Source organism: Nyctereutes procyonoides, unplaced genomic scaffold (genome assembly GCF_905146905.1).
Source record: "Nyctereutes procyonoides isolate TBG_1078 unplaced genomic scaffold, NYPRO_anot_genome, whole genome shotgun sequence".
NCBI classification, from domain to species: Eukaryota; Metazoa; Chordata; class Mammalia; order Carnivora; family Canidae; genus Nyctereutes; species Nyctereutes procyonoides.
In genome coordinates this window covers 22,026,840-22,987,547 of record NW_026575159.1, presented here as the reverse complement: position 1 = coordinate 22,987,547, position 960,708 = coordinate 22,026,840, and the positions used below count along the sequence as shown (strand labels likewise).

General features: G+C 45.0%; 4 protein-coding genes, 1 non-coding gene and 1 pseudogene across 21 annotated transcripts; 3 read left to right on the top strand and 3 right to left on the bottom strand.

Annotated features, from left to right (window-relative positions):
- Positions 1–244,484: 244,484 nt before the first annotated feature.
- Positions 244,485–599,705, top strand: ASAP1 (ArfGAP with SH3 domain, ankyrin repeat and PH domain 1). 3 transcript variants are annotated; one of them, XR_008662965.1, is made up of 31 exons: positions 244,485–244,621; positions 282,313–282,398; positions 323,810–323,936; positions 443,848–443,920; positions 470,221–470,366; positions 494,049–494,123; positions 494,630–494,679; positions 501,494–501,623; positions 502,847–502,932; positions 512,509–512,584; positions 514,111–514,197; positions 519,399–519,499; positions 524,860–524,929; positions 542,025–542,112; positions 544,667–544,715; positions 550,358–550,521; positions 552,103–552,236; positions 553,617–553,708; positions 559,140–559,326; positions 559,549–559,634; positions 560,973–561,088; positions 561,242–561,309; positions 562,299–562,406; positions 564,624–564,852; positions 576,721–576,891; positions 585,406–585,475; positions 588,228–588,286; positions 593,724–594,223; positions 595,985–596,107; positions 598,751–599,197; positions 599,306–599,705. XR_008662965.1 is itself a non-coding variant. In XM_055313974.1 (30 exons), exons 2-30 carry the CDS (start codon positions 282,340–282,342, stop codon positions 598,823–598,825), a joined length of 3,399 nt encoding a protein of 1,132 aa, XP_055169949.1. In that variant the 5' UTR covers positions 244,485–244,621; positions 282,313–282,339; the 3' UTR covers positions 598,826–599,705. The 3 variants fall into 3 exon arrangements, 2 of the variants coding, with proteins under 2 accessions (XP_055169949.1, XP_055169950.1); XM_055313974.1 differs by having other exon boundaries at positions 598,751–599,705; XM_055313975.1 differs by lacking the exon at positions 576,721–576,891 and having other exon boundaries at positions 598,751–599,705.
- Positions 599,706–620,273: 20,568 nt separating this feature from the next.
- On the top strand, positions 620,274–766,817 carry CYRIB (CYFIP related Rac1 interactor B). Of its 11 annotated transcripts, none has more exons than XM_055314102.1 (14): positions 620,887–621,023; positions 665,337–665,389; positions 714,692–714,730; positions 733,658–733,740; positions 734,657–734,739; positions 741,426–741,547; positions 746,241–746,346; positions 752,179–752,315; positions 753,359–753,436; positions 755,477–755,593; positions 756,470–756,549; positions 757,833–757,959; positions 760,280–760,350; positions 766,073–766,817. In XM_055314102.1, exons 5-14 carry the CDS (start codon positions 734,667–734,669, stop codon positions 766,134–766,136), a joined length of 975 nt encoding a protein of 324 aa, XP_055170077.1. In that variant the 5' UTR covers positions 620,887–621,023; positions 665,337–665,389; positions 714,692–714,730; positions 733,658–733,740; positions 734,657–734,666; the 3' UTR covers positions 766,137–766,817. The 11 variants fall into 11 exon arrangements, with proteins under 11 accessions (XP_055170073.1, XP_055170077.1, XP_055170074.1 ...); XM_055314099.1 differs by lacking the exon at positions 733,658–733,740 and adding an exon at positions 706,781–706,863 and having other exon boundaries at positions 620,888–621,023; XM_055314103.1 differs by lacking the exon at positions 620,887–621,023 and adding an exon at positions 623,035–623,212.
- LOC129502695 (small nucleolar RNA SNORA73 family) lies at positions 695,644–695,843 on the top strand. Its single transcript, XR_008663017.1, has one exon. It is a non-coding gene; the product is annotated as a small nucleolar RNA SNORA73 family (small nucleolar RNA).
- A 21,199-nt stretch (positions 766,818–788,016) lies between the features above and the next one.
- LOC129502396 (gasdermin-C-like) lies at positions 788,017–800,358 on the bottom strand. Its single transcript, XM_055313906.1, has 12 exons — positions 800,145–800,358; positions 799,050–799,233; positions 796,507–796,675; positions 793,942–794,053; positions 792,887–792,931; positions 792,481–792,513; positions 792,188–792,241; positions 791,898–791,924; positions 790,714–790,853; positions 790,204–790,333; positions 789,656–789,729; positions 788,017–788,875 (listed from the first exon to the last, which is right to left on the bottom strand). Exons 1-12 carry the CDS (start codon positions 800,356–800,358, stop codon positions 788,594–788,596), a joined length of 1,464 nt encoding a protein of 487 aa, XP_055169881.1. The 3' UTR covers positions 788,017–788,593.
- A 34,845-nt stretch (positions 800,359–835,203) lies between these two features.
- Positions 835,204–867,319, bottom strand: LOC129502584 (gasdermin-C-like). Of its 5 annotated transcripts, none has more exons than XM_055314305.1 (14): positions 867,095–867,319; positions 856,204–856,270; positions 847,989–848,206; positions 846,807–846,990; positions 844,280–844,448; positions 841,711–841,822; positions 840,656–840,700; positions 840,250–840,282; positions 839,957–840,010; positions 839,667–839,693; positions 838,485–838,624; positions 837,981–838,110; positions 837,433–837,506; positions 835,204–836,724 (listed from the first exon to the last, which is right to left on the bottom strand). In XM_055314305.1, the coding sequence occupies exons 3-14, from the start codon at positions 848,200–848,202 to the stop codon at positions 836,359–836,361; spliced, it is 1,548 nt and encodes a 515-aa protein (XP_055170280.1). In that variant the 5' UTR covers positions 848,203–848,206; positions 856,204–856,270; positions 867,095–867,319; the 3' UTR covers positions 835,204–836,358. The 5 variants fall into 5 exon arrangements, with proteins under 5 accessions (XP_055170280.1, XP_055170279.1, XP_055170277.1 ...); XM_055314304.1 differs by lacking the exon at positions 867,095–867,319 and adding an exon at positions 859,989–860,069 and having other exon boundaries at positions 847,989–848,277; XM_055314302.1 differs by lacking the exon at positions 867,095–867,319 and adding an exon at positions 859,954–860,027 and having other exon boundaries at positions 847,989–848,277.
- Positions 867,320–946,818: 79,499 nt separating this feature from the next.
- On the bottom strand, positions 946,819–954,148 carry LOC129502395 (low-density lipoprotein receptor-related protein 10-like; annotated as a pseudogene).
- Positions 954,149–960,708: the final 6,560 nt, after the last annotated feature.

Genomic DNA, 960,708 nt, shown 5'->3' with positions numbered 1-960,708 from the left:
TTCAGATGAAGCTTTGCATGTGCAAGGTGGCCCCAGGTCAGAACTCTGGGATCTGTTACCCTTGGCTGAGCTGGGGCTGCATGTTGATTTTCTTTGTTGCTTAAAGAGCCCACAGCCCCATTTAGCTCAAGCCTCAGTCTCAGACTGCAGTCGTGTCTCTGCTCATTAAATTTGCTCTTGGCTGGCCGCAATTTCATTTCTTTTTCTCCACTCTTTGTGTGAGGGCTGGGCAGAGAGGCCTCGGAGAGCAGCATGGGGGCCTCCTGGCACAGCTCCAGAGCTGCAGAGGAAATGCCACTAGCTGCTGAGCCAGGGCAGGAAGGGAGGCCGGCCTGGGCCACCCAGGGCTAAGCTCCCGAGGGGAGGGAGCAGAGGATCAGCAGGGAACAGGAAAGCCTGGGGCACCTGAATCCAGTCCATGGCAACTGACAGAGAACTCCTGCCTGGCACAGGAAAGGGGACTGAGAGCAGGCAGGGGAGGAGGAAGGCTATTTCCAGCACGCACATACCTACCAATTACAGGGAGTGCAGGGTCTTGATGAAAATGCCCAAGAGACAAGAAGATATGAACCCTCTTTGGAAGCCAAAATTGCAGATAGGAGGATTGAGGTGAGGTTAAGAGCCACAGTAAAAGGAGCCAAGAAAAGAGAGAAATGGAACAGAAGTCAGAATTCTTCTGTTTATCTTTTTCACCTCGCATCACATCTGCATTCAGAGGCGCCAGGAGTCCCGGGCACAAAGGCTGCCTCCACCTCTTCTGAGCAGCAGTGCTGGGGATGGTTACTCAATCTCTTTGAGACTGGGTTTTCCACCTATGCAGAAAGGAACCAGCTGCCCCTCTCTCGTGAGATTCGAATGTCAGTTCAACATGATCCTGTGTAGAAAGTCGTCACTAACAGTGCCCCGCTGCTTAGCTCCTGAGCCAGGACGGGAACAGACTGGTCCAGAGATGAGTTTGCTGTGAAGGTTGGCAGGCAGGTGCTCTTCTGCTTCCCAGAACCGTGCCATGAGTGTGGAAACAGCCCTGGATGGGAAAAGAAGGCTAGGTTCTATGTTTACTGCAGCATAATTTGCAACAACCGAGCTATGGAAGCAACTTAAGTGTTCACCAACAGATGAATAGATAAGGAAAATGTGGCATATATACACCGTGGAATATTACACAGCCATAAAAAGGGTGAGATCCTACCATTTGAGACAACGTGGATGGTCCTGGAGGGTATTATGCTAGTGAAATAAGTCAGACTGGGAAAGACAAATACCATATGATTCCATTCATAAGTGGAATCTAGTTTTTTAAAAAGCAAATGAATAAAACCAAAAACAGAAATAGACTATAAATACAGAGAACAAACTTACGGTTGCAGGAGAGAGCAGGAGTGAGAGGGAGATTGGAGGGAATGGGTGAAGGGGAGTGGGTGGTATAACCTGCTAGTTATGGAATGAACAATTCACAGGAATACAAGGCACAGCACAGGGAACCATGTCCATGATACTGTCGTCATGGTGTAACAGGACAGATGGTAGCCACACTGGTGGTGAACACAGAATAACATATAAACCTGTCGAATCACTAGGCTGCACACCTGAAACCAATGTAACAGTATTGTGTGTCAACTATACTAAATTTTTTAATGTAAAAAAGAAATTAAAAAGAGAGAGAGAGAAGAGAGAGAGAGAAAGGTGGGCTCCTCCCAGAGGAGCCCAGTCTTAACCACGTCTGCCTTAACAAGTCCTTGCCAAATTCAGCCTCCAAATGGGTTTGGGCCACCTCGTGTGCCAGGCACTCTGCAAGAAACCAGGGCTGGGGTACTGAACTACATGGGGGTGGTCCTTCCCTCCCTGAGCTTGTAGACCCCTGGGGAGCAGAACAAGAGATGAATGAACCTCCCAGATAACTGTGGGATCCGTGCCCCTTACGGAGAGTTCAGGACGTCGTGATCACAAGTGATGGCCATGCAGTGGGGACCGCTTGTGCCACACTCCCGGGTTCTTGTCTGGGCACTTCCTCATGCACCAGGCTCCCGTCTACCTCTCAAGGGTCCATGAGAATTGCGACTGACACTTTCCAAAATGTCCTTGTGAGTTGAGAGCCACAGACAACGCCAAAGCAATTTAGAAAGTAAAGGCAAAATTGCTTCTGGTAGAGGTGAGCGCTTTGAAGAAGTGAAGTAGAAATTGGGGCTTAGTCCAAATGGAGTTGGGGGGGAGCGGCTCATTGCAGAGGAACAAATATTGGAGTTGAAACCTGAAGGAGCTGGCCGTAATAATGACACCTGTCTCCAAAGGATATGATGGTGCAAAGATTTGTAATCAATCTATAAACGGGATGACATTCCTCAGGCTGCATCTAGCCCACAATCCCAGCCTGACCTCGTCTCCACCCCCAACGCCCCAGTGGGGACCAGTTAAGACACAGGCTCCCATCAAAGGTTCCACTAGACCAAGGTCAGAAAGCTGTCCCTTCACATCTGAGCAGCACCAGGCCGCTTCAGAGGGAATAGTGATGAGGCTCTGCAGGGGCCCTCAGGTCAGGGAAGCTCCTGGAGCAGCAGCAAGAGCCCCTCTCTTTCCTAATTCAGGGAGTCCAGCCACCTGGAAGTCTGCGAGGCCCTTGGACCCACCAGGGCCTTGTCACTGGGACCTGCTTTCCTTTGCTGCCATCTTGTGGTCGAATATGGGAACAAAAGCCTGACGTGTGGGACACACTCCACTGAGGCTGACGCCAGCACTGACCACGCGCTGTCCTGGGCGCCGGTGCTGGACGCAGAGCAGTGCGCAAAACAAAGTCCCTGCCCTCACAGGGCTTGCAGTCCTGAGCACCGTCTGTCTGTCACTGTCAGACACTGCTGCCTAAAGGCTGACTCGTTCCCATTTGACAGAGGGATGACCAGGTTCAAAGAGTAAAACATTTGCCCTGACCTGTGGACAGCTTGTACGTGGAAAAGTAGGTTTGGAACCGAGAACTCCTTTCACGCAGCACCGCCTTGCCTTCCCATAGGGAGGAAGGGAGGTTGTCTCTGAGCCAGGGGCCAGACAACAAATCCTAGGAGAGCCACAATGTGCTGAAAGGAAAGAGCCCTGGGCCAGGACCCTGGAGACCCGAGTTTGAGTCTGGCCTCTACCACTTTCTGGCTGTGCGACCTCGAGCAAAACGCTAAGCGTCGCTGATCATCTGTAAAATGAGAAAAGCAAGACCTATGTTACCTAGCCCGTCTACGGTTTCTTCATCCCACTGTCAGTTTCTGTTTTGTTTTGTTTTTATTCTTGTTTGAGCACAGAGCATGGATAGGATTGGGCTGGAAGTTGGCCACAAAGCTGGTTGAGTCTTCGCTTCCTCCAGGCTCCTTCCCATGCTGAAATAGCCTCCATCCTCGACCCAGACCTCTAAAGCTCACCCTGTCTCCTGTTCCAAGGCTGCAGCCCTTCAACTGAATTGAAAAAAAAGGGAAGACAAATAAACAAAAACTAGGCATGCCTTTCTCTAATCAATACTGAGTTCCTTCTCAGTCTCTGTGTGTTCTAAATATATCTTATACGTTAGTATCCCTCTGGGCTGCTTTCTTCTTCTTGCCTCCTCTACACCAGTAGTTCTCAAAAGGAATGAGGTAGGGGCAAATATACCCCTGAGGAATGTTTGGCAGCATCTACAGACTTGCTTGGTTGTCACAATTTTTAGGATATTGTGGGGGAGGAGTCCTAGACCCTGCTCCCTACATTCTCCTGGGTCATCATACCCTTGCCCGTGATTCCCAAATTCCCACTAGGTGACACGCCAAGGTCGTATCTACACTTCAGGCTGCCTTCTGAGCTTCAAACCACTTGCTTGACTTCTCCACCGATCTGTCCCGCACATAGCTCAGAGTCAGCCTCATCTGCTCCCTCTGTGTTCCCGACCACACACCTCCTCATACAGTAGTCCACCCATCCCAAGATCCACACTTTAACATCTCTGAAATCGAGACGTATCATGCAATCAATGTCAGGTTTCACTAATGGCATTTTGGTTTCTTTCTTTGTGGCTCGTAAAATAATGGTGCTCTTTCCTTATCCTCTTACCATGTCTGCAGCTTTCCCTTGGCACAGGACGGGTGTGTGTCCTCTGTCCCAACACACAAGGACCCCCTCTTTCAGCAGAGCTGTGGGTGTTCGAGACTGGTCCCAAACTGGAGACACCAAGAACGCAGCTCCAGGGAGATGGCCGCAGATTCACAACCACCTCGCCAAGTGCACAAGCTTTCAAAATAAACATTTCTTTTGCACAATTTCTATCCACCTGCCTAAAACAATTATTACATCCAATGCTTTTAACAGGTTAACTTTATGGTATGTAAACTACATCTCAATAACGCTGTTAAAAAATTAATTTCTCAATCTTTTATCTGCCTACGGTCAGTGTTCAGAGTCCTGGAATGACCTGTTTGATGATTTTGTCCAGTTTCATACTTGTTTTTGGACAAGAAGATTTGTGCACCTCTTCAACCCACCATAATTGGAAGGCTTCAAAGTCCTCTGAAGGAGATCTATAGATGACTTATTTGTCTTGCTGTTGAGTGTGTGTGTGTGCCTGCACACGCACACACACACACACACACTCTCGTGCCTAAACCATCAATAAACCACCACTATACAGTTTATTCCTCATCATCAACCCACTCTTGCCATGTCTATGTAAGTCCAGAGTTTGCGACGAAAGCCAGGGTTGTAACAGAGAAAGCGAGGACCATGACCAATCTTCACTTGTAAAAGTTTGGTGCCCATCAAAAAGTTCCTGTTGAGCAAACACCAGAGAAGCCCACAAATGGAGAAAGAAAGGACCATCCTGAGTGCTCTGCTCGAGGACCTCCGGGCCGAGAATATTTAGTTGACACTTCTCTCCCCTTTGTTTTACTGGCTGATGCTGCAAAAGCTCTCTGGTGGGCTGTGTTTCTTTATTTGTCCTTGGAGAGGTGTCACTACACCCAAAATGCATTCATTCCTTCATCTGACAAATAACCTGATGCTGTGTTAGGTTTTCAGAATACAGGGCAGGGGGCCATTCACACAGGCCTTCCCTTCTCCAAACCTACACAATAGCAGAAAAGGCAAGTAATGATAATCAAATAGGGTGGTTGCCACGGCGAGAGAGTGCAAGATGTCAAGCTATTTCCAGAAAGAGAGAGAGAAGGAAGGAGGGGAGGAGGAGGAAGGAAGGAAGGAAGGAAGGAAGGAAGGAAGGAAGGAAGGAAGGAAAGAAGGAAGCCTCCTCCATGCTTGGGCTATCACCGTTAGATATTTAAAGAGGGCTGGGATTAGTCATCCTCCCCATATTTGCCGTGGAGCATTTATGTAATCTTGTTGCTCTATCACATCTTCCAATGCTGGATATTTTGAGGATGCTGGATGGCTCGAGCAGTACCAGAGCACTAAGAAACAAGAAAACACTGGCTCAGCTTTTGGGTTCTGACTGTCCAAGTTTTTTGAAAATCACCAAATTAGATCAGTGGGGGCAAATACACTTAAAGGGAAGAGTGGACTGTGCTTGCCAGTTTCTCTGGTTTCTCCTCCTAAGGTTCCATCAGCCTGATTGTTTTGGTGATGCTGGCAGGATGGGAAGGGCAGGGAAGAGGTTGCCATCTGGAGGGGGACTTAGTTTCTGTGAGATTTGATGAAGGTTGGGGGCAGCCAAGCCCACCGGAGACATTGCCTCTGGGCATCATGAGGTGAGGAAAATCTCTCAAAATGCGGAAAGGCAAACTGGTCTGTCCTAAATTATCCTGAAGAAGTCCAGGAAGTTCTCAGATAAAAGAACACAGAGGGGAAGTTAGTGGATGGGAAATCTGGGGTTCGGGACTCTTATCAGCAAACTGCAATTCACTCCAGATCATGTGTTTTAAACTACCTAGTGAGTTTGTAAATCAAGCAAGCTTTTTTTTTTCAGAAATTGAATGGAAATGTAAACAACAGTGCACATAGAAAGGATGGATATAATTTTGTGACACTTTTTTAAGTCAAGCATGCACATGTACACAACGTGAACATTATGGGGTCATAATGCAGTACCTATTTCTGTCTGTGAAGAGCAGCTTAAAATTTTGAAAACTGGTGCTTTAAGTGGCAGGATTATATGTTTCAGCTCTTCATTTTTCTTCGCAAGTGTTCTGAACTTTCTACAATACAATTTTGTGACAACCAGTAAAAGTGGGAGCTTTTTCTATTTTTCATCTTGAAAAATACTCTGTTGTGAAAAAAAAAAGAAAGAAAGAAAGATAATCCAATCAACACCTGTATACTCTTCAGCTAGAGTCACCAATTTTTTTTTAGATTCACCAATTAATAGCACTGGATCATATTTGATATCACGGCTCTTTATTTCTACGTTCTTCTAACTCTTGATATCTGGGGCATAACAACCACACTGTTAACATGCTCCAGAAATTTAGCATGGATCTAATAGTGTTATCTAATGCACAATCCATATTTAAACTTCCCTAATTGTCTTCATAAAACTGTGGTTTCCTTTTTTGTTTTATTTCTGCTTAAAAAAAATCTAACAGTGAATTAATTATCCCACGGTGCTTTTAGTTGTCTTTAAAAGTGCATGTGTTTTCATTATCAAAAATAGAAAGAAAGAACAGGTACGTGTCCCTTAACACCACACTGTGTTTCTAGGTCCTATGTCTATGCTGACAGTTGTGTTTGGGGTGGCCATTGTGATGCAGAGAATAGGGCTGCGGGGTGTGCACGCTGACCCTATAGGTTCCCTTCAGCTCCTGAACGGGCACCAGTGATGTTTTGAACCCTCAGGGGAGTCCCAGTGACAACAGGGCAGAACTTGTATCCCAGCTCTGTTATTTATCATCAGGGTAACCATGGGCAGTTGCTCACTTCTGTGCCTCGGTTTCTTACCCATCAATGGGATCATCATAGCACTCGCCTCATAAAGCTGTCATGGAGGATTAAAGGGTACAGTTAATAGACAGCTGGCTCATATTCAGTATTCCAAAAATATTAGCTTGTTATTAATAATGTTATCTTGATTCTTGTCAAGGGATCTTAATTAAGACATGATAATAGACAGTCTCATGGCCTCGTGGCTACAGCCACCAAAAATGGAGCTTTGCTGCATCAATCAGGAAGTCGTGTGCAAGTATGACCAGGGCAAGGACATGACCCACTGGGTGGGTTCCACTGTCACCTCTTCTCTTTAGTCTCTGCTAGTCTCCTCTTCCATTCTTCTAGAACAAGAGGAACAGTAGCATTGATGCAGCAGAAAGTACATGATAAGATGAGGCCACAGTAGTATTTGGGATTCCAGTCCCTTGGCCAACTCACTCACAGGATTTGGGTCACCAACTAACCTATTCTGGACTCAATTTCCTTAACTACAAAATTAAGAGCGCTGACCAAAATGAGTTCTCTTCCAACCTAATATCCCCTGATCTTATAGAATGGATTAAAAACACCAGTCCAACATGAGGAGTGCTGATTCTGGCAACAAAAATAGCCAAATTAGCTAAAGGTCATACAAGGGAAGAAAACAGAGGACAGGTGTTGTTAAAAGGATAGATGACAAATTATTTCTGTTTCTCGAAGCTCTCAAGTATGGAATGTTTCCATCGTTAATGACAAAGCATTGCCCTAGCTCTCCATATTCAATTTTTTTGTCATTGTTTCACAGGACCAGTGAAAGCTAAAAACCAGTCCAACAATAGATAGAGATTTCTGGTCAACCCCCTCAGGTCTCTGACTCTTCCCATGTTAAGTACCTCATACATCCTCCCCATATGTGTTCAAAGTATATATATATATATATATATATATATATATATATATATATATCCTGGAAGTGTTTCATTGATGGATTCATATATTTTCCAAATAGCTTTGGCTCTCAATAAGAATTTGTGGATCTTAAAGCATTTAAATTAATTTAATGATCATAAGTTCCCTTGATTAAATGTTATCTTTATATCATCCCCATTTTGATCAATCTAGCACCTCACTAGCACTCTGGACCAGAGAAAGGAAAACACATTTATACCTGGGACTGCTTTCCATGCAGGAACATCCTGTCTCTTATATTGGAAATATAGTAGGCAATTTTAAAACCTTGACTTCACCATTAAAGTATGCATTTTTGTGTGTTTGAAGATCTCAACAGAGACATTTATTAATAGCCACCCCACAGGGAGGACAGATAGATTTAATCAATTCTACCTACTTCAGGGCAGATTAACATTTTGACAGTTACCTATGATGGAGAAAGTATCTATGCCGCTAACATTTACCAAGTGCTTACTATTTGCCAAGTACAATACTGATGCTTACGATGGATTCCCATCTCTCTGGTTATGTGTCTTTCTCACTCATAAGATGTAGGACAGCACTACAATCTGAGAGCATATAAAAGAACTGATCCATTAACCTAAACTTCTGCATAACATCAACATGGACCAGGGTACCCACACTATAGCAAAGGAAGGATATCGATGGGCACAAGACCATGGGACCCACTGCTCTTTTCCCATTCCATACTACCCAGAATCTTACAAGCTAACAGAGAAATGAAATGGCCTATTGAAGGTACAAAGGAAGCACCAATTTGAGGAAATGCCTTATAAGGATTGGGCACCAGCCTCCAGGATACACCCTAAATCAACAATCATAACACAGTACGTGGCCCTGGTACTTAGGATACTGGGGGCCAGGAGTATAGGGATAGAAGTAGAAAAGATCATGATTGCCATCACTCTATGATCAACTGGGGCATTTACCTTCCCATGCCTGTAACTCTGGGCTCTAGGTATCTAGAGATCCTGGCCACAGGGTCAGTTGCTGTCCCAAGTGATCGAGTCAGATGATGCTTTCTAAACAGCACATGGTTCTCTGCTGTAGATAATATACCCTTGCTCCAAAGTTTTACATTGTGAATGTCCTACTCTGGCTTACCATAAACTTTTCACAGAGTCTTCTCATAGCAGGTACTTCTTGTACCTTAAGAACTGCCAGATTATATGATCCAAATCACTGAGCTGCTTGTACTGCAGCTTGGAGTTCAGATGATCCTTCAAAGTTGTCCTAAATTGAGGAGAAGGAGCCCAGCCTTTGTCATATCCATATCACTGGATGCAGACTTCCCTGATGAGGGGGGAAATAGGATGACACCACAGATGGTCTCCAGAGAAGGACAGCAACATGAGTCCTCAACAGCCAACACACCCAGAAGCTCGATGAATACAAACATGGAAAGGTAGGCAATGCAGTAGTATCCATCATGGTGAAAATCCGTCTCCTGGGCAGTTCTCATACTGAAAAGAGTTAATCCCTTCATCCTCGGTGTCCCAGGACAGGGCGTGGACCCCGCCTGCAGCACTCATCCAAATGTACCAGTTTCTCTTTCTTTACAGATCGATGGTCAATAGCTCCAGGACAAGAAGTATATTTATTTGACAGTTGCGCAGTATTCAACTTAAGAAAGAAATATTTTCTTTTAGATAAATAAGTAAGTAAATTAACCACCTAGGATTTCAATATGCTTAAAAACAAATAATGCACCTGTTATTTCATGTCTGTCATCCAGTGATAATAGCTCAACACTGGCCTTTGTAATCCTCATAGATGCCTCTGGTTTTATACCCAGGGGTATTGTAAACTAAAGGACTTTCCTTATGAATACTTACACATCCCTTACCTACATTTAACAACTGTATAATAAATAATTTTCATCTCTCTTTTCTTCCTTATTTATTATTATTATTATTATTTTCGACAAATACTAATTGAGATTCTCTTACAGGCCAGGCCAGGTTCTCTTTTTCCATTTTATAGACAAGGAAATGAAAACATGGGGAGGTTGTATAACTTGCTCCAAAATCGAGTGCACAGTTGGTCACAGACAGTACTGGGATCTGAAGCCAGGCATGTTGGGCTGTGTGGTTTCTAATGCTAGGCAATAACAGGACACGTATCATTTCTTCCAATGGCGCATGTAGTCTAGTTGGATAGAGAGACACTGTACAATTTAACAAATAAAATAATTATCCTTTGATAGCATTATTGTCTAAATAGATGATCCTTTGAAGGATCATCCTTTGGGAGGGAGGAAAGCACTGTGGATAAGACTCAAAATAACAAAGAGGTTCTACTTTTAAAATGGTGTGCAGGGAAAATCCCTTTAGTAAATGGTGTGAACCAAAGACTAAAGAATATGAAGCAGGCAGGTATGAAAGGGAGCATTACAGGTGCAGAAACCAGGCTAAAAGGAGACCAACATGGCTAGAGCTTAGTAAACCAAGAGGAGATAGGCAAGTGAAGCATTTGAAGGTAGAAGTACCAGCAGACCATGCTCTAAAGTCCTAAGTAAGGACTGGGCTTTTACGCGACATAATAAAAATTTGCTTTTGGTGACAAGTATCTACATCAGATTTTAGGAGGATCACTCTGGCTACCATATGGATACTAGGTTGGATAGGAATAAAGTGGCAGCATGTGGGTAGAGTGCTACTGCAACAGTCCATGTAAATATGCTCATCCTTGTTACTTACCTTCCTTCCTCTTAACCTGCCCTTCTCGTATTTGAGCATACCAAACACTCACAAAACCCGCAAAGGTGCAACTGTTTCTAAACATAGGGCAAGGATAGGCAAAAGAAAATTCTTAGAACCCTTCAAAGAACCCCTAGTTATCTCCTTTAACATCAAAATGTTTGCTCTTTTCAACGCCCTGAACAGTGACTAACAAAATGAACAACTCCCCCTACCTCGACCCAAACACTCTAAATTAAGGACTTAACATTCCATTTATAGTGTCCTTTACCTGGAATAATTAACACCAGATGCAGAATAATGGCAGTGATTAGTAATTCTCTCCCATGAGAGCCATTTTTAGGAAGGATACAGATTGCGTCTTACTCCACCACCTCCATTCCACCCCCTCCCAGCTGCTTTCTCAAGCTGGGTTTCCACTCACCTGACTGACAGCAGTTCTCATGGAGATGGAGCATCTTGGTGAGGAGAGGAATGAAAACCAAAAACATCCAATATGCAGAATTGTACCTAAACTGAAAATAGTAATAGCAACATACTGGCTATCATTTGTCGAGAGCTTGCTATGGGCCAGGCACTATGAACTAAGGCACTAAGAACCTAATACACCTTTTAAAAGTACTGAAATGTCTCACCAACTCATTGCCAAGTTATCACACTGCAACCTTAGCAGGTTCTGGTCCCCAGAACAGCAACTACTACAAGCCACATATAGGAAAAACAATATGGTGGTTGCTTGGTCTTTACAAAAATCCAGACTTCAACCTATTCAAATGTCATCTTACCTAACCATCCATCTTCCAACCCCAAGTTTGAATCTCTGGATCGTGTCCTGCTCTGCTGTCCCAACTTGCTGACAACTTGAAGGACTTAGTCCTCTCCCCACCAGCCCAGACCAGCTCCCAGATATTGATGAGCATCTATGTCCTGGAGGTTAATCCCTTCATCACAGGCTTCCTGTGAAGACCATCATACCAGAATGGCCAGGTGAAACCTGCTTCTATGTCTCACTGACCTTCCCAGGTCGGTCCTAGGGATTTAGCAAAAGCAGTAAGAAAAGCATGATAACACTTTATTTAATGAGCTGTTATATACTCTCAGTTTTTTCAATTATCAAACTTTCTTTCCTGCCCCAGGATCTTACAGTCAGCCAGCCTCAACCACACCCATATACATGAGGCGTTGTCATCAACAGCAGATGGCCTCTATGGTTCTTCACTCCTCCCTGTATCTGTCCTCTTGCTGACAACACTTCGCAAATCCTCCAATCAAAATAAGGGGATCAAGTTCTCAGAGCTTTTTGTCTAGGCTAGCCTCATGATTTGCTTAGGCCAATGGAATGTGATGAAAGCAATGGGATCCCAGTTCCAAGGCTAGGCTTCAAGAATCCTTGCACACCTTCATTGTCCTTTGGGAAATCAGTAACTGCTACATAAACAAGCACAGGCTAGCCCACTGGAGGATGGGAACCCATGTAGAGGAGGTTGAGGAACACCGGCCAATCTCCAGAAGCAGAGCTGCCTAATGACCTTCAGCTGATGGCAGACAGGTGGGGAAGCCTCTGAAAACAGAACCATCCAGCCGAAGTGTGGACTCATGAGCAACAGTAATTTGTGGCTCCTTTAAGTCACGTGGTCTCGGGGGAATTTGTAATGCATCAGTGGATACCTGATATAGTCAGGAACCCAAGCAGCTTTTTGAGAAAATTGTCCAAGTCATCAGCCTTTCCTCTTTGCACATCAGTCTTGGCTCTTACTTGTCCTGAACCTATATCTATAACCTCTAACTTGATAGCTATGTGGCCCCTCTGAACTTAAAATAGGTTAACTCTGATGTTTGAAATCAGTTCTACTCAACAGACTGTTTGAAAGTATAATACACCAGAGTCTTTCCCACTAAAAAAAAAAAATGAAAAACTGGATCACGTATCCATGTAGCACACACACTAAGGTGACGCTCAATTAGTCCTGTCCTTGTAGATTCTCTCTCCTGGAGTGCAGATGGAATCTGTGATTTGCATATAGCCAACAGCATATGGAAAAAGTGATGGAATAGTCATGCCCATGATTACATTACATTATGTCAGACTCCATCTTAGCAATCCAGAGTGAGAGGTTCTCCTGACAGCCTTGAAGAAGTGAGCTGCCATGCTGTGAGAGGGTCATAGGGCAGGGAACTATGGCAGCTTCTAGCACCTGAGATCAGCCCCAAGATGACAACCAGCAGGGAAGCAGGGACCTTATAAAAGAGACCCCAGAGAGTTCCCTCATCCCTTCCACCAGTGTGGACACAGGAGGAAGGGAGCCATCTGTGAACCAGGAAGTCATTCTCACCAGATACTGAATCTGCCATCACCTTATCTTAGCTTCCAGCCTCCAGAACTGTGAGAAATAAATTTCTGTTGTTCATCAGCCACTCAGTCTGTGGTATTTTGTTATAGAAGCCTGAACAAACTAAAATAAGCCCCAGGCTTCAGAAAGGAATGTGATCCAGCTGACACCGATGTAGACTTGAGAAATTCTGATCAGAAGACCCAGTTTCGCCTTTATGAGCAAGGAGCTCTCCATCATTAGAAGGATCCAAACAGATGGCAACTCCATGGTTGGCCTCCTTTATGGAACGGAGGTCTAACAGAGACAGTCCCTAAGGTCCTTTCCACCCCTAGGATGCTGAGACTCTTTGGTCTCTACCTTTGCTAGAGAGCCCAGCTGCTGTGCTCCCAAGAGCATCAGAGAAGGAGGATCTCTCTCAAGTCATTACTCCATGATCCTGAACCTCAGCACTGAAATGCCAACATAAGCCCCACTTCTCTTTCTCCTGAGTCAATGTGGCTGATAGGACATGGAGGTAAGTGTCTTGGGCCAGACTTGAACAGTTTTCCATGTGGTGGTATTTCACTGGGTTCCACATCCTCCTTGGAGAGCAGGGTAAGCAACTCCAAGCAGAGTGAGGGGAATCTTCTCGTGGCTTACCTGGAGGAGATAATAAGAGAACCAGCATGATGCTAAGCATATGGCAGAGGGTCATAGGAGAATTATTTATCAGGCCTTAAAGCAAACCATATGCTGCATGTTCCTCTCATACATCCTCACAGCAGACCTCTAGGGTAGTTGTCTTTCTCCTCTTTGGACTTGTTCAAACTCCCAGAGCTGGTGTCAAAATAGAGATTCAAATACTTACACACAGAGAGCTGCCTGGCCTGTCTTGCAACATGCCGAAGTGACCTTTTAAATTATGCCCTGGCTTGTTTCTGAAGTTAGATTCTGGTTGTTAGAAAGAGGCCATGGAGGGAAGTGTTTGTCTGTGTTTCCCCAGCACCATCTCCCAGGATGAGACTCCAGGCCTTTAGACAGAGCTCACACAAGCAAAAATGTAAATGGTGACCCTGTGGGATCATCCCTAATGTTAATGAGGGACACTCTGCTAGGCTAGGATCCCCTCCCATCTCCCTTTCTGGGGTTCATACTTCCATCTTAGCACATGTATATGCTCTAGTGAGAATTCTGTATCCCCAATTCAAAGATGTACAAATTCTTCCATACTGAAATGGAAATGTGTCTTAAAAGCCCTTGTATATTTAATACAGTGTTTCTTTTGTCCTCATAAACTAGAATAACTAGATTAACAGTACATGTTAAGTCAGTAGCATCTTAGGACGAAGGAGATCCAAATGTGCTGTTTCTTTCTTGGTCCACCTTCCAAGGTAAATGGAACCTTAGGGCAAAAATATACTCATTCTGTTATTCACAGTTCCTAGCACAGAACAGGTTCAAACGATTTGAGATAAATAAATAAATGGACATCTGAACAAAAATGTCTCTAAATAAGAAGGGAAATAAATTTTCCAATGGCCTGGTGCATAAGGCTTTCATAAATCTCTCTGTGTGTTTAATTTCACACCTCCTAAACATCCTTCTGATCATTGGTTCGGTCTCCAGAGATGACATTTCTCCAGGAGGAAGTGTTCCATGAACACTCGCTGTGTCAATGCTCCAGTCATTGAGGACATTATGAATTTGGCATGTTGGTCCACCTGTCAGGCTCTTGATTGTTGGAGGGTGTGGGGCAGGCCCTGCAACCAGTTCCACCTGGATGAACTAATAGAATCAAGGTCCCAGGCCTACAAAGGTGCTGCTCTGACCCTCAACAACCAACTATAAGCGCTTTTGCCATTTCTCTGCCCTCCGCACCTCTCTGGCCTGGATGCATGCAATTAAAAATCAAAGAGTCTCATCCACATCCTAAGAAATCTCTGGACGTGAGAGTTCAGAAAAAAAAAAACTACAGTGATGTCCCAAGATAACTGAAAAAAGTTAATTTCTGGCCCTCTATCCCATCTATAAAATGAAGGTGTCTGGCTGCATCCTTTCAGACTAGTTAATCAAATATATCTGAAGATCTATTCTGTGGCAGGTGGTATGAAATGAGCTTCACAGGGCAATGATGAGGGAAGGAGTTCAAAGCCACCAAGATTTAGTAATTATGATTATGTGGCATCTTTTGTATTCACTGCCTTGCAGTAACAATAATTACTTTAGAGAGATCTTTAGAATATACAATGCCCTTGGTTCAAAATTCAAAACAAATAATAATAATAGTAATAAAATACATCAAAACAATTCACATGAAAAGATGCTCAACGTCACTAATCATCAGGAAAATGCAAATCAAAACTACCATGAGATATTACCTCATACCTGTTAGAATGACTGTCAGCAAGAAGACAGGAGGAAGACTTGGCAAGGGGGTGGAGAAAAGGGACCCCTTGCTCACCATTGATGAGAATGTAAGTTGGTGCAACCACTATGGAAAACAGTATGACATTTCCTCAAAACACAAAAACAGATCTATCGTATAATCCAGCAACTCCATTTCTGGATTTATACCCAAAGGAAATGAAAACAAGAGATTAAAAAGACATCTGACTCTCATGCTTATTGCAGGATTATTCACAATAAACAAGATAGGAAAACCTCAATGTCTCTCAATGGAAGAATGCCTAAAGAAGAACCTTGAAATTAGCCTCACGCTCCAAATGCATGACCACTCCTTGCAGATTTCAGGGATGCAACAGCATAAAAGTAAGAAGCTCACAGCCTACCTGTTGGGGAATTAGCAGACAGGTGGATATTCTCTGCCTAGTGCCTCTTTTATGATTTCCCACCCCAGATCCCAGTCTATCTTTAAACTGTCCATCCCGAGTGGTCTTCACTAAGAGGCAATGAGACAGATTGAACATCTACTTTGTACCAGGTGTTGTACGTTTGTTGTCTGCAAAGAAGGTGTTGTCTACATTTTATTGCTGAGGCAATTGAAGCTCAGTCATTTTTAGCCACACAACCAGTAAAGAAAGGGAAAACCGTAAATTTGAACCCAGGTCTGCTGGCCCTGCAGCCTGGGGCTCTTTCCCCCCGACTCTGCAGTGGTTAAGAGCATGTGCTCTGGAGTCAGGGTGGCCTCAATTAGAAATCCTCACTTGGGAACTCTGTGACCTCGGTCAGGTCGTTAACCTCTCCAAGCCTCAGTGTTCTCCTCTACAAAACGAGGATATTAACAACACTGGCCACATAGACTTATTCCAGGGATTAGAAAAGAGAATATATCTAAAACATTTCCTGGAAACAGCTCAAATATTGTGAGCTGGTATTGCATAACAATGGCCCCCACTCCAACATTTAAGAAGGTCTGTAGCTATTTGGAGAGTCAGCTAGATTGAAACTGGGGTAGACCTTAGACGGGATCTAGTAAAATAAACCTCCCAATTTCAAAGGTCATATTTTTCCTTTACATCCAATTATTTTGACATTTTTCCTTCAGTAAAATCTCAGAGGCAAGAGCATTCCTTCCTTTCTTGATATTTTCTTGTATCACTAAACATTTTTTAGTTTCCCCAGACCAGTCAGAGTGGGAAATTGTCACATTGCCTTTGCCTTTTCTTCTCAATTTCTGTCTGTGACCGCCTGCCTGGCTCATTAATGTCTGTTCCAGCCCAGGACTGGAAATAGCAGCCCTTAGTTAACAGCAGGAACCTAAAATATCACATTCCCTCGGTGAGATGATTTAGCCACTTTAGACCAGACCCTTCTTTGTCCTGATTTTCAAAAGCAATATTAAATGTAGGTTTTAGTCTTTATATGCTGATGAAATGTCCATATACAGATAAGGGAAGCATCACCCCTAGAACTCATTTTTTTCTGTTCATGTATACAAATAATATGTATTAAGAGCACTGTATCAGTGCCGGGCATATGCAAGAGTAAACAGGCCAGGGGCATGGTTTTTGCCTGCATAGACCTCTGGTCTAGCACAGAGATAGTAAATCAATATTTTTAAAAAATAATTACGTATTTGCAATTCTGCTAAGACCTGAGAAAACACATTGAGGGGTTCTAAAAACATTGAACAGTTTGCTAAGGTAGTTTCTGAAAGATGATGCTCTCTCTTTCTTTCCTTGAGCTGAACTCAGAGAAGAGCCTGGTAGGCAGAATAGCTTCAAGGGGAGATGCTGCCCCATCAAAGTCACAAAGCAAAAGAAGTGGGAAGGAAGCCCCCTCAGGTCAGCTATGTGAAGCGGGCACCATAAGCCCAGCTGGCTCAGCATCTGTCTCAGCTTCCTAAGGTCAGTTCTGGTAGTCCAGTGGCTGGAAATCTGAACACCACATTTCTCAGACTCCCTCGCAGCAAGGGTTCCAGGGGCAATTCGGGATCCCCCGCACACATACACCCAATGGTTTTGCTCATGCAGGATATAAGTCCAGAATGGAGTTAATGCGGGGAAAAGAGGAGGCAGTGGGGAAGTCATCGTTCTGCTGGGGCTGATCCAGAGGGGATGGCATAGCTATGAGTCAATAGGGGCAGCAGTGTCTCACTGATCTCTAGCTCCAGACCAGTAGTAGTAGATCTAGGAAATGAGAGTTTGGAATCACGTGTTGAGAAAGAGACACTGATATCCCAAAGTAGCAGACATTGGCTGTGCCCCATGCTATATCCCCTCAACCTAGCTGGTTTTAGCACAGCTCTGGTAGACAGTTCTGTGCCAGCTGTCCACATCCTATCTCCACCCCCATGATGGCATGTCCCTGTTTCTCTGCCCATGGCTTTATCCAAAGTCATGGAAGGTTGCTCAGTCATAGAAGGCTGCTCAGCCCATAGAGATGCAACCCACCAGTTCTAAGGTGTTAACACCCTGGGGGTCCACCCTCAACCAACAGGAAACATGTGCCATGAGTAAATGCCCCAGCTGCTCACCTTAGGAGGGATCTTACCAAAGTGCCTTCTGCTTGCTTCCTTTTAGGATCCCCAGAGGAGTACCACCGTTGCCCACGGTGGTGACCCATCCACTAATGCACACTTTTGGCTTTTCCCTCTTCTCTATTTTGTTTTCCCTGGTCCCTCATCCTAGTTTTCTGGAATAGCCTTCCAAGTAATCCACCAGTTTTATCTCAGATTCTGCTTTCCAGGAAGCCAAATTGAGACACCCAGCATGCAGAGCAAGCTGGATGTCGTTATTCCCTTTCCAGGCCACTTGTGCAGTATTTTTCTGAGGAGTCATTCTGGAGACCCAGCCCAGAGCCAGTTCCTCCAGCTCTACCAACAATTCTTTAAGCAGTAATTTCTTGCATCAAATCCTTTTCTAATCAAAGTCACTGAAGTGGTTTGTTGGATGTACTTGAACCCTGACTGCCACAGCATAGTTTCTATACCTGAAAGTCCTCCATCTGCCTGGTATTTGGGGAGGCAGAGTGGAGAGCTTCTAGTCAACTTTGCTTTGACACCAATGCCAAAGGAGCCTTTTCATCCTAGCAGATCAAGAACACTGCAGCTATGGCTTTATTCTTCCTCAGGTCAATATATTCTGCTATCAATCTAATTTGGAACATTCTTTTGCCCAGATATCACACATTTACTTGTTAAAACATCCCTTAATTCCCTCCTTTGTCTTCATTTTTTTTAAGATTTTATTTGTTTATTTATTTATTCATGAGAGACACCGAGAGAGAGAGGCAGAGACATAGACTGAGGGAGAAGCAGGTTCCCTGTGGGGAGCCCGATGAGAGATTCGATCCTAGGATCCCAGGATCATGACCTGAACCAAAGGCAGATGCTCAGCCACTGAACCACTCAGACGACCCCCCTCTTCTTGTCTTCTTTAGGAGCCAGGATAAGAACTTTGGACACGACTTACCAACAGAGTAATGTTTAAGACATGAATATACAATGGTTTGTTAATGTTTCATGAACACATCCAGTTTATGGCTTTCTCTAAGAAAACAAATGATTTCAGTGTTAAGACCAAATAATACCAGTGGTGAGGCATATGGCAAATGGGAGTGAGGCGAGGATTTCTTTTTGCAAGTTAAAATGTTGAAATACACAAAAATACAATGACTATTATAATAAGCACCCAGAATTAACAAATGATATCATGCTTACTTCCAGATTCAGTTACTTTTCTAAAAAAAAGACACAAAAATATACAAATAAGTTGAAAGCCCTTATGTCACCCTCCTTATTCTAATTCTTTATCCCTCTTCCCCAAAAGCATCCATTATCATGAATTTCATGTGAAATCTTTCAGTCTATATAGACATAATTTTGCTACAAGATCAATCCACAAATATATTGTTTGTTTTTCTAATTTATGTAAATAATACATTAATTCCTATGTAATCTTATTTTACTCAACATTATTAAAATCTATCCATACAGATAGTTTTATTTTACTCATTCTAACTGCTATGAATAATTTTATTCATTTCTCCACTCACCCATTGATGGACAAATAGGTTGTTTCTAAGTTGACACCCTTAATAACTTTATTTCAACAACTCTTCTTATGTAACTTTCCTTGTAAACATATGTGAACCTTTCATTAAGGGATATACTTAGAAATGGTAATGCAAAGTATGTTCTCTAGGGTGTGCACATATTCAATTTTTATAGATGTTATCAAACTGTTTTCCAAGGTGGTGGTTGCAATTTATAATCCCATCAGCAATATATGAAAGTTTTTGCTTCCTCCCACCTTTGGCAAAACTTTGTATTTTCTAAATTTTTAAAATTTTGCCAAGCTTATGGGTGTGAAATGGTGTCTTATTTTGTTTTTTAATTTGCATCTCTGTGATTTACTGGTAAGGGTGAACATCTTGTCTCATATTTATATGTGAATAGAAATTCTGGAATGCCTGTGCATCAGTTATGTGTTTGTTCCTATTGTGTTTATTATTGACTCAAAGAATGTGTGTGTATGTGTACACAAATGTAAACTTAAAATGGGGTAAAGATCTAAACGTGGGACCTGAAACAATAAAATTCCTAGAAGGAAACACAGGCAGTAATTTCTCTAACATCAGCCATAGCAACATTTTTCTAGATATGTCTCCTGAGGCAAGGGAAACAACAGCAAAAGTAAACTACTGAGACTTCATTAAAATAAAAAGCTTTTGCACAGAGAAGGAACCATCAACAAAACAAAAAAGAAATCTACTGAATAGAAGAATATATTTGCAAATAATATACCTGATAAGGGAACAATATCCAAAATATGTAAAGAACTCATACAACTCAACACCAAAAACAACAAACAATACATTAAAAAATAAACAGAGGAACTAAATAGACATTTTTCCAAACCAGACATCCAGGTGGTGAACAGACATGAAAAGATGCTCAACATCATTAATCAGCAGGGAAATGCAAATCAAAACCACAATGAAATATCACTTTATACCTGTCAGAATGACTAAAATAAAAAAGATAAGAAATAAAATATGTTGGCTAGGATGTGGAGAAAAAGGAACTCTTATGCACTGTTGGTGGGAATGTAAGCTTGTATAGTCACTGTGGAAAACAGTAGGGAGCTTCCTCAAAATATTAAGAATAGAAATATCATATGATCCAACAATTCCACTCCTGGGTATTTATCCAAAGAAAACAGACACATTAATTCAAGAAGATACATGCACCCCTATGTTTATTGCAACATTGTTTATGATAACCAAGATATGGAAGAAACCTCAGTGCCCATCTGTAGATGAATGTATAAAGAAAATGTGGTGTGTGTATATGTAGTATGTGTATATATCCACATATATGTGGATAAATAATATGTGGTGTATATATATGTCTACACACACACAGCAATATTATGCAGCCATAAAAAAGAATGAGATCCTGCCATTTGCAATGACATGGATGGACCTAGCAAGTATTACACTAAGTGAAACTAGTTAGATAGAGAAAGGCAAATACCATATGATTTCACTTACATGTGCTCTAAATGAATACATAAACTAACTACAAGCAGAATTAGACATTTAAATACAGAGAATAAACTGATGGTTGCCAGAGGGACAGGAAGTGGGGAATGGGCAAAATGGTCGAAGGGGAGTAGAAGATACAGGCTTCCAGTTTTGGAAGGAATAAGTCATGGGAATAAAAGGTACAGCATAAGGACAATAGTCAATGATATTGGAATAGTGATACTGTATGGTGACAGGTGGCAGCACAAGTGTGAGCATAGCATAACATAAAGATGTTGAATCACTGTGTTGTACACCTGAAATTCATGTAACATTGTGTGTCAACCATACTCAAATAAATTTTTTAATTCATCCACACACAAAAAAGAACGTGTGTGTATATGTGTACCCTGACTACCAAGTCTATAATATATGTTGCTTCTTCCAGTCTTAGCTTATATTTTAATTTTGTGTACACTGCCTTTCTCATTAAGAACTTTAACTTTTGACATAGTGAAGTATCTCAAAGTTTTCATTTATTCCAGATTTTTGTATCTTATTTAAGAAAATATTCTTTCTCTGGGACAGCCTTGCTGTTTACCAAAACTCATTCTGGGCCACCTGGATGGCTCAGTTGGTTAAGCTGCCTTCAGCTCAGGTCATGATCCCAGGGTCCTGGAATCCAGCCCCACATTGGACTCCCTGCTCAGCAGGGTGCCTGCTACTCCCACTCCCTCTCCCTCTACTTGTGTTCTCTGGCTCTCTCTCTCTCTCCCTCTGTTAAATAAATAAATAAAATCTTAAAAAAAAGAAAAAAAAGAAATTTATATTTTCCTTGACAAATTTCCAGATACCCCACCTCTGCCTTTGGTTACTGTGATGCCAGCAGAAGTGAGATGATGTCTCACTTTCAGGCCTGACCTCTAAAATTCCCATGCTCTTTTTTCTTTGATTAATAAAGTAGATGCAGAAAAGCCAGAGAGGATCCCAAGGCCCTAGGGTATGATGGAGCCACTAGATAAAAAATATCTGGGACCACTCACTGGAAGGCTGCCCAATGAACACCCAATTGAACTGTGGCATTGGTAAGATACACTTGTTTTAGACCATTTGCATTAAACCATTAAATTTATTCGTAATCTCAATAGGCCCTAGCCTTCACTTACTAGACATCTACTGAATCTAAAACTTATTCTCCTGTAACTTGCTTTTCAAGTTATAAAATTTTGCTTTTCTACAGTGAGAGTTTCAAGCCTTCTGGAATTTGTTTTCTATAAATAGTGTGAAGAAGGAATCCATTTTTTCCTTCTGACAAGCTAATTCCATCAACTCTACATTTTAAACACTTATTAAATAGTCCTCTTCCCACTGTCATCTCCATCATATATCAAGTACTCAATTTTATGTGTAAATCTGTTTTTAGACTCTTCACCCTGTTATGTCATTACAGTGTGTCTGAAAAATTACGAAACGTGAAATAAATTTATCTTTTTTTTTTTAAAGTAGACTCCATACTCAGCATGGAACCCAACACAGGGCTTGACTTCATGAGCCTGAGTTGAGTTGAGACTTGAGTTGAGATCAAGAATCAGATGACTAACCTACTGAGATACCCAGGAATCCCCAAATAAACTTATTTTTAAATAACATATTCATTACATTCTTCAAATCATATGCTCAATTTATTGGTTATCAGCCTTCAGTTGATATCGGCTATTTTATATCTCTATGTATAGCAACGAATCTAATTATCAATCTGAGAATAGTACAACAAATACACTATTTTCCGTTTGTTTCCAACATTTTTAGACACTGTACTATCTTTGTTTTCCAGAGAAATCCTTAATTTATTAAAGATAACAGAGTTTAGTCACATTTAATCTTACTTGAGATCTTTGCTTCAATCTGATTAGGTGTCTTTTACTGAAAAAAATTTTTTTGCTTATTAGTTTAGGATTAAAAACAAGAGAAACTAGAACATTCAACAGCCCAGAATGCAATAGATTAGCTTCATGACCAGAGGTTTGTTTTTATAGTTTTCCTTTAATTAAATCTAACTTTATTCATAGAGATTATAATTTCTGATTTCATATTTTTCTTCCCCAAAAAGTTATTTTATACTAATTCTTATCTAAAAATAAAAATTATTCGGGAGAATTTTATTAAAGCTTTAGAGACATATATTAATATAATATTTCATTAGACAATATTTTGTAACTTTCTCTGTTAAATATTTTCATATCATTTATTGATTTAATTCAAGTACCTTTATGCTATAATTATAAGTCTAGTTTTTTCTATGCTCCATTACATATTCCACTTTCTTTTTTTTAAGATTTTTTATTTATTTATTCATGAGAGACACAGAGAGAGAGAGAGAGAGAGAGAGGCAGAGACACAGGCAGAGGGAGAAGCAGGCTCCATGAAGGGAACCTGACATGGGACTCGATCCCAGGTCTCCAGGATCACACCCTGGGCTGAAGGCAGCGCTAAACCGCTGAGCCTCCCGGGCTGTCCCATATTCTACTTTCTATGCAGGTTCTAACTGGCTTTTTGCTAGGGTAGAGAAATACTATTAACTTTTGAATTTAAATCTAATTTATGTTGTTTCTTTGTGGTACCATCCAATTCATTTTTATAATTTGTCTGAAGACTTTGTTTCATTTTCTATGTAAGTGATCATATAATTGCAAATAAAATTGCTTTATCTCCAAAACTTAGATACCATTTCTGTTTTCTTACATTATTACATTGGTTTGACCTCAGGAAAAAAGGCTGAATAGTTGATAATGGTGGATTTGTTGATTACCTCTCACATTTTTTCCAATTATTTGCTTTATATCATTTAAAGCTACATTACTAAGTGCATAAAAGTTCAGAGTTATTTCATTCCCTCAGATAATAAGCTTTTTGTTATGACCTAGTAACCTCCTTTATCTCTATAATGAGAATTTTCATATCTGCAGGCTTCTCACATATAATTCTGGCTTTTAATTTATCTTCTTACTCTCATTCTGACTTCATTCTTTGTGGTTTGTGACATCATCTTTCTAGGGTTTTTTTCTTTAATTGAGATATAGTTCACATATCCCTGACTTTTTAAATAAACACAATTCAACCTATAAATTTACTCTCAATGTATTAGTATGCATCTCACATACTAATATGTAGCAATGTCTTAATGTTTTGTTCTAAAGTTATTTTTAATTCTTGTGTGGCTTATTTAAAGGCATATGTAATGAGGAGTATTTTGGTTTTTTTAATCATTCTAAATGTGGGTATAGTCTTACAAATTATATTTTATTTATAAATTTCTAATTTAATTGCATTTTGGACTGGAATCCAATCTCTATGATGTCTTCAGACTTTCTTCATGCTTTAATATGTGGTCAGTGTTTTCTTAAGATTGTATTTATTTATGTATTTCAGAGAGAGAGAAAGAGAGAGCAGAGAGGGTGAGTGAGAAGCACACTCCTCACTGAGCAGAGATCCTGACATGGGGCTCAATCCCAGGACCCTGAGATCATGACCTGAGCCAAAGGCAGATGCTTAACTGACTAAGCTACCCAGGAGCCCCAGAATGGTCAGTGTTTCAAATGTTCAATGTGTATTTGAAAAAAGTCTATATTCTCTATTTGTTAGATGTAGGAATATATATCATTTCAAACTTATTCTCGGTTTTCAAAATTTTCTATCCTCAACAAGTTGGTATCTCTGTGATCTATAATTTTCTAAAATAAATATATTTAAATCACCTCTGAATAGCATAGGTTTATCAATTTTTCTTATAACTGCATCTATTTTAGCTTTACATGTTTTGAGGTGGTATTGCAAGGTCAACATAAGTTCATGTTTATTATATCTTCTTTGTAATTATTTCTACTGTCTTATGTATAGTATATCCACTAGCCATTGCTATTTAACTAACCAGTTAAAAACTCAATAGTTTTAAAGTGTAAATATTGGGGCAGCCCCGGTGGCTTAGTGGTTTAGCGCCACCTTCAGCCCAGGGCCTGATCCTGGAGACCGGGAATCAAGTCCCAGGTCAGGCTCCCTGCATGGAGCCTGCTTTTCCTTCTGCCTGGGTCTCTGCCTCTCTCTCTCTCTCTCTCTCTCTCTCTCTCTCTCTCTCTCCTCTCTGTGTGTGTGTGTGTGTCTCATGAATAAATAAATAAAATCCTTAAAAAATAAAATAAATAACAGTGTAAATATTTCTTTTTGCTCACAAGTCTTTGGTTCAGTTGGGTAGTTGGCCTGGCAGGGCTCTGCTAATCTCAGTGGGGAGTACTCATGCTTCTTGGTCGGATGGTGGATTGATAGGGAGATGGCTGCTCTAGGATGGCCTCCTCAGTCACTTATCTGGTGTTGCATGGCTGTCAACAGTTGTATGGATCTCTCATCACCCAGTAAGTTATCTCCAGCTTGTTCACGTGGCACTGTCAGAGTTTCAGAATCACAAAGGTCACTTAAGACCTATGCTCAGGAGTGCTTTAGGGGCTCGGTCAGTTAAGCATCTGACTCCTGGTTTCCACTCAGGTCATGATCTCAGGGTCATGAGACTGAGACCCACATAGGGATGGGCACACTGGATGTGGAGCCTGCTTAGGATTCTCTCTCTGCCTCTGCCCCTCCCCAGCCTGCTGCTTATGTGCCCATGCACTGTCTCTCGCTAAAAAAAAAAGAGAGAGATCTATGGTCAAAACTGGCCCAGTGTCATTTCCAGAACATTCTCTTGGTCAAAGAAAGTCACAAACTAGCTCAGATCCTCTTTAGAGGACAGCAAGATCACTTGTGAAGGGAGAACAAAGAATTTAGTACACCATTTATTTATTTTTGTTGAAATATAATTTATATACAATGTTATATTTGTTTCTGGTGTATAACAGTGATGTGACAGTTATATACATTGCAAAACATTGAGCACACTATTCAAATCAATCTGTCACATGCAATGTCTCTTCTTACCTCTAATAATCCTTAAATACTAACATATTTATTAATCTTGACCTAGTTATTTAATATTCCCTCATGTCTTCTCTGAAAAGTCCAAATTTATTGAGTATCTCTCTCCTACTTCCAGTAAGACTATAAATTTGACATGTGCTAAATCATTAGAACTGCCCTGTTCCCTGGCTATATAAATCTATACAATGGAATATTACTCAGCCATAAAATCATGAAATCTTGACATTTGCAATGACGTGGATGGAGCTAGAGAGTACAGTGCTAAGTGTAATAAGTCAGTCAGAGAGAGACTAATACCATATAATTTCACTCATATGTGGAATTTAAGAAACAAAACAAATGAACAAAGAAAAAAAAGACAAAAAAATAGACTCTTAAATATAAAGAGCAAACTAGTCATTACCAGAGGGGGGGAGGTGAAATCGGTGATGGGGATTAAGGAGGGTACTTGTGATGAGTGTAGGGTGTTGTATGGAAGAGTTAGAATATTATACACATGAAACTAATATAACACTGTGTGTTAACTACACTGAAATTAAAATTTTTAAAAAATTAGAAGAAAACCTGCCCCATTCTCATCTTTCAAGTGGTTATTTACAAAATTTTACTTCCATCATTTTAATACAAAAAGGTGTGTATATATGTGTAGATTCTATTCTAAATGGTTAGTCACTTGCACATTTCACCGATTTCTTCATTCATGGCTTCTTCCTGAATCTTTTTCCTTCCATTTTCATTTTTCTTCTTGATGAATTTTATCATTTTGTATTCTTCTGCCAAATATGTATAACTTGTAATTTCTTCTACTTTTCATATGCTCGAAAATATCTTTAGTTTTGTTTTGCTCTTGAACACTTTGTTTGGTTTCCTGTATAATCCTAGGGTGACAGCTATTTTATCTATGTGCTTGGGGGAGGTGGAAGACAGAAAATCTATATACATTACTTCAAAGTCAGAATTTCAAACATATTATTCTTACAAAAAGGAAACTTTTAATAATGAATTGGTTTAAATGAGTAAGGCAAAAAAACTATATGATGTTACGGGAAAAATTTAAGTATGAGGAACACCTTTCTAAACAATCCTAAGTTTCCTTCTCCGTCATGCTCATACCAGCTAGCTGCCCCACAAGTCCTCTGTGGATAATTGAATGTACTCTAAATTGCAAATCTGAAGAAAGCAAAGGTTCAGAATTTGTCTATTTCTACAGCCTTTTCCAGAATTTCCTGACATTTTGCAAAAATGCTACCTTTATCACTTTCAGTTTAGAGAAGCAATAAGTGCAGGATCCATTTTAAGTAGAAGAAACTGGAAATAGTTGGTCATTGAGGCATGAGAAAACATCTGAGATGTCTTCAAAATCCCTAAGAGAAGAATTCCCATTGAGAGGGGCAATTTAACCTTTGCTCCATCGATTTTGATTTTTAGAACTCCATTCCTCCTTTAACATCTGTTCCTCTATGGTTCAGATGCAACTCACAAGCTGCCCTCCTTAATGCTATCAAGTGAAGAAGTCAGTGAAAATTTGATACTACATTCCCTTGGCACAGCATGACACTAAACTCGATACCCGCACATAAGCATTTCCTGTCAAATGTCCATATGCTCCCATGTCCAGAGTGCATTTGTTTAGAGGAAAAGTCTAATTAATGCTCGGAAAATTGTACTGAGTCAATACTCAGTGGGCGATTGGTACTGCAGAGGGAACTGGCATCTCCAGTCTCTTTGGGCCTGTTTTCCATTCATAAAATCAGAAGGGCAAGAGAATTTATCTTCCAGCTTCCAGGTCTCAAGCCTCATCAGCAATAGCAGAAGATTGGAAGGTATTTTTTAAAAATGAGAACATCCATTCTTGTTCAGTATAGAGGAAAATGAACACACTTCTATGTTGCTGAAAGAGTATAAATTTCCTTTCTAGAAAATAGTCTGGTAACATCTATTTAAGAATACACATGTTGGGGCACCTAGGTGGTGCAATTGGTTAAGCCTCCAACTCCTGGTTTCAGCTCAGGTTGTGATCTCAAGGTCGTGATCTTGGGTGTTGAGATTGAGCCCTGAGTCGAGCTGCATGCTCAATGGGGAGTCGGCTTGGGACTCTTTTTCCCCTCTCCCTCTGCCCCTCTCCCTCACTCTAAAATAAATAAACCTTCTAAAAAATAAAAGAATACACATGCTTTCTCTCTAGCATTTGCATTATTTTGAATGAATCTTGTGTATGAAGACAAATTTATATAGAGATATTTATCAGAGTTATTTGTAATGGCAAAGCAATGGCAACTTTAATACTCACCAATAGGGAATGGGTTAAAGATCCATGCTATGAAATATTACATAGCTCTTAAAGAGAAGCATCTGTGTTGAACTAGAGGAATTGTCCAGGATATGTTATTAAGTGGATAAAAAGTATTAAGTGGAAAAAAGCAAGTTACAGAGTATCTTGTAAAATATTAATCAATATTTCATTTAAAAAAGAAAAATTGCATATACAATTATGTAAATTTACACATTAAAGGAGACACACACATATATATGTAAAAATCTGGAAGAATGCCCGCCCTACACACACACACACACACACACACACACACAAACTGCTAACAATGGTTAGTCTGAGGGAAAGGGGATTATAGGAAGGAAAGGAACATTATTAACTTTTTAAATATCTTTCTTGTTTTGTTTGACCTGTCAAAATAGTGTGGATTGTTTTTACAATGTAAAAATAATAAAGCTATCATGCTTTCAGCACAAAGTATTCTGATCTTGTAATATCAATAGCTGAAATAACACCATCAAACTAGCATTCTTAAATTGAGATCATCAATTTAACTGTTCACTAATTCACCTAAAGGGTGCTGGATGCAGTCAGTCTATATTTTGAGATGCCTGACTTACACCAGGCACTGTGCTGTTCTCTTTGGCCTGCAGCTGGGACCAAACAGAGATAGAATAGACACTGCCTTCACGGAACTTACAGCTACAAGGTGGAAGAGATAGCAAACCAATATAGTATATAAACAAATTGTAGCAAGGACTGCAAAATGAAAATATAGGATACTTTGAAAAAGTCATAGGGTAGGTATGGGGCTACTCAGGCTGTGTGACCAAGGAAAGCCACTCTAAGGGGAGCACACATGCACTGAGACCCAAAGCTTGAAATTCTTGTTTGCCAAGAGTTTGCCAGGAGATGGGATGAGCATCCTACCAACTCCACCATGGGAGACCAGATGTAAGAAGCATGTGCATCAGGAAGAGTTTGGTATACAAGGAACTAGAAGAAGGCCAGAGTGTGGGGGGAGCCCCCAAGCAAGGGAAGGTGGGATGAGATGAGGTCAGATAGAAGGGCTACATAAGTCATGGGATGGAGTTGGCTTTTGTTATGAAATGCACAGAAAAAAGCTAATGCAGAGGACTGCCACCATAGGGTTTATAATATGAGGCAGACATTGTATCAATGCCAATGATGCCACCGCCAACTTTGAGGGTCCCAGTCAACTGGTGGAAACATTTAAAAAAGTGGTGTGGTGTGATGCTATGACCGGGGTCTGCGGAAGCACAGAGGAGGGCATAACCAACTACCTCTGTCTGGGAGAATACAGGAAGGCTCCACCAAAGATATGATGTTTAATATGGGTCTTAAAGAACAATTAAGAATTCTCCAGGCAGGGTCCAAGAGGGTGGGATGGGAGCCAAGAAGCACATTGCAGTCAGATGACGTAGTTTGCAAAGATGGATGCTTAAGTAAGAAGAACTTTGAGGGGAAAAGATCTGCATTTCCATATAGCTCAAGAATCTGGCACAGAGGACCAGGGAAATGGGAATAGGGACATAGGCAGGAAAATAGAGTTTGAAGGCCTTCACATACAACCCTCCTTTTGGGAATTTATCCCCTAGGACATGTAATTTTAAAAACAGAAATGTGTAATGATCAATTTTAATAACCATAAGCTATATTTCAGTTCATCACTCTATGAACCTTCGATTGTGCCATAGAAGAGGAAGATGTGATCATAATTTCTGAATTGAATTTGCTGTCATCTGGTAAAAGTATGTTTAACTCTATGAGAAACTGCCAAAAAATTTTTCAGAGTATTTGTACCATCTTTAACTCCCACCAGCAAAGTTTGAGAGTTCTATTGACTCCACTTCCTTGCCAACACTTGATATTGACATTCTTTCTAATTTTAGCCCTTCTGCTGGAACATGAAAGTATCTCATTATTATTGACATTGAGCATTTTTTCCATACACTTATTGCCCACTCAGCTGTTCAAGGCTCATACCCATTTTTAATTGGAAAGCTTGGGGTTTTTTTTTATTATTGATGTGCACAAGTCTTCATACATTCTGGACTCTTTTGCTTTACATACAGCATAATTCCAGGCAAAAGAACGGAAAGAAAAATGAAACTTGACAGAAAATGGAGAAGCAGAAGGAAATGAATATGTATAGACTAACTGGTACATGTCAGCCAATTTGCTGAGTAAACTACATTTGTTGTACAGCAGCCCTTGTACATGAGGTGTCACTGCTTTCATTGAATAAATGAGGAAACTAGTTCTCAGAGGGGTTGAGAGATTGGTTAGGTAGGATGTGGCAAGATCCGTCAGACTAGAATCCATGTCTTGACCTTTTGGGTATAAAGAGGCTTCCTCTCCAGATGGACCTCAGCTCACTCAAAATCCTGGCGTCAGTCGATAGTGTTAACATAACCTCTTTGGGCCCCTCCCTAAAGAAAGCCATTTATTCTCAAATCCCAGCTTTAATTGGAGGATACTAATCTGCTAATGGCCCTTTCAACTGAGGCAAATGTCTAGCATCTTTCACCAAGGGACCATATCTGTCTGTACTGGCTTTTAAGGAGCTGCAAATCAATTCCTGCTATTCCATCTGCTAATTCTCTGCCCTATGGCAGTGGTCTCCAGTGGATAAGCCAGCCCTGTGCATTGCCATTAGCAGTAATCGGTGTCTAATGATCACATCCAAGAAGGGAGTCACCCGATCTTGTCCAACACAGAAGCCTCATGAGTGCTATGTGGGAGCTGGAAGGGAAAGACTCCAACCAGATGTCCCCTTGGATCAGGATTTGACACTGAGATCCTTAGAGGAGAAAGGTGTCTCAGAGAATCTAATACAGCCCCTTATGTCACAGATGGGGAACTGATGATTAAGTCTTTCTCTTAGGACAGGAATCTGACATCATCCCCATGCTTAATGGTTTCTCACCAGCTTCAGAAAATAACCATAACAATAACAACAAAGAACATTGTATTTCATCTAATACAATCTGTCATCAGTTAGAAGTTGTGCCATTCCTGTTTACTCCTATAAAGAGAAACTATCTGCCACTTAAACAATGACGCAGAGTCCTGTGGGATGAAATGATCACACCAGCATCCCATTGCTTTGAAATGTTTTTCATCTATTTTGAGGAATTTGGAAATTCTGTGCCATCGGTTGCCATGCTTGGCGTTTGACAGGCTATGCTTTTGCGAACATTGTGGTAACAAAACATAACACAAGAGCAAGTGCCTCCTTCCTTAGGGCCTGTAAAAGATGCCTGGTTCTTGCTTTGCAATTAATAGAATTGTTATCCCAATGAATATTTACTTCACTAATTTGAAACCTACCTCCTGCTCCTCTGTTTGCATGCCTTTCTGCAGATAGAATGACTTCTCAATCTAATACCACATCATAGTATATTCTTTATATACTTTGCATGGCTACTAAATTCAACACCCATCACATCAACAATGCACATTGTGCAGTTGAAGTCATGGCTATGCCCAAGTTCACACATGCAGAGGCAAAGATAATCCCTTCATGTCTGCTGCCTAATTGACCATGATTATAAAGTACCATTGGCTATAAGTCACATCCAAAATTTAGAGAGGTTTTGCTACAGAAGAAGAAAAATGTGCATCTTGGAATCAGTGAAATATAGGACCAGCATTTATTGGGAACTTACTATATATACACCAGGCATTTTCTCAAGTCTTCTTCAAGTCTACTAATTTCATTTTCACTACCCAAGGTCACACGGCTAGTAAATCACAGAACTAGTTATCAAATAAATTCTGGGAGGAGCCATCATGGTGAGTGTCTGGAGGAAAACAGTTTGTGAGCTGAATCTTGGAAGGTGAGGGAAGGTGTCTGCTCAGTGCTTTTGGGATGCTGACAATTCTCTCACCAAGGGCATTTAATATATTGCACTTTCCTCATCCCTTCACAGAGCTGGTAGCCAATCCCTATGCGCTGGTTAGGAGTCCTGATTAGATGGACCTTTGTGCTGGTGAGTCAGGATCCTCTAATAGCCAGTCATCAAATGGTGTGGATAATACCACTGCCTGTCTGTCTCTCCTTCCTAATGAGCATCCTTCATGTCCTCAGCACAGAGGCCCTACATGTGGTGCAAAACTCAATAAATGACTATAGAAGAGAATTCCATTGAAATCTGCCACGGTCACGCCAGCAAGAAAGCACCGAATGGGTCTGCTCATCCAAGCTTGGGTATTGAGAGAACAATCTTGGCAAGATCTGTCCCATCTCCATTAGAGGGATTAGCATGAGGACAGGAGGAAAGGCAGGAAGAGCATGTCTATCTATGAGAAACAACAGGTATCACGATGTCAGCCACAGAAGGGAACCCAGGAGAGGAAAGGCCATGGCTCATTCAGTGAATGAGCCAGGAGGGCCTTTTAGCTTGATCTACCAATTTTAGGAGGGAATAAAGTGTGGCCCAGGAGAGGTGGTTCCCAGCCTAAGGCCTCTCAGCAGTTGAAGAAGTGCTGGGACCACTAGGTCCTCCTCCTTGTGGCATCCACTCCACCTCTCAGACCAAGAAGGCTGGTTACTGAGCCCTTTCAAATTCAAAGGCAAGAATCACAGCAGGTGGATTCCTATAAGTAGATTAGGAATTATAAAAAGACCACTTTCTTCTTGGAAGACTTCTTTGGCCAGGAGCTTGCTTGCTACATTTAGGAACAAGATGAATGAATCACCCTGAGTTAAAAATGACTTTGAGGGATGTGCACAAGGAAAGTGCTGATGGACCCTCTCTGGACATCTTCACCAGCCAGCAATCTTAAAAATTCTGGCAAAAATCAATCATCCTTGCCATGAAGGGCAGGTGTTGAATCTGAGCTAAAAAGGAGAGTGTTGGAACTGGAGGCAACACCAAATCCAAACAAAAAATGGCAGACAGCAGGAGCTTACCCCAAAGCACCTAGATTTCTAATCAATTAAAGAGAAAGAGTGGATGGATTCTGGACCTAAAAGAAGAGAGACAAGAAAAATCTGAAAGCACGATGGGTGGGGGAGGCTGTGGATAGTAACATTATGAACCCCTACTTTGTGTTGGTTACATGAATGACTTGTTTATCCTTGCAGGCGTGCCAGAGTGATTATGCCCATTTCACAGATGAGGAAACTGAGGTTAAAAGAAGCATAGTGTCTCACCTAAGTTCTCAAAACCAGTCAGTGGTGCTATCAGTTAGGGGCTGGTCAGACAAACTAAATACTAAAAAATCTAGGTATTTTAAACTGAAAAGGATGAGAGACACCTGAGAGTGCTCAGTGGTTGAGCATCTGCCTTTGGCTCAGGTCATGATCCTAGGATCCTGGGATTGAGTCCCTCATCTGGCTCCCTGTAGGGAGCCTGCTTTTCCCTCTGCCTATGTCTCTGCCTCTCTGTATGTCTCATGACTAAATAAATAAAATCTTCAGAAAAAATAATACCATTTGAACTGAAAAGGTTGAGATGTGTTAATCCTAATACAAAACTTAAGGAACTCTAGAAGTGAAACTTGGGAGAGCAGTAGATGGAGCTGCCCATGGCTAGCTTTCAGGTTGCCATGCAGCTGGGAGATGAGGATTTCCACCCAAAGATGAGGACAATGCAGGAAGACACTGTCAAGGCCATGCTTTCTCCAAAGCCCCAACCTGGAAAAAATTGCTGGGGAACAACAGACACCACTGTGATGAATTTCATATCTGCCAATACTGCTACCAACAAAACCAAAATGGTTTCTCTGTCCCTTCTTCCTTCCCTGTCTCGTGCACATGTGTCTCACGGGAAGGATGCAAACCATGCAGGAGCCCTGCTGGCAGGCAAATAAAGGAAACATAGTTCTCAGTCTTCCAACCCCTCAATACAGGAAGGAGCAAAGAGAGAGGTGGGGTTGGTGCAGGGGGCCTAAGAGACCATTTCCAGAGCAACAGTGGAGCTGGAAACCTCTCAGGTCTGCCTGATTCCAAAATTTACACTTTTCCCTCCAGCTATCCTTCTAACGTGAGGAGGACATATAGGAAAAGAAGTACCAAAATTTCCAGGTTATTATAGGATGATAAGAAGAATCTGTATATCCCTTTTTTCTTTAAGATTTATTTATTTTTTATTTGAGAGAGGGAGAGCATGTGAGCAGGGGGAGGGGCAGAGGGAGAGGGAAAGAGAGAATCTCAAGCAGACTGACTCCATGCCCAGTGTGGAGCCCAACTCAGGGCTTGATCTCACAACCCTGAGATCATGACCTGAGCCAAAACCAAGAGTCAGACGCTTAACCAACTGTGCCACCTAGGCACTCCTGAATATTGCTTTTTGAAAGACTAAAAAGAAATAAAGAGTTAAATACTTCCTTCAACATTTAAATTTTGTAGTAGTAGGATTACTTTTTGCCTGGAAAGTTGATCTGAAATGAGCAAAAGATGCAGTTGAAGAGTTTATGGGTCATAATGATTTACTAATACAGGTATCTGCTCCAAAATCATTGAATCCTATACTCATGGACATGGAGGAAAAGCAAAATCTTATAGTCCACTAACAACAACAAACTTGAATAGCTTCAAAGTTTATGAAATGTTTTTTCTTCTGAACTGTTGAAGCAGATAATAACAGTACATGTAGAACTCAAGTCTTAGAACACATGGTGTATATGAGTGAAGACAAGATATTTATGTTGGGTGGCTCAGTCGGTTAAGCATCTACCTTCAGCTCAGGTCATGATCCCAGGGTCCTGGGATAGAATTCTGTCTAGGATCCCTGTTCAATGGGGAGTCTGCTTCTCCCTTTCCCTCTACCCCTCCACCCCACTTCATGTTCTCAATCTCTCTCACTCTCTCTCTCACTCAAATATAGCAATAAAATCTTTTAAAAAAAAGATATATTTATGTTTTTCCACCAGACTTTTAAAAGTGCGTACCAATGACAAAAATGTTGCTTTTTGTCTTTTTCTTTTTCAAAATTGTTTTTTGAATTAAGGGAAATATTTCAGCAGGTTAGCAAGGAAATAAATGATAAGATAGTGCATAGTAGGTTACAAAACTGGAAACTTGACCAAGTTCCATAAAAGAGGGAGTCAGAGATTAGTCACTGGAACTGGACCTTAGACCATCACTTTATAACACACACCACAGTGGTGGTTTGGGGGGAAGTGCTTCCCAACCAAAGTTCATGAAGTGATTTTACCTGCATTATCACAATAGAAATTCACAACAACCCCACAAAGGATAAGAGTATCTATTATTCTCACTCCAGGTCACAGGATAACTGAAGCTGGAACTGGTGCTGGGGGTTCCACAGGGTTCCATGCTGACAACAGACAAGTCCTCCTGACTCACAGCCAGCTCCCAGCTTCTTCACAGAGTGATCTTGGTGAGACACTTACATGTTTATCTGACAATATTGTAGTGAGGACCATCCATGGCAACACATCAATTAAACATCTATTCAGCACTATGTGCTGAATTAACTTAAAATTATGTTTGTGAGGAAGAAACTTGGATAAAGTTAGAAGAGCCTCACGAATGCAGACAATTAGCATATCAACTTATTTTCTTGGCATTTGCCTCGTTCTAATAAAAGCCAAATGTAGGGGGAAATTTGGCTTGTTCCAATTTACTTAATTCTTGTCAGCTAAAACGGTAGAAGAGAGAGGTATCTGCCATGAAGAACCTGAAAATATGATGGAAAAGGTAAAACATGGGCAGACGGGTCTCATCTGGCCGACTTTCCCCCAGACGCTCCAGGGCCCAGAGTAGATGCACTAGTCAGCATTTTCCAGAGAAACAGCACCAATAGGATACACACATAGGGAGAGATTTATTCTCAGGAACTGGCTCATACAATTATGAAAGCTGAGAAGGCCCCCAGTCCACCACCTGCAGAGACCCTGAAAAGCCAGTGGTATCGTTCAGCCCAAGTCTGAACAGAGAACCAGGAGCGACAACAGCAGGAGAGGATGGGTGTCCCAGTTCAAGCAACCAGGCAGGAAAGATTGAATTCCTTCTCCCTCCGTCTTTTTGTTCTATTCAGGCCCTCAACAGATTGGATGATGCCCACCCACACTGAAGAGGCCAGTTTGCTTTCCTGGATCCATGGATTCAGATGCTAATTTCATCCAGAAACTCACTTACAGACACACCCAGAAATCACATTTAATCAAATACCTCGGTACTCCATGATCCAGGCAGGTGGCTACATCAAATTAATCATCACAATGGGTTTCGTGCAGTGTAGAATATAATGAAATAATGTCATTTTTTTTTTTAGCTACTATTTCATGGGAGTTTAATGATTGTAGAATTTTTGTTTGGGGGAATAATAAAGGTTTGGAACTAGTGGTGATGATTGAATAACATTGTGAATGCCATTGTATTGCACAATTAAAATGGCTTACATGGAAACTTACATATATATTATATATATACAATATTGTATATATTAATTACATACATAAACTTATGTGTATGTATATACATATATAGATATATACACACAATAAAAATTAATTTTAAAAAAGAGAATTGCTATAGATGGAGGACATTGCATTTAAGGGATCCTTAGGCCAGTATCCAGTAAGACTCAAATCTTACCTTCCACTCATTCCTGTGAGGTCCCTAAATTGGAAGCGACACAAAAAGGAGAAACAAGGGAAAGGAGTATTCATTACCAAGCTAACTGGCTGCTTACTATTCACAGAAAATAACAACAGAAAAATGTCATAGGTCCTCCGGGGAAATAAAGATGACAATGTGGAGAGGAGCCAGGTGACCACAGACCAGTGGAGCACGTACCAAGAGCTAGCAGAGTACAAGACAGATCTGGCCACTGAATGGGTGTCGTTCCAGAGGCTTGCGATGGAGTAGGCCTAAGAAAGAGCAAGTGTGCCTGGCCTTGGCGAAAGATTGGAGAGGTCACCCAGTGAGGCAATTGCATAAAAGGACTTTATGGTCCCAATAAGGAGTCATAATCTTGGACCATGAGAAATCCCCACACATTCGTGCTAGTCTAAAAATTATCTGTACCTTTACTCATTAGCATAGGAGAGACATAAGTCACAGCCACTACCTGACTCCCAGCCCCCCTGCCCTTCGCCATTTTGAGTCAAGCACCATGACAAGGCTGTCCAACTATTGCCATTTATTCATGAGATTCCTTCATTCCTGGTATTTCTCATAGGACGCAATGACTTACAGTTTGAAACCACCAATGTGAGACTAGATTTTTATTAAAGAGTGGATCTTTCTTTTACTTTTAAACCGCTGCCAACCATTTTTCTAGTCTTCTGAAATCTAGCAGTTGTTACAGCCAAAGACCAAAGGGCCAGAACAAACAATTAGCAAATGCATGAATCTGGGCTCTGTTTATTCTTCTTTGTGAAAGATAATCATGTGTTGGTTGAAGTGAGACCGTATGAGTCAATTATGTGTTGTCTGAGCAAAACCACTGTTATGGAATTCAGAAGTTACAGTTGAAACATGTTTAAAAATTCAAATATGGTATCATTTACTCCTGAGATTAATGATTACTGTGGGGAATAACCATTTCATACCAAGGTAATCACCATGTTCCCTTCAGCAATAAGTAATAGATTGGATGCATAGGGGTGACCCACATCCAGGTTTGCCAAAAACAGAGGCTCCCTGGCCATGGTGCTTTCAGTGTAAAAACAAAAAGTCCCAACTAACTGGGACAAGTTGGTCAGCCCATGTATGTACTCACCATTGGCTGGGCACCAAGAGGAAGCACAGAGAGAAGGGAAATACGATCCTTTCCCTTAAACACATTACAATAACAGCAAAGGTATTTTTTTTAAAGATTTTTATTTATTCATGACAGGCACAGAGAGAGAGAGAGAGAGGCAGAGACACAGGCAGAGGGAGAAGCAAGCTCCCTTCAGGAAGCCCGACACGGGACTTGATCCCGGGCCTCCAGGATCACACCCCAGGCTGAAGGCGGAGCTAAACCGCTGGGCCACCAGGGCTGCCCAGCAAAGGTATTTTTAATGCTATCCTGCCTTCATCTTTGCATTTCCACATACGGGGATGGCCTTCTCTTTCATTGGCCACAGCCATCCGTTGGTCTTGGCAAAGAAGTAGAGGAACGTGTGTGATGAGAACTCTTAGATCAGAGATGCAAAGATAAAGAAAGTACATTTGGAATTCAGTTTTTGGAGACTAAAACAGAATATTCAAGATAGTATTTTGAAACTCATCCTTTACCAAGATATGTAGTCTCTATTTCCTAAGTGTCAGTTCACATACCAAGAACCAGACATGCTGAATGTGAACATGGGGTTTTTCTAAGGAAAGCATTGGAGAATACTTGGGAGATGACATGGTGGAAGCCCAAATGACAGGAAATGGTTATCTTTCTGACCCAGGGAACAAAGGAAAATGGGAGCAAGCAGTTAGGGAGCAAGCAGTTAGAAATGTGTACACTAGCTTCTACCTCCAGAATTTTAAGATAGAAGGTGAGATAGTTTGAAGACATTCCTGGTGTCTCGGCCACCCCCCAACAAGGGATGGCCACACAGATTGGATTGGTGATTTAGCACAGTTAAGCAGAAAAACAACCAAAATGAGCACTCCTGCATCTTCTCAGCCCTGCCCTACCCCCAGTGGGGAAAGGACCAGAAGTCTCTGCATTCCACACAAGGAGCTTGAGAGGTAACTACACTGAGAGCCCCAGCTGGACTCACAGGGTCAAGAGGTAAAGTGGCAGTGCCACATGGACCACAGGAGTGGGCAGCCCACTAGGGGTGGGAGACAGGGCCTGCAGCACATCTGTGTCAGAGAAAGACAAAGGGAGACAAAGAAAGAAAACAAATCCCTCATTCCCCAGCCACATGTCAGTGTCACCCATGCAAATGACCTGGAAACCATTCCAAACCACCCAGAAATCACCTAAGTCACCATCCGCCCACAGACCCAAGACCTTTTCCAGAGCCACAAAGGCACCTCAGTCCTTCTCCCTACCAGACACTATCTTTGGGAGAAAGGGGGGGGGGTTGGTGGTGAACTCTAAATGAGCATTTACCAGAATGAACTGCTGGAAAGTAAAAGAGAAGTTTTAACCAGGAACACTTAGAATTTACTGGCAAATAAAATTCTTTATATCCCACCCCATCCTCTCTCCCAACCTTCTACCCTGTATGGCAGGAGTTCAAGAAGATCTCATCTGTTAAAGCAAATAAGGAAGCTTCTTTTTTTTCTTTTTTCTTTTTTCTTTTTTTTTTCCTTTAGCACCTATAAAAAATGGTATGAAATTATTGTGACCCTTCCCCACAATTTGTAGGCCAAAAAAGATGACAAAGAGGATATGTACAATTTGAAAAGGAAAAGGAATTATTTAAAGATAGATCATTTCATTGCTTGTTGGGTATGCCTCAAAAATAAAGGCATGGGGCAGGCACATTTTAAGTGACTAAGACTTTCTAAATTCTTCATCTTATTACTTCAGAGCCTGGTTGTGTTGCAGTGACAAATGACCCCCAAATCTCAGTGGTTCAGCTCCACAGATGTTTATTTCTTGCTCTTGTCACATGACTTGTGTGGGTTGGTGGGTCTGTGTTCACCATGCTGCTTTGGGGACTCAAGCTAATGGAATGGTCACCATCAGGAACTTTGTCAATTACTGTGTAAAGAGCTCAAAGTGGTCTCAAGCCTGCAATTTGATGCTTCGGCAACCACTTCTACTCACAACTCATTGGCTGGTGCTAAACCCATGGTTTGTCTCAAGCACAAGGGGACCAGGAAGCTTAACACTGCCATATGCCTAGAAATATTCAGCAAACCACATGTAAAGTGAGACTTTATTAATTCCTTAATATCATGCTCTTCAACATCATATAACTCAAAGTCAAATTGACTGTGTGTACAAATTTATTAATTCACTAAAGTTTTAATCTGCAGCAGACAGTAAAGTGTAATATTAGTCACAATATGAGACTAAATTCTCTGAGGTCATAATCTATCTCACACTTGCCTCTTTAACCTTCAGTGGATTGTGTTTATCAATGAAGATTATTTACTACAAGTAATATTAAATCCTGTTCAAACTGGTTTTTAAAAAAGGAAATTGATTGGCTTACAGGGCAGAAAAGATATGGGTTTCAGGTAAGGCTGTATCTGGGGCTCAAATAATGTAATCAAGAGAGTCTCTCTCTTTGTTTTTCAACTCTGCCTTCATTCTCAGGCAGCTCCCAACTTGAGGTCCCAAGATGTCTTTCTGGCAGTTCCTAGAGCTGCATAATTCCTTCTTTAGGTTGGGGGAGGACAATCTGCTTTCTTATATTTCAAAGAAAAGTCCTCAAATTGAATTACATGCTCATTTTTTAATCAATCACAGTAGCCAGGTATATGGATTGTGTGGAATGGCTTACAACAACCACTCCAAAAAATGGATGTCAATAAAAATGGATAACTTTTCTTGAACATTTAGTAAGTACCAAGTATGCCCAACCGCCCTACATACTCACTTAATCCTGACAACATCGAAAGATGAATGGATAAAGAAGATGTGGTTTATGTATACAATGGAATATTACTCAGCCATTAGAAACGACAAATACCCACCATTTGCTTCAACGTGGATGGAACTGGAGGGTATTATGCTGAGTGAAGTAAGTCAATCGGAGAAGGACAAACAGTGTATGTTCTCACTTATTTGGGGAATATGAATAATAGTGAAGGGGAATATAAGGGAAGGGAGAAGAAATGTGTGGGAGATATCAGAAAGGGACACAGAACATAAAGACTTCTAACTTTGGGAAATGAACTAGGGGTGGTGGAAGGGGAGGAGGGCGGGGGGTGGGGGTGAATGGGTGACGGGCACGGAGGGGGACACTTGACGGGATGAGCACTGGGTGTTATTCTGTATGTTGGTAAATTGAACACCAATAAAAATTAATTTATAAAAAAAAAAAAAAAAAAAACAGTCCTATTAAACAAGGAAGAAGGGGTAAGGCCGTGGGTAAGGAGGCATCAATATGTCACATTGCACAGCATGGCTACTGCTACAGAGGCTCCACAAGAATGAGGATACTATGTCAATGTCCTTTGCCTGGTCACAGTAGCTCCCAGTCACTTCGCCAGGACTTTTGCCACCACCAGGCACTTCTCCTTTATCACTCTCCCTTGTCACCCTGGGCACCTATTTCCACAAGAGGCATCCACGTGAAAGCCCTACACCTTTCGAGGTACCAGAGCTTCTCCAAGTAGCTAACACAAATTGCTCATTTAGTGTGTTCCTGGCACCGTGGTCATGTACTAACCCTTACAACACGATGACCAGAAGAAACTGATTATCCACATTGTTTTTAAAGATTTTATTTACTTATTCATGAGAGACACAGAGAGAGGCAGAGACAGGAGAACTAGGTTCCATACAAGGAGCCCGATATGGGACTCAATCCCTGGACTCCAGGATCACGCCCTGAGCTGAAGGCAGATGCTCAACCACTGAGCCACCCAGGCGACCCTGATTATCTGTATTTTATAGGAGAAGAAGCTTGGCTGTGGGAGGTGAAGTAAATTACTCAGGATCATGGACTAAACAGTGGCAGCACATGGATTTGAAGCCAAGTCTATTAAACTCTGATTCTTACTCTTAACTACCATTTACCCTCCCTGGGCCATTTTGCATAGATGCAGAGGGCAAAAGAACTCTCTCCTTTTGCATTTCTCTGGTAGATGAGCAACAAAGCAGCACTCTCTAGGGCTCAGATGTCTCAGAGTGTTAACAAAAACTATTTTCCCACTTAGTAACTTACACAATTTCTTCCCTTGGAGCCTCCCCAAAGAGTCCTCAGATAAGAGACAATGATGTCAAGCCCAGAAATCAAAGCCCAGACACGGGCGCCATATTGGTTTTCAAGCCAGCCCTCTCCTCCACTGCCTAGGAGACCAAGATTTCCACCTGTTTCCTCCACCTTTCTGTTTCTGTTCCTATCAGAATGACTTCTCCATGAAGCTACTTAGCCTCTCATGCCATAACCCCACCTACCCTACCCCACTCCCATCAGTGTGAGCTGCCTAAACATGTCAGAATTCTCCACAGTGGACATTGCTTAGGCTCAAACTAGTTCTTATTAATTAATTCTTATTATTCTATTTGATAATAGTAACACAATGCCTTACATTATTTTTTTCTAAAGTACTATATAAACTGCATCATGGCCAGACATGGGGAGGAAAAAGTCACATAAAAATAACATTCTGGAAGATACTTCTATGGTTTTCTTTACTTTTTCCCTTTTTTTTTTCTTTTCTTTTTTCTTAATCTAAACACAAAATCTAGAAATTTTCAGAGAGGGCCTATCCAGCCTGTAACTTGGAGGGATCTGTAACTTAAGATGTTATTAGTAACCCAGGTGAGATCTGAGTACTCAGGGTTTGTGTAAAATTAACTCAAATTCCCTCTCTAAGGTCTGTGGAAGCCTCTTTGTGATTCTTTTGTGCCTTTCCAGAGCTCTCATGAGCACCTCCAGTCAGTGCCTATGTCTTTGTTTGCTGTCACCAAATTGATCCATGTCACTCAGACTCAAGCCCTTACCCAGTTTCCTAGAGACACCCACTCCCAGCAGACGTTCATGACTTATTCAAACTATCTTAAATATCGCGAGTGTTCAAATAAATTTAATATATAAAAATCAAAAAAAATAGTAATACCAACTTCAGTAACAAATGTTATTTAAATTCACTGGATATCTGCGAGTCACGGGAGAAGGTTGGAATACACCACTGTGTTAGTCTTCTCTGGCTGCTGTAACAAAATACCACATTCATTGCTCACAGTTCTGGAGGCTGGGAAGTCGGAGATCAGGGTGACGGTGTGGTCAGTTTCTGGTGACAGCCCCTTCCTGGCTTGCAAGCAGCTACCTCCTTGCTGTGTCCTCATATGGCCTCTGCTCGCAGCCTGCGTGGCTGGACCAGAGACACATCCTCTGCCTCCTACAAATAACCTACTTTCGCCAAAGAATTGGCTGTCGTGCCACTTCACCACAAGGTGGCAGTGTCTGAGACCTTTGGGGCTTCCTTCCCACAGAAAGCAGAGCAGAAAAATAGCCCAATCTTGAAACGCAGCTAGCAAATGATAACCGGCTTCCAGCGTTTAATCATGATAAATCTTTTCTCATAAAGCAGAACCTGCCAGAAGTACCTGATTTGCTCTATAGCCGGGTATTACATGATAAAGTGGACTGAACTGCTTGCTAATCCCAGAGCAGAGTTCTCAGGGACGATGGAAGAAATGATTTTATTTATGTAGAAAACAAAAACCAAGGGCAAGAGTAAAGATGATACTGTAAGGGAGGTAACACTTAGGATAAAAGATGTTTCATTCAAAGCCCCTCCAAAGAAAAGGAAAAGATGAGAATCAAAAACCTAATACCAACCAGTGTGTTTGGGAATCAAGCTGAAATAAAGCCCAGTATAAAAATACCTCTGTACTATATGGAGTCAGATATGCTGTCAACTGTTTCTTGTGGTTTAAGTTGGCGAGTACGCACCAAGCGTCTCCCCTGCACCATGCCCAGGGTTAAAAAAGGGAACCCTCTTACACTGTTGGTGGGAATATGAACTGGTGCAGCCACTCTGGAAAACTGTGTGGAGGTTCCTCAAAGAGTTAAAAATAGACCTACCCTACGACCCAGCAATTGCACTTCTGGGGATTTACCCCAAAGATAACAGATGCCATGAAACGCCGGGACACCTGCACCCCGATGTTTATAGCAGCAATGTCCACAAATAGCCAAACTGTGGAAGGAGCCTCGGTGTCCATCGAAAGATGAATGGATAAAGATGTGGTTTATGTATACAATGGGATATTACTCAGCCATTAGAAATGACAAATACCCACCATTTGCTTCAACGTGGATGGAACTGGAGGGTATTATGCTGAGTGAAGTAAGTCAGTCGGAGAAGGACAAACAGTGTATGTTCTCATTCATTTGGGGAATATGAATAATAGTGAAAGGGAATATAAGGGAAGGGAGAAGAAATGTGTGGGAAATATCAGAAAGGGAGACAGAACATAAAGACTCCTAACTAGGGATCCCTGGGTGGCACAGCGGTTTAGCGCCTGCCTTTGGCCCAGGGTGCGATCCTGGAGACCCGGGATCGAGTCCCACGTCGGGCTCCCGGTGCATGGAGCCTGCTTCTCCCTCTGCCTGTGTCTCTGCCTCTCTCTCTCTCTCTCTCTGTGACTATCATAAATAAATAAATTTTTTAAAAAGAAAAAAGAAGACTCCTAACTCTGGGAAATGAAATAGGGGTGGTGGAAGGGGAGGAGGGCAGGAGGTGGGGGTGAGTGGGTGACGGGCACTGAGGGGGACACTTGACGGATGAGCACTGGGTGTTATTCTGTATGTTGGCAAATTGAACACCAATAAAAAATAAATTTATTATTAAAAAAAAAAAGAAACACTATGGTTCAATGTAGAAAGAATCGTAGGATTGTTCCTAGCACCAAGAAGCATTCAGGGTGGCTCATAGAGCCTTCTCCAGGGGGTGACATTTTACTTGAGCTCAGGGGAAGTTAGTGTGTCTCAGCAGACGGTGGTGGTGGAACACAAGACAGGGGACATTTAGAGGTATTGAGGGACACAGGAGAATTATCCATATGAATGGAGCAAATCCCGAGGGGTATGGATAACTATATTTGAACAACATCCTATTCAGAAGACAGAAGGAGGAGCAGCCAAGAAGGTGGCCAGAAAACTAAGCAAAGCCATGTTTGTCAAGAGAACTTGAACGTATGGGTAACAGAAATCACCAAAGGCTTTTAAGCGAAGAATAAGACCAGTTGGTGCTGATCAGAAAGGTCCCTCTGGGAACACTCAGCAGAGAGGCCAGTTAAGAGGAGTTTGTCCCAGCCCAAGTGACCCATGGTGACCTAAACCATGGCCATGACAGTGAGGATGGAGAGGAGGTGCAGATGGCAGAGATAGGAGGCCAGAAGACACAAAAGAGAGAAGATTCCAGAATGAGTTGGTCTGCTAGCTGGGGAAGAAGAGAAAGAAAGAGAAAACAGAAGAAATGGGAAAGACGCCAACCCAGATTGTTAAGAACATAGAAACAGGCCCAAATGAGGCTGAGTTGGTGGGTGGAGCATTGCGGATTTGACCAGGATAAGTATAAAGGTTGCACAAGAAAGGATTTACTTGCCAAGAAGGGTTTGACCCTTGCCCCAATCTGGGAGGAAACCACTAAGCCCTTGGAATGTCTGTCCTGCCTAGAAAGAGTTCTGGCCCGCAGTTGATGTTCCATGCGATCACTGTGGTTTAGGATGGACCACATGGTGTCTACTTGACCTCTGGAGAGGCTGGAAATGAAGGTCCACTGCATGGCTGTCCACTGGGAGATGGCAACTAAAATCCCACGCCTAGAATGCTCCTGGCCCCTGCCCTGTGTGCCTCTTCTCTTCGCTCATTCTGACCAGTATCCTTTCACTTTAACAAAGTATTCCAACTTTTCTGAGCTCCAAGTTCTGTGGGTCCTTCTAGAGAATCACCGAACTTGAGAGTGGTCTTGAGACTTTCCGAACTGCAGTGGTGAAGAAACACAATGCTAACTACCAACCAGAAACCCAGTTGAAATGATGATAATCATGATAGCGACCCTACACTACCAATAGCTTACCAGACATATCTTATAATCTTCAAAATAATCCCCCAAATAGGAATAATTACCTCCATTTTATAGACAAGAGACTATGGATGAGGTTCAGATGTGTGTCTCAAATGACAAATCAAGTACCCGGTAATGAGGGTTTGAACCAGGTCATCTGACTTCAAAGCAGAGGCTTCCAACATCAGGCATATAATGCAGCAGAAGGATTAATATTGTGAAATATTAGCATGGTTTGGTTTGGTTTGGTTCCATGGTCTTGTAACTCTGTGTTTAAGCCCCAAGTAGACCATTCAATGTTCATTGGCTCAGGGAAGAAATGACCCAGAAAAATGTAGACAGAACAAAGGACGCAGTTGGGGGTGTTCAGTTTTTAAAGCCAAAACCCTCCAGCTCCTGGACCAAGAGAGAAGAACGCAAGGTCAGGATGGAGTAGGCTCTGGTCTTCCTGAGATGAAACCTGGTCAGGCTTGCCTGGGTTCAGGCAAGGACAGAGGAGTAAGGAAGGGACCTTGGGTCCTGCCACCACCCCTGGCAAGTCCAGGGAAGGTGGGAGGCAACCAAATCCCCTGAGAGGACCCAACAGCAAGAGGAGCTCAAGTGTGGGCCAGCGTGGGAACAGAAGAAATATTTGCGTGGCAGACCTAGATGCACCCAGGAGGCAGCCACACAGAGCCCTGAATCCTTCTTGGTCCAGGAGGACAGCAGAATGAGCCCAAGAAACGGTGTGTCCTTTGAGGCAGAGTGAGGCAGCACTCTGTTGTAGGGTGTTCTTACTTCACAGAGACCCGGGAGGCTCAGGCACGTGAGGGGACAGAGCAATGGACTAGTGGCTGATGCCCAGACAGGAAGGTCACACGTGGCGATGCCACACCAAGCTCCAGTGCTCCCTCCACCCAGTTCCCTGGAGGTCAGCAAACCTCCCAGAGCTCTGTCACACATACAGGCAAAGATGCCCAAAGGGATGGAACAGTGTTTCCACCACCTAACGCTAATGGATGCTCGAAACCCAAACAAGGGACATCTGGGTGGCTCAGCAGTTGAGTGTCTGCCGTTAGCTCAGGGCATGATCCTGGGGTCTGGGATCGAGTTCCGTGTCGGGCTCCCCACAAGGAGCCTGCTTCTCCCTCTACCTGTGTCATCTCTGTCTCTCTCTGTGTGTCTCCCATGAATAAATAAATAAAATAAAATTTAAAAAGGAAAGAAAGAAAGAAAAAGAAAAAGAAGAAAGAAAGAAGAAAGAAAGAAAGAAAGAAAGAAAGAAAGAAAGAAAGAAAGAAAGAAAGAAAGAAGAAAGAAAGAAAAAGAAAGCCAAACCACATACCCTTGTAGAAACCAACAAAGCGGTTTTGGGCACACCTGAGGTCTTGAACCCAGACACACACCTGCGGCCCTGCTGTCTACACGTTCGGGGGGGGGGGGGCAGATGGATGGTCTGCCCTGGGGTTCCAGCACAAAAAATCGACAAGGGCTGCATGGTGCTCCCTGAAACTCCTTCTCAGCTGCTCTGTGCACCACGGGTGACAACTCATTGGTCACACTCTCCAGTCAGTCTGCCAAGTTCCCGAGACAGTTCATTCCTGCCTCCTCAGAAGTGGCTCACGGTGACTTCTCCAGTGGAACACCTGAGAGGACACCTGCCGGGCCCAGCGACGGCACCATTCAGGACAGAGCTTCCATGACGGGGCTCCGGGTCTCGGAAGGACAGGGGCCAGAGGCTCCCGTCCAAGCTCTGCCATAATGAACAGTGACCTTGGGCATGAAAGTCAACCTCTCTGAACTTCCATGTCTTAAAATAGAGGTGGCGAGCGCTTCCCTGCTTAGTCACCAGAGCAAAGTGAGAAGGGAATGAGGTCAGGAGCCGGAGCGCTGCACTGGGACCCGAGAACAGCTTGCCATCGGCCCACCATCCTTGGCCTCCCTCCTTCTGAGCCTCACCTTCCAAGGGGCCAGGGCTGTGTCTTTCTTCTTGGGATGTGCGCCCACCTCAGCCATGAGAGAATGGAGTGAGATGAAGTCCCAGCCCTCAAGAGCCCTCTGGCCTACCACCCCTTGCTCCGAGCCTTCTGCGGCCTTCCTGCCAGACTCAGAGCAAGTTCCAGACTCCTTCCCGGGCCTACACCATGCCCGGTGGGACCCCACCCGGTGCCTCTCCCCAGCATCCTCACCCAGGATGTCACTGCTCCTCCGGCTCCCCCCACACCACACTCCTGCTGCTCTCAAATGCTCAAAGTCAGTTCCAACGTCAAGGTTGTCGTCCTTGATGTTCTCTCTGCCAAGGATGCCCTTCCCTGGGGTCTTTTCACGCCTGCTCATGCACTTTCTTTGGTTCTCTGAGCAACATCAGTGCCAGAAGCTTCCTCCACTCTGTTCTCTTGCTTGGCCAAAAGCTCATCTCTGGGTTTTTGGCTTGAACATTGGTCACATCCATATGTGCCCATCCTGTCTCCCCTCCCCTCACCCCTACACACACGCACACACTACCCTACCCCAACCACCACCTTTATTCGAAGCCCAGCCTTTATAACTCAAGCCCCGTGGACTACAGAAGAGCTTTAGACTTTGGGAAACAGCAGGCAAACCTTCTCTGTGCCATTGTCTCTCTACCTGTAATCCCCTTTTAATTGTTCCCTGTTCACAGCTTGCTTGGGGAATTTAAACACTTTTAAAGGTAAGTTTAAAAAGAGCAATGGTAGGGGGGCTTGGGTGGCTCAGTGGTTGAGTGTCTGCCTTCAGCTCAGCTCATGATCCCGGGGTCCTGGGATCGAGTCCCACATCGGGCTCCCTGGCGGAGAGCCTGCTTCTCCCTCTGCCTGTGTCTCTGCCTCTCTGTGTGTGTCTCTCATGAATAAATAAATAAAATTTTTTAAAAATAAATAAAATAAAAAGAGCAATGGTAACTAGTAGGCTCCCAGATGTCTCAGGGAAACAAAAGGGTTTCCTCAGTTGCCAGCCCAGCTGCGTGACTAGCTCTGCAAATCACATTCATTCGCTGCACTTCCATCTTCTCACCTGTAAGAACCAAAGGTTTTTATCCACAGCATCCCTAAAAATTCTCCCAGTTCTGACAACTCCTTTGTAATCAGACCACAGCCACATATTTAGCTGCTTCACTTACAATATCTCCTGCCCCCCCAACACATTCCACTTAGGATCCAGCAGATCTGAAGTCGTGTGTACATTTTATACACTCAAGACCTATAAAGGAAAACAGGCAATGAATGCAGGGAGACAACCACCGGAGTTTACTCAAGAATCTCTGCCTGGGGGACACCTGAGTGGCTCAGGGGTTGAGTATCTGCCTTTGGCTCAGGTCATGATTCCGGGGTCCTGGGATCCAGTCCCACATTGGGCTCCCCACAGAGAACCTTCTCCCTCTGCCTATGTCTCTGCCTCTCTCTGGGTATCTTTCAGGAATAAATAAATAAAATCTTTAAAAAATAATAATAATAATCTCTGCCTGGTACTGTCTTCCCAACTCTATGACCAAAGGCCATTTCTCTGGCCTGGCGATTTTCTTTGTTTGCCTCCAGCTTCAGAGAAACAAAAGAATTTTCTTTAGGCTAAGGAAGTTAGAATGGGGCTGGGATTCTAGACAGATCTGCACACATGTGGCTCCATTTGAAAGACTTTCCTATTGTTTTTGGAAGCCCTAAGAAAATTAAGCATCTGTTCAACTTTAAAAAAAAAAAATTCTCGTGAAAATGAGTCCGTTTATAGTGTGTTTTGAACTGAGTTTTACATTCCTGTGGGCTCGTAGCTCTTGAAATTGGCTAAACTCTACCTCCAGAGGAGTTGATTAACTCGAAAAACTCTGACGCCAATTTCTAAAAACCAGAAACCCAAGTCTCATGGTCTCGAGGTGGTTCCATCCCCACTGACCTGGTGACCTCAGGTAAACCTGGCCTCCTCAGCACAAAGCTGCACACTTACAGGCCCTATGTCTGTGAACACTCTCCTTGTGACAGTACTGTGGCTGCATTAAAAACCACCCCCAGGATCAAGTGGCCTCAGACAAGGACATTCATGTGCTGCAGAATCTGTAGTACAGAGCAGGGTTCAGGGGGGACACTTGTCTGCTCCACTAAGCATCTGCTGGCACGGTCTGAAGGCTGGGCAGTGGAATCATCTGAAGGCTCCTTCACTCACTTGTCTCTTGAGCTGGAAAGACTCCAGCAGCTGGAATGGAATAGCTATGGGGTCTCTCCACATGTTCGGTCTAACATGCCCTCCAGAACATCCTACAAGTCAACTCAGGGCTGCCAAGAGAGAGTTCCAGGTAGAAGCTCTATTGCCTTTTATGAGCCAGCCTCAAGTGCCATGAGGAGTCAGTTCTGCCATAGTCTGTCGGTCAAGGCAGTCCCAAAGATCTGGCAAAGTTCAAGGGAAGGAAACATAGACATCTGCCCCAACCCCACCCGGGGCCCAGTGGAGGCACGTCAAATCCACATCATAGAAAGAGCATGTGGGAGAGGAGATGTATTGGTGTTGCCATCTTTGAAAAATAAAAACCTGCATCCGCATCCCCCTGCAAACCTGTCAGGTAGACATCAATGCCCCCAGTTATGGATAAAGTGAATGAGCCTGATGAAAAATGACTTACGTGAGGGCCACATGGTGAATAGAGACAGGTCCAGGATTCAGAGGATAGGGAGCCTGGAGCATGGAAGTTTTGGGGATCGGGGTAAGAAGCTCCCCAGCCATCCCTGAGTCACTGCAAAGGGAAAGGACAGACCAAGCAGTGCCAGGAAGCTTTGCCTCATGTCCCAAGACGAGAAAAAGGCCCACAGGGACAGAAACTGTCTTACTCATCATCTTACGCCAGCAGAGTTTAGCACAGCGGAGACACTGTGGTAAGTTGGGGAAAGCTCACATACTAAAATCGGCTCTAGGTTGAAGCTGTGTGATCTTAGTCAAGGCTCCTAACCACTCTGAGCTTCAACTGCCTCCTCTGTTAAATGATAAGAACGATACCTCCAAATTAGGCTTTATGGTGGATTCCAGATGCTTCTGTGTAAAGTTCTTGGTATATAGCAGGGAAACCAGCTCCTGGTCACTACCATTATATACAGATGTTTGCAAAACCGGACAGGTTCTGGGAGTCAGTGTTAGTACTTGGGTGGCCTCAGGCGAATCGTCTGCCAGGACCTCTGAGGCATGTGGGTTGAGGAGGAGAAGAACAAAGCTGAGTCTGAGCAGAAACAGTGTAAGGGAGAAAGGGTGTGTATATGGAAGAGGTAAAGTGAGCACCACTACATGGGTGCAAATGCTGGAACCAGACAACTGTTTGAACTTGATCAAGCTGCTCAATCTCTCAAACGATTTGTTTCCTCCTCTGAAAAAATGATATAAATGTACTGACCTGATGATATTGGTATATAAATGAAATAATCAATGGAAACACCTAGTAAACTGCCCACCATATAGTAAAATTTCAATAGGTATTAGTTCCCTCACTCTTTTAATGTCTGAGGAAGAATAGTATTTTGCTCAGAATTATATTTTCATATCCAATAAAGCTATTGAGTTGAATACATATGTTCATCCCAGTGGACCGGTCTGGATCACGTAGCCATGCATTCAACATATGTTTATTGAACACCTACCATGGGCCAGACGCAGCGCTGGCTGCCCAATATACAACTGAGAAACCAAAACACAAGTCATGGCCTTTGAGTTGCTTATAGTCTGGAAGGGAAGATTTCACAGGAACTTTCCAGTTACAGGATAGAAACAAGCACTTGCATTGACACCTTATCATCTCTGTTAAAGTCTGGTTCTTACACATTAACTCCATAATCCCCATGAATGTGTGCCCATGCGTGTGATGGCAGGTAGGCTAGAAGACATTGCTCACGCAGGCCAGAGCTCAGGATGGCTGTAGGCTACAAGTCCTGCTCTGCCTCCCTGGCCTCTCCAGCAACCCTCCTGGGTTCCAGGATGTGTGGAGGCAAAACCAGTTGAAAGGAGACAGGGGAAGTGGATTGAGGCCTGCCAGCATGCCTGCTGCCTCCTCCATCTGTGGTCCCCCCATTCTGTGGTACCTCTGTCTGTCACCTTCTACTTTATGGTACAAACACCTCTGTGTTTTTGCTTCTACCCATACCAAAAATCTGCTCTCCACAAGCAATGGGTTCACATTTTATATGTAACTTTCTCTAATGACATAACAACTCTGCTGGTTAAATTGCATTGTCTTCTCTTTACATAAGGCTCAGACAGGCCAGGTCGGTTGGGGTGTTGGTTTTTTGGAGAGGTGGGAGAGGAAGGAGGAACAGAGGGAGAGGGTGAGAGAGGGCATCCTAAGCAGGTTCCATATCCAGCACAGAGCCCCATCTCACCACCCTGAGATCATGACCTGAGCCAAAATCAAGAATCAGACATTTAAACTGACAGCCACCCAGGCACCCCAGAGAGGTCAGGCATTTAAAGGGTCAAGCCAGCAAGCTGTAGAGCTGGATCCAAATGCGGGGTGGCCAGGTCTTGCTATCAGTCCAGTTCTGTTCGACAAGCATTTCACACACACCTGCCTTATGCCAACCACCAGGGAAACAGTGATGAACAAGGCATGGTTGCTGCTCCCCAGGGACCCACACACTAGCGGGGAAGACAGGCACTCCAGGAGGAATGTAAATTTAAGGTAAATGGAGATAATGCACAGAAAATGCTTGTCATGCTACCTGGCACCTAGAAAGCTCTCAGTCAAGGTCAGCCAGCTATTGTTACTACATAAGTGACAAGGGAAAGGAAAACTAAGGATGCCATGAGGCGCCAGTAAAGATAGACAGCCCACATGTGGCTGCACCACATGTTCTCCATCCAGACTTATCTACGCTTGAGCTTATTTTATATTCAGTTTAGAGTACCATTTAGGAGAGATGCAGGGGAAGACTGGAACAGCTCCAGGTAGGATGTCTAGGGGTGAGAGGACCTGAATTCTATCAAGGAGGCCTCTAAGGGAACGAAGAATGCTGAGCCTGAGGCAGAGAAGATGAAGGACCTATTAATATTTTCATTTACCTGAACTATAAAAATGACCAGAAATCATATTATTATTATTTTTTTAAAATCTCAGTGAAAGAAGCCTAAAACAAAGGATAACAGTTCTATAAACATTAGGGACCCAAGCTCCTTACATCTTTCTGTTCTGTCAAGGAGTGGCTGGCCTCTTTTCCTCAAAGTGGCCTCATATTCCACAATGACTTCCAGAGTTCCAGCCATCGTGCCTCCATTCTGGTCAGAAGGGGGAAGAAACCACAAGGGAGGATGAGGAAGGAAAAAAATACAGATATCTCTTAGGCCAGAATTTAGTGACATTGCACCAGCTAACAGCAAGGGAGATGGGGAAATGCAGACTTTGATTAAGAACATGGCACTCCTGAATAAAATTAAGTCCTGTTCTAAGGAAGATGGTGAGAATAGATATTGGGTAGACAACCAGGAGAGTCTGCGACAAGGGATACAGCACTGTCTCTATGCACTTATAAAAAGCATCTGGAAGGAGAGGAATGAGTGTATTTCATGGGGGAACAGAATGAAAGGTCAGATTTCAGCCTAATCCAGGGAAGAACATCTTCCTTTCCAGAGTTCAGCAAACCGTGGAATGGGCTGCCTCTTGTGGCAGTTAGAATCCTCCTGTGTTGGAATATTCCAGGAAAGCCTAACTGGAAGAGTGAGGGAACGCTGTGGCAAGGGTTTGGGGCATCCAGAATAGGACTGGGTTTGAGGAGAGCTAAAATCCTCTTTCTGATCATGGAATGGACAATCCATCCCTTAGTTAAAGAATTCCATCTAGGAGAAGAGGTATTTCGGGAGAGAGGGGCGTCCTCCCCAAGCACCTGGGGGAGTCCCTCTGTAGGCAGCTACCATTCCCCCTGAACACGAGCCAGAGGGGCAGCCGTGTGAACCGTCTGCCTATTTCTTAAATGATATTTAAAGGTAAAAGATATAAAATTTATCAAAGAAAAATTGGGACGTGCCAGCAGAGAGAAAGAAGGAAAATAAAATCCATTTATGATCCCAGCTCTGATGGAAAGAGAATGATCTTGGGGTCAAGTCCTCCGCAATTCAAGTGCAGTTTACACCAGCCACTAGCTCTATAGGCCTGAGAAATCATTCAACTTCTCCGAGCCTCCGATTCCTTATCTGTAAAACCTCAACAATAGCAAGAACCTTGACGAGTTATAATGACAATGATACTTTTTGACAAAAGCATTTAAGGAACATAACACACAAGTACTTAATACATCATCAAGAAATATTAGTTTTCTTCTTTCCCACTTTCTGTCTAAACCACTATAAAAATTTGGAGTATTTTATTCTAATCTTTATTTTGTTATTCGTTTGCTATGATTGCCAATGCATTTCTGTAGTCTGCATTTTATCCAGAGCATGTATAATTGTTTTATTACAACTGATTCTCCAGAAACATCCTTTTCATGGCTGGATAATGCTCCAGCTTGCAGATACATCATAACTGATTTGCAGTTAGTAATATATTTCACCTATATTTACATAGAAAGAATTTTGTGAATAAGGCCTTTTTTTTTTCCATTTTGGATCATTTCCTTAGGATATATTTTCAAAAGAGAAATCATTGCACCAAAGAGTAAAAATGATTTAAGGCCTTTGACACAGATTGCCAGATTCTTTTCCAACTTTTAATTTTTGTATATGAGCTGGTTTCATAATTAAATTTTTGTCCATTACTCCTCATAAATTGTGGATAAAATCCTTATAAATTCAGGATAGAAGCTATATCTTTTCATCCTGGAAACTGGTCCCCTATTACAGGGTATATTTAAATAAATATTTACTTAATGAATGAAAAGAATCAGGTCTGTTCGCAGTTCTATTAGTGCAATAATGCTTCAGGTTTCATTGCATCCGCATTATAACGGGATATACTGAGATGGCGGAGAGTGGGCAGTGGATCCAGAGGACAAATTCCTAATATACGACTTTGTTACATTTCCAGAGAGGCCTGGGCTATTTCAAAACTTACAAAAGCTGACAGAGGCCGAGTTTCTGACTTCTTCAATACACTGTCCCTAGCTTGTATGAACACCCAGCAAAAATTCATATTTCGGAGCTCTCTTTGACTACTAACAAAGGCCATGAGCTTTCTGCAAAATGTTTCTCTTATTCTCTATTGCTCTGTAACAAACCAAAACCTCATAACTTTAAAAAGCAATCATTTATTTAGTTCATGATTCTTCAAGTCAATAATACTTAGGCTGGGCTCGGTTGTGCAGCTCATCTGGTCTTGACCAAGCTAACTCACAAATCTTTGAATGAAGACCTGGTCAGCTCCCAGCTTGGATGGAGGCTGGCTGATGGAGGCTGGCTTCTCTTTCTTTCCAGCAAGCTAGCCCAACCTTGCTTCCTTGGCGTCTGGAAGGGGTTCCAAGAAAGAGAAGACGAGAAGCATGCATTGCCTCTTGAGGCCTTAGTTCAGAACTGGTGCACCATCACTGCATTCTAGCGACCGGACCATGTCACAAGGCCAGCCCAGATTCCAGGGGTGAGGGAATAGAACTCACCTCTTAGGTAAAGGTGCTGCAAAGCCCCATTGCACAGGACATGAACCCAGGAAAGGAATGAACAAAGAATTCAGCCTTTTTCTTTTACTTTTTGTTTTCTTTTCTTTAAAAAAAATTTTTTTTCAACTGACCAGTGTTTCCCCAAGTGATAGAATGAATTAGTCTACTGGGTGGAATTGCTTAGTTTTGTCCAATTGGAACTTGAAGATTAATTATCTCCAATAATTTACTTAGTGCCTCAGATATTTAAAATACTGGAAACAATGTTACCTTGGCTAGGTTTTGTGTAACCCACGCTTTAGGCACCTTGGACAGAAGCCATCAATTTTTAGACAGAAGATGAACCTCAAGGAAGCTGAGCTGATGGAGAAGCTTTTCGATCCTACCATTCCCCAAGCCTCTCCTGCTCTGTGTCCCCAGCACAGGGGAAGTCTTATCTCTTTGCTTTCAGGAACCAGAAGCCAGAATTCCATTCATTGCTAAACTGTACTGTATTGTTCAGATGTATTTTAGGGATTGGGGTCGGGTAAAACTCAAACAGAAGCTGTCATGGGTCCATTGTCACCTACCCTGGTTCTAGAAATGGTGTTTTGAGTCAGGCTTGTGGCGACATTAATAAGCTGGATTTGTGCCAAAAACTCTTAGAACTTTCCAACGGGCTCACCATAACTTAGGATCTATGAGATATGATTTCAGGAAGTACCACCCCACAAATCCTGCTTGCTTAAAAGTCCCCTAATGGAATACCAAGCCACTCCTTTCCCAGTGAGAAATCTGTGTTAAAGTACAAACACTACTAGGACATTCATTATTATTATAACAATCATATAATACATTATATAATTATACATCTACACATAATATGTATGTTCCTTTAATGAAAGACTAATTATTCCTTTCACAATGAGAAATCTTCTTTTAATGTACCACCAGGACTTTATTGTTAATTTATTATCATCATTGTTGCACTGATTTTATAATACATTATAGAATTGTGTTTTGTATAGAGTGTATTTTGCACATGTATTATATGTGTTATATACTATTGTATAAAATGGGGGATCCCGGGGTGGCTCAGCGGTTTGGCACCTGCCTTCGGCCCAGGACGTGATCCTGGAGACCCAGGATCGAGTCCCACATTGGGCTCCCGGCCTGGAGCCTGCTTCTCCTTCTGCCTGTGTCTCTGCCTCTCGCTCTATCTATCTATCTATCTATCTATCTATCTATCTATCTATCATCTCTATCTCTCTGTCTTTCATGAATGAATAAATAAAAAAATAAAATCTTAAAAAATATATATTGTATAAAACGTTATATAATTATAACACATATATAATTATGATATAATAACTTGACCATAATGAATATTTTAATGGGCGAAATATAGAAAACTGTGACCACCAGCCAAGGCAGGACTGTGATCCTTGAGACATGAGAAACAAATGGGGTAACCCTCGCAAAGCCCCAGGATATTACTTGGACATGGAAAGGATTCTGTGCTGGATTAGTGAAGCCTGACCTGGGCTCACAGACTGCCAATAACAGCCCTGGGCCATAAATATATTGCCCATTCCTGTAGGACTGTGAAACTCTGGCCTTTCCATACCCTATTCTCCTACCCTTTTCCTGATTCTGACTTTCAGGACACTTCACTCTATGTTCATACTACTTTATCTTGGATAACGCACCAAGCAATAGACTTGCGCTGCAACATTTACTACTCATAACCGTCCAGTTCATGAGTTAACAAACTTTCACCTTCGGGTAACAGAAACCCTGATTCAAAAATGGCTTAAACTAGAAAGGGACTTTATCTTCTCAAAGATATTAAAATGCCCGGAAGTTAGACAGTTTCACTATTTGTTAATTCACTTCCTCAATGACATCATCAAGGACCTAGGATTTTCCTGTCTTCCTCTAATGTCACCCTCTGCTGCTCAGTCTCATACCTCATGGTCCACGCTGGCTGCCACATGTCCAGACGCAACAGGTGGACACACCACGTTCCCCAAAAGTGATACCTTTTCCTGTGGTCTTTTCTACATCATTGTGGCTCCAAAATAGCAGAGCATCTCCTCAAACCTGCTCTGACTTCAGAGTAGGAGCTTTTTTTTTTTTTTTTTTTTAATTCCAAGCCAACTTTCTGATGATCCTGCCTTGGTTATGGCTAATGACCGAGGTGATTTGTTGACTCATTTTCTGCAGGGAATTTAAAATAGTAATTACCAGGTTTGATATCTCCCAAAGAGGAAGTTTAAATTTAGCTTATACCTGCAGTCCTCCTCTGTGACTTTGAAGCAAATCTATTCAACGCCACACAGAAAATACCAAATGTGTCACATAGTTTGGGGATAAACTAATTACCTGTTATTGCTGCTGCAAATGCTAGAACATACCTAATGATAGGGCCTGAGGAATACATACTTTGTTTATGACCACAACGAGAGCCCAGGCTGGTGGGACTGGTCTTTGAGCTAGCTGCCCCCGTCAAGGGAGACATAGCCACCCTTGTTTAAGCTGACAAGTTTCACTGAAGACAAACTAGTGTCCCCAGCTATAATATAAAACCAAGCAAAAACCAAAACCAAACAATGAATTAAATGATTAAATGCCTATCAGGACCCTTGTGCCAGAGCTACTGCTTCAGGGAGATGTGATAGATGATAGGAGCTTAGTGGTCAGGGACACGGACTCTGGCACCTTGTCACCTGGGCTTGGACCCTAATTCTGGCCTTCTTTTTTTTTTAAGATTTTATTTATTTATTCATGAGACATAGAGAGAGAGAGAGAGAGAGGAGAGAGAGATGCAGAGACACAGGCAGAGGGAGAAGCAGGCTCCATGCAGGGCGCCCAACATGGGCCTTGATCCCGGGACTCCAGGATCACACCCTGGGCCGAAGTCAGGCGCTAAACCACTAAGCCACCCAGGGATCCCCTATTTCTGGCCTTATTAGTTGTATCATCTTGGCCAAGTGGTCTAATTTCTCTGTGCCTCACTGTCCTCATCTGTGAAATGGGAATAACAATCACATCTATGACGGTGTATGTAAAGGGCTCAGAGCAGTCTGGGGCACACAGTAAGTGCTACATATCACTGTTTCACCTCCTTATCACACGTATCTGAAAGTTCCTAACGGCCCCCTGCTCCATGATGCATGGAATTGGAATACTAGTAACTGTCTCCTGGAGCTGTTACAAGGGCAAGAAGTGATCCATTATTGGGGAAGTACTCAATTAATGGTTCCAAAAACCAGTCCCCCACAAGGAGACAGAGGCCAAATGTCTAAGTGACTTAGCAAGTCAGCCAGGTGAGTTAGCCCTCCAGCTCCACATCCACCCCTCCCTGGACACACTGCTTCTTCCCCCATCACCTCTATTCTGAGCTAACTCCTCTGTTCACCTCTGTCAAGCGTGGCCCATCACGTGGAGAATCAAGGCAGGCTCTGGGCAGTTTACAAAGGCCCAGTTTACAAAGGTCCTCCCTCATCTCATCTCTGGCTGTCCCTCCCCTTCCTCACTCTGGTCCTGTACCGACAGCCTTCTTTCTCCTTTCTACATATCAAGTTCATCCCATCTTATGGACCTTTGCCTTAGCTGTTCTCCCCCAAAACTCTAGATCTTTTAATGACTGACTCCCTCCTGCATTCAGAATTCCAGTTAAATGTCACCTCTTAAAGATGCCTTTGCTGGCCACACACTAAAATGCACATTCGTCACTGGTCACTGCTTACTGGATAGCTTTGCTTTTAAGTACAATGTGGATGTACTTAATACCACTAAACGAGATACTTAAAAATGGTTAAGACAGTAAATATTATAAGTATTTTACCACAATAAAATTTTTAATAAGACAGTGACTTTTGGGGCACCTGGGTGGCTCAGTGCTTCTCCCTCTGCCTATGTCTCTGCCTCTATCTCTGTCTTTCATGAATAAATAAATAAAATCTTAAAAAAAAAAAAACAAAAATACAGTGACTTTTGCCCCTTGTATCCTCTCTCTTTCCCTCTGGCTCACTTGCTCTGATGAAGCCAGCCCCATGTTTGAGGCTGCCCCATGGAGATTCCGAACTTGAGGTCGTAGACTCCTGACCACAGAAACTTTGAGATAAGGAATCTTAGCAGCTTTTATGCCACTAAGTTTGCAGGGTGGGGTTGGGGCAGTGCAGATTTGTTACATGGCAATAGGTGATTAATACACTATTATTGGGATCCCTGGGTGGCGCAGCGGTTTGGCGCCTGCCTTTGGCCCAGGGCGCGATCCTGGAGACCCGGGATCGAATCCCACATCGGGCTCCCGGTGCGTGGAGCCTGCTTCTCCCTCTGCCTATGTCTCTGCCTCTCTCTCTTTCTCTTTCTGTGACTATCATAAATAAATAAAAAAAATTTAAAAAAATACACTATTATTTAATTCATTTATGGGTAAAACAATGGAGATGGAGCACCCCAACCCAGGCAAGAGGTTTGACACTTTAGAAAGCCCCAATCTCTTCTGCTCCAAATACATCCTCCCCAGTAGATAAGGGGCCAGATATGCCCACCCTGTACACAAGGTACAAAAGACTCCATAGTCCCCTGTCCAGATACCCTGGGCCTGCCTCCAGAGTCTAAGGGGGAGATAGACCTATTCTGAGGATAGACCATTCCATTATGAGCACATCTTATGGCCCAGGGATAGCTATTGAGGTTAGGGGTTGAGGATTGGACTGAGCCGGATATGTGGGTGGGGTGCTGACTCTGTGTCATGACTCTCTCCTTTTACATAAATATACGGCTTGATGCCTCTGTTAGCACTCTTGTCTCTGACCCTACACTTCTTAGAGGCAGCCCGAGTGGAGGTAATCATATCTGAGGAACCAACTGGGACCATGTATGTGTAAGTACCTATTGCAGAGCATAATACGCAGTAAGTGACCAACAAATCACAGCCTTGTTCCTGCTTCCAGCACTCCTGTGATGGAAAAGTGCAGAAAAGCTGGATTTGTCACAGGAATCAACTCAATTCCCAAAGCATTCCTGGTTGACAGTTCTGGGCCTCCCCGGGGTGAAAGTCATTTCTGGCCCTAGGCAAATTCACAGCTCTGCTCTGGGAGGCTCCCATGAGCAGCCAGGAACACATACTTCCCATCAGTTTCAAAAAGAAGGAACAAGGCTGTTCGTGCCCCTCAAGGCCTCATGGGAATTTTGGCAGTAGTATTACCATTTCTTCCTACCGGCAGGCAAGAAGAAGGAGAAATCCCTGAGTTCCTTGGGAGATGAAAATGTGCTACTGTATCTTCAAGTTGTTATTCACTCAGCAAATACTTTTTGAGATCTATGGCAGAAGGAATAAGAGTTATTTCTTTCTATCCAGCTCGTCTGAGAAAAATCTAGGCTAGAGTACTGGGATTTGCCTCTCACTAGCTGTTGGGCAAGTTACAAAATCTTTCTAAGCCTCAGTGTCTTCATCTGTAAAATGATAGTTAAAAATAGTCTCAGTTGCCTAGGGCTGAGTGAAGAACAAAGGATAATCATGAGCAGTGAACAGGACAGCTCATGCTCCTCATCTGAAAATGGGGATTGAAAATTGCACTGACTTCTAGGTTTGTCATGCAAACTGTGAGGTCATATAGCTTTCCTCTGGCACCTGCCACATGCAAAGGGCTCACAGTGGTTGAATAGTGGCCCTGCAAAAGACACATCAACCTAGAATGCAGGAATATGGCATTATATGGGAAAAGAGTTATTCCAAATGTAATTAAGGATTTCAAGATAAGATCCTCCTGAATTAGGGTGTGCCCCATATCCAAAGCCAGGTGTCCTTCTAAGAAAAGAGAAAGGCAGGAGATACATAGAGGAGAAAACCTCATGAAAATCAGAGGCAAAGACTGAAATGATGCAGCCCCAGGCCACGGGACTTCTGGAGCACCAGTAGCTGGACAACATGAGGAAGATTCTTCCCTAGAACCTTCAGAGGGAACTTGGTTCTGCCAACTTCTTGATTTCAGACTTCTGCCTACAGAACTGTGAGAGAATAAACTGTTATTGCTTTAAGCCACCAGCTTTGGGGTAATTGGTTACAGCATCCTTAGGAAAATAATAAAGGGCATAATACGTGTACACTCTTGCTATTGGCTGTTGCTTCTCTTTGTCTCACTTTGCTCTGTTTCCCACAGAAGGAGGGCGCACCTCTGTGAGGTGCCCGAGCTGGGTCACAAAAGCAAAGACCCACCTGGAGGAAGATGGGTTGCTGCTCCTGCCCTGCCCCCCGGCCACTCCTGCTGGGCAGGGCCCCGCCTCTGGTTGCCTTTGTGCCAGGGCCCCTGAGGCTGGCAGCACACCCCCAGCCAAGAGATTCCAAGTCGCGGCATGAAGGGAATAATTGTCAGTGAGATCCCAGATTGTTTTGTCACATACATTTTGCAATATGACAAGTAGGCGTCCAAAATATGCTCCAGGAGGGGGGAGCAAGACATTTTCCAAAAGCCTACTTGGCAGCCCAAGTCACTGTGCTGAATCAAAGTGCCCATCTAGCTCTTGGCTTCGCTCCTCCTGCCATGTGATGCTGTGTCACTCAGGATGGGTTGTGCCAAGTGAGCACCATCAGGGGAGGGGGGAGAAAAGCCTACTCCCAGCGGAGTTGGAAGCATCAGCTGGACTCCATTGGCTGCTTTGGGATTTTTCTAGATGATGTCATAATAATAGCTCTCTTTCTTTGATCAGAAAAATAACAGCCATCGATAGCCGTTAGGTACAGCCCCTGCGTGAGGTGGTGCGCCAAGGCATCTATGTGCAATCCCTTTTTATCTTCACAGTGATTGTATGAGGTGGGAATTATTATTATCTCTCTGTGACAGAGCAGCAGACTGAGGAAAAAGGAAGTTAAAGACAATTTGCCTAAAGTTCCATTTTCTAGGACATGGTAGAGGGAAGATTCTAGCTCTCTGTAAAGCTGGAGGTGTGAGCGCTGAACAGCCACTTTGTATATCATATCCTACAGATGGGTGGAGTCCGAATCCTAGTTCCCTCACCCCCACAGGCAGAGATTGCTTGCGTGTAGCGCACTCCGTCAGACTGTCGGTTCCAGGTAGGGGGTGAGTGGGCCGTTCAAGTGTGGAAAACTTCCATAGCTTAAACAGAATCATTTAAGAAGGGCAGATCAAATTTTTCTCTCCCTACCATCTCTTCTGGAGCCCAGAAATGTTTGCAATAGGTTGGTGTTGGTGTTTGTAATTGAAAGGTTTAATGGAGGCCAGATTATTTTAAGAATCTCGTCCCTCCCCTTTCTACTCACAAGACCTCACTATAGATTGTCCAACTTATATTCATTCCTGTCCTCTTGGTTTCTTAACCCAACTCAGGCATTGTTCTGTCTGTCCAACATTAGACTAAGTGGCTGTTGACCTGGCTCCCAGCTCCTGGGCTGGACTCGATGACCAAAGAGTAATCCTGCTCTCTCTGCTGGTGACTTGGGTTCAGGGATACTCCCAATTCTTTCCAAGGAAACATGACAAGTCCTCTGAAGTGAGTGGTGGCTTGGTGGCTTCTGGGGAAAATGTCTTTTCTTCTAGGAAAGAGCCACAGAAAAAAAGGAGACCACCTCTTCCTCTAGATCTTGTCATATCTGGAGAGGATGCTCAGAACTACGGCCACTAGCTTGTCCCCAGCCTGAGAAAGAATCCAACTGAGGATGGCACAGCAGAAAGAGAGAAACTCTTCTTGAATGCCATTGTTGAATGGCTAATTCAACAAGCTTTGGACCTGCCCTGCCCCGGGCATTCCTGATATGTGAGATAATCAATTCCCTATTGTTTAAGCAAGCTTGAGTCAGGGTTTTGTTTCTGCCACCAAAAGCATCCTGACTAATACAGGATTCAAAGCAGACTCTCCTCCCCCACCTCCCCCACCCTGCAGCTGAACTGAATGCCACTGAGAATTGCCAACAACCCATTGCAGAGGCTGCACACAAGAGGAGGAGGGATTTGGAGGGCGGTGGTGATGGAATCCAAGAGATTTAAAGGACTGAGGATTTGTTGGGGAAATAGGGACAAAAAACAGAGGAGCAGGGGAAAGGAACCCTCTGTGCCACCTGAGTGGGGTAGAAACATGGTAGAAACATGTGCTCAGGAGTCTATGACTAAGGTTCCCTACACACAGGCAAGGTGAACACACTAGAGCTGCTCCTACTGAATCTCCATTCAAAATGTATTGGACTGTAATGTTTGAGCCCAGAGCAAAAAAACAACTGAATATAAATCATGGATTTATTTGCTGCTTCCCTGGCAACAGTTAACCATCCTTTGGGTGGCCATATCACCCTTTCTTCCATGAAATACAGTGTACTGCTGGAATTAGAGATTGTTGACCCCAGTGGTCTTAAAAGGCCAACTAATCTGAGCCCTCTTATTTTGTGAATGGAGATCCAAGGCCTGGGATGGCAAGTGATTTCCCTGAGGCAGTGCCAAGTGAGTTTGTGGTAGAGCTGACACTGAAAGGCAGGTCTCCTATCTCCCAAACCAGGGCTTTCCCCACTACACCACCATTTCCCTAAGTGTGAACCTAGAAACTGTCAATAGATTTTAATAGCCAGAACAGTTTTTGATGGTCAAATAAACTTGGAAAGTGCTGCATTAAATAAATCACATTAAGGATTTTTCTAACTTAGAGGACTCCTCATAGTTTTTTGGTTTTGTGTGTTTTTTTGCCAGTAATGCTTTGCGAATCACTAAAACTGAAATGTAGCATGCACTCTTTTTCAAGCCTGTTGGACCATGGAACCTTTCTTCCTCCCAAAGCATCTTACAGGAAGAGTGTTCCACGAACTATATTTCAGCAAATCCACAACATGGACCTGCCTCCATAGGAAGCGAATGAGGTCAAAACATGACGAGACGCAGGGGTGAAAAAATGGATAGAAGAGTAGACAGATGAATGAACCCATGAAGAAAAGCAATATAATTTGAGCCCCTGACTAAAGCAAACTTGTAACATGAACCAATACATTTTTTCCTCTTAACTCACTTGGGTTGTACAATAGTTGAGTTTGGGGTTGTCGTTATGACTATGATAATAATGCTTAACAAAGCATCCCCAAGCTACTGTTTCAGTAACTCACTACCACAAATATTTACACTACACTGTTGGGTCAGTTAGACCAGGCTGGACCCCACCTCTTGGTTATGGGTAAGGCTTCTTCATTTATCTTCATTCCAGGCCCCAGACTGGAACATAAGGTACCTGGTACATGTTCTTCTCCTAGTAGTAAGAAGAAGATCCAGAAAACTGGACCGAAATTTGCCTTCTAAATCTCAGCTTGAAAATGGCAGCTTGAAGCTGTCATTTCCAGCCACAGTTCATTGCCCAAAGCAAGTCTTATTGTCAAATCCCAAAATCAACAGAAGAAAATTATACTCTGCTCATAGGGAAACCAAGACAAGAGCAGGGAAGGAAAGAAGAATTGTGGACAAATAAGAAAACACTAGAAATTAGGTCTTTTATCACTTACAACTCAGAGTCCTGAAAAATTCAATTAGCTGGTTAATTTGTGGGTTCCTACTTGGTAAAGTGACTCTTAGCAGTAAGCTACAGAAAACTTTGTATCTTGATAAAATTGGGCCACTTTACTCTCTTTGACTATTCCTCACTCCCACGACATCCTGGCTTCTCTGCTCATTCTTATTTCATCCTTCTCTTTGGATTTGTCATAAATTATTGTTTCCCTTTTGTGTGCTTAATAGACTTTTGTAATCATGTTATAGATGAATAATTCTAGCCATTACATGGTGAAGCAGCCTGAGAGCTAACCACTCAATGTTGGCAGAGTTGCCCTATTTGTACAGAAAGTTTGTTTGTTCAATTATTTGACTGTTTCCATTGCACTCACTATTTCTAAAAAAGGAATTACATTAGAAAAAATTACAGTACTGATCTTAGCAATAAGAAGCACAGATCTCATCAACTTAAGACATTTGCCACAGAGATGGAAGTCATTAGGCATACTTTGAGTTGGGAATTTTGAGCCACAGGAGGATCAAACTATATATTTAATTATGAAAGAAACAAAATCAAAGAACATGTCTATGGTGCTGAAAATGTATTGTTGAATAATGTACTGTAAAAGTAGGGTATAATTGGGGATTTAATTATATTTTGTAGTCCTATGGGGATACAGACCCCTTGGAGATATATAAGGACATGATTTGACTTTCAAACATTGATTTTCCAACATATTCACCTAGGAAGACCCTGAAGAGGAAGAAAAGGGATTTACTACCTGTATTTAGAAAATATCAACATGAACATGACCCCCCACCAAATCTGTGAGCATGATTTGAGAGAATGCCTGAATCAAGGGAGTGGGGCATGATGAATTGCCTACAGAGACCCAGTTCAAAGTTCCAGTTCTAGGACTTGAGGCAAATTACTTAACCTCCGTTTCCCCAACTGTAGTATGGGGCACAGCACTACAGACATCTCAGGGTTATTGAGAAGTTAAAATGAAATAATACTAATTAGTTAAAGCTTCTTGTTATACACCAGGCATTGCTCAAATACTTTATATAGGTTAGCACATTACTTAAAAAAACACTTTATGAGTGGTTATCTGTCTTTTACAGAGGAGAAAATTGAGGCATAAAGAATCCAAATGAGTTATCCCAGGTCACATAGCTAGCTGGTGGTAGAGCTGGGATGCAAGCCCAGGCCAGCTAGCTTCACAGTCTATGTTCCTGATGCCTCACTATAGACCGAATTTTGTTGTCCCCTCAAAATTCATAGGTTGAAACCTAATCCCCAGTGGGATGGTATTTGGAGATGGGGCTTTTGGAAGGTGAGTAGGTCATGTGGGTGGAGCCCTCATGAATGGGGTTATGTTCTTATAAAAGAGACCCCAGGGAGCCCCCCACTCTCAGCTCTGCTTCCATGTGATGACACGGAGAGAGAATGGGCATTTGTGAACTGGGAAGAGACTCACCAGACACGGAATTTGCCAGTGCTTTGATCCCAGATTTCCTACACTCTAAAATTGTGAAAAATCAATGTATGTTGTAAAAGCTGCCCAGTCTAGGCTGTTAGACTGTCCAGACTAACTCAACATTATCACATCTCTCCAACAAAGTAAGTAGATGAAATTTAACAGACCACAGATTCATATGAAGTGTGTGTTTCCCCTCTTTCACCTCAATGAGGACTAGTCAATGAGGACTAGTAGAGGCACTGAAACAATTGCTTGGGACCCCATGTGTGTGTTTTGCAGGTCTCATGTGTCTCCTTGATGACATGCAAGTGTATGGGACAAATCTGGGGTGGCTCTGCTTCCTTCTAGCTCTGTGACCTTTGGCAAATCATCAAGCCCCTTCACCCTCTACTTTCTCACCTAGAAAATGGGGGCTGAAAATATTTTTCCCTAATAATTGTACAGAAGTCTTGTGAGCTCTATAGAGATAGACAAATGCTGAAAGTCCCTTGGAATTTTAAGTCCTCTGCAAATTATAATCTAATGAGGCTGATCTTTTATTTTTTTTATTTTTTTATTTTTTATTTTTTTGAGGCTGATCTTTTAAAATAACATGCTGGAACTTACCTTCCAGATGAGAGCTGGCCCTTCCAAAGCATTCTCCTGCTCTCCTACCAAGCCATGGGTTTATTCAAATGATGCCATTTTTGCTCAAGATGTGCTTGGAATGTTTCTTTGGAAATTACCTTTACAGCTGGTTCCCAAGCCAAGTGAGAAAATCAGTTTCATTAACTTACAGGCCTCCATTTCATTTGGGGAGCCAAAAATAGTATTTCTGAGCTGTTCTCCCATCTTCTTTATAAGAGGCAGGTCTGAATGATTTATGTCTATTATGTCCCCACCCTCTGGGGAAGGGGGATACAGATTAGCCTCTGGAGGCCATGAAAGGAGCTTGCCTTAGGACCCTGAGAGGAGTTATTAGTCACCTGACCTTTTACACTCCTGGCCCTGTTGTACCAACCAGGTCTGTGAGCGAGGACTTCACCTGTTGAAATATTAGGAAATTCATCCCTAGTATTATCTGTGGACTGAAAAGAACCTTAGAAGTTATGTTACATCTGAATCACCGTGTTCATATAGTCCTTCAAAGAAGCACTCCCAGAGCCTTTTCCCCGCACACATATGAAGATGCAAAAGAGAAGAGAGAGGATGGTGCTCTCAGGACATCCACCCTGCATGAGAGGACCACACAGGTCAACACCCAAGTGCAGGGAGTGGGCTGTGGTCTCTGCTAGAGGCCTATAGCTGTCATGAGAAGGAGGACTCTCTGAAGGCCATGATGAGGGAGTTCCCTGGTGGAGGGGCAGTGAGCTGAGTTTAGAAGGACCAGCTGGAGGTAGCAGGGTGAATAAGGGGTGAGGCATCTAAGGAGAAGGATGCACATGTCCCCAGGCCTCAGGAGGAGAAAGCACATGATGCCTTCAGACTACAGCGCCACTAGGGAGCCCAAAGATGAAGCTGGCCCAAGACTAGTAGGCACGGGCCATGGGGCAGGCCTGCATCCCAAATGCTGAACTGCAGGTCGATATTTCAAACTCAGCGTAAGGAGATAGGGATTCTTACCAAAATGTTTTAGCCATGCTAGCTTTCCTAGAAGAGGTGAGCAAAATACATGTGCATTTCTCTAGGGGATGAGCTGGCGGGCTGAGAAGTTCCTGCCCTGTGGTACTGGGGGCCTGCTCGGCCTCCTCAGTCTGAGTTTTTCTTTGACACGAGGATTTGCAGCAGGAGAGGAGGCAATCACATCTGCATCGGTGTAAGATGATTTCTTGGGCAGCCAAGAGAGGGAATGAATGCAGTGGGGAAGCCCAGAGTGGGGGCGGCAGTTAGGCCCCACAGGCACGAAGAGGGCCCACACCAGGGAAGCGCGTAGGTGGTGGTGCTCGGCTCCTGCGGTATTTAGGCTGAGGCAGCCACATGCCTTGGCACCCAGAGAATAACATGGCTCAAACCAGGTTTGAGCCCTGAAACCTAATGAGGGTCTTTTTCCCACCAACTGTGCTACCCCAAATCAAGAAAATGAAAGTATTATGTTCTGAAGCCAAATATAATCCATGCAGGGGGAAAGAAAAAAAGCCAGTTTCTTGAGAACACTTTAGTTGATTTGGGTGGTCAGGAGAGTTTGGATTTCCCACAATCGCCAGTTCAATTCTGCACACTTGGGTGGAGCTAAAGCACAGACAGGAGCTTGAGGATAGAGAAGAGGGACACAGAGTGGCCCAAAAAAGGCACCCCAGCATTTCAGGCAGGCCAAGGCTTCACTGTGTGAGACTGTCCTGTGCATTGTGGGGCATCTAATGTTCCAGCTCTCTGGTATTAGATGCCGAAAGGACTGCACCCCATCATAGCAAAAGTCAAAATGTGCTCCCCCACATTTTCAAGTGGACCCTTGGGAAGTGCTACCGCCTTGCTTGAGAGCCACTAGGCTACAGAAGTAAGGGTGAGGACACCCTGCCCCCACCTGTGGGAGTCACGCCCACAGCCCTGTGGTCATGCTCTGTTATGAATAATCGAACGCTAACCACAGACTCTTCCCAGAACATGCTCCTTGTGATGGCCTCTGGGCCTTTATCCTGCTCTCTCTTCCTTGGTCACACTCCCCTCCCACGCTGATTTGCCTGGCAAACTCTTTGTGGCTGGCACGCGGTCAGGACTCAGCAAACATCAGCCACGACCTATATCTACTCTTGCAAGACTGTTCCACTTCACTGGGGAGAATAAAGCACGCTTTCCATGTCCACTTTGCTTTATGCTTTTCTCCATTAAGACAATGACCGAACTGAATTGTGATCATTTATTTCCAAAGAGAACATGAACTTCGAATAGATACTCAAAAATACATGTGAAGTCAATGACTAAATCATATCTTCATTTGCCCAGTGTTCTGGAATAACTCTCAATGACCCCAAGGGGAGACAAGTAAGGTAGGATTTCCATTTCGCTGAGAAGAATACCACAAGTCCCTTTCTCCCCCCAAAATCCACCATATAGCGGATGCTTAACTGGCGTTGGGCAGCATCCTGTCACTGCAGTTTAAATACACTGCATCATTTAACAGTGAGTAAGGCTAAGTGGCTCTCCCAAGGTCAAGGGCAAACAGCCAGGGACGGAAGGGCTGAGCTGCACATGGAGGTCTTCATCTGTGGGGCTCGTGGGAGTCAGAACAGAGAAGCAGGACACAACGCAAACCCCAAATGCACACGTCAGGACTTAAAAGGAGGGCTAAAGGGTTAGAATTCTCTTTACAAAAGGACTTTAGCATGATACCTTGAAAAACAAAAGCTCTCCTATTAATTTTTAAATTTTTCTGACCCAGTCCTGCAGAAAGTCACCAGTTGCATGAGGCAGACCTACCTGGGTTCCTGGGAACCCAGACATCCCAGATGGTGCCAAGGAGACAGTGAGGGTCCTCAGCCCAGAGAGCACCATCTGGATCCCCTCCAGGCGCTGCAACTCCCCCGCCGGCGTGTGTGACCAGGTTCTTGGTCCTACTTGCCTGGAGCTCACCTGGGAGGGACCCCAGCACTGAGGAGGCCACATGCTTGGCTCCAACAGGCACCACTTTGGGGCTGAGGTCGGGGGCTGCATTTTGCATTTGCCTCAACGCTTGGGTGGTCTTCAGCGCGGGTGCCAAAGAGCACATATTGTAGCAATTTACTAAGAGACCACAGAAGTGGGTAAAGCAGCAGAGCCCGGAGTGGGCTTGGAGCTGGGCTCCACACCACCCCCACTCCTGCCAACCACCTCTTGCCACCCACCGGGAGAAGCAGCACTTCTGGCCACGCACAGAGCTCCTTCCAGAGACTCACTCTCTTGCTGAACAACCCATTACCCGTCACTCCTCTTTCTGGGCCTCTGTTTTACTCTGATATAAAAATAGGGCTGGGATGCCTGGGTGGCTTAGCGCTGGAGCGTCTGCCGTTGGCTCAGGGTGTGATCCCAGGTCCAGGAATCAAGTCCTGCATCAGGCTTCCTGAGAGGAGCCTGCTTCTCCCTCAGCCTCTGTCTCTGCCTCTTTCTCTCTGTGTCTCTCATGAATGAATGAATAAATAAAATCTTTTAATAAAATATAAATAAATAAATAAAATAGGGCTAACTGGGGCACTGGGAAGGGTGGAGTGGGGGGGTGGCTCAGTCATTTAAGCATCTAACTTGATCTCAGCTTGGATCTTGATCTCAGGGTCATGAGTTCAAGCCCCACGGTGGGCTCCATGCTAGGCTGGAGCCTACTTAAAAAAAAAAAATATATATATATATATATTTATATATATAATTTATATATATAATATAATATTTTATATTATATATATATATATATAAAATCACCAACAATGTCCACCACTTAGGTCTGAAGTGAGGGCAAGATGGGGCCTGTTCAAGTGCTCATGGTAGTGGAGGGCATGGTAGAGGGGGAAACCTCTGTGACCCACAAGGCTGAGAGGGTGCCCAGTGCAGATCTGAAGCTGTCTACATTGAGTAGATGCACCATTCCAGACCCTCCTGGAGAAGCAGAGATGGAAAAGATACAGCCCCAGCTGTCCCAGCCCTAACATGAGGCCTGGGTTTTATTTTCTTTCAACCTGGAAAGGGGACAAGCACCTGGGATGTGAGGGCACACTGAGCACCCAGGGGCGTGGAACAGAGGCCAAAGGAGCCTCTGACCCAGGTCGGATGGGACTCCCTGCAGCCCCATGCCACTCCACATGGCCACGTGTCATCGGATGGTCTGTGTGGTCATCGTGGGGAGGATGCAGGTTATCGTCAGCCCCACAAAGCAGGCATCGTTCACCCTATTCGGAGACAAGGACAGGCCACGGATGAAAGCACCTGACCTGAGCAGCTGTGTGACCTCCATGGGCTTCCATGTTTTCATCTGCAACATGGAAGGCATGAAGGGCTCTCACCCGGGTTCCTTTAAGAAAGGGAATATCCCCTTAACCGCTTGGCATGCACAGTGTCTGGTTCATCAGCTGTGGGCTACCATGAAATCATACCCAGATATTTAAGTCACTTCCAGGTGTTCTAGGTACTCAAGGTCATGCTAGATATTTAAGATGATATCCAGGAATCCAAAATACTGTGGATGCTCGATGAACGTTAGCTTTCTGGCCAGCACCCCCACCCAGCCCAGTCAACCTGAGCCTGGCCTTCCCAGCACTTGGCACGCAGTAAGCACCCTGGAAGCACGGCCTGAAAACATGAGGTGGTGGAGTGAGGGCTTGGAGCTGGCAGGCGCCCCTGGATCAGTGATTTTATCACAGTGCACTGTAGCATCCTCTCGGGAACATGAGCGTGTCCCTCCCCCGACCCACACATATGCACCACTAACATCTCAGGGATCTTCGGGTTCCAGGAGGGGTTCTGATTCCAGACGCACCGCAGTCCACTACTCCTTGGCCCCAGTGCTCGCCAAGACTGTTCTTCAGAAGAGCTGAACCCTGACAGCTGGAGCCAGCGCTCTCCTGGCCGCCCCCCGGGGCCCCAAGCCCGGTCTCCTTCACCTGAGGGCACCCGGCTGAGCGGGGCCCTGCCGACCCTGGCCTCGCTTTGCTGCTTTCCCAGCCAAAGCAGCCTCACTCCAGGGAGTTGAAAGGATCACAGGAAGACCTCTAACCTGAACATGAACATCTCCAAGAATGTTTTTAATGGACTCGTGCTTTTCATATGGCAGTGGCACAAAACACAAGACAGAAATAGTTACTGCAAAATATTTCCCTTCGAGCTCCCCTGTCCAAGGAGATGTTTATCTGCATCAAAAACGCATTTGTTTCACAAAAAGATGATAGCACAGGCTCAGGTCAGGCCCTTCCTCCTGGTGGGGGGCCCGGTGTGTCTACTACCAGCGGCCGGCTGAGCTGGGGGGTGTGGGTACAGCGCCCAGGCCACCTCCATCCACACACACGGAGCCAGACGCCCCCAACCGGGAGTGATCCTCCCCCTCTGGAAGGAAACCAGCTGCTCACTTTCCTTATATTTCCCCCTTTCAGAGACAGATTTGCTATCCTGCAGGTCTGGAACTAACAGACCAATGTTGTTGCCAGACAATGGGATTCTTTTCCCTTGCTGGTTGGAACCAGGGTCTTGTTTCAATATAGCACATTGAGTTTTCATTAAATTAAATTCAACAAACATGTACCAAGAGCCAGCTGCAGGCCAGGTACGTGAGCGAGGTGCTTGGGCAGCAGGGATGCCGCCTCACTCTCCCTCCCAGCACCCCTGACACGGGGGCAAGCCCTGTGTAGCCCGTGGCCTTCTCGAACTCCTTCTCGAAATCCTGGACTGGGTTTAAGGCACTGTTTACCCAGCTGTCTTCTCTTGGACCCAGGCACTCACCTCCAACCCCTCAGTCTCCTTCAGCAACAGCTTCAGACAATTCTGACTACTACAGGACCTCATCCTTCGTTCTCCATGGGCCCCTTGTTGCTACCACCCTGTTCGCCTTTTATTATTTCTACCATGACTTGTGCTAGAACCCCATTCTTGGATCTCTCAGTGTCTCCACTTCTAAGCCACCTTCACTCTGCATCTGGAACCTTCTTTCTCCAACACAGTCTCACCCGATGCTACTGAAGCATGTTTGATGACCACTCACTCCCTCTCCTAAGTAATTCTTGCTTCTAATTCCCCAAAGCCCTTCTTGAGCTTGGCTCCCCTCTTGTCTGCCATTACTCCTCCACCCCAACTATATTCCTACAGGGGCTCAACCACAAGGAAGCTCTAGAAGCTGTCCTAATATGGCATCTGACTCACTGTCCATCATCTACTGTCGGGCTTCAGGAATGAGCTGGGCACCACCATCCTGCTTCAGTGGGTCATCTGAAACCGACCTCCTGGTTGCACCTTGACCATGGTACCTTCACGTCAGCATCTCTGCTCAAGGAGACCATGTACTCACTGCTGAAGGGGGCTCGTGTGCCCCCAGGGATGTTGGAGGGGATGAGGCCACTCTCAGATTAGGCACTGAGTCAAGAGGGCTAAGCCAAGTGTCTGGGGCACAGAACAGTATCAGCACTAGCTGGCAATGGAATGGCCATTGCACACTGGAGATCCTCACAGAACACCTCCACATTGCCCAGGCTCCATAGACCCTGACTGAATTCTTTATGGATGATCCACCCTTCCCCATCTGTGCTGGGCCATCACCTTCCACCAGCCCTGTGAGTACATCTGCTGACTGGCTTCACCTCTGGGTATAAGTGGACAAATTCAGTGCATACTGGAGAGCTAGGTCTGGGGTGGAGAATAACTCACCAGTTAATCCTAAAATATAACCCACTGCCTGAATGCTGCCTCTCCCAGGGTGGCTTCCACCGCTTTCTTTAACCAGTAAAGTCCCTCATGTGCAAGACCAAGTTCAGAGGCCACCTCTTCTGTAAATCTCTCCATGCCGGGCCCAGGCAGATTTCTCTGTGACCTCAGCTGTGTTTCCAGGACATAGTTTTCATACCAGTGTCATGAAGTGACAATTGCTTATCTACATGTCTTTCTTTGCCACTGGACAATGAGCTCTGAAGGGTCGGGGGTGGGAGGCGTTTCCTTTATCTTCGGGACCCAATGACTAGCATTGGTGCTGAATCTATATGCGTGTTGACTTTGCAAGTGGTCCAGTGGTTCCTCCCACACACCAGTCACTGGACAAGGTGCCGTGGATACGAAGACACAGAGATCACTAGGTTTGGGAGGCGTTCTGTGACCTAGCTCTGTTTCCCATTCAGGAAGCTTCGCTCTCTTTCCCTCCTGCCTGGCAGGAGTGGAAAGTCATCCATTTCCTTTATGAGCCACATCGTGCATCAGAATGCTGTCTGCTTCATGACCTAAATTATTTTCCAGAAGGCCGTTAAGGGATCATTAAAAGATGCCTACTAGCCAAAATTTTGTTTTGAGTGAAGAGGAGAAGAAGGCCACTTCATCTTTGCCATGATTGTCTCTTTCCAGCCACCAGGCTCCTCAAAGGCTGAGCCTCCCATGCCACATTGGCATGTGCCTCTGTTCCCAGCTGTGTCTGTGTCACCAGGAACAATCCAGACATCTCACGAGGCTGGGGTGGCGGGGAGGGGTATTTTTACTGCCAGTCTGTTGCAATATTTAGCAAGGAGGCAGCGGGGGGTGGGGAGTTATTCTATTATGTGGCTTTAATATTATAATAGTAACTGACATTAGCTAGCTTGCACAGAGGGCTTAGATGTGCCACATGAGCCTTTGAGCAATGCCCTTTACATACATTTGCCTGACTGCTCTTCAAAACAGCTCCACAGTATGCACAATTTTATCACGCCTCTTTTATGGACAAGGACACTGTGGTGCACCAGGTTTGGGCAATTGGCCCAACGTCAGAAGGCTAGCAGACAGTAGACACAGGACCAGGATCAGATGAGTGTGTGTGTCTCTTCAAAGCCTATACCCTCAGCCCAACCAAGTGCCTGATGGCCTGAACCGCTTGTACTGGCTCCAGAGATTGCTGACCACACATGTCTTTTCCCAACCCCTAGGTCAGTGACGTCACGTCAGTAGCCAGGACCTGGCCACAGTTGGAACACTTACACCCCAGAAACTGGCAAGCGCTACAAACCAGGGCTGCTTCTTTTCTTCTGGAGATGCAGCTGTCAAACATTTACCAGCACAACTGCTGAATGCGTGGCCTCTTGACTGGGAGGAAGAAAAAGAAGGAAGAGGAGGAAAGGAGAAAGAATTTCTGCTGTTTTCTGAGGCTTTGAGTATACTGACCCCCTTAGCGAGACCATCCTGGAATATAGTCAGCCTCGAAGAGGAGCTTAAGAAGTCTACATTTCATCCCCTCTAACATTCTCTGGATCCCACTCCTGAGGGTTCTTCCTCCCCCAAATCGGGAGCCTGCTGCATGCCAGACCATGTTCTTGGGACCTGAGAGCTAGGGGCTGAAATCTTTATATTGAGCTTCTGTTCTTCCAGCTGGAGCTGTGGGACATGTGGGTCTGGGAGTCAGGCTCTGGGCAGCATCTGGGAAAGGAAAACCAGCAGGAGGAGATCTGGGAATCATCTGGGTTGGGGAAGCCTCCCCCTCACAGGCTTTCCACCAGGGCAGCCAGCAGAGGTTGGGCTTCAGGAACACCTGAGACATGGTGCTTTGGTCCTGGCCTACAGGGTCTGGGTCACACACCAGAAGAAGTGGGCTGGGCTCCGGGGTGGCCTCAAGCTGGGGCAGCAGCCAGGTAAAGATGGAAGGACACCTAGCTTGCAGCTAATTTCTTCTTAGCTAGATGACAACTTATCTATTAACTTTACAGTTCAGGGCTGAGAGAGGACAGTCGTGGTCATGGGGATAGCCCCTAGAATCAGTGTGTTGAGGTCCAAATCTTGAAAGTTCCACAGCTTTTAGCTATGGGGTATTAGGTAAGAGGCTTCATGTCCCTTGGGCCTCAGATGCCTGTTTAAAAAATATATATATATATAGATATATATATATATGTATGTATATATTTGCTCACACTTGGACAATTCTATGTACCAGGCATTTGCATTATTTCGATTCATTGAACCCTCACAGCAATCCAACCTTATCATCATTATCCCCATTTTTCAGATAGGAAAACTATCTGAAAGACACAGAGCGGTTAAGCCACTTGCCCAAGTTCACACAGCTTGAATTAACAGAGCAAGAATGAAAATCCAGGCAGTCTGGCTCCAGACTCCATGAACATAATAATCACTATGCTACTGCCCATCTTCTGTTTGTTTGTTTTTAATATTTTATTTACATTCAATTTGCCAACATATAGTATTATATCCAATGGTCATCCCATTAAGTGCCCTCCTCGGTGCCTGTCACCCAGTCACCCCATCCCTCTCTCCTTCTGCAACCCTTTGTTTCCCAGAGTGAGAAGTCTCTCAGGGTTTGTCTTCCTCTACTGCCCATCCTTATAATAAAGGACAATAACTGTGTCTATCTCCTAAAGGTATCATGAGGATTAAGAGAATTAACATATGTATGGTACTAAGAAAAGCATCTGATCTTTATTCCCTCCTTCCTCAGTGAGGACAGACAGCCAGACAATTGCCTGGCCAGATTTGGTTATTAATTAGCAAATGTTTATTGAGGGCCTACACTATTCAGAGCCCTGAGATAGGTGCTGAAAAACCGAGAAGCATTAGTCAGAACCTGGCTTCTAGAAGCTCACCATCCATTGCCCAAAGAAGACAGGCAAGGGGGCGATCACAGTGGAATGAAGCTCATGCATGTGGACAGAAGCTCAGGGCCTGGGAGCACAGGTGAGATGGACCAGCTGTTAATGAGGATGGGGCCAGTGGCAAACTCACTATAGAGGTGACCCCTGGGCAGGCCTTGACCAGAACCCACCAGGGGTGAAGGTGGATGAAGAGCGGTAAGCCCAGACAGCAGGACTGGCCTGTGCTGGCAAAGTCAGTCGAATGAAACAATTAGTGACGCATATGTTTTGAAGTGTGGCAGCCTGCTGTGCCTGGAGCTGAGTGTGCTTTGAGGTTGGGTCTGGGCACGGTGAAGGGGGCTGGTGAGCACATGAGCTGGTCAGGTGGAGCCCCATTGCCTTATTTTCCATGCTAAGAAGATTGAACTTCTTTGAGGGCAAAGAGAGGCTTCTGAAGCTCTTAAACTAGGTTATGGCACAACAGGATTAGTATGTTAGGGACGTCCCGTAGGTGGGCCTAAGGGGACAGCCGGGGATGCTCTCAGAAGAGGAGTGGAAGAAGGGATTCAGGGGTGCTTGTGTGTGTGGCATTCAGACCATGCAGGGATACAGTGTGGGGAGTGCAAACCCTGTCCCCTGACCTCACTTATTTATGTGTGCGTGGATGTATTCCAGTAACTTCAAATGAGAGAGTGTGTATTAATATATCTAAAGATCAGATGTGTCTGTGGCTCATGGAGACTCACAGTCCTGGGATTTTTTTTTTTAAGATTTTATTTATTTATTCATGAGAGACACACAGAGAGAGGCAGAGACATATGCAGAGGGAGAATCAGATTCCCTGCAGGGAGCCTGATGCAGGACTCTATCCCAGGACCCTGGGATCACGCCCTGAGCCAAAGGCAGATCCTCAACCACTGAGCCACCCAGTTGCCCCAGGTCCTGGGATTAGAGAGGTGCAGGCATGTGGAAAATAGCAAGATCCCCAGACTAGGGCTCAGAGCCCTTGGGTTCTGAGCAGGACTTTGCCTCCTACTGATTGTGTGTAATTGAAGAAGTTTCTTCTCCATTCTGGTCCTCTTGAGGTTCAATCGGAGGGTGTCTGAGATGGACCTTTCTCATTTTCCCAGTCAACATCCTACACACACTGCTCCTGGTAACTCCATGTCTGTTTTCTCTTGGAAAAACCCCCTTGCCCACCTCTAAAGAATCTGAGAGGAGGTAGGTTCGGCCCTCAGCTCCAGGAGTGGATTCTAGGGTCAGACCTGGCCGATCAGGATGCCAAAATCCTACTAGCCCTGCAACTGGCCCTGTGGTCTCCCCACGTGATTTTGCAACAAGGTCTCTTCAGCAGAGTAGACAATTTTCTTTTTATACTGCATCTAATGCAAAAAGAGAATTTCCTTCTATTGTTAATGCACTGCAAGTTTATATCATGAATGTATGGTAAATTTTGCACAATATGTTTTCTTCATCCATTGTGATAATCATATGGTATACGGACCAAATATCTGCATCCTCCTCATATCCGTATGTTGACGCCCTAACTCCCAGGGTGGTTTTATTTGGAGATAGAGTCTCTAACGATATGATTAAGGTTGAATGAGGTCATGAGAGTGGGGCCTTGATCCAATGAGATTAGTGTCCCTATGAAAAGAGACACAGGAGAGCCCCCCCCGCCACGTGCACACACCAAGGGGAGGCCATATGAGGACATATGAGAAAGTTGCCATCTGAAAGCCACAACAAAATACCATGAATCTATTTGCTAACTTTCATTAAGGATCCTTGCATTTATGTTCACAAGGGATATTGATCTGTAGTTTCTTCTGTTTGTAATGACATTGTCTTATTTGGGCATCAGGGTAATTAATACCTAATAAAATGACTTGAGAAGTATTTTTTCCTCTTCTATTTTCTGAATTATCTTATATCAAAAGAGTATTATTTCTTCTTTAAATGTGAGTAGAGTGTCCCACAAAATTCTCTGGACCTGAGGTTTCCTTTGTGGGAAGATTTTATTCCCTCCCAGAGAATAAGGACTTTCTGAATCACAGCAGTAGTAGTGGTCAGAGAGCCAGCATGTTTTTGAGCCAGTTTCTTGAGCAACACACAGCAATACAAAGAATGTCAGGTGGCACTTGCATTACAAAAGAAGAACCCAGGGCTTAGGGAACTCACTTCTTTTATTTATTTATTTTTTTATTTATTCATGAGAGACACAGAGAGAGAGAGGCAAGAGACACAGGCAGAGAGAGAAGCAGGCTCCCTGCAGGGATCCGGATGCGGGACTCGATCCCGGATCTCCGGGATCACGCCCTGGGCCGAAGGCAGGCACCCACTGCTGAGCCACCCAGGTGTCCCAACTCACTTCTTTTAAAATGGGCAGAAAAGACACCTGTTCTCTGTTCCAGAGAAAGATATTATCTGGATCATCTAAAACTATAAATACGTTGTCTTTTGCTCTAGAAAGATATGCTTGCTCTATCTTCCAAGTCTGTTTTAAAAACATCCTTGAGGGGGATCCCTGGGTGGCTCAGCAGTTTGGTGCCTGCCTTGGGCTCAGGGCATGGTCCTGGAGTCTCGGGATGAAGTACTGGGATGGAGATCAAGTCCCACATCAGGCTTCCTGAATGGAGCCTGCTTCTCCCTCTGCCAATGTATCTGCCTCTCTGTCTCTCTCTCTCTCTTTCTCTCTTTCTCTCTCTCTCTGTGCTGTGTGTGTATGTATATGTCAAATAAATAAATAAAATCTTTAAAAATAAAAAAATAAAAAATAAAAACATCCTTGAGAAAATAGTCCAGTATAAAAGCAATGAGTGCCTCTGCTTGTAAGACATGCAGAAACATGAGAGACCCATGGAGAATTGTCTTCCAACAAACTGTTAGAAGTTACAGTCCTTAAAAGAAAAAAAAATTACAGTCCTTGTCATATCACTGCAGATTCATTGGGTGACATTTTAGAGGAAAAAGAGCATGCATCACTTTTTTTCATTATTGACATTATCTGTTAGGTTGGTTAATATTCTGTAATATAAAATTGTTCAAATTTTAATATGACAGTAGTAACTAGTCTTAGCAATACTGGAGGCACCTGGGTGGCTCAGTCACTTAAGCATCTGACTCTTGATTTCGGCTCAGGTCATGATCTCAGGATCATGGGATCAAGCCCCATGTCAGATCCCACCCTCAGCATGGAGTCTGCTTGTCCCTCTCCCTCTGTTCCTCATCTCTCGCTCTCTCTCTCTTTCTCTCTCTCTAGCTCTTTCTCTCTCCCGCAAATAAATAAATTAAATGTTTTTCAAAAATAAAAAATAATTATTAGCAATACTGAAGTTTGAACAATATACCAACTACAAAGATATTGAGCCACAGCAGTCCTTATCGGGATGAATCACCATAAAGCTGTGGCAAATAAATGTTGAAACAGGGAGCAGAGAAGCTGAAATAAAGCCCTCCCTGATGCGTTGAAAAACTGACAGACAAACCTTAAAGGATACAGTCAATCCCAGAAAGAAATCTGTAAGACCAGCTAAACCCTCTGGGGTTTCATCTTATACATGCATACATCAGTGTTCAGCCAGAGACTGAAGGGAACTCTTAGAAAGATTTCTGGAACTCTTTCTTTTCATAGGCTTCTCCTCTCCAGAAACATGTCCCACAGATTCTTGCTGACTTGGCATCCTCAAGCTCCAACTCCAGTGTTCTCCACTCAGCAGGATTCCCAGCCTCTCTTTGAGTTCTTTTTTCTGTACTATGTCCTGGAAACTGCTTTTTGCCTACAATCTAGACCAACCATGGGGCTCACTTCTGTTGCCTGCTGTCTCTTAAAGATCGCATTCCCGCACTGCCTGAATATAATGTCTGGAAACAGTTGCTTTCTGTATTTTATCTGAATTTATAGTCATTTACAGTGGAAAGTCAGTTCCTATAGAAGTTAATTGTTTATGATTTGAAAGAAAGCCTCAACATATTGTTGAATAAATGACTGAAGGAATGAATAGTTATGACTCAGTCATCACTCATCACTGAAGCAATCAGTGTAGCAAGGGAAATACAAAATTTTGATTGAAGGGCCTAAGGTCATGTGACCACTGCAGGGGCTAGGATAGATTCAACTCCATCTAAACCATACCTGAAACACATTAGCTGGGAATATTTCTCAAAATTAGCTGAGTACTTCCCAAAGGAAAATCTTAAGATGATTATCAAGAGAAGGGTGAAGGATATTAGGGAGAAAAAAAAACAGCATACCTATTATAGATATCCAGCCAACTTCCCTGAAACAACCCAATGGTCATCCAAAATCTTATTGGAGTTCTGCAGTGATGGGGAGCTCAGCACTTCCAGCAGCAACCCACTCCATCCATGGTCAGTCTCCATCCTTACAAAGTTCCTCCTCATGTTGAACCAGGCTGCCTCTTTTTCCTATATTCCCCCCATTATCCTAATTTTGCCATCTTGAGCCACAACAAGTCCACATCACCTTTCCACATAATAGTTCTTGATTCAAATATTTGGATCACATAGAACAATGGATGATGATGCACAGGAATGCAATTAAATTAGACCTTAAAGACTAATTTTGTCTTTTTAAGATTTTAGTCTAATTTAAGATTAGAGTAGAGTCTATCAATCAATGGTTTGAGAGAGTTGTTTGGCTATGCCAACGTTAGATGGATACGAGTGGGCATTTAATTCACCATTCCAATGAGGACACATTGGTCGTGAACACCAACTTTGAACTGGAAGTCCAATCCTGGTTCTATCATTTATAGGCTGAGCATCATTGGCAAATTTACTGCGATCTTAGCTTCTTTGTTTGTATAATAGAAGCAATGACAGCTTTCTACTTACAAGGATTCAGTAAGATAATATTAGGTGCATATTTTAGGGCCTATTAAACAAAAAACGTTTGTGAAATGGTAGCTGTTATGATAACCGTTAGCCTGAAAGATTAGTCAATTAATTTAGCTTAGGCCCTACATTGGGAACTCGAGTGAGGGATGTATAAGGTGTCTCATTGCCCTCTAGGACCACCAACATTAACATGATGTGCTAAATATGAGACCTGCAATAACAACAATATGCTAAGGAAGCAGAGACAAGAACATTTTACAGAACTGGGCCTTGGAGAATCAGTAGTTTTCTAGGTGGCCAGGTAGGGGTAGAAGTGAAGGAACATTAAAGCCAGAAGGAATTATAAGAGTAAATTCACAGAGCTGCTATCACCATCCTAAAACAAAGACTCCCAAATTCTTTGCCATACCTCCCGTGTAGAGGCGGAGTCTGAGTTCTGTGACTGCATAAGTGACAACACAGTAGAAGTGAGACTAGGCTGTTCCAAGTCCAGGGTTCTCTTTTTGTGTCTTTCAACATTCACCCTGGGAACCTACTTGGCATGCTCTGAAGAAATCAAGCAACCACGTGGAGAGGCCATGGATGAGTGCTCCAACTGTCAGCTCCTAGAGTGAGCCATCCTGGAAGCAGATCCTCCAGGGGAACCCAGGGGAGGCTGCATAGAACAGAGGTGAGTCTTTGCCTCTGCTCCCTGACCAAATTGCAGATTCATGAGCTACATAAAAGATGGTTGCTGTTTTAAGCCATCAGGCTCTGCAATGGTTTCTCACATGGCGATACAAAACCAGAACCATCGAGAAAGTTGACAGAACGTGTTTATCAACTGGTAGATACTCTGATCTTGGAAAAAAGCATAAGATGGGAAGTGGAGGGTAGCAGGAGAGGCGTTTGAGATATTCCACGTGGAAGAAGATAAGAACTTTCTGCTGGTTGGAGGCATATGTATGCATGGCCATGAAGACCAAGTGTGAAGTAGCAATTCCAGACAATCCCAGGTCATTACTGTCCATGCAATAGTCCTTGAAGAAAATACTCTATGATCACGTAAGTTCTATGATCCCAAACAGAACATATTAACACATGGAAGACTCCTTCCAAATAAATATATTTTGCTGCCCACGTATGCTTTGGTTTCTGTGGGAACCTATTAACATAGAGTCATAGTTGTGTTCTACAGGATCCCCTTTGAGAAATTCTGCTCTGTCCCCTCTCTCTAAGTGAGTGGAAGGTTTCAGAACTCATCTCATCTTCACTACTGCAGGGAAGTCCTAATTAATCCAAAGGGTTAATGTACAACCCGCAGAAAAATCCCCCTCCCAGCCTATTTTGCCTTGGGAGAATCTGATTCAGAGGCACCAGGCACAGTCATACACCAGGGCTCAGGGAAAAAAGGGCTTATGTTTTCCAAGAATTAAATCCACACCAGCAACACTTTGACTTCAAAACTTCCACACCTTTCATGACGACTTGTCAAGCACAATCTGTTTACTGGCTGGTGTGTCCCAGGCTAAATAATCCCTATAAATACGTGTGCTTCATCTGTTTCTCTTATTTGGGCCAGGTGGGTTTTCCAAAATTTCTGCATAACAGATGTCTACTAATTTCCTATAGGTTCTGGACATACCAAATCTTGTCTGCAACTCTGGCAAAGGTCACTTTGAATGGATACCATGTAAGGGGCAAGGGGACAGTCACATATGATTCCCATTCATTCAATAAATTGTCATTGTGTATGGGTTTGGCACAAAGCACAGAGCAGGAAACAAGACAGACGAAAGCCCTGGCCTGATGGGGCTTATAGTCTGTGGCCAAAGACAGATAAAATGAAAGGAAGAAAGAGTTACATGCAATAATCGTAGACTGTGGCAAATGCTCCGAAGGAAACCAACAAGGTGCCAAAATGGAGACAATGGGGCAGCTGGGGTCTATCTTAGACCTTGTGGCCAGAGAAGATGAATCTGTAGGGGTGATTGTTGAAGATAAGGAAGGGAAAGAACATTCTAGATAGCAACAGATTTAAAATCTATAGATTTATCTATAGGTTCGTCAGGCCGGCTATCCAAATCTTACAAGGTCCTACTGCAGGTTCATTTGAATTTATGCTCTTGGTAGGTAGCTAACCATCCATTGCTGAGAACCACGTTTCCAGTGCTAGTTTAGCATTGTCATAGGTTGGATTCCCCAGAAGTGGACTCTGGTGCAAAGGTTCACATGAATGGGATTTGCCAGGAAGAGTTTCCAGGAAAAATCTATGGGGATAGGTGGTGTGGGAAGGAAAGAGAAGAAAGCCAAGCAAAGACTCAATACCAAGCAAAGTCTTGCAGAGAGTGACTTGCAGTCAATCCCATGGGGTTGGGGGAAGATCTTTAAAGACAGTATAGGTCACACCAGTATCCCAGTCAGGGGACGAGGGCACTAGAGTATTTATCCCCCTGCATCCTTCAGCACTGGCCAGAAACCACCTCCCAGCGGGTGTAAACTCCCAGGCTCTCCTGGTCTTTGCAGGGCACAGGCCAGGCAGGCTCCAGCAGCCTGAAGCCACCTTGCTGACAAAGAGACAGCAGCTGGCTGACGGGGCTGAGATGACCCTGTCTTCAGCGTGTCACAGACATCTTCTGCAACCAGTGTATTTATCTATTTGTTTCAACTACGCTGTCAGTATTTATTGCAGTCACTCCTGCCTGCTGGGAGGTGATCAATACCTGGTTGAACCTCCGGGTATCGTGTTTCTAACCTCACCCAATACTGTCTCCAAATCACAGTCATTATGAAAGCACTGAGCATTCTTAGCTTGAGCTAAGGAATGATCATCTTCCTCAGAGCTGTAAACAGACCCGAAGCAATATTATGGCTAATGCAGCAGAAGATTGCTTATCTGGGAGTCCACATTCAAGAAGAATCCTAATGATATAACTAGTCTACATAGAATTTGTAAAATCATGCTAGAGGGATCACTGAAGAACAATTGCACGGCACGGGGGCTGCAAATGCTGGATACGTATCCAGCAGGTGATCAGAGCAATTGGAGGGTGTCAGGGAGGTTGGAGAAATATGATCATGGATTAGACACACGTCTCCCTCTGATCATGGTTCTTGGTGATTGTTCTCAGTCCTTTATTTATCTTTTTTGGCAACTTCAATGTCTACCATTAAGCTTTTTAGGAGTTAAGATAGCTCTTAACTCTAGAAATATCATTAATCCAGAAATAAATCAGGTAAATTCTCTTCTACCAAAGTTAATTCCGGCGGTGAATCTCAATGCAATATGGTTTTCATCCCAAACTAGAAAGTAAATCCTTTTCTATAACAAAGTGCTCTAGGATTTGCAGGTGTGTAAGGCCTTGTGGGTGGGGTACAGAGGGGAGATTAGATTTACAGAATAAGTATGGAACAAGACAGTCTACTGTGCCCAGCACTGAGCTAGGCAGTGACAGCAAAGAGGAGGGGGAAATTCAGCAAGAGCCATACCCCACAGACCTCAGCCTAGGAAGAAGACAAGTATTTAAAAAAGCAGTAACAATAAAGTGCAGTGCATTTTGCACAAAACGGAAGATCTGGGGAGCAGGTGGCAGAGGCTTTTTTCCTCTTCTAGGGAGAAGGGCCAAGGAGAAAAGTCTGATCACAAGTAACAGTTAGCCAAGGGAGCAGAGCAGGATCAGTGCTTCCATCCAAGGGAACAGCAAAATGAAGGCCAGCTGTCAAGAGACTGAGATGGTGGGGGAGGGCAGCTTGAGGACTGGTCACCTGTGGCCAGAGAAGAGAATACATGTGGTGGAAGAAGGTGGGAACAGATGACACCAGAAGGTAGGCAGAGGCCCCTGATGGAATTTGGGATACATTCTGGGGGTAATAAGGAGCCTTTGAAGAGTTCATTTTTTATATTTATTTATTCATTCATTCATTCATTCATTTTTCCAAGATTTTATTTATTTATTTGACAGAGAGTGAGCACAAGCAGGGGGAGTAGCAGGCAGAGGGAGAGGGAGAAACAGGTTCCCCACAGAGCAGGGAGCCTGCCTGATATGGGACTCCATCCCAGGACCCTGGGATCATGACCTGAGCTGAAGGCAGGTGTATAACCAACTGAGCCACCCAGGCACCTTGAAGAGTTAATTTTAGATGAATAGTTTGGGAGAAGGCCTCTTAGCTTTATATTTAAACAAACATAGTTACAATATAGACGAGGAAAAAATTCACTTGATTTTTAAAGATGAAAACACATCGAAAATTTGCAACATCATGTGACCTGTAACTGGCCTCTGCCCCTAGGGACATTTTCATGGGAAGGTTTGAGAAGCACTGCTTGAAAGTCGATTAGTTCTCCTAAAGGGAAAGATCTGTCAGGAAATCAAGGAATTTGGAAATCCGATTCCTGAAAGACAGAGGCCAGATGCCAAATGTTTCTCTGAGGCTTTACACTTTGATCTCAGGTGGTTTCTTGGACAAGCACCGATGGAGTCTGGCTTCCAAGTATGAAAGCCAAATCCTGTGAAATCCTCACACATATTTGTATAAGTCAAGCACACTCTTAATTACTAACATCCACCAGTGTACTATAATCGAGGCATAACCTGTCTGAAAAAGAAATACAGCAGTATGGAGGTTCCTCAAAAAGTTAAAAATAGAATTTCCCTACAATCCAGCAATTGCACTACTACGTATTTACCCAAAGGATGCAAACATGCTGATTGGAAGGGCTGCATGTACCCGGGTGTTTATAGCAGCATTATCTATAATAGCCAAATTAGAGAAGCAGCCCAAGTGTCCATCAACTGATGAATGAAGAAAGAAGATGTGGTCTACACATACAATGGAATATTACTCAGCCATAAAAAGAATGAAGTCTTGCCATTTGCAACAACATGGATGGAGCTAGGGGTCATTACGCCAAGCAGAGTATGTCAGTCAGAAAAGAAAAATACTATATGATCTCACTCATATGTGGAATTTAAGAAACAAAACAAATGAACACGGTGGGGGGGGGTGGAAGAAAGGCAAACCAAGAAGCTGACTTGTACTGTAGAGAACAAATGGAAGGTTGATGGAAGGAGGCAGGTGGAAGATGGGCTAGATGGGTGATGGGCGTTAAGGAGGGCACTTGGTTGTATGAAAGTGACTAATGACTGATTTCTACCCCTGAAACTAATATTGTACTATATGTTAACTAGCTGGAATTTAAATCAAAACTTGGGGGCAGGGAAAGAAATATAACTACTTCGCATATTAAAAGTAAAAATGAGGGTCCATTCCCTTTTTCAATAAGTACCTATTAAGCTCCTACCGTGTGCCTGGTACTCTTCTGAGCACTTGGAATATATCAGTGAGCAAAGCAGATTAAATCGCTGCCTTTATGCTGAGCTTATATTCATGGAGTTAATATTTTTTTCTTCCCTGATGTCAGGACGGGAGCCAGAGAGGATGACACACATCTATACCCACACTCTCATATATTTGTCTTTGGGATATTATTGTCTTGGATAAAATGAGTTTAGAGCCTGTGAAACTAAGCAGGATCTCTAAAAATACAAACGAAGTGGATTTTATTCTCAGCATCATTTTTATCCCTCTAATTGGTTTCTAAACTCGCACTTCATGCTCATCATGAAATGCGAACAAATCCAGTCACAGCATCTGAAAAGCAATTAACAATATACAATTAGCATCCAACAAGGATATGCTACCTCTGTCCCTGGCTCCCCAGCCCACATGGGTCTCTCTGGTCTTGGATTGGTAGCAGAGGTGGACTCAGCCCAGTATCTCCCCTGGGCTGCAGCCTGGTCTTCTCGGCTGAGCAACTTGAAAGTGTTGGGATATTACAACTAGATGTTAAGTTCCTTCAGAGAATGTGCCTTTCCAATTCTTCTCATCTGGCTTCCAAACAGCCAAGCAGAAGCTAGCATTCTCTCCTTTGAATCTGGAAAACAGGGATCTATAGAAAGAACTAAAATCACCAGTATTATTAATTAGCACTATAATAATCATAATAATAATAATTAATAACAGCAACGACAGAATGATCCTCATAGCACTTCACTTCTATACAGCATCTTATAAATGCCAATAGCTGCCACGTCTATTATTTCTTTGACTTTCACTCCGATCTGGTGCAGTGAGCTACATGGGGATCACTAGTAATTGTTACCCAGTGGTTGGTGGTAGGATGGTGGTGGTGTGTATTTGGTACAAGTTTATGGAGTAAATGCCAGTTTTTCAGACAAAATATTAGATCTTATGGTTGTTTCTGGTCTTTTTTAAAAATTATACAACACGTGTTCACTTGAATTTACAGTAAGCCAAAAGAAAAAAGAAAATAAAAAAGAACAATACTCTAGAGAAAACCACTGTTGATGAATAGCCTTTGAGACTCTTCCCCATAAAGTTATAAATATGTGCACGTATGTTCAAAAGGAAAGAAGATACTTACGCTTTTTAACTTGATTCTCATTTAACAATTTTTGGCATTTGCTATGACAAAAAGTATAAATGTACACAATCCTAATCTGATACATTATATCAACGAACTGCAATTTATTGGACATTTAATTTTCAGGGTTTTGTTGTTAGGTATATTGTTGCAACAAACATTGATGTTTATTACACTTGTCCAATTATCAATTTAGACAATTTCTTGTAAGCGAAATCTCTAGGTCATGATTTCTGGAGTGTTTCTAGAGCATGATTGTGTGTGTGTGTGTGTGCATCTTATCAACTATATTGGATACATAAGAATTGAGCCTCATATTTAAGACAGAAACATGACACAAATATATATTTCTCCTGGCTATTTAGGAATGTACCCATCTCCCCATATCCAGAGCCAAACTGGATATTTATTAACATAAGATTTATATTTCTTTGGCTGCCCTCCTTCCTTCCTTTCTTCCTGAATAGTTCAGTTCAACATCCATTTGGCAGGCCTGAATAAGAAAGGTGGCCCCACGGGATCAGAACCCCAGTGAGAAAAGCAGCCAACCAGGTGTCAGCCCAATAAGGCTGGGAGATGGGTTAGAACAAATATAAAAATAAACGGGAAGAATTAAAAGCTCTTGCTTTTATTTTTTTAAAAGATTTTATTTATCTATTTCAGAAAGAGAGTGTGCAAGCCTGAGTGGTGGGAGGAGAGAGGGAGAAGCAGACTCTTCCCTGAGCAGAGAGCCCAATACGGGGCTCCATCCCAGGACCCTGGGATCGTGACCTGAGACTCAGGCAGACACTTCACCTACTGAGCCTCTCAGGCATCCCAATAAACTCTTGCTTTTAATAAAATGCCAACTAACAAACATGGAAGGAATTATGGAATTAGAAAGTCACCATTTGGCAAGAGTTACAGTAAAAATTCAGACAACCATCAATGGGTATAAACAGTAGGGGACATGAAATTGAATGAAGAAAAAGATATTTACATGGTCTTACAGAATTTCTCCACAAAAATACTTATTAATTACAGAGGGAAGAAGGATAACTTTACAATGGAGAAGTCTGTCATTATGATGGAGTTAAAGTTAAAACACCAGTAATGGTTAAAAGCAGCATCGTGTTGCCACTTGATGAGATGTAGTTGAGAGATTAGTCACTTCTGTGAAATTCCTGCCAAAAAGGCATTACTTGAATCCAATAATCCGGACACATCAGACAAGTTCACACTGAAGGACATTCTACAGAATAAATGTCCTTTTGTAGTTAACAGGTGGGTTTTTTTTAGACCATCATCCAAGAAGAGTCAACAAATCATATGAATTCATAAGAACATCACCAGATATTCTAAGTGCATTTTCCATCGTCAAAACTTTATGGCTGACCTTGAACAGCATCTACCCCCATTACTAATCTGCTTTAGTTTTATTAGAATAATCACTGCTGGGGATCCCTGGGTGGCTCAGCGGTTCAGCTCCTGCCTTCCGCCCAGGGTGTGATCCCAGGGTCCCGGGATCGAGTCCCACATCGGGCTCCCTGCATGGGGCCTGCTTCTCCCTCTGCCTGTGTCTCTGTCTCTCTTTCTCTCTCTCTGTCTCTCTTGTGAATAAATAAATAAAATCTTAAAAAAATAATAATCACTGCTATAAATTAAAATAAAAGAATGTCGGGGATCCCTGGGTGGCTCAACAGTTTAGTGCCTGCCTTTGGCCCAGGGTGCAATCCTGGAGTACCGGTATCGAGTCCCGCGTGGGGCTCCTGGCATGGAGCCTGCTTCTCCCTCCTCCTGTGTCTCTGCCTCTCTCTCTGTGTGTGTGAGTGTGTGTGTGTGTCTATCATAAATAAATAAATAAATAAATAAATAAATAAATAATTAAATAAATTTAAAAATAAAATAATATAATGTCACAGGTAAGGGGAGAAACTAATGCCAAAGTCATGAATGTCAGGGCAGACTGAGGAGCTGTTCCCCCTGAACAGAACATGAGATGTGACAATGAAGGGTGACAGTGTTTCTGAACTGGCCTCTGGCTACATAGGCATTACTGGGACATTGGGCAAAGCTTGGGTGGAACCTAGGAGGAAGAAATGTGGGAGTTCTTTATACTGTTTTTGCTACTTTTTCTGTAAATTCCAAAGCACTTTTTAGCAACTTTAAATGAGTAATAAATAAACAAACTATTCTACTGAAAAGTATTGAGGTCCTACACCTTGAAGGAAATAGGGCATTTTAGGAGGTCTTCTTAAGTCTTTCTGGCTATACTAGTCCAAGCCAAAGTGTTCTCTTGCTGTTTCTTTGGAATTCTCTTTCAATATATCACCCTTTTGTTTTTTCTCTGCCTTAGGATGGTTCCTTGAAAGATACCCATAAATGCCTCTCACTTTGTGCTTGACCTGCCTGATAGTCTCATGAGAACTGATGCCACCCACAAGTGGTATAGGCCACACTAGCTCCTAACAATGCTTGTCCATCCAGACATTCATATTGCCACTCTTGAGGGACAAAGAATTGCTTTGTGGAGGCAATCTGCATGGTGCTGGTGCACCCAATGTCTCATTTTAACCTCACAAACCTATAATGGAGATACATCATCTCCACCTTATAGATGGAGGAACAGCATCCTAGAGAGTTTAAAATAACTTCTGGCTTGAGAAGCAAGTGGAGTGGGGATCAGATGAACCTAATAAAAATCAGCATGTTTATTTCCTCAATGTGGTCAAATGATCTGGCTTATATTTGAAATCCAGCTCAGAAAATTTTACAAGAAATCATTGTTATCTTCATAAAAGTCAATGTCTTCACATAACCCAGCTGGTGCAGATTAATCGTGGTTCTGTGGTTGATAATAACAGCTACTATTGCTTGAGCACCTATTAGGTGTCAAGCACACTGTTAGGAATGTTAATAAATTACTTCATTCATAAAAGTCAGCATCTGGGGTGCTTGGCTGGCTCAGTTAGTGGAGCAGGCAACTATTAATCTGGGGTCATGACTTCAAGCCCCACATTGGGGGTAAAGATTACTTAAAAATAAAATCTTTAAAAGAAATAAATAAATAAACAAAAATAAAATCAGACTCTACTGATACAATCCACATTTTTCTCCTCTGATTTTTTCATGTAATGGATTATTTGCTATTTCCTGATATTGAACCACCCTTGCATTCCTACAAAACATCCTTCTTGGTTCTGGTATATTCTTCTTTCTATATGTGCTAGATTCTATTCCCTAATAATGGATTGTCAATATTCTGTTGAAAATAGAATAGAATTGAATAATTCTAGAATTTCAATAAATTCTATAAATCTATAAATTCAATAATTTCAATAGAATTGAAATAATTCAATAGAATTATTGAAAATCTATTCTTGCCTCCATATTTATAATTGAGATTTCCGTTTTGTATACTATCATTCTATTACTATAATCTTGACTTTTACATGAATTGCATTATACTTATAACAACACTATGAGGTATGAACCTCTTATATTACAGATAAGGAAACTGAGCTCAGAGAAGTGAAGTCACTTGTCCAAGGTCCACACAACTAGCGCAGTTGCAATTTGCCTATCTCCTTCCACATGGGACAGACAAGGGTTCGCATCTATCCTTCATTTTCCAGACACAGAAAAAATGCCACACCCAGAGACAGTGCCGTGTGCTGCTCTGGATACCCAGAGATCTAGCTCTTGCTCATCTCTGCCTCTCAGGTAAGAGAAGTGGGTAGGTTACCTTCCTTTCTGGTCCTTGGTTTTCTCTTCTATGAATTGAAAGGGTTGATAGAGACAATCACTGTGATTCTTTCTTGCTCTATAAATTCTCTCTCTAGACTTGTTTTGTTAGTATAAATCTTAGCCAGCCACCTCCCTACCCCCACAATTTCCAATGTAGTAATGGAAGCATAGCATGCATTAACTCTGTGTGTGTGTGTGTGTGAGAGAGAGAGAGAGAGAGAGAGAGAGAGAGAGAGAGACAGAGACAGAGAGAGACAGAGACAGAGACAGAGAGATAAAGGATGGAAAAGGGAAGTGGGGGAAGGGAGGGGAGGGAAGGAGAAGAGAGGTTTATAAAGGAAGATAACTTGTCTAAAGGGCTTAATTCCCAAATCCTGCCATGCATCCATTTTACTCCCAGTCTTTCCTATGTATCCAGCTCAGCCCTAGGACATATTTTTAAACACATACAGAAGTTCACTCTCAGACAGAAGTTTCTGTGGCTGATAATAATTGGGATGCAGACTTCTGGTTTCTGGCTTCCAGAAACCTATCTAGCAACCTAACCTCACTGACCTCCCCCTCACCTCAAGAAGCCTAGGTCCCTGAAAGTGTTCTGTCTGCCTGTCTGTTCTGTCTGTCTGTTCTGTCTGTCTCTGGCCTGTCTCAGGGCATTTGCTCTGGAACCTGACCTAGTATTTGCCCTTAGCTCCCAAATTCCACCACCAAAGGAAAGCCACTCTCTTGCCTCTTGCCCTGAACCATGGCAGGCAAAGGAGGAGGTCTTATCTTTTCCCAGGTTTTCTATAGGCTTGAACTCTCTATATACCATGACATTGGGACTAAAGAACAAATGACCATTACTGAATGGATTCTTTGCTCAGTGTCTTAAGGCAAAAATTAACATCAAGCAGGGCCTCCTGATGGGCAGGTCATAGGCAACTCAAGATATTTTGTCCTCTTGGCTGTAGGGCAATAGGAAGGGGGCTTCTGGGCCAGCTCACTCAATTTACCCCAGGACTCTAAGTACTCAGGAAGTTGTAAAAATGTTAGGAAGCCTGGCTTAGGGGGTTGGTTTAAGAGAAGCCAAAGAGTCAGACACCACAATAGGCCTGGTTCTCTTATGGAGTAGATGTCTGACTTTTTGTTTGTTTTTACATGATTTTATTGTTGTTTACCTTCCTACTACCTTTCTTTGATTTTCTGATCATGACCCCCAATTGTCCTTTACAAAGGGGTTACTGGGTCAGAACGATGCTCCATGAAGACTCCTGGCAGCAATCCTCCCTGACTGTGTAGACATACTGGGCATGGACGAGCAAATGAGGCCCCTGCACAGGGAAGAGCTGAGAGGAGAAGAGGGGGAAAAGAGATGGAAAAGAGGGAATCCTGTAGGGAGTTTGATTCCTGCCTGATGTTAGATCTACCCAGATCCTCATTGTTAGAAGGATTACTATTCTCTGATCCTCATGTTCCCATAAGACAAATTCCATCACAGAAAAAAGTCTAGCTTCCTTCTCCACCCCCTCTCTCTCCTCTCCACCATTTAATTGGTAAAGTGGAAAGGGTTTGATAACCATTATTCCAAGTCCCTTTAGTAGGCAAAGTGTTACTAGTTACCATGCTCACATGGTCTCCCTATCTCTTGAACTTCCTTTCCACAGAGCCAGTATGGTGCCTCATATTCCCAGCTCCATGAGTGTGTAAGATTCTTCCTTTTCTATCTTTCCTTCAATACCAGAACATTGCTCAACTTATCTTTGTAATCCCAGCATTTACAACAACGATGCTTACACTTGTAGGTGTAAATTACACATTCAATGGATAAAAACAATGTCTGAATTACATCAGGGTGCTTTCAAGAGAACATGAATATTTCTGTGGCAAATCTGTCTGTACTGTACCCTTCATGGTCACATCTGAAGGGTGACTTGCTCTATCTGGAAAATAGTCAAGAACCAAGAAAAAGATTTTACAGCAGGAGAGGACTTCAACCAGAGGTTCAATTCTATTGAACAAATAATGTTTGCATGCTTCTGTGGTGTGGAAGCCGAGCTAGAAATACTCTGGGCTCCCAAGCACCTAGGGGAATTTAATTTTTTTTCCCATAAAGCCAAATGTCACCTTGAGATGGATTTACTTATTCTGATTAGCTAAGGCATTTTGAGACCGTTCGCCCTTCCTTTGATGTGTGTATGTTGAAGTGGTCTTCTACCAATATATGGATTGATGATTAATTCAGAGTGCATTAGGAGCCCTTGGCTTGTTCATGCTTAGTCAAATATCTAGCTATTCTATTATTCTGAATAATACATTTTCAAGCAACCACTGATTTATTATTATTTTTAAAACAGGACACATTCAGTTTCCTCAATCAGCATTTCTAGAAGACGCCCAGCAACCTATCCTGTCTTGGGGGCGAGTGGAGGGAGGGTCTGGGCAGGATGGAATGTTTGTTTGCAGAGCAGAATGAGGGAATAAAGGCCTGCATCTCATTGAGCAATAGGATGTGAGCAGCATAGCATCCAGTCTTGGCCACAGCACCGTGATATACGGGCTATAATCTCCCAGAGAGCCCTTCATTCTGTCTGCACGATGGAGCAAACTCAAGCCAAGGAAAAATACTTCTGCATTTAGTGGACACATAACCCTTGGTTGTATTAGCCACCAATGCCAACAACTCTATGAAGGAGCAAAGCAGAAATTGCTGTGTGCTGTGTAGGAAGACCTGGAGTCTGGAGTCTGCTGACTGGGGTTCTGGAGACCCTGCTGGGGGCTCACTGGGAGATGAAATCACATCAGCTTCTCAACTTGCTCATATATAAACGGTGAGAGGTGGGGAGAGAGGAACAATCAAACCAAATTACCTCTGAAGTCTCTTCCATGGAAGGCCAGGGCCATGTGAATTAATGGCATAGTACTTTCCAAGTCTCCAGCTTTCCTGGACTTTAGAGATGAAGGCACTCCCACCTCCTTTCCCCAATCAGACCACTCACCCCTTCACCATAGAGGCTACGACATGCTCCTTGTTCTTCCTAAGCCTCCTGCCCTCCATCCTCTCACACACACCCCACCTTAACAGGTGCCCCCATGTCTTCAACGAAGAGGAGTGGAAGCCATTGGGTGGGAGCACTCCAAAATCCCAATACCACCCGACACAGACCCCAACATCCACCCTGTGCTTGCTGGAAACAAATCCTAATGCAGACCCAGCTAGCTTCACAGGCTCTTTGGAATGGAGATGACGATCTCTCTTTCTCCCATCTCCCTCCCCTACAGCCCCTCTTTCCCCACTTGCCCATTCCCTTCTGCCTTCCCTCCCACTCAGCTCCCTTCCATCCAGCATACACCCTCCTTTGCTCAGATACCTCCCTCCCAAGCACAACTCCACCTTTCTTGTCTCTTTCACAGCCAAGTGTCTCAGATGAGGTATCTTCACCTCCTTTGTCAACCTCCTAATTAATCTTACCTGACGCCTCAACCCCCTGCAACCTGACCTCTGCCCTCACCATCCCACAGACACTGCTCTTGACTGGTGATCTCTTTGTTGCTAACTCAACTAACATTTTCCCCACTCTGTAATTCCCACACAGCCCTTCTCCTCCTTGTCCCTGAAATCCTCCTTCCTTCACTTTGGTGGCACTGGATCCATCTGTTCCCCACACTCCCACCCACCCCCCACCCCAGAACATCTCCTGTACTCTTGCCTCCGGACCTGGGAAGGCACTCTCTTTTGAATTCACCTGTGACACATTACACATGACACTGTATTATATGCAGTCACTGTTCCTTGTCCCAAGATCTGAATGTCTCCAAGGCAGTGACTATTTCTACTCTACATCCCCATATTATTCCTCCCTCGGTCCCTGGCCAATCATAGGCTCCCACTGTATGCTTTAAATGAATGAGACATTCTGAAGGAAGGGCCTTCCCTGCGTTCATAATCACTTAAAATTCTCATACAAGGTCTTACCACAGCAATAAGATTATCTTGGTTTAATAAGAGCTGATACAATTCAGTGACTCCTATGGGCCAGGTATTGTTCTTAGCACTTTGCCTCTATAAATTCACTTACTTCGCACAGCAGCCTTGGAGCTAGGAATTGTCATTTTCTCCAGTCTCCCACTGCAGAAACTGACTGCCCAACGTCACCCAGCCTATAAGTGACCAGTCTTCCACCAAAGTCCCTTCTACTCTCCACTGGGTTTAGTTGGGGATGCTTTTTTACAAGTCATCTTTACCAAGAAATTGGGAAGTTGAAGGACCAGGTTAAAAAGATGCTGTGTGTTCGTGTCTTTAAGACAGACACAAAAATTAGGCAAGTTTCCTGCTCGTCAGTTTGCACAGTGAGACACTCCCTTCAGTCCTCCCCCAGGACAAGATGCAATGGATCTATGTGGCACATTTATGAGCAAGAAGCAGTGAGCACCACAGGCCAGTCTGGTAGATTCTTGCTCTGCCCTTGGGGCCTGGCCTATGTCCCTCTCTTGGCTCCCTCTGCCTTGAGGTGGACTAGGTTCAGCAGTCTCTTCCTCTGGAGGTCAAAATGGGGAAAGGCCTGAGGTCATCCACCTGTTCCGTCTTACCCCCCAGAGGTAAGTCCAATTCAAGGAGAAAGTAGTGCCAGCCATCTGAGCCTCGGGTCCCAGTCCCCTTCCCTCATCTAGGGCTTTGTACTTTAAAGTTGATTATTTTGATCCCTTTACAGCTCAAGTGTCCATATCTCATTTGCATGGGAAATTAGAGTTGATGGGATATGATAAATATGTCCCTTGGAGCCCATCAGGGTTTAAGTGGAATACACTGCAGGTATGTCATAGTTAATATATTTATCAATCATTGATTACCCACCTCTCCTAACACAGGGAAGCCTTTTTAATACCAAAAATGATCACAAATGCCCTCATGAGAGTGATTGTCCTTTGGAATCTATGGATAATTCAAATAGGTAAGAGCTATGAATTCAGAAACGTTTTTGTATGATTGTGTATTTGATTATACTCAATGGTATCATATTCAATTGAAAGACATTTGAACCTCATAGTAAGCACTCAAAAAATACTATTTAATAAATAGATGATATATACATGATGTTTTATTTTCTAGGTCTAATGATGCAGTGGGTTGCACAAGTAGACCTACAGCTACCTTGCAATAACCCAGTGGCTCACCCCTTCCCACTCACTGCCAGGAACCTGTATTTTTCACATAATATACAATGTACAGTGTCTTAGATGCTGGAATGTCACCATATGGATGCCAGTGTATACATGCTGTAGTTCTAAGTGAGCCTGACTTTGTTTACTGTTCATTACCATTGTACTGGTCAATATTCTCCAGAGAAACAGGGTGTGTGTACATGCATAAATGAGTTGTGTGTGTGTGTGTGTATAAAGAGAAAGATTTATTTTTTAAAAGGCTTTTTATTTATTAACTCATGAGAGATACAGAAGAGGCAGAGACACAGGCAAAGGGAGAAGCAGGCTCCCCTCAGTGAGTCTGATGTGGGACTCGATCCCAGGACCGAGGGATCACAACCTGAGTTGAAGGCAGATGGCCAACCACTGAGCCACCCAGGTGTCCTGAGAGAGAAAGATTTATTATAAGAAATTGCCTTGTGCAGTTGTGTGGGCTGGTGAGCCCAAAATCCACAGGGCAGGCCAACAGGCTGGGAACTCAGATAGGAATTGATGTTGCAACCTTGAAGCAGAATTTCTCCTTCCTGAGAAGCCTGTTTTTTGTTCTTAAGATTTTCAGCTGATTGGATGAGGCCCACCTGCATTTCAAGGGTAATCTCTTATACTTAGAGTCAACTGATTGGAGATGTTAACAACATCCACAAAATACCTTCACAGCTACACCTAGATTGTATTCGATTAAAAACTGGGTCCTACCATCTAGCCAAGTGGACACATTTAACCATTACTGACAATTTTCTCCATTTCTTTATATCCACATAAGGTATATATATCCATCATTGGTCCCAACCCCCTTCCTTCACCTAGGGTTCTGCATTCTAAAGTTATTTATTTTGATCCCTTTACTGCTCAAGTGTCCATATCTCATTTGCATGAGAAATCATGCAAATAAAAAAAATAAAGATTAATTTAAATTCTGCATCTGCTTTTCTTTCTTTACTCTGTAAGTGTTTCTCAATTAGGGGACCATGAACGAAGTAATAAGCTACTTAAGCTACTTTTAACATTTCTAAAAGACTGGCAAGTAGATCATGTGTTTTCTGATTAAAACAGCCTTTTTTTTGTTTTTGCCTGGAATTATATCTGCTCCACTTAGCAAGCTAGTTATTTCATACAAAAACAAAAATGGGTAATTTAATAAATGCATTGTCTTGGAAGGCTTTTTGAAACATGCAGTTTACTGTGGGAAAATATTTATAGGTGATTTTGGTGGGAAAAAATATTGGCAATAAACCAACATGCAATAAATTCAAAGAGCTTTTTGCTTTGGGTAGCACAGTGTCAAGCCTTGGATAAAACTCAAAATTTAAACTCCACAAGCAGCTACACACCCAGCATCTGTCAGTCCTCTCTACAAGAAGAAATCCAGAGTTGGGCTTCCTGGTGGCTCTGTTGGTTGGACATCCAACTCTTAATTTCAGCTTGGGCCGTGATATCAGGGTTGTGAGATCAAGCCCTGTGTCAGGCTCTGTGCTGGGTGTGGAGTCTGGTTAAGGTTCCCTCTCCCTCTGCCCCTCTCTTCTTCCCCTTCTCAAAAAGAAAGAAAGAAAAAAGAAAAGAAAGAAAGAAAGAAAGAAAGAAAGAAAGAAAGAAAGAAAGAAAGAAAGAAAGAAAGAAAGAAATTCATAGTTTTCTCAACAAAATGTAAACAAGACCATACCCATGCAGTGAGGACCAAGCATGGTGTGTCTCTTTGCCTCCTTACTTCTGACTTGTTGGGTCTCCCTAACCACCCAGTCTGTGGATCCACACTTCTCAGTTTCATGTCTACTCCAACTTCAGCCCCTGGCCCTAAACCCCAGAGACTGACTTCTCCACTCCACTAATGCCATCACTCTATTCCGAGGCAAAATGGCCATCCATCTTCTCCATAAGATCTTCTCGGCCCCATCCCTGACTCCAGCTAAACCCCTCTTAGCTCCTGTCCTGGACACAAGACACCTGGAGTATATGGTTACATAAGGGAATCTGTCACCTGAGAGCACGGAGGCATCTGAGCAAGAAGCATCTGTACCACACGCCCACGCCTGCACTCGGAGGGTCTGCCTCAGAGCTCTGGACTTGGAGGCTAGTGTCTGACAACTGTCTCTCGCATGTGATATCTATTTTCTTTGTCTCTGTCCACATATTATGCACGATGTCCTGCTCCTTACCAGCAACTGTGCAGGCCTCGCACCCTGCCACAGTTTCAGCCCTGGGGTGTACGTTCTCAAAGTCCCTGAAAGTGAAGTCCAGGGATGTTATGCCATCAACATTTAAGTGAAACTATCTCACACTCTAGAGATTTAATGCAAATGTGTCCAGTCATTTGTAAGCGATGTGACAATAGGCAGAAAATTATAGACACCTATTTATATATACACACTCATAAACATGAGATATGTGTATCCCATTTAGGCAAATACATGTAAAATAATCATATCTAATTTCTGATGACTTATTCCCTGCCAGCTACTATGATATGGACTCTGTGTGCTTTGTTTTCATCTGAGAGTTATTATTTCCCTCCTTTTCATAGATGAGGCCTCCATGCTCGGAGAGTTCAGATGTTGTTACACACACATTGTGTCCAGATGGCCTTCTGGGCACACTCACGGAGGATATTGGTCTTTGCTTTGCCTTTAGCCCAGACTACGCAGCTAGAGAGGCAGGTGGTGGATAAGATCACAGGTTCTCATGCTCACAACCTTGATTTAGAGTCAACCTCCACCTCTCATGAGCTGAATGACTTCCCAGGATTCTCCTGGCCTCGGTGCCCCCATCTGTAAAACGGGAATAAGATGAGAACCTTCCTTCTGCAGCAGATGTGAGACACGAGAGCCACCAGGTTGCTTGCCCCGCATTACACCTGCCTGGTTACAGTACGCTTTAATCTTAGCCCCAGGCCAATGAAACCTCCAGCCTAAAGGATTGCCAGATTTCAATGCCTGTTTTATTTTTATTTTTTTAACAGAGAGAATTAGGAAATTTATTTTTTATCTAAATTCAACTAATTAATATATAGTGTATTATTATTAGTTCCAGAGGTACAGTCTAGTGATTCATCAGTTGCCTACAACACTCAGTGCTCATTACATCACAGGCCCTCCTTATGCCTGTCATCCAGTTACCCCCAGTCCCCCATCCCAAGGCCTGTTTTAGAGGCCAGGTCGTTGGGACAAGGTAGAGAAAATGTGAGTTAGTTCTTGCAATGAGAAAAGACAGGGAGGGGCTGGCACATTTGATCAGCTTGTAGGACAGAAGCCCTACAGAAGGAAGGAAGGGATCTATTAAGAACACAGGGAATCTGTCTCCTGAATAAGCATAGGTCAGGGCAAACAGTTGGCAAGAGGGAAGAAAAGGGGAGAAGCTGCCCAGCAGGAGACAATACAGAGCAGTGGGCAGCAGCGTGAAGTCCGATGTCGGAGTGTCCGAGTGTGAGCCCTGGCTCCGCCACATCCAAATGGTGTGTGTTTGGCAAATTGCACACTACGCTTTGGTTCTGTTTGCCCATCTATAAAAGAGGAATGTTAATAATACTGACCACCTGCCAGGATCGTGAGAATCAAGTGAGATAATGCTAAAATACTTCACTGAGCGTCTGGCTCAATACATAATAACTAATTTTATTATCTGTTATGTTAGTGTCCTGTGGCTGCTGGGACAAATCACCACAGACGTAGTGGCTTAAAGCAACACGAATGTTTCCTCTTCTGGTTCTGGAGGCCAGGAGTCTGCAATCCGTTTTATGGGGCTAAAGTTAAACGATTGGAGGGCTGGTTTCTTCTGGAGGCTTTGAGGGGAGAACTGGCTTCCTTTTTCGGCTTCTAGCGGCTGCTGGGGCTTCTCAGCCTGTGGCCCCTTCCCCGCATACAAAGCACATCACTCCCGTCTCTGCTTCCACTGTCACATCACCTTCTCCTCCTCTGTAAAGAATCCCTCTGCCTCCTGCTGATAAGGATGGGTATGATTACATGTAAGGCCTGCTCAGATAATCCAGGATAACGTCCCCCTTTCAGAATCTTTAACCTAATCATATCTGCAGTCTTCCTGCTGTATAAGTAACATTCCCAGCTTCTGAGGTCAGAACATGAATGCTTTTGGCGCTCATTATGCAGCCAGCCATATAAATTAATAATAGTATCAGAGCAGGTGGGTGGATAGCAAGTGAGGGGAAATGTGACCCAGATTAGTCAGAGGAGTTTGGAGAGAAAACCGGCACGTATCAATCGAGGGTGCTAGTTACTTTCATGATGCAGGTCACTGCGAGGACTGAGACACAGAGTCAGTTCTCAAAAACTGTCAGCGCTCACTTATTATCATGGTAGCTCCTTACTCCTCAAAATTGCACTCTGGGTAGATGCTAGTGGCCTTCCCAACATCTTTCATTTCTTTCTGTGTAGCAGGTGATTTGAGTAGAACCTGCCCCATCTTCAGAGTTAGGTGAAAATGGTGTAAGTTCCATAATGGTCATGTTACCTAAGAAGGCCCCATGGAAGCTAAGACTTTTTTAATTATGGGAAAGGAGCTACATGTAGGTATCTAATTCCAGCTTAAAGATGAAGCCAACACACAGGATAAGTTGGAGCTGGAGCTAAGATCATGGCAGAGGAATGCAGCCAGACCCTTGATCTAACTATGCCTGAAGTCCTACCTCTGGACTTTTCAATTATATAATGCCATATGTCCTTTATTAGTAAGTTATTTAGATTTGGATTTCCCCCTCCTTGTTACCTGTTATCCTGGAGACAAGTAGATATTGTCATCCTCAGTTTATAGGAGAGGAAACTGAGACTCAGAGAGATAGGTGACTTGCCAAGGATGTATAGCTGGTCCAGGGCATCACGGAAGATTCAGTGCAGGTCAGAGTGACTCTTGTTTTCCCGTCAAGTACTGTGTGGCTGGAGCATCTGAATCCCCTCCCTCAAATGGCTCTAAGAGTACCAAGAGCTGTCTGACAGGAACCAACAGACGGTCAGATGGTGCCATCCAGGGAGGAAGCCACATAGAGGAAAACAGAGTGCCTGACAGAGACCACATCTGCAACCCCCAACCCACAGCATGGACACAGGGGGAGGAAGTGACTCCCGACGCTGTGCCACCCGGTATGCATTCAACGTCCTCCCTTCCAGGTTGTCTGTCCTCCAGAGACAACCACTAGGGAAATACTGTCCCCGGCTCTGCATGGAAGCTATCTCAGCTGCATTTTAATTCCTCCCAAACAAGATGTAATAATAAAAGCTCAAGGGAAGTGGAATGTGATTTGACCATCGTTGCGGCATCTAGTAAATGCCATGCATTCCTCTAAGCACGTCACACAGGTCATTTTGCTTCATTACCATAACTCCGTGGGTGGCATAACTATGCTCACTGGGCTCACGGGGAAACTGAGGTACTGTCAGGTGAGGTGACTTGCCCAGTTGGTAAGTGGCAGAGCCAGAGTTTGAACCCCAGGCCCAGGTTACTGAACACTGCAAGTTGTTTCTACAGTATCAAGTGGCCTCCTCTAAAAATATTACCATGACCATCGTTTCTGGGATGTTGCCTAATGCAATGACTTCAACACCATTGGGCACAACAGCCCAGCCCGGGAGATAATGAGAGAGAAAATACCAAAGACACCATGCAGGGCAATGAGCAAGCAGTCTGTGGAATGCTCGGGTGAATTCTCAGGGCATGCACAGAGGCCTGCTGGGTACAGAGGTACCTGGGAACATCTTGGAGACCAGATGGCTCAAGCGAACACCCTAAGGATGGCCATGATCTCAGACTCAGTAATTACCGTGTTCCCAAAAGAGCTCCAGAGGACAGCCATAAAAGGACCAATGACTCACGCCTGAAAAGGCACAGATAGGTTTTTGCTTGCCTCACAGAGGAAACTAGCCTTTGATGCTGGGGCAGGAGTGATCACCGGGAAGAAGATAGAACAGGCACCTGAGCATTGAGTCTTTTCTTGGCCTCAGCAATGAGCTAGCAGCCCGTGTTTGAAAACTGTTCTGTAAATCAGCGTTCAGGCTCACCTCCCGCCCGCCGGCCTCCGCCAGTTATAATTTATAATGTGGGAACAGAAGAGAATGCTTGGTCATCTCATCGCCTGCTCGCCTCCTGGGAGAGAGTGGACTGGCATGGTTTCCATATGGAATTTTCAAAGGTGCTATCAATTTTAACTTCAACCAGGGAGGGCTATTGCCGGGAAGGCACAATGTCAACAACGCAAGGGCCCCAGGAGGTGTTTTGGCCATCGACTGCACGGAGCTATCCAAGTCTCTTTACAGGGTCGAAAGGAAGGCTCTGTGTTTGAGGATGAAGACAAGGGTCCGGCCAGAGATGGAGCAGAAGAAGAGTAGTTTCTAGGGCCCCTGGTTGGAAATGGAGGAGACAGCGATGAAAAAAAAAGGGGGGGAGCAAGAAAATAGAAAGTGGAAATCACATTGAGACTCAAAATTACCTGGGGTTTAATATATAAGCATATAAATGGCAGAGTTGGATCTTTCCGAGGGATGGGAGGGAAAGATCAGTTGCAGGCCTCTCTCCTTGGCTGGCAGATGGCCATCTCCTCCCTCCCTGTGTCTTCAGATGTTCCTCCCTCTGTGTATGTCTGTGTCCAAGACCATTTCAACAATCTGCATATAGGATTAGGGCCTGCCCTAATGGCTTCACTTCAATTTAATTACCTTCTTAAAGACCCTGTTTCCAAATATGGTCACATGCTAAGGTTACAGAGGGTTAGGACTTTGACATACAAATTCGGGCAAAGAGGCACAACTCAGCCCGTAACAGGGCCTAACTTGTGCGAGGAGTGTCTTCCTGCAGTTCTGGGAACCTGCAGGGGACAGAGTCAGTAATCCATCAGCTAGAGAAGACTTCAAGGGAAGGTGACATGGCATCTGGGCTCGAAGGATGGAAAAAAGCTTTCACCAGCTGGAGAAGATTTAAAGACGAAATGCTGGGGGCCTCTAGGTGGCTCAGTTGGTTAAGCATCTGCCTTGGACTCAGGTCATGATCCTGGAGTCCCCGGGGGCGAGCCCTGAGTCAGACTCCCTGCTCACTGGGGAGTCTGCTTCTCCCTCTCCCTCTGCTGCTTCCTTGCTCACGCTCAGTCTCTCCCCCCACCCCAAATAAATAAATAATCTTTAAAGAAAGAAAAAAAGATGGGATGCTAGGTGGACACAAGCTTGTGAGCCAGAGCTTAAACATGTGAAAGAATGAACCACATTGAAGAGAATTAGGTGGGACAAGAGGTGTGGGTGAGGGACAAGTGGAGATGGAGGCAAGAAGACCTTGAGGGACCCAGCCGAAAGGAGCTTTCAGCGCCAGTCAGCAATGGGAACAGAACCTGATCCCCTGTGTTGATTCCATGAGCACCTTTTATTACAAAATCATTGAGGGCCACGGAGGAGCACCCGTTCAAACTCCCCCTGTTACAGATGGACAAATGTGGCTCAGAAAATACGGGTGATTCTCCCAAGGTCACGGGTGCTGGGACCCAGAGGGGTGAATCCCCTCTGCCCTCTACAGTATCACGCGTGGACCCTGGAATGCAGAAAGGGCTACAATTTGTATACACAAGCATCTCAGGGTTCCTGGGAATGGAAAAGGGGGAAAAAAATTCCTTCTCAGTCACCCTTCCAATCACAATAACATTATACTGGACCATTAGAGGGGCCAGGAAAAATAGTTACCTCCAGTGATTTATGATCCAAGAACAGAGACCACCTACCATGCTCTGGCCTGAAGCAGGTTCCACTTCAATTTTGCAAACAACACTCTGAGTGCAGCCAGCCTCCTGGCCATGTGCCTGCACGGGTCCCCCACCCTGGCATCAGAGCCCAGGAGCCTCAGCCCCCTAGCCTTGATCTTGCTGTCGTTTACGAGGTATGGGAGGTACAAACAGATTACAGAGCAGGGCACGATTTATTTTTGGCTCTTGTCTCTGGAGGGAAATTCATCCCAGATGAGGCTCCCTGGGTGGAGGGGTGGTGGCCGAGCTCTTTTCTAGGAAACTGGGGGGCAGCTGCTGACCCCAGAGAGGGTCCCATAACAGAGAGGGGAAAAACCAACCAGGACCCCTACTTGGCACACGAGGGGTGTGTTGATCAGCTCACAGGGGGTATTGATCCAATGAGCCTGGGTCTGCCAGAGAGTCACAGAAAGTCACAACCAGGCTCCAGAACATTAGAGGACCTCTGGGCCAGCCCTCCTTCAAGTTGAGGTGCAGAGGAGACAAAGGACTTGCCCACGGTCACAATTAGGTAAGTGGCTGAATAAGCTTCGAACCTGAGCCAACCAGCCCTCTGTTCAATGTTTCTCTCACTCTAGCCCATCACCCTCTGCAAGCAAGAATGGACAATGAGGGTTGGGCACCCATCACCTTCTTACCTGAAGGGCAATTCAAGGTCTCGCCTCCCATGTTCACTGTCCACCACCATCCCATCCAAGGCCCCATCCTCCCCTTTGCCTGGGATGACATTTTCAGCTCAATTTCAGGTTTGGAGAGCCAGGTCCATGCCAGTGCTGGATTCCTTCACTACAGATAGGTGAACTAGATTCACATGTCATAACCCTGGACCCTGGGGAGCCAGTGAGGAGGATCAGGAGGGAAAGGAGTGGGAGTGTGGGTGGGAGTAGAGGCCTTCAGGTCAGGGAAGGCACAGGGACTTCCCAGGATGGCCTCAGAGACAGGCAGGGATTGGAAAGTAAGAGAAGAGCTGGCGCAGGGGGCATGGCCGGCCTTTGAATCTGATGAAGTCGATCCCTTTACGGAGACCTAGAGGACAAGACAGCTGAGCACAGGTCTGACAATCAGGAGTGGGAGCTAGCTGGGGGGCGGAGGGCCCTTGGGGACCAAGCATTCCACCTTGCTATGCCCCCATTCACTCAACTTGCAAGATAGAGTCCTAAGAGTTCCCCTATCTCCTACCAGGAGGCCGGGCACGGGGAGCTGGGAAACACGAGCCACAGAAGCAGGAAAGACATCTTCCCTCAGATCCGATGGCCTTGACTACAGAGAACCATTGTTGGAAGTGGTGGGATGGGAAGCACGCTTTACGGAGACCGACAGGGCAGCAGGGGGGGAGCGGGCAGAGGGAGAGAGGAAGGGGGCTCCAGGATGGAGGGCGTGAGGGGGACACAGCAAACTGAACGTGTCTCGGGGAGAGAGTTAATTCCATTCAGATGTTAGCTGGGGTCCCTATCGTACATGTTTGGAGTGCTGGGCTTGACAGGCCCGACGCGGCTCTCCAGAATCAGGTAAAATAATTTCCCCGGGGAAACCAAAACAGGATTCCCCTAATTGATCCCTAAGCTCTGACTTTTGCCTCTGCCATCAGCGCCTCTCCTCTTGAACCACCTCCCCACCACAGGCCTCCCCCATCTGCCCAGGCTTCTCTCCCTCTTCGGGGAGACAGCGTGTGGTTGTTGGCAGCTGGACTGGAGTGACCCCCACGCAAGCGTGTGGCACATGCACAAACACTCTTGCTCCCATGCTCTCCTCCCTTCTCTATCCATCGGAGTGATCAGATACCGTATGGGATCAAATGGTAAGTAGGAACGCCTGGATGGCTCAGCGGTTGAGCATCTACCTTTGGCTCGGGACGTGATCCTGGGGTTCTGGGATCAAGTCCCACATCGGGCTCCTTGTGGGGAGCCTGCTTCTGTCTCTGCCTTTTTCTGTGTCTCTCATGAATAGGTGAAATCTTTAAAAAAAAATTTTTTTTTTAATTTAAGCAGGAGTAAACATTTTGGGCAAACGATTGAACCCATGATAGCACCTGCCCAGCGACCATGTCTCAGACAGCTCGTCCCCATTCCTCCAGGGGAGCTCTGAGATAGCCTAAGAACTCCCAGAACTGGTTTAGAGCCTCCAAACGTGGCCTTGGACAAATCACTTCCCTCTCTGAGCCTCACCTCCTGATTTGGACATTGGAAACTCATTGAAGACCATCTCAGAGGCCCCTTCCTTTTCTGGCCATCTATTGTCTCAATCCTTCCTTATATCCTCCCCGGAGGCTGCAGAGGCATGTGGCTGATGAAGGCCAGGGGACAGTCACAGCATCCGCCAGCCTCCTGAGACACACATGACATCTGCAGAGTACATCAAACCCCAGGGGACCTACTGAAATGGGCTGAGTCACAGTCTCCTCACAGATACTGTGACGAACTATGAGAACCTCTTGGGAGCCGGGAAGCAGGACGGCTGGTGGAAAGAGCAGGAAACCTCATGTGGTAGAGGATCCCAGGTCTTCCAAGCTGGAAATGCGATCTTGCTGCCTGTCCCCACGGTACCCTGAGACTCCAGTTCTCACCAGCAGCCTGTACCCGCCCCCCCCCCCCCACACACACACACTCTGATTGGAGCTCAGGACCTGGTGCACAGGGCTGAGAGCTAGTAAAACGGTTGTCTCCACAGCCAGGAGTGGCTTTTCTTTATCATTCAAACGCTGCCTACCTGCTGCCACCTCAAGCTGTTCAGAGGCGAAAGGATAGATGGTACAAAGGGGGGCCCAGCAGGCTCTGGAACCCTTCTGTGTCCTCAGGGGCGTCACAGTAGGCCCAGAATGACTCAGGCTTTGAAAGCGAAATGCAGGCACAGAGCAGATTTCTGACAAATGTGGCCCAGGCGTGCTGAGCGATTTATTTTTGTTAATGGAAAATAGCTGAGCTAATAACCCTCGGAAGGCATTTCTACAGGCAGAGCTGAGATCTGTTTTGCTCCTCTGCTCCCTCTATTTACTTGTGGTTTTCTTTTAGGGAAGAAGTAAAGAAACTGGATGTAGGAAAAAGCCCAAGTAACAACGTTCTGCATTTGACAGCTGGCACCAAAATCCCAAGCCCAGATTTGTTTTTTGGCCTGATTTCTATCAATTATTGAACATTTACCAAGGTCCAAGCACCTCTCATCTTTATCTCATTTAATACCTGTCACAAGGAGAAAGACCAAGGTCCAGCACGACGACGTGTCCTGCCCAGGGGCACGCAGCCAGTAAAGTTAGGGCAGAGAGGGACCTTCAAGTGTTAGACTGTAGATCAACCCTCTTGCCAGCACAGTACTCTCTGGGGAAATGACGAGGTGTCTAAGGACTAAAAGGGACCTCGGGAAGTCCATTTTGAACCTAAACTTCATTGGAGGCTATAGTAAGTTTCCTTTTCCTTACAGGAAAAGCACTGTTTCTTGATGGCTCCCCCACTTGTCAGCATCTCCTGGGCAATGAGTGATCACGCTGTGGTTCAATGCTGCACTCGTGGCACAATGAAAGGGCGTTAAAGCAGGCAAAACCAGGTCCCAATCTAAGGCTCACCCTCACATAAGTGACTTTGAGCAAGTTATGTAAGTTCTCTGCGTTGGGTTTTCTCACCATCAGCCAGGAAGCTCTCTCTCTCTCTCTCTGGAACTATAGCTGCACATATCAAAGAGGTGTTGTGAGGATAGTTTTAGCCTAGCACTTGGCACTGAATCGGCACTCAGTAGATGGTGGTTATTACTATGTAAGTATGGAAATGAGTGAGGAGTGAACACGCTTCCTCCCGCTGCGTGCTAAGAGAGACGCAGTGATCATCAAGTTTAAATATAAGGAGAGGCACATAAACCTCCTCCTTGGTGGGGGCTGACCTTGGTGTATTTGCCCTCCTGCAAACTGGCCACCTTGTGTGTAGAGCAATATGCAAATGACATTATGGGAACAAGAGAATGGCCTGAGAAGAAGCGTGCTTGCAGGACTTTCATCTCCTTTTCCACATGCTGGCATCAGAGGGCTAGAGGATCCAGCAGGATCACCTAATTCAGAACCGCATTTAAGCCCACATGAAACTGAACCCATCTCCAGTGACCAATGATGGCACACCCATGATGTGTCAGGCACCGTGCTGGCAGAGGGTCAGAGGCAGAGAGGGAGAGAGAAAGAATCTCAAACCCTCACAGTCACTTTCCACAGAGGAAAGACAGGGTAGTGAAAGAGCGTGTGCTTTGGAGTCAGGTGGTGTTGAGCTGAGATCTTGGCTTAGTATATTCTCTCTGCCGATCTAGGGTCAGTTGCTCCTCTCGGAATCTCTGTAGAAGCAGGGAAATAACATCACATGAACTGTTTCAAATCAGGACAAATATATACAGCTTTTAGGACACTTTCAGGAGGAGACTCACAAAACGTGTTAATTCTCACTTTTATTTGCTCTGCTAAGTTGCTATCATCCTAGCTTACAGGTGGGAATGTTGAAATCAAAGACATAAGAGGACTTGTCCAAAATCACAGAGATCAGAGGCAAGCATGGAAGTAATCCGACTCTCTTATAATTCTGCTCATGGGGCAATAGATATCCACTGAGCATTTAATGATCCCCCATACAAGAGGAGGGGCTGGGAATTTCTAGACAACCTAGGATCCCAAGGGTCTCACCTCTTAGTGACATCTATTTAAGAAATATTCATTTCTCCCATGTTGTATCTTTGGCCCTATGGATGGAAATGCATTATAGTGGACACAACAAGCATGGCTCTGTCCTTAAGGAGCATACAGGTTTGTAGATGGACATCATACGTGTATCGAAATTAAGTGTGATAGCTCTCTGTAGGAGAATCCCCTAGCCTGGGACTCAAGAGGTTAGTCTTGTTGAGATTGCCAGAATGGAATGGAGCTGGTCAGGGAGGGAGCAGGCATGGCTGGGGTGGCCTGGATGGGGAGAGACTAGCCCTTTGGAGAACCAGAGTAAGTTCAGGGCAGGTGGAGTAGCAAGTGGGAGGGGCGGTGGTCTTAGTTGAGGCTGGGGATGTAGGTCTGAGTCACGGAGAGCCTTACAAGACAGGTTAAGTCTGGATATTTTAATGAGGCCAGTGCCAAATTTTTGAAATAGTTTAAGCAAAGGAATAGGATTTACATTTTAGAGAGATTACTTTGTTGCAGTTTGGAAAAAGGATTTGGAATGAGACAGAAACAAATAATAACCCATGAAATAAGGCAATTGATGTGATGGAGGTAAGAACATTTTCAAAATATTGAACAGTTAGTCCAGTGGCCATCAACCAATAAAATAGAAGCCTACTGGAGAAGTCCTGAAGACCCCCCCACCATGCTGCCATCATGGCTGAGGGTCTCAGCAGAGGGCTGGGTTCCTGGGTGGCAGGGAGGGCCATTGGTGGTGAGGCCAATGGCTCTTGGCCAGTAAGCATGGACTTACTTCAATATTTCAGCCATTGGTAAGGTTGTCCTGGTACATTCATCGCAAATGTCAGCCTGGGTGAGGTTGTAAAAGCCAAGTGTTTCTGGAGCCTGGAGGAAGACGCAGCAGGCTCCATAGGCTTCACCTGTGAGCCAGTAACCAGAGCAAGGAACTTCCTGTGCTCACGGTCTAAATACCTTGAGTCTTGGAACTCCTGGTGAGACAATTATGACTTTGGAGAACGATGTGTCACATGGCAGACTGGGGACACTGCCACTTTCAAGGGGGATGTGGCCGTACTGTGAAACGATGGCAGCCGCAGCTGGAGACCATGTCCAAAGCCACCTGCTGTGGCCAACCAGACTTTGCCTTGGATTCACCCTGACAACTCCTGCTCTGGAGATTCAGAACATTCTTTCCCTTGTCCTGACACCATCCAGGTTATTGGTGAACAAGGCCACTCTACTAATTTGTCCGATTTTCTCTTGATTCTTCTGGTTGTGTTGAGTTTTGTTTTTCATTCTCTGCAAACACCAGACTTTCCCAGCTCCTATTAAATCTCTGTGTCTTATAGCTTCCTCTGCTTCATCTTCCAGCTTAGTGCATCCCTCTCATACCCTGCCAGTGCTCCCAGCTGTTCTCCGTGTGAAGCTGTGCTCCTGGTAGACCCTAGGATTGAGTGTGGTGGGTGCTGCTGTACAAACTAAGATCATCAGATCAGCAATTCATTCATTCATTCATTCATTCACTCATTCATTCAAGTTTTCCTGCCAGGAAGCTTGTGAGACTCATCTCTGTTCCCAGAGCTCTGACACCCTACCTGGGACCTACTACCCACTTAGGAATGGCTGATAAGTAGCTGGCTGTATGAGTCCCTTGAGTAGCTATTGTCCTAGGGCTGCTGAGGATTCAAGGATGCGAAAACACGGTCCTGCCTTTAGTGAACATCAGCCTATGGATTAGTTCATTCATTGATTCATTTACCATCAAGCCTTTAGGGCTGACTGAGTGCCCCATCTGTGCCAGGCACAGGTGAACAAGGAGCGGTTTCTGCACTCGAGCAGATCGTGGGTAAAAAGAGGAGATGGTAAAGAAACAACTACAGTGCAAGAGGTGTCTTTAGCCGAAAGATTGTGTCATCCATGAAAAATGAAGGCGGGAAATAAAACCAAAGTTTCTAAAATTCTTTTAGTGTTAGGTATTGACTTTGGCAAGAGGATGGAGAGTGGGTGGTCCTACTTGAATTATGAGGCTCTAAACCCTATGCAAGGGTTTTCCAAATGCAGCTCACTTCAAAGGTTTAAGTCTAATTGGGGCGGGTGGGGGGGGGTGGGGAGGAATGCACTTAGATGCTAACTGTGAGCCAGAGCTGAGTTCATCTCTGAGCCCTACGCTCCATCAAGAGCACTCCTGAGAGCCTCAGGAGTCAAGGATGGCAAGGCCTGGCACAGGTTCACTACATCGGCTCTACTCTGTCAAGATACACGACTTAGAACAAGAGAAGATGCTCCCTCAACCCAGCCATGGCTGGACAGATGGAATTATGACATGTTCAAGCTCCATATGCAGTTGTAAGAGTCAAACCTCTGTGTTCCTTCTTGGTTTAAAAAATACTTGCTGCGTACCTGTGAGGCTCATGTTAGGTGCTCAATGCACAGTGGTGAGATGTAGTCCTAGCTATCAGGAGCTTCACAGGCAGATGGGGCTTCCTGTGTATGACGGGCAGTGTTCTAAACAAACCTTTTACAGATGTGGAAACTGAGGTACAGAAATTAACTAACTTGCTGCAAGATAATAGAAACTATATATTGGTCTCTGTGCCCAGTTGATGCTGTACGAGGTGATTTCCTAAGTGATAAGAACACCAAGAGCATCTTTTGTTCTGCGGTGACCCTGAGTGAGCTCCCGAAAGCCCCTCGTGAAGGTTGGTCACCAGAAAGGCCAAGCCATGATTACAAACTTGGAATTTTCAACCCTGTCCCCCATTCTCTGGAGAAAGGAGGAGGCCGAAAATAGAGTTAATAATTAATCATGCCTACATGAGGAAGCCCCCGCAAGATCCCCAAATTATAAGGTTCAGGGAGATTTTGGATTTGGTGAACACATCTACACCAGGAGCGTGACACCAGGAGCACGTGCCCCACTCCACACCCAACCCCTCTGTCCACAGGACAGAAGCTCCTGTGCTCAGGACCCTCCCAGACCTCCTGTATTTCTGGCTTCTCACCTGTATCCTTCATCATGTCCTTTAATAAACTGGAAAACATGAGCATTTCCCTGAGTTCTGTACACTGACCTAGCTAATTAACTCATCCCAAGGACAGGTCTGGGGAACCTCAGATCCACAGCCAGTGGGTCAGAAGCACAGGTGACGACTTGGCATCTGAAGGGGACAGAAGGGGCCATCTGGTGGGACGGAGCCCCTTACCTGTGGGATCTACACCACCTCCAAGTGCATAGCATTACAATTGGGTTGAATTGTAGGACACCTGGCTGGTGTCAGAAAGAATCACTGGTTGTGGGGGAAAACCTGCACATCGGTGGTGGCCAAAGGTACAAGGTGCTGGTGTCACAGAGGGAATATACAGAAGGAGAAGACTGGGTGCTTCCTTTCTCGCACCTGGTTGTACCCGGCCAGGAAAGCAGGCCCTGGATTTGAGAGGCGCGTCTGCTGTAACCCATCCCCAACAGGCTGACCACAAGGGGTCTGTGCTGACGGGCCAAGAGCAACCCCAAAGAAAACTGCAAGTGGGGTGAACATGGAGGGAGAGGAGAGCTGGGGGAGGAGGAGAACTGGGCACAGCTTGGGCAGCCTTCATCCAAGGGCCCCGGGAAACTGGACACAAGGGGATGGAGGCCCCAGTGAGGGCAGAGGCTACAAAGATGGAAACGGTGTCTGGGCCAAGCCAGAGGAGCCCAGAGAAGAGCAAGAGACAGTGGGAGGCGGGTAGTGCGTGGAGCCTGCAATCAGGACAGTCAGGAGGCACTGAAGCCTGACGTGTGCCTGTGAGTCAGGTGGGGACCCCCCACACCCAGAGGCAGAGGAGGCCCCGGGATAAGTATAGAACCTGGGTTTGGGCCCTGACAGCTCTGTCCATCCTTTCCCAGTCTTGCTTTCCTCCAGGGACGAGGAAGAGATGATAATACCTCCCCTCCAAGCCTGCAGGGAGGATACAAGTAGAAATGAAATATGAAGGGCTTAGCACCGAGCCAGACACACAGTCAGCACCCTGAACCGTTAGCGCTCCTGCCCCATCCCCACCTCTGCTCCTTGTTATATGGGGCTTGTGGCCGCAGCCTCCGAGGGCCCCTGGTGCATGGAAAAGCACAAGGAGAAGGAAAAATAAGTGTTTATGTTTATACCACCGAGAGAACCATCTCTGAAACTCTGTGGTTTTGTCATTGCGCTTTGCCAATGAGGCCTCATACAAAGTGCAAAGATTCTTTAAAATATATATATATGTATATATATATACATATATATAATTTAAATTCAATTTGCCAGCATATAGTATAACATCCAGTGTTCATCCCACCACGTGCCCTCCTTAGTGCCCATCACCCAGTCACACCATTGCCCCACCCATCTCCCCTTCTGCAACCCTTTTTTTTTCCCCAGAGTTAGCAGTCTCCCATGGTTTGTCTCCCTCTCTAATTTTTCCCCCACTCAGTTTCCCTCCTTTCCCTTATAGTCCCTTTCACTATTTCTTATATTCCACATGTGAGTGAAACCATATAATAGTTGTGTTCCTCCAATTGACTTAATTCACTCAGCATAATACCCTCTAGTTCCATCCATGTTGATGTAAATGATAGTATTCGTCCTTTCTGATGGCTACTGTTCCATTGTGGATATATATATATATATATATATATATATGATATATATATACATAGCACATCTTCTTTATCCATTCATTTGTTGAAGGACATCATGGCTCCTTCTACAGTTTGGCTATTGTGGACGTTGCTGCTATAAACATTGGAAGCAAGTGTTCTGTTATTTCACCAAATCCGTATCTTTGGGGTAAATACCCAGTAGGATAATTGCTAGGTTGTAGGGGAGCTCAGTTAGCACCAGTTCCCACTCCCCAATCCCTGAACCCCCAGGACCGTGCAATGAGTGCCAGACGTTACCCCGTGCATTCATCAGGACTGCTACCATAGGTTGCAACTCCAGAACTATGATACTCAGAAGTCACATGAAGGGAATGGTAAATCTGCCCATTCTCTCCTCTGGGAAGAGAAAGCTTTTTACTCCGGATGAGAAATAGATGCTTCTACAGAACATAAGACATCTCCAGGCTTTTTACCCCCAAATGTGAGCACATGGCTTTAGGAGGATTAAGTCTCTAAATCACTTTGGAACCATACACTATATCTAACTTCCAAGGCATGTTAACAGTTCTTGGTTAAAAGTCAGCTTTCAACCAAGTTTGCCAGTGTGCTTGACTCAAAGATCCCAGACCATGCAGAAAATATGAAAACATTCGTGGAGAATGGTTTCCCAGCAGCCTTGATACAAACTGGCCAACCTCCTGGGGGGCTCTGGAGCATAAATGGTGCACCAGAATGTTCTGCATTGGCTAAAAATGGCCAGGCATTTACACCCCTCCTTCAAACAGTCACTGGACGTGGGCCAGCCAGAAAGGCTTGGCCAAGCCTGCTCTCTGCAGTGACACTAACCCTGAAAGAGCAAATGGACCTGGTAGCCAGCCCTTCCTTGGACTTAGAACTGAGTGGTAAATCTCCATGTCTGCCCCTGCAACACACCGTGAATGTTTCTCACATCAGTGACTCCTAATGGTTGCATGGCATTTCATTGTTTCGATACCCTAATTGTTGAAACCCCTTCCCCCAATACTGAGTTTAAGGTTGTAATGAACTTGCTGCTGTTCTAAATCATGCTGCCGTGAATACCCTGGTAGATGGCATTTTTGTGTTCTTCCCTGTTTTTTTTTCCCCCTTGGGACAGATTCCAAAAAGTGGAATTCTAGGGCGATGTGTTTGAGCAGCTTTAAGGCTTTCGATACATACTACCTACCAAACTGGCCCCTATTGAGGCTATAATGGTTCATATCCCCCTGCAGGGGCTGAACGTGCCTGCTTCTCCTGCATCCTTTCGACACCGATTACCGTTACTCATTTATGTCCTCGTAGTCTCACTTTTGTTTCATTTGCATTTTTAAAATATGGTGGGTAAACATTTTTTCACATGCGGTTTGACCATTTTGATTTCTCGGCTTCTGAACTGCTTTGTGTACATTCGGGCTTCATGGTTTCTAATGGAGCATTTTTCTTTTTTGTACTGATTTGAAAGACCTCATAAGCACAGTAACTCAGTGTCCCTATCATCTATGCTGCCATTATTTTTCCCAGTTTATTATTTGCCTTTTTATCTTGTTTATAGTGTTTTGGGGCATGCATCTGTTTTATAGTTCATTAGAGCCAATTCCTCGGTCTTTGCCATCTTAGATCCTGTCCTTGTCATTATGTTTGCAAAACTTGATTCGCTTTATAATCTAGATGCAAGACCTTGATTTTTCCCTATTGCATTTGACCCAGTTAATTTCGGTTCACCGTTGCAGTCTGCCAGGATCTTTTAGAATCCTGATTATGTCACCCAGCGTCTGAGTGCTCCCTCCCAGCTTTGAGTACAATGCAAATTTGATCAACGCTCTTTCTGTGACTTCATCCAAGTCGCCCATCACCCCTTTTACATTTCTCTAATGATGTTCATTCAACTTGTCTGAAACAGAGCCAAATAGGAGCCTTCTCTATCACCAACGCAGCAGCCAACTGGCACCGGACACTGCCGTGGGGGAGGAAACAGTCCCTGCCAACTGGACGCATGGCCAGGCCCAAGATGCCTCTTTGGATCAGTGTTTTCACAGCACCTGTCACCCTTAGAACCATCACCTCATGGTCATAATCGTTTATTTAGATTTTCTCCTCCCTCTGGCATATCTGTCTTTTTCCTTTCTTAGCCAAGCGAACTCTTGTGGAATGACAAGGGACATAAATATGTAGAAAAAAATCATGTATTAGATGAAAATTATTTGGCATAGCATAGCAGTGCGAACTGTCCAGGATCAATTCATTTCCTTGGAATAATGAACAAGACATTAAAGATTATCTGGTCCCCAGCTTCCCACCCTCACCCTAAGATCCTTTCTGCACCATGAGGGTTAATTATGACCGGCATTTATAGAGACCATCTGGGAATCAGACAATTTTCTTACATAATTACTAATCCTTTAAAATACACACACACACATATGGCAAGACGAGTGTTACCTCCCTTTAAATACAAGGAAATAGAGGCTCAGAGAACTCAAGATATTAATCCAAGATCACACAGTCTGAACATGTTAGACTCTGGATTTGAACTTGTATCTCATACCAAATTGCCTCTCTGGCTGATGCCAACAGTCCCACATTCTTTGAATGTCATCAGGGATGGGAACCCGCTCCTGAAGATGATTCCAGGAGTCCCCTAGGGGAATAATTCCGGGCATTGACCTAAATTTCTCCCTCTATATCTTCTTCCCCTTGAAGGCACACAAAAGTGACCTTACCCTTCTCATCCAAGATAGGTCTTCTTAGGATCAATCATACCCTCTCTGTCTCCTCTTCTCAGATCTGTCAACTGTTCCTCATGTGACAGAATTGGAAGACCCTTCCCCTGATCTTGCTCTAATTTATCCTTACAGCCCATGTGATCCACAGCTGAATGCCATGCTCCAAATGGGTTCCAATGACAATAGGACTTTATCCCCTGTGACCTGCCCACCAGATTCTCTCCTTCTTTCCCAGAAAACCATGGGAAGAAAAGACTCCATTCCTCACTGCTCATCCTCTGCTCTTTTTCCCTCTATTCTCAGGAGAGGAGTTTTGAGGAATTTTGGAGTAGATATTTGCCTCTTATAGTGACACTAGCCTGGACTCTGAAAATCCCTTTCCTCTGTATGACTTTCTCATACTTACTTTTGAATCAAGCTCCTGGCCATGCTTGACCAAATTTCTCCTCTCTCTCAGACACCCTAGAATTCTTCCCTGCATTCACTGAATGTTCTGCTGTGGACATGCAAACCTGGCCTTTTGATGCTCAGAAGGTGAGATGAGAGAAGCTCAGAGTTCCTGAGCAGGGCTCCTAAGATGGGGAGCTTCTAGCACAGAGCCTAGGGCTGCATGTCCACAGGGTCCTTTCGAGAGTGGCTAGGCAAGGGCCAACCTCTTCCTATCACAGCATCTCGAAAGGAGCTGGGAAGGCGACCTGGAAAGGTGACTCCCAAAACCAAGGAGGTAGGTGTAGGGTACACCTACCTATGTGTCCTATGGCCCTGTCTCATTTCCTACTTACTGAACTATGTCTTTGCAGCCTGAGCCCACATCTCATTTCCCTCCTTTCTACCCTGAGGCTAAGATTACCTTTCTCATGGGATTATTGTGAAAATTAAATGATGTAACGACTAGAAAGTGCTCAGAACAATAAGTGCCCTGCAAATGGCAGTTATTATTACTTTCTGCCTAACACTAGATTTAATTATTTCAATTAACAAAGCACCAGGCAGTGTATGAGAACAACACTCTTCCTTTTTCTTCCGTCTTGCTTTAGAGATTTCTCATACATCATCTCGTCTGAGGCTCATTATAACCCTGGAGGAGGGAGTACAGCAGGCCCTTACTGACCTTCACATAATGAGGAGGTAACAAAGACTCAAATGAATGGAAGATTAGTGCCAGAACCTGTCCATGATGCTCTATCACCACTTTCTCTCCCATCATACTGTTTTGATTTTAATGAAGGTTTTGGCAACAACAAGGATTGACTGAGTCTTAACTTCTGTCTGACAGCCCCTAGTTTCTTTTCATTCTTTTCATTGTTTTTGGCCTCCCAGGGGAGGACTCAGCAATGGGCCCTACTTTGAGGCTGAGGCTTATCCCAGTGCCTGAGTGGGTCATGAGAACAGGAGGACATTACTTAATTCCGTATGCTGTTTCATAGTTTTGACTTCCAATGACAACTCTGCATTCAGTCCAGCTCTCAGCTCTGGATACTCACCTTGCAGTAAGAATTGTGAAGGATCTGGAACTTTACCCTACCTGAAGTCTGACAGGTTGATTTACTACAATTCATGGATGCTGGCCAAAAATGTGAAATTCCTGGTGGGATACAAAGGACAGCTTATTACTCACAGTGATAGCCAGAGCCAGAATATCATCCTTGGTGCTGATTCCCTGAACCCCAATTCCCACAGAGCAATGCAGTGAGGGCCAGGTGACCCCTGCACACCCAGTGGGTTGTATTACATAACAGGAATCCCAAGTTTAAGCAACTCTAGTCTTTTAAAGGAGCTATAAGCAAATCTGCCCAAATTTGCCCTGGAGAGAGACATTACTGGTCAACAAACAGATTTGCCCTCTGCCCCAGAAAGAGACACTATCTCTACATTCCAGAGCTATTTGTTATACCAATATCCTTGGAAAAGTAGTTGGCTACAAAAGCCCTCAGTACCTCTGCCCACAACATATGCAGAAACTTGAAAGACCCTTGGAAATCTGACTGCCATTACCTTGTCCCCCCACCTCTTGGTCTGCCCAGTTACTCTAGTCATGAGTTCTGGGCCACTCTCAATAGCCATATCCTTCCTGGGCTCATCAGGGTGACATTATAAAGTCAAAAGCCAGGAGATTTTTGGAAGACAAATATGCCTTCTGCTGTTCCATGGACATAGGCAACGTGCCTGGCAGCTAGAGGAAAGATGAAGTGTGATCCAGGGTTTTGAAACAGTATGGATGGGAGTATGAAATCTGAGATGGATTAGAGGAGACATTGGCATGATTTGTACAATGACATCCTAACTCATTTGTCTAATGATGAAAGTTAATGAGTCCTTAATAATGAATGTTAATTAACTGCAAGGTATGAGCAGTTAACCAATGTGGATTTTCCTGATGCTTGTGTTTTTCACTTGAAGTTTATGAATGCAGGTGGGCAAGGACAGATTCGGTTCAGATCCAGGAGAATTCATACCAGTTGAGCTGACCTCTTGCTCCCATGGCTCATTGAAACATCTCTCCATTCCTTTACCCATCTGATAAAGAATTATTATAGTGTTTCTTATGTGCTGGGCTTTTAAGCTAAAATACTGAACACTAAGATGCAAACTGTTCAAACTGTTGGCCTTACTGCACCAAAGTGGCCTGGCATGAAGTTCCTACTGCTCTGCCAAAGCTTTGCAAGCACATACACCCTGTTCTCCAGCAATTCCACATCTAGTGATTTATCCTGTGGAAAGAATCAGAGATTAACAAAATGGCTTTTCTGAGGATTAAATAAACTAATACAAACAAACTGCAAAGAATAGTGTCTGGCTCAGTATGTTTCATTTAAATGCTCAGTTCAGTTTTGCTTATAAATAAATAGAAGTTAGATTAACCTAAATATCCAACAATAAAGGGTGCTTTAAATTACAAAATTCACCTAAAATGAAGTGTAATATGGATATTAAAACCATACTCTACTGGGTTCTGCTTATGCTTAAGATGTAGAATGTCATGAAAGACTGTTGCACTGGCTGTAACGGTAAGCACTGAGAAACTAAAAAAAAAAAAAAATCACAGATATCTAGGAATAAATTAACCAATGTGACAACCCCTACACTGAAAACTACAAAACATTGCTGAGATTAACTAAAGACAAAAAAAGAGACAACAATGATATACTGTATTAATGTATTGAAATATTTATTTTTGTTACGATGTAAATTCTCTCCAAAGTGATCTATAGATTCAATTACCTTCCAACCAAAATCTCAAAAGGTAAGCAATAAGCTGATTCTAAAATATAGATGGAAATGGGAAGAACCTAGAAGAGCCAACATAATCTTAAGAAGAACAGAGTTGGAGGACCCACATTAACACATTGCAAGCTACACTATAAAGCTGCAGTAATTGAGACAATGGTTCATTACAAATAGACAAATAAATCCATGGAAATGAATCGAGTCCAGAAATAGGTCAATATATATATGATGACCGATTCTTTGACAAAGGTATCAGTACAAATTAAGAGAGAAAGGAAAGTCTTTTCAAAAAATGGCACTGAGATAACTGAATACATGTGTGCAATCAGTGAGCCTTGGTCTCTGTCTCACACCATAAACAAACATTAATTCAACATGAATCAAGACTTATATGTGAAAACTTAACCATAAAGCTCCTTCATGAAAACATGAGAAAAATATCTTCTTAAACTTGAGGTAAACAAAGACTCTTAGCAATAAAGGATATAACCATGAAAACTTGATAAGTAGGAATTTATCAAAATTAAAACTCTATTCATCTAAAGACATTGGTAAGAAACTGATAAGGCCAGCCAAAGACCAGAAGAAAATATTCACAATACTCTGAAGAGCTTGTACCCAGAATATATGAAGAATTGTTACAAATTATGATAGTAGACAGATGTCCCAGTTTTTAAAATGGGCAAAAGCCTTGAACAGGCACTTCATGCAAGAAAATAGTTTAGTAGCCAGTAAACACCTGAAAAAATGCTTAATTTCATTGTTGCTAAAGAAATGGAAATTGTGAACCATAGCCAAAGGATGCCCACCCAACACCAGAAATTAAAAAGACTAACAAGACCATGTTAGCAAGCATGTGGGTGAATGTGGAAATCCTCATACTGATAGGAGTATAAATTGATAGAACCACTTAGAAAAAAATGTTTGGCAGTTTCTAATGAACTTAAATATACACCTACCCTATGACACGGCAACCCAAGAGTATACACGAGTGCATTTGTCCACAAAAAGATTTGTACAGGACTGGTTCATAGCCCATGTTACAGACTGAATGTTTGTGTCCCCCCCAGAATTCATATGTTGAAACCTTACCCCTTCATGTGATGGAATTAGGAGATGGGGCTTTGGGGAGTAATTACAGTTAGATGAGGTCATGAGGGTGGGGCCATCATGATGGAATTAGTACCTTTATAAGAGTCAAGAGAGAGCTTGCTTCCTCTCTCTTCTCTACAGTGTGAGGCTCCAAGAAGTTGGCAGTATACAATGAGGAAGAGGGGCCTCATCAGAATTCGATCATGCTGACACCCTGACCTCAGGCTTCCAGCCTCCAGAACTGTGAGAAACAAATTTCTGCTATTTATAAACCACCCAGTCTATGATATTTCTGTCATAGAAGTCTAAATACTACGTCAACCCATAATTGGCAAAAACTGGAAACTCAAATATTCATCAGTAAGAGAAACAACAATCAATTTGTGGACTAGCCATATATTTATTGATTCATGAGAGACACACAGAGAGAGAGGCAGAGACATAGGCAGAAGGAGAGGCAGACTCCCTGTGGGGACGCTGATATGAGACTAGATCCCAGGATCCCGGGATCACAACCTGAGCCAAAGGCAGACACTCAACCGTTGAACCACCCAGGTGTCCTAGAATGTTCTATGTCTTTATATGAGTTGTGCACATATGAATATATATATGTGTGTGTGTATATATATATGTTGCAAGTCATTGAGCTATAAGCTAAAGACGAGTGCATTTTACTATATGTAAATCATATTTAAATGAAGTGCTAAAAAAAGAATTTGCAGGTATGATATGGGAAGATGCATGTCACATATTAAATAAAAAAGAAAGCACTTATATAATAATGCACAGTATGATTTCAATTTATAAAACGCAGTGAAAACCTAATATGTCTATATGTGTATGTAGCAGGATGAGGATTTCTTTTTTCCTCATCTAGATCTTTTTATTTGCTTTCTCATCATCTGAGGCTTCTTGGGTAATTCAGTGAGGAGACAGGATATTTTATTAACATGGGAAAATCTCAATGTGATGTTCTAAGAGGGATTTGCGATGCCAGAGAGAACCATTGGCTCCTCTGCCAGATGTGCTACCCTAAAGATCTGAAAGATCAAAAAGCCTCCTCACACAAGGAGAGAGAGAGAGAGAAGAAAAAGTGGAGAGAGAAAAAAAGAGAAGAGAAACAAAGATGAAGGGGGGGAAGACTGGGGCAAAAGAGGGGTTCCTGGCCCCTGGTTCCCTTCCAAGCCAGACTGCAAAGATTACAAAATGACACCTGGCAAAGACTCATGAATGCCTCATCTTCTGGGCTCCACATTTGTTTCTGATGGGTTACTACTTAAACTATTTTTCTTGTTGGTAATGAACTGTCCCTGCAGACCTTTCCAGAAATTTTGTGAATAACTGGAGAATAACTAAAGCATGGGGAAATGTCTGGAAATTCGTGGACTAACCTATTGTTAGAAACAGGACAACTGGGATGCCTAGGTGGCTTTGTAAGTTCAGCATCAGACTCTTGATCTCAGCTCAGGTATTGATCTCAGGGTTGTGAGTTCAAGCCCAACATTGGGCTCAGCCCACTTAAAAAAATACACACAGACAGGACAACAGAACTTCCAGTTATAAAACAGGTAAGTCACAGGGATGGAAAGTACAGCATAGGGAATATAGCCAATAATATCGTAATAACTCTGGGAAGTGAGGGATAGTGACTATTACTTATTGTGGCGAGCATTGTGTAGTGTATAAAATTGTCAAATCTTGATGTTGTACATCTGAAATTAACACAATATTGTAGGTCAACTATATTTCTATTAAAATAAACAAACAAATAATAAGACAACAGGCCCAAGATGCCGTCACTTTTGCTAAGCCTCACATCACCAAACCGAGACCTAACTTAATTACAGTTTTGGCTTCCCAGAAGTGAAATCTGAAACCAGCGCTATTAGGTGAGCTGCCTAATAGATCCCTGCCCTTCCCTAAATTCAGGAAAGTAACCTTGCAATGACCAACCCACTTTTCTACCTAGTATAAGTTTCTCCTTCTGGCTCCCGTCTGCCAATAAAAGTCTTTCGTTTTGTATGGCTCCTCAGAGCTCCTTCCTATTTGCTAGAGTGGATGTTACCCAATGCAGCTATCACTGAATAAAGCCAATAACATTTTTACAATTTACTCAAAATTTTTTTAACACTATCAGTAGTTGCCCCATATTCTGACACACACCATGCAAGCCAGGGCCATGGGTACCCTCCAGGGAAGCAGGAGTAGCCCAGGGTCTGACCTGAGTAACTCTAGGTTATTCCTCACTCTTCACTGACTACCCTTTTAACAATAGCCCAAAAAGATTATTATTATTAAGAGGGCTTCTCGTACTGTAATGTGAGTACCAATGACCTGGGGATCTTGTTAAAATGCAGATTCAGATTAAGAAGAACTGGGATGAGGCCTGAGACTCTAATAAGAGTCATTTCTAATAAGCTTGCAAGTGACAGCAATGCTGCTGGTCCATGGACCATAGTTGGAGCAGCAAGGTTAGGCCAGACCAGAGGTTCTCCACTCTGCTTCATATTAGAATCACCTGGACACTTTTAAAAACTGATGTCAAAGACTCCCTTGATTTGAGGATCTAATTAAAGGGTGTATACGTATATCTGACATAGGCTATATATCCATAATATATAATGAATTCCTACAACTCTATAATTAGAAGACAAACACACTTTTTTTTTTTAATGGGCAAAAGACTAGTTAGGAAAAGTGCACTTGCTGGTTCAGATCTGAAGTGGTCATCTGTAATCTGAATCTATAATCCAAGGCCCAGAAAGATCCAGCTGCAGAAAGACTAGGGAAAGGATATTCCCAGCAGAGGGAAGGGCTAGGCCAAGAGCCAAAGACGGGAATGAGTTTGGTGTGTTAGCAGAAAGGGAGCAGATGGTATGAGACCATCTGGGTTTGTAACCCAGGGTGCAAGGGATCTGAACACAATCTGATGTGTTTTTGTAAACCATCATTTTCTCTATGCTGTGCAAGAACAGAAAGGGGAGGAGTGGAGAAGGACGATGGTTTGAAAAGCTATAGCAGAACACATGAGAGGGTCTGTAGCTTGGGTTCAGTGGAGCAGAGGGAAGATGAATGTGCAGAGGTTGGTGGGATACTCACGAGGAGGTGTCCAGTTACATAGGTCTGGGTTGGACACAGAGTAGGCCATTGGACACAGTCTCATTCACTCATTCTTGCAACAAATATTGATAAATATTGCTCTGCTCCAAGCACAGAGGTAGAAAACTGCCTGCTGGTGACATGGCAGTTAGCCAAGCAGTTGTGGTTCTTGCTCTGATTGAGTTTCCATCGGGAAGCAGATAATTAAGCAGAGTCTAGAGAGTTTGATGATAAACAACTTATACAAAAAATGATTGAAGGGGCACCTGGATGGCTCAGCGGTTGAGTGTCTGCCTTCAGCTCAAGTTGTGATCCCAGAATCCTGGGATTGAGTCCTGTATTGGACTCCCCACAGGAAGTCTGCTTCTCCCTCTGCCTATGTCTCTGCCTCTCTCCCTGTGTCTCTCATGAATAAATAAATAAAATCTTTTTAAAAAAATGATCAAGGGAAGCCTGGGTGGCTTAGCAGTTTAGCACCGCCTTCAGCCCAGGGCATGATCCTGGAGACCCGGGATCGAGTCCCACATCGGGCTCCCTGCATCGAGCCTGCTTCTCCCTCTGCCTGTGTCTCTGCCTCTTTCTCTCTCCCCCACCCCCTTTGTGTCTCTAATAAATAAATAAAATATTTTTAAAGAAATGATCAAATGTCCTTTGTGGTAAATGTCCCCACATTCAGAAGTCCACAGCCTAAAGGCATGAATAAGGGATCTGTTTTACTCTGGGATACCAGGGAAGGCCTTTGTTGCCCAAAGTATGCTTTGAACTGAGCTAGATAGAAATTAAGCAGGTGAGAAAGATGGGACGGGGGCCCAGTGGTACCAAGTCCCTGAAATGGGATTCAGCATCCCTTGTTTTAGCACCAAAGCTAAGGGCAGAAAATGAAGGGGAGAACACACTTGAGAGCAGATGACATTCTCCAGGGAAGCACATCACCTGAGAAGAGCAAAAATAAATATTTTTATATTGTATAATGAAAAACGTCAACAATTGGGATATCTGTGTAACTCAGTGAACCAATGTTCTCCAAATAACCAATGCATGTTGCTCAAAACCATGCCCGAGGAAAAGATCCACTCAAAGCACAAGCTAGACCAGTAGATTTCAATGGAACAGAATACAAAAAAAGATTTTAACTGCAAGGTAGCTGAGTCCTGTGTGTTCTTTGAGCACTGTTGAGGGTAGGGCTTTAAATTGTTAAATCTAGGCAATGCTTAACCAACTGTCCCAAATTTTATACTATGGTTAGGGCCAAGATGGCAATTTCGGAGGGGCTAAATTTGGATCCACCAGGCTTCTTCACAAACTCAGGAGTCACGCTTTCTGATGTAGTCCCAAGTTGAATACAGACTGTTTAATTATGTATGAGTGATATACCTTTCCCCAGAGGTCATTTCTTGGGCCAAAGCAACTCTACAGTGAGATCCCACTTAAAATTGCTGGGGTGGGGACTGTGCCAGAGATCACCTGGTACTCGCCAGAATGGCTGTACTAGTTGTTAATGGCTAGCATCTGTTCCAGTTGGTAAAGGACTGGAGTCATGTAGGTTTTATTTATTCCATCAACAAATATTGACTGAGTTCCTACTATGTGCCAGGCAGGGGAAGATTCACTATGAAGCTAATCGAGCATAATCTTTGGGGCCTCTCACTTGTGGGGGCCCCTCCAAGAAGTCACACAGTCATTGGTGTTTATGAAGTACACCAAATTTTATGTTTTATCCATAATTGGTTAAGACTGCTGTCTCTCCAGTCTAGCCCTCTCATTCAAACTTTCCCTCATGTTGATTGATGTGGGAGTAGTTGCGTCATTTGGGGGAACTCAGCTTAAGTTAAGATGTGGATTCATTCAGTATGAGCTTAGTGGGATGTATTTATGTGGTTGCAGTCACTTCCAGGCATGATTACATTATTGTTAGTTGTGCCATAAAGGAATGACTTTCAGAAATACTCTTACTGCCCACTATGCCAACCCACCTAGAATCATTAGACAAACAATGTCCAGAGCCAGAAACTGTTCATTGAGAGATACATCCATCTTTAAGACTGGCTTGTCTTTCCATGATCCCATAATTGTGATATCAGGCACCAAGATACAGTGCCTGACATCATAAACATGGGCTATTGAATGGAAAAAAACAGGTGCAAAAAGACTTTGTGGAAAATCCTTCCTAAGTTTATACTCACATACAAAAGAAATTTGATACACATCTTCCAAACTTTGGCATTGCCATTAGCGAATTCTGAAGCCAGAAGGAACTTTCCTGAAATATCATCAATAATAAAGCAGATTTCAGTCAACCATACTGGAAAAAAGACTGAATTGTCTTTGTGTTCTCCATACAAAAAATATTACAAATTTCCCTGCTCCTAGGAGTTACTCAAAAAAATGCTGAAATCTCTCACTCTGGCAGCAAATTTGTGTCTTTTTCTTTGTAGTCTCATCAAATTTAACTTTATATGTATTTGAAACAATGTTAGTAAGAATACACAAATTTGGAACTGTTATATCTTCCTGGAAATTTGAACCTATTTTTATTACAAAAAATTCTTTTTTACATCTTGCAATTCTTGGCCTTGAAGCTGTTCAGTCTGATATAAACACAATACCACCTTTCTTTTCAGTTTTCATTCTTTTGTTATAATTGCTCTCTAGATAGACTTATGTTTTACATATGACTCTTTTGACGATCATATGCTTGAGATTTTTTTTTAAATCCATTCTGACAATCAATGGTTTTTGAACGAACATTTATTCTATTCACGTTTAATGTAATGGCCAATATATCCAGGCTTTAACTTACCATCTTAGTATTTTCTGTTCATTCACCTGTTATATTCCTTTTTTTCTTTCTTGCCTTTATTAAGGTTACTAAAAACGTTTTATTATCTCATATCCTTAATATTCCATAAATATTAGCATGGAGGTTATATTCACTTCTATAGGTATTTCAGAAGTTATTCTAGTGATTCCAATATGTATCACTGATTTATCCAAGTGAAATATTATGCACTTTCTGAGCAGTTAGAAGTCCTGGCATTTAGAACACTTTGACATCATTGCTATTGTGTATTTTAAATATGTGTTATATATAATTTTAATTGTACATAAAGGTGTAATTTTCCTTTTGTCTGAAGAACACTTTTTCACATGTCTTTTAGTAGGAGTGCTACACTCTCAGTTTTTCTGAAAATGTCTTTGTTTTGCCTTCACTATTATGAGATATTTTCAATGGGTATAGTAGTCTTGGTTGGCAGATTGACATTTTTTTCAGCACTTACCAGCTCTCTTTCCCTTGTCTCTAGCTTTATTGCTTCTGTTGATAAGTCAGCCATCAACCTTATATTTGTTCCTTTGAAGGTTACAAGGTCTTTTTTGTTCAGCTGCCTTTAAGGTTTCATCTTTTATTTGATTTTGAGCGATATGGTTGTAAGGTATCTGAGTGTATTTTCCTTGATATCTATCCTGTTTAGGTTTGTAGAGCTTCGTGGTTCCATGGTCTGATGTCTTTCATAAATTTGAAATATCCATCATTGTTCTTCAAGTATTATACCCCCCTTCTCTGTTTGAACTTAGGCTCCAATATTGCATCAGTTAGTTCTCGTACCATTTCATTGATGTCTCTTACTTCCAATTTTTCATCCCTGCTTCCTCTCATTTCATTCTGAATATTTTCTTCCAAGCAATCTTCTAGGTTATTATTTCTCTCTTTAAATGTCAAATGTACTGTTTAACTCCTTCTACAGATGTACTGCTTAACTCCTTCCACAGAGTTCTTAATTTTATTCATTGAATTTTCCAGTTTTAGAATTTTCATTTGGCTTCCATATAGTTTTCCATGTTGTGTTGGTATTCTTAACTATGTCTCTTAGCCTCTTGAATATGATAAGGGTGGCAATTTGAAAGTCAACTGTGAATCTGTTTTTTCTCTTGCTTTTGTTGGTTTTCACTCATGTGCTCTTGTCTCCTTGTATGTTTATTTCATTTGTATTGTGTTCCAGCCATAGTTCTTAGAAAAATATTTATTAAATGAATGTGAGGCCTATGATGAGTCTGTCATCCTCCAGAGAGAACCTATGTTTGCTATTTCCAGGAACCTTGAGATGCTGGTCCTCCTGGATCACCTAAATCCAATTTGGGAAGTTGAAATATTTCAAAGTTGAGTCACTAATCTCTGAGAGGGCCTAATGGATGAACCAGAGTTCATCCTTACTCCATTCAGTGTCCCACTCAAAGTTAAGGATATTCACTGGTATCCCCTCCTCATTTTCCTTGAGAGACAAAGAGCTATAGCCCTGAAATGTTTTAATCTTTGTCTCCAAAACTGACACACTTCCCTAGAGGAAAAAGTAGCCCCAGACACTGAGATTATCATTGCCCTGTGCTGCTGTCCTTTTCTGGGTAGTGGCATGGTGGCTTTTTTTGCTATCTTGTCATCAATATGGTGCCTTTAAGAAGATCTTTTAAAATATTCTGTCCAGATTTTCTAGCTGTATTAAGTAGAAACATTGATTATCTGTTATTAGGTCAAACTTATTCTTTCTAAAAAGTGTGTTTTCTGTCATTTAAAGAATTTTTCAGTGGGTGGGCAAATTGATCCAGTTGCTTCAATTCTCTTCTTGATTTTTGTGATTTATAATTACCTCTGTATCAACACTTAGGACTAGACCTAGCACACTATGGGTACCAATGAATGCATGCAGCATGACTAGCAGTGCCTAACACAAAAATGTTAAACGATTTTCTTATTTTTGTAAATGTCATTTTATATCCTGATTGCTTGTTTATTCATCATAATCTTCTCAGCATTAAGCATGTCCTTGCCATATGAAAGATGGCATTTGGCAAACTAGCCAATCTCCAAGTGAATGTCCATATTCCCTTCAAGTTTCCTGGATTGGTAAATTTATGAGGATGCAAGGTAGGTGTTCAATAACTAAATTAGAGAGTTTTGTTTTGTTTTTCCTCTTCCCTTTCTTTTGCGACAATGTCTCAGTAAGAGAGGCTAGGGGTCATCTGTAGGCATTCCCAGATTTGAGTTTATGGAAGCTGTAATTATAGTTTTTAGAAGGGAAAATCTCTCACCAAAAACACTGAGCTGATTAAAGCAGCAACTAGAAAACATTCCTTATACAAGAAGTTTCCTTTTTCAAGCTGGGGAGTTAATTAATGCCTCTAATGCTTAGTGGGCTTATACGATCTTTGGTAGGCAGAACTAAAGAGTGAGAGAGGAGAGCCTCCAATCCTGCTCTACTTGCTCTAGGTTTACTGACTGAAACAGTATAACCTATTGCATTTAAGCCAGTTCTACTTATCTAAGCATTTAATCAACAAGTACCTCTTGATCTTGTTGAACTATTTCCTATGTATGTACTTATCTCCCCAAGTAGATAGTAAACTCCTAGGCAGAGGTGTCGAGACTTGCACTGCTTTTGAGTCCCTTCTAATACCTAGCACTATGGTGGCATCTATCAATCAATATGTCTTTCCAACTAATATTCATCTACTGATCCAGTAGCTGTCTACATCAATGACTCTAATCTTCTACTCTTTTTTGTTATTTATTTCAATGTCATATACTATTTGTCAAACATTGGTGACAGAATGATGAATAATATTTGAGGAGCTCTTAGTTGAGGGGTAGCAAGTTCTAAATTTTCTTGTGTGTGTACTTCCATTAGGAAAAAGAATACATTTGAGCATGTATTTTTAATACATGAGTATTTATTTGTATATTATATACAAATATATGTTATAAATCAATAGTATTTACTCCTTATTAAAGATACAAAGCCCTCAATCTGACCAAAATAAAATGATCAATAATAATAATATATTTTTAATTAGAGTGATGTGATTATGCCTTCTTATTTTCAAAATGCTGGTTTTATTTTTTATCAGGTATCTAAGGGCTGATTTTAAGGTCAATTTTAATATTTTGTTTTAATGATCCTCATAACTAACCATGGTATCTCCTTAAGATTCACCCTTCCAATCAAAGGACTACAATGTTGGCTGCATATATGATACTCATTTCATTTCTGCATCCAATTTTGCAAGGAATTTTGATACATTTGACTAGTAAAAGTTCATCTCCTCTGATATCAATCAGAAGTTCTTGCAAACTAACCAGAAGATGTTCTGTGTTTTTCTATTTGCTGGGGGTAGGTCCACTGAACCTCTTTATTTCAAAGATTTTAAAACAGATTAGAAAATACTGGTTCCAAGCTTAGGCATACAGATAAAGAGTTTTTTTTAATAAATTAATTTTTATTGGTGTTCAATTTACCAACATACAGAATAACACCCAGTGCTCATCCCGTCAAGTGTCCCCCTCAGTGCCCGTCACCCATTCACCCCCACCCCCCGCCCTCCTCCCCCTCCACCACCCCTAGTTCGTTTCCCAGAGTTAGAAGTCTTTATGTTCTGTCTCCCTTTCTGATATTTCCCACACAGATAAAGAGTTCTTTAAAAAAAATAGGTGTCACACTTTATATCCAGTGACAAAAAATCATGTACTGGTGACAATGTCTCTAAACACCAGTTTTCAAAATGCCTCCACCACCCCCTACCCCTGCAAAGGCATCAGTTCTTTTGAAAAGGTATTTATTTTCTCAATTACTATTAAATTTTCACCTTTGTAGTCAAAGGATAAATTGAACACGTTTTATTTTTGGTTTTCAGGACTGGGTGAGTAGCATGCCACTGACACGCACTTTATCATAGAAATATGAGTAAACACAGCACATTTGCTTTTCATAAAGGAAAAATGCACAATTCTTCTTTACTTTGTTTGCTCGTGGTTTGCCATGAGATGACCAGAGAACACTGGGTTCACCATCACATTATGAAATATTGGAAATATTTTCATTTTAATTGAATATATTCCACAAAGTCATTTACCTGGGCACATATTAATACAAAATGTCCCAGGATGCCAGAAGTTAACAAATGACCACTCTACTTCTGCAACTTTAATTCTCCAGATATAAAAGTATAAATAGCATTTTTGATTTCTTCTTTGTTTCCCAAGGAATTATTTTGTACATTGCCTGGGGCACATACTTGGCAAAACTTTAGTCTAGTGGATCGAAGCAACTTGTGTTCATATAACAATCTACAAAGCATTATGATATTTGATCCCTAGAACAAGCCATGAAAAAAGCAGAAGCATCATGACTTCTATTATAAAGATGAGGATAACTCTGAAGCCTCATGAATAAACTACCCACTTTTATTTAAAGTTGGAAATTAAGCCTGTGGCTTTTGCCTCCAAATCCCATACTTTCCACTAAGACATTTTGCCTCCAGTACACACTTCTTCAAATGTATGTGGGAGTGAGTATAAGCCAGAGAGACAAAAAAGTCACAATATTCAACTTTGAAGTAGGAAAGGGAAAAAAATGCATTCAATAATCTTTCTTCAAAAACACGACTCAATCAAGCTGCTTGAAATGCAGGTAATATATATCCAGTTGTACTAACCTTCTATTTTTGGAGAATTTTTAAAGTACTCAACAACATTATTATTTTCCTCCTAAAGAATAATTTGGAAGAAGGAAAAAGGCTTTATAAAGTGTTCGTTATGGTGCTATGTATCATTGAGAAAATGGTGTGCATTGAAACCTTCAACAGTAGGGAAATGATGAAGAAAATACATTTATTTGATTCAGTCATTACAATTATAAGAAATGACTATTAAATAGAGCCAGGAAAAGTAACTATGCTTTCATATTTTTATTGATGCCAGTGGTTCTTAAACATGAATGTATATTAGAATTACCTGTGAAATGTTTAAACATACTCTTTCCCAGCCCCATCCTGGACCTACTGAATCTAAATCTCTAGTCAGTCCTATGGTTGGAATCTGTATTTCTAAAGCTGCATTGGTGTTCATGATGAACAATCCAGATGGAGTATCATTGATCACTACTAGGATCACACAATCTAAAAACTAGCTGTGATGAAAGGTAAGATTGAAAGAAGATATGAAAAAATAAAATCAGTTTCATTCACTGGACTAACCAAAAGATAATAATTTATTTTTACTTATCTAATATATCTTGTATAATAATAAATATGGTTTATTAACATGAGTACATGGGATGAAATCCTTTTCCTTATCCATATTGTAAAGAAATCTGTCTTCTCCCCTTAACTCTCAACTTTTACGTATTTGATTTTCACCACAAATGTGAAAAAAAGCAATAATCTACAGCCTCTTTTTAAAGAGTTTTGTTCAGGCAAGATTTGGCCATTAGGAATATTACATTCCTTTGCCCTACATAGAAGCAAAAAAGGGCCATGGGATGTTGTTTTGCTAAAAGTCTTAGTATCAAGTTCTGTTGCTGGTATAACTGGGGGGGGTGGGGGTGGAAAGGGAGATAACAACCACATGATTGTGAGTCTAACTGCTGGAGATCATAGGGCACACCATTTGCTGGCCTCAGAGGGAGATGAGTATTAATAAAGTAGTGCTTTTTAATGGATGGAAGAGTCTTGGGATTCTCATAAAGAAAACAACCTAGGGGCACCTGCATTGTTCAGTGGTTGAGCGTCTGTCTTCAGCTCAGGTCGTGATCCCAGAGTCCTGAGATTGAGTCCCACATCGGGATCCCTGCAAGGAGGCTGCTTCTCCCTATGCCTATGTTTCTGCCCCTCTCTGTGTGTCTCCCATGAATAAATAAATAAAATCTTAAAAAAAAATTTAAACTAAGAAATAAAAGAAGACAACTTATCAACAACCCACCATATAGAAGTCAATCATCCTAAACTCTTACAATTGTTCATGAAAAACCAATATCATATACCAAAGATATACTGTGACATTTGCTTTTAGATACAGTTTTGAACTGTACAACCCAGCAATACTGTTCCTGATGGTAGAGCTGATACCTTAGGCCACTTTTATATTAATGTTAACATTCCTATTCACTGCCTTCCATTGTGCTGTGTACATTGCAGATACTCCCAAATACCTCTTTATTTTCTGCATAACTATCTCTTTATTTATGCATAATGTTGAATATTTATTTTAATTCCAGTGTAATTAATGTACTGTGTTTGTTATATGAGTTTCAGGTGTGCAATATAGTGATTCAACAATTCTATGCATTACTCAGCACTCATCATGTTAAGTGTACTCTTAATTCCCTTCACCTTTTTCACCCATCCCCCAACCCTAAAATACCTCTTTATCTTGATATAGCTTGATGACCAATCTCTGGCTAAAAGTGGAAGGAACTAGTGGATTGAACCGTAGCAAACCTCTCCATTAGTTCCCATTGCCAAGTCCCTGGAAATTCTCTAGTTCCTATCCTTTCCAAGACCTATTTTCTCTGATTTTTTTCTTTAATTTTGTAAGCTACCCCATATATTTGTGAGCTAAATGTTGCATTTAGCTTCCATCAACCCTCCTGGTTGGGGAGGTTGGAAAGCTAAAACTATGTATGCTGGACTCCCTTGCAGCTAGGGGTAGCAGTGGTTGGCTCTTGATCTTAGCTTAGCTTCAGAGGTGACCTCAAAGGCAATAACTTCCCTTGTGTTGGTGTATATTGTTCTGCAGTTTTTCCTAAAATTTCAGCCAAGAATCTTCTCCTCAACCCTTCCAACAATTTTTTTAGCACATAATTCTCTGTATCAAGTCTCTTTGTGATTGAAATACCTGTAGAAGGGTCTTTTCCTGTATCAAAATATAGTTCATACACTTCCAACTAATCCCATTTTTGCTTATACTTATCAAAGTCAGTTTCTGTTGCTTCCAATCAAAGAACTCTCTTTACAGGCATCTGGGGTGACATTGGCAGAAGCTGAGTCGCTATAATGGAAAGAATTTAATACCTGTTTAGGAGTCAAAAGGTCAAAGGTTGACCATTTAGTAGCATATGACGATAGACATATCATTCACATTTCTGAGCCTCAGTTTTTTCATCTATAAAGTGAGGATAACACTCACTACATGGGATGATTATAAGGACTAAATTTGGTAAAGTAAAAATATGTCCCATATCTATTAAGCATCCAGCAACTGTTGCTTGTGTCTACTTTGGCTTAGTGAACATAATTAGCAATAACCTGGAAATTTTAAGGTGTTTTTTTTACAAATTTATTTTTTATTGGTGCTCAATTTTCCAACATATAGAATAACACCCAGTGCTCATCCCATCAAGTGCCCCCCTCAGTGCCTGTCACCCAGTCACCCCCACTCCCTACCCACCTCCCTTTCTACCACCCCTAGTTCGTTTCCCAGAGTTAGGAGTCTCTCATGTTCTGTCTCCCTTTCTGATATTTCCCACTCATTTTTTCTCCTTTCCCCTTTATTCCCTTTCACTATTTTTTATATTCCCCAAATGAATGAGACCATATAATGTTTGTCCTTCTCCGATTGACTTATTTCACTCAGCATAATACCCTCCAGGTCCATCCACGTTGAAGCAAATGGTGGGTATTTGTCGTTTCTAATGGCTGAGTAATATCCCATTGTATACATAGACCACATCTTCTTTATCCATTCATCTTTCAGTGGACACTGAGGCTCCTTCCACAGTTTGGCTACTGTGGACATTGCTGCTATAAACATTGGGGTGCAGGTGTTCCGGAGTTTCACTGTATCTGTATCTTTGGGGCAAATCCCCAGCAGTGCAATTGCTGGGTCATAGGGCAGCTCTATTTTTAACTCTTTAGGAACCTCCACAGTTTTCCAGAGTGGCTGCACCAGTTCACATTCCCACCAACAGTGCAAGAGGGTTCCCCTTTCTCCACAGCCTCTCCAACATTTGTGGTTTCCTGCCTTGTTAATTTTCCTCATTCTCACTGGTGTGAGGTGGTATCTCATTGTGGTTTTGATTTGTATTTCCCTGGTGGCCAGTGATGCAGAGCATTTCCTCATGTGCTTGTTGGCCATGTCTATGTCTTCCTCTGTGAGATTTCTGTTCATGTCTTTTGCCCATTTCATAATTGGATTGTTTGTTTCTTTGCTGTTGAGTTTAATATGTTCTTTATAGATCTTAGATACTAGCCCTTTATCTGATACGTCATTTGCAAATATCTTCTCCCATCTTAGGTTGTCTTTTAGTTTTGTTGACTGTTTCTTTTGCTGTGCAGAAGCTTCTTATCTTGATGAAGTCCCAATAGTTCATTTTTGCTTTTGTTTCTCTTGCCTTCATGGATGTATCTTGCAAGAAGTTACTGTGGCCAAGTTCAAAAAGGGTGTTGCCTGTGTTCTCCTCTAGGATTTTGATGGAATCTTGTCTCACTTTTAGATCTTTCATCCATTGTGAGTTTATCTTTGTGTATGGTGCAAGAGAGTGGTCTAGTTTCATTCTTCTGCATGTGGATGTCCAATTTTCACAGCACCATTTACTGAAGAGACTGTCTTTTTTCCAGTGGATAGTCTTTCCTCCTTTGTCAAATATTTGTTGACCATAAAGTTGAGGGTGCACTTCTGGATTCTCTATTCTGTTCCATTAATCTATGTGTCTGTTTTTGTGCCAGTACCACACTGTCTTGATGACCACAGCTTTGTAGTACAACCTGAAATCTGGCATTGTGATGCCCCCAGCTATGGTTTTCTTTTTTAATATCCCCCTGGCTATTTGGGGTGGGTTTTTTTTTTTAGAAAGAAAATTTGTCATGATAAAAACCAGTTTTAAGGTTATCGATGGTCTATTGTTCTATTTTTTTTAATTGCCTGGATATCCATTTTTTAACTTCCTGGTGGTGGCAAAATGAAAAGCTGGACAGCACCTGGACCTTTGATGATGCTCTCACGCCACTAAATTAACTAACCCTAGAGCTCTGTTGTTTAACTTACACTTTGCTTGGTTTCCCATAACTTGAAGCTGGATGCTAACAGAATAACTCTTAGGTTAGGCTCTCTGGGAAAGAGGCTTTAAGATGGTAGTTGATTAAGAAGTACTCTCAGGATTAACACTCATGAGAAGGCGGTGACAGCAGGCAGGGCAGGAAAAGGAGTTGAAGTGCAATATTATTCCAAAAGTGTTCTCAGTCAACCCCATGGGGAACTCTTGAGTTAGGATGGACCATTAGAGCTACCCTAAATGCAGGTAGCGGGTTGCGACTTTATGTTCCCAGTTTATGACTCTTGCTTTGACCAGTTACTGGGTATGAGTTGCTCCCAGAAAAGGCTGCATGGCCTTGAGCCCAGTAGCTCTATTCAGCTGAGAGCAGCTTTGAGGAGGAACTCAAGGATTTGCCAACAACATTGGCAGCCACCAGAGGAATAAATGTATATTGGTCCTAAAGGGAGATGGGGTGGTACCTCAGAGCACTCACCATATACAATTCAACCTCCAATTCAAGTTACTATGTAAACAGATGGACTCTCACAACACTGGAACATGATAGTTAGATCTGCTTATTATAACCCAAAACCATAAATGTGTTGAATCCGGAAATGGCATTGTCGGTATGGTTCTTAGAATCTTTGAGCTGGAAGGCACCTCAGAGATTTTGGAGATCATCCTTCTCATTTTTACAAATGAGGGAACTGAGGCTCACAGAGCAATAAATTCATTTCCCAATGTCACAGAGCCATTCTGTGGCTCTGGTAGTACCAGATTCAGAAGTTTACTCTTGACTTATTATTCATTGCATGACTTCAGCCCTGCATTTATTTGGCAGATATCTCTGGCTAGCAGGATATTATGCATAAGTTGTATAATCTATATTTATGATGCTTTAAATAATTTTTAAAAGTACCCTCAAGAGTCCCTTAGTTGTCAAGATTTTTGCATATACATTTCCATTAGCATAATTGATTAAGCTATAAGTGTCTCTATAAAATTAAACACAGTCTTTTGTTATCCAAGTCTATTTAAGCCCCTGACAACAGATAGATCAGAAATCTATGTAACTCAACATTTATCCAATTCCAAGGAAGATAGCTAGTTATAATAAAGGCTTCATCTGGATAATCAGTTTGTGTTCCTTGGTACATTATAATTTCAGTTTTGTAGCCTCTGTGCATGCATTATGTCATTTAATCTTCTTAGAAACTGTGACATGAGCAGGGAGTAAATTATTAGCTCCAATTTAGAGATGAAGCTACATATGAAGAGAAATGAAATGACTCACTGAAAGACATGCATCCAGTAAATGCCGGAGACAGGGCAAAATATGGGTCATCTGTCTCATAACCCAGTGTAGCAAATGCACCTTAAGGCAAGCCCCAATGAATCATGCCCTTATACAATCCCCTCCCTCTCTAATTTGGGGAGAAACTGTGATTTACTTAGAATATAGCAAAGGTGATGGGATGTCACTGCTCTGATTATGGCAAAGATGACTGGATGTCACTCTTGTGGTTATTTTGTTATATAAGACTTTTAACTAGAGAGAGGCATGCCTCCTGGTCTTGAAGAAACAAACCACCAAGTTATAAACGGCTTATCTGGAAGTCCACATGGCAGGGGAACTGCAGGAAGCCTCTGGGACTTGAGGGTGGCCCTGGCCAACAGCCACCAAAATGCTGGGGCCCTCATCAGAATTCTGCCAACAACTTGAATGAGTTTGGAAGCAAATCCTTCCCCATCTGAGCCCTTAGATGAGAACACAACCCAGTTGCCAGCCACATTGCAGCCTTGTTAGATCCTGAGCAGACAGTCTCTGGGTTCCTATTTATACACAAATCATGCCCAGACTCCTGACCCCCAGAAGCTGAGATAATAAATGTGTCTTATTTGAAGCTGCTAAGTTTGTGGTCATTTGCTATATAACAATAGAAAATGATCACAACTGTATGGTATTGGCATAAAGATAGACATATAGGTCAAAAGAATAGAATAAAGAACCCAGAAAAAAAAACCTATACAGATGTGGTCAATTAATTTATGACAAAGGAGCCAAGAATATACAGTGGGGAAAATGTCTTCAATAAATGGTGTTGATAAAACTACACAGCCACCTGCAAAAGAATGAAGCTGAATCACTATCTTATGCCCTATGGATAATTTAACTTAAATTGATTATAGCCTTGAACATAAGACCTAAAACCATAAAACTCCTAGAAGAAAACAGGTAGTTAAGCTCCTTGATATCAGTCTCAGTAATGATTTTTTTTACTCTGAAAACAAAAGCAAAGGCAACAAAAGCAAAAATAAACAAGTGAGACTACATCAAACTAATGCTTGTTGGATAGCAACTAATGGACACCAAAGGAAAGACTGAGGTTTTTGTTTGTTGAGTTTTTACCTTCAGAGTTTGTGACACAAAGGTCCCTTGATTATGAGTTCCATTGCTCCCTACTCTGTGCACCTATAATCCACACATGAATGAAGACTGTTGTGAATTCCATATTTGTATGGGCTCCGAGTTCTTCCAGCTCACACCAGCAATCCTGAGAAGTCACTGATCCTGGATCTGGAGACAGTTCTTCAAAGCTTGATTATGAAATTCACCATTAGCTGCAAATGCCACAGGATAATCCCCTTTTACTTTAGTTTAAAGCTGCCTAATGTGGGTGCAAATTTTCAGTTATCAAGTTTAAACATCAGTCATTTGTTGAGGAGGGAGGCTCACATTCTTTTGGCGATGGTTTGGGTCAGTTGTGGCTTATTGTCCATTGGTCTCTGAGCTTGTAGCAGAGAGCCAATTCTCAGGAGTATAAAAATTTCACAGGACACAATCCATCCACTTGTGAGGGAGTTCTGTATCCAGAATTCCTTCATGTACACAGTCTCCCGGCTGGAGTTCCTGGGTTGGCATGGAGTCCTGTGTCCTGGCAGCTCACACTTAGGATGAGAAGGAATTGGAATAGAAAATGTGTCTTGGATGAAGATGGTGATATGTCCTCCAGGGATTGGAGCCATCACAGGCTGTCCCCTGATGGTGTCATCTGGTCTGCAGCCCCACAGTCCTTTGAACTGCAGCCCTCATATTCATCATGACAATTGGAAGGGCCTCGGGCCACTTAAGGCATGCTTTTTTTGTTGCAGTTGGCTTTATCCACTAACAGAGATATGGAATGGAGCAGGCTGCCTAGATTCTTATTTGCAGCCCTATTTATGAAGGTTGATATCACTTCTTCCATAACTTCAAGAGGAGAGCAGATCAGTTGGCCCACATCCTTGATGGGGGGAGGTCATTACCAAATTCTTTTACTGACAAAAGTCTGAAGCTCCCATTATTGTTGGCAAGCTCCCAGCAATATAAATGACTTTCTCCCTCTGGCCATAGATTCTAGAAATCTGTGATTGCTTTGGTCTGAATGTATGTGTGCCCAAAATTCATGTTGGAATCCTAATGCCCAGTGTGATGGAATTAGGAAAAGGGGCATTTGGGAGGTGTTTAGGTCATCATGAGGATGGACCCAACATGTGAGATTAATGCCTTTATTAAAGAGCCCAGGAGGGCTCTCTTGCCCCTTCCCACCATGTGAGGACACAATGAGAAGTTTGGGACTCAGAAGAGAGCCCTCATCCAACCATGCTGGTGCCCTGACCTTGGACTTACAACCTCCAGAACTGTGAGACATACTCTTCTGTTGTTTAAAAGCTACCAGTCTGTGGTTCTTTGTCATAACACCTCGACAGGACTAAGACAATGATAGCCTAAGAAATGTAATTTTAAAACTTTAAGATCTGGTAGGTTTTTTCATGCTGCTACATCTTTAGGACCATACAAGTCCCAGAAGAGACTTGATATTGTATGCAATTGGGTTTTTAAATTTTATGTGGCTTTGTCTAACTTGCAGTCACAATGCATAGAATCCTTTTTCCACAATGCATATTCCCCTTATGTCAAAAAATGCTTTCAAATGCATGATTTACATGCCCAGACACATCACAATCAAACCTCCAAAACAAAGAAAAGTCTTGAAAACGGCCAAAGAAAAATGACACATTGCTTACATAACTATTTTTCTCCTCCTAAGTTCTTTGAAATATGTATGATAGCAAAAAGCAAAAATTATAGCATTGTCTGGTGAGATTTTTAGTGTGTGTACATGGAATACATATGACAAGCACAAAATACAGGAGAGAAGGGTATAGGGCCTACAAGATGGGTAGATGCCTATTTTGCACTAAAAATGGTAGACTATCTAAGTAGACCATGAAACATTAAGTATTTATATTATGATCTTTTGAATAGCCACTGAGAAAAAACATACAAGAGATATTATTGTCTTGATCTGTTCAGGCTGCCATAACAAAATACCAGAGACTGGGTGGCATAAACAACCAGAATTTATTTCTCGCAGTTCTGGAGACTGGAAGTTAGAGATGAGAGTGCCACCAGGGTGGATGTCTGGGGAGAGTTCTCTCTGTGGGTTGTACACAGTAGCCTTCTTGCTTTGTCCTCAGGTGGCCTCTCCTCAGGGTATGCAGGTGGAGACAGAGAGAGGAAGCCAGCTCTCTGGTGTCTCCCATCCTAAGGGCATGAATGGTGCAGGGGGCTGCACCCACATGACCTAATCCAACCCTAACGACCTCCTGAAAGCCCACCTCCAGATACCACCACACTGGGGCTTAGGCCTCCAACATATGAATCTGGAGCGACACGAGTCTGTATGTTGCACATGATTTATCTCCAAAGATAAATTGAAATGGAAGACTGAAAACCTTTCAAATAATTCAAAAGGAGGCAGGAAGTAGAAAACATAAAAAAAGCAAAGGGGCACCTGAGTGCTTCAGTGGTTGAGCGTCTGCCTTCTGGTCAGGGCATGACCCCAGGTCCTGGGATCGAGTCCTGCATCAGACTTCTCACAGGGAGCCTGCTTCTCCCTCTGCCTATGTCTCTGCCTCTCTCTGTGTGTCTCTTGTGAATAAATAAATAAAATATTTTTTGAAAAAAGAACAAAAACAAAGAGAACAAATGATAATATGACAGAACCAAAGCCAAACATTAAGAATTACATTAAATGAAGCTATGACCCCCATTTTGGTGATGAGGAAGCTCCAGCTCCGAGAAGCACCAGCAGTAACTTAACCAGGGGTACACAGATATAAGGTGTAGAGGCCAAGGTCCAGCTCAGCAACACCCAGGACCCCAAACCAACCCTCTTCTACCACTCTCAGCTTTAAAAATCGCAGCACACCCTCTAGGTAACCATGAATCACAGGCCTGAAGCACATGGAAGATGCTAGAAGACAAAAGTCAGGAGCCAAGTTGGCAACAGCCTTGCTGCTCCACATAGCCAAATTCCCTGGGCTTCTGCAACCCAGCTCACTTCCCTGTTCTTCACTAGGGAGAGCAACAGCAACACCCACACCCCTAAAGGCCAGGCTTTGGAAGGAGGAGGAGGGAAGGCCCAGCCCAAGACACACACTGCAGATAAAGCAGCCCCCAGAAGCCTCAGGTCAGAATGGAAATGCCAATCAGACTAGCAGTTGAGCCTCCTGGCAGTGCTAGTATTTGTTACCAAAATGTGTCTATGAGGTCTCAGTACAGTTTCACAGATGTGGTCTTTTCCAAGTACCAAGCTCTCTTTTCAACACTGTCCCCCCACCTCCTGCGATTCCAAATGCTGCCCTGGACTGTCTTTTCATTCCTTCAGGGTAGCAGGAGGAAAGGTCCCAAGGGCCTCTCCAAAAAGCTGTGCTGAGCTTGGCCCAAAGAAGAAAGTTGCCAGGAGAAGGTCCCGACCTTTGGAGGACTCCCTCTCAACACTCTCCTTAGCATAGTCCAACCAGAATTGGTCATCATATGTCTGCTGCCAGAAAACCAGGGGAAGAACCTTCCCAGCAATGGCTTCCTCTCGCCTACATCCCCAGAGAGCAGCTTCCTGCCAATCCATCTCAGAGCCACTATAAGAAAACCACAAGCATTCCCTTATTATAATAGCAATAACAATACAACTTCCATCTGTCAAGTATCTAATTGCCAGGCAGGTAGCTTTTATTATCCTTATTGTTCTGCTAATAATGGCTAGCATTTTCAAAGTGTTTACTTTGGGCCAGGCCTTATACCAAGACCTTTTAATGCATTACTGCATTCTCTCCTCCCATCAAACCTGTGAGTGGATATAATTATTCCCATTTCCCGCTGAAGAATTGGAGGCCCAAAGGGGACCATTGGTTCAACCAAGAAGGGGAACAGCCAGGATGGAAAACTAGTTCTGTCTCACTCCAAAGATCAGTCTTCTACTCCCAGTGGCATCATTCTCAAAGTATAAATTTAAAAGAGCAATAATATATATAAAAAAGAGCAATAATATGTCATAATGTTTAATATCAGTAAATAACATTGTTACCAGAATCCTTCCATAAAGTCAGGTCCTAAGGAGGACCAAACCACTATGAAGACATGCTACCTTCCAGTAATGTTGTTACCCTAGTTTGAATTACAAGACCTGCTGCTGTGCTGGCCACAACTTCCATTTAGTAGGTGAGCATCTATCATATTAAGCATTGGTGGGTAGCGCAATGAGTAGAACGAGCCCCACGCTTTTGCCCCAGCTTGCAATCTGGTGGGAGAAATAGATGGATGATAAACTGGAGTCCAGAATGATAATTCATAAGATAAAGGAAGCACACGGAGATACACGTGACACAGCCCTGGAGGGTGTGGGAGGAAGGACTTCCCAGAATGAGCAACGCCTAAGTCAGGAGCTAAGTTTGGCTGAAAAAGCCAGACAAATGTCTGAGAAGTGTATTCTTAGCAAAGAAGAAAAGCACATAGGAAGGCCCAGAGGCAAGAGAGAATGTGGTGCCTTCAAGAAACAGAAAGAAGTTCCTGGAGCACGGGGTTTGGCAAGTAGAGCAGTGAGAGATGAGAAGAAGCAGGGCCAGATCGTGGAGGGCCTGAGGAAGGATTTTAGACTCCATCCCAGGAGCAAGGCGGAGCCATCGAAAGCACTTGGTCAGAAACACGGAATGATCAGATTTTCATCTTAGACAGACCTCCCTGAGTGCAGTTTGGAGAAGACTGGAAGGGATGGGGACCAGGGCAGACAGAGCAGCTGGGGGGCTGTGGCCATCATTCAGCTATGAGACTGTGTTGGTCTGATAGAGCAATGGTGCTGTGGACTGAGAAAATGAATGAAATTGGATCAAGAGCTCTGAAGAAAAAGGGCTAGACAGACCGAGGGACCCAGAAGATTTGGGAGAGAGGAGGCAAGAACCAAAGCTAAAAGACCAACTTCTGGCAGGGAAATGGAGTAGGTGCTTGTCAGCACTGCTCACTCTACTCATGGAAACAGAGGAAAGAGAAAAACTGGCCTGGAAAGCCGATAGATGGACCCCACTCCTGCGGGATTCAGGCATTGGAGGGGCATCTGGCTGGCTTAGTTGGTGGACTGTGTGACTCTTGATCTCAAGGTTATGAGTTTAAACCCCCTGATGGGTCTAGAGATTACTTAAAAATAAAATCTTTAAAAAAAATCATTCATTGGCTATCTGGTGACCAAAAGGTCTTTGTTTTTTTTTTAAATATATTTTTTTAATTTTTATTTATTTATGATAGTCACAGAGAGAGAGAGAGAGAGAGAGAGAGAGAGAGAGAGGCAGAGACATAGGCAGAGGGAGAAGCAGACTCCATGCACCGGGAGCCCGACGTGGGACTCGACCCCGGGTCTCCAGGATCGCGCCCTGGGCCAAAGGCAGGCGCCAAACCGCTGCGCCACCCAGGGATCCCACCAAAAGGTCTTTGAATACAGAACAGGACTCAGAAGAACAGTCTTCCCCCTGCCCCCACATCAAGGAACCAATAGTGTTAGAAACAAACTTAATGACCAGAATTTGCTACTCATGTGCCCTTAGCAGAGGCAGCACAGGGCACTGAGAAGAGCAGGAGCCTTGCAGCCATGCTGATTTGGGATGATATTCCAGCTCTGCCAACACCCGGTCATGCGGCTGTGGGTTCATCACACCACCTCCCAGAGTCCAGAGCCACTGATCACCATGTGTCAAATGTGGTTAACCATAACTGACCTCAAAGGATTGCAAAAATTCAAGAAGATTATGCACATAAATTACCTAGCGCATAGTAGGAGTTCAGTAACGAGGGAACTATGATTAACAAGAAACTATTTCAGGGGCATCTGGGTGGCATAGTCAGTTGAGCAGCCCTAACTCTTGGTTTCAGATCAGGTCATGATCTCAAGGTCCTAGGATCGAGCCCTGAGTGGAGAGTCAGCTTCAGGATTCTCTCCCTCCCTCTGCTTCTCCCCCTGCTCATGCTCTCTCGTTCTTTCTCTCAAATAAATAAATAAATCTCTAAATAAAAGAAGAAGAAGAAGCTATTTCACTCTCTCTGCACATTTTCTCTATAATTTATAGTACGTGAATGTTTACAGATTTTCCTCTGGGGGGGAAATGCTGTAAAGGGTGGCATTTCCCTTGCTGGTCTACAGCTTGATTGCTTCATGGAATCGGCCCCCAAGGAGGAGGTTGGCTCTCCTGGAGGTTCTTGGTGAGGCTGGGTCTTTCCGGAGGACAGAGCCAAGATGGAGATATGAGTGGAAGATGAGTCAGAGCTCTGAGGTCTGAGCCAAGGAGAGTGGGGGCCATCCAGGACATGGTACATGAAGTGAGAACAGAACAGGGGACAGATGGAGGCTAGACCTAGAGCTGTCAGCAAGTCTGAGCAGAGGTGCCAGTGAACATAGGTCTGGGAGCTCCTGGGGAGGAACTGGGGACCAGAGTGAGGAAAAGCAGAGAGACAAGAGGTTGGGGCTCAGGAGATGTGCATGAAATAGGAGAAATGATAGTGACACAGGACGAGCTGAAATACGGTTCGAGGAATCAAGTCATGGCTTCAGGAGGGATGAGCCCAAAACCTGCTCCAAAGAACTTTCTTAGGTCAAGTGACAGGCACCTTTCTGCTCTTTAGCTCTTTGTGTCTTTGCAACCACTCTATTACTGAGTTGTAATTCACATACCACTCAATTCATCCAGGTAAAGTGGACAATTCAATGTTTTTTAGTATATTCAGAGCTGTGCGGCCATCATCACACTCAATATAAGAATTTTGGTGGGGGGAGGCACCTGGGTGGCTCAGTCAGCTAAGCACCTGACCCTTGATTTTGGCTCAGACCATGATCTCAGGGTCCTGGGATGGAGCCCCAGGTCAGGCTCCAGGCTCAGTGGGGAGTCTGCTTGAGATTTTCTCTCCCTCTCCCTCTGCCCTTCCCCTACTTGTGTGTTCTCTCTCTTTTTCTTAAGTAAATAAATAAATTCAGTTTCCCCAAAAGGAAACTCAATACTCTTAGCGTCATCTCCCAGCCCCCATCTTCCCCAGACCTAGGCAACTATTCATCTATTTTCTGTCTCTATGGATGCTTTGCCCATTCTGGACATTTCCCATAAATGGAATCATACTATACATGGTCTTTTGTGACTGGCTTCTTTCAGCTAGCATATTTTCAATGTTCACCTATGTATTAACTTGCACCCAATGTATCATTCCTTTTGATACTAAATGATACTCCCTTGTATAGGGAGATATATAGCATATTAACCATTTGCCACATGGGTAGCACCATCTCCTGCCTAAACTGCTGTCCTGCCTTCTGATTGGTCTCCCTGCATTCAGCCTGGTACCACATGGAACATGACTTCACACTTAAAATCCACTAAGGATTCTCCATTGCCTTGGGTATCAATGCAAATGCTCTACATAGCAAGGAAGACCCTGATCACCTCCCTAACTCCATATCCAGCTTGGTCCCCATGCTTCTGAACTTCTAATGGTTCCTCAAAGGCCCCGTGCTCTCATATCCCTCAAAAACTTTGCAGGAGCTTTTCCCTCTGGAAGCTCCTTGAGGAAAGGTAGCTTTGTTTTCCTCATTAATGCACCCAAGCCCCTAGAAGAATGACTGGCATATAATAGTTGTTGAATAAACGTGTGTCCTGCAAATGTTTCCTCTCAAGTAAATGAGCAGCCTCTAAGATGGCCTCCATTAATAGCCACCTCCTGAAATTCAGGTGTTCCTGTACCCCTCCACGTGAGTGTGATTTAGTGACTGCATATAGTGACTCACTTCTAAGTAACTAAATATGACAGAAATGATATGATGTCACTTCCAATATTAGGCTATAAAAAGACTGTGGCTTCCATTAACAACCCTCTCACTCTCACTCTCTCTGATCACTTGCATTAGAACAACGAAGCCACCATATTGTAAAGAGTCCCATGAAGAAGACCATAGGACATGGTGACATACTGAGGCCCTCAGTCCAACAACCTGTGAGGGACGGAAGCCAGCCAGCCACCTCACAAAGCCAACCCTTCGACCTAGTTGTCTTGAACCAAGACCTTAGGCCTGGCTGACAGCTTGACAGCAAAGATCAAATTCAGGGCATTTCCATGGAAACATGGTCTAAAGAGAAGGCTAAGCATGTGAGAAATTCTTGAGATGACTACAGCCCCAATCTCCTGAGACACCTTGATCCAGGAGGCACTCAGCATGCAGCTCCCAGATTCTCACCCCATGGACACTGTGAGGAATGAAGTGTTATCTTAAGAGGCAAAGGGCTACATTTGGAACCAATTTGTTATGCAGCAATGGGCCACTAATACAATGAGCTTCTGGACAGGAACAAATCAAGTTTTCTGACAAAGAAAGCTAAAAAGTATCTTTAGGAAAGTCTGAGCCAATGCAAGTAAGCCTTCCTCCCACCAGTGTGTTAGAATACATGACTCTCTTCAGGTAGTGTTTCCAGGGGAGAAAAATAGTCAATAAGATGGATCTTTGTACCAGATGGATTCCTATGGTCTTTCTTCCTGAGGGATTAAGTGGTAACTTTCCCTGGCCAGGTGGCCCTTTATTTCCTGCCCTTGTTCCTCTCATGTCTTATTCCAGATGAGGTGGGAAGGATTCTCGGTCCCTCTCATGCCCAGACAGTGGATTTGATGTCTTTCTCATTCCCCTTTTTTCTTCTCTGACTCCCCATCCCACCCCCACCAAACCAACTATCATACCCAGTGAACCAGCTTGAGCCAAGTTCTTTAAATGGGGATTTGCCAGCTGCAAAGTCAAAGAAAAGCTCCTCTGACCAGCCTTTTCTTCACACCACACTGAGGACTTGATCTGATTATGTGCCCATCTCCCCAAAGAAGGGTAGAAGGAGAATAAGGGAAGGATGGAGAGTGCGTAAGGGTTCTTGCCTTAGAAAACCCTTGACCCCACAGAACTTTTTCTAGCACATCTCCCTCAACCACCTAAACTAACAAATGACCCCATCTTTTTACTAACCTGGATCCGTTTGGACTTCTGGCACTCACACCCCCACAGCTCCGAGTGACACCCCAAGCCTGTGGTCTCCCTCCACCTTCCCCTGCAGCCCTGGCCAGCCACGCTGGAAAGCAGCCCCCTGCGCCTCCGAGAAGCAGGTAGTCTAAGCTGTCCGACAAAAGACAAAAGTAACTGAGGTGCAATAGAATGTTCCCCAAATCCCTGTACTGTCAGATGCAGCTGAGGACAGTCAGGACGTGGTGCTGAGTGACTGCAGATCCACCAGCCTCCAAACGTGCCTGGGCATTCCTCCAAGAGGCTGCTTTGTCCTCTTCCCCTCTCAGCCTGGGCCCCCAGAGGTAACAGCATTCACTCTCAGCAGCTTGGGCGACTGTCACATGAGCACACCATCCCCAAAAGAATGGCAGCTAGGCCAGCCTCTGAGCTGTTCCCCAGGCCTGGGAGAAACCAAACTCCCTCATCCTGACCTCATGCCATTCTGTGTTCCTGCTGGCAGCAGAGGGTCCCAACAGGGGCTGAGTGTGGAGAACAGATGAGTAGAGGCAGGGAAAGGCAGGGAGTTAAGAGGTGCAGTTCATGGGGGCGGGGTGCATAAGGTGGAAGGAACCAGAAGGCTTTTCTTCCCATTTCTCCCCAAGTCCAGAATTCTGGAGTAGATTTTAACATCACATTGGATTCAGGTCCTAGTTCCATGACTTCACCTACTTGAGTCTGGGTTTCCTTACAAGTAAAATGAAGAGGAGGTTTCTCTCTTGCTGGGTTGTTAGGAGACTAGATATGAAATTGTATATAAAGTGCTTGACATGGTAGCAGGTGCATAGCAACCTACTACACATAATGGCTCTCAATGGCCATTGCTGTCTGCTCTTTGTGAGCGCATGTCGGCGGAGATAACTACCATAATTATCCATATTAGGGTGGTATTTTATAATTTCCAACCTATGTCACATCTATTTTCTTCTTTAGCTTTCCATCAGCCCCCTGCTCTCCAAAGGAGATTTTATTGCTGGTACTATCCCTCTACACGAGGAAGGAAACTGAGAAGAGAGAGAAGCGGAGACAGGGAGGGACAACAAAGGAAATCTCTGGTTCATTCCCACCCACCAGAAGTGGGTCCAGAAGAGTAAACCACACCCTCAAAGAAGTCAGGCTGTGTGTGCCAACATCCTCTTTCAGATCCTAGAATAAATAAGTAAGTAAACAAACAAAACAAAACAAAACACACAGAGAGAGAAGTGGAACCAGACACGGGGGTCAAAGCTCTAGGCTCACATACTCACCTGCCACCCATGCTCCTGACACCCATGATTTTCTCTGAGGATCAAATGAGAACCAGAGGTGAAATAGCATTCTAATCATAGCACGGTACCTATTTTTGTTATTCCTCAAAAAGGCATCTTGAAAGCTTTCCTTCTTGCAAACTCTCCAACCACAGATTTCTCTATTCTTATGCTTCCCATATAATTTCATCTCCTTACCAAGGTGCTGAGTACACTGCAATGTTACTACCTATGTAAATGTTAGCTTTATTACTTTTTGCCATCTGAGCTCTCCCCAGGAGGCCATAGGCTCCAGGAGACCAGGTCTGTGCCTCCTCACCAATGTCCAGGCTAGCCCGGGAACCAGCATACCGTGGGTACTCAATACGTGCTCACTATGTAAGGAAATAAATGTGCCTCTGTGGAGAGCAAGATGGAGTCGCTCATGTCAAGCAGTGACATATGCAGCCAAAGGGTGGTGGTCTGGGAACAGGTATCATCAAAACCAGCACAGACGGGGAGCCCTCAGGACTGGTCATCGGTAAGGCCCAGTGAACCTGGAAGAACGAGGAGCTGGTAATCACTAGAACCAGAAGTCTGGAAGGACTAAAGACAGATTAAACCCCTTTTAGAAGGGAAGACTTCTGCAGCCTACTGTCAGATTCTCCAGATGCAGACTCCCCCGTGTCTTACTGCATAAGAAAGGCAAGTGCGGTGCAAGCTTCTGCCCACCGGATCTCTGAGCATAAAAGAGACCCTCCAGTGCTTGGTCTTAATAAGCAGTGAGCGTTGAGGACTGACCCAGGCCGGGCCAAGTCTGCATACCAATGGCAAGTTCATGGACTGACTCTGTGTTTGGTTGGTTAACTTCCTGACCTTGTTGCTTCATGTCTGATGTGTGACTTGTCTTTGTTTTGTGTGATGTGCATGAAGCCAAGTTAAAAGCGTGGTGAAATGTCATTGAGTTTGGAATCCCGAGCCTGGTTAGAATTGTGTGAACCTTGCTTTATGAGTGAAAAAAGCTGACATTGTGGAAAGACCCAACTCGGTACACACCCTCATAGCATGCTTGCAACAGCCTCCGATTTCTCTAACCTGATATCAATCCAGAGAGGGGAGAGGAACTTTAAGAGAAAGCCAAAAAGAAATAGTCTCTCTCTTGGCTCCTTCATCTCTTCTCCACTTCATTGGGTGATGCAAGTTTAGAACAAGAATTATGCAGAACTAACTTGGAAACTAGTGTTTAAAAGGGTGCCCTGAACTTTAAGAGACCAAAAAGAAAATATGCCCCAGCAGTCTAGGGCTAGGAGAAGCTGGTGAAGTTTCAGTTCGTGCAAACAAGCAGGACCAAGAGATTGGAGAGCTACCATGAGATCCAATCCACAAGGCCAGAGGGCAGAGTTCTAGTGCTGAAATTGGCCACAGGGCCATACCCTGCTATAGACTTGTCATCACAAAGCCAGTGTAGCGTGATCGCCAGGTGCTTAGCTAGCCAGCCAGCGGTCAGAGTAATTTCAAGCAAGATGAAAATAAATCTGGAGGGTAGATTCTAGCCAGAAACCCTGGCCAAGTTTTTTATCTAGCCAAAGCGACTATCCTACAGGGTGATTTAAAAGCACATTCAATGGCAAAACTGACTTTTTAATAAATAGTGCTGGAACAAATGGGTGGGTAACCATTTGGAAAAAAATAAAATTAGATCCATACCTCACACCATACACAAAAATAAACTCCAAATGATCAGAGATCTAAATGGAAAGGAAAAAGAGAAAAGGAAAGAAAAGAGAAGAAAAGAAAAAAGAAAGCAACCACACAAGAACTAGAAAAAAAAGATGGATAAATTATGTTAAAACCTGGGAGTAGGAATATATTTTCTAATTACGACTAGAAATCCAGATGCAATAAAAGACTGATCAATTTGACCACAGAAATTTTTTTTTTACTTTTGCATGAGAGAAACACCATAAAGCCAAAATGCAATCAACAAAGTGGGGGGACAATATTTGCAAACTTTATCACGGGCAAAGAATTAACTTCCCTAATATACACTCTTGAAAATGGGGAGAGGGAAAGACCAAAAGCCCAACAGAAATAAAGGGCAAACCTGAATAGATAACTCACAAAGAAACACAAAAAGGGCCCATGAACATTTGTAAAGATGTGCAACCTCTCTCATGATTAAGAAAATGCAAAGAGACTACTGTAATGAGATATTCCTGCTGCTCCTGTTGGAATGGCAACATTTAAAAGAATAATGACACATACATTTGGTGAGGCTTCTGAGGAAGTCATCCAGGAGATGTCTCCACCAGTTGGCCCACGAGCGGGACCCGGGCAATCAGGGGGCTCCTCACCCTCTCCCCCATCTTTGGGATGTGGGTTCCACTTGCCTTTCTCGTGCCCAAAGGCTGCTCCAAAGACACACTCAGCCTTGAGATGGTGATGTGATGTTGAAAACACCTGCATAGTGCATAAACGACTGAACACAGTTAGGGCCTCTTTATAAACTTTTAAGATTTGGTGGGTACGACACCTGAGTGACTCGTTGGCTGAGTGTCTGCCTCTGGCTCAGGGCGTGACCCCTGGGTCCTGGAATCGAGTCCCACATCAGGCTCCCTGCAGAGAGCCTACTTTCCCCTCTGCCTATGTCTCTCTCTTTGTGTCTCTCATGAATAAACAAAAATCTAAAAAAAAAAGATTTGGCAGGTGGATGCAGGGATCCATTCTTCTTGTCACAGACCAGCACAAGTGGGCTATGTGTGTTCCCTTTGCTCATTAAAGCCTCCACCCACCCACCAGGCAGGGTCTGTCTCTTTGTTCCATCTCTCCCTGCCCTGGTATTGGAGGTTACAAACTAACAAGACTGCAGGGAAACACGGATTCGCACACACTACTGGTAGGAAGGCAAACCCTCACAGCCGCCTGGAGGGGATCTGGGCAACATCTGACGAAGGTGCAAATGCATTCACCCTTTGACTCAGTATCTCAGGTCTAGGGCTGTGCCCTGAAGATAGGCCTCCAACACTATGGAAATCTACGTGCACAAGCTGTTCATTGCAGCCACATCCACAACAGCTGGATGTTGGAAACAACCTAACATGACCCCCCAGGAGCCCAGTTGAAACTACGGCATTTGCACACCGTGGAGTACTATGTGGCTCTAATAGAACAGTAAAATAAGAAGGAGTGATTTCCAGAAAATACAGCTAAGTGAGAGAAGGAAAGTATAAAAGATGGCCAGCAGCATTTCATGCAAGAAAGAAGGGGAGAAAAAAAAGAAGGGGAGATTTAAAAAGGAATACACATATCTGCGAACTTGAGCAAAATGTATCCCTGGAAAGATAAATCAGCAACTGCAGACATTAGTGACATGCAGGGGTGGGTGGAAAGAACATGAAAAGGAGGAAAGAGATGGTACTGACCCTTCTTGGGATGCCCCCTCTTCTGTAGTTAAAAAATATATACTTATTCATTTTTAGAGAGCGTGCAAAAGCATAAGCAGGAGGAAGAGTAGAGGGAGTGCATTTTTTTTAATATTTTATTTATTTGAGAGAGAGTGTGTGTGTACAAGATAGGGGAGGGAAAGGGAGAAGCAGACACCTCACTGTGAGCCCCATGCAGGGTTTGATCCCAGGAGATTCTGGGACCTGAGATCATGACCTGAGCCAAAGGCAGATGCTTAAGGGACTGAGCCTTCCAGGCGCAACGAGAGAGGGAATTTTAAACAGACTCCCTGCCAAGTGAGAAGCCTATCATGGGGCTCGATCCCAGGACCCTGAGATCATGAAGGGAGCCAGAATCAAGAGTCAGCTGCTTAACAGACTGAGCCACTCAGGTGCCCCCTTTTATGTAGTTTTGACTTTTAGAATTGTATTGTGTTTTGCATCCTCAAGGAAAGACATCAGCAAGTCAGAGGATAAAAAGTAAAATAGGATACAAACAGAAATAAAGGAACCTAACTATGTTTCAAATGAATAACATAACTGATTTTTAAAAAGGCAAAAAACAAACAAACAAACAAACAAACCTGGGGTAATTCCTGGACACAGTAGTTTGACTAAATGTCCTCAGGCTAAAGACAAAAAGAACTGTCAACACCTACTGAACCTCCAGTAAAGGGTTGGTTTTTGCCAGTGGTATGGGCTGGCCACTCTCCAATGATATAGTGTGTATTTTAGGATTAAATAGGTGAGGCTCTGCTTGCTCATGGTCCGAAAAAGAGAGTTTCAAATATGGGATGGGAAGACTAGAACGGACCCACTGGTGGAATTGGAGGCAGAAGTATGAACCTGTAGTTTTAATAAAGTGGAAGAGAAACAGAGACAGACAAATATATGCATATATGTGTGTGTGTGTATATACATATATGTATACGTACAGAGTGGTATATATATACAAATCACAATGCATATTTTTAAATATTTCATATATTTATATATTTAAAATATATAATATTGAAAATAAAAATATTAAAAATTTAATAAATTAAATTTATAAATTTAATAAATTTAATTTTTTAAAATAAAAATATTAAATATTTTTAAATACATTTTATACATTCTATAGAAAAGCAAGGGACTGTATCGTTGGGGAATTGCTAGATTAAACCTAGCAAGTAAGTTTCCTTCCTGCAGGGTTCTACAAGGTCTCTAATTTCCCAGTGGGAACTCTGGATGGCCAGCAGGTCAGTAGAATACTCCATGGTTTCCAAATCTAGCCAACCACAGAACCCTCTCACGGGTGAGGCACAGGACTAGCGTCCATTCTAGAAGTTGGAAGCTGAGCAGAGCAGGGTTGCAGGCACCACGCCTTCCCAGCTGGGAGATGTGGGCAAGCTCCCTGTGTCTGCCAAAAATGGGGAAACGTGATGAATTCCCTGAGGTGTGGCCAATGTTGGATGAGATCACTCTCAGGCACCTTACTAGTTGTTCTTTTTCTTTTTTAAAGATTTTATTTATTTATTTATTTATTTATTTATTTATTTATTCATTCATTCATTCATTCATTCATGAGAGACACAGAGAGAGAGAGAGGCAGAGGCAGAGGCAGAGGGAGAAGCAGGCTCCATGCAGGGAGCCCGATGCAGGATTCGAACCCTGGACCCCAGGATCTCGCTCTGAGCCAATGGCAGATGCTCAACCACTGAGCCACCCAGGCGTCCCACCGTCCTGGTTTTTCACTTTCCTCTGTCTCTTCTGTCCCCGACCCCCCTTCTCTTTGCCTCCTTCCTTTCCTCCGGCTCTCCCATCGCATCGCCTCGGGGAGCCTGTTCCTGCAGCAGCCAGCTTCCCAGCAGAGCCCCGTTAGCGCCGTGCAGAGAGTACAAATGAGCGGGCCTGCCCACCCGAAAGCAATTAGCTTTGTGGAACTGTGGCCTTTTCTTTCCTCCTTTTGAAACCAGCTCTGCCTGAGCTCAGCACCTGGGTGACAAGTTGGATTTGATTTAAGGAGCCAAAGAAAAGGGGGGAAAAAAAGAAATGGAAGGCAATTAGCATGGCTTGCAGAAAATTATAAGCTCCTCATTCTGATCTTCAGGAGGCGAGAATTGAGGCAAGGGGAGGGCAGGAGGGCCCTTCGCCCCTACATAGAAGCTGTTTTCCTCAAAGCAAAGAGCTTCTTTCTCTTGGCTTAGCTTTGTCTTGGCTGGCAAGATCTGGGTCATGGGTTGCAGACTGAGCAAGCAGCCCCAATTGCTTGGGAAACCTCCAACCAATTTTAAGTGAATTTAAAGTGAGCCAAACCCAGAGGAGCCTGTGTGTTCTGACAGTTGGAGGCATGGGTAGGGAAGGGAGGGTGGACAGGAGTTCACTGTGATTTCTCACCATTTTATATCCTCCAGTGGGTAATTACTCAGCCTCAACTGCCGGTTCAGCCTCAAAGCTCAGCAATTCCCCACACGGGGATGAGAAATAACTGGCCAGTTCCCCGGCAGCAGGACAAATGGAAGGGGACCGCGCAGAGTGGTTTAAGTGACCAAGGCCAAGCCCTTCCACTCCATCCCTGGGAATCACAGCCTTGATCCACAGCTTTCCCTCCTGCTGTTGCTCACAATGGTACTAAGAGTGGCCATCTGTGGGGCCATGTATCAGACACCATGCTAAACATATAGTGTATATATTTATTATATTATTCCACTTAATCCTCATAAAGACGCTGCAAAAGAGACATTCATTTCCTTAGCATGAGGTATTTACCTATTGAACATATCCTATGTGCCAGAAGCTGTGCTATACATCCCGGCAATATCATGAGGGATTTATAAGTAGTGAATGGAACTAATATCCCATTCTATAGATAAGGAAACTGAGGCTCAGAGAGCTTAAGTTTTTTTTTAATTAAGCTTAATTAACGTATACTGTATTATTAGTTTCAGAATTAGAAATTCAGTGATTCATCAGTTGCATATAACACCCAGTGCTCATCACATCAAGTGCCACCTTAATGCCTGTCACCCAGTTACCCCATCCCCCTGCCCACCTCCCCTCCAGCAACCCTCAGTTTGATTCCTAAAGTTAAGAGTCTCTTGGGATGCCTGGGTGGCTCAGTGGTTGAGCCTTGGGCATGATCCTGGGGTCCCGGGATCAAGTCCCACATCGGGCTCCTGCAGAGAGAGCCTGCTTCTCTCTCTGCCTGTTGTCTCTGCCTCTCTCTGTGTGTGTGTCTCTCATGAATAAACAAATAAAATATTTTTTTTAAAAAAGAATCTCTTATGGTTTGTCTCCCTTTCTGATTTTGTCTTATTTTATTTTTCCTTCCCTTCCCCTATGTTTATCTGTTTTGTTTCTTAAATTCCACATATGAGTGAAATCAGATTGTATTTGTCCTTCTCTGACTTATTTCACTCAGCATAATACCCTCTAGTTCCATCCATGACATTGCAAATGGCAAGATTTCATCCTTTCTGATGGTTGAGTAATATCCCATTGCAAATATAGACCACATCTTCTTTATACGTTCATCTGCCGTTGGACATCTGGGCTCTTTCCATAGTTTGGCTACTGTGGACACTGCTGCTATAAACATTAGGGTGCAGGTACTCCTTCAAATCACTACATTTGTATCCTTTGGATAAACACCCAGTAGTTCAATTGCTGAGTCATAGGGTAGCTCTATTTTCAACTTTTTGAGGAACCTCCACACTGTTTTCCAGAGTGGCTGCACCAGTTTGCATTCCCACTAACCGTGTAAGAGGTTTCTCCTTTCTCCTCTTCATCGCCAGCATCTATTGAACTTAAGTAAATTTTGATCAGGTTACTTCCATATCCTTCAGCCAGTTGCCAAAGTCACCCCCACAGACCCCTCACCTAAGGCTGCTTTTTAAAAACTGGATATGGGGATCCCTGGGTGGTGCAGCGGTTTAGTGCCTGCCTTCGGCCCAGGATGTGATCCTGGAGTCCCTGGATCGAGTCCTACATCAGGCTCCCTGTGTGGAGCCTGCTTCTCCCTCTGCCTGTGTCTCTGCCTCTCTCTGTGTGTGTCTCTCATGAATAAATAAATAAAATCTTTTTAAAAAAAATAAAAAATAAAAATAAAAACTGGATATGTTCAATAGGAAGTGGGAGCGCCCTCAATAGGAGCCTCGACAGCAAGTTCTTTTCTTTCAACAAGAAACTGAGCTTTTCTATCATCAGGGCAGAGTGTCTTGTTAAACAAGCCATGATTTGTTCATTACTTAATAATAAATGAAGTGGTCGGCCAGAGTTTACAGAGCAAACGTAACCGGTCCACCTCAGCGACGAAGGGGGACGTCCAGTGGATACAAGAACTGACAAACTAAAGCACAAAAGCATTCAGAAAATATTCTCCTTGGATCAGGATCACATCCGAACCCCATCCATTCAGAATCACGAAGTGTTAGAACCGGAAAGGAAACTCATCTGTTCCTGAAGGGTGCCCTGTGGATGCCTCCCCAGAATCCACCCCCTTCTTCTGGTTATGAAAACAAATCGATTTCCACAAAGAGAGCCATATCTCTAACTCTTAGCCCATTTACTGAGAAGCTGGTATTGCTCCAGTTCCACCAGGCAGCCCATTCCTTGGCCTCCGTCACCAATTCAGAGGTGGGCATAGTGTCCATCAACCAGTGTTACACACTGAGAGGCAGGAAGAGGTTTGCTGAGTTTCTGGAAAAGTAGCATCCTCGATTTTCTGAGGAAATGTCTCAGGCTGAGCTCTGCAAAAGGCAAAGCAGGCCGCCTGAAAAAAAAAAAAATTCACTGAGTCTCAAGTACATCACTGAGCCCCTGAGTCAAATCAACCTGGAAGCCAACACATACTTTGATTTTCCAATAAATCCCCTTTATGATTTAAGTCTATTTTATTGGGTTACATGCTCCAAAGAACAGTAGCCAGTAGGAGGCCAAACTTGTCCTCCTGGAAGTAAAGGATACTGAGGCCCAGAGAAGCTCAATGGCCGGTTCAATGTCACACATCCAGGGGAGAGGTCAAACTCTGTCTGGAAGTCTCCAGAAGGAGAAATTGGATTCTAGTTTGGAATTTTTCTGAAAATGGACTTGTAATACTGATTTCCTATGGGAAAGAATATTCCCAAGTTAGAACTGTAATACAGTGGGAGGCTGGAGGATAGAAGTGTTCAATCAGAAAGACACAAAAACTTGATGACAGAGCTGCAGAGGGAATTGCAGGGTGTCCTGGAGATGGTTGATCCAAACTTCCTTGACTGCATGGGCCTGAACAGATTTGAGAAGCCACCATGCCAGGACCTAAGAGTCCTTTCAACTGCAGAACTAAGATAAGCACCCCAAAGCTCTAACTCCAGGTCCAGGGCTCTGCCTACCACCCTGCTTCTCCTAAAAAACTCTGATGCAGTGATGGGAGGCAGCCTAGTAGCATGGCTGAGACAACTGGCCTGGAGAAATAGGATGGCCCTTAAACATGGGAAGATGCTCAATCTCAGGCATAAGGAGAGAAATGCACAAACAAACAAAACAAACAAAACAAAACAAAAACCCGCAAGTCATCAAGCTGTTCCATTGATGAGAAGGAGCAGAGAAAAAACGCTCTCCACCCTGCTGGTGGCATGTATATCAGTATGAGCATTGTGGAAAATGGTTTGACAATATCAATCAGAATTGCAAATGCACGTAGACTGTAATCAGCAATCCCACTTCTGGGAATTTATCCTACAGCTACACTTGCATCATGTGAAGTGACGCGTATACAAATAAAACCATTGCAAGCAATGTCTAGACTAGCAAAAGATAGAAAGGTTCTAAATGTCCTTCATTAGGGGACTAAATACTGTGGCTCATCCACACAATAGCTACCACACAACCACAAGGGGAAGAAATGAGGATATTCTGGATTGTTCTGGAAAGAACTTATGTTCTTATCCTTAACATTCTGGAAATTCCCAGAAAGAGGAAAATGCATAATAGCATGTAAAATATATTAACTTTTAGTCAAAAGGAAGAAAATATTATATGTTTATCTATCTTACATTTGTGTAAACCTAGAAGGAAACTTATTAGTTCCTTCCACACTTAAGAGTGTGATGGTAACTGCTTGGAGGTGGGGGAACTAGGTGTCTGGAAGATGGGATGGGATGAAATATTTCACTGTTTTTTTCTTTATATTGTTTGAAAATATATACAAAAAGGAAAGTGAGTTTGGCGTCTCATAGACCTAGGTCAAAATTCTGGCTACATAGACTGTTATATGTAAATTAAATAATGTTTCTTCCATATTTTTTCTCTTAGTAATAAATAGTAGTGTTCATTTTAAAAAGTCACATAGAGGGGGCACTTGGGTGGCTCAGTGGTTGAGCATCTATCTTTGGCTCAGGTCGTGATCCCGGGGTCCTGGGATCAAGTCCCACACCGGGGTCCCCACAGGGAGCCTGCTTCTTCCTCTGCCTATGTCTCTGCCTCTTTCTGTGTCTTTCATGAATAAATAGATAAAAGCTTTAATTTAATAAACAAATAGTTACATAGAGGGGCAGGCAATAGGGTAGCTTAGTCTGTTAAGCACTTGACTTCAGCTCAGATCATGATCTCATGGTCATGGGATTGAGCCTGCATCAGGCTCCGCACCCGGTGGGGGTCTGCTTCTCCCTCTGCCCCTCCCCGCAATTGCGCTCTCAAATAGATAAATAAAATCTTCTAAAAAAATAAATGAAAAATTAAAAATAAAAGGTCACATATAAGCCATAAGGGAGTTATCCAGGTTCTTGGAGTTTTTTAACGCGATGGAGAAAACACAGGTGAACATTGGGCAGACTTAATTCCTCCAACACCAGTTTCCCTAAAGGAGCATGATGGTATCTGTGGGGCGGGGCGACGGGGTGCGGCAGGGTGCGGTTTAAATGAGATAATGCTGAAAGCATTTAGCACATGGTCTGGTGCGTAACAGTGCACCACACATAGCTACAGATTGATTTCTTTCTTGTTATGAGAACTTTCAAGATATGCTCTAAGTAGACATCTTTTAAGCCAACAAAACCACAGAGCAAAGGCATTTTCAAACTTGGTCATTATAGCCGCCTCCATGTGACAGGTATACAGGGTGGAACAAGCCACCACACAGGAAGAAGAAAAGGAGCCAAGGTGAGAAACAACACTGACTAGATTCTCCTCCCGCACTCTTGGCTCACAGAGGCTTGATTAATGACCAGTGGTAGGGGCGCCTGGGTGGCTCAGTCGATTGACCATCTGCCTTCGCTCAGGTCGTGGTCTCCAGCTCCTGGAATCAAGCCCCACATCAAGCTTCCTGCTCAGCAGGGAGTCTGCTTCTCCCTCTCCCTCTACCCAACCCCCAGCTCATTCTCTCTCTCTCTCAAATAAATAAATAAAATATTTAAAAATTGAACATTAGATTAGAAAATCTGACTTTGATGAAATGTTCAAAATATTGCTAAAGAACAAAGCTCTAGGAAGTAAAATTCTCCCAACGAACCCACAGGAACCCTGTCTACCATTTATTTGACCATATGTCAACTCAGGCTATTTACTAAAAGAATGATTATAGAATACTAATTAAAAGGAAATGTTTTTTTATTTTTTTAAAGATTTATTTATTTATTTGTGATAGACATAGAGAGAAAGAGAGGCAGAGACCCAGGAGGACGGAGAAGCAGGCTCCATGCCGGGAGCCCAACGTGGGACTTGATCTTGGGACTCCAGGATTGTGCCCTGGGCCAAAGGCAGGCGCTAAACCACTGAGCCCCCCAGGGATCCCCCTTTTTTTTTAATTTCACAGTTACTGTAGTGTTATTATTTCCTACAGATTCATTCTAAAAAAAAAATGGTTAGAGTAACAGACATGGTTTCTGCTGGCTAGTCATCTCCTCAGGGAACCAGTCTCCAAACTGCAGTCCTTGGATTTGGGGGGGACATCTGAGAGCCTGTCCAATCTGACAGTTTCCATTCCCTGGCCAAAGGGATCATTCAGAGCTGGCATAGGACCTACAGGTGGATAATTAGTGGCAATCCTGGGACTCTGACCAAAGCTATCAGAAAATGAACCATCTCTTTCAAATGAGTTGACCTCACCAGTAGACTGGAAGTTTGGGATGGCTAGTGGCCACCCCTGCCACCTCGTGGGGAAAGCTGAGGTGGATGGTCCTGGGAGCGCTCTGCTGGTCTACTGAAAGCCCAAAGCATTTGCTGCCAGGGAGGGCTTCTGCGATGCCAGCAGACACTAGCAGGAGGCTGCCCATCAAACCCACAGGACAGCCCAGAAATGCCAGTGAGTTAACACCTCCAGGTGCCACCTCAACCAAAGGAAGAAGCCAAGGATAAATGTCGATAGTTCTGGAGGAAATTGTCAGGCAGACAATTCTGAGATGTTTTCCTAATGTTCCTCGGAAGGTCTGGGTCAGAATCAAATCCCTGTTGCCCAAGGCAGTGATTTTGATTCCATTCCTGTATTAGGGTTATCTAGAGAACCCAAGATACAGTGAGGAAGATTTATTTTAAGGAATTGGCAACATGATCGTGAGACCTGGCAAGTCCAAAATCTGTAGAGCAGACTGAAAGGCTAGAGATCCAGGTTAGGAGATGATGCTGCAGTCTTGAGTCTGAAACCCACAGGCGAGAAACTCAGTCAGGTTTTCAGTGTTGCAACCTGGAGGTATAGTTTCCTCTTCTTTAGGAAACCTCAGACTTCATCCCTGAGGCCTTCAACTGATTGGATGAGGCCCACCCACATTATGGAGGTTAATATGCTTTTTTTCATAGTCTACCAATGTGAAAATTAATCACATATAAAGAATACCTTAATGCCACACCTAGACTAGTGTTTGACCAAGCAAATGGGCACCATAGCCCAGCCAGGTTGACACCTGAAGTTGACCATCACAAGACTCTTAGACTGACTTTTCCTCCTTTATTCTTCTTCCCACTCTCTCACTCCTGTTCCCTGAAATGACTTCCCTGCCCTCAAGTTCTTATCTCAGGTTCTGCTTTCAGGGGAGCCTAGCACACGTCACGTAGAACACGGTTCTACTGGTCATCTTCCTGGCTCCAGCTCTTGATAAATTTCACTATTTAACCATTTCACACTTCTTTCCAATGGCTTTCAAAAACACTTTGAGGTGATCCCTGGATGACTCAGCAGTTTAGCACCTGCCTTTGGCCCAGGGCGTGATCCTGGAGTCCCGGGATCGAGTCCCGCGTCAGGCTCCCTGCATGGAGCCTGCATCTCCCTCTGCCTGTGTCTCTGCCTCTCTCTCTCTCTCTCTCTCTCTGTGTGTGTGTGTGTGTGTCCATGAATAAATACATAAAATCTTTTTTTAAAAAAAGCACTTTATTATACACACGCAGCATAACTATGAATAACAAAAAGCAGCATTATATACATGAGGGTGACCGTCTACACATACTGTGGCCGTTTGGGAAAGAAGGTGATTCCTACAGGTTGTCATGGTCAGAAAAGTTTTTAAGCAGGAGGAAAATAATTTTTGAAGATTTAGTTATTTAATTCAGAGAAAGAGTGAGAGCACACATGTGAGTAAAGGGAGGGACGGAAGGAGAAGGAGAGACAGAATCTTAAGCTGATTCCCCACTGAGCACGGAGCCAAGCATGGGCTCGATCCCACGACCCTGGATTCATGACTTGAGCCAAAACCAAGAGTCAGATGCTCAACCAACCAAGTCACCCAGCTGCCCTAAGGAGGAAAAATTTTTATCTGGCACTTGCAAGATATGGACAAGATGGAGAAGGGAGGGAAGGTACTTCCAAAAGATGACGGGCAATATACCAATAGCTGGCATTTAGTGAGCACATAATATATGCAAACCATTCTTCTGACCCCTGTTCGTAGATTACTTCATTTAATCCTCATTAATAACCTTGTGAAATGTGTATATTATTTATACTTTGCAGACAAGGAAACAGAAAGAGAGAAGTTTAAGGATCTTGCCCAAGGTCCCACAGAGCTGGGATTCAGACTCAGCATCCAACACCAGGTCCCACACTGGAAACAACTATACTGTACCCTCCTCAGTAGGCTAAAATGTGTGTCTTTTGAACTAGGATGAGGAGCTAGGTTTTTAGTTTTGTTTTAATTGTGACAACATATGCACAACATGAAATTTACCATCTTCATCATTCTTCAGTGTAAAGTTCAGTAGTGTTGCATATTCACATCCTTTTCTCTCCAGAATCCCCAGAAATTTTTCGCCTTGCAGAACTGAAACTCTATACCCCTTCAACAACAGCCCCTCATTTCCCCATCCCCCAAGAAGCCCCTGACAACCCCATCCTACTTTCTGTATCTATGAGTTTGATTACTCTAGACATCTCAGAGAAGTGATATGATTATTTATCTTTTTGTGTCTGCTTTTCGCACATAGCATATTGTCTTAAAGTTTCATCCTTGTTGGAGCATGAGTCAGAATCTTCTTCCTTTTTAAGGCTGAATAATACTCTGTTGTACGTTTAGACCACATTTTGTTTATCCATTCATTAGCCGATGAGCATATGGGTTGCTTCCACCTTTTGGTTATTGTGAATAATACTGCTATGCATATAGATATGCAAATATCTGTTCAAGACCCTCTTATAATTCTTTTTGGATATATGCCCAGAAGTGGAATTGCTGAATCATATGACAAAATTCTATTTCTGATTTTTTTTGAGGAACCACCATACTGTTCTCCATAGCAGCTATGCCATTTTACATTCCCACCCGCAGTGCACAAGGCTTCCCATTTCTCCACATCCACAGAGGAGTTAGGTTTGGATCCTTCTGAATTTGATGTGAAGGCAGGACATCCAAGTGGAACCGTCCAAGAGACAGCCAGAGATAATGACCACCACTCAGGTGATAGGACAGTACAGCTGATATTCGGGTTTTATCCAACGGAAAGGGAGAGAAGCCATGAAAGATAAATGAGTTCACTGAGAAGGTGAAGGGAGGCGAGCAGGAGGTGAGGACTACGCCTTGGAGAATGGCTCACTTGGGTGGCACATTAATTCACAAGTGGCAGCTGCTAATTGTTTTTAAAAGTTCATTCTCTAAGTTAAACATTTCCCTGCAATTCCCAGATTTGTTCAGCAAACTCTTTCGCATAAAATAAATACCACCTTATCTCTGATAGAGTTAGCCAAAATCAAAATTTGAGACTTCAATGATAGTTAACATCTGTAGAGCTTTTTATTTTTCATACATGTAATCCTTAGGACAACCGTGTGGGGTAGACATTAGTATTTGAACTAGCATCCTTGAGGCAGGAGGCAGAGTGTTGAGTGCCTCCTGGCCTTATTGCAAACTCCCACCCAGGTGGGGGAATTAAAAGGGAATGATCAGATATGGGGCACTGAGAATGGCTTGTTTGCTAGTTGACAGGGACACTGTGCATTTGAAGTGTATGCATAAAGTTCAGTGGTTGGGGGAACCTGGTGGCTCAGTTGGTTAAGCATCTAACTCTTGATCTCAGCTCAGGTCTTAATCTCAGGGTCATGAGGTCAAGCTCCATGCTGGGCTCCACACTGGGCATGGAGCCTGCTAAAAAAATTTAAAAATTTAAAAATCAGTGGTTGTCAGGGATTTGGGTAGAGGGAGGGATGACCAGGCGGAGATTAGGGAATTTTTAGGGCAGAGAAATTATTCTGTATGATACTGTGATGGTAGATATAAGTCATTGCACATTTGCCAAAACCTACAGAGTGAACATAAAGAGTGAGCCCTAATGTAAACTTTGCACTCTAGTTAGTAACAACTCACTTAGTCTTGTAAGTGGCGGACCCGGGACCCAAACTGAGATCTTCTGATACCAGAATCTATATTTTTTCTATGATCTCACTCCATTTCTTGAGAGAAGCAAGGTCTTCTTTGATATTTAAATTTTGCTCTAACTTCAGAAGATTCTAGTTCTCTAACCATTATAGGAGTTGATTACAATGCACACGTGTGGGCACACACTTACATGATAACACTTGAGCGTCCCTCAGCCAGATCATATGGCCTTCCAGCTCCTCAAGTGACACGTTTAGTGTGTGGAAAGACTAACCCTACATGGAATCATACCAAGAAACACAGCAGGGAAACTAAAACTAGGGTGAGGACTAGGACATTGAACCACACAGGGATACCCAGGGCTTCATGTCCGTAAAGAGGATGATCTTGGGGCGCCTGGGTAGCTCAGCCAGTTAGACGTCTGCTTCAGCTCAGGTCAAGATCCCAGGGTCCTGAGATCCAGCCCCGCTTCAGGCTCCCTGCTCATCAGGAAGCCTGCTTCTCCCTTTCCTGACTGCTATTCCCCCTGCTTGTGTGCTCTCTCTCTCTCTCTCTCTCTCACTCTCTGTCAAATAAATAGATAAAATGTTTAAAGGAGAGAGAAAGAATGATCTTTTTGTTTGTGGAGGAAGGATAAAATGGATTCGGTCATTCAATAAACATTTACTGAGACCTTGGGACATGGATGAGTAAGACCTAGTTCTTGCCTTCAGAGGTGGTGGGGTGGGGAAGGTGAGTTAACATATGATTGTGTGCAATCATATGTTAACTTCAGGGGTAATACTCAAAATATCTTATAACTGGAAGAGCATGGAAGCCCCAGCCAATACGAATGGATGCTCAACCATCCAGAGCATGCTGCAGCCATAAATAAGCCACCTGGACATACCCATAAGTATTAGTCAGCTCAGGCTGTCCTAACAAAATACCATAGACTGGGTGGCTTAAACAACAGACATTTATTTTCCCACATTTCTGGAGGCTAGAAAGTCCAAGATTAAGATTTGGTTCTGACGAATGCATTATTCCTGGCTTGTAGATGGATGCCTTCACACTATGTCCTCACTTGGTGGGAGGAAGGAAAATTCTGTTGTTTCTTACTCTCCTTATAAGGGCGCCAGCCTTATCATATTAGGGGCCTAGCCTTTGACCTCATTTCATCTTAACTATTCCTAAAGACCCTGCCTCCAAACTCATTAGGGGTCAAGGCTTCAACATGTGAATTCAGCAGGGAGACACAATTCAGTCCACTGCTCCAGGTACACCCTGATAGCAGCATGATAGCACTATTGCTGCTCTGAAGGAAGTGATTATAGGATGCTTGGTGATGACTTCTTGCTTTGTTAGATTGATTGATTGATTGATTGATTGATTGATTGATTGATTGATTTGAGAGAGAAAAGGAGAGGGACAGAAGGAGAGGGAGTTATAAGCAGACTCTGAGCTGAGCATGGATCCTGCCCTGGGACTCAATCTCCCAACCCTGAGATCACCACCTGAGCTGAAACCAAGAGTTAGATGCTTAATTAACCAACTGTGCCACCCAGGTGGCCCAGCAACGATGCCTGGTAAGAGGAGATATTGAAGCTGGGTTTTGAAGGGTGAGTAGAAGTGAGCTAAGAGGAAAAAAAATAGAGGAAAGGCTTCCCAAAAAGTTGGACGAGCGTATATGAAGACAAGTTGCTGTGAGAGGACAGAGTACATTTAGAAAATGACAAAACTATGGCAAGGCTGGCATGAGAAGTAGGTACGAGGGAGAAAATGAGAGCGAAAATCAGCTCAAAGGCCCTGTGTGCCATCCTAGGGAGGGTAAATGTTATCTGAGGGCATTTAAAAGACCACAGAGGATTATTATGTGTGATTTCTTATTTCCTTCAATAATGTCAGCACAGATAATGATTTCTATTTACATATCATGGAACAAATAATACAATTTTATCTCTTTTTTTATTGCTCTCCTTTCTTTATTAATAATATTTTCTGGGGGCACCTGGGTGATTCAGCTGAATGTACCACTCCTGATTTCCTCTCAGGTCATGATCTACAATCATGAGATCGAGTTCGGCATCTGGCTCCACGCTTAGGAGGGAGTCCTCCTGGGATTCTCTCTCTCCCTCTCCCTCTCCCTCTGCCGCTCTCCCAACTCTCATGCACTTTCTAGCTCTCTCAAATAAATAAATAAATCTTAAACAACAAAAAATGTGTTTAGTAGTACAAATTAATACATGTTTACTCATTCCCTTTTAAGATATAAGTACATGATACATGTGTTTGGGTGATTTTTTTAACCTTTTTTTTTTAAGATTTTATTTATTCATGAGAGATACAGAGAGAAGCAGAGAAATAGGCAGAAGGAGAAGCAGACTCCTTGCAGGGAGCCCAGTGCGGGACTCGATCCCAGGACTCTGGGATCATGACCTGAGCAAAAGGCAGATGCTCAACCACTGAGCCACCCAGACACCCCCCTTTTTAACCTTTTTATAAGTGAATCCCTGCTCAGAAAGAATCCAGAGTTGGGATGCCTGGGTGGCTCAGTGGTTGAGTGTCTGCCTTTGGCTCAGGGCATGATCTCGGATTCCTGGGATCGAGTCCCACATTGGGCTTCTTGCATGCAGCCTGTTTCTCTTCCCTCTGCCTATGTCTCTGCCTCTCTTCCTGTGTCTCTCATGAATAAATAAATAAAATCTTTAAAAAAATAAAAAGAAAGAACACAGAGTTGAATACATACATAGCAAGTGTCAAAAGGGCAAGCTGGCTGGTTAAGCAGGATAGAGGAGACAAGTGTCCCACACTGTCAACGCCCTTCCCAACATACTGAGACTTCCCTGAGGAATTCAGGGGCTCCACACGACATCATTTTTAAAAGTCACTACTCTCCAAAATGAATTTACTCTTCTATAGAAAGAAGCTGATTTCTTCAAATAATAACAATACTTCTTAATGACTAATACACAGCACACAGAGCATAAACCAAAGCACCATAGAAGAAATTACCTCTTTCAGCATAATAACTCTACAAAGTTCAGTGACATCCCCATCATCCCCATTCACAGATGAGGAAGCTGGGGCCTGATGAGGCAAAGTAATTTGCCTGAGGCCACACAGCTACCAGGTGGAGAAGCCAGGAAATAAAGTCAGGCAGGCTGCTTCTGGAGTTCGTGCTCTCGGCTGCTCTGCTCCACCACCTGGCCCATCAGGCACTTACTTTGTACCAGAAACAGTGCTAGGCTCTCTGGTAGGATTTGTTTATGAAAGAGTTTGTGTAAGAAAAAATAAGATCAGAAAGTTAAGTACACTCTTCCTAGACAGTCCCTGGAATATAGCAGACTTTTAAGGACTTTTATTGAAAGAATGAGTTTATTCTCTAGTGCATTAGATGATGTAAGAAAAGACATTAGGATTTGAAGCCGATGGCCAATAAAGAATTTTTGAGACCTCTTTGGTGCAAAAAGGTGGCTTTATTGACGCACGAGGATATGACCCATGGACAGAGAGAACGGCACTGGGGTCATGAGGAATAGCCTGTTATATACTTTCAAGTTGGGAGGGGGTTAGGGAGAGCATAAGTCTCTAAGGAATTTGGAAGCAAGGTTTCCAAGACCTTGGGGTGGCTAGCCATTGTTGGGGAGAGGTCATTTATTACTGTCTAATAAAATCTTAGTCATGAGACCCTTCAGATGTATACTGATGGGTTATATACTTAGGGGAGGATTGCCAACACATATCTTGGGGGCGCTTAGAGAGAAAGGAAATTTCTTTTCTTTTTTTAAATTTTTTATTTATTTATGATAGTCACACACAGAGAGAGAGAGGCAGAGACACAGGCAGAGGGAGAAGCAGGCTCCATGCACCGGGATCCCGACGTGGGATTCGATCCCGGGTCTCCAGGATCGAGCCCGGGGCCAAAGGCAGGCAGGCGCTAAACCACTGAGCCACCCCAGGGATCCCAGAAAGGAAATTTCTAAAGGAATTTTATATGTTAAAGTAGATTTACAGGGTCCTGGGGGTTGGGCTAAGATTGTCTTTTGCCCTTAACAAAGTATTAACATCGAGGCAACTGAGTCCGTAGAGGAAGGTCACTCGGTTTGTTTCAAGGACTTGTCAGTGGGCTGTGAGTAGTATGGAAATTTAATAATGTTTCTTCTGCTTTTGTTTCCTACATCATTAGATACATTACATTTCCCCAAATTGATGTCCCACCAACTTCCATTTGGATGAAAAAGTCCTTTGCCCTCACTGGACTCCAAGTGAATCTATACTCCCCACTGTGTGCTTATAGAAGAAATTACTTATACTGAACAGCACACAATATATGAACCTCCCAGGGTTGCTGTAACAAAGCACCATAAACTCGGTGGCTTACAATAGAAATTGACTCCCTCACACTTCTGGAGGTCAGTGACAAGAGCACTCGGAGCATCTTTTGTTATAATATTTGGTCTTTGACCCTGGTTCCTGACACAGAGCTCCTGAATTCTTTGGAATTGCCTCAGTGACAGGAGTGTCTTTTGTTAAATGAGGTGACTTTTGGGGTGCTCCTGAATAGCTGGTCACCAGAAGGACCAAACCACAATTAGAAGCTCAGAAGGGGAGAGAGGCTGGAGATTGAGTTAATGATCAATCATGTCTATGTGAGGAAGCCTCCATAAAAATCTCAAAAAGTACATGATTCAGAGAGCTCCATGTTGTTGAACCAATCCACATGCTGGGAGGGTAACACATCACCTTGCATGTGCAACTGGTGTCTGAGGTTGGGGAAGGGCAGTCTTGTAGGCCTGGGTCCTTCACCTGTGAGGTCTGTACTCACTCTAGTTAGTGTCAGAACTGAACTGAGCTACAGGACACCCGACTAGGGCCAGAGAATTGCTCAGTGTGGAAAACCCACAAGTCAAGTGTCAGAAGCATCGAGAACAAAGGAGAAATGCAGAAGTGTTGTTTCCAACTCAGCATCTGCGAGATGGAATTAAAAACAAGAAATGAAAAGAACAAACAAAAAAAAATGAGAAATGCACCCAAAATGGAGTCGCTCATGCTAGGCCCCACTTCACCAAACTGAGACCTAATTACAATTTCAGCCTCTCCCATATATGGAATCCTAAACCAGTCAGTCAGGAATCACCAGATCAGCACTATTAGGTGATCTGCCTCATAGATCCCTGCCCTCCCCTCAAGGGAAAGGAGCCTTGCAATAACCAACCATTCTTCTGCCTCGTATGACTTCCTTGTTCCCTCTCCCTTCTGCCTATAAAAATCTTCCATTTTATACAGCTCCTTTGAGCTCCTTTCTGTGTGAGATTGCCTGCTGCCTGATTCAAATTGAGGCTTTTTGCTCAAACTCTTAAAACTTTTAATATGCCTCAGTTTATCTTGTAACAATGGGAATAATCATCATTATTGCTACCTCGTTGCTTGCCACAAAGAATACATGAGTTCATATTCAAAAAGTACTTGGGGCAGCCCGGGTGGCTCAGTGGTTTAGCGCAGCCTTTGGCCCAGGGTGTGATCCTGGAGACCCAGGATCGAGTCCCACGTCGGGCTCCCTGCATGGAGCCTGCTCCTCCCTCTGCCTGTGTCTCTGCCTCTCTCTCTCTCTCTCTCTCTCTCTCTCTCTCTCTCTGATGAATAAATAAATAAAATATTTTTAAAAAATACTTAGAACAGTACCTAGCACAGAAGATACACTCTAGGGATCCCTGGGTGGCGCAGCGGTTTAGCGCCTGCCTTTGGCCCAGGGCGCGATCCTGGAGACCCAGGATCGAATCCCACGTTGGGCTCCAGGTGCATGGAGCCTGCTTCTCCCTCTGCCTGTGTCTCTGTCTCTCCCTCTCTCTCTCTGTGACTATCATAAAAAAAAAAAAAAAAGATTAAAAAAAAAAAAAAAAAAGAAGATACACTCTAAAAGTTAGCTACCATCACCACAGGATAAGCTCCCAACCATTATGCTATTAGGCCACGGTTTTAATTTCCTATCCTGAAAATGAAAAACAACAATAAATTTCTTCCTTGGTTCTACCAAATTGAGAATGCACTTCTTCAGAGTTTGCCAATGCCAACTGACTCTATAGATACCATAAGTTGGAATCAAAAATAATACCAATAAGTACTAATTAATAATCTAGTAATTAGAAAATTTTATATATATATATGTCTAGGCATATATATGTCTAGACATATATGTGCATTGAAATAAAATGACAAATACAGACCCAAAAATGGTGACACGGCATGGAGGGACAATGATAAAATTGAGAATAATACTTGCTTTTATTTCATAAACTTTTGCCTTTTTTTTTTTTTTTGGTAGTTCTCCCTAATGAGACTGTATTCATTTCCTAATCATAAAAGCAGCCATAAAAAAAAACTGCTATTTTTGAAAGTAAGATCTGGGCAAAGATCTGTAAGCCCAAAGGAAACAGAAATGCACCCACGTCCTTTCCCCTTTTCTTTCATCTCAGGACGTGCCCTGAGAAATGAAAAGGCACCGAGCCTTCACCATTGTCCCAACGTGAGATCACAGAGCGGTGACTCAGAAACAGCTTCTGACACCAGGCAGCGCCTGAGTCAGGAAAGAACACGAGCGCTGAGAGCCGCAGCAGCCAGCCAGCTCCGCAGAGAATTGGGGCTCTCCAAACCAGCTCAGGGCACAGGGCAGCACGGTCAGGAGAGCTGTCAGCAGGTTCAGACCCTGGACTGTGCAAGGCCAGGCTCGTCTAACTAATGACATTAATTGCAAGGTGGGAGCTAAGCAAGCCGGCAGACAGAGCACATTACAAAATTGAAGAATATCCCAGCATAGAAAGCCCCAATCCAGCTCCCTCATTAGGCCGCTCCACCTGCAATAGAAATCAAAAGCTCTCAGCATCAAGACTTCTTTTGCTTCAGCTCCCTGCAGAGCCTTGCATAGGACCAGGGACACAGGAAATGCTCTGCTTGGATTATTTTAATCGATATCTCTCATTTTCCTTCCTCAGCATCTATTGTTCTTTTTCCGGGCAAAAATCCCCCAGTTTGCATTGAAGGAACCACCCTTTCCCCATTCTTGGTGGGCCTGTCAATTGAGGTGACCTTCCTTCCCCTGCCCAGGAGGTGGCTGGACCCTGAGCCCTGGCCTGAGCCAACTGGATGCTCTCTGTCTTGAACAGGATGGAGTGGATTCTCCCTACCAAGACTTTCCATGCACTCCAAGGTCACCCAAATCCCTGGAGCTGCCACGGTCCCTATCCTTTTAGAGACCTGCTTCTGCGGCTTTTCTCCACTTCTGAGAGCTACCCAATATATCTTTCCAATAAACTCTTTCTGTATTTAAGGAAACCAGAGCCCTATTTCTGTTGCTTACATCCAAAGAACCCAAACTTTGCTGTTCCTCATCACAAAGAAAGTTAAATAAAAATAAGAAGAATTAGCATTGATTTGTTACTATTAATAAGTTTTTTTTTTTTTTACACGGTTGCTTTTTCTGGATGTAGTGCAAACCAGCAGCTCTCAGAGAGGTTCAGTGCCTTGCACCAGGCTACACAACTAGTAAGTAACCAGAGTATGGCTTCAAACTAGGTCTTTAGCCTCAGGGACCAGGCTCTGCAGCCCGAAGGGGACCTGTTGCACTGCTTGTCCCCATTGCCATCAGCCCTTTGAATTTTTCTCTACTTGCAGATTGTGGGTAAAATAGAGAGCTAGAGAGAGAGAGAAAGTACGAGACTGTGAACTATAGAGAAGAAACTGAAGGTTGTTGGAGGGGTGGTAGGCAAGGGGGATAGGCTAGAAGGGTGCTGGGGATTCAGGAGGACCCTTGCTCTGATAAGCACTGGGTGTAGTCTCTAAGTGATGAATCACTGAATTCTACTCCAGAAACCAATACTACACTGTATATTAACTAAAATTCAAATAAAAATTTGCAACAAAAAACAATAAAATACAAAACAAAATACTCCTCAAGGACAGAAAGAAACTCTTTCTCCTGCTGCTTTCTTTTCCAGGCCAGGACTCCACCAGTAATCAAAGTGCTCGAGCCCCATGCAAGTTCTCAATGTGAGAATCTCTCACAAAAAGGGAAGCAGATGGGCAAATAGAAAAACCTTGGGCCTCAGCAATGTTCTTGCAACGGGTATTATTCTAGGTCCTGGGGACAGCGTGGTGAAGAATGCAGACAAAAGCTTACGTTCTAGTGAAAAATATATTCCACAGATGAACAGATAAATTCAGACTCCAATACCAGGTAGTGATAAATGCTCTGAATATCAAGCAGAATGCAGAGCTGGCGAGTGGAATTTTACAAGAGAGGGCACAGGGGGAGCACATTTCAGCAGGTCGGAATGAGTGAGAGAGCAAACCAGACCCATATCTGGGGAAGAGGGCACCAGCTGAGTGAGCGAGAAAGCACGAAGGGAGCTGCTGGGTTGTGCAGGGAGCGCTGTGGGGCCTGTGCTGTGCTGAGGGGTGCGGGGGGGGGGGGGGGCGGGGCTGGCATGGCAGAAAGAGTCCTCGGGGTCTCAGTAAAGATTTCAAATTTGGTCCTAAGTGTGATGGGAAGCTACAGGAGGGATGTATAGGGCTTATAGCATCCAGTGACTTCTCTTTCAAAAAATCCTTCTAGCTGGTAGAAACAACCCAAGTGCCCATCGATGCATGAATGGAGAAACAAAATATGGCAAATCCATGCAATTGAATATTGTTCAGCCATTAATAGGAATAAAGTACTGATACCTGCTACACACACACACACACACACGTGATTCCAATTATGTAAAAGATCCGGAATAGGCAAATCGATAGAAACAGCAGGTTAGCAGTTGCCAGGGTCTGAGGGAAGAAGGGATGGAGAATGACCACTTAATGGGGACGCAGCATTTCCTTTTGGGGGTGATGCAATGTTCTGCAACTAGACAGTGATGGTGATCCCACAACATCGTGAAGGGACTACAGCCTAGTGAATTAGACACTTCAGCATTATTAAAACGATGAGTTTCATGTTCTCTGAAATTTTTTTAAAGGCTTTATGTATTTATTCATGAGAGAAGCAGAAAGAGAGGCAGAGGCAGAGGGAGAAGCAGGCTCCCTGAGGGGAGCCCGATGTAGGACTTGATCCCAGGACCCAGGGACCACGACCTGAGCCAGAGCCAGAGGCTCAACCACTGAGTCACCCAGGTGCCCCTCGTTCTCTGTATTTTATCACAATTTTTTTAAGATTGTATTTATTTATTTTATGGACGAACAGACTCTGAGCTGAGCCCAGAGCCCCACACAGGGCCTGATACCATGATTCCAAGATCATGACCCCAGCTGAAACCAAGAGGCAGTCACCCAAACAACTGAGCCATCCAGGAGACCCTATTTTATCACAATGCTAAGATAAAAAAATACGAAGCTCATTCTGGTCTCCACATGCAGAGAAGGAATGGGAAAAGAACAAAACAGAGGATAGGAAAGTTCGCCCTGGCTCCGCCTTGGGCTTTGGCACATTCCTTTCCTTCTCTAAGCCTCAAATCCTTCATCCATGGAGATGGAGTTCTCATAGGTGTCACCTCCTGGGCTTGTTGAGAGGCGTGGAATATTTTGAAGTGACCCACAGCTCAGTCCATGGACCTTTCCTCTTTCTGACTCAGACTTACTGCCCTGGGGATCTCATCCAGTCTCCTGGCTTTAAATTCCACCTCCCAACTTACTCCAACCAGCTATCTCCCCTGAAGGCCAGCAGGCCAACTCAGCATCTGAACTTGAGTCTCCAACCTCCAGCTTCACATATCCAAAACAAACCCTTGATCCCTGCCCTTCCCCTGACATATAACTTTACTCCCCATCTCTGTAAATGGAGCCTACATCCCTCCCGACAGGGGCCAAAAGTCTAGGAGTACTTGACCTTCCTCTCTCTCTCATCCCCACTTAGTCAATAAATGCAGCTATTTCTGTCTTCACAGTACACCCAGAACCCAACCCGTTTGGGTGCAAGCCACCATCACAGCTAGCCAGGATTATGGCACTAGCTCTCTGGTCTCCCAGCTTCTGCCATTGGCCCCCTTGAATCTGTCCTAAACAGGGCAGTTCAAGAGATCCTATTCAAATGGAAGTGATTATCATGTCAACCCTCTGCTCAACCCCTCAAACACCCTCACATTTCACTAAGAACAAAAACTGAATTCCTCACCCAGGTGACAAAGCCTCACATGATAAGCACCTCTTAGCCCTCTGGCTCCACCACCTGCCTCTCCCTCCACCTGTCTCTGCTTCAGGGGCCCCCTTGCTGTTCCTCCATCGAAAGATGTTCCCACTAGGGACCCTTGTACCTGTTCCTTCCACCTGGCTCTTCTCTCAGATACCTCTGTACTCAAGGCACCTGGGTGGCTCAGTGGTTGAGCATCTGCCTTCGGCTCAGATCATGATCCTGGGGGTCCTGGGATCGAGTCCCACATCAGGCTCATCACAGGGAGTCTGCTTCTCCCTCTGCCTATGTCTCTGCCCCTCTCTCTCTCTCTCTCTCTCTCTCTCTCTCTGTATCTCTCATGAATAAACAAATTAAAATCTTAAAAAAAAATTTTTTTTGCATAGGGGAAAATATTCAGCTGTAGATTATGGTATCAAAATAAAGATCATGTATTTCCAAGGAAATATTAGCATTTGAATTGAAATGTGCCTGAACATAAGTCACACATCAAATTTTGAGGAGAGAAAAAAGAATGCAAAATATCTCAATAAAGTTTTACAACTGATTACATGTTGAAATGATAATATTTAGGGTATATCGGACTAAACATAATATACTACTGTAATTAATCGCACCTGTTTCTCTTTTCTTTTATTAGGTGGCTATTAGAAATTTCTGAGAGGCCCATGTGGCTCACATTGTGTTTCAGGCACTCCACTGGAACATAGGCTCCTTCAGGACTCGGTTCCCCTGGAAGCAGAGCAGAAACCAGACTTGGGAGCCTATGGTTTATTCTAGAATGTGACATCAGGAAGCAGAAGTGAGTAACTGGGGATGGTATTAAGAAGATAAAGTCAATAAAGGCATGCATTATCAAGATCGCTGTGGGTAGCAGGGATTCACTTCCAGAAAGTCATGGAGACTTTCTGGAAAGTTAAGGAATGCCTCCCAGAATTATGTCCTGGGAGACAGGAAGCTGAAGTTTTTATCCCCCAGCTCCCAACCACACAGTTGAGGGCTGCACCCGGGGGGTGTTAACTCTTCCACACTTCTGGGCTGCACTTGTTCACAGAACAAAGGTCTTCCCACTGCACTGGGGGGAAAAACAAAACCAGAAACCCCACAGTCTGAGTCATAGGTAGGCCACCAGCCATCTGCGGCAACTCTGAGCTTACAAGGGACCATCTCTCATATCTACAGCTAAAATCAGCAGTTGACCAAGAGATCATGGTGGGCACATGAGGGGCAACAGTCTTGTCCAGCTTTTAACCCCCAATACCTGGAATATACTAGATGTTCAATCAGTAGTTTGGGAACAAAATGAATGAAAATATGTACATTCAAAAAAACATTTGTTGAATAGCCACTATATACTCAGTGTATAAATGTTCAATAAATAATAGTTCTTTTCACCATTTTCTGAGTACCATCTTGTAATTCCTGGCCTTAAATTTCACTAGTTTTTCCAAACAAGAATTATTCTCCCTGATTCTTTATTTTATTTTTAAGTACACCCAACGTGGGGCTCCAGCTCCCAACCCTGAGATCGAGTCACACACCCTACCGACTGAGCCAGCCAGGTGCCGTCTGTGCCTTTTTTTTTTTTTTAATTTTATTTCTTCCTGATTCTTAGTAAACAATTATCTCAAACACTTTAACCTTCTCCTGGATGTCATGGCAACACATCTTTCCTGCACCTCCTTCCATGAGACCTAAGGTGGCAGACAGGATTGAGAACTTGGAATATGAATCTCCTCAGCAAGACCCTCCATCTGCAACTTTAGCTGGTGGGCCTCAATGGAAGCAAGACGGCATGGGGAGTTTATTCACAGCCCCATAAAAGGTATTCAGGAAATACTGTTTCTCCTCTTCTCTAGCATTTGCTACAGGCATAACTCATGTTACTGTACTTTGCTTTATTACACTTTGCAGATACTGCCTTTTGTACAGATTGAAGGTTTGTGGCAACCCTGAGTCGGACAAATCTTTTGGAATCACTTTCCCAACAGTATGTGCTCACCTTATGTCTGTGTCACATTTTGGTAATTCTCACAATATTTCAAACTCTTATTTTGGTAATTTTCACAATATTTCAAACTCTTTTTTTTTTAAGATTATTTATTTGAGAGACAGAGAACATGAGTGGTGGGGAAGGGCAGAGGGAGAAGCAGATTCCCCACCGAGCAGGGAGCCCTGTGTGGGACTTGATCCCAGGACCCCAAGATCATGACCTGAGGTGAAGGCACTCAACTGACTGAGCCATCCAGGCACCCCTCAAGCTTTTTCAATATTATTATACTTGTTATGGTGATCTGCAATCAGTGATTATGTTTCGCTGAAAATCCATGGTGGTTAGCATTTTTTTAACCAGAAAGTATTTTTTAATTAAGGTATGTACATTGGGTTTTTTTAGACATAATGCTACTTCACACTTAATAGACTACAGTATAGTGTAAACAACTTCTACACGCAGTGGGAAATAAAAAATGTATTTGACTCATTTTTTTGCAATATTTACTTTATTGCAGTAGTCTGGAATTAAACCCACAACATCTCCAAAGTACGCCTGTATATTGCTTTGTGCACATGGCAAGTGCTAATAAATGCTTAACTCACACCATCTAAGCTCCTGTGGAAAGGATCCAGGACTGCTGAAAATCCCTGCCTACCACCACCCAGCACCCACCAAGGACCAGCCCCTGGGGAAATGCCTGCACTGCCAAGTTCCCAGAAATACCAATATTACTGCACTTGCTTATAGGCAGAAAAAGGGTGATTTGCTGTTTGTATCGACAAGCCTTCCTCAGATGTTAATTTATCTAACTGAGGCAATGCAGTTTCTGCCTCTAATTGAGACCCTTAATTATCCACACCTCCTACTACTATTTACTGCATCGATCTCCTGCAAGACTGAGCCTTCCTTCTAGCTGTAATTACAGAAAAGCTATTCCTTCAGCTTCCCAGTGAGACAGCACCTTTAATTTCCTGCAGTGTCCTTCCCTTCACCCATCAGGTGAAACGGAAGAGTAGGTGAGTCATTCTGACTCTCCTAACTTGAGAGATAAAGGAAGGGAGAAAGAGGAGACTCAACTAAAGAAAAAAAAAAGGTGAAAAAAACAAAAGCAAATCCACGGTGGAGACCTATCAAGCAAAATTACCCCAGAAAATACGGCTTTAATATATGGAGGTTGTGGCGGAGCTAAAGCCAAATGTTCACCAAATCCTGTATCACTTCCCACTTCCTGGGCACATGGAAAGACTACAATTCCCAGCAAGCTCTGCAGAGAACTTGATGCCCATGTGACCAGTTCAGGCCAATGGACCCTGAGCAAAAATTGTATCAATGCATCATGCTCTTATTTCCCCATATTGGAAGCTAGAGGCTAAGATGGTGGCACCACAAAATGGGGCAGCCTAGATCAGGGAATGACCCCAGAGAAGACAGCTGCCCTGGAGAGTCATCGGACTTAGCATGAGTCAGAGACTGGGCTCCTGGTTTGGTTTGCTTCTGCAGCCTAAGCCTGGCCTGCCTATCCAGAACAAAACATAGATCTTCTATTACTTCCCAGTCCATATTTAAAGGGTGTCATCATAAAGGGGCACCTGGGTGGCTCAGTCAGTTAAGTGTCTGACTCTTGGTTTTGGCTCAGGTCATGAGCTCAGGGTCGTGAGTTAGAGCCCCACATCAGGTTCCATACTCAGTGCAGAGTCTGCTTGAGATTCTCTCCCTCTGCTTCTCACACATACACTCTCTGGCTCTCTAAATAAATAAATAAAATCTTTTAAAAAAAATTTTAGGGACACCTGGGTGACTCAATGGTTGAGCATCTGCCTTTGGTTCAGGGCGTGATCCCAGAATCCCAGGGTAGAGTCCCTCATCGGGCTCCCTGCATGGAGCCTGCTTCTCCCTCTGCCTGTGTCTCTGCCTCTCTGTGTGTGTCTTTCATGAATAAATAAATAAAATCTTTTAAAAGGAATTTTTAAGAGTGTGTCATAAAACATTAAAGAAGCCTTAGTTGAATGAGACATTTTAAAATCATGTAGCCCAAATGTATGGAAAGGTGGGTTACAAAACAGGGAAGTTACTTCTTTCATTGACGTGCTTGACCCAAGCTTCTGTTTCCTCCTCTATAAGATGGGCATAAAAAATAACACCTACCTCAGGGAGTTGCCATGAAGTTCTTTAAAAATAATTCATTAAACAAACATATAGTACTTACCGTGCCCAGGCACCATTCTTCTTACCAATGTAAACATATTCAATCTTTGTAGTAGTTTCTTAGAGACACAGTGATAAATTATCCCCAAACTGGGTGTATTAGGACAATTGGAAATTTATTCTCTCACAGTTCTGGAGCCTAGAAGTCTGAAACTAAGTTCTTACTGGGGCCATGCTCCCCCCAAAAGCTCTAGGGAAGAATGCAGGGCTTAAGAAATGAGTTCTGGGAGGCATCTGGGTGGCTCAGTAGTTGAGCATCTGCCTTCAGCTCAGGTTGTGATCCCAGAGTCCTGGGATCAGGTCCCACATCAGGCTCCCTGCAGGGAGCCTGCTTCTCCCTCTGCCTATGTCTCTGCCTCTCTCTGTGTGTCTCTCATGAATAAATAAATAAAATCTTTAAAAAAGAAAAAAAAAACGGGATCTGGGGTAGGAATGAGACTTATTTTGCATTGTATGCCTCCCTATGCTTGAATTTCTTTTACAAGGTACATGCATTACTTTTTTATAATACCAACGAGAACACTAGTTTAAAAAATTATCTCTAACAGTGAAAAGATAGGCTACATCCCAGGGGAAGGGAATTCTAGGAATCAGTGAGTAGCTGGGACAGTTATGTGTTTATTTTGCCTTTATTTCATTGTGAGGGGAAGACTAGGGATTCCTCAGCCCTGAGCTACTTCCACCTCCTCAGATGGTCATCCCTAGAAGGTCTGTCTAACCAGATGGGCATAAATTCTCACATTTTCTTTCTCTTCTTTGCTGTTTGATTGTTATTGTGCTTTTACAGATTTTGGAAATGGTAGGAGGTCAGAAGTTGCTGATTATTTTTTTTTCTCCTCTTACTGTCCCAGGATTTCCCCAGCCCCAAAAGACCCACATGCTGTCGCCTTTTACCCAGGGGCGGCCAAATGTTGTCACCATAAGGTGTTTTTGGTAGATTCCAAATAGCAATCAAGAGCCCTCAAAAATTATCTCTCCCCTTGGTCCCTTGGGAGAAGTAGGGCCTGTCCCTAAGACAAAAGCTGTGTGGTGTTTCCACTTTCCACATGGCGCCCTCATTCAACACCACTGGCAACACATGCTTTGGCTAGGTCCAGTTGATGGCACATTTCAGCAGGGCAGGAACCAGTGCAGAAGGAAGACGGTGTACACAGGGTGAAGAACACAGGCCGCAGGGCCAGACAGGAGAGACTTGGCTTTCTACCCTCTCCAGACAAGTTACTCCACCTCAGCAGCCCCACTGGTCAGGAAGACTGAGTGTACTCGTGCTCACAGAGCACTTAGCACAGCACCTCTCCCACCCCCAGGCCATCGGTGCTGCAGACAATGTAGCTGTTGCTACAGCTGGGTGGATGGGTGACTTCCATGCTTCTGGGCTGGTCCCCCACTTTTCACTCCTCCCACAGGCTTGCATCTGTCCCCATAATGCTTTCCCAACACTGGCATTTGCCATGGAGAAAGGAAGTTCTTGGTGGTAGTGATGGTGGTTATTGCTAATGTTGATGCCATTTTCAGCTCTAAACTATAGTTTTCCTGATGAAGGAGAAGGTTTCCTGGATAATGTCAGGTGATGAACAAAGCACCATCTGCATCCAGAGAGACCTGGACCCTAATTCCAGGTCAGCCACCTACTAGTGGGGCAGCCTTGGGCACATTATTTAATAATTCTGAGCCTCAGTTTCCTTATCTATAAAACAGGCATAACCATCACCAATTCACTCAACCAATTTTTATTAAGTTTTCTTAGGTGCTAGGTACTGTGCTCGGTGTTGAGGATGCAAGAACAGAGAAAAGCCATCCCTCATTTCAAGAGATCACCATCTGGAGTTCTCTGCTCCAGAGAACAGTAATGAGGTGCATGGGCTTTGGAATTAGACAGATCTGAGTTCAAATGTATCCTCTGAATTCACTAGCTGTGTGATCTTGGGCAAGTTAATCACCTTTGCTGGTCCTTTAGTTCCCTCATCTTACAATGGAGGTGGGAACAACAACAGCTACCTCATGACCTCATGGATGGTTTTGAGGACTCAAGTATATCATGATGTAGAGCCCCTAGTTCAATGGTGACCCCCAGTAAGCACCCAGCCAAGGTTAGCCTCCACGACGGGGTGCACTCATGTGTGGCCAGCACCGTGAAGGGAGTTTGTACTGATTCTGGTGGGTAATTATAGACGGATCCGGGGATGTGGGAGTCAGGAAAGGCTCCATGGACACTCTGCTGTCTGGACAGAATCTTGAAAAATAAGTGGATGCCTGCCAAGAAGGGAAGGAGGAATCGAGAAATGCTTTCAGGGAGCTACAGAGGTTCAGGGTGATAGGAGCGTAGGGTACAGGGCAGGGAGGTTGGCAGGGCGGGAGGTTGGGCTGAGATGGCCAGAGCCAGATGTTGGCAGGAGCCAGAGCCCAGAGAGTCTTAGATGGAACTCCCAGGAGCTCTGGGCTTATTCTAAGGGGACTGAGGAGCCTCTTGAGAGCAGAGGACGAGGCCGTTAGGTCACCATAGAAAGGACGGTGATCTGTTACATCCACAGAAAGGTTCCAGGGATGGAGGGGCACAGCATGGTCTGGAAGGGGGCAGGCCTGGAGCCAAAGGAGGAGATGTCGCCACAGCCCCGGGAGAGGTGAGGGAGAGATGGGGAGGGCTGCACAGGGCAGCGCAGTGGGGGTGGAGAGGACCCACCTGGTGCACCCTCGCAGTGAGCTGTGTTTATTGTCACCCTTTCCCCACCCCTTGTCTCCTTTTCCTTCCTTCCCTCCAGCATCTTCTCTCTCTCTCTCTCTCTCAGTCTCTGTTTCTCAGCTCTGCTTGGAGCAGGGAACTAGGAAACCCAGCCCTGGTTTGATCCCGACATGCAGCATCATCTCAGGGGGGCCAGAGCAGGAGAGAGAGAAAAAAAAAAAAAAAAGGACACAGAGGTTCATCCCCCCCACCCCCCCTTCCGATTTTTCTAAAAAGCAATTCCTTTCTGGCACCAGGACAAACCCCCTGGGGAAAGCTAGCAATCCTTGTCTCCTGAAGACTGCCTCCGCCCACTGCCTCTGGACCTCAGTGTGCTGGCCACCTCCGTAGCCAATTTGCTGGTGGCTGCTGGGTCACCACCTCCAGTCACACCCTGCAGCAAGCAAACAGGACGGTAAGCCTACTGCAAGTCAGGAACTGGGCAGGTACTGGGCCAGAGCAGAAACCCTGCCTCCACAGGGGTGCTCACGGCCTGTGTGGGAGAGCACATGTGTGCAAGGAATTCCAGGGCGGTGCCAAAAGTCTTCCAGCAGAGGTCTGCACAAAATCCTGCAGGACGACAATCACAATGACTGATTTACTGAGCTCATGCTAAGTTCCAGGAATGGTGCTAAGCCCTTTCCATAAATCACCGCATCAAAGCCTCAGAAGACACTTCCTGTCTTGTTTGCCACTGTGTCCCTCATGGTTAACTAAGCACGATGCTTGGCACGTAGGGGGCCCCCAAGAAGTAATCCACAGAGGGGCGCCCGGGTGGTTCAGTCCATTGAGTGTCCGACTCTTGATCCCAGCCCAGGTCTTGATCTCACAGTAGGTTGTGAGTTCGAGCCCCATGTTGGGCTCTGTGCTGGGAGTGGAGCCTACTTAGAAATGAAAAAAGAAAAGAAAACTCAGTATTCCACTGCGAAAAACACCCCAGTGAGGTCTCAGAAGTACCTCCAGCTCACAGATAGGGAGACTGAGGCTCAGAGAAGTGAGGTAGGTCCCAGGCCCACAGTCACGGAGAAAGTAGCAGAGCTGGGAGTCGCTCCAAGGCCGGCTCAGCCCATGATCTTAACTGCTGTGCCCACGGCTGGTCCCAGAAAGGGAGGCAATAAATTGTCCCGTGGAAGGATGTGGTTGAGGAAGGCTTTCCAAGGGAGGTGATTCCCTTGCAGACCCTTCAAGAACAAGCTTGCCAGGTAGACGAGCAGAGGAAGGGCTTCTGGGAGGATGCGATGGGGTGGTGGTGGGGACGCAGCGCAGTGTGGCTGACCATCCACTGCACCTGGAGTCCCAGCAGATAAGGCTGGAAAAGTGGGGGCAGCCAGATGACCACGGGAGAGACTCACATGCTCCCTTCCCCCACTCCACTTCCCTTCTGGGGCTCCGATCTGGAAGGTTCCACTGCACGGTGCAGGCACTTCTCATGCCTGCTTTGATTTGTTTTATAGCTGGAGTTCCGGAGCTTTTGTGTTGGCTGCAACATATAATACAGAGTTTCCCTCCCAAGCAATTCTTCATCTTTGGCAACCCACTGGAGCGTGATTTTGGCACAACCGTGTGACGTGGCGGGGGCTCAGCTGGTGCGAGCCCAGGACACCCCGTGGCAGCCACGCCAGCTGCTTAAGCCAAAGTGCCAGGGCTCCTGCCAGGAGGGCCAAACGTCCCACCCTCTGGTGGTGGCACCAGTAACACATCCCTTTGGTTCTTGGTTCCCCACCACCACCCCGTCGCCTTCACCTCTCCCGTTGAGAGGAAGGGGGAGAGCAGGGACACCGTGTTTCTGTTTGTGTCTGTGTTTTCATCACTCACGATGTGATGTCATCCCTCCCGCAACACACCATCTCTTTCTCCCTGGGGGTCACGAAAAGGTCACAGGCTTCTGAATCAAAACCAAGTTTGGTTTTAGTCCCAGATCCCACAGATTGGCTTTACTCTAGGGCCTTAGGTGGGGAGCATCTTCACCTTTCCTAAATATCCATTTCCTCGTCTGCAAAATGGAAGTAAGTGATCGTAATCCATACCTCAGAGGGATAGTATAAGGTTTAGCAATTAACTGTGTAAAGCTCTGAGGGCAGCACATAGTAGGTGCACGGACTGAATGTTTGTGGCTCCTTCAAATGTATATACTGGAGCCCTAACCCCCAGTGCAGTGGTGTTTGGAGGTAGGGCCCCTGGGAGGCAATTAGGATTAGTTGAGGTCATGGGGATGGGGCCTTGGTCTAATGGGATTAGTGTCCTTTTAAGAGCAAACACCAGAGAGCTTGCTCAAGCTCTCTCCTCCGTGCGAAGACACAGCAAGCAGGCAGCTATCCACAAGCCAGGAAGAGTCTCCACTAGGAGCCAAATCTGCTGGCACCTTGACCTTGGACTTTCCAATCTCTAGAACTGTGAGAAACACATTTCTGTTGTTTAACTACCCAGTCTACGATATTTTGTTGTGGCTGCCCAAGCTGAGCAGGTACTCAGTAAATATCAGGTCATCGTATACATGTCTTGATTCCCGTCCTCTCGAGGGCAGGATCCACGACACATCTAGGCTTGCAGAGCACCTGCTGCATAGTAGATGCCCGATAAATATTAGTTGAAGAATTAGTGAGTGAGAGAGCGTGCAAATGAGTGAGTGAGAGGCAGAGAAGAAGCTCAGGGAATCCACTGATTGAAGCAGCCAATTCTCTTTCACTCACATTTTCTCAGGGTGCAAATATACACCCACTTGGCAGGCTGACCCCCACAACCTCCTCCTGGCTTCCTAGAAGCCTTACAAGGTGGCCTGGCCTAGGCATTCCCATGGCTCTTTGCCCTCAGAGTCAACCATGAGGCCCTGAAACTCCCTGTCTGCCAGGAAAAGCCGCACCCCAGGTATGAACAGAGAAGAACCCTCAACCTGGGTATGAACAGAGAAGGACTCCCACCCTAGGTGTGAACAGAAAAGGCTCCACCCCAGGTGTGAACAAAAGGGCCTCATCCCAGGTAAGAACAGAAAAGGTCCTCATCCCAGTTATAAACAGAAGGGCCTCACCCCAGGTATAAGCAGAAGGGCCTCACCCCAGGTGTGAACAGAAGGGCCTCACCTCAGGTGTGAACAGAGAAGGACCCTCACCTCAGGTGTGAACAGAGAAGGACTCCCACCCGAAGTGTGAACAGAAAAGGCCCCACCCCAGGTGAGAACAGAGAAGGACCCTCATCCCAGATGTGAACAAAAGGACCTCATCCCAGGTATGAGCAGAGAAGGACCTCACCCCAGGTGTGAACAGAAGGGCCTCATCCCAGGTATAAACAGAGGACTCCCACCCTGGGTGTGAACAGAAAAAGCCCCACCTCAGGTGAGAACAGAGAAGGACCCCCACCCCAGGTGTGAGCAAAAGGGCCTCACCCCAGGTGTGAACAGAAGGGCCTTGCTCTAGGTGTGACCAGAGGGCTCCACCGCAGGTATGAGCAGAAAGGTGCCTACCAGGCCCACAGGGATGGGCTCTCACCAGAAGATAAGATTTGCTCAAAGTGAGAATTGCTTAAAGAAAGCCCAGAGCTCACTGGATTCACCGATGTTAGTTCTGAGAAGGCCCTGGGGTTCCCCAGCCACCCCACACTCCACACCCCAACTGTTAGAACGCTGGCATCCTGTCATTGGCAGGCCGCCTTAATTTATAAATGTCTTTGTTTCCCTGTCCCCGGATATCACCTCCTTAGCCCCCTTTCCCTCACCCCCCCTCCCCAAGTTTGCACAAAAACACCATTTGTGGGAGCTAGACTCCCAACCTTGGCACAGAGCCACAAAGTGAAGTAATTGCGCAATTAGAACTTAATTGCTGGATTTAATTTCGTGGTGGGTTTTTTTTTTTTTTTCCTTTTCGTCTCAATTGTTGAAAATGTGCAGTTCCCGCCTTCGAATGTCTGATGAGTTCCTTCTGTCTGCCCCAGGACAGGATGGGATTGGGGGAGGGAGAGGCAAAGACAGCCGCTGAATTTTGCATCTCAAAGAGAATTTACAGAGTTAACCTACACTCCCCCCCCCCCCCCCCCGCCCCCCGTGGCTGGAAGCCAAAAAGGAGGGAGAGGTTTAACTCCAAGACTTGGTGGCAAAGGATTTGTCCCTTGAGGCCAAGTTTGCAGTGACCTTCCCGAGCTTGGCAGCTGTGTGGCGTATCCCTGCATTAGCCACCATTCACGAAGGACCTACTGTGTGCGTGTGCGAGGCACGCTGCACTCTCCCACCTGCAGCCTCCCAACAAGCCTACCGCCAGAGGATCTCGGTCCATCTTATTATACAGAGGAAACTGGGACTCAGAGAGGTTCGGTAGCTTGCCCAAGGTCACACAGCTAGTTAGTGCTCGTGCTGGAATGTGAGGGGAGCAGCTAGCTTCCCCTCCACTCCTCTCCGCAAAGGGCCTAGCAAGTGCTCCAGGACCCTGCAGCCACTCCAGAAAACATGGTGCGATCTGCATGCATCTAGAACATAAGAAAATGGGCTCAGTGCCTCCTTTCCTCCTCAAGAGCAGGGAGGCTCTACGATCCACACCCCGCACACGCGCACACTTGACAAGGCCACACCATAGGCCTCTTCAACCCACCCCAGCTGCATTGTTCCCCCAGCTGCTCCACAGCTGCCACTGCCACCCACACCTTCCTCCTCATCCCTAGGAACACAAGATCGGGTTTACCACCACTGCCTCCACCAGCTGCCAGGCGCCTTCTGAACACTAATGGTGTGAAGAGGGTCCTCCGCTTGGCTCAAGGACCAGCCCTGTCCTGCTTCCACCATGCATGGCTGCTGGAGGCCTCAGGAGGTGCCCAGAACTCGGTGCTCCTCCAGGAAGGGGCGCTTACCTCCACACCCGGCTCAGGGTTCCTAAGGCAGGACCTGTGTCTCCTATTTTTTTTTTTTACGGTGCCACCATGAACATCACAACCTGCAGAAGTCTGCAACATGAAATGCAGTCCTCAGAAATCACGCCACTCATTTGGCCCCTGTTGCGCGTAGTACCGTTTCAGTGGAAAGTCTCGTGTCCTTGGACCATGTTGTCAGACATCGTCCAGTGGGGCAAAGTCCTCACATGTTCAGCAGACAAGCACCAGCTTGGCTCAGTTCCAGAGGCCCACACACCGCAGCCCACAGGCCAAACCCAGCGTGTGGTTTTGAACAGGATGGTTTTTCCTCAGTGATTGGAGAGGGCGGGGGAATAAATAAATTAAAAAGCAAAATGGTATTCATGACCTACTCAAAGCATACGAAATTCAAATTTCAGTGCCAATAAAGTTTTATTGGAACACAGCCACGCTCCCTCATCTGCGTACTTCATGCAGGGTACATGCGACGGGGGCTACATGGCCTGCAAAGCCTGAAATATTTACTATGTGGCCCTTGGGGAAAGGTTTGTTAACCCCTGGTCTAGACTCTGACAGCACTTTTGTACCTCATCCTACATCTTCTCCAACCGTGTGATGATACCTCCCCAACAGTCAGCCCGTCTCCTCATGGCGTGGGACTCCAGCTTCCATCATCCACACTAATGCCCCACCACGGGGCAGAGTGGGTCTCCCGGGACACTGACTGGCCCTCACCTGTGCCCCCAGCCCTGCCAACGGTGAGAATGGGCCAGTGATAGAGCATGAGCTTTGGCTCTCGACTGCCTGCGTCCGACGTCTGGCTTCTCCATTTACCACCATGGGGCTCACAGGTGCCTCCCTGTGAACAGCGGGTAGTAATGATGCCCACAGCACCGGGCGGGCATAAGGATTCAATCTAAGGCTGTAGTTATGGGGCTTAGCCCGGTGCCTGCCGCACAGTACCTGTTCCATCATCAATGTTACGTTGTGGCTGATGGGCTACAGAGACAAGGATGTGATCCCAAAACCTTCCTCAGGACCATTCCTCCGAGGGGCTGGCCTACCTCACGTCTCTAGTTCTATTATCCACTTTACCTCCTTTCCTTCCTCCCGCCACCTGGATATTAACAACAGCCTTATATGTGCCCCTTGCTGCCACTTCAAATGGTTTATGACTCAATCTTCCTGGCTGTAAAATGGGTAAAAGGGCTTCCTCCCAATCTAGCTGACGGAGCTGCTGAGCCGATGAGACAGCGCGAGGGCTGAAGGAAATAATTTGTGATGTGCAATGCCCTGTGCAGATGTTACTCGTGATTCTTGCTACCTTGCAGACATAGGAGACTCGAGTTGTGAGTTGAATTGCGCCCCCTCCCCCCACCAAAAAATATATGATCAAGTGCTTACCCCTCAGGAGCCGTGAATGTGACCTTATTAGGAAATGGGGACTTTGTGTGGATGTCATCTAGTTTAAGATGACGTCATAGCATGACAGGGTGCCTCCTAAGGCCATAACTGGTGTCCTTGTGAGAGGAGAGAAATTGGGCCACAGACACAGAGAGAAGATTGCCATGTGACAAGGGAGGCAGAGGCAAGAGGGATGCCAATCAAGGAACAACTGGGCTGGCCAGGAACCATCAAAAGCTAGATCCTTCCCTAGAACCTTCCCAGCTCTGCCAACAGACAGTTGAATATCCAACTTTTAGCCTCCAGGACTGTGAGACAGTACATTTCTAGTTGTCCTAAACCTCCAAGTTCTGGTTGTTATGGTGGCCTCAGGAAGCCAGTATAGGGAACAAATTAACTTTTAAGTTAATAAGGCCACCCACCCCACCCCAGATCACCTGTGGGGGACACATATTTACTCAGACCAGGCCACCTGTCCTTGCTGGGTTCTGCATCACACTGGCACCCAGACCACACTCAGCCACCAGTGTCCCCAGGTCATGTTTTCCTGCCACACAGTATTGTCTCTGCCGGGTGGTCACTAGCAAGGCAAACACGAGGTGGTGTGCCGCACAGGGGCCTCAACACAGTGGACGCCAACAGCCCAGCTGCTGGCCTCAGCTAGGCACCGTGAGAGGGGCCTGTGTTCCAGTGAGGCCTTCCTTGCTGGTGGCCTTTGTTTCCTTGCAAAGGAGAGAAATGGGAGAGAATCCATTTCAATGAAGGCTGAGATGCTGAGCTCGTCAAGCCCTGATGAAAATGAAAAGTTGGGCAGCCCGGGTGGCTCAGCGGTTTAGCACCTGCCTTCGGCCCAGAGCATGATCCTGGAGACCCGGGATGGAGTCCCAAGTGGGGCTCCCTGCATGGAGCCTGCTTCTCCCTCTGCCTGTGTCTCTGCCTCTCTCTGTCTGTCTCTGTCTCCATGAATAAATAAATAATCTAAAAAGAAAAGAAAGAAAGAAAGAAAGAAAGGTTACCTCTATCCTCAGAGCCAGAGTTCATCTATTCTTAATGAAACCCTCACCCCAAAATAGAGCTCAGAGGAATGAGATTCAGACAGATTTTTTTTTTTCTTTTGAAACAGTAAAAGAAAGTATCCACCTGCTATCTCTGGGCTCCTATAAGCGGACATGCTTGCCCATCTCCTTGCTGCGTCATTCCATCCCTTCCTCAGAGAGAGTCCCTCTGTGGGCCCAGATTTTTTTTTTTAGGTTTTATTTATTTATTCATGAGAGACACATAGAAAGAGGCAGAGACATAGGCAGAGGGAGAAGCCGGCTCCCTGCCGGGAGCCTGATGCGGAACTCAATCCCAGGACCCCAGGATCATGACCTGGGCCAAAGGCAGATGCTCAACCACTGAGCCACTCTAGTGGCTACCCCAGGCCCCTCCCCCAGGCCCAGATTTAATCCAGCTCAACTGCTGCCTTCCTCCTCCATGACACTTTCCAGTTTGCACTCCAACCAGGGCTGGCTTCCTGGACCTACGATCTGTGCAGTCACGCAGGCCCCTGAGCTCAGAAGGACCAATGTTTGAGTGAATGCTCTGCTGTCACCATCTTGAAATTCCTAATCATTTTTAAATGATTTTTAAAATTTTAGTCTCAGATTTTCATTTTGCACCAGGCCCCACAAATTACATAACTGCCCCTAACTCTGACCCTCTCCAGCCAACAAGTCAGAACAAACTCTCCTTTCTCTGGACCTCAAAATATACTACCTACCCATAAATCTCACCAGGATTCTTGCTGGAGTAGTTGCCAAGCACAAGTTGGGGTGTCAGAGATTGTTCTAGGCCATGTGGCTCAGCGGCAAAGAGGACAGTTGAGTCCCTGCTGCTACAGACCTGATGCTCCAGTGCAGGGAAGACAAATCAAACACAGTGAGAGGAGATTCAAAATCCCCTGACTTTCTCAAAGTCAGCTTCAATTTCTACTTGTGTGTTGATTTCTATACACTTGTCACTCCTCACTAATATTTCAGTGTCTCCTGTGATAAAGACCAGAATCCCAAAGTCGGCCTATAGGACCTGTGGGGCCAGACACCCCCCATTCACCACCTCCGTCTTGTTCTGTCCTCACTGGGTCTCCCCAGACTTACCCTCTGCGTTAGTCTGGGAGGGCTGCCGCAGACTGGGCATCTGACACAACTGGAATTGATTTTCTTGCAACTCTGGAGGCCGGAAGTCCAAGATCAAGGTGTTGGTAGGGATGGTTTCTCCTGAAGCTTCTCTCCCGGGCTCATAGATGGCCCACTTCTCTCTGTATCTTTATTCAATCTTGGCTCACACATCCCTGGTGTCTGTTCCTCTTCTTATAAGGACCCCAGTCAGGGCACCTGGGTGGCTCAGTGGTTGAGCATCTGCCTTTGGCTCAGGTTGTAATCCTGGGGTCCCGGGATGGAGTCCCACATCAGATTCCCTGCAGGGAGCCTGCTTCTCCCTCTGTTTATGTCTCTCTGTGTCTCTCATGAATAAATAAATAAAATCTTTAAAAAAAAATAAGGACCCCAGTCATATCGGATTAGGACCCCACCCTTGTGACTCCTTTCACCTTAATTACCTCCTTAAAGGCCCCATCTCCAAATGCCATCATATTGTGGATTAGGGATTCAACATATGAGTTGGGGGTTAGGGATACAATTCAGCCCATTATATACTCTCTGTGTCCCAAGCACATGCAGTTTGCTTTGCCCAAAATGCTCTTCGTTTCATAAACCCCTGTGCATCTTTCAGGTCTTGGTGCTAACACCATTGCCTCCCAGAAGTCTTCCCAGATTGTCCTGGATCCTCCAACATTTCATCACCTCCCTGGCATCCTAACCACCACTTATTAATGGATGGTGTGCTCCTCCTCCAGCTGGCTGTGAGCCCTGCTGCTGCATCCTGTTGCATCTCCAGCCCCCTGCCCTGTGCGGGGAACATCGAAAGTGCTTGATGAATAGGTATGAGACTTACCCTGACAAGAGAAAACATGAGCTCCTGATGAGAACAAGCCCCACCTGCAGCCACCCAAGACACTAAACAATTACTGAGTATGTGATTAGATGCAGGGTCAGCCAGGAAGACTGCATCAGCTCTGCTCCCGTCTCTCCCAGATTCCTCCCCAGTGGTTTCTCCTCTCCACCGCAGTCCCACTCGGCTGCTGTCCGCGCTCCATGTGGTCCTTGGGGAAGGCAAAGCCCACCCCAAAGGGCACGAGAGCCCCAGTAAAAAGACACATGGAAGTCATAAACCTCAGACACGGATCCAAGGACATAGCAGGGAATTCTATGACCCCAGAGCCAGCGTGGATATGCACGTGTGCACACACAAAAAACTGCAGCTCTTCACGGCACATTTCGTCTGCAACATGCCATACTTTGAGTGGAGTTAGCCATCTGAGGGTCTGCTCAGGAACTTTTAGCCCTGGGGCTCTCATTCAAAGCTGCCAAAACAGACAATGAGAGGGATGCCTGGGTGGCTCAGCGATTGAGCATCTGCCTTTGGCCCAGGGCGTGATCCTAGAGACCCAGGTTCAAATCCCATGTCAGGCTCCCTGCAGGGAGCCTGTTTCTCCCTCTGCCTATGTCTCTGCCTCTCTCTTTCTCTCTCTCTCTCTCTCTCTATCTCATGAATAAATAAAGTCTTTTTAAAAAATAGACAGTGAGAAAAGCACCCTGAGACACAATTGCAATGCCTAGAAATTGTACATCAGACACATGGGCAGTGTGTGTGGAAGCAAGTCAACCATCCCTGGAACTGAACACAGGGCGGACCCGAATCTCTCAGGCAACTGCACCTAAGCATGCACATGCACGTGTGCAAAGATATTTGATATGTGCCTCACACACTGTCCATGGCACCTACCCAAGTTGGGTGGTCCTCAAACCCTGAGAAGATAAGGCGATATCACAGTAGAGTCTCTGAAAACACACAAGATTTCCAAAGATGAATCTACCGGAAAATCAAGAATAGTGGAGCGGCGCCTGGGTGGCTCACTCGGTTGGGAGTCTGCCTCAGGCTCAGGTCATGATCCTGGGGTCCTGGGATCAAACCCTGCTTTGGGCTCCCTGTTTGATGGGGAACCTACTTCTCCCTCTCCCTTGTGCTCTCACAGTTGCTATCTCTCTCTGTCTCTGTCTCTCTCTCTCAAATAAATAAAATCTTTTAAAAAATTGTGTAGAACAGTAGACTTGTTCTGCCTCCCATACTACATGCCCCCAAAACAAGCAGAACCAGGGCCAGTGGATGGGAGCTGGAGAGGCAGGTGTCAGTTCAGCCTGAGGGCAGAAGGGAATGGGTAACCTTGACCTTCCAGGAGGTAGCCATGCTGAGGCCAGGCCTACACTCAAAGGCCTTCTTACAGTGGAGCTTCAGGTCAGGATGGAGCACAGGTATTGGATTCTAGTAAGGTTTAGATTTTAATAACTATAAACCCAAACAAACCGGCTTGATGTATGTCCCACTCGTTCTTATCTTATGATGATAAATTGTTCAATATTAACACTCATCATTCAAAAGGAGAATTTCTACGTAGCAGAACCAACATAGGTCATATGTGTCCTTGCATTTAAATTTTACCATAATTCTGTAGAATATTTGGCTTCCTTTTTTAAGGTAAGAAATTGAGGTTTAAGGAGAAGATCAATGAGAACTCTTTCTTAAAAAAAAAAGACTTTATTTAATCATGAGAGACACACAGAGAGACAGAGAGGCAGAGACACAGGCAGAGAGAGAAGCAGGCTCCCTGGGGGAGGCTGACGGGGACTAGATCCCATCACACCCTGAGTCAAAAGCAGATGCTCAGCAGCTAAGCCACCCAGTGAGAACTCTTTTTGACATCTAGTTCAAACTGGTAAAGCGAACAGTACTGACTCTCATAACCAAAAAGACCAGAGGTAGATAAGACGGGCTTCAGGCTATGTGTGACCCAGATGCTCATAACATGTCATGAGGACTCTGGCTCCATTTCTCTCTGCTTCTCCAGGCCCTTCCTTCCTCCATGTTAGCTTTGATCTTCAGCTGGCTTCCTCTTGCAGGAGCCAAAAACGGCTAACGTAGACCCTGATCACGAATCTTCACTCCTTTACTGTTTTCTGGGGAAAAACACGACGTCTTTGCCAGAAGGCCCAACAGTGGTCTTTTTGCAGCTCATGGGACTTCATTGTAATTAAAGTCAAGGATCCCAAGATGAGAAGATTTTCCTGGATTATCTGAGTGAGCCCTGAATGCCATGACAAGCATCCTCACAAGAGAGAGGCCGGAGAAGACTAAACACACCCAGAACAGGAGGAGGCAATATGACCATGGACGCAAAGAATAGAATCATGTAGCCACAAGCCAAAGAACGCCAGCAGCCACCAGAAGCTGGCAGAGGCAAAGAGCGGATTCTCCCCCTAGAGCTTTGGGGTTTGGCCCAGCGATATTGATTTCGGACTTCTCGCCTCCAGAACTGTGAGAGAACACATTTCTGTTCTAAGCCACGATACTGTGATCATTCGACGCAGCAGCAATAGGAAGTTCATACACCATCCAGCGCCCGCATACTTCTGGGCAGGGCACATGGGACACTCTCATGTCACCGTACAACCTCTGTTGGCAGAACTCTTGAAAATCATTGCCGCACTGGAGTGGCCAGCAATAAATGTACTACGTGCAAAAGTCACTACAAATCGCAGAAATCCACCCCATCAAATAAAAATGCATGGCCAACTCATGAATGCCCGAGTCTTTTGGATTCCCCCAAATCTCCCAGGCACTCAGTCCCCTGCTGGCCATCAGAAGAGAGATGCTGGGGGATCCTTGAGTGGTTCAGTGGTTGAGCATCTTGGGCCCAGGGCATGATCCTGGGGTCCTGGGATTGAGTCCCACCTCGGGCACCCTGCATGGAGCCGGCTTCTCCCTCTGCCTGTGTCTCTGCCTCTGTCTCGCTCTGTCTGTCATGAATAAATAAACCAAATCTTAAAGAAGAAGAAGAAGAAGAGAGACACTGGGAGAGGAACCAGGAGCCGAGAAGGGCAACAGTCCTGGCCGATTGCACTTCAAGCTCTTACTTTTGCAGATTCTACAAAGATGCATGAGTGTATATGAAGATGCTGCTAGGGCCCCTCTCAGGACTTTGCAAGTGGCTCTGCAATGAGGGTTCCTGAGCCTCAGACTTCCATAGCCCGGTGGTAGATTCACCCCAACCTGATGTACGTTTATCAGAGTCACTCTGGCCGAGGGCTGAAACCAGACCATGGAGGGACAAAGGTAGGAGGCCGGCCCCTGGAAGGAGAGCCTTTCCCTGACCTAGTGAGACGTGATGCGGTGGGGACGGGGAGGGGTTGTCTGGCCAGGTTCTGGATAGATGTGGAAGGTCAAACCAATGGGTTTCCTGATGGAATGAAATGTGGGATGTGAGACAAGGGAAGAGGTCAAGGATGACTGCCCAGTTCCGGTTGGAGCCACTAATAGGACAGTGTTGCTATGGGCCGAGCTAAGGAAGGCTAAAAACCAGGGCCCTGCAGTGGCCCCACAACCCCATGATGCAGGCAAGTCATCTTGATTCTGAGCCTGGGAAAGAGTCCATGATTTAAAAGAGGTGGAATCATCTCTGTAGTTTCTCTTTCTCTTTTTGTTTTTTTGTTTTGTTTTGTTTTGTTTTGTGGGGGGGGGGGGGTTTGCCTTTGCTTTTCCCGTAGCCCTTTCTCTTCCCTGCTGCTTCTGTGTCCCCCAGGAAACCTCTGTCTCTCCCCACTCCACAGATGAAGCTCTCCCCTCACAGGATGCCTTCCCTGCGCCCTGGCTTGGTTTCTGTGCTACCTTTAAGTACCCAGCCCCGGCTGCAAGCTGCAAACTGTTCTCCAGCCTCCCTGGAGAGTGATGCAGAGGAGCCTTGGAGGAGACTACCCTGCGTGTATGCTGATTAGGCGGTTTGGTCCCCAAACCCAGCCTTGCCCCACCCCCCTTATGTGCGGCTCACAGCTGGCTCCTCCCACACATTCAGGAAGGAGAAGGGGGGCAGGGAATGAGCTGAAAGCTTGAAGCTTGAAGTGTCAAAATTTGCATTCTCTCCAAGGTGGAGTTTAGGAGCTGCAATCCTACAGCCACAAGCCAAAATCCCTTGTGGGTGCCATGTACAGGTGTACTTGTGTATGGATATGTGTGTGTGTGTGTGTGTAAGGGTCTAGTGTCATCACCAGCTCTAGGGCTTAAACCATATCCTCCAGGAGAACTCACAGTACATAATGGATGAATCTGTGGCCTGGACTGGGTGAAAGCATCTGCTCTGTTAAAGCTACTCCTGAACTAAATGATAATCATAAATAAATAAATAACCATAATCTTGACAATGATAACTACAGCCTCTGTAGGTGGCAGGTGCCCATGTCCCCATTTTACGTATGACAAAACTGAGGTTGAGGTCCTCTTCCCAGAGTCACCCGCTGTCTCCTTCCCAGCTCTGGTCCTCCACACTTGGCTATTTCCCCTGCCTGGCATTCTCCTCCCCAGCGTCATCCTTTTCATCCTTCATGGCTCTGCTCAAATGTCACCTCCTCCAGGAAGCCTTCCCTGACCTTTGTTCATTAGTAGATGCTCCCGGTTTCTATCAAACCACTTCATTTTCTTCTGAAAACTTGACATGCTCTACATAGTTGTTGTTCATTATCTACCCAATTAGAGTAGGTCTTTCCCCCACAGGAAAATAAGCTCCAGGAGGGCAGGCATTTACTCTGTCTTTTTCACTCCCAGGCCCCTGAAACTAGAGCGGGACTCAGTAAATGAAACCCTGTGGCCTGCTCCTCAATTTTACTCCGCCGGTCTCAGCACTTTGTGCCTTCTTCTGCATCGCTGTTTACTGCACTGGGGTGATTCTTGTCCACACTGGCAATATTTGTACACTCCTTCATTGCGTGGCACCAGGTGCCATGGAGTTGCCAGGTGTTTCAGTAGCTACAAATGAGCAAAATGACCTCGGTGGGCCCGGAATGAACCAGATCCCCTAGGTAACAAATGAGATACAGACACAGTTTGTCTGTGATGATAAACCATTATTTGTAAATTAACAATGCCAAATGATAAAAAAGAAAAAAGGAAAGGAAATAAGAAAGAAAGAAGAAAGAAAGAAAGAAAGAAAGAAAGAAGAAGAAAGAAAGAAAGAAAGAAAAAAGAAGAAAAGAAAAGAAAAGAAGAAAAGAAAAGAAAATATCCAGCAGAGCAATAGACATTGAATATTAAAAGTTCAATCTACTGCCCTATGACCCAGCAATTGCACTGCTGGGGATTTACCCCAAAGATACAGATGCAGTGAAACGCTGGGACACCTGCACCCCGATGTTTATAGCAGCAATGTCCACAATAGCCAAACTGTGGAAGGAGCCTCGGTGTCCATCGAAAGATGAATGGATAAAGAAGATGTGGTCTATGTATACAATGGAATATTACTCAGCCATTAGAAATGACAAATTTGCTTCGATGTGGATGGAACTGGAGGGTATTATGCCGAGTGAAGTAAGTCAATCGGAGAAGGACAAACATTATATGGTCTCATTCATTTGGGGAATATAAAAATTAGTGAAAGGGAATAAAGGGGAAAGGAGAAAAAATGAGTGGGAAATATCAGGGAGGGAGACAGAACATGAGAGACTCCTAACTCTGGGAAACGAACTAGGGGTGGTGGAAGGGGAGGTGGGCGGGGGGTGGGGGTGACTGGGTGAGGGGCACTGAGGGGGGCACTTGATGGGATGAGCACTGGGTGTTATTCTATATGTTGGCAAATTGAGCACCAATAAAAAATAAATTTATTAAAAAATAAATTAAAAAATTATAAATAAATAAAACTGAAAAAAAAGAATTTTTGTATAAAAAAAGAAAATAAATAAATAAATAAATAAATAATCAGAATAAATAAATAAACAAATACTATTCCAAAGTGAAAAAAATAATAAAAGTTCAATCTATTAACTCAATTCTCATTTTATTCCTTTAACAAAAATGATGTACACCTACCACGTACTGCCACGAGGTGGGAATACAATGTTGAGCAAAGCCAAAAACACATGTAAAATCAGAAACAAAGCAAGGAGGAAACACATTTTCTTTGGAGGATGAAAGAGGAAACTCATGGCCCAGGAGGTGGTCAGGGAAGCCCTCCCTGAGGAGGTGAACCTTCCATTGGAATCTGAAGGATGAGTAGGAGTTGGGGGAGAGAATATCCTTTGACTGGAGGGAGCTGAGAAAGTTCCAGCAGCTAGATAAATGTCAGCATAGCAGAATAAGGGGTGAGGGGTACACAGGCAAAAATTCACCAAGTACGCTGTTTGAGCTGAGCCAGTCATCAAAATACTGAAATACTTTTGTACCACTTGATAAATTTAGCTGCTGCCTCAGTCCCCTGAGCACTGTCCCCAGGGACCTGGCTCCTCCTCTTCCTCCTCCTCCTCCTCCTCCTCTTCCTCCTCCTCCTCCAGAGCCTCAGGGGCCTCCCCATGATCCAACAGCCAAAGTGTTAACCCAGCCTAAGCAGGTTCCAAGGCTAAATCCCCAGAGGTATTGGGAAGCAGGAAGGGTGTTGAGAGGAGACCCTGCAGGGCCAGGGCTTGGTAGGCCGCAAGGGGGGCCTGGGCCTGATCCAGGAGCACCGCAGTGTTACGGTGCTTTGGGCAGAGCCCTCCTGCTGCGGGAGCACAGGGAAGCAGAGAAGGCACCAGGTCCAGGCAGAAGAGGCCCTGCGACACCCAGCAGCAGCCATTCTGGTTTCTCAGAGACAGAGGTGACGTGGAGCAGGGCATTAGCTCCAATAGTGGAGATGAGGGGCCTGATTTACCAACTCGACAAACCACAAGGAGGAGAAAGTCACATGGAGGACTCTGGGATGTCAGGTTTGTAGAACTGGAGAGATAGAGAGAGGGAACACCAGAGGGGCCGACGTTGGGGTCACTTAATTCAAAGCCACAGTTTTCTCCCAATGAATGAATGGTACCAGCATCAGAGGCTGCTAACACCGTAGGACGAGCCTCCCCTGGGCATTCATGACACCGTCTCTGAAACACTCTTCCAAAAAAAAAATTTTAATTTAAGCTTGGTTGGGATCCCTGGGTGGCGCAGCGGTTTGGCGCCTGCCTTTGGCCCAGGGCGCGATCCTGGAGACCCAGGATCGAGTCCCACGTCGGGCTCCCGGTGCATGGAGCCTGCTTCTCCCTCTGCCTATGTCTCTGCCTCTCTCTGTGTGTGTGACTATCATAAATGAATTTAAAAATTTTTTAAAAAAAAGAAAGCTTAAATTTAAGCTTGGTTAAGCTTCTCGACTATTAATGCCCAGTAAAAGTTTTTGCCATAATGCATGTGTTCTCTCATCTGTACGGTCTGACGGGGCAACAGAGCCTCATGTAGCTTCTGAGCAGCTGAAAGTTTACTTAATTTTGTTTTGAGATTTTATTTATTTATTCATGAGATACAGAGAAAGAGAGAGAGAGAGAGACAGGCGGAGGGAGAAGCGGACTCCCCGCTGAGCAGGGAGCCCAATGTGGGACATGATCCCAGGACCCCAGGATCACGACCTGAGCCGATGGCAGATGCTCTACCACTGAGCCACCCAGGCATCCCAAATTTTATTTAATTTCATCTGTTTTTGGCTAGTGGCTACTATATTGGAGAGTGCACCTCTAGATGAAACTACCAATTTACAGGAAATATGGAGGGAATAAAATACACCACGGAGCATGCAACTGGTCAAGTCCAGACAGGAGAAATTCTGAAGGATCTGAACAAAAACCAGTTTCTTGTACAAATCAATTGCAAGGATTAAAAAAGAGAAAGGCAGGAGGAGAATCTACACAGTAAAGGATTTTTAAAAATATATTTCATTTATTTATTTGAGAGAGAGAGGTGCAGAAGCAGGGGGCAGTGACTGAAGGAGGGGGAGAGGAAAGGGCAGCAGGGCAACCCCTCCTCTGCACTAAGGAGACAGCCTGATGTGGGGCTGGCTCCCAGGACCAGGGCTCAATCCCAGGACCCCAGGATCATGATCTGAGCCAAAGGCAGACAGTTAACCGACTGGCCACCCAGGAGCCCCAATAGTAAACGACTTAAATGATGTATTAAGCAATCACAGTGTGTGAGTCTTGTCTAAATCTGACTCAAACAGAAACATTATAAATAAAAACACATTTACTAAATAAAATTTGAACACCACCCATATAATTGAAGATATCAAGGAAATCATTTTTAATGTGCTCATGGCCCTATGGTTATGTTCATTATGTTTAAGGGATACATACCAAAGGGCCATGTTGATGGATCGTGTACTATGATGCCTGGTATTTGCTTTAAAATAAGGGAGGGGAAATGGATAGCACTGGAAATAAGATAGGATTAGCCTGGGTTCATGCTGGTTTCAGGAGACCATTCTGTCTTCTGTGTATGTCAAAACCTCCCCCATCATGATAGCATTAAAAATTCAGCAAGGGTATCCCTGGGTGGCTTAGCGGTTGGCGCCTGCCTTTGGCCTGGGATCGAGTCCCACATCCGGCTCCCTGCATGGAGCCTGCTTCTCCCTCTGCCTGTGTCTCTGCCTCTCTCTCTCTATGTCTATCATGAATAAATAAATAAAATCTTTAAAAATAAATAAATAGATAAATAATAAATAAATAAATGATAAATAAATAAATAAATAAATAATAAGTCAGCAAAACTAACCTGCTCCCAAATAAAAGATATTTTAGGTGTAATGTTGCCAGGCCACGTTGGTCCCCTAGGGCTCTGTTATTATAAAGTCCCTCGTCCCACCTGACAGCAACAGGACAGCATCTGAGTGACACCTCTTCTCCCCAACTTGCCAACTTCTTTCCAGTCTTGTCAAAGCAAAATGAAACTTGAGGGGAGACGCCCTTTTTATTTTATACCTGCTAAAAATCAGTCTCCAAAGGAGAATCATTCCTCACTCTTTCCAAAATGATTTTTCTCCAGATTATTTCAAACTCCATCAAAACACATCCTGACCTGTAGCTTCAGCTCCTCCCTACTCCGCCCCCCCCCCTCCTGCCGCAGCCCCCCAGCTCTGGACTCCCAGGGGCTGGACCCCTCTGACCTTCACAGGCATTACTGCCCTCTATCTTATCTCTTGGGTGTGTGGTCTGTGTGCCCGGAACACACTGTCTCATGATCAGGCCAAGAATACAGGTCCAAAGGCAGGGCCAGAGCCACATGCAGAACACAAACTTGGGCTTTGAGGCAAATTTAGCGAACAGAGTTCCAAAACTGAGATTCCATCCCATGCAACGTCACGAGGGACATCCTTCACAGCCTGCTGCCCTTTCTCTGCAGTGATTTCTGGGCCATATGTCTGTTAAGTACTAATTAGGATACTAACAGTCTCGCAGAAGCCAAATATCAGTGGCTTAAACAAGACAAGAGCTGATTTCTCACTTGGCAGGAGGTTTTCAGCGAAGGTGGGTTTCTCTGCTCCAGGATTTGGTCCAGGAGATCAACCAACCAAGTCTGATGCACGAATTGATAAAGCCTTCTCTGAAGTCCTACATTAAAGAGACACCTGCTTAGGGACCATCGGTCTGGGCTATTGGATCTGAGTATTTAGCACATGGCAATCACACTCTGGCAGCCCCCTGAGACGTGCTGTGCTTTGCACATAATCGAGATTCAATAAATATTAGCTGGATTGATCTAAATATCCGTGCCTGCAAATACATGTGTATGTGCGTGTGTAACCGTGTTTACGCACAGGTCCCTGCCAAAACAGCATATGGGAACCTGTGTCATCTCCATAAAAATGTAAAACAAGGCAAGAGGCAGCTGAAAACTGCTCTGTTGTTCAAGTCACTCTCTCTCCAGTTAACCTTGGAAAATAAACCCCGCATCCGAAGAGGATGTTTTCAGGGCTTCTGTTCGCAGGCGTCATGAAAGAGGGTCACGCACTCTCCATTCTCTTCCCATCCTTCTAATCATCCTCCTCCAATCTTCTTCATGAACCCTTTTCACCTGCCCATTTCTCAAATAGCGATGCCCCCGGGTGCCCCGGCCCTAAGGGCTTGCCACCCCACCACACGCTCTCCCTGATAGGCTCAGCCACCCCTGTGCCCTTGGTTGCCATCTACATGCCCACCTCTCCTCAATACATACCAGGAATCCAGATCATTCTCCCCAGAGCTCCCGGCCTGACCATACAACTGCCCACGGTCGTCTCCACAAGCAGGAGGTCTCACCACAGCATGGTTCCCACCTTGGGATACCCGCTTCATCTTAACCCCTGGCCCCTCATTGTGCCACCGCAACCTCTTGTTTCTGGGATTCCCTGGTACCTGCAAGACAGCTGAAGCTCTGCTCCCTTCAGGGGGTCCACTAGGCTTGTGGGAACTCGTGTTTTCTGAGCACCAGAAGGGCTGCTGTGCTCTGTTCCTCACTCCCACCCCACTCCAATAGGTGTAGGGGCTGGATGAGTCAGGCTGTTCCATGAGCAGGTGTACAAGAGGGGAAGAAGATTCCAGGCTTATTACCTCGCAGCCCCTCCAGGCTCTGTGAGTACTGACCTGGGGACCAATGCCCCACACGCCATATGATGCTGTAGAAAAGGCTCGGGCACTGCAGCCTGCCTGGCAATGATGGTGTTCACTAAGCCACCTACCCAATGTGGGACTTTGGACAAGTTACTGCATCTCTCTGTGCCTCAGTTTCCCTGTCTGTAAAGTGAGGGTGATAACAGTAACTGCCATATGGGATTGTATCGAGGATTAAATGAGTCACTATCTGTAGAGCATCTAGCACCGTGCCTGGCACATAGCAAACACTTCCATTGTGTTTGTTAAAGTAACTAAACAACAGAAAAAACAAACAGGAATTTGTCAAATGAACAGAGGAATGAATAGAAATGGAAGAATGAATGCAGCCCAACCCACCAGGGTTCTAATCACAGCGCTGCCATGTATATGGAGGCCTAAACCCTCCGGGCTCCACATGTGACCTGTGGTCTAGAAACTTCCCTGGGAGCAGACTCTCAGGCCACAGCCCAGACCTACAAATCACAAGATGCATTCCAGCAAGATTCCCATGTGATTCAAGGCACGTCGAAGGTGGCGAGAGCATCCCTGATGCCTGACATCAGGCTCCTCGTCATTCCCCTCGCTGTATCCCCAGATTTCCTACCTGGCACTTACAACATCCAAGAGGCCTGGGCCTCAGGATTCAAATAGACCATGATTATAGGACAGATAAAGGAGAGAACCCCAGAGGTGTTAAGCAACTTACCCGCCGCCACACAGGCAATATAACTTGAGTCCAACTCTGTTCTCAGGCTTTCTCTCTTTTCCTTACAGCAGTTTAAATATATTTTTAAAAACTAACATATGTCCTTGGTTTTAAAAAGTTAAATAATCCAGAAGTTGGTATAATGGAATCAACTTCTCACTCCTCTCCCTGAGTCCCTGTCCCCTAGCCTGGGAGGGACAGCTATAAGAGGATGCCATATAGTATATTTGGAAGCTTGTTCCATATCCTTATAGAGCTGTCACATGGCTTTTAAAGGCCGCCGAGCGTTTCGCTGTAAGAATATGTGGTACTCCTTGTGGTTTTGGTTTCTATTTCCCTGATGCCGACTGATGAATCACCAGACTCTACCTCTGAAGCTAATAATACACTATACATTAATTAATTGAATTTAAATACAATTTAAAAGATAACTTTAAAAACAGAGCGCGTGATGCTTCCTGTAACTTGTCCTCTGTTGATACGTATGTCAGTTATTGCTAATCTTTCACTACGCCGAATATCCTCACGTCTATGTCCCTGAGCAAAGGCATGAAGGCATGTGTAGAATAAATCCTGAGAAATGACAGGGCTAGGTCAGGGGTCAGTGCATTTTTTATTTTTGAGAGACCTCACTGAATGGCCCCGCAAAGAGGCTGGACCACATTCCAACAGCAGTGGTGGAGAGTGCTGGTTGCCCATCCTTAACGACAGCTCATCAGACGTCTTCATGTTCGCCAGTGAGGGTAACAGGTGAATATGGTCGCTCACAGAACCTGTAATTGCCCTGGTCTTCTTTGCAGTGAGAGTGAGCATCTTTCATGTGTTTAAAGGCCACTGTTCCTCATATTTCTATGAACTCAGAACTCTCTGTGCCCTCCTCTTGCCTTTTGGGTTGCTGGTCTTCTCCCTTATTCATCTGGAGGAGTTAATTGGGGAAATTAGCTCTTTGTCTGCGTCTGACATGTGGGAAACACTTTGCCCAGCCACGTTTGTTGCTGATCTTTCATCTTTATGATAATTTTTGCAATGCAGAAATTTTTAATTTTATATCATTTATATCAATCTTCTTTTCTTATATGGAGCCTGGATTTCTGTGTCACGTTTAAAAAGACAAAGTCAAAAAAAAATAAAAATAAATAAAAATAAAAAGACAAAGTCCTTCCCCATTTGGATATTATTTTAAGTAAAATCTCCTGTGTCTGCCTTTAATACTTCTACGGTGGACTTTTTTTAAATGTAGATCTTTGCTCCATCTGGAATCTATTTTGGTAGATGGATCTAAGGAGGGATCCAAGATTTGTTTTAGTTAGCTACCATTTGTCTAAACATAACACTACTTACTAAATAATCTCTTTTTCTACAATTGATTGGAAATGTCCTCCCAATCACAAACTAAATTTCTGTGTATATTTGGGCATATTTCTGGCTATTTCATACTGTTTCATCGGTTTATCTACTCAGACACCATTACCAAACTGCTTAGTTTATTTTAGCTTTATCATATAGTTTAGTATCTTTCAGACCTAGACCACCTTTTACTTTTCCAGAATTTGATTATTCTCATCTGTTTCTTTTCCCATAGAATTTCAGTGTGTTTAATTCCAGGAGAAAAAAAAATCCAGTTTTTAAATTGGAATTATGTTAAATTTAGATATGAATTTAGAGACAGTTGGCAGATGTGTAGTATGGGCCTTCCTCTCTTATGGATGTGTCTTTTCATTTATTCACATGTTTGTGTGTGTTCCTTAGTAGCATCGCCAAATCTTATTCATATACATCGTACATATAACTTGGTAACTATGATGCATGCGATCTGTTTGCAGCTATTGGAAATGGACTTTTTTCTTCCAATTTTCCTACTATATCAAAAGATACTCTGTTACCCAAATACCTAACTGAATTCTATTGTTAGCAATGTTTTCTTTTTTTCATTTTTGAGAGAGAGAGAAGGCAAGAGAAGGGCGGAGGGGCAGAGGGGCAGAGGGAGAGGGAGAATCTTGAGCAGGCTTCAAACTCAGCAGGGAGCCCGACCTGGGGCTCCATCTCAAGACCCTGAGATCATGACCTGAGCTGAAATCAAGAGGGAGACGCCTAACTGACTGAGCCACCCAGGCACCCCTGCTGCCGATGTTTCCTAACTGAATATCCTGGAGGTTGTAAGTATAAATTTATATCTATAAGCACACCTCATTACTGTTCACTTCTTCCTTCTTTTTTTATTTTTTTAAATTTTTAAAAAAAGATTTTATTTATTCATTCATGGGAGACACAGATAGAGAGAGAGAGGCAGAGACACAGGCAGTGAAAGAAACAGGCTCCATGCAGGGAGCCCGACGTGGGACTCGATCCCAGGTCTCCAGGATCACACCCTGGGCCAAAGGCAGGCTCCAAACCACTGAGCCACCCAGGGATCCCTTCTTCCTTCCTTCTAATGGCGTCAGCTGTGCCTTGTGACCATTGTCTAGTACTGATAAACATCATGGGCATGTCATGTTCCTAACTGTAGGGAGATTGCTTTTGGGGGTTTCATGGTTAAGCCCATGGGTGTGTCTGTGTGTGTGTGTGTGTGTGTGTGTTCACACTCCCCCACACTGACCCAGAAATTGAGGCAAGAAGGCGGGGTCTGTGGTTCCAGCCTGGGGACTCCCAGAGATCCTCCTCCTCTCTCCCCACCACGAGCTCTCTGATGCACCCCCGCCTCCCGATGGTAGCTCCCTTGGCCCAGGATCTTGTCCTCATCTGGAAGTCCACCAGAACGAAATTCTAGTCCCAGCCCTCCCTCTGTCCTCCTGAGCCTCACATCTGCCATTTGCAAAGTAAGCTAATACCCACCTGCTCTGCCCACCTCCTCAGCTGTGCATGAAAACCTCTTCTGTAAACAGCAAGGCAGCCAGGACAAGGTTCAGCAGCTGATAGTCCTCCAGCCACACAAACTGTACTTGCAATGATGACTTCAGCTCTCCAGCCAATAGAACCCAAATGGGGTGGCGGGCATGGAGAGAGATGCTGTCGGGGGTTCCACAACACGCTCAGGGGACCAGGATGTACCTCCCTGGCTCTGCAGTCCTAGTCTCAGCCCCAAAAGCAGAGCCCTGCTCTTCCCAGGAAGGGCAAATAAATGGCATTGGCATCTCTGACCCAGAGGGGACAGGGGGCTTTGAGGATAGAACCACTTTTACCAGGTCAAGCTGGTGGACAAGAGCTGTGGGCAAACCCTTCTGCATCCCCCCAGCCCATCAAGGCCTGTCTGTGTGCCACACCAGCTGCGCAGCTCCAGCACCCCGAGAGGGCTACCGCAGGGCAAAGGACCAGTCCCTTAAAACCTAGGCAGCCTCTTCCAACCTCCAAAAAAATATTCTTCAAAATGTAATAACAAACGACAAAGTGGGAAAGGAAAAAAAAAATGCCTCCCACAATTCCGCATGTAAAGTATACCGTCCTTGAGCAAACTGATCATGCCGTCGTTAAGGTCATCGGTGGATAAATGGGCAAGGATGCAAACAACCACCAGGAGAAACGGCCAGAAAACACAGGAGTTTATTTTTTCTCCTTTCTTTTTATTTATTCGTGGTTTCTCGGTGTCCTGCAAAGAACATTGATATTATTCTGGCAATCAGAAAAGAATTATTTTATTCATCCAGACAGCTTTTTCTAGAAAGGCCTAAAGCTTCTTCCTTGCTGTCATGTTCTACAACAAAACAGCACCCAATGTGCACTTAAGCATCAGAAGCCCACGGATACCTGCCACATAGATTAGGAGCCCTCCCTCCCCGAGGCTTAGGCTGTGAGCGGGGCCACTAGAAGGAATCACAGACCCAGAAATGTGAAGGAAGAGAATAGGGGTCATGGCCCAGGGGTTACCGTCAGATATCGGAGGTTTCAGTACCGGCTTGTCTCCTTAGCAGCTGTGTGACCTTGACCCACACACTCACAGCATCTGAGTTCACCTACCTGTAAACGGGGGGCAATAGCACCTTTCAGCGTTGTTGTGTCAGAAGCCACTGAGATGGCGTATGGTCAGGGCTCAGCCCTGGGCCAGGCACATGGTCAACATTCAGTAAATGTCAGATTCTGTTGGCATAGTTCCTATGATTTTTTTTAAAATGTATTTATTCATGAGAGACACACAGGGAGAGGCAGAGACACAGGCAGAGGGAGAAGCAGGCTCCACGCAGGGAGCCCGATGTGAGACTCAAACCCAGGACCCCAGGATCATGACCTGAGCCGAAGGCAGAGGCTCAGCCACTGAGTCACCCAGGTACCCCGCATAGTTGCTATGATTGAAAAAAACTCATTCTGGAGCAGGAAGGAGAGACACAAGGTGGGATTTTGATGCTCACTGAGCTTACTATGTGGCCTTGGTGAGTCATGTCACCACCGGGTCCTAGACGGTCTCTGAGGCCTCTTCCAACCCAGACCTTCTGAATCGTGTTCTTAGACCATCCCTGTTGACCTGCTCAGGGCTCAGCGAGGTCGCAGCTCATTCTCCTGGCGACCACCCTCCCCCAGGGGGGATCCCGGTAACATGGCACCTTGTGGAGATGCTGTAGCTCAGAGCTGAGACTCTGAGGGCAGGAAGCTCTCTGCCATGGGGCAGCCTCCCTTCCCCAAGGAAGTGACTTCTTGTTTGACCTCCATGGAGACAGGTCTCCATGGAGATAAGGGACAAAGCAAAAGGGTATTGAAAAGCTTTCCTTCAGGAAAAGGCTCCTCCTCTCCCCAGGGAGCCCACACTCCAGTGACGCAGTTCCCTAGATCCACAGAAACCACAGGGATTTCCCATCCCAGAGGCCTCGGGGCCATTCTGGGGAAAGGAAATGGGGCCAGGCAGCCCTTCTGACGCCCTGTGGAGCCAGTCCAACCCCAGTGTCACCCTGCTACACCCGGGCAGCTCTCGTCTGGTCGGCTACAGATCCCTCCTCCCCTACAGGTACCTGCTTGTTCTTTCCACACAGGAGAAATTTTCCATAATCCCTGCTGTGGGAGCCAAGCCCTCAAACACCAGACGACAAAACCTCGCAATGAAAGCCTGGAATGGATCGTCTCTTCTCTTGGTGGAGCTCAGACTGATGCCACACACCCACGTGGTCAAGGAGGGACTCACGCCTGTGATGGCATCCCCAACTGACTCAAGGCCAGGGCCCGTGTTAGGCCAGTCCCCAAGTCAACAGGGCCATCTTGCTGGATGCTCCTCCCTTTGCACTGCTCCTCCCTTAGTACCTAGCACACCCACCCCCCCACACACACACCCAGGGCCACTGTGTCACCATGGGGACCGTGTGGGTATTGGAATCTTTGGTACTAAACACTGGTCTGTCACTGACTATCAGGGTGATGTTAGGCAGGTCATGTAATCATCCGGGTCTCCACTGACTCATCTGTAAAGTAGAAACAATGAAACCTACATCATGGACTTTAAAGTATTCAAACAATGCCTCCTGAGCACGTACGCAAGTGCCAAGCACGATTTTAGATATCAGAGGTAAAAGTTTTGCTGGAGCAAAATTGTCTTGAATTCATGAGACCTAACAGAGATAACCCTTGAAAAGTACCATGTAGACATCCACCACTAGCTGTGATAGACTAGCTTGTGACACACCAACACTCCTTCAGAGGACAGCTATGAAATCCAGATAAAAATACCAAAATTGTGGGGCGCCTGGGTGGCTCAGTGGTTGAGCATCTGCCTTCGGCTCAGGTCGTGATCCCGGGGTCCTGGGATGGAGTCCTGCATCGGACTCCTCCCAAGGAGCCTGCTTCTCCCTCTCTTTATCTCTCATGAATAAATAAATAAATAAATTTTAAGAGTTTTATTCATGAGAGACACAGAGAGAGAGAGAGAGAGAGGGAGAGAGGCAGAGACACAGGCAGAGGGAGAAGCAGGCTCCATGCAGGGAGCCCAACGTGGGACTCAATCCCAGGTCTCCAGGATCACACCCTGAGCTGAAGGCAGGCACCCAACCACTGAGCCACCCAGGCATCCCAAAAATCTTTTTTAAAAATACCAAAATTGTTTGAAAGCATACTACAATGGCTCTCCAATGAACATACGTAAGAGAACATGTAAAGTCAGCTTCCTGCGCTTCATTGCCAGAGATTCTGATTCAGGTTCAGGCTCATGAATTTGCTTTTCCAACAAGTTCACAGATGATGCCAAAGCTACCTCAAGACCACTCTGAATTATCCTGGCAGAGGAGAAGCACCAAGGCACCTGGGATTTGCGAGGTCACCATGCTGGAGAGAGGGGAATACCCCGTGGTAGGCCTGATACTCTGTATTGCTCTTCCCCCTGGAGGGAGCTGCCAATTTTTAAGGTCTGGGGACCTGCAAGACCAGGTAGGAAGAAGAGGATGAGAGTTTTCACCAGTGTTTCCACCATTCAGGAAACAAAAGCCCTGTGGTAGCCAGGGTTTGAGAAGCCAACATCTTGGAGACAAATTAACTGCAGAGAAGCAGGTTCGACGTCTTTCCCCGAAGCCATGTTTCCAGTTGCAATTCCCTCTTACCCACGTCGCACACTGCCCGCCACCCATCTGGTTCTCCGAGCTCCAAGGATCCACTCACTTGGGGTTCACATCCACAAGTGCACAACTCTGAGGCACCATGGGTTGGATGTATCCTGGGATGAAACGTTGGCCCACAGGGAGACAGAAGCTCCTGGAGAAATGGTGCCCCTGGGAAGGGTCTTGAGATGCAGCCTCTTGGTTCCTTGAGTGCACAGTCCTCTGAATTGAACAAAAGCCTTCCCCTCCTGGTGGGTAGGGCAGTACTGCTTTCGTTTGTGTTCTTTCCAGAATGCTAGCAGATTTCTGGTATGCCTCATGAAAGAGTGAGACTTCCGGGGTGCATGGGTGGCTCCATCGGTTAAGCATCTGTCTGCCTTTGGCACTAGTCATGACCTCAGGGTCCTGGGATCGAGTCCTGGGGCCAAGCCCCATGTTGGGCTCCCTGCTCAGCAGGGAGTTTGCTCCATCCTTGCCCTCTGCCCCTTCCCCCATCCGTGCTCTCTCTCTTTCTCTCTCTCTCTCTACAATAAATAAATAAAATCTTTTAAAAAATGATAGCAAAGGGCAGCCTCGGTGGTGCAGTGGTTTAGCACTGCCTGCAGCCCAGGATGTGATCCTGGAGACCCAGGATCGAGTCCCACGTCAGGCTCCCTGCATGGAGCCTGCTTCTCTCTCTGCCTGTGTCTCTGCCCCCCAACCCCCGTGTCGCTCATGAATAAATAAAATCTTTAAAAAAATAATAATAACTAAATAAATAAATGATAATGAACATTTAGTTAGTGTTTACTCTGTTTTAAATGTTCTTAGTGGAAAAAAAAAGGTTCTTAGTGCTTTGCACACACATATTAACCCATGAAATCCTCATAATAATCCTACAAGACAGACAATAGGATTGCTTCATTTCTTAGATGGGGAAACTGAGGCACAAAAACTTTAAGAACTTGCCCAAGGGGCCTTGGCCGGCAAGCAGTCGTTCTGGGGATTCTTGCTACGGGGTCTGCTTTCCCAGGGAACTTATGGAGCCTCTCAGCCTCACTCTCACTTCCTTATATATCACAGTTTAGGAAGAGTTTATGCATCTGTCTTACTACTTGAGCCTATAAAACTATCCTGCAGTACACAGGTGAGGAACAGAATGCTGTCTCATATCACAAGTGGAAAAATTGAGGCCCAGGGCATGTGAGGAAACTTTGCAAAGCCCCCAAAGCTAGCAAGCAGCAGGGTCAGTACCAGAATTCAAGACTTACATTAATAATAAAGGAACTTTATTACCATGCGTCAGGCACTGTGCTGAAAGCTTCCCATGCATCATCCATTTTAACCCTAATAGCAACCCTGTGAGATAATTATTAGCTCCCCTCTTCGAGAGAGGCCAAAACCAAGAGGGACGTAGCAAGGTCACAACTAAACAAAGCAGAGCTGATCTTTTTGGTAACAGCTTTATTGAGGTATAACTCAAACACCATGTAATTCATCTACTTAAATGTATGATTTAATGGTTTTTAAATATATTCCCTGAGTAATGCAGCCATTACCACAATTAATTTTCAGAATATTTTCATCACCAGAGCTGAGGTTTGCACTCAGATCTATCTAACTCCAAAGCTATGCCCTTCATCACCACGTTATTGGCACCAAAATCCCAGGTCCGAGCTTTATCCATGATACAGCCTGATGCAGAGGGTGAACAACCACTCTGAAGCTTGAGGTCCTGCCACATTACTTGAGATGTAGACGTCCCTGAGGATGGTGTGGAGGGATCGCCCAGGCCCCCAAGAGCTGAAAGGAAACCAAGGCCAATCACTCATTCATGTTTGTAAATCTGATGCTTCCTTAGCCCAGCACTTTTCACGGAAAGGGGCTGTGTCCCAGCTGATGGAGCTGAGGCTGGAGGTAGAGAGAAGTGGGTCACAAGGATGAGGGGCCAGGCATGTTAGGAGTCAATGAAGTGTTCATAGGACAGAGATGAAGAGGAGATGTGGAGGGGCACGCAGGGTTACTCATCTGCCTTTGGCTCAGGCCATGAACCCAGGGTCCTGGGTTTGAGAACCCTGCGGAGGGCTCTCTGCTCAGCAGGGAGACTGCCCCTCCCCCTCCCCTGCTCGTGCTTGCTCTCAAATAATAAATAAATAAATAAATAAATAAATAAATAAATAAATCTTTTAAAAAAAAACCCCAAACCAAAACCATTCTTTTTTTTTTTAAACCATTCTTTAAAAAGAAAAGAAACAGGAAATGTGGAGAGGAAATAAAATACTGATTCTTGTGCATTCATGTATTCATTTATTTAATACGTACTTACTGAGCACCTACTATGTACTAGGTACATGAGATCCTTGCCTTCAAGTTGGTCACAGCCACTGGGAGGGACAGAGAACAATTTATTACAAGGCGTTTAGCTGTTCATTCCAGAAACAAATGTCGAATATTTGTGACGCGTCAGACGCTGTCTGTCCCGGGTGCTATGGACCCAGCAAGGACCACAACTGGCACAGTTGCCAACCATCCCCCAATACCACCCTCCCCTCCTTCCACCCTAAGGCGACATTTCCCAGCCTCCTAGCAGCCAGGTGTGTGGCCACATGACCGAGTTCTGGGCAACAGGAAGCCAAGTGGCCAATGGTGCAGGGAGTGCGGTGGGCCACCTCCAGGGAGGGTCACGGCCCTTCTTCCTCCATCTCTTCCTCCACTCCGCTGCTGAGCGTGAATGTGGCCACAGGCCCAGTGGGCCACGTGGCCCAGCCGTGCCCTAGGGCTGACAGAGCCATGAGGGAGGAGGAGTCTGCACCCCTGTAGCACGTTAGCTTTGAACAGCCTGCACCAGACAGGAGCATCTCTCTTGCTTAAGCCCTTCATATTTTGGGTTCTTCTAGAAGCCAACCTTACATTCTATCCCAAGGAAAACACAGCCTCCGCTCCACAAGGCAGGGTGTGGGAAGGAAGAATAAAGAGCCTCTGTCTCAGAAGAGTGGAGGGAGCCGTGATTAGCAGCAGAGCACCGGGACCCCCTCCCTTCCCAACCAGGAAGCTGACAGAGCTTCCAAGGGAGCGTAGAGAAGACGTTCATCTTGAATGTGCCACACAGGTATTCTTTTTTTTTTTTTTTTTTTTTGTCTGTAATGTGTTTTTAAACTCTTTAGGAACAGAAATAAGGGCTTGAAGGGAGAGAAAGAGCAATGGCACCTTAATTACAGAAAAGAGTAGAAAGGCTTCTTTCTCTTAAGGGAGTTTGCCAGGTGTAGATAAGACAACAGAAACTTTTGTAAAGTCTTAAAATTCATGGGCATCATCCTGACCCCCTTCACACACATACAGGTATTCTTGACTCTTCCCAGGACTGGTGGGAATATTTAGGGGCCCTAGAACATTGTATCACAGATTTGCACATTTTAAAAATCTGTGAGTGTGTGCTTGTGTGTGGAGGGGAGGGAAGGTAGAGAAGGCAAGAAGTGCTTGCCCAGGGTTCACAGGGGAAGGACGGGGAGGCTCACCCTGCCCCGTGGTCTCAGCGCTGCTGGGGTAAGTTCTCTGCATGTCTTATTGGGTTGGGGCAAAACTAACAGCTCTGGAAACATTTCTGTAGAGGGCGTGCTTACAGAGATGGAATGGCTTGCAGGTGGCTGTTTGCATCAGAGATGCCCAGAATCTAAAGAACAGATTCGTTTGTGGTTCTGGTTCTCAGGGGCAAAGGCCAAAGGGCAGTTTTTCAAGGGTCTCCTTGATCTGGGTCTGGTATGGCTCCCAATGTGTTTCTCTACAAGAGGCTCTTTCACAGGTTCCCAAATACCATTGTGCTGCCCCTCAGCCTACAATGGGCCCCTTCTCATCTCCACACGACTAACACTCCCCTCTCCTGGCTAAACCCTCCCACAGTTTCCTATTGCACTTGCAGGAATATCCATATGCCTTCCATAGGCCACACTAGTCTCCAACCTCAGATCCTTCCCCCCTCCCTTTTCTGCGTGCCCACCACACACCCAACACCCATTCCTGCCTCAGGGCCTTTGCACATGCAATTCCCTCCTGTGTCTCAAAGCCTGTTCCTCCAAATTCTTGCAAGGCTGACTCTCTCTTAACCTTCAGGCCGGTTCTGATTACACAATTTAAAGTAGACCTATCTGCCCTCGGCATGATTGATTGTATCAACCTGTTTGACTTTTTTTTTTTTTTAAAGGGACCAAATCTTGAAGAGTCTTTTTTTTTTTAAGACTTTATTTATTCATAAGAGACACACAGATTGAGGCAGCGACATAGGCAGAGGGAGAAGCAGGCTCCCTCTGGGGAGCCTGATGGGGGACCTGATCCCAGGACCCTGGGATCATGACATGAGCTGAAGGCAGACGCTCAACTGCTGAGCCACCCAGGCACCCCCTGTTTGACTTTCTTTATAGTATTTTTTTTTTAGATTTTATTTATTTATTTCTTCAACAGAGAGAGAGAGAGCACAAGCAGGGGGAACAGCTGACAGAGAGAGAGGGAGAAGCAAGCCCTCCACCAAGCAGGGACCCCAATGTGGGGCTCCATCCTAGGGATGATGACCTGAGCCGAAGGCAGATGCTTAACTGAGTCACCCAGACACCCCATGTAGGATTTATTTTGTCTCAGTGTTCCTGTTCATTATCAGTTCACTTATATTGTTACCTGGCCCCCCTCCCACTTAGCAAAGGTCAACTCCATGAGGGCAGCCTCATCTGCCTCACTGCCTTACCTGTGGGTCTCTAGCGGCCGGCAGCATTCCCGTCCCCATAGCAAGGATCTAACTGCTGAGTAAAGGACTGCGGAGCTCAATTTAGGCAGCATCATTCACAAAGACTTCACTGACTCCCCGAGCTGGAAATAATCTCCCTCCTCTAAATGGCAAAGCCGTGTTCTCTGCCTCCCTTCAGGTCCCCGGCACCGTCTGTCTGCGCTGGGATTATTTATAGCCTTTCTTCTCCCCAGCAGTCCTCAGCTCCCTGCTCTGGCTGCACGCCTAATTCATCTCCGCACTCCCGCCCCCTCCCTGCCCTCAGCGCAGCGCGTGTACACTGTCGGTGCCCCATCCGTGCTCATCAGTGCTGAGTGAGGCCTGTCGGCTGTCGTCACAGACAACTCAGGGTAATTTGGAATTCCATGTCTCCGCATACCAAGCACCCCGCTCATCACGCTATTCAAAAATGACGAGGAATTTATGCGAATATGATTTCCAAAGATGAATATTGCAGGGCTGCAGAACTGAGTAAACACGGGGCTTCGCTGGCAGGGCGCTCGGATGGTAATTCTCTCCCCACATTCAGCATAATTGGATGGCTGCATCTGGGTTGTTTGGCACCAACTCTCTTCAAAGGCGAGCGAGTGCAGAGAGAGGAAGAATTAAATGCAACAATCCTATTAGGGGAATGGACGGATGACAAATGTCGCAGGTCTCTCTAAGGAAGCAGGGCGGTTGGGGGGTGCGGGCAGGGTGGGGGGGAAGGTTCTTTTCAGTGCTGACTTCAACTTGAGCCCAAGAGGCTTCCAGGACTGTGACTTTGTGTTCTGTATCCCAGGTTTCCACCAGCAGCCTCGAGGCTGTGTGAGCTGGTCTGCATTTTGCTGGAGCGTTCCATCATGCTTTCTTGGTGTATATAGGGAGATCTTACCAGTTGTTCCCTAGCCAGGGATGGACTCGGAGAATGCTGTTGTTTCGACCGGTGTGGGAAACACAAGCCCCTCTGGCACCTACTTCCCTCTGAAGTCTCCATTCCCACTCTCCCCCAGCCCCCACCAGCATGCTCTTGCCAGACCCCATCACAGGGATCCAAACAGATCATCTTGCTTTAGGCCATTTGCACTTGTGCCTACGAATGCCTGGGGATGCTCTCCACATCCCACTCCTCTCCATGTCCACCCGCCAGGCAATCTCATAGGTAAAGTCAACTCCAAGCACCCCTGCTCAGTGAGGCCTTCCCAGAGTGACCAGCCTCTCCTTTGTGCCTTTGCTAGATGTTGCTCTTACATTTGTCATGTGAATTGTCTGTGTCCATCCACATCTCCAGCAGATTCTGAGGTCCCTGAGGCAGGGACAGAGTCTTGGTTATCTTTCTAGTCCCCATGCCTGGACAGTCCTGGCACACAGTGGATGCTCAATAAATGTTTGTCACTCACAGAATATAGGACACGAGTCAAAGTCCCAATAGCCTTCCAGGATGGCAGTTGTTCAGTGCACGGGCCTTTCACCAGACTACCTAAATCCTGGTTTAAATCCAGGATTTTTTTAAAAGATTTATTTATTTATTTATCATAGAGAGAGAGAGAGAGAGAGGTAGAGACACAGGAGGAGGGAGAAGCAGGCTCCATGCCGGGAGCCCGATGTGGAACTCGATCCCAGGCCTCCAGGATCACACCCTGGGCCAAAGGCAGGCGCTAAACCGCTGAGCCACCCAGGGATCCCCAATCCAGGATTTAAATTAAATCAGGTTTAAATCCTGAATCTCGATTGGCTAGATGTGCGACCTTGACCTTGACCAAACTCCATGAAATCATTTCCCAGTCCCTAAATTAGAGGTGATGATGATGGTAATAGCAGTAGTCCCCATCTCATAGAGATGTCTCTGGAATGAGACAGTAATAATACAGCACGTGGTATTCACCATGCCTGACCCATGGTACCTCTGCTGTTACGGATGATAAGTCATCTACCCATTATCAGTCTTTTTTTTTTTTTTTTAGGATTTTATTTATTCACTTGAGACGGATACAGAAAGAGAAAGAGAGCATGAGAAACGGGAAAGGAAGAGGGAGGAGAAGCAGACTGCCCACTGAGCAAGGAGCCAGATGCAGGGCTCGATCTCAGGACCTTGGGATCATGACCGGAGCCAAAGGCAGACACCTAATCATCTGAGCCACCCAGATGCCCCATAAGTCATTTCTACTCATCTCCTCAGTAACGAACCCAATCTCTGAGAGATTCGGATGACAGTATGATATGTGAAATTGCTTGGAAGGAAGAAAAACATTACACAAATACCCTCCCCATGTCATGATATATCATGAGCTGCCCGTTCCTATCCCTTATTTCTGCCCTCCTTCTTTCCTTTATTTGGAAATTGATGTGAATAAGTTGCTCTCTCCAAATAAATCCAAAAATGTGGAAATATTAACTTACTTGAAGGAAGAATAAATGATGATCTCTAAATTGGGCCAAGTACACTAGGAATAGCTATTCATCTAGCCCGTTGGGTTAAGGTTGGGATAATCTGCCTTTTGGTGCCCAGTGGTGCTATTATTTATACTATACTCCCTATTCCCTGTCCTGTGACCCATCACCCTAGTGACCCTCGATCACAGCATATGGGAGTGGGAGCTTTTTGTCCACTTCTGATCCAAATAATACCAGTTCACGTTTTGCCATATCTGCTTGATTATTTATTTTTTGCATCGATTCACTTTTCAAATTTAAATACATTTTATTGACAAAGAAAACGTACCGAAGAAAATGGAAAATGTGCACTGTAAGTAAAATTGTCCAACAACTCATTCATCGACCTCCCCGCTCCATCAAACATCTCTACTTGATGAAGATGAAACTTCCCATCTCTACTGGGAGTAACAACAACAAAAACAATACGACTACAGTAAAAACAAAAACACTGTTACCGAACTCCAGTGAAATACCCTTGCCTCTGGAGGGCTCTTTGCCTGATAACGTCTTCATTCTTTGTTCCAGAAGATTAGGATGAGTCAGAAGGGTGTCACACCGAACTAACTCTAAAGTGAAACTCTCTCCCTATTGTCACAAGAAAGAATGAAGGGGGGAAAAATTGATCTTTCCCACTCTGTTTTAAGATCCATTAATTCCGCTTTGGCGCGCCACCTAACACCAGCGCAGGCGTTCGAAGGCAGGTTCTACTGGTAGTGCCCAGGCAGCCCTGTAGAAACACTGCCCACCCACTGGGGAGCCGTTCTCATGGACTACATGGCATTGAGTACAGTCTCGGCCCCCTCTTCTCCCTGGCTCTACACAAATCCATCAGCAGGTCTTCTTGATTTTGCCCCATCAGATCTCTTGAATCCCTCCCTCATCGCCATTGGTGGCACCATTTTCTTGGCTCCGGTCTTCATCCGTTGCCCTGGGATCAGTACAACATTCTCCCATCATTTCTCTATCCTCTGGTCCAGCTGCCATGTGCCTACTGAATCAAGAGCCTAATAAATGACCCAAATATCAGTCACCATGCATAGGCACGGGTGGCATTTGTGGAAGACAATCTGGAGTGAGGATGGATCCAAAAGTTCACAAACAAGAAATGCACTGATCTGTGACGTTAAAGCTGGGAGCAATCTAGAGCTCTAGGAGTCTGTGGGGGGGAAAGCTGAAATGTGCTTCCCAGCCAGAGATGGAGCCCCTGTCTTGGCCTTGCTGGTCACTTGGGGAACTCCTGCTCAGAGTCCTTCACGTGGCTTTCAGCTGTACCTGTGCCTCTCCCCCATGAGACCGAGAGCTCCTTGAGGGCAGGGACCCTATCTCAGACAGACTGGACATGCCCAGGGCTTAGCACATCGGATGCCTGATTACTGCTGGCCAAAGGGAACTGCCAAAGGCAGTGGGTACTGACTTCACCTCCCCTGCCCCCCATTGGGGCCTCCTCTGCCAAAGCCAAAAGGATCCTTGTCACACATCCAAGGCCTGACTATATGCCTGTGTGGTTTGCAAGCAGGATAACTTGTTTCTTGTTAAGAGATCTTGTCAGCCTCTTTTCCATGGAGGTGCAACGTGAAAAAAAAATCTTGGCAGAAAACAAATCCAGCTGGGAAGCCATGTAGAGGGAGGTGAGGCAAGAATCCGAAAGGGGGCTCCTCCAACAACCTCATATCTGCATCTCCAGAAACTCAGCATAACAGTAGCTGTAGGTCCGTAGCACTTTCCCCTGCCAACAGTATCATTAAATCACCTTTGTCAGTGACTGCTGGCCTCTGGGGTCTTTGCAGAGGGAAAGCAGTTCATTTAAAAATAAGTTCAGCACAGGACCTGCCCTTTGCTGTCCTGCAGCCAAGCATTTTTTTTTTCTTTTTTTACTACTATTTCACGAGCTCTGTCTGTCAAGGTTATAAGAGGAATGCATTCGTCATCCCAATTTTGCAGCGGCAGGATTGGAGCCTCAGAGAAGTCAAGCACCTTTGCCAAGAGTCACACAGCAATCAGCATAGCAATCTGACCCTGACACACACTGCCCATGCTCTACCCAGACCACCAGGCTTCCCAGCTCTGGATCCTTCATTTCCTGGTAAGAGAGCAATGTAGCCACTTTTGGGCCACAGTCTTCAAGGTAAAGGTGCTCTAAAAACAAGCAGATGGAGTCATAAAAACAGGGAGCATTTGTTGAGCACTTAGAGACTATTCTATTAGTCCCAACAATTTCATGACATGGGTCTCATCATTGTCATTATGCAGATGAGGAACCCAGGACACAGCGAGGTATAGTAGCTCGCTCAAAGTCACAAAAGGGATACGTGGAGGAGCTAGGGTCTCATTAATTAAGCAAATCTCTCCTGAGTGAACTCCATGTGCAGCTGATATCCTAGGGACTGGGGAAAACAGTCAACAAAATAGTCAGGAACCTCCTATGTCTGTGCTCTTTATGTTGTCCACGTGCCCGGAAGGACGGTGATGGTGACAGTGGTGAAGACAACTATGTCTCCTGCGGTTCACTGAGCACCTACTCTGTGGCAGGCCTCAGCCCGCTCAGCTATAGAATCAGGCCAGTATTGTCCACCTCCTGGCCTAAAGTAGGAGCACTGCTTGATCCCAGGACCCCAGGATCATGACCTGAGCCGAAGGCAGATGCTTGACCAACTGAGCCACGCAGATGCCCCTAGACTCTTACAATGACAGTTGTCAGAACACTTGGGAGATAGACATCTAAACCAGAGAAACATAAATATGTGTTGGGTAATGCTCCTAAGTGCTGTTACCAGGTCTAGGCTGGAGCTCTGGCTCCTTTTCACGGTTGCCTCACCCTTACCAACTGGAGAAGGCTTCAGGATTTCAGAGCTGCAAACTCAGAGCCTCCTTTCTTTGAAAGACAACCGAGCTTTTATCTGGGTGGGTGTGCGGAGCCAAACTCCGGGCCACCAAACTTGGGTGGCATTACTCTCTTGGAAAGGGCACTGCTCTATGTGACACTGTTCATTACCAGAGGGGAATTTAGCCATCACTAAAGCACACTGCTCAGCGTGACAATAACCCCTGGGCTGCTCTCAGCCACCCTTGAAACACCAGGGAACCTAATGCTTCAACATGGCCAGGCCAGCGGGAGCTTCCGGGGCACCACTGAGTCCATCCACAGGACCACCGGCCTGAGGCCTCCAGCTCTTCGCACACAGTATTCCTTCTGCCAAGTTTCTGATGCTTTTTTCTCCCAAGCTTTGGCTGCTGAACTCCTATGAATCCCTCAAAACCCAGATTAAGGATCCTCTCTCCCATGACTCCTCCCTGACTCCCAGAGGCAGATTCAGGCCCTCCTTCCTCTGTGTTCCCAGTGTACCTTATTGATACGCTCATGGGAGCATATTCTGTTTTATATATGAATATTCACGTGTATATACACAGATACATATCTTTTTAAAGATTTTTTAAAATTTATTTATTCATGAGAGACACAGAAAGAGAGAGGCAGAGATGCAGGCAGAGGGAGAAGCAGACTTCCTGCAGGGAGCCCGATGTGGGACTCGATCCCGGAACCCCAGGATCACGCCCTGAGCCAAAGGCAGATGCTCAACCGCTGAGCCACCCAGGCGTCCCCACAGATACATATTTATATCTCTTTTTAGGCTGTGAATTCCACCAGGACTTGGACCATTTCCTCCCATGGTAAATCTCTCCATCGAGGGCGAGCTCCAATCGTACTTCCTCTATGAAGCCTTTCAGATCCCACCCCCCACCCACACACCCACAGCACTTTGTACACTTTTCCACCATAGCATCTGAACCTGTGCATGTGTGCATGTGTAAAATCTGGTGCTGCCTCTAGGTTGTAAGCTCCTCTCAAGGGCATGACTGTTTTGTGATTCTCTTCCCCATCCCCGACTCCTCACCCAACTCCTGGCATGCAGCGAATGTTCATTATTTGTATGAGGCTAATAAATCCTGAAACCCATGTGGCTTATTTTTGGATGCAGTTAAATTGAAAGGACCATAGTCCAGCAACCAATATAAGGAAGACAGAATTGCATTCTTTGCCCCATTATCTTCAAGAACATGGGAGGGGATGCAATATGTAATTCATAATGACACTTCCTAAGCTTCTTTCCTCTTCGCCCCCTAATTCTCTTGTACTCTGGGATTGCTCTGAAGCCTTTGGCTGCCACCCCCACTCTCCTTCCCTCCCACGACGTGTGTGTGTGTGTGTGTGTGTGTGTGTGTGTGTGCGCACACACACACACAGCAGCCTGAGCAGCTGGTTCTCCCTCTTTGCATTCCTATTCTTCCCGGCGCCACTTTCCCTCTCCAGTCCTTAATACACAGATCAGCTTAGCTTTTTGTTTCCTTTCCACTTTAAGCAAGAGTCCAACCCCTTTTTCTTCCCATTTCTTTGGTATTTTGCCTCTGTCTACCCATTTTCCATGTTTGTACCCTTCCCCAAGTCTAGAGGAACCAGGCTGTCAAAATCTTCCCTCCAAAGGAAGGGAAAGGATTCAATGTGAGCAGTGGCCAGGGGGCCATGCAGGGAGCCAGAGGCAGGAAGCATCCACATGCTAAGAAATGTTCCTGAGCCACATGTGTCTATTGAATGGATGGGGACACGGCTGCATAGATGAACCTCGTTTATCTACTTCACACATTCACATCTATACAATACCTTACTATAAACCAGTTACAGGCATGATGGAGCAGACTTTGGCAGGAGCAAGGTGGAAATTCTATCTGATAGGGACACCTGGGTGACTCAGTGGTTGAGCACCTGCCTTTGGCTCAGGTTGTGATCCCGGGGTCCTGGAATCGAGTCCTGCATCAGGCTCCCCGAGGGGATCCTGCTTCTTCCTCTGTTTATGTCTCTGCCTCTCTCAGTGTCTCTCATCAATAAAAAAAATAAAATCTTAAAAAACAAGAAATCTTATGTGATAAGATAGGCTCATCAACTTATTCCTTTTCCTGAAAAGAGGGTTGTAGTGCATATTCCCAACTCTTTAGGATGGGAGTTATTTTGTTCTAAGCAAAAAATCCTCATGTCTAGAGCCTCCATCTCCATTTGTTCAAGGAGGAAACCGAACCCAGAAAAGTCAGGTGAATTACCTGAGATCTCTCAAAGAGAAAATCAGGGATCCTGCACCTTTTCCCTTTACCTTAGGTTTCAAAATAGAGACTGTCTTGCTTGGAAACCCATGGAGTCTTGTGTCCATTAACTTCTCAATGTAGTTATTTTAGGATTTGGAGTGAGCCAAAAGGCCGACAATGAATCATGATGTGAATATATTAGTATAATTATTATAACCACACAACAATGACAGCTACTATTCACTAAGCGTTTACTGCGTGCCAGGCACGATGCTATACCCTCTACAATGCATGACCTCATTTAATTCAACAATCCTGCAGGATACATATTAAGACAAGGAGACTGAAGCTGCAGAGAGATTAACTAACTTGTCCAAGGTCATGTAGGATCACTGCCAGAGTGAAGGTGCAGACTGTGTTCTTGACTACAGTGGTCAAGTAATTCTCCATCAGCCAGGATCCCCAGCACCACTCACAGTAGTCTGCAGGATGCTGAACCCGAGTCAGCTTTCTGGTCTGTATTTTGCTCCTTTTCTAGCCCTTACTCCCATTCCTATACACACACACACACACACACACACACACACACACACACACATCTGGTAAAGGTGGTAACTTAGAAAAGCGGTGGACGAAAAGGTGATCTACCAGTTGGTGGTTAAGAAGCCACAACGTCCACATACCGGAAGTTGGATGTGGTCTCAATTGCCTCAGCACCCCCACCAGCTCCTTCACATCCCAGGGAAGGGATGCGCTGGTGCCCCATAAAGCCTCAGTAGGGTCCAGAGCCTGGGGAGCAGTTCCAGGGCCCCTCCCCTTCCTTTCTCAGCTGACTTGCTGTGTATTTCACAGCTTCTCCCCAGTTTCTTTTTTTTTTAATAAATTAATTTTTTATTGGTGTTCAATTTACCAACATACAGAATAACACCCAGTGCTCATCCCGTCAAGTGTCCCCAGTTTCTACCCAGAGTTCAGCCTCTGGGTTGATTCTTCATCCAGCTGCCTGCTTTCAGCATTTGCTTTGGAATGCTGCCTTTCAGCCCAAGCTGGATGGAGAGGGCAGGGCCTCTAGGCAGGCGAATCAGCTCCCATCCTTTAAAAGGATGTTCTTAGGGTACCTGAGTGGCTCAGTGGTTGAGCGTCTGCCTATGGCTCAGGGTGTGATCCCGGTCGGTCCCAGGACCGAGTCCCACATCGGGCTCCCCACAGGGAGCCTGCTTCTCCTTCTGCCTGTGTTGTGTCTCTGCCTCTCTCTGTGTGTCTCTCATGAATAAATAAATAAAATATTTTAAAAATAGAAGGATGTTCTTTAAGTATTCATTTAGCTCTGATTTAAAGGAAAGGGATGGGATTGCAAGAAGGCCTGCTGGTGGCTGGTCCAGCCCATTCCCCATTTATCACAGCAGTTTAGCTCCCACCTCGCAAAACCAAAGTCCCACAAATGACCCCGTCAAAGCCTCCCTGGAGGGCAGTTTTCAGCCTGAGCAGCTTTTTGGAGATCCCCTGCATACGCATCTTGTCAAAATACTTCTTACAGTCATGCACTGGAACGGGTACTGGAATGTGTCTCCTCCATCTTCGGCCCTCTCCAGCATTGGCTGGTCATGTTTTAGTGCCTGACTAGTGGAGCCCTCCTGCCTTTGCAACTCCCTAAGCTCCAAAATGGGCCCCCATAGCTAGTTCTGCTCACCTCATGCCGAGAACAGACTTTTAGAGTTCCCCTCCCGAGTGCAGGGATGCCGGCTTGAGCAGAAAAGGAGTCGAACAGGGTCATTTTCACAGTGTTAACATTTCTGCAGCATCTTATAATCAATGTAATCATTTAAAGTGGCAGCACTTCTGACTGTTTACCCAAAAGCTGTTAGTAAATCAGAGAAGCACTTACAATCAATGGTGTCTTGGAAACATCTGTAGCTTTAACTCACAGACACACCCCACAACACACACAGAAAGACAAAATTATTTTGTTTTCCCACTACATTTTTTTGTCTACCTCTTTTATAACCCTTGTCAGGGTGCATCATTGTTTGTGTGTGTGTGTGTCACCCACTAGACAGTGAGGTCCTCAAGGGCAAAGTCTGTCTAATTCATTTTTATACTCCAGTGCCAGCACTGTGTCCAGCACCTCAGAGGCACTGAATTCGATTTGTTCAAATTGATTTGTAAGAGACTGAATTCAGATGACTCATCTAGGGGACCTGCATCAGGAGGGTCTTTTTTTTTTTTTTCACTGATTAGAATAGGTGGTCTCTCTTTTTGGAGGGTCCAATGCACCTGTCGTACAATGAGATGGCCCGAGCAGATGATGAATTCTCAGAGAAACTCCCAACCCTGGGCTAGTGCTGCCATGAAGGGTCCCTCCTACAATGCCTTGGAGCATACTGCCTGGCCCTTGCATCGAGCTCAGGGTAAAGAAAACCAGGGTGTGACTCACACTGGAAAACTGGAAGGAACAAGATCTTGTATCATGGAGTCCTTGCTGGCAATTGTGTCATCGATTATTTAGCATCAGATTTTCAGTAAGATCTTTGGGGACTTCACTCCAGCCAGATGACCTCATGCTGAGTGAGATTTATGGACTCTTGAGTGAGAAGTAAGGCTATGAGGTAACAGAGGGAAGAGAAACCTGTAATTATGCATGAAACTGTATCATCCCCATGCTCCCTAATGAATCAGGCCAAGGATGAGATGCTGCAGTTGCCATTTTGAAAAAAAAAAAAAAGAGAGAGAGATATGACAAAATTCACCTCCCAATCTGTGTCTTTTTAATTGAAGCAATATTTACCAACATGTGCTTGCATTTCTGTGTGTCAGATACAATGATATACAGTAGGCGCTCATGAAATTTTTGTGGACAGGAGTGAATGTCCTACCACACGTATTATCTCCTTTAAAGCACACAACTCTTCCTTGGAGTGGACACCAACGTATGAGTCGCCTGGAGCTACCATAACAAAGTATCACAAGCTGAGCAACTTAGCCAACAGAAACGTATTTCCTCACAATTTTGGCAGCTGGAAGTCCGAGATCAAAGTGTCAGCAGGGTTGGCCTTCATCTGAAGGCTCGCTCCTTGGCTTGCAGATGGCCACCTTCTCCCTGTGTCTTCACATGGTCTTCCCTCTGTGTCTGTGTCCTAAGCTCCTCTTCTTCTTCTTCTTTTTTTTTTTTCTAAACTCCTTTTCTTATGAGGACATGGTCATAGTGGAGTAGGGCCCACCCTAATGACCTCTGTAGGACCACTGCAACCTACCAGTGCAGGGCTTCGAGAAGGACTTGGGTATTTTCCCAAGTGTCTCAGTTGATGTCCTCACCCATCGTGGTTCCCTCCCCCTCTCCCTGGGTCAGAGCGGCCAGATCCTCAGTTTGGATTAGATTTTAAAACACGCTGACTGTGAATACCAAAGAGGTAAGCTCCTAACTTATGGCAACGGGGGCATCACGACAATTTTTAAGAAAGGCTGATTTGTTTTGTCAGGAATGTACCACCCAGGGAAAAGATGGAATGGCGGGGACAAGAGTCTCATCAGAAAGACCAATAATGAGGCTGTTGACCAAGTCCTGGTCACTGTTTTTCAAATTGTGTTCTACAGAGTCTACATGCTCCACTGGGGTACCTCAGGGGTCACCTGGGGCCCAGGAGGCACTGTGTAGAATTTCAAAGAGCAGCTGGATCCATGAATTACTTTACTTGCAAACAATACACCTTAACTTAAAAACAAAAATTGCATGGGGTGCCTGGGTAGCTCAGTTAAGCATCTGACTCTTGATCTCAGGGTTGTGGGTTCAAGCCCTGTATTCAAGCCCAACATGAAAAATAAAATAATAAAAATAAAATAATAAAAAACTAAAATAAAAATTGCAAACCTCTGACCAATGTGAAACACAATGAGACATAAATAAGAAGCGAGAAGGGGGAGGAAGGGAAGGAGGGATAAGAGAGAAGGGAGTGGGAGGAGGAGTCTCTCTCAAGGAGACCATCAGCCTGCCATTTCAAGTCTCACCCTCAGTGGATCTGCTTCCAAACTCACTCCACTCCTGTGGTTGTTGACAGGATTCAGGTCCCTTATGTGAGGCTAAGGGCCTCTGCTCTCTGCTGGCCATTGCCCTCAGTTCCTTAGTACACTGGCCTCTCCATAAACAGCTCATAACATGGCAGCTGGGTTCATGGAGAGATCAAGTATGATGGGGAGAGAGAGTAAGTCAAAAGTCACAATTGTTTGTAATCTAACCATGGAAATGACATCTAATCACTTCTGTTAGAAGCCAGTCACTAGGTCCAGCCCCACCCCCATCCAGGTGAGGGGTTAAACAGGAGTGGCCAGGATCTTCAAGAGCCATGTTAGAAGCTGCCTACTGTACTCAGGGATAAAGCCTGACCAGGCACACCTGGGCTCCTGCTGCTACCCCAGTTACTCCTTCCCAAGAGGGGGGAAGTGACATCCCTGACTAGTGAGTTTTGAGAACAGAAACTGGAATGTGTGGGTCAGCCCCACCTTCTTCCTTCCTCCTTATGATCTCCCTTCCTCCTTGCAATCCACCAGTCTGTGGAGAACCAGCTCTGTTTTGCAGCTGGCCATGCCAGAACTTGAGCAGAAAAGGCTCTGTCCCTCCTAGGAGATATCTTCCTTTTCCTAGAGCCACTGGGGACAGCTCCCTCATTCCAGGTTGAGAAGTAGGCAGCCCACTTTGGCTGCATATTTATGCCACAATGCCCAGCCTTACCTTTATCCAAAATAAAGCTGGTGTTTTTATCACCATCGGCCTGACAATTCTGGTTCTCTCTATTGGCTTAGAATTCAGGTGAGGAAGAGAGGTGCCCCTTTCAAACCCCAATGCCACTCTTGAAAGAGTTGGATTTGGAATCCTATTAACCTGAGCAAGCCAAGCTGCATAGACATGTGACCTACACTGGCACTCAGCAGGGCTCTGCTCTTGGTTGAACACTCTGCTGTCACCATCGTGGATTTCTTAATAGCTTTTTTAAAGTCTTATTTATTTATTTATTTATTTATTTATTTATTTATTTATTTATTTATTTAAGAGAGAGCACACATGTGAGCAGGGTGAGAGGCAGAGGGAAAGAGAAAATCTCCAGCAGACTGACAGCTGAGTGCAGAACCCAACACAAGTCTTCATCTCAAGACCCTTTGATCATGACCTGAGCCAAAATCCAGTTGATGCTTAACTGACTGCACCGCCAAGGTGCCTCAAATGTCTTAATTATTATTTTTTTTAATTTCTTAATTATTAAGCAGAGATTCCACATCTTCATTTTGCACTAAACCCCACAAAATTCATCTAGTTGATCCTGAACCTGAATTTGATCCTACCTTTGCTGCTAGCCTCTAGGTCTTGGACATGTGACCATCTGCCTATGGATGTGCAAAAAAAGGGGCTGAATAACAAATATCTAACACTAGGATGGTTGGGAGTCTCAGATGAGGCAATATAGGTGCAATTGATAAAACTGCCCCTGAATGGTGTTTTTAAAAGATTTTATTTATTTATTTGAGAGAAAGGGAGAACACTAGTGGAGGGGAGGGGTTTGGCAGAGGGAGAGGGAGAAGCAGATTCCCCACTGATCAGGGATCCCAACTCAGGGCTCAATTCCAGGATGCTGGGATCACAACCTGAGCTGAAGGCAGATGCTTAATCAACTGAGCCACTCAGGTGCCCCTGCCCCTGAATGTTTAATCTCCAGTAAAAATTAGCCACCTCCACCTAGATAGACCCTAACTGGAACGGCTAAACAAACATGGCAGGAGGAAGGAACAGAAGAGCCATTCCGATTCCAGAGAAAAAGCATTGGTCTGAGATTCTGACATGGAAGCCAGTCTGCCCATCAGACAAAGACCCTTCCATCCATCCCAGCATCTCTGTGAGCAGCAACCACAATGCACTGTTGATATGGCCACTCGGGAACCTCTAGGGTTCCCAAGGCCATCATGGGACATGAGGAGACCCAGACCTCATGGAAGGGTGACCTACTATAAAATAGAACTGGTACCCTGAATGTTCACTTTCCAAACTAACAGGAATTGTTTGCAGACATCAGGCTATCAACTTCCACAACTAAAAACAAAACAAAAAAAACACAAAACAAAAAAACCCAACCCTAATCGTTAATATATTTCATTGAGAAATACCAGAGAGAGAGAGAGAGAGAGAGAGAGAGAGATGCTCTGTTTGCTGCTTGAGTAATTTACTGCATTTCACGTTTAAATTGAAGTATCTAATTATACAATTATGAATCATCCTGATTCAAATAAAGTTCACCAAAATAATTTCCTTATGTAACATTATCTTCCAATATACCTGCTATTTTCATTTCATTATGTGCTTTTATCCTGCTAGAGTCTAAAGATCTAATTGTATTTTTTAAGTGTCCCATTAAACCAAAATAACAATTCTGCTACAATAACCATCATAAGCTAGTTGGTCCTGACTTGTATCACATTTTGAAATGTCATGCTCTTTTTAATGGTTGTTTTCCCTAGAGAGTTTATGGCTTTTTTGCAATTAGGTAGCCTTGGGAAGCATGGTTTTAAATGATTTTAATGTTTCAAACCAACTGAGCATTTCATACACCCATTTCCTTTGTCTTTTTTAAATTAATAATAATGCCTTTCATGTATCCTGGTTCTTTATACTTGACAAAATGCAATCACCTTTATAGTTTTATTGGTTCCTGCCTTCTAGACCTATGTTATGCGCTAGAGAGGGGCTTAGGTCACCAACAGAGTAAGAGACTAGGGAAAATGTGAATATTAAAGGCATTTACTGGCAGGATGGCAGGTAGCTCCAGGATCAACGGGCAGGTGGAACCTGGCTCAAACAGCAGGATCTAGGGAGTCTGGGCAGCTGAGATCATAGCCAAGAGCCTGTTATAATTATCTAGTTCAAGTGCAGCCACCAGGACTGCCAACCCCGCCCCACCCCCACCCCCCGCCCTTTCATTATACCTGTGAGATGCACCCATGTGGTTCTTGGTAATAATAGTTCATAGTTTCTTTGTTTTCAGTGCAGTATAACACTCTCTTGTATGACTTTACCAAAACATTTCATTCATTCTACTTTTTCAAGTATGGCTACTTGAATTATTTCTAGTTTTTTATTATGATGAATAATGCTGCCATGATAATGGCTGGCACCTGCCTTTTGGTGGACTTGTGCACTAATTTTTCTTACGTACACCAATTCTGGTGGAACTACTGGGCCATGAGGAAGCATAGGTTTCCCAGTGTAGAGATTCACCGATGGGCTTCTAGTCTCCTGCGACCAGTATGAATATTATCTTCTGTCCCTGCACCTTTGCATCATTCCCTATACATGTAAAATCCTAGGGGTATTTGATCATTCCAGCCCAGATCCCCTGCCCTCACCCAGCAGCCCTAGGGCAGAGAACACTGTCCTTGTCAGCTTTCATAGGACGCGGGGGTGCTGCCTTCCACAAAGACTCACATCTTGGGATGGGAAATGAACAAACCATGAATCTGGGATGTTCTACTCAGTCAGTGAGACCTCTCCTTACATGTGCCTCCAGAACAGGAGACCAGAGCACAAGGCCAGGGCTCTGAGGGACTGGGCCCTAAGCCAAGGAGCTTCAACGAGAGGAGGTAAGAAGGAAAGGTCTGGGCCATGGTAAGGGCTGGGATAGGAAAGGAGTCAGTGACATAGTGTTGTGCCTGCTGTTCACACCTTTATGTTTCGTGTCATTTAAACGGAAAAACATTTTTTGCAAATGAATTTTTATGTGTGATGCTAATAACCTACTCCTGACCCTAAGATGCCACTGAATATAAAATCTGCCGCTGATTGAATACTCTCGGTCAGGAATAAAGAATTGGATGGTGAGCTTCTTGTTGATGGCACAGAAATTGTTCTAATGAGGGAAAATTAATACATTTTCTACAATTCAGACAAGTCCTATAAAACAGATCAAAAGGTCTGTGGTTCAGGCGGAAGTGGTGAGGTGGGCTGGGACCCATTCCCACAGTGGTTCCTAAAGCAGCTTCTCAGGGCCCTGGGAACTCCTTTCCGTGGGCATAACAGGAGGTCTGGGTTTTGGAATCAGGCAGACGTGCGGCTTTGAGCAACTAGCTGTACCTCTGAGCTTCGGCTTCCCCATCTGGGGACAATGAAATGTACTTATTAGGAGGATCACAGTAAGTTCGTGCAAACCACCAGGCACAATGCCTGGCCTGTTCCAGGCAGGCGGACAAGGTTTAGTTGTCTTCCATTTCCCTGTGGCCCGCAGACAGTAGCGATGGGTTCTGGTTTGCTTGACCATCTGTTGGATGAAATGGATGAGGAATCAAAAGCGAGGTGCTCAGCGCTGGGAAGGAACGGCACGATGCTTGGCCTGTTTCCCACTTGTGATTGACACCAGCCGCTGAGGTCTTCTAGGGGTCGATAAATAATAACCTCTTTCTTCTGCTCCTGACTACAGAAGCAGTGGAGAGATGTGGCACATAGGGAGATGGATAGCAGAACGTCATCTGTACCACCAATAAGACTGATGGCAGGTCGTGGCCAAAGGGATCTGTTAATACTCTTTGCCCCTCTAGACCTCTAGACTGGGAGAAGCCAGCCTGGGGAGGGTCTGGGCCCCGCTCTACCCAAGGGTTCTTACCACCCGTCACATGAGCGAGAGCCTGGAATGTTGCTCTCAAGGAGGGCCCTCTGTGGACAAATGAAGCAAGGGGAGGAAAACCATCCTCACAACCGTACTCTGCCCTCCCGCCCCCATACCTGCCTGATTCCCAATCCGTCACGCAGTGGCATAACCCTATAATCCTTTAAGAATGACTTTAGGGGCTTGTTTCTAGTTCTTTTCATTCCCCCAATCTACACTTCTCAGATTCCACCATTTCCATTCCTTGGAATGCCCAAATGACACATTCTCTCGGAAGCCCATTTATTTATTTGTTTGTTTGTTTGTTTTTAAAGATTTTATTTATCTATTCATGAGAGACACAGAGAGGCAGAGACACAGGCAGAGGGAGAAGCAGGCTCCTCCTCGGGGAGCCCGATTCAGCACTCGATCCTGGGACTCCAGGATCACGACCTGAGCTAAAGGCAGACACTCAACCACTGAGCCACCCAGGTGTCCCTAAGAAGCCCATTTAAAATGACAGCCTCCCACAGAATCAGAGAAGAAAATGTTTGCAGATTACATATGCGATACAGGATTAATATTCACAATACACACAGAACTCCTAAACCTCAACAACAAAAAGCCCAATTTAAAAATGGGCAAAGGTTGGAGCAGCTCAGTTGGTTAAGCATCTGCCTTCGGCTCAGTCATGATCCTGGGATTGAGCTCTGCTTTGGGCTCCCTGCTCCGTGGGGAGTCTGCTGCTCATTCTCCTGCTGCTCCTGCTGGCTCATTCTCTCTCTCTCTCTCTCTCTCTCTCCTCACACACACACACACACACACACACACACACACGCACACACACGCACACACACAAATAAACAGGGATGCCTGCGTGGGTCAGTGGTCCAGCGGCTGCCTTCGGCTCAGGTCGTGATCCTGGAGTCCCAGGATCAAGTCCCACATCAGGCTCCCCGCAGGGAGCCTGCTTCTCCCTCTGCCTGTGTCCCTGCCTCTCTCTCTGTGTCTCTCATGAATAAGTAAATAAAATCTTTAAAAAAAAAAAAAAAGAAAAATCTTAAAAAGAATTAAAATAAAAATGGGCAAAAGACTTGCATGGATATTTTTCCAAAGAAGATCATAATATGCATATGAAAAGACACTCAGCATCATGAATCACTAGAAAAATGCAAGTCACAACCACAGTCACAACCAAGTGAGGGTCGCCGGGGTGGCTCAGTGGTTTAGGATCTGCCTTTGGCTCAGCTCATGATCCTGGGGTTCCCGGGATCATGTCGCACATCAGGCTCCCTGCAGGGAGCCTGCTTCTCCCTCCTCCTGTGTCTCTGCCTCTCTCTGTGTGTCTCTCATAGATAAATAAAACTTTTAAAACAAAACCAAACCACAATGAGATACAACTTCACACCCATCCAATTGGCCACTATAAAAAAACAGAACCAACCAAAAAAACCAAAAAACAGAAAACAAGTGTCAGTGAGGATGTGGATCTCCTACTGGAAAGTGGTACCGGGTAACCCAGGTGATAGAATCATGTTATCTATCATTTTTCCAGTCGGAGAATGGGCACCGTTGAAGCACAGTCTACTCATGAGTAAAGTGAGGCATGGAAAGGGGTCATGACTTTTCCACAGCTCAAGAAGACTGGCTCAGAGGCCACATTCAGAGAAAGCAGCCAAACCAATAAGAAAGGCACACAAGCTCTCAATTTTCAATTTCCAGAAAATGCGAGATTCATCTGCAGCTCTCTCTCTCTCTCTCTTTTTTTTTTTTTTTAGTATTTGTCCTCAGGGAAAACCTTATTCAACTTACAGTTTTTTCTAAAAAAAATACTTCATGTTTCTAGCAATGTCATTGCTAGATTTCATACATCTTTTTTCTAATTGAAACCTAGTTTGGATCTAATAGACGAGAAGAGTGTAAGATTGGGATGAGGGAGAGTGAAGGATTGGGGGAATGGTTGAGGTTTCACACAAAACCTATTTTCTTAATGACTTAAAAAAGTACCTTGAAATTTCCAGGTAAATATCATGAAGGTGCCCACCTTTATGAGGCAAGTTTTTTAACTATGATTTCCTGGGGGCCTCGAGAGACAGATCTCTTCCTGGCTTTAACAGCCTCACACAATCACTCTGCTTGTGTGATTGTCCCTGTTGGCCTCCAGCTTTATCATCCAGACAGATTAGGGTGGGTAAGTTAGAAGGGTTGGATGATCTCTTTCAGAGCTATGCTTGCTGGGCAATCAGACTGTTTTTGCCTAGTTTGTGTGGTGGAGATGCAAGATGGCAAAGAATTCTAAAGATGCTTCTTTTTTTGTCTTTTTAAAGATTTTATTTATTTATTCATGAGAGGCACAGAGAGAGAGGGAGGCAGAGACACAGGCAGAGAGAGAAGCAGGCTCCATGCAGGGAGCCCGATGCAGGACTCAATCCTGGGACTCCAGGATCATGCCCTGGGCCAAAGGCAGATGCTCAACCGCTGAGCCACCCAGGGATCACTCTAAAGATGCTTCTATTCACATTTTATATCCTATGTTTGGCTTTTGGGTGACTAATGGAGGACGAGGGACAGGAGCCCCTCAAAGGTATCCCTTGTGGCAGAAGGGGCTTGGCGAGACAAAGGCACCATAACTGTATGTGGAATCTGTGGCGCTGGGGGCTCTGCGACACATCAGAATGGGCAGGGGCTTTGCGTTTTGGTGCCTGGTGCTGGAGGCAGTGGCAGGACCATGCACATTATGGGAAAGCTTTAAGGGCAGAGGACAGCCACAAGGGACCTGGAGTAAATGAGCCTGTATTAGAGCTCACATGAGACCCCCTTGGGGCTCCCAGAAATAACTGGGTCAGATTCTATGGGGAAGGAGGTGGGATCCTGCCTGGGCAAGTGAGGACAACCAGCCTGTGACATCTGAGACGTGACTGCACATGCGGTGAGAAGTGGAGAAGTTCCAGAGGCAGATTAATTAACTTTTAAAACAAACTGATGAAAAGCTATTTAAAAAATGAAATAGCGCCACGTCCCCTCAATGTGTAGCGCACATAGATACTTCAGACAAACTGAAGTCTGGAGAACATTCACTTGATTTCACTTCGGGCCGACATAGGAAGTGTGTGGTTAAACAAGCCGACTTTGGGTTTAGAGTTAAATTGAACGATGTAACGGATATCTGGATTTATTTCAGGATTCAGCAAATTTGGGTCTACATCGTAGAAATAATAATCCAGCTCTTCTCTGCACTGGTCAGATGCCATCTGGAGAATGAATGAAGGAATGAATGAGTTTATTTGTAAGATCCTTTATTTATTTACTTGATAGAGTGTGCACATGGGAGAGAGAGAAAGCATGAGTTGGGGGAGAGGCAGAGGAAGAGGGAGAGGCAGATTAGCCACTGAGCAGGGAGGCCCATGCAGGGTTCGATCCCAGGACTCTGGGACAGACGCTTAACCAACTAAGCCACTCAGGTGCCCCTTATCTGGAGAATTTACCCCCAAGAGCCATGTTTTAGGAGGACATGAACAAATTGCTGTGAAGTCAGGCGATGGCAACTGGGCGGAGGGAAAGATCTAGAAATCTGTTTTCTGAGAAATTAAAGATATGGAAATATTTGCAAAGGATCATCAGAGCTGTATGTGAGTGTCTGAAGAGCTGCTGGATGGGAAAAGAGGTTGAGCTTGCCCTGTAATGTTCCAGAAGGTAGAATTTGAACCACAGAAAGGAAAGTTATAAGGACAGAGGCCTTGGCTCTATTTAAGAAAGAACTTTCTATCTGACTGTTTCTTCCAAAGAGGCTGGCCTGAGCTGGGAGCTAAGTCCTTTGGGTTTGTGCGAGGCAGGGTCCATTAGCTGTGGGAGTCTGAGGCAGAGCCACACCAAGTCTGCCAGGGACAATAGTGCTGAGACCACAGGCACGAATGGAGAAGACGGGAAAAGGGCCAAGCCTCAGGAGCCAGACAGATAGATGGAGAGCCAGCAGTATTGGCCTAACCTCAGCTGGCTGTCACCCATCGGTGGCTCTATGGAATATGTGCAGAGCCATTATCTTAAAGAGTCCAAGTTATAATAGAGCTGGTCTCTGGCAAAGCCATCCTGTCAGGAAATGTTCTGATCCTAGAGGTGTTCAACAAATGCTTGGTGACCATCCATACTTTCATGGATTCAATTTTATTTTCAAATTTTAATCGTGGTAAAATACGCATGACATAAAACTTACCATCTTAAATTTTCTTACACTGCCGTCATTTTTAAGTTTACATTTTAGTGGTATTCAGTACGATCTCACTATTGGACAACAATCCCCACCATCCATCTCTAGAACTTTTCTCCTCTCAAAAAACTGAAAATCTGTCCCCATTAAACACTCACTCCCCCATTTCCCCCACCCCCCATTCCCGGGCAACCACCATTTTATTTTGTGTCTCAATGAATTTGACTGACCGGGGTACCTCACGTAAGTGGAATCATACAGTATTTGTCTCTCTGTGACTGGCTTATTTCACTCAGCATAATGTCCTCAAGTTTCACCCTTGTAGCATGTGTCAGAATTTCCTTCCTTTTGATGGCTGAATAATGTATGTATGCACATTTTGTTTATCCATCCACCCATCAATGGACACTTGGATCAGTTAGATTGGGTCAATTTTGTACCAGGCCCTCAGGTACCTGAGGACTGGAGTCTATACGATAACTAGGATCACATGGTTGCCTTGGGAGTGGGAGAAAGGGCTGGGGCAGGGGAGTGAGGATGTGGCAAGTACATAAGCCGATTTTAATAATAGCCTTTGAATAATAACATTATAAAAAGTCTATGCAGGATACAGTGAGCACACAGTGAAAGGAGACATGAGTTCTGGGGGTGGTACAAAGGGAAAGGAGAGATTATTTCTTAAAGAGGCCATGCCTGAGCTGATGAGATCAATAATCCTAGAGTATCTTTCTTGAAAAGCTTGCATCTGGACTACTTTGCAGATAGTGGCTCCCAAAAAGCTGGTAATTTAGTTGTAGCTAACTCCTTGGGATAGCTTTTAAATAATATTGATCCCAGTTCAGTTCCCAAGCCCAAAAATTCTCATTTGATGAATCTAGAGTGCAGGGCAGGAGTTTGTATTTTAAAAAGCCCCTCTTAAAAAAATAAAAAATAAAAATAAAAAATAAAAAGCCCATCTTAGTGATTTTGATGGACCAATAGGTGCGGCAAGCATTGGGGAAACATCAAAGGTTATAAGGTTAGGTTTGCACTTGTTCTTTTTTGTTGTTGTTGTTGCTGTTTATTTTTTAGAAAGAGAGAAAGTATGCCTGTGTGGGGAGGGGCCAGGGCAGAAGGAAAGAGAACATCTTAAACAGGCTCCACTCTCAGTGTGGAGCCCAATGTGAGGCTCAATCCCACAACTCTGAGATCACGACCTGAGCCAAAACCAAGAGTCAAATGCTTAACTGACTGAGCCACCCAGGTGCCCCTTTTACTTGTTTGCTTGCTTTTCTTTCTTTCTTTCTCTTTCTTTCTTTCTTTCTTTCTTTCTTTCTTTCTTTCTTCTTTCTTTCTTTCTCTTTTCTTTTTTCTTTTTATTCTTTTTTCTTTTCTTTTCTTTCAGTTTGCATTTTAGATAAACCTCTTTGACTTCACTTTCCCTTGAGGAACAAAGATAGGGAGTCAAAATGAACCCAAGATAGAGAAACTATTCCAGACCATCATACAATATTCCATGGACTAGAGATGCTGAAGCTGGGCATGTATGATGTGTGTATCCTTCCATTCTTTAAAATGCATCTACTTGGTACATACCTACTATTTGTTACCTGGACTAGACTCTGCTGAAAATCCCTTCCATTTCTAAGATTCTATATCCTGTTGATTATATATCTATTTTCATATTTTATTTATTTATTCGAGAGAGAGCATGTGTGCACACATGCGCAGGGGAAGGGGCAGAGGGAGAGGGAGAAGCAGGCTCCCCACTGAGCAGGGAGCCCCATGTAGCGCTGGATCCCAGGACCCCAAGATCATGATCTAAGCTGAAGGCAGATGCTTAACCAACTGAACCACCCAGGCACCCCCCCTATTGATTATATGTAAAGACGCTCTGATCAATAGAATGTGGCAGAAATGAGGTTGTAAAAGGATTTACAGCTTCCTCTCCTGCTCATCCCAGAACCTTGCTGCTATATCAACAAACCTGGATGAACCTGCCAGGCAAGGTACAACTGCACAAAACAGAGATAAGCTGCTTTGGCTTACCTGGGAGATGACCACAAGCATATGAGTGAGCCCAGCTGAGATCAGAGGAAAAATGCCTGGCTGATTTTAGCCAAATTGCCAGGCTACAGAATTAAGGGCCAAATGGCCTGGTCAGTGTTTAAACCACTAAGTTTTGGGGTGCTCAGTTATGCGACAAAAGCTAATGAATATACTCCCTTTGGTCCTAGGGCCTTTACACAGACTGTTCTGTTTGCCTAAAACACTTTCCCTCTCTTTGCCTACTTAACTCTTTTTTTTTTTTTAAGATTTTTAAAAAAATAATTATTCATGAGAGACACAGAGAGAGAGATACAGATAGAGGGAGAAGCAGGCTCCATACAGGGAGCCTGATGTGGGACTCGATCCCGGGTCTCCAGGATCAGGCCCTGTGCCAAAAGCAGGTGCTAAACCGCTGAGCCACCTGGGCTGCCCTGCCTACTTAACTCTTATTCATCGCTGCTCAGAAGAGTCTGGATTAGCTTAAATCCCTCCATTTTGGGTTCACATTGCATTTTATACCTCTCTGATAGCGCTTCAGTAGTCGTAATCTTATATTTTCTGGTGTGTACTATTGAATTACAGTCTTCCTTTCTCCGAAGCTAGACTATAAGCTTCATGAGTCCAGGAACAGCATCTTCTTTGCTCACCAGTACATTCTAGCACCTAGTACAGTTCTCGGCACATAGTAGGTGCTCACCAAACGTTGGTTGAGTGTAAGATTATGTTATAGCCCTGGGGGAAACGAGTCTTTGGGTTTTTGGGGGTTTTTAAATAACCCTCGCACCAGTCCTCTCCTCCCACTCTCATAGGAATTGCCTGTATGAGAATGTGCTTTGTAATTTGTAAAGGACTGTACAATTGTTAGTTCTTAACTGTTAGTGTTATTATTCTGGGGTGGCAACAGCTGACTTTGGGGGAATCCTCTCTCTTTCTCATTCCCCTGAAACGGCCCCAGGCAGTTTCCTAGCAGCTATGATTGCGGCTGGATAAGCGATTTACAGGCTGAAAATCTTGCCTAGAGTTAAAAGTTGGATGTGTAAATATCTCTGTTGCTGCGACCTAGCAAACAAGCTCCAGGCTGGTTAATTGCAGAACTTGGTGGTAATGATACCAATGCTGAGTTCAATTAAGGACTATTTACAAAACCACCGGGGGAGGATTTTCCACTTTTTCTGAAACAGTAGGCGCCGACTAGAGGGACCTGCTATTTTACAGTATAAGTCTATGGCTCGGATACACCATAAACTCCTTAGATACGGAGTCTGCAAACTCCATGACTTATCTGGATCCTCAGAGCTCAGTTTGCAACAAGAGAACATGAAGTTAACCCCTGAATGGCTCCAGAACAGATCTTCTGGGTGCAACTTTCCTGAGCCTCAGTTGCTTCATCTGGAAAATGTACGGTATTAATAGTCTGGTGTCCTAAGTTTATTTTGAGATGACCTGAGATGATTGCTGGAAAGTGCCATTAGAATCATCAGCACTCTATGCCAGCTCCCGGCAGAGAGAAAGCACTCAATACATTTTAGCTACTGTTTTATCATCACTGATGCTGTTCCTAATACACACAGTTGCTTCCAGTCTGCACAGTGTACCCGCTCGAGAGGCCTGCCCTGAAATCCTCCTTGCCCAACTCTGCTTACTCAGGAAGTGAGCAGGTTTTCTCACACAGCTGAAGAGTGGTGCTGCTTCATGAAGCATGCAAGCATTCATTCAGGAGATGTGGGTTGAGTGTGCTCTGTGTGCTAGCACGCCGATGGGTGCCGGCTGTACAGAGGCGAATAAGAGTCCCTGGCCTCCGGTCTGCAGGAGGGCGATGAAGTGCATAACAGTAAAGGCTCTACCAGCATTGATCCCTGGATGTTATGGAAACATAGATGAGAGGCCAACTCTACCCACAAAAGATCAGGGAAGGCTTGCTCTGGGTCATCTGGGGTTCCCGAGAAGGGTAGATGGTGAAGTCCTTATTAATCTCACACAAACCAGAAGAGAACCTTACTTCCTTCAGAGACTGTTGCGATAACGCATTTGTCTGACCCTTTTATCACAAAGCTCCATTATAGCTGGAAATGGAGCTTTTAAAATTAATAACCTAATGATGGGAAGCATTTTCCCCTGATGCTTAGCATCTCTGGAGGAAATGCCACTGGGTGTTTACCCTACAGGGCCCTTTCAAGTTTTGCTTTTGCAAAGAGGGTTTTTTTGTGTGTGTGTGTGTGTGTGTGTGTGTGTGTGTGTGTGTGTGTGTGTGTGTGTGTGTTTTAACAATGTGGTGAGAGAGACCTCATCACCTCTCACATTCTTGTGACCTGGGCTCAAGGAGTGGCTCCAGGATTGACAACGACTAGATATAGCACAGTGGCCAGGTTTTCAGGGAGGAACACCTCCCTAGGCATTAGGAAATCTGGATTCTGTCCCTGACCACGCTGGCCAGGCATGTGCAGCCCTGCTCCATCACAACTTTCCTGTGAATTGGTGAATGTAACTTGGGAAGGTATAACAGGTATTCCCAAACTCAGGTGAGCAATCACTGCTCGCCACATACATCTGCCCTTCTCCCCTCACTCCTCTTGCTCCTCCAACTGGAAAAACAAACAAAAATCCCTTCTAAGCTAAGCTTCATGTTACTCTTCTATCTCTCTTTCCTTCATTACCCAGTAGCTTGAAAAATAATTTTTAAAATCTTGATATCACACTATAGAAATGAAACCCTGAATATTTATTATGTTCAAGTACCTTCATGTGGCTTGATTCCCTTAATCCTAACCCTTTATGGTATGTGTACTTTCGTTGTCCCTATTTTGTAGAACACTGAACCTTAACAATTTAAGTTGCTAGGCAAAATCACAGGGTTGGTAGGTGAGCGAGATTTGAAACCCAGGCTACAGGGGCACCTGGGTGGTCAGTCAGTTAAGCATCCGACTCTTGGTTTTGGCTCAGGTCATGATCTCAGGTTCCTGGGATCCATGCTGAGCATGGAGCCTTCTTGAGATTCTCTCTCCCTGTCTCTCTCTCTAATAAATAAATAAATCTTAAAAAAGAAAAAAGAAAAACCAAGCCTATGGACTGCAATGCAGGTTAAGCACCTGGCTTTGTGTGTATGTGTCTCAAACCCACCTTCCATTCTTTCCTTCCCTTCTCTCCCCCCTCCCCAGAATGTTTTCTTCTTTGCACCATCTCCAGGTGGCCCAAGCGTAGTGGACATTGATTAGATTTTGGTGCCCAGTATCCATTTCCTCTTCCTAAAAACACTTGGTTTCCCATAGAGTGACCTCTTTCCCACTGGCTCTTGTTATGTGGGGCTGAAATCAGGAGCCTTGCCATCTCCTGGCTAAGGGACGGGGAGTGAGGCAGGCTGGAATCTGAATCATAAGCAGCAAAGTCGAGAAGGCTGGAAGAGTTTGGAATTCCGTTCAGTCCTGCTGAGTGTGCGCCAACAAATTCAGCAATCAAGATAAAAAATATTTCAACACGATATTGTATAAAAGAAAACTGATGCAAACATTCCAGGATGAATAAAATATCACACTTTTAAAAACAAGGGTCAGCATGACTGAATTTTCCTTTTGCCTCGGGATTCAGTACAGCCTGGCACGGCACCACTGGACATTTCCCCTTTGAGGGGGAAGGGCCCTCCCGGCCTTGCCCCCAGCCCCTCACCCCTGCCTCACACTCTGTTCCACTTCCACAGGTGGATGCCCACGGGTGTTGGGGCTCTACGTCCTCCTTGGCTCTCTGGGTGAAAGCCCTTTCTCCTTCCACCCTCCTTGCTGACGAACTCACCCTCGCTCGCCTCCTTCTCTGAATGTCAGTTTCTTCATCCATAAAATGGAGATGATAAATAGGATCTTGTCATGACCATTAAATGAACGTTACTATCTACACGGCTCCTGACTCCAGGTGAGCTCTCAAAGTGAGCACCAAACATCAACATCACTCCACAGTCGGCTGACATGCCTCCCACCACCCAAAGGCCAAGGTTGCTGCTTATGGTTGACCAGATGAAAAATTCACACCTGGCTCCCCCACTCTGCATTTCTGACCACCCAAATCTCAGCTACGGACTCCTACAGACTCCTCCTCCTCTGCTGCTCAGTAAATTTTGGTGTCCTCTGGGGTTCTTGCTCAAATATCTCTTCAATCTATACCCTCTGCAGGTCATGTCATAGACGACCACAGCTTTACGTGTTTCCTCTTGTCTGTGATACATCTGTGACATCCAGATCCTTTTTCTTTCTTGTTAAAGATTTTATTTATTCATGAGAGACACAGAGAGAGAGGCAGGGACATAGGCAGAAGGAGAAGCAGGCTCCCTGTGGGGAGCCTGATGCAGGACTCGATCCCAGGACCCCGGGATCATGACCTGAGCCAAAGGCAGATGCTCAACCACTGAGCCACCCAGGTGTCCCTGTGACATCCAGATCTTGAGGCCCAAATTTCCAAATGCTCACTGGATGTCTCACCTGTGTCTGCCTACCACTAGGAATATCACTAGTACAAGCAACCACAGAATGAAGACTAACTAGCATCCACATGGAGCCAAGCACTTGACACGGATTACTTGATTTCATCAAAAACTCCATTTCACAGAGGAAAAGCAAAACAAGAACACAAAACAAAACAGCACAACAAAATAGAAGCCGACAGAAGGGAAGAAAGTTGACCAAGGTCACGAACCAGGGAAGTGGCGGAACCTGGATCTGAACCCTGTAGACGTGACTCTGCCATTGGGAATAGGTGCTCTTGCTATTTGGATGTCACTGTCCAAAGTCACACCTTTTAAGTGACATCCTGACAGGAGGGAAAGATGATAGAGCAGTTGTTCTCAACTAGAGAATGCTTTGCAGAGTCTGGTGACATTTCTGTTGTCACAACTGGGCTGTGACTATTGGCATCCAGGGGGTAGAGCCCAGGGATGCTGCCGAACATCCTGCAAAGCACAAGAAGCCCCCACAACAATGAATTGCCCAGTAGGTTTACCCCAAGGACGAGAGCCCTGCATTGGAGAAGTCGGTATAAAGCAAGACCATGAAAAGCTAGTAAAGGGTGTTAGCCATCTAGATGCTTTCCCACCAACGACGCAGGTCCCCCTGCCTCCCTCTTCCCACCACCCTCAAGCCCACCGCCTCCCCATACCCCAGGCAAAGCTGCTAACTCTTACCCACCACCCACGCTGCCTTCCCAGCACAAAGCACAAACAGGAACTCATTATCTTCCATCTCGAACCCCTCCCCTCCCATGCTCTTTATCATGGTTAAAAATACCACCCTCCCCCTCACAGGTGAGCACCATTGGCCCCCTCCTGTGTTCTCACCACCGCCCCCCACTCTCCTTCCAACCTTCAGTCATCAAGCTGTGCCTGTTCTGGCTCCCCAAATCTTCCCTGCTCATCCTCCCCTTTGCCACTCGGCTTACCTACTTTGGGCCAAAACAGCCTCCCGTGCCATTTCTTTTCCAGTTATGGGGCTGAAGTCACTTTGTATTCATCCACATTGGAATGGATTATTCTCACCCAGTGCATGAATGTCAGGAGGAATTAAACGAGGGGGCCTTAAGAGCCCACCTAACCCCTGGTTGAGGAATCCGAGGTCAGCTCACTGTGGGACTGGGTCCGTCCTTAGCCCCTGACCATCTGCTCCAGTGGACGAGGTGGTCCAGGCCCTGTCCCACTCACCTCCCCCTCCCGCCCCTCCTCATCCTCAGCGCCTGTTCCACCAGTGCGCCCTCTCCCACTCTCCTGGGACCTTCCCATCAACCACAGATGCTCACTCGCCCACCCGTCTTTACAGAATCCTCCACCCTCACCTCCCACTAGCTATAGACAGCCTTGTTTCTGAAAAGAGTTGTCTACACTTGCTATCTCCCACTCGCTCCTCAACCCACTGCAATCTGGCTTCCAATCCCTGTACTCCATTGAAACAGCTCTGGTAAAAGTTATCAGCCTTCTAATTATCCAATAAAATGCATACCTGCTTTCCAATCCTTAAATGACTCAACTTTCTGAGGCATCTGCGTGTTGGCCATTTCTTACCTTTGACGAAATTTCTTCCCTTATCCTTGGCTTTCCTTCCACTTCCCTTCTAGGCCCCTCCATCTCAGCCTCCCTTGGAAGCACCTCTTCCTCCGTCTACGGTGCCCCTCAGAGGTCAAGCCTGATCCCACTATCTTCTTGGTCCACACATTCCACTTGAGCGAATTCACCCACAGCTCGCACCCATAGCTTTAACCATCAGGAGACGCAGTATAGGGTGGTGGTTAAAAGCCTGAACTCCAAAGCTCCTCTGTGCACGTTTAGCCTTGGGCCAGTTACCGAACACTACTGTGCCTCAGTTTCCTCAACTGTAAAATGGTGCAAAGCTTTTCAGTCTCATTGCTTTCTGTGTCTGAACATGCACTTTTGCTCAGATCATGCTGAACCTCATACAACCATATTATGTGCCCATACTTGTGCTCCATTTTTGCTCAGGCATATAGGGGGTGCCTGGGGAACAAATCTGTGAATAAACGAAGGAATGTTGCCCTGGATTGGGCTCCCCCAGAAATAAACTCTGAGATAAGGAATTGGGTGCAGCTACTTTATTTGGGAGGTGATTGGTCCCAGGGAGAATGAATGAGCGAGAAAGAGAGGAAAGAGACAAAAGGCATAAAGAGTGGATTAATGGGCAGCCCGGATGGCTCAGCAGTTTAGCGCTGCCTTAAGCCCAAGGCCTGATCCTGGAGACCCGGGATGGAGTTCCACGTCGGGCTCCTTGCATGGAACCTGCTTCTCGCTCTGCCTGTGTCTCTGCCCCTTTCTCTCTCTGTGTCTCTCATGAATAAATACAATCTTAAAAAAAAAAAGTGAATTATTAACCGGTGGATTACTATTAGGGGGCAAGTGGACCCAATTCCATTGGAGATCCCTGAGGAAATGTGCCAAAAGCACTTTAGCACCATCTATGAACTAGGAAATGGGTTCTCACCAGACACCGAATCTGTTCAGACCTATCTTGGACTTCCCAGCCTTCAAAACTGTGAGATATGAGTTTGTGTATGTGTGTGTATAAAGATTTTATTTGTTTGTTTGTTTATGAGACACAGAGATAGTGCGAGAGAGCACGAGCAGGGAGGAGGAGAAGGAGAAGCAGGCTCCCCACTGAGCAGGGAGCCTGATGCAGGACTCTATCCCAGGACCCTGGGATCATGACCTGAGCCAAAGGAAGGCAGATGCTTCACCGACTGAGCCACCCGGGTGTCCCTCTGTGTTGTTCATAAGTCACCTTGTCTGTGGTATTGTTACAGCAGCCCAAGCTGCTAAGATACACCCCCGCCCCCCATGCTGACTTAGGAACCCTTCCCATGCTCTCTATAGCCCCCGGGGTCCCTTGGGCATACCTCTAGGAGAGGAATCCTCTCCCTGCTTCCCAAATAGAACCTCCTGGTCTATCTTCCTTGGAGAGCAAGAATAGCTCATCTCTGCAGATCTAGTGCCCAGAAGTTTTTCGAGCACATTACAGGCATTTAAGGAATGCCTTTTAATGAATTCAAGTTCATCTTGCTCAGGGCCCCACGCAGAGTATGCGGTCAATAAATACAGACTCCTTTCCTCTCCCTCCAAGTCAAAGAGTTTGCCATGGGATTTTTTTTTTTTTAATAATAAATTTAGGGATCCCTGGGTGGCGCAGTGGTTTGGCGCCTGCCTTTGGCCCAGGGCGCGATCCTGGAGACCCGGGATCGAATCCCACGTCGGGCTCCCGGTGCATGGAGCCTGCTTCTCCCTCTGCCTGTGTCTCTGCCTCTCTCTCTCTCACTGTGTGCCTATCATAAATAAATAAAAATTAAAAAAAATATTTAAAAAAAATAATAAATTTATTTTTTATTGGTGTTCAATTTGCCAACATACAGAATAACACCCAGTGCTCATCCCGTCAAGTGCCCCCCTCAGTGCCCGTCACCCAGTCACCCCCAAAGTTAAGACATACTTAGATAATAATACACTTATACTTGCCATGGGACTTAAGAGAGGGCTCACCCAGCGAGCATATGATGTGATAAATACGTGCCTTAAAGGAACAGAAGTGCGGGGGGGGGGGGGGAGCACAAAGGAGAGAAGAGTTAACTGGGACTGTCCCAAGGAGACTGCAGTTACGTCATCCGACAGTCTTAATTACTTATGCCTTTAACTTTGCAGAAGCATTAGTAGAGCCGTCTAGTGCTTCTTCCATTACACTGGGCTTTCTATCTGAGCGCCTCCCCATCAAAGCGGAAGATACAGGATACTAAGGGACAGAGTGAACCGGTCACTCTAATCTTGTTTGCCCCTTTCATTCATGTGACATGACTTTGGGGAGGGTCTCCTGTGGGCCAGCCACTCTTTTCCTGGCACTGGCATGCAGGAGTGGTGGAGACGGCTGCAGCCCGCTCTGGTGCAGCTTGCCCATGCAGGGGGAGACAGATGATAAATAAGCAGCTAAATAGGATCAATTAAGGAGTGGCAGGGGCTCTGAAGCAATGAACAGGGCCTGCAATGTATGGGAGAGGTAGGGGTGGAAGCGGGTGCCAAAGACAAGTTGACCAGGTGGCTGGGGAAAGCCCCCTCTGAGGAGCTGACTTCTGAGCTGTGAGCTGAGTGCCAAGAACAGCCACGTGCAGAGTCTTCCAGGCGGAGGGAACAGCAGCTGCAAAGGGCCTGGGGCAGGACCCCATGCTCCTGGTGCCAAGCCCAGAGTTGGTCTCACGGCTTCTGACCCCCGAAAAACTGTTGCAGGAGAGAGACGATCTTGCATCTAGAACTGACGTGGAGCAGAGGAGCTGACACCCAATTTTCTGTTCCCGGCAAGTTCATTTCAAGCTTCTGTTTTCACTCAGGGGCATGCTGTTCCCTCTTCAAAGTCTGACTGGGTTTCAAAGGAATTTGAAAGACTTACAGCAAAGCCACCAAGCTGCATCCTCCAGGTAGAAACGCCTAAATGCGGTTTCCCCATGCCTGTGGGAAACCACAGAGAATCATTCCCCCCACCCCCGCTGCCCAGTCGTGGCCTGACTGGTCAGAGATTTACTTTGCTTTTCTCAAGCTTCCTGAAGCCTCTCCTGACTTTTATTTTTATGTATTTTTTTTTTTTCCTCTCCTGACTTTTAAAGAAACCCCCCACAAACGTCCAGACTCCTGGGTTAAGAGCAAAATCCCCAAATTCCGTGAGATTTGTGAGTTTCATATTTCACCAGAAAGGGGTCTGCAGAAAGCAGTTTCTCAAACGCTGCAAAGAAAGACAAATAATCACTCGGTGATTAGGAAGAAAATGAAATCCTAAGGCTTCCTAAGCGGACACAGACAGGCCCAGCACGCTCGCCCCGAGTTAAAACCTGCCTTTCTCAGAGGTCTCCCATGGTTAATGATCCTCGGTGTGAGCATTTACAAAAAGTGCCAGGTCCCGTCTGAACATCTGATTTCCAAATCGAACCTGGGAGAGGGTAGTATTACCAGCTCACTTCACGGCTGAGGACACGGAGGCCCAGAGGAGTTAGGTGACTTACCCAAGGGAACACAGCCAGGAAAACGAAACAAAACCAAAAAAAAAAAAAAAAAAAAAAGGGCAAAAACCAGATTCTCACCGGCATCCGGGTCTGAGATCCAGTTTACTGTCCCTACTCTCCTGATGGAGAACATTCCTGCCCTCTGCCCTTGGACGCAAACGAAACTAGCAGAGGGGGGGCTCTGAAAGGGGGGGGCAGCCAGGTAAAGTGTTGCAAACAGGGGCAGGGAGCGGCAGGGGGGTGGCAAGCCGGGTCTCCGCGGGCCCGGGAAGGGCAGGGCCCCCTCCTGGATCGGGGCGCAGGTGGGGGGCCTGCCAAGGCCAAGGTTCCGACTGAGCACCTCCCGGGCCCTGCACCTCCGTGCGCGCAGCAGGCGGGGCGGGAGGACCCCCACCCCCACCCCCACCGCACCCCCCCACCCCCGCCCGGGGCCGGCGGGCCAAGGGTTAAGCGAGGCGGGAGCCCCCGGCGCGGGCCGGGAATGCTTAGTCAGGATTCCGATTTCCTGTCGAAGTGCTGGGATTTCCTGCGGCCCGGGCGCCCGCGCCGCCGCGGCCTCCTCCCCCGGCACATGGTCGCCCGCCCCTTCCTGCGCCGCGCTCCGCTCCCGCGCCTCCCGGCCGCCGCCGCCCTCCGTCCGCAGGGCCGCCCGCGCCCGCCCGGGGCTGCGGCGCGCGCCAGCCATGGAATGATGCCCACGGCCCGCCCGGTCCCGGTCCCGGTGAGTCGGGCTCGTCCGCGCCCCGCAGGCGGCGGGCTGGGGCTGCGCGCTGCGCCCCCGGCGGTGCGCCCCGGGGCGGGGAGGGCGCGGGCCGCGGGCTGCAGGGGGGCGCCCTGGGGCGCGGCGGGGAGGGGGGCGGGGGGCGGGGGGCTCCGCGCGCCCTCCCGGGGAGGCTCCCGGGCCCCGCGGCGCCCGGCTTTGTCTCTCGGGACGAAGGAGGAAAGTTCCCCGCGTTCCTGGGAAGGCGGCCCGGGCCCCCCTCCCCATCCATCCCCATCCCCATCCCCATCCCCATCCCCACCCCCATCCCCATCCCCACCACCACCCCGGCCCCGCAGGCCCCAGGCCCCTGGGCTTTTCTAAAGCAAGGGAGACGAAACGAAGCGGGGGGAGTGGGGGGCTTGGGAGACTTGGGGGGCCTGGGGGGGTTGGGGCGGTTGGAGATTCGCAGCCGGGGGGTTCGGGGATGGCTGGCGGGAACCCTGGAAAGGGCTTGTGTGTTTCCCGCGCGTAGCATTTGGGGACCTGCTGCATTTTCGGAGGCGCGACGTGAAGTTTGAAAAGAATAAAAGAAACTCGCCGGCGTGTCTGGGATCCTGCGGTTTTCCTACAATCCCGGGAGTTTTTCTGGGGCGTTCCTAGAGCGGGCTCCTCGCTTAGAGGATTGATTCTTTCCGGGAGCGCAGGGGTGGGGGGGGGATGGATGGACGGATGGACGGACGGACGGACGGACGGACGGATGGATGGAGACCATGGTCTGCGAGGTCTGCAGCGTGTTCTCCGCCGTTTACCTGCGCGCATCCGAAAGAAAGAGCAAGAACTTTGTTCCACTTCTTGCGTAGATTTCGGTCAGGTTGTCTGGGCAGGACGCTGGGTTCTGGGATGACAGCGGGGCCAGGGCCGCTGAGCAGTGTTGGGCTGGTGAGACACCATTGATTTTGAGACCTGTTTTCTCTCTGCTGAACCCTGCACCCCGGGGCCTTTTCTGGTTTGCGATGGGAGGTCTGTCTACTGTTAAGCCAAAAGATGGAGGTTTTTTGGAAAACAGCAAATCCGCACGGTTTAGAAAGAGAAAGGGTTTCCCTTAACGACTGTTTCAGCCCCGTGTTGTCAGGCATGTGGGGTTGGGAGAAGTGACCTCGCTTGCCCCAGGTGGCCTGGGCCGCCTTCGGACTCCCAGTCCAGTGCTCCCTTCCCTGTGGCAGTTTCTGGTCTGAGAGCCATGAGACATTTGGGAATATGTCTTATTTGCATTATAACCGTTGTTGTTTTACTCCTTCCCTTGCTCTGTCCTATTACTGCTGCTGTTTTTGAGTTGTGTGGCTATCTCAAACTCTGTATTTTGAGAGTGAGTTTAAAAAAAAAAAAATTCCCTAGCCCCGTACTGTTCAGCCACCACATGGATTTGAACCTAAAATGGGTGGCTTATTACATAGGGAATTACTTTTCTCTATCCCATTCTTTTGTGAAAAATAGCAAGTCCTAAGTCCAAAAAAAAAAAAAAAAAAAAGAGTGGTATCTTAGCACGAAATATACCCGCATGATGTTCCCTGGACTTGATTCTCAGCCCTCCCGTATCTGTTGAGCTAAGCAGCCCGTCTATTTTTCTACTTAGGAGAACTCGAAGTGGCTGGTTTTTCATTTTTAGTATGTGATAATGTCGGAGAGAAAGGACTTGTTCGCAGGCTTGCCATTTGGTGAAGGAAATTGAAATTCTCTCCACCTCTCACCAGCCACAGGGAGCCAGATTTTCAAAATCAGTCAGAGACTTGCAGGCCCCAAAACGAATGTGTGCATCCAAATGGGGCCCTCCCTCGCCTCTGGTGAGGACCCACCTCCCAGCTGGCATCTCCCGGCTGCACCCACGGGGCTGACGTCTAAAGGGAAAAGGAGATTCACGTTACCTGGAACAGTGTTGTTACTGAATTTTCCCTGCCGGTTCTCACTTGGGTTTTTGACTGGGTCCTGCCACCCCGTTCTCATTTTTCCCTCTCTTGTTTCCTCACCGTTCTCTCCCAGTTGCTATACCTGGCATGGGCTCAAAAAGAAGTCTTTTCTGTAGGATGCACAAGTGATCCCCATGTAAAGCAGTGGTGATAAGGACAGCTAATATGTATTGAGCACTTGCTCGATGCCCTAGGCGTGTCACCTGCCAAGAAGTCCCAAGGAGGAGAGGGAACTCCTTTGGGAGCCTTGCCCAGAAAGGATGCCACTTTTCAGATTCATCTGGAATTGATTCATTCTTTCATTCATCCAGTCCCCGTTTGCTAAGTGGCTCCCCCGTGGGAGGTGCCAGTCCTGCAAAGATGAATAGGACCCTGTGTTCAAGGCCTTCTGTTTCCAGCCTCATCCTTTGGTGTCAGCTTCACACTTGCTCTTTTGGTTAGTTCAGCAAGCTTGTATTTGAGCACCTGCTCTGTGCTAGCACCCGATAAAAGTCCTGAGGATACTGCGCCCGAGCTAGATAGGCCCGGCCCCGCCCTCGTGGAGCTTGCATTCTCCTGGAGGGGCTAGGCCAAACAAAGCAGCTCAGATGAAAGATTGTGATTCTTGTTTTCGAAATCATGACCAAAGCCAAGTGGGGTGGGGGTGGAAATGGGAGTGGTCCAAGTTTTGCTAGGGAAAGGCCTCTCTGAGACTCAAGACTTGAGAAGAAACTGGGCAGAGAGTTTGCAGGGAAAGAGCATTCCAGGCAGAGGGATCAGAATGCACGTGAAAGAGCTGAATGTGTTCCTGGGAGGAAGGGGAGTCCGGGGTGGTGGTGGTGGTGGAGGGTTGGGGGGCAGAGTGTAAAGGAGCAATGGGGAAAACAGCACAAGGTGAGGTTTCAGAGAGAGGCAGGTTCTTAGCCATGCTGGGGAGGTGTCGTTCCCCCCTCCCACCTCAAGTATAGAGGGATGTGGGGCTGAGCTTTGGCTCCAGTGTGGGATCTGATTGACATTTTTAAGAGGTCACTTTTGCTGCTTTATGAAGAGTTGATCACAGACGGCAGAGTGGAAAGCACCAAGGCCGGCTAGGCAGTTAGGGGGCCATTGCACAAATCCAGAAAAGATGGTGGTGGCTTAGACCAGTGGAGGCAGAGGGAAGTAGTGCATGTGATCTGGTTAGAACCTGGAGATAGAACTGATGAGATTTGTTGAGGGATTATTATTATTATTATTATTATATTTTGGTGATGGATTAAATAGGGGTGAGGGTGGGGAGGGACTTGAGGATGACCCCTGGGTTCTGGCATGAACAGCTGGGTGTCCTTTGGGAAGACAGGGAAGAAGAAAGGGGGCATATGTTCCGGAGAAAATCAGGCTCCGTGATGGCCGTGCTGAGCAGGAGATGTCTAGGAGGCATCCAGGTGGAGACTAAGGGCAGACAGGAGGGCATGTGGCTTCAGACCTCAGAGGATGCCTCTGGACCAGAGACCCTGACGTGGAAATTGTCAGGCCGCAGCTGAACCACCCAAGTGCTTGCCAGGACACGCCCTACTGTTTCATTTCTCCAAGGCTCTGCTTATGTTCTTCCTCATGCCTGGGATGCTCTTCCTCTCTCAGCCTAACTCCTACTCACCTTTGAAAAAAACACTCGTGTCTTTATCTCCTTCAGGACACCCCCAGATCCCCCCAGCCCCCAAATCCCCCCAGCTCCCAGATCCCTATGTTTACTCTCATGATAGTATTCAACTAAGTTACCTTTTTATAGTATCTTATGCTTAAGAAAAACTCAGTGCAGGCCCTCTCACATGGTAAGTGCTCAACAAATGCTAGCTGCTATTGTTATTATTATTGGGAGTGATGGAGAGGCATATAAATACAAAGTACGTTAAATTGGATAAATATAATGATAAATGGCGTATTAGTCTCCTCTTCCTGCTCTAATGACCACAAACTTAGTAGATTAAACAACACAGATTTATTGTCTTAACAGTGCTGGAGGTCGGAAGTCTGAAACGCATCTCCTTGGGCCAAAATTACCTTGGTGGCAGGGCCTTCTTCTTTCTGGAACCTCTAGGGAAGCTTCCCTCCAGGGGGAACAGGGAAGATTCAAGAAGAGGAGGCCCCAGGGGAAGAACCGGTTTCCTTGCCTTTTCCAGCTTCTAGAAGCTTCCTACATACGTTGGCCTTTGGTCTCCTTCCTCTATCTTCAAAGCTGGCAGTGTTGGTCTGAGTCCTCATGCTACCATCTTTCTGGTTCTCTCTTCTGGCTCCCTGTTCCACTATTAAGGAGGCTTTTGAGTATATCGGGCCACCGGTAGAATCCAGAATACTCTCCCTATTTTAAGGTCCAGTCATTAGCAACCTTAATACCATCTTCCCTCTTAATTCCCTATTGCCACATACCCCATGTAAGCTAATATATTTGCACCTCCTGGGGATTAGGATATAGACATCTTTGGGGGCTGGTAAGGGAAGGTATTATGGGAGCCCTGGGGTCAGGCTCCATTCCCATCTTCACTGTCCTCTCAACTATTCATTCTTTCATGCAAGCTTGCCTCCTTGCCCAGCTTTCCATGAAAATGTAGAGTTGAGGATTCATGTCACTGTGCTCTCTTTGGGCTGTAGGCCAAACTGTTCACTTTCAATCCAGGGACACTAATTCTTCTCACCCTGCCTTAAGGATAATTTAAATCCAACTTCTTGGGGTGCCTGGTGGCTCAGTTGGTGAAGCATCCAACCCTTGATTTCGGCTCAGGGGTCCTGGGATTGAGCTCTGCATCAGGCTCCCTGCTCACTGGGGAGCCTGCTTCTCTCTCTCTGCCCTGTTCATGCTCTCTCTCTCTCTCACTCTTTCTCTCTCTCCCTTTCAAATAAATAAATCTTTAAAAAAAGGAAAAGGAAGGAAGGGGCTGAGGGCCATGAAGGGTTGATACTCTGAATACGCGGTGGTGGATTTTGCGGCACAATGTGAATCCTAGCACTGTGTGTACCTTTTATGCAGCTGAAACCTCCAGTTCCCGAGCCACAGCTAGTGTCCCCAGCCTCAGCCAGCCCTGTTCCCAAAGCAGGCCACAAGAGCACCCAGGAGAGAGCATGTGGTTCCATCAGGACATATCCATTTGAACCGCTAGGGGAAAAAGTAACTGGAGGCCTGGCCTGGTGGTTGGTGTGCATCAGGTGGCCCCATCTTCTGAGAGTGAGGCAAACACACCACGATGGGTTGACTGGAGCCACATCGCAGTCAGGGAGATTTCTCACATCCTCTTGGTTATTTGGAGAAAATGGGCTCCTGTCCCGGGTGCTCCCCAGAAACAAACGGCTTCCCCCAGACCTTCAGTGTTTCAGAGAGCCACATGAGCCCTGCTGGCCACTGGCATGCTGGGATGCTTGGGGGGCCGAGGTCGCCGACTGCCTGAGCTTCCCCTGCCAGCAGCGTCAGTCCCCATCCTTGGAAATGCCACAAACTAACTCATCTTGTAATATTTTTGGCATTTCCTCTTCCTTTACGGCTCTAAGTCAGGAAATGCGAAAGGCACCGAGTTAGAAAAACAGAAGGGTGATCGAGCAGTGTCTTGGGATCCCTCCACCACCGGAGTCTGGTGACACTTGGGACAAAGAAGCTTGCATGCCCGTCCTCACTTCCCTGTCCTCACTTCCCCCAGATGCGCCCGTGGGGGCCCACGCTGGGTGCAGATCCTCCTCCTCCATGTGCAGAGCAGGAAGGAGGTAGCCGAGACAGCGCCTGCTGTGGCTTCTGGGGAATGGCTTGCATTTCCCTCATCAAAACCAAGTGTGATGAGCGCTAGGTCTTATGCTATATGTTGGCAAATTGTACTCCAATAAAAAAAAAAAAAAAAAAGAAAAGAAACCAAGTGTGAGTTTCCCCAGCTGGACTTGTGCCTCTGTGAGACTCTGCCTGTGTGTGCAGCACCACTGTGTGCCTGTGTTGTCACTATGTACCGAAATAATTATCTTTGCCAGCAGAAAGGTGGAAAGAGGGCTCTAGTCAGAACCCATGACACATGCAACTTGTCCTCAAACCGCTCAGAAAAAAATGCCAGATATTGTAAAAATTAGCACGAGTGACGGGGAAGAGAAGGAGAAAGCACATAGAGTGGAGTGTTAACTATAGGTAAGCTGCTCAGTGGAGGGCTAATGGGGGCTCTTGGCACTATTCTCAATCTTGCAATTATTTCCAAGCACAGGAGTTTTTGCAGATGGGAGAAAAAAATGAGTGCTCGACCATTCCTTTGTGATTGTGACCTTGACAGATCGAGGGTAGCTCCAAAGCACGGTCAGTGGACAGGAAACCCGAGGACGCCGAGGCCTGCCTCTGACCCTGCCTTTCCTTCTGCTCTCGCACTTTCTCTACCCAACTGAGATAATGTCGGAAAAGCATCCTTTGCATGGATTCCATAAACAGGAGCGTCACGACACCAGCTCGTGTGGAAGCATGTTTGTTCTCATGGTTGCCGCTCCCTCAGACTGAGCGCCTCAACCCCTCCATCCTGGCACCAGCAATGGCAGGTGGTGACCAGGGAGCCTGAGTCCAGTGTCTCGGCTTCAGTTGTTCAGCAATGTTGCCATGTTTGTTGAATTTCTTCATCACTGAGCTTTTATTTTTAACGGCTTTATGTTTTACTTCTAGAAACTCTCGTTGGTTCTCTTTCAGATCATCCTGGCCCTTAATCCTTTTGTCTTGTTCTTTCATTAGGGTTTCTCTTCCTTACTTCATACCTTTGTTTTAAATGTACTGACATTCTTTTTTGAGTTGACCTATTACGTTTATTCTAAAGGAACCAGTTTGCATTTCCTGGATCTTCTGGTTTGGAGGGGGCATAGTGGTTCATGCTCTTGAGGCTCACCTCTCCTGGATAGCACAGGTGTCTCTGCAGAATGGTTTTATGCTTCAATAGAGGCTCCAAGGGTTTCCTGGATTCCAGACAAGTGGTAGCTTTAGGGCCTGAGATGTTTAACACCAGACTGGAGGTGGAGGTTTGGGCTCTATGCCCATAATTAGGGCTTTAACATTTGCACAGGAGCTTTCTTCCCCACTCAGACCCCCCACTCAGAGCGGTGGACACAAGCTCCCTTGCCATTTCTCTGCACTGGAAAGGGGAATGGTTCAGGCCCCCTTTCAGAGGAGGCTGGGGTCCCTGTGGGGGTCCTAGCTTTGTAGAGGGGTCTCAGCTCTCCTTTCATTCTGTAGATGCCAAGCAGAGACCGGCCGGCTTATCGTCAGTCTTCTTTTTCAGACTAGGAAGGAAGAACATTTACAAGAAGGTAAAAATGGCCATTTTGAGAAAATAAAACCAGAATCCCCATATGAGACCAGTAGCAACAAAAAGATTTAATTCAGATGAGGAAGTCCTCACTGAGCACTGCCCTGGGTTTGCCTTGGCAAGTTGGGGCTGGGTCTTAAGATGCCCGTCCCTCCTTGTAACCCGCAGCACAGAGCAGATAGCAAGCTTTAGGAAGAATGGAAGTGAGCAAGAAAGGAAATTAGGTGGCTGCAGAAGACAAATGACCAATGCAGAAGACAGAATAAGATCGTGAAAAGTAGCGCTGAATGGCGACTCAGAGTTCCGAGTTCTAGTCCAGGGACAGATATTGACTATTAGGGGACCTTTACGAGCGCCACTCCCCTCTCGGAATCACACTTTCTCACCCGCATAAAGGCAGTAGCCCCTGGCCCAGTTATAGTGGGAGCAAGAGTCGGGAGGTGGGGGCTTTGGAGGGTGAAGCCTTTTTCTTATCTTCAAGGCCTGTGGGGCAGTGTATCCTCCAAGGCCACCTTGCTTTGGGGACTCCCTCCGGGGACCCCTGGGTGGCTCAGTGGTTGAGCATCTGCCTTTGGGTCAGGGTGTGATCCCGGGTCCTGGGATCGAGTCCTGCATCAGGCTCCCCCGGAGGAGCCTGCTTCTCCCTCTGCCTGTGTCTCTGCCTCTCTCTCTCTCTCTCATGAAAAAATAAATAAAATCTTTGAAAAAAACAAAAAAACAGAGACTCCAGCTGGCCTGACAACCACTATGGGCACTGGCTTTTCCGGGGAAGGGTAGCAAGCATTTTAAGTCCTCAAAGCTTGTTCAAACTAAGGGGTGGTTCTTTGTTGTATAGTCAGTAGTTGGGCATTTGGGTGCTGAGCTGACACGTATCTCGTGCGATGTCCTTCCCCTAGAAGCTCCCCCAGGGACCCTACAAATGAGGGCCCAGGTGCCCCTGAGAAAAGCAGGATGAATCTGTGCATTGTGTTGCCCTCATGACCTTTGACCCCCTGTTCTCTGAAGCTGCTCCTCTGGATGGTGGAACTCATGATCTCTCTGGTGTCTGTCCTTTGGCCACGTCCCTCTTTCCTGCCTGAAGTGATTTGGTGGGTGGAGGATAGAGGCATTTGTCATGATGCAATGTGAAAACCACTGGGCTTAGAATCAATAAGAAGAGCTAATATTTATTGTGCATTAACACACCTCAAGTACTATTCTAAGCAGTTTAACTATATAAGCTCATTTAATCCTCATATTAACCCGATAAAATGGCACTGATTTTTTTTGTTGGGGGTGAGCACTGTTTTTAATCCCCATTTTATATGCAAGGAAACAGGTACACGGGCCCTAACTTCTCTAAGGTCTTATAGCTCATGGGTAATAGGACTTGAAGCAAAAGGATCTATGTTCGGTGCCCACACTCTTGACCATGATGCAATATTGCCTCTGAAGACTTGAATTTGAATTTCACGCTCCAATTCCTCGCGTGGCCTTGGGAGAGTCTGTCCTTTAGCCTTTCAGAGCTTTTAGGTTCCTCTTCTGTAAATTTTTGAAAAGCTTGCAGGTCTTAAAAATGGTGTTAAGGGATCCCTGGGTGGCACAGTGGTTTGGCGCCTGCCTTTGGCCCAGGGCGCGATCCTGGAGACCCGGGATCGAATCCCACGTCGGGCTCCCGGTGCATGGAGCCTGCTTCTCCCTCTGCCTATGTCTCTGCCTCTCTCTCTCTCTGTGACTATCATAAGTAAATAAAAATTAAAAAAAAATAAAAAAAAATGGTGTTAAAATTAAGCAATACTCATAGAAAGTGGCTTTAGTGCTAGATGTGTCATGGATACTAAACAAAAGAGAGTGGGTTCTCAGTGGGATAAGAATTCTAATTTACGTGATCAATCGAGGGAGGACACATGAAGGAACTAATTCCTTTTAAAGAGTCTTGTCTTCAGAGCACAGCTTTTCCTGCACATCCCGCCCTGTGCTGAAGCACTGAGGGCAGAAGGTTGGAAAATCAAAGCTCACGTGCTAGAATTTCTCCTAGTTGGTTAGGAGAGGACCATATAATTGTGTTTATAATTTTGGACCATGTCTGTGCACACCATAGGAAAGTTACAGAGAAATAGCCCCGAGCATCAGAAAGGAAAGACGACGGTCATCCCGGTGGAGGTGGCCACATAAGACTGGGGAAGAGGTGCCGTCTGAGCTCACTCGTCCAGGATGAGCAGGATTTCAGTGAATGGAGAGTCAGGAAGGGTATTCAAGGCTGAGACTCGCCAGACTGAAGTCCTTGTGGTAGGAAGGTGCTGGTTATTTTTTGGGAGGTCTAAGGAAAACATCTGTTCAAGGAGAGAGGTAAAAGTTGGTTAAAGTAGAGCAGCTTCGGGGGGTTCTCTCCGGAATGCAATCGTCTCTGTCCGCCCTCCTGCCACAGAACTCCTGATCTAGAAAAACCAACTGCAGTGTTGTTTATAGACCTTCCTTTAATAGCCTTTTGCAAATTTCCTCTCCTAGGACAGTTACTTCCTCGGACCTAAAATAGAATCGTAGAAGGGTGGAGATGTGGGGTATTTGCAGACTACACTCCCTTTTAAAGGTATACTTGGAGGGGAGTGGGTGAGAAGGTGTAGCAGACACTGTTGGTTGCTTATCCAGCACCCTTTGCCTTTCCTTGCTCCCAGAACATTAATCTTTGGAAATTTACCCTCTAGGGGCTTTAGGGAGGTCAGTCCCAGCCCCAGGGGTGAACCACTGTGGTCCTGCCTGCCTTGGTAGTGATTTGCTTAGGTATGGGCATCGGACACAGCTCCGGCTATGAAATAAGAAGAGAAATTTCTGGGGTTGGGGGGATAGAGAAAGATTTTTCTCCATCTTAAAAGGAGACATTTAGGAAGACATAACCTCTCCTGTGATGGGATATGGTGGGGTTAGCATGTGATACCTGGAGTGGTGGCAGCCGTTTTGGGACCATGAGGGGCCTTGCTTAGGGAGACCATGTTGAGCATGTTCAGAACAGAAGGATGGAAGGAACAAGACAGTTCCCAGTCCTTCCTGTGGTAAATCGTTCTCTTATTCTTTGGGTACCTATTATATTTGTAACCCATCCCTCTCTCTCTCCCCACCTCTTGTTCTTTATTGAGTGCCTACGAGTAGTCGGCGGTAGTGTTGCACACTGATATCATCCTTCATGAGTGGAGGGCAGGCACGCACAGAGACTTGTGAGCCAGTGTGTTTCGTGTGGTCATGTGGGGACACAAGGCATCAATCACTAGGTGCTTCTGAAGAGGTGCCTGACCCCGCCTTGCAGGGAGGGGGCAGAGAGGCCTTGCTACAGAGTGTAATCCTTGAACTGAATATTAAATAATGGATGGTTAGCTAGGAAAGAGCGAAAGGAAAGGAAGGAAATTCTAGGTGTAGGGAACCAACGAAGCAAAGATGTGGATGGTAGAGACAACCTGGGTTGTGCCGGGATCTAACTAACCCCGCGTGCGGGGAACCTGATGTTTGAGGTGGGATGCATTAAGGCTGGAAGAGGAGGCAGGAAGAGCCATGTCTAGAAGCTTAGACTTCACCCTGAGACCACGGAGGAGCCTTTGGAGGTTTAAGGCAGGGGAGTCTTGTGACACCGTCCTTTAGAAAGACGATTCTGGCTGCGTCACATCGAGGGGACTAGGTGTGTCGGGCAAGGACTGGAAGCCGGGAGGACCGTTGCGGATGGCCCTGGAGGAGTGTGGGAGCAAGCCCAGGAGATGGAGGGGAAGGTGCATCAGCAGTAAGATGGGCTGGATGTGGGGCCCGGGGCAGAGGGGTTGCCGTTGACAACACTGAGCTTTCTGGCTCGTTTGCCAGGCTGAGTCACATCTGTGTCGCAAGCCTGCAACCTCCTCCGGCTCCTGGTCCCCGCAGTCTGCTCATCCCCTGGCGTGCTCGGTCCGGGCTGCATGGGAGACGGAGGAGGAGGAAGCAAGGCTGCCCCCTCTTCCTTATCTTCTCCTCCCACAGCTCAGCTCTTCGGTTCCTGTTTGAGGGGCTCAGGAAGTGGAGCCGTGACATGGGCTTCCTGGTGGTCCTGCTTCCGAGGTTGGAGCCCCACCACCCTTCTTTGTCGCTGATCTCCCCAAGCAGCCCGATTCTGGACAAGCCCATCCCAGCCCCTTCTGTGCGTGCCTGGCACGCCTGCCTGGGGCCCGGCTCCTGTGCCATCCCTCCTGGATCATCGGCCGGCTCCTAGCTCACTGTCCCCCAAGCTGAGGCCAGAGGGATCTCCTGAAGACCAGATCGGGGTCCCCCTCCTGGTGCCTGGGTGGGTCACATGGGGGAAGAAAGCTGCTTAGGCCTGGGGTCAGCCCCTGCTCTCTTATTCGCTGAGTGCCCTGGGACAAGCCACTCACCTTGCTGAGCCTCTGTTTGGCCACCTGTGAAATGGGCATGTGCTGCCTTGCTGAGTGGCAGGTGAGGGAGAGAAGGTATTACGGTGCCTGCCTGAACATGCACACACGCACTGAATTTCTCTCGCCCGTATGGTCTTTTTATTTATTTATTCACGAGAGGCAGAGAGAGAGAGGCAGGGACATAGGCAGAGGGAGAAGCAGGCTCCTTGCAGGGAGTCTGATGCGGGACTCGATCCTGGGACTCCAGGATCATGACCTGAGCCAAAGGCAGATGCTCAACCACTGAGCTCCCAAGTGCCCCTCTTGCCCCTATGGCCTTATTCACCTCAGGGAGTCCTGAGTCCCCACCCCACAACAGACCAGGTGCTCTTCACTCGTGTTTGATGAATTATTCCTTTATTCCCTTTCAATTCAGGCTTTGATGGCCTCTTTTTCAGTAAGTTTGAGCAACTCTCTCCAGGCCTGTAAGGGCCAGAGCAGTGGGGGCCTGAGACTCCAGGGGGTTCGTGTGGAGGAGGAAGGGGAAGTAGACTTGGGTGCAGCCTTCCTGACCCCACACCCTGAGCCTGAGTCCTTGCATTGGCCACTCTGTGACTTCCAGGGCCGTCAGGAGCTGCATCCTGGGGCGGGTTGCCAGGGTTCAGGAATGTGTCATCCTATAAAGGGATGAGGCCGTCCATGCAGCTCTTCTAGACAGCGACAAATAGAAGAGTTTGCAGAAGCAGGGCTGCATGAGTTAATTAAGGATGTGCGTGTTTTTCCACAAGAATCTTAATGGACGTGAGGTGGTATACGTGTGGGGTATTCCCACCTGGGAAGAAGCTGGGAATCAGTTGGGGTAAATTGAGTTCAGTGATGATATTTTAAGCTTCTGGTTTGAAGATAGTCACAGTGCTGAGCATTTGCAGAGAGGGATCGTGTTGGAGCTGAAACAGGAAGGCTGCAGAGGGTAATCACCTCATCAGAAGCAAAGCTCCTGTGGTGTAAACGATGGGTAAGAGTTTGGGTCCTGGCCTTGGGATGAGTCCTGCCTGACTCAGCCTTTTCCTGGCTGACCTTGGAACTTGCTCACCTTGGGCAGATGGTGAGAATAGGACTTCATGTCCCGGGTTGTGGGGGGAACCTCTGTGCAGTAGCACGTGGAGAGCACACGTCAACCACCTGTGCAATTATGCTCTGACCTGATGATGAAGATGGTGCTTAGGGGTTGAGTTGTATTCTCCAGAAGAGACACGTGGAGTCCTAGTGGACTCCCCAGGACTTCAGAATGTGACCTTATTCAAAAATAAGGTCTCAGGGCACCTGGGTGGCTCAGTGGTGGAGCGTCTGCCTTTGGCTCAGGTGGTGATCCCGGGGTCCTGGGATCGAGTTCCACATCGGGCTCCCCACAGGGAGCCTGCTTCTCCCTCTGCCTGTGTCTCTGCCTCTCTCTCTGTGTTTCTCATAAAGAAACAAGTAAAATCTTAGAAGATCTCTATAGAGGTGATCGAGTTAAAATGAGGTCATTAGGGGGCGTCTTAGTCCAGTGTGACTGGTGTCCTTATAAAGAGGGGAACTTGGGATGTGGAGACAGACAGGCATGCGCACAGAGAAGCCAAGGAGGGGACCCAGGGGCGGCGGCTGCCGAGCGACTGGAGGGAGGGATGCATCTGGAAGCTGACGAGCGCCAAGGGCTGCTGCCAACCACGGAGGAGGAGGCAAAGCAGGATTCTCCCGGAGGCTGCGGGAGCAGCGCGGCCCTGCGGACGCCTTGACTCCGGGGTCCTGGGGTCCGGAGCTGTGAGGCAGGGGGTTCCTGTTGGTTTTAGCCCCTCGTTGTTGGGGCTCCCCAGTGGCAGCCCCAGAAATCCCGGGCTGCCCAGAGTGACGGCGGCATGGGTCTGCTGCTGGGCTGCTGGCATTCACTCAGCGAACGCTGGCGGGACGTAGCTTCGCTTGCATGGCCCAGCTGCGCCTCCACATGGCACTTGCAGAGGACTTTCTTTTTTCTTTTTTTTTTTAAGATTCTTTTTTATTTTCAAAAATTTGTTTATTTATTCATGAGAGACAGAGAGAGGCAGAGAGAGAAGCAGGCTCCACGCAGGGAGCCCCATGTGGGACTCAATCCCGGGACTCTAGGATCACACGCTGGGCCAAAGGCAGAAGCCCAACTGCTAAGCCACCCAGGCGTCCCCAGAGGACTTCCTTGATATGACCCTGCGAATGAACAGGAGGCTAGAAGTCGGGGCTCCCAGCCTGGGGGCCGAGAGGCACACGAGAGAGCAGCTCCTCTGGAGGTGACGTGAGGTTCCATCTGCCATGTGACCATCGGGAGACGGGGCGAGGGGGGCCCTGGCCGGCAGCCACAGCCAGTGAGCGCCAGGGATCGGAGGAGGGTTCCGTGGGTGCGGTGGGGAGCAAAAGGTGCTCCCCGGGGACTCAGGGAGCAGAAGCACCTGAGTGAAGAAGAGTGAGCTGGGACCGGATCAGAGCAGAGGTGGGCCCTAATCCTGCTCCGGGGAGTGAGGCTTGTGGCTCTGTGCTTTAGGAGCCCCCCTTCCTGCGGGGCTCAGCTGTTCCGCCTTCGTCCCCCACCCGTTGGTGCCCCAAGAGCAAATTCAAACGGGAGGGACAAACCCTGAGCTTAAAGCAGGAAAGCAGGGAAAGAGTGGGGCGCCTGGGGGGCTCAGTCGGCGAAGCATCTGCCTTGGGCTCAGGTCGTGATCCCGGGGTCCTGGGATCGAGCCCCGCCTCGGGCTCCCTGCTCAGCGAGGAGTCTGCTTCTCTCTCTCCCTCTGCCTGCTGCTCCCCCTGCTTGTGCTCCCTCTCTCTCTCTATGTCAAATAAAATCTTTAAAAAAAAAAAAAAAAGTAAAAGCTTGAGTTGTTCTGGGTTGTAGAGACCGTGCTGTGGTAGAAAGAGGGAGACCATGGGCACGAGAGTCCAGGGTGAGAATGCCGCCTCTGCCCCTGCTTTGAGAGCCCCCTCTCTGCTTGCACTGCTGACACCCACTGCCGAGTGGAGATGAAAATGAGATCGTGTAGGATGAGTTTGTGGCACCTGCAAAGCCCCGAATAATAAAAGTTGGCTCTTGTCCACTCAACCCTATGTACGCATGGAACTCTGGCAAAGGGCTTCGTGCTGCTTATATATTTTTTAAAGGTTTATTTATTTATTTGTGAGAGAGAGACAGAGAGAGAGAGGCAGAGACACAGGAGGAGGGAGAAGCAGGCTTCATGCAGGGAGCCCGATGTGGGACTTGATCCCGGGACTCCAGGATCACACCCTGGGACAAAGGCAGGCGCCAAGCCGCTGAGCTACCCAGGGATCCCCTCGTGCTGCTTATAAAAGTCAGTAATCAGGGACCCCTGGGTGGCACAGCGGTTTAGCGCCTGCCTTTGGCCCAGGGCGCAATCCTGGAGACCCGGGATCGAATCCCACGTCGGGCTCCCGGTGCATGGAGCCTGCTTCTCCCTCTGCCTGTGTCTCTGCCTCTCTCTCTCTCTCTCTCTCTCTCATAAATAAATAAATTAATAATAAAAAAAGTCAATAATCAGAGGTGGGAAGAGAGAGGTGGCATCTGCACAGGTCTGTACTTCATGGGAGCAGACTCACCATCAGAAAGGTGGGGAGTGGGGTCCCTGGAAGGAAGGGGTGAGATGCGGGGGCTCCGGGAAGGCGCCGAAAATGCTCCCTGGCAGTAATGATACTCATGTCCTCCTCGCTCTCCAATTACTCAGAATATTGCAGAAAAGTGGGTAGAGGATTCTTAGCCTCCTGTGTCTTAAAAATAGCCCCTGGCAGCCCGGGTGGCTCAGCGGTTTAGCATCACCTTCAGCCCAAGGCGTGATCCTGGAGACCCAGGATCGAGTCCCACGTCAGGCTCCCTGCATGGAGCCTGCTTCTCCCTCTGCCTGTGTCTCTGCCTCTCTCTCTCTCTCTGTGTCTCTCATGAATACATAAAATCTTAAAAAAAAAAAAAAGCCCCTGGGCTCCGAGGGGCCGAGCTGTTTTCCCCATGACCCCTTCTGCTGAAGTGCCCCTTCTCCACCCACCCCTCCTCTGCCCCTCTGCCCGGTGATGACTTGGAGACATCCTCCTCCCAGCCACTCTGGCTACAAACCTTGTTCTTTATTCCACGCTTGTTTATTTGAGCTTCCACTGCACACTGGCATTTTGCTAGGGGCTGGGCAACAGGGAACACGGAAAGCACGGAAAAATCTCCGTCCTCATGGAGCTAATGTTCCAACGGGGGAGACAGCAGACAGACATCAAATGTATGGATGTGAGATGGTGAAAAGTGCTTCTGGGGAAAAATTCACTGCAAAGGAGACTGGGGAGTTCTGAGGGGGTGTGCTATGTCAAACGGAGTGTTCAAGGAAGCTCTCCCTGAAAAGGTGACATTTGAACAAAGACCCAAAGCAGCCGAGGGAGTGAGCATGTGGCAATCTGGGGCAAAATGTATCCTAGGTAGTGGGCATAGCCAGTGCAAAGGTCCTGGGGTGGATGTGGAACCATGTTCAGGGAACCTCAAGGAGGCCAGTGTGGCGTGGAGTCAATGAGGAGGCAGTTGTTGATGAGAGGAAAAGGTGATGGCATGGGTGGAGGCATGACCTTGTTGGGCGTCCTAGGGACTTTTGCTTTTATACTAAGTGAAGAAGGAAGCTCTTTGAGGGTTTTAAGCAGAGGAAGAGTGATAGGATCTTGGCTTACTTTATTTTTTAACCAGGATTCTGCTGTCTGCTGTTCTGGAGAGTGGGTTGGAGGGAGCAAGAGTAGAAGAGAAGTGGTTGGGAGCCTGTAGGACTAATGTAGGCAGAAGGGGAAGGTGGCCTGTACCAGTACCAGTGGTGGGGATGGCACAGCTCTGGATTTGTGGATCCCCACCCCTCAACTCATCTGAACCGTCACCAAGCCGTCCCAGGGAGAAGGGGAGAACTTTGTAAGTACTACATACTAGGTCCACTAACTAGTTTGAGCTCCTTAGGGACAGGGATGCACCCCCTTTCCGGGTGTCGCCGGCACCTACCCAGTGCCTGACATACACGGTAGCCCTTTCTAAGATTTATTATGTAGATAATGGACCTGTCATTCCCTGATGCCCAAGATAGGATTTGGAGCCCTCTCTGGTGCTCCCAGCATCCCCCTGTGCTTACCTTTATCGAAACATCTGTCACACCAGTCTGTCCCTGTCCCTTCCCCCTGCTGGTCTCAGAGCTCCGGGAGCCAGTGCGTTTTGTCCACTACAGTCAGTGGTGCACAACCAGGTGCCTGCCACTCCTCCTGGAGTCCCTTTGACACCTGCCGAGAGCCGAGTGTGACAGCCAGTGTGGGTTCTGATCCCAGCATGTCACCGGGAGATTTAAATTGTTCAAAAGCCTCAAGCCTGCAAGGTGGCTCTGGGCCTTCTATCAGGAAGGACGAGTGCAGAGAGGTGGGGAGGCGCCGTCTGGTCGGCGTGCCGTAGGGCCCTTGGCCGGTGGCGTGGTCTCCAGGGCCTGTCTACACAGGGGAGGCGTGTGGGTACCTGAATCAGGAGACTGGGGAGCCTGGTGGCCAATGAGCCAGCACCCTCCTGGGTTGGGAGACCCAGACGGATTGGGGCAGTGTACCCAGAAATTCGTGTTGGCCAGGTTCTGCTTGTGTAGACCAGAGAATGGATGGGCCACGGTCCCATGTGGGAACCCTGTGCACCGCTCCCATTTCCCAGCTCAGCTCAGCATTGTTTTTCGTTTTTTATCCTCAAGTCCTTTTATACTTTTTTTCAGTTAATTTTTAAATTATTTTTCTGTAACACCTTTATTGAGGTATAATTCATATACCATGTCATTCATCCAGAGTGCAGAAGGCAGTGATTTTTAGTATAGTCCTAGAGTTGTGTATCCCTCAGTACAATTTTAGAACATTTTTTAAAAAGACTTATTTATTTGAGAGAGAGTAGAGCAAGCAAGAGAGCACAAGCAGGGGAGGTGGGGAGAGAGAGAAGCAGGCTCCCCGCAGAGCAGGGGGCCCGATGTGGGGCTCGATCCCAGGACCCTGGGATCATGACCTGAGCCAAAGACAGAAGCTTAACTGACTGAGCCACCGAGGCGTCCCAGCTTTAGAACATTTTCATCACACTATCCTTACTCCCCATTAGCTATCACTCATGATTTCCCCCAACTCCTCACCCCCAGCCATAGGCAAGCTCTAATCTACATTATGCACATTTCTACACCTCCCTGCTGGATAGAAAGATAATAGGAGCTCATGACAAAATCCAGGAAGAACAGGAAAAAGTAGAGCTGAAGATGGGGATCTCCAGCCTCCCAGGAATGACCACTATGCAGAGACTCACAGCTACCTGGTTTCTACAGACTGACAAAATCTTATACAAGTACTTTAATAATCTGATTTATTTTCACTTCATATATTGGGAGTCTCCACAGAGATTTTTACATTATCTTTTTTTTTTTTTTAAGATTTTATTTATTTATACGCAGAGAGAGGCAGAGACACAGGCAGAGGGAGAAGCAGGCTCCATGCAGGGAAGGAACCCGATGTGGGACTCGATCCCGGGACTCCAGGATCAGGCCCTGGGCTGAAGGTGGCGCTAGACCGCTGAGCCACGCAGGCTGCCCTACATTATCATTTTTGATGGCCATGGGCATACTATAATTTACTTAATCCGTTCCTTATTGGTAGACGTTTAGGTGGTTTCTGATTTTTGCATTTATGTGCTTCTCTACATACTTACTTATGACAAATGCCTCGAGGTGGAATTGCTGAGTCAAAGGATCGGCACGGTTTAAAGTGTCATACTAGGGACACCTGGGTGGCTCAGTGGTTGAGCAGCTGCCTTTGACTCAGGGTGTGATCCTGGGGTCCTGGGATCGAGCCCCCGCAGGGAGCCTGCTCCCCCCTCTGCCTGTGTAAATAAAATAAATATATATAAAATAAATAAATAAAAATAAATAAAAATATATAAAAAACGAATATATATAAAATAAATATATATAAAATAAATAAATATAAAGATAAATAAAATCTTTAAAGTGTCATATGTGATGCCAAACTGTGTTTTGGAAAACTTTACAATGTATATTTCCTGGAACAGTTTCTTAAGAATGCCTATTTCTTAAAACCCATGTCAGCCATGAACATTATCAATCGTATTAACCTTTGCACAGCTGATAGGCTAAACATGAATGCTTTTATTTGCATTTCTATTTAAATTTTTTAAAGATATATTTCTTTAGTTTAGAGCGAGAGAGAGAGAGCACGAGCAGGAGAAGGGACAAAATGATAGGGAGAATCTGATTCCCCACTGAGTGTGGAGCCCCGTGCAGGCCTCCCTCTCACTACCCTGAAATCGTGACTTGACCTGACATCAGGACTGACATTTAACTGGCAGAGAGCCACCCAGGCACCCCCTTTATTTGCATTTTTAAATTTAATACTGAAGTGGAAGATGTTTTCATCTCTTAGCTCTTGGCTTTCCTAATTTATGAGTTGTCTGTTTGTATTTGGTTTATATACATTTTTAATTTGTAGCAGTTTCTTTATATATATATATATATATATATTTTAAAATATTTTATTTATTTATTCATGAGAGACACAGAGAGAGAGAGAGAGAAAGAGAGAGGCAGAGACACAGGCAGAGGGAGAAGCAGGCTCCATGCAGGGAGCCCGATGTGGGACTCGATCCTGGGTCTCCAGGATCACATCCTGGGCCGAAGGCAGGCACTCAACCGCTGAGCCACCCAGGCGTCCCAAGTTTCTTTATATATTAAAGTTCCCAACCACGACTTCCAATTTTAGTGAATGTGTGGCCAAAGCAAGCACCCCAACCACCACTTCAATACCTTTTCTCATATGTATTTGTCCCAGGGACGGTCCAACTCATTCATTCAGTGATAACCGGTTGGTATGAATGCATGTTAAAGAAAAAAAAAAAAACAGGTTTTGAAAACCAGAAACATGGGTTGCATTCCAGTGTTTGCTCAAACAGGGTTTGTATCTTTGGGAATGTTGCCTTTCCCTCTGGGAAGCCTCAGGTTTTTTTTGTCTATATAATGAGAGGGTTGACTGATGAGGTCAAAGTAAAGAAAAAGGAATTCTATGATTGTGTGATACTTGTACCACGCCTGCCTGGTCCTCGTATTTACTTAGTATCATTGAGTTTTAGATATTACTTAGTGTTTCTTTAATTAGAATGTCATGAATCAAATAGAAAGTGGCATGAGTATGGGCTATAAGAACTGTTACAGACTGACCCAGGCTGTTCGTGATCTTGTTCTATTTAATACTGCGCTTTTATACAGACTTGACTTGGCCCTCAACGGTGACCTCAAGCAGCTTGCTCAACCTTGAGGGCCTTGATTGCCTTGGCAGAAAGTGTGGGAGGGGAAGCTGATGGGTATTGAGGTCATTTGCAGCTCTGTCTTTATTAGGCCTACTAAGAATAATGGGAAGAATCAGCTGTGAAGAAACCCGGACTTCCGTCTGCCTGCTGACCTGCCCATGGTACCACAATAGACAGGGGACAGCTGGATTTGATCCCAGGACCTGTGCCTTAAAACCTCTGGCTCTTTCTCTTCCCCTTCCTCAGCTCCCTCCTCATCCACTTCTCCCCTCCTCTTCCCCCTCCTCCCCTCTACTCATCCTTTTCTTCCCCTTCCTCCTCCCTGCCCTCAATCCCCTCTTCCCACTCCCTCTCCTACCTCCCCTCTTCCTCTTCTCTCCTCCACCTCCTCCCTCTCCTCCGCTCTGCAGCTTCCATGGGAGATATGCCTGTGTCCCTCACACTCTCTCCATTTCAGGCCCCCACACTTTGCTCAGGTGGGTCCACCTGCCTTGAATGCCTGTGACGTTCATCTGCTTGATGAGCCCCTTCTCCTGAACCTGAGTGTCTCCCCTCCCAGGAGGCCACTCCTGACCCACCTGATTCCTGGTAGAATTGAGCATCTCCTCGCCCGTGTCCTCTATCCACCTGTACAGGCTTTTGTCAAGACATCTGAAACATTTTAGTGGCTGCTTTTGTTTATACCTCTGTCTCCCTTACTACTTTGTGGCTTCTCGAGGGCAGATACTGTTCTACTGTTACCTTATTTGGAACCTGAAGCATCCAGCGTAGGATCTGCACGCAGAAAGCGTCCAGTTGAAGATTGTTTTGGATAAATTAATGAAATCTTGTACAATTTGATTCAGTAGACATTTTACGCTCAGGAGACTGGAATGGTGTATCAGTAGTACAGGGTTAATAGCAGCAGGAACCAATAGTCCCCACAGTGTTTAACGGCTCAAATACAAGAGGTGTTGTGCTTTGTTCTTCACTCCTGTGAAAGTCCAAAATGGATGTTTCCAGTTCAGTGGTGACTTTCCACCACGTGGTGACTCAAAGACCTGGGCTTCTTCCACCTTGTGGCCCTGTGGCTTTGTCATAATTGCATCCATTGGCAGAAGGAATGAGGAACACAGAAGCGGGGTGCCTGGGTGGCTCAGTCCGTGAAGCATCTGACTCAACTCTGGGCCTCAGCTCAGGTCTTGATCTCAGGGCTGTGAGTTCAAGCCCTACATTGGGCTCCGTGCTGGGCATGGAGCCAACTCAAACACACACACACACAAAAGGCACACATACGTCTTAAAAGTCTTGGCCTGAGAAATGGTGTATGTTTCTACCCTTGTTCCTTAGCTGGACCTCTGACATTGGGCTACGCCTAACCACAGGAGAGTCTTGGAAATGTAGCCTAGCTGTGCACTCAAGAAGAAGTCGGGACAGAGTTTTGGGGAACAACTGTATTGTCCTCAGTGAGCCTGATACCATTTCTCCCAGGGGTACATTAATCGCCACCGAGGGACAGTCATAGTTTGGTATTAAAAGAGCTCCACCTAACATTCTAGATAGCTTTTATACATTTTCTTGAGTTAATGCCATAGTAACCGTAAATACCAACTCGATGACGTTGGTGTTATTAGCTCTACTTCATAGATGAGGAAACTAGGACTCAGAGAAGCTTAGACACATGCCTGCAGCCACCCAGCTGGGAGGTGGTTGAGTGGATATGCTGGTTAGGAAGCTTCCTGATGCATAGCCCAAGACTGGCTTCATCGGAACAAGGAGAAAATACCCTGACTCATATAATTGTAAGTTCATGAGGCTGGGGGGTGAGGGGGGTGAGTCATTCTCCCGACAAGACAGCTGAATTAAGATAGTTCGAGAAGAATTTTATAAAGGATTTTTTAATGGAGGTAAAATTGACATAAAATTAACTATTAACCATTTTAAAGGATACAATTCAGGGACACCTCGGTGGCTCAGTGGTTGAGCGTCTGCGTTTGGCTCAGGTCGTGATCCCAGGGTCCTGGGATTGAGTTCTGCATCAGGCTCCCCAGAGGGAGCCTGCTTTTCCCTCTTCTTTTGCCCCCCACCAGTGCTTGCACGTGTGCATGCTTGCTCTGTCTCTCAAGTAGATAATTGAAATAAAAACAAAAATTAAAAAAAAAACAAACCCTGTTTTTAATTCTTTGGGGCATGAATCTATGGATGGAATGGATTAGTCATCTGGTAACTCTATTTTTAACTTTTTGAGGACCTACCAAACTTTTCCAGAGTGGCTGAGTCATTCTACATCCCTATCAGCAGTGTATGAGGGTGCCGATTTCTCTACCTCCTCGCCAAGACTTGTTATTTTATGTTTTGTGTTTTTTAAAAATTAATTATTAAGGCTGAGCTAGTGGGTATGAGTGGTATTTCTTTGTGGTTTCAGTTTGCATTTCCCTAATGACTAATGCTTCTGAGCATCTTTTCCTGTGCTCGTGGGCCACATAAAGGGATCATTAGGAAGGCGTGAGAGAGGTCGCCTGGGTGGCTCAGTTGGTTAAGCCTCCTACCCTTGGTTTCAGCTCAGGTCATGATCTTGGGGTCCTGGGATCGGGTCCCATGTTGGGCTCTGCCCTCAACAGTGGGGAGTCTGCTTCCCCACTGTCTCTCCCCCTGTTCATGTATTCTGTATCGAATGGATGGAAAGATCTTTAAAAAAAAGAAGGCATGAGAGGGTAGGGAGGCTCTAGGGAGAGTGTAGTGCCCAGGGCAGGCGGCCCTGGGACGCCTGTGGCATGCCTGGCTGGAGAGATGGAGAGGGAATGATAACTGGAAGCTTGAGCCGGTGAGGAGTGAGGGTGTGGGGAGGGGCCCTGACCAGAGCTGAGACTTGGGTTGACGGTGGCAGCCGGGTCATAGTGACCATCAGAGAGGCAGTGGGGTGTCAGGGGCTGGTACTCCAGGGTTACTCTCTCCCACTCTGGTCTCCAGCAGGGGCTCCCTGTTGGCTAAAACCACCCTGCAGCCAGAGGGGTAGGGAGCCCTTGCATTAGTCCCTAGAAGTCAGTTTGTGGCCCAGAGTGGGGGACAGTGGAACGTGAGGGGCGTGCGGTGTCACTTCTCTCCCCAGAACCCCAGCGCCCCATGTCCTGCAGTTCTGTGGGTCTGTGCTTTGCGTGTGGGTTTCTCCCCGAGGCTGGTCGTGAGACCAGCTGCAGCTGTTTTGAGCTTCTGTACTGTCACATCCAGAGGAAGAGACCAAATACCATTTCCAAGACCTCTTCCAGAAGATCGAGAAAGAGCTTTCCCAACAACCGCCAGCTGCAAGTCTCATTGACCCCAACTGGGTCACATGCCCCCTCCCCCCAAACGAATAACTAGCAAATTGCTGGGATGCTTTTGGACTGCTGGGCTCACCCGTGCAGGAATGTGCACTTCTGGGGAGGAGGGGAATCCCAGATGAGTTCAGGAAGGAGGAAGGGTGTTCGGACCCTTCCTGGGGAATTCCTTGAAACACATCTGACTAAAGCCCTCACTTTGTCCGCTCTGCCTCGTATGAGACCAGAAGTGCAGGCCACAGCCTCCTGGAGGCATTTGCACCCTCCCTGCTGCAGGGCCTGATGTTCTCAGGCCTCCCTTGGGAGGGTCTCCTAGCCCCTGTCCTCCCTCCTGTGGTCACCACCATAAGAACCATCCCAGGGAGTGAGGCCTGATGCCTCCAGAGCCAGGGGCCTTAGTTCAACCAGAAGTTCAGGCAGTGGGGTCTTTTGCAGATCTTGCCACAAAAGACACAATTTTTGAAACCCACCTACTGTATGACCCGCTTCTATGAAGTGTCCAGGACAGGCGGATCTATAGAGGTAGAGGGTTACACTGTTGTGCTGGGAGGGAGCCGAGGGTGGAAAGGGCAGTCACTGCTGATAGATAATGGGGTTTCTTTTTTGGGCAATGAAAATGCTCTAAAATTGATTGTGGTGATGGTTGTACCACTCTGTGGATTATAGTAAAACCATTGAATTGTATATTTTTAAAAAAGATTTTATTTATTTATTCATGAGAGACACACACAGAGAGAGAGAGAGAGAGAGAGAGAGAGGCAGGCAGAGACACACAGGCAGAGGGAGAAACAGGCTCCATGCAGGGAGCCCGACGCGGGACTCGATCCCGGGACTCCAGGATCATGCCCTGGGCCAAAGGCAGGCGCTGAACTGCTGAGTCACGGTTGGGGGGGAGACAGAAAGAGCTCAGTCTGCTTTTGTTCTGTTTTATTTAAAGTTGAAGTCAGCTGCTACTTTATTTCCTCATGATAAAAATTATCTGTAGCCTTACACTAGGTTTTTTCCCCTATTTCCCACTCCCATCCTCCTTCCTTCCTTCCCTCCCTCCCTCCTCCTTTCTCTCCACCCTGCCTCTCCCTCTTTCTCTCCTGTTCCTTCTTTCTCCCTCATCCGTTCCTTCCTTCGGATAAGTGCCTTCCTTCTTTGCGTCTATGTGCATCCTGTGGACCCGACCCAATCCCTGAATCCTCTGGGTTACGTGAGCAATACCCAGCTGGTGGAATGTTCCAGCCACTGGCCACCCCATGGAGGTCGGGTCAAGGATGCTCATAGTCAGAGGCCACCCTGAGACTGTCTTTAGAACTAGGAGGGGGCTTTCCTCCATGGGGTTTGCTGAGCTCTAGCTGGATAGCTGCGGGAAGGCCAGTGGCCCCCCTCGAGGGCAAGCCTGCCTGCAATACCACCCCCAACTCCCTCTGGGAATGCAGAGCCAGGAGATGCAGAGGAACCCTCCCTGACCACATGCTGGGAGCCCCCCACTCCAGCCACACCGAGCTACATCTGACCCTAGACTTTGCAGTTTGCTCAGCCCCTAAATCCCCCCTGCATTCCCCCTTATGCCTGCATTTGTTGGGTTTTCTGTCTCTGAATAAGTCTAGTTGTGGCTTCTGCAGAGGCGGGCCCTCCAGGCTCGTCAGTTCACATGACTCCTTTCCACAAGCAATCCCAGGGCCCAGGGCCGTGAGCTGGGACTGGTCTTTCCGCCCCTGTCTCTTCTATCAGAGCGAGCCAAGAAATCCGCTTCCACAGAGGAAACAGGCTGATGCTAGAATGTCCTGACCTAGCACATGAAGTCCTCAGTGAGGACCTCAGGATGGGCGTCTGGGGACCGCCCTGCGGCCTTTCCTTGTGACCTCCTTGTGCCCCGGGGAGGGGCCCGTGCACTCCCCTAGCAGGTTGGCCCCCTGGATGTGCGAGTGTGCAGCCAGACTCAGACACTTGCTGGGAGCCAAGGCCTTTGTTTGGAAGTGGGGGCCTTTTTTCCTTCCCATTTTGGACTATATCTTGTAAACATTTGAGTCATACTTGTTCAAGACTGTAATGTGTTTGTAACTAGGGGCAAGGGGACCTGTGTCCACGACGAGTCACCATGATGCCAGAGTGGCAAGTCTCTGCCCTTTCCGCTTTGTCTCCCTGGCTCCTGGGAAACACGGCGATCAGCCCTGGGATCCGGGCATTATGACTCCAGATTTCTCCCTGTGGCTCCTCAGACTTTGAGGACCCATTGTCTGGTTCTGTCTCTAAGGCAGGTAGCTGAGGCCAAATCTCTTGCCACTTTCGGGGCACTCACCTTCCTGCTTCAGACTGGGTTCCCTGAGGTTCTCTGAGAATTGGGGAAGGTGGGAAGAAGCCTTGCTTTCTAAGAGAAGTTGGGTTCACACCAGGCCCCAGAAGATGATGCTCAGGATGACCTGCATGTGGGACTGTTGCAAAGTAAAAGGCTTGAAGGAACCCAGGGCACTGTTTAGCTGGTAGTGACTGGTTGGCCACTGGGCCGTAATGACAAATGAGAGCATGGCTGGAAAGTCTGGGTGTGAGGGTGTTTGTTAAGATAGTTATTAATGAATGCATTCAGCAAACATCTTCTGAGCCAGACAGCGTGCTAGCTTCAGGGTCTTCCGGTTTCCCCAGCATCTTCTCCAGAAGAACAGGGACAGGGTGGGGGCTGCTTTGGCTCATAGTGCCCGCCTGGGTGATTTTCCAGGGGCCTTCCAAACTATGAGGCATCTTGAATTTGGTGTCTCCAACAATACTGAGGGGCGAGGAGGGGAGAGGCCGCAAAACCTACAGGGGTCGGGTGCATCCAGCCCAGGTGTCCCCCCTCTGCACCTGGGAGACCACACAGCTGTAGAATAGAAGAGCTTTAAATCCTCATTGGAAGGAAAGAGCCTTGACTCTGGGGTAAACTTAATTTCGAAAAGAAGTTTTGTAGACCCTGGCTGATACTTCTCAGTTTACAGGCGGTAAAATTCCTGAGAAGCAAGATGGCATTCCAGAAAGAAGTGTGAGGATCCGGATTGCCCCAACAGTGGTGTCACCTGGTTGCAAGGCTTTGTCAGGGTGGGGCTGACAGGTGGTTTCTTCCAGAGATTCCTGTTGACTGGAGGTGGTGGGGTAGGAAAGGTGAATTCAGGTCACATGAGTATTTCCCTAGAGTGGAAAAGGAACCCCCTCATTTCCCTTCTGACACCTCATACAGAATTCTTTCTGATGTTTCCTTGTTTTTATCTGATTCTGAACATATATTCGTTCAGTCAACAGGTGTTTACTGAACACTTGTAAAGCGTGTTGCGTCATCATGTCAGGTGACTCTATTATTGTGTTCAGGCTTCCCCACAAACTGCCTCTGCCTTCAGGAAGGAGATGCAACTCATGAGTCTGGTCCCTCCCTGTAGCCACACGTGTGCTTCCTTTTTCTTTGCCGGCCTGTCCTCTCCCTCTTTCAGAGCCATCTTCTTCCAGGAAGCCTTCCCTGATTGAACGTGCCCTTCTGTAACCATTCAGCAGACCGTGTTGGGTGCCTTCTGCACTTCAGGCCCTTAGTCAGAAGGGCCTTAAGAGTCACGGTCAAAGATTTAGAGGAAAATAAGTCATGGTCTCTGTCCTGGAGGAACCTCTGGTACTGAGTATGATTATGGGAGCAAAGTTAGCCTTTGTACGTGGAGATTTTCAGCATGTTCCCACAGTTCTTAGTGTGGCATTTTGCTCTCGTTTCCTATTCTTCAGGAAACTTACGGAGATTGTAAGTCAGCAGAGGGAAAGTGTCCACCCATCAGAATGCATCTATTGTGTTATTGTGCTACTCGTACAACAGATATATCATTCGTTTATTCTTCAACTATGTATCCGGTCCTAGAAATTGGAACCCCTTGCACACTAGTGGTGGGATCATAAAAAGATACAACCTCTGTGGAAAACAGGATGCTAGTTCTTTGGAAATTAAAAATGGAACTACTGTATGATCCACCAATTCCAATTCTAGGTGTATATCCAAAAGAATTATTACTACTACTTTTTAAAGATTTTATTTATTTATTTATGAGAGGCACAGAGAGAGGCAGAGACACAGGGAGAGGGAGAAGCAGGTTCCATGCAGGGAGCCCAATGCGGGACTGGATCCCAGGTCTCCAGGATCACGCCCAGGGCTGAAGGCAGATGCACAACTGCTGAGCCACCCAGGCGTCCCAATCCAAAAGAATTAAAAGCAGAATCTCAAAGAGATATTTAGGCATCTGTGTTCATGATTCATAATAGCCCAGAGATGGGAGCAACCCGACCCGTTCATCAGTGTATGAGTGGATAAACAAAATGTGGCATACAAGCAGTGGGATATTACCCAGCCTTAAAAAGGAAGGAAATTCTGGGACGCCTGAGTGGCGCAGCGGTTGAGCATCTGCCTTCAGCTCAGGTCATGGTCCAGGGGTCCTGGGATCGAGTCCCACATGGGGCTCCCCCCAGGGAGCCTACTTCTCCCTCTGCCTATGCCTCTGCTTTTCTCTGTGTGTCTCTCATGAATAAATAAATAAAATCTTAAAAAAAAAAAAAAGGAAGGAAGTTCCGACACGTGCTACACTGTAGAAGAACCTTGGGGACATTGTGCTAATTGAGATAAGCCAGTCACAAAAGGACAAATGCTGTATGACTGCACTTATAGGAGGTATCTCAAGTAGTCAGACTCCTAGAGACAGAAAATGGAATGGGGTGGCCAGGGGCTGGGGGAAGGGGACATGGAGAAGTGTCTAATGAGTATAGAGTTTCAGTTTTGCATGGTGAAAAGTGCTGGAGATCGATTGTACAACAACAATTAAGTGGATATACTTAATACACTGAACTGTACAGTTAAAAATGGTTAAGATGGTAAGTTCTCTGGTATGTTGTTTATTTAAACCACAATTAAATATTTAAAAAATATATGTATCCAGTCTTTTAGAGCAGACATGTTGCAAGTGCTGCGACTTTTCTTTTTTTAAAGATTCTATTTATTTAAGAGAGACAGAGAGAGGGAGGCAGAAACATAGGCAGAGGGAGAAGCAAGCTCCCCGAGGGGAGCCCGATGTGGGACTCGATCCCAGGACCCCAGGATCATGAATTCAGCCAAAGGCAGATGCTCAACCACTGAGCCACCCAGGTACCCCTGCTGCAAATTTTTTTTTTAAGATTTATTTATTTATTCATGAGAGACACAGAGGCAGAGACACAGGCAGAGGGAGAAGCAGGCTCCCTGCAGGGAGCCCGATGCGGGACTCGATCCCCAGACCTGGGATCACATCCTCAGCCAAAGGCAGATACTCAACTGCTGCGAACTTTCTGGTGTACAAGCCAGACAAGGTCCCTCACGCCATGGACCTTCCACTACACTGAGCATCTACTTCATGCCAGGGATTGTAGAGCAACCCTAAGAGTTAGTGGCTCACTATCCCGTTGTACAGATGAGGAGGTGGAAGCCGAGCGGTGAAACAAATGTCTAGATTCCCAGAATGCAAACCATATTTTGGGGCAGGAAGGCTGAGCACCTAGAGCGAGAGTCTGTCTGGTTGGGGTTGCAGTAACTCAGACACGCCGGGCGGGTCCTGGCCCAGCACGCTGGCACAGAGCGCCCGGGAGCGCGGCTCAGCAGGCACAGATTGTGACAGGTGTCAGCACTGTGCCTTCAGCGCGGCAGAGGGGTCAGCAAGTGCGTGTCCAGTAGAGGTTGTGTCTTCGGCTGCGGCATTGACCTTGCTCCTCCGTGCACTTACAGGTCCCTCTTCCTGTTTTTTGTCTGTCTGGTATTCCCTCCATTTATTCCTCAAAACCTGATGCTGCCACCACCTCCCCTGGTGAAGCCCCTCTGTGTCCCATCATCTGCCTTGTTTCTGGGCTTTGCACCCGCCTCCATCTTCACAGGTACTAGCAGCTCTTGAGCCACCTGGAGGAAGGTGCCCAGCTTGAATTGGCATGTGATGGCATCTGCTGAACTGTTAGAGGAATGAACGAGTGAATGAATGAATGAATGAATGAATGGAAGATGGAGCCAAATACTTATTTCAGTTTTACAATGTCATGGGCATCCTTTGGGTCTTGTTACCTGTGGACTGACAAGTGAGGAATTCACTTCCTTAGTAGAAGTGCAAGGCTGTATGGATTCTGGATTCGGAGCCACAGCTAGATGGGAGGCTGTGAGGTGGAACCTCACGCAGGGGCAGGTGCACTTCGATGGATTCTTCGGATGGTCTGAAGGAGATTATTTAGCTGCTCCTTTCTCAGATTTACAGCCCTCTGAGGACTGTTCTGGGCTTTTTACTAGACGGGATCGGAACATGTCTTCTCAGATGTACTTTCTTTCCTTTGATTTTGAGATGCCTTTAGTTGGAACATGCATTTCCTGACATCATCGCAGGGCTGGGGGAGAAAACAGAAGCTCCGCCACATTAAATTTCATTGACAGTTAAGACACGTTGTGTTTCAGAAATAGGAAAATGTGCAACTACGGCTGTCACAGGATGGAAGGAGGAAGGTGGTTACAAAGAGCGTTGTTAAATTGGGTCGCTGGGTAGTTGATGCTGATCGGACCCCCTCAGGGGAGCCAGGGGTGTGCTTGTGTGTAAAGCTGGTCTTGCCAGCTTGTTAGAGGTCTTTTTTTAGTCCCAGTTCTGGGGGAGAAATCCATACAGTGGAGACCTCTCTCCTGAGGCTGCCGCTGCTCTGAAGGGCTGCTGGGATTTAAAGGAAAGAAGAGTCTTCTAGAATCGGGCAGATCTAGAGTCCATTTATGGGCTGTGCAAACTCTGGCAAGATGCTCATCCCGCATTAGACTCAGTTTCCTTCCCTGTAAGATGGAACAATGATAATACCTGCTCTTGGGGTTGTTACAAAGATTAAAGAAGCTATATTATTTTTTTTTTTCCATTACTGTTTGTTGCCTGCACTGTCAGGTAAGGATCACAGTGATGACTGTGCTTCTCACCACTCGGGGCTGGGGGAAGAGTCCCTGGTGCCCACACAGGGCCTGCATGGGGTCTGGTGAGCACTTGGCATTGGAGCACCGTGCTGGGGGCGGGGATGGTGAACACCCTTCCATGCAAAGTCCTTTCCATCCTGGGTCCTGTTCCCTGGGGCAGGGCGAGGCAGGGACCCTGAGATGCTGCTCCTGGAAGGTGACTTATGGGCCTTGCCTGTAGACAGTGATGAGCTGGTGCAGATGTTGCTCACAGGGGTGCACTCTTGGCCCTGATTTGTGAGTGTCACGGCGTTTGTGTGGGCACAGTACAGTCTGCTACCACCCCATTATCCAGGAGACACAAGCTGGTGCAAGTGAAGGGGTTTTTTATTTGTTTTTAAGATTTTATTTACTGATTCATGAGAGACACAGAGAGAGAGGCAGAGACACAGGCAGAGGGAGAAGCAGGCTCCATGCAGGGAGCCCGACATGGGACTCGATCCTGGGACTCCAGGATCACGCCCTGAGGTGAAGGCAGGTGCTCAACCCCTGAGCCACCCGGGGTGGGGGGGAGGGGGGGGTCCTTGGAAGTGAAGTGTATTGTCCAAAGTCGTGCAGCAGTGAAGTGGGAGAGCCAGTGTTGGAGTGGAGGTCTTCCTGCTTCAGAGGCTGTCCTCTTTCTACTGCTTGAGATTCTCCTCCCCGCCCCCCAGCGCAGGGACAGGGGAGCAGCCACCCAGATGGCTCTGCACCCTGCGTGCTCACTGAGAGTAAACACAAAAGTGTTTGAAACGACCTCAGTCGTGCTATTGAAACAGTTGGTAGCACAACAAACCCCAGGCACCCACGCATTCCACACTTCCCAGGGGACCCTGAAGGAAACGTGTAATTTTGTTGGAGGCACAGGCTGAGCTCAGCCCGCTTGTGCTGGTGCGAGGAGTGGGCCGTGGCTGGTGAGTGAGTGTAGCTGGCCTCCTGGCACAGGGCTTCCAGGGTTACTTCGTTCTTCTCTCCTTGGCTCACAGAGGCTGTTCGTCTAGGTGTTATGCTTATTTTAAGATTCACAAAACTTTCAGGATGCGACTTTTTAAAATGTTGAGGATCATTATTTGCTCATAGCATGTAGATTCCTCTGACACGCAGTACTTCTTTCTCTCATCGCCTATGGGGTTGATTAAAGTCTCATTCTCTAAACATGAGCTCTAAGCCGAGGCCTTGGCTATTGCACTAACCATCATTATCTCCTGGACATTTATTTTTATTTTTTTTATCTCCTGGACATTTAGCTTAACCAGTATTTTTTCAGTAAATGAATTGGTGGATAGATAGATGGATGGACGCATTTCCCCAACAGAGGAGTCTCCTTCCAGGAAGCCCTCTGGTCAATGGGAAATAGCATGCAGTAGGCACTTAGTAAATGTTTATGAGGCAGATCCTAGGACAGTGTGGTCACACCCTGATGAGACTGCTTATGAGCATTCATCCTGTCTGTTGTTTCTGTTCCTGTCCTATCCGCCTCCACTGGACCATGACCTCAAGCTACCGTGACTTCCCCTCCCTGCTGTATGTGTAGTGCACTCAGACCATAGGAGGTAAGTTCCTCCTTACGGTTACGGTCATCATAAATTTACAATCTAACAAGACAGTAATCCTAGCCCTTTGGATCGTAGGCCCTTCACTGACCCCTTCTTTGGAGAGGAGAGACCCAAACCGTCTTTGATTGTTGTTTTAACCAGCAAGTGAGGCAGGGGGATGGGGCCCAGGCTAAGGTCCAGAGATGTTGGCACTGTTAGAGCACCTCGATCTTTCTTGGCATGGACTTACATAGAGTCTCATCTGCTTCCTTCTTTTTTAATTTAAGATTTTACTTATTTATGTGAGAGAGAGAGAGAGAATGAGTGAGTGAGCACAAGTTGGGGGGAAGGGCAGAGGGAGAAAGAGAAGCAGACTCTCCACTGAGCCGGGACCCCGATGTGGGGCCCGATCCTAGGACCCTGGAATCATGACCTGAGCCAAAGGCGGATGCTTAACTGACCGAGCCACCAGGCACCCCTCGTCTGCTTCCTTCTATATCATACTTGAATGAGTAGACCGGCAGAGTCAGTAGGAGCAGCCCATCCCGAACACCTGCTGGAGGGCAGCGGGAAGATGGATGAGGAGACACAGCAAGAGTCCAGAGTTACTTGTCCAGAAAGGCCACAGGTGCCTAACTCAGGGCTCCTTGGGGGCAGCTAGGGAGGCAGGACTTATTAGGGAGGCAGGCTAGTATACATGGAAACTGAATGACGGAGCAAGTAGTATGGAATCCCCATGACCAGCCCCCCCCCCCTCCGCCCCCCACCAGCATTCACCGTTCAGCAGTTGCTGCAGGAGAGGAGGTTTGACTTACCAAGTTGAAACAATCAGGAGATATAATGGGGTATATTCCGCGTTCATTTATACTCCTTCATATAGCATAGTGAGTAAAGCCCTGAGCTTTGAAGTCAGGCTATTCCAAGTTTGAATCCTGCATCTGCCACCACCAGGGAGCCGTGTGACCACATGCCATCTAAGTTCTGTGAGCTTCAGTTTTCTTATCTGTAAAATCCAGACAATCACAGTTCCTTGCAGGATTAGGGTGAGGAGTGAATGGGGGTGGGGAATGTGCCCCAATGGGTCTGTCTCGGAGACAGTGCCCAGTAGCGGTCACTGTTGCCGCCGTTAAGGTGCCCTGAGATGAGAGTTCGGGATGACCAGATTTTAGGACAAAGCCTCTGGGAAGAGAGGGAATTTCCAGTGTGCCTGGACCCATTGCACTTCTGATAGGAGGAGGGGAGGATTGACCTAAACCATAGATGTTTAGGCTGCTTTCTCTTGATTTTCTAAGTGACAACTTCCACAGACGAGGGAAGAATCACATCAGTAAATGGGCCAAGTGTTGGCTATGATGTTATGGGAAAGAGAGAGAGAAAAAAAAAGACATTGTCCAAGCTGTAGCCAGCTGCAGATGACTCAGGAGTTCAAAACATCCTCTATAAAAGGATACGCATCCCAACATCTGTGAAGTCACTTCTGAATAAAATTCACCACCTCTTTGGGGATCGGCAGTAGAGAGGGGTTTATGTGCCAAGTGAATAACATCCCTTATTCCCGCGTGGCATGCAGGAATCGCTACCCTGGCTGACATACTGTAAGTCACAGGATGGAATTCCGGTAGAAGCAGCAGAAACACGGGTGGATAAAAGACGTGATGCTCCGTGGTAATGAATTCTGCTTCCCTCTAGCAGGTCGCAGCTTTCAATCTGCCATCACTGGCGGCAGTGAGGACTGAGAGGTTGTAAAGAAGAGCACGGGGTTGATGGCACACGCTCACTGACGCTGACATGTATTTATTGAGCACCTATTTATAGGTGCTGCGTGTTTCCTGTATGTATGTCTGAGTCCACCCTGGAAGGTACTGCGGGCAGGCGCCTGTTCCCACGGAGGGCTTCCTGTATGTCTGCCTCACGCTGTCCCCTGGCTGTGCCTGGCCAGGGAGGCATGGGAGTGAGTTGGTGCAGAAATGCCCCAGCTTCCCTACCCCAGCATGGCAGTCCTGGGGCGTGGTCCCCCAACATCTCGCCGAGGATCCCTCGTTGGAACTGAGCTTCAGGCGCCTTAGCGGGAACCTGCCTAACCTTGGACAAGTTCCTTAGTGTGTCAGTTTCACCTTCTTGTAGGATGGCTATGAGGATAAAAGAGGTCCCACTATCACTGCCACCACTGGTGGTTCCCATTCGTTTATCGGATGCTGGGAACCAAGCATTTTGCTCAGTGTTTCAACCGTTTCTCACTGATTCTCACAGTGACTGTATGATGTAGGGACTTCAAGTATCCCAATTTTAAAAGGAAACTGTTGTGTGAGGAGATAAATAACTCATCAAAGAGCCATATTCTGAGTTCTAACCCAGATGCATTTATTGTAAGGGCCAACTTCTAATAATAAGCAAGGCTGTTATCGTGTCTAGCAAAGCAGCTCCCGTGATTAATTATTATTAGCAAGAGCGCAACATATAGTAGGCTCTCTCTAAGTGTTGAATTATAAAATAATGAATGAATGTTTGTTGCTCAAGATCATGAACTCTCTTTGGCTCTTGGCTCTGACTTTAGGCAGGGAGGAAAGTCTCTGGCCTATGGTAGGCACAAAACACAAATCATTCACAAAATTAAATGACTGAATGAATGAACGCAAAGTGGTATTTTTTAAAAATTACTGGTGATTCTCCAGTTCTGAGGAAATCGTGTTAATTCAAAGGCGTTACTTGTTTCATCTCCTTACAAAAACCAGTCCCAGGAAGGAAATAGCCTTGAAATCCCATCAGTATTTACCTCTAGGTATGAGGATAATTACAGATTTTATCTTATGCCTTAGTATTTTTCATGATGGACCCAGATTACCTTTCTAAGCGGAAAGAAAGAATCTCTATTAGGAAAGAAACCAACAAACAAATAAAACAAAAACCAGATTCAGAGCATAAATGGGTCCCAAAGCAACATGGGTGAGGTACTGACATACACGTAGATGCTAAGCTGGTGTGAGTGGTTTCTGAGTCGGGGCAGCAGGATATAAGCTGACTTTGTTGTCACATCTCACACAGCTCTTTCACACGCCCTCTCTCTGGAGATTCACACCAGTCCAGTGACGTAGGATCAGTGGCCTTGTTTCACAAACAAGGGATCTGAGAACCAGAGGGTCCCACTGACCAGGACAAGGCTCTGCTCAGGGGGCGGAGCTGGATTGGAATTTAGGGATACTGGGCTGGGCGCCCAGCAGCCCCTCCCGAAGACCCATTAAAGGAAACGAGACAAGAGTGGAGGTGGGTGGGTGGACCAGGGGCTCATGTGGTAGCTGCTTTGAGCATGTACAAGACCGTTTTGTGGAAGAGAAGCCTGACTTGGACTCCTTGAGCCAGACAACTTGGAGTTAGAATCCCAGTTCTGCACACAATGTCTTGGACATTATTATTTCCTGTTTCCAAGCCTCAATTTTCTCATCTGTAAAGCTGGCCCTGTGTTGTCTACCTTACAGGGTTATGGTGAGGGTCAGGTTGGCACCAAGTGGGTCTTCTTGCCAATTACCTGTGCTATTCATGAGCATGGCTTTCATTGCTTCCCAAACTGTCTTGATAATTGTTGGTGTCCATAAATTTGTGTTTCCACGTATATTAGTCAGGTTTTACCAAATTAAAAAAAAAAAGAAACCCTCAGGATTGCAGGAGCTTGCTTGACAGCAGACATTTATATTCTTGATCCCGGGGTTCTGGGTCTATGGCTTGGCTAGATCAGGTTGGGTTCAGCTTGCTCAGGGTGGACTTCTGGTTGGGTTCAGATCTGATCCACATGTTATCAATCTGAGGTCCAGACTGAGAGGTAGCAGCTAACGGGGACTAGGGAGACATATTTATGGCACTTCATAGGAATGCAAGAGGGATAGACTTGGGACCATACCCTGGCACTTCCATCAACATTCCATTGCTTAAATAAGTCAGTGGTCTGGTCCAGAACCCAGTGGGAAGAGGAATAAACACCACCTGTTCTCGTGGGAAGGACTATAAAGTCACATGGCAAAGGGCACCGATGTGTAATTCAGATTCAGGGTGGGAACAAAGAAGTCAGAGCAGTGACCCAGCCTGTACAGCAATAGATGTTAATCAATATTCACATGAATGCATACATAATTATGAATGAAAACTCAAATGCATTCCATGATCTAATGTAGAGCTGTTTCCCTGAAGAAGTAAGATTTGAGGTAGTACAAAAGTTAACGAGGCAAAGATAGTAAGTGAGGAAGCCTTACAGGCAGAGGGAACAGTATGGACAGAGGACCGGGACAGAAGGACCTTGGCAAGTTCCAGAATCTGAAAGAAGGCCATATACCTGTAGCAGTGAGCCTGAGTGGACGAGATGAAGCCAGAGAGATGGACGAGAGTCTGACCATGTTAAACGTTTCTGGTTTTATCCTAAAGAACTGAGAAGCCATTGAAGAATGATTAGCTGGGGGTCGAGAGGTGGGGGGGGGTGTATGTGTGTGTGACACAATCAGACTGGTGTTTCAAATTTTTCATTCTGCATATCAGCCAATTGTAAAGCATAAAGCTTATTTGGATCTGGAATTTAAAAGAAATTGTTTAAGAAAGCATTTTTGACATTTATGGGACTCTTAGAAATCTGAACATTGGATATTTGGTGATGTCAAGGAATTACACAATCTTCCTAGGTGTGGTAATGGTATTGCAGTTTGTATTTTTGTAAAAGACCTGGTTTTACAGATACATACTCTTCTATGTATGACAGAAATGGTTAAGATTATTTGCTTCGAGACAATAAGGTGGGGAGAGGAAAGATTGATTGTAAGTTGATGGTGATCGGGGCTGGTCCGAGGTTATGTGGGATATAGGACACTCTTTTCTATTTTTGTGTCTATAAAATTCCCCACAATAAAAGGTAAAAACAAAATGGGGGGCACCTGGGTGGCTCAGTGGTTGAACATCTGTCTTTGGCTCAGTTCGTGGTCCTGGGATCGAGTCCCTCATCAGGCTCCCTGCATGGAGCCTGCTTCTCCCTCTGCCTGTGTCTCTGCCTCTCTCTGTTTCTCATGAATAAATAAATAAAACCTTAAACAAAATAAAAGGTAAAAAAGGAAAGTGAAGGTTCTGCCTGCAGTATGGGGAACCAGATTTCAGAGGGAGAAATGGTGATAAGAGGAGACCAGGAAGGGGGCCCAGGTGGGAAGGGTGGAGGCTTGGCCCAGGGCTGTGTTGGTGGGAGAATAGAGGTTGAGAGATCTTTAGGGAATAAATGAGACAGGACTTGGATGGATCGGATATGGGGATAGGAAGATGACGGTCAAGAGTGTTCCTGGGTTTTGGCCCTGGATGGAGGGACCATGCTGAGCTAGGGATGGAGAAGGACCCGGCAGCTCCCTTGGCTTATCTTGTTTTCACTCCCCACCTCTATTTCCCCTCCATTCTGCAAATATTGAAGCTGTTCCCTTACATAACACCTTTTATCCCAGACTTCCTGTGCTCTGTGCACTCCGCAATTACGTTTTGGTATGCGTGAATTAATTATAATCCTCTCTCAGGTTCAGAGGGGCTGTCCTGAAATATGGATATTCATAGCTCTACCTCTGTCCGGGGCCGGTCCCCTTGGCCAGCAGTGGGGGAACACCTCCACCCCCCCTAACCCCCCCCCCCCCGCCTCCATGCACCCAGCGGCATGGGTCTGTCTGTCGCACCTGGGAGCACACTTTGATTTCATGTTTAGAGGAGTTAATGACTTGTAAATTGCTCTCGACTGTAGAGCTAGAAATAGAACGCACGACGGATCCCTGAACACTTGCACAGATCCGAGGATAGAGACACCGGCCCCAAGGTGGATCACGAAGGCCCCAGTTTGCTGGCTGCCTTCCTTCCCATGCCCGGACAGCCACTCGGTGCTATGAGAACATCCTAAGCAGGATGCCGGCCCCCAGGTGAAATCACGTTGGCCTGAGACCATGTCTTCTCTCCAATCCCTCTGGATGACGCGTGTCACCTTTTCTCCTGCCCCCATCCAGGTAATTCTCTGATGTGACGGCTGAGACATGAGATCTTCAGCCTCCAGGCTCTCCAGTTTTTCGTCAAGAGATTCACTATGGAATCGGTGAGTGGCCTTGGCCCATCCTGTCTGGAGAGCCCAGCCTGGGAAATGCAGAGGGGTTCTTGGGGGGGGGGGCAGTGGGCGGCAGGGGGAGGTAATTCAGAATTTGATCAAACTGCTTGTTGCAATCTGACAAAGACACCGTGGGTGTGCATGTTAGTGGCAAACAGATGCGTAGGGCGGTAGACTTTTCAAAGTGCTTCCCATCACCTCGTCTGTGTCCTTCGTGCGGGAGGCAAGGTGGCAGGGTGGTGGTGCCAGAATGAAGCCAGGAGTAGCAGCAAGGAGGACACCGTCCACAGCAGGTGCTATTTTAGCTGAGCGATGCTTAGAAACAGGACTTCATTCAATCCACGCAACAATCCCACTGGGGAGGAATTACTACACTCATTTTACAGGTGGAGAACATGCCCAGCTGGATCTGAAGTCCGTTTTTCCTGATTCCAGGAAAATCTGCCCTATTTTGCTGCTGGGTGGCCTGGTGTAGGGGCATGTGATAGAGTCCACGGAGTCTGGCCTCAGTGGGTGGCGGTTTGTATTAGAGGAGGACAGGAAAATTACACTGGCCAAGAAGAGGCAGAGAAAAATCATAGAGTCTTGAGAATCTTAAAGTTGCCAGGGTAACTTGACCTAGGGTCAGTTGGCTGTGGTCTGCGTTCCCCAGAAATCAGCTTCGTGTGGTGGAGAGAGCATGGGTGCTGGAGGGACAAGTAGAATTTTGGCTTTGCCACCAACTTGCTGTGAGACCTTAGGCAAGTCGCTGACCTTCTCTGTTTTTCCTTTTTTTTTTTTAACCTCTGAAAGGGAAATCACAATATTTACGTTTTATATTTTTTGTGAGCAGGCTGGAAAAAAATAGTCAATGAAATGTCTTTTGAAAAGTAGGCACGTATAGAGCGTTGTAATTATTTCAACTTTTAGGATGGAAATTGTTTTTAAGTATAATTAGACAAGCAAAAGTGTCCTGAGTGGATGAGAGAGGCTAGAGGCAGGGAGGCCAACCTGAGAGGCTTTAACATGACCCCAACATGAGCTGACAAGGAACTGTTACTACCTTTCAGGGTAACTGATGCTTCGTTTGCTTATTTTCCTAGTTTGTCTGCTAGAGGAAGAGCTGAAGTTATGTTGTATTTTGTTCTGGTTTTTTTTTTTTTAAGTCAAGAGTCCAACACAAAAGTGGTAGTTCCGCAGGTGTCTTTTCAGGTAACATTAATTATACTTGCAAAACCCAGTGCATTATTTACGATCAGGTTTTGCTATGAATGATGTAAAATCTAAGTGAACATTGGCTTAAAGGAGATAGAGGTCTATTTCCCTCTTACCTGAAAGTTGAGGCACAAGTCGTACAGGGCTGCCACAGCAGTCTATGGGATACCCAGGCACTTGCTCTTGTTTCTCTGCCTTGTGGGCCTCCAATCCCAAGTCACCTCACAGTTCACTCTAGCTGCCACTGCTCCAGCCATCACATTTACCAGCAGGAAGAAAGCAAGAAAAGAAGAAAGGCAGGCTCTTTCCCTATAAGGATGCTTCTGGGAATTGTATCTGCTGCTTCTTCGTCTATTGGCTGGAATTTAGTCTTGGCACAGCTGCAGGAAGGCTGGGAAATGTGGTCTTTCATCTATGAGACCATGTGCTTACCAAAATTGAGAGTTGTTCTTCTAGACAAAGAAGAGAGCAGATTCTGGAGGACAAACTTAGTTTTGCCAAGCAAAAAGTTCTTGAAAGATTGCTTGGAAGAGGAGGGGCCCTGTGGCCAGACTGCTGGTGTTTGACACCCCGGTCCATGGTTCCAATAGTTACATGACCTCGGGAAAGCTACTTAACCGTGGTGTGCTTCAGTAAAATCGTATTTTGTGCATCCTTAGGAGGGTTGCCTTGAGCATTCGATGAGTTAAGGTGGAGCCCTTGGAACAGCGCATGGAACATAAGTGCTGTCTAGCTGTTAGCTGTTACTGCCTCTACTGCTTCTACTATTAACACCACTATTTCTGTTACCACCATGACTGTTTCTGTACCTGTCAGTCAGTACCTGTCCTGACTACCTCGCCGGCTACTTCCACTTCCGTTCCTGCTGCTGGTACTGTTGCTCCTAGTACTTCTGTGACTACGACTGTTACTACTGTACATACCACTGGTGTGTGGCAGGCACTGTACACACATTTTAAACATGTTATCCTCACAGTGGGGTAAGTATTCTTTTCCCGATGTGAAGATAAGAGTCAGCGAGGATAGGAAACGTGTCAGGCGTCCTGCAGCTGGCGGGGTAGTGGCTTCCTGTCAGGTGGGTAGGACAGTGACGGGAAAGTGGGGCTTGAGGCCCCTGCTGGGGTTCTGCAAATGTTCTGTCCCCCGATCGGGGTGCTGGTGACCCAGGTATAAAAACTCCTTGAATGACACACGTATGACACTGATAAAGTATTTATACTGTATCTCAATAAAAACGTATCAAGGAGCAGGTAGGCGGTAGAAATGAGTGAAACCCACACCTGCCTGATTTCAAAAAGCCTGTACTTTCTTAACTGTAACATAGGACCCACCACCTTTGCTTCTTTTTATTTGTTTGTTGGCTCTTTCATATAACAGGTGGAACAACTGCTTATGCAGGACCCAGGCCAGGGTGCTTGGGGTACAAAGGTGCAAGCAGCAGGCACAACTAGCTCCTCAAGGGGCTCTCTGCTGAGGGGAAAAGAAAAGTGGTAAATCCCATACAGAATGACAGCCACAGGGTTAGGCTGATTGGGGGACCCTCCTGGGCCACAAGAGGGACATGTCAACTCCCCCCACCATGCGGATCTGTGTCTGCTAACATAACGTAGCTCTCCATCTCAACAGATGCCTCAGGGAGGGAGAGGAGGAGCTCCAGCATCCGTGGGTAAGCTGGGCACATGAGGGCTACATCCGAAAGCAGGAAGCATTTCCCTCTGTTCTCCGCTCACCGGCCCTGAGAAGGGGTCAGCTTTTCTTTTTTCTTGTTTGTCTGGGCAAGTTGTCGCTCTACACTTGGTGTCGCCTGGAGCAGAGAGGAGTTAGAGTTTGGAGCTCAGTAGATAAGCAGGGGAACCCTGCAGAGACTTTTACGTGTATTGAGACCTAAGTTTGGGGACCTCCTGCTTGGCTTGTTTGGTTATTAACGTGTGTGTGTGTGTGTGTGTGTGTGTGTGTGTGTGTGTGAGTGAACGAATGAGTAAAATCACACCTCACTACTGTGCACGTGCCACCCCTGGGAAGGCTCATTTCCAGGGGAATAAAGAACAATGTGTTTCCTTTTTTTCATCCCAAATATCACCAGGACAGCAACTGGAAGTGGGATTGGATTCTGAGCCAGCAATAGAAATCAGTTTGGCTTTATTTTTAGGGTTTTTCTCCATATGTAGATACTAACCAGTGGAAACTCTAGACCCTCCTAAGCCAAGGCCCAGAGAAACGTCTGTGACCCCCCCTTCACCCCCGCCCTCCTTTGCTTTTCCAAAGGGTCAAGGCAGACGCCCTGTTATTATCATGTCGCCAGCTGTCAGCCCAAATCGAATTTCCCTGAGCCCAGCTGATGCCCCTTTTTGGCCACAGGGCAGGGGTCAGGAATGAAGGCTGCACATGGACGGGAAATGTGTCCCTCGGGCTGAACACAGAAGCACTGACCTCTCAACTCTGGGTTGAATTTGTAACATTGTTGGAAGGGTTGGGAAGCATTATGATTTCTAAATGTAAAAGAAAAACACATTTTGGAAAAACAACATTCAAGTTCACTGTGAAAGCCCTGTCAGTATCATGGAGGCTGCTTGAAAGTCACTGGTGACTTCGTGGCATTGGCCATTCCTTGGTTAGACGCATAAAGGGAGGAAGGTGTCACCCGGACGAGGACTGGGAAATTGTGTTTTTGATCGTGATGCTTGCCCTCCTTCCCTTCACTTTTTTTCCTCCCCTCCTTCAAAATTTATTGAGCAGCTACTATGTGCCAGGCCCTAGGCTGAGTCCTGGGCTCATAGATGAATAGGACCCGCTGCAAAGCCTTCTGGAGCTTATCACGCACTCACTTAAAAAAGTTCATTCTATAGAGTTTATTGAGCACCTAAGTTGCTCTTGTCTCTTAGTAGAAATAAAAGACACAGTTCCTTCTCCTACTGAGTGTATACTTTATTATTTTTTTTCACTTGCTCACTCAGCAAACACATTCTGAGCACCTACTGTGTGCCAGGGACTGCTCCAGTAGCTGCGATGCCAAGATGAACAAGATATAGCTTCTGTCTTGCTGGAGCTGAAAGACTGGACCATGCTGTGTTCCTCTCTATGGGAGCTGTAACAAAGTACTCCAGACCTGGTGATTAAAACAATAGAAGTTTCTTGTCTCACGGTTCTGGAGGCTGGAAGTCTGAGATCGAGGTGTGGCAGGGCTCCGCTGTCACTGAAACCCACAAGGGAGCACCTTTCCTTGCCTCTTCTCAGCTCCTGGTATGTGCTGGCAAGGCTTGGGGGTCCTTTGGCTTGGGTAGCCACAGCCTCTGGTCTCTGCTTTGGTTGTCACGTAACCTTCTCTGTGTGTCTCTCTTCTCTCTTATGAGGACACCAGTCATATTGGAATAAGGGCCTGCCCTACTTCATTGTGACGTCATCTTATATTTTAATTATATCTGCAAAGACCCAAATAAACTTACGTGCATGGGCACCTGACTCCAGGATGTTAACACTGGGTGGAGGAGGTACATAGTTCAGCTTATGACAATCATATATCACGATGCAAAGCACGTATGAGGGGACCTGGAGAAAGTGTCATTATCTTCCCCTTCTTCATTTCCTCTCTGCATCTAGAAGGTGCGCACCCAGAGGTCAGCAAGCCTGTGTTGCTCTGAGCAAGCGATTCTGGAATATATGCCAGGGAAATGAAGCAGACCTTTTCATGGTGCACTTACGGGGAGGTGTTCTTGTGTGGTCCCAGGTGATAGGCAGGGCTCTTTCCTGCCATTGTCGTATGTTTTTGTTTCATGGGGTGGCTGATGAAGCAATCATGGGAACATGATTCCTTGGCTTTCAGGTGGTGGTGAGAACTGTGAGTTCCTATCCTGGCTGTGCTCTTGCTGGTTTTGTGAGCCTGGCTACATTTCTTCACCTTTCTCTGCCTCAGGCATCCCATCTATACCTCACCCTAGTGATCTTGTGAGGACCAGATGGGATCAAATCTATATGTAAAATGTTGACGAGAGCACCTGGCCCATCGTAGATATTTGGTGCTCGCTAGTGGGGGCTGTGCCAAGGCATATAGCACCTTCCTGAGAGTGGGCTTGCGCCCTCACTCAGCACATTCCCCTCAAAGGAGACTTTTGTTCAGTATTTCATGCCATTAACCATCAGAACATTTCCCCGTAATCTCTCCTAAGGAAAGGCTTTTTGGAAACACGGAAAATATCGCCCTTGCACAAAGGTGTGCATTTAAAATGGTAAACAGTTGCAAACAAGATAAAAACCTGTCCTACAATGAGAAATGAACCAACAAATTAGGACAAAATGATTAAAAAAAATTAGAGTAAAACACTGAAAACCATTGTAGCCATTAGAACTATGATCACTTTTCTAGAGTTAGGAGAATGCTTGTAATCTAAATGTCATGTTAAAAAAAAAACCTTTAATTTTTAGGCAATGACTTAATTCCTCTGTGCTTTGGTTTCTTCATCTGTGGAGACAATTCACAGTACCTTCTTTAGACATAGGATGGAGAATTCAGTGGGATCATACGTAGAAAGCACATGATGAGCACCCTGACCGTGTTAGGTGCCTGCCAGCTGTTAATTGTTGTTTTTATTTACTGTCTGGTTTAAATCATGTGCAAAATATCCATAATAAAATACTAAGAATCAGGGATGCCTGGGTTGGCTCAGGGTGTGATCCCGGAGTCCCAGGATTGTTCCAATTTTAGTATATGTGCTGCCGAAGCGAGCACACCGGAGTCCCAGGATTGAATCCCACATCGGGCTTCCTGCATGGAGCCTGCCTCTCCCTCTGCCTATGTCTCTGCCTCTCTCTCTTTCTCTGTGTCTCTCATGAATAAATAAATAATTTTTTTAAATAAAAAATAAAATAAAATACTAAGAATCAGTAACACAGATGAAACACACAGTTTCCCTTCTAGATACTTATGCAAAGGGGCTGCAATCTGTCAATCACTCAACAAATGTGGAGCAACATCTAGATCAAGCACTCTTAGCCCACAGAACAGTAGGTCTCGGTCTCTGAGTGTGCTCGGAATCCCTTCTAAGGGCTTTTTAAAAGAATACAGATGCTTGGAGATGGTGACTTAAGAGATGTGTGGTAGGTCCCCGGCATCTGTAGTCTTAAAAAATAGTTCCACAAGTGATTTTGATTCTTAGGATTGAGATAAGGCACAGTTACCTCCCTCAAGAAGTTTGCAAACCAGATGAGAAGATGGAAACAGGAGGAGCATTAAAAGATAAAGCATAATATAAGGCTAATATAGGTTCTGCAGAATGGGGCTCCCAGCTCTGGCTCCTCTGCAGAAACCTGTAAAACTAAAGACCCCCCAAGATGTATGGATCAGACTTCACTCTCCCAGGGTGAAGTCTTTGCAGAAAGTTCTGATGGTCAGCTAGGTGCAGAGCTACTGTTGAGGCCTCTGAATGGTAGAACAATTCTAGAGAACCCAGAGGGATCCTTTCATCCTGGGATTGCCACAAAAGCACCCCTGAGGAGGTGTGATTCCAGGTCAGGCTTTTGACAAAACCTCCCTCTGTGTTTCACCTTTGCATCTCCCTCCCCCTGCTGCCAGCACTCATCTGTGGTACAGCGCATAGACTGTGAACAGATGTCTTCTAAAGCCTTTTTCTCTAAGCCTGTGAGGCTGATGTGTTTCCTCTGGTTGGTATTGGTGAGTCATTTTATTTTATTTTATTTTATTTTATTTTATTTTATTTTATTTTATTTTGTTTATTATTTATTTATTCATGTGAGACACAGACAGGGAGAGACATAGGCAGAGGGAGAAGCAGGCTCCCCACAGTGAGCCTGATGCAGGACTTGATCCCAGGACCCCAGGATCACTCCCTGAGCCGAAGACAGATGCTCAACCACTGAGCCATCCAGGTGTCCCAGTAAATGCTTTTAAATACATACATACATACATACATATATTATTTATATTCACACACATACATATACATAAATAATTTATTTAAAATATTTTTAGTTGTGCTGAAATGCACATAACATAAAATTTACCATCTTTTTTTTAAATAAATTTATTTTTTATTGGTGTTCAATTTACCAACATACAGAATAACACCCAGTGCTCATCCCGTTAAGTGCCCCCCTCAGTGCCCATCACCCATTCACCCCCACCCCCCGCCCTCCTCCCCTTCCACCACCCCTAGAAAATTTACCATCTTAATAATTTTTAAATGGTATTAAATATATTCATCTTGGGCTGCCTGCATGGCTCAGTCGGTTGGGTGTTTGCCTTCAGCTCAGGTCATGGTCCCAAGGTCTCTACTCAGGGGGGAGTCTGCTTCTCCCTCTCCCTCTACCCCTTTCCCTGCTTGTGCTTTCTTGCTCTCTCTCTCTCTCTCTCAAATAAATAAAATCTTTAAAAATATATTCATGTTGTTGGGCAGCCATCACCACTGTCCATCTCCAGAACTCTTTTCATTTTGCACAGCTGAAACTCTGCCCCCATTAAATGACAATTCCCCATAACCCCTTTCCCCTGAGCCCTGGCAGCTATCATTCTGTTTCCATGAATTGGACTCCTCTAGGTACCCCCTAAAAGGGGAATCATATGGTATTGGGTCTTTTTGTGCCTGGCTTATCATAGCATAGTGTCTTCAAGATTCATCCACGTTGTAGTATATGTCAGACTCCCTTTTTAAGGTTGGCTCATATTCCATTGTTATGGAGGTACCACGGTTTATTCATTCCCTCATCGATGGGCACTTAGGTTGCTCCCATCTTTTGACTATTGTGAATCATGCTGCTGTGAACATGGGTATATGGGTCTCTCTTCAAGACTCTGCTTTCAAATCTTTTGGGTATATATACCCAGAAGTTTAGATTTGCTGGATCTTATGATAACTTTAGGTTTCTTTTTCTTTTTCTTTTTCTTTTTTTTTTTTTTTGAGGAACTGTCATACCATTTTCCACGACTACAGCACTTTACATTCCCACTCAGTGCACAAGGATTCCTATTTCTCCACATCTTTGCCAACACTTGTCATTTTCTGGTTTTGTAATACTAGCCATCATAATGGACGTGCTGCTGGTGAATGCTTTTAGCAAGGACAAATCCTCGTCAGCTTCATATTTCATTTATGTTACGTGGGCCAATTAAGGAATTCCCAAGCATTTATTTAAGTTCTAGGCACTAAGTATACAGACCTAAATAATACATGCATGATTCTTGCCTTCCAGGCTCTCGAAGTGTGTCGGGGGAAATAGGTGTATGGCAGCTAATTTCTGTCCAATATGGGAGGTATAATAATGTATCTGTAGGTAGCATATGATGCCTTAATACAGTTAAAAGTGGTAGGAAATGATGACTGAATTTAGTGCCTTGCTGTAACACTCATGAGGTACATGAGGTCTAGGTGTTTGGATTGTGCAGCAGAACTTTCTGTAATGATGGATGTTCTGTGTCTGTGGTGTCCATTTAGCCACATGTGGCTGCTGAGCACTTAAAATGTGCTTAGTGCAGGATCCCTGGGTGGCTCAGTGGTTTGGCACCTGCCTTTGGCCCAGGGCGTGATCCTGGAGTCCCAGGACCGAGTCCTGCATGGGGCTCCCTGCATGGAGCCTGCTTCTCCCTCTGCCTGTGTCTCTGCCTCTCTCTCCGTGTGTCTCTCATGAATAAATAAAATCTTTAAAAACGAATGTGCTTAGTGCAACCAGGAGAGGGAATTTTTAAAGTTTACTTAATCTTAATGAATTTACATTTAAATTGAAATTAGCCATAAGTGGCTAATGGCTCGTGTGTCAGACCGGACAGTAATAGAGATTCTTACGTGGTTCTCAAACTTGAGTATGCACGTGAGTTACCTGGGGAGCTGCTTAAAGCGCAAATTCCCTCTAGTGTTTCTGATTCCTTAAGTTGGTAGTGAGGCCAAGACTTCTGTAGTTTAACAACCACAACAAGTGATTCTGATGCAGGTGCAGTTTGAGAAATGCCAAGTCTTGAGTTTTCAAACTTTTGAATCTTCAGAATATTTTCTTCATGTGAAAACTTAAGAGAGGGCTCACTGTATACACCACATGGGAGCAGAGCAGGGGTGAGAGCTGGAGCTCCAGCACGTGCAGGACCACACTTCACCCTCCCCGGAGGAAGCTTCTTGTAGCACAGTTCAGACCATCTCGTCTAGCACGGCCTCATCACATCATTAATCTGAAACCCTGGGAAATGCTGAGTAAGATGTGGTTTTCTAATAACCATGTGCATTTCAGAACCAATTTAAAACCAATAGTTCCCGCTGGAAACGGCAGTTGAAGCAGAAACACAATGTCTTAGTTTGAGCTACTGGAACAGAAGTACCATACAGACCGAGGGGCTTCAGCAACAGACATTTATTTCTCATACTTATGGAGGCTGGCAAGTCTAAGATCAAGGTTGCTGGCAGATTCCAAGCCCGGTGGGAGCCCACTCCCTGGTTCATAGATGGTTGTCTTTCCATGGCGTCTTCACGTGGTGGTAGGGGCAAGGGCGCTGTCTGGGGTCTCTGATAAGGGCGCTAATCCTATTTATGAGGGCTCCACCCTATGACGTAATCTCCCAAAGATCCCACCAGCTAATTCCATTGCATCGGGGGCTAGGATCTCAGCATATAAATCTTTTTTGGGGGTGGTGGTGGTGGTGTAGACATTCAGCCCATAGCACATAATGAACACATTGTAGGCCGTGTTCTTCCTTGTACTAAACATCAACCACCCATCTTGGCATCACAGGAGGAGTTGCAGAGCAGTGATTAAGAGCACCGAGCCGGCCCTGGATGTGAATGCCAAGTCCACCCTCAGGAACTTACTGGGCGGTCCTAGGCAACATCCCCCATCTGCAAATGGGTCACAATATCTGCCACATGAGATAATACAGTTGACCCTTGAACAATGCAGGGGTCAGGGGCGCTGACTTCTCATGCTGTCAAAAATATGCATGTAACTTCAGATTCCTCCCCAAATGTAACTACCCCTGACCTGCTGTTCACCAGAAAAAAGCCTTACTGATCACAGAAACAGTTGATGAGCACATAGATTTTGTACGTCCTATGTAGTGTGTACTGTATTCTTACAATAAAGTAAGCTAGAGGGAAGAAAATATTAGTAAGGAAATCATAAGGAAGAGGAAATATATTCACAGTGCTTGTACCGTATGTCTCAGAAAAAACCCACATAGTTCAAACCTGGATCGTTCAAGGATCAACTGTGCATGCAAAGCCCAGCACTTGGTACTTAGCGTTCATTCTTTTTTTTTTTTTTTAAGATTTATTCATGAGAGACACAGAGAGGCAGGCAGAGACATAGGCAGAGGGAGAAGCAGGCTCCATGCAGGGAGCCTGATGTGGGACTCAATCCCAGGACCCCGGGATCACGCCCTGAGCCAAAGGCAGACGCTCCACCACTGAGCCACCCAGGGGCCCTTAGCGTTCATTCTTACAGCAACGGCAGCAAGAAAATCCTAACACTGAGCCAGGTGATCTGTTCTCTTAAGCACTTGCTGCTTATTAACTCATACTGTGATTGCCATTGTGAAGACAAGGTGATGCTCAGGGAGGTCCGGGACGTTGGTGAAGGCCGTGTTGCTGCAGAACGGCGGAAGTGCCGAGCAGGTACAGGGAGTCTGGCCCCGGAGCCGGGACTTTCTGCTTCCACAGCACTCCACCACTATGTCATCCCTTGGCCCTAAGGAAAGCCTTTTAAAAAGATGAGGCCCTGCCTCAGATCTTAAAGCTTCAGAATTACTCTCCAAGTCGGCTGAGCTTCCAGGAGGCATTTGCCCCAGCTGCCCCACCCCCGCCTCGAAAACTCTGTTTTCTTTGGGCTTCCATGGCACCAAGCCCACTTGGATTTCTTCCTGGGACTCTGCCCTCTCTTTCAGTCTCTCAGTAGGGCTCCCTGGCTCCAACCAACCTCGCAGTGTTTTTGGAGACCCCCCCTGTATGCTGACTAACTCTGTTCCTCCAAACTCTATCTCCTGCTGACCCTGGCCTCTGAGTTCCAGACTTGATGATCCCAAATGCCTGATTATATCTCCGTTTGGAAGTCTAGCTGGCACCTCAAGTTTGATATGTCCAACATGGATTATTTCCACTGCTCCTGCATGAGATCATGCTTTGCCCCTGCTTAACACCCATCAGTGACCCCCATGCCCCTGTCCATTTTACTTAAAATGAAATCCAGATTCCTTACAAAGACTCCATTTTCTCAACAGGTGTCTGTTCTCACCCTCAGCCAGCGCTGGCTGGTCTCAGGACTCTGCCTCGTGCTGTTTCTCTGCCTCCAGGGCCCATCTCCCCACATCCCCTGTCCCCCAACCTCCCTGCTCCTTATAAGAGTGACAAGTGTTGTCCTATAGTCTCAGCCTAAATGCTGTTTCCTGAGACTCTTGGGGAGCTTAGTCAGTTAAATATCTGTCTTCATCTCAGGTCATGGTCTCAGGGTCCTGGGGTCGAGTCTCATGTCCGGCTCCCTGCTCTAAGGGGAACCTGCTTCTCCCTCTCTGCCCCCGCCTCATGCTCTTTTTCTTTCTCATTCTCTCCCAAATAAAACCTTATTTAAAAAAAAAAAATACTATTTCTCAGACACATCTTTCCTCACCACCACATTCTCTCTGGCTGCACCCCGTATGTTTTCTTCCTAGCACTGTAACAATCTGGGATTATTGGTTTACTTGGGTATGTCTCCCCCCTTCTCTGCCAAGACCACCAGCTCCCAGCAGACAATACTGATGGCTGCCTGGCACAGAGCCTGGCACATAGTAGACGTTCAATAAATACATAGTAAATGTTCAATAAATACAGATGGTTATTGGGGTGCCTGGGTGGCTCAGTTGGTTGAGCATCCGATTCTTGAATTCAGCTCAGGTCATGATCTCAAGGTCGTGAGATCAAGCCCCTCAGCGGGCTCCACGCTGTACATAGAGCCTACTTAAGATTCTCTCTCTCGGGATCCCTGGGTGGCGCAGCGGTTTGGCTCCTGCCTTTGGCCCAGGGCGCGATCCTGGAGACCCGGGATCGAATCCCACATCGGGCTCCCAGTGCATGGAGCCTGCTTCTCCCTCTGCCTATATGTCTCTGCCTCTCTCTCTCTGTGTGTGTGACTATCATAAATAAATAAAAAAAAATAAAATAAAAAATTTAAGATTCTCTCTCTTCCCCTGCCCTACCCTCCTCCTCTAAGAAAAGAAAAAAAAAAAAACCAAAAAATAAAACACTGTTGTTGAAATCAAATCTGTGGCTCCCAAGTCGATCATCAACATGCAGTGCCAATTCTAGGTTTGTTTCTTGAAGAACTCTTTCACAGCTGAGGTGTATACAAGTGATTGCTAATTGAATGAGACCTGGGCTTTTTTATGGACCTTGGACTGTATTTTCATATTACTCTTTGCTGGGTCATCCGTAATGTTAGACCTTACAAAGATAATCTTAGGGAGAGCAACAGCCATAGATAACCAACTGATTTGGTTTTGGATTAAAATGGAAGCTATGAGCTAATGCATTTCACAGAATTTTCTCTGCTTAAAGAAAAAAAACAATGAGATGTGGAGCACATTGTGTGGGTTACTGGAGTGCTAGAAAGGGGTTTTCTGCAAATAATTGGGGTTTGGTACTCATAAACAGCACAGGTTTTCCTGAAAACTGATAAGCGTGGCAAGAACACCATAGCTTGCAAAGCGGAAACGCTCCTGCCAAGCTGAAGTGTGGAGTGAGTGTTTTTGGCTTGGCAGCAGAACTGCAGGTGGAGGCTTGCAAATAAGCGCAGACAGGTTAGGAACACAGCTGGCTGCGGTGACTGCAACCTCTGCCCTGCTCTTCATCACCGCGCCCTTTTCATCAGCTGCAAGATGATTGACGCTTAGATGCCCAAGCCACAAACCGTGGCCCAGGGGAGTCCACTTCTAGCAGCTTCTCCGGAGTGAAGTCTAGTTGTCAGAAGTTTCCAAATGGTGAGTTTGGTCAGAGAAGAGATTGGGGATGGATTTTTGCTGGAAATTCTGTAAGCTGTGACCTGTGGTTATGTGTCTTTGGTGTGCCGGGCTCTGGACTCAGACCTGTGGCAGGTGTGATGACTGATGGCCGCTCCATCCCCTCCAGGCCCAAGGATGGGGTGTGGGCAGGCTGTGCATGAGGGAATATGTGCCACGTGTGTACTGGTACCAACTTGGTTTTGGATGATGAGATCCCATCTCAGACCGGCTTACACAATAAAGGGATTTATTTGCTCACATGAGAGAGGAGGGGTTAAGAGCTAAAATCTGGTGCCAGGAATGGTTGGCTTCAAAGATTTGGATCCCCCTGCATCGCCACTGAATCTCTCCCTGCCTCCCTCATGTCTCAGTGGCCCATTCCGTGTGCTGGCTTCCTTCTCGAGTTCTGCACGTTGTGGGTTCCGGGAGCTGTCCTATGATTGCTGGTCTGACAACCCCAGTAGATAGAGCTTTTCCTCTTGAAGTCCCAGCAGAATCTCTGAATCCGTTCCCATTGGTCCAACTTGGGTCATGTGTCCCAGTTACCTTGGACATCAAGGGTGATTGGACAGTCCCCATCACTGCCATCGAGCTGGGGAGTCACCCATGGGAACCGGGAAGGGGTGGCTTCCCCAGGGGAAACTTGGAGTACAGTCACCTGAAGAAGCGGTGCTGGATACCAGGGAGGCAAACATCACAAGTGCCCACATCACTAACCGAGTAAGTAGAGATGGAGAGAGCCAGAAAGTTCTCGTCAGCTTCCTTAGAGGGGTGCCTAAGAGTCTGTGTTCTGCTTTGGCTCCTTTAAATGAAGCTCAAGCATAGCAGCATCTGGAAGCACTCCAGGCCATTAGTTGTAGTGTGGTGAGCATCAGCCCCATGTTCCCCATCCTCTACTCTTAGCTCCTTTGTTCAGCTCATCCCATTTGGACCTTGAGGCAAACCTCCTCTGAAATGTGGGTCTGGGGTCTCTGCCCCTGGTGCCTGGCACAGCAGCCCCCAGATCTTGTGCCTGTTACATGAGAACATTCTCCACCTGGAAGGCAGGGGTCTGATGGGTTGAGAGTTGGATCCAAGGGTCAGGAGATGGGCAGAAGCAGAAGCAGTTTTGGGAGCAGCGAAGGCTTCCTGGGCAGGGGCTGTGACGCTCCGGAAGCCCCTACCTGTGGCTTCCTTATCCTTATCCTGTGGCTCAGATAAGTCTCAACCTTTGTCTACCCCTGTCCCCCTCCCTAGCGTGGCCTGTCACCGCTTCACCACATCTCTGTGCTCACCCCTCCTTGTCTGCTCTCCAGCCAGACTCAGCTTCTGTTTGGCTCCCTAAGGACCTCTATTCTCTCCGTTCCTGGGGCCTTCCAGATGCTGCCCTTGGCGAGGACACTCCCAATGCTCCCCTCCTCTCTTCCTCCTTTTCCTAGTTAACTCCTGCTCACCCAAGTCCCAGCTCAAAGGGCTCTTCCCTGGGGAATCCTTCCCTGACACCAGCTCCCAACTTGGCTAGCTTCATCACAGTGCACCTCCATGGAACCCCATGTGTTCTGTGTATGTGTGTGTGACCATCTTGCTTTCAGTCTTTCTCACTAGATTATAACTGCCACGAGGGTGAGGACCATTGCAGTTTTACCTACCACTGTCCATAGCTTCTAGAACAGTGCCTAGTAAATGAATGACCAGGCCCTGGGGAGCCAGTGAAGGATGTGATATGTGAGAGGATGACTTGCCCAAGTGCCCCAGAAGATAACAGGCTCCACCCTCTCAGAAGCCCACTTCTTCTGACTCCCAATGTCCTGCTTTGCCCCCTCTGCCCTGCAGTGGGGCTATCTGAGCAGCAGGAGACAGAGGGTGACAATTATAACACAGAATGAAGGCTTATCTGCAGACTAGGTCATAAATTACATTGCAAAGTGAACAACTTTGATGTTACCCTGAGGAGTTGTGATTCCCCTTCTTTCTAGCACGTCTTATGCGTGTGTGTTTATTTTAATCTGAGAAGACCTTCCCTGCCAGTAACTTGAGGTCATTTCATTTCACCTCAGAATGTCCCATCTGGTTTGAGCCTTTGATTTCTGTTGGATTGCCGTGATCTTATTTGGGGGATAAAGCAACTGATGGAACCTGGACAGAACACATGTAATCCTAGAGGACTCTGGCTCCCCCTTTGCAGGGGTTCAAATGAAAGTTCAGATGAGTTCAAACAGTACATGAAGGGCGGTCTTCACCAGGAGCTGTAGGAAGGGCAGGTGGCCAGTTCTGGAGAGGAGTTGGGAGACCTGGGTGCTCCTGTGGTCCCCAGACTGATGGGGAGATCTGGGTAAGTCTTCTCGCCTCTCTGGGAGACATAGTGTTCTGTATCAGTTGAGCATCTGTCGGTGGCAAGCCGCAAACAGAAGGAAAAGCCCACCACTAGGGCTGGTTTCAGGCATTGCTGGATCCAGGGATACTCTTGGGGTTGAACTTGCTCCCTTCATCCTACTGGACTATATATGCAGACATTAAGAGACTCTCCTGTCTAACAGGGGAGTCCTTGCTGTGTGGCCTTGGACGAGCCACTAACTCCTCTGAGCCTCAGTTTCCTCCTGCAGTGAGGATTAAATGAGCCAGTCCATGAAAGCAGCTGGCACAGTGCCTGGCACATCATTGGTCCTCTTGGCTTTGCCCTCCTCTCTGCTGGCTTCATTCACAGGCAGGCTTTCTTCTTGCTGGACCCTAGTGATTTGAGGCTCACAGTCTCCTGGCTTCTTGTTTACTGTAAAGCAAGTTTCACTTTCCCGAAAGGCAGTCAGTGATATGGATAATAGGTCTCAGGCTCACTGACATCAGGCCCATGCTACCAGCCAACAAGGGCTCCTCCTGGTGGCAGGAGCTCAGGGAGCCCCTTCAGGGAGGGTTGGAGAAGCCAGCAGCCCACCTGCCAGGTTGAGCAAGGATGGAGTGAGCACCAGAATGAGAATGGGATGCTATTTCCAGGAAGACTGAATGAAGAGGCCTTGCAAACCCGTGTGTTTTTGTTTTGTTTTAAGATTTATTTATTTGAGAGAGAGAGAGAACGTGCATGCAAGTAGGGGGAGGGGCAGAGGGAGAGGAAGAGAAAGAGAATTCTCAAGCAGACTTCCTGGGATGATGCAGGGCTTGATCCCAGGATCTTGAGATCATGACTTGAGCTAAAGTCCAGAGGCAGATGCTCAACCTACAGAGCCACACAGGTACCCTGCAAAGCTTGTTTAGTAAAGGAGGGACACCAGTAGAGAAGGTGAGAGTTGAGGTGTGCTGCCTCTTCTGTGCCTCTGTGACTTTGCATGTGCTGTTCCCTCCGCTGGGGCTGCCTTGCCCGCCCTGCACACTCCCATTCAGCCCCCAAGCCCCTGCTCTTCTGAAGCCACCACCACTGCCCACCCCCGGCCCCTTTCCCTTGTCATTGCTTTTCCATTTTGGAACAAGCTCTGTGGGGTGGCAGCACTGAGTCCTGGGAAGACAAGAGAGGACAAATCACAGTGCCGATGTCGGAATTACTGTGGTCCTTCCTCTCTGCTGTGTCTCCTCTATCCAAAGGTCATTTGTTCGTTTATTCCACAAATATTTATTTTTATTTTTTTAAGATTTTATTTGCTTATTTATTTGCTTATTTATTTACTTATTTATTTTTAGATTTTATTTATTCATGAGAGGCACACAGAGAGAAGCAGAGACATAGGCAGAGGGAGAAGCAGGCTCCCTGCGGGGAACCCGATGCAGGACTTGATCCCAGGACCCCAGGGTCATGACCTGAGCCGAAGGCAGATGCTCAACTACGGAGCCACCCAGGTGCCCCAATCCCACAGATATTTAAATTAAGTACTCTCTATTTTTTTTTTAAATTTTATTTTTATTTTATGATAGTCACAGAGAGAGAGAGAGAGGCAGAGACACAGGCAGAGGGAGAAGCAGGCTCCATGCACCGGGAGCCCGATATGGGATTCGATCCCGGGTCTCCAGGATCGCGCCCTGGGCCAAAGGCAGGCGCCAAACCGCTGCGCCACCCAGGGATCCCCAAGTACTCTCTATTTTTCCAGATACTGTTCTAGTTACCAGGGATTCCACACATAGCATAGAGACCATAAAATCAGTAAATAATATTAACGAAGGAGTCAATTTCTGAGGGTGTATAATCTAAGAAAGTAAACAAACTGGTGTGGGGAGCAGGGTGGGAGCAGGGGCCCCATGGACTGTGGCATGAGGGATAGCAAGAAGCCAACAGGAGGAGGTTGGGGTGCTGGAAATCCAAGGGAGGGGACGGCATGTGAAAGAGTCTACAGGGGCATGTTCCAGGAGTGACAACTGGAAGTGGGGCCGTGGTGTGGGAGGAGAGGATGAAGGTGGGGACGGTCAGGTTGGGGAGATGGGCAGGGGCTGGGTCAGGTAGGGCCTTGAGACCACGTAAGGGGCTTGGAGTTTAGTTTAAGTGCCTTGGGAAAGCATCGCTGCCATTCCTTGTCCGGCCCTGGGTCCGGGATCCTCACTGATGCCAAACACTGTGCAGTCAGTACGACAGCTGCCGGCCGCGTGTGACTCCAGAGCCCTGGAGGTGTCCTGTAAGGATAAAACAGGCCAGTTTTCAAAGACTTTGAATGAGAAATAAAGGATGTCAACTGTGTCACTGATAGTTTTTCTATTGATGACCTATTAAAATAATATTTTGGATATGTTGAGTTGAATAATGGTTTTTTAAATGAATTTCACCTCTTTTTTTGGCTCTTTTTTTTTTTAAGATTTTATTCATTTATTTGAGAAAGAGAGAGAGCACCACATGAGCAGTGGGGAGACAAAGGGAGAAGCAGGCTCCCCACAGAGCACGGAGCCCAGTGTGGGGCTCGATCCCAGAACCTGGGGATCAAGACCTGAACCGGAGGCAGATGCTTAACTGACTGAGCCACCCAGACACCCCTCTTTTGACTCCTAATATGATGATTGAAAAGCTGAAATTATATGCACGGCCTGTGTTGCATTGTATTTCTGTTGAACAGCAAGTGCCCTCGAAGCACCTGCAGCCATGGCTTGTACCGCCTGTTATCATTGCCTCTTGCCTTGTCTACTTCCCTCCACGAGGACTCAGCGCACCTGGTCGGTGGTGGTTTTCCCGGCGTGGAGTCCTCAGGAGCAGCATCGGTGCTCCACCTGGATCTCCTTGGCACAGACTGGTCCCGATGTGCTGAGCACCCTGGGCTGTGCCTCTCGAGGTTCCCTTTACGTGTGGCAGGTGCTAGGAGTCAGCTCTCCCGGGGCAGCCCTCAGCTGGTGGACAAATGCTCCATCGACTTCCCTTGCCTGCAGGTACACAGCTCTGAATTGTGCTCTGTAACCTTTCCCAGAGGTCCCCAGAGGCTGGGAGCCTGTTGCCCTTGGTGATAACCTGCTCTTTAAGGCACCCGCATTGGCTTCCTTCCCTCCTCCGTCTTATCTCCTCACTCGTCAACCTGGGATCATTCCCTTAAATCTTTGTCTCAGGCTCTGATTGTGGGGGAATCCAAGAGATGAGGGATGCCCAACACCTAGGTGCTCAAGAGAAGGAGAGGGATCATCTCTCCAGCACATCACTGGTTACGGCCATAGCGGGTGGGGTGTGGGTGGCAGGGGGATGGGCTTCCAGGCCAGTCTTCCCCCACCACTGGACCTCTGAGCCAGAGGCCAAGGAGCAAGGCCACTTGCCAGGCCTGGGGCGTGGTGTCACACTGCTTCCCAGTGCCTCCAGTTGCCACACCCAGAGGGACAGTTGAGTCAGCAGCTGAGTCAGTGAGGATGGAGCTGCCCAGAGAGCACTGTCCTCCTTTGCCAGTCTGGCAGTGGGACCTGGGACTGGCTCACATCCGGACAGCAGAGAGGGGTGTCCAGCACATGCCATGAAGTAGAGTATGTATGAGAATGACTTCTTTTTTTTCTACCACTCCTGACCTCAGGCAACTTTCCAATTCTCCGACTCCAGCTGCGTGTCCAACAACTCAATTCAATTCTGACACCATGTGCCTGGATTTAGCACAGACCCCACAGATGAAGGGCTCGGTCCCACTAGACTGCTCCCACTCCAAGTCCCAGGGCTGCTTCTGACTAAAGGGTTGTAAATTTGGAGTTTCCATGACCCCCTCCTCGAGTTCTAGAATTTGCTAGAATGGCTCACTGAACTTAACTAGTTCCAGTTTATGATAAAGGATACGATGTAGGGACAGCCAAATGGAAAAGGTGTGCCTAGGGCAAGGTATTGGGGTTGGGGGTACACAGAGCTTCCATCCCCTCGGAGGGCTCCCTGCTCCCCTGGCACATTGATGGGTTCACTAGTCCAGAACCTCCCTGATCCCCATTGTGTAAGGGTTTTAGTGGAGGTTTCATTATATGGGCATGATTGATTAGATCGTTGGCCATTGGGGGTTGAACGGTCTTCAGCCCCTTTTCCCTGCCTGGAGATCTTCCTGATGACCATCCTATTAAGCTATGAGGTATTTAGCCCCCTACCCGTGAGTTATCTCTGCAGCATACCAGAGACACTGTTAGTGCTCTGCGGATTCCAGGGGTGTCAGGAACTCTGTGCCAGAAACTAGGGACCAGGACCAAACGTATTTTCATTATGCCACTGTGGGGCATCATATGAATGAAATCAGGTGAGGAAATGTGTGGAGATCCGTGGCTGGCAAGTTGCCCGGATGGTGGCGTGGTATCTGTTAGCGTGCGTTTAGGAAGGAGGGAGGGAGCCAGGAAGGTGACAGGTCTTGCTGTATAGAACCGCTGGTGTGCATCTCTGCTTCATCAAGCATGCAAAGCACTGACCGTGTGCTCCTGTTGTGGCCCGGTCTGGGGCCAGCATTGTACCCTGGTGGAACCTTCTCACCATCAAACCCACCAGCTTCAGCCCAGGGTGTGATCCTGGAGTCCCCGGATCAAGTCCCATGTTGGGCTCCCTGCATGGAGCCTGCTTCTCCCTCTGCCTGGGTCTCTGCCTCTCTCTGTGTCTCTCATGAATACATAAATAAAATCTTTAACAAAAAAGAAAAAAAAGATCAGCTCCTTAGCCTGACATCCAAGGCTTTCCCTGGTAGCCCTGCCTACCCCTCTGGCCTCAGCTATTAAACTGCCCACAGTCATCCTTTGCTCCCATAGCCACTGAGCTGTTTGCACTACCCCCATCTGCTGTGCTCATCAGGACTTCACATGCTTGTTTCCTCTACTGGACCACCCTTTGTCAACCATCCTCCCAGCTATCTCCTCCTCCAAGAGGCAGTTCAGCAACACCTCCTCCAGGCAGTCCCTCCTGATTCTCTCTTTACCATTGCCCTGTCACTTTTCTGTGTCCCCTGTACTTATTTCTCCTAGCACATCAGCCATTCAACAGCTACATATTGGGCACTTAACTAAATTGAAAGGACTGCACGGTTAATTCTAAGAATCGCTGCTTGGTATCAGTCAGCACTTATGAAGTGCCAGATGCAGTACTAAGCACCCTACTTATATCATCTCATAAGTGCCCTATGAAGTAGGCCCTAGTGTTGACCCCATTTCTCAGAAGTAGAAGTGAGGATTAATGAGGCTAACAGAGATAGTAAGTGGTGGGGCCAAGATGTGCAACCCAAGCAATGAGACCCCGGTGCTTTTGTTCTCCACTGGGAAACAATATTTTTTATTGTTCTGCCTTTTACAGCAATTGTCTGTTTACTCTGCCTCCCTGGATCAGTCCGGGTCCCAGCAGGAAGCAGATGGCACACTCAAAAATAGGATAATTTGAGCAGAGTTTAATAAAGGACTCATTTGAAAAGTGTGGGCGGGGGGTAGGGAAATCGCAGGGGATGGTGGGGCACTCCAGGCTCCTATGAAGGCTGAGGGACAGGCTGCCTCTGGGAAGCCAGAGCCAGAGTCTGTGTGCAGAGGACCCCCAGCCGGCATCCTAGAGGGTGGGAGCCCAGAGAGGAGGGGAACACCTGCCTCCCAGTGTGTTCTTCCCCCTGTTGCCCTCCAGACATCTCATTGGCAGAACCCAACTGGAGGCCAGAGGACTAAGGAACCCTGTGATGTGTTCAGAGCAAATCAGGCCCTTGGAGGCCAGAGGAGGCCAGAGAAGGGTAGCGAGTGGCCCTGGCAGACCTCTGGCACGCTCTCTCATTGACTATAGGCTCCTCGAGGGCTGGCTTGGCCTTGATCCTACGTATGCCCGTGGCACCTTGCACAGAAGCCAGCAGGCTAGGCGCTTAGCATGTATAAATAATGAGCAACTGGTCTGTCGTAAAAAAGGCTGCTTCTGAAACTTCTGCTTCTCGATCCTGTGGACTTAGGATTCTAAGTGTGTGGGTATATGTCCTTGTTATTTCTGAGTGTGTGTGTATGTGTGCATGACTGTCCATGTTGTTTCTGAGTGTGTATGTGTGTGTCTGTGTTACTTCTATATATATGTGTGTGTGTGTGTGTGTGTGTGTGTTTGTATTACTTCTGGGTGTATATGTGCACTTACCTGTGTTATTTCTGGGTGTGTGTGCATGCCTCTGTCTGCCCATGTTAATTCTGAGTATGTATGTGTGTGTCTGTGTCCATGTTGTTTCTGAGTATTCCTGTCTTCTTCTTTTTTTGATGATTTATTTATTTTTAGAGAGAGTGAGAGAGAGCACAGGTGCATGTGGGGGGGAGGGGCAGAGAGAGAGACTCTCCAGCCAACTCCATGCTAAGCATAGAGCCTGACGTGGGGCTCGATCTCAATGAGCCTTGAGATCATGACCTGAGCCAAAACCAAGAGTCAGGCGCTTAACCAACTGGGCCACCCAGGCGCCCCTATCCGTTTTATTTCTGAGTGTGTGTGGGGGGATGTTTGTCTGTGTTATCTCTGAGGTTGGTGGTGGGAATGAGAATGGCAAAGTCTTCCCAACTCTGAGACATCTGATTCTTTTCAGTGGCTTTCAGGAAACTCTTCACATCCCTTTACCCCATTTGAACTTGGATATGAAAGTGGAAAATAAGACTTTTTCAAAATATAAGAAGGTAGTGAATGCCGTGCTGACCTCACACAGGCTGCACGCAGCCACAGTCATGGAGATAATTGGGCCTGGGCATTCAGCCTTTGCCTGGATTCCTGAGGTGAGGGCAGGAAGAGCGGGCCCAGTGCTTCCTGGTCGGGAGGCCCTCTGCCCCATGCTTCTGGATTGAATCATTGAAGAAGAGCACCCAACCAGAGAGAGGGAGAGAAGAACAACCCGAGTTACCATAGGAGGTATATCTCAGAACCCAGATTGCTGGGTGCTAGGACCCAAAAGGGAAACTGTAAATCCAAGTTGACTATTCTTTTTTTTTTTTTTTTTCCAATTTGTGTGTGGTGTGAATGTGTTTGTGTCTCTGAGGAGGAAAGAGGAAGGAGTACATGATCCCCTCTCTCTAAGGACATCAGATCAAGAAGAAATTTCTGTCTTCCCATTTGTTTCTCAGACACGTCTGCAGGGGTAAAGCTGTTGACACATGATGCTGAAAACCAGGACTGGCTTTGGAGTCTCACAGACCTGCCTGTTAGGACAGGGGCCAAGTATTAAACTTCTCTGTGTCTCAACTTCCTCATCTGTAAAACCGGGATCATCTGATATCACGGGGTTGTGTAAGAATTAAAGGAAATATAACAGAGGCAAAGCTCTGAGTAATGGTGGGTTGGCAATAATGGGTCTTCCCATCCCCTTTTCCCTCTGTTTTTTTTTTTTTTTTCTGGTAGGGCTCTACCTAGCCCACTCTTTCTGTTAAATTTTGCAAAATTCTCTCCAGTGAAACCAGAGGGAGGAGACCTCATTTCTTTGTCTTTTGTGAGTGTATTACTTGACTTCCCTCTCCTACCCCCAGCCATAACCAGAGCCCACTGGGGCCTTTCTTCCCAGTTTCTCCAGTGCCCTGGCCATGGGCCATCCTACGGCAGCCACCCGCATGTTAACCAGGGAGGGTGCATTATAGCCTGAGGACCAGAGCATCGAAGGGCTTAGAACCCTGAGGCTAACCACTAGTCAATAACCATAAACTACCCTTGACATTGGCCTAGGTCCTTTGTACCTATTGATCTCCAAGTACCTAACAGGGAAGGTCCCTAGCTGAGACCACCAAAATGGAGCCCTTAGGAAACAAAACGGGCTGTAAAAATGCAAGCAGAGGCAACCAGTCTTAGGTTCAGTGGGGATCGATGCTGCTTAGGGACAGACCCTAAGGGAGCCTCACATGATTCTTTGTAGGAGAAGCCTCTTTTACATTTTGCCTTGAAGATGTAATCCCAGATGCCTAGCAGATGGGGGCTCTGTGAACAGTTATTGGCTCTATCCTTAAGGGGTAAATCGCTGTGGCTCTGTTCTCCTTTTTGTATGAAAAGAAGCCAAGATGACTCTGGCTTCTGCTGTTTTCTGGGGTTAGGGAATTGGGTACCTCCCATGGAAGCCAGACACCATGGCCCGGTGAGGATGAGGACTCAAACTCAGGTCAGCTCGACTTTAACATCTGCTATGCTTCCCCAGCAAGAACCAGGCAATGAGCACAGATCAATGAATTGAGTGTGTATTAATGTCAAAACTTCTTCAAAGAAAAAGAAAGCACATCTGGCCATGCAAGTACTTGTTGAGAGAGTTTTTCAGTGATGTTCTTTATCTGCAAATTAACTTAATAAAATCACCCCATCATTAAAGTTAAAAAAAGAAAGAAAGAAAGAAAGAAAAAGAACCAGGCAGTGATGAAGCCGATTTGTTGAGTCGGGTAAAACCTGCCATTTATTCAAGCCAGCAGATATATAGGGTTGTTAAAAAGCTATTATGCTAAAATAACATAGCCACAGTGGACCAGAAGCTTGACCCGAACTCCGTGCCTTTTTTGCATTCTGAAGAGCAGACTTAGTTACGTGGGACCATGATTCCCAAACTTTGCAGTGTCCGGGGTGGTAATAGGAGGATCTGGGGTTTAAGCACCAAGGACGCAAACTACTGCCCGGACCAAATCCATCCCAGATCCATGGCGCATCCATGTCTCTTCTGACTAGTGTTTTCTAATCGTAGTGTGGTTGAAAGAGAAGTGATCCTGGAGTCACAACTGGATTCCAGTGCAGAGGCAAATGCTTAGTAGCTACCTGGTGGTAGGTAGGTAGTGAGTAGGTTTTGAAACCTCCGTACAGTTATGCTGTCTTTTACAAGGTTGTGCTTAAGGATGAAATGAGAAATATTTGAAAGCACCAGGTCCCTTGCCTGGTACATTATAAGTATATAAACATATCCATTTCCTTCCTACGTAAACTATTCAGCACCTTCCTGCTCAAGAGGGTTGATGTTAGTCCTGCTATGAATATGCATGTGTTGGAATCCACCTTGGCAAAGATCTGAAAGCCTAAGGGACAGAAGTGCCATAGGCTTCCTGAGCATGGGACCATTTTCTGGCCAGAGACGTGGCCCCTTTTAGCATCAGAGAATGTGAAAACCAGCCTGAGCCAGATCTCTGTGTGTGTGTGTGTGCGCGTGCGCATGCAGGCAAGTGAGTATGTGTTTATGTATGTATTTATATTCCATCATATTCCTCAGAGAACAGGTAAAATTATATTATAAAATATATGAACCAGTGGAAAGATAAATGCATAAAATGCATAAATTTCAGGACCTTAGGTAGGCTGGACTGTGAAGACTGGGAGTGGAAGCGTAGCTGTGTATGTACTATAGGATCTTAGAGATTTGTTACTTTGAAACTACACATTTCTTCCTGAGGTTTTATCCATGTATTATTATATGTGCCATACTTCTTTTTATCTTTAGGATTTTTACATTAATTTTTTAATGGCTTTATTTATTTGGGAGAGAGAGAACAGAGAGAGAAAGTGAACATGAGCAGGGGTGAGGGGCAGTGGGAGAGGGAGAAGCAGACTCCCCACTGAGCAGGGAGCCCGACATAAATTCCATCCCAGGACTCCAGGATCATGACCTGAGCCAAAGGCAGACACTTAACCAACTGAGCCACCCAGGAGCCCCTAAGATTTTTTTATTTCTGATTATCTCTACACCAAACGTGGGGCTCAAACTCATAACCTCATGATTGATTGTTGCATGCTCTTTTGAGTGAGCTAGCCAGGTGCCTCATATATGCCATACTTCTAGGAACATTATCATATGTGTCTTTTGATGAACATATATATGTATGCATTTCTATTAGTATTTACCTAGGAATGAAATTGCTGGCTCATCTTCTTCTTTGATTTTGATTGACATCATCAGAGCAAATAATAGTAATACTTTTGTAGAAACCAACAAAGATTCACACACAAAGTAAAATGGCAGTTCTTTGGATTGAATGGACATTTGTGAGATATAGGCGTTGTATTCTCACATATATTAGTTTATTCAGTATTCACAACAATCTCTGAAGTTGTTGTCGTTGGCCCCATTGTAGAGATGTGGAAAGTTGAATCTTTTCCCCAGTACCAGATAGCTTGTAAATGGTAGGGTCAGGATTTGATTCCAGGTCTTTTGACTTTTTTCTTTTTCTTTTTTTTAAGATTTTATTTATTTATTCATGAGAAACACAGAGAAAGAGGCAGAGACATAGGCAGAGGGAGAAGCAGCCTTCCCGTGGCAAACCCGGTATGGGACTTGATCCCAGGACCCTAGGATAATGACCTGAGCTGAAGGCAGATGCTCAACCATTGAGGCACCCAGGCACCTCTTTGGATTCTTAATCTATGCTCACTTTAGCTGCGGCTACTTTCCTTGACAAATTTGCATTTTCTGTAAAGCCTTTGAGCACCAAATACTTTCTATTTTATGTTATTTTTGATGGTCTGATTGAAAGCCCTTCTATTTTTTTTAAAGATTTTATTTATTTCACGCACATACATACACACACACACACACACACACACACACACACAGAACAGAATCAAGGTAATCAGTAGAGGGAGAAGGAGAAGCAAACGTCCGCTGAGCAGGGAGCCCAATGTGGGGCCGAATCCCAGGACCCTGGGATCACAACTTGAGCCAAAGGCAGATGCTTACCCAACTCAGCCACCCAGGCGCCCCTTGAAAGCCCTGCTAAAAGTCCTGCATCTGGCATGGTGCCTAGAATATAGCATCATGTCTTAAAACTCCTCTTGATGACAAAAGTTCATCATTTGGAATGTCACCTTTTCTTGAGGCTGGCATCAGTTGAGCAGAATGGTTTGTCCTCATTAGCAGACACAGGGTGTAGAGTTTATTTTTAGTGGGGGTTTTAGCAGATTTTTACAGCTTTTGGGTATTTTTTTCCCCTTCTTTGTTGCCCCTTCTCGCTATTCCCAGCATAACTGCTCTGCTCAGTTTCCTGAAGGCCTAAAAGCCAGCTCACCAAACTTGCTAGAGTTGTGTCTATAGTAAGAGAAAATAGGGGTGCTCCTGTGATCAGAATGCATCAGTTTTAGTGCATGGATTTTGTAGAAATGAATTTGACTCTCTGGGGATCTGTGTGGTTTCCTCCCCAATTCCTGTGTTCTAGAAGAAATCAGATAGGGTGTGTGTGTGTGTGTGTGTGTGCGTGCATGTGTGTGCACGTGCATCCATCCATCCACATGCATACACCTTTTCCTCTTAGAAAAGGAAAAAGTAGGGTAAAAGTTCCATCCAGGTTTGGAGAAAGAACTAAAAAGTTTCTCTGAATTCTCTCTTCTCACTTACTTGCAGATATACACAGATACACTGCCTATAACACAAAATAATAAAATAAAAGATTTTTTTGCCCTCATAAGGAATATTTGGGTTACAGCTCTATCCAAAATGTGTACAAAATTGGATATATTAAGCTGCAGAAAAAAGAACAGTGTGGAAAAATGTTTCCTTCCTCCAAGTATATCTCTTCACTTACGTCATTGTAGCTGGAATTCTTAAGAACCCTATTGAGAAAGAAGGATAACCAGAGAAAACCCATTCCTTCCTGACCCAACAATGTGATACCAGCCTTCTGTTGGGTTATCAATAATAAATCAACTAGTAAATATCAAATCTGTCTTATGGAAATAAAACAAACAAATGACAAAACTGTGATCCTGTTTCAGCTGTGAAAGGCCACCGCCATTTGTCTGCCTGGCAAGGAGAATAATTCTGGAATTTTAAATGCTTACTTTGGAACGATTGGGCAGAAAATTGATTTCGAAGCAAAAGAAGACTTGGAGCTTTATCATCTTACTTCCTATTTGGAATCTGTCCTGTCTCTTCTCTCTTAACCAAATTGTGCAAAGGTTGTGTAAATAAATTTGCCTCTTCAGAAATCCACTCTGTGGGAGCCTGTTGACTTCTCTGTGGCTGTATTTCTGAAGTAATTCCTGAGATGAAATTTAAGGTCTTATAATTTGTAATGCCTTTACTCAGTAAATTGAGACCAGTCTTTTCAATGATTCTATAACTCCATAAAGTAGGCCATAGTGACTGCCTTCAGAATAATTCAATAGAATCTCTACGCCTCTGAATATAGAATCTAAAAGAGGACAAGGTGGGGAAGATGACTCTGGTAAAATACTTCTAATTTGATCACTTCTGAGATGAGCTATTTTAATGCATTCTTAGTAGGTTCAGCATGTACACAGGCTTGTTGTTTAAGTTAAGATTAGATTCCAACTGCATATAAACAAAAATCCAAATAACATTAGCAATTAGGTTTTTTTTTTTTTTTTTCCTTCTCTCTCTCTCAGACCAGAGAGGTCTAGAGACAGTCCAAAGCCAAATGGTGCCTCTGTGGTTATCAGGGATCCAAGCTGTTTTCTGTCTCTGGTTGAGCCACCCTTCATATTACCTCGTGTTCCAAAATGGTTGCTGGAGTGTCAGCCATCACATTCTCACTACAGGCAGCAGGATGGAGGAAGAGGAGAAGGGTAACAGGAGTCCTCCTCTGGCCAGATTAGCTCAAAAGTCCTATGTAGCACTTCAGCTTATATCTAACTGTCTAGACTTAGGCACACAGACATACCAGCTGTAATTGAGGCAGGAAGATAGGTCTTTTGGCTGAATACATTGCTAACCTGAATCAAATGGGGCTGTGTTACTGAAGAAAGACCAGATAGAGGGGACACACATAACCAGTGGTACCTGCCACATGCAAGCCACTCCAATTACTATTTGTACAAAGAGTATAGTATAGCAGAAAGCACTTGTCCTTTGAAATCAGATGGACTTGTATTCGAATCTTAGCTTCTCCACTCACTCACTACTAGTTGTGAGACCACTTCCTCTGAAAGGAGGAGAATAACTGCTACATTGTAGAGTTGCTTTGCTTTCAGAAGGTTTATTTTTTTTTAAAGATTTTATTTATTTAGGGATCCCTGGGTGGCGCAGCGGTTTGGCGCTTGCCTTTGGCCCAGGGCACGATCCTGGAGACCCGGGATCGAATCCCACGTCGGGCTCCCGGTGCATGGAGCCTGCTTCTCCCTCTGCCTATGTCTCTGCCTCTCTCTCTCTCACTGTGTGACTATCATAAATAAAAAAAAAAAAAAAAAAAAATAAATTAAAAAAAAAAAAAGATTTTATTTATTTATTCATGAGAGACACACAGAGAGAGGCAGAGACATAGGCAGAGGGAAAAGCAGGCTCCATGCAAAGAGCCCAGTGTGGGACTCGATCCCAAGACCCCAGGATCATGCCCTGGGTCGAAGGCAGACGCTCAACCGCTGAGCCACCCAGGTGTCCCGTTTTCAGAAGGTTTAAACAAAATCTTGTATAATAAGTGCCTTGTCCATGGGAGATACTGAATCACAGCCATTATAATTGTTATTCTTTTTCCTAAATTTTTAAAAACCTCGATATAGTTGACACACAGTGCTACATTAGTTTCAAGTATACAACACAATGACCCAACTTCTCTGCACACTGTGCTATGATCACAAATGCAGCTATCATCTGCCATCACACACTATAGGTGTTATTATTATTAATGGAGAGTAAGACGTACTTTCTACTGCATCAGCATAATGATGGCTTGTTAAATTGAGATATAATTCGCATAATGTAAAATATACCTTTTTAAGGTGTATAAGTCAGTCGTGTTCACAAAGTTGTATAGCTATTACCATGATCTAATTCTAAAACATTTTCATGATTCCCTAAAAGAAAGCCTGTATCACCTGGCAGTCACTCTTCCTTCCTCCCTTCCACCAGCCCCTGTCAGCCACCAGCTCTCTGTCTGCTGTGCCTATGGATCTGCTTTTCTGGATGTTTCATATAAATAGAATCATATCATTTGTGGCTTTTGTGTCTTTTACTAGCATAATGTGTTTTCAAGTTTCCCCTATGTTGTAGCACATACCAGGACTTTATTTCTTTTTGATGGTTGAATAATATTCCATTATATGGATATACCACATTTTGTTTATCCATTCAGGGCCATGTGGATTGTTTGCATTATTTGGCTACTATGGATAATGCTTCTATATACAAACTTTTGTGTGGATGTGTGTTTTCATCTCTCTTGGGTAAATACCTAAGAGTGGAATTGCTGGGTCACATGGTAATCCTATGTTTCACCTTTTGAGGACCTACTGGATCATTTTCCAAAGCTGCTACATCATTTTACATTCCCACCAGCAGTATATGAGTTGCCAGTTTCTCTACATCCTCTCCAACACTTGTTACTTTACATCTTTTTCATTATAGCCACACTAGTGAGTGTGAGTGGTATCTCACTGTGGTTTTGATTTGCATTTCCCTAGTGATTAATAACATGGAACATCTCTTCATGTGCTTATATCTTCTTTGGAGAAACGTGTATTCAAGTCCCTTGCCTATTTTATTTTATTTATTTATTTATTTTTAAAAGATTTATTTATTTATGATAGACATAGAGAGGGAGAGGGAGAAGCAGGCTCCATTCCGGGAGCCCGACGTGGGACTCGATCCCGGGACTCCAGGATCTCGCCCTGGGCCAAAGGCAGGTGCTAAACCGCTGAGCCACCCAGGGATCCCCCCTTGCCTATTTTAAAAATCAGTTATTTATCTTCTTATTGCTGAATAAATCTCTCTTACAAGAGATAACATTTTGGATACTTATTAAGTTTATGATTTGCAAATATTTCCCTCCCATTCTGTTATGTGTACTATCTAACTTACTTTTTAAAAAAATTATTTATTTAATTTGGGGGATGGAGGAGGGGCAGAGAGAGAATGAGAGAGAGAATCCTCAAGACTTCCCGCTGAGCATGGAGCCCGCTGTGGGTCTCCATCCCGGGACCCCAGGATCATGACCTGAGCCAAAATCCAGAGTCAGCTGCTTAACCAGCTGAGCCATCCCGGTGACCTTCTGATTTACTCTTTATAACAATCTTTTGAGTTGGATATTGTTACCCCATTTTACAGAGAGGAAGCTGAGGCTCTGAGGCAGTGAACTGCTTGGCCAAGATAACACACCTGCTAACTCAGAAGATGGTACTGAAACCCAGGAAAAGATAAGTCAGGGCTCTTCTACTTTTATTGGTAGAAACCCATGTCAGACCAACTTCTGCTAAAGAAGTTGCTTATATAACTGGGACCTTTAGGGGCTGGCCTGGAAGCAGGCATGGTATAGATAGATTATGCAGAGCCAGTGATTCAAATAATGTCACCAGGATTCTCTTTGTCCCTCTTTCCTTCCCTCCCTCCAGCTCCTTCCGTCTTTTGGTTAGCATCTTAAAAAAAAAAAAAAAAAGGTTTTATTTATTCATGAGAGACACAGAGAGAGAGGCAGAGACATAGGCAAAGGGAGAAGCAGGCTCCCTGCTGGGAGCCCAATGCAAAACTTGATCCCAGGACCTTGGGATCACAACCTGAGCTGAAGGCAGATGCTCAACCGCTGAGCCACTCAGGCGTCCCTGGTTAGCATCATTCTTAAGCACGCTCTCTCATGTGTGGCAAAGATGATCACCAGTAGCTGAAGGCTTACTAATAAGTCCTTTGAGCTAGAGTATATCTCTCTTTACCCAGTTCTCTTTATGGAGAACTGCTCCATAAAGCTCCCTGATTGGCCTTGCTGAGGCTGACTGCTTATTGATGGGAATACCCATTAGTGCTGCTTTCAGGAATCTAGGATTCTCTGAGTAGACAGCCGGGACCCAGCCCGCTTGTTGGGCACTTGGAAACTTATGATTGACAATCTCTGGAGAGTCATGTGGAGTCTGGGAGCGGATAGTTCCTAAAAGAAAAGGATATGAAGGACAGACAGAAAAAATAGCCGGTGTCTTGCAAGGTCTGTCTGAACTGCTAAATTCAGGATGCTGAAATGAGTTGGGGGTAAATGAAAGTTAATTCCTAAAGGTAGATATTGGGAAAAAAATCAGTTGGTTCATAAAATAAAAGATATTGAAAATAGTCATCTCCAGATCCAATCAAAAGTGTGTTCTCTGCTGTCCACTTAAACATAGCAATTTTGTAAAGTAGTTTGTATAATAACCTCTAAATCCCTATGGCCGGAGCAATAAGACTAATTTTTCAAAACAAAAAATAAAATAAAAAGCAGGGAACAGAAGCTAGATGTATCTGTCAGAAGGTTTGCTAGCAATTGTAGAGGTGTTTTTTTTTTTTTTATTTTTATCAGAGCCCCTAGTGTGATGTGGAATGTTCACATTTGAGAAAGATGTTAACCAAATAGCATATGCTAAGAAGAAAGCTCTGCAGTGGGTGGGCAATTTTCCTTTTTCAAATAGAGCGATGCCCTACATTTGACATAATTAGGAAAAAAATTCTGTTATAATACAGCTCATTGTTATGTAGGTTTAAATACCTTGCAGGTGAAATCATACTTTTGAAAAGCAACCACTGGATACTGTGATAGATTCATATAACATAGGGTGCCTCAAACAGGGGCCCCCCAACCCAGAACCAATGGACTATGGGCTGCTGATGGCTTGCAAGGTGGATCTGAAGGCAGAGCTGGTTGCCTTGTGGCATTTGGGGATGGTTGTAACACTGATGTCATAAAGGAATTCATCAAATTATAGGATGTTATTGTCCTAGTACCTGAGAGCCTGTGCCCCAGGCTCCTGGTTTGAACTACAGGGAAAAGGAGGCCAAAGGAGGTGAAATGATTTGGCTCTTCAAAAGGAGCTGGCCTGTCTGGCATTCCATGTTCCTTCTCAATGCCAAAGTCATAAATAGCTGTCATTTATCAAAGTTTTCTTCTTGAGTAGTATTTCAGATGATCAGCAGCTTTGAAAAGTGCTCATGAAAGTAGGTCTAACTGGGCTTTGGACAAATCAGAGAGAGAGCCATACATGAAATGACCTTTCTTTCTTTCTTTTTTTTTTTTTTTGAACTTTATATTCATAGGTCACCTATTTGAAATACATATTTATTTCTGTTTGGATTCTCTGAACATTTCCTCAGTTGTGATGAAAATTTGTGTCTGTGCCTGCGTATGAGGACAGGGACTGTCTTGTGTATCTTCTTGGCTCCCAAGGAGCCTAGCATAGGACCTGTTTAGAATACAAGTGGTGATATTTGTAGCTAGCATTTATTGATCCTTTTCTATATGCCAGGTACTGCGCTAATAAGCACTTTGCATGGAGTATCTCGGTTACGCCTCACAACGACCTTATGAGAGAAAGGTCTTCTTGTTATTCTTCTTTTAAAGGTAAAGAAATTGATGTTAAATACTTTGTTTAAAGTTAACAATCCCTGTGAAGTGACAGGGCGGGGACTTGAACTCAGGTTGTCTGAATCCAGATTACTCACTGTTAGCCACCAGAAAGGTTATCTTTCTATGAACTGATGGGTTCCAACAGAATGTCTCTACCCATTGGGGAATGTCCTTAGGTACTCAGGTCACAATGGTCTCATGTCTGAAAATGCCCAAGGCAGGAAGGATTTGTCAATCCACAAGTAAAGTGGACTTGGTCAAAGAAGAAATCTCCCCTGTGCTCTGCACAAGCTGCAGGGCTGCTGGGATCAGAGAGGAGCGGGTTGTTTAAAAAAGAAAAGTCACCACTTCCCACTGTTGGCACAGAACATCTCTCTCCTTGGTCCTGATGACTTCTTATCTCTTACAGAGGAGCCCTTAAAGGAGGGAGGAGAGGATGGGAGGAAGTAGAAGGCCCATCCACTGACATGAATTGCCCTCGAGCTCCCCAGTTTACCTGGCTTTGGAGAGAAGGAAAGAAAACGAGACAAGAGAATAAAAACAGGAGGAGTACCACTCCAGTCCCGCAGTGTACCCACAATCTTCTTGCTCAAAATTAGGGGTGTCGGTTCACTGATCTTGTGCTAGATTTTATGCAGTTATGGTTTGTAAATAGTAGGCAAATGCCTATAAGCGTTCCTTGATACTGTGATGCAAAGGTGAGCAGAGTGTTCTTACATGGGGGAGGGAGGGGTTCAGGTATTTTTCTGAAGACAGGGTCTTGAGCCCCTTCTCTAAAATGTAACCGGGAAAGGTGGAGGAGTAGGGGGAGCCTTGGGAACCAGGATACCTGGGATCTGGCCCTGGTTCCCCACAGATCTTCCGGGGAAGTGGCTCTGATAGTCTGTGATGATTTCAATGATGAAAGCAACTTGGAGAACCACAATTCCTCCTTCTAGTTCTCCTCCCAATTCCTCCCACACCCCTGCCCCAGTGAATGCTCATTTATTCATCCATCCATCCATCCATCCATCCATCCATCCATCCATTCATTCTTCTTTTCACCTATTCAGTGAGCATCTTTCAAGCGCTAGGGCTCTGGGATTGTAATAGTGAATAAAAAATCCTCTGCTCTCAAGGAGCTCACAGTCTGGTTGGGGAAATATAAAGATTTGAAAAATGGTGCCATGGAAAGGAGTACTAAAAGAGGCATGTTCTCAGTCTTGAGATAGCACAGAAAGTGGGCCTGAGTGTGATGAAGTCTCAATGGAAAACAAAACATGTTCGTCAAAAAAAAAAAAAAAAGAAAGACAGAAAGAAAAGTACCTTGGATGTTCTGTAAGTTCTCATTTTTCAGGTTAATGTGTGTTTTTCAGAAATAAACTAAGATTTAAAACCACTCACTCCTGTAGATTGCAGGTTTTTAGGAACCCCATATAACACCACGATTCTTCTTCACTGGAGGTTGTTGTACTCATATTAGAAATGATGTAGTTCATAAAAGGGAGCTGGTTCAATCCAAAACACATTTATTGGGAGCCCCTGGGGGACTTGTACTAGGCAGTGCCTTCTGTGGGCCGAAGCCGGCGGGGTTTACATTCAGACTGAATGTGAACGGTAGTTCTCCACTGATTAATCATTGACCTTGAGCAGCTTGTGCATGTCTCTGAGCTCTCTCAGCAGAAAGCATGAGGAGATTTCAGGAGACGGTGCTTGTAAAATGCCAAGCCTCAGCCCCCAGGAACCTCGGGGATGTAGGTGATACACAGAAGGATAGATTCAGTCCCCCAGCGCCCTCAGGGGTTGACAGTCTGGGAATTTTGTAGTGCAGGAAAATCAGTTGGAAGATCTGAGTTCTGAGCTGAGCCCTGCCACCCACAAAGCCACTTGTCCCTGGGGTGGTGCTGTCTTCTCTGGGTATAACAAGTCTGAAGTCCCTCTGCATGATGCCAGCACCTTCTGCAGAGTGAGAAAAACTATCTTGCAAGCATCCGCTGGAAGATTAGTCTCACCTGGAGGAATGGGCAAGGGGGTGCTCTCCAGACCAGTCAAGCTTGCATTTGAGTTGGGTTTGTAATGAGTTTGTAATAACCCGTAGACTCTATGTGAGAGAAAATTATCCTGGGGCTATGGACCGCCTGTCTTGGATGAGCTTGTGGCACAAGGTGGCTAATTGCACGGACTGTGAAATCAGACTGGTCAGTCTTGCCAGGTGACCTCTAGGCTTCAGGTTTTCCCCTCTTGTAAAATGGGGACAATGTCAGTACCTGCTTTTAGAGTTGCTGTGAGTATTTAGTGAGGTCAGGCCTGCAATGACTCAGAACAGTGCAGGGCATATAATAAGCACAACAATTGTCAGTTGATAGGATTTCACAGGACAGACAGAAATATATTCCTGAGTTCATTCAGTTGATATTTATACTATTCTTCGGGTTCCAGCACTGTATCTGACCCTTCTCTTGTCTCCATCAGAAGGAACAGTCAGGGAACCGGGAGGTGGAAAAGAAAGTGGTTTTTTGTCTCCAAATCAACCAAGTTCTCCTCTTTACTTCCTGAGAAACCTCAAGTGGTTTACTTGGAGGATTTAAATTAAGTACATTTGGGACTAGAATAGGCTTTTTATTTTTTTTATTGCATGAAATTGCACGAGTGCATTTGGGAAACACTCATACAAGGCACCCGACAAAAGCAGTCTTTATTTAGCTTAGGTATAGAATATGGCAACAGGAGCCTAGCAGTAAAACACGTGAAATCAAATGCATCCCTCTCTCCGCCTGCTCCCCACCCCCACTCTGCAGCGCTTTCCTCTCTTCTAGCACTTCATTAAGATGATTGAAAACGAAGTCATAAGTTATCAGGTAAAATAAGGAAATAAGAATACTTTCTCTGGTTGCCTGGGTTGGGAAAAACATCTAACAGAGTAGCACTATGGGAAGTATAGTCAAGAGACCAATTTTGCAGGCTGTGGGAAAAGCCTGCCAGGCTCAGGGATCTAACTTGCAGTGAGATTTCGCTGTGTCTCAGTTTCCATTATTATACTCCCACATCAGGACTGTTATATGAATGAATCCTGATGCTGCGTACGTAACCACCAGTGCAATGCCTGGCCCGGGTGGGAGCTCAGAAAGTGGTAGCTCAGTAGCCGCAGGTGTGTCTCTGGTAAATCTGAGATAATTACACTGACTTTATTAAAGTTGTTATGAAGTTTAAAGAAGGAGATGTGTGGCAGTGCCTAGGTGGCTCAGTTGGTTAGACATCTGACTCTTGATTTCAGCTCAAGTTGTGCTGTCAGGGTCCTGGGATCAAGCTTGGCGCCTGTCCGGTGTCTGGCCTCCACTCGCAGTGGGGAGCTTGCTTGAGATTCTCTCTCTTCCTCTGCCCCTCCCTCCGCTCAGCTCTCTCTCTCTCTCTCTCTCAAAGAAATAAATCTTAAAAAAAAAAAAAAAGAATGATATATGTGTCCAAAATCCTAATTCTATTCACTAAGCAAAGTGTCATATATAGCAGGTCTGTTTCTTTTCTTTTTTCTTTTTTTGGAAGGAATATCAGAATTTATATCTCCAGATGAGGTTTTCAGTAGTCCCATACTATCCAAAAAGCATTGTCTACTATGATATCTCAGATCTTGACTGACACTTTATGTGACCTAGTTCACTGAAGTCTCAGAGCACTAATGCATAGTTTCTCTCATTGCTCCCATTTTTCGGACGTGAAAACTGAGACCCAGAAAAGTGAATTCCTTCCACAAGGTCTTATAGCTACTGTGGAGCAGAGATGTGAGCCTACGTCCCTCTTAGCTAGAACTCATGCTCCTGAAAAAGAAATAAATTCCTGAAAAGTAAGTAAACTCAAAACAAATGAAATTCATACAGCTTATAACTCATGCTCCTGCAAAGTAAATGCCCTGTTCTATCCTCTAGAAGCTGCCTTGCCTGGAATGCCCTTTTTTTAAAAATAGGAACTGTATTCCATGAAATTGAGGCTTTTGTTTTATGGCCTCTAACTCATTTCTGATCCTGGTTAGTATTCACTCTGTTGGACTCTAGATACTGGTTATTTACTTCCAAAGTCCAAAACCATCACGAATGGATTTGACCTCCCAAAGGATACTTACAAGAATAAGTGAAGTCTCTGAAGAGGATTCCCAAATCTGAGATCTCATACTTTGGGAATTGCTATGCAGCCTCCCCCTCCCCTGCTTTTTTCCTCCTCCAGGTGACTAATTTAGATGTATCTGAGTCCTGGAATGAAAAGAAATGTATTTATAGTCATACTTCATGTGAAAAGCAAGTTCAAAGGGAACTAACATTGGTTGATTATTCACTCTGCGTCAACTGCTTTATCCACATCCCCTCAGTTTATTTCCCCCAATACCCTGTAGTGTATAGTTTTATTATCACGCTAAGTGTGCAGAGGAGAAGAGAAGGGAGATAACCTAGAGATCCCAACCCTGGTCCACGTAACATAACGCATATTCTCTTCCCACAGTGTTGCCCCTGTCCCTTGAAGGCACTGGGAGCTTTTGAAGAATGATGTAAGTTCCATCCCATCAGGTTGGGATGTTGGCTGGCACTGTTGATCTTGCTCCCAGAGAGCATCCCAAACTCCCCACCTCCACTCTCACATCCCTGGTACGTTGTTGGACATCTTGCAAATGCACCCCCTTGGTTGTTAGGTAGGTGGGCCGGAGTGAAGCCTGTACTTGGAAATAGAAGTCTGGCAATTCTCCGATGACAATGGAGTCAATAGTGCTGTCGCTGTCCATGAAAATAAGCCACCACTCTTTTTACTAAAGCATGTTACAGGGACTACTGTCTTACCCCAGTCAGCAGTGCTCAGAGTAAGAAACTGCAGGAGAAGCGTGAGGGTGCTCAGCTGCACTGATGGGGATGATGATAACAAAGATGAAGTTTGCTTCATACAAAGCTGGGCACACACTAGTATACGTATGCGTGTGTGTTTCCTGGCCCTGGAGAGGATGATATATATTCCCAAGCAGCTCCACACAAAGAAATACAGCGTTTTAAGTTTTGCCTACATCAGACTCTCTATTCACTTTGAGATATCCAGGAATAGTTTTCAGGCTATTTGAGAAAATGAGAGGTGCAGATGGCTTGCACTGGGACATGGTTTTAAATTTAAAGAGGATTATGGCCCATGAACCCCAGAAATTGTGGGTAGAGGTGTGAACCTTTGAAATTCTAATTGCATACCAGTCTGAGGGAAGTATATGCTTACCGGGGCACAATATCTCATTGTTCACGTATTCCTTTCCTGGCCAAAGGAGATGGGGAGGAGGAGAAGTATAACATAATCCCCAAGTGAAACTGAAACAATTGATGGCAGCATTTTGAGCTCTCCAGTGAGTTCAGTCTGGAAAGAAATCCCCGGCTGTTTACCATTGCAGCTAGCTTAGCTTCTCGTAATAAACTTTATTCCTTGCGTTGTAGAGCTGGGGGGGTATACACAGACTCGGCTCCAGCTGGAAGGGATCTGTGTGGTCATTTTGGCACACCCACCCCTTTATTTTATAAGTGATGGCACAAAGACCCTAGGTGACAGCATCAGTTATTAGAGAAAGCTCCGGAATCCAGGGCTCTGGGAACCGAGGCAATTATTCACTGACTCTAGGCTTTTAATAACAGCTCATATTTATCAAGTGTTTATATACGTCAAACATGCAGGATGGAAGGAGCAACCAACCCAGTGGAGGTGATAGGCATTAGATGACTTGCAATACAGAGGAGGATAGAATAAATACAAAATCAAATTCGAAACGGATTTCCAGCCTAGAGGAAGTCTTTCCTGGAGTGGATGTAAGTCTGAGTGCTGGGTGTTATACTCCACTGCTTCTTAGGGTAGCATAGAGTTACTGAGATCAGAGAGCTTAATTAGCCCAAGTTAGTAGGAGCCATATTTGCTCCAAGTCACAGAACTTGCCAGATGTAGGATGCTAAGGTGAGTATACAGAAAAAGAGGTAAGATTTTCTTCTGAGTGACTCATACTCCAAAAGCTCATTTTCTGTCAAACACTGCCAACGAGCAAGTGACCTCCAGGTGCTGGGCTTCAACTGCTTGCTGTTGCCATCTGGCTGTCTCCCCAGAACCTCAACAAAACTTTTTTTTTTTTTAAGATTTATTTATTATTTGAGGGGGGTGGGGCAAGGGGAGAGAGTCTTCAAGCAGACCCCCTGCTGAGCATGGAGCCCAACACGGGGCAAGATCATGAACTGAGCCAAAACCAAGAGTTGGGTGCCTAACTGACTGAGCCACCCAGGCGCACCCTCAAAACCAAACTTTTAAAGGGCTAATAAGGAGAAAGTGAGTGCCTGTTTATTTACTTATTTTTTAGAATGTCTCTCAAGGTTCATTTCTCAACCCTTTACTTTGCCAGAGAAAAATCTTTATTCACATCCGCTGTCGTATGAACTTCTTCCTATAGTTAACTGAAACCCTTGCCTACCTGATATTAATGAGTACTTTGCTGGCGGCGTACTGCAGGTTCCGTACAGCCAACACAGGCAGACCAAACTCCTCGAACTCATTTCATAATGGCTTTCCTGTGCACAAGGTACTTTCTCAGCCATTATTATTTTACATCCTCACGGGGTTGATTAATCTGCACATGAGGCAACTGAAGGCCAAGATCCCATAGCTAACAGATGTCTTTGGGGCATAGCCTCTTGTTCTCTTTTCTGCTCAAGATGTCACCTGCCAGAGAGGTCTTCTCTGAACATTCCTTATACTGTAGCACCTCCATCACTTTCTTACTTTATATGTATTCCATGTTGTATCACATGATTTGTTGGATATCTCTTTCCCTACTAGAAGGGAAGCTTCTGAGACCAGGGACATTGTCATTACTGAATCTCCAGGGCATGTCATAGGCCCTTAGCAAGTATTTGTGGACAATAAGGTGATGCATTTTGATTTGACAAGCACTTGGCTGCTTCTCTGTGCCAGGCCCAATGCTAGGCAAGGTCCCTGCCATGGGCCACTCCATTGTAGTTGTGGGTAAGGACCAGATAACACTTAACCACATAAGGTGGCAGGAACTCAGTCCTAGGGGAGGCCACAGAGCCAGCCTTTCTGCCCTAAGGGGGTGGTGCATTTGGAGACCAGTTTATAAGACTGCAATAAGGCTTCAACGAGAGGGATGGTGGGAAGCCTCACAAGGGCCTAGCTTTCTTCTTCTTTTCTTTTTAAAACCAATTTTATCCAAAATCAGTGGTGAGACATTAAATGGGATTCTTTGGACTAAGTAGACCGAGCTAGTTAAAACAGCCATCTGCCAGGACCGAGGAATGAACAATCTGTTGGTACTTCATCCGCTGAAATTTGGCATCTGCTGGGCATTGTACATACACCATTTGCACCTCCGGAAATACCTTTTGCGCTCTTGACCCTCGTGTGTCCTGCGGGCTAAAAAAAAAACAACAAAAAACTTACATGCAAATGGAAGATTAGAGAATTATAAAAAAAAAGCAAAAATCTTTTCATTTGTCTTAGCATTGTAGCAGCCTAAGCAAAACTGCACAGAACTCGCCTCCCAAGGACGCTGCCCGGGACCGAGGGCGGGAGGCTGGCGAGCGCGCGGGTTGCAGCCGGAGCCCCGGGGGCCGCCGCCACCCCCGCGCCCGCGCCCGCGCCGCGCCCCCCTTCCATCCTCGGTCCGCGGCCCTCGCAGCAGGAGGCGGCGCTCCCGGCCTCGCTTCCTGCACCCACTCGGGACTAAAAAAGAACGCGCACAACTTTTTTTGGTCCCTCTACTCGCAGAACGCAGGCGTAGCGAGCTCGCTCAAGTAACTGCTCCGGGGGCGGGGGCGGGGGCGGGGCGGGGCGCAGGCTCCGGAGCCCCGCGAGCCGGGCGGCACCCCCACCCCCGCCGCCCCCGACCGGGGCGCTCGAGTCGGAACGCTGCCCGGGGAGGCGGGGGCGGGGCGAGGGGCGGGGCTCGGGCTGCGGGGGCGGGGCTGGGGCTGCGGGGGCGGGGCTCGGGCGGTGCGCAGGCGGCGGGGGCAGTGATGGGCGGGGCTCAGGCGGCGGGGGCGGGGCTAGGGCCGTGGAGGCAAGGGGCGGGGCTCAGGCGGCGGGGGCGGGGCGAAGGGGCGGGGCTCGGGGGCGGGGCTCGGGCGGCGGGGGCGGGGCTCGGGCGGCGGGCGGCGGCGCGTGCGCAGAGCACTTCCTTGTTTGTCCCCGTGACTGTAGCGGGAGCACCGCCTGCCCGCCGCCCGCCCGCCCGCCCGCCCTCCCTCCCTCCCTCCCCCCATCCCGCCCTCCCGCCCGCCCGCGGGAGTGCGCGCTCGGGCAGTCCGTCGGTGTCCTCGCCGCCGCCTGTCAGAGCGCCCCGGGAGGCAGCGCCGGCCGGCCCGAGCCCCCGCGGAGCGCCGCGCCCCCTCCCCCGCCGCCGGCATGAGCACAGGGAGGCGGGTCCCCGAGAGCCCCCAGCCTCGCGCGCCGCTCGGAGTTTGAAGCCGCGCCGCCCGCCGCCCGCCGCCCGCTGCACCCGCTGCACCCGCTGCACCCGCCGCAGCCGCCGCGCCCGCCCTTTCTGCCGCCGCCGCCGCCGCCGGGGACGGGAGCCGCGCCAGGCCGGGCGCCGGGTGGCAGGCTGCGCGGGGCGTTCATGAGCCGCCGGGCGGCCCGCGGCCCCGGGAGCCTGCGCCGTGACTCACTCCCCGCCCCCGCTTGTGTCTCGCCCCCCCGGCAGGATGCCGGACCAGATCTCCGTCTCCGAGTTCATCACCGAGACCACCGAGGACTACAACTCGCCCACCACGTCCAGCTTCACCACGCGGCTGCACAACTGCAGGAACACCGTCACGCTGCTGGAGGAGGTAGGTCGGGGCCGGCGCCCCCCCCCCCCCCCGGGGACCCCGGCCCCTCCGCCGGGCCGCCTCGCTGCCCCCGCTCGCAGCTGGATCGTCTGCATTTCCGAGCGGGGAGGGATGCGGGGGGGGCTGGGGCAGCCACACCCCCCACCCCCACCCCACCACCTCCCGCTCCCAGGTGAAGAGGGGGACTTGAGATGTGCAGCCCCTTGCTCCGTTTGCCGGGGCGCTGGAGGCGGGGAGCGGATGGAGCGAGCTCCTGGTACCCCTAGGAAAAAGAAGAGGCAAGTCCTCTCCTTGTCTCGTGGGTGCCCTACTGCCAGGCTCTTTGCACATCCTTCTGACCCCGTCCTACCCCGCGAAGTAAGTGGCGTCAGGCCCCAGAGGGCAGAGGGAGGCGAAGCAGCACGGCCAAGGTCACCAGCAAGGGACCGAGAGATGGTCCCTGAGTGCCCCTCTCCGTGACTCGGCTCCGCCAGGCCAGGCGGGCTGAGCTGCATAGGCAGGGGCCCACGGGATTAAAACCCCAAAGGGTCGAGAGGAGACTCGGGCTGGCATTGCCTCCACCCCAGGAGTCTCCCCCGCAGCCAGTCTCTGGTGCCTAAACCCTGGGTTGGAAAGAGAGATCTGTGCAGACAGGTTCCCCACCTGGCCCCAGCACCCGAGGGAGGGTTTGGTTCTGCTGAGGCTGCTGCGCCAGCAGGACTTGCCCGCAGGGCGCTCCTAAGCTGTGAAGGGAGACCCGAGGCTGCCTGCCGAGGCTGCCGGGGAAGAGCTGGCCAGAACGGGAGAAGGGAGGGGGGGTCTGAGCCTGCAGAAGGACAGCTCCCCTTATCTAGACCCTCCAGAGAGGCATTGTGGGTGTCCTGGGCAGGGCCAAGGGCATGGCGATTTCCTTTAAAATTGAAGTGAATTCGTGATAGGGCAGGGTGGGTAGGTAAGGAGGAACCCGCAAACCCAAGAGCTGCAAAAGCCTCTGAACCTCCATAAAAATAGGACATTTGCCCTGGAACTCTGCACCATCTGTAAGTGCCATAAAGCACCACTCCCCTCCAAACAAGCCAAGCCTATTTCAACTGGAAAAGACAGTAATGGGTGGGGGGGGGGCGTGGAATTTAGGAAGGCAGATCGTTTTCCTGGGGTGGATTATCCTGTGGTTGGTTTATTTGAGGTTTGGGGAGCTCTTTCTGATAGAAGCTCACCACAGCCAGCTCTCTGTAACATTGAGAAGTTTGGGCTTCTGTGGGAAAGTGCCCTTGGTACGGGCTTTGGTACTCACTCTTCTACAGATTACTTGCAGAATTAGTACTCTGAAGCACAAAGTCCTAAATTTTAAGAGGGGAGAAATTTCTTTTCCTGCGGGGTCCTGTCTTTGCCTGCCTGGTGCAGTGAATTAGTCTCAGCATCGTATGCCAGTTGAGGATGCTTCTAGAGTTCTCTATGAAGTTAATGTTGGGTTATTGAACTGAATCTTGAAATTCATTTGGAGAAATACCTCCCAACTAAGTTTGTTTGAAAGCCAGAGGTAAATGGATGATTTTTTTTTTTTTTTTTTTTTTTTTTTTTGTCTTTGTGACCCGTCATTCTGTTGCAGTACCCTGACGTTTAGTGTTCAGGAATACACGGAATTGCCAGGCATTCAACCTCATAATGGGTCTGTCCTTCACTTCACTTAATTGTGATAAATTGGAACATGGTGATACAGGAGCATTTTGCATCCTTTTTGTGTACTAATCGTATATGCCTTCTGAAGGATGTGACATTGATTAGACTGAGTGGTTATTTTCCTTTTAGATAAGTTCTACGGTGCCTGCTAATAGAGCTGTCAGTTATATTAACTTTTCCTTTCTGCCCATTTAGATAGTGTTACTGTATTCTGTGTGTGGGGTGTGATAAGGGTAAGTAGCTGATAGTGCTGTTTGTAGGGGTATATGCCCATATTTTTCAGCAGCAAGAGAGGATAGGGTTAATGTTAATTACATGCAGCTGCTCTTAATCTTAGTTTGAGGTAACTAAATTTAAACGTGGCTGCAATATATATATATATATATATATATATATATATTTTTTTTTTTTTTAAATGAGGAATACTATTCTGCAGGATTAGGTCAGAAAATTGATCCAGTGGTCATATACATGTGGTCACCTGTGAACTTAAGGAGGAATCAGAATCAGGCTGGAAGTTCAAAAGTGTCATGTTAGATTATGGTGATAATACTCATGTCCTCAAAAATATTACAGTAAATGTTTCAGTCAGAATGACACAATAATTTTGTAATTGTTATTCTGCACTTCAGTGTAGTACTGGTCAAGGAGTCATTGCCCTAATCTGCATCTTTAACTCTTGACTCACATGCCATGAAGCTGAACTCATCATGAGTGATGGCCTTTTGCATATATGTGAAATATACCTGCTAGTTTCTTACTGATAGGTAACCACCACAGTTGAATTTTTATTTTTTCCCCCACTAATTTTGCATATATGGAAGGAGTACATTGTTATAAATAAGTGGATCAGAATTCAGTTCTTAAAAGATATGGGGCTAAAGGTTATTACCTCAAAATGTAAGAAAAAGTTTTGGGGCAGACCACAAAATCTTGTTGGCATATGTTTCACAAGTGAGATACTTGGAAACTTTAAGAATGCTGTTTGTGTTACTTTGTGGGTTATTCTTAGGAATAGGACTTTTGGGTACTTTTTTGGTGATGTGGAAACCCAGGAATAGGAATTTATTTGGGCAGCTTGGAATTCTTTTTTAAAAAAATCTTTTTCTAGTTCCAGTTATTAAGTGCCTTTCTGTTTATTTATAAATTCTTTTTCTTCTTTGGGTTCCTAATCAACCTATAGAAGTCTCAACTAAAAAACTATAGCTCTCCAAGCTTGGATGCCTAAATTAACCCACACTCTTCCTTTTCTTGTGTCCCATTGGCAAAGACTCCTTTGCAGATGTTGGTGCTTTTATTCAAATCTCTTTGTGATGAGCACTCTAGGAAATGGGTCAGAAATGTGTAGTAGAAAGAGGCGAAGAGTTTGCTTCTGGGCTTCACCTTTGGGGTTAAGGGGTCTGAGAGGACCGTGGGAGTTGCGGTTAGGCTGGCACACGATGAGTGGCTGCCTTTGGGAGGCAGGCATGGATTAGCTGCCTAGTTTTGTCCTGATGTCTGAGTGTTTTCCAAGCAAAAAGGCCGTGTTTTGCTTATTCAGCAGAGCACACTGACGTGTGCCATTTTACTCGTGACCATTTGGAAAGTATGAGTAAATGACTAGGAGACTAGGAGAAGACAGTTTTACTGAGAAAGGACGGCAAGCAGGCATTCCAGGATCACTGTGTAGGGAGACAATAGGAAAAGACTCTCCATATAAAGGCTTAGACTGGTCGGTACTTACTTAATGAAAAGGAGAGTCAGCATGATAAATGAAGGTCTGCTTGGTTATTTAATATCGGGCCAGCGCTTTACCTTTTGTGATGATGGAGGAGACATATCCTGCCCACTTACTGAAACACTGCTCTGTGCTAGGCTTGTTGTAGGCACACAGCACACAGGATCACATTTAAGCCTCGTGGGAACTTTATGGAGGAGGGACAATTGTTATCTCCATTTTACAGAGAAGAAAATTGAGGCCTAGAGAGTGATTTGTCCCCAAGGTCACATGGCTAGTAAGTCAGTGGAGTTAGGAAATCCTTAAACAATCAAGGCATAAAACAGATGTTCTGAATGTCTACAAAGATGTATTTCAGTGGCTTTGTAGAGAATATAAGAGGCTTCACTTTTCATTGTACCTTCTGAATTTGATCTCATGAAACAGGGGTGCCTAAGTTCCTAAGTGGCTTAGTTTTTCTTCATGTTTGCATTCCAGGGAGTTCTTAATAGTAATACTTAAATACATTTAAATACATTTCTTTTTTTTTTTCCTGTGCTTTCACATGGATATGGTTTTTCACATTCATATATGGGAACTTATTTGGGCATAATTTAGGAACAGCATTCCCTTAGAGCATTTTGGTGGAGCACCTGCTAGGTACAAGTCATGTTGCTAAGTCCAGCTGAAGTACTAGAATTGTTGCCTGGATTGTGTTACAGAGGAGGTAATAGTCTTTGAGAAAGAGGTAAATAGGGCTGTCTTTTTTTTTTAAGATTTTATTTATTCATGAGAGACGCAGAGAAAGAAACAGAGACATAGGCAGAGGGAGAAGCGGGCTCCCTGCGGGGAGCCCAATGCCCGTGGGACTCGATCCCAGGACCCTGGGATTCTGAACCGAAGGCAGACGCTCAACCACTGAGCCACCCAGGGGCCGCTAGGGCTGTCATTCTTAACAAGGCAGAAAGGGGCAGTTTGCGAATGGGGGAATGATATTAGGACATTCACCCCAGCAGTGCAGGCTCAATAACTCAAATTACCATCCAATCAGTATACAGATTGCCCTGGGCCCAGCAGTGTGTCAGACTCTGGGGATACTAAAATGATCAAGTGTGTTATTAAGAAATGTACAGTCTACAAGTTTTCTTAAGGGAGCTTAAGCTGGGTCTTGCATGAGAAGTTCGCTTGTTTTAACACATACATAGAATGTATTTGGTCCTTCCTAAACATTTGGCTGGATGAAGAAACGAGTGAAGGTGCAGAATGCAGAGCCATTATCCAGGCCTCTTTCTTAATACCTATAGTTACCAGTTATCTACAAGCTCCATGCATGCTATTAACTAATGCTTACATGTGTCCCACTATTATGTTTGACCCATCTTCCCACAGTTGAATCTCCGCCTGAGATTTACTTTAAGACCATAACCAACTACAGCAGCTGCTACATAAACTAACACTTGCTGCCTAGTTTATCCGCTTTCAAAATTTAAGAGAAATAAAGCAATTGCATTCTAGAAAACTTGGAACTAGTGAGTGAGATCAGACTTCAAGCCCTGGCCACAGAGGCTCTGTGTGTGAGATTCCACAGATAACACTGGAGAACCTAAAAGCATTTATCAAAGATTAATGACCTCTTGTCATCAGCATAGACAATGATGCCTAAATGAACATGAGTAAAAATTAAGACTGACTTGGAGGATGAAGAAACACTTACAGATGAAGTCTGGCTAGCCATGCATATAGGGATGCTACAGAAACGGGATTCATGCCTAAATCTACTACTCACTGTGCGGAGTTTAGATAAGATCTGAGTTAGTCCTGTGCATTGTTTGAGGTGAAAATAATATGCTTTCTTTGTCCCTAACCTCTCAAAGATAAAACAACAAAAGGAAGGATAAGTCTTCCCTTGATGCTGTTCTCTTACATAGAATTTTGGGCTCTGTGGTATTAGATCCAGTTCAGAAGTACTGAGGGTGAGTTTTCTCTGGGTATAAGCAGCAAAGGTCAGCAAGTGAAGAATATACTTATTTGCCTGCAGAGGCAGTGAGAGAAGGAAATTGCCTTTATGTACCAGAATGTGTGTTTTTTCTAAAACAAGGCTCAAACACTTTCCACGTGTACTATCTAATAAAACACCGTTGTTGTAGCGTCCTTATAGTTCTTTTACATATGAATAAATTAAAGCTCAGAGGTAAATTACTTAACCAAGGTAGCACAGGATCTCTGGATCTAAAATCCTTTGTTTCTTCTGTATTTCACTGTCTTTTGTGTTTCCCATCTGCTAGTTTTTTGTTTTGTTTTGTTTTGTCTTTCAGGGCTTGTAAAAATGATATCCACTGATGTTTCTTATCCATACTTGATTTCTAGGGCCAGAGATAAAGAGTTTGGGGTAGAGAAGAAAACGGGAAAGGCAAAGACTGCTCCTCTTCTCAAAGACCTCCTGTTGGATTACTCCCGAAATCTCTGCTGTTTATAGTTAGAGACGGTGCTGCCAGCAGTCCTCCCTGGGCTGAGCAGAAGTGGAAAAGGCCCAGTGGCTTCCAGCTGTACCCTGGCATACTAACTTAGTCTGGGACGGTTGACCAGCCTGTCTTTGCCTGCAAGCTGCCCACAGCCCCAGCCAAAGAACCACTGCTCTTGGTTGGGGTTGCTGCAGGACTTTGGCTGTCTGCCTCTGGCTTCCTGGTCATCTATAGACCCACCTTTTTGCTAGGTGCTGGGAATCACTAGACATCGAAGTCTAATGGAGCTTGGAGAAAGTCTAGTCTGGTGCTTCCCAGCTTAGGAGCCTGATCTCTGAGGGGTCCCATGAAAGTGGTGATGGGAGTCTAGTAATTACTTGCAGTATTTAGAAAAACTAATAGATGCCTTAATAACGTGGTTCAGCATTATTCATGCCACCTGTTCAGTTTTGGTCGAAATGTATCAGCTCAGTGGCATAGCACTGATTATCTTCTGCTGATCAGATGCTTGGATTGCCTGTTAGAAATTCCTTCCATTGGGAAGCACAATAAGATCTCCCTCCTGTGATTGGTTTGTTCGAAGAAACTTCAAATTTTGTATCCCCATGGGAGAAAGCTCACGAGGGATGAGGATCCACACATACCTAAGTTAGTCCTGTTTCGGAGACTGAAGTCTATAATGGAAAGGAAATTGGGCTCAGATTTGAATTCACGTCTCAGTTTCCAGCCCAAGCTCTGCACTGTGCTCCCCCAGAAGGGCCATGGAGGCTCTTTGTGTGTGGTGGTGGGTCGCTCTCTAGAACTTGCTTCTACTTCAGAGAACTGGAGAGTAAATCTGAATTCAGGAACTTGGTATTGCTAGCCAGTTGGTGTAAATTTTGGTCTCACAAGATATGCTGTGAGGCCACAGCAGCCCTCCTTGGTGCTCGGTTAGGAAGATTTCATCAGAAGTATCATGGTCTTGGATGTTCAAACACTACCCAGACTTCTCCGTTAATGTCTGTGAGTCAAGGGAACCTCAAGAGAGGTGGTTTCCATTTATGTAACCTAGTCATTTGGGGGCTAGAGCCATACCTTGGCCTTAGCCATCCCCACATGTTAGTTGTTAAACATGAGCAAGGGATGGGCTAGAGACCATTTTGCATCTAAGCCTTGGTTTCCTTGTGTGATTAATCAATGGCATTGAGTGTTAAAGGAGAGAGTACACATGAGGCACTCATCACATGACTTTGTTACTGGTAAAATGTGGTCTGATCAGTAAGATTAGTCAGTCTTCCTTTTGTGGGGTGGGGAGGAAGGAGGTGAGAGGCATTCTTTCATAGGGAGACAGGCACAGTTCTCTCCACCGTGGACCAGGGCAGCACTTGGGTTCCCTTACCTGGGTTAATTGTATCCCAGTTATCTTTAAGTCTGGTCTCCATTCCCTCATGGGGATAGTACCTACCTCCTAGGGATAGTGCCTGCATGGTAAGTGCTCTACTTATTATTCTCATGATGTTGCTGTTCATTATTATTGGGTTAGACCCTTAAATGTGTAGCTAAGAGGACAAGACTTGGTCGACTCATTTCAGGCCGGTGGGTGATGAAGAGGTCAGACAACAGAGCCAGCTATGTGCCTTCCGGGAACTGGACTGTGGAAGTGCTGATGAGACTGGAGGGAGGACTAGGGGGCAACATTGACACTTTGACCATTGGGGATCATGGTCAAAGCCAGTTTCATCTGAAGCACATAACAGCTTTGTTTTACTCTACACTCAGCTCTGGGTGGGTGCTGCTCTGAAGCCAGGGAACCACTGACCAGTGCTGCCTCTGCTGACCCAGACCAGCCTGCTGGGCCCTCCCTACTGGTGCAGTCTTGCCATCTGCACTTACTTTGCCACTGCTGATTCTTTCTGCTTCCTCCCTGCCCCCCCACGTCAACTATTTTCCCTCCATTGATGCAGCAAAGCCACAGATAGCGCTGCCCATTTTGATTTTTGCTCGGGCTTTGGGGTAATGAGCCACTTTCTCTGTTACATAATAAATGCAGGTATTCGATTCTGGTCATTTGTGGGGAAGTGCGGGGGGAAGCATTTAGTCCTTGGCTCTGACTGGGATGGAGCGTGGCAGCTATGTTGTGTGCTTTACTGATTACAGCTTGAAGCTCTGAGACCACAAGGAATTCTATTTTGGTTTGGAGGCAGGCGCCTTAAAGTGAAAAGGACTTATCCTTGACTTTACATTTCTGTCTCATCGCTTCTTTTCAGTGTCAGTAAAATGAATTTTAATTGTTTGTGGGGTGGGGATTTGGTCAGATCTGAAGGCACTTGACTCCACTAAGTCTTACCAGCATCTGAGAGTCCATGGTAGATTCTGGACCCAACTAGAATGGGACCTGGAGCCCGTTCTGAGCCACCCTGTGTCCTGGTGCTGTTTGTGGTCACTTATGTAAGGACGGAATTGTAATGCGGAGGCTCTGGTGTAATATTCTCCAGAGAACTGGAGTGTATGTCCCTTTGATAAGAGCACCCAGTTCAGCTGCCCAGAAGCTAGAAAAACAAAACCAGAGCCTCATGCACCAGCGAGGTAAAACCCAGAAGAAGACTGCATTTTGGTACGAACTGTTAAAGAAAGCAGAACGGGCTGAGTCAAGCTAGGTCATCCTTTTCACTGCCATGTGTGCTTTGGATGGAGAATAGAAGCTCTTCCAAGCCCTTTTATTATTAATACAGCCTGGATAGCTTGTATTTCTGTAGCATTGTGCTCAGGGCAAGAGCAAGAACGGCCATGTCCCCAGTGCCCAGCGTAGCACCTGACCTGATGACTGTGTTATAAAGTAAACTTGACACAGCTGGAAAAGGCCTTTCGAGACCATCTAGTTCACCTCCTCTTTTCTAAGCATGATGAAGTCGGGCTTTTCTGTTATAAGTAACAGACTCTACCTCCCCTCCCCCCCCCCCAACAAAACAAAATACGGCTAGTTCAAGCAAAATGAGAACTTGCTTTAAGGACTTTCCTGGAACATGAGTGGTAGGAAATGTGGATACTCTCTTCTGGGGCAGATGACAGGATGGCAGCCTAGGCTCCTGCTGCCTTTTTGCCCCTGTGCCCTCTACACCAGTTGAGTCTCTCTGCCTGATTCACATGTTAGGGAAGAAGGATTAGACGGGTCCAGCTTGGGTCAGGACACCACCACTAGTCCAGTCAGCCTTGGGTAGGTTGCTGGGGTTACCTGATGGGTAGGCTTAAGCCCTCACCTCCGTTGAGGACTGGGCATGATGGCGATCCTCAGAGAACAGTTAAGAGGGTTAGGGAAGCTCCCTCTTTGTACACCCAGATCACACAGCAAAGCTGGGACTAGGATCCGGATCTTCTAGCCCCGCTGTCTTCTTCCTTTATTGGTGTGAGAGCAGAATGGAGACCACAGTACCTCACAGGGTTATCAAGAGAACCAGTGGGGAAGGTAAGGCAGCTACATGCCTGGCATCCAGCAGAACCGGGAAGATGTTTACTTCTCTGCCCTTCCCTCTGCGAATCTCACCTCCCCTTGACCCTTCCGCAGTGTATTCGATTGGGACATTTTGAAGGGCTGTGGTCAGAGCACTGTGCTGCCTCGTTGTAGCTTTCCTGATGTGGTCAAGAAAGACCAACATTCCACACAGGGTGTGGGCAGAGAAGAAACACCCCATTGCCATTTAAATCCAAGTGATGACATGGTACTCAAAAATAATCCTTCATAGATACCCAGGATGGATGGAGGACTCTGCAGAGCAGTTAGGCTCAGTTTGGGAAACTTTCTGGTTTGATTGGTCTGCTCCCAGTGTTAAGTAACAGAACTGCATAGAGGTCTGACGAGGCCTTGACAGCTCTCCTTCCATTAAGTGGCTTCCTCACTGACCAGTTACACACAAAATAAAATTCCAGCATCTTCATTGTTTTGAAACGTGGGGAGTCTTCCTTTATGGTTCATTAATCATTTTTTATGAAGCCCATTTCCTTTTCTTTGTAATGTTTATTCATGTTAATAGCACTTACATAAAATTAGATACTCCTTGTTTCCACAAAGTGCAAATCAAAATAAGCATTCACTGCCGGCCCAACAGCTGCTGCTGCTTTAATAATGGTAATATTTTTCATAGCAATGCAAGGGAATGCGCTGCCTCCCAGTAAATAAAATGGTGCCAAGTCAAATAATGCTGTCACTGTCCCAAGGTGTCCGCCTTTTGTGTTGGAGAGTTTGAGCAAGTACAGAATCTGTGAATGCTATCATGAAGCACCTGCCCTGTGCTCGGTGCTGTGCTGGATGTCCTACACACATCATCTTCCGCAGTCCTTCCAGTAGCTCTGTGGGGATGGGTGCTCTTTCCCCATTTTACAGATGACAGGCTAGGCTTAGAAAGAATTCAGCCCAATCTGGGCTCTTTCTACTTCCAATTTGTCCTCAAGAAAAGATGTCCTGTATTGTGAATGGAATGCAAATGAAATAGAGCAATCAGGAAATAGGCGTCTGCTGAAGCATGAGATATTTAGGTTAGGGTTGAATAAGAACTTCCTGACAGGGTAAAATGCCAACTGGATGGCCATGGAAATAGCATCTTTCCCTCAGATTTTAGGATAATTTTGTCGTTGATTGGTTAATGAACTATGTTATGTACTTAGGTTCATAGATGTCCTCACTTTTAGTAGATTTTAAGTACCTTGGGGTCAGGGAATCCCCCCCCCCATTCTTTACCTACTTGGCACTCAGAAATTTGACAAAAATAAAATAATAGTAAAGCTATTTGATTTATAATTGTTGAAGGCAGTCTGGTAAAGGTTTTCCAAGTATTGCTGTCTGCCTGTGTACTTGTTACATGGCTACTGATTGTGTAAAGCAATTGGAAAAACCCTCCATTACCAAATTTTCTGGAGGTTGTGCCACAGATTTATGGCAGACCTGGATGTTGAGCCAGATTCTTGGTCTGTCCTTTTGGTGTCCACAACCTGGTACAGTCTTTCACGGCGTCAGTGAGTTCAGTAACGGTGATTGCACTCACTTTTGGACTTCTCAGCTCTGTGCTGGGTGCCTTCCTTGGATTATTTCTCACCTGCACATTGCCCAGCTCATGCGTGAAGGAGCCTGGAGTCAGAGATCCTAAGTCTGTAGGGCTCCATGTCCCACACCTTCCCTCCCCCGTGCCAACCTTACGTTGTTGTCATTTAGCTGCAAAGCACAAGGGAATGGCAGCGAGTCAGGTTAACATTTACTTTCATAGTGGAAACAAACACACATACATATACACACACAAACTAGACTTGTTTCTGCCAGTGGAAAAAGAAAGCATTTGTTCCCTTGAGTGGGAGGCATTTAAAGCTAGGTAATTTATATCTCTAATCAGGGGCAGCCAATTCATGATGTGGTATCAGAGGGATTAATGAGAGAATTGGTGTTTTCAGAAAGAGTTGACCTCTCTGATTTTTCTTTGAGCGGCAAGTAGTGAATCATATGATTTAATGAGCGATTGTGCTCTGGGTTTACTCTGCAGCATTTTTGTACTCTGTTAAGTTTTCCAAGTACTTTCTTATGTGTTGTCTCATTTCATGCACACAGCACTTTGTTAGGCAACAGGGCCACCTTTTCCTCATTTGTGAGACAAGAAAACAGAGGTTCAGAAAGTTAAAATGATTTGTCATTGGTCACAAGACTGAAAAGGCATACTGAGGCTGAGCCCTGTTACCAGCGTCCTGTTTCTGAAAGAGACAGACTTACATGGTGGGACATGTTTTGTCAATAATTTTTAACCAAAAGAATACCTTTTGAATAAAAAACATACATTTTACTATTTGCATTATTAGATTCCCCTCTGTGTATATGGGGTACACTCACATCCTTTGTGGTTCTTTTTTTTCCCCCTTAGTAGTTCAGTCCTTCAAGTGGATTTTTCTTTGTTTCTGTTTTAGTTTGTTGGTTTATTTTTTTTAAACCTTTGCAAAAGCAAGGCTGGTGTGAACCTCCACATAGCTGTCACCCAGCTTCATTGTGATCTACTCATGGTCTATGTTTTCATTTTAACCTTTACCCCAGAGTTTTAAATTCAACCTAGATCCGTTTTATTTCATTCATAAGTATCCTAAAAGATAAGGACTTGGGGTGGGGGTAGGGAAGAACCACATTACCATGATCACATCTGCAAAAAAGATCATTTTCTCAAGATCATTACATATTCAGTGTTCAGAGTGATTTTTCCCCCCTTTAAATGGTTTGGTCAAATCAGGATCCAGATGAAATCCATATGTTGAAATTGGTGCATATTTAAAATTTCTTTTAATCTGTGGGGACCCCCTGTTTTTTCCCCCTTGCAGTGTTTTGTTGGAAGAAGTGGATTGCTTGTCCTGTCGAGTTTACCATAGTCTGGATAATGTTGATTGCATCTTTCTGGTGCCATTTAACATGTGCTACAATCTCTTCTTGATGTACTTTTGTTTCTTCCTAATAGCTTTTTCATATTAAAGAGTAAAAGGAATCCTTTCCCTTTATAGAAAACTAGGGGAAAGCATAAAAAGAAAAAAAATTTTTAAGATTTTATTTATTCGTGACAGACACACATAGGGAGGCAGAGACACAGGCAGAGGGAGAAGCAGGCTCTCTGTGGGGAGCCTGATGCAAGACTCCATCCCAGGACCCTGGGATTACCACCTCAGCCAGAAGCAGATGCTCAACCTCTGAGCCACCCAGGTGTCCCATAAAAAAGAAAATTTGAAAGTCCACAATCCCACCAGCTAGAGATAGCCAGTACCATTACTTCAGCTCCTTCTTCTAGATAACTGTATCCAGCTTATTCTCATTTAACACACCATGAGCATTTCCCCATATCATTAAAAAGTCTTTAATAACATTTTTAAAGACCTGTCATTGTATTAGTGGGATTTCCCTCCTTCCCTCAGGTTGCCCCCTACTGAGGAATTTATGTGACAGATTTATTTTTAAAATATTTATTTGAGAGAGAGCGCGCGCATGCATGGACAGAGGGAGGGCGGAGGGAGAGAAAGAAGCAGACTCCCCACTGAGCAGGGAGCTCAAGGCGAGGCTGATCCCGGGATCTTGGGATCATGACCCAAGCCAAAGGCAGATGCTCAATTGACTGAGCCACCGAGGAGGCCAGAATTTGTGTGTTTTAAACAGTTGGCTCAGCAGTTGCCCCAGAGGAGGACCTGCTGTGGAAGAGAAAGCAGTGGCTATTTGCATGTATCTGTCATAATCCTCACGGGTGTTGAGAGAGTCCTAGAAGTTGAATTACCTACCAGGTCAAAAGCCCAGTCTGTTCATAAATTTCTGAAACAGTTGTCGTGTTGCCACAACCCCCCTGGAAGGTGGTCTGTGTCATTTCTACCCCTAGCCCTACACAGTCTATGAAAGAGCTTTTCTCCACATAGGGACAGCTTGGAGTGAGGCCTTGACCTGAAAGTTTCTCTGCAGGAAAACATTGGGTTTCGGTGTGTAGTTGCTGCTGTGTGTGTTCGTGTGCTAGACGTCATTCTGAGTCAAGTGAAGAGAAAGGGCGAGTGTGGATGTTCTCAAGCTGTCTGTTTAGTAGAGTGGACAGCAGAGAGCCACCGTCCATTCCATGTCATGGGGAGGTGGGCAGCTCTGCCTCACATGCCTGCCAGCCCCTTTGTAGCAACTTCTTTGACCTGTATGGCCTCTCTGCCAAAATTCCCGCTTATCAGGGAAATAAACTTGTGGGTTCAGAAATACAGAAATACCATTCGCTGTGAAGAGGGGGCATGAGTAGAAGACATGGAGTCCAGCTCCTGACCAGGGTGCCACCTTGCCACAGGTAGCTTCTGGAGAGCTGCTTCCACAGTTTTACTTTTCTTAATGAACTCTGGGGACCTTTTCTGCAGCTGAGAAGCTTTTCTGGGTTAGTAAGCATCTTTAACAGACCCAATACTGCAACATTATTCACACATAGTCATGAGTTATTCAGATTGTTTTCTACTTAACAGTTTGCTGAGAAGTCGCGAGGGGGATGTTCTGGGGATGGTGCTCCCCCAGAAGTGAGGTGAGCCTGCGGGCACTCTGGGGTTGGGGCTTTGGGAGCAGCCTGAGGGAAGAAGACTCAGGAGGAGAAGGTGCCAAAAGCAACTTTAATCTGTTGTTTCTGAGGGTTGGCACATTTTTAGAAACCAGGTTGTGTTTCAGGTGTCCTTGAGATGGCCTTTGGCTAGGGAGCCCCGTCACTCTAGTGAATTTGGCTGGTAAGGAGGTCCCCCCCCACCCCGGGGTTCACCTGGAAACTCAGTCACAGATGTTCTGGGTTGGTGCTTTTTCAGTTCCAGAGGTTTCGGAGAGACCCATTCTTAACTCTGAAATTGCCTCTGAATGTGTCAGGTCTCTGCATCTCCGGCAAGTCCAAGAAGCGGTTTTCTGGATTTTTTTTCTCAGTGGGATTTCAGCAGAGTGGATTTCTTTAAGCCAGGGTCCACTCTGGTAGAATGTGGGTTCCCTGATTAGTACTTTACATGTGATATCTTATAAAATCCTCAGAGCATCAGGAAAGTAAACAGTATGAACTTTACTTTTTCAGGTGAGAAAATTGAGCCGAGAGAGGAAGAGTGACTGGACTCAGGTGTGCAGGCAGTGGGGAAGCTGGAGTTTGTGTTTCTGAGGCTCAGGGTCTGTGACTGGTTCCATCCCTGCCCATTTGGTACCCTCCTTCATCCTCCTTTAAGACTTTTTGCTTCCTCTCAGGGTCCCAGGATATCCTCCTCCCCACCCCACTGTTACTGCCCTGGTTGAAAGCCTGTATCTTCCTTACCAAGGTCTGCTTTTAGGTGACTCCCCTGGAAGAAAAATCACTGATGAGTCACCTAAAGGCATTCGTGTGATAAGGCATTATAGTGCCCCCTGCCCTCCCATAGCTGGATGTACTTCTTTTTTTTTTTTTTTTTTTAGATATATTTTTTTTTAAATTGGATGGATGCACTTCTAACAGTTTGTGACACCCCAACCCAACAGAATGGGGGGGCTTTCAGGCATTGCAGGGAGGCGGTTGGGAGGTAGTTTAGATGCTGAGCTTGAGCATCCCCTCACACCTTACAGTGTAGCTGTCTTTCCCCACAGGTCAGCCCAGTGTACTGTTAGAAACAGTGCCAAGTTAAAGACACTGTATAATTTAATCTTTGTATCAGCCTCAGGAGGTGGATTCTCAGGTCCCCGTTCTACAGATGGTGGAGACAGAGATTCGGAGAGGTGCCAAGTTCTTGACTGCTCTGCTTGCAGTTCTTACCTAGGATCTCACAGTGCTGCTGGGTCAAGTCCGCTTATGGCGTGAGACACTGTGGGCGCTTCGCCCAGGCTTAACTCTTAACAATCAGGAGTAATGGCCGGGAACCTGACATTGTGACACTTGAATCATATACCCATTTTGGGGAGCAAGGTGGCTTTCCTGGAGCCCTGTGCCTACCCAGGCATGCTGTGGGTGGTGGGCGTGCTTTACTTTGGAGCTGTCAGTGAGAGCTTAGTGTCGATTTCACTTCCTGCTGTAACACATCATGTCACTAAATTACTTGACTTAGTGACTTAGCTTGATCTGTTAGTACCCCCACAACTATGTGGCATTACTAAATCATACTAATTTACTGTTTTTTTTTTTAACCCCAAAAGCAAAAGGGGTTAAAGAGCCCCTTTCCAAAAACACCAGACCTAGTATTTTACATAAAGCCTTTTGGAAAGTATCAGCATTTATTGTAGTAATTAATTAGGCTGTGTTAAGCATTCAGGAGCCATTATAACCTATTTATTAAGCTTCTCTTTCGAGCCTAGTACTGTGCTAAGTTCTGTAAGTAAATATTTCTAGTCCTTAAAACACCTTTCATGAGTTTTTCCACTTTAGAGGGAGAGAAGGGATGCTGAGATAAGATCCGTGAATGCCCTGATGGTACCTCTGGTATGTGGGAGAGCTCATTTTCAAACCAGGCCTGTTGGATCCACAGCCTGTTGAAAAGAAAGTGGGCCTGGAGACATTTTAAATTCACTGTTTAAGAATATGTGTACATTTTATGCATTGAGTACAAGAGCATGAATATTAAAAATATCAATTACCGGATACTTAATTTCTGCTTGTGCCCTTTCCCCTGGAAACATTATAGCATGAAGGGGGAGAGAGTCTTGCTCCACAACCAGCAGAAATTGTTGTCGAAGGTGAAGTTAATTTATGTTCATTTCTGAAGAGGTAGTGGTCTTTTCCTGAGACCTAACCTGGCCTGACTGTCTTGTTAGCCATGTTGCTACCTTAGTTTGTCTTCTGCTGCTTAGGAAGATGGAGTTGGCTTTTCATTTCATGGAAAGTTCTCCCTTTACCCTGCAGGCAGTCATTTTTCCTCAGGATTGTGTGATGATGCTTGGAAAACCATCCATAGTTTGGGGTCACTCACATCTCCATCTTTTTCTCCGGGTACAGCCCACTATGGGGAGATGCTTATTCCAAGCCTGTGGTATTCCTGTTGAGGACAAGATTCAGCAGTTTGATGCTTAATCTGTTTGTCAAGTTTCCAAAGCCTGGGAATCACTGGAAGGAACCCCATTGGAATGAATGAATGCACACCCACCACAATGCATTGGAGGGGCCTTGAGATCTTAGGGCAAGGTGAGCCTGGCTCTGTGTGGGGAAGAATTGAGGATAGGGAGAGTCTGGGAGAAGTATTGTCTGTAGGACTGACCACGAGGGGGGAGCTGGGAGGAATTTCAGGACTTGCAGAAGTTCAGGGGAGGTCATGTAATCTGGGCATCTTAGAGCCAGAAGTAATAGTCTTAGAGAACATGATGAGCAACTCACTCTTCCAGTCATCCAGTTGCAAGCTCTTGTCAGCCTTGAGTTTGTAGCCACGGTCCACTGCAGGGCACAGAACCAGACAGGTCTCTTTATATTAATGCCTTTATCAATTTAAATTAATTTAAACATCGATCGTGTTGCGTTTTGTTTTAAGCAGTTGACTTTGTTTCATGTTTGAACTCTGAGATGGTTGTGTCAGGAAGGAAAAACAGTTTTAAAAACGTGTGATATTAGTCAAATACAACACCACTTACCAGTGGGAGAGAATGGCCCTAAGCTGAGCCTTGTGTTAGCGCCGCTTCTGCGTCAACTCCGCCCTCCTCCCTGCTTCCCCATCTTGGTTGTTACGTCCCCTCTGGCCCCCTCGCTCTACTCAAGAGCACGTGTAACTTCGCTGGCTTTTAGAGCTTGCTCTTCACAGAGACCTAAATAATCTGTCCACTTCTTTTCCACAGCTGAACGGATTCCCAGCATCTCATGTTTGTACAGCACCTTACAGTTTACAACGTATTTCTGTATATTCTCTTACTTGCAAGGTACCAGGGAAGAAACAGTGGCTCAGAGAAGGTAACTTGCTTAAAATCTCACAGAGGGTGAATGTTGGTTAAATAATGGTTCCTGTTGAGGTGACTCCCGTGGTTCTGGTTTTTTCCCTGAAAAAGACCGTATTTTTCCTTTAAAAGCCTCTCAGATGAAGAGTTACTCTGTATTTGCTGAGCTTACCTAGAACTCCTTGAACCTGAGGATTCATTTCCCACTGTCTCCTCAGGGGTGGGGGAAATCAGTGCCCCTCAGTCCTTGGTTGTTTTGTCCCTCCTTTGATGTCAGGCCAGCAGCCCCAGTTCTGGGCCAGACACCCAGCAGGAAGAGCCCAGCACCAGCTGCCCGGGTGGGGGGCGGAGGTTGTCAGGGAGGTCTGTGATGTGCTGGAGCTGCAGGCTGGAACAGACCACACAGGTGGACATGACCAGCTAGCGTCACTGGAGGTGTGGAAGGTTTGTGGGGGGGCGCTGGGATAATGTTCTTGGAGGAGGGTCCCCTTCTTTATTTGCTGGATGTGCATCTTCTGTTGCCGTGCTGGCTATTCTTTGTTGGGCCTTTCCTGTACGCAGAGCACTTTAATTGAGCAGCTAATTTTTATTAAGTGCTTGCCGTGTCACGTACCGTTCTAAGTTAACTGCAACCGCTTGTTTAAACCTCACAGCCACCATATGAGGTAGGTACTGCCGTCCTGTGGGGAAGCCCTCCTCACCCTTTTTTTTTTTTTTAAAAGATTTTACTTATTTATTCATGACAGTCACAGAGAGAGAGAGAGGCAGAGACACAGGCAGAGGGAGAAGCAGGCTCCATGCAGGGAGCTCGATGTGGGACTAGATCCCAGGTCTCCAGGATCACACCCCAGGCTGAAGGCAGCGCTAAACCACTAGGCCACCGGGGCTGCCCCCTCCTCACCCTTTTATGTGGAGATTAGTTTATAGGCTCAAGGTGTCCTGTTAGCAAGGCTGGCCACTCTTCTAATTCAGGGCAGAATGACGAAAGGGGAGTTTTCAGGTTGGGAGAAGAGGAAAGGTACAAGGTTATTAAAAAAAAAACAGTTAATACAAGAAAAGGGGTGTGACGGGCTCTTTGAGAAGCTGTGGGTAAGATTCTGCTAGCTTTTAGCACTTTAATTTTCACGGGATGAAAGGAAACCTCCCACCTACCAACTCTATCCACACCCAGCTTTTATACACCCCCATCCTGCTTTTTAAAAAAAGTAATCTGTGCACCCAACGTGGGGGCTCGAACTTACGACCCCAAGATCAAGAGTTACATGCTCTCCCAACTGAACCAGCCAGGTGCCCCCCGGTTTTATTTCCTGATAGGACTGTAGTTCTGTCTTAGCTCATTCTGCTAAAGGGTGGCTTATAAACAACAGAAATTTGTTTCTCGTTCTGAAGGCTGGAAGTCCAAGGTCAGGATGCCAGTATGGTCAGTCTCCTGTGAGGGTCCTCTTCTGGCTTTGTGGTACTTCATATGGTGGAAGGGACAGGGAATTTCTACGAGGTCCTTTTATGTGGCACTGATTCCATTCATGAGGCCTCACCTCCTGACACCACTACATTGGGAGGTTAGGGTTTCAATATTTGAATTTGTTGTGTGTGTGTCATGGAGAGGAGGAGGGGGGCGGATACAGACTTTCAGGCCATTGGAGTATCTTTTCTTTTTTTTTCGTTCTGTTAATTATCATGGACATGTTAGGATTTGATTATGTGGGGAGAACTAGCATGCTTAATTGGCATTCAGAATTTATAAGTTTCTCTCTGAAGTATATTCATTTTTGTTACACTGTGGAGACTGATTTCTGAAAAAGTAACATGTTGCATTATCACTGAGGGGAATCAGGCAGGTGGTTAGTGGTATAGAAAATGAACCCAACTGCCAGTTGTATACGAGTTATACCGCTTGCTATTTGTTTATTTAATTTTACTTTTTATTTAAGTAGGCTCCATGTCCAGTGTGGAGCCCAATGTGGGGCTTGAGCTCACAACCATAAATTCAAGACCTGAGCTGAGATCAAGAGTCAGTGCTTAAGTAACTGAGCCACCCAAGCGCCCCCCCAACCAGTGATATTTGTATAATCTGTTTGCAGTATGCACCATTCATTTGGAGTTAATATGATCATTGTCATAAGTAGATGCCAAATCAAACTTAAAAATGTAATTTAGCTTGGAAAATACATGAACATCTTGTGGTTTTGGTTTTTTTTTAAAGACTATTTATTTATTTGAGAGGGTGAGAGAGAGTGTGCACATGAGCAGGGGAAGGGGCAGAGGAAGAAGCAGGCTCCCGCTGAGCCAGGAGCCCAACTCGAAGCTTGAGCCCAGGACCCCGATATCATGACCTGAGCCAAAGGCAGACACTTAACCAACTGAGCCACCAGGTGCCCCACACATGAATATCTTGTAAAATATTTTAGAATTAGTTTCATCCTTTTGCTGGCCCATGCCATTATTTCCTGTTGACTGGCCAGGCCTTTCGTTATTTGCTCATACAAGTTCTGGAGTGAATTTGACTGCTGAGCTTATTGTCATTGCCTCTATTAGAAGGGTTCTCCAGATATGGTCTTGGGCTCTGTGGTGATCTTGAGACCTTTTCAGGGACTCGGGGGGGGGGGGGCTGCAAAACGACTTTCATAACAATACTGATGCATTATTTACTTGCCTTTTTCAGTTTTATTCTGTCAGAAATGCATAGGAGAATTTTCTAAAGGCCCTGTGATGTGTGACAATGACGGCTAGTTAAATATGTGTTTTTCAGTTTGGAATATTTTCTATTTTCATTTCTATTGCATCCAATATCAAGAGATACAACCTATTTTAACAAACGTCTTTAGGATTCTTTAATTTTTTAGGAATGTAAAGGGGTCCTAAGGCCACCTCATGGTTCACTGGCCATCTATAAAGGAGCCTCCCATGAATCAAGTGTCTACCCTTGTCTGAGGTGCCCTTCCTGTGGGCATAGAGCATTAAGGCTTTTTCTCCCAGCAAAGGCACACTGGGGATGGCAGTCATGCTGACTTACATGTCCTGTATAGACCACTGAGCCTGTTTTCTTTCCTTTATACTATACCAGGGGGCCTTTTATTTCTGTAGATGGAGTAATTTCAGCTTGTCTTCCTTGAGGCACGGTATCTTTCTTGTGATATATGTGATTTCAGTTAACACGTAAAGAATTTGAAAACAAAAGGACTAGTGTGTAGTGGAGTTGGATCCCTTTTAGCAGCTGTTTTGCAAGGGTTGTTTTTAGAATGAAAATAAATTAGCAATTGTGGAGTTAGCTATTTTTCTTCAGAAATTCAGTGATACATCCATGAGATGAAATGTTGGACATTGCAGTTTCTCTGGTGATTTTCATTACAGAACTTCAAAATTCTTCCATTGTGTGACTCTTCTGTGGTCTGCATGGTAAAATTTTAATGTGGCACCCTCTTCCAGAACCTCTTCCCTTTTTTTTCCTCCTTCCTTTCAGTGGTTTGCTATGAGATCACCCCTTACCCCTTTTTTTTCCAGGTGTGAAATTCATCCTTCTGACACATTGGAGGTGTAGACCATAGTGCAGTGCTAAGTGTCAGCCTCCATCTGATAAGATTAAAGAATGGTTTGGGATCTCGACAAAGCATCTCTCTAACAGCTCATGATCCTTCTTGGTGAAGCGTTGGGTACCCAACCCTGTGCCCTAGGCAACCATGGAGGCACTCAGCACCCTACATTCTTATTGTTAATTTACAGGCCCATCCTTGTCTAGACAGTAACTAGATTAAAATCTACAGAATAACCATGTCTTGCTGATATTTTGTTTATATTGGTTACTCAGTGCCTTTTTTTTTTTTTAAAAGATTGATTTATTTGAGAGAGAGTGGTACATGAGCAAGGGGAGGGGCAGAGTGAGAGGGAATCCTTTTTTTAAGATTTTATTTATTTGAAAGAGAGAGAGAAAGAGCACGAGTTGGAGGAGGAGCAGAGGGAGAAGGAGAAACAGACTCTCCACCCAACAGGGAGCCTGATGTGGGGCTTGATAGCAGAGCCCCAAGATCATGACCTGAGCCAAAGGCAGACACTTAACTGACTGAGCCACCCAGATGCCCCAGGAGAGGGAATCTTAAACAGAGCCTTGATCCCATGACCCTGAGATCATGACCTGAGCCAAAACCAAGAGTTGGGTGCTTAACTGACTAAGCTACCCAGGCACCCCAATCAGTGCCTTTTTAAAGATCATGTGTGGCTCATAGAATATTTGTTTAATGAATAGATCGGTCAGGTCATTCAGTGGCCTCTTTCTCTAGGTGGGGTCACCCTGAGCCCACAGGTGCCCCCCTCAGAGTGATACATTTATTGAGCAGCTGGGGCCTCAGAGAAAGAGACTGCTGGTGCCAGGGCTCCACCCCACTGCTCTTGTTCCAGGCAGTTCTGCTCTGGCCCCAGACTTGCATGCCTCACTTAGCCAGACAAGGGCCCTGTAGGTGGTGCAATCACCCATTTGGAGAAGGCAGTTTAGTGATGTATGTTGTTAATCTGATGTGCCCCATGGAGCTCTGATCATTTTACCCTGAGAAATTATCATTATATTCCTCCCAGCTACATTTAGAACCCCTCTCAAGGAGAATATTAGGATATATTTTTCTCCATCTGGTTACTACACAAGCATATTTTAGTGCTCCATTTACACACGTTATATGCCCTGAGCACTGGTCCAGTTGGTCCACCCTTGTTTTGGGTTAGATCCAAGCAGTTTGAGCAGAGTGCCCATTGTGACATGTATGTTTGTTTCTCTTTACCTGAGTTCCTTACTGCAGGGTCTCCCAGCCCAGCACGGGTCATCTGGACAAATGGACCACGACACAGATCCAGAATGAATGAATGCACATGTTTGTTGCCTGAGAGCATTGGCCTGCAGCCAGCATTCAGCTTTTTCTTATTAAAGCACATTAATGTTAGGAAGTTGGCCTGATTGGGCACCTTGGGGGGACCTTGACCCTGAAGGAAAAAGCTGGGACATAGGGAGAGGTTTGTATAATGGCTCTGGTTTCTGGATGATTCAAGTAGGAAGGGCACAGAAGGATATTTTTGCATTAATGCAGTTCTTTCGCATTTATGAGGGTCAGTTCAGGGTGTCTCTCTCTCTCTCACTCTCTCTCTCTCTCTCTCTCTATCTCTCTGTGTGTGTCTCTGTGCATCTCCTTCCTTTTATTACTGTTTACTTTCTAATCCTGGCTGCACTATGAGTAGTTGTTGTCATTGATAACTGATGAGTAAATTCTAGGACCTCTGCAGACTCAGATTTAGTATAAGTAGTAGAGCTGGACCTTAAGCTCTTCTCCTGACCCTCAAGTTTTGCTCTGTTTCCATTACCCAGGAGAGAAAGCCAAGAAGGAGAGCAGACCAATATGGTGCCTCCTGCCGCCCCCCCCCCCCCCCCCCCCCCAGTGCAGGGAATGCCTTCTCTGTGGTGGGGAATGCTCTGACCATTGAGTCATTTCCCTGGAGCTGGCCTTGTGAGTTAAGTTTACTGCCTTGTGTTTAGTTGCTGGTGGCTTCTGTGTGGCTGACTTTTCTGGAAGAATGTAACTCTTTTTGTTCATATGTTTGTTTTTTAAGGGCTAGTGATTTCATATTAGAAGCATTAAGAAAAAAAAGAAGCATTATGTACTTTCTTGTTCTGGTGCCAAATTATGGACTTGATGAACAGATATGGTGTGCATTTTGTGTTTGCATTGGCTGTTAAAAAAAAAAGAAAAAAACTCATCATCTCTGATAACATTTTTCAAGCTTCCCACAGGGCATTAGTCAAGCCCCTTGCAGTAAGGGAAGCTCCCCCATCACAGTCCATTTATTGCATTCGTAATTTTAGTTGAGTGCTATTTAATTATTGATATTTTATTGAAGGCTGGTTTGGCCAACAGAAGCAAGCAGCCTGACTGGGAAGAGATCCTTTTGTCCCTGTTGCCAGGCCAAAACCAGCGGAGTGCTGTGATATGCAAGCTCAGCAACTGCCTCTAAAGCGTCTGGTGTAAGTTAAGTCTTCGCTGAAGTCCTCCAGCTGCTCTCTTACGGTGAGACATGAGGGGATTTTTGCCTCTAACTGGAGCTGTTTGATGGAGAAATAGTTGCTCATAAATGTTCTCTGGTGGTTTCTTTTGGGGTTTAACATCATTCCAACTGAGTAATGTCTGGTTTGGGTGTAGAGTAAAATTTCCCTTTTTGGCTCTCTAGCATCTTTTACTGATGATGCAAATAGGTACTTTTTTGTTTTTTTGTTTTTTAAAGATTTTATTTATTTAGAGAGAGAAAGAGTGTGAACTAGGAGAGGGGCAGAGGGAGAGAGAGAACTTAAGCAGACTCTGTGCTGAGCAAGGGGTCTGATGCAGGACTCAGCCTCCCAGCCCTGAGATCATGACCTGAGCTGAAATCAAGAGCCAAATGCTTAGCTAACTGAGCTATCCCCAGGATCCTACAAATACATACTTTTTGGTTTGATGACTAGTATCCCAGTGAGGACTGTCAGAAAGTTGTTTAGCCATGGTTGGCTCCACCCAGATCATGAGAGGATTGCAGGTTTCCTGAATCCTTCTGTTGCATCACATGATAGATGCTGACATCATCCATCCTGCCTGCTTCTTTGCTATTTCTCTTAAATATCATACCTAGTACACAGGAGACATTCATCACAGATTGGTCCCTTTAGTCCGTTTTGTTTTTATTCAACTTGCTTTGAGTTTGTCTCAGAGGCATATGCCAGTGTTTCTCAGACTTTAACATGCACCCAAGTCACCTGGGGAGTTTGTTCAAAAGGCTTTTTCTCATTTAGTAGGTTTGGGGTTGGGCCTGGTATTCTGCATTCCTAGTTGGCTGTCAGGTGCTGCTGCTGGTTCCCAGATCACACTATGATCAGCAAGGTTGGGAAGCGTTGATCCTTATATATGTGCATGCATGCTTGCACACACAAACACACACGCAGGCCCTTCTGGTTAAGTGTGAGGCAAGAATCATTGCCTTGGATTGATTGATCATTCCATTCTTTCAACAAACATTTGTCTTGGGTCATGCGAGTGGGAGGCATGATTGTTTTCAATGGCCTGCTTCTGAGGCTTCTTTTTGTAGTATTTTGATCCCAGGCATCCATGTCTGGTGAGCAGTGATTGGATGGCATGTGGAATCGAGCAGTTTCCATTGCATGCAGCTTGTCCCCGTTCTGGGCCTCCAGTTTCGTATCTATTGGAAATCTCATTTTCCATGGTCATACTTCATAATCATTAAGGTGCCTGGAGTTTGCACTTAGCTTTTTTTTTTTTAAGATCTTATTTATTTGACAGAGGGCACAAGCAAGGGGAGCGGCAGGCTCCCCACTGAGCAAGGAGCCCAATGCAGGGCTCGATCCTAGGACCCTGGGATCATAACCTGAGCCAAAGGCAGACCCTTCACCGACTGAGCCACCCGGGTGCCCCCACACTTATTTTTGACATCCTGAAAACTTAGCACAAGCCATGAGTGAGATCAGCTGGCCAGCACTGTAAAAGAATTAAGTTTCCTTCACAGTTTTAATAACCTCTTGTTTGGGCTCATACTTGGGAGTAGTTACTCCTGGTATGTTCACAGGGCTTTTTCATGAGCTGGGGTTCCCGGCTGACCTCTGATGTTTCTCCCTGGTGTCACCAGGAGTCACCAGTGGGTGAGATGGAGAACATATCTCCAGCTGTAGGGACTGCTGCACCCCCATCACCACAAGAGGCCAGTTGGGCCCAGAATACACTTCCTAGTTCTTTCTGTATCCCTGTCTACTTGAGTGGTTATATACTCTCCAGACACTCCAATGTCTGGCTTTAGATCACAGTATTTCCTTATGCACTGTATATGAGTAGGACCATTCCTGCCATTCGCTTTGCCACTTGTGGGTAGAAGTGAGTTTGGCCAGCCATGGCTTGAATCTGAGGGACCTGGGTTTGGGTCCTCTGTGACTCACTAGTTGTCAGTTTGCTACACCTCTCAATGCCTTAGTTTCTTTGAGCCTTAGTTCTCTATGTGGAAAATAGGCTGCTACATGGACCTTGTTGTGTGGTAGAATGGATGGGGTAGGATGAGATGAATTGATTGTGTGAGTGCCTGATGGACGATCTGCTTCATGACAGGTGTCTGATTAATGGTCCTTCTGGTGGTAATGAAGGTGGTCACTTTGTCTGAAGGAAGAGGAAGGGAACCAGCCTAAGATGCCAGTGTGGAGCAGATAACGCTCAGAGTAAGGCAGGAAGCAGTGGGCAGGAAGTATGCTTTAGCTCTCTGAACCCCAGTTCACTCTGAGACAAGGAGAGAATGAGCCATTTCTATGCTGCTTGTGTCAGTGATAGAGCAGTGACGAAGATAATTTTGGGAATGAGAGTGAGCACAGGAAGGTAGTGAAAGAATGGAGAGAGGCCTCATGTTTTGAAAGGGAAGTGTGAACGTCTGTTACATGCTTGGATAATCTGAAGGGAAGATTTATTAGTGACAGAGGTACTTTGTCAGTAAGGTAATTGTTCCTAATCATGCTGTTATTTTATACCAGTAAATGCAGAGCTGTTGGTATTTGAGAGAGATGCCCAGTTTTTCCAGAGTCTGAAAGGGGATTTTTGTTGATGCTGTAGTATGAAAGTACTCTGTGATGCTGTATGGGGCTGCCAAGAGTAAAAGGAACCAGCAGTCACTACACACATGAAATGTAATAGAGCTTTCATTCATGTGTTTTGTTTGCTCTGAATTGTTAAATAAAAGTTTATTTTGATCACATGCCACAGCTAGAAGTAATTTTTATGCCATCAGAGTGGTTTGCTGTATGGCATGAAGCTCTATTCAAATCTGGTGACTTGTGCTCTAGTTTAAAAGTGAAAAACAGAGCACATAAGTTGTTTCCTGAACTCTTGCTGAATCTGAGTAGAGTACAGACCGAGCCCTGGGGGAGGCTGGGTTTGTAAATGAATGAAGAGCTGCTACAGCTCTGTGATAGCATTTCATCACATGCTCGACTTTTTCCATTACCCAAGAAGTGTGCTTGGTACACCTAGTTTCTGTTACCTGGAAATGAAGGTGTCCTTCTTTGTGTGTAGACCTCATTAGCTTTCCTCATCCGTGGGATAACATCCATGCTCCTTAGCAGAAGGGCTCCTCTGTCCCTCTCTGCCTTCTGTCCCTCGGCCCTCCTTTTCTGCTGCCTGAAGGAGCAGAAGTGACCTGAAAGCTTCTTGCTATTTCACATTCCCCTGCCTTCTCCTTAGCAGGTGAGCACCCGCTCCTCTTTCTGGACCAAGCTCAGGTGTCACCATCTACAAGAGACCTTTACTAACTGTTGTTCTCTGCTCCCCGTCCTTGAGTACATGAGACCCCCACCTGTGCGGCCTCACAGGCTTGCTCTCAGCTGCATGTACTCCTGGGGTCTCAGCTTCTTGGGGACAGCACCATGCCCATTATGTAATGGTCTCTCCAGAAATATTGCCAAATGAATAAACACATTCAATAGTCTGAGATAGAGTTTCATTTTATCAATATAAACAAGGAAAATGTGAATCTTCTGGTAATGCAACCATTGAATATAAACTTTTCTGCTTTAGAATGGGAAATGCCCTGCTATAACTTTCTCTTTTTTATAGCCAGGCCTATTCGTGACAAAAAATAAATAAGAATGTGAAAACCAACTATAATCACATCATCTTAATGTTATTAGTGTTAATATTTTGGTGCATAACTCTTTGGAGAATAACCTTTTAGGAAATCAACCAGTGTGGGTTAGGGAGAATAGTTAGGATGTGAGGGTGGGCAGGAGGATAGTCTAAAGTAGATGCGTAAGTATCCTTTCATTTCCCCTTGAGCTTTGAGAGCCACTTGGCTAAATACAGCATGACATGGCTTGGCCTCCAACCAAAAGTTTAGCATGAAAGATTGAAGCGTTCTGTACCAGAATCTTTGTGAATGTTGTTAGCGTTAGTTCTTTCTGCAGTGTGAACACATTTTTTTTTTTTGATAATGCATCACTTTATTGGTTTCTCTTTTTATTTTTTGAAGATTTTATTTTTATTTATTTATTTGAGAGAGAACAGAGAGATCACAGAGGGAGGTGGAGGAGGGAGAGGGAGAAGAAGACTCACCACTGAGCGGAGAGCCCGATGCTGGGCTTGATCCCAGGACTCCTGGGATCATGACCCGAGCCAAAGGCAGGCACTTGACCTACTGAGCCACCCAGGTGCCTCCTATTTTCCCTTTAAAAAAACATTTCTCTTTAACCACTACAGATTTTTTAGATCTTTTTTGTAAAAATATTTTCTAAAGTATTTGTTATAAAAATGAAATGAAAGTTGTTTCTGCTGTGCTGTGTGTGCCTTTAAGTTATAGATGGTCGTTGGCATGTTTGTGGGCTTCTTATTCCAGGTGGGGAGATTAACAAAGATCACCCTTTCACTTGAAAGAAGGTAAATTAGGGTGGGATTAACTAGGGAAACAGGCTCTTTATTCTACTTTCAGTCGTTTAGAAGAAAAAAAAAAGAGTTTTTTAATAAGAAAGAAAAAATTTCTTTTTGCATTCTGGAATCCTTTCAAACACATTGCTACTGATGTTGAATTCCATTTTGGCTTTGGAATTACAAAGTTTTTTAAGTGTTGGAGCAAAATTAGTTGTTCTTTGTCTTATTTTTTATGTGACAGTGTACAAATAACAATACCATAAACTAAACTACCATCCCATAGTCACAGAAACTAACATAAAAGTGGGTTATTTAATTTGAAATGAGATTGAATATTCAAAAAGTGCATGTGGTATGGATGGGTTTATGGATAAACTTGGGTTTCCTTTCTCAGCAGAGGACGAGAGAGCTAGAGTGTTTCATTAGCTCAATGCCAGTGGTGATGGGGGTCTAGACAGACCTGCAGGGGTGCAAGCAAGCTTAAGTGATGAAGAAGTACCATAACAGCGTAGAGCAGAAGCAGGACAGTTCATACAAAGCTCGGACGGAATCAGATAGTTTCATCAAACAGTTGAATAAAAATTTCCAGATTTTGGTTCTGAAATCTTTATTCTGTGACCCAAATGAAGTAAAGAGAAGCCTCAAAGGGAGCCTTTTAACTCTTGGATTTGAAATAGTAGGCATAGGGATATCTTCTGTTCTCTGTGTAAACCGTGATTTAGTGTATCTTACCACACTGTCTGGAATTAGTGTCCTGAGAAAGCACACGTAGACCTCAGGGCCACAGAAATCTTCAGGGACTCACTCTAGTTCTCCCCCTCCGGGCCTCAGTCTTCTCTCTTTCTGGCTTTTGTGCATTCTGATCATTCTTCCCACTTGATGTGCATACGTGTGCGTGTACGTGTGTGTGCATGCGTGCATGCCTAGGTATGTCCTCTATTGAATATTGGGTGTGTATATTTTTAAAATGCTTTTTTCTTGTACTTGATACTATTAATAATAATGAGAGATGCACCATCGTGAGAGTTTGGTACCTCTTGATGAGGTACCAGTCACTGTGCTAAAACTGTTTGTATGTTCATCTCATACTTTCCTCATAATATCTGATATGGATGAGCAAGCTATTATGTTTTTCCAAGCTTGGTTTTTACAAACTGAAGCTCAGAAATTAGTAACTCTTCTCGCTAACACAGCAGGTAGTAAGGTTGGATCTCTCTTCCAGCTCTACAGCCTGGGGGCTTAACTGCTACTATGTTTGCAAGTCTGATTCCCTAAAACTTGGATGTATGTAAGTTGTTGTCAAGGGGGTTCCTGGCAAGTTGAGTATAGGGAGTCATTGGTTGGCTTTGAATGCTAACTTAACTGTGTGACTCTGTTTTACTTACCTTTTGGGCTCCCTTTCCTCAGCTGATGCCCGTGGAAGTGAAGTAAACCAACCACATGGACAACTAACCTTCTAAGATGTGGTCCAGGTGGTGATAGGGACTGTCTTTGCCCTTTCCCCTCAAATAAGCCAGAGCCTTCATCTCTTCCTTAACTAAAACATCCCTCCCCCCCCTTTTTTTTTCATGAGAGACACACACAGAGAGAGAGAGAGGCAGAGAAACAGGCAGAGGGAAAAGCAGGCTCCCCACGCAGAGCCTGATGCAGGACTTGATCCTGGGACCCCGGGATCACGACCTGAGCCCAAGGCAGACACTTAACCACTGAGCCACCCAGCCATCCTCCCTCCCCTCCTTAACACTGGAACCCACCTCACTTGTATTTCAGATTAAATGCCAGTGAGTATGTGCCTTTACATCAATCTGCTGGGAAGTCCTCTCATCCTGATTTTGCAGCCAGGGAAGGGAGCATTGGCAGACTTGTCTGGTCAAGGTCACAGCTTAAAAAAAAAAAATGGTGGAGGCAGGTTTTGAACCTTGACCTTTCTGATGCCAAAGCTCATTATTGCACACAGACCAAGCTACTGCTGAGGAAAAAAGTAAAGGTCAAAGTGAAAGTAGGTTTGTTGTACCTTCAGGAGCACCCCGATCGGACTGTAGAAAATTGGATTCAACATGTTCTTCATGGCTTCATGTATAATACTCAATTTGGATTATTTTCTTAGGCTCAAAGTGGATGTATATAAAGACAGGGAGAACTTCCAGAAGATGACAAAAAATAAACCATGGATTTATTTGATAGAGCCCCATACTCTCCCTCTCTCCCTCTTGCTGACACCTATACACATTTAATGTGGGAATGGAAACCGTGATCCATCAAAAGCTTACCCACAGGACAGAATCCTTTTGGCAATATAAATCTCAGATGCTCAAGAAGGCCTCACATCAGACTAAATTCTTTTTAATTTAATTCTGACATCGTTTGAGCACCTCCTGTGTGCCTGGTCTGTGGTAGATGCTGAGGAGAAGGTAACAGAATGAATTAGATGGGATGTCCGCTCGATCGGTGTTCACAGGTGAATGAGGCCTGGGGGAGGGTACAGAGTGAACCGTAATACAGCCTTGACCGTGCTCAGTGCTATGACGGTGTGATTGCTCTAGGAGTACAAGTGAAGCTGCAGCCAGTTCCACCTGGAGGGACGTTAAAATGTTCTCTCCCTACGTCATGAAGGATAGATGAGTAGAGTATTCCAGATGGAGGATACCTTTGAGCCAAGGCCCGAAGTGGGAAAGTATAGGGTGAAACAGAGACTTCCATTATTAGAGGGGCAGTAGGGGTCAGCATCCTTTCGGTAGTGGTACTGGCTTTATTTCATGCTTATTCAGTTTGATTGGATGAAGCAATCAGTCTCTCTGTCTCTCTCTTTCTCTTCCTCTGTCTTTCTCTGTTAAATGCCTTTTATGTTTTATGTTTTGTTGGGATGTGTGTGGGAGAGATTCATTTCCAGCTGGGTCCAGCTGCAATGAAAATGTCCTAGTTGACAAATTGTGGAATTAGATTACAGCCATCTCTCCCTGAAAGCTAGGGCACTAGCTGTAACATCAAACATCCCTCCCTTTGCGGGCAGGACAGGGGGGAAGTGGTGATTTAGGGCTGCTGAGTGTGTTGACTTGGAAATTATTTGAAAAAATAGGGCTGTATTGCTCCAGGTGATTAATAAATATGACTCCTTACTAAGCCATGGGGGGTTTCCTCCAAGGAGAACTTTAGGATGACATGGTCCAAAACCACCCCAGTAGAGTAGTAGAGCATTATCATAGATGGGTCAAAAGGAATTATTGAAAGAATTAACACACTTGTGTGACTTTATTTAATCCCTGTTTAAGAACTTGTCTTTTTTTTTCTTAAGAGGGAAACTCCTCTCAACTTTTTGAAGTACCTGGAGTTTTTAGTTAGCTACATGTTCAGTGTGAGCCAGTAGCATATTTGCTTGGGAGATTTGCAGTCAGCACATCAGTGTCACCATGTAACTAGAGCGAGTTGCATGGCCACCCACCCAGCCCTTTCTATATCTATAAGATGAGGAAGATGATGGATTTAGACCTACTGACCTCAGAGAGCCTCTTACACAGTAGCCACTCGGAAGTGGAGCGAATTAGGCCAGGCCCTGGATCCTTGCTCAGCAGTTGGCCCTGTAGAAGTTGTGCAACTTTGCATAGTTGTAAATGAAAGGAGCCAAGTCAAAGGTGCGAAGCTCTAAAGTGTCCTCCACAAGTGAGGTTCCCAGCCACGTCTGCCCCACAGCTGGATGCAGTGGCGAGGGGAGAGTGACAGGGACCGGGACATTGTTTTGTAGAAGTGGTATAGGGAGCTGTTGCTGCCCCCCAGAGAAGAAGCAGTGATGATGAGAGTTGGGCCATGTCAGCCTCTGGACAGTTGGGGAGCTCCCATGCCTCATGTATTCAGTTCAGTGTGAGGAAGAGGGACCCACATCTGGGTCTGAACTGAAACAAGGGGCCTCAGAAAAGTAGCAAGGCATCGAGGGGATGATTTAAGCAGGTGCCATATTCTAGCTATGAGAGATCCTGGTCAAGGAATGTATTGGCCTGGATTTCCAGCTAGCCTAAGAGCTCTTGCCTCTTCCAACTATCCTGAGCCATAACTAACTAATTTGGCTTTTACAGTGTTTTGCCTCACCACTCCTCTACCTCTTGGAAATAGTTTGGTGCAGCTTTGTGTGGTGAAGGTGTTGTTTGTGCCAGGGCCTACCACAGAAGGCGGACACTTTGAACTTTTTATTTGGCTAAATGACAGATCATTCTTTCCTTAACTGATTCTGAAATTGAACACAGGTTTGTTGCAACTAAACTCAACAAAGGTTAAGTCCCCTGTGCTTTCACTTCTTTGGAAACTGAGCCACCATGTTGGATGGCACCATGGTTAAGAGCACACAGGCTTTGTTCTGATAATCTTGGCCTTGAAGGTCTGCTGGACCGCACATGCCAGTTGTGTGAACCCAGGGTCCTTTTTGTTACCCGGTGGCATGGTCAGTTACTTCTCTGCAGTAGTACTAGTGTCAGAGAAACATCGTGACAGTGGATGAGAGATGCATGTAGAGTGAATGCTCACCAGTCACAGAGGTGGTGGTAGCAGTGGAAGTAGACCTACTAGTAGTGAGTAAACCAAGAATTTTGTAGAATGGGATCCTATTGGGCAGCCCCGGTGGCGCAGCGGTTTAGCACCGCCTGCAGCCCGGGGTGTGATCCTGGAGACCCGGGATCGAGTGCCACATTGGGCTTCCTGCGTGGAGCCTGCTTCTCCCTCTGCCTGTGTCTCTGTCTCTGTCTCGCTCTCTCTGAATGAATAAATAAATAAATAAATAAATCTTGAAAAAAAAAAAAAAGGATGGGATCCTATTAAATAATCTGTCGTTACAGCCTGCCATTTCCCCTAACATTACATGGAGCATTTCTCCATTTCATTCTTCTCCCAAACCATCATTTCTATAACAGCTTTATCAACATGTAATTCACATACCATACTCCATCCATTTAAAGTGTACAGAGTAATGGTTTTTAGTATACTCACGAGTTGTATAATTTGAGAACACTTTTATCACCCCCAAGAAGCTTTGTACCCATGAGCATCACTCTCTATTTTCTTCTAACCCCACACCCACCCTCCCAGACCCTCAGCTAAGCAATTTTTGTCTCTTTGGATATGCTTATTTTGAACACTTCCAGACTCCTTTTCCTGGCTGCCTAGCATTGTGTTACACGATATACCTTAATTTAGCAGCCATTCTGTTGCTGTTGGACTTCTAAGTTACTTCCATTGTTGCGAGGAATGTTCCTGTTGGGCCCCTTTCGCCATGCCAGTAGAGTCACCTAGGAGTCACATACTTCCAGTTAAGTAGTATGAACTCTTGAACTGTTTAGAGCTACATGCAGGTGCTGTTGAGATTCTCCTGGAGCCACTGAGGGAGACCAGGCCCCGGGCCCACTACCGCACCATGCTGAGCTCCTGCCCTGTCTGTTCTGGAGACCATAGCAGCAGCCTGCTGGGGAAAAGAGAGGAAAAGTGTGATTTCTTGAACCACAGGTGTCACCAGCTCTTAAGTAGTCTCTAGCCCAACGACAAATCCCAATGGAACCAGAGTGCTGGGAGAATTATTCATTACATCTGTGCAGAGAGAGAGCGAGCCACTTGATGCCTGTTTCTGTGGGGGCACCCATCCGTTTGTTCTCGTCGGGATGGTGTTAGGGGGTGCAAAGGCTAAGGTGGGGTGGCAGGCACATGTGCTCTCTACAAACAGGCTGAAGTTCAGATGACTCGGGAAAGGAAGAGATCTCGAAGAAATAGGCCACTCTTCATCTCTGAAGCTCTTCTGTGGAATCGTTTTCAAGTCCCAAGGCTAGGGAATGTGCCGTGGAGAGATGCACGAAGTTCATGCTTTGCTTTTAAATGTCGGGATTATCATAGGAGAATCTGTTTCTGCACATTTGCCATCTGGCTACCTTAATGAGTTCAGGTTTAGAACATTTATATTCATTTGTTATTTTGGGCGTTTTCTCTACTCTTTGCTGGGCTCCAAATGTTAATTCAGTTTGATTAGCGTTGAGTAGGCTGTTCAGCCCTCTTTTGGAGGAGATGGAAATGAAAGTGCTTGCAGGAAGGGCTCAGCGGTCTTGCACTGACTACCTTTCATGTGTACCAGTCTGTTCATGGTTTGCATCGAAACCTGTATTTTATTTGGGCTGGAAAGTTGCTTGAGGCCCTTTAGTTCCTTTATACTTAAATTGGAGATCCTAATGCGATGTTGACTGTTTCATAAAATGAAAGAATGAAGTGGAAAATTATGGACTTTGCAAGCAACTGAATTCTCAGGCTTTGCAAGCAGGCACCAGGGTACTGCTATCCAGTAATCGTGACAGTGGGCCTTCAAAGCGGACTCAGTTGCATATACTGTCATGCATCAGCGTGTTGGGGCTTCTCTTTCCTCAGCCCCCAGTAGCAAAGGGTGTGCTCTTGTAGGTCGGCCGTGAGGTTCTGTGTCAATGTCACATGGCCACCGCCTCCACAAGTCATCTCTGATTTCCCACAGCACTCCACCACTTAGAAATGGTGGCGGTGATTAAGGGTACATGCTGTGGAGTCAGGACCTAGGTTTCTGTCCCAGTTCTGCCATGCAGGTGACTCTAATCGTGTCTATTTCATCATTTGTGAGTTGGGGATAATGGTGGTACTTCCCTGAAAGTGATGTTGTGAAGGTGGAGTGAAAAGATCCCATGTCAGGTGTACAGCATAGCACTGCTTCTGGCATAGGCCACAATAACATGGCCACTGTTACGGACTCTATGATTTGGAGTCACTTCCATCTCCCTGAGCCCCAGTCTTATCACATACAGTATGAGGACAAAAATACCGATCTTGACAGCAGTTTTGCAAAGTGTGTGTGAGGCAATGCCAGAAAAGAATTAGTGTCGCTCCCACCTTGTATAGGGCACTTGGCGTACCAGTGGTTATGACACTGGATTCTGCTTGAGGTTCTGTAACTGTGTTGTTATTTAGGTATCAGTCCCCTTGGAGAAACTGTAAGCAGAGCAGAGCCTATGCTTTTGAAACATCTTTGCCCAGAATGCCTGGCTCCACACAGTAGCTTGTTACCAAGTGGTCATTCAGACAGGTGTGTGATCTGGGCACATAGCTTAGGACCAGGTATCTCTTAACATCCTGAGGGGGAGAGCAAGATGTGGTCAGTGGTTCAGAAGTTTTTCTTTTAACAAGGATGCTTGGGGTGCAGTTACCCAAATTCACACAAGGGGTGCATGCACAGAGCGGCATACTTACTGTGCACCAGTGAAGTTGACCTCAGTGCTGGAAATCTCTATTACCTGAGCCAGTGTTTAGACATTCTGTTTGCTTTTGGAATGCTTTGAAAGGAATGAGTTCTTCGATACATCAGATGCTCTTCCCAGTTAAAATTTGGTCCCGAGAAAGAGCTAAATGTAAACTTGTCTTCGTGTTCAGAAAAGGAAGGGTTGAAAGCCCACACGTTAATTTCTTCTTCTGCCATTCTCCCACATCTTCCTGCCCACCCCAGCACACCAGTGGAATTCTGGGCCTTGGGTTGGTGAGAAAGCCTGGATTCGGAAGGATGCCCCTGTGGCACAGGGCTGCCGGAGATTAGCAGCTGGGCTGGGCTGTTGGGAGGGTTGTGGTCTCAGCATCAGCCTGTGTTTGACGGATTCTCTCACCTTCGCTTTGCAGAGCCTGCTCTCTGGAGACCTCTCCTGCTTTGGCACAGGATGCCCACATTCTGCTAACCCTAGCTAAGGAAGCAAGCTGCCACTAGCCAGGGGCTGTTTGCTTTCCAAAGCAATGCTTTAGAAACAGAGTGGCTAGCACCTGGGCCCTGTGAATGTTTGTTACCCGAATCTTAAGCACCTGGATAGATACAATACGTGAAGGTGTAAATTCACCGAAATTTCATAGCCCTGTTCATCTGTCCATAAAATCAGAGGCCTATGTTTTAACTGATGTTATGAATTCTGCTTCATAAATAAATGTAGAGTTAAAAAGAACACAGTTAATTCTCCTTGAACCCATCTGAGTCATCCAGGGCATGTGCAGTCAGCTCCTGGCTATATGATGGTCTTGCTTCATCCAAGCAATTCCCCAGGTCTCTTCATCTTATTCTGCCTCCATTTCTTCTGTAGAAAAAAGCGGTCAGACTTCGAAGCCTTTTCACTAGAGCATTTTTTTTTTTTTAAGATTTTATTTGAGAGACACAGGTGGGGATGGGAGGGGTTGAGGGAGAGAGGGAGAAGTCAGGAAGCCAGATATAGGGCTCGATTCCAAGACCCTAGGATCATGACCTGAGCCGAAGGCAGATATTTAACCGACTGAGCCACCCAGGCGCCTCTTCATTGGAACTTTAAAGAATTTCTTTTCTGTCTCCAGTTGGGTATGGGATTCAACCGTTTAACCCCTGCCTGCTTCCAAGACGGACCTGTGTCTCTCAGCCACTCCCAGATCCACTGTTTGTTTGATTCCTTGGTGATTAGTTTCTCATCTCATTCTAGAAAAAGAGAAGCCAGCCTAAATATTTCTGTAAGCATGGGAAAAGTTAACAGCCTGAGAAAGTGGGGCTGAGTGAGGATCCTTGCAGGACCAGGAGGGCCCTGCTCAAACCAGCCAGATCTTCCTGATAGACGCTCCCAGCTCCTTACAGAAAGTTGGATTCTGCTGATTTGTGGATTAACCCTGAGGGTTCAGTTAGTTGGCATCTAACAAAGTAGGCAGGGCAGGAGGGGGATGGCCCCTGGAGGAATGACAGGTATGGAATTGTAAGGAAATTATGGGCATCTCTGGGAGCCCTGGGCAAGAAGGGAAAAGCTCTCCTGTATCTGCTCCTCTGTGTTTCTGGGTCTCTATTTATCTAGATAAGTTATTTTGTGCCTGTTACTCCGTTAAGCTGTGGGATATAAAGATGGGAGCTTGCACTCAGGGACCTCACAGGCCAGAGGGGAGATACCTCCATGTTTACTGTACATTGTGGAGCACCCAGCATTTTGCTCTGTGCTTTATGTACCCTTATCAGCCTAACTCTAATAATACGATGTGATGAGCAGTTCACAGTAGTCTCTAACAAAGGTAATGGGAACAGAGGGGAGAGAGGGAAGCATTCTGGCTGGATGTGGGGGAAAGGGGCACGCGGACAGCAGAAGGAAGTGAGAAGGGTGGAACATGGCTTTTTGAGTGAGGTGGGCATCTCCTCTCTGCCACAGATGGAATTGGAATGGTGTTTGCTTTCTCTCCCAGCAGTACAGGGACCAACAGGTAGAAACCTTTGCCTTAAAAGACGTGTATTTGTCTTGAAGAGCCAGGACAATCTAATACTGCCTCTTCCTCTGTTTCTTGGTGTTGGTTATAGCTTCTGAAGGCTTACTTGTTTTTAGAAAAGTGGACTGAGCAAAGTATGTTCTCTCTTCTCTATACCAGTGTGTAAAAACATCGAGAGTTTCCACTCCTCTTTCTCCACCCACATCCCTAAGTAAGAGTCCATAATGTCCTTTTGGTGCTTCTGTTTACTTCAGTGTGGGGAGGCCTGCTTTCCAGCACATACATGGTGATGAGCCACACCCTCCTGAAGAGTCCTTTGTTCTTGGTGCATAAGGTTCTCTTCCATCTTTGTGCATAGCTATCACTAGAGCAAGGGACTCTCTTCCTTTGCACAGGAACATGGATACTTTCTTTGGGTTGCCTATTTACCTCTTGGTCTTTCTCATCCAGTTTGATTCCATACATGCCGATGGTGTCACAAAGCCCAGGAGGAAGCAGGCCTGTGCAGATGCCATAAGAAAGCCCCCCCAACTCCCCCCCCCCCCCACACACACGTGCTGCCTTCTTTAGGAAGCTTTCTCCCTGGCCTGAAAATGACCTTTCCCCACTTCTCTGCAACACAGATCTTTCTATCTCTTTTGTCCTTATCTCATCCTACTCCTCATTAGTTATTTATGTGTTCATCTTGTCTCTCCTACCAGATTGTAAACTCACCTTGGCAAGGACTACGAGTTCTATACATTCTTCACGATCCCTAGCATGAGGATTTGCCATAATCGTTCAGTAAATATTTGTTGAACTCTATCCAGATAGCATTATTTATTTTGTGCTGAGTCCTCATCGGAGTAGAACAGGAATTGTTTTTAGAAAGGTCAATAATATTTACTTTTCCTTATCCAATTCCTTGCCCTCAGCTCCATATTTAGTGAGTTATTTAAAATATGTGTCTCATCTGCATCCTGAAGAACATAGAAGCTTAACAATGAGAATATAAGGTAAAATGAGGCAGTACGTGATGAGCAATACAACACTTCTATAGGGAACTGCAGGGGACTCGGAATGCATTAAGCAGATTATAGTAACTGTCATTTATTTGCATCTAAGACAGAGAAGGAATCATGGTTACTTACAGCATTTTCATTTTTTACCACAGATGGCATGAAATTCATCTGCAAAGTGACTTCTCATTGGAACTAGAGTATGGATTTTTCTCTCTCTGGTCCTTATGCAGTTTGCCACAGAGTATACTTACTTTATCAGCCTTTCTTCCCACGTTGTTGCATTGAATTTTTTTTCTTTTGTGTGTTTTGCTCACTGCCTGTCTTGTCTTCCTCGTACCTCAGTTCTCAACAAGAAATTCTAGACATTAGGAACTGTGTCAGCAGTAGCATCCTCGATGCAGTATTTATGATTTGCTCTCCCAGCTCAGGATTCTTTGCTGCACATTTTCAAAGCAGGTTCAGTTCCATAAAGAAAATGAGTCCGTTAGATTCAGAGTTAACTTCTCTTTTCTAACCATCTCTTACGAGTCAGGCACTTGCACCTACATTGTTTCATAGAAAATTCCAGTAGGGAGAAAATTTTCTGATTGTTACGAACCTTGCGTCTCCTGCTAGGGAATGAGTTCTCTGGGGGTTCGTGTGGCGCACTGGGATGGGATGAGCGCTGTGACAGGACAGGTATAGTGTGTCTGCCGGGAGCATAGGTGTTACTCAGAAATGGGGGCAAGGGGAAGATGGGTGAACTTAGCCAGGTTAAATGACCAGCAACCAGCATATATTTAAACAATCAGAAGTGTATAGAAATATGGAGGAAATAAGAGGAGAAAGTAAAATATACTTGAGTATTGGCACTAAAATAGATTTATGAGGATTGTGTAGAGTGAGTGCTCAAGGATGCACCATTTGACTTCTAAGTGGTACTTTGTGGAAGAATTGGAGAGGGACCTCGATCGAGTCGGATCCATCTCTCTTCTTGTAGACACAGAAACAGGCCCCAGAGTTTATATCCCTGTTGGCTCAGGTGGGACTTGAACTCCCATTTCATTGGTTGCCATGTTGCCTGTTTCTCCTTGCCCTTCAGAAGCTTGGGCACTAGACCAGATGATACCTGTGTGGAAGCTTAGATGGTTGTGCACAACTGAACTTAAAAGGAGGACTCACACAGGTGGCAAAGTACCACAGCAAAGTGAGGCTGTTGAGTGGGTTGTAAGTGCCACGCTTGCCTCCTCACTGTCACCTGTCTCTGTAGCCACTGGGACTTATGCTCTACTCCACTATATTCTGCACATTTTTGCAGGAAATGGACTACCTTTTGGAAGATTTAATTAGCTCTTCTAAGACAAAATAACCTGCTTGAGATCAAATTTATGTCTTAGAATTCACAGAATTTAAAAATTGAGAAGGTCTTTAGGTCTTGTAAGCCAACATCTTTGTTTTATATGGGATGGGACAAAACAGTTTCCTTAAATTTCTAGTTTTCTCTATTTGGAGTTAGGTGACTAGCCTGTTCTTGTTTTACCATTTTGTTGCCTTTACCTGAATGAAGATCAGTGTATTGCTGTCACAGGCGAAGGGAACTGGGGCAGTGGTGTTGATGTCTGTAGGCCTGATCGGTGTCTCTGGGTAGATAATTTTACTCTTCTCCATAGATAAATTCCACTTTCAGAGGGACCTACTAGAAACTGTGAGAAGCTGAGTTTTCTCCACTGTTTTATTAGCTGACCCTGAAAGGGAAGATACGTGTCCCCAGGAGCATGGAAGACTTAGAACTAGGTTGATTATAATTTTCATTTGAACTTTTCCTGCCTCTTACAGGAGGCTTCTCAGTGTCTAAATTTTAAATCTAGGTATGAAGGCTGACTTCTCTCCTTTTTTATTGCTTGTGAACACAGATCCTAAAAGCAGGTGACATATGCTCGTGGGTATTCCATTTTGGCAGTGAAACCAGACTGCTTGGTAGGCATGATAAATTTGGTTTCTTCATTAAAATATGTTGATTTTTCTGATTATAAAAGTAATGTGTCTTTATTATAAAAACATGGAAAATAGAGAAATATTTTTTAAATTGCATACCACAATTTTGAAATTCTGATAGTATTAACTAGACAGAAATTTGTTTAAAGTTTACTTTCCTATATATTATGCAGTAATAGTTGAGATGATATGTAGCACTTGGAAATGGTTATTGTATAAAATAGCTATGGTGACATGTAAATACAGCCTTACATTCTATTAATTTCACTTAAACACTTTTTCCTCATTAAAAATTGTACCCTCAAAAAAAATTGTACCCTCTGTTTTAGTGGCTGCATGATATTCCATTTTATGGATCTGCCTCCTTTATTTTTCATATTCCTGTCACTGACGTTGGTCTTTCTGGTCTTTTAATACATGCCTTGCTCTGCTCATCGTTCTGACGACTCCTTTAGGAAACCTTTTAGGAAACTCCTTTTAGGAAACCCTTTAGGGGTTTCAGGTGCTCCAGGGAAGGCTTTCTTGGCACATTGCCAAGTGCTTCCCAGAAATGTTACATCAATTAATGTTCCCACCAGTGGGGTACAAGTGTGTTCTCAGGGCCAGGGAGGTTTTGGCTCCTCATTCTTAGGGTGCACATATTTGCCCCATTCTGGGCTGCCTGGGTTTCTCCTCTTTCCTGCACCGAGGGCAGCATACTGCTGTTCAGGGCCTGGGGGCAAGTCCTCACCCCCCTGAGAGCTGGCTGCTTCCTCCCTGGTTACTATTAGGTCTTCATTCACTAATAGCATCATCTGTCTGCGAAGTGCCAAGGGTTTTTCTAGTCTTTTCTTTTCTCTTTTTCCTTTCCTTTCCTTCCCTTCCTTTCCCTTTCCTTTCGACAGAAATGGCTCTCTTAAGATGAGTGGCAGCTGGGGTTGCTTCTGGCTACGTGATCCAACACGGCAGTAACTTACAGGACACAGTCATCCTATTTCTGGCGTCGCCAGCCCCCTTGCCATCTTCTTAGCATTCTTCACCAAGGTGCTGAGCTCCCGTGCAGCCTCTTCTCCAAGTAACCACCGCGGTTGCTACACAGGAAATGAAATTGTAGAAACGCTTTAGAAGACTGACAGCTGAGCTGATTGTAGGAGTGACGGCTCTTAAAGTTCTAATAAATTGTGTTCAGTTTCTTGTCATTTCCATTCAGATGCAACAGAGGCCTGTATTCTTGCAGGCTCCAGAGTGGTCCAGCTTCTTCCCTCCCAGCGCCCCCTGAGGCTAGCTGGGACTGCCAGGGAAGGGCCCCACTGCTCCCACCTGCCCACCCTGCTTTCCATTGACCTCTTCTCCTTTCAGTTTGACTCAGCATCCTATTTCCCAGGTGGAGGGAAAAAAAAAAGTCTTCTTCAGTATTTGGTCTTCATTTGAACTTAAACATGACATGGGCTGAACCCCGGCTCTCTTGCACATCAGTTTTAAGACCTCGGGAAAGGAACCTGACTTCCTCTTGCCGTCGTGCAGGAGGGGCAGTTCCCTTCTCTGGGCTGTGGGAGGGCACATGAGATGTGCTGAAATTCACTATGATGTCGCTGCCCTCAGTTAGGGTATGTGGCCTGCTGCTCGTGCCTCGTGTTTGCCTGAGGCTGGAGGGAGTGCCTGGTACATAGCACTTCGACCCCCCAACACCTGCTGCTCCCAGCCCTTCTCACCCCACCTCAGCCAGGTGCTCTTCCTCAGAAAAGCACTGTCTGTTCATGGAGCCATCAGACTCTCAGGGCTTTCCCTTCTTGCCTTGTCATAGGACATTATCAGTGGGGTGCTTTCTGCATACCCGTTTGCAAACAGTTTCCTGTTCCTTATTTTAGCCATTTCTGTAAAAGTAACTAGCAGTGCAGCAACCATTTCTTCACCAGCCTTCCTCAGCTCTCCCCCCTTCCCCCATTCCCCAGTATTAGCCGCTCTTTCTTGGCTTCTGTGTCTGCAGGCAGCCCATTAGCCCTTTGAGGGAAAGCCCTCCTGTCTCGTGGTCATCTCTTTAGCCAGTCTTACTAGGCTGGCAGTCATCACTGGTAGATTCAAGAGATGATCTATAAAGGGTGGTGGGTAAGGTCTCAGGAGCAGCTAGCTGTACAGCTCCCTGGCTGGCTCACTGATGTATTCATATTTTTATCCATTTACTTAGCGACCGTTTCCTGAACTTGTGTTCAGTCTTAGCACCAGTGACACAAACAGGCTGGCAACACAGCCCCAGGCCTCAGAAGCTCATGATGAAGTTAACCATTTTCTCCAATAAGTTCATCCACTGTAGGAGGTGTTAGGATAGTAGCTGAATGGGCGGGAGGGGATCATAAATGATGGACTTGACTATTCCATTTGGGGGAAGAGGCTATAAAAAAGTCTCCATGTAGGACTTGGGCTCATCCTGATTCACACGGAAGGTCCAACCCTGTCAGTCCTCACTTTGAATTACTCCACAGTAGGATCCTAATCCTAGAAACTCAGGGGCAGCTCAGTGAGAGTCCTAGGGTTCATCTCTTTTCCTGCAGTAACTGAAATCCTGGCAGTGTATTCTGGTTTATCACAGAGGTGTCTTTTCCCTGCAAAGGCCATTCCCTCTTGCCAGATTTTGGCTGACAGTGGTGGTGGTGGTGGGGGGGTTCATGACCATTTTAGGCCATTTGATGGTAGCATGTAATGATGTGACGGGGTGGGTGAGTGAAGAATACTTAGTTGGGTACTGTTCTTCTGAATTTTATTGATGAAGAAACAGTTTATACACATTTTTTTAGATTTCTTTTTTCTCTTTAACGTGCTTATGGTCATTTCCTAAAAGGTTATAGTGTAGGCAACTATAGAGATTTAAAAGAAAAAGTGAGAGATATGAAATTAAAGGTAAAGTAGGAATAAGTCTGAAGGTATGTGATGTACTAAATCATAGTAGGGTCTGGAAGATGCAGTCGGGTATCCATACTGACACAAGGTGAGGAAACATTGACCTTCAATCTCTTTGGACCCTTGTTAATGAATTGCCATGTTAGAGACCATGTACCTGTGCATTTCACTGCTTGCTGTTATTTGATCATTGGCCTGTAATAGTTAAAATAAGGTTGGTTGCATATTACAGGGGGAAAAACAAAACAAAACAAAATGAGGTTTAAATATGATCACTTACTTCTCTGTCACCTAAAAGGAGTGTGGACATTGGCCTGGAATGCCATCAGGGATTTAGGCTTCTTTTTCTACCCTACTTTCCTCAGCACATGGTTTCTGCCCACCAGGTCACATCTTGGCTCAAGATAGGTGCTGGAGCTCCAGCTATCACTTCTGAGATGCAGATACTAAAAAAAGGAAGGCAAAATCGAGCCCTTTCAAGTGAATCTGTTCTCTTCCAGAACCCACATAATGCTACAACATATTGGCTAATCTGGCTGCAAGAAAGACTGGGAAATGGGTTCTTTGGTTTCCAGCAGCAGAATCTCCTGCTATAAACTGGAACTCAGACTCCAGAGAAGAGGAGCATGTGTGTAGGCAGTGAGCAATGTCTGTCCCAGGGCCACATCAGAGGAGCCTTGAGGTAGAGAGGTAAAGGGAATCAAGGTTGACTGTCACCTACATGGATGCTGAAGTTGCTGAGAGTGATGTTGGGGTGTAGACAGTTGGGGTCAGATGATGGAGTCACTGAAGGATTAGTAACATGGAGTCCAGGAAGAGGAGGTTGTTGCATGGACCTCAAAGGACGAGACTGTTGAAAACTCTATTCTGGTAGGCCAGCTGCTGACAGGAGGCATGTCTGTCTGTCCTGCCCAGTTGGGAGGTGGGAATCCTGCTAATGGATACTTTTCCTTATGGACTCTGTGGGAACACAGTACTGGGGAGCACAGAGCAACCTGTTCCTTAGCTCAGCTTTGCCTAGAGTGTGACCTCTCTTCCATAGAGGAAGGAAATGAAGAGTCTTTTCTTTGTATCTGCTCACCTTGTAGGATTTCTCTTGCTACTTGTTTGTATCTGTCTTCATTAGGATCACAATTTGTAGGTAGTTTCGTTTGAGACTTGCCATCCTGGCTCTTACCTCATGCAACCCAGTTTCACTTTTCTCTTTCTAGATCTCAACCCGGATCCCGGACAGGACATGATCATTATTTTACATGATCTTTCTTGCTGCTATGCATAGGAGATAGCCATTTTGTAAAGTATTTACAGGCATTTTTTTTTTTTTTTGGCTTTGTTCCTTCCCTTTTTTTAAATCCTGGATTGACTTCTCTGTGCCACGAGCATGATAAAGAGCTGCCTCACACTTCCTTATAAAACTCTCCACCTGTCCAGCTGATACGTAATCTTCTTTCCATTTGTGTAGTGCTTTATGGTTTACAGACATTCTTCACACATTTGCTCCTCTGATACTCATAATAAAACAGTGTTGGAGGCAGATGTTACTTGTTTCCAATCAGAAGCCTAGTCTCAGGGCAACCTGGGTGGCTCAGCCGTTTAGCACCACCTTCGGCCCAGGGCATGCTCCTGGAGACCTGGGATCGAGTCCCACGTCGGGCTCCCTGCATGGAGCCTGCTTCTCCCTCTGTGCCTCTCTCTTTCTCTCTCTCTCCCTCTGCGCCTCTCTCTCTGTCTCTCTCTCTCTCTCATGAATAAATAAATAAAATCTTTTTTTTAAAAAAAAAGGCCTAGGGCAGCCCCAGTGGCGCAGCGGTTTACCGCCGCCTTCAGCCTGGGGTGTGATCCTGGAGACCTGGGATCGAGTCCCATGTCAGGCTCCCTGCATGGAGCCTGTTTCTCCCTCTGCCTGTGTCTCTATGAATAAATACATAAAATCTTAAAAAAAAAAAAGAAAGCCTAGTCTTAGAGGTCACTCAGCCAGTTTGTGAAGACCTGGGTTTGAACCCAGGTTGTCAGACTCCCTCTCTTGAGTGTAGAGGTTCAGAGCAAGCAAATGAATGTTAACTCTTGGCCTGAACAAAATCTCGTTAATTGATCTGTGGCTGAAACAGTTGTGTACATATCCAACCACATCTAAACCAGCCTTTGATTGTTAATGTTTGTTATCATCTGTGGCTCAGCTCCCTTTTGTTGGCACCAGTTAGTGTTTTGACTGTTTTACTATATGCAATTCCATTCTGATTGGATCAAGCAGGTTTGTGCAGGTCCCAGGCTCACAGGGATCCCTGCAAAGCTTAGCATGCTGTATCACAGAAAGCTGGCCCAGGTGCTGGGACTGTGCAGGGCTGGGTGGTGGGGGGTGGTTCCTAGGCTGGGTATTAGCTCTGTTACCATGGGCACACCACTGAATATTTCTGGGCCTCTACCTTGCCTTTGTACAATTCTGATAGTAAAAAATCGTTCTTGGACTGTTTGTTACCTCTGCAAACCTCAGTCCTCTCCTCTGTAAACATGGAGATAAGGCCTACCCACTGAACGGTGTTGCAAAGATTAAATGAAGTAGAGGTCAGTGCCATGGCTAGCGGTATAGTGTAGCTGGAGCTTAGCAAACGCTCCATCTCCTAACCCTTTCTCTTTCTCTTCATCTTTTCAAAGTGTTTGGAGAGCCTCATAAAAAGTGATGTGGAGGTTTAAAAATCAAGTCAAGGATGTCACAGTCTGAACACCTTGTATGCTCAGTACGATTCATGTGTGAAGTTTGTGTTGTGGGGAGCAAATTTGCCTGTTTGACCCAGAGCCACAGCTGTGTAATGACACTCTGCAGAACCCGTGCCTTTTCTGACCAATGTGAGATGCCTCCGAAGGCAACTCACTCTAGCCTTTCATTGATGATGTTCATTTATGTGCAGTACTTGTTTTTTCCAGATTGACTTCCTGTCACACCGAGTTGGTGGTTGGTGGACTGCCTGCCAACGTAGGGGTGGACCGCAGAAAATGTGTGCAAAGGAAGCCAGCAGTCTTCAGGGCTGCACTAAAGCAGGGAGAGGGGGAGCAGAGGGACAGCACAGCAGGTGAGATACCCTCAAGTGCAGACAGGTAGCCTTCTTCAGGTGGCGGATACCTGCACCTGTCCCCCTGGGGGGTCAACTAGATGGCCGGCACCATCAGCGCAGGAAGTTTTGAGTTGTTCCATTTCCTCCGAATGTAGACAGTGTTTAAGATAAAAATGCATAAGCTTTGAGTATTCTGGGGCCAGTGGTTTCAGGCAGGGATGTTAATTTTTTTTTCTTCAACTGAGACCTCTGGTGTCCCTTGAGGACCTTACCTGTTCTGAGACTGCACCAGTTTCCGGCCTTCAAATTGCAGCACGCTGGTTGGTCAGTAGCACCATTCTTCGTAATTCAAGAAATTCGAGAATACCACAGGCTAGGGTGTGGCTCTGCAGATACCCTACAGTAAATTTGCATGAAGATGTTCCTTTGAAACAAGTTTTCAAGTGTTCTTCTCTGGACCAGTAAGGCAGAGCAGAATAGCCGTTTCCTCTCTAAGGCAAGAGATTTGGAAAGAGGGCTGCACGTAAATGAGATCTCCCTGAGCGTGAGGGCTGCAAAGGGGAGGAAAGGCAGTGGACCTTTGCAGTGAAAAATTTTAAGGTTATGTTATTTTATTCTTGTTGATGGTGGCAGAAGGTGGATATGGAGGCTATATTTTATTTTGAGGACCCACCAGATTTACTTAAGAATGGTCAGGAGGCCTCCTTAGTCATTAGCTTGGCGCCTGTGTGGTACTCAGCCCTGTCCCTCCACCCCAGTGTGCTAGTTGGTAAGGTAGCTACTTGCTCCAGGTCCTTCCAGTTTTGACATTGAAAGAAAGGCCTTTTCCAAACAATATGTCAGTGGTTCCCAAACTTCAGTGTGCTAACTGGAAGACCTTTTAGAACACCCTCCTGGCCCCCATCTTCCCAGAGTTTCTGAGTTAGGAGGTCTGGGATAGGGCCTGAGAACTAGCTAGTACTCCCGTGATCCTCACGTTGCTGGGCCAGGTGCCACACTGAGGGCCGCTGAAAAAAGCAAAGCAGAAGTTTAAGAGCTTGTTCCTCCTGTGAAGTCATCGCTGTATTAGATTGACCAGGCCATTTAGGAGGATTGACTCTTAAAGCCTAGAAACAGCAAAGAACTGAATGTTTAAAAAAATAAAAAAGAGGGAGGGAAGGAAGGAAGGTAAAGAGAAAGGGAGAAAGAGAAAGAAAAGAAGGTGGAAGAGAGGAAGGAAAGAAAGCATAAAGGAAGGAGATATAATAGGAATCCTGTGGGGAAGGGCACGTTTCTCTCCTCTTTATCCTCATTTTGAGGATTTGTCCATCTGTGTATTAATAGCCTGTGAGTTTCTTGGTTTCCACTCTGCTTGTGATTTTGGCAGAACTTGTTTATCTCCACCTGTGTGTGTGTGTGTGTGTGTATAATATTTATATATATTTATGTATAGTTTATATGTGTTTATATGTATATATAAATATATTTTAAATGTTTATGTATATTTATATATATTTATATATGTTTAATATATTTATATATAAATGTATATAGGAAAATGTCAAAATATAGCAAAGGCAGAAGGGTATGTGAGCCCCCCCTGTATTCAGCATCCAGCCTCAACAACAACCAGTTTATGGCCACTCTTGCTTCCTTACTATTCCACCAGTTTCCTGGGTGGGATATTCCCCACTGGATTAATCTTAGGTCCCACACAGATCATTTATTTCACTGATGGTATAGTTCAGGATGTATGTCTAAAAGATAAGGGCTCTTTAAAAAAACAATTTAAAAAAATAACCATAATGCTATTATCACACTTAAAAATTTAATTCCTGGGGATCCCTGGGTGGTGCAGCGGTTTGGCGCCTGCCTTTGGCCCAGGGCGCGATCCTGGAGACCCGGGATCGAATCCCACGTCGGACTCCGGGTGCATGGAGCCTGCTTCTCCCTCTGCCTGTGTCTCTGCCTCCTCTCTCTCTCTCTCTCTCTCTCTCTCTCTCTCTCTGTGTGTGACTATCATAAATAAATTTAAAAAAATTAAAAAAAAAGAATTAAAAAAATTAATTCCTTAGCATCATTAAATATTCATTTAGTGTTACATTTCTTCATTGGTCTCTAATGTTGGTTTGTTCAAATCAGCATTCAAATAAGAGCCCTACAGTCTGTTTAGATGATTGTGTCCTTTGCTCTCCCCCCCTCTCACCCCTCCTTTTTCTCCTTAATTTATTTGTTAAAGCAACTATTCGTTAGTCCTGTAGAGTTTCGCTTATTCTTGGCTGGAATTTTGCTGATTGCATCCCTGTGGTGTTAAATGGTTCCACTGCTCCTAGATTTCCTGGAAACAGATCAGGAGGTCTGATCTGGAATCAGCTTCAAGTTTGATTGTCTCTGGTGGGGGGTGAGGAGGGGTGGGGCGAAAGTACCACCTTCCTGATGGCAGCTTCGTGATGTTGTTTACTTGTATCCAGAGTCTTTCGGTGCCTGGCATGCCTGGTGTGTTCCTTCTTATTCTCTCCTTTTCTCTCTCAGATACTAAGATTGACCAGTTGGTTCAGGTGTGGGAGAGGCCGGATTTTTTTTTTTTTTTGAATGTATCTTTTGGGTTAGCAACTTTCAGGAGGAACAAAATATAGGGAAGTATGAGAGGTATCATCTGATAATTTAACTTTAGGGGAGTACTGTTCTTACCTCATCATATTAAATTTTACTGTCCATGCTCTTCTTCTGAGTTTTGTTTCATATTAGTATTCCATACCTGTGATAGCTACTTTCTTAGAGTGACTCCTGGTTTATTTTGAGTACACTGGTCAGGAATTGCAAACTGTTGCCATGACACATATGCCCAGAATAAGGCTTATGGGTAGATAAGGATGTAGCAGGAATCAGGAACCTACAGACTGAGTTACTGGCTAATGACGCGTGTGTGCATGCACACACACACAGACGTGCACACATACGTGCACACAGCTTAGGCAGTATTCATTCAGTTGTGTGGCTGTCCAGAGCCACCCAAGTTAATACCTTTATATTCTCTGAAGTAAAGGTAAAAACAGACTAGTTCAATCTAAACCAAAGGCATAAGACCAGGGCATATCTCTAGATAGAATTTGAGTTAGATGTTGTACAAATGTCATATTGTACTAGAGTGAATACCATTGTTTTCCCAATATAATAAAAGACTGTTATTTCAGGAAGGAGCTTTAATGATCACCTAAGCCAGTCCCTGAGGCCCTGAGAGAAGAGACTTCCTCAAGATCACACATTGAGTTAAGGTGTCATGCTATAAGGTGGCAAAACTGGATTGGCCCAGAAGGTGTCTCCAGTAATTAACCCCTGTTTATTCTTGCCAAGGAAAAGACCATCTCTTTTTCCACAGGGACCAAGAAGGTCCTGGCGCACCTACAGTGCAGAGGTCGGTGTCCTTAAGCCATCTGAACTTGTCCCCTGCCATTTTGGCAAGTGCTCTGCAGGGGTGTTAGCATCCCAGAACTTTTGAAGAAGAAACAACCTTTTACAGCACCCCAACCCCCAACACTGTCTCCAGCCCACAAGCAGAGAAAAAGAAGTTTGTCTACTCTCCTGGGCTTGTCTCTTCATATGCAAATCTAGTGGTTTGAGCTAATTGTTTAAACTTGTCTGTCCTGGCCCAGCTCTGTGACCTCCAATACAGTGTTTAACCTCTCTGAAGTCATTTTCTCAGCACAGCGTTAGGAGACTGGACTGATCCCCACCCCCACCCCACCCCCCGCACCAATATTCTGGAACTCTCTTTAATTCACACAAACACACCAACCAGGAAAGAAGGTAAAAGTGTCTGGGAAGCTGCGTATTTGTAGCTCAGGCTGCCCCTTGTTAATGCTCTGTCTTTGGCTTCATAGTTCCTTGTAACTCTTACTCCGTTTAGAGGTAAAAAATCAAAACTACCAAAACAGCTATAAGCTAGAACATTTGGTTTTATCATGATTTTTCAGTAAGAGTGTGAGAAATAACCTCTCCGACCCTGAGGAAGAGATGATGCATTGGCCGGAAGTGGAGGAGACCCACTAAGTCAGTTCTCTGCTGCATAGGTTCCTGGCTACTTTGTGAAGACGACAAGGAATGAGGCTAGTGGAGTCAAACAAACCACCGTCGTTCCCAGTACAGCCTGACTGTGGGCCAGTAGACAGATGTCCTGGTGCTGAGCTCTAGAGCCAGAGGACTCCCCTGCTGGGTAGGAAGTGACCAGCTCACCTCCCCCCCCCAGGGGGAGGTGCCAGGAAGTAGCTGGACTCTTCAGTGCACAGGGTCTCCTCCCGTCCTGCCAGTTTCTCTGTCTCCCCTAAGATCAAGTAAATATGGGAGCAGGAGAAAGTCAGGGTGTCACACCAATGGGGCGTTTGCAAGGAAAGGGACATCTGGCCAGAGTGGGAAAAAACACGAGACCCTCCCAGCAGCACCTGTGTAAGAAGATGTGGCAACCAGTGTCTCTCAGTGGTGTCCCTCGGTCGCCTGGTATCCATCCTGTTTGTAGGTCTGTATTTTCCTAGCATGTAATTTTAAGTCCCTAAGGAGCAAGACATTCATGAGGCTGCCTACGCTAGAGTAACGTCTACCTTTCATTGGACACCTTCTTTGTGCCAGCCACTTCATTGAGCATTCTGGACCTGCATGTTCTCATCTAATTGTCACTTGTCCAAAATAAGAAAATAGGTACCATCGTTACCTCCACTTTGTAGATGAGGGAACTGAGGCTTAGTGAGGTAAAGCCAATGTTTGATGATTGCACATTAGTGCAGATGAAGTCATGTCATTTTATTCCATTCTGACTCCATATGACGTGCTGGTGTCACTGTGCTCTTCAAATCTGATACCAGGTAGATCCAGAAAGGTGGTGGGAACAGCACAGTGGCTAAAGAAAAGCTACAGCACCATGGCTGAGAAGAAGCAGTCGGAAGAGAAGGTCTGAGGTGATCAGTGGTATCATCCTCATGTATGAGCACCCTGTGCTTTTGGGGTGGGTAGGACCTATAGATACAGGCACAGACATAGACTTGAGATCCACTTCCATTTACTGATGGCACTGCTAGGTGCCAGGACCTGTGCCAGGGGTTCCATATGTACTAGTCTTTTGGAAACATTAATGTAGCAATATCTGTTGAAGGGACCAGTGAGAACTGCAGCCAGCCTTTTATGAGGCCGCATTAATCTGTCCTTCACCCTCTCACCACATATACACAGGGCCTCCTGGACCAAAGCACCTCCTACTGTGATCCCCTAAGACAACTTGTATCCTTAGGATTAGAAAGGTCCCCTCCCAGAGGACCTGGTGAAGCTTGCACTATTGCTTCTTAAACTAGAATTCCAAATGTTTTCTTTTTCTTCTTTCTCCTTTCATGCTGTCATGTTCTGTTTAAGCATGTCAGAGAAGGCTTCATTCTGGTCTCGATTGTATTCAGGCTCCAATTCAAAGGCACCATCAGTGTACCAGGCGGGGGCTCAGCTACCGGGATCAGCAGTGATGTGTGTTGACATCCATCACTTCCAACTTTACAGTGGATGGTGTTTATTTAGAGTGTCGTAAGGTGAACAAGCAAGTATGTACTTGCACATAGATATTCCAGGCTAAGTTGAGATCACTTCATGTAGAAGTATAAATAATAGTGAATCCTTTGGAGCCATATTTAAATTACTACCATTGTAGAAATTTTTTTAATTTGAAAATAGAATTTTTTTTAAAAGATTGATTTATTTTATATATAGAGAGAGCACAAGCAGGAGGGGCAGAGGCAGAGGGAGAGGGAGAAAGAATCTCAACAAGACTGTACTGAGTGTGGAGGCTGACATAGCGCTCAGTCTCACAACCCTGAGATCACCACAAGAGCTGAAACCAAGAGTCAGATGCTTAACCAAAAGAATTTTAATTGTGCCCCCAGGCGCCCCCCCAAAAAAGAATTTTAATTGATCTAACTTAGTTTAGTTATGATTGCATTGTTTTCTGTAATTGTAGATAACCTGTAATGGATATTGCTTATTTTGCCCTTTTAAAATAATGGTTTAACACATGAAAAAAAAAATGCACGTGCATTGAAAAAAGATAGAACACAGGGTCTGTAGAGATTGTCTCTAGGACAGAATTGGCCGTTGCTATTTGAGTCTGAGGTTGTCCATACTTTTCCACAATTTCCATCCAAGTGGACATTTTTTCTTAATTTTATAAAATACGGCCATTGGGAAAAAGTTGAAAAGAGTTAAATAGAGGGAAGAGAATTTAAAAATCACCCAGCACTCAGATCACCAAAGCTGGCTTTTAGTGTCTTGCACTTGTCACTTGTAGTCTGACTAGCAGACTGTGCTTCATTCCCCAGACCTGCAATTTTCCCCCTTTGCACAGGTTCCTGACAGTCTGCTCAAGTATATTTTCGCAGAATGACTCTCCTCCCCCTCAGTAGCAGCCTCTGCTGAGTGTCTAACAGATAAGCTGTCTTCACAATGAGCCCAAACAGGAACCTTACCAAGGACACACTATCCCCGCTACAGTTGGTCTTGAGCCCCAAACTACTACAGTGTGTTCTCTAGTAAAGTGTAATCTATACACTGTGTTGGCATTATATGAAGTTTGTTTATTTATAGTAAAGCTCAAATGTATAGTGAATCTGGGACACTTTCTGTACAGAGCCCATTAAGAAAATTTTCTGCTGAGTGTGGGCAGAACTTAAACGGATTATTTCCTTATTTCCTTTAACGGGCTTGAAGCAGCCCTGTTGAACCTGCCTGTTCAAAGAAAGTTTTCAGAGGAATGTTTTTTTAAACCAAGGAATATGTGATTTGGTGATGGAATCTATAAATAAAGTGACCCGTTTTTAACTAGATTGCTGGTGTGCTTTTCAGTAGGACTTTGTGGTTTAGCTAATGAAATCTTCCACAGATGATCCTCTGGACCTTGTGTCTAGTTATATCACTGCTGCTTTCATGACTTAATTGCCTTTGTGGTTTAATTCACTTCATGACACATCCATCACTCTGAAGTTGTGCACGGTTCACCCGCTTCTGTCCTAGCATTTGGTTGATGACTCTTGGGGTCAAGGAGAGGCTGAGAGGTGGTTTTATGCTATTAAAAATAAGTGGTTGTTTGCATAGGCTAATCTGTCTTGTTTCATTAAAACAATCTTTTAAATTTTAATTAGTGCATTGAATCTCTTTTCCTCCTGCTCGTTTTCTGCTCCAGAATACTATGGGTTGAGCCTATAGTAAGTTATTTCTATTATTTGTGGAAAATTAAAGTCCATAAGGTCCTTTCATATTTATTCTATCATTTAATCATTCCCACATTCAACTCCCAAAAAGCCCCACTATGGCAGATATTATTATCCTTGGGTTTTGCAGGTGGGGAAACTGAGGCAAAAAAATTACAGAGAGAGCTTGCTGAGTCATTATGGCTAGTAGATGGCAGAACTGGGACACTCCCACTGTAAAAATGTGATAGTTTGGATATTACAATTTTTTAAAAGCCTCTGTTCCATTGTTGTCTGTTAGCAATTGGATGGTCCTACTGTTAACATCTTGAAAGTATGTTGGGAGGCTCCTGTGGAGTACTGGACTTTGAGATTTTCAGGTAAACCTAGGAAGTTGGCTTGGTCACATCTTCTATTTTTGTGGCCATGGCCATGAGTTCGTGTGATAGTACAGCTTCAGACTGACTAGTGTTAAAGTCAACTTTTGGAGGAATCAGAATCTGTTCTTACTTGCTTCCTTAAGCCCCAGGACATTTATGATCTTGTGCCTCTGCAGACAAAAATAACCCCTTTAGATCGAGGTACACATGTTCTTTTAAAAATTGTTCTGGGGGTTGGGGGAGCGCCTGAGAGGCTCAGTTGGTTAAGCATCTGCCTCTGGCTCAGGTCATGATCTCTGGGTCCTGGAAGAGCCTTACTTCAAGCTCCCTGCTCAGTGGGGAGCCTGCTTCTCTCTTTCCTTCTGCCTCTCTCCCTGTGCTCGTGTTCTGTCTCTTTCTCTGTCTCTGTCTGTCCCTCTCAAATAAATAAAATCTTAAAATTATTATGGATCATAAGAAAAAATTCAGCAAGTACAAGATCTTTTGATAAAACAATATGATGTAGTCAAGTTTGTTTACATTAGCATCAGGGAAGAAAGGGAGAAAGAAAATCCCAAATATGGATAATTCAGAAGTCATTTTTGTCGTCTTTTCAGCAATACATTTAGTCTTTTCAACATGTATGTTTTTGACATAAAAAATACTTTCAACTCCCTCAGTACATGTCAGCTAACAAGGAGTGAGTGTGTACAGCAAAGGGACTAATCACAGGTAGTCAAAGGAAAAGGGGCAGTCGGAGCTTTAAATTTTAACCCACACCATGCAACCTGCATGAGGACAGTCACATTTTTAGTACTTCATCCTTCAGCAGGCATGTACTAAAGGGCTTGCTATGCATCAGGGAGTTCTAAGTACTGGCCGCCAAAGCTCCAGGCTCAGGGAGCGTCTAGCAGAGGCTCCAAACTAGAGTGGCCAGGCATAGTGAACTACGGATTTCTAGTTTTGTTTCATTCCCTGGTCCCTGCCCTGAAAAGCTTATATATTTAATTGAAGGAGAAAAAAGCACCATAGAAATAAATCATCGAGATGGAGACTATAAATGTTAAGTGACACGGATGGCACATTATAAGTACTAACAGACCTATATGGTTCATATGAGTTTACTTCACCCGTATGCCCTAAATATATGTATGAGATAGCTCTGTCCCTTTCATCTTTCCATCTGCTAATTTAATCTTGTGCTGAGAGCTGGGTTTGTCCCTCCTCCTACCCTAAGGTTATTGGCCTCTATCCCTGAGTCTCTCCTGTAAAAAGTTTAAAAGGAGATGAAGGACTAGCTCCCCTGCTAGGACTTTTGACCAATCTATCATCTGAACCCTCAGGGGGCTTTGCCCTAATGACAATGGATACCGGTTTTCTCTTTGTTTCTGAATTGATTTTGTGACTTAAAAACAGGACATTTATCAAAGGCTAAAGAGATTGTCGATGTGGAGAGAGGGCATTAAAAAAGAAGCCATTATCCAAATGCCCGGTGGAGAGGGAGTCACTTAGAATGTCCACTTAGAGTGACTTGCATAAACAGAACATAAGCGAATGAGTGAATGACTGGCTAAGTAATAATACTTATTATAAGAGCTAACAGGTAGGAAGTGCTTGCTCTTTGCTGAACTTCCCACAGTACTGAGGCCTTCTGTACCTAACTCCTGACTCCTCCCAAGAGCCCCACAGGGCTATTCTTCAGGTGAGAAACAAACATCTCAGGCTTCAAGAAGTTATATTAAACCTGTGGAAGGTTTCATGGTCAACCGGCCAGTGGCTGAATGGAACTGAGAACCGGATCTTCCTAACCTGAGTCCACTTAATCATAGCAAGTCATATCTTCCTCTAATGATGTTAGGACTGTAAGCAAAGGACATTGTGGGAATGTTGTCTGCAGAGAAGTGAATATGATATGGGAGACCTGTGTGAATACAAAGAATCCAAATAGCGAATAATTTGCACTGGGATAGCAAAGGGCTACTGCATGTGAAGCTTTTGGTACAGGTCCCTGTGTTAGCTTTCCTGGCATGTCATGGGGTCCAGTGAAATGCTCATAGAGAAGTCCATTTGAATAGTGGAGTTTGGGAGTTGCTTAAGCCACAGATCACTTGTTAATTGTGACTTGAGGCTAGTGTAACCTGTCTGGTCTTTAGTTCCTTCGCTAATAAAATGGGGATGATTGGTTATAAGAAGGAATGAAATAATCCATCATTAGTAAGTGCCTATAATGCAGCAGGAATTTTTTAAGCACTATGTTTAGAGCATTGAAAAACAGATCAAGGAGTGCACTCATCAAGCTTATTTCCTAAGACTAGCAGTCAAGAGATAAGCAAATACACAGTTTGTTAAGTGGTGATTAGTGCTACGAAGAATGAATGAAGAGGTACAAGAGCATGAGAGTAGGCTTCAAGAGCAGACACTGAGTTAGCTGCGTAGATGTGAGGGCAGGGCAGTGCAGAGGTAATTAGGAGGTCATATGGCGGACGAAAAACATGGAAGGAGAGGTTGGGCAGAGGGGGGGGGGCGCTGTGGCCATTGTAAAACCTTTGGCTTTTACTCTGAATGAATAGGGAGCCTTTGGAGAATTTTGAGTAGAACAAGACAACCATGATTTCCTTTAAAAAGGGTGTCCTTCTGGCTGCTGTGGAAGATGGTCTGTGAGTACCGGGTAGAAGAGGGAGTTGGGTTAGACTATAGGAGTAGTCCAGGTGAAGTTATCATCAAGTTGATCATATATCTCCTTTATTGATCTGAAAACATACACAGACATTTGAACAGATGGAGAAAAAACTAAGATTGTCAGTTACAACCACTGGGCTGGGCAGGTGCTTACCAGACCATTGGTTTTCTGACCATAAATTACACATGGTGCTTCAGAAAGGATGAGTTGTGAAAGTTGCTTTGGCCCTGCCCCATGATTACATGAGACTGTTGGATATGATCAGTTTGATTAATTAAAATTATTTTTACGGGATCCCTGGGTGGCTCCACGGTTTAGCGCCTGCCTTTGGCCCAGGGTGTGATCTTGGAGACCCAGGATCGAGTCCCACATCAGGCTCCCTGCATGGAGCCTGCTTCTCCCTCTGCCTGTGTCTCTGCCTCTCTCTCTCTCTCTCTCTCTCTCTCTCTCTCTCTCTCTCTCATAAATAAATACAAATCTTTAAAAAAATTATTTTTACCTTTATTCATCTCCTCTATTAGCATCATAAGTAGTATTAATATTGGGCTAAGAGCAGATTTAGAGAAGAAATCAAGGGGAGTGATGTTCCTTTTTAGGATGAAGGGGTTGGATTTTCAAACGGGACTTTTCCTCTGGAGATTAGATATTTGTTTCTGCTTAGCATTGGAACAGAAAACTAGTAATGCAAGGTGTTTTTTTTTTCTTGAGCATCATAAAAGATTAAAGTATATTCAGTTTTATCGTAAGTCCTAAGAATCATTGTCTTAGCATAAAGGGGGAGCCATATTCCAAATCAGTGGTTCTTAATGGGTGTGACAGTGATTTTGGCCCCACTGCCCACCCAGAGACATTTAGCAATGTCTGAAGGTTGTTTTTTTCCCTTGTCCATAAACTTTTTTTTAATAGTTTGTTTTTGTTTTTTTTTTTAAGAGCAACTTTAGGTTTACAGAAAAATTGAGTGGAAGGTACAGTGTTCCTTGTACTTCCTCACCACCCCTCTCCTCACCCTTTCATTAACACCTTGCGTTAGTGTGGTACATTTTATCACAGCGAGTTAACATTATTTTAACCAAAGTCCCTGGTTTGCATTAGAGTTCACGCTTTGTTTTGCACATTCTCTGGGTTTTGACAAACGTATGAGTATGATATGTATCCAGTATTGCTGTGTTACACACAGTAGTTTTACTGCCCTGAAAATCCCGGTGAGTTCCGCCTATTGACCCTTCACTCCCTCCTTCTAAACCCCTGGGAGCCACTGATCTTTTTCCTGTTTCCATAGTCTTGCCTGTTTCAGAATGCCATGTGCTTCTGATTGCACAGCGTGGAGCCTTTTCGACAGGCTTTCCCTTAGCAGTATGCGTTTAAGTTTCCTCCACTTCTTCTTTCTAGCTCACAAGCTCGTTTCTTCTTAGCCCTGAATAATAAATACTTCATTGTCTGGATGGACCACAGTTTGTTTATCCATTCTCCTGATGAAGGACGTCTTGGTTGCTTCTCTGGAGATGGTTTTGATTATTACCTCCTTGGAAGAAGCCAGGGATGCATGCAGCTAAGCATCCTCCAATACAGCCCTGCAGGACACACCCGCAATAAGGAAGTAGCCAGCTCAGAATGTCAGTATGCAGAGGTGGAGAAGCCCTGTTCAGAATACATCCTAGGTAGGATAAAGCAGAGTATTTTAATCATATACTTTTTGTTGTGCTAGAGTGTAGTTTGAGAACCTCAGCTTTACAGCAATCCCAGCCACATGAGTTCCATTTTGTGGATGAAGAAACAATCTAACATGCCTCTGGTCATTCTGCTAGTAAACGGCCACAGCCAGGATTCCGACCTGCAGCCTCTGCATCTGTGCCCAAGTACGACATTCGCACCGCCCCCCCTTTGGTGTTATTTTGGTCCTTCCCTCTGCATTATTTATGGATTCTTTTGCTTTTGTTTTAACCAAAATGATCTTCCTTTTTTTCTTTTTTCCTTAATGATTTAAACGTTTTGTAATGTTTTCACTTCAATTTGGTAGGTCTTTGAGTACAAGTAGGTCACCCAGTGTTGCCAAAGCAGCAAAGATGAGAAGCCATGGTCCTCAGGGAACTTTCAGTCTAGTTGTCTTCCAATTCCGTCTTTCTTCATTGTCTCCCCTCCGATGTGACTGCCTCTGATGGTAAAGATACAGTGATACGTGTCCTCTCATGACCCAGCTCTTCCTCATCCCAGAACCAGAATCCTGTCTTCTCTAGAGAGCCATTTACTTAACGAAGTAATGAAACTTGAGGCATCCACACCCCCTGCACCCCGGCTGGTATCTGTCTCAGTGCTTGGCTGCCATCTCCAGCCTTCCTCCTGTGGCCGTGAATCTAGTTCCCTGGCACATGGCAGCTGATCAGGATAAAGAAGTTGGTTGTTCTTTTTCAGTGCCCATTAGAGGCCTGCCCTCTCGATCTGTTCTTCCTGTTTGCTGTGAAGAACAGCTGGCAGTGTTGATTTAAAAGCCAGCATTTTTATTTGTTTGGGATTTTTGCCTATTCATTTTTAGCATTTCTCTCTCTTCTCTTTCAGCTATGGAGATAGCTGTTCATAGTGGCACATGTCCTGTATCTGGGGAGAAGGAACGCCCTCCACCACCACCCCATCCCCAACACATTGCACAAACACACATCCCATAAAATATCTATTTGTTTGTTTTTTAGCAACCGGGCTGGTTTCCGATACATTAATCTTTATTTTTTTTTTAAGATTTTTAAATTTTATTTATTCATGAGAGACACACGGGGGCGGGGGGCGGGGGCAGAGACACAGGCAGAGGGAGAAGCAGGCTCCATGCAGGGAGCCCGATGTGGGACTCGATCCTGGGACTTCAGGATCATGCCCTGAGCCGAAGGCAGGTGCTAAACCGCTGAGCCACCCTAATTTAATCTTTAGAGAAATTTCTGAAATACAAGGTTGGTACAGTGCCTTTCTGTTGGTTAGTGTAAGAAGCTATGTCTTTGGGTAAATGAGTGAGTGTCAAGTCTGTGCATGCATGCACGTGTCATGTATAATGTTAGACAGCAGCCGTGGCCAGGCTCTTTGTTTACATGCCTTTCTCTCCTTTTGGACCGTCCATTCTGGGAGCACAGAGATTATAAGTAAATATTGGAGTACCTACTGAGTAGCAGGCTCTGGATGTTGGGGAACCTCTGCCTTCATGGATGTTGCAATCTTGTCATTACATGTCTGACCCAGTCATTTTGCTTCTGCAGATTTTAGCCTAATTTTTTCATAGTGAATGTGTGATACAGATTTAATTGAATGCACAGAGAAACAGAGGAAGAAGAAATCATTCTGTCAGTGTTCCTGCCCTGGACAGGCCCACATAAATAGCAGTGACCATTCAGGGTAGCAGATGCAGGTCATTCATTCAGCAACTTTTGAGTGCCAGCTATATGCTGGGCACTGTTCTAGGAACTCGGGCTACAGCTGTGAACACAGTAGACAAAAGTCTTTGCCTCCATAGAATGCTGTTCCAGCACACAATTTATATTCATCTCTTTAATTATGGAAATGTTTATAAAATGCTACCAGATAACAGGGAAGAAGCAGCAGTCTACATGGATTAGTCACACCAGAATTTCATTGTTTTGTAGAACACACTCTTTTGTTTGTGGGTATTAAAAAGGAAGCCACCGTGTTCGTTTTACATATAGAAAGAATGAGGTTTTCTCCGAGAGTAAGCATTGATACATGTCATTTCACGGTTAGGAGGTGGAGGAAGGTAGTCTAATTAGTTATGTGAGCCACTTATCATTAGGATAGTCTGGATAAAATATAAGATACTATTTCTTGTCATGTCCTGTGTTTATGCTGGTTCCCCACATGCTCATCTGAACTAATGGGCTTTTTGGCATCATCTCCTCGAATGCATCATAGGGAATGAATTTCTCTACTAAGAACCCCCATTATGGCTTTGTCAGACAGGGTTTTGATTTAGTGATAACACGATGTGCTCTCCAGGCAAGGGGGGAGGGTCCCTGTCAGTCCTTAATTGCAAGCAGCCCCCTTGTTAGAGCCGAGCCATCGCCTCTCTGACAGATGCTGTTCTGCTGAGACATGGCCCAATCCGGAGGTGAAGGGCCGGATGTCTCTTTTTCCCCTTCTTGGCCATGGAGGCCAGCCTCCATGGGCTTTACTTTAAGAATCCAGTTGTTTTGGGATGCCTGGGTGGCTCAGCGGTTTAGCGCCTGCCTTCAGCCCAGGGCGTGATCCTGAAATCCCGGGATTGTGTCCCACGTCGGGCTCCCTGCATGGAGCCTGCTTCTCCCTCTTCCTGTGTCTCTGCCTCTCTCTCTTTCTGTGTCTCGAATAAATAAATAAAATCTAAAAAAAAAAAAAAAAATCCAGTTGTTTTAGGGGATGCCTGATGGCTCAGCGGTTAAGCTCTGCTTTCGGCTCAGGGCGTGATCCTGGAGTTCAGGGATCGAGTCCCACATCAGGCTCCCTGAGGGGATCCTGCTTCTCCCTCTGTCTGTGTCTCTGCCTCTCTTTCTGTGTCTGCCATGAATAAATAAATCTTTAAAAAAAAAAAAAAGAATCCAATTGTTTAAAAGGGGGATAAGTAAAGCAGGGGAAGATGTTTTCTTTATAGAAATCATAGGTTTTCTGATGGGACGATCAAGTTTGAGTTGCATCAACTTCATTATGTGTTCTAGAAATTAAGAATTTGCTACACTAGTCTGAGAAATGGGATGACTATGATTCTCTACCTTGTGTGCACATTAGAATCACGCTGGGAACTGTTAAAAATCCCAGGCCACACCTCAGACCAATTAAATCAGAAACTTAGGGGAGGGCTGGGGTGACCCCGGGTGATCCTGTTGTGCTGCCCACACTGAGAACTTTCGCAGCACATACGGTCATGCCAAGCAAGGCATTTACCTTCTGAAAAATCAGGAAATTTACCTTCTAAACGTAAAAATTTTATCCTTTCCTTAAAAGAAGAAATGTGACAGGGTGAGTTCATGGAGATGCCCTAACTTGGTTTGATTTTAAATGCCCGCATTTAATTAAGGCTGAAAACCACATATGTTGTTTCATGGCCCGATCAGTGGGAAATTCTGGGAACTTCTATCTTGTATTGACCATACAGTGTGTGTGTAAATGCGCGCGGGGATTTTTCTTCTTACTGGGCCACAAAACTGTATGTGTTATAGTGTGTTTATTTTTCATTCCTTGTTTCGGCTAACTTGTTTTTTGGGGAACTGCCTGACTCCTCGTTTAATTAACTTCCATCTCCTGCACATGTGGCTCATTTCACACTCCGTCTTAACTGCTAGTGGCTTTCTTTTCCATTGCAGAGGTTCATATGAAAAAATACCTAGTCTGTTCGTGCTGTTTGTTTCCCTGAAGCACATTATTTCTGATCTCGAAACGTAATGTTTTTCAATGTATTTTTTAATAGGAATTTGTTCGCTGAACTGCTTTTGCTGCTGCTGTTCCTTCTGGTTTGGGACTTACATAACTCTCTTCTGGAAAGGTCCTGCTACATTTCCATCTTCTTGATTCCCATCTCTGTAAACCCTCCATCCCTTTGTCCTTTCCCCCCTCCCCCAGCCTCATTGTAACACAATGCTTGGTGTGCCTTTCTGCCTTGTTACAATTTATGGGGAGTGACAGCAGTGTGCACTTCTATAGTATAGCAACCAAGCCCATATATCACTGTGTTCTAGCAAACATCCTGTCCGGATATGCATCCTTAGGGGTAGGGATGGTGTTATGCCAGGCTGTGCTGGCACACAGCAGAAGTGGGCAGGAGACGTGACTCGTGGGTGATGTCTGCTTACTAGCACTACTGAGTTTATTGGTGACCTACTTTTACATCACCCATGCGTACACGCCACACTAAAGCAGCATTGTCATTGCCAGAGCCTCCAAATGTTGGGGAGACAACCAGCCAGTTTTTCAGAGTCTTTGGGCACCACAGAGTGTAGCACAGGCTCATCTGCACACAGCACAGTGTACAGATTGCCCTTGAACGGCTCCTGGCCTGTCTGGTTGCCACTGTACCCGTTCCCACTCTCTCTCAGCCCCGGGCAGGTGCGCAGGGGTATAGACACACCCTGGTTAGCACCCAGCCCACCCCAACTGCTTTTCAGTCTCTCCTTTTAATCTTTTTCTTTAGCTTACCCTCTGTCCCCCACCTTCCACAGCCTTCTCAGTTATGAGGCCATTTGTTTCATCAATAAAGCTTTCTGTTTGTGTCTAAAGTTCATAGCCTTAGCCAGGCATTCTACTTAGGTGCTGAGGTGCAACGGAGTGTATGACACGTGGTTTCTGCCCCACAACACCCAAAGTCTGGTGGGGGACAGCAAGCAGTAAACAGGAATTGACAGTGATGTGCATGGGGAGAGGGGTAGGCGCCCAGGACAGGGGAGCGCCTCATTGAGGACCTGAAGGAGAATTTCCAAAGGAAGTAACAGACCTGAATCAAGGACCTGAAGAATAGAGGTGGGGGAGAAAGTACTGCTTCTGAGAAACCATGTTTGTTATAGCTGGAGCATGTTGGGGAGACAAGATGGAACCGAGGCTGGAAAGGCCACAGGGCTTTATCCTGAGAGCAACAGAAAGCTTTCAGGCTTTGCAGCCCGGGATTGGCATGATTGACTTATAGGAGGGACCTGTCCTACTGTGTGGAGAGTGGACTGGACAGAACTAAAATAAACAAAGGTGGCCAGTGTGTAGCCTGTTCAGGATGACCCAGTGAGAGCTGCTGGGGGCCTGGCCCAGGAAGGAGAAATGGGTCGGAGAAGGGACCCAAGTGATATTGAACCCAAGGCTACTCTCTGGGGACACAGTTGATGTTTGGCCCCTGAGTGTGAGGGCTTCTCCTGCCCTCCTGCTGCCTCAGGTCTCCATCTATGTCCCACATCACATTGAGAAGAAGATGAACATAAGCTTCCTACTCATCAAGATGCTTTCATGGATCCAACTACCTACAGGGTTCTTATCCCTTTCTGGTTTCTGGGTTTCCAGATCCTTGGGCTAAAGCTGGGATTGGTTGTGCAATATCCATAATCATCAGGTAACTCTTTGTCATCTCTGTAGAACCCTAGAGGCCAGAAAGTTAGAGTAGAATGACTCCTTAAGGTTCATCCTAGCCAGTCCACCATGTTTTAGCAGTGAGTACTTGGTGGTTCAAGGAAGGAAAATAACTTGCTTAAACCCTTTCTGACAATTGGGACTGGAACCAGGTGTTTCAGCTACCGATTAGGTGATTCTTTGGGCCAAACAACTGCTTCTCGAACTGTTCTAACACAAGTGTGTTGCTCTGCTCATTCTGTGTCCCTTACTCTTTCTCAGCTGGAGTGGACCCTTCTGAAAATGGATGGCAGGTAAATAAATCAAGGCTGGTCTTGGGCATGCCCTTCTCTTAAGGCCCTGAGCTTCCCTTGTAGAGATAGTGTGTTTTCTTCTAGCTTTGCCTGTCCTGTCATTTTTTAACTGCTTGTTTTCTTTGTCCCTGACAGCAATGAACTCAAATCCTGGATTGCTCTTTCTTGAGCCACTTGGTGGGTGGCAGGGATCAAAAGGACTCAGGGCTTCCTTAGGGCTTCATTGTGGTGAGAGGTGTTCTTTGCAGCATGGCAGCCAGGAGCCTGGGCTTGGGAATAAAACTGTGTTTGAGTCCCAGGTCTGCCACTTGCCCCTGGGCAAGTTTCTCATCGGTGCAATTAGGGACAGTCCAACTGCAGATTTCCAAAGATAACATGTGTTGGGACACCTGAGTGGCTCAGTCAATTATGCATGTGACTTTGGCTCAGGTCATGATGTCATATTCCCCGCTTGGTGGGGAATCTACCTCTCTCTCTGCCCCCACTCATGTGCGCGCACGCTCTCTCTCTGTCTCTCTCACTCAAATAAATATATGTTAAGAAATGCGGTACAGAGGCTGGCACTTAGCTGGTGCTCAATAAATGGTGACTGTGTTTATACCAGATTATTGTTCTCTGTCCCTTTATTAGAGTTTGCCAAACCATAGATTTACCACCACATACCTATTGACCACCAGCTGTCCTATGTCGATTCTTTCATAGGATTTCACGAGCATGGAATCTTTGTTTCCACCTTTCTGAGTGACAGGTTATAAATTTTTGTCTCTCTCACCCACCCTGAACCATGTCAGTTCACCCTGAAAGCTACCAGACTCTGGAAACAGAACCAGTGGGCAGTGAGAGTCTTGAGCCTGAAACAGGAGAACAGATAGAACATACGTGGGGGCCAAGTGTTCTTTGCTCTGGAAGCTAGCTGAATTTTTTTTCCTTTGAAACTTTTTGTGTAGTCCCCCCTGTGCTCTGAAGAAACACAGGAGTGGGCAAGGTGGTACAAAGCCACCCTTCCTAGATGCAGGATTGGAGCGTGACAGGAGGTTAATATTTGAACAGGGAAATGTAATGAACCATCATCTTCCAGCTTCTGCTCAGCGAGGTAACAACTCGGGCTTAGGAAAAGAAAAGAGGAAAGCGAAGGTGGAAAGGACGATTTAAATAATGCAGGCGAGCCTGCTTACCATTCCCCCTAAGAACTCTGCCCGGGGGGTGAGCAGCCCATTCAGGGAGCTAAGGGCAAATCTCATGAAGGAGAACCTGCTTTATTACAGAGAAGCATCCAGGTGCAAACATCCACTTTATCTGGTATTCAGTCAGCTAAATCTCTGCGGGAAGTGCCATCCTCAGAGTGGGGAATCTTTGAGAAGTCAGTACCCTGAGCAAGACTGCATACAGAAAAGAAGGTTGGGTTTTGACAGGTCTGAGGTTTCTTGTGAGAAGAGATGAGTTGAGGCATTAAAGTCTGACCAGCTCCCAGGAAAGGCTTGGGCTGGGGTTTCACAGGAGAGCGAGGTGGCCCTTTGGCTCATTGCAGGAGAATCCAGCAGTCTTCTCTAATGGGTGGTATTTTGGGACCTATCAAAGGAAGGGCTTGGGGAGCAAAAGTGGAACTGAAAAAGAAAAAAAAATCTGTTTAATAGAGCCCAGCTCCTAAACTTAATATATATCATTTTCTACTGCCCAGACCTGGTCCAGAAAGGTTCCTGAAATCTCCATGAAATCTAGTTAAGGACTGATTATTACAAATCTTCTTGTGCCACAGCTTCGTGATATTTTTAGGAACCATTCTGAAGACCAGTGACAGCACAGATAATAGCACAGCATTGGGCCCACCTCGTGCCCATCAGCGGGTTTGCAGCTTATTACAAAAGCCTCCCAGGGACTGGACACCTGTAGTTAACAGCTGCATTCATTGGGGTTTTTTTTTGCCAGATGTTTTGTATACATTATTTCATTTAAACCCTGTGGTAACTCTAGGGCAAGCATTGTTATTCCTGTTTTATAGGTGAGAACAACCTGGCTAAGGATTTTTATGGAGCTTGCGTAGGGTCACACCACTGGTAAGTGTCAGAACTTAAGGAATCCAGCTCTGTGTGATTCAGAAACCACTGCTTTTTCCATAATAGTTCCTGGGTAATGACTCTAGTACAGTCTTTGCTGAAAAAGGAGTTAACGTCAGGGCTCTAAATTTTTCTGGGAGAAAATTTAGGGCATCTTTATTATTGCCCTCTCTGCTGTATGCTAGGCCCTATCCACATTCCCATAGATTGGCTTTGTTCATCTTCTTGACTTCCAGATATGGTCATTTTAAAAAGAAGGCATCTCATCATCTTCTTAATGGCTTCCATTCTCTTCCAAGTTAAACCAGTCACTTGTCATTTGCCTCAGTAATTAGACTGTGACTTTAAGTGGCTGCTAGAGTTGGCCTTTGGCTGGCTTGACTTGTGTTAAAGTGGTTCTCTGTTTTCGGGCCAGGTGGGGACATACTTGACTCTTGACTCTCCTTCACCGGGAGCAAATCAGTGGCCCTGGTGGGAGAGCAGAGAGCCTAGACCTGCGGGAAGGCCACTGTGCGCTGGACACTTCAGTCACCGTGAAGTCTTTGGACTTCACATTGTCTTGTGGACTCTCTCCAACAGTCTCAGGAAGACACTGTTGCTGTCACCAGGAGATGACAGGAGGTACACCTTATATGTGCTGGATTTGGGTTTCAAACCCAACTCTGTCTTTCTGTAATTAGCATATGGTGAGGGAAAGGCCAGGGTGGCTTAAGAAGGTGGACTTCACGGGGTACAGGGGACATAACTAAGGCACCAGGGGAACTGCTGTCTTCTACGCCCCTTGCTTTCACTCTCTTTTGGGTCCTGTCACCAGGTGCTGCACACTCATCCTATGAAAATCATAAGTGTTCAACTCTCAGATCTCTTCACAGTGGACAAAAGGCAGTTTGTTTTGGTTAATGAGTGGAAAAACCCTCTGTGGTTGATTGAGAGAAAAGTTACTTCTAACAGTAAGCGCCATTTCCTGACACAAAGCGTTTGATTATGTTGTCCCATTTCCTCATCTATGGCACGGGGACGTTCATACGGGATGGAGAAGTGAGATAATGACCCAGAGTATTAGCAGAGAGCCCGGCACTCATGGAGGGGCTCCCGTTGTGTTAGTGGCTACCGCACAGCCTCACCCAGCACATCATTGCTTCCCTCCATACCTGGGCCATTGTAAGGCACATCCGTGGTACACATTTATTAAATGTTGGTGAGTTATTTTATTTTATGCCTTCATTTCCTACACAGATACCTGGGCACCTAGTGTTGTGCCAGACAAAGGAGGCCATAGGCACTTAATACACCAAAGGCATTTATATATCATCTTGTGAGATACAGTCATTTACCAACATAATCCAGGGAAAGTGACCCAAGGACAGGCAGTGGCCTTTGAAGTTGTGGAGCACAAAGCTGATTTTGAAATCCTTCCCCAGCTGTGTGGTTCATGATGCTAGGGTTGGGGATGTCCTCACTACTTCTGACTTTGGTGTCAGAATTGGACCTTGTGCTGTCATTCTAAGCTGGTTGGACCTGAGAATGTCTCATCACTGCTCTGTGACTGAAGGGTGATGTAATGTGTATTATGAGGCAGTTTGCTTTCAGAAATGGTAGTTTGGTGGGGGGCCAGGGATGGATATTGGAGGTTAGGAAAGAGCTAGAAATTCAAGTGCTACTTCAAGTGACTGAATCCAGTCTTACCTGTGGGGCAGCCACTCAAGGTTTGAAAGGCTCTTGGTGAATCCCTCAGTCTCTTGTACTCACTGTGGGGCATGGGGACCGGTGGCATCCATGTCACCTGGGAGCTTCTTAGAAAGGCTAGTCTCTATTCTGGATCTATTGAATCAGATCTGGATTTTAACTAGATCCCCAGGTGTTTGTATGCAGTGTGGGAAGCAAACTTCAGAAAACACCATTCTGTAGATGCTGAGCCTAGGAACAAGAATATTATTACAGTTGTCTGCTGTTGAGCAGTGCAGTTAGGGCTACTTTTCCTTACTTCTTAATACTTGCCAAACATCGTGAGCAACAGAATTCCAGACTGAGCTGCTAAGTGCATGAAGGCGGTGTGATTGCTGATGAAAACAATAGGACGTTAGAGTTAAAAGCCATTGCTGTATACTTCTCTCCTCCAGTGCCACAGCAGTCTCTGCTTTATAGGTAATAAAAGTGAAGGACGGAGAGATGATGTGACATGCCTGGAGTCACATAGTGAAATGCTCTCACAGTATTTGAACCTAAGTCTTAAAACTCCAAATTCAGAGCTTTATGTGTGTGTGTGTTTTTTTTAATCATCTAATGTTTCCATATTGAGATAGCAGAAGTCCTCTATCAATGCCACTGCTCTTGGGTTGGCACACACAGGGTATATGAGACGGTTTTAGGCGGAGAAGAATCTGGACCAGGAACGGAATTCTGCGGTCATCAACTTTTGGAAAGTTTTGTGGCTGTTTCTGATTTAGAGCCTGGAACAGCAAACCATTTTTCCCTTGTAGCCCAGCTCAGAGGATCCTGCTCTGCACAACCTCCAGTAGGTGGAGAGAACAGATAGTTGTTTGCCCCGTTAGTGTTTATTTTCACTCGTGCTCCTGTTACAAAGCTAATCCTTACATCTCAACTACCTGCCTTAGGACCCACCTACCCAGCCAGCCCAGAAGCTCCCTGGGGACCTAGAAAGACTCCTGTTCACTCCTATACCCCACAACCTGGCTTGTTTGGGCCCTGCATACATGTTAAATGTATGAATGCATGCATGCATGCATGATCCAGACTCTCTTTTTTCTTCTCTCACCCATAACCCCATTGTCTACTTTTTAAGGATTTTTTTAATAGAATCTGAAAGACGGGAGCAGGAAGTATAAAGGTGGCAGATAAAATTTGTAGTTTGGCTCCACTTCAGTAACTTTTGAGAAAGCATTTTAAGGAAAGGGAGGTTTCACCTGGGGCTTCAGGGTGTTGGGATCCATTACAGTGAATAAACATGGCTACAGTTTATGTGGAATGCTTGCACGTTATCTTTCCTCAAGTTTCCACCGGTCCCCTTGTAACCAGTGGAATGTAACAGATGACATTCTAGGAAGCCTGAGAGTGACCAGGCTTTTCCACAGTTTGGAGGACTTTAACATATGGTGGCTTGGGATCTAATGAATTATGTCTGGAAATGTAAGTGGGAACAAATCTTACCCCTCTCTAAGTACATGGGGGCTTCGGCCGCTTTTTCAAGGTGTGAATGAAACCTGTTTCGTATGTTCACTCCACTAATAAACAGCACTCCAAGTGTTTTTGCTGTGTAACAGGAGAGGACTTTCTGTGGACCTTTTCCCTATTTAGAAGCGTAAGTCCTAGATTACATGTGGAGGCAGAGGTGAGGGGGCAGATGAACAAGAAAGTATTGGCCTGGGTCTTACATAATTTTTTTTTTCCTCTGGAATTAATTCCCTTGGAATATATGCTCTAGCAACTGTCTATTTCTGGCTCCAGCATTTTTCTTTGAGTGTCAATCCTGGTTTCATCTCTGAGTTTTTTCAACAGGAGAACTTGACATTCACATTCTGAGAGCACTGTGCAATGTGTCCATGTACATGCTACTTTCCCTCGTTTGTTTGGCTGGAGGAGCATGTGAATATATACAAGAATCTGAGGTTCTTTTTTAGCTGCTGCAGAGGCAAGCCCCAGGGGAAAAGTCAAGATAACTGGATTCCTGAAATGGTAACTTGGCAACTCATCTTTTCTGTTTCTGAGCCTACAAAACGATCTTTAGTTTTAGAAGAAAAGTAGCTCGTATTTGTAAGGTCTTCGTTAAAATGCTGTGTTGAATGCGTCAAGAGCATTATAATCCTTACTCCCTTTAACCCAAGGTACATGTCATCGGCTTAAAAGCATGCCCCGAACAAGGGGGGACTGTAGATATGATATTAAAATTGTTCGTGCCTTCCTGGCACAAGGAAAGGAAGGAGAAGTAACATCCTATGTATTAAAATGCAAGATTTTGCTGTGGGTCAAAGCACCTGCAAGCAAATAGTCCTGAGGTAAAGATCAGCAAGGTTTGGGATTGGTGGAAGGGCTTTGACATTTTGAAGAGCCTCATAGATGGGCCCACGGCCTGGGAGGAATGACCACCACTGGAATGAAGGGTAGCCAGAAGGATTTAGATGTCTCTTTATGAAGTCAGGTACAGATCCCCACGCAGACTAGGCTAGACTAGGACATCATAAAACCCTGGTTCAGGTATGCACCTTTTTTTTTTTTTTTAAGATTTGTTTATTATTAGTGCATGCACCAGCATGCTCAGGCAAGCAGGGAGTGGGGCAGAGGGAGAGAAAATCCTGAAGCAGACACCCTACTGAGAGTGGAGACTGATGTGGGGCTCCATCCCAGGACCCTGAGATCATAACCTGAGTCTAAATCAAGAGTCGAAGTTCAACTGACTGAGCCGCCCTAGTGCCCATTATGCATCTAAAGAGGACCTCCTCAGCTGTGCCATAAAACCCTATGGTTAAGTCCAAGGACTCTGGCTTTCTAGGTTAATTTTAATTTTAAACGAGTAATTTTTAGGTTAATGCCTATTTGTTGAATGAATATGCAGACCAAACTCCTAAATGTTCTTTTCTCCCTCAGTCTCAGAGCAAATGTGTAATTGCTGGCTGAGCTCTGTAAAGGCATGACTACAGGTGAGACACTTCAGCCCCAAATGAACCATTTCCTGGTAAGCATTAGCAGAGAGGTCCTACCTGTCAGGCTCTGTATGCTCTCTGAAATATTCTTTTATTAACAGTTGTTTTAACAGAGGATGTTTTTCTGTAGCAGTTGTTGCAAAACAACGGAATTATTCCGATGAGTACATTTTGGGGAATTAAATTGAGGAATGATGCCTTTGAAATTATATACTATAACCAAAAGGTTAAAAAATGCATTAAAAGTCCCAGTCTTAAAAAAAAAAAAAAAAAGCCTGAGATGAAAAGTCTCAAGCAGTTTCCAGCTTGGTTGAAGAGAGAAGCTTTCCACATTTGCATTAATTAGGAGAGACATTTAATGCCACTTGAGGGACCTGTATGCCTGTGGCTCAGCAAACCTCAGCAAAGGGAGAAGGGTTCCATGGGGCATTCCTGTAGGAGGACTGGAACAGAGCTTGAAGGTGGGGCTTTGGGATACCTCTTTGCTGCTTGTTGCTTAATTGACTGTGTGTGGAGCATTCCAGGGAGAGGGACCTGGGCCAGAGGAGGTTCATTGCAGGGACCCGATGGGACAACATGTGAAATTTTAGAGAAACATCAGGTCAATTTATCAAACCTTCCCTGGGCCCCTCCTATGTCCTAGGCTAAGTGGGAAGGGCTAGGGATACAGAGTTGACAAAACCAAGGCCTGGATGACCCTGTGGGAGTTTCTCGTAGTAATGCTGTGTAAACTGTGACAGAGTTATGGCCCCTAACATAATCTAGCTCTGCCATTTTGCACACTAGCCATGTGAGACTGGCCTTACTCCTAGTTCATAGATGAGAAACTCAAGTGCATAGTTTGGGTGATTTGCTGCCAGGACTAAGTTTCAGTCCCTGGCCCTCAGAGTTTATATCCTCATCTCACTGTGTTTCCCTTGGGTTAGAAAATGTAGCCTAACTAGGCCTCCCCGACAAATCATCTCACTGCCCTCCTCACAGATAGATGGGTAGATAGGTAGATTAGATGGACAGATTGGACAGGATGCTCAGCGCTATCCAGGAGGGCATGACTGAATGAGTGTGTGCTTGCCACCTCTATATTGGTGCATGTTCCACTGGTTCAGGGTCTCCCTAACCTGCACAGACCTCACCTACCCTGTCTTTATCATTACCCACTATCCTTCCTGTGGCCCTTCCATCCCTCTACCTGATACCTGCCTGTCCAGGCACAGGCCTTGGGAAGGGAATGTGCAAATACCTGTGAGCCTCAGCCCCTGACCTGGAGGTGTGTATGCAGTCAGTTTTGTTTGATTAGAATCAAATAATTCAGCTTCACAGCCTCTGTCTGGTTCTCTTCTCGTACCACACTCCTCCCTGTCCCTTGGCTTTGTTCCAGGGCTGCCTGATGGGCCCGGGGGCACTCCCTGCCCTGCTGAGAGGGTCTTCCTCAGGCTCCCTGCAGGCTGGCCCGCAGAAAATCAATCCCCCAAGTTGTGCTTGCTCCCTTTTATACCTGAGTCAGTCCTTCCTCCATCTGAGGCACCTCCCTTTGGCGTGAAGATCTGCGCCCTCCTGAGTGTGTCCTTCAGTGTCACTCTGTCTTACCATGTTCATGAACCGGCGCCTGGGCTCATGCTGCCCAAGGGCGAAGACATTTGCTTCTGTGTCATTTCCTAAGGCTGAACACATGGATAGTAAGGGCACCCGCTCGCTTGTGTATCATGGAGACAGCCGAATGCTGCATTAAGTCCAGTAAATATGTTGGATGCTCTGCATCTTGAAGGGCCACCTCCACGCTGCTCTAAGTACAAGCATGCAGGTGCTGGTGGTGGCTTCCTGGGCACTAATTGGGTGTCAGGCACATGCTGGGTGCTCTTTACGCCTATGCTCCTGGAAGGCCTTGCAGCCACCCTCATTTTACAGAGGAGGGACCCGAAGCACACAGTAGGAAGGCTCTTGCTCGAGTGGAGTGAAAGCCACAGGAGTTCTGGCCTCCGGACACGTCTGTAACCACGCCACCAACGGTACATCAAAGGGTTCTTCCCGCTGCTGTGACTCCTCATTCTGTGAATATTTTTTTGTTTTTTGTTTTTTAATATCGAACTAAGCGATGGGCTGACAGTGGAAATAGAATCTCATAAAAATGGTGAGATAAACATCAGAATGAATGCCAACTTTGTTTTTCGTTCATTGAGAGCAATTTTGTCAGTTTGTGTGGTAGCTCCTTCTTATCACGGCCCCACTTTCAGCCGAGCTCCTCGTTAGCGTGGGGCGGGAGGGGGCATGCTATACCGGAGGCCGTCCCCGTTCCCAAAACTTGCTCTGAGATGTGGAGCACAGCACCAGGCTTCTCCCAGCCTTGTTTTTCTTTGTCTGGGAAATAGAGTAATTCTTCCTGGTAAATGTCTCATGAAGACTGAGGGAGACTGTATACGTTCCCTCCCAGCCCCTTACCTGGCACTACTAGGTGCTCCATAACTGAGAGCTGGAAAGAATAGACATTTCAGAAATCTGTCGTTATTTGGTGATTCTCTAATGCAAGGTAGGTGCTGAAGTATTTATTGTATCTGTGCCACTCAGGCCTTGGCTCCTTTTTTTGGTTTATCTTTAATCCCTCTGTGGAGCACTATGGGTGCACTTCTCAGCAGGGTTAAAACACAATACAGTTAGAGCAGAAAGCAGTAGCAGCAAACCTTCCACTGTGATAGGCATACAAAAATATTTCTCATTTGTAAAGAAAAATCTGGCTACTGCCTGTGGAACCCAAAAACCGATACCAGCTTTTAGTCCAACCGAGTTTGAATAGCAGATTGACACTGATCATGGGTGCCTTCCTAGAGCTTTCCAAAAAACAAACCAACCTGTTGTGTTTGTTCCATTTTCCAAAGATACCAGGGTTACTGTTGGCTGGGTATTTTAGCTGCTGCACATATGAGGACTCTCCATTTCGGTAATTAAAACAAAAATTTTTGAAGCTTGCTCTTGAATAGATAAATATGATTATAATTACATTTTTCCTTGGTTTTATTTAGACAACCAAAAATTATTCTAGTGATAAGATCATTTTGTTTTGGCCGACATACACAAAATTCTCTTCATTCATGAGATTCCATGTTCACTAGTGCTCACAGGTTGGCACCAGGCCTTTTCTTTCCTTTCTTTTTCTTTTCTCTTCCTTTCTTTTCTTTCTAACTTAATGGTTAAAAACTCCTTGAGTATTAAATTTTTATTTGTGCCTGTTTCTAGAAATTCCATAAGGAAGGTAGACTATTTAAAGTCATTACTACTATGTCCTAGTATTTATTTTTGCTAATCCTTCCTCTTCATGCTTCCTGTGAGAAAGTGAGTGTGGGTTGCCAGGCCTTCCCTTTCTTGTTGGTCTAGTGTGTCCTGAAGTAACTCACTCTAAATTTGCAGTCAGGGAAGATTCAGGTGTTAAGAAACCACCAGGACCATCACTGTTAGCCCCCGGTCTTGACTTTGAGTTGTGGGGCAGAGAGGTTCCCATTCCTCTTTCATTGGCATTAGGCCCAAGGATTATGGGCAGCCACGTACTTAGGATGAATGGGAAGAAGGAGTAGAAAGGAATGAGCAGTTTCACTGTCTCCTGAGGAGAATTGATCACAGTTCCTTTGTGGAGGGAGGGGTTGTCAGGAATGACGTTTTCTTTGCAAAGCTGTCATGCTCCATTGGTGACTGCTGAGATACTTAGAACTGCATTGCTAAATTCCCCCTCACCCCCACCGGCTGCATCTTAACCATTACAGTCCACCTGTGGTCACCATGGTTCATTGTCAGTGAATCTCAGACGTAACTAGAGGAAGCTATTGGTCTCATTGACTGGCGACACTAGTCTTCACACTTCCCAGCTGTACCCTGGCTCATCCCCTCTTATTCCTAGCCTAGCCCTGTTAGTGCTTGTTCATAAAACACAGCTCTCCCTGCTTAGAATCTTCCTTGGGCTCCCTCATCACCTTTACGGGGAAAGCATAGTTATCACGATTTGGCCTTTCTGGCCTTCAGTTGAGCCTTGCACCCTGTGGGCTGAATCACACTACACGTGATCGCTCGAATCCAGTTATAAATCCAATTTATGGGGTCTAGCTATTTTTGGAATACTTGTTTGCCTGGTGTTCCTTTTCTTGTTCCCATTTACCCAGTGTTTGAGATCTGGGGTTATGATTACTGTGTTTCTAGATTTTATGTACAGAATTTTTGCCCAAAACTTTCAAGAAACACTGCACGTCTCATTGGCCACTTCGCCACTTCGACCCCTTTCTGGAGATGGGTCCTGTCTATGAGGATGTCTGCCCTCCATGCCAGCGAACTGGCGGTTTAGGGAGTATGTGATAGTGGCAGTGAGCAATCCTGATGATATCCTCATGGGGGAACATCCATACAGTCCATGAAATGTCCACTTGTGGGCTCTCCAGATGAGTTGCTCCTGCTTCCTGGTGATTCCCTACATTAGAGGAGTCTGAATGCTTGTTCTGAAGCTCCTCAGACTAACGTGCTCACAAAGACTTTGCCTTCCATCCGGACATGGGCTTTAAGCCCCCAATCCCTGGGAATTTAGTCTGGCTTTTCTGTTTAGGTAACTAGTGAGAGTATTCTACTTTGCCATCAAACCAGATCTGAGTTCTTCTGCTTGATTTTTAGGCCTCTACTATCTGACCCCTCTTCTATATCCAGATGCACCTGTCACTTTTTATCAGGTTGTCTCCTGTCTGCACTCCCAAACAGTGTCCTCACCTCCTGGCCTTCCCTTGGCCTCCCCATTCTTCTCTAGCCGCCTACTCCCAACCATCCATTAGAGCTGCTCCCAGATCCCGTGGTCTCTGCAGAGTGCTCCTGCCTATGCCAGGCTGTGTGGATATAGTTTTCCTCCTTCCTACAGTGGTCACTGCAGAGCTCACAAAGTAGTGCCCACTAACCGTGTCCAGCCCATAGACATTCTCTGTATTCAAATTTCACCTGGTTGCTGTCATTTAAGTGTCAAGAAACTTCACAAAGATAGTAAGTTTCTTGTTTATTTTGTAAAATCAATTGGGTAACACAACTCTCTTAACCTAGTAGCTACCTTTCATAAGTGGTGCATGTTGTTCCCATGATGGCCACAGTCATACCCTCTTCCTGTAACAGACCTTATTAAGCTCTGATAATGTCCCTTATCATTATCTACCTGGCTCCAGTAAACATCTGCATGTGTGACCCCTTGGTTTCCAATCTGTATCATCTTCTACCTCTACCCTCTTTCTGTTTTCAAATTATTTGTGTGATTTTTGTGGAAAAAGGAATACTTTTTTTTTATTTTTTACTTTTTTTTATTTATGATAGTCACAGAGAGAGAGAGAGAGAGAGAGAGAGGCAGAGACACAGGCAGAGGGAGAAGCAGGCTCCATGCACCGGGAGCCCGACGTGGGATTCGATCCCGGGTCCCCAGGATCACGCCCTGGGGCAAGGGCAGGCACTAAACCGCTGCGCCACCCAGGGATCCCTTTTTTTTTTTTTTTTAAATATCATTTCCCCAGGAGTGTCCATACTCTGATGGGTAACTATTGAACCAAATTGATCATTAATTTGATATTTTTAGCTCAAATGCCATGAACGAACTTTTTTTTTTCTTATTTAATATGCCCTGCCTGGCATTAGTGACATTTGTAAACCTTTGCACCTTAATACTGTCATGGACAGATTCCATGCCACATACCTCCCCATCTCCAGGGGAGGCCAGAGCACAGAGCCATGGAGGATGATTCTCAACTGAAAGGGAGAGTACTGGAGGGAGAGAGAGAAGAGGAGACTTCTTTTGTAGTCTTTAAGTCTGTCTTCCAGCATCAGCTTCTCCAGTTACATGAGAAGTTTCCTAACAAGTGGTTTGAATCCCAATTTGTCTTGATTCCAAATGTGAGGCTCTAACACCCTCATAAACTTGCCCTCCTACAGCTTAACCCCCTGTGCTCATGTGATTGATGCTAGGCTTTGCTTTCCTATCTGTGAACCTATTGAGGTCAGAGAATGTGTTTACTTATTTTTGTACTCTTGGCACCCAAATCAAGGTGTCACTCAGGAAGTGTCTGATAAAGGAAGTAAACGTGAATGCGTTTCATTTTTTTTTCCTCAGCTTATTTGTGGCTGGGGTGGGCGTGGGGGAAGGTTGTCTTTCTAGTTAAATTCTCTGGTTGTCTTATTTGGGAGTAGGTGTTTTGTTTTGTTTTTTCTTTTTGGGTAGCCATGTATGTATTATAGAAAAGGAAAGGGACTTAAAATATTTAACCTTTCAGATTGCCAAAGGGATCTTACTAAGTGTTCATAATCACATTCACGAGTCAGGATGGATAATGGATATCCTTGCAGAGTGCAGATGACACCGGTTTTATTACAGTTGGTGGACCTTAAGCAGTTTCAGATGAGATTTTTAAAATGTTTTGATTCCATTGTTTTTGCAAGTAGATTGATAATAATTAAGCCATTTTTCAAAACGGAAGGGTAAATATACAAATACAAATGAAGTTTATAGTTTTGACTAAGACATCTAAAATATGGACTTGCAATATCGCTTTGTTTCTCCTTTTTTTCCTTATTTGGTACGATAAGTAGAGAAATAATTATTTGCCAGATAGATTAGTGAATTCCTGGAACACTATAATTGCAGAGTCTTAGATACTTCTGCTTTGAATGTGTGATCAAAGCAAATTGGATTGTAATTAACCTATACCGCCAAATGGAGAACATGTATAAGATGCTGAGTCTCTTAGAGGAAAATGAGCTAACATGTGCCATGGCTGTGATCTTGATTCCACAGTCCTCCATGTCATCATCGTGTGGATGAGTCTCAGAACAGAATGAATGAAGTTGCTTTAAAAAAAAATTTTTTTTTAACTTTTGATAAATATCCCAGTCTGGAAAACTGAACCAGTACATTAGTGGTAGCATCATAGTCCTCAGACTTTGAGGTAGAAGCCTCTGTTCTCAGGAATCCCTGGCATAGTTAGGGAATCAAGAACCAAAGAAGTTCTCCCCTTCCTGAAAGTAAAGTTTCAAGTCCAACTAATACGTGTACATCAATCTTTCTATGGAAAAAAATCCAGCAGTAGTGATGGCATTGACCATAAAGAGATTTGTAAAAACTTAAAAGCAGGAAGACAAGCCATAAATGGTAGGGAATCATTGTTTCTGTGGGTCTGCAGGGCTCTAATACTGCTAGCTGCCTTTTATTGAGTGCCATATTTATTCCTTCCAACAGCCCTCTGGGCTACTTATCATTCCCCGTTTTGCAACATGGTAATTGAGTCATTGAGATGAAACAGCCTGTCCAATGTTTCATGCCTCAGGTTGTCTGACCCCAGACCTCTGTTCTCCTGCCCAACAAGGCCCCACCACATATGATGTGTTTTCTGTGTGTATACACATACACACATAGTCACAACCTACTTGTTATTTGGAAAAATAACATGTTGTTTGTTACGTTATTTGGAAAAAGTGAATCTGTAAACACACACGTTTGTACAGCCATTCTTGGACAAACCAGTGCCTGTTACACTGCATGCGTTCTGGGTTACTTTAAGTGGAATGATGGTATTAATGCCTAAGAAGAACAGTAGAGGGATATTCACATATCCTTGTTTGTTTGTAAATTTCAGTAAAAATTTAAATGTGGTTGAATTCTAATGTAGAAAATTAAATTCACTTTTGATACTGTTCCCAGCTCCTAATAAATAATTGTATTGAATTTTAAGTAACTGGATATTTTTATTATTTCATTACAAATTTTCATTCTTAAATAGAATATCTGATGAGTGTTTATGTACATCTCTCCCACTTTTCTATTGCCTTGTATTGGCTTGGATAAATAACTCTGTGGCTCAAAGCTGAAAGTGTTCACGGTAGTGACTAAATTAATATTGCATGAGTCGTGTTCTAAGAACCTTCTAGTCCCTATACTCCTGGTGCTGACATGATTGGCTCCTGTCTGTCACAGGAGAGACCAGGTGTCGAGAACACCTTCCAGCACTGGTGCCGATTTGTGAAGACTTAGCTGTCAAAAATGCTGTAACCAGGGGATCCCTGGGTGGCTCAGAGGTTTAGCGCCTGCCTTTGGCCCCGGGCACGATCCTGGAGTCCCGGGATCGAGTCCCGCGTCGGACTCCGGGCATGGAGCCTGCTTCTCCCTCCTCGTGTCTCTGCCTCTCTCTCTCTATGTCTATCAAATCAATCAATCAATCAATCTTTTTAAAAATGCTGTAACCATTATCACAGTTAGACTCTATCTACTCTATCTACATGCTCAGGGTTTTGCAGAAATATAATCACAATAAATACATAGAACACTACTTTTCTAAATTTGTACTCTAGGCCAAAGGTCAGCCACCAGTTTTATGAGGATGGATTTTTTTGATAACCATAGATGAGGAATAAAGAAGAGAGAAAAGGGACAAGGAATATTAGAAGAGCACAGGTAAAATAATCCTCGTTCAAGTCCCGCTGTGCTACTCACTGGTGTGGAGACCTTCTTTTAAGGCCCCTCGATCCCTCTGACCCGTGGTTTCCTTTTCAGTAAAATGAAGGCAGGAACATCAGCTCTGCCTGTCTCTTGTGGTCATGTTGATGACCACATAAAATAGGGAGCATTCAGGTGGCAGTTTGAGAAATTCTGTAACAGCAGAAAGGTACTGACCTGAGACCCAGACTCAGGTTTCCAATCTGGTACAAAGTCTATGTTCGCTCAGAGTTAGATCCCATCTCTTTTTAGCCTCAAGTTTGATGGTGGTTATTAGTTCAAGGGGGGCAGTGGGTTCCACACAGAGCAGGGTCACTCTTGGTTATGGATGCCCCACTACTCAGAGGACCCCACCCACCACCATGTGCCCTTCTTGCCTACTTTCACTTCCCTCTGTTTCTCTCTCCACTCCTTTATCTTTTACTCTTTCTGATCTCTCTGATAGAAATTAGTGAATATTTTTAGAGTTGCGAGACCTAGAAATACTCTAGTCAAATCTGTTTATTTTTTAGATGAGGGAACTAAGGCCGGGAGGTTAGCGTATTGCTCAAGAGCTCACAGCTAATAAGCAGCCAAGCTTCTGAACCCCGTATGCTCAGTTTTGAAAGTAGATCTGTTTTCCCCACACCGTGCTGCTTTTAAAATTTTATTCCCATGGAAGGGGCCCCCACCTCCATTTAAAAATATGGTTACATATCTCTGGGAAGTGGGTTTCTAACACCTGCCATTAACTTTGAGTGTGGTGTGAGCCAGGTCCTCATATTTCCTGGTTTTTATGTTCAAGGCTCCATATGAGACAGCTGATCCATCTTGCAGAGAAGCAGATTGTGGCAGAAGGTGTGGGTAACTTCAGAAGCCCTAACGCTGGCTGTACGATTCAGGCCTAACATGAGAAAAGAGTAATTTCCTTTGCCTCCCCCGTGTGTTTCCGGGCTAAAGGAACCACAAAGTTCAGAGGAAAGTGTAGGATTTGCGTACTTCTGTTAATTTTTTCTCTCGCAATCTCCTCGAGAATGAAGTGCTGGAGGTTTGGCGGTTTTGCTTTTACCTGACAAGTAGGTAGACTAAGAGTCAGAAACCTGGGTCTGTTGGCTTTATTAGCTGCGTGAACTTCTAGAACTCCCCTCATTTCTGCTTCCTCACCTGTGAATGAGGGCTCCTGCCTGGTTTGTCTCGTTGAATTCGGTTCTGCCCTCAACGTGGCTCCTGAGTAGGGTCAAAGGATGCTAGGTGGTCCAGAAGCAACAGTGGTTTCTCCTGTACTCCACTCCTGCATTAGATTAGATTTAACAAGGATATCTAATGCATGTGGACTATTTGAGGAATTATTTGGGGTATTTTTGTCCTTTATTTCAAATATGTGTATTCCCCAGCTAGAGCATCTGGCGGTGTGTATTGAAAAGAAAGAAAAGACAAAAGAAACATTGATTTGCATGGAAGACATTAGAGAAGAAAGAAGAATGTTTTCTCATTGGCAGATATTGTCTTCATGTGTTTCTAATGAAACAGAAGCCAATGGGTCTCTGGTTTATTTCTTTGTTTCCACTCTGACATTGTTGATGTCAGCAAAAAATGTGGATTTGTTTTTTGGAGAAGGTCATGTTTTCTTTTTCCATTTAGCATAGGAATGGTGGATCCTATCTGCCACACCCCTCTAAAATAATAAAATATGTCTAGAATACGGAATGTGACTGCAACTTTCTGTGGTCAATTAGATCCCATCTAAGGATCTGGACTCAGAAAATTCTTCTGGAGATTTTCATGTAACCATAGTGGCAAATATTAAGCATAACACTACCTAATAATTATTTACTATGCTTGTTCCCTTCTTACTATCTACTTGATACAGTATAGAATTGAGGAGCCCATAGTTTTAGGACGTTAGTGCTAATTTACAAATATTATTATTAACATGGCCCTTGGATTTTCTACAGCACAGGGAAGGTAAATGTTCAGCCTCATTGAGAACCAGTCTGCTCAGAATTTCTTTCCTTCCTTGCTAAGAGTATATATATATTTTTTTGCCCAGTTGCGCTCCACCCAGATGGGGCAGGCTTGCTGCACTCTTGACATCTCTGTGAATGCCATTTGTAGTTGGAGAGCTGTCCTGCCGACTTCAGTGAGATGGGCCAACAGATGCCCGCAGCTCTCTGAGCAGACACGTTATGAGCCGAAGAAGACATTTATATAATCTGGGGACAGATTTGGAAACTCCTGGGAGAGATCTCACAAAAATCATTTCCAAATGTGAGCTAATGGCTGCCTTTTGTGATGTTTTCTAAAGCATTTGAAAACCACTTCTATATCTGTACTTCCTTTATTCCCACCCATCAGACTCTCCTTTCTGGTGCCGTGTTTGTCACATTTTGAGTACTGTGACACCAATTTTGGATTTCTGTCATGAGAACACTTAAGTATCATGTTGCTTATTGTGTGTGTGTCGTTTGGGCTTTAAAATTTTTTGGTTTTGCTTACATTTTCTAAGACGGGATTGTCTAAGCATTTTTTTCCATGTGGCAAAAATGCAGTTGATACTCTGAATTTGTTTTGATTGCATCGAATTGAATTTTCCGGTTCGTTCACCTCAACTCAACTTTCCTTTATCTTTTTTGTTGTCTTAAACTCCCTGGACATGGAGAGCTAGTGTGGCTTAGGGTCACTGGTATGCTTCTCTTGTTGTATATGAACATGCTCTCATTGCCTCCTTCCATCCTTGCTGCAGAGTGGTCGTCACCTGTAGGTGAATGGCTGGACTGCAGGAGACAGAGATAATAGCTCAGTTCCTCTTGTGCCCTGATCCTGGATGGCAGTGACTTTCTTCTCAGTCTCCCAAGGTCTGTAGTCCTCAGCCAGAGCATGTATCCTACCTTCTCCCTCTTGGAGGTTTGGATCTGGACCCGCTGGTGTGGGATCCTGGAATCTGCATGGAAGAGCACTCACAGGCGAGTCTGTTGTGAAAGGTCTGGGCAGGGCTTAGAGGGCAACTCTGGGCCCACCAGTAACAAGCTGGGCCTCACAAAGACGAAACACGGGTGAGGAGTTGGGAGCATCCCTCCCACCCTCGGGACTGGCCACCCTCAGCACCAGGTCGAGTCAGTCCTTCTATCCTTTGCCAGGGGCTCATCTGGTTCCCTCCTCTGCTGCTGCCCTTCTGGCACCATCCGTGAGCTGCCCTACCCATTCCTCTGCTTCTGCTGCTTGCCTTCTCTTGACTGTTTCTGCCTCATGGTTGAAGGTCACTCGTGCTGCTGCAGAGCCTTTTCCCGAGCATGAGCGTTTCCACTTTAGGTTCACATACCTAAGTGCTGTATTCCTTTCTCAATTCATGTTGTGCCTGCAAATCAAACTGATCCCTGTTTGGTAAGAATTTAGGTCATGTGGTCCCAGTTGTTCACAGCTATGTTGGGCTACTGTCGCAGGAGGCCCTGGGGTGGATCTATCCGGGACTCTCATGCTGGTTTTTTTCATTTTCAGAGTACCTGTCAGTAATATGGGCCATCAGGTGTCTTAGTTCACCCTTTGTATTTCATGACTGGATGTAGTAGACAAGATCCTGAATCTTGATTTCAGAGTTAGAAGTTCCAGTCCTAGCTCATACACTTGTTAAATGACTTGCCCCAGATCACGCTACTAACCTTTTCGGGTTCAGCTTCCTCCTTTATATGGGGGCTATTGCAACTTCTCTCACAGTAATAATGTGAAATGTACATGAAATTGCTCTATAAATTGTCACAGAAGTAGAGATTGTTGTGACAGCTGTGGCAGTATAGTACCCCACCTTTGTTTTCTGAGGACTTCCCCCGGCCACCACCCCTGTTTTATTGAGATGTAATTGACACATAATAATACTGTGTAAGTTGAAGGTATACAACACAGTGATTTTATATATGTGTATCATGATGGCCACAGTAAGGTTAGTTAACATATCCATCACCTCACATAGTTACAATTTGTGTGTGTGTGGTGTGTGTGTGTGTGTGTGGTTAAGAACTTTTAAAATGTACTCTCTTAGCAACTTTCAAATAGACTGTTCAGGGATCCCTGGGTGGCGCAGCGGTTTGGCGCCTGCCTTTGGCCCAGGGCGCAATCCTGGAGACCCGGGATCGAGTCCCACGTCGGGCTCCCGGTGCATGGAGCCTGCTTTTCCCTCTGCCTGTGTCTCTGCCTCTCTGTCTCTCTCTCTGTGACTATCATAAATAAATAAAAAAAAAATTAAAAAAAAAACAATAGACTGTTCAGTATTATTAACTATAGACATCACACTGTATATTATATCCCCAGAACTTAGTCATCTTATAGCTGGGAATTTATGCCCTTTGATCCCACCTCACCTCTACCCGTTTTTTGTTTTTTGTTTTTAACAGATGAGGAACTGGGCTCTGGGAGTGCCTAGGACACCATATCTTATTAAATAGCAGTGCCAGACCTAGGAGCCAGGCCTTCAAGGGGGTCTTTTTTATCATTTTTCAGTGTAGGGCATCCTCTCATTCATAGAAGATCCTGGATCTGATCTTTTTTTTCTTTTCTTTAGCGAGGCCTGCTTGTTTTTTGGAACTTAACTCTTTCCTTAATCACTGTCCTTAGAATCCCCTGTTTCTGGAGCCTCTGATGAAGCCCAGACATTATTAGGACATTGACTTCTGTAAAAATGTAGCTAGTATTACCTTTAGCTTGATTGTAGGTACCTATATCCCTTTCCAGTTGTTCTAGAACTATTATCTAAAACTCTATTCCATATATATTTTCCATATGTAATGTAAATACTATATACTATTTATGGAATATAAACAGTTTTCCCCATGCATTTTGTAAATTTAGAACAAAGAAGCAAACAGACCTATCTAGTCTCTGATACTTCTTGTAATCGCCATTTTATTTTCTGGGAGTGAGCACTTAGCTCTGTGCATTCCCATGTTTCCAAAGTGTTTTCTGGCTCCTGTGCTGGCCATGAGGAGAGCTTTTGCACACAAGCAAGCCAGCATGTCTCAGGGGGACTGGTAATTGAGAGGGGGGTATTGACCTTGTGGTCATCAGTCTGAATGTGCCTAAGTGAGTAGCAGCCCAAAGCCATTACTGCTGCCTTCCAGGAATCTTTAATAAATGAATTAGTGGGCTTTCTGTAGTAGCTCTTGATGACCTGTAGAAAGCCTCATACAGGCTTCATTTATTCACCCATTTATTTTCTTCTGTTGGGGCCAGAAATCTCCCAGCTGCGGGTTTCAGAGCACTTGGAAGAGGAGGAGTTGCCATTTGCTGACTGTCGTCTTCGTGCTGGGAGCTTCATATACTCTCTAATTTCATTCTCTCTAAACCTCTAGACGTGGTTAAGATTATAAGATTATAGCCTCCTGTTTTACAGATGAAGCCACAGAATCTAAGAAAGTTTAAAAAAGAAAACAAGCCTAAGGTCACCCAGTGACAAAGTACACAGTATTTTAACATGGAGCTATAGTACGAGGAGTCTGTGCTCCTACACGTCACCAAGGGGTCCCTCTTCCAAGTTAAGGGCAGGGAACTATGGTGGAAAAGAGAGGTTCACTATCCATTTCTGCCTACAAGTGTGGGAGAAGTAAGAATTACAGAATAGACCATAAAGGAGGACTTTCAGAGCTGCGTAGACTCCCATTCACTTCGACACACATCTACTCTGTGCTTAGGGCTGTGCTAAGGAAAAGGAGCATGTTGCCATTTGCTTCTCTTGATCCCAGGGAAATGGACTCTTGTTGATCAAACTTGAATGAAATAAAATAGTATATCATCAGGTGTTAATTCCCAAGGTACATCCCCAACAGTGAATGCTTTGGGAGGAAGCGGGAAGAGAGAAGTTGACATATCACTTTGTTTTTCTTTGGCACAAGGAGGAGGTTAAGCATCCCTTTCACTGTCTATCATTTAAGAAACTTGGGCATACTTAAAGGTAAGTGATGGTTCAAGAGAGATTGTGTGGTCCAGTGCAAGGGTCTAGACCAGAAACCACAGTTTCCTGATTCTTCAGCTTGGTCCTCTGTCAACTAGATATTGTGTTCTCTCTACCGATGAAAACCCAACCTCCCTATTTTTGCACTGTCATTATGCCGCCCTGTACAGAGGAAGTGAAGACTTGGCTCCTCCAAAAGGAACTCAGGATGCCAGCAGGGCCCATCTTCCACGCATTGGTGACAGGGAAGTCACTCCGTCCCTCTGCAGAGTCACAGCAGTCTGGTTCCCTGTCGTAGTCTCCAAGCCTGCCTTTCTGACATGGTGCTTTTCAAGGCGGAGCAGTGCAAGCAGGAAAGTGCACATCAGCATGAGAAGATTGAAACAATCGCACATAAGGTGCTCTGGGTTACAGCGTTTTAGCTGCAAAAGAAATTTCCCTTTCTTGGATGGAAAAACTTCAGGACCCACTCAATAAAGGCCTGCAGCCAGTTAGTGGCTGAGCCAGGACTAGAACAGAGGCCTCCTCACTTGAAGACCGGTGTTGTGTACTTGCCCCACCCCCTCATGCCACAGAGGGTGCTGGGGCCAGCAGGCTTTTGAACAAGTCCTAGGGGTCAGAATAATGCACTTCCACCTGCACACATCTGGGGCAGTGCTGCACATCAGAATCACCTGGGGAACTTTAAAAACCTGCCTGGGTCTCACCACAGACCAGTTGAAACCACTCTCACCTATCTCACCTAAAATTGTCTGTCATCTCAGTATGACATTGCAAGGTTCTCTGTAAGCGCCATCAGGATCCCCAGGGGTGCCAGTTAAGAAACAGATTACAAGGTCCTATGTGCTTCTCCTGAGTCCAACCCTCTGGTGTTGGGAGCTGAGTTTACGCATTTATAGCAAGTTCCCCCAAGGGATTCTGATGCAAAACCAGTGTACTGGACATGGTTTGTGTTTTTTCTAGTCTGTCGCCCCAACCCCAGGTCCCTGTTGACCGCTCCTACCGCTTTGCTTCTGCTCCTTTTCCTTCTGCATTGCCACGTCTGGAGTGGAGGGAAGCAGGCATGACCCTGCCTTGGCAAGGGCCTCTGAACTTCAGGGTTTTAGATTAGTTTGGTTTTTCTCCTTCATAAATGAAAGAAATTTAGAATGTAGGCTTTCTCCGTATTAATTTTAAAGCAATGAGTGAAGGATGCCTGGGTGGCTCAGCAGTTGAGCGTCTGCATTTGGCTCAGGGTGTGATCCCGGAGACCTGGGATCAAATCCCACATCAGGCTCCCTGCATGGAACCTGCTTCTCCCTCTGCCTGTATCTCTGCCTCTCTTCTCTCTGCATCTCTCATGAATAAATAAATAAATAAAATCTTTAAAAAATATAAAATTTTAAAAGTGATGTTTACAACACTAAAATGAACCTTTTTTTTTTTAATTTAAAGAAACTATGTATATCGAGCCATTGGTCAATAAGCAGTGGGATCCTATCTTTCTCCATTAGCCCATCCTTTTTTTGAGCTTCATTTGTGAAGTTCCCCTTTGCAGTATCTCAAGAGACAGGACTGTCTCTAGGTACTCAGCACTGACCTCAGCATATCAGAAAAAATGGTTCCCACTTTCCTGTCTTATACACAGGGATTGAACAAAACAGTGATACTAGAAAAATGTACTAGCAGTTATTAGCAGTATTCTCAAAAAGGAAAGTGACAGTATTTCTCCCTTCTAAGTTTTTTCACTTCTATCACATGGAAAGCTTCACTCTACTGACTTTTTTTCTTTCTGGCTCTAGGGTTTCATATTGTGCTTATTACAAAGCAAACAAAATAGGTGTATTCTTGCTCTGTGTAATGATATTTCACAGATAAAGAAAACAATTTAAGTGAAGGACAAAAAGCACCCCTCAGGAATGCACACCTGCAAAATGCATTTCCGTTTGACACCTTTTGAAACTTGAAATTTGAAAATTTCATATTTTTAAAGAAAATACTGCTGGGGCACCTGGGTGGCTCAGTGGTTGAGAATCTGCCTTTTGAGAATCAGGTCCTGATCCTGGGGTCCTGGGATCAAGTCCCACATTGGGCTTCCCACAGGGAGCCTGCTTCTCCCTCTGCTTATGTCTCTGCTTCTCTCTGTGTGTCTCTCATGAATAAATAAATAAAATATTTTTTAAAAAAGAAAGAAAAAAGAAATACTGCATATTTCCCCTCTTCAAATTTATCTTCATAGGTATAGGGATTCCCTTAGAAGACATGCAAATGTCTTCTGCTTACTTACTGTATTTTGTCTGCAGATTAATTTTGTGTAAGGTGGTAAGATTAGCGATGTGCTAAAGGATTTTAGCTTGGGGAAACCATTTTTAGAGCTGCAGACTTGGGCAGAGGGGAAGTTCCTTTCCCAACCCTGACACCATAAATGACCCTGTTACTGTGATCTATAACCATTAATTCAGTTTTGTCTTTACACGGCTCTGGTATTATGTAAAGGTTTTGTGATAGCTGTTCGAAAATCTGTGCAATATTGAAAAACAAGCAGATTTATTATACCAGGATACAGCACACATTATGATTTAGTTGGGTTTTCTGAACATTGAGGACTAAAGGAAAGATGAACAGGCCTAGAGAAACACATAGGAAAGTGGTATTTGAATTTTCAGATGACTTTTAGCAAGTTACTTAATTTTTCTAACTCTGTTTCTTCACTGTAAAACAAATCTAGCATCATTACTTCATCAGGAGGACTATTTAGGGATTGAGAATATTCATGCAAAGCACTTGGCTCATGAGTTTGAGGGTAGGAAGAGCAAGATGAGCTTAGCAAATCTTGGTTGAATATGAATCACCATCTGGAATCAACTCAGGCTTTCTAACACAGACCACTCTGACCAAAGGTCTGAATTTGTGCCTTGGACAGAAATGTACTTGTTTTTGTCATTGTTATTTTTCTGAAATATATCAACTAGATGTATAACATACATTCAGATTCAGATGGGAAAGATGCTGTCCCCAGACACTGAAGCACGCACCTATCTATCTACAAGCAGCCAAAGCAATGGACAACAAAATAAAGAGTATAAAGTTAGGCCTGAAATAAATGGGTAACTAAAGAATCAATTCATTCAGCCAATTAGTAATTTGGTAATTCTTTCTTTCTTTTTCCCCTCCCAGAATAAAGATCCGCAGTTTTTATTCCCACAGATATTTTATGCAGTATAAAAATAAGAAAGTGGAAAAAAATGGAAACCAGACAAAGTGGCACACAGTTGTAAATAGGAGATAGGAGAATGGTAAACTAACTTTAATAATTCAGGAGTGGAGATAATCATGTAAAAAAAGTTTCAATGTGGGGACCATTTATTAATATGAAATTTCAATAGTGAAAGCAAGTTTAACTCAGTGGATGATCAACCCAATAGTTTATTTAGTTCCATTTAAAAAAAATCTCATGGCTTTTATCATGTGTCTGAAGGATGCAAAAATAGAAAACCAAGAAATATGGTGATGTGGGTTGGTAGGTGTTGGAAGCTCAATTTCAAAGTTAGATGAGTAGACTGAGCATGAGAGCATCTGAGCTCTACATGTAGAAATGGCAGAAATGCTACTGATTTTGTTCCCTTTACTCTTTCTCCTTGAGGTGATAGATATTCTTTTCCTCAAAACTCTGTAAGGTCTAACTTCTGGGTAAAGAAAAACAAATACTTTTGAATTACATGGCACACAAGTAATGTAGTGTCTTCATACCACGTCATTAAGTTTTGCATTTTTAAAAAAGATTTTATTATTCATGAGAGACACGGAGAGGCAGAGACACAGGCAGAGGGAGAAGCAGGCTCCCTCTGCATGGGGAGCCCGATGTGGGACTCAATCCTAGGACCGCAGGATCACGACCTGAGCCGAAGGCAGACACTCAACCACTGAGCCACCCCAGTTCCCCTGCATTTTTTTTTTTTAAGAGCAGAATGAGATACCTAGGGGGACACTGCCCCTATTTAACACATGTGCTGAAGGATCCTCTTTCATCTGGGTCTGGAGCACTTGTCAGTAGGTAGCTCCTTAGTGCTGCTAAATCTTAAGAGCAGCCTCACTCCAGTTGGAAGAATGAGGACGGGGCAGTGAGGAGGAGGTTTACCGCTCACAGGGCAGGTAGGAGAAGCCCAAGCAGTCTGGCGGCTGGCTCTGCGGGTCAAGGAGGGTGTCCTTGGGGACCTGGAAAAGCAGTTCCTGCTGATGAACAGTGTGATTTCCAAACTGCCGTCAGTGGCCTTGGAGTCTATAGAAGAGACCGTGGTTTGTCTGGCCAAGCAGCTTGTTGAGCTTTTTTTTCCCCTGTTTGTGACTCCATCCAAAGCCATGAGATGAATGACTCCTTGGGTATTGGTTATAGGAAAGACTTCTATTTCAAACGAGGGAGATGAATGTCACTCATTAGGAAGTATTAACTTTGAACAGTCCAGAAAAGTGTCTTTTAAAGGTAGAGGGAGATGCCAGAGTAAAATCTGTAGCATCAATTAAGCATCTTGTTTAATTAAACATTGCTAATTGTTTACCTCCCTCTCTGTCCTCTTATTTTTCCCTCCCTCCCCCTAGGTTCATCTGTTTTAGTTCTTAAATTCTATGAATGAGTAAAATTATACAATATTTGTCTTTCTCTGACTCTTAACCCTAGGGAACTGAGGGTTGCTGGAGGGTAGATGGGTGGGGGAAAGGGTAGCTGGGGGATGGGCATTAAGGAGGGCACGTGATGTGATGAGCACCGGGTGTTCTATGCTACTGATGAATCACTGAATTCTGCCTCTGAAACTGATCATATAGTATATGTTAATTAAGTTTAATTGAAATAAAAAATTCAAAAAATAATAATTAAGCACTGTTGTTTCTCTCTACTTGTTGGACAGAAATTACCTTCCTAAAAGGTAACTCTGTTTTGGAGGGGTTTTGTGTGTTTCTTTTGTTTTTTAAAACTCCGTTGTTAAGAGCAGATTGCCTTCTCCGGAAGAAATGGTGAAGATCTGGTCTAGTCCGTTTAATTCTTATGCATATTTGAGTTGAAAGAGTGTCTTTATTCATTCACTAAAGCAAGATACCAAAATGAAAAGTTTTTTGACTTGTATAAGAAACTTGTCAGTAAAAGTAGTTATCCAATTAGCCTTTTTAACAAGGGAAGCTATTTCCCTATACTTTTACACACAGAGCTGTTTCTGTATTAAAGATGACAAAGAATTGAATGTCAGAGTGAGGCAGTATCCAAAGTACAAGGGACTTGAAATATACTAGTCAGACTGTAGATCATAATGCATTAGTGGGTCATGAAATGAAATTAAATAAAAAAAAAGATTTTATTTATTCACAAGAGACACACACAGAGGCAGAAGCAGAGGGAGAAGCAGGCTCCCTATGGGGAGCCCAGGATCACGACCTGAGCTGAAGGCAGATGCTCAACCACTGAGCCACCCAGGTGCCCCTTATGAAGTGAATTTAGTGCTTTTTACTGAAAAACAGTTCAGTCTTAGGAGAGGGGAAAACCCAGGTCCATATTGGGGAGTGACTTAAATGTAGACCTTTTGTCTTGGATATTTGTCTTATACTTTGAGGTAATGCATCAAAATATCAAGTCGTGGGTACTAGGAGCCCACATTTACCCTCTTTATCTAATCCAGAGAACAAATGATACAACACTTAAACATAACCCCACCCGACATGGAGGCAGAGGCCTGCCTTTCTAACTAGCTTCATACAGCTTCCTACTCATCCAAGACAGGCACTTCTCTGATAGTGACACTGAGGCTGCCCCCCACCGTGTGACTGGAGTCCTGTGTGGAGTTAGGAAGCTGATACCTCTGGTTCCTTCCCCGAGAGAGAGTCAGCTACACACAGTTACTAGCACCCCCGGAGGCTGAGATGGTCACCGTGTCTAGGTGAGACTCCGGGAACTTCAGTAGATGGCACGCTTTACCTAAGCTGACTTTTCATGTTGTGCACTTGTTTCTCACCTGCTGTTGCCCCTCTACACATATGCAAACAGCCATTTGAACTGTCACTACCTGCATTCCCAGGCCATCCTGTTAGCAATTTCTGTCCACTTCCTTAGAGCTTGAGGTACACTCAAGGTCACGCAGTGGCGATTTTATTTGGAAACCATATCACAGAAATGCACCCTGGCGTTCAGTCTCTGTGTGAGTAATTCAGAAAACCATGGATTTTACTTTCAAATTCATCCACCGCTGCACCCGAGCTCTGCCTTTTTCCGAAGCCTGAAGAATGCATCCCAGAAAAAAGGCCAATTTCGTTTGACCTTAATTCTCCCTCTGTGGCATTCCTTTAGTTCTCTGTGTGTTTGAAATTCAAGGCCTGTGCTGGTTTCAAGTACACTTTTTTAAAAGTCTAAAACAGAAATGTATTATTGGACTGATAATGCCGCACGGAGGCCAATAATGGTTTTATGTACAAGCCACAGTACTTTTTTTGTTAGTGGTTTAAGTGCCTCTGACTGTTCCTTCTCTTCCTCTCCCATCTCCTCCCTCAGGTTTCTTGAATCATGCTAAGTAACTCGATATTGCTCTTGTCCTGTGTAATGTCAGCTCACGTTGGCAAAATTGTTGGGGGAATGCTTTGAGGAGAAAGCATTTAGTCTAACAAACAGTAGTAGAATTTTGTGGACACTGCAAATGATTCTTGAACTGAAGAATTATCAAGAAGCCCAAATGCTTCCCTCCTCCTCCCAGACTATACCATGCAACAATAAGGAATTTTTACAATATATTTGGAGAGTAAAGATTACCCATGATCCCGCTACCCTAACCCAAACTATTCTTAGTTATTACTTTTCAGTCTTTGTGGCTCACATACATTTTTTTAAACAGCTGCCACTTCGAATTTTGCTTTTCCACTTTATCAAATGACACAAAGATTGTTCGATAGCTTTCGCCTTCATTATTTTAAGGGCCATATAATAGCATCATTGCATAGATGTTTCTTAATTAACTAAAGGCATTTCAGGGTTCTCAGTCTCCAGAGATTGCCTGCATTTTGGCTGATACCATCAGTGCGGTAATCCACTTCTTGGAGTCATTTAGCCAGTTGTCCCCTATTGAGTGATCTCTTTGGGATGCTTTCCCAGAAGTGAGATTCTTGGGCATGGGACATGGAGTGCCATCTTTTGGAACTTGAGCTGCCATATTACTCTGTCAAAATGTTGTATACCCCACTAGCCACAAGGAAGGCCATGGTTTTTGGAACGACTACTTTCGCTGCTGCTCCAGCTAGCTGCCAGCTAGTGACTTACTAGGTCTCTAGAGAGAGGGCCTCACCTCTAATAGACTCCTTAGGAGGCAGTTTTCCCCAAGGAGAAAATTTGTCTGAGTTTACTGCTCTTGTGAGGGAAATGTATGCTACACAAAGGTCCTAAGACGTCTGGCCCCTGGCCCCACTTCCCACCGACCTCATTGTTTCTGTAAGGATGAGGTAAAGGGGCTCCTTCATATGCAATTAATTTATTAATGTAAAATTGGATTTCTGTCCAGGGAGAGAGCTCCTGGTTAAATACCAGAATGGTTTAGGTCCCGGCTGTGGAGCTAGGCTGTCCAGGTTTGACTTTCAGCTCCCCATGAGCTGCGGGGGGGGGGGGGGGTGAGCAAGACACTCACCCTTGCTCATCTGTGACATTGGCGTTCTGATCTAATTATCCCCATCACATTAGGTTAGTGGGAGGATTTGATCTGATCCTCCATCTAAATTAGCACAGGGGTCCTGTGTAGACTGTACTCAGTAAGTGTTCGCTATCAGCATTAGATCATGGCACACCATTTCTTTCCTGTTCTCCAGAGTCCATGCAGGAGTACTGTAGCTAATATGAACTCTTTTTTAAATTCCACGAGCCCCAGGAGCTGGTATGGGAACTAACTGTGGGTTTTGGGTTAGCAATGCACCCCGTGCTCTCTCCTGGTTTGACATGGACTTCCCCAAACCAGAGCGTATGAAAGGGGCTGGCTGTTTCCAGACTGTGGCTACTTTTGTTCTGGAGCCCGTAGGAGGTGCTTAAGATTGGTTGATAAGAGATATATTCTGGAAGGTCAGAGAACTGTGGTTGGGAGCTTTTCTGTTCCATTGCTTATCCCTCCACTCCTTCCCTCTGGTCTCTCCTTGGAGATTAGCATTGGACCCTCCCCTCCTATCTTCATTGTCTCTGATTATCCTGCCTATTCTGTGCTGCATTCTTGGGATAATTTTATCAGGTGATATCTTCCACTTCACTCAGCGAGGCTAATGTTTATTCCTTTGATACTTTTTTTTAAAGATTTTATTTATTTATTCATGAGAGACAGAGACACAGGCAGAGGGAGAAGCAGGCTCCCTGCGGGAAGCCCAGTGTGGGACTGGGTCCTGGGACTCCAGGATCACCCCCTGGGCTGAAGGCAGGCACTCAACTGCTGAGCCACCCAGGCGTCTCCCATTTTTTAAACATTTTTTTTTTTGGGAAGATCTGTTTAGTATTTTTCACAAGTTATCTGGTGTTCATCATATCTCATTCTTTTCTCATTTTAGGTCTTTATACTTTTTACAATTGTGTGACCTATTCAATAATTATATACATTAATTCTTAGGAAAATTTGTTCTGTTTTTCACACCTGTAGATTCTCATTCATGGTGGGTGGTTTTCTTTTATGTTTTTGTACTTGGGGAAGATTATCAGGAAGGCTTTCTCGGTGGATAATTAATATGGCCTGACTGGATCCTTACCCTCCAGAGTGATTTTATATTTAATTCTCCCAGGATGCTTGCAGCTCCAGGCCATTTCTGTTTTCTTTCTTTCTTTCTTCTTTCTTTCTTTCTTTCTTTCTTTCTTTCTTTCTTTCTTTCTTTCTTTCTTTCTTTCTTTCTTTCTTTCTTTCTTTCTTCTTTCTTTCTTTCTTCTTTTTCTTTCTTTCTTTCTTTCTTTCTTTCTTTCTTTCTTTCTTTTTTTAAGATTTATTTACTTTTAAGTAAAAAAAAAAGATTTATTTACTTAATCATGAGAGAGACAGACTGAGATAGAAGAGAGAGAGAGGGAGGTAGAGACACAGGCAGAGGGAGAAGCTGGCTCCCCGCAGGGAGCCGGATGTGGGACTCGACCCTGGATCCCGGGATCATGACCTAAGCTGAAGGCAGGTGCCCAACTGCCGAGCCAACCAGGTGTTGTTTTATTTCATTTTAAAACATTTTTTAAGACCTCAGACATACTGAGAGTAGCAGACACAATTCACAGAGCTCCCCACCACTACCATCTGAGATGAAGTTTTTGACATGGAACCCACCATCCTCAGATCACTTCTCAGCTTGAGAGCCTCCCCCCATAACACGCAGGTGGAACCACTCTTGCCAGTGCTTCTGTAATCTCAGGTGAGACTACTCTCCCACCACGGCCCAGTCACAGACAGCCCAGCCTTCTTTCATCTCCCTCTGCCAGTGGGTACACTTTTCCCCAGTTCATCCTTTCATTGAAGTTAGAGCTCTCAAGCGGTCTGGCTTTGGGAGGGGAATACAGCTCCCTCCCTGTCAGTTATCTTTTCCTGTCTCTACATAGGTGTTGAAATCTGAGCCGCACCTAGGTTACCAAGAAAGGGCAAAACCTCCCAGGCTAAATGGCTCTCGCTCTTACTGCTCAGGTCTTTCCTCCGTATTCATTTCCTCCTTTCTTGCAAGTTCCCTGTGGATGTTACTCATACCTGATCCAGAAGCTGTACTGGTACAAGTCCCTTTTTCCTTTGTTATTTTGTGTTGGAAAAAATAGAGGGTACTCCCTTCCAGATCCTGATTGCTTGTTGCATGGTTCACATCTAGAAACATTGATGAACATCTCCTCTTCTTCCTGTGTTAGATGCTCTGGGAACCATGGAGGAAACAAGACTTGACCCCTGTCACACTTCTTATTTAAAGCCAACAGTGACTTTCTTTTGCCTTGAGTAAAGGGCCAGATCCTTGGCTGGCTCAGGATGTTTTTTGAAAGATCCCTCCCCCCTTTCATTAACCCTTCCCTTCGCACCAGGGATTCTAATCCATGTAGCTCCTCCTTGCCTGTGCTTGCTCCTCTTAAAAAGTCCTTCCTTGGGGCACCTGGGTGGCTCAGGTCATGATCCCACGGTCCTGGGATGCAGCCCCTACTTTGGGCTCCCTGCTCAGTGGGGAGTCTGCTTCTCCCTCTACCTCTACCTGCCACTTCCTGTGCTTGTGTTCATTTTCTCTCTCTCTCTTTTTCTCTCAAATAAATTTAAGTACAATCTTTAAAAAAAAAAAGTCTTTTCTTTGATGCTTGGAGAATGTGTACTCTCCAAAGCCGGGTGAGACGCCACCTCCTCTGAGACAGTCTTCCCTCACCTCCCTAGCAGGGCTTCTAGAGCCCTTTGTGAATAGTTATTATCTCAGGCTGACATATGGTTCACTTGTGCTGTACCAGTCCTGTCACCACCTGGTGTGTTTCTCGAAGGAAAGGATTTACCTTTGATCATGTTGGTACTAACAGGGAGGGACAAGCACACTGCCGAACATACACTAAGCAACTAATAAATTCCTGAATGAAATGCAGTATTCGTGCATATGAATAGCTAAATAGCAATTCAAGAATTAAGATTATTATAGTACAAAAAATGGCTTAGATAATCATTGTTTTCAGTATTGAGAAGGGAGGAACTACACAGGCTGATGGACAGGGTTGGTACTTGGCTCAGTTCTTCAGGCACTGCTGGTTTCCCACTGGGGGTGCAAGGAGAGTCACTAGGGGCACCACTGCCTTTGCTGACTGAGGGACTTGAGGGGATTTGGCTGACCCGGGAGCCACGTCTGCTGAGTGAGGTGCTGGTCTTCAAGGAATTGTGGTGGGCCTCACAGGGGAAACGTGGAAGGAGCTGGGGAGATGAGGCCTCAGCAGTCTTCGCCCATAAATTAAGCGCCCATAAATTAAGAATGCTGGTTGTTTAATCTTGCTATAGGGCCGGCATTCCTGATTTGATTTGCCTTTAGGTTAAGCCCAGCCCCAGTGTTCTCAGGTCTCATTGTCTTCTCTCCTGGGACCTGAAGGAGCACTCAAGAAATGATGTATGTGTCTCTCCGCTTAACCCATACCACATCATACTCTGGTCACAGTTAGAAATCCTCTGCCTTTTCTAGTAGTTGTGGGTTTTTTTTTTTTTTTTCTTCTCTCCAGTTTAAACAGGGGCTGGAATTTCATAGATATCAGTGTCTACAGCACAGAGGTATGTAGCAAGGAGTGCAGGTATGAGAATCCTAGGACTGCCGTGTTTTCCCCCATGAAACGGTAAACAAACTACTTTAGCTTCTCTGAACCTGTTTCCTTTCATAGGAAATCATGAATAATGCGTACCTTGCAAGGCTGTTTAAAAAAAAAAAAAAGATTGATGATCTGTGTCAAGTGTCTCTATGTGCCTGGTTCATAGAAGGCACTCAAAATTGATAGTTATTATTCACATGTAATGCATGGAGCTTAGTGAATAGGCTTTGGAGCAAGACACTGCTGAACTTGGTTCTCTGATCATGCTACTTAATAGCTCCGTGGCCTGCAGAGATCAATAATGCTTCACAACCTGGTTCTGAGACATAAGTGAAATAACAAAGACCACTGTTTTACTGAGGCCCTGATGAGCAGAGGCTCACTGACATTTATTCAGAAGTCGTGATGGTTGGTGGGAGTTAGTTCCAGACCACCTCATGATCACTCTCAGTGACAGCTCTTATTGGCATTTCTGTGTTTCCTTTTCCTTGCACTCTTGCCTGGCCAGGACTTGCCTATGCTTTGTGCTCAGCAAGAGTTTGGGCCTGCATACCTAGCCCATCATGGCTTCTCCTCTGTCGCCTTTTCTCTTTTCTAGTTCAAATTCCTTGGAGGGTCAGATCTGATTAGCCCCGCTCATCTTTCTTTTCCCCAGCCATGTCATGGATTGCTGCGAAGTCCTTGGGTCAGGCTACCTTCCTTGATCCAGTTAGCAATGCTAGAGGAAAAGTGTGGTCTCTTGTTGCAAAACCTGACAGTCTTTTGCCTGATCTTTGAGTTGGCGCTCTTTGAGGATAGGTGTTATAATCACTACACATAATCAGACACTATGTGCCAAGTAAATGAGAGCTATTCAAATTAACAAATATGTTAGGTATTTGGGAGAGGAGGATCTTTTTCTGTGCTTCTATGTTATACACAAATGGAAATTTTCTTGAGGCAAAGGGTTAAGGATAACTTTTGGTTTCAGAGGCTATTTCTTCTCTCTTGATGCAAGGCAGACCTTTGGTTGGAATGTAGCAAACTCTGGTACAATGAGTCAAGACTTCCACTGGTTTGCATTTTTCATTAGCGTGTCATTCAAGGAAATCCTGGCTTTTGGGTCATGGAACAGGCCTCTCTGTTTATCCTGCTGCAGAAGTAAAATATTCAAAGCATTTAATAATACCTCTGAAGATAAACTTGTATTTGAGGTCTATTCTAGAACTTCTGGGGGAAATTTTCAGTGGAGCCTATTTTATAAACATTTTCAAAATTTTGTGATAGCCTTTATTCCAACATGGATCATGGAATGGGAGGGGTTCTTACAGTCTAAATATTAGTTAAAGGCATTTGAGAAACTAGGAATTCCAACCAACATTCAAAGACTGCTTTCTTCATATTGAATAAAGAATCATTTTCCATCCTAAGTGTTTTCTGAAAAGGACAGTGAATAAACCTTCTGTAACCTCTCTGAAATCCCACATGTACTCTTTTTTTTTTTTCTGAAGTAAAACTAGGAACATGAAGACGATCTGTGAACTACATGTTTTTCTCACATGCTGGTTGTTAGCTAATGAGAAAAACATGAATTAGTGCATATTGTTCATATCGGGTAGCTACTTTTATTTTTGGAGTAGATAGTCTTTCCATTTTTGCTGTAATTGTAAAGCCCACTTGGGTTGGTTTTTCCTTTCATACCTGATAACCGTATTCATTTATTCACTCTGCAAGCATTTCTTGTGTATGTACCAGATGTGAGAACTGCGGTAGGTGCTGGAGGTTGGCTGCCAGTAGTCCTGGAGCCAGGAAAGAACAAAAATTGAGGGAGGGAGACCTGTGACCATAACTTCCCCCCTCTAGAGTCTCCCCACCCCAAGTCCTGGCCTCCTCCACACATACCATTTTCAAGAACTCTGAGGTGTCAGAGATTCTTATTCTGGGTCAACCCTCCACCTGAGGGGTTACGAGCCTTTAACTTAGACTGGAGTGGAGAGACATCCCATGTGCCAGGTCTTACTGTCCATCATTTCTCACAATCAGAGATGCCCTGGGTTTCCCCAAACCTGCCCTGACCCCCAGGCTTACAAAACCCCCCATCCCAGGATTTCTCAAGCATCCTGCTACTCGGCACCTCTCCTTGATCATCCTCAAACTTACTCCTGGGGGAAGGGTTGAATTTTCTGGGGTGATTAAGTCATAATGTTAAGTGAAAGTGGCATAAGGTCATGAGAATACCCTTGAAAATTGCTTTGGAAAGATCCATGTTCTTGGCCAGCACATTGACTGTCGTATGTTTTCCCTCAATGCATTATTTGTTCATTTGAGCACCTAAGTGGTTCGCTTGCATTTAGGGGCTGTGATGTCATAAGTGCACATATGTACATATGTATACATACACATGTTTAAACATTAGATTCATTTCCAACATGGTGACATCCTTGGAACACACAAGGCTACAGGAAGTAAAGGGTCTGACTTCCACAGTCTTGGTGGCATGGCCTCCTCCCAGTGGGGTTTATGTGGGTAGAAGTATACTTTTTAGCTAGTAAGTCCCCTCCCACTCCCACAATTTTTTCTAAATCTATGTAATTGAATCAGTATGGATTACATTTCTGCATCACTTTCCTTGAGAAGAGGGAGACCCTAAGAGGCCTTGAACTTTCCTGAAAGTATTGTGTTTTTATCTTGAGGGGGTAAAAGCAAATTTGGCTTTATGTGCCACAATACAGTTTATATTTGCTTTAATGTGAACCTGTTCCCCCACAAATCTTCATTGCCTTGGAAAGAATCCCCATGTCTATCCTGTGGCCTCTCTACCCCTGGCATACCTCTGTTCATAATGCAGTCTACTGGTTGGTGAAAGTGGGTGGCTCAGCACATAGAGACCCAGTGGGGTCCCCTTAGAGGCCTGATTGGCCCACATTTCCTACACACTTGAGGTCATCCTGGCATCTTCCACACCCACTGGATTTCCACGCTGAGGACTGTAAGTGCCATCGCAGGGCCATTTTGGAAGTCCAGTTGCATCTTGATGAAGAGAAAATCATGGGAATAGGAGACAGACCTGGGTTTTAGTCCTGGTATTAAACTGTCCATTGTGAACTTAGGCAAGTCATTTAACCTCTCAGGATTTTCACATTAGAATGTGAAATCTCTAAGATCTCCCCAGCTCTGCAGTCAAGTGAAATACGAGCTTTGGGCTGTTAGAAATAGAGAAAAGAGGCAGAAGCATTATTAGCATAGAGATTAGCTGAATTGCAGTGGACTTATGAGAAGTAGAAGACCCAAAACCTGTTTACATGAAGTTCATGTTCTAGTAGCCCAGTGAGATGAACGACCCTTTAGAATAATCAGAGGTCGTCAGTGATTTGGCAGGAAGAGACTGTGGTGGTATAGGACTTGTGTACACTGTCTCTAGTCTTACTTATTTAACCAAGTCATCTTTACACTTGCATTGTAAAGACCTTACAGTGTCACAGAAATAACTAGAAACATTAGGAATGCCTACTAAATGGAAAGAAAATAATGAATTCTTGGGTTTGTTTTTTTTTTCTTTCTGCTAACTCGAGAGTGTATAAACAAACAGTGTTGGTTGGCCTTTTTTCTTCCTTCCAAAAGAAAAAAAAAAAGGAATTGCAATATATCCTTTATCCATCAAACAAAAATGTTTTGAAGACAGAGGAAGCACTTAGATATTTTTTATAATCTTTAGGACAGCCAAGGGCCTAATAGACAAATGCAATTAATCTGAAAGCCTTACTATTTTTAATTATCCCACAAGAAGTAGCCAACTCTATGTAGTTTGCTTGTCTTGGAATTCTTACTCTATAAGTGTGAGGTTCATTTCCAATTCAACCTTCTATAAATTCTTTCTCAAGTGAAGATATTGCAGAATTGCAAGTATTTCCCACCTCCCTCTCCACTTTCCTGTCCATTATAAGAAACTGGAATGTGTGGAGGTCATGTGAGGTGACGTGGCATAGCCAGTTAGTGAGTGAACATGACAACATAATGATGCCTCATTAGGTTTGATTTTAAGAACAGCATTCCTAATTTATGCTAATTCCACTTGAGAATTTGCTATAGTCGTAACCCAACCCATAAAATAAAAGGCACTTGATGGATCAGAGTCCCACTGTCTTTTTTCCGTGTTTTCCATTTATTCCTTCAATATCAGCTTTAGAGTTGAGAGGAAAGTCAGCAGGAGAGGCCCTGTGTCCAGGGCCACTCACTGTAGCCTCACAAAGAAAGTCTGGCAAGGGTTTAAAGTGAATTCAGAGCATCTGAGAATCCACTTTGAGGTTCTCTTTCCATAGCAGTAACTCGTGAGAAATTACTTCAGTTATTAGTTGAAATGAAAGGGGACACATTTAAAAGAAGTGGAAAATAGAATGTTTGAAGCTTGTTGGGAACAAATGAAGACTTTGGGGGAACATCCCAAGGGAGAGTGCTCTGCTATTTAGTAATCCCAAGGCATGGAGGAAAAAAATCAGCCCTTGTCAGTGAGTGAGTCATCATTTTATTCCTCTGAATTACAGGCAGATTGTTATTTCTTAAATCATGCAGGTCATGAATTTTGTGAACTATATACTCTGTGGGGAGAATTTCTTTTTTCTTCTTACCCCTAGCTTTTAAAACATTTTTAAGAATTCCATAAATAAAAGGACAGATTCCCTTCTGGAATTTATTTTTGAAATTGATGAGACAGGGAAAATGTTCCCATACCACTTACCCCAAAATTGAAAAAAAATAAACATGAGAATTGAGACATTTCCTGGGATTTTTTTTTTTTAAAGGAAGAAATCAGCAAATCAGTCCCAATCATAAATTATGTATCTACCATGAGAACCCAAAGCTGTTGCATTTGGAATATAAGCATTAGGAGACATCCATAATTGCATGGAGTTACATTCTTAGAACTAAAAGTGCTATTTATGAACACCTGCGGTATACCATGCACTTGCTACATTTCTGACCCTTCCTGTTAGCTCTGTGAAGCAGTGGGATGCAGGTCCCATATCTGAGAGGGACATGGGGGACTTGCCTATACTCAAAAGCAGGGCCTGAAATCAAACCTAGGTCTTATGGGCTCGGACGTCTGTTGTGTTTGTACAACACTTACATGAAACAGTTGGAAAACTATAATAAAGGGCATCCTCAAGTGCTGAAATATGTCCATGAGTGGCTCTGTTACTTATGCCAAGGCCATGAGTGTAAACAGAGATTGTCCTTGGTACACCACCTGGGCCATGCACTCCATAGAAGGAGGCTGAGGAGGCTGGGTAGATTAGCACCAACTTTTTCCGCAAGCATCCTAAACGCTTCCAAACAACTTCCATCGCAGAGCCAGTACCCAAACCACAGGTAGGATCCATTGGAGAACTTGCCGTGCCAGGGCCAGACAAGAGTGCCTGGCACCTCCTCCTTAGGTCCTGATCATTGTCGTTCCTGGGAAAAACTGAGTTCCGCTCAACCGATGCATTTTACAGGGAAAGTTGGACTTCTCAATTTTTATTTTAAATCTCCCAAGTTTTAAATGTTTGGAAGCTAATTCAGAATTTACAAAAGATAATTATGCAAGCCATATAAAATAAACTCATGCAAGTTGAATTTAGACTGTGAGCCACCCATTTGCTTTCTTTGATCTAAATTACAACAGATTTTCTGGAATATTATGATCCAAGTCTGTGTTACCCAAAGTGTATTTTGTGGAGAACTAGTTCTGAGACGTTAGTAGGCGCTTCTAAAAAAGGATAGAGGTGGGAAGTGTGCTTTTGAGGCCAAATAAGTTTGGGAAATACTTTTGTTAAAGTTGAAATTAAAAAAAAAATTTTTTTTAAACAGGAAACTCATGCCATGTTAACGTTTAATTCTCTGTGAATTTTCAAAGGGTGTATAGTGTGGAGCATTTTCCAAACTTATTGACTATAGATCCCTTTTCGTCTCACAGCATTAATTAGGCTCTTTGGGCTCAGATTTCAGGAAATTCTGATCTAAGGGAAGAGTTCTCAAATTTAAGGATATTCTAAATATGCGAAAGCCCTAAAACCACCCTGTGCTTGCTTCTACCTGTCAGATGAAAGCTCGTGGAAGGAGGTACTACATCACCAAGTCCTGCAGAGTTGTGCCATGTGAAATGTTAGCCAGACTCTACAGGACTTGCCCAGAACTGAATTTGAACCACCCGTCTGTCCACAGCAGGCCTTGTCATTGGAGAATGGGAGAGCTGTTTGTTCATGTTTGAGAAGTGAAGTCATTGGGAATCTCTAGATTGTAGACTGTCACTCGACGTTGTGCTAGGTGGCAGTACAGCAGCTAGAATGTATTTATGGTGGGGGGGGTGCTTCCCTTGAGGATATCCATTATAATCCCCGCACTGGACTCACCCAGGCTTTCCAGGAAGTGTCCATTAACCATGTAACTTTACTGAAGCATCGGCACGGACATTTGGAAAACAGCTAAGTGAGGGTTTATAAAACCATTGACCATAAGCTGGGATGCTCTCTTAGATCTTTTCATGCTGCAGCTCCGTCTTTTAATTTGGCTGTTTAAACAGAAACCACTTTTTAACAAATCATTCACAGGAAATTTGCCCCTTCCTTTACAATATAGCTCATTCACAAAATGTCATTTAATAATTTAGGCTTTAGGATGTATTTATCAAGAAGACTTTGAATTTTCTTTATCATTCCTGCTTTCAAGTTACATTTTTTCTTAAATATTTTTTGAAATTTTCTACATGTTCACTTCCCTGTGAATACATTTATGCCTAGGCAAATGTATCCCCAAATATCATATTACAGGAAAACATTCTTGCTTTAAGAATGTTTTGTGTCTAGCTACCTAATAAATGTGATTGAGGTAATTCATCACAATCCCTGGAGTCAGGGATCATCTCTGTATTTTTTGACTCTGGGGCCTTGTTCCTCCTGGATATTTGTGAGATCAGTGAATTCAGGGTGGAGATTGAGGTGGTTTTGCAAATATTCTGTAGATGCATCCCCATTTCAATTAAGTTTGATATACCAAAGTCTGAACACAAGTGGGTGATCACTTACATTATTAATGGATTTGGGATAAAATAACAACACAACTTGACACCAATTGAAGAAAGCTTCTCTGAAATGTTAATGTGCATCTTTGAGGAAATAAGATTTAATTTCAAAGGTTTGATTTATGGAAAACTACTTCAGCTCTTGTCAAAAGGAAGATTTACCTTTATAGAAACAATACCCAGTGGAGCATAATATTCATCTGTGCTTCAGAGCAAACTCTTATACCAACCTCGTCCCTGTTTTCTACTAAATGAATAGGTCTCAAGTCCCTGAGCACTTCTCTGCTAATGACATTCTGTCTGAATGGGCTTCCCAAGGAAGCTTTATCTGAAAAGGTGCACATTAAATACCAGCTATTTTTTTTAAGATTTTATTTATTCATTCATGAGACAGGCAGAGACATACATAGGCAGAGGGAGAAGCAGACCCCCTGCCAGGAGCCCCTTGCAGGGCTGGATCCCAGGACCCGAGGATCACAACCCAAGCTAAAGGCAGACACTCAACCACTAAGCCACCCTGTTGCCCCTAAATACTAGCTATTGAGTGGGGGGCAGAGAGGTATTATGGTGGGGGCAGGCAGTCCCTGTTAGCCATTGCTTCCTTTTCAGATGCCTGCACATCCAGTTAACCACTATCCTGAATTGCACTCAATGGTAATTTGCAAGAGGATTATTAGTTAGATATTTGTGACATTTCTGGTACATGACAGCTTTTTTAGAAGTCAGCTTAAGACCTTTTGTCAATGTTGTGACTTAGTAGCATGTGAATTTATTAATATAGTAAAACATTATCATTAGTGCCTGCTGGTACTTCATAATCATGTTTAAAAACACACAACTTAAAATTACCCCTATTAAAAAGAAACCTCATTATTTGACAACCATAATGACAAGTAGGTCTTAAAAGCAAATACCTTTATTTACAAAAGTAACAAAACTGGCTATTAACTTCCAGCAACAGGAATCGTATGGGGAGACAAAGAATGTATGGATCAGGGTGATAGAAGGCCATGCAGCCTCTGTCATCAAAATGGTTATATGCCCATGCAGAAGAAATAAGCAAAAATGTTTGCTTATAACATTAAGTGAAAAAGCAGGATAAAAACTGAATATAAAACAGTTTGTTTACACGCAGTAAACATGAACTGAGTGGTCCATGAACAAGGATAGGAAGTCAAGAAAAAAGAAAATAATGTTTCAGAGTTGTGCAGTTAAGTGAAATTTAAAATGTTTATTTCTGATTTGTTCAGTATTATGTTCAAACACAAAACCAAAATTTTCTCAAGTGTTTTGTTTTTTGCCAGTAAAGTGTATGTCCGACATGCCTTGCAATAGGAAACCACAGACTTGGGAGAAATATCTATTTTTATTTGCTTTTAGCAATATAATATATTTAAGGTCATGGAACATCTGTGAACAGTTTTTTTTTTTAATTAAATTTTGATTGGGGAGACGAGTTTGAAAACACATTTATTACCAAGATGGACTTAGAAAAAGTCACCCAGTCTCTCTGAGTTTTCATTTCCTCAGAGAGGAAAAATTGTAATATATATTTGGGCAGTTGGGGAAAGCAGATGCAAAATAATAAAAATGACCAAAAAAACATAAGGTATTGTTTTATTTCAGAACAATGTTAATGCCATTTGATGCCACCTGTTCTTTTTTTCTTAAAGATTTTATTTATTTATTTATGAGAGACATAGAGGGAAAACCCAAGGCACAACTCGATCCCAGGACCCCAGGATCACAACCTGAGCCAAAGGCAGACTCTCAACCACTGAGCCGCCCAGGTGTCCCTGATGCCACCTGTTGTATGTGAACATCATTAATTTGGTTGCTGCTGATTAAGGAAAACTGGTTGGCATCTTTGGCAGTGTCCTTGTACACACTGTACATGCATCCATGTGCATGCAGCTCTATGCACATACATTATACATACTCTTCCATGCTAATATTGTATAATTATATGTCATAAAAGGCACAAATAGAAGTTCTAAAATTGTTCCTCCCTCACAGCGCAGTGGAATATCTCCTGTGCCTTCTTTGGAGATCACTGATCTAAAGAGCTCGTCTGAGTGGAAGGTTTTATATCTGCATCTCCTTGTTCTTTTTCCTTCTATAGTAGCACCACCAGCCATGTAAAAATTGTCCTTGCTAATTATATGTCTTGTGGGAGCCTTAGAAAAAATAAATCAGAGTACTGTCTCTGCAAATTCTAGCTAACATTTGTTGAGGGCTTCCTCTGTGCCAAGCACCACTCTGAGCACATCGTTTACATAGATCACCTCACTCAATCCATTTAAGCCTGTCAGATGGGTTACTGCTGAGGAAACTGAGGCATAACTAGGTTGAGGAAGGTTTCATGATTAGCAGTGGGGCTGGGGTGTGACCTTGGTGGTCTGGTGGCTCCAAATTCTATGCTCTTAACCACTGTGTTTGAAGTCTAGCATCTGGTCAGCTGTTACATGACTCTCCATTTTATATAAAATTGTCTGACTCGGCCTAAATGACTCAAAGCCATCGGCTGTGTATTTTGAATCACCGGGTCAGGACCCAGACAGACAGTCGAGTAAGGCACTGCAGAACTTCAGAACTGGTGGGACAGTGAAAGGCTCTTCCTAGCCACGTGGTTCCTACTCTGTTCACCCACAAAGACTCCTGTTCTGTTCTGAGGTAGGGTTCCGATAAACTCTCAGTCCTGAAAAGATGTGACTCAGGAAATACCTTTCCGGTCTAGGTTTTAATTCTCTTAAGGAACTCTCATTATGTTATAACATGGAAATGGTGTTTGCATGACTATTTTTTGGTCTTTAAATACCTTGTTATACCTATAATTATTATTTTCCCAAGAATGGAGCTGAAATTGCTTCAAGATGAAAGCATGGTGCTTGTGGGTGGGTGTGCTACTCCGAACTTTAGAACTACAACAGAAATTAGAGGTTCACAAGGTAATTGCTGTGATTATAGTTTTCGTTTTGGCCCCAGACAGGAGCTCTGGAAACACAATATTCTACTAATTTTTTAAATGTACAGTTTGCAAGGCAACACGGAAATTACTGAGGGTATGTACTGTTTCTCCCTCATTTTCTATGAAAGTTCACATCTTACTGATCTTTTGCAGTTGCTTAGGGAATAAACAAACAAGACACTATTAAAAGGCTTTAAAATTTTTTAAGCACTAAATTATTTTAGAAGAATAATCCCAATTGTAACAGTCCTAGATAGCCACAGCTTTTAAACACCTCTGTGTACCTCTATAGACTTCGCATTTCCAGAAAATCCATATCTTTGTAATACATGTCATTTTGTATTCTAAGTAGTGCTACTGCATAGTATTTGCAGAGCACGTAATAGATGCTTAATAAGTAGCAGTCCTTTCTTTATCCTAATTGTTGCTAATTTTATGTGTTAGTGGCCATACAATAAACCCTCCAATTTGTTCCATTTCTTACTTTGCCGTTTCCCCGTTGTCAGAGGTAGGTTATTTCTAGCCTTTTGTACTGTAAAACCTGGTGATGTGTTCCATGGGGTTTCCTTTTTGTTGATTATTGAGGGGGAGTGGTGGTAATTTGGATAGAAATGGGATTATTTCTGGTAATTTGGATAGAAATGGGAGTGGGATTACTTGTCAAATGTAAGAGCAGCTTGGTGACTTGGAATACAGTTTATCCTTTAGATCAATTGTAGCTATTTCTCTGAAGCCGGTTCATTAATTTTATCACCTTTCCTACTTGTTATAGCTCTATAAGGATAAAGGGACACTTCAGTATTGTTTTACTTGGAATTTAAAAACCAATAATGTGTTTGAAATTATTTGCATATATTTACCATTTTCAGTTTCTTGTGTTGTCTTTTGTCCCCCTATTCTTTTCGCTCTCCGCAGCAGCAAAAGAATTCCACATACTAATTATATGTTACAGATGTCAACTTTGTTCCCTTTTTTGTTGCTGTAATTATTTTTCCCTCCTAGTTCATATCTTTTTGTTAAAAATTGATTGCAGTCATTTGTCTTCTTTCTAATAATATCTGTTGTCTACCTTGGAAAATCATCAGGCCTCTTTAATACACATATTTTTTGACGCTTAATTTTTGTTAGTGTTTTTTTTTTGAGAGAGAGAGAGAGGGTGAGTGTGTGTGTGTGTGCACGCGCATGCACATGCTTGAGCAGTGAGACAGAGAGAGAAAATCTGAAGCCTGCTCCATGCCCAGTGCAGAGCCCAGCATGGGGCTCGATCTCAGGTGTCAGAGACCATGATCTGAGCTGAAATCAAGACTCAGACCTTAACCAGCTGAGCCTCCCAGGCTCCCCAAACTTTTATTTTCATATATATATATTTAATGGAGTTCCCGGTATTGACGTCCCAACAAACATTGTTCTGTAGGTGTGCCAAAAAAAAAAAAAAAGTATTCTGATTTTAATTATTGTTATTTTAATTGAGAATTGCTGAGTTACTAAGCTAATAAATAAGTTTTCTTTAAAATATCCCAGTCTTTGATATTCTGTTGTACATTGAGTGTCTCCAAAAAGGACGTATAGTTAGCCCATAGTATTTTCCAAATTTGTCGCGAATTCTTTTTTCCCAAGAATGCCTTCTGCTATCTCTCTAGAAACCATTTTCTACAGATCACGGTGTGGGAAATGCCGTGTTAGTTCACTTTGTTGTTTTTAACCCGATCAGTTCCTTCATGAAAACAGGCCTTCATTTTTAGTAATCATCTTCATGCAAGTGTGTAACTGGATTTTCTTGATCTCCTCTGTCAAATTAGGTCTGTCATTCTTTATAAAACACATTACTTTTAATGATAATCAGATCTGCAGTCCACAGCTCTGAGGTTTGCCTTGAAAAATACATATGAGGTGGCATATGGCACGAATTCCCTTCAAACTTCTGTCCTCAGAAACTGGGCTCATGAGTCTGTAGAAAGCTTAGCGTGTGGCATACCTGGGCATGATAACAAGTGGAATCAAACGTGCCTTTGAATTAAACAGATGTGGCAGAAAGAACACAGGTCAAATTTAGAGTTAGACTTTAGAGTGAAAAAGTCAGGTTTTGCCATATATTTGTTTTTTGGGCCTGGACCCTTGTTCTGACTTAAATCTATAAAAAGGCATTAATAATGCTTGTTTTGTGTAATTGATGGAGTCTTTGGATATCACATTCAAGATGTACTTTTGAAAACATATCTTGGAGGGCAGGAGATACACAGAAAAGGACACAAAAATGACTGGAATTAGAATCTGACACCAAAGCTGTGATTTATCTTTTAATTACATAGAAATCTTAGCTATATGTATGGTCTTTCTCTTGAAACCATTCACTGTAACCATGCCAGTTATGTTACTTTTAAGAAATTTAAGCCATCTTTCACCTAAAATCTAACAAGGTAAGAGAGTTGAATAGTAATGGCCCTAGGACCTGAAAACGTTTGACTTTCAGGGAATCAGAGCCAGAAGAGATGCACGTGGACCAGTTTTCTAGATTTATTCATCGGGAAGCTGGGAACTTGAGACGTCTGAGGGGCAGAGTCTGATTTACATGTCTGGTGTCCAGGGTGCTGTACCGGGTTCTCTCTGCCTGCTACAAACATCTAGATCTGGGCACATGCAGCCCAGGGATGGGGGTTAGGAAACTGGCTTACAAGGAGGGAATGAAAATAAATACACGTGTAGTATCTTAAAAGATTAACAGCTACCACTTGTTGGTGATAGAAATGTAAAGAAAAAGTCCTTATGATAAGTGCTCTCATAGCATTAAGGGCTGAAGAGAGAGTCTCAGCAGGACGAGGTTAGGCATTCACAGAAGAGATGGTAAAACCCCATCTTAAGTTTGAGTTGGCAAGATTGTTAAGAAGACAAAAGACAGGAGTATTATTGAGAAAGGAGAGAATTATAGTCACTGGAATAGGAATAGAGACCCCTAAATTTGAGTACCATTAATTTGGAGTGCTGAGAATTACAAAGCGAGCTGTCCAAGGACAAATGGAGTCTGCGGCAGTAGTGCAGAGTGAGTCAGGAAAGGGCATTGTGTGCCATCTTGTGTTTTCTTCTGGGTTCTAAAGCTAGAGTGATGCCATTAGATTTTTCTTTTAGAAAGGCTGCTCTGGCATGGGTTTGGTGGGTGAGGCTGGGGTCGCTCAGAGACCATTAAGGGATCTGGCTGGGACATGACCACATCCACCTGTATGTAAGGATGTGTGGGGTGGGTATAAGAACCGCTGCAGAGGTAGAAGTGGCAGGATTCCATGGCCTGCTGGGCACAGAGGATTAGGCAAAAGGGATGTGACCTGGAGTCTAGCATCTTGATGCCATCCACTGAGGCACTGAGCAGGTATGGAACAGGGAGGAGTAAGTATTTCTGGAGGAAGCCTTCAGTTTGGGGTGTGGTCCTAGAGGAGGAAGTGGATTGAGCCACAACAGAAGGACTTGCAAGAATTTACGTTAGTGAAATACCCAGCCTGCTGACTCTTCCCTTTCCAAACTTCTCTACCTTCCCTTCCCAATACAGCAGCCAGAGTCACTTTTCTGAAACTTGGGACTAGTCATCTCATTGTTCTAAAACCCCAGTGGCTCTGTATTTAACTAACTATTGCTTTCAGAATAAAAACCAAACTCCAGGCCTTGGCTTTTCCTTCTTGCATGGTCTGGCACCTCTCCAACTCTTTATCCTCTGTGTAGCTTTGGCCACTTGATCTCGTGGGTGCTTCTAAACACCAAGCATAGCTCTTCAGAAATGTTGCTGTGCACTCAGTTGTTTTGTCATCCACCATTAAGAAGAGAAAAGTGTCGTTTTTGCCAGATATCCTTGCAGCTGCATGGACCTTGATATGCAGGAGGGGCAGATCATTGTGGATGGATGGGCCCAGTCTTTAGGGTTTCCTGTTCACCCCCTCATGTTCCTCTGCATGGCCTATGTACCCAAGTGACCTTTCTGTGGGCCAGAGCTGGATTAGAAATACCAGGTGTAGGGAAGCTGTCCCTCTTTTCAAAATCAGTTTCTGTTTTCTTTGCTGACCCCAAGGATAGGTCAACTGATTTTTACTTCTCAAGGATTTTTCTACCAGTAACTCTCACTGGTGTTTTTCAATTAAGTCACTGATACTTTTCAGTGCACCTAGAAGCTTTCACAAGCCTGTGCATCTCCATATGTTGTTGTGATTTGTTATTAACATAAATCCTCTGTGCAGGACACAGGCCAACTATCAGTTTTCATGAAAATCATGCCTGGCGTCAGGCGTTGTAGGTCCTGGCTAATGAAGTCTGTAAAGACTGCGGTTTCTGTGGTACACGTGAAGCTCAATGGAAAGCCTCTCTGTAGTTTCGGCTAACATCCACAATGCCAAGTACAATATTTAGCAGGTGGATCACCATGAAGTGGTTGATGGCCAGTTTAGGCCTGGCCTGCTTGGGTGGCACAACCTCAGGTAGCTACAGATTGACTTCTTCCACTTTGCTTCACGTCCTGTCCCCTCCTTGAAGAGCTACTTGGGTTTTCAAGCAAAGCACTACTGTCAGTTCCTCTTTGGCTCCTTCACAGAGAACTCCTGGAAGGGGAAGGAAAAGGGTTTTGAAGTTGCCTAGTGCCCTGATTAATAAATCCCTGGCTGATTTTTTATTATTTTTAAGTCATCCCTACACCCAACATGGGGCTTGAATTCACAACCCCAAGATCAAAAGTCGCATCCTCCACTGACCAAGCCAGCTAGACACTCTCTGGCTGATTTTTTTATTAAGGTTCCTTTATCCTATGGACCCCACTGTGTCACATTGGAAGGTTAGAGAGCACGACACTTATGGGTACAGCTTTAATGTCTGGAAGACTATTCATGAGAGACACAGAGAGGGAGAGAAAGGCAGAGACACAGGCAGAGGGAGAAGCAGGCTCCATGCAGGGAGCCCGACGTGGGACTTGATCCCGGGTCTCCAGTATCACACCCTGGGGTGCAGGCGGCGCTAAACCGCTGCACCACCAGGGCTGCCCTGAAAGACCCGATTTTGAATCTTGGCTCTATCTCTGACTTAGCTGCAGGATCTGGGACCATTCTGAGCTTCAGTCTCCTTATCTATAAAGTATGGGTAAGACAGGCTTTCTTAATGGTTACTGTGAGGATTAAATAAAATACTATGTATAAAACACGGCTGTGTTATTTTTGTCCTCATACTCATCAATATGGGAAACAGAGGAGGCAGGAATGAGCAAGTACAAGAATCTGAGGACAGGGAGGGAAAGGAAGAGAGGAAGGAAACACCTGTGTGTGTCATGTGAGGAAGGCAGGCGAGCCAAGGAGGATGATGAACCCGACCACAGTCACAGGGTCAGGAAGTGATGCAGAGTCTCTCTGGCCTCCGTTCCTGTGCTCTTACCATCCTATTGTACTTCTCCTCAGGATGGCGCCCAGCTCCACCACTAGGCTCTGCTTCTTCCAAGTCCATGGATAAACACCTGGATCTGTTGACAGGTGGTAGTTAAATGCTAGTTACCTGGTGGTACTAGTGCCAGATGGTGTGGAGCCAACAAGGACTCTTGGTATTAGGGGCAGAGCATGAGCAAGACTTGGCTTAGCCCTTTGAAGATGGGTTGGGGTCTCATCACAGAATGGATACAGTGGCTGTGCTTCTTTATGACGACCCGACCGACCTTAAGGGTCTTGAAGGAGAGTTCTTCACTTCCTTTGTTCACATTGCTGGATCCTGAAAGCGCAGGAGGCAGAGTAGTTTACCAAAAGAGTACTGAATATGAAAACGAACCAGGCCCTCCCTTCGCTCAGAGGGCAGTTGTTTCCGTCTCTGGGTCTGCTTGTCCCATCTGCAGGAGGAGAGGCCGTGGGGGTGGAGGGAGGCAGGCCCTACAGCCTGCTCAGCTTCCTCTGCCTGCATTGCATATTGGACTTTTGTTAGGCTGCCTTTGCAGACTCGGTGGCTTTCATCAAGTGGGGGAAGTGTGTTTCATCAAGGTCCTTGGCCTTCACAAAGAAATTATAATGATTTCATCTATACTTCATAGATGTGACTGACTTGCCAAACAGGATGAGCCCCAGGGAGATGAGAAAATGAGTATTTCTATATGCATCACCCAAGCAAAAACTAAGTGCTGCTGTATTGGCATTACTTAAGATGGTACTTCCTTCAAGTGATTGGAATAAATACTTGTCTTTTTAAATAAAAAGTTCATGAGACATAAATGGTAGCATTTTGGTGAGCATTGGTCTTTTCTATACACGTTTAGTTTAGATGCTTTTAAGATAGAGGCAGAGTCATTTGATTGACATTTATTGAGCCCCTCCACTGGCCTGGCATAGACCCTGCCCAAAGATGTTTACATACCTAATGGTAATTTATGCATACTCAGCAAAATGGACTTGTGTGAGTTAAAGTTTTATGCAGTGCCTTCTCTTTGGATTGGAAAGTTGATAGGTTGGTGATATTTTCATGCAAGGAATAGAGCCTTAGAATCGGTCAGGAAATATTGCCAAAGGTGTTACATTGAGTGTTTGCCACAGACCTGAACTGCGAAGTAACTTACCAAGTCGGTCTAAATCCTTAGCATAGGGATCTTTTAGCGTCTGTGGGTCAAATCCCACCCCATGCCACCCTTCTGCTATAGGTACAGTAGAGGATGTTAAAGTATGATTGAAATCTGTATGAGTATCAGAGGATCTGAATCTTGACACCTTTTCTGATCTAAAATAACACATAAACAGGTTAAAACCTGTATTTGTGGATGACCTGTCAACTTTCCGTTTTTTGGCTAGGTTATGCAAATCAAATTTTATTTTAAGTTGATCATTTCCCCTTGCTTAGCAGCCTCATTCAATCCGTATTAATCTTGAAACTAACAAACGATAACATCTTTACCTCTTCCTTTCATATATGCTGCTGCCACCATGCCACCCTTTCCCCCCTTTGCAGGTTCTTTGTGCTGTTGCTAACTCATCGAACCCCATCCCAACTGCTGGTGTGGTGTAGCTGTCATACAGAGTGATTCTCAGGCCCAAGTACATCGACATCTCAAGTTAATAAGGGCTGCGCATCCAACATTTGAACTAAACACTGAAAGGAAAAAGAGCAGGCTGGGCCCCCTTAGAACTAGGGAAGAGCTTTGAGAATAGAATTTCGGTTGTTGCCAAGATCTGAGGTGGGAACAGGCTTGCTGGGTTCAGAAAGATCACAGGTATGGTGTAGATATGAGTGTAGAGAGTGTGGGAACAGAAATCTGAGGGCAGCAGAGCTGGATCACATAGGGCCTTGCAGGCAGCAGGGAAGGACCTGGATTTCATTGTAAGAACAGGCACTTCATTCATCCTTCTTTCCTCCGTGTGTGTGTGTGTGTGTGTGTGTGTGTGTGTGTGTTCTCGTGTGGTCCTTTCATTCAATTTAGCAAATTCTAACTGATCGCCTTTTATATACAGAAACAAACATGTAAGTGTTATCCTTACAGAGCTGTTGGTTGGGTAGGGGAAGAGATATAGGCACCTAAACATTTAAAATCCAAGGTAAGGTGAGTATTGGTTTTTTTCTATACACCTTTAATTCTAGATGGAATGATATGAGGTGTGGGTAAAGCCCTAGGGTAACAAGGATTAATAGTTTTTTTTTAATAACTTCCTTCATCGGTCTTATTAAAAGCAGTGCCAATCTCCCCATGTACTCTAGCAAAGGGCTCTGTCGTTGTTTTGAGGTGGCAGGTAGAAGGGAGGGAGGGAGCATGCAGTCAGGGAGCCAGAGGTGGATGCAGTGTTTGGTTGGCACACTTGACCGGCGCCTGGCCCGGAGTAGTGTTCAGTATGTGCCAAGCACAGTTACTAGGTGAGCGAGTAAATGATGATGCAAAAACCCAAGTTGGATGATCCTCAGAGCAAATACTTGTATCATTTGCCTTGCCTGATCCCTCTTCTTTTTTGAGCTAATGGGTATTTTCTATTTTCATTCCCCGCTGGCACCTTTATTCACAGTGCTCTGCATTGTCACATTGGATGACTTTCTGGGTTTATTCCTGACTCACATTATAATTATACACTTATGCATTCCAGTGTATGGGCCCTTATGACAGATAAATAATGAATGTATCGATTTGGCTGTGAGCCTGCATGAGAACTTCTGTCTCGGTTTCATCCTCAGAGGCCTTATGCCAATGTTAATTAGGCATCCAGCCTCTCCAGGTAGCCTGAGCACTTTGCTCCCTGGTCCTCCCTCCTCCCTGCAAGGTAGCGTGATGATTGCTCGGTAAGGTGAAGGCTGAGGCAGTCAGGTATGAACCAGAATTAGACCAAAGTAGCCTTCCCATGCTTTCCCTGTTACAGGAATTACACAGAAGAACATTTGCTTTGTGGTGATTAGGGGACAAATTCCCTCTCTGAAAACAACTGAAAAGTGATAAAATGGAACCCCCCCCCACCTTTTTATTGAGTGAACAAAACTTTTTGTCAGCAAAGAAATCGCTCTGCTAGTAGGAGTACTTGCTTCAAAGATTTTTTACTGTCACTTCTCTCTTAGAATCACCTTTAGAGGTGAGGATAACGATAGCCTCTACAAGGCTTTGTGCTAGCGGCTTCCAGGTGTACATTAATACATTCAGTGCTTGGCATTCCGGGAAGGGAGGTGTGATGGCTGTCTACCTCACATATCTCTTAAGAAATTATGTGCTGTTATCTTACTGACAACCACTGTTTCCTTTCTAAGTGTATGCAGAAGATTTAGCTCCAAAGACTAATGTGTTTATTCGTAAAAATTACATTTATCTAAAACAAGAAATTTTTCCCACTCAAATGTTGAAAAGAAGGTGTCATAGACTTAGGAAGTAATTCTGAATTGGAAAATCTTACTGAATAATGACAACAGGGTTATTGTTCATTTAACATAAGCATATCCTATTTTAATGAAAAAGTTTTCTTAAGAGAGTTGCTAGAATAACTATTTTAAGATAGAAAACTAATTTGGGATGTGTAAGTTCTGTCTTTCATACTATACCATCACTTTTGGTACCATATAGTCTTATCTCTTATACCTGTGTGACTGTTCAGACATGTCACATATACAGTCATTTAAACTGAGGCTATTCAAAACCATCAGGATCTGATGGTTTACAAAGGATTACAGAGGGCCATATTCTGAGTGCAAAATTTTTTTTGTTTAGCCATTTTCAAGGCAAGTCTTAACGTTGCATACTTTGCTGTTTTGAATCTGAGGTACGGAGGAATTCATTTTTTCAAGCATTTATTTCATTTCATAAGCATTTTTGAGCATCTGCCATCTGCTGGGCCCTGGGAATGAGCATTTAGCCATGAACAGGTTATACAGGCCTTTCATAGAGGTATTGTGCAGGGAGATAAATACAATAAAGATAAACAAGTCATTAATGGGATCATTTCAGGGTGTGGTAGTGCAGTGGAAAAGCCAGCATGAAAGTGTAGGAGAGAGTAACCAGGCGGCTGAGGGCGAGCACTGCTTCAGGTTGACCAGAAAAGGGCCCTGGGAGGAAGGGGCTTTTAATCTGAGGCCTATGTAAGAAGAAAGTCAGCCATGGGTAGCACATAGGGAAGAGCATTCAGGCAAAGAGGTCAGCTCATGCAGATACCCTGAGCTGGCAAGAAGCACAGTTGGATCCCTGTGCATCTCTGAGGGATGCCACCTGTCCTGGACTGGTAGGAAAAGGTTCCATGTCCTACCCTGAGTGACCTCAGACTCTTGGGGAAGTTTGCATTCTTACGTCTCATTTGCATAATGCTTCTGAATCCCTCTGATTGCCGGCTCTCATGTAAGGCCTACATTGGCATGGCTTTTCTCCCAACTTGGCAACAGCATGTGTCTTCCTGTTCAGATGACCAGACTTGTTAGGACTGTGCATGAAATAACAATGAAGAGTCTCCATATCCAGGTCAGAAATGCTTTTCTATATTAAAGCCCTGGCTCCTTAGTAAGGTAGAAAATGCAAAGTTGCTGTATTACAGAATTTAGGATAGGGAGAGTGCTATTCTATGATTAGAGATCAGCATGTTCTCCTGGATTCGTTTGTTGGTTCATCCTCCCTCCCCCTCCACCACATGTACCTTTTGAATTGTTTAACAATTCAAAAAATTCGGGGGTCCCTGGGTGGCTCAGCCATTTGGCGCCTGCCTTTGTCCCAGGGCACGATCCGGGAGTCCCGGGATCGAGTTCCGCATCGGGCTCCCGGCATGGAGCCTGCTTCTCCCTCCTCCTGTGTCTCTGCCTCTCTCTCTCTCTCTCTCTCTCTCTCTCATAAATAAATAAGTAAATCTTTTTTAAAAAATTCAAAAAAATGCAAGTATATGGACTGAAGATGCATACTTAGTCCATATACTAACATTGGGAAATATAATCATTTCATAGCCTGTATCCTCTCCCCCTTTCCTCTTAGCCTTTATTTAATTTTATGCATATGACATTCGAAAGGATGTCATTGCAGGTGTTACTTGTCTGGCAGTTGAGGGAATGGCACTTTGTACCACGTTTAGACATGGGTTATTCTGGAGGGCAGCCCTGTCTGAACAGCAGTGTCCCCTGGTTCTCTTAAACATGGGGCCTGTAAAAGTACATTTCACTAGGCTGCTTTTTGCCAGTGGCCAAATGCTAGAGCGGAAAAAGAGAAGTGTTACCCAGACCTAACTGTGTCTGTAGCTGTCGAATGCGAATGTTATTAATAACCTTTAAAAGTACGAACGTGAACTTTACACCCTGTTAGTTTATAGACAGATTGGTAAAAATTCAACATATTCTGAGACTTTTCCCAAAGGGGGGGGAGGGGAAAGGAAGCAGATAGCTAGTCTCATAAAATGTTATGGCTGGAATCTTCTACATCCCTTTACTCCTTTGGACTCATGAACTCTCTGTGCAAGTACATTCAAACCCACTCATTAATTTCTCTCTGAGTAGAGACATCTTTATGTGGTCATCATTCCTCAAGGCTGAACGGATAGGTTCTTTTCTCCCAGAATGTCTTTTTTTTTTTTTCTTTTTCCCTTTCTCAGAAATAATTAAGAAATGGTAAGATGCAGAGGGAACTCGGGCACACATTCATGCTACTGTGGGTAGGTGATGTGGTTGAAAAAGCATAGGCCGGTTCTTCTCTTACTTGATGTGTGCCACTTGGCAAGCAAGCTGTTTTACTTCTCAAAAGCTGGAGGTTTTTCGCCAAAAAAAAAAAAAAAGATGGCAAGAATATGGATAGAAAACAAAATAAAGGGTAGCTATTGTTGGGATTGTTTTTTAAATCTCCTTCCCACAAAAGCAATTCATCAAAAGATAAACCCATTAGATTCAGTCTCTTAAATGAATGCTTACTTGCACTTCATTTGCATTACTTTCTTTCCCTTGAATACTGCTAACACCCTAAATGGCTTCTAATTTCTTAACTCAGATTTGTCTCTGAAAACAGGTGGTGGGTGGACACCCTGCCCACACACACACTCACACACTCCAACCCCATTAAGATGAGGCTCTATTTTTAGATCCAGTTCTTCACACACATCACAGGAATGCAGAACTGGGTAGCAGTTAGGACGTCAGGTTCTGTTGTTCAGAGTCCTGCTCTGCTGTCTTGGGCAAGCTGAACTTTCTAAGCCTCTATTTGCCTCATCTATAAAATGAATTTAGTAACAGTTCTTCTGTCACAGAGTTTTCATGAGCATTACATGAGGCAGTCTGTATAAACCTCAGCACCCTTTATGCCATACTAAGCATTTATTAAAATGGTAGTTCTCTTCCTTCTTTCCTCTAGAGTACAAATCTCAACTCTTTGAAGTAACTCAAACTTTGTCTCTCATGAAGCTGTCTCGTAAAACACTGTTTCGTTCGTTAAGCGTGGCATACAGTATCAGTGTTAGATGAGATGGTCATGGGTACTAACCAGATGAGCATTTTATATGGTTAGAGATACACAGTGATTTTTAGGGTATCTTCTGTTATTGGTAAATGGTCCTGGTTTTCCACTTAGAACAGTTCTGGACAATGTAGCAGATGTGAATGGGTTTGTTTATTTATTTATTTATTTATTTATTTATTTATTTATTTATTTATTTATTTATTTATTTTGGTGAATGGGTTTAAAGAAAAATACATATTTTTAAAGATTTTGTTTCTTTATTTGACAGAGAAAACACAGCAGGGGGAGGGGCACGGGGAGAAGCAGACTTCCCACTGAGCAGAGAGCCTGCTGTGGGGCTCAATCCCAGGACCCTCAGATCATGACCTGAGCTGAAGGCAGATGCTTAACCGACTGAGCCACTCAGGTGCCCCTAAAGAAAAATATTAAACAGAAGTGCATGTGGGACATGGCTGTGACAGACGTGTGCAGGTGGATTTTAAGCGGTGGGCGTGGTGGACACCATGTCGCACTTGCAGTTCCAAAACCCCGGCTTTCACCCCAGTGTTTGTTAAATTTGAGATTCGATAGACATTAGTGTGAGATGTGACTTCAGCACCGTCTGGCTCTCTGACTTCAGACAACTTAATTAATCTTTCCCTCCCTGCCTACTTCCCTTTCTACAAATATTTATTGAAAGCCTATCACATTTCCTTATCTTAAACATGTAGTTGCTGCTTTATGAGGTTTTTGTGAAGAAGGAATGCAAAGAGACAAGAAAGTCAAAGCATATGTATCTTGCCTCCTTGGTACTTCTGCTCTAGCAAGCTTATGCCTGGTGTAGCAGGTGCTGGGGCAGCTTTATTCTTGTGTTACTCAGGATGTGTGTCTTAAGTGATATAACCCCCACTGCAGCCAGCTTGGGGCAAGAGGAATGTATTGCCTGGTGTACTCAGTCTACAGGAAGCTTAGTGACCTGTGTGCCGTGGGTGCAGCTGGAAATCAGGACTCCGATGCCACCAGGACCTTCTGCACTCTTGTGTCTGGTGCTGCATGTGTGTTCCCATTCTCTCTGGCCAGATTGTTCCACATAGCTGGAAACAGAACCCATGGTAGGCCCCAGGTTCACCTCCCCATAAAGGATCTACACCTTGCAGTCCCAGTCCCCAAGCCCAGAAGTCCTGTGAGGAGCCAGAGCCCAGCATGGGTCAGGTGACCACCCTGCCAGCCATAGTTCACAACTGGAGCCAAGGAAAAAGGGCAAGCGGCCAGTTGAGGCACAGGATTAGAGTGGCAGGAAAGACCATCTTACAGGACAAGGGAGTGACCCTTGCCGGCTGCCAGTGCATTTACCCTCTCATGTCTTCTGTGACTCAGGGGTGGGACTTACCCTCAGTGGCCTTCCATCTTCTCCTCTGCAGTTCTGAGGTTTAGATGATGTCATGAGTGTGAGTGTAATTGATCTTAAATTTTATATCAATAAGTTCATTTATTACTGCTGTTACTGCACGTGCCCTCCAGTCTTGACACCCCAACCAGGGGGTTCCCAGTCTCTGGATAGTTGACCCTCCGGGAAGCAGAGAGGAGTTTAAAGAAGTTTGGCCAGTGTACCATGTGTATATCTATACTGAATACAACCCTTTTTAAATTTGATTTCGAATTAAAATGCGCATTATGCAAAGAGTACAAATCCTAAGTGCACAGTCCTCACAAACAGAGCACAATTGTATATCCAGCCCCTGGATTAAGAATCAACAGTGACAGTCCCCTAGGTCCTCCCCTAACTTATAGCACAAGATTGATGTAGATGTGTTTATTCTCCATCTAAGAACTCATTTAAAAGCATTACCAGCATCCTGGTAGCGTTTTCCATGCTGTCCTTTTTCAGTAAACAGAATTTTAAAATACAGCTGGCCTTATGTCATAATTTTTTTTGATACTAAAAGAAATCCTCAGGTCACTCTCATTACACCCTTTTAAATGTTTTCTTCCTAGCTGAAATTGCCATCAGGTGATAAGATGTGTTCGAAGGTTCCTTGGATATGTGTCATTCACATCTCACGCTGACATATGTCCCTTCCTGGGTACCAACCTCTCTTGAATGAAAGAAGCAAGTATCTTAAGTGTCCTGTATTTTCTTTCCCGTGCAGAGCTTGGGGTGATAACTGACTGACCACCATGTTGTCAGCTTCACCCAACACTGAGCTTTGTAGAACAGCTCTGCATTTACCCTCCGAACAGGACTCCTCGGATCCTGGGTACTTCTAGTCTCAGAGATGGTTCACTGTTCATAAATATGTCAGCTTGCTATCACTGTGGTAACTCAGCAAAACAAATGCCATCACGAATGAGTTTTCATTTGCCAAGTTTTCCAACATCTTTTTTCCCCCTCGTTTTTATCTTTTAGGCTCTAGACCAAGATAGAACAGCCTTGCAGAAAGTGAAGAAGTCTGTAAAAGCAATATATAATTCCGGTCAAGGTAAGTACTTACCAGAGCAGACAGCATGAATTATATATAATGTCTACAGTTTTTCTCTGTTATGTGTAAGATGCTATGTTTATAGGGGACTTGATACAAAAGGAAAAACAAGTAAGTCAAAGAAATTTAGCTTTTCTCTTTTTTCTGTTTCTTCTCAGTCTGCACCAGTTATGTTTCCAAAGTAAAACAATTAAGGAACCTGAGTTGCAAGGGGTTTTATTTAAAAGAAAAAAATGTTTTGACTTTTTTTCTTTTTTCAAGATTTTATTTATTTATTCATGAGAGACACACTGAGAGGCAGAGACATAGGCCGAAGGAGAAGCAAGCTTCCTGCAGGGAGCCTGATGCGGAACTCAATCCTGGGACCCTGGGATCATGACCTGAGCCAAAGGCAGACACTTATCCACTGAGCCACCCAGGAGTCCCTGACTTATTTATTTGAGAGAGAGCAAGAGAGAGCACAAGCAGGGGAGTAGTGGGAGAAGCAGACTCCCCACTGAGCAGGGACCCTGATGTGGGGCTCCATCCGAAGACCCTGAGATCATGACCCAAGCCTAAGGTAGAAACTGAACCACCTGAGCCACCCAGGCACCCCTGCAGTGGGTTTTAGTATACATTTATTTTTATTTTATTTTTTTAAAGATTTTATTTATTCATGAGAGAGAGAGAGAGGCAGAGACACAGGCAGAGAGAGAAAAGCAGGCTCCATGGGGGGAGCCCAACGTGGGACTCGATCCTGGATCTCCAGGATCAGGCCCCGGGCCAAAGGCAGCGCTAAACCGCTGAGCCACCCAGGCTGCCCTTAGTATACATTTAAAAACTTAGCAGACCTAACAGGGAATTTTGCTACAAGTGACCTGGGAGATACTCAGCATCTCATGTGGAGTTGGTGGCCAGTCTTTAATTTCAAGGCCTCAGTGAAGCACACAAGGATCTTCCCTTCTGCAGGTACCTGTAACATTTGGAAATCAGTATTGGTGCCGGGTGTGGGGTGAGAGAGGGGATGGGGTGAACTGAAGCCTGGACACCCCTACAAACCGAAGTCTATCCAGTGGCTGAAGGCGTACCCAGTAACCTGTGTCACTAAATGTTTTAGCTGGGTCTGGTGACTTTGTCATATTGGCAACAAAAGTATGTTGTCCGGGGATAAGAAGAAGTAAACCTAGTTAAGATAAACAATGACTAACCACAAGAAAGCGTAGGTTCCATCGCCCCAGGGAGGGAGAGGAGAGGCTTGGAAATGTAAAATGGGTTTCAAGGTCTCTGACTCACCTCTTTTGTTATCATGACCCTGGTTACCAGCTTGCTTACCCAGAGATAAGGTCTGAGAAATCAGTTGTCTGGAGCATAACAAACCCCGAGGGGAATGGCAACGAGAGTCTACTGGAAAGGGCACAGGCTTTGAAGTTGCACCAGTGTGGATTTGTACCCTCACCCTGCCCTGTACTAACAGTGTGACCTTAAGATGGTTAGAAGTAACGAGCTTTTTTTTTTTTTTTTGAATCTTCGTCTTCGCTGTAAAAAAGAGATTGTGGTATTACAGGGCTAGTGAAGGGACATAATGAGCGAATATCTATACAGGGAGTTCAGTAAATGCCATACATTCATATTTTATTTTATTTATAGTCGTACTCATAATTGTCATGTTGAACACTGAGAAAGGGAAAACTCAACCGTCAGATGCTCTATGGCCCTTCCCTCCTTATCAGACCTGGGAATCAGTAGTGTCAGTGAGCTGGAAACCTAATTGTCTCTTGTCTTTTTCAAAACCCTTGGGCCTAATTGTTAATATATTCTGTATCCTGGTTCCTTAATACCTCTAATTTCTTTATATTCAAGAACCCACTAACTCCTAATTAAGATAGATAAGTAGATGATGATCTAGTTATGTAATAATGTTTTAAGCCTTGACCTAAATTATATAATTTCTACCTTAGCTTCATTCTGATTTACTCCCCAAATACAGTAGTCCCTTTTCAGATATTTGCTATTTAGGGAGAGGTGGATGGGGGCTAGCGAATAACTAAGAGGTGGCATGTAGAGATGCTTCTGAGGTGCTGGTACTGTTCTGCTTCTTGATTTGGGGATGATTACGTAGTTAGTTCATTTTTTTGATAATTCATCGAATGTTACTCTTAAGATTTATGTACTTTTTAATATGGATGCAGGTATATTATGCATCACTGATAGTGTAAATAAGATTTATATACAAGTAGGTTTATTGAAGCATTGATTGTGATCATCTGGGTCCGTTTTGGAAAAACAAGCAACAAATGGGGATTTTTAAAATAAATAATGATATATCTATTTAATAGAATAAAGTACAGTTTTTTATGAAACAGCAACTCAGGTAGCATAGATCACTACCTTTATCACTACATGTTAAAGTTAAGTAAATTTCTTAACTTCCATAAATCTTAAATTGCCTCACCACAAAATGAGAAAATAATATCTAATTTGCAGAGTTTCATCTGGATAAAACGAGGTAATATTTAAGGCCACCTAACAAACTTCCTGTCATATGACAAGTGCTTCACACATGGGAAGAATGACCACTAGATAGTGGCATGGTTTCCTTCCCTGTATTAATTCAGTCTTCTACAGATCACATTGGACCAGCCCAATTTTCTAAAGAGCTTAATGAGCCATTATCTGCCTTAGGACTAAGTGTCAGTTCTCTGTAATGTTATGGTTTATGCTTGAGGCTCTCAGCTTGTGAGCCACAGAAGCGAGACCTCTGATTTGCAGCTGTGAGTTGCTGACATATTTACTCTGCTGGGGGCTCCACGTAACTCCTTTGTTCCCCCAGTGTCCTTGCTCAAGACTCACCCCCCTCCACGTACCATGGTGCCCACAGTCGTATTATTCAGCTGCTTACACAAAGTCTCTTATGCTTCATCTTGCTCTTTAAAGGGCTTCCTTGATCACAGCTGTCCTGGATATGGACAGGAGGGAGAGGTTGTCCCTACATGTGTGTAAGTAAGGTCAAGAGTTCAAGTAATGTGTGCAGTTTGGTTGCCTTTTCCTCCATGGGATTGTTCTTGCCTGGTAGATGGGGGCCACAGCTAGCTGCGTGTTGGCCAGTCCCACCTCTAGCAGGATTAGGGGATCTCCTGTGTACTTTGCCTTAGGTATCTACTATCTAATAGAGTAGCTTCTAGTCACATATGGCTTTCTAATTTAAATGAATTAAAATCAAATAAGATTTAAAATTCAGGTCCTCCAGTCTCAACCACATTTTGAGTGCTCAGTAGCCACATGTGACTGGCAGCTATGGTATTAGTAGAGACCTAGGGCATTTCCATCATCACAGGAAATTGTTTTGCAGCTGAATGAGAACATATATCCCATTGTATTATAACTGTTGACTGGTCTCTCTGGCATTAGACCAGAAAGTATCAACCCTTTTCGTTAGAATTACCTAAGAACACTTAAAACACAAACACAGGGTCCCTCAGGCCCACTGCCAGGAGTTGTTCTAGAGTAAGGCCTGCTGGGTATTGGGGTTAGAATAAAATTACTCCCCAGGTGATGTGCAGCTAAAACTGAAAACTACTAGCCCATGAACCACTTGATGAGAGGTGCTGCTGTGTCTTTTATCTTTATATATTATGCATTTGTATTATAAGCTATATTCACCATAGCTTATTCAACAAATATTTATTGAGCGCCTGTTTTGTTTTTAAGATTTTATTTATTTATTCATGAGAGACTCGGAGAGAGAGGCAGAGACATAGGCAGAGGGAGAAGCAGGCATCCTGCAGGGAGCCCAATGCAAGACTCCATCCCAGGACCCCGGGATAACTACCCTAGCCAAAGGCAGACACTCAACCGTTGAGCCACCCTGGTGCCCCTATTGAGCACCTGTTACATGATACTGTTCTGGAGCTTATGAGGATATTAGACAAGTCATACAGAATCTCTGCCTGAGAGATTGGAGAGATGGACATTACTCAGATCTCCAAGCCAGAAGGTACTTATAATTTAGAAATTAGAAAGCTTACAAAGTGGGATCTAATACAATCTGATGGGGTGCTAAGTGGAACACCTCTCAGAGGAAGTGACGTTTATTGAATGTTGATGTATATATAATAAGCTAAGCTGAGCAAGCCTCTGAGGTAGGTCCACCATTACCCTTATTTGATAGATGGTGAGGCTGAAGCTTCAAAAGCCAGATGAACTTCTGGGAGGTATCACACCTAACAGTAATAGGACCAGAGTCTGGCAGACTCTAGCTTTGCTGTTTACAGTTTCTCTATCCCTGTCTTCTATCTGACATGTCATAGGGGCTCAATAAATGTGCAGTGAATTGCTACATGTTGGCTAGATAGGTCCCTGAGAATCTCTCCGTGAATGGCTGTTAAATGTTTAATCATGACTAGACTACTCATGAATGAATCGATTCTGTGTAACTTCCCAGCAGTGTAATGCAATCCTGGGCTGATTTTGGTGGTTCCTGGAGAGGGGCCACAGTAGTTAGTTATCATGCCCACCGCTCGGAAGTGTGGGAATAACCTCCAGCCTCACAGACTGCTGGGACCTGATAGGGTTTCCGCCATCGCCAATGACTATAGCACACCGAGTTTCTGGTCAGCTTGTGTGGGCAGCCCTATGACATTGAATTCTTAAAAAATAGCTAGATGAGTAAAACAGTGGTATTGCCGATCTTCCCATGATACATGCTCAGTGGAATCCGGGTTATTCCCGTCCAAGGGCTTTCGGCCTCATCCAGAGAAGCCACAGAGGCTGAACCCTGGTATTTGTTTCCCAATGTGTTTTCATAATTTTCTTGTTTTCTCACAATGCTTAAGTGACACGAAACCCATCCGATGTTCTTTAAAGTTTTAAGAAGCATTTCTGTATTTCTGGTTTGAGATGACCAGCCAGCTCACCACTACCACCTACCCCACCAGATGATTTGAAGGTTGTATTTATTAATTTGAGAGTGAGCAAGCACGAGCAAGAGCCCAGGAAAGGGAAGGGTGCTGTGGAGAAGCAAACCCTCCCCTCCCCGCTGAGCAGGGAGCCCCGAGGCTGAGCTCCATCACAGAACCCTGGGATCCTGACCTGAGCCACCCAGAGCCCCTCCCAGATGATTTGAAAGTTGGTTGAGAATGATGAGGGTCTTACTTTTATAGTGTATTTACTATGATGACACATAAGCTTTATCAGTATTAAAACACAGTATAATAGATTTTGTTGGAAAGAACAGTTATCTCTCCAGAAGCCCTTTCATTTGAAAGTGGCTTGTGGAATTTGTCTCTTTCTCCTATGGCTTCTGTCGCCTATGAGGATATTCAAAAACAAAAGACTGAATTCTGTGAACTGCTTGGATCAAGGGAAAATTTTCCAGGCTATTCAGCCTTCCTGTGTTGTTTCTAAGTTTTGAAGTATTGACATTATTAATCTGTGAAGCACATTGTCATCTAGAAAGTTTGCCTTGGTGTGTGTGTCTCCCCTTCGCTCTCTCCCATCTCTGTGTCCTAATGTATATTTTAAATAGCTAGTAGTTTTTTGAACACTAGAGGGTTTTTAAAAAAATTTTTTAAAGATTTTATTTATTTATTCATGAGAGACACAGAGAGGCAGAGGGAGAAGCAGGCCCCCCACAGGGAGCCCAATGCAGGACTCAATCCCAGGACCCTGGGATCACAACCTGAGCCAAAGGCAGATGCCCAACCACTGAGCCACCCAGGTGCCCCAACACTAGAGGTTTTTAAATATGTTGCAATCTTTGACATTTTTCTCTTTCCAAAGATAGAGCCTAATTCTCTCCCCCTGGAATGCGTCCCAGACTTAACTACCCTCTTCTACTGAACAGAACATGATGGGAATGATACCATGAGATTTCCAAGGCCAGTTCATAAAAGAGTTGGCTTCCACCTGGGTCTCTGCTGCCCCTCCGTTATTTCCTTTGGAGGAAGCCAACCACCCTTTTGGGAGGATACCACGAACCACCACTGAAGCGACTTTGCCAGCCACAGTCAAGCCCAGTTGCCTGCAGCCCTGCTGCCATGGTGCCTCTGTGTTTGATCAAGACCCTGACTCAGAGCAGCAGACTGGGGACTGGCATTCATAAGATTTTTGCCCTTGCAAACATGGGCATGTGCATGCAAATTCCAGGTTCCTTGGAAGTGGTGTGTGCGTCACTTGAGAAAGAGGAGCTCACTGCTTGTCAGTGCTGTTAAAAAAACAAAAAAACAAAAACAAAAAAAAAAGTGAAACATGCTGTACTTTTATAAAATGAAAGAGGCATGTAATTCATAGTGAGCATGGGTGCACCAAATTTGTTGCTCTGTCAATGACTTAGTTGGGTTGAATTTGTTAATCTTTTTGAACAGATGTATTATTACATACATGTACACTTTTCCTTGGGAGTAAAGACCTAAACTATTCCTGCTACTAGGTCTTTTTCTATGATTTTTTTTCCACAAATCGAAATGTGGGTTTTATTATTAAATAGTGGCTTCCTTAAAATTCATGCCAAGATCTATTTGGAATACATTTTACCTTATTAGTAACATATGGTGCCCCCTAGAAATATAGAACTTTGTTAGTCTGAAAGTTGGGACTCTTTAAATCCTTTAATTTTAGAGAATAAAAAAATGACAGTGGTATGTAATTTGATTGCAAGCATATGATATGGAAGTCTTATTTCCAAAATAGAGCACAATTGTCATAAACAGTTCCATAGCCTTTTCACTTTAGGGAAAAAAAGCAGTTTTCCTTTTGCCTTCCTTTTTGCTTTCCCCTTCTTGGTTTAGAATTATGTAGTAGTTTTATGAGAACATTTGTGTTTTCTAAAGCAAAATTAATGTGTGATATCCGCTCCAGATTTTCATTTTGTCAATTTGTCTATTTTAAGAAATCGCTCATAGCATATGACGAAATCTAAGATTTCAAAGGTAAAGTACTAAAATTCATCAGTGGATGGGAAGTGAATGGTTTTGTGTCCAAGTAAGTTCATTTTAACTTTTTTAGTTAACATTTTGTTAAATTTAAAGGTATAGTGGGAAGCAAATTGTAACCGAAATTGATAAATTAACTGGTGTTTTACCACTGCATTCTGTAACTATCATTTCAATCCTGTAGAATTCAGAGGGGAGAAGAAGTTTCCTAACCTGAATAGTTAAGAGATAAAATAGATAAGAATTTTACTAAAAAGCAAAAAATGTCAAAAGGTATACAAAGAGCAACTGGTCTGTGTTTAGGAAATTTTACATATTACAGATTTTACTGTTTTCTAAGTTTGCAGATTATCATCTGATTTTAAAATTTATTCTGAATTAAAGCAAACTTGTTCGTCAAGAAATTATTGTAAACCCTCAGAAGTAGCAGGCTTTAGATTGAAATTGTAAATACCTTTTGGTGGTGATAGTAATTTAAGCAAAGTCTAAACAAATTACTTCAGGCCTGCAAGGCATTTTGCATTCATGTGGGCTCATCATTACTTCTTAAGAGGTGAAAACAAATTGAAATAATGAGTTCCTTCAAAATGGTCAAGGGAGGAAGTTTTGTCTAAAAGGAAGTATATTTACCCAGGAGAGTTTTACTCCTCAAATTGTGAAGGGATAAAACCAGAGGAATTTTGAAAACTACATTTAGAAAATTGAAGTCTCTTTCCAAAGTAATCTTACAACTGCAGACTGCTTAAAAAGTTCCAGTTTTTACATTCAAGTCATTGGCTGAACTTTTCAGTTACTTGAAATCAGAGGCTGTCTGGGTGTGTGATGGGAGATACGTCATTTTGCTGGCCTGAAATGAGAGCTCTTGACTTTAAGATGAGTTAATTTCTTGTGATGTATGCATTCATCTTATGGGAACATTCTTCATGAGAAATTAAGTTTTTTAAATAAAATTTGGGGGATCCCTGGGTGACGCAGCGGTTTGGCGCCTGCCTTTGGCCCAGGGCACGATCCTGGAGACCCGGGATCGAATCCCACGTCGGGCTCCCGGTGCATGGAGCCTGCTTCTCCCTCTGCCTGTGTCTCTGCCTCTCTCTCTCTCTCTCTGTGTGACTATCATAAAAAAAAAAAATTAAAAATTAAATAAAATAAAATAAAATTTGGAGTGCTCATTCCACAGCCAGTACGTTGAGCTTTTTTTTTTAAGCCTCAAGATGAAGAAGAAGAATACTTGGTCAAGGTAAATGTCAGGGGTGCCTGGGTGGCTCAGTCAGTGAAGTATCTGCCTTTGGTTCTGGGGTCATGATCCAAGTGTCCTTGGGATCCAGTCCTGAGTTGGGCTCCCTGCTCAACAGGGAGACTGCTGCTCTTTTTCACTCTCTCTGCTCTCTACCCTCCCCCAAAATAAATAAAATCTTAAAAAAAAAAAGAAGAAGTAAATATTAAAAACATGTTCTCTACCGTAATAGTCCAGATTTTACAGATATGAAAAATTATAGCTGACCTTTGTTGAGTACCTACTATGTGCCAGGTGCCTTATATACATTTACAGTGTCACTTAATCGTCTCAGTGGTCCTATATGCAAGACATTATTACCCCCACTTTAGGGGTGAAGTAGCCTAGTTTAAATCACTTAACACAGCTTAATAGTTTAAATTTAAACCTGATTTAAATTATTTACACAGCTAATAATTAGCTAGCTACAAGACTTGAAACTCCGGTCCTTGTGATCCCAAGGCTGCTGAGGCAGAATTACCGATTATTAACTCAGAGGAAAATGCCGACCCGGGATGGGACACTGAGAACTCAGAGGAGTGTAGAACTTGGGGGCGCAGTGCCCTGGAGTGCCTCACCTGGGCAGGGAGACAGGCAAGCAAAACAAGCAGTAATCCCATAAGCGTAAAAGTACTAGGTGGGTCTGTTAAAGAGAGGAGTAGCTTTCTCATTATAAATATAAATCTAATGGGGTGCCTGGGTGACTCAGTCGGGTGTCTGCCTTTGGCTCAGATCATGATCCCAAGATCTTGGGATGGAGCCCTGTGTGGCGCTCCCTGCTCAGTGAGGAGTCTGCTTCTCTCTCTCCCTCTGCCCCTCCCCCCCTCAGCTTGTGGGCACCTGTGCTCTTTCAAGTAAATAAATAAAATCTTACAAATAATACATACATGCATACAAACCAGAACTGGCATTGCCTAGCCACACAGTATTTCTCCATCCTCATTCCTGTTACCAGGTCCTCTGTAATTGGCATAATTTATGAATGAACAATGAAGCCCATTAGCCAGTGTATTCTCTTACATAGACTAAAATGCTTCCCCCACAGCCTCAGTAATTTATCGTGGAATAGGTCACACAGATTTGGGATCAAATGCTGGTTTAACCCCTCCTTGATGTCTGGGAGCACTTGGTCAGAGAATACTTTGAGTGGTTGTTTCTTCATAGGTAATGCAGGTCTCTGCTAGTGGTGTCAGTGATGATTCCTTCATCCTCTTCAAGAGGCTTCCTGAAGTAGCAGAGGGGAAATTCAAAACACAGCTGATTTGCCATCTTTGATCCACTGCCACACAGATAAGATACATGCACGTTGCCTCGCTTTACTCCCAGCACCTCCTTAAATTTCAGTTTCCTCATCTCTAAAATGGCACAATAATGCCCACTTTGTTGTGAAAGTTGGAAAGAACATATTTAAAATACTTAATATGATACTGGGATATAGTGATCATCAGCGGTGGTTGCAATGATTACAGTTAGTCGCAAAAGTTTAATCGGTGCTGGAAAAATTTTAGCACATAACCCTTCAAATGATTTACTCTTTCTTTTTCTTTCTCGGACTAGAGTTACATTTGTGTTAGACTGCTTGATAGTCTCGCACAGGCCATTGACCTTTTATTTTTAATCTTGATACTCCTTGTGCTTTGGTTTGGATAATTTTTACATTCCTGTTTTCAAGTTTAATGCTCATTTTTTCAGTATCCAGTCTACTATCTCATCCAATTAATTATTTCAGATACTGTATTTTTTTTTTTTTTTTTTTTTTTAGTTCTTGAATTTCCATTTGGTCCTTTTTTAGAACTCCTGTCTTTCCTGAAGTTCTCTATCTCTTCACCCATTTTATCCATCTTTTCCTATGGATTCTTGAACATGTTTGTAATACTTACTTTGAAATCCAGCATCTAGGTTTTTGTCTGATTCCATTTCTTTAACTGGGTTTTTCTCTCTTGATTTTTGAATACATTTTTCTCTTTCTTTGCATGTCCAGTAATTTCTGTTTGTGTGGTAGACATCTGAATTGTAGGACATATAGACTCTGGATTCCTTGTTTTCCTATAAAGTGTGTGATGTTTTATTTTAGTACATGGTCAGGTTCTAGGATGACTATCCCCTTGATCTTGGGGAAGTTTATTTTAGTTTTGCTCATAGTCCCAGGACACAGCCCTTAGTCCTGCAACATCATCCATACTCTTCTGGCACGATCCAACTGGGCTTTCAGCCCAGAGTGTTTACCAAGCCAGGCTAACCCTGTGGGATTTGAATTCCAAACTCTTTCCACAGCATTGGGAAGTTGCTGGAATCTGCTTAGCGCTTTAGATGTTGTTTTCTGCTTGGCTTCTTGAAGCATATGCAGTTTAGGTCAGCCAAGGACTGGATTTGAGGGCTTCCTTTTCTGTGACTTTTTCCTGTCTACGATTCCCCACCCCCCCTCAATTTCCAGCTACTGAAGCAAGCAATCCCAAACTCTGACTTCTGATACCTCAGCTGAGTAAGAGGCCACTTGCTGCTTGAGTTCTGTTCTCCTTGCCCAGCATGGACTGCAGTCTGATCTTAGGAGAAAAGCCAGTTCAATATGATCTTTTCTAGTATGGTTCTCTTCCTTGAAGAGTAATATCCTCTCCTGTTTCTGCCTGCTTTTGTTTGCTCTCCAGTGGCTTGAAGTGGTTGTTTTTTTTATATTTTGTCCATCATTCATAATTGTTATAAACAGGAGCATGAATCTGGTATAAGATTCTCTGTCGAGTTATCAGCTGCAGATCTTTAATTATAAAAATTATATACAAGTAATTCATTTATTAAGCTATAAGGGGTTGACAGAACACACTTGCCTCAACAGAGAGGTGTGTTAGCATAGTTGGCCTTCTATGTGTGACAGTATATGGAAGTGACTTAAAGAAAGGTCTTTAAGTCTTCAGCCCAGGTTTTGGATTACAAATACCTAAATACAGAAATAGGCACTTAGTTTATTCAGTCAAAACTATTTGCAAAGTACAGGAGAGGTGCATGGCTAATTATATGACAGGATAAGCAACGATCCTTTGTAGTCTTGAACTTCTGGTTTATTGTAAACTAAGTGTGTATATATCTGGGCTCTCCGCTCAGTAGGGAGTCTGCTTGAAAAATCTTTCTCCCTCTCCCTCTCCATGTACCCCTCCCCAGCCCCACACACATGTACACTCTCACTCTCCAAATTAAATAAATAAATCTTTTAAAAATTAAAAAATGAATGGGAAGTAACCATGGAATAAGAATAACCCTTGAAAATCCTTATATGGCCAAGACAAGGAAATTATAGTTCATTTGATATTTTTACAAAGTATTGGCATTCCTTTAGGAGCCATGATATTTAAAACACACACACACACACACACACACACACACACACACACCCCACATACACAATCTCTTAGGCATTTACCCTTAGCTCAGGGAGAAGCTCCTCCTGTGAACAGGTGAGGAAAAAGCAGATGGTACTATCCCTCCTGCACCCAGCCACCTACTCATCATTGAGTGGGAAGGGAGGGCCTGCGGCTATGTACATCGTTTTTGCTCTCTTTCCCTTTTCTCCCAAATTTACTATGCTGAGTCTTATCAATTAAAGGTACAGATATGTGATACCACTGTGATATTCAGTCCTTCGCAACTAATCCTTTTTCCTGTTTACATAAAGATTCAGTTTAGTGACTCTATCTAGTTTTCTTTACAGACCACATTTCTACCTTGAGTAGACCCTCCTTGACAATTAACAGCCAAGATCTACGGCCAGCCTATGCCTTTCTAGAAGCCTCTTATTCCAAGTCACATTTTGACCACATTCTTGGATGGTTTATGTCTCATCAAACTAGGGTTGTGTTTTCCGGTGTAATGATGGTGCAATTAGACTATAGCAAGGAGTCTGGAGGAATGCCAGGGTCTCTCCAGTTTCATTTCTATGGATGGTATTCTCCCAAGGTTTGCTTAAGTTCTGCCCCTCTCACACATGCTCGCCTGACCACAAGGAGTGTCCCATGTGAGGCAAACCCTCCACAGCTCTTCAAAGAAGGCCCCATCCTAAGGTAGCCATGCTCTGTGATCACCTCTACAAAGTGGTTATGCATGTGTTGAATTCCATTTGTGGTTTAGATGTGTACATGAATTTTCAAGTGTCTTTGTCTAGGACTGGAAGTACTCTCTGGCTGACTTGTTAGCCAGGAAGATAACTACTTATTGATTTTTCTGACGCCTTGCTTAGGTATGGAAATCAAGCAAGTTGTTATTGATTCTGAAGTGTTTTTCATAAATAATGCCGTAAGACAGAGTGCTTGGGGGTTGATGGAGGATGACTTTGCATGGCCAGTTTGTCACTTGCATACACAGACAACAGGATATTTTCAGATCTTCCATGTCTCTGATAACTGATCAAACTACTTTTTCTTTATGGAGATGCGCAGGGGGCTTCCACTTTGGAACACCTGGAACTGTTTTGTTTTGTTTTGTTTTGTTTCTTTTCTTTTAATGGTCAATTTTCTTTTTGTTTTTCTCATAATAAAAGTATATTATATTAACATACTTGCATTAGAAAATTCAGATAAAAGAAGAAAATGCTAATCAGCCACATTTCCTTCTTAAACTCTTTCTCATTGTTTATATTCCAAATCACATATGGCACACTTAGGTGGTACCAGCACATTTGTGTACGCTATACATTTGTTCTCTTATGTGTCCATATTCAGGGTGATGCCTTTTCTAGGATCTCTGGGGTGGAGACACCCGCATTGCTGCAGTGATTGGGGGTGTTCCATGCTGCCTGCACAGTGACAAGGCAGGGGAGGCCTTCTGAAAGAGCCATGGCTCCCAGGCTGCAGCACTGGGATGTGATGATCTCTGCTCTGCTTATAAGTAGCTGAGTGTTCCTTAGCAAGTCCTTTCATTTCTTACAACCTCAGATGAAAAAGAAAAGATGATCCCTACCTTGTCTATTGATGAAATAGTTTATGGTTATGTAATGAGATGAAGATTCCTTTGCAATCCACAAGGCACTATGTATTCCCTAAGGGGGGCTTTTGGGGCCCAGTAAAGAATGCTTTTCTCAGGAACACCTGAGTGGCTCAGTTGGTTTTAATCATCAAAGTCTTGATTTCCATTCAGGTCATGATCTCAGGGTTGTGAGATTGAGCCCTGCATCGGGCTCCACACTCAGTGCGGAGTCTGCTTCTCCCTCTCCCTCTGCTCCTCCCCTAGCTCGTTCTGTCTCTCTCTCTCTCTTTCTCTCTGTCTCTCCCCCTCCCTCCCTCAAATAAATCTTTAAAAAGAAAGAAAGAAAAAAATGCCTTTCATCAGCCACCAAAATGAGAGAGACCTGCTTGCACGTTTGCATATTTTGATCTCTTCCTACATGTGTGCTGTTGCCCTCCCTCAGGCTCTTGGACTCCACGCCTATCCAGAGCAGGGAGCTTTGTCTTTAGATTCAGCTGACTTTCCTCTGTGATCCTTGACACTCTGAGCTCATTGATCCCTTTATAATTGGAGAACAACAGACCTTCTCTGAATTAATAAAAACTTGCAAATCAGAATTTTTCAAAGTCCTGAAGTTGAGGTTAGAACCACTGATTGATGCAAATAGTACATTAGTATGTATAATATGCATAGAACATATACAGTAGTAGTAATACACAAATGGTTAAAAAATAAATATCAGAAATGTGTGCTTTAAAATGTTTTACTATAAAAAAAATAAATTTTAAGAAATAAATTAATAATAAAAATAAATAAAATATTTTACTGGCAGGTATAGTTGATCAAAAATAGTCTAGAGACCACCAGTCTAGGGAGTACCTGCATGGTCACGTCCTATCACAGCTTACCTTATCTAACAGGACAGGAACCCTGTGAGTTTTTTCATTTATCTTGAATTATTTAACACATAATTTTTATATATTCTTTTTTCTAAAGATTTTATTTATTTATTCATGAGAGACACACACACACAGAGAGGCAGAGACACAGGCAGAGGGAGAAGCAGGCTCCATGCAGGGAGCCCAACACGGGACTCAATCCCCGGTCTCCAGGATCATGCCCTGGGCTGAAGGCGGCTCTAAACTGCTAAGCCACTGGGGCTGCCCCATAATTTTTAAACCAAGAAGCTGAAGCTGCAAACCTAATGATCTACATAACCTTTCCATCCCAGGGTAGGGGTTTAATGAAGGTTTGTGAATTTATAGTGAAATGTGGGACCATGTTTTTAAATTAAACCTATTAATAAGAAAGCTCAGCCTTTTTGGAGGGTGAGCCACCCACTGTAGGAGGCTAGAATAGGAGAGGAATGGCCATCTCCTTCCTAGCTTTTCTTAGGGGGCAGATCTCAAAGCATGAACATTACCCAGAGAGCCATGAGCAAACCCAAGTGTGATGTGGATTTTATCTGGCAGTTAGGAGGCCTGCGTGAGGGAGCCAGAAGAGAGGGCATTGCCGCTCCTGCTGTAATGGAGCGATGCTCAAGTGCTGTTTAAATGCTGAGTAATAGCCTTGTGGAACTCTGCAGGCATCTTATCTTGGGGCTTGGTTAGTTAATGGATTTGTCAGTTGTTGCGGAAATGGGAGTCTGCACGCTGACTTTCCAGATAACACCCTTGGGGCTGGAGCAGATTCTTGCAGAGGCTTGGCTAGAATTTTGAAAGAACAAATCCAAATTCAAAATGACCTTGAAAAATCAGAGGAATGAGTCATTCCGAGTGGCATGGAGGAAGGCAATTTAAAAAAAAAAAATGTGTGTGCAAGCCTTTCTGCCTCTAAGGATGTTGCTTTTAATCTTAACAAGTGTGAGTTCCCTACAACCTTGTTGGGAACAGATGAGGAAACAGAGGCCTGGGGAAGTGAAATAACTTGCTCATAACCAAGTAAACTAGCAGAGGCTGTATCTCAGAAATGCAGTTTGGACTCTCAACCCAAACTCGCTTATTCCCCAGTAACATGGTGTCTGTAAAATTAAAACAGATTGTTTTCAGGGTCATGGGTTGGGTGGTACTGGTTTTATAGATTGGTGTGACACAAAGAGCTGAGCCCCAATCTGATGATGAATAGGAATGGAGAGCAATGCTTTTAAAATCTTAACCTCCCTGGTTGTAGGCCAAAGACAGTGGACTCTGGAGAGACCAGTAGCCCCACATTAGTCTCCATATCACTGCCCATTTAAGTAGACACCACCATCTTTGCACTTGGGTTCTAGAAGATTCCTTTAATATGCTCTTACTTCGATCCCCAGCTCTACTGGCTATTCTTTTTTTTTTTTTTTTTTTTTAATTTTTGGGGAGGAGTGGAGAGAGAGAGAGAGAGCACATTGGGTAGAGGGAGAGGTAAGAGAGAGGGAGAAGCCCAGGACCCCAGGATCATGATCTGAGCTGAAGGCAGATGCTTAAGCAACTGAGCCCTGCAGGCACCCCTACTCTTCATTCTTCAGGGTGTTGCCCAGTTGTCATCTCTTGGGAAACTTCATGGACTATATCCAAGTTTTGTCCGTGTGTTCTTTTATCAGATACTACATGGGTGCTATGTTACAAGAGACTATGCTAAATAAGCAATATATTTTCATGCAGAGGAAAAACAATGAAATGCACTGTTGATGGATGAAGTATTTAAGTACCCAGAAGAGAATAAAACTAAACCAAATAGAAGGCTCAGGAACTTTCTTTAACATTAGAACCCTTACTCATGCTATATATAATGAGGTATATTGGATCAAACTAAAGCTTTCAGTGTTGTTGTTGTTTTTAATACTATATATAAGAAGGTTTGGGAACATAAGCAAAGTAGGAATCACAAAAGTCTTTGGGTAAAGATTGGTATGTTTGCATAAAATGTAAAAAGTTCTGTGTGGGGGATCCTTGGGTGGCTCAGCTGTTTAGCGCCTGCCTTTGGCCCAGGGTGTGATCCTGGAGTCCCCGGATCGAGTCCCACGTCAGGCTCCCAGCATGGAGCCTGCTTCTCCCTCTGCCTGTCTCTGCCTCTCTCTCTCTCTCCTCTCTATGTCTATCATAAATAAATAAATAAATAAACAAATAAATAAATAAATAAATAAATCTTTAAAAAAATAAAAAAAATAAAAAGTTCTGTGTGGCAAAGGACACCATAAACCAAGTGAGGAGACAAATGGGAGAAAACGATTGCAACACATATTACAACAGATTGCTGTCCCTCTGCAAAAAAGCCTTACAGATTGACAGGGAGAAGACAAGCAATGGGAAACAGCAAGCAGAAAAGGAAACGTGAGTGGACGATAAAATACAACAAAATACTCAGGCTTACTGTATAGTCCAGTTTTTCATGTCCCTGTGGTGAGAATAAAAAGATCACTAATAACATCTATGTGCTGACGAGGCTATAGAGAAACACTCATCTGTTTGTACTGCTCTTGAGTCTGTGCATAGCTGCCACCAGCCTCTTTGGAAACAAAGCAGTAGTAATTAAAATTTGGAGTGTGCACCCTACCCCCCCCCCACCCCCAGCAGTTCTACTTTTGTGAATTTATCTTTTCGGAGATAAACTGACAGCATGTAAGAACGTATGGATAGAACTATTTATCACAGCATTGTTTTTTTGGTAGCAAACACGGAGAGTCTCTCAAGGAGATAGTTCTCCAAATCATGGTAAGAGTTTACTATGGAATATAATCACAGTTAAAATAATGAATTAGAGTTAATTATATTCAGTCTCTAGATCTTTATGCAGTTGGAAAAAAGCAAGCCATAGAATCTTGTATTTAATATCCCATTTGGGGAGCATGTGGATGGCTCAGTTGGTTAAGTGTCTGCCGCCTTCTGCTCAGGTCATGATATCTGGGTCCTGGGATGAGCCCAGTGTCAGGCTCCCTGCTCAGTGGGAAGTCTACTTCTCTCTCTCTGCCTCCCTGTCATCGCCCCCCCCCCCCCCGCTTGTGCTCTTTTTCTCACTCATTCTCTCTCTCAAATAAATAAAGCCTTTAAAAAAAAACCCATTTGGTTTTTTAAAAGGGAGAAGACCCCCTATTGTATGCATATCCATGTATTTTTTTAAGCATAGAGAAAGCTTTGCTGAGATTATTAACACACCGCATTATTAATTTTGCTTATTTCAAGGAGATGGGATTGGAGAAAGGGAAAGGGAACGATCATTTTTATCTTTATATATCTCTGTAGTAGTGTATGAATTATTTTAGTAATTTTAAAAACAAATGGAATTAAAAATTTTAAAGGGTGATTAGTGCTACAAAGTATGTATAGGATAGTATAAAAGAATTTATCACCTCACCCTCTCTGCCAGTACTATAATTTATGACACATATTACATGGCTTTATTATTACAGTTATAGCTCATTGTATTTTATATGTCTGGCACGTGGCCAATACTCAGTATTTTCCGAAAGAAGGAAAAAGGACTTGTTCCAGGAGACTTCACTACACACGTTGAGCACTTTAGTGAGCACTGTGTGCCAGGGCCAGTGCTGGGGACTGAGTGAACACCAGGAGATCAGGCAAAGCTGGGAACCCGGACATTGCAAGAGGCTGAGGAGGGAGTAAAGACAAGCTTGCCTGGGAGGTTATACTTACCTTTGATCTTGAAAGAGGCAGGTTGAGGCCTGGAATTGTGACGGAGCCAGGTGGACTGGGGAATTTGGGCTGCAGCGCAGTGATGCCTGGACGCAAGCTGTGCTCCAGAAGAATTCTCTGAGCTCGGGAAGATGAAATGATAAACACAGTTGGGCTGGACTCTTAGCCCAGAAGATAACTTACATAAAGACAGGAAGAGAAGCTAAGCCTTCAGGAAGGAAAGTATGAGAAGTTAGGGAAGTGAGACTGACTTCCAGGTGAGGGATGGTTCCTTCCATATCATAAACACCCATTGTAGGCCAGCCACCAGAGGAGGTGCACTAGAGGCTTTTCCCATCCTGTTCGCATAAGAACCCTATCAAGAGGGACAGCTGGGTGGCTTAGCGGTTGAGCATCTGCCTTGAGCTCAGGGTGTGATCCAGGTTCAGGATCAAGTCCCACATCAGACTCCTTGCAGGGAGCCTGCTTCTCCCTCTGTCTGTGTCTCTGCCTCTCTCTGTGTGTCTCTCATGAATAAATAAATAAAATCTTTTTTAAAAAACCTATCAAGAGGCATTACTGCAGTTAGGAAAACAGAATCCAAGATGATTATACAGATTGTCTTAGACCCAGAGCTGGTAAATGGAAGACCTAGGATCTGATCATGGTTATGTTGTGTATCCTGGAACCCTCCAAAAAAATACCATATTTAGATTATACTCAAATGCCCATTAGCATCAGAACTTCAGTGCTCTGTCTTAGGGTGAATGAAAGTAATAAAAATAGAGATATTTTTAGAGGCTCGCCATGTACTTTATAGATGACACATCGGTCACATTTCGCACATGAAAACCAAGACCCAGGTTACTTTTCCAAGGTTACAGATGGCCCGTCTGGACCAGAGGGAAAGTTAAAACCATGTCTCTGTACCACTTAGGCCCGGGTCCCTGCATCAGATGATGCCTCAGGAGACATTAGGCTGTGCTTGGTCAAGGGTGGGGAGCTCTTGAGGATGGATTTATTGTGAATGCGTTCCAAAGCCTTTACTCATTAAATAGAAATAATCCTCCATGGTTTTATGATGTTGTCTCCTGCTGCTGTTTTCCCAAAAGAGCTTTCACATTAATTATGACATCTTTACCTCTTAGCGTTCAACATCAAGCAGTAGGCTGTGTGGAGGTATTATTAGACCTGTTTTATAGTGAAATTCGGCCCCTGAGAGCCTTAGTCACCCGACCAGGGTCACATGGTAGAGGCTGGAGCTTAAGACCTAGATTTTCAGGTCCTTCAATCACTTGACATCTGGCTCAAAACGAGTAGACGTCCAGGAGTTCTAGCACTTAACCGAGCATAATGGTTAAGAGCGCAGGCTCTGTGGTCAGTGCTTGTCGTCACCACTCAGCTGGGTGACCCTGGGCAACCTGCATGGCTCTCTAAACCAGTCTCTGTACCTGGAAAATGGAAGTGAGACTAGCACGTCATTGTGAGCATCTAATGGAGTAATCCAGGAAAAAAACACAGTTCCTGGCCCATTAAATAATCTAAAATTTAACCGCAATTAATTATTGTTGTAATTAATTTTTAACAGTTATTACCATTGTTGTTATTATGTCATTGCCATTGTTGAGGGACAGGAGGTCTGTCTTATTCCCCTTCATTTCCTAGTGTCTGTAATATGGTAGACTCCACACAGGTGTTTGTGGCACACCTTACAGTGTCCTGAACAGTCTTTCCGGAGTCTGTCCATGGAAAAGGATGGGTTTGGCATCAGATGAGGCTGGGTTCCAATGTGGATTCACCAGGAGTTTCCATTTTTCTTATTTAGAAAACATTGCCCTGAAGGAGTTTTCGGATACTCACTGTGACAGATCCCACTACACAATCCGTGCTTAGTAAGCAGCAGCCATAATTTCAGTGGCAGAGAATCAAAGGTTGGGTTCACAGGCCAGTTGGGAAGTTTTGTGAAAGTTTCCCGGTTTGATAAGGCCTAGCACAGAGTGAAAATTCGGCAGATACCCATCAGAGAAAGGCCTATTATTTGCAGTAGTTTGAAAATTCTAAGGAGGGCCTCCTTGGAGGTATATATGAGGTATTTTTAAAGAATATTGTAAAAGGGATCCCTGGGTGGCGCAGCGGTTTAGTGCCTGCCTTTGGCCCAGGGCGTGATCCTGGAGACCCGGGATCGAATCCCACGTCGGGCTCCCGGTGCATGGAGCCTGCTTCTCCCTCTGCCTGTGTCTCTGCCTCTCTCTCTCACTGTGTGCCTATCATAAAAAATTAAAAAAAAAAAAACAGAAAATTATAAAAAAAAGAATATTGTAAAATACATAAAAGGTAAATAAATATATGTACATATTGAATTTTAATGTATTCTCAGGGCACTTGTTACTGCCGGCCCTTAGGAGCATATATTCTGAGGGTTGTCCCTGACTTCGGAGCATTGCTAGAAGCATCTGTCCCCAGCCAGAGGATGCAAGGCTGACACTCCACCGCAGTGGCCTCCGAGGGCAGCCTGATGTTGTCATCACTGTTGTCATTGTCATAAACATTTCTTGAGCTTATATGCCCTATGCACTTGGCATGCAGTAACTTAATCTCCATAATACCTCTATGAGGTAAATACTATTGTTGTGTCCATTTTTCAGCTGGGGAAGATGAGGCTTAGGAAGGTTAAGTTCCTTGACAAAAACACCACATAGGGTTAGGGATAGAATTTAGGATTTGATTATAGATCTTTCTCACTTTAGGATGTGGGGAAAGTCCCCAGCTCTGAGATCAAAAAAGCCTAAGATTACATTCCCTTATTTAGGAGCTGACTTTGGGCACAGTTATGCCTCTAAATAATGAGAATGATAACAGTACTTATTGGGGCACCTGGGTGGCTCGGTGAAGCAGCTGCCTTCAGCTCAGGTCATGATCGTGGGGTCCTGGGATCAAGCACTGCATCAGGCTCCCTGTTCATGCTCATGCTTTCTCTCTCTCTCTCAAATAAATTAATAAAATCTTTAAAAAGAAAAGAAAGGAAAGGAAAGAAAGAGAAGGAAAACAGTACTTATCTTCTATACCTGTTAGGTAAGAGTAAATTAAGCAATGGACTTGAGGTGCTTAGTGCAGTGACTGGCATATGCCAAATACTCGACAAACTAGCCATTATCACTATTATTACTGGGATAGCAAAGCACTGCTTTGATATTGCTATGGGGCTTAAATGTTGAAATGTATATAAAAGCCCTTTCAAACTGCATGGAACATATTAGGTGATTAGTATATGTTAGTCATCACCCCAAAGAAATACCAGCAGTTGAAATTCTGACTAAGTGGCCCTTTCTGGTTCAGCCGGTAAAACTATAGTATTTTGTTCTTTATTCAGAACTGAAAGGAGTCACCTACCTCTTAGAATTGTCTTACATTCTGTAACAATACCATGAATTCCAGAAATTCCATACAGATATTTGAAAAGCATGAATCTCCATAATGAATGGATCAAATTTCTTTCTTTCCTTATTTTTTTATCCAGTTTCCATCCTCACCTACTTTCCCCAGCACCCACTGTACCAACTTCTCAAAAGTCTGTCAGCACTTAGGTAGACCAAGGATCCTAACCCAGAGCTTATCCTTCTCCCTGGAAGGCCCGAATCAGGCCATTTTCTGCCCTATCAGCTGTCCTGTTCAGTTCACACCTGTATCTGTGACAGTGCACCCCACCAGAGCCCTGTATTTCTCTCTTCCCTAAACCCTTGAATTTACCTTTCATTTCTCTGCTTGCTGCTCTCAGTAATAGCCTCCTCCACACCCCCACTGCCCGCCCTTGTTCTGTCCTCCACCAGAACCCTGTCTCTCTGCTCTCTCCCTCTGCACCTGACAAAACCTGCTTGGTAAACCCTTCAATTTGTACAGAAGGATTCATGTGTTTACAGAATTTTGCCAGTGAATGGTTACTGTTAGATTTGTAATATATGTTAAAAAAAAAAAACACCAGAAACTTAAAACTTATGAGACCTATGTTCCTGTGCTATTTGATATTAAATACGTTTCTCTGTATTATTACTAATCCCAGCTCTAGAGGTAATAGTGACTGATTTTGGGGGGGAGGCATGTACTGCATGCCAGGCACTGTTCTAAGCACCTTTCAGTTAATTCCCATTATTTCTGCCCTCAGCATGATTATTATTACTGTCTCCAGATCTACATCACTAAACTGTGATTTTTAAAATGTATCTGTACTAGGGGCACCTAGTGGCTTAGTTGGTTAAGTGTCTGCCTTTGGCTCAGGTCATGATCTCAGGGTCCTAAGATGGAGCCCCGCATCTGGCTGCCTGCTCAGTGGGGAGCCTGCCTCTCCCTCTGCCCCTTCCCCTGCTTGTGCTCTTTCTCTTGCTCTCACTCTCAAATAAATAAAATCTTTTTATAAATACATCTATACTAGGAAATTTCACACGTATGTACATATGTATAATTAACACACTCCTATTTATGCACATAAATACATGTGTTCGCTGGTGGTTCATTTGTGGAATTAGAAAAACATACAGGACCCATGACCTAGCCTCTGCTTACTGATCCAGCCTCATTTTCTGCCTCTTTCACGTTACATTTCATGTTCTGTCTTCCCGCTAAACCTCATTCTTCCTCACAGGGTTCTGGTGAAGATTAAATACAATGTTGTAAAAAGCATTTGGGTTAGAGAAGGTTCCTGACAAATGCCAGAGCTCCCCTCCTGAGGTCTGTCTCTGCCTTAGCCAAGTCTGTCTTATTTTTTGATGAGTCCATCATCTCTGATAGATTAAGAGCTTTTCGTAATACTTTTTAAACTCTGCGTGCAATTCCAAACTCAGGAGAGTGGCTGTGTCTAGGGAGGGAAGGAGGGAAGAGATTGGGATTGGGGTAGAGAGGAAGCATTCCGTAACACTTTATTTCTTAAACTGGTTGGTGGTACATGAGTATTCTGTTAATCTAAAGATTGTGATATATGTCATCTGAAATAATGTAATTCCAAGCAAACAAAAAAATCCTCTCTCCTTATGTTTTACCAGCGACCCTTCTTTGAACACAGTTGAGCAGGCAGCTGAATTCCTTTTTTTTTCTGGCTTCCAAAAGCAGAAGAGGGGGTCAGGTCTGCTGGGATTCTCTGGGGTGAGGTGAGGCTCTTTGGCCTCAGACAGAAGATTTCCAGGGTAACTCCAGTTTATGAGGAGATCAAACACATGCATTCTGTCTGTCGTGCTGATATGGCCTTTCTTTTGTGTTTTTCTGAGCCACTTCCCTCAGTTACTTGGGCAGTAACTAGAGCTTCATTTTATCGTTTTTAATATCTCAGCCTGAAATGCTGACATCCACTGTAGGCATCATGAATTTTTGATGCAGTGGTGATCGGAAGGCTGCTGGGCCTCACTTGCTTTTCCAGGAGCACTGTGACACTTGTCTCCATCTGTGCATGGAGACTTCCTTGGGGTTCTCCCCAGTGCAGACTCAGGGTTTGTTTGTTCTAAAAGTGCCTATGGCTCCCAGGCAGGTATTGGGAGTGTATTCGAGAATGCAGTTACTTTAGATTTTCTTCGCAATTATTTCAACAATCTAGGATATTTAAGAAGGGAATGCTTCTTAAATTCCTGAAAAGGAAATCAACAAATCCAAGTCAACAAATATTTGCTGAGCCCTCCCTTCTTAAGCCCACCTCACAGAAAACTACACACACAGTGGTATCTGTTGGGTGGGGACGCAGAGATGAGCCAGAGGTAATGGTGGCAAATAAAGATCTGAACTTACACAAATATGTGATGTGGTGGAAAGTATTGCAAACGAGGTTCAGAGAATTACAAGAAGGATCATTGCCGACTAAGGGAAGGCTTTATAAAAGATATTGAGTGAAGTCTTTAGATATATGATTTTGCTAGACATGATTTTGGTATACTTACTGTTCATTTATTCATTTAGTAATACTATGCATCTCCATTTATTCGTTCAGTACATATTATGTGTCTTCTCTGGGTCTCCATACAAATCCATGCTTCCATGTCCACCACAAAGGAAGTAGGGAGTACAGGCATCTGAAATGCCGTCACATGGAAAGGGATGCACCTCAGCTCCACTCATACTTCCTTGGTCAGTGTGTGTCATGGTCCATGCCTGCTTCCTTGAAGGGTGTAGAGATATGTGGTACTGCCTTCCAGAGCCTGCAAGGATGAAGAACTTGGGTTTCTATGACACGTGCTAACATCTGCTTATAAGAGTCACAAATCTGATGCACAATTTAACAGAATCACACCAGATACTGTATTGATAGTAGACTGTAGGTAAGCAAGAGCTGCAATAGAGACTTCTGTGGGAAGCTTTTGCAGTGGTCAAGACAAGAGATGAGGTTGGATAGGACTGATAGCTAGGACCCCCGGGTGGCTCAGTGATTGAGTGTCTGCCTTTGGCTCAGGTAGTGATCCCGGGGTCCTGGGATCAAGTTCCATATTAGGTTCCCCATAAGGAGCTTGCTTCTCCCTCTGCCTATGCCTCTGCCTCTCTGTGTGCCTCTCATGAATTATTAAATAAAATCTTAAAAAACACAAACAGATAGGGCTGATCGCCCTGGGGATAGTGAGAAGTTTTCAGATTTTGGTTTCATTTTAAAGGTAAAGGCAATAGGATTTCCCAGTGGGCTGCATCTGGGGTATGAGAAAGAGAAAAGTCAGTATGACTTGGATGGGTTTTAGCCTGAACAACTACAAGAAGGTATTTGTCATTAACTGACCGAGATACAACGGTCTGTGGAAAAACAGAATAGGAGGCAGGACATTGAGGGTTTGCTTCTAGCATACTGAGATGAGAGTTATTGGGCATCCCAGTGGAGATACTGAATAGCAGTTGATATAGAAGTCTCTATTTCAGGGGTGGGATCTGGGCTGGGGCTATCAGTTTGGGAGTTGTCAGCTGATAGAAGTTACTCAAAGCCATAGACTAGATGAGATCCCAAGAAAGTGAGCATAGATAGAGAAGAAGAAAGTCCCAGGGCCCTCCAACCTGATCAGGTCAGGGAGGTAAAGATCCATCACAGACATTGGAAAGGAGCAGCCATGAGGTAGGAGGACAGTCAGAAGTATGATATCCTGGGACCCAAGCAGGTGGGAGTGGTTGTTATTTATGGAACACTCACTCTTTTTGAGAAACTTTGGACAGTTTATATCAGCTCATCAGCACCACAATCATGTAAAACAGCATTAGTCCCATTTTACAGATTGGAAATCTAAAGCTCAGAGTGAGGAAATTTACTAATGCCTCTGATGTGCCAGAGATGTTAAAAAACTAAAAAGATAGCAATAGGTGGTGAAACAAAACTTCAAACATAAATCCATCTGGTCCATCCTGTACAACTTGCACCAAGAGATTGTGAAAAAATGCTGTTTCTCAGACCAGAGCTTAGACAGAATTAAAGGAAATTGAGTTGCAGAGAAAGAAACATGTTAGAACCCATGGATGCTTCTTTTGCGTTTCAAGGTAGATTTTTTTTCTTTCTTTCTTTTTAAGATTTTATTTATTCTTAGAGTGAGTGGGAGGGAGACGGAGAGAGAATCTCAAGCAGAGTCCATATAGAGCATGACCATGAGATCACACCTGAGTCAAAATCAAGAGTTGGACGCTCAGCCAACTGAGCCACCCAAGCATCCCCTAAGATTGATCCTTTTCTTTTTTTTTCTTTTCTTTTTTATAAATTTATTTTTTATTGGTGTCCAATTTGCCAACATATAGAATAACACCCAGTGCTCATCCCATCAGGTGCTCCCCTCAGTGCCCGTCACCCAGTCACCCCCACCCCACCCCCGCCCTATCCTTTTCTTTTAAAGATTTTATTTATTTGTGAGAGAGAGTGAGCATACACGTGTGTGTGTGTGTGTGTGTGTGTGTGTGTGTGTGTGTGTGTGTGAGCAAGTTGAGGGAGAGGCAGAGAGAGGAGAAGAAACAAACTCCCCATTGAGCGGGAAGCCCAACTTGGGGCTTGATCTCAGAACCCTTCGAGATCATGACCTGAGCTGAAGGCAGACGCTTCACTAACTGAGCCACCCAGGCACCCAAGATTGACTTTTTTATGGAGAATTTTCTCCTTGTTCCCTGATAATCGTAGTTTCTTAATGGAAATACGTGTGCTTTAAAATGTGATGGGCAGCCCAGGTGGCTCAGTGGTTTAGCGCCGCCTTCAGCCCAGGATGTGATCCTGGAGACCCGGGATCGAGTCCCACATCAGGCTTCCTGCATGGAGCCTGCTTCTCTCTCTGCTGTCTCTGCCTCTTTCTCTCTCTCTGCCTCTCATGAATAAATACAATTTTTAAAAATGTGATGGTAATTTACCCCTCACCTGTGGGGGTCCATGGATTAACTGGGATATAAGTGAACTGAATGAATGTAATAGAAGGCCAAGGTGAAACCACCTTTAACAGAGTGAAGACATTCAGTGCCTCGCTGACCACCCCTGGACATGGTCAATGAATAATTGATGCAGTTTCTCTTTGCTTTCCTTTTAAGTTTCTTGTGATCAATCAGAGTTCAAAGTAACTTGTCATTGTAGCAAATAATAGCTCAGACTCCTCTCTCCTTCTTCTTTAGATCACGTACAAAATGAAGAAAACTATGCACAAGTTCTTGACAAGTTTGGAAGTAATTTTTTAAGTCGAGACAACCCAGATCTGGGCACCGCTTTTGTCAAATTTTCTACTCTTACAAAGGAACTGTCCACGCTGCTGAAAAATCTGGTAAGCCATGGCATAAGTTTCTTAAAATTACAGCCTGACCAAAGTACAATAAGAAGATAAAGGGAACAGTCTAATAATCTTTTTCCTAACCCTCCATCCTGGGGGTTAAAAACAATTAAAATTAAAAAATAAAAAAAAAAAGTCTCAGGTATGGAGTCACGTATAAAAAAAATTAAAAAATTAAAATAAAAAAAAAAATTGTAAAATTCCTAGATCCAGTTGATAGCAGGTTAGATTTATTGAATCAGAGAAAGTGGTTAACCTGAATTCTCTTCCTCACTCTACCATTGTTTTGGTTTGGGTTTTGTTTTGGATGGCTTTTAGTAACTTTTGCTTTTTAATTAGTAAAATGTGACGATGTCAGACATACACTGGAGATACACATTTCAGTGTTATGCCTCACTTGTACGAAAGACAAGCATGCATTTTGGTCCCTGCTTTAGAAGTAATAAACCTCCCCCGTTTTCATATACTTTCAACCCCCTGCCAAGGAAAAGATTTTGAGATTTGGGGAATCCATGGTTACAGAAGTTGATGACAAGAAGAATCCCTAAAAATCTGGGACATAAGAGGTGCTGACCCCAGAAAGCAGATACAGCATTTGGGGTGGGAAAATCTATTTGGCAGGTACTAGTGTCTGGATACCTGCATTCACACCCTGTGCACACTGAGAAGGTTCATTCTGGATAGTGCTACCACCCACACTTCCTTGTGCATTCAATTAATCAAGTCTCTTTTCTCCAAAGCCCCAAGTGTTAGAAGTACAGGGAGGTTGAACGGTGTCAATGAAAAACTATACCATACTTTTCTTCATCTCCTTCCTGAAGAACAGAAGCTGATTCTTCCTCTCCCCCAGTCCCTCAGTATGACACTTTGCATCCTTTAAGAACCCAAACTCAAGATGTCTTGGCCCTGGGTCAGTTACTCACTGATAGGCTCCTGTGGCCTTATAAGAGAATCTTGTTACATCGGTGTGATACAGATGGCTAGCTTACAGACGAGTACACAGAATTGGAAAAATGAAAATGACCTTTCTGTAATGTGTTAACCTGGAAATTCGACCAATCAGAATATTCTTTTTTTTTTCCTATCATACTAGATAAATACTTGGGTATGTCTTTTTTCCTGATGATTTAATTCTAATTTGTGGTTTATGCCATTGAATTAATCTCATACGGTGATAGCTAATCCTAAAGTAAAGGCAGAGAATAGAAACAGGTCTCATTTTCAAAAACTTCAGAAGGGGTACTTTTGAAGTTAGGATCAACATGTTCCTACACTTTGGGGTTTATGTGACAAATCCATGATATCCCTGTAAACCTTAGAGTATTTAAATTTCTTATATTCAGAAGAGGGTCCTCACTCTCCTTCCTCTGAGTACTGTCTGTCTTTCTGCTGATGGCATTGCTCAAAGGCTGTGTGGTGGGAAGAAAGGAAGTGAAACAGGACTCTGACTATTCACTTGGGTAATAACTGGTAACAGACTTGCTCAGGGAGGAAGTTCTGTTTTCCCCCAAAGTAGGTGTTTTCACAGGGATATCTTGCTTACCTTTAGTTCCCAGGACACCAAATGTATTTGGCTTCAGTCGAGATTCATCACTTGCACGTTTCCTGGACCAGTCCATTCCTACACTTCCCTCCACTGTAGGCCCCTTCCCCCAATGTGTGTTGGCCCCACGAGGCAATGGTCACTCAGGCAGCATTCATTGTATTTGCTTTTACCTAGTAATATATTTGCTTTTCACCATACAGAAACCACTGATGTTTATTGAACACTTGGATGGAACTGGCAACGTGCATGTATAGATTTCTTATTCAGCATCTTACAACAATATACCTTCAATCCAGATGAAAAAAATTAAGGCACATTATTATTTAACTTGTTCAGATACACTGTTAGTAAGCAGATGTGTACTCGAACATTCTGTCTCTGAGTCCATTGTCTCTACCACCCTACTCTATTATACTGCCTCTGTCACTCTACCTTGGTGGCTGTCGCCTTGGTAGTTGTGTTTCTTTAACTAGAAATGCTGATCTAGGTGGTCCCCTAGACATATCCAAGCTGCAGACCTTCTTTCCCTGTATCCTCTCCTTTAAGGGTTAGAAGTCTAAGAATAATCAAATAGAAATTGCTAGAAGGCCCAATTCATTTAATTAAAAACAAAAACATTTTTCCCTTTGAAGATCGTGGTGGCATTCCTGATGAGGAAACAGGTAGAAGAATCTTCCTGTACTAGAGTTGGTTACTAAGGGAACACTATTCTGATTGAATAAAAAGCCAGTCCCAGGAGTTTAAACCTGACAACAGTTTCAATAGCTTGCTGCCTCCGTTTTCATGTTCTGCCAGGAAAGAAGAGAGCAGAGCAGACACGAGGATGGGGCCAGGCCTTAGAGCAGAAGGCTCAGGAGGGAGAGGCTTCCAGGTCAGCTTGCAGTACCTCCAGTCTGCAGATGAGGAGTTGGGGGGAAGCATCCCAGAGCTTGTCAAAGCTCTCAGTATTTCCCAGGAGATTCCTGAAAATCCTGTTCTCTTAAGATAGTGGGGTCTGGAAACATGAAGCAATAGTGGATATAGTTGGAATTTAGACAGTAAGATGGAAGAAGGTGCTTGGCTATTTTTAGACTTTCTAAATGGTATCCTCAATCTAACCAGCAAATACCAAATGTCTGTTGTGTTCCAGGGTCTGTGGTACATATGAGAAAATGTCATTTTTCTAACTAAGATAGTCCATATGATGATTATTTCTTTAGTTTTTATTGAAACATTACTTAAAATAGAGAAGGAAAAGGTAGGTTTGGGGGTCAGGTCTCGCTTCCTACTTTCGACTAACTGTAGAAAGAGAAAAACATCCATCGTGTTGCTTGTAAGTAACTCATATTGCGAGTGTGTCATGTTGAGGACTATGTAAAGGGTTGGTCCTGAGAAATATGACCCACTAAGTCAGTGATGATAGCGATCTCATCACCATGTAGAAAGTTTGTTTTTGTTTCCTATCTTTCAGTGATTGTAGAAGGTAGGATGATCGGGTGGGAAGTTCTGTGAAAACTCCCAAGTGCTGCACAGATGTTGGCATCAATGTCAGACAGGGCTGAGGCTGTATTTCCTCGTCCCACTTCCAACTGGTGGGTGGAAGTTGGATCTCCCTGAGACTGGAAGCGCAGGTCCCCTTACAGCCTCAGGCGAATGGTTGAACTCCAGTGCTAGTTTCCTCACCTGTTACCTGGTAGCATTGGGACTTCAGTGAGATCACAGGATTCAGTCTCCAAACACAGTACATGGTATGTGGAATTTGCTTAACAAATACGAACTTTTATGTTATTTATAATTATATATTATTTGTAATTATTTTATTATTACGTCTTCTTCAATCTTCATGGCAGCTCCCCAGGGAATGGCAGGTATGGATAGTCCTATCACATTCTGCAGATAAGTGCATCAAATCTCAAAAAAATAATATGCCTGGGAAATAGTAGAGTGGGGGCTTGAGTTCAGGTTCCTTGACCTGCACTGGTTCAGCGATGCTGCCCCCCAGCAGTTACAGAGCAACAGCATTGTCTTTGTAGATTGTGGATGCTAATTGTTCACCTGGCTTAACTAGAACCTATACGAGTTGCCATCAACCCCTGCTTGTGTTTAGCTTGCAGAATTCTGGCTTGTCTATTTTTTCCCTTTCATTTCCCTCATCAGTGAGTTATAATAGATTGGAAAAAGAGAGAGTATTAGCCAGTGGTTCACAAACTTATGGTCTTAGGACCCCAATCTTCAAAATGATCAAGGGCAGGCAGCCCTGGTTTAGCACCACCTTCAGCCCAGGGCTGGATCCTGGAGACCCGGGATCAAGTCCCGCGTCGGGCTCCCTGCATGGATCCTGCTTATCCCTCGGCCTGTGTCTATGCCTGCTCTCTCTCTCTCTCTCTCTCTCTCTCTCTCTCTCTCATGAATAAATGAATATATAAAATCTTAAAAAAAATGATCAAGGGAACTGAAGAGTTCTTGTTAATGTGGACCATTTCTATCTATAATTAGTGTATTATAATTTAAAATTGAGGTATGTTAAAGTCACTTAATTCTTTTTGTTGCAATAAGCAGTTTGGTTGAGGTAGACAAAAAAATACAGCCTCACACAAGTCTATATATTGAGAAGAGAGAGGAGTATTTTAAGAATTCAGGTGATTATCACTGTTCTTTGATACTGTGTCGAAACTTGACAAGTGTTAATTTCTTTATAGTTAGTTTCTTTACAGCAATGTGAATCTGAAACCCTATGTGTGATAGGCTCACTTTATTCATTTTTGAGAAAATATTTGCCAGATTCCTGCATCTCAGTACCAGTTTGTCAGTCATTCTTTCAAGGAAAAAAATAGTGTCCCCTTAGAAAGCTGACAGACAAGGAGTGGGGGGCTCAGTCTGTTAAGAATCTGACTCTTGGTTTTGGCTTAGGTTATGATCTTAGGATCCTAAGGTCAGGCTCTACACTAACCACAGAGCCTGCATGAGATTCTCCTTCTCCCCCCTGCCCCCACTTACATATACTATTTCACTTTCTTCCTCTTTCTCTCCCTAAAAAAAGACAAAGGGAGGGGAAAAAAGCTGACCAACAAAATTAGCTATTTTAGCTTGCAACTGAAAATATTGCCCTAAGTGCTTTTTCTCAAGATAATCATCATATTTTGGTGTGCCCGAGAGTGCTTTGTGCATACTTCCTATTATATCAAACAGAAAGATATACTCAGGGATTGATATGTAAACAAGTCAGTAATTTTTACCATTTCATCATGGACATTTTTAAATGAAAATAGCCTCTTTTTTTTTCCACCTGCAAGAGCGAGACCATGAGAATACAATGACGTAGGTTGGTGTCAAGCAGTGCCTTGGTTCATATCAGAACACCAGTGATTTCACCTCCATTACTTTCGTCCTGTCAGTGCTAATATCTAATGGTGGAAAAGTCAGATAAAATCTCTTAGTATTATTATGAAAGTACTTCTGACCTTGGGGCACCCTAGGGGCCTATGGACCACCCTCTTAAAGCCCACTGGCATAAGAAATCAAAGGCTAAAAAAAAAAAAAAAAAAAAAAAATAAAAGGCTTTGCTGTGATTCTGGCCCTGGCTTTGAGCGGATTAATGTGACCTAACTTACAGACATGAATGTCCTCATTGGGAGAATGAGAAAAATACCTTCCTTATGCTGTGCTTGTGTGAAGATCATCATTCCACACACATTGAGAAATTGTGTAAGCTGCAGAGACCTTGAGTCACACACAGTGGGCTGTTACCATATTAACAGACTCCATTAATATTAATACTGCTGGGACATTAATAGCCACTGCAGGAGAACTTTATTTATGTATTTATTTTTCTTATTATAAAAAGAACACTTGCCTGATGGGAAAAATTTAGAATCCAAAGAGAAAATTGCAGTGTCTTTTTTATATTCCTCCTTCCCAGAGATAACCAGTCATTGATATTTGGGGTTTATCTTTCTATTCCACTATTCTATACCTTCCCCCACTCCAAATAGATGAAATCATATGTTGTAAGGAACTTTAGTTTTCACTTAGTGTTGGCATTAGAGCATTTGCACTTCCCCTAGTTGGGACGAATTACAGATTTTGAAACTTGAGAGGATGTAACTTTCTGAAGAACCCCCTGTAATGGGTTCATCATCCTGAGCAGTTCAGCCCCTGTCCCATGGCAATGTCATTCCGCCCCTGTGGTGAGAGCCAGAGCTGGGACATCTACTTGACGGCAGCCCCAGTACTAGGGCAGAGGGAGGACCCAGGACTTACTGTCCAGTAGGACAACCCATATATGTGCATAAAGGTCTTGTGTCTTTTGCTTCCTGTGTGCTTTTGACACCTTAAAATGAAAATAACAAATTCCATAAAAGGATGACTTTCATCAAGATAACATTGCCATTGGGCAGCCCCGGTGGCCCAGTGGTTTAGCGCTGCCTTCGGTCCAGGGTGTGATCTGGAGACCCTGGTTCAAGTCCCACATTGAGCTCCCTGAATGGAGCCTGTTTCTCCCTCTGCCTGTGTCTCTGCCTCTTTCTTTCTTTCTTTCTTTTTCTTTCTTTCTTTCTTTCTTTTCTTCTTTCTTTCTTTCTTTCTTTCTTTCTTTCTTCTCTATCATGAATAAATAAATGAAATCTTAAAAAAAAAGATAACATCACCATTTGTATATTTTTCTGATTAGAGGTTGTAGGAGGGGTCTGGGGTAAGATTATATAAACGGGTAGCCTGAGGGAGTTCCTTTGTGTTGATAGAAGAATTCTCTTAACTTGGTGGTGATGTGGTTATCCCGACCTATGTATGTGATAAAATGTCGCAGAACCACATACAAGCGTACCACAAAATGAGTGCATGCAAAGCTGGTGAAATTCAAGTCAGGTCTGTAGCTTAGTTGATCATTTCATACCAGTGTTGCTTCCTGGGTTTGGAAAATGTCCTGTGGAAGCTGTTGACTTTGTAAAGTATAAGATATTGCCCTAGGGGAAAGCTGGGTGAGGACACAAGGGACCTCTCTGCCCTCTTCTTGCGACTTTTTGTGAGTTTGTAAACTTTCCAAAATGGAAAGTTTATGTAAAAGTATATAAATCGTCCAATTCTAGTCAGAGAGAGAGACATTTTATCTTGAATGATAAAAGCTGTTGTTATATGGAAATTCCAACGTAAAACAAATGTGCCCTGCAAAACCCAAGACCTCACTTCTCTGCTGTGCCCTCAGATCTGTAATCCCACTTCCTTTGCACTTCAGTAGGTTTTCTAAACCACTCTTTCTCTGTGTTTTCAGTTGCTCTCTGTAGTTAAAGTCCTTTTTGTGAAAATAAATAAATAAATAAACAAAACAAACGAATAAAGTCCTTTTTGGGTCACTGTTCCCTAAACATTGAAGCCAGCCTTTGTCACATGTGAATACAGCTAGGGAATGCTGCCTCTTAGTGGCGAGAAGCCAGAGAAATATGGACATGATCGATTTTGTTGATGATTTTAATACATGTGTGGCCAGCTTTTAAGTGTACAGGCTTTTATGCGAAGTGCCTATCCTAGCATTTGGCTCACAGTATATGCTTAGTAGATAGTAGCTTTTTTTTTTTAATGATTAGAAATATTTCTTTAGTTGATTGACCAGTCTCTATGAATTCATCCTTCCTCTAGTGAAAGATGCCTTCGTAGTCAGAGCCAGATCCAGACATAACACATTACTTGTTTCTGGATTCCAGACCATTTCTTGTTTCCATGCCTTTGTACCTTCCATTCCTTCTATTTTTAATGTCATTTAGTAGTTAACGTGTTAATGATAAAGATTTTCTTTACAATGCAGCTTCCTTGTTAAAAAGGGGAAAAAAGAAAAGAAAGGGTGATCTTTTAGAGTTTTAGTTGTTTCTAAGTATTTTTTGTTATTCATTTGGTTAAATACACAGAACCAAAATCATATTCAGTCTTTTTTTTTTCATTTTTAAGTCATTGCAAAGAAAGCAGTAAAGTTATTGCTTACTAAATAGTGCTAGGTTGGCTCTCCTGCCAGCATCAGGCCATCATTCCCTGTGATCTAGAGAAAGAAATTAAGGACTCAACAGAGGATTGCATCCGCTTAATTACCAAAGCACAAAATGGGTTGGGAAAGGAATAAGTGGTAGATTGAAATAGATTCTCAGTGGGTAAGGAAAACTATTTGAACCATACCCCAAGACCCCCAGGGTAGCAGCAGTTGTAGAAAATATATGTAAGACCTCTTTTAAAAGGAGGTGCCTAGAAGGATTGTGGTCCAGCCAGGACTATCCATGCCTTCTCTTCCCTGAGCCTTTGGATAATTCTGGAGCTTGCATAAGAGCCTCAGTCACCTTTAACAGTTAGAGGGCAGTTATTACTACAGAGCTGTTGAAGCAAAGGAAAGATTTCTCCAGCTGCATAGCATTTCCTGTTTGCAATGTCTGACTGCAGGGTATGTGGTCAAGTTAAGGATTTATTTTTAATTTTTCTTTTCTGCTTCCCCCTCAGATGAGAATAGCTAAGAAACATGCAGGTTGGATCTGAATTTATAGCTAACAAATTATGTCTCAAGTCACCTTTGAAATACTGAAAAATGTAGAGAGCATGAGTATATTCAACAGGCAATTGGCAGCCCCTGGATTATAGAATACGTCCTAACAACCTTATCTTTTTGCAGAATGGTAATCATAATTGGAAAGGTTTAGCATTTGATCTGCCAGACGTTCCCTTCCTGTCCTGACATGCTTCACTGGTAGTGGATATTGTGAGACCTTTCATGAAATGAGGTCTATCCACGTGGATAAGTGGGAGGTTTTCTTTTCCTCTTCTCTTATAAAAAGTTGTACGTGTTTACTTATAAAATTGTGAGAAATATGGAAAAATTTCAATAAAATAAAAATGATTGTATAATCCTGGCTTCTGTTAATACTAATAATATACTGTCCTTTGGAATATACTGTTTTATAGATTTATACACAGAAAAACTGATAAAATTCAGAATTTTACAGATTCTAGAGTGGTGGCAGGGTGTACATGCCATATATTGTATAACATCCCTCCTCTGACCCCCTGTGACATTTCGGGCAGTTCCTCATAATTAAACACAATCTGTTTTCTGCAACAAAACTTGTGAATATTTACCTGAAGTGAGATGAAGACTCTGAAGAGTCTCACCTCAATTCAGGCCAGTTTACTACCACGTGAATTCAGATTAGATCAGGTTTTGCTGCCAAATGAGTTTTAGAAAAAACAAACTTGGGGCACCTGGGTGGCTCAGTCAGTTAAGCATCCAATTCTTGGTTTGGGGTCAGGTCATAGTCTGGGGGTCATGAGTTCCAGCCCCACATTTCGGGGAATCTGCTTGAGATTCTCTCTCTCTCTCTCTCTCTCTCTCTCTCTCTCTCTCTTTCCTTTTCCTCTCCCTCTCCCCACTCATGCACATGCTCTCACTCTAAATCTTTAAATAAAGTTTTTTTTAATAAATAAAACTTATATGCATGCTTTGCAAACTTTATTTAAAGCCTGTTAGCTCTCTAGGACTATACAAATAAAATTTCAAAATCACTGTAACAGACTACATAGTATATTTCATTGTATAACTAAGCTATAATCGATTCCCAGTATAGAATTTGAACTTTACATTCATTAGTACAGGTGTATCTTGTCATAAATACATCCAATATACAGAAATCCTATGGTATCCCTATGCCCAACTTAAAAATGGTTTATTTTTCTTTTGAATTTTTTTTTTCTTTTTAAGGATTAACATTATAAACAATGTCAATAGGAAGCTCAGATAAGAATTGAGGGGCGACTGGGTGGCTCGGCTCAGTGGTTGAGTATCTGCCTTTGGTTCAGGTTGTGATCCCAAGGTCCTGGGATCGCATCCCGCATCAGATTCTCTGCAGAGAGCCTGCTTCTTCTTCTGCCTGTGTCTCTGCCTCTCCCTCTGTGTCTCTCATGAATAAATAAATAAAATCTTAAAAAAAAAAAAGGATTGAATTTCCATCTTGTAACTTTTGTATGCAATGAATAACATTTTTCATTTAAAATGTATGTGTTTGTGGTTGTCGGGTGTCATCCACTTGAAACGGACTCAGAACAGCATCTCGATGGGAGCAGAGAATTAGGTTTTAGAGCTGTGGTTCTATGAGAAAGGAATGAAAAGAAGGGAGAAGGAAATGGGGGGGAAGGAGAAAGAAACTGGTCACTTGTTAGAGAAGGTTTCCTTAGCCCTGGGAGAGGACTGAACCTGGAGGAGGAAGCCTCAGATGGGCACTCAGATGGGGAATGCCTGGGATGTCCCTAACATTTGCGTATCAGTATCTCAAAGATTGAGCTGGTCTCACCCTCAGGGACTTTCAGGCTGATAAAGTTTTCCTTATTCCTATAGTTAAATGTTATGTATATAAATAATAATAATAATAGCGTATTTAGAGCGTGCTTACTGTACTCCAGGCACTGTGTTAATTAAGCACTTTATGTGGCTAGGATGTGGCTCCACATGGTCAGGGGGTCTTTCCTCCTCAGGTCCATGTCTGCCGAGAGGGGTCTTCTCCCCCCGCTGCAGTCATGCAGAGACCGAGGTACCTGGAGGCTGCCCCGTGACCACAGGGTGTGCCATGGCACAAGAGCGACTACAGAATCATGTGAAGGCCCAACACCGCTTTCCCCATACTAGTTCACCCCCTTAAACTGTGTTCTCAGCCCCCCTGGCAGGGGACAGGAAACAGAAGGGAGCAAACAGTATTTGGTGATGGTGTCTGTGTCAGCCTCATTGCTCCTGACAGCAGCCCTACCGGGTAGCAGCCACACTTACCCTTATCAACCAGTAGAGAAAACAGAGGCACAGAGGACTAGGGTAGGCATCGCAGCTAGCATTCAGACCGAGGTGATCTACTCCAGAGCCCGTGCACTCGACTGACTCAAGAATGTGGGCATCCTTTTATGGGCCTAATAGAAGGTTCACTTTTAATTTATTTAAGTAAAAAGTATTGATTTAAAGGACAGCAAGGGAGACTGTGGTCCAGATGTTGTAGGAGTAAGGCAGACGCTGTTTTGAGATAACTACCAGTCTTCTGTGCTCATGATCTTGGTCCCAGAAGCTCCCAGAGCTCCTTTTCCAGGCCCAAATCTGGAGGCCATTGTGAAAAGCAAATGCAGATATTTTCCTTTGTTCAGAGAATTCCACCAAACTCAGCCTCACACACCTTTGATCGCTGCCACCCTTCCTTGTTGCCCATTTCCCATCCTAGGCCTCACCTCTTACCTTGATCCTGCCATTCCGTCCACCTGGCAGAGATTACCTGTTCTCTCTTGAACTGGATTTAGATTCCTCTGCAGAATGTTGCCTCTGAGTTTCTCCTCACCTCCGCTTCCCGTAGCTTTTGGATGAGATGACTCACTCCAGACCCAGAGTTTTGGGCAGGTACCGCCACCCAGCTAAGGCACCTTCTTCTGGGCTGATGTCAGCACCAGGGACACAGATTAGTGAGCGGAGCGTGGCTGGTGGCATATACAAGTCAGGTGGACGTTTCAAGCTACGTACACCTTATGCAGCCGTGCGTGGTGGCTGTGCTAGGCCTAGTGCATCTGGCTCCCTCTGCCTGGGAACACGAATATCAGAATCTGAGGTGCCTTTCCCTCTGAGTTTTTCCCTGAAATTCTAACTCCATGCCACCTTTTTTGGTAATTGTTCCGGATTGAAAAGTACTACATATTGCTCTTGGGAATTTGGAGTGCCCTTTTGTGAATTAAAGGCTTGGAGACCTCCTATTATCAAAGAGACCTGTCCAGTTCCATTTTTTTTAACCTATTTGACCACAGATATTCCTGTATAAGAAACATTAACTTCCCATGGAACCCCTTTGAGGCATGCTGATTTAGATGTTTTCTGAGTCAGGTGATCCCCTTTCATGTGTTGTGTTTGTTTTAATTCTATCCCATTTTATATCTGCTCTTCTGGAATTTATTTCTTGTTTACATTTCAATATGTAATTTCTGATTATTTAAGGTGGTTGCTTCTTTACACTTTGCTTCTTTCAGATTATGTCCTTTGGTGCCTTTTGGTACCTTTAGGTGAACCATGAAGAAACAGGCTGATCCAGCCTTGAACTAGTAGCTTACATCTTCTGCTAGATATGAATAGGCCCTTTTATTGACTGGTTGCCCAGCTGTGTTAAGCCATTGAAAGTTCTGAGGGCTAACAGAAAGGCACGACTCTGAAGTCAGATAAACCTGAGTTCACGTTTCTGTTCCACCATTTCTCAAGCTGGGTCCCAATCATTTATTCAGTTACTCACTCATTTATTCACCTAGAAAATAAGAGTATCAAGAAAGGCTTCCCAGAAGAGACACCTTGAACTAAACCATAAATAGTTAATAGATGTTTATAAAACTGTTCTCTTAGGCTTGCAGATGGGCTTTTCCTTAACTAGAAGCATTAAAGAGCATTAAGCATTGGTTGATACATTTGATATTTAGAGAATGAGGTAAAAGTCTATATTTCAGGGGTTTTGTTGTTTTGTTTTGTTTTTGCTCGTTTTAAAAGATTTTATTTATTTAGAGAGAGCATGAGTGGGGGTAGGAACAGGAGAGAGAATCTGAAGCAGACTCCTGCTTGCTCTTGCTCAGAGCCTGAGGGTGGGGCTCATTCTCTAGACCCCAGGATCATGACCTGAGCCAAAATCAAGAATTGGCTCAACCATCTGAGCTGCCCATGTGCCCCTGTTGTGTTTTGTTGTTTCATTGTGTTTTTTTTTTTTAAGTAAAGACTTTCTAAATTGTCTTGACTTAGCCAGCGTTTACTAAATATCCACCCTGTTCTGAGCGCTGTGCTGATCTTAGCTGTCACTTTCTGTTTAAGAGACTGTTTACACAGACTATATTTTAATAGTTTACACTAAAGCAGTACTTCATTTTATAGGAAAAGATGAACATGGGGATGTGCCCAGGTGTTGCACACTTCCTATTTTTTGCTGCCTGCAAATAAAGAAAGTGTGTGTGTGTGTGTGTGTGTGTGTGTGTGTGTGTGTGTGTTCCTGGCAGCAGTCGGCATCACAGGCATAATATCCAAAAAAAGATTCTTTCTCTGCAAGGCTGGCCTAGAAATATATCAACTGGTGGTGAATATTACAGCCACCATTGAAGCAAATTATTTGGATTGGTATTTTCAATGAGGATCAAGCTTTGCACATGACAGTATCATAGCCAATGAGGTTTATCTGAGGTACGATTATTGCTAATTGAAGCATTTTCAGTGAGGATCAAATGTAGCACCAGATACGGAGCAAGCAGACAGAGTAGGGCGGTCCAGTCAAAGGGAGCAGCCCTTCTGTGCTTCCCTGCTCTCACAACTTGGTTAAATGAAGACAGCGTCTTACAATGAAGCATTGCTGTGTCCTCCTGTTATGACATGTGGTGAGGCCTGAGTGCTTGCACTCACTTATTTTATATTTTTCAGTGTGTTAGGAAGGTGCTAAGTAAAAGTTTATTGTTGTCAAACATACAGTGTGTGATAAAGATGTTCGGTGAAGGCAAGGAAAATGGAATTTGATGTCACCTACAGTATGGTTTTGTTCTAGTTTAACCATAGCAAATTGCAGATGACATGCATGGAAATGAAATTAAGGGTCTGAAAGTTGATGGTGAACCAATCGATCGTTTCAAGCACAATAGAGAAATCCTTAGGGTCGGAATGTCTTTTTTTTCAGCAAAGGCCTAGCTGCCTGGGCCTTTCTTCCTTTTGCTTTCCCATTTATCTTGGGCTTAAAAGTCTTAGCTACTCCCCCTTTTCTTATAATTATCCTCAAATGGAATCAGATGCTGCACATAATGCAAGGGATAATAGTGCTTTCATTTTCATTCTTGATGTAGGAGATCTAACCTTTCATTTGCTCAAATTGAATTAGGCAAAATATAATTGCATTATTTTACATTAAGGAATTCCCATATTCCTCGATACTCTCACACCTACCCATTTTTCTCCGTGAAACTTCCAGTAGAACTGTATTTTTTGCTTTAATTCAGTCTTGGCAGTTCCTGATGCCTGTAGCATAGTGGTATAATTTGAGCCCTCCTTTGCTATAGGTTTTCCTCCCCTACACCCAGAGCAGTCACTCCTGTGTATTTCCTGTGGTGATTACACCTTAGACTGCACCTCCATTCTGTTTTCATGGTAATTATGCCTTAGACCTTGGACAACTGATTTCCATATTTTGACTGTAGATCTTACCTTCTCTAAAAGAACTTTGGTTTTCCTTCTACTTTGGACAGCCCTTAGTGTGAAGCAGTGGTGCCATCATGCCTAAAAAGCTCTTTTCAGCGTGGTTGTTGGGTGCCCCTTCAGAGTGTCTGATTAATTCGAATTGAGATTTCATTTCTAACAAGTTCTGGGTGATGCAAACACCCAGTGGTTGGAAGACCAGACTTGGTAAGGGAAGGATGGTCATTCTGGACAGAGACACAGAATTCTAGTGTTGCAGAGAAGCTGTCATTTTTCCTGACAAATTCACTTCCTAATTCATTAGTTTTATTTTTATACCTACCCCCTGGCTTCTATGTTGTATTAATAAGTCAAATAACAAGTTAAATGAGAAATCGACTGCTGGTTGATTATATCGCCCTCTTGTGTTTCTGTGTCGTATTTCTTTATAATATTCTAAATACAAAAATACCAGTTCATGGTTGAAAAGCTTAGAACATACAGGGAAAAAAACACTGAAATAAAAATCACAGTAGCCTTACAAATCCACTGTGTATGTGTTGAGATAGAGCTATCTGTATCTTCTAACCTTTTCCTTATTATAAATCTTTTTTTGTACGTGTGTTTATTTCCGTAACTTCTTTAACCACATTGGTTTCATACTATAGTGCTATTTTATAATCTGATTTTTCATTTATTTATATATTTTGAAAATGTTTTCTGGTTTTGTAAAGCCCTGTAGCCTCAGACCTTTGCTTAGTTGGAAGCATACAGCCTCTTAAAGCATAGTTACTGTGGTTGAGATGAGGTTAGGAGCCTAGAGCCTCTCCCATGGTTAGTGACTGCCCCTCAGCGGATCTGCAGAATCCCTCAGTGGTATCCACGACCCCATTTCCAACAGCTCCATAGAATGTCCATCATTTATTCGCGCCAGGATTTATTTACCCAGTCTCCTACTTTCAACATCTCCATTATTGCCGTGTTCTCACTGTTGAGAACAAGAGTCGAGGGCATCGTTTGAAATTTCTACATGTGCTGTGACAATGGATTATTTCAGTGTCAGCCTTCATTACTATGTGAATTCAGTTCATGCATTTATATTTCTCCTTCCTTCACTATAGTTTGAGTCAGTCAGAAAATGGGAAGAAACTACCTGGGACCCAAGACCCTGGTAGTCCCATCTGTTCTTGCTCTGGTTAAAGAAGCTTACTTTTCTTGAGATATTTCAGACTTTTTCAAAAGGGTCTGTTTATATTGTGCCAGAAGTTTTATAGTAGACATTACAGAAAATATAAAAAGATCTTGGATTTTGATAGGAATTATAAACTGACCCTTCTAACTCTTCTGCATCACTACAGAATTGTGTAGTTACTGTTTTTGTTACTTTGTTGTGGTAGGGGGACAGTGCCATATCTGCTTGTGAGACAGCATGAGTATCTCTCTGGCTGCTCTCATTCAGTTGGTCTGGATTTTTTTCTAGTGCATTCAGTAGTATCTCAGTAACTCATTTTAAGCTACAGGAGTACTATAACCAGAAGGTATATTAGAGACCTTGTAGACCTCTTGTTTTATCAGTGGCAGAAACAAGAAGTGACTGGCCTATACCCACAGAGCCAGGTGGAGGCAGGTTCAAGTCTAGAACACCCTTCTTCCCCAGTTGTCAAACAAAGCCTGGTAGCTGCTGGATGGAAGGTATCCTTGGTCTGATCTATCACCCCCAGCCATATTCTAGAAGCAATCTTCCGCTCTTCTCCTAAATGTGTCCCCATGTCCCCACCTTCTAATCTGGAAGTACAGAGTGCTCCCGGAAGACCAAAAGGGGTTCAGATTCTGTAACACTTCCGAGCCTTGGAATAGCTTTCCCAGGCATGGAGAAGAATTCATTTGTTCAGCCATTTATTCAGTCAAAAACGTTTTATTTAATGTGTCTGTGCTGGGACAGCTCAGCTGTTTAGCGCCACCTTTGGCCCAGGGCGTGATCCTGGAGACCCGTGATCGAGTCCCGCATTAGGCTCCCTGCAAGGAACCTGCTTCTCCCTCTGCCTGTGTCTCTGCCTCTCTCTGTGTCTCTCGTGAATAAATAAATAAAATCTAAAAAGAAAAATATATAGTGTGTCTGTGCTGTCCTAGGGGTTTGATGTAACATAGTGGTAGGCAAAACAGCCATAGCTCCTGCCTCCAAGAGGCTTTGCTCTAGACACTAAAGAAACAACCAAGTGCCCGTAAAATGCATTGTTCTCCGAACGTGAGCCTATTCTGCCTAATTGAGACTAAAGGGAAATCAGGGAGGAGAGAGATGTGTACAATGGGCTCAAGACCTCACTGAAGAGGAGGCATGGAGACTAGGAGACTCTTTGTCCGTAGCCAAAGGAAGAGTGGTCCAGGCTAAGGGTAAAGCATGTGCATAGGGGGAGAGAGCTTAACTGATCAAGAATCAAAAGAAGGGGTGGCATGATTGATGGGCAGTGGGAATGGGTAGACATGTTGCCAGGGCCAGACTCCGCCTGGAGGTTGGATTTGAGTCTGGGTCCATAGGAAACCATTGATGGGTTCTGAGGAGTAGAGTGATATGATCTGATAGTCACTTTAAAAGATCACTTGAATAGTAGGACTCAAGAAATGAGAATGTAGGGGATCCCTGGGTGGCTCAGCGGTTTAGCGCCTGCCTTTGGCCCAGGGTGCGATCCTGGAGTCCCGGGATCAAGTCCCACATCGGGCTCCCCTCATGGAGCCTGCTTCTCCCTCCTCCTGTGTCTCTGCCTCTCTCTCTCTCTGTGTCTATCTCTATCATAAATAAATAAATCTTAAAAACAAAAAAAAAAATGAGAGTGGAGTCAGTAAAAATGTTAATTAAAAACCTAATCATCTGCATATTTGCTGTTTGACCTTGGGCAAGTTACTTAACCTCTCCGAGCCTGTTTCATTGTTAATTGGGTGAGACCAAGAATCATCTTACTGAATTGTTGTGAGCAAAAACTTTAGGTAACATATGTTAAACACAGTACCATCTGTCACTTTAATAAATCAAATTCAGGCTGCTTTGCCTGGATTAGAGCATGGTATATAAAAGGATGCATTACCTTATAGTTCGTAGAGACTCTCTCTCTTGCAGAACAAACCAGGGAAACAACCATAAAACCTACCATTGGAGAGAATGTGGTGCAACATGAAGGACATTTGGGAGTCCTCCCAGCCTCCACCCCAGCCTCAAAAGATCTATTCTAGAATTTTAAACGCTATCATTGTATTTTTTTTCCCACTAATACCTCTGAACTTTTGAAGTGTGAGAAAGTAAGCCTAGTTACATTTTTTTAAGAGTCTGTTTTATGCAGGATTTCACATGCATAGCACCCAGTATCTGTACTGTAACACTTTTAAGCAGGTGCCCTTATTAGCCCCACTATAAGCAAGGAGAGCGACTCTAAAAGGTTGAATGACTTGTCCAGGGACACACCTCATGACGTATATGTCACCTGCTTGGCCATGTGAACACTGGGCACTCCAGTAGCTGTGAAACGTCAATTGTTACAGATGTGTGAGCAGTGAGGTGAGGTGGGAACATGAACTCTCATCTGTGTTGGATTTGTAAGTGCCCTCAACCCGTGAGCAGTATTCTTTGTTTCCCCCTAATGCATATGCAACCAAATACAATAAGGCTTATTATTATTAGTTCAGTAGGTCAGTCAATGCTGATGAGAATTGTCCATTCATGTATGTAGTATATCATAGTCTTCAAAACATCAGCAAGAAGCATAGTCTTCTGCTAATCGGCAGAAAGATAGTGCTGTAGACAGTTCACTGACTTTGGAGGTAGCCCTGGTCTGTGGTTTGATCCCTCCACTTAACTATCTCAGTGTGTTTGAACAGATTATTTAATAACACATTGAGGGTTATCAGGAGCAGAGTGGGGTAGGGGCCGACAACCCCTTGGCCTGCTGCAAAGGGGGAACTTTGTTGGTATCCATTCTCCTTGATCCTAACACACCAGCCTGAGCTAGTGGAGGAAGGTGCCAGGACACCCATTTTAAAATCAGGAAGCCGAGTCAGTAAAGTTAATAGGTTGCCCAAAGTCACCCAGGCCAAGAGTGCTTAAGTGGCCACATGCTTCCTCTGGGCTTCTCAGCTCCCATTGAGAACTCTTCCCCTGTGTATCATCACACCCTGGAAATGGCCTGACCACAGGGTGCCGTGAAGGAGTTAACACAGTAGACGGAATACCTAATTTATTCCAGGGAATCGTAGACTTAACTGCTGGGAGCTGGCTCATTATTTTAATTGGATTTTCCAATGCGTTGAGCAAGTCAGCACATTTGCATTAGCCTTACTTCTCAGCAAAACTGTTTCTGTCTGTAGAGAGGAAGGAGAGAAAACTAGTGGGCAATGGAGAAGGAATGTCAGAATTAATGCAGGATGACAAAGCAAGCAAATTCTGTCCTCGTTAATTGATACAGTGCCATGTGCACGTGGGCGTCGTGGGGCACCATTTGTAGAGAGCTGTGCTGCTCTCACCATGGGGAAGGGAAGGATGGGCTGCTGAGTCACTGCCCCCTCTACCTGTGCTCCTCGGGAGGTGGTGGGGGGCCTCACAGGCCCACAGGCAAGCCAGAAACAGCGTGGTGGCCTGCAGCTGCTTTAAGACCCGGTCAGTTAGGGGACAAAATAGATGAGATGCCTCCCCTTAATTAAGAAGCACACCTTTTAGGGACCCTGGGTGGCTCAGCGGTTGAGCATCTGCCTTTGGCTCAGGGCGTGATCCTGCAGTCCTGATTGGAGTTCCACATGGGGCACTCCCTCTGCCTGTGTCTCTGCCTCTCTCTCTCTCTCTCTGTATCTCTCATGAATAAACAAACAAAATATTAAAAAAAAAAAAAGCATACCTTCTGGAGAGGAAAGACAGGTGGTATAAATCAGTAAAGAAATAGGATGGTTTTGTTTTGTAGTAAAACTCTAAAGGGGTTAAAAAAAATCAGGGCAGATGCATAGAAGAAAGCTGTTCATGAAGTCCTCTCTAATGTCTGAGATGACGGGGCTGTTTGTATAATGTCTGGTGGTGTCTTAGCAGTTGTAAGGAACAAGTGGTTATTTTGATCAAAACCAGTATTAATTACAGTTTGTTTGCTTCAACAGGCCACTTCTGCATAATGAAAGGATAGACCTCAGCCTCCTGTCTTTATTCCAAATTTCTATTTGGGCTTGATGTATACCCTCACAGGGGACGTTTCCTCTTTGTGAGGAAGGAAACAGCAGCTTGTATGGAAAACAGATATATTCACCACACTCAGACATCATTCCTGGAGGGCTGTTAATGCATTTGCTTAAGAAAATGGGAAAGAAGGTGCTTTTAGAAACCTGCCCTTTGGCCTCATGTTATCTTGACTCATGGGAAGAGCTGAGGTTAATTCAGCTTGATCATTAAAGGAAAGGAAATAGGTTGGAACTTGAGTAAATGGGGATGGATTAATCAATAGAATTTTAGTAAAATTAATGGGAAATAATGATATAATAGATTTGAGAGGCTTTTAAAAAAATCCACTGCGGATAATGAAGGTGATACAGGAAGTCTGTCCACTTGTTTTATTGCTGTGTTATGTTGGCCTCCTCTCGGTCGCCCTGAAGATGCTTTTGCTACACATCAGTTTGCAAGCCTTGCTCAGGCCATGGGAAGGATTCCTGAAAGAACTGGATAATAAAAAAGCAGGAGAATCACAGAATCCTACAACCATGAGGTCCTGTAGTCCATCGATGTCACACGACAATTCCTTCAAATATCGGAGAAAATAGGTCTTCTCTTCATTGAGATCTCCAGGGAAGGATATTTGGTTTGGTCACTCAGTAAATATTTCATAAAAGTTTCCTTTTCTTGAAATTAGTTTGTCTTCTCTTTGATTTCACTCCATATCTTCATAATGACTGGTAGTTATTATTCACTTTGTACTTAAAACAGTCTCCCTTGGGGGCACTCAGGTGCTCAGTGGGTTAAGCATCCAACTCCTGGTTTGGGCTCACATAGTGATCTCAGGCTCTTGAGATCGAATCCCACGGTGAGCTCCACACTCATCATGGGACGCGATGCTTGAGATTCTCTCTCTCTCTCTCTCTCTCTCTCCTGCCCCTCCCCCGGCTCACGCTTTCTTGCTCTCTCTCAAATAAATCTTCAACAAAACAAAACAAAACCAGTCTCCTTTGCCAGTTTTTGCACCTTAACCTGCTTTTTCCTGGGAAATAAGGTGAACAAAGTTTAAGTTTCAATTTTTTTTTTCCTGGGGCCTTGTCCTAGGCTCATCCCTGGGAAGATTCTAAATTCATAATACATGATATTTGGCCTTCTTGGTTTCTTATCAGCTCCCAAGAGTATGTGTGTGGATAACCACAGAGAAACTCTTAATTCTTGGGGTTTTCCAGCAGTGCAGCTACAGCCTACCACCCCCTGCCCCACGCCTGACCACAGCGGTGTCATTGAAAGCTTACAGCTTGTGTCTGTTGTGTGGTCAATACATGGCTTTTGAGGGACCTTTCCTTCCGAGCAACTCCCATATTCAGTACTAACCACAGAGTTTCATAATTCTTTCATTGTTGTTTTGCAACACAGCCTTCAGACCAACGTGGCAATAACATTAATGTATTTTTTTTCCCTGCTTCATTTCACAATCAATTTGAGGCATTGCTGAAAACCTTGATGTAGGACTAAGTTAAAAAATGGCCTATAATCACTATTGCCTCATTTTTTGTTTTAGAATTTTTCCCCTTTTTTGGACAAACAATACGGTACATGATACAAAATGTTTTTTTCATGCAGAAAGGTCCACAGTAAAAGGCTCTTTGCCCTTCCCGACCTTACACATCCAGTCTCTATCTCTGCAGGGAACCAGTACCAGCAGCTTACTCTCTTGTCATTTCAGAAATAATTTAAACATAAACCAGTTTTCTTGGCTCTTTTTCTTTTTCTTTTTTTTTTTTTTAAGTTTTATTTACTTAATAAGTTTAATCTCTGCACCCAGCATGGGGCTTGAACTCACAACTCTGAGATCCAGAGTCATATGTTCCACCCACTGAGTCAGCCAGGTGTCCCTGTTCTTTTTACACAAAACTTTGTATGCTGTTTTACACTTGGCTTTTATCACATAACAATTTATCTCGGAGATATTTCCGGAGTTAGATATAAAGAACTTTCTCATCTTTGTGGCTATTGTTTAAAGCTTCCGTAATTTATTTAACTAGTTCCCTGTTGACAAGCACTAAGCTTTGCCTCAGTATAAATGGTGAGGGATGGTAAATGTTTTGAAGAAAATAACAAGGATATCTACAAACCAAGAAAAGATAGATGCTGCCTAACTAGTGGGGGACACGGATGCCCCTGTGTCACCACCATCCACACAAACCCCTAGTGGTGCCTGGGTGGCTCACTGGGGTAAGTGTCCGGCTCTTGATTTCAGCTCAGGGTTGTGAGATCGAGCCCCATCTTGGGCTCTGTGCACAGTGGGGAGTCTGCCTGAGATTCTCTCTCCCTCCCCCTGCTCTCTCTCTCTAAAATAACTAGGCCTTTAAAAAGAATCTTAAAAAATAAACAGTCCTACAGAGAAGAACCTTGTAGTCACGTGATGCTGTATTTCCTTCATTCTACAAATACTTCTTAAGCACTTTCTCTGTGCTAAGCAGTGTTCTAAATTCTGGAAATATGACAGTGAACATACAGACCCTACTATCAGAGGGCTTGCGTTCAAAAGGAGAATACACGAGGAAACAAATATATGTGTAAATGGTGAGGGATGGTAAATGTTTTGAAGAAAATAGCAAGGATATCTACAAACCAAGGAACTGCCTAACTAGTGGAGGGCATGGATGCCCCTGTGTCAATTACCACCATCCACACAAACCCCTGGAACCCGCAGGATAGTGGGGTGCAGGAGGCTTGTATTTCAGGAATGAGCTTGCTGAGGATTCAGAGCAAAATAGTATTGCAGCTATTCATCTGTGGCAGAGAGTGAGTGCTGTTAATCTTTACTTTTCCCATTTCACACCCAAGGCCATTGTTTGTTTTACAACTTTATTTTTCTTTATTATTGTCTGCAGACTGCCCCACCCCATCCCAGGGAGCCTTTTTAAGTAATTTTTTTAAGATTTTATTTTTAAGTAATCTCTCTACCCGATGTGGGGCTCAAACTCACAAGATCTCCCTGAGATCAAGAGTGCCACACTCTACTGACTGAGCCAGCCAGGTGCCTCTTATATTTTTTGACTAATCGCTTCTCCCGTGAGGTTTTAATAGTACAGATACACTCTACATCAAGTTTATGTACTCTGGCCCTTTGGAGAGCCACAGCCATTATTATATCTAAGACATTTTTCACCCCACTTCCCAGGAACCAATGCCTTTGACCTCACAGCACGCAGACTCTGAATCTGTGGCTCTCTCGCCGTTGGCACCTGCCACCCAGGCAGATTCCTCTAGAATTGCATAGATGGAATTGTCTTGGTTATTCAGAATCTCTTTGCCTTTGAAAGAAGAGTGAGTTAGTTTTTGATACAAGCCCCCTAGTGGTGTATGCCCTGGACAACTTCTCTTGTGTGTTCATTGGTGGCCGAGGAGGGCAGAGGTAGAATGGCCAGCTTCAGGAAGCCCAGCATGAGAACAGTAGGCAGGAGTTGACCGAAGGTGTCCCTGTCCTCTCCACATTGCCTTATTTTTATCTTACCTCTTATTTAACATCCGTTTGGACTTTAAAAATAAACGTGTATTTAGCACTTCTAGGTGTCTGGGAACAAGCTAGCGCTTGTCAGGTATATTAACTAACCCCTTCACAGCAACCATCTGCAGTAGGTTATAGCATCCTCGAGTTACAGATGTGGTGCAGCAGGTCCTGCACAAAGCCTGCAAGTGTCAGCCTTGATCCTTCCACCTCTGTACAGCACATGTAGTACCAAGAGTTGGTTGCGTGCTCTGACCTCCTCTGTCACTGTGATGTGAGTCCTCTCAAGACAGGAGTGGTGTTTTATTCACCTTTGCCTAGCCGGCTGCTAGCATGGTAAGTGTCACAAAACAGGTACTCCATAAATGATCGATGAAAGGGTGACTGGCTGGCTGGTGGCCGGACTAATGAGTACATTCCTACACAAGAGTATAATTATTTCCCGAATGAGGTGCCGTGCCCACTGACCTCTTCAGCTATAACCTGGTTCTACAGGTCCCCCCCTGCGATCTTGGTCCTACACAACTGAACCTGGTTTCCCCAAAGTGCCTGGGGTCTCCTTCACTCTTTAGGACTATGTCATAAAGTGTTTTAAGTCCTTGTTTTGCTCACTCTTTCCCTACTTGACCATCCCTCCCTTGGTTTCCCTGCCACTCTTCTCTCTAGCTGAATGCCAGATTCATCACCCTCTCCTCTGTAGATCCCTTTTTGTACTATCTTAAAATCAAGGACACGCAGGCCACTGTCTTGCAACAGTGAAAAACCTGCACCCTTGCTCTACATTGTGCTTCCTGAATATCTTGTCTTTTTAATTGATCTGGGCACAGCGAGGATACAGTGAGTAGGACAGTCGAGGCCCCTGCCCTTGTTGAGGTTCTGTTCTGGTGGGGGACAGAGAGTATACATATAAGCCGGGTAATTTCAGATAGTGACAGATGCCATAGAAGCATACGAATAAGCCAGTAGTGTGGCTCCCTCCTTCCTCTGAGGCAGTTGAAGAAATGTCAAATTAAGGTCCACCACATTAGTTGGGGAGCAATGACAGGTCTACAGATGACAGGTGCACGCATGCTGCTGCGTGGTCATTCAGAGTACAGGCATCTCTGCCCGCATGCTGGACACGATGCTGGTCTTACTGCCCACCTCCGGGCAGCCCTCAGGGCCACTGAGATGGTGCACGAGAGCCCCTTACACAGAGCCTGCCATGTGTAAGATGCTTAGTCAACAGTAACTGATTTTATTATTCTATATGAATTTTCTCTCTAACCATCTCCCCTCTTTGCTTTTTTTTCCAGCTCCAGGGTCTGAGCCACAATGTGATCTTCACCTTGGACTCCTTGTTAAAAGGAGACCTGAAGGGAGTCAAAGGAGTAAGTGTTCAGGAATTTGATTTTCACTTTAATTGGAAAGGATTGATTTTTTTTTCTTTTAAGATCATAGTGGTACTTGTATTTGAAAGGTGCTCGGAACATTTTTAGCATTAAAAAAGTACTTGGAAAACAATCATTGTGAAAGAGGCGCCACTTCACATAGTGTTATTGACTGAGAAATAAGATGAGGCACTTTCCAGAATCTCGGGGAGAGCCTCCGTGGGTGCGGGCAGTCTGCGCTGAGTCTTGGCCACGCTACCGGCAACCCCGGGGCCCAGTCCCTTGGAGCCGCTGGGTCCTGCTTCACGGGCATCGCCCAGAAGCTCACCCTTCCTGCCTACGCAGGCTTCTCATGGGTGATCCTGCTGTGCTGTGCGTGAGTGTCTGTGCCAGGCTTCCCACGTCCTATAAAGGAAAGCGCTTCTGCTGAGATATTGTTTCAGGATTATTTATCTGCCTTTGAACAAAAATAAATTCGATCTCAGTTTCATTTTCTCTTTCCTAAGGATCTCAAGAAGCCATTTGACAAAGCTTGGAAAGATTATGAGACAAAGTTGTAAGTAGTTTTCTGTTTGTTTTTTATAGTGTTCACTTTCTTAAGACAAAGTTAACTGGAAGAGCCCTCCCTTCTGAACGACTTGTGTAGTACATCCTTGGAAGGGCTGAGGGTTTGGGTGTGCCGACCTAATTACAAGTGGCTCATCTCCTGTCTCATTGTCTGGAGTGAGGTGTGCTGTCACTGCCGAGGGTTTCAGCACTCATGGCTGCTGGTACGAGCTATCAGGCTGTAGATCTGACTGTTGCAACTTTTCTTTAATTATAGTTAGCACATAACTCTAGACTATTGACATTCCCACATAGCACTTAGGAAATAATAATAGCTAGTGTTGATGACATCCTTCTACCTGCCAGGGCCTGCACGCAGTGTTCTACATGCGTGACCTCCTCACGGTGACCTCACCGTCTGTGTCTGGTTTGAGGAACTGAAGCCCAGAGAGGCTGAGGGGATTGCACAGGGTCGTAGGGCTAGGTGGTGTCATGCTGGCCTTCACCAGAGCTGGAGCAGTGCCTGGCGGGATTTTTGTGGGGATTGTGGAGGTGATGCACGTGAGATGCATGACATGGGCCTGGCTAGTCTTCATACTGTACGAATCATGCTACTACCTTCCTGTGTTGTTTTTTTTTTAAAGACTGTGTTTATTTATTAGCACAAGTGGAAGGTAGGGGCAGAGGGAGAGGGAAAAGCAGACTCCCCGCTGAGCAGGGACCACCCCTGCAGTGTCCTCCCCCTATGCAAGGCTTGATCCCAGGACCTCGAGATCATAACCTGAGCTGAACCCAGCTGCTTAACTGACTGAGCCACCCAGGCACCCCTCCCTTCCTTCATTATTATTGCTTGGAGGCATCTGTATCACCATGAGGTGGGGTGGGAGGAGAAATATATTTTAAAGCATTTAATGAAAAGCTTGGCTGTGAACTCAGATAGCTATAAACATAAGAGAATAAAAGTCATTTCCATCGACAGCAATAACAGCAGAAGGAAAACACAAACAAAAGCAAAACAGATTCAAGATTAAATTTGGTTTTTGGCAAACTACTTCTGTAAACGCTTATGTGAGAAGTGCATTGCTGCAGACTTGTTGCCTTAGGAATACTTTTATACACTGATCAGTTATAAATGCAGCTGAGAAGAAAAAAGGTTCTTTTTTTTTTTTTTTTTTTTAAGGAAAAAAGCTCTTAAAAATGGTCAGTGATGTAAATGAATACCGTGAGCCAGCCTGTCTTCTGTATGAAAGAGGATCATGAATGCTCATGCTTGTGATCTTAGTACTGCCCTGTCCAGAGGCATCTGTGTGTGCTGGGCTTGGGTTGGAACTAAGTACATACTAAAGGGGCTGGAGTCCACAAAAGGGAGAGAGAACCCTTTGCTCTAGACTTGTGGAATAGATCTCTTTTGTAGGACATGGAAAGGACAGAACAAGATACAATATGTGCTTTGTCAACTAAAGTACTACCCATATTGGATGATATAACTGTATTTTTATGCAAATCTTTGTGTTGGGGTAAGACTTTGAAGTACCTGGTGGTCGGTATTATGAATATCATGGAATATAAGCCATTCTCGGACGATCCAGGTGCCCTTCCCTCAACTGTATTTGAACTTGTCCGGCCGTTCACTATTCTGTGTTGTCCTCCAGCATCTGATCTTGGTGAGCGCAGTGACCACATCGTTTGGTGCTAATCTCCCACAGCCTAGCAGAACCTTGGACACACCATTAGTGCATAGGGAACAGTTACTGAAAGGATGAAAGAGTTATTTGCATCTGGAAATGTATACCAGGAATTGTGTTGTTAAGTGGGTCCTGATACTAGTATTTCACCAGAAAGATTTTTCTTTTTCTTTTTTAATAAATCCCTGGCATCAAATTATTTTCCTAAGATAGGCTTCTTCCTCACTAGCTATAGTGGTACAGGAAGTTTAAAAAAAAAAAAAACACAAATATTTGATTACTTGATGTTATGGGACTCATTTGATTATGAATTACAGAAAACAAACAATATAGAAAAAAAAAGTTAATTTGTTAGCTGCAAGAACCAAGGGGGATATTCTACGGTCTTCAGTTAGAACCCAGGAGGCAGTGAGCCCTAATGGTTTCGTGGAGAATCAGAGACTGTGGGAGAATCTGGGTGGTGCCACTTACCCAGTTTTGTGACTTTGAGCCGAGATACTTCGATGGTCCTCACTTACAGCTTCTATTGTTGTAAAACAATAGAAAAACCACCTACTTCTCAAGGCTTCTGAGGACAAGATAACGTAGTATGTTGAAGCACTGCTATTGCTGTCTGGTATACAGTTGGCACTCAATCAGTAGTTTCTAGCAAGTCTTTTAATGATCAAATAATATTTAGTCAAAAACGATAACCAGAGAGGAAAAACTAAAACAAGATGAAATCAGAGAGGGAAACAAACCATAAGAGACTCTTAACTCTAGGAAACAAACTGAGAGTCACTGGAGGGGAGGTGGTGGGAGGGATGGGATAACTGGAGGATGGGCATGAAGGGCAGAGCACGTGATGTGGTGAGCACTAGGTGTTATATAAGACTGATGAATCACTGTTCTCTACCACTGAAACCGATAATATATGCTAATTAATTGAATTTAAATTTTAAAAAAAACTAAGCCCATACATAAAACATTAAACAGTACTTGTATCTGTTAAGACTTACTCTATATAAAATAGAAAAGCCCCAATAACTGGGTTTGACAAGAGTTTCTCAGAGGATGTAAAGCATCTAGGGCACAGCAGGCGCCCGTCACAGCACTCGTCACACGCTGTTCAGATGTCTGTCCTGTCCCCCAGAATCTGAGCTCAGGGAATTGTGCTGCCTCGATGATTCAGGTTTCTTTTCCTAATGAGCAACAGGAGAGGGAATCTTATGCAGGCAGTAGGCTTGCTTCTCATGGAAAGACACAGCGGTCCTCAGCCCACCCCTCCCGTCTTCCTCCACCTCTCTTGTCCCCACTGCTACCTCTCCCCAGTTGGTTTGTCCCAATGGTCTTCTGTGTTCTCTTGCCATTCCTTCCTGGTTCACCCGATGTGCTGCTACAGCAGGTGAGGGGTGAGCTCTCATGCACAGTCACCCCCATCCCTTCCCACCCCTACCCTGTTCAGCCAGTGTGGTTAATACAACAATCTATGGATAAATCAGTTGGCAGTGTTTCAACGTCTGTGAGTGCAAATCTCCAGTGTCAGTCCAGTGGTGTGTCATATAATGGGATTTCCATTCTTACAGCACCATTTTGTGCTTTTCTTAAATGAAATAAGTATCTCATTTGCCTACTTACGTTTGAGTGTTTTGTAAACTTTTGTTATCTGTTAGGATGTCCAATACCTGTTAATAATGTTTCCGTTTAGAAAATACACTGTAGGGGATCCCTGGGTGGCTCAGCGGTTTAGCGTCTGCTTTTGGCCCGGGGCGTGATCCTGGAGTCTTGGGGTTGAGTCCCACATCGGGCTCCCTGCATGGAGCCTGCTTCTCCCTCTGCCTGTGTCTCTGCCTCTCTCTCTCTCTGTGTCCCTCATGAATAAATAAATATAAATAAACAAAATCTTCAAAAGAAAACACACTGTACTGTATACGTTGTAACAATGATTATATATGTATTAGCCTTAGGTTCTCTGTCAGTTCCTTCCTTTCTGTCCTGGAGAATCCTTCCAGAGCTCTTTAGATCAGCCATGCAGCCGTTGTCCTGGGCTGCCCCTTCGTGGTAGCTCTCCTGGTTCCTCTTTCCTGGCATAGTCCCATATTTGCCTGGCACACTACTGCCAGTCGTTTCCAGGGAACAGCTCTAAAGGAGGGAAGTTTTTCAGATTTTGGCATGTCCAGAAATATCTTCATTCTGCCATCACACAGAACAAGAGTTTGGCTGAATGTAAAATCCTAATTTTATAACCATATTCACTTGAGATATTGAAGGCATTGCTACACGGTTTTCCTTTTTCCAGTGTTCCTAATGAAAAAATCTGATGTGTCTTTGATTCCCATTTCTTTGTATGTGGCATGGATTTGGGGAAGGGGAGTTTGTTTATTTTCAAGTAGAAAATACTTGTCTTTTGGGGCACCTGAGTGGCTCAGTCAGTTAAGCATCTGACTTTTGATTGTGGCTCAGGTCATGATCTCAGATCCTGGGATCAAGCCCCACGTCAGGCTCCATGCTCAGCGGGGAGTCTGCTTGAGGCTTCTCCCACTCCCTCTGCCCTTTCCCCTGCTCGGGTTCTCTCTCTGTCTCTCTCTGTCTCTCTGTCTCTCTCTCTCTCTCTCAGATAAATACATCTTTGAAAAGTAAAATCTTAGACTTTTTTTTTTTCAAACGTTCTGTAGAGTCTCTTCATGTGCCATGGTGTGTGCATTGACCTCTTTGCAATTTTTTAGTTCTTAAGTTCTAGAAATGTTTCTTCTTATTCCTCCCAAGTGTCCATGTGTTGCTGTTGTTGTTTTCTGTTTATTCTCCTAAAATGCCTCACCATATCGTGTTGGAGTCACTAGGTGATTCTTATCATTTCCCTCTTTTTCCTGTCCTATTTGTCTGTTATGTTTTAGATTATTTTCAGCCTTTTATTCCCACTGTCAACTTTTTTTATTTTAGCTGCCGTATTTTAGATTTCCAAAGCCGTTTTTCTCAAGTCATTGGGAGTTTTTGGTGGTCTCTTTATATTTTCTTGTTGTTTCATAGGTACAGTATTTAGCTCCCTGAGGATTTGATTATATTTTATAAAATATTTTCTCTCCTACTGCGTCTGGTTCCCCCGCTCCCACCCCCAACTTGTTATTTTGATCTCTTGCTTTCATTTTGGAGCCCTTCCTCAATTATCTTATCATCCTTCACTGCCCATTCATATTTCAGAGCAAAGCACCAAAAGTTGATGGAAAGCTCATCTGTGTTAGCAGCGCTTGTCAAGAATGCAAGGTTTTAGGTTTAGGATGTGAAGACAGTGCCTTTTCTTTTCTTTTCTTTTCTTTTCTTTTCTTTCTTTTTTCTTTTCTTTTCTTTCCTTTCCTTTCCTTTCCTTTCCTTTTCTTTTCTTTTCTTTTCTTTTCTTCTCTTTTTTCTCTTTTCTCTTTTCTTTTTTTTCTTTCTTTCTTTTTTTTTTTGCCCCAAGCAGACTCCCCACTGAGTGTGGATCCCAACATGAGGCTCAATCCCACAACCCTGAGTTCATGACCTAAGCCAAAATCAAGAGTCAGATGCCACCTAGGTACTCCAAGACAGCTTCTTTATCAGGAGTATTGTAAATGTCAGTATCCAGAGGTGTGTCCTCTGGCACCATTCAGCTCCCTCAGTTCATGTCTAGTGATCCTGTATGATGGTATTCTGGAAGCAACAAAGGCCATGGAGTCAGGGAGCCCTGTTGTTTGGTACACACTTTCTCTTTTTCTCTCTGTATACCTGCTCTTCCAAATATTTGATGAATTTTCTCATCCTTTTTTGTCTTCAGTTCTTGTCTTTGTGAGATTATATTTTTTTATAAGTTTAATGTCATCTTAGTGGGATTATGGAAGGAGGAAGAAATGAAGACATGTGGTCAAGCTATGACGCTAACCCAGAAGTTTATTCTTATGGCGTAATCCCTGCTTCTCACATTTCTTTTCAAATGTCTTTAGCTTCCTGCTTCTCTTCCCACCCACACCAGTAGAGAGAGCTGAGGCTTGTTCTCTATCTGCTTTCATGCCTGCCTGGTGGCCAACATGGCTTGGTAAGATATGGCATTATGGCGTCAGAGGAATCCCAACCAGACTTGTAGTAGATTTTCCAGTGGGTTGATTTTCTACCATTGTTTGTATATAGACAAGGATATTGGCTTTCTTTGGGGTCTGATTTCCCACCACCACAATTTAAAAGAAGATTTGAAGGCTAAATCAGTTTGTCTTTGCATTCACAACTAAAATCTACTCTTTCTGACATTGGAAGTCTGTTTTCAAGTTAGATGGATTTTCGGAAAGAGGGTTGTAATTGTTGGTGTTACTGTACCATCTATCATAGCCAAGCATTAGCCTCAGGCAGTGTTGGTTTAATATGGGCCCTCCTTCTTACTCATGTGCTTCCCTCTTGGCCCTTCCCCACTGAAGAACATTTGTATAGGATTCCAAGTTATAGACTGGGATTTCTCCCATCCTTATTTCATAGAATCCAATGCCAGGTGGTTGAATGATTAAAACGTGTTATGGGGATATGGCAATGGCCCAGACTTAGAGGAATATTGAAAATTACCTTTGACTACTTTTTGTATGCGTTCATTATGCCCTTTGATTGTCTTGAAATAATTCTCAGACTCGTAATTTGTTGGTAATCAAGATATGCTTCAAGTGTTTTTCATCATAAAGTACTTTACCCAAGAAAAAGTCAACTGTCAAAATTTTATCATGCCAACCAAAATATGAGGGAATTTATAAGAATTGATCCATGTGGGGGTGCCTGGGTGGCACAGTCAGTTAAGCGTCTAATTCTTGGTTTCTGCTCAGCTCATGACCTCAGGGTTGTGGGATCAAGCCCCGCATCGGGCTACGCACTCAGTAGGAAGTCTGCTGGAGATTCTCTCTCTCCATCTGCCCTCCCTCTGTGCGCACGCTCTCTCTCTCTCTCTCTTCCCTCTAAAATAAGTCCATTCATGTGTAAGATCAAAGTTAAAATGTAAGAGGTTTCCTAGGCGAAAATCTATAGTGTGTGTGTTCTCTTTGATTCTTTTGATCAATGTTCCCAATGTAAGAATTCCTGCCTCTTATCTCTAGTAATGAAGAAACGATCAGTGCCTCTTGTTAAAGGAAAGACATAAATTTTTTTTAATGATGGCATCTGCTTTAATTACAGTACAAAAATTGAGAAGGAGAAAAGAGAGCATGCAAAGCAGCACGGGATGATCCGCACAGAGATCACAGGAGCCGAGATCGCAGAGGAGATGGAGAAGGAACGGCGCCTCTTTCAGCTCCAAATGTGCGAAGTAAGAACAGCCTTTGCAAGCATTTGCCTGGAGTTTCATTAACTGTGATCTTTCCTGCTAATCAGGAGTTTTTATACTTAAATGCAGGCTATTTGATTATTAGAGGAGGGGACTGTTTCTTAAGGGTTCTCATCTCCATTTTTCTCCAAGCCTTTTGGGATCCGCCATTTCACTGTTGTCTCATATTTTGAGCCTTGGTCCTGTGGGGCTCTTTATGCCAAAACAGGATTCTTTGGTGAGAACTTTAATGTTGCTTGTGAGTGAGTGTGGAAAAAAAAAAAAAAAAAACATTTGGTGAGGAGTAACACTGGTGAATATGAAGTCTTACTGGTCCAGGTTTAGAGCATGTTTTTTGTTTTATTAACCATGTGTCCAGTTTGAATGAAAACTTAAATACAGTTGTCATTAAGAAAATCTGAGTTCATGAAAAAAATGTAATGAAAGCATGCACCCTTACAGCAGTGGTTCTCAAACTGGGTTCCCAGGGAACACTGGCACTCCTTGACCTACAGTCCTGCATTTTCTGATACTAACGTTGTATCATAGAGTTCCTTTCACAGTTTTTCAAAAATAGTAAAATGGATGGAGTTTTCTCAATTTTAACAGATTTTTTTAAAAGTATTTTTTCCCTTCTTGAAACTTTTAGCTTCTTTCATTCTCAAACACTTCTTCATAGTAAAATGAGTGAAAAAGAAGCAAACAGTATCAACAGATATCTTGGCCACTAGTAAAAATCAGACCTAGTAGTATTAGTTAACTGCATAAATCAATAATGAGTTATTTTCATTTTTATTCTTTCATTCTTGAGTACCAAAAATTTGAAGTTTCACTATCTTACGGCATACGCCTCAAGAGAATGCTATTTTACTTGTTTTCTATAAAGGACAATCGACTATTTCAGGTTTTGACCATGTGAACTCTTGAGTTTGAGATCCACTGCATCCGGGGGAAATAATCAGTTATTCTAGAATGTTTTGCTATGTTTGATTTCTGCTTGTCATGTAAACTAACCTTGAGCATTTTTAAAATGCTAACACTCTAATAATTCGTTTGTACACTTGTGACTTTGCCAAAGCACCATTTCCCAAATTACATTCACACTGTCTGAAGGTAGCCAAGGTTGAGTAACTTGTGTAGATTCTTGATTGGTTGGTATTCTGCTACCCAAACCCATGACTGAAATACTTTGTAACAATACATACAATTTTGTTTTATTTCCACAGTATCTCATTAAAGTTAATGAAATCAAGACTAAAAAGGGTGTGGATCTGCTACAGAATCTTATAAAGTATTATCATGCACAGTGCAAGTAAGTAGAATATTGTGATCATAATTATTAGCCCAAATAAGACCCCCTTCACTTCTTTGCTGTTCCTAATCGTTTCTTTCTCTCTGGTTTTTATTTGGTCACTATATATAGTGATATTATAACCTTCCAAAGCCACATGATAAGAAATAGCATGTATTATCTTCCATCTTCTTTGCTTTCTGTAAATCAGGAACTCAGATTAGTACGACTCTCTGGCTGCTCAAAAGTGCTGTCTTACTTACGAATCCTAACAATGGCCTTGACAGTCTGCGAAACTCTTGTTACAGACAGATGCATCCCTATCATTACTACCCCCACCCCCTCCTCGCTTACCTGACATCTCACTTATTATTGGGTCACGTATATCTACTTTGAATTTTTTTTCTTTTTCATCTAATTTGGATGAAATTAAATACTTTGGGCATTAAGAATACTTTGCCTTTGTACTTAGATCCCTACATAATTGGTGGTACCTCCACTGTTTATACCAGCACCATTTTTACTAACATTGCATTTTTATTATGTTTGAGATTCTGTGGCATTACTTTTGTTTATTTACTTCTCGCTTACTTACTAGATTAGCTTTCATAGGCTTTCTGGTAGAGATTTTATGTGAAAATGTGCCCATTATTAAAATTTTTAATGTTCTATATAAGAATATCTTTGTGTTCAACTGAGACATTTCAGGAGGTCAGTGTTAATATTGTGGGATGCATACAAGGCATGAGTCAGAAAGATGAGTTCAGACCGTGGCTCTGTACCCAGGTGACCATGTGATCCTTGTCAGGTTCCTCTCTAAACCTCAGTACCCTCATCTGTCAAGTGGGGTTAAGGTTGGTAGTTGTGAAATGAAATGAGATAATGCAGATGGAACCTTGCCTGGTACCTGCTATATTGCCTATGTTTGCAGCTCTGAGGATTCCAAGTGTCACTGAAATCATTCATTCATTCATGTATTGTACAGAATTGTTTCTCTTCAGGAGAAGCTTTTAATGATCAGAATCTTATTTATATAAATTTGATTTGTTAACTTTTTCCTGCTTTTCAAAGTAAATTCCACCTTATATAAATGTGTTCCACATATAAAAATAATACATTGAGGTGGACACAGTTGCACATTTATAAGATAAATTTTGCTTGTGGAAGCCTCATACTGAAGACCTGGTCTAACCTTTGACTTCATAGCTTAGTGGGGCACATAGGAGACTTTGAAATGTGTCGTGGTGGTCCCTAATTTTAGTTTCAGATGGAATTATTTTTCATCAATTCAGTTTTCCTAGAAACAATATTGCTTTAAAACCTCTACAGAAAAAAAGTGAGCCGCTCAGTCTTCTCTGTTACAACACTTTGGCAGGAAATATGATTTTAACTGATTTTAGAAATCTCTCTTTCTCTCTCTCTCTCTCTCTTTTTTTTAAGTAAGCCCTGTGCCCAATGTGGGGCTTGAACTCACACCCCCAGGACCAAGAGTCTCATGCTCTACCAACTGAGCCAGCCAGATTTCCCTAGAAATCTCTTTTGACCTCATGTTTCCTTACCTGTAGAAGGGTTTAACCTCCACAAACATGAATTTTCCAAAATGTAAGATGTTTTGTAAACCATACAGCTCTTAACCTGCGTTCATAAAGGTGAAAAGAAGAGCAACTCTGACCTGGATAGCAAATGTATCCTCCCTTTGTTCTTTCATTCCTGGCTTTTTCACTTTCCAGAAATATATATCGGTCTCCTGATAAATGCCAGATACTTTGTAGGCACCCTTGAGAGCTAATTCTTGTATAGGAAGTAAGTTGGGTCATCAGTCATCACAATGGGCCCAGGAGGTAACTGGTAATATGGGCATCAGGAGGAGAGATTTTCATACTCCTTGAAGGGGGTGGCAGCAGTAGAGATTAGATTTAGGAGATGGCTAGCATATGGCCATTGGAATCTGTGTCTTCCCCGGGAGCAGAGGGATCAGCAGATGAAAACCTCCTTGTGGGGAGTGGTATTCACAGACATGGGTCATAATGGGGTTCATCCCTAGCTGCTCCGTGGTTGAACCTCAGGAATGCCTGCACAGCAAGAAGCTCGGTGTTCTTTCAGGGAAACTCTTTTCCTTCCTATTTCAGGCAATCCCTCAAAACCCTTAATAGATAATGGACTTGTAAAGCATTTCTACCTAATTCAAAAAGAGAAAGAGATTTCATATCCCAAGTACTTACTCCCCAAATGCTTTTCAGTTCAAAGTCAGGGAGCGCCTAAGAGTAAGTTCGCTCCAGTAATACCATGGACAGTCCAGCACCTCAGTGGGGATGCAGTTGCCTCAATGGAACAATAAAGGGAGCAGAAAAGAAGAGCTTTTGACTTTCCGTTACCCTTTCCAGCTCACCCACCCCAGCTGCTCATCACTTTCAGACTTGAACATTGTGGGAAACATGTTGCCTTCAGAACAAACATTATCCTACTGCTCACCCATTCCTTTTACCACCTAGCAAATATCATTATGATCTGCAGGATCACAAAGCATGTACAAACATTACTGTGTTGTCCTTGATTTAAAAACAATAATAGCTAACATTTATCAAGAGCAATCAGGATATTGTAGCTCTGAAAGGATGAATAACTTGCCCAAAGACACATTCACTCATTTAGTAAATACTTAATAAACGTGTCAAAATGGACAAAGCAAAAGGAACCAAAGGGAAAAATAGATAAATTGAATTTCAAAATCAAAAACGGTATTGTGCATGAAAGAACATTATTAAGAAAGCAAAAAGACAACCCACAGAATGGGAGGGAAATATAATATTTGCAAATCATTTATCTGATAAGGGTCTAGTATCCAGCATATAAAAAGGACTCCTACAACTCAACAACAAAAAGATAACCTCGTTTAAAAATGGGCAATGAATTTAAGTAGCTATTTCTCTGGAAAAGATACACAATGGCCAAAAGCACAAGAAAAAAACTTCAGCATCATTATCATTGGGGAAAATACAAATCAAAACCACAGTGAGATATCACTTCACCCCCACTAGGATGGCAATTTAAAAATCAACAGCAACAACTAAAGGGAAACTAGGTCTTGGCAAGATGTACAGAAACTGGAACCCACAGTTCATTGCTGAGAGAAATGGAAGTTGGCACAACTACTTCAGAAGAGCTTTTGGCATTTACTCAAAAAGTTAAGCCTAGAATTGCGTGGCCTTGCAATCTTACTTCTAGGTATATACGCAAGAGGATTTAAAACAAGTATTTAAACAAAAATGTGTTCAGACATGTTCATAGCATCATTATTCACAATAGCCAAAGTGTAGAAACACCCAAATATCCATCAACTGGTGAACGGACAAACAAAATATGGTGTAGCAGCAGTGCAGTGGAGTATTACGGGGCTGTGTAAGAGAATGAAGTATTTAGACAATAGACATGACTGCTGATTGGCCCATGGGCTGGACCCTGGTGTTCAGAGGCTCCTCACCCCCACCCCTGTCCTTGCAACGTGGGTTCTGCTTGCCTTTCTCACTCCCAGAGGCTGCTCCAGGAATGCAGCCTTAAGATGGTGATGTGTTGAAAACACCTGCGTGATGTATACATGACCAAGCACAGTTAGGGCCTCTATACACTTTAGGGATTGGGAGGACAGTTGTGGGGATCCAGTCTTATAGCTGCCACCCAAGATGACATTCAAACGTCCAAGCTCCCTGTGCTATTAAGGAAACTGCCACCTGCCAACCCGGAGTGACCTGTTGCTTCTTTAGGTCTCTTGCTCCCAGGAGGGTCACAAACTGACATACATGCTACGACATGGATGAACATCTAAAACATTATTCTAAGGGGTTATTTTTTTATTATTTTTTTAATTTTTATTTATTTATGTTAGGCACACAGTGAGAGAGAGAGAGGCAGAGACACAGGCAGAGGGAGAAGCAGGCTCCATGCACCGGGAGCCCGACGTGGGATTCGATCCCGGGTCTCCAGGATCGCGCCCTGGGCCAAAGGCAGGCGCCAAACCACTGTGCCACCCAGGGATCCCTAAAACATTATTCTAAGTGAAAGAAGGCTGATGTGGAAGGCCACATACTATATGATTCCATCTAAGTGAAATGTCCAAAAAGACAAATCCACTGAGATAGAAAGCAGATTATTGTTCCCTGGGGGAAGAGAAGAAGTGGGAACTGTTGCTAACAGGTGATGGACGTGTTCTGGAGTTAGTGGTGACGGTTGCACCAGGTTGTGAATATACTAAAAACCACTTAATTGTACATTTTGAAATGGTGAATTTTACTTTACATGAATTTTATCTCGATTTTTTTTTTAATTCACAAAACAGCCACAAAACAAAAACAAAGATCATGCCCTCATAGAACTTATATGTAGAAGGTGACAGAACCAAGTCATTCACCCAGGTCTCTATAACTATGCTCTTACTGTGTCAGAAATCTAAATTTGATAAGCCTGGATTTGGGCCTAGACATCTCTACTTCTTAGAATCTCCATATGTGAGCACAACACATCACTCTCAGCTAGCTCTTTGACCTGAACTGTTGAGATGTATCTGTGGTTCATTAGTACTTATACTGATTAACCCCTGTACCTTTAAGTTTCTTAAGCACCATACACTGGTGTGTGGGATGTGTCTAGGAGGAAATGTCACCTGGCTAGCTGGAAATCAGTATCTAAAGTTTGGAAGTAAGCTTTCAGGAGGGGTTTGGTGGTTGATGCATTAAGAAATCACTTTAGGGATGCCTGGGTGGCTCAGCGGTTGAGCGTCTGCCTTTGGCTCAGGGCTTAATCCCAGAGTCCCGGGATCGAGTCCCACATCGGGTTCCCTGCATGGGGCCTGCTTCTCCCTCTGCCTATGTCTCTGCCTCTCTCTCTCTCTCATGAATAAATAAATAAAATCTTTTTTTAAAAATCACTTTTTTTTATTTGTTTTATAATTTGATTTGTTGTAAAGAACCAAACTCTCTATGATATTATAGGGTATCCTGACCTCTTTTGAAAATAATCTTATGTTCCCTGAGCATTTCAGCCTTTGACCAAATAGCACCTCTTTCTAAGCCAAGCAGTATATGTGATTGGGGTAGCAGGGAGATATTTCTGTCTTTCTTTGAAATTAAATTAAAAGCAGAAAGAATATAGCATCTCCCTTTCCTGTCATTATTTGGACAGAATAAGAAGTGATGTATATAGCAACGTTCTTAGGTTAGAGAAAACTGCCTGATGGACAGCTGACTGTTTGACGCTCATGAGCTTGCTCTCTGCAGCTGTGCGTGTGTTATAGTCTGTCAGGATAAATGTGAGGGGTCCTTCTGCCTATCAGTTGGCAACTTACATCTTTCTAGCACTCTAGGCCATTGAGATATGGTCATATTTCTTGCAGGCTGCTTATTTAAAAAGTGAAGCCAATGCAGCTGTGTCCCTAAGGTCAGAGAAATAATGAGGCTCATTTTGCTGGCCTGTGGCCATCAGGTATTGAACTGCTTCTCTGTACCTGGCATTTTAAGAACATTATTGCAGTGCTCACAAGAACTCTCCACGGTCCATGGGATCATCTCCGTTTCCTGTATAAGGACCTGGAGGTGCAGGGATTCAGAGATTATGCCGTTACTCAGTGAGAGAGCCAGAATTTGGGCCTAGATCAGCCTGATTTGTTTAACTACCTGTGCTCCAGAGCTAGGAATACTTAAACTCAAATCCCAACTCTGTACTTAATGACTCGATGACCCCAGTTAAATGACTTCTCTGGGCCTCAGCTACCTTGTCTGTTACAGGTTAATAGTAATAATTATCTATTTTGATGGCTTCTAATGAGACTTAAAAAGGGATACTTAATTGTGCATAATAGTGGGTGACTGGCACAGAGTAACTAGTTGCATGCCAGCTGTCATTATTATTATTATTATTATTATTATTGTTAATTATCATCTGTTTTCCAAAGATCTCATTATATTTCAGTAATGTACAGAGAAAGTAGCCAAGGGACAGGTTTGGGTGTCGGAGAGGTAATGTGGCTTTCTATGGGGAAGGCTCACATGTTCGGGTGGAGTGACAGGTGATCAGAACTGACATTTGTGCTTTACTTTCCAACTAACAGAACACTTTTGTCTGTAGTGTCTCTTCTGGCGCTCCTGGAGGCCAGAGAACGTCCACCTTTGGAGATGATCAGGCTTATTTGCAGACAGGGTCCATAAACTGCCCAAGGTTATACGTACAGTGAGATTGAGAGCCAAGACATGATACGCTTTTGACTCTGAAGTTTATGCATTTCCAGTGAACCAGAGCCAGGGGAACCGGAGGGAGGAAACAGGGAACAGAGGAGCCAATGCCCTCAGTGAAATGTGGCAGATGATGTGTGGCTGTGACTCACAGTCCCCCCCCCCCCCCCCCAGCCAGCGGCTGAGACTGAGCTGCTCAAGTGGAGGACGGTCAAGCACAGAGGGGAGGTCACAGACGCACAGGGCAGTGGACCACGTTGGCCTCTGCTTACTGATGACTGTGTTACTAATATCAAGAGTGATGGTCTCCTTACAGCCTGTCCCCTGCCTCCTATTCCCATTTCTCACCAAAAAAAAACAAAAGTTAGCTGGAACATAACTTTCTAGAGAGGGGCTCAGCTCAGCCTTCTCCTTCCCGACTAAGTCAGTTCTTTTCTGTAATTTTGTTTTGCCTCATGTATGAAAATATGATCTGTTTTAGCAAATGAAGTTAAGAAAACCTACAATTTTCACTCAGAAGATGACTGGATTTATGTATCTGATTTGTTTACAAGAATTGGGTCAGACTGTAGATTAAAATGATTTCTCATTATATTAATTTTTCCTAGTCTTTGTTTGTAACATTCTGAAGAATTCTGAGGTAGGAAAACAGGCTTGTTGGGGTCTTTCTTCAGCCTTTGAATTGTAGGAATTTGACCCCCTTCCAGCTTGCTTTCACTACTGGTAAATAACTTTAACAGTGCTGTCTCAAACTAAAACAGCGCCCTTCTTCTCCTTAAAATGTCTGTGTTTTATAACATTCCTGTGTGCTATTCAAATCCAAATTTGCTTATTCAGTTTGTCCAGTAGAACTTTCCTGCCATGATGGAAATGGAAGTGTTCTCTACTAACGTGGTACCTACTGGCCATGTGTGGAGTGAGACTTTAGGAACTGAGGTTTACATTTATCTAATTTTAGTTAAGTTGTTAGCTGCTAGTGGCTACCCCATTGGAAGACACAAATCTAGAGAATTGTCATTTAAACTCACGTTAAAAATAAAGAGAGATGAGGCAGCCCCGGTGGCTCAGCGGTTTAGCGCCGCCTTCAGCCCAGGGCCTGATCCTGGAGACCCAGGATCGAGTCCCATGTCGGGCTCCCTGCATGGAGCCTGCTTCTCCCTCTGCCTGTGTCTCTGCACCTCTCTCTCTGTCTCTCGTGAATCAATAAATAAAACCTTTAAAAAAATAAAAAATAAAGAGAGATGATTAAATTTCCTTCATGTTGAAAGTGAAAATGAAACACAAACATATCTGCAGTGAATCCGTATCCCTCGGGGAAGGACAAGACTCCTTACCTGATAAACTCACGCTGTCCAGGGAAGGAAGCTAACATGCACTGAGCACGTCCTAACTACCCAGCGCCTTGCTGAGCGAGTTCATATGTGTCATCTGTGTTATCTGCCCCACTGAATACAGATAACAAGCAGAAGTTAAGTGACTCCCTAGTGCCCCATTGCTAGTAAATCCTCAAGCACAGATTCTAGGCTGTAATCCTCTGACCCTGAAGCCCTTACTTTTTCTGTCGTAAGGAGTCCTAATAGCATCCACCTTACACTGATGTGTTCTACCTTCAGACTTTTTCTCCAGAAATTATTTTATTATCAGAGATCAGAAGTGGTTTCTCTAGGATTGAATTTGTGGCCATACTTCTGCCTCCTTCGCACGCACTTTTTCCCACATGTAGATGATACTGGATCAGATTGATGTTCACAAATGTCCTGTCCTGGACAGAAGACAGCTGCTGTAGGGCTGGCATTAGGCCTTGGCACAAGCCAGTGCCGGAAAATGCCATCCCCTGGATTGGCAGGACCAGAGAAAGCTGCTGTGGGAACTATGATAGAAGTGTAGTGAGGAAAAGCGTTTCAGCAAGAGGGAACAGCATATGCAAAGGCCAGGTGAGAACTGGAAAAAAAAAAAGTGACATGATTGGAGTCCCAATTTTTTTTAAAGAAGATGGTAGGTGATAAAACCAGAAAGATATTCAGGGGCCAGAACATAAGTTGTATTCAATTCTGTACTGAGTTTAACTTTCATCCCAATAGGCAGGGGTGAACAGCTGAATGTTAGAAGAGTTTAAATGTAGCTCTCCAGTTAAATGGTTAACCAAAAAGCCCTCCTTCCTCCCATTCCTGTTGTGGGTAGACTTTCTGAAGATGGTATTTCTCTTCCTTACGTTAGTAAGAGTTCTCTCATCTTTAAGATGTCAACCTTAAAAAATTCCTAAACGTGGGATTTCAGTATGCACTCTTGGAGGATCAGTTCTGTTAAAGATATATTGTTACCATTGTATTGTTACATTAAGCCTAAAAGTATATATAAATATAGATCCTAAGATGTGTCCTAAAACTTCTTGATAATGCTGCGTTCTTGTCACTCACTGAGCATGTGCTTGGTGCTGGGCCCACTGCAATCCCAAGATGAGACGGTCCTCATCCTCAAAGACCTCATTCTTTTGTGAGGAAACAGCAACAGAGGTGAGCAGGGTTAGAGAAGCCTCCAAAGTGTAGAGAAAATTAAAAACACTGAAACAAGTAGGACTCCTGAGTGGAGGCATCAGACAAGAAATCTCTTCGCTTGGTCGTCATGAGCAGGGGTGTCCGAATCAGAGCCTGGCTCCAAATCCCAGTTTTGCCACTTATTAGTTGTGTAAGCAAGTTATGTACTCACCCTGGGCCTCAGTTTATCCTCTGAAAAGGAGATGAGATTGATGTGCTTGTGAACTCATTCGGGTTGGGGTAGGGAGTGAATGAAATAACTCAAGTAAAATGCAAGCATGCTTAGCTAGTTAGGCAGGCTCGGTGCATGTCAGTGCTGAAAATTGTTCAGGGTGAAATGGTGCATCTGCTTGTACACATGCAGGATACCATCGATCCGACCTCCTGATTTCGAGCATGTGCTCAGGGGTCTTTGGAGAACTGAAAAATGGCCAACTTTTCGCAGTCTTTGTTTCGAGAAGAGTCTTGTCTCTCCTTAGAGTGTCTCATTCATGCTTGTGATATTTCACCAGTTATCGTGTGTATCTCTCTCTTTTGAATTCAAATATGGCACAACCAGGAGGAATGTTTCTATGAATAGATGGATATGCACATGAAATCACTCTATTGGGGCCGCAGCTGTAATTTGCACTGTCTATGTGACAGCTGCTAGCACATGTCAGATGGTGCCCGTAATCTGTTTGTTGGTGCATCTTTATAAAAACACTGAAATTCGTTTATAAGTGTTTTTATGGAGCTATGTGGGTAGAGAGTAAATGTATTAGTATTTTCAGATTTTACAGGTAACTAGGGTTCATTTTTTTTTTATGCTTCTGATAAATCTCTGATGTTCTCCATCATAGTTTCTTTCAAGATGGCTTGAAAACGGCTGATAAATTGAAACAGTACATTGAGAAACTGGCTGCTGATTTATATAATGTAAGTATTTTATTAAATAAATGCATTTTAAGTTGCTTCTGTAGGTAAATATCAGTAAATTTGAAATCTGGATTAGAAGAGCTCTAAAGAAAAGAGGCAAGGATAAGTGATGTGTCAGTATAAACCTAGTGCAGGTAAGCCTCAGTTGAATTCAGAAGTCCTTAATGGATAAATAGTCTAAAGTATATTTTGGGGCACAGGAGGAACAGGGATATAATCATCGGTTCTGGATGGCCCTGCAGTCAGCACTTATAGAAAGAATGTTTAACCCTGGAAGGATAGAACCTAAGGCTGTCTCAGAGTAGGCAAGTTTATGAATTTTTGGAGGGGGGCTTGCTTCTATATTTTCTCTTTTGTCAGATATGTAGATTTTGCTTTTATGTTAGCAAAGTCACAAAAAACTTCTTTGAGAAAAAAACCTAAATGCCATTGTAGAAATGGCCAGTTTGTTCCCCATAATCTACTTGACACTGAATAATATTAAAAGTATGGCTTATGAGTATAACTACATAAGTTGAAAGAAGGTTTCAGAGTTACAAGTAATAACTTCTATTTTTTATGTAGCTTTAAAAACATATAGCTGGGGGCTCCTGTGTGGCTCAGTCAGTTGGGCATCTATCTGCCTTCAGCTCAGGTAGTGATCCCAGGATCCTAGGATTGCACGTCGAGCTTCTGCTTCTCCCTCTCCCCACTGCTTGTGCTCTCTCTCACTGTCTCTCTCTCAAACAAATAAAATTTTAAAAAATAATAGAATAAAAACACATAGCTGTGTATTTTTTCCAACTGTATTTTTTTTTAAGACTTTATTTATTTGAGAGAGAGCACAGCATGAGGGCCAAGGGAGGAGAAAAAGAAGCAGACTCCCTGCTAAGCAGGGAGCCCAATGCTGGGCTCTATCCCAAGACCCTGAGACCATGACTGGAGCTGAAGGCAGACACTTAAGACACTTAACCAACTGAGCTACCCAGACGCCCCCTAATTGTCTTTTAATAGTTAACATGATTCAGATTGCAATAAGCTCCAACTAATTAAAAAAAGCAGCACCAGTGCTTACCCCCTGGGTGCCACTGTGCAAACATATATATATATATATATATATATATATATATATATATATATATATATATTATTAGCACATTGAGTTCTGGTCCTTTTTAGCATTTTCTTTTGGCCCATTTAATCACATCATGGGATTCCTGCTACCATTCTTTGAAAAAAGCAGAAGCAAGTGACCCAGTGTTGTTTCTTAACTTTGTTTAAAATGGTACTTCAGAGTTATTTGCCTCACCTAGGTATATTATTTAATAAGAAAGCATTTTGCATTAAATCCCTAATTTCAGAACTCACTGATACTTTCATAAGGGGAGAAAATCCTGCCTTTTATATAAAAAAATGAAACTATGGAAAAGACTTTAATAAGAAAATCAACTATATAATTGAGCTGTTTGATGACTGATATATTTGGATGAATTAAACTCTGCTCATAAGTGTATGAAAGTGGTCAAAGTCATGTTTTTCTGCCACAGATAAAACAGACCCAGGATGAAGAAAAGAAGCAGCTAACCGCACTCCGGGACTTAATAAAATCCTCTCTTCAACTTGATCAGAAAGAAGTAGGTGATATGCATGTTTCCAACAGGGTTAACAGTATGAGTGTGCTGGCCTGGGCTGGTGTTTGTGTTTCCTGATCTGCAAAAAGGCATGTCACCAGTTTCCTGCCACCATGTTATGGGACAAATGAGATATAAGATACAAGTGCATACCTACTGCATTGCCCTGTGTAGCAACTGTGCTTTATTTCCCCTGCCCTCCTCGTACAAGATGTTTTTAACGCCCAAGCTCCAATGCCAGGACCCTAGATTTGCCATTCCAGCTTTGAAGACGTGTGCTTCAGAAATACTATGTCCTCTCAGGGTGAAGTGCACACCCATGTCCCCTCTAGGTCATCTGTCTGGGCAGCCAGAGGGGGGGCTGATGCAGAATCCTCTAGAATCATCTAGTAAGGAGCCGGCTAGTGGCTAGTCACATGAACCAGCAGTCATATCCTAAGTGGTATTGGTGCCAGAAGAAATCTGCTGGGAAGTGCCATGCCACAGAGGGAGGTTACGACCCTGAAGGTTCTCTTGACTAAGTGAAGACAGCCCTCTGGGTTTTCATCGAGCAGAGTTTCCAGCCCTTTCACCCTGGGCACCCAGTGGCCAGGAAGGTGTGGATCTATGTTGTCCAGGGCCTCAGCTAGCATGTGTACCTGTGTTTTGAGGCCTCTTTTGAAGGTGCTTGTTACTGGCATAGACATCCTAGGAGAGGTGGTCCCCTTGAATGTAAGAGCCATAGAAAGGCCCAAGAGGAAGGAGGGGAAGAAGTAGATTGTTGTGTAGGGAGAGAATCGCGAGGTTTTGTACTTACCGAAATGCGCTTAACCACTTCCTACCTTGCTTTGTCTTGCAGTATTACGACCATCCTGTATATGGAAACTTTCTTGGGGGGGGGGGGGACTTTTGCGGTCCCTTTTTGTTTTGCCTAGAGGCTGATGTAATCTCCCAGTTAGCTAAAGAACAGAATTGCATATAAGCTAGAGGAGTGTGTACATGATAAAATGCACATGATTTTATTTAAAGCCACCCCAAATTAGTAAATGATTGCCTGTTCATTAGCACCATGTCCTGAGTATTTTACAAGTAAAATTGATCTTTCACAGCATGCCTATTCCATCCCCATGCTGTTTATCATCTCTCATTGCAAAGTAAGGTTACTAGGTAATGATTTCTAATGACTCAAATAAGAAAGGAGACTGTCGACCTTAGAGTTCTTACCATAGCACTACTATTTGAGAAGACTATAAACTAATCTGATAAATGACCTGACAAATTAAAGCACCTAGGAAATTATTTAATCTCTCTACCCCTACCAGGTTCTAACTTGACTCTTTTAAACTCTTTGAAAGGACACTCCAAGAATGTGAGCTGTCAATAGGACAGCTCCCCACATTTTTGGTGGACTTGTTTTTTCTTGTCAAAATTCTTCATTGACTTCTGGCAGATGTCCTATGAAATAAATTATTGTAAGCTTTTGTAATAGCCTAACTTCCCAAGAGAACTGTTCGCTACCTATTTTTCGGGTTGAAAATATTTTATTTTTAATAATGATACCCGTAAATCTTGCCCAACATTCCACCATTTTGTTTGACTATCTCTCAATAGCCTATCATAGTGTGGTTTGCAAGGTGTTTAACAGATTCTGTGTTTTGCTCATCTCTGTCTCTGCAGTATCTGACACTATCTGGTACCCAAAAGCTACTCAATAAATATTTAGTAAGATGACACAGAAGGAATCCTTTGCCCATTCCATGTATCCCTTACATTAGAGATTTGAAGTTTCCATAGTTAGTAGAGGTTCCTTTTAGGTTGGATACCACAAATGTATATAACCCCCTTAAATCAGTGAGTAATTGCTTGCAGTTGAAAAAGATGTGAGATATTTTTACTCCTTAATAATTTTATATGTTAATATAGTTTTCTAAGAAGAAAGGAAGGTGATTGGTCCATATTGCTAATAGAGAATAAGGAATTGAACTAAAAATAATAACACCATGTTTCATTCTATAGTTTACATTTCTTGGCTCACATTATGGAATTTCTCCAAGGTTTTATTTTAAGTTCATTGTGTAAGTTTGGTTTTATATTTTTTGCCTGAATGAATTTCTCACTTGCATTTCTCTTTCCTGAAACCATGTTAATTTTTATTTTGCGTTCAAAGGATTCAGAACCTATTGCATTCCTTCCATTATGTTTTGTTTTGTTAATTATTATTAGTGTTAATTCTCCATGATTTATTCCCCCCCAAAAAAAACATTATCTTTCCGTTTATCTAAAGTTCCCTGCAGAAAGCAAGCTAAATGGCCATCAATTTTCAGAGTGTAGAATAATTGTAGGACACTTTAAGCCACAGAACTCATCAGTAGTTAATGTAGAGTTGTCAGTGGTATATTTCTGAAACGTGCTGCTTTTTTCCTGCTCAGCTTTATGGAGGCAGAGCCTGGAGGTCAGCCACTGTATTCACCTTTAAAAGCACATTTGTCTGATGTAAAGCAAGGTCCATTCAAGTTGTTATTCGGAACTTAAAGTTTATTTAGGCTAGTAGTAAATATGTGTAAGGAATGTCTTAGAGGCACATTTATAGAATGTGATCTTTTTTGGAAGTTATTAACATCCAAATCCTTGCTTTACAAAAACTAAGTACTCTTTATTTTTATTTTTTTTAGTACTCTTTATTTTTAAAACTTAAGTTTTAACTTAAATTAGCAAACAGACCGTTAGAGGTGCATAATAGTTTTAAAGCATTCAAACCAACCTAGAAATTATATGGGCGGACAAAGAGCAGTTCCATTCACTGGAAAGCATTCCAAGGAACAGAGTTATTCTTTTAATATGAATTTTTATCTAGGGAGATTTCAGATTTTGTTTTTAATGCTGCGGGGAGGTAGAGATGTGGGAACAATCCCTGATTCCAGATCCAGAGTTGAGTGGTTTTCACGCATTGTCATTGGGTGGAAGCAGAAAGCTCCGTGGATTTCATTTATCCCAGCCTCTTGTTTTTGTCCCATGCCTCAGTTCTCCACCACCTAATCTAATCTTCCGTCCTCATTGTTCTTTATTAGTATTATGGACACGTTGCTGCCTCCTTCAAGAGAACTGTGTGTGTTGCTGCTGTTTTGGGGGGCTGTCACAGAGGCGCTGGTGGAGGATGATCTGTAGCAGAGTCCTGCAGTCACATCTCCGTCCACAAAGCCTGAAAGTGGCTCTCAGGGAGGACTTAGGAGCCAAGTTACTATAAGTGCAAGGCTGTGGGCCCTGATTAGAAGTAAACATGTAGAAGAATTTCTAAAGAGATTCGAAAGCCCAACCCACTCCCTACCACTCCCCAGATGATTGAAATGGTGCCTTTAGATGTTTCAGCTGGAGGGAGTCTGGCCAGTTAAAGACAAAAGACTTAGATTTAAGGACATGACTAGAGCCTGTAACCTCTTCAGGGTGAGTCTGCTTGCGTGGTAAAGCAAGCATTCAGGGTTGTTACCCCTTCACGAGGGAGCAGAGAGATGCATGGTCAGTGTTGCACATGCCCACCTCGGGGACAGGGGTCTGTGCCCCCACTCCGTGTCCTCAGTGCCTTCCCGGAACATACCACTTGGGTGTTCAGGGTGTGATTTTTTTTTTAAACATTTTATTTGGGGATCCCTGGGTGGCTCAGGGTTTGGCGCCTGCCTTTGGCCCAGGGCCTGATCCTGGAGTCCCAGGATCGAGTCCCGTGTCGGGCTCCCGGCATGGAGCCTGCTTCTCCCTCCTCCTGTGTCTCTGCCTCTCTCTCTCTCTATGTCTATCATAAAATAAATAAATAAATCTTTAAAAAAAAATAAAAATAAAACATTTTATTTATTTATTCATGAGCGACACAGAGAGAGGCCGTCCTGACCCTGAAGGGATCTCATACACTGGCCATCTGTAATAACCGGTGGCTAAAATCACTTCCGGTTCTTTACGTTGCAGGTGTTGCTTCTGAACTGGATTATTTTTGTTATGTTCTCTTTGCTTGGAAAACTAAATAAGAATCCTGCTACAACTTTTGGTTCCTTTTAGATTTTCTAAAGTAATCTGGGTTTCGCTGAGGTGTTGGATTCCCTAGACACACACTTGGAAGTTTGTCACCTACTTTGTCTTGGTGAAGTGTGTACCTCATATTCTTCCGGGCGGGTTTTCTTCTGTTTTCACGCAACCTAAAATAAAAGTTGACGAATAAAACATCGTTTTATTGTCTCATCACCTGAAGTTTATCATGATTCTGAAGGTAGCGTGTGTTCAGGTGTTAATTATCTTTACAGTGGTGTTTTCTCTGTTATAAAAAGTGCTTAAATCATGAGCTATGACTATCCATGAAATTAACTATGTTTTCAACTGTTCTGCCTTTTTTTTCTGTTGCTTTTGCCCTTCCTGATCGAAGTCTAGGAGAGTAAGTCAACACTTTCCGTGAGAATGCATTGTCCTACGTCTGTGTTCTAAACCTCTAAACCCCATGTTCTCATCCTGTAGTTTGCCATTGTCAGTTTATTTCCAACATTTTCAATGTGGAATGGCTGTATCTAGTCATTACAGTCTTTAGGAACAGTGGGGGAAGTATCAACAGAGTGCTAGTGTTAACTTTAGCTGGTTTGCATCTGTCTTGTTCTGGTCCTGGTCACCCTTTTACCCCACCATACACTTTTCATGACCAGAGAATCCTCTTTTTTAATTAAAAGCATGCTCGACAGCTTATTTTACAGAGCCCTTGTTTAGTTACAAGCCAGGGATTTCTAACAATTCCCAGAACCTCACTGAGAAGGTGCACTTTTTATTGTGGGTATTTTAGCAGAATATGTGAAGAGAGAGAAGGTGTGCCTGAGGGAAGAATGCATTCAGGTTGCATGCACTTCATCTGTGAGCCTCTTAAGATCTTTCTGCCTTCCCTGTGCTCATCTCTGCTGCCCATAGAACCTGGTTCAGTCCCACGACACCCTGCCACTGCAAAGGGTTGAAAGCAGAGCCGGGGTCCCAAACTAGAAATGAGTTCTGGGACAGGCCCCAGCCTCAGACTTGCCTGTGACTCTGGTGGTTGTTTCCCCGGTCCAGTTTCCTCTGAAACAAAGGCAAGAACCTGACGGCCCGTAAAGGTCCATAATTCTCTCCCCCCACTGAACGGTGCACAGAGACCCAATGGCAGAACAGAGTCAAGCACTTGAGAAGTGTGTCCAGCATCCGTCTAATCTGTGGCTTCTCCTTTCTAGGATTCCCAGAGCCGGCAAGGAGGGTACAGCATGCATCAGCTGCAGGGCAATAAGGAATATGGCAGTGAAAAGAAGGGTTACCTGCTGAAGAAGAGCGATGGGTACGTGTAAGCTGTCCAGGTGTCCCTGTGCGCTTAGCACTTCCTGGGTGTTAGCACCCTAGCAGCTTACCACCTGCCAGCCAGGAGAACATCCTCAGAGTTGTCTAATGTGCTGGCTTCCAACCTTGAGCCCACTGGTTCTCTTCAGGTGGTTTAAGCTGCTGTCTGGACAGGAAGCAGGCCCCACCCTGTGGGCCATATGTGACACAAGGGGCGTGCCGTCTCAGGAAGGCAGATGCTAAGTGGATGGGGAAGCAAGCCAGTGGCTGGAAGACTTCATGCTCGCCATGATTTGACTCATCGCCCTTTTCTCTACTGGGGGGGCCTACCTGGCCACCCAAACCCAGCCTTGGAGATCAACTCTGAGTCCCCACCTTCCTCTTACTTCACAGCCAGTGTCATTAACAAGCTTTTCCATTGCTAACAGGACATAATGCATTTCTTGCCATCTCTGCTGCCCTGCATGCGGAGGAACCACTGCTGTCTCTCCTGGAATATTCAAGTAGCCCGCTAACTGGCCTCTCTGTGTCTCTCCCTCTTCTCCATTGCTTCTCTACACAGCACCTAGAGTAGCCTCTAAAAAACATAAAGCACGGCAGGTCATGCCCATGCTTGACGTGCATGCAGGGTCTGACGCCTTCTTCTATCTCCAGCCTCGTCTTAGACTGTCTCCTGCCCTGGCCCTGCCACACCGGCTTCTTTCCATTGCTGCAGTAGTGATTCTGCTTCACAATAAGTGCATAAGTAGAATCTTAATTATTCGCTTTACTAACTGTCCTTCTTTTTGAAATAAACCTTCTTGTTTTCTGATTGCTTGTAGGTATTTACCTCCTTGACTGTATCTAAGACATAGACATTTTTTTTGTTTATTAAAATTTTAACCATTACTTCTATAAATTACAGTCCTAAACTTCTGATCATAATCATTTTTGGTTGTCATTCTACTCAAGCATCCAACAAATGTCTTTTGGGAGTTTTAATACATGTCAAACACTGTTAGAGACACCTGGGAATATAGCATTGAACAAGAAAGATAAGGAAGTCCTTAGCCTCACAGAGCTTACATTGTTAGATAAGAACTATATGGGAGGTCAGATGGTCACAAGAGTCACAAGCAAGGCAGGGGATTCTGGGCATGTAGGAGTGGTCCTTGCAGTCATACAGGCTGGGCAGGGAAGACTTCAGTGAGGAGATGTTTGGTCAAAGACTTGAATCATCTCTACAAAGAGGATCATCTTTACAGAGATATATTGGGGATGATCCCCTCAGATCTCTGTGGAGATGGCCAGGAACATGCTTCTCATTGTGATAGGAGGAGTTAGGCAGAGCTAGGGCAGAGTGAGGACCTGGGGGGGTCACAGGAGACAAGGTTAGAGGGAGGAGGACACCAAGCCAGGAGGGCTTTGGAAGCCACTAGTGAAAGATGAGAATCATTGGAGAGTCTGAAGCAGAAGAATGCCATAATTTGACTCATTCGAAAGTGTCTCTCACTGCCCAGCTGAGAATAGCCATGTAGGATATAAGAGCAGAAGCAGGAGGCTGGGTCACAAGTGAACAGGGATCAAGGGAACAGCCACAGAGGGGTAAGAAGGAGTCAGAGTCTAGATAATGCAGGTAGGACCACCAGAATTTGTAGATCGGGGTGTAGAGAAAAGCATCCTAGCATATAGCACAGCACCTGTTTTTTTTAGAAAATCAGTGAATGTTGGCTGTTAAGTCTTGCAAAAAGTAAAAGAAGAAAAGAAACACCAGTTACCATAATCAGTATTAAACTGGACTCTCTCAACAGACACAGTGACCAAATTGTAGCCCCAATGGCAGGGGTATCTAGTAGACATAAATTATTATAGTTTTAACACTACTCACCTAAAAGACACAATGGTTTTCTTGACATCAGAATTGACTGTTTCTAAGTGAAGTGATTAGTCTCTAACTGTTCATGAAAAGTCAACAGGGTCTTTGTGTAGATATTGTTTGGTTCAAACCCTAAAATGTTGAGGGGAAGCATCACCTTGTGAGCCTGTGCTGTGTGCCTGCCAGAGCTCTCATTCAAGCCAACACATCCAGAGAGGTTGCATAATTTGACTAAGATCCTACAGCCAGCAAGAAAGCCCAAATTCTAACCTGGGTCTTAGGACTTAATGCCGGGTATCTCCCCTTCATATTTCAAAGAAATATCAACTGCTGTTGATTGTCCTTGGGGTACGCAAGGCATTAGCTGGCATACACATGCCTGACTCCATTCTGCTGGTCTGTTCTTCATTCATGCACTCATTCCACACACATTTATTAAGCCCTGTAGTGTTTCAGGCAGTCTGCTGGGTGCTGGAAGGCTTTTACCTTACAAGAGAGGTGGGCCTCACCCGAGCCTTGCCTACAGTCTGTTAGGAAGAGATAAGGAAAGCACTCTTGCTAAGGAGGCTGGAAGTCCAGTGGGCCAGCCTCCCGTAATTGCATGGGCTGCAGAGGGTGAATGAAGATAACCCAGAGTGGCCTGTCACTGGTATCTCTGGAAGAGAAAAGAACTGAAATGCTTCTACATGGAGACAGACTCACTTGCTAACAATGACTGCCCTTTGTGTCATGTGTTTTTTCTCCTAAGGATCATTTGCTTTAGTAATTTTCGAGCCTAGTTCTGGAATACTCTTTGTTACTTAAAGGATTGTTAGGCAATTTGAAAAACACTTTAAATTTTTTTAAAGTAATTTTAAAGCTTTATGACCCAGAGGCACTCATTGAGAGGCAAAGGAGTAATTGTTTTACATTTATTTTCTCAAAATAGCCCTAGAGGATGGGCATTAATATCTTCATGATGCAGATTAGGCAAGCAAGGCTTCAGGAGGTCATTTACGTGAACACAGTCCCATGGTTGGTGGGTGATGGTGCTGGGATTGAAGCCCAAGTAATCGAGCATCAGAACTGGTACTTGTGTAGTTATAATAGGCCATCTTCTAATAGAAAGTTCCTTTTCTGAAATTCTGAGGTTAGGGCATGGTGTAACTGGTGTTGTCTCTGGCACTATCTGAATAGATGGTAAAAGTCCTTGGTATGTCCATTCAGGAGCTTTTCAGGCAAGCATCCTTAAAACTTTGGGTTCAGAGAGAAAAGCACAGGCGTTGAGGCAGTCCCTAGAAATCTCAGGAATAAAAGCTCTCAAAGTGTACAGAGATGGGACTGTACAAAGGATTGACTTGATTTTGCTCCCTTTTGCCTGGTGACCTGGGGGCACCACATGAGCAATGTCTATTAGCCGAGAAAGATTACTGCTTTGTGTTTTCCCTTGGCTTTATTACTAATACAAAAGAATACGGTTTTGTATTTGATTTTGTGTTTCCTTAATCCACATGTGGAAAAAAATTAAAAAATTAAGGACTAAAGATTTTGCTAAGTAAAATGAATAAACTGAGTTGCAACAATTTCCAAAAGATTGACTAATTTGTTAGGTTGATTGGTTGATATCTTAAAATGTGTTGAGAGAGGAGGATGACACTCCCTTGGGCTTTAGTGTGTACAGGAAACACCTACCCATCTAGCAGGCTTTTAGAAGGGTAAGGTGGGATGCAAAACTGCTGCGGCATTGGTTATGTTAACCAGATGCAGGTATGATCGTGGGACAGATGTCACCTCTTGTCCCCCATTTCCCTAGTCAGTGATGCAGCTGTAATTCAAGGGTGTTTTATAATTGGTAGTTCTGCATTATGTCCTGAAGATACTAGCAGTGTGTACCGTTTGCTTTTGCTCAGATGGTATCAGATTCTTGTTTCCTAGGGCCCCTGGGTGGCTCAGTTGGTTAATAAGCATCTGCCTTCGGCTCAGGTCATAATCTCAGGATCCTGGGATTGAGCTCTGCCAGGGGCTCCCTGCCTCCCCCTCCCTCTCCATCTGCCCCCCTGCACTTGTGCTTGTGTGCTCTTTCTCTCTCAGATAAATAAATAAAATCTTAAGAGAAAAAGGTCCTTATTTCCCGCGTGAAGCATGTAGAATAAACTGTGCTACTAGCAGTAACATACACAAGAAGACAACATTATCTGTGTTCAGAGTTGGCTTTAAATTCATATTGCAGCAGGTTTCTTACAGGACTCATTTAAGAGGGGGAAGGACACATACAGTGATCTTATTTTAAATGCCCAGGAGAAGCAACAACCCTCTCCTGTGATGTTGTCTGTTTCCATAAGAAGCCTTCTCCTAGCCCAGGGAATCGCTGTTCCCTGTACGTGTCTGTTTTTTCAGGGAGATGCTCTGAACTAGTACATTTGTACCTGCCTGCACATGTGCAGATGCACCTCACAAAGGCTCACCTGGACCTGGACCATCCTCCAAAAAAAGCTTCCAAGTTGAAAGGAGTTCTCTTTGACTTTTTCTGACAAGTGTCAACCTTCCCAAAGAGAGGTGTACACATTGCCAAAAATGTTGATCCATGACTCAGAGCTCCTTTCTCTATAGCCTGAGGCAGCCTCGCCCCTACTCCTCTATGCCTGACCGGTGTCTTGAGTTAACTTTCTTAACTTCTTTAGCTTTCATTTTAATTACAGAAGCAATAGACTAATACAGCCTTCTTGTAGATGAGTCACAGATACGGTTAAAAACTCTTTAGTAGCACCCCTCATACAGGTCTGGGCCTCATTCGCAGAGATGGTGAGTGTACGTGCCTCTTTCCAGACCCTATTCTGTTTATTTGTACATATATTTACATCCCCATAGAAAATGTAGAGCACCATTTTATATGTGGTATCTTTTGGGTTTTGTGTTTTTTTTTAACATTACTAGATCATACCTGAATTCTTTTAAAACAGCTTGCTTTTTTCAATCAATATAGTAGCCTTTAGAAATGTGTATCAGCACACACACATAGTTAATTGATTCTTTTAAACTCCTACATTCTAGTCCATAGTATGAATGTAACTGTAATGCGTTTATTCATTCTCCTGCTATTAGACTTCTGGTGTTTCCCACTCCACTATCAAAAACAGTATTATCCGGCAGCCCGGGTGGCTCAGCGGTTTAGCGGCCCAGGGCCTGATCCTGGAGACCCAGGATCGAGTCCCACGTCGTCCGGCTCCCTGCATGGAGCTTCCTTCTCCCTCTGCCTGTGTCTCTGCCTCTCTCTCTGTGTCTCATGAATAAATAAGTAAAATTAAAAAAAAAAAACAGTATTATTGTGAGCCTCCTTGTATATGCCTTCTAGTCTGAACTGCCTTCCACCTGGAATAATAAAAGTGATAACAAAATGTGCTGGGGTTTTGGGGTTTGGGGTGGTTTTGTGGTGACTGTTTTATAATGATTGTCATACATACCACGATACGATTGCATGCCACAGAGTGAACCAGCTGCTGTATCAGATTGTGTTTGACTTGTTTTAGGCTCCGGAAAGTGTGGCAGAGGAGGAAGTGCGCTGTCAAGAACGGGATTCTGACCATCTCACACGCCACGGTAAGCATGTCTGCTAATTTACTGTGTTGTGCCTGTAAGGCCTTTGGCCACATGGACTAGAAAGCAAAAATGTGATGTAACCAGCACTGAAGTTTCCCCCAGGTATGTGTACTGTATGGATTTGGGTCAGATAGAGTAGGATATTCCTTTACAGAAGGAATTGGTCTTGTCCTGAGGTGTCCTGCCTCATTCTCTTGCCCTTCCAGAATGTCTCATGTTTGTTCCCTCAACCAAATGAGGTATTCTGTTCTGTTATCTTATAATCTTATCTTTTGGGAAATGTTATTGGTGTTTGTGGAAAAAAACCTAGTTCTCTGAATTATAAAGATGACAGGAGATGTTTTTTGCATGAAATAATAATTAGGAAATGAAATAATATGTATATAGTATGTTCATTGTTTTTTGTTTTTTACTATTTAAATCACTCTGGAAATCCATCATTATGTTAAAGAGCTAAAATGTATATAAATAAGATAGCGAAATAATAAAATGGCCTCAATTGTGACTCCCCTTTCTTTAGGAATAAAGGCAATTCCATGGAAAGAGAAAATAAGCTACTAACATTTGCATTCTGTTTTCTCTTCAGATTGTCAGTTATATATGCATATATATTGCATATATATTGCATCCTTACAGTTGACACTGGAAGTCTAGCTAGAATTTTTATGTTTTGTATCACCCATTTTCAACTACAAGTCCTGTACTGGGAGAATTCATATGCTGTCAGAAAAGGTTCAGTCTGGTGGTAGTCAAGGACATGTGCCAGAAAATAAGTAATTACTATTTTGCCCTTTTAACACTAGCAAGAAATTACTTTTTGTTCTGAATGATGTAAAGATTAGAATGGAAAGTGTATCAAGCAGGACTGGAAACAGCTCAGTGTACTGAGAGTCTCTACAAAGGTCTATGCAGTTAAACCCAGCAATCCCAGCTTGGAGGGAAGCTTCAGTATCCTGTGCCAAGTAATGTCTTTGAATTTATGATAAGCAGTTAATTGCTAACAGGATGGTAAAAATAAAGGATGAGCATTTATTACACTGGCAAGTTTTCATGATTCACAGTCGAGATTAGATTTCCCTCTGTTAAAAAAAAAAAATATTTCCCTCTGTTGAGTAAGAAGTACCACTGAATAAGCACTTCTTCCTACCAGACACTTCATAAAATTTATTTCACTTAATCCCTTCTATAGCCCATGTGGTAATCTGACCTTCATTTTGCAGATGAAGAAACTAAAGTACAGAGAAGCCCAATGACTGATTGGGGTTTGACATTACTCCATATGCCCCTTCCATTCTGCCCCTCTTCCTGCAGGACCCTCTCATCCTACTAGACTGTATGCTCTCTTGGGGCATTTACTAGGTCCTGTTCATCTTTCTTTTTTTGCACACTCCCTCTCCACTGACCTTGACACATGGAAGTCAGTACATACCTGTGGCCAAAACCCTCCTGCTGGAAGATTCCATGCATCTTAACAATTATTGGACTCTATGGAACTTGAGCAATTACATTATCTCTGTCCTTTGCTCCTTGCAGAGCCCTTGGAGTGATTCCTCAGAAGTCCTTAGTTTCCCTCAGCCCAACAGAGATTTTTAAACTATCATGCCAGTTGTGACAAGCCACCCATCTGCTCCTGGAAATCCTGCAGGCAGACTTAGATCAGTTAGTAATTATCACTGAGGCTAACAATTATTCATTTATCTAGCAACGTTTCATGAAGCTTCCACTCCAGGTGCTGTACTGGGCATCACAGATACATGGAAAATGAGTTAATTTTGACCTGCTCATTTTCAATTCCATGCACAGTTACCTTATGAAATGGTTCTGTCAGTCACAATAATATTAGTTACCACTAAGTGAGCACTTACTGTGAGCCAGGTTGTATGAAATGCTTTACGTGTATGACCATAGGTAGTTGTTGCCACAACCCACCAGACAGATGCTATTACTAAGAGAGGTTAGGTAATGTGCCCACCTCACAACCAGTGAATGCTGGGATTTCAGTCTTAAAGCCTCCATGAGTGCTTAATGGTCAGTGTTTGCTGGCCAAGCAGGGACCTACTCTGCTCATTATGTTGATTAAATACTCAGGGATCTGTTTCAGAAGAATTCCAGTCACATGATTCAAGATCAGAAATACTGATGGGCTATTCCCATCAATATTGGCACTGATGAGTATTGGCATTGATGATGGATGGCATTATTGAGTATTCTCCATCAGTTGGGCATTCATTGTTCTGAGGACATTACCACAATCTGTTTTATGTAGCTTCTTTTGCTCCTATTTGATAGACAATGAAACAGTTTCCATTTCTAGGCCATGTTTCTCTCTATGAGAGTGAAGATTCCCACCATCTGATTTTTCCTTACTATCACACCTTCATCACTATCAACACCACCACCATCATCACCACCGCCGTCATCACCAACAGCACCATTGCCATCATTGTGGCTGATATTGTTGAATGCTCACTAGGTGATAGGCATTCATCAGCTCAGTGCATTGTAACATTTAATCCTCACAACAACTTAAGTTATAGGCAGTGTCACCTCCACTTTTCAGATGAGGAAGCTGGGATTCAGAGAAGTTCACTTAACAGGTTACATTGCTAACAAGTGGCACAGCTAGGAATCTGATATAGGTTAGGATTCTGCTCTAATACCCTCCCACACACTCCAGAACATTCTCTCCTCCTCAGTTGCAACTCTAGTTCCTCCCCAGCATGGGATCCTAGCTTAGGCCATCACAAACATAGTTAGCCCTAAACTAGGAGTGCCTAGGAGTCCGTGTGTGAAAAAAAGCACGTACCTACATGTGCAAGCTAGAATTCTTTGATGGCCCGAAGTAGGGTGTGAATCCTGGGAGGTGGTTCATTCATAAGAACAATACAGCCCTGCACTTCTGTAATAAAAACTAGTACGGCCTCTCCTGGGTCGGTATCCTGACTCTTGGGGAGCTGCAGGGTTGACCTGTCTCTGGGCAAGTTCCAGAGTTATCCAGGGTTTTCAAATCCTAAACCCCTACAGCAGCTAGAATGGCGCTCCTCAAGTATCTAGTGTCATGAGAGGTGTTTGAGCTGCAGCTCTGCGTGGTATAGCTGGAACATGAGATCGGCAGTTGCCTGGATGTGATCATGCTTGTTCTTCATTCAGCTTTCCTGAGCCAGATTTGTGTCTGATTACTGTCTGATTTTATTAGCTGAGTTGGGCCTAAGTGGTGTGAGTCTGAGCAGAGACAAAACCCAGAAAAGACCCAAGAAACTCCTCTACCCCCAGGGAATATTCTTTGGGTTAAATATACTACAGTGAAAATTTCTGCCCATTTGACTTTATGTAGATTGGGAGCTTTTAGTCAAAGATTTGCTACATGTACCCTTTCTTTACTCTCTTTTTCCCTTAGATTCATTTGGCTATGACAGTTCTCAATAAGCATTTTGACAAGTTCTATGACCTTATTACGTCTCATCGACTTGTGTTTCTTAAGAACCTGCAGTGGGAGGCAGTGCATGTGAGGAAATCATGGAGTTAATGGAGTTGAATCAGTGGTAGTGATTGCTAAAAATAAAAAATAAGTTCTCTTCCACCTTCTTTTCTTCCTGCCGTACACATAGCTGTGGCCCAGTGTCAGTGCTTTATTAAGGCTCTAATCCACAACAGGTATCTCATCAGCCACATTATTCAGTGGCCATGAGAAAGGACTGTGGCATCTGTCAGATATGAGCCTGAATCCCACCTTTGTCATTTACTGAGTGACCTTGAGAAAAGTATTTGGCTCATATACATTATAGTGGGGATAAAATGAGATAATGGACTGTGTGTGAGCATCCAGTTAACAGGAGTCATTGATGTTAGCATTGCCTCATTGGCTCTCCTGGTGATACTGAAATCTGCCAATGGGCAGGCTCTGCTGCTGCAAACATTAGAAATTTTGGGTCCACCTCTCCTGCCCCCAGAGCAGCCCCGGGGGTAAATGGGTTCCTCCACCTAACTTCAGATTCTCTCCCACTGGTTGGTGTTATTCTGTTCCCCACTTTTCACTGGCTTTGAGCCACACTCTTTTGCAGCCAGTGACATCACGCGTAGTCCCATCCCTGCTTCCACAGAAAGGTCTCCAGAGCCACTTTTCCTGACTTTGCAAACACTATTGATTCCTGAGAATCCAATTGAAAATCAAGTCTAGGAGCTTCCTGGGAAAGCATGGTATTGAGTCATCTTTGGAAAAGTGGATAAAAGAACCCTTGTTTTCACAAAATTTAGGGCCTTTGTTTGGGACCCCTTACCAAATGGGAATTCATCCCATTTGAAGGGCCCCAGTTGGTGTCACCTATCAAAGTGACTCAGAAGAGGGTCAAGCATGCATTTAGATGGATTTGGCATGGTCTTTTGGGTTGACCATTCGTGAATGATCTGCGCCAGGGGCCAGTCATCTCCTCAGCTTACTATTCAAGGAAGAAATACATTTCTCTGCGTACCTGCAAGGTGGGCAATGTGCCCTACAAGAGTTAGTCTGCAAAACACTGCTTTTCATATGTCTGTTGAAAGACATACATTTTTTTTATTACATCCCTATGGGGATCAGATTCAGTGAGAGTCTCTGAATTTGCTATCACAATAATGTTGATAGTGGCTCCCATTTATGGGCCATCTAGTGTGCTCGGAGCAAGGTATAAAATGCTTTAATTTTGAAATACCAATTCTAAGAAATCTCCGACAAACATTTAAGTCGGCCTCAAAGCTTAAGGATAAAGAAGTTTATATCAAGTCACTAAACGATTATAAATAAATGTCTATATTTTTGAATTATTTGCTTGCCCTTTTCAGTGTAAGCATTATAGTATATAATAAAACTAATAAAGCAAACTATGAAAGAATATAAGAATTATAGTTGAAGTGAAAAATTAATGTCAAAAGCATAAGAAGTTTTGCTTCTCAAAAACCCTTATTTGCTGAATTTATTAACCTCAGCATCACATACAGTTCAGAAAACAGGTTGAAAAGAGAAAGATAACTACCATTTACCAATCACTTAGATCATGCTCTGAACTCTGTGCCAAGCTAGAGCTACAAGACACATGTCACTGTCTTTACTTTGCACTGGTCTGCAAGTTCTTAGGAGGTGGAAATTGCTTACCTCTGATCTCTCAGCACCTAACACACTGCCTGACATGCAGTTAGTGTTCAGTGAATACTTTTGAGTGAAACTGCTCTGTATAGAAGAAGAAACAAAGGGTCAGGGAGATTAAATTCCATGCCTAGGGTGATGCAGTTTATAAACAGCTGGACCCGTTTTCAAACCTTAAAGCCTCTGCGCATTCTAGTACATAAATAAGCCTTTCCTCAGATGCCAACTTGTTGTTAGGTATATGAAAGTCTCTTGAATAACCATTTTATGAAGCAAGGAAGCCCTTATCCTGTCACTGAATCACCATAGGGTCTTAGGGTTAGAAAGGTCTACCAGGGTTTCCTGGAAGGAGGAAATGGAAAATCCTGATTGTAAAGATACTACAAAGCATCCGTGAATTTGTCTGAAGACTGATTTTTTTTAAATCTTAATTTTTCAGATGCCTGCAGATGCTCATATATTTAACACTCTAACAGTCATTAAGTTCATAATCACTTTTTCTCAATCAGCCAACACTAAAAGTACTTTCGTAAAATACTTTAATTTTAATCAAATAAATCAATTTCATAAAATATCACACAAACATCCACGAAGAAGGTTTGGTGTTTTACTCAAACAGGCTGAGAATCCAGCGGGACTAGACCAGGCAAAACCTCTTTTAGAGGGTGTTCAATTGGCTGAATATTTTAAAAGTAGGAGGGGGGATCAGGAGTACAGTCTTCTGAGGCGCCCTGCAATTAATGCCCTTCCAGCTACTTACTATGTGTGACTTTGTTAGAACATCTAAGTTTACTCCTCATCTGTGAAATAGGGTAATAACAGTGCCTGTCTTCCAGTGTTGAGAGAATTCAAGGAGTGGATGCATTTAAAGCTTTGTGGAGCCTGGACCACAGTGGGCACTTCATAAACTTAGTGGTTACTCTCACCATCTCGGAGGTGAGATGTGCTGAGGTGGGTCACAGCATCAGATCCTGGAGCCAGACTGCCTGGATTCAAATTCCAAGTGGCACTGAATCCCTAGGAGGCTTTCCCCATCTAAATAGAATAGGACTTTAACAATGCCTGATTTGTAGGTGGGTGTAAATATTTAAATTAGCTCATTGATTATAAGCAACTAGGACAGGATGTGGGGCAGGATTAGTGCTCAAAAAATGTCAGCTGTTATTACTATTCCTATTATCTTCTTCCCTGATGTGTTACTACCTCTATTTGAAACCGGGACGTATTGGAGTTTTTTTGTTGGTTTTTTTTTTTTTTTTTTTTTTTGGTATTGCTCTCCTTCCTTCTCAAGGTCTCTATGAACCAGGTTCAGGTATCTGTCTTCACAGTTGTTTCACTTGCACCCGTCAGAGGTTAACAGCATCTCTGGCACCTCCAGGGCATTCCACCAAAGCCCAGAGCTTGAGGTCTGTCCCTGCCTTGGGCTTTTTGGAATCCACAGACATTTCCCAAGGACTGTTGTTTTCAGTCCAATCCAGAGCCCTGAAGACAACATTGGGCGGCAAGAGGTTTATTTAGCAGGTGCTCTGGGTGTCTGTCAGAAGGCACAGGGCAGCCCGCACCGTGGAGCTCTCCCCTCCTTGTCGTGGGTTTAACAACAGGTTTCTACTGGCCTTTACGGTGTTCTAAGGACTCCTCATCTCTGTCACCAGTGTCACTGCAAGAGAGTATTTTCCTTTCTCCAAGAGATTGGAAGCAATACTGAATTGTCAAAGGGCAAACTTGGGAGTCCCTGAATCCTGGGCTCAAACCCCTGAACAAGCCATAGGACCTTGGATCCTCCCATTTTCTCCAGTGTAAAATGGGTATAATTTGCTCATGAAACATTTTTCTGATTCCAAGCAGCCCCTGAGCCAGGTGCTAGAGAAGCAGGGATGAGTTAGCAGCTCCTCACTCTGGAGCTTGGAGTGACCCAGGAGAAGTGAGCAGGATGCTGCGGTAGAAAATGAAGGGGAAGCTGCCTTCGTGTGGCCAGGGAAGGCTTTTCTGAGCAGACAGCAGTAAAGCAAGGGAGGAGGAGTGCCAGGAGAGGGAGGAGGGGAGTCCCCACTCCTGAGGCCAGAAAGCACGTTCAGGGAGCCCGGGAGAAACCAGTGTGGGTGGAAATGGTATCACTTTCCTTACCCTGTTTTAAAGAGTCTTTTGGAGGCTTAAATAGCACAGTCTTTGAAAGCTATTGCTATCTATATATTCTGGGTTTCTAAAAAAAAAAAAAAAGGAAAAAAAAAGCATTCAAGGAGGAACTTAAAAACTACTTTATGGTTGAAATAGCAGAAGGTCCAATTAAGCAAGAACCATTAAAGGCATAACAACATCCTGTACCACTATTATTGTAAATCTCTGTTTAAAATGCTCTCTCCCCCACTTGGCTGTTAATTCTGTTTTATGTCTCCTCTGCCAGCTTCAGGTGATGCCATTTTTCTTCACCTGATCACCCAGTCTCACCCTGCTGCCCTTGTGACAGGGCACCCTCAGCCCGACCCTTTTCTTTACAGACCAGGACTGACTTAAAAGAGTGCAGCCTCAGGTCTCCCCGGCACTGGTGTTGAATCCTAACTGTCACGGTCACCCGCAGAAGAAACGCGGCCGCTCCACTCTAAACGATGTTAAATGGACATAGAAAATAAGCACCACCAGTTCCAGAACTCAGGGGGTCACCATGGATTCTCTGTGGGCTTCTCCCTCATTGCAAATGCAGAACCAAAGACATTAGTATTTATTTATTAGAACTTGACTTCCCAAGTTCAAGTTCCCTGAAAATATGTTTAGAAGTATGTCTGGTTGTGTCTTACAGGTTATTTATGCTTCTAACCAATACATTGAACAGAAATTTTTTCCATATTTAAATCCCAGGATGATATATTAGCACCAGCAGTATAGAGTTTATTTCAGATGCAAATACTAAATAGTTTTTATTCAGGTGCTAGCATCTGAATAAACGTGGAAGAGGCTGCAATCTGCTAAATGAATCCAGTGATTCTCAGCCCTGACCACAGAGTAGAACCATTAGGTTCCATCCCCAAAGGCTCTCATTTAATTGGTCTAGAGTTGAAGCCCAAGGCTTGCTTCCCTGGTGAAGAACCACTGAGCCCATCCCTCGTTTGCCAGTGTTACAATTCCGAAGACCAGGGGGCGTGTTCTTACAAAGAGGTCTGTAGACATCTGCAGCAGATTGCAAGGCCTTCTGCAAAGTGCGTGAGCTGGCTTGTGGACCTCATTGATAACTCAGCCAGTTTGAAGTCTGACTCTCACCACATCCCTCTTTATCCACAGAGGGTCCTGTTCATAAATGAAGCAGTAAGATCAGCAGGGGGCAAGTCTCCACAGCCTGAGTCCCAAGCATTTCTGGGAACAGCTCTGACCCCCTCACTCCTACTCTGTCTACATGCTCTGTGTCTTCACATCTGCCCAGGCTCTCTCTGCTCCCCCACCCCACCCCACCTGTGGCCCACGGCCACCAGTTTTCCCCGCCACCCTCCTATCAGACAAGATTTGCTGTTCTATTTGGACCTGAGTGATGTTAATGGGTAACTCTCCCAGAAGTGGTTCCATTTTAACAAGGAACACTGTTTTATTCTACAGAGAAGTGGATGACAGTAGAATTTTACATACCAGGTATATGGACACCATTAGAAAAGAGATCTGGGAAATCATTAGTAAGCTTAAAAATAGTAACAGTTACTGAGCACAGACTACCATGCTAGGTGCTTTATGTAGGTTTTCCCACTTAATTTTTATGACACCCTTGCGAGGTAGTTGCTATTACTTCCATCTAAAGGGACAAGTCTGGAAGTCCCCTAACCACCAGGTGCTAGACCCAGATTTGACCCCAAAAAGTTGAATTCCAGAATCTGGACATCTGCCACTTGGGAGGTGGGGCACCAGATTTTTTTTTTTTTGACCCCAAAAAGTTGAATTCCAGAATCTGGACATCTGCCACTTGGGAGGTGGGGCACCAGATGCTTGTGCATTGCCTTGGTTCATTATCACAGCAAAGCAGCATTGTTTTCCTTCTTTGTGATGAAGAGATTTGAACTCAGGAGGGTGAAGCTATTGGTTCATGGCTGTTAGCAAATGGTTAGGCCTAGACCCAAAGCCAGGTCTGATTGTCTCCAAAATTACGGATTTTTCCTCTATTCTACTGTATACCTTGTAGTATGAATAAATTGCCTTTGTAAATTAACAAAATATTGGCATTGCTCCAGACAAAAGGGCAGGAGCCTCAGTTCCCCGAACCCTGAAGTGTGGCTCCCTGAAAGCCAGGTACCTTTTTTTTTTTTTTTTTTTTTTAGAGAGAGAGAGAGAGCATATGCACAGGAGCCAGGGGTGGAGGAGGGCAGAGGGAGAAAGAGAATCCCAAGCAGGCTCTATACCCAGTGTGGAGCACAAGATGGGGCTCAATCTCACAATCTGAGTTCACAACCTGAGCCGAAATCAAAAGTCAGACGCTTAACTTACTGAGCCACCCAGGTGCCCCTGAAAGCCAGGTATTTGGGGTAGTTTCTCACTGTGATTTCAAAGACCAGCAAGCATCAGTTTCTTGATTCCTTCTAGTAAATCTTCCAGAGGCACAAGGCCTCATGGTGCTGCTGCTGCTGCCTAGGATTTGAGGAACTGCCAACTAAATCTGCCTCATGCTGCAAGGAGCCTGCCGGGAGCTTCCTCAGGGAACTGATTTCTTAGATGAAGAAGAGGGGGTGAAATTGAATTCAAATGTAAAAGAGGTCACAGATCAAAAGCACCAGCCTTGCAGGTTGTGAGGGCTGAGCCTACACAGCCCTTCTTCGGGGTCATTCTGTGTGCATCTGACATGACTGGAATTCCAGCAGAAAAGTGAGTGCAGTAAAACCTCATTGGTTTAGAGCCCACAGATCCAAAAAGTGTGCCTCTTTGGTTGCAGTAGATGTGACTGGTTCTTAAAAGGTAAAAAGACTAAAGAAAATTCTGATTTTACAGATTTGAAGGTATAAAAGAAATGACCTGTGCTCTGAAATTAGTGGGTTTACATGTTATTCCCTACCCCATCCTCCCCAGGATAAGAAACAGGGGAGTCCTTAAAATTATGTTTTACCTTCACCTAACATTCTGCTAGCTGTGACCTTAGGGCAAAGTTACTTCACCTCTTTGTGCCTTGGTTTTACCATCTATTCAAGTGGGGGTGATAGTAAGTGGTACTCACTATAGGTTGGTTTTGCAGATTAAACACATAAATATATGTGAAACACCTAGAACAGTGTCTTGTACAGGGTCTTTGTAATCGTCAAGACACTTATGCTTCCCTCATTTTAATTACCAGGTATGTGAATGTAAGGGAAATAGAAATCTGTTCTAAATGTTTGCCTCAGATACTCACTGCCCATTTTTTAATAAAATATAATGAGAATACTTTTTTTAAAACGTAGCCTATAGTTCGGATGTTTTATCATCAAATTGCTGCATTTTGTAGAATTATTTTAAAAGGTTTTTGGTTGGACAGCCCCGGTGGCTTAGCAGTTCAGCACCGCCTTCAGTCTAGGGCCTGATCCTGGAGATCCAGGATTGAGTCCCACATCAGGCTCCCTGCATGGAGCCTGCATCTCCCTCTGCCGGTGTCTCTGCCTCTCTCTCTCTCATTCTGTGTGTCTCTCGTGAATAAATAAAATCTTTTAAAAAAAAAAAAGTTTTTGGTTTACAAGCTCTGGTTGGTTAACAAGGCATGGATTACAGTGTTACTATGGTTACATAGGAAATAAGAGTTTAAAAGTTCTTGTGCTGGCTCATGAGGCACCTGGGTGGCTCAGTCAATTGAGCATCCAACTTGATTTTGGCTCAGGCCATGATCTCAGAGTTGTGAGACGGAGTCCCATGTCAGGCTCCACGCTTAGTAGGGAATCTGCTTGAGATTCTCTCTTCCTCTCTCCCTCTGCCCGTTCTCTCTCTCTCTCTCTGTCTCTCTCTCTCTCTCACTCACTCACCAAAATAAATTCCTTTAAAAATAATAAAAAATTTTTAAAAATTAAAAAAAAATACAAAAAAACAAAAAAAATAAAATAAAATAATAAAAATAAAAGTTCTTGTGCTGGCCCAAATTCTTTATCTGGCAAGTAGAGGCACTCAGATTAACACTTGTAGAAATTAGTAAATGAAATAACGTGCAGCATGTTTGTCAGTTGCAGTAACAACATCGGCCCCACTTCTTACCAGAAGCCCAGATGAACTCTTTTTTCTATTTACATTATAGCACATACTCTCAAAAGTAAAGTGACGAGTTCCTTATCACAGTAAGAGATTTTCAAGAATGTCTGCATATTCGAATATGTCTTTCTCACACATATATCTGCCAACTGGAAATGAGTACCATGGTGTAAATGGTTGGGAGGGTTAAGGGAATCCATAGTTATGTACACTCTAGAAAGAATTATTTCAGTTAGATGGTACCTTCTCCTCCCCTAAGCTATCTGAAAGACTGCTAAAGGGGAGGAGAACTTTCATTGTAGCCACAAGATAGTAATTTTGGAACATGGAACATGTCCAGAACTGGTGGGATTTTTCAACAGAAGTATTAAGTGTTTGGAGGGAGATAAGGGGACCGGCCATTCCAGCATAGGAAGAACAAGAAAAGGAAAAGCAGGAAAAATGTTTTCACATACTACGAAAATGTCCCAAGGGCTTGCCTTGATGAGGGAACAGTGTAATAAATGGGAAGAGCTCTGGGAAGAAATTTGTTCAGATCTCAGCTTTGCTTTTTACCTTCTGTAAAACATTGGTCAATGTACTTTTGCCTTCCTGACCCTCAGTTTCCTCATCTGTGAAATGAGTACATAACAGTAGCCCCACTATTGGGACAATTGCAAGAATTCCATAATAAAATTTACTAAAGTATCTAGCAGTTTAGGTGCCCAGTGAATGAATACTATTATCTTGCCCCCAAATAAACCAAAATACTTTCCAAAACACAGTAGTTTTAATATATTAAAACTTCAGAGATAAGATCTCACTTTAGGTGTTCCGTATGTACCTAACACCTTGCCGGAGGATTATTGTGTTTATTGACTGCATGTGCCTCTAGGGCAGAGTAGGTGTCTAGAAAAATACTTACTGAACAAAAAGTTTGAAACGACCATAATGATCAGAACAGCCCTGTTACCAAATATTAGCATAGAAAGTGAACAGGGCTTTATTATTTTTACCTCTTCCCACACAACGGCCTCAGGCTGCTGAGGTCAGGCTCATTCCCCCAAGTAATTAATGATGTTCACTTGTTGTTTGTGAAGCCGAGCAATTCAATACGATGATGGAGGGAAATCATTTCATTTCTGGATACTAATTCCAGTAGCAGCTGCTTCCTGCTAACAGAGAAATATGCCTGTGCTAACAACTTCACACTTCCAGCAAAAACATTTCACCGTGGTACACACTCAGCTGTTTGAGGACAAATGTGGGGTGTTTGTTTTCTTCCAGGAGACGCAGAAACGTTAATCAGAGTTGACTCATTCCGTTTCTACAGGCATTTCTACTTACATATCTGATGATTTTCCTAGCTGAACAGCATTTTCTATTTTGAGTGGCAGAGCATTATGTCAGAGGATAGTATCTTCATCACTTCTGCTCATGGAATGCGTCCAGAGCTTCCCTAGTTGGAGCATTTTCAAAAGTGAAAAACTCGAGGGTGGTCTTGCCGTGTGTGTGTATAAAATGAACACATCTGTGTATATTGGTAATTGAAAAAAAGTTTGCAAAACAATATATACAACTTGAACCAACCCCAAATTTTTTTTTGTAAGATTTTATTTTGAGAGAGAGAGCACTAGAGAGAAAGCGAGCAAGCACAAGTGGGGGACAGAGGAAGAGGGAGAAGCAGACTTCCTGCTGAGCAGGGAGCCCGATGTGGGGCTCGATCCCAGGACCCTGAGATTATGACCTGAGCAGAAGGTAGACGCTCAACCAACTGAGCCACCCAGACACCCTTGGACCCATGATTTTTTAAAACAGACATCCTTGCTCGCTCGCTCTTTCTCCCCCCTCCCTTTCCCTCTCCCTCTCTCTTCCCCTTCCCTCCCTCTCCCTCTCCCTCCCTCCCTCACATACATAACATCTTGTAAACTCACTGGATTAACTGTTTTGTCTGGGTATAAAGTGAGATTAACAGGTAGCGTTTAGTTTCTTCTTTGCACCATCTGTGTCCCCTAGTGTTTCTTCAGTTAGTACCATTCTTGTAATGAAAAGTGAAATGTGTAAGAGGACAAGCCTCAGAGTTTCAGGGAACAGAGCTGTAAAATCTTTGATTTTGTATTTGAAATAGAAGCACCCATAGCTTTTGAAAGCTGCTGCTCAGCAGCAGACCTGCCTTCCCTCGACTCACTGTCCAGATGCCTGGACTGAGTGATACACATACTATAGAGAGGTAGCTTTGGAATAATTGTTTAGAAACCTCATTTTTTTAACAGTATCTTGAGTCCCCAGCCCCCATTACCATGACTGCAGCTTTGATTCAGGCCCCCATTGTTGCTCATCCATCTCACGGCCTCGGCCTCCTCCCCCGCCACCCTCCTGAATGCACGGGATCTACTCACTGCTCTGGTGAACCCCCTTCATGAGATTGCCAGAGCCACTGGAGCAGGAATTTGAGCTCCAGAGCACCCCAGGCGCTTCTCCAAACCCCCCCTAACCTCCCTATAAGCATCATTGCTGCCCTGGTCTTTCCCTCTGCCCCCCAGGTACCTGCACCTGTTCCTCCTCACTGTTCCCCCTCTGGGTCCTGCAGGGCTGAGGCTGCCTCCGTGCAGCACTCCCCAGTCAGGATCTACATTCTAGGTCTGTGCCTCTGTGTGTTTCCCGTAGCTGCTTGATGGCAGAGTGCTTTCCCTTTGTGCCTGGAACGTTGCAGAGGCTCATTAACTGTTTAGCCAAATAAATAAGTAAACAGGTATAGCAAAGAGGCTTCTAAAATTTCTCATCAGTTACAGGAGTAACTGGGGGAAAGGCCCCCAACACCCCCTGGGGTGTGAGCCACAGAAGGGAGGCCAGTGCCCGTCACCGCCCAGCAGAGGGAGCTGCAGGCATAGTGGCAGGAGCTGGTCTGAAGGAGCCTGGAAGCAGAACTTGGAGTCGTGGTACAGACTGGGGTTTTTATTCTGCAGGAAGGACGTAATAAATACATGCTTTCTTTGCTTTGTTTTTTCTTTCCTTTACTAAAACAATATGAAGCATTTCCTAAACTGTACACAGTGATGTAGCCCAGGGAGATTCACTTAGTCTTACTTTGATTTTAGTCTGCCAAAATGCCAAGAAGATTATACCTTCCTTAATCAACATGCCTATAAATTAGTACTACATGTTGAGAACGTGCTTTGAAATTTTGGGGAGTCATACAAATCAGAGTTTCTGTTATTACTCTCGTTTATTTCTGAGCCTTCTGGGGCCTTGGTCTGCAGACTTTGGTTGAGCATACCATACTCTACTTTCTGATACTCGTGGGCTCAGATTTGGCAATGTTGGCTGCTTCAGCGGTCAAAAATTGTGTTCTTTGCTCCTCAAATTGATATTTGGGGTGACAGGTCATTTGTCAGAAATCTCACGAGCATTTGGGGGAAGAACACTATATTGTAGGCGAGATGTACCCGTGTCAAATGAAGTGCATGTTGATATGATAATGGTGGGCTGGTAGGCTTGACAAAACTCCAAGGGAAATAAATATTCTACATCCTCACGATTGGAGTTGTGGGCCAACCGTGAAAGGACTCAAACTGTTTATAACCCTCATCATCACAAGCTTCCCGGTAATATATACTCTGAGGTCATCCATGCTTAGGGATGAGAGGTGAATAGTACTGTTTAACTTTTCTGAATACTAATATTAAGTATTTTTCTCCCCTCTGAAAGTTTTATATCTGTTGGTGAAGTTGTTTAGAAGCACTGGAGTAACATAGATTTGGGGAGGAAAAAAAATCATTCACATTCAAATGAGAATGGTGTCTAAACCATTAGACATTTCCCTACGTACCATTAGGCACGTAGACATTTCACTCCTTGGTCAGCTCCTCTAGGAAGCAGGCATGCTGGCATCGGCCACTTAATTCTTTAAGTCTTTCTAAGAGATTTCTCAACTTAGGATAAGAAACCTAAACTTCTTATTATGCATAATCATCTTAAGCTCGGGAAGTTCTTCCTTATGTCTGGCTCAGATCTTGCACAATGTGAGTGCATTTCTTCTTCATCTGGGCAGATGGAAAACAGCTGTCCTGCCTGCCCCTGTAACCGCCTTTCATGTTCTCGAGGATGGTCATTAAATCTTTCCCTGGTCTTCTTTCCCCGGAACTAAATAGTGCCTTCAACCAATCTTCAAAGTGCCCATTTTCCACTCCTTTAATCATCTCCTCATCTCTCCTAAGCTTTTCTCCGTCCCTCTTTAAGTGCGGATGCCAAATTGGAACACAGTATTCTGTGGAAAGTCTCCCAGTGAACGGGACCACTACCTGTTCAGGCTGTCCCACATGATTGTCATCTTAGCAGCATCCAGAAGGATGAGATGCAGGACCATTCCTTTTGCAGTAGGGGGTTAGGGGAGGGGGACCTCGAGGTGGCTGCAGCTGTGGGTTTTGGAGTCGGGCCTGTGGCAAACCAAATCCCAGATCCATTCGGAGAAAACTTTGCAGGCCTGCAAACCCCTGCCTCCTGCTTCTGGGTTTGGCAGCCAGTTCTGTAGCACAGGACTCCCTGCCCTGGTTCTCATTCCTCTGAGGCAGAACTGTCCCAAGAGGGATTTCCTGGCTGGTGTCCATGGCTGAGTCAAACCATACGTGCAGTAAACATGAAGTCCCTTGGGGTCTCTCACTTCCAACCCCCAGACAGCTTGCTTTGGAATAGATTCAAGACAAGAGGGATTGTTTTCTGTGTCTAATCTCATTGAAGTCACAGAAGGAGGAGGATCTCAAAAACTGTTGGGCGAGTGCAGGAAGGTAAACAATTTAATTGCCCAGTGTCCGTCATCAAGAATGGGAGCCACGGCAATGGGAGTCATTGACATTGTCTTGATCATGCACCATCTCTGCTACTCGGGACTTTGGGTCACTGGCATGCGACCTTTCCTACACTCTCCCCCTTTGTTTTCCCCCAAAATTTAAGTTCCTGGGGGTGTAAATGGCCCTGGCGTGGGGATTTTCAGGATCACAGCTATCAGTCTGAAACAGGAATACAGGAGTAGGGAGTTCTGTGGCTTCCTTCAGCAGGCTTGTCGTATTCAAGTGAAGCCCAGCCTGGGCACGTAGACATTTCACTCCTTGGTCAGCTCCTCTAGGAAGCAGGCATGCTGGCATCGGCCACTGGCCAACATGTGACCTTACAAATATAGCAGGAGACATGAAAGAGTTTTGACAGAGTGAGTCTGCAGCAAGACTCCCATGTAGGCAAAGCCTAAATTAGCATAACTATCTAAATCCTGCAGGGTCTGAATGAGTTATATATGTGACCAAGAGATTTGCTGATAGATGATATGAAGTCCTTATTATATTTTCCCTCTCTCCAGATTTTGGGGCTCGTTAAGCAGTGTCTCACAGGTCAATTATCTTTGCACGTTCGAGAAAAGTACTAAATTTTCCATTGCAACCCAAATCTGCGGATCCGTGAGACCTCAGGTTTGGGCTCATTAATAACTGGAGTCATTTTGAATCCACTGCATTTCACAGTACGGTTGAGAGTGCCAAAGATTCATGCTTGGGTGTGTATAAGTTCAGAAAGGTGCGTTTCCATTGAGCATGCCCACTCTTCATTGCAAGTGAGGTGGATTGTCTTAGTTCCATTCTGATTAATCACCAGGATATTTATGTACAGTTAAACAACAATTGTAAGATTTTTTTCCTTAGGCGAGATTCAGAATTCTAACGGAGTAAATGAGACTCCATCACATGTGCTGCATGAGACTGTGCACCTGCCCTATAGGGCTCTGACGCTGAGGTGAGAGTGCAATGCAACGTGTAACTCCCTCACTTTCTCTTCTAGTCTAACAGGCAACCGGCCAAGTTGAACCTTCTCACCTGCCAAGTAAAACCAAATGCCGAGGACAAGAAGTCCTTTGACCTGATATCACGTGAGTCGTTTTTCTCTCCAGGTCATTCGCTGTGGCTTCTGACCCTGGGCATCTCCGCGTCTGGGCGTGGAAGCAGCAGCTTTCCCAAGGCCTGGCCCCTGGTATTTCTGCATGGGCAGCTCTCTTCATTTACCCTGAGCCCACCCACGGCGGGGAAGGCAGAACAGTGTCAGATCTGACCTGCAGTAGAATCAAATGGAGATTTATACATTAAACTAGACCAGTTCTTGATCATGAGCCTACAGCTTTGTGCCCTTGGAGAGATGTTTCTAAGGAATTTCAGTGTCACTCCTAGATCTGCTGAATCACAGTCTTTGATGTGAAGGCCAGACATAAATATTTTTTAAGAAGTCCCAGGTGATTCTGATGTGTATCTGTGGTTAAGAACCTCTGACATAGACTTGAGAATGCAGGTGTGCCACTATAACCGTATAAGAGTTATAACTGTGCCCAGAGTTTTGTCCCTGCAAAATAGGGCTCTTAAAAAATCATCTTGCTTCCAAGTAGAACTGCCTTCCCACTTCCCGAACGGAAGACACTGCATCCCATCACTCTTTCTCTTTTTTTTCTTTAAAGATTTTTATTTATTCATGAGAAACACAGAGAGAGAGGCAGAGGCAGAGACAGAGGAAGAAGCAGGCTCCTTGTAGGGAGCCCGATGCGTGGGACTCGATCCCTGGACCCGGGATCATGCCCTGAGCCGAAGGCAGATGCTGAGCCACCCAGGCATCCCCCCATCACTCTCTTAATCCATGGGTCATTGTGTGCTTTTCTCTTGTGATGAGGGCACATAATGATCCTCCCATCCTCCGACTTATGGCCTGTGTCCTCGTGGTCTTCAGAGAGTGAGGAAAGATTGTTTTCCTCTAGACTGACTCCCTGTGCTTACACTGATCCTGGGCATGCTCTTATGGAGTACCTTCAGGTACCCGAGAAGGGACACCTTTTTATAAAGGAGGAGGATGATAGTGCCAATAAGGTGACTCACCTATATTATGAATCTCTGCACATTAACTTTCAGTATTCTTTCTTCTCTCTAAAGCCCCATAGGGCTGTCCAAGAGTGCAAGTGCATGATGTGTGTGCAGAACACCGAAGCACTTTCCTGCCCCTTGAAATCCTTCTGATGTAGTTGGGTGAATGGAAGCCCCAAAACAGTTTCAACCCAAGGGACTGAATCTTTCATGAGACCCTTTAGATGGAGTCCAAACTGGATTATGCAGCATCTCTTAAAGTTCAGAGTCCCCATGATTCTTTATGACCAAGAAATTTATCAGGTTATTGATGAGAAAGAAATATGAAAAGTCGGGAGTTATAATATGACTTTGAAAAGCTAAAACTCCTAGAAGTGAGAACCTGTAGGTTATTAATAACACCCATCAATCATTGAGCATCTGATATGTCCTGGTGCTCTATATACATTATGGCCATGCCTCACAAAAGCCCTATCAGATTCCTATTTTATGGAAGAGGAAACTGAGGCTCAGAGATATTCAGTGACTTACCCAAGGTCACACAGCAGTAAAGAGGTTGAATCTGGTTCAGCCAAGCCTCTTGGGCTCACTGTGCATGGCGTGTTCTTGGACAAGCATATTCTTTGCTTCTCTCGAGGAGATGAGGGGTGTGAGTACCTGACCTGGACTAGACATGTTGTGAGTGAATAAGGAAGAGTTAGTTCAACCTGAATATGTTGAAACATTCTAGCAAATCTGGAATTTTAAGGAAGAGCCTCCCTTGTGTGCAGCTGCCCAAACTATCCAAATTAGCCTGTTGCCTCCTAACCTGGGCAGCAGCTTAAAAGTGAACCTTGAGCAGAGTCAAAGCCCTTCCTCCCTGGAGCCTGATTCAGCCAGAGAGTAACATGGGGCTGCGTATGCCTATTTGGTGGAGCTGCCCGCCCCGTGAGTTAACGAATCATTTCAGAAAAGTCATCTTTTTTTTTTTTTTTTTTTTTTTTTTTTTTTAAGGAAACATAGTAAAAGACACATTGAAAATGAAAAGTCAGGGCACCTGGGTGGATCAGTGTTTGCGTGTCTGCCTTTGGCTCAGGTCATGACCCCAGGGTCCTGGTATCAAGTGCTCCATCAGGCTTCCCGCAAGGAGCCTGCTTCTCCCTCTGCCTGTGTCTCTGCCTCTCTTTCTGTGTCTCTCATGAATAAATAAAATCTTCAAAAAAAAAAAAAAAGAAGAAGAAGAAGAAGAAAATGAAAAGTCACATACTGAACTGGTAACATACAGTCTCTAGTTTGGTCACTGACATCCGCTATGATCATGGAAGATCTATCCCTCTTTCTGTCTCTTCTTCAGAAGAAGTGCCAGATGTTTGGTATTTGCCATTATTTTATTGTACTCCTGTTGCACTTCAGAAAAATAATATTGACAAAGTGGATTGTATAACTGCTAAATCAGAATGGTATAAAAATAAGATAATATTAAAACCTTACTTTTGCTGTGTTTTGTTTTGTTTTTTTTCCCAGAAACTTTCAAAATTTACATTATATCTGAAGGTATTCCACTTTCTTAAAGTTTCACTTATTTTCTTTTTTGTATTTTAGATAATAGGACATATCACTTTCAGGCAGAAGATGAGCAGGATTATGTAGCGTAAGTAGTTTTTGACATAATGGCACAATATCTTCAACTGAAAAGATGCCTCTATCCTGTGCACCGTACCTTAAAAATGTCCTTTTTGTTTCTGAGAACCTCTCCTGAGGGTTCCACATGCTTCTGTCTCACCTCTGGACCTTCACAGCCTTTCCTGTCTCTGTCCAGGTGCTCAGTAAATTCCGGTACTTCCTGCAAGATTCAGCTCAAGCCTCACCATCCCAGGACTCTGTTCCTTCCTCCTACCCCTGGGCCTCCTCACGTTCCTCAGTGATCCCCTGGTTCGGTCTGAGCCCTGTAAAGACAGAGAACTCTTGAGGGCAAGAACTGTGCCATACTCACTTTAATCACACTGCCTGCACTCAGGAGGGGCTTACCTGGTACTGAGCCTGTCTGCCTGGATACTTGGCTCTTAACTGCAAGGGGGGAGGAGAGCCTGGCCCCAAGGGAGCAGGATGGGCAGGTGACTCCTGTGGGTGAGCCTGGCTCAGAGCCGGGGGTAGAGAGGAGAACTGGCTTTGCTGTCACACTCTCCTGGGTAGACTCCCACCTCACCTGACCAGGTATGCAACCTCAGGCAGCTCCCACTGCCTTTCTTCATATTGTCCCTAGTCCTGGGCCATCCTCATTCTCTCTTCTTCCTGTAGCCTGCCAGGCAGTGTGGAACCATTACATCCTCAGCTGCTTGGGAGAAAGGGAGGATGTTTGTGTTGGAGCTGGCAGTTAGGCCTTTGTGTGGCATTCCCATTTTCAAAGCCCTATCCCATTGGTGACACACAATAAATGTTATTTTCCTGAATTTTTCTGGAGAGCCACAGAATTCTGTTCACTTCCTTCCTCTCTCCCTCTTCCCTCTCTGGAGAATCCCACTCTTTCCCCATTTCAGGAGAAATGGTAAAGGGTCAGAAAGAGAATAAGGAATGGGTCAGAAAGATGCACAGTTGAGAGACACATAGCAAAAAAAAAAAAAAAAACGCTGAGGAGGCAGCTCTGAGAGGGAAGGTAGGAGAGGTGAAGGAGAAGGAGGAGAAAAGTCTCGGACCCATTCATTCATCTGAAGATTTTGTGAACCCTGATTCCAGACCAAAAACTGCAAATTGTGAGACTACGGGGCTAAGTGAGAACCCCTGCTCTGAAGAAAGTCGGTCTGTGCTGGAAGAGAAGGCAGGGGACAGGGTGCTGTGGGAACACGGGGACACGCACCCTCTCGGGTGGTTCTTGGGAGTGTTACTCAGAGATGACTCCCAAGAGGAGAGGAAGCAGCCCAAGCTGGCTGCTGAGGGTGCGGGAAGGTTATAAATACTCTGCACGCTAGGTGCAGGTTTTGCTGGCCTGGAAGCAACAGGGAGGAATAGAAAGGAAGCAGTTGATGTCTATTGCTGATCTGAGGTTGGCCAACTGGCAAGTGGCTAGGAAAGAAATAAGAGCAGGAGGGCTGGCCTTCCACCTGCGGACTCAGGTAGTATTTACTGAGATCATACTGTGCTTAATGCAGACCTTGTCAATCCTCACAACCACCCTAGAAAGCAGAGGCTATTATCTCCAGTTTGAAAATGAGGGCTCTGAGAGGTAGTGTACCTGTGGTCACAGTCCCAGGAGCCTGGGGGGCTTATGGTCAAGTTAGGGAAGGAGGTCCTTCGGCCCAGTGGGTATCTCGTCGCCCTCAGTATTGGTGCTCACTGTGAGCCAGCAGCGCTTCACTCACCATATCTTTACTCATTTCAGTCACGAGGTTGGCTTGATTATGCCCATTTTGCAGATTAAACAAACTAAGCCAGGTTAAGGGACTTGTTTCACTGCTTCTTCCTCTCTTTTTTTCCACCTTCCCTGAATCCCTATGCGGGAGAACAGGTAAGAGATTGGTGTGAGAGAGGGAACACATCTGCTTCTTTGTTCGAATTTCAAACCCAAGCTGTAGTATTGTCTTTACTCGGTGACTTAACAAGAATTCAGTCCCAGTTTGATGAAAGAGGCACAGGCTTCTCACCCATGGGACTTAACACCCTTTAGTAAAAGGCTGGCTTGGCCCATCCAGCAGCTGCTGCACATTTGCACTTGGCCTTCTCTGGGGTTGGTGGTGGTGACAGGAGGTTTCGTTTTGAATGATGTCGGAGGGAATGGCATTCTGCAGAGGAAGTGCACACACACCCCCAGAGGAGGCTTCAGTTCCTCATTTACTTCCATGCTACATAGAGACAGCTTCAGAGTGTCACTGAGTTTCTTTCTCATGTGAAGGTGTCCAGTAAAATTAAACAGAACTGCGTTCTCACTGAGGGAGCAGGAAGATGCCAGAAATAGAGCAGCTGCATTTTTTTTTTCTTTTTTTAAAGATTTTAGTTAGGAGTGCCTGGGTGGCTCATTTGGTTAGTTAGGCATCTGCCTTCAGCTCAGATCATGATCCCAGGGTCCAGGGATCAAGCCCTGCATCGGGCTCCCTGCTCCATGGGGAGCCTACTTCTCCCTCTTCCTCTGCCTACTGTTCCCCCTGCTTGTGTGCTCTCTCTCTCTTTCTCTCTCTCTGTCAAATTAATAAATAAAATCTTTAAAAAAAAATAGAAAATAAGGATTTTGAAAATGAGAGAGAGAGCACCAGCACAGAGGGAGAGGGAGATGTAGACTCCCTGCTGAGCAGAGAGCCCAGTGTGGGGCTCCATCCCAGGATCTGGGATCCTGACCTGAGCCAAAAGCAGATGCTTCACCAACTGAGCCACCCAGGAGCCCCTGCATGTTTGTTTCAAGTCAGGCTGAAGACTTCTGGTCCAGACTGCGCCCCTAGTGGCCTTTTGAACTTGAGCGGATCATCCCACCTCAGCCTTGTCAGTAAGAAGGGGATTACAGACCTAGCTCCTCGCAGGGCTTTGAGACTGGAGATACGATGCATAAAACTCCTAGTACAGTGCCAACATTATTAATCCTGTAAACTCCAAGCAACCTTAGAATCTTAAAATACAACGATGCATTATTTTCTTATACTTTTTGGCATGCTTGTTCCTTTAATTTTAAGTTTGTTTTTTAATTGTCAGAGATGGCTTTGGTTCTAAGTATCAGTACCAACTTACGGACGTACGTACATACTTATTTATTTATTTATTATTATTTATTTATTTATTTATTTATTTATTTATCCGTCTGTCCTGATCTCTTGAGTGAGGAGGTAAATGTGGCATCATGAAGGAACCCTGGAAAGGGGAATCAGTGAGAATGTCTCTGTCCAGTGTGACACCGGTCCTGCTGGAGGACCTTGCAAGTCATAAACATTTCTAGGCCTGTGCTTCCTCCTCTAAAAGAACTGTCACCCCCAACTCAGAGGCTTGCTGGAGGATTATATCTCAAATATCATAAAGGGGAGACGCCTGAGTGATTCAGTCGATAAAGCATCATATTCTTGATTTCAGCTCAGTTCATGACCTCAAGGTCATGAGATAAGCCCTGTATCAGGTTCTGTACAGGACGTGGAGTCTGCTTGAGATTTTCTCTCTCTCTCTGTCCCTCCCCCCCACCACCTCTCGTGCTCACACTGTCTCAAAAAACAACAACAACAACAAAACCTAAGTCCTTGGTACGCAGTCGATCAGATCCTGGTATATTAGATAGCTGAAATGCCATAATACTTGAGGAAGGCAAAGCAGAGACTCTGCAGACAGACTGAAAACTCCAGTAACATGGTGCCACTGGTTAAATACACTGTTGAGCCCAGTGTTTTGAATTGTTTTTAAAGATTTATTTATTTATTCATGAGAGAGAGAGAGGCAGAGACATAGAGAGAGAGAAGCAGGCTCCTCGCAGGGAGCCTGATGGGGGACTCAATCCCAGGACCCAGGATCATGCCCTGAGCCAAAGGCAGACACTCAGCCCCTGAGCCACCCAGGCATCCCTTGAATTGTTTTTAAGAAGACAATTTCTAGTTTTTAGCTTGAGACTAAATGATAGAAAAAATATAATTTAGAAGGTACTGAATGGCACTCCCCCTCGCCCCCATTCCGAGGCTGTTGGTTTTGAGGTGTTGAGTGTTTGCAGCACAGTGGAAACGCTGAGCTATACAAATATATTTCTTCCAACACACAGAAGCTTTGCGCCGCCTACAGTAGCCGGCGTGCCTTGCAGTTCACACATTCCAGGTGATTTGGCTTGTAATTCTCTTTGCTCTCTTACTTATTCAACACTTTTTGTAGATAGCCCTTTGGGTCATATCTGTGTCCTCCGACCAGACACAGAAAAGCCAGAGCCTCCGTTCTGGACCTCTGTGTTCTCTGCTGGGAGCACTTTCTAGCTGTCCGTGCAGTAGGTAAGAACAACACACTGTGATTTGGAAATGTTTTTCATTTTCTTCTTTTAAAAAAAAAAAGTAGACTTAGCTTTTTTTTTTCCCCCCTCAATCAATCAGGAAAGTAATACAAACGCATTATAGGTTTGGAAAATTATCAACAGGCAGAATCAACCATTCTATCTGTCCATTATTCCTACAGAAAATTACTCAGAGACAGCCAGTATTAACATTTTGGTGAATTTCCTTGTAGCCGTCTTTCCCCCAAACAGAAGTACTTAAACCCTATATGCCTTTAAATTTGGCATTATATCACATAAACAGTTTTTTCTTATTTATTTCAGGAAACATGATATTGTCAGCATTTCCCCAGTGTCCCTCCAAAACTTAGTTGAAAACTTTGTCAGCTAAGCTTCAATTCAGCTTAGAGGCACCTGGGTGGCTCAGTTGGGGTTAAGCATTTACCTTTGGTTCAGGTCATAATCCTGGGGTCCTGGGATCGAGCCCCACATTGGGCTCCCTGCTCAGCGGGGATCCTGCTGCTCCCTCTCCTCCTCCTCCTGGCTATACTTTTGCGCTGTCTCTCTCTCTCTCTCTCTTTGTCAGATAAATAAAGTCTTTTTGCTTTTTTAAAAAAACAAAAAATGAGTTTAGAAAAACTAGTTGACAATTTAAATTTTAACACCTGATTAACTGTCCACTCTGCGGTCATTTCATGTTAATAACGAACACTTATTATTGTGTATTGGGGTGGTTTTACGCATAGACTGGTCGCAGACAGTGGTTTTGTTCAGTTCATACTGTGATCATGCTGTGTGTGTGATTTAATAATCTGTACTTTTTATTTCATATTATTAACATCAGCATGTTTCCATATCAATATACCTTTTCCACAAGCATAAATACTCATGGTTGCCCATGAAACAGACTTGCAGAGAACAGATGCTGTGTGCTAAACTATCTTGCCTTCTCTCCATTTACTGCCAGTTTTTTCTCATCCTTGCATCAGGTTAGTCCCACTCTGAGTCCTCTTCATTCTGACATTCACTTTACTCTGTCCAAGTGGAAATGCACCCACCTCGTCACCCCTGCGCGTCCTCAGTTGACCTGATTTTACCTCTCTTCTGTTCCTCTCCCTTGTTTTGTTTTCTTCAACGTGTTGCTTTGCATTCTTTTGACTTTCTCTTTCCTTTGGATTTAATTTCTTACATTTTCCCTCACGTTAGGGCTAGGGTGAACGGGAATCTCTTGGATGTTCTTGACAAAAAGGGATTATTTATTTATTTATTTATTTATTTATTTATTTATTTATTTTGCAGTGGGAGGAGAAAACGGTGGCTGTGCTCTTACGTCTCCTTCCTTTTATTTTCAATAACAGATGGATATCAGTATTGACGAATAGCAAAGAAGAGGCCCTAACCATGGCCTTCCGTGGAGAGCAGAGCACAGGAGAGAACAGCCTGGAAGACCTGACGAAAGCCATTATTGAGGATGTCCAGCGGCTCCCCGGGAATGACGTCTGCTGTGATTGTGGCTCGTCAGGTATTTGCCCCCAAACATGAGCCAGCTTGTTCAACAGCCTTTTTCCTCCCATAGAATAAAAATGAGCTAGTTATTTAAGTCTTTTTATCTCCTTACGAGCATAGATATACACCCACCACACATTTCCAACTGGAATGGTCCTACCTGTGAGCTGCTCTAACACATGCTGTTTGCTCAGCCTGGCAAACTCCCACCTGCTCTCCTCAAATGCCCCAAATGGCTACCTGCCCAAATGCTTCCAGTTAAACGAGCCCCATGGATATACGGAGAGAGCACTGGACGTGGAGACCATCATCCTGGTGTTGAATCACCAGCTGGCTTGGATGACCTCATGCTGAGTGCCTTTACTGTCCTCATCTTCTGTTTCCTATCCTAAAATCGGATAATAAACCTCTTTTGTTCTGAGGACTTCCTGAAATGCTACATATGAAACCATCCCAACACATTGTACATTACTTTCCTTCCTTTCTGTTCAGTGAAACCCCCCCAACCTCTATGTCACGCGGGTGTCTCCTTCCCCAAGCTCCTGATTTCAGGTAGCTTCTGTATTACGTATGTATTGACGACAGGTAACATGCATTCAGTGCTTACATTGTAATAAGGATTCTGCTAGTTGTTTTAGCCTGTATTTTCTTACTGAATCTTCGCAGATGCTCTGTGATACACTGATAACCTTTGCCATTTTACAGCTGAGAAAAGTAGGGGACTCTGAGAAGTTAAGTGACCTCCCAAGGTCACACATCTAGTAGGGATCAGAAGGTGGACACAAACCTGTGCTTCTTAAGCTTTATGATATACTTTCTAATGGTTTTCCTTGTGAAAATGGACTCTCCGTACAACATGCCACAAGCATCTCGGAGACAAATCTTCCAGGTTCTACTATGTTCATGTGCATGTGTGATAGTGACTCACACACTCACATAGTGAGGATGTGGCAGTGGAGTCGTTAGTACTCGGGTATTGACCTCTCAGAAACAAGCTTTCCATAGAGAGTGAACCCTGACAGTTTTGGTAACAAGGAAATACTTTCCCTGGTGTGGAGCCCTTAGGGGCTGTAGAAATAGCTTAGGCCTGTGAAAAGAAGTCTTTGACGTTCAGTATTTACAACTGTCTTATTACCAGGAAGTGCTTGTGGAGAAGCCATGACCAGGGTTGTGGGTTAATGCAGGTTGTAACTGGGAGGTTAATGACAGCTTATGCCATGTCCCCATGAGCTGCACATCAGTCTGTGCAGCTGCCAAGAAAGACACAGGTGCTTAGAGAGGATGTTTCATGGGGCTTCACAGGAAAAATCTTTCTCACATTTTCACAAGAATGAAGAACTTAATTCTGTTTTCAATTTAATATTGAAAGAAAAATTTTTTTAAATTTCTTTTATCACCCATATTGCTCTCCGAGAAGCTGGTAAGCTTCATATGAGCCTCTAGGCTAAACTGAAAGCATCTGTGTCTTCCATTTAAATCTTTCCCTATTAATTCTTAACAAGGTTTACCACTCTTGTTTTAGTTTCCTTTGTAGTTGGCACACTAAAATTTGGTATCGTGTTTGTTTCATTGTCTTCCAAATGTTCTTTCCACACAGAACCCACCTGGCTTTCCACCAACTTGGGTATTTTGACCTGTATAGAATGTTCCGGCATCCATAGGGAAATGGGGGTTCACATTTCTCGCATTCAGTCTTTGGAACTAGACAAATTAGGAACTTCTGAACTCTTGGTAAGTAGTGACCTGTCCTTGGGAATGACTGCTGTCATAAATAATACATGGCTTTGGACTGTTCTTTTTGCTGAGTACAAAGAATTGCAGTTCCTGAATTTAGTGAATTTGCATGGGTATTTAAAATGTAAATTTGTGGTATGTAATGTTGACTATTTCTTTTTCCTTTCTAAAGAACTGATGAATCACACATTTGTATAATTAGTTCACCTAAACTGGCTCTTTTCTCCTGGGATGGGCTTTTTCAAAGCTGCCTTCTTCTTTCAGAATTAGTTTTCACATGATTGACTCAAGATGATTGACTAAAAGAGCAGTAAAGGGAATTAGGTGTTAAACTCAAATAATCACTTTTCTTAGTGGCCTGAGTTACTATAGTGAATAAAGAGTTTTTCTCTCTTTTTACTATTCGTAAGTTTGTTACAAGCCCCCCATGAATTGTGACCTGTTAGCTACCGCCAAAAAGCCCATCACTCGTTAACCCGAAACTTCTAAGCAGTGGTGGGTCAGTCTGTGTTGTGTTAGCCCAATTGAGGAAGTAGCAAATTTAGGAAGTATCATACTAATGCTTAACTCCTTGATTCACATCAGAATTGAAGAAAAAAAAAAAACTCTGATCTTATTATACCTAACACATTCTTCTTTAGTCTGGAAGTGATATCACTCCATCTCCTTGATTTAAGGTAATGAAACCCAGTTGACAACTAGAAATATGGATAGTCCAAATCTTAGACACTTGCCAAGTGATAAACCCAAGAATTTTCCCTCAGAGACCCGATAGCATGAATGTTTCTTAAGTTTTGTGTTGCTCCCCAAATTATCTGAACAACCAGAGGTCCTTCAGGACAGATTTTCCTGGAAGGGTCTTGAACTCAGAAACTGCTCCCTGCAGCATCTTTACATGTACCCCAAATATAAAGGAATCCTACCTCTTCCTCTGCCCAGTAAATCTTCTCAGTCTAAAAATGAGGTATGATAGAGATTGAAAAACAGTTGCTACCGTTAAGCATTTAACCTAGATTCACATGTATAACCTGCTGTCTAATCTCAGGGTGTATGGGGTGAGGGGGTTATATCCTATTCAACATTTATCAACATTGTATTTATAAAAATTATTGGTTATCTTATCAATGGCCCTGCAAGTCTGTTGGCTCCTACAGGAAGGAATACGGTTTACCCCTCTCTTTATTTCCAGCACTCCAAGGTTCCATGCCTGGCACATAGTAGGTCTCCGTAAATACCTGTTGACCAGATGAATGGATGGTTTGTATCCTGAGTCAAATGAAGGAAAGATACACATTCACAAATCTCAAAAGCAAATCATAGGAAACGTTTAAACTAGTAAGTAAAGAGTGGCTGAACTGTGTTTTGTTTATGTTACAGCTGGCCAAGAATGTAGGAAACAATAGTTTTAATGATATTATGGAAGCAAATTTACCCAGCCCCTCGCCAAAACCCACCCCTTCAAGTGATATGTAAGTACTTCTAATACACTGAATTCTTTACCATTCTTTAATTAAGCAGTGGCTTAATGGTTATAGTATTTTTTTTCTCCAGAGGAAAACCCAATAGGAAAACACAAAGCAAAGTAAAGTATTTTGCAGTGCATTTCTGGAGTGCACAGATGATGTTTACTACACCGTCCCCTAGGTAGCTACAGCTGCATCTGCTCTGTGGAGAATATGTCTTCATAAGGGTGGTTATCTCCAAATCACGGCATGTTATGATAAACAAGAGACATACAAAAGCAGTGGCCAGTTCCTATTAGATGAGCCAAAGTCCAAACGCTTACCGGTGAAGCTGTGGGGAAACAGACGCTCTGTCTTGGGCACTGCTGATGGGTTTGCTAATGGTACCCTGCGCAGGAGGAGCAATCACCATATTTATCACAGTCATTAACATCACATCAACTCTCACTTTGCAGTGTCACTTCTGAGAATTTACTCCTGTTCTGTATAGGAAGAGATGAGGAACAAAAACAAGCATTTATCTATAGGCCTCTGATTAAAATAGCTTAGGGTACAGCCACATAGAAGAACTCTATGCAGATGTAAAAAGAATAAGGGAGCTACTTATCCTGATTTAGAACAAACTCCAAGAATTATCATTAGATAAAAAAGCAAGGTGTGGAGCACTGCACCAAAACCTCCTGCCTTCCAGTCAGGGGAAGGGTGGTCAAAAACACATAAACATATTTATTTGTGTTTATGGGAAGAAACACAGGCAAAAACACAGGAAACTAATAAAAGTGCTTACTCTGGGGTGGTCGTGGTCATGAGCCCTCCTCAGTAAACAATTTTTGGTATCATTTTTATTTTTTGAGTCATGTGAATATTTGAACTTATTAAAAAATATTTTCACATTGAATTTACACTTAAAATTCTTAAGTACCATGCATGGATAGCAATACAGCTCCTGGGGATCCCTGGGTGGCTCAGCGGTTTAGCACCTGCCTTTAGCCTAGGACGTGATCCTGGGGTCCCAGGATCGAGTCCCACATCGGGCTGCCTGCATGGAGCCTGCTTCTCCCTCTGCCTATGTCTCTGCATCTCTGTGTCTCTCATGAATAAATAAATAAAATATTAAAAAAAAAAAAAAGGAAGACAGCTCCTATTCCAGTTCAACTAAGCAGGGAGCCTTTGTGAGGTAGATGCCCACCCGAATGTTTGCCGAGCCCCTCCTTGGGGGTTACTCAGGCACCACGTCCACAGAGCACTGAGACAGTTATGGGGCACAGTCAAGAAACCTGATGTTTTCATTCCAAAATCATGAGATACAATCTCCCAGCAGGCCTCTCAGCGGTGGTCTTTCCTTGAATCCAACAAATGCGTGCTTCATGCTCACTGCATCCTTTGCAGTGTGTCAGGTGCTGGGGAACAGGCAAAATATAAACTAGATGTAAACTCTGTCCTCGTGATGTCTGCCATCTGGAGAGGAAGGTGGCTATTAATCTAGAAATTAGACAGTCACTTCCTTATTCCTGTGAAAGTGTCACAGAAGAAGTCAGGGAAGTTGGGCACCTACTTAATACCCTAACCCTGTCTCAGGGCGTTGGGCTTAAACAACAGTGCTCAAGCTCCGTCCTAGCAGAAACGGTTTGGCTGTCTTTCCACACTAATGAGCACAAAACACACTGAGAAGTAAAGCTTTTTCAGAAGTGAATTTGATCACAAAACCGCCACGAACAAACACTATCTGAAGTTACGCCAAAGAGCGGGAAGCAGTGAGCGCTCCGATATACAGTGCATTCCTGCCTCAGCAGCAGTTTTAAATGTTTATGTAGCCCATACCTTGGAGGCATCACTTTAGGATAAACTTTGTATTTGTATTTCCTGCTTGGATTTGTATTTCCTGCTTCCTTCACGGTAGGCAGCCCACTCTGGCCCGTCTGTTCTGTGACCTCCCATGGTCATCTGGCTTCTCTCAGGCCTTCCCTCCAAAACGCTTGTGAGCCTCCATGTAATCTCTAACAGAGTGACTAAGTTTCCAGACTACTGGAATCTTTTTTTTTTTTTAAGATTTTATTTATTTATTCATGAAAGACACAGAGAAAGATGCAGAGACACAGGCAGAGGCAGAGGGAGAAGCAGGTTCCATGCAGGGAGCCTGATGTGGGACTCTATCCGGGGTCTCCAGGATCATGCCCTGGGCTGAAGGCAGACACTTAACCACTGAGCCACCCAGGTGTCCACCAATTCCCGAATCTTGATCTGAGGCAAGTAACCCCACCTGTCTGTGCTAGTCTCCGAGGGTGTGGTGAGGACAGAAGTGGTTGAGTCAGCAGTGCTTCGGGCAATATGTAGTGAATTCACCGTTACTGTCCCCACGACCATAGTCTTCATTATCACCATCCTCTTATTTGGCCAGCAACCCTGAGGAACAAAGCAGATCCCTGGTGACACACAGTTTACTGCCTCCTATTCAGCAGCTTCTATGTTTCTGGCACTCTTTTAAGTGCTGATGATACAGTAGTGAACACGACAGCTCCTCTCCTGCTTACATTCCAACTGTGGAGAGGAGGGCACAAAGCATGGTAATGAGTACTTTGAAGAAAATATAATAGGATAAGAAGATGAAGCATAGGAGGCATTGTCATCAGGATGTTCGAGGAATATCACTGAGGACTTGACATTTGATGAAGATCTAAAGGATATGAAGGACACACATGGGGTGGAGGGATGGGGGAGCCAGCCTGGGAGATGGAAGGGTTGGTGAAGATGCCCTGAGGCAGGAACGGGCTGGGCACATTCCTCACAGTAACAAGAAAGCAGGTATAGCTAGAGAGGCCTGAGCAGGAGAGTGGCCACAGACGCCATGCACAATGGAGATGGAACCAGGTCGCAGAGGGCCTTTTAGGTAATGAGTTGTTTGGGGATTTTATTTTCTGTGTGATTAGAAGGCTTTAAGCAGAGGGAGTCACCAGAATGCTGCTAAACATCCTACAATGCGAAAGTCAGCAACCATGACAAAGAATCATCCAGCCACTGTGTCACTAGGGCCGAGGTTGAGAAACCCAGCTGTGGCTGGTCTGTGAGGGAGAGATGGAGGAGCGGGTTTCACCAAGGAGAAACAACACCAGGTCCACTGAGAAACAATGATGGTGTGGACTAAGATGGAGTGGTGAAGGTGGTGGAAAGTAGTCGGATTCTCCATATGTTTTGAAGGAAGAGTCCACAGGATTTGCTGACCACTTCAAACATGGGACATTTAATTAAACTATAAATTGATACCCAAGGTTTGGGCCTGAGCGTCTAGGTAAATAGCAAATGCCATTACCTGCACCAGAGTGAATGGGAAGGGCCAGGTTTGGCACGGACACAAGGCAAGTTGTCTTTCATCAGCCATCGGGTAGAGCTCTGATGTCAACTTTCAGACACATCTGTTTTCCATCTTCCCTGTCACTCCATGTCAGAAAGCCTTTTACTGCCGGGGACTGTGGTTGAGCCCAGGAAGAGTTAAACATCATGCCTGTGGAGAGCTCAGCCACTTTCTGTAGCCATGGAAGTAGAGACCCAAGGTGGAAGTGCTCTTCAGAGTGGTCTGGGGCATCTCCCCATGCAATACTAGGTGCCCTCAGCATCATTTCTGCCAAATTGTTGTGTGGCATCTGCACGACATTTCTAGTGCTAAGAAACCTTCCCACAGATGGTGCCACAACTTAACTCAATACATGGAGACAGCTGTCTCAGATTTCCCTCCTATAGCTTCCTACCATCGATCCTCACTCTACCATCTTGGATAATACTAGAAAGGAAGCTTATATATGAACCCATGGTCATGTGTCATTCTTTGTTCCACATCTACTCTTGCTTCCCCGGAAGGCAAGAAGACTGGTAGGACTACTAATATTTTACAGATGAGGAAACTGAGGCATAGCTTTACCCCGGGTCACATGGCTAGCATCTGATATCAGAATTGAATCAAGCCATTTCATTCTTAAATCTGATACTTCATCTGTCACAAAGTAGCTGCCTTTCAAACTTTGTAAAGTCATGTGCAGTGGGAGACCAGAAGGCAGGCTTTGACCAACCTCTCACATGTCTGAAAGTCCTCCAGCTCATCAGGCCGTGGCCATCTTCAAAGGACTTTGACTTGAGTATAAAGGATACCCATAAAAGTAGGATCTTAGTCACTGAGCTGAATCTGCAAGTCACCAAAGGGCGTGTGCTACCATCAGTCAGCTCACCCCTTCATTACTGACCCAGAATGAAATGAAGAGGCATCAGCTTGGTCTTAAATAGTGATGCTGTGGGATGGGGGCGGGGGGGGAGTGGTAAGAAACAGCAGCAGCCTTCACAGATGGAATACCTTTTCCTGAGCAAGAAATCTTATGTCCCATGAGTTAGAGCTTTCTCAGAAAGAAAGCACTGTATAAGTACTGTACATTCTTTAATTCAAAACACACCAATGTGCTGTTCTCCCCATTTTCAGATGAAAAAGCTAAAGCTTATGAAAGATGAAGTAATTTGCCCAAGGTCATGCAGCTGGTATGCTGTAGAACTAGGATTTGAACCCAAAATCCATTTACTGCTTTTTTATTAAGTGGCTCATGTAACTGGGAAAATCATGGGATAAGTTCAGGTATGGCCGGCTCCAGGATGTCAAACAGTATCATCTGGATCCCAGCTCGCTTCCCCAACTCTTCTTTCCTTTCCTCTGAGAGGACTTCCATTTCAGCCTTTCACCAAAGGTGACAAAAGTAACCGTGGGCCACTTAGGTCAGATCCTCACCCCTGTAGCTGGGAGGTGGCTGGCCTCAGTCCCGGAGTTTGGGGCAGAACCTGAAGTGGAGAAAGGAAGAGTCCTCAAGAATAGAAACGCTTACACACACTCAGACTTAGGGAGTAACTCCCAAACTGAACCTGCAGGAAAGACAACTCCCCTTTATTCTGAAGCTCAGTGCTTGGCCTATAGGAGCCTCGAATTCCTTACCTGTTAAAATAGGGAGTTGTGCCACATGACTTAAAATTTTTTCAATGAACCTCTGGAAATTTCACTGGTATTTAAGAATTGTTCTTTTAAAATTTACTTTCAAAAATAAGTAATAAAATAAAATTTCTTAATTTCTTTGTATACTTCATATGTATCTGAATTTGAAGTAGTAAATACCAGACTTCTCAATCTGTTGCTCAAGGTGGAAAAGAAATCTGCTATGATCTGTGAGCTCATTAATTCTGTAACTATATATTGCTTGCACATACACTACTACATATATATGTCGGTTTCTTCATCCTGTCTGTGATGAGGTAACTTGGTTTAGAACCTGGTTTGTTTAAATCCTGAAAGAAGTACAGGTGAGTCTATCTCACTTAAAGAGAACTGTTTTGTTTTTTCAGAAAAATGTAGATTTTTCTTAGCTCATAGAAAATAAAAAATCTTTGTTCATGTTGTTTTGCCCTGTTTTAGGACTGTACGGAAAGAATATATTACCGCAAAGTATGTAGATCATAAGTTTTCAAGGAAGGCCTGTTCATCTCCATCAGCTAAACTGAATGAATTGCTCGAGGCCATCAAATCCAGGGATTTACTTGCACTAATTCAAGTCTATGCAGAGGGGGTGGAGCTAATGGAACCACTGCTGGAATCCGGACAGGTGAGGCTCCACTAAAACCATAAGATAAAACAGAATGTGGAAAATGAATGTAAAAGATACTGAGATTCTAATACATTGAGTGACCATGTCTAAATCAGGACAATTTGAGAGTGAGAGGAGTACTCATTAATAATTACTTCCAGGTAGCTGATATGAACAAAGCTGCAATAGGTAAAATAGGATCTGTGGTTACCCTACTTACACTCATCCTGTCCTTTTCAGGAGCTTGGGGAGACAGCACTTCATCTTGCAGTCCGAACTGCAGACCAGACGTCTCTCCATTTGGTTGACTTCCTTGTACAAAACTGGTATGCTTTTCATCTTCTCTGAATACACCTTATAAGTTAATGCAAACCAGTCTTCTCAGGGGCCCAGATCAGAAATCAACAAGCTTTCTGTAAAGAGTCAGGTACTATTTTTGACTTTGCAGACCATGAGGTCTCTATCACAGCTATTCAGCTCTACCATTGTACTGTGAAAGAAGCCATAGACCATATGTAAATGATTGAGCATGGCTGTGTTCCAATAAAGCTTTATTTAAAAAACAAATGGAGGGCCAGACATGGCCTATAGGCTATAGCTTGCCAGCTCTGGCCTAGAAAGATATAAAATCCTGTCTCTGTCAAAACCCACTGCATTAGGAAAGATGGGAAGACTTAACAGCACAGCTCCACAGCATCTGTGAGTTTTCATTGTTCATAATTTCACTCTAAAACTATAGTGTCGGGGTGTCTGGGTGGCTCGGTGGGTTAAGCATCTGCCTTCAGCTCAAGTCATGATCCTGGGGTCTTCGGATAGAGCCCCATGTTGGGCTCCCTGCTCAGTGGGGAGTCTGCTTCTCCCTCTCCCTCTGCGCCTCCCCACCCCCACTCATCCTCATTCGTGCTCTGTGTCTCTCTGTCTCTCAAATAAATGAAATCTTTAAAAAAAATAATAAAAAAAAACTGTACAGTGTGTGTGACTGATTCAATAGCTAAGTCAAATTTGGGACATAGTAATAGGAGTACAGTATTGAACACAGGAAGTTTGGACTTGCCATATTCTTCAGTGGGTAGTTGTGTAAGCCACGGATTATTAGGAGTAACTGAAGCTCATCCGAAGACAAGTGGTCAAAATAACAAGGGGATCTGAACCCACATGTGAAGAATGGTGCCTGGACACAAGCCACATTGTATGAATGTCCACCCCTCTCCTTGGTAGTACAGTGTAGTAGTTAAGAGTGTTGGCTCTGGGACAAACTGCCTTTTTTCAGATCCCTACTCCATCTTCCGTGCCATGATAGTCTTGAAAGCAGGTACTTCATTCTCTTTGCACCTTGGTGTTTTCCTCTGTGAAACAAAGATGGTCATAACCTACCCCACTGGGTGGTTGTGAAGATTTAATGAGCCAAGGTATGTAAAAGCTGAGAGTGTCTGTCCCATAGGAGGCACTCAGAAAATGCTGGCTATTGCTGTCATTATGTGGCTTATAAATGGAGGTGTAATGTTAGCAGCAGCATCGTTTTCCTTGCTTATAAGTAGTTCTCAAACTTGACTCCGTTGTTAGCACAGAAATAAGTGATTCATCTGTAGCTTTAAATTATTCATGCCCTATTTAAATGGCATTTTAAGTCATACTTTTTTTCTGGTAACATTTTAATTCTTCAGTGGGAACCTGGATAAGCAGACAGCCCTGGGCAACACGGCTCTACACTACTGCAGTATGTACGGTAAACCCGAGTGTTTGAAGCTTCTTCTCAGGAGCAAGCCCACCGTGAGTGTCGGTAAGAGCGTGACCAAGTGTCTTCATAACAAGAGTCAGCATTCAGTTAGCTAAAACTGAGACTTGAGTGTTACATTATAATCTGATTATTGTCTGCAACCTTTTCAATATATACCTTAGATAATTATGCCGATTTCTTTCCCCCCTGTTGTAGTTAACCAAGCTGGGGAGACTGCCCTGGACATAGCAAAGAGATTGAAAGCCACCCAGTGTGAAGATCTGGTAAGCAAAATGGAGGTGGGGTATCCATTAGACACCAGCTGCCTTAAAATGTCATTCTCAGAAGCTGGAATTGGGATAAAAGAAACAGATTCATCTCTCTGAACGTTGGCTAAAGAAATTCAGACAGGCACTAAGGTTACATTTGGAAAAGTGGTAGAATGATAAATTTGCCATTCCGTGTCTTCTCAGAGCAATTGTGACATAGGAGCTAAAAGGCATTTGAAAGATATTATTACCAGACAGGCTTATAAATTAAGGTCATGCTTTTTTTATGCCAAACCCTTAGGTTTTCCCTGCAGCTCAATAGTAAAGAAGAATTATTTGGGAGCTACGTCCAAAAACTGGGCGAGTTAAGTTCAGAATATAGTGGTTTTCAAAATATTAACTGCACAGCTTCCCCCTCCAGCCCCAGTGTTTTGACCCCATTGGTTCTTGTGTATCACCTGGACTTTAGCATAGCATGAATCTCTTACCAGTGGGGAAGGATGAGACAAAAAAATAAGTTCCATCCCCTGCGTTTCTGCCCAGTGCCAGCTGCAGGCCAGCAGGTGTACGTTTTTATTTTTAGGAGAATCCTGTGAGGAAGCTGTGGATCTTACCATCTTATAGATAAGAAAAGTGGTCCATGGATCAATCTAGGACTGTCTGACTTGAAAGGCTTACCTCTCCTACTGCACTAACTCTTGATTTTGCCTTCCAGCCAGGGATTTACACTTTAGAGGCTCATTTTTAAGAATGTTTAAGAAAGCTTTTAATTTGAGAGAGAATTCATGTTACCAAACTAAGAAAGACTCTGCATGTAATTCCGGGCAACTCCTGTGAAGCCAGTCCTCCAGCAGTTCAGCCCTGTAGACTCAGAGTTTTGCCCTACAGGCAGCTCCTGGTGATTCATTTGAAACCAGGACCCAGGTGGGATTTGCTCAGTGGTTATGTAAAAGTGGGATGGCTAACACTTCCAATAACGTGGCTATCCCTGCTGTTACTTTCAGCTTTCCCAGGCTAAATCTGGGAAGTTCAACCCACACGTCCACGTGGAATATGAGTGGAACCTGCGACAGGAGGAGATGGATGAGAGCGATGATGACCTGGATGACAAAGTGAGTGCAAACGGCACCTCTGAGTTCCTGCTGCTGCTCCCAGGTTTTCTGTGCCACGTAGATGAGATTGTTCTTTGCAAGACTGTGTCTGGTCTTTTGACCCAGGGCCAGTTACTTTGCTCCTTCTTTGATCCTTGTTGGGTTCCACAGCTGTATTAAGGTTCTCTGGAAAACCAGACCCAGTATGGTTGAAGGCAGAGGGAGAGAGATCCGAATTTATCTTTAGGAATTGGCTCATGTGATTGTGGGGGCTAGTGAGTACCTGGGGTATGAGGTGGGCTGGTGAGAACTGATGGTGTGGTCTGATGTCTGGAGGTCCTCAGTATCTTCTCAAGAGCCTTTCAGCTGATTGGAGGAAGCCTACCCACATTATGGAGGGTAATTGCTTTTATTGGAAATCTAATGTAAATGTTAACTACATCTAAAGAAAATCCCTTCACAGCAGCATCTAGACCAGTATTTGACCAGACACCTGGGTGCCATAGCCCAGCAAGGTGAAGACATAAAATTAGCCATTAGAACAGCTACTTCATAAATAAAATGCTGGGAGATAGTAAGAACTTGGGTATGGACTAGGCAGTGGGAAGCACGTTTGTCTGTGCTACCTCAGTAATTATTACCAAAAGCCCACTATGGTGTTGTTACTGCCCCATATTATAGAAGAGAAAACTGATGCACACAGATTTTTGCAACCTGAGGTCTTAGGGCTAGTAAAGATACTCTCAAGATTAAACCTAGTTTTCTCTGACCCTCATGGGTAGTTCAGAACTACCTTTGGAAGTTCATTCATGCAGTTTTCATCAGATACATATTTTTACTTATTTATTTATTTCAGAGAGAGAGAGAGAGAGTAAGGGGAGGGATGGAAGGAGAGGGAGAGAGAGAATCTCAGACTCCCCACTGAGCATGGAGCCTGATGCGGGACTTGATTCCAGAACCCTGAGATAATGACCTGAGCCGAAACCAAGAGTCAGACACCCAACCAACTGCCATCAGGTGCCGCACGTTGGATATGTATTGAGCCTTTGCTCTTCCCTAGGCAGCACATAAGGAATAGTCATACAAAGGTGTCCTACTTTAAGAAGAGGCAAATTATAATGGATAACCACTATAATAAGAGCTTGGGGAAATCCCTGAGATATATTCAGAGAACAGAAAAGTTGCCTCAGCCTTGGAAAGCAGTGAGGAAATTACCAAGAAAGTACCATTGAAGATGGTTTTCTGAGAGTAAGGAGGAAACTTGCCAGCCAAAGAAGTGGGGAGGAATGCATCTTTCCAGAGAGGGAGAACAGCATGTGCAAAGGCCAAGGGGTTGTGATAGAGCTGGAAGTCTGAGGAATGGTTAGAAGCACCTTGTGTGAGGTGTGTTCAAGTGGATGGGTGGGTGGGTAGGAGAGGCGGGAGGCTGCCCTGCAGGATCAGGGATCCCAGATCGGGAAGCAAGTTATGAGCCAAATTTGGCCTTTGGGCTTTCTCCAAGCAGTCAGAAGCCAACAGAGATTAATTGTCAAGGGAGCAAGTTTTCCCAGCAGCTCTGGCCTCAGTGTAGAAAACGTGCTGGAGCTGAAAGCAGCTGCAACCAGGGCTATTCAGGAGGCCTGTGCTTCGGTGGCGGCTGGTGGGCGCCTGCACCAGGCGGAGATCCCAGGGACGTTTCTGAGCTGTCCACGCAGGCCCTGGTGGCTCTGGGTGATCCTGAGGCTTCCACCTTGGGAAGTTATGGGGATGCCACCGCCGTTGCCAGGAGTGCAAACCCAAGGGACGCCTTGTAGGCAGTCGAAGACAGTTTAGGATCCGAAGGGATAGGATTGGACCCACAGGTGGGTTTCAGGGCCACAATGTGGAGGCTACTTTCTAAGGGAATATAAAAAAGAAAAAAGAGGTGAGGACTGAGAACTGACGGGAGAGGGTTGGGCTGGGAAGGAATCCACCGTAGAGACCACATGTGGGGGGAACACAGGTCAGTGCTGGTCAGTGTCCTGCGGAGGGCAGGTATTTGTTAAGTTAAAGGTCACCTGTGACCATGCCCTTAAGCTCCTGAATGCCTGCTTGCTAACCAGTGTCTCCCTGCTCTGACCCTGGTAATGGGGAACCGCGTCCTCCTCTTGTGCTGGGGCATGGCAGGCAGGTAGCCGCAGGAACCCCCCCTTCCCGACGGAGCCTGAGGTGTGGGCCTCGGGGAGTTCCTCACCTGCTGCTCTATTCTGTCATCCGCAGCCGAGCCCCATCAAGAAAGAGCGCTCCCCGAGGCCTCAGAGCTTCTGCCACTCCTCCAGTATCTCCCCCCAGGACAAGCTGTCACTGCCGGGCTTCAGCACCCCGAGGGACAAGCAGCGGCTCTCCTACGGCGCCTTCACCAACCAGATCTTCGTCTCCACAAGCACAGACTCGCCCACGTCACCGACCGCAGAGGCTCCTCCGCTGCCTCCTAGAAACGCCGGGAAAGGTACGGACTTAGAGGAGGGCTCTCCCCCTCCGTCCTCAAAGCTGGCGGTCTGCGCAGCTTTGAGGTAGAAATTGCGAGGTGTCTCTGAGTGGCAGGGTACGGAACGTGATGTCGGGGACAGCTGGAAACCGGGGCCTTGCCATTTGCTAAGTACCAGCTGTAAGATGGTGCTGAGAGCGCCCCTCGTGTGTTTGCCGTGCTCACCTCACAACAGTCCTGTGAGGTATGTGCTTTGGTGCCCACTTTACAGATGAGGAAACTACGGCTTATGGACGTAGAGTGACTTGCCCACGTCCACACAGCCTGTGACAGGTAGAGTTGGGATTCAGTCCAAGGTCCACCTGGCACCAAACCTGTGTTCTTTCTTATACGATGTAGTGTGGAATTGTAGTATTCCTTCGAAAAATTAATTGTCTCTACGCTAAGCTGTCTGTCTTCTGGACATGTTAGTAGTAATAGTTAGCGGTACATCGTTGTTATGGAGCACTCGCTTCATGACAGGTCCTAAGCCTAGCACTTCTCATTTTATGCTCACAAAATGAGGTGGGTTGCAGTTGCTGGCATCACGCAGACAAAGGGGATTGTGGTTCAGAGATGTTCAGTGATTGGCCTAATGTTCTCAGATCTCTGTGATTCTAACCCAGGTCCTATATGACCTGAGCCCTCTCTCCTGTGCTTCCTCATGAGGATTGTTTTTCCACGAAACTCTACCTGGGAAGAATCTTAGCCAGAAGAGGGGCACTGTGTAGCGCATCGTCCGGAACCTCCACCAGGGCCAGCACCAAGGGCCGAGGGTCCGCTGGCCTGGTCTGTGGCAACAGAGTGCTTGTCCCATATCCCACATCCACAAAGAGTGCCCAGCTCTGAAAGTCAGTGTTCCCACCTGTACAGAGACCACCTAAGATGCAGAAATGGCAACATTTAAAGAGCCACCAGGCCAGGGGGAAAGTAAGAGGTACCCAGAGCGGCAGCTTGGGGTTCGGTCTTGGCCAGCAAATCCAAGTGCAGGCTTCTCCCTATGTGCTCAGCTCATGCTCACACAGGTTCCGAGGGCCTCTCCCTACACAATGCCATGCCTATTTGAATCACACTGGGGCTATTTTCTGAGAAATGTGAGCTTTATTCAGAACAGCGTTTTTTCAGAGCTTATTCTCCATTGAAATAGTGTTATAAATGGGAGCTGTGTTCTTAGAGAGACCCCAAATGGCCTCATAGACCATAAAATAGTGGAGAAAAGCTAAAATAAGGTTTTGGCATGAACGGTGCTCATCAAAGATCCCTAGTAACCATAATGTAAGAGTGACAGCACACGTGAGCCAGTGCTTTGAACCTCCAGTGTTTTTCTTACCCATCCATACATTATACAAGAATGCACGTAAATAAGGCATCAGATCCCTTATTCAAACACTAACCTCTCAAGCTGCAGGTATGTCCTACACAGTAAGAGAACTGTGCTGCTTCCCACCTCTGTGTGTTCCTGTTTTCCCGTCGGGGTAGCAATCGGATAAGACCAGAAATTTCCCTTTCTGTACCCCAAAGAGGACCGTGAAAATAAAATATAAAATAATCAAAGAAAACTCTGAGAGGGCTCATAGCCCCTGACTGTGCTCACCAACATAAGAGCGATGACCTGTCTAGACAGGATGGGCCTCAGGTCATTGAGAATTTTGGAAAAGGTCTACAAAAGAGAAAGACCCCAGAGTCCTGGGAACCAAGAGGCTGCCTCACCTCCCTCCATCCTTTTCTATAATTCTATCTCAAGAGACCACAGAAACCCATAAAATATACTATCTGACTCACTGCCAAGCATCTGTCTCCTGCCTTGAATAAATTCTAGCTAGCTCCCTAGCAGAGGCACAGAAAACAAAGACCAAATGTATTAAAGGATCCAGCTGCTAAAACAAGTGCTCAGAGACTTGGCCATAGTAACCATGGTCAGCCCTGGACAAGCTACTAACCCCAAGGCCCACCTCCCCAAATCCTGACATTGAGAACAGAAATCCCTGTCTACTAAAACCCGAGTGCTCTTCCGGGCTGCTCATAGTGGGGCTTCAGACACGGACAGACACCAGCAGCGTAGGCTCCCCTTGACTTTCCAAGGGGCTTGAAACGGGAGCTGTGCCCTGCAGCTAGCCTGGCTCGTGTGTCCCTACATTTGGGAAAGTGGTAATGTTTAGAATGGAAATCTTAGAAGACATTGTTGAAAATCAGCTGACGCTCTGTGCAAAGATAATTCTCCTCTGTTTTGTGGCCCTTATGTGTTTTTCATTTCATTCTGTTGAACCATTTGCATGAAAACAAGGATGTCTTGAATCTGTCGTTTGGTTGCTCATTTTCCATGGAAGTGACGTCGAGCTCTCTGCTTGCAGCAATGGTCATTTCCACCCTGTGAATTTAGGGCTTGGACGGATGGTGGCTTCCGGCGAGGCGTTGCAGACACTCAGGATAAAGTCCCCAGTAATAAGAGGAGTATGGGGGGGGAGGGGAAGGAGAAAGAATTATTCTGACTCAGCACAGGAATATTTTCAAGAATCTCCAGCTGCCTCATCAAAATGCAGGGAAGTTGGACCTAAATTGCCATCAAGCAAAGCCCCCTTGTGCTTGAGCAGAGCGCCAGTCAGAGTGGGGAGATTTGGCAGTTCAGAACCCCAACTCACCGCCCTTGAGCCTTAGACATATTTTGCTGCCTAACCTCTTGAAATGTGAAGCTGTAAAATTAAGTATGCAGACATTTCTCACCGAGAATGTTTCTCTGCTCAGTGATTAGGACCTGCCCCCTGGCCCCCAACGTTACAGTATGTTTAAGACTTGAAATTCTTAAAAAAAAGACTTGAAATTCCTAAAAAAATAAAAATAAAAATAAATAAAATAAAATAAAAAAAGACTTGAAATTCTTCAAGCTTGCCAAGATTGGTTTGTTTCTTACCATTAAGCAAAAAATTAATGTCCTGGAACCTGGACTTTAGAGAGCTGGAAGGATGCTGCAAGGTGAGTCAGTCTGCTACCCATTGTACAGCCAAGGAAGCTGAGGCAGGGAAAGGGTGAGGAACTGAACTCAGGCCACACAGTGGCTGTTAGAGGGTAGAAAGTGAAAATGGCCCTTAGAGACTCATCAGACCGTCTGGTTTCTTCTTTCCCGAGTTGAGGAAGGCGGTCGGTCGATCACTGTCTTGCCTTCCTCATGATTATCCTCAGAATCCAGTGAGATAGTATGTGGAGAAAGCATTTTGTAAAAGGCAGAGCCCTGAAGTCCTGGGAGAGGCGCCCCCTAGGACTGTCATGTCAGGCCGTAACCGCAGACATCTCTAGAACACGGAGGAACATGGTGAGCAGGTGGTGCCGTCATCCCGTCCCCCAGAGCAGGACCAGAGACATGCTGCGTGCCTGTGATTGGTTGGCTTGATGTAACTGTTCCTAAGTGACTTAAAGCTGGAGAGCTGTGGCTTTCTCCCACCATACAGTTGCACACGTTTTACGTAACAGGGACACAAACGGGACCTGACACAAGATGGTACACAGGGTTAATGAGGCACACAGGAAGCCTCTAGCCAAGCGCCTAGAGTAAGTGCCGGGGAGGGCCCTGCTGCTGACACCGCGGCCACCGTAGCTCCTCGCCTCTAAAAAAGGCTCCTTTGGGGAAAGAGAGGCGAGGTGATGTTCCCACCGCCCCCCGGTTTTATAAATGAGCAGGTGCTCTCCAGTGAACCTGGCTAAGTGCAGGCACCATGTACCAAGGAAGGGATTTGTTAGGGAAATGAAGGGCAAATCTGACCACAGGAAGCTTACTTCACTTAACTAACTTTTCAAGCTTTGAGAAACACAAACCGATGGTACGTTAGTGACGGTTTTCTCCCGTCAGTTCGTGGAGTTGGAACCCTAGAACCTGGCATCACGTAGCCCCAGTGACTATCGGGCGGCTACCTGTACGGCTTCCTGCCGCACTTCAGACACGTTTTCTGTAGCGTGCATGCCTGCTTCGGACAGGCTGCAGCCCGGGCTGAGAGGAAGCAGGCGGTCTGCGCAGCAGAATGGTGCTGGCCGGCCGACGGCCCCAGGCAGGCCTTGCTCGTAGGTGCTCGCGTCACAGAGGATGGCGAACAGGTGCCACCCCACCATCAGCTTAGGTGAGGAGACCTCGTGAACCCCAGAGTGAAGCTTGAGAGCAAGGCGCATCGTCTCAAGCCATCGGCCTGTAGAGCCCCCTGCAGGGGCCTGGGCAGCTAACCCTCTCCCCACCCTGGCTTCTTCTGAATATTTAGCTCACCTTGCTGAGCTTCGGGGTCTTCCTGTGAAAACCAGGATTGGGTTGCAGACCTCGCAGACTCACCGCTTAGAGACCGTGAAACAATGTGGTAACCAGCGCATAGCGAGCGTTCACCAGATAGGAATCCGTTTGATCCGAGTGCATGTATTCGGTTCAACAGATGGGCGGTGCCCTGGGAACACAGCCAAGGGGTACAGAGAGAGCAGAGAGGGGCGCCATGAGGGGCGGCCCAGCAGGAGGGGCGAGGGAGTCTCCGTTTCCCTGTCCTGCAGCACAGGGGCTGTGAGTGAGCAGGCCTTGTGTCCCTGGCATGGGGCGGGTGTGCTGTGTCACTGCTGAATGAATAAACCACAGCAGGGCCAGTGAAAAGCCTGTCCCAGGAATGTGTGGCCAGAGTCTGGAGGGGACACCCCTAAAACTACGCCAGATACCTTGGGGGTGTGATGGTTGACTTGCTGAAAGTCTTTCTACAGAATGTGTGCAGCATCACAGCCAAATAGTTGCGTGAGCATCTTCGACATTTCTGCACCTTTCATTCAAGGCTCATGGCAGTAATCAGAGAGGGCGGGGAGGGGGCAGGAAGGGAGGACATGAAGGTGGCCTGCCACCGTCAGGGGCATTGCAGGATGATAGCGGCTGGCCGAGGAAGCATATTTTCTTCATAACAGCATTATTCCTATACTGATGACTATAGTTTCCTGGGTGTTTTTTTTTTTTTAAATCTCATGAAAAGATAACCACTTGAGTGGCTCTATATTGAAGCATCCCATGGGCTGTCATCCCTGATCCATGTCAGATTTTTTTTTATCTGTTTTTTTTTTCGCCTGTTTTTAGCAGTCTCCCCTGATCCTTTTTAAAACATGGTGCATCTATGCCCTTGCACTGGCCACATTGCAGGCTGAGTGTGTCTGGGATTTTTGCCCTCAGGGGTGGCCACTGGCACAGATTCAGTAGCCAAGTCACCTGACTGCCAGGTGTGCAGAGGGAATCGTGTTGTGCTTCTTACGAATGGAGATGCGTGGGTAGTCGTTTGGTTTTTCTTTAAGATGTTATTTATTTACGTGACACAGAGCACAAGCGGAGGGGGAGTGGCAGGTAGAGAAAGAGGGAAAAGCAGGTTCCCTGCTCAGCAGGGAGCCCAATGAGGGGCAATGAAGGGTTCAATCTCAGGACCCTGAGATCATGACCTAAGCCAAAAACAGAAGCCTAACCTATTTACCCACCCAGGCGCCCCATGAGTAGTTGTTAAAGAACCACCCTTACTTAGGCCCTTAAATCCAGGCACTAGTCTATTATTTATTGGGCTCCTAGAAGGAGTCTGAAGGATGGGGAATTTCTCCTGCCACATCATATGTAGCATGGTATTGCTCCTGCATGGCCCTGCTGCACCAGAGCCCTGCCCAGCCCTGCTGACTGACTGTGGCCTCCTTGCACATTCCACCGTGCCCTCCTGTGCCTCTGTTTCCCCATCTGAGTGCAATGATAATAGTGCCTTCCTGCTACATACAGGGTCTTTCTCTATATAAATACACTATATCTTTATCCACTTTTTTTTTTTAAGATTTTATTTACTTTTAAGTAATCTCTTCACCCAACGTGGTGCTTGAACTCAACCCTGAGACCAAGAGTCTCAAGGTCCAGTGACTGAGCCAGCCAGACGTAACAAACTTTTCAGGTCCACACCGTGAAACGCATTCATCTTATCCAGAGTTGTGTGTAGATAGAATTTCTGCTACTATTACTTACTGAATATGGCATGGTGTGTTTAGAGTATGTACCTTATATTTCTACAGATGGTGTTTTCAGAAATTGAAAGCCATCTTCTGGATCTTGTTTTACTTAAAATTATGAAGATGTACTATTATTTGGCCTCCCAAATAATAGCAGGGCAGACCTTTGGGTGTTTTGTTTTACTAAAAACCAAATGTACAAGGACAATGAGAAAGCATCCTCCCGAGTTACACCATGAATTATTTCCATAGACTTGTATTGAGTGTTCAGAATGTGCCAGGCACTGAGGGATATGAAGAAGACATGAATCTTGCCCCAAGGGAGCTTTCAGCCTGGGAAGGAAGAGAAAAATCTAGCTATAATGCAATGGGGAGAAGAATATTAAGTGCTATTTAGCCTTGTGGAAGGTTACAGGTAAAAGCAGTTGCCCAAGGCAAAGGGGATGAGTCAGAGAAGGCTCTGGATGAGGTTCCGATTGAGCTGACCCTTCACAGATGAGGTGCAGAGGTGAGGAGGGAATGTAGTTGGGCCTGAGTATCCCAGCCAGGGAGAACGTAGGGTCAGTCACAGGAGGAGAACAGGTACCGACCATCAAAGATCAGCACCCGCCCTGGGGTCACACAGAGCCACACTCATGTACTATGAGTGGCCAATTTCCTAAACTCTCTGAGCCTTGGGTCTCTTCACCCCGAAAGTAGATGATCACAACAGCAGTGGTGCTTCATAAGGGGAGTTCTCAATTATGTATATAAGCCTCTCCTGAGGGATCCCTGGGTGGTGCAGCGGTTTAGCGCCTGCCTTTGGCCCAGGGCTTGATCCTGGAGACCCGGGATCGAATCCCACGTCAGGCTCCCGGTGCATGGAGCCTGCTTCTCCCTCTGCCTATGTCTCTGCCTCTCTCTCTCTCTGTGTGACTATCATAAATAAAAATAAAAAAAAAAAAAATAAGCCTCTCCTGAGTGTTAGGTCCGGCACACGATACTCAGTAAATGGTAGCTCTGCAAAATTTAGGGAATGTAGGAGATTTGAAAAGCATGCTGGAAAAAAAAAAAAAAGAAAAGAAAAGCATGCTGATGGTGAATTTAGGATTTTTTTTTTAATTTTAGTTTTTTATTCATGAGAGACAGAGGGCAGAGGGAGAAGCAGGCTCCCCACAGAGCCAGGAGCCTGATGCAAGACTCAGTCTCTGGATCCTGGGATCATGACCTGAGCCAAAGGCAGACACCTAACCGACTGAACCACCTGGCCATCCCAGGAACAGATTTTTTTTTTTTTAATATGTATTTAGGTGTACATGCATGGCTTTTCAGTATGGTTTTTCCAAAATAAGTAGATTCATTTCCTTGTTGTTGACAATCAAGTCCTATCTGGTGAGGTTTCATTTAAACCATCCCTGGAGTCTATGAATGTATTATTTTCCCATCTCCATGGGAAGCTTTCACGAACAGAGGAAACACCAGTTCCTGGGCGGGTCTCAGGAAACAGCCACAGCCTTTTGTGAGTCTGAATGTTTGGGCGAGGGGTTGCAGAGCAAGGGCTTTGAAAACTGCCCAGAGCAAGCATAGTGGCTTCGAGGTGGATAGTGACCTCGCACGTGAGTTTCCTGAGCTCTGGCTGTGTGCTAGGCACACGTCTGAGGTATGGACCTCACTCAGGGCCTCCCTGAACTGATGACATGGAGGCGTGCATGGCAGTGCAGCCCCCAGCAGTCCAGTGGGCATCTCTGGAGCTAAAGACACAGCAGAGCATCCACACAGAGTGACCCAGAGGTCTGGTGGGGTTGTGGAACAAGGCACACGATCTTGGGAAGAGATGAGGTTCATGATCTCCTCTAAGAAGACCTTCTAATAATTTCACTAACCTCAGAGTTATTTATAACAGCTTTGGAAGCTTTTGAGAGCCATATTTTTAAGAAAAAAGAAAGAAGATAATTTGACATACTAGTCAGTATTAGTAGCAAATGAGGAGTGAGGCATTTTCTCCTTATTTCCACCAGCCCTAGCAGGCTGTCCACGTCACCTCCAATCCTCCCCACCCTGTTAAGCTTGCCTCCCACCCTTTTTTTGTGTTTGTTTGATGCCGTGTTTATTCTTTTCTATTTTGTTTTATTTTAGCTTTCTTTATCCTGCCAGAATTGCTTCCTTCCTCACCACGCCAGGACTTAGATTATTTTGCATAAAACATCCCCTTTGGTGGTTGAGACACTAGTTACTAATTTTAAAAGTCTTCTGAGATCTTTAAATCGTTTTTTTTTCTTTTCTTTTGTTTTGTTTTAAGATTTTATTTATTTGACAGAAAAAAAAAAAGAGAGAAAGCACACAAGCAGGGAGAGTGGCAGAAGGAGAGGGAGAAGCAGACTCTCTGCTGAGCAGGGAGCCCAACATGGGGCTTGATCCCAGGACCCTGAGATCACAGCCTGAGCCAAAGGCAGACACTTTACTGACTGAGCCACCTAGGCACCCGTAAGATCTTTAAATCTTAAGAAAGCTTAATTATGCTTTTCAGGGACCTCATACAGTGTTTTTCAGCCTTTTTTTTTTTTTAAACTCAAGCCCTCCCAGCCACATTTTATGGTACCTCCCTTTCTGTAGCTTCTATTACAAAACAATAGGTGGATCTATGTGTGTGTTTTCTGGCTAGGGAATTATAGTATTGAATATTTCTTTTCACACTTAACATGTCTCTAATATTTCCCCCTATTTGTAGTATTCTGTTGGTCACCCTGTGACACCCTTCTGTCTTCTTTAAACGGTCACCTTCCGGGGATCCCTGGGTGGCGCAGCGATTTAGCGCCTGCCTTTGGCCCAGGGCGCGATCCTGGAGACCCGGAATCGAATCCCACATCGGGCTCCCGGTGCATGGAGCCTGCTTCTCCCTCTGCCTGTGTCTCTGCCTCTCTCTCTCTCTCTCTCTCATTGTGTGCCTATCATAAATTAAAAAAAAAAAAAAAAAGGTCACCTTCCCAAGGTCACCAGCCTTAAAAAGATAGAAGTAACGGTTCATTTGTCAGTTTATCCAATACTATATTACTAAACTTAGTTTAGTCTACACTAGACTAAACTAGTCCAGAAAAAGGCCTGGTCCTGATAGAATTACAGTCTGAGGGGGGAGACATGCAATAATAAACAAGTAAGCAGCAATATACGATTACAGATAAAGTAAGACAGAGGTACATGATCCTGCACAGGACACTAATCCCTTCATTTCTGAAATGCTGGCACGGGAGGCTGGATTTTGCTCGGCTTATGGTTACAGGACAACTCTGTGTTCGGATCGCTCCTGAAATCAGGTACACATACAACTTTGCTCAGAGACGCAGCCCCATTAGTGCCTTGTCTCTGGCAATTTTTGTTTGCAGACAGGATTTGGAACTGATGCAATGACTTAGTTGCACTGCATCAGAAGATCCCTAGGTGGTGGTAGAGATGAAAGTGCTGGAGAATCTCATCATCGTCTAATCTCTCTTCTCCGCGTATTTCCAAGAGGAAAGTCACACTTCCTAACACTGAGCATTTTCTGTTGTTGTCCGTGTTGTTCTCCCCCTGGGCTCAGCGCACAGAGCGCAGTCCTGGCTTTCAGGAATGGCAGTGTGAGACAGGCGAGCACCCTGCCAGGCCAGAGACCTTCACACCCCATGGCAGTGAAACCTTACACCCTCCGAACCCCCATACTCCTGCTTTCCTGACTGCAGATGGAGGCAATAATGAAAAAATCAAGGGGAATAGCATATATGAACACACTATCATTTTTAAAGATTTTTTTCATTTATTTTAGAGAGAGGGAACACATGTGAGCAGGAGGAGGAGCAGAGGGAGGAGGAGATAATGTACAGCAGAGCCCGCGCTGAGTGCAGAGCTCAATGCAGGGCTCGATCCCACGGTCCCAGAATCACAACCCGAGCCAAAAGTCAGGAGTCAGACCCTTAACTGACTGTGAGCCAAGCCACCAGGCACCCCATGAACGCATTTTTGAGAAGTACAAATCATCCTACAAATGCCAGGCTGCCATAACGGTCCCTTTATTGTTATAAGATCACTTCTGAAACTACATGACTGCATAACCAGGTGTTCATTTGGAGAAACAGTAAGGCTTCCATCAGACATCACATCAGTAGGACAGAGGGTAAACTGTAGAGCTCAGGCCATTTTATCCAAAAGCAGCTGGTGATCTTACTGAGATTGTCAGTGTTAATTCCAAGATGAGACCATCTTTGATTAAAAAAAAAAACCTGGGGAAAAAAAAAAAAAAAAGGGATCCCTGGGTGGCGCAGCGGTTTAGCGCCTGCCTTTGGCCCAGGGCGCGATCCTGGAGACCCGGGATCGAATCCCACGTCGGGCTCCCGGTGCATAGAGCCTGCTTCTCCCTCTGCCTGTGTCTCTGCCTCTCTCTCTCTCTCTCTCTCTCTGTGACTATCATAAAGAAATAAAAATTAAAAAAAAAAAAACCTGGGAGACCATCTTTGAGAATCACTGGTGTAAGTCAGCGTGGGTGCTGACCAGGAGTCGGTAATGGGAAATAATACCAAGGAAAGAAGCCAGCAGTAATTAAGCTTTTCTTTTATTTTTTTTTTTAAGATTTTATTTATTTATTTCTGAGACACAGGCAGAGGGAGAAGCAGGCCCCCTGCGGGGAACCCGATGTAGGACTCAATCCCAGGACCCCGGAATCATGACCTGAGCTAAAGGCAGATGCTCAACCACTGAACCACCCAGGTGCCCCAAGCTTTTGTTTTAATATACAGAATGTAAAAAGCTCTTTTGGAGCCTTTCTGGATCACCAGGTATCTACTATCCTGTGTTAAAATTTTGGTGTGACAGTGTTCTTAGCTTTTTTTGGTTTCTTTCCCTTTTTTTTTCCCCTTCTACTGCTTGCAGAAACAATTGTCCATGGACACAGTTACACCATGTACCTGGGAATACTCCGTAAAGAGAGATGCTTGTCACAGTGCCCAGCATATAGTGCTTGGCACACACCAACCACTTCAACGTCACTTCAGATAAACAAAACTAAGACCGTAATACTAATCCCATAACAGCTCTTGAAAACAAACTCCATTTTTTCCCTTAAAACGTTAGGTCAAAAAAGTCAAGTTTTGCAGTAGTGGTTTTGTGTGTGTGTGGAATATTACTCGGTACTGCCATCCCGTCTTTACCTCTGGAGAAAGTGGAGTCTTTTTTCAAATCTGTAGAAATCAATGTCTAATTTCTATGACTTTTTCAGGCTTCCGATAGGTGGTTTATGATTCCTGGAACTATTCAGAATTGAAGGAAGAAAGAGTTTGGGGATTTTTATTTTTTTTCCAAGTAATTCTTTACAGTGGATCCTTCGTTCTTGATAAAAAATCATTAAAAAAAAAAAAAAAAAAAAGAACTTCAGGCAAAATTTACCAAGTAAGAGAAAAAGTTGTAGCAGAGAGAAAGATCCTTTTCGGTGAATGCATCCATGTCTCACCCTGTGGCCCCCTGAAGGGTTAGCCCATCCTCTGTTCCTTCTCCACTGATTTTGCTGCCAGTGCTGTGGGCCCTTCTTTCTCAGTAGATTTTGTGATGCTCCCACTAAGTTCTTCATTTAAAATGTATGCTTTATTTTTCCTGTCGTACCTAAATGAAGATCTAAACCCAGTAGCATTCCATGTGATTGGCATTTCCTTAAAAGCACAAACTTCCCTTTCTTTTCATGTGATTTTTTTTTTTTTTACCAGGAATTTTGAAATCCCTCTTTGTGAGTTACTGAGTTGATGGAATTGGCCACGTCCAGCTTTGTGCTTCGTCTGCAAACCATACCACATTTGCTGTGTGGAAGTAACTGCATACTGGCTGTTCTGTCTATGAGACTGGGATTAACCTTCCTGCCCCATTCGATTTCCTTTCTAGGTCCAACTGGCCCACCTTCAACACTCCCTCTAAGCACCCAGACCTCTAGTGGCAGCTCCACCCTGTCCAAGAAGAGGCCTCCTCCCCCACCACCCGGACACAAGAGAACCCTATCCGACCCTCCCAGCCCACTACCTCACGGGCCCCCAAACAAAGGCGCAGTTCCTTGGGGTAAGTCATCCTAAAGTCAGGGCCACTGCTGCCCGGGCCAGGCAGTGCGTGGGGTACAGTGGGCAGTGGACACTTAGCACATCCAGCAGACGGGCCAGACTGCACACACGCCGGATGAGGGCTTGGCTACATTCGGTGTGATTGTATCTAAGGCCAAGAAACATCTTGGAAGATATTTAGGATCATTTAAAAACCAATCAATACTAAAATGCTGAGCATTTCCTGCACACCAGACACTGTGCTAATAAATCTCTCTCGCTCACAGTAGCAACTCTGTGCAATGGGTATTGTCAACCTCATTGACAGATGAGGAAATGGAGGCTCAGAAAAGCAAAGTAATCCTTTCTCACAACAGCCAGAATACAAATCAAAAGTTTTTCTCAACACATAAATCAGACATAGGCACTTCTCGCCTTTAAAACTTTCCTTTTGTGCTTTAGGGTGAACACCAGCTCCTTGGCCTGGGACCCAAAGGGCCTTGCAGGGTTGAGGGGCTGACTTTAGCTCCTGCCCTCCGCTCACGCCTCACTGCCTCTTCTTTCTCAAGCACACCAGGCCCTCCCTCCTGAGGCCGCTGCACTCCCTGCACTGTGGCCTTGCGCTTTGAGAGGCTGGCTCCCTTTTGTCCTTTTCTGCTGAAACATTTGTCTCCCGATCCCACTTTCTAAAGGAGCTTCCTCCCCCCTCCAGTTCCTTCATAGCACCTATCACTGTGGATCAGTACTCTGTTTGGCTTCTTGCTCTCTAGAATGTAAGCTCCAAGAGGGCAGGGACTCTGTCTGTCTTCTCTGTTGTGTTTGCAAGGCCTAGAATCAAGCCCGCGTATAGCAGGTCCTCAGTCGTCACTGCATGATAGGTAAATGTGCTCAGAATCAGTTAGTGGCATTGATTGCAGACGACAAAATATATCCACAAGGCTCATAATTTCCATCTTTACTACCTTTTTGTTGTTGTTGTTTTAATTTTATTTATTGGAGACAGAAAGCACAAGCAGGGGCAAGAGGGAGAAGCAGACTCCCCCAGTGAGCAGGGAGCCAGATGCGGGTCTCCATCCCAGGACCCTAAGATCATGACCTGAGCCAAAGGCAGGCGCTCAACCAACTGAGCCACCCAGGCACCCTCCCTCCCCATCTTTTCCTACTTTCTTAGTTCCCCAAAACTCTTCACTGGCCCACCACAATTTAGGGCAAAAGCCAAGAGTCTCCCCAGTGCCCAGCGGGGTCATGCCCATGACAGGCATGCAGAGAAAGAGAAGTTTTGCCCGAGGAATATGCTCATTTGCATGTGTCACCTCCTCCTACCAATGAGTTTCATTGCAGCTACTTTTTTCTTGGGTTTCTGATCGTAACTGACAGGTAATTGAGCTGAATGCATTACAGGGCCTCTTCTAAAGCCTGTGTTAAGGTGTTGTGAATCTTTGGAGTTTTTGGAAAAAGCCGTACTCACCCATTTGTGGGTTGGCACATGTCTGTCATCCCATCCAGCCACAGTGTCACAGTGTGCATGCGAACATGTCTGTGTGTTTGGCCATCCAGTCTGCATGCGTGTGTGCCTGTCACATGGGCCTCCTCAGTCCATCTGCTCAGGGAGCCCATGGCCTGGTGAGGGAGACAGACAGGCAACCCAGTGAGTGAGCACTGTTGACCGTTAGGGCTGACATGTTAACCACATGCTGTGGAAATGCTGAGAAAAAGTGTCAAACTGCAGGAGAAGTCTCCCCAGAGGAGGAGACATTTGTGGAGGGCGCTAACAAGTTAGTTACCTGGTGAGACAGGCCAGAGAAGAGCAATGGAGGGGCTGGCACGGGCACATACCAGTGTGTTCACTGCCCTTGACACGTCCACGGTTGGTCTCTGGAGCCTTCAGACGTCCCCAGGTTCATCCGAGAGGACGTTCCAAACCCAAACAACATTCTACTGAAGGTCACCCCCTGTGCAGGCTTTCATGCCGCAAATCATAAACTTAACCTTTTCACATTTCACTAAGCGCTGATGCTGTTGTTAATCGGTTTTTATTTCTGTGCAAAGTTTATAGCACCTATAGTCACCTCACAGGCTTGGTCGGTCTGCAGTGAATTATATGATATTTCTGTTTTCTGACTTAGAATCATCACTTTCTTTCACGTCGGTGAGCAGCAGGACTAGTAGCTACTGGTCTTTTTGTTTTGTTTTTTTGTGGGCCAGGGGCATTTTTCATTAAGAAAGGCACCACTTTGTGAGAATTAGTGCCACCAACAGGGAGCCTTCCGAAGACATGGGCCCCAAGCCATCTGCTGGCGGATCTCCCCGGCTAGAGCCTACCACCTACAACCAGAATCTGTCTGTGGCATAGTGACAGTTCGCCACGTCACAGACTTTGGTGGTCACTCACAAACAACCCTAAATAGTCATTCTGAGGCAGTCAGGGCCGTTTTCCTAAATAGTTGGTGTGTGTGCATATGTGAGATAGACTTCAAGGCCTGGTCTTTCCCTGCCTATCTCCCGCTGACATGGTGTTCCAGAAGCCAGAAGCAGGATCCAGACTGACTATTGCTCAAACACATAGGGAGTCAGATTCCTCAGCAACATTTATGATACCTACAGCTTCCCTCTGTGGACCTACCTTTAGGATCTGGGCCCAGGGTATGGAAACCAGCAGGAGGAGATGGTACAGGCACAGCCCCTTGGCTCTCCGGAGGTCTCACCTACCCATGACATGCCTGCCACGCTGAAGTACACCAGATTCCCAAACCACATTCTTTCCTCTATGATCTGAGTGTTTGCTCATACAGTGCCTCAGCCTGGAATATTCTACTCATTTGTATTAATGCTTAGCCATCCTTCAAGGTCTGCTCTCCAGAGACCCATTCAAGGAGCTTTCCCAGTCTAGCCACCACCACCCTCCCACTCTGGCCCCACTGGCACAGGGGGTTGCCATAGGGGTTGTGGGTGCATCTCTCTTTCCCAGGGCATTCTGAATTCCTTACAAGGGCTTGTGCTGTCTCTGTCTCAGAGCAGAGTGCTCCAGCGTGGACCCTGTGCCATACCCAGATTCTAATCCATCCCTACCACTTGGTAGCCCGGTTAGTGATTAAAAGTGGTAGCCGGCTTTTAGTGATTAATTTCAAATTGTTCCATACCTCAGTTTCTCTGACTATAAAATGGGGCTAGGCTAGTTAATAGTACTTAACTATTTTTTTTTTAAGTTTTGTTTAAATAATCTCTGTACTCAACATGGGGCTTGAACTCACAACCCCCCGAGATCAAGGGCCACATGCTTCCCCAGCTGAGGCAACCAGGCACCCCAGTACTTCATCTGATTCCTAACCACAGTTCCACAAAGTAGGCAATGCTGGGACCATAACTTTAAAGATACCAAGACACGGAAAGATTAAATCACCTGCCCACGTTCCCACGGCCAGTACTCAGGGAGCCAGGATTGGTCACCAGCCTGTGTGGCTGGGAGAGCCTGCCCTCTTCCCCCTCTCCATGCTCTGCTGGGCTCTCCATGTGATTGCTTGGTGATTCCTTGGCCATTTCCCCGTTGCAGCAATTATTTCTTTGCCCATGGAGCGAAGACAGGAGAAAGTAGCCGGGCAGCAAGGTACACTCCACCTGGCTTTGCCTCCTGGTCCATCTGTAGCATGGAGCCCTGTCGTGCAGGGAAGGCCACTCCAGGCTTTTTCCCTGCCAGCACCAGAGTCCACAGCACCCAAAATAGCCCAGGCATCACATTACTGAAGTCCCCCTATTGTGATGAATTCAGCCATCTGTCTCAGGAGACTAAAGCAGGCTTTTGATTAGAAAACAAATAGGCTTATGGGCAGATTTGGGTTTTATGGGGACTTTGATTTTTCAAGTGGTATGTCGTTAAACCTCACCACTGGAAATAAATAATTTGTTTATAACCTAATTTGTAGTAAGCCAACCCACATTTTAACACAATGTAAGTAAAATTAATTAAGAAATGAGGACAAAGGGAAAGTAAAGGTGACAAAGTAAGATAAAAGTCCAGGAGTGTGATCTCTTCACAAAATGTGTAACATAAGATCACATACAGAGGCTGGAAATAGACCACAGATTTGACACTGAAGTTTTTACAGGCAAGAGCAAAGGGAAGATACAACTAATTATCTAGTTTGTGGTGGCTGTGAGATTAACCCTCTTCTCACACTTGAGAATCTTATAATTAATACCTAAGAACAGCTTACCCCAGGACCTCCGTCCTTTGGTAGATATTCAGGAAGTCTCCTCGGTTTCTCACGAGAAGCCATAACATGCACTAGAAGAACATTCTGGAAGCCTGGGTTCTAGTTCCTAGTCCCAAGCTAAGTGACCTCTGGAAATCACTTACGTTCCTTCTCTTCGGTCATTGGGATTTAAAGTTGTTTAAGCTTTGAGCAGGCAATAGTTGAAAAAAACTATACCACAAATTGGTTCACTTCTCCTATTTCAAGGCCAGAACTTCAGGTGAAAAACTCAGTATTTGGAATGTCTGATCCAAGACACACGCATCTACTTACCGGAGCAGTATTAGTTTGTAAAAAAAAAAAAGCCTCTGGACAGAAATTTTTTTTGTTCCTCCATTTTCTTGGGTTTCCCCATATATTTTCATGTCAGGTCCCTGCCCCCCATCCCTCGCCCCCATTGTGCATGCAGTTCTAGAAATTAATACTGGCGACCACCATCTGTAGATGGTTTACCATGTACCAGGTGCTGTGCACTTGCTCCTCCATCATTGTATTTAGCCATCACAGCCATCTTGTAAGCTAGAGACTGTCAGTGTCTTCGTGTTACCGGTGAGGAAATTGAAGCACAGAGCACTCAAATACTTGTATAGAATTACAAATCTGGGATCCCTGGGTGGCGCAGTGGTTTAGCGCCTGCCTTTGGCCCAGGGCGCGATCCTGGATACCCGGGATTGAATCCCACATCGGGCTCCCGGTGCATGGAGCCTGCTTCTCCCTCTGCCTGTGTCTCTGCCTCTCTCTCTCTCTCTCTCTCTCTCTCTCTCTCTCTCTGTGTGTGACTATCATAAATAAAAATTAAAAATAAAAAAAAAAGAATCACAAATCTGGTGACTTTATTTTTATTTTTTTTAAAGATTTTATTTATTTATTCACGAGAGACACAGAGAGAGAGAGAGCAAGAGAGGCAGAGGCACAGGCAGAGGGAGAAGCAGGCTCCATGCAGGGAGCCTGACGTGGGACTCAATCCCGGGACCCCAGGATCACGCCCCGGGCTGAAGGCAGGCACTAAACCCGCTGAGCCACTCAGGGATCCACAAATCTGGTGACTTTAGAGCTGGTATCTGAACCCACTTGAGAATCCAGGGCTCGTGTATATATCCACTATTCCAGAAGATTCTTGGAGGCTATGTCATTCACTGCCAGACCAGTGTCATCCTCTCTGTCCATAAACCCTTGGCCTGAAGTTTCTGAGCTACAGCAGGTGACCCCAAGTCTTGACCACAGCTTTCTTCACCTGCCCACTCAGCGTCCGTCTCCAACTCTCTCTTACACACCTTTTATACGTAAGAGTCCTCTTTCAAGTTGCACGAAGATATAGAAACGGATTGAACTGCTTCCATGCTTTTGTGTCTCCCTTGAATACTACCCTTTCTTGAGAAGGTGTCCTAAGTCACACTTTCCTTTCCAGGCATGGCCCCACGGCCTTTGCCTTGCCATGAGATTGATGGGATTCCTGTCTGCAAACCACGGAGGCCTTGCCCCAGGTGTGGGAGAAATGAAGCTCTGGGCAGAGAAGCAGATGAGTCAGAGCCCTGACTTCATTCAGCAGAAACGTAGCGGCTGCTCTGTGCCAGAGCTTGGCCTAGCGACTAGGGTTACAGAGATGATCCAGGCTCAGGCCCTGTCTTTGAGATGCTCGCTCAGTGAGTAAATCATCATTTGTGTTACGTTCCATCGGAGAGCTATGAATAGTAGTTACCATTTGTATCGTGCTCTCTGTGGCCCAGCCCTGTGCTCTGCACTGCATAGTTTACCTTCTGTGATGCTCATACCCGTCTAGTGGAGTAGATACTGTTTTGTTCCTATTTTATAGATGAGGGGACTGGGGCTTAGTAGAAAAAGCACTGTAGTCCAAACTCATACCCACTGGGTGACGGTAGGGCTGGAGTTCAAAACCAGGGTTGTCTGGCTCCAAAATCTGCACCCTTAGCCAGTGCCCTGTGATGAATGGTTGTAGGCTAACAAGGAGGGAGTGGCCACGTCTGGCTAGGGAAGAATTCTCAGAAGGTGACTCTGGAGAGACACTTCGTAGGTTGCTTAGAAGTTCGCCACAAGTGGGAGGGGTTTGGGGCTGCAGAGAGAAGGGACAGAGGGGCAGAGCTTACGGAGCATAGAAACACAGCATCTTTGGAGATGGAGAGTCACCTCAAGTGGCCAGAGAGCAGGGTTAAATGAGGACATGGACATTTGGGCTGCAGTGTCAGGCCACAGACCCTGGCGTGATGGCTCATCCGCATGACAGCAGAGTGGGTGGCCTTCTACAACCCAAATGGTCTCATAGTTCGTCACGCACGTAAGAGGGTTAAGAATCACTGGTTTGGAATGTTTTCTACCTGGAAAGGGAATCAACAGATGCAGTAGTTTTACCCTACCAAAGAACTTTCTTTGACATTTTGATTGTTACGGCTCATCAAAGTCGGAAAGTGTGAGATCTGATAGCCAGTCCTAAAGACTCACACTGAGCACCGCGCTGAAAAGAAACGTCTACTCGAACAGCATTCAGAGCTCGGAGGATTCCGTGAGAGGCTGCCCCGGAGTCCGTCAGCATCCGTGACGGATCATGGAAATCTACCGATGGTTGGAAGGAGTGTCTTATTCAAATAAAGCTATATTTGTTGAAAATCGTTGGCCTTGGTAACACCAGTTTAGCTAGTTGCTTCTTGCAGCAATGTCCTCGAGTTATAGAAAGTTCTGTCCCAGGAGGCCCCGTCTTAGCCTTCCAGCAGCCTCTCCCTATCTGGGAGGTTCAATGGGACGAGCGGTGACAGAGGGGTGATTAGTACAGATCCTGGAGGCAGACCGCTTGGCTCTGTATCCCAGCTCTTGCCCCTACCAGCTACTTGACCTTGGGCTTGGTTGTACCACTTTGTGTGTTTCTTTATACACAACGTGGAGGGTAATTGTATTATGTACGTCATGGACCTGATTCCAGTGACGTACTTCCCCCCCCGGATGTCACTCCTAGTAAACCCTCAGTGAACGGTGGTGACTATTATCGACGTTCCCGTCCAGGGGTCAGGACTTCCAGGTATATCAGGTAGCCATGCGACCTGCAGCCACTGGTTCACTTAACTTTGTTTCCTCATCTTTAAAATGAGGATAATGAGACCAGCTCTTCATGTTGTTATGAGGAGGAAAAGCACTGGGGCCACTGTGGGTGCCGTGGAGCTGACCCACCGTGTAGGGCAGAGCTCAGAGCTTTGGCCAGTCCTGGCCTCTGCACCTGTCCTGCGGTTTCTGAGTCTCTTCAGTGGCACCCAGGGGATTCCGTGCGTGTCTAGGCAGGGGAGGAAGGGCCGTGCCTGGAGTTTCCACCGCAGGGTGGGCAAGGAAGCAAGCTAGAGCCCCAGAGGTAGCTGTGCCCTGCAGGTTCCAGGGAGGCCTACTGGCCGGCCGCCTGGCAGCTTGGGGCTCTGTTCCTCCCACCGTGGCATGGGTCACACAGGAGCCCCCTTGCTTCTCACCAGTCTTTCTGCCTTGTCCTGGTCAAAGACCGCGTGTGTGCTTTTGCTGCTCCCACATTAGAAAGTGCTTCACTGTTCAGGCGCCCCATCCCCCACAGAGGACCTGCCCTGCTGCTCTTACCAGTCAGGTTTGGACACTGTTTCCTTTTCGGAGCACCCATCCCTGTTCAACATGCACCCCACTCCACATTACTAGTCTAGTGTATACACGTGCATCTCCCAGGCCAGATCAGAAGCTCTGCACGAGCAGGGACATCTTACTTGCTTTTGTGCCTCTTGCTCTTATGTTCATGCCTTGCACACAGTAGATGCTTAATAAATGCTATTGTCTAAGTGAATGATGAAGTGCCTTAAGGTCCTGCCCCGCAGATGGCCAGTCATCAATCACCAGCCTGCTGAATAGTGTCCACACACACACAGTAGGTTGTGTGTTTCTTCTGAGCCTGGCTCCCAGGGCTGGGCTCCCAGGGCTGGTCTCCCGGCATGCCACCTCTGGGCGCATTAGAAGTTTTACTCTTCTTTCCTTGCACCCAAGCTAAGGACAAGATCCAGAGCCAACGGGACGTCCCCAAAGTCCTATAACCTTATAGGCCTTGCCTGGAAGCAGGCTGCTCATCTTTTCAGCATAGCCCTTGGAGAGCAAGAAAAACATCATCGTAGCCCCAACCAGTTTTGTTTTGAAGTTGCAAATGCATACTGTTCTCCCTGGAGTCTTTTAAATTCCTTTCTGGAACCAGAGGGGTGCCCATCTGCCAAATCCTCAACCCCCTCATTCCATTTCCCTGTCTGAAGATGCAACTTGACACCTGATTCTTCCCGTAGGTAACGATGTGGGTCCATCATCATCAAGTAAGACCGCAAACAAGTTCGAGGGACTGTCTCAGCAATCCAGGTAAGGCGCCTTCATGTTCCTGCTGCCACTGGGATCATAGCTGACCGTTCGGAATTCTAGAAGTGGGTTTTAGGGCAGCCCAGGTGGCTCAGCGGTTTAGCGCTGCCTTCGGCCCGGGGCTGGATCGTGGAGACCTGGGATCGAGCCCCCATCAGGCTTCCTGCATGGAGCCTGCTTTTCCCTCTCCCTGTGTCTCTGCCTCTCTTTCTCTCTCTCTGTGTGTCGCTCATGAATAAATAAAAATTTTAAAAAAATAAATAAGTGGGTTTTAGCGGCAGTCTGCTGGAAGTGTGGTCTGCCAGCTGATGCTGATAGCAAAGAGGACCTAACATTCGCTGTCCATATGCACCCGTCCCTGGTGGCCGGCCACCACGAGTCGCACCCATCCAGCTTCTCCTCCCATCAAGGTTTCCCGCAGGGCCAGACCTTATTTCTTGATGTCAGAGTCCATCAGAATGAGGTTTAATTTTTAATTTTTTTAAAAGATTTTATTTATTCATGAGAGACACAGAGGCAGAGGGAAAGGAAGGCTTCCTGCGGGGATCCCGGTGTGGGACTCAACCCCAGGGTCACAACCTGAGCCAAAGGCAGATACCCAACCACTGAGCCACCCAGGTGCCCCCTATTTTTAATTTGTTTAGAGAAATTGCTCTGTTTTGTTACTTTCCCTCTTGACTCCTTCTTGCTGTCTTGGGAATGAAAACAGTCCTCAGGGAAACCCGACAGCCCAGAGATTTTCAGACGTAAAAATATGACTCTTTCCAAGTGCCCTGTTTTGTAAGATTCTCTTAGGCATGACTAAAAGCAGCGACCCTTTCTTCCCTCCTTCCACGGAAATGGGATACTTGGGAAGATCTTCTATAGGCACCACGTAGCCAATCGCAGCGCAGAGGGTTTTCTCTAGAGGCACGATCCAAGATAAAGACACAAAGAGCCACTTCCAGTCCCCAAACCTCAGGGAGAGTCAGCTGGTATAGGGGGTTACTTTCCAGAGTTTATCAAAGAGTAAAACAAAGTCCTCATTTATTTTAATGCCACCGTCCTATTTAGTCTCAACTTTACAAGATAGGCCGATTACTGTTTCCTCAGTTTTGTAGATGAGAGAACAGCCCCGAGAGTTTGAGAGGTTAAGTGGTGGCAGATGTCAGAGCTGGACTCAGCCCAGTGTCCTCCAGACTCCAAGGCCCATAGTCCCCTTCCCTCACGTCCACCCACCCATTCCCACTCCATCCCCTCTCCAGCCTGCTCTGGGCAACTCACACTGCAGTTCTGGGGTCATCTTCCAGAGGGTGGGGGCATCTGATCACATGGAGAGTGCCCACAAAATGCTTTTTAAACAGAATCAAGCTGCATCCATGCACACAGCGGCAACCTTATGTTCCCTCCTGGGGAAGAAACCCAGGCCCGTGAGTGTTTGGTGCTGACCCAGGGCCTCTGTCGGGAATAACTGCCATGCTCACGTCAGGAATCGGCAGGTGTGCTTCCCTGAGAGCATGCCGAGCCTGGACGTGAGCAACACACGCTCCAGAGGCGTCCAAGGCAAGACTCTGTGTGTTCACCTTTTCCAGATTCGCAGCCCGGGGGCAGTAGGATTGCATGAGAGCTGAGGAGAAAGCAGTTAGGAGATGCATGTCATCTTCTTCTTTAACTTTGTTCTGTTTGTTTGGTTTGGCTTTCCCTCTGCTTTTTTTTTTTTTAAGATTTTATTTATTCATGATAGACACAGAGAGAGAGGCAGAGACACAGGCAGAGGGAGAAGCAGGCTCCATGCAGGGAGCCTGACGTGGGACTCGATCCCGGGTCTCCAGGATCGCGCCCTGGGCCAAAGTTAGGCGCCAAACCGTTGTGCCACCCGGGGATCCTTCCCTCTGCTTTTAAACGCAGTTAGGAGAGAAAGAGGGGAAAGCCAGTTCTTAGGACAGAAGAGGACAAATGAGAGATTCAGAGGGGCTCTTGGCACGTGGGACTCAGGTGCTCGGCTGCTGCTTCTCTTTGGGTCTGCACGCTCTGGCCTCCTCTGAGAATAGCTCCAGCCTCTTGCTAAGGGAGCCCTGTGGGTGCCAGCTAACAGGTGCCACCTGCAGTCCTGGCATTTGGATGATGGCAGGTGTGTGGGGAGGAACATTGGATGATTCAGAATACATGGGGTGAACTTCTATTCCCAACACTTGAGTGTTTTTCCCTACTCATTTTATAAGGGCCCCAAGAAGAGGGGAAGCTCAGGGAGAGAGCCCAGAGGTCTGAGAGCCCAAGCTGTCTACTCTGGTGCCATGGAGGACGCAAACCCCTGGCAATGAACAAAGCTGAGATATCAATTTATACCTCCTCCCCTTGGCCAGCCTTGGGACCCTGGGCTGAAATTCCCCAGACTTCAATTTCCCCGCCCGGAAGTGAGGGTGGCGAGAGTTAGGGTGAGAGACAGTAATCCCTCGAGGACACTGACTTCTGTGCTGCGCCCTGGGTCACGCGCTACCAGGCGCCAGGTGCTCTCAGACATTGCCTCTGAGGGCAAGTTTCAAGGGGAAGAAGTGGTAACTTCATCACTCACAGAGTTGACCTTTCCACCCTTCCCTGGGTCCTCCCCAGCCGGGCACATTTTGATCTGTGGAAAACAGACCGTCCTCTTTCATTAAAGGAATTTTGAAAGGGTTTTTAGAGAATTCATCAAACTCTTGTGATTTTTTTTTAATATGATATCACTAATGATATTGTAGCATCTTGAGATTCTAAATGCTTCTTATTTGTTAACCAGCACCGGTTCTGCAAAGACTGCCCTTGGTCCAAGAGTTCTTCCTAAACTACCTCAGAAAGGTAAGATTTCTCTTTCTCATGTTCATGTAACTAGACCGTCACTGTGCCCTCCAAGGGGACAGGTGCCTCCGTCTCTTTCGTACATGGCTTGATCCCAGATGCCTAAAGCAGTACCTGGCATGTCATAGATGCCCAATAAATATTTGTTCAGTGAAGAAAGAGATTTATAAACTCAAGTTTTGTGATTAGCAAAACACCATACTTTACGAAACAAAACCCAAAAAACTCACAGTCCTTTTCTAGAAGATATGTTATCATCCCTGGGTATGGGGATACCATTCCTTCCCAGAGAGACCTGGGAACCACCACCACCTCCACCCTCACTCGTATGGCCTGAGCAGAGGACTCGGAAGCTCCCCAAAGCCTCAGATTCCTCACCTCTAAACATGGGCAAGAATACCTGCTTCGTGAGGTTTTGTAAGGACGAAATGAGATCATGGCTTCAGAAAGCCCCTCGCTTTCTGGGGCACAGAAATCCTTCCCTGGGATGGCATCCATCATGCAAAGTAGAGATACTCGTGCTCTGAGAAGTACAAGAAAGCAGTGTCTGTGAATGCCGCTGCCTTGCCAAGCGAAGACACTCGGTTCTTTGACCAAATCTTCCTTGATCCTGATCGAGCTTTTCATCCGTATGACCAGCATGTCCGTTGTTTTATCTGCTCCCCCTCCTTTGTTGCCAGCTCCCCCTCGGGGGCTGAGAATACTACCCAGATGCCTTTGTTTCATTCCGTCCGTCCTCACTTAGGCCCACGAGGCCAGAGGGCCCACGTTGGGTGCAGGCGGAGGCTCAGGTCAAGATCTTTGACCCCAGAAGTCAAAGTTAGGACTCCGTGGTGGGAGGCTGGGATCCACCCCTCTCCCGAGGCCTTTGGCCAAGTGGCGTATTTGGAGGTGCACCTGCCAGGCTCCTGTACTATAGTACAGTGAGAGTCCGGTGGCTTCCAGTTCATTCTCCATGGAACACAGAGGAAGCTTCCCTGGATTTACTGAGTCTTTATCTCAGGTCATTGTTTTCTTCTTTTAACCTCAGCCCAAGATGCTGTCCTGGTCCCAGAGAAGCTTGAGGTGTTTCGGCAGCACTGCTCCCACTTATCTGTAGTCTGCCCAGATTCGAGCCTGTGCTCTTCCCGCATCGATTGCACGTTACCACCGATTCCTTCCACCTGCCTGCCCTGCTCCCTTCTAGCTCCCAAACCGCAGCCATCCTTAGCCCCACTGCCCCCACCCCACCCCGTGGCTGCTGCCTCCTTCTCACTGCTCCCAGCCCCCCGCCCCGCCCCAGCCAGCATCTCTCTTCTAACGCTCTCCATCCTGTTCCGTGCACCTCCTGTGTGGCTTCTGTTCACCTGACCAACCCTGGGCTGCTCCACACACTGGGACGTGCTAGAGAAGCACAGGACAGCAGCTCTGCTCTGCTTCCTGACCGCTGGGCTCACACGGGCCTCTGATGGTGCCTGGCACCCTCCATCTCTGGGATCCACTGACTCGTCACTGCCCTAGCCCTCCTCTCCTTCACACCTTCTCTGTGCTCCTAGAAACCTCACTTCTATTTTCTCAGGGAACAGGACGTAAGCCCATCCCCGTCCACCCTCACCGTCACGTGCCCCTGCCTGCCTGCACTTGTCCCCCCCAGAAAGCAGCTGGCCACGTCCTCGGGAGGACCCCATGCTGATGCATGAGCCCCACTCCCGGCCCTCCTGACTCGGGGACGGCGCCCTGACACACGCACCCCTCTTCACGGTGGCATTCTCGCTGAGCCATTCCACCAGAAGCAAGTGTGCTGTGAGCATCCCAGCAGGACCAGCTCCCTCCAACCACCACCTCATTGTACTGCTCCTTTTCTTTTCTCTTGCCTTTTTTTTTTTAACTGGTTTTGAAATTACCCATAAGCCTATATACAAAAATACTTTAAAACACAGAGTAGCCTCCTCCACCTCACCGCCAGAGGCTCATCACGCAGCTCCAGCAATGACCAGTTTATGCCTGAGCTGGTTTCGTCTGTCTCCCACCCCCAGCAGATGTGCACATCATACCACCTAGACGCGCTACGTACCATTATCACGTCTCAGACACTCTCGCATTTTAAAAATCCAACATTTCTTAATACCTTCAAATCCCCAGTTTACATTTCTGATTGTCTCATAAATACCCTTTCTTTTTTCCTTCCTTTAACAAATTGTTCAAATCAAGAGTGAATGAAACAAGGTCCAGCTGATGGGACAATTGGCGAGTTGGTCTCTTGTGTTTCTTAGGCTAACGGTCTCCCTGCATCTCTCCCCTTTTCTCATAGTTTATGTGTGGAAGGAACTGAGCTGTTCATCCTAGTAGATTTTTCCAGTTTGGGTTCTGCTGACCTCATCCCCATGTGATGGTTTAACATGCTCCTCTGTCCTCTGTGTCTCCTGTCAATCAGAAGTTGGATCTCCAGACCCAATCAGATACAAGTTCAGGCTTCAGCAAAACTGCTTCCTGGGCGGCGGTCGTGTGTTCTTCTCACAAGAGGTGGATGCCGTCTGGTTGTCTCTCTTTGTGTGAAGTGTGCAGCTGTTCGTGCTCAAAGCCAAGGCCCATCCATCCATCCCACGTTAGAATCACTGCACGAGGCCACTGGCCAGTGCTCGAGTATCGGCCCGGACTCTTACACGGCTCGTCTGCAGCAACCCCTTTTGTTGGGAATCTGGACCCGAGTCTTACAGGGTTTTTCTTCATTTGCTTCCTCCTCTTCAGTTGTGTGCTTAGAAGCCATTCTCAGGGGTAGAATGATCACGGCCAAGGGAAGAGCGTTTCAGTAGGCTGTACTCTGGGTGGTATTGCTTCGTATCCATTTCCTTCCACCCAGTCCTGTCTGCACACACCAGCTGCACCATAACCTCCCAGGTTTTTGTAAGGAGTGGGGGTCGGTCTGGGAATGCCCGTTCCTGTCTTGTTCTTTTTTTTTTTTTAAGATTTTATTTATTTATTCATGATAGTTACACAGACAGAGAGAGAGAGAGGCAGAGACACAGGCAGAGGGAGAAGCAGGCTCCCTGCAAGGAGCCCGACGTGGGATTCGATCCCGGGTCTCCAGGATCGCGCCCTGGGCCAAAGGCAGGCACTAAACCGCTGCGCCACCCAGGGATCCCCTCCTGTCTTGTTCTTAATGGGTCTCACTCCAGCGGTGTACTCCCTGTGGTCCAGTTTTGAGGGGAGAGTTTGCTGGTCATTCCTTCAGAGTTAAAAAAGCAGTTCGGAAAGGACTTTTCATTGGAGCCAGGGAAACACAAAACCAGCTTGGAAATAGAATAGCCAAAGGTTGGGCAAGCTTCCCTACAGGGGAAACTATTTTCTCATTTTGTTTCTGCCTATTATAATAGTATATGTATTCATTCTAGAAGATTTAAAAAATATACAATCAAAGAGAAGAAAAATACAAACCACCCGATTCTTTTATCACCCAACAGAAACACTTTCACTGTACTTTTTTTGTTTTAGGTTTTAAGTTACGGTGTGATGTTTTGTTTTGTTTTTAAGGTTTTATTTATTTATTCATGAGAGACACAGAGACAGAGGCAGAGACACAGGCAGAGGCTCCCTCCAGGGAGCCCGATGTGGGACTTGACCCCGGGATCACAACCTGAGCCAAAGGCAGATACTCAACCACTGAGCCAGCCAGGTGTCCCTGATTTGGTTTGGTTTAGTTTTGTTTTTTTTTATAGTAGATCAGAAGCATTTCCTGTAACAAATTGCATGCAGTCTGACTTTTCCTGGCTGCATAGTATTCTGTTGTCTGGTGACCTGAAGTCTTGGGCAGGCCCTGCCGTCCCGCCTCCACACGGCCTGCATGCAGCTTTTTCGGCTGTGAACGGTGCCGTGCTGAGCATTCAAGCACGAGCACCTCAGCCTGGCTTTGATCCTTTTTTACAGAATAAATTCTTTGAACTGGACGTGAATGTTTTGGGGTTCTCTCTGCCCAGCACCTACAGTTGCTGTTCCCCTGCCAGTGGCTCACAGCACGGCTCACCAGCCCCGCTGCCTCAGGGATTCCCCCAGCTTCCCCCATCACTGCCTGCCTCAGACATCCGTTTACCCAGTTGGCGATTTGCAAGAGAGGACGTTGACTTGCTTGAACTCTGAGCTGAGGCACATCAGCTGAAGTTCAGGGGCCAGCCCATGCGCTGGGACGTGGCCAAGCAGGCCATGAGCAGAAGCAGCCACAGTACAGCTTGTGACAGTTTGCAACACTGGGGTTCATCTTTCCTTTCCTTTTAATAAATTTGAAGAATATCTTTCTGAATATATCGTACTTCTAGAATGAAAGTCTTCGTTTGACTTGCTCACTGTGCCTTCTGTCAGCTGTCTCCTTGCAGGATGCATGCACTGTGCTTGGCCTCTGTACCAGGAGCCAGAGTTCCAAAAATAAGTAAAAATATGAATCCCGGCCCCAAAGAACCCTGCCTGACAGTAGAGATAATACTCTTATATGATGCTTAGAGCCTGTCAGGTCCTATTGGCAAATTTTTTACCTGTATTAACTCATATTTTAGAAATAAGGAAGGTGAGGCACAGAGAGGTTGTGTAATTTACCCAAGATCACACAGCAAGTTCAGTAAGTGGTGGAGCTTCACTTGGAGACATGTCCTTAGTGCCCTAGGTCCTACCGACAAAGCTGGCAAAAAGCCTTGGGAACGCTTCCACAACCTAGAATCCCCAAGCTGTGCAGAATTACACAGCCGTGGCCGTACAGAGAATAGAGAGGACCTGCCTAGGAAATCCTCCCAAACATATTGAGTAGGCAAGACACGAAGTTGCAGACAAAGTGTGTGTTGTAATCCGGTGTGTGGTTTCCTAAGTACGTGTGGTTGTATCACCAAAATGTAACAGAGGTTAGCTCAGGGGGTGGTGGGGAGGAGGCGAAAGGAGAGGCCTTTCACCATTTCTGTGGTATAGGGATCCTAGAGATGGGGGCATTCGTCACGAATCCTGCTACAGCTACAGAACAGAATGCAACACTAAAAATTATGTACTGCTGCTAGAGGAATTTTATTGACCTGGCATATGCCTGACTCTCGCTAAAGCGGTGTGCAGATAAAAGCAGATGAAAGTTTTACCTATGGAAAACACGTAGAAAAGTCCAGAAGGAAATACGGCACATTACCGTCAATGGCTACATTTAGGTGGCAGGCTTGTGGAAAACTTAACTCTATCCTAATTTTCTGTAACCTGTTTGTATTATAGTCTTTTTTTTTAATTCTGGATTAGTTTGGACATCCTGTTCTTATGTAACTGAGGCATGAAATCGCATACGGTCCCGTGGACGCCTTCTAGGCTTCCAACTTTCATCTTCTAAGAACGGGCACTGACTCTCCATCGGTCCTGCCGGTGACCGATGGAGGGGGCAGCACTTCCCCACCTCGGGGTCCCCTCTGGTGACCTTGCTCTCTGTGGTTGCTTCCCACAGTGGCACTAAGGAAAACAGAAACCAGCCATCACCTCTCCCTAGATAAAGCCAACATCCCGCCCGAGATCTTCCAGAAGTCATCGCAGTTGGCAGAGTTACCGCAGAAGCCACCACCTGGAGACCTGCCCCCGAAGCCCACAGAACTGGCTCCCAAGCCCCAAATTGGAGATTTGCCACCGAAGCCAGGAGAACTGCCCCCCAAGCCGCAGCTGGGCGACCTGCCACCCAAGCCCCAGCTGGCAGACTTACCTCCCAAGCCACAGATGAAGGACCTGCCTCCCAAACCGCAGCTGGGGGACCTGCTGGCGAAACCCCAGACCGGAGATGTCTCACCCAAGGCGCAGCAGCCCCCTGACGTCACGCAGAAGGCACCCCCGGCGGATCTCTCCCCAAATGTGCAGTCCCGAGACACCATCCAAAAGCAAGCATCTGAAGACTCCAATGACCTCACGCCCACTCTGCCAGAGACGCCCGTACCACTGCCCAGGAAAATCAATACGGTGGGTAGACATCAATTTTGAGGCTTTTGCAAAACTCCGCTGCTCTCCAAAACCTGGCGGGAGAGTATGTGCCCCAGCTAACACAGAAAAATCACGAGCTTGCTCACCTACACTGGCTGTGGTTCAGGCATGGTGGTGGAGCAGAGTCTAGCGGTTAGGCACGCAGGTGTTGGACTCCAGCCGGCGGGCTTCAGGACCCGCCCTGAGCTCCCGCTCTCACTGTGTGACCTGGGCGCGTTCCTTACCCTCTCTGAGCCCGGTCCCCTGGTATGCAGGAAGGAGCTAAAGCAGCCGCTGAGCTCACGGGCAGTTCGGCGCGGTGAGGGATGAGCGGCAGCGCGCACACACTTGTATTAGAGCCTGGAGGATGACACTTTCCCTTTCTTAGAGTCACAGGAATGCAGGTTCCCTCTCAGGGTTCTGAAAATCTCCCACTCAGCTCTCCCCGCATCTTCCCAGAGGAACCAGAGGCAAAGCCCAATGAGACTTGCACAAGCAGAGTTCGGCTGACACCCCACATTCCCTCCTTTTCCTGAAATGCTCTCTACTCTACAATATACCGATTTTATTTTAATATAAAAATGCTTCCCCTCCCCCACCCCCAAAAAACACTCTTTTTTTGGGAAAGCGCCCCGGGAGCATTCAGTGCACTGTCTGCACCACCCACAACTGCACCCCCGTGGCTGAGGAGCACAGTTAGTGAGGAACCGGAAGGCCTCCCACTGCACACAGGGGATCCGCCCTCGCTCATTATAAAATCAGCATTGCGGTAAAAGTGTGTCACTTCCACGCTAAGGGAAGGGCAGGAAACACAAAGCCCGTTCTCCCTCGGGCTGGAGACCACCGCAGTCCGTATGTACGGCGGCAGATGCCTCTGCTCTTCACGGGGCGATGTCCCGAGAGCCCAGGCACCGCCAGGCACCTCGATGTACGGGATCCCAGCGCGTGCCGTGCACTTGCCAGTTGTTTTATGACCTCATTTCATCCTCCCCGTTATCAAGTATCACCTAGGGGCCATGGGCCTGAGACAACGAAGACTTGCAAGGCCTCGGTTCCTCCACCCCACCAGCCCCACCGCCCGCGCCCCGGGAGGAACCGCAGGAGGGAGTGGGGTGATTTAGGGAGAAACCAGGGACAGAGAGAAGTCATTTGACCCAAAACATTGAGAGCCACAGCTTGCTTTTTTCTTTTTTTAAAAAAACAAATTATTTAATCAGTGAGGCACCAAAAACCTCCTTTGGAAGATGGTTTCTCCATTCCCGTCTGTCTGCAGAGAACCAGACGTCCCGCAGATAAAAGTGCAAGTGAAAACTGATCAGAAATTAAAACATTTTGGGCAACTGCCTAGAATCCTCCCAGCCTGGGCCGCCGCCCTGTTTAACCAGCATGTGCTGACTTGGTACTTTGCATGAGGGGACTGAGAAATTTGTTTACGCTGTGCATTCAGTATGCAGAAGCTGCACATTTCTCTTTACATCATGTTTCCCAAAACCATTTTTAGACTCTGCTGTCATCTCTGCAAGCTGCTCTCAGGAGTGGGGGAGGGCAGGGTGCTTCAGGGGTTTGGGCGAGGCTGGATTTCGATCCCCACTTGCAGTTCCTCTGTCCTGGTGTGGGGGGCACAGACTGGGGGAGCACACAGCCCCCCGCGCACTTGCCGCCCCCTCCACAGAGGAGACGTGGAGGCTCAGTGAGGGTAAATCACGGGCCCAAGGCCACTGTGTGCTTTTGTCCAGCTAAAACCCAGGTTTTTTCTTAAAGGGGAAAAACAAGGTGAGACGAGTGAAGACCATCTACGACTGCCAGGCGGACAATGACGACGAGCTCACGTTCATGGAGGGGGAAGTGATCGTCGTCACAGGGGAGGAGGACCAGGAGTGGTGGGTATGTACCAGGCCGGCACCCCCAGGGACCAGGGTCCTCACTTGCCCGCCAGCGTTCTCGTGGGGCGTCTTCTCTCCCCGAGTCGTGCTAGAAACGCAGGCGTGGAGCTCTGACACCGGGTCGGGAGAACGAACATGCGCCTGTGCTTTGCCCTCGTGATCGTACAACCTGCGAGCCGCAGGCATTTCCTGCTTTTTCAGATGTGAAACTGAGGCTCGAGGTTAAGCATGTGACACAGGTCGGAGGCAGGCGGTCAGCCTTCGGAAGCATCTCTGACCTCAGAGCCCGAGTCCCCGTGTCAGGCCGTCTCAGGCCAGGGGCTCCATCCTCAGTCCAGCAGTTCTGCCTTTGTAAAGTGGGGCATGATACCCTCCTCCCTTGATTTTACGGGAGTAAACAGAAATATCTACAAAAATCCCTTTTACATTAAAACCTGCTGCCCGAGTGTCCTCACACAGCTTGGAGATTCTCAGCGGCTCCAAGGGCGGCCCGACGCATCTGTGCTGTTGAGGCTGTCGGGAGTGAGCCTCCTGTGACAACCGGCAGGCCAGAGGCACCGTGGGTGGTGGCCACCGTGGCAGGTGTCTCTCCTGGCTGGGGATGCTGCTTCCTCTCAGCCTGGGTCCCACCTGCCCGGAGGGACCCGTTCTGTGTGCTGAGGAAGGGACCTGTGGTTCACAGCTGAGCCAACAGAGCCTGCCAGGGCCCGAAGCACAGGTGCACGCACACTTGTACACAAACACAAACACACGTCCACACTCAGCAGGCGTGCGTGCTCCTTTGGCTTTTCTTCCTTTGGGCCTGGAGAGCACCTCCAGACTCCTGATCACAGGTTCTGCATGGACCGAAGCAGCAGCTCAGAGGCCCGGGCAGCTTTGCCCCCCAGAGTTCCGATTGTCAGGACCTGGGAGGGTGGGTCCTCGGAGCCTCTGGCCAGTGGAAGCCAGGGGTGCTTGGGAGAGCAGGATGACTGGCCTGCAATGTGCGCAGTGCTGCAGCTGAGACATCCCGGAGGAAGTGATGAGGCCTCTCTCTCTCTCGGGGGTGGGGGCGGCCCGGCCCCAGTGGCCCTTCCTGCCTCTCCCAGGTCCAGCCAGCTCCTGGCGTGGAGCCTGCTAGAGAGCCAGGTTAGAATCACAACAAGGAAGTGGGCTCTGAAGCCCCCAGCAGGAGTCACTTTGTAGCTCTGTGGCCTCCAATAAGGCACGTCCCTCCCATAAGCTTGTTTCCTGCTCAGAAATGAGACAGGAGTAACCTGCCTCCCAAGGGTGTCCCAAGAACTCGCTTGGTGATACGCTGGTATTACTATAAACAAGCAGTGATCGGATCCTTCACTAGGAATCTGATAACAGCAGAGGGCCCAGAGCGAGTTAAGCGGAAAGTTTTCACTGATGCCTCTAGCATCCTCCTCGGTGGAGATTCTTTTTTTTTTTTTTTTTAATGATTTTATTTATTTATGCATGAGAGACAGGCAGAGGGAGAAGTAGGTGCAGGGAGCCTGATGTGGGACTTGATCCCGGGTCTCCAGGATCACACCCCGGGCTGAAGGCAGCGCTAAACTGCTGAGCCACCAGGGCTGCCCTTGGTGGAGATTCTGTGTGCCGTCAGCACATCTGCTGAGCCAGACGTGAAAATAATGCCGCCCATGCCACCAGTGATTTCCGATTCACAAATCCTCTCACGGGCAGGATGCCAACTAAGACCACCCCCCACCCCCACCCCCACCCCCCAGGTGGGTAAGTGAGGCCTTGCCGTCGGGTCCACCCTCAAGGTGAGAGAACCCTGCACGGTAGCCCAGGTGGCTGCCCAGGTGACCGCCCCGTAGGTAAAGGGAGCAGCGCAGGCTAGCCCACAGCTCCAGCTCCAGCCACCGCCGACACCACGGGGGCTTGTGGATGGAGATGGGAGCTGGCCTGGCCTGGCTCGTCAAGCCACCCTCCTGTCTATGCATCGTCACTTCCGGCCAGTACGCGTGTCCGACGCTCTCTGTTGAAGGCTCGTGAGAGGATTCTCTTAATGCAGCACCTCTCGGTCCGAGATAATTAGGAAGTCCTCGCAGGTGGCCGTGGTCATAGGCACAGACGGTGGACGGCGGAGCTGCCGCAGAGGCCACCGTCCACGTCAGGCCCTCCCCGTCTCCTTTCCCCACGGCAGCCAGGAAACAAGCCCTGGGCCAGAGCCAGCCCTTCGCATCTGCGTGATTTTTCATAGAATCTCCCAACAGGCCTGAGAAGAAAGGGTATCTTAGCCCCATTTTACAAACAGTTGGCGTCGCAAGGTTTGTGTGAGGTCACGGGGCCAGAAAGGCAGTCGCACCCCCGGGTGGGGGATGGACTCGGGGGTCTGCAGCCTGCGTGAGTGCGCAGGCGGGTTCTTCCCCCCTGTCGGGGGTGGGTGTAGACCTCAGCGGACAGGATGAGGATCCCAGGCGGGGCTGCCTCACGGGCCCGCCGTGTGTGCGCCGTGACATCCGCGTGCAAGTGCCAGAGCGGTTGTACCTTGTGTTACAACCGTACATAATACGCAGCTGACAGCAGGGCAGGGTGAGTGCACGCCCCGCCCCAGGCCTCAGGGGCCCAGTCCAGGCACGCGTGGGCTCCGTGGGGCCGCCGGCGGCCTGACGCCTGTCTCTCCTCCCTGCAGATCGGACACATCGAAGGACAGCCCGAACGGAAGGGGGTCTTCCCGGTGTCCTTTGTTCACATCCTGTCCGACTAGCAGAAAGCAGAGCCCGACGATTGTCCACATCCTCATGCGAGACTGCTGCCTGCACGTAACCCCGTGCACACGTGTGTATATAGCTGCTGTTACAGAACGAGAGACTCCCGGAAGGGCCACCTCAGGAGGGGACTCGGTGTGTGCTGTAAATACCCCGTGGGCTCCGCCCTCGCCGGTGGTGGGGGGCCTGGGCGCCCGGCACTTCCATCCCGATGCCCTTTTCCCAGCAGACAGACAAGCCCAGGAGCATAGGAGCTGCTGGCGTTGCGGAGAGAGGGTCTCCAGCAACCGCTGGGAGGCAGGGGAGCGGCTCTGTTCCTCACCAAACAGTATTCGCAACCGCGTTGCCCACAGCGCAGCCTTAGCAGAGAGGTGGGTTCTGTTGTCCAGGTGAGACTTTCAGCTCCGTGAGAGCAGCCCGTAGTGCTAGCTGGGGACACAGTTTACAGCTGCCGCAACCGACGTGGGTATTTATTACAGAGAGAAGTGCTCGGTTCAGTGTGTAAGTGTTACTCCTCCGGCAAAGTGTCCACCGACCCAAAACCTTCAGTGGCACCTCACGGTCCCCACCGCCTCGCGCAGGGTAGGCCAGGTGGCTGTATACTGTCTTCTGGCGATGCGTGCCCGCCCCTGAGATATTACCTCATTATGCAGAAATAACATATCCTTCACGACTATTTTGACAAAAGCTTAAAACGCATCTGATGAAGTTCAACTCTGAGGAACCGAGGACCGCCAGGAAACATTAGCCTCTACGTTATGCATGCATTTAGAAGCTTACCTGAGATCTGCCTTTTATAAAGGAATAGTACGGACAAGTGGAACTGTACGTTTTTTTAACTTGATCGCCATTAAAGCAGAAATTATAAGGTCGCAACAACATCTGTTTCTAGTCAGTCATTTGGCTTTCCCAGAGCGTGAAGTTCCATATCCTATCCTGAATTCGCATCCCGCACACGTGTTAAAAGCATCTGATACGTCAACTTAAATTATTTTCTTAGTCTTGTCCCCTGGTCAGTTTTAAACTCGTGAAAGACAGATTCACGAAGATGACGGATTCAAAGGTCAGGCCCCCACCCCCACCCCCCACGCTTTCCCCACCACCGAACCCGGGTGCCGAAACCAGCCTCTTCTTCCCCCGTGCTCTTGATCACGCCCCAGTCGTAGGTGAGGTTCCCGGGCTTACGCTCTGTTGCGTAGACGCGGCACCGTCAAGCCAGGTCCCAGCCAACTGCTCGGACGCCGCTGCAAGGGGCCCTGTGACCGGGCGGCCTCCCCGCAGCAAGTCTGCCTCCACGGCCTCCTGGTGCCAACACCATGAGGACGGGGTCGCGCCATCAGTCCGGGTTCTGGAAAGAACACAGTAGCCGCCCTCCCGGGGCAGCGGGGCTGCTCTCTTGATTGCCAGGCTCGTGTGTCCCTCTGGCATCACATTTGCTTAAACTGCTTTGCTGGCAACAGCACCGAGAGCTAAGAGCTCTAAGCAGCTAACCTCGGCGGCGAGAGAGAAAGGTCCATTTCACAGAAGCACAACTCCCCACCGACCCCTCGGAGAAGCCCCCGTAGCAGCGTCTCCGCGCTCAGTGAATAGTGATTTAGTTCCGCTTAAATGAGTACTATGAAAACTTCGAATAACCACCTGATAGGTAAACCTTGCATGACAAACCTGCAACACAACATCTCAGCTGTTCTGGAAAGTGATGTTACGCAGTTATCGCCCGTGGTGGGGGGGACCCCGTGAGCTCCCCGCACAGAAGGCGGGCGTCGGGGAGCCCTTCCCGGGACGTCTGCAGCCCCTGCTCGCAGGCCGCGCTGGTGTCAGGACAGGAGGTCTCTGTCCGGAGTGACTTAGGGCCCTGGTTCATTCAAGTACACATTTTTAGTTGCGTTAAAGAACTATTCGTTTTCGTGGCCTACCGTATTTCCAGCTGATCTCAAAATAAACTGGCTTTTCTAAAAAAAAAAAAAAACTCAAAACCTAGATGTCTAAAATTACATGGAGTCATTGTCTGTTCTTCTTTTCTTCTTTTGCAACAACTTTACACAAATGCATTTTTTTTTTTAATGCCTCCCCGCCCCGGTTTTGTTTTTGTTTTCATGAGGAATCTGAGTTCTCTCTAACCCAGCTTACTGCGGGACATAGGAAAGCTAGGTATAAATACCTTTGGTGATCTCGGTCGGGTGTGAGTCTGCTAAGTGAACCACGATCTGCAATCTTGTACATGATATAGTATTTTGAAGGTTATGGAACCTTATGAAAAAAAAATAGTTAATTAGTTCCTTTTTTTCCCCCAGAGGGGAAAGTTACATTCTGCAAATAGTCTGTATCTTATTTTACTGTTGAACAGCAATTGCTATTTATTTTTTTATTGCCTAGAACTTCTACATGTTGTGTAGGGATCCCGTAGCGCCACCAGGTAAATTCCAAACTCTCATCTGGATGTTACCACCAGACATCAGTACGCTTGTCATTTCACATGTATTTAATGTGACTGTTTTTTCAGTACTGTATGTGTTAATTTCTACTTTTTTTAATATTTAAAATTGCTTTTAAATAAACATATTCTCAGTTGATCCCAAACATCTGAAATCAAACCATTTTGTGACTTGTCCACTGTGTTCCATGTGGAGAGAAGCAAGACTGCTTGGCTGTGCTTCGTGGGGGGATGGATAACACATCAGTCCAGCTCCTGTGTAAAAGCTCGCTTTGGATTCATAAAAATGTCCATTGCGTTCCTCAGCTTGCAAAACATAGATCTCAGCATTTTGGCGTTTCCCGCCCCCCCCATTCTTACACCCACTCCATGTGAAGAGGGAGGGCGGGGGTAGTCCCGGTGGCTCAGAGGTTTAGCGCCACCTTCAGCCCAGGGCGTGACCCTGGAGACCCCGGATCGAGTCCCACGAGAGGCTCCCCGCATGGAGCCTGCTTCTCCCTCTGCTTGTGTCTCTGCCTCTCTTTCTCTCTGTGTCTCTCATGAATAAATAAAATCTTTTTTTTTTTAAAGAGGGAGGGCAGGGAGCAGCCCCAGGGCCAGGGGCTGGACCTATATGACCTCATTTACCCCTCAACCCATCAAGAAGCACATGTGCACCCCTCCACTTTACGGAGCCCGAAAACGAGGCTCAGACCCAGAGCTCACTGTCACGTGGGAGGTGCCATGGCTGGTAAAAGACCAAGTCAGGAGTCTAAAAGAGTGGGTCTGGCACCAAGGCTGTGCTAGAAAGTTCCTAGTCGCATTGCCAAGTTCCAGCCAGAGGCGCAGAGGTGGGCAACGCCCGAGGCTACAGCACTGAAGCCCCCGAAGCGTTTGGCATCCTCCAGTTCCCTGCCCTGAGCTTCGGTGGACGCGGTGCTGGTCACACACCTGGGCCAGGTAAGCCCGCCCAGCCGTGCTGCCGGGCAAGTGGGCTTTGGCCTGGGAACCAGTGACTCACGGGGTATTTCTGGGACGGGCTAGTGGAATCCTCTGGATCATTCAGGCAAAGGGGCAGCAGCTTTCTCTCTAATCCGTGTTGCACTGGTTCCGTTGGTTCTGTATTATTGTAAACCTGGGACGGTGTCTGGTGGAAACTACAGACCTGTCGCCGTGAAGCGCTGGGAGCCGTGGACGGCCCTCCCCCAGCCATGCTGGAAACCGGAGGAACCTCTCATCTCCGGGCTCTCGGGCCTTTGAGGCCTAGATGGTGGATGAGCCCGCTTCCTGTGTGTGCATTTGGTCCTCCATGGGCGAAAATCCTCTTGAGGCACGTCTGCCTGGCTCAGGGTCACTCATGGTGGCACGGTGACCCCAAGTCCAGGTGGCCTCAGCAGCAGCCTGCGCCCCCCTCCCCCCCGCCTGCTCGATTCTCCTCTAGCCCACACCGCGTCGTCACCCAGCACGGGTGGCAGGGGTGCATGGAGGAGAGACGGTACCTACAATTCGACCTCCGCTGCTCCCCACGCGCGGGTGTTCTCATCCCTCCCGGGTGGAATCTTCTTCCCCGGGGTCTGCAGGATCAGCTAATTCTGAGCTGACAGGCTCCCCTCTCTGCAGATGAGCCTCGGCTGCCCCTGTGCCCACCCCGGTCGAGGCCACCTATCTGAGCGTGCAAGTTCCCCAAACACTTTGCATCAAGAGGCTGCCGCCTGTGGTTGCAAAGAGGAGCCTGTGGGGAGGCGGGGAGACGGGGTTGGAGAAGCACTGGTCATTTTGGGGGCTCCCTCTCAACGTGGGGAGCTTGCTTGGGGTCAGCAGTTTGCCCTCCAGCTGAAGCCCCCCTCCCCTGCTGATGGGGGGGTGAAGGCAACGAGCTCACAGCGCAGGCTGGGGAGAGAGTGCTCCTCCCCTGCAATGGCCGGAGGGGCCCCCAGAGTGGTGGGCACCCCCACTTGCACGGTGACCCCTCACCTGCCCTGAGCCTCTGGACTGGTCTCCTCCCCGCCTTCCAGGTGAGCAGGGCAGGGATCTGACTTGAACCCCAAGCTCAGGGCCCGGGTGGCCACCAGCCATGACCCGGGGCTGTCTGTATGTTGCTACTGGGCTCCCTGGCTGCCCTTTCTGAAGGGAAATTGAGTCAAGGCCAGCCGGCCCCAGCCCCCTGTGGACACATCGCCTTCGGGAGCTGGGAGCCGTGAACCAGCAGGGGGTTGGCCTGCGGAGGGCCGCCCGGGGAGCATCCTTGCAGCTGCTCTGCGGCAGAGCCAGAGGTGGGGCTGGCGCGGGGTCCCGGTGAGTTTCGAAAGGGCGGCAGGCAGCAGCGAGGGAGCTGGCCTCCGTGAGCACAGCAGCCCCGTGTGCAAGCAAACGTCAAAACACTCAAGCTCCTGAAAACAGGAATTAAAGCTCAGATAAACACAGCTGTTTTGCAAAAATCTTACCACACAGCAAAAACCCTAGACTGGGGCTCAGAAGCCCAAAACTTTGACCTTCTGCAAAAGCGCCCTGGGAGAAGCCGTGCTGGGCCGCGCTGGGCTTCCTGCTCCCATGGACAGAATTTTCAGTGCCGCCTTACAGTTCCCAGCAGATCTGAGAACAGAGATCGCACATGTGCCGTCTGCACGCTGGCCTGAAAATACGTTAGGGCCAGCTCTTCGGGCTTGCACTAGCATCATCTGGGGACCTCGGGTTCAAGTCAGACTCGGGGGCCCTGTCCTCAGAGACTGAGAATCTGAGAACCGTTCTGAGTCTCAAGAGGCGGCCCAGGAATCTGCAGGGAGCCAGCATCCCCAGGTGACCCCCCTGCACGGCGGTGGGAGGTGGGCACACCTCACTTTCCCCAGTGACAGGTGAAAAGTCAAACAAACGTACGCCAGGCTTGACAGGCGGTTGGTGCCTAAATGTTCCTTGAATGAGCGATTGCACAAAACCTGGCAAAAGCACCCGCCGGAAGGGGGTCAGGTTAAAGGGGAAGCATCTGGCTTTCAAAGGCCTGGGGAGCACCCGCCCCAGTGAGGGCCGAGGCCCCGGAGCCTCTGATACACATTTGCTCTGCCCACTTGCACTGCACATTGCTGACTCCCACCCAGTAAACAGGCGCCTGGACAATGGTCCTCTTTTTGTGGCCGCTAAGCCGCGGGACAAAGATTCACAAGAATGCATTGTCCGAATGTGCGGGCTGAGTTCCTGCTCGGCGGGTCCCCTTAGAAAACTCCGAGCAGGACTCCCCTGGCCGCTCCGCCCCCGATGCCAGGCAACTGCGGCTCTCGGGTCGGGTCAAGGAGGAAGGCTCTGGAAGGTCTGCAGCAGGTGCCCCCAGGCCTTCCCGCCTTCCCTTCCACACTGGGCCGGTGGCCTGGGGTTCCCTTTCCCCCTAAAGCCAAGGCTTCGTCTGGTCCGGCCCGAAGGGGAAGATGCTGGGGTGGGCGAGCCAGCTTGCTAGGAGAGGGGAAGATGGGGGAGTCGGGCAGGAGGCAGAAAATAGGGACAGGGTGAAAGTGCTGGGAATCTGTCTACTAAAGCTGAACACACATGCCCCCGGACCCTGAGACACCCCGGACCCAGAGACGCCCCGGGACCCAGAGACACCCCAGGACCCAGAGACTACCCCGGACCCAGAGATGCCCCGGGACCCAGAAAAACCCCAAGACCCAGAGACACCCCAGGACCCAGAGTTGCCCTGGGACTCAGAGACATCCTAGAACCCAGAGTTGCCCTGAGACACCCAGGACCCAGAGATGCCCCGGGACTCAGAGATGCCCTGGGACCCAGAGACACCCCAGGACTCAGAGACCACCCCGGACCCAGAGATGCCCTGGGACCCAGAAAAACCCCAAGACCCAGAGATGCCCCAGGACCCAGAGTTGCCCCGGGACTCAGAGACACCCCGGGACCCAGAGTCGCCCTGAGACCCAGGGACACTCTGGGGACCCAGAGATGCCCCAGGGCCCAGAGACATCCAGAGAAGCCTCAGAACCCAGAGACGCCCCAGGAGAAGCGTCTGCACATGCAGACCAGGAGGGCAGAGTGTCCATAGCGGGACTCTGTGACCGTGGAAACCTCGAGAGTGCCCAGACGTCCTCAGCAGTACCACGGGCACAGAAATGGATTGATCGCCCAAGGTGATGGGGGCGACCACCATACCGGCGCACAGGGGTGCCCCATGCTGAGTGCAGGAAGCCAGACTCTGGAGGCTGCACTTTGATTCTGTCTGGCAAACCATCCATGTGGGCTGCAAGCCAGGAACGGCCATTGCCCCAAGGGGAACCTACAGAACCTGGTGGACTTCGGGGTGCAGGTACTATATTCTATTTCTCTGGGCGCCGCTCGCACGTGCTTTCTCAGTTTGTGCAAACTCTTCTACAGAAATGACTACCCAGAACCTTGTCCCGTTTTCAAACTGGCTTGTTTGTCTTTCCGTTAATGTGTTGTAGGTGTTCTTTATGTATCCTAGATACAAGTCCCTTTCAAATATATGATTTGCAAACATTCTGGGGGTGGTTCTCCCATTCTGGGGGTGGTCTTTTCCTTCCACTCTTCGACATGAACATGTCTTCAAGAAGATGGGACTTCCAGGAATCACAGACCCTAAAGCCTTGAAAGCCGGTCAAATTACCTAAATGTGTGGGGTGACCTAAGACCTGCATCTGGTGCAGTATAAATCCGGGGTCCTGTAAGTGATAACCGCCTCCCTCAGCCTGCTGCTCATGCCAAGATGCCTGGCACAGCTCCCTCACCTTCTACCTCCAGATCATTCTTAACTGCTCCTAGTGCTTTTAGAAGAGGAAGCTTGAACCCACTACCTCATCGGGCAGCAGGGGGAAGATGAAAGTGCTAAACATCCTTGCTTTTACTTTTGCTTCTTCTTACATTGGGAGCAAAAAGGAGATTTCTCAGCTTCTTGGGCCAATGAGAACTTTACCAACAGGGGCACCTGGCTCAGTGGTTGAGTGTCTGCCTTTGGCTCAGGTGGTGATCCTGGGGTCCTGGGATCGAGTCCCACATTGAGCTCCCCAGAAGGAACCTGCTTCTGTGCACATAGGCCTCTCTCTGTCTCTGCCTCTCTCTCTGTGTGTGTCTCTCATGAATAAATAGATAAAAACTTTAAAAAAAAGAAAACTTTACCAACAACTGAAGACAAAACAAAAGTGTTCTTAGTTCCCCCCACTTTGTGGAAGAAACCCTTCTGGCCCCAGCAGGGGTTTCTTAGTCTCCCCGACAGCACCACCCACACTGCACAGAGGGGGACACCCCCCCCCAGTGGAGCCGCCCCAGAAGTCAGGTGCACCGGGGGCCTGGGGCAGCACGGCCGGTGCTGGTCTCAGGACCAGGGGCCGCGGGGTCTGGAGCCGGGCCTTTCACAGACAGCTGTCCCCAGGGGTCACCCACACACCAACGAAGGTCGAAGGTGGAGCTGTGAGTTTAAAAATAAAAATGGAACTTCTTGTAGAAGTTCCTCCTCTGCCCCCCCGCCCCCCGCCTTTCCATGAAAGGTCACTCCCTTCCATGAGTCAGGCTGGGAAATGCTGATGGGATGATAACTCACCCCAGGTCGCAGAACCCTCCCCGCAGGGCAGGCCTCCCGGCCGGAGCTGCCCACCACCCCCCCTCCGCCCCCTGCAACCCCTCCGGCCCAGAGGTCCTGGGGAGCCACGCCGGGAGCAGGTGCCCAGTGCTCCCCACCGCCGCCCCCCGACTGGCAGTCCTCCCCCACACCTGGGGGTCTCCCCACCTGCCCGCAGCAGGGGTGGAGCCGGAGGGGCCCCGACTTTGTACTTTGAGCAGATCCACCCAGTGGTTCTGAGGCCGCTGGTCATGGACTTTGAAAAATAACACTGAAGCATTTTGCATTTTTTTTTTAATCAAACCAACATGTGACCATGTAAGCGAGGATGGAGATGGCCCGGGCCGGCCTGGCCTCTGCCCCTTAATCCGGTGTGGCCCCATCCAGCCCCGGGGGGGGGGGGGAGTGTCCTCCCCTCGGCTGCTCACCTGCACCTGCACCTGCACCTGCACCTGCGGCCACGGTGGCTCCAGGGCTCAGGCCGCCGCACAGACTGAAGGTCCTACCAGGCCCCGGCCGATCTGCCCTCTTCGGGCTCCCCGTAGCACTAAGCACATCATGGGGCCGCAGGTAACATCTGGGGGGGCAGCGGAGAAAGAAAAACCGGACCCCATCCCACCAAACTTATGCTGAGAGGAGAATGCCGTGAGGTGGAGCTCCTTCCCTCCGGCCTGGTAGAGGGGAGTCAGAGACAACGGAGTCCTGACCCTCGAAATCAAACGCAATTGGCACCATCGTGAATGCAGTTCCGCTCGAGCCTGTGTGCAACCCGAAAGCGGGGGAATGAGCAGGGGCAGGAGGGGCGGGAGGGGACTAGGAAGGAACCCCTGGGTCACCACCCCCCAGCACTGCTGGTCCCAGGACGGTGGTCTGGCCTTGCTCGGCTCCAACCAATGGGATGACTCTTGCACGAGCCTTCTCCCTTCTATGTTCTAGCTTCTTCATCTAGAAAACAGGGAGTCCATAGGTCTGCCCCTCCTGGCGCCGTTGGGAGCATGTGTGTGTCTGCGCTGGTCTCTGTGTGTGTCTATGTGCACACGTGTGTTCTTGCCATGGTTAGTGTCCCTTCAAAATCCATGTGCTGAGATCCTAACCCCCAGTGTGATGCTATCAGGAGGTGGGGCCTTTGGAGGGTGATGAGGTCATGAGGATGGAGTCCCCGGATGGGGTCGGTGCCCTAGTGACAGAGGCCCCAGAGAGCTCCCTCACCCCTTCCACCATGTGAGGGCACAGCAAGCAGAAAGCCCTCTTCAGAAGCAGACCCCACCAGGCACCAAATCTGCTGGGGCCTTGATCTTGGACTCCCCAGCCTCTGGGGAAAAATAGATACAGAGAAATAAATTTCTGTTTGAAACCACTTGGTCCCTGATAAACTACTCATTCCTAGATTGAATCACTTCTCATGTGCAGGGGCAGAGGGGGGAGACATGTGCTCATGCTATGTGTGTATGTGTGAGCATGTGCTTGTGTGCTAAGCTCTGAGCATGGTAAATCACTGTTCTGTTAGATGAGATGATTTTTCGACTTGCCATGACCTTCTGGAAGGTGTGCAGTCTCTTGCCCTCCTGGCTGCTCTGCTGTGATGACCCGCTGCAGGGGTTAGGAGCCTGACTCCCATGCGCCCCAGTCAGCTTCCCCTCCAGTGCCCCGGGGGAAGCGGGTCAGAGCTTCAGGATGGTATCTGTCCTGGCACCTTCCAGGCTCTGTCCCAGTTCAAGGGCTTCAGGCACCTGCCAAGGAGAGGGCGGCAGTGGGATCCCACTGGTCCAGGGAGACAGAGTGGGCTGGACCCCCGAGAACATTTGCACCCAGGAGAAGCCTCACTGTTCCCGGGTATCCCTGGCCCAGGGAGGTCAAGCGACTTGCCCAGGTGTTTATTGAACACTTACTATTTGCCTCGCATCCTTCTAAACACTTGAAATAGCTTAGTGTGTTTTAGCCTCAAAGAAAGTACATAAAATAAGTGCTATTAGTATTTCCACTTTACAGGTGGGGCCACGGGGGCTTAGTGGGCCCACTGTCCTATTGCTGCCATAACAAAGCACCACAGACTCAGTAGTTTACAACCCAAATGTACTCCCTCACCGATTTGGATGTCAGGAGTCTAAATCAAGGTGCTGGCGGGGCTGTGTTCCTTCTGGAAACTTTAGGGGAGAAGCCCTCTCCTTGGCTCTTGCGGTTTGCGGAGGCTGCTGCCCTTCCTTGGCTGCATCTTCCAAGTGTGTGGTGACGATGTCACATCTTGTTCCCGCTTTGCCCCTCTCGCTGCCCTGCGTAATTACATTGCGAGGACATTGGGCCCGCCCGGATTTTACAGAATAACCTGCTGATCTCAAAAACCTTAATCACGTCTGCAAAGTGCCTTTTGCCATTTGAGGTAACCTAGTCCCAAGTGCCAGGAATAGGACACGGGCATCTTGTGGGTGGTGGTGTGGGGCGGGGACTTACACATCCCCCCTGCCCCGAGTTGCACAGCTGGAGAGTAGACAGTCTGGGTGGGGGGTGCCCAGGGGGCTTGCTTCCTCAAACCACTGTCATCACGTTTTGCTCGGTTCCCGTTCCCGGCAGCTTTCCCACCCACGACAGGTGGACAGGGCTCGCAGCTGGCTCGGCCCTTGGTGGGTTCCCCCGCCGCACACCCCGTAGCCAGGGCAAGGGGCAGCCCAGGCAGGAATGGACAGGGAGTGTGGCCCCCAGGAAGCCCAGCCTGGCTCCCCAGGCCTCTGGGTCTTTAATCTCCTTCCAGTTGGAGACAAGCTCTCCCAGTGTCTGGATGGCCCTCTTCCTGGAATGGCACCCAGGCCTCCTCCTGAGAGCCATCCTTGCTCTCAACAAGTATTTGCCATCTACGACCTGCGTGCCAGGGCCCCGCTTCCTTTCCCAAGAGGAAAATCATGCCTATGTGGACGCTCAGGGTCGAGTCAACAAAACAAAAACGCCCACAATACTTAGATAATGCAGTTGCCAGGAGGGTGGCAGCCTAAATTATAATCATCCTTTTGGCAATACATGAGAGGCACAAGAAATATTAACGCACTGACCGAAATTCCAACTCTTGGGAAATTTCCCTACGAAAAATACAAGATTTATACCATTCTGTTAACAAACACGTGTGACTAGTTAATTATAGCACATCCGCCCAAGAAAATACGTAGCCGCAAAAAGAACTACGGGACATGCAAACGTGCTTAATACGTGATGTTTTCAGGCGTAACCTCACGCCCACCAACAGGGAACTGATTCACGAGGTGAGGTGCATCCTGACAACAGCACTAGCAGCTGTCAGAGAAGACGTGGGCATCGTCCCACCTGCCAAAAGAGAAGGAGATCTCTGTTACGTACGCGGGTTATGCACGGAAAAATTCCGGAGGGGTTTGAGTGCCGTAGTTCTGAGGTCAGAACTGTTAAGTCCGCAGCTTTTTATGTGTCTAATACAGGGGTGGGGTGCCTGGCTGGCTCAGTCAGAAGAACATGGGACTCTTGATCTCGGGGTTGTGAGTTCGAGCCCCATGTGGGGTGTAGAGGTGACTTAAATACCAAAAAAAAATTTTAATTAAAAATTTAAAAAATATCTATTACATAGATTACATATAAAATATATAATAAAGTGGTGGTGATGACAAGTCTTGCCATAAAGCACATAGCAGCTTTAATAAATTTGAAGCTACACATATTCACCTGTAACTCAGCTGCTTCACCTCTTGGGCACGAATGAAATTCTTTCCTACGTGAGCACAAGGAGACAGGGCAAAGGATATCCCTGCAAAAGCCCTGTTTAAAAGAGCAAAATGCTGCAGGCACCCGGGGGGCTCGGTCGGTGAGGTGTCTGCCTTCGGCTCAGGTCGCCATCCCAGGGCCCTGGGATGGAGCCTCGTGTTGGGCTCCCTGCTTCTCCTTCTCCCTCTGTCCTTCCTACCTGTTCATTCCTTTCTCTCTCTCTCTCTCTCTCAAATAAATAGATAAAACCTAAAAAACAAAACAAAAAGAGAAAAAACACTGGAATAATGCAGATGTCATCTCCAGAACGGACCAAACAATCGTGGTCACCTATACAGTGGAATGCTTGCTGATGAAGCATTGACAAATTCTTGGGATGAATTAACTGGTTTTTCCAGGTGCTGTTCTAATACCTAGAAGATGGCCCGTTCTCCGTTCTCGTGGAGCTTGCCCGGCAGTAGAGGAGGGAGGGGAACAGAGGGCTGGAGAGACCAGCTCCCGGGTTTCACGTGGCGGTAATGAACCGCTCTGAGTCACTCCACGAACAGCCCAGGGCTGCATGTAGCCACACGAATAGCGCTGAGCAAAAAAAGAAAGGTGCAGAAGGATCCATGCAAAATGAAACCATTTGTATAATAGGTAGTTTTAGCAACCAACACAACTCTACACATTGTCTGTAGTTACGCAGCGATGAAGGGCCAACTCGGGACCAAGGGAGGGGGCGGTGGCTCAGCAGGGGACACGGGATGTCCCTGTCCTGTCTCCTCCTCCCACAGAAGAGGAAAGAAGAAAAGAAGGAGCGAAGGGGAGCAGGGAAGAGAAAGATCCGATGGAAACGTGGCAAACCCTGAAGAGAGGGGAGCGCACGTGGGACGGTAGCCGAGCGCTTGGCCGCACGGCAGGGCCAGTTTGGTGGCGCGAAGAGGGCCAGGCTCTTCGGGAAGGAGGCGCTGGCTGAGCAGGCCATCTCTCCCCTCAGGCCGCAAACTCTCTCCCCACGGAAAGAAATGAAAACCCAAACCATTTCTGTCTCCTGGACATAAGCCGTGGGCCGGCGGCCTCCCCTCCGTCCTGCTCTGCGCCCTGCTCCTCTTCAGCTGGCCCCCCTGCTTGGTTTCCTCCCTCGTCTGGCCTCCCCCCTTGTGAAACTTCAGGGTCTGGTCACAGAGCATCTGGGACCCCTGGGAACAGCCCCGCTGCCCGTGCCAGCGCTCGAGCTGTGTGCAGCCCCAGGGCTCACAACAGTCCCCTACTCCTTGACCTTTTCCGGGGAAATAGGATCCGAGCACCTGCTGGGGGCCAGGGCCTGTCCTGCGTGCTTGGGAGTGGGGGGAGCACGATCCCCTTTTCTTTTCTTTTTTTTTTTTTTAAATTTTATTTATTCATGAGAGACAGAGAGAGGCAGAGACACAGGCAGAGGGAGAAGCAGGGCCTGACGTGGGTCTCCAGGATCATGCCCTGGGTTGAAGGCAGGCACTAAACTGCTGAGCCACCCCGGGCATCCCACCCCGGGGTCCTTTAGAGACTTCATTTTTCTTTTTCCTTCAATGAGGTTTAAAGTGAACTTTCGTCTATCCAAAAAATAAAATTCTGTTGTAGGCTTATGACTCTCTTCCAGAAAGAAGAACGAAAAAGAAGAAAGAAAGAAAGAAAGAAAGAAAGAAGAAAGAAAGAAAGAAAGAAAGAAGAAAGAAGAAGAAAGAAAGAAGAAAGAAAGAAAGAAAGAAAGAAAGAAGAAAGAAAGAAAGAAAGAAAGAAGAAGAAAGAAAGAAAGAAAGAAAGAAAGAAAGAAAGAAAGAAAGAAAGAAAGAAAGAAAGAAGAAAGAAAGAAAGAAAAAGAAAGAGGCAGGATTTGGGGTAAAACGGTGTCATTTTCCCAACTGGTAGTTGTTGGGAAGAATCGCTTTACTCCTTGTCCCTCCAAAATACCTCCGGTGTGGCAGGCCTGTGACTTTTACCAGCTGCCTTTCTCTGGTGACAATGCCCGTGCTTCACATGTGCTGGCCACTGTTAGTAAGACGTTTGCAAGAAGGACCGGCTCCTCTCACCAATCAGGTGCTGCACCCAAAGACTTACTTACTTACTTACTTATTTATTATTTATTTATTTATTTATTTATTTATTATGAGAGAAAGAGCACGCACAGGCAGGAGGAGGAGCAGAGGGAGAGGCAGAAGAGAGCTGAGCAGGGAGCCCGAAATGGGGCTCGATCCCACGACCCTAAGATCATGACCTGATCCAAAACTAGAATCAGTGATTTGACCAACTGAGCCACTGAGGCCTCCCAAACACTATTTTTTCCCCTATGGTTATTTTTTTTCCCCAGGTATTTTAAGGATGGAAAATAAATCCAGTCCTTGTTTACCCCATCTTGGTTAGAAGTTCCCCAGATCTGTCTTTACCTGTAAAGCCTCTTCCTACTGGTGATCCCTACTATCATGTCAATGTGGTTACCCAGTGACTTGGTTACCAGGTATCCAAAGGCGAATTTTCTATTTTTTTTTAAAAAAGATTTTCTTTATTTATTCATGAGAGACACTGACAGAGAGGCAAAGACACAGGCAGAGGGAGAAGCAGGCTCCATGCAGGGAGCCCGATGTGGGACTAGATCTGGGAACCACAGGATCACGCCCTGAGCTGAAGGCAGATGCTCAACTACTGAGCCACCCGGGTGTCCCAAAAGGTGAATTTTCTAGAGTGACTTTTGGTAATAGTAGTGGGATTAACCACAAGGTTTATAGCCTGGAGACCAGGTTCGAGTCCGGTTCCTGCTACTAAATAAATGACTTTGGGCATGCCACTCTGACTTTGTTTTCTGGCAGATGGCAGTCATAGCATCATGTGTACAGGCCTCCACCACCTTGGCCGTCACAGGTGACATGCCCACCCCAGCGCTGGCAGCTGTGGGGGACCTTGCCCAGCTGCTCGGAGCTGCCTGCCACAGCAAATGCTGGGTGAGAGGGAGGGCGAGGCTTGCTGTCAAGCCCAGTGTTTCTCACACTGATCATGCCTTAGACCCACTCAGCAAAGGTGATCAACATGCAGGTTCCAGGGCCCTATCAGACTAGACTAGATGGGGTGAGGTCTGGAAATCTGTATTTTCAGCAACTCCTCTAGAAGACCCTGATGGAAGTGGCTCTGGGACTCTGCTTTAAGGAAAACTTAATTTGTCATCTCTAGAATGGGAATAATTATAAAACTCCAGTGTTATGAGCATTACATGATATTAATTTTATAATAAAAATTGGGGGGTGGGGCACCTGCATAACTCAGTTAAGCATCTGCCTTCAGCTCAGGTCATGGCCTCAGGGCCCTGGGATCAAGCCCCACATCGGGCTCCCTGCTCAGTGGGGACTCTGCTTCTCCTTCTCCCTCTATCTGCTACTTCCCTTGCTTGTGCTCTGTGTGTGTGTGTGTGTGTGTGTGTGTGTGTCAAATAAATAAATAAAATCCTAAAATATTTTTTTTAAGAAGGACATACCATTGAAAGTCTGGAGAGCTGGGCTTTAGTCCTGACTGTGTCTCTAACTTGCTCTGTGACCTTCTGCAAGTCACTCAACCTCTCCGTGATTCAGTTTCCTCACATGCAAAGGGAAAGGAATAGTGTTGCTTTACCTTCATCCCGGGATTGTTAAGTGACATCACAGGAGACCATGGCTATGGAAATCCTTTGAAATGTAGGAAGTGCTGATCTTCTGAAATACGGTCCCATGGAAAATGGAAGTAGAGCCGCCAAGCAAGCTGGCAGATGTGAAAGGCATCCCGGAGGCAGCCAGGACTTCAGGGAGAGCGGGAGGTGAAGGGGTCTTGACTGGGTGCAGGCCAGGGGGGCATCCTTGGGAAGGCAGGGAATGTTCTAGGCATGGGTCCAAAGAGGCCAGGGAGACGGAGGGAGCTTTCCAGGTGAGGCAGAAGACTTCCATACCACAGGGAGAATGGAGAGACCAGAAGAGCCACAGCAGTAAAGTGGGGGCAGCGAGAATCATAGTATCCACACGGAGGCATCTAGAGCAGTGACATTGGAACTAAAACAGAAAAAATCCCACATGACTGAAGCATATGGATAAGGTTACCATGTATGTAAAGGTTAAAAACATGTAAAGCAGTATTTCATGTCTCTTTTGTAAGTGCATATATATGCAGGTGTGGTAAGAGTATACATGTGTTTAGCAAGCGCTTGTATGGGCTTTTAAGGCCCCAGACACTATTCTAGGTGCTTTTTTGAGAGAGAGAGACGGCGTGGGTGAGTGGGGGTGGGGAGGGGCAGAGGGAGATGGAGAGAATCCTGCGCAGGCTCCACGCTCAGCACAGAGTCCGACACGGGGCTCGATCCCAGGACCCTGAGATCGTGACCTGAGTGGCAACCAAGAGTCTGACGCTTCACCCACGGAGCCACCCAGGGACCCTATTCCAGGTGTTTTAGAAACAGTTCGTTTACCCCTGAAAACATGCTAAGATGAGCTATTATTCATGTTCCCAGTCTGCGGGTGAGGACCCTGCGGGCCCCCGAGATGGGGGGTAATTAATGGGTCAAAGGCACACAGCAGGTGGCGGCAGAAGCTGGTTTCCCTTGGGTCACCGTGGGTCCAGAATCCATGCTCCCAACTACAGTGCTGGCTCTCGGCGACAAAGACAGAGACTAATGTCAGGACAGAGGATCCCAGGGAGGAGGAGGAGGGACGGAAGGGTGTACAGAGAGCTCCAACTCTCTGAGGTTTGGGGCTGTTCTTTCTTTCTTCCTTTTTTTTTTCTTTTTTTTCTTTTTTAAGAATCTGAACCAATATGACTATCAGTTTGCTGGTGCTGCCATAACAAAGAACCGAAGACTCAGTGGCTTCAACCATAGAAATGTATGTTCTCACAATTCCCGGAGGCTGGGAGTCCAGGCTCGGGGGGTCGGCAGGGACGGCTCCTTCTCAGCCCCTCTCCCTGACTGGAGGATGAAGACCTCTGTCCACGGCTGCGTCCTAATTGCCCCTATAAGGATGCCGTTCACGGCAGATTGGAGCCCATCCCTGTGGCCTCGTTTTAGCATAATCACCTCCCTGAAGACCCTGTCTCCGAACACAATCACAGTCTCAGGTACTGGGGGTTAAGACTTCAGTGTATGAATGCAGGGGGCGGGGGGTGGGCAACCTTCAGCCTACAGATCCTGGTCGGATAACGAGACGTGGCGGGCTGGTGGCGGGCACACGGGTCCCGTGCTCTACACGGATTTGTATGCATAAAAGGTCCCCTAATAAAAAAGCCAGCGGGACTCATTACGATGCCGCCCTTGGTAAGGAGGAGGCCCCCAGCTGGGAGGCAGAAGAGTCCAGGAGAAAGGAGGTGGCCCCGCGGCCTCTCAGGCTGCACACTCAAAGCCCTTGAGGCACACGGGAGCGTTCTGACATCGCAGCCGCACCCAGAATCCATGAACTCAGAACCTTGGGCTGAGGCTCATGCACCAGAGGACAAACGGGTTCCCCAGGTGCTTGGAATACGCACCCGCACCCGGGCTGAGAAGCACTGCTCAAGCTGGCTTCGGGGGAATCACCTGGAGGGTTTGTGAAGCCCAGGGTGCTGCCCCATCTCTGAGTCTGGGACAGGGCTGAGGCTTTCCTGTTCCTTTTTTTTTCTTTTTTAAGATTTTATTTATTTATTCATGTGAGACACACAGAGAGGCAGAGACATAGCAGAGAGAGAAGCAGGCTCCCTGCGGGGAGCCCGATGTGGGACTTGATCCCTGTTCTCCAGGATCATGCCCTGGGTTGAAGGCAGCACTAAACCGCTGAGCCACCCGGGCTGCCCGGGCTTTCCTGTTCTAATCGGTTCTCCGTGCTGCTGATGCTGCGGATCCAAAGACCAGACCCGGAGAACACCGCTCTGAGTGGGTGCACGCTCGCAACCTGCAGGCAGACACCTGTCGTTTGACGAGCACAGGTTTTGGTGAAGACTGAATGTGGATGCCTGAGGGTGGGGTACATGCGGTCCCCATCACCAGTCTCCACAGCTCCCTAGCGCTTGCTTGGGTGGGCTTCTCTGCGGAGGGTGAGGGTCTGTAGGGACTCTCCACTCCGTGGTGGACGTGTCAGGCAAGGTCAGGGGCCCTTTGCTCAATGACATCAGTATCCTTTCCCTGCTTGTCCATCCATTCGGTATTTAGCACACGTGTATTTAGCACTTGCTATGTTTTGGGTACCGTGCTAAGGGCTGGGCCCACGGTGCTGAATAAGACCTAGTATCTGGCCTGGAGGAAATGAGACTGAAGGAGAACCAGTAGTTCTCTCTCCTGTGTGGGTTCCAGGCTGTCAGTGTGTGCCAGGCCTATTGTTTAAACCTCTGTGGGATTGACAGCCTTGCACATCAGTGAATAAGGAAGTGAGCTTCAACAAGGTAGATACAGTGTGATCGCAAGTATATTAAAATGCATTTTAAAAGGAGAGGCAGGGGCACCAGGGTGGTTCAGTTGGTTAAGCGTCTGCCTTTGGCTCAGGTCATGATCTCAGGATTGAGCACCAAGTGAGGCTCTGAGCTCAAGGGGTGCCTGCTTCTCCCTCTCCCTCTGCCCCGTGCTCTGCTTGTGCCCCTCCCTCTCAAATAAAAAATAAATAAATAAATAAATAAATAAATAAATAAATAAATAAAATCTTAAAAAGATAAAAAGAGATAATACATGAAGTTGTTAAGAACAGTTGACCCTGGAAGGACCATAATGGATGGGTTTTGCTTGCTTTCTCACACTTTTCTCATGCGATGTTTCTAGAATTAGCATCATTACTTTCATAGTTAGAAATAATAACTCATATAAACACCCTCCCCTCCCTGTGTGTGTGTGTGTGTGTGTGCACGTGAGTGTCAGCACATCTGTGCCTGTGGTCCAGGGTGGAGAGACGTTTTATGCTTAGAGACATGACTCACATTCAATTGAGTGAATGGTTTTATTTCAGTGCCATCAGAGGGGGGACATTTGATTCCTCCCCTCGCTGATGCAAGATCACCCCTCCACATAACTAATTTTTTCTGTCCAATACAAATTGGCCCATTCACAAGCCAATTCCTCTGAAGGTAACTGCTTTTCAGGGATGCCTCCACGACACATCACATTTCCTGGCTTTTCAGGAGACTCAGGCTCTGGGAGGTTGGGAAACGCTGCTCACTCCCTCCCTAGATGACCCCAGGAAATGTGCTGTGTTCTCAGTGGTAACTCTCACTTTCTAATGTAGTGACAGTGGCCATACATCCTCTCCTCTCACCTCCCCGTAGTCGCTGGGGGAGACCCAGAGGCGTGGAGACAAAGGGGGCCTGGCTCTCCCTGCTTCGGTCCCCTTTGGGCTGCTGACCACACACTGCGTACCAGGCACATGCAAAATTCATTTGTGTAGTTCCAAGTCATCAGAGTCTAGGTGACGGTTTCTAGAGCTCCCCCAAAGATGTCTTTGGCTTGCTTTCCCCCACAGACACATGTTTTGGAAAATTTTGTGTGCCATATAGTGACAACGACAAACTGCCACTGGTTTTGCACGTTCCAGGTGAAATTCTACTTACACGATCCCTTTCAGTCTGCACAGCAATGCTGTCTGTGGCGGAGAGGTCACCGCCCCCCATTTTATGAAAGCAGGACACACGAGGCACAGAGAGGCTACTTACTTTCCCCAGGGCCCTGCAGCTGCTCAGAGCTAGGACTTGAACTCAGGCCCCTCAAACTGGGCCCAGAGCTTTTCCACTACACCACAATCTTTTTCCTGAGACAGAAATTAAGTTATAATAATAATAATAATAATATCAAAACTGCATCATTCAATATGAATTCCTCTTACTTTCAATCGGTAAAGAATCATTTACATAAGCTGGCTGCTGGGAAGGAGTTCTAGTACCCAGTTGCTGGGATTTTGACATTCACTTCGTCGGTGGCACCCGATTGTGGACATTGTGAAATGTTGAAAATACGCTAATGGCTTTGCTCACCAGTCCCAACCCCACCAGGTTTTCCTTCCTTCCCTCCTTCCTCCCTCAACCCCCTTCCTTTTTTAAATTCAGGTGAAAATCTTGTAATCTATAGCTAACCATTTTGAAATGATCAATTAGTGGCATTTATTACATTCACTATGTTGTACAACCACTGCCTCGACTTAGTTCCACAATTTTCATCACCCCAAAAGGAAGTGGGTGTCTGTTAAGCAATTACTGCCCAATTTCCCTGTCCCTGGAAACCATCACTCGCTAGCTTTTTTTTTTTTTTAAGATTTTAGTTATTTATTCATGAGAGACACACACACACACACAGAGAGAGAGAGAGGAGAGAGAGAGAGAGAGAGAGAGGCAGAGACACAGGCAGAGGGAGAAGCAGGCTCCACGCAGGGAACCCAATGTGGGACTCGATCCTGGATCCTGGGATCACACCCTGAGCCAAAGGCCGACACCCAACCACGAAGCCACCCAGGCATCCCACTCGCTAGCTTTTGGAGCCTGCTCTGGGTTCCCAGGTTAAGATGCCTGTTCCAGTCTCGGGGGCCAGTGGAATCCTCCAACCCGAAGGGACTCTCTGAGCCACCTGCAAGCCCCCTTCCACTTGGCCCTCACGAAATTCAGTGACTTTGGGCTGTGAGTCTCCTCCCTTACGTCTGCTGGTTCTGAATGGCCAGAGGTACAGGAACCCTGACAACAGGGTACGCAAAGTGTCACTGAGTTTGCTTTACCGCGTGGGATGTGGAACCTCCTTAACGGCAAAGTACTAACCAGCAGGACAAACCAGTGCTCTCTCGTCTCCTAACTTCCACCTTCTGTTGCCTTCCACGCGTAATATCATTCACTCTGGTGAAAAGGCAAATGCTCAGCAGGGAAAGGCATATTTTTGAAGGGCTTTTGCATATACGAGGGAAAGAGCCAGCAACTTTGCTTGAAAGATGTGTGGACAGCATGTGCTGTGGGAGAATAGGATTCGGAGATTGCAAGTAAAATGTGCATGCTGTTTTACAGCCTAGAAAGCATTAAAAATTCATGATCTCATATACTCTTCTCAACCACAGAAGATAATGTTTTTATTCCCATTTTACAGATGAGGAAACGAGTCAGAAGGTAAATGATGCCCAAAGCTGCACAGCTGGGAATTGTAGGCTAGCCTTCCCGACCCCCCAAATCAATGCTCCTTACAGGACACCAAATACCATGGACTGAATGTTTGTGCTTCTCCCCGATTCCTATGTGGAAACCTAATCCCCAGTGGGATGGTGGTGGAGGTGGAGCCTTCGGGAGTGATTGGGTCCTGAGAGTGGAGCCTTCATAAATGGGATGAGTGCCCTTGTGACAGAGACCCCGGAGGGCTCCTTCCCTTCTTCGGTCACCGTCAGGAGGGCACACCGAAGAAGGCTAGGAACCAGAGAGTGGACCCTCCCTCACCAGCCACCAGCGATGGAGGGGCCTTCATCTTGGGCTTCCCAGCCTCCAGAACCATGAGAAATAAATGTCATGCAAGCCACCCAGACTCTGGTGTTTTGTTGCAGCAGCCCCAACAGCCCGAGGCCCTGGGCTTCAACCTGTCACTGCCTGGGTTGATACCCCAGGGGCACAGAGCAGGCCACTGCAGGGGTGGATCGCTGTAGGTACTTCCCAGACATTATCCCCAGGATATAATGCTTGAATTTGTCAAATCTATCAGGACCTGATTGGGTGAGCAAGATCAGAGGCCCAGAACCATCCTCTTAGCCTCACTGTATCCACTGAGTGGAAACTCATAAGCACGAGTGGGATTCTTCATCTCGGACATCTCTGAATTCAGTGGAGTGCAGGGTAAGTGTGATCCAGCTCCTGCGCACAACTTCACCTTTTCTTCCCTGCTTCCCAACCCTCTACATTTACCCTCTGTGTTACATTCGCTCCGAACTGTTTGCAGTTCCCAAGCATGCCAGAAAGGTCTTTACCCTTTTGCCTTTCACAATTTTTTTTTTTTTTTTTTTTTTGCCTTTCACAATTATTGTGAGGATAATTACAACAATGCTGAGAGGGGCTCTTCTGGGTCTTACTAATGGGTTAGGTTCTACACATGCATTGTTTCATTTAATTCCCCACCACAACCTAATGAAGCTTATTGTCAATCCCATTTAATAAATAAGCAAACTGAGGTTTGGAGTGAAGAGCTGAGCCTTGGAGCCAGACAATCTGGGTTCATGCCCAACTCCACCGCTAGCTATCTAATTAGTCTGACCTTGGGCAGATTCCAACTCTCTCCCGGCTCTGGTATCTTGCATAACACCGAGCATGATGAACCTGCCTCGTGGGGCTGTTCTGAGAATTAAATTAGATGGGCACAGCGTTTGGCAACCGGTTAGAACTTCAAAAATGTTCGGAATTCTTAATGCCCACTTTGTAAGTGGCCAAGAAAGAAATGGACTCGGCTCAGCTCAGCTTCCAACTCCTCTGCTCCTCACGTTCCTAGTTCAAGACCCAGCTGGGTCGCCTCCTTTCCACCAGGGCGAGGTGGCCCGCAGGTCCTCTCTTTAGAGATGAGGGCACTGACGCTCAGGTAAGCTTCCAAGTGCTTCTTTTTCACTTTGCCCAAATGCCTCTCTGGACTTCTAGGAAGAGTTTTAGGATCTCTTCTGCCCTCTCTGGGGCTCCCTCCTTGCCAAGTTGAATAGACACCCTTCCCCCTCGGTCTCCTCTGCGCCGTCATCTGGGCTGCTTTCCTGCAGATAGAAGGCAGGGAGCCCCTTGCAAGTCCTGTTGGAATCGGATCTTGGGGGGGGGGGCAGGTAATAGCACTGGGCCTGGGTAAGCGGAAGGCTTTAGATATCTTTGTAAAAGAAGCCCACCGGTCATAATTAGGTAAGCCAACAATTGATATTATTTGGGCACATCCCAGCCCCCAACTCATCCAGGATAGCTGGAGGTGGAGGGTGGAAGGACACTGAAGGCTTTGGGTGTAACTCTGGATGCCCTGCTAGAGGTCAGCGGAAAGATACTTTAAAGAACATGGTCTATATTCCCGAGAAATGCGGTGGAATTTCAAGACAATGATAGGATGGGCTTGGGGGGGGGGGCGCGGAGCAAGGCACAGGGAAGATGGCCAGTGCAGCTCCCCAGGCATGTTGCACTGTTACATGGGGGAAATGTATTCTGTGCCATTACAGACACTGGGAATGATGGGGTCTCCCCACCCCCGACGCTGTTCCCATTCAGAGGAGCTTTCTGTCTGGGAATCTCTGTACTAAAAGTCCTTGGAGAGCCAGTCATGATGGCACAGGCGCCCCCACCCTCTCCCCCTGGCCCTGCTTTATTTTCCCCCCTAGCACTTAGCTTCACCAGACACATCAGATATTTACTGACTGCAGTCCTCCCTGCCTCCCAGGCCAGAATTTTTTTGGGTGGGTGGGTGGGTGTGTGTGTGTTCCCGGCCGGGTCCCCCAGGGCCTAGATCAGTCCCCGGCACTTAGTAGGTCCTCAATAAATAATCTGTGGACGGTGGCGAGTGAAGGTTGGGACCCCGCAGCGAGGCGGGCCTGGCGGGCGTCCTGGAGGAGCGCAGGGGAGGGGGGAGCCGAGCCAGGCCAGGACCCTCGCGCTGGAGCTGGGGCCCGGGCGCACAGGCTGTAACCTGGGGTCAGCCCTGCGCCTCCGGGGGCTGGGGTTCCCCAGCTGGGCAGGGGGCGTCGAGCGCCCCCCAGCCCTGCCTGCTCCCCTCCCCGCCAGCGCGCCCCCTGCAGCGGCTCCCCCGCCAGGCCAGGCAGCCGGGACTCGCCCAAGGTCACCCCGCCGCGGCTCCCCTGCGCCTCCCGGGGCTGGGGTTCCCGGGTCTGAGCGCCCCCACCCCGGCTCCCCTCCCCGCCAGCGCGCCCCCTGCAGCGGCTCCCCCGCCAGGCCAGGCAGCCGGGACTCGCCCAAGGTCACCCCGCCGCGGCTCCCCCTGCGCCTCCCGGGGCTGGGGTTCCCGGGTCTGAGCGCCCCCACCCCGGCTCCCCTCCCCTCCCCGCCCCGCCAGCGCGCCCCCTGCAGCGGCTCCCCCTGCAGCGGCTCCCCCGCCAGGCCAGGCAGCCGGGACTCGCCCAAGGTCACCCCGCCGCGGCTCCCCTGCGCCTCCCGGGGCTGGGGTTCCCGGGTCTGAGCGCCCCCACCCCGGCTCCCCTCCCCTCCCCTCCCCTCCCCGCCCCGCCAGCGCGCCCCCTGCAGCGGCTCCCCCTGCAGCGGCTCCCCCGCCAGGCCAGCCGGGACTCGCCCAAGGTCACCCCGCCGCGGCCCCCCTGCGGCCCCGTGCCCGCCGCGGGTTTTGGGGTGGGGGCCGGCGCGGGGCGGTCCCGGGGCGCCGCGCGCGCTGACGCGGGGCCCGCGGTGCGGCGGGGACGGGGCGCGGGGGGAGGCGGCGTCGGCGAGCGTCCTCCTTTTGTGCGAGCGCCCGCGGCTCGGCTGCGCGAAGGTGAACAGCGCTTCCTCTTCCTCCTCGAGGCGTCTCTTCCTTTTATAGTTATTTCTCGCCTGGCGCTCCCCGGGGCGCCGCCGCCGCCGCCGCCGCCGCCGCTCGCTCCTGCTGCCGCTGCCGCTGCCGCTGCCGCTGCCGCCGCGGCGGGGGCCGCTCGCGAACCTGTGGCGGTGACGTGAGACCCGCCGACCCGGAAACGGCGGCGGCGCCCGAGGCCCCGAGGCTCCGAGGCTCCCGCGCTGCAGCGCCCGCGCCCCGCGCCCCGCGCCCCGCGCCCCTCGCCGCTCGCCGGCCGCCAGGTAGGTGCCCGGGCCCCGCCGCCCCCCCAGCGCGCCCAGCTCGCCCGCGCGCCCCCGGAGCCGCCTGCGCCCGGCGCGGGAGCGGGAGCGGGTGCGGGTGCGGGAGCGGGAGCGGGTGCGGAGGCGGGCGGGGGCGGGGGGCGGGCGGGGGCGCACTCGCCGCGGGGCCTCCGCCCGGGTGCACGCAGCTGCGGGGAGCGCGCGGCGGGAGGGGGCGCTCGGGGGCGCTCGGGGTGGCTCCCCGCCCCCCAGCCCCGGGGGCCAGGTGAGGGTGCAGGGTCCGCTCCGGCCCCGCGCACTGCAGCCCCCGGGCAACTTGCACCGGCGGCTGGGGCTGCAGGCGCTTCGAATAGAGGAACTAAGGGCGGGGGGTGCTGAGCAAAATCTCCAATGGCCTCAAGACTTCCTCCTGGGGTAACCACCCGCCCGTGTTTAGAGAGCACTTCCTCTTTGCCCTTTATGTTTTTTTTCATCATCTTTTTCTTTTCTTTTCTCTTCTTTTTTTTTGAAATGGAAGTTCAGGGCCCTCGGGTGGATGCCCTTGCAGCCTGCAGGGCTTTCCTGGGGCTGCGTGCACACAGCGTGGGTCTCGAACCTGAGTGTTGAGGGTGGGAGGAAAGAGGAACCGAGGCGGAGGACTTCCCGGGTCGGAGGAGGGGGCGGCGGCTCGGATCCCCACCCTGCTGCAAGAAATGGAGCCGATGGGGGAGGGGTTGAGCGGGAAGGAGGCACCGCTGGGGAGTGTCACGTGGACTTTGCACCTCTGCTTGATTGCTGGCCCTGCCACCTTCCCAGCTGTGTGACCTTGGACAAGCCGCTTACCCTCTCTGGGTGGTAGAGGGCTGTCTGTAAAATGGGTGCTTTGAGGAGGGCCTAGGGAAAGTGAGCGTGGATTTCCTGGCCTGGAGGGGGAGCAGTCATGGAAAGTGTCATTGTCACTGGCCTCCCCTCCAATTTTTGCATCCCCACCGCCTACACGGGGTCCCTGGCCGGTCCCTGGCCGCATGGGAGGCTCTGGGTAGAAATTTGTGAAATGACGACCTGGCTCGTGAATTTTGAGAAATGAGTGGGGGTGGGTCTACATTTTGGCTTCCTTGCCCAGGAACATCCATCCCACAATCCCCAGAGAGCCACATTTTGCCACCTGGGATCTGTGTAATCCATCCCCTCCCCGAGGCGGATTATCTTGTGAAAATATTGATTCCTTGTGAAAAGGAGCTTAAACTCTGACTTTGAGCCTCTCCTATTCCTGAAAGATTGCATTCTGTGGAAATGAAAAGGAAGCATCATTTTGATTGCCACCGCCAGATGACTGTCCGAGGAGGGTTGCCAGGGCTCACAGCTGGGCTGTTTTCCCAGACTTGGGGGGTTCCTGTAAACACAGAGGCAGCTGGGGGAGAGGTGGCTTTCTTCCTCGGAGGGGCATGCAGGAGTGGTCTGCGGGCCTGAGCTTTCTTCCTGGGGGGGCACGTCGGAGTTCACATTTTCCAGATCTTGCTAGGCTTTTGGCACAGGGAGGAGCAGTGTGTGTGCTGGAGGAGAGACACTGGGTTGGGTTAAGGCGCAGGGTCGGTGGGTGGGGGACCTTGGAAATGGCCTTCAGTTAAAGGTGTCTGCACTTCACTTTGGTGGGAGATTTTCAAGCAATTTTGGCTTTCCTTGACAGCCGCCCTTTCTATCTCAGCTCCCAAAGCCTTCTGTGTGCCTCTTGTAGGATCTTAGCTGTGGGTTTGTTTTTTTTTTCCCCCACATCCGGAGGGCAGGAGGTGAGCCTGGGTGCTACTATTATTGTAGGAGCAATCGCAGGCACCTTCACGCACTAGCCGCCCGCAGTTTGACACGTGCACATGCATTTTTAAGATGCAGAGACTGGTCACGGTTACCTGCAAAGCAGAGGTTTTGGTTACCTGCGAAGCAGAGGTTTTGTTCTAATTTTACAAGACTTGGAGCGAGTGCGGGACTTGGCCCCCAGACCCTCCTCCGGGAGGCGGTGGGTGCGGGACCTCACCCGGCTTCCACACGCAGCCGTGCTCCCCCTCCGCCCCGTGGGCTCTGCTCCCTTGGCGGTCCCCTGGCACCTGGCAGGCTGTCCGGCATATGCTTGGGGCCACAGCACACGTCTTGTGACTGATGCACGAGAGCAAGATGCTCTCCCCTCCGCCCTTTACGGAGGTACAGTCGCCGGTCTGCACCTCAAGGGCAGGGCCCTGGCCTGCGGGTGACCTTGACCCTGGCCTGTGCGTGACCTTGAAAGCGTTCTTTGGCAGGTCCTCCCCGGTGCATCTCGATTCCCGGGTCTGGAATCCCCGTCTTGACAGCTCTTACTTTGGGATCCAGACACCGTGACAGGAGGGACTCTTGAGAGGACGCCCGTGCCAAAAGATGGTGGCCTTGTGCTCAGCGTTGCTGCCACCTCCCCGCGTGCGGGGACCCCGTCCCGTGGCTCCGGCAGCCTGGGACTTGGCCGTCTTCGGGGAGACCAGCTTCCAGCGCGCGCGCTGCGTGGGGCCGTGTTGTGTCAGGGACAGATCGGGCTAAAAGCGGGTCCACCTTCCCTGCGCCGGCCAGGTGGCCTGCGGGAGGGCGCTGCAACTGGGGCCACCGGGTCCCCATCTGCCAACAGGCCAAGTCATCCCCGCCCGCCCCTGCGGGTCACTCGCAGGTTCCTGAGCGAGAGGGCAAGACCAACATCCACACACCCGCTTCTGCCTCCCCCTGCCCATCTGCCCCCCCCCCCCCCCCCCGCGTCAGAGCCTCAGCCTTCTTGTTTGTAGATGGGGGGGTGGTGGTGGTGGTGGTGCTCATGCAGCAGTGTGACCCCCGCAGCCGAGACCCTGGATGAGTGGCAATCATCATGTGTCTCCTCACCTGGAGCTTCTCCAAGGCCAGACCCAGTTCTCGGCTTTAGCTTGACTTGGACCTTCTCCAGAGAAGTAAAATGAGGCGGGAGGGGGACGTGGCTGATTTTATTCTTTCTCACTTTCCCTATCTGGGACACTTGATACAGGCCCCATAAAGAAAGCATCATTAAGATGGTGTTTTTCATCCATTTCAGAGGGCAAAGGTCTTTTTTTTTTCCCACTTTCTCATCAAGTTAACTCTTGATGTGCTCCGTGGCACTCACAACCTCCTTGTGGACCCCTTCCGGCTCTGCACCATCACCTGAGTCCCTCAGGTTCACAGATGGACAGAGTTCCTGTTGCTGGGGAATGAAGTTTTTTTTTTTTCTTTTGAGATTTTATTTATTTATTCATGAGAGGCAGACAGACCTAGGCAGAGGGAGAAGCAGGCTCCCTGCAGGGAACCCGATGTGGGACTTGATCCCAGAACTTGATCCCAGGGCTGAAGGCAGATGCTCAACTGCTGAGCCACCCAGGTGTCCCGGGAATGGAGTTTTGGATGGGTCTGAAAAGGAGTGCTCGGCCTCACCAGGCCGAAAGCAGGAGAGTAACTTCGTAGCCAAGAATGCATGAGGTTAAGGCAATTACATTTTTCCTGTCATCCTTTTCTACTTGTAGGGGCCCTGCGGGTATATTGCCGGGGTTCCCATCCTGGCTCTGCTGCATCCTAGCCCTGTGACCTTGGGCGAGGTTTGTCCTCTCTCCCTGGGTGTTCAGCATTCACATGAGGGTTGTTGTGAAGATGGACTCAGGTCGCGTGGAGGACCTCCCAGCACCGTGCATGGCACACAGGAGGTGCTCCCCAGTGTAGGTTTCTCTCTCCGCTCCCCCAGCTCTTTCCATCCCTCTCCCTGTCCCATTGTCCTATCCCTCCACTAACAGGGCTTCTCACTGGGAATTGAGCCCTACGCTGGGAGCTTCTTCCTCCATTCCGGTTCAAGGCTCGATGCTCTCCCAAACTAGTCGTTGACTCTCTAGCGTACGGCGCTTCCACTGAATGGGAAGATAAGTGTACCGGAGCTTGTCAAGAAGAGTAAATCAGGGAGTCACTGGAGTTTACATTCTGTCCCATTGATTTTTTTTTTTTCCTCCTTTCCAAAGACTTACTAGTTGCCATCTGCTCTGAGGGAAGGAGACATCATGTTCGTAAATATATAAATAATCGAAGTCAATGAGGAGATTTGTTTAAAGAAGTGTGGCTGAGAGTGGTATTAATAAATATTTAAGATGATCTGAAACCGTTAGAGGAATTGCAGGGTTTATTAAAAAACTGGAAACATGTTTTGGAAAAGTTACTTTTTTTTTTTAAGATTTGATTTATTTATTCATGAGAGACAGAGAGAAAGAGAGAGGCAGAGACACAGGTAGAGGGAGAAGCAGGCTCCATGCAGGGAGCCCGATGTGGGACTGGATCCTGGGTCTCCAGGATCACGCCCTGGGGCAAAGGCAGGTGCTAAACTGCTGAGCCACCAGGGCTGACCTGGAAAAGTTACTTTTCTTTCCAAGTTGATTAAGTGTCAAGAGTAGAGAATGAGGGAAGAGCTTTTTCTGAGCATGGACACAGGGTCCGTGAGGGGCAGGTGGCCTGCTTTGTCTCTGCTGTGGGGTGTGGGTTGGCAGCTGGGCAATCATCCGTTTATAGGGGCTGATGGGTGGTGAGGGTGACAGTAGCCAAATCCACAGAACCAGGGGTAAGGGACCTCAACATTTTTGAGAGCTGCTTGAGCTTCCTTGAGACTCAGTGGCAGGGGAGGGTGGCAGTGGGTACCACATGCCAGGAATCACCCTAGAGCATTTCAGATCCTGTTTGTGAGAGTCCCTGACAGCTTTCTAGAAGGTTCCTAAGACAAATCTTTTTTGGTTAATGACAGGCCATATTTTAGTAAGTCCCGCTAAGGCCTACGGGTTGGAAGGCTTCTAGGTGGTCAAAGCCAAGGATGTGGGATGGGGGCAGGTGAGAGCTGGGGGGCATCTGGGAGCAGTGCTTCCCCAATGAGCGTGCCCCCAAATCACTTGGGGGTTCCTTTGCAGATTCTGAGTCAGAGGCTGGGGGTGCACCGAGATTCTGCATTCCTTACTCTTTCCCATGGGAAGCTCTGGGCCATGGATCATACTTTGAGTAGGGAGAGCCTGGAGGCCCCCTCTCCCCTCCTTCATTCAGGACTGGACTCACATGGTTGTGACTCTGATAATGAATGACACCCGAGGGCCCTAAGACAGTTGAGAGCTCAGCTAGTGGAAGAGGCAGCCGTGCCCATTGGCCATATGATTAAAAAGATGGAGGCCTAGGACAGAGTACAGAGAGGACACAGAGGGGTGGCAAGAAGAGACCCTCCTTCATCTACCACAAAGCCGATACCCTCTCAACTGTTGAGGCAGGAAGGGAAGAGGTGTGAGCACAACAGGCCTTCACACGTGGTTGTGGGCTGGGAGGATTGAGCAGGAAGCTCAAGCTCAGATGTCAGGTTTTAGGCGTCCAGCACTCTTAATTTAACAGGAGGGAACTGGGACCCAGGAGGGGAAGCATCTTGCCCAAGAAGCCAAATCAGGCCTGGAACCTGTGTCTTAGCCCGGCCTTTCCGCATGGCTCCATGGTATCTGCCTGTGAGTGCCTTGGGCCAGGCCTCAGTGCAAGGCAGCCCCAGCCCAGCGGATGGTGCTGACTGGATGTCCTGCCCCAGCTCAGCGGTGCCAGTCCTGGTGACCTTCCTCCAGCAGAGGACAGAGCACTTAAATCCACGTGAGAAAGAAGGTCCAACACAAGAAAAGTGACAGGTCGAGTTCACATGCCGTCAGAAGCTGATGGCCTGCTTCCCACTCCGCCAGCATCCTCCGATGTGGGGAGTACAGCAGGGTGCATTTATATGGAGGGGTCAAGGGCGAGAGGAGGCTTGGGCAGCGAGTGCCGCCGTTGCTTATCTGCTTTGGGGAGCCTCATGTGACTGGCTCTGTCTGGCCACCCGGAGCTCTTGGGAATTTAAACCCAGTGCCTGCTCAGCAGACGATGCCACGGCATGGAACTCGAGGAGCCCTGGCCCTGCCACTCACCGGCTGTGTGACCTTGGGCCAGTCCCTCACCTTGCTGAGCCAGGACTGTCACGGTGAAGCTGGGCTAAGTACACCCGCCTCTCCAGAGGGTTGGAAGGACTCAGGTCATGTGCATGAGAGCTGCTAGCTGGCCTCCTGGTGGAAATGCTCCCCAGAGGCCCCCCTCCTTCTCCCGGGACCTAGTCACAGGTGAGTGAGAAGTGATTTGTCCAGTGCAAGTTTCAGGCCAGGGCCATCCTCTTGGCAGAGATGCAGGGTATGAATTTCATGGGAAGCGGACGTTTAAGATAATGCCCGACTGCTGCGGTGGCTTTATGCAAAACCAGACGCTGTGCTTGGGCCCTCAGGGGGTCTCCTGTGACAGGGGACACTGGTGCAGAACCGGGCGGCCTGGGTCAGCCGCGTCTCGGTTTGCAGCCGCTCCCTAGCTGTGGAGTCTTGCAGATTGCACAACCTCTTCTGGCATCACAGCGCCTGTTTTGCAGCTTGTTGTGGCTCTTACATCAGAAAATGTCTGAATGTGCCTGGCTCGTGGCCTGATGTCTGAGAGGTGCTGCAGAAACCGGGTCTGCTATCCACACAAGCCTCAGGGGCCGGGGCTCGGGGAGAGCGAACCGAATAACAGAGGCTTTTCCTGCGAGTCTCTGCAGGGCCCCCAGCTTTGCTCAAAACCAGAGTTGAAGCAGGATGCAGAAGGCAATGTGGAAGTGAAACTCGGTCAATAACATCCTAAAATGTCTGCTCTGCTCCCCTGAACTCTGGTTTTGCGTACTGCTCTGAGCCCCAGAGGTCCCAGAGGCCCCAGAGGCCAGGCTGTGTGCACAAGATCACACGGGCTTGTGAATGAAAGCCGGGTGACGTCTTCCAGTCCTTTCTGAGCAAGCCTTCGTCGTTCTCAGTGTTCAGTTCGCAATGGAGGAGCCGGATCCGTCCTGCTATTCCGTGACTGTAATGAAGCAAGCACCTACTGTGTGGTAGGCCCTGTGATGGGTCTGTGTGGGGGACACAGTGTGTGTGTCCCGCTGCCACCCACACAGGCCCCTAAGGCCTGTGCCGCTTGAGAAGGAAGGCTTTGTTTCCCTGGGCCAACCCGTGCCCCTGCCACCCAGGAACTGGAGATGCTCTCTGGCTGGGTTTGGGGACAGGATAGCAGGGGCAGTCACTTGACACCAGAGGGGACAGAGCAGCGGGCCGATGGAAGCGGGGTGGGAGAGGAGACTGAGGCAGCATATCCAGCCTTTTGTGCAGGCATTTATGGCCAAGCAAAGGCCTCCCCAAATCGTAAGCCGCCCATGAGCATCACGGTGTGGGTTTAGTGATTTTGTTTTATATTGGTCTCCCCTGAAATGATCACAGCTTTCCCTGTTGAGCATGGATGGTGTGTATTTGCATATTTGATTTCTTTCGTTCGCAGGAACTGTGTGAGGCAGGTCATGGTGCCCCCATCTCACAGGTGAGGACGCTGAGAAAACTCAGAGCTAGAAGGAAAGCACACCCCGCCAGCTTCAGTGCCCACCGCTATTTTGACTATCTCTTTCGAGTGAACCTCGATCATAACTCCAGAAATCTCCAAAGGGTGCAGGCTACAAAGAGTAACCACTGCGGCTGGCCGATGCTGCTGGAAGGGGGTGGTTTCCATGGTAGGCATCTCGGCCACCACCATCGCCGACACTACCTACTACGAGTGGTCAGCCAAGGAAGGTCAGAAATTATAGCTACTCTTGGAAGTAGATGGATCTAATTTGAGTGGTGAGGTTTTTTGGTAAATTCAGTGTGAAACTGACTCACACTATTAATACACTTCTTGTTGCATTTGGTCTTGGGATTTGCAGCGTGTCGCGTGGTCTGCGGGCACCCCCACAAGAGAAAGATTTGGGGGGGAGATAGGTACTGTGGGTTCATGCTTTGGGGGGGGTTGAATTTGAAAGGAAAATCCAATGTTTGGAAGCTGATCGTTGTAGCCTTGAGAAAGTCAGCAGATACAGCATTAATACTTCTGCGTGTTCCTCCCATCCATTTTCGCTGTGTGAAGTTGCCAGAACATTCTATGCGTGCGTTCCATCTTCCGCAGTATCCCTTTCATCTGACAACGTGGTGTGCTTCCTGGGCGGAAGGGCCAAGAATCCACATTGTTAACGAGCTCTCTCAGGTGATTCTGGTGCGGAGGTCCCCGTTACAGACCCAGTTAGAGAACCTCCAGGTGCTGTCCTCTCTTGCCCCCCTGTACCATGCGTTTCTAACTCTGGGCGTGCCAGGGGTGGGGTGGCTGGTGTTCAGATGGAAAGGACATTGAAGATCACCTAGTCCCATCCTTCCCCAGGCTTTTTTGGGGCATGGCTCCCCTAGGAAAGAGATTTGTGAGGTATGGTTTGGGAGATGGGCAATAAAAGAGGAAGCATGTCCTAGCTGGAGGTGACTGATCCCAGGGTCACCTGCCCAAAGTGCTGAGGTGGTCAACATCTCACCATAGGGGGAGCTTTGTCTGGGAATCCCACTTGGGCAGTGCCGATTCTCCTCCAACGTGGGATCTGTGTTGACAACCAGTGGAGGCCCAGAGAGATAATGTGAGTTGCCCAGAGTCACACAGCAGTTTGAGAATCATCCAGGCCACTCTTTGAAAGAATGAGGGAGCAGGCCAAGGAGAGGAATGCCCTATAAGGGCTGCACAGCCAGCTTGGGACCCAGTGCGAGGGCGGGTTTTCGTGCCCAGACAACTTTGTAAAGGTGGTTATAAAGCCAGGGGCCCTCCCCCCAGTGTTTGCCAGCCTGGGAGGCCTGGTTTCCTGTTGTGATCCGAGACTGATTCTCTGCCACTACCTAACAGACGACACATCCCTCACAACCTAAAAGCCCCGAAAGAGAGGAAACCTTACATAGTAGAGTCACATCTCAATCATGACTTTCAGAAGTCAGACAGCATGGTGAAAATGATCTCGGACAGTCTCCCAAATTGTCCCTGAGGGATCGTTTGCATATGCATGATTTTGTGTCTGTGATGCTGTGCAGTAACATGTAGGAGTAAACGTGTGGCATAAACAGTAGTGTCCGATGTCCAAAAAACAAACAAACAAAAAACTCAAATACAACTCAAATCCAATAGGCAAAATACACTTTTACACTATTTAAACTTTTATTATTTTTTTTAAGATGTATTCACTTATCAGAGAGAGAGTGGACAGGTGAGTGGGGGGAGGGGCAGAGGAAGAGAGAGAGAATCTCAAGCAGACTCCCTGCTAAGCAGGTAGCCTGACATGGGGCTCAATCTCATGACCCTGAGATCACAACCTGAGTCAGAACCAATAGTTGGACGCTTAACCAACCAATAATTTATTTAAAAAAAAAAAAAGGTTAGGTTGCTTGAATAGAGTTGAATATAGCTGAGTTAAAGTAGCATGTGATATGATTCCATTTATGTTGTCGTGCGTCGGGGACATTTTCAGAATGCACAGTTGTCCTGACCCGGTTGGTGTTGGGCGACATATATTATGTACATAATACATGCATGTGAGTATTCCGGGGGTCTCTCCAGCTTGAGTGTGATTAACTTCGGAGAGACTTTTTTGGAGACCGGCTGTCCTGTGTGTCAGACCTAGTGGATGGGATGGGTCTAGAGAGGCTTGACACTTTTTTTTTTTAATGCCACACCTGGGTGGCTCAAGGGTTGAGTGTCTGCCTTTGGCTCAGAGCATGATCCTGGGGTCCTGGAATCGAGTCCTGCATCGGGCTCCCTGCATGCAGCCTGCTTCTCCCTCTGCCTGCGTCTCTGCCTCTCTTATCTGTATGTTTTATGAATAAATAAGTAAAATCTTTAAAAAAAAAAAAAAGGAAAGGAAAGTCTCTGGTCGCAACAGCCCCCCAGAGTAGGACCTTTATGACTGCCCTTGATGCTGCACATCTGAAGGTTGTGTTTGAATGCCCCCATCTCGAGTTGATCTGAAAGGGCTCCTGGGCCCATGAGGGACCCCAGCCTTGGGAGGTGACCCTGGTCCCCGAGGCACTGCCTCCCACTGGGACCTTCTCTTTCCCAAGCAGCGTTTCTCAAAGTTTCAGTGGTGAAATACAGGGGAAGTGTAGAGAAACGACATTTGCATACTTGTGACTTTACCCTAGACCTCCCCCTTGCAGAAATAAATGGGGAATAAACAAGGTATGACCTATTAGGTCAGCCCCCCTTCCTCCAGCCCCCCTTCCTCCAGCACCTCCCTTCATGACTAGGAAGGTGGTCAAAACATGCCTCCCACAGGTAAATTGATCTTTGTCTCAAGACCTTGGACACCTAAAACTGAAAGAAAAGGAACCTGATCTTTTGTTCCCCTTCATATTAAGTAGCTGTTGGGATGGGGGGAGGGAGTATTTGATTCCACTTTGGAGCTAATTCTTATACTTTTATGGAGCTCCCACTCAACAAGGGGGAGTTGAAAAGACCCTGTGAGTGCATGTGCTGATGTGCAGAGGCCGGAATATTCCATAAGAGCTCACTGCAGAGAAAACCCAGCAGGTGCCCCTGTCCCCACCCCAATGATGCCTGTGAACAGTGTCACTGCCCTGTGAAGGCACCTATATCTTTTTGTTGGTGGCCAACTGGGTCCTCCAAAGACCCTTCTGGGAAACCATGGCAATTTATGTCAAGAGCCATGAAGATATTTGGAACATTTGACCCAGTGAACCTATTTCTTGGAAGCTTTCCTAAAGGAGAAATTAAAAATGTGGATAACATGTTGCATAAATACCAGCTCAGGGGGCGCCTGGGGGGCTCAGTTGGGTGAGCGTCTGACTCTTAGTTTCAGCTCAGGTCACCATCTTGGGGTCCCGGGGTCAAGCCCTGCATCGGGCTCTGTGCTCAGCAGGGAGTGTGCTTGTTTCTCTCCTTCTACCCCTCCATCTGCTCATGCCTCCTCTCTCCCTTTCCCTTTATTATTATTTTTTTAAGATTTATTTATTTATTTATTTTATGAGAGAGAGAAAGAGGCAGAGACACAGGAGGAGGGAGAAGCAGGCTCCATGCAGGGAGCCCGACGTGCGACTCAGTCCTGGGTCTCCAGGATCACACCCTGCGCCAAAGGCAGGTGCTAAACCTCTGAGCCACCCAGGGATCCCTCCCTTTCCCTTTAAAATAAATAAATAAATCCTAAAAAAAAAAAAAAAAAAAAAAAAAACAAACAAAGAAGGGATGATCAGTTCAGCTTCTCTTACAATAACATAATAAATTGGAAATAACCTAAGCGTCTGAAACTCACTAAGTACTCAGATCAGTTATCCTATAGCCATTGAGGTGAGAGCTTAAGAGTCTGGGGGAAAACTGAGAAAACCAGTTACTTTATTCCTATTTATTAGGAAAAAAGATTGGAAGGAAATACACACCAAGATGGCGTCCGAGGCTGTGCTGGGGGATATGAATATGGATAAATTTCCTTTCTCTCTTTTATGCATTTTCTGCAACGTGGTTATGATATTACTGGAAGGAAACCTTCTCTCCTCCTGTCGTCTCTGTTCCTGTCTCGTCTCCTGTTTTCTACGAAACCCAGTCCTCTACTGTGTGCAGGGAAAGACAGAAAAACCAATGTTGAGATCACTTTGTAAATAGAATACAGCAGAGCAGTTAGGCCCAGACATCCCTGAGGTGAAAGTACTAACAGGCCTGATAAGAGACAGAAAGACAGCCAGCAGTTCTTGAGTGCAGTCGCCACCCTGGAGCAGACCCCCCTAGGCTCATGGGGAAGGAGCCACTGTTGCCCTTTGATAAAGGAGGTCACATGAAGTCAGGGGGCCTGTGACTTTTCAAGACTCACCGCCCTCGCCCTCCGTCCCGGTTAACAGCTGTTGGGGTGAAGGGCATCTAGGGACACCACCGTGTCAAGTCGTATGGAAATTACTTTCAGGGCAAGGTAAGGTGAATGACAGCTGCCCGCGAAGAAGAGCAAAAGGTTTTCCAGACGTTTGGGTGATGCGGTGTGTAGGTAAGTGCCAGGGCAGGAGTGAGCTGCTGCTTCAGACCCAGGGAGCCCTGGCCCAGCGCCTTCTCAGTGGAAGAGGCCAGCGAGGGGGAGTGCCCTTGACCTGCCGCCTGCCTGTGCTCCGTGGCAGGATGCAGGGGGCAGGGAAAGGATGCGGCAGCCTTCTGAGAAACCCAGAAGGAGCGGCCCCAGGCCCCTCAGCGGGGGGCTGAGCTATAACCGTTTATGGGATTGCGAATTTCCAGACAGTCACTATGGTATTTAAAATGCTGTTCTCTCTCAAGTCCTATGTCTGTCATGCAGCCCACTTGTCATCTCTGCCTGCATTTTGGAGAGGTTCTGCTTAAAAACTCCTTAGCCATTTTTTTTAAAGGAAGGCACCGAGCATCAAAAGGTGCCTGGCGCACAGGTGCCAAGTGGATCTTTGATGAATAAGGGTATGAATTAATTTTCTGCTTTGGGTGGCAGAAATCAGAGTGCTTGCTTTCTTTCTTTCTTTCTTTCTTTCTTTCTTTTTTCTTTCTTTCTTTCTTTCTTTCTTTTCTTTCTTTTTTTTAACATTTTATTTATTTGAGAGATAAAGAGAGAGCATGGGCAGAGGAAAGGAACAGGGGGAGAGGGAGGAGCAAAATCCTGGCTGAGCTGGGAGCCCTACAGGAGGCTTGATCCCCAGACCCTGAGATCATGACCTGAGCCAAAGGCAGATGCTTAAGTGACTGAGCCACCCAGGTGTCCCCAGAGTGTTTTTTTAAAAACGTTCATTTAAAACCCCAGGGTTGGGGCATCTGGGTGGCTCAATGGTTGAGCATACGCCTTCAGCCCAGGTCGTGATCCCGAGGTCCTGGGATCGAGTCCCATGTCGGGCTCCCTGCACAGAGCCTGCTTCTCCCTCTGCCTGTGTCTCTGCCTCTCTCTGTGTCTCATGAATAAATAAATAAAATCTTTTTTAAAAAAAAGTACATAACAGCCCATGGTTCGTGATCTTTAATGTGCGTGTGTATGGGTTCTGTGTTTAGATATGAAGGGGGACACAGTTTAGCATCTCACACAAATGTTTATTGAGGGTCCGGAACATCCCTCGTTTTCCCCATTCCCGGCACCCTCTGTCCTCCTGTCGGGCACCTGGGCTGTGCTCCCAGCACCTGGCGGAGGAAGGGGTGTGGAGATCGGGCAGGTGTGCTGCCTCGCGTGAGTGAACTTACCTGCTGGGCTGGCCCTGGACGTCCCCAGCTGAGTCGTGCCTCATCCCCGCACTGCAGGGTCCAGGGTCCGAGACAGAAAGCCAAGGACCCGAGAGCACAGAGTGGAAAGCTGGTGACAGCAGGGGATTGTGCAGGTGCGCCGGGCACCCACAGTCCCTGGCGGGGAGATTGCGTTCAGCTCAGCAGACAGGAGATTCAGGGGAAGGTGGAGCCCTGGGGAAAGGTTGAAGCCTCGGGCCCTGTACGCTTGCACTTCCCTGTGGTCTGGGTTTCGGGCGCTCCCCAGGGGGCCTCTGCTGGGCCCCAGGCCAGCTGTGCCACTGCATCTAGCTGCCACTTGGCCCCTGCCAGCCTCCCACTCTTCACCTGTGGAGTGGCTATCAGGAAGCACTCCTTACCCAGGAGTGAGGGGGGGATATGTCTGTCACCTTCCCACGTCCCTGTGCTGATAACCATACCCTGATGGCCTTGTGACCTTGCCCCCTTCCAGGGGGCTGTGTCTGCTTTGGGGGATGGGGGTAGGAGGGAGGAGCTTTCGTAGGCCTCTCCTGCTCTCCCCCCTCTCCCCTCTTTCTTCCCTGTGCCCCCTCCTTCCTGCCCTCCTGCACGCCTTTCTCAGAGCATGGGACAGTTCCTCCGGTAGACTGAATAATTGAGAGCTAACTCTAGGAACAGACGTCTATGAATAGATGTGCTGGAAGAAGGCATTTTTGCCAAGTTTGAGCTGAGCTGAGTATTGTCAGCACTGAATTAAGATGAGCTTCCTGGCTCTCTGTTCTACTTTGACCAAACTCTAGGTCTTGAATCTTAAAGAAAGAAAGAAAGGAAGATGAGAAAGTCAGAAGGAGGCTTTTATGACAGCAGGTAAAGTCTAATCACAACACTTCCGATCTGTGCAGTGCTTTGTGTCGATGCTGTGGCCTTTGCCAGCAAACATCACCAAGCCCCGAGACTGGGCCTTGGTCTGTTTCAGGTCCACGGGTCAGGCTCCCTGTAGCCTTGCTCCAAGAGGGTTTGTAGAATGTTTGCAGCCCAGAGAGGTTGCGTGATCTAAGGCCGCACAGGTGGTCAGGACCAGAGTTGGAACTGAATTTCTTAGCTGAGCTCTTAAACTCCATTTGGTGGTCTCCTTACAGGTGCATTTCAGGCTGACAGGCAATTCAGAAAGTCAAAGGCACAGAATAAGTAAGGGAAAGAGCATTACTGAGGCCTCATCTCTCCTTTATTCTAAAAGCTGGTATTCAATTCATTATAGTCTAAAAATTGGCCTGTTCTCGTGGTGCCCATATAGACTGTCCTCCTCTCTCTGTTCCCTCCTGCCACACCCTTGTGTGTTTAAGCATCTTCTCATTTGAATGACCCTCTCCAGGTTTCCTCCAAAGCTCCTGGAAGCCCCCTGAGGCTGTGTTGTGCAATGAGGGAGAAAGTCAGTGTGCAGTCCAGGGCTTCTCCTGTGGAGCTGAGCGAAGGAAGACACTGGTCCTCCATGAGTGAGGACCGTCCTTTCTATTAGATGGTCCCCAAGGTGGGTGTCTTCCAGGCCAGCTGTACCGTCTTGTTCTAGACTTTCCATTTTCTCGTCCACAGGAATGGTCTTTCATTCACAGAACGCATCCAGAACCCCTGCTGTGTGCTGGGGACAGGACTACGGTCTCTGTTCTCACAGTAAATGCCAGCATGGGGCCCTGTCTTTCTTGGGTCCCTGTACCTTTGGAGTCTACAGACTGCAGGACGCTTTCAGCAGGCTGTGCTGCAGATCAACTTCATGGGAAAGCCTTCTGCTCCTTTCCCCAATCCCGTTTTGGGTCCAGTGAGCAAAACCCTGTCCTCTCTTTTCTTTTCCTTCTTCCCCTCTTATGTTCAATAAGTGTGCAGTAAGCATGACCGTGTGCCAGGGTTCGGGGCAGGTGCCCCGAGACAGAGATGAGCAGGACGCAGGCCCAACTCACAGGGTCCTGGACTGTGGGAGGGGATGGACATGAAAACAAGTCATTGTGTTAATATGCAAACCGTCAAGGTTATAAAAATTGTAAAACTTGGAAAACAATGATGCGCATTTTTTCACGGGTGTAATCCTATGTGGTAAGAGTATTAAGAAATGCACAGCAGTGATAAACGCCCAATTCAGGCTAGTACTTAACCTCTGGGGAATTGAGGAGATGAATATGATTGGGGTGGGGTACCCAGGGGACTTTGTATGTATTATATTTTGTTCCTTAAGCTGGGTGGTGGGCACAAGAGATGGTTTGATTTAGGGTTATATATTTTTTTGTATATCTTAAATACTGCACAGTAAAACTTTTTTTATTTTTTACTTTAAAGATTTTATTTGTTTGAGACAGAGTTAGAGCTAGAGAGAGCACAGGAGCAGGGGCAGAGGGAGAGCGAGAGGGAGAAGCAGACTCTCCATTGAGCAGGGAAGCCTGACATGGGGCTCAAGTCTAGGACCCTGAGATCATATGAGATCATAACCTGAGCCCAAGGCAGACTCTTAACCGACTGAGCCACCCAGGTGCCCCTTGCACAGTAAAACTTTTACTTATTTATTTTTAAATATTTATTTATTCATGAAGACAGAGAGAGAGAGAGAGAGAGAGAGAGAGAGAGGCAGAGACACAGGTAGAGAGAGCAGCAGGCTCCATGCAGGGAGCCTGATGTGGGACTTGACCCTGGGTCTCCAGGATCACACCCTGGGCTGAAGGCTGCGCTAAACCACTGAGCCACCCAGGCTGCCCTACAGTAAAACTTATAAAATAGAATTGCAAGCAAGAGGTTATTTGAAGAGGCTTACCTGGGAGAGTCTCTAGCCGCATTTAGAATTTTCTCCTCTCTGTACATCTGGCTAAGCCCTGTGCTTGGCCACGCTTGCACACTCAGGATGTGTGAAGTGAACTCTGCCTGCAGGGGCCTGGGGAAAGCTTTTTAGAGAAGGTGACAGTTCGAGTTTTGAAGTCCAGTGCTGGGAATAGCATTTCAGACAAAGGGAACAGCGTGTGCAAAAGCAGGCAGACCCGTGTCCAAGCAACTACAAGGTGTGAATGGGTGGATCAGCTCAGCTTTGGAGCAGTCCTGCCGTGTGTGGTGCTGGTGATCGTTTATGCTCAGAAGGGCTCAGAATCCAGGTATGTCTGGAGTCGACTCAGGATAGACTCTACTCCAGGATTAAAACCAAGTCAGTTTTCAGAGAGTGCTTCAGTGTTATCAGGTTTTGTGAGGGCTGGTGTCAGTCCAAGGAGATTGGCTTCAGCTTCACATGCAGGAAACCACTGGTAAACTGAGACTCTGATAAAGGAACTGGGCCTGCTGAGTGCAGAAGCTGGTGAGAAAGATCATCTTCAGCAGAAAAGAGCCATTGTGTGCTGTTAAAGACTCACTTGGGAAAGTGCTCCGAAGAGGGGGACGAGGCAGCAGGCCAGTCTCTCTCTGCAATGGCTGGGCGGGTGGGGGGATAGCATATATTTAAGATTGTTTTCTTTGAAAACATTGCAGAGCCAGCAGAACCCCAGGGAGCCAGATTAGAGCAGTGATGCGGAGATCCATCAGGGCTTAATCAAAGACATTGACTGTTTTCTGGGCCTCACTCATCCCCTCCTTGCTGTTGTCTTTAATTGTGGAAACTTGTTCTTTAGGGTTTCCTTAAGGTGGGCTCTGGGCGGCACCCCTCATTTGCCCACTTTGATCCCTGGGAAGTCACCCACTTCCAGGGGGATCCTCGGGGCTCCAGGCTCTTCTCCATCTTGGCCACCTGCTTTTGAATTCAGGCCAGACTCTCGTCCATACTTCAGAAGAGAGGTGCTCCTCCACAGCCCAGCTTCCTCCCTAGACTGAGGAAGGACATGTTTTGTGGGCAGGTGTCAGTTAGGTGTCTGGTGCAGTGACCACATGAGAATGATGCCTTGGGAAGTGAGGTGACAGTGAATGTTCTGGAAGGAGGCAGCCTCTGCTTCTGACACTTCATGAGGAACACAGGTTTCTCTACCGACGGCTGTCCTCAGCTGACCTGCAAATCCACGAATTTTCAAATGCAGTCTTGACAAGCTGTGTGACAACCTAGTGGCAGGAGCGGGGAGGGAAAGCCACATTCGCTGCATGGTCCAGGGGAACTTAGCACGAATCTCTCACCGGGGACCAATTAATTCTGCAGGAAGTTATGGTTTGCATTTTCCCTGGAAACGCAGGCACTGCACACATCCATGGGCCTTGGCCCTCAAAGCATCCTCCCTGCCAGGCTTGTTTAATCACAGCCATGGTTGAAAACTCACAGCATCTTCCCCTGATTTTATTAGCTCGTCTTTACCCACATTTCATCTGCTTTCTCTTAAACACTTCTTTTGGGTGTGTGTTTATAGATCCTGAGTAAACACAGATCCTTGACTTTAATTAGGAAGCCAGCAGCGGCCAGAAGAGCCTCATTCTATCCATGTGTTTTGCACTGCGGATGTGGACAGGAGAATAGAGGGAGGCCGGGGTACCCTGATGGTTATAGAGTGACCTGCGGGTGAAGAGCTACATGGTCTCTCCTCTGCTACAGCAGATCACACGCCCCCGTTCAGCTCCAGTTAATTCTTGACATTATCTGCTAGGATCACTTGACATTCCCTGTAGTTCATTCACTCATTCACTCATTCGCCAGGGGGACACCACTTTGCAACACACGGTTTCATGCATTTGCGACTTTCGAGGGCAGCCAGTGATTTTGGCCTGCGTTTGCTCTGCTTCTCTGCCCCTGGGATAGAGCCTAGCGTGGGTGCTCAGTAAATATTTGTTTAATGAATAAATGAGTGCCTGACATTCCATCGTTGGGCATCCCTTTTTTTTTCTTTCCTTTTAATCACGGGCCCTGTCTCCTTGTATCTTAAAAAATGCCAGAGGGAAGGTGAGGGTGTAAAATCCCCACCATAAATTGATCACAAGAGGGTGGATGGGATTCTGTGGTTCCTGGGGAGAGGAAGAGCCCAGAAGCGGGCTGGGGTGTCAAGTGGGTGTGGATTTAGTATGAAGAGAGTGGGGTTAGAGGCCAGCATCCATGCTGTAGGGGACAAACTTCCTGATCTAGAAACAAAGTGGAGAGGTTGATGCCAGATTCTTAACTCACACTCCCAGGTGTTCATTCTACCCCCATCGTGTGCCACAGTAGAGTAGGCCCTGGGGATACAGTGATGTGTGAGGCCCAAGAGCCCCTTTTTTTCCTCTAGGCCAGGGACTTTTGATTGACAGCCAGTGATGATACAGGGAGGCTGTGAGCCCATGATGGGGTGAGGGACATCGGACTCAGCCTCGGAGACCAAGGAGGGCTTCCCAGAGGAAGAGGCATCCAAAAGGGCAGGGGCTGTGTTTTATTACTCTTCACATTCCTAGCTCCAAGCAGAGGTCTTCCCATAGAAACAGGTGCTCAGTGAAGGCTGAATGAGGGAATGTGCAAAAGGGTTTAATACACCGGAAAATAGTGCAAGTGACAGGTGTTGGTATCCTGATGTGTGGAGGGTAGAACAGGGGCACCTGAGACTAACTTTATCTACCTGTTTTCTAAGGACCGACTGTTGGCAAGAGCTAGGGTGTGCCCTGGGGTGTGTCCACCCAGGAAGCCCAAGGCTTGACATTTTTAACCAGCTCAGTAGCCTGCAGCCCTTCTAATAGGATCCAGATTTAGACATGCAGCCCTGGTCCTCTGGACCATGGTCCTAGGGCTGGTGGCTGACTGAGGCGGTAGCTCCTTTGTGTGTGTGTGTCGACATGGAGTGATGCCTGGAACATGCTAAAAAAGGCCTACAGCTTATATTCAGATCACCTCTAACTCTCCACTACAGCTGCCATCGCATCCCCAAAGCTGAAGTCACTTTGTTTCTGGCTTCTCCTCTGGTTGACTGGACTTCTGAAGTCCAGGATGGCACAGATGCCTCTTTGAAACCCACGTACCCGGTGTAGGACCTGACCCATCTGGGCCTTGGGACAGTTTGCAGAGTGAATGAATGCATGCATGAAGGAACAAATGAATGAATGAATTTCAGATCATGGCAATGAAGTTGTCCAGAATGTATCTGCAGCTCTGTGTCTTCATGCAGTGGAGGGAGAGGGCTGTTTCTGGAAAATGACCTTTTGCTACTGCTTTAGATGTTTTGCAATAGCAGATACTTGAAATTCTGCTTGACACTTGCTCTCTGTGGTGAGAGATGAAGAAACACTTCCTTTGTTCACACTTGGCTCTGGTGCTATGTAGACACAGGCAGGGGCCTCTCCCTCACTGCTGCCACCCTGGGAGTTCCTGAGTCCCCTCTGTGGGACCAGTTATGGAGAGAAAGGGCTCATGGATCTACAGTTATGTAATTTCCACAGTTTGCTGCGTGTGTGTCTCGTGGACACTTGCTGTATTTTGGGGTGCTCAGCATCCTGCCTGCCTTCCTGTTAGGGGAAACCTCCAGCATGTAGGTCTTGGAAGGGGGCAAAGCTCTCAGTATAGAGGCTGAGGTAGACCAGACATTCTTTCTTCTGGCCTCCCCTCAGCTACAGGACATTGGTCCTGGCCAAGCCCCACGGTGAAGCAGGGCCAGTGAGCGGTTCCTCAGAACTGGGAGTCCAGTTGAGATTGGCGAGCATCCTAAGCAGACATCCTGTGGTGTGGCCTTGGTCACATTTCCCCTCTGTCCAGTCTCCTTGGTCCTTTATCCCAAGCTAGCTCTCCAGCCTGCCTGTTGCTTCCAGGGCTTTTCATTATTTTCTCATCAAATTCCTATTCTCCATAAAATAGTCATCAGTGACTTCTGTTGTCTCTAATCAATAACCCCCACTGAGCTGCGTGGCTGAGGCCGCAGTGAGGGACGCCTCTGTCACGTGGGAGGCGTGGAAACGTGGTGAGATGGGCGAGCTTGCGTCGGATGCTCTCCTGTCTCCTGCCTCCTCCCTTTCTGTGCTGTGGACACCAGCCAGCCCATGCACATCCTTTGAAGACTCGGTCCCTTGCAGCTCAGGGCAGTAGACATCGGCCACCTACTGTGTGTCATGTCATGTTGCGCTGATAAGCACAGGGATGCAGCAATAAAGAATCTGTGATCCTGGACAGTGAGGGGCTTGCAGGCCAGAGGTGGAGACGGGAACACAGTGGGCTATATGTGCTCAGCCAGATGGGAGAATAGAGCCAGGCAAAGGTGCCGTGTTTGCACGGGGGACCCGCAGAAAAGGGGTGGCGATGCCTGAGCTGAGGTGGGGGGAGGATGTAGGGAGTTAGCTAGACCATCTGGATAGCTGGGAGGAATTTTGCAAAAAAAAGGCTCAGCATCACCAAACCAGGGAGGTGACAGGTCTTGCAATGGGGGGGGGGGGCAGGGGTGGTGGGTGGTCAGTGTGGAAGGGAAATCAGAAGGCTGAATGCAGGTGACCTGTGGGCCAGCGGTCAGCAGACATTTTCTGTAAAGAACCAGATGGTAAATTTGCAGGCAGTGTGGGCTGCGTGATCACAGCTGGAATACCCTGCCACAGGAGCACCTGGGCAGTCGTAGACAATCCATAAGTGACTGCATATGGCTATATTCTCATCAAACTTTATTGACAAAAGCAGATGGCTTGCCTCGGTTGGCCCATGAGCTGGAGTGTGCTGACCTCTATTACACACCACGCTAAGGAGTGTGTACTTCACGTTGAGATTATGGAGAGTAGATCTGGTTGCTGATAACAGTAAACTCAAGTCAGTGAGGATAGGAACTTAGTGAGCATGTGGAACTGAAATATCCAGGTACACAGGCTTTAGGGGGCATTTGCTCTGGGCCCTGGCTCATTCCTCTGTTCTCTCAGCCCTGCTCTCCTTCGTGGTGCTGACATAGCTTCAGCAGTTCCAGCCTTCACATCTGCTTCTCTTCTCCAATTCTTAGGTTATGTGTGCAGCCTGGAGCCAATCCCCATGGGCAGGAGAATGCTCTGTGCTGCTAGGTTAAGGGTCCAGCCAAGGGCCGCCTCTAAGGAGGACATGGTCAACCCTGCCCAAGCCACATGGCTGCTGCCCAGTGGGCCAGGGCGGATGAATACTCATAAAAGTCTTGTAAGCAGAAGAGGGAAGTAACCAGACACGATTTCTAGAAAAATCTCTGGGGATATTGTGGAAAAGAGCCAGGCTAGATGCAGGGACACTGGGAGGAGGAGCCTGGGAGCCAGTAGCAAGGCAGTAATGCTGGACAGTGAAGGAAGGGAATGGATTTGAAAACCAGGGATGAGGGGATCCCTGGGTGGCTCAGTGATTTAGCTCCTGCCTTCGGCCCAGGGTGTGGTCCTGGAGTCCCGGGATCGAGCCCCGCGTCGGGCTCCCTGCATGGAGCCTGCTTCTCTGTGAGCCTGTGTCTCTGCCTCTCTCTCTCTCTCTCTCTCTGTGTGTGTGTGTGTGTGTGTCTCATGAATAAATGAATAAAATCTTAAAAAAAAAGAAAAAGAAAAAGAAAACCAGGGATGAAACGGATACAACTTGTGTCTAATATATGAAGTCGGCGACGGGAAGGGAGAGAGTGAGAAAGACCAAGTTATTAAGACACATCAGTCTCTAGCTTGGCAACCAGGAGAACTAGATGGGGAGCCCAGGGGTAAGGGAAGATGTGGAGTTGGTGGTGGACAAGATGAACTAGCGGGTGTGACTTTACCCTAGGTCACCCCTCCTGCCTTCACCTCCATGCCCCACCCACAGTAGGTCCCATCTTTGATTTTTAGAGTTTAGGGACAGCCAGGAAAAGCTGTGTTACCAGAGGGGAAAGCTGGTTCTTCTCCCTTCCCCTTTATTGCTCTTTGCTGTGACTGCCAGGGCGCTCAGAGCCAAATTTGTGCTTAATCACCAGCAGCCATTAAGGTCCCTTGTTTCAGTCTATTTGCTCTGTTCCCACTGTCATTTTCTCTTTCTGTTTATTCTCTTCATCTGTCCTTTCTCGTGTTGCAAGTTATCCCGAATCTCTTTTGGAAGGATGCAGAGTTATAAATAAATAAATGATAAAAGTGGAAATAAAGGACACTGTGTCAATTCAGAGGCTGAATTTCTACCCCCTTTCATAAATCCTGGTCTGAGGCCGATTCGTCTTATCTGTGCCCTGCTGGCCGATCTTAGACTTTAGAGAGTTTAGGTTCCTGGAGGAAGGGGCCTGTGTCTCCTCCACCTCAGTGTCTCCAGCATTCATCACAGTGCCTGGTACATGCTAGGTGCTCACTAAATGTCTGGAAAAATGAAGTGAATCAATCATGGCAGAGTCACGTGTTAGCTTTCTGAGTGTTGTTCAAGGGTGGCCAGTGGGGTTCTTCTCACTCTTTGACAACTTGGCATGATGCCAGAGGGACATTCTCCCCACCCCCTAAATCATTCTTCTGTTCTTCAGTTGCTCCTACTGAAAACGTACATCAGACCCTCTGCGGAAAACCCTCAATGGCCTTCTGTTGTCACCGAAAAACTAAACAGAACCCAAGGTCTTGAGGCCCTGGCTCCTGCCTTCCCGAGTTCCCTGTGGCCCCCTGCTCTTCCTCGCTTGCGGTCATCCCCCAGCTTCTTTGCGTTCCCCGGAGAACTGGCCTCTTTCCAGCCTTGGCTTGTGCTGTTCCCTCTGCCTGCTGTGTCACTGAGTCTTTGCAGGACAGGTGCCGCCTTCCTCCGTTTCACCTTCTTGTATCAGATCTTCCCTTTTATCCCAAGACCCTGTGCCTTCCCTTCAGAGCTCTCCTTTGGTTTGTATGTGGTGTGTGTGGCTGGGGTGCCTATTAGGTCTCCCCACTGCCCCCCTCCAAAAGGTAGAGACTACTTCTATTTGTTTGTTCACCTTGGCTTCCCAGAGTCTTGCCCCACACCCGGAACTTGGTAAGTACTTGCTCAGTAAATGCTCATTGAATGAATCTAGGCTGGCCATTCATCCATTCAACCAGTATTTATTGAGCACCTACTAAGTGCCAGGCAGGCACTGTGCTAAATAAAATTTAGGGATACAGTGGAGAACTGAAGAGACATAATGTCTATCCTCCTAGAGTTTTCATTTTGGCTCCTTAGCTTGCTCTGCCTTTGAACCATGTCTTGTTCTTTACCTCTTCCTCCATTTGTATATACGTATATGTACATACATAGGCGTATATGTGTATGTGAAACCATTTACTGAACATCTATGTTCTATCTATAAAATGTGCTTTTGTACATATAAACTTGTCTGTATATATAAAACATGCACCTGTATATACATACATGTATATGAAAACAAGCATTTTTTGAATACCCATCATACACTACAAATAACATGTATTCATATATAAAACACGCATCTACAGTATGTCCATTTGTATGCTTCCAGGTGTTTACTGAGTACCCTCTGTGCCTGCTTGTGCCAGGAATTAGGGGAGTGCACTCTAGTAGAAGAGGTGGGGAGGAAGGTACCATTTCTATCTGCTGGAACGCCCTGATAGGGACAAGGTGGTGGGGGTGTTGAGGGGTGACCCTCGGCAGGCCTACCTTGAGGTGTGAGCAGGGAAGAGCATGAGGCCTGCAGGTCCTGGAGCAGAGCAGAGTTGGGTCCAGTCTTTCCCCCTCCCGCAATGAGTATGGTCTGGCGTGGTGGCTCCTTACATACTGACTCAGGTACTTGCCGGAATCTGAGATCGTCTGGGGACGGACTCAATTTGGGTTCTTTTAAAATAATCAATGAAATGGAAATTTCGGAACACCCGGAGACTTAGATTCATGCAGACATCTCTTTTTCCTTAGACTTGATCGTGGTGTGCAGGCAGGGTGTGTGTGTGTGTGTGTGTGTGTGTGTGCGCGCGCACAGCACACACATGCAGGAGGCACTCCTCCCCTGCCCCCTCAACCCCTCCTTCATCTAGATCTTGACCATTTGTCCAGATCTTCTTGTCAGGATCCCTTATTCTCTTGCCCTATTCCCTCCTGTGTTTTGAAGACAAAATAAGGGCACTTAATGCTGCTCATGGTGCCCGGGGACAGGGCTCCCGGGGGCTTCTTCAGTGGCACGGGTTCTAGACACGTCACCTGCATGAGCCCTACTTGCTGGCCACGTCCTACACTGGCAATTTTTTTTTTTATAACAGCTTTACTGAGGCATATGGCAGAGAGAATAATGGCCTCCCAATCATATCCACACCCTAATCTCCAGAGCCTGTGGAATATTACCTTATCTGGCGATAGGTGACGCAGACGTGACACAGTTAAAAATCATGAGCTGGGAAAATCACCCTGCATTATCCGGTGGGCCTCATAAGAGGGAAGGTCAGGGTCAGAGAACGAGGTGAATGATGGAAACAGGGTCAGAATTGGAGATATGAGGATGCCACACTGTTGGCTTTGAAGATGGGGGCGGGGCACAGGCCAAGGGACACGACAGCCACCAGAGACCAGAGAACACGTTCGCCCCCAGAGGCTCTGGAGGATTTGTGGGCCTGCTGACACCTTGATTTAAACCCAGGGAAGCCTGTTCTGGATTCTAGACCTCCAGAAATCTTTTTTTTTTTTTTTAAGATTTTATTTATTCCTGAGAGATAGAGAGAGGCAGAGACACAGGCAGAGGGAGAAGCAGACTCTGTGCAGAGAGCCCGATGCGGGGCTTGATCCCTGGACCCCAAGGATCACAACCTGAGCCAAAGGCAGACACTCAACCACTGAGCCACCCACGTGTCCCCTGACTTCCAGAATTCTAAGATAATAAATTTGTGTTCTAAGCTGCTACATTTGTGGTCATTGTAACAGGAAACTAATTCAAGGTGTATTTTATGTATCGTGAATCTACCCATTTCACATGTATAGTTCAGTGGTTTAAGACACTTTACCCACTGTGCAAGCATAACTGTAATACAGTTTCAGGATATTTTCATCACCCAATAAGATCCTTCCTGTCCATTTACAGTTACTCCCTGTGCTCAGCCCCAGGTAACCACCAATCTACCTCTTGTCTCTCTAAATTCATCTATAAACTTGCCTTTGGGGTATTTCATATAAGTGAAATAATATGACATGTGGTTTCTGTGTCTGGCTTTTGTAACTGAGTGTAATGTTGTTGAGGTTCATCTGGGCTGTCGAGTGCATGAGTACTTTGTTCCTTTTAATTGTGGGATAATAATCCCTTGTGCAGATACAGAGCGTGGTCTCTCTGCTCCACGTGGATTCGTTTCTCTGTTCCATGGCAGATAGATGTTTGGGTTGTTTGTGGGTTTGGGACTCTTGGGTAATGATCCTCTAAGCATTCGTGTGTGAGTCTTTGTATTGACATAGGTTTTCATTATTTCCTGGACAGATACATTGGGGTGGGATTTGGTGGGTTGTGTGGAGTTTTATGTTGAGCTTTTTTTTTTTTTAATTTTTTATTTATTTATGATAGGCACACAGTGAGAGAGAGAGAGAGATAGGCAGAGACACAGGCAGAGGGAGAAGCAGGCTCCATGCACCGGGTGCCCGACGTGGGATTCGATCCGGGGTCTCCAGGATCAGGCCCTGGGCCAAAGGCAGGCGCCAAACCGCTGCGCCACCCAGGGATCCCTATGTTGAGCTTTTTTTTGGAGGAACTGCCAAATTGTTTTCCAAAGCGGCCATACCATTTTTAATTCCCACCAGCAATTTATGAGGGCCCCTTCTTCCTGGCTTTTTATTTTTTTTTAAGATTTTTTTTTTTTATTTATTCATAAGAGACACAGAGAGAGAGAGGCAGAGACACAGGCACACAGGCAGAGGGAGAAGCAGGCTCCATGCAGGGAGCCCGATGTGGGACTCGATCCCAGGACCACAGGATCACGCCCTGAGTCAAAGGCAGATGCTCAACCACTGAGCCACCCAGGTGCCCCTCTACCTGGCTTTCAATTCTCAAAGGATGGTAGGTAGCAAAAGGGGCTAAGTGTGTGTGTGCGCATGTACATGCACATACGTGTGTTCATAGGCACACACCCGCAGCACATTTTCAAGGGACTGTCTCCACTACTTGTAAATGGCTGTAGCAGGAAGTAAAGAAGAGAAGAAAAACTGTTCTCTTTTCTGGGCTTTGAAGAGATAAGTTCCAGCAGCTTCCCTGCATCTCTTTTCGCCCCTGCCCTCAGTATACGCCCTACAGCTCAATAAATAAATAGTCCGTTGGGGTTCTCCATCTGTGATCCTTGATCCTTCCTACATTCTCTTATCACCAGGTTTGTTTTGAGCATTTGCCAAAATCTGGGGCTTCGGCATTGGGTGAGACCTGATGTTGGTCCTTTTACTATAAGCAGTAGAGCCAGAAAGTTCACGCCATGAGTGGAAGGTTTAAGTCACCAAGCTTTTCTTCTTTACCCCAAGCAGGTCAGCTACAGCATTAGCACACCGCTACCCCCAGTTCCAGCTTCTGCTTATAAGTTCTGCTTTTTCCCTTGTCTGAGCAAGTCTAGACTCTACTGGGGGGAGGGGGGGCAAGGTTAGGGGCTGGGGGGCAGACCAGAGGTTCAGCCTATAGATAGATTGTTTAGAAGGGGTGTTGTGGTGAGAGGCCCTGGCCCTGCCATGGGGGGCATGATGAGGGGTGAGATCCAGACATAAGGCATGATACTCAGTCTGGGTGTGGTGGGTCAGGAGCCCCCTCTTTGTTCCTCAGTGGCAACAATAAACAGAGCACAAGCTTAATTTTGGCTACAGCTCTATAAAGGAATCTTGCACATATTACATAGTCTATTGCTACATGTGGGAAAGGGTCAGAGAGACTTTGGTGACTGGCTTTACATTCCATTGGATCCTACGAGGAAAAAAAGTGAGTAATTTTACGGTGACCATTAGAGGTTTTCAGTTTGAGGAGAAACTCTGCCGGGGGCTTCTAGACCTATGCCTAGATGACCCGGCTGTAGAGCTGGATGTTGGAGCTGACCCCGAGCCTAGGGTGGTCGGCCCCCAGGCAGGAAGCCAGCCACCTAGGCTCTGACCCTGAGCCCAAGGGTGTGGATGGGATGGTGTTGGCAGGCCTGAGCAGCCAAGGGGTTGATGGGTGGCAGGAGGGGAAAGACTCAGAAAATCTCATATGATGACCTGGGTCAGCAGATTGGGTATTGGTAATACCCCCGTTTCACTGGGGATATTGTTGCCATTTTTGAAAATGAAGAAACAGGCTCAGAGAAGCTAAGTGACTGGTCCAAGGCCACACAGTGAGCAAAAGGAACAGCCAGAAATTCACCTTCCAGGCTGTTTCTGAAATCACTGTGACCTTGCAAGGTTCTTCTTTAGAGATCAATGAGCCATGCAGGACACCACCCTGAGCCGCGAATGAATGTCCTCATGACAGCTTGCTGGGTCCGGGAGAGATTAGACATTTTCACAAAGAGCCACCACCGCTCGGCCCCCACATTAGAAAGTGGCGACTTCGGCCCCTTGCACAACTAGCTGCTGTCACTGTCTGTGTTACCAGTGTGTGTGTGGGGGGTGCGTGGAGAGGCTGAGAAACCCGCTGAATCCAAGGAAGGCTGGAAGGCTCCAGTCGCTGTGCGGGAAACACAGAGACCCCCAACTTCCAGAGGAGATCTAGTGCAAAAGAGCAGAAAATACATGTGGCTTAGATCATTTTAAGTGGGCATGTACTAATTAGTGTCGTAATAAAATAAAACGGAGGTAAAGTTATCTATAATGTTGGTTGGGTTGGGGAGGGGGGAAGCAGAGAGCCCAGTGTTGGCCCTGGCTTCTCGGCCCCCTGACTGTGTGACCCCGGGCTATCATGTCACTTCTCCGATTTCCAGCTTCCACTTCTGTAAAATGGGAACGTTGCACCAGAAGATCTCTAAAATCTATTTTGACGTCAACTCGGCACATGGGAGTTAGAAACGCTGTAAGTTGATGTTCAGTGTCAAGAGGAGTTTTAGCCAGAGATTTTTTTCCCCCCGCTGGTGGCTTTGGATGAAATTTACCGAGCTGGCCAGTGGTTTCAGCAGAAACAAACAAACCCCTTTAATTTACATGACAAAGGCTTATTTATCTCAGAGCATCTTGGTCTTAGGTGGGTGTTAGAGAGCTTGGGGGAGGGCCTGGATAACCCATCAAAGGGTAGAGGCTGTGTTTCGGAGGTTCCTTGAACCCTTCCTCCCTCCCGATGGGGAGTGGGGGCTTTGAGCTCAGTGGAGGGGCTGTAGGTTACGGAGCATGAAGGGTCAGCCTGGTCCTCAGAGAGCTTCCCGTGTCACTGGGACTGTGACAGCACCTACCGTCTGGAACGCTCGCTATCAGGCGGAGTGTGCAAACGCCCGTGGATGAACAGGGGGCTCCTATGGGGGAGAGCACAGATCCCCACCGGCCAGGTGGTGAAGCCAGGTGGTGGAAGCCATGTGAGAGGAATCTGCATCATAATCTGTAGGCACCGCAGAGCCTGTGAAGGATTTGCACAGTAGAAAAGGCAGTGTGGGAGGTGGGGGGGGGGCCAGGGGGGAGAATCTGGGGGTCTGGGGTCCACAGTGAAGAGGGGGTTGCTCTGTATGCACCGTGCAGAGGGCCTCGGGCAGGAGCCAGCCTCCTGGTGCCATCGACAAGCCACTGAGTCAGACCTGAAGTGGCACCCGGGCCGGGAAGCAGAGCCTGGCAGCAACCAACCAGCAGCTTCTCGTAAACCCATTGAGGATTGTGTCTGTCGGTGACTGGGTTGCAAGTGACAGAAACCAAACTCAAGCTAGCTCAGGTTTAAAAAAGATAATTTCTGTGTCAAGTGGCTAAACAGGCATGGCTAATCCAGGGGCCGGGCTTTGTCTCTGTTCCTTGGTCCCGCTTTCCTTCCTCCTCCTCTCTTAGGCGGTCTCGCCTTTCCAGATGGCAAGAGCCTGCCAGCAGCGTGGGCCCAGGCTTATGTCTTCCCATGTTAACCACCCCGTGCAGGAAACAAGGCATCCTTTTGGGTGTCTGCAGCCCGACCACTAGAGAAGGCTCTTACCAGCCAGCGAGGGTCACATGCCCATTCTTGAACCTCAAGAGGACTCTAATAACCATTTAGTCACATGCCCGTTCTGCAGCCAGCCATGGGTTCTAGAAGGTTCTATGCTTTGATTACCTTCCCTGAGGTAACATACTGGCCCCTGGAGTGTGTGGAGGGGAGGATTGGGGATGCCTTGTTGGAAAATTGGGTGCCATTACCAGAAGGGGCATGGAGGCTGGGCAAGCAAAGATGTCAGCTGTGCCTTGCCAGGAGCTCAGCCTCGACTTTGCTTTTGCCTGCTTAGGAAGTCTTCTGTTGAAGTGATGACCTGAACTTGGATGGAGTGAGTGGCCTAGAGGGAGAGGGGTCCATAGCCTGGCCTTAGTACCACTGCCACATGAACCAGTCTCCTCTGTTCCTTCTCTTTCCCTGCAGCAAACTAGTATTATGGCCCTGTCCCTCTTCTGATCGCCTCCAAATTTTGTGTGCATGCTTCACATGCTTTACCTGTGCCCAGGGGTGACAGTCAGAATGCTTAACCCACCAGAGTAATTTCTGGAAGCCTCTACACTGCCTGATGGTTTTTTTCTTTTTTAAAGATTTTATTTATTCATTCATGAGAGACAGAGATAGAGAGAGAGAGGCAGAGACACAGGAGGGAGAAGCAGGCTCCATGCAGGGAACCTGACGTGGGACTCGATCCCAGGTCTCCAGGATCAGGCCCTGGGCCAAAGGCAGGCGCTAAACCGCTGAGCCACCCTGGCTGCCCTACACCTCCTGATGTTCATCCTTTCCTTGCTGGGTCTTGGGGTGGGTGGGTGGGTCTGGGAGCACTGGGGGCAGAGGGTCACTGAAGGTGAGGACTCTGGACAGCAACCACTTCCCATCCTCCTCAAGTATTTCATATTTTCACAACTGATACCCACATGCTAGTGTGAAGCAGCTGCACACTTGCTGCTGGTGTGAGAGCTTTCTGGGGTGGCGGGTGGCTGGTGGCTGGAGTAGAATGTTCCTCACTTCTATCCCTCCCCCAACTCTTGCTCACACTCACCCTCAGATGATTTTCTGGTGGGCTTTTCTCAGAGTGAATGTGCCATTGATTTTTGTGGAGGTCGATTGAAAAGAGCAGGGGTGATTGTTCTGGAAATGGTGGTTTTCCCCTGCTCACCCCGGGCTCTCGGCTGGCATGTGTGGTTGTTCAAGACCGACTCCCCTTTCCTCTGAGGTTCTACTTATCCACCATGCCCATGCTACTCTCTTTGCACCTTTTTTTCTTTCTTTCCTGCGAGCAGTTCAGGTTTATAGGCCTTGGAGAGTGTGCAAATATTTTATTTTAATTAAGGAAGTCTGGAATGAGGAATAGAAAAAAGCTACTTCTTGCTTATTTCTGGGGGCTCCGGCAGGGTGGGGTGGGGATGGCTCTGGTGCCAACAGCCACCCTAGTGGTCATCTGGTCCTCCAGGGTGGTCCAGGCACCTGAGAGGATGGGTCAGGAGGGGGGGCCGCGGGGGGGGGGGTCCGCTGGCCCAGGGTGGCCCATGGGAAGAGAAAGGGGAAATAAGGCAGGAGGGTACACACTTGGGAAGCTCTTCTGGGCCAGCATCTGGAGCACAGAGCAGGTGGTGAGAGGTGTAGGACCTGCCATCTGAACAATCCCTGCCACCTGTTGGTGCATCCTGCTCGCTGGTCGCGGTGCCCATCTGGTCCCTTTGCTTGATTTCAGCTAATAATCCTCACCACCAGATTTAGTGGTAAATATTACTATTCCCGTTTTATAGCTGAGGAAGCTGAGCCTAGAGAGGTTAAGAACCATGTCCAGGATCACCCAGCTACTAAGTGGCAGCCCAGGTGAGTCAGAGTCCGGAGCTGTGCCCAAAATGCCCCCATTTGGTGGTGCCCAAAGGGAGCTCTTAAGAGAACCCCCAGACTCTTGGAGGATAGGTGGGGTCCCTAGAATACTAAAGTGAGAATTTATCTTGAGTGGCAGAGCCTGAATATTGGTCAGAAGATGGAGAAAAAATGGTGTGTGTGCAGCTAGGGTGGGGGAGCTCTGGGCAGCAGCCTAGGGGTATCAGGAAGAGAAAGAACCCAGGAGCCCAGAGTTCCTGTCCCGGCCCTGCCCCCAGCGTCATGGGGCCTTGGGTGAGTCATACCATCGCTAGGAGCTGGTTTCCTTTTCAGTGAAATGAGGGTAAGAACCACAATAATAGCATTTATTGCGGGCTTCCTTAGTGCCAGCACCAGCCCCGGGACACCAGGACCGGAGAGGTACAAGGACTTCAGAGAGAGGTACAGGGCTTCTGCCCTGGGGGACTCTGGGACTCAAGGGGAAGGAGGGCACCGCCCACCACACCCCCACTAATGCTGCACCTGAGACAGATTTGGTACTGGGGAACCAGAAGGTGGTTCCATCCAAGTTGGGGGGAGGGGGTGGGGGTGGCTTATGCCCCAGCTCTGGCTTCAGGGCCCTATGGCCTTCTCACTGCTGCCCCCGCAGCGGAGGGAATTAACCCTTTAGAAGGGGACTTCTTCCCAAAGCCACAGATAGGGCTTCTCTCTGCTGGTGATCCTTCTCCTCGTGGCTGCTCCTAAGAATCCCCTTCCTTCCTTCCGAAGCATTCAGATGAAAAATACCAAGTCCCCAGCTGTGCAGCAGTCACCTGAGAGCTTTTTGCAAACACCAATTCCCAGTCCTGGGGAACACTGTTTTTGAAAAGCTCCCAGGGTGATGCTGATTTGCAGCTTGCCCCTCTGGGGACCCTCCGCCCCTTCCTGCCCTGGAGAGGCTCCGGAGAGGATCCGCCAGAGGATCCTCGGGCTGCAGCAAGTGGATCCCCGTGGGAGGGAGCAGAAACAGATGTGCAGGGGACTCCGTGCTGGGAAGGACGAGCTCTAGGGTGATCCCCTGCACCTGCTCTGCTCCATGTCGCCCTTCTCTGTCCCTGCCCGGCCTGGCAGTGCCTGCTTCCTCTGTGCTGCCTCCTCCCTGTTCTGTGACCAGGCTGGATCCCTGCACCTGGCATTGCCCACGCCCCAGTGACCTGGTACAGTATTTTCCAGTCGCCTCGTGCTCCCTGCCCCTTGGTACCTCCTTATGGAGGTACAGGCTACGACAAGCAAATCATGGCAAGCCCTATGGGACAGCTGTGGCAGTTTAGAATCTGATTTTAAACCTGACAGGTATTTTGAAGACCTGCTTGAAATGATTCCTCTTCGTTCACTTTTGGGGATCAGAATCAAATCCTTCGTAGCATTTTTTACATAAACTTGATTTAGCTGCTTCTAAAGAAAGCCAGTTTCTTGAAGTTTAATGGGCCAGCCACTTCCTTGGTTCCTCACTTACACTGGCCAAAGTGCAGATGCTCATAGCCACCTGTGGCTGGTGCCGCCTTACTGGGCGTTGCAGGTGCAGAGCACCTGCGTCATTGCAGACAGTTCTGTTGGACAGTAATGAGCGCCACTGACCACATGGCACAGAGAGGGCTCGGGGCCCGGCTGTACAGCTGGGCATGGCTAGAGGGGGAAAATTGTGAGCAGGTTCTCTGACCCTGTTGGTATCCACTGCTAGAGTGACCAGCCGACCTGCTTTGCTTGGAACAGTGACCAGCGACCTGCTTTGCTTGGTTTCCCGGGACTCGGGACTTTCCTTGCAAAAGCTGGGAAATTCCCTGGTAAAGTGGGATGGGTTGGGGTGTTCATGACACCATTTCCATGTAGGTGTCACTGCTGTGCCCGGGTCCAGGACGCAGAGTTTGGCAGAGAGTCACGGAAAGCTCAGAAGGGAGCTAGCTGAATAGGTGATGGCATCATTCAGGTATAGTGAGAGGAGTGCTCTGGAAAAGGGGAGCCTCCGGGTAAGGTGTACCCAGCAGGGGTCCCCATCTGAATTGAAGGCTCTATCAATGGGTATACCTCAACAGAGGGGGGGGGGGGGGTTGAGAACACACACCTGGGAGGCAGTTAACCAGATGAAAGAGTCTGGAAATGGGAGGAAGCTAAGTGACCATCCCTGTGCAGTGAGCAGTGGGAAAACTCAGGTGTGACTCTGCTCTGATCCTACTGCCTTCCCTCCAGCTTTCACGTTGTCTCACCTATAGAATCGGGGTTGCACCAGATACACAGAAATCATACTCTGCGCCTCTGCCAATGTCACTTTTTCGAGTAGATGGTGATATGTCTTTAAAGGCGACACATCCTTACACAGTGAATGTGTTTGATAATCTGCTATTTGGGGCACATGACCTTTATCTTGCCCTTCCATTGGTGATCGGCTCCCCTTTTCTCTGCTTTGATAATGATTGGGCCAGAGCTAGCCTGAAGGGTTCAGGTTTAACTGAGATGCTATTAAGTCTGGCACGCAGTGGCCATTTGGTATAGAACAGTTCTTTTCCTTCCTTCTGCTCCTCCTGCTCCTCTTCCTTCCTGCCTTCACGCTCTGTTTCTTAAATTAATGCCATCCCGAGTGTACTTCTTGAGAAAGAACGACGACCACGTAATGATACAATGTACAGGGATGATTAAGGTTATTAAAGAGATGATTGGTTAAGACTCCAAAATATTTGTTTTGAACATTTACCAACATTCTGAGCACCCTATGTAGTCTCTCTCCCCTTCCCCTAAAATATTGGAGATTTCTCAAGGTTAGAGATTTGTCCAAATTCATCACTTGGACAGAGAATTGTAAGTACTACAGTTTCGTTAAGAACACTTTTAAGTATGAGTGATGGATCATGGCAGTATGGAGAAATGTTAAGACATGGATGCATCTTTTCATAAAAAAGGATTTTATTTATTTGAGAGAGAGAGAGAGAGTGAGCATGCATAAGCAGGGGGAGGGGCAGAGGGAGGAGGAGAGGCAGGCTCCCTGCTGAGCAGAGAGCCTGCCCACTTGGGGCTCATGGGGCTCAATTCCAGGTCCCTGGGATCACACCTGAGACCTGAGCCGAAGGCAGATGCTTAGCGACTTAGCCACCCAGGCATCCTGACATGGATGCATCTTAAGCTGGGAGAAATGATGAGGGAAAGTGTAGAAACCATGTTTGGATTCCATCCTGTTTGCAGAATATGATCCTGAAAATGGTCTGTAGCTCTAGGAGAGAAGGGATGCAAAGGGAAATGGTAGTTAATAGGTCGTGTTGCTGAGCATGATCTTTGACAGAGAACTGCCCACGGTGATAGTGGTATCTCCCCAGATCCCAGACCGGGGACTGGGAGGAAGGTGGCATCTCAGGGTCCTTCCACAAAGAAGACCTCAGGGGGCAGTATGTGAAAGAAGCTCTAGGAGCCTGTATTCCTCCAGGGGGGCAGTATGTGAAATGAAGCTGGGCTACTTTTTTGGGTGGAAAAATCCAAGTCAGATAATTTTTTTTAAAGATTTTTATTTATTTACTTATTCATGAGAGACACATGGAAAGAGAGGCAGAGGGAGAAGCAGGCTCCATGAGGGGAGCCCAGTGTGGGACTCGATCCGGGGACTCCAGGATCGCGCCCTGGGCGGAACGCAGACGCTCAACCGCTGAGCCACCCAGGCATCCCGAGAATTTTTTTTTTTTAAAGTAGGCTCCACGCCCAGCGTGGAGTCCAACACAGAGCTTGGATTCATGACCCTTGAGCCAAGATCAAGAGTCAGATGCTTAACTGACTGAGCCACCCAGGTGCCTCCCCCATCCCCAAGCCAGAGAAATTTTGTAAACGTGTGGACCCTAGAATCCATTATGCTATCTCAAAAGAATCCTAAAATATGTGTGGGTTTCCCATCAGGGTGGTGAATGTGCATTGGAAGTCAGGAGTATTTTGTATGTTCTGTGGTATTAGGATTGTAGAAAGTTGATGTATATTGAAATATGTAGAACCTTATCTTTAATATTTGAAGTACATTTTTGGGGATAAGGCATATGTCTGGTTTTGCAAGTTAAAGCAATACTGCTGAAGATAGTGATGCTGTTGTCATGTAAGATTTCCGTAGCTAATTAGTGCTAGTTATGATGAGGAAATTAAACACCTGAGAATGTGTTTCAAGGGACGTTTCTCCCCAGTACGTTAGCTTTCTGGACTGCATCGTTGGCAAGTAATAATAATAATACGGATTGACAGAGCCATGGAGAACCTGGTTAATAGGAAGGGATATATTTTGAATGGATCGAGGAACAGGTTAGAAACTCCAGCATGGTGGAGGGCTCCTCCAAATGCATTCATGTCCAGCTTGCATCTTTGACGCTTCACAGTTCTGGAATGGTCCTGCAGGAGGTGGCATCCACTGTCACGTGAGTCCGGGAGCATGTCCTCTAGGGATCCCCTGCAGCCCTGTGACAGTGGGAATTCCAGATATTGCAGTTTTTCCAACAACAAAAACAAATCAGCCAAGACAAGCTGGAATCACTTGCACAAGGCCTTTCCCACACCCACTCACCAGTAATTCAATGCTGGGCCGACTCCGGTGACTTACAGAAGTTTTAATGTTCAGGTAATAGGAATGCCTGGTTCTCTCAAGTGTTATATACACTTAATAGTATAGAAACTAAAGTGAGTAGGGGTACCTGGGTGGCTCAGTGGCTGAGCATCTGCCTTTAGCTCAGGGCGTGATCCTGGGGTCCTGGGATCGAGTCCTGCATCAGGCTCCCCGCCGGGAGCCTGCTTCTCCCTCTGCCTATGTCTCTCATGAATAAATAAATACATTCTTTTTTTAAAAAAGAAACTAAAGTGAATACTTTTACTACACAAGATGCCCATCACCCTCAAGGTGCTTATGATTTCAGTGAAAGAGCCAAACGTTGGGTGGTCATAGAGGTGGTGTAGGACGAGGTATCAAGTTCATGTGGTACACTTGAGGGAATGATTGACGTGAGCTGCAGTACTTCTCTTGACACTGGTGTCCCCAACCGTTACCTCCTTGTTTCTGATTCTCATTCAGGCCAGGTGTCTGGGGCTGCCTCTGTGACCCCGTCTTTGTGTCTCATGGTCACCCCGTGGCTTCCACTGTCAGAGCCCTTGTCAGGCAGTGTTGCAGGAGCCAAGCGTGCTCGCTCCCCTGAGTGTGAGGTCTTCCAGGATCTCTGTCACCCTCTCCATCTCTCTTGCCCCTCTGAAGCTTGCTGGCCTGTGACCGTCAGGGCTGTATTCTTATCCTGAGAAGCCAAGCCATCAGAGCCAAAGGCCCTTGTATGATCACTTTCGACCTTGTCTTAGGGCTGCTTTAACAAAATGCCACAGACCGAGTGGCTTATAAATAACTGGTTTATTCCTCACTGCATGGAGGCCGGAAGCCCGAGATCAGGTTACCGCCATAATCAGGTGAGGGCCCTCCTCTGGGTCCTGGGCTTCTCCCTGTATCCTCACACAGTAGAAGGGGTGAGGGGGGGGGGTCTCTGGGGCCTCTCTTATAAGGCCACGAGCCCCATCCCCCTTCATGACCTAAGTACTTCCCAAGAGCCCTGCCTCTTTTTTTTTTTTTTTTTAATATTTTGCTTATTTATTTGAGACACAGAGAGCACAAGCAGGGGGAGCAGCAGATGGAGAGGGAGAAGAGGGAGAAGCAGGCTCCCCGCTGAGCAGGAAGCAGGATGCTGGGGACTCCATCCCAGTACCCCAGGATCATGATCTGAGACGAAGGCAGATGTTTAACCTACTGAGCCACCCAGACACCCTAAGGCCCCATCTCCTAATACTGTCACATGGGATGTTAGGATTCCAGTGTGTGAATTGAGGGGGGGACACCCACATTCAGACCATAGAACTTGTTATTGACATACACATATAAAGAAATGCACATCATGATTCTTTTGGGATATGTGTTTTCAGTCCAGCTGGTTGAAAACTTGACATAGACGTTTGGAGGTGGGAGGCAGAGGGAGCGTGCGGTGAGCTCAGGTGCAGGCGACAGGAGGGGATGCTGACCAGTTTGAATCCTGGATGGGGCACAGCAAATCCTCCAGCATAGCTGCCGAGGTCTCCCGTGCTCTGCACAACGAGCACAAGATGAGGACTGGCATCCCAGAGCCCAGGCAAGCTGGAGCTTTGGAAGTTTTCCTAATAAACACTCCTTGTTTGGATTGAGCAATTTCATTTCTTTTTAAAAAAAGATTTGGGGGTTCTCAGGACTGAGGGGTAATGTGACTTTGTGAATCCTCTTCCTCACTCTGGAGCCAGTGTCAGGCAAGTTGGATTGAGAGACCATTTGTAACTAATTGCAGTGTTAGCATTTCCAAGTAACTATGGAAACTGCTGAGCCTTCATGTAGCTTTTTCTGGGTGGATAAGCCAGCTAGCTACCTGTGCAATGATCACATTTATTTATTTATTTTTTTCACAAAATCACAGAAAGCATTGATTTGCTCAAAAGTCTGTTTTCATAAGTTTTTGTAAAATATCGTCCGAATATTCTTTCTCATTACTGTGAAGTCCCCTGAATACCATAAAAGGCATTTCGGCTTGCTTTAGAATTATCATGAATTCTGAATAATAATAATTATGCTAAATAGCTAACATTCGTCGAGCATTTGGTTTATATTAGCCACTGTTTCGAGGGAAAGTTTTATTAAATAAGTGATTAAGGGTTGTTGGAAATATTACAGAGCTCTTGTAATTGAACAGGATTATGGGTATAAATTTATGATTTTATTACCAGGGATAGAATGAATCATGGCTAAGAAAAAAACAGCAAGTGATAAACAAGCCAATCAAGTTATAAGGTGAATTCACTGAGGAGAAAGAGTAATTATTTCAGTTATTTTTTGGTGCTTAATTAACATTTATTAAGCATCCTCTGGGTCACAGGCACTGTTAGGTACTTTTACATCTGCTATTTTATTTAATTACGAGGAGTTCTTCACTTCCAGATAAGATTTCCCATGGGCTTCTTTTGACTAATGAATTTTTCTAGCTGGTCCTGCTCATACATTAAGTCACCTGGGGAGCCAGAAAACTGCGGTGGTGCCAGAGTGTCATCCTTAGAGACTGTTTGATTGTACAGGGTTGGGACCCCACAGCAGGATTAAAAAAAAAAAAAAAAAGTTTCCTCCCTCTGCCACGAACTCTGGTTAAATCGGCCGGAGTGATGAGAACCTCTGTGTCAGACTATTGAAGATTTTTTTTTCCACTGGCAGAGAAATATTGACTCCAGCTCTTCAGCAATCAGCAGTCATTGCAAACTTTGAGAGTCGTGTGCTACGCCAAGTGAAATAGGTGAAACACCTGTTTTCCTTTGTGTCTTCCCTGTGAACTGTGATGTGGGAGGTATCAGGATAATTGCTGAAGGAAGCAGGCCAGAAGATGTTGCCCTGAATGTCTCAGACCCAGAATGTCCAAGTGCCTTAATCTGTCCCTGGGTTGTGCTTTGTGGTGTTTATCATGCCAGTGACTTGTTTTTTGTTGTTGTTGTTGTTGTTTTCTAAGATGTTATTTATTTGAAAGAGAGAGAGAAAGAGCAAGAGAAAGCATGAGCAGCGGGGAGAGGGAGGAGCAGGGAGTCCAACGTGGGGCCTGATCCTAGGACCCTGAGATGATGATCTGAGCCAAAGGTAGACGCTTAACCAACCGAGCCATCCAGGCACCCCTGTTTTTTGTTTTTTTTTGTTTTTTGTTTTGTTTTGTTTTGTTTTGAAGGAAAAAAAAGGACTATTTAGGGAACTTCCACACTAGAGGTAATTCCTTTTAATGAAATCCATACATATGTACGTACAGTACGAGTACAAATCTGTGAATAAAAAGTTTCAGAGGACACAGAGAATTATGAGGAATATTTCTGGTGGAAGGGATTATGTGTCGGAATGACTTCTTTAAACATTGTCTTTGATGTCATAGTGAAGTTGTTTAACATCAAAACATTAAAAAAAATCGGAAGGAATTAAGTGGTTTGGGGAGCTCAGCTTTTCTTTAAAAATTGTTATAGCCTGAGATCACATAATAGTTAACCTAAAAAATGATCCATAATCAAAAACATATCCAGTCCCTAAAAAAAAAAAAAATTCATGGTCATCTTCATGGAGAGATTTGCTTCAATGGGAATTTTCAGTTCTGCAAGAAACCAACCCCCAGGAGTCCTGTGGTGTAATTGGTGGAGAGAAACAACAAAAGCTTCCTTCCATTAGTTCTGTCAACGTGAAGCATTTTCCTTGAAAACAAGTTTTCTGGTGGAGCCTTCCACTTAAGATGTTGTGTCCTTTTAAAAGCGTTATGGTGCATTTGCTAAGAGAACTGGGGCAAGTCAATCACTTTTTGGGGCCTGGGGTTCTTCTCTGGTGTAACGAGGGGATCGTCACTGTCCAGGAGAAGCTTCACTGAGCCGCAGAGTTGTCTGTAGAGCAATGGGGGAGAAGCATCGAGGTGGCCACTCTGGGTCTGTGGGTCTCCCACCCTGGCCTCAGAGCTGCTGGGGGTGGTGGTGGTTGGTGGGGGCATCTGGATGTGTGTTTATTTGCAGAGAGGATCTTTTCAAGGACCTATTATGCATCAGGTGCTAGGAACAACAGGATGACCAAACTCAGTGTTAGCCCTCAGAAAGCTTAACATGTCCTGGAGGAGGCAGGCAGGCACACAGGTAATTCCAGCATTTCTTCAGTGAGGCCAGGGGCTGGGTGGGAAGAGGGGGTCAGTGGGAACACACACTGTCCCTGTGAGCTCTGGGTGGTTCTTTTTATAAACAAATGACAAAGAGAAGACAGCTCCCTCTTTGAGTCACTCTGCCCAGCCACTCCTGAGGGGAAAAGAAAGAGGAAGGAGGCAGGCCCACGTGGGATGGTTGGGACTTCCCTGGTGCCCTGGCCTGGATCCAGGGGTTTCTGCATGCTGATATAAGGGCTGTCGGGGCAGGATAAGGACCTGGGCTCTCAGAAGACCACAGAACCAGCCCTTAGGGCTGGAGGGACCTCAGGAGGTCACCTGGTCCAGGCAAGTTACCCTGGCGAGCCCCACACCTGTCTTCCTACTGCTTGTGCTTGACCATGTGAGCCAGCAGATTAGCTGGGGGCCTTTGCATGTGCTGTCCATTCTGCTTGGATCCCCTCCTGCCTGGACTGGGGCAAATTCTAGCTTGTCTTTTCATTTTCAGCTTAGATATCACCTCCTCAGGGAAGCCTTTCTTATACCCATTGCTGGCCATCCCCTGCTGAGCTAAGTAAATGCCTGTTTCTGTGATTGCCCAACACTGTGCTCACCACCATTGTCCGCTGTTCCAGATTCCGTTGTAATTGCTTGTGTGCCTGTAATTGGCCCACTAGTCCATGGAAGGTCCTGGCTGGCTGGGATGGCTTAATTCCTGAAATTACCTCCATGGCCAAAATGCTTGGCACGTCATGGGTGCTCAGTATATAGTTCTTGAAAGAAGCCGTCTTCTCACTTTCCAGCAGAGGCTACAGGAGCTCAGAGAGGTTCAGTACCTTTCCCAAAGTAACACGGCTTTGAGAGCCTGAGAAGGGGCTGGAGCCCATGGTGTGACTCTAAAGAGGAGACACGATGAGATCTGGCTTCTAGAGCACAGTCCAGGTTCTCTGCCTCCACCATGGAAGTGAAAACAAGTCACTCTTATCACTTTCCTTCTAGGTGAGCTGCATGCGGTCTCATGGGTTTGTCTCCAGGTGATACAATGGCTAGCTTATGCTTTGTGTTCTTAAAACAAAAAAAGGGTCTTGTGAGAGTTAGAGCCCTTTTCTGATTGCTAGGTCCTTTTTTCCCAAGAGAACAACTTGGTTCCATTCTCTATTTTGTAAATCTGGTAATAAATGAAAGAAAGAAAGAAAGAAAGAAAGAAAGAAAGAAAGAAAGAAAGAAAGAAAGAAAGAAAGAAAGAAAGAAAAAGAAAGATCCTTCATGTAATGGGAAGACCTAGAGAGAGGAGTCTGGAGAACTGTAGTCATGATGTGTGTGTGTACATGTTTGTGTGGGTGTGGTGTGCACACACTCCCCTGCAGGGCACGGGGCGTGTTGCACACATTCAAGGGCAGAGTAACTGTTTCCATGGTTCTTAAATTAGCTCCCCTCTTTTTTTTGGCACTAAGCAGTCCCATAATCATGGTTTAAAAGGGAATTTTAGGGGCACCTGGGTGGCTCAGTGGTTGGGTATCTGCCTTCAGCTCAGGTCGTGGTCCTGGTGTCCTGGGATCGAGTCCTGCATCAAATTCCCCACAGGGAGCCTGCTTCTCCCTCTGCCTATCTATGTCTCTGCCTCTCTCTTTGTGTCTCTCATGAATAAATAAATAAAATCTTAAAAAAACACACACACACACACAAACCTGTGCCCAGAAGCAAAGGCTGTCACAGGCGGTTGACGTGATCAGCCCACAGTGTTCTCCTACCACAATCAGGCTCGGCCCCCAAACCTTTTGTGAATAAAGTGGGGGCCAGTGGAGTGGCTTTCAGTGCCCACTGAAGAGCACAGATAAAACACTAAGGTAGCTAAAGACTTAATGAAATCACAGGCCAGAAAAAGGCATTCTGTTTCTCTCCTGTGCAATAATAAGGATGCCTAGACACTGCAGACCTTGCTCCCATCCTCACGCCAATGCTGGTGACTGCTCCATGGGATGTCGTTTAACTAGGGTCTTATGAAAATTCCCTTTGATTCATAAGTTTTTGCTGCTGTAAGAGATGTCAAGGGTGACAAGACGGTGTGCTATACATGTTTATTTTCCTTTCTCAGCCAAGAAGAAACCTAAAACAGGAAGTGATTCAGGGATAGAATGATTCAGACCAGATCAGACTCAGATGGGCTGAGCATTTTGCTGGCACCAGGATAGGCTGTTGTAACTCAGAGTTCCAGCGTCCTTTCTCTTAGAATTCTGAATTTGAAAGGACATCGCAGCCCCACCCTCAGTCCCCAAGACCACAAAGTCCAGCCACATTGTCCTTCAGTCATAGGATTTAGATTTAGGTCTCTGCTCTTTACTCTGCTGTGCAACCATCAGCAAGTTACTGAACTTATCTGAATCTCTCTCTTTTTTTTTTAAATCTCCCATTTCTTTATTTGAAATACATAAAACTGCTTTGAACATTAAGTGAGAAAAATGGTTGTGGAACATGCTCTGTAAACTTTAATGGTCCAAAGACATGGAATTTGGAGTAGTTATGTCCGGACTGATTCTCTGGTATGAGAAGACTAAGAGTGGCTAGCATTTCCTGGGCGCTTACTGTGTGCTCAGGTCTGTCGTTATTTGCTTAACCCTTTGCTGTACCTCTGTTTTACAGGAGAAGAAACTGAGGCCTGGAGTTTGACTTAATCGTTCAAAGTTACCGAGTTGGTAAGTCACAGTGGATTTGACCATGGCTGTCGGCTTCAGAGCCTGTGTTCTTCACCACTTCACTGTGAAGAAAATACTGAAGTGGATGGTAATGTCAGGCCAGGACATGGATTTCAGTTCAGTAGAAATAAGAACTTTCTGCTCCTGTTGAAATTAGAATCCATGTGCTTTCTTTCATTCACTCCATGAATATTTAGAGAACCTACCAGGTTATCAGGTCAAACTATTAATGTAAATGAGAACTTTGGAGGGAAGGAGACACTCAGCCTCCTGTGATCAGTAGCAGTAATAATAGTTGATAGTTATTGAGTACTATGGAGGGGGAGACCCTGTGCCAAGAGCTTTGTCTGAATTATCTTGTTTAAATTGCAAGAGAAAGATGAGGTTCAAAGAAGAGAGAACCAAGTTCACTCCAAATGCGAGGGGTTGTCTCCAGCCGTTTGGGCTATCACACAATACCACAGACTGAGGGGGCGTTAAACAACAGAAACTTCATTCTCACAGTTCTGGAGGCTGACAAGTCCAAGATTGAGGTGCCAGCAGATTGGGTGTCTGGTGAGGCCCGCTTCCTGGTCTCACAGATGGCCATTTTTTCCCTATAACCTCACGGCAGAAAGGGTGAGGGAGCTCTCTGTGGCATCTTTCATCAGGGATGCAAATCCCATTCATGAGTCCATCCTCAGGACCTAATCACTCCCGAAAGCCCCACCTCCTCACACCATCCCATTGGAGGTTAGGTTTCAACATAGGAATTTGGCAGGGACACTCACAGTGGATGGCAGAGGTACAGCCAGTGTTCACATCCAAGCAGCCTGGCTGGAGAGCCAGTGCTCTTAAATGCTGGGAGGCCCTTATGGAAAACCAACCTGGTGAGGCTCTCGGTGCCCTCTACCCCTTCCAGGCACTTTGTTTTTCTGCTTCTTCTGTTTCCTTGTCATCCTTATCTCCTAACTGGCCTTTCACCCGCTAGCCTCTGGAGAACTTTAGCCGTGGAATGGAGATCAGATGGCAGGACACTGTACATCAATCTCTCATGCACGCGTGTAACTTTTATGTTAATGGAGTTTTAACTTACATACTGTAAAATGCACAATTCTTTTTTTTTTAAAGATTTTATGTTTAAGTAATCTCTACGCCCAACAAACTTACAAATCCAAGATGAAGCGTCACATGCTCTACTAACTGAGCCAGCCACATGCCCCTTGATGAATTCTTAATATGCCACCCCACCTTGTCCCCATCTACACAGGGCATTCAGTATTCCCATCTCTCCAGGACATTTTGTTAATCCCCTACACAGTTAGTCCTGCCCCAGGGCTAACCACTATTCTGACCTACAGAAGTCCCACATCCATCATATAGATTCCTGCTTCAGGCTTATCCAGATCCAAATATACTTACTCAACAAAAACAAAGCACAGATAAAAATAACACTTTAAATAGCGTGGGTGATCCTGTCATTCCACCCAACAGGCGTCTCTCTTGGAGTGAGTGTGAATGAGAGACAGATCTGCTGTTCCTTCTGTCACTCTTTGTTCCTATGGCTTTTTAGAGTCTGAGCATCTTGTGCCATCAAGTGTGTTTCTTACATTTATAGATTTTAATTATCCTACAACACAGCTTGGAAATGCAAGCCAGCTATTTCTTCTAGTGCTCAACCTAAGAAACCAAATCCAGTGCTGAAGGGACACTGCCTTTGTTGGAGGTGGTTTGTCGGTCTCTGCTGTGAGATCTTCTGGGATTTTTCAAGGAGAATTTTGACTCCTTTCAGTTTTCATATCTGTGCTGACTTTGGAAGTTAACCCTTGAGTAAACTGCTCAACTGTTGTAATGTGGATGGAACTCAAGCATGGGTAGGTTGTTACATTAGACTTGGAGACGTCCAACACTCTGCCAACGTGGCGGACTATGCCGATCTGTATGTCTTTCCTGATATGAACACAGAGTGGGCTGAAACAGAAGATTTGCGCCGAGGGGAGCTCATCAGAAAAGGGATTCCACTAGTGTCAGAAATGAAGAGAGAAAATTATGCCAAGTGGTTACATGGTCTGAAGCTATGGCCATAGGGTCTGGGTGTTCCAATTTTAATGCTACAGTGGAGCCCAAATGAGACTTGGGCTCAAGGGTGGAATTGAACATTGGGAATGTTAAACATCACACTTCTTTATGCAGAGGGGCTAGGAAACTTTCACTGTCTGGTGAAATAGAGAGGAAGCTTGCCTTGAGTAGAAAAAGTCACCAGCAAGAAATTAAAAACCATATGTAGTTGTGGAATCTAGATTTTTATTGTGTGTAAGATTACAAGACCCCTCCAGCTGAGAAATGCACATAAAAGCTGGCCGAGTGCCATGGAAATTCCTAGCACAAACACAAAATCACCCCATAAGGATATTCAACAACCTAGACCTAGCAGGCCTCCCACATAAAGAACTACTTCTCAGGATAAGTTCACAATGAAACAATACAAGCTGTCTAGGAAATGGACTGCTTTAAGGTGGAAGTAATAGAACCATCTAAAAGAAGCTATAAAATAGCATATTTAAGATAATTAATGACTAAAGATGATATTAAAAAAAGATGTAAAGAAAGATGAAAAAGAATAGGTTGATTTGTAAGGCGACCAAATTTAAATGAAAAATAGTCGTCGAAATTCAAATCCCACAAAAGGGTTAACTGACACGTTAGATGCAGCCAAAGAAATAATTAGTGAACTGGAAGACAGTGGGAATAGTTGACATTTGTTACATCCTTAGTATGTGCCAGATGCTAGTCTGTATGCATACATGAACTCGTTTAATCCTCAGAACGAAGTTATGTGGAAGACATGATCAATATCACATGTATTTTATGGATGGGGAAGCTAGGGCATGGTAGTTTATGCCACTTGCCCGAGGTCACACAGCTGGTAAGGATGGACTGGGATTTGACCCCAGGCTGCCTAGTGTAGTCTGGAGTCTGTGTATGTAATTATTATGATGTAGATTATCCTCAAAAAATAACCACTAAATAATAAAGATATGGGAACACACAAGAATAGCAATGAGGTATAGAAAGAGAATGAGAAGAGATTGCTTATGTTGAAACAGTGGGGAGAGGCAGTATTCAAAGACATAATAAAGGGGAAAAAAAGATGTCACAATGATTTGAAGTCCCTTCAGATCTTCTCCAGTCCTTAGGTTCCAAGAATTTGTGACCAAGTCACCAGAATTTGTGGCTCTAATGAAGGTGGAAATATTCAAATAAGGATGGCAGAGGCTCAGTTTCCACTGTCGTATGCACTGATGTGCTGATATGTTTGAAAAAGTTTCTCTGGGGGAAAAAAGAAGCCTTGCTTTGTAGCATTTGCTGATTTCTATAGTATAAATACTTCCTATGACCAGTTTCAAGCTACCAACCTGATGTCCCTGAACCCAGAATTGGGAAGAGATGCGCCCACTCAGCTCTCTTGAGCTGGCCTGAGCCGGCTTCAGCACACCAGTGGCTCTGATGCTCATTCTGCTCTTAAACTGTGATTTCTGGGTTGTGCACCCTGGGGTGAAACTTATAGGAAGTAGTAATGTCATGTGTGATGTCACAGGGGCAGGGAGAAACAATGGGACAAGAGTGGAGCTCTGGCCGCCTTTCTTCTCTTGTATTTAAAAAAGCAAAACATTTTGTGAATGTGGGGGGGGGAAATTAGCATACATATCCCACTATGGGGGACAGTGAAAATGAGTATAGCATCTTTGTGTTTGTTTTTTTTTTTTTTTTTTTAAGATTTATTTATTTTAGAAAGAGAGAGTGTGCAAGCAGGGGAAGGGACAGAGGGAGAGAATCCCCAGACTCTTGCTGAGTGTGGAGCCCCCATGCTGGGCTCAATCCCATAACTCTGAGGTCATGATCAGAGCTAAAATCAAGAGTCAGACATTTGACCGACCGAGCCACCCAGGCACCTGAGTACAGCATCTTTGAAGGGCAGTTTGGTACTATCTGCCATTTCTAAATGCATGGCCCTGAATTCGACTTCAAAAATTTTATCTTATAAATCTTATCTTTCTTATAGTCACACATGGTGTATGTGAAGATATATATATAATGTATATTCATTTCAGCATTGTTTGTAAGACAAGACCCTGGAAGCAGCTGAAATGTATGTTGGTAGGGGATTGATTGACTCAATTGTGGTATATTCTTACAGTGGAATTCTGGGCCACTGTTTAAAATAGTAGCTCATGGGACTCCTGGGTGCCTCAGCAGTTAGGCCTTTGGCTTGGGTCGTGATCCCGGGGTCCCACATTGGGCTCCCTGCATGGAACCTGCTTCTCCCTCTGCCTGTGTCTCTGCCTCTCTCTCTCTCTCTCTCTGTGTGTGTGTCTCTCGTGAATAAATAAATAAAATCTTTAAAAAAAATAAAAATAAAAAATAAAATAGTAGCTCATGTATACTAAGAAGGGGTAATCTCCAGGATACATTCTTTTTTTTTTTTTTTTCCCCAGGATACATTCTTAAGTTAAAAAAAAGACAATATGCAGAAAAGTGTATGTGGTGTGTTCCCATGTGTGGGGAAGAAGCACAAGATAAAAGTGTGTCTCTCTACACCCACCAACACACATCATGTGCTTGGTTATGCGTAGATTATTGCTGGCAGACACCAAGAAAGAAAGTGGTTGTGGGGAACACTGTTTACCCCTTGGTGGAAAAGCTTAAGGGATTGGGGTCTAGAGTGGCTGGAAGATGTCTTGTTGTAGATCTTTCATATTTTTTTGAATTTTAAAGCATAAGCATATAGTGTCTTTTCCATTAAAAACAAACTAGTTAACAAAAACGTCACTTTGGGAGCTTTTGACATGAAAGCCCCTCTCATTTTTAGAGATTGGCAGACCCCGACGTGGTTGCTGATCTTGGGCTTAATGAGCGTATGCTGAGTGCCAGGCACACCCCTGAAGTTTCCAGCTCAGTCCTCTCGTGCCTGTACACTGTGGGTCTCTCTGTTGGAAGGCTCTGCCCAGACCCTAGCAGCTGCCCCGTGAATGTGTGATCCACGGAGGTCTCATTTGCAGGAGAGGGGGAGGAGAAGTCTTGGTGCAAAGTCATGTGGCATGCAGCAGAGGAGGTGAGAGTCACAGCAGCCTTTCAAGTGTTTGAGAGCAGAGGTGACCCAGCTGCTTCTCAGAAATCAGGTTATCTGGAAGGGCTCTCAAGCCTTTCTCCGTCTTAACACTAGACCCTGGCACTTCTCTTGAGACCACAAGGAAGTGTTCTTTCAGTATTAATTTTTCCATCTTTAGGACTCTTTGCTCTGGAAAGTTGGAGTTGCGTTTGTGGACCAAATGAATCGCTGATGTGTTTAGAGACAGCAAAGGCTGGGAGAATTTGTCCTGCGGTGTCCTTTTCTGAGTCATTATTAATCTTCCCAACTCTTGTGCACGCATCATCAGAGGGCTAAAGGACTCTAGCTTTGCTCATTTAAAAAGGCCCCCTTCGGGGCTTTTCTTAGCGAAATAGATGTTCCCAGAGGTGCTTTTACTCTTGTTTCCTGCAGCCAGCCACATTTCTAACCCATCACCAAGCATTTTATGGAACCAGATGCTTGCTCTCTTCTCTCTTATCATTTGGTAACAAATGCAGTAAACAGGTTATTCATCTCCAGAGGGCTATTGTTACGATGTTGTGATTTGATCAACAGTAATCCAAATGGCCAAAAGGACTGGAGCGAAAAGTTTATAGCATGGAAATCACAAAAACTGAACTGAGTATTATTTAAGGGTGTGACATTGTAGCAGATTAAATTCTTGCCAGCAAGGGCTATTTGACATCGGCACTTGCTGTCTCTCAGGAGGCTGTGTTGTGGGCTCAGAGAGTGCCCTTAAGCACTTTAAGTATCACTGCCACTGGTGTGATGTGTCATGTAGTGGTTTTAGTTTACTGGGAGTGGATGTGTATCAGCAGTGTCCTCCGGACTCCCCAAGTGGTAATTCTATCTCCCCTGCCTGAGTGCAGATGCAGAGGAGGTTTCAGTGCTGTTCCTTGTGGGAGGCTTTTCCTGGCTCCCCCATCTAGGCTCCTCTTGTTCCATGGAATATTTAATTAAAGCAGGTTCTTCCTGGTTTTAAACAACTGCAGTTGTTTGTAGCTGAATTCAGACTGAATGCCAGGCAAGGTGGCCTGGATCATCTCACTTCCTCTGCATGAGCCAGTGTGCAGCATATGTCACAGCCCTTCAGAGTTCAGGAGCCGGGATTCTTCTGACCTCCAAACTTGAACTGGCTTCTGCAGAAAGGGGATGCATGCCACTGGAAAGTCCAGGGATGGAAATTCAGGCGTGGCTTCAACCGTGTGGCAAAGGCTTTACACAGTTTTCTCCATCCCTCAGCATCACCTACCATTTCTTTTTGGGTTATGGTGGCAAGATGGGCATCAGCGCTTCGAGCAGAAGGAAAAGGCCACTTTTCCAACAGTTTAGGGGAAAGTCCCAGAACTGAGTCTCCGTGTTTCTGATTGGTCTTATCTTCCCGGACCAATCCCTGTCCTGGGCAAACGCGATGCTCCGATTGGCCATCCCGGATCCAGCCTTGAAGAAGCTGGGGTCTGCACCTGCCCGAGCACCAGGAGAGGGGAGGTGGATGTTCCCCCAGGAAAATCTGGGAACCGTTTGTACCTGAGGGTGGGAGTGGGTAAGCGAAAGCAAGGATGTGCAATAGGGTAGGTTTTTAATCAGTGTTTACTCAATGAATGAATTAACGGGTGAATGAGCAAACAGGAGCGTGCTGCTGCTTCTGTGAGCTGGTTATACAATACCCGGAGTGAGGCTTTAACAGATGGGAGCCTTTGCAGAGAGGAAGGTTAAAAGAGAGCCTTGAAATCAAGTCCTGTGAGGCTGACATTAAATTAGCTGAAATATTTAACAAGATAGGAGACATGGGAAAGCCGTTTCCAAATGTCTCAAGGGCATTCCTAGAAACAGAACCTTTGCTGGGTCCCCATTCTATGTCTTAGGTGCTGGGCTAGACACTTGTATTGGCATCACCCCGCTTTTGTCTTCATTTTATTTTTATTGGGCAGTCCACGTATGCTCATTAAAGAAAATCTAAAAATGCACGCAAAAGGGAAAAATAAGTGCCCTCCCATAATCCTACCCTTGAAGGCTAATTGTTATTAATATCTTGCTATATACACTGTCAACCTTTTCTCCCTGTTTTGCAGCTGCGTTAAAAAAAATTCTTTATTTAATCTTGATATTGGTGCTTGTCAGAGAAAGAACCTGTGGCTCATACGAAGGCCCGAGAATCCTTGGGCCGGAATGCAGTCCTCATGTGCCAGCCTCAGAAGTCCTCTCTCATTTCTGGGCTTCAGTTTGCCTGCTACATAACCAGCAGTGTGTGTACTAACAGGATTTTACTATGGTTCTATTCTGAGAATCCTGATTGCATCACTCCTTGTTCATCCACTCACTCCTTCATTCATGTACTCAGGAAATATTTCACTGGGTGCTGGAGGTGTACCGGTGAATGAGGCAAAGTGAATGTCCTGCCCTCTTGGAGCTAAGTGTCTAGCTGAGCTCCACCTCACCTGCAGATGGTTAGATCAGCAGCCCCTGGAGGATGTGCTGGGACTGCCAATTGCTCTAGTCCCCAGCCTCTTAGGAAGCAACCAGCAAAGCAAAGAGAAAGCACCATAGCCAGAGGCCTAGTTAATATGTGCTCTCTGCCCAAGATACCTCTCCTAAAGGGAATGGGTGTATGTTGAGAGATGGGATGCTCAGGATATGCATTACCTGTCCTTACCCTCCCAGGCCTGGCCCTCTGAGTAATCTGGGGTTTGGCCTATATTATGTACATACGATGACCCTGTTTTCTTAACCCCAGACTAGAACTCATGGTATGAAGCAGAGTTAGCCAAACAGAAGGAAGAAAATAATTTATTTCTTGAATGCAGCCGTAGGTATTTTTGCATGGCTCTCCTTGCATGGGAAGGTAGGTATCCTCTTTTTGCAGGGGAGGATGCTGAGGCTCAAGTGGATCTGTGATTTGAGCTCAGGCCTATCTGATGGCTCCCAGTCCTGTGAGCTCCCCCTTCGTGTTCCTCTGATCCAGATACATCTGAGGAGTAGGACTTTAAAAGTCTCTGAAATTCTGGGTTATTTGGTAGTTTCATTCCATTCACCTATTTAAAAAAGTATTTATTGAGGGCCTATGTCCAGAAACTGTTAAGCCTGGGATACCGGCTGACCAAGACCAATGAGGGCTCCTACTCCCAGGGAGTCTGAGTTAAGTCATTGGCAGGGTGATATTTCTGCATGCTCCCTTGCTTGATGATTTATTGAGCCATGCACGAGGATGTATCAATCAGGATGCTTTGAGTTGTAAGGGACAACTGGATCATTGATAGGAGTGATGCGCATAACCAAAAAGGAAAGAGGTGGGATAGGTTTCAGGCACATTCTGATCAGGGCTCCGGCTTCATTTCTCTATGACCCTCTCGGCTCTGCACTTGAGTCTGTTGGCTTTGTTCTCAGGTTGACTCTCTTCATAGTAGTGAGAGCACTGCTAGCAGGGCTTCTGCATTGTTCAACACCCGCAGACATCAGGAAGGATAGGTGTGTTCCAGGAAGCACAGAGGAGAGCTGTCCAATGTGGTGACCTGGCTGCTGGTTCCTCTCAGACCACATGCTTGTCGGATCACATCCAAGGGAGGAAGAGCTACCATCGTTCCCCAGGGCCATTGAACAAAATTCCTGGGCTTCCCTCTGATGGGATCATCTCAGGACGCCGCCTTCTCACTCCATCATGGAGGTAGAGGAAATGGGATGACACATTGGTTTAGACCAGTCAGGACTCCTGATCCCTGGAACTGTCAAGGATCCGGCTTGGTGGGAAGAATAGAATAGATGTTGAAGAGGCAACTGCAGTCTGTAAGGGGGCAGTGTGTAGGATGTGGGCATAGGAAGATGAGTGAGGTCCCTTCTCTTAAAAAAAAAGTCTTTCTCTCAAAAAGCTCACATTCTAGTGAGCTTCCTGAGACTCTGGCAGTGATCAGAGGAAGGGCATTTACAACATTTCAACCCTAGACACTTTCCATGTTTCCTTAGTCAGTTCTTATAATGTCCTTGTCAAGTAGGTATTTCCATTTCACAGATGAGAAAACAAGTTCAGAGAGGTTGAGTCACTTGCCAGTAGCCGCACGCCGAAGAGATCAAGGTGTTTTGAAATTGTGTATTCCTTCCTCTCCTTTTTGTTATGGTTGTAGAGAAAATAGATCGTTAACAGAGACCCTACAAAGGTTCATCTAATGACTCCTCTACAATAAGCAGGGCCTTGGGAGTAGTTACTGCTTTTCATTTCAGGCTTTTATTAGCGGAATTCTGTGTGCTTTTTTTTTTCTTTAACCAACTCTAGATGGGAGGAAAACTCTTCTCCCAGGTCCAGATAAGCAACCTATAATTGAATGAGCTTCTGAGAAAGGCAGAACCATTGTCAACTCACAATGCATCAGAAGAGATGGGTGCATTCAGATAATTTTACAAAAATGATTTCTCTCTCCTTTTCACTTTGCTGCCTGAGGCTTCCATTTGGTTTTAAAGTAATAGAGTAACTATTATGTAATCCGATACAATGCTGCTTTCCCCTGGGCTCAAGTTAACTCATGTGTTCAAAATACAGGATATATTTTTGGGGGAGGAGTTTATGTAAAGCCAGTGTGATTCCTAAATTAAACTGCCAAAACAAGGGTGTACGAGCCCAATTTTCTGGTTCTCTCCAGACTCTTGCAGAGATATAACATCCAACAGAGCAGAAGATGGTGTGCTGGTGGTGAAATGTCCATGAAATGTCCGTGTTCTCACTGCCTCCTGCACCTACAGTGCATGTCTTGGGCTTTCCTGCCTGTTGAAAGAGCACTGGTTGGTTTGTAGATAGCCTGACCTCACTTCCACTCAGCTGGGCATAGTTTTGTCCTGGGAGAAATTAATAAAAATGGAGAAATCAAAACGGTGGTTGGTGACATGCTGACACACAAGACTTTCAAGTTAGATGCTATGCTTTTGGAGTTCTTGTGTCTGCTTTCCTTTTTTTAAATTTTTTTTTCAGATTATTACTGATAATAATGAATTTACCTATATAAATTTCTACTAAGTTGTCTGCCATGTTTTGGGTCCTGGGGATAGAGAGCCAACCAAAGCATAGTTTCCATTATTTTTTTTTAATTCCTCCCTTTTTAAAAAGATTTTATTTATTTATTTATTTATTTATTTATTTATTTATTTATTCATGAGAGAGATAGAGAGGCAGAGACACAGGCAGAGGGAGAAGCAGGCTCTATGCAGGGATCCTGATGTGGGATTCGATCCCAGGACTTCAGGATCATGTCCTGGGCTGAAGGCAGTTGCTCAACCCCTGAGCCACCCAGGCATTCCATAGTTTCCATTATTAAAGTCATCATTGGGCCTCCTCTGGAAAGCTCTCCTCCCAGTCTATCCATACCAGTATATATATATATATTTTTGGTTCTGCTTTACTCTGGGCCTGGCAAACTTGTTAAACTGGACTTTGGCAAAAGGGTGAAATAAAAAAGAGGAAACAGAAAATACCTGATGGTAGATGCATAGGCTCAGGTGTCCAGAGGGATTGCTGGGCTCATCTTGTTGACTCTAGACAGTGACTACCATGGTTGTCATTAGGACTAGTATGTAGGATTTTTTGTTACTACAGTGTAGCCTAACTCATCCTGACCGATGTGATCACCACTATCAGAGAGGTGGCCGGATTCATGGAACCTGGCCAGCTTGTGCATGCACCTCTTTGAATGCATGCACATGCAAATATATAGAAGTATAGATATGAATCTGTTACCTGTATGACAAGTGATTCTCAAACTTCGCTGTGCCTTAGAATCGCCTGGGGATCTTTTAAAATTCCAAAGCCCTGGACGTAGTCTAGATGAATTAATTCACCAATTCTGGGGGTAGGACACAAGCACTAATAGATTTGAAGCTCTCTGGGTGATTCTAGTTTGCAGACAAGTTCAAGAACCACTGGTCTATGAGAATTAAAATAACATTGCTGGGTTTGTTTGTTTGTTTTGTTTTAAAGATTTTATTTATCTATGAGAGACACACACACACACAGAGAGGCAGAGACAGAGGTAGAGGGAGAAGCAGGCTCCATGCAGGGAGCCCGATGTGGAACTTGATGCCGGGTCTCTAGGACCATGCCCCGGGCTGAAGGCGGGCGTTAAACCGCTGAGCCACCCAGGGATCCTCGACATTGCTGTTTTTATTTGAAGAGGAATAGGGATAGTGATAATGCCAGTGGTACTAGCCATCGTTACCATTTCCTGACTGCTGCCTATCTGCCAGGCAGTATCCTGGGTGTATAACAAACACTGTCGCATCTAATCCACACTGCAGTCCTGCCAGACAGCTTTGTAGGTGGTTGGATAGGGAAAAAGGGGGGGGGGAGGGTCATATCTTTTAAACTGATGTCAGCTACAGAGCTGCTTAATCCAGATGGTCAGGTATAGTCCAGAAAGATGAAGTTGTTGGGTTGATCTTGTCGACCCCAGAATAACCCCTGTGGGCCTCATTGGGACTGAGACTCAAGGGTTGTTTGTTACCACAGCACAACCTGGCCCATCCTGATGGTTGCAACCATCCTTTTAATAACCACAGTGGATTCAGGAATCGATATGCAAAAGCACATTTTGCAAAGTTATAAATTGAGAGAGAGTTTATTTTGGCTTGTGGCTTAGAAAGAGAAATGAGTGTAGTAAACCAAGCTATTTATCTTGGGTTGGTTGATTCATCCATCAAAATCACTCAGTGTTTCAAGGAATCAGGTTAAATAAAAATTAAATAAATTAATAAAACATTACCTTGTGTTTTTGTAGTGCTTTTCTCAATGGGATACGTGGTGCTATACAAATGTCATATCGTTGCTAGTCTTCTTGACATCCTAGAAAGACTGTTGGGCATCAGCAGGGCCATGTGTTGGTATAGGTAATAACAGAAACTAAGTGGTAGTGAAATGCTTACCCAGCATCCAGAGGGACGTTTGGCTAAAGTCTTGGTGGGTAGGTATGAGTTTGGCCAGGAGGTATGATAGTGCTGGGAAGGGTGTTCATAGCACAGGCAAAGGCACAACAGCAGGAAGTGGTATTTGTAGGAACTCTATAATCAGTTTAGTATTAGTACTAAGAAAGACATCAAACCCACTCTTATGGGTGATTGAAAAGTCCCATAAAACTTGTTTTTTTTTTTTTTAAAGGTTTTTTATTTATTTATTTACGATAGTCACAGAGAGAGAGAGAGAGGCAGAGACACAGGCAGAGGGAGAAGCAGGCTCCATGCACCGGGAGCCCGATGTGGGATTCGATCCCGGGTCTCCAGGATCGCGCCCTGGGCCAAAGGCAGGCGCCAAACCGCTGCGCCACCCAGGGATCCCAAAACTTGTTTTTTTTTTTTAATCATTTGGTACACATCTCCTAACATTTTCCCCCCACTTTGGAAGAAATTTGTGTGTGAAGAAGGGCCAAATAAGCGTAATGCTTTAATTGACTTGATTTAACCTGAAAGATCACACCAGATACAGCACTCGATGTTGTATACTGCTTAATAGTAGAGATTTATTTTTTTTTAATAGGACTCTGTTGATGCCTCAACCTTTGGATCCAACTGTTGCAAATGAACTCAAGAGTTATCTGAGTCTCACTTAGTGTCCAGGCCTTGGGGATTGTGTTCCTGGGAGACCCTTCTTTTTTTAAGCCCCTCTTAGGCCTTTTTATTTGCAGTGTAAAATGTTGGATTGAAGGTGAATTCCAAGGTCCCTGCCATGCCTAAAATTAGGTGAATCATCAGGTACCCGTTAATGCACGTGTCCCATTAAATAAAAATGCTAAGTAAGTACTATAATGGATAGTGCAGACATTTTCTCTAAGGCTGTGGGTTTAGATAGACCAGAGCAAGGTAGCATTCTCCCCTCCACCTTGGTCTGTACATTAAAATGGAAGGAGGGATGCTTTCTCATTAAATCTGTGTTCTGGGCAGCCCGGGTGGCTCAGCGGTTTAGTGCCGCCTTCAGCCCAGGGCCTGATCCTGGAGACCCGGGATCGAGTCCCATGTCAGGCTCCCTGCGTGGAACCTACTTCTCCCTCTGTGTCTCTGCCTCTCTGTGTGTGTGTGTGTGTGTGTGTCTCTCATGAATAAATTTTTTTAAAATCTTAAAAAAAAAAAAACAAACCTGTGTTCTGAGACGCCTGGGTGGCTCAGCAGTTGAACATCTGCCTTGGGCTCAGGGTGTGATCCTGGGGTCCAGGGATCAAGTTCTGCATCGGGCTCTCTGCGGGGAGCCTGCTTCTCCCTCTGCCTAGGTCTCTGACTTTCTCTATGTGTCTCTCATGAATAAATAAATAAAATATTTTTTAAAAAATCAAAAATTTGTTCTAACATGAAATTGGCACCAGAATTTCAGAGTTAGCTGCTAAACCAGCTAAGGTGCTTCTTAACTTGGACCATATTGATTCTTTCTCAGAAAAGTGGTGGTGTTTTTTTGTTTGCTTTTTGGTTTTTTAAATCTTATGCAAGGTCTTTTCTTCTGCAGCCTCAAAACTCAAAACTTTATCACACTGTAAGGTCATGTTTGACATCCGCATCGTTCTGTCTAAAGGCCTGTATTTCAGATAGTTGGTTACACAATTAATCATTTTGGCTACTTTGGTGAGGTGGGTTTATGTCTCGCCTCCTCACATAGCTCATCTCATTCCTTGGTTTTAGGGCAGTGTCCATGTTGGGAGTTTGAAGTAGGGTTATGGCCCTAGGACTGCGTTAACTCAGGCTGGACCAATGCCATCTCTTTGACCAGCTGCACCTGTTTGAGTGCATTACCTTGTGCCAGGCACTATGCCCAACTCGTGCTAGCACTGGGGGTATAGTGGTGACAAAACAGCATGGGCTCTGCCCCTGTGGGGCTGCTGATGTTTAAGGAAGTACACAAATCACTGTGCAATTACAATTATGTATGTGCTATAAACAAGAAGCACAGGGTCCTGAGCACTCTCACAGCAGGGCATCCAACCTAGTTCACTCAGAGTTCAAATGCATGGACATGATGAAGAGCCCAGGAAAGCGGTTGGGGAAGCTGGAGGCATTAAGAGCCCTGTATGATCAAATGCAAGATGGGAACAGGTGAAGAATTCAAGATTAAGCCTGCGAACAGGGTTAGGGTCCCTGTGAGTTGATAAAGTTCAGGGCACCAGGCCTTCCTTGGCAAATTCTTGCCTCTTTCCCTCTAATTCCCCAAAGCCAAAGGAATTATTCTTTCCCTTAAAATCTCCAGGCCATATGTCTGTATCATTTCTTTGGCAGTTGTGTGTTGATTTGTATGGTAATAAGGCAGTGTGTCTTTTACCTGTCCCCCAAAGGGAAGGCTGTTCCCTATACTTGGTGTGTCTCCTTCCCAGTGTGGATGGAATCGTCGATCAGGTGGCTAATAAAAAGGCCTATAGCTCACCAGTTAACCTTAGTATGTGAGACTCATCCTTCTTGCATCCACAGCAGCAGATGAAAAGAAGGCTCAGGACCTGTGGGAACAGTAACAGCTAAGAGCCCCATGTGCCCTTTGTGCTCAAATTCACCAAAGCTTCCATCGATTGAGGCAATGAATGGGGGAAGCCTATTAACTTGGGAATAGTTTAAGAGATACTAGCTTGTAATTAAAAGTTCAAGATAAATCGGCTTTTCTTCCCTGCATCTAATTACCTAGTTTTCTTTCTGCCCCTGTGATTCTGTTTCCATTAAGAGAGCCTTCTATTTGCTTCTGCACCTCCTGCCCTTTCTTGTGCTCTCCTTCAGAATCACTCCCTGCCCCCATGGTCACTTCTGTTTCTCTTTTATCTTTCTTCTGGCTACATGCTTCCCCTTTTGAAGGCCAGCTTTTTAAACAAAATGGCTCAAAACATTGAAGGAAAATTTAAAGAAATATTGTATCTCTTCTTTTAACCTCTGTGAGTCTCTCTGCCATTTCCCCACGGGGATACATATTGTCTATTAGTGGCATTCTATTATAGATACAGTTTTGTAATTTGCTTTTCTAAAATAGTCAGAAATTTTCGACCAGCAAGTGTTAATTGAGCTCCTACTATGTGCTGGACATCGTTCTAGTGGCTGAAGTAGATAGATCAGTGAACAAACCAGACATAAAATCCTGCTCTCATGGAAGCTTCCACCTGGTTCATGGAAGAGAGACAACACACATAATATAAATTCTTTTAAGAAGTGACCACTGTTACAGAAAGAAACAGGAGGATTAAAGAAGATCAGGAGTATTTATAAAATATTTTCCCATGTTACTACCATCTTCCTGTGTACTTAGGGGTTGTATATTATCCTTGATGTTGATGGATTATATTTTATTTAGAGCATTTAGAGCCTTAGGACTATAAACTTTAAATTTGGAGAGGACTTATGAATCATTGCAAACAAATCCTTCGGTTTTGAGGTGAGGAAAACAGGTCCAGAGAAAAGAAATGACTTGCTCAGAATTATACAGCCCCTAAGTGGCAGAGCAGGGGCTTTTACATTTTAATTAAATTGATTTTCGTTAATTCTAAAGACAGTTCTTTCAGAACCCTGCTATGCTGTTTCCCTATGTGGGAAATTGAATTTGTTTCTGGTTTTTATTATAAATAATGCTACGATAGGCAGCTTTATACCAATACCATCTTAATGAAAGCAAGTTAATAATAACAGTAATAATAATAAATAATAGAAAAGGCTAATATTTATTGAGCACTTACATTTGCCAGGCACTGTGCAAAGTGCTTTACAGGAAATAACTTAAATCTGACAGCGAGTACCATTACTTTCCTGTTTTTTACAGATGAGGAAAATGAAGGGATTCAGATTCAGGGCTGAGTACTTAGTCACTATGATGTACAGTCTTCCATGTTCGGATACAAAAGCTGCCAATTTCAAAAAGCAAGATAATCACTAATGCACATCTATTTAAACATTTAGGAGTTTTCCAAGAATGTTGACATATTAGGTTTAACTGTATGTAATTGCTGTTTTTAATAGAGTAAAACGTGATTGACCGTTGGCAGTTTCTTATGTTCCATCCATTATTTCGTTTAATCCTCACAATAACAGTGAATTAGGTGGTACTGTGCCTGTCTTATAAGTGAGTGACCTAGTATTTTAGATGGAGCTTGGACACGGAGTGATTTAATGAATGTTTGTGGAGAGATAGGAGGAAGGGGGGACGGGAGGCAAGGAAAGCAGCGTGACCGAGGCCAAGTGACCAGCTGCTAATACCTGGCTCAAATCCTGGTTCCGTGTCTTAGTAGCTTTATGACCTCCAGCAAAACACTTTAAATTCCTTGTACCTCATTTCTCATCTGAGAACTGTCATTATAAAGATTGAATTATAACACGGATGGAAATCATTTTGTTCAAAACTGGCAGAAACGAAGCAATCGATCCGAGGTGGTGGTGGTTGCTTCTGCCATTATATTTGAAAACAAGCCCATCTCTTTTCCCCAACCATGGTGTTTCTGTAAAACACACAAAGAAGCTTTTTAGAAGGGCCTGGGTAACTTAATGACCCTTGACACAATTGGGGATTCTTTTTCTTTATAGATAAAGTTGTCCTCTAACTGGGATGGGGTGCCCTATACGATGAGTAGAGCCACAGAGATGAACCTCTGTTTGGGTTTCTGGGTCATGGTGGGGTGAGGTCCGGGAACAGATGGCCCACCCAGCTGTTCTTCTCCCTTCCGTTGCCCAGTGCCATTTCAGATTCGATGACATCTTGCCCCCTTCTTCAGGTGACCCCTCTCCTGCGTGTGTGCATCTTGATAAGGTGGCCCAGCCACAGTGGGGGTGGACCAGTGGTGGGCAAGGCAGTGAGTGCCCTTGAGCACTGAGCAGTCTTGCTGGAGTGGGGTCTGCTCCTCTGGTCTGCTTTACCACCCAGCCTTTGCTCCTGGAGGGGAGTGACTGTCAGAGCTGAAAATGCCAAGTGGCTCCTGAACCACACCATGGGCTGAAAGAGCTGCTTGTGGGAAAGGGTGGTGTTTCCTGAGCCTGCCTGCCCTCTTTGGGTTTTTCTGCAGCCAGCTCTCTGTCTCCAAATGGGGCAGTGGTTTTCAGGCTGCAAACTGCTTAGGACATCCCTAAGGCCTGTGAACCAGCTTGTCCATCTAGGGAAAAACCTGCCTCAGGGCAGGGCTTGGGAGGAGAAGCCAAGGCTTGCAGAAAGCCTCTTCCTCTTTTTACATTAAAATCTTGGCAAGAAAATACACTCTTTATTTCTGTCCCCCGTATCAGCCGCAGATTCTCTAACTGAACTCTCAGGGATCGTCCTGGCTTCATCATACGTCAGCTTTTCCGGCTGCAAACAATTTTGCTTCTGCAGTCGATGGGGACTCTAATAACTCCAGGTGGTGAATGGGCGGTGGGGAGTACGGTTCTGCAGAAATACAAGCTCTAAAGCAATACAAACACAGAAGAAAAAAATGGGAAGCTTGTCAAGAGGGAAGTACTGTATTAAAATGTTTTACCTGTATTGACATTGAAGAATCCTCCCCTTTAGCTTAACGCTAGGAGATGTGTTAAATACTTTATGGTACAGCGACATGGGCTGAGTATTATAGAGCCTTTAATAAGAGGGCAGCTGATGTATCTTTATTAAGGAAAGGTGATTAAGATATACCATGAATCATATGAAACACAGCAGATTAGTTTAGGATATGAACCATTTTTATAAAAATATATGCATTATCTTTATATAGATATAGAAAAAGCATTTGGAAGGGTATCCACATGGTGGGAGGTTGGATCATGTGTTTATATTTTCTTCCTTTTGCTCATCTGTGTTTTCCAATTTTTTCTGCAGTCAACATGTGTTATTCATATAGTTAGGGTGAACGGGAGGTATTGGGGGGCTGGGAACCTCCTTTTTTTACCCAGTCATTCCCTATACTTTATTGAGGGTCTCCTAGGAGCTGGGTGGGCAGGTATTGGAAAAGGCAAGATAGCTCTGGCCTCTGCCTTCACAGAGCTGGTGTTTCTGTAGCAGGCTTTTAAAAAACATTCTTTTGGGGTGCCCAGGTGGCTCAGTTGGTTAAATGTCTGCCTTCGTTTGGCTCAGGTCATGATTCCAGGATCCTGGGATGGAGCCCCCCCATCGGGCTCCCTACTCAGTGGGGAGCCTGCTTCTCCCTCTCCCTCTGCCCTTCCTTCCTGCTTGTGCTTGCTCTCTCTCTCAAATAAAATCTTAAAAAAAATTTTTTTTTAAGCTAAAAAATAAAAATATTTACAGGTTGTAATAAGTACCATGAAGGCAAAAAAGCCAGTAATCTAGGACTGACAGGAGAGAGGAGAGGGATGGGGAGGACCACTTTGAGGAGGTGACCCATGAACCTGAAGGCCCAGAAACAGCCACTTGAAGAGGCTGGAAGGCATATTGGAGGCACAGGAAAGGACCAGCTGTGAGAGCCTGCCACCTTCCTGCAGGTCACCCAGAGGGCTGGCAAAAGTGGTTGTTGTGGAACTGCCTACAGTGGGAGAAATGTTACATTTGGAAAATATGACAGAGGCTCACAGACAGAGTCTTGTAACTCAGGAGAAATATGGCCCTAAGGATAACTTTGTAACTCCTGAGAGATCGGTTAATGTTTTGCTAGATAACAGGAAGGTATTAGGGGTTGAGTTGTTGGCTTTGTACTTTGTGGCTTTTGGGTAGCTCTGATGCCATCTTTTGTGCCTGATAGGCCTTGATTTCTGCCCTGGGGATGCTCTGGCCTTTTTCCCCTTTCTCCTTCTGGATTTGTGAAATTTTCCCATTGGATGCTTGGGTGTAAGGCAGGACACTGGAGTCTTAGTCCTTAGTCTTTGAACCACTGGCCATCCTGGAAATGTTTGGGAGGGTGCCTCCTGGAAATATTTGGGAGGGTGCCTCCTCCTCAAGGATTTGGTGTTCAGTACTTCCACCAACAGGAGGAGGGAAGTGGTTGATAGAAGTCCCTGAAAGTTAGGTTGAGGACTTAGACAATGATTTTGAGTTAACTATGGTAGCACCATCCAGAGTCCTCTCTAGGAGCAATCAGAGCAATACAAATCAAGAAACATAACAATGTTCAGATCCTCTAACCCAGAAACTTCAGTCCAAGGAAGATATGTGGAGATTTTATATATATATAAAATTATTATATATATATGTAAGTATAATATATGTGTAAATATAATGCATGTGCTATATTTTTTATGTATATATATATATATATATATATATATATATATATATATATATTAAATCGAGAGAAACCAAGAATACAGCAATGTCTATAACGGCAGTAACAGTCATTAATGGCATTGTGCTTTGGGGCTTTGAACATGTTTTCCTATAAAGTACTTATGAGAGCTTTGCAACATTCCTGTGAACAAGGTTCTTAGGCCGGTTTCCCAGATGGGAAATGAAAGGTTAGAGAGGTCATGTGAGTGACCCTGGCACACTCTGGCAGATTTGGTCTCTGATCTCTAGTATGTGCATTGTTGCCTAGTGGGTTTGCTCAGAAACTCCCAAGAAAATGATGAGAGTTCAAGAAAGGGTAGGAAAGGGGCCAAGCCCGAAAATCATTATTGAATTTAATGCATGCTTAGTTCTGTCCGAGGTGTTTGTAAATTTTATCTGGGTCAATCTTTACCCGGGTACTTGTGGGGAAAAAGGCTCTGAGAGGTTGAGTAACTTGTGTAAGTTGTAGAACAGGACTCAGACCCTAGCTAGGCTGAATCCAGAGCTTTGAGGTGGTTTCTGCTCTGCCGTATTGTGCTCTGCTTCATGAGAATGCATTGCTGGATGAGTGAGTAAATGTGAGGCTGAGGTGTTCTTTCCCTCAGCTCTGCATTTGCTGGGGCCTTTCCCACCAGAGCTGGAGCTTCGCTGGCCCTTGGGGCCACATTTTTCCAACACCCTTCACCTAAAGGCTCTCTTCCCTCGCACAACTCATCCCTTGCAAAATACTCAGAACCAAATGAGTCGAGGGTAAACCAGGCACACAGGGTGTGAACGTTTAGCAACTGAAGGAAATGGAGCTATTTCAACATGATGCAATATTCTGCAGCCATTAAAATGATAAATGTGACTGTAGAAATATGAAACGGTATTGGGTAATTGTTGCACGGATCTGAAGATAGCAGTTAAAGCAATGTGCATTCGCATGATTAAAGGAGGCTTCGAAGAGGACAGGATTGAAAACTGTGTGCAGGACACCTGGGTGGCTCAGCGGTTTGGCGCCTGCCTTTGGCCCAGGGTGTGATCCTGGAGACCCCGGATCCAGACCCACGTCAGGCTCCCTGCATGGAGCTTGCTTCTTTCTCTCTGCCTGTGTCTCTGCCTCTCTCTCTCTGTATCTCTCATAAATAAATAAATAAATAAAATCTTAAAAAAAAAAAAAAGAAAAAAGAATACTATGTGCGGGTATTGGGATTGAGTGCTATCACTTTCTGGTTGGTCTGCCAAGCTAGAAATGTCAGGGCCATGTCCCACAGCTCCTGCAGCTGCTTTCCCCAGATTCAACTAGTCATGAATTCCTATAGGTTTGACATCAGTATCTTAATTCTGATGCTCATTTTTTAAAAAGATTTTATTTATTTATTTGACAGATTGAGCACAAGCAGGGAGAGTGGTAGGCTGAGGGAGAGGGAAAGGCAGGCTTCCCACTGAGCAGGGAGCCTGATGTGGGGCTCAATTCCAGAATCCTGGGATCATGACCTGAGCCAAAGACAGATGCTTAACCAACTGAGCCACCCAGGCACCCCTCTGGTGCCCATTCTTGCTCTCCACTGCCAGCTTCCAAAAGAAAGCAGCCTCTCATTATCTCTCGCCTGGACCGAGCAGCAGCTTTAGTAGTCCTTGGGCCCCCATCCTCATTCCCACTGTAGTCGGTATTGGACACTGTCATCAGAGTGATCTTGATATAAAACACATCTGATTATATCTCTCCCTTGCTGAGAAGCCTCTGTTTACTTGTTACTGCTTTCAGGAGGGCAAGTTCAAACTCCACAGGATGGTGGTTGAGGTGATCTTCCCCGTCTCACCCAGTCTTCCCTCCAGCATGTCATAAACTCCCCTTCCTGTGCCCATGTGCCTTCTGTTTTCATTCCTTTCCGGATCCCAAGACCAAGCCCATCGTCCCAAAAGCTTCCACAGCTGTCCCCGGCATGGTTGGTTCTTCACTCTCCTGGATTACCAGGACTTGTGTGCTGTGTTGTTATGGTTGGGTCACTGAATTCTGAGGCCCTCCAGGGCAGGCACAGTCTGTCTACTGACCTCCACTCCAGACCTCAGCATGGTGCCTATGACCTAGTAGAGGCACAAAATTGTGTGTTGATTGAATGAATGATTAAGTGAAACAATTTATTCTTTATAATGTGAGGAAACAGAATCTAAAGACGAGATCTGGAACTTCTGAAATTTACAAAAGCACAGTCAAGTCATGTAAATGGACAAACTGTGGAGTTGACAGATTGGGTTTGAATCCTGGATCTCCTATTGAAGCCTTGATGGCCTCATTTGTAAGATGGACATCATAGCAGTACCATAGAGGGTGGTTGTAAAAAGCAACAGAGGAAATGCAAGTAAAGTGCTTAGTACAGTGCCTGGCACACAGGAAGGACTCAAAAAAAAATGCTAACAAGCCACAGTGATTAAATCATCTAGAGCCTAGTGCTCTTATGTAAACCTCTTTTTTTTTGCATCGTTCTGCTTGTTTTTTCAACATAAAACTTTGACCTCAGCTGAAATGGGATTACATTCATGCAGGATGACGAAGAAAGCATTGGGGAAGCATAAATTCAGCACTTCTCTTAAGGTCTTGTTTTCTTTTCCCACTTTCAGGATCTCCCACGTGGGGTAGTGGTAGAGCTTACTTGTGAGTTGTGACACAGGCCAGGAGTGGGTCTAGGGCTGACAAGGAGAAAGGTGTCTCCAAAAATGCTATTCCACCCTCCTCACGGAGCTCATCCTATTTTACGGTTATCATTCATCAGTGGACTTTTCTTGGCTGGACTGTAAGCTCCCTCAGGCTGGCATCATGTTGGTGTTGCTCTCCAGAGATAAAATCAGGACAAATGGATGAAAATTGTTGGGTATCAGATTTCTGCTCATTGTAAGAGAAGAGGTTCCTCACAATGAGAAGAGGCCAACCAGTGCAGTAATGAGTTCCGCATAATGGGATATATTTGAGCTACACTGAATGGGGTTGAGGATATATAGAAGATATATTTCTGCTATTATTAGGATATTGAGGTAGAGGTGTGTGGTTACTCAGAGCTCATATTTAAGGGATGGGGGAGGTGTATGAACTCTCTGCCTCTGGTACAAATTGAGGACAGTGGGTTTCTGTGGACCAGGGTTATTTAAGAATGGGTCTCAATGTGTCAGAAACACGGACCAAAGTTCTTGGATTATGAAGATTGTTCTGCCAGCAACAATGTTTGCAAAAATTTGGCTCCCTCAGTTTAATTGAAATTGATGAAAGATTATAATAGATACAGTATAGAACCCCTTAATCATCCTAAAGCGTGATAATTAGGGTAAATGACTGAGGCCTAGGACTCTTGGCTGTAGTGTGTGCCTTGAAAAAGCCATCTAATCTCTCTGTGACTCTTTTAGAGAATTTATTTATTTATTCATGAGAGACAGAGAGAGAAGCAGAGACATAGGGAGAGGGAGAAGCAGGCTCCATGCAGGGAGCCCGATGTGGGACTCCATCCCAGGACTCCGGGATTATGCCCTGAGCCAAAGGCAGATGCTCAACCACAGAGCCACCCAGGTGTCCCTTTCTGTGACTCTTCTAACACCTTTCTATTATAATAGTATGGCTCATACCATGTAGTCTCCAAGTAACTCAGGAGGAAGACAAAAGGCTAAAGGTTGCCCTTGTGTATTTGGGGCAAAGAGTGATTTCTTGGCCACATTTGGCCTGGATAGTTTCTGGGATTTTACCTGTTTGACCAAAACCACAGCTCGTAACCTGGGTTTCATAGGTAAGCGCTCAGGGTCGATAAATCGCCTGAAATTGTATGCAAATCTGTGCTCATTTTTCTGTGGAAGAAAAAGCCCCATGCTTTTGTGGGATTTTCAGTAGAGGCCTTGACCCCAGAATATTCAGAACCATTTACCTCCGTGGTGATGATCGGTTCAAACTGAAAATATTCCAGGGTGGGGGAGGGGGGAGGTGATTACATCCGTAATCATTTATATTTCGGGTTAATGAAAAAAAAAAATCTCAGAGGTTCGTAGCAGGATTAGGATGTACACCAGGTAGATGGGATGTCCCGGTTTTTTATGTATAGAGGGAGCATTCATGTTCCAGGGTGAAGGGTAAGATTAGAGGAGGGAGATGCTGTGTGCCTTGGGCCACATCCAGATTCTCCGCACCCCACCCCCCACCCCCAAGCATTTTTGCCCAGAGCGGAACCCTAGAGCAAAATCTCATTTATCCCAAATTGCCAGGCGTGGCAAGGTGCAAGTCTCAGGTGGCGCCTAATTTCTGCCCTCAGGCTGAGCATTTAGCACCTCCCCGGGGCGCCTCCACGAGGCCACCGGAGGCCGTCGCGGTGCAGCTCGGGGCCCCGGGGAGCCCGCCAGCGCTCCCGTCCGCGGGGCGAGCGCGGCTGGGGCTCCGCACCTGGCGGGCGGCGAAGGGCTGCCCCCGCCCGGCCCCCCCCCCGGCCCCCCGGCCCTTGCAGGCTTGCTCGGGAAGCGGTGGCAAGCGCCAGCTTCGCCCAGTGCAGCACAAAGAGTCGGGCGCCGCCAGCTGCTGCCACGTCCGAGCGCGCTGACCCGAGGCGGCTCACCCCTCACCTCGGAGCCTCGCCTTCCCTCCTGTAAAACCGGGAGCCTGCAAGACTCGCGCCCGCCCGAGGCCGCCTCCGCGCGGGGTGCTGCCCCTTTAAGGAGGGCGGGCGGGGGTGGGGCGCGGGGGCGGCGGCCGCGCCCCCTCCCTCCCCTCCGGCGCGCGTCGGACCACCTGTCCCCGGCCTCGCCCCGCCCCCTCCGGGAGGGGCGGGGCGGGGGGCGGGGCAGGAAGGCCGAGGATTTACCTTGCGGGGCGCGCGCGCGGCGCATGCGCACGGCCGGACAGGTCCGCGGCGCCCTCACTTCCTGGCATTGCCCCCTCCCCCTCCTCGCCGTTACCCTGTACATCCGGGTCACTTGCCCTCCCCGCTCGGAGCCGCCGCCGCCGCCGCCGCCGCTGCTGCCCGGCTCGTCGCGGCGCCGCCACAGGGGCAGGTGCGGAGGGGCTCCCGGTCCGGCCGCCGCCGCCGCCGCCGCCGCCGCCCCGCTCCGGGCCCGGGGCTCCCTCTAGCGCCGCTGAGGAGCCGCCGCCGCCGCGGCTCGAGGAGGGCGGAGGAGCGGGGCTGAGACTGCCCGGAGGCTCGCGCGGACGGTGAGTGGCGGCTGATCTTCACCGTCTCCCGGGTCCCTCGCGCCCCCCGCCGCCCGCCCCCCTTCCCGGGCCCGCGGGGCGAGAGGCGGGCGCGGCGGGGGCCCCCGGAGCCCCGGGCCCGCCCCCGCCCCCTCCCCCCGCCCCCCGCCCCCCGCCCCCCGCCCCCCGCCGGCCCGGCCCCGCCGGCGCTCATTCATTCCCACCTCCTTTCTTCCTCCGCTTCCTCCCCGCGCCCGCGGCTCCCCGCGCGAGCCCGCCTCCCCCCTGCCCGCCCCTCCCTCCCCCATCCACACCCCCTTTCCCCCCGGAACCGGCCTCCGGGGTCACCCGCGTGCGGGCTGGCGTCTCTAACTGCCCCCTCCGCCCCCCCGGCCCCTGCGCCCTTCCACCTGCGCGGCCACGCCGCCCGCCCGCGCCCGCGCCGCGCTCACCTGGGCGCCCCGAGCCCGCAGCCTCGGGCCTCGGGCGTGGTCTTCACGTGCCTTTAAACACACGCTCACACCTTCTACTAGGATGACCCCAAACGTGTGACTGTCAAAAAGCGGTAGTTGAAGCGGCGATTGCTCTGTGTGTGTGTGTATCTCGGGGCTATTCTGGGCTGCACCAAATACCTTTTTCTTTCTTTTTCTTTCTTTTTTTTTTTTTTTACCTCCCCCCACCCCCACCCCCGGAGGGGTATCTATGATGGACTGATTTCTCTCTGAAGGTAAATTTTGACAGAAGTGGCAATTGCTCTGTGTGTGTGTAACTCATGGCTATTCTGGGCTGTACCAAATACCTCTTTTCTCTTTTCTTTTTTTTTTTGTCCTCCCTCCCCCTGCCCGGAGGGGTATCTATGATGGACTGATTTCTCTCTGAATGTAAATTTTGGCATTCTTTTCTTTTCTTTCTGATTTTTTTCTTTTTTTAAGATTTACTTGACAGAGTAAAGCACAAGCCAGGGGAGTGGGAGAGGGAGAAGCAGGCTTCCCCCACTGAGCAGGGAGCCCAGTGCGGGGCTTGATCCCAGGACCCTAGGACCGTGACCTGAGCAGATGGCAGATGCTCAACCAACTGAGCCACCCAGGCGCCCTCGCCCCCCCGATTGTTACTCTTTCCGCTCCTCTCCGCATTCCTGCTCGCTTGTTTGCCAGGACCGATTTGCAACATTACCTGTTACTCCCACTGTTTGTTGGTGAGACTTGTCCCTCGTCGAATTTGCCAGCCGCAGTTACCGGAGTGTCCCCCTGCCGCGTGCGGAAAGCACTGATGAAATGCGTGGATTCTTGCAGTGCCACGAAGTGCCATTCCGGGGGAGACCGAGATTTTTGGGATTTGTTTACACTTTCTCCCCCCCCCCGCCCCCATCGCCACCCCCTTCCTGCCAATTTATGGAGTTTGCCATCGTTTTTTACTCCTTGATCTTTATGTGGAAAATGTGTATCAGTCAATTTTGTGTTCTTAAGAGTTTTGCAGTTTGGCAGGCTGACATTCCAGAGGAGTGTTTTATATAGCCGAAGGAATTTCAATCGCTTGAGTCTCTGGGGACTTAGTGCAAAGCATTTTAGACAAATGTACCTCAAGAAAAACACGCTGATCCTTTTAATGCTTTAATTGTATTTAATGATAGAAGCGTAGTGTCTAGAGCATCTTGATAACAGGTTTATTTGATAACCCCTTTTTTAAGTGTTGTAGTTGGCTAAAACTGTCTGATAAGCATTGGTATAATGAAATGATAGTCCCCTCCCTCTTTTTTTCATGGACCATCATTGTCCACAATAATGAAGTCAAAGGAAGGTTCTTAAAAGTCCTACAATATACCTACCTAGGCATCAGTATGGTATAATTGCTATTAACGTTAATAGCAACATTTTCTAACAACCCTTCTGGGGAGCTCGGTACTAAACAGGCACTTGGCCATTTGTTCTCTTTTAGGTTTTTGATAACCACTCTAGCAGTAAGATTTCTTAACTCATAGTTAGGATTACCTGCCTTTGGCAGAGCAATTTTGTTAGATAACACATTTTTAAATTTCTTAAAACTTTTAACAGTAACAGTTATTTAGCTGCTCCAGAAGAAGCTCTTGCTTCATAAGATGCTGGATCTATAGTGTAAACTCTAGATCATTTGATAGTTGAATAGAGGCTAGATTTTTCTCTTCTGTGAAACTGGTTCATCAAAGGGAGACATGATTAGTAAGTTGATTCTAATAGCCCCAGCAAAAATATAATTTCAGATTCTAAGATTAAGCAAATGTGGCTTATTTCTGATAGATTACAGGTGATACTTAATCAGACTTAGAATTTCCCATTTTTCTGAGCTTTTCCCAAAAATGGGATAAAAAAAATGTGTTACATAGTGTCACTCTTGAGATTATGTAACTCCTATTTGGAATGGTCATTTACCATAGTAAGTAATTGATTGAGGAGTATAGAGGGATACTTATTTCATTTTACTCCTGGTTTCCTTGGGGAAAATACTGGGCTGTCACTTATATAAGGTTACTTAAATCATTAAGTATTGATGCACTTAACTGTTAGGGCCTATAATTTGCTCTCTTTCACTGTTTAAGGAAACAGAATTAGAATATTTGGAAATATTTATATTGTTAATGGAATTCACACTATTATTTTTGGTCTCCCTTTTTCTTTTACTGCACCAGAATTTAACCTGGTGCACAGTGGCTACTCAAATGTTTTGAATAATTGAAAGAATGGCAAGGTCAAAGAGTTTTTGACTATAACATCATTTTGTGATTATGTGGCAAAGTTTTGGGGGAAATGTTGATTGCTCTGAGCTGCAGTTTTCTCAAGTTTGTATATTTTGAGGATTGCTGTATTTGATTAAACTGCTTTGGGATTTTGGAGGAGAAAGTACAGTAGACATATTATTTTGTGTTACGCTTTAGTCCATTGGGTAGATTTGTTCACTTAGAATTGATTTTGGTATTTTGTGATTTTCATGAGCAATGTCAATTCAGGTTACGTCTTGTGCACTTAAAGTCACCATAAAATTCTTGGATGTGTAAGCTTATCCTATATTATGATAAGTTCACTAAAATTAGGTTACTTTTTCTTTTTGTTTTTAATTTTTTTTTTAATTTTTATTTATTTATGATAGTCACACAGAGAGAGAGAGAGAGGCAGAGACATAAGCAGAGGGAGAAGCAGGCTCCATGCACCAGGAGCCCGACGTGGGATTCGATCCTGGGTCTCCAGGATCGTGCCCTGGGCCAAAGGCAGGCACTAAACCGCTGTGCCACCCAGGGATCCCTGTTTTTAATTTTTTTTAAAAAAGATTTTATTTATTTATTCATGAGAGACAGAGGCAGAGACTCAGGCAGAGGGAGAAGCCGGCTCCATTCAAGTCCAATGTGGGACTCAATTCCGGGACTCCAGGATTACGCCCGGGGCTGAAGGCAGGCGCTAAACCGCTGAGCCACCCAGGGATCCCCTAGGTTAATTTTTCGAGGGATTTTTTTTCAGGTGGCTGAAATGGAAGAATGTGACCGTGGTTATGTAACATTTCAGTGGTGGTGGTAATGGTGGTAATAGTAATTAGCACAAAGTGTTTACTATTTGCTGGGTCAGGTTCTAAGAAATTCAACCTTTACAACAACCTTGTTGGGTGTTAGTATTCCCATGTCACAGTCTAGGAAACTGAAGTTACATAATAAGAGTAACACAGCTACTAAGTGATAGAACTTGGTCTTGGTTCTTTATTATACTGTGATAGTGAGCACCTACTATATACCAGGTTCTTTATACACATTAAGGTAGTTTTATAACCACCCTAGGTTAATTCCTAGTTAACTCCTCATTAACATTGAGAATGTCAGGCTCAGAGAGTTAGGTAACTTGTCCAAGTAGAGTGAGGAAGGCTGGCATAAACCCAGGCCTCTGTGATTTGTAGTCTTTACTAAAATTCTATTTCAAGGTACTAATTTGAGGTCCTGTATTTTATATTATATATTTAGAAGGCATGCTTAGAACAGCCAATCTGAAAACTTTTTCAGCTGACACAGGATGGAAAATGTTCACTTCTCTACTCTCTTGTGAGCATATATAGGATTATAATTTCTTGCTCACTGGCTGTAGCTTCACTCTTTTCCCACTCATGTAAGTATATTGGAATGCAAATGAGTGAAATTTGTAAAACTTTTTAAACAAGGAAATCATTCTTAGAATATTGATTCTTTAGAAACACACCTTTCTTGTGACACATCACATGTCTTGATAGTGGTACCATTTTTGAGAATGGCTTTTTTTCAAAGATGTTGTGATTTTGTTTAAGTAGAAGACCTAATACAAAGGTATATTTTTGTAGTTATTTATTTTGAAAAGATGACATTCACTGGTGGTGTTATATGCAACACTGAAGTTTTCAATCCTGTTCTCATATAATTCTAATTACACTGAATACTAATTTAAGTCAAAGATTTTAGGATATACTTGCTATAAAAAAAGCTATGACATTTTACCAGATATTATTATTTGGGGATTAGTTATGCATTTTCTCTGTTGTTTATGAGAGTAATAGAGAATTGAAGGCAGTAATTTAACCTGTGATTTACCAGGTCTTGAAGTGAATTTTACAGTTTGCTGATCTGGACTCTTATTGAGAGATTATACTCACTGTAGAATTTTAGTATGTATGGGTAGAAACATTGCATTTAAGCCCTGATTTGCCCTTGTCTGATAGTGTGAAGATTCTGAGATTATCTATGAAATGGGAATAATAATGTCTCTCACAATTCTTATGACATTTGAATGTTAATTTCAATGTAATATGGTAGGGATGGCAAAGTAAATTTTATTAAAGTAATACATTTCTTTGGTGGGGGTGGAGAGGGAGAGAAAGAATCTCAAGCAGACTCCCCAGTGGCTTGAGATTCCCCCTCCTCCAACACAGACAGGCGTTTGCTGTCTCTCTCATATAAATAAATATTAAAAAAAATAAAAAAACTTGTTTTTGATAATGTATTTTTTGACAGCTAGCATAATACTTGTTATATGGTTGTTATTGATCCCCCAAGTAGTTAGTGAGCACGTGAGCAGGCTTATAATAGTGAATAAAATATTAGTGGGCCCTCCTTAGAGTAGAAAATAGAGAAAGACAATGTGAGTTCAGGGCTATATGTTCCATAGGTACCCTTATGAGTCAGGGTAAAAGCCCATGTCGTAATGCCATTTTAAACTAACCTGAGGAGTGGGCCAGTAGTCAGGCAAAAAGGGAGAAATGCCTGGGCATAAGATGAGGGAGAGGCAAAAGCTTTGAGATAAGAGAGATCAGGTACATTTTAGAAATGGATACCGAATCTGTATGACTAATATAGGATGTAAAGAAGGGGTGGGAAAGAGGTACACAATAAATAAACTGTAAGCCTGACTGCCTGAGTTGTGTTAACAAGTTTAGGTTGGTTTGCACTGAAGGCTATGGGGAAACTTACAGGATTTTAAGGGAGAAGAGAGTGAAATACTCAGCTTTGTTCTGCAGCTTTTAGAGAATGGATTGAAAGTGAAGTAAGATTGAATACAAGTAGGCAATTTAAGAGACTTGTTGCTAACTAAGTCCAGGAAAGAATTAATCAGTATTTGAGTATTGGCATTGGAGGAATGGTATTAAGTCTATAAGATTTGATGATTTACTGGATGTAGGCTCTGTAGAGCCTGTAACTTTGCTTCTGGTGGTAGAGTATGGGATAAATTTTCCTCAAAGATCGTGTTACTATTTCATGTAAAGTTGAGATGCTTCTGGGGCTAAGACAAAGCTAGATGTATTCTCAAATATGCACTTTCAGTTGACTCTCTACATTGTTAGTTACAGAGTTTACCCATCCCAAAGTAAGCATACCAATATGGGTATTCCTAGGTATTCCCTGGGCTCTGCCCAAGTGGCGTAGGGGAACATAGGGCTCTGCCCTGTGATGTACTGTTCCATTTCTGCTGCGTTGGAAATGAAGCTGGGCCTTGAGTCTGTGCCTGCATATTCCTACAGCTTCTCAGAGTCCTATGGATGATGACTGAGGAGACAAACCATGAGGGAAACAGATCTCTAAGCACTCCCTATCTGGATCTAGGTTGATTGGAAATGAAAGAAAAATCTGCTTTTATCAGCTGCTATTCTACTGAATTAAGCTCTTACCTACCTTCTTTTGCAGTGGTTGCTCAGGATTCCAGATAATTTATTTGATTTGAGGAGAGAAGAGGAGCCTTACCTAACATTGGCAGTTGACACTTTACATACACTTTGGGGTCCTTTATTTGGCAAGGAGAGTTGGTAAAGTGAATGATAAATGCCGTTTTTGTAAGATAAGCCTGGAGGTGTGGAAACTGGGGCCCATTTGACCCCCATTAAAAACTGTCCTTTAGAGTAAGTCAAGGCGGGGGACAGTAGGTTAGAAAACCAAAGTAGGAATATGAGTCTGGGGACTCATGAGGCCTCCAAGAGTTAGGCATTCAGTTTCCACAAGAGGCCAGTAGCATGCTAACAGTTGCTTTAGAGAAGGAATATGCCTGATAAGTTGTGTCCTCCCCTTTGTAAATCTTACTCAAACCCTATTGATTGAATCTGGATGTTCCCTCCCTTTATAGGTAGGGTGGTGTCGCCATGGGTGCCTCTCTATATCTAGAAGAATCTTAAAGCTTTGAGTCCCTCTCAAAAGTTCCTTAGGCAGTGTACTGGTCCTGTAGCCTTCAGTCCATAGGGGTCAGGGAGACCTCAGCCCCATCCTTTATCATTTTTTTCTGCCAAGCAGGAGAATTTGGGAAGTAGAAGAGGAGGGTGTAGATGGGAGCACCAAGGGAGAGAGCAGCTATACCAGTAATCAAAACTTTGTGTTCATTTTTGGTTATTCCCTTATAGTTAAATCAAAGGAACTTCTAATACTTTTGGTCCAACTAAAATTTCATTTTGGCAGCAAGGCCATCATTACTTACAAAATCTATTTTAGTTTTGAGGATTCCATGGTTCAGCAGTCACAGCCACATTGCCTTTCATCTGGAGACACAGGGCTTGTTGCCTCATTGTCTTGGCATATCCCTTCCTCTGCCAGCCCAGAGGAGAATGAACAACCATCAAGTCACCATTTGGGTGGCTTATTTCAATTCCACTTCTCACTGCCTGGTTTCTCTAAACATTAATTCAACTCCTGTTTAACAGATACGGTAGTAGGGATCCATATTCTCACCTTCTCCCTACCTACCATCTGACCACTCTCAGATCTCAGAATGTCTTCCCATTTCTTAGAACTCTGCCCTTGGGCGCCTTTATCTTCTGTCTTCTAGAGAGTCATGGATGGCTCTCTCATCATCCCATCCTTACTGCCAATACTGTCCAGAACCATGATGGTTTGGGATCTTACCCTAATTGCAAGATAGTAAGTTACCATGTGCCATATTTTCATGGATGCTGGTAGAAAACATGAAACTCCTGTGTAAGAGATGGACAGTTTATTACTTTAATAGCAGTAGCCAGGACATCAGCATTTGAGATGTATTTTCTCCAAGGTAAGTTGATAACTGTTAACACTTGCTGAGAAAGTAATGAGTAACATATCCAGGCGTCTTTTGATTTGAAAAAAATCATGTTTTTTTAAGAATTTCAGGGACATTAAAGTGAAGTGTTAGAAAACCATCTTGGGTTGCAAGGTGTGAGATTACTTTGTTTTTGTTTATATCAAACTATAGTTCTCTACTTAAAATTCTGGAAACCTCTAACAAAACAATTTAAGCACTTAAAAAAATTATTTATTTATTTGATAGAATGAGAGAGCACAAATAGGGGAAGTGGCAGAGGGAGAGGGAGAAGCCCTCCACTGGAAGCCTGATACGGGGCTTGATCCCAGGACCTTGGGATCATGATCTGAGCCAAAGGCAGATGCTTGACAGCCTGAGCCACCCAGGTGCCCCTAATGAAGCACATTTTTAATGAGGCAGCTTTTCCTTTAGATCTTAAGACAGTGTAGATTTAGGGGAGTTAAGAGGGGTTGGCATAGTTGGAGGGAGGTTTAAACTTGGAGTTTTGTTTTTGGTTTTTTTTTTTTTAAGGGGAGTTGGGCTTCATTTTATCAATCGGCATTTTCTAACTCTTGTCCAGTTATTTTCTGTAAACAAACGTAAAACATTTTACTTTGAAAGCTAACTTGTTGAAAATTGTTACATTTAAACTTGTTTTGGCTTAAATATTTAATATGTTCTGGCATTATGTAAATACTATTTACCTAGTTGTTTTCTAAAGTACAGAAAAGTCAGCTTCATTTATTCTATTCATTTGGCTTAAAGTGTACATGAATGTACAGAGCTGGAAATGTAAAGAAATCTACCTACGGTGGCGCCATTTCTAAGTTATTAGTGGATAAAAGTTTGATGTCTAAGAATCAAGGGCTGAAGCATTTTGGAAATACTCTTTGATAATTGGGACTTCCTATATTAAAATGTGAATATAGTTAAACCCAAAGCTTTTCCTTTTTATTTATAGAACAGTATGTTGAAGCAATAGTCAAAATATGTAGCCTGGGGTTGGCAACCCTTTGAAATGGGTGTGCCAAAGTTCCGTTATAGTATGTGTCATGGTGACAACTGGCCAGTGTTCTGTCTTTGGTATGTGTCACTGACCCTTTAGTAGTCTATTAGCAAATTAAAAATTCGTTTAAGAACTTTGTTTTAGCTGATTTTCAGTGTTCTTTACAGCAACGTTTAAAAATTGTGTATATTTTATTAAAATGAAATCTAATTTTTTAAACCATTCTCAGTTTGCCTAGTTTGGGTAGGTAGATAGCTTATGATTTTAAATAATTAAAAAAATATTTAAACATTTCAAAGATTTCCCTAGTTGAGGTAAACAAGCAAAACTTAGTGAAGTCTTTTCACTGACTCTGGTCTCTCCGATCCTTTCTAGGGTCTTACTCGGGTCTTACAAGTGAGCTCTTTTTTTTTTTTTTCAAGTGTAACTGGTTTACAGTGTTACAGGAAACTGTCTTCAAGTCATAAAGTAAGACTAAACAGGTGCTGTAAGACAATTTATCCCAGACAGTTATAAGTCACGTGATTGGCAAATATTTTCTCCCAGTCTCTGCCTTGTCTTGTTATTTTCTTAATGGTATCTTTTGAGGTGCAGGGGTTTTGAACTTTGATAGAGTTGTTTAGTTTCTTTTTCTTCTAAGGATCATACTTTTGGTGGTGTGTCTGTCAAGTCTTGGCCCAACCCAGGGCTCTGAGATTTTATGCTTGTGTTTTCTTCCAAATGTTTTATATTTTGTAGTTTTAGCTCTTATGTTTGGGTCTGTGATCCACTTTTAATTAACTTCTTAGAAAAGATTTTATTTATTTATTGAGAGAGAGAGCATGTGGAGGGAGGGGCAGAGGGAGAGAGAGTCCCAAACAGAATCCATGCCAGTCACAGAGCTGATTGTTGGGCTTAAACTCCGGACCCTGAGATCATGACTTGAGCCAAAACCAAGAGTTGGATGCCCAACCTACTGAGCCACTCAGGTGCCTCTAATTAACTTTTATATATGGTGTAAGGTAGATTTATTAAGTTCATCTTTTTGTATTTAGATATCCCAGTTGTCTCAGTCCCATCTATTGAAAAGACTGGCCTTCCCCTGGTTGAATTGCCTTGGTATCTTTGTTGATAATTAATTGACCCTAGACATATGGGTTTATTTCTGGACTCTTTTTTCTGTTTTATTGGTCTTATATGTGTAGCCTTCTGCCAGTACCACATGTCTTGATTACTGTAGCTTTTCATGCCATATTTTAATAGCACAAATAGCATTCTTTTCTTATAAAATTATATGCACGGGGATCCCTGGATGGCTCAGCAGTTTAGTGCCACCTGCCTTGGCCCAGGGCGTGGTCCTGGAGTCCCGGGATCAAGTCCCACTTTGGGCTCCCTGCATGGAGCTTGCTTCTCCCTCTGCCTCTCTCTCTCTCTTTCTCTCTTTCTGTCTCTCTTGAATGAATGAATGAATGAATGAATGAATGAATAAAATCCTTAAAATAAAATAAAATTATATGCTCATTTGTTAAAAAAAAAAAAGAACATGAAAAAGTAAGCAAAAATGACCATCTAAGTAATCAGTGTTCTGGTGAACATCTTTCTAGCTATCTTTGCACATACATGCATGTTGTATGAATGCACATCCATCCTCCACAGTTATTCATAAAGACACATCAGTGTTTGCCCCACGCTCATTGTTCTTGTGTACTTTTTGAGTGAATACATTTATTGTCAACTTTAAGAGAGAACTGATTATTTTTCTTTCTTTAGGCACTTCTGTAATTCTGTGAGTTTTTACTGACATACACTTCTGAGAAGAGCAAAGATTCTTTGGGCTAAAAACTGAGTGCTTTTTTTTTCTTGGTAGCATGTTAATTTAAATTTATTTCTCACTTCATCTGCTGAAAGATGACTTTAAAACAAATTTTCTAATGTGTGCTCTTTTGAATGGACAGCAGATTATGTGTGGAACATTAACAAAATTAAACCCCAAATCCAGTTCTAAACATTTAAAGTTTCTATAAATCTGCTCTTGAGCATTAGAATAACTTTTTGGCAGTTGTGATTACCACTGTGGAGCCAGTAAATACTATATGTGTGGTGATAGAGTTTTATTTGCTATCATATAGCAAATAAAAGGACTGATCCCTGCTGCAAGTTTATTTTTGCCATGTTAATAAAGGAATAACACCTTTTGCTCTTTTGCATTTTGTGGATTCAGCCTGTAATCCTTGATAAAGTAGCCATTGTGGAACTGTGACCAAACTCTGAAACACTTTCTCATCTTGAGTGTAGGTCAGATCTCATGGTCAGAAACATCTGGCAGTGCAGAGCCATTAAAGGTTTTGAGTTTAGGGAGTGGCAATGACAGGTTTCAAAAAGCCACATTTACATTCATTTATTGGAAATTTGATGTTTGAAAAAGAAATGCTGAAATTTTGTAGAACCGGATTCCTCAATGAAATTAATAAATGAAGTGGTTTTGTACAAGATTTTAAAAAGAAAATTTAAGAAATATTCACATGACAAATGGACTCTTTACAGAAGGGAAAGTAGCATGCTAAAGCATTAACTGTGGCTAACTATGCAGTGGAATTATGGGTTTTTCTTCCTGCTTTTTGTGGAAAACTTAGTAAAATGCTAAATGTAACATTTAATAAGATGTTAAAATGAAACTCTTTTATTCTGAATTTGGCCCTAAGTTGAGAGATGCATATTTCTAAAGAGAATTTTAAGGATGCCATGCAGGAGCATAAATAAAGAGCCAGAAAATGGATTTGTGACCTCTAATACCTACCCCATCTGTTGGTATAAAGAATCAGGTAGCTGGAATTAGAATAGTTTTTGAACTGAGTTGTTGCAAATTGGAAAAGTGTTTTTAAACCAAGTTGTTAGTGTGCCAGGAGTTTCTTCTGACTCCCCCCCCCCCCCGCACCCCCCTTCATGACTCCCTCTCAAGTAAGGAGCTTTCTGGTAACGATTTGGAGAGCTGAATATGTAACTTGTGCAGTTTAGGGAACACAGTGGCTTGATGTCTGTCTCTCTGTGCCTGAGTGAAGAGAAGCTTTCTGCTCTGGCAGCACAGCAAAGAGAGGTTACCGTGTGGGTGGACTGCCCAGCCTCCCTGAGCTCTTTGGCAGAAGGGGTACATGTTTCCCATGGACCGGATGAGGGCTACTAGTGAGAGGAAGCTCATAGGATCAGGGTGATATGAGGCAGAGGGGGAGGAAGAAATGGGTGGATTCCCACAGGGGATGCCTTATCTTGCATCAAGGAATTGCAGTGAGAGATCTCCAGTGCTGGAGTGGGTGAGTTTCCAAGGAACTCCTGAAAGCATTTCCTGAAAGATCACTTTTAAATACTTTTTGACCTGAGAGTGCTCATGCCCTCTAATGACACTTGACTTCTATGCTCAGGTTAGTAAGGTGGAATGGAGGGCTGGAAAGCCCTTTTGCTCTTGTAATGCCTAGGGCTAGTGGGCTGGTGGCAGAACTGCGGAGAAGCTGTAGTGCTAGGTGAAAAATTTTGACAATTACACTAAACTGGGTCTACCAATTTCTAAATTCCGACAGTTTTTATAATTTGAAAATGATCAAAGTCATAGGCTTGCCTAAATAAAAGTTCAGGAACATTAAATTGTCACCACAAAATAACTTTAAAGGACAGTGGTAGATAAAACATTGCCTTATGGTTACATCCTACAGGTTTTGCTTGTTCGGGGTAATGGTTACAATTGTTTTTCTAATAAAACTCTCATTGAAAAATTTTTACAAGAAGGATGTGCCCATTGAGGCATTTTGTTATGAACATCATCTTTGGGTTGTCAGATCTGTGCTTCAGCAGATCAGTCATTACCAGCACTGACATGAGGGTTGGGAAACTAATTTTTGAGGTTCATTTTCCTCATTTACTTTTTTTGTTTTTTAAGATTTTATTTATTTATTCATGAGAGGCAGAGAGAGAGAGAGAGAGAGAGAGACAGACAGACAGACAGGCAGGCAGGCAGGCAGAAACACAGGCAGAGGGGAGAAGCAGGCTCCATGCAGGGAGCCCGATGTGGGGACTCGATCCTGGGACTCCAGGATCACACCCTGGGCTGAAGGCTGCGCTAAACCGCTGGGCCACCGGGGCTGCTCCCTCATTTACTTTTTATGGAAAGGGCAACATCATCTGTTTTGCAGTGTTTTATGAAAAAGTTATGGTCTATAGCAAAATGTGTGGTATGCGGTAGGTATTCACAAATATTAATAACCCTCTTCCTTACAGCAAATGAATCCTGAAGTTTTAAATATGTTCTTACTCTCCTTAGTATATGCTTTGCTTCTAAATGTAGTCCTTAAAAATACCAAACTGATTAGGGGATTGAGTATGACTACAGGATACTATCTAGGATGTAAGAAATGCTGGCTTTTAGGATAGCTAAAAATTCCACTTTTGATTTGAAATGTAAAATATTTTCAAAAAGAATGAAAAGTATACTTATATGTTGTTTTTTAGTGAGGAAGCATATGAATTAGGGGTCTAAAGAAAAGGTAGGCCTAGGTGGAGAATCTTTTCATTACTGTTCTTGAAAGAGTTTAGAATATATATACAACGAAAAGGAAGGCTTCTTATTGTAGAGAGAACTCTGTAAAAATCAGTATCATTTCAGTTTTCTTTTTTTTTTCTCAAAATGTGTTCCATTGTTCTTTTTCCAGAAAGTTCTTAAATTCTTTATTAGACATATATTTTTTAAGTGATCTTAGTATTTTGTCTTTCTGAATGTTCTCATGCTTTTTTAATGTTCATGCTTTGAAACTTAAAATTTTAATGACACAGGTACTTCTTTAAAGTCTCAAAAAAGTAGGTAATATTTAATTTTAGAGTATCTTTATTGTTTATACTCTGAATCCCAAGTTACATTTGTAACATAGTTAAGTTTTGGTTATTTGTAGGAATGGCTTTAAATTAGGCAGGGAGTCTTCCTATAGGAGTCCAGAATATTCTTTATAATTCATTCAAGGATATTTGGTACCCTTCCTAGGTAATTTGAATGGAAAAGGGAATTTATTGGCATGATGCCAGGTAGCTCACAGAATTAGTGGTAGAGAGATTTGAAATCGGGTTCAAAAAGTGAACAGTAACCAGAGAAGGGCAGGAAGCAGATTATGTTACAGTAGCAGTCTGGTTAGGACACTGTGGCACTGGTCCCTTGTTGCTGTCCCTGTGAATGATTACTCAAGTATCCCTAGTCTTTGAACCATTCTCTCAACATAGGAAGTCGTGGGAGTTGAGGGGCAGTATTTGTGGGCTGACCTTCTCTGACCTCCACACTTGTGCTGCATTGACTATCCGTATCTTACTTGGAGGCCTTGGCCTGACAGATTTAACATGGCCAAGACAATTCCTAGGTTGGAAAAGTTTTAATTTGATTTGCTTTTCGTTCTTGTGTTTATGCTGTTTTGAGAATAAAACAAATATATACTGTTTTGCATTTGCACACAACATAGTATGTATGCATGTTGACATTGATTTCAGGAAATGACGGTCCTTTCTTATTACGTACAAGGCAATATGATGCAATATACATGTTCACATATGCCAGAATCTGGAAGTATTGAATGTTTTCTATTTGACTATCTCTGCATAACCTTTAAAAGTTAGGAGAAACAGTTCCACTCAAGGGTTACCAACTCTTGGGGCACTTGGGTGGCTCAGTCGGTTAAGTGTCTCTGCCTTTGGCTTAGGTCATATCTTCAGGGTCCTGGGATCGAGCCACCCAGCAGGCTCCCTGCTTGACTCCCTGCTGTTCCCCCTGCTTGTGCTCTCTCCCCTCTTCTCTCTCTATCAAATAAATAAAATCTTTTTTTTTTAAAGATTATCAGCTCTTTTGAGAAATAAAGTTAACCTATATGATATGATGCTTTTGTAGTTGTGTGTATTGATGTTTTTATCTGTTAAACCCATTGGGTAACCTGTGGCTACTAGTGGACATCTCGTTCTTAGGAAGAAAGCCTGTAAGACATGTAAGGTTGTTTTTAAAAAGAGAAGAGAATCTCCCCCTAGCCCTTGCCCTGACCGTTTCATCCCAGGAACTGTTGAACCATGTTGAACTGTGTATTTTAAAGATAGAGCTTTAACATGTACATAGATAGTCTTTGATGATTCAAGAATTAGAATAGTACATGTCCTTTTTTGAAAATGTTTTCCTGTCATCTGGCTTGTCAATTCAGGCTTGAGTAGTCAAAATCTGGTATTATCTAAACTTCAATAAGTAAAAATAAGAGAAGTTAAAGATTCAGACGTACATTGCAGATGGAATAGTAGTTGAAAAAATTATCTTGTGTGTTTTGTGTTTAGTCACACAGAAAAATCCTACCCATTGTTTGTGGAGTTCTTGATGTTGCCTCAGTCTCATGGTTAGCAAAGCCTTTTTCTTAGGAACTTTAGTGTTGATCTATTATGAACCCTTTCCTGACAACACTTAAGATGTCTCTTTTAGGAGGATAGAATATTCCCCTTTTCCAGGTTGATAGTTATGCTCATGTTTGTCCTAAAAAGTTTTATTTAACATAAAGCTTGCCGAGTTTAAAAAATGTCTTTGAAAGTTGTTGGGGTAGTGGTATTTTTTTTAAACATATCAGGCAGACTCAAACATCATTGCTCTTTCTGAGACTGTCTTCTAAATATACTTCAGTTATCCCCGTTTTCCCATTGTAATTTATCTGAAGAACTCCAGTTCTATAATATTTTACCTCCTGCATTGCAGTATGTGTTTGTGTATTGAGAGGGAACACACACATGGCAGGGAGTGGGGAGCAGAAGGAGAGAGAGTCTTAAGCGGGGCTCAGTCTCACGACCCACCCATGAGGTTGTGACCTGAGCCAAAATCAAGAGTCGGAGGCTTAACCAACTGAACCACCCATGTGCCCCATTGTAGTAATTTTTTACACATCTTCTTGTAGACTATGATCTTCTGGAGGGCAGTTCTTCTTTTACTCAGTATTTTATACTCTGCATTGCATAACATAACATATGGTCTGTTGGAGGTCTTCTGATCTTTATAGAATTGCCATTAGGAAGCAGTTCACATTTAAGATTGTGGCAGAGTGTTTTAAATAGTCTTTTAAAAATCTATTATTTGATTGCTACCCAGACAGATAGCTGTGCAATAATATCACATATCAGATGTACAATATCTCCCCAAAGGATACTAGATATCCAGAGATCAGTTATCTACATTTATTGCAGTTATTTTATCAGCCTGGAAAAATTGTTATCTATAAAACACATTACTATATTTTATTTAAAGTCTCTTTATCACTTTAATTTTTAATAGGAAAAATTACACATTTTTAAAAATTTTTCTCAGTTACTTGCTACCTGTATATCTATCAATCATTTCTTACTGCTCATTTTTCCCAAATTCTTTTAGCAAGGTGGTCAGTCTTATGGGACCATAACTTCAAACGAGTTGTATTTATGCCAGGCTGCTTACATCTTTTATCCTGTTGTTTAATACTAGATCATTCAGGGGCAGCCCAGGTGGCTCAGTGGTTTAGCGCCACCTTCAGCCCAGGGCCTGAGGGATCGAGTCCCACGTCAGGCTCCCTGCATGGAGCCTGCTTCTCCCTCTGCCTGTGTCTCTGTCTCTATCTCTCTGTGTCTCTCATGAATAAATGAATAAAATCTTAAAAAAAAAATTGTTATAAAAAATTTTTAAAAAATACTAGATCATTCATCCACTCATTCAGCATATACACACAGAGACTACGATGTTGCAAGCATTGTGCTTGAGTTCAGAGGCTGTACTAACAATGAACAGACTGTGATAACTGCTTTCAGTTCTGGGAAAGAGCCAGGCATTTTGATGACTGAAATGATATGTTATGGGCCCCAATTGAAGATACTTAACCTATTCTTGGAATATACTCTTCTCTTACACTGTACTGTTCTCTAAATTTTTATTATAATTGTAGTCTGTAACAATAATATAGTGTGGACAGAATTATTGTGGACTTGTTACTTTTTATATGTGCAGGTATTATTTCCATAGGAAGTCATTAACCTTTCAGGATAAAGATTGTCTGATTACTTTATATCTCCAGTAGTGCTTTTGATATGAACATTTTAATAGTACGTGTGGAATTGACCAACAGAAACTCTGTAATACTCTGGTGTAGCTTAAACTGGGCCCTTAGAACTACAAGGATGGTAGTAACTACCTACACAGGCGGAGTATGGTTCGCCTGATGTGACTAGTAAGACCTGGGAAAAGAGCCAGAGTAACAGGTGCCTCTCATTCTCTGAGTCTCTCAATTGTAGGGGGTGTAGGTATTAATTTCTTTTGGACAAATGAAGAAATTGAAGCTTTGAGAGACTTAAGATTCTTGCTCAGAGTTTTAAACACCGATGGACTCTTTCTGTCAAAATACATTATATGTGGATGAGTATTTTTGCTAGGAAGATGATTAATTTTTTTTTTTTTTTTTTTTTTTTTGGTCGTAGAACTCTTTGGAATTAGGAGAGCAGTGTATGACAACCCAGGCACAGAGCTTCTCTCTGAAGCCCCCAGGCCAGATGTGGATCAGGTCTATAATGCTGCTCCTGCTTGACATCATGCTGCAGTTTGCTGAACTAAATGCTGCACTGGCTTCTGTTATTTGTGAGCAACACGAATTGCCTTTAAACCAGCCAGATTTTGCAAGTTATTTCTCTAATTTTTAATGATATATTAAGAATTAAGAAATTTTAAAAGTGGGATGCTAGTATTTTGCTTGTATTAGTAGTTTCTAGTTTTCTTGTGCATATGTTGGTTTTTCACTCTAATGTATGGAATAGGCTTATTTTAAAAATATTGATAGGTGACACAAAATACAGCTATTTGTGTTTTGAAATTTGTGGTATGCGATTCAGACACAGAAAGAGAACATCTTGGGCCATCTGAGTAGCTCAGTCAGTTAAGCATCTCACTCCTGATCTCGTCTCAGGCCATGATCTTAGTGTCCTGAGATCCAGTGCTATGTTGGGCTCTGCACTCAGTGAGGAGTCTACTTAAGATTCTGTCTCCCTCTCCTGCTATTCTTGCTTCTGCCTGCACTCTCTCTTTAAAACAAAACAAAGAATGAGAACATGTTGCACTTATATGTTGTGAGAGCATTATTTCTGTTTTTAGCACTCTAGGTTATTGCTATTAAACACTTGCTTATGTTACCTGTTTCCCCAATAGAAAAAAATGGCTCTGGCAAATTAAGAAGTGAAAACTTAGCTTTGGGACTTTGGATTTCCCAACCTTGAACTTGTCTGTGTTTTTGTTATTGTCAGATGTAATTCAGAGATATTCTGCAGAGTGTCAGGATTGTAGAAAAGGACATGAGTGGATGGACATTGTACTCGTTGCCTCCAAAAGAGACAGTTTTCCTTTTGTTTATGTAGGTTAAGATACATTGATATTTATATATATTTTTACATAGGTAGCATGTAATTAAAAGTGAACAGTCACCTTCCTTTTCTTCGTTATATAGCTTATAATTTGGAGTGAATGTTATTTTTATGCCTTGGCTACATTGTCATACGTCTTTCTAAGTTTGGATTTGTTTCCAGCATTTTGTCTGTTGTATTCTCAGTGTCTTGAAATGTATCCAAGAATTCCTGTTTTTCTTAAAGTAATCTCTAAACCCAACATGGGGCTCTAACTCACAATCCCAACATCAGTCTCATGTTCCACTGACTGAGCTAGTCACATGCTAGTCACATTCCTTTAATATGATTTTTTTTTTTTTTTTTTTGCTAGTGTTACTTCTTCTGGGACATCTTCATTCTTTTCATCATAACCACTTTCTTCATTTATGGTAATTAAGTTCACCTCCCCAGAGCTCCTCTGACTGGCATGTTTAGTTTCTCTGATGGCAGCAGTGTCACATTCTTGCAGTCAGTCTTTTGTTCTGTAACTTCAAACTCTTACAGAGTTTGACTTCCAGTGTTACTTCCGGTTTTTTGCTGCACTTTTATCTTTGTTGGCAAGTTCCCTCATTTGCTTATCCATTTTTCTAAAATGCCACTGTGGGTTTGTCACTAGGAAACAAGGAGGTAACACCAGTGACACAATTTTTAGTCTGTGCATGACCTGAGTAACAGATGTTTAGTGAACAATCACTGGTAGACTTGAAGGAAATGATGTAGTTGGTCACTAATAATGACGTAGAAGATGGGAGAAAATGATGAAACTTATAAAGCATACTGTATTTATGCTATTTTCATCTTTCATTACATTTTAAAGAGACTAGACATTTTAGAAAAAGCATATGGGTATGGTTTCTAAAATGATGATGATCATTACAGAAGCATTACATTTACAGAGTATTTATTGTGTGTCAGGGTCTCCTTTAAGTGCTACCCATACAGAAGTAATCATGGCATAAGAAGACCTAGAAGCCTGAGATTTGTATTCACTTATTTGAGTTCCAGTGTGTATCAGACATGGATATTATGTGTACTGTGCTTGAGAATGTCAAATTAGATACTCTTGTAATTCTAATGTTAGTAAGAGAAATAATGACCATGTTCAGTAAAACTGACATTTCTGTTAATCTTCGCATAATCTTTGAGATTATTTTTGCTCTTTTACAAATAAGGAAAACTGATGCTTAGATAACTTAAGTAATTGGAAATCTGATTTTACAAATAAAACCACTGCTGAAAGAACCTACTAATTAAATAAGTGGAAACTCAGCCCAGGTTTATATTATTTCAGAATCAGTGCTCTAACCACTTTGCTTATATTTATTTCCTTTTTATTATTAGGGAATATAAAGGCTTTTTTAATGTAAATGTTTACTGTTTCCTTGCTTTTACAAATTATGTTGTTTCTTCTTGACATTAACGTACATTAATATACATTAATATTTTATGTGAAAATTAAACATTAAAATATTTTGGATTTCCTTTAATTTTTATATGATTTGACTCTGTGTTCCCGCTTTAAGTTTCTTTCTTCTTTTTTTTTTTTTTAAGATTTATTTATTCATGAGAAACACAGGGAAAGAGAGAGGCAGAGACACAGCAGAGGGAGAAGCAGGCTCCATGCAGGGAGCCTGACGTGGGATTCAATCCCGGGTCTCCAGGATCACACCCCAGGCTGCAGGCGGCACTAAACCGCAGTTCCACCGGGGCTGCCCCCGCTTTAAATTTCTTACCATGCTTCAGATTACTCTTTTAAAGATAAGGTGTTATTTTTGAGTGGGTTTTGTTTTTTTTGTTTTTCTTGAGATTTAGTTTTGAGAAAATGCACTCTAATCCACCTAGAATATAGGCTGAGATGGTTGTATCTCAGTTTTTTTTTTTTCTTCTTCTAAGATTTTAGTTATTTATTCATGAGAGAGACAGAGGGAGAGGGAGAAGCAGGCTCTATACAGGGAGCCCGACGTGGGACTCAATCCCAGGTCTCTAGGATCAGGCCCTGGGCTGAAGGCGGTGCTAAACCGCTAAGCCACCCGGGCTGCCCAATGGGATGATTTCAATACCATTTATTAAATAAAGTTTATTAAATAAAGTTTTCTTTATTGCCCTATAATGATTACTTTATACATTCCTCATCTGGAATATTCTCTTTCAACCTTCTTCCTTTTTTTCCTGCTTGTCCAAATCCTATTCATTCTTCAAATCTATCTCAACTACCAGGGCTTCATAAAATCTTTCCTAATACCTGATTTCCATCCTCTACCCCTAGCTGAGATACCTTCTTTTTTTTTTTTTTTTTTTGAGATACCTTCTTTTAATTGCCACAGCTCTATATGTAGATATTTCTCATGATACCTCATTTTTACCTCGAATGTTTTAATTGCTGCAGTAAGAGGAGGTGCTTCTAGAGAGCACAATCTTTTTCATCCTAGCATCTCCTTGGATATTTATTTTGGTACTGTACATACACACACACGACTTTCCATTAAGTATTTGGTGTGTGTGTGTGTTTTAAATATTTTATTTATTTATTCATGAGAGACAGAATGAGAGAGGCAGAGACACAGGCAGAAGGAAAAGCAGGCTCCATGCAGGGAGCCCCGACGTGGGACTTGATCTCGGGTCTCCAGTATCATACCCTGGGCTGAAGGTAGCACTAAACTGCTGAGTCACCTGGGCTGCCCTGGTGTGTGTTTTCTTTACATTTACGTACAATTGGAACATTGTGATTTCTCTGTTCTCTTCCCCTGACTATATATCTGTATCAGTTCCACACAATTTTAATTATAAATGTGTAGGACTGGTTCTTTTCTTCTGTTTTTTAAAAGTTTTTCATAGACTTGCATGTTTCTTTTTTTCTCAAATGGATGTGGAATAACTTTGTCAAGTTTTTAAAGTTTACTAAGGGGGTGTCTGGGTGGCTCAGTTGGTTAAGCAGCTGCTTCAGCTTAGGTCATGATCCTGGGGTTGTGGGACTGAGCCCTAGGTCCGTTGGGCTCCCTGCTTAGCAGGGAGTCTACTTCTCCCTCTCCGTTTGCCCCTCTCCCCAGCTCATGCGTGCTCTCCCTCTCTCAAATAAAATCTTTATTTTTTTTTTAAAGATTTATTTATTTATTTATGATAGAGAGACAGAGACACAGGAGGAGGGAGAAGCAGGCTCCATGCTAGGAGCCCGACGTGGGATCCGATCCCGGGACTCCAGGATCACGCCCTGGGCCAAAGGCAGGCGCCAAACCGCTGAGCCACCCAGGGGTTCCCTCAAATAAAATCTTTTAAAAAAAAACTTATTGAGATTTTTGCTGAAATTATATAATAATGCACTTCCGTAATACTGTGTGATCTGGGAACGTGGTTAATGGGCCCTTTAATTCAAGTGCTCTTTTTCTGTTTCTCCGATGGCTCTAAGATTGCCTTGTGTATGTCAAGGGGAGCTTAAACAAATGGAATTGAATTAGATTTTATCATGTACCCTAATGAAGGAGGAATGCAGTGTAGGGTTGCATAACCAGTTAGATGTATGTATCACTTGAAATACTGCAAAGTTGCAAATGTGGTTGACAGAATGCTCTGAAGTCATAGCTTTTATGTTTTGCTGGAGGCAAAGGAATTTTAACACTTACTGAAGAACCTCTAGGTTGGAGTAAGAACCTCTAGGTTTGCGGGTTTTTAGATGCCTGGATTATCTAATTTACATATTATCTAATATTCACTACTTATGACCTGATATTTGATTTCTAAGGGTAGAAACAATTACAAGTGTTTTTTCTTGATTTATTGATTTATTAAGAATATTAGAGTGAATAGAATTTTTCCCCGTGGTTTTAAGCAAGTGGCACTGGTTTTCCTCCTCTAATTTATGAGAGTGGCCAGCCAAGCCACTTGTTTTGTTTATTTCTGGGTGGCTTAGGTCTGCCTTAGGGAAGGAAGTTTGTTTTTGGCAGAAAAAGCAAAAATGTGTTTATTCATTCCACTTGTAGTAACATTGATCCAAGAGGAGCTTTTGAGGAAAACCAGGATGGTTAGGCTTTGAACATAAATAGCTTCCATTCATCTCCTACCTGATAGAAAAAAAAGGAAAAGATTAGAATTAATAATATATAAATTATAGACAAGTCCTAAAGCAGGAGTTGCAAATTGCTGTTTATCAAACAAAATCCTCAGGCTGTTTCTTTTGGCCTATTGGTTATTTCTAAAGCTTAATTAGTTGATAACATCTAAAAATTGTTTTACATGAATATTCAGCCCCGGATTACGGGCATTTTTAGCATGGGTGTTAATAGCCATGGTACTTCTTAGATTAAGCATAGGCATTTGTTTGCCCTAGTTAGCACTTCTAATATGGCTCCACCTAACTCAGATGAATTTAACTTTGCAGCCCTTGAAGGCTTTTGAATTAAGAAGTAATAGTACACCTATAACTGCTAATGCAGCTGAACCCTCCACTTTAAGTTAATAGGCGCTAGAATAGTAGATGTGAAAATTTTAGGTAGAGCTGTAGTGGAATTTGGAATGTATGAGAGAAGGTAGTTGGAGAGGAATCCAAAGTTTTTACCTGAACAACTGGAAGGATAGAGATGCCATCAACTGAGTTGAGTGAGACTAGGTAAATCCTGTTTGGGGAGGGAAAATGAGTTAGTTTAGTTTAGACATGTTAAGTTTGAGCTATTAAAACATCCTAGAGGAGATACTGAGTAGGCAGTGGCTATGAGAGTAGGGAGTTGGAGAGAAATGTCTAGACTGGAAAAGTAAATTTGAGGTACATAGTTGATATATAAAGCCATGAGATGGAATGAAATCACAAAGGGAGTTGAGGACCCAGGACTGAAGCCCTGGGCACATCAGCATTTGAGGATTTGAGAGAAGTTCAGCAACAGATTATTAAAGAACATCTGGTAAGTTAGAACAAAAAGGGAAGAAGTATGGTGTCCCAGAGTATCCTGATCTGGTTTCATACCAGAAGCAGAGCTGGAGACAGGCTTTTTATGCAGATAATTTACTGGAGAACTGGGGTACATGAAACAGGGAGGAAGGAAAGTCCGTGCAAGGGTCTCTTATTGACCTGGTCACATCTGTGAGTACCTGGGGCTTGATCCAGAGGAAGTCTTCTGAAAAGACATGAAGAATATGCTCTGGGTGGAAAGGAGGGGGTATTTATCTACCAGATCCTATTCCTCAGTGGTCAGGGTTGCTCATAGGGTGTTGATAGTAACATCTCCACACTTCCAGGTCAGAGTTTGTGGGTCTCAGGATGGCTGAAGAGTACCTGTTAAGCATCTCTTAGAGCAAAGCCTGAGAGCAGAAAGTGCACCTGTAGTGCAGCTATGGGAAGGTACCTCAGTTGGAGTGAAAAGGTGAGGCGGTGCGCAGGAGGTGCCTCATTCAGGCTCGTATCCTCCATTAAGTACTTGCCGTTTAGTCCAGTCTTCTGCACAGTTCCTCCATTAAGTACTTGCCGTTTAGTCCAGTCTTCTGCACAGTTTTCAAGATTGTGGCTAGCCACAATCTCTACATTAGACTTATAATGGGAGGGTTAATGGAATAATGTTCATTTTTACAGTCCTTTACCTCTCATTCTAGATTACCCTTACTTTGAACCGTCACTTGAACAGGTCGAGGCATTGTCCTGGTTCAGTGACACAGACCTTCTCTAAGGGATCAATGCCTGTAGTTGATTTCTCCTTGTCGGGTCATGATTGTTGCACCTGCTCATTTACAGTTGTTCCTGAGCATGGTACCCCCACTCGAATCCCCTAGGTTCTGGATAGGGACAGAGCTTGTCCCCATTGTGTGAAAGCAGCCATAAGTTCTCATGTTAGGGTCACTTTGCAGGACTCACCAATATGTTAGCTCTTAACTTAGCATGGTGGTCCAGTAAGGAGTCCCAGATAACCAGTTGATCATTGCTTCAGAATACTTGTGTTTTCTGGCAGAAACCACTTTTCTCTTCTCTCACTATCAGAATTTCTAATCCAGTGGACCTGAAGGTTGTCAATCCTATTTCCATCTGTTGGGTTTTTCTTTTCTTTTAATCTGTCAGAGACACAATGCCACATTTCAGCCTTTAGAAAATGATGTAGTGTCTGATCACTTACCTTCTTGGAAGGTAATACCTTATCTCCTCTAAATGTTACTAAGCACATAGAAGTTTTATGTGTGGTGCTAAGTCCAGGGCTCTGGTCATAGAATAAACAATTAGGGAAAGAAATTTTTACATAAAGATGAGTACTTGCATTAGTCACATGTGTCCCCCCACTGTATGTGAACTCAGCTAGTTTGCTGTAGTGCTATAGTTGGTTGCTCTTAGTTGTAAAGTTAGAGTAAAGTCATTCTGAAGATTTAATTTTACCTAAAATGTTTCAGGATTTGAAATAATAAAACCAGTCCTATAGAGGACTTCGTGGTTCACTTGAGTTTTGCCACATGTGCCTCTGGCAAGTAATAAGTTATTGTCGTGAAGTATAAGGACCTTAGTACCTTTAGTAAAACATTTTTTTTAATACATTGAAAGGAACATAAACTATGATAATAGTATAGAACTATATCTCTTTTGGTAATTTTAGGCCCCTGTTACAAGAATAAAGATGAGTTGCTAATGTTCTTCTCTTGCTGTCTTCTGCTTCATAAGAAATGATGAGAACTATGTACTTCTCTTGATACAGATTGTAGACTTTGAGTGTCTTAAGCATGGCAATTTGGGTGTCTTAAGTCTGTTGGTATTTCCCAGGGCTTGATATAATGACTACTCCTGATAGGTTTTCTATAAATGGTTGTTGATTTCATTCAAGGCAGTATATGTACATACATAAGCACACATCCACACACACACAAACACATGTGTTATAGCATATATATATGCAATGACATTCATAAATTTCATTAAAGTCAGTTTTAATACAATTGAACATGTTTTAAAGTATAATAATGTTTTAGACTTTCTTCCTTTTTTCTTTCTTCAAACAGATAGAAGGACAAGAACAGAATCACCAGCACTGGCTGAAGGTAAATATGTCTTTGGGGGAAATGATAATTCAGATACAAGTGAAAAATTATGATTTAAATAAAAAACTACATTGGCTCAACATAATTAAGGAAGATATTCTGTATATAATATTGACCTGCTAAAAGTATCTTTAGGGGATACCCTATGCTGTTTAGTTTCGTAGAATAGGAAGTAGTGGGGAAAATGTAAATTAATTTTTTTACAGCTGTCTTTCAGTAGTAGAGGTATGTGTTTTGTTTTTTTTAATTCCCTTTTAAGTCATTTTAGTTATCACCAGTATAGTTAATCAGGAAAGGTCTAACCCGTAATTCTAGTGGCTTAATATATATATATGCTAGAAAGGAAGACACTTGTACATGCTTTCTTCTTGAATAAGAATTCTACCTGTTACTGTTTGAGGTCCTTGGGAAAAGTCTTGGAAGTAAAGAACACAACAGCCACCACAAAAGTTACTAATACAGGAGTTCTGAGTGCTTACACATGTATAATCTTGTAATTTTTAAAATTTTAACAAGTTAATAGGTATTTGAAAATGTAATTTTTCTGTAGACATACTTTGTGTTCTTCAAGTAAAAATGATCAACTTAAAATCTCTTTCTGTGCTCTTCCTAATCATAAACAGATATTTACATTTCAAAACTTGCCTGTCATTGTAGTAGAACTAATAAGACAGTTATCATAATGGTCTTTTGAAATTGTAATTATCTCACCTACTCTGTGTATGTTACAGTGCGGGAGTTCTCAGCCTTTTTTTGTGCCATGGACCTCTGGTAATCTGGTGAAGCCTGTGAATCCCTTCCCAGAATAATGATTCTAAAAATGATTCATGATTTTATGAAATAAAATACATGAGATTAAAAAGGAAATTAATGATATTGAAATGTAGGTAACAAATCTTAAAAATACCAGTTTTTGATAGAGAATATATATGCTCACATTAAAGAATAAGGTTTAGCAACAATTCTACTAAATACTGTAATTTTAAATAGTGATAAGTTTGCAATAGCTGTAGAATAATATGAAAGTACGTGTGATTTCTATTGATGATAAGTTCATAGGTATTTCTGATACTACTATACTTTTTTGCCTATAATCTTGAAGAAATCTTGAAAAAATTGCAAAACTTCATGTAGAGGTTAGTGAAAAGGTTCCCATCCAGAGTCACAGGTCACTGAATTCTTTTTCTGGATCCCAGGTTAAGAACTCCTGTTAATGAAAAGTCAGCTAGAGCTTTTCTTCTTCCATCATATTTGAATAAGTGTAGTTTTTTTAGTGTTTTGTATAGCTAATCTTTAATAAGTGGAGTTACATAGTGATTTCTTAAGAAATATCCCAATGGGGTAGGCTAGAAGTTCTCAAAATAGCTTTGAAGAAACTTTGGTTTGCTGGTCAGTAATCACAGAAACAGCAGCATATTCTGTGGAAAAGGAAGTCGAAGATAAGTGGTAAGCTTTCAAGAGTGCCTCCCTTCAAAGAATTCACATTTTATTTCAAGGAATATGAAATTAACATGTAAAAAATAAAATACCAGCTCAGAATGCTGAAAGTTTAATGAGAGAAACGTCATAATTAATTTCCACAGGAAGGATGAAAAAATAGTAAGGTCTGATGCTTGTGTTATGGAATCACAGAAAAAAGGTCAAGGCTTGTAAAAAGTCATCAAAAGTTTTATAGTTAATTCAGTAGTATGAACTGTACAGTGATCATGTGCCAGCCTAAGTTAGGAAGAGCATAGAATGTCATCAACTAAATTTGACAATTAAATGGTCATTTAGCCACTTGTAGCTGACTACCAATATAAAAGGACTGGCATATCTGTTGAAGCTTGGCTGATAGCAAAAACAACACTTGAAGGGGATGTAGTGGGGCATCTGACTTTGGGATATTTTTTGGTTGTGGCACTTGATTTGTTCCGTCAATGTGATGCCCCTAATGCCTGTCTTAAAGATGTTCTCAAAGGCTGCACTGTCCGGATCATTGGATTAAGCCCCACTTTAAAAAAAAAACAAAAAAAAAAACTGATTTGCTGTTTTTGCTAAGTCCTCAAGTTTCTCTAGTCTTCATTTTCCTTATATAAAATTAGAGAACTGAGCTATATGATTACAGATCCTCTCACGAACCTTGTATTCTGGGCTGATTTTCTACCTTTTCTGAAACCCTTCAGTTCCTTTCTCTTTCTTCCTACCAGCAACGTTTGAAATACAGTAAAAATATTCAAAGTTGTTAAGTGATTTGAACTTCGATGTATTAAATATTGCCCCAGTAAAAGCTATGCAAAACTTTAAAAGCTGTAATAATTAGATTAGTGTACTTAGTTCAGAAATGTTTTTATGATGTATACATTCTGCATTTTGGTCTGCTGGAGTCTGGTTAGCTTTATATGCGATACTGATTTTTAAATGTAGAAAGATTATTCAAGTACATATTTTTAAGATTATGTGATTGCCAGGAAGAGAAAATTTATAGTCTGTTTGATTATGGTGAGTCTGGAGGAGTTATATTCAAGAGAATGGTTTTAACTGAAGTTCAGGAACAAGGGAAACATTCATGCCCTCCTATAATGTCACTGTATTGAATTCCTTTAGCATGCTGGGCTCAAACAGACAGACCTGACAAATGGTAGGGAAATATTTAAGGACATTTCTTAGTTAGCATCTGTCATCATTTTCTAGTCATGTTTCTTCTTTTCTTAAATTTTTTTTTCTATGAGAATTTTATTCCTAATTTAGAAATTTTAGTGCTAGAATTGAATTAATTTCTTTCAGGAAGACTTTAAATTTTCTTTACTCTTTTTGGATGAACTATGTGTATTTTCATTTATGACTAAGAAGCAAATGGCAAAATGGTTATGAACTGTAGGAGCCTCATTTGCCTGAGTAAGAATTTTGGCCTCATTGTTTACTGATTAGTTCACCTTGAGACAGTTATTTAATTTTCTGACCTTAAGGTTGCTCAGAAGTAAAATGAAGATTGTAGTGCTAGACAACCTCCAAAATAGTTGAGGATTTTATAATACTGTGTATATAACTTAGGATCATATGTGGCACACAGAAAGAGTTCATTCACTGGTTTTTATTATTTAGTCCTCACAGCATCCAAGGACCTCTGTAAGGTGCTTGGGATACGAAAGTTATGTTATGTTAAACTCGGGGCAAGATGGTTCTACGCCCTTAGTTCGTTCCTTTAGTCTGTAATGTTTAAGAAGGTCCTTGTGAAAAAAAAAGAAAAAGAAAAAAAAAAAAAAGAAGGTCCTTGTGATGAATATTCCTAAATAGCCCCTTGTAAACTTCCTTCACTTTCAGAAGCTAAACCCTTGTAATTACTAAACAGGAGATAGCTTGTTTGTAATTTTTTGCATATGTTAGTATATGTATATAATCAATGGGTAACTTTTTTTTTTTTACCTCAGTTTAATATATTTTAAGGTATTTGAGATATTGGAATACCTGGGTGACTCAGCAGTTGAGCTTCTACTTTTGGCTCAGGGCCGTGATCCCAGGGTTCCAGGATCAAATCCCACATCAGGCTCCCTGCTGGGACTTGCTTCTCCTTCTGCCTATGTCTCTGCCTCTGTCTGTCTCTCTCCTGAATAAATAAATAAAAATCTTTTAAAAAAGAAAAGAGATATTTCAGGTATCTATTGGGTTGTCAGGTGGCACAGAGACTTGTTTAGTTTATTTATTTTTTAAGATTTTATTTATTTATTCATGAGAGACACACAGAGAGAGGCAGAGAATAGGCAGAAGCAGGCTCCCTTAGGAAGCCTGATGCGGGACTCGATCCCAGGACCCCAGGATCACGACCTGAGCCAAAGGCAGATGCTCAACCACTGAGCCACACAGGCATCCCGAGACTGTGTAGTTTAGTTCTCAAAGGCCAGTGAGGAGAAATTTAAAAAGCCACATGGTAGAAAGAGCAAGGTAGCTTTCAGGGGTCTCTTTTATAAGGGTGTTATTTCCATTCATGAGGGCTCCACACTGGTGACCTGCTCACCTCTCAGAGGGTTTAATCACATTGGGTTTTACGATTTCATACATGAATTTTGAGGGGACACAGATGTTCATGTTCTCTCTCTTATATTTTTATGTAGAATAGAAAGAGCTGATATATAAAATAGGCTTGATAGCAAAACTAGATAAGAGATCAAATAATTATATGTCAGTCTTACTTATGAAATAATCCAAAGTGAAATATTAGACCAAAACTAGAAATATGTATTTTCAAATGATTGTATAGAGTTGATACCAGAAATGCAAGGATGGGTTAGCAGTAGAAAATGTATTCATATATATAAACATAGATTATAAGAATATAATTCATAGATTTAAAAAATCTATGATAAATATGGATTATGAGAATATACTTCATAAAGTAAATGAAAAAATGGTTGATATTATAAAGATGGGAGTTCTGCCTCAGAAGGATATGTGTATTCATGTGTGTGTATTTAATGCAAAAATCAAGTCAAAATTCCATTAAGATTTTTGTAGAACTTGACAGTTACATGGATGAACAAAGGGCTACTTTTGTAGAGAATCATTACTTAAATGGTAAGCATAGACCACAAAGAAAAATGGATTATATGTGACGGATGGCATCATAAACAAAGTTAAGACTAGGATACTGCAGTGTTACAGATTAGGAGAAAATATTTGCCAAATGTATAAGCATCAAAAGATTGGTACTCAGAATTCCTATCCAGAATTCCTAAATCCCAACTGTGGGGAAGGGTGGTGTATCAGTTGGAGTTGAATTAGGAAAACATACCACCCTGGTGTTTTGAACAGGGAATTTAATACAGAGGATTGGTTATGAAGGTATTAGACTAGAAGAACAAAGGTGAAGGGGATACCAAAAGCTGCTACTTAGACTGGAACACACAGGCTCTGCTTGCTTCAGCCTCTGACTGGGGCAGTGCATACTGGCCTCACCTCATATGACTGCTCTTAGAGCAACTGCTAGTCTGTCCAGGCCAGAGACAGGAAGCTTCTCTCTCTCCTGCCTTCTCATCCTCCGGTGCCTCCTATTGACATAACCTAACAGCTGGCAAGACTGTCATTTACAGATTCTGGGCCCCAGCAGTACAGAGTACAGTATATAGAAAGGTAGTTGTGGGAGAGATCGTGAAAAAAACAAATGGCACATGTTACAAAGGATATGAATATGCATTTTACAGGTGGCCTATAAACAGGCACACACACAAAAAAAATAAATAAACAGAGGCACATTTTTACTGGTAATCAAGAAGATGTAAATTGAAGCATCAGTGAGATATTTCACAATCTAAACATTGAAGCTTGCGGTTTTGGAGGATGGGAGAGAGAGCTTTTACTAGTGGAACAATGAAGTGTTGGAAGTCCTTTGCAGAGCAATTTGGCACAATCTAGTAAAGTCACAGTTGCCCTGTAATTTCTGGGTTGCCATCCAGTGGAAACTCTTGTACGTGTGCACAAGTATATGTAGTGTGTGAAGCATGCTTTGTTAATAGAGAAAAATTGAAAAGGCATTGTCCTTCAGTTGGTGAATAAGTAAATAAACTGGTTCGTTTGAACCATGGAATACTATGTAACATCTGAATGAGTCAACATGGATAATTCTATAAAAACACCATTGAGTGAGAAAAGTGATTCTAAGGGAATATGGACAATATATCATTTATGCATATTTGAAAAGCAAAACAGTGCTGCGTTGTTCATACAGACCTTCACGATAAAAATTCTAAAATATGTTTGGAAAGGAAGCATACTTTTAAGATTACCTTTAGGAGATGGGGGAGAGGAAAGTTGGGAGGTTAACTGCACAAAAAGGTAGGGAGACCTCTGAAGCAAATACAGCAAAATGACATTGCTTTATTCTGGGTGGTAGATTATGTGAATATATCTTTTTATGTTTAAATTATTTTCTAATTTAAAGAAATAGAAAACCAGAAGGACTCAAGAATCAGCCCCTCTGGGAAGCCTTTGGTTAGGTGTTCCTTTTTCTATATGTTCATTGTGTTTGCATGCTTCTGTTTGAAGCATGCCACACCACCTTGTCTGGTCTCTTCCACTCATGTGAATTCCTCAGTGCCAAATACTCAGTGTCTGTCATAGTAATTGGCAGACAGGAGCTAAGGAAAGGTGGTTTGATTTAAAACAGCAGCAACCATCACCAGGCACTGCAGACCCCAGCTAGCTGTAGAAGTACTCAGGGTTTTACATTTGCTAAGGTTTTTATTTAATGGCTCCTCCACACACTGGGTCAAATGTGTATTGCAAAGAGGTCAGGCACCTGAATTCCAATCCAGTCGTTTTTGTTGGACACCTTTGAATGAGTCACATGTGTTGAGTATCAATTACTTTACACTTAAAAAAAAAATTTTTTTTTTTGAGTTTTAAAGAGCTGGGGACAGAACAGAGGGAGAGGAAAAGAGAATCTCAAGCAGACTCCTTGCTGAGCGCAGAGCCAGACATGGGGTTCCATCTCACAGGGCTCCATCTCAAGGACCCTGAGATTTATGACCTGAGTCGAAATCAAGAGTCAGACGCTTAACTGACTGAGCCATCCAGGCACCTCTCTACATTTAATTTTTTAAAAAATTATTGATACGTACAAAAGAATACCTTTATTTGTAAATGCGAAAGTCTAAAAGACTCCTTGAATCCACCAGTAATTAAGCACCTGAAATGTTACCCAGACCTTTGAAGTTGCCTGATTCTAGGGTTCTGTCTCTCTGCAGTGATAACCAGTATCTTAAATTTTGTGTTTATCATTCTCTTGCATTTTTATGTAATTTTCTATGGATTTCAAAATAGTGGTACATTTTAAGAAAGTAAATTCACAGTACTATTTCTTGTTTAATCGTATTTTTTCAATAAAAAACCTTCTTAATCCTTGTAAAACAGGTAATTTGGGGTTTCAGTGTTTTTTGTTTTTTTGTTTTTTTAATTCCCATCACCTTTCTGTACATTCTTAAATGTACTTGCTTTGGAGCTTTATATTAGCCCTTCTCATAACCTATGTCTGTACCTGATGTGTAAGGCATTGTAGCAAGAAGCATGTGTTTGATTTCTTGGTATAACTCTGCAACTCAAGCAGTAATTTGCCTTGGTGGTTTAATTTTTAATGGCTGGAGGCATGGAAGATTACGATTACTAGTAATCTCTGAATCAGACTTGAAGATGCCATGACAATCTGATGTAATACTCATTTATTATGGTTCACTTCCATTTAAAGAATAGTATTGGTCTCCTAATTTATTGTATTTATTGCACATGGCCAGGCATCCTAGTGAGACTTTTAAAATCGTGTAAGATTTTTCATTTTAGCATACTAAATCTAAGTGTATCCACTAGATGTCAGCATTAGGAGAGATGTAGGGTAACATATGTAGAATCCTAGCCAGAAGCAATGTGAGAGATTCAGTCTAACAAGTACTGACTTGTGTAAAGTCACATATTTTGTGATAGTCAAGAGTAGAAATCAAGTCTCCCACTTTCCATTCTGTTGTTTGTTTATGTCACATTTTTTTAAGACTGGTAACTGATCTCCATGTAATTATAAGACTTAATATGTTGCTCTGGACTAGTACTAGGGATTTGTGGTGATATTTTAGTACTTTTGTGGTGGCAGTATGGTTGGCCACCCAGTAATACCTGAATCCTGCTTTTCCTCCTTTATATTTTGCAAAGGAAGGAGAATTAAAGGATCACTTTATTATTTGCTACACTATATCTGATGATGATAGATTAGATATCGTGAGTAAGGTTAAGGATTAAGCTACTCTCCAAACTTCCTATATATCAGTGGGATTTCAACCAAGATAGCAGAAACCTTGCTGGGGTTTTGTATTGTTTTGTTTTTAAGATTTTATTTATTTGAGAAAGAGAGCACGCACAGGCACAAGTCGGGGGAGGGGTAGGGAGAGCTGGAGAAACAGGCTTCCCTCCAAGTAGGTAGCCCAACACAGGGCGATCCCAGAACCTTGAGATTATGAGCTGGGCCGAAGGCAGACACTTGACTGAACCACCCAGGTGCCCCACCTTACTAGGTATCTTAAAAATGAATTTAACATGGATTTATTTACACAAATGTTAGAAACATGAGCTTAAAAAGGATGCTGAGGTATGCATGTTGTTACTCATAACACTGCTGACATTAATTCTAAACTGTTTTCCAACACCTCTTCTGATACCAGATGTGTGGAACTTTTTCCCCCACACCAGTCAATTCTCCCAACTCTCCAGATACCGACTGGGTGTCCTACAATTCATTTTGATGCTAACTCTTAACTATGTAGAGTTTGTGCCTAGACCTCACAGGTTAAGGGGTTAGTCCCACAAGACTCCCCTCTACTCCATATGCCATTCACAAACCTCAGGTTTCCTGTACATCTGACCATCCAGCTGTGAAGGAGGTGCAGGGAGGGGAGGGTTGTTCCCATGACTCCTTCCTCAGGTTTGCTAATCTTCTGTAATGGCTCACAGAACTCAGAGAAACACTTTACTTACACTAGTACCAGTTTATTCTAAAGATTTTATAAAAGGTACGAAGAGGTACATAGGGTGAGGTCTGGAAGTGTCCTGAGCATAGGGGCTTCTGTCCCCATGGAATTGGGGTGTGTTCCCTTCCCAATATGTGGATGCATTTACCAACCTGGAATTTCCTGAGACTCCATCATGGAGGGGTTTTTATTGGAGATCCCATTACATAGGCATGACTTTCTATAAATCCTTGGCCATTGGTGATCAATTCTCCAGTCCCCCTCCCCCCTTCCCAGAGGTCAAGAGGTAGGGCTGAAATCTAAGTATGCCTTGGTATTTGTAGCAACCAGTCCTCATCTTGAAGCAATCTTGAGGACTCATTAAGATAAAGATGTTCCTGTCACCCAGGAAATTCCAAGGGATTTAGGAGCTGTGGGTTAGGCACGGGGAGGGGTGGTGGTGGTGGTGATAAAGATCAAATACATATTCTATTCTGTCACCTGAGGTAACTGAGATAGTAATGGTAACCATAGGAGGAAGCACCTGTCACTTCTCGAGCTGAGGGCAAAGAAGGGAAGAGGTAGGATAGGCAGAATTTAGGCTCGAAAGAGGAACTCTGGAAGACGGGAAGCTCAGATCTCTGGAGGGACCGAGCACCACCGTGCTGATAGGCTTTCTCCAGGAAGCTGGAGCCTAGAGCTAGCTCATTTTTATTTTATTTTATTTTATTTTATTTTATTTTATTTTATTTTATTTTATTTTATATTTATTATTTTCTATTTTTTATTTTAGCTTTAGGAGCACCTAGGTGGCTCAGTTGGTTAAGTGCCTTTGGCTCAGGTCATGACCCCAGGGTCCTGGGATAGACCCCCACATTGGGGCTGAGCAGGGAGCCTGCTTCTTTCTCCCTCCCCCTTTGCTCTTCTGCCTGCATAGGCTCTTTTTGTTTCTATGAAATAAATCAATAAATAAAATATTTATTTTAGAGGTAGAGCATGTGCGGAAGGGAGAGGGGATGGTGGAGGTGAAGGGAGGAGTAGAGGGAGATAGCTGAGCAAACTTCCGCACTGAGCGCAGAAGGCAGGGCCGATCCCAGGACTCCGAGATCTTGACCTGCGCCAAAATTAAGAGTCGGACACCCAATCGACTGAGCCACTGAGATATTCCCAAACAGCTAGTAGCTTTTGATGACAGGAAATACTGATAGGACTTGAAAAAAAAGACCTTTTTTCCCCCTTGTTATATTTATTTAAGTAATCTCTACTCTTAACATAGGGCTTGAACTCACAACCCTGAGACCAAGAGTTGCATGCTCTTCCAAATGAGCCAGCCAGATGTTCCCAAAGAAGGACCTTCTTTCTTCTCACCTTCCAATTTCTTTGTAGTTGATGGGGCCCAGTGAGAAGCCAGCTGACAAAGTAGTCTAGGAAATAGATTCTTCAGCTTCTTAGTCCCAGTATGACAGAACAATGGACTTTGATGGGGTTGAGCATTAGTAGGTATATAACTGTCACAATCTACCTTTTGACCACATGGTATTCATTTATCTTTGTTGATTTAAGTACATTCAGTGCCACCATTTTTATGCTGCCTTTCAGAATTCTAGTTCTTGAATAGTGTATGCTCAGACCGTCTTAGGTGAGAGGGAAAAAGCCCTATGAATGTAGAGTCCCAGAGGGGATGCATACATAGTCTCCTTATTTTACCAAATGCAGTAAAACCAGGAGTGGGGAGAGAATTAATGTCCTGGTAGCTTAGATTATCTTTAAACATGTTTACCACATAAAGATCAGAAAACAGGAGGGGCAAGAGAAAAAGAGAAATCTTGCTTTATGCCATTTGTTGAACAACTATTTGTTGCCCAGTCATTGTCATTGTGCTTAGAACAAAGATCCTGTTTAGCAGCTTCTCTAGTTAGGAAGAAAGAATTGGAGAAGAAGGTACGAGAAAGTTAGAGTATGATAGTGCATTTGTAGTGTAGTCAGTAGAGCAAACAGTATAATGTCAGGATAATTATTATAGATGCTTTATTGGCCGGCTAGCTTGAGTTGGTTATTTCTCTCCATTATAATGACACTGTAACTGTTGGAGGTCTCCCAGTTTGTGCACGAAGTTAGTATGTTCAGTATAATGAACCACTATGTTCCTAAAGTAAGTTGTTAGAAAATAAGAAGGAATTGTGATTCCTCTTCTTTAAATTATTGTGTACCTGATTCTTCAGATAAATGTCACTGGATCTCACCTATTTACAGTTCTTAAATGAATTCAGTAAGTATTTATTGGATATTTACTCTGCACCACATTGAAGATTTACTTTGTGCCTTATATCAGAGATGCATCAAATACACATTTGGCCAGTAAAGTCAGTATTCACCTAAGGCCAAAGCCAAAAATCATCATAGAATATGCTGCTGGGATATATTAATCTGAAAATTTATTGAAATGTAATTATTATGATATAAATTTTGAGTCCAATTTTGAACGTTTGACACTGTGAAAATATTTTTGTTCTTGCAGTATTGTCAGCTGCTCGATGACTCCTGGAGTCACTTTGCTGTCCATTTGCAATATTAAATCAACATTTGTTTTCAAATAGTGATGATGTAGTTTCAGAGAAGTAGTGCTAGAAACAAGACTTAGTGCAGTGTTTGAAGGGGATGATGCTTGAATATTTTTAGAAGATGTGCCAAGTGAGATTGTTGTTATACCATTTGTGTTTTTTTGAGGTTTCTACTACTTTTTTTGCTTGTACTTATTGCTTTATGCAATCACTTGAGAATTGTTTACCCTTAATAAACCAAATCTAGAAATACGGCATTAGAGTTTTGCATCTGGATTGCGGGATAGCAAAACTTTGTGAATTTCTACCTGCCTTTCAACTTTGCATTCACCTAATTGCAGCATTTTCCATATAGTGGACATTTTAATTTTATGAATGCAGTTCAGTTTTATAAAGATCAGAATTATGATATAGGTTAGTCTCTGTTCCTACTTTGGAACCGTGTTTATAGCTGTAGAAGGATATTACGTCTTGCTTAGTATGTGGGGCATACTGTAGACTTTCTTGATATTCATGTTATCTGTCACTTTATTTCTCTAATTTTAATATTTTAAAAATTTTTACTAGTTCCTCATAAGACTACTGGCTTTTACTGAGAGAGTGAGAGACACAGACTCTACATTGATTTGACTGGGAAAATGTGCAACCTTTCTAAATTCTCAGGTCTTTTTTAAAAAAAATTTTAGTTTTCAGTTGTCAATATTTATTTTGGTTTTTCCTCTCCTCTTCTTGGAACACTCCTAAAACTTTACAAATTTTTGGTTTCTATATTTTCAATCATTTGTTTATTCAGCAAATATTTATGACTACTTACTACATTCCCAAGCGTTGTTCCAGGTGCTGGGGATAGAGTGCTGTCGAAATAGAGCCCCTGCCTTCTTATTTTTTTTTTAAGTTTTTTTTTTTTAAATTTTTTTATTTATTTATGATAGTCACAGAGAGAGAGAGAGAGAGAATGGCAGAGACACAGGCAGAGGGAGAAGCAGGCTCCATGCACCGGGAGCCCGACATGGGAATCGATCCCGGGTCTCCAGGATCGCGCCCTGGGCCAAAGGCAGGCGCCAAACCGCTGAGCCACCCAGGGAACCCATAGCCCCTGCCTACTTAAAAGTTCAGCTTGCAGCAGCAGACACAGATAAAGTTATGAATATGGTTAGATGGCGATAACCATCAGTTTGGGACGAGGAAGGAGGAGGAGATATTACAGATAGATTAGTCACAGAAGCCCTCTCTGAGGTAGTCTGATTGAAGCTGTAACCTCAGTGAAGTAGAGTAGCTTGTCACTTGAAGGTCTGTGGACACAGCATTCCAGTTTAGGGAAAAAGCAGGTACAGAGGCTCCATGGAAAGAGAACCTTGCTCTGTTAAAGAAACTACAGCAGGCAGTTGTGGAGAGTGATGGGAAACAAGGCCAGAGTGAGTCAGGGGCAGGTCATGTAGGGTTTTGTAAGCCCTGGTAAGAAATTTGGATTTTATTCTGAGTGCATCAGTAAGCCATTACATGTTTTTGAACAGAGAAAGTATGTGGTTGATTTATATTTTTAAGAGCTTTGCTTCTTATAATAAAAAGACTTTGTAATAGAAGACAAAAGTAGAAGCAGTTAGGAGACTTGAGAAGTAATTCCTGCAAGAAGTGATGGTGGGAAGAACAAGGCTGATACAACAGTGAAAAGAGGGGAAATGGAGTGTCCTCTAAGTTACTGAGAAAAGTGTATGGAGGAAGAGGAGGAAAGTCAGTTATGTCAGGTGCTCCTGAGAGGGGATGTAGGGTGAGGACTTGAGAATTTGTAATTGGAGTTATCAACATGGAGGTTATTTGATGATTTTGTCAGAACAATTTTGGTGGTGTAGAGTTGGCCAAAAGTCTGGCTGGAGAGAAATAAAAGACAACGAGTGTAAGCAACTGTTTGTAAGGAATTTTGCTGCAAAGAGAAGGATTAGGGGGGAACTGGTGAGGGGAAAGAGATCAAAGAAAATTTTTGTTTTGTTTAAGGTGGAAGAAATAATTATGGATGCCAAAGGGAAAGATATGGAAAAAGAACAGCCATAAAGTAAGAAAGAAGCTCAGGAGAATGGGTTGTCCTAAAGGTCAGATGAAGAAAGTATTTCAGGAAAGAGTGAGTCATAAACTGGGTCAAAGGCTATTAAGATATCCAGTAGGTTGAAGTGTGAGAATTGCCCTTTAGAATTAGCCAGATTCAGGTTTTGGTGACCTTGAAAGGGACCAATTTTATTATATTGTTGTGAATAAAAGCCAGATTGGAAAGGGAGAAAATAGAAATAACTACAGACAGTTTAATGACCAGTTTTTGCTGTAAAGAGGATAAGCAAGATGGTGTACAGGAGACATAAAGCCTTGAGTAGGAGAACCAGGTCTCTCAGGAACAGAGGCAGAGGGCAGACTGAGTGGTTACTGATGAAGAAGGGTAGAAAGAACAGTAGATTTTTTTTTTTTTTGTAAACAATGTAGTGAGGTCATTTCTTTTCATGTGACGATTTAGGTAGATTGTTAGAAGTGTGAGGAAATTAAAAATAAATAAATTGCCTTGCGGAATGGTCACGTGGTGAAGTAGGAGAGTAGATGGATTGGAGATGCAGAGTAGGATTGTGGGCAGAACTGAGGATGCTCTTCCATGTTAGTGGCCATACATTGAAAGCAGTGGTTCTTAACTGGAGAAGTTTTGCCCCCTAGGAGATAATTGACAACATCTGGAGGTGGTATTGATTGTTACAACTCATCACTGGGTGATACCAGGTATCCAGGGGTAGAGGCCTGGTATGCTGCTTAACATCCTACAGTGCCCAGGACAGCTCCCACAACAAAGAATTCATGGTTCAAATTTAAGAAACCCTCATTTATAGGAAAGCTAATCGGTGTGTTTTTTCCTTTTTTCTCACCCCCACCCAGAAATATTAAGTTTACAAAATGGATGTGAAGCAAACTGACAAACAGTAAATTCAGATTGTGTTAAATATGCTGAAGGAGGAAGTTGGGTGATGTTATGGAAGATAGGGCAACTACCTATGGATAAGATTGGCAGACAAAGCCTTTCTGAAGAGGGGGCATGAGATGTGGCCTGAAGAGTGAAAACAGCCAGCCATGGGAAAGCCTGGGGGACTAGCATTCTAGGCAGAGGAGACAGCATTATAAAGCCCCTGAGCTGGAAAGGATAAATGAAGTAACAGCATCTCTTAGGAATTTTCTAAAAAGAGAGGAAATAGTATATTAACTGTAATGTATAGTTGTGTTTCTGTTGGCTTCTATTATTTCTCATTAAAGAAGCTTCTTTTCAAATGTTTTATGGAAAATGGTCTAGTGTATTTATTAAGTGCTTTTGTGAGCTCAAAAATACATTCCACAGACTCCAAGCCAGGAAGAGCAAGTTCCTTTCCAGATAACTCACCAACTTTGGAATAAACATGTAACATAAGAGCTCACAGTCACAGAGTTTTATCAGAAATACTAGGAACTGGGCAGCCCGGGTGGCTCAGTGGTTTAGCGCCGCCTTCAGTCCAGGGTGTGATCCTGAAGACCCGGGATCAAGTCCCACGTCAGTCTTCCTGCGTGGAGCCTGTTTCTCCCTCTTCTTGTGTCTCTGCCCCTCTCTCTCTCTGTCTCTTATGAATAAATAAATAAAATCTTTTAAAAAGATACTAGGAACACTTGAAGTGACCTATATCTGGTTTCTGTGTGTCATATTTCTTCTTAGCTTACTTAGTAAATATTTATAATATTTAATCCAAAAGTTACAATAAAATAATCTTTGAGATTATTCTCAAAGAGAATCTTTGATTTTTTCTTCTAAATCATATTGTAAGTTTATTATTCTAAATTATAATATTTAAAAAATAAATTATAATATTTATTACTTATTTTGAAATTGTGCCTCTAAAATATAAAAAGCATTTGACCCAAGTTTTATACAATCTGAAAACTCTTTTATATCTTTTGGTGTCTTTTGTATCGTGTTTATTAATCTGAAACTTAGAATCTTATTAGCTCTTTTTTAGATGTAAATGACAGAAACCCACTTCAACTAAACAGGTAGAAAGGAAATTGGTTGAAATAAACTAGGATATCTTAAGGCCAGAGGAAAATCAAGCAACTAAACTGAGGGAAATGGCAGCTAGAATTCAGGAACAAATGGAATTAGAAATTAGTGACTTTAGGACTTGACACTTTCTCAAGTGCATGCTGGTTTTATCCTCTTGTGATAGACTGTTTTCCTCTATGGCAGGAAATACGGCTGCCACACACTCTGAAGCCTCACATTCCTTGGGTTCTGCTACTGGGGAATAGATCCTCTAACATAGCCATAGCATTAGCACCAAATAGATTGCCAAGCATGGTTACTACATGTTTTGCTTCTATTAACCCATTTAATGATTCTATGAACCCTCTGCAGTGGATATTAATATTATGCACAATTTACAGATGGGGCATGGGGAAATTAGGAAACTGGACTATAGTAGCAAAGCTTAAAAATAAGTGGCATAGCTGGAGTTTGAACCTAGGCAGTCTGGTACCTACCAGTCCTGACAGTTAGCTATAGTATTGTATTCATTGAAATGAGGGGATGAAGAGGTTTTATGTGTTGTGGTTTTGGCTAGAGTTAAAAAGTATGCAAGACAGGGATATGATTTTGATTTGTTTACCCTTATTAAAAAGATACAACAAATGATAATGTAACAAACTATTTTTCAGATCTTTGAAAAATTCCATGGTTATTTATTTAAGTAATCTCTATACCCAACATGGGGCTTGAACTCACGACCTTGAGGTCAAAATTTGCATGTTTCTCCGACTGAGCTACCTTAGCACCCTGAATTCCGTGTTGTTCAGAGGCGCACATAGTATGTTTTGCCTACATAGATTTTTTATAAATATTTATTTATTTTAGAGAGGACATGAGTGGGAGAGAGGAGAGAGAGAGAGAGAGAGAGAGAGAAAAGCATCTCAAGCAGACTCCATGCTGGGTGTGGAGTCCAGTGCGAGGCTCAGTCTAGGACCCTGTGATCATGACCTGAGTCAAAACCAAGAATTGGATGCTTAACCAACTATGCCATCCAGGTGCCCCTACATAGATCTTTCTTGAGTGCTATATTGTAAAGAAACTTTATGCATTGGACTGCAGTTGTACTACATTCAGTGGTTTTTAACCAGGAATGATTCTCTTTGGGACATTTGGTAATATCTCGAGTCATTTTTGGTTGTCAGAACTCGTGTTTTGGGTTACTGGTGGCCTCTAGTACATACAGGCCCAGGATATTGCTAGAGGTCCTACCACATGAGACAGACCCCTCTCCACAACAGAATTTTCCAGCCCCAGATGTTAATAGTACTGAGGTTGAGAAACATGTACCAGATAAGCTGGGTTATTATCAAACTAAGTTTCTGTGTTTGGGACTTGAAGAGATAAGAAATTCTAAATTTTGGGATACTTGGGGAGAATGACTAGGTCTAGACCAAGTATGATGCATATTTAGGGGATTAAGGTCACATTAGGCTAGGGTGCCTTGGAAGAAGGACCAAATAGTGGAAGAAGTTTATAGAGGAGGGTGTAGGAAAATGGAACAGACAAACTTGGCTAGTTTTGAATATTTTCCTTGAGGATTGACTGTATTCATACAAGTAAAGAGGTAAGGAAACCTAATCTCCCTTCCTCCTGTACCTGATGATAATTTCATAGGACTAATTTTAGGATAGCATTTCAGCAATATCCTTGACAAAAATGGGCAAAACATTAGTTTTGTCATTTACTCTGATTTATGACACTGAAATTCATTAATAAATTGACTAGTTTGTATTAAAGTATACAGCTATTATTATTTTTCAGAAATTACTTTGTAATTTTAAGGCTACAGTTACAGTAGCCAACATTTATCACATGCTTTCTGTTTGCCAGTCACTGTGCTAAGTTAGTGCTTAATCTTAGCGAACTCTCTTAATAACCCTTTAAAATAGTTTCTATGGTATGTATGTTTTACCGATGAAGAAAATGAGACCCAGAAAGGTTAACTAGCATCCTCAAGGTCAGACAGCTGGTCAGCTAGAGGTGGAATTCTAGTCTGATTCCATAGAAGTACACTCTTAACACCAAATGGTGTGTTGCCTTTTTCTTCTTAAGGACAATTACAGTTCTTTTTTTTGTGCTTATTTTCCATTTGTAGTTGAAATTTTGATACTATTAGGTAATTCTGTGTATATCTTGTCTCCGTTCTTGTTAGTGAAGGAATTTATATATGTTTGGAAACAGATATTCCATATATATGTGAAAGCTTTTAAAAATTAAAGCTGTGAAATAGTCTATTTCCAAATGGTTCCAAAGGGAAAAAAACAACTCTTGAATAAATTTGGTAACCAGTTTGAGGTCTTATTTGGATGTGATGATCTTGAGAATATGATTATATTTTCCCTGTAATAAAATAGCATAGAATTAAAGTTCTGTAGTGTAGAAGATAATTAAGATGAAATATTTCCCTCTTAGTTTTACTCTCAGTTTATCTATCTATATAAAACATTATACAAAATCTTTCCAGTGAAATTTTGTGATAAAGATTTTAATATCAAAAATAAGATAGATTCTGACCTCTCCCACTGGAGGAATAATACTGTTTTAAAAGAGAGAGGACTTTTCAGTATTTATCATATTTGTGAATCAATTTAACATTTGTGAAATAAATTTAACATTTGTGAATAAATTTTAACATTTTCTAAGAAGTGTGTGTGTCATTCCCCCACACTTTGACCTGTAAAGCAAGTAACTGTTATGCCTGTACTGTTACTTCCTCTTTGGGAAGCACAAAGTTAGTTAGGTATGCTACTGTCCAGGGAGTAGGTGAGGGAAGAGAGGGGAATGGACGGCACAGATGCCAGAAGTCCGAACTCTTTTCAGATTGTTTGTAATGAGAGTGAGTAATAATATGTGTTCTTTCGTTGATAAAAATAGTTACCTTTATGTTTTGTTTCATTTATATTTGCTAGCAGTTCAATATTGGGAGGAAAAAAATACTGAAACTGGGAGAAGGGAGGGTGAGGGGTGCCTGTGGTATTATAGTCTGCCTTCCCTATAGTTATTGCAACTTTATGGTTTGAACCTGGTTTCCTGGATGTTCCTGACACCTCCTTCAACCTTCATCCTCACTGGCTCATGGCAAATTTGGGGGCAAGATTTATGCTGATGCCTTAATTTTTACTGTTTTTCCTCTGCCAACTTAACTAGTTTTGATGATTGCTGGCTCCCTTTTGCTTGTTTGCTGTGTTAACTTCCAAGTTATATACTTTGTATGTTTGTATATAGTTGATATTATTGAATTATCAGTCTGTGAGTTAAATAATGAAAAATCTGATTAATTTTAAGAGTATAGAAGATGTCAGAAATACTGGTTTATTTGTGGTAAAATTCTTTAAATGGGTCATCAATTGATAAATCCCTTCAGTCTTTAATGGTTAAATGTGGTTTGAATACTATCTTCCTAGTATTCCCAATAGGATTTGATTCTGCAAGGAGAAAAATATCCCTATTACTTAAAAATAATAGTTTTTACTTACTTGAGAGATCTATTTTTGATGTTAATTTAAGTTGAGAATATATGCCTCAAACATTTTAAAGGAGTAACACTAGCATAGGTGTATTAATCAAATGTAAATATTACAAGTTATATGTAAAAATCTAATCTTTTTTCCAATCTTGCTTTATGTAACTTTTTTGATATGTGGAAAAGAGGGAAAGGGCTATAAACTCAGAGCCAAATGTGCTTTTGTTGTTCCAAATTTTCAATGCCAGAAGTATTTAAACCTGCACCTGTTGGTAATTATGAGCAAGCCAGCCTTTGCCGAATCCCAGGCCTCTGCTTAAATTTTTTTTTACTGGAACTAAATGATGTTGCCATTTTTATTTTTAGGTTTGCTGGCATGGGTAATCTCATTAAGGTGCTAACCAGGGACATAGACCACAATGCAGCACATTTTTTCTTGGACTTTGAAAGTAAGTCTCTTTAGCCCTTCACAGCTGGTGCATAATGGTAAAGGTGAAAGATGATCTATAGTCACACCGCAGTGAAGGCTGGCCCGAATATTTGTTAATAAAATATGGGGATCAAACAAAGTTTGCATGATTTTTTTTCTTAATCGTAGGCAAACATCACCATCATATGTATAATTTTTTAGTTTTTCATTTGCTAAAATCATGTTGAGTCTGTAGCCAGTGCTGTCCTTTCATTAGTCCATGAAGCAAGCAGCCTTATGATGAACATTCTAATAGTATGCCTTGGTGACTACGCCCAGCAATGTGTTTGCTCAGAATCCTATGATAATCTTAGAGAAAATCGGTGTCGTGCTGCATATCCAGAATCAGTACTCTAAACGGCTTCCACAAATTTATTAATCAAATTTGGTTAGAAATCTATGCTTTATTGAATGGCATGCAGGAAGTAAGTTGAACATTCTGCTATGTTAAGATGAAATGCAAAGGTGAGCTGTGGCCAAAACTCTTAATATTTGGCTTTGAAATAAATTGTTGTTTCAGTGCAATATTAAACAAGATTACATGTGAATAATTCTTGATAAGAAATTTCTTTTTCAGAAAACTAGCACTATTGGAATACTTAAAGAATTTTTCATTATAAGGCCATTAATGAAACTTGTCTTGGGAGAATTTTGAGAAGAATTAGAGCAACAATTGTGCCATTGTGTACAGGAAAACCACATTTCACCTCTAGGTCCTACATATCAACACCTTGAGAACCCGGTTTGCTGCCTGCCAGAGCACAGTCTGGGTAACCTGAAGGACGAATTCATGGCCTAATGAACATTTTCCCTGTTACTATTTAAAAAAAAAAAAAATTTCAGATGTTCTTTTTTATAAAGGGATATTTTCTCTTTTCTCATTCTTGTCTTGACAGGTACCTTAACATGGGGAATCTTCTTAAAGTTTTGACATGCACAGACCTTGAGCAGGGGCCAAATTTTTTCCTTGATTTTGAAAGTGAGAAGATGATTTTATATCTATTTCTCTTTGCCTGCAGTAGACTGCGTTTGTCTTGCACTAAATGAATGTTTCCACTTTGCCATCTTCTTAACTGCTTTGCATGACTGAGCTATGAATTGTTTGAGTAAAATTTCTGGTGCCTTCTAGAACTGCAAGTTATATTTTATAGATTAAATTGTGATAAAATGTTTTTATTTGAATTTTTATAAGAGAGCCCTATCTCCTAGTTGAACATTATTTTATAATTGGAGATACTCTAATGAAAACATTTTTATGAAAAATTTTGGTGGAAAGGACAAATGCTACTTCAAGATTTATTAATAGAAGCCAACCAAATATTTGGGGAAAAATTTATCATAGTTGAAAAAAATTGAGTAGGCTTTAATTACTCTTTGTGACTATTGAAGTATTTTAAATACAAATCTGTTCATGAAGGCCATTCAAAGCTCAGTAGTTTGGGCATAATATTAAAAGGTAAGTGTGAACCTTAATTATTTAATCTTTACAGATAATTAATTTGAAAAGTTAAACTCATTATATGTATGTATTTCAGGAATTCGTTTTTTTCTAACTCTAAATAAAAAGAAAAATAATAGGTTCACAGACCTTTAAGTAATTTGCCTTCTGTTTGTTTTATGTTGCATGACCTATTGTAATATGGTCTAAGAGTGGCAGGTAAGTGTCTTTGACCCCCGTGCATGTTGGAAAGCTTTTGCTTTTTGGCTGTCTGTATCGCTTTAGCTTATCTGGTTGTCAAATTGGGAACAATGATATTAAATTGGTTGTTTCAGTGTGAATGTTGCTGTTTTAACTGATCATTATTAGAAAATTGTTAGGAAAGGGTGAAGAGATAGAAGTTTCTAAGTTGTGTGATCCCATGCATTTTTATTCAAGATAAAAACATTTGAACAGATTTTTAAATTCTTAAAATTTAAGACCTTTTCTGTTTTTTTTTTTTTTCTTTTCTGGTTTAAAAAACAAATAAGTCCCGTAAAATCTATCCCCAGAGAGTCATTGCATTTTCCATCAACTTCTGTTACACAATACATTCTATTTTTTGAATAATTTATATATATTTTTTCTTTAAACCAGGGTGGTTCATATGAATCAGTTTGTAGTTTATCCCATTTTATGGAATAATTTGTGGTCTCTGATTTATTTCTATCATTTTTTTACTTTTATTACATTCCTATAAATGGTCTGTTATATTTGGGTCCTGTGTATAGGCTATCAAAGAAGAGTAATGGGACTATCAGGACCATATTAAATTGTTGGGTTTTTAGGGGGAAATGTTAAAGATATTATTAAATGAATATTAGTTTTCTTGACCCTTCTCAACAATTTAACAGTGCCATTTTAAATGCATGTTCAGCATGAATTTTAATCAGCTTGGGGATGTTAAGCAGATTGCTTACTTGAAGATTCTTTCAGATGAGGCAACTTACATTAGAGCTGTATTTTAGTTTATTTGCATCTGTTTCAAACTGGTCTTGTACATTTTTCTGCTATTCTGTCTCCTTTTTATTCTGTCTCAAATTCCTTACATTTGCAGAATCTTGGCTTCATACAGTCAAGATCTTGTTCAAGACTTGGCACTTGATCTTTTTATAAACGTAGCATCATGTTGTGGTCAAGTGAGAAGCATGAATTTACTATAGTATCTTAAATATTACTTGGTCTTGGTTTTACAGTCTTTGAGGGTTTGAACCATTATCCTTAAAATTTAAATATCTGATTTAGTGGCAGGAGTAGATTAAAATTACTAATACCACCACCACCACCAATAGCCAATAATGAAGAACTACATATGAAATGTGAATGTATTAAAAGCAGATGGAAAGTGAAAGGTGATATTTGTTGCCTTATCAGCCAATGTAGAACTTTGTTAGACACCTGATGATCTGTTGTATACTAGGCCGCAGTTTGCCCATTGTTCCTTCTTACCCGGATTTTGAAATGTTTTCTTTTGATTCCATCATTAGAGTTCTCTTAGTTTTATTGCTCATCTATTTGCATATTTGCCTCCTTCTTCATATATGCATTTCCAAAAGTTTATCATTAGACTACTTCAGTGACTTTAGCACCCAGCACATGAGTCCTGTCTTCAACAGTTGTATACCAGACTCAAGATTGTCCATATAGTTGATTTGCCAGTTCCTTGTGATTACTGAGAATAAAACCACATTCTTTTATTAAGTAGAATATTTAGTACTACGTTGTTTGTTTCTGGTTGAAAAATAATATTCAGGTTACCAGAGTAATTTGGCTTTACTGTTCCATCATTCTTAGTAGTTAAATCTATCATTGTATCTATTTGGGCAGCTAGAGAATTAATTCCATACAGATAGATATACTGGCATTTTGTATCAAATTGTATACAAATTAAGTGTTTTTATGCATGTAAGACATAATCTAATGGAATCCTGTAGTTGACATAATGAAGATGTCTTTAAATCACTACTCCTTTAGTTCACATACATTGCACACACATGGTTTTTCATTTCAGTTCAGCAAACATTTATGGCTTGCCTCCTATATACTGGCTAGTCGATGCTGCGGATGCAGAGATAACTAAGGTAAAACCCTTGCCTTTGGGAGTTCTCAATCTAGTGAGATAGAAATACAAACTAAAAATTTCCTTTATATCCTTTACTATTCAAGGTGTAGATCCCAAGAGATACCTAGCGTGAGTAGATGGGATATTATGGAAGACTTTCTGATGGTGACCTTTGAGTTGAGTTGTGGAGGGTGACTTAGAGTGTTTCAGGGTAAGTTAGTGAAGGACATTGTTAGAAAGAAGGAACAGCATCTACAAAAGCCTTAAGGCATGAAATGACATTCTGTGTTCAATGAAATATTGTTATCTACTCTTAAGGTGTATTAGAAAGAGTGCCTTTTTCTTAAATTATACCTGTTATGATAAGATTTTATTTTAAGAATAATGGTTCAACTAAGGTATAAGCCCAGAATTGCCCCATAAAATTTGGCAGCAGTTTATGTTAATGGCAGCATATAAAAAGTACTGACTTGGGGGCAGTATAGCCTCTTCTAGTTTTTGGAATTTCTTTTTTGATAACGACTTAGCTGATTCTAGTGACACATCTTTAGTCTGAGTACTATATCTTATTAGTTTATTAAATTATGGTTTTTAGGAGAAGAGGGACTTCTATTTATTTTTATGTCCCCTTCCAGCCTTCACATAGTGCTTTGTTAATGATAGGAGTTCAGTATCTGTTGAATTGATTGGCTTATCTCCAGGTAGACCAAAACAGGAGAGTTGATAGAGGGTGGTCATTTGTCAATGAGGAATGGAATCTTACTTTCTCTGATTTTTTGTTAAAGTGCCTTTCCATTTAGTCATACATTTCCTCTAATTCTTGTGTGTTTTGTGTGACTTGTCCCCCACAACCTTGTGAAACTATTGAAATCCACTCTTCTAGTCTAACTTTATTTTCCAATTTTACTTTTTGCATATTTTCAGTTGCTTTTGCCCTGTACGTTGAAATATCTTTATACTGGTGGCATTTTCTTATATTTATTTTTCTAAAATGATGTAGGATTATATTCATACAGAGATAAAAATGCATAATAGCTTCCTTTAACTCACGCTGGAGGTGTATTTATATCTCTACCTTCTCATTCACTCACCAAGTATTTGTTATAGAAAATCTACTCGGGACTGAGATGACATCCTATACAGTGTATGTGCTATATACACCGAGGTCCCTGTTTTGATGAAACTTATAGATGGTAAATATTTACTGAATGAGTGAGTGCAAGATTAAAGCACGACAGCTGCTTATCACAATTTTTATGTGACTTGCTTTTTGTTACTTCTGTAGCTAAGCTGATCTCTGCCCCCTTTTGGACCATGACATTCAATTTTCTCAGTTATTTTCAGTGATTCTTTAATAGCAAACTGGTATGAAATTACAATATTTAATTTGACATTCAAACAATAAGAGCAACTGAAACATGCTTTAATTCCCTTAAACAGCTGTTGGAACTAAGCTTGAAAAGAAAAAGAACTAAGTTTGATGAGTAATAACTACTCCTACTCTCAGTAATAGATACTTTATTTTGCAATCGAATGTCCTTTTGTCAACTGGTTAAGTGATATTTTTTTCTTCAAGTAATAAACTTCTTCATTCTTTGCCACGAAAAATCAAAGTGACAAGTCTTGGTTTTATTATATGATACCATTTTTTGGAAAAATGCTTTATTTTATAGTCTTTCTCCCTCCTTAGTATTTCTCCCTTTTGCATGACTTGCTCTCACTAAAGTAGTGCTTATTACCTGTCTGCTACTTGCTGTTTGTCTTCATTTCTACAGCAGTCTTCAGCAGCTTTCAAAATTATAAATGTGACTTTCCTGTGACAGTCTAAAAAATGTTTAATCAGTGTGGTGCTGGGTATTTTTTCCACCCTTAGGGGGAACTGGAATCTTCTCCTTTATTTTTAAATTTCTTGGTGCTTACTAAACTTTTAATAATTATTAACCACTTCCAAGGTCTACTTAAGTCTACTTGATAATGTTTCTTTTGTATGTAAGTCTCAGTGTCACATTTTTCTGTTAAGAGCTAGTCACCACACCAAAAATACAGTTTAGTATTTGCAAACTTCACAAGTATCTTTTGATATATAACAGTCAAAATATTGTCCTTTGTCATGAATTCCCACTTCATGAATTAAAAGTATGATATGTGTCTACTATTGTTATGTCTGTAGTTTCACAATTCCATATGAAAAAGAATAAAACTGCTGTTTTGCATGTAAAAAAAAGTAAAGTACTTTTTTCTATTGCATCTGGTGTAAGTATAAAAGTTATGAGGTATACTTTTTTTCAGTGTGTCTCTTATTTTGGAGAATATGGTCTGGCTAAATGTGAGAAATTATTACTGGTAAATGTGAAACCCTGATTTTTAAAAAATCATTTAGCTCCAATATTAATATTTGCTCCTAGTAATATCTTTATGGCTTTGGATACAGAGTATTTTTAATTTGGCTCCTCTTGTGTAATTATTTTGTCACATTATTTTTATTAAAAAAAATAGATGATTTCTGAAAGGAGATTTGGAAAATAAGGGACCTATGAGAACACAGATTCTTAAGTTGGCTTTGCACATGAATGTTACTCCATTATTGTTGCTGTAGTATTGTTTAAATATGTTGAAGTTAAAATTTAGTACTCTGTTGCTTTAAAAAAAAAGGTATATTTTTGACTAGTTGGCAAGTTCAATAGGTGGAATTCAATTATGACCTGCCTCATGTGCAGAATAAAGTTACAGTTCCTAGGCATCTGGACTCTCCTCTAAGTTTCATGTGTGAACTGTTTCTTTAAATTTTCTAAGGACAGAAATAAATACATTGTATATTTGTGTGGAGGTAAAGTGGGTGCAGAAAAGTCTAAGTACTAGTCTTATATGATTGGTAGACAAAGGGATTTGTCAGAAATGCTCTCAATTCATATTATCAGTTTGGTCTGCCTCCCCTTTCCCCGTAAGAAAAATTTTTGTGTGGAGGAATTCAGCCAATAAAAGAAAGATATCATAAGATATCATAAGTAATGATAATCGTAATATTTATCATTTTCAGTGCCTTATTGCTGTATCAATTTATCTGTAGCACCGAGTGTGGTGTAATTGGAAAGATTTATGAAAAACCCCGTTTCACACAGATTGCCCATTTTTATCCAAGGGAAAAAAGAATTGTATTAAATTAAAAAAAAGATTTATCCTTAGAAAAACAAATGACCAAGTTATTAAAAACAGAATTTCTGTTCCCCTGAGTTTAGGAGAGAGAAATCCAAATTTAGTCATCTATTAGCATATGCTCTGTGGCTAACACCACAGGTGGTGGAAAGGCCCATATGTTTGTGTTCCTGATTACGTTTTTTATGACTATAATTTTCCCCTCATTTTTCTCTCACTCAACCCCAAGTATGTGGGGAGCCTGTTTTTGCTTTAGTATTTCAAAATTTCAGTGACAGTATTATAGCTGAAAGTATCTGGTTTTCAGCAGCCTGCCTCACTGTTCTGAAGCAGTGTCATAATTTTAACTCCTCTGCACGGGAGTCTTGTCCATGTGCTCATCAGCAGAGAAGTTCAATTGGCACAGAATTTAAAGTGATCCCTAGAAAAAGGGAGCATCTAACAACTATTCTTTTTAAAATAGTTTTTAATTTATTTTATATTGAAACTCAGGTCATTAAAATGAACTTTATAGGAAAATAAAGTAGTCTCAGTCTTAAACCATAGATGAACAAGGTAGGCTTTCCATTTCTCTTGCATTAAAAAAATCACTACTCATGCATATACATTCATTGCTGATAATGATTACTAGAGTTGTAAAATTGATTGTTAACACTATGACAATTTAAATTTTGAATTCACAATTCTCAAGTTCATTTAATATACCTAGTCATGACTTACAACTTAAGATAAATAGTTATGTTGGAGGGTCCCTTGCTTCTTTGTGATATTTACAAACATGAGGCTAGCTTTTCAGATGTAGAAGTAATGGAAAAATTATGAATCTTTTCTGTTTTCTAAGTGTAAAGGTAACATTGAATAAAATGTTAGCCATCTTTAGAAATTGAAATTGTTCATTGTTTACAGTTATATGTGTACTAAAAAAAAAAAATCCTGTGACTGTAAATTTTTTTTGTGCTTTCCTGCTATTTAGATGCCCAGCCTACAGAGTCTGAGAAGGAAATTTATAATCAGGTGAATGTAGTATTAAAAGATGCAGAAGGTATCTTGGAGGATTTGCAATCATATAGAGGAGCTGGCCATGAAATACGAGAGGTAAAGCATGTTTAAACATTTTCCAACAGAGTAAAATTCACTGCATCCTTCTTCTTAATCTCTTTTGTACATACTTTTGGATTCTCTATTGCATATTAAGTATTATATTTAAAGAATGATCATTTGCATTGTTTCAAAAGTGGTTGTAGTGATTCAAGGATAAAAGGAAAACTGTTCTGTGAATATGCAATTTATGTATGTTAAAGAAAAATTTATTTTTTGGTTGCTCTTACATCTGAAATTTACAGTATCCATGGGGGACTATTTATACTTTTTACACTTCTTTATACTTTTGGAGAGCAAGAGAGAATGTAACTTTTTGTGGCCTTTTGTCCTGCTACTCTTTTTTTCCACTCCTCCTGTGCTTCTGGGAGAAGGCTGTTGTCATCCTTGTGGTCTGGACTCCCCCGACTCTGTCTGATGACTTTATACCATGGAGCAAATATTTGGTGTGGTCGCCTCAATTCTCTTGTCATGAGCCTCTGAACTTGTCCAGGCTTCTGTACATCTCTTATTCCACTTCTTCTCTTTTTCAGAAGAAGCTGTATCTCTACTTGTTATCAAGACTAATTTCTTTACCTTTGTTCTGCATCTTCCTCTGAAACTTTACTCTTTTAATTATTTCTTCTCTTAATTACATCTTCTGTGTTTTTTCTTCTGTTGACTTCTTCCCATCAGAATATACTCCGGTGGCCTCTACCACCAAAAGAAACACCCAGCCTCTGGACCTTAACTCTTTCTCATCACTGTATTTCTTAAGGTCATTGCCGTGTTTCTTCAATTTCCCCCCCTTATGCTTCTTTTATTATGTGTATAACTAACAGTGCAGAGGTTGTCAAAGTGTTGGGTTTACAGTCCATATCCATCCAGCTCCATTCCTCTAATGACATACGGAGTGTTAGTGAAGCCAGAATTAAGTGTAGGCATCAGATGATTCAGGACGATTTAGTTTTGGACTAAGGGGTCACAGGTTTTGGTGATTGACTAAATGTTTAATATAAGGGAGAAGGGGAGTTAAATGATTCCAGGGTTTCTGGTTTAGATTAGCCACTGGTTATATCATTAGCTGAGGGAAATTATAGATAACATGCATTCCATTTTTTACCTCTCCTGCTCTGGACTGTTTGTTCCCTGAATGTCTTGCACATACACTTTCCTTCCTTTACATCCCAGTAATTAATTCCCCCTTACTCTGTTGCCCCAGCACTTTGTACACATTTCTTTTATGGTAACCATCGCTTTTTTAAAAAATTTCTGAAATTTAATGTTGATAACTCCACCACCACCTACAGCTTGAGGAGCATAACCTTGGTTTCTTACTAATTTGTGTGTCATCAGCACCTAAAACAGTGTTTAGGAAGCAATTAGTAACTGTTGCAGAAGTAAATAGAAGAGCTTAGATGAATCTTGCCAATATCATTAGTTTAAGTGAAACCTTAAGATTTTAGTAAATGAAGGCAGTAATCATTTCTGTAAAATTCAAGTCCTGAACGTTTAAACATATTTCAAAAAATCAAAAATTTGTGGAAATGGAAGGTTTAAATGATTAGACAAGACCTTAATTAACTAATTAATGAATTCTTTCCTTATAGGTCACAACAATTCACAATTTGTTATGTTTGGTGTCTCCATATTGATTATCATTAATACTGTTAATTCAGTTTTATATCATTAAGTTTCTTTAAAATTTATTTTATAATTGAATTCTGATCAGTTTTTTATAGTTGTCTCCTATAAACAATAAAGAAAAAACATCTCATTCACTGTAGAGCTATAGACCATTACCTATTTTTAAGGTTAGAGCCTTTAGGATTTTTTTTTTTTTAACTTACCAAGTGAAGGGTTACTCTGCTTCTGTGTGGGAAGGCTCACTGCAGAGTTTTTATACTGACTTAATGAAATGTGTATATTGACTTAATTGAATGCAGTTATCATCTTCCAAAAGAGGGTAAAATGATAGAAAAGCTTACATAGGAAGTCATTGCAAAGAGGACTCAGCTGTGAAACCAGAAACTTTAGACGCAATGACCAAAGGTTGGAGTTGTCCTTGGATACTCTGATCACCCAATTTAGTGCTGTAGCCACATTCGGTGCAAGTGTGCTTGTGGCATTCATGATTGATCAGGCGGGAAAGTAAATAAATGTCACAAAGTTAAAGTTTATATAGAAAAATAACACTGAAGAACACTAAAAGGAAAGGGGAGAATCACAAGAGATGGGAAGAGATTCACCTGACCAGACTTTGAGACTTATTATAAAGGTACCTTTATTAATTCTTTGGTAAAAGAATTAGAGACAGAGAAATTAGGTAAATAAAATAGATAAAAAATATGTAAGCTAGAAAACTCTTAAAAACCACATTTGTGTCTTCTGTAGATGAAGTGTGTAACTATTCAAGCATTTGAAGAAATTTTCACTGAGGAGTGCATATTGATGTTTGGGTTTAACTCTGTAAAAAATTTCTGAATAATAGGAAAACAAGAAAGGAAGATACAAATAAAAACTGATCATATACAAATATACAAAGAACAGCTGTAACTGCAGTAACTGTCAATATGAAGACCAATAAACTTGATAGAACAACCATTCTACCTATGGAAAAACACAGACAATAGAAAAAACTGTTCAGATTTACTAATAAGTGCATATCACTGACATGCAGTTATATATGATAATACATTGTTAAAAGCTCAGTTATTGGGTGCTTTATGAAGGAACAGGTAGTCTTTTTTTTTTTTAGGAACTGGTTGTCTTAATGCAAGTTCTATTATAAAATGGTTGCCTTTTTGGAGGTCACTTTGGCAGTGTGTAAAATAAGATTTATAGAATTATTTGTACTCTTGTATTGGCTTACATTTTAGAAAATATTCTCAGAAAAACTATCATTCGAGAGGAAGGTAAATGTGAAAACCTATGGTTAAGATGTGGAATTACATATTTTTTAAATAGTGTTTTAATACAGAATCTGTTTAATAAAGCTTATTCTCTAGGATGAACCACTAGTCAGGGAAATAAGAATTCCTCACTACTGTTTGATATATCTGTACAGGGTTAACATTTTTGAAAATGAGTTACCATATCTGCTTCACGACACTCTCACTGTTGACATGTATTAAGTGCCCTTCTGCATGTTGGGGTGTGCTGGGTGCTATACCAAAAATGTCGCCTAACACAGTGTAACTGATGTGAAAGGAGGAGGAATTAGAGTGAGAACCGTAACATGTTGTCATAAAAGCAACCAATGTCTCAGTTCTAAATCGAGGCAGGGCAGGGTTAGGGAAGGTAGTTAACTCAGTTGTGAAAGTGGGTAATGTTTGCCAGAGCATTTTGATATTATGAGAATGAGTTGATATTTTGAAAAATATTTATTTATTTATTTATTTATTTATTTATTTATTTATTTATTTATTTATTTAGATTTTATTTATTCATGAGAGACACAGAGAGAGAGAGGGAGAAGCAGGCTCCATGCAGGGAGCCCAACATGGGACTCGATCCCGGGACTCCAGGATCACACCCTGGACTGAAGGCAGGTGCTTAACTGCTGAGCCACCCAGGTGTCCCGAAAATAATTTTTAGATCCTTGTAAGAAAAGTTGAATATGATTCTCAGGAACAGAACAGAAAATTTTAATTTTCATCTATTTCCTGAATAATAAATAGATTTTTACTACTTGATATAAAACATTGCTAAAAAATAAAACATTAAAAAAAATAAAACATTGCTGAGATGGGGCTTGAGGCTAAAAGAACACTTTTGTGTATGTCAGGATAATATCACAGTCCCTTTGAAATATTCGTATTAATGTGAAAGAAGGAGTGTTATATGTAATGTCAGGTTTTCCTTAAAATTCTAGGTAGCCACATAAATGCCTATCACCTCAGAATTCTGTTGCGTTTGAACATCATTTTAAAATGTTTTATATAAGGGTCCCTGGGTGTGGTTCAGTTGGTTGAGCGTTGGACTCGGGCTCAGGCCGTGATCTCAGCCCCACATTGGGCTCCCTCCCAGTCTGCTTCTCCCTCTGCCACTTCCCCTCCTCATGCTCTCTCTCTTTCTCAAATAAATTAATACAGTCTTTTAAAAAGATTTAAAAGGTTTTTAAAAAATGTTTTATATAAAAAATCAAGAAAATTTGCATATAGTGGCAAGCTTTTGTAAGGCACATTATGTAAGTAATATATAGCCCATTTGTTTAGTTTGTAGCTTATTTATTCAGAGCATTCCCTAAATCTATGTGGTTTCAATTTTATTTTGCTCTCTTGTTTTTCAGTTTGAGGTGGATGGAGTCAGAGTACTAATGCCTTGAGAAAATCTAAACATGTCAATAACCTCCTGATAATGTTTATAAGGACCCCCATATGCTCTCCCCATCTTGGTTATGAGTTTCAGCTTTCAAATAGCATGTTTAGCTTATTTGAAGATGTTAGAGAAACCAAGCCAGATTGTTGAAAAAAGCATTAAGTTCCATAAAAGATTAAATAAGCAAATGAAAGATGAAAGCAAGAAAATACATCTCTTTGGGAGTGACCCTCTATATTCACAAAAGATTGCCTAATGATTTGAAAGACTGGTCATATTTTATTGAGTATACCAGGGTTTCCTATGTTTGATGAAACCTATAGTTTAATGTAAAAATAATACTGTTTTGATTTTGAAAACTCTAACTCTTTTTATTCTTTGGATTTTGAAGGCAATCCAGCATCCAGCAGATGAGAAGTTGCAAGAGAAGGCTTGGGGTGCAGTTGTCCCACTAGTAGGCAAATTAAAGACATTTTATGAATTTTCTCAGAGGTTAGGTAAGTTGAAAGTTTTGTAATTATGACTTCCCTAGTGAAAAAGACATATATTGATAAGGAATTAATATAGAATATTTTGTGTTCACCTTGCTAAATTTGTATGCTACATAGGTACAGCAGTCTTGTTAGACTGTAAGATTACAGCATAATCTTACCATCCCTATCAACCCAGGTCTTTAATTTCTTTAGATCATTTCTCCAAAAAAAATTATATCTTCCACTAGGAAATGACTGATTTCTTTTTTTTTTTTGTAGCCTAAAAGATCCTAGTATGAGAAACCACTTGGTAGAATTTCTCTCCATCTCTACAGCAAATCCTGTCCCATATGTGATAACTAGTCCTCAGGCCCTTGGGCTATTTAGATTCTTGTATTCTTAAAGATCATTGCTGATTACAGTCAGTTCGTGTATCTAAAATAGCACAAGAGAAATAGCAAGTTGATGATGTGCCCACAGGTATTTAGGGAGTTAAATAAAATAAAATTAAAATAAAAAGCATTCAAAATCATTTGCTTTTTCCCTAGTATGGGAAAAATTCTTCAGAGATCAGCGTTGTGCCTTCCATACAGTGAGTAAGCAAAATTGGAATTCCCCTTTATTGGAGAAGAAGGAGGCAGAGCAGGTGAGATTTAGGCAATTAGCCCCTGGAGTCATTTGAAAGATGGAAGTTGCCAAGTTTTAAAAATGGGTAATTATTTGGGTTCTGTATCTTGTTGTTGTTGTTTCTAAGTCTCTAGATGCTTGGGAAAAATCAGTAGCTTAGGCAGTGATTGGTCAGTCAGCAGCATCTCAGTTGGCTTTAGCGATCTCTGTGGCAAAGCATTTCTGTGCACTACCATAGGGCTTGTGCTTTCCAGTGTCCAGCAGGTCCCTGTCACTTCCTAGTTTTTTATATCTGGCTGTCTATACCTTCATATCAGCTACTTGGGCCACTTGGTCTGCAGCCTGCTTGAAAGCTGGGTTCATTTTTTTTTTTTCTTTTTAATGCCTAGGTTTTTTAAAAACTGAGAGAACTGCTGCTTTTCCTTAGATGAAGTACAGACTGTTAAAGGTACAGATTGTTGAGATAGAAGTGTTGGTATAACTTTTCTTACTAGAAATAAGAATTATAACTTATTTTCTCAAGCACGACAGTTCTTTCACGCTGCCAGCCTTTTTGATCAAGCATCTACATGATCTATAGTTTTGTGACCTCTTTGAGCTTAGGTCTTCTAATTGTGGTTATCTTTACTCCTTCATCTTTAGAATGTTTCTTGCACTGCTAGTTTCTAGCTGCCTTTGAAGTTATATGTCTTTAGATGGTGCTCAGGCCTCCTGAGGCTCATCTTAGTCTCTTAGCATTTGCTACTTTAAAAGAATAATTGTAAACTAGGCTGAACCAGTTAGGCTTCCATGTTTTCTTATGTTTTAACTATCGGAATTAAATCAGGCTAGTGGTATGTGTTCCATTTCGGCAGAATGGTATTTGTAACATAGGTAATAGCAAGAAGCTGTCATCTTTCATACATCCTGTCAGAGCCTGGATCTTTGATTAACTCTAGTGACTTCTCTGTAAAGTTATGAGCAAAGTGCAAATTTAACATAGGACAGTTTACATCTCTTTGCCAGTAACCTGGTTAGTAATGTTTCCAGTTTCCTTGTTGACAGAAGCACATCTTTGTTTACATATGATAGAAACTCTTTGTCTCTTGAGTGAGTGAGGGATGAATTAATGGTTAAACACAGCTGATGTATCAAATATGTATTGGGTATTTAGGAGAAGCAATAATAATGGACTTTGGGCTTTGGAGGCATAGCTTCCTATTTAAAATCTGCTGTTTGCTAAGTATTGGTTGTGTGGTCTTGACCACATGACTTAAATTCTCTGAGCTTCAGTATCCTTTCTGGACCTGAGTCTGGTGAACCATCTGGTTTATATCCACTAAACCTCCTCTCTCCTCTTCCTACTTGAGCCACAGGTGAGGATAAACATTACAAATAGCCCATAAAGTGCCAGCTGTCAAGATACATGTGATCATTCAGAATCTTGCAGTCCCAAGAAAAGAGTTGCTTGGCTTCAGCATCACAGATATACAGTGGTGTGTACCCCAGAAGAGAGATCCTGATCCCTTGCCAGTTTGCTTATTTATAGAGACACAGGGAAGGAATCTCTTGACTAATTTGGAAGACACAGTGACCTTTGTCGACAAGGTTAACGTTGCTGGCCTGGGATAGTTCCTGTACTTGTTTCAGCCCGAGGCTTTCTGAGTTGAGGCACGTCATTGAAGGTTGTATGATCAGAGAGTAAACAGACTCCTTTGGCTTTTCTTGGTGTTTCTCCTGTACTAAAGGAGCACTTTTGGGCAGCCTGGGTGGCTCACCGGTTTAGCACTGCCTTCAGCCCAGGGCCTGATCCTGGAGACCCGGGATCGAATCCCGTGTCAGGCTCCCTGCCATGGGGCCTGCTTCTCCCTCTGTCTGTGTCTCTGCCTCTCTCTCTCTCTCTCTCTCTCTCTCTCTCTCTCTCTCTGTCTCTGTCTGTCTCTGTCTCTCATGAATAAATGAATTTTTTTTTTTAAAAGGAGCACTTTCCACAGGGACCTCCTCTTCCTAGGCATCCAGTTGTTTTCCCTTATTCTACTTTGCAGCCTAATCTGTCTTTATTATTTCTCCCAGTTGGTCTTTTCCTTGCAATTTTGTGCACTGATCTATCAGCTAATTTCTTCTAGAATTTAGAGTTTAGTAGCCTGTTAATTTCTTCATGTCACCTATCTTTCCTAAGAATCCTAATCACATGATTTTGTTTTAGGAGCTCCATCAGTAAGACCACAGTCCTTACATCATCTCTTCTTTGACCTCTTTTTCTTTCCAACTCAGCCAGAGACCTGAGCCACCTTCTGGGATCTTCTGTCTCTGATTCCTTTCTTGACACAGGCCATTCTATTCTAGACCGGTAGGACTGTTTTGTATCCAGAGAAGTTCTCAAGATGAGAGACTGATGCAGGTGCCTCAGATAATCAGTGTCCTTGTTTTTAGATGACCTTTTTCCATAGATTTGCCATTGAGGGCTCCAGCCATTCAGGAACTGAAGTCTTCCAACATGGTTACCAGCTATCCCACCTGAGCCAAGTGACTGGACTGCACTCCACAGGGGAGGGGCTGTGCCATCCCCCAAAGTTTTAGAGCACTGCAAATGTTACATTAACCCTGAGACTTGATAAATCTAGAAAACACAGCTTTCTTTTTTTCTACAACAGCCTGTAACAGTATTGGGGTGTGGATGTGCACACGTGTGTGTTGAATGGTTTTTACTATTCTCCTCTCTCTCAGACTTTGCTTTGCACTTACATTAATATTGACAAATGGAATGAATCTTGAGATGAATAAACCATTTTTCAAAATAGCTAAAATGTACTTTTCCTCCTAATTGACTTTCACGTCCACTCTTATACTTCTATATGCCATCCGTCCGTCCTCCTGTAATCCATCCTACACATAGCAGATGAAGTGGAGTTTTCATAAACATTAATCTATTATGCTTAAGTAGTTTCTCCAGGGGAATTAGAATGACAAGACCAGAACACTTGGTATGGAACATAAATTATATGCATATTGTGCTAGTCTTGGGTTACTCTCCTTGCATCTCTGTTCTACTTATGTTGGTCTTCTTGCAGTTCCTCTGCTATGTCCTGCTCCTCTCAGCTCAGGATCTGGCTCACTGCCCTCTTGCTCATCCTTAGTGTACACTTCACTTTCAGTCCAAATGTCACTTACTTAGAGGGCTTTTTCCTAAGCCTTCAACTAGGTGAGGTTCTCTTTTTATATCTTTCCATTCTATCGTGTACTTCTTAACACATGTTAAACTTTAATAATTTGTCCTTCTCTATGTAGTCACGCTCCAGGTAGGCCTAGGGAATATGTTGGCTTTCATTTCTGTTCCCCAGTACCTGGCACACAGTAGACAATCGGTACATTTCCTGACTTGCTATGGAAAAAAGAACTGTCCTTTGAAGTTACTGTGTAGATGACAAATAACATCTGTGTAGTGTCTAGTTCAGTACTAATACATGTTAGACATATAAGAAATACCTACTATGTAGTAATCCCTAGATTCACGTTTTTTAAGGTTACAGAACACTAGAATGTTGCTATATTTGAGAAACAGTTTATTGTGTATTATGGTGGAAAGAGTAGGACTGCAGAGTCAGAAACATCTTGAATTTATTAGCTATACCCTTGGGGGTCTAACTCTGAAACTTGGTATGTACCCATCTGTAATGCTTATATATGAGTCAGTGGTAAAAGTTACATAAAAGACGAGGTCATGTGCACAGCAGGGATGTTAGTTCATGGTAGGGTCTTCATAAAGAGTTAGTATTTTTTTTTTTAAGTTAAGGGTTGATGATCTGACATAAATTTATTGTTTACTCAATAATCTGACATTTATTCATTAGTGTCAGATCACCACCTACTATTATAAATTGTTTTCTCTGAAAAGAATCTGGCATTTTTAGAATTCAAGATTCTAAAATCTGTGAATTAATTAGTTTGATATTTTTTTTAATTTTTATTTATTTATGATAGTCACACACACAGAGAGAGAGAGAGAGAGAGAGAGAGGCAGAGACATAGGCAGAGGGAGAAGCAGGCTCCATGCACCGGGAGCCCGACGTGGGATTCGATCCTGGATCTCCAGGATCCCGCCGTGGGCCAAAGGCAGGCGCCAAACCACTGCGCCACCCAGGGATCCCAGTTTGATATTTATTTTTTAAGTGAAATATCAATATTTCCACTTATATATACATTTTAAAATTTTATTTAAATTCAATTTGCCAACATACAGTATAACACCTAGTGCTCATTGCATCATGTGCCTTCCTTAATGTTCATCACCCCATTACCCCATCCTTCCACCCACCTCTCCTTCTGCAACTGTTGTCTGTTTCCCAGAGTCTCTCATGGTTGGTCTTCCTCTCTAATTTTTCCCTGCTCAGATTCCCCCCACCTTCCCTTATGGTCCCTTTCACCAATATTTCCATTTTTAAAAAACACAGTAGGGTCACCTGGGTGGCTCAGTGGTTTGGCGCCTGCCTTCAGCCCAGGGCGTGATCTTGGAGACCGGGATCAAGTCCCGCATCAGGCTCCATGCATGGAGCCTGCTTCTCTCTCTCTGCCTGTGTCTCTGCCTCTCTCTCTGTGTCTCTCATTAATAGTAAATAAATAAAATCTAAAAAAACAAACAAACAAACAAAAAAAACCACACAGTATATGTTAGTCTAACATTCCAAAAAGAGCAATTATTTCGAAGGGACCATCTTACTTATATAATGATTTAGAGAATATTTATATCGTGATTCTAAGATGCCAAGTTCACAGACATTCAGGAAGCTAATAATTTAAGCCAAATACTTTGTTTCCTTTAGTATTTGAAAAAAAGCAATTTGTGTTTATAAATAAGCAACATATTCAAAATATGAGAAGTTGGTAATTCATTCCCGGCCATGTAGAGATTTGACTGTGTGGACATGATGCCACTGAAGAAGTTAACTCAGCGTAGGTAACCCTTACCAGTTCATAAAAATCAGCACAGTGCTGATCTTGGTGTTTAATTCAGGTTTACATTCTGCGTTATTTTGATTTGGGGTTTATGGAATTATAAAACCAAATTGGTTTCTTTAAGGCTTTTATTTTGTTAAACGCTATTCAATTTCAGTGATTATATTTAGATAATACGACTTTTGAAGAGACCTTATTTCTATGGGAATTAAAATCATAACGTTTATAAATAGCTCGCTTTTTAATAAACAAAAATCAGGGAGATACAGCTTAACATTTTAATCTTCCTTTCTTTAGAAGCAGCACTAAGAGGTCTTCTGGGAGCCTTGACAAGTACCCCATACTCTCCCACGCAGCATCTAGAGCGAGAGCAGGCTCTTGCCAAACAGTTTGCAGAGATCCTTCATTTCACACTCCGGTTCGATGAGCTCAAGGTAGGACATTGTGCTGCCCCTGAGTGCATGGGCATTGTGAGCCTTTCAGTGACTTTGTCAAAGTGTGTTTTCATGGTATTTGTGGGTCCTAAGTGAAACATGGAAAACTAGATTTAAATGTTATAACAGGTCTTTTGATATATTTCGTGCGTAGCAAATAGCAAATTACCCAATACTCAGTCTTCACTTAGCTTCATTTTTTTTAAATATCTCTAGAACAGTATTGACCTTTTCTAATATTATTTTTTCTTTTCTGCTCATCCCTAGTTTATTTTCAGGATCCCTTTATATAAAAATGTTAAGATCCTTCCTCCTCCCTCTTTCTTTCCTTCTCTCTTCCTTCCTCCTTCTTCCTCATCATCTCTCTTCCTATTTCCCTGTACACCCATCCTCCCTTTGTTAGAAGGACTGAAGGTAAAGAAACAAGTACTAACTTCCATATGAGGAGACCTGATCCACTTGAGGCTCTGTCACTGTAACTAGGTATAAGGCAGGTCCTTTGACTTTCCAGACCTCAGGGACCTTGTCTGATAAATGGAGGAGATGGATTCCTAACTACAGCCTTTTATGATTGCATAACAGGAAATTGTTCTCTTTTATTAATACTTTGAGTACAAAGGATTTATATATAAAATTTTAGTTTGAGGATTGCCCTCATATACACATAATTTATTGTAATAATTAAAAACAAGTGCTTACCTTTTTCTTCTTGTTTTTGTTTATTTGGTAATATTGGCCTTTGAGAAACCTTTGAGTGTATTACCCAAAATTATTGAAAAGGGGAAGTATATGAATCATGACTACTGTAAAACAGTCTACATGGTTTATATGTTCAGTAAGGACTAAGTACAATGTTATATAATTTAGGTACAAAAAGCTGTCTTGGCTGATACCAGTTTTAGTTCTTAAAATTGGTATTACAAAGTAGGAAGTGTTACTTAACTAGTTAAAACTGTATCTAATAGATTTTTCACTTTTACACTATCATTACACTGTCATTTAGGGTGCATAATACATTTTTCTTTCTTAAATGTCTTCTTTAGATGACAAATCCCGCCATACAGAACGATTTCAGCTATTATAGAAGAACATTGAGTCGTATGAGGATTAATAACGTCCCAGTAAGTTAATGCTTTGAATCGGGGGTATAGTAATAATAGCCATTAGTTTGGTTGTTCATGTGCTCATCCATTCAGATACAGTCAGTAACCCACTATGGGCTGTAGCTGTGAGGAGAAAGGGCAAGATATCATAGACCACACACAGTGCTGGCCTGTTCTCCCACTGAGTCCCTTTAGTCCTGATGATCCTTTAGTAAAATTGCTCTCATTGATACTTATAAAATTTCCCTGTGTATTCTCGTTTTATTTTATTTATTTTTTAATGTTTTTAAGGGTTTTATTTTTAAGTAATTTCTACACCCCCACAGGGCTCAAACTCACAACCCTGAGATCAAAAGTTGCACGCTCCCCTGGCTGAGCCAGTCAGGCGTCCCATGTGTAATCTTATTTTAATTATACAAAAGTGAATTAATGGTTTTGAGTTTTTTGGCCCCATAGTCTTAGAATGGAAGAGTCCTGGAGAAAAGTTGGCCTGGAATGGGATACTAATATTGGCAAAAGGAGAGAGTAAGGTCGTGGCTGTGAGCACTTCTGTGCCTGTTCTTTGGCTGTTTAACTACTCTTCTAGTTTATTTAGGCTTGATTGCCCTTGATTTCTCCTTGTCTTCACCCTTTTCTACCTCCAGGGAGTCAAATACTATAAGTAAAATCTTAAATAGAAAACATTCTCTTTTTCTCTAGGGATTTTGAGGTACTTTGTGCTACTACTTTGTGCTAATTGGTGTGAAAAATGGGGAAATTTCTAGGATCAGCCTTACAGCCTCAACTAGATAGTTTAATAAAGAAGGATTACATAAGTGTAAGGAGCGGTAAGTGCTGTAAGAAAGTGCCAAAGGAAAGACTGTTCTTCCCCTCCCCCCCTTTCTTCATTGAATCCATATTTCTGAAGTGGCTGCTATAAGACAGAGCTTGGTAGGGAGAAGGATCTCTCTTCATGAAGCATCTGTTATTTTACATCAGTTTGGCTTTGCATAGACCAGTTCCTGCTGTGAGGCTGAACTTACCATGTCTTTTTCATAGCCACCGTGTAAAATCATATGAGATCAAATCAAAACAAAACACGTAACACCCAATCAGTCCTCTGGTATAGGCATCCTGCTACTCCTCAAGGCCAAAGACTGTTAAATCACCACTGCCCTGTCTTTTGCCCTCAGTAATTATAGGTACATCCAACTGTTGTCAGGTGAAATATTTTCTCTTCCTCACTCACCCCTTTCCATCTTAGTTCTTCTGTCCCAGTTGAGAGCCTCATTCACTCTCTGGCAGGCATTCTGTAGCAGAATTCATTTTTTGACCTATGATCTCTTTCTTTTTTGGCACACTCTGCCTACCACCATCAGTCAACTTGCTTTAGAAAATTGGCTTAATTGTTGTTCCTTTCTTCTAACATGTTCAGGGGCCCCCTGTTACGTGCAGAGGAAAAATATGAACTTAAGCTGGAAGCTAAGACACTTGCAGCCTGACCCCAGCCTTCCTTCCCAGCCTTATTGTTCCCTGGCCCATGCCCCTTATGACACTGAACACACTGGGTTACACTCTAAGCCACTTGAAATGGTTGGAATGCTGTGGTTACCTGCCCATCATCACCTGCAAACGCAGGGTCTTCAGAGTCCACTTTAGTTTCTTCCAGTCTGATAGTCTTCCCTCTCACCTCCTTTTTTGGTCATCACGTCTTAGTATGTTATTGTGGGTCCCTGCATGGTCTTGAAAAGGCAGCCAGGGCAGTGTCCTTATCTCCCTGTCTTCCATAGCCTTGTTACAGTAGGCAGGCCATCCAGGTTTTACTCAGTTGTTTAATATCATTTATAGTATTTCAAAGGAAGTTCATCTTTCTGAAAAATTGCTTAATATCATTTTTAACCCGTTTTTAAAGAATATTTAAGTATTTGCACAAGAAGGTCTAAAATAGAATTTAAGAGCATTTGTTAGAGTAATTTTACAAGCATTAGCAAAAGAAGCACTCTGCCTAGGTTCTTTTATAAATGTTATCATATTTAACAATTTATGAACTGATATTACATGCTCTTCTTTTCCACACAGGCAGAAGGAGAAAATGAAGTAAATAATGAATTGGCAAATCGAATGTCTTTGTTTTATGCTGAGGCAACCCCAATGCTGAAAACCTTAAGTGATGCCACGACAAAATTTGTATCAGAGGTAAGTTTTGCCTGGACAGCTAGCTAGTCTTCATGTTGTGATTCTTCTTCCTGTCTGCAGCCTTGGTGACCTCTGCAGGCCCTGTGGCATTGCCATCCCTGTGCGCGTGTGGGTGGACTCCTGTCCCTTCCCCAAGGCCCACATGTACACATCTACCTGCCTATCCAGCTTCCCTTTGGATGCATAGTCAACACTTCAGTGGTATTGTGGCCAAACCAAAGTCTTGGTGTTTTCTCCCAACCTTGCCCTTTCTTCAGTCTTTTCCTATTTAATTAATAGTGCCCCTGCAAAAGCAAGCTAATTTAGGGGTTATCATCCTGAATTCCTTTCTTTATTTCACTTCTTACATCTCCTCTGTCAGTGTTATTGATTCTCCCTCCAAAATATACCCTGAATCTGAAAACTTAGCCTCTCTCTTTGCTCTGCCTCCCTGGATTGGCCCACCTGGATGACAGTATTCATTTTCCTGCTGGTCTTATTTCTTCTGCTCTTGCCCCACTATAGTCCTTTCTCCAAAGAGCCCCCAAGTAAAAACCACAGGCCCTTCTTCCTCTGTTTAAAATGTTTCTGGTGACTTCCCAGTATAAGAAATAAAATCCCTATACTTCATGGCCCGTGAGGACCTGTCTGCATGTAATGGTTGTTTCCACTCAGCTGGAAGGTAAGACTCTCAGGAGAGCAGGGTCTTGGTTCTCTTGCTCATAGCCATATTCTGAGAGCTTAGAACAGTACCTAGAATGTGCCTAGTACATTTTTTACAAAATTAGGAGTAGGAACCAAATTTTAAAGTTGTCAGTTTTTCACCTTATACTAGGTTTTAAATAATACTAAAGTAGTAACTATCACTTTCACTTTTTTCTCCACATACTTTTACAGAATAAAAATTTACCAATAGAAAATACCACAGATTGTCTAAGCACCATGGCTAGTGTATGCAGAGTTATGCTCGAAACACCGTGAGTATTAGCTGATCTTTTTCACTTTAACAATCCTATGGAAACAGTTGTTTAGATATGAATATGTCTTATTTGGAAGGCAGAAATTAAATATATCTGAAGTATCCATTACTTATATATGAACAATATGAAGATAATTTGAAGCTAATGTAACTTCTGGTTAAGTAGAAAGTACAGTGGGTTTTCAGGTCCCTAAGACCAGTCAGACAAACTTACTAGATGCTTTAAATGGGGAATTTTGTGATGCTTTTATTGGAGATAAGGAAGAGCTTTGCTGTTTTGATTACGCTTCTCATCAGCATTCTCTCTCCTTTTCAGTGAAGAACCTCACCTTGTCTTTTTGCTAGAGGGCTACAGAGTTACTCTTCTATTTGTCCCTTTCTCTCAGTGTTAGTTTACAGTCTTAATTTTATTTATCTATTTATTTTTTGGTCGACACTAATCTGAATTCTCTTCTGGGTTTCCCTTCACTTTCAACGCATTTGTCATATATGCCACAGTGGTGTCTGGCTGGATTTTCTTATCAGCGGGCAGAAAGAATTCCTCCTGGATTCCTAAATAGTATATGGTTTTATTAGGTAACTTGTTTTTGTGGAACTTTTCATTTTCCAAAGCACTATTATACACATCATCTTACTGGAAAACCTTATGAAGTAGGAGGGCAGCTCTTCATTATTGTTTCCAGTAGAGGAGTGAGGTCCTGGGAAGTCAAGGGGCTTTTTTATGCACAGTGGCCGATTGGCCACACATGTGCCTGGATGGCTCCATCCTGGTTCTAGGTGGCTTTCTGCTATGTCACACTGCCTTATATATAGACAAAAGTTCTATCCCTTTTTCCAAATGAGAGAAGAATATGAGTGAATTTTAGTAAAATTAGAATCCAAATACAATAATGTAAATGCTTATATTAAGTTAGCTTCTAAATAGCAAAACTATTGCTCCATTAAGCTAGTGGCTTTTCCCATCGTATTGGTGGGAACAGCCTTTACAAAGCACCTGTGCTGAAACTACTTTGGGGCTACTCTGATTTCTCTGATTTGCCTCATCTCTGCCAAGCAGGAGGAGTTACGGTAAACTAAGGAGGATGCAGAGATCAGAATATGTATCATATCTGCTCCACCTACCTCAGTTGTCTAGGAATCTCACTGTGGAGAAAGGAGGGAGGGGTTATAATGCTTGTATTCCCTTTAGAGATCAACAGGATACATCTTTCAGCACCAGCTGAAAGGTGAATCAGCTCATTAAGATATGCCTCATCCATCCACATATTTTCTACCCTCCAGGGAATACAGAAGCAGATTTACAAATGAAGAGACGGTGTCATTCTGCTTGAGGGTAATGGTGGGTGTCATAATACTCTATGACCATGTACATCCAGTGGGAGCATTTGCCAAAACATCAAAGATTGATGTAAGTTATATTGCTTTACTTAATTCCAAACCACTCCCATAAGTGAAAATCATAAGCGTTAATTTTATTTATAAGAGCTGCAGGTTGTACTCTGTCACAGACCTCTCAGTATTATAGTTTCTGATAATGGTGGGTTTCTGTTGCCTCTTATGTTGGACTTTTTACAGTCATATATGGGTGGAGTAGAGTGACTGAAGGACAGCTGGAGTCTTTTAACATGCCTCTGTGTCCCTCATACTCCTCAGCAATCCTTCTGCCTATTTTGCAATATAAATTTAAAAAATCAGACATAAGAAATTTCCTTTCATTCTTTGACCAAAGGCCATTTCAAACAAAAGATTTATTTCCAGATGTATTTAGAATAGAAAGTCAGTAGAGGGGGCACCTGGGTGGCTTAGTCAGTTTAAGCGTCTGCCTTCAGCTCAGGTCATGATCTCAGGTTTCTGGGATCCAGCCTCATGTTGGGCTCCCTGCTCAGGCAGGGAGTCTGCTTCTCCTTCTCACTCTGTGATCTCTCTCAGTCTCTCTTTCAAATAAATAAAATCTTCTTTTTTTGTAAGATTTTATTCATGAGAGACACTGGCAGAGGGAGAAGCAAGCTCCATGTAGGGAGCCTGATGTGGGACTCAGTCCCAGGACCCAGGACCCCAGGATCACCACCTGAGCTGAAGGCAGATGTTCAACCACTGAGCCACCCAGGTGTCCCAAATAAATAAAATCTTTCAAAAAAAAAAAAAAAAAAGTAAAGGTACTCCAATGAAAGAAAGACAATATAATATAGATTTTCTCCTCCCTCCCAATCATAATAACTTGTGGCCCTAGTCTGGGCTTCTATTTTGCTTATCTCTACAGAAGTTTATATTAGGAATAAAGCAGTTTCCTGATTTCCCTGTTTTGTAATTTCTCTCCTCACCCTGTCACATCTAGTTCAGCAAACCAGTATTTGGTGAAGACTGTCTTCCAGTTTCCTTTTTTTTTTTTTAAGATTTTATTTACTTATTTGAGAGAGAGAGAGAGAGACATCAGCAGAGGTTGAGGGAGAAGCAGATTCCCTGCTTAAAGAGGGACTCAATCCCAGCACCCTGAGATCACAACCTGAGCTGTAGGCAGACAGTTAACCCACTAAGCCACCCAGGTGCCCCCCCCCCCCCCAGTTTCCTTAATAGAGTTAGTTCAGGTTCTTGGCATTTCATGTCTAGATTCCTGATTGCTAGCCAGCCTCCCTACCTTTCTTTATTCATGTCCATCCTCTGTAAAAAGAAATGAGTGAACATTTATTGAGTGATTACTATGTGTCAGGAATTTTATTCTTGTTTCCCCACTTCCTTTGAAAATACTCTGAGGATGTAGATGTTATCTCCTCCATACTAACAGAATATCTAACACTTAAGGAAATTACAAGTATAATTGCTAGAATGTTAGAATAGGATTTTGAACCCACATCTCCATGGCTTCCAGAGCCCGTGTGTTCTTTCTTTGAGGTGTTTGTTTGTTTTGTTTTGTTTTTTAGATTTTATTTAGTTAATTAGTGAAAGTACCTGCATAAGAGTGAGGAGAGGGGTAGATGGAGAGAGAATTCCCAAGCAGACGCCACACTGAGTGTGGAGCCCAATGTGGAACTCCATCCCAGGATCCCAAGACCATGACCTGAGCTGAAATCAAGAGGAGGACACTCAACTGATTGAGCCACCCAGGCACTCTCAAGCCTGTGCTGGTTCTGCTATGCTCTGTTTTCATAGTCCTCAGTTCTGCTATGCTCTGTTTTCATAGTCCTCATAGTCCTTACATACCATCTTCACTGATTTGTTTCCTTTTTATAGCCCTTAACAGCCCCTGCCTCATTAGTTACAGTTGAGTCTTCCTGGCATGTGAGGCCCTCTGTAAACTTCCCTGTGCTAGTCATTTTAGTCCTGCAAGATTCTGTCCTCAGCGTGTGAAAAACTTTATTTTGATCAAGATGTTTGTCTACTTGGAAAGGTTCCTCTGTTCCTTGGCAGCGTGTCCATTCAGTCCTTCCATAAACTGCTCCACACCTTTTCTGGGAAGTCTTCCCTTAGCAACCCTTAGTTTTCTCATTAGTGTGCATGGTGCTTCTGTTTGACTGATTCGGTTCTTAAAAAGTTTTGTTTGATAGAGAAACTGAAAATAACATTTGGGTAGGTTGTTTCCCTTCTTCTAAGAATAATGATTTTAACATTTCTAGAATGTAATTGCTCAGGAGTTCCATAGTTGTACTAATTTAAGTACTACTGTTTTGAGATAATGAATGTTATATAAGAAAACAAACATTTTTACCTTTTCTATTTCCTTTTCTTCTTAGATGAAAGGTTGTATCAAAGTTCTTAAGGACCAACCTCCCAATAGTGTAGAAGGTCTTCTCAATGCTCTCAGGTATGTATATGTACGTGTGCATATGTATAGAAAAAATATATGTAAGAAAATGCTCCAAAATGCAAATATTACAAAGAATATGAGTATGTATGTTCATGTTAGAAATGTGAAGATCTCATTTTGCATTATTGGTAATCCTGCTTTCAAATATTGGTTACAGTATTTCTACAATAAAGAGAGCATGGGAGGGGCGACTCAGATGAAAAAAGCAGTTTCATTTCTTTGCCAAAGATTTTGGCTTTCATTTTTTTGATTGTCTTGGGGTGTTTGTTTGTTTATTATTTTTTAAAGATTTTATTTATTTATTCATGAGAGACAGAGGCAAAGACACAGGCAGAGGGAGAAGTGGGCCCCACGCGGGGAGCCCGATGCGGGACTCAATCCCAGGACCCCAGGACCACACCCTGAGCCAAAGGCAGACGCTCAACGCTGAGCAACCCAGGAGTCCGGGGATGTTTGTTTTTTAATTTTTTAAAAAATTTTATTTATCTGAGAGAGTGAGAGAGCATCAGGGGAGAGGGAGAAGTAGGCTCCCCACTGAGCAGGGAGCCTGATGGGGGACTTAATCCCAAGACCCTGAGATCATGAACTGAGCCAAAGGCAACTTAACCAACTGAGCCACTTAGGTGCCCTGTTTTTAAATTTTTTAATGAATGTATAACGTGCTAATTGTAAATAAAATTCAGCAAACACAGGAAAATTTAAAGCAAAATAAGGAAATCACAAAATCTCACTATTTTGAAATAAACCTCTGCTAACCTTTTGGTATATAGTCTTGTACAGCTTTTTCTTTACACTTGTAGATAGTCACAGATCTGTGATACTTTTTACAAAATACAGTACCATACAAACTCTTCTATGACTAGTTCTTTTCCCTTAATATAGTGTAATTACATTCCTAGTTTCACAGATACCTTTATTACTTTTGTATATTTCTTAAAATGAAAATAAAGCCGTTATTTGCTGTCTTTTCTCAGCTTAGACTGACTTAATGTAGTTACTGTAGCTCCTACAAATGCTGGCTTTTTTTTTTTTTTAAGACAGGATTCTCTTTTCTTTCTTTTCTTTTCTTTTCTTTTCCTTCCTTCCTTCCTTTTTTTTTTTTTTTTTTTTTTTTTTTTAAGTAAACTCTAGGCCCAGTGTGGGGCTTGAACATACAACTCCCAAGATCAGGAGTCTCCTGCTCTGCTCACGGAGCTAGCCAGGCATCTCTTGAGTGCTGGAATATTTTTAAATGTAAATCTTAGCGTATCCTAACATCTTGATTACAGAGATTTAATTTATAGTATAATTTCCCTAACATAAAAGACAATTTGCTCATTGCTTGATAATTTTGTGTCCAAACACAAAATTGCATGAGCACAGAAATATAGAGACTTTCTAAGGTCGCAGGCCATGTTTTCACTGCAGTGCACTTTAGTTCACATGACACACAAAAATGATTTGCAATTCAGTATTAAATTTTTCATGTTTTATGAGCAAAACAGGTTCTTACTCCTCTTGAATGCTTAGTCACACTTGGTACATCATAAAGCAGAGTCTATGCTGTGTCACTTCAGCTGAATGGAACCATCAAATGATTTTATTAGGATTATGGAAAGTACTCTATAAGCAATGACTGCCTCGGTAAAGAAGGTCGGTCAATTCTAAACAAATACTAGAAAGATTCAGGACCGTAATATAACAGTAAAAAGCCTCGTGATGTCAAACTGTTTGCACCATAAGCCTATGGAAGCCACAACTTTCAGGAATTTTTTTACTCTGGAGATTTTTACAATGTAAACCTCATTGGTTTTATCCATATTCATAGTATTGTGAATCCCTTTCTGAAGATTCCCTGGGTCCCATCCCAGTCAGCCTAGTTTTTCTCCCAAGACCCTTATTTCTGGGTAGATTCTGCAAAGCCAGCCACTGACATGAAACCTGCTTTGAAAAGGAAGAAGGAATTGATGTCCAGGAGGGCCTACTGTTATTTCCTTTACCATGAAGAGACAGTACTCCGCACAGTAAAAGCTCAGAATTTGCTTTTGTTTTTTAGAATTTAAAGGTAGTGAGGTCTTTCTACTCTAGAACTAGGGCAGCACCAGGCAGTGGCTCTAAGTGAGAAGTGGGATTGAAGGCTCGCACACACTGGTCTGTGTTTGAGGAACAGGGGAAGAAAAGCACCATTGAGGCAAGAGTCACCTCTTTTCAGTTTTCTTTTCACATGTCTAATGGAAAGTAGAAGATGAAGGTTTTGTTGCAGAGATAACCCTTGAGCTGTTTTTATACATAGTGAACATGTTGTGTCTGGTTCTTATTTTTTCACCCAGGAAGTTTATAAGGTTCATCAGTACACTTGATGCTTTATAGTAGTGGTTACAATTAGTAAAATTTTTATATCACAGTGCGTTTGTATACAGTTTCATATGTATGACTTAATCCGCACCACAGCTCTGAGAAGTAGGTGATGGATATGAGGTGCTGGGGATGTTTCCATCATCCAAAAAGTTACTGCGAGCTCTTGAGAGACTCATAGATCACATAGCAAATAAATGTTGGCATCTGTTTTCACATTCAGAATTTCATTCTTAAAATCCCATATGCTCGATGCTGTGCCATTAAGCCTTAGGTTTCCTTTGTGATTGAACCCTGCAGTGGTTTGGAGTAACTGAGAAGGAAGCAAAAATGCAGATTCCCAGGTCCCCATCCCCAGAGAGTCTCTCTCTCTCTCTCTCAGGTCTGGGCCGGGGCTTGGGCACCTCATTCTATATGTAAACACCCACCCTAGCCCCTAATATGCTTCACTCAGAGCAAAGGAGATACTATTTGAAAAACATCTTATAATCCCAAAAGTGCTGTGCAAATGTTAATTGCTATTTACACCTCCACAAAATGGAAGACACTTTTGTGGAATTACTTTCTGAGTAGCTGCTGTTTACCAGAGGTGCTCACTACGTCATTTTCCTCCGAGCCAACGGTTAATAATGCAAAAATTTTAATTGCGCACACATGTATATGCTGTTTATTTTGAATTCCTCTCTGTAGTTATTACAAGGGCCTCCAACTTACAGTATGTGATCATAGAAAAGCAGCAAGTCATGCCTACATACCAAGTGCCTCAATTATATGAGAGCAAGCCAGAGTGGAGAGTTAAGGTTCTGTGCTAGGTAACAGCTTGCTTTACTAAATTTCAGAGTAAAGGTTGCTTTTCTTGAGTAGAAAAGTCATGCACTCAGTGAGGAACTTTGTTGTTATATACGAAGTAAGATAATACCATACGTATCCGTATATGATTTTCACACATTAGGTGTTCTGGCCTGCTTGCCCCCCCCCCCCCCCCCCCCGCTTCTCTCCTTCTCTTCCTACCTCCCTTTTCCTTCTTCCCTTTCTTTCTTTATCGGAAGGGGGCAGAGGGAGAGGGAGAATCCCAAGCAGGCTCCACTCCTAGTGCAGAGCCTGACAGAGGGCTCGAACCCAAAACTCTAAGATCATGACTTGAACTGAAATCAAGAATCGGATGCTTAACTGACTGAGCCACCAAGGCGCCCCAATTCCTGGCCATTTCTTGATAAGAATGTGGTGACGTGGGATGCCTGGGTGGCTCAGCAGTTTGGGGCCTGCCTTCGGCCCAGGGCGTGATCCTGGGGTCCCGGGATCAAGTCCCGCATCAGGCTCCCCACATGGAGCCTGCTTCTCCCTCTACCTGTGTGTCTGCTTCTCTGTGTATCTCTCATAAATGAATAAAATCTTAAAAAAAAAAAAAAAAAAGAATGTGGTGATGTGACAAGCCTGCCTCCCAGTTGGCCCCATTCAGGGGGAAGCATGTGAGAACTGCTGGAAATGCATGATCATGTCCTGCAGAAGCAGCAAGAACTTGTGTTTGGTGGAGAGGAAAGCACTTACAACTCCTGGAATGTCACCGAACATTGCTGAGTACTGATACTTAAAACCACTCTACGTAGAAGTGTTGGTGGGCCAGTTGCGTGGCCCTCTCCCCTCTCCAGGAGCATAAAGGAAGGGAGAAAAAAATAAATGAAGAGAGGAATGTTAAACATTTTTATTTCCTGACATTGGTAGAATCATGTGCAGCTATATATACTTACTTTGCACTTGGAAAATAAAACAGAAGGCTTTAGTCTTGGCTATATCACCTGCCACTTAATGTAAATATTCCTTTATGGATAGTTTTCTCAGCCTGGCTGCTTACTTTCTTATCTTCCTTGTGCAAATACTAATTGAGCACCTATCACGTGCCAGGCACTCTGGTGTCTCTTCAGTAATATGTAAACAATTTGGAAGTGGCTTCTAAGTAAAACTGTTGAGAATATATCAGGTATTTAATTAAGTACATGTCTGTGTCTTTACCTCTCCAAGGATTTGAGTTTTCAGGTCCTTTCTTCAATTTTTAAATTGATTTGAGATGAAACTGACAAGAATTGGGTTTAAATTTCTTAAAGACACAAAGACCATCTGTGTGTCCTTGCTTGAGATGATATATTCCTTAAAGATTATATATGAAATTCTTATAAGCCAAATTAACTGATCCAGCATTAGGTTCCATCTGAATTGTCCTGCATTCAAGCACTGAGCACCTGTCTCCATTGCTGCTCATCTGGTCCAGGCCTTGATCATCTCTCACTGAGGACCCTGGAACAGCCCCCTGTTTAGTCCCTGTGGTGTTCCTCTGCTCCCTATGGTTCTTCAACAGAAGAGCAGGCCTTCCAGAACCTAAATGAAATCCCGTATCACTGCCCTACCTAGTATCCTCCATTGGCTTTCATTGCGCTTAAAATAACCTCCCAACCCCTTGCTGTGGCCTGCGGTGTCCTCATGAGCTGGGCTTTTCCAGTCTGTAAGGGCCTTTCTAGTACTTTCCTCCTTTGTCCCTAGTAGGAGTGTAATACCGTCTTCCTGCTTCACCAGGTGGTGAGCTCTGGGAGCAGCGCCAGACACATAGCAGGCTTGCTCACCGACCTTGGGCTATGTGGTGAATTGTCTTATAAACCTGATGACTCATCACAATTCCCGTGTTTACATGCTTATAGCACAACACACCTACCTGGAAACAAGGCCCTTTGGGATGTGACAGTTTGGGACTAGAACACAGGTCAGCCTGCTTCTTTGTAAAGGGCTAGAGAATAAACAGACATTTTAGGGTTTGGGGCCACATGGTTTCTATCGTAGCTACTCTGCTGCTGTAGCAAGAAGGTGACCATAGGTAGTACTTTAGTGAATCTGTATGGCTGTGTTCATAATAACACTGAAATTTGAATTTCATTAATTTCCATGTTAACACGAGATATTCTTTTGCTTTTTTTCCCCCATTCATTTAAAATGATAAAAATATACTTCGCTCACAAGCCATACAGAAACAGCTGTTGGGTTAGATTGGCCCCGGCTGTAATTTGTCAGTCCTGGGATGGAGTAAGGGCTGCTTTCCTCCAAGTGAGCAGGTGCAGCCAAGTGTTTCCTTTAGGATTTAGTCAGATCATTTCATCAAGGTAGCTGTGACTCAGTTACACAGCTCCTGGATCTTCTGTTTAACAGCTGGTCAGGAGGCTAAGGCAGGCAGAACCTGACCATAGCTGAAGCTGGAAACCAAAGGCACAACTCTGAGAGAAAACGTGCCTATTTGCCCACCTTGTAATAATTCTCGAACCCAGTGCAGAAAATGGCTTTTTAAAAATACCCTAAAATTGCTGTGTTGGTTTTGTTTTTGTTTATGTTTTTTTACTTTTAGGTACACAACAAAACATTTGAATGATGAGACTACCTCCAAGCAAATCAAATCCATGCTGCAGTAACCGTCGTGGAGTGCGCACCTGCTGTGGACGGAAGACAGTATTCTGCAGTGACTGGGAATGCACAGTTTTTAGTGATTGCAATTACTATCTCATGTACTCTTGCTTTTTATTTCTTTCCTCTGTTCCTCTTCCCTCTTTTTTAATCATGTTCTCGTTCTTAAGACTTCTTTTCTGTGCCAAAATCAGTAAAGTTATACTCTGGAGGGATATTGTCCCTTCAAACAGGCCATCTAAGGCAGCTAATTATGCATTGCATTGGGGTCTCTACTGAGAAAAATTCTGTGACTTGAACTAAATATTTTTAAATGTGGATTTTTTTTGAAAACTAATATTTAATATTGCTTCTCCTGCATGGCAAAACTGCCTATTCTGCTATTTAAAAACCCTCAATGACTTTATTTTCTACTGCCGCTTTTTTCATGTGCAGCCAAAATGAAAATGTTTAAATTAACTGTGTTGTACAAATGGTACCCAACACAAACTTTTTTTAAATTAGTAAGACTTTTGTTTTAAAGTTTTAAGTTTGCATTTGACTTTTTTTGTAAGGATGTATGTTGTGTGTTTAACCTTTATTAACTAACGTTAAAAACTGTGATGTGTGCGTAGAATATTACGTATGCATGTTCATGTTTAAAGAATGGCTGTTGATGATAAAATAAAAATCAGCTTTCATTTTTCTAAGTGTGGCTTGGTTTACTGGTGTGTTTTGAGGCTTCTAATGCCTTCCCCATGTTGTTTTACTGGAATGCATAAACACATAATTTCCCATTCCTGTAGAGGAAAGCTGGTTCCTTTTAATAGTATTTTTCTTCATTATTGTCTGTGTAGATAGTTTTAATTGCTTTTAAAATCTTGCTAAATGCAGTAAGACCAGTGATTTTTTCATTAACTTGCCTTTTACTCTTGATTTACTCTTGCATGGTTGTAGTAATAGGAGGAAAACTCTACTTGCCTGACTCACAGTTCCCAGGAGTGAGAGGGTAGTCACAGGAAACAAAGAGGGTGGCAGGAAGAGCAACCCTCAGCACGGGAGGGGATGACACGTAAGCGAGGCTCAAAACCAAAGGCCTTGACACTAGTGGTGAAAAACTAGCGTGTTCATTATTTGAAGATCATAAAACCTTGTTGCAACATCTGAGTGTCCTGATTGGGAGAAGCAGCTTAAAGGTTGTTTAGTCCGGCTGTGCTGGTGATGTGATGAGTATCTTGGTGTCCAAGCTCTAGTGCATTTGAAGTGGAAGAGAGTCTCAGAGGTTTCCACCAAATCCTTCTGGTGTGCTAGTGCCAGGATCATGATGCCCACACTGCCACCTTGGATTTCCTGCTGACCTGCTTGGCCTTCGTCTCATGCTCTCCCAGTGCATACCCTGTATTTCTTCAGGCAGGCTCAGTGGCCTGCAGTTTAGATCGTCTCTGGTCCCCGAGCCTGCCCTCCCTTTCCTCTCTCATGTCCATCTGATGAGCAGGTAGCTCTCACTTTTTGAGACCTTCATGAAGCCTTCAGGATAACATTAACCTTCAAAGCATATTGTAATGAATTAAGTAATGGCCCCCTAAAAGATTTGTCTACCTGGAACCTGAAAATACAGATTTATTTGGAAAAAGGGTATTTGCAGATAAAACTAAGGATCTGGAGATGAGACCATCGTGAATTAGAGTAGGCCCTAAATCCAATGACAGATCCTTATAGGAGAAAAGAAGGGGAAACAGACACAGCAAAAGGCCATGTGCAGATGAAGGTAGATTGGAGCAGCACGTCAGCAAGCCACGGAACCAAGGATGGCTGGCAGTCACCCGAAGCTGGGAGAGCATCATGGGACAGGTAGGTTCTCCCTCCACAAGTAGGGAGTTTCCAGAAGGAACCAGCCCTGCCACAACCTTGATTTCAGACTTCTGGTCTCTAGGACCAACTATTGAGAGGACACATTCCTGTTGTCTTAAACCACCTGGTTTGTAGTAATCTGCTGTGCCAGCCCTGGGAATCTAATACAGGTGCCTCATCAAACACCTGTGATACTTGACTGCACCTGTGGGTACCTTTTCTGACCCTGTGAGAACTCTGAGAAGAGCCACATCTGATTTTCCCTCAGTGACCCAAGGATCTTGTACAGTACCCAGATCTGAGTAGGGCCAAGTGAATGCTCGAATGGAGTGAATGAATACAAGTAAAAAATAATGAGGCCACTGGAAGAGAGAAAACAATACTGCTAAGGCCTTTTCGGTCAGCACAGTTAAGGCTCTGTATATTGGAGAAGAAGAAAAATTTCTAACTCTATAAGGAGGGCCAGCAAACTGGTCTGCATGTCAAGCTGCCCAGCACCTATTTTTTGCACAGCCTGTGAACTAAGAATAGTTTTTACGTTTTCAAAAGGTTGAGAAAAATCAAAAGGATATTTCATGGCATGTGTAAAGTATACGAAATTCAAATTCCAGTGTCCATAAATAAAATTTTATTGGAACACAGCCTTACTCATTTGTTTACATACTATTTTTGGCTACTTTTGCACTCAACAGAAGGGAATTCTTGTGACAGAACCCATATGGTCCTCAGAGGCTAAAATATTTACTATCTGGCCCTTTGCTGACCCCTCCACTAGTTACTGCTAGAATAAACCGCTAGAGCAGGTTTATTCCAGAACTGGGTGTGATAGAAGTGAGGTGCTACAGTGCGATAAAAGGAGCCATCCTTGCCTGCTGCCATGGATTTAATTTCAGGTCAAATATTTGCCATTCAGATGGCCAAAGAGAACAAATAACTTCCCACCTACCACGTCTGATCTCTTATTCATAACATCCATCCTAGAGTGAAGGATTATGGTACTGGCCATGGGCTCATCAAGAAAGGGAGCCAGGGTGAGTTAGGGTCTGTCTTGCGTACTTGAGGGAGGTGGGACCCTGCTCTCCATAGGTAAATTGTGACGTCACTTGAAACTGGCCTCCTCTAACCCCTCTGCCCCTCTAAAACAAAGTTTCTGTTACTGCAGGCCAGTGATTGTGCCTCTTTCCTTAAAATACAAAGTACCCATTGCATCATGCCTCTGTTGGCCACTGCCCCATATCTACAGCCTTCAATGGGGACGAGTAGAACATTTAAATCAGCTATTTTCCCCCTTACAGATTGGGATTAAAAAGCACTGAACTATTTTCAGATTGCTCCAAATATTTTAAGGCTTATCATAATTAGCATTCGTGCTCAAATCTAGGTCTTTTTAAGTTAAAAATGCCATTCCGGTTCCATTCGGGATTGCAGTAAACTCCATTCCATAAATTCTTACATAAAATAATCCCTTACCGGGTAGCTCAGCTGTTTAGCACTGCCTTCAGCCCAGTGCGTGATCCTGGAGACCCGGGATCAAGTCCCGCGTCGGGCTCCCTGCATGGAGCCTGCTTCTCCCTCTGCCTGTGTCTCTGCCTCTCTCTCTCTCTCTCTCTCTCTCATGAATAAATAAATCTTTAAAAAAAAATAATACCTTACAGAGCATATTTCAAACTCTGTTGAATACAGTGTGATCACAGAAGATAGCACAGAAGGATCTGTGCATTAAGAATCAGGAAACCCAAGCCATATCACTTGTTTGAAACCCTGTCTCATTGATAAAATGAGAGAATTAAAATTCTAATGTTTGATTCCACATCATATACTACATGTGTGTACGGTGCAAAAGGCAGTAGGAATGTGAACAGTTAAAACACAAAGACTTTAGAGTTGCTGGGCTGGAGTTTAACTCTGTGTGACCTTGGGTGAGTCCATGTCCTCATTTACAAAATGTGTAATACCTGAGACACCTACCCCTCCACAGTGGCCCTGAGGATTATGCTAGATAATCCCCATAATGTTCTGTACATATCAGACGTGCTCACTGCCAGTCTCACTATGTCCATCATGACATTTTAACTATTAAAAACAATAACGCAGGGATCCCTGGGTGGCGCAGCGGTTTAGCGCCTGTCTTTGGCTCAGGGCGCGATCCTGGAGATCCGGGATCGAATCCCACGTCGGGCTCCCTGCAGGGAGCCTGCTTCTCCCTCTGCCTATGCCTCTGCCTCTCTCTGTGTGTGTGTGTGTGATTATCATGAATAAATAAAAATTAAAAAAAAAATAATGCAGCCTATTCCAAGCGTCCTGTCCATTAACATGTATCATTTTCCATTTATTCTAGAGTAGTCAACAGTACCAGTTCTACTTACCTCCGTTAGTAAGGCTGCTAGGCAAAGCTGCTCAATTTTAATGAACCCTTTAAAGATCCTATAACTAATAAGCACTGTGTGGTAGTTTCAGCTTTCTAAATGGATGTGCGGTTAATTGCCTATTTGAAATGAAAATTAGCAACACAATTAGTTTAAACATCAAGCTCCAGGGTAGTGATACATCGCTTCAGTCTGTGTTCAGAAGCACACCTTTATGTCAGTGAACATTTAGTAAGTACCTCTCCAGAGCCCACATAGGTTGTGTCTGAGGTCTGTAATGATGGAGGCTGGGTAGGGCCTGAATGGAGGAGGGCGGCATGTTCTAGGTGTTTAGAGAGGACATTCAGATAGAAGAAGCCACAGTAAAAGCAAATGTTGGTGTATATTCTCCACTGTGTGGTCTGACTATTGTGTTGACACAAAACACCAGGAGCTTACAAGAATTTTTTGAGAAATTCCTCAATAATGTGTGGTTGTAGGAGAAAGTACGGCTTTTGTAAGTGCGTTCGACTTGGGTTCAGATTTTATGTCATTCATATTTATTCTCCATCCTTTTGCCCAAATGCAACTTCTTATATACACTATTCCAGAGGTTGCTTTATTCAGTCAGTATGAATTGGAAATTGTTCCATATTATTATATAAAGAGTGTATTCATTCTTTTTTAAATGCTTTGTAGTATTCCATTATTTGGATGTACCATAATTTAACCATTCCCCTATTTGATGGACTCTGGTTGTTTCTAGACTATTGTAAGGGATGGTATGAGGATGAGCCTTGTACACACATCATGCATGTGTGCAAGTATCATGCGTCTATTCTGCATCCATCAACCCTGGCCATACTAAGCTTGCTGTTCCTTGAGTACAGGGTGGTCACTCTACTGTCCCAAGTCCTTAGTGGTGGTAGGTCCCCCTACTGGGATTGTGAATGAGTCATGCCCTCCGTCTTTGTGCAGATGTTACCTTCCAGGGAAGCCTACCTTGCCCGTGTGCTGTTGAAAATGACAAACTCCCAGGCACTCCGCACTACCCTTATTCTGTTTTTGTCTCCACTGCACTTACCACTGAACATGCTGTTCTAGCCTGGGGGGTCCATGGGAGTATTTATCCACCAGTGACCATCTACCATTGGTCAAAGGTTGCAATAGGAGGCCTGGCTCCTGCTGTTCTTGCCTCCCTTCTTTATCCTTCTTTCTCCATCTTCAGACGTATCTCCCAAAGTAGCACAAGAGTTGTCAGTGACGCCTGGAAAAGTCATGCTAATGATCAATGTGCTTGACCAAAGTGGAGTCCTAGGGCATGTTCAGCTCTGAGGAGGCCCTGGATTCCCCTAACCAGTGTCAGCAGTCTCCTGCATATCACTCATGGCAGGAATTAAAGGGATTGTGGAGTTTTTGTTTGGTGTCTGTGTCACACCCCAGATGGTCAGTTCCATTAAAGCAGGGCCAGGTCTTCTCCCAGCACTGCTGTCTGTATTCCCAGTGTCTAGATATAATCAATTCCTAGACTGATATCAGGCACTGCACAGTACAATTGAAGATACGAAGGGCTATGGAAAAATTAAGGTAGATTGGGAGTGCTGGGCAGAGGTACAGTTTGCAATTTAATAGGGTGGACAAAGGGTAGGTCTCATTAAGAAGGTAACATGTGAGCCAAGACTGAAGGAGGGAAGGCAGTTAGCAGGGAGGTGTCCCACAGAGCTGAGAGCAAGTGCCGACACCTCAAAGCAGAAGAGTGTCTGAGGGAGCCAAGGGTTGGAGGGGTAATGGGATCACATCGTGTAAGGCCATAGCAGCTACCAGAAGACTTGAGCTTTTGCTCTGAGTCATCAGAGGGCTCTGAGCAAGGAGTGATATAAACTGATATATTTGGTGAGGTTTCACTCCTACTGCCTGGCCAAGAACAGACTGAGATGAGGCAAGACAGAAGGAAGGAGATCACTTAAGGAATTGCAAGAGGCAACTAATTAATCGAGGCAAGAAATAACGACAGATCATTGCAGTGGGTGTGATAAGAAGGAACGAGATCGCTATGTATTTTGAGGGAGAGCCATAGGCGTCCCCAGCAGATCAAAGTCAAGAATGATCCAAGTTTGGGACTTGAACATCTGGAAGGAGGGATGGGGTGGGAAGGAGGTGAGTGGAGCATGTTTTGCAGGAGGAAAATATGCCTTGTCTTGTGTAGTAAGCACTAGCATCTTTCACTAGTTGAGGGTTTTTGCCCTGAGATTCTGACCTCCACTGGCCCAGTGAGAGAGTATTTCTCCAGGAGCATTTGGCAGCAAGAGGCTAGGAGATGAGGGGCATAGAAGGACCACAAAATGGTTTGGGTAGGGGAAAGACTCCTTTGTATGGGTTCTGGTCCCCCTTCTTCCTGTCAGTGGCTTTGACCCATTCATTCTCCCTATTTCTAAGGCCCCACCTCATATTTGGAAAAGCTGCTAAGGCAACATTGGTATCTAGGTTGTGCCCTATGTGCTTTTGGGAGGTCCCAAGAAAGGAAAGAGCTGCATAGGGATGGTTTAAAGGCAGAGAGATGCTTCTTTCAGACCCCCGTGGCTACAAGGTAGCTCATCTATCCCCTCTCCTATGCTGGCCACAAGCTCACATCTCTTGGAGACTCTGACTTAGCTGCTGAAAGGGGATTTCAGACAAGGGCCATCCTGTTAGGATCTCTAGAAGGTCATATGAAGGGAGGAAAGTGATTTTGAGGGGCCACTGTATATAAGCATGTTACTGAAGGGGTACAACACACAGGGTGTTAGTTCACAACCCTCGTGGGAGCTTGAGCTTTCCGAGTATGATCTGGACCTGGCTCCAGTAATCAGAGGGCAGAAAAAGAGACCTAGGCAAGTGGCAGGCCACTCCAGGTTGACAGTTTTAATATCAGTGGAGGGGACTTACATACGAGTTTGTCTTGGGAGGCAAGAAGATGAATGGATTCCCACACGTGCCCTCCGGATCTTAGAAGTTTATAAAAAGGCCCTAACGGTGCTCACGTATATCATGCGGGTGTTTTCAACATTACATCACCATCTCAGAGTTATGTCCTTGTAGCAGCCTCTGGAGCAGGAAAGGCAAGTGGAACCCTCTTTCCAAGGACAGGGGAGAGGGTGGGGAGCCTTGGAGTTCCTGGGTCTAGCTCACAGGTCAATTGGCAGTCACAACTTTTTGATGACATTCTCCAACTTGGAGATATTTTACCTCTGCTTTACAGGAGAGGAAACAGAAGTCCAGAGAGGTTAAGAAACTGGCCTAAGTTCACACAGTTACTAATAGAACCAATGTTCAGTCCACACTTGTTGATTTCAGAGCCCTTGCTGTATGTTACATTATTTTTCTCCATTTTAGATGATGATGATGATGATGATGATGATGGAACCCTTCACTTTTTAGAACTAGTTTGATTTAATTAGTACATTGTTAGTTCAAATCATGATCACCTCTAATTTCAGGCAAAAGTTGCTTTTCAAGAAAACTTAACTTAAAAATGTATGCATTATGGAACACCATTTTTTATTATTATGTTGACCAGACTACAGGAGAGAATCCTTTAATTTCCACTGGGTGTCCATTCCCTCCCCTGCAAAAGGAGGGGTTCTCGCTAGGAGAGAACACAGGCCAATCTGTAAAATGAATCTCTGAGAAGGGAGGATGTATGAGACAGAAGGCAGATGGCAGAAGTAAGAAGTCAATGCAAGGGTGCTTAGAGGCATTTGTGCAGCTGCAGGAGGTGAGGGCATGGGAAAGGAAATCAGACTTTTTTTTCTTAAGAGCAAGAGAGAGTGAGCAGGATGGGGGATAGTGGCAGAGAAAGAGAAAGAGAGAGAGTGAGAGGATGAGAATCCCAAGCAAGCTCCACCGTCAGCAGGAAGCCATACTGGAGGCTGGATCTGATGGTCCTGAGATCATGACCTAAGCCAAATCAACAGTGGGATGTTCAACAGACTGAGCTACTCAGGTGCTTGGAAAGTGGATTTCAATGTAGATCATGTGTATGGATTCATTTAATATTCTTTAATACATGTGAATAATGAATCCCTTTTAAAGTATAGTGGCTGTTTAATTTCTTGATTAAAATGTGGGGGTCTCTGAACCTGTGAGAGCGATGTGCAAAAAGATTTGGCTGGTTGCATGGGCTGACTGGATGCGCTGACTGGATGGGCTGTTTGGATGGATGGCTGGATGGGCTGGTTGGCTGGACTGGTTGGCTGGCTGGTTGGATGGGCTGGTTGGATGGGCTGGCTGGCTGGATGGGCTGTTTGGCTGGCTGGTTGGATGGGTTGGCTGGATGGGCTGGCTGGATGGCTGGTTGGATGGGCTGGGCTGGCTGGGCTGTTTGGATGGCTGTTTGGATGGGCTGGTTGGGTTGGCTGGATGGGCTGTTTGGATGGGCTGGTTGGATGTCTGGCTAGATGGGCTCGTTGGAGGGCTTGTTGGATGCGTTGGTTGGATGAGTTGGCTGGCTGGCTAGATGGGCCGGCCTCCTGTTCTCCCCCTGAGGAGGAGCCGGGCCATCTCTCCAGTGTGAGGAAAAGGAAGCCGCACAAATTCCCCGAAGGTGTGACACGGTGCACTAGTTCCGAAACTCCAGGGGTTGTCGTAAGGTCCGCAAAGATCCACGTTCCGAAAACCTACCTCCCCGTGGAGCGGCACGCGCCCGACGACACGCGCACAGTGTAATGCATTTCTAAAGAGCAGCTTCACACGGCTAAGCCAGCCGCCGCAAGAGGATTTGTGCGAATGCGCGCCAGTGGGCCTCCGGACGTTCACTCGCTCTCCGTGCCTTTCTGAGACTCCGGGCCCTTTCTTACAAGGCTGGGGTCCCAGGCAAGCTGGCGGGGCCGGCAGCTCCAGCCCCCAGCTCTCCACCAGGCTCAGGGAGAGGGCTGCACCCTCGCTCTGCAGCCACGCCAGGACTCCCGCCGCCGGGAGAGAGAAGGTGGTTTCCTCCACCTGATGACATTTGGGCTCCAAGATGCTCGCCACCTGCAGGGAGGCGCCCAGAGTGAACCGACAGGTCCCCCGGGTCCGGCATCCGTGGAACCCACCCTGAGGCGGGGAGCCCGGGGCCCGTGCTGCGCCATCTCCCACCGCAGCTGAGGCCTGGTGAAACAGTGACCCTCCCGATGCCACCGGTGCGGCGCCGGCTGGACTCATTGGTTGCCAACACTCCCTGCCTCTGCCGGTGCTGTTCTTCCTGGGTTCTGGCCCAGCCCACCCGCTCCATCTTTTTCCATCTAGAAATTCACAAACTGCATGGGAGGGGGGTGTCACCCCCCCCTCCCCAAATGCCCGGAGCCCTATAGCTGGTGTCCCCATAGCCGCCTGTTTGAGCTATAAGGCAGGTGCCGTCTGTTGTCGCTGGTTTGCACAGTCCCTTAACCAGACTGTGAAGGGTGCACCCTCTTTCCCCTTTGTATCAGCCCCAGCGGAGGGTCTGGTGGCACAAGGTATGGATGCAGCATGATCAGTAAACCCGCATGTGACTGAATGTGGCTCACCCGGCAGAGGCTGCACAGGCCTGGGCACTAGAAGTCAGAGCCAGGGAGTGCCCCCTCTGTGAGTGAGGGCTGATCAAGCAGCTGGGGACCGGACAGACCACTAGGGATATTTCTCCAGATGTCCTCCCTCCACACCCCGTCCCGGAGGCTCTCACCAGCTGCAGTTGCCGGGGCACGATCCCTCTCTCCAGGACCTGGGTCAGCAGGCAACGTTGGGTGTCACTGAGCACCGTGGAGCGATGGGGTTGAGGGTCACCGGTATCCTGTGTCTCTCCTCACGGGCCCTACACCGGAGTGGCTGGGATACTGGAGCCCTGAAGTGGAGACAAGCTCCGTGAGGCACCTCTCAGGCCATGCTTTCTGAGAGTGTCCAAGGAGGTGGGAACCGTGCCTGCCTTGGAAATGCCGAGTAAGTTGCCACCCCTTCCAATCCCTCAGGTTCCCTAAAGTACGACTCATGAGGCGTGTATGGCACGCTTCACTTTACAGAGGGCTTTCACATGAGCTCATCTGCTCCCCAGTGGCTTTGTGAGGTGGTTATTAGCCAGGACAATGGGGATTCCTCATCCTGTCAGTGGCAGAACGAGGATGAGAACCCAAGTTGGCCTGATTCCAAACCTGAAGCTTCAGTCTTGGGAAATAGCATCCCTCTAGCCCCATGGGGGCATCTCTGCCCCTCAATCTCCTTTTCATGTGAGAGGAGGGACCTAATGGATGTTGGGCATCCATGACGTACAGACATGTGTTCAGTAGATCAAGCATGTGGGAAACAGACCACAACCCCTGCTTTCATGGCACTTGCGTTTCTGGCACAGGGAGACTGATGACAAGCAATAAACACAGTTAGCCCTGGGAATATCTGGGAGGAAGAGTATACGAGGCAGAGGGACCATCCAGTGCAAAGATCCTGGAGCAGGGGCAGGTCTGACTTGTTCAAGGAATGACGGCCCGGAGGGTGCTGCGGCTGGCATGCAGGAAGCAAGGGGGGAGAGTCAAGAAGGCTGGTGGTGAGAGGGCTGCCGGGGTGAGGAGGCCGATGGGGGGGCTGCAGCCTCTCTGTGTGTGGTGACAGGTCATGGCCTTGCTGGCCAGCACCAGCAGCTGGGAGGAAGCGCCAGTCCCCTGTGGAGCCTTCATAGAGGAATGGCTGCTGCTTCACTTCTGGCCCCCACATCACATGCTGGTTCCTCTTTGGGGGATTCTCACCCAGAACCCAGGGGAGGCGGTACTTGGAAATGAAGATCCCAACTTCCCAAGGTGACAACAGAATAGCCTGGCTCAGTCTTCAAACCCTCCATCCTCCTGCCTGCCCCAGTGCTTCTGTCCACACCACTGGCCAGCAGTGTGGGGATCCTGATCCTAGCTCCCTCAGGGAGCCTTGCGTCCATTCCGGGTTGGAGCAGGGCCTCTATTAGACACTCTCATGCTGTTGGTAATTCTCTGTCTATATCAGTGTGACGTCTGTCCCCACTACAGACTGAGAGAGGAGAGCAGCTGCCTCCATGTCTCCTGGTGCCTTGTTGGCACACAGTGGGTGCTCGGCAGATCATTACCGAAGGAGCCTCCTGCAAGGTGAGTGCCACTTACCCTCACTTAATGCGCAAGGAAAATGAGGAAACGGGGCTGTGCTTTTCCATGCTGACTTTGGGCAGAGCTTGGACATGGAATCAGATGTCAGTGGGAATGGCCTGGTGACCATCGGGAGCACAGAACAAACAGGAGAAGGCTCGCTCGGAGGGGGGTAGACAGGGATCACAAGGGCCGCTGGGCAGGGGCCTTCTCTCCAGACTCTTCCTCCTCCACCCAGCCCCTCGTGCATCCCTGTTTCCCATGAGAGCTCCAAGAATGCAGAGGATGGCCTTGCCTTTCAAGGTCAGCAGGCTGCCTGAGGGGTTCCTGATGGTGCTTAGGATGAAGCCCCCAGGGCCACCCAGGTATCCCAGCACCCTAGTGTCCCCAGGGCATGTTCCAGCTGCAGGGCAGGAGCAAGGGGAAGCAAGGGAAGACAGGCTGTGGGTCTCCTCCTCTGCCTCCTGCCCCTGCACCCCACTCCCCTGCTCCTGTCCCACACCCCCTGGCACTGTGTCCCCTCTGGTGTCAGTGAGGATATGAGCCTGGGTTCTAATACCAAGACTGCGGAGACGGGTCCTTCCTTTGGGCTTCAGTGAGCAGAGGCTCAGTGAGTATCTGACATGTGCACAGCTGGCACAGGGCTGTGCATGGTCACCATGGGCCGGCGTCACCATGCCATCCAAGGTTGGGCGCTGCCGAGACTCAGAGCACATCCTGTCCTGCTTCTCATTCCTCTGTTCCTTCCCACTTTCCTGGATCCCAGTCCCCTGTCCCTATCTGGCCTGTGGGCCCCTTACCGTGTCCTCAAGTTTCTGCAGGGCCGGAGGGTCTTGGAGCAGCTCTTGGAGGGCACTTAGCAGTGGGTGTCGCAGCTCTGCAGGCAGTGTGGCCAGGTCCTGCAGCTGGGCACCCACCTGCCTCTGTAGGCCCTGGAAACTGGGCTCCTCACCTAGGGCCCAGCTGAAGGATGAGCCTGTAGAGAAAGAGGAGAGGCGCCCCTGGCTCCTGGGCCCAGGCCCCCTGCCAAGGGCCAGCCTGTCCAGATCCTCAGCCTAACCAGGAGGTCCTGGTGTCACGGTCCTGGCCTGGTGAAGCTCCCACCTCATGCAGAGCATTCTTGTGTGTGCCCACTTTCCCTCCCTCCTTCCTATAAGCATTTATTGAGTACCCACCACATACTAGGTAGCAGTCATGGATCTTATCCTTGCCTTTCCCTATTTTCTGCACCTCATTCTCCTTCCTCCTTCTCCACCTCGCCCTCCCTACTCCGCCCTGTTCAGGGCCCATGCTTCAGTTAGAAGACAGCCCTCCCTGCCCCTAGAGTGACATGGGGTGACATGGGGTGATGGCATGGTGGAGGGAAAGGACCCCAAGAACAGTGTTAGGGCATTCTCTGTGGGAAGGGATGATTTGTGGTTGGGTTCCAGGCCCTGGGCAGGGCTACTCACCTGCACTAATGTCTCGACTGAGCTTTCCTTCAGGCAGGTACAGAATAGCTGTGTGGAAGCACAGGTAGGACAAAAGAGGAAAGTGCCTGAGAGGAAGACAGTTAGCAGTTATGGGGCTCCTACAGTGTGCTGGCCAGGGACATCACAGCTTTATCTCCTGTGGCCTCACGGCACCCTGTGGGCTGTCAGCATGAGCCCGTTTACAGAGGAGGCTGCTGAAGTTTGGGTCATTTGGTGACATCTCCAGGGTCACACAGAGGGCAAAGGGCAAAACCACCATTCAAACCTCAGTGCTCATGCTCTTTTCGTGAGGACAAGCGTGGCTGGATCCTCCTCTTCTGCCCACCCAAAGTCAACCCTGCAGATTCAGATTCAGCTGGCCAGATCTGAGAATCAGAGCTGTCCCACCCGGGGCTCAGTCCCCAGCCTGCCTCTGGGCTGCAGCATTGATGGGAGAGTGAACCCCCAGCTTCCTACTGTCACCCCTAGGCCAAGGATGGGCAGGACCACCCAGTCCACATGATTCTCTGTGCTAGTTAGATGTAATAGCCCTTCCTCCCATCAAATGCAGCTCCCCTCTGGGCCAAGTGGGGTGCAGACTGGGTTGTAAACCCTCCTGGACAGCTGATGTCAGGGCCCTCTCTGCACATCAGATCCTCTTAGTAGCTGCCAGAAGGCAGAGTTGGCTGGCTGAGTGCTCAGGCCCCCAGGAAATAGCTTCCCTCATCCTCATCCTGCTCCATTCTTGCAAGTGGCCCCTACCCCTCTGCCACCCCTCCCAGAGGGAGAGTCCTGCTGCTGTTCCTGCACCTCTAGCCTCCACTTACCCCAGCAGTCCTCTTTGATCACCAGCTGCAGCACCCTATAGGCCAGGATAGTGCCCCGGGGGATGGTCACTATCTTCTCTTTGGCCATGTGGCTCTGACCCTGGAGCTGGGAGGGAGGCAGGGAGGACAGGACCTCAATCCTCCACACAGGATTCGAGGACCTGCAGGAAGGTGTCTTCAGGACACACAGGAATAGGAGACGGGAGACACAGGAGGAGGGACTGCAAGAGTCTCTTGATGATCAGTGTAAGGTCTTTAGAGGTTGGAGAGGAGGGGAAGATCCAAAAGCAGGATGTCGGGGGACACTCAACATGAAGAGCGAAATAATGTTGCTATCTTGGAATACACAAGATATTTCCAGAAAAAAAAAAACAAAAAACAAAAAACAAGGCATTCTGGGGTCAAAGCAAGACGTATTGTCACGGGTAAAGCTCTAAATAAAGTCCCATAGCAAAGAAATAGATTTCATTTAGTGTTGTTCAGCACTGTCCAGAGTGTGGAGTACTGGCTTTGGGATGTGCCTCGCCGGAGTCATGAGCACAGCAGCTGGGCCACCTCCAAGTGGTCTCTGAGTCATCACTTGGAGGCAGAGACCATGGTGCAGCTGGGGCAAATGCAAGGAGGCACGGGGGCCCACTGGAAGCTGGGGCTCCTGACGTGGCACCAGTAGTGTCACCGTTACCATCCTACTCCCACAGGGAAAATGCAGTTTAAAGGCAACGGTAAGATGGGGCGCCTGGATGGCTTGTCAGTTGATCCCCGACTCGATTTTGGTTCAGATCATGGTCTCAAGAGTCTGGGATCAAACCCTGCATTGGGCTCTGTGCTCAGTGGGGAGCCTGCTTGTCCCTCTGCCCCTCCTCCCACTCATGTGGGGGCAGTCTCTTTCTCTCAAATTTATAAATAAAATCTTACAAAAAAAAAAAAAGCAGCTTTCTTCTGGCACTTGCTGGCCTGCATAAAGACGGTGAATCCAGCTCCTCTGCCACTAGACGTGGCTAAGTAGCCAGGTTCTGGCCAGTGGGATGCAAATGGAGGTGGTGTGTGCAGGTCCTTTTCTTCCTTCTGCCAGCTGCAATGTGGACATGACAGACGGAGCTAGAGCAGCCATCTCGGACCAGAAGGTGGCAGCCATACATTGAGGGTGGCAGAGTGACAAACTAGAAGGAGCTGTGTCTCTGATCACTACGATCTGCCACTGCAGAGCCACTACCTTAGGCTCCTATCTGGATTTTTCCCTGAGACAGAAATCCTTTTCTTGTTTAAAGCCACTGTCATTTCAAGTTTTCACTCACCACTAGGGTGACTAACTGACCTGGTTTTCCCACCCAGAATCCCCTCGCTCAGGCGAACTGGGAAGGTTGGTTACCCTACACTGACCCCAGGCCCATGACACACCTGGAGTCCCACGTCGGGACTTTAATCCCAAGATGGTTCCCTGCTCCCCAGCTACTCCCACCCTCCCCTTGGATGGTTCCCTGTCTTTCCCACAAGTGGCAAGTGGAGTGAGTCTGCATCGTTTAACATTAACATCCAGATAATCCTCAGTGAGAAGGCCGGCTCTCGGCACTGCACACATGGTAGTGTAACAGGTTTGATTCAACACATGAGTGTTGGAACCAGCTCATCCCAGTCTGATTTTAGCCACACTTGCTGGCTGTGTGCTTCTGAGCAAGGAGCTTCATTAACCTTCTTTTTCTTTCTTTCTTTCTTTCTTTCTTTCTTTCTTTCTTTCTTTCTTTTTTTTTTTTGAGAGAGGGAGAGAGACAATCTCTTCAGATAGGAGATCTAAGCGCAGAGCCCAAGGCAGGGCTCCTTCTCACGACCCCAAGATCGTGACCTGAGCCAAAATCAAGAGTCGGGTGCTTAACTGACTGAGCCACCCAGGCACCCCTGGCCTCTTTGAGGTCCAGGTCCAGTACGGAGAGAACCTGACATACAGCACCTGCCTTAGAGAATCCTCAGAAGGGATGGATGAGAAAAATTGACAGAGAACATTTTGTTCTCTGTGTTCCAGCATCTAAGTATTCAGCAATGGCAGCTGGAGACTGACCAGTAGGTGACCCAGACTCCCCAGCATTCCTTGGCCCTGAGAGGTGAGGCCAACAGTGAGCTGAGTCACAATTGGTGGGAGACGAGAGCCCCAGAGCCCCACGATATTGGTGTAGGGCCCACACCTCCCTGCATGACCTTGGGGACCTGAGGCTCACAGGTGCTGTATGACCTAAGGACTGAGCTGATGAGGAGCAGTTCCAGGCCTTACAGGCACGTGGAAGGAAAGAGTGTCACGGCACCAGTGTCGTCAGCACCTTCCCTACACCACTGCCTAATCTCCCCTGGTTCTGCAGCCCAGCCTCTGGGGCGAGAGCCGGCAAACTCAGAGAGTCGGGTGGCTTGCCTGAGGCCACACAGCTGGCCAGGGGCACTCCACAGGTTCCAAAGCTGATACAGCACAAAGAATCACCCGAGGGAGTTAGGAAAAGACCAGCCAATAGGGCCCATTTCAGACCAATGAAAACAGAATTGGGCAGGGCACTGTTGCGCACTGGTATTTTTTTTTAAAACAAACAAACAAACAAACAAACAAACAAACCCCAAACGGCTTTCCAGGTGACTCTAATGTGTCATCAGAGTTGAGAACCACGACACAAGCGGCGCCATTCTTGTTGAGAGGGCAGTTTTTAGTGAGGCAGCCATCTGACAGGAGTCAGGGTGGAGGGGGAGCTCTTTGGTGGCTGCCCGCATCCCCAGCACACCCGAAATGGCACCCCTGGGGCACACCCTGCACCCACCTGCAAGTGGCCTGGCCCAAGGAAGGCCAGCTGTCCTGATCCCTTGGCATCGTTGAGGCTCTGAAGCATGGTGTCCTGCGTGGTCTCCACGGCCTCTGTCACCAAATACAGGCCCTCCTTCTCCTTCCGGTGTTGCAACTCCTCGAGGAACGAGGGCTTTGGGGTCCTCAGTTTCCTGCAAGGGTGTGTAGGGGTGGGGCAGGAGAAGAGGCAGAGCTGGGGAGGGCCGCTGCCAGGGCTCCGGGGGGCCAGGCCTTCCCAGGTATGACTGGCCTGGACTTCGGGACTGCTTGTTTAAAGTCACTTGGGGGTGACGGAAAGAGGAGAGAAACTGAGGGGGAGTGTGACATCTGTCTTCTACACGGTGCAAAACGTCCAGCAGAGAGGCCACCCTATGGCTTTCTATAAGCTGAACTGTACAAAAAGCTTACTTGGCCCATGTGGTGTTCAGAATTTTTGAGATTATATTAAAATTGGTAGGTTTCACATAAAAATCTCAGTTTCTAGCTTCTTGGAAGAAATACGGAGCTCACAGTCCTGCCTGGAGCAGTCGTGGCAGCTGCTGCTCAGCTCAGGGCAGGCTTGTGTCGCGACTTGCCATAGTCTTCCACACTCCCTGTCACCTCCACTCAGCAGCTACCATGTTTCGGTTTCATTTCCACCTGGGTTGAAATCTCTGACTTAAACTAAGCCCTTCTTACCACCCACTCCCTGGTCCCTGGTCCCCTGGGCTCACTGCGAATGGTGGGCTCCCATCCCGGCCCACTCGTCAGAGGGGCTTCACTGGAGGCCTCAAGCTGGCCTGAGCTTTGGGCTTTTCTCGGCTGCCCCCTCATCCCTACTCCTGCCTGGAGGCCCTGCGCCCACAGAGCTCAGCCAGGAGGGCCCCCCGGTCTGCACGGCCTACCTGACTCTCACCTCTTCTCCACCAGTTTCCCAGGTGTGAGGGGAAACCCTGAGGGTGTGTACAGTCAGTGTGGAGCTGTGGGTCACCCACTGCTCCCTGTCACCTGCACCGGCAGCCCGATGCTCACACTCATGGCCCCTGTCACGGCTCCTGCCACCATCTCCTCCATCTGGATGGACTGGCTCTGGTTCAGCTCTGTGGGAAGAGAGGTCCAGGCTGGAGCCAGGTGGTGAGGGAGGCAAGTTTGAGCATGGTTAAGGCATCAGCCCTGAGGTCCACGTTGGCCTCCACCACTTACTGGGGGATGGGGTAGGGGGGGTGACCCTCAGCAAGCCACTTGACTCTTGGAGCCTCAGTTGCTCCATCTTAAAAAGGGGAGGGAAGGATGACAAGGTAATGCCCCAGGGGAGGTTGTTGATAAGCTGTTACCTTGCTTTTCTGGGATAGTGGGGGGTCAGGGGTGGGGGGGGGAGGAGGAGGAGGAGATGGGAGGGGCATGAGAAGATCAGGGATTCCTCTCTCTTCTCCCTCCTTCGGGTAGAGGCATCTAGGGGGAGCCTCTGTTCCCCTCCCCCAGTGGCATTTTGATCTGTCTTTGATGGCAGGAGGTCTGTGAGCATCTCCTGAGGTGGGCCCTGTGATCAGGGTAGTGACACTGCAAGCGGGCAGGTGGCTTTTAAGATGAGCACCCACAGCCCACTGGAAAGGGGAGACTCCAGGAGCGGAGGACCACAGCCCAGGGGAGTGTGACCCGGGGGAAAGCAGGTGGGTGAGGGGCGAGCTTCTCCACTAGGCGCAGTGCCCAGGGCTCACACTACTACTAGGGCCCACGACAATGTTTTAGTTTACTTTAAAATCAGAAGAAAGAAAGAAACTTTTAGGTCTACGAGGATGTCTTCTGTTAATATATTCGTCTAATGGGCCAACACAGCCTCAAATGACAATATTTGCTATTTCTATGGAGGAAGGGGCTCAGGTAGGTGACCTTGGCCTGCCTGGGGAAGCAGGAGGAAGATGGAAGATGTCCCCCCCCCCCCCCGCTGGGGACCACTCAGGGGCAGCACCAGCTCAGCTCCGAGCAGCACTTTCCCAAGTGGGACGCTCTCCAGGAGGGGGGGGGTGCCCAAGAAGGACAGGCCAGGAGCTGCTGGCCTGCCGCGGCCTGCCCTCCTGCTGGGGGCCCCTGCGGCCCCCAAGGCCGGCCACCCTTCCAGGACTTGGGGTCCCCACCCCCTGCACCTACCTGAGGCCCTGGGCGGCTGCCAGGAGGGCGGTGGCCGGGTGATGGGTCTGGACTGTGGGCTGTGCCCTGCGCAGGAACTCTCTAGAACCTGTGTCCAGCACTACAGGGTTTACAGCCCTGCCACTGCCCAGGAGTCGTGGTTCTGTCTCCAGCCCCTGGGGTGATCCTCCAGCTTTCAATAAGGGCATGTGCACTTGCAGGAATATCAGTGCTTTGTGTTCTTTAATCGAAGCCGGTGTTCACAGAACTTGAGTTTTCTTTTACATCTCAGATCCCATCCTACCCCTCTTTCTGCCCCCTCCTCCCCCATTGTTTCTCCCTAGAGAAGATCACTTTAAATGTGCTTTGTTGCTTGTTTTGGTAGTTACCTCCCTTATTTCTTGTTTAAAGGGCATTCTTTTTTTTTTTTTTTTTAGATTTTCTTATCTATTCATGAGAGATACAGAGAGAGAGGCAGAGACACAGGCAGAGGGAGAAGCAGGCTCCTTGCAAGGAGCCTGGTGTGGGACTCGATCCTGGGTCTCCAGGATCAAGCCTGGGCTGATCCTGGTCTCCAGGTCAAGCCTGGGCCAAAGGGGACCCTAAACCGCTGAGCCCTCCCGGGCTGCCCTAAAGGGCATTCTTGAGATTATAATTCACCTGCCATACAGTTTACTCCTTGAAAGTGTACAAATCAGCGGCTTTTAGTGTATTCACAGAATTGTGCAGCCATGACCATGGTCAGTTTTAGAACATTTTCATTACTCCCCACCCTAACCACTGGTATACTTCCTGGTCTCTGTGGATTTGCCTATTCTACATATTTCCTATGGACAGGATAATATAACATGTGGCCCTTTGTGTCTGACATCTCTTAATAATAAGCTTGCTCAGGTGCCCTGTGTAGCTCAGTCCCTTTAAGCATCTGCCTTGGGCTCAGGTCATGATCCCAGGGTCCTGGGATCAAGCCTTGTCTGGCTCCCTACTCAGCAGGAAACCTACTTTTCCCTTTCCTTCTGCTGCTCCCCTCTGCTTGTGTGCACACTCTCTCTGTCAAATAAATTAATAAAATATTTAAAAAAATAAGCTTGCTCAATTTTAGACATTCTTCATGAACTTATACCAGGGAAGATGAGGATTTAGGGTCCCCTTGGCTCTGCACCACATGCAGGTCCCATCACAGTTATGACTATGTGAATACTTCTCAGCTATTAATAAGCCATAATTATTTTCCTTTCTTGTAGGACTTTTCTCATTGTCATTTTTTGTTTATTTTTCCTTCTATCTTCAGTGTGTTTGTATCTAATCAAATCCAAACTGCCAGTTCCTTAAATCTTGTATTAAATACCTCAGAATTGAGGTATTCTATCAATTTCCTCTTCTGGAGAAATTTCCCCCAAAGCCTTCCTCTTTGCTCAGATGGGGACTACTTGCCTTCTGGCCCCCGTACTGTCATCCTGGGCATCCCCCTATCTCTGTTCTACACTAAATCTTTTTTTCTCTGTAGCCAATATCTTCCTCTTGGGTCTCTCTCATTTTACTGTATCACATTGTCTCATAGCTTTCTGGAAAATGGAACATAGTAATTTAAAAAAAATCTGCCTGAAAATGCCCTTTATTCTACCTTCAAATTGATGTAGACTTCTAGAGATAATTTTCCATCAAAATGTAGGAAGTCCTTGTTCTATTGCTTCTAGTTTGTTGTGTGGTTTTAATTTAAAGTTATTATTATTTATTTTTTTTAAGAGACCGAGAGAGGCAGGGGAGAGGCAGAGGGAGAGAGAGAATTTCACGTAGGCTCCCTGCCCAGTGCAGAGCTGGAGGCCAGGCTTGAGCTCAGGCCCCCGAGACTGAGCCACCCAGGTACCCACTTAAAAGTTATTCTTTCATTTGTGGTCTTTTGTAAATAACCTTTGTACTTTTCCCTGGATTTTTACTTTGTCCTGCATGTTCTGAAACATCACCCAAATGTGTTTTGGTATGGGCCCATTTTCATCCATTTGTGTCAAGTATGTGATGGGCCCTTTAAATCTGGAAACTCATATTCTGGTTATGGAATATTTTATTGAATTATTTTGTTGTTGATTTCCTTTCCATTTGTGTGTGTGTTCTCTTTTTATTTTGAGAACTTTTTTTTTTTAAAGATTTTATTTATTCATGAGAGACACAGAAAGAGGCAGAGACATAGGCAGAGAGAGAAGTAGGCTCCATGCAGGGACCCCGATGCGGACTCGATCCCAGGTCTCCAGGACCACGCCTTGGGCCGAAGGCAGGCACTAAGCCGCTGAGCCATCCAGGATCCCTGAGAACTTGTTTTAACCAGCTGTTAGGCTTCCTAAGCTACTCTTCTCAATTTCTTATTTTTTCTTTCTTATTTTTCACCTTATGACTTTTTACTCTACTTTTTGGGAAAAATTCCTCAACGTTACCCTCTGATCCTTCTATTGGGCTTTTGTTATATTAGTTTTAATTTCTAAGACATCTTATTTTGTTCTCTCAATGTTTCTTTTATTTCTTAAGCTTTTATTTATTTATTTGAGAGAGAAAGAGAACGCGTGTGCACAAGTAGGGGGGAGGAGCCAAGGCAGAGGGAGAAGCAGACTCCCCACGGAGCAGGGAGCCCAATGTGGGGCTCCATCCCAAGATCCTGGGATCATGACCTGAGCCAAAGGCAGACACTTAGCCAACTGAGCCACCCAGGTGCCCCTCAACGTTCCTTTTAAAAGAGCTCAAAAAAGCATAATTTGGAAAAGTCGCACATAATGATCAGTACACAGTTATAATTTTGAGGGAGCTAATTTTATTTTAAAGATCTTAAAAATGTATTTGAGAGAGAGAGAGCACAAGCTAGGGAGGGGGACAGAGGGAGAAGCGGACTTCTTACTGAGTAGGCAACCCAATGCAGGACTGGATCTTAAGACCCTGAGATCATGACCTGAGCTGAAGGCAAATGCTTAACTAACTGAGCCACCCAAGCACCCCCTCCCCGCCTTTTTAGAGAGGTTTTTTATTTTTTTTGAAACAATTCCAGACATACAAAATGTTTCAAGAATTGAAAAAAAAAAAGAGAAAAAGCCCAGATGTCCAGCGACTGAGGAATGGATATAGATATGGTACATATATGATGTACTACTACTTAGCCATCAAAAAAATGAAATCTTGCCATTTGCAACAACATGGTTGGGACTAGAAGATACTATGCTAAGTAAAATAAGTCAATCAGAGAGACAATTATCATACGATCTCACTCATGTGGTATTTAAGAAACAAAACAGGATCAGAGAGGAAGAGAGGGAAAAATAAAACAAGATGAAATCGGAGAGTGAGACAAACCATAAGAGACTCACTCTTAATCATAGGAAACAAACTGAGGGTTGCTGGAGGGGTGGGGGGTGGGGGATGGGGTAACAGTGATGGACATTAAGAAGGGTATTGGATGTAATGAGCACTGGCTGTTGTATGCAGCTGATGAATCACTAACTTCTACTTCTGAAACCACTACTACATTATATGTTAATTAAATTTAAATGAAAAAAAGAAGAAAACCTCTTGTTTTTAAAATCTGATATCTGTCTCTCTATCCATTCATTAGTCCCCTTATTTTATGATGCATTTTTTTATGATGCATTTTTTAAAAGATTTTATTTATTTATTCATTAGAGACAGGCAGAGACATAGGCAGAGGGAGAAGCAGGCTCCCCCTGGGGAGCCTGATGTGGGACTTGATCCCAGGACACCAGGATCACGCCCTGAGCTAAAGGCAGATGCTCAACCACTGAGCCAGCCAGGCGTCCCTTATGATGTATTTCAAAGTAAGTTGCTGATATCAGTACACCTCACCCCAAACAATTCATATTGTTACTGGCGTTTAATATTGGTTTACATTGTTTTGGAGTAGCATTGCTATATACAGCGAAATGCTCACATCTTTAGATACTATTTGATGAGTTTTGACAAATGCATGAATCTTCATCAAGGTACAGATCTTTCTGTGATTTCAGAACTTTCCCTCAAGTCTACTGACTCCTGGCTGTGTCTGACCTAGAGTGGCAGAAATTGTGGTCCTAAGTCCTCTGAGCTCATCAGGGACACTTCCAGTATAGACTGGTAGGGCCTGGCCTCTCTGACTGCCTGCTAGCTGCTGCAGAATGGAAAGGGTCGCATACAGGGCAGACAGGGGCTGCTTGACTTCCAGATCCCAGGTTGACCTGGGACTATTCAGCTCCATATTCAGGCCACACTCCTGCAGCAGGCCATAGGTGATGGCCAGACCTTCACCCTGGAGTGGGGCAAGGAGCTCAGGTTTGAGGGTGAAGGGGATGTTCCAAGGGTACTTGAAGTTGGGCTCCAGGATGCTCCTTACCTAGAATAAACAGCATCCCACGTTACAGGTTAGCATTTGAGGTTGGGAAGAGAAAATTGATCCCAAGAGGGTCATTCAGGGTAACTGAAAAGGACAAAAGCTTTGGAGTCAAGTGGACCAGGAGTCATATCCAGGTCATATCCTGTGATCAGTGTGAGTGTGGACACATTATTGGAAAATGCTGAGCATTGGCTTTTCAGCTGCTAGACAGTTATACTAACGTTTCCCTTGTAGAATAGTGGCATCTGGAGTAGGATATGTATTCATGTACGCACATGTGTGCAATGTGTGTGTATATATATATATGGATGTCTGCCCACACATATATATTTACATGTACGTATGTGGAGAAAGGGAGAGCAATTCTCAAATGGTAACTGCTTAGAGTAAAGCAGGGATATGACTCAGAGCCCTTGGGTTCCCAGACCTGGGTTCACTATATAGCTCTTTTAGAACTGTGGGGGACCCCCCTGCAGGGGTTGCCATGGAAATGGAGACCCTCCTGAGATAGACTCATACCCTCTGGGACTGTTCCCCAGAGGCAGTTGCAGCCAGGGATTTCCCAGTTGCCACACAAAATCCCATCTCCCTTCCTGGCAGAAACCTCCATCATGATCTCTTTTTTTCATCAGAGCCATTCTTAACTCTGATTTTCTCACCCTCCTTCCTGGATGTTGGCCCCTGGGGATTTCTCACCAGCTCCTGCTGCTGGAGGAGGATCCTCTTCTTCATGGACTGGGCCAGCAGATTGTGTTGGGTATCACTCAGCACTGGGAACAGAGGGACGTTTGGAGAAAGAGAGGGATGAAGAATCAGATTTTCCTCTCCCCACTGTGAACTAGGAGACCTCCTGAGAGGGGAACTCTGAGGCAGGAGAACAAACCATTGGACATGGAAGTCAATTTCCCTGTACTAAGTCCTCCTCCTATTCTTGGAATGGTCTCCAGGATGCTACATACCATGGTCCAGAGGAAGGGATTCTGAGGCTGGAGCCTGGAATCATCCACCCACAATGATCTGTTGGATGTACTTGGGCAGATCACTTTCTAAACCTAAGGCTGGTTCTCTGTTAATACAGCAAATTTATCTCCCTAAGCCCTCCAGACTTTGGAGAGAGCGGATATGTGAGGGTAAAGATCATGGTATTTGAAGGGTTTTGGAGAGGTGGCATCTAATCCATGGCTTTCAGGAGGTCTGCAGGCCAAACCTTTGACTTTCCTACATTTCTCCCAAATCACTCTTACCTATTATGGCTTCGAGGAGGTAAATGATGGAGGATCTTCCCTGGATCCATAGATTTCTTGTGTCCTCTTGTGTCTCATTTAGGATTTCGCCACCAAAGCCATCCAAAGGATCAAAGGGGTCCCCATCCAGCTGTAGGAGACTGGTAGTATTGGTAATATGATACTACTACTACTACTACTACTACTACTACTCTTACAACTAGTATTGTTAAGTAATTTGGCCTGTGTCTTCTAAGTCTGTAAGTCATTGATGAAGCTGTAAGGGTCAGTGCGCCTTATTTGCCCCAGGGGATTTGGCCCTGTTGTGCAGGGCCCTCAGCCCCAATATTTGGAGCTGTACTCGCTAGCCCTGTTGTGCCTGGGGCCAGTGTCCTAGATCTCTGACATCCTGCTCTTTCCCCTGGCATTGTCCCATTTCCTTTTCCCCCATGTGCATTGGTAGCAGTATCGCCTAAACCTGCCCCTTTTACCACTTTTGATCAGCCCTCAGTAGCTATAGGAACCCCTCACCTTGTCCATAAGTTCCAGCAAAGCCTTTCGGTTCCCAAGCGTGTTCAGGATATTACGGAATATGGCATCCTGAGTGTCCTTTGAGAGCTCGTCCAGGGCCTCCACTTCCTGGAAAATCTCTTCATGTAGTTGCTTGAAATCTTCTCTCAGGAATCAGCATCAACCAGAAAATGGGTACAATTCTTTGATTAGAACATTCCTGCAACGATCAGCCCTTTCCCACCAGTGTGAGCCCTTTTATCAACTAAAGCATCTCTGTGGATGGCACATTTGATCTCCGGAAAGAGTTAAAATAACAGACTAGCAAATAGACAATCCTAGTGCTATGAGATGAGGGGGGTTTAGAATACAGGGAGCAGAGATGGAGATTCTGGACAGGGGTCATGGGAAGTGGAAGAAAATGACTAGGTGCTCATTACTGGGACATATCTGACATAACGTGGATTCTAATAGTGGGCTCTGGGAAATAGGATCTCAAGTGCTCTGGGTTTACATCTGTTAAATGGGGATGTTAAGAGGATTCAGTTGAGTTTATGTATATAAAATGCTTGGGGTAGTTCTGGGTACACGTGAGCTACCCTTATCATGTAATTCTCCCTGTATTGTCTATGTCCATACAGAAATTAAGCAAGGAATGGATTCAGGGGCTCTCTGCTTCTCCTAGCAGATGTCAGGTGACCTCAAGATGATCTGCTAAGTGAGGGGTCACCAGAATGGAGGCTGCAGTGACAACAAGCATTTCTGTTTGGTTCACCTGCTGTATCCCGGTTGCTCAGAATAATGCCTGTTGCCCAGCTCTTTTTTTTTTTTTAAGATTTTATTTGTTTATTCATGAGAGACAGAGTGAGGCAGAGACATAGGCAGAGGGAAAAGCAGGTTCCCTGCAAATCCCCCCCGTATCTCCTGATACGAGACTTGATCCCAAGACCCTGGGATCACGACCTGAGCCAAAGGCAGATGCTCAACCACTGGGCCTCCCAGGTTCCTCGCCCAGTAAGTTCTTAGTAAATGTTTGTTGCAGGCGTGCACAGATGAATAAAAGAACGAATAAGTGGAGCTGACCAAAGCGTATATCTGGACGTAGAGCTCAGTTTTCTGAGTTGCACGGAAACTCCAATTTGGGTTCTCAGGTTTGCAGTTTCCTATCCCAGAGGCCTCTTAATTCCCTCTTAATAAGCACTCACCTTGCCTAAAAGGTTCCTGTGTTCTTCCTGGAAAGAGAATCACAAGTGATCATTTCTTTTCTCATGCTCAAATATGCTTTTCAGACACTTTGGAGGGTTCTGTCCTCTTACCACTTCCTCTTGTTAAACTTCCTGCCCCAACCTGGGTCAATCCTTCCACCCCCTTGGCCTTCCTGGACCTTTCCTATTCCATAAAAACTAGGACCAGGCCCTGGGGGCAGTGGGGGCAAAGGCCCAGGGCAATCTGCCCTGGTCACCAGATGAGTGCAGGATGGGATCCTTATCCTTACCTCCAGCAAACACATATTCACCTCTTAGGCGGATGAAACCACTGTTGATGGTGCCTGAAAGAGAAATTACATTCCCCATCCAACAGTTAACTTCTGAAGCCATTTGGTTTCTCTGACCTTCTGTCCCGACTTCCCTGACCCCCTCCTTTCCTTCTACTCCTGCCCTTTGCCCAGAGGCCAGATCCTCCCGCCTTAGGTAAGGGCAGCAGAGGCAATCACGTGGGGGCTTTTGTGCAAGGTGGCGTCATGGAGGATCCAGTCCCACCGTCCTGGCTCAAAAATCACCCACTCACTTGGAAGTGATTTCGACTGGTAGCGCAGTTTCTCTGGAAAGAAAGAGAAGTGTTTACTCACAAAGGTTTACTCTCCTCTCCCCCTGCCCTAACCCCACGGCTCTCCCTCCTCTTCCTACCCCCACCCCTGGATTTCTTACCTCTTCCCACTACTTCAGGTGACTTGGTGCCTAGGCATATGGAGACCCAGGCAGCACCCCCACAACCCTATCTCAGTGGCTAGGGGCCTGTGCCAAGGTCAAAGGCAGGGGAGAGTAGGAGGCAGTGAAGGAGACTGGCTGGAAAGGTTTCCCTATGGGTCTGTGGGGGCTGAGTCCAATGCAGGGCTCTTCCTAGCATCCAAAGGGGGTCAGGTTTCAGCAGGGTCTGCGTCTAGGCAGAGAACCTGCCCAGCTCTGGAGCTCACCTTCTGGAAAGGTCTTCTCCTTGTCGTCATCTGAGATGAGAATATCTGGATGGGAAGAAGTCAGGCCAGGAGAGCTAAGGTTATTCCTGTTGGACTCTTTCATATTCCTGCACCTGCAGCCCCAGACTTCCTCGTCCAGGCCAGGCATGGCAGCTTTTCTCAGCGTGGCCTGGGGACCCCTCCCGTCATAGGCACCTGTGATGCTGGCTAAAACTCAGAACCCCGGGCCTGATTCTGTATCTTCGGAATTCAATTTTCTGAAGAGGACCCTGGAGCCTGCCTTTTGACCAAGCACGTCGGTTGATCACTGTGCGCTCTGAGATTGGACAACTGGCTCTGTAGGGTAAAGGTAATTGGCTCTGTCCTCCTTGCTTTGGGTAGGATTGTCTGTTTGTTGCCGTTTGTCCTATTCCCTGAGCTCTCCTCCCTCACCTGTGTGCTCCCAATCCTGCCCTCTTCCTGAGTGATTTCATAGCTGCATATAAGAAATGTGCTGAGACAAGATGTTGCAGTGAGGTTACTGTAGAGAGTAGTGGGTGAGTGAGTATATGTGTGCATGTGCATGTGTGTGAGTGTGTGTGTGCTGGGGGCCTGGGGCTAGCAAGAGAGGGAGAGGTGTAGATAAAACCCTGCATTCTGCTCCTAGGGCATTATGTCTGCAGTTTTGTTTGGGATCCTGCTGGTGTCTCATGGGCTCTGACCTCAGGTTATGGGGTCTCCCAGGTAAGCTGCTGAGAGTGGCTTGAGTGAGTCCTTGAATGAATACAGGTGGTGGGATTGGGGTGCACTTTGCTCAGTGCTAAGGTCACCTCTGCACTGGGCCCCTTTCCACATGGGAGACTCTGTCTCCTCATAGCAGCATTCCAGGCTGTGCTGGGAGGGGGCCATGGGTAGTGGGATATGTGTGTGACCCCAGAGCTGGGAAATGTCCTCAGCCTTCTCCATGAATGGGCAGAGCAGTGGGTGGAAGCATGCTGATGCTCCTTCCCTCTCGTTTCTCTTCTGAGGAGAAGCAGATTCCCTCTCCCCATCTGCCTCTTTCAGCCTCTGCTTACCCCAGCCATTCTCCTTAAAAACCAGCTGCTTCCTCTTGTAGGCCATCACTGTGCCCTGTGGCAGAATCAGTGTCTTCTCTCTCACTTTTAGACCCTCTCCCTGGCCTTGACCCTGGGGAGAGAAAGCAAACAATATGCCCCATATGCATGTGATTTTAAAACTCAGGTAGATCTAGAAAGCTCATAATCAAGGAACACACCAGCCCCCTGATCTCACCCTCTGTTGGTCCTGATTTCCAGGTTCTGCTCTTTTTCCTTCTTGGTTCAGTATTTACCTTTATATTTCTCATTTTCATGATTATTTTGCAGTGATTTGATCCCCCCCCCCCAAAATGAAGTATATTCAGTTATTTTCTCCTTTGGATGATGAGGATTTCATTGTCCTACTCTTCTCTCTGCCCCACCTCCACTCCTCCTAAAATGTTCATGTCCAATATCTAAGTTAATACTCATTGTTTACTGTTGGGGAGACTGCTTCTCCTCACTCCAGATCTTTCTTTTAGCAGTTAATTCCTATGAACCCGGGAAACTGGCCTCCTGTTGGTCCTTCCAACGAGGAGCATATGCTTCGGGTCTTACCTTTCTTGAATTATTTCCTGGATACTTTTCCCTATTTTACTGTGTTTCTCTGTTTTCCATTTCTCTCCTGGACTAACTCTCTAAATTTTAAAATTAATCTTTCCCTCTCTTTTTGCTTACTTTTTTGGGGGAAAATTTGATTTTATCTTTTGACTTTTCTATTAAAAAAATTAGACTCTTGGTTTCTGATCTGGCATGTAGAAAGCTTGGAAGTTATCATTCTGTCCTAAAATCAAGTAAAAAGCTGAATAAACTTTACTGAGTATATCAGTCTGAGTTTTCCAGAAAAACAGAACCAGTAGGCTGTCTGTCTATATATTTATCTACCTAAAGGGATTTATTGTCAGGGATCTGCTCATGCAATTATAAAAGTTGAAAAGTCCCAAGATGTGCAGGCACAGGAGAACTAACGGTATAGTTCTAGTCTGAATCTAAGGGCTAAAGAACTGAGAGAGCCCATGGTGTATTGTCATAGTGCAAATCTGAGTCTGATGTCAGAAGAACAGTGTCCCAGATGAGAGATACTCAGGCAGAGAGTGAAGTCTCTCTCCGCCTTTAGTTTTATTCAGACCTTGAGTGGATTGGATGAGGACCACTTAGACTGGGGAAAATAATCTGCTTTACCGGTCCACCCATTTAAATCTGATTCAGAAACCCCCTCCCAAACACACCTAGAGTAACACTGAAACAAATATCTGGGCACCCCATGGGGCAGTCACATTGGCAACATAAAATTAACCATCATATTGAATAGTAATGACTATATTCTAGAGACCTGATAGTCAAAATGTATTATAGTGGACTTTTATGTAGGTGTTGGATTTAATTTTATGTATGAAGGAACCCTATCTCAGAACCATGAATACCATTCATTCTCAGGCAACCTAGTGAGTAAATAGCTTCCCCAGAATTCAGCCCTATTATTTGAATGTCCTGGAGAGTCAAATACTACCTAAGAGAATCAAGTGCAAACCAATGGCATGGGAAACTCTGATGCAGCCATGAGCTGGGGGGTGATATGTAAACTGTTTAACAGCATCACAGCCCAAGAGCCCATGCTTAGATTGGCACTGGCTGTGAACAGCTGGGATGGCAGCCGGACACACAGCTGGGCAGTTGCCCTATGCAAAATGCCATAGGGTGTTCTTCTCCTGTCCTCACAAAACCCAGTCCACCCATCTGAACAGGCGGGAAAACAGCTGAACATGGAAATAATCCTCCAAGCTGGAGTTGAGTTTTGTTTCAGACTTTCTTGACCACTGGGTGGTGCCGTGTCCTCCTCTAGGGTTCATTCATAGATCTTGGGAAAGTTAGTGCACATCTCAGTGTTTGTTTTGTCCTGTTTTTTTAGTTCCTAAGTCTCTTAAGTGAGGACATATTACCTATAAAATAGATTGTGTATAAAATGTCCACTATGACACATACACACTTTATATGTCCCTGAATCATGGTTCATGTTGACTAAATATTTGATGAACTTGTGTTTAAACCATTTTTAAAAAATTGTGGATATTATAAGTTAGGTGCATCAGATGTGCTCGAAGATATTTAATCTCAATCCAGAAAACTTTCTAGTCAGGGTATCACAGTATTTAGGATCTTTGAACTGCTAAGGTTTTGTACTGTGTGGTCCCTTGTTTCTTGCAGCCACAGAGCTGCACATGTATGTAGTAGAGCAGCCATACTTTCAGAGTATCCAGGATCCATCATTTATCCAAAGCAAATATAATCATTGCAAATAGTTAAATTTCTTTTCATTTTATCAATATAGAATAATCTCATATATATTAAAATACTAAAGTGACCACATCAGAATATACTCTCAGGTCAGGAGTCAGGATTCCTCGGCACATGAGAAGTGGGAAATGCTGACCCATTCATTGCACCCCCCAAGACGGGTCCTAATAGGATGCAGAGCCCCTGGGAAGTGAGGCCGGGCTGGCCGGGCTCTTTGTGTTCCCAACCCACTTCAGGACAACCGTGTACCTTGAAGAAAGTATCAAAAGGGAGAAAGCAGCTTCCCCAAACATTCACACTTCTGTTGTCATAAAGCACAGTAGTGTTGGTCAGTTCCACGGTGTCTGTCACCACATAGAGATTATCCTGTCTGTCCCGGCACTTCACCAGAAATAGCAGCTCTGGATCTTGCACTTTCCTGGGGTAGGTGGGAAGAGAAAGGTCATAGCGGAAAAGGGATGCTTTCTTAGGTTATTCTAGATTACTCTTCTAGGAACCTGGATGGGGTACAGTGCATCTGGAAGATACTAGCTTACAGGCTAGGTTACTTAGGGCACCAGAACATCTCTGATATGCACAATGGAAGGCCCCCCATTCTCTGACAGGGGTATGGGTGTGACAGTATGCATCCCGTGTGATGAAAGGTAGCTGCATTTTCCAAAATTGTTTTCGTCCTGTTAGGGTAGTTTTCCACTAGTAACTAGGGCCTCTCAGCAGAAAGAGACTGGACGTAGATGAGTCCAGGTGATTGAGAACAGGGCTTAGAAAGCCCTGTAGTCAAAGCTGGCCTCACACCCCCCATGTGCCCTTGTGGAGCAGGGGGATAGAGTATGCTGAGGCAAGGCTGATGCTGGATTATTTTCCATGAGCACAGGTGGGCTTTATGGGCTGACTGTCCTTAGTAGGTGGGTTGGATGCGGAAGGCCTGCAGTGCTGAAGACAAAAGTCTATCCCCATTTCAGTTCTGAGACTCAAGTCAGATTCTATCCCAGGCCCCGCTGGGCTTGGTGCCCTGGCGTGCAGAATACTGAGAGATCCTTAAATTCTCCTTTCACTGCAGGCAGTACTGAGCATCCAGTGGGGGCTTTCCTGTTGCCCCTGGAGACAAATGCAGACTTCTTACCAGGCATCCGAGGGGTGTGTCATCTGACCCCTACTTACCTCCTAAGCTTTGAATCACTTTAGTCCTCATTGACTAAGGTTTGGCCTCCCTGGCCACCCCCCCCCCGCCCCCCCGGCCTTGGAATCATCATCCAGCTCTTCCATGCCCCAGGGCCTTGAACCCCTTTTCCTCCTGCTCCTTCTTGCTTCCATCATTTGAACCCCTTTCCTCCTGCTCCTTCTTGCTTCCATCATTCTTTGGGGTCTGAGCTCAGCTGTTAGTGCCACAGAGAAACCTAACCAACCACCAGCAGTGTCTCTTTCTCTTTGTCCTGTTTATTCCTTATCTCAGAGCTCCTATCATGATCTGCAAGCGCCTTCACAGCTGAACACATTATATGCCCACATCCCATTTATTAGAAATAGCCAACTGCTCCCCCTCAATGCCTCCATATTTAAAGGTCTGACCTCAGGCTTACTTATTTCTCTCAGAGCTAGCAATTAAAATGTATCCTAGAAATTGCCTCTTTCCCTACTGAAATACTGAGAATTCTTTTTTTGTTTCTTTCTGAGCAGTATAAGAATCTGAGATACTCTTTTGCACCATAAGCAGTCTTTGCAAATGTCATTTTTAATAAGGGCCTTGTAAGAACCCAGGGAAACAAAAATTGTCCAATACCTTGTGAAAGTAACTTTTAGTCTCTAAAAGGACTGTGATATTTTAACTACTTGCTTACCTAACAATGTAACACGCCTTTGTAAACACGCTATTTAAGATGATTTAAGAAGTTGTCTGTTAAGCACTTAGAGGATCATTTGATACCTACCTTTGCCCATGTGCCCATATACATGGAGATAAGTGGAATCCCAGGACACTGCTGCATACTTTATTTATTAAGCACAGAGAGTTTCAGATTCTTTGTCTCACCTAAATTAATACTTTTTAAATTTATTATTATTATTTTTAAAAGATTTTATTTATTCATTCATGAGAGACACAGAGAGAGGCAGAGACACAGGCAGAGGGAGAAGTAGGCTCCATGCAGGGAGCCCGATGTGGGACTCCATCCGGGGACTCTAGGGTCACGCCCCGGGCCAAAGGTGGCACTAAACCGCTGAGACATTCAGGGATCCCTAAATTTATTTTTTATTTCCTGCTTCCTCACTCCCTGGTCTTTGCCTGTCCACACTGAATATAAGTGGCTTGGGGTAGAGATTTTTATTGGTCTTGTCGTTATTCTATTCCCAGCACATGACAGCACAGTTATGGGTAATTACTGTTTTTTTTTTAAGATTTTATTTGTTTATTCATGAAAGACACACACACACACAGAGAGAGAGAGAGAGAGAGAGAGAGAGAGAGACATAGGCAGAGGGAGAAGCAGGCTCCAAGCAAGGAGCTGGATGTGGGATTCGATCCTGGGACTCCAGATCATACCCTGAGCCAAAAGCAGATGCCCAACTGCTGAGCCACTCAGGCGTCCTAGTAATTACTGTTTTAATCAATATATACCAGATAACTAATAAGTATTAGTTGAATGAATGAATGAATACCCAAGAAGAATAATATGGTCTGAGATGTCATTTTCTGTACTCTCGAGCCTAGCAGTAAAGCCGGCGAGGTGCCTTTTGGCACATGAGGAGAGTTCAAGGGCCTCATTGACCAGTTCTTTCCTGTCCTATGGCCTCACCTCTTTTGAAGGTCTTTCCAGTTATGGGGTGGGATTGTAACAGCCTGAACCTGAAGGGAGGATCCATGGAACACAGTAGCTTTCCCCGACACATTCATTTCTAGCCCAGTGGTCACGTTGGCAGAAACCTGTCCCTGCTGGACCACAGTGTCCCTGAAGAGAAACGGTCCCATGACAGCAGTTTCTGGGGACAGAAAAGATGACGTTAGGTTCAGCCAAGAATTTACTCCAGAATGGTTGGGAAACTGAATGGAAATCGAATGGCTGAGTCCTGTGTTGCCCTGACCCTCCAATTCATTTACATTTCTCAGTTGAGAAGCTATCACATCAATGGTTAATTATTTTTTTCCTTTAAAGATGTATTTATTTGAGAGAGAGAGGGGGTAGAGGGTAGGGGCAGAGGGAGAGAGAATCCTTAAGCAGACTCCTCACTGAGCACGTAGCCCAGCAGGGGGTGGGGGTGGTGGGTGCCTTGGTCTCATGATCCTGAGATCATGACCTGAGCCAAAATCAAGAATTAGACGCTCAACAAACTGAGCCACCCAGGTGCCCCTCAGTTAATGTATTAAGTATAAATTATTGCTGATGGCAAATGTTTGAATCAGCCTAGGGGTTGGATAACAGAGGATAGCATCCCAAACCCTAAGCTGTGGTGACATCATGTGTGCACTGGTACAGGGAATCCACAATGTCATCTTTCCTCTGTAGCACGCACAGCCTCTAGTCCCAGGAGGCAGCACCCTGGAGCAGAAAATGTTAAGCTTATGGACCCAGACAGATCTGAGTTTGGATTCTAATTTTACTAGTTCCTGGGTGTATCACCTGGAACAGATTATTTTATTGGTTTCAATTCACAGTTCTGTCAGTGGGGATAATGTCCCTGACTTAAGAAGCTATCCTAAGTATTAGATGAACTAATAAATGCCTGCGTCCTGATATTAGATTTTTAAGTATTGTAGTTTCTTGCCCAGTGCCTTTTGGCAAAACCAACCCTGATGTTGACCTGTGTGGGTGCCTAAGGGATCCTTGTATGCTGCACTGCCTGTGAGCACATGTGTTTTCTACTCCTTGCCCCCTTGCCCTTGTTGACAATACCGGGAACTGAAGAACTTGGCTCCAGGAGGTCCATGAGGGTGTATTCGGCTGGAATGTCAGGTTGTTCCCAGAAGGGTGAGCGCTTCTTCCTCTTCTGTAATATTGCCAGCTGACGGAATTGGTTGGCATTCGACAGGCATCTCATGGGCCTCAGGTCTTTGTCTCCAAGCTCTCTGACCAAGTTCTTGCTAATAGTCTCAAAGAGGGAGGGCATGTTTCTAGGAACAGGTAGAAGGGGAGTCCAAAATTCAGTTGAGAGGGGAAGCTCCCACGGAGCTTGATATTTTTCCTAAAGAAAGGGTAAATATATGAGATTAACTTTGGTCTTAACTTAGAATGGTGACTAGATCATAATTTTCTCAACTTTGGTATTCTAAACACAGCCTAGGCTTTGGAGGAAAGCACTGTTGTGAAATTCATTGCTCTTTGGGCTAGAATAGAAAAGCCTGTGTGTGCCCGCAGCCCCAGCCCAACGGCACTCTAAAGGCCCAGGAAGTACCCTATACTGTCAAGAGTGACAAGTGGGACACGTCTTTGGAAAAGATGCCAGTCTTTGTTGTGTTGTCCACAGACAGACATAGTAAGGCAGTAGGAGCAGAAGTAGGGAGTCTGGTTAGGGGGGACTGCGGTGACCCTAGTGAGAGCTGATGAGGGATGAGGCCAGGGTGCTGGCACAGGCAGTGAGATGGGAAGTGATTGGATCCTGGTCTGTGTTGAAGGCAGAGCCGACATCTACAAAAGGAGTGGTGTGGTGAGGTGGTCCCAGTGGCTACTCAAAGCTCTGACATTCAGAATGAGTCAGGAAAGTGCCATGTAGACATCAGCAAAAATAATTCTGAAATGAGTTGTTTGCTAGAGAGGGAGATGAACAAGGAATGTGAAGGAGTGGAAGATGTTGGGGAAATAAGGCAAGATGGAGAGGAAACAGGAGTCTTGGCAAATAAAGAGGAGCCAGCCTGGGGAGCCAGAGAATCAATTATAGGTACACGTGTCACTCATTGTGCTCTGAACTTGTAAGGACAAACTGGGTGCTTTTTATGGGCTCCTTCTGTTCTTACAGAAGATATTAAATAGGTCTTAAAAATGTCATTCAGAGAGAGTTGACCATGATTTGAATACTTCACAGAGATGTAGGCCTTTATCACATATGCACAGTGAACTAGTGCACATACATAAATATGGCCTTATTTGTAGCTGGAATGAGCCTTAACTGTTACTTAGGTAGATACGTAGCAGGTGATCTTTAGAGGACAGAAATAAGATCTAGGCCATGAGACCTTGACAGAATCAAGGGGTCAATGAGCACCTGGTTCAAGTGGCAAAGAGAATTTCCCCTCCGAAGGACATCTATATGTGTGTTCCTTTGTCTCTGTAGATAAGATTAAGACGGCCAAGTTGTACAATTTGTATACGCCAACTGGAGAAGGGCTTTATATAGGTTTTGTGAATTGTCTAAGTGTAGTGGTGCAAAACTCATGCCTTTGAAGATTTTATAAAATCTTGCTGTGATTGATATAGGACAAGGGAATCACTTTCATGAAGATGGGCTGAAATGGTAAAATAATAAACCCAGAAGCCTATATTGTGCTGGATAGGCCAAGAATCACTAGAAATATAGTAAAGTCAATCCTTCTGCTAGGTGTCAGGAACTTGAATGGGTAGTCATCATCTTGGATGATGCTGTCATGCTTCATAAACATTTTCAATGTCAACAACATGAGAAAAGAACCCAGGATCCCCACTAGTCATGGTATAAGAAACAAAGACCAGTGCTTAAGAGGAGAGAGATGATTCCTAGGGAAATCGATCCTCTGTAAATTGACTTGTTCATTTATTTTATTTTATTTTTTAAAGATTTAATTTATTAATTCATGAGGGACAGAGAGAGAGAGAGAGAGAGAGAGAGAGAAGCAGAGGGAGAATCAGGCTCCATTCCATACAGGGAGCCTGACGTGGGACTCGATCCCAGGTCTCCAGGACCACACCCTGGGCTGAAGGCAGCGCTAAACCACTGAGCCACCCCGGCTGCCCAACTTGTTCATTTCTTTATTTACTCATTCATTTAGCAAATTTTTAACAAGCACCTATTATATGCTAGGCCCTGTGCTGGAATTGGCAATATCATGGTGAAAAAAAATAGAAATGGTCTCAGATCCATTGAGGCAGTCTAGTGAGAAAGGCAGGTATTTACCAAGCGATCTCATTAATAAATACATGTGCACATATAAATCATGATTAGATCCATAAAGGAGAGGTATTTGATGCTCTCAGAATCTATGATAGATAGATTTTCCTTGTTCTTTGGTCAGGGTAGTTGGGAGGTCAGGGAAGTCTTTCTTAAGGGAGTAATTATTCAACTGAGATATTAGATAGTAGAAGTTAGCTAAAATAAGAAGGGAAGAAAGAGGACCCTCAGTAGAATAAACAGCATGTACAAAGACCTTGTGATGAGAGACAGTTTGGTCCATTCTAGAAAAGCACAGAAGCCAGTATGGCTGGAGTGGAATAAGTGGTGGAATGGGTGGGAGATAATGCTCAGGAAGTAGATGGCAGTCAGGTGGTACTGTTCTTTAGAGGTTATTTTGGGTCTTTGATCATTCTTCTAAGAGCAAAACAAAATCCAATGAATAGAGAATCGTAATAAGGGGAGTGATTAATGTAAAAATGGGTCCCTGGTTGGATGTAACTCTGGAAGGTCAATAGTAAAATCACTTTGGAGTAAAACAGACTCAACATAGTCCCACAGAAGACACAAAGTGCTGTGTAAGACCATCTCACAGTCCAAAAATAGAAAACACACGTGGGAGCAAATCACCCTTAGTGGAGCTCAATAGACACAACATTCATCAGGATTAGACCTACAGAATGGCATAAAATTGAATACTCTGATAGAGACTATAGGAGAAGTATGTGTAAAATATTAAAAACATAAATAAAGAAACAAAACATGAGAAAAGAACAAGGTAACATAAAAAGTGACCAGGCAAAGGTATCTGGGGGGCTCAGTGGGTTAAGCCTCTGACTCTTGATTTTTGGCTCAGGTCATGATCTCAGGGTCATGAGGTCCAGCCCCTGTGTTGGGCTCTCTGCTCAGCAGAAAGTCTGCTTCTTTCCTCTCCCTTTCCCTCCGCTCTCCCCCCTCTAAACTAGATAAATAAATAAATCTTTAAAAAAAAGGTGACCAGGCAAATTGGAAAAAAGATTCAAAAGGAGATTTTAAGATGAAAAATAGTTGTAGATAATAGCTTGGTGAATTAGACAAATAGTTGACTAGACCTAGCTTAAGTGAGAATTAGGAACTAGAAGGTGGATTTTAGGAACTTTACCATAATTCATCAGAGAACTATAAAGAGAAAATAGTAGAGAGATAGTAAAACATATGGAGGACATAATGATAAAGTGAAACACACACATATATGTGTATATACATACATGCGCATGTGTATATGGAAGATGTGCATATATATGAGAGAATGGAAAGAATGGGAGTAAAGCAATAGTCTAGATGCAATAGGCAAAACTAGTCAAACCCACAGCTAATCAGATATTACTGTGAAATAGTAAAGATAAGAAGATCTTAAAAATCTCTAAGCAATAGGTGAATCATCTATAGAACAGAGAATTTTCAATTGCAAATAATAGATGTCAGAAGAAAAGAGAACATTTTAAAGTACTAAGAGAAAATAACTCTCCACCAAAAATTCTTAGTTCAGCTAAACTACCAGGCCAATATTAATGCAGAATAAATACATTTTTCAGACAGACAAAAAAAATGGAAGGCTATATCAATAATTAAATTAACTCTCTGACAATAGTGATGTTGTTAAGGTGGAGTGACATTGAAGTTCTAAAGCTAGGAGTGAAATACAAGAATGAAGTGTGAGCAAGAAGTTGGTAAACAAGTGCATAAATCTAAACAAGTATTGCATCAAGTATTACATAAAAATTATATTTATACTAACTAACTTGGCAGCAGAAAACAAGGTGAAACCAAAATTCTAGATTATAATAATATAGAAGTCATGGAAAAGGAAGTCAGAATTAAAATATTAAATATCTTTGTATTTTTTGACAAGGAAGTTAGTTTTACATTTTGTTAAATCCAATATGTATTTCTAAATTTAGGGATAACCAGTAAATAAGTAGAAATTGAATATTTAACTTCTAGACCAGGAGAGGGGAGGAAAACGAGTAAAGAAAATGTATCTAATCCAATAAAACAAAAAGAAGAGGAAGAAAAGGCAGGGAAAATAGAAAGTTCAAATGAAGTGGTAGAAATAAATCAAAATATACAGTAAATGGAGTAAATATAATAGATTAACTCTTCCTCACTCAAGAATCGGAGGTTGTTGGATTACATTAAAAAAACCAAAATGAAGAAAAAAAAAAAAACAAAACAAAATGGGGCAGCTTTGGTGGCGCAGCGGTTTAGTGCCGCCTGCAGCCCGGGGCCTGATCCTGGAGACCTTGGATCGAGTCCCATGTCAGGCTCTCTGTGTGGAGCCTGCTTCTCCCTCTGCCTTTGTCTCTGCCTCTCTCTCTCTCTCTGCATCTCTATGAATAAATAAATAAAATCTTAAAAAAAAAGATAAAAAAAAAACCAAAATGTAGAAGTACACTCTATAGACAAAAGACATATTTAGAACACTACAATTAGTAAATAAAAACTAAAAGAATGGAAGAATAAAAATCAGGTAAGTACCAAAATAAAACCTGTATGTATATATTCATTTATTAGTAAACATTATGGGGGTAGAATGAGATCACTTTATAATAACAAGAACATGTAGTAATTCAAACCATGAGTGAACCTCATAAAGCATGAAAACATATAAACAAGTGTTGTTAGACAAAGAGGTCAATAAATGATGGATCAGGTATAAAAATATAGGAGATACTCATAGAAGATATGAACAATGCAGTTATCAAATTTGATTGAATAGATATATATAAAACTCTGTTTACCCCTTACAAAGAGACTAATTCTTTTCACACACACATCCATCATTAAGCAAGTCTCCACAAATATGAAGAATCAGTCTTATCTAGATTACATTTTTATCACAATGCCATTAAATTAATTATTTATTTATAGTTTTTTCTGCTTAATAAAATTTTTTTAAAAAATATTTATTTATTTGAGAGAGAGACAGAGAGAAAGCACTACAGGGTGAGGGATCCGAGGAAGAAGCTGAGAGCCTGATGCGAGGCTTGATCCTAGGACCCCAGGAACATGACCCAAGCTGAAGGTAGATGCCCAACCAACTGAGCCACCAGGTGCCCTTTAATAAAAATTTATTGAGAATTCCTGGGTTGGTGGTTATCACCTCCCAACCTGGAAGGAAGAACCAACACTGTAGGAAATCAATCACTCAGAAATCACACTGTCCCAACATCTCTGGCCAACACAGGGACGAGCAAAATCATTCTCCCTAAAATTGGTCAGGCTTTATTCATCCAAGAAGGGTTGGGAGGACAGATACTGAAGGGACCATCACATGATACTGGACCATCACATGAGCCCAAGCTGGCTCCTCAAAAAACCAGAGAGAAACAGATTCACTTCTCTGGGGGTGGAGTTCCTGGTCACCAGGCTCATTTCTTGCCCTAGATAAGGCTGTCATTGCCCCTGGTAAAACTTTCATTTGGTAGGTTCAGGACAAGTTTGTCAGCAGGGAGACAGATATGGTTCTGTGATACACAATGCCAAGCAAGTATATGAAGAAGTGCTCAACATCAGTAATCAACAGGGATACACAAATCAAAAGCACAATGAGATGTCATCTCACACCTGGTGAAATGGCTATTATCAGAAAGATTAAGAGGCACCTGGCTGGCTCAGTCAGTTGAGCATTTGACTCTTGATTTCAGCTCAGGTATTGATCTCAGGATTGTGAGATTGAGCACTGCTTTGGGTTCCTCGCTGAGCGTGGGGCCTGCTTGGGATTCTCTGTCTACCTCTTCCTTTGCCCTCCTTCCCCTCCCCCACCGATTGTACTCTCTCTCTCTGAAAAAAAAAAGAGACAAAAATAACCAGTGTTATTTTAACAAGTGAAGATATGGAGAAATTGGGATTCTTGCGTACCATTGGTGGGAATGTAAACTAGTATAGCCATTATGGAAGACAGTATAGAAGTTCCTCAAAAAATTAAAAAATAGAATTATCATAAAACTCAGCAATCTCTTGGGACGCCTGGGTGGCTCAGTGGCTGAGCGTCTGCCTTTGGCTCAGGTCGTGACCCCAGGGTTCTGGGATCCAGTTCCGCATCGGGCTCCTTTCATGGAGCCTGCTTCTCCCTCTGCCTGTGTCTCTGCCTCTCTCTCTGTGTGTGTCTCTCATGAATAAATAAAATATATTAAAAAAAAACCCAGCAATTTCACTTCTGGGCATATATTTGAAGGAAATGAAACAGTATCTCAAAGAGCTATCTATATTCTCAAGTTCACTGCAGCATTATTCATAATAGCCAAGATATGGAAACAACCTAAATGTCCATCAATGGTTGAATGAATGAAGAAGATGTGAAATTCACACACACACACACACACACGCTGAAGTATTTTTTTCAGCCTTAAAAAAAATGAAATTCTATTTGCAACAACATGGATAATCTGGAGGACATTATGCCGAGTAAAAACCAGACACAGAAAGATAAATACTGCAAGATCTCACATGTGAAACCTAAAATAGCCACACTTAACAGAAGCAGGGAGTAGGATAGTGGTGGTTAGGGACTAGAGGAAGGAGGAAATGGGGTGATGTTGATCTAAGGGTTCAAAGTTTTCATTATACTAGATGAAAAACTCCTGGAGATCCAATGTACAGCATGGTGACTACAGTTAATATCATATTCTGTACTTGAAATTTGCTAAGGGGATAGATCTTAAATGTTCTCACCCCACACACAAAAAGATAATTATGTGAGGTGATGGATACGCTTATTAGCTTGGTTGTAGTGATTATTTCACAATGTATATCAAAATATCAAATTGTGTACCTTAAACCTATACAATTTTTGTCAGTTATACCTGAGTCAAGCTGAAAAAAGGATAAAAAAGACTCATAAAAAAAACCCACAAGAACCCCTACTCCCCCAGACAGTTATACAGATTGGGGCTTAGAGCTGAGACCTGCCCTGGAGATGTAAATGAATTATCTGTGTATAGGTGGAAGTTGAAACCAGTGTACTGTAAATTAAGATGTAACTGAATATTTAATATAAGAGCTGGATAGGGGAAAATGCAAAGTGCATCTTGCTGACCACAAATCAGAAAATAGATGGGATCCCTGGGTGGCGCAGCGGTTTGGCGCCTGCCTTTGGCCCAGGGCGGGTCCTGGAGACCCGGGATCGAACCACATCGGGCTCCCGGTGCATGGAGCCTGCTTCTCCCTCTGCCTGTGTCTCTGCCTCTCTCTCTCTCTGTGACTATCATAAATAAAAAAAAAAAAAAAAGAAAATAGAAATAGGGTTTCCCAGCTGTATAGAATTCAGCTTTTGAATATTTATAAAATATTCATTGGTTGAATGGAAACAGAATTTTCAAAAGCTCCTATAAAATCCTTGATATGACCTTCAGTTCTATCCAGTGTAAGTCATAGAAGAGATCAGTGGACGACAAAGTAATGGGAATAAAATATTTTCTGAGAATGGACCTCAATAAAGGTGTATCAAAGATACATCGCTTAGCCTTACCCGCTGGCATGTTATTATCAGGAATTCTCCTGGGACTCCATCTCCGGTCTCCAGGATCACGCCCTGGGCCAAAGGCAGGCACTAAACTGCTGAGCCACCCCAGGATCCCCGGAATTCTCCTTTATTAAGGAGACCTTTAGAAAGAAGTCCTACCTTCTTTTGGGGCAAAATTATGCCAAAAGCAAAACAAAGCCCCCTGTTCATTCCATGAACTCATCCTGAACATTTCTGTCTCTGACCATAATAATCTTATTCATCCTCTGACCCTCAGTTAGAACTTACCAGATTGTAGGGGAGCCTGGGTGGCTTAGCTGGTTAAGTGTCTGCCTTCAGCTCAGATCATGATGCAGGGGTTTTGGGATCAAGCCCCGCATTGGGCTACCCCCTCAGTAGAAAGCCTGCTTCTCCCTCTAACCTCCAGCTCCTCCTGCTGGTGCTTTTTCTCTTGCTCTGTGTCAAACAAATAAATCTTAAAAAACAAAACAAACCCCGAAAAGAAAAAAAACAACTTACCAGATTGTGTATTGTCTTGTAGAGAAAGATTCCAGTTGAGTTGGGCTCCTTGCAATCTCTGGATCTCCTGAAATTAAGCAGAATGCGTCAGATTTCAGAGACCAGATAAATGTGATTTTGCTCACTGTTTCTTTTCCTCCCCCCCCCCCCCCCCGCCACCAATTATAGGTCCCTGCTTGAATTTCCAATGCAATATCCCAGAAAAAAACCAGCATATGATGGGCCCTCTTCTCTTTCAGGAGGCCAGCCAGATGTGGAACTTACTCTGGATCACATAATCTTAGCTTTCCAGTCCTTCTTCTTATATATCTGCTAGGTGAGGAGGGTACTAGAGAAAGTTCTTCGGAACCCACACCCATTTCTTGCTAACTGAACTGGCTGACCAAGTTTTGATTCATGGTTTCACAGTCATTGTGGATGGAATAAGTTTTTGGATCATATTTTGTCTTAAGTGTGCTATATGTAAACTGTAAATGTGCTAGATGTAAACTGTGCTATATGTAAATACTCTTGAGTTATTTAGAGAGGTGGAAAAACAGTTCAGAAAGAAGGAGTGGCAGGTGCAAGTGCCAGGGCCCTAGGGAGAGCCTCTGAACTGCCTCGATGTGGAGCTCTGTACAATTTTTAAAACACCTCCTGTATGCCAGGTAGTATGCATATATTATGGAATCCAATATTACAACAACCTTTATTTTAAAGATAAATTAAAAGACTTTCAAAGAGGACAAAAACAACTTGCCCCAAACCCATTTTCTTCCTGGTGACTCTCTGTTGACTTAAGGATTAGATGAGATGCTGTGGGAGGGGAAAATTGTAAGAACAGGAAGGCTACACCTGCAAGTTTTTGTAACATATAGGGAACAGAGGCTCACAAAGACAACATTCCTTTCGGTTCACAGGATTTTACAACGCATTTATATCACTTTTTTGTTCCTTTTAATATTCATGGAAGTCCCACATCCACCTTTCTCCATCTTGGGAGTCTTGATACTCAACTCCGTTCAGGACACACCTCACCGCATGACACCACCAGACCAAAAGATTTGCCAAACCTCAGTTTTACTTTCTGTAATTTGCATTTTAGGAACAACAGACTTGTCATGTAGGATTTGGATAATATGGACCACTCTTTGACACACCAGCATTCCAAGGGATGGGTTTGCTGTTGGCTCTTTTAGAAGCTGAAGGAAAGTAACTTAGCTTTTTGGGAAGAGTTATGTGAGGCCGGTCAACCCTGAGTTGTTTTTCTGGTTCTGTTTTTTCAAATACAGTTTAGAACCAAGATCGAACCGATCGTCTTACTCAACCCTCCCTGTTCTCTCCCAGAGCCTGGAGCCTACACACTCCCCCGGCAGGTGGGAAAGTCCAGCAGGTAGCAGCAGTGAAGCCTCCCTGATCCTCCCGGGCTGGGAACATCCTTTTGCCAGGGTGGTGGCAATCTTGAAAAGCATGAGAAAAAGCTCCAGATTCCTTCTTAAAAGATTCTCAAGTGTGTAGACAACACTTGTTGGACCCTGGCTCACGGGTGCCAACGTGGCCCGGTGGACGCCCCAGAGACTCAGAACCCAGACAGGCAGATGCAATCAGCAAGAGGGTTTATTGAACGTTTGCGCAAACGGGCTCTCTGCCTCCGAGGAGGAAAAGAGCCCCGATGAGCAATTACCGGGATCTTTTAAAAGGCAAAAGGAAAGAAACTGCCTAAAGACAAAAGAACCGCGGGATTCGCATGGCATCCAGGTTGATTTCGGGGAGGGTCAACATGAACCTATTCAGGGACATTCCAATCAGGGTGTGGGGGGGGGGGCGGTTTTCTTATTGTAAACAGAATGCTTTTAGTTGCTAAAATTTCAGGAAGACGCCTGGATGGGCTGCCTCTGGGTTAGGACTGGCCCTACTTACAAGGGGGGAGGTTTCTTCATTCCCTCCTCTTGTTTGGGCTGATTTTAACCTTAAAATCTTAGGGAACATTTATTTTTTCAGTTTGGAGGGCCCGACATTGCTGAGTTAATACCAGAGCTTGGGTAATAGACAATCTTTCTCGGATGAACTGGAGCAGCCGGTTGAGGACGCGGGGGCCGAAAGTTAGCAGCAGGAGCAGGACAACTAGAGGGCCCAGAATGGTAGAGATTAGGGTGGTCAACCAGGGAGACTGATGAAACCAGCTTTCAAACCAGCCCTGCTGGGCCTCCCGGTCCCTTTGTCTTTTATTTAACCTTTCCCTGAGTTTGGCCATGGAGTCTCTGATGACTCCAGAATGGTCTGCATAGAAACCGCATTCCTCTCCCGGGGCCGCACACAGTCCTCCCTCTTTCAGGACTAGTCAATCCAAGCCTCCCCTGTTGTGAAGTGCTACTTCTGAAAGTGAGGGGAGGGACTGTTCTAGCTTAGAAACGGACTGCGCTAGTGTCCCTAGATCCTCATCTACAGCTGTTTGGAGTTCTAGATAACGCCGTGAGCCCCGGATCAGAGCAGCTGCGCCAGGACCCACCCCAGCAGCGACCCCTAGTCCCAACATAACGGCTAAGGTTAGGGAGACAGGTTCGCGCCGAAAACGGGTGGGATGTTTATCATACTGATTTTCTAGAGTTTCAGCAGGTGATAGAACACCCTGGGTATGATCTGCACCATGACACAGAAGTCGTTTGAGTTATTTAGAACCTTAGCCGACACACAGGGGGGGAGGCCTTTGTTGCATGCCCACCAAGTTCCCGGCTGGGGCTCCAGGTAAGAATCAGTCCCCAAAATCGGGGTGGTAGTGTTGCAGAGTCTCTGGTAGCCCCGGGGGGGTGTTCCTATGCAGGTTCCCTGTCCTGTAACTTCTGTAGGGGTGAGTTGTGGTTGGGAGTCGGGTGTGCATCCCTGAGTGCTAGTGATGTTATTATAGGTCCCTGAAGTAGTAATTCCCTCATAATAAGGGGGGGGGGGTGGTGCAAGGCAGAGTCAGCAGGATTTAGTTACATCGGGGCTGGTTCGATTAAGGGCCAGGAATGCCCCTATGATAAGATTAAACAGTCGTTGTCCGGTCTCGGGTGACGACCGAGGCGTTGGAGTGACCGCGAAGTTAGTGGGTGCGGCACTCCCTGCGGCTAGGGCCGGGGCAGCTCTTTGTTCCCCTAGGACCGCGTTAGGCCCGATCGCCACGGGGTCTGGGGATTCTATTTTTAGTTTAATTCTGAATATAAAACCATCATCTGAATCCCAAGCAGGCTCCACTCCTAGTGCAGAGCCTGACAGAGGGCTCGAACCCAAAACTCTAAGATCATGACTTGAACTGAAATCAAGAATCGGATGCTTAACTGACTGAGCCACCAAGGCGCCCCAATTCCTGGCCATTTCTTGATAAGAATGTGGTGACGTGGGATGCCTGGGTGGCTCAGCAGTTTGGGGCCTGCCTTCGGCCCAGGGCGTGATCCTGGGGTCCCGGGATCAAGTCCCGCATCAGGCTCCCCACATGGAGCCTGCTTCTCCCTCTACCTGTGTGTCTGCTTCTCTGTGTATCTCTCATAAATGAATAAAATCTTAAAAAAAAAAAAAAAAAGAATGTGGTGATGTGACAAGCCTGCCTCCCAGTTGGCCCCATTCAGGGGGAAGCATGTGAGAACTGCTGGAAATGCATGATCATGTCCTGCAGAAGCAGCAAGAACTTGTGTTTGGTGGAGAGGAAAGCACTTACAACTCCTGGAATGTCACCGAACATTGCTGAGTACTGATACTTAAAACCACTCTACGTAGAAGTGTTGGTGGGCCAGTTGCGTGGCCCTCTCCCCTCTCCAGGAGCATAAAGGAAGGGAGAAAAAAATAAATGAAGAGAGGAATGTTAAACATTTTTATTTCCTGACATTGGTAGAATCATGTGCAGCTATATATACTTACTTTGCACTTGGAAAATAAAACAGAAGGCTTTAGTCTTGGCTATATCACCTGCCACTTAATGTAAATATTCCTTTATGGATAGTTTTCTCAGCCTGGCTGCTTACTTTCTTATCTTCCTTGTGCAAATACTAATTGAGCACCTATCACGTGCCAGGCACTCTGGTGTCTCTTCAGTAATATGTAAACAATTTGGAAGTGGCTTCTAAGTAAAACTGTTGAGAATATATCAGGTATTTAATTAAGTACATGTCTGTGTCTTTACCTCTCCAAGGATTTGAGTTTTCAGGTCCTTTCTTCAATTTTTAAATTGATTTGAGATGAAACTGACAAGAATTGGGTTTAAATTTCTTAAAGACACAAAGACCATCTGTGTGTCCTTGCTTGAGATGATATATTCCTTAAAGATTATATATGAAATTCTTATAAGCCAAATTAACTGATCCAGCATTAGGTTCCATCTGAATTGTCCTGCATTCAAGCACTGAGCACCTGTCTCCATTGCTGCTCATCTGGTCCAGGCCTTGATCATCTCTCACTGAGGACCCTGGAACAGCCCCCTGTTTAGTCCCTGTGGTGTTCCTCTGCTCCCTATGGTTCTTCAACAGAAGAGCAGGCCTTCCAGAACCTAAATGAAATCCCGTATCACTGCCCTACCTAGTATCCTCCATTGGCTTTCATTGCGCTTAAAATAACCTCCCAACCCCTTGCTGTGGCCTGCGGTGTCCTCATGAGCTGGGCTTTTCCAGTCTGTAAGGGCCTTTCTAGTACTTTCCTCCTTTGTCCCTAGTAGGAGTGTAATACCGTCTTCCTGCTTCACCAGGTGGTGAGCTCTGGGAGCAGCGCCAGACACATAGCAGGCTTGCTCACCGACCTTGGGCTATGTGGTGAATTGTCTTATAAACCTGATGACTCATCACAATTCCCGTGTTTACATGCTTATAGCACAACACACCTACCTGGAAACAAGGCCCTTTGGGATGTGACAGTTTGGGACTAGAACACAGGTCAGCCTGCTTCTTTGTAAAGGGCTAGAGAATAAACAGACATTTTAGGGTTTGGGGCCACATGGTTTCTATCGTAGCTACTCTGCTGCTGTAGCAAGAAGGTGACCATAGGTAGTACTTTAGTGAATCTGTATGGCTGTGTTCATAATAACACTGAAATTTGAATTTCATTAATTTCCATGTTAACACGAGATATTCTTTTGCTTTTTTTCCCCCATTCATTTAAAATGATAAAAATATACTTCGCTCACAAGCCATACAGAAACAGCTGTTGGGTTAGATTGGCCCCGGCTGTAATTTGTCAGTCCTGGGATGGAGTAAGGGCTGCTTTCCTCCAAGTGAGCAGGTGCAGCCAAGTGTTTCCTTTAGGATTTAGTCAGATCATTTCATCAAGGTAGCTGTGACTCAGTTACACAGCTCCTGGATCTTCTGTTTAACAGCTGGTCAGGAGGCTAAGGCAGGCAGAACCTGACCATAGCTGAAGCTGGAAACCAAAGGCACAACTCTGAGAGAAAACGTGCCTATTTGCCCACCTTGTAATAATTCTCGAACCCAGTGCAGAAAATGGCTTTTTAAAAATACCCTAAAATTGCTGTGTTGGTTTTGTTTTTGTTTATGTTTTTTTACTTTTAGGTACACAACAAAACATTTGAATGATGAGACTACCTCCAAGCAAATCAAATCCATGCTGCAGTAACCGTCGTGGAGTGCGCACCTGCTGTGGACGGAAGACAGTATTCTGCAGTGACTGGGAATGCACAGTTTTTAGTGATTGCAATTACTATCTCATGTACTCTTGCTTTTTATTTCTTTCCTCTGTTCCTCTTCCCTCTTTTTTAATCATGTTCTCGTTCTTAAGACTTCTTTTCTGTGCCAAAATCAGTAAAGTTACACTCTGGAGGGATATTGTCCCTTCAAACAGGCCATCTAAGGCAGCTAATTATGCATTGCATTGGGGTCTCTACTGAGAAAAATTCTGTGACTTGAACTAAATATTTTTAAATGTGGATTTTTTTTGAAAACTAATATTTAATATTGCTTCTCCTGCATGGCAAAACTGCCTATTCTGCTATTTAAAAACCCTCAATGACTTTATTTTCTACTGCCGCTTTTTTCATGTGCAGCCAAAATGAAAATGTTTAAATTAACTGTGTTGTACAAATGGTACCCAACACAAACTTTTTTTAAATTAGTAAGACTTTTGTTTTAAAGTTTTAAGTTTGCATTTGACTTTTTTTTGTAAGGATGTATGTTGTGTGTTTAACCTTTATTAACTAACGTTAAAAACTGTGATGTGTGCGTAGAATATTACGTATGCATGTTCATGTTTAAAGAATGGCTGTTGATGATAAAATAAAAATCAGCTTTCATTTTTCTAAGTGTGGCTTGGTTTACTGGTGTGTTTTGAGGCTTCTAATGCCTTCCCCATGTTGTTTTACTGGAATGCATAAACACATAATTTCCCATTCCTGTAGAGGAAAGCTGGTTCCTTTTAATAGTATTTTTCTTCATTATTGTCTGTGTAGATAGTTTTAATTGCTTTTAAAATCTTGCTAAATGCAGTAAGACCAGTGATTTTTTCATTAACTTGCCTTTTACTCTTGATTTACTCTTGCATGGTTGTAGTAATAGGAGGAAAACTCTACTTGCCTGACTCACAGTTCCCAGGAGTGAGAGGGTAGTCACAGGAAACAAAGAGGGTGGCAGGAAGAGCAACCCTCAGCACGGGAGGGGATGACACGTAAGCGAGGCTCAAAACCAAAGGCCTTGACACTAGTGGTGAAAAACTAGCGTGTTCATTATTTGAAGATCATAAAACCTTGTTGCAACATCTGAGTGTCCTGATTGGGAGAAGCAGCTTAAAGGTTGTTTAGTCCGGCTGTGCTGGTGATGTGATGAGTATCTTGGTGTCCAAGCTCTAGTGCATTTGAAGTGGAAGAGAGTCTCAGAGGTTTCCACCAAATCCTTCTGGTGTGCTAGTGCCAGGATCATGATGCCCACACTGCCACCTTGGATTTCCTGCTGACCTGCTTGGCCTTCGTCTCATGCTCTCCCAGTGCATACCCTGTATTTCTTCAGGCAGGCTCAGTGGCCTGCAGTTTAGATCGTCTCTGGTCCCCGAGCCTGCCCTCCCTTTCCTCTCTCATGTCCATCTGATGAGCAGGTAGCTCTCACTTTTTGAGACCTTCATGAAGCCTTCAGGATAACATTAACCTTCAAAGCATATTGTAATGAATTAAGTAATGGCCCCCTAAAAGATTTGTCTACCTGGAACCTGAAAATACAGATTTATTTGGAAAAAGGGTATTTGCAGATAAAACTAAGGATCTGGAGATGAGACCATCGTGAATTAGAGTAGGCCCTAAATCCAATGACAGATCCTTATAGGAGAAAAGAAGGGGAAACAGACACAGCAAAAGGCCATGTGCAGATGAAGGTAGATTGGAGCAGCACGTCAGCAAGCCACGGAACCAAGGATGGCTGGCAGTCACCCGAAGCTGGGAGAGCATCATGGGACAGGTAGGTTCTCCCTCCACAAGTAGGGAGTTTCCAGAAGGAACCAGCCCTGCCACAACCTTGATTTCAGACTTCTGGTCTCTAGGACCAACTATTGAGAGGACACATTCCTGTTGTCTTAAACCACCTGGTTTGTAGTAATCTGCTGTGCCAGCCCTGGGAATCTAATACAGGTGCCTCATCAAACACCTGTGATACTTGACTGCACCTGTGGGTACCTTTTCTGACCCTGTGAGAACTCTGAGAAGAGCCACATCTGATTTTCCCTCAGTGACCCAAGGATCTTGTACAGTACCCAGATCTGAGTAGGGCCAAGTGAATGCTCGAATGGAGTGAATGAATACAAGTAAAAAATAATGAGGCCACTGGAAGAGAGAAAACAATACTGCTAAGGCCTTTTCGGTCAGCACAGTTAAGGCTCTGTATATTGGAGAAGAAGAAAAATTTCTAACTCTATAAGGAGGGCCAGCAAACTGGTCTGCATGTCAAGCTGCCCAGCACCTATTTTTTGCACAGCCTGTGAACTAAGAATAGTTTTTACGTTTTCAAAAGGTTGAGAAAAATCAAAAGGATATTTCATGGCATGTGTAAAGTATACGAAATTCAAATTCCAGTGTCCATAAATAAAATTTTATTGGAACACAGCCTTACTCATTTGTTTACATACTATTTTTGGCTACTTTTGCACTCAACAGAAGGGAATTCTTGTGACAGAACCCATATGGTCCTCAGAGGCTAAAATATTTACTATCTGGCCCTTTGCTGACCCCTCCACTAGTTACTGCTAGAATAAACCGCTAGAGCAGGTTTATTCCAGAACTGGGTGTGATAGAAGTGAGGTGCTACAGTGCGATAAAAGGAGCCATCCTTGCCTGCTGCCATGGATTTAATTTCAGGTCAAATATTTGCCATTCAGATGGCCAAAGAGAACAAATAACTTCCCACCTACCACGTCTGATCTCTTATTCATAACATCCATCCTAGAGTGAAGGATTATGGTACTGGCCATGGGCTCATCAAGAAAGGGAGCCAGGGTGAGTTAGGGTCTGTCTTGCGTACTTGAGGGAGGTGGGACCCTGCTCTCCATAGGTAAATTGTGACGTCACTTGAAACTGGCCTCCTCTAACCCCTCTGCCCCTCTAAAACAAAGTTTCTGTTACTGCAGGCCAGTGATTGTGCCTCTTTCCTTAAAATACAAAGTACCCATTGCATCATGCCTCTGTTGGCCACTGCCCCATATCTACAGCCTTCAATGGGGACGAGTAGAACATTTAAATCAGCTATTTTCCCCCTTACAGATTGGGATTAAAAAGCACTGAACTATTTTCAGATTGCTCCAAATATTTTAAGGCTTATCATAATTAGCATTCGTGCTCAAATCTAGGTCTTTTTAAGTTAAAAATGCCATTCCGGTTCCATTCGGGATTGCAGTAAACTCCATTCCATAAATTCTTACATAAAATAATCCCTTACCGGGTAGCTCAGCTGTTTAGCACTGCCTTCAGCCCAGAGCGTGATCCTGGAGACCCGGGATCAAGTCCCGCGTCGGGCTCCCTGCATGGAGCCTGCTTCTCCCTCTGCCTGTGTCTCTGCCTCTCTCTCATCTCTCTCTCTCTCTCATGAATAAATAAATCTTTAAAAAAAAATAATACCTTACAGAGCATATTTCAAACTCTGTTGAATACAGTGTGATCACAGAAGATAGCACAGAAGGATCTGTGCATTAAGAATCAGGAAACCCAAGCCATATCACTTGTTTGAAACCCTGTCTCATTGATAAAATGAGAGAATTAAAATTCTAATGTTTGATTCCACATCATATACTACATGTGTGTACGGTGCAAAAGGCAGTAGGAATGTGAACAGTTAAAACACAAAGACTTTAGAGTTGCTGGGCTGGAGTTTAACTCTGTGTGACCTTGGGTGAGTCCATGTCCTCATTTACAAAATGTGTAATACCTGAGACACCTACCCCTCCACAGTGGCCCTGAGGATTATGCTAGATAATCCCCATAATGTTCTGTACATATCAGACGTGCTCACTGCCAGTCTCACTATGTCCATCATGACATTTTAACTATTAAAAACAATAACGCAGGGATCCCTGGGTGGCGCAGCGGTTTAGCGCCTGTCTTTGGCTCAGGGCGCGATCCTGGAGATCCGGGATCGAATCCCACGTCGGGCTCCCTGCAGGGAGCCTGCTTCTCCCTCTGCCTATGCCTCTGCCTCTCTCTCTGTGTGTGTGTGTGATTATCATGAATAAATAAAAATTAAAAAAAAATAATGCAGCCTATTCCAAGCGTCCTGTCCATTAACATGTATCATTTTCCATTTATTCTAGAGTAGTCAACAGTACCAGTTCTACTTACCTCCGTTAGTAAGGCTGCTAGGCAAAGCTGCTCAATTTTAATGAACCCTTTAAAGATCCTATAACTAATAAGCACTGTGTGGTAGTTTCAGGTTTCTAAATGGATGTGCGGTTAATTGCCTATTTGAAATGAAAATTAGCAACACAATTAGTTTAAACATCAAGCTCCAGGGTAGTGATACATCGCTTCAGTCTGTGTTCAGAAGCACACCTTTATGTCAGTGAACATTTAGTAAGTACCTCTCCAGAGCCCACATAGGTTGTGTCTGAGGTCTGTAATGATGGAGGCTGGGTAGGGCCTGAATGGAGGAGGGCGGCATGTTCTAGGTGTTTAGAGAGGACATTCAGATAGAAGAAGCCACAGTAAAAGCAAATGTTGGTGTATATTCTCCACTGTGTGGTCTGACTATTGTGTTGACACAAAACACCAGGAGCTTACAAGAATTTTTTGAGAAATTCCTCAATAATGTGTGGTTGTAGGAGAAAGTACGGCTTTTGTAAGTGCGTTAGACTTGGGTTCAGATTTTATGTCATTCATATTTATTCTCCATCCTTTTGCCCAAATGCAACTTCTTATATACACTATTCCAGAGGTTGCTTTATTCAGTCAGTATGAATTGGAAATTGTTCCATATTATTATATAAAGAGTGTATTCATTCTTTTTTAAATGCTTTGTAGTATTCCATTATTTGGATGTACCATAATTTAACCATTCCCCTATTTGATGGACTCTGGTTGTTTCTAGACTATTGTAAGGGATGGTATGAGGATGAGCCTTGTACACACATCATGCATGTGTGCAAGTATCATGCGTCTATTCTGCATCCATCAACCCTGGCCATACTAAGCTTGCTGTTCCTTGAGTACAGGGTGGTCACTCTACTGTCCCAAGTCCTTAGTGGTGGTAGGTCCCCCTACTGGGATTGTGAATGAGTCATGCCCTCCGTCTTTGTGCAGATGTTACCTTCCAGGGAAGCCTACCTTGCCCGTGTGCTGTTGAAAATGACAAACTCCCAGGCACTCCGCACTACCCTTATTCTGTTTTTGTCTCCACTGCACTTACCACTGAACATGCTGTTCTAGCCTGGGGGGTCCATGGGAGTATTTATCCACCAGTGACCATCTACCATTGGTCAAAGGTTGCAATAGGAGGCCTGGCTCCTGCTGTTCTTGCCTCCCTTCTTTATCCTTCTTTCTCCATCTTCAGACGTATCTCCCAAAGTAGCACAAGAGTTGTCAGTGACGCCTGGAAAAGTCATGCTAATGACCAATGTGCTTGACCAAAGTGGAGTCCTAGGGCATGTTCAGCTCTGAGGAGGCCCTGGATTCCCCTAACCAGTGTCAGCAGTCTCCTGCATATCACTCATGGCAGGAATTAAAGGGATTGTGGAGTTTTTGTTTGGTGTCTGTGTCACACCCCAGATGGTCAGTTCCATTAAAGCAGGGCCAGGTCTTCTCCCAGCACTGCTGTCTGTATTCCCAGTGTCTAGATATAATCAATTCCTAGACTGATATCAGGCACTGCACAGTACAATTGAAGATACGAAGGGCTATGGAAAAATTAAGGTAGATTGGGAGTGCTGGGCAGAGGTACAGTTTGCAATTTAATAGGGTGGACAAAGGGTAGGTCTCATTAAGAAGGTAACATGTGAGCCAAGACTGAAGGAGGGAAGGCAGTTAGCAGGGAGGTGTCCCACAGAGCTGAGAGCAAGTGCCGACACCTCAAAGCAGAAGAGTGTCTGAGGGAGCCAAGGGTTGGAGGGGTAATGGGATCACATCGTGTAAGGCCATAGCAGCTACCAGAAGACTTGAGCTTTTGCTCTGAGTCATCAGAGGGCTCTGAGCAAGGAGTGATATAAACTGATATATTTGGTGAGGTTTCACTCCTACTGCCTGGCCAAGAACAGACTGAGATGAGGCAAGACAGAAGGAAGGAGATCACTTAAGGAATTGCAAGAGGCAACTAATTAATCGAGGCAAGAAATAACGACAGATCATTGCAGTGGGTGTGATAAGAAGGAACGAGATCGCTATGTATTTTGAGGGAGAGCCATAGGCGTCCCCAGCAGATCAAAGTCAAGAATGATCCAAGTTTGGGACTTGAACATCTGGAAGGAGGGATGGGGTGGGAAGGAGGTGAGTGGAGCATGTTTTGCAGGAGGAAAATATGCCTTGTCTTGTGTAGTAAGCACTAGCATCTTTCACTAGTTGAGGGTTTTTGCCCTGAGATTCTGACCTCCACTGGCCCAGTGAGAGAGTATTTCTCCAGGAGCATTTGGCAGCAAGAGGCTAGGAGATGAGGGGCATAGAAGGACCACAAAATGGTTTGGGTAGGGGAAAGACTCCTTTGTATGGGTTCTGGTCCCCCTTCTTCCTGTCAGTGGCTTTGACCCATTCATTCTCCCTATTTCTAAGGCCCCACCTCATATTTGGAAAAGCTGCTAAGGCAACATTGGTATCTAGGTTGTGCCCTATGTGCTTTTGGGAGGTCCCAAGAAAGGAAAGAGCTGCATAGGGATGGTTTAAAGGCAGAGAGATGCTTCTTTCAGACCCCCGTGGCTACAAGGTAGCTCATCTATCCCCTCTCCTATGCTGGCCACAAGCTCACATCTCTTGGAGACTCTGACTTAGCTGCTGAAAGGGGATTTCAGACAAGGGCCATCCTGTTAGGATCTCTAGAAGGTCATATGAAGGGAGGAAAGTGATTTTGAGGGGCCACTGTATATAAGCATGTTACTGAAGGGGTACAACACACAGGGTGTTAGTTCACAACCCTCGTGGGAGCTTGAGCTTTCTGAGTATGATCTGGACCTGGCTCCAGTAATCAGAGGGCAGAAAAAGAGACCTAGGCAAGTGGCAGGCCACTCCAGGTTGACAGTTTTAATATCAGTGGAGGGGACTTACATACGAGTTTGTCTTGGGAGGCAAGAAGATGAATGGATTCCCACACGTGCCCTCCGGATCTTAGAAGTTTATAAAAAGGCCCTAACGGTGCTCACGTATATCATGCGGGTGTTTTCGACATTACATCACCATCTCAGAGTTATGTCCTTGTAGCAGCCTCTGGAGCAGGAAAGGCAAGTGGAACCCTCTTTCCAAGGACAGGGGAGAGGGTGGGGAGCCTTGGAGTTCCTGGGTCTAGCTCACAGGTCAATTGGCAGTCACAACTTTTTGATGACATTCTCCAACTTGGAGATATTTTACCTCTGCTTTACAGGAGAGGAAACAGAAGTCCAGAGAGGTTAAGAAACTGGCCTAAGTTCACACAGTTACTAATAGAACCAATGTTCAGTCCACACTTGTTGATTTCAGAGCCCTTGCTGTATGTTACATTATTTTTCTCCATTTTAGATGATGATGATGATGATGATGATGATGGAACCCTTCACTTTTTAGAACTAGTTTGATTTAATTAGTACATTGTTAGTTCAAATCATGATCACCTCTAATTTCAGGCAAAAGTTGCTTTTCAAGAAAACTTAACTTAAAAATGTATGCATTATGGAACACCATTTTTTATTATTATGTTGACCAGACTACAGGAGAGAATCCTTTAATTTCCACTGGGTGTCCATTCCCTCCCCTGCAAAAGGAGGGGTTCTCGCTAGGAGAGAACACAGGCCAATCTGTAAAATGAATCTCTGAGAAGGGAGGATGTATGAGACAGAAGGCAGATGGCAGAAGTAAGAAGTCAATGCAAGGGTGCTTAGAGGCATTTGTGCAGCTGCAGGAGGTGAGGGCATGGGAAAGGAAATCAGACTTTTTTTTTTTAAGAGCAAGAGAGAGTGAGCAGGATGGGGGATAGTGGCAGAGAAAGAGAGAGAGAGAGAGGATGAGAATCCCAAGCAAGCTCCACCGTCAGCAGGAAGCCATACTGGAGGCTGGATCTGATGGTCCTGAGATCATGACCTAAGCCAAATCAACAGTGGGATGTTCAACAGACTGAGCTACTCAGGTGCTTGGAAAGTGGATTTCAATGTAGATCATGTGTATGGATTCATTTAATATTCTTTAATACATGTGAATAATGAATCCCTTTTAAAGTATAGTGGCTGTTTAATTTCTTGATTAAAATGTGGGGGTCTCTGAACCTGTGAGAGCGATGTGCAAAAAGATTTGGCTGGTTGCATGGGCTGACTGGATGCGCTGACTGGATGGGCTGTTTGGATGGATGGCTGGATGGGCTGGTTGGCTGGACTGGTTGGCTGGCTGGTTGGATGGGCTGGTTGGATGGGCTGGCTGGCTGGATGGGCTGTTTGGCTGGCTGGTTGGATGGGTTGGCTGGATGGGCTGGCTGGATGGCTGGTTGGATGGGCTGGGCTGGCTGGGCTGTTTGGATGGCTGTTTGGATGGGCTGGTTGGGTTGGCTGGATGGGCTGTTTGGATGGGCTGGTTGGATGTCTGGCTAGATGGGCTCGTTGGAGGGCTTGTTGGATGCGTTGGTTGGATGAGTTGGCTGGCTGGCTAGATGGGCCGGCCTCCTGTTCTCCCCCTGAGGAGGAGCCGGGCCATCTCTCCAGTGTGAGGAAAAGGAAGCCGCACAAATTCCCCGAAGGTGTGACACGGTGCACTAGTTCCGAAACTCCAGGGGTTGTCGTAAGGTCCGCAAAGATCCACGTTCCGAAAACCTACCTCCCCGTGGAGCGGCACGCGCCCGACGACACGCGCACAGTGTAATGCATTTCTAAAGAGCAGCTTCACACGGCTAAGCCAGCCGCCGCAAGAGGATTTGTGCGAATGCGCGCCAGTGGGCCTCCGGACGTTCACTCGCTCTCCGTGCCTTTCTGAGACTCCGGGCCCTTTCTTACAAGGCTGGGGTCCCAGGCAAGCTGGCGGGGCCGGCAGCTCCAGCCCCCAGCTCTCCACCAGGCTCAGGGAGAGGGCTGCACCCTCGCTCTGCAGCCACGCCAGGACTCCCGCCGCCGGGAGAGAGAAGGTGGTTTCCTCCACCTGATGACATTTGGGCTCCAAGATGCTCGCCACCTGCAGGGAGGCGCCCAGAGTGAACCGACAGGTCCCCCGGGTCCGGCATCCGTGGAACCCACCCTGAGGCGGGGAGCCCGGGGCCCGTGCTGCGCCATCTCCCACCGCAGCTGAGGCCTGGTGAAACAGTGACCCTCCCGATGCCACCGGTGCGGCGCCGGCTGGACTCATTGGTTGCCAACACTCCCTGCCTCTGCCGGTGCTGTTCTTCCTGGGTTCTGGCCCAGCCCACCCGCTCCATCTTTTTCCATCTAGAAATTCACAAACTGCATGGGAGGGGGTGTCACCCCCCCCTCCCCAAATGCCCGGAGCCCTATAGCTGGTGTCCCCATAGCCGCCTGTTTGAGCTATAAGGCAGGTGCCGTCTGTTGTCGCTGGTTTGCACAGTCCCTTAACCAGACTGTGAAGGGTGCACCCTCTTTCCCCTTTGTATCAGCCCCAGCGGAGGGTCTGGTGGCACAAGGTATGGATGCAGCATGATCAGTAAACCCGCATGTGACTGAATGTGGCTCACCCGGCAGAGGCTGCACAGGCCTGGGCACTAGAAGTCAGAGCCAGGGAGTGCCCCCTCTGTGAGTGAGGGCTGATCAAGCAGCTGGGGACCGGACAGACCACTAGGGATATTTCTCCAGATGTCCTCCCTCCACACCCCGTCCCGGAGGCTCTCACCAGCTGCAGTTGCCGGGGCACGATCCCTCTCTCCAGGACCTGGGTCAGCAGGCAACGTTGGGTGTCACTGAGCACCGTGGAGCGATGGGGTTGAGGGTCACCGGTATCCTGTGTCTCTCCTCACGGGCCCTACACCGGAGTGGCTGGGATACTGGAGCCCTGAAGTGGAGACAAGCTCCGTGAGGCACCTCTCAGGCCATGCTTTCTGAGAGTGTCCAAGGAGGTGGGAACCGTGCCTGCCTTGGAAATGCCGAGTAAGTTGCCACCCCTTCCAATCCCTCAGGTTCCCTAAAGTACGACTCATGAGGCGTGTATGGCACGCTTCACTTTACAGAGGGCTTTCACATGAGCTCATCTGCTCCCCAGTGGCTTTGTGAGGTGGTTATTAGCCAGGACAATGGGGATTCCTCATCCTGTCAGTGGCAGAACGAGGATGAGAACCCAAGTTGGCCTGATTCCAAACCTGAAGCTTCAGTCTTGGGAAATAGCATCCCTCTAGCCCCATGGGGGCATCTCTGCCCCTCAATCTCCTTTTCATGTGAGAGGAGGGACCTAATGGATGTTGGGCATCCATGACGTACAGACATGTGTTCAGTAGATCAAGCATGTGGGAAACAGACCACAACCCCTGCTTTCATGGCACTTGCGTTTCTGGCACAGGGAGACTGATGACAAGCAATAAACACAGTTAGCCCTGGGAATATCTGGGAGGAAGAGTATACGAGGCAGAGGGACCATCCAGTGCAAAGATCCTGGAGCAGGGGCAGGTCTGACTTGTTCAAGGAATGACGGCCCGGAGGGTGCTGCGGCTGGCATGCAGGAAGCAAGGGGGGAGAGTCAAGAAGGCTGGTGGTGAGAGGGCTGCCGGGGTGAGGAGGCCGATGGGGGGGCTGCAGCCTCTCTGTGTGTGGTGACAGGTCATGGCCTTGCTGGCCAGCACCAGCAGCTGGGAGGAAGCGCCAGTCCCCTGTGGAGCCTTCATAGAGGAATGGCTGCTGCTTCACTTCTGGCCCCCACATCACATGCTGGTTCCTCTTTGGGGGATTCTCACCCAGAACCCAGGGGAGGCGGTACTTGGAAATGAAGATCCCAACTTCCCAAGGTGACAACAGAATAGCCTGGCTCAGTCTTCAAACCCTCCATCCTCCTGCCTGCCCCAGTGCTTCTGTCCACACCACTGGCCAGCAGTGTGGGGATCCTGATCCTAGCTCCCTCAGGGAGCCTTGCGTCCATTCCGGGTTGGAGCAGGGCCTCTATTAGACACTCTCATGCTGTTGGTAATTCTCTGTCTATATCAGTGTGACGTCTGTCCCCACTACAGACTGAGAGAGGAGAGCAGCTGCCTCCATGTCTCCTGGTGCCTTGTTGGCACACAGTGGGTGCTCGGCAGATCATTACCGAAGGAGCCTCCTGCAAGGTGAGTGCCACTTACCCTCACTTAATGCGCAAGGAAAATGAGGAAACGGGGCTGTGCTTTTCCATGCTGACTTTGGGCAGAGCTTGGACATGGAATCAGATGTCAGTGGGAATGGCCTGGTGACCATCGGGAGCACAGAACAAACAGGAGAAGGCTCGCTCGGAGGGGGGTAGACAGGGATCACAAGGGCCGCTGGGCAGGGGCCTTCTCTCCAGACTCTTCCTCCTCCACCCAGCCCCTCGTGCATCCCTGTTTCCCATGAGAGCTCCAAGAATGCAGAGGATGGCCTTGCCTTTCAAGGTCAGCAGGCTGCCTGAGGGGTTCCTGATGGTGCTTAGGATGAAGCCCCCAGGGCCACCCAGGTATCCCAGCACCCTAGTGTCCCCAGGGCATGTTCCAGCTGCAGGGCAGGAGCAAGGGGAAGCAAGGGAAGACAGGCTGTGGGTCTCCTCCTCTGCCTCCTGCCCCTGCACCCCACTCCCCTGCTCCTGTCCCACACCCCCTGGCACTGTGTCCCCTCTGGTGTCAGTGAGGATATGAGCCTGGGTTCTAATACCAAGACTGCGGAGACGGGTCCTTCCTTTGGGCTTCAGTGAGCAGAGGCTCAGTGAGTATCTGACATGTGCACAGCTGGCACAGGGCTGTGCATGGTCACCATGGGCCGGCGTCACCATGCCATCCAAGGTTGGGCGCTGCCGAGACTCAGAGCACATCCTGTCCTGCTTCTCATTCCTCTGTTCCTTCCCACTTTCCTGGATCCCAGTCCCCTGTCCCTATCTGGCCTGTGGGCCCCTTACCGTGTCCTCAAGTTTCTGCAGGGCCGGAGGGTCTTGGAGCAGCTCTTGGAGGGCACTTAGCAGTGGGTGTCGCAGCTCTGCAGGCAGTGTGGCCAGGTCCTGCAGCTGGGCACCCACCTGCCTCTGTAGGCCCTGGAAACTGGGCTCCTCACCTAGGGCCCAGCTGAAGGATGAGCCTGTAGAGAAAGAGGAGAGGCGCCCCTGGCTCCTGGGCCCAGGCCCCCTGCCAAGGGCCAGCCTGTCCAGATCCTCAGCCTAACCAGGAGGTCCTGGTGTCACGGTCCTGGCCTGGTGAAGCTCCCACCTCATGCAGAGCATTCTTGTGTGTGCCCACTTTCCCTCCCTCCTTCCTATAAGCATTTATTGAGTACCCACCACATACTAGGTAGCAGTCATGGATCTTATCCTTGCCTTTCCCTATTTTCTGCACCTCATTCTCCTTCCTCCTTCTCCACCTCGCCCTCCCTACTCCGCCCTGTTCAGGGCCCATGCTTCAGTTAGAAGACAGCCCTCCCTGCCCCTAGAGTGACATGGGGTGACATGGGGTGATGGCATGGTGGAGGGAAAGGACCCCAAGAACAGTGTTAGGGCATTCTCTGTGGGAAGGGATGATTTGTGGTTGGGTTCCAGGCCCTGGGCAGGGCTACTCACCTGCACTAATGTCTCGACTGAGCTTTCCTTCAGGCAGGTACAGAATAGCTGTGTGGAAGCACAGGTAGGACAAAAGAGGAAAGTGCCTGAGAGGAAGACAGTTAGCAGTTATGGGGCTCCTACAGTGTGCTGGCCAGGGACATCACAGCTTTATCTCCTGTGGCCTCACGGCACCCTGTGGGCTGTCAGCATGAGCCCGTTTACAGAGGAGGCTGCTGAAGTTTGGGTCATTTGGTGACATCTCCAGGGTCACACAGAGGGCAAAGGGCAAAACCACCATTCAAACCTCAGTGCTCATGCTCTTTTCGTGAGGACAAGCGTGGCTGGATCCTCCTCTTCTGCCCACCCAAAGTCAACCCTGCAGATTCAGATTCAGCTGGCCAGATCTGAGAATCAGAGCTGTCCCACCCGGGGCTCAGTCCCCAGCCTGCCTCTGGGCTGCAGCATTGATGGGAGAGTGAACCCCCAGCTTCCTACTGTCACCCCTAGGCCAAGGATGGGCAGGACCACCCAGTCCACATGATTCTCTGTGCTAGTTAGATGTAATAGCCCTTCCTCCCATCAAATGCAGCTCCCCTCTGGGCCAAGTGGGGTGCAGACTGGGTTGTAAACCCTCCTGGACAGCTGATGTCAGGGCCCTCTCTGCACATCAGATCCTCTTAGTAGCTGCCAGAAGGCAGAGTTGGCTGGCTGAGTGCTCAGGCCCCCAGGAAATAGCTTCCCTCATCCTCATCCTGCTCCATTCTTGCAAGTGGCCCCTACCCCTCTGCCACCCCTCCCAGAGGGAGAGTCCTGCTGCTGTTCCTGCACCTCTAGCCTCCACTTACCCCAGCAGTCCTCTTTGATCACCAGCTGCAGCACCCTATAGGCCAGGATAGTGCCCCGGGGGATGGTCACTATCTTCTCTTTGGCCATGTGGCTCTGACCCTGGAGCTGGGAGGGAGGCAGGGAGGACAGGACCTCAAGTCCACACAGGATTCGAGGACCTGCAGGAAGGTGTCTTCAGGACACACAGGAATAGGAGACGGGAGACACAGGAGGAGGGACTGCAAGAGTCTCTTGATGATCAGTGTAAGGTCTTTAGAGGTTGGAGAGGAGGGGAAGATCCAAAAGCAGGATGTCGGGGGACACTCAACATGAAGAGCGAAATAATGTTGCTATCTTGGAATACACAAGATATTTCCAGAAAAAAAAAACAAAAAACAAAAAACAAGGCATTCTGGGGTCAAAGCAAGACGTATTGTCACGGGTAAAGCTCTAAATAAAGTCCCATAGCAAAGAAATAGATTTCATTTAGTGTTGTTCAGCACTGTCCAGAGTGTGGAGTACTGGCTTTGGGATGTGCCTCGCCGGAGTCATGAGCACAGCAGCTGGGCCACCTCCAAGTGGTCTCTGAGTCATCACTTGGAGGCAGAGACCATGGTGCAGCTGGGGCAAATGCAAGGAGGCACGGGGGCCCACTGGAAGCTGGGGCTCCTGACGTGGCACCAGTAGTGTCACCGTTACCATCCTACTCCCACAGGGAAAATGCAGTTTAAAGGCAACGGTAAGATGGGGCGCCTGGATGGCTTGTCAGTTGATCCCCGACTCGATTTTGGTTCAGATCATGGTCTCAAGAGTCTGGGATCAAACCCTGCATTGGGCTCTGTGCTCAGTGGGGAGCCTGCTTGTCCCTCTGCCCCTCCTCCCACTCATGTGGGGGCAGTCTCTTTCTCTCAAATTTATAAATAAAATCTTACAAAAAAAAAAAAAGCAGCTTTCTTCTGGCACTTGCTGGCCTGCATAAAGACGGTGAATCCAGCTCCTCTGCCACTAGACGTGGCTAAGTAGCCAGGTTCTGGCCAGTGGGATGCAAATGGAGGTGGTGTGTGCAGGTCCTTTTCTTCCTTCTGCCAGCTGCAATGTGGACATGACAGACGGAGCTAGAGCAGCCATCTCGGACCAGAAGGTGGCAGCCATACATTGAGGGTGGCAGAGTGACAAACTAGAAGGAGCTGTGTCTCTGATCACTACGATCTGCCACTGCAGAGCCACTACCTTAGGCTCCTATCTGGATTTTTCCCTGAGACAGAAATCCTTTTCTTGTTTAAAGCCACTGTCATTTCAAGTTTTCACTCACCACTAGGGTGACTAACTGACCTGGTTTTCCCACCCAGAATCCCCTCGCTCAGGCGAACTGGGAAGGTTGGTTACCCTACACTGACCCCAGGCCCATGACACACCTGGAGTCCCACGTCGGGACTTTAATCCCAAGATGGTTCCCTGCTCCCCAGCTACTCCCACCCTCCCCTTGGATGGTTCCCTGTCTTTCCCACAAGTGGCAAGTGGAGTGAGTCTGCATCGTTTAACATTAACATCCAGATAATCCTCAGTGAGAAGGCCGGCTCTCGGCACTGCACACATGGTAGTGTAACAGGTTTGATTCAACACATGAGTGTTGGAACCAGCTCATCCCAGTCTGATTTTAGCCACACTTGCTGGCTGTGTGCTTCTGAGCAAGGAGCTTCATTAACCTTCTTTTTCTTTCTTTCTTTCTTTCTTTCTTTCTTTCTTTCTTTCTTTCTTTTTTTTTTTTGAGAGAGGGAGAGAGACAATCTCTTCAGATAGGAGATCTAAGCGCAGAGCCCAAGGCAGGGCTCCTTCTCACGACCCCAAGATCGTGACCTGAGCCAAAATCAAGAGTCGGGTGCTTAACTGACTGAGCCACCCAGGCACCCCTGGCCTCTTTGAGGTCCAGGTCCAGTACGGAGAGAACCTGACATACAGCACCTGCCTTAGAGAATCCTCAGAAGGGATGGATGAGAAAAATTGACAGAGAACATTTTGTTCTCTGTGTTCCAGCATCTAAGTATTCAGCAATGGCAGCTGGAGACTGACCAGTAGGTGACCCAGACTCCCCAGCATTCCTTGGCCCTGAGAGGTGAGGCCAACAGTGAGCTGAGTCACAATTGGTGGGAGACGAGAGCCCCAGAGCCCCACGATATTGGTGTAGGGCCCACACCTCCCTGCATGACCTTGGGGACCTGAGGCTCACAGGTGCTGTATGACCTAAGGACTGAGCTGATGAGGAGCAGTTCCAGGCCTTACAGGCACGTGGAAGGAAAGAGTGTCACGGCACCAGTGTCGTCAGCACCTTCCCTACACCACTGCCTAATCTCCCCTGGTTCTGCAGCCCAGCCTCTGGGGCGAGAGCCGGCAAACTCAGAGAGTCGGGTGGCTTGCCTGAGGCCACACAGCTGGCCAGGGGCACTCCACAGGTTCCAAAGCTGATACAGCACAAAGAATCACCCGAGGGAGTTAGGAAAAGACCAGCCAATAGGGCCCATTTCAGACCAATGAAAACAGAATTGGGCAGGGCACTGTTGCGCACTGGTATTTTTTTTTAAAAAACAAACAAACAAACAAACAAACAAACCCCAAACGGCTTTCCAGGTGACTCTAATGTGTCATCAGAGTTGAGAACCACGACACAAGCGCCCAGGAATGCCATTCTTGTTGAGATGGGGCAGTTTTTAGTGAGGCAGCCATCTGACAGGAGTCAGGGTGGAGGGGGAGCTCTTTGGTGGCTGCCCGCATCCCCAGCACACCCGAAATGGCACCCCTGGGGCACACCCTGCACCCACCTGCAAGTGGCCTGGCCCAAGGAAGGCCAGCTGTCCTGATCCCTTGGCATCGTTGAGGCTCTGAAGCATGGTGTCCTGCGTGGTCTCCACGGCCTCTGTCACCAAATACAGGCCCTCCTTCTCCTTCCGGTGTTGCAACTCCTCGAGGAACGAGGGCTTTGGGGTCCTCAGTTTCCTGCAAGGGTGTGTAGGGGTGGGGCAGGAGAAGAGGCAGAGCTGGGGAGGGCCGCTGCCAGGGCTCCGGGGGGCCAGGCCTTCCCAGGTATGACTGGCCTGGACTTCGGGACTGCTTGTTTAAAGTCACTTGGGGGTGACGGAAAGAGGAGAGAAACTGAGGGGGAGTGTGACATCTGTCTTCTACACGGTGCAAAACGTCCAGCAGAGAGGCCACCCTATGGCTTTCTATAAGCTGAACTGTACAAAAAGCTTACTTGGCCCATGTGGTGTTCAGAATTTTTGAGATTATATTAAAATTGGTAGGTTTCACATAAAAATCTCAGTTTCTAGCTTCTTGGAAGAAATACGGAGCTCACAGTCCTGCCTGGAGCAGTCGTGGCAGCTGCTGCTCAGCTCAGGGCAGGCTTGTGTCGCGACTTGCCATAGTCTTCCACACTGCCTGTCACCTCCACTCAGCAGCTACCATGTTTCTGTTTCATTTCCACCTGGGTTGAAATCTCTGACTTAAACTAAGCCCTTCTTACCACCCACTCCCTGGTCCCTGGTCCCCTGGGCTCACTGCGAATGGTGGGCTCCCATCCCGGCCCACTCGTCAGAGGGGCTTCACTGGAGGCCTCAAGCTGGCCTGAGCTTTGGGCTTTTCTCTGCTGCCCCCTCATCCCTACTCCTGCCTGGAGGCCCTGCGCCCACAGAGCTCAGCCAGGAGGGCCCCCCGGTCTGCACGGCCTACCTGACTCTCACCTCTTCTCCACCAGTTTCCCAGGTGTGAGGGGAAACCCTGAGGGTGTGTACAGTCAGTGTGGAGCTGTGGGTCACCCACTGCTCCCTGTCACCTGCACCGGCAGCCCGATGCTCACACTCATGGCCCCTGTCACGGCTCCTGCCACCATCTCCTCCATCTGGATGGACTGGCTCTGGTTCAGCTCTGTGGGAAGAGAGGTCCAGGCTGGAGCCAGGTGGTGAGGGAGGCAAGTTTGAGCATGGTTAAGGCATCAGCCCTGAGGTCCACGTTGGCCTCCACCACTTACTGGGGGATGGGGTAGGGGGGGTGACCCTCAGCAAGCCACTTGACTCTTGGAGCCTCAGTTGCTCCATCTTAAAAAGGGGAGGGAAGGATGACAAGGTAATGCCCCAGGGGAGGTTGTTGATAAGCTGTTACCTTGCTTTTCTGGGATAGTGGGGGGTCAGGGGTGGGGGGGGGGAGGAGGAGGAGGAGATGGGAGGGGCATGAGAAGATCAGGGATTCCTCTCTCTTCTCCCTCCTTCGGGTAGAGGCATCTAGGGGGAGCCTCTGTTCCCCTCCCCCAGTGGCATTTTGATCTGTCTTTGATGGCAGGAGGTCTGTGAGCATCTCCTGAGGTGGGCCCTGTGATCAGGGTAGTGACACTGCAAGCGGGCAGGTGGCTTTTAAGATGAGCACCCACAGCCCACTGGAAAGGGGAGACTCCAGGAGCGGAGGACCACAGCCCAGGGGAGTGTGACCCGGGGGAAAGTAGGTGGGTGAGGGGCGAGCTTCTCCACTAGGCGCAGTGCCCAGGGCTCACACTACTACTAGGGCCCACGACAATGTTTTAGTTTACTTTAAAATCAGAAGAAAGAAAGAAACTTTTAGGTCTACGAGGATGTCTTCTGTTAATATATTCGTCTAATGGGCCAACACAGCCTCAAATGACAATATTTGCTATTTCTATGGAGGAAGGGGCTCAGGTAGGTGACCTTGGCCTGCCTGGGGAAGCAGGAGGAAGATGGAAGATGTCCCGCCCCCCCCCCCCCCCCGCTGGGGACCACTCAGGGGCAGCACCAGCTCAGCTCCGAGCAGCACTTCCCAAGTGGGATGCTCTCCAGGAGGGGGGGGGTGCCCAAGAAGAACAGGCCAGGAGCTGCTGGCCTGCCGCGGCCTGCCCTCCTGCTGGGGGCCCCTGCGGCCCCCAAGGCCGGCCACCCTTCCAGGACTTGGGGTCCCCACCCCCTGCACCTACTTGAGGCCCTGGGCGGCTGCCATGAGGGCGGTGGCCGGGTGATGGGTCTGGACTGTGGGCTGTGCCCTGCGCAGGAACTCTCTAGAACCTGTGTCCAGCACTACAGGGTTTACAGCCCTGCCCCTGCCCAGGAGTCGTGGTTCTGTCTCCAGCCCCTGGGGTGATCCTCCAGCTTTCAATAAGGTCATGTGCACTTGCAGGAATATCAGTGCTTTGTGTTCTTTAATCGAAGCCGGTGTTCACAGAACTTGAGTTTTCTTTTACATCTCAGATCCCATCCTACCCCTCTTTCTGCCCCCTCCTCCCCCATTGTTTCTCCCTAGAGAAGATCACTTTAAATGTGCTTTGTTGCTTGTTTTGGTAATTACCTCCCTTATTTCTTGTTTAAAGGGCATTCTTTTTTTTTTTTTTTTAGATTTTCTTATCTATTCATGAGAGATACTGAGAGAGAGGCAGAGACACAGGCAGAGGGAGAAGCAGGCTCCTTGCAAGGAGCCTGGTGTGGGACTCGATCCTGGGTCTCCAGGATCAAGCCCTGGGCCAAAGGGGACCCTAAACCGCTGAGCCCTCCCGGGCTGCCCTAAAGGGCATTCTTGAGATTATAATTCACCTGCCATACAGTTTACTCCTTGAAAGTGTACAAATCAGCGGCTTTTAGTGTATTCACAGAATTGTGCAGCCATGACCATGGTCAGTTTTAGAACATTTTCATTACTCCCCACCCTAACCACTGGTATACTTCCTGGTCTCTGTGGATTTGCCTATTCTACATATTTCCTATGGACAGGATAATATAACATGTGGCCCTTTGTGTCTGACATCTCTTAATAATAAGCTTGCTCAGGTGCCCTGTGTAGCTCAGTCCCTTTAAGCATCTGCCTTGGGCTCAGGTCATGATCCCAGGGTCCTGGGATCAAGCCTTGTCTGGCTCCCTACTCAGCAGGAAACCTACTTTTCCCTTTCCTTCTGCTGCTCCCCCCTGCTTGTGTGCACACTCTCTCTGTCAAATAAATTAATAAAATATTTTAAAAAAATAAGCTTGCTCAATTTTAGACATTCTTCATGAACTTATACCAGGGAAGATGAGGATTTAGGGTCCCCTTGGCTCTGCACCACACGCAGGTCCCATCACAGTTATGACTATGTGAATACTTCTCAGCTATTAATAAGCCATAATTATTTTCCTTTCTTGTAGGACTTTTCTCATTGTCATTTTTTGTTTATTTTTCCTTCTATCTTCAGTGTGTTTGTATCTAATCAAATCCAAACTGCCAGTTCCTTAAATCTTGTATTAAATACCTCAGAATTGAGGTATTCTATCAATTTCCTCTTCTGGAGAAATTTCCCCCAAAGCCTTCCTCTTTGCTCAGATGGGGACTACTTGCCTTCTGGCCCCCGTACTGTCATCCTGGGCATCCCCCTATCTCTGTTCTACACTAAATCTTTTTTTCTCTGTAGCCAATATCTTCCTCTTGGGTCTCTCTCATTTTACTGTATCACATTGTCTCATAGCTTTCTGGAAAATGGAACATAGTAATTTAAAAAAAATCTGCCTGAAAATGCCCTTTATTCTACCTTCAAATTGATGTAGACTTCTAGAGATAATTTTCCATCAAAATGTAGGAAGTCCTTGTTCTATTGCTTCTAGTTTGTTGTGTGGTTTTAATTTAAAGTTATTATTATTTATTTTTTTTAAGAGACCGAGAGAGGCAGGGGAGAGGCAGAGGGAGAGAGAGAATTTCACGTAGGCTCCCTGCCCAGTGCAGAGCTGGAGGCCAGGCTTGAGCTCAGGCCCCCGAGACTGAGCCACCCAGGTACCCACTTAAAAGTTATTCTTTCATTTGTGGTCTTTTGTAAATAACCTTTGTACTTTTCCCTGGATTTTTACTTTGTCCTGCATGTTCTGAAACATCACCCAAATGTGTTTTGGTATGGGCCCATTTTCATCCATTTGTGTCAAGTATGTGATGGGCCCTTTAAATCTGGAAACTCATATTCTGGTTATGGAATATTTTATTGAATTATTTTGTTGTTGATTTCCTTTCCATTTGTGTGTGTGTTCTCTTTTTATTTTGAGAACTTTTTTTTTTTAAAGATTTTATTTATTCATGAGAGACACAGAAAGAGGCAGAGACATAGGCAGAGAGAGAAGCAGGCTCCATGCAGGGACCCCGATGCGGACTCGATCCCAGGTCTCCAGGACCACGCCTTGGGCCGAAGGCAGGCACTAAGCCGCTGAGCCATCCAGGATCCCTGAGAACTTGTTTTAACCAGCTGTTAGGCTTCCTAAGCTACTCTTCTCAATTTCTTATTTTTTCTTTCTTATTTTTCACCTTATGACTTTTTACTCTACTTTTTGGGAAAAATTCCTCAACGTTACCCTCTGATCCTTCTATTGGGCTTTTGTTATATTAGTTTTAATTTCTAAGACATCTTATTTTGTTCTCTCAATGTTTCTTTTATTTCTTAAGCTTTTATTTATTTATTTGAGAGAGAAAGAGAATGCGTGTGCACAAGTAGGGGGGAGGAGCCAAGGCAGAGGGAGAAGCAGACTCCCCACGGAGCAGGGAGCCCAATGTGGGGCTCCATCCCAAGATCCTGGGATCATGACCTGAGCCAAAGGCAGACACTTAGCCAACTGAGCCACCCAGGTGCCCCTCAACGTTCCTTTTAAAAGAGCTCAAAAAAGCATAATTTGGAAAAGTCGCACATAATGATCAGTACACAGTTATAATTTTGAGGGAGCTAATTTTATTTTAAAGATCTTAAAAATGTATTTGAGAGAGAGTGAGCACAAGCTAGGGAGGGGGACAGAGGGAGAAGCGGACTTCTTACTGAGTAGGCAACCCAATGCAGGACTGGATCTTAAGACCCTGAGATCATGACCTGAGCTGAAGGCAAATGCTTAACTAACTGAGCCACCCAAGCGCCCCCTCCCCGCCTTTTTAGAGAGGTTTTTTTTTTTTTTTGAAACAATTCCAGACATACAAAATGTTTCAAGAATTGAAAAAAAAAAAAGAGAAAAAGCCCAGATGTCCAGCGACTGAGGAATGGATATAGATATGGTACATATATGATGTACTACTACTTAGCCATCAAAAAAATGAAATCTTGCCATTTGCAACAACATGGTTGGGACTAGAAGATACTATGCTAAGTAAAATAAGTCAATCAGAGAGACAATTATCATACGATCTCACTCATGTGGTATTTAAGAAACAAAACAGGATCAGAGAGGAAGAGAGGGAAAAATAAAACAAGATGAAATCGGAGAGTGAGACAAACCATAAGAGACTCACTCTTAATCATAGGAAACAAACTGAGGGTTGTGGAGGGGTGGGGGGTGGGGGATGGGGTAACAGTGATGGACATTAAGAAGGGTATTGGATGTAATGAGCACTGGCTGTTGTATGCAGCTGATGAATCACTAACTTCTACTTCTGAAACCACTACTACATTATATGTTAATTAAATTTAAATGAAAAAAAGAAGAAAACCTCTTGTTTTTAAAATCTGATATCTGTCTCTCTATCCATTCATTAGTCCCCTTATTTTATGATGCATTTTTTTATGATGCATTTTTTAAAAGATTTTATTTATTTATTCATTAGAGACAGGCAGAGACATAGGCAGAGGGAGAAGCAGGCTCCCCCTGGGGAGCCTGATGTGGGACTTGATCCCAGGACACCAGGATCACGCCCTGAGCTAAAGGCAGATGCTCAACCACTGAGCCAGCCAGGCGTCCCTTATGATGTATTTCAAAGTAAGTTGCTGATATCAGTACACCTCACCCCAAACAATTCATATTGTTACTGGCGTTTAATATTGGTTTACATTGTTTTGGAGTAGCATTGCTATATACAGCGAAATGCTCACATCTTTAGATACTATTTGATGAGTTTTGACAAATGCATGAATCTTCATCAAGGTACAGATCTTTCTGTGATTTCAGAACTTTCCCTCAAGTCTACTGACTCCTGGCTGTGTCTGACCTAGAGTGGCAGAAATTGTGGTCCTAAGTCCTCTGAGCTCATCAGGGACACTTCCAGTATAGACTGGTAGGGCCTGGCCTCTCTGACTGCCTGCTAGCTGCTGCAGAATGGAAAGGGTCGCATACAGGGCAGACAGGGGCTGCTTGACTTCCAGATCCCAGGTTGACCTGGGACTATTCAGCTCCATATTCAGGCCACACTCCTGCAGCAGGCCATAGGTGATGGCCAGACCTTCACCCTGGAGTGGGGCAAGGAGCTCAGGTTTGAGGGTGAAGGGGATGTTCCAAGGGTATTTGAAGTTGGGCTCCAGGATGCTCCTTACCTAGAATAAACAGCATCCCACGTTACAGGTTAGCATTTGAGGTTGGGAAGAGAAAATTGATCCCAAGAGGGTCATTCAGGGTAACTGAAAAGGACAAAAGCTTTGGAGTCAAGTGGACCAGGAGTCATATCCAGGTCATATCCTGTGATCAGTGTGAGTGTGGACACATTATTGGAAAATGCTGAGCATTGGCTTTTCAGCTGCTAGACAGTTATACTAACGTTTCCCTTGTAGAATAGTGGCATCTGGAGTAGGATACGTATTCATGTACGCACATGTGTGCAATGTGTGTGTGTGTATATATATATATATATATATGGATGTCTGCCCACACATATATATTTACATGTACGTATGTGGAGAAAGGGAGAGCAATTCTCAAATGGTAACTGCTTAGAGTAAAGCAGGGATATGACTCAGAGCCCTTGGGTTCCCAGACCTGGGTTCACTATATAGCTCTTTTAGAACTGTGGGGGACCCCCCTGCAGGGGTTGCCATGGAAATGGAGACCCTCCTGAGATAGACTCATACCCTCTGGGACTGTTCCCCAGAGGCAGTTGCAGCCAGGGATTTCCCAGTTGCCACACAAAATCCCATCTCCCTTCCTGGCAGAAACCTCCATCATGATCTCTTTTTTTCATCAGAGCCATTCTTAACTCTGATTTTCTCACCCTCCTTCCTGGATGTTGGCCCCTGGGGATTTCTCACCAGCTCCTGCTGCTGGAGGAGGATCCTCTTCTTCATGGACTGGGCCAGCAGATTGTGTTGGGTATCACTCAGCACTGGGAACAGAGGGACGTTTGGAGAAAGAGAGGGATGAAGAATCAGATTTTCCTCTCCCCACTGTGAACTAGGAGACCTCCTGAGAGGGGAACTCTGAGGCAGGAGAACAAACCATTGGACATGGAAGTCAATTTCCCTGTACTAAGTCCTCCTCCTATTCTTGGAATGGTCTCCAGGATGCTACATACCATGGTCCAGAGGAAGGGATTCTGAGGCTGGAGCCTGGAATCATCCACCCACAATGATCTGTTGGATGTACTTGGGCAGATCACTTTCTAAACCTAAGGCTGGTTCTCTGTTAATACAGCAAATTTATCTCCCTAAGCCCTCCAGACTTTGGAGAGAGCTGACATGTGAGGGTAAAGATCATGGTATTTGAAGGGTTTTGGAGAGGTGGCATCTAATCCATGGCTTTCAGGAGGTCTGCAGGCCAAACCTTTGACTTTCCTACATTTCTCCCAAATCACTCTTACCTATTATGGCTTCGAGGAGGTAAATGATGGAGGATCTTCCCTGGATCCATAGATTTCTTGTGTCCTCTTGTGTCTCATTTAGGATTTCGCCACCAAAGCCATCCAAAGGATCAAAGGGGTCCCCATCCAGCTGTAGGAGACTGGTAGTATTGGTAATATGATACTACTACTACTACTACTACTACTCTTACAACTAGTATTGTTAAGTAATTTGGCCTGTGTCTTCTAAGTCTGTAAGTCATTGATGAAGCTGTAAGGGTCAGTGGGCCTTATTTGCCCCAGGGGATTTGGCCCTGTTGTGCAGGGCCCTCAGCCCCAATATTTGGAGCTGTACTCGCTAGCCCTGTTGTGCCTGGGGCCAGTGTCCTAGATCTCTGACATCCTACTCTTTCCCCTGGCATTGTCCCATTTCCTTTTCCCCCATGTGCATTGGTAGCAGTATCGCCTAAGCCTGCCCCTTTTACCACTTTTGATCAGCCCTCAGTAGCTATAGGAACCCCTCACCTTGTCCATAAGTTCCAGCAAAGCCTTTCGGTTCCCAAGCGTGTTCAGGATATTACGGAATATGGCATCCTGAGTGTCCTTTGAGAGCTCGTCCAGGGCCTCCACTTCCTGGAAAATCTCTTCATGTAGTTGCTTGAAATCTTCTCTCAGGAATCAGCATCAACCAGAAAAGGGGTACAATTCTTTGATTAGAACATTCCTGCAACGATCAGCCCTTTCCCACCAGTGTGAGCCCTTTTATCAACTAAAGCATCTCTGTGGATGGCACATTTGATCTCCGGAAAGAGTTAAAATAACAGACTAGCAAATAGACAATCCTAGTGCTATGAGATGAGGGGGGTTTAGAATACAGGGAGCAGAGATGGAGATTCTGGACAGGGGTCATGGGAAGTGGAAGAAAATGACTAGGTGCTCATTACTGGGACATATCTGACATAACGTGGATTCTAATAGTGGGCTCTGGGAAATAGGATCTCAAGTGCTCTGGGTTTACATCTGTTAAATGGGGATGTTAAGAGGATTCAGTTGAGTTTATGTATATAAAATGCTTGGGGTAGTTCTGGGTACACGTGAGCTACCCTTATCATGTAATTCTCCCTGTATTGTCTATGTCCATACAGAATTAAGCAAGGAATGGATTCAGGGGCTCTCTGCTTCTCCTAGCAGATGTCAGGTGACCTCAAGATGATCTGCTAAGTGAGGGGTCACCAGAATGGAGGCTGCAGTGACAACAAGCATTTCTGTTTGGTTCACCTGCTGTATCCCGGTTGCTCAGAATAATGCCTGTTGCCCAGCTCTTTTTTTTTTTTAAGATTTTATTTGTTTATTCATGAGAGACAGAGTGAGGCAGAGACATAGGCAGAGGGAAAAGCAGGTTCCCTGCAAATCCCCCCCGTATCTCCTGATACGAGACTTGATCCCAAGACCCTGGGATCACGACCTGAGCCAAAGGCAGATGCTCAACCACTGGGCCTCCCAGGTTCCTCGCCCAGTAAGTTCTTAGTAAATGTTTGTTGCAGGCGTGCACAGATGAATAAAAGAACGAATAAGTGGAGCTGACCAAAGCGTATATCTGGACGTAGAGCTCAGTTTTCTGAGTTGCACGGAAACTCCAATTTGGGTTCTCAGGTTTGCAGTTTCCTATCCCAGAGGCCTCTTAATTCCCTCTTAATAAGCACTCACCTTGCCTAAAAGGTTCCTGTGTTCTTCCTGGAAAGAGAATCACAAGTGATCATTTCTTTTCTCATGCTCAAATATGCTTTTCAGACCCTTTGGAGGGTTCTGTCCTCTTACCACTTCCTCTTGTTAAACTTCCTGCCCCAACCTGGGTCAATCCTTCCACCCCCTTGGCCTTCCTGGACCTTTCCTATTCCATAAAAACTAGGACCAGGCCCTGGGGGCAGTGGGGGCAAAGGCCCAGGGCAATCTGCCCTGGTCACCAGATGAGTGCAGGATGGGATCCTTATCCTTACCTCCAGCAAACACATATTCACCTCTTAGGCGGATGAAACCACTGTTGATGGTGCCTGAAAGAGAAATTACATTCCCCATCCAACAGTTAACTTCTGAAGCCATTTGGTTTCTCTGACCTTCTGTCCCGACTTCCCTGACCCCCTCCTTTCCTTCTACTCCTGCCCTTTGCCCAGAGGCCAGATCCTCCCGCCTTAGGTAAGGGCAGCAGAGGCAATCACGTGGGGGCTTTTGTGCAAGGTGGCGTCATGGAGGATCCAGTCCCACCGTCCTGGCTCAAAAATCACCCACTCACTTGGAAGTGATTTCGACTGGTAGCGCAGTTTCTCTGGAAAGAAAGAGAAGTGTTTACTCACAAAGGTTTACTCTCCTCTCCCCCTGCCCTAACCCCACGGCTCTCCCTCCTCTTCCTACCCCCACCCCTGGATTTCTTACCTCTTCCCACTACTTCAGGTGACTTGGTGCCTAGGCATATGGAGACCCAGGCAGCACCCCCACAACCCTATCTCAGTGGCTAGGGGCCTGTGCCAAGGTCAAAGGCAGGGGAGAGTAGGAGGCAGTGAAGGAGACTGGCTGGAAAGGTTTCCCTATGGGTCTGTGGGGGCTGAGTCCAATGCAGGGCTCTTCCTAGCATCCAAAGGGGGTCAGGTTTCAGCAGGGTCTGCGTCTAGGCAGAGAACCTGCCCAGCTCTGGAGCTCACCTTCTGGAAAGGTCTTCTCCTTGTCGTCATCTGAGATGAGAATATCTGGATGGGAAGAAGTCAGGCCAGGAGAGCTAAGGTTATTCCTGTTGGACTCTTTCATATTCCTGCACCTGCAGCCCCAGACTTCCTCGTCCAGGCCAGGCATGGCAGCTTTTCTCAGCGTGGCCTGGGGACCCCTCCCGTCATAGGCACCTGTGATGCTGGCTAAAACTCAGAACCCCGGGCCTGATTCTGTATCTTCGGAATTCAATTTTCTGAAGAGGACCCTGGAGCCTGCCTTTTGACCAAGCACGTCGGTTGATCACTGTGCGCTCTGAGATTGGACAACTGGCTCTGTAAGGTAAAGGTAATTGGCTCTGTCCTCCTTTCTTTGGGTAGGATTGTCTGTTTGTTGCCGTTTGTCCTATTCCCTGAGCTCTCCTCCCTCACCTGTGTGCTCCCAATCCTGCCCTCTTCCTGAGTGATTTCATAGCTGCATATAAGAAATGTGCTGAGACAAGATGTTGCAGTGAGGTTACTGTAGAGAGTAGTGGGTGAGTGAGTATATGTGTGCATGTGCATGTGTGTGAGTGTGTGTGTGCTGGGGGCCTGGGGCTAGCAAGAGAGGGAGAGGTGTAGATAAAACCCTGCATTCTGCTCCTAGGGCATTATGTCTGCAGTTTTGTTTGGGATCCTGCTGGTGTCTCATGGGCTCTGACCTCAGGTTATGGGGTCTCCCAGGTAAGCTGCTGAGAGTGGCTTGAGTGAGTCCTTGAATGAATACAGGTGGTGGGATTGGGGTGCACTTTGCTCAGTGCTAAGGTCACCTCTGCACTGGGCCCCTTTCCACATGGGAGACTCTGTCTCCTCATAGCAGCATTCCAGGCTGTGCTGGGAGGGGGCCATGGGTAGTGGGATATGTGTGTGACCCCAGAGCTGGGAAATGTCCTCAGCCTTCTCCATGAATGGGCAGAGCAGTGGGTGGAAGCATGCTGATGCTCCTTCCCTCTCGTTTCTCTTCTGAGGAGAAGCAGATTCCCTCTCCCCATCTGCCTCTTTCAGCCTCTGCTTACCCCAGCCATTCTCCTTAAAAACCAGCTGCTTCCTCTTGTAGGCCATCACTGTGCCCTGTGGCAGAATCAGTGTCTTCTCTCTCACTTTTAGACCCTCTCCCTGGCCTTGACCCTGGGGAGAGAAAGCAAACAATATGCCCCATATGCATGTGATTTTAAAACTCAGGTAGATCTAGAAAGCTCATAATCAAGGAACACACCAGCCCCCTGATCTCACCCTCTGTTGGTCCTGATTTCCAGGTTCTGCTCTTTTTCCTTCTTGGTTCAGTATTTACCTTTATATTTCTCATTTTCATGATTATTTTGCAGTGATTTGATCCCCCCCCCCCAAAATGAAGTATATTCAGTTATTTTCTCCTTTGGATGATGAGGATTTCATTGTCCTACTCTTCTCTCTGCCCCACCTCCACTCCTCCTAAAATGTTCATGTCCCAATATCTAAGTTAATACTCATTGTTTACTGTTGGGGAGACTGCTTCTCCTCACTCCAGATCTTTCTTTTAGCAGTTAATTCCTATGAACCCGGGAAACTGGCCTCCTGTTGGTCCTTCCAAGGAGGAGCATATGCTTCGGGTCTTACCTTTCTTGAAGTATTTCCTGGATACTTTTCCCTATTTTACTGTGTTTCTCTGTTTTCCATTTCTCTCCTGGACTAACTCTCTAAATTTTAAAATTAATCTTTCCCTCTCTTTTTGCTTACTTTTTTGGGGGAAAATTTGATTTTATCTTTTGACTTTTCTATTAAAAAAATTAGACTCTTGGTTTCTGATCTGGCATGTAGAAAGCTTGGAAGTTATCATTCTGTCCTAAAATCAAGTAAAAAGCTGAATAAACTTTACTGAGTATATCAGTCTGAGTTTTCCAGAAAAACAGAACCAGTAGGCTGTCTGTCTGTCTATATATTTATCTACCTAAAGGGATTTATTGTCAGGGATCTGCTCATGCAATTATAAAAGTTGAAAAGTCCCAAGATGTGCAGGCACAGGAGAACTAATGGTATAGTTCTAGTCTGAATCTAAGGGCTAAAGAACTGAGAGAGCCCATGGTGTATTGTCATAGTGCAAATCTGAGTCTGATGTCAGAAGAACAGTGTCCCAGATGAGAGATACTCAGGCAGAGAGTGAAGTCTCTCTCCGCCTTTAGTTTTATTCAGACCTTGAGTGGATTGGATGAGGACCACTTAGACTGGGGAAAATAATCTGCTTTACCGGTCCACCCATTTAAATCTGATTCAGAAACCCCCTCCCAAACACACCTAGAGTAACACTGAAACAAATATCTGGGCACCCCATGGGGCAGTCACATTGGCAACATAAAATTAACCATCATATTGAATAGTAATGACTATATTCTAGAGACCTGATAGTCAAAATGTATTATAGTGGACTTTTATGTAGGTGTTGGATTTAATTTTATGTATGAAGGAACCCTATCTCAGAACCATGAATACCATTCATTCTCAGGCAACCTAGTGAGTAAATAGCTTCCCAGAATTCAGCCCTATTATTTGAATGTCCTGGAGAGTCAAATACTACCTAAGAGAATCAAGTGCAAACCAATGGCATGGGAAACTCTGATGCAGCCATGAGCTGGGGGGTGATATGTAAACTGTTTAACAGCATCACAGCCCAAGAGCCCATGCTTAGATTGGCACTGGCTGTGAACAGCTGGGATGGCAGCCGGACACACAGCTGGGCAGTTGCCCTATGCAAAATGCCATAGGGTGTTCTTCTCCTGTCCTCACAAAACCCAGTCCACCCATCTGAACAGGCGGGAAAACAGCTGAACATGGAAATAATCCTCCAAGCTGGAGTTGAGTTTTGTTTCAGACTTTCTTGACCACTGGGTGGTGCCGTGTCCTCCTCTAGGGTTCATTCATAGATCTTGGGAAAGTTAGTGCACATCTCAGTGTTTGTTTTGTCCTGTCTTTTTAGTTCCTAAGTCTCTTAAGTGAGGACATATTACCTATAAAATAGATTGTGTATAAAATGTCCACTATGACACATACACACTTTATATGTCCCTGAATCATGGTTCATGTTGACTAAATATTTGATGAACTTGTGTTTAAACCATTTTTAAAAAATTGTGGATATTATAAGTTAGGTGCATCAGATGTGCTCGAAGATATTTAATCTCAATCCAGAAAACTTTCTAGTCAGGGTATCACAGTATTTAGGATCTTTGAACTGCTAAGGTTTTGTACTGTGTGGTCCCTTGTTTCTTGCAGCCACAGAGCTGCACATGTATGTAGTAGAGCAGCCATACTTTCAGAGTATCCAGGATCCATCATTTATCCAAAGCAAATATAATCATTGCAAATAGTTAAATTTCTTTTCATTTTATCAATATAGAATAATCTCATATATATTAAAATACTAAAGTGACCACATCAGAATATACTCTCAGGTCAGGAGTCAGGATTCCTCGGCACATGAGAAGTGGGAAATGCTGACCCATTCATTGCACCCCCCAAGACGGGTCCTAATAGGATGCAGAGCCCCTGGGAAGTGAGGCCGGGCTGGCCGGGCTCTTTGTGTTCCCAACCCACTTCAGGACAACCGTGTACCTTGAAGAAAGTATCAAAAGGGAGAGAGCAGCTTCCCCAAACATTCACACTTCTGTTGTCATAAAGCACAGTAGTGTTGGTCAGTTCCACGGTGTCTGTCACCACATAGAGATTATCCTGTCTGTCCCGGCACTTCACCAGAAATAGCAGCTCTGGATCTTGCACTTTCCTGGGGTAGGTGGGAAGAGAAAGGTCATAGCGGAAAAGGGATGCTTTCTTAGGTTATTCTAGATTACTCTTCTAGGAACCTGGATGGGGTACAGTGCATCTGGAAGATACTAGCTTACAGGCTAGGTTACTTAGGGCACCAGAACATCTCTGATATGCACAATGGAAGGCCCCCCATTCTCTGACAGGGGTATGGGTGTGACAGTATGCATCCCGTGTGATGAAAGGTAGCTGCATTTTCCAAAATTGTTTTCGTCCTGTTAGGGTAGTTTTCCACTAGTAACTAGGGCCTCTCAGCAGAAAGAGACTGGACGTAGATGAGTCCAGGTGATTGAGAACAGGGCTTAGAAAGCCCTGTAGTCAAAGCTGGCCTCACACCCCCCATGTGCCCTTGTGGAGCAGGGGGATAGAGTATGCTGAGGCAAGGCTGATGCTGGATTATTTTCCATGAGCACAGGTGGGCTTTATGGGCTGACTGTCCTTAGTAGGTGGGTTGGATGCGGAAGGCCTGCAGTGCTGAAGACAAAAGTCTATCCCCATTTCAGTTCTGAGACTCAAGTCAGATTCTATCCCAGGCCCCGCTGGGCTTGGTGCCCTGGCGTGCAGAATACTGAGAGATCCTTAAATTCTCCTTTCACTGCAGGCAGTACTGAGCATCCAGTGGGGGCTTTCCTGTTGCCCCTGGAGACAAATGCAGACTTCTTACCAGGCATCCGAGGGGTGTGTCATCTGACCCCTACTTACCTCCTAAGCTTTGAATCACTTTAGTCCTCATTGACTAAGGTTTGGCCTCCCTGGCCACCCCCCCCCCGCCCCCCCGGCCTTGGAATCATCATCCAGCTCTTCCATGCCCCAGGGCCTTTAAACCCTCATTTGAACCCCTTTCCTCCTGCTCCTTCTTGCTTCCATCATTCTTTGGGGTCTGAGCTCAGCTGTTAGTGCCACAGAGAAACCTAACCAACCACCAGCAGTGTCTCTTTCTCTTTGTCCTGTTTATTCCTTATCTCAGAGCTCCTATCATGATCTGCAAGCGCCTTCACAGCTGAACACATTATATGCCCACATCCCATTTATTAGAAATAGCCAACTGCTCCCCCTCAATGCCTCCATATTTAAAGGTCTGACCTCAGGCTTACTTATTTCTCTCAGAGCTAGCAATTAAAATGTATCCTAGAAATTGCCTCTTTCCCTACTGAAATACTGAGAATTCTTTTTTTGTTTCTTTCTGAGCAGTATAAGAATCTGAGATACTCTTTTGCACCATAAGCAGTCTTTGCAAATGTCATTTTTAATAAGGGCCTTGTAAGAACCCAGGGAAACAAAAATTGTCCAATACCTTGTGAAAGTAACTTTTAGTCTCTAAAAGGACTGTGATTTTTTAACTACTTGCTTACCTAACAATGTAACACGCCTTTGTAAACACGCTATTTAAGATGATTTAAGAAGTTGTCTGTTAAGCACTTAGAGGATCATTTGATACCTACCTTTGCCCATGTGCCCATATACATGGAGATAAGTGGAATCCCAGGACACTGCTGCATACTTTATTTATTAAGCACAGAGAGTTTCAGATTCTTTGTCTCACCTAAATTAATACTTTTTAAATTTATTATTATTATTTTTAAAAGATTTTATTTATTCATTCATGAGAGACACAGAGAGAGGCAGAGACACAGGCAGAGGGAGAAGTAGGCTCCATGCAGGGAGCCCGATGTGGGACTCCATCCGGGGACTCTAGGGTCACGCCCCGGGCCAAAGGTGGCGCTAAACCGCTGAGACATTCAGGGATCCCTAAATTTATTTTTTATTTCCTGCTTCCTCACTCCCTGGTCTTTGCCTGTCCACACTGAATATAAGTGGCTTGGGGTAGAGATTTTTATTGGTCTTGTCGTTATTCTATTCCCAGCACATGACAGCACAGTTATGGGTAATTACTGTTTTTTTTTTTAAGATTTTATTTGTTTATTCATGAAAGACACACACACACACACAGAGAGAGAGAGAGAGAGAGAGAGAGAGAGAGAGGCAGAGACATAGGCAGAGGGAGAAGCAGGCTCCAAGCAAGGAGCTGGATGTGGGATTCGATCCTGGGACTCCAGATCATACCCTGAGCCAAAAGCAGATGCCCAACTGCTGAGCCACTCAGGCGTCCTAGTAATTACTGTTTTAATCAATATATACCAGATAACTAATAAGTATTAGTTGAATGAATGAATGAATACCCAAGAAGAATAATATGGTCTGAGATGTCATTTTCTGTACTCTCGAGCCTAGCAGTAAAGCCGGCGAGGTGCCTTTTGGCACATGAGGAGAGTTCAAGGGCCTCATTGACCAGTTCTTTCCTGTCCTATGGCCTCACCTCTTTTGAAGGTCTTTCCAGTTATGGGGTGGGATTGTAACAGCCTGAACCTGAAGGGAGGATCCATGGAACACAGTAGCTTTCCCCGACACATTCATTTCTAGCCCAGTGGTCACGTTGGCAGAAACCTGTCCCTGCTGGACCACAGTGTCCCTGAAGAGAAACGGTCCCATGACAGCAGTTTCTGGGGACAGAAAAGATGACGTTAGGTTCAGCCAAGAATTTACTCCAGAATGGTTGGGAAACTGAATGGAAATCGAATGGCTGAGTCCTGTGTTGCCCTGACCCTCCAATTCATTTACATTTCTCAGTTGAGAAGCTATCACATCAATGGTTAATTATTTTTTTCCTTTAAAGATGTATTTATTTGAGAGAGAGAGGGGGTAGAGGGTAGGGGCAGAGGGAGAGAGAATCCTTAAGCAGACTCCTCACTGAGCACGTAGCCCAGCAGGGGGTGGGGGTGGTGGGTGCCTTGGTCTCATGATCCTGAGATCATGACCTGAGCCAAAATCAAGAATTAGACGCTCAACAAACTGAGCCACCCAGGTGCCCCTCAGTTAATGTATTAAGTATAAATTATTGCTGATGGCAAATGTTTGAATCAGCCTAGGGGTTGGATAACAGAGGATAGCATCCCAAACCCTAAGCTGTGGTGACATCATGTGTGCACTGGTACAGGGAATCCACAATGTCATCTTTCCTCTGTAGCACGCACAGCCTCTAGTCCCAGGAGGCAGCACCCTGGAGCAGAAAATGTTAAGCTTATGGACCCAGACAGATCTGAGTTTGGATTCTAATTTTACTAGTTCCTGGGTGTATCACCTGGAACAGATTATTTTATAAGTTTCAATTCACAGTTCTGTAAGTGGGGATAATGTCCCTGACTTAAGAAGCTATCCTAAGTATTAGATGAACTAATAAATGCCTGCGTCCTGATATTAGATTTTTAAGTATTGTAGTTTCTTGCCCAGTGCCTTTTGGCAAAACCAACCCTGATGTTGACCTGTGTGGGTGCCTAAGGGATCCTTGCACTGCCTGTGAGCACATGTGTTTTCTACTCCTTGCCCCCTTGCCCTTGTTGACAACCCTGATGTTGACCTGTGTGGGTGCCTAAGGGATCCTGCACTGCCTGTGAGCACATGTGTTTTCTACTCCTTGCCCCCTTGCCCTTGTTGACAATACCGGGAACTGAAGAACTTGGCTCCAGGAGGTCCATGAGGGTGTATTCGGCTGGAATGTCAGGTTGTTCCCAGAAGGGTGAGCGCTTCTTCCTCTTCTGTAATATTGCCAGCTGACGGAATTGGTTGGCATTCGACAGGCATCTCATGGGCCTCAGGTCTTTGTCTCCAAGCTCTCTGACCAAGTTCTTGCTAATAGTCTCAAAGAGGGAGGGCATGTTTCTAGGAACAGGTAGAAGGGGAATCCAAAATTCAGTTGAGAGGGGAAGCTCCCACGGAGCTTGATATTTTTCCTAAAGAAAGGGCAAATATATGAGATTAACTTTGGTCTTAACTTAGAATGGTGACTAGATCAGAATTTTCTCAACTTTGGTATTCTAAACACAGCCTAAGCTTTGGAGGAAAGCACTGTTGTGAAATTCATTGCTCTTTGGGCTAGAATAGAAAAGCCTGTGTGTGCCCCCAGCCCCAGCCCAACGGGACTCTAAAGGCCCAGGAAGTGCCCTATACTGTCAAGAGTGACAAGTGGGACACGTCTTTGGAAAAGATGCCAGTCTTTGTTGTGTTGTCCACAGACAGACATAGTAAGGCAGTAGGAGCAGAAGTAGGGAGTCTGGTTAGGAGGGACTGCGGTGACCCTAGTGAGAGCTGATGAGGGATGAGGCCAGGGTGCTGGCACAGACAGTGAGATGGGAAGTGATTGGATCCTGGTCTGTGTTGAAGGCAGAGCCGACATCTACAAAAGGAGTGGTGTGGTGAGGTGGTCCCAGTGGCTACTCAAAGCTCTGACACTCTGAATGAGTCAGGAAAGTGCCATGTAGGCATCAGCAAAAATAATTCTGAAATGAGTTGTTTGCTAGAGAGGGAGATGAACAAGGAATGTGAAGGAGTGGAAGATGTTGGGGAAATAAGGCAAGATGGAGGAAACAGGAGTCTTGGCAAATAAAGAGGAGCCAGCCTGGGGAGCCAGAGAATCAATTATAGGTACACGTGTCACTCATTGTGCTGTCTGTGAACTTGTAAGGACAAACTGGGTGCTTTTTATGGGCTCCTTCTGTTCTTACAGAAGATATTAAATAGGTCTTAAAAATGTCATTCAGAGAGAGTTGACCATGATTTGAATACTTCACAGAGATGTAGGCCTTTATCACATATGCACAGTGAACTAGTGCACATACATAAATATGGCCTTATTTGTAGCTGGAATGAGCCTTAACTGTTACTTAGGTAGATACGTAGCAGGTGATCTTTAGAGGACAGAAATAAGATCTAGGCCATGAGACCTTGACAGAATCAAGGGGTCAATGAGCACCTGGTTCAAGTGGCAAAGAGAATTTCCCCTCCGAAGGACATCTATATGTGTGTTCCTTTGTCTCTGTAGATAAGATTAAGACGGCCAAGTTGTACAATTTGTATACGCCAACTGGAGAAGGGCTTTATATAGGTTTTGTGAATTGTCTAAGTGTAGTGGTGCAAAACTCATGCCTTTGAAGATTTTATAAAATCTTGCTGTGATTGATATAGGACAAGGGAATCACTTTCATGAAGATGGGCTGAAATGGTAAAATAATAAACCCAGAAGCCTATATTGTGCTGGATAGGCCAAGAATCACTAGAAATATAGTAAAGTCAATCCTTCTGCTAGGTGTCAGGAACTTGAATGGGTAGTCATCATCTTGGATGATGCTGTCATGCTTCATAAACATTTTCAATGTCAACAACATGAGAAAAGAACCCAGGATCCCCACTAGTCATGGTATAAGAAACAAAGACCAGTGCTTAAGAGGAGAGAGATGATTCCTAGGGAAATCGATCCTCTGTAAATTGACTTGTTCATTTATTTTATTTTATTTTTTAAAGATTTAATTTATTAATTCATGAGGGACAGAGAGAGAGAGAGAGAGAGAGAGAGAAGCAGAGGGAGAAGCAGGCTCCATTCCCTACAGGGAGCCTGACGTGGGACTCGATCCCAGGTCTCCAGGACCACACCCTGGGCTGAAGGCAGCGCTAAACCACTGAGCCACCCCGGCTGCCCAACTTGTTCATTTCTTTATTTACTCATTCATTTAGCAAATTTTTAACAAGCACCTATTATATGCTAGGCCCTGGCTGCAATTGGCAATACCATGGTGAAAAAAAATAGAAATGGTCTCAGATCCATTGAGGCAGTTCTAGTGAGAAAGGCAGGTATTTACCAAGCGATCTCATTAATAAATACATGTGCACATATAAATCATGATTAGATCCATAAAGGAGAGGTATTTGATGCTCTCAGAATCTATGATAGATAGATTTTCCTTGTTCTTTGGTCAGGGTAGTTGGGAGGTCAGGGAAGTCTTTCTTAAGGGAGTAATTATTCAACTGAGATATTAGATAGTAGAAGTTAGCTAAAATAAGAAGGGAAGAAAGAGGACCCTCAGTAGAATAAACAGCATGTACAAAGGCCTTGTGATGAGAGACAGTTTGGTCCATTCTAGAAAAGCACAGAAGCCAGTATGGCTGGAGTGGAATAAGTGGTGGAATGGGTGGGAGATAATGCTCAGGAAGTAGATGGCAGTCAGGTGGTACTGTTCTTTAGAGGTTATTTTGGGTCTTTGATCATTCTTCTAAGAGCAAAACAAAATCCAATGAATAGAGAATTGTAATAAGGGGAGTGATTAATGTAAAAATGGGTCCCTGGTTGGATGTAACTCTGGAAGGTCAATAGTAAAATCACTTTGGAGTAAAACAGACTCAACATAGCCCCACAGAAGACACAAAGTGCTGTGTAAGACCATCTCACAGTCCAAAAATAGAAAACACACGTGGGAGCAAATCACCCTTAGTGGAGCTCAATAGACACAACATTCATCAGGATTAGACCTACAGAGTGGCATAAAATTGAATACTCTGATAGAGACTATAGGAGAAGTATGTGTAAAATATTAAAAACATAAATAAAGAAACAAAACATGAGAAAAGAACAAGGTAACATAAAAAGTGACCAGGCAAAGGTATCTGGGGGGCTCAGTGGGTTAAGCCTCTGACTCTTGATTTTTGGCTCAGGTCATGATCTCAGGGTCATGAGGTCCAGCCCCTGTGTTGGGCTCTGTGCTCAGCAGAAAGTCTGCTTCTTTCCTCTCCCTTTCCCTCCGCTCTCCCCCCTCTAAACTAGATAAATAAATAAATCTTTAAAAAAAGGTGACCAGGCAAATTGGAAAAAAGATTCAAAAGGAGATTTTAAGATGAAAAATAGTTGTAGATAATAGCTTGGTGAATTAGACAAATAGTTGACTAGACCTAGCTTAAGTGAGAATTAGGAACTAGAAGGTGGATTTTAGGAACTTTACCATAATTCATCAGAGAACTATAAAGAGAAAATAGTATAGAGATAGTAAAACATATGGAGGACATAATGATAAAGTGAAACACACACATATATGTGTATATACATACATGCGCATGTGTATATGGAAGATGTGCATATATATGAGAGAATGGAAAGAATGGGAGTAAAGCAATAGTCTAGATGCAATAGGCAAAACTAGTCAAACCCACAGCTAATCAGATATTACTGTGAAATAGTAAAGATAAGAAGATCTTAAAAATCTCTAAGCAATAGGTGAATCATCTATAGAACAGAGAATTTTCAATTGCAAATAATAGATGTCAGAAGAAAAGAGAACATTTTAAAGTACTAAGAGAAAATAACTCTCCACCAAAAATTCTTAGTTCAGCTAAACTACCAGGCCAATATTAATGCAGAATAAATACATTTTTCAGACAGACAAAAAAAATGGAAGGCTATATCAATAATTAAATTAACTCTCTGACAATAGTGATGTTGTTAAGGTGGAGTGACATTGAAGTTCTAAAGCTAGGAGTGAAATACAAGAATGAAGTGTGAGCAAGAAGTTGGTAAACAAGTGCATAAATCTAAACAAGTATTGCATCAAGTATTACATAAAAATTATATTTATACTAACTAACTTGGCAGCAGAAAACAAGGTGAAACCAAAATTCTAGATTATAATAATATAGAAGTCATGGAAAAGGAAGTCAGAATTAAAATATTAAATATCTTTGTATTTTTTGACAAGGAAGTTAGTTTTACATTTTGTTAAATCCAATATGTATTTCTAAATTTAGGGATAACCAGTAAATAAGTAGAAATTGAATATTTAACTTCTAGACCAGGAGAGGGGAGGAAAACGAGTAAAGAAAATGTATCTAATCCAATAAAACAAAAAGAAGAGGAAGAAAAGGCAGGGAAAATAGAAAGTTCAAATGAAGTGGTAGAAATAAATCAAAATGTACAGTAAATGGAGTAAATATAATAGATTAACTCTTCCTCACTCAAGAATCAGAGGTTGTTGGATTACATTAAAAAAACCAAAATGAAAAAAAAAAAAAAAAAAAAAAACCAAAATGGGGCAGCTTTGGTGGCGCAGCGGTTTAGTGCCGCCTGCAGCCCGGGGCCTGATCCTGGAGACCTTGGATCGAGTCCCATGTCAGGCTCTCTGTGTGGAGCCTGCTTCTCCCTCTGCCTTTGTCTCTGCCTCTCTCTCTCTCTCTGCATCTCTATGAATAAATAAATAAAATCTTAAAAAAAAAGATTAAAAAAAAAACCAAAATGTAGAAGTACACTCTATAGACAAAAGACATATTTAGAACACTACAATTAGTAAATAAAAACTAAAAGAATGGAAGAATAAAAATCAGGTAAGTACCAAAATAAAACCTGTATGTATATATTCATTTATTAGTAAACATTATGGGGGTAGAATGAGATCACTTTATAATAACAAGAACATGTAGTAATTCAAACCATGAGTGAACCTCATAAAGCATGAAAACATATAAACAAGTGTTGTTAGACAAAGAGGTCAATAAATGATGGATCAGGTATAAAAATATAGGAGATACTCATAGAAGATATGAACAATGCAGTTATCAAATTTGATTGAATAGATATATATAAAACTCTGTTTACCCCTTACAAAGAGACTAATTCTTTTCACACACACATCCATCATTAAGCAAGTCTCCACAAATATGAAGAATCAGTCTTATCTAGATTACATTTTTATCACAATGCCATTAAATTAATTATTTATTTATAGTTTTTTCTGCTTAATAAAATTTTTTTAAAAAATATTTATTTATTTGAGAGAGAGACAGAGAGAAAGCACTACAGGGTGAGGGATCCGAGGAAGAAGCCGAGAGCCTGATGCGAGGCTTGATCCTAGGACCCCAGGAACATGACCCAAGCTGAAGGTAGATGCCCAACCAACTGAGCCACCAGGTGCCCTTTAATAAAAATTTATTGAGAATTCCTGGGTTGGTGGTTATCACCTCCCAACCTGGAGGGAAGAACCAACACTGTAGGAAATCAATCACTCAGAAATCACACTGTCCCAACATCTCTGGCCAACACAGGGACGAGCAAAATCATTCTCCCTAAAATTGGTCAGGCTTTATTCATCCAAGAAGGGTTGGGAGGACAGATACAGAAGGGACCATCACATGATACTGGACCATCACATGAGCCCAAGCTGGCTCCTCAAAAAACCAGAGAGAAACAGATTCACTTCTCTGGGGGTGGAGTTCCTGGTCACCAGGCTCATTTCTTGCCCTAGATAAGGCTGTCATTGCCCCTGGTAAAACTTTCATTTGGTAGGTTCAGGACAAGTTTGTCAGCAGGGAGACAGATATGGTTCTGTGATACACAATGCCAAGCAAGTATATGAAGAAGTGCTCAACATCAGTAATCAACAGGGATACACAAAGCAAAAGCACAATGAGATGTCATCTCACACCTGGTGAAATGGCTATTATCAAAAAGATTAAGAGGCACCTGGCTGGCTCAGTCAGTTGAGCATTTGACTCTTGATTTCAGCTCAGGTATTGATCTCAGGATTGTGAGATTGAGCACTGCTTTGGGTTCCTCGCTGAGCGTGGGGCCTGCTTGGGATTCTCTGTCTACCTCTTCCTTTGCCCTCCTTCCCCTCCCCCACCGATTGTACTCTCTCTCTCTGAAAAAAAAAAAAAGACAAAAATAACAAGTGTTATTTTAACAAGTGAAGATATGGAGAAATTGGGATTCTTGCGTACCATTGGTGGGAATGTAAACTAGTATAGCCATTATGGAAGACAGTATAGAAGTTCCTCAAAAAATTAAAAAATAGAATTATCATAAAACTCAGCAATCTCTTGGGACGCCTGGGTGGCTCAGTGGCTGAGCGTCTGCCTTTGGCTCACGTCGTGACCCCAGGGTTCTGGGATCGAGTTCCGCATCGGGCTCCTTTCATGGAGCCTGCTTCTCCCTCTGCCTGTGTCTCTGCCTCTCTCTGTGTGTGTGTCTCTCATGAATAAATAAAATATATTTAAAAAAAAACCCAGCAATTTCACTTCTGGGCATATATTTGAAGGAAATGAAACAGTATCTCAAAGAGCTATCTATATTCTCAAGTTCACTGCAGCATTATTCATAATAGCCAAGATATGGAAACAACCTAAATGTCCATCAATGGTTGAATGAATGAAGAAGATGTGAAATTCACACACACACACACACACACACACGCTGAAGTATTTTTTTCAGCCTTAAAAAAAATGAAATTCTATTTGCAACAACATGGATAATCTGGAGGACATTATGCCGAGTAAAAACCAGACACAGAAAGATAAATACTGCAAGATCTCACATGTGAAACCTAAAATAGCCACACTTAACAGAAGCAGGGAGTAGGATAGTGGTGGTTAGGGACTAGAGGAAGGAGGAAATGGGGTGATGTTGATCTAAGGGTTCAAAGTTTTCATTATACTAGATGAAAAACTCCTGGAGATCCAATGTACAGCATGGTGACTACAGTTAATATCATATTCTGTACTTGAAATTTGCTAAGGGGATAGATCTTAAATGTTCTCACCCCACACACAAAAAGATAATTATGTGAGGTGATGGATACGCTTATTAGCTTGGTTGTAGTGATTATTTCACAATGTATATCAAAATATCAAATTGTGTACCTTAAACCTATACAATTTTTGTCAGTTATACCTGAGTCAAGCTGAAAAAAGGATAAAAAAGACTCATAAAAAAACCCACAAGAACCCCTACTCCCCCAGACAGTTATACAGATTGGGGCTTAGAGCTGAGACCTGCCCTGGAGATGTAAATGAATTATCTGTGTATAGGTGGAAGTTGAAACCAGTGTACTGTAAATTAAGATGTAACTGAATATTTAATATAAGAGCTGGATAGGGGAAAATGCAAAGTGCATCTTGCTGACCACAAATCAGAAAATAGATGGGATCCCTGGGTGGCGCAGCGGTTTGGCGCCTGCCTTTGGCCCAGGGCGGGTCCTGGAGACCCGGGATCGAACCACATCGGGCTCCCGGTGCATGGAGCCTGCTTCTCCCTCTGCCTGTGTCTCTGCCTCTCTCTCTCTCTGTGACTATCATAAATAAAAAAAAAAAAAAAAGAAAATAGAAATAGGGTTTCCCAGCTATATAGAATTCAGCTTTTGAATATTTATAAAATATTCATTGGTTGAATGGAAACAGAATTTTCAAAAGCTCCTATAAAATCCTTGATATGACCTTCAGTTCTATCCAGTGTAAGTCATAGAAGAGATCAGTGGACGACAAAGTAATGGGAATAAAATATTTTCTGAGAATGGACCTCAATAAAGGTGTATCAAAGATACATCGCTTAGCCTTACCCGCTGGCATGTTATTATCAGGAATTCTCCTGGGACTCCATCTCCGGTCTCCAGGATCACGCCCTGGGCCAAAGGCAGGCACTAAACTGCTGAGCCACCCCAGGATCCCCGGAATTCTCCTTTATTAAGGAGACCTTTAGAAAGAAGTCCTACCTTCTTTTGGGGCAAAATTATGCCAAAAGCAAAACAAAGCCCCCTGTTCATTCCATGAACTCATCCTGAACATTTCTGTCTCTGACCATAATAATCTTATTCATCCTCTGACCCTCAGTTAGAACTTACCAGATTGTAGGGGAGCCTGGGTGGCTTAGCTGGTTAAGTGTCTGCCTTCAGCTCAGATCATGATGCAGGGGTTTTGGGATCAAGCCCCGCATTGGGCTACCCCCTCAGTAGAAAGCCTGCTTCTCCCTCTAACCTCCAGCTCCTCCTGCTGGTGCTTTTTCTCTTGCTCTGTGTCAAACAAATAAATCTTAAAAAACAAAACAAACCCCGAAAAGAAAAAAAACAACTTACCAGATTGTGTATTGTCTTGTAGAGAAAGATTCCAGTTGAGTTGGGCTCCTTGCAATCTCTGGATCTCCTGAAATTAAGCAGAATGCGTCAGATTTCAGAGACCAGATAAATGTGATTTTGCTCACTGTTTCTTTTCCTCCCCCCCCCCCCCCGCCACCAATTATAGGTCCCTGCTTGAATTTCCAATGCAATATCCCAGAAAAAAACCAGCATATGATGGGCCCTCTTCTCTTTCAGGAGGCCAGCCAGATGTGGAACTTACTCTGGATCACATAATCTTAGCTTTCCAGTCCTTCTTCTTATATATCTGCTAGGTGAGGAGGGTACTAGAGAAAGTTCTTCGGAACCCACACCCATTTCTTGCTAACTGAACTGGCTGACCAAGTTTTGATTCATGGTTTCACAGTCATTGTGGATGGAATAGGTTTTTGGATCATATTTTGTCTTAAGTGTGCTATATGTAAACTGTAAATGTGCTAGATGTAAACTGTGCTATATGTAAATACTCTTGAGTTATTTAGAGAGGTGGAAAAACAGTTCAGAAAGAAGGAGTGGCAGGTGCAAGTGCCAGGGCCCTAGGGAGAGCCTCTGAACTGCCTCGATGTGGAGCTCTGTACAATTTTTAAAACACCTCCTGTATGCCAGGTAGTATGCATATATTATGGAATCCAATATTACAACAACCTTTATTTTAAAGATAAATTAAAAGACTTTCAAAGAGGACAAAAACAACTTGCCCCAAACCCATTTTCTTCCTGGTGACTCTCTGTTGACTTAAGGATTAGATGAGATGCTGTGGGAGGGGAAAATTGTAAGAACAGGAAGGCTACACCTGCAAGTTTTTGTAATATACGGGAACAGAGGCTCACAAAGACAACATTCCTTTCGGTTCACAGGATTTTACAACGCATTTATATCACTTTTTTGTTCCTTTTAATATTCATGGAAGTCCCACATCCACCTTTCTCCATCTTGGGAGTCTTGATACTCAACTCCGTTCAGGACACACCTCACCGCATGACACCACCAGACCAAAAGATTTGCCAAACCTCAGTTTTACTTTCTGTAATTTGCATTTTAGGAACAACAGACTTGTCATGTAGGATTTGGATAATATGGACCACTCTTTGACACACCAGCATTCCAAGGGATGGGTTTGCTGTTGGCTCTTTTAGAAGCTGAAGGAAAGTAACTTAGCTTTTTGGGAAGAGTTATGTGAGGCCGGTGAACCCTGAGTTGTTTTTCTGGTTCTGTTTTTTCAAATACAGTTTAGAACCAAGATCGAACCGATGGTCTTACTCAACCCTCCCTGTTCTCTCCCAGAGCCTGGAGCCTACACACTCCCCAGGCAGGTGGGAAAGTCCAGCAGGTAGCAGCAGTGAAGCCTCCCTGATCCTCCCGGGCTGGGAACATCCTTTTGCCAGGGTGGTGGCAATCTTGAAAAGCATGAGAAAAAGCTCCAGATTCCTTCTTAAAAGAATCTCAAGTGTGTAGACAACACTTGTTGGACCCTGGCTCACGGGTGCCAACGTGGCCCGGTGGACGCCCCAGAGACCCAGAACCCAGACAGGCAGATGCAATTAGCAAGAGGGTTTATTGAACGTTTGCGAAAAACGGGCTCTCTGCCTCCGAGGAGGAAAAGAGCCCCGATTAGCAATTACCGGGATCTTTTAAAAGGCAAAAGGAAAGAAACTGCCTAAAGACAAAAGAACCGCGGGAGTCGCATGGCATCCAGGTTGATTTCGGGGAGGGTCAACATGAACCAATTCAGGGACATTCCAATCAGGGTGTGTGTGGGGGGGGAACGGTTTTCTTATTGTAAACAGAATGCTTTTAGTTGCCTAAAATTTCAGGAAGACGCCTGGATGGGCTGCCTCTGGGTTAGGGCTGGCCCTACTTACAAGGGGGAGGTTTCTTCATTCCCTCCTCTTGTTTGGGCTGATTTTAACCTTAAAATCTTAGGGAACATTTATTTTTTCAGTTTGGAGGGCCCGACATTGCTGAGTTAATACCAGAGCTTGGGTAATAGACAATCTTTCTCGGATGAACTGGAGCAGCCGGTTGAGGACGCAGGGGCCGAAAGTTAGCAGCAGGAGCAGGATAACTAGAGGGCCCAGAATGGTAGAGATTAGGGTGGTCAACCAGGGAGACTGATTAAACCAGCTTTCAAACCAGCCCTGCTGGGCCTCCCGGTCCCTTTGTCTTTTATTTAACCTTTCCCTGAGTTTGGCCATGGAGTCTCTGATGACTCCAGAATGGTCTGCATAGAAACAGCATTCCTCTCCAGGGCCGCACACAGTCCTCCCTCTTTCAGGAATAGTCAATCCAAGCCTCTCCTGTTGTGAAGTGCTACTTCTGAAAGTGAGGGAGGGACTGTTCTAGCTTAGAAACGGACTGCGCTAGTGTCCGTAGATCCTCATCTACAGCTGTTTGGAGTTCTATATAACGTCGTGAGCCCTGGATCAGAGCAGCTGCGCCAGTACCCACCCCAGCAGCGACCCCTAGTCCCAACATAACGGCTAAGGTTAGGGAGACAGGTTCGCGCCGAAAACGGGTGGGATGTTTATCATACTGATTTTCTAGAGTTTCAGCAGGGTGATAGAACACCCTGGGTATGATCTGCACCATGACACAGAAGTCGTTTGAGCTATTTAGAACCTTAGCCGACACACAGGGGGTGAGGCCTTTGTTGCATGCCCACCAAGTTCCCGGCTGGGGCTCCAGGTAAGAATCAGTCCCCAAAATCGGGGTGGTAGTGTTGCAGAGTCTCTGGTAGCCCGGGGGGGGTGTTCCTATGCAGGTTCCCTGTCCTGTAACTTCTGTAAGGGTGAGTTGTGGTTGGGAGTCGGGTGTGCATCCCTGAGTGCTAGTGATGTTATTATAGGTCCCTGAAGTAGCAATTCCCTCATAATAAGGGGGGGGGGAAGCAAGGCAGAGCCAGCAGGATTTAGTTACATCGGGGCTGGTTCGATTAAGGGCCAGGAATGCCCCTATGATAAGATTAAACAGTCGTTGTCCCGTCTCGGGTGACGACCGAGGGGTTGGAGTGACCGCGAAGTTAGTGGGTGCGGCACTCCCTGCGGCTAGGGCCGGGGCAGCTCTTTGTTCCCCGAGGACCGCGTTAGGCCCGATCGCCACGGGGTCTGGGGATTCTATTTTTAGTTTAATTCTGAATATAAAACCATCATCTGTTCTTTCTTTGTATAACCTGAGTCCCCACGTATATCCATTGGCCCAGTAAGTAGCCCTTTTTCCGGGCTCCGTGAAGGATATCCGTAGGGGATGACACCACCCTTGGCAGGGCCCATAATTAAGGGTTTTCCATTTGCTAAATGTCGGGTGAGTATAGTTAGCCTTGACAGTGATATAATCCCAGGAGGAGGAGGGCCTCCATTCTGTATCCCCAGTAGTTTCGCACCCCCAATTTTTACAATAGAAATATTCCCCTCCTCCACAGGTGGGATTTAGCCTGCGATCTCTGTGGTGCCCGGGACAGACATAAAAGGGAAGAGTGCTTAGCATGGCCCTTCTGTCAGGCGTGCCACATCCTCCCCATGGGTCTAATCCCAGTCGCCCTGGAGGGCTTTCTTGGTTAGGGGCTCTAGAGGTGTCGAAGTATCCCTCTAGGTCCCATGGGCTAGGGGCCCCTATGGTTAGCTTGCATAGGTCAGGATATAGGTCAGGCCACCAGGTTCCCACGGGGGCGGTCTTAGTTATAGACCAGACCTCGTCACCCCCAGACGTTAGTACCTGCCAGGTTAACCTTTTGAGGGCATGAGGGTCACCTTTGGCGGAGGTGAAGAGCGCTAGGAGAGGTAGGAATATAACAACTGTCATTGAACAATTTTTGAAAGTCTTATCTTGAGCGGGTTTTGGGTGCGGTGGAGCTTCCATTGGAGTGGCTCGTCCGGTCCGTCCTGGCTGGCGTCAGCGGTGCTCGTTGATGGGGCGCGCTGGACGTGTGAGGCGTGGACCCAAGCAGCAATGCCGTCTACCTTTAAGGCGGTTGGGGTGGTCAGTAGTACAGTATATGGGCCCTTCCAGCGGGGCTCAAGCGTCCTGGACTGATGTCTCCTGACGTAGACGGAGTCCCGATCTGGAACGGGTGTGGGCCGGTTGTGTCTCCGGGGCGGTAGACAGCCGCAAGGGGTTTCCAGATCTGGTGCTGGATAATCTGGAGCGCCTTTAGCCTGTCCTGTAAACCGGGAGTGTTAGCAAGAGGGTCAATAGCAGAATCTAGTAAGTCCGTTACTGGTGGGGGACCTCCATAGAGAATCTCGTAAGGAGTTAGCCCATGGCGCGCGGGAGTGTTCCGGACTCGGAACAGAACCATAGGGAGGAGTTGGACCCAGTCTCTAGTGCCAGTCTCCAATGTCAATTTAGTTAGGGTCTCTTTAATTGTTCTATTCATTCTTTCTACCTGACCTGAGCTCTGGGGTCTGTATGCACAATGTAATTTCCAATTTATCCCCAGTAATCTGGCCACCAACTGACTTACCTGGGAGACGAAGGCGGGGCCGTTGTCCGACCCTATTACCTTGGGCAGTCCAAACCGGGGAAAATTTCTTCCAGGATTTTCTTGACAACCACCTGGGCGGTTTCTCGCTTGGTGGGGAAAGCTTCTGTCCAGCCTGAAAAGGTATCTATAAACACTAGGAGGTACTTGTTACCATATTTACCTGGCTTGATTTCGGTGAAGTCTACTTCCCAATTAGTTCGGGTCTTTCTCCCCTCATCCTGGTTCCCTCAGGCATCTTGAGGTGTTTGGTATTTACCTTAGCACAAGGTACACAAGCGTCGGTTACCTGTTGGATCAGGGAGGGAGTTTGGGAATGTAATAGGTCTGACCTTTCTCCGGAGGAGTGCTTTTAATTTTTTGTGTCCGAGGTGAGTCCATCGGTGGAGGTGAGTCACCAGTTCTTTGGCCCTTTTCTGGGGCAGGACCGTCTTCCCTTGGTGTTTCCAGACCTTCATTTGCTCGTCATATTTTGCCCCTATTTGCTGGACGATATCTAGGTCGCTGTCTGAGTACTCGAGAGAGAGTTGCCCCGGTGTCCGGACAGCCTCTGGTACTTGTAGGGAGAGGGCCTGTGGGCCTAGTGCAGCGGCCCGTGCTGTCTCATCGGCCATCCTGTTCCCCTCTGCTACTGGGTCATTGCCTCGCTGATGCCCAGGACAGTGAATTATACTCAGTTTTCTCGGCAGAAAGAGGGAATGGAGAAGATCTTGTATTTCTTCTCTGTTTTTGATGTTTTTACCTGCTGAGGTTAGGAGACCCCTTCTACGGTATATTTCTCCATGAACATGGGCAGTTGCAAAAGCATATCTGCTGTCAGTATAAATGTTGACCTTTTTGTCCTTAGCCTTTCTTAGGGCCTGAGTTAGGGCTATAAGCTCTGCCCTTTGAGCTGAAGTCCCAGGCTCTAAGGCACTGGCCCAAATGACAGCTTTCCCATCTACCACGGCTGCCCCGGCTTTACGCTCACCATTTCGTAGAAAGCTACTCCCATCGGTGTACCAGGTTGCTTCAGCATCTGGCAAAGGCTGGTCCGTCAAGTCCCCTCTGGTGCCATGGACTTCAGCTAGGATCTGGTGGCAATCATGCATTACTAGGGAGGGGGACTCGGTTTCTGGAAGCAAGGTGGCCGGGTTTAGAGATGTAGCCGTTCCAAACTGTATCCGCTCAGAATTCAGTAACATGGCCTGATAATGGGTGACCCGGGCGTTTGAGAGCCATCGATCAGGGGGCTGGCGGATGACTGTCTCTACGGCGTGGGGGCCACCACAGTGAGGGGTTGGCCAAAAGTCAACTTGTCTGAGTCTTTTACCAGGACTGCCACAGCCGCTATTATTCGGAGACATGGGGGCCATCCTGCAGCCACGCTGTCTAATTTTTGAAAAGTATGCCACGGGCCTTTTCCAGGGTCCCAGTTTTTGAGTTAGGACCCCTTTGGCTATTCCATTATGTTCATCAACATATAGCGTAAAAGGCTTGGTTACATCTGGGAGGCTCAGGGCAGGGGCGGTCAATAAGGCCTTTTTATTTTGTCAAAAGCCAATTGCTGCTCCTTTCCCCAGTGGTAGGGGGTGTTGGATTTCGTGAGAGGATATAGGGGAGCCGCCATCTCCGCAAACCCGGGTATCCAGAGGCGGCAGAACCCAGCACTGCCGAGGAACTCTCGTAGTCCTTTGGCATTAGTGGGTGCTGGGATCAGGGCTACAGCCTTTTTGCGGCTCTCCGTCAGCCACCTCTGGCCTCCTTCCAGGAGATATCCCAGATAGGTCACTTGTCTCTGGCCTATTTGGGCCTTTTTGGCGGAGGCCCTATACCCCAGTTCTCCCAGTCTCTCAAGCAGGGCCCCCGTACCTTTTACACAATCCTGTTCTGTCCTAGCCGCCAGGAGCAAATCATCCACGTACTGCAGAAGGACGAGGTCCGGATGGCCAACTCGGAAATCTGCCAAATCCCGATGCAAGGCCTCATCGAACAAAGTGGGGGAGTTTTTGAATCCCTGTGGCAGCCTTGTCCAAGTGAGTTGTCCTGAGAATCCCGTCTCAGGATCTTTCCATTCAAAAGCAAAAATAGGCTGGCTTTGAGAGCTTAACCTTAGGCAAAAGAATGCATCTTTTAGATCTAACACCGTATACCAGACATGGCTTGGGGGTAAGGTGCTGAGCAAGTTGTAGGGATTCGGCACCGTGGGATGTATGTCCTCTGTCCTCCAGTTAACCTCTCGTAAATCTTGTACCGGCCGGTAATCTCCTGTGCCGGGTTTTTTACGGGTAATAGAGGAGTATTCCAGGGCGACTGGCAAGGTATTAAAATGCCCAATTGTAATAGTCTCTGTATATGTGGCCGAATGCCTTCTTTGGCCTCTTTGCTCATTGAATATTGCCGGATCGATATGGGGGTGGCCGAGGGTTTTAAGTTTATAATTATGGGCGGCTGGTTTACAGCTAGTCCCATTCCGGCCGTTTCCACCCAGGCCTGAGGGTAGTTAGTGAGCCATTCAGAATCTAGGGGCTGCACGGACGGTGGAGAGTCCTCGTGCAGCCGGTGTTCATCCTCTAGGCGCAAGGTCAGTACCTGGAGGGGCTGCCCTTCTGCGCCAGTAATAGTGGCCCCTTTTTGCTGAAAATGTATCTGGGCCCCTACTTTTGAAAGAAGGTCTCTGCCTAGGAGAGGGTAAGGGCAGTCTGGGACCAGTAAGAAGGAATGCGTTACTTGCCCAGTGCTCAGGTGGACCTTCCGTTCGGTTGTCCATCGATATAACTTGCCTCCAGTTGCCCCCTGAACCCAAGACGTTTTAGAGCTCAAGGGTCCTTTTGCCTCAGTTAAAACTGAATGTTGAGCTCCCGTATCGACCAGGAAGGTCACCGGCTGTCCCCCCACTTTAAGGGTTATCCGAGGCTCGGGGGGTTTCCTGCCCTGACACCCCTAATCTTCATCTTCTAGGGACAAAACAGGAATGGGCTTCTTTTTAGGTCCCTGCGTTTGGCCCTTCCTTGGGCAATCTTTAACCCAATGTCCTTTTTCCTTGCAGTAGGCACACTGGTCTCGTTCAACCCGTGGTCCTCTTTTGTCTCCCAGGTCCCTACTCTGTCCTGACTTACTCTGCCCTGAGCCCTGTACTACGGTGGCCAGTATCCTACGGTGCTCTTTATTACGTCTTTTATCCTCTTATAGCCTCTTGCTCTTTATTCCCTTTCCTCTGTTTCTCGCTTGTTAAAAACCTGCCTCTTTCACTAAGTCCTGTAAGGTGTACCCCTGAAGTCCCTCCAACCGTTGTTTACCTCCGAGGCCACTGTATAGACATAATTACATCTGGTTGGCGGTCTTCAGCCAAGGGGTCAAAGGGAGTATACATGCGGTAGCCTTCTATTAACCTCTCCAGAAAACCTGCCGGCGTCTCCTCTTTTCCCTGCACTATAGCACGTACCTTTGCCAAATTGGTGGGGCGACGCCCTGCCCCTTTGAGACCCGCTAGGAGTACCTGGCGATAGAGACGGAGCCGCTCCCTACCAGCAACAGTGTCGTAGTCCCAGGTCGGGCGAACCAAGGGGAAAACATCCTCAATCTCATTAGGCAGCTGGGTCGGCCTCCCATCCGCCCCCGGGACGTTTTCCGAGCTTCGAGGGACGCGCTGTCTCTCCTCCGTGGTGAGGAGAGAGTCTGCAGGAGCTGTTGGCGGTCATCCCAGGTCGGCTGGTGGGTCAACAGAATTGACTCAATTAATCCGGTTAGCGCCTGGGGGTCTTGGGAGAAGGAGGGGTTATGAGTTTTCCAGTTGTAAAGGTCAGAGGCAGAGAACGGCCAATATTGCATCTGGCCGCCTACTGACCGGAGGGGAAATGCCTGGGAGGTCCAGACGTCTTCCGACTCCCCGCGCGCTCTCGCCGAAAGCGGAGGCGACTGGCGAGCGGGGGTGAAGCGAGGGGTTGCCCCTCTGCCCCCGTAGAGTCGGGGGACGGAGCTGAGGGAGCGGAGGGAGAGGTAGGGGCCTCCGAGCGGGGCGTTGGGGGTTGGGCATAAGGGGGAGGGGAGGAGTCCAAGAGAAGGAGACTGTCCTGGTCCCCTGGGAGCACAGGCGGCTCCTTAGGTTTTGATTCAGGAAATTTTAGGGGGCAAAGGGTGGATGGAGAGGAGGGACGGGGATTGGGGGAGTGTGGCAGGGAGGGAGTGAGGGTCTCGGGCCCGGTCCCCCTTGAGAAGGGATAAAGCATTTTATCCAGGGGGGTGGATTCTTAGCGAGATCCTCCCATACTATGATGTACGGCACCTGATCGAGGTGTCCATTGGGTCCTGGCTGGAAGACCAGGGCCTTCACCTGCAAGATAATATCAATATTAAAAGTTCCGTTCCTGGGCCACCCGACGTTGAAAGCCGGCCACTCTGAGGAGCAGAAGGTGACCCATCTTCGTCTTCTGACTTCGACCGAAAGATTGTGTGCCCGGCCGGCGACTTCTTTCCAGTGATCTAGAGTGAGGCTTAAAGGGGTGGTTACAGTCTGCCCCATGGGTGTAGAGAAGGGGTGAGCGGTGAGGAGGAGGACAGGAAAGGAAGAAAACACGGAACGAACAGACGCACACGAACGACAGGACTGGCGCGGCAGATTCAGATGGGAGCGGTCGCGAACCACGACCCTCCCCGAAGAGGAGGGAGTGCCGGGGCTCCGTTCCTCTTCCAGACCACTCCGGAGTCCGACTCCGGAGGGGGACCAGGGGTCTCGGGCACGTCTGCCTCCCCGCTGGTCCAAATACAGAATACAGAGTACAGCGTCCTGCAGGCACAATACAGACCCGGCACAAAACAGACCCGGCCAGTCAGACAAACGGACGAGACAGATATGACATTTAGCGAGCTCGGTCTTACCTCCTACCGGTCTTAGGATTGAGTCTGGGGCGTCTCAGATCCCGGACGAGCCCCCAAATGTTGGACCCTGCTCACAGGTGCCAACGTGGCCCGGTGGACGCCCCAGAGACCCAGACCCCAGACAGGCAGATGCAATTAGCAAGAGGGTTTATTGAACGTTTGCGCAAACAGGCTCTCCGCCTCCGAGGAGGAAAAGAGCCCCGATTAGCAATTACAGGGATCTTTTAAAGGCAAAAGGAAAGAAACTGCCTAAAGACAAAAGAACCGCGGGAGTCGCATGGCATCCAGGTTGATTTCGGGGAGGGTCAACATGAACCTATTCAGGGACATTCCAATCAGGGTGTGTGTGTGGGGGGAAACGGTTTTCTTATTGTAAACAGAATGCTTTTAGTTGCTAAAATTTCAGGAAGACGCCTGGATGGGCTGCCTCTGGGTTAGGGCTGGCCCTACTTACAAGGGGGGAGGTTTCTTCAGGGTGAATACCCAATAATGCAATTGCTGGGCCATAGGGCAGCTCTATTTTTAACTTTCTGAGGAATCTCCACACTGTTTTCCAGAGTGGCTGCACAAGTTTGCATTCCCACCAGCAGTGTAAGAAGGTTCCCCTTTCTCCATATCTATGCCAACATTTGTTGTTTCTTGTCGTGTTAATTTTAGCCATTCTCACTGGTGTGAGGTGGTATCTTATTATAGTTTTGATTTGTATTTCCCCGAGGGCCAGTGATGTGGAGCATTTTTTCATGTGCCTGTTGGCCCTGTGTAGGTCTTCTTTTCATTACACCACTCCTTTTGTAGATGTAGGCTCTCCCTTCAACACAGACCAGGACCCAATCACTTCTCATCTCACTGCCTGTGCCAGCACCCTGGCCTCATCCCCCATCAGCTCTCACTAGGGTCACCGCAGTCCCTCCTAACCAGACTCCCTACTTCTGCTCCTACTGCCTTACTATGTCTGTCTGTGGACAGCACAACAAAGACTGGCATCTTTTCCAAAGATGTGTCCCACTTGTCACTCTTGAGCTCACTCCCCTCCGACAGCTGCCAGTCCCACTTCAAGTAAAAACCAAGTCCTAACCATGTGCAACAAGGGCCTGCCCCCACCTGCCCTCCCTGCCTGATGAATTCACTCAGGCACTGCACCTGGGCTGGCGCCAGGTACTTCTTCCTGTAGGATCTCTGCTCTTCCTCTTTCCTCCTTTCCCCAACCACATATTCACGTCCTCTCCACATTCTTCCAGTTCCGGTCTTTGTTCAAATGTCACGTTCAAGTGAGGCCTTCACTTTCTCCTTGCAAACACTGCCCCCACTTCCACCACCACCACCATGAATTTTTAACATGTACCTAACTTCCTTTCAGGCCCTTCTGCTGATGACTGTATAGGGTACTTCCTGGGCCTTTAGAGAGCCGTTGGGCTGGGGCTGGGGGCACACACAGCCTTTCCATTTGACCCCAAACGAATGTCAGGGCTCAGCGGGGTCTGCGTCTAGGCAGAGAACCTGCCCAGCTCTGGAGCTCACCTTCTGGAAAGGTCTTCTCCTTGTCGTCATCTGAGATGAGAATATCTGGATGGGAAGAAGTCAGGCCAGGAGAGCTAAGGTTATTCCAGTTGGACTCTTTCATATTCCTGCACCTGCAGCCCCAGACTTCCTCGTCCAGGCCAGGCATGGCAGCTTTTCTCAGCGTGGCCTGGGGACCCCTCCCGTCATAGGCACCTGTGATGCTGGCTAAAACTCAGAACCCCGGGCCTGATTCTGTATCTTCGGAATTCAATTTTCCGAAGAGGACCTTGGAGCCTGCCTTTTGACCAAACACGTCGGTTGATCACTGTGCTCTCTGAGATTGGACAACTGGCTCTGTAGGGTAAAGGTCATTGGCTCTGTCCTCCTTTCTTTGGGTAGGATTGTCTGTTTGTTGCCGTTTGTCCTATCCCCTGAGCTCTCCTCCCTCACCTGTGTGCTCCCAATCCTGCCCTCTTTTTTTTTTTTAAGATTTTATTTATTTATTCATGAGAGACACACACACACACACACACACACACACACACAGAGGGGCAGAGACATAGGCAGAGAGAGAGAAACAGGCTCCATGCAGGGAGCCCGATGTGGGACTCCGGGATTCCAGGATCACGCCCTGGGCTGAAGGCAGGTACTCAACTGCTGAGCCACCCAGGCGTCCCTTCCTGAGTTATTTCATAGCTGCATATAAGAAATGTGTTGATGTGTTGAGACCTGGGATTTGCCTAACAATAGGCTTTAAGTGTTGGGCCAGGGACCAGAGCCCGGAAGGAGGCAGAATGGAAATGATCCCATAAAGGAGGCCCCCCTGACCAGGTGTCCTTGTATTTAGGCAGGGAGTAGCCAAGAGTGTGCTCTTGCTGACTTTCGTGGAGTAAACTCACTGGGAGACAGACTTCAGTGGGTGGAGGTGTGAATGCCAGGGAGGGTGAACGCACAGCTTGTAGATGGTTCTTTAGGGAAGTGGTCTGAGAGGAGACAGTGGTTGGGAGGAAGGGGTCACTGGAGGGGATACTTGGTAAGGGCTTTTAAGAGCTGACAGGGACCTGACCTGGTTGTCAGTTCACAGGGGAAGGATCCCGGTGAAGTTGGGAGGATAAGGGTAATGTTTGTCAGTCACCTCACCAGACATCTCTACTTCTCATAGTGACTCTGGAGAGGAGAGCTCATTTCCATTTTATAGACAAGATGGGTGACAGAGTCTGATTTTCTTCGAAATTGCACAGCCAGTGCTGTGGTGAGTTATTGAATTGTTCTACACTTCCGTTCCTCTCTGATTTGTCGTGATGATTACAGTAGTTCCTGTAAATCCAGTCTGCTGTCCTGGGCCATACTAAGGCTTCCTTCTCTTCCCCTATAAGCCTAGAATGTGTAAACAGTAAGCCCTACTCGCCCCCTCGTGGACTTGGTGGGACTTGCATGCACTGCTGTCGGAGCCTTTAACTTCTGTTCACACTTGCCAACACTTATAAAAATTAAGTGTCGTTTCCCGCCCCCCTCCCTAAATATATAGCATGTTTTCATTTACCATGAGCTTAATGGCACTAGCATCTCCTGGTGCCCTCAGCAGGAATCTCTGACCCAGCTCAGACACCTGTCACCACAAGTGTGCAGTGAACCTGAAGCACAGAAGGCCAGATGGTGTTACCAGCAAGCACCGTGTGGAGCAGACGTGGGGGCTGAAGGAGGTTTCCTGGGGCTGCGGAAAGGGGTCCGAAATTGAGGGATGAGGCGTTACGTGATCTGGGGAGAAAACATAGGCAAAGATAAGGGAAAGTGTGTTCAGCAAAATGGCAGGCTGTGTGGTTGGAGGCAGAGAGGCGGGATGATGGATGAGGCTGGAAAGAGAGGCAGAGAGCTGATGTGTCCTGGAAAACCCTGCTAATAGGACAGTAGCAATGCACCGAAGCCCTGGAAGCAGTAGACAGAGGTGATCAGGAGTTGGTTTTCATAGAGATGTATTTTTTTTTTCTGTGTTTTTTTATGAGGTTCAGCAAATGCATACAGTGTGTCGCCACCCTCCCCAAGGGTCCTTGTGGCTTTTTGTAATCATCTGGTCTCCTGACCCTCAGCCCCTCCTGACCACTGATTTCTGCCTCAGCCTGTAAGCGCGATCCTATCGTATGCGCCCTTCAGAGTTTGGCTTCTTAGTATAGTGCATTTGAGCCTCGTGTCTCATCTTGTGATGTACTGTCCCGTGTATCACTGGTGTGTCTTCCTTTCTGCTGCCGAGGGGGCTTCTGTTGTACGGGCGCGCTTCTCTGCTCACCGGCATGGGACATTTCAGTTGTTCCCAGTTTTTGGCAATTCTGCGTAAAGACTCATTTGTGCACATTTTTCTGCGAGCGTAGATTTTCATTTCACTTGTGGACTGCTGGGTTTTATGGTGCGTGCTCTTTAACTTCATGAAAAGTTACTAAGTAAGGTGGCTGCACTATTTTGCATTCCCAACAAAGTTCTAGTTCTCTGCACCCTTGGCAGCACTTGGCCTTGTCATGTGTTTTGGTTTTAGCTGTTCTTGCAGCTGCATAGTGGTATCTCATTGTGGCTTTGATATGCTTTTCCCTAATGACTGATGGTGTCGAACATCTTCTGCTGTGCTGCCCCTCCCCCAACGCATGTATCTTCTTTGGTAAAATATTTAAGTCTTTTGTCCATTTTTGGAAAAGGATTTTATTTATTTATTCATGAGACACACACACACACACACACACACACACACACACACAGAGGCAGAGACACAGGAAGAAGGAGAAGCAGGCTCCATGTAGGGAGCCCGATGTAGGACTCGATCCCAGGTCTCCAGGATCACACCCTGGGCTGAAGGTAGGCGCTAAACTGCTGAGCCACCCAAGGGTCCCCAAGTGTTTTGTCCATTAAAAACTTTTTGTCTAATTTTAAACTTTGACAGTTCCTTCGCCCCCCCAAGTTTGTTGAGATCTGATTGACATACAGCACTGTGTAAGTTTAAGGTGTACAGCATAATGATGTGACTTACGTATATTACAAAATGATGAACAGTGTGTTTAGTTAACATCTGATCATCTCCTGCAGATAAAAAAGAGAAAAACATTTTTTCCCCCGTGTGATGAGAAACCTTAGAATTTACTCTCTTCACAACTTTCAAATACACCATACACAGGGGTACTTGACTGGCTTAGTGGCATGTGTGACTCTTGGTTTCAGGGTTATGAGTTCGAACCCCATGTTGGGTGTAGCGATTACTTAAAACATAAAATCTTAAAAAAAAAAACCCATACGGTAGTGTTAGCAATAGCTATCATGTTGTACATTACATCTCTAGTACTTATTTATCTTATAACTGGAAGTTTTTACCTTTTGACCACCTGGTTTATCTAATTCTTTCTGTCCTCCTCCACCCTATCCCTCGTTAGCACAAATCTGATCTCTTGTGAAGTTTTTTTTTTATTCCACATATAAATGAAATCATAACAGCATTTGTCTTTCTCTGTCTGACTGACTTCACTTAGCATAATGTTCTCCAGATCCATCCATACTGTTGCAAATGGCAGGATCTCATTCTTTTTTTATGGCTGTGATATTCATGTGCGTGCATGCATCACGACTTCTTAAACTTCTTTACCCACGTATCTGTCAGTGGACACTCAAGTTGTCTCCATGTCTTGACTATTGTAAATAGTGCTGTAATGAACCTAGGGGTGCAGATATCTCTTTGATACAGTGTTTTTGTTTCCTTTAGGTAGATTCCCAGAAGTTGCATTGCTGGATCATATGACAGTTCTGCTTTTAACTTTTTGAGAAGCCTCCAGACTATTTTCCATATTGGCCGCACCAGTTTACGGTCCCACCAACAGTGCACAAACCCACCAATACTTGTTGTTTGTTTGTCTTTTTGACAAAGGCCATTCTGACAAGTGTGAGGTGATATCTCATTGGGGTTTTGATTTGCATTTCCCTGATGATGAATGATGCTGAGCATCTTTTCATGCACCTACCCATTGGCCATCTGGATGTCTTCTTTGGAAAAATGTCTTCTTTAGATCTCATTTTCTAATTGGGTTGTTTTGGTTTTTTTTTGCTGTTGAGTTGTAGAAGTTCTTTATATATTTTGATATTAACCCGCGATCAGAAACGTGATTTGCAAATATCTCCTTCCATTTGGTAGGTTGCCTTTTCATTTTGTTGACGGTTTCCTTTGCTGTGCAGATTTTTGGTTTGCAGTGGTTCCACTTACTTGTTTTTGCCTTTGTTGCCTTTATTTCTGGTGTCAAGTCTAAAAAGTCATCACCAAGACTGATGGCATGGAGCTTCTGGCCTTGTTTTTTTTCCTATGATTTTTATGGTTTTAGGTCTTACAGTCAAGTCTTGAATTCATTTTGAGTGAATTTTTGTGTGTGTTGTAAAGACAGTGGCCCAGTTTCATCCTTCTGCCTGTGTTTCCCAACAGTATCGCAGAGACTGCCCTTTCCCCAGTGTATATTCTTGGCTCCTTCGTTGTAAATTAGCCACATATGCTTGGTTTTATTTCTGGGTGTGCTCTCTCTCTTTTAAAGATTTATTTATTTATTTATGAGAGACATAGAGAGAGAGAGGCAGAGGGAGAAGCCGGCTCCCCACAGGGAGCCCCGATGTGGGACTCAATCCAGGATCCCAGGCTCACACCCTGAGCTGAAGGCAGATGCTCAATCGCTGAGCCACCCAAGCGTCCCTATTTCTGGGGTCTCTATTCTGTTTCATTGATGTGTCTTTTTTTTTTCCCTCAGTACCTATTGTTCTGATTACTATAGATTTGTAATATAGTTTGAAATCAGGCAACATGATGTTTCTAGTTTTGTATTTCTTAAGATTGCTTTGACTCTTTGGGATATTTTGTGGTTCCACACAAATTTTAGGATTATCTGCCCTATTTCTATGAAAAATGCCATTAGAATTTTCATAGAGACTGCATTAAATCAGTAAATTTATTTTGGGTAGTATGGACATTTAAACAATATTAATTTTTCCAATCATGAGCCTGAAATATCTTTCCAATTTTTTGTGTCTTCAATTTCTTTCATTAATGTCTTAGAGTTTTTTGTCTTATAGTTTTTAGTATACAGATCGTTTACTTCCTTCATTAAATTTGTTCATAGGTAAAAAAAAATTTGTTCATAGGTATTTTATTTGTATTATTTTTAAAGATTTTATTTATTTATTCATGAAAGATACAGGGAGAGAGGCAGAGACATAGGCAGAGGGAGAAGCAGGCTCCCTGTAGGGAGCTTGATGGAGGACTCAATCTCAGGACCCTGGGATCACAACCTGAGCCAAAGGCAGATGCTCAACCTCTGAGCCACCCAGGTGCCCCCTTAGGTATTTTATTCTTTTTGATGGAATTGTAGATGTGATCATTTTCTTAATTCTCTGATAGTTTGTCATTGTGTAGAGAAACACAACAGATTTTTGTGTATTGAATTTGGAAGACAAAATGTTTTTCCCCCCACTGAATGCTCTTAGCATGCTTGAGAAAATTATTTGACGGTGTTTGTGAGGGTTTGTTTCAGGGCTCTTTATTTTAGTAGAAGATATAGAAAACAAATAATGTATTAGTTTCTGAAGGCTACTGTAACAGAGTACCATAAACTGGGCGGCCTAAAACAGCAATTTTTTCTCTCATAGTTGTAGAGGCTAGAAGTCTGACATCAAGGGCCATGCTCTCTCCTATGACTCTTAGGGTGAATCTTTCCTCGCTTCTTCTAGCTTCTGGTGGTTGCTGGCAGTTTTAGACATTGCATGGCTCTTGGCTTAAAAATGCATCACCTCCAATCTCTGCCTCTGTCTTCACATGACTTCTTCCTTATGTGTCTTTGTCACTGTGTCTGTTCTTCTAAGGATGCCGGTTGTATTGGATTTAGGGCCCCTTTTCACCCATGTGATTCCTTCTTCACTAAGTATATCTACAGGTATATCTATTTCTAAATAAGGTCACATTTTGAGGTTCTGGGTGGATGTGAATTTCCGAGTGAGCTTTCTTGACTTCAGGGGTGTGAAGATGTGTGCCTATCTATATGTGGTATAGGTGGAGGTGGTGACCCACTGAGGAGGTAGGGAGTGCCCCATTTAAAGCACTTGAAAATATTGCTCTCTGCACACACACACACACAGACACACATGCACACTCACACACACTACTGAAATTGGGCTACTGAAATTGCGCTTGTAGGCGGCCAGCTTGGGATCCCTCATGGGCAAGAGCAACAGGTTTGTCCCCAAGTAAAATTAAAAGTCTTTGGAGGCTCTGACTGTTGGGTGGGGCAATGGATTGGAAGGGGGACATGCATGAGGGTTGGGAGAATATTGAAGAAATTTCTCTAGTTGTCCAGGTACTAGATGACATATTTTAAAAGGTAAGAGCCTGAAAAGTGAAGATACGTACTTAGTTCTAGCTTAAATAGATCCCAGGAGTGCACTGGGGTGGGGGGGATTTTTTATCCCCTAATTTTATTGGTATGTAGGGATCACGTCTTTGTTGGCTTATCTATTGAATGGTAGGTAGTGACTGGTAGTATTTTCTCACGAATTTTCACTTTGTGCCAGAAGGTGGCAGCATCGTCAAACAGCAGGAAGCTAGTTGGTGACACCAGGCGCTCATTCCTTTCTTTGCTTTGGGGCCTATGGAATGAGAGACAGTCTCCTCTCCCGGCTCAGCTCCGGGCCTCCCTTCCCCCCACTTCTCCCTTCCTTCCCCTTCCAGCTTCCTGCCTGCTGGGTTAGCGTGGAATAGGCTGGGAGAATTGGGGCAATGGCAGAGGGCATTAGCACTGGGTTCTCATTATATCCTCAGAGTACAATCTCCCTCTTAAGCACTACATTGATTGTATTATAAACGGCTCCCTTAAAGATCTCTGGGAGGTAAGACCTGAATTTTGGGGAACTTAGAGCTATGTTCAACATCTCAGAAAAGCTGCACCTTTTATAAAATGTCAGTGGCTTAGGCCAGAATCATTATGGATTCTGTGTTAGATCTGATTGTCCCATGCTGAGCAAGAAGCCCAGATTAAGAGTTTTGAAAGTCTTTTAATAGGCAAGGGTATGTTATTTCTAAATAAATTCAGCCAAGCAATTAAACTCTTTTAAAACATCGGAAGCTTGGTTAACACATGTGAAAACACAGGGGGCAGCAGTGTGGGGTTCGCTATCGAGATGGAAACAAAGCTTGTCTTCAGACACTTAGTAAAACGTTGGGATTGGTTATTGGGGGCAGCTGCAAAAATCTGGGTTTGGCGTTTGACACCTCTCTAGCTTTGTGACCTCTGGTAGATAATACGAATTCTCTGAGCTTCGTTGTTCTCATTTATTGAATCATAATTGGACCAAATTAAATAATGTGTGTCAAGAACCTATCACAGAGCCCATACTCCGTAAGCTTTCCTTGAAATAACTCAACTAAGGCAACAGTAATGCATTAACTCTTAGGGGCCCCGCCCTGCACTTGATATTGTGGCGCTAGGAAGACTCAAAAGCTGTGCATGACAAGAAGAGTGGGATTCTCTGGTCTGGGACGCTTAAATTACTCTTTTAATTTTTAGGTATTCGTAGGGAATTGAGCGTATTTAAAAATGTCCCCTCTCACTGGAGCTGGTTGACAAATTACTGGGACTCCAGGTTAGATACTACTTTCCTAGCATCCTTCACAGCAGGTGGTAGAGTGCACAGTATCAGTAGTTAAAAAGAAAAGGAAACATCAGTAGGTCTTTGCATTTGAATACAGTTAGCCCTCCATTGTCAGAGGTTGGCAGAGGGCAAATCTTGCTTTTTTTAAATATGCATTGTCCTAATTGTCATAGAGGAAACAAGACAGTGATTTGCTACCATTATTTACCCTCTCTTATTTCTACAGAGAGGTGTGTAGTATGTCCTAAAACTGATAATATCACAAGATAATGGAAATGAGTATGTGAGCCTGAATGTTGGCAGTGTGGTGGCAGGTCTTCCTCTTTAGCTCTCTTGGGGCCAGCAGAGGGCAGGCGTGCTCCCCACCTTTCTCATAGGTGTGCCTGGAGCACAGGCAGGAGGAGGTCTTCCCATTACAGCAGCTCAAGTCAGAAAGGTACTGGAGGGTTATCCTGTTCAACTGGCCTTTGTATACTTGAACTCCTTTGATGACATTGCTTCAGGAGAACTACTAAGAAAATCCCCCAGTGGGATCTGAGACCCCCCAGGTCCCTTGTGTCTTGAGCTGTGATGCTTTCTCAGGCTCTGCCCTTTGTTGGTTGTTCTTACCTTGGATTCTGTATATTCCTTATATGCCTTATATTCCCTCTAGATGCAGCTCTTTTTCACCCCAGTAAGTGAGGAGGATTATGCAAATTTTAACAGCACTGTTTCCATAGTTTCTAATAGTTCCTTTTCATTAAATAACTTTTAAATAGTCTTTCTTTTTCTACAAATTCAAGTTAATAGTTCCTTTTTAAATAATTAAGCTCTCTAGTAGTTCTTCGTTGAAAATTCTTTTTTTTTTTTCTTTTAATTGGTGAAGGATGCTCCTGTTTCAGCGTGTGAATCTATATGTATGGGTTTCTATAAAAAACATTAGGGACAAACTTGTCATTAAATGAGTCACTTCCATTGTTTACTGTATGACAGGTGTTTACAAGATGCCAGATGTTGGGGATATAAGACTATATAAGATACCCTCAAGGAGTTTCTGCTTTAACCATCTGTCATGTCCCAAAAGGAGAAAGAAGATTATCTGTTGCAGCATAACGAATCACCCCAACACATAGTGGCTTAAAATAGGACACATTTACTTTATATTTCCTTGTTCCTGTGCCTCAGGAGTTTGGGAGTGGCCTTCCCCAGGTGGTTCTGGCTGGGGGTCTTTTGTGTGATTGCATTTGGAGGTTGGCAGTGGCCACAGTCATCTGAAGGTTTGCTTGAGGCCAGAGAATCTGTTTTGAAGATTGCTCTCTCACATTGCTATTGGCAGGAGACCTCAGCTCCTTACTACGTGGGCCTCTTTATAGATGGCTTGAGTGTCCTCAGGACATGGCAGGTAGCTTCCCCCAGAGTGAATGATGAGAGAGAGAGAGAAGAAAGTTTCAGTTTTTTCTATGATGGAGTCACACGCTGTGAATTCTATCACAGTGTATTTGTTAGAATTAGTTGGTAAAAGCCCAGTTCCCACTCCTGCTTCATCTCCTGAGGGGAGGGAGACCAAGGAAATTGTGGACTTTTTTTTTTTAAGATTTTATTTATTTATTCATGATAGACAGAGGGGGGTGGGGTGGGGGCAGAGACATAGGCATAGGGAGAAGCAGGCTCCATGTACCGGGAGCCCGACGTGGGATTCGATCCCAGGTCTCCAGGATCGCGCCCTGGGCCAAAGGCAGGGGCCAAACCGCTGCGCCACCCAGGGATCCCGAGACAAAGTTTTAAGGACAGAATCATGGGGAGGGAGAGAGAAGGGTGGGCGTGACGGTTCCGTTTTATTTCCTGTAGTCCAGCTGGACACCTTGGGCTGGTAGGGCTCATACACAGGTCTGTGACATAAAAATCCACGCAACCAAGATGGCATTCGGAGTAAAGCATCCAGAAACGTGGCTTCTGGCGGCGCTGGGTTTCCTGTGCACCTGTCAGAACCCTCACTCATCTCCTGGAGTCCTTTTTCCCTCCTCCATCCTCAGGAGAGCTACAGTTTTCTTTCCTCCTCATTGTGTCATGAGCCCTGCTAGAATGTAATACTACAAGGATGGGGACTAGATCAGTTTTATTTACATCTCTATTTCCAGAGCCTAGCAGAGTACCTGGCAAGTTGTACCCTTAATAAATATTCATTGATTGAGTGAATGAATCAGAGGGTCCAAACATATATGTTTTGTTTTGTTTGCTCTTTGACGGCACTTAATCCAGAGTATGGTATATAGCACATGCTCAATAGATGTTTAGTGGATCTTATTTATTTCAAAATATATAAAAAAAGGATCCTAATCAGATTTTCTTGTTTGGGGCTAGTGCAAATTTTGGGAAGCAGCTGGATTTGAGTTATCTCTGTGCCAGCATCCCTAAAATTTACAGTCTCTAATCATAAAACCATAGAACATTCACAGATGTGAGGTACTCGCAAATAAGCCATGTTCTATTTTCTGCGTCACTCCTGTTTTATCACAAGGGCTGCTGAAGCAAGTGTCAAGGACATTTGAAAACAAACATTATCCATTCTTGGATATAAATCATGTCATTTTTAGCTTTCTATGAGGAGAAATAAAGGCTGGCCCATATGCATGTCCCTCCCCCTGCCCCAGGCAAACTCAGCTCCTACGAGGGTTTTCCCACCTCAGTGCCCACCCTCGGCCCTGCCAGGTGGCCTTCCGGGCTCAGTATCCAGCAGTTTCTCTGCTGCTTGGGAAACCCAGTGAATTTTAATGCTCTTGAGCAACTCTGCTCAAACACTCCTGGTGTGAACTGAGGAAAGCTCTGGTTGCTAGGCAACTGTTACAAAAGAAGAAGAATTTCCAAAATAAAAAGTGACCCAGAATACACTTGAACTGAGTACAATTGCACACTTAATTTGCAATTGGTTGGAGTATAACCTCACCTTGGTTAGATGGTCTGTTTCTTGGGAACTCTAGGAAATAGCCTTTCTAATTTTTAATGAAGCTGAAAGTGTTATTTATTTCTCTCAGACTCAACAAAGAAACAAAGAAAAATGTTTCTTGCTGAGATTCCTGGCAAGTAGTGGGTGCTCAATAAATATTTGCTGAATGAATGAATGAATGAATGAATGGATATGTGGGCACAAGGGCCTGCTTTTGCATCCTGAAGAGTCATGGCCTGAAAGATATATAAACACAAAGTTATGTATCTATGTGGTGGTTTTAAAATGAGTCCACGGGGGATCCCTGGGTAGCTCAGTGGTTCAGCGCCTGCCTTTGGCCGGCTCTCTCTCTCTCTCTCTCTGTGACTATCATAAAGAAATAAAAAAAAAAATTAAAAAAAAAAAAACTTTGTCTCTTCCCAGGTTTCTTTCTCTCATTCAAGGAGGGCTCTGAAATTCCTCACTGTACTTGCGAACTGCCATCGATGAACCCTTCAGGGCTTCCAATGGGATATCTGTCATTGGAGACTTGGGAACAGAGGAAAGACATGGTCAGAGATGTTTTTAAGATGAATTGAAGTGGAGTGACATTGGAATTAAGAAATACAATTAAGGGGCAGACTGGGTGGCTCAGCGTTTTAGTGCCTGCCTCCAGCCCAGGGCCTGATCCTGGAGACCCGTGATCGAGTCCCACATTGGACTCCCGGCATGGAGCCTGCTTCTCCCTCTGCCTGTGTCTCTGCCTTTCTCTCTCTCTCTATGTCTCTCATGAATAAATAAATAAAATCTTAAGAAAAATAAAATTAAGAGGTGTTTTGGATGATTGTTTTATTCTATCTATCTATCTATCTATCTATCTATCTATCTATCTATCCCTCTGTCTGCCTGCCTGTCTGGTTAGTGTTCCTTCCCTACTTTAGGGTATCAGCTCCTCAGTGTTGCCTTAGGGAACCATCTCTCCCACTTACAGTCATGATTTGGGTGGGACTCCCCTACCCTTTGGCTGGTGTCAGTGGACTGGGTCTGACTATTGAGAGTCCACACAACAGAATATTCTCAAGCCACGTTCCTCACTTATAGGACATCTGCTGGAACAATGGACGAGGCCCCTTGGTGGGGTTGCCACCTGGCAGGGTGTGAACCCAAAGCTGTGTTTGCCTTTACATGAGGGCAGCCTGACGGAGAGTGAGCAGAGCCATGGAGAGTGATATTTGGTAACAGTGAGACCCTGGATTTAACCTCACCTGAAGCCTGCGTATTTGTCATTTCTATTACTCCTCTTCTTCTTTTTTTATTTTTTAAAGATTTTATTTATTTGACAGAGAGAGAGAGAGAAAGAGCACAAGCAAGGGGGAGCGGCAGGCAGAGGCAGAGGGAGAGAGAGAAGCAGACTCCCCGCTGAGCAGGGAGCTTGATGTGGGACTCCATCCCAGGATCCTAGGGTCATGACCTGAGCCAAAGGCAGACACTTCACTGACTGAGCCACCCAGGTGCCCTGATGGTGGTGTTCTTAACTAAAATATGGAAATCAGGACAGTGATTGGAATGAGACGAAGGCGTGAAACCCAGCATAGATCGTGTTGAGTTGTGGGTGCTGGCTGGGCCTTCGATCTGGCCGCTGGACATTTAGGACTGAAGCAGAGGAGAGAGACCGTTTCTAAAATGAGAGGCAATAGTTGAAATAAGTCGTGGTGAAATAACCAGGAGAGGGCTTGGGGGTGGATGTCTAGGTCTGCTTGGGCTGGTGTAAGAAAATACCATAGATGGAGTAGCTTCACAGAACTTTATTTTCTCACAGTTCTGAAGGTTGGAAGTTGAAGATCAGGGTGTTTGCACTGTCAGATTCCTGGTTTGCAGACAGCTGTTTTCTTGCTTTTTCTAGGTACTCTGCGTGGAGAGACAGAGACAGAGAGAGAGAGAGAGAGAGAGAGAGAGGAGAGAGAAGGGAAGGGAGATATCTTTCTTTTAAGGACATTGTCCTGTCAGAGTAGGAATCCATCCTTATGACTTCATTTAACTGTATTGCTTCCTAAAAGCCCTAAATATAGTCATATTGGGTGTTAGAGTTTCCATGTAGGAATTTCGAGGGGATTCAGTTCAGTCCATAGCATATGCATGTAAGAAAGAAAGATGGGGCATGGGTAGACCCAAGGAGAGGTCTCGGATTTAGGACTTGAGCAAAAAGAGGAATGAAGGTAATATCTTGTCTCCTTGCCTTTGTGTATGGTTCTGACTTCCTGGGATCCATGACTCTATGTCAGTCACTTCTTTGAGACACTCCAGATGGCACCTCTTCCAGGCAGTCCTCTCTGCCTGTCCCTCATAGGCACCTACAGTTGGGCTTCTTAATACCTATTTCAGTTTCCCACCACACTCACCACATTTTATTGTCATTACATCTGTGAGTTTGCTTCTGTAACAGATTTGGCTAGGATTTCAAATCAAGGGTGCCTGGGTGGCTCAGTTGGTTAAGCGTCTGCCTTTGGCTTGAGTCGTGATCCCAGGGTCCTGGAATCCAGCTCTCTGTTGGGCTCCCTGCTCAGTGGGGAAGTCTGCTTCTTCTCCCTCTCCCTCTGCTGCTGCTTCTGTGCTCTCTCTTACTCACTCTCTTAAATAAATAAAATCATCAAAAAAAATAGGATTTGAAACCACCCATTATGCTTTGCTGTGATGATTTCTAGCCCTAATGTAGTATAAGACAATTGAGAACTGAAAATGAAATGGTCAATATGAAATTATCATGTAAGTTATAAATTAATATGTGAGTATAAACTGAAATTACTGTTGTAAGCCTGTAATTGACTATATGTTTGTCTGTGGTTAAGGTGGCATCATTGCAAATGTATATAATGTTTGTGCATGTGTTTGTTAATATGTAATAAATTATGTGTATATATAAATATGTAATTGCATTAGTGTTTTATGTGTTTGGAATTATTCTGAATGTCTTCATGCATGATATATATATGGTATGTACCATATGTGTATGATACCTATGACGTGTATGATATGTGCGATATGTGTACACAAGTGTGATGTGTGTGTATGTATTTCAGTACTTAGGAAACAATGAATTTTCTAGCTTTTAAAATGCTCTCTGTTAAACAAGAACTTAGGCCAAAAAAGAAATGTATGTGGTATGTCCTGGTATCAGAACATTGTGAGTACACACATTCATAATCTTGGATGTTGATATTATAATAGTGATTAATTGTTACATTGAGTTGGTGGTTTTTAGCCTCTTAAAATACGGTCATGAACACTCTTCTGTTCATTCTTACCACAACCCCATGAGGGTATCTGATTTCTGTGTTGGGAGAAGCACAGGCTTTGGTTGGCAAACTCAGGCTTCCATTCTGGCTCCTGCCAACTTATTAGCTTTGCTGTCTTTCTTTCTTTCTTTCTTTCTTTCTTTCTTTCTTTCTTTCTTTCTTATTTATTTATTTACTTATTTGAGAGAGAACACGAGTGAGTGAGCGAGCACAGGGTTGGGGAGGGGCAGAGGAAGAGAGAAACCTAAATGACTCTGCACTCAGTGTAGACCTGGGCTCAATCTCATGACCCCAAGGTCATGAGCCAAGCTGAAAGCAAAAGTTGGGTGCCCACCACCCAGGTGCCCCTAGCTTTGCTATCTTGAGTGCATTCTGGTAGTTATGCTATTTCATGCCTCCTGTGTTGAGGTTATTTTACATATTACTGTTTCTAAACTTCATGGGAACTCTGGAATCCTTACCAGGATTCTTATTCTCCTTTACAGATGAGAACACTACAACTCAAAGAAGTTATATAGTCCATTGTGGTCAGGGAACACGTTTTGTGTGACTTAAACCCTTTTAAACACTTTGTGTTATTTTATGGCCCAGGATTATAACCTGTTGTGGTGAATGTTGGGAAAGAAGTTGTATTATCCTGCTACTGGGTGGTGTGTTCTGTAAATGTCAATTGAGTCCAGTTGGTCGGTAGCGTTTTTTGCATCTCCTGTATCCTTCTTGTTTTACCAACTACTGAGGCATGGATATTGGAATCTTAGAATATAATTGCTGACTTTTCTATTTCTCTTTTTGGCTCAATCAGCTTTGACTTTGCAGAGTTTTTAGTTGCAAATGGTGGGAGAGATGTGTTCTGCTTACTACACAGTGGCTGGCACTGGAAGTTTTCACTGGTCTGTGTCTTCTGTTAGGCACAAAGTTCATGAGGCAGAGGCTGTAGGTCATACATCAGTGTTCTTTTCACAAGGTGAACTGAGCAGCTGTGTTTAAGGATGTGGGCAGATGTGGGCAGAGATCTTCACCTGCTCTCATGAACTCATTTTCTGATGAGAAGATGAACACTTGATTGCCCTATGTGGACATAAGTGCAGTTTGTATGGATGAAAATAGCACAAAATACACAAATTTCTGGCCACTTTTAGGGACAACATTTGAGGTTTCATTCACAGAATCCATGGAAACAGAATTGTCAGATATTTTACTTAATATTAGCCAATAATTTGGTACTGAATAGATTATAAAAGAATACAACTTTATAGGAAGATTCGTGTTTTCAGAACCTCCACTCCTGTGATTGTGTCCCAGGCACTGACTTTTAGATCAGCCTGCTCGTGAGTGACATTAATCAATGAGAGCTCAGGACCTCCCTGCTCACGTGCTGGCCACATGTCCACCGGGATAGGTCTCCACCATTCTCTGCACTCACATCTAAACCTGTTCATGTGGCACATCACCAGCAACAAGGAAACAATACAGAGTGTTGTGACTGTCTTAGTCTGCGTGGGCCACCATAACAAAGTACACAGCCTGGGTGGCTTACACAACAGAAATTGATTTTCTCATAGTTCTTAAGGCTGGAAGTCCAAGATCAAGGTGTTGGCAGGATTGATTTCTCCTGAGGCTCCTTTCCTTGGCCTATAGATGGCTGTCTTCTCCCTGTGTCCTCACATGGTCTTTTCCTCTGTGTGAGCACCCCCCTGGTATCTCTCTCTTTGTGTCCAAGTCTCTTCTTCTTCTTTTTTTTTTTTAAATATTTTATTTATTATTCGAGGGAAAGAGGGTGTACAAACATAATTGGGGGAAGGGGAGAGGGAGAAGCCCCTCATGCGGGGCTCGATCCTGGGACCCATAGATCATGACCTGAGCTGAAGGCAGATGCTTCCCCGACTGAGCCACCCCAGGTGCCTCTTTTTTTTTTTTCTTTCAGATTTTATTTATTCATTCATTACGGGGGGGAGGGGGAGAGAGAGAGAGAGAGAGAGAGAGAGAGAGAGAGAGAGAGAGATTGGCAGAAGGAGAATCAGGCTCCAGGCAGGGAGCCCGATGTGGGACTCGATCCCGGGACTCCAGGCTCATGCCCTGGGCCGAAGGCAGGCGCTAAACCACTGAGCCACCCAGGGATCCCTGCCTCTTCTTCTTATAAGGACACCAGTTGGATTGGATTTGGGTCACACTGACACACGCATTTTAACTTGTTTAAAGGCCCTACTTCCAAATTAGTGATATTCTGAGGCCCTAGGGGTGAGGGGTTCAATACATGAATATGGGGCAAGGGCACAACTCAGTCCCTACAAGTGACTGATTTTAGAAAATGAACCAATAATAGGGTTATCCCAGTGACAACAGGAGTCAAAAGAAGGACAGAAAACTCAGTGAATGTATGAAGAGGAACTTTAAAAAGAGGTGACTTACTTATGGGTGCTTTCTGCCTTGGACCGCATTAACTCTAGAACTGTCCCTAATCATTAAATGTTTGTTGAATATGGTATTCTTCAAGGTTTAGTTATTTTTGAGCCACCTTTAAGATTTTTGCCATATCCTTATAAAGCCTGTGGTATTACTTAATTGACTATTTTTATTTCAGTTGACTCTCTTGCATGAAGAAATTTGAACACAGAATTTTTGTATCACTACCACAAATGGAAAATCAGTATTGTGTACCCTATATAGATGACAAGGAGAAAATATATATGCATGATGTAAAACATGATTAACTGCTCTCTTTAAAATATGTACCTGGTCATGCCCTTGGGGAAAGGCTGATTGGATGAATAGTTGGGGGATGGATGGATGGATGGATGGATGGATGGGTGGATGGATGGGTGGATGGATGGATGGATGAAAAGAAACAAACTATTTTAGTCTGTTGAGTCAATTACCAAGCATCTGGTCCATGACGGGCAATGAGCTGTCTTGTGTCACAGTGATGGTGGAACAGATGAGGTCTAGGCCCTCATGGTGCTTTGATACTAGCAGCTCACATGAAGGACTGGAACCAACCTTGACCCCATAGCGGGTTTGGACGGGGCCAAAGCTAGATAGAAGGACAGCTTGAAAGGGTGTATAGTGGGGATGCCGGTGGAGATCCAGGCCAGTTGCCAGCTGCTGGGGAGTGCCTCCCTGTGGCAGCATCCTAGGTTTTCCTCCCTGTCAGCTTGACCTTGGCTGGGATGGGTAGTGTCAGCTGCTTCCTGTGATGTGTTTGGAACCATCTCTTAGTAATGTAACTGTCTGTTCCAAACATTTTTACTTAGCATTTAGTGAGAGCCCGACCTTTTCCCACCCAAAGCCATCACTTCTAGCAGTGGCCTCTGTGTGTGCTCTTAGCCAGAATAAATCCCCCCGGAGTCAGGGGCAATAGATCATGGGGTCTATCATTTACGGCCTATAAATTAAAGGGTGGCTGGCAAATCTGGCTTCTGTGCCTGGCTGCTCACTCCTTAGATACACAGTGTCACTCTTTTATCGGGGGATAGTGAGGGCAGGCTGTTTGGTCTCCTTCTGAGCCCCCTGAAAGACAGTATTTACAGGCTATGGAAATACCTTCACCGCATGTTTATTTCTTTGAGACGCTCTGCCCCAAACTCATTGGCTCCTTGTCCCTGCCTCTGTCCCGAGCTGTCTGGGCATTTAATGGCTTGGGTGGTACACTCTCCACATTTTCAAGGCTTCTCAGTGGTAGCAGAATATGCTTTTAAAAACCCCACCACACCCAGAGTGTTTGGGGTTTCATAATGGCAAAGAGTGGCTGTCTTCAGTGCTCTGAGGTTGCATTCCTGAGACAGGGCGTTCCTCACTTTCCACTGAGGCCACAAAGCTCCATTGACGGCTGGGACCATCCCATCCCTGCTCCTCGAGAGACTTGGCGCCACTCTTGGGGCTCCTACCTCTCCACTTCACCTACAAGAACAGATGTACCACTGTGGAATCTTAGATCTCAGGATGAGCGTTGGCTTTATGGGGAGATTGTTCTCGGAGACATCTCTGCCAGGTTCAGATTTTGGAGAATAGTGCTGTCTCCATATTTGGAACTGAAGTGGAATCATGTATGCAGTCCTAATTTGCCTTGGTTGGGCCCAAAGATGGCTCATGATGATGTTGGGAGGGATGTGGGGGAGTGCGAGGGAGTGAGCCTATTGGCATCATGGGAGGGCAGAGTGGAAGGGGTGTTAGGGATCATCTGATGCAACACTTTACCAAATGCAGGACCCCCTGCCCCCGACATCCAGCCGCAGTCTGAGCATGTGGGGCCCCGCCTGGTCACCAGCTTTGGTGGGTGTCTTCTGTCAACTGGAACCTGCCATCCTCCTCCATGCCTTCCCCCTGCACCAAGCTCTCAGGACCCCTGCTGTCCCAAGTCAGGAGAGCTTTAAAAAAAAACTCCAGGTGAAGTGCATGAAATTCAGCTTTGGGTCCCATTTGGGCTCTTCCTCTTATCTCCCATTTTTGCCCAGTCACTGGGACAAAAGTCTCCGGACCCCAGCCACCCACCCCTCTTTTATTCTCTGTACCAAGTCCTTGTTTTCCTGAGGTAGATACTTCTGAGCCCTGCCTTGCCCTAGTGAGATCTTCTCCTTGGAGCCTGGGGCCTGGTCTCTGAGCCCCAAGCCACGATTGAGGTCTTGCTGGCTGAAGACAGTGCTCCTAGAACTTCAGAGTATAGGCTGCTCCTGGTTTCTGGCTGCTGTGTTCTGTCTTCCATGGCTGGTGGTCATGCTGAACTAGCACTCATCATTAGTGAAGGCACCCTGCCCCAGAGTCAGCCTGCTGGGCTGGATGCTTTCCCAGGACTTGTAGCTCAGCCTGGGCACAAAAAGTTCGACTTCAAACCCTGGACCCCTGGACCATCTCTATCATCCAGGTGCAGCTAATCTGGTTGTTCTTAAGCACCTACTAAAAAATGAGAATCAGTCTCCTGAGGTGGGAAATTTAGTTAATGATAAAATGTGCTGTGTATTAAATACATACTACAGGCCGCTTTGCTATGCATTTTACATGCATCAGATCTCCAAAGCCTGTGAGGTAGGTGGTATTTATTATTATTATTATTATTATTATTATTATTATTATTACTGCCTTCAGAGCACAGGCACTATGGCTAGAGCACCTACATTGAAATCCCAACTCTGATTGAGTCCCGGGGATAAGCTGCTTAGTCATTTTGTGGCTCAATTTTCTAATCCATGAGGAAGGGCTAGTCCTGTCCAACTTAAATGGTTATTTTGCCTCTAAAGCATTTAGAACAGTGGCTACCCTGGCTGGAGATGTTGAGTCACTTGTCCAGCAATGCACAGTAAGTGGTAAAGATGGGATTTGCAAGAAGGTCCTCTGGCCCAAGATCCGGCTCTTTCCCTGCCCATCACTGCCTCCCTCCTTCCTTCACCTTGGAATCTGGGAGATTACCTGGCTGATGCCTTAGGTGGCAGTTCTTTGCAACAGTCAAAGGCCTTGTTCTCATTGATTTTGAACTAGTCACCTTTCATGACCGTGTTATTCATCTGCTTGTGAAAAGAAAAAAGAAAGAAAAAAGCATTGTCTTGGTTAAGAGAATGGAATTGGCTTTGGCAACGACTTGCATCTGAGATCTGGCTCAGCCGCTTCCCAGCTGGGTGATCCTGGGAAAGTCAGTACATCTCTCCCCCTGTCCTTTTCCTCCTCTGTACAAGAAAAAAAATGACATTTGCCTCACAAGGCTGCAGCCGATTCCTTTCAATGACCTGAATCAGAGTAGCTGTGAAAGTACCTTGTAAACCTCTTTACACTCCCCTTTCCTCATCTGGGAAGTGGGATGGTCAGAGGTGCCCTGCACAGAGCCCTGCACATCGCATGGCGCAGTGTGACTGCTCAGTCGATATTAGCTGTCATCGTCGTGGTGCTTATGAAGTCCTGTGTAAACTTAAACAAGATCTTGGTTGCTTTCCTCTGCTGAAAGGTTTCACCTAAGCCATCCCTAAGAAACCCTCCCCCTCCTGGACAAATGCTTGAATTTGCAAGATTGTTGCCCAGCGTTAATGTTAGCGCACAGAGTATGGCTGTGAAGCAGATTTTTCCTTGGCCTACAGATAACTAGTCTCCAGGGAGCCTCAAACCTGTGACCCTGGCTTCATTAGCCATGTGAACTGGCTGGCCCAGTCTGCCCTTGGTAATAATTCCTGCCAGGTCACAAAGAATATTTTACCCCATGAGCCTTGGGTTAATACCAACCTTTGACCCTATTCACTTAAAAGGTAATAAGCAACAGAAGCATTCATTCATTTATCCAGCAAACATTTATCAAGGGACATTCTTGAGTTTCTTAGTTCATCGTGACTCAGTGTGCCTGCTGCTGACTCTTTGAGGCTGCGCATTCTTGCCAAGATAAGAACAAAGTCAGGTATCTGAGTTTCCTTGTATTTGGGCCATTCATCACCTTTTCTTTTCTCTCCACACCCAATTGAGTCAGGAACTCACATTAAAAGGGCTTTGAGCTGATGACTCTGAGAAAGCCCAGGACCCAGATTCCCTTTCCTTTATGATCCCATTAGTAGGCTGATGGGTGACGGCCCTACGAGGGAGCAGAGCACAAGAAAGCCCCACTGACAAATGCAGAACACATGTTCACTGTCGTGAGGATGTGGCACTTCCTTTACACGTGCAGGTCGACTGAATTCAGTTTAGTCCAGCAAGTTTTGGGTAAGTGCCCGATTGCTCATTTATTCCATGATTTATTCATTCCTTCATCAAACATTTTTTAAGTGTTGTATACAAGCACGGCACTGTCCTGCACACTGGGCTAGAAACAAAAGCAATCTATAATGCCCACTCTGCCTGCATTCTAATGGGAGATACGATTTGCATTTGCAAAACACCCAGAGAAGAATTGTGCACATAAGGGAGAAGAAAAAAAATATTTATTTCCTTTATCATTCATGCGTTAGTTCATGAACAAATCCTTATTAATTACCAACTGTGGGTCATGCAGTGTGCTAGATGCTGGCACCCAGAGATAAGCAACAAAGGTAACTGTTTCTACCAACAGGGCAATGTGGAAGGCCGCCCTGGACTAGGTGGTGAAGGAGCACCAGCTGTAAGCTGGGGTCTCAGACACAAGGGAGAGATCGCAGGGCCAAACGTGGGGAAACAGCCTTCTAGATGGAGGGATCGGTATTTGCCAAGCCTATTGTGGAAAAGAGATGGACATTCGTGGAGATATTTAGAAAACGGGGTACCAGATTGGACCGTCACAGTGGAAGGGAGGTGAGATTGGAGAGCTACAGAGGGACCAGATACTGCAGGAGTTTGGATCAGTCGATATTCCTCTCTCCTTCCTTCCCTCCTTCTCTCTCTCCCTCCCTCCTCCTCCCTTCCTAGTGTTTGAAGCTGGGCATCATCCTAGTTCTGTCTGTCGTGTGTCTCTGCCGTGTCAGGCTTGGTGCCGAGGACTTTCCTATCAAAACAAATACCGTGGGGCATCTGGGTGGCTCAGTGGTTGAGCATCTGCCTTCAGCTCAGGTCATGGTCCCAGGGTCCTGGGATCGAGTCTTGCATTGGGCTCCCTGTGGGGCCTCTGCTTCTCCCTCTGCCTATGTCTCTGCCTCTCTCTGTGTGTCTCATGAATAAATAAGTAAAGTCTTTAAAACAAAACAACAAATGCCGTGAACTTAGAAACTCTCTCAGTGCTATTTATTCCCTTTCCGGGAGCATCAGCAAGCCAAATGTAACCAGTTGCCCACCCCCCCACCCCCCTGTGTGGGATAGAAAGACATACTTCTTGAGTGTCTGGAGGGGGAGTTTGGTGAGAGCTGGAGATGGAAGCCCTGTGGATGGTGTAAGACTTGCGTGAGGTCTTCTTGGATTTGGTGGATGAAGAGAGCATCCTGGGCAGGCAGGACAGGAGAAGCAGAGTGACGGGGAAACGTGAGGAAAATCCTTCCTCCCAACCTCCATCCCCCTTTCTTGTCTCTGTACATTGTTTCCTTGTTTGTTCTATGTAACACCCCTATGGAGCAGATGTGATTATCCCTATTTTCAGATGGGGATGTTGAGGCCCAAAAAAGTGATTAGCCAAGGACACTCAGCTAGCTGGTGAGAGAACTGGAGAGGGGTTTGTGTTAGAAGAGAAATTTCAGCCATTTTTGTCTACTGTTGGTGAAGGATGGCATTCCACATTTCCATTTGGCAATGCTTGGATAAGGCTAAGAGTAGGCCATGTGATGGGGGTAACCCACCTGTCTGCACTGCCAGTGCCAAGTAGCTGGTCCCATCCAGTGCCCTCCCACTGCTGTTCTTCTGGCATCTGTCACCTGCACCTGTAAGGCACCTGCTCTGGTTAGGACTGGGATTGCCTGGGGCTCTGAGGCCTGGTGAGTATGGGAATGTTGTCTTGGCCATTTTTCCCATTCTAGGCTCATGGAGGTTATTCTGAGGCTGGGCTTAGCAGGATTGCTTTGCTTTCTCTTGCTTCTCATTCCTGAGCTCCCCAGGGAGACAGGGCCCCACCTGCCGTGGTCTTGTAGGACCTCCTTGCTAAGGAGGCTGGCTCCCAGAAGGAACCAATATGCCCTCTTTATTCAGGCCTAACTAGCTAACCTCGCCTGGGTCTGTGGTGCTCTGGGCACTTTGGGAGCTGTTGATGCTCCAGCCGGGGCCCTACTCAGGCTTCAGGGATTGTTCCCTTGACTGAGACCTTTGGTCCTGTCTAGGCAGAGCTGGCTTCATGGGCACGGGACCTGTGCAAGTGCACAAAGTCCATGCTCAGAGAGGCCCCATGCAGGGTTTAATGCTGTGTTGCCACAGTCTCGAAATTCTTACTAGTTTATTGTTGAACTTGTACTTTTAAAGTGGATCTAATGAGACAGGGGAACATCACAGTGTGCATGTCCTTGGTGCATGAGGGTTCACATGTAGTGTGTGTGGTGCCCAGGAGCACTGAAGTCTGCTGGACGTGCCATGTGGGAAGTCAGCATGACTCAGAGTGAGGAAGGTGAGCATGTTGTATCTACACCTAAGTGAGTGGAGGTGCCGATGGCCTCAAGAAGCCATGCTTCCTGTTTGAGCCAGAACTTGTGTTGAGCACAGAAAGAAGGTGATGATGTTCTAGAAGCATGAACCACGGAGGAATCCAACCCCCTCGTGTCCATTGTTGTGTTACTTCCTGGTGTTCATACGCCACTTGTGCCAAAAGTGATGGCATAGAAGAGAAGGTGAAGATCGACTGTCCATAGTTCACTTCCTTTATGTCCGTCCTTGTCATCAGTGAGCCAAAGGTAGAGTGTTGGTAGAATGTGTGTGTGTCAAGAAGTCGGATAAAAATAGTTGACTTAGGTTTGTGCTGTTTCCACTCTTCTGGCAAGAATGGGATACCAGCAACCAAATTTGAATTGTGTAATTTCAGTGATTCTTCATGAGTTAAGTGTTATATTTGCATTTAAAATTGGCATTGCACAATATAGAGATTAGTAGTTCATGCTAATTAAGGTTTCAATTTTTTTTTCCTTAGAATGATAAGAAGGTAAAGAAATAAGAAAACACCATGACTAATTGAAAGAGAGGAAAAAGCTTTATATTTTAGTTTCTGTAAGGACACTTTTTTCTTCTTTTTTGAACAAAGGGCCCTATATTTCTATTTTGCACAGGGTCCCTCCAGTTACAAAGCTATCCCTGCATTCAGTGCTTATTTGATCAAATATTTTTGCAGTGTGTAACCTGAACAGCCACATTATTTCTGTGCTGAGAAGCCAGCATAGCTTGCCTCTGTTATTAGCCATTCTCTGATCAGTTTAGGGTTAGGGTTAGGGTTAGGGTTAGGGTTAGGGTTAGGGTTAGGGTTAGGGTTAGGGTTAGGGTTAGGGTTAGGTACTAGGCATCCAGAGATGAATCCAGAGCCCCTACTTTTCTGAGAGATTACAGTTTAGTGAGGGGAGCACAGAGCAGGGGCATTACTTCGTCTTTCCTGCTCTGTGTCCCAGAACCGAGTACATCACCTGGTACATGGTGGGTGGCTCCGTAAATGTTTGCTGAATGAACAAATGAGCATGAGAGCATCTTACTAACTGCTGAATCCAATGGCAATGGGGTGGAGCAGTTATCATTAACCGGAGGGGGAGTAAGTGTGGGTGCTAGAGATATTGCAGCTTTCCAAAGGTCAGTCAGGGCAGGGCAGTGCAGACTATCCTCTGTCCTCGGAGTTTTGACTGATTCTTCCTCCATGAATTTTTTTGGGGCTGTTTGTATGGTGTCCTGTTTCTGTCTGTCCAGATGAGGTTTCTGTCCTGGGATGAAGGGTAGACAGGCTCCTGGAAGCTAAGTTCATGAATTTAAAGGATTTTCTTTATTCTGAGATCGTAGTCTTGTTAAAGTGTACTTTTGGGGGGAGGCAGTGGCAAGCGTACCCCTGAAAATAACAGTGATTGCTGATATCACTTTTCTGCATGGCAGCCAATGTTCTAAATACATTACATATACTAACTCCTTCCATCTTCAGTGACCCTATGAGTAGATGTTGTTATAGAAGAGGAAACAGTGCAGAGAGGTAAACAGCTTTGGCCTGTGTCTTTAGGAGAAGGGGAATCTCAAGAGTGGGCAGAGAGTCTAGGTAGGGGAAGCAATAAAAGTACTTGGCTTAGCTGCCAGGGCAGGGTGGGCTTCTCCCAGGCTGAGGAGTGGAGAGGGAGTCTACAGGCTCCAGAGCAGTGCAGATCCCACGGCACAGCAGGGAGGCAGCAGGCCCCACGGGTTGTTACGGGAGCTGCCACTCCAGGCAGCTGGCAAGGCATTCCCACGGCTGAAGCCTGGCCCAGGAGCAGCAGAGAGCTGTCCAGCCTGGAGCACTTGGGGACAGGGACGAGGGCATCTTTGCAGGCCCCTGAGTGGACAGGGGATAATGAGCGAGGCTGCCTCTCCCACCCCGAGTGCTAAGATCTTCAGAACCTTACAGTGACCCTAGCAGGGGGACATTCCCAATGACTAAGTGGGCAGAACCGGGGGTTCATGTGGAAGTTGTTTGTTCATAGTGCCTTGTTTGTGTGATGCCAGAAGGAAGGAGGAAAGAAAGAAGAAAGGAAGGAGGAAGGACAGGAGGAAGGGAAGAAGGAGGGAGGGGGGAGGCAGGCAAGGGAAGAGGGAGAGGAATGCCAGCCCAGCGTCCCCGGTGGCTCTCCCTTTTCTCCCCGTTCCCACACTTCCCTCAAGGCAGGCGGTGGCCTCAGCTGTTTTGCTGCACGCGTGAGTGAGAACAGGGCTGTGTGCATTTGGTCATGGGGAGCAAGGAGACCATTAGCTGCAGTGATTTATGGCAGGTCAGAGCGCTGCACTTTCGTGCCTATCACAGAAGCCCTTGAAGCCTCATGATGAATTGGAAGCCAGGTACGGAAAGGAGAGGTGCTCACGCCTGGGAAGGGCGCGGTGCTGGGGACAGAGCACAGGCCTGGGGCCCAGGGCGAGGCCGATGTCATCATGGCTGTAGACTGTGGGCCACATCTCAGGGCAGATCGCTTCTCTCTGGACCCTGTTTCCCTACCTGTAAAGTGGGGCTGAGCGAGATGATTTTCTGCGGTGGTGCTGTGGTGGGGGGTCAGTTCTTTCCTGTGCTTACTTTGTTCTGTGCTCATCAGCAGTAAAAGCAGTGCCCTCGTGTCCTACTGCACCTGTTCGTGTCTCTTTGAGGGACCAGCGATGGCGAGTCACAATGTCCATGTGACCTTCCTCACTTCCTTTAACCTCCTAGGTCCTCACCTTCGAAGTGTGTTCTTGAGCTGTGACGACACTGGCCTCGTGTCCTGTTCTGGCTCCTTGCCTCTGTCCTCCCGACAGCCAAATTCACTTCCCTCCATTCTTCTGTGTGTCTCTGAGAAATGGATGAGACCGTCTGTATCATGTTGGGGTGTTAAAACCTGCCTTCCATAATGGAGTTAGGCAGAGACACAGGCACAGATTCGTCATGAGAGGGATTTCTCCACACAGCCACTACCCCCCTATCTGCCTTGGGCATTACTGACGTAAAACACGAGTGATATGTTCAACACAGCTCTCTGATGGAGCGGAATGCACAATTCACATACAACTCTAAGGGAGACAGGAAACGTCCAAGGAATGTTCTCCCTCGAGGAGAACCAAATTAGGGTTCCCGTGTCAGAATTCCTCGATTACCTATCCACGTTCTCCTGCCATTTGGCCTACTTCCTTTGCAAACTCTGAAAAGCACTTAATTGCTCTGTTTCTCCTTCCTGCCAGACCACATATTTTTGTGATGCCTGAGAACTTCTGGAGGCCTTCGGGGCTCTCTCCCCTGCCTTGCTGGGTAAGAGTGCGCTCAGGTGAAGTTCTTTGGGGTCAAGGCTGGACCAAGAGAGGTGGGGGTGAACTTAGGAAAAGACAGCCTAGAGAAGAGAGACCTGAGTCAAGTGAGGGAAGATGAGGAGCTGAGGAGAGGAGTCCAGAAAGCAAAAATTAGTGGAATCCATCAGGCAAGACTGATTTCAGAGAAGGGTCCTCCTGCAGGCAGGTTTCCTCAGCGACGTGTCTCCTGAGGTTCAAAACCTGAACCAGTACCTGCTGGCTGAACTGTGGGGCTGTCGAAATGAAGATGGTGGGAGCTGGCCTGGATGTCAGGGCAGAAGCCTGCAGGTCTGAGAGCAGGGATGCCGGCACCACATGCCAGTGCTGGGCTGAAAAAGAAGGGCTTTGAGGCAGCAGCCTAGAAAAGAAGCAACCTTTCAAAGTGTAGTCTGGGATGATCTTTCTAAAACCCCCCACCCCGCGGATACCTGTTAACCGTGCAAGCAACCTTCTGTCTGGACCTATGAGATCCACGACCCTTATGTGCACTAAGGGTTTAGAACCAAGGGGAGCTTGGGAGGAACCACACAAAAGAAGTCTCTTCAGGGCCGTGAGAGAAAGGCTCAGAGCAGGACCGGACTGGGACCCAAGCAGAGCCGCAGTGGAGGCCCGTTGCTTTCGGGCCTGCAGCAGGCTGGGTCGGCCCCGGAGGAGCTCTCTGGCCATGTCATGTAGCACAGGGAAAGGCACGCAGCCTGCCACGCACCGGGGGCTCCATACACGTGCGATCCTCTGCGTGGGTGCAGGGACTACCAGATGTTTGTGTCCTGGCCTGACCTGCAGCTCCGCCCAGGGGCCCCGGGGCGCTTCTGCGGTCACCCTCCGGCCCAGGGCCACTTTCCCTCAGCAGCTGCCCGGCGTCCGTTGCCACCCCTGCCCCACACTTGTGCAGACCGGCAGTGCCCGTGCTGTGCAGACGTCCCTGGCCTGCTTCCAAGACCCTGCGGCAGATAGGCCTCCTCTTGAAGGACGGTGCTGCGTGGAGAGGTGATCTTATCCTGCCCCCCAGCTGGGCCCAGCTGTTCCTCGCTTGGGAAGGACCCTTCGCTTCCACGTCTCCATTTGTTCTGGGATAAAATGCGACGCTTGCTTCAAGGTTTCTAGACCACCCAGAACTTCAGGCCCGTTGGAAGAGGCCCTGGAAATGTTCTTGGCTCTGGACCTATCATGGGGAGGGGAAGCAAGGGCCAGTGGCAGTAGGTAGGGCAGTGTCTGGGAAGAGCACGGTCCTTGGACCGGAGGTTAGATTCCTGGTCTGACTGGCAGTTAGTTACCTTGGATCCGTTGACCCCTGGGCATCAGCCCCTTGTCTGCATTACGGGGATGACATAACCATCTCTTCAGGTTCTCGTGAGGACGAAGTGAAAGCATATGTGTGTGCACGCAGGATCTTAGCTCTGCCTGCAGCCTTGGGAACGACGGCAGCGTGCGGTTCCTTGCCGGATGAAAGCCACACCGCTGGATGACCGTGTGTGCGGGGTCTGGAGGAACTCACAGCCTGCCGTGGCCATCTGTGAGCCCCTCGTCCCTGATGCCCCACCTTCACTCTCTGTCCCAGCGCCGCCCAGCCCATCCCTGACCCACTGCCCACCCAGAATTCACCTTGGTTTGGGGAGTTCCGTCTTGCTCTCCTTTGATAGTGTGCAGAGTGGAACGAACGTCTTGGCTCTTGTCAATCCCTCTGCAGCTAGAGGTGGGGGTAGTGATGGAGCTGGGTGGGGAGTGGGGGCCTTTCTCTTGTCTAAGAGCCAAACATCTACAAGGCAAACTTTCTCCTTTGCTAATATTGACCACTGACCACCTTTTGCTGAAAAATTCCCTTAAGCCACTTTTTTAACAGAGGCTGCATTTTCTTCTTACTGGAACGCCCTCCAAGGAAAAGACTGGAGGGGTGGAACACCCCCAGCCCCTGCCCCGCTGTCTTGTAGTGCAGCCTCTAGTGCAGTGTGGGCAATCAGCGTGTGCTAGCCATTGTTGTAATGGGTGGAAATGATAGATGCAGTGGGATTTTCCACGGGCATGCACATGTTCTGATCGTCTTTCTTTGACATTCCAGAATAGAGTGAGGTGATGGTGAATTGGTGGACTGATGGCAATGTAACCTAGAGCAGAGGACAGACTGTCAGCCAAGGGGTCTCTGACTCAGGAGCAGGGGTGGGGAACATGGCTGGGTGGAGCTCAGGTTATCAGCAGGCCTTGGGCACAGAAACCAAAATATTATCTCTGGCGAGCACATGGTATCTCCGTCAGTCCCAGCCTCCGACAGCAGAGGAGTCAAGTACTTAGAAATGGATGGTGGCCTGCGCACGAGTGAACACCTTTAATCAAAGCGCAGAAAAGCTAGAACCTTTAGATAATCAGCAGTTTGGGGGCAGAGGGACGGGCACTGTATTTTTCATACAAAGAGTGATACAGCTGTTGAGTGTCTGTCTACCTTGTGGTTTTATAGCCAACACTTGAAATAATGACGTTTATCTTTATTTGAGAGATGGGACAATGAGGCTCAGAGAGGTTAAGTAAAATATCCAAAGACACACAGTAATGTATAGAGGCAGGATTCGAACTCCAAACCCAGTGCTCTTTCAGCTTTATTATGCTGTCTTTCGTGAGAGATATGTTGTAAGGAAACACACTTTTGTTTTTATTAAAATCTGTATTAGTTTTCTGTTGTTGCTGTGAAAAATTGCTGTCAACTTAATGGTCGATAACAGCATAATTTATTCTTGTGTAGTTTTTGGAGGCCCAAAGTCCATGATGAATTAAAAATTTTTTTTTTAAAGATTTTATTTATTTGAGATAGCGGAAGTGAGAGAGTGAGCATGAGCAGGGTGGAGGGGCAGAGGGGGAGGGAGAAGCAGACTCCCCGCTGAACAAGGAGCCCGATGTGGGGCTGGAGCCCAGGACCCTGGGATCCTGACCTGAGCTGAAAGCAAATGATTAACTGACTGAGCCACCCAGGTGCCCCCAAAATGAGTCTTAATTGGCTAAAATCATGGTGTCATCAGGTCTTCATTGCTTCTGTAAGCTTCCTTGCCTTTTCCAGCTTCTGGAGCTATCGACATTCCTTGATTCATGGCCAACGGGTCACATCACATCACCTTCCTCCCTCCCTCCGTCATCAGTATCACCTTCTGTCTTTGATCCTTCTGTCTCCCTTTTATAGAGACCATGTGATTGCACTGGGCCCGCCTGTTAATCCCAGATCACCTCTTCCTCCCAGAATCCCTAACTTAGTCATGTCTTCAAGTCTCTTTTGCCATATAAAGTTCCAGGTGCCAGGGTTGAGGACATGGATATCTTTGGGACCATTATTCTGCTTGCCACAATACTCAATACTCAATAAGGTTTTAAGTCCATGTGCTCTCAGGGTAATCTCTTCCCTTTTTAACAGCCATACTCTGTACTGTTCAGTACAGTTACTGTGTGAGGATGAAGACCCTTAGGACCTGCCACATGGTAGTAATTGCTCACATTCATTAAATGTTTATCATGAATCTGGCACAGTGTTACACTTACTTAATACCAGCTATATAAAGTCGGTGCTAGTATTAGCTGTATTTTTCAGGAAAGGAAAATAATGACACAGAGAGGTTAAGGAGTCTGCCCCAGGTCACTCAGGTAGGAAGTGGCTGAAGGGAACCCCGCTGCCTGGTCCTAGATCCTGCACCCCTCTCCATGAAGCTGCCTCCCATGGCTGTGAGCTCCCGGAGGACGAGCCTGAGCCCAGATCATGGGCTGTTGTTTTCTCCCTCGGGGTCCGTGTGGTGCCTGACCACAGCAGGCACTAAATAAATACACTGTATTAATGAAAGCACAAAACCCCAGACACCAATGATTCAGTAGTTTCTCGTGAGTGGAATCATTAAGCGAGAGCAGAGATAGAAGAGGGATTAGGTATTTTTTTGCAATTTTGCTTACCTCATCAAACCTTTTCTTTTATGCCAGAAATTTTTATTACTTCAGTATTGTGCTTAACAGATTACCCAGGATGGGGATCCCCTGAGGCTGTCATGGTCATGACTCATGGGTGTGCAGTACAGGTTTGAGACCTGGCCCTTCAGATGGTGGGTAGGGAGGGTCCCCTGATCTCCTCTCTCTCTCTTCCCTGCCTTTGCCAACTGCTTGCCTGGTGATGCCACTTCTGTCCTGCCCTCCTCCCTTGCTGGAGGCAGCTGTCAGGCCCACATCTGTTTACTTGGCTGCAGTCCCGGTCCAAGAATCATATTAGTTTCAGTGCTAATATGAAACCAACCCCGGGAATTCGGGGCCCTAAGCTCACTCTCTGGGAACTCTCAGCATCATATACTTTGGGGCTCTCAGCAGGTGAGCTAGGAGAGGAGAGAGAATAAAACACATCCCATCTTCGAGCTACAATCAGAGGCTCAAATGTGGTAGTGCTGCAGGGCTTGATCTTGTGTGTGAGTAGGTGGGTAGTCTCATATGAGGGGGTCATGAGGAGGGTAAGGAAAAATCTCTCTCTCCATATAACTTCTCCCAGTGGGGCCTGGGGGGAGCCCTTGTTTCCATGATAGGCTTTACCTGGCTGGGCTTATTTATTTATATCATGAAGATTCTCTCTGGGAAGATACAAAGCTTGAGGATGCTAATTAACCATATCCTTGGATGGTTTTTTTTTTTTTTTTTTGATTCTGTGTCCAGAGCTTACAAAAGAGTAGAGAGAGGACAGGCAGTTGGAGGTAAAAGAAATCAACTTAATTACCATTAACCTTGCTGTGATAGCCCCAAATGCTCATCTGCTTGGTGGCAAAGCCCACGATCTTCCTCGGTGGGTCTGAGTCTCACCTTGCTGGTGGCAGCAGTGGCCTGGGACCTGGCAGGCCTTATTGCCATACCAGTGCTCCTCAGATACTAACTTGCTTTTTTGCCACAGAAAGACCTAAGTTGCATCCTGTGCCACTTGCAGTCAGACCCCTATATCCCTTGGTATTGTAAGGCCATGGGGTGGTGGAGTGTTTAAAGGGGGAGCAGGTTGGGTTGTGGGCAGTAGGGGGGGCTCACACTGAGATTACGCTATTGCAAAGGTCCAGGTGCCTTTATTTTTTATCATTTTATTTTATTTATTTATTTTTTTGCTCCCTGGTGATGGCATCAGGTCCAGCAGATGGCGATGTTACTGCATGCAGGAGGAGTTTTGGCGGGTGAGTGGAAAGGCCACCACCTCCCTTTCCAGAAAAAAAAATAAGCAAGCTGTTTTTGTGGTTTTTTGTTATTGTTGTTGTTTTGCCTCTTCTTTGAAAAATGGGGAGAGAACTTTCTAAAAGGATGTATACTACTAAGCTTTAGGTAGGATTAAAATGAATTTGAAAGAAACCACCTTATCTTCTTCTCAGGCTTATACTGTCTTTCCCCTCTGCTGGGTTCAGCAGTATCTACAGCCCCTCCCTACCGCCTTCCCTCTCACCTCCCTCCCTTCTTGCTTTTCAGTGTTGGCACCACTTTATTTATTGAACAGCATGGAATTTTAAAACAATGTAACGTAAATTAGGGAAAAAAAATCACAATTGTGCTTGTTAATTGCACGTGCAAATTCTATTTCCAAAAAAAAAAAAAAATGTATAAGAAAAGAAAGACTAGGGATGCCTGCGTGGCTCAGGAGTTGAGCGTCTGCCTTTGGCTCAGGGCGTGATCTTGGAGACCAGGGATCGAGTCCCACGTCGGGCTCCCGGCATGGAGCCTGCGTCTCCCTCTGCCTGTGTCTCTGCCTCTCTGTGTGTCTCTCATGAATAAATAAATTAAAAAAAAAAAAAACAAAACAAAAAAAGAAGAAGAAAAGACTAGAGGGGCGTATGCCAAAATGTTCGCAGTGGTTTCCTCTGTTGGTAGGTAGGATCTCAGGATGACTTTTTCCTTTTGCCTTTCATTGATTTTATTTTTAAATTTAGCTTGTAACAAAATGACTTATTTTGGTATACAGCTCCATGAATTTTAGCATTTGTATAAATTTGTGTAAGCACTGCACGTGGCTGCTTTCTCTGGTCTCTTCCCTCTCCAGGCCCTCTCAGTCTGTCTTGGTTCTCCTCTCATTTTGCCCACTCCTTCCTGCTCCCCTCTGGAGCCCTCTTCTCTAGGTGCCTCTGAAATACTGGTATTTAAGCCTTTTTTTTTTCTTTAGTGGGGCTTCTATCCCAGGGGTGATCTGGGTGATCTTATGCACTCCTATGGATTCCGTTAGGTACCTTCATGCTGTCTCCTGGGCTGTATCTCCACTCCAGACTCATTTGATTGCATCTCTTTTGAACAGCACCATGGGTCACAAATCAAGTGCATTTTCTCTTCCTGCTGTGGGTGTGTCTCTCACATGGAAAATCTCTGTTAACAGTGACACTGGAAACCCGGCCTTCCAAGCTAGACCCCTCGGAAGCATTTTCACACTCTGTTTCCATCGCCTTCCACATCAATCAACAGGCAGGCCCCTGTGTGTCGTGTTTTCAGCACACCGCTTGGTCCTCTGCCGCCTCTCCATCCTCCTTGTCCTTTGTCCTACTGCTGTCTTGCCTGGGTCATCTTGAAAACCTAAGTGGTCTCTTAGCTTCAAATTCCTGTTCTTTCCTGTCCATCCTTTCTGTTGCCCGCCAGGGCTGCCACTAAAACACAGGCTTTATCATTTCACTCTTGGGTGTAAAACCCTTCCAGAGCCACAGGATGACATTCACCTGCCTCTTGGTGACACCCAGGACTTTCACAATGGCCCCATGACACCTCCTCAGTCCCATCTTTCTCTGTTGCCCTAGCCCAGCTCGAGCTTCACTCATCCGACTGGGAGGTCCAACCACCCCACAGTCTGAGGGCCCCTACACTTTCTTCCGCTGGGCAGCCTTCCCCTCTCTGGTCAGTAGTTAGTTCAGAATTTCCCCTTCTGTGCAGCTGTTCTCGGCACTCTTTTTTTTTTCTCTTGGCACTCTTGAGCATGGAATTGCTCTTCTGCATTCTCTGCGGGCTCACCATTGGGAGGTGGGAGGTATACCCCAGAAGAGATGGTCAGAATTTGGAGGACTTCGATCATAGGAACAGCCAGAGAGATAACAGATAGACCAGATGAGGCTTCTACTAGGAAATGGGGGGAAACAAAGGCTTAAAGACCAGGGGGGTGTGGGGAGAGCTGTTACAGAAGGCCTGCTGCTTGTGCGCCAGTGGCGCTGTGTGGTTTGTCTGTGTCTTCCTAATAAACCATCAGCATCTATATGTCAGCTTAGGAAGGCAAAGTTCAAAGCATTTGGGTAACTTATCCCAAATAGTACAGTTGGTGTCAGAGGCAGTTTTGTGTGAGTCCAAAACCTCGTGCTTTCCAGGGAAGGAGCTTTGCTGGCAGGATGCTCCCCGATGCTTCTTCCGTCAGGACGTCCTCATATCCCTGAAAACCCGGCAGGTCAGATGAGGGGTCATTTGCTAACGGTGTGCCTCCTCCATGGTTGCTGCTGTTGCAAAACAAGCCTCTTCAGTGGAAGCCTTCTAGAACACCTTGGGCTGGGAAAGGTGTGAAAGCCAGCTCTGTGGGGGTGAGAATGGTCACTTGCAGTGGGCACCCATGCTTCCTTCTCACACTGGTCCACTACCCAGCTAGGAATAGGGAGCAGGGCAACAGAGTCTGGAAGCAAGACCACCTCCTGGTCCTTTGGAGTCACTCCTGGCAAATAGTGTGAGTTGCCAGAGCTCTGGGCTCATCTGTTTTCAAGTACAAGATTGAAAAAACCAGACCAAGTTGAGAAGGATAAGAGAGATTCAGGAGACTTGGATTCCAGCTCCGATACTCGCTAGCTCTGTGGTTTGAGCAGAGAACTTAACGTCTCTGAGCCTTGGAGGCCCTCTTGGTCAAATGTGGATCATAGTGCTAAGCCCACACAGGAGGATTCAATGAGAATGTGGTATTTGCCATCTGCAGATGCCACATGTGTCTCCCAGCAGCCTGTCAACTCCTGAGAGCCTAGGACTGTCTTCTTCGTCTCTTTCTTTTCTATTAAAAAAAAAAAAAAGCAACAGTTATGGGGTGCCCAGGTGGCTCAGTCAGTTTAGCATCTGACTCTTGATTTCAGCTTAAGTCATGATCTTAGGGTCGTGAGATTGAGCCCCTCATTGGGCTCCTTGCTCAGTGGGGAGTCTGCTTGGTATTGTCTCCCTCCCTCTCCCTCTGCCTCTCTCCTGCTTGCACATGCATGCTCTTTCTCTCAAATAAATAAATACAAATCTTAAAAAAAAAAGAAAGACCAGTTAGGAGACCATGTGTTAATCATGTTATAGCTCTTAATAACTACAAAGTTTGCTCTTTTAGGATTCTGACAACAATACTCTTCTATATTTGGTAGATAATGAATTCATTCATGATTCTGTTCATTTTATTCAACAACTATTTGTTGATCACTTCCGGTATACCACACAGCGTGTGGGTTCTTGCCAGGCAGTGATGACAAAAATGAGTAGCAGCTTCCATCACTGTGATTGAAGTACTGGCGAGGGACACAGCCATTATGAGGACACACACAAACACACAAGTGTTTGAGAAGGAACACGCCCAGGGAAAGTGGATGAGAGTGTTGGGAGGAGGCACACGAGTTGGTCTACAGAGGGTGGGCACACCTCATCACTGGTAAGACCTGAGGATGAGTGGGAGCTGTGCAGACAAAGAGCAGGGCCAGTGGGGAGGGGGGGCGCATTCCAGGCAAATTCATTTTAAGGTAGGTGTTTTCAGTTTCATTCCAGGGAGATCAGCTGTGGGAGAGCCATTTATTAAGAGGGTTTCACAAAATGTGCTCCAAAAGGAACTGTGGAGTGAAGCTCCTGGCCACAGGCAGGCTGGGAGCAGAGATGTTCAAGTCAGAGTGCATCCATACTACTGATGTCAGGGTCCCCGCAGGGATCCTGGGAGGGGGACCTCTCTGCCAGGGGTCTTGGGGCCATGTGCAGGAGCTGCCAGTGACAGAGACTTCTGCTCCCGCCAGCCTGCCCTCCACCCCGGCCCAGAGGTGCAGCCGTTCATTTGACCTCTCCTTCTGCTGTGTGTGTGTGTGAAGACCCCCACTTCAAACTACTTCACTGGCAGGAGGCGGCCAGGAACAGCTGGGGACTGTTGTTAGCTTCTGGCAACGTTCTGAAATTCCTTCCTTATGGAACCTATGCCTCTGAGCTGCTGGGGCCCCTGACTTGACCCGAAGTTGAACTTAGCTGAAGGGTCCAGGCTAGGAGTTGCCTCTGTGTCAGTCCCGATAGCAGCATGAAATGGCACCATCTTTCTGAGAAGCTGGGGCTGCCTCGCTAGCTGTTCCTGGGATGGGCGGACTATCAGAGGCCAGGTATTCTTTAAATCCATTCCTGTTTTCCAAGGGCAGGATGGGGCGTGAGAGGGTGACCAGATAAGACAATTGCTTTTGTTCACAAACACCCCAGGAGGTCCCCTCCAAGATAGCAACTCCTGGTGGGGATGAGGCAGAGAAGGGTGGCCTCAGATAAGACGCTGGTTGAAGAGAATGGCTGTTTTCAAGGGTGGAGGTGCAAAACATCCGTTAGTGGGTTTGTTCAAGGATGAACTTTTCATTCACAGAACTGGAGAATGGGGACTTGCAGCAATTCTGGTCTTTTTAAGCCCTTCTTTTTAAACACAAGTACAATGATCCTGGAAGAGAAGAAGTGACTTTTCCTAGATCACACAGCTCTATAGAATTTGGGGCCTGTGCCATGGAACCCACTGTTTTTTCTACTATACTACCTCTTAACTCCTGTGTCCCAGCCCTTCGTGTTTCCCTCCTATCATCTGTCTCTACATTCATTTGTTCATTGATGAATCCATCTATCCAACCATCCATCTGTCCGACCTATCCATCATCCATCCATCCATCCATCCATCCATCCATCCATCCATCCATCCCTGCATTCCTTTACATGTTTGCTCATCAGCATTTGTTAAGAATCCAAAGATGGCCATGACACCTCCTAGAGGAATGGACTCTGTAGTGAAGCAGACACCCATAGGTGTGGAACAGAGCGGCATAGAGGTTAAGAGGGGGATTATTGTGGTGAGGATAGGAAGCCTCCATGGGGAAGATGGCTCCTCAGCTAGCTGTGCCCTAAGCAGGAGAAGGATTGCATTAGTTGAGGGAGACAAATGCTTTAGCACTGTACCTCTAGAGGCAGCAGGAAGGGTGATCGAAGAAGTGAACTGTTGGCACTAAAGACATGACTTAACAGTCCATTCATCCAACAAGCCAGCGATCCATGCTTCATGTCTTCAGGGGCCATCCTTGGTGTTGGGTGCTATGAGGATGTCAGGATCGAAAGGTCCCCTTTACTGTGAGGAACTTGCCATCTTATGAGAGGGAACAACAAGTGTACTCAAAACAGTAAGAGGCAAAACTAACATTGACCCAGAGCTCGTGAGCTGGGGATTCCAGCTGCGCCCGGCCATTGACCCGCACGGTGTTTGGGTGCCTGGACTTCCTCAGCTGGGAAATGGTGAGACTGGGTGCCCCTCCTGTCCTAGTGAATGGGAGAGGACGGTGTCCTATCATGATCTTCTTCTTCCCTATTAGTCGTGTGACCGTGAGAATTCGTTGAATCACACCGGAGCTCCATTCTTCATCTTTGACATGGGGGGGGGATCCATAGCCTGGGGGCAGCTCTGGGGAGCTCCTAGCAGAGTGCCTGCAGAGAACAGACCTGTAGAAGCAATCATTCTAGCAGAATCTAGAAAGGTAATATGTATGAAATCTTGTAATAGGAAATGCCCCTCATGGATGCCAGGAGAACCTCGTGTGGCTTTCTACACGGGGAAATCTGGAGGTGCTTGAGGCCGGGCTCTGGGTCTTTCTCCTTGTTGTGAGTTGCTGGACGGACCTCCTCCCGCCCTAGTGAATCCTTTCCCAGAGGCATTCAGAAGGTGCCCGGCACAAACACAGGCTGCCCTTGCCTCTCTGGTGCAGGGGCAGCGTTAGACATTCTGGTTCATTCCTCTTACGGGGACAGCGAGCCTGTTTCTTGGGTGAGAACATGGGTCCAGTGTAGATTAAACTGGCCACCGGGGGTAACAAGTATTTTCTCCCCTTCTTCCTCAATTCTGTTTTATTCTTTCTTCTCCATATCGTTGTTGCGTCCACCTCCACTTTTCCCATCTCCCTGGACCTCCGGCTCACTTCATGCTGTGCTTCGGGCTCTGACCTCCCACTGGTCCTCCTTCACACCTACCTTCCTCCTAGTGGCAAAAGGATCCTTTCTGCTTTCATCACATGAGGACAATGCAGGGGGAAGATGTGGAGGACTCCAAGGGGGCAGGGATGCTGCTGCCCCTTTCCTGCCTGGCCTTTGTTCTTGAGGAGATGTTCTTTGTTCTCACTTTGTTTTTATATGGACAATTATTTCATTGCAATTTCATTTTTTTTTCCTGCAGAAGCGCTGAATGCACCTGCCGTTCAAGGCAGTACCCACACCAAATTCAGCCTTTTCAGCTTGTCCACAGCAAACCCTTTCAAGTATTACGTGTGATTAAAACATGGACTTTCAATCTAGAATGTGTTCAAATCCTCCATCTGCCACTTACCAGCTGTGTGATCTTGGGAAAGTTACATAACCTCTCTGTGCCACTACATTCTCATCCCTACATTGGGAATGATTATACTCCACACCTCACAGGGTTATTGTGGAGGTCAAATGAGATGATGCATATATAGTTAGAATTTCACCAAGTGTAGTGAGTCCTCAATTGCTATTACCCATTCTAGAAATCTCCATTCTAGCTAAATCTCTCTGTTAATGGCTTCGAGTGTGCTTTTGACTTTCTCACCTCTGAACTCAGATGCTCCAGACACCTGCCTGGAATGATGTCTCCCCCCTTTTGCTTGCACCCCACATTATCCTTGCTGTTCCTAGTGGAGCATACTCAGGAGATGGTGGGGCCCAGGTGGGTCCTCATTCCCACTCTAGTTCCACAACTGAGTTACTGTGGGGGCTACCTGGCCACTCTGGCATCTAGCTCTCCCTCTGTGGAGTGGAGATGGTCAGGCAGGTCTTGTGGAGTTGTCCAAGTAGGTACTTAAGGAATGAGAGATGTTATGAAGCCAAATCTTACTAATCCTGGCTGCCTGGACATCTCCTCTGAGCTCTTTTGTAATTATCGATTCCACCGTTTATCTGGTGACTGACTCACTGGCCATGCAGTACTTTGTGTCACCCTAAATTTTTTTTTTTCTACTTGGACTATTATTGGACTCTTCTTGCCATTTAGCTTGCAAATACACCTAGAACCCTGCTCCTGCACTGGGTGTCCCTTGAGGGAAGATGCTGCACAAACATTTCTAACTTGACTACAGTTTATTGAGAGCCCCTCCATGCCAGAAGCCTCGTGCGGGGCTTATAGCTACTACTGCTTCATCATCTTTTCACTTCGGTACAGCAACTGGGAGTGGCCTGGGGCTTTGAGGCCATAGCTCTCTTGCTAAAGTTTGTTTTCTTTTGCATCTTTGTTTTTGTGTGGTAGGCCAGGGAGGTTGGACTTTTCCTGGTTGTCCCATTGGCCAGGTGGGAGGCCAACAGCAGTCCCTGGGTCCAGACCCCCTGGGGCAGAGCAGACAAGAGCTCATTCTCAGAACCAACTCAGTAATTGTTGGGTGGGTTCTCCTCTTTGTTTTCTTCTCTGTGAAAACAGGAGCCTTGCAATTGTGTTCCAAGAAACATTTCAATGGTCCTGTGTACTGGACATTGCCTTACCTGAGACAAGGCCTGGGTGTCAGCTCTAAGGAAGGAGAAAGGTACAGTGGAGAGGAAGATTTCACAGGCAGTGAGTGACACTATGTCCAGTAGCAGTGGCCTAGAGACCGGAACTTCCTGGGCACAGGTGGAGACTAAGCTCACCTCCAGAGCAGGGGCTACCAGCACTGCCTGGGCATCCCCTCCTGTCCCAGGCATGGACCTCCTGAGAGGTGGGGCTCTGGCACCTGGAGAGGAGCCCTGAGGCCAGCAGTGGCAGTGCTCAGGGCCTCACAGTGGGGATAGGTGTCTGTGGCTGTGCCTGTGGCCTCTGGAGTAGACGGTGCCTGGATAGAGTTCAGAGTCCAGCCTTCTGGTCCTGGCTCTCAGTCCCTCACTGAGTGACCCTGAGCATGCCATTCAAGCTCTGGGGACCTCAGTCTGCCTGCAAAGTAAATATGTCATATCAGTAGTTTAAGCATTTTTTTTTTTAAACACCAAAGTGCTTTACACTTTTTTTCCAAAAAGGAATCATATGCATATCCCAAGTTTATAACAGAAATAAAAAGAGCAGCTCCGTGTGAAGGAGATGGGACTCCCAGGGTCCTGCCTGGCTCTCTCCTGTCATTCTCTGCTCCCACATGCATTCCCCAAGGCTCATCTATGCAAACTTGGCTTCCCCAAACACAGCCTGAACCCCCTGGACTGGTTAATCTCAACTATCTGTTCTAGGTCTACAAGGCCACTGTGGTGATTCGCCCCTTGTTCCATGGAGATGGAAGAGCATTGCCTCTGGACAGGGACGAGGGTAGGAATAGTTACCCAGTATGATCCAATCACAAACTGATCAGAAAGGATGCTGGCCAGCATCCTGGAGTGGATACATCCTGGTGGAGTATCAGTCACTTTTTGTCTTAGAAACATAGGCGATTAGATGTTGTAGTAATATTATCATGTTATATTAGTAGCAACATGTTGTAGAATGTATTTTAAAATATATTCTTTGGGTCCCATTCATATTTATTTGAATGAAAATTTGGGGGTATGATTTTGAACAATGTCCACGGGAAAGAGATAAATAACAACAAAGCAGCAACCCTGAATGAAAACACGAAAACCTTTATTCTGGATCTTTGGTAAGGTGACAATCTCCAGGAGGAGTGGGCAAAATGGGCTTGGACTTGAGTTGAGTCCGAGCACAGTCAGGCCATGAATAACACCAATAATCAATGAAGGGCTTACTCCAGGATAGGATAGTTTCCATGCCTAGCAGCCCAGGAAATAGGTGTGTTTCTTCAGGGGCTGCCTTAACAAATTATCACAAATTTAGTGACTTGAAAAAAACTCTGGAAATTTATTTCCTCACAATTCTGGAAGCCAGAATCTGAAATTAAGGTCCCAGCAGGGCCACACTCTCTCCAAAGGCTCTGGGAGAGAATCCTCCTTTGCCTCTTGCAGGTGCTCAAGCATCTCTTGGCTTGTGACTCTATAATCCCATCTCTGCCTTTGTCTTCAGACAGACTTCTTCCCTTTCCCCTGTGTCTTCTTCCTTCCTGGTATCTCTCACAAAGATCCTTGTTGCTGGATTTAGGGCGAGCTCAAGATCCTTAACTTCATTACATCCGCGAAGGCTCCTTTTTCAACTAATGTCACATTGATAGGTTCTAGAGGTTACAATCTGGACATAATTTGGGGGACCACTGCTCAACATACTACAAGGTGTTATTAACATTGTTATTAGATTTGAGAAAACCGGGCTTCAATCCATGGAGGTCATTTGCCCACAGCTGCTCAACTGGTGGGTGACAAGATCTGGGGAGGACTCCCCCTGAGGCCTGTTTCACAGTCCATGGATTATAGAGCCTTGTGGAACCTCAGGGAAGGGACCAGACAGTTGTAGGACTGGCCCCAGCAATCCAGCTCAGCAGGCCCCCACAGAGGGTGCTCAAAGTCAGTCTGTTATGGAGGTGGTTATTGATTCTGAGGCCTCGGCCTGAGCTTCTGGGGGGTGGCAAACTGATGTATCTTCCTCTGTATTCCTAGCACAGTGCTGGAAATGCTGGGTTTACCAGCATGAATTCCAGCATTCATTTATCCAGCAAATGAAACCGAATGCCCGTGAGAAGATGCTGTGCTCATATGTCCATGTACCTTCATCGTGTCTATAGTGGCGTAGTGAGTGGGAGTACCTAGATGCTATGGGAAAGGCTATGTGGGACCAGAGCTTGCCCCTAAAGGCCCGATGTCTGGCCTTACCCACAGTCTACTTGAGGGACCTCAGATGGGTCACTCTGCCTTGCTTTCCGAGTATGTCAGGTGGCGTAATACTCAGCGTTCGTACAGATCTCACTGGGTGTTTCTATGTTTTGTGGATTTAGGTGGGGTGTGTGTGTGTGTGGGGGGGGCGGGTGGGTAGGGTCCTGTCTGAAGGCAGGAGGAAGTACAAGATAAAATTTCCAAGCCCCTTCTAGCCCTGGGGTTTTGGGAAAAAATTTAATCATGTTTTACACCAGCAGATGTAAGCACGTACTGTAACTGTGGGGGCAACATGAAATTGAGGACAATCATGCTCTTTCATGTAGATGAGAGCAAGATGCATTCTGCTTAAGCTATGATCAGAAGGATGGAGGTCAGACAGAAATCCCTTTGTGAGGGCAGGGGATCTGTTTCATGGGAACAGGGCCTAAGGCCGACTTCTCAGGGGCAGTTGGAGCGCTGGGAGGACTGTGGTGAGCAGAGGCAGGAATGAATGGTGACGGAACGTTTTGACGTAAGAAAACTTTCCAGAAGACCATGGAACTTTGTAGTGGGTGGTTGGGGGTTGAGATAGTCCTGGCGTCGGCCAAACAGAGGCCATATCCTTGGTGCTCTCCTCTTGATTTGGGGGTTCTTTCTGCCTGGTGGAGGGACACGAGGCCTCTTATCTATACAACTTATTTAGAGCTTGGGAGTCAGACGGACTGGGTTAAGTTCCTCCATTGTCGGTTACCATTTGTTGACCTTGTACAAGTTCCTTAACTGTCCCAGGCTCCTTGGCTGTAATAGTGATACTGATGCCTCCCTCCTGAGGTTAAGTGTGAGGCTTAGATGAGTCAGGGCATGTGAAACACTTAGCACCGTGCTTGGCACACAGTAAGCATTGAGAGGCTCTGACACGTATGTGTGAAAGCCGGTCATCCTCGTCTGTGCAGTGCAGACAGTTTGGAAAAGCTCCAAGCTGGGGCAGGAGAGCCTCTGTGTTGTTAGATGACAGATGGCTTTCTGTGTTTCAAAATGAAGGCAAATTGAAACTTGATATTTTTTTGATCAAAAACCTTCAGTTAAGGCAAGGCTTAATGGAGCCCCCAAAGTCCTGTTTTCTGTGATCCTGGGTCTAGGGCAGGGTGTTGGATGCCTCTTGCTCCCCCTGACTTCCTTTTGCTGCTTTGGTGACTGCCCACAGACACGCCAGCCCTCAGTCATCTGAAACACCACTCAGAAGGCAGGAATTTGCAATCCGTTCCAAGCTGGAAGTGACTTTCATGTGATGGGGCCGTGCCGCTCTGTGACTCTGTAACCAATTCTCCCGGCACTGGCAGCTCTCCAGATGCTTGGGATGCGATCAGTTGACCAAACGACTTCAGGTCCCATTCAGGAGAAGCCTGTGTCTGGCTTCTGGTACAAGAGTTCCCAGCATGTGCAAAACTCAAGCTCCAAGTGTCCTTAGGTCATTCCCTGCTCTTTTCAGGCAGATCTGTCTAGGTAAGCAATCTACAACTTCAGACAGAAGTTAAATTTAGGTAAAACATATCAGTGCTGGACATCATTGGCTGAAGAGGTCACCGTGTGTGGAAACGTTCATTTTTATTGAACCACAGGAAACAGAAATGAACTGAATTGCCTTCCACTCAGATTTGTGAGCATGTTGGGGATGTTCATCGGCCCCAGGGGGGCCTTATAAAAGGAAGATGGCCCTGGTGGGAATCCCAACATTGGCTTCTGGGTTAGCTGGGCTCCTAACTCACTGTGAAACTCTGAGCCGACCTCCTAACTTCTCAGGATGTCAGTTTCCTTATTTCTAAAATTAGTTGGCTTCAGAATTTCCTTCCTTATTTAAAATTCTTTGATGTATTTTCTAGTGTTAAATAAATTCTCTGTTGATAGATCCATAAAGGCATTTGTTAAGGATCTCTTATGTTTGCATAGTGCCTCATTGTTTCATTTGTTGTTTAGAATCTTCTGAGCTTGGCAGGGCAGATTGTGTTACCCCAGCACATAGTTGAGGAAACTGAAGTCCAGATAAATTGAGTGTCTTGGCTTGGCCATGACTCTTTGGCGGGTGAACGGAGGAGGTGAGAACAAAACTCAGATCTCTTGATATCTAGTCCAGGATTCTTTTCCAGTCTTGACACGTACAGTTGTTGACAGAACAAGAAACCATATCTGACCCTAGCTGTCTCCATCAGAGGCAAAATCCCACTCAACTTGTTCTTCTGGATAATGGTTATCAGCTGCCTCACGAAGCTCCTTTGGGGTTCTTATTTGGAGTTCAGCTTATAATCAAATGCACTAATGTTAAAAATTCAGATATTCAAGGTGAGTCTTAGGCATGCAAAGTCAACAGGGCTATGTAGGCGTTTCGGTTGGAAAGGAGCTTGATGGGCATCTCTGCTCCACCATCAACTGGCCACTCACTTTGTTTTTACATCTTTAAAATGGGTGTATACCTAATATTTAGGATACTCACTACATTACTTCTCTTGCTCTCTTCATGTTACCTTACTCATTTGTAATGAAGTTTTAGGATTCATTACCATGATGTCATACAGGAGCATTGAATGATGGAGTGGTTGTGATATGTTACTATGGGAAACAAATGATACAAAAGGGGGTGTTTTGCATGTACTTATTTTTGTACAAGAATGTGAAATAAGTTATAGGATGAAGAGAGAAGGATTATCATGTGGGTTAAAAACCATTTTTGTATTGGTGGTGGGACCACGAGTGCTTTTTGCTTCTTTTTGCTTTTCTGCTTTTCCTTAAGTATGTAAATTGACCATATGTTGATGTGGTAGTTTTAAGAAGTTTCTGCCTTTCAGGGTGTACAGGTGATGATTTTATTTGAACAGGAAAAAATTGGACAACCGGTATGTTTCCAGGTGGTTGTTGAATAAGACTGATACCCAAATATTTTCAAAACAGACACAAATTGTGTCATCCGCAGTAATTGCTAATTAACCCTCTTTTTGTTCAATGAAGACAGCTGCTCTCAGCTGCTGTGGGTCAGTGGGATGGAGGATGCCGCTGCCAAGCGCAGTGGGGGCCCGGGCTTCACATCTGCTGCTTGCCTTTGCCAAACAGCTGTGCTCTGAGCAAGCAGCACGATGACACTCACCTGCAGGAAATGTGGGTCGTGGAGTTGGTCTGCAGCCTAGGGGACAAGGAGCTGACAATTCCACTCCAACAGGTGGGCCAGCCAATCGAAAAGGGGCTAGAGCAATGCGAAAAGAACGTCTGTTGCTCTTGGTAATGCGTGAGGGTGACCCAGCTGTTGGATAAGACCCTGGGCGGGATGCTATTGCAGTCTGGCTGAGAACCCACAGGCCCCGGGCCCGGGACTTAGGACACTGAAGATCCTGACGGGAGTTCTCCCCAAGCTCCGGAGCGTGGCTGGCAAGAGACAGAAGGACAGAGGGCATAGATGGCAGACACATATAGTGGCGCCCATTGAACACGCAGGTCCAACACTGCTCCAAGGTGTATTTTTGCTGCATTTCTCTCAGTCCTGTCAGGAGCAGAGAGAAGTACTTTCTTTGCTCTCAGGGAGCATTAGCTCCAAAACTGAGAAATGAAATAACTTTATTTCATATACGATTGTACATTTAAAAAAAAGATTTTATTTATTTATTCATGAGAGACACAGAGAGAGAAGCAGAGACACAGGCAGAGGGAGAAGCAGGCTCCCTGCAGGGAGCCTGATGTGGGACTCGATCCCAGGACCCTGGGATCACGACCTGGGCCGAAGGCAGGCACTAAACCACTGAGCCACCCAGGGATCCCAGCGATTATACATTTTTATTTTAATTTTTTTTTTTAAATTTTTTTTTTTAATTTTTTTTTTTTTTTATTTATTTACGATAGTCATACAGAGAGAGAGAGAGGCAGAGACACAGGCAGAGGGAGAAGCAGGCTCCATGCACCAGGAGCCTGACGTGGGATTCGATCCCGGGTCTCCAGGATCGCGCCCTGGGCCAAAGGCAGGCGCCAAACCGCTGCGCCACCCAGGGATCCCTATTTTAATTTTTCTACTTAAGTGTATTTGATTTTATGGTTGAGTTTTATTCTGTGGCAAGTGATCCTGCTTTTCCATCTCTGAAAGTAACAGTGTTCCCTTAAAAGCGTATTGATTTAAGTAAAAAAGGGGTCACTTATAATTATTAATAATATAGTTAGAGCGTGGAATTGGCAAGTCTTTAAAGTATAAGGCAAACCATTGAAATGTGGGTGATACTGTTATGCAGGGCCCGCATGGAAAGGCCTGGGGTACTACTGTCTCACCTACTAATTGAATGAATGTAAGTCAGCAGCTTCCAAACCTGTCTGTATTTGGAATCACCTGGAAGGTGGGAGTTATGTCTTCAAAACTCCTGCTGCGTGGCTCCTGCCCCTGCAGATTCTGGTTTAACAGGTTTGGGGTATGTCCTGGGCTTTGGCGGTTGTCACCAGTCCCCAGGTGGTCCTAAAGTTGGGCTCCTTGGGAACTACTGCCACAGCACATTCTTTGATGTCCCCAAGTCTTAGTCTCCTTGTCTCGAATATGGGTGTGTTGAATGTCTACCATACAGGATCTGCCCTGGGCTCTGTATCCTTAAAAATATAAGCAAGTGCCTTCAAGTGCATGACTTAACGTTTCATCCCTGAAAAGGATTGCTGGACAGGGTGAATCATCTGGGTTCTAGATGGGTAAGAAAATGTCAGTGCAGGTCTAGTCTGGGGCTGTTGGTACAAAAGGAAGAAGGTGGGACGGACGATGGAGAGGAAGGAGGTGCCTTGCAGAAACTGTTTTCCCCAAGCCAGCCTTGCTAATCATTCATATTTTCGGATAGAAATGGTATAGCATGGGCAGAGCTAAGATCTGGATCTAGGAGCTATGGCCTGCTCTGGGCTAGAACCTGATCTCAGTCAAGCCCCTGTACCTCTTGGTGCCAGTTTCCCCATTTGGAAGATGGAGGGGGTGGTGGACTAATTGGTCTGTAAGGTCCCTTCCATCCTGTATATAGAAATCTCCTAAGGCTTCCTTCCTCACCCGCCCTGCAAGTCCTTTCTTGGCTTTTTTGCCAGTGGAATCCCCCAAGAGCCAGTAGATGGCAGTAGAGACTTTTGAATTGGAATTGTAGAGCTTTTTGGCCCACCTGATTATAGCTTCCCACCCTGGCAAGGCCGGGAATGCTGCTCTACTTCTGAGCTCAACAGCTGCTGCCCTCCAAATGGATTCATTTGTGAGCCACAAAGGGGCAAAATTTAAAGGAATAGTATTTCTTTGGAGTTTCCAGCCCAACCAGAGCTCGGTACAATAGGACCACTCTGGTGCTCAGAGCCCAGTGACATCAGACCACCCTTGGGTCTGATATTTGTCCATGTTCCTAACAGTATTGCATGAGTAAGGGAGCACAGTATTGCACAGGGTAAGGGAGCATAATTAGACTTTTGTGGTAATAGAGAAACATGGGTCTTTTTAAGGCAAAACCAATTTCTGTGGGGGGGGGGACTTAAATTTGTACATTACCTTATAGTTTTAAAGGGCATTCATATACGTGAGCTGATTTCATCTTCGAAGCAACACTTTGAAGTTAATAAAAACAATTTTCAGCTTCATTTGTCATATGAGGGAGGCGAGTCTCAGGGTAAACGGAAAAGAGATTTGTTCAAAGGCATCCTGCTCTAAGGAGGTGATCAGAAACTCAAACTCAAGTCATTCAACTCCTAAGTCCACTCTTCTTTCTGTTGCTGGAGGCACATGGGCTAGCGTGTCCCACATCTGGATTTTCCTGTGGGAACTTGGGGGATACGCAGGTAATAAATCATCATTCCTTTACCCTGTGTCAGGCACTGAACCGTGTTCTAGCATCACAGAGATGAAAAGTAACTACCCTTACTACCTACCATACATACAGCTTTATATGTTCTAGGTGCCATTCTAGTTACTTGAAAAATGATTGTCAAAAATAAAAATAATCGCCACTTTGGTTCCTCATAACAACCCCTTGGTGTAGGTTTTGCTTGAACCGAGTTTAGAGGTGAAGAAGCTGAGACACAGGGAAATCACGAAACTTACTCCAAATCACGGGGTAAGCAGTGAGGCTGGGACACAGAGGCAGGCAGTGGTCTTGCTGTCTTTTCCAAGCGCCTCCATGGCGATAGAGTTGACATACGCTACAATTCTCCCACTTAAGGTATACAGTTGAGTGGTTTTTAGTATACTTGGCGAAGATGAGGAAACACCACCACAGTCCATTTTAGAATATTTTTCTCACCCTGATAGGAAGCTCTGTTTCCATTTAGCACTTGGGCAGTGGTGTTCTCAACTGCTATGCTATAGTCCATCTCCGCGGATGAAGCATGCAGTCATCTCCTGTCTTCCAAGAGCTGTGCTGGTGCTCAGATAGATCTTTACGTTACAATGCAATAAACATGACAGCAGTTGAGGCCCAAAGAACAAACGGCCTACAGTGGAGTGCAGGTCTTCAAAGCAAGGACTTCTACCTAGAGAGGGAGAGAGAATGGCTTTCTGTACAGGGCATGAGTTTTCTGTTCATGGCAGAGCTGTGGGTTAATGCTCCCAGAAATTAAAACGATTTTCGTAGAGGGCACACTTAGAACTTGTGTGCCAGGAGTTAGTGACTGTGATGGTACCAGACTAGCCAAGGACCCCGCTTAGTCCTCGCGGGAATGTGCTGGGTGGGCAGAGGAGAGACCACAGTCTGGGGCGAACAGGGGCAGCTTAAGAGCCCTGAGCTCCTGGTATGTGGGCCGTCACCGGGAAACTCAGTTGGCTTCTCTGTTGTTATTCCCAGGGTCAACCTGGTGTGCTAAACTTTTCCAGTGGTGAAGCTTATCTAGGATAGGCCTTATCTTGGGAGTTACAGAAACTTTCAAGGAGCAGCCAGGGGACCAAGGAGCCCACAGCTGGGGTTCACTTGCTCTGGGGATAGTGCTGCCTCAGCGTCTCCACGTTTCCGGTGCTTATGCAGATCCGTAACAGCTGGCTCGAAACCCAGCTCCTAGGAGAGCTGTTTCTGGGAGGACTCTGATGACTGCGTTTCAGCTTCAGGAATGGCGAGAAAAGCGCAGTTGAACATCTCATTTTCATAACTTCACAGTAATAATAATAGCGGTCATTAGCGGAATGCCTTCCAAGTGCCAGATGGTATGTGAGAGATTTTTCGCTTATCTCACTAAAATCTCCCAATAAACCTGCTGGGGTCCCGTTCTTACACCCACTTTAGAGGAGAGGAAGATCAGAGGAGGGGAAGTAATTCGCCCCAGGTTCATATAGCCAGAAAGCAGCAAGGCTGGAATGCTAACCATAGTGCCCATTTGTCCTGGTTTGCCTGGGATTTTCCTGCTTTTGAGACTTGAAAGTCCCACGTCCCAGAAATCACCTCAGTCCCGGGCAGGCTGGGACAGCTGGTGGGCCTAATATCCAGGACTGTTGGCTTCCCTAGGCTGGGCCTGCCGCGTAGGTGCTGAGGTTTCTTTGGCTGCTTTCTTGACAGCAGCTCCCCCTGAAAACCTACTTAGGGACGTGCCATGCTCCTCCCTATCTGTCCCCAAGTGCCTGCTCCCTGGCACTCCTCAGAGCCTTGTCTCCTCCCAGCTGTTTCCTGGCTCCCTCACTTGTCTAGTTCTTGTTTTGAGGCAGGCCCTTTACCGTTTATCTGTTTGTAGCTTCCCCCCAGCACCCAACCCACCGCTGGCTACAAATCATCTGAAGACTGAGGCTTGAGTTCCAGCTGAGCCCTATCCTAGCTATGCCCCCTGGGGAAACTACCTCCCTGGAGCCTTTGCTTCCTCATCCAAGGCAGGATGCCAACTGTACTCCCCTTTCAACACTGCCATAGCGTTTAACTTACATGCAAGATAGGAAAATTGATTTTAAACATGAAAGGCACTGCACACGTTGGCTGTCACTACGGTTGGTGACTTCCTACTTTCCCTGCCTACCTCAGGAAGGATAAAGGAGTTCAGTGACTGTGCAGACCTGATTTAGCACGGGAGCTTTTGGTGCTTATTGGTCAGGCTACTCATGGCTTCTGTGTCCTCAGTTTCTTCTCTGCGTTTTGTGAATTGAAGTACAGAGTTTTGTGAGTGTCGAGGAAATTAGCTTATGGAGTGCTTATTAGTCTTGTGTCTGGATTGGCTTCAAGGTAGAAAAGGAGGTTGGAATCGGGTGTCTTCAAGTCAGCCATCAGACCCAGCGCTTGGAACACGGGCTCACAGTGTTGTCAATAAGTATTGTGGCATGAGCGGGTCAATGAATGAATGGGGACAGCATGTGCTGAGTAAGTCATGGGAGAACACTGGGATGGGAGGTGAAATTGCTTTATAATGTTAAAAATTCTCAATGCAAACTGACAAACCACGCTAAACCTTTCCTAGAGCAAGGTGGCTTCAGAAGAAATGCATTGAATGAAAAGTATAAAAATCGACGTGGTCTCCTCTTCTTTTCACATGTTAGCATCTCTTCACTTTGGCCCTTCCACTGCTGGCCGCTCACCTCTCATTGACTGAGCAGAGAAATGAACCATTTTTGTTATATCTATTTTGGAAGCATTTATAGAGGTTAATTTTCCCTCCTTTCCACACCAATGCAGAACTTGAGGCTGTTATCAATTATTTCTGTTATTTCTTCTTTTCTCACATGTTTACTTCACCTCGCTGTCCTTTGCTGGTTTTTTTTTTCCACCCAGACCTCTCCAGTTGGAAGACCTGGGCCCCATACCCAGGCTCCCTTTTCCCTAACTACACTCTGTCCTTTGGTGACCTCATTTGGTCTTTTGGCTTCAATTATTATTTTTAAGATTTTATTTATTTATTATTTAGAGAGAGAGAGAGAGCATATGTGAGTGCAAGCAGCGAGAGGGGTAGAGAAAGAGAATCTCAAGCAGATGCTCCACTGAGCATGGCACTGAAAGGCTCTATCTCACGGCATTGAGATCATGACCTGAGCTGAAATCAAGAGTTGGATGCTTAACCAACTGAGCCACCCAGGGGTGCTTTCAATTATTTTTAATGTCCTGTGATGCTCACATTTCTGTCTCTGGTCTGAATTTCTTTTGAACTCATAATCAATTGCTTACAGGGTATTCTCAACTTGCATTTTTTTCAAAGATCTTATTTATTTATTCATGAGAGACAGAGAGAGAGAGAGAGGCAAAGACACAGACAGAGGGAGGAGCAGACTCCCTGTGAGAAGCTTGGTGTGGGACTCGATCCCAGGACCCTGGGATCATACCCTGAGCTGAAGGCAGACGCTCAACTGCTGAGCCACCAAGGCGTCCCAGTATTTTTAATAGATACCTAATCTCAGCATGTCCCAAACTGTTCTGATCTGCACCTGAGCCAGCCCTCCCAACTGGCCCCTCCTGTGCTCATTCTCATCATCATCTCAGCTGAGGGCAGCCTTCCAGTTGTTCAGGCCATACACCTTGGAGACATCTTTGACTCCTCTTTCTCTCATCCCCACTTCAAATCTGCCAGAAACCCTCCAGTTCAACTTAAAAATACTGTGTTTCCTGAATACCAAGATACAGATTATGTCACCTTTAATATGTCCAAATGAGGAATGCGTCCCACAAACTGGCATTTTAAACTCGACAAGATATGGTGTATTGAGGATTTGGTCATTGTTCAGCACTTTACTGTTAACAGTCAGGTCAGAGTATTATCATTTCCCATCTGGAGTGGGCTCCCTGCTTCTCCTTTCATAATCCATTGTCTATTCTCAAATGATAGCCAGAGTGACTCATTTACAGCATAAATTAGACCAAAACCTTTCAGTGACTTCCTATCTCATACTAAGAAGAAGCTAGTATTCTCATAGTGTCCTAAAGACTCCATGTGACCCACCCCCCTCTTTCCCTTCTAATCTCACCCCTGCTCCCTCTACCCCTCACCCATGCTGCCCCAGACTCACTACCTTCATTGCCGGTGTGCAAGAAATTCAGACATGCTTCCACCTTTGGGCTTTTGCAGTGGGTGTTCTTACTCCTTAGCGCACCTTCCCTCAGATATCTGGTTGGCTGGCCCTCGTACTTCCTTCAAGTTTTGCTCAAACATCATCTTATCCTTAAGGCTTACTTTTCTCTAATTAAAATTAAAATCGCAGCTGACCCCTTACCCTAGTACTTTCTCCCATTCTCTGCTCCGCCCCTCTCATAGCACTTACTACCTCCAGCAAACTTTATAGTTTGCTTATCAATACCTATCTTCTGTTACAGGAAAGTCAGCTTCACTAGGACAAGAGCTATTTTGTCTGTTTCACTTACTGAAGTATCCCAAGCACCTAAAGCAGGCACTCACAAATATTTGTTAAATGAACAAATAGCATTCAAATTCAAGAAAAGCAGCAGCGATCAGAGAATTGAAAGTCGAGCATGCAGATTTGTCAGAGACACTGGTGTGATTTCAGTGACAACAAAGAGTGTTTTCCCTCCCTTCCTTTTAAAATAAGACTCCCAAAGCTGGAGCCATTATTGGAAGCAGTGGTGGGGGAAGGGGTGGGAAAGATGGCCCATGAGAAACAGCCAAGTCAGCGACTTCAGTGAGCTTAGGTAAGTCAGAAGCTGGGCGGCCGTGTGTGACTTTCATTAATCATCCTCTTCACACCACATCAACACAAGTGATGACTTTTGTCTGCACCTCCTGCCTCCAGTGCCATGATATATGGCCTGAGAAGAATCCTGGGCACTAATTGTTGAAGAACCCAAAAAGATGAATGCTTACATCCTGGCCTGTGAAGGAAGAGTGAATAATAGCCAAGGGTGGATGGGCTATGCAAACCTGTATTGGATTTGGCCTCCCAAGCCTGGCCTGGCTGTTCTTCCCACACAGGGGCCTGACAGCTGTTATCCAGCAGAAGAAATAGCACATATGCATAGCTTTGTGCCCCATTGGCTGCATGGCTCCCTAAGAAGTCAACCGGAGAGGAGGATGGATGAGGGCAAAATTATGAGATCAAGGCAAAACAGTGAGATTTGGAACCCCTCCTGTGCGCAGACCTGTCTGCTCTTTCCCCTCCTTTCCACCCCAACAGAGGGCTCCAGATGAGAGTGTGTTAATAGAGACAGAGATGAGGAATTGGATCAAGAATCTCATTTTGCCATTTTCCACACCCTTGGGCAAATTATTGATTCTTTTTAGTTTTCTCATGATTTATACAGTGATAATCTCTTGTAGCTGTATAGAATTGTAGATGTTACACAATAGCTTTAACACTTATTAACTAATATGAGCCTCTCAATTCTGTAAGATCGGGGTGGGGGGGATATTATCTCTATTTTACAGATGAGAAAACGCCCGTGATTCAGAAAATTCAAGCCATTTGTCTGAGGTCACAAGACTGGTAAATAGATGAAATAAAAATTCAGCTCTTTGTTTCTTGTTCGCTAAGTTTTAAGAGTCTCTTAGGCATTCAAATCTAACTCATTGACATTGAAGTTGAGTAACTGGTGATAACCCCACTGAGGAAAGATTTTTCTTAAAAACAGAAGATGAAGGAAGGGCATAAAGATGATGGCTGGCTGAAAAAGTCGAATCCTGAATTTATTTATTTATTTATTTATTTATTTATTTACTCATTCATTCCTTCATTCACTTCACAGGGCTTTTTGAGGCGCCTGCTTTGTGCTGTGAACTGTTCTAGCTATTTTATGTCCTATGGCACCTAAATCTTGAAATATCTTTGTATGGTAGAGAATAAAATATTTCAAGTCCTGCAAAAGTTAATCACCCATATGGGTATTCCTTGTGGATAGTGGACAAACCCTAGAGGGTTTGTGGTTCCTAAAAAGAGCCATGACTTTGTTCATGCTGTTCCCTTCATGCGTGGTGCCCTTCCCTCAATTGGGTGTCCATCTACCTCTGCTCTCCTTTGAAGACTCAACTTGGGCATCACCATTGATGAACACTTTCTTGACACCTCGCCACTTCCCATAGAATTGACTGGTGTGAACTCCTTGAACTTTGCAGACGTTCATATGCGCGATCTTTCCTAACACTGGCTCATACATCTGTCTTCCTCTGCCAGGCTCTGAGCATCTTGATGGAAGAAGTAGTATCCATTTAGAAACTAGAAGCAGTCCAGAGACAAGCATTATTTTGAAATGTTTCATTATATTATTGTCTAACACACACTTAAATACATTATTTTTCTAGACTTGAAATCCTGTGGCTTCTCTTTTCTAGTAAAGATGGATTTCCCCCTACATTTTAATGCTTCTTAAACCGGGACCCATTTTGCAGCCAATATTACATTATTATTAATATTATAGTGTTTTTCAACACTTGATGTTAATTTGGCTGGTGAGTCATAAATTGCTACCATCCAGAATTGAAGGAATACTGTGTGTGTATGTGTGCATATTTGTGTGTGCATATACTATATTTTCCCAAATACATATGTATTATTTTATTGAATATAAATATGTGTATGTATATATTATATTCTGTAGTGTATAATATACCACATATTATATTATGAGCATTTTCTCATGACAGTAAATATTCCTTGAAAACATAAATTTTAATGGCTGCCTAGTTACCTACTATATGAATGCGACACACATTGCTTGATTACTGTTGGCTCTTTGAACTCTCTCCAGTTTTTTGCCAGTATATGTGTGTAATTCTATGATGAACATCTGTGCATATATATCTGATTGCATCCTTCCAGAAATTCCACAAGTAGCATCACACACCCAAAGACAAACACCTGTGTAGCCTGCGGATCTGAGCTGTTCTTCCCCAGACCCCACAGCCTCGGTCTGCCCCAGCGCCGCCTTTGAGGGGCACAGAGAGAGATAGATGGTAGTTATAGAATCCTTAGTGGCTGCCTGAGGGCACTCAAACCTTTTGCAAAAGCACACTAGTAATTTTAAGAAACACAGTCAATCTTTTATAAAAGAGATGACAAAGTATGATTTAAGCACAATGGTTGCATAGCATTGCTATCTTTTTTGTTTCTTTTATTTATTGTTAAAATTTATTTACTTTAAAGACTCATTTATTTTAGAGAGAGACAGTGAGTGACCCTGGGGGATGGGGCAGAGAGAGAGAGAATGTTTAGCAGATTCTGCACTGAGCACAGAACTGCACACAGGGCTCGATCTCACTACCCTGAGAGCATGACCTGAGCTGAAACCAAGAGTCAAATGCTTCAAGGACTGGGCCACCCAGGTGCCCCAGCATCCCTATCATTGAACCCAAGTTATTTGAGTCCTGAAAGCCAGCGGCTCGGTGTCATCCCACACTCTGATGTGAGGAATGCATGGGAGCAAACCATCCAGACTGACTTGGACCAAGGAGGAACAATGAAACGAGGAAGCAGCTCATATATTTATCCTCATTGTAACACCTTGGCCTGATAGGAAATGCAGACCAGCAGCTGCCTTTTTTTCAGGTTGGTCAATGAGAGTAAGCTGGGGCAAATCTCAGAGCTGGGATGACCTTGATTTTGAGTGGCTCCTTCTTGCAGGATGACAGGATTGCACCTTCCCCAACATATTTTTTTGTCCTATAATAATTCAGTTTTGCTGAGAAGGCAGAAAGGGAGAAAACAACTTTCTGGAGAGCACCCCTGAGGTGTGGGAGCAGATGTGAACATGAGTCTGAACAGTTTAATGAGCCAGCGCAAGGGGATCACGCCCAGTCATTTACGAGGACATTGATAAGAGCTTCCTCCTTCAGAGGTCACTTCTGGGGCCACATTGGCTATGTGACAAATACCCGAGAACCAGGAAATGGGCACAGAAAGACTCAGAGATGTCATAGCTAATGTCAAAAAGCCCATGGAATAAAGCAAAAGTACTTTCTGGCTTTTGTGCAGAACTTATTTTTTCTTACTTAAGCAACAGTTCTAACTTGGCAATCTGGTTTCCCAAGACATAGCAGATTAGATACAGAAAATTAAAAGTGGGAAGAGGAAGGGGGTGCAGGGTTCAGCTCAGGCAAGCTGCACACAAGATAGGCCTTGCCAGAGGACTACCGGGAAAAAGCAGAGGAAACTCAGCAAGTGGCCATTTTCTGGCATTTCATACAAGGACTATGGCACGCTTCAGGTCACTGATTCCCCTGGCTATCAGGTGTGATGCATGATTACCCTCGGTCACTGAACAGGCCTAATATTATGTTTAGTCCTCAATTGACAAAGCCCAGAGTGATAAGATGCATTTCTTTTCAAATAACTAAGATATTTAATTTATACCTAAAAGTTTTTTTAAACCTGGAAAAACCATTTATTTGAATTTCCCTTTTCTTAATAAAAGTAGGTTAAGGAAATACTAGTGTCTTAAAAGGCAGCTACTCAAGAGGCAAAGTAAAAGTTGTCCGTGTGTAGGGAGTCTATGGAACATGAAAAAAGGAGTGAGTTATGCCTTCCTAGAGGTTTCCTCTAGGAAGGAGAACAACACTTGGGAACAACACTTTGGAGTTAACAACAGAAGTCAAGTCATGGTGGGCTTTGCATGGCAAGCGGACATAGTGCAGGGTGTTAACAAGAGGCAGATAGATATTTATGAATAATCATGTTGACCATCACAGGAGCATGGCCAGACATTTGATCATTCTGTCCACTCTCCAGAACTCCCTTGTCACCAGAGTGACTAGAGAGATACCCATTTCTTCACTTGTGGTCTGATCACTACATGGGTGGTTTGGATACCCATGTAGGCATCATGACATGGAGCCTATCCATTGCTGGTCCTGTTACCTTGGATAAGACATTTCTCCTCATGAACCTTCCTTTTTTTGTTCTCAAATATGGGGGACCATAATCCTTGCCCTTCCTTTCTCATGGGACTTCGTTGAGAATCAAATAAACAAGGGATGGAAAAGTGCTTTATAAAACAAAGTACCCCCCCCCCCCATAAAAAGTATCTTTTGCAGTGCCAAGCCCTGAGCTGGGCATAAAACAGTGTGATAAACAGACTTGGCTCACCAAGTTCTGAAATGCTACTTGAATCTTATGTTGGATAATCTTGGTTTGCCATCCACAGCCACTTTCTGTCCCCCATCTGCTCTGTTCCAGGAGACTGAATTCAAGGAATTGTATCTTCTGGGCTCCCTTGCTCTCCCACTTCTGGTTGGGTTTGGCTAAGGGAAGGAACTAGCAGGAGGCCAGAGGGCAAGAGAAGGAGAGAAGTCAGGGTGTCTTGCCATGGTTTGGCAGGAGCTCTGTTCTATCATGGAAGTCTACAGCCCCTGTTGGGTGATCCCTCTCCCATGGTTTAACTCTCACTGGATTTTGGGAACACGTCCTCATCAGGCCTCCGTGTGCCAGTGACTCCTCATTATTGTTAGACTCTGGGCCTTACACCATTTCTTTTCTGGTTCTCACTCTGCCCACACTTTTGAAAATAGTCCCTTTATGAAAGCTGTCTTCCATTTCTCTTAGGAGTATGTCACCTGTCTTGTGATAGGACTGTAGTCTGTGCAGACGTTAAAGGAGTGTAGTATCTTATATAATATATCAGTTCAAATTCATGGGAACTATTTAAAATCTTCTTTTTGAGTTGAAATTTCAACTAATTTCAACCAGTTTGGGGCTTCTGTACTGATCTTCCAATTCTCCCTAAGTCCCTTTTATTGGAAATATGTACATTCTATTGTAAAAGTCCCAATAAACCAAGTGTCCTTCTCTTCTTACACATTACTTTAAAAAAAAACTTTTATTGAGATACAATTACCATGCAAGAAAATGCATCTATTAAATGAACAGTGTGATGAGTTTTTTTTTAATTTTTATTTATTTATGATAGTCACAGAGAGAGAGAGAGAGGCAGAGACACAGGCAGAGGGAGAAGCAGGCTCCATGCACTGGGAGCCTGACGTAGGATTCGATCCCGGGTCTCCAGGATCACGCCCTGGGCCAAAGGCAGGCGCCAAACCGCTGCACCACCCAGGGATCCCGAGTTTTGAAAAATGTATATGCCTATATAGACATGCATGTATATATGCATATATATACATGTCTTTCACATAGTTTAAGTGAGTGTTTCTATCACTGTGTGAGATTTCCTTGTGCCCCTTTATACTCACTCCTGGCCCTAGGCAACTTCTGATCTGCTGTCTCTCACTATATATAAGATATTCTTTGCTAGTGATTCATATTAATAAAAATCATACAGACTTACTCTTTTGTGTTTGGCTTCCCTCACTTAGGATAAGGTTTTAGAAACTATTGCATTTTGTGGCATGTATCAGTAGTGCATTCTTTTTTTTTTTAAGATTTTATTTATTTATTCATGAGAGACACATAGAGGGAGGCAGAGACATAGCAGAGGGAGAAGCAGGCTCCCCATAGTGAGCCCAATGTGGAACTCGATCCCAGGACCCTGGGATCATGCTCTGAGCCAAAGGTAGATGCTCTCAACCACTGAGCAACCCAGCATCTCAGTAGTGCATTCTTTGTTACTACCATGTGTTGTTTCATTTACCCACTGGTGGCCATTTGGGTTCTTTCTGGTTTTTGTGTCTTGTAAATAAAGCTAATATGAATACTCAAGTGTAGGTTTTTGCATGAACCTGTTTTCATTTCTCTTGGGTAAATATCTAAGAATGGAACTGTTGAGCTGTATGCTAAGTGCATGTTTAACTTTATAGGAAAGGGCCAAATAATTCTTCAGACTGATTGTTACCATTTTGCCCTGTTGCCAACCACGTGTGAGAGTATCCGTTACTTCCTTGCCAGCACTTAGCACTGTCTGTCATGTTAATTTTAGCCATTCTAATGGATGTGTAGTAGTGTCTCATTGTGATCTTAATTTGCATTTCCATTATAACTAATACCTTTGAGCATTTTTTTTTCATGTACTTATTGGCCATTTGTATATTTTCTTTTGTGAAGTGTGTCTGTTCAGATGTTTTGCCCCATCCCTCCTTTATTTTTTGAACTTGTCTACTTTGCTTATTATTGAGTTGCAAAGTTCTTCATATATTTCTGAATGCAAATCCATCATCAGAAATGTGTGTTGTAAATATTTTTTCTAGGCTTGACTTTTCCACTTTTTCAGTGGTGTCTTTGAAAAGCAGAAGTTTTAAATATTGATGGAGACTAACTGATCATTTTCTTCTTTATACTTCATGATTCTTTTTTTTCTTAAAAAATCTTTGCCTAACCTGGTGCTGCAAAGATTTTCTCTTACATTTTGTTCCAGAAGTTTAAAATTTTAGTGATTACATTTGGGTCCATAATCCATTTCAAGTTAATTTTTGTGAATGGTTTGTGGGAAATGTTGAGTGTAATTTTTCCTATGTGAATATTCAATTGTTCTAGCACTATTTATTGAAAAGAATATATTTTTACCATTAAAATGCCGTGGCTTCTTGGTCAAACACTATATGCAAGCTTAAGGATTCTTTTTTTGACTCCCTATTCTTTTTCTTTGACTTTTTCATCTATCCACATGCCAGTAACACACTATTGTCTTGATCACTGTAGCTTTGAATTCCTTGAACTCAGGTCTTGCTAGTATCTAACCATATTCTTTCTTAAGAGTGTGTCAATTATTCCTGGTACTTTGAATTTTCATATAAGTTTTAGAATCAGTTTGCCAGTTTTTACAAACAAAAAAGTCTGCTAGGATTATGATTGGAATTGTGTGAATCTGTTGATCAGTTTTGGGGGGAATGGCTGTCCTTACGATATTGAAGCTTTCAAACTGTGAATATTAGCACATCTTTCTATTTATTAGGGTATTCTTCAAATTATAGTTTTCAGTGTATGGGTCTTTCACATAGTTTAAGTTTATCCCTATGTATTTCGTGTTTGTGTAAATGGTATTTTAAAAACTCTACCTCCAGTTGTTTGCTGCCGGTGTATAGAGTACAATTTATTACTATTATTTTTTAATGCTGACCTCCTACCTTGCAACCATTCTAAACTCCCTCATGAGTTCCAATAGCTTTTTATTCTTGTAGATTCCTTAAGATTTTCATCACGTAAGATCAGGCCATCTGCAAAGAAAGATGAATTCACTTCTCCCTTCTTCATATGCTTGCCTTTCGTTTCTTTCCTTATCACAATGCCCATGACCCTCAGTAAAATGTTGATTAAAAATGGTGAGAGCAGACATCTTTCCCTTGTTCCCAAATGTAGAGGTAAACATTCAATCTTTCATTTTTATGGGTGATATTAGAATAGGTTTTTCATGGATGCTATCTCCTTGAGGAATTTCCTTCTATTCCTGGTTTGTTGAAAGTTTTTTCTAATTTTAATTTTAATTTTTTTAAAGGTTTTATTTATTCATGAGAGAGACAGAGAGAGAAGCAGAGACATAGGCAGAGGGAGAAGCACGCTCCTTGCCGGTAGCCCGATGTGGGATCCATCACAGGACCCCGGGATCATGACCTGAGTTGATGGTAGACGTTTAACCACCGAACCACTCAGCTGCTCCTATTGAGAGTTTTTTTTTTTTTTAATCATGGGTAGGTTTCAACTTTTGTCAAGTGTCTTCTGCACCAATTGATTTGACTATATGTCTTGTCTTTTTTGTTGATATGATGAAATGAATTGATTAATTTTGAATTTTAAAGGGACTTTGAATTCCTAGGATTGCAGTTTGCCTATCCTGTATTGAATTCCTACAAGGAGGTCCCAACCCCTTTTTAATTCAGCTATAAGGTTGCTTATTTTTTGGAACCCCCAGTTTCACACGTGACATGAAATGCTACCACTTATATGAAAGAGACCAGTTCATTGTCCCCATGGCTCCCGTTTGTCCTTTTAGCAATGTATGTTTTCCACCAAATGATGATTGTTTCTTTCCTTTTTTACCTCTGTGTCTCCCCCAACTAGATTTGAACTCTCCAGGAACTGAGACTTTGTCCTTTTATTTTGGTAATTTTGGTGCCAAATATATGATAAGTTGGGAAAAAGGACAATAGCTAGGAACAGGTACTTTACCCCTATGACTTTTCTTTCTCCCCCAAGAACCTGCTAAGTTTTCCTTCTTAGCCCATTTCACAGATGAGGCTTAGAGAGTTGAAATCCTCTGTCCCAGGCCACCTGGCTGGTGGGCACAGACCCATGATTTGGAGCTGCTTCTCTTTCCACCTGTCGTAAGCTCTCTTAAGTGGTAGGCTATTAAATAATTATTTGTCCACTGATTGGTTGAATGAGTAAATGAGTGAATGAGTGAAAGTAACCTTTCCCCCTTTTTTTCATGAATGGAACAGGTCCACCTAATGAGAAAAAAAAGTCAGCTTGGAAACTGGCATGTTGGCAAGCCAAGAGGGAGGAGGGCGGTGGGGGTAGGGAGTACTTGCTAAAAAAAAGAAAAGGAAGTGTAAAGTATAAATTTACTTGACAGGGTTGCATCTCTGCGGCTCAGACGTTGGCCACTTCATCTTGGCATGATTATTATATAACAGGAGGATGAAGAAATGGCCGGAAAGTATTGCTTCCTATTACATAACGCTCACTGTGTGCCTGACAGCATTTCTGATAATGGGAGAACAGAAAGCGCGCCGCTCTGAGTGAAAGACTTCAGGCTTCTTGCAGTGGAATCGGCCTGGTCCTCAGCCGTTTAGAGCGTTAGAGTGGTGACCGATTTCCTCAGCGGCCTCGGGCTGTCTCTCCAGGCCCGTGTCTCTGCACGCCCTGCCCCCCCGGAACTGTCTTGTATTCCCATTCCTCACAGACACTTGTAATATCTTCTAAATACATGATCCTTTCGAGCCCAACGAAGGCTTTCTGGTGGATTATTGGAGTTTTGGTTACTAGGTCAAGCGGATCCCAGTTGAGCTGGACCACATAGTTTTGCTTCCTCACAGTTTAGTGTGTGGTGATAAGAAACTAGAACAGTCTTTGAATAGTTCCTACTTGTCTGTTTTGCATGTTTCAAAACCCTCTGTGATACACTAGGCAGTCCCTACCTGGCACGCTCCGCAGTGGCCTCTTGGCGGGTTGTCCTGAGCTGAGCTGCCTTGCGGGTCACTTAGCATCTGTCTTCAGAGCACCCAAACCGGTGGTGCTTTCTGTTTGTGCCTCTCGCTTGTGACCTACACGCATTCGGCTCAAGGTCCAGCAGTGGCTCTGTGTCCATACATCAGACCAAGTGAACACATGCTGGAATCCTCCATTGTCTTTACCCCTAATGCAACCCCTCCAGCAATTTCTGCGGGCTCCACCTCCTCTAAAATCTTCCTGTTCTCCTACCCCCATCTGGAAGCCATGTCCTTGCTTTTCCTCCTTTCACTTTGCCAAAGTCTAGTGCAGCAGCCGGAATTGATATTTTCAAACCTGTAAATTAAAGCAAACCACTGCTAAAAGCCCTCCAAATGCTTTCCATTGCATTTAGAAGATGCCACATGATCTGGTCCTGTCCAGCCTGAGACTTGATCTCCTACCGCTCTTGTTCAGACGTGCTGGCCTTTCCTCTGTTCCCCAGGCCCACTCTCTCTGAGGCTCTTTGTTCTAACCCTTCCTACTCCTTGGAAGGCTCTTTCTCAGGCTCCTAACATGGCTGGTTTGTCAGCAAATGTCACGTCCTCCCACCCATTCTAAAGGTTCAATCTCTCTCTCTCTCTCTCTCTCTCTCTCTCTCTCTCTCGTTACACTGCTTTATTTTCTTCTGAGACCTCACCTTTATGCCTTTTGTCTACTACACTTATTTCCATGTTTATTGTCTCAGGGGTTGACAGAAGGCTACCAGGGGTCAAACAAACCTGCCTATTTTTGTAAATAAGCTTTCATTGGAACACAGCCACGCCCACTTGTTTACATATTCCCAGTGGCCCCTTGTGCGGAGCTGAACGTTTGTGACCAAGACAGTTTGGCCTGCAAAGCTTAAAGCATTTACTTTCTGGTCCTTCACGGAAAATGTTTGCAGAGCCCGGCCCTCTCTCTCTCTACCACCTGCTAACTGGTTCACTGCCGATTTCCCAGGTCTCTACACGTGATGGCGCTTGGGGAATTTAATGAATGTAGGAACGTAGGACATTGTGTTTCTGACTCTGAGTGTATATCTTTTGAGCCCATATTCCTTGCAGGTGAAAGAGAACTAACAAGGGCCACATCTGTGTTCATGTGCACAGGTGTGTTTCTCTGGTAGGGGGAAGGCAGCGAGGCAAAATGGACATCATGCAGGTTTTGCATCCACTCGGAGCAGCAGTCCAGACCTGCTTCTATCACTTCGTGCTTGTATGACCTTGGAAAAAACCCTCAGCCTCTTCTGTTTTTGTCTCTTCATAAAAAAGGGAGAAAGTGGTACCTACTTTTCATGGGTGTAGTGAGCGTTTTACGGATAACATTGCCTGGCTTCAGCTCCACTACTGGGGTTGTGGGATGTTTGGAAAACTGTGCTCAGCTTTCTTGCCATCGTTTGAAGAAATGGAGTGGTGTGGAGTCCAAAGTACACACACTGACATTTTGGCAATTAGGTTCAGTTCAATCAGGTGACCCAATGAGAAGATGAGCGAGTGCCTATTGCCCTTCAGACACTATGCTACATTCCAGGAATGTGGAAAATCTCCAAGAAGAGCTTATCAGCTCTCCAGTTCTTGGGTCCCTCTTGGGCACAAAGTCGAGTGCTACCCGTTGGGGCACGCAGGGGCAAGCAAGACACAGTCTCCCCTGTGCAGGCCTTGTGATGTTACAGAGGAGATCAGAGAAGCTCACCTGCTATACCTTAGCCATGAGGTTAAGGTTTTAAGAACCACAAGAGACATGCAGGCACCAAAGAAGATCTAAAGAAGAAGGACCACATCATGTTTATTTTTAGGTTCGGACAGAAAGACCCACAGTATTATATGCCTTTTTTGTTTGTTTGTTTTAAATATAATCTCCAATCCCCTCTGATTTTGTTTTAAATGGCTTTTATTTATATTTCAATTATTCTGACATCTCAAATCTTGTTTTATTCCTAAATAGGTGAGTAATATATAGTAAATTAAGAAGTAATGATACAAAGCCTAATCTCATTGTAGCTTGAGGGGAAGAAAGGTAAATGTGATTATTAGTAGAACACCAACTTTTTTTTCTTAGGAAGAAATCTGAAGGATTGGTTTGGGGGTTAGTTGGGCTAACCACACGTGGCTCAATTAGGCAGACACATCTCCATCTGTGTCTTTCACTCCAGGTTTTATGTATCAACTGAAGTCCTGCTATGATTTTGGACATGGACACTTCTGAAGAAAACTCTTTATTCAGTACCTTTCTTTTGAGAACATATCAAATAGCTTGTAGATGCAGTGCTTAGACCTGAAGATATGGAAATGAACAGTCAATATTTTAAAACTCTGAGTTCTAAGCTCATTACATGCTGTATACTTTCTTATAAATGAAAACTTAAGAAAATTAAGAGAGCTGAGCAGCTCTTATCTCTCACCCATTCATTGAGCACAAACTCTGTGTGAGACACTAGGTGTTGGAAAAATGATCAAACACAGCCCCTGCCCTCTAGGAACTTACTGTTTTGTGAGGATATCAATTGGGGAATAGTCAGTTGCTACAGTTTTTAAAGTTCTCTAAGTTTTATGATTGAGAGTCAGTATATTGTAGTTCCTGGGTTCACCCCTGCCAATCTGACCGTTGGCAAATTATTTAATCTTCACTCCCTCTGTTTCTTCATCTGTAACATGGAGATAGTAATAATTCTACCTCGTAGTCTTGTTAAGAGGTTTGTATGAGAAAACTGTGCTTGGCACATAGTAGGTGATGAATAGACACTATTGAGGATGGTAGGAGTCATATGGAACTCAAGGAATGTAATGTAGTCGATGGAGTGCACAAACATGGGTTCGGCCCTTTTCAGAACGGATCTTTCCTAAAAATTTCCCTTGAGCTCTTCCCTTGAGAATAATGTTTGCCTCCTCTGTCTTGGATCAAGTCTTTGTGACATCCATTCACTCACTCTCCTTGTGTTTTTTTCTTTATTTCTCTCTCCTACTGGATTTCTTAGTCTAATGAGTCCAGCGGATTTTTGATTTTGCCTAATGGCACACATCTACGCTGAGGTGGCGGCAGTTACTTAAAATGCCTAGTGGTCATATGGTTTCACTCATATGGGGAATATAAGAAGTAGTGAAAAGAATTATAAGGGAAAGGAGGGGAACTGAGTTGGAAAAATTAGAGAGGAAGACAAACCATGAGGGACTCCTAACTCTGGGAGATGAACAAAGGGTAGTGGAAGAGGAGGTGGGCAGGGGGATGGGGTAACTTGGTGACAGGCACTGAGGGGGGCACTTGATGGGATGAACGCTGGGTGTTACACAATATGTTGGCAAACCGAACTCCAATAAAAACAAAACAAAATAAAATGTCTAATGGCCACTGTGTCGTTCAATTTCTGTTAACAAAGTCATTTGAAACTTTAATATTCTTCAGCTGGGGAGTAGTTGCAGGACGCATACCTTATTCGCTTTGTATGCAGCTGATAGAGAATAACAGTAAAGTATGTTAGCTTCAGTCATAGTTCATTAAGCCACAGGAAGACACGATATTTTTTTATATCCTATACAATTGAGTACAATGTATTTCTAGCAAGCTCTGGATAGAGAAGAAAAAATATACTCATTCACTGGTTTGCACCTGTACATGAGTGTCCTGTGGAAAGCACTGAGGATCGTGTAGTAACTGAGATGTGTTATGTCTCCTGCCCTGAAGGTAACAGAGAAGTCTAGTCTATGTTGTTGGTGGGTAAGAAGAGCAAAAGAATTCCACGTAATACCTCCTGTGTTGAACTCATAGGTGACTTTTAAATTCAGTTCAATCCAATTCAACTTAGTTCAGTTCAGTTCAACTCGTTATTGATTGCTAACCTAACTTGATCCACTTTGAGAGTCATCCAGTTAAAGGCCAGGCAAATGTGCCTCTGGAGGCTTCCCAGGGACTTGAATCAGGTAGGGGAGTCTCCTTCTTTGTTTATAAGAGATGGAAGCCCAATTTCCAGCGACTTTGGGCCCAAAGGGGAGTTTGGGGATGACTTATGTTACTGAGGGGAGGGCAGCATGTATTCAGGCCAAGGATAAGTGGAATGCCACCCAGAATTTGCTCTCCTTCTGTGTTTGCTCTCTCTGCATTCTGGCCTCATCCTCTCCTTCTTAGTCTGGCTCTTGCACCTGGTAAAGTAACGCAGCATTGGAACCCCACTTCACATCACTGGAGAGCACTTGAGGGTTTGTGTCTCAGGTCTCTGGGGTTGTCAGATATCTGGGAAAGGCTCCGATTGCCATAGTTGAGGTCATCTGCAGCCAACCATCCAGTTCATCAGACGCCTGAACTGACTTGCTTTTATAGTTATCCTATAGATTCCTGCTGGCACCCACATAGGACGCTGAAATGTGGGAGAGAAGAGGTTCCGAGTTAACTTCTGATTATGTCATGAACTGCTTATCTGATTTAAAAAAACAAGGCAGGGCAGCCTGGGTGGCTCAGTGGTTTAGCACCGTCTTTGGCCTGGGGCCTGATCTTGGAGACCCGGAATCGAGTCCCACGTCGGGCTCCTTGCATGGAGTCTGCTTCTCCCTTTGCCTGTGTCTCTGCCTCTCTCTCTATCTGTGTGTCTCTCATGAATGGATAAATAAAATCTTAAAAACAAAACAAAAAAATCCCCAAAAACCAATGCATATTGACTCTAGAGAATTTAGAGAATGAAATTTTAAGAGTACACAGAAGCATACTATCCAGAAACAGCTGCAAAAGTAGTTTAAAGAGACTTTTAATTTTGGAATAAGTTTGGATTTACAGAAAAGTTGCAAAGATAATATGGAACATTTCCATATACACTTCACCCAACTTCCTCTAAGGTTAGTATCTTGCGTAATCATGGTGCATTTGTCAAACTAAGAAATTAAAATAGTACCATACTCTTAACTAACTCAAGACTTTATTTAGATTTCAACAGTTTTCCCACTGATGTCCTTTCTCTGCCTCAGGGTTTAACCCAGGACACGTTACACACAGTCGTCATGTCTCCTTTGTTTCCTTTGGTCTGTAACAGCTTTCTCCATCTTTGTTTTTCAAGACCATGACAGATTTGAGGAGTGAGAGTCAGGTATTTTGACGAATGTCTCTCATTTTGGATTTGTCTGATGTTTTCCTCATGATTAGATTGGGGTTATAGGTTTTGGGAAAGAATACCACAGAGCCCAAGTGCCCTTCTCATCGCATCCTTTCAGGGGTACATGTAATCCACGTGATTTAGTCTTGATTGAAAGATTCTCCCCTGTAAGTTAACTAAATCTCTCTACACTGTTCTCAGGAAGTAAATCACTAAGCCCAGCTCATGGTCAAGGAGTGGGCAATTAAGCTCCTCCTCCTAGAGTGGGGGATGATCTATGTATATCAACAAAGGTGATTTTTATTTTTTTTAAAAAGCTTTTATTTATTTATTTAACAGAGAGCTAGATAGGGCCAGAGAGCACAAGCAAGGGAGAATGATAGAAGGAGAGGAGAAGCGGACCCCCCCCCACCCCCGCAGGGAGCCTGATGCAGGGCCCAATCCCAGAACCCTGAGATCATGTTCAAGTCAGACACTTAACCGACTGAGTCACCTAGGCACCCTGAAAGGTGGTTTTTAATATAAATTATTTTGACAAAAAAAGGATTATACTGCATGTGCTTTTCTGTCTACTGCGTAAGCATGTTTTCTGCTATCTGTGTGTAAAGGGTTTTTTTTTGACTATACAAAAACTTTTATTCATTTGTACTAGAAGTTGGGCCCTTAGCCACCAAGGAACCCAGGGCCCAGAAAACTGCCAGCCAGTACCAATCACTCCACAGCAGGGGACATCCTGGGGGAAGGTCTAGCGACACACCCCAAAGCAAGTATTCCTGTGGCCCAGTCCCGCTCCCACCAGGAGGACGGTGGCCACCAGCGCCCAGGGCCATCTGGCAGGCGGGCTGGCTCTCGTGCAGCGAGGGGGCTGCTGGGTGACTGGGAGGCTGAGGAGCCAGGTGGACACAAAACCTTAGTCTGTGACACGGCACAGGGCTCTGCGGGTAAAGACTGTTTATAAATGGGGCCCGAGTTCCTGTGGGTAGAGAAGCACCCAGACAGACAGCACCTCAGAGCAGGACACAGTTTTCCTCTTAATAATATAGCATGAATGGATTTCCACATCAAATATTCTTTTATAATATGATTTTGAATAGCTATTCAGTATTTAGCTGTCTGGATATATCAGAATTTAACCCATTTATAAGTTTGGACATTTAAGTTGTTTCCAATTATTTTTTCTGGCTATTATGAAAGTCATTATGATTAACATCTTCCTAGCTAAATCTATCTACAATTATTTATTTCAAGCTAAAAAACTGATTAAAATAGATGTATCAAAGCATATCCACGTTAAAAAATTTACAGGTGTAAATTGCCCCCTGACAATTACCTCTGCCACCTGCTGCTTTCTCACAGGCACCCCTGGCGGGAGCTAGGCAGGGAGAATGTGATGAGCAAATGTGGACAGGGCTGCCATTATTCAGGGCAGCTTGAAAGAAAAGAGGTGAAGATGAGGGCTGAAGTCTGTTCCTCATTTCCCAAGCTTGAGATCATCTATTAATGTTAAGGACGGCACCTCCTTATAGAGAAGGACAGCCATGCAATTTATTTTTCAGTTTAAAAACATTTAATTAAAATACATATTGCAGGGTAAAACACACATTTGAAAAAGTGTACAGAACACATTTATTATCAGTAATTTTAGAGTTGGACGTACATAGATCTTCGTCTAAACTTATGGTTATTGGGAATGGGAAAATCAATTTCTTTTGCTGAGTATCTGTGTCCAAACATTCCATTACTAGTGTCCTAGTCTTCCCTGAGTCCCTTCCAGATCATCCTTTCCACTCCCAACCCAAAGTAACCATTATCCTGCATTTAGTGGTAATCACTTCCTTGTTGCTTTTTAGTTTTAAAGTTATAAATAAGGGGTTCGCTAGGTGGCTCAGCGGTTTAGCGCCTGCCTTTGGTCCAGGGCGTGATCCTGGAGTCCCGGGATTGAGTCCTGCGTCGGGCTCCCGGCTTCTCCCTCTGCCTGTCTTTGCCTCTCTCTCTCTCTCTCTCTCTCTCTCTCTCTCTATTTCTATAATGAATAAATAAATCTTTTTTTAAAAAATAAAGTTATAAATAAGATACATGATCATGGCAAAATTACCAAACAATATGCAAATTTGCAAAGTAAACATTAAAACGACTCCTAACACCGGTCTTCCCACCAAGGGTATCTGTTATGAGCTGTGGGGTATGTACTCTTCCACATTAGTGTTCTCCAGTGGAACTTTCTGCAATGATGACATGTTCTATTTCAGCCTTGTTTAACGTGTAGGAACTAGGTACATTTTAATACTGAGCCGTTGAAATGTGGCCAATGTAACTAAAGAATGAATTTTAGGGATCCCTGGGTGGCTCAGCAGTTTAGTGCCTGCCCTTGGCCCAGGGCATGATCCTGGAGTCCTGGGATCGAGTCCCACATCGGGCTCCCTGTGTGGAGCCTGCTTCTCCTTCTGCCTGTGTCTCTGCCTCTCTCTCTTTTCTGTGTCTCTCATGAATAAATAAATAAAATCTTTTTAAAAAAAAGAACTGAATTTTATTTATTTATTTACATTTTTAAAAAGATTCATTATTATTATTTTTGTTTAGAGAGAGAGAAGGAGAGAGCGGATGAGGGACAGAGAGAGCTTTGAGCGGGCTCCACGCTAAGTGGGGAGACTGACATGGGGCTCAATTGCATGACCCTGAGATCAGGACCTGAGTTGAAACCAAGAGTCAGATGCTCAACTGACTGCGCCACCCAGAAGCCCCAAGAACTGAATTTTAGATTTTATTTAATTGTAATCAGTGTAATGTTTGGTAGTGGCTAGTGGCTACCATATTAGACAACACAGCTGTATGTTTTTTTTTTTTAAGATTTTATTTATTTATTCATGACAGACACACAGAAAGAGAGAGGCAGAGGCAGAGGGAGAAGCAGGCTCCATGCAGGGAGCCCGATGTGGGACTCGATCCTGGGTCTCCAGGATCATACCCTGGGCTGAAGGCGGCGCTAAAACGCTGGGCCACTGGGGCTGCCCCAGCTGTATGTTTTTGAAATCCTTTCTCTCATGCTGGCATCTGGGATCTTCACAGCATTGCGTGTGTAAGGAAACATGCCTCTCGGCAAGGTGAAGGTGTCCTGCTTGGCAGTGGTAGAGGCCCCTTCTTGACGTCATACTCTCCACTCTTTCCATGCAGCCCTTCTAGACATCATCAGCACCACTACAAAGGTCAGCTGGGCTTGAGGGTGTTTTTTTTTTTTTTTTTCAGCATTTGTCTCAGCCTCCAGTTTCAGCTGCAATTTGAGCAGCCCACTCAGGGTGCTGTGTGGTTTGGTTTCAAAAAGGATGGGTAAAGGTGAACCTCCCCCCCACCCCGCCCCAGTGACCTTTCTTCTCTGGGTCTATGTCTCTATGCAGCTATTTTTGAAAGCTGAATCTTGTAGCTTTATAGACTTGCGTTATCACCAAGATGATCTTACTTTAAAAAAAATCGTTATCTCTTTTTGTTTTTCTTTTGAGACAGAAAAATAAAAACAAAAAGGAGGATAGTTCCTGTTTGAACATGAGTTAAATGACATATTTTTTTTTTTAGATATATTTATTTATTCATGAGAGACACACAGAGAGAGTCAGAAACATAGGCAGAGGGAGAAGCAGCCTCCATGCAGGGAGCCCATTGTGGGACTCGATCCCGGGATCCAGGATCATGCTCTGAGCCAAAGGAAGACACTCAACCACTGAGCCATCCAGGCATCCCAAATGATATCTTCTTAAATCGTGGCTTGTGACCTCCTAATTTTCTGTCATCAAGCATGTGTTGAAAGAGCCTGGATCAGGAGTTGCCAGACACAAGTCCTGGTCCCGACTCTGCCCTGATGGCATGCAGGGGTCATTTCAGTGAGAACGGTGAATTGTTGACTCGCGGACTGCTTAGGAGAGCCCCAGAGGCATCACCTGAAAACTTAGGGTAAAGGCACTTAATATCTATGGATCCCTATGCTGTGCATAATTTCATCCTACGCATAGCATAGCATTTTATTGCACAACTGAAATTGTCTCCTCATTGGACAAGAAAGCAGAGGGGAATAGTATTTTCCTTGGCAACCTAAGCTCTTGGCAAGATCACCTGCCCACAGCAGGTACTGAAGTGTGTGTTCTATTTGAAAACAAGAAGAAAGGAAGGAAATAAAAAGACAGGGAACAAGAGGAAGGAAATAAGGAAGGAAGACAGGGAGGAAGCAAAGGGAAGAAAGGCAGAGAAGGAGGAAACAAGCACCCTCATTACCAACGAATTCCGTTCCATACCTTATCTCATACTTATTCCTTCCAACAGTTGGGTAGGAGAGATACAAGGCTCTGAGGTCAGGTAATGTGCTGAAGGCCACCCAGCTACCATGGAGAGGAGTCTCTGTTCTAGTGGCAACTCATAAAGTTAGAATCCAGATTCCCAGAGCTTTGCTCTCATTCCTCAGGTTGTTAAGAAAGGTGAAATTGGTGTCTTTGCTAAGTACCTGAGCCCCAAGCGAAGCCCCACGGGTAACTTGAGAAAGACAAAGGTTTTAGATCAGTTCTTGCCTGCAGCCCTTTGTCTTTCTGACATTAAGCATATCTTAAACCAGGTTTCTGGCCTGACATCCTCATACATATGGATTTAGAAGGGAAGCAGCTTTCTCAGCAGGCCTAGGGAAGTATATTAATTTCACAGAGCCCCCACCCCTCCCACCCCCCAGCAACTTGGAAGGGCCCTCCTCTGGACTATTTAATCTCATCTTTTGTCTGCATTGAGAATGAGCATTTTCCTCTCTTTAAATATCATCCCCCCAAACCCTCCCTCCTTCATCAAACTCTTTGTTGTAGATGATCAGGCCAGGAGGGGAGAAGGCACTGGCCCACCAAGCTTGGGAAAGGCCAAAAAGGAAGGCTTTGCAGGAGGTGACCGAGCCTCAGGGGTCCCCTGAACTCTGAGGCCTAATCCTCTGTAATGGTCTGTGTTTGAGTCTTTGTGAAGCCATTGAAAGGAGGTGGGCCTGGGGAGGGGCCTTGCCCCTCTTACTCACAGTTCTCAGAGGGGCTTGGGTTGCCTTTAATGACTGGGTGGGGAGGGGACACACCTAGCTGGAAAGCTGTTGCCTGCCCCAAAAATGGGGTGCCAGGAGAGCTGCAGGATTCCGGTTGTTTCAGGTTTTATTGACACCCCGAAGCCCCCATCCTGGTCCTTTGTTAGGAGCTAAGGGAACTGAACCCTAGATTCCAAAACCTGTAACTGGCCTGGATGTCACAATCCAGGTTTAGCAGGGATTAAGAATAAGTGATTTATTTAAAAAATTCCAAAAAATGATAAGCACGCCAAGAGCAGATGTTTCCAGAGAGTAATCTTTTAGGGGGCCATATACTGTCACACAGACTGGGGTTCGAACCCAGACTTCATCCTGCAGAGACTCAGGTCTCTCAGTTTGTAGGAAGAATAGGAGCTAAAAATTGCTGGCAAAGTGTAGGTTCTTACCAAGTAGAGGCTACTGAAGGAGTATGAGTAATCACCTAACTCTCATTTCTTGGGGGAAGAAAGTGAGTCCCAGAGAAGGGAAGTAACTCGGGGAGGGTTGCATAGCAAGTGAGGAGTAGCGCTCAAATAATAACTCTTTGCTCTGGCTACTCAATCCATGTGCGATCAGAGGAGCTCCATAAGCAAAGTCTATTTTAAAAGCTGGATTTGTGGTGTGCACAAACTGGGTGATAGTATCACACGTGCCTGAGAGATGAAAAAAATGACCGTGCATTCCCTTTGGAATATTGTGATCATATTTCTAGATGGTGTTTCTGTGGAGCAGAAATGAGAAACTGTAATTTCTAACCCAAGAGCTGACATGCTGAGTGGTTATTACTGCTTCAGCCTGGAGTGGTGTAGAGACGAACTCTGTTTCTGGAAAGAATTAATTGGAATGGGAAGAAAGCTTGAATGAGAGGTAGAAAGGAGCTGTCTGTTCTTGGAGTCCAAGACCACCAAAGTCAAGGATCCCCATTTTTTATTAGAAATGAATCTGATATGGTTTCTTTAATTGAATTCTTGACTGGTTGGATTTGGGGGGTGGTGTCTTCTATTTTGTATGATGAGTCAGATACTTTGCTTAGTCAGAGGTTATTAGAGAGTTTTCTAGAGTATGAATGACTGTTAATATAACCATTAGGTAAGTATAACTGTTAATAAAATTGACAGTGCCTAGCCCTTGCATGATCTCCTGTAAATCTTACAAAGCTTTGAAGAGAGAGAGAGGTCTTTATCACTTGTATTTTTCAGATGAAGAAATTAAGGCTCAAAGGTAACTTGCCCTGTGTCATTAGCCCAGGAAGTAGCTATGGTGGATACTGGACGTGAGTGTGGAATGTGAAGCATTCTCTGAATTCACCTCAAGAATGCTCAGTCATGGAATCTGTCAACCTGGTGCTTGCTGCTTTGGGGGTTAGGGGAGTAGAGTAGAGTTTAGCCTGTGCTTCTAGGTAATAGCTCAGGTGGCAGCTGACTGATTTTTCTCTTGCACAAGCAGCCTGGAATCCCTTCTGCCACTCCTCTCTCCTTCAACACATGGCGAGTATGTCTGCACATTGTGGCCTACACATTCCCCTCATATATAACTCGTTATGAGCTGATACCCCCTTGATTTATCTACCATAATGGAAATTTTTCTTTGCTCCGATTCCTGGGGCTTTAATTCCTGCTTTATCTCCCGTTCCTATCATTGAAGTTCAGCTCTGCTCTAGTCTTTAGCAGACATTGTTGGCCACCATTACCCAATGGCCATTACCCTCTCTTCCTTGCTAACAGAACTCTGATTTTCCTTAGGTGTGTACCATGTATGGCCATCAAGGGAGACTGGCCTCAACACCAGCCCCAGACTCAGGGAGTGACTGACTCCTCACTGGTCTAAGCCAGTGATCACGGATCCAGTCCACTTCACAGTGATTGGTGTAGGTATGGGCTCGTAACTCATTTTGTCTAATGAGACATGAGTGAATAATGGGACAGGGCCTCTTGGAAAAGGTTTTCTTCATTTTGAGAAAGGAACTTTGGGTACGGTGCTGCTGCTTCTGGATGTTGATGTGCCTACTTATGATGACTGGAACTGCAACCTCCGTTTTGGAGATCATAATGGGCATGAGCCTGAGAACACACTGAGCATAGCAGCATGGGAGGTTGGAGTAAGCTCAATCCTTCATGAAGGATCCACAGAATTAATCAACCCTGTTAACATCCCTCTTCCAAGCCTTCCCTTAATGTTCAGGCCACATGGATTTTCCCCCTATTTTACTTGCAGCCAAGAGCATCGTCACTGATAAAGTATGACATCTCAGTAATATGTCTACCTCCCCAATCCCTTTCTAAGACTTTGCTTTCGACCCCTCTGAACTCCCCCTTCCCTGAGACCCTGTCTTCTCTGAAGCTAAACCCCATTCAACATCCCAGGGAGAGGAGCTTGAGTAGAGCTGGGGATGTTGAAAGGTCACAAAAAAATGCTGCCCTTCTACTACTTTCCCTTGTGTCTCATAGTTTTTGTGTGTGTGTGTGTGCGTGTATGTGTGTCTCATAGTCTGTTTACCCACACCACTTGCTTGAATATCTTTTAATTTTAAAAAGTGCTACTTTTGGGGGTGCCTGGGCGATTCTAGTGGTAAAGTACCTGTCTCTTGGTTTCAGCTCAGGTCATGATCTCATGGGTTGTGGGATAGAGCCCCATGTTGGGCTCTGTATTCAGTCTGGAGTCTGCTTGAAAGATTCTGTCCCTGTAACCCTACCCCTGCTCTCTCTCTTCTCTCTTAAAGAAAAAATGTTACTTTTGGAGAATGGACCTCAGGCAGAAAATATCACTGCCTCTGATTTCTACCTGTTTTTTCAGGAAACATTCTCTTCGAGTTTTAACAAGTCCTATTAGAATGCAATCCCTTTTCCCTCCCTCCATGTATCTTGCTGCCTTCTCACTATTGCTGTTTGCGTACACAGACAGAACAGCCTACCCTCTGATGCATGTCCTTTCCTGCCAGATGGAGCCTCCACTGTTACTTCTGTGCTCAGGCTGTTTTCTCTGCCTAGCCATTTATGGACTGATGCCAGATATCTCCCGGGCTACCTCTCCTGCCTGAGAGAATAGGCTCAGTTCATGGACTTGTGGCTCATGGATTCAGTCCAATCCATGCTCATATGTTGAAGCCCTAGCCCCCTAGTGTACCTGTATATGCAGATATACACAGGTATATCTTTATAGAGGTAACTAAAGTTAAATGTGGTCAAAGCATGGGGGCCCTAATCCAGGTAACTAAAGGTTAAATGCAATCATAAGTATGGGGGCCCTAATCCAGTATAATTGATGTCCTCATAAGAAAATGACACCAAAGATCATGTGCAGAGGGAAAGGCCATGTGAGGACGCAGCAAGAAGATGGCCATTTGCAAGCCAAAGAGAGAGGCCTGGAAGAAATGAACTCTGCTGACACCTTGATATTGGCCTTCTAGTTTCTAGAACTGTGAGAAAATTAATTTCTGTTGTTTAAGCCACTGACTGTCTGGCAATTTGTTCTGGCAGCCCTAGCAAACTCATATGTTGGTCATACTCATATTCCAGATCTGATACCTGGGATTTATTGTCAGACATCATTTAATTCCTGCCTTCATTCATACTTTAATTAATTAATTAATTTTTAAAAAAGATTTTATTTATTTATTCATGAGACACACACACACAGACACAGAGGCAGAGACACAGGTAGAGGGAGAAGCAGGCTCCATGCAGGGAGCCCGATGTGGGACTCGATCCCGGGTCCCCAGGATCACGCCCTGGGCTGAAGGCAGGCTCTAAACCGCTGAGCCACCCAGGAATCCTCCATACTTTAATTTATATATCAACCAGAAAAGTAGTATAATTTGGTGTAGAATTGCACAGTATGTGTGCCCCTGAATCCTAGTCCTGTGAGGTCCTCTGTGAAGAATGGGCTCTGAGGTCATCCAGTATATCATAGCCCTATTTGCAGATTTGTAGTGTCCACTTTAATATTAGAGATTCTGAGAAGAAACTTGTCTAAGGTTATTTAAGTGGCCATTGACAGCATTGAGATTTGACCCTGTATTTATCCCTTTATTGGTTAATATCTGCTAATATCCATGAAGCTTGTAGTGAGAAATGGTGATCTTGTTTGTTGAAGCAAAGCCTTGAAGTCCTTCTGCCGTATAATTTGTGAAACTTGGTTTTCTCATCTGCTGAGTGAGGCTAATAGTCACTATCTGGGATGTGGCTTTGAGGATCCAGTAAGAAAATCTACATAAAGGGCCAACACAATATCACTCTGTTTCTTCATCTTCCTCATTTATTCAGAAATTCAATAGGTACATCTTTTTTGAGTGCCAAAGAGCACATTTCTTGCTGGATGGAAATATTCTGAACGTCTTACTTTTCTTTCTGCTCTGAGCTGTGCTGAGGTCTTGCAGACTTGGAAAATCTCAAGCCACATCTCCTCCAGCTTTTCCTGCCATGTTCTGTTTTTATAAATGATGACATGATTTCAGGAACTTCTGTGACTTCATGCTGGCCACTGGGAAGGTAGGCTGGCTTCACACCTATGGTGTTTAGGCTCTGTGAGGTGCCTGGCTTTGTGGGATATAAAACTCAAAACTTGCCGTGCTGCATCCGGGATCAAGGAGCCACTTCCCATGTTAACCCACGGCGTCATCCGTGTCAGCACCACGCTAGCTCTGCTGTGGGTCTCTCAGCTCAAATGTCCTTAAAACTCAAGGCCATTTGTAGCTTTCATTTGGCAATGATCAGAATTAACTCCCCATGAGGAGATAAATGTTCCAATTGAATCATAGTGTGGGGCAAATTCCACTAAGTCAGAATTTACCAAGAGAGTCAGATTTGCCAAGTACATTCTATGTGAGAGGCTCTGTGTTAAAACTTTTACTCACCTTGTCTCATTTAGTCTCTTCACAAATGACCCGATAATTATCCTCATTTTACAGATGAAGCAAAGGAAGAAACTGAGGCACAGGGAGGTTAATTTGCTCAGTCCACACAGCTAGAAAGGCCTGGAGCCAGCATTTGATTGTGGGCAGTCCGACTCCAGAGCACAGGCTCTTCTTAACCACTGTGGTCTTTCTCAATCCAGTTAATTACTACCTTGAGCTTATAGATGTGGAAACTGAGGCTCAGAGGTGAAATTATTTGACCAAGCCACACAGCTAGTAAATGCCAGAGCCAAAACCTGGTCCCAAGTCTCTCTGACTCTGAAGTATTCACACTTTTTATAGAAGAACAGCTCCTCCCTGCTTCATGGTTCCACATGCAGCATCACATATGTCACGTGTAGTAGCTGGCCTCGGCCTTGGAACAATCCTGTGTACTGTGATTTGCTAGTCCCCCACGTATAGGTGATCTGGATAGAGTTGAAGCAACTTGCGGTGACCACACAGCTCTACATATGGGAGCCTCAGTTCAAGGCCTCCTCTCATGCTTGGCCTCTGGTCTGAAAAACTCTTCCTCTCTCCTCCTCACTAAAATCTTCTCATCCCTCAGATCTCAGATCAAATAGCACTTTCCTGGGGTGGCTTTTCTTCCCCTCCAGACTAATTCAGTACCCCCTTCTGGAGATCTGGAGATCATTCCTTAGTTTTCTTTTTCACTTTTATTTTTTATTTTATTTAAAGGTATTATTTATTTGGGAGAGAGAGAGAGAGCATGAGCAGGGGACAGGGGCAGAGGGAGAGGGAGAAGCAGGCTCCTGCTAAGCAGGGAGCCCAGTGCAGGGCTCAATCCCAGGACTCTGGGTTCATGATCTGGGCCAAAGGCAGACACTTAACCACCTGTGCCACCCAGGCGTCTCTCTTTCTCAGTTTTTTATTATCTACTTGTGTGATTATTTTATAAATACCTGCTTTCTCCTAGATTGTCCACACTATGAGGCGAGAGCCACATCAGTGTTGTATGGTAGCAACACCAGTGTTTAATTCATTTTTTTAGCATATGGCTAAAAATGGTAGTTATTATTCTATAAAACAGATATATCTACGTCTATGTGTATATTTATATACATATACATATATGCATACACACATATATATGATTACACACATATTTAAACGATACTTAAATGTCATTAGATCCACCCACTTCCTCCTCCTAGTGCATGGATCATGGAAAGGTCAGTTAGCCATGTGATTGTTGCAGCTCCCTGTTTACTTGCTGTTGCAGACATTGCTAATCAATAACCATACTTCCTTCTTCTGAGTGTTTGGGGAACCTGAAAAACCCCTCTCAAGGCATTGCTCCAGGCAGCTTCTATTGATTAATTGGACTTGGCCCCCAAAATGAAACTTATCCATCCCAGAGGGGGAATCTATTCTCATATGTTCCACATAGTAGTCTAATCCTAGTTTTCTGCATTTGAAATAATCTGAAGAATTAAAAAAATATTGATGTCTGGGGTCTTGTTCTAGAGATTCTGATCAACTGGGCCAAGAACCATTGGCTGGCCAACTAGTGTCAATTCTGGCCAGTTCTTGTCTGGATTCCGTTTTTCCTTGTGTCGTTTATTTACTGTTTTGTGTAATATATAATAGCTCTACAGCGGCAGATACAGCATTGAGGATACAGACATGATGGAAAGATTGGTCTCAGTTCTCAGGAGCTCTCATATTAACACAGGAGACGTGTCGATCGACATGAAGAACTCTTAAGTGAGGCAGCTTGTTAGGAGTTCATTTATAGGTGCATAGAAGCACAAGGGAGTCTGTGGCAGAGGAAGACAGAACTTCTATGTGGGAGGATCTCGAAAAAGTTCAGAAGGAAGTTCGAGTTGCACTAATTCTTGAGGAACAGGTGGGCTGGGAAATCCATGGTGAATCCAAATCGTGGAAGACTTTGGATGCCAGACAGAGCCATGTGGAGTCAGTGACGTAAGGAAAATGATTTTCAGAGTTGATCTTCAGGAAACAAACTTTGGCAGCAAGATGGAGGATGCTTGGGAAAGGATGGAAGAGGAGGCTTGGTGCAAAGTTTCTAATCTAATTCATGGCGGCAACAGAAATCATATAAATGAATTGGAGGTGGAATGAGACTTTGGCAATATGAGAGAAATATTGAATATGACTCAGGGGAAATCTATAAAAATTAATTGTGTACTTGCTCTCATTGCTTTGCATTACATTGTGAGCTCTTTGGAGAAAGATTTGTATTCCTGATCTGGGCCAGGCACTGTGTCAAATATTTTACATAGATCTTCTCATTAATCCTCATAACAATAGCAGAGTTATTTTTATTATCTGGATGGGGATCCTGAAGTTAGAAATATATTAAATCACGTTCCCAGGGTTACACAGCCAATAAGTTGCAGAGTCAGGATCCAAATACAGATCGTTTAACCCTGGAGCACATGTGTTGAACTGTGTGATGATTCTGTCTTAATTACTGCTCTATTCCAGAGGTTTTCAGCTGGGGAGGATTTTGTGTACCTCACTCAGGGGAGACAGTTAGCATTTCTGTAGACAGTTTTGGTTGTCACAACTGGAGTGGGGGGATTGCTACTGCATTAGATGGGTAGAGGTCAGATATGCTGCTAAAAATCCTATAAGGCACAGGATGGTCCTCACACCAACTCCTCTCCCCACGAGAAAGAATTATCCAGTCCCAAATGTCAGTAGTGCCGAGGTTGAGAAACTCTGTTCTATTTCTAGGGTCTAACTCTGTGCCTGGCACACAGTTAGTTGCGGGTTTGTTGAATTAAAGAGAACTACTGAGTATATGCATTCATACTTACATAGTTATGTACATTTAAATTTATGTGAATATAACTCCTACAAATATATACATTCTTTTATCCTCATGTATTCTCTTGATCACAGAAATTTCACTGTGTGTGTCATCTCTATTTCCTCTGGAATCTGTTTTGGGGCAATGTTTCTAATTTATCCTATTCCAAGTCTTATCTCCTGTAATTATGGTGTCTCCTGGCTTGGCCATCGTCCCATGGATCGGAATTTCATTTTAAATCCTGCAGTTGCTGTGCTGACTTAGAAAAGATGTGTGTGTGTGTGTGTGTGTGTGTGTGTGTGTGTTTCTTTCTTGTTCCTGCCCCATCCTGTTGGAATTCATTGCATCACCCTATACTTTCCTAGCAAGGGGCTTAGCATCTACTTTGGGGGCTGGGCTGCCAGAGAAACTCCCTAAATAGTCAGATCCATGTCAAAGCTCACTGAATGAAGTGGTTGAGGCTGGCAGCCTCGGTTCCCATCCAGAAGGCGACATATTCCTGAACTTGGGTGATGTGGGCTTGGAAAGTCCCACCCCCTGTAAACCAGCTGAGCTTTTTGCAAAATCCATCCTGATTAGATTGCTCTATATCCAATTTCCAGCTGACAGCTGTTCTTCAATCTTTTCCTACCCCCAGCCCCTGGTACACTCTGGGATTTTCTTTTTCTTTTTTAAATGATAGCCACTTAAGAGCTTTTCTCGTTTCCCAGTTCCTAAATTCCACATTTTCAGTCCATTCTGTCACAGTAGCTTTTGGTGCAGCTGCGATCAGGGAGACGGATGCCCAGTTGCATTGCCTGTTTGAGCAACAGGGTCATGATGAGGAAAGAGCTGAGGAGTAAGGGAGTCCTCTAGAGATGCCTCTCTATGAGAGCGCAATTAGTGTGTCCAATGAACCCTAAAGTCAGTTATAGGGGTGCCTGTGTTTAGTCCTGCCAGATTCTTCAAAGATGCACAAGAACAAAATGAGGGGCTCCTGGGTGGCTCAGTGGCGATGACCATCAGCAGGCTGCGCACCAGGCTGCCGATGGCAGCGGCCGTCATGACCTTGCGGGGCAGGGCATAGGAGCAGTCCACTTGTGCCTGCCGTCGGCACGGTCTGGCTGCCCATCACACACCCACATCTCGTACACACACTTCTTGACCCAGCATTGGAATTTGCCATGCTGGCAGTGCTGGCAACGTCTCTCATCGGCTCCGTCAGTGCAGAAAGTCTGGTAGTTGCAGCATTCGGCGGGCAGGTAGCAGGCCGTGGCCACAGGGGTGCTGGCAGCTGGCAGGGGGTTCGCCAAGTGGCGACCATAAGAGGAGTCCATGGCGGGCACTGCCCAGGCAATAAGTTAGGAAGCAGTGGGGCTGGTGGTGGCGGCAGATGCGGGCTGGGGCCTCACTCTGGGCAGGCACGAGGTCATCGATGGCCTGGCCCTGCTCCAGCCACTGCTCCATCTCGATGAGCAGCTTCACGCCATCGACCACCATCTGTACCAGCTCCACCTCTGAGAAGCCCAGGTGGTCTGAGTTGGAGACATCAAAGACGCCACCCACAACAGCTGTGTCCACACCACCTGTGTCCGGGCGGGCAGCTGAGGCAGTTTTCCTCGATCGAGCCATCAGCACAGCCCCACGAGCTGTCGCAGCACTGCCCTCACTGCAGCAGCGCTCCCCCAGGCCCTCTCTGGCCCCCAGGCTGGCGCCCAGGCCGCAAGGTCCATCCCAGGGCAGGTAGTGGCTTGAAGCCTCGCACATGGTAGGTGGCGTTGAAGCCTCCGGGCAACCATGCGGCAAGCCACGATGGCCCGGCCAGACACACATGTCAGTAGACACATGATACAGCACAGTAGTCAACACCATAAACCATCATGAAGGTCAAATGGAAGTAAAGAGATAGGCATGAGCAACTAGAGGGACTCCTAGGATGGCAGCCTTGCCATTGCTGAAGTGGGTGAGGCTGTGCAGCACCGAGGGGGCCCGGGAGGCCCTGCGCAATCATCCTCATGTGCTGCATCTCCGTAGGCCAGGTCCAGGGCCGTGAAGCGCACCGCCAGGTGTCCACCATCATGGGGCTCCAGCAGCCAGAGGCAGGATGGGGGGTGGGAGACTGAGGCCAGGGGTGAGTATCGGGGGAAAGAAAAGACCCCATAAAAGTCTCCCAAGGTATGGTTGCAGGGTGACGTGGGGACAGGGGCTGGGGTCAGGTCAGGGAAGGGGTCTGAGCTGCAACCTGCCTCCTCAGAACCGTCACCACAGGCATCGGGGTTGTCGCAGTGCTGGGCCAAGGGCGCACAGCGGTGGTTCAGGCCCTGGAACTCCTCTGGCCAGCACATCAGCCAATCTGCAGAGGCACCAAGAAGGGCTGTACCACTAGAGCTGGTGGGATCCTCCCCTCCTTCCTGGGGCTTCTGCTCCCTGTTCTACTAGTTCCAGAGACATCCCTGTCCAGCATACCTTAGCTGTAAGAGAGCAGGGAGCCCTGGCCCATGGGTGCTCTGGCCCTGGCAGAGCTGCATGTGATGGTGACGTTGTCCCCCAGGCAGCTGCAGAGGGCTGGCAGGTGCCTCACACAGGGAGATCTGTGGCTAGAGAGGGGAGCGCAGGATGAAGCTCTCTGAGCCACAGGCCAGGTGCAGTTTTTGGAACCTATGGGTGGAGGAGAGCAGGACGTGAGATCTTTTTTTTTTATTAAGATTTTATTTTTGGGACACCCGGATGGCTCAGTGGTTGAGTGTCTGCCTTTGGCTCAGGGTGTGATTCCCAGGTCCTGGGATCGAGTCCCACATCAGGCTCCATGCAGGGAACCTGCTTCTCCCTCTGCCTATGTCTCTGCCTCTCTCTGTGTGTCTCTCATGAATAAATAAATAAATTCTTTTTTAAAAAATGAGCAGAGAGTCCCTATAGTTGCTCATGTCTATCTCTTTACTTCCACTTGACCTTCATGGTGGTTTATGGTGTTGACTACTGTGCTGTGTCATGTGTCTACTGACCCCCAAAGGCAAGTGTGATCACTAGTTGAAGTTGATTCCTCAGAACCACTCTCCCACCTAGTGCTACAGATGTGATTTTGTTTGATAAGCGATGATGGTATCAGTTAGGAAGCGTTACATTGTACATAATAGGAAAACAATTGGCTGGAAAGTTCAGAGACAAAGTTTCAGCCTCAGAGAATGCTCTCACTAAAGACTTGATTCTTTTCCCATCTTCCTTCCTGACTTCACACTAAGTCTGTTTCTTTGTTCCCAGGATGCATACCGGCAGCTCCTGGAGTAGCACGTCCGTTTACCTCATCCAGCAGATGTGAAACTTCTTGCCCTGAGATTTCTTGGTGTAAAGCTTGAGATTTGTTCTGAATTTGCTAAGGTGATAGAACTGCCCTGAGTCAGCTTTCTGGCTATGGGGTGGACCTGGCTGAGTGGCATAGCCACACTTAGGAGCTCTGCACTGGAAGAGCCGGTAGAAGTCAGACCATTAGCAAAGAGGGTGATGGATGGTGAAGAGGTGGCCAACTAGTGTCCAGTATAAGATTTATGCTTGGTCTTCTTGATGTTTGAACATTAGCAATGTATTAAAGTAATACTTTGGGGGGCACCTGGGTGGCTCAGTGGTTGAGCATCAGGTTGTGATCCCGGGGTCCTGGGATTGAGTCTCACATCAGCTTCCCCGCAGGGAGCCTGCTTCTCCCTCTGCTTGTGTCTCCGCTTCTCTCTCTGTGTGTCTCTCATGAATAAATAAATAAAATCCTTAAAAAAAAGTAATACTTTGGCCTCTTGCTTTCCTTTGTATTTGAGGAGTCCCCTTCACCAAATTCCTGACCCTCTGAAACCCATTCACTACCACTACTTGCATGGCTGCTTCTGCCAAATCTAGACCTAATTCTTTCTAACAGGGCAGGAAGGGTGATATGATTTTGATAACAATCTTAACTTTAAAATACCTACTATTTGTAGAAATACTACTTATGCAAATATGTTTGTAAACACCAGCTTTCATTATCATTCCTTTGTTTATTCTAATATCTTTATATTCTTCACTCTTTTGTCTATTCATCCATCCCATTGGAAAACATATATTAAATATCTGCCATGTACCAGTCACTGTGCAAGATCCTAAGGTCCAAGGATTAACAGCATACTAAACTCAAGGAGTTCAAAAAAAAAGAAAGAGAAGCACATAAACAATGAACGGTCATAAAGTAATTTTTTTGGTAGAAGTATAAAAAAGCATTACTAAACTCCGAACCACTGTGTTGTGTGTGTGTGTGCACACGCGTGTGCATGCACGCACGTGTTGCTAGTCAATTTCCTACCTGCTTTCCTGGTCTAAATGTCCTCACTGTGTCACTCTTCCTCACTCAAGTTATGGCTGCTGTATTTCTTTTCCTCGTTGAGGTTGTGTTGTCTTCTGCTCCCAGGACTCTGCAAAATAGCAGCAGAGCCAGTCAGCGTCGTGTACACCTGCAGTTGTCTGAACAAACACATGGTTGATGACCAGAGGAACATTCGTGCTTTCTAGATGGTTTCTCAGTTTCACCGTGGCAGAGACTTCTTACACAAGGAGTTTTTGATTCTACGGTTGCTAGGAAAGTCAAACCTCTATTTTTCTTTAATTGAATTTAAATGTTTAAAAGTAAGCTCTTTGCTTCCTTTCTCTTAACGAAAAAATGTTTTCCACATGCTTAGGGGTCCCATAGGAACAGCCGTGCGGTGGGAAGGGAGACAGATTTGGTGTCAGAGTGGCCTAAATTTGTACCCCACTTTGCCATTCACTGGCTCTGCTACCTTGATTCTATGAGCCATAGACTATTTTCCTATCAAATGGGATCACAATTCCTGCAGCACAGACAGTGGAGAGTTTCACATTTGATGTGTGTGAGAGCACATAGCACAGCATTTGGGGTATAGCCAGCTTGCTTGGTGGTTCATTTCTTCTATTTCTCCTATCCTATTTCTTTCTTCCTTTTGATCCAAACAGTCTACCGTCTATGTAAGAATGGGTCACAGGGTTATGGGAGGGGGGTGAGAAAGCTTTGGGCAGGGACTTTTAGCATGTTTTTTTTTTTTTTATTTATTTATGATAGTCACAGAGAGAGAGAGAGAGAGAGAGAGAGAGAGAGAGAGAGAGAGGCAGAGAGAGAAGCAGGCTCCATGCATCGGGAGCCCGATGTGGGATTCGATCCCGGGTCGCCAGGATCGCGCCCTGGGCCAAAGGCAGGCGCCAAACCGCTGCGCCACCCAGGGATCCCTTTTAGCATGTTTTTAACGCTTCCATTTGTCTTATGATGTCAATGACTATATTTTTTTTAAAGTTCTAAAAAAATGCACTGCCAACATAAATTTTATCATTAATCCAGCAGGTTGCCATGAAAATGAATATAGCAAAAGATGGACTATTGTCTTCTCAAGCAAAGTGGCATATTCTGAACATATATAGCTAATGAAGCTCTCAGGGTCCTGGTGTGTACTTGAGTGGCTTGTAATGTTAGTAGACCAACAAAGAAATAACTATTGTCATTAGATGTAATGAAAGAAAACAATTATTTATGCAGCCTCCATGAGCTAGGGACTGTGCTGCTTTCTGCCTTCACATATATTTTTTTATCCTCCCTAATAAAATACCCCAGATTCTTGGGCTTCAGTGTCAAGGAAAGAATGAGATATTGCTGTTGCCATTGCAAGCTTTCTGTTTCATCACTGCTCTCTTCAGCAGTTGTTGTGGGAAATCTCTCCAAAAAGCCAGGCATAACAATTGGTAATGCCTCACACACAATGGGCCTATTTGCAGATAAGGTTACAGTTTGCTTCTCCCATCCATCCCAAGAAATGCAAACTTCTACATTGTCTGTTTATTTATCTGGACTTTCACTTCCACGTTCATTATACAAAATCTGAATTTGCAGCAATTTTCAGAAAACTACTCTCTTTACAAAATACTATGCTCATCAATTATGATTTTGACATCTTTTCTACTACTTTCTGACAAATAAGACAAATACAATGAATTTAGCTGATGTGAAAGTTCTGTGGTTCTTGCCACCAAAAGGTCTTCTATATTCATCAACATTTCTGTTTTCTCTGCCATAGTTCTGCTCACTGTGATTTCTCACGTTGCATTGCTACGATAGTGAGAGATTGTTTTGAATCCTTGCTATGTACCAGACGTTGTTTGAGGTGCTTTATACGTATGATTCCACTTAATTGCTCCTGAGAACATCTTTGGAGGTAGCAAGTATTTATGAACCTGTCTTCAGATGCGGAAACTGAGGCAGCAAGAAGTTCAATGTTTTGCCCACAGTGTGTAAGTGACATAGCTAAGGATCAAATCCAGGCAGTTGGACTCTTGAGCTCATGCTTTGGACCACCACCTGCTCTTTTTTTTTTTTTTTTAAGATTTTATTCATTTATTCATGAGAGACACACAGAGGGAGGCAGAGATATAGGCAGAGGGAGAAGCAGACTCCCTGCGAGGGGCCTGATGTGGGACTCGATTCTGGACCCCGGGATCATGATCTGAGCCGAAGGCAGATACTCAATCTCTGAGCCACCCAGGTGTCCCTTACCACCCTCTTTTATCACTCCAGCATTTTTGCAAGATTTTCCTAATTGGTTTTACTGCATCTACTCTTGACCTTCTAGGAATCTCCACCCTGCAGCTTGTTCAGAGCTCATTCTAATTATATCATCCTCTTCCTTGAAACTCCTCTGCCTTTGGTATAAAGTCCAGGCACATCATGGTCCACAAGGCTATGTGTACTGGCTGCACACTCTATCCACCCTCAACTTGCTATGGTCAATCTTACTTATTTAGATCCATCAGCTATAGTGGATTTTGTAGTTGCTCTGCCCTCCCTCAAGGGCCCTGGTGGAAGCAGGCTTCTACCTGCATTTCTTTCCTTGTATTCTTGAATTCTGAAGTTTAGATATCACTGCTAACAGACCTTTTCCAAGTCTTGGACTTCAGTGACTCCTCTCCTTGTTTTCTTCCTTTTCATTTCCTTATGGATTTCTTTCCAACTACCCCTGTACCTCAAGGGTCTACCTCCAGTCCCTGATCTCCCTGCAAACCGCCCCCCTCCACACTCATTCTCAACACAGAAAGTTTTCCTCCATTAAGCAAACGTATGACTTAAATTAATCCTGCTGTAGATTGTTGCCAAATACCATTCTCAAACTCCATGCCAGGATTTAGATAATCTTGTATTTAGCTAATTTCTAGATGTCTCTTCTGGAAATATACACAAGGACTTCAAATTCAGTATGTCCAAAACCGGGTTATCTTCTCTTGAAAGGTGCTAACTGCTCTTTAATTTCCACAGTAAATCTCTTTTCCATCCACCCAATCATCTGTACCAGAAACTTCAGAATCATTCTTAACATTTCCCTTTCATTTGCTGGGTCTTTGAGTGCTGCCAATTCAATCTTTAAAATGTCTTTCAAGTGGGCTTTGTCTTCTTCATTCCTGTTCTCTTTGACCTGGTTCAGACATATATTATCTCTTACCTGAAACATTGCAAAAACCACCCTAATGGGTTACCTTCTTGTTCATTCTCCATACTATTCCTTGCGGAGGAATAGTATCATTAGTGTCTTAATTTAGTGCCGTCAGTGTCTGTGAGAAGCAGGAACACCGCATTAAACTAGAAGTGGCATTGACAGACCATCAGTGACATGGCGATACAAATCCCGTGACCTAGTTGGCTACTTCAAAGAACCCTAGCAATTTCTAGGTGAAGAACTACAACAGCAGTGGAAAAAGCAGCAGGATACTAGCTGCCACTACCACTTCCTACAACAATCTCCAACATTTATGACCCTTTGACTGTGAATTGGGCCCAATTCAAACTTCACGTACATCTTATTTAATTTATTCATTCTTCTGAAAGTGACCTTGATGTAGCAGTGGATTCATAAAGAACTCTGTACCTTCTTTTTTTTTTTTTTTTTTTAACTCTGTACCTTCTTAACAAGACTCAGATTCTCTTTGGAGATCCAACTCCGTGAGTGAATGGTGCAATATTGGCAAGATTTGACATCAGGTGCCCTCCCTTCCTCTGGCAAGGCCAATGCACTTTCCCCTGGGTCTTTAAATCTTAAAGGATGACATAGAATGGAACAAATTTTGGGGGCTTATTTACTTTTGTAGTGGTACCTGTGTGAGATACTTCGGTAGTCTTTTCAACCGGATCCCAGATGCCAGGCCGATTCCTGTCCTGATGCATGTTCTATTTCCAAGTCTGGCTCTCCTGTCTCTAGCCTTCTGTCCATTCCTTGTGCTGATTAAATATCTTGTCAATGGATTCTTCCTTGTTTTTCTTCCTCTTCTTTCTTTAACTTCATTTAGTCAAAGTGGGTTTCAACTGCTGACAACCAGAGAAACCCAACTGATGCTGAAACCATCCCATGAAAACCTATTGTATTAGAGTTAGGAAAATTGAGGTCTCTCTGTAACTGCTCTCAGGTCACATGGGGAGTTAGTTAATGACAGAATCTGGACTCAAAGGCTAGCGCACAATGGAGCAGGAATTATCCTTAGCCCTAGAATTCCTTGTGTCTGAAGACTTGGTTCTACAGCATGTTTATTTGTGTGGTTTTGGGTGAGTCCCCAAATCTCTTTCTGCCTCTGTTTTCTCACTTGTAAAGTGGGGAGAATAATAGCACCTACCCTGTAGGGATGTTATATGGATTATATCACTTAATACTGTGCTATATGCTATAAAGTACGAATGGACAGTACCTGGTAAGAGAGATGTAAATGTAAGTACTGTTGTTACTTTCACTGCACTCACTGGCCACTTTAGGAATATTCTTGTTTTAAATTGTTTTGCAGCACTGGTAAAGAATGTTTCAACTGTATTATCCAAGTCTTACGAAAGTCTAAAGCATATATGCAAAGTGTCCCCTCCACAAAGCCCCAGGAAGGGTGCTGGTGGCTTGGTAGCTGAGAGTTTATTCTGTCTCTTTTTATGCTGAAAATAATATCATTAAAAAGGACTGTTATTTTCTTCTTTTTCCTGACCAATGAAATGGACATCAAAGTACAGAGTGTTTGACAAGAGGACCAGTTGGTTCCATTCAGGGGCACATTTTGGATTGTTCGTTTTTGACAAGGGGAGCGATTCATTACATTTTGTTTATGTAGCACCTCCCAAGGGGCCATTTCTAAGTGGTTCACAAAAGGCTTCTTCTCACTGAAACACACTTGTCCTTCAGGGTTCCCAGGGACTGAAGATCATGTGTGCAAATAAAATAAACTCACCCTGAAGGCCAGTAATTTAGATTAATAAAGAGCTATGTTTATACAACTCCATTAACAAAATTCTACATGGCAAGTTGAACCCAATTTTCTCAGGCAGCACAACCATTTCTAAACAAGACTTGATGAAGAATGGCCAGTTTCTGGGTATACAAAAACAAGGAGAAAGTCTTTTCATTGTCCTCAGGCCCCTGAGATGATTTCTCTGACCCCTGTTTCTCAGGAGACCACTCAGAAGTTGAAGCAGCCTGAATATGAAAGATTCTGTAACTGTAGGAATTAAATTAGGCCTTCTGATTTATCCACTTGTCTTCCCATCCTTATATCATACACGCACTTATTTTAAAAAACCTCTCATGTACGTGGTAGTCGTAGCATCTCAACTCTTTTGCTGGGTCCTCCAACAGTAGAACAAGGACTGGAAAAAGCACATCGGCAGGAGAGATGCATTATAAAACACTTAGTAGGTCCTAATAATGACCATGTGAGATAGGTAGCACTTTGTTTAATTCTCTCTGCCTTCTAAAAGCATGAAGACCCAGAGCAGTTACAAGGCTTGCCCAAAGGAAAGGAAGCTCCCATTTACTGGGTACCGGTTGTGTGCCAGACATGATGTGAGAGGTTTTCATATTCATAATTTTATCGCATTGTCTAGAGAACACTGTAAAATGTGTGTGTGTTTGCGTGAGTGTGCATTTGATAGATGTGGAAGCAGAGGCACAGACAAGTTACAGAGTTGCTGATGTCACTAGGAAGTAGGAGGCTGAAGAGTCTATGGGCTTCCTATGGCCTCATGTTGCCTCCCTGGAGACCATCAAGGGTCAAGGCTGTCATTCTCTGCCAAACCCAGTCCCTCTGTGACATCCTGGCCTTCTTCCCCTTTTCTTCCAAAATGTCAATGAGAAGGGTCAGAAAGGAAAACCACGACGTCCACACAAATAGCTGAGGAAGGGCTAGGGTGGGTGAAGGCTCTGTGGGAGTGTGTGGTCGCCTGAAGATAACATTTTCCACCAAGCCTGGGAGCCCAGGGACCATGTGCCTCCTCCAGGGTGGCCTTTCACACTGGCATTTCCTGACCAGTGGTTGATGAGCCTTCCCTCTTCATCTATACCTCAACTCACTAGTGATGGGGAAATGCCCCTGAAGCTGTGTTCTCTTCTGGCTCCTCTGCTAGCTCTTGGCATTTCCTTTCATTTCTGGATACTTACCTCCCTTCACTTCAGTCCCCATCTCCACATACGTGATCCCAGACCTGTACCTACAGCCTAGGTTTGTGTCTTGGGTACCCCTCCTCTGGTTCATGAAGGCAGTTGATGGCCCTCTGCATCTGGGTGTTGCCACTGATATACCCTACTCTCACACTCTGTTCCAGATAACAGTGGTGTGCCTTCTAGCCAAAATGGATTAGGCTAGTTATCAATTCACTTAGTCCACAGTCTACTTTTTTTTTTTTGAATACCTACTTGAGTATCAGGCAATGTGTTTAGTGCTAGCATGCACAAAATGTAGAACACAAAGTCCTAATCTTTGTGAAGCTTCCAGTCCATGATGGTATATTATATGTGTGTTGGGGGGAGGGGAGGGGACTACTGATGGAATCAAACTTTCTATGTGTGGTTCTTATTCCTCTATTATAACTCTGCTTTCTTCTGCCTGTGGTGTGGTTTATTTTCCACACATTTGCCACCCCCTTTTGGGTCAGAGTCCTCAGAAACATTCATCTCTGTGACCCTCCCTGCTCTGGTATGCTGGTACAGTACTGAGTGGGTGCTCAATAAATACACTTGAATAGATGAATGAATTTAGAGGGCAAGATGTAGATGAGTAGAAAACCCGTCCCTTGCTAACTGCTAGAGTAGAACAACATATGCCTTGCTCACTAGTACTATCAGTTATACTGCTTAAATCTTGGTTGTACTTTAAAACATGCTGTTTGTTTGAAACCAGTCCTTGGGATAAAGGAAGATCTGGTAATCTATTTCAAGGGTTTCTCCTTCTGCAAGGTATTGTCTGAACGCTCCTTTGTAATCTGATTTCATCTTCCCACAGGTCCTGGGAAGCAGTATTATTATCCTTGCTTTACAGGGGAAGATACTGGAGCTTAGAGAGGTTAAGATACTTACTGAAGGTCGTATGGCTAGTACTCAGCCGAGCTGGAGTTTGAGCTATGGCCTGTCTTAATCCAATGCCTGTGTGTTTTCAGAGTCCGCCCTATTATATTTCCAGTTCATTAAAAGCTGAAATAGGTATCTGGCTGAAGGGTCAATCATCACTTCATTTAATGTCGTTCAATTTTCTTTCATCCCAGGTCCTCAAAAACCCTTGAATTGTCACAGTGCAGGGAATCTCCAGCCTGTCAGACATGAGTGGATTATTTCTATATTTTTTACATGTTTAGGAAACAAATTTCTCAAGGAAGAAGGTGGACTTTTTAGCTCTCTCTCTGGCAAAGCTAAGCGTTGGTCAGGATGGATGCTCCTGGGATGTCAGTTCTCTCCACAGGCTCCTATCTGTCTGTGGCCACCATCAATAAAGCCCTGTAAGCAGATCTGTACATTCGGGGCCCGGCTGGCGAGGCACGTGCCATGAAGCACCCCCTCCCCAATAATCAAACTCTTGTAAGCTTCATTGAATGAGATTCTTTCTCCCAGGAGAAGTATATGTTTGTTTGTTGGCATGGTCCTAAATGACTTAAAGAAAAATGCCGGAAACCAGTACTGCGCTCTTCCCTGAAAGGAACATTGGTCCTTTGTTCAAGAAATGCATTTACAGAACGGCTTCTGAGTAAGTCCTTGGAATTCCTCATGGTTTATATGTCTTTGTAAGCTCCTGGCATTGAAGAACTGAGGTTTTTCTTTTGCTTTTTTCTCCCCAATGAATCCAACATTGTATTGAACACACTCTCACTCAATTTTGATAAAACCAACAACTCACAAAGCCAACTTGAGTGGAAAGAGCCGGATCATGAGTAAAATTCACTATCACTGGAGGCTGTTTAGTGTTAAAAGGTTAGAAATGTGGGTGTTGAGGCTGGAGCCCCAATATTTTCTTACATTCTCTTTGTTCAGGATTAGCATCACATTTGTTTCAGCAACTGCAATGCTGTTCATACATACAGTGTTTAAAAATATTTTTTATGGCACCTGTACGTTGTTTACCTTTTGATTTTTCTCAACAGGTCTGTGGGCTGACTTTATGAGAGTCAATGTGTTGTAGCCTTAGGAGTTTAGGGCTTTATGGTAAACGGAGGCAGTTATAAAACTGGCTTCCCTCTTTGTGTTCTTCATCTTTCTAATCCTCACTGTCCTCTCTCTGCAGAATGGAAATAATGTAGCTGTTTATTCTACATGGTTGTGACGAAGATTAAATAGGATTAGATGAGTTGCCTACCACAGGCACACCAGAGGCCTGTAAAAGACATCAGCCTGCTACTTCCTTCACCTGCTTTGAAAGGTAAGGATCCTGGGTGTGAGTGAAGTTAGTAGATGAGGTATATTAGTCTGCTCCGGTTGCCATAACAAAGTATCACAGACTGGGTTGTTGAAACAACAGGAATTTATTTCTTTATAGTTCTGGGGGTGCAAGTCCAAGGTTAAGGTGTTGCAGGGATGCTTTCTTCCGAGGACTGTCCCCTGGCTTGTCGTTGGCCGTCTTCTCCTGTTCTCCCATGGTTTCCTCTCTATGTGTGTCTGTGTCCTGCTCTCTGGTCTTATAAGGGCCCTAGTTATATTGGATTAGGGGCTGCTCCGATCATCCTATTTTAATTAATTAGCTCTGTAAAGACCCTATCTCCACATATGGTCACATTCTGAGGTCCTGCAGGTTATGAATTCAATATATGAATTTTATGGGGACACAATTCATCCTGGTGAAAATTCACCAGTGAAAATATACGGCTGATTCTGCATTTCAGAGAACAGTTAGTGCACCCAATCTCCTTTCTCTAGATTTGCTGAGTGGGTAGCATGCGAGATGGCCCCTGACTATTCTCCCCCACCTTTTATTTGCTCCTACTTATCCCAGGTAGATGGAAAGTGTCTTGAGGCCAGAATGTTTCTGCCACCTTTGTGACTCCCAGCTGGGGTTTCACTGTGGTGGGTGCATACTTAGAGTCTGTTTATTGCATTTACCACATACCCTGGAATACACAGCATTCAGTGCCTAGAGCATGGCTAGGTTCTCAGTAAATGTTCATGTGTTCTTTCAGCAAACATGTACGGAGCTGAATACACAGTACTGTATACTGTGAATACACTGTACTGAATAATACAGGCCTTGCTCCCGAGGCACTCACTCTGCCCTGGGGAACAGATTAATACGTGTCATTGCAGATTAATAAACCTAATTTCATTGATGTGGGACAAAGCTAGGAGAGAGAGCCTACAGGAGCATAGCTAGGATGGGGGGAGGAGAGGCCGGTGGTCTAGGAAGGCTAGAATTCTAGGGTCTCACCACTGGAAGCACGTTCCACACATCAGCATCATGGCATCACCGGGGATCTTACTATAAATGCAGAGTCTCAAGCTCGCCCTTTGATGATGGAATCAGAATCTGCTCTGCTCCTGGATGTGCAGCCCACACAGTAGATACTAAAATGCCCAGAAGGGATAGAATATAAATGAGTACAAAAGGTGAGGGTAAGAAGAATCACATGGCTCTTCATCTATATTTCATATTCCCACACTTCTCCTAGAGCTGTGGTGTGGCAGAGACTGATGTCAACAAAACCGGGTGCCCCTCCTTCCATACCGTAGAGTTGTGGTCAGAGGCGGCTTTATATTTCCTGATCACCTGGTGTTGAGTGGGGCCATGTGACTCTTTCTTACCAATAAGAACACACCAGTGAAGTGTATGAAGAAGTGACATAGGTCCCTTCTAGGCTGGAGCTGTTAGTAAGCAGATAGGGTTTTTCTCCTTTGCTTTCGCCAGTTCTCTGGCTGAAGAGCCTGAGGGGATGCAGAACCACAAGATGGAAGGAATTTGGGTCCCTAAGTCACCGTCTGGAGGAAAGCCATCACCATTGACTGTTACAAGACCATGAAATAAATGTTTATGTCATGAAGTCACACGTTTGGGGGTTACTAGCTACAGCAGCTAGTGCTACCCTGAAACACATGGATGAAAAAAAAACACATGGATGGAATGTTTACTATAAGGAAAACAACAGGGGCTTCTGGGAGGCTCATTGGATAGGCATCTGCCTTCTGCTCAGGTCATGATCTCGGGATCCTGGGATCGAGACCTGCATCACGCTCCCTGCTCAGCAAAAAGTCTACTTCTCTCCTTTCCTCCTCTCCCCAGTTCATTCTCTCTCTCTCTCTCAAATGAATAAATAAAATCTTAAAAAAAAGATTTAAATAAGGACAGAAGAAAAAAAAACAGAAAAAAAAAAATAAGGACAGAAACAATCTAATGACACTAACAACAGGAACAGACACTGAGCTGCAGTGTTCTAGAAGCAATAGGGAGTGGTGGAGACTATGGTGAATGCTATGGTGCCTACTTGTCCTTAGAAGGAGGAAGTCT

Coding starts and splice junctions, on each gene's coding strand:
- ASAP1 (XM_055313974.1), top strand. CDS start 282,340: ATGAGATCTTCAGCCTCCAGGCTCTCCAGTTTTTCGTCAAGAGATTCA. Junction 323,937..443,847: donor CCGTCACGCTGCTGGAGGAG/GTAGGTCGGGGC, acceptor TTTATCTTTTAG/GCTCTAGACCAAGATAGAAC. Junction 470,367..494,048: donor CCACGCTGCTGAAAAATCTG/GTAAGCCATGGC, acceptor TTTTTTTTCCAG/CTCCAGGGTCTGAGCCACAA.
- CYRIB (XM_055314094.1), top strand. CDS start 706,892: ATGCTGCAGTTTGCTGAACTAAATGCTGCACTGGCTTCTGTTATTT. Junction 706,938..714,691: donor TGCACTGGCTTCTGTTATTT/GTGAGCAACACG, acceptor TTCTTCAAACAG/ATAGAAGGACAAGAACAGAA. Junction 760,351..766,072: donor GGTCTTCTCAATGCTCTCAG/GTATGTATATGT, acceptor TTTTACTTTTAG/GTACACAACAAAACATTTGA.
- LOC129502396 (XM_055313906.1), bottom strand. CDS start 800,358: ATGCCCTCCCTCTTTGAGACTATTAGCAAGAACTTGGTCAGAGAGCTT. Junction 799,234..800,144: donor GCCAAGTTCTTCAGTTCCCG/GTATTGTCAACA, acceptor TTCTGTCCCCAG/AAACTGCTGTCATGGGACCG. Junction 792,514..792,886: donor GGAGAAGACCTTTCCAGAAG/GTGAGCTCCAGA, acceptor CTTTCTTTCCAG/AGAAACTGCGCTACCAGTCG.
- LOC129502584 (XM_055314300.1), bottom strand. CDS start 856,560: ATGGGTGTGGGTTCCGAAGAACTTTCTCTAGTACCCTCCTCACCTAGC. Junction 840,283..840,655: donor GGAGAAGACCTTTCCAGAAG/GTGAGCTCCAGA, acceptor CTTTCTTTCCAG/AGAAACTGCGCTACCAGTCG. Junction 838,625..839,666: donor ACAGGAACCTTTTAGGCAAG/GTGAGTGCTTAT, acceptor TCCTGAGAGAAG/ATTTCAAGCAACTACATGAA.